This window comes from Eurosta solidaginis, chromosome X, assembly GCF_040869045.1.
Source record: "Eurosta solidaginis isolate ZX-2024a chromosome X, ASM4086904v1, whole genome shotgun sequence".
Classification (NCBI taxonomy): domain Eukaryota; kingdom Metazoa; phylum Arthropoda; class Insecta; order Diptera; family Tephritidae; genus Eurosta; species Eurosta solidaginis.
In genome coordinates, this window is record NC_090324.1 from 74,437,120 (window position 1) to 75,590,552 (window position 1,153,433).

Here is a 1,153,433-nt window from a genome sequence, read left to right on the forward strand (position 1 = left end):
CAGGGGTGACTCTAGAATGTGTTTGTACGATATGGGTATCAAATGAAATGTGTTAATGAGTATTTTAAAACTGAGTGGGCCTTAGTTCTATAGGTGGACGCCTTTTCGAGATATCGCCATAAAGGTGGACCACGGGTGACTCTAGAATTGTTTTGTACGATACGGGTCTTGGTTCTATAGGTGGACGCCTTTTCGAGATATCGCCATAAAGGTAAACCAGGGGTGACTCTAGAATGTGTTTGTACGATATGTGAATCAAATGAAAGGTGTTAACGAATATTTTAAAATTGAGTGGGCCTTAGTTCTTTAGGTGGACGCCTTTTAGAGATGTCGCCATAAAGGTGGACCAGGGGTGACTCTAGAATGTGTTTGTACGATATGTGAATCAAATGAAAGGTGTTAACGAATATTTTAAAATTGAGTGGGCCTTAGTTCTATAGGTGGACGCCTTTTCGAGATATCTACATAAGACCAGGGGTGACTTTAGAATGCGTTTGTACGATATGGGTATCAAATTAAAGGTGTTAATGAGTATTTTAAAAGGGAGTGGGCCTTAGTTCTATAGGTAGTCGCCTTTTCGAGATATCGACATAAGACCAGAGGTGACTTTAGAATGCGTTTGTACGATATGGGTATTAAATGAAAGGCTTTAGTGAGTATTTTAAAATTGAGTGGGCCTTAGTTCTATAGGTGGACGCCTTTTCGAGATATCGCCACAAAGGTGGACCACGGGTATCAAATGAAAGATGTTAACGAATATTTTAAAATTGAGTGGGCCTTAGTTCTATAGGTGGACGCCTTTTCGAGATGTCGCCATAAAGGTGGACCAGGGGTGACTCTAGAATGTGTTTGTGCGATATGGGAATCAAATGAAAGATGTTAGTGAGTATTTTAAAAGGGAATGGGCCTTAGTTCTATAGGTGGACACCTTTTCGAGATGTCGCCATAAAGGTGGACCAGGGGTGACTCTAGAATGTGTTTGTACGATATGGGAATCAAATGAAAGGTGTTAGTGGGTATTTTAAAAGGGAGTGGGCCTTAGTTCTATAGGTGGACGCCTTTTATGGGTATCAAATGAAAGGTGTTAATGATTATTTAAAAGGGAGTGGGCATTAGTTCTATAGATGGACGGCCTTTTCGAGATATCGCCATAAAGGTGGACCAGGAGTGACTCTATAATTTGTTTGTACGATATGGGTATCAAATGAAAGGTGTTAATAAGTATTTTAAAAGGGAGTGGGCCTTAGTTCTATAGGTGGACGCCTTTTCGAGATATCGCCATAAAGGTGGACCAGGGGTAACTCTAGAATGTGTTTGTACGATATGGGTATCAAATGAAATGTGTTAATAAGTATTTTAAAAGGGAGTGGGCCTTCGTGCTATAGGTGGACGCCTTTTCGAGATATCGATAAAGGTGGACCAGGGGTGACTCTAGAATTTGTTTGTACGATATGGGTATCAAATGATAGGTGTTAATTACTATTTTAAAAGGGAGTGAGCCTTAGTTCTATAGGTGGGCGCCTTTTCGAGATATCGCAATAAAGGTGGACCAGCGGTGACTCTAGAATGTGTTTGTACGATATGGGTATCAAATGAAAGGTGTTAATAAGTATGTTAAAGGGGAGTGGCCTTAGTTCTATAGGTGGACGCCTTTTCGAGATGTCGCCATAAAGGTGGACCAGGGGTGATTCTAGAATGTGTTTGTACGATATGGGAATCAAATGAAAGGTGTTAGTGAGTATTTTAAAAGGGAGTGGGCCTTAGTTCTATACGTGGACACCTTTTCGAGATGTCGCCATAAAGGTGGACCAGGGGTGACTCTAGAATGTGTTTGTACGATACGGAAATCAAATGAAAGGTGCTAATGAGTATTTTAAAAGGGAGTGTTCCTTAGTTCTATAGGTAGACGCCTTTTCGAGATATCGCCATAAAGGTGGACCAGGGTGACTCTAGAATTTTTTTGTACGATATGGGTATCAAATGAAAAGTGTTAATGAGTGTTTTAAAATTGAGTGGGCCTTAGTTCTATAGGTGGACGCCTTTTCGAGATGTCGCCATAAAGGTGGACCAGGGGTGACTCTAGAATTTGTTTGTACGATATGGGTATCAAATGATAGGTGTTAATTACTATTTTAAAAGGGAGTGAGCCTTAGTTCTATAGGTGGGCGCCTTTTCGAGATATCGCAATAAAGGTGGACCAGCGGTGACTCTAGAATGTGTTTGTACGATATGGGTATCAAATGAAAGGTGTTAATAAGTATTTTAAAGGGGAGTGGCCTTAGTTCTATAGGTGGACGCCTTTTCGAGATGTCGCCATAAAGGTGGACCAGGGGTGACTCTAGAATGTGTTTGTACGATATGGGAATCAAATGAAAGGTGTTAGTGAGTATTTTAAAAGGGACTGGGCCTTAGTTCTATGCATGGACACCTTTTCGAGATGTCGCCATAAAGGTGGACCAGGGGTGACTCTAGAATGTGTTTGTACGATATGGGAATCAAATGAAAGGTGTTAGTGAGTATTTTAAAAGGGAGTGGGCCTTAGTTCTATGCATGGACACCTTTTCGAGATGTCGCCATAAAGGTGGACCAGGTGTGTTTGTACGATATGGGAATCAAATGAAAGGTGTTAGTGAGTATTTTAAAAGGGAATGGGCCTTAGTTCTATAGGTGGACGCCTTTTCGAGATATCGCAATAAAGGTGGACCAGGGGTGACTTTAGAATGTGTTTGTACGATACGGAAATCAAATGAAAGGTGCTAATGAGTATTTTAAAAGGGAGTGGGCCTTAGTTCTATGGGTGGACGCCTTTTCGAGATATCGCCATAAAGGTGGACCAGGGGTAACTCTAGAATGTGTTTGTACGATATGGGTATCAAATGAAATGTGTTAATAAATATTTTAAAAGGGAGTGAGCCTTAGTTCTATAGGTGGGCGCCTTTTCGAGATATCGCAATAAAGGTGGACCAGCGGTGACTCTAGAATGTGTTTGTACGATATGGGTATCACATGAAAGGTGTTAATAAGTATTTTAAAGGGGAGTGGCCTTAGTTCTATAGGTGGACGCCTTTTCGAGATGTCGCCATAAAGGTGGACCAGGGGTGACTCTAGAATGTGTTTGTACGATATGGGAATCAAATGAAAGGTGTTAGTGAGTATTTTAAAAGGGAGTGGGCCTTAGTTCTATACGTGGACACCTTTTCGAGATGTCGCCATAAAGGTGGACCAGGGGTGACTCTAGAATGTGTTTGTACGATATGGGAATCAAATGAAAGTTGTTAGTGAGTATTTTAAAAGGGAGTGGGCCTTAGTTCTATAGGTGGACGCCTTTTCGAGATATCGCAATAAAGGTGGACCAGGGGTGACTTTAGAATGTGTTTGTACGATACGGAAATCAAATGAAAGGTGCTAATAAGTATTTTAAAAGGGAGTGGGCCTTAGTTCTATAGGTGGACGCCTTTTCGAGATATCGCCATAAAGCTGGACCACGGGTATCAAATGAAAGGTGTTAACGAATATTTTAAAATTGAGTGGGCCTTAGTTCTATAGGTGGACGCCTTTTCGAGATGTCGCCATAAAGGTGGACCAGGGGTGACTCTAGAATGTGTTTGTACGATATGGGAATCAAATGAAAGGTGTTAGTGAGTATTTTAAAAGGGAGTGGACCTTAGTTCTATACGTGGACACCTTTTCGAGATGTCGCCATAAAGGTGGACCAGGGGTGACTCTAGAATGTGTTTGTACGATACGGAAATCAAATGAAAGGTGCTAATGAGTATTTTGAAAGGGAGTGGGCCTTAGTTCTATAGGTGGACGCCGTTTCGAGATATCGCCATAAAGCTGGACCACGGGTATCAAATGAAAGGTGTTAACGAATATTTTAAAATTGAGTGGGCCTTAGTTCTATAGGTGGACGCCTTTTCGAGATGTCGCCATAAAGGTGGAACAGGGGTGACTCTATAACGTGTTTGTACGATATGGGTATCAAATTAAAGGTGTTAGTGAGTATTTTAAAATTGAGTGGGCCTTAGTTCTATAGGTGGACGCCTTTTCGAGATGTGGCCATAAAGGTGGACCAGGGGTGACTCTAGAATGTGTTTGTACGATATGGGAATCAAATGAAAGTTGTTAGTGAGTATTTTAAAAGGGAGTGGGCCTTAGTTCTATAGGTGGACGCCTTTTCGAGATATCGCAATAAAGGTGTACCAGGGGTGACTTTAGAATGTGTTTGTACGATACGGAAATCAAATGAAAGGTGCAAATGAGTATTTTAAAAGGGAGTGGGCCTTAGTTCTATAGGTGGACGCCGTTTCGAGATATCGCCATAAAGCTGGACCACGGGTATCAAATGAAAGGTGCTAACGAATATTTTAAAATTGAGTGGGCCTTAGTTCTATAGGTGGACGCCTTTTCGAGATGTCGCCATAAAGGTGGACCAGGGGTGACTCTAGATTGTGTTTGTACGATATGGGAATCAAATGAAAGGTGTTAGTGAGTATTTTAAAAGGGAGTGGACCTTAGTTCTATACGTGGACACCTTTTCGAGATGTCGCCATAAAGATGGACCAGGGGTGACCCTAGAATGTGTTTGTACGATATGGGAATCAAATGAAAGGTGTCAGTGAGTATTTTAAAAGGGAGTGGGCCTTAGTTCTATAGGTGGACGCCTTTTCGAGATATCGCAATAAAGGTGGACCAGGGGTGACTTTAGAATGTGTTTGTACGATACGGAAATCAAATGAAAGGTGCTAATGAGTATTTTAAAAGGGAGTGGGCCTTAGTTCTATAGGTGGACGCCTTTTCGAGATATCGCCATAAAGGTGGACCAGGGTGACTCTAGAATTTTTTTGTACGATATGGGTATCAAATGAAAAGTGTTAATGAGTATTTTAAAATGGGGTGGGCCTTAGTTCTATAGGTGGACGCCTTTTCGAGATGTCGCCATAAAGGTGGACCAGGGGTAACTCTAGAATGTGTTTGTACGATATGGGTATCAAATGAAATGTGTTAATAAGTATTTTAAACGGGAGTGGGCCTTAGTTCTATAGGTGGACGCCTTTTCGAGATATCGATAAAGGTGGACCAGGGGTGACTCTAGAATTTGTTTGTACGATATGGGTATCAAATGATAGGTGTTAATTAGTATTTTAAAAGGGAGTGGGCCTTAGTTCTATAGGTGGACGCCTTTCGAGATGTCGCCATAAAGGTGGACCAGGGGTGACTCTACAATGTGTTTGTACGATATGGGTATCAAATGAAAGGTGTTAATGAGTATTTTAAAATTGAATGCGCCTTAGTTCTATAGGTGGACGCCTTTTCGAGATATCGCCATAAAGGTGGACCAGGGGTGACTCTATAACGTGTTTGTACGATATGGGTATCAAATTAAAGGTGTTAGTGAGTATTTTAAAATTGAGTGGGCCTTAGTTCTATAGGTGGACGCCTTTTCGAGATATCGCCACAAAGGTGGACCACGGGTATCAAATGAAAGATGCTAACGAATATTTTAAAATTGAGTGGGCCTTAGTTCTATAGGTGGATGCCTTATCGAGATGTCGCCATAAAGGTGGACCAGGGGTGACTCTAGAATGTGTTTGTACGATATGGGAATCAAATGAAAGGTGTTAGTGAGTATTTTATAAGGGAGTGGGCCTTATTTCTATAGGTGGACACCTTATCGAGATGTCGCCATAAAGGTGGACCCTCTAGAATGTGTTTGTACGATATGGGAATCAAATGAAAGGTGTTAGTGAGTATTTTAAAAGGGAGTGGGCCTTAGTTCTATAGGTGGACGCCTTTTTGAGATATCAATAAAGGTGGACCAGGGGTGACTCTAGAATTTGTTTGTACGATATGGGTATCAAATGATAGGTGTTAATTAGTATTTTAAAAGGGAGTGGGCCTTAGTTCTATAGGTGGATGCCTTTTCGAGATGTCGTCATAAAGGTGGACCAGGGGTGACTCTAGAATGTGTTTGTACGATATGGGTATCAAATGAAAGGTGTTAATGAGTATTTTAAAACTGAGTGGGCCTTAGTTCTATAGGTGGACGCCTTTTCGAGATATCGCCATAAAGGTGGACCACGGGTGACTCTAGAATTGTTTTGTACGATACGGGTCTTGGTTCTATAGGTGGACGCCTTTTCGAGATATCGCCATAAAGGTAAACCAGGGGTGACTCTAGAATGTGTTTGTACGATATGTGAATCAAATGAAAGGTGTTAACGAATATTTTAAAATTGAGTGGGCCTTAGTTCTTTAGGTGGACGCCTTTTAGAGATGTCGCCATAAAGGTGGACCAGGGGTGACTCTAGAATGTGTTTGTACGATATGTGAATCAAATGAAAGGTGTTAACGAATATTTTAAAATTGAGTGGGCCTTAGTTCTATAGGTGGACGCCTTTTCGAGATATCTACATAAGACCAGGGGTGACTTTAGAATGCGTTTGTATGATATGGGTATCAAATTAAAGGTGTTAATGAGTATTTTAAAAGGGAGTGGGCCTTAGTTCTATAGGTAGTCGCCTTTTCGAGATATCGACATAAGACCAGAGGTGACTTTAGAATGCGTTTGTACGATATGGGTATTAAATGAAAGGCTTTAGTGAGTATTTTAAAATTGAGTGGGCCTTAGTTCTATAGGTGGACGCCTTTTCGAGATATCGCCACAAAGGTGGACCACGGGTATCAAATGAAAGATGTTAACGAATATTTTAAAATTGAGTGGGCCTTAGTTCTATAGGTGGACGCCTTTTCGAGATGTCGCCATAAAGGTGGACCAGGGGTGACTCTAGAATGTATTTGTGCGATATGGGAATCAAATGAAAGATGTTAGTGAGTATTTTAAAAGGGAATGGGCCTTAGGTGGACACCTTTTCGAGATGTCGCCATAAAGGTGGACCAGGGGTGACTCTAGAATGTGTTTGTACGATATGGGAATCAAATGAAAGGTGTTAGTGGGTATTTTAAAAGGGAGTGGGCCTTAGTTCTATAGGTGGACGCCTTTTATGGGTATCAAATGAAAGGTGTTAATGATTATTTAAAAGGGAGTCGGCATTAGTTCTATAGATGGACGGCCTTTTCGAGATATCGCCATAAAGGTGGACCAGGAGTGACTCTATAATTTGTTTGTACGATATGGGTATCAAATGAAAGGTGTTAATAAGTATTTTAAAAGGAAGTGGGCCTTAGTTCTATAGGTGGACGCCTTTTCGAGATATCGCCATAAAGGTGGACCAGGGGTGACTTTAGAATGTGTTTGTACGATACGGAAATCAAATGAAAGGTGCTAATAAGTATTTTAAAAGGGAGTGGGCCTTAGTTCTATAGGTGGACGCCTTTTCGAGATATCGCCATAAAGCTGGACCACGGGTATCAAATGAAAGGTGTTAATAAGTATTTTAAAAGGGAGTGGGCCTTAGTTCTATAGGTGGACGCCTTTTCGAGATATCGCCATAAAGGTGGACCAGGGGTAACTCTAGAATGTGTTTGTACGATATGGGTATCAAATGAAATGTGTTAATAAGTATTTTAAAAGGGAGTGGGCCTTCGTTCTATAGGTGGACGCCTTTTCGAGATATCGATAAAGGTGGACCAGGGGTGACTCTAGAATTTGTTTGTACGATATGGGTATCAAATGATAGGTGTTAATTACTATTTTAAAAGGGAGTGAGCCTTAGTTCTATAGGTGGGCGCCTTTTCGAGATATCGCAATAAAGGTGGACCAGCGGTGACTCTAGAATGTGTTTGTACGATATGGGTATCAAATGAAAGGTGTTAATAAGTATGTTAAAGGGGAGTGGCCTTAGTTCTATAGGTGGACGCCTTTTCGAGATGTCGCCATAAAGGTGGACCAGGGGTGATTCTAGAATGTGTTTGTACGATATGGGAATCAAATGAAAGGTGTTAGTGAGTATTTTAAAAGGGAGTGGGCCTTAGTTCTATACGTGGACACCTTTTCGAGATGTCGCCATAAAGGTGGACCAGGGGTGACTCTAGAATGTGTTTGTACGATACGGAAATCAAATGAAAGGTGCTAATGAGTATTTTAAAAGGGAGTGTTCCTTAGTTCTATAGGTAGACGCCATTTCGAGATATCGCCATAAAGGTGGACCAGGGTGACTCTAGAATTTTTTTGTACGATATGGGTATCAAATGAAAAGTGTTAATGAGTGTTTTAAAATTGAGTGGGCCTTAGTTCTATAGGTGGACGCCTTTTCGAGATGTCGCCATAAAGGTGGACCAGGGGTGACTCTAGAATTTGTTTGTACGATATGGGTATCAAATGATAGGTGTTAATTACTATTTTAAAAGGGAGTGAGCCTTAGTTCTATAGGTGGGCGCCTTTTCGAGATATCGCAATAAAGGTGGACCAGCGGTGACTCTAGAATGTGTTTGTACGATATGGGTATCAAATGAAAGGTGTTAATAAGTATTTTAAAGGGGAGTGGCCTTAGTTCTATAGGTGGACGCCTTTTCGAGATGTCGCCATAAAGGTGGACCAGGGGTGACTCTAGAATGTGTTTGTACGATATGGGAATCAAATGAAAGGTGTTAGTGAGTATTTTAAAAGGGACTGGGCCTTAGTTCTATGCATGGACACCTTTTCGAGATGTCGCCATAAAGGTGGACCAGGGGTGACTCTAGAATGTGTTTGTACGATATGGGAATCAAATGAAAGGTGTTAGTGAGTATTTTAAAAGGGAGTGGGCCTTAGTTCTATGCATGGACACCTTTTCGAGATGTCGCCATAAAGGTGGACCAGGTGTGTTTGTACGATATGGGAATCAAATGAAAGGTGTTAGTGAGTATTTTAAAAGGGAATGGGCCTTAGTTCTATAGGTGGACGCCTTTTCGAGATATCGCAATAAAGGTGGACCAGGGGTGACTTTAGAATGTGTTTGTACGATACGGAAATCAAATGAAAGGTGCTAATGAGTATTTTAAAAGGGAGTGGGCCTTAGTTCTATGGGTGGACGCCTTTTCGAGATATCGCCATAAAGGTGGACCAGGGGTAACTCTAGAATGTGTTTGTACGGTATGGGTATCAAATGAAATGTGTTAATAAATATTTTAAAAGGGAGTGAGCCTTAGTTCTATAGGTGGGCGCCTTTTCGAGATATCGCAATAAAGGTGGACCAGCGGTGACTCTAGAATGTGTTTGTTCGATATGGGTATCACATGAAAGGTGTTAATAAGTATTTTAAAGGGGAGTGGCCTTAGTTCTATAGGTGGACGCCTTTTCGAGATGTCGCCATAAAGGTGGACCAGGGGTGACTCTAGAATGTGTTTGTACGATATGGGAATCAAATGAAAGGTGTTAGTGAGTATTTTAAAAGGGAGTGGGCCTTAGTTCTATACGTGGACACCTTTTCGAGATGTCGCCATAAAGGTGGACCAGGGGTGACTCTAGAATGTGTTTGTACGATATGGGAATCAAATGAAAGTTGTTAGTGAGTATTTTAAAGGGGAGTGGCCTTAGTTCTATAGGTGGACGCCTTTTCGAGATATCGCAATAAAGGTGGACCAGGGGTGACTTTAGAATGTGTTTGTACGATACGGAAATCAAATGAAAGGTGCTAATAAGTATTTTAAAAGGGAGTGGGCCTTAGTTCTATAGGTGGACGCCTTTTCGAGATATCGCCATAAAGCTGGACCACGGGTATCAAATGAAAGGTGTTAACGAATATTTTAAAATTGAGTGGGCCTTAGTTCTATAGGTGGACGCCTTTTCGAGATGTCGCCATAAAGGTGGACCAGGGGTGACTCTAGAATGTGTTTGTACGATATGGGAATCAAATGAAAGGTGTTAGTGAGTATTTTAAAAGGGAGTGGACCTTAGTTCTATACGTGGACACCTTTTCGAGATGTCGCCATAAAGGTGGACCAGGGGTGACTCTAGAATGTGTTTGTACGATACGGAAATCAAATGAAAGGTGCTAATGAGTATTTTGAAAGGGAGTGGGCCTTAGTTCTATAGGTGGACGCCGTTTCGAGATATCGCCATAAAGCTGGACCACGGGTATCAAATGAAAGGTGTTAACGAATATTTTAAAATTGAGTGGGCCTTAGTTCTATAGGTGGACGCCTTTTCGAGATGTCGCCATAAAGGTGGAACAGGGGTGACTCTATAACGTGTTTGTACGATATGGGTATCAAATTAAAGGTGTTAGTGAGTATTTTAAAATTGAGTGGGCCTTAGTTCTATAGGTGGACGCCTTTTCGAGATGTGGCCATAAAGGTGGACCAGGGGTGACTCTAGAATGTGTTTGTACGATATGGGAATCAAATGAAAGTTGTTAGTGAGTATTTTAAAAGGGAGTGGGCCTTAGTTCTATAGGTGGACGCCTTTTCGAGATATCGCAATAAAGGTGTACCAGGGGTTACTTTAGAATGTGTTTGTACGATACGGAAATCAAATGAAAGGTGCAAATGAGTATTTTAAAAGGGAGTGGGCCTTAGTTCTATAGGTGGACGCCGTTTCGAGATATCGCCATAAAGCTGGACCACGGGTATCAAATGAAAGGTGTTAACGAATATTTTAAAATTGAGTGGGCCTTAGTTCTATAGGTGGACGCCTTTTCGAGATGTCGCCATAAAGGTGGACCAGGGGTGACTCTAGATTGTGTTTGTACGATATGGGAATCAAATGAAAGGTGTTAGTGAGTATTTTAAAAGGGAGTGGACCTTAGTTCTATACGTGGACACCTTTTCGAGATGTCGCCATAAAGGTGGACCAGGGGTGACTCTAGAATGTGTTTGTACGATATGGGAATCAAATGAAAGGTGTCAGTGAGTATTTTAAAAGGGAGTGGGCCTTAGTTCTATAGGTGGACGCCTTTTCGAGATATCGCAATAAAGGTGGACCAGGGGTGACTTTAGAATGTGTTTGTACGATACGGAAATCAAATGAAAGGTGCTAATGAGTATTTTAAAAGGGAGTGGGCCTTAGTTCTATAGGTGGACGCCTTTTCGAGATATCGCCATAAAGGTGGACCAGGGTGACTCTAGAATTTTTTTGTACAATATGGGTATCAAATGAAAAGTGTTAATGAGTATTTTAAAATGGAGTGGGCCTTAGTTCTATAGGTGGACGCCTTTTCGAGATGTCGCCATAAAGGTGGACCAGGGGTAACTCTAGAATGTGTTTGTACGATATGGGTATCAAATGAAATGTGTTAATAAGTATTTTAAACGGGAGTGGGCCTTAGTTCTATAGGTGGACGCCTTTTCGAGATATCGATAAAGGTGGACCAGGGGTGACTCTAGAATTTGTTTGTACGATATGGGTATCAAATGATAGGTGTTAATTAGTATTTTAAAAGGGAGTGGGCCTTAGTTCTATAGGTGGACGCCTTTCGAGATGTCGCCATAAAGGTGGACCAGGGGTGACTCTACAATGTGTTTGTACGATATGGGTATCAAATGAAAGGTGTTAATGAGTATTTTAAAATTGAATGGGCCTTAGTTCTATAGGTGGACGCCTTTTCGAGATATCGCCATAAAGGTGGACCAGGGGTGACTCTATAACGTGTTTGTACGATATGGGTATCAAATTAAAGGTGTTAGTGAGTATTTTAAAATTGAGTGGGCCTTAGTTCTATAGGTGGACGCCTTTTCGAGATATCGCCACAAAGGTGGACCACGGGTATCAAATGAAAGATGCTAACGAATATTTTAAAATTGAGTGGGCCTTAGTTCTATAGGTGGATGCCTTATCGAGATGTCGCCATAAAGGTGGACCAGGGGTGACTCTAGAATGTGTTTGTACGATATGGGAATCAAATGAAAGGTGTTAGTGAGTATTTTATAAGGGAGTGGGCCTTATTTCTATAGGTGGACACCTTATCGAGATGTCGCCATAAAGGTGGACCCTCTAGAATGTGTTTGTACGATATGGGAATCAAATGAAAGGTGTTAGTGAGTATTTTAAAAGGGAGTGGGCCTTAGTTCTATAGGTGGACGCCTTTTTGAGATATCAATAAAAGTGGACCAGGGGTGACTCTAGAATTTGTTTGTACGATATGGGTATCAAATGATAGGTGTTAATTAGTATTTTAAAAGGGAGTGGGCCTTAGTTCTATAGGTGGATGCCTTTTCGAGATGTCGTCATAAAGGTGGACCAGGGGTGACTCTAGAATGTGTTTGTACGATATGGGTATCAAATGAAAGGTGTTAATGAGTATTTTAAAACTGAGTGGGCCTTAGTTCTATAGGTGGACGCCTTTTCGAGATATCGCCATAAAGGTGGACCACGGGTGACTCTAGAATTGTTTTGTACGATACGGGTCTTGGTTCTATAGGTGGACGCCTTTTCGAGATATCGCCATAAAGGTAAACCAGGGGTGACTCTAGAATGTGTTTGTACGATATGTGAATCAAATGAAAGGTGTTAACGAATATTTTAAAATTGAGTGGGCCTTAGTTCTTTAGGTGGACGCCTTTTAGAGATGTCGCCATAAAGGTGGACCAGGGGTGACTCTAGAATGTGTTTGTACGATATGTGAATCAAATGAAAGGTGTTAACGAATATTTTAAAATTGAGTGGGCCTTAGTTCTATAGGTGGACGCCTTTTCGAGATATCTACATAAGACCAGGGGTGACTTTAGAATGCGTTTGTATGATATGGGTATCAAATTAAAGGTGTTAATGAGTATTTTAAAAGGGAGTGGGCCTTAGTTCTATAGGTAGTCGCCTTTTCGAGATATCGACATAAGACCAGAGGTGACTTTAGAATGCGTTTGTACGATATGGGTATTAAATGAAAGGCTTTAGTGAGTATTTTAAAATTGAGTGGGCCTTAGTTCTATAGGTGGACGCCTTTTCGAGATATCGCCACAAAGGTGGACCACGGGTATCAAATGAAAGATGTTAACGAATATTTTAAAATTGAGTGGGCCTTAGTTCTATAGGTGGACGCCTTTTCGAGATGTCGCCATAAAGGTGGACCAGGGGTGACTCTAGAATGTATTTGTGCGATATGGGAATCAAATGAAAGATGTTAGTGAGTATTTTAAAAGGGAATGGGCCTTAGGTGGACACCTTTTCGAGATGTCGCCATAAAGGTGGACCAGGGGTGACTCTAGAATGTGTTTGTACGATATGGGAATCAAATGAAAGGTGTTAGTGGGTATTTTAAAAGGGAGTGGGCCTTAGTTCTATAGGTGGACGCCTTTTATGGGTATCAAATGAAAGGTGTTAATGATTATTTAAAAGGGAGTCGGCATTAGTTCTATAGATGGACGGCCTTTTCGAGATATCGCCATAAAGGTGGACCAGGAGTGACTCTATAATTTGTTTGTACGATATGGGTATCAAATGAAAGGTGTTAATAAGTATTTTAAAAGGAAGTGGGCCTTAGTTCTATAGGTGGACGCCTTTTCGAGATATCGCCATAAAGGTGGACCAGGGGTGACTCTAGAATTTGTTTGTACGATATGGGTATCAAATGATAGGTGTTAATTACTATTTTAAAGGGGATTGGCCTTAGTTCTATAGGTGGACGCCTTTTCGAGATGTCGCCATAAAGGTGGACCAGGGGTGACTCTAGAATGTGTTTGTACGATATGGGAATCAAATGAAAGGTGTTAGTGAGTATTTTAAAAGGGAGTGGGCCTTAGTTCTATGCATGGACACCTTTTCGAGATGTCGCCATAAAGGTGGACCAGGGGTGACTCTAGAATGTGTTTGTACGATATGGGAATCAAATGAAAGGTGTTAGTGAGTATTTTAAAAGGGAGTGGGCCTTAGTTCAATGCATGGACACCTTTTCGAGATGTCGCCATAAAGGTGGACCAGGTGTGTTTGTACGATATGGGAATCAAATGAAAGGCGTTAGTGAGTATTTTAAAAGGGAATGGGCCTTAGTTCTATAGGTGGACGCCTTTTCGAGATATCGCAATAAAGGTGGACCAGGGGTGACTTTAGAATGTGTTTGTACGATACGGAAATCAAATGAAAGGTGCTAATGAGTATTTTAAAAGGGAGTGGGCCTTAGTTCTATGGGTGGACGCCTTTTCGAGATATCGCCATAAAGGTGGACCAGGGGTAACTCTAGAATGTGTTTGTACGATATGGGTATCAAATGAAATGTGTTAATAAGTATTTTAAAAGGGAGTGAGCCTTAGTTCTATAGGTGGGCGCCTTTTCGAGATATCGCAATAAAGGTGGGCCAGCGGTGACTCTAGAATGTGTTTGTACGATATGGGTATCAAATGAAAGGTGTTAATAAGTATTTTAAAGGGGGGTGGCCTTAGTTCTATAGGTGGACGCCTTTTCGAGATGTCGCCATAAAGGTGGACCAGGGGTGACTCTAGAATGTGTTTGTACGATATGGGAATCAAATGAAAGGTGTTAGTGAGTATTTTAAAAGGGAGTGGGCCTTAGTTCTATACGTGGACACCTTTTCGAGATGTCGCCATAAAGGTGGACCAGGGGTGACTCTAGAATGTGTTTGTACGATATGGGAATCAAATGAAAGTTGTTAGTGAGTATTTTAAAAGGGAGTGGGCCTTAGTTCTATAGGTGGACGCCTTTTCGAGATATCGCAATAAAGGTGGACCAGGGGTGACTTTAGAATGTGTTTGTACGATACGGAAATCAAATGAAAGGTGCTAATGAGTATTTTAAAAGGGAGTGGGCCTTAGTTCTATAGGTGGACGCCTTTTCGAGATATCGCCATAAAGGTGGACCAGGGTGACTCTAGAATTTTTTTGTACGATATGGGTATCAAATGAAAAGTGTTAATGAGTATTTTAAAATTGAGTGGGCCTTAGTTCTATAGGTGGACGCCTTTTCGAGATGTCGCCATAAAGGTGGACCAGGGGTAACTCTAGAATGTGTTTGTACGATATCGGTATCAAATGAAAGGTGTTAATAAGTATTTTGAAAGGGAGTGGGCCTTAGTTCTATAGGTGGACGCCTTTTCGAGATATCGATAAAGGTGGACCAGGGGTGACTCTAGAATGTGTTTGTATGATATGGGAATCAAATGAAAGGTGGTAGTGAGTATTTTAAAAGGGAGTGGGCCTTAGTTCTATAGGTGGACGCCTTTTCGAGATATCGCAATAAAGGTGGACCAGGGGTAACTTTAGAATGTGTTTGTACAATACGGAAATCAAATGAAATGTGCTAATGAGTATTTTAAAAGGGAGTGGGCCTTAGTTCTATAGGTGGACGCCTTTTCGAGATATCGCCATAAAGGTGGACCAGGGTGACTTTAGAATTTTTTTGTACGATATGGGTATGAAAAGTGTTAATGAGTATTTTAAAAGGGAGTGGGCCTTAGTTCTATAGGTGGACGCCTTTCGAGATGTCGCCATAAAGGTGGACCAGGGGTGACTCTACAATGTGTTTGTACGATATGGGTATCAAATGAAAGGTGTTAAAGAGTATTTTAAAATTGAGTGGGCCTTAGATCTATAGGTGGACGCCTTTTCGAGATATCGCCATAAAGGTGGACCAGGGGTGACTCTATAACGTGTTTGTACGATATGGGTATCAAATTAAAGGTGTTAGTGAGTATTTTAAAATTGAGTGGGCCTTAGTTCTATAGGTGGACGCCTTTTCGAGATGTCGCCATAAAGGTGGACCAGGGGTGACTCTAGAATGTGTTTGTACGATATGTGAATCAAATGAAAGGTGTTAGTGAGTATTTTAAAAGGGAGTGGGCCTTAGTTCTATAGGTGGACGCCTTATCGAGATGTCGCTATAAAGGTGGACCAGGGGTGACTCTAGAATGTGTTTGTACGATATGGGAATCAAATGAAAGGTGTTAGTGAGTATTTTATAAGGTAGTGGGCTTTAGTTCTATAGGTGGACACCTTATCGAGATGTCGCCATAAAGGTGGACCACGGGTGACACTAGAATTGTTTTGTACGATACGGGCCTTGGTTCTATAGGTGGACGCCTTATCGAGATATCGCCATAAAGGTGGACCAGGGGTGACTCTAGAATGTGTTTGTACGATATGTGAATCAAATGAAAGGTGTTAACGAATATTTTAAAATTGAGTGGGCGTTAGTTCTATAGGTGGACGCCTTTTCGAGATGTCGCCATAAAGGTGGACCAGGGGTGATTCTAGAATGTGTTTGTACGATATGGGAATCAAATGAAAGGTGTTAGTGAGTATTTTAAAAGGGAGTGGGCCTTAGTTCTATACGTGAACACCTTTTCGAGATGTCGCCATAAAAGTGGACCAGGGGTGATCAAATGAAAAGAGTTAATGAGTATTTTAAAATTTGGGGGGCCTTAGTTCTATAGGTGGACGCCTTTTCGAGATGTCGCCATAAAGGTGGACCAGGGGTAACTCTAGAATGTGTTTGTACGATATGGGTATCAAATGAAATGTGTTAATAAGTATTTTAAAAGGGAGTGGGCCTTAGTTCTATAGGTGGACGCCTTTTCGAGATATCGATAAAAGTGGACCAGGGGTGACTCTAGAATTTGTTTGTACGATATGGGTATCAAATGATAGGTGTTAATTAGTATTTTAAAAGGGAGTGGGCCTTAGTTCTATAGGTGGACGCCTTTCGAGATGTCGCCATAAAGGTGGACCAGGGGTGACTCTACAATGTGTTTGTACGATATAGGTATCAAATGAAAGGTGTTAATGAGTAGTTTAAAATTGAGTGGGCCTTAGTTCTATAGGTGGACGCCTTTTCGAGATATCGCCATAAAGGTGGACCAGGGGTGACTCTATAACGTGTTTGTACGATATGGGTATCAAATTAAAGGTGTTAGTGAGTATTTTAAAATTGAGTGGACCTTAGTTCTATAGGACACCTTTTCGAGATGTCGCCATAAAGGTGGACCAGGGGTGACTCTAGAATGTGTTTGTACGATATGTGAATCAAATGAAAGGTGCTAGTGAGTATTTTAAAAGGGAGTGGGCCTTAGTTCTATAGGTGGACGCCTTATCGAGATGTCGCCATATAGGTGGACCAGGGGTGACTCTAAAATGTGTTTGTACGATATGGGAATCAAATGAAAGGTGTTAGTGAGTATTTTATAAGGGAGTCGGCCTTAGCTCTATAGGTGGACACCTTATCGAGATGTCGCCATAAAGGTGGACCCTTTAGAATGTGTTTGTACGATATGGGAATCAAATGAAAGGTGTTAGTGAGTATTTTATAAGGGAGTTGGCCTTAGTTTTATAGGTGGACATCTTTTCGAGATGTAGCCATAAAGGTGGACCATGGGTGACTCTAGGATGTGTTTGTACGATATGGGTATCAAATGAAAGGTGTTAATGAGTATTTTAAAAGGGAGTGGGCCTTAGTTCTATAGGTGGACGCCTTTTTGAGATATCAATAAAGGTGGACCAGGGGTGACTCTAGAATTTGTTCGTACGATATGGGTATCAAATGATAGGTGTTAATTAGTATTTTAAAAGGGAGTGGGCCTTAGTTCTATAGGTGGACGCCTTTTCGAGATGTCGTCATAAAGGGGGACCAGGGGTGACTCTAGAATGTGTTTGTACGATATGGGTATCAAATGAAAGGTGTTAATGTGTATTTTAAAACTGAGTGGGCCTTAGTTCTATAGGTAGACTCCTTTTCGAGATATCGCCATAAAGGTGGACCACGGGTGACTCTAGAATTGTTTTGTACGATACGGGCCTTGGTTCTATAGGTGGACACCTTTTCGAGATATCGCCATAAAGGTGGACCAGGGGTGACTCTAGAATGTGTTTGTACGATATGTGAATCAAATGAAAGGTGTTAACGAATATTTTAAAATTGAGTGGGCCTTAGTTCTATAGGTGGACGCCTTTTCGAGATATCGACATAAGACCAGGGGTGACTTTAGAATGCGTTTGTACGATATGGGTATCAAATGAAAGGTGTTAATGAGTATTTTAAAAGGGAGTGGGCCTTAGTTCTATAGGTGGTCGCCTTTTCGATATATCGACATAAGACCAGGGGTGACTTTAGAATGCGTTTGTACGATATGGGTATCAAATGAAAGGCTTTAGTGAGTATTTTAAAATTGAGTGGGCCTTAGTTCTATAGGTGGACGCCGTTTCGAGATATCGCCATAAAGCTGGACCACGGGTATCAAATGAAAGGTGTTAACGAATATTTTAAAATTGAGTGGGCCTTAGTTCTATAGGTGGACGCCTTTTCGAGATGTCGCCATAAAGGTGGACCAGGGGTGACTCTAGAATGTGTTTGTACGATATGGGAATCAAATGAAAGGTGTTAGTGAGTATTTTAAAAGGGAGTGGACCTTAGTTCTATACGTGGACACCTTTTCGAGATGTCGCCATAAAGGTGGACCAGGGGTGACTCTAGAATGTGTTTGTACGATATGGGAATCAAATGAAAGGTGTCAGTGAGTATTTTAAAAGGGAGTGGGCCTTAGTTCTATAGGTGGACGCCTTTTCGAGATATCGCAATAAAGGTGGACCAGGGGTGACTTTAGAATGTGTTTGTACGATACGGAAATCAAATGAAAGGTGCTAACGAGTATTTTAAAAGGGAGTGGGCCTTAGTTCTATAGGTGGACGCCTTTTCGAGATATCGCCATAAAGGTGGACCAGGGTGACTCTAGAATTTTTTTGTACGATATGGGTATCAAATGAAAAGTGTTAATGAGTATTTTAAAATTGAGTGGGCCTTAGTTCTATAGGTGGACGCCTTTTCGAGATGTCGCCATAAAGGTGGACCAGGGGTAACTCTAGAATGTGTTTGTACGATATGGGTATCAAATGAAATGTATTAATAAGTATTTTAAAAGGGAGTGGGCCTTAATTCTATAGGTGGACGCCTTTTCGAGATATCGATAAAGGTGGACCAGGGGTGACTCTAGAATTTGTTTGTACGATATGGGTATCAAATGATAGGTGTTAATTAGTATTTTAAAAGGGAGTGGGCCTTAGTTCTATAGGTGGACGCCTTTCGAGATGTCGCCATAAAGGTGGACCAGGGGTGACTCTACAATGTGTTTGTACGATATGGGTATCAAATGAAAGGTGTTAATGAGTATTTTAAAATTGAGTGGGCCTTAGTTCTATAGGTGGACGCCTTTTCGAGATATCGCCATAAAGGTGGACCAGGGGTGACTCTATAACGTATTTGTACGATATGGGTATCAAATTAAAGGTGTTAGTGAGTATTTTAAAATTGAGTGGGCCTTAGTTCTATAGGTGGACAACTTTTCGAGATGTCGCCATAAAGCTGGACCAGGGGTGACTCTAGAATGTGTTTGTACGATATGTGAATCAAATGAAAGGTGTTAGTGAGTATTCTAAAAGGGAGTGGGCCTTAGTTCTATAGGTGGATGCCTTATCGAGATGTCGCCATAAAGGTGGACCAGGGGTGACTCTAGAATGTGTTTGTACGATATGGGAATCAAGTGAAAGGTGTTAGTGAGTATTTTATAAAGGAGTGGGCCTTATTTCTATAGGTGGACACCTTATCGAGATGTCGCCATAAAGGTGGACCCTCTAGAATGTGTTTGTACGATATGGGAATCAAATGAAAGGTGTTAGTGAGTATTTTAAAAGGGAGTGGGCCTTAGTTCTATAGGTGGACGCCTTTTTGAGATATCAATAAAGGTGGACCAGGGGTGACTCTAGAATTTGTTTGTACGATATGGGTATCAAATGATAGGTGTTAATTAGTATTTTAAAAGGGAGTGGGCCTTAGTTCTATAGGTGGACGCCTTTTCGAGATGTCGTCATAAAGGTGGACCAGGGGTGACTCTAGAATGTGTTTGTACGATATGGGTATCAAATGAAAGGTGTTAATGAGTATTTTAATACTGAGTGGGCCTTAGTTCTATAGGTGGACGCCTTTTCGAGATATCGCCATAAAGGTGGACCACGGGTGACTCTAGAATTGTTTTGTACGATACGGGTCTTGGTTCTATAGGTGGACGCCTTTTCGAGATATCGCCATAAAGGTAAACCAGAGGTGACTCTAGAATGTGTTTGTACGATATGTGAATCAAATGAAAGGTGTTAACGAATATTTTAAAATTGAGTGGGCCTTAGTTCTTTAGGTGGACGCCTTTTAGAGATGTCGCCAAAAAGGTGGACCAGGGGTGACTCTAGAATGTGTTTGTACGATATGTGAATCAAATGAAAGGTGTTAGTGAGTATTCTAAAAGGGAGTGGGCCTTAGTTCTATAGGTGGATGCCTTATCGAGATGTCGCCATAAAGGTGGACCAGGGGTGACTCTATAATGTGTTTGTGCGATATGGGAATCAAGTGAAAGGTGTTAGTGAGTATTTTATAAGGGAGTGGGCCTTATTTCTATAGGTGGACACCTTATCGAGATGTCGCCATAAAGGTGGACCCTCTAGAATGTGTTTGTACGATATGTGAATCAAATGAAAGGTGTTAACGAATATTTTAAAATTGAGTGGGCCTTAGTTCTATAGGTGGACGCCTTTTCGAGATATCTACATAAGACCAGGGGTGACTTTAGAATGCGTTTGTACGATATGGGTATCAAATTAAAGGTGTTAATGAGTATTTTAAAAGGGAGTGGGCCTTAGTTCTATAGGTAGTCGCCTTTTCGAGATATCGACATAAGACCAGAGGTGACTTTAGAATGCGTTTGTACGATATGGGTATCAAATGAAAGGCTTTAGTGAGTATTTTAAAATTGAGTGGGCCTTAGTTCTATAGGTGGACGCCTTTTCGAGATATCGCCATAAAGGTGGACCAGGGTGACTCTAGAATTTTTTTGTACGATATGGGTATCAAATGAAAAGTGTTAATGAGTATTTTAAAATTGAGTGGGCCTTAGTTCTATAGGTGGACGCCTTTTCGAGATGTCGCCATAAAGGTGGACCAGGGGTAACTCTAGAATGTGTTTGTACGATATGGGTATCAAATGAAATGTATTAATAAGTATTTTAAAAGGGAGTGGGCCTTAGTTCTATAGGTGGACGCCTTTTCGAGATATCGATAAAGGTGGACCCGGGGTGACTCTAGAATTTGTTTGTACGATATGGGTATCAAATGATAGGTGTTAATTAGTATTTTAAAAGGGAGTGGGCCTTAGTTCTATAGGTGGACGCCTTTCGAGATGTCGCCATAAAGGTGGACCAGGGGTGACTCTACAATTTGTTTGTACGATATGGGTATCAAATGAAAGGTGTTAATGAGTATTTTAAAATTGAGTGGGCCTTAGTTCTATAGGTGGACGCCTTTTCGAGATATCGCCATAAAGGTGGACCAGGGGTGACTCTATAACGTATTTGTACGATATGGGTATCAAATTAAAGGTGTTAGTGAGTATTTTAAAATTGAGTGGGCCTTAGTTCTATAGGTGGACAACTTTTCGAGATGTCGCCATAAAGGTGGACCAGGGGTGACTCTAGAATGTGTTTGTACGATATGTGAATCAAATGAAAGGTGTTAGTGAGTATTCTAAAAGGGAGTGGGCCTTAGTTCTATAGGTGGATGCCTTATCGAGATGTCGCCATAAAGGTGGACCAGGGGTGACTCTAGAATGTGTTTGTACGATATGGGAATCAAGTGAAAGGTGTTAGTGAGTATTTTATAAAGGAGTGGGCCTTATTTCTATAGGTGGACACCTTATCGAGATGTCGCCATAAAGGTGGACCCTCTAGAATGTGTTTGTACGATATGGGAATCAAATGAAAGGTGTTAGTGAGTATTTTAAAAGGGAGTGGGCCTTAGTTCTATAGGGGACGCCTTTTTGAGATATCAATAAAGGTGGACCAGGGGTGACTCTAGAATCTGTTTGTACGATATGGGTATCAAATGATAGGTGTTAATTAGTATTTTAAAAGGGAGTGGGCCTTAGTTCTATAGGTGGACGCCTTTTCGAGATGTCGTCATAAAGGTGGACCAGGGGTGACTCTAGAATGTGTTTGTACGATATGGGTATCAAATGAAAGGTGTTAATGAGTATTTTAATACTGAGTGGGCCTTAGTTCTATAGGTGGACGCCTTTTCGAGATATCGCCATAAAGGTGGACCACGGGTGACTCTAGAATTGTTTTGTACGATACGGGTCTTGGTTCTATAGGTGGACGCCTTTTCGAGATATCGCCATAAAGGTAAACCAGAGGTGACTCTAGAATGTGTTTGTACGATATGTGAATCAAATGAAAGGTGTTAACGAATATTTTAAAATTGAGTGGGCCTTAGTTCTTTAGGTGGACGCCTTTTAGAGATGTCGCCAAAAAGGTGGACCAGGGGTGACTCTGGAATGTGTTTGTACGATATTTGAATCAAATGAAAGGTGTTAGTGAGTATTCTAAAAGGGAGTGGGCCTTAGTTCTATAGGTGGATGCCTTATCGAGATGTCGCCATAAAGGTGGACCAGGGGTGACTCTATAATGTGTTTGTGCGATATGGGAATCAAGTGAAAGGTGTTAGTGAGAATTTTATAAGGGAGTGGGCCTTATTTCTATAGGTGGACACCTTATCGAGATGTCGCCATAAAGGTGGACCCTCTAGAATGTGTTTGTACGATATGTGAATCAAATGAAAGGTGTTAACGAATATTTTAAAATTGAGTGGGCCTTAGTTCTATAGGTGGACGCCTTTTCGAGATATCTACATAAGACCAGGGGTGACTTTAGAATGCGTTTGTACGATATGGGTATCAAATTAAAGGTGTTAATGAGTATTTTAAAAGGGAGTGGGCCTTAGTTCTATAGGTAGTCGCCTTTTCGAGATATCGACATAAGACCAGAGGTGACTTTAGAATGCGTTTGTACGATATGGGTATCAAATGAAAGGCTTTAGTGAGTATTTTAAAATTGAGTGGGCCTTAGTTCTATAGGTGGACGCCTTTTCGAGATATCGCCACAAAGGTGGACCACGGGTATCAAATTAAAGATGTTAACGAATATTTTAAAATTGAGTGGGCCTTAGTTCTATAGGTGGACGCCTTTTCAAGATGTCGCCATAAAGGTGGACCAGGGGTGACTCTAGAATGTGTTTGTGCGATATGGGAATCAAATGAAAGATGTTAGTGAGTATTTTAAAAGGGAATGGGCCTTAGTTCTATAGGTGGACACCTTTTCGAGATGTCGCCATAAAGGTGGACCAGGGATGACTCTAGAATGTGTTTGTACGATATGGGAATCAAATGAAAGGTGTTAGTGGGTATTTTAAAAGGGAGTGGGCCTTAGTTCTATAGATGGACGGCCTTTTCGAGATATCGCCATAAAGGTGGACCAGGATTGACTCTATAATTTGTTTGTACGATATGGGTATCAAATGAAAGGTGTTAATAAGTATTTTAAAATGGAGTGGGCCTTAGTTCTATAGGTGGACGCCTTTTCGAGATATCGACATAAGACCAGGGGTGACTTTAGAATGCGTTTGTACGATATGGGTATCAAATGAAAGGTGTTAATTAGTATTTTAAAAGGGAGTGGGCCTTAGTTCTATAGGTGGACGCCTTTTCGAGATATCGTCATAAAGGTGGGACAGGGTGCCTCTAGAATTTTTTTGTAGGATACGGGTATCAAATGAAAAGTGTTAAGGAGTATTTTAAAAGGGAGTGGGCCTTAGTTCTATAGGTGGACGCCTTTTCGAGATATCGATAAAGGTGGACCAGGGGTGACTCTAGAATTTGTTTGTACGATATGGGTATCAAATGAAAGGTGTTAATTAGTATTTTAAAAGGGAGTGGGCCTTAGTTCCATAGGTGGACGCCTTTTCGAGAAGTCGCCATAAAGGTGGACCAGGGGTGACTCTAGAATGTGTTTGTACGATATGGGTATCAAATGAAAGGTGTTAATGATTATTTAAAAGGGAGTGGGCCTTAGTTCTATAGATGGACGGCCTTTTCGAGATATCGCCAAAAAGGTGGACCAGGGGTGTTTCTATAACGTGTTTGTACGATATGGGTATCAAATTAAAGGTACGAACGAGGGTTTTAAAAGGGAGTGGTAGTAGTTGTATATGTGAAGGCGTTTTCGAGATATCGACCAAAATGTGGACCAGGGTGACCCAGAACATCATCTGTCGGGTACCGCTAATTTATTTATATATGTAATACCACGATATTGTTCCTGGCAAGATTCCAAGGGCTTTTGATTTCGCCCTGCATAACTTTTTCATTTTCTTCTACTTCATATGGTAGGTGGGACACCCATTTTACAACGTTTTTTCCAAAGTTATGTTTTGCGTCAATAAACTAGGGGGACTCATGAAAGCATATAAACTTATAAGGTGTAAAATTATATCCATTTACACACGCATATAACAGCCTAGTACTACTAGTAATACTAGAGGCACCTAGTAATACTCTTGATAAACTTGATTGTTTATCAGCTGTATTATTGCCGAACAAAATTTTTTTGATGTTATACAAATTAAAAAATGCCAAGATTAAGTGAAAAATCAAAACTAAAACGCATTTACTTGTTGATGTTCTGATGAAAATGCCTGCTGTAATGTCTGCAAGGTTGCATTCCTTTGAGTTTACCGCGTTTACACAATGAAATGTGCGCGTAAATTTATACAAATTGTGTAAATGATTTTTCATACAAAATTTAACAGCTCGTTTACGCACTAGATAAATTTATACGTTTGCACACTTTATAAGGCATTTATACGGTTACATGAGTCCCCCTATTAATCCAATTACCATATTTCATCCTTTTTTCATATTTGGTATAGAATTATGGCATTTTTTTTTAATTTTTCGTAATTTTCGATATCGAAAAAGTGGGCGTGGTCATAGTCAGATTTCGGCTATTCTTTATACCAAGATAAGGTGAGTTCAGATAAGTACCTGAACTAAGTTTAGTAAAGATATATCGATTTTTGCTCTTTATCGTGTTAACGGCCGAGCGGAAGGACAGACGGTCGACTGTGTATAAAAACAGGGCGTGGTTTCAACCGATTTCACCCATTTTCAGAGAAAAGTGTTATCGTCATAGAATCTATGTCCCTACCAAATTTCACAAGGATTGGTAAATTTTTGTTCGACTTATGGCATTAAAAGTATTCTAGACAAATTAAATGAAAAAGGGCGGAGCCACGCCCATTTTGAAATTTCCTTTTATTTTTGTATTTGGTTGCACCATATCATTACTGGAGTTGAATGTTGACATAATTTACTTATATACTGTAAAGATATTACATTTTTTATTAAAATTTGAATTAAAAAAAAAAAATTTTTTTAAAAGTGGGCGTGTTCGTAATCCGGTTTTGCTAATTTTAATTTAACACACATATAGTAATAGGAGTAACGTTCCTGCCAAATTTCATCATGATAGCTTCAACGACTGCCAAATTACAGCTTGCAAAACTTTGAAATTACCTTCTTTTAAAAGTGGACGGTGCCACGCCCATTGTCTAAGATTTTACTAATTTTCTATTTTGCGTGATAAGGTCAACCTACCTACTAAGTTTCATCGCTTTAGCCATCTTTGGTAATGAATTATCGTACTTTTTCGGTTTTTCGAAATTTTCGATATCGAAAAAGTAGGCGTGTTTATGGACCGATTTCGTTCATTTTAAACAGCGATCTGAGATGAGTGCCCAGGAACCTACATACTAAATCTCATCAAGATACCTCAAAATTTACTCAAGTTATCGTGTTTACAGACGGACGGACTATGTATGTATACATATATCGCAATAAAGGTGGACCAGGGGTGACTTTAGAATGTGTTCGTACGATCCGGAAATCAAATGAAAGGTGCTAATGAGTATTTTAAAAGGGAGTGGGCCTTAGTTCTATAGGTGGACGCCTATTCGAGATATCGCTATAAAGGTGGACCAGGGTGACTCTAGAATTTGTTTGTACGATATGGGTATCAAATGACAAGTGTTAATGAGTATTTTAAAATTGAGTGGGCCTTAGTTCTATAGGTGACGCCTTTTCGAGATGTCGCCATAAAGGTGGGCCAGGGGTAACTCAAGTTATTGTGTTTACAGACGGACGGACTATGTATGTATATAGACGATATGCCCCGGAACCTACATACCAAATTTCATCAAGATACCTCAAAATTTACTCAAGTTACCGTGTTTACAGACGGACGGACTATTGTATATAGACGATATTATAGTCATTAGATGTAGTGAGACCCATCATTTAAAAAATTTAAAGAAAGATTTTGAGACATGTAGAAAGTTTAATTTGCGGCTTAACCCTATTAAATGTAATTTTCTTCGATCTGAGATAACATTTTTGGGGCAAAAATAAACAATTTAAAATTATCCTAGCCGCGTGACAAAGACACAGTTAGAAGATTTGTTGCATTTTCCAACCACTATAGGAGATTTATACCAAATTTTGCTTCTTTTGCGGCACCTTTGAATTGTTTGACTCGAAATATGTTTCAATATCCATATTTCACTAAAGAATTTTTAAAAACAGTTGATGCTTCGAAAATTGGGTGCGGTGCGATATTAAGCCAAGGTCATAATGGTAACGCTTTACCAATTTGTTTCGCTTCAAAGCATTTAGCAAGTCTGAACGAAATAAAGCAATTATCGAATTAGAACTTTTGGTAATATATTTAGCAGTTAAGCAGTTTCGACCATAATTATATTGACAGAGCCAGTAAAGACGGTAACTGACGAAGACAGGAAATTAAAATTAATTACAATTTATCATAATGATCCAATATCAGGTGGACATTGTGGAAATAAGAAGCTTTACGCGAAAGTACGTACAAAATACTTTTGGAAAAATATGACAAGCGATATTGCTAAATTTGCGAAAAATGCCTGTTAAACAAAGTTAAGACCAAAACAAAAGAAAATATGGTGCTTACACCAACACCTTTCAAGCCTTTTGATATTGTATTTATAGACACGATAGGACCTTTGCCTGAGTCGAATAATTGTAATAAGTTCGCTGTTACTATTATGTGCGATTTAAGCAAATATTTAGTTTCAATAGCAATTCCAGATAAGAGTGCAAAAACAGTTGCATAAGCAAGTTATGAAAGTTTTATTCTAACTTATGGAATAATGAAATCTATTAAATCAGATTTAGGCACCGAATTTAAAAATGAAATTTTTGCGGAATTGCATAAAGTTTTGAAAATTGAACATCATTTTTCAACACCTTATCATCATGAAACTGTTGGTAATATTGAGATGAATAATCGCGTATTTAACGAGTATTTAAGTACTTACCTTGACGATTCATTTCCCGAATGGGACGTTTATTTAAAATATTTGAAATTTTTGCATAATACAACATGCACTGTTTTTGATAATCTATTTACACCTTTTGAATTAGTATTTGGTAGAAAAGTTACTTTGCCAAATGAATTAAAGAAGGAAAATATAGATCCAATTTATAATGTTGAAAATTATGCAAAAGAGGCAAAATATTGTAAGCAAAAGTCAAGTGTACTTGCAAAAGAACTAATCAATAAACATAAAATTAGAAAGATCGCGGGTTTGAATCGAGCTCAAAGCCTAACAATAATTATTTTATCATTATTATTGTTATGATAAATTTTTTCTTAATTGAAAAAATTTTAAATTAGAATAGAAGAAAGAAAAATTTAGACAAATGCCAAAGCTCGTTGTATAGATCCATTTCGGGAACTGATAAATTCCTTCATCGGCAACGTTAGGCGCCGCTGCTATAACCATTCAGCTATCACAGAGGTTGTTTTGTTTGTCTTCATTATTTCTACTTCTGTCCTGGTTCTTGCCAATTGATATTCACAGCACTGCGACATCTGTTCAGAATGGATGTGAAAATTGGACTTGTTTCATGGCAATGATGCCATAGTGTCATAGTGTCCCGTGCTCTGGGATATATTAACAATTTTTGTTGTTATATCGGCCTACCGATTTGTAAGATCGCGGGTTTGAATCGAGCTCAAGGCCTAACAATAATTATTTTATCGTTGTTATTGTTATGATACATTTTTCCTTAATTGAAAAATTTTAAATTAGAATAGTGAAGAAAGAAAAATGTAGACAACTGCCAAGGCTCGTTGTATAGATCCATTTCGGGAACTGCTAAATTCCTTCATCGGCAACGTTTAGGCGCCGCTGCTATAAGCATTCAGCTATCACAGCGGTTGCTTTGTTTGTCTTCATTATTTCTACTTCTATCCAGGTTCTTGCCAATTGATATTCACAGCATTGCGACATCTGTTGCAGAATGGATGTGAAAATTGGCTTGTTTCTTGGCAATGATGCCATAACGTCACTAGTGTATTTATTGTCACTTTTTCCCCGTGCTCTGGGATGTATTAACAATTTTTGTTGTTATATCGGCCTACGGATTTATAACATCGCGGGTTTGAATCGAGCTCAAGGCCTAACAATACTTATTTTATCATTATTATTGTTATGATACATTTTTTCTTAATTGAAAAAATTTTAAATTAGAATAGAAGAAAGAAAAATTTAGACAACTGCCAAAGCTCGTTGTATAGATCCTTTTCGGGAACTGATAAATTCCTTCATCGGCAACGTTTAGGCGCCGCTGCTATAACCATTCAGCTATCACAGCGGTTGTTTTGTTTGTCTTCATTATTTCTACTTCTGTCCTGGTTCTTGCCAATTGATATTCACAGCACTGCGACATCTGTTCAGAATGGATGTGAAAATTGGACTTGTTTCATGGCAATGATGCCATAGTGTCATATTTATTGACACCTTTTTCCCGTGCTCTGGGATGTATTAACAATTTTTGTTGTTATATCGGCCTACCGATTTGTAAGATCGCGGGTTTGAATCGAGCTCAAGGCCTAACAATAATTAATTTATCGTTATTATTGTTATGATACATTTTTCCTTAATTGAAAAAATTTTAAATTAGAATAGAGAAGAAAGAAAAATTTAGACAACTGCCAAAGCTCGTTGTATAGATCCATTTCGGGAACTGCTAAATTCTTTCATCCGCAACATTTGGGCGCCGCTGATATAACCATTCAGCTATCACAACGGTTGTTTTGTTTGTCTTCATTATTTCGACTTCTATCCTGGTTCTTGCCAATTGATATTCACAGCACTGCGACATCTCTTTCAGAATGAAAGAAAATTGGACTTGTTTCATGGCAATGATGCTATAGTGTCATATTTATTAACACTTTTTCCCGTCTGGGATGTATTGACAATTTTTGTTGTTATATCGGCCTACTGATCTAATACAAAGAGAACGTCGAGATTAACACACAAACATATATCAGGGACCATACATAAGATAAAATAAATATGCTTATATTATAGGTTTAGCATAGACTAAAATATAATTTTAGGTTAACTTAAATTAGATTTAGTTTCCAGATTAATGAAAATTATAAAAACTAAAAAAAAATGGTTTACAAATATAGATTGAATTTAATATTTGAATTATTAATATATGGTTTAGAATATAAGTTAGTAATTATTAGTAAATTACTTTATATAGTATTAATCTAATATAGTCAGCCTTATTCTGCATTTCGACTTGGATTGGAATTTTTTCGATTTGGCAATTTTGGTATTCTGTGTTCCAACCCCTTTCGATCCAACTTCGAATCGTTCGATTTTTTGTATTCTGCATTTCGATCGTAGTTCCGTTTTTCTAAGTTGCAAATTAGTTGGCGGAAAAATATTTTCGTTTTATTTTTTTATTAATTTATAACAGAATTTTGACAAAAATGTAAGTAAAACTTGTTAAGAAACGTAGAAGGCTTGATGATGATTGTTTTTTATATGTTTCCAGGTCAAAAACAACATGTCGATGTCGAAGTCCTTGGACGTATTTGCCCCGCAAAAGTATCTAACACATACTTGAAAGAATCCTTGTTAAGTCGAAAGTTTTTTTTGAACCTAAATAAGAAAATAAGTCATTAAACTTTACCACTTTTAAGTTCAATTTCTTACAATTCGCCACTCATCTCAAATGGATTACACAAATCTCGCAATATTTGCCTTTCCATTCTCGCCTGGCAATTTTCGTATGCGTTGCTTTCCAACTCCATAAATAATGCCGCGGCTATTGATTCCATTATAATAGACAACTATAATTTGTGTCTGTTCGTTGGGTCCAGTTATATGCCAAAGCAAGCTGCCGGTGTAGAGGAAGGTGAAGCGAAAACGTAAACAATCCTTGCGGAAAGAATAAATAAACCTTTATAAGGTCTTTTAGGCCAGTGCAATGAAATTAGCATCCTTAAAATTCAGAAAATGTCAACTATATTCGTGCAGGAATCCGTTTTAACAAAACTTGGTGGCCACGGCAGGGAATTGGTCAAAAGAACGACAAAAACACACTTACAATTATGAAAGCACTTCACTCAAAAAAATATAACACTGCGGCAATATATTCTATTGCTTTTTTTGTACAAAATGGCGTGGATAATAAAATATAAACGTTTTTCAGTGTTTTTTACAAATTTTCTTTAATTTATTTTGTTCCAATGTTCACACATTCCGTACCAACAGCTGATTTCGAAAAATCATTTGCTCTTCCTCTTCTCTTTACGATTCCGTCGTAATGCAGAATACCAAACTTCGATTAAAGCGGAGCGTAGAACGGGAACGTAATCGAAATGCAGAATAGGGGTGAGTATTAACTTAGTAGTTAATAAGAAGAATTAATAAATAAGTTAGTCCGGTTTTTGTTTTAGCACAAATTGTTTTTAACGATGAAGTTTTAGAAAGGGAAGGTAAACCTTATTTCATGCATATTCGTGCATTCAAAACAATTTATCTTTCAGTTGAATAAGCAAGAAGGACGTGGCAAAATGTATCACTTTGTCGCATCCTTCTTTTTTCAAAGGAGGTTGATAAAATGCAAATCTACCTTACGATCCAACCAACAGAGTAGGCAAAACAATTATTAACAAAGTTTGTTGTTATATCGGCCTATTGCTTTGTAAGATCGCTGGTTTGAATCGAGTTCAAGGCCTAACTATAATTATTTTATTATTATTATTATTATTATGATACATTTTTCTTAATTGAAAAATTTTTAAATTAGAATAGAGGAAAGAAAAATTCACACAACTGCCAAAGTTAGGCCTTGAGCTCGATTCAAACCCGCGATCTTACATCCCAGAGCACGGGAAAAAGTGTCAATAAATATGACACTATGGCATCATTGCCATGAAACAAGTTCAATTTTCACATCCATTCTTCAACAGATGTCGCAGTGCTGTGAATATCAATTAGCAAGAGCCAGGATAGAAGTAGAAATAATGAAGACAAACAAAACAACCGCTCTGATAGCTGAATGGTTATAGCAGCGGCGCCTAAACGTTGCCGATGAAGGAATTTAGCAGTTCCCGAAATGGATCTATACAACGAGCTTTGGCAGTTGTCTAAATTTTTCTTTCTTCTATTCTAATTTAAAATTTTTTCAATCAAGAAAAAATGTATCATAACATAATACTGATAAAATAATTATTGTTAGGCTGATGTATATTGGAACGATTTTCCGTCATCCCTTGTCAAATTTGGTTTTGAGACAAACCGGCTTCGGCGTTGTGCCATCGTCAGTGTCGATTTTCGTTCTGATCTGTTGTTGTCGTTTGTCCTGTATTTATAGTTCGTAGGTATATGAGCAGGTATTGTCAAATTGATGCTTGTGTATATTTAGTTATGTGTATGAGCTGTGTGTTCATCCAGAACCGGGGGTGGTTTGCTAATCGATTTGTGTGGCTGACTGGGGTAGGTAGAAATCTGTGATTTTAGTCGTTTGACCTTCTTTGTCGGTTTTTTGTTTTGGTGTGTTAATTGTTTTGTGTTTATTTGTTGTTGTGTGTTTATCTGTTGTACCTGTGTGATTAAGTTGTTTCCTGTAAACAAGTTTTAAAGGCTCGAATATTGTGTCAGAAATTGTGTTTATCTGTTCGTTTATTATTCTACCGTCGAATGTTTTCTGTTTGTAGATTTCCATGTTTTCGTGTACGTTGAGACGTCGGCCCTTTTCCTGTATGTGAAGAACCCTAACTGTTTTATTGATGTTTGCTGGGGAACATTCATTCTCGACCATGTGATTCCGCGTTTTTTTGTTGTAATCTCTAATATGTTCTCTGAACCTCGTTCTTATTTGCCGTCCTGTTTGTCCTATGTAACTATGCTATGCTATCCGCAGGTAAGCTTGTATACGCCGTGGCTGCTAAACGGATCCTCTGCGTTAATGTTAGTTCTTAGTTTTCGTCCTAGATTGTTCGATGTTTTGAATGCTGTGTTAATGTTGTATTTTTTAAAGAAGTTTGCCAATTTATATGTTGCTTTTCCAGTATATGTCATAGTCGTCCAGCTATTATTTTTCTTTTCATTATTTCTTTTTGGTTCTCCATTTGTCCTTCTGAGCTTATCTACTAGTGCTTTTTTATATCCGTTGTTTGCAGCGATATTATATATGACCTCAAGTTCTCTCTTATATGCCTCTTGTGTAAGCGGTGTTCTTTCAAGTCTATGTACCAAGTGCCTTAATGCTGCATTTTTATGCTGTTGAGGGTGATTTGAGGTATTGTGTATTATTGTATCGGTGGCCGTTGACTTTCTATATATGTCATAGTTAAATCTTTTGGCTCCTTTATCAATATTTATCGTGAGGTCTAGATAGTTGATTCCTCCGTCTTTTTCGGTTTCCATTGTAAATTTTATATTTCCGTGCTGCTTGTTGAGGTACTCCAGTACAAGCTCTTCGTTATTAGTAGTTAAAACGCATATTATGTCATCCACGTATCTAGCATACAATGACACGCCTAATTTGGACTTCAGCTCCTGTATGTACTTTTCTTCCAGATTTTGCATGAACACTTCCATAAGAATTGCTGATGTGGGGCTTCCCATTCCAAGACCGTTTGTTTGTCTATATATTTTATTGTTGAATTGAAAATAGTTTTGACGTGGTTCTTAGCGTATTTGTGATTTGCATACTTTTCACTTTGTTTTTTGTGTTATGAACTATTGTTGAGCTAACTATGTCCGATAGTGGTATAGATGGGTATAAATCTTTTATGTCAAAAAATACCAATTTGCTGTTTCTTGTTAGCTCTACGGTCTCGAGTCTCTCTATTAGTTCTGTTGTGTTAGCTATTGCATATTCGTTCCTTAGCTCCAGAGTATCTATCAATATCGTTTTTAAATATTTGGACAGTTTGTAATATGGTGCCGATTTAAAATTAATGATGGGCCTCAATGGCGTGTCCGGCTTTGGATTTTTGGTAGCGCAACCAGTGGAGGAGCCGAAGGGTTCATTTGGACCAATCTATGTGCCATGTTAGAATCTACTATATTGGTTGCATTCTTTATAGCAACTTTGATTTGTTTTCGGTATTCATCTGTGGGATCCTTGAGCTCGATTCACACCCGCTATCTTACAAATCAGTAGGCCGATATAACAACAAAAATTGTTGATAAAATTAGAAATAAAAATGTTTACGATAAAACAGCAAAACCCTTAACTATTAATATAAATGATACAGATCTAATACAAAAAGAACCTCGAGATAAACACACAAACATATATCAGGGACCCTACTCCATAACACAAATCGATGGTGTAAATGTAACGGTTTTTGATGACAAAACTGAAAAGAAAAAATTAGTTCATAAAAATAGAATAAATAAGATAAAATAAATATTCTTATATTATAGGTTTAGCATAGACTAAAATATAATTTTAGATTAACTTTAGTTAGATTTAGTTTTCAGATTAACGAAAATTATAAAAACTAAAAAAAAAAAATAGTTTACAAATATACATTGAATTTAATATTTGAATTATTAATATAATGTTTAGAATATAAGTTAGCAATTATTAGTAAATTACTTTAGATAGTATTAACCTAATATAGTATTAACTTAGTAGTTAATAATAAGAATTAATAAATAAGTTAGTCCGGTTTTTGTTTTAACACAAATTGTTTTGAATGATAGAGTTTTAGAAAGGGAAGGTATACCTTAATTCATGCATATTCGTACATTCAAAACTATTTATCTTTCAGTTGAATAAGCACGAAGGACGTGGCAAAATTTATCACTTTGTCGCATCCTTCTTTTTCCAAAAGAAAGGTGATATTGTGTTATTCGCTTACTCGTGTGTATCCAACTGGTTTATTGTTAATTTCATTATAATATTACAGCTTGAGAACTTATAGCTAAAGGGTTGCCATATAACAAGTATATAACATCTCCCCTTTTAAGATAATGTATTTCAAACAAATTTAGTAATAAGAAATAAGAAGGCTTGGTAATCATTATAATATTTAGTAAAATATAGGAATTTATATTAGACGCAAACTCGTTTGCGCAACCATTTCGAGTTTCTTCGGAGAACTGTACCATCCTCTATGCGATTCCAATACGATCGTGGCTCATTGCAGATACTGATAACTGTTGCTCTTATCCAACCTTTTTTGTGATGCTGATACCACACTTCTTCCCCTTCAAGGAATGACTGGTTCGGCCTTACATTGCGATCGTAGTACCGTTTCGATATCTTATTTTTGGCTTTTATGTTTGGTTGTATATTGGGCACCAATTGTGGTCGAAACACATCTGTTTTCCCTAATACCAGTGTGCGCGTTTTTCTGCTCATTAGAAGCTCTGTTGGCGATGCATTTATATCTTTTAATGGAGTATTACGATATTCGAGTAATGCTAACCAAAGTTCGCCATTGCTCTCTTGTGACTTTCTTATTAAATTTTTGGCAATCGCCACATACCTTTCTGCAAACCCATTCGCCTGAGGATACCCCGGGCTCGTTGTTGTCAACTTCGTGCCAATTTTTGCACAAAATTTTTTAAATTCAAAAGAACTGAATGGCATGTTGTCAGAAACTATTTCTATTGGTATACCATGATTCGAAAAACAAATTTAAAGTTTTCTTATGCACTCGGCAGCAGTTTTCGATAACATTGGTAAGATGTCCAAGTAACGAGAGTAATAATCAGAAACAATCAGATATATTTTTGATCCATACTCACAAATGTCAACTCCAAGCTTATTGAATGGCAACGCTGGGACATCATGTGCAATCATGGGCTCTTTAACATTTGAAGTACGATACTTTTGGCATACATTACAATTCGTTATTAGTTTTTCAATATCTTCTTCGATTTTTGGCCAGTATACCAGACTACGGGCTCTTTTTTTTGTTTTTTCTATTCCTAGGTGCGCAGAATGTAGCTGAGCGAGAATGCTCTCACGCAAGTCCAGCGGGACTACAACTCTGTCATTCAGGAAAATTATGTCATTTTCAATATACAACTCATTTCGAAGCTTCCAAAAAAAATTTGTATTTGCCGATAGCGTTCGTTTGTCTTTTGGCCAACCGTTTATTAAACACTTCTTCAACTCGGCTAAACAATTATCATTTTGTAATGATTTTCTAAATTTTTCCATTAGCCCATTCGTAATATTGATTGAATGAACAAACTCATTCAAATCGTCGATTTCTTGCGAGGTGTCTTCTTTATCGTAATAGCGGGATAGAAAATCTGCAATATACAGGTATTTTCCTGGTATGTGGACTAAATTTATATTATATTTGATCAAACTCAGTTTCATTCGTTGGAGTCTTGCAGATGGAATTTTACAGAAATCTTTTTTCATTATTTCTACCAGCGGTTTGTGATCGCTTTTAACTGTCACGTTACGACCATAAATATAATAATGGAATTTTCTACAAGCAAAGACAACAGCCAGCAATTCTTTTTCAACTTGTGCATAATTAATTTCGGCATCAGTAAGACTCCTTGATGCAAATGCAACAGGTTTTCCATTTTGCATAATGCAACATCCAAGACCGAATTTCGATGCATCTGTTTCAATTGTGATATTTTTAGTTTCGTCAAACGTTTTTAGCGTGGGAGCATTTGCAATCATATTCTTGACCAGTTTCAAACAGTTTTCGTGGGCCGTTTGCCATTTGAAAACAACTGACGTTTTTAACAGTTCCCTTAGTGGCTGCGAAATTTCGGAGAGGTTTGGAATGTATTCCCTCATATAATTAACCATCCCCAGCAGTTTTTGTAAATCTTTTTTGTCTTTAGGTTGTTCGATTTTCATTATAGCTTTAACGCGATCTGGGTCGCATTTGATACCATCTTGGCTTATTATCTTACCCAAATATTTCACATGAGTAACTTTATATTGTATTTTATCTAAATTAAATTTAACATTCATTTCTCTGGCGCGTTCGACAACTTTTTGTAAAACCTGATCATGTTCTTCGATCGTATCTGTTGCTATTAGAACGTCATCAATGAACACTACTACGTTTTCAATACCTTCGAAATTTCTTTCATTATATTTTTGAAACACTTCGGGCCCAATTTTAATCCCAAAAGGCATGCGCTTATACCTAAAACATCCGAATGGGGTATTAAATGTGCACAACTCGCTAGACTTGGCACTTAACCCAATTTGCCAAAACCCTTGCTTTAAATCTAGCACGGTGAAATATTTTTTGTTAGCAATCTGTGCCGATATTGACTCAAATGTTGGAATTGTATGATTTTCCTGTAAAATATCGGCATTTAGATTTTGTGGGTCAATACATAGGCGAAGCTTGCCTGATTTTTTTTCAACAATTACCAAATTCGATGCTCGTTCGACTGGACCATCCACTGGTTCAATTATTTCCCGCTGAACCATTTCACTAAGTTCTTTTTGCACACGTGACTTCAATGATAATGGGATTCGTCTTGCTGGCTTAACGATTGGAATCGAACCTGCTTTCACTTTGATTTCCAGGTTTTGTACAAAACATCCCAAACCCTCAAAAATGTCTCGATTTTTTGCAATAAAATGCTCTTTTGTCGTTTGTTCAATTGAGTTAACTCTTTTTATCAAGTGTAAACGTTCACATGCTTCCAGTCCTAAAAGAGGCTCAAACTTAGTGTCGATGACAGCTAATGTCAACAACGTCACTTCGTTTCTGCACATAACAACACAGTCTACAACGCCTCTATATTTTAAGTCCGCACCACTATAACTTTTTGATGGTATGCCACCTTCTTTGAGCTGTGCATTTTTAATGTGTTTTAGGTATCTATACGGCAAAACATTAACATCGGCGCCAGTGTCTAGCTTAAAATTGAGTAAGCAATCATTAACGCGAATCTTCTCATACCATCTCATTCGATGAAAAAATGACCCAGCAATGTCATGTAAAACAATTTCGTCGTCTTCGTCTGCTTGCATAGTGGGCATATTCGCTCACCACTCTCTTTGTTTGCCGGCTTCTCTGTTCTTTTTTCGCTACTTGTTCCAATGGCATTGGAATGCCCTCTGCCGTAATTTGCGCGCTGCTTAGACTTTGCGTTAACAGCATCTACTGAAGTGCTCTTATATTGTTTTTGCATATCATTTGCATGTTTTTCTACTATTTCGGCTGCTCTTGCCATTTCCACTGCTTTAGGTAAAGTCAAATCTTTTTGTTCTAGTAATTTTTTACGGAGTCTATTACTGTTTGTGCCCGTAACTATATTATCACGAATCATCCTATCTGCGTCAGCATATCCACAATTTTTTACCAATTTACGCAAATCTAACAAGTATGAGTCAAAGGGCTCGTTTTCCTCTTGCCGTCTCGAATTAAACCTGAATGCTTCATACACCTCGTTTTTCTTTGGTGTGCAATAGTTTTCAATAGCTTCAAATACCGTTTTGTAAATTTTCTTGTCCGCATCAGACAAACCTAATGTATTAAAAATTTCTATTGTTTCCGCTCCGCAGGCGTTTAAAAATATTCCCACCTTCTGTGGATCTTTCTTGCAATCCAATTCAATCGCAATAGCATAAATCTCAAAATTTTGTTTAAAAACGCGCCAGTTTTCGGCCACATTACCATCGAGTCTTAATGGGTCTGGCCTCCGGACGTCAAAATTATTTATATTATTTGTAGCCATTTCTTGATACTCTTCGCTGTCCTCAGAATCCTCTGATTTTATCGTACTTTTTGTTTCACTTCTTGTTTTCACCATTAGTTTTTATACCGGCTGCGCCATGTGTTATTCGCTTACTCGTGTGTATCCAACTGGTTTATTGTTAATTTCATTATAATATTACAGCTTGAGAACTTATAGCTAAAGGGTTGCCATATAACAAGTATATAACAGATATAATACAAATCTATTTTACGATCCGACCACTTGTTTATATGATAATAAAATGAAGCTAAGTAATGTATGCATTTGAGAAGATTGTGAAATACTTGTTTTGTGAGATTAGGCGGTGTGAAAAAATAAAATAAAATGTAGAGTATGTTTCGTGATTTCGAGAAAGAAAGATCGTTTTGAAGCCAACTAAATAAAAAAGATAATATATTATTTGAAGTTTGTTTAATTTCTTTTAATACTTTTCTTTGGATTTCTTTTAATACTTTTGAAATACACTCTTAAGTATAAAACTTCTTTGTCGCATAGCTAAGGCCAGAAGTATACTTATGAAACGAGTGAGCTATCTATATTCGTGTTGTGAGTGAGTTCGCAAGTGTTGCCACTGACTAGACGCGGTCACATTTTGGCAAAACTAGAAGCCGCAAAGATTACAAAAGACTTGATTCGCGTCAAGATTAAAAAAACACAAAAATCGATACTGATGACGGCCCAACGCCGAAACCGGTTTGTCTCAAAGCAAATTTGACAAGGTTAGACGGAAAATCGTTCCAACATGTATCAGTTATCCATTCTGTCGGAATATTAACACAACAAAACACATCATTAAAAAATTCTTGACGCAATTTAGCACACGAAGAGTTTTATTCTGTATTTTGCTCCTTTTTAATGTTTCCCTAAAAATTGGCGGGACGATAGCTATATGTTTTTTGCTTACTCCTATTGGCAGCTGCAAATCAGATGTATTTTCACTGAGAAACATTTCATGGCTAAAATACACCCACAGTATTTACTAAGCCACTATCTAGGGGAAACCCTGCTTAGAAGAAATTTTTTTTAATTGAAAAAAAAAACACGCTTTCAGTTGTCTAAATTTTTCTGTCTTCTATTCTAATTTAAAATTTTTTCAATCAAGAAAAAATGTATCATAACAATAATACTGATAAAATAATTATTGTTAGGCCTTGAGCTCGATTCACACCCGCTATCTTACAAATCAGTAGGCCGATATAACAACAAAAATTGTTGATAAAATTAGAAATAAAAATGTTTACGATAAAACAGCAAAACCCTTAACTATTAATATAAATGATACAGATCTACTACAAAAAGAACCTCGAGATAAACACACAAACATATATCAGGGACCCTACTCCATAACACAAATCGATGGTGTAAATGTAACGGTTTTTGATGACAAAACTGAAAAGAACAAATTAGTTCATAAAAATAGAATAAATAAGATAAAATAAATATTCTTATATTATAGGTTTAGCATAGACTAAAATATAATTTTAGATTAACTTTAGTTAGATTTAGTTTTCAGATTATTGAAAATTATAAAAACTAAAAAAAAAAAATAGTTTACAAATATACATTGAATTTAATATTTGAATTATTAATATAATGTTTAGAATATAAGTTAGCAATTATTAGTAAATTACTTTAGATAGTATTAACCTAATATAGTATTAACTTAGTAGTTAATAATAAGAATTAATAAATAAGGTAGTCCGGTTTTTGTTTTAACGCAAATTGTTTTGAATGATCGAGTTTTAGAAAGGGAAGGTACACCTTAATTCATGCATATTCGTGCATTCAAAACTATTTATCTCTCAATTGAATAAGCAAGAAGGACGTGGCAAAATTTATCACTTTGTCGCATTCTTCTTTTCCAAAGGAAGGTGATATAATGCAAATCTATTTTACGATCCGACCACTTGTTTATATGATAATAAAATGAATCTAAGTACTGTATGCATTTGAGAAGATTGTGAAATACTTGTTTTGTGGGAGTAGGCGGTGTGAAAAAATAAAATAAAATGTAGAGTATGTTTCGTGATTTCGAGAAAGAAAGATCGTTTTGAAGCCAACTAAATAAAAAAGATAATATATTATTTGAAGTTTGTTTAATTTCTTTTAATACTTTTGTTTGGATTTCTTTTAATACTTTTGAAACACACTCTTAAGTATAAAACTTCTTTGTCGCATAGCTAAGGCCAGAAGTATACTTATGAAACGAGTGAGCTATCTATATTCGTGTTGTGAGTGAGTTCGCAAGTGTTGCCACTGACTACACGCGGTCACATTTTGGCAAAACTAGAAGCCGCAAAGATTACAAAAGACTTGATTCGCGTCAAGATTAAAAAAACACAAAAATCGATATTGATGACGGCCCAACGCCGAAACCGGTTTGTCTCAAAGCAAATTTGACAAGGTTAGACGGAAAATCGTTCCAACATATATCAGTTATCCACTCTGTCGGAATATTAACACAACAAAACACATCATTTAAAAATTCTTGATGCAATTTAGCACACGAAGAGTTTTATTCTGTATTTTGCTCTTTTTTAATGTTTCCCTAAAAATTGGCGGGACGATAGCTATATGTTTTATCCTATTGGCAGCTGCAAGTCAGATGAATTTTCACTGAGAAACATTTCATGGTTAAAATACACTCACAGTATTTACTAAGCCACTATCTAGGGGAAACGCTGCCTAGAAGAAATTTTTTTTAATTGAACAAAAAAAAAACACGCTTTCGCTGACATTGGGAACACGCAACCACCACACCACAATTTCTTGTTGAAGATTGCTTACTAGTTTCACTAATTAGAACTTGGGCCTAGCTACAAATAAGCCTTAACATAAAAGTATATCTGAAAAATGTACAATATGTTTTTTGTTCATAATACGCACATACTGAATAGCATGTAATAAGAGCCAGCGGAAATTCTATCAACTCGGATCTCCGATGTCAAATAACCAAGTTGCAATAAAAAAATATTTCGGCTGTAAATCAAAGGATTAAAAAAGAAAATTTTCGAAACCATCTCCGTAAGCTACATATTTATGGGGCGGACTTTCCTTTCACAATTTTTTTATGTATGTAGATCAACCCAGTATAAGGTACATGTTATTTGCCTCACACAAAGTGGATTAATCCTACTACTTTTACACATACTGGAATATGCACTCAATTTTTCGGAGTATATATTGTACTTAATTGTATGGTATGACATATTTAAATAATTAGTATCAGTTATTTGCAAATTTGTTTCAGATGAATGATCGTGATCTTGATGTCAGCAACCAGAAGTTTCTGCACCATTCAAAGTAACTGCCACACTCTCCAGCTTAAACGATAAATGCGTCTTTTTGCAGTTGAGATCGGTGTTCAATGCATGAATTATCTGTGGAAAAGGAAGTAAAACAAAGTTGGATTTTAAATCATACTTCGAATATATAAGACATCGTTAGCGAGTTTCCAATTTTTAATGTGTACAGTGTACACTATGCCGTTCGTTAAATACCTATATATTTTATAGCCAGCGTGAACTTCTACACAAGGGTATTATAACTTTAATTTGATAACGGTAGTATATAATGGCATAAAGAAATCGAGATATATGTTGGAATGATTTTCCGTCATCCCTTGTTAAATTTGGTTTCGATATCAATCGGCTTCAGCGTTGTACAATCATCAGTATCGATTTTCGTTCTGATCAGTTTTTGTCGTTTCTCTTGTATTTATAGTTCGCATGTACATGAGCAGGTATTGTAAAATTGATGTTTGTGTGTGTGCTGTGTGTTCATTCAGAACGAAGGGTGGTTTTTACTGATCGATTTGTGTGGCTGACTGAGGCAGGTAGAAGGCAATAATTCTAGTCGTTTGATCTTCTTTGTGGATTTGTTGTTTTGGTGCGTTTATATTTTTGTGTTTATTTGTTGTTTCGTACTTGTCTGTTGTACCTGAGTGGTTACTTTGTTTCTGGTAAACAAGTTTTAAGGCTCAAATATTGTGTCAGAAATTGTGTTCATCTGTTCGTTTATTATTCTAACAGACCCAATAGAGAAACTTGAGGCCGTAGAGCTGACAAAGAACAGCAAATTGGTATCTTTCGACATAAAATATCTATACACACCAATACCAATACCAATACCAATATCGGAGACAAACACGCCATAACTATTTTCAATTCAACAATAACATATATATAAGAATTCATGAGCTTAACACCGGCTTATAATAATTGAATTTCAATTATTATGTTTTCTAAGAGAAACTGAAAAGAAAGAAACATTTACTGGCATATTGCGATGAAACCATTTCGAAAACCGCCAAAGTGATCATCATAGGCAATTTTGTAATGTTATCAAAGGTTTCACCGGTATTCGAACCGTGAATCACATGGTGAAACTGCAGTTGCCTTTAACCACTAGGCTATCCTGCTGGTATTTGTTTTCATGCTTAATTCAGGTTTTCTCTTTTCTACCCTAACAACACAATTGAGACATTTTGTCTCTATGTTAATTTGTGTGCCATGTAGATTTGTTTTTGTAAAGTTCTTCTTCGTTGCGAATGAGAAGCGTTGTAAACTCGGGCTCAGTTTTACATATTTATGTATGTTTGTTTAATGGTATGTTCAGTTTATACTTATATTTAAGAATTCTTGAGCTTAACACCGGCTTATAATAATTGAATTTCTAAGAAAAACTGAAAAGAAAGAAACATTTACTGGCATATTGCGATGGAACCATTTCGACAACCGCCAACGTAATCATCATCAGGCAATTTTGTAATGTTATCAAAGGTTTCACCGGGATTCGAACCGTGAATCACATGGTGAAACTGCAGTTGCCTTTAACCACTAGGCTATCCTGCTTGTATTTGTTTTCATGCTTAATTCAGTTTTTCTCATTTCTACACTAACAACACAATTGAGACATTTTGTCTCTATATTAATTTGTGTTCCATGTAGATTTGTTTTTGTAAAGTTCTTCTTCGTTGCGAATGAGAAGCTTTGTAAACTCGGGCTCAGTTTTACATATTTATGTATGTTTGTTTAATGGTGTGTTCAGTTTATACTTATATCTAAGAATTCATGAGCTTAACACCGGCTTATAATAATTGAATTTCAATATTATGTTTTCTAAGAGAAACTGAAAAGAAAGAAACACTTACTGGCATATTGCGATGGAACCATTTCGAAAACCGCCAACGTAATCATCATCAGACAATTTTGTCATGTGAAACCTTTGATAACATTACAAAATTGCCTGATGATGATTACGTTGGCGGTTTTCGAAATGGTTCCATCGCAATATGCCAGTAAATGTTTCTTTCTTTACAGTTTCTCTTAGAAAACATAATAATTGAAATTCAATTATTATAAGCCGGTGTTAAGCTCGTGAATTCTTAAATATAAGTATAAACTGAAAACACCATTAAACAAACATACATAAATATGTAAAACTGAGCCCGAGTTTACAAAGCTTCTCATTCGCAACGAAGAAGAACTTTACAAAAACAAATCTACATGGCACACAAATTAATATAGAGACAAAATGTCTCAATTGTGTTGTTAGTGTAGAAATGAGAAAAACTGAATTAAGCATGAAAACAAATACCAGCAGGATAGCCTAGTTGTTAAAGGCAACTGCAGTTTCACCATGTGATTCACGGTTCGAATCCCGGTGAAACCTTCGGTAACATTACAAAATTGCCTCATGATGATTACGTTGGCGGTTTTCGAAATGGTTCCACCGCAATATGCCAGTAAATGTTTCTTTCTTTTCAGTTTCTCTTAGAAAACATAATAATTGAAATTCAATTATTATAAGCCGGTGTTAAGCTCATGAATTCTTAAATATAAGTATAAATTGAACACACCATTAAACAAACATACAATAAAATATATAGACAAACAAACGGTCTTAGAATGGAAAGCCCTACGTCAGCCATTCTTAGGCATGGCATTTTTCGCCAGGTACGTATTTGACATAATATGTGTTTTAACTTATAATAACGAAGAGCTAGTAGTCGCTTCCCAAGGCAGTCGGTTCTATGTACTGGAGCGACTCGGGATTTTTCCCGACCGATGGTTGTCATTCCAGTGTAAGCCCATTTAATTTGTTGCGTCCTCCCTACATATTTTCATCCTACCAGCAGATCCTTGCACCGGGACTGCGCCATACATTCCTGCTCCGGGAAGGTATCGAACCCAATCCGGATCCTACACCTGACCCCGGTCCTGAGAAATTGTTTTGCTGCGTATGCCGGAAAATAATCTTTTTAGGATGGTCACAGTATTGTCAGTGTGTCACGTGCAAAGGATGGTTGCATCGGACAGGTTTTTCTGGGCTAGACCCCACATCCCGACTTCTTAGTAACTTTCATAACTATTTTGTGGCTCCTTGCTGTTCACGCCCAAGGGCGTCGCGTAATCTGCGCCTTAGCTCCGTAGTCACCCGTCACTTACCCCTAGAGACGTTTCCTCCGTTGCACTTCAGAATTCTGCAGTTAAACTGTAATGGATTAATGGGGAAGATCACGGAGATAGTGGATTTCAGGAAGCGGCATAACATCCGCATTGCTGTGATTCAAGAGACCAAACTCACAGCAAGATCTTCTCTGTGGATCTGCTCTGGGTATAACGTCCACTGAAAAGATCGCGTGAGCGGAAATGGAGGCGGTCTCGCGTTTATCATCTACCTCCCAGTGCAATATAATCAATTAGATCCCGACATGGGTCGCAGGAACTGTGTCCTAGAGGGTCATGACATATCTGTCCGGTCAGGCGATATAAACTAAGAAATCATCAACATCTACATCTCTCCTGTCACCTGTTGCCCCAGTGCATCCCGCCCTGATATCATCGCACTACTCACTGGCGATAATCGCATTATCGTAGGTGATTTCAATGCCCATCATGATATATGGCATTCTAACCTACAGGCGGACAGCAGGGGTGAGATATTGTCGGACAAAATAGAGGAAACGACGTTCTGCACGATAAACGGAGACGCCCCCACTCGTATGGTAATAAGCTGTCACAGTTCGCCAGATCTATCCATCGTGAGCGTAGGACTAGTAAACTGCGTCAACTGGCAGCCAATGGTAACATTGGCATCTGACCATCTGCCTATACTCCTTTCGCTCGAGCGATCTGCCGACTTCATCACTACTGAGAACAGCACTTTAATCAACTTTAGGAAAGGAAAGTGGGACGACTACAAATCCTTTACAGACAATCGCTTTGCTGCCCTTACTATCCCGACTGATTAGCGCCAAGGGGAATGTGCTTTCCGCATGGTAACTGAATCCGCCCGACTCGTTTTATTCCCGCCGGAATAATTCCGGAAATCCGGCCTCATTTTCCGGCGGATACCTCACATTTAGTGAGAGAACGTGACCTTATAAGACAGCACGATCCCGGCGACCCCCAAATAAGGGATATAAACCAACGCATCAGATTGCTTGTCGATGAACGCAAGCGGAACTTACGGATTTACCTTTTGCGAGGGGCTCCGATTTATGTGCTTCAGCACAATAATGAAAGTTTTTATATCAAATTTACTATATTTAGCAAACATAATACTTGCTTGCTCCGATTTATGTGCTTCAGCACAATAATGAAAGTTTTTAAATCAGATTTGCTATATTGACTTGTTTTGCCACTTTCAGCAAAAATATTTACCTTTTCTTTTTAGGTTTAAATAAAACGACACCTTTTATTAGGGTTTAGATAATGTAATGTTTTTTTTTTAATGTACTATATATTAATATTACACAACACTTTAGTTTTTGTCTCAAACTTATTTAATTAATTATGATCAGCAATTCAACAGGTTAAAAAGCAATCAAAGACCCATCAATTTCCAAAAATGTACAAAACGGTTCGGTATGGCGGAAGAGCTTAACGCAAAAAGAGAGTTTCCTGTATTCTAATTAGAAATAATATTGATGTTTACAGTGAAAGAGCTAAATGAAGATATGGTTTCTGCTCTATTGGAAATGCTTATAGCTAACGATTAACTTATACATATTTTAACATAGAGCAATAGCTTTTACAAGTAACACTCAACAGCTTAACGTTAACATGATTTGAAGCTAGAGTTTGAGTGTAAAGGAAATGAGAACAATGAAACGAAATGATTCCAATAAGAAGTGGATCTCCGATGTCAAATAACCAAGTTGCAATAAAAAAATATTTCGGCTGTAAATCAAAGGATTAAAAAAGAAAATTTTCGAAACCATCTCCGTAAGCTACATATTTATGGGGCGGACTTTCCTTTCACAATTTTTTTATGTATGTAGATCAACCCAGTCTAAGGTACATGTTATTTGCCTCACACAAAGTGGATTAATCCTACTACTTTTACACATACTGGAATATGCACTCAATTTTTCGGAGTATATATTGTACTTAATTGTATGGTATGACATATTTAAATAATTAGTATCAGTTATTTGCAAATTTGTTTGAGATGAATGATCGTGATCTTGATGTCAGCAACCAGAAGTTTCTGCACCATTCAAAGTAACTGCCACACTCTCCAGCTTAAACGATAAATGCGTCTTTTTGCAGTTGAGATCGGTGTTCAATGCATGAATTATCTGTGGAAAAGGAAGTAAAACAAAGTTGGATTTTAAATTATACTTCGAATATATAAGACATCGTTAGCGAGTTTCCAATTTTTAATGTGTACAGTGTACACTATGCCGTTCGTTAAATACCTATATATTTTATAGCCAGCGTGAACTTCTACACAAGGGTATTATAACTTTAATTTGATAACGGTAGTACATAATGGCATAAAGGAATCGAGATATATGTTGGAATGATTTTCCGTCATCCCTTGTTAAATTTGGTTTCGATATCAATCGGCTTCAGCGTTGTACAATCATCAGTATCGATTTTCGTTCTGTTCAGTTGCTGTCGTTTCTCTTGTATTTATAGTTCGCATGTACATGAGCAGGTATTGTAAAATTGATGTTTGTGTGTGTGCTGTGTGTTCATTCAGAACGAAGGGTGGTTTTTACTGATCGATTTGTGTGGCTGACTGAGGCAGGTAGAAGGCAATAATTCTAGTCGTTTGATCTTCTCTGTGGATTTTTTGTTTTGGTGCGTTTATATTTTTGTGTTTATTTGTTGTTTCGTACTTGTCTGTTGTATCTGAGTGGTTACTTTGTTTCTGGTAAACAAGTTTTAAGGCTCAAATATTGTGTCAGAAATTGTGTTCATCTGTTCGTTTATTATTCTAACAGCCCCAATAGAGAAACTTGAGGCCGTAGAGCTGACAAAGAACAGCAAATTGGTATCTTTCGACATAAAATATCTATACACACCAATACCAATACCAATACCAATATCGGAGACAAACACGCCATAACTATTTTCAATTCAACAATAAAATATATATAAGAATTCATGAGCTTAACACCGGCTTATAATAATTGAATTTCAATTATTATGTTTTCTAAGAGAAACTGAAAAGAAAGAAACATTTACTGGCATATTGCGATGAAACCATTTCGAAAACCGCCAAAGTGATCATCATAGGCAATTTTGTAAGGTTATCAAAGGTTTCACCGGTATTCAAACCGTGAATCACATGGTGAAACTGCAGTTGCCTTTAATCACTAGGCTATCCTGCTGGTATTTGTTTTCATGCTTAATTCAGGTTTTCTCTTTTCTACCCTAACAACACAATTGAGACATTTTGTCTCTATGTTAATTTGTGTGCCATGTAGATTTGTTTTTGTAAAGTTCTTCTTCGTTGCGAATGAGAAGCTTTGTAAACTCGGGCTAAGTTTTACATACATACTGGAATATGCACTCAATTTTTCGGAGTATATATTGTACTTAATTGTATGGTATGACATATTTAAATAATTAGTATCAGTTATTTGCAAATTTGTTTCAGATGAATGATCGTGATCTTGATGTCAGCAACCAGAAGTTTCTGCACCATTCAAAGTAACTGCCACACTCCCCAGCTTAAACGATAAATGCGTCTTTTTGCAGTTGAGATCGGTGTTCAATGCATGAATTATCTGTGGAAAAGGAAGTAAAACAAAGTTGGATTTTAAATCATACTTCGAATATATAAGACATCGTTAGCGAGTTTCCAATTTTCAATGTGTACAGTGTACACTATGCCGTTCGTTAAATACCTATATATTTTATAGCCAGCGTGAACTTCTACACAAGGGTATTATAACTTTAATTTGATAACGGTAGTACATAATGGCATAAAGGAATCGAGATATATGTTGGAATGATTTTCCGTCATCCCTTGTTAAATTTGGTTTCGATATCAATCGGCTTCAGCGTTGTACAATCATCAGTATCGATTTTCGTTCTGTTCAGTTGTTGTCGTTTCTCTTGTATTTATAGTTCGCATGTACATGAGCAGGTATTGTAAAATTGATGTTTGTGTGTGTGCTGTGTGTTCATTCAGAACGAAGGGTGGTTTTTACTGATCGATTTGTGTGGCTGACTGAGGCAGGTAGAAGGCAATAATTCTAGTCGTTTGATCTTCTCTGTGGATTTGTTGTTTTGGTGCGTTTATATTTTTGTGTTTATTTGTTGTTTCGTACTTGTCTGTTGTACCTGAGTGGTTACTTTGTTTCTGGTAAACAAGTTTTAAGGCTCAAATATTGTGTCAGAAATTGTGTTCATCTGTTCGTTTATTATTCTAACAGACCCAATAGAGAAACTTGAGGCCGTAGAGCTGACAAAGAACAGAAAATTGGTATCTTTCGACATAAAATATCTATACACACCAATACCAATACCAATACCAATATCGGAGACAAACACGCCATAACTATTTTCAATTCAACAATAAAATATATATAAGAATTCATGAGCTTAACACCGGCTTATAATAATTGAATTTCAATTATTATGTTTTCTAAGAGAAACTGAAAAGAAAGAAACATTTACTGGCATATTGCGATGAAACCATTTCGAAAACCGCCAAAGTGATCATCATAGGCAATTTTGTAATGTTATCAAAGGTTTCACCGGTATTCAAACCGTGAATCACATGGTGAAACTGCAGTTGCCTTTAATCACTAGGCTATCCTGCTGGTATTTGTTTTCATGCTTAATTCAGGTTTTCTCTTTTCTACCCTAACAACACAATTGAGACATTTTGTCTCTATGTTAATTTGTGTGCCATGTAGATTTGTTTTTGTAAAGTTCTTCTTCGTGTGAAACCTTTGATAACATTACAAAATTGCCTGATGATGATTACGTTGGCGGTTTTCGAAATGGTTCCATCGCAATATGCCAGTAAATGTTTCTTTCTTTTCAGTTTCTCTTAGAAAACATAATAATTGAAATTCAATTATTATAAGCCGGTGTTAAGCTCATGAATTCTTAAATATAAGTATAAATTGAACACACCATTAAACAAACATACAATAAAATATATAGACAAACAAACGGTCTTAGAATGGAAAGCCCCACGTCAGCCATTCTTAGGCATGGCATTTTGTGAGGACCCCAAAACCGAGGGTTTTGTACTCTCACAACATATATCTATTTTCTCATTTTTTACATGTTATACAATGATTGAACTTAACTCCGAATTTAACATTTGTACATTTTTATAACATGAATTATATCTTTATGAATTACACGTCAAAACACATACATGCGGTTGCATATTGAATTATTATTTACTAAATTGAAGGATAAACCAGACTTGCGTACTTTTGCACACAAGCAAAATATTTACATTTTTCGCCCACATAAGGTTCAAATATAGGTCACCCTAACATACACTAAAACATTTGGAAGGAACATGGAAACGCACAAAACATAAAATTATGCCGGTCAACCAACCCTTTGCGCATCCAATGCACTCAGCCACAAATGCAACATACAAAATAATTTGGATAAACAAAGATCAGCAGTAAAAGTCGCCAAACTAAGCGCTGCTACTAATTGGGACTTTTCTCTACATACTTACGTACAAGCATACGACACACCAACGCACGCCCTAAGCAGAAGCCGAAAGCATCAAACGAGGCCAACGCACCATCAAAACCAAGTGACAGCGAACATACGCATAAACACAAATGGTCGAATTCGATAGGTAAAGCAAAGACTGGAAAACACGGCAGGCATACAACAAGCATACGTACGAGATTTGGCACATTGTTCGCTATGTATATTAGGGCTCCCTAAAATTGGTATATGAAATACCGGGATAGCGGATCGTCATACATGATCGAAAATATGCATATATGTATATATACCGATGTACCACCATATGTATGATAATGGAAAGAGGGAAAACGCATGTTAGCATGTAAGCGTATGTATGTACCAATAGAATACAGCGAAAGTAGCGTTAAACTAGAATTCGATTTTTGCATTTCAAACTTTTATAATTGTTATTGTAAAATTACTGACTGCCTGCGTGCAGTCCTACATAATTCTATAACTGAGGAATTATTACAATGAATTGTCTTTAGGAAATAACTGTCCACCGGCGTACAAAATCGTATATTAGGGCGGTAAATTAGCTTGTAAGATCAGAAGCTAGGAGATAGGCATACGAGTCAGTGGGCTTCTACCACTGACCAACACGACCTGAAGGTTTCTACTTCATTTCGTGAATTATTTTATATTCAGTAGGAGGTTTCTACTCCAACTGACGGAGAGCTAGCAGAGGGGTTCTACCTCAGCTACTCTTATTTAGACAGGGACAAAGAATAGGAGTAGCTCTTAAGGATATCGATCCCTTTTTAAATAAACTTTATAACGTTTTCAGAACTCCTTTGTCTATTTATTTTCATCGGAATAGGTTCCCCCACCAAATATAGGAACCCTGGACGGACTGGGCATACCTCAGCAGGAATTAGTCCGTCACATATGGCGCCCGAGCAGGCGTATAAATAAAATCACATATGGCGACCGAGCAGGCTTATAAATAAAAACACATATGGCACCCAAGCCGACTTAAGAAAGATCAAGGAAATCAACAAGGCTTTACATAAAGGATATTCAAAGGAAGGTAACAGCGACATACGGAAATAAAGTCAAAACAACGATATACGATGCAACAGCCAGGCACATACGCAACCACTATGGACCTGGTAAGAAAATGGGGTTTAAAATACGACGGGGGCAAGGATCCTCTAGGGTTCATAGAACGCGTGGAAGAACTGGCAGAAGGATACGAAATAAACGTCAACTCGATACCACGAGCATTGCCGGAGCTACTCAAAGACAAAGCGTTGGTTTGGTACCGAAATAACAACCGGATTTGGAAAGAGTGGGACTCATTCAAGAAAGATTTCCTAAAATTTTTTCTCAGCTCCAGATATTTTGAACAGTTGGACGACGAGATACGGGCACGCATGCAAGGACCAGGAGAGAAGTTCAAGGATTATGTGCTAGCATTACAAGGGCTGATGCGACATGCCGCCTACACCGAAGACAAAAAGCTAAACCGCATATACAGGAACTCCCGCAGAGAAATACAGCTGTATGTTAAAAGAGGCGAGATCAACAGCCTGGAAGAATTGGTAAGTTTGGTAGAAGATTATGAAAATATTACCCCTGACAGAGATCCGATGCGACAAACGGCAAGACCATTTGTACCAAGGCGCCCACAAGAACGTTACCAATATATACAGGCAGAGGAGCGGGAACAGCAGGCATAGAAACAACCATCCCAGAAATCAGACCCGGCACCAAGATACATCGATACAGACACGGCGTGCAGACGATGCGGAGGAGGCGGCCATGTCGCATACGATTCCCGTAGCGCTCGCATCGAATTCTGCTGGACATGCGGAAAAGTAGGCACACTCACACGAAATTGTTGTAGACGAACGCAGGGAAACGGCCAGAGACCTCATTGGCACCGAGGAGTGGGGTCTCCCCAAACGCAGCCTCGGGAAAACTAAACACCTTAAGACATACAAAGGGCCGGATCTTGGCGAATATTACGGTGAATGGCGAAGAGGTAGTAGCAGCAATCGATACAGGGGCGACGCGAAGCTTTGTAAGTGGAACAATGGCAAGAAGGCTGAAGACAAGTATATTCAAGGCGATAGAAACACGAGTGATACTGGGAGATGGCAAACCGAAGACGATCATAGAAGCGGTAGATGTAGAAGTGAGAATGAGTAACCAAGTGCTGCGAAATGAAATGCTAATCCTACCAGGACTAGTCGACGAAGTGGTGCTTGGAACGGATTACCTAGCGAAGGTGAACATGGAGATGAGATGTGGAGAACAAACGCTAACCTTGAACACAAACAATCAGGAGGAGGATGCGGTCACTTGTACAACAATGGTCGAAAGTAGAAATGAAAGTAGTCACAAAGATAACAGCCTAAAAGTTGCGAACACAGACGAGTCGGTGAGTAAATTTCTCAACAAAGAATTACAGATGTTCCAGGAGATGTCAGGTGTATCCAACGTGGCCACGCACAAGATAGTGATGAGAGACGACCGCCCCATAAAACAAAGGTATTACCCGAAGAATCCCAAGATGCAAGAGATTATTAATAAGGAAATCGATGAGCTTATCGAGAAAGGTTGCATCGAACCTTCTAGAAGTCCGCACAGCGCACCAATAGTTTTGGCAAGGAAGAAAAATGGTAAGTGGAGATTATGCGTAGATTACCGCCAACTAAACGCAAGGTCAGTACCAGACGCATACCCGTTACCCCGTATCCAACACATCCTGGATAGATTGAGAAGTGCTCGGTTTATCAGCAGCCTCGATTTAAAAAACGGATATTGGCAAATCCCCATTTTGTCATGTGAAACCTTTGATAACATTACAAAATTGCCTGATGATGATTACGTTGGCGGTTTTCGAAATGGTTCCATCGCAATATGCCAGTAAATGTTTCTTTCTTTACAGTTTCTCTTAGAAAACATAATAATTGAAATTCAATTATTATAAGCCGGTGTTAAGCTCGTGAATTCTTAAATATAAGTATAAACTGAAAACACCATTAAACAAACATACATAAATATGTAAAACTGAGCCCGAGTTTACAAAGCTTCTCATTCGCAACGAAGAAGAACTTTACAAAAACAAATCTACATGGCACACAAATTAATATAGAGACAAAATGTCTCAATTGTGTTGTTAGTGTAGAAATGAGAAAAACTGAATTAAGCATGAAAACAAATACCAGCAGGATAGCCTAGTTGTTAAAGGCAACTGCAGTTTCACCATGTGATTCACGGTTCGAATCCCGGTGAAACCTTCGGTAACATTACAAAATTGCCTCATGATGATTACGTTGGCGGTTTTCGAAATGGTTCCACCGCAATATGCCAGTAAATGTTTCTTTCTTTTCAGTTTCTCTTAGAAAACATAATAATTGAAATTCAATTATTATAAGCCGGTGTTAAGCTCATGAATTTTTAAATATAAGTATAAATTGAACACACCATTAAACAAACATACAATAAAATATATAGACAAACAAACGGTCTTAGAATGGAAAGCCCTACGTCAGCCATTCTTAGGCATGGCATTTTTCGCCAGGTACGTATTTGACATAATATGTGTTTTAACTTATAATAACGAAGAGCTAGTAGTCGCTTCCCAAGGCAGTCGGTTCTATGTACTGGAGCGACTCGGGATTTTTCCCGACCGATGGTTGTCATTCCAGTGTAAGCCCATTTAATTTGTTGCGTCCTCCCTACATATTTTCATCCTACCAGCAGATCCTTGCACCGGGACTGCGCCATACATTCCTGCTCCGGGAAGGTATCGAACCCAATCCGGATCCTACACCTGACCCCGGTCCTGAGAAATTGTTTTGCTGCGTATGCCGGAAAATAATCTTTTTAGGATGGTCACAGTATTGTCAGTGTGTCACGTGCAAAGGATGGTTGCATCGGACAGGTTTTTCTGGGCTAGACCCCACATCCCGACTTCTTAGTAACTTTCATAACTATTTTGTGGCTCCTTGCTGTTCACGCCCAAGGGCGTCGCGTAATCTGCGCCTTAGCTCCGTAGTCACCCGTCACTTACCCCTAGAGACGTTTCCTCCGTTGCACTTCAGAATTCTGCAGTTAAACTGTAATGGATTAATGGGGAAGATCACGGAGATAGTGGATTTCAGGAAGCGGCATAACATCCGCATTGCTGTGATTCAAGAGACCAAACTCACAGCAAGATCTTCTCTGTGGATCTGCTCTGGGTATAACGTCCACTGAAAAGATCGCGTGAGCGGAAATGGAGGCGGTCTCGCGTTTATCATCTACCTCCCAGTGCAATATAATCAATTAGATCCCGACATGGGTCGCAGGAACTGTGTCCTAGAGGGTCATGACATATCTGTCCGGTCAGGCGATATAAACTAAGAAATCATCAACATCTACATCTCTCCTGTCACCTGTTGCCCCAGTGCATCCCGCCCTGATATCATCGCACTACTCACTGGCGATAATCGCATTATCGTAGGTGATTTCAATGCCCATCATGATATATGGCATTCTAACCTACAGGCGGACAGCAGGGGTGAGATATTGTCGGACCAAATAGAGGAAACGACGTTCTGCACGATAAACGGAGACGCCCCCACTCGTATGGTAATAAGCTGTCACAGTTCGCCAGATCTATCCATCGTGAGCGCAGGACTAGTAAACTGCGTCAACTGGCAGCCAATGGTAACATTGGCATCTGACCATCTGCCTATACTCCTTTCGCTCGAGCGATCTGCCGACTTCATCACTACTGAGAACAGCACTTTAATCAACTTTAGGAAAGGAAAGTGGGACGACTACAAATCCTTTACAGACAATCGCTTTGCTGCCCTTACTATCCCGACTGATTAGCGCCAAGGGGAATGTGCTTTCCGCATGGTAACTGAATCCGCCCGACTCGTTTTATTCCCGGCGGAATAATTCCGGAAATCCGGCCTCATTTTCCGGCGGATACCTCACATTTAGTGAGAGAACGTGACCTTATAAGACAGCACGATCCCGGCGACCCCCAAATAAGGGATATAAACCAACGCATCAGATTGCTTGTCGATGAACGCAAGCGGAACTTACGGATTTACCTTTTGCGAGGGGCTCCGATTTATGTGCTTCAGCACAATAATGAAAGTTTTTATATCAAATTTACTATATTTAGCAAACATAATACTTGCTTGCTCCGATTTATGTGCTTCAGCACAATAATGAAAGTTTTTAAATCAGATTTGCTATATTGACTTGTTTTGCCACTTTCAGCAAAAATATTTACCTTTTCTTTTTAGGTTTAAATAAAACGACACCTTTTATTAGGGTTTAGATAATGTAATGTTTTTTTTTTAATGTACTATATATTAATATTACACAACACTTTAGTTTTTGTCTCAAACTTATTTAATTAATTATGATCAGCAATTCAACAGGTTAAAAAGCAATCAAAGACCCATCAATTTCCAAAAATGTACAAAACGGTTCGGTATGGCGGAAGAGCTTAACGCAAAAAGAGAGTTTCCTGTATTCTAATTAGAAATAATATTGATGTTTACAGTGAAAGAGCTAAATGAAGATATGGTTTTTGCTCTATTGGAAATGCTTATAGCTAACGATTAACTTATACATATTTTAACATAGAGCAATAGCTTTTACAAGTAACACTCAACAGCTTAACGTTAACATGATTTGAAGCTAGAGTTTGAGTGTAAAGGAAATGAGAACAATGAAACGAAATGATTCCAATAAGAAGTGGATCTCCGATGTCAAATAACCAAGTTGCAATAAAAAAATATTTCGGCTGTAAATCAAAGGATTAAAAAAGAAAATTTTCGAAACCATCTCCGTAAGCTACATATTTATGGGGCGGACTTTCCTTTCACAATTTTTTTATGTATGTAGATCAACCCAGTCTAAGGTACATGTTATTTGCCTCACACAAAGTGGATTAATCCTACTACTTTTACACATACTGGAATATGCACTCAATTTTTCGGAGTATATATTGTACTTAATTGTATGGTATGACATATTTAAATAATTAATATCAGTTATTTGCAAATTTGTTTCAGATGAATGATCGTGATCTTGATGTCAGCAACCAGAAGTTTCTGCACCATTCAAAGTAACTGCCACACTCTCCAGCTTAAACGATAAATGCGTCTTTTTGCAGTTGAGATCGGTGTTCAATGCATGAATTATCTGTGGAAAAGGAAGTAAAACAAAGTTGGATTTTAAATCATACTTCGAATATATAAGACATCGTTAGCGAGTTTCCAATTTTTAATATGTACAGTGTACACTATGCCGTTCGTTAAATACCTATATATTTTATAGCCAGCGTGAACTTCTACACAAGGGTATTATAACTTTAATTTGATAACGGTAGTACATAATGGCATAAAGGAATCGAGATATATGTTGGAATGATTTTCCGTCATCCCTTGTTAAATTTGGTTTCGATATCAATCGGCTTCAGCGTTGTACAATCATCAGTATCGATTTTCGTTCTGTTCAGTTGTTGTCGTTTCTCTTGTATTTATAGTTCGCATGTACATGAGCAGGTATTGTAAAATTGATGTTTGTGTGTGTGCTGTGTGTTCATTCAGAACGAAGGGTGGTTTTTACTGATCGATTTGTGTGGCTGACTGAGGCAGGTAGAAGGCAATAATTCTAGTCGTTTGATCTTCTCTGTGGATTTGTTGTTTTGGTGCGTTTATATTTTTGTGTTTATTTGTTGTTTCGTACTTGTCTGTTGTATCTGAGTGGTTACTTTGTTTCTGGTAAACAAGTTTTAAGGCTCAAATATTGTGTCAGAAATTGTGTTCATCTGTTCGTTTATTATTCTAACAGCCCCAATAGAGAAACTTGAGGCCGTAGAGCTGACAAAGAACAGCAAATTGGTATCTTTCGACATACAATATCTATACACACCAATACCAATACCAATACCAATATCGGAGACAAACACGCCATAACTATTTTCAATTCAACAATAAAATATATATAAGAATTCATGAGCTTAACACCGGCTTATAATAATTGAATTTCAATTATTATGTTTTCTAAGAGAAACTGAAAAGAAAGAAACATTTACTGGCATATTGCGATGAAACCATTTCGAAAACCGCCAAAGTGATCATCATAGGCAATTTTGTAATGTTATCAAAGGTTTCACCGGTATTCAAACCGTGAATCACATGGTGAAACTGCAGTTGCCTTTAATCACTAGGCTATCCTGCTGGTATTTGTTTTCATGCTTAATTCAGGTTTTCTCTTTTCTACCCTAACAACACAATTGAGACATTTTGTCTCTATGTTAATTTGTGTGCCATGTAGATTTGTTTTTGTAAAGTTCTTCTTCGTTGCGAATGAGAAGCTTTGTAAACTCGGGCTAAGTTTTACATACATACTGGAATATGCACTCAATTTTTCGGAGTATATATTGTACTTAATTGTATGGTATGACATATTTAAATAATTAGTATCAGTTATTTGCAAATTTGTTTCAGATGAATGATCGTGATCTTGATGTCAGCAACCAGAAGTTTCTGCACCATTCAAAGTAACTGCCACACTCTCCAGCTTAAACGATAAATGCGTCTTTTTGCAGTTGAGATCGGTGTTCAATGCATGAATTATCTGTGGAAAAGGAAGTAAAACAAAGTTGGATTTTAAATCATACTTCGAATATATAAGACATCGTTAGCGAGTTTCCAATTTTCAATGTGTACAGTGTACACTATGCCGTTCGTTAAATACCTATATATTTTATAGCCAGCGTGAACTTCTACACAAGGGTATTATAACTTTAATTTGATAACGGTAGTACATAATGGCATAAAGGAATCGAGATATATGTTGGAATGATTTTCCGTCATCCCTTGTTAAATTTGGTTTCGATATCAATCGGCTTCAGCGTTGTACAATCATCAGTATCGATTTTCGTTCTGTTCAGTTGTTGTCGTTTCTCTTGTATTTATAGTTCGCATGTACATGAGCAGGTATTGTAAAATTGATGTTTGTGTGTGTGCTGTGTGTTCATTCAGAACGAAGGGTGGTTTTTACTGATCGATTTGTGTGGCTGACTGAGGCAGGTAGAAGGCAATAATTCTAGTCGTTTGATCTTCTCTGTGGATTTGTTGTTTTGGTGCGTTTATATTTTTGTGTTTATTTGTTGTTTCGTACTTGTCTGTTGTACCTGAGTGGTTACTTTGTTTCTGGTAAACAAGTTTTAAGGCTCAAATATTGTGTCAGAAATTGTGCTCATCTGTTCGTTTATTATTCTAACAGACCCAATAGAGAAACTTGAGGCCGTAGAGCTGACAAAGAACAGCAAATTGGTATCTTTCGACATAAAATATCTATACACACCAATACCAATACCAATACCAATATCGGAGACAAACACGCCATAACTATTTTCAATTCAACAATAAAATATATATAAGAATTCATGAGCTTAACACCGGCTTATAATAATTGAATTTCAATTATTATGTTTTCTAAGAGAAACTGAAAAGAAAGAAACATTTACTGGCATATTGCGATGAAACCATTTCGAAAACCGCCAAAGTGATCATCATAGGCAATTTTGTAATGTTATCAAAGGTTTCACCGGTATTCAAACCGTGAATCACATGGTGAAACTGCAGTTGCCTTTAATCACTAGGCTATCCTGCTGGTATTTGTTTTCATGCTTAATTCAGGTTTTCTCTTTTCTACCCTAACAACACAATTGAGACATTTTGTCTCTATGTTAATTTGTGTGCCATGTAGATTTGTTTTTGTAAAGTTCTTCTTCGTGTGAAACCTTTGATAACATTACAAAATTGCCTGATGATGATTACGTTGGCGGTTTTCGAAATGGTTCCATCGCAATATGCCAGTAAATGTTTCTTTCTTTTCAGTTTCTCTTAGAAAACATAATAATTGAAATTCAATTATTATAAGCCGGTGTTAAGCTCGTGAATTCTTAAATATAAGTATAAACTGAAAACACCATTAAACAAACATACATAAATATGTAAAACTGAGCCCGAGTTTACAAAGCTTCTCATTCGCAACGAAGAAGAACTTTACAAAAACAAATCTACATGGCACACAAATTAATATAGAGACAAAATGTCTCAATTGTGTTGTTAGTGTAGAAATGAGAAAAACTGAATTAAGCATGAAAACAAATACCAGCAGGATAGCCTAGTTGTTAAAGGCAACTGCAGTTTCACCATGTGATTAACGTTCGAATCCCGGTGAAACCTTCGGTAACATTACAAAATTGCCTCATGATGATTACGTTGGCGGTTTTCGAAATGGTTCCACCGCAATATGCCAGTAAATGTTTCTTTCTTTTCAGTTTCTCTTAGAAAACATAATAATTGAAATTCAATTATTATAAGCCGGTGTTAAGCTCATGAATTCTTAAATATAAGTATAAATTGAACACACCATTAAACAAACATACAATAAAATATATAGACAAACAAACGGTCTTAGAATGGAAAGCCCCACGTCAGCCATTCTTAGGCATGGCATTTTGTGAGGACCCCAAAACCGAGGGTTTTGTACTCTCACAACATATATCTATTTTCTCATTTTTTACATGTTATACAATGATTGAACTTAACTCCGAATTTAACATTTGTACATTTTTATAACATGAATTATATCTTTATGAATTACACGTCAAAACACATACATGCGGTTGCATATTGAATTATTATTTATTAAATTGAAGGATAAACCAGACTTGCGTACTTTTGCACACAAGCAAAATATTTACATTTTTCGCCCACATAAGGTTCAAATATAGGTCACCCTAACATACACTAAAACATTTGGAAGGAACATGGAAACGCACAAAACATAAAATTATGCCGGTCAACCAACCCTTTGCGCATCCAATGCACTCAGCCACAAATGCAACATACAAAATAATTTGGATAAACAAAGATCAGCAGTAAAAGTCGCCAAACTAAGCGCTGCTACTAATTGGGACTTTTCTCTACATACTTACGTACAAGCATACGACACACCAACGCACGCCCTAAGCAGAAGCCGAAAGCATCAAACGAGGCCAACGCACCATCAAAACCAAGTGACAGCGAACATACGCATAAACACAAATGGTCGAATTCGATAGGTAAAGCAAAGACTGGAAAACACGGCAGGCATACAACAAGCATACGTACGAGATTTGGCACATTGTTCGCTATGTATATTAGGGCTCCCTAAAATTGGTATATGAAATACCGGGATAGCGGATCGTCATACATGATCGAAAATATGCATATATGTATATATACCGATGTACCACCATATGTATGATAATGGAAAGAGGGAAAACGCATGTTAGCATGTAAGCGTATGTATGTACCAATAGAATACAGCGAAAGTAGCGTTAAACTAGAATTCGATTTTTGCATTTCAAACTTTTATAATTGTTATTGTAAAATTACTGACTGCCTGCGTGCAGTCCTACATAATTCTATAACTGAGGAATTATTACAATGAATTGTCTTTAGGAAATAACTGTCCACCGGCGTACAAAATCGTATATTAGGGCGGTAAATTAGCTTGTAAGATCAGAAGCTAGGAGATAGGCATACGAGTCAGTGGGCTTCTACCACTGACCAACACGACCTGAAGGTTTCTACTTCATTTCGTGAATTATTTTATATTCAGTAGGAGGTTTCTACTCCAACTGACGGAGAGCTAGCAGAGGGGTTCTACCTCAGCTACTCTTATTTAGACAGGGACAAAGAATAGGAGTAGCTCTTAAGGATATCGATCCCTTTTTAAATAAACTTTATAACGTTTTCAGAACTCCTTTGTCTATTTATTTTCATCGGAATAGGTTCCCCCACCAAATATAGGAACCCTGGATGGACTGGGCATACCTCAGCAGGAATTAGTCCGTCACATATGGCGCCCGAGCAGGCTTATAAATAAAATCACATATGGCGACCGAGCAGGCTTATAAATAAAAACACATATGGCACCCAAGCCGACTTAAGAAAGATCAAGGAAATCAACAAGGCTTTACATAAAGGATATTCAAAGGAAGGTAACAGCGACATACGGAAATAAAGTCAAAACAAGGATATACGATGCAACAGCCAGGCACATACGCAACCACTATGGACCTGGTAAGAAAATGGGGTTTAAAATACGACGGGGGCAAGGATCCTCTAGGGTTCATAGAACGCGTGGAAGAACTGGCAGAAGGATACGAAATAAACGTCAACTCGATACCACGAGCATTGCCGGAGCTACTCAAAGACAAAGCGTTGGTTTGGTACCGAAATAACAACCGGATTTGGAAAGAGTGGGACTCATTCAAGAAAGATTTCCTAAAATTTTTTCTCAGCTCCAGATATTTTGAACAGTTGGACGACGAGATACGGGCACGCATGCAAAGACCAGGAGAGAAGTTCAAGGATTATGTGCTAGCATTACAAGGGCTGATGCGACATGCCGCCTACACCGAAGACAAAAAGCTAAACCGCATATACAGGAACTCCCGCAGAGAAATACAGCTGTATGTTAAAAGAGGCGAGATCAACAGCCTGGAAGAATTGGTAAGTTTGGTAGAAGATTATGAAAATATTACCCCTGACAGAGATCCGATGCGACCAACGGCAAGACCATTTGTACCAAGGCGCCCAGAAGAACGTTACCAATATATACAGGCAGAGGAGCGGGAACAGCAGGCAGAGAAACAACCATCCCAGAAATCAGACCCGGCACCAAGATACATCGATACAGACACGGCGTGCAGACGATGCGGAGGAGGCGGCCATGTCGCATACGATTCCCGTAGCGCTCGCATCGAATTCTGCTGGACATGCGGAAAAGTAGGCACACTCACACGAAATTGTTGTAGACGAACGCAGGGAAACGGCCAGAGACCTCATTGGCACCGAGGAGTGGGGTCTCCCCAAACGCAGCCTCGGGAAAACTAAACACCTTAAGACATACAAAGGGCCGGATCTTGGCGAATATTACGGTGAATGGCGAAGAGGTAGTAGCAGCAATCGATACAGGGGCGACGCGAAGCTTTGTAAGTGGAACAATGGCAAGAAGGCTGAAGACAAGTATATTCAAGGCGATAGAAACACGAGTGATACTGGGAGATGGCAAACCGAAGACGATCATAGAAGCGGTAGATGTAGAAGTGAGAATGAGTAACCAAGTGCTGCGAAATGAAATGCTAATCCTACCAGGACTAGTCGACGAAGTGGTGCTTGGAACGGATTACCTAGCGAAGGTGAACATGGAGATGAGATGTGGAGAACAAACGCTAACCTTGAACACAAACAATCAGGAGGAGGATGCGGTCACTTGTACAACAATGGTCGAAAGTAGAAATGAAAGTAGTCAAAAAGATAACAGCCTAAAAGTTGCGAACACAGACGAGTCGGTGAGTAAATTTCTCAACAAAGAATTACAGATGTTCCAGGAGATGTCAGGTGTATCCAACGTGGCCACGCACAAGATAGTGATGAGAGACGACCGCCCCATAAAACAAAGGTATTACCCGAAGAATCCCAAGATGCAAGAGATTATTAATAAGGAAATCGATGAGCTTATCGAGAAAGGTTGCATCGAACCTTCTAGAAGTCCGCACAGCGCACCAATAGTTTTGGCAAGGAAGAAAAATGGTAAGTGGAGATTATGCGTAGATTACCGCCAACTAAACGCAAGGTCAGTACCAGACGCATACCCGTTACCCCGTATCCAACACATCCTGGATAGATTGAGAAGTGCTCGGTTTATCAGCAGCCTCGATTTAAAAAACGGATATTGGCAAATCCCCATGGAAGAAAACAGCAAACAATACACCGCATTCGCTGTACCCGGACGTGGGCTATATCAATGGAAAGTAATGTCGTTCGGTCTGCGCTCAGCCCCAGCAACTTTCCAGAGAGCACTCGATCACGTTATAGGACCAGAGTTGGAACCTTACGCATTCGCATATCTAGATGACATCATCATTACGAGCAAAACATTGGAAGAACACATAAGACACCTGGCGGAAGTATTTCAACGGCTGCGAAGAGCAAACCTTATGATAAACCCGGAAAAATGTGAGTTTTTTAAGAAAAGTTTAAAGTATCTAGGTCATGTCGTTAGCGAGGAAGGCATTCACACGGACCCGGACAAGATAGCAGCCATCAAAGAGTTGACACCGCCAAACAATTTACGCGAACTACGAAGATTCCTAGGAGTGGTATCGTGGTACAGGAGATTCGTCTCAGACTTTTCACAAGTTTCACACCCGTTGACGTCAATGCTAAAGAAAGGAAGGAAGTGGAAGTGGTCGGAAGAGCAGCATTCGGCATTCGAAGCATTAAAAGCCGCACTCACCCAAGCACCTGTACTAGCTTGTCCAGATTTTTCGAAGAAGTTTTGCCTACAGACGGATGCAAGCGATTTTGGCCGCGGAGCAGTGCTCACCCAAGGATCAGGCAGCGAAGAACGAGTGATTGCTTATGCGAGTCGCCGACTTAACAAGGCAGAAACAAATTATTCCCCGACAGAGAAAGAATGTTTGGAAATAGTGTGGGCGATAAGGAAGATGAGACCCTACCTAGAGGGATACACGTTCACGGTAATCACAGACCACCTAGCTCTAAAATGGTTAAACGCAATAGACAGTCCGACGGGACGGATTGCTAGATGGGCACTAGAACTACAACAATACTCATTCGACGTACAGTACCGGAAAGGAAAGCTAAACGTGGTGGCAGATGCACTTTCGAGACAGCCGATGGACGAGCAACTAACTACGTTGACAGTAGAGCAAGGAAAACACGAGTGCAAGTGGCTAAAAGCGAAGATTACAGAGGTAAGAAAGGCTCCGGAGAAATTCCCAGACTATGTGATCGAGGACGGAAAGCTCTACAGGAGAATAGAGAGTCAAGTTGATGGTGAAGACGCAGTACCCTGGAAGCTATGTGTACCGACCCAACAGAGACGCAGAGTGCTGGCGGAAATTCATGACACACCAAGCGCAGGACACATGGGCGTTCGAAAATCTATTGCACGAGCGACGACACGATATTACTGGCCCGGAATGTTCAGAGACGTAAGGAAGTACGTACAACAATGTCATGGATGTCAGGTATACAAACCTAGTCAACAACAGGCCGCGGGTAAGATGTTAACTAAAATTCCAGAAGAACCGTGGGCAACAGTGTGTGCAGACTTTGTTGGTCCAATGCCACGCTCAAAACATGGTAATACAATGGCATTAGTTTTCGTTGACAGATTTTCAAAATGGGTGGAGATAATGGCAATTAGAAAGGCAACAACAGAAAGCGTAGTACGAGGATTTAGAGAGAGAATTTTGGCACGATTTGGCATTCCACAGGTATTAATCACAGACAACGGAGCGCAGTTCGTGAGCAAACGTTTTAAGAAGTATTTGGAGGAGCTTGGCGTAAAACACCAGCTGACAACACCATACACACCGCAGGAGAATCCGACAGAAAGAGCGAACCGCAACATCAAGAGGATGATAGCACAGTTTTCAGGGAATGAGCAGAGAAAATGGGACGAGCTGATACCAGAGGTAACACTCGCATTAAACACAAGCGTATGCGAATCGACAGGGTACAGTCCAGCATATGTAGTACAAGGCAGAGAACCAAGAATTCCCAATAGCCTTTACGACGAGCATACATTCGGTACAGGTGAGAGAGTAGCTAATCCAGCCGAGAAATCAATGAAGATGAAGGAGATATTCGAGATGGTACGACGGAAACAAGAGCGAGCATCAGCGGAGCAAGCAAAGCATTATAATTTAAGAAGAAGGCAATGGCGACCGGCTATAGGCGACCTAGTGCTGGTAAAGGAGCATCAGCTGTCAAAAGCGGTGGATAACTTTGCAGCCAAACTAGCGCCCAGGTACAGTGGACCCCACCGGGTAACGAACTTTGTATCACCAGTGATCGTAGAGCTAGACAAAGTTTTCAGAGGAAGGAGGAGGACAGCCCACTTAAGTGAGCTGAAAGCATACCACGCAACAGACGCCGCCGACAATAATGAATCCATAAAGCAAAGGAATGAACAGGGTAACAAGAAGAACGCTAGTGAAGATCAAATCCCGTCAACATCGTCCAATCGAACAACAAACAATATCCCCGAGGTACAACAACAGAGAGAGAACAGCGAGGTAGCCATCTGTGGTACGCTCACACGAGTCAGCGAAGAGACCGGGAGGCAACGAGGAGAGAACCAAAGTACAACAACTGATAGTATACAGAGACACTCAAGTGCAAAAAAATACGGAGAATCAGGTACGGGTCGCTCGAGGAACCCAAGTACAGATCGCCAGAGGACCGATACCTGGAGCAAGATTACACCTAGGAAGACAGTTTGCTAAAGCAGCCCTAAATGAACACACACCCAGAGACAACTCCGGAATAACGGACTATTACGTGATATCTACTGTAACTCGAATCACATCGGTAGTAACGTACACGCCCAACCGCAACAGTATCAAATCATACACGAAGAAACTTCATTCCAAGAAGTACCCGGACTTCGAATCAACCACTAAAGCCCGTTAAACTCTAACCACAATTACATAATCACATAAATGTACTCCTTAACTAGGCTCAAGATATACCACGTTTTTACAAAAAAAAAAAAAAATTCCACCCTAAGGAAAATCCACCAGTTTTTCATTTACAGTATAGACTGGAATCACACACCACCGATGGGAAAGGAAGCAAAACGCCAACAATGAACGACGACAGCGAAATATTAAGCCGTATGGACAGCGAGGTCAACGGCAGCCTCAACGACAACAACAGCGATATATTGAGCCTGATGGCCAGCGACGGCAGTGACGACGAAGGCAGCATGGGCGACCAATTCGGCGTGCGGATCACGCGCTCCTGCATGGTGACCGTAAGCTTCGCTGCGGTAGGTGAGGGGGGAGTGTGAGGACCCCAAAACCGAGGGTTTTGTACTCTCACAACATATATCTATTTTCTCATTTTTTACATGTTATACAATGATTGAACTTAACTCCGAATTTAACATTTGTACATTTTTATAACATGAATTATATCTTTATGAATTACACGTCAAAACACATACATGCGGTTGCATATTGAATTATTATTTACTAAATTGAAGGATAAACCAGACTTGCGTACTTTTGCACGCAAGCAAAATATTTACATTTTTCGCCCACATAAGGTTCAAATATAGGTCACCCTAACATACACTAAAACATTTGGAAGGAACATGGAAACGCACAAAACATAAAATTATGCCGGTCAACCAACCCTTTGCGCATCCAATGCAATCAGCTACAAATGCAACATACAAAATAATTTGGATAAATAAAGATCAGCAGTAAAAGTCGCCAAACTAAGCGCTGCTACTAATTGGGACTTTTCTCTACATACTTACGTACAAGCATACGACACACCAACGCACGCCCTAAGCAGAAGCCGAAAGCATCAAACGAGGCCAACGCACCATCAAAACCAAGTGACAGCGAACATACGCATAAACACAAATGGTCGAATTCGATAGGTAAAGCAAAGACTGGAAAACACGGCAGGCATACAACAAGCGTACGTACGAGATTTGGCACATTGTTTGCTATGTATATTAGGGCTCCCTAAAATTGGTATATGAAATACCGGGATAGCGGATCGTCATACATGATCGAAAATATGCATATATGTATATATACCGATGTACCACCATATGTATGATAATGGAAAGAGGGAAAACGCATGTTAGCATGTAAGCGTATGTATGTACCAATAGAATACAGCGAAATTAGCGTTAAACTAGAATTCGATTTTTGCATTTCCAACTTTTATAATTGTTATTGTAAAATTACTGACTGCCTGCGTGCAGTCCTACATAATTCTATAACTGAGTAATTATTACAATGTATTGTTTTTAGGAAATAACTGTCCACCGGCGTACAAAATCGTATATAAGGGCGGCAAATTAGCTTGTAAGATCAGAAGCTAGGAGATAGGTATACGAGTCAGTGGGCTTCTACCACTGACCAACACGACCTGAAGGTTTCTACTTCATTTCGTGAATTATTTTATATTCAGTAGGAGGTTTCTACTCCAACTGACGGAGAGCTAGCAGAGGGGTTCTACCTCAGCTACTCTTATTTAGACAGGGACAAAGAATAGGAGTAGCTCTTAAGGATATCGATCCCTTTTTAAATAAACTTTATAACGTTTTCAGAACTCCTTTGTCTATTTATTTTCATCGGAATAGGTTCCCCCACCAAATATAGGAACCCTGGACGGACTGGGCATACCTCAGCAGGAATTAGTCCGTCACAATTTTACGCCAGGTACGTATTTGACATAATATGTGTTTTAACTTATAATAACGAAGAGCTAGTAGTCGCTTCCCAAGGCAGTCGGTTATATGTACTGGAGCGACTCGGGATTTTTCCCGACCGATGGTTGTCATTCCAGTGTAAGCCTATTTAATTTGTTGCGTCCTCCCTACATATTTTCATCCTACCAGCAGATCCTTGCAACGGGACTGCGCCATACATTCCTGCTCCGGGAAGGTATCGAACCCAATCCGGATCCTACACCTGACCCCGGTCCTGAGAAATTGTTTTGCTGCGTATGCCGGAAAATAATCTTTTTAGGATGGTCACAGTATTGTCAGTGTGTCACGTGCAAAGGATGGTTGCATCGGACAGGTTTTTCTGGGCTAGACCCCACATCCCGACTTCTTAGTAACTTTCATAACTATTTTGTGGCTCCTTGCTGTTCACGCCCAAGGGCGTCGCGTAATCTGCGCCTTAGCTCCGTAGTCACCCGTCACTTACCCCTAGAGACGTTTCCTCCGTTGCACTTCAGAATTCTGCAGTTAAACTGTAATGGATTAACGGGGAAGATAACGGAGATAGTGGATTTCAGGAAGCGGCATAACATCCGCATTGCTTAGATTCAAGAGACCAAACTCACAACAAGATCTTCTCTGTGGATCTGCTCTGGGTATAACGTCCACTGAAAAGATCGCGTGAGCGGAAATGGAGGCGGTCTCGCGTTTATCATCTACCTCCCAGTGCAATATAATCAATTAGATCCCGACATGGGTCGCAGGAACTGTGTCCTAGAGGGTCATGGCATATCTGTCCGGTCAGGCGATATAAACTAAGAAATCATCAACATCTACATCTCTCCTGTCACCTGTTGCCCCAGTGCATCCCGCCCTGATATCATCGCACTACTCACTGGCGATAATCGCATTATCGTAGGTGATTTCAATGCCCATCATGATATATGGCATTCTAACCTACAGGCGGACAGCAGGGGTGAGATATTGTCGGACCAAATAGAGGAAACAACGTTCTGCACGATAAACGGAGACGCCCCCACTCGTATGGTAATAAGCTGTCACAGTTCGCCAGATCTATCCATCGTGAGCGCAGGACTAGTAAACTGCGTCAACTGGCAGCCAATGGTAACATTGGCATCTGACCATCTGCCTATACTCCTTTCGCTCGAGCGATCTGCCGACTTCATCACTACTGAGAACAGCACTTTAATCAACTTTAGGAAAGGAAAGTGGGACGACTACAAATCCTTTACAGACAATCGCTTTGCTGCCCTTACTATCCCGACTGATTAGCGCCAAGGGGAATGTGCTTTCCGCATGGTAACTGAATCCACCCGACTCGTTTTATTCCCGCCGGAATACCTCACATTTAGTGAGAGAACGTGACCTTATAAGACAGCACGATCCCGGCGACCCCCAAATAAGGGATATAAACCAACGCATCAGATTGCTTGTCGATGAACGCAAGCGGAACTTACGGATTTACCTTTTGCGAGGGGCTCCGATTTATGTGCTTCAGCACAATAATGAAAGTTTTTATATCAAATTTACTATATTTAGCAAACATAATACTTGCTTGCTCCGATTTATGTGCTTCAGCACAATAATGAGAGTTTTTAAATCAGATTTGCTATATTGACTTGTTTTGCCACTTTCAGCAAAAATATTTACCTTTTCTTTTTAGGTTTAAATAAAACGACACCTTTTATTAGGGTTTAGATAATGTAATGTTTTTTTTTTAATGTACTATATATTAATATTACACAACACTTTAGTTTTTGTCTCAAACTTATTTAATTAATTATGATCAGCAATTCAACAGGTTAAAAAGCAATCAAAGACCCATCAATTTCCAAAAATGTACAAAACGGTTCGGTATGGCGGAAGAGCTTAACGCAAAAAGAGAGTTTCCTGTATTCTAATTAGAAATAATATTGATGTTTACAGTGAAAGAGCTAAATGAAGATATGGTTTCTGCTCTATTGGAAATGCTTATAGCTAACGATTAACTTATACATATTTTAACATAGAGCAATAGCTTTTACAAGTAACACTCAACAGCTTAACGTTAACATGATTTGAAGCTAGAGTTTGAGTGTAAAGGAAATGAGAACAATGAAACGAAATGATTCCAATAAGAAGTGAGAATGATATTAAGTGATGGTAACAGTTGTGTTACATCCTCATGATGGTAAGAGAGTATGTTTTGTATGTTTTTTTTCTAGAAAACATTTTATAAGGTTTAAAGGCAACTGTTAATAAATAATTCAGCTGTAAAGGTGAATTGTAAATGTTTACAAAGAAAGGAAAAAAAAACGAAAAAAACAATTTTTCAAATTTTTCAACTCGGAAAAGTTTCAAATTATTTTCATAAACGTTTGTTCATATGAGGGAATAGCTGCATTTAAACCGTTTCTTGGATTTTCCAACGACCCGTTAGAATTGTAGCCATTCTTAATTTAAAATATGTATGAAATTCAAAATTATTTCATATATGTATTTACATATACATACATATATAATATTATTGAAATTGTAGAAGTAAAAATTATCATCTATAAAAAGTTTTCTTTGCTTACTTTACCTAACTTTTAAACAATTTGTAAAAAAAAATCTATGTTTTGTAAGCTTAATGTTTGTTTGATTATTAATAAATTTATTACAGAAGGTTTTTATGATTTTAAATAGTACTAAAATTGGTGAACAATATTAATAAAGTTTTGGTGTACAAATATATATATATATATATATATATATATATAGATATATATATATAGATTCTTTTTATTTTGTTTTATTTGTTTGTATTTTGTTTTAAGGGTCGTTTAATATTTGATTCATGGACATTGGCTAACTTCATTTTTCGAAATTTTGGTTGTTCTTTGTGCCTGACATTTGAATAATTTTTTACAAATCCCTCACTTCTTGTTTCTGTGTATTCTTCTCTTTTTTTATTAGCGTTCGATATTTTCCTAAATTTTTTTGAATTTGTTCTTTATTTTACTTTGTTATTGTCTACTTTTTTGTTATGAACATTGTTCGGCGTATTTTCTATCGTTGAATGAAAAGTGTTGTTGTAGATTTATATTGCCTTGCTTACTTGGTATTTTATTGCTAACTTTTTTCTATATTTAGTGCTCGAATTTTTTCAGTTAATGTATTATTGAGCTTTTCTACATCAGAGTTGCTAGTATGGCTGTTTGGCTTGGATAAATGTAATTCTATACCTCCGTCTTTACAAAATTGCTCTACATTGACTGAATTAAATTCATTATCACAAATATTTTTTTTTTCATTTTACCCATGGCTGAGATGTATAGTCTGATTTTTTCTATCAAAGCTGGACTGTTTCTATCTTCTAGGAAAAAAGCTACAGCATGTTTTGAAAATTTATTTAGGAAAATTATGAAGGATATTTGGAGTTTACGTAGGTGTCTATGTGGACTATTTCGCTTTTATCAGACGGGGTTTCCGTAATGCAGAACTATTTTTTTATAGGATTTCGGTCATATTTTGATGCAGTGCAAATGTCGCAGTTGTTTACTACTTTACTTATAATGTGCCTTAGGTTCGCACAATATATTTTTCGGTTTAAATTTTCGTAATTAGGTATGATACCCGTATGTCCTGATTCCTTGGTGTGAAAAACTGATATGTGTTTTATAGTTTCTTCTCCAGATTCCATGTCTTTAGCCATGTAGGAGCATTTTACGAATTTTATATTTTAAGCGTTTTCAAACAATTCTGTCAGTTTCGTCTGTACAACATTGTAGGTCGAGTCACTGAGCTCTGAGTATATTCCGATTTTACCCGAGGGCTTATTTCGCCTAATTATGTCTGAAATACAGTCAGCAATGTCGCTTTGTTTAATGTATATTCGTCTATTTCCGAGGGTAGATTCTCTTTCTATTTGTTTTTGTTTTACTAGGATAATTTGTGTTTTAAATCTGTTCACGACAGTATCCAAAATCGGAAAGTGATCATTATGGTTTTGCTCTTGTGAGTGTATTGTTTCCATCGTTAAGAAATTATCACTTTCTTCATTTAAAACATTAATTTCGTTTTTATTAGGGTAATTCGACTGAGAAAATCTGAGATTTTGTTGTCTTTTCTCTGAATGTAATCTATTTTGGCGTCGTACTCTCCTAGTTGGACTAGCCAGCTTTGAAGGCGTGGGTTTATATCATTTCCCCTGTATTTTGCCTGTAACCATTTAAGCGGTTGGTGGTCCGTTTGCAAGTCTAGGTTAGGTTAGATTAAACTGGCCGGTCCATGAGGACCTCACATAGACTGAATAAGTCCGTAGTGCTACCAGAAGTTTGTTTTAACGACCAAACTGAAAAACCCTATCAAAAACCAGGACCTATGTTATAAACTAACTCCGTCCTCTTGGCAAATACTAGAAGTTCCTAGGACTTAAGCCACTTGCTGCTTCTAGATATATATCACTCCTAATAGCTGGAGTCATAGCCTGGCAAGCGCAGAGCACGAGCAAAGAACGTGCCCGATTGTTTCCTACTCCAGCCCGCACTTCCTACATCTGCTATCACTGACCAAGCCTAATTTAAAGGCATATGACGCCAGAAGGCAGTGTCCAGTCAGAATACCCGTCATGAGTATACAGTCCTCTCTTTTTAATGATAGAAGCAACTTTGTTAGTCTAAGGTTGTAAAACCTACACATAAACTTCGAGACTTTACAGCCCCGCACTTGAACCCGCGCCTTTCCTGCTTTGTCGATCATGTGCACCTCTCGCCTTCGCTTAATTTCGCCCAGTCTAATTGGGACGTCTATGGAGCAAGCTTCAAGGGATGCACCCTTTTTTGCTAGTTCATCCGCTTTTTCATTACCATCTATTCCCATATGCCCTGTAACCCAATATAGATGTATGCTTCTCCCTGTCCCGATTCTCTCCAGGGAATGCTTACACTCTATCACGCATTTAGATGCTGTGCTATGCGAGGTTATTGCCTTAATTGCTGCTTGACTGTTAATATAAAAGTCAACACGATTGCAGCTTGGGCTATTTTCTTCCAGGATTTCTACTGCTTTGGTTACGGTTACTGTTTCCGCTTGGAAAACGCTACAGTAATCCTTCAGCCTGTAGGATCTGTTTATTTCCGGATCAGCAAAGTATACCGCAGAAACTACTACTTCCACTACTTTGGAACCATCTGTGTACACATGTCCGCCATTTGCGTACCCTTGCGCCAACCGTCCACCTCTATTGTGGCCTTAAGATCGCTCTCGAAGCGCAGATAGGGAAGCAGGTCGTCTGTTCGTCTTGTGATTGATGATGCTATACTACTATGGCCGCATGGTCGGCGCTCAAGCTGTTCCGAGGCACCAAGCCTAGTTGCAGTTGTTAACGCTATGTTCTTTGCCACCAGGTTTACAGGTGGAATGTGCAGAATGGCATACAGTGCAGCTGTTGAGGTTGTTTTCAGGGCTCCGGTAATGCTAAGCATTGATAGTGTTGTCTCAACAGCTGGCGGCCCGTGAAGAAAACAATATTCGAGTCTCCGTATCATGAATTCAGTAAGCTAAAATCTTTATTAATTTCAGTTAATAAATATGACAATATGTGACTTATTTGTACAAATTATGTATCTTACATTTTGTTTAACCACGGCGCCTGTGTATTCTTGGACAATCAGAAATATATGACATGAAATTTGCAATTGATTTGACGTTTGCAATTAGCGAAGGTGGGAGGTAGAAAATTACGAAATAGCAATATGCGATGGGTTTCCAACGTAACTTTCGCAACATACCCCCCCCCCCCCCCCCCCTCGTAAATTGCGCACGGTCTCGTATGGAATTTACCTACTTAGTTCTGTTTCGTTAGGTCCAGCTTCGCCAACTTGACTACCGGTCGGGTGCATATACCGTTTGCTGTTCTCACCATGGCACTGCGTGCTTGTCCGTCGTTTCCGCGATGAAGATCTACAACTACTCCTTTCGGCCATGAGTTCCTCTTAGCATTGCCGTCGACGATTACTACTACGTCGTTTATTTCGATTGGGCGTACCGGTGGTTGGAACCATTTCGAGCGTCTGGTAAGGCATGGAAGATATTCGCGTATCCAACGCCTCCAGAACTGGTTCGCTAACTGATTTGAGATTCGGAAGCATCGCCGAAGAGCTGATCCGCTATCGTCCTCACAGCCTGATTCTCGAATGCCGCTTGAACTTCCTAACAGGAAGTGGTTAGGTGTAAGTGCATCATCATCTACCGTATCAATCGGTACGTATGTTAGAGGTCTGGAGTTGAGGATGTTTTCTATGTCAGCTATAGTAGCTCTAAGGACTTCCTCGCGGAGTACAGCACCATTTGTAATGTCCATTAGAATTGATTTCGTTGACCGGATCATTCGCTCCCATGCACCGCCCATGTGTGGAGCCGATGGCGGGATGAAGGACCATTCTATTTCGGGCTTCTGTTTCTCTAACTCCCCGGCCGATAACTTTTCTATTTCGCTGATGAGGGCGCGACTTGCGCCACGAAAATTAGTGCCATTATCCGACACAATGCGTTGCGGTACTCCTCTGCGGCTGACGAATTTCTTTAGTACAAGTAGAAATGTCTCCGTAGACAGCGATGAGGCGATTTCAATATGAATTGCTCGAGTCGTCAAGCAGGTAAACAGAGCGCCCCAACGTTTCTCCCGACGCCGTCCAACGGCTACATCGATGGGACCAAAGTAGTCCACCCCTGTGAAGGTAAATGGCCTCGTAAATGGTGATAGACGCTCCATAGGTAGATTTCCCATTTGGGGTGGTTGTGGATTTGCCTTGCGAATACGACATATCTGGCATCGCCTGGCACAGTCTCTGACAATTGTGCGTAGAGCGGACACGCAGAAACGTTGACGCATCTCATTTACGATAATCTCATTATGGTGATGGTGAAATTTTCTATGGTAAAAATCAGTTATTAAATGCGTTACTCTGTGGTTTCTCGGTAAAATTATTGGACGTTTTAAGTTGATATCTACGCCATCTACGCGATCGATTCGTCCTTTTACGCGAAGGACCCCGGTCTCGTCCAGGTATGGCGACCACTTATAGATGGCAGACCGCCGCTGAATACTTTGTCCAGTTTTCAGGTTTCCTATCTCCTCGGTAAATGCTTCCTCCTGGCACGTGGCTATTAGGATGAGCTCCGCCGCTTCGTTTTCACGTCTTTCGAATAGCGATTGTAAGAGATGTGTTTTATTTTTCAAAACCCTTCGCAGGAAGCGCAGGACGAACATCTGCGTAAGGCGGAGTTTTTCCCAGGTGCTGAATCTATTGCTATCAGCTGATATTGCCGAAAGAACAGGTGGCCCGAGCGTGTCCACGCTTATATGATGGGTCACTGCGATTTCCCCTATTGTATTTCCCGCTAAGTTTGTCACGGGCCACTCAGATTCGGGTTTACTTAAAAAACTCGGTCCTCTAAACCAACGCGTATTGTCATCAAACTCGCGTTCTTTGTTCCATTTCGTACCCTCATCGGCGATATTTTCGGATGATGGGAGCCACCTCCATTCTCTAGTACTGGAACTTTCTAGAATTTCTCCAACGCGTAACGCGGCGAATTGATGGAATTTCCTTGCATCTGATCGTACCCAATATATAACATTTTTTGAGTCCGTCCAAAAGAATCTACGGCTTACATGTACGGAAAGTTGGTCACCTATAAAATTTGCTAGCCTTAGACCCAGAACTGCTGCTAATAGCTCTAGCCTCGGTATTGAAAGAGGCTTTAATGGCGCTACTCGTGTCTTTGAAGCTAACAGTGAACAGCTCACCTCGTTTCCTTTTTCTGATCGAATGTACGCAACAGCAGCGTAAGCGTTCATACTTGCGTCCACGAAGACGTGCAGCTGATTGGATGGACTAGGGCTGGCGAATGTGTAGCAAACTGGAATCCGAACGTTGTTTATCGAGGAAATTCGACTCATCCATTTCCACCATCTTCTGCGTTCACTTTCTCCGATAGGCTCGTCCCAGTCGACGCCAGAGCGCCAAATATCTTGGAGAATTATTTTTGCTTGTATGACTACGTACCCGAGGAGTCCCAAAGGGTCGAATATTTTCATTATCGTGCGTAGAACCTGTCGCTTTGACGGACACGTTGATTCATCGAATTTATCTGGTGGAAACCGTTCCACAAACGTAAACTCGTCAGACTCTGGCAGCCACCACATTCCTAAAACCTTTTCGACGGTAGCTACGGGCTCGTTAAAACACCTGGCTTGCTGGGCGCTATCATCACAAAGAGCAGTCAACGTACTCTTCGAGTTTGATACCCAATTTCTCATTTCAAATCCGCCTTCGCTATGAATCCAGCGAACCTCAATGGCTGTACGCGTTAGCTCCTCCTCACTATCTGCGCTTTGGAGCCAGTCGTCGACGAACGTGTTTTCGATAATTGCCTTTGCAGCTTCGGCATGGGTCTCGTTGAAGCGGTCAGCATTGCGGTTTTTCACGTAGTTTGCCAATGAAGGGGAGCATGAAGCCCCAAATGTCATAACGCACATAGCGTATACCTCTGGTTGTCGATTCGTGTCGCCGGCTCGCCATAGGAACTTCTGCGCTGCCTGGTCATCTTTGACCACCCTTACCTGATGGAACATTTCACGTATGTCTCCGCATATCGCCACGGATCTCTCCCGGAATCGAAGCAGGATTCCTATCATCGATTTCAGCTGGTCTGGCCCTTTTAGCAACATGCTGTTTAGCGATGTATCTCCGACCTTAGCTGCGGCGTCCCATACCAACCTGGTTTTGTTCTTGTTGGCGTTAAATACCGTAAATATGGGAAGATACCATGACTTACCACTTGTCAATATTTCATGTTTTTCCAGTTTGCGTACCTAGCCTTTCTTCTTGTAGTCATTTATTTTGTCGACTATAAACTTATAGAGTTCAGGGTCGCGTTTCATCTTGGCTTCCAAACATAGTAGACGGCGATGTGCCATTGGAAGCGAATCCGGCAAGTCTACGGCATCTTGTTTCCAAAGCAATCCTGTTTCCCATATCTTCTCGTACGGCAGAAACTTGGTGAGTTTTTCCATGAGGTGTAAGGATCGTTCATCTTCCTTGGAGCGGAATGGCTTAGATGGGGCGTAGATACCAGTAGAATCGATGGCAAAGTATGCTTTCATCTGTTCATCCATGCGCTCATTACTGGTAGGGTCACAGCCGCAAATATGAAGCAATCGCGGCATTGCAGCATGGCCGGATTTGTTGCGTCCAAAAACCGTCCATCCCAATCGGCACCTAGCAGCAATCAGATTGGACTCGCAGTGCTCTTTTATTTCAAGCGGCACTCCGATTTTAGCGTTATCTACTCCAATAAGAATCCGAGCCCTGACGGCATTATAGGGCATTAGGGGGAGGCCTTTGAGGTGGTTGTGTTTCTCTATTGTAGCCCTATCTAAAGTTTGAACAGGGAGGCCTAAATACGCGACAGTTCTCACACCTTGTAAGGTGTACCTTATAGCCCCCGGTTGTATCGGTGTAATTTCGAAACCTACAAACTTCGAATTTTGCTCGCTTTGCGTAATTTCGCTAGTCCAACGCAAACATAACTCTTCAGACGGCCCGTCCAAGTTAAGTTCATTTGCAAGGTCGCTTTCGATTAAGGTGTAGGAGGCACCTTCGTCGATAAGTGCATATGTATTTATGGATTTCGATGCGCTATGAACTGTGACGGCTACATACCTAAATAGAGTATTTGTTCGTTCCTTTGTCGAACGTTCATGGTATAACGCGACTTGCTCTTGGTTAGCACTGTTCTTTAAAAGATTGGTTGTGTGCAAGAGAAAATTGTGTGCCATCAGGCAGCCATCGACCCCACACCTTTTCCTCAACAAACATCGACGAACGTAATGCCCATTGAAGCATCGCAAACAAAGCTTGTTTTCTCGTATGAATTGCCAGCGATCGTTGAGTGAGAGTGCGGTGAATTCGGTACAATCCGAGAGCTTATGATTGGCGCTACACTTAGGGCATACAGCAACCTTGTTCTTTACCTCTTCCCTTTTATCGACTACGTTGTGAACTAAAATTCTGGCCTTCGAAGAATTGCGGCCACCCTTTTTGATTTCATTGTTATCAGGAGTAACTTCAGACGTCTGACATGTAGTTACTTCACTCGCACACATAGCTAATCTAAAAAGCCATTCGTCAAAAACGGCGATGTCAACCCTACTGAGTGATAAACGATAACTACCCCAATTTAATCTCTGGTCGCTTGGTAATTTAGCTACTAAATCGTTGAGCAATACAGGGTCATTCAAGTAATCGGCCAGTCCGACCGCCTGCATAGTAGCGCGATAGTTTTGTACCGCAAGCGAAAAGGCTACTAGCGTTTCCAGCTTTTCCCCTTTTACGGCTGGCTCCCTTCGCAATTTGGCTTGCATAGTTTGGTGAATAACATCTGGCCTACCATAAAGCATTCGTAGTGTATTTATCGCCAGCCCCACCGTCGACGGCATCATTAACTTACCACGCACTGCCTCGAGGGCTGGCCCTTTTAAACACTTTTGCAATCTGATCAAATTTTCTTGATCGGTGAACCCGCATCGCTCAGTGGATTGCTCGTAATTTGTGATGAATAGAGGCCAGTCCTCGGGTTTGCCGGAAAAATTGGGCAAATCTTTCGTCATCACTTGGCGGCTGGAGATCTGCATTGGTGTTAAGCTAATGTCGCGTGAATTATGGCGGCTAAAAAAATTGTAAGGATTGTCGTTCATTTGAGTGTGCATCGTATTAGGATGCATAAAGGCAGACATGTTCGGCTGAACAAAGGCCGAAGTATTTTGTTGTGGCTCTATTGTGTTATGTGTATTTGCTCGCGCGTAAAATGGTTGAAATGAATTGCCGAACATTGAGTAAGGCAACGTGCTAATATGCATTGCGCTAGAAGTGAGGTTAGGTACAACGCTACTTACGTTGGCCGGCAAGTATGTACTGGTACATGCGTTCATAAATGGTGCTTGAAAAAATGATGCACTTGGAATAGGTGGTACAAAATGCGGTTGTGTTCCATAGACGGATGTTATCATGGATGCGTTGTTAATCGCTGGCACTGTAAACATTGAAGAGTGAGCGACGGGCGTTGATGCGTGACAATGTGGCGCATTTGCAGCAGTGGCCGGTGATCCGATACCTATTGTCGTGCTATTGCCAGCTATGTCAGCCTCACCAGTAGTGGTCGCAGGTAGTACTCCATTACCTTCTTGAGTTTTGTCATCGTGCTCGGAATTGGCCATTTTAAATTCGATGATAAGTTCCGCAGTCGAATGTTCTCCTAAACCAAAATATTTTAGAATGTTGTCTCAACAGCTGGCGGCCCGTGAAGAAAACAATATTCGAGTCTCCGTATCATGAATTCAGTAAGCTAAAATCTTTATTCATTTCAGTTAATAAATATGACAATATGTGACTTATTTGTACAAATTATGTATCTTACATTTTGTTTAACCACGGCGCCTGTGTATTCTTGGACAATCAGAAATTTATGACATGAAATTTGCAATTGATTTGACGTTTGCAATTAGCGAAGGTGGGAGGTAGAAAATTACGAAATAGCAATATGCGATGGGTTTCCAACGTAACTTTCGCAACAGATAGTCTGCATACCCCCTCTAATTTTTTGAGGTATGTTGTTTTTCGTGTGGCTTTCCACCAAACAAGGACTCCATTGTATAGAATAGGGCTTACAATCGCTGTAAAAACCCAATGAGAAAGAGAGGGCGGTAAGCCCAAGTACACCCCAGCATTCTTTTACATGCATAAAGTGCCGTTGAAGCCTTCTTCACCCTCTCCTCCACGTTGAGCTTCCATGACAGCTTACTGTCTAGGATGATTGCTAGATATTTTTTGCAAGGTTTCTCCTGTAGGGTCACCCCTCCTAACTTCGCCCTGATCCAATTTGGGACCTTGTACCTCTTTGTAAACAAGACCATATCTGTCTTATCCGCGTTGACTTTCAACCCAACATTTGATGCCCAGGTATGAATATCCCGAAGCGCCCGATCCAACAAAGAGCTAATCGTAGGAAGGCACTTTCCACTTAAGACAATTGCAATGTCATCCGCGTAAGCCGTAAGTTTTACGGGTCCCTCATCGAATCGCCTGAGCAGTTTGTTGATGACCAGCGTCCACAGCAGAGGTAATAGCACACCTCCCTGCGGCGTTCCCTTGTCCATTGATTTCGTGGCCTCGTACAATCCCAATTGTAATGTAATCTTCCGGCAATTTAATATGCAGCCGATCCATCTCGTTAAGGCTGGATGTACTTAAATGTAATTAAGACCATCCATAATCGCCCATTTTGCAACATTATTGAAAGCCGCGGCAATGTCTAAGAAGATTCCTAGAGCATATTCCTTATATTCCAGGGCTTTATCTTTGCTTATTACCACCCTAGGTTAGGTTAAGTTGAGGTGGATGCCTCCGCTGTCCAAGCGGAGACTCACGTAGGCCGTTTTGCTACCACGCGGGGGCCCCACTAGTGGGCTTATAGAGATACAGCTTAGCAGTATCCACGATTGTGATCTCCTTTCATCCAGCTTAGGCGCGATTTGCTTGGATATTCTACATGTAGGTTCCATGGCCCATCTGGCGTTTGCTTGGTGCGTGAATAGAGATCGCAAGCAGTGCTTGCAGGTGTTTAGAGGACGGCTGTCGCAACCAGCGGAGGTTATTGTTTGCAGATTGGTGCCTTCCCTAGCTAGCTCGTGCGCAGCGCAGTTTCCTGAAATGTCACAGTGGCCAGGAACCCATATAATGCTCAGGTTTCATTTTTCAGCTAGCTTGTTAAGGGTTTGTCTGCACTTCAACGCCACTAGTGACGAGATGTTGCTGCATTACCGGGATTTTATGGCAGCCTGACTGTTCGAGAAAATTGAAATAGAATTGGTCACCTGCAGGTTAGCAAGATAGAGGGCTGCTTCCCAGATAGCTATAAGTTCAGCCTGAAAAACATTGCAGTGGTCGGATAAGCGCAAGCTTTCACTTATATTGAGCTTCTCTAAGTATATTCCACTGCCGACTCTGTTATTCAGTTTAGAGTCATCTGTAAAAACGGAGATCTCGTGAGATCCCGGCTCCCTGCCGTTTGCCCACTCGCTCCTCTCTGGGATTATTGTGGAGAATTTGTTGTCCCAGCAAGGGTACGGTATTGTATGGTCCAACTTTGAGAAGGTTTCTGGGATCTGTTTCAGGATCCGGGTGTGACCAAACCTGCAGTCCCTCCATGGCTCGACGGCGTTGAGCCTTACCACTTTGCAGGAGGCACAGTATTTTCCACACAGATCAGTGGGGAGAAGGAATAATATGGTTTCAAAAGCTTTGGTGGGAGTGGAGGGAAGGGCACCGCTAGCAAGAATTACCGCCATCCTCTGCACTCTCGTTACTTTGCTCTTGTTAGATTCGATATCGAGTGCCGTCCACCATACGGTGACGGCGTAGAAGAGTATTGGTCTCACCACTGCCGTGTAGATCCAATGGACGATGCGGGGCTGGAGACCCCACCTTTTTCCTATTGCCGACTTGCAAGCGTAGAGAGCCATTGTGGATTTCCGGGATCGCTCCTCCACATTTCGCTTCCAGTCTAACTTCCTGCCTAGAATAACTCCGAGATATTTAACCTCGGTAGAGAGTTTGATTTCCCTCCCATTTAGGGACGGGTGGGTAAATTCCGGTATAATGCGTTTGCGGGTAAAAAGCACCATCTCAGTTTTTTCACTGCTGATGCTGAGTCCGCATTCCCTAGAGCAAGTATTTGTTAGATTAAGAGCTTATTGCGAGAGTTCGCCCAGCACCGGAAGGTGTTTGCCGGTAGCTGTCAAGGCTATGTCATCGGCATATGCAATGACTTGACATCCGGTGGGCTGTAGTATAGATAATAGAGCGTTCACCGTCAGGTTCCATAGTAGAGGAGAAAGAACGCCTCCAGGGAGTTCCTCTGTTGGTAGACCTTATTAACGAGGAGTTGCCCAGCTCAGAAAAAATGCTTCTCTTGTTTAGAAGGAGCTCGACGAATTCCACAAGAGGCTCTTCTACCCCTAGTTAACGTAGAGATTTTGCTACCGCTGCTGGGAGAACGCTTTGAAGGCTCCTTCTATGTCGAAAAAGATGCCCAGCGTGAATTCTTTATAGGCAAGTCCCGTCTCTATCTTAGTAATGATAGCATATAGAGCTGTCTCTACGGATTTGCCCTTAGAGTAGGCGTGTTGGTTGTTGGAGATTAGTGCTAGATTTGCCGATCGTCTAATATAGGCGTCGAGCAATTGTTCTAGAACTTTTAGGAGCAAGGAGGTCAGACTAATTGGTCTGAAGTCCTTTGGATTGTTGCACGATATCCTGCCTCCTTTGGGTATGAATACTACCTTTGCCTTGTTCCATTCCGTGGGGATATAGATCAGGTTGAGGCAAGCCTTGTAGATTTTAGGTAGCAGCGGGCTTATAAGAGCGCTTGCAGCTTGTAATTCAGCGGAAAATATTCCATCCATTCCCGGACATTTGAAGGATTTAAAGGACTTGATTGCCCATATAACTCCTTTTTAGCTAACTATGTGGTCCAGGGGTCGAAATGGGCCTGGGTTAGATTGCGTGTTTAAGAGGTATGGTTGAGAGGTGCAGCCTGGAAAGTGAGTGCTGACCAGGGTATCTAGAATTCCCGTACTAGAAGTGGCCCATTCTCCGTTCGCTGTGCGAATGCAGCTGGGAGGTATGGGGTTTTTGGAGAGGACATTTCGTAGGCGATTGGCCTCTGAGACTTCTTCGATGTCATTGGTGAAGTTCTTCCAGGAGTCCCTTTCGGCCTTCTGGATTGACTTCTTGAAAGATTTTAAGGCTTCCTTATAATGGGACCAGATTCCAGTGCGCTTAGCCTCATTAAACAGTTTTCTACTGTTTTTCCTCTGCTCGGAGATTTCTTGGTTCCACCAATAGCGTTACAAGATTTGGTGATAAGATCTACTGCTTCTTCTATTTTTGACGATGAGTCTAACTCACCGAGAGAAGCAAATGTTGTGTCTAAAAGAGGCGCTTCATCAGTTCTTAGCGGTAGGCCGTGAGAAGCGTTTCTTAGGAGAGTAGAGGATAGGACTTTTTTATAAAGGTTCCACTCCGTACGTCTCCTATTCATGTAAGCCACCCTAGGCGGTGTACGTAAAAGCAGAGTAAAAGTGATATACATATGATCAGAGTAGCAGTTTTCGTTTGAAACTCTCCAATTTTTGACAAGGTCAGAAAATGGCCCTAAAACTAGAGTAATATCTAGAACCTCCTTTCTATTTGAGGTGATAAAAGTTGGTTTGTCTCCAGAGTTGCATATACTTAGATTGTTGTTAATAATAGAATCAAAAAGAGACTCACTCCTAGTGTTAATGTCGGTAGAGCCCTAAGCGGTGTGATGTGCATTGGCATCGGCTTCGATTATTATCGGGAACCCTTTACGGTGGGCCTACCATACCGCTTTGTAGAGCCGGTCATGCACAGAAGTTGGGCGATCGTGCGCCAGATAGGCGGACATCAGCCAGAGCGTTCTGTCCTGTAGCTCGAGGCTAATGCAGGTAAAGTCCTCGTCGCTAAAAATAGATAGCAGAATAAATACTACAGTTTTCTTTATTAGAATACAGGATTTGATTCTACATGTCACGGGCGGTGTCAACAGCTGGTAGTCCTTAGTATAGAGCCCACAGACCTTGCTGCCAACGACCCAAGGGTCCTGGACTAGAACGACGTCCTCCTATGTTGTGCTGAGGCGTAAGATTAGGGCAGTCGAGACTGCCTTAGAGTGGTGCAGGTTTATTTGCAGTATCTGCGCGCCCGTTAAAGGTCGGCTTCAGCATCGACGTCCATCCTCTTCTGATCCGCAACGTCGGATACCTCCTGTAAGATAGTATCGTCGAATTTGGCATCCAACGGGTCAGATTCCAGCAGAAGCTGCTCGTCCATGCCAGTAAAGAACTGACCCACAAACTCCGATACCGAGAGTGTATCGCTCTCGGCATCCGGAGTGCTGCGTGCCAGTTCGATATCGGTCTCATGTCCACTCGAGGTGTTGCATGGGTCCCCGAGATTCGTTGTGGCGGTTGCGGATTCGCTCGAGGCAGTATCCCCACCCACCAGATCTTCCGGCGTGGAGGCGGTTCTTCATCAGGGCCAGGGGCAGCAGATCCACTCGGGGTGTTTCCGTCTAACACTTCGCCCTGAGGAACAAGCTCACCTTCGTCCGGTGCTTCTTCTTTAGTACCATCCCTTCGTATCTTCAACGTGATGGAGTAGAAGCCGTAGCTTAAAACTCCACCACATTCGTCAAGCCAAGGGAGAGAAGCCTCGTTTATGATGAAACCAACATAACGCTGCTTCGCCCTTGTCTCGCCAACCCGGATAATCACTCGAAGGTAGCCTCTTATTTGATTCCGCGATGGTTTCTAAAATCTCGCCAGGATCCGCTATGCCGTCTGGGACCCAGGCCCAAGCTCTCGGTCTGTTCGGAATTTCTTCCAAACCGACCGCATCCAAGCTGGCCCCAGGCCACCCTATGCAATGCTGTGTCTACCGACTTGCCTTTGGTGTACGCATGTTGTGTTGTGGAGAGCAGATTTTCATCCACGTTGGACTTTATGTACACATCTATCAGCCTCTCAAAGGTTTTGAGCAGAAATGATGTTAAGCTAATGGGTCTATAGTCTTTGGGATACACGTGACCGATCTTCCCCGCCTTTGGTAGGAAAACTACACGAGCAGTTCTCCAAGAGTGCGGTATATGATTCAGTCTTATGCACCCATCGAATATTATTTTAAGCCATTCCAAGACCGCCCTACTTGAAACTTATAGCGTGGCCGGCAATACACCATCTGGGCCCGGCGATTTAAACTTAGAAAACGTCTTTACTGCCCATTCGATCTTAGTAGCGGTCACCAAGCCCGGCACTACCCGCTCCGTGATCGAAGTGTGAGTGCTATCCGCTGGCTCTTCTAAACCATCTCCCGATGGGAAATGTGTATCAAGGGATTCATCACTATTACGTGACCATTCCCCGTTCTCTTTCTTTATTAGTCCCTGGACTATGTTTCCCCTTGCTAGGACTTTTCTCAACCGTGCTGTTTGGCTGGAGCACTTTATGTCCGTACAGAAACTTTTCCATGAGATTCTCTTCGCCCTGGAAATTTCACGTTTGTAGATCCTTAGTAGATCCCTGTACTCGTCCCGACACGCTTCTCTTTCCGCGGTCTTTGCTAGCATAAACATTTCTTTTACCTGTCTTCTTAGAAGACTCAGCTCATTGCTCAACCATGGCGGCTTTGCTTTTCCTCTGAATCTTCTCAGAGGGCAAGTTTTGTTATACGCAGTCGAACTATGCTAAGTAATTCTTTTTCAATCGTTGAATAGTTTTTCTCGTGGTCATTTAATGTCCTCGATGCGAAACAAATAGTGTGGCCTTCCTGCGACAGAACAGTCCCAAGGGCAAAGTTACTTGCATCGGTAATTACCTTAAACCTTTCCCAATTTTCATAGCGTAAAATTGGGAAGTCTGTAATTAAGGTTTTTAGTTTTTCAAAAGCTGAGATGTAATTAGGGTCGCTAGTATTTACTTCTTTCTCTTTTTTTAAATAGTAAATCATAGGATACGCTATTTTCGCGTAATCTTTCACAAATTTACGGTAATACCCTGTTATTCCCAAAAATAATCTAATTTGTTTTACAGTAGTTGGTTGTAAAAGGATGCTGGGGTGTACGTGGGGCCTATCGCCCTGTCTTTCTCATTGGGTTTTTACAGCGATTGTAAGCCCTATTCTATACTATGGAGTTCTTGTTTGGTGGAAAGCCACACAAAAAACAACATACCTCAAAAAATTAGAGGGGGTATGCAGACTATCGATGCTTAGCATTACGGGAGCCCTGAAAACAACCCCGACGGCTGCACTGTATGCCATTCTGCACATCCCACCTGTAGACCTGGTAGCAAAGAACAAAGCGTTAACGACCGCAACCAGGCTCGAATCTTCGGGGCAGCTTGAGCGCCGACCATATGGCCATAGTAGTATAACGTCATCTACTAAGTGTTCTTTGCCCAGTCCACAAGAAGGGTGATACTGCAAAATGCACCAACTATCGTGGAAGCAGCCTTCTTAATATCGCATATAAGGTCCTTTCAAGTGTATTGTACGAAAGATTGAAGCCCACCGTGAACCGGCTGATTGGACCTTATCAGTGCGGCTTCAGAGCTAGTAAATCTACCATCGACCAGATTTTCACAATGCGCCAAATCTTGGAAAAAACCCGTGAAAAGAGAATCGACATACATCACCTCTTCGTCGACTTTAAAGCCGCCTTCGACAGCACGAAAAGGAGCTGCCTTTATGCCGCTATATCTGAAATTGATTTCCCCGCAAAACTTATACGGCTGTGCAAAACGACGTTGAGCAGCACCATCAGCTCAGTCAGAATTGGGAAGGACCTCTCCGAGCCGTTCGAAACTAAACGAGGTTTCAGACAGGGTGACCCCCTATCGTGCGATTTCTTTAATTTGATGCTGGAGAAAATTATACTAGCTGCAGAACTTAACCGCACTGGAACAATATACTATAAAAGCGTGCAATTACTGGCATATGCTGATGACATTGATATCATCGGCCTAAACACCCGCGCTGTTAGTTCTGCTTACTCCAAACTGGAAAAAGAAGCGGTAAAGATGGGTTTGATGGTGAATGAGGACAAAACGAAGTACCTGCTGTCATCCAGCAAAGGGTCAGCGCATACGCGCCTTGGCAACCACGCTACTGTTGGCAGCCATAATTTCGAAATAGTAAAAGACTTCGCTTATTTGGGAACCAGCATCAATACTAGCAACAACATCAGCACTGAAATCCAGCGAAGAATCAATCTTGCCAATAAATGCTACTTTGGACTAGGTAGGCAATTGAAAAGTAAAGTCCTCTCTCGGCGAACGAAAATCATGCTCTACAAATCACTTGTCGTACCCGTCCTGCTATATGGGGCAGAAGCATGGACCATGACAACAGCAGATGAAGCGGCTTTGGGAGTGTTCGAGAGAAAAGTTCTTCGAAATATTTATGAAACTCTACGCATTGGCGATGGCGAGTAGCGAAGAAGATTTAATGATGAACTGTACGAGCTATACGCAGACATCAACATGGCCCAGCGAATTAAAACGCAGCAGCTGCGCTGGCTAGGCCATGTTATGCGAATGAAAGATGATGCTCCGGCCAAGAAAGTGTTTCTATCGGAACCCGCCTATGGAAGCAGAGGTAGAGGGCGGCCCCCACTCCGTTGGACGGACCAGGTGGAAAACGATTTAAACTCCCTTGGTGTGATCAATTGGCGCCGGTTGGCGGAGCGAAGGAGCGACTGGCGCGCCTTGTTGGACGGCCATAACCGTTTAGACGGTTAAGCGCCAATTAAGTAAGTAAGTAAGTATAACGTCATCAATCACAAGACGAACAGACTACATGATTCCCTCTCTGCGCTTCCAGGGAGATCTTAAGGCCACAATAGAGGTGGACGGTTGGCGCAAGGGTGCGCAAATGGCGGACGAGGCGATACATGTGTACACGGATGGTTCCAAAGTAGTGAAAGGAGTAGGGTCTGCGGTATACTGCGCTGATCCGGAAATAAGCAGATCCTACAGGCTGCCGGATTACTGTAGCGTTTTCCAAGCGGAAATATTAGCCGTAACCAAAGCAGTAGAAACCCCGGAAGAGAATAGCTTAAGCTGCAATCGTGTTAACTTTTATATTGACATTCAAGCAGCAATTAAGGCAATAATCTCGCATAGCACAGCATCTAAATGTGTGTTAAAGCTTAAGCAGTCTCTGGAGAGAATCGGGACAGGGAGAAGCATACATCTATATTGGGTCCCAGGGCATATGGGAATAGATTGGAATGAAAAAGCGGACGAACTAGCTAAAAAGGGCGCATCCCTTGAATCTTGCTCCGTAGATGTCCCAATTAGATTGGGAGAGATTAAGCGAAGGCGAGAGGTGCACATGATCGACCAAGCGGGAAAGGCGTGAGTTCAAGCGCGGGGCTGTAAAGTGTCGAAGATTATGTGTAGGTCTTACAACCTTAAACTAACACAGTTGCTCCTATCATTTAAAAAAGGACTGTAGACTCATGAGGGGTATTCTGACTGGACACTGCCTTCTGGCGTCACATGCCTTTAAATTAGGTTTGGTCAGTGATAGCAGATGTTGGAAGTGTGGGTTGGAGGAGGAAACGATCGAGCACGTTCTGTGCTCGTGCCCTGTACTTGCCAGGCTAAGACTCCAGCTATTAGGAGTGATACAGCTGTCAGATCTAGAAGCAGCAAGTGGCTTAAGTCCTAGGAAGCTTCTAGTATTTGCCAAGAGGACGGAGTTATTTTATAATATAGGTCCTGGTTTTTGATAGGGTTTTTCAGTTTGGTCGTTAAAACAAACTTCTTGTAACACTACGGACTCAATCAGTCTATGTGAGGTCCTTATGGGCCGGCCAATTCAACCTACCTACCTACAGTAGTTGGTAATTTAAGGTTCCGAATTCCACCGATTTTGTTGCCGTTACTCCTTCGGTAGTTAAGACATGGCCTAAATATTCTGTTTCTTTTGATAAAAAATTGCATTTGTTTATTTGGATCTTAAGATCGGCATTTCTTAATGCTTCAAATATTATTTTCAAATTATCAAAGTGCTCTTGCAAATATGTACTAAACACCATTATGTCATCAAGGTAGACAACACATATCTTATTAATGTATTTGTGGAGCACGATATTCATTAATATTTGGAAAATTGATGGAGGGTTCTTATGCCCAAATGGCATTCTGATGAACTCGTAATGTCCATGTGGGATTGAAAACGCTACAATTTGATGAAACCCTTTCGCAAGGTCTAATGTAGTGAATTACATTGCCCTTCCCAGTTTCTCTAATATACTGTCTATATTTGGGATTGGGAATTTATCGGAAATTATATTTGCGTTAAATTTCCGGTAATCTATTACAATTCGCCATTCCTTAGAGCCTGCATTACTTTCTTTTTTTGGCACGATCCATAAAGGACTGTTATATTGGCTTTCAACGGCCCTAGGACGTTTTGCCCAATGATGGCGTTGTAATTGTTGTTATTTAATTTAACAACTCTCCAGGAAATTGTACCATATTTATTGAATTCCTTAGTGAAAGGTGTTGTTATTTTACTTTTTATTTGGTTGACACCGTTAATAGTGCTAAAATATAGTGTATCTTCAAGATTTTCAATGGAAAATTGGCTTAAGGTGTTTGGCCCAATAAGACTGGTTGTAGAGCCGGTGTCAGTCAAACAATTAATCATTTCATTTTGTATAGTTATTGTTACTATGTGTAAGTTTGAATATCTAGGCTGTCGTGAAAATTTACAGCCTCATCTATATTAGAAATATCCATGGGTTCAACTCTATTATTATTTACATTTGAAAAGTCTGTATACCTAAATCGTGAAGGATTGTTATTATTGCTAGATTTGTTCATACTGCTTTGGACATGGTGCCGTTGTGCAGAGCTATCTCTTTGTCTATATTGATAACTTTCAGCTTGAACTTCACGTTTTGCAACATCGCTTTTATTAAAAGGAGCAGTGTATTTACTGTTTTCTCTAAAGGATGGGTCACTATTTTCACCAATGCATTGTTGATTAAAATTCGCATTTGTATGTACATTATTTGTAATATTTGTATTGTTTTTAGTTTTTGCTTGCGGTTTTTTATGCCTAAAATCTATGCATCTGTATCGTCCAGTAATTTTAAATTTCTATAGCGTACAATAACTGCGTTCAAATCATTACTTTCTATAATATGAGCTCTAATAGGGGCATCAGTTTTTTCTAGCAATATATCTCTTAAATCCCTATTTACACTATGTGGCGAACATAATGTTGACTTTTTACCGTCAAACTCATAAAGTTCATTTAATTCAAATTTAGCTTTTTCAAAATAACAAAATAATTCTCTTAATGTGCTAACCTTTACCATTCTGCAACTATTGAAGATCTCCCCATATGTTCATCCTGGTCTGAACTGCTGCTTCAGGTGTGATTTGATCATTTTCTAATTCTTGAATACTTTTACCGGCATCTCCCATTATTTTCTCGTTTCTCAGAATTTGAGTCCCAAGCCGTATCAATTGCGGATTATTATTGCATAGTTGTAGTACGTTTTCGACGGACTTGAAAAAGGAACATACTGGTCGAGTGCCATCTAATGGTCTTATGTGACGAAATTGCTGTAAGATATCTTAAGAACTAAGTTGAAGCGGTTGATTTTGCACTATTTCCTGTTGTCTCTGCATATTTATTTGTTGTTGTTGTAGCGTAATTAAGGATTGCTGCTGATTAAGCGTCACTTCCATTACGGCAATTTTTTGGTTCAATTCATTAACCAAATCTTCCATATTTGGTAATAAACGGTTGCTGTAGAATAAACTTTGTCGATTTTTATTCATATGTATGAATAATTGTATGAACACTGTACTTGCTTTGCGGTTGATTGCAACTTTTTGTTTGAAAATAACTTGCTTGAAAATAACTGTTTTTGACTGCGCCACTTACGGATTTACCTTTTGCGAGGTGCTCCTATTTATGTGCTTCAGCATAATAATGAAAGTTTTTATATCAAATTTGCTATATTTAGCAAATATAACACATGTTTGCTGCGATTTATGTGCTTCAACACAATAATGAAAGTTTTTAATCAAGATTTGCTATATTTAGCAAATATAACACTTGTTTTGCCACTTTCTCCGTGATATCTTCAGTTACTTCGCCTCACGAAACCCGGCATTGTCACCAACTAAATCATTGGCGACCTTATTTACAAGATGCTCTCACTAAATGTCGACCATATTGAACATCCACGTCGAAGGCACCACGCTACCGATTGTCTTACGCCCCAAAATCTTGGGTGTGATGTTCGATAAGGATCTACATTTTGAAGAGCGTGCAGCCGCAATTGTTCCTAGAGTCCAGAGCCGTAATAAAATCCTAAAATCTTTTGCGGGCAGCACTTGGGGTAAAGACAAAGAAATGATCATTATCACTTACAAAGCAATTGGCCGGCCGATTGCATGCTACGCATCCCCGATATGGTCTCCAAGCCTAAAGGTTACTCACTGGAATAAAATAAAGGCCTGCCAAAACACTGCCCTCAGAACCGCTAAGGGCTTATAAAGGTTCATTTTATGAACCTCCGAAAAATGGACGTGCGCTTTGCACGCGCAACGCACTTACTCCACTCAAGACACCAAACGCAATATTTGTAGTTTTAATTTTTAGTTCTTTTATTTATTAAGTTGTATAATAAATGTATTTTCAATTATTTTTCACTTATTAACTTTAATTTGTACACTCGATTTGTTTTAGTTTTTAAGTTTCGTCTTGTGATTTGTCTTGTCCAAATTATAATAATTATTCAGAGCCGAATTGCTCTGTGTTCAAGTTGTTCCACACCCTTGGGTAGACAACGGGTGTTGCAGCAACTTGAACACAGGGTGACATTTTATTATTTATTAGGGCTCTGTTACATCATCCTTTTTGGGGAAAAGAAGAATTGACAAAGTGATCAATTTTGTCACATTCTTCTTTGGCCAAAAAACTTATAAAAATTTTTGCGAACAAACGAATATATATTTATATTAGGGTGTTCCTCCCCTTTTGAATTCGTTGGTTCGGAACCATTTTTATTAATAATTGAAAAAAAAAATGTATACATCGAATAGTTAAATTGTAGTTACATTTCTATAGTTCATTGTAACTTAAATAAAAGGTATAAATATTAATAATATTTTAATTTACGTCAATATATGCTGGATGTTTTTTTTTTTTGTAAGTATTTATGTTTGATATATTCCATTTAAAGTTTTACATTTTTATTACATATTATATATGTTTTTTTTGTTGTTTTAGCAATTAAGAAATACCCTTTTTTTCTTAAATATACAAAGTTGTGTGCTATTTTCCTTTTTTTTGTTTTACAAGTTTTTGTGCCTTCGTGGCTGCTTAATTACTAGTAAAAAAAAATATTTTTTTGGATTTTTTTTTCAAACTTTAAAGTTTAAGCAAAATATTAAAATAACGTTAATTTACTTTACTAAGGCGGTTTTTATGTACCACTTTTTCTTTGTTTTTAACTTCATCGAAAATAGTTACATTAGGTTCGTTAATTTTAGTTATAATAAACGGACCTTGATAAATATTTTCGTGCTTATGATGTGGTTCTTTTTGTAAAAGTACTTTATCTCCGATTTTGACAACTAAAGGTCGTGCCGTTTTATCGTACAGATTTTTACTTTGTAATTTATTTTTATTAATTAGGTTATGTGCCATTTTGTGCGTTTTCTGCATCCTAAACTTAACTTCTTTGGCATAATTCTCGACATTATAAATTGGGTCAATTGTTTCTTTTGTCAATTCATTAGGCAAAGTTACCTTTTTCCCAAAGACTAACTCGTAAGGCGAAAATTGATTGTCGAAAACTGTGCTACTCGTAGTGTTGTGTAGGAAGGTAAAATATTTTAAATAAACATCCCAATCAGAAAAATTGTCTTTTAAATATGCACGTAAGTATTCATTAAAAACTCTATGGTTACGTTCAATCGTGCCAACAGTTTCATGATGGTATAAAGTTGAAAAATTATGTTGAATATTTAAAAGCTTTTTTAATTCTTCGAATAATTCATTTTTAAATTCATTACCTAAATCTGATTTTATGGCATTCATTGTGCCGTAAGTTAAAATGAATCCTTCAAAAATAGCTGAAGCGATTGTTTTTGCCGATTTGTCTGGTACAGCGACTGTTACCAGATATTTAGTCATGTCGCAAATCATGGTAAGTGCGAACTTGTTACCATATTTGGACTCAGGTAGGGGTCCTATTGTGTCAATTACTAATATATCAAATGGTTTACAAGGAGTTGGTGTTAAAACAAGTTTTTCTTTTGTTTTAGGTTTAACCTTGTTTAAAAGACAATCCTTACAATTTTTGATATATTTCGATATATCACGAGTCATGTTCTTCCAATAAAATTTTGTTCGCAATTTTGCGTAGAGTCTTTTCATTCCGCAATGTCCACCCGAAATGGGATCATTATGGTAAATTTTCATAAGTTTTAATTTTGTATCTTCGTCTGTTACTGTCTCCACTGGATCTGTTAGTATAATTTCTAAAGATTTTAAAATTTTATTTCCAATATTTTTGAAATTTGTAATAGTGTAATGTTCGAACATAATATCGTTTTTAGGCCATTCAATAATATGCGCAAAAATTCTTAAATTTGTTGTTTTATTATTTTTATCGTACGTAATTGCAGATCTTATTCGTGGAATCTTTTTTGAAAAATTGAAAGAAAATTTGTCGTAGACATGTAAAGTAAGTTGTTTTTCGTCGTTTTTGTCTGTTTTCCTATGTAAATTTTTGTCGTTTGCCTTTTTTGTCATTGCCCTTGTCTGTACTGCCAAAATTTGTTTATTAGCTTCTTTAATCTCATCGATTGTGATACGCGATAGTGCATCAGCACAAACGTTTGATTTACCTTTTATATATACAATAGTAAAGTTATATTCAGATAGTTCCAGTCTTATTCTGGAAAGTTTTGAAGATGGGTCTTTCATATTGAATAAGTATACTAGAGGTCTATGGTCTGATTTTACAATGAAATGGATACCATACACATATGGTCGAAATTGCTTGATTGCAAAGTAAATAGCTAAAAGCTCTAATTCTATAATTGTTTTTTTCTGTTCGGCTTTATTAAATGCTTTAGAAGCGAAACAAATTGGTAAATCGCTACCTTGCTGTTCTTGACTCAGAATAGCGCCACATCCAGTTGTGGAAGCATCAACTGTAATAATGAATTGTTTAGTAAAATCTGGATATTGAAGTAATTTTGGTGAAAGTAATGCTGCTTTCAAAGATAAAAATGCTCTTTCGCACTCAACATTACATACAAATTCAACTCTTTTCCTGCTTAATCGATTTAGAGGCGCTGCCAGAGACGCAAAATTAGGTGTAAACCGTCTGTAATAATTCGCAAACGCGACAAATCGTCGTACCGCGTCTTTGTCCGTTGGTTTCGTATACTTTTTAATTGCGTTTATCTTAGAGTCGTCTGGCAACAAACCTTTGGCTGAACATTTATGACCTAAAAATGTAACTTCTGGTCGTAAAAAGTTGCATTTATTTGGGTTAAGTTTGAGATTAAAAGATCTACAAGTATCGAAAACTTTTGAAAGATTTTTAATATGGTGTGCTTCGCTACAACCTATGACGACAATATCGTCGACGTATAAAAATGCGACATTGGGTGGTATACCCGAAAAAGCTATTGTCATCATTCGTGAAAACGAATTTGGTGCTATATTTAAGCCAAATGGAAGCACTTTTCATCTAAATGCGCCACGGTCAGTGCTGAAAGACGTAATGTCACGAGAATCAGGATGCAAGGCGATTTGATGAAATCCTGAAAAAAGATCTAATGTGGAAAAATATTTTGCCCTGCCAAGATTGTCTAAAATATCGTCAACTCTAGCTAGTGGAAATTTATCAGCAATGAGTTTTTTGTTTACCGCGCGAAAATCTACGCACATACGATATGCTTTTTGACCATTAGTATCTTTCTTTGGGACTACAATCAAAGGACTATTGTAATCCGAATAACTAGGTTCAATCAAATCATTGTCTAACAATTGATTTACTTTGCGATTTATTTCTTCGCGTTGAGAGTATGGCAATCTATAGTTTTTAACATATACCGGATCGTTGTCTGTCAATCTTAGTTTTTGCTCGTAAAAGTTATTTAAAGTCATTTTGTCCGTGTCAAGAGCGAAAATGTCGGCATAATCTATGCAAAGGTCAATTAATTTACTATGAGCATGTTGAGGTATTTGATTTTTTAAAATCGAAGTTAGTTTTTTCGTACGTTTGTCTTCTGTTTCTGTCTTCTTAATTGTATAAGTATTCTGTCCGAATACTTTTTCTTTTCAAATACTTTATATCATATGTGGTATTTATGACTTTAATTATTGGGTTACTGGAATTAACAATGCACCTAGCTGTGAAAACACCTCTTTCAATTTCCTGCGAGTCCACGAAAAATTGTTCGGGTGAATTTCCTAAATCAAAAAGTCTGAATATTTCGCATCTGGGTGGAATGATACAACGGTCGCTTTCTGTTCCGTGTAGGATTGGTATCGCGACTTTTTCATTACCTACCCAAAAGGAAATACTATTTCTTTCATAATTAATAATGCATTTGTTAATTTTCAGAAAATCTTTACCCAGTATGCCATCGGATGGAATATTAAAGTCTTCATTTACTACATGTAAAGTATGTTTAATAGCAAAGTTTGAAAATTTTAAATTTACTGTAATTTTACCTAAAGTGGAAACTGAATTGGAAGTGACACCGGTAATGTTAATAATGTCGTTCGTATTTAAGGAAATATTTCTGTCTAAACATATCTTTATTAAAGAAATGTCCGCTTGAGTTTCTACTAGGAAAGAACAAAATTTTTGTGACTCGTTTAGTTGTAATTCTATGAAATCTGAGTAATTTAAATTTAAACAATAGATGGCTATTGGTGAGGGAAGTCCGCTTACTCGCTTAATTCGTCCTCCCTCAGTGTTCGCTCCTGAGGGGCGCTGGCGTTTAAAGCGCGAACGTTTGCGTTTCGACCTCTACCATTGGCTGATCTCGAATTGTTACCTCTATTGTTACCATTATTTGTATTTGAATTGGAATTTGTAATTGAAGGCGTATTATTACTGTTGTTGTTCTGGTATCTATTTCCGTTATAATTTCTATATCTTTGATTATTGTTACCGTTATAGTTACTATTGTATGAAAATGAATTATTGTTTCTATAACCAGTATAGCCACGGTTTGGGTAAAAACCTCGATAACTACCACGTGAGTTTCTAAATGTACTGTTACCACGTGATCGAGAAGCTAAAACCTGACGCTCAGTTACTTCATTGTTTTGTTCTAGAATTAATTTTGCTACCACGTCTTTCTGATCAGTAAATGCTTTTGAGGCTAGAATGGTTTTTACTAAATTTGATTTTGCATTTAGACGACACACGTTAACAGTTTGTTCAACTGCCATTTCATGAGCTTTCGTTTGAGTGATCCCTTCAATAATAAGAGACCGCTCAAGTGAGTCAGCTAAATCTTCAACTTTTTTGGCAAAATCTGTATAATTGTTACCGTTAACATGCAATGCTGCAATTCTCCCTGCTACAACTTTCGAGTTGTCTGGTTTTATCCTATTACGTAGAGCTGTTTTAATTTCATTGACTGTAGTTACTTGTGTTGGTATTGCTTCACGAGCTTTACCCTCTAATTTTGATTTTAAGAACGCTATAAAAGTATCGGTTAAATCTGCAGTGGCGAATTGTTCGAGTAATGCAATTTTGTCTATAAAAGAATCAAGTGCTAGTGGATCACCACTGTAGTTTTCTCTAATAGAATTAGCACATATGTTAATAAAAATTCTCTTTTCCTCTGGAGTTGCCATGATTTGATCGTTTAGATCTGGAGCTGAATTAGCAGAAGATGAGGCTACGTTTGTACTAATTGGATCGTTAAGATCTGGGTTTACGTTAGAAGAAGGATTAACTAAGTTTGCACTATTTGGGTCGTTAGGATCTTGTTTTAAAGTAGAAGAAGTTAAAATTTCACTATTTGAATCGTTAAGATTTGAAACTAAATAAGAAGTTGGATTTTTAATGGAAGAATTTTCGAAGCCTGGAAAGTCTGTTGATAAAGAAAATCTATTTTCCTGGTTTTTGACTTTTTCGTTCGAAGATGAAGCTAAACTTTCGTAGCTTGAGCCTAATTTATCTGAATCGGATTCTGAATCTGAAGTTTTTTGCACTTGCTTACCACTTCTAAGGTTGTACATATGAAATTATCAGAATAGCACAGATAATTCAGTTCAAATTATGAAATTAATGAAGTACTTATTTGAATTTCTGAATTTATATTTAAGCTGCAATGTTGCGGAAAAAGAAAAATAAATTTTGTAAAAGAGAACTGATTTGCAGGTGAATAGTCACTAAAGAAGTATTTAACAATTTATTTGAAGAATTAACTAAAACTGCAGTAACCTTGTATAGAAAAATCTTTAAGATGTAATTGATTTTAAACCTTGCACAAAAGTATGTAGGTATTAATCGGTAAAAATTTCACAAATTTGGTTCTCTGTTCAAATATTCTTTTATGTTCACAGACGCACCGATTTAAAAAAAAAAAAAATTCGTATATTTTCACGGACGCACCGCTTTATATAAAGAAATCTGACTTGGTTTTTAACGGAACCACCGCATATTTCAAAAAAAAAATGTACTTGGTTTTTACCGGAACCACCGCATATTTCCAAAAAAAAATTTTAATTGGTTTTCTAACAAACCACCGTTTGTATCAAAAAATTAATTGGTTTTTTCGAAGACCACCGTATGTACAAAAAACTAAGTGGTTTTTTCGTAAACCAGCGTATGTATCAAAAAATTAATTAGTTTTTTAACAAGCCACCGTTTATATAAAAAAAATCAATTCGTTTTTCACAAACCACCGTTATATCAAAAAAATCCAAAATTTACAGAAATGCGAAATCAATTTTCCTTTAATTTTGAAATTTTAAATTTTTGATTGAAATGCGAAAGCACCGAATTTTATAAAAAATGTTTTAATATACATACATAAAGCCGTATACATACAATACCCGTAGGCAACATGTTAAATACATATATGTATACTTATTTTTTCTGGTCACTGCTGCTGCTGCGCTGGCAGACCTGAATCGCTGCTGGTGTTGTTGCTGGTATGTGTCTTTACGTGTTAAAGTTGGTGGTGGTGGAAAATTACGCTGAATTGTATGTATGTTTTTGGGTGCCGTTACCTTCGCCGTTATGCGTGGCGTGGTGCGAGTGCCGTTATGTAAAATTTATAGAATTTGTAAAATTTTGCATAATTTTATTGAATTTTTATTTAGGAAATTATGTCGTAATTTGTTAACTTTTAATTAGAAAGAAGTGTTGTACGTTTGTCAAATTTTAATGTAGGAAATTATATCGTAGTTTAGTAAAAATTTATTTAGAAAATTGTACTTTTATTGAATTTTATTTAGAAAATTATTAAATTTGTTTTAGGAATCGTAGATTTAGAAATTTTAATTTATTTGCTTTATTGATTTTATTAAATTTTGTGTAGAACACCACGCACATGACTTCGCACACCAAAAAAAAATTTTCCACTCCCCATTACTGCCGCTTCGCCTCGATGCCAAAATTGAAAAAAAAGATGTCCGATTCGTTGCGTTGCCAAAATTGAAAAAGGCGAGGCTCCAGCCTCACGGTCGCCATATAAAGGTTCATTTTATGAACCTCCGAAAAATGGACGTGCGCTTTGCACGCGCAACGCACTTACTCCACTCAAGACACCAAACGCAATATTTGTAGTTTTAATTTTTATTTCTTTTATTTATTAAGTTGTATAATAAATGTATTTTCAATTATTTTTCACTTATTAACTTTAATTTGTACACTCGATTTATTTTAGTTTTTAAGTTTCGTCTTGTGATTTGTCTTGTCCAAATTATAATAATTATTCAGAGCCGAATTGCTCTGTGTTCAAGTTGTTCCACACCCTTGGGTAGACAACGGGTGTTGCAGCAACTTGAACACAGGGTGACATTTTATTATTTATTAGGGCTCTGTTACAGGCTGTCTTCTTATGTCGCCAGAACACCACCTACGCTATGAGGCGAGAGTACTCCCCATTAGGGAGAGAAATTAAATGCTAACCAAACAGTTTCTGTTGAATACCCAGAAACCTGGGCATCCCAACAGACATCTGATTGATGAAGCTACACTACCCAGCTCTTAAGGGGCCAAATCCATAAGAATTATGACGCAATACGGCAGCTGATAATACAGCCGTATTAATAACAAAGGCACACGCAGGTATTCAGTGATAGCCACAAACAGGCGTCTGATCTCTTATGCCAGGAATTTCCCGGCGAATCCGGTACTTAAAGAAAAATACCAGAACTAGCAGAGGAATGCCTTCTCCCTAGGAAAACTCTCGTCACTCCAGCTCAACTTCGGTCTGGGTACTGTAACAGGTTAAACTCTTACCTATCCAGAATCAACACCGGTATACAAAATGTATGTCCTGCTTGCAATATATCCCCACATGACACCAACCATCTCTTCAATTGTATTGTGGAACCAACGCACCTAACACCCCTCTCATTATAGTCCATCCCTGTTGAAACAGCAAGTTTCCTTGGACTCCCGTTAGAGGACATTGATGAAATTTGTGGTTGGTCGCACCTATTGGACGGGGCGAAGCACTGGTACAACAACAACAACAAGAGCTAGTAGTGGAGTACATCAACAAGCAGCACAGGAACATAAAGTTCACAATGGAAACCGAAAAATAGGGAGAAATCAAATATATATAGACCTCACGATAAATATTGGTGAAGTTGCCCAAAGGTTTAACTACGCCATATATAGAAAGCCCACGGCCACCGACATAATAATTCATACTACCTCAAATCACGCCCAACAGCATAAAAATGCAGGATTAAAGAATTTGGTAGGCTTGAAAGCACACCTCTTACACAAAAAGCATATAAGACAGATCTTGAAGTAATATATAACATTGTTGCAAAGAACGGATATAAAAAAGCACTAGTAGATAAGCTCAGAAGGACGCATGGAGAAACAAAGAAATAATGAGAAGGAAAATAATAACAGTTGGACGACTATGACATATACCGGAAAAACATCATATAAATTGGCAAACTTTTTTAAAAAATACGACATTAACACAGCGTTCAAAACATCGAACAATCTCGGGCGAAAACTAGGAACTAACACTAACACAGAGGATCCACTTAGCAGCCAAGGCGTATACAAGTTAACCTGCAGATGCCACCACAGTTACATAGGACAAACAGGACGGCAAATAAGAACAAGGTTCAGAGAACACATTAGGGATTCCAGCAGAAAAACACGGAATCCAAACATCATACCCGAGTCCAAATTCACGAATCACATTGTTGAAAATGAATATTCCCAAGCAAACAACAATATAACAGTCAGAGTCCTTCCCATACAAGTAAAAGGCCGACGTCTGAATTTACTCGAAAACATGGAAATCTTCAAATAGAACACATTCGACGGTAGCGTAATAAACGAAAAGATAAACACAATTTCTGACACAATATTTGAGCCTTTAAAATTGTTTAGACGGTTAAGCGCCAATTAAGTAAGTAAGTAAGAATTGTTTTTGTTTTTGTAAGTAAGTAAGTAAAATTGTTTATTAGAAACAAAATAATCACAAAAGCACAACAGACAAACGCAAAACAATAAACGCACCAAAGCAACAAACCCACAAAGAAGGTCAAACGAATATGTCTCAGTCAGGCACACAAATCGATCCGTAAAAGCCACCCTCGGTTTTGAATGAACACACAGCACATACACAAACATACGCTTTGACAATACCTTCTCATGTACCTACGAACTATAAATACAAGACAAACGACAGCAACAGATCAGAACTAAAATCGACACTGATGATGGTACAAAGCCCAAACCGGATTGTCTCGAAACCAGAGCTGAAAAGGGATGACGGAAAATCTTTCCTATATACATACTGTAGTGTAAACAGCCAACAGTTGCAATGTCAAAACGTGTAAACCACTTAATGTGCCACCCTGTAACAAAATGCGTCTAAACTTTAATTCACACAAAACAGCGCATTTTTTAATTGTTGCTGATAGAGCAAATCCCACGACTTAATACATATGTGTACCGTGCGACTAATCCAAATTTGCGTTTCGCATTTATTTAGGCAAATTTTCTAATACTGCATTTCCCACAGATGTCACAAATCAACACAAATATGAAGGTACATATTTGTGTCGATTTGTATGTAGGTATGTAAGTATGTAGAGTTTAAGTAAATATGTATGTAAGAATATGTTTAGAATAATTTAATATAAATAAGCTGACAATTTTTGAATAACGACACTCATACTTTAACTTCAAACATTGGCTTTTACTTTAACTAGTGAAGTTGTTTCTCATCCTTTACATGGCGATCCTGCCTATGATTCTGCTGGCTGATTATTCAGCCTAAGTTCATTACTGGCAAGGATATTATAGGCTGATTGTTCAGCTTAAGCCCTTTAGGGAAACACTTTCAATTTCTTATCGACGAGGAGTCAGAGCAAGGAAAACTTGCCAAGCACGTCACTTTCAATTTCTTATCGACGAGGAGTCAGAGCAAGGAAGACTTGCCAAGCACGTCATTTTCAATTTCTTATCGACGAGGAGTCAGAGCAAGGAAGGCTTGCCAAGCACGTTACTGTAAACAGCGGGCACAAGAAGTGGAATAAACTAGAATAGCAACAAAAGCGTTTTTCCCGGATCGACAAATCATCGCCAATGAACCACCTCCCATTCAACTGCAAATCAACAGCGCGCACAAGAAGTGGTAAAAACTAGAATAGCAACAACAAGGGTTCTTCGGATCGCAAATCATCATCGCCAATGTACCACCTCCCATGCAACTGCAAATCAACAGCGCGCACAAGAAGTAACCTAGAATAAGTATATAGGGGTTTTGGACATCCTAACGGCCGCCTATTGACGAGCAAAAATTATATTCTTGCTGTAAAATATATACATTTTTCCCCTCTAAATTATGTTCCCAGAAAAGGCCACAAAAGACTAAGACCAGTTTGACCAAATCTTTGATAGTTTAACTGCATTGACTTTGGAATTGACAAAGAAAAATAAAGTACCAAAACAGATCAGTCCAGGCCCTAAGCCGCTGACAATCGAGGAATATAAAAAAAGAAATTGGGTCCAATTTGAAGAACCAAAAATTCCAAAGCCAATAAAGTTAAAGAGGAAAAGAGGAGGAAAACAATTTAACGTTAGGAGATCCATAGCTAAGCTTTACGAAAGAATAAATTTAAGTACAAATAAGGAAGAAAAAATTAAACTAAAGCAAGAAATTATGGAATTAAGAAATAATAAAAATAAAAATAAAAAAATATAAGCATTAGGGTGTCAAACGAAAAAAATTTTTTTTTGATTTTGAATAATATGGAAAGAGGCAGAAAGACCAAAAGTTACACTAAAAACCCTATTGCTTGGCCAATAAAACTAAAAGTTGAAAGAAATATAGAAAAAGAACTACAATGGTTGAAATAATTTTGGAATAAAATAGGAATGCATAGAGAACCAACCATCGAAGACGTGTTAAACCCTACCACTTTAGATATAGAAACTAATCTAATGTTTGAAAATATCCTCCCAAATAGACATTAATAAATAAAATAAATCAACAAAGTAAAAACTTGTTTATTTTAAAAAGGATTAACACAAAAAGGGTTTTTTTTACCACAATGGGTGGACAAGAATCAAAAATAGGATAACTAACGGCAAACGTTGTAAACTCAGTCCAAGTAGTAGACCATACTGAAGCACTGGATACCATTAAGGTCATGCTTCTAATCATCTGTGTAGTTAATTGCATTAATTTGTTTCTGAAGCTCCATTTATCCCATAACAAGTTCCTAAAAAAGCGATATGCCAGCCGCGCCGACGGTTTAGATAAGGTTTAACAAACTTTTTTATCTACCATCCCCAATGGGCAAATGGGAAGATATCGTTAAACTACTCATAGACGAAAAAACGATAGGAGAAAAATCATACAAATGTATTAATAAAAATACAAAAGTAAAGGTAGAAACGGTAATAAAGCATCTCAAATTAATAGTTGAAGAACTTAATAAAATAGGAGAAACGATACAAAAGTTAAATGGTGAACTAGACGGCAATCGCTAAACCCAAGCATATACAATTTTTATAAGCGTTAGAGACAAATTGGTGTCCTTACTGGCAAGATATGATATAGAGTTCATAGTACCAACGACATTTGAAAAACAAATAGAAAAAGACTTTAGCACATTCCTGCTGGGGTACCCATGAGGCAATACCGGTTACGATGATAAAAACAAAGCTGAAAGGAATAGCTAGAAACCTGTTAGGAACAGAAAGCTCAATCGAAGCGATAAAACAAAAACTAAAAATAGAAATTAAAGGTGAATCAGTCGAAGTTTTGACAGCAAAACTCCTGAACATCCAACGACGCAGTAAAACTGCAAATCAATATACTGCCGAAATTGAAAAACTCACGAAATCGTTGGAAGGAGCATACATATCAGACGGACTAACACCAGAGTTAGCAACCAAGTATGCTACACAATAAGCTGTAAAAGCTATGTGTAAAAACTGCTCCAATGAAAAAGGTAAAACTTTTATGCAAGCTGGAACGTTCACTTCAGTGAACGTAGCTTTATCAAAATTTACCAACAGTTGCACAGAAATAGCTGGAAATCCAAACACGCTTTTGCATATTCGCCACCAAAATCACTTCCGAGGGAACTTCCGTAGGGGCTACCAAAATAATAACTAATTACTATTAATAACTATAATAATAATAACAGAGCAAATAACCAAAGATCTGGTCGAAATTTCGGATCGCGAGGATCAAATCGTAATAATACAAGAAATGTCAGAAATATTACTCAACAGGAAAACCAGCAAACTCCACCTCAATAAATAAAAAATATATATTTTCAATTTACTCCTCAATAGCTACATATCTTCCAGAACAACTCTGAATAATTCTATTTCAACCCTTCTGACCGATACAGGAGCGGATATTTCAATTATAAAAAGGGTTAAATTGATAGTGACATTACTACAATTAATTATTCACAAAAAATAGATTTAAGAAGAATTGGTCAAGGTATAACAAGCACTATTGGCACGGTTAAAGCAGATTTAAAAGATGATTACCTATTAATTAGACACAAATTTCACGTAGTAGAAGACAACTTCCCAATCCCATGCGATGGGATATTGGGATTTGATTTCATAAAAAAATAAAACTGCATTTTAGATTATCAAAAAGAAGGGGATACCCTAATACTAAGACCATTTGATTACCCAGAAAACATAATCATTCAGATGACTAAATAAACCAACAATCAATAGCATTTCAATTCCCGCAAGATCAGAAGTAGTTCGACCAATTCACATTAAAAATAATAATTCCGATTTACTAATTCCACAACAAGAATTATCAGAAGAAATCTTTATTGCAAACACCTTAGCAAATTCACACCAAACATTTGTTAGATTTATAAATACAACAGATAAATATACGCACAGAAAATTTGGGTGATTATACAATAATAAAAAATAATAAACTTGAAAATAAGGCCAACAGCAAAGAAAAATTGGAAAGATTGAATAAAAATTTTCCTCAGTTTGCATTTCAATCACTTAACGCATTATGTGCAGAATTCATTGACATCTTTTCATTAGAAACAGAACCAATTACTACTAATAATTTTTAGAAACAAAAACTTCATATCAAAGACAATAACCCGGTTTACGTAAAAAACTACAGAATACCAGAAGCCCATAAGACTGCAATTAATAAACAGTAAATAAATTAATTAAAGAAGTTTCAGAATTTAATAGTCCGATTCTATTAGTATCCAAAAAATCACTTCCAAGTAACCAAGAAAAAAGATGGAGAATGGTTGTTGATTACAGACAAGTAAAAAAAAACTAACTGCAGATAAATTCTGTTGCCAAGAATTTATGACATACTAGATCAATTAGGAAGAGCCAAATATTTTTCATGTTTGGATTTAATGTCTGGCTTTCACTAAATATAACTCAGCCCAGATTAAAAAAAGATTCATCGCATTTTACAATTATTACAGAAGATTTATTCCAAAAAAGAAAAATGTAGTTTTCGATTAGACAGAGGATTGTAAAATATCCTTTGACTATTTGAAGTCTGCATTAATAAGCCCTAATATTCTACAATATCCCGATTTCAGTAAACAATTTTTTATAACAACGGATGCTAGCGGTTATGCTTGTGGGGCAGTTTTGAGTCAAGAGTACGAAGGAAGGAAACTACCAATTGCCTACGCATCAAGATCATTTACACAAGGAGAAATAAATAAAGCAACGATTGAAAAAGAATTAGCGGCAATTCATTGGGCCATAACATATTTTAGACCGTACGTTTATGGTACAAAATTCTTAATCAAAACAGACCATAATTTCTATTTCGATGAAAAACCCTTCATCAAAATTAACTCGAATCAGGTTGGATTTGGAAGAGTATGACTTTGAGGTGGAGTATATAGCAGGAAAAGAAAATTATGTAGCAGACGTACTATCACGCATAGATATCAAAGACCGTAAAGAGATATCAACAAAAGCGTGCAAAATATTAAAAGTTACGACTAGATCGGAAACTAATAAGAATTCCAGGTATAACAGTAATAAAAATTAAGAAAAGAAAAGTCACAATGAGAACCCTATAATATATTAAGCGCTAAAGGAAAGAAAATTGGTAGCGAAATTAATATAAAAAGCCTAATTGTTGAGGCGAAGATTGACTTAGGCCAATTCTTTACCAGGATTATGGAAGAAGCCGGCAATTTGGGAATTAAAAAAATACAGTTGTCCTTAGGAGACAAATTGTTTAATTATACTCGAGTAGACACATTTAAAGAAAGGCACCACAGTTCTTAAAAATTTAATTATAGCATTGACTCCGGAGGTTATGCGTGTGACAAATAACGAAAAAATTCAAGAAATTCTTCATAAATATCATGACGATCCTGTTTTTGGTGGCCAATCAGGAATAAATCGCATGACAAACAAAATAAGACAAAAATATTATTAAACAGGAATGAAAAATGATATACGGAAAGATATTAAAAAATGCGTACATTGTAATAAAAATAAAATAAATAAAAATTTGAAGAAGCCTATGATTGTAACCGAAACGCTCACAAAAGCTTTCGACATAGTACAAATCGATACTGTTGGTCCTCTTCCCAGGTCAGAAAACGGAAATGAATATGCAGCCACCATAGTATGTGACCTGACTAAGTATTTGGTTGCAATACTAATACCTTGCAAACATGCAAAAACAATAGCCAAAGCAATGTTTGAAAATTTTATACTAATTTATATGTGCATGAAAACAATAATAAAGGATATGGGAAGCGAATACAAAAATAATTTATTTGAGGCCTCTAAAAATAAAACATAAAACTTCAACACAAACTTTAGGCACAGTGGAACGTAACCACAGAACATTTAATGAATATGTGCGTTCATACATATCCATTGATAGAGGCGATTGGGATGAATATCTCAGATATTTCTGAAATATCATATTGAACTTCCACCGTTCACGGCTACTGCCCTGTTGAACTAATATTTGGAAAAACCGCCCAGACTTACGAATTTTTACAAGAAAACACAGTTAACCAAGTATATAATCATGAAGCTTGTGATAAAGAAATTAAATATAGTTTACAAATAGCACAACAAAGAGCTAATAGATTGGTACAAGAAGCTAAGGAAAGATAAAAGTACCATTATGATAGAAATATTCAGAGCAAGGAAATAAATATAGGAGATTTAGTGTTAGCAAAAAATGAAGCAGGTCATAAGTTAGATTATAGATATAAAGGGCCCTATAGAGTACAAAATATCGATAGTAAAAATAATAACACTTTAATCCCGTCTAGAATAGGAAATAATGGTAAGCAAAAATTTTCAAATAACATAGAAAATAGCGATATCATAAACAATAAGAAAATAGTAATACACAAAAATAGACTTAAATTAATAGAATAATAAAATCTTCAACTTGTAAACATAAAATACAAAATATAGAATTAATTTACTTACATTTAGCTAAATAAAAATAGAATATTCATGCATTCGCCAAATGCGTAAGCATTCTAAAAAAAAGGGAGATGTAGTGTAAAAGACAACAATTGCAATGCCAAAACGTGTAAACTAATATGTGCCACCCTGTAACAAAATGCGTCTAAACTTTTATTCACACAAAACAGCGCATTTTCTAATTGTTCCTGACAGCGGAATTCCCACGACTTAATACATATGTGTGTGTACCGTGCGACTAATCCAAATTTGTGTTTTACATTTATTTAGGCAAATTTGCTGATACCGCATTTCCCACAGACGTCACGAATCAACACAAATATGAAGATACATATTTGTGTCGATTTGTATGTAGATATATAGGTATATAAAATTTAAGTAAATACGTATGTAAGAATATGTTTAGAATAATTTAGTATAAAAGCTGAAAATTTTTGAATAAAGACACTCATACTTTAACTTCAAACATTGGCTTTTACTTTTGCTAGTGAAGTTGTTTCTCATCCTTTACAATACATCAATTATCCACATTGTCCGAAAATCAACAAAAAAAAAAAAAAAAACAAGTAAGGGAGGCTAAGTTCGGGTGTAGCCGAACATTACATACTCAGCTGAGAGCTATGGAGACAAAATAGGGGAAAATAACCATGTAGAAAAATGAACCTAGGGTAACCCTGGAATGTGTTTGTATGACATCTATATCAAATGGAAGGTATTAGAGCGTATTTTAAGAGGGAGTGGGCCATAGTTCTATAGGCGGACGCCATTTAGATATATCGCCATAAAGGTGGACCAGGGCTGACTCTAAAATTTGTTTGTACGATATGGGTATCAAATGAAAGATGTTAATGAGAATTTTAAAAAGCGTGGGCTTAGTTCTATAGGTGGACGCCTTTTCGAGATATCTCCATAAAGGTGGACCAGGGGTGACTCTAGAATTTGTTTTTACGATATGGGTATCAAATGAAAGGTGTTAATGAGTATTTTAAAAGGGAGTGTGCCTTAGTTCTATATGTGGACGCCTTTTCGAGATGTCGCCATAAAGGTGGACCAGTGGTAACCCTAGAATTTGTTTGTACGATATAGGTATCAAATGAAAGGTAGATATATCGCCATAAAGGTGGACCAGGGCTAACTCTAGAATTTGTTTGTACGATATGGGTATCAAATGAAAGATGTTAATGAGAATTTTAAAAAGCGTGGGCTTAGTTCTATAGGTGGACGCCTTTTCGAGATATCGCCATAAAGGTGGACCAGGGGTGACTCTAGAATTTGTTTTTACGATATGGGTATCAAAAAGGTGTTAATGAGTATTTTAAAAGGGAGTGTGCCTTAGTTCTATATGTGGACGCCTTTTTAAGATATCGCCATAAAGGTGGACCAGTGGTAACCTTAGAATTTGTTTGATATGACATCTATATCAAATGGAAGGTATTAGAGCGTATTTTAAGAGGGAGTGGGCCATAGTTCTATAGGTGGACGCCATTTAGATATACCGCCATAAAGGTGGACCAGGGCTGACTCTAATTTGTTTGTACGATATGGGTATCAAATGAAAGATGTTAATGAGAATTTTAAAAAGTGTGGGCTTAGTTCTATAGGTGGACGCCTTTTCGAGATATCGCCATAAAGGTGGACCAGGGGTGACTCTAGAATTTGTTTTTACGATATGGGTATCAAATGAAAGGTATTAATGAGTATTTTAAAAGGGAGTGGGCCTTAGTTCTATAGGTGGACGCCTTTTCGAGATATCGCCATAAAGGTGGACCAGGGGTGACTCTAGATACATAGATAGATACAGGCCAAGCTAATAAAAGCGTGTTAAAAAGGGCTCCAGTATGCTCTTTCGTAGATGTGCCATGCATCCACTTCTATCATTAATAAAGGAATGCGTTTTTCGCATTATGTGTAAGGTTTAAAATCTATGGCCATTTGGGGTGGTCACAAGTTCAATATGTCCGTTAACCTTATGTGACCCCACCATCACATTATTGCATTATCAACGAGCCTTGATACGTGTGCAAGGTTTCAATCAACTTATGGCCATTCAAAGTGGTAAAAAGGCCAACTGACCTTATGGCCGTTGACCTTATGTCACCCCACCATCACATTAATGCATTGTCATCGAGCATTGATACGTGTGCAAAGTTTCAATCAAACTTATGGCCATTCAAAGTTGTAATAAGGCCAATTGACCTTGTGGCCGTTGACCTTATGTCACCACACCATCACAATAATGCATTGCCATCGAGCCCTGATACGTGTGCAAAGTTTCTTATCAAACTTATGGCCATTCAAGTTGGTAATAAGGCCAATTGACCTTATGGCCGTCGACCTTATGTCACCACACCATCACATTAATGCATTGTCATCGGTCCTTGATACTTATGCAAAGTTTCAAATTAATCAGACTTCTAGAAACGTTATATAGATACAGGCCAAGCTAATAAAAGCGTGTTAAATAAATAATAGTTTAAAAAAACTAAAAAAATCCGCTTTTATAGCAAACCGAACTAAAAAATAGAAAATAAATTTCAATTAAAAAGAGTTTATATAACAGTAGTAGAAGGTTAAACAATCGTTTATAGTTAATCACCTCAAAATAAAATTATAATAAAGTTTAAGTTATTAACAGAATAATTTAATTCACAGTAAAAAGCGTGGGGTGCTTGATATTGAATGTTACAATCATTCTATTGGCAACTATCTGAGAGGAAAGATATGAAATGTAGTCAAATGCACCCCACGCTTTTTACTCTGAATTAAATTATTCTATTAATAACTTAAATTTAATTATAATTTTATTATAATTAATGGTGATTAACTATAAACGATTGTTTAACCTTCTACTACTGTTATATAAACTCTTTTTAATTGAAATATATTTTCTATTTTTTACTTGGGTTTGCTATAAAAGCGTGTTTTTTTAGTTTTTTTAAACTATTATTTTTATTTTTTTAGTTCAAATAAATTTAAAAGTTTTAGTCGAGAGTGATGAAACCTCGAAACGCCACGGTCCATGGATGAATCCAACCCCACGGCACCGAAAAGGGCCAAGACGCAGGGAGGCTGGACGCGGTCTTCCGCCGAAATTGCCAAGGGTCGGCAGATCAAACCTATGGCCATTCAAAGTGGCAATAAGGCCAATTGGCGTTATTGCCGTTGACCTTATGTCACCACACCATCACAGTAATGAATTGCCATCGAGCCCTGATACGTGTCAAAGTTTCAATCAAACTTATGGCCATTCAAAGTAATAATAAGGTCAATTGACTTTATGGCCGTCGACCTTATGTCACCACGCCATCACATTAATGCAATGTCATCGAGCCTTGATACGAGTGCAGTTTTAATCAAACTTATGGCCATTCAAAGTGGTACTAAGGCCAATTGACCTTATGGCCGTTGACCATATGTCACCACTCCACCACATTAATGCATTGTCATCGAGCCTTGATACGTGTGCAAAGTTTCAGTCAAACTTATGGCCATTCAAAGTGGTAATAAGGCCAACTGACCTTATGGCCGTTGACCTTATGTCACCACACCATCACAATAATGAATTGCCATCGAGCCTTGATACGTTTGCAAAATTTCAATAAAACTTATGGCCATTCAAAGTAGTAATAAGGCCAATTGACCTTATGGACGTCGATCTTATGTCACGACACCATCACATTAATGCAATGTCATCGAGCCTTGATACGAGTGCAGTTTTAATCAAACTTATGGCCATTCAAAGTGGTACTAAGGCCAATTGATCTTATGGCCGTTGACCTTATGTCAACACACCATCATATTAATGCATTGTCATCGAGCCTTAATACGTGTGCAAAGTTTCAATCAAACTTATGGCCATTCAAAGTAGTAATAAGGCCAATTGACCTTATGCCACCACACCATCACACTAATTCATTGTCGTCGGTCCTTGATACGTATGCAAAGTTTCAAATTAATCAGACTTCTAGAAACCGGTGAAAATTAAGCTCAAAGATTGCGTTACATAGATACAGGCCAAGCTAATAAAAGCGGGTTAAAAAAGGGCTCCAGTATGCTCTTTCGTAGATGTGCCATGCACCCACTTCTATCATTAATAAAGGAATGCGTTTTTCGCATTATGTGCATGGTTTCAAATCTATGGCCATCTGGGGTGGTCATAAGTTCAATTGACCTTATGTCCGTTAACCTTATATCACCCCACCATCACATTATTGCATTGTCATCGAGCCTTGATACGTGTGCAAAGTTTCAGTCAAACTTATGGCCATTCAAAGTGGTAATAAGGCCAATTGACCTTATGGCCGTTGACCTTATGTCACCACACCATCACATTAATGCATTGTCATCGACCCTTAATACGTGTGCAAAGTTTCAACCAAACTTATGGCCATTCAAAGTGGTAATAAGGCTAATTGACCTTATGGCCATTGACCTTATGTCACCGCACCACCACACTAATGCATTGTCATTGAGCCTTGATATGTGTGCAAAGTTTCAATCAAAGTTATGACCATTCAAAGTAGTAATGAGGCCAAATGACCTTATAGCCGTTGCCCTTATGTCACCACACCATCACATTAATGCGTTGCATCGGTCCTTGATACGCATGCAAAGTTTCAAATTAATCAGACTTCTAGAAACCGGTGAAAATTAAGCTCAAAGATTGCGTTACATAGATACAGGCCAAGCTAATAAAAGCGGGTTAAAAAAGGGCTCCAGTATGCTCTTTCGTAGATGTGCCATGCACCCACTTCTATCATTAATAAAGGAATGCGTTTTTCGCATTATGTGCATGGTTTCAAATCTATGGCCATCTGGGGTGGTCATAAGTTCAATTGACCTTATGTCCGTTAACCTTATATCACCCCACCATCACATTATTGCATTGTCATCGAGCCTTGATACGTGTGCAAAGTTTCAGTCAAACTTATGGCCATTCAAAGTGGTAATAAGGCCAATTGACCTTATGGCCGTTGACCTTATGTCACCACACCATCACATTAATGCATTGTCATCGACCCTTAATACGTGTGCAAGGTTTCAATCAAACTTATGGCCATTCAAAGTGGTAATAAGGCCAATTGACCTTATGACCGTTGACCTTATGTCACCATACCATCACAATAATGTATTGTCATCGAGCCGTTATACGTGTGCAAAGTTTCAATCAAACTTATGGCCATTCAAAGTGGTAATAAGGCCAATTGACCTTATTGCCGTCGACCTTATGTCACCACACCATCACATTTATGCATTGTCATCGGTCCTTGATACGTGTGCAAAGTTTCAAATTAACCAGACTTCTAGAAACCGGTGAAAATTAAGCTCAAAAATTCCGTTACATAGGTACAGGCAAAGCTAATAAAAGCGTGTTAAAAAGGGGCTCCAGTATGCTCTTTCGTAGATGTGCCATGCATCCACTTCTATCATTAGTAAAGGAATGCGTTTTTCGCATTATGTGCAAGATTTCAAATCTATGGCCATTTGGGGTGGTCAAAAGTTCAATTGACTTTATGCCCGTTAACCTTATGTCAACCCACCATCACATTATTGCATTTTCATCGAGCCTTGATACGTGTGCAAAGTTTCAATCAAACTTATGACCATTCAAAGTGGTAATAAGGCCAATTGACCTTATGGCCGTTGACCTTATGTCACCACACCATCACATTAAAGCATTGTCATCGACCCTTGATACGTGTGCAAAGTCTCCATCAAACTTATGGCCATTCAAAGTGGTAATAAGGCCAACTGACCTTATGGCCGTTCACCTTATGTCACCACACCATCACATTAATGCATTTTCATCGACCCTTGATATGTGTGCAAAGTTTCAATCAAACGTATGGTCATTCAAAGTGGTAATAAGGCCAACTGACCTTATGGCCGTTGCCCCTATGTCACCACACCATCATATTAATACATTGTCGTCGGTCCTTGATACGTATGCAAAGTTTCGAATTAATCAGACTTCTAGAAACCGGTGAAAATTAAGCTCAAAAATTCCGTTACATACAGGCCAAGCTAATAAAAGCATGTTAATAAAGGAATGCGTTTTTCGCATTATGTGCAAGGTCAATTGACCTTATGTCCGTTAACCTTATGTGACCCCACCATCACGTTATTACATTGTCATCGAGCCTTGATATGTGTGCAAAGTTTCAATCAAACTTATGGCCATTAAAAGTGGTAATAAGGCTAATTGACTTTATGGCCGTTGGCCTTATGTCACCACACCTTCACACTAATGCTTTGCCATCGAGCCTTGATACGAGTGCAAAGTTTTAATCAAACTTATGGCCGTTCAAAGTGGTAATAAGGCCAATTAACCTTATGGCCGTTGACCTTATGTCACTACACCACCACATTAATGAATTGCCATCGAGCCTTGATACGTGTGCAAAGTTTCAATCAAACTTATGGCCATTCAAAGTGGTAATAAGGCCAATTGACCTTATGACCGTTGATCTTATGTCACCACATCATTACAATAATGCATTGCCATCGAGCCCTGATACGTGTGCAAAGTTTTAATCAAACTTATGGCCATTCAAAGTGGTAATAAGGCCAATTGACCGTATGGCCGTCGACCTTATGTCACCACACCATCACACTAATGCATTGTCATCGGTCCTTGATACGTATGCAAAGTTTTAAATTAATCAGACTTCCAGAAACCGGTGAAAATTAAGCTCAAAGATTCCGTTACATAGATACAGGCCAAGCTAATAAAAGCGTGTTAAAAAAGGGCTCCAGTATGTTCTTTCGTAGATGTGCCATGCATCCACTTCTATCATTAATAAAGCAATGCGTTTTTCGCATTATGTGCAGGGTTTCAAATCTATGGCCATTTGGGGTGGTCATAAGTTCAATTGACTTATGTCCGTTAAACTTATGTCACCCCACCATCACATTATTGCATTGTCATCGAGCCTTGATACGTGTGCGCTCTCCTGCAGTTCGGACGTGTTTTTAAAACGCTCTTTCATAAATCTATAAATCCACAGGGCTCCAGTATGTTCTTTCGTAGATGCGCCATGCACCCACTTCTATCATTAATAAAGGAATGCGTTTTTCGCATTATGTGCATGGTTTCAAATCTCTGGCCATCTGGGGTGGTCATAAGTTCAATTGACCTTATGTCCGTTAACCTTATATCACTCCACCATCACATTATTGCATTGTCATCGAGCCTTGATACGTGTGCAAAGTTTCAATCAAACTTATGGCCATTCAAAGTGGTAATAAGGCCAATTGACCTTATGGCCGTTAACCTTATGTCACCACACCATCACATTAATGCATTGTCATCGACCCTTAATACGTGTGCAAAGTTTCAACCAAACTTATGGCCATTCAAAGTGGTAATAAGGCCAATTGACCTTATGGCCGTTGACCTTATGTCACCGCACCATCACATTAATGCATTGTCATTGAGCCTTGATATGTGTGCAAAGTTTCAATCAAACTTATGGCCATTCAAAGTGGTAATAAGGCCAAATGACCTTATAGCCGTTGCCCTTATGTCACCACACCATCACATTAATGCATTGCATCGGTCCTTGATACGCATGCAAAGTTTCAAATTAATCAGACTTCTAGAAACCGGTGAAAATTAAGCTCAAAAATTCCGTTACATACACACCAAGCTAATAAAAGCGTGTTAAAAAAGGGCTCCAGTATGCTCTTTCGTAGATGTGCGCTGTATCCACTTCTATCATTAATAAAGGAATGCGTTTTTCGCATTATGTGCAAGGTTTCAAATCTATGGCCATTTGGGGTGGCCATAAGTTCAATTTACCTTATGTCCGTTAACCTTATGTCACCCCACCATCACATTATTGCATTGTCATCGAGCCTCGATACGTGTACAACGTTGCAATCAGACTTATGGCCATTCAAAGTGATAATAAGACCAATTGACCTTATGGCCGTTGACCTTATGTCACCACACCATCACATTAATGCATTGTCATCGATCCTTGATACGTGTGCAAAGTTTCAATCAAACTTATGGCCATTCAAAGTGGTAATAAGGCCAATTGACCTTATGAACGTTGACCTTATGTCACCACACCATCACAATAATGTATTGTCATCGAGCCGTGATACGTGTGCAAATTTTCAATCAAACTTATGGCCATTCAAAGTGGTAATAAGGCCAATTGGCCTTATGGCCGTCGACCTTATGTCACCACACCATCACATTAATGCATTGTCATCGGTCCTTGATACGTGTGCAAAGTTTCAAATTAACCAGACTTCTAGAAACCGGTGAAAATTAAGCTCAAAAATTCCGTTACATAAGTACAGGCAAAGCTAATAAAAGCGTGTTAAAAAAGGGCTCCAGTATGCTCTTTTTTAGATGTGCCATGCATCCACTTCTATTATTAATAAAGGAATGCGTTTTTCGCATTATGTGCAAGATTTCAAATCTATGGCCATTTGGGGTGGTCAAAAGTTCAATTGACTTTATGCCCGTTAACCTTATGTCAACCCACCATCACATTATTGCATTTTCATCGAGCCTTGATACGTGTGCAAAGTTTCAATCAAACTTATGGCCATTCAAAGTGGTAATAAGGCCAATTGACCTTATGGCCGTTGACCTTATGTCACCACACCATCACATTAATGCATTGTCATCGACCCTTGATACGAGTGCAAAGCCTCCATCAAACTTATGGCCATTCAAAGTGGTAATAAGGCCAACTGACCTTATGGCCGTTCACCTTATGTCACCACACCATCACATTAATGCATTTTCATCGACCCTTGATATGTGTGCAAAGTTTCAATCAAACGTATGGTCATTCAAGGTGGTAATAAGGCCAATTGACCTTATGGCCGTTGCCCTTATGTCACCACACCATCACATTAATACATTGTCGTCGGTCCTTGATACGTATGCAAAGTTTCAAATTAATCAGACTTCTAGAAACCGGTGAAAATTAAGCTCAAAAATTCCGTTACATACAGGCCAAGCTAATAAAAGCGTGTTAATAAAGGAATGCGTTTTTCGCATTATGTGCAAGGTTTCAAACCTGTGGCCATTTTGGGTGGTCACAAGATCAATTGACCTTATGTCCGTTAACCTTATGTGACCACACCATCACATTATTACATTGTCATCGAGCCTTGATATGTGTGCAAAGTTTCAATCAACCTTATGGCCATTCAAAGTGGTAATAAGGCCAATTGACCTTATGGCCGCTGTCCTTATGTCACCACACCTTCACACTAATGCATTGTCATCGAGCCTTGATACGAGTGCAAAGTTTTAATCAAACTTATGGCCGTTTAAAGTGGTAATAAGGCCAATTAACCTTATGGCCGTTGACCTTATGTCACTACACCATCACATTAATGAATTGTCATCGAGCCTTGATACGTGTGCAAAGTTTCAATTAAACTTATGGCCATTCAAAGTGGTAATAAGGCCAATTGACCTTATGACCGTTGACCTTATGTCACCACATCATTACAATAATGCATTGTCATCGAGCCCTGATACGTGTGCAAAGTTTTAATCAAACTTATGGCCATTCAAAGTGGTAATAAGGCCAATTGACCTTATGGCAGTCGACCTTTTGTCACCACACCATCACACTAATGCATTGTCATCGGTCCTTGATACGTATGCAAAGTTTCAAATTAATCAGACTTCCAGAAACCGGTGAAAATTAAGCTCAAACGTTCCGTTACATAGATACAGGCCAAGCTAATAAAAGCGTGTTAAAAAGGGCTCCAGTATGTTCTTTCGTAGATGTGCCATGCATCCACTTCTATCATTAATAAAGCAATGCGTTTTTCGCATTATGTGCAAGGTTTCAAATCTATGGCCATTTGGGGTGGTCATAAGTTCAATTGACCTTATGTCCGTTAAACTTATGTCACCCCACCATCACATTATTGCATTGTCATCGAGCCTTGATACGTGTGCGCTCTCCTGCAGTTCGGACGTGTTTTTAAAACGCTCTTTCATAAATCTATAAATCCACTGTGTTGTGAAAGTAAAAGTGCCTTTGCAATGGTAACACATTTGACAAATCGCTGACTTTTGGAAATTATCATTATTAATTCAAATTATTTAAACTTTAAATTAAAATGCTTTGTGTGTGCGGTCAAAAAGTTGATAGAAATCAACGTAAAGTGCAGTGCGCTAGGTGCAACAATCTCTTTCACATACATTGTGTTGATATCCGTCAGTCAGACGTCGATTTTTTATTGAACTCCCAGCAGAGTTTTTTTTGTAAAAATTGTGCTACTCAGCGTCGGAATTCCCTTCGCTCTCCTCCCCAACTCTGGTGACGGATGAAAAGGCTATTGTCATAAATTCGAATTTGTCAGAAAGTAATTCTTCAGAATCTACGAAATCTAAGCATGACAATGCGATAAAAAGTGACAACACTAATAACAACGTCAACAAACAACAACCAACATTGGTATCTTTATTTAATATAATATCTTCTCTTAGAGCAGAGAATGCTCGTGTTTTTGATGTGGTCAGTGCTCTAAAAGATGATAACAAAAAACTCTCGTTAAAATTTGATAGCTTGCACTGAGCTCTCCTGGCGTTTCAGCGCGATATGGTAAAAAAAGACAATAAAATTGCTTCCCTCACCGCGGAAATAAATTGCTTACGCGGCTCTTTTGAAGTCGCAGTTAAACAAGTCATGAGTAATGCCGATGTGTGGAATGATAATCCCTCTCATCTGCCACTTACAACTAATGAGAGTGCTAACATATCAAATACTTCTAATACAACGAACGTTGTGACGTCAGTGCATGAGAATGCTCGCTCGCTTGTTGCTGTTGATGCTGCTGCTTGTGCCATTACAATCACGTCGCCTAGTGTTGTGACGTCAGTGCATGCGGATACAATAAATCATAATGTTATGACGTCAGTGCCAGTGAATGCCCAACCATCCGTACTATCGGCTAGTGCTGCTGCTTGCACTACTAAAACGTCAACGCCTAGTGTTGTGCCGTCAGTGCCTATGAATTTTCAATCATCTGTAGTATAGATAGTAATATCCCAAATATTAGTACTGCTGCTGCTTGCACTACTAATACAACGGTGTCCAATGCTGTGACGTCGACGCCTCAGAGTGTTATTTCAACTTCAAATAATTCTCGCAATACGTATGCATCCATAATTACGGCCGTGCCAATGACGGACATTTCGGCTTCTTCTTCATCCACTCATGCATCTATTAGGGATGATGGACAGGGGGCAAATGTGTCTAAAACTAGAACCAAAATGAAAAATACTAACTCTCGAATTCTTATTAGAGGATCTAACGCATCGAGCAATCTGGTGGTTGCTGATCGTTACAAATGGCTACATATATCGCCTTTTTCGCCATCTGTAACTAAAGATAATATAATTGAATAGGTGGCTAGGCAAGCTAATTTAAATAAAACCCCGTTAAGTTGTACGAAGCTAGTAAAAAAAGATGTTGCGTTGGCAAATCTGAATAGAGTTAGCTTCAAGTTGGGAGTTCCTGAGTCATCATTTGACAAATTGCTCAGCTCCGAAATTTGGCCGACTAATGTTACGGTGAAGCCTTTTCAGTTTTTTCGGAAGGCTCACAAAAAGCCTCCTCGCACACAGTAGGGAGCAATCTTCCCGCTAATAACAGCAATAACGACTTAAGGATATATTTTCACAATGTATATGGCATGAGAACCAAGTCTGATCTTGTGTATAATTTTAGTGCGCAAATGGATTATGATATCTTTGTCTTCATCGAGACATGGCTCAATGAAAAATTTTTTGATAGTGAGTTCTTTGACTCAAATCTTTTCAATATCTATCGCAAGGATCGGGATGCTGTGAAAACTGGTTGCATTCGCGGTGGTGGTGTTTTAATTGCTGTCAAGCGCCAGCTGCGTTCGTTTTTATTTCCGCTCAACAATGACGACTCGCTACTTGACCAAATCTGCGGTGTATAAATGGTTCTGGTTCTGGTGCACAAGGCTCCCTATATCTGCTTGCCTCGTATGTTTCACCAGGCAGCGCATTTGATGTATACAAAGCACATGCTGATAATATAATCTCTCTTGTTTTACGAAACCTTAATGATGACCACCTCTGCGTGCTTGGAGACTTCAACCTTTGTAATATTCACTGGTCAACAAATGTTTCCAGTTATGGTCACACACCTAAAAATCTTTCTTTGAATCACGAACTGTATTTCATTGATAATTTATTGAGTCTCAATTTAAAGCAAATTAGTAATTGTGTCAATGCCCTAAATAGATTATTGGATCTAGTATTTATAAGTGACAACATTAATTGTGAAGTCAGCGAATGCTCTAATGCAGTTATTCCCAAGGATAGGCATCACCTACTCCTGGTCATTACTTGTAGTTTTTATTATTATGCGTCGGATACTTCAGATAGCAGATTAACGTTCAATTTCAATTTGTGCGATTTTCCTAGATTTAACGATTTTTTAATGGAAATACACTGGGACGAATTACTGGAGGGACTAGATACCTCTAACTGCTTCTCCACGTTCAAACCCATTCTATTTAGTCACTGTTTGGATAAAATTCCGGTAGCGCGAAAGCGGCCGTATAAACTTCCGTGGCATTCGAAAGAATTAAAAAATTGAAGTACATCAAAAATAAATATTTGCGTAACTTCAAACGCTCAAAGAATCATATATTCTTTACTAAGTACAAGCACTATTTAAAGATATTTAATCATTTAGATATTACAATAACTATATTCATAATATTGAGTCGAATATTAAATCGAATCCTAAAACTTTTTGGAACTATATAAAGTCAAAAAAAGGTGGCTCCAGTGTACCCTCTGGAGTTTTCCTTGATGATCAGCCTGCGCGATCTCTAAGTGAGGCAGCGAACTTATTTGCTGAGTTTTTTAAGTCAAATTTTTCTCATGATGATAATAATAAAGCGGTTGATTTTTCATTGGATGCCGTTAGTATCCTGAACTTCGGTACGCTTACTCTCTCCTGTGAGGTTGTTAGTAAGGCTATTATTATACTTAAATCCTCATCCCAAACTGACGTTCTGTCCAGCCTTCGTCTATCCGTCATTATCATCTGGGACGTTCAACGATGATTCGAGCCTCACCCCGATTACGCCCGTTTTCAAATGTGGAAATAAGAACGATATGCGTAACTATAGGCCAATATCCAAGCTGTCCACAATCTCTAAAATGTTTGAGCATGCTGTGAATGCCAAGTTGGGTTTTGCTGTTAAATCCCTTATATCACCCCACCAGCACGGGTTTGTTGCTGATAGGTCCACGGTCTCAAATCTTGCTGTTTTTAGCGAATACTGTGTCGATTCTTTCTCTGCTGGACTACAGGTTGATTGCATTTACACTGACTTTTCCAAAGCTTTTGATAGAGTTCCTCACACAGTTCTGATAAAAAAATTAAGCTGTATCGGTTTTCATTCAACATTTCTTTTGTGGATTCGTTCTTATTTAAGTAATAGACACTGCGTTGTTACCATTGATGGGAAAATGTCTAGTCCGTTCGTTACGACTTCTGGCGTTCCCCAGGGAAGTATACTAGGCCCACTTTTATTTATATTATTTATTAATGACATCAGCAGTTGTTTTTCGTTTGCAAAGTGTTTACTTTATGCAGATGACTTAAAAATATTCTCAGCTATTAAATCGCAAGAAGATTCCATAAAGCTGCAGGATGATATAAATAAGCTTCACCAATGGTGCCTGAATTCCTGTCTCTCTTTATATACGCAAAAATGCTTTCAAATTGTTTATTCAAAATCAACTAACAATTTGTCTACAAAATACAGTATATCTAACTATGAACTTCAATGTGCTGATGAGATTAAAGACCTGAGTGTCGTTTTTGGAAAAAGGTTTTCCTTCATTAATCACATTAACTATGTAACATCGAAAGCATATTCTATGCTCGGATTTGTACGGCGCAATGCTTCAAAATTCTCAGGCCCCTATACCTTTAAGCTGCTCTACACGTCATACGTTAGATCTCATATTGAATATGCTGTCTTCTTTTGGAGACCAAGCAACCAAACGGCCATTTGTAGAATTGAGAGAATTCAAAAAATTTTCCTTAAATATGCCCTTCGGCCGTTAAACTTTTCGGAGCCGATTCCTTCCTACTCTGCACGTCTTTTACTTTCAAGCCTCAAGTCTTTGGAAAATCGTAGATCTATATTGTGCTTGTCATTAATGTATAATGTTATTAATGGCTACATTGATTGCCCTTATTTGCTGGAAAGGATTCGATTTAATGTTCCCCAAAGATCTCTCAGAAATTCCTTTCCATTTTATCACGATTATTTCAGAACGAATTACGCTGGTAATGCTCCCATTACGCATGCTATTCGGGAGCTTAACTCAATAAGTAATTCCGCTGCTCTTGGTTTTTCTATACAAAGGGCTGAATTTATGCATATTTTGAAGTCTGCTTTCTAAGTAAACCGATTACGTTTAGGCATACGTATTTTTTAAATTTTCATTGTATCATAGTCTGTAAGGATTAAAATTCATAGACTTAAACAAATAAATAAATAAATAAATAAAAAAAGTTTCAATCAAACTTATGGCCATTCAAAGTGGTAATAAGGCCAATTGACCTTATGGCCGTTGACCTTATGTCACCACACCATCACATTAATGCATTGTTATCGACCCTTGATACGTGTGCAAAGTTTTAATCAAACTTATGGCCATTCAAAGTGGTAATAAGGCCATTTGACCTTATGACCGTTGACGTTATGTCACCACACCATCACATTAATGCATTGTCTTCGAGCCTTGATACGTGTGCAAAGTTTCAATCAAACTTATGGCCATGTTCCCCAAAGATCTCTCAGAAATTCCTTTCCATTTTATCACGATTATTTCAGAACGAATTACGCTGGTAATGCTCCCATTACGCGTGCTATTCGGGAGCTTAACTCAATAAGTAATTCCGCTGCTCTTGGTTTTTCTATACAAAGGGCTGAATTTATGCATATTTTGAAGTCTGCTTTCTAAGTAAACCGATTACGTTTAGGCATACGTATTTTTTAAATTTTCATTGCATCATAGTCTGTAAGGATTAAAATTCATAGACTTAAACAAATAAATAAATAAATAAATAAAAAAAGTTTCAATCAAACTTATGGCCATTCAAAGTGGTAATAAGGCCAATTGACCTTATGGCCGTTACCCTTATGTCACCACACCATCACATTAATGCATTGTCATCGGTCCTTGATACGTAGGCAAAGTTTCAAATTAATCAGACTTCTAGAAACCGGTGAAAATTAAGCTCAAAGATTCCGTTACATACAGGCCAAGCTAATAAAAGCGTGTTAAAAACACGCCGCGCGCCTCAAGGTAGTGTAATGTACCTTGTACCCATATGCATAGGCTCGCGAAGATGTTACCGCGGCAGTAAAATGACATACGAGCGTGCATGCTTGTTGAACCAGGCTAAGCTCTTCGGCTGGGGTGGGTTGTTGTATGAACCATTCACACTGCATACATACATAAACATTTATTTATCATACACTGTATTTTCGTTCCAAAAGAAAAATACTCAAAACAAATGACTACAATAATTACGGCAGCGCACTACGAAACAACACCAAAAAGACCACTTAGAATACCAATCAAAACGGACCGACGGATAGGTAGTATTTCTTGCGGGGATGGAAACATGCAACGAAATGATTGCGAAACGAAACCCCACGAAAACAAATCATTATTTGGGAGACATAGATGACATTTGTCTCCTTCTCACTCCCTTCCCAACCATGTGTGAGAGTACAAAGATTTTGTCTCTCCCAACCCACCTAACATATTATTCAACGCGTGGATCACATTCAAAAGAAACTTATTTAGTCTTATTCATTTTTAATATAAAACTTCGTTATATTAATATATGTTTATGTTGCAGTGAGAGCAGTTCAGCACGCTGAATGACTCTCATCATATGCAACCACAAAAAATAGATAAACGTACATATGTATGTACGTATATTAGGGTGGCCAATTAATTGGGTGAAATTAATTGCAAAATGATTTCATAATAAAATGAAAATTAATGAAAATAATTTTTAATTAAATGAAATCTATGTCGGAATAGATACTTTAAGCGTACTAAGCGATTTAAGCCCTTCGATCTATAAAAGTTTACCAAAGAAATGCGTACGTACCTTTTGCAATTGGACGATCCCCCGTTGTTTGCGCACACAGCCAGATTTCTCCTTGCAGGCATCTATCCAGTTCCGTTATTCTTCTATAGGGCAAAGATGCTTATATCGCTTTCACAAAAAATGAAGTTTTCCCTCAAATGTCTTGTAACTCAAATGCAATTTGAGTGGATTTACACAAATCAAATAAAAGTATTTACGAGGTTATTTCTAATCCTTTGGAACTTCACCAGAGTTTACGTATATATGTATCGATGGTAGATTAAATAGAGGACGTATAAATATGTATATGCCTAGTCACGCTGGTGAAATACAATGCTGGATAGCTTATATTTGTTCGTCTGGGGATTGGTTGTCTGGGCCGGGAATGATTTGTCTCTTTGATTTGAGGGTTAAATTAAGTGCCGGTTAAGATTTTCGTTCCTGCTCCGATTAAATAATTTATTTGACAGATGCAGGTACATTTTCTGTTGAAAGAAAGTTGGGATATATATATGCACGAATACCTAAGGAAATGCATTTCACGTGCTATAAATATACGTACCATGTGGATAATGGATGACTGAAAATTTAAGCCTACGGTTGCCGAAAATTTTACGACTCAGGCGAGGAGCCTATGCTCAAAGAGCACTCCTTGAAAAAAACGAATTCCAAAAACTTTACTTGTATTTACTTTTTATTTAAATTATTTTCAATTAAACTTGTTCCGATCAGTGCGCACCGAAAAAAAAAAATTTTTAATTAATTGGCAAATAAATATCGCTATGTCACTATTAAGAGCTTGTACGAAATTACTTGGTCGGAAGCTGAATCAAAACTGGCCGAGGCCAAAGATGTCCACGAGCGACTTTAATGGAAAATTTGAGAAAAGATTTCTAGAATTTTCTGAAGAGTTAATTATACGCACTTTCGACAAGAGAGAGTGAAACACTAACATAGCTTAAACCCTGTTGTTATCAGTGTGGCTTGTTTTGCCAAGGTAGTAGCTTAGGCTGTTCGAAACCGAACCTGTGTAACGCATACGTGTGAATGAAGGCCATAGCGATGTCACTGTAGAGAATCGCTACTAGATAAAGCGAAAACGAGACGGAATTTGCTATCCTCGAACCTGTAAGCACTCTACTCTAATATTACAGTCGTGGTGGCAATAAAAGTATACTAGGAAAATATACAAACATAATTTTATTAATGAGCAGGCATCACAGTAGTGGAGGCGCGTGATATCCACTCACGACCAAGGGCTAGAGCCTGGGTTCCAGTGACGCCAACGGACCCAGCTGACATCCTGGAGCTGCTCCAGGAGTACAACCCGCCACAGGTTTGGAAGTCAACCCGGATAAAACCGAGCTTGTTCTCTTCACGAGGAGGTACAAAGTACCAAATCTTACACCGCCAAGAATTGGGGGTACGTTCTTAGCGATCAAGTCAAGTATTTGGGAGTCATTCTGGATAGGAAGCTATTATGGAGTGACCATATAGTGCAGCAATCCAAAAAGGCAGCAGCAGAGCTGTTGACCTGAAAGAGGGCAATTGGCACCTCCTGGGGATTCTCCCCTAAGGTGACCTACTGTATTTACACAGCCATTGTGCGCCCGATTCTTCTTTATGATGCCTTGGTCTGGTGGCCTGCACTAGCTAAAAGTACCTACCTTAAAATGCTTCAAAAGGTGCAACGGAGTTCGGAGCTCTGCATTAGCGGGCTCTCGGCTCCACTCCATATTCCGTTACATACATACATGGATACATAGATACATAGATAGATACAGGCCAAGCTAATCAAAGCGTGTTAAAAAGGGCTTCAGTATGCTCTTTCGTAGATGTGCCATGCATCCACTTCTATAATTAATAAAGGAATGCGTTTTTCGCATTATGTGCAAGGTTTCAAATCTATGGCCATTTGGGGTGGTCACAAGTTCAATTGACCTTATGTCCGTTAACCTTATGTGACGCGACCATCATATTATTGCATTGTCAACGAGCCTTGATACGTGTGCAAGGTTTCAATCAAACTTATGGCCATTCAAAGTGATAATAAGGCCAATTGACCTTATGTCACCACACCAGCATATTAATGCATTGTCATCGAGCCTTGATACGTGTGCAAAGTTTCAATCAAACTTATGGTCATTCAAAGTGGTAATAAGGCCAATTGACCTTATGGCCGTTGACCTTATGCCACCACACCATCACATTAATGCATTGTCATCGAGCCTTGATACGTGTGCAAAGTTCCAATCAAACTTATGGCCATTCAAAGTGGTAATAAGGCCACTTGACCTTATGGCCGTAGACCTTATGTCACCACACCATCACACTAATGCATTGTCATCGGTCCTTGATACGTATGCAAAGTTTCAATCAAACCAATGCCATTCAAAGTGGTAATAAGGACAATTGACCTTATGGCCGTCGACCATATGTCACCACACCATCACACTAATGTGCATTGTCATCGGTCCTTGATACCTATGCAAAGTTTCAAATTAATCAGACTTCTAGAAACCGGTGAAAATTAAACTCAAAAATTCCGTTACATAGATACAGGCCAAGCTAATAAAAGCGTGTTAAAAACGGGCTCCAGTATGCTTTCGTAGATGTGCCATGCATCCACTTCTATCATTAATAAAGGAATGCGTTTTTCGCATTATGTGCAAGGTTTCAAAGCTATGGCCATTTGGGGTGGTCAAAAGTTCAATTGACCTTATGCCCGTTAACCTTATGTCACCCCACTATCACATTATTGCATTGTCATCGAGCCTTCATACGTGTGCAAAGTTTCAATCAAGCTTATGGCCATTTAAAGTGGTAATAAGGCCAATTGACCTTATGGCCGTTGACCTTATGTCACCACACCAACACATTAATGCATTGTCATCGACCCTTGATAAGTGTGCAACGTTTCCATCATACTTATGGCCATTCATAGTGGTAATAAGGCCAATTGACCTTATGGCCGTTGGCTTTATTTCACCACACCATCACATTGATGCATTTTCATCGAGCCTTGATATGTGTGCAAAGTTTCAATCAAACTTATGGCCATTCAAAGTGGTAATCAGGCCAATTGACCTTATGGCCGTTGCCCTTATGTCACCACACCATCACATTAATACATTTTCATCGGTCCTTGATACGTATGCAAAGTTTCAAATTAATCAGACTTCTAGAAACCGGTGAAAATTAAGCTCAAAGATTCCGTTACATAGGACAAGCTAATAAAAGCGTGTTAAAAAATAAAAAAACATGCCGCGCGCCTCAGGGTAGTGGAGGCGCGTGATATCCCCCCACGACCAAGGGCTAGAGCCTGGGTTCCAGTGACGCCAACGGACCAAGCTGACATCCTGGAGCTGCTCCAGGAGTACAACCGGGCACAGGTTTGGAAGTGAACCCGGTTAAACCGAGCTTATTCTCTTCACGAGGAGGTACAAAGTATCAAATCTTACACCGCCAAGAATTGGGGGTACGTTCTTAGCATTTAGCGATCAAGTCAAGTATTTGGGAGACATTCTGCATAGGAAGCTATTATGGAGTGACCATATAGTTGAGCGATCCAAGAAGGCAGCAGGAGAGCTGTTCACCTGCAAGAGGGCAATTGGCACCTCCTGGGGATTCTCCCCTAAGGTGACCTACTGTATTTACACAGCCATTGTGCGCCCGATTCTTTTTTATGGTGCCTTGGTCTGGTGGCCTGCACTAGCTAAAAGTAGCTATCTTAAAATGCTTCAAAAGGTACAATGGAGTTCGGAGCTCTGCATTACCGGGGCTCTCGGCTCCACTCCAGATTCCGTTACATACATACATGGATATATGGATACATAGATAGATACAGGCCAAGCTAATAAAAGCGTGTTAAAAAGGGCTCCAGTATGCTCTTTCGTAGATGTGCCATGGATCCACTTCTATCATTAATAAATAATAGTTAAAAAAAATAAAAAAACACGCCTTTATAGCAAACCCAACTAAAAAAGAGAAAATAATTTTCAATTAAAAAGAGTTTATATATCAGTAGTAGAAGGTCAAACAGTCGTTTATAATTAATCACCTCAAAATAAAATTATAATAAAATTTAAGTTTTTAACAGAATAATTTAATTCAGAGTAGAAAGCGTTGGGTGCATTTGACGACATTTCATATCTTTCCTCTCAGATAGTTGCCAATAGAATGATTGTAACATTCAATATCAAACACCCCACGTTCTTACTGTGAATTAAATTATTCTGTTAATAACTTAAATTTTATTATAATGTTTGATTGTTTGACCTTCTACTACTGTTATATAAACACTTTTTAATTGAAAATTATTTTCTATTTTTTAGTTCGGTTTGGTATAAAAGCGTGCTTTTTTAGTTTTTTTAAACTATTATTTATTTTTAATTTTTTAGTTCAAGTAATTTTAAAAGTTTTAGTAGAGAGTGATGAAACCTCGAAACGCCAGTGGTCCATGGATGAATCCAACCCCACGGCACCGAAAAGGGCCAAGACGCAGGGAGGCTGGACGCGGTCTTTCGCCGAAATTGCCAAGGGTCGGCAAATTATTGGCATTATAGATGAGAGCAGCGACGATGGCAGGATCCCGAAACAACAGTGGAAGTGGATCGAGGCCGCGCTAGCTACGGTATTAAAAGTGGTAATAAGGCCAATTGGCCTTATGGCCGTTGACCTTATGTCACCACACCGTCACATTAATACATTGTCATCGGTCCTTGATACGTATGCAAAGCTTCAAATTAATCAGACTTCTAGAAACCGGTGAAAATTAAGCTCAAAGATTCCGTTACATACAGGCCAAGCTAATAAAAGCGTGTTAATAAAGGAATGCGTTTTTCGCATTATGTGCAAGGTTTCAAATCTATGGCCATTTGGGGTAGTCACAAGTTCAATTGACCTTATTTCCGTTAACCTTATGTGACCCCACCATCACATTATTGCATTGTCATCGAGCCTTGATACGTGTGCAAAGTTTCAATTAAACTTATGGCCATTCAAAGTGGTAATAAGGCCAATTGCCCTTACGGCCGTTGACCTTATGTCACCACACCATCACACTAATGCATTGTCATCGAGCCTTGATATGTGTGCAAAGTTTCAATCAAACTTATGGCTATTCAAAGTGGTAATAAGGCCAAATGACCTTATAGCCGTTGCCCTTATGTCACCACACCATCACATTAATGCATTGTCATCGGTCTTTGATACGTATGTAAAGTTTCAAATTAATCAGACTTCTAGAAACTGGTGAAAATTAAGCTCAAAGATTCCGTTACATACAGGCCAAGCTAATAAAAGCGTGTTAAAAAAGGGCTCCAGTATGCTCTTTCGTAGATGTGCGTTGCATCCACTTCTATCATTAATAAAGGAACGCGTTTTGCGCATTAAGGGCAAGGTTTCAAATCTATGGCCATTTGGGGTGGTTATAAGTTCAATTGACCTTATGTCCGTTAACCTTATGTCACCCCACCATCACATTATTGCATTGTCATCGAGCCTTTATACGTGTGCAAAGTTTCAATCAAAATTATGGCCATTCAAAGTGGCAATAAGGCCAATTGACCTTATGGCCGTTGATCGTATGTCACCACACCATCACATTAATGCATTGTCATCGACCCTTGATACGTGTGCAAAGTTTCCATCACACTTATGGCCATTCAAAGTGGTAATAAGGCCAAATGACCTTATGGCCGTTGACCTTATGTCACCACGCCATCACATTAAAGCATTGTCATCGAGCCTTGATATGTGTGCAAAGTTTCAATCAAACTTGTGGCAATTCAAAATGGTAATAAGGCCAATTGACCTTATGGCCGTTGACCTTATGTCACCACACCATCACATTAATGCATTGTCATCGAGCCTTGATACGAGTGCAAAGTTCTAATCAAACTTATGGCCATTCAAAGTGGTAATAACGCTAATTAACCTTATGGCCGTTGACCTTATGTCACCACGCCATCACATTAAAGCATTGTCATCGAGCCTTGATACGTGTGCAAAGTTTCAATCAAAATTATGGCCATTCAAAGTGGCAATAAGGCCAATTGACCTTATGGCCGTTGATCGTATGTCACCACACCATCACATTAATGCATTGTCATCGACCCTTGATACGTGTGCAAAGTTTCCATCACACTTATGGCCATTCAAAGTGGTAATAATGCCAAATGACCTTATGGCCGTTGACCTTATGTCACCACGCCATCACACTAAAGCATTGTCATCGAGCCTTGATACGTGTGCAAAGTTCCAATCAAACATATGGCCAATCAAAGTGGTAATAAGGCCAATTGACCCTATGGCTGTTAACCTTATGTCACCCCACCATCACATTATTGCATTGTCATCGAGCCCTGATACGTTTGCAAAGTTCCAGTCAAACTTATGGCCAATCAAAGTGGTAATAAGGCCAATTGACCTTATGGCCGTTGCCCTTATGTCACCACACCATCACATAAATACATTGTCATCGGTCCTTGATACGTATGCAAAGTTTCAAATTAATCAGACTTCTAAAAACCGCTGAAAATTAAGCTCAAAGATTCCGTTACATACAGGCCAAGCTAATAAAAGCGTGTTAATAAAGGAATGCGTTTTTCACATTATGTGCAAGGTTTCAAATCTATGGCCATTTGGGGTGGTCACAAGTTCAATTGACCTTATGTCCGTCAACCTTATTTCACCACACCATCACATTAATGCATTGTCATCTGTCTTTCATACGTATGTAAAGTTTCAAATTAATCAGACTTCTAGAAACCGGTGAAAATTAAGCTCAAAGATTCCGTTACATACAGGCCAAGCTAAAAAAAAGCGTGTTAAAAAAGGGCTCCAGTATGCTCTTTCGTAGATGTGCGTTGCATCTACTTCTATCATTAATAAAGGAACGCGTTTTTCGCATTAAGGGCAAGGTTTCAAATCTATTTATTTATTTTTATTTATTTATTTATTTATTTACAGTCTTGTAGACCTAAATTAGGTACATGTATGTATGAGATCATTATCTAAATGGTAGTGCTTTGCAATAGTTATATAATAATTTCTTAAATTTATTGATATTTGGACATTGTTTTATTTCAAATGGTAGATCATTGTACTCTCTCAATCCCTCGTAGTATATATTGTTCTTGTCGAATTCTGATCGAACAGCTGGCAGACGGAAGTTATTCCTGTTTCTTGTGTGGTAGTCATGAACCTCGTTGTTGTATGTTACTCGGTCATTTAAATATTTCGGCAGGTTGCCTAGTTTCATGTTGTGTATGAATTTTAGAGTGTAGTATACAATGAGTTGCTTTACACTCAGCCAATTTAAACTTTCTAACATTTCATGTATTGGGGTATCATATCGTTTTCTAAGAATAAACCGCATTGCTTTATTTTGTTTCACCTGTAGTTTTGCGATGTTCGAGTCGGCTAACATGAATAATATCGTAGGGCAGTATATGAAATGAGGTTCTATAATGGACCTATAAACCATTGACCTTATGTCCGTTAACCTTATGTGAACCCACCATCACATTATTGCATTGTCATCGAGCCTTTATACGTGTGCAAAGTTTCAATCAAACTTGTGGCAATTCAAAATGGTATAAGGCCAATTGACCTTATGGCCGTTGACCTTATGTCACCACACCATCACATTAATGCATTGTCATCGAGCCTTGATACTAGTGCAAAGTTCTAATCAAACTTATGGCCATTCAAAGTGGTAATAACGCTAATTAACCTTATGGCCGTTGACCTTATGTCACCACGCCATCACGCATTGTCATCGAGCCTTGATACGTGTGCAAAGTTCCAATCAAACATATGGCCATTCAAAGTGGTAATAAGGCCACTTGACCTTGTGCCCGTTGACCTTATGTCCCCACACCATCACAATAATGCATTGTCATCGAGCCCTGATACGTTTGCAAAGTTCCAGTCAAACTTATGGCCAATCAAAGTGGTAATAAGGCCAATTGACCTTATGGCTGTTAACCTTATGTCACCCCACCATCACATTATTGCATTGTCATCGAGCCTTGATACGTGTGCAAAGTTTCAATCAAACTTATGGCCATTAAAATTGGTAATAAGGCCAATTGACCTTATGGCCGTTGCCCTTATGTCACCACACCATCACATAAATACATTGTCATCGGTCCTTGATACGTGTGCAAAGTTTCAATCAAACTTATAGCCATTCAAAGTGGTAATAAGGCCAATTGACCTTATGGCCGTTGATCGTATGTCACCACACCATCACATTAATGCATTGTCATCGACCCTTGATACGTGTGCAAAGTTTCCATCACACTTATGGCCATTCAAAGTGGTAATAAGGCAAAATGACCTTATGGCCGTTGCCCTTATGTCACCACACCGTCACATTAATGCATTGTCATCGGTCCTTGATACGTATGCAAAGTTTCAAATTAATCAGACTTCCAGAAACCGGTGAAAATTAAGCTCAAAGATTCCGTTACATACAGGCCAAGCTAATAAAAGCGTGTTAAAAAGGGCTCCAGTATGCTCTTTCGTAGATGTGCGCTGCATCCACTTCTATCATTAATAAAGAAATGCGTTTTTCGCATTATGTGCAAGGTTTCAAATCTATGGCCATTTGGGGTGGTCATAAGTTCAATTGACCTTATGTCCGTTAACCTTATGTAACCCCACCATTACATTATTGCATTGTCATCGAGCCTTGATACGTGTACAAAGTTTCAATCAAACTTATGGCCATTCAAAGTGGTAATAAGGCCAATTGACCTTATGGCCGTTGACCTTATGTCACCACACCATCACATTCATGCATTGTCATCGAGCCTTGATATGTGTGCAGGGTTTTAATCAAACTTATGGCCATTCAAAGTGGTAATAAGGGCAAATGACCTTATGGCCGTTGCCCTTATGTCACCACACCGTCACATTAATGCATTGTTATCGGTCCTTGATATGTATGCAAAGTTTCAAATTAATCAGACTTCTAGAAACCGGTGAAAATTAAGCTCAAAGATTCCGTTACATACAGGCCAAGCTAATAAAAGCGTGTTAAAAAAGGACTCCAGTACGCTCTTTCGTAGATGTGCACTGCATCCACTTCTATCATTAATAAAGGAATGCGTTTTTCGCATTATGTGCAAGGTTTCAAATCTATGGGCATTTGGGGTGGTCATAAGTTCAATTGACCTTATGTCCGTTAACCTTATGTCACCCCACCATCACATTATTGCATTGTCATCGAGCCTTGATACGTGTGCAAAAGTTTCAATCAAACTTGTGGCCATTCAATGTGGTAATAAGGCCAATTGACCTTATGGCCGTTGACCTTATGTCACCACATCATCACATTAATGCATTGTCATCGAGCCTTGATACGAGTGAAAAGTTTTAATCAAACTTATGGCCATTCAAAGTGGTATTAAGGCCAATTGTCCTTATGGCCGTTGACCTTATGTCACCACACCATCACATTAATGCATTGTCAAACAGCCTTGATATGTGTTCAAAGTTTCAATCAAACTCATGGCCATTCAAAGTGGTAATAAGGCCAAATGACCTTATGGCCGTTGCCCTTATGTCACCACACCATCACATTAATGCATTGTCATCGCGCCTTGATATGTGTGCAAGGTTTCAATCAAGCTTATGGCCATTCAAAGTGGTGATAAGGACAGTTGACCTTATGGCCGTTACCATTATATCACCACACCATCACATTAATGCATTGTCATCGGTCCTTGATACGTATGCAAAGTTTCAAATTAATCAGACTTCTAGAAACCGGTGAAAATTAAGCTCAAAGATTCTGTTACATACAGGCCAAGCTAATAAAAGCGTGTTAAAAAAGGGCTCCAGTATGCTCTTTCGTAGATGTGCGCTGCATCCACATCTATCATTAATAAATGAATGCGTTTTTCGCATTATGTACAAGGTTTCAAATCTATGGCCATTTGGGGTGGTCATAAATTCAATTGACCTTATGTCCGTTAACCTTATGTAACCCCACCATCACATTATTGCATTGTCATCGAGCGTTGATACGTGTGCAAAGTTTCAATCAAGCTTATGGCCATTTAAAGTGGTAATAGGGCCAATTGACCTTATGGCCGTTGACCTTATGTCACGACACCATCACATTAATGCATTGTCATCGACCCTTGATACGTGTGCAAAGTTTCAATCAAACTTATGGCCATTCAAAGTGGTAATAAGGCCAATTGACCTTATGGCCGTTGACCTTATGTCACCACACCATCACACTAATGCATTGTCATCGAGCCTGGATATGTGCGCAAAGTGTCAATCAAACTTATGGCCATTCAAAGTGGTAATAAGGCCAATAGACCTTATGGCCGCCGACCTTATGTCACCACCATCACACTAATGCATTGTCGTCGGTCCAACTGACCTTATGGCCGTTGACCTAATGTAACCACACCATCACATTAATGCAATGTCATCGAGCCTTGATACGAGTGCAAAGTTTTAATCAAACTTATGGCCATTCAAAGTGGTAATAAGTTCAATTGACCTTATGTCCGTTAACCTTATGTCACCCCACCATCACATTATTGCATTGTCATCGAGCCTTGATACGTGTGCAAAGTTTCAATCAAACTTATGCCCATTGAAAGTGGTAATAAGGCCAATTGACCTTATGGCCGTTGACCTTATGTCACCACACCATCACATTAATGCATTGTCATCGGCCCTTGATACGTGTGCAAAGTTTCAATCAAACTTATGGCCATTTAATGTGGTAATAAGGCCAATTCACCTTATGACCGCTGACCTTATGTCACCACACCGTCACATTAATGCATTGTCATCGGTCCTTGATACGTATGCAAAGTTTCAAATTAATCAGACTTCTAGAAACCCGAGAAAATTAAGCTCAAAGATTCCGTTACATACAGGCCAAGCTAATAAAAGCGTGTTAAAAAGGTCTCGAGTATGCTCTTTCGTAGATCTGCCATGCATCCACTTCTATCATTAATAAAGGAATGCGTTTTTCGCATTATGTGCAAGGTTTCAAATCCATGGCCATTTGGGATGGTCATAAGTTCAATTGACCTCATGTCCGTTAACCTTATGTCACCCCACCGTCACATTATTGCATTGTCATCGAGCCTTGATACGTGTGCAAAGTTTCAATCAAACTTATGGCCACTCAATGTGGTAATAAGGCCAATTGACCTTATGGCCGTTGACATTAAGTCGCCACACCATCACATTAATGCATTGTCATCGACCCTTGATACGTGTGCAAAGTTTCAATCAAACTTATGGCCATTCAAAGTGGTAATAAGGCCAATTGACCTTATGGCCGTTGACCTTATGTCACCACACCATCACATTAATGCATTGTCATCGAGCCTTGATATGTGTGCAAAGTTTCAATCAAACTTATGGCCATTCAAAGTGGTAATAAGACCAAATGACCTTATGGTCGTTGCCCTTATGTCACCACACCATCACATTAATGCATTGTCATCGGTCCTTGATACGTATGCAAAGTTTCAAATTAATCAGACTTCTAGAAACCCGTGAAAATTAAGCTCAAAGATTCCGTTACATACAGGCCAAGCTAATAAAAACGTGTTAAAAAAGGGCTCCAGTATGCTCTTTCATAGATGTGCGCTGCATCCACTTCTATCATTAATAAAGGAATGCGTTTTTCGCATTATGTGCAAGGTTTCAAATCTATGGCCATTTGGGGTGGTCATAAGTTCAATTGACCTTATGTCCATTAACCTTATGTCACCCCACCATCACATTATTGCATTGTCATCGAGTCTTGATACGTGTGCAAAGTTTCAATCAAACTTATGGCCATTAAAAGTGGTAATAAGGCCAATTGACCTTATGGCCATTGACCTTATGTCACCACACCATCACATTAATGCATTGTCATCGACCCTTGATACGTGTGCAAAGTTTAAATCAAACTTATGGCCATTCAAAGTGGTAATAAGGCCAATTTACCTTATGGCCGTTGACCTTATGTCACCACACCATCACATTGATACATTGTAATCGAGCCCTGATATGTGTGCAAAGTTTCAATCAAACTTATGGCCATTCAAAGTGATCATAAGGCCAATTGACCTTATAGCCGTTGACCTTATGTCACCACACTATCACATTAATGCATTGTCATCGGTACTTGATACGTATGCAAAGTTTCAAATTAATCAGACTTCTAGAAACCCGTGAAAATTAAGCTCAAAGATTCCGTTACATACAGGCCAAGCTAATAAAAGCATGTTAAAAAAGGTCTCGAGTATGCTCTTTCGTAGATGTGCCATGCATCCACTTCTATCATTAATAAAGGAATGCGTAATCATTTATTGCAAAAATAGTATTAGTACAATAAGATCTAGGATCTTGCATAATGCAACAAAACGATAAATCGCAATGTAAAAAGAACAAAAGTAATAACAGAGGGTTATATAGGTTACATTATCATATTAAACATAGAGAAGTATCTTAATTTACTAGCATCTAAAATAAACAAATAATTAAATTCAATAACAAAACATTGTTTGCACTCATACATATTGATGGCGAAAACTCAAGAAGTATAATGGTTTCAACTAAAATGAGTATAAAGAACATTTTTAAAGTTGCTTTTATTAAGACTACTACGGATGGATACTGGAATAGAGTTCCATAGGCGAATAGCATTGACAAAGAATAGCCGTCCAGATGTTATATAGTTATAAGTTGGTACTATTAGGTCGTTGATTCGAGCCGACCTGGGGAATATTAGCTTATCATATAGGTAACTAGGCTCCTTATACATGAAAATGCTGTTTCTAACTTTCAGATATTCCAAGACTTCACAGCCCAGTAGACGCGCTCTCCAGCTGGATATATGATCAAATCAAGCTAAGCCGAATACATAACGTGTAACATGATTAAATGCAACATCAATTTTATGAGCAGAATGGGAGCTCAGTTTACTGTACACTAGCTCAGAGTAGCAAATGATCGTCATAATCAATTGAATGGCAAGTTTTCTTCTAACATTGACCGGAGTATAAAGAGCAGACATTCGTAAGTTTCTTAAGATATTGTATACTTTCTTAACCACCGAATTTACATGATCATCACAGGACAGCGTCGTGTTAATAACAAAACCAAGATTAGTCACTTTTAAAACGAGTTTGAGACATTTACTGGCAACGCGCAAGGGCGGAATACTTGAGAAACTTATTCGTTTTTTAGATATAGGAAACACGTATGATTTCTCACTGTTCATGCATAAGTCATTTTTCCTAGCCCATTCAAATATGGATGTTAAGTCATTATCCAATCTTGAGCATAAATCATTTGTCCCCTCATGATTTCCCGACAAATATAGTTGGACATCATCAGCATATGCATGCATATGAGCATGCTGGCATGCATTAAATGTGTTATTAATTAAAATACTAAAAAGTAGTGGACCCAAGATAGAGCCTTGGGGTACCCCTGCCAATAGTGGTTTTGTACCTGAAGTTTCGGAGCCGACTTTAACAAGCTGGGATGTACCCGTCAGATAACTTCGCATGAGCCGCACTGCGGAGTCATCAAAACCAAAATAATTTTTTAATTTTAAGCACAGCAGGTCATGGTTCACAGAGTCGAAGGCTTTTGAGAAGTTGAGTAGGCATAATAAAGTCAACTGGTTTTTGTCAAAGAGTGCCCTGATGTCGTCTAAAATTTTTAAGAAAGCCGTGTAGCAACTGTGCTTTGATCGGAAGCCTGACTGGAATGGTGATAGCAGACTACATTTGCTAACAATGTCTTGAATTTGTCCTGACAACAATATCTCAAAGACTTTCGAGAGTGCTGGCAAAATGCTGATAGGCCGAAAGTCACTAGGACAATCTGCAAACTTAGTTTTTGCAATGGGTATAACCGTGGCAACCTTCCACATATCAGGGAAGCAGGAGGTATTAATACTGTGCTTGATAATATGCGTCATGTGCAAGGTTTCAAATCTATGGCCATTTGGGGTGGTCATAAGGCCAATTGACCTTATGGCCTTTGACCTTATGTCACCACAACATCACATTAATGCATTTTCATCGAGCCTTGATACGTGTGCAAAGTTTCAATCAAACTTATGGCCATTCAACGTGGTAATAAGGCCAATTGACCTTATGGCCGTTGACCTTATGTCCCCACCATCACACTAATGCATTGTTGTCGGTCCTTGATACATACGCAAAGTTTCAAATTAATCAAACTTCTAGAAACCGGTGAAAATTAAGCTCAAAAATTCCGTTACATACAGGCCAAGCTAAAAAAAGCGTGTTAAAAAATGGATCCAGTATGCTCTTTCGTAGATGTGCGCTGCATCCACTTCTATCATTAATAAAGGAATGTGTTTTTCGCATTATGTGCAAGGTTTCAAATCTATGGCCATTTGGGGTGGTCAAAAGTTCAATTGACCTTATGTCCGTTAACCTTATGTGACCCCACTATCACATTATTGCATTGTCATCGGTCCTTGATACGTGTGCAAAGTTTCAAATTAATCAAACTTCTAGAAACCGGTGAAAATTAAGCTCAAAGATTCCGTTACATAGAGGCCAAGCTAATAAAAGCGTGTTAAAAAGGGATCCAGTATGCTCTTTCGTAGATGTGCGCTGCATCCACTTTTATCATTAATAAAGGAATGCGTTTTTCGAATTATGTGCAAGGTTTCAAATCTATGGCCATTTGGGGTGGTCATAAGTTCAATTGACCTTATGTCCATTAACCTTATGTCACCCCACCATCACATTATTGCATTGTCATCGAGTCTTGATACGTGTGCAAAGTTTCAATCAAACTTATGGCCATTAAAAGTGGTAATAAGGCCAATTGACCTTATGGCCATTGACCTTATGTCACCACACCATCACATTAATGCATTGTCATCGACCCTTGATACGTGTGCAAAGTTTAAATCAAACTTATGGCCATTCAAAGTGGTAATAAGGCCAATTTACCTTATGGCCGTTGACCTTATGTCACCACACCATCACATTGATACATTGTAATCGAGCCCTGATATGTGTGCAAAGTTTCAATCAAACTTATGGCCATTCAAAGTGATCATAAGGCCAATTGACCTTATAGCCGTTGACCTTATGTCACCACACTATCACATTAATGCATTGTCATTGTAATCAGACTTCTAGAAACCCGTGAAAATTAAGCTCAAAGATTCCGTTACATACAGGCCAAGCTAATAAAAGCATGTTAAAAAAGGTCTCGAGTATGCTCTTTCGTAGATGTGCCATGCATCCACTTCTATCATTAATAAAGGAATGCGTAATCATTTATTGCAAAAATAGTATTAGTACAATAAGATCTAGGATCTTGCATAATGCAACAAAACGATAAATCGCAATGTAAAAAGAACAAAAGTAATAACAGAGGGTTATATAGGTTACATTATCATATTAAACATAGAGAAGTATCTTAATTTACTAGCATCTAAAATAAACAAATAATTAAATTCAATAACAAAACATTGTTTGCACTCATACATATTGATGGCGAAAACTCAAGAAGTATAATGGTTTCAACTAAAATGAGTATAAAGAACATTTTTAAAGTTGCTTTTATTAAGACTACTACGGATGGATACTGGAATAGAGTTCCATAGGCGAATAGCATTGACAAAGAATAGCCGTCCAGATGTTATATAGTTATAAGTTGGTACTATTAGGTCGTTGATTCGAGCCGACCTGGGGAATATTAGCTTATCATATAGGTAACTAGGCTCCTTATACATGAAAATGCTGTTTCTAACTTTCAGATATTCCAAGACTTCACAGCCCAGTAGACGCGCTCTCCAGCTGGATATATGATCAAATCAAGCTAAGCCGAATACATAACGTGTAACATGATTAAATGCAACATCAATTTTATGAGCAGAATGGGAGCTCAGTTTACTGTACACTAGCTCAGAGTAGCAAATGATCGGCATAATCAATTGAATGGCAAGTTTTCTTCTAACATTGACCGGAGTATAAAGAGCAGACATTCGTAAGTTTCTTAAGATATTGTATACTTTCTTAACCACCGAATTTACATGATCATCACAGGACAGCGTCGTGTTAATAACAAAACCAAGATTAGTCACTTTTAAAACGAGTTTGAGACATTTACTGGCAACGCGCAAGGGCGGAATACTTGAGAAACTTATTCGTTTTTTAGATATAGGAAACACGTATGATTTCTCACTGTTCATGCATAAGTCATTTTTCCTAGCCCATTCAAATATGGATGTTAAGTCATTATCCAATCTTGAGCATAAATCATTTGTCCCCTCATGATTTCCCGACAAATATAGTTGGACATCATCAGCATATGCATGCATATGAGCATGCTGGCATGCATTAAATGTGTCATTAATTAAAATACTAAAAAGTAGTGGACCCAAGATAGAGCCTTGGGGTACCCCTGCCAATAGTGGTTTTGTACCTGAAGTTTCGGAGCCGACTTTGACAAGCTGGGATGTACCCGTCAGATAACTTCGCATGAGCCGCACTGCGGAGTCATCAAAACCAAAATAATTTTTTAATTTTAAGCACAGCAGGTCATGGTTCACAGAGTCGAAGGCTTTTGAGAAGTTGAGTAGGCATAATAAAGTCAACTGGTTTTTGTCAAAGAGTGCCCTGATGTCGTCTAAAATTTTTAAGAAAGCCGTGTAGCAACTGTGCTTTGATCGGAAGCCTGACTGGAATGGTGATAGCAGACTACATTTGCTAACAATGTCTTGAATTTGTCCTGACAACAATATCTCAAAGACTTTCGAGAGTGCTGGCAAAATGCTGATAGGCCGAAAGTCACTAGGACAATCTGCAAACTTAGTTTTTGCAATGGGTATAACCGTGGCAACCTTCCACATATCAGGGAAGCAGGAGGTATTAATACTGTGCTTGATAATATGCGTCATGTGCAAGGTTTCAAATCTATGGCCATTTGGGGTGGTCATAAGGCCAATTGACCTTATGGCCTTTGACCTTATGTCACCACAACATCACATTAATGCATTTTCATCGAGCCTTGATACGTGTGCAAAGTTTCAATCAAACTTATGGCCATTCAACGTGGTAATAAGGCCAATTGACCTTATGGCCGTTGACCTTATGTCCCCACCATCACACTAATGCATTGTTGTCGGTCCTTGATACATATGCAAAGTTTCAAATTAATCAAACTTCTAGAAACCGGTGAAAACTAAGCTCAAAAATTCCGTTACATACAGGCCAAGCTAAAAAAAGCGTGTTAAAAAATGGATCCAGTATGCTCTTTCGTAGATGTGCGCTGCATCCACTTCTATCATTAATAAAGGAATGTGTTTTTCGCATTATGTGCAAGGTTTCAAATCTATGGCCATTTGGGGTGGTCAAAAGTTCAATTGACCTTATGTCCGTTAACCTTATGTGACCCCACCATCACATTATTGCATTGTCATCGGTCCTTGATACGTGTGCAAAGTTTCAAATTAATCAAACTTCTAGAAACCGGTGAAAATTAAGCTCAAAGATTCCGTTACATACAGGCCAAGCTAATAAAAGCGTGTTAAAAAGGGATCCAGTATGCTCTTTCGTAGATGTGCGCTGCATCCACTTCTATCATTAATAAAGGAATGCGTTTTTCGAATTATGTGCAAGGTTTCAAATCTATGGCCATTTGGGGTGGTCAAAAGTTCAATTGACCTTATGCCCATTAACCTTATGTCAACCCACCATCACATTATTGCATTGTCATCGAGCCTTGATACGTGTGAAAAGTTTCAATCAAACTTATGGCCATTCAAAGTGATAATAAGACCAATTGACCTTATGGCCTTTGACCTTATGTCACCACACCATCACGTTAATGCATTGTCATCGACCCTTGATACGTGTGCAAAGTTTCCATCAAACTTATGGCCATTCAAAGTGGTAATAAGGCCGATTTCCCTTATGACCGTTGACCTTATGTCACAACACCATCACATTAATACATTGTCATCGAGCCTTGATATGTGTGCAAAGTGTCAATCAAACTTATGGCCATTCAAAGTGGTAATAAGGCCAATAGACCTTATGGCCGCCGACCTTATGTCCCCACCATCACACTAATGCATTATCGTCGGTCCTTGATACATATGCAAGGTTTCAAATTAATCAAACTTCTAGAAACCGGTGAAAATTAAGCTCAAAAATTCCGTTACATACAGGCCAAGCTAAAAAAAGCGTGTTAAAAAAGGGATCCAGTATGCTCTTTCGTAGATGTGCGCTGCATCCACTTCTATCATTAATAAAGGAATGTGTTTTTCGCATTATGTGCAGGGTTTCAAATCTATGGCCATTTGGGGTGGTCAAAAGTTCAATTGACCTTATGTCCGTTAACCTTATGTGACCCCACCATCACATTATTGCATTGTCATCGAGCCTTGATACGTGTGCAAAGTTTCAATCAAACTTATGGCCATTCAAAGTGGTAATAAGGCCAACTGACCTTATGGCCGTTGACCTTATGTCACCACACCATCACAATAATGCAATGTCATCGAGCCTTGATACGAGTGCAAAGTTTTAGTCAAACTTATGGCCATTCAAAGTGGTAATAAGTTCAATTGACCTTATGTCCGTTAACCTTATGTCACCCCACCATCACATTATTGCATTGTATCGAGCCTTGATACGTGTGCAAAATTTCAATCAACTTATGGCCATTCAAAGTGGTAATAAGGCCAACTGACCTTATGGCCGGTGACCTTATGTCACCACACCATCACAATAATGCAATGTCATCGAGCCTTGATACGAGTGCAAAGTTTTAATCAAACTTATGGCCATTCAAAGTGGTAATAAGTTCAATTGACCTTATGTCCGTTAACCTTATGTCACCCCACCATCACATTATTGCATTGTCATCGAGCCTTGATACGTGTGAAAAGTTTCAATCAAACTTATGGCCATTCAATGTGGTAATAAGGCCCATTCACCTTATGGCCGTTGACCTTATGTCACCACACCATCACATTAATGCATTGTCATCGGTCCTTGATACGTATGCAAAGTTTCAAATTAATCAGACTTCTAGAAACCCGAGAAAATTAAGCTCAAAGATTCCGTTACATACAGGCCAAGCTAATAAAAGCGTGTTAAAAAGGTCTCGAGTATGCTCTTTCGTAGATGTGCCATGCATCCACTTCTATCATTAATAAAGGAATGCGTTTTTCGCATTATGTGCAAGGTTTCAAATCTATGGCCATTTGGGATGGTCATAAGTTCAATTGACCTCATGTCCGTTAACTTTATGTCACCCCACCGTCACATGCATTGACATCGAGCCTTGATACGTGTGCAAAGTTTCAATCAAACTTATGGCCATTCAAAGTGGTAATAAGGCCAATTAAACTTATGGCCGTTGACCTTATGTCAACACACCATCACATTAATGTATTTTCATCGAGCCTTGATACGTGTGCAAAGTTTCAATCAAACTTATGGCCATTCAAAGTGTTAGTAATGCCAATTGACCTTATGGCCGTTGACCTTATGTCACCACACCATCACAATAATGCATTGTCATCGAGCCGTGATACGTGTGCAAAGTTTCAATCAAACTTATGGCCATTCAAAGTGGCAATAAGGCTAATTGACCTTATGGCCGTCGACCTTATGTCACCACACCATCACATTAATGCATTGTCATCGGTCCTTGATACGTGTGCAAAGTTTCAAATTAATCAGACTTCTAGAAACTGGTGAAAATTAAGCTCAAAGATTCCGTTACATAGATACAGGCCAAGCTAATAAAAGCGTGTTAAAAAAGGGCTCCAGTATGCTCTTGCGTAGATGTGCCATGCATCCACTTCTATCATTAATAAAGGAATGCGTTTTTCGCATTATGGCAAGGTTTCAAATCTATGGCCATTTGGGGTGGTCAGAAGTTCAATTGACCTTATGTCACCCCACCATCACATTATTGCATTGTCATCGGGCCTTGATACCTGTGCAAAGTTTCAATCAAACTTGTGGCCATTCAAAGTGGTAATAAGGCCAATTGACCTTATGGCCGTTGACCTTATGTCACCACATTATCAAATTAATGCATTGTCATCGAGCCTTGATACGAGTGCAAAGTTCTAATCAAACTTATGGCCATTCAAAGTGGTAATAAGGCCAATTGACCTTATGGCCGTTGACCTTATGTCACCACACCATTACATTAATCCATTGTCATCGAGCCTTGATATGTGTGCAAAGTTTCAATCAAACTTATGGCCATTCAAAGTGGTAATAAGGCCAAATGACCTTATGGCCGTTGCCCTTATGTCACCACACCATCACATTAATGCATTGTCATCGGTTCTTGATACGTATGCAAAGTTTCAAATTAATCAGACTTCTAGAAACCGGGGAAAATTAAGCTCAAAGATTCCGTTACATACAGGCCAAGCTAATAAAAGCGTGTTAATAAAGGAACGCGTTTTTCGCATTATGTGCAGGGTTTCAAATCTATGGCCATTTGGGGTGGTCACAAGTTCAATTGACCTTATGTCCGTTAACCTTATGTGACCCCACCATTACATTATTGCATTGTCATCGAGCTTTGATACGTGTGCAAAGTTTCAATCAAACTTATGGCCATTCAAAGTGGTAATAAGGCCAATTGACCTTATGACCGTTGACCTTATGTCACCACACCATCACAATAATGCATTGTCATCGAGCCCTAATACGTGTGCAAAGTTTTAATCAAACTTATGGCCATTCAAAGTGGTAATAAGTTCAATTGACCTTATGTCCGTTAACCTTATGTCACCCCACCATCACATTATTGCATTGTCATCGAGCCTTGATACGTGTGAAAAGTTTCAATCAAACTTATGGCCATTCAATGTGGTAATAAGGCCCATTCACCTTAAGGCCGTTGACCTTATGTCACCACACCATCACATTAATGCATTGTCATCGGTCCTTGATACGTATGCAAAGTTTCAAATTAATCAGACTTCTAGAAACCCGAGAAAATTAAGCTCAAAGATTCCGTTACATACAGGCCAAGCTAATAAAAGCGTGTTAAAAAGGTCTCGAGTATGCTCTTTCGTAGATGTGCCATGCATCCACTTCTATCATTAATAAAGGAATGCGTTTTTCGCATTATGTGCAAGGCTTCAAATCTATGGCCATTTGGGATGGTCATAAGTTCAATTGACCTCATGTCCGTTAACCTTATGTCACCCCACCGTCACATGCATTTTCATCGAGCCTTGATACGTGTGCAAAGTTTCAATCAAACTTATGGCCATTCAAAGTGGTAATAAGGCCAATTGACCTTATGACCGTTGACCTTATGTCACCACACCATCACAATAATGCATTGTCATCGAGCCCTAATACGTGTGCAAAGTTTTAATCAAACTTATGGCCATTCAAAGTGGTAATAAGGCCAACTGACCTTATGGCCGTTGACCTTATGTCACCATACCATCACATTAATGCAATGTCATCGAGCCTTGATACGAGTGCAAAGTTTTAATCAAACTTATGGCCATTCAAAGTGGTAATAAGTTCAATTGACCTTATGTCCGTTAACCTTATGTCATCCCACCATCACATTATTGCATTGTCATCGATCCTTGATACGTGTGCAAAGTTTCAATCAAACTTATGCCCATTGAAAGTGGTAATAAGGCCAATTGACCTTGTGGCCGTTGACCTTATGTCACCACACCATCACATTAATGCATTGTCATCGAGCCGTGATACGTGTGCAAAGTTTCAATCAAACTTAGGCCATTCAAAGTGGTAATAAGGCTAATTGACCTTATGGCCGTCGACCTTATGTCACCACACCATCACATTAATGCATTGCCATCGGTCCTTGATACGTGTGCAAAGGTGAAAATTAAGCTCAAAGATTCCGTTACATAGATACAGGCCAAGCTAATAAAAGCGTGTTAAAAAAGGGCTCCAGTATGCTCTTTCGTAGATGTGCCATGCATCCACTTCTATCATTAATAAAGGAATGCGTTTTTCGCATTATGTGCAAGGTTTCAAATCTATGGCCATTTGGGATGGTCATAAGTTCAATTGACCTCATGTCCGTTAACCTTATGTCACCCCACCGTCACATGCATTTTCATCGAGCCTTGATACGTGTGCAAAGTTTCAATCAAACTTATGGCCATTCAAAGTGGTAATAAGGCCAATTAAACTTATGGCCGTTGACCTTATGTCACCACACCATCACATTAATGCATTTTCATCGAGCCTTGATACGTGTGCAAAGTTTCAATCAAACTTATGGCCATTCAAAGTGTTAGTAATGCCAATTGACCTTATGGCCGTTGACCTTATGTCACCACACCATCACATTAATGCATTGTCATCGACCCTTGATACCTGTGCAAAGTTTCAATCAAACTTGTGGCCATTCAAAGTTGTAATAAGGCCAATTGACCTTATGGTCGTTGACCTTATGTCACCACATTATCAAATTAATGCATTGTCATCGAGCCTTGATATGAGTGCAAAGTTCTAATCAAACTTATGGCCATTCAAAGTGGTAATAAGTCCAATTGACCTTATGGCCGTTTACCTTATGTCACCGCACCATCACATTAATGCATTGTCATCGGTCCTTGATACGTATGAAAAGTTTCAAATTAATCAGACTTCTAGAAACCGGGGAAAATTAAGCTCAAAGATTCCGTTACATAGATACAGGCCAAGCTAATAAAAGCGTGTTAAAAAAGGGCTCCAGTATGCTCTTTCGTAGATGTGCCATGCATTCACTTCTATCATTAATAAAGGAATGCGTTTTTCGCATTATGTGCAAGGTTTCAAATCTATGTCCATTTGGGGTGGTCAGAAGTTCAGTTGACCTTATGTCACCCCACCATCACATTATTGCATTGTCATCGAACCTTGATACCTGTGCAAAGTTTCAATCAAACTTGTGGCCATTCAAAGTTGTAATAAGGCCAATTGACCTTATGGTCGTTGACCTTATGTCACCACATTATCAAATTAATGCATTGTCATCGAGCCTTGATATGAGTGCAAAGTTCTAATCAAACTTATGGCCATTCAAAGTGGTAATAAGTCCAATTGACCTTATGGCCGTTTACCTTATGTCACCACACCATTACATTAATACATTGTCATCGAGCCTTGATATGTGTGCAAAGTTTCAATCAAACTTATGGCCATTCAAAGTGGTAATAAGGCCAAATGACCTGATGGCCGTTGCCCTTATGTTACCACACCATCACATTAATGCATTGTCATCGATCCTTGATATGTGTGCAAAGTTTCAATCAAACTTATGGCCATTCAAAGTGGTAATAAGGCCAAATGACCTTATGGCCGTTGCCCTTATGTCACCGCACCATCACATTAATGCATTGTCATCGGTCCTTGATACGTATGAAAAGTTTCAAATTAATCAGACTTCTAGAAACCGGGGAAAATTAAGCTCAAAGATTCCGTTACATACAGGGCAAGCTAATAAAGGCGTGTTAATAAAGCAACGCGTTTTTCGCATTATGTGCAAGTTTTCAAATCTATGGCCATTTGGGGTGGTCACAAGTTCAATTGACCTTATGTCCGTTAACCTTATGTGACCCCACCATTACATTATTGCATTGTCATCGAGCTTTGATACGTGTGCAAAGTTTCAATCAAACTTATGGCCATTCAAAGTGGTAATAAGGCCAATTGACCTTATGGCCGTTGACCTTATGTCACCACACCATCACAATAATGCATTGTCATTGAGCCCTAATACGTGTGCAAAGTTTTAATCAAACTTATGGCTATTCAAAGTGGTAATAAGGCCAATTGACCTTATGGCCTTCGAACTTACGTCACCACACCATCACAATAATGCATTGTCATCGAGCCCTAAAACGTGTGCAAAGTTTTAACCAAACTTATGGCCATTCAAAGTGGTAATAAGGCCAATTGCCTTATGGCCATCGACCTTACGTCACCGCACCATCACACTAATGCATTGTCATCGGTCCTTGATACGTATGCAAAGTTTCAAATTAATCAGACTTCCAGAAACTGGTGAAAATTTAGCTCAAAGATTCCGTTACATAGATACAGACCAAGCTAATAAAAGCGTGTTAAAAAAGGGCTCCAGTATGCTCTTTCGTAGATGTGCCATGCATCCACTTCTATCATTAATAAAGGAATGCGTTTTTCGCATTATGTGCAAGGTTTCAAATCTATGGGCATATGGGGTGGTCATAAGTTCAATTGACCTTATGTCCGTTAACCTTATGTCACCTCACCATCACATTATTGCATTGTCATCGAGCCTTGATAAGAGTGCAAAGTTTCAATCAAACTTATGCCCATTGAAAGTGAATATAAGGCCAATTGACCTTATGGCCGTTGAGCTTATGTCACCACACCATCACATTAATGCATTGTCATCGGCTCTTGATACGTGTGCAAAGTTTCAATCAAACTTATGGCCATTCAAAGTGGTAATAAGGCCAAATGACTTTATGGCCGTTGCCCTTATGTCACCACACCATCACATTAATGCATTGTCATCGGTCCTTGATACGTATGCAAAGTTTCAAATTAATCAGACTTCTAGAAACCGGGGAAAATTAAGCTCAAAAATTCCGTTACATACAGGCCAAGCTAATAAAAGCGTGTTAATAAAGGAACGCATTTTTCGCATTATGTGCAAGGTTTCAAATCTATGGCCATTTGGGGTGGTCAGAAGTTCAATTGACCTTATGTCCGTTAACCTTATGTCACCCCACCATCACATTATTGCATTGTCATCGAGCCTTGATACCTGTGCAAAGTTTCAATCAAACTTGTGGCCATTCAAAGTGGTAATAAGGCCAATTGACCTTATGGCCGTTGACCTTGTGTCACCACACCATCACATTAATGCATTGCCATCGATCCTTGATACGAGTGCAAAGTTTTGATCAAGCTTATGGCCATTCAAAGCGGTAATAAGGCCAATTGACCTTATGACGTTGCCCTTATGTCACTACACCATCACATTAATGCATTGTCATCGAGTCTTGATACGTGTGCAAAGTTTCAATCAAACTTATGGCCATTCAAAGTGGTAATAACGCCAATTGACCTTATGGCCGTTGACCTTATGTCACCACACCATCACAATAATGCATTGTCATCGAGCCCTAATACGTGTGCAAAGTTTTAATCAAACTTATGGCCATTTAAAGTGGTAATAAGGCCAATTGACCTTATGGCCATCGACCTTACATCACCGCACCATCACACTAATGCATTGTCATCGGTCCTTGATACGTATGCAAAGTTTCAAATTAATCAGACTTCCAGAAACCGGTGAAAATTTAGCTCAAAGATTCCGTTACATACAGGCCAACCTAATAAAAGCGTGTTAAAAAAGGGCTCCAGTATGCTCTTTCGTAGATGTGCGCTGCATCCACTTCTATCATTAATAAAGGAATGCGTTTTTCGCATTATGTGCAAGGTTTCAAATCTATGGCCATTTGGGTGGTCAAAAGTTCAATTGACCTTATGTCCGTTAACCTTATGTCACCCCACCATCACATTATTGCATTGTCATTGAGCCTTGATACGTGTGCAAAGTTTCAATAAAACTTAGGGCCATTCAAAGTGGTAATAAGGCCAATTGACCTTATGGCCGTTGACCTTGTGTCACCACACCATCACATTAATGCATTGCCATCGAGTCTTGATACGTGTGCAAAGTTTCAATCAAACTTATGGCCATTCAAAGTGGTAATAACGCCAATTGACCTTATGGCCGTTGACCTTATGTCACCACACCATCACAATAATGCATTGTCATCGAGCCCTAATACGTGTGCAAAGTTTTAATCAAACTTATGGCCATTTAAAGTGGTAATAAGGCCAATTGACCTTATGGCCATCGACCTTACATCACCGCACCATCACACTAATGCATTGTCATCGGTCCTTGATACGTATGCAAAGTTTCAAATTAATCAGACTTCCAGAAACCGGTGAAAATTTAGCACAAAGATTCCGTTACATAGATACAGGCCAAGCTCGTAAAAGCGTGTTAAAAAAGGGCTCCAGTATGCTCTTTCGTAGATGTGCCATGCATCCACTTCTATCACTAATAAAGCACTGCGTTTTTCGCACTATGTGCAAGGTTTCAAATCTATGGCCATTTGGGGTGGTCATAAGTTCAATTGACCTTATGTCCGTTAACCTTATGTCACCCCACCATCACATTATTGCATTGTCATCGAGCCTTTATACGTGTGCAAAGTTTCAATCAAACTTATGGCCATTCAAAGTGGTAATAAGGCCAATTGACTTTATGGCCGTTGACCTTATGTCACCACACCATCACATTAATACATTGTCATCGACCCTTGATACGTGCGCAAAGTTTCAATCACACTGATGGCCATTCAAAGTGGTAATAAGGCCAATTGACCTTATGACCGTTGACCTTATGTCACCACACCATCACATTAATGCATTGTCTTCGAGCCTTGATATGTGTGCAAAGTTTCAATCAAACTTATGGCCATTCAAAGTGGTAATAAGGCCAATTGACCCTATGGCCGTTGCACTTATGTCACCACACCATCACATTAATGCATTGTCATCGGTCCTTGATACGTATGGAAAGTTTCAAATTAACCAGACTTCTAGAAACCGGTGAAAATTAAGCTCAAAGATTCCGTTACATACAGGCCAAGCTAATAAAAGCGTGTTAAAAACACGCCGCGCGCCTCAAGGTAGTGGAGGCGCGTGATATCCCCTTACGACCAAGGGCTAGAGCCTGGGTTCCAGTGACGCCAACGGACCCAGCTGACATCCTGGAGCTGCTCCAGGAGTACAACCCGCCACAGGTTTGGAAGTCAACCCGGATAAAACCGAGCTTGTTCCCTTCACGAGGAGGTACAAAGTACCAAATCTTACACCGCCAAGAATTGGGGGTACGTTCTTAGCGTTTAGCGATCAAGTCAAGTATTTGGGAGTCATTCTGGATAGGAAGCCATTATTGAGTGACCATATAGTGGAGCGATCCAAGAAGGCAGCAGCAGAGCTGTTCACTTGCAAGAGGGCAACTGGCACCTCCTGGGGATTTTCCCCTAAGGTGACCTACTGTATTTACACAGCAATTGTTCGCCCGATTTTCTTTATGGTGCCTTGGTCTGGTGGCCTGCACTAGCTAAAATTACCTATCTTAAAATGCTTCAAAAGGTGCAACGGAGTTCGGAGCTCTGCATTACAGGGGCTCTCGGCTCCACTCCAGATTCCGTTACATACATATATGGATACATAGATACATAGATAAATACAGGCCAAGCTAATAAAAGCGTGTTAAAAAGGGCTCCAGTATGCTCTTTCGTAGATGTGCCATGCATCCAATTCTATCATTAATAAAGGAATGCGTTTTTCGCATTATGTGCAAGGTTTCAAATCTATGGCCATTTGGGGTGGTCATAAGTTCAATTGACCTTATGTCCGTTAACCTTATGTAACCCCACCATCACATTATTGCATTGTCATCGAGCCTTGATACGTGTGCAAAGTTTCAATCAAACTTATGGCCATTCAAAGTGGTAATAAGGCCAATTGACCTTATGGCCGTTGACCTTATGTCACCACACCATCACATTAATGCATTGTCATCGACCCTTGATACGTGTGCAAAGTTTCAATCAAACTTATGGCCATTCAAAGTGGTAATAAGGCCAATTGACCTTATGGCCGTTGACCTTATGTCACCGCACCATCACACTAATGCATTGTCATCGAGCATTGATATGTGTGCAAAGTTTCAATCAAACTTATGGCCATTCAAAGAGGTAATAAGGCCATATGACCTTATGGCCGTTGCCCTTATGTCACCGCACCATCACATTAATGCATTGTCATCGGTCCTTGATACGTATGCAAAGTTTCAAATTAATCAGACTTCTAGAAACCGGTGAAAATTAAGCTCAAAGATTCCGTTACATACAGGCCAAGCTAATAAAAGCGTGTTAAAAAACGGCTCCAGTATGCTCTTTCGTAGATGTGCCATGCATCCACTTCTATCATTAATAAAGGAATGCGTTTTTCGCATTATGTGCAAGGTTTCAAATCTATGGGCATATGGGGTGGTCATAAGTTCAATTGACCTTATGTCCGTTAACCTTATGTCACCTCACCATCACATTATTGCATTGTCATCGAGCCCTGATATGTGTGCAAAGTTTCAATCAAACTTATGGCCATTCAAAGTGCTCATAAGGCCAATTGACCTTATGGCTGTTGACCTTATGTCACCACACTATCACATTAATGCATTGTCAGCGGTCCTTGATACGTATGCAAGGTTTCAAATTAATCAGACTTCTAGAAACCCGTGAAAATTAAGCTCAAAGATTCCGTTACATACAGGCCAAGCTAATAAAAGCGTGTTAAAAAGGTCTCGAGTATGCTCTTTCGTAGATGTGCCATGCATCCACTTCTATCATTAATAAAGGAATGCGTAATCATTTATTGCAAAAATAGTATTAGTACAATAAGATCTAGGATCTTGCATAATGCAACAAAACGATAAATCGCAATGTAAAAAGAACAAAAGTAATAACAGAGGGTTATATAGGTTACATTATCATATTAAACATAGAGAAGTATCTTAATTTACTAGTGTCTAAAATAAACAAATAATTAAATTCAATAACAAAACATTGTTTACACTCATACATATTGATGGCGAAAACTCAAGAAGTATAATGGTTTCAACTAAAATGAGCATAAAGAACATTTTTAAAGTTGCTTTTATTTAGACTACTACGAATGGATACTGGAATAGAGTTCCATAGGCGAATAGCATTGACAAAGAATAGCCGTCCAGATGTTAGATAGTTATAAGTTGGTACAATTAGGTCGTTGATTCGAGCAGACCTGGGGAATATTAGCTTATTATATAGGTAACTAGGCTCCTTATACATGATAAGTTGACAAAGGAAAATGCTGTTTCTAGCTTGCAGATATTCGAAGACTTCACAGCCCAGTAGACGCGCTCTCCAGCTGGATATATGATCAAATCAAGCTAAGCCGAATACATAACGTGTAACATGATTAAATGCAACATCAATTTTATGAGCAGAATGGGAGCTCAGTTTACTGTACATTAGCTCAGAGTAGCAAATGATCGGCATAATCAATTGAATTGCAAGTTTTCTTCTAACATTGACCGGAGTATAAAGAGCAGACATTCGTAAGTTTCTTAAGATATTGTATACTTTCTTAACCACCGAATTTACATGATCATCACAGGACAGCGTCATGTTAATAACAAAACCAAGATTAGTCACTTTTAAAACGAGTTTGAGACATTTACTGGCAACGCGCAAGGGCGGAATACTTGAGAAACTTATTGGTTTTTTAGATATAGGAAACACGTATGATTTCTCACTGTTCATGCATAAGTCATTTTTCCTAGCCCATTCAAATATGGATGTTCAGTCATTATTCAATCTTGAGCATAAATCATTTGTCCCCTCATGATTTCCCGACATATATAGTTGGACATCATCAGCATATGCATGCATATGAGCATGCTGGGATGCATTAAATATGTCATAAATTAAAATACTAAAAAGTAGTGGACCCAAGATAGAGCCTTTGGGTACCCCTGCCAATAGTGGTTTTATACCTGAAGTTTCGGAGCCGACTTTGACAAGCTGGGATCTACCCGTCAGATAACTTCGCATGAGCCGCACTGCGGAGTCATCAAAACCAAAATAATTTTTTAATATTAAGCACAGCAGGTCATGGTTCACAGAGTCGAAGGCTTTTGAGAAGTCGAGTAGGCATAATAAAGTCAACTGGTTTTTGTAAAAGAGTGCCCTGATGTCGTCTAAAATTTTTATGATAGCCGTGTAGCAACTGTGCTTTGATCGGAAGCCTGACTGGAATGGTGATAGCAGACTATGTTTGCTAACATGGTCTTGAATTTGTCCCGACAACAATATCTCAAAGACTTTCGAGAGTGCTAGCAAAATGCTGATAGGCCGAAAGTCACTAGGACAATCTGCAAACTTAGTTTTTGCAATGGGTATAACCGTGGCAACCTTCCACATATCAGGGAAGCAGGAGGTATTAATACTGTGGTTGATAATATGCGTCATGTGCAAGGTTTCAAATCTATGGCCATTTGGGGTGGTCACAAGGCCAATTGACCTTATGGCCTTTGACCTTATGTCACCACAACATCACATTAATGCATTTTCATCGAGCCTTGATACGTGTGTAAAGTTTCCATCAAACTTATGGTCATTCAAAGTGGTAATAAGGCCGATTTCCCTTATGCCCGTTGACCTTATGTCACAACACCATCACATTAATGCATTTTCATCGAGCCTTGATATGTGTGCATGTATGTTTCAGACTTCTAGAAACCGGTGAAAATTAAGCTAAAATATTCCGTTACATACAGTCCAAGCTAACAAAAGCGTGTTAAAAAAGGGCTTCAGTATTCTCTTTCGTAGATGTGCCATGCATCCACTTCTATCATTAATAAGGGAATGCGTTTTTCGCATTATGCGCAAGGTTTCAAATCCATGTGCATTTGGGGTGGTCATAAGTTCAATTGACCTTATGTCCGTTAACCTTATGTAACCCCACCATCACATTATTGCATTGTCATCGAGCCTTGATACGTGTGCAAAGTTTCAATCAAACTTATGGCCATTCAAAGTGGTAATAAGGCCAATTGACCTTATGTCACCACACCATCACATTAATGCATTGTCATGGACCCTTGATACGTATGCAAAGTTTCAAATTAATCAGACTTCTAGAAACCGGTGAAAATTATGCTCAAAGTTTCCGTTACATTCAGGCCAAGCTAATAAAAGCGTGCTAAAAATGGCTCCAGTATGCTCTTTCGTAGATGTGCGCTGCATCCACTTCTATCATTAATAAAGGAATGCGTTTTTCGCATTATGTGCAAGGTTTCAAATCTATGGCCATTTGGGGTGGTCAAAAGTTCAATTGACCTTATGTCCGTTAACCTTATGTCACCCCACCATCACATTATTGCATTGTCATCGAGCCTTGATACGTGTGCAAAGTTTCAATCAAACTCATGGCCATTCAAAGTGGTAATAAGGCCAATTGACCTTATGGCCGTTGCACTTATGTCTCCACACCATCACATCAATGCATTGTCATCGGCCCTTGATACATGTGCAAAGTTTCAATCAAACTTATGGCCATTCAATGTGGTAATAAGGCCAATTGACCTTATGGCCGTTGACCTTATGTCACCACACCATCACATTAGTGCATTGTCATCGGTCCTTGATACATATGCGAAGTTTCAAATTAATCGGACTTCTAGAAACCGGTGAAAATTAAGCTCAAAGATTCCGTTACATAGATACAGGCCAAGCTAATAAAAGCGTGTTAAAAAAGGGCTTCAGTATGCTCTTTCGTAGATGTGCCATGCATCCACTTCTGTCATTAATAAAGGAATGCGTTTTTCGCATTATGCGCAAGGTTTCAAATCTATGGGCATTTGGGGTGGTCATAAGTTCAATTGACCTTATGTCCGTTAACCTTATGTAACCCCACCATCACATTATTGCATTGTCATCGAGCCTTGATACGTGTGCAAAGTTTCAATCAAACTTATGGCCATTCAAAGTGGTAATAAGGCCAATTGACCTTATGTCACCACACCATCACATTAATGCATTGTCATCGACCCTTGATACGTATGCAAAGTTTCAAATTAATCAGACTTCTAGAAACCGGTGAAAATTATGCTCAAAGATTCCGTTACATACAGGCCAACCTAATAAAGGCGTGTTAAAAAAGGGCTCCAGTATGCTCTTTCGTAGATGTGCGCTGCATCCATTTCTATCATTAATAAAGGAATGCGTTTTTCGCATTATGTGCAAGGTTTCAAATCTATGGCCATTTGGGTGGTCAAAAGTTCAATTGACCTTATGTCCGTTAACCTTATGTCACCCCACCATCACATTATTGCATTGTCATTGAGCCTTGATACGTGTGCAAAGTTTCAATAAAACTTAGGGCCATTCAAAGTGGTAATAAGGCCAATTGACCTTATGGCCGTTGACCTTATGTCACCACACCATCACATTAATGCATTGTCATCGGCCCTTGATACGTGTGCAAAGTTTCAATCAAACTTATGGCCATTCAATGTGGTAATAAGGCCAATTGACCTTATGGCCGTTGACCTTATATCACCACACCATCACATTAATGCATTGTCATCGGTCCTTGATACGTATGCAAAGTTTCAAATTAATCAGACTTCTAGAAACCCGAGAAAATTAAGCTCAAAGATTCCGTTACATACAGGCCAAGCTAATAAAAGCGTGTTAAAAAGGTCTCCAGTATGCTCTTTCGTAGATGTGCCATGCATCCACTTCTATCATTAATAAAGGAATGCGTTTTTCGCATTATGTGCAAGGTTTCAAATCTATGGCCATTTGGGATGGTCATAAGTTCAATTGACCTCATGTCCGTTAACCTTAAGTCACCCCACCATCACATGCATTGTCATCGAGCCTTGATACGTGTGCAAAGTTTCAATCAAACTTATGGCCATTCAAAGTGGTAATAAGGCCACTTCAGAAGGATAACTTTCTAAGTACCCCGATCTAATAAAGAACGTTTTTAGGACTTTAAATAAATATAGATGACGACATGGTAGTATATCTTGTCTCCTAAAGGATATCATAGCGTGAGACCTGTAGTTTGCGCCACATATGCGTCTTATAATCCCTTTTGGAGTGTTACAATGGGTGACAACTTACTAGCCGAGGCGCCACCCCAGCAGGTAATCCCATATTGAAGTTTCGATTGGACTAGACCATAGTAAACAGCTTTTAGAGTGGACATAGTGCAGCACTTTTTGAGACGATAGAAGTGACGGGTAGTGTACAGAAAGTAATGTTTTAGTTTCTGAATGTGTGCAGACCAATTTAAATAATTATCGATTATAATACCTAGGTATTTGAAATTTTCAACAACATCAATCCTGAAGCAGTTATCACTGCATTTAACGTTGGTTGCAAATGAACTTTTCGTGCCATTCAAAGTGCACGCCATATGATGCATGTTAAAACGTGCGCATTCTGCTGAATGAAAAAAAAGATCACAAGCCTCAAATTCTTTGGGAGCAATGCTAAAATACATCAACTTCGTTTTATTACTAACTAGTAGCTTTTGTAAAGCAAACCAAGTCCTCAGCATATGTACATCGTGGCTAATATCACATATTAGTTCGAAGTAACTCGTTGTACTATACGCAATGGCAAGATCATCTGCAAAGGCAGTCGTTTTGCCCTTCAATGGAATTGAAAAAATTGAATTAATATAAATGAGGAACAGTACCGGGCCAAGGACAGAGCCTTGGGGTACGCCCAGATTAACTTCCTGCAGGTTACTGTAGTAACTACCCACTTTAACTTTTTGTATTCTATTAGAAAGATAAGATGTAAACCATTTGTACATAAAGCCACGAAAACCTGCACTATGTATTTTTTCCAGAAGTATATTCCTGTCTACCATATCAAAAGCTTTTGTTATGTCGACAAATAAACCAGCACAGTTACTTTTACTATCTAGAGCTTTGTACACCTTTGAGCAGAAATCTAGTAGAGCGTCCTCTGTTGAGAGTCTGGATCGAAATCCGAATTGCATGGGGCTGAAAAAGTTCGATTTATCTAGAAAGTTCACAACTCTATTTTTAACCGCCTTTCCAAATAATTTGAAAATCGATGGGAGTAGAGATATGGGCCTGTAGTTACGTGCGTCCCTCTTATCCCCTTTTTTGAAGATCGGGATTACAATGGCACATTTAAGATCATCAGGAAAAATACCCTGAGTTATACTTTTATTGAATAAATGTTTCAGTATATCTACTACATTGAGCGATATTTTTTTTAATAAACTATTTGAAATACCGTCATCGCCGCAAGAGCTAGAGTTGGTCAATGTTTTTATAATTTTAGCGATTTCGAAGCTGGATATGGGGTTAAAAAAGAAACTATTAGTTGCAACTTGGCATAAGGGTAGATTGGCTGCAAACTGACAATCACAAAGGGTTGAACTTGAATTACCAATCGAGGTGAAGTATGTATTAAATTTGTTAGCAACTTCTTCTGGGTCTGTAGTCAGCTGGCTTTCAGCACGTAGGGTAACTGGCTCGTGGCTCCCTACACTGCCTCGGTTTAGGAAACTGTGGATGACGCCCCATTCTTTTCTGGTATTGCCCAAAGCTGAGTTAAACTTGTTTTTAAAAAATGTATCGCGCGTAGTGCGTATTGCTTTATTGGACTGATTGCTAATTTTATTGTAGCGAGAGCGAAGCTTCCTACAATTGGGATGCTTAGCACATTTTTTGCCTAACTTATTTTTGAACTTTATTTTCCTTAATAGATCTCGGGTAATCCAAGGTTTAAGTCGCAGAGCTTGTTTACGCTGACTCACATTAAGAAAGCAGTTATTGACATGCACTTTTAAAGTGTTTAAAAATACACCATAAGCCGCCGATACGTTACTTTTCGCGTACACGTCTGACCAATTTTCGAGAAGAAGCTTGTTATTCAGCATCGTAAAGTTTACCTTACAAATTGATTTACGAGCGCGGTTGATACTTGGTTTGCCTGACGTAATACCAGTTAGCTGTATACCAGTCATCGTGTGATCGGTTACTTGCAAGTCCATATTAAGACTTGTACAATTTCTATTAGGAAGCGAGTTGAAACGACAAAACGCGTGGTCAATGCAAGTGCCTGAACTTGTTCGTGTTGGTTCATTTATGTAGGATTCCAAACCATTTACCGCCATTAAAACCAAATATTCGTCGGTAATACTGGAACGATGCAAAATATCCAAATTGATATCACCAAGAATAAAAAAATTAACCGATTTCGCATTTACCACTAAAGAGGAATATTCTTCAAGGAATAACGAGATAGGTACAGACTGAAGTCTGTATACCCCCAAGAAAACAAATAGTTCGCCTTTGATATTGATGGAAAGCTGTAACGTATCTGCACTTTGTAAGCTATTACTAACTGACGAGCAGTCAAAAGTATCGCGTACAAAAGCTGCAACACCTCCTGCACTGTAGCTGTCATTGGTATTTGTATAAAAGTTATAATTGGGGATTTTATAATCTCCTACTTCATAAGAAAAAATCCATATTTCAGACAAAAATATAATATCTGGCTTTATACCTAACGCTTCTATATTACCAACGAATACATCGAAATTTTGTCTCAGACTACGTATATTTTGATGGATAACTAATAATTTGTTAGAATCAGTTGAGGGCGAGTTATTCAAAACATTATTGCTAGCGACGATTGGGTTATCATTAGGCAGAATATCTGAGAACATCTTTAAAAGTAAATATAAAAATTAAGAGAAGAGCTAAAATTAGCTAGTTAACTATTAAATGCAAATCATCAAATGTTCTGATACTGATAACCTTCTCATTGTTGCCTTTTTTCATTAGGAAGCTAGATTTCCCTAACCATAAATATTTATATCGTTTCTCTTGTTTTAATTTATATGCCGCAGTAAACAAAGCTCGAGTTGATCGTGAGAGAGCATCGTTTATATATATTTTATTATTATTGGAGTCATCAAATAGCTTTGCTGACAGCGAGCGCGCTTTTGCTTTTTTGCGGTCATCACTCTCTTCTTGATTGCATTAGATGAGAAATGCACGCAAACTACGTCACGGGCACACGGAGAGTCATTATTACATTTAATGCTTTTTACCACGCATTTTTCGATATCTGTAGGCGCGATTGTGACTCCTAATGTGTCCATAATAATTTTTTGTACACAATCTTCCGCACTGCTGCTGTACTGTTGTGGGATGCCAGTAATTTCAATTGCATTCCTATAATCTCCCTGCTCTCTCCAAATGAGTTTTCTCTCCAATACTGTCACCTTTTTCTTAAGTGCTTCATTCTCCTCTTTCAGCACGCCGAGTGCATTAAGAACATTGGTGTTGACTTTTCTTAGCACAATTATCTCTTCATATAGCAACTGAAGAGTGATTGCTTTGTTACTGCTGTCGGAGTTATCTTTAGGTTGTTGACCCGTGTATTTGTCTATTTGCATTGCCTGAAGTTGCTTTTGCGGACAGTTGTTGTTGTTTTTTGGCTTGATCCAAACTTGTAGATGCCAAATTTTTGTCCAGCGTCGGAGCAGCTTTGGAGGCATTTACAAACCCTGATGCAGTCACTGGTGTTGGCAGAGGCTGGATGTGCAACGATTTACGACGAGCGACACCACATCCATCACATCTAAATTTGGTGTTGTTGCTTCTCATAAAATCTACATCGGATTTATTTAAATTGACGCACACACAATGAAAAATATATTTGCAGTCGGCACAGGTGACTTTACCGCGGTCCACTTTTTGATTGCAGATTTTACAATTCATTATTTGAAGTGAAAACTTAGCGTAAATTTTAATAAAACTTGATTATAATAATAGTGTAAAAAGCGATTTCAATTGCGCGCACCCCACACACACTGAAAAGACGTCTACTCTTGACGACAGTTCAATTGAGTAAGGTTTCAAATCTATGGCCATTTGGGGTGATCAGAAGTTCAACTGGCCTTATGTCCGTTAACCTTATGTCACCCCACCATCACATTATTGCATTGTCATCGAGCCTTGACACCTGTGCAAAGTTGCAATCAAACTTGTGGCCATTCAAAGTGGTAATAAGGCCAATTGACCTTATGGCCGTTGACCTTATGTCACCACATTATCAAATTAATGCATTGTCATCGAGCCTTGATACGAGTGCGAAGTTCTAATCAAACTTATGGCCATTCAAAGTGGTAATAAGGCCAATTGACCGTATGGCCGTTGACCTTATGTCAACACAGCATCACTCTAATGCATTGTCATCGAGCCTTGATATGTGTGCAAAGTTTCAATCAAACTTATGGCCATGCAAAGTGGTAATAAGGCCAAATGACCTTATGGCCGTTGCCCTTATGTCACCACACCATCACATTAATGCATTGTCATCGATCCTTGATATGTGTGCAAAGTTTCAATTAAACTTATGGCCATTCAAAGTGGTAATAAGGCCAAATGACCTTATGGCCGTTGCCCTTATGTCACCACACTATCACATTAATGCATTGTCATCGGTCCTTGATACGTATGCAAAGTTTCAAATTTATCAGACTTCTAGAAACCGGGGAAAATTAAGCTCAAAGATTCCGTTACATACAGGCCAAGCTAAGAAAAGCGTGTTAAATGATGTCCCCTTACGACCAAGGGCTAGAGCCTGGCTTCCAGTGACGCCAACGGACCCAGCTGACATCCTGGAGCTGCTCCAGGAGTACAACCCGCCACAGGTTTGGAAGTCAACCCGGATAAAACCGAGCTTGTTCTCTTCACGAGGAGGTACAAAGTACCAAATCTTACACCGCTAAGAATTGGGGGTACGTTCTTAGCGTTTAGCGATCAAGTCAAGTATTTGGGAGTCATTCTGGATAGGAAGCCATTATGGAGTGACCATATAGTGGAGCGATCCAAGAAGGCAGCAGCAGAGCTGTTCACCTGCAAGAGGGCAACTGGCACCTCCTGGGGATTTTCCCCTAAGGTGACCTACTGTATTTGCACAGCAACTGTTCGCCCGATTCTTCTTTATGGTGCCTTGGTCTGGTGGCCTGCACTAGCTAAAATTACCTATCTTAAAATGCTTCAAAAGGTGCAATGGAGCTCGGAGCTCTGCATTACAGGGGCTCTCGGCTCCACTCCAGATTCCGTTACATACATACATGGATACATAGATACATAGATAAATACAGGCCAAGCTAATAAAAGCGTGTTAAAAGGGCTCCAGTATGCTCTTTCGTATATGTGCCATACATCCACTTCTATCATTAATAAAGGAATGCGTTTTTCGCATTATGTGCAAGGTTTCAAATCTATGGCCATTTGGGGTGGTCATAAGTTCAATTGACCTTATGGCCGTTGACCTTATGTCACCAAAACATCACATTATTAATGCATTTTCATCGAGCCTTGATACGTGTGCAAAGTTTCAATCAAACTTATGGCCATTCAACGTGGTAATAAGGCCAATTGACCTTATGGCTGTTGACCTTATGTCACCACGCCATCACAATAATGCATTGTCATCGAGCCGTGATACGTGTGCAAAGTTTCAATCAAACTTATGGCCATTCAAAGTGGTAATAAGGCCAATTGACCTTATGGTCGTCGACCTTATGTCACCACACCATCACATTAATGCATTGTCATCGGTCCTTTATACGTGTGCAAAGTTTCAAATTAATCAGACTTCTAGAAACCGGTGAAAATTAAGCTCAAAGATTCCGTTACATACAGGCCAAGCTAATAAAACGTGTTAAAAAAGGGATCCAGTATGCTCTTTCGTAGATGTGCGCTGCATCCACTTCTATCATTAATAAAGGAATGCGTTTTTCGCATTATGTGCAAGGTTTCAAATCTATGGCCATTTGGGGTGGTCAAAAGTTCAACTGACCTTATGCCCGTTAACCGTATGTCAACCCACCTCCACATTATTGCATTGTCATCGAGCCTTGATACGTGTGAAAAGTTTCAATCAAACTTATGGCCATTCAAAGTGATAATAAGGCCAATTGACCTTATGGCCTTTGACCTTATGTCACCACACCATCACATTAATGCATTGTCATCGACGCTTGATATGTGTGCAAAGTTTCCATCAAACTTATGGTCATTCAAAGTGGTAATAAGGCCGATTTCCCTTATGGCCGTTGACCTTATGTCACGACACCATCACATTAATTCATTGTCATCGAGCCTTGATATGTGTGCAAAGTGTCAATCAAACTTATGGCCATTCAAAGTGGTAATAAGGCCAAATGACCTTATGGCCGTTGCCCTTATGTCACCACACCATCACATTAATGCATTGTCATCGGTCCTTGATACGTATGCAAAGTTTCAATTTAATCAGACTTCTAGAAACCGGTGAAAATCAAGCTCAAAGATTCCGTTACATACAGGCCAAGCTAATAAAAGCGTGTTAAAAAAGGGATCCAGTATGCTATTTCGTAGATGTGCGCTGCATCCACTTCTATCATTAATAAAAGGATGCGTTTTTCGCATCATGTGCAAGGTTTCAAATCTATGGCCATTTGGAGTGGTCACAAGTTCAATTGACCTTATGTCCGTTAATCTTATGTGACCCCACCATCACATTATTGCATTGTCATCGAGCCTTGATACGTGTGCAAAGTTTCAATCAAACTTATAGCCATTCAAAGTGGTAATTAGGCCAACTGACCTTATGGCCGTTGACCTTATGTCACCACACCATCACATTAATGCAATGTCATCGAGACTTAATACGAGTGCAAAGTTTTAATCAAACTTATGGCCATTCAAAGTGGTAATAAGGCCAACTGACCTTATTACCGTTGACCTTATGTCACCACTCCAACACATTAATGCATTGTCATCAAGCCTTGATACGTGTGCAAAGTTTCAATCAAACTTATGGCCATTCAAAGTTGTAATAAGGCCAAATCACCTTATGGCCGTTGACCTTATGTCACCACACCATCACAATAATGAATTGCCATCGAGCCCTGATACGTGTGCAAAGTTTCAATCAAACTTTTTGCCATTCAAAGTGGTAATACGGCCAATTGACCTTATGGCCGCCGACCTTATGTCACCACCATCACACTAATGCATTGTCATCGGTCCTTGATACGTATGCAAAGTTTCAAATTAATCACACTTCTAGAAACCGGGAAAAATTAAGCTCAAAGATTCCGTTACATACAGGCCAAGCTAATAAAAGCGTGTTAATAAAGGAACGCGTTTTTCGCATTATGTGCAAGGTTTCAAATCTATGGCCATTTGGGGTGGTCACAAGTTCAATTGACCTTATGTCCGTTAACCTTATGTGACCCCACCATCACATTATTGCATTGTAATCGAGCTTTGATACGTGTGCAAAGTTTCAATCAAACTTATGGCCACTCAAAGTGGTAATAAGGCCAATTGACTTTATGGCCGTTGACCTTATGTCACCACACCATCACATTAATGCATTGTCATCGGCCCTTGATACGTGTGCAAAGTTTCAATCAAACCTATGGTCATTCAATGTGGTAATAAGGCCAATTGACCTTACGGCCGTTACCCTTATGTCACCACACCATCACATTAATGCACTGTCATCGGTCCTTGATATGTATGCAAAGTTTCAAATTAATCAGACTTCTACAAACCGGGGAAAATTAAGCTCAAAGATTCCGTTACATACAGGCCAAGCTAATAAAAGCGTGTTAATAAAGGAACGCGTTTTTCGCATTATGTGCAAGGTTTCAAATCTATGGCCATTTGGGGTGGTCACAAGTTCAATTGACCTTATGTCCGTTAACCTTATGTGACCCCACCATCACATTATTGCATTGTAATCGAGCTTTGATACGTGTGCAAAGTTTCAATCAAACTTATGGCCACTCAAAGTGGTAATAAGGCCAATTGACTTTATGGCCGTTGACCTTATGTCACCACACCATCACATTAATGCATTGTCATCGATCTTTGATATGTGCGCAAAGTTTCAATCAAACTTATGGCCATTCAAAGTGGTAATAAGGCCAAATGACCTTATGGCCGTTACCCTTATGTCACCACACCATCACATTAATGCACTGTCATCGGTCCTTGATATGTATGCAAAGTTTCAAATTAATCAGACTTCTACAAACCGGGGAAAATTAAGCTCAAAGATTCCGTTACATACAGGCCAAGCTAATAAAAGCGTGTTAATAAAGGAACGCGTTTTTCGCATTATGTGCAAGGTTTCAAATCTATGGCCATTTGGGGTGGTCACAAGTTCAATTGACCTTATGTCCGTTAACCTTATGTGACCCCACCATCACATTATTGCATTATCATCGAGCTTTGATACGTGTGCAAAGTTTCAATCAAACTTATGGCCACTCAAAGTGGTAATAAGGCTAATTGACCTGAGAAAATTAAGCTCAAAGATTCCGTTATATACAGGCCAAGCTAATAAAAGCGTGTTAATAAAGGAACGCGTTTTTCGCATTATGTGCAAGGTTTCAAATCTATGGCCATTTGGGGTGGTCACAAGTTCAATTGATTGTGAGGTCTCCCACACTAGGGTAGGCACTTTGTCGTTGGTGTGAGGGCTTAGCCGAACTCCATAGCGCCCGACTATGAGGCGGAGCTGGTTAGGACTGACATCTACGCCGTTTCGCCTCATACGAGGGCGACGGGATGTCGGTGACCAAGAACTTCCAACCCCCTAATCCAGGGTGTTATGCGGACCGTGCCTATTGGACGATTTGCAGCCAGGGGATAAATTCGGCTGTATTCGAACGGAGCCTTCCCGATACCGGGCCACCTCGGGAAGTATTAATGGCCTTACCACAGCAAGGGGCGCTGCTGTGGCGGACTGTTCTTTCCCCGTATATAATACTGGACCGCTGAGCCCGCCTTGTCGGGCAGGTGGTCGTACGACCAAGATGAACGACTCATTAACTGACTGTAATAAGGACGATGTAAAGAGGAGGACTGAGTCGCAATCCAAGGACGACAAATACGAATTAAGCGATGCGTCGGACTCGGGGAGCGAGAGTAGTGCTGATTCAATGAGCTCCGTGTTGGAGAAGCACACAAATGAAAAAGGAGTAGAAGAGTGGAGAAGGGTACGGAGCAGAGGAAGTAAAAGAGCTCTCTCGCAGTACCGTGCAGCACTAAGAATTGTTCAACGCTTGGGAGCAGTGGTCGACCCAACAGAAGTGGAGATCGAGCGCTTGGAATGGGCCCATGAAGCGGTAGAAGTAGGTCGAAGGCAGTTCAAAAGGTTTGCTGCGAGAAACCCTCGGTTCTGCAACCGGTACTAGGCGGAAGAAGCGTCGAATGGCAGAATGAAGAGGCAGCGTTCGGCGGAAGGCGATAAGCCTGCTGTCAAGAGGCAGAAAGGACCCAGTCCTAGAGCCGCGAGGCAGAGCAGTCGCATAGACAAGACAAGTAGGCCCAAAGCTGTAAGACAGATGGGCTCCAATAGCGAGGTAGCAACTACCTCGAAAACTGCGAGTCAGAGGGAAGTTCCAATTAAGGAAGTAGGAGATAAGCCAAAGGGAGATAACGCTAAGACTCCGGCTTTCTCGGAGGCGCTAAAGGGAGTTAACGCTAAGACTCCGGCTTTCTCGGAGGTGCCAAAGGGAGATAACACTAAGACTCCTGCTTTTCCCGAGAAGATGAGTGATGTGGCAAAGCAGTCACTGACTGTGGCGCTGGTTGATCGTAGCAGTCCTTTCGGACAAATGACTACTGAAAGGTGGAGATGTGTGGAAAGGGAGCTTATTAGCTTAATGCTTAAGATGATGCGGGAGCAACCAAGTAAGCCCCTTCCAACCTTTCATTCGGGGGGATGGTATAACGGTGTGAAGATGATAGCGTGCGACAACATCGCGAGCTTGCAGTGGCTGGAGGAAGTGGTTCCAAACCTCCAAAGGCAAGGCACGAACGCGCTTTTTGAGGTGGTGGATAAAGCGCAAATCCCCACGGTACCAAAAGTTAAGGTATGGATACCATGCGTGATGAAGTCGGAGGATACACTGCGACTTCTGCAGAATCAGAATCCGAACATACCGACACACGATTGGAAGATACTTACTGTATCTCGGCCTACAGAGGACGGTCAGTTCTACATCTTCCAAATAAACAAGCAGGCGGAGGATATTTTGTACACGCAGCTTGGTAAAATGTCCTTTGGCACTGGCAAAATTTACATGCGACTCAGGAAAAGAAGTCGCGAGGATAAAAACCCTAACACGCTAGAGGTGGGCGAAGTCGAAAAGGACCTCAAAAGCCTAAGGGAAAAAAGACAGGTGGAGGTCCCCGACGTCACCACGAACGTGCTAGAAGAGGACCAACCGCTAAATGGTGCTGTGACTCGCACAGAGGAACACCCTGCACAACAGTCACGAGAGGCTGAAGGGGGCCTCGAATACTCTAAACCAAAAGGGAAAGGGGAGGACGACGATGTCAAGACGAAGGTGCTGGAGGGGGACAAACAGCCCAATGGTGCTGCGAGTCCTACAGATAAACCTCCAACACAGTAAAGTGGCGTCGAGCGAACTCCTCCTTACCCTTGAGGAGGGTTCGTTTGACGTGGCGCTGATCCAGGAGCCGTGGCTCTCATCGGGAGGAAAGGTTTCTGGACTTAGCGTGCGCGGGTTTGGCGTTTACTACGCGCAAACGGAAGGACGAGTGCGAGCTGTAGTAATGGTAAGGAAACAGCTGCATTCATATATGCTGCCTAATTACACCACTGAGGATCTCGTAGCGGTGGCCGTTGAGCAAAAGAATAAGCAGGCATTTATCCTGGCGTCCTGCTACATGGCCCATGCTGCGGAGGTCCCACCGATGAAGTGCAAAAGGCTAGTACAGGAGGAAGGGCGCAAAGGGCGGTTGGTCATAGGCGCAGATGCAAATGCGCACCACAATGCGTGGGGAAGAGCAGATACGAACGAGAGAGGCGAATCTCTCCTTTGTTACATCCTGCAAACCAATTTGCAGATAGCCAACAGGGGAAATGTCCCTACATACATTGGTCCAACATCCAGCATTGTTCTGGATATTACATTGAGCTCCGAGCGTGATATATCAAGGTATGATTGGATGGTTCTTGATAGACCATCCTTCTCCGACCATGCGTATATCAGCTTCAACATCCCCCTAAAGAGGGTCGAGGAGGGAGGAACCTTTAAAAACCCTAGGCCAACGAACTGGACTAAATTCCAGAAACATGTAGAAACAAAACTGGGACAACCCAAAGAGGTTGCTAATGTAGAGGAACTGGAAGAGTCGAATGAATTCCTAACAAGGACGCTTATGAGTGCGTATAACAAAGCTTGTCCTCTAAGAAGATTCAGAGGAAAAGCAAAGCCGCCATGGTGGAGCAATGAGCTGAGTCTTCTAAGAAGACAGGTTAAAGAAATGTTTAAGCTCGCAAAGACCGCGGAAAGCGAAGCGTGTCGGGACGAGTACAGGGATCTACTGAGGATCTACAAGCGTGAAATTACCAGGGCGAAGAGAAACTCATGGAAGAGTTTCTGTACGGACATAGAGTGCTCCAGCGAAACAGCACGGTTGAAAAAAGTCCTAGCAAAGGGAAACATAGTCCAGGGACTAATAAAGAAAGAGAACGGGGAATGGTCACGTAATAGTGAGGAATCCCTTGAGGTGCTTCTCGATACACATTTCCCATCGGGAGACGGGTTAGAGGAGCCAGCAGACATCACTCACACTCCGATCACGGAGCTAGTAGTGCCGGGCTTGGTGACCGATACCAAGATCGAGTGGGCAGTGAAGACGTTTTCTAAGTTTAAATCGCCGGGCCCAGATGGTATATTCCCGGCCATGCTACAAGTCTCAAGTAGGGCGGTCGTGGAATGGCTTAAAATAATATTCGATGGGTGCATACGACTGAATCATGTACCGCACTCTTGGAGAACTGCTCGTGTAGCTTTTCTACCAAAGGCGGGGAAGATCGGTCACATGTATTCCAAAGACTATAGACCCATTAGCTTAACATCATTTCTGCTCAAAACCTTTGAGAGGCTGATAGATGTGTACATAAAGTCCAACGTGGATGAAAAGCTGCTCTCCACAACACAGCATGCGTACACCAAAGGCAAGTCGGTAGACACCGCATTGCATAGGGTGGTAATAAGCATAGAGAAATCCCTGGAGTATAAGGAGTATGCTCTAGGAGTTTTCTTGGACATTGCCGGGGCTTTCAATAATGTTGCAAAATGGGCGATTATGGATGGTCTTAATTACATTAAAGTACATCCTGCCTTAATCAGATGGATCGGCTGCATGTTAAATTGCAGAAAGATTACATCACAATGGGGATTGTACGAGGCCACGAAATCAGCGGACAGGGGCACGCCGCAGGGAGGGGTGCTATCACCTCTGCTGTGGACGCTGGTCATCAACCAACTGCTCAGGCAATTCGATGAGGGACCCGTAAAACTTACGGCTTACGCAGATGACGTTGCAATTGTCATAAGTGGAAAGTGCCTTCCAACGATTAGTTCTTTGATGGATCGTGCGCTTCGCGATATTCATACCTGGGCATCTAATGTCGGGTTGAAAGTCAATGCGGAGAAGACGGATATGGTCTTGTTTACAAAGAGGTACAAGATCCCAAATTGGACCAGGCCTAAGTTAGGAGGGGTGACCTTACAGGCCTATAGCCCTCTCTTTCTCATTGGGTTTTTACAGCGATTGTAAGCCCTATTCTATACTATGGAGTTCTTGTTTGGTGGAAAGCCACACAAAAAACAACATACCTCAAAAAATTAGAGGGGGTATGCAGACTATCAGTGCTTAGCATTACAGGAGCCCTGAAAACAACCCCGACGGCTGCACTGTATGCCATTTTGCACATCCCATCTGTAGACCTGGTAGCAAAGAACAAAGCGTTAACGACCGCAACCAGACTCGGTGCTTCGGGGCAGATTGAGCGCCAACAATATGGCCATAGTAGTATAGCGTCATCAATCACAAGACGAACAGACTACATGATTCCCTATCTGCGCTTCGAGGGAGATCTTAAGGCCACAATAGCGGTGGACGGTTGGCGCAAGGGTGCGCAAATGGCGGACGAGGCGATACATGTGTACACCGATGGTTCCAAAGTAGTGAAAGGAGTAGGGTCTGCGGTATACTGCGCTGATACGGAAATAAGTAGATCCTATAGGCTGCCGGATTACTGTAGCGTTTTCCAAGCGGAAATATTAGCCGTAACCAAAGCAGTAGAAACCCTGGAAGAGAATAGCTTAAGCTGCAACCGTGTTAACTTTTATATTGACAGTCAAGCAGCAATTAAGGCAATAATCTCGCATAGCACAGCATCTAAATGCGTGTTAGAGTGTAAGCAGTCTCTGGAGAGAATCGGGACAGGGAGAAGCATACATCTATATTGGGTCCCAGGGCATATGGGAATAGATGGGAATGAAAAAGCGGATGAACTAGCTAAGAAGGGCGCATCCCTTGAAGCTTGCTCCGTAGATGTCCCAATTAGATTGGGCGAGATTAAGCGAAGGCGAGAGGTGCACATGATCGACCAAGCGGGAAAGGCGTGGGTTCAAGCGCGGGGCAGTAAAGTGTCGAAGATTATGTGTAGATCTTACAACCTTAGACTAACACAGTTGCTCCTATCATTAAAAAGAGAGGACTGTAGACTCATGACGGGTATTCTGACTGGACACAGCCTTCTGGCGTCACATGCCTTTAAACTAGGCTTGGTCAGTGATAGCAGATGTAGGAAGTGCGGGTTGGAGGAGGAAACGATCGAGCACGTTCTGTGCTCATGCCCTGCACTTGCCAGGCTAAGACCCGAGCTATTAGGAGTGATACAGCTGTCAGATCTAGAAGCAGCAAGTGGCTTAAGTCCTAGGAAGCTTCTAGTATTTGCTAAGAGGTCGGAGTTATTTTATAACATAGGTCCTGGTTTTTGATAGGGTTTTTCAGTTTGGTCGTTAAAACAAACTTCTGGTAACACTACGGACTCAATCAGTCTATGTGAGGTCCTCATGGACCGGCCAGTTCAACCTACCTACCTATGTCCGTTAACCTTATGTGACCCCACCATCACATCATTGCATTGCCATCGAGCTTTGATACGTGTGCAAAGTTTCAATCAAACTTATGGCCACTCAAAGTGGTAATAAGGCCAATTGACCTTATGTCACCACACCATCACATTAATGCATTGTCATCGACCATTGATACGTATGCAAAGTTTCAAATTAATCAGACTTCTAGAAACCGGTGAAAATTATGCTCAAAGATTACGTTACATACAGGCCAAGCTAATAAAAGCGTGTTAAAAAGGGCTCCAGTATTCTCTTTCGTAGATGTGCACTGCATCCACTTCTATCATTAATAAAGGAATGCGTTTTTCGCATTATGTGGAAGGTTTCGTATCTATGGCCATTTGGGCTGGTCAAAAGTTCAATTGACCTTATGTCCGTCAACCTTATGTCACCCCACCATCACATTATTGCATTGTCATCGAGCCTTGATACGTGTGCAAAGTTTCAATCAAACTTATGGGCATTCAAAGTGGTAAAAAGGCCAATTGACCTTATGGCCGTTGACCTTATGTCACCACGCCATCACATTAATGCATTGTCATCGACCCTTGATACGTGTGCAAAGTTTCAAACTTATGGCCATTCAAAGTGGTAATAAGGCCAATTGACCTTATGGCCGTTGACCTTATGTCACCACACCAGCACATTAATGCATTTTCATCGACCCTTGATACGTGTGCAAAGTTTCAAACTTATGGCCATTCAAAGTGGTAATAAGGCCAATTGACCTTATGGCCGTTGACCTTATGTCACCACACCACCACAATAATGCATTGTCATCGAGCCGTGATACGTTTGCAAAGTTTCAATCAAACTTATGGCCATTCAAAGTGGTAATCAGGCCAATTGACCTTATGGCCGCTGCCCTTATGTCACCACACCATCACATTAATACATTTTCATCGGTCCTTGATACGTATGCAAACTTTCAAATTAATCAGACTTCTAGAAACCGGTGAAAATTAAGCTCAAAGATTCCGTTACATAGATACAGGCCAAGCTAATAAAAGCGTGTTAAAAAAGGGCTCCAGTATGCTCTTTCGTAGATGTGCCATGCATCCACTTCTATCATTAATAAATGAATGCGTTTTCGCATTGATACGTGTGCAAAGTTTCAATCAAACTTATGTCCATTCAAAGTGGTAATCAGGCCAATTGACCTTATGGTCGCTGCCCTTATGTCACCACACCATCACATTAATGCATTGTCATCGGTCCTTGATACGTGTGCAAAGTTTCGAATTAATCAGACTTCTAGAAACCGGTGAAAATTTAGCTCAAAGATTCCGTTACATAGATACAGACCAAGCTAATAAAAGCGTGTTAAAAAGGGCTCCAGTATGCTCTCTCGTAGATGTGCCATGCATCCACTTCTATCATTAATAAAGGAATGCGTTTTTCGCATTATGTGCAAGGTTTCTAATCTATGGCCATTTGGGGTGATCACAAGTTCAATTGACCTTATCTCCGTTAACCTTATGTGACCCCGCCATCACATTATTGCATTGTCAACGAGCCTTGATACGTGTGCAAGGTTTCAATCAAACCTATGGCCATTCAAAGTGATAATAAGGCCAATTGACCTTTTGGCCGTTGACCTTATGTCACCCCACCAGCACATTAATGCATTGTCATCGAGCGTTGATACATGTGCAAAGTTCTAATCAAACGTATGGGCATTCAAAGTGGTAATAAGGCCAATTGACCCTATGGCCGTTGACCTTATGTCACCACACCATCACATTAATGCATTGTCATCGAGCCTTGATACGTGTGCAAAGTCTCAATAAAACTTATGGCCATTCAAAGTGGTAATAATGCCAACTGACCTTATGGCCGTTGACCTTATGTCACCACACCATCACATTAATGCAATGTCATCGAGCCTTGATACGAGTGCAAAGTTTTAATCAAACTTATGGCCACACAAAGTGGTAATAAGGCCAACTGACCTTATGACCGTTGACCTTATGTCACCACACCATCACATTAATGCATTGTCATCGGCCCTTGATACGTGTGCAAAGTTCCAATCAAACCTATGGCCATTCAATGTGGTAATAAGGCCAACTGACCTTATGACCGTTGACCTTATGTCACCCCACCATCACATTATTGCATTGTCATCGAGCCTTGATACGTGTGCAAAGTTTCAATCAAACTTAAGGCCATTCAAAGTGGTAATAATGCCAACTGACCTTATGGCCGTTGACCTTATGTCACCACACCATCACATTAATGCAATGTCATCGAGCCTTGATACGAGTGCAAAGTTTTAATCAAACTTATGGCCATACAAAGTGGTAATAAGGCCAACTGACCTTATGACCGTTGACCTTATGTCACCACACCATCACAATAATGAATTGCCATCGAGCCCTGATACGTGTGCAAAGTTTCAATCAAACTTTTTGCCATTCAAAGTGGTAATAAGGCCAATTGACCTTATGGCCGCCGACCCTATGTCACCACACCATCACATTAATGCAATGTCATCAAGCCTTGATACGTGTGCAAAGTTTCAATCAAATTTATGGTCATTCAAAGTTGTAATAAGGCCAAATGACCTTATGGCCGTTGACCTTATGTCACCACACCATCACAATAATGAATTGCCATCGAGCCCTGATACGTGTGCAAAGTCTCAATAAAACTTATGGCCATTCAAAGTGGTAATAATGCCAACTGACCTTATGGCCGTTGACCTTATGTCACCACACCATCACATTAATGCAATGTCATCAAGCCTTGATACGTGTGCAAAGTTTCAATCAAATTTATGGTCATTCAAAGTTGTAATAAGGCCAAATGACCTTATGGCCGTTGACCTTATGTCACCACACCATCACAATAATGAATTGCCATCGAGCCCTGATACGTGTGCAAAGTTTCAATCAAACTTTTTGCCATTCAAAGTGGTAATAAGGCCAATTGACCTTATGGCCGCCGACCTTATGTCACCACCATCACACTAATGCATTGTTATCGGTCCTTATTATGTATGCAAAGTTTCAATCAAACTTATGGCCATTCAAAGTGGTAATAAGGCCAAATGACCTTATGGCCGTTACCCTTATGTCACCACGCCATCACATTAATGCATTGCCATCGGTCCTTGATACGTATGCAAAGTTTCAAATTAATCAGACTTCTACAGGCCAAGCTAATAAAAGCGTGTTAATAAAGGAACGCGTTTTTCGCATTATGTGCAAGGTTTCAAATCTATGGCCATTTGGGGTGGTCACAAGTTCAATTGACCTAATGTCCGTTAACCTTATGTGACCCCACCATCACATTATTGCATTGCCATCGAGCTTTGATACGTGTGCAAAGTTTCAATCAAACTTATGGCCACTCAAAGTGGTAATAAGGCCAATTGACTTTATGGCCGTTGACCTTATGTCACCACACCATCACATTAATGCATTGTCATCGGTCCTTGATACGTATGCAAAGTTTCAAATTAATCAGACTTCTACAAACCGGGGAAAATTAAGCTCAAAGATTCCGTTACATACAGGCCAAGCTAATAAAAGCGTGTTAATAAAGGAACGCGTTTTTCGCATTATGTGCAAGGTTTCAAATCTATGGCCATTTGGGGTGGTCACAAGTTCAATTGACCTTATGTCCGTTAACCTTATGTGACCCCACCGTCACATTATTGCATTGTCAGCGAGCTTTGATACGTGTGCAAAGTTTCAATCAAACTTATGGCCACTCAAAGTGGTAATAAGGCCAAATGACCTTATGGCCGTTACCCTTATGTCACCACACCATCACATTAAGGCATTGCCATCGGTCCTTGATACGTATGCAAAGTTTCAAATTAATCAGACTTCTACAAACCGGGGAAAATTAAGCTCAAAGATTCATACAGGCCAAGCTAATAAAAGCGTGTTAATAAAGGAACGCGTTTTTCGCATTATGTGCAAGGTTTCAAATCTATGGCCATTTGGGGTGGTCACAAGTTCAATTGACCTTATGTCCGTTAACCTTATGTGACCCCACCGTCACATTATTGCATTGTCAGCGAGCTTTGATACGTGTGCAAAGTTTCAATCAAACCTATGGCCATTCAATGTGGTAATAAGGCCAATTGACCTTACGGCCGTTGACCTTATGTCACCACACCATCACATTAATGCATTGTCATCGATCTTTGATATGTGTGCAAAGTTTCAATCAAACTTATGGCCATTCAAAGTGGTAATAAGGCCAAATGACCTTATGGCCGTTACCCTTATGTCACCACACCATCACATTAAGGCATTGCCATCGGTCCTTGATACGTATGCAAAGTTTCAAATTAATCAGACTTCTACAAACCGGGGAAAATTAAGCTCAAAGATTCCGTTACATACAGGCCAAGCTAATAAAAGCGTGTTAATAAAGGAACGCGTTTTTCGCATTATGTGCAAGGTTTCAAATCTATGGCCATTTGGGGTGGTCACAAGTTCAATTGACCTTATGTCCGTTAACCTTATGTGACCCCACCGTCACATTATTGCATTGTCAGCGAGCTTTGATACGTGTGCAAAGTTTCAATCAAACTTATGGCCACTCAAAGTGATAATAAGGCCAATTGACCGGGGAAAATTAAGCTCAAAGATTCCGTTACATACTCATACGCTCAACCAACGAGTCTTATAAATAAATTGAATAAATTGAAATTGACCTTATGGCCGTTGACCTTATGTCACCACCCCATCACATTAATGCATTTTCATCGACCCTTGATACGTGTGCAAAGTTTCAAACTTATGGCCAATCAAAGTGGTAATAAGGCCAATTGACCTTATGCCCGTTGATCTTATGTCACCACACCATCACAATAATGCATTGTCATCGAGCCGTGATACGTGTGCAAAGTTTCAATCAAACTTATGTCCATTCAAAGTGGTAATCAGGCCAATTGACCTTATGGCCGCTGCCCTTATGTCACCACACCATCACATTAATACATTTTCATCGGTCCTTGATACGTATGCAAACTTTCAAATTAATCAGACTTCTAGAAACCGGTGAAAATTAAGCTCAAAGATTCCTTTACATAGATACATGCCAAGCTAATAAAAGCGTGTTAAAAAAGGGCTCCAGTATGCTCTTTCGTAGATGTGCCATGCATCCACTTCTATCATTAATAAATGAATGCGTTTTCGCATTGATACGTGTGCAAAGTTTCAATCAAACTTATGTCCATTCAAAGTGGTAAGCAGGCCAATTGACCTTATGGCCGCAGCCCTTATGTCACCACACCATCACATTAATGCATTGTCATCGGTCCTTGATACGTGTGCAAAGTTTCGAATTAATCAGACTTCTAGAAACCGGTGAAAATTTAGCTCAAAGATTCCGTTACATAGATACAGGCCAAGCTAATAAAAGCGTGTTAAAAAGGGCTCCAGTATGCTCTCTCGTAGATGTGCCATGCATCCACTTCTATCATTAATAAAGGAATGCGTTTTTCGCATTATGTGCAAGGTTTCTAATCTATGGCCATTTGGGGTGGTCACAAGTTCAATTGACCTTATGTCCGTTAACCTTATGTGACCCCGCCATCACATTATTGCATTGTCAACGAGCCTTGATACGTGTGCAAGGTTTCAATCAAACCTATGGCCATTCAAAGTGATAATAAGGCCAATTGACCTTTTGGCCGTTGACCTTATGTCACCCCACCAGCACATTAATGCATTGTCATCGAGCCTTGATACGTGTGCAAAGTTCTAATCAAACTTATGGGCATTCAAAGTGGTAATAAGGCCAATTGACCCTATGGCCGTTGACCTTATGTCACCACACCATCACATTAATGCATTGTCATCGAGCCTTGATACGTGTGCAAAGTCGCAATAAAACTTATGGCCATTCAAAGTGGTAATAATGCCAACTGACCTTATGGCCGTTGACCTTATGTCACCACACCATCACATTAATGCAATGTCATCGAGCCTTGATACGAGTGCAAAGTTTTAATCAAACTTATGGCCATTCAAAGTGGTAATAAGGCCAACTGACCTTATGACCGTTGACCTTATGTCACCACTCCAAGACATTAATGCATTGTCATCAAGCCTTGATACGTGTGCAAAGTTTCAATCAAACTTATGGTCATTCAAAGTTGTAATAAGTCAAATGACCTTATGGCCGTTGATCTTATGTCACCACACCATCACAATAATGAATTGCCATCGAGCCCTGATACGTGTGCAAAGTTTCAATCAAACTTTTTGCCATTCAAAGTGGTAATAAGGCCAATTGACCTTATGGCCGCCGACCTTATGTCACCACCATCACACTAATGCATTGTTATCGGTCCTTGATATGTATGCAAAGTTTCAAATTAATCAGACTTCTAGAAACCGGGGAAAATTAAGCTTAAAGATTCCGTTACATACAGGCCAAGCTAATAAAAGCGTGTTAATAAAGGAACGCGTCTTTCGCATTATGTGCAAGGTTTCAAATCTATGGCCATTTGGGGTGGTCACAAGTTCAATTGACCTTATGTCCGTTAACCTTATGTGACCCCACCATCACATTATTGCATTGTCATCGAGCTTTGATACGTGTGCAAAGTTTCAATCAAACTTATGGCCACTCAAAGTGGTATTAAGGCCAATTGACTTTATGACCGTTGACCTTATGTCACCACAGCATCACATTAATGCATTGTCATCGGCCCTTGATACGTGTGCAAAGTTTCAATCAAACCTATGGCCATTCAATGTGGTAATAAGGCCAATTGACCTTACGGCCGTTGACCTTATGTCACCACACCATCACATTAATGCATTGCCATCGATCTTTGCTATGTGTGCAAAGTTTCAATCAAACTGATGGCCATTCAAAGTGGTAATAAGGCCAAATGACCTTATGGCCGTTACCCTTATGTCACCACACCATCACATTAATGCATTGTCATCGGTCCTTGATACGTATGCAAAGTTTCAAATTAATCAGACTTCTACAAACCGGGGAAAATTAAGCTCAAAGATTCCGTTACATACAGGCCAAGCTGATAAAAGCGTGTTAATAAAGGAACGCGTTTTTCGCATTATGTGCAAGGTTTCAAATCTATGGCCATTTGGGTGGTCACAAGTTCAATTGACCTTATGTCCGTTAACCTTATGTGACCCCACCATCACATTATTGCATTGTCATCGAGCTTTGATACGTGTGCAAAGTTTCAATCAAACTTATGGCCACTCAAAGTGGTAATAAGGCCAATTGACTTTATTGCCGTTGACCTTATGTCACCACACCATCACATTAATGCATTGTCATCGAGCCTTGATACGTATGCAAAGTCTCAATAAAACTTATGGCCATTCAAAGTGGTAATAATGCCAACTGACCTTATGGCCGTTGACCTTATGTCACCACACCATCACATTAATGCAATGTCATCGAGCCTTGTTACGAGTGCAAAGTTTTAATCAAACTTATGGCCATTCAAAGTGGTAATAAGGCCAACTGACCTTATGGCCGTTGACCTTATGTCACCACACCATCACAATAATGCAATGTCATCGAGCCTTGATACGAGTGCAAAGTTTTAATCAAACTTATGGCCATTCAAAGTGGTAATAAGTTCAATTGACCTTATGTCCGTTAACCTTATGTCACCCCACCATCACATTATTGCATTGTATCGAGCCTTGATACGTGTGCAAAATTTCAATCAACTTATGGCCATTCAAAGTGGTAATAAGGCCAACTGACCTTATGGCCGGTGACCTTATGTCACCACACCATCACAATAATGCAATGTCATCGAGCCTTGATACGAGTGCAAAGTTTTAATCAAACTTATGGCCATTCAAAGTGGTAATAAGTTCAATTGACCTTATGTCCGTTAACCTTATGTCACCCCACCATCACATTATTGCATTGTCATCGAGCCTTGATACGTGTGAAAAGTTTCAATCAAACTTATGGCCATTCAATGTGGTAATAAGGCCCATTCACCTTATGGCCGTTGACCTTATGTCACCACACCATCACATTAATGTATTTTCATCGAGCCTTTATACGTGTGCAAAGTTTCAATCAAACTTATGGCCATTCAAAGTGTTAGTAATGCCAATTGACCTTATGGCCGTTGACCTTATGTCACCACATCATCACAATAATGCATTGTCATCGAGCCGTGATACGTGTGCAAAGTTTCAATCAAACTTATGGCCATTCAAAGTGGTAATAAGGCTAATTGACCTTATGGCCGTCGACCTTATGTCACCACACCATCACATTAATGCATTGTCATCGGTCCTTGATACGTGTGCAAAGTTTCAAATTAATCAGACTTCTAGAAACTGGAGAAAATTAAGCTCAAAGATTCCGTTACATAGATACAGGCCAAGCTAATAAAAGCGTGTTAAAAAAGGGCTCCAGTATGCTCTTTCGTAGATGTGCCATGCATCCACTTCTATCATTAATAAAGGAATGCGTTTTTCGCATTATGGCAAGGTTTCAAATCTATGGCCATTTGGGGTGGTCAGAAGTTCAATTGACCTTATGTCACCCCACCATCACATTATTGCATTGTCATCGAGCCTTGATACCTGTGCAAAGTTTCAATCAAACTTGTGGCCATTCAAAGTGGTAATAAGGCCAATTGACCTTATGGCCGTTGACATTATGTCACCACATTATCAAATTAATGCATTGTCATCGAGCCTTGATACGAGTGCAAAGTTCTAATCAAACTTATGGCCATTCAAAGTGGTAATAAGGCCAATTGACCTTATGGCCGTTGACCTTATGTCACCACACCATTACATTAATGCATTGTCATCGAGCCTTGATATGTGTGCAAAGTTTCAATCAAACTTATGGCCATTAAAAGGGGTAATAAGGCCAAATGACCTTATGGCCGTTGCCCTTATGTCACCACACCATCACATTAATGCATTGTCATCGGTCCTTGATACGAGTGGAAAGGTGAAAATTAAGCTCAAAGATTTCGTTACATAGATACAGGCCAAGCTAATAAAAGCGTGTTAAAAAAGGGCTCCAGTATGCTCTTTCGTAGATGTGCCATGCATCCACTTCTATCATTAATAAAGGAATGCGTTTTTCGCATTATGTGCAAGGTTTCAAATCTATGGCCATTTGGGGTGGTCAGAAGTTCAGTTGACCTTATGTCACCCCACCATCACATTATTGCATTGTCATCGAACCTTGATACCTGTGCAAAGTTTCAATCAAACTTGTGGCCATTCAAAGTTGTAATAAGGCCAATTGACCTTATGGTCGTTGACCTTATGTCACCACATTATCAAATTAATGCATTGTCATCGAGCCTTGATACGAGTGCAAAGTTCTAATCAAACTTATGGCCATTCAAAGTGGTAATAAGTCCAATTGACCTTATGGCCGTTGACCTTATGTCACCACACCATTACATTAATACATTGTCATCGAGCCTTGATATGTGTGCAAAGTTTCAATCAAACTTATGGCCATTCAAAGTGGTAATAAGGCCAAATGACCTTATGGCCGTTGCCCTTATGTTGCCACACCATCACATTAATGCATTGTCATCGATCCTTGATATGTGTGCAAAGTTTCAATCAAACTTATGGCCATTCAAAGTGGTAATAAGGCCAAATGACCTTATGGCCGTTGCCCTTATGTCACCGCACCATCACATTAATGCATTGTCATCGGTCCTTGATACGTATGAAAAGTTTCAAATTAATCAGACTTCTAGAAACCGGGGAAAATTAAGCTCAAAGATTCCGTTACATACAGGGCAAGCTAATAAAGGCGTGTTAATAAAGGAACGCGTTTTTCGCTTTATGTGCAAGTTTTCAAATCTATGGCCATTTGGGGTGGTCACAAGTTCAATTGACCTTATGTCCGTTAACCTTATGTGACCCCACCATTACATTATTGCATTGCCATCGAGCTTTGATACGTGTGCAAAGTTTCAATCAAACTTATGGCCATTCAAAGTGGTAATAAGGCCAATTGACCTTATGGCCGTTGACCTTAAGTCACCACACCATCACAATAATGCATTGTCATTGAGCCCTAATACGTGTGCAAAGTTTTAATCAAACTTATGGCTATTCAAAGTGGTAATAAGGCCAATTGACCTTATGGTCATCGACCTTACGTCACCACACCATCACAATAATGCATTGTCATCGAGCCCTAAAACGTGTGCAAAGTTTTAACCAAACTTATGGCCATTCAAAGTGGTAATAAGGCCAATTGCCTTATGGCCATCGACCTTACGTCACCGCACCATCACACTAATGCATTGTCATCGGTCCTTGACACGTATGCAAAGTTTCAAATTAATCAGACTTCCAGAAACCGGTGAAAATTTAGCTCAAAGATTCCGTTACATAGATACAGGCCAAGCTAATAAAAGCGTGTTAAAAAAGGGCTCCAGTATGCTCTTTCGTAGATGTGCCATGCATCCACTTCTATCATTAATAAAGGAATGCGTTTTTCGCATTATGTGCAAGGTTTCAAATCTATGGGCATATGGGGTGGTCATAAGTTCAATTGACCTTATGTCCGTTAACCTTATGTCACCTCACCATCACATTATTGCATTGTCATCGAGCCTTGATAAGAGTGCAAAGTTTCAATCAAACCTATGCCCATTGAAAGTGAATATAAGGCCAATTGACCTTATGGCCGTTGACCTTATGTCATCACACCATCACATTAATGCATTGTCATCGGCTCTTGATACGTGTGCAAAGTTTCAATCAAACTTATGGCCATTCAAAGTGGTAATAAGGCCAAATGACTTTATGGCCGTTGCCCTTATGTCACCACACCATCACATTAATGCATTGTCATCGGTCCTTGATACGTATGCAAAGTTTCAAATTAATCTGACTTCTAGAAACCGGGGAAAATTAAGCTCAAAAATTCCGTTACATACAGGCCAAGCTAATAAAAGCGTGTTAATAAAGGAACGCATTTTTCGCATTATGTGCAAGGTTTCAAATCTATGGCCATTTGGGGTGGTCAGAAGTTCAATTGACCTTATGTTCGTTAACCTTATGTCACCCCACCATCACATTATTGCATTGTCATCGAGCCTTGATACCTTTGCGAAGTTTCAATCAAACTTGTGGCCATTCAAAGTGGTAATAAGGCCAATTGACCTTATGGCCGTTGACCTTGTGTCACCACACCATCACATTAATGCATTACCATCGAGTCTTGATACGTGTGCAAAGTTTCAATCAAACTTATGGCCATTCAAAGTGGTAATAACGCCAATTGACCTTATGGCCGTTGACCTTATGTCACCACACCATCACAATAATGCATTGTCATCGAGCCCTAATACGTGTGCAAAGTTTTAATCAAACTTATGGCCATTTAAAGTGGTAATAAGGCCAATTGACCTTATGGCCATCGACCTTACATCACCGCACCATCACACTAATGCATTGTCATCGGTCCTTGATACGTATGCAAAGTTTCAAATTAATCAGACTTCCAGAAACCGGTGAAAATTTAGCTCAAAGATTCCGTTACATAGATACAGGCCAAGCTCGTAAAAGCGTGTTAAAAAAGGGCTCCAGTATGCTCTTTCGTAGATGTGCCATGCATCCACTTCTATCACTAATAAAGCACTGCGTTTTTCGCACTATGTGCAAGGTTTCAAATCTATGGCCATTTGGGGTGGTCATAAGTTCAATTGACCTTATGTCCGTTAACCTTATGTCACCCCACCATCACATTATTGCATTGTCATCGAGCCTTTATACGTGTGCAAAGTTTCAATCAAACTTATGGCCATTCAAAGTGGTAATAAGGCCAATTGACTTTATGGCCGTTGACCTTATGTCACCACACCATCACATTAATACATTGTCATCGACCCTTGATACGTGCGCAAAGTTTCAATCAAACTGATGGCCATTCAAAGTGGTAATAAGGCCAATTGACCTTATGACCGTTGACCTTATGTCACCACACCATCACATTAATGCATTGTCTTCGAGCCTTGATATGTGTGCAAAGTTTCAATCAAACTTATGGCCATTCAAAGTGGTAATAAGGCCAATTGACCCTATGGCCGTTGCACTTATGTCACCACACCATCACATTAATGCATTGTCATCGGTCCTTGATACGTATGGAAAGTTTCAAATTAACCAGACTTCTAGAAACCGGTGAAAATTAAGCTCAAAGATTCCGTTACATACAGGCCAAGCTAATAAAAGCGTGTTAAAAACACGCCGCGCGCCTCAAGGTAGTGGAGGCGCGTGATATCCCCTTACGACCAAGGGCTAGAGCCTGGGTTCCAGTGACGCCAACGGACCCAGCTGACATCCTGGAGCTGCTCCAGGAGTACAACCCGCCACAGGTTTGGAAGTCAACCCGGATAAAACCGAGCTTGTTCCCTTCACGAGGAGGTACAAAGTACCAAATCTTACACCGCCAAGAATTGGGGGTACGTTCTTAGCGTTTAGCGATCAAGTCAAGTATTTGGGAGTCATTCTGGATAGGAAGCCATTATTGAGTGACCATATAGTGGAGCGATCCAAGAAGGCAGCAGCAGAGCTGTTCACTTGCAAGAGGGCAACTGGCACCTCCTGGGGATTTTCCCCTAAGGTGACCTACTGTATTTACACAGCAATTGTTCGCCCGATTTTCTTTATGGTGCCTTGGTCTGGTGGCCTGCACTAGCTAAAATTACCTATCTTAAAATGCTTCAAAAGGTGCAACGGAGTTCGGAGCTCTGCATTACAGGGGCTCTCGGCTCCACTCCAGATTCCGTTACATACATATATGGATACATAGATACATAGATAAATACAGGCCAAGCTAATAAAAGCGTGTTAAAAAGGGCTCCAGTATGCTCTTTCGTAGATGTGCCATGCATCCAATTCTATCATTAATAAAGGAATGCGTTTTTCGCATTATGTGCAAGGTTTCAAATCTATGGCCATTTGGGGTGGTCATAAGTTCAATTGACCTTATGTCCGTTAACCTTATGTAACCCCACCATCACATTATTGCATTGTCATCGAGCCTTGATACGTGTGCAAAGTTTCAATCAAACTTATGGCCATTCAAAGTGGTAATAAGGCCAATTGACCTTATGGCCGTTGACCTTATGTCACCACACCATCACATTAATGCATTGTCATCGACCCTTGATACGTGTGCAAAGTTTCAATCAAACTTATGGCCATTCAAAGTGGTAATAAGGCCAATTGACCTTATGGCCGTTGACCTTATGTCACCGCACCATCACACTAATGCATTGTCATCGAGCATTGATATGTGTGCAAAGTTTCAATCAAACTTATGGCCATTCAAAGAGGTAATAAGGCCATATGACCTTATGGCCGTTGCCCTTATGTCACCGCACCATCACACTAATGCATTGTCATCGGTCCTTGATACGTATGCAAAGTTTCAAATTAATCAGACTTCCAGAAACCGGTGAAAATTTAGCTCAAAGATTCCGTTACATAGATACAGGCCAAGCTCGTAAAAGCGTGTTAAAAAAGGGCTCCAGTATGCTCTTTCGTAGATGTGCCATGCATCCACTTCTATCACTAATAAAGCACTGCGTTTTTCGCACTATGTGCAAGGTTTCAAATCTATGGCCATTTGGGGTGGTCATAAGTTCAATTGACCTTATGTCCGTTAACCTTATGTCACCCCACCATCACATTATTGCATTGTCATCGAGCCTTTATACGTGTGCAAAATTTCAATCAACTTATGGCCATTCAAAGTGGTAATAAGGCCAACTGACCTTATGGCCGGTGACCTTATGTCACCACACCATCACAATAATGCAATGTCATCGAGCCTTGATACGAGTGCAAAGTTTTAATCAAACTTATGGCCATTCAAAGTGGTAATAAGTTCAATTGACCTTATGTCCGTTAACCTTATGTCACCCCACCATCACATTATTGCATTGTCATCGAGCCTTGATACGTGTGAAAAGTTTCAATCAAACTTATGGCCATTCAATGTGGTAATAAGGCCCATTCACCTTATGGCCGTTGACCTTATGTCACCGCACCATCACATTAATGCATTGTCAGCGGTCCTTGATACGTATGCAAGGTTTCAAATTAATCAGACTTCTAGAAACCCGTGAAAATTAAGCTCAAAGATTCCGTTACATACAGGCCAAGCTAATAAAAGCGTGTTAAAAAGGTCTCGAGTATGCTCTTTCGTAGATGTGCCATGCATCCACTTCTATCATTAATAAAGGAATGCGTAATCATTTATTGCAAAAATAGTATTAGTACAATAAGATCTAGGATCTTGCATAATGCAACAAAACGATAAATCGCAATGTAAAAAGAACAAAAGTAATAACAGAGGGTTATATAGGTTACATTATCATATTAAACATAGAGAAGTATCTTAATTTACTAGTGTCTAAAATAAACAAATAATTAAATTCAATAACAAAACATTGTTTACACTCATACATATTGATGGCGAAAACTCAAGAAGTATAATGGTTTCAACTAAAATGAGCATAAAGAACATTTTTAAAGTTGCTTTTATTTAGACTACTACGAATGGATACTGGAATAGAGTTCCATAGGCGAATAGCATTGACAAAGAATAGCCGTCCAGATGTTAGATAGTTATAAGTTGGTACTATTAGGTCGTTGATTCGAGCAGACCTGGGGAATATTAGCTTATTATATAGGTAACTAGGCTCCTAATACATGATAAGTTGACAAAGGAAAATGCTGTTTCTAGCTTTCAGATATTCGAAGACTTCACAGCCCAGTAGACGCGCTCTCCAGCTGGATATATGATCAAATCAAGCTAAGCCGAATACATAACGTGTAACATGATTAAATGCATCATCAATTTTATGAGCAGAATGGGAGCTCAGTTTACTGTACACTAGCTCAGAGTAGCAAATGATCGGCATAATCAATTGAATTGCAAGTTTTCTTCTAACATTGACCGGAGTATAAAGAGCAGACATTCGTAAGTTTCTTAAGATATTGTATACTTTCTTAACCACCGAATTTACATGATCATCACAGGACAGCGTCGTGTTAATAACAAAACCAAGATTAGTCACTTTTAAAACGAGTTTGAGACATTTACTGGCAACGCGCAAGGGCGGAATACTTGAGAAACTTATTCGTTTTTTAGATATAGGAAACACGTATGATTTCTCACTGTTCATGCATAAGTCATTTTTCCTAGCCCATTCAAATATGGATGTTCAGTCATTATTCAATCTTGAGCATAAATCATTTGTCCCCTCATGATTTCCCGACATATATAGTTGGACATCATCAGCATATGCATGCATATGAGCATGCTGGGATGCATTAAATATGTCATTAATTAAAATACTAAAAAGTAGTGGACCCAAGATAGAGCCTTGGGGTACCCCTGCCAATAGTGGTTTTATACCTGAAGTTTCGGAGCCGACTTTGACAAGCTGGGATCTACCCGTCAGATAACTTCGCATGAGCCGCACTGCGGAGTCATCAAAACCAAAATAATTTTTTAATATTAAGCACAGCAGGTCATGGTTCACAGAGTCGAAGGCTTTTGAGAAGTCGAGTAGGCATAATAAAGTCAACTGGTTTTTGTAAAAGAGTGCCCTGATGTCGTCTAAAATTTTTATGATAGCCGTGTAGCAACTGTGCTTTGATCGGAAGCCTGACTGGAATGGTGATAGCAGACTATGTTTGCTAACATGGTCTTGAATTTGTCCCGACAACAATATCTCAAAGACTTTCGAGAGTGCTGGCAAAATGCTGATAGGCCGAAAGTCACTAGGACAATCTGCAAACTTAGTTTTTGCAATGGGTATAACCGTGGCAACCTTCCACATATCAGGGAAGCAGGAGGTATTAATACTGTGGTTGATAATATGCGTCATGTGCAAGGTTTCAAATCTATGGCCATTTGGGGTGGTCATAAGGCCAATTGACCTTATGGCCTTTGACCTTATGTCACCACAACATCACATTAATGCATTTTCATCGAGCCTTGATACGTGTGTAAAGTTTCCATCAAACTTATGGTCATTCAAAGTGGTAATAAGGCCGATTTTCCTTATGGCCTTTGACCTTATGTCACCACAACATCACATTAATGCATTTTCATCGAGCCTTGATACGTGTGTAAAGTTTCCATCAAACTTATGGTCATTCAAAGTGGTAATAAGGCCGATTTCCCTTATGGCCATTCAAAGTGGTAATAAGGCCAAATGACCTTATGGCCGTTGCCCTTATGTCACCACACCATCACATTAATGCACTGTCATCGGTCCTTGATACGTATGCAAAGTTTCAAATTAATCAGACTTCTAGAAACCGGGGAAAATTAAGCTCAAAGATTCCGTTACATACAGGCCAAGCTAATAAAGGCGTGTTAATAAAGGAACGCGTTTTTCGCATTATGTGCAAGTTTTCAAATCTATGGCCATTTGGGATGGTCACAAGTTCAATTGACCTTATGTCCGTTAACCATATGTGACCCCACCATTACATTATTGCATTGTCATCGAGCTTTGATACGTGTGCAAAGTTTCAATCAAACCTATGGCGATTCAAAGTGGTAATAAGGCCAATTGACCTTATGGCCGTTGACCTTATGTCACCACACCATCACAATAATGCATTGTCATTGAGCCCTAATACGTGTGCAAAGTTTTAATCAAACTAATGGCTATTCAAAGTGGTAATAAGGCCAATTGACCTTATGGTCATCGACCTTACGTCACCATACCATCACAATAATGCATTGCCATCGAGCCTTAAAACGTGTGCAAAGTTTTAATCAAACTTATGGCCATTCAAAGTGGTAATAAGGCCAATTGCCTTATGGCCATGGACCTTACGTCACCGCACCATCACACTAATGCATTGTCATTGATAAGTGTGCAAAGTTTCAATCAAACTTATGCCCATTGAAAGTGAATATAAGGCCAATTGACCTTATGGCCGTTGACCTTATGTCACCACACCATCACATTAATGCATTGTCATCGGCCCTTGATACGTGTGCAAAGTTTCAATCAAACTTATGGCCATTCGAAGTGGTAATAAGGCCAAATGACCTTATGGCCGTTGCCCTTATGTCACCACACCATCACATTAATGCATTGTCATCGGTCCTTGATACGTATGCAAAGTTTCAAATTAATCAGGCTTCTAGAAACCGGGGAAAATTAAGCTCAAAGATTCCGTTACATACAGGCCAAGCTAATAAAAGCGTGTTAATAAAGGAACGCGTTTTTCGCATTATGTGCAAGGTTTCAAATCTATGGCCATTTGGGGTGGTCATAAGTTCAATTGACCTTATGTCCGTTAACCTTATGTCACCCGACCATCACATTATTGCATTGTCATCGAGCCTTTATACGTGTGCAAAGTTTCAATCAAACTTAGTGGTAATAAGGCCAATTGACCCTATGGCCGTTGCACTTATGTCACCACACCATCACATTAATGCATTGTCATCGGTCCTTGATACTTATGGAAAGTTTCAAATTAACCAGACTTCTAGAAACCGGTGAAAATTAAGCTCAAAGATTCCGTTATATACAGGCCAAGCTAATAAAAGCGTGTTAAAAACACGCCGCGCGCCTCAAGGTAGTGGAGGCGCGTGATATCCCCTTACGACCAAGGGCTAGAGCCTGGGTTCCAGTGACGCCAACGGACCCAGCTGACATCCTGGAGCTGCTCCAGGAGTACAACCCGCCACAGGTTTGACTTCCAACCCGGGACCCGGATAAAACCGAGCTTGTTCCCTTCACGAGGAGGTACAAAGTACCAAATCTTACACCGCCAAGAATTGGGGGTACGTTCTTAGCGTTTAGCGACCAAGTCAAGTATTTGGGAGTTATTCTGGATAGGAAGCCATTATTGAGTGACCATATAGTGGAGCGATCCAAGAAGGGAGCAGCAGAGCTGTTCACTTGCAAGAGGGCAACTGGCACCTCCTGGGAATTTTCCCCTAAGGTGACCTACTGTATTTACACAGCAATTGTTCGCCCGATTTTCTTTATGGTGCCTTGGTCTGGTGGCCTGCACTAGCTAAAATTACCTATCTTAAAATGCTTCAAAAGGTGCAATGGAGTTCGGAGCTCTGCATTACCGGGGCTCTCGGCTCCACTCCAGATTCCGTTACATACATATATGGATACATAGATACATAGATAAATACAGGCCAAGCTAACAAAAGCGTGTTAAAAAGGGCTCCAGTATGCTCTTTCGTAGATGTGCCATGCATCCACTTCTATCATTAATAAAGGAATGCGTTTTTCGCATTATGTGCAAGGTTTCAAATCTATGGCCATTTGGGGTGATCATAAGTTCAATTGACCTTATGTCCGTTAACCTTATGTAACCCCACCATCACATTATTGCATTGTCATCGAGCCTTGATACGTGTGCAAAGTTTCAATCAAAGTTATGGCCATTGCCCTTATGTCACCACGCCATCACATTAATGCATTGTCATCGGTCCTTGATACGTATGCAAAGTTTCAAATTAATCAGACTTCTAGAAACCGGTGAAAATTAAGCTAAAATATTCCGTTACATACAGTCCAAGCTAATAAAAGCGTGTTAAAAAAGGGCTTCAGTATTCTCTTTCGTAGATGTGCCATGCATCCACTTCTATCATTAATAAGGGAATGCGTTTTTCGCATTATGCGCAAGGTTTCAAATCTATGGGCATTTGGGGTGGTCATAAGTTCAATTGACCTTATGTCCGTTAACCTTATGTAACCCCACCATCACATTATTGCATTGTCATCGAGCCTTGATACGTGTGCAAAGTTTCAATCAAACTTATGGCCATTCAAAGTGGTAATAAGGCCAATTGACCTTATGGCCGTTGACCTTATGTCACCACACCATCACATTAATGCATTGTCATCGGCCCTTGATACGTGTGCAAAGTTTCAATCAAACTTATGGCCATTCAATGTGGTAATAAGGCCAATTGACCTTATGGCCGTTGACCTTATATCACCACACCATCACATTAATGCATTGTCATCGGTCCTTGATACGTATGCAAAGTTTCAAATTAATCAGACTTCTAGAAACCCGAGAAAATTAAGCTCAAAGATTCCGTTACATACAGGCCAAGCTAATAAAAGCGTGTTAAAAAGGTCTCCAGTATGCTCTTTCGTAGATGTGCTATGCATCCACTTCTATCATTAATAAAGGAATGCGTTTTTCGCATTATGTGCAAGGTTTCAAATCTATGGCCATTTGGGATGGTCATAAGTTCAATTGACCTCATGTCCTTTAACCTTATGTCACCCCACCATCACATGCATTGTCATCGAGCCTTGATACGTGTGCAAAGTTTCAATCAAACTTATGGCCATTCAAAGTGGTAATAAGGCCAAATGACCTTATGGCCGTTGCCCTTATGTCACCACGCCATCACATTAATGCATTGTCATCGGTCCTTGATACGTATGCAAAGTTTCAAATTAATCAGACTTCTAGAAACCGGTGAAAATTAAGCTAAAATATTCCGTTACATACAGTCCAAGCTAATAAAAGCGTGTTAAAAAAGGGCTTCAGTATTCTCTTTCGTAGATGTGCCATGCATCCACTTCTATCATTAATAAGGGAATGCGTTTTTCGCATTATGCGCAAGGTTTCAAATCTATGGGCATTTGGGGTGGTCAAAAGTTCAATTGACCTTATGTCCGTTAACCTTATGTCACCCCACCATCACATTATTGCATTGTCATCGAGCCTTGATACGTGTGCAAAGTTTCAATAAAACTTAGGGCCATTCAAAGTGGTAATAAGGCCAATTGACCTTATGGCCGTTGACCTTATGTCACCACACCATCACATTAATGCATTGTCATCGGCCCTTGATACGTGTGCAAAGTTTCAATCAAACTTATGGCCATTCAATGTGGTAATAAGGCCAATTGACCTTATGGCCGTTGACCTTATATCACCACACCATCACATTAATGCATTGTCATCGGTCCTTGATACGTATGCAAAGTTTCAAATTAATCAGACTTCTAGAAACCCGAGAAAATTAAGCTCAAAGATTCCGTTACATACAGGCCAAGCTAATAAAAGCGTGTTAAAAAGGTCTCCAGTATGCTCTTTCGTAGATGTGCCATGCATCCACTTCTATCATTAATAAAGGAATGCGTTTTTCGCATTATGTGCAAGGTTTCAAATCTATGGCCATTTGGGATGGTCATAAGTTCAATTGACCTCATGTTCTTTAACCTTATGTCACCCCACCATCACATGCATTGTCATCGAGCCTTGATACGTGTGCAAAGTTTCAATCAAACTTATGGCCATTTAAAGTGGTAATAAGGCCACTTCAGAAGGATAACTTTCTAAGTACGCCGATCTAATAAAGAACGTTTTTAGGACTTTAAATAAATATAGATGACGACATGGTAGTATATCTAGTCTCCTAAAGGATATCATAGCGTGAGACCTGTAGTTTGCGCCACATATGCGTCTTATAATCCCTTTTGGAGTGTTACAATGGGTGACAACTTACTAGCCGAGGCGCCACCCCAGCAGGTAATCCCATATTGAAGTTTCGATTGGACTAGACCATAGTAAACAGCTTTTAGAGTGGACATAGTGCAACACTTTTTGAGACGATAGAAGTGACGGGTAGTGTACAGAAAGTAATGTTTTAGTTTCTGAATGTGTGCAGACCAATTTAAATGATTATCGATTATAATACCTAGGTATTTGAAATTTTCAACAACATCAATCCTGAAGCAGTTATCACTGCATTTAACGTTGGTTGCAAATGAACTTTTCGTGCCATTCAAAGTGCACGCCATATGATGCATGTTAAAACGTGCGCATTCTGCTGAATGAAAAAAAAGATCACAAGCCTCAAATTCTTTGGGAGCAATGCTAAAATACATCAACTTCGTTTTATTACTAACTAGTAGCTTTTGTAAAGCAAACCAAGTCCTCAGCATATGTACATCGTGGCTAATATCACATATTAGTTCGAAGTAACTCGTTGTACTATACGCAATGGCAAGATCATCTGCAAAGGCAGTCGTTTTGCCCTTCAATGGAATTGAAATAATTGAATTAATATAAATGAGGAACAGTACCGGGCCAAGGACAGAGCCTTGGGGTACGCCCAAATTAACTTCCTGCAGGTTACTGTAGTAACTACCCACTTTAACTTTTTGTATTCTATTAGAAAGATAAGATGTAAACCATTTGTACATAAAGCCACGAAAACCTGCACTATGTATTTTTTCCAGAAGTATATTCCTGTCTACCATATCAAAAGCTTTTGTTATGTCGACAAATAAACCAGCACAGTTACTTTTACTATCTAGAGCTTTGTACACCTTTGAGCAGAAATCTAGTAGAGCGTCCTCTGTTGAGAGTCTGGATCGAAATCCGAATTGCATGGGGCTGAAAAAGTTCGATTTATCTAGAAAGTTCACAACTCTATTTTTAACCGCCTTTCCAAATAATTTGAAAATCGATGGGAGTAGAGATATGGGCCTGTAGTTACGTGCGTCCCTCTTATCCCCTTTTTTGAAGATCGGGATTACAATGGCACATTTAAGATCATCAGGAAAAATACCCTGAGTTATACTTTTATTGAATAAATGTTTCAGTATATCTACTACATTGAGCGATATTTTTTTTAATAAACTATTTGAAATACCGTCATCGCCGCAAGAGCTAGAGTTGGTCAATGTTTTTATAATTTTAGCGATTTCGAAGCTGGATATGGGGTTAAAAAAGAAACTATTAGTTGCAACTTGGCATAAGGGTAGATTGGCTGCAAACTGACAATCACAAAGGGTTGAACTTGAATTACCAATCGAGGTAAAGTATGTATTAAATTTGTTAGCAACTTCTTCTGGGTCTGTAGTCAGCTGGCTTTCAGCACGTAGGGTAACTGGCTCGTGGCTCCCTACACTGCCTCGGTTTAGGAAACTGTGGATGACGCCCCATTCTTTTCTGGTATTGCCCAAAGCTGAGTTAAACTTGTTTTTAAAAAATGTATCGCGCGTAGTGCGTCTTGCTTTATTGGACTGATTGCTAATTTTATTGTAGCGAGAGTGAAGCTTCCTACAATTGGGATGCTTAGCACATTTTTTGCCTAACTTATTTTTGAACTTTATTTTCCTTAATAGATCTCGGGTAATCCAAGGTTTAAGTCGCAGAGCTTGTTTACGCTGACTCACATTAAGAAAGCAGTTATTGACATGCAGTTTTAAAGTATTTAAAAATACACCATAAGCCGCCGATACGTTACTTTCCGCGTACACGTCTGACCAATTTTCGAGAAGAAGCTTGTTATTCAGCATCGTAAAGTTTACCTTACAAATTGATTTACGAGCGCGGTTGATACTTGGTTTGCCTGACGTAATACCAGTTAGCTGTATACCAGTCATCGTGTGATCGGTTACTTGCAAGTCCATATTAAGACTTGTACAATTTCTATTAGGAAGCGAGTTGAAACGACAAAACGCGTGGTCAATGCAAGTGCCTGAACTTGTTCGTGTTGGTTCATTTATGTAGGATTCCAAACCATTTACCGCCATTAAAACCAAATATTCGTCGGTAATACTGGAACGATGCAAAATATCCAAATTGATGTCACCAAGAATAAAAAAATTAACCGATTTCGCATTTACCACTAAAGAGGAATATTCTTCAAGGAATAACGAGATAGGTACAGACTGAAGTCTGTATACCCCCAAGAAAACAAATAGTTCGCCTTTGATATTGATGGAAAGCTGTAACGTATCTGCACTTTGTAAGCTATTACTAACTGACGAGCAGTCAAAAGTATCGCGTACAAAAGCTGCAACACCTCCTGCACTGTAGCTGTCATTGGTATTTGTATAAAAGTTATAATTGGGGATTTTATAATCTCCTACTTCATACGAAAAAATCCATACTTCAGACAAAAATATAATATCTGGCTTTATACCTAACGCTTCTATATTACCAACGAATACATCGAAATTTTGTCTCAGACTACGTATATTTTGATGGATAACTAATAATTTGTTAGAATCAGTTGAGGGCGAGTTATTCAAAACATTATTGCTAGCGACGATTGGGTTATCATTAGGCAGAATATCTGAGAACATCTTTAAAAGTAAATATAAAAATTAAGAGAAGAGCTAAAATTAGCTAGTTAACTATTAAATGCAAATCATCAAATGTTCTGATACTGATAACCTTCTCATTGTTGCCTTTTTCATTAGGAAGCTAGATTTCCCTAACCATAAATATTTATATCGTTTCTCTTGTTTTAATTTATATGCCGCAGTAAACAAAGCTCGAGTTGATCGTGAGAGAGCATCGTTTATATATATTTTATTATTATTGGAGTCATCAAATAGCTTTGCTGACAGCGAGCGCGCTTTTGCTTTTTTGCGGTCATCACTCTCTTCTTGATTGCATTAGATGAGAAATGCACGCAAACTACGTCACGGGCACACGGAGAGTCATTATTACATTTAGTGCTTTTTACCACGCATTTTTCGATATCTGTAGGCGCGATTGTGACTCCTAATGTGTCCATAATAATTTTTTGTACACAATCTTCCGCACTGCTGCTGTACTGTTGTGGGATGCCAGTAATTTCAATTGCATTCCTATAATCACCCTGCTCTCTCCAAATGAGTTTGCTCTCCAATACTGTCACCTTTTTCTTAAGTGCTTCATTCTCCTCTTTCAGCACGCCGAGTGCATTAAGAACATTGGTGTTGACTTCTCTTAGCGCAATTATCTCTTCATATAGCAACTGAAGAGTGATTGCTTTGTTACTGCTGTCGGAGTTATCGTTAGGTTGTTGACCCGTGTATTTGTCTATCTGCTGTTTTTGATTATTTGTGTTGGTATTAGACGCAATGTTTTCTTTAGCATTTCCTTGCCCATTTGCATTGCCTGAAGTTGCTTTTGCGGACAGTTGTTGTTGTTTTTTGGCTTGATCCAAACTTGTAGATGCCAAATTTGTGTCCAGCGTCGGAGCAGCTTTGGAGGCATTTACAAGCCCTGATGCAGTCACTGGTGTTGGCAGAGGCTGGATGTGCAACGATTTACGACGAGCGACACTACATCCATCACATCTAAATTTGGTGTTGTTGCTTCTCATAAAATCGACATCGGATTTATTTAAATTGACGCACACACAATGAAAAATATATTTGCAGTCGGCACAGGTGACTTTACCGCGGTCCACTTTTTGATTGCAGATTTTACAATTCATTATTTGAAGTGAAAACTTAGCGTAAATTTTAATAAAACTTGATTATAATAATAGTGTAAAAAGCGATTTCAATTGCGCGCACCCCACACACACTGAAAATACGTCTACTCTTGACGACAGTTCAATTGAGTAAGGTTTCAAATCTATGGCCATTTGGGGTGATCAGAAGTTCAACTGGCCTTATGTCCGTTAACCTTATGTCACCCCACCATCACATTATTGCATTGTCATCGAGCCTTGACACCTGTGCAAAGTTGCAATCAAACTTGTGGCCATTCAAAGTGGTAATAAGGCCAATTGACCTTATGGCCGTTGACCTTATGTCACCACATTCTCAAATTAATGCATTGTCATCGAGCCTTGATACGAGTGCGAAGTTCTAATCAAACTTATGGCCATTCAAAGTGGTAATAAGGCCAATTGACCGTATGGCCGTTGACCTTATGTCAACACAGCATCACTCTAATGCATTGTCATCGAGCCTTGATATGTGTGCAAAGTTTCAATCAAACTTATGGCCATTCAAAGTGGTAATAAGGCCAAATGACCTTATGGCCGTTGCCCTTATGTCACCACACAATCACATTAATGCATTGTCATCGGTCCTTGATACGTATGCAAAGTTTCAAATTAATCAGACTTCTAGAAACCGGGGAAAATTAAGCTCAAAGATTCCTTTACATACAGGCCAAGCTAAGAAAAGCGTGTTAAATGATGTCCCCTTACGACCAAGGGCTAGAGCTTGGCTTCCAGTGACGCCAACGGACCCAGCTGACATCCTGGAGCTGCTCCAGGAGTACAACCCGCCACAGGTTTGGAAGTCAACCCGGATAAAACCGAGCTTGTTCTCTTCACGAGGAGGTACAAAGTACCAAATCTTACACCGCTAAGAATTGGGGTTACGTTCTTAGCCTTTAGCGATCAAGTCAAGTATTTGGGAGTCATTCTGGATAGGAAGCCATTATGGAGTGACCATATAGTGGAGCGATCCAAGAAGGCAGCAGCAGAGCTGTTCACCTGCAAGAGGGCAACTGGCACCTCCTGGGGATTTTCCCCTAAGGTGACCTACTGTATTTGCACAGCAACTGTTCGCCCGATTCTTCTTTATGGTGCCTTGGTCTGGTGGCCTGCACTAGCTAAAATTACCTATCTTAAAATGCTTCAAAAGGTGCAATGGAGCTCGGAGCTCTGCATTACAGGGGCTCTCGGCTCCACTCCAGATTCCGTTACATACATACATGGATACATAGATACATAGATAAATACAGGCCAAGCTAATAAAAGCGTGTTAAAAGGGCTCCAGTATGCTCTTTCGTATATGTGCCATACATCCACTTCTATCATTAATAAAGGAATGCGTTTTTCGCATTATGTGCAAGGTTTCAAATCTATGGCCATTTGGGGTGGTCATAAGTTCAATTGACCTTATGGCCGTTGACCTTATGTCACCAAAACATCACATTATTAATGCATTTTCATCGAGCCTTGATACGTGTGCAAAGTTTCAATCAAACTTATGGCCATTCAACGTGGTAATAAGGCCAATTGACCTTATGGCCGTTGACCTTATGTCACCACGCCATCACAATAATGCATTGTCATCGAGCCGTGATACGTGTGCAAAGTTTCAATCAAACTTATGGCCATTCAAAGTGGTAATAAGGCCAATTGACCTTATGGTCGTCGACCTTATGTCACCACACCATCACATTAATGCATTGTCATCGGTCCTTTATACGTGTGCAAAGTTTCAAATTAATCAGACTTCTAGAAACCGGGGAAAATTAAGCTCAAAGATTCCTTTACATACAGGCCAAGCTAAGAAAAGCGTGTTAAATGATGTTCCCTTACGACCAAGGGCTAGAGCCTGGCTTCCAGTGACGCCAACGGACCCAGCTGACATCCTGGAGCTGCTCCAGGAGTACAACCCGCCACAGGTTTGGAAGTCAACCCGGATAAAACCGAGCTTGTTCTCTTCACGAGGAGGTACAAAGTACCAAATCTTACACCGCTAAGAATTGGGGGTACGTTCTTAGCCTTTAGCGATCAAGTCAAGTATTTGGGAGTCATTCTGGATAGGAAGCCCATTATGGAGTGACCATATAGTGGAGCGATCCAAGAAGGCAGCAGCAGAGCTGTTCACCTGCAAGAGGGCAACTGGCACCTCCTGGGGATTTTCCCCTAAGGTGACCTACTGTATTTGCACAGCAACTGTTCGCCCGATTCTTCTTTATGGTGCCTTGGTCTGGTGGCCTGCACTAGCTAAAATTACCTATCTTAAAATGCTTCAAAAGGTGCAATGGAGCTCGGAGCTCTGCATTACAGGGGCTCTCGGCTCCACTCCAGATTCCGTTACATACATACATGGATACATAGATACATAGATAAATACAGGCCAAGCTAATAAAAGCGTGTTAAAAGGGCTCCAGTATGCTCTTTCGTATATGTGCCATACATCCACTTCTATCATTAATAAAGGAATGCGTTTTTCGCATTATGTGCAAGGTTTCAAATCTATGGCCATTTGGGATGGTCATAAGTTCAATTGACCTTATGGCCGTTGACCTTATGTCACCAAAACATCACATTACTAATGCATTTTCATCGAGCCTTGATACGTGTGCAAAGTTTCAATCAAACTTATGGCCATTCAACGTGGTAATAAGGCCAATTGACCTTATGGCCGTTGACCTTATGTCACCACGCCATCACAATAATGCATTGTCATCGAGCCGTGATACGTGTGCAAAGTTTCAATCAAACTTATGGTCATTCAAAGTGGTAATAAGGCCGATTTCCCTTATGGCGTTGACCTTATGTCACAACACCATCACATTAATTCATTGTCATCGAGCCTTGATATGTGTGCAAAGTGTCAATCAAACTTATGGCCATTCAAAGTGGTAATAAGGCCAAATGACCTTATGGCCGTTGCCCTTATGTCACCACACCATCACATTAATGCATTGTCATCGGTCCTTGATACGTATGCAAAGTTTCAAATTAATCAGACTTCTAGAAACCGGTGAAAATTAAGCTCAAAGATTCCGTTACATACAGGCCAAGCTAATAAAAGCGTGTTAAAAAAGGGATCCAGTATGCTCTTTCGTAGATGTGCGCTGCATCCACTTCTATCATTAATAAAGGAATGCGTTTTTCGCATTATGTGCAAGGTTTCAAATCTATGGCCATTTGGGGTGGTCAAAAGTTCAACTGACCTTATGCCCGTTAACCGTATGTCAACCCACCTCCACATTATTGCATTGTCATCGAGCCTTGATACGTGTGAAAAGTTTCAATCAAACTTATGGCCATTCAAAGTGATAATAAGGCCAATTGACCTTATGGGCTTTGACCTTATGTCACCACACCATCACATTAATGCATTGTCATCGACCCTTGATATGTGTGCAAAGTTTCCATCAAACTTATGGTCATTCAAAGTGGTAATAAGGCCGATTTCCCTTATGGCCGTTGACCTTATGTCACAACACCATCACATTAATTCATTGTCATCGAGCCTTGATATGTGTGCAAAGTGTCAATCAAACTTATGGCCATTCAAAGTGGTAATAAGGCCAAATGACCTTATGGCCGTTGCCCTTATGTCACCACACCATCACATTAATGCATTGTCATCGGTCCTTGATACGTATGCAAAGTTTCAAATTAATCAGACTTCTAGAAACCGGTGAAAATCAAGCTCAAAGATTCCGTTACATACAGGCCAAGCTAATAAAAGCGTGTTAAAAAAGGGATCCAGTATGCTATTTCGTAGATGTGCGCTGCATCCACTTCTATCATTAATAAAAGGATGCGTTTTTCGCATTATGTGCAAGGTTTCAAATCTATGGCCATTTGGAGTGGTCACAAGTTCAATTGACCTTATGTCCGTTTATCCTATGTGACCCCACCATCACATTATTGCATTGTCATCGAGTCTTGATACGTGTGCAAAGTTTCAATCAAACTTATGGCCATTCAAAGTGGTAATTAGGCCAACTGACCTTATGGCCGTTGACCTTATGTCACCACACCATCACATTAATGCAATGTCATCGAGACTTGATACGAGTGCAAAGTTTTAATCAAACTTATGGCCATTCAAAGTGGTAATAAGGCCAACTGACCTTATGGCCGTTGACCTTATGTCACCACTCCAACACATTAATGCATTGTCATCAAGCCTTGATACGTGTGCAAAGTTTCAATCAAACTTATGGCCATTCAAAGTTGTAATAAGGCCAAATGACCTTATGGCCGTTGACCTTATGTCACCACACCATCACAATAATGAATTGCCATCGAGCCCTGATACGTGTGCAAAGTTTCAATCAAACTTTTTGCCATTCAAAGTGGTAATACGGCCAATTGACCTTATGGCCGCCGACCTTATGTCACCACCATCACACTAATGCATTGTCATCGGTCCTTGATACGTATGCAAAGTTTCAAATTAATCACACTTCTAGAAACCGGGGAAAATTAAGCTCAAAGATTCCGTTACATACAGGCCAAGCTAATAAAAGCGTGTTAATAAAGGAACGCGTTTTTCGCATTATGTGCAAGGTTTCAAATCTATGGCCATTTAGGGTGGTCACAAGTTCAATTGACCTTATGTCCGTTAACCTTATGTGACCCCACCATCACATTATTGCATTGTCATCGAGCTTTGATACGTGTGCAAAGTTTCAATCAAACTTATGGCCACTCAAAGTGGTAATAAAGCCAATTGACTTTATGGCCGTTGACCTTATGTCACCACACCATCACATTAATGCATTGTCATCGGCCCTTGATACGTGTGCAAAGTTTCAATCAAACCTATGGTCATTCAATGTGGTAATAAGGCCAATTGACCTTACGGCCGTTGACCTTATGTCACCACACCATCACATTAATGCATTGTCATCGATCTTTGATATGTGTGCAAAGTTTCAATCAAACTTATGGCCATTCAAAGTGGTAATAAGGCGAAATGACCTTATGGCCGTTACCCTTATGTCACCACACCATCACATTAATGCACTGTCATCGGTCCTTGATATGTATGCAAAGTTTCAAATTAATCAGACTTCTACAAACCGGGGAAAATTAAGCTCAAAGATTCCGTTACATACAGGCCAAGCTAATAAAAGCGTGTTAATAAAGGAACGCGTTTTTCGCATTATGTGCAAGGTTTCAAATCTATGGCCATTTGGGGTGGTCACAAGTTCAATTGACCTTATGTCCGTTAACCTTATGTGACCCCACCATCACATTATTGCATTATCATCGAGCTTTGATACGTGTGCAAAGTTTCAATCAAACTTATGGCCACTCAAAGTGGTAATAAGGGTAATTGACCTGAGAAAATTAAGCTCAAAGATTCCGTTATATACAGGCCAAGCTAATAAAAGCGTGTTAATAAAGGAACGCGTTTTTCGCATTATGTGCAAGGTTTCAAATCTATGGCCATTTGGGGTGGTCACAAGTTCAATTGATTGTGAGGTCTCCCACACTAGGGTAGGCACCTTGTCGTTGGTGTGAGGGCTTAGCCGAACTCCATAGCGCCCGACTATGAGGCGGAGCTGGTTAGGACTGACATCTACGCCGTTTCGCCTCATACGAGGGCGACGGGATGTCGGTGACAAAGAACTGCCAACCCCCTAATCCAGGGTGTTATGCGGACCGTGCCTATTGGACGATTTGCAGCCAGGGGATAAATTCGGCTGTATTCGAACGGAGCCTTCCCGATACCGGGCCACCTCGGGAAGTATTAATGGCCTTACCACAGCAAGGGGCGCTGCTGTGGCGGACTGTTCTTTCCCCGTATATAATACTGGACCGCTGAGCCCGCCTTGTCGGGCAGGTGGTCGTACGACCAAGATGAACGACTCATTAACTGACTGTAATAAGGACGATGTAAAGAGGAGGAGTGAGTCGCAATCCAAGGACGACAAATACGAATTAAGCGATGCGTCGGACTCGGAGAGCGAGAGTAGTGCTGATTCAATGAGCTCCGTGTTGGAGAAGCACACAAATGAAAAAGGAGTAGAAGAGTGGAGAAGGGTACGGAGCAGAGGAAGTAAAAGAGCTCTCTCGCAGTACCGTGCAGCACTAAGAATTGTTCAACGCTTGGGAGCAGTGGTCGACCCAACAGAAGTGGAGATCGAGCGCTTGGAATGGGCCCATGAAGCGGTAGAAGTAGGTCGAAGGCAGTTCAAAAGGTTTGCTGCGAGAAACCCTCGGTTCTGCAACCGGTACGAGGCGGAAGAAGCGTCGAATGGCAGAATGAAGAGGCAGCGTTCGGCGGAAGGCGATAAGCCTGCTGTCAAGAGGCAGAAAGGACCCAGTCCTAGAGCCGCGAGGCAGAGCAGTCGCATAGACAAGACAAGTAGGCCCAAAGCTGTAAGACAGATGGGCTCCAATAGCGAGGTAGCAACTACCTCGAAAGCTGCGAGTCAGAGGGAAGTTCCAATTAAGGAAGTAGGAGATAAGCCAAAGGGAGATAACGCTAAGACTCCGGCTTTCTCGGAGGCGCTAAAGGGAGTTAACGCTAAGACTCCGGCTTTCTCGGAGGTGCCAAAGGGAGATAACACTAAGACTCCTGCTTTTCCCGAGAAGATGAGTGATGTGGCAAAGCAGTCACTGACTGCGGCGCTGGTTGATCGTAGCAGTCCTTTCGGACAAATGACTACTGAAAGGTGGAGATGTGTGGAAAGGGAGCTTATTAGCTTAATGCTTAAGATGATGCGGGAGCAACCAAGTAAGCCCCTTCCAACCTTTGATTCGGGGGGATGGTATAACGGTGTGAAGGTGATAGCGTGCGACAACATCGCGAGCTTGCAGTGGCTGGAGGAAGTGGTTCCAAACCTCCAAAGGCAAGGCACGAACGCGCTTTTTGAGGTGGTGGATAAAGCGCAAATCCCCACGGTACCAAAAGTTAAGGTATGGATACCATGCGTGATGAAGTCGGAGGATACACTGCGACTTCTGCAGAATCAGAATCCGAACATACCGACACAGGATTGGAAGATACTTACTGTATCTCGGCCTATCGAGGACGGTCAGTTCTACATCTTCCAAATAAACAAGCAGGCGGAGGATATTTTGTACACGCAGCTTGGTAAAATGTCCTTTGGCACTGGCAAAATTTACATGCGACTCAGGAAAAGAAGTCGCGAGGATAAAAACCCTAACACGCTAGAGGTGGGCGAAGTCGAAAAGGACCTCAAAAGCCTAAGGGAAAAAAGACAGGTGGAGGTCCCCGACGTCACCACGAACGTGCTAGAAGAGGACCAACCGCTAAATGGTGCTGTGACTCGCACAGAGGAACACCCTGCACAACAGTCACGAGAGGCTGAAGGGGGCCTCGAATACTCTAAACCAAAAGGGAAAGGGGAGGACGACGATGTCAAGACGAAGGTGCTGGAGGGGGACAAACAGCCCAATGGTGCTGCGAGTCCTACAGATAAACCTCCAACACAGTAAAGTGGCGTCGAGCGAACTCCTCCTTACCCTTGAGGAGGGTTCGTTTGACGTGGCGCTGATCCAGGAGCCGTGGCTCTCATAGGGAGGAAAGGTTTCTGGACTTAGCGTGCGCGGGTTTGGCGTTTACTACGCGCAAACGGAAGGACGAGTGCGAGCTGTAGTAATGGTAAGGAAACAGCTGCATTCATATATGCTGCCTAATTACACCACTAAGGATCTCGTAGCGGTGGCCGTTGAGCAAAAGAATAAGCAGGCATTTATCCTGGCGTCCTGCTACATGGCCCATGCTGCGGAGGTCCCACCGATGAAGTGCAAAAGGCTAGTACAGGAGGAAGGGCGCAAAGGGCGGTTGGTCATAGGCGCAGATGCAAATGCGCACCACAATGCGTGGGGAAGAGCAGATACGAACGAGAGAGGCGAATCTCTGCTTTGTTACATCCTGCAAACCAATTTGCAGATAGCCAACAGGGGAAATGTCGGGAGTAGTGCCGGGCTTGGTGACCGATACCAAGATCGAGTGGGCAGTGAAGACGTTTTCTAAGTTTAAATCGCCGGGCCCAGATGGTATATTCCCGGCCATGCTACAAGTCTCAAGTAGGGCGGTCGTGGAATGGCTTAAAATAATATTCGATGGGTGCATACGACTGAATCATGTACCGCACTCTTGGAGAACTGCTCGTGTAGCTTTTCTACCAAAGGCGGGGAAGATCGGTCACATGTATTCCAAAGACTATAGACCCATTAGCTTAACATCATTTCTGCTCAAAACATTTGAGAGGCTGATAGATGTGTACATAAAGTCCAACGTGGATGAAAAGCTGCTCTCCACAACACAGCATGCGTACACCAAAGGCAAGTCGGTAGACACCGCATTGCATAGGGTGGTAATAAGCATAGAGAAATCCCTGGAATATAAGGAGTATGCTCTAGGAGTCTTCTTGGACATTGCCGGGGCTTTCAATAATGTTGCAAAATGGGCGATTATGGATGGTCTTAATTACATTAAAGTACATCCTGCCTTAATCAGATGGATCGGCTGCATGTTAAATTGCAGAAAGATTACATCACAATGGGGATTGTACGAGGCCACGAAATCAGCGGACAGGGGCACGCCGCAGGGAGGGGTGCTATCACCTCTGCTGTGGACGCTGGTCATCAACCAACTGCTCAGGCAATTCGATGAGGGACCCGTAAAACTTACGGCTTACGCAGATGACGTTGCAATTGTCATAAGTGGAAAGTGCCTTCCAACGATTAGTTCTTTGATGGATCGGGCGCTTCGCGATATTCATACCTGGGCATCTAATGTCGGGTTGAAAGTCAATGCGGAGAAGACGGATATGGTCTTGTTTACAAAGAGGTACAAGATCCCAAATTGGACCAGGCCTAAGTTAGGAGGGGTGACCTTACAGGAGAAACCCTGCACAAAATATTTAGGAATCATCCTAGACAGTAAGCTGTCATGGAAGCTCAACGTGGAGGAGAGGGTCAAGAAGGCCTCAACGGCACTCTACGCATGTAAAAGAATGCTGGGGTGTACGTGGGGCCTATCGCCCTCTCTTTCTCATTGGGTTTTTACAGCGATTGTAAGCCCTATTCTATACTATGGAGTTCTTGTTTGGTGGAAAGCCACACAAAAAAACAACATACCTCAAAAAATTAGAGGGGGTATGCAGACTATCGGTGCTTAGCATTACGGGAGCCCTGAAAACAACCCCGACGGCTGCACTGTATGCCATTTTGAACATCCCACCTGTAGACCTGGTAGCAAAGAACAAAGCGTTAACGACCGCAACCAGACTCGGTGCTTCGGGGCAGCTTGAGCGCCGACAATATGGCCATAGTAGTATAGCGTCATCAATCACAAGACGAACAGACTACATGATTCCCTATCTGCGCTTCGAGGGAGATCTTAAGGCCACAATAGCGGTGGACGGTTGGCGCAAGGGTGCGCAAATGGCGGACGAGGCGATACATGTGTACACCGATGGTTCCAAAGTAGTGAAAGGAGTAGGGTCTGCGGTATACTGCGCTGATACGGAAATAAGTAGATCCTACAGGCTGCCGGATTACTGTAGCTTTTTCCAAGCGGAAATATTAGCCGTAACCAAAGCAGTAGAAACCCTGGAAGAGAATAGCTTAAGCTGCAACCGTGTTAACTTTTATATTGACAGTCAAGCAGCAATTAAGGCAATAATCTCGCATAGCACAGCATCTAAATGCGTGTTAGAGTGTAAGCAGTCTCTGGAGAGAATCGGGACAGGGAGAAGCATACATCTATATTGGGTCCCAGGGCATATGGGAATAGATGGGAATGAAAAAGCGGATGAACTAGCTAAGAAGGGCGCATCCCTTGAAGCTTGCTCCGTAGATGTCCCAATTAGATTGGGCGAGATTAAGCGAAGGCGAGAGGTGCACATGATCGACCAAGCGGGTAAGGCGTGGGTTCAAGCGCGGGGCAGTAAAGTGTCGAAGATTATGTGTAGGTCTTACAACCTTAGACTAACACAGTTGCTCCTATCATTAAAAAGAGAGGACTGTAGACTCATGACGGGTATTCTGACTGGACACAGCCTTCTGGCGTCACATGCCTTTAAACTAGGCTTGGTCAGTGATAGCAGATGTAGGAAATGCGGGTTGGAGGAGGAAACGATCGAGCACGTTCTGTGCTCATGCCCTGCACTTGCCAGGCTAAGACTCCAGCTATTAGGAGTGATACAGCTGTCAGATCTAGAAGCAGCAAGTGGCTTAAGTCCTAGGAAGCTTCTAGTATTTGCTAAGAGGACGGAGTTATTTTATAACATAGGTCCTGGTTTTTCAGTTTGGTCGTTAAAACAAACTTCTGGTAACACTACGGACTCAATCAGTCTATGTGAGGTCCTCATGGACCGGCCAGTTCAACCTACCTACCTATGTCCGTTAACCTTATGTGACCTCACCATCACATCATTGCATTGCCATCGAGCTTTGATACGTGTGCAAAGTTTCAATCAAACTTATGGCCACTCAAAGTGGTAATAAGGCCAATTGACCTTATGTCACCACACCATCACATTAATGCATTGTCATCGACCATTGATACGTATGCAAAGTTTCAAATTAATCAGATTTCTAGAAACCGGTGAAAATTATGCTCAAAGATTACGTTACATACAGGCCAAGCTAATAAAAGCGTGTTAAAAAGGGCTCCAGTATGCTCTTTCGTAGATGTGCACTGCATCCACTTCTATCATTAATAAAGGAATGCGTTTTTCGCATTATGTGCAAGGTTTCGTATCTATGGCCATTTGGGCTGGTCAAAAGTTCAATTGACCTTATGTCCGTCAACCTTATGTCACCCCACCATCACATTATTGCATTGTCATCGAGCCTTGATACGTGTGCAAAGTTTCAATCAAACTTATGGGCATTCAAAGTGGTAATAAGGCCAATTGACCTTATGGCCGTTGACCTTATGTCACCACACCATCACATTAATGCATTGTCACCGGTCCTTGATACGTATGCAAAGTTTCAAATTAATCAGACTTCTAGAAACCCGAGAAAATTAAGCTCAAAGATTCCGTTACATACAGGTCAAGCTAATAAAAACGTGTTAAAAAAGGGCTCCAGTATGCTCTTTCGTAGATGTGCGCTGCATCCACTTCTATCATTAATAAAGGAATGCGTTTTTCGCATTATGTGCAAGGTTTCAAATCTATGGCCATTTGGGGTGGTCATAAGTTCAATTGACCTTATGTCCGTTAACCTTATGTCACCCCACCATCACATTATTGCATTGTCATCGAGCCCTTGATACGTGTGCAAAATTTCAATCAAACTTATGGCCATTCAAAGTGGTAATAAGGCCAATTGACCTTATGGCCGTTGACCTTATGTCACCACGCCATCACATTAATGCATTGTCATCGACCCTTGATACGTGTGCAAAGTTTCAAACTTATAGCCATTCAAAGTGGTAATAAGGCCAATTGACCTTATGTCACCACACCATCACATTAATGCATTTTCATCGACCCTTGATACGTGTGCAAAGTTTTAAACTTATGGCCATTCAAAGTGGTAATAAGGCCAACTGACCTTATGGCCGTTGACCTTATGTCACCACACCACCACAATAATGCATTATCATCGAGCCGTGATACGTTTGCAAAGTTTCAATCAAACTTATGGCCATTCAAAGTGGTAATCAGGCCAATTGACCTTATGGCCGCTGCCCTTATGTCACCACACCATCACATTAATGCATTGTCATCGAGCCTTGATACGTGTGCAAAGTCTCAATAAAACTTATGGCCATTCAAAGTGGTAATAATGCCAACTGACCTTATGGCCGTTGACCTTATGTCACCACACCATTACATTAATGCAATGTCATCGAGCCTTGATACGAGTGCAAAGTTTTAATCAAACTTATGGCCATACAAAGTGGTAATAAGGCCAACCGACCTTATGACCGTTGACCTTATGTCACCACTCCAACACATTAATGCATTGTCATCAAGCCTTGATACGTGTGCAAAGTTTCAATCAAATTTATGGTCATTCAAAGTTGTAATAAGGCCAAATGCCCTTATGGCCGTTGACCTTATGTCACCACACCATCACAATAATGAATTGCCATCGAGCCCTGATACGTGTGCAAAGTTTCAATCAAACTTTTTGCCATTCAAAGTGGTAATAAGGCCAATTGACCTTATGGCCGCCGACCTTATGTCACCACCATCACACTAATGCATTGTTATCGGTCCTTATTATGTATGCAAAGTTTCAATCAAACTTATGGCCATTCAAAGTGGTAATAAGGCCAAATGACCTTATGGCCGTTACCCTTATGTCACCACACCATCACATTAATGCATTGCCATCGGTCCTTGATACGTATGCAAACTTTCAAATTAATCAGACTTCTAGAAACCGGGGAAAATTAAGCTCAAAGATTCCGTTACATACAGGCCAAGCTAATAAAAGCGTGTTAATAAAGGAACGCGTTTTTCGCATTATGTGCAAGGTTTCAAATCTATGGCCATTTGGGGTGGTCACAAGTTCAATTGACCTTATGTCCGTTAACCTTATGTGACCCCACCATCACATTATTGCATTGTCATCGAGCTTTGATACGTGTGCAAAGTTTCAATCAAACTTATGGCCACTCAAAGTGGTAATAAGGCCAATTGACTTTATTGCCCTTGACCTTATGTCACCACACCACCACATTAATGCATTGTCATCGGCCCTTGATACGTGTCCAAAGTTTCAATCAAACTTGTGGCCATTCAATGTGGTAACAAGGCCAATTGACCTTACGGCCGTTGACCTTATGTCACCACACCATCACATTAATGCATTGTCATCGATCTTTGATATGTGTGCAAAGTTTCAATCAAACTTATGGCCATTCAAAGTGGTAATAAGGCAAAATGACCTTATGGCCGTTACCCTTATGTCACCACACCATCACATTAATGCATTGCCATCGGTCCTTGATACGTATGCAAAGTTTCAAATTAATCAGACTTCTACAAACCGGGGAAAATTAAGCTCAAAGATTCCGTTACATACAGGCCAAGCTAATAAAAGCGTGTTAATAAAGGAACGCGTTTTTCGCATTATGTGCAAGGTTTCAAATCTATGGCCATTTGGGGTGGTCACAAGTTCAATTGACCTTATGTCCGTTAACCTTATGTGACCCCACCATCACATCATTGCATTGTCATCGAGCTTTGATACGTGTGCAAAGTTTCAATCAAACTTATGGCCACTAAAAGTGGTAATAAGGCCAATTGACCTTATGTCACCACACCATCACATTAATGCATTGTCATCGACAATTGATACGTATGCAAAATTTCAAATTAATCAGACTTCTAGAAAGCGGTGAAAATTATGCTCAAAGATTCCGTTACATATAGGTCAAGCTAATAAAAACGTGTTAAAAAAGGGCTCCAGTATGCTCTTTCGTAGATGTGCGCTGCATCCACTTCTATCATTAATAAAGGAATGCGTTTTTCGCATTATGTGCAAGGTTTCAAATCTATGGCCATTTGGGGTGGTCATAAGTTCAATTGACCTTATGTCCGTTAACCTTATGTCACCCCACCATCACATTATTGCATTGTCATCGAGCCTTTATACGTGTGCAAAGTTTCAATCAAACTTATGGCCATTCAAAGTGGTAATAAGGCCAATTGACTTTATGGCCGTTGACCTTATGTCACCACACCATCACATTAATGCATTGTCATCGACCCTTGATACGTGCGCAAAGTTTCAATCAAATTGATGGCCATTCAAAGTGGTAATAAGGCCAATTGACCTTATGACCGTTGACCTTATGTCACCACACCATCACATTAATGCATTGTCTTCGAGCCTTGATATGTGTGCAAAGTTTCAATCAAACTTATGGCCATTCAAAGTGGTAATAAGGCCAATTGACCCTATGGCCGTTGCACTTATGTCACCACACCATCACATTAATGCATTGTCATCGGTCCTTGATACGTATGGAAAGTTTCAAATTAACCAGACTTCTAGAAACCGGTGAAAATTAAGCTCAAAGATTCCGTTACATACAGGCCAAGCTAATAAAAGCGTGTTAAAAACACGCCGCGCGCCTCAAGGTAGTGGAGGCGCGTGATATCCCCTTACGACCAAGGGCTAGAGCCTGGGTTCCAGTGACGCCAACGGACCCAGCTGACATCCTGGAGCTGCTCCAGGAGTACAACCCGCCACAGGTTTGGAAGTCAACCCGGATAAAACCGAGCTTGTTCCCTTCACGAGGAGGTACAAAGTACCAAATCTTACACCGCCAAGAATTGGGGGTACGTTCTTAGCGTTTAGCGATCAAGTCAAGTATTTGGGAGTCATTCTGGATAGGAAGCCATTATTGAGTGACCATATAGTGGAGCGATCCAAGAAGGCAGCAGCAGAGCTGTTCACTTGCAAGAGGGCAACTGGCACCTCCTGGGGATTTTCCCCTAAGGTGACCTACTGTATTTACACAGCAATTGTTCGCCCGATTTTCTTTATGGTGCCTTGGTCTGGTGGCCTGCACTAGCTAAAATTACCTATCTTAAAATGCTTCAAAAGGTGCAACGGAGTTCGGAGCTCTGCATTACAGGGGCTCTCGGCTCCACTCCAGATTCCGTTACATACATATATGGATACATAGATACATAGATAAATACAGGCCAAGCTAATAAAAGCGTGTTAAAAAGGGCTCCAGTATGCTCTTTCGTAGATGTGCCATGCATCCACTTCTATCATTAATAAAGGAATGCGTTTTTCGCATTATGTGCAAGGTTTCAAATCTATGGCCATTTGGGGTGGTCATAAGTTCAATTGACCTTATGTCCGTTAACCTTATGTAACCCCACCATCACATTATTGCATTGTCATCGAGCCTTGATACGTGTGCAAAGTTTCAATCAAACTTATGGCCATTCAAAGTGGTAATAAGGCCAATTGACCTTATGCCCGTTGACCTTATGTCACCACACCATCACATTAATGCATTGTCATCGACCCTTGATACGTGTGCAAAGTTTCAATCAAACTTATGGCCATTCAAAGTGGTAATAAGGCCAATTGACCTTATGGCCGTTGACCTTATGTCACCACACCATCACATTAATGCATTGTCATCGAGCATTGATATGTGTGCAAAGTTTCAATCAAACTTATGGCCATTCAAAGTGGTAATAAGGCCATATGACCTTATGGCCGTTGCCCTTATGTCACCGCACCATCACATTAATGCATTGTCATCGGTCCTTGATACGTATGCAAAGTTTCAAATTAATCAGACTTCTAGAAACCGGTGAAAATTAAGCTCAAAGATTCCGTTACATACAGGCCAAGCTAATAAAAACGTGTTAAAAAAGGGCTCCAGTATGCTCTTTCGTAGATGTGCGCTGCATCCACTTCTATCATTAATAAAGGAATGCGTTTTTCGCATTATGTGCAAGGTTTCAAATCTATGGCCATTTGGGGTGGTCATAAGTTCAATTGACCTTATGTCCGTTAACCTTATGTCACCCCACCATCACATTATTGCATTGTCATCGAGCCCTGATATGTGTGCAAAGTTTCAATCAAACTTATGGCCATTCAAAGTGCTCATAAGGCCAATTGACCTTATGGCTGTTGACCTTATGTCACCACACTATCACATTAATGCATTGTCAGCGGTCCTTGATACGTATGCAAGGTTTCAAATTAATCAGACTTCTAGAAACCCGTGAAAATTAAGCTCAAAGATTCCGTTACATACAGGCCAAGCTAATAAAAGCGTGTTAAAAAGGACTCGAGTATGCTCTTTCGTAGATGTGCCATGCATCCACTTCTATCATTAATAAAGGAATGCGTAATCATTTATTGCAAAAATAGTATTAGTACAATAAGATCTAGGATCTTGCATAATGCAACAAAACGATAAATCGCAATGTAAAAAGAACAAAAGTAATAACAGAGGGTTATATAGGTTACATTATCATATTAAACATAGAGAAGTATCTTAATTTACTAGTATCTAAAATAAACAAATAATTAAATTCAATAACAAAACATTGTTTACACTCATACATATTGATGGCGAAAACTCAAGAAGTATAATGGTTTCAACTAAAATGAGCATAAAGAACATTTTTAAAGTTGCTTTTATTTAGACTACTACGAATGGATACTGGAATAGAGTTCCATAGGCGAATAGCATTGACAAAGAATAGCCGTCCAGATGTTAGATAGTTATAAGTTGGTACTATTAGGTCGTTGATTCGAGCAGACCTGGGGAATATTAGCTTATTATATAGGTAACTAGGCTCCTAATACATGATAAGTTGACAAAGGAAAATGCTGTTTCTAGCTTTCAGATATTCGAAGACTTCACAGCCCAGTAGACGCGCTCTCCAGATGGATATATGATCAAATCAAGCTAAGCCGAATACATAACGTGTAACATGATTAAATGCATCATCAATTTTATGAGCAGAATGGGAGCTCAGTTTACTGTACACTAGCTCAGAGTAGCAAATGATCGGCATAATCAATTGAATTGAAAGTTTTCTTCTAACATTGACCGGAGTATAAAGAGCAGACATCCGTAAGTTTCTTAAGATATTGTATACTTTCTTAACCACCGAATTTACATGATCATCACAGGACAGCGTCGTGTTAATAACAAAACCAAGATTAGTCACTTTTAAAACGAGTTTGAGACATTTACTGGCAACGCGCAAGGGCGGAATACTTGAGAAACTTATTCGTTTTTTAGATATAGGAAACACGTATGATTTCTCACTGTTCATGCATAAGTCATTTTTCCTAGCCCATTCAAATATGGATGTTCAGTCATTATTCAATCTTGAGCATAAATCATTTGTCCCCTCATGATTTCCCGACATATATAGTTGGACATCATCAGCATATGCATGCATATGAGCATGCTGGGATGCATTAAATATGTCATTAATTAAAATACTAAAAAGTAGTGGACCCAAGATAGAGCCTTGGGGTACCCCTGCCAATAGTGGTTTTATACCTGAAGTTTCGGAGCCGACTTTGACAAGCTGGGATCTACCCGTCAGATAACTTCGCATGAGCCGCACTGCGGAGTCATCAAAACCAAAATAATTTTTTAATATTAAGCACAGCAGGTCATGGTTCACAGAGTCGAAGGCTTTTGAGAAGTCGAGTAGGCATAATAAAGTCAACTGGTTTTTGTAAAAGAGTGCCCTGATGTCGTCTAAAATTTTTATGATAGCCGTGTAGCAACTGTGCTTTGATCGGAAGCCTGACTGGAATGGTGATAGCAGACTATGTTTGCTAACATGGTCTTGAATTTGTCCCGACAACAATATCTCAAAGACTTTCGAGAGTGCTGGCAAAATGCTGATAGGCCGAAAGTCACTAGGACAATCTGCAAACTTAGTTTTTGCAATGGGTATAACCGTGGCAACCTTCCACATATCAGGGAAGCAGGAGGTATTAATACTGTGGTTGATAATATGCGTCATGTGCAAGGTTTCAAATCTATGGCCATTTGGGGTGGTCATAAGGCCAATTGACCTTATGGCCTTTGACCTTATGTCACCACAACATCACATTAATGCATTTTCATCGAGCCTTGATACGTGTGTAAAGTTTCCATCAAACTTATGGTCATTCAAAGTGGTAATAAGGCCGATTTTCCTTATGGCCTTTGACCTTATGTCACCACAACATCACATTAATGCATTTTCATCAAGCCTTGATACGTGTGTAAAGTTTCCATCAAACTTATGGTCATTCAAAGTGGTAATAAGGCCGATTTCCCTTATGGCCGTTGACCTTATGTCACCACACCATTACATTAATGCATTGTCATCGAGCCTTGATATGTGTGCAAAGTTTCAATCAAACTTATGGCCATTCAAAGTGGTAATAAGGCCAAATGACCTTATGGCCGTTGCCCTTATGTTACCACACCATCACATTAATGCATTGTCATCGATCCTTGATATGTGTGCAAAGTTTCAATCAAACTTATGGCCATTCAAAGTGGTAATAAGGCCAAATGACCTTATGGCCGTTGCCCTTATGTCACCACACCATCACATTAATGCATTGTCATCGGTCCTTGATACGTATGCAAAGTTTCAAATTAATCAGACTTCTAGAAACCGGGGAAAATTAAGCTCAAAGATTCCGTTACATACAGGCCAAGCTAATAAAGGCGTGTTAATAAAGGAACGCGTTTTTCGCATTATGTGCAAGTTTTCAAATCTATGGCCATTTGGGGTGGTCACAAGTTCAATTGACCTTATGTCCGTTAACCATATGTGACCCCACCATTACATTATTGCATTGTCATCGAGCTTTGATACGTGTGCAAAGTTTCAATCAAACCTATGGCGATTCAAAGTGGTAATAAGGCCAATTGACCTTATGGCCGTTGACCTTATGTCACCACACCATCACAATAATGCATTGTCATTGAGCCCTAATACGTGTGCAAAGTTTTAATCAAACTAATGGCTATTCAAAGTGGTAATAAGGCCAATTGACCTTATGGTCATCGACCTTACGTCACCATACCATCACAATAATGCATTTTCATCGAGCCCTAAAACGTGTGCAAAGTTTTAATCAAACTTATGGCCATTCAAAGTGGTAATAAGGCCAATTGCCTTATGGCCATCGACCTTACGTCACCGCACCATCACACTAATGCATTGTCATCGGTCCTTGATACGTATGCAAAGTTTCAAATTAATCAGACTTCTAGAAACCGGTGAAAATTTAGCTCAAAGATTCCGTTACATAGATACAGGCCAAGCTAATAAAAGCGTGTTAAAAAACGGCTCCAGTATGCTCTTTCGTAGATGTGCCATGCATCCACTTCTATCATTAATAAAGGAATGCGTTTTTCGCATTATGTGCAAGGTTTCAAATCTATGGGCATATGGGCTGGTCATAAGTTCAATTGACCTTATGTCCGTTAACCTTATGTCACCTCACCATCACATTATTGCATTGTCATCGAGCCTTGATAAGTGTGCAAAGTTTCAATCAAACTTATGCCCATTGAAAGTGAATATAAGGCCAATTGACCTTATGGCCGTTGACCTTATGTCACCACACGATCACATTAATGCATTGTCATCGGCCCTTGATACGTGTGCAAAGTTTCAATCAAACTTATGGCCATTCAAAGTGGTAATAAGGCCAAATGACCTTATGGCCGTTGCCCTTATGTCACCACACCATCACATTAATGCATTGTCATCGGTCCTTGATACGTATGCAAAGTTTCAAATTAATCAGACTTCTAGAAACCGGGGAAAATTAAGCTCAAAGATTCCGTTACATACAGGCCAAGCTAATAAAAGCGTGTTAATAAAGGAACGCGTTTTTCGCATTATGTGCAAGGTTTCAAATCTATGGCCATTTGGGGTGGTCATAAGTTCAATTGACCTTATGTCCGTTAACCTTATGTCACCCGACCATCACATTATTGCATTGTCATCGAGCCTTTATACGTGTGCAAAGTTTCAATCAAACTTAGTGGTAATAAGGCCAATTGACCCTATGGCCGTTGCACTTATGTCACCACACCATCACATTAATGCATTGTCATCGGTCCTTGATACTTATGGAAAGTTTCAAATTAACCAGACTTCTAGAAACCGGTGAAAATTAAGCTCAAAGATTCCGTTATATACAGGCCAAGCTAATAAAAGCGTGTTAAAAACACGCCGCGCGCCTCAAGGTAGTGGAGGCGCGTGATATCCCCTTACGACCAAGGGCTAGAGCCTGGGTTCCAGTGACGCCAACGGACCCAGCTGACATCCTGGAGCTGCTCCAGGAATACAACCCGCCACAGGTTTTACTTCCAACCCGGGACCCGGATAAAACCGAGCTTGTTCCCTTCACGAGGAGGTACAAAGTACCAAATCTTACACCGCCAAGAATTGGGGGTACGTTCTTAGCGTTTAGCGATCAAGTCAAGTATTTGGGAGTTATTCTGGATAGGAAGCCATTATTGAGTGACCATATAGTGGAGCGATCCAAGAAGGGAGCAGCAGAGCTGTTCACTTGCAAGAGGGCAACTGGCACCTCCTGGGAATTTTCCCCCAAAGTGACCTACTGTATTTACACAGCAATTGTTCGCCCGATTTTCTTTATGGTGCCTTGGTCTGGTGGCCTGCACTAGCTAAAATTACCTATCTTAAAATGCTTCAAACGGTGCAACGGAGTTCGGAGCTCTGCATTACCGGGGCTCTCGGCTCCACTCCAGATTCCGTTACATACATATATGGATACATAGATACATAGATAAATACAGGCCAAGCTAATAAAAGCGTGTTAAAAAGGGCTCCAGTATGCTCTTTCGTAGATATGCCATGCATCCACTTCTATCATTAATAAAGGAATGCGTTTTTCGCATTATCTGCAAGGTTTCAAATCTATGGCCATTTGGGGTGGTCATAAGTTCAATTGACCTTATGCCCGTTAACTTTATGTAACCCCACCCTCACATTATTGCATTGTCATCGAGCCTTGATACGTGTGCAAAGTTTCAATCAAAGTTATGGCCATTCAAAGTGGTAATAAGGCCAATTGACCTTATGGCCGTTGACCTTATGTCACCACACCATCACATTAATGCATTGTCATCGAGCATTGATACGTGTGCAAAGTTTCAATCAAACTTATGGCCATTCAAACTGGTAATAAGGCCAATTGACCTTATGACCGTTGCCCTTATGTCACCGCACCATCACATTAATGCATTGTCATCGGTCTTTGATACGTATGCAAAGTTTCAAATTAATCAGACTTCTAGAAACCGGTGAAAATTAAGCTCAAAGATTCCGTTACATACAGGCCAAGCTAATAAAAGCGTGTTAAAAAGGTCTCGAGTATGCTCTTTCGTAGATGTGCCATGCATCCACTTCTATCATTAATAACTGAATGCGTAATCATTTATTGCAAAAATAGTATTAGTACAATAAGATCTAGGATCTTGCATAATACAACAAAACGATAAATCGCAATGTAAAAAGAACAAAAGTAATAACAGAGGGTTATATAGGTTACATTATCATATTAAACATAGAGAAGTATCTTAATTTACTAGTATCTAAAATAAACAAATAATTAAATTCAATAACAAAACATTGTTTACACTCATACATGTTGATGGCGAAAACTCAAGAAGTATAATGGTTTCAACTAAAATGAGCATAAAGAACATTTTTAAAGTTGCTTTTATTTAGACTACTACGAATGGATACTGGAATAGAGTTCCATAGGCGAATAGCATTGACAAAGAATAGCCGTCCAGATGTTAGATAGTTATAAGTTGGTACTATTAGGTCGTTGATTCGAGCAGACCTGGGGAATATTAGCTTATTATATAGGTAACTAGGCTCCTTATACATGATAAGTTGACAAAGGAAAATGCTGTTTCTAGCTTGCAGATATTCGAAGACTTCACAGCCCAGTAGACGCGCTCTCCAGCTGGATATATGATCAAATCAAGCTAAGCCGAATACATAACGTGTAACATGATTAAATGCAACATCAATTTTATGAACAGAATGGGAGCTCAGTTTACTGTACACTAGCTCAGAGTAGCAAATGATCGGCATAATCAATTGAATTGCAAGTTTTCTTCTAACATTGACCGGAGTATAAAGAGCAGACATTCGTAAGTTTCTTAAGATATTGTATACTTTCTTAACCACCGAATTTACATGATCATCACAGGACAGCGTCGTGTTAATAACAAAACCAAGATTAGTCACTTTTAAAACGAGTTTGAGACATTTACTGGCAACGCGCAAGGGCGGAATACTTGAGAAACTTATTCGTTTTTTAGATATAGGAAACACGTATGATTTCTCACTGTTCATGCATAAGTCATTTTTCCTAGCCCATTCAAATATGGATGTTCAGTCATTATTCAATCTTGAGCATAAATCATTTGTCCCCTCATGATTTCCCGACATATATAGTTGGACATCATCAGCATATGCATGCATATGAGCATGCTGGGATGCATTAAATATGTCATTAATTAAAATACTAAAAAGTAGTGGACCCAAGATAGAGCCTTGGGGTACCCCTGCCGATAGTGGTTTTATACCTGAAGTTTCGGAGCCGACTTTGACAAGCTGGGATCTACCCGTCAGATAACTTCGCATGAGCCGCACTGCGGAGTCATCAAAACCAAAATAATTTTTTAATATTAAGCACAGCAGGTCATGGTTCACAGAGTCGAAGGCTTTTGAGAAGTCGAGTAGGCATAATAAAGTCAACTGGTTTTTGTAAAAGAGTGCCCTGATGTCGTCTAAAATTTTTATGATAGCCGTGTAGCAACTGTGCTTTGATCGGAAGCCTGACTGGAATGGTGATAGCAGACTATGTTTGCTAACATGGTCTTGAATTTGTCCCGACAACAATATCTCAAAGACTTTCGAGAGTGCTGGCAAAATGCTGATAGGCCGAAAGTCACTAGGACAATCTGCAAACTTAGTTTTTGCAATGGGTATAACCGTGGCAACCTTCCACATATCAGGGAAGCAGGAGGTATTAATACTGTGGTTGATAATATGCGTCATGTGCAAGGTTTCAAATCTATGGCCATTTGGGGTGGTCATAAGGCCAATTGACCTTATGGCCTTTGACCTTATGTCACCACAACATCACATTAATGCATTTTCATCGAGCCTTGATACGTGTGTAAAGTTTCCATCAAACTTATGGTCATTCAAAGTGGTAATAAGGCCGATTTCCCTTATGGCCGTTGACCTTATGTCATAACACCATCACATTAATGCATTGTCATCGAGCCTTGATATGTGTGCAAAGTGTCAATCAAACTTATGGCCATTCAAAGTGGTAATAAGGCCAAATGACCTTATGGCCGTTGCCCTTATGTCACCACGCCATCACATTAATGCATTGTCATCGGTCCTTGATACGTATGCAAAGTTTCAAATTAATCAGACTTCTAGAAACCGGTGAAAATTAAGCTAAAATATTCCGTTACATACAGTCCAAGCTAATAAAAGCGTGTTAAAAAAGGGCTTCAGTATTCTCTTTCGTAGATGTGCCATGCATCCACTTCTATCATTAATAAGGGAATGCGTTTTTCGCATTATGCGCAAGGTTTCAAATCTATGGGCATTTGGGGTGGTCATAAGTTCAATTGACCTTATGTCCGTTAACCTTATGTAACCCCACCATCACATTATTGCATTGTCATCGAGCCTTGATACGTGTGCAAAGTTTCAATCAAACTTATGGCCATTCAAAGTGGTAATAAGGCCAATTGACCTTATGGCCGTTGACCTTATGTCACCACACCATCACATTAATGCATTGTCATCGGCCCTTGATACGTGTGCAAAGTTTCAATCAAACTTATGGCCATTCAATGTGGTAATAAGGCCAATTGACCTTATGGCCGTTGACCTTATATCACCACACCATCACATTAATGCATTGTCATCGGTCCTTGATACGTATGCAAAGTTTCAAATTAATCAGACTTCTAGAAACCCGAGAAAATTAAGCTCAAAGATTCCGTTACATACAGGCCAAGCTAATAAAAGCGTGTTAAAAAGGTCTCCAGTATGCTCTTTCGTAGATGTGCCATGCATCCACTTCTATCATTAATAAAGGAATGCGTTTTTCGCATTATGTGCAAGGTTTCAAATCTATGGCCATTTGGGATGGTCATAAGTTCAATTGACCTCATGTCCTTTAACCTTATGTCACCCCACCATCACATGCATTGTCATCGAGCCTTGATACGTGTGCAAAGTTTCAATCAAACTTATGGCCATTCAAAGTGGTAATAAGGCCAAATGACCTTATGGCCGTTGCCCTTATGTCACCACGCCATCACATTAATGCATTGTCATCGGTCCTTGATACGTATGCAAAGTTTCAAATTAATCAGACTTCTAGAAACCGGTGAAAATTAAGCTAAAATATTCCGTTACATACAGTCCAAGCTAATAAAAGCGTGTTAAAAAAGGGCTTCAGTATTCTCTTTCGTAGATGTGCCATGCATCCACTTCTATCATTAATAAGGGAATACGTTTTTCGCATTATGCGCAAGGTTTCAAATCTATGGGCATTTGGGGTGGTCAAAAGTTCAATTGACCTTATGTCCGTTAACCTTATGTCACCCCACCATCACATTATTGCATTGTCATCGAGCCTTGATACGTGTGCAAAGTTTCAATAAAACTTATGGCCATTCAAAGTGGTAATAAGGCCAATTGACCTTATGGCCGTTGACCTTATGTCACCACACCATCACATTAATGCATTGTCATCGGCCCTTGATACGTGTGCAAAGTTTCAATCAAACTTATGGCCATTCAATGTGGTAATAAGGCCAATTGACCTTATGGCCGTTGACCTTATATCACCACACCATCACATTAATGCATTGTCATCGGTCCTTGATACGTATGCAAAGTTTCAAATTAATCAGACTTCTAGAAACCCGAGAAAATTAAGCTCAAAGATTCCGTTACATACAGGCCAAGCTAATAAAAGCGTGTTAAAAAGGTCTCCAGTATGCTCTTTCGTAGATGTGCCATGCATCCACTTCTATCATTAATAAAGGAATGCGTTTTTCGCATTATGTGCAAGGTTTCAAATCTATGGCCATTTGGGATGGTCATAAGTTCAATTGACCTCATGTCCTTTAACCTTATGTCACCCCACCATCACATGCATTGTCATCGAGCCTTGATACGTGTGCAAAGTTTCAATCAAACTTATGGCCATTCAAAGTGGTAATAAGGCCACTTCAGAAGGATAACTTTCTAAGTACCCCGATCTAATAAAGAACGTTTTTAGGACTTTAAATAAATATAGATGACGACATGGTAGTATATCTAGTCTCCTAAAGGATATCATAGCGTGAGACCTGTAGTTTGCGCCACATATGCGTCTTATAATCCCTTTTGGAGTGTTACAATGGGTGACAACTTACTAGCCGAGGCGCCACCCCAGCAGGTAATCCCATATTGAAGTTTCGATTGGACTAGACCATAGTAAACAGCTTTTAGAGTGGACATAGTGCAACACTTTTTGAGACGATAGAAGTGACGGGTAGTGTACAGAAAGTAATGTTTTAGTTTCTGAATGTGTGCAGACCAATTTAAATGATTATCGATTATAATACCTAGGTATTTGAAATTTTCAACAACATCAATCCTGAAGCAGTTATCACTGCATTTAACGTTGGTTGCAAATGAACTTTTCGTGCCATTCAAAGTGCACGCCATATGATGCATGTTAAAACGTGCGCATTCTGCTGAATGAAAAAAAAGATCACAAGCCTCAAATTCTTTGGGAGCAATGCTAAAATACATCAACTTCGTTTTATTACTAACTAGTAGCTTTTGTAAAGCAAACCAAGTCCTCAGCATATGTACATCGTGGCTAATATCACATATTAGTTCGAAGTAACTCGTTGTACTATACGCAATGGCAAGATCATCTGCAAAGGCAGTCGTTTTGCCCTTCAATGGAATTGAAAAAATTGAATTAATATAAATGAGGAACAGTACCGGGCCAAGGACAGAGCCTTGGGGTACGCCCAGATTAACTTCCTGCAGGTTACTGTAGTAACTACCCACTTTAACTTTTTGTATTCTATTAGAAAGATAAGATGTAAACCATTTGTACATAAAGCCACGAAAACCTGCACTATGTATTTTTTCCAGAAGTATGTTCCTGTCTACCATATCAAAAGCTTTTGTTATGTCGACAAATAAACCAGCACAGTTACTTTTACTATCTAGAGCTTTGTACACCTTTGAGCAGAAATCTAGTAGAGCGTCCTCTGTTGAGAGTCTGGATCGAAATCCGAATTGCATGGGGCTGAAAAAGTTCGATTTATCTAGAAAGTTCACAACTCTATTTTTAACCGCCTTTCCAAATAATTTGAAAATCGATGGGAGTAGAGATATGGGCCTGTAGTTACGTGCGTCCCTCTTATCCCCTTTTTTGAAGATCGGGATTACAATGGCACATTTAAGATCATCAGGAAAAATACCCTGAGTTATACTTTTATTGAATAAATGTTTCAGTATATCTACTACATTGAGCGATATTTTTTTTAATAAACTATTTGAAATACCGTCATCGCCGCAAGAGCTAGAGTTGGTCAATGTTTTTATAATTTTAGCGATTTCGAAGCTGGATATGGGGTTAAAAAAGAAACTATTAGTTGCAACTTGGCATAAGGGTAGATTGGCTGCAAACTGACAATCACAAAGGGTTGAACTTGAATTACCAATCGAGGTAAAGTATGTATTAAATTTGTTAGCAACTTCTTCTGGGTCTGTAGTCAGCTGGCTTTCAGCACGTAGGGTAACTGGCTCGTGGCTCCCTACACTGCCTCGGTTTAGGAAACTGTGGATGACGCCCCATTCTTTTCTGGTATTGCCCAAAGCTGAGTTAAACTTGTTTTTAAAAAATGTATCGCGCGTAGTGCGTCTTGCTTTATTGGACTGATTGCTAATTTTATTGTAGCGAGAGTGAAGCTTCCTACAATTGGGATGCTTAGCACATTTTTTGCCTAACTTATTTTTGAACTTTATTTTCCTTAATAGATCTCGGGTAATCCAAGGTTTAAGTCGCAGAGCTTGTTTACGCTGACTCACATTAAGAAAGCAGTTATTGACATGCACTTTTAAAGTGTTTAAAAATACACCATAAGCCGCCGATACGTTACTTTCCGCGTACACGTCTGAACAATTTTCGAGAAGAAGCTTGTTATTCAGCATCGTAAAGTTTACCTTACAAATTGATTTACGAGCGCGGTTGATACTTGGTTTGCCTGACGTAATACCAGTTAGCTGTATACCAGTCATCGTGTGATCGGTTACTTGCAAGTCCATATTAAGACTTGTACAATTTCTATTAGGAAGCGAGTTGAAACGACAAAACGCGTGGTCAATGCAAGTGCCTGAACTTGTTCGTGTTGGTTCATTTATGTAGGATTCCAAACCATTTACCGCCATTAAAACCAAATATTCGTCGGTAATACTGGAACGATGCAAAATATCCAAATTGATGTCACCAAGAATAAAAAAATTAACCGATTTCGCATTTACCACTAAAGAGGAATATTCTTCAAGGAATAACGAGATAGGTACAGACTGAAGTCTGTATACCCCCAAGAAAACAAATAGTTCGCCTTTGATATTGATGGAAAGCTGTAACGTATCTGCACTTTGTAAGCTATTACTAACTGACGAGCAGTCAAAAGTATCGCGTACAAAAGCTGCAACACCTCCTGCACTGTAGCTGTCATTGGTATTTGTATAAAAGTTATAATTGGGGATTTTATAATCTCCTACTTCATACGAAAAAATCCATACTTCAGACAAAAATATAATATCTGGCTTTATACCTAACGCTTCTATATTACCAACGAATACATCGAAATTTTGTCTCAGACTACGTATATTTTGATGGATAACTAATAATTTGTTAGAATCAGTTGAGGGCGAGTTATTCAAAACATTATTGCTAGCGACGATTGGGTTATCATTAGGCAGAATATCTGAGAACATCTTTAAAAGTAAATATAAAAATTAAGAGAAGAGCTAAAATTAGCTAGTTAACTATTAAATGCAAATCATCAAATGTTCTGATACTGATAACCTTCTCATTGTTGCCTTTTTTCATTAGGAAGCTAGATTTCCCTAACCATAAATATTTATATCGTTTCTCTTGTTTTAATTTATATGCCGCAGTAAACAAAGCTCGAGTTGATCGTGAGAGAGCATCGTTTATATATATTTTATTATTATTGGAGTCATCAAATAGCTTTGCTGACAGCGAGCGCGCTTTTGCTTTTTTGCGGTCATCACTCTCTTCTTGATTGCATTAGATGAGAAATGCACGCAAACTACGTCACGGGCACACGGAGAGTCATTATTACATTTAGTGCTTTTTACCACGCATTTTTCGATATCTGTAGGCGCGATTGTGACTCCTAATGTGTCCATAATAATTTTTTGTACACAATCTTCCGCACTGCTGCTGTACTGTTGTGGGATGCCAGTAATTTCAATTGCATTCCTATAATCTCCCTGCTCTCTCCAAATGAGTTTGCTCTCCAATACTGTCACCTTTTTCTTAAGTGCTTCATTCTCCTCTTTCAGCACGCCGAGTGCATTAAGAACATTGGTGTTGACTTCTCTTAGCGCAATTATCTCTTCATATAGCAACTGAAGAGTGATTGCTTTGTTACTGCTGTCGGAGTTATCGTTAGGTTGTTGACCCGTGTATTTGTCTATCTGCTGTTTTTGATTATTTGTGTTGGTATTAGACGCAATGTTTTCTTTAGCATTTCCTTGCCCATTTGCATTGCCTGAAGTTGCTTTTGCGGACAGTTGTTGTTGTTTTTTGGCTTGATCCAAACTTGTAGATGCCAAATTTTTGTCCAGCGTCGGAGCAGCTTTGGAGGCATTTACAAGCCCTGATGCAGTCACTGGTGTTGGCAGAGGCTGGATGTGCAACGATTTACGACGAGCGACACCACATCCATCACATCTAAATTTGGTGTTGTTGCTTCTCATAAAATCGACATCGGATTTATTTAAATTGACGCACACACAATGAAAAATATATTTGCAGTCGGCACAGGTGACTTTACCGCGGTCCACTTTTTGATTGCAGATTTTACAATTCATTATTTGAAGTGAAAACTTAGCGTAAATTTTAATAAAACTTGATTATAATAATAGTGTAAAAAGCGATTTCAATTGCGCGCACCCCACACACACTGAAAACACGTCTACTCTTGACGACAGTTCAATTGAGTAAGGTTTCAAATCTATGGCCATTTGGGGTGATCAGAAGTTCAACTCGCCTTATGTCCGTTAACCTTATGTCACCCCACCATCACATTATTGCATTGTCATCGAGCCTTGACACCTGTGCAAAGTTGCAATCAAACTTGTGGCCATTCAAAGTGGTAATAAGGCCAATTGACCTTATGTCACCACATTATCAAATTAATGCATTGTCATCGAGCCTTGATACGAGTGCGAAGTTCTAATCAAACTTATGGCCATTCAAAGTGGTAATAAGGCCAATTGACCGTATGGCCGTTGACCTTATGTCAACACAGCATCACTCTAATGCATTGTCATCGAGCCTTGATATGTGTGCAAAGTTTCAATCAAACTTATGGCCATTCAAAGTGGTAATAAGGCCAAATGACCTTATGGCCGTTGCCCTTATGTCACCACACAATCACATTAATGCATTGTCATCGGTCCTTGATACGTATGCAAAGTTTCAAATTAATCAGACTTCTAGAAACCGGGGAAAATTAAGCTCAAAGATTCCTTTACATACAGGCCAAGCTAAGAAAAGCGTGTTAAATGATGTCCCATTACGACCAAGGGCTAGAGCCTGGCTTCCAGTGACGCCAACGGACCCAGCTGACATCCTGGAGCTGCTCCAGGAGTACAACCCGCCACAGGTTTGGAAGTCAACCCGGATAAAACCGAGCTTGTTCTCTTCACGAGGAGGTACAAAGTACCAAATCTTACACCGCTAAGAATTGGGGGTACGTTCTTAGCCTTTAGCGATCAAGTCAAGTATTTGGGAGTCATTCTGGATAGGAAGCCATTATGGAGTGACCATATAGTGGAGCGATCCAAGAAGGCAGCAGCAGAGCTGTTCACCTGCAAGAGGGCAACTGGCACCTCCTGGGGATTTTCCCCTAAGGTGACCTACTGTATTTGCACAGCAACTGTTCGCCCGATTCTTCTTTATGGTGCCTTGGTCTGGTGGCCTGCACTAGCTAAAATTACCAATCTTAAAATGCTTCAAAAGGTGCAATGGAGCTCGGAGCTCTGCATTACAGGGGCTCTCGGCTCCACTCCAGATTCCGTTACATACATACATGGATACATAGATACATAGATAAATACAGGCCAAGCTAATAAAAGCGTGTTAAAAGGGCTCCAGTATGCTCTTTCGTATATGTGCCATACATCCACTTCTATCATTAATAAAGGAATGCGTTTTTCGCATTATGTGCAAGGTTTCAAATCTATGGCCATTTGGGGTGGTCATAAGTTCAATTGACCTTATGGCCGTTGACCTTATGTCACCAAAACATCACATTATTAATGCATTTTCATCGAGCCTTGATACGTGTGCAAAGTTTCAATCAAACTTATGGCCATTCAACGTGGTAATAAGGCCAATTGACCTTATGGCCGTTGACCTTATGTCACCACGCCATCACAATAATGCATTGTCATCGAGCCGTGATACGTGTGCAAAGTTTCAATCAAACTTATGGCCATTCAAAGTGGTAATAAGGCCAATTGACCTTATGGTCGTCGACCTTATGTCACCACACCATCACATTAATGCATTGTCATCGGTCCTTTATACGTGTGCAAAGTTTCAAATAAATCAGACTTCTAGAAACCGGGGAAAATTAAGCTCAAAGATTCCTTTGCATACAGGCCAAGCTAAGAAAAGCGTGTTAAATGATGTCCCCTTACGACCAAGGGCTAGAGCCTGGCTTCCAGTGACGCCAACGGACCCAGCTGACATCCTGGAGCTGCTCCAGGAGTACCACCCGCCACAGGTTTGGAAGTCAACCCGGATAAAACCGAGCTTGTTCTCTTCACGAGGAGGTACAAAGTACCAAATCTTACACCGCTAAGAATTGGGGGTACGTTCTTAGCCTTTAGCGATCAAGTCAAGTATTTGGGAGTCATTCTGGATAGGAAGCCCATTATGGAGTGACCATATAGTGGAGCGATCCAAGAAGGCAGCAGCAGAGCTGTTCACCTGCAAGAGGGCAACTGGCACCTCCTGGGGATTTTCCCCTAAGGTGACCTACTGTATTTGCACAGCAACTGTTCGCCCGATTCTTCTTTATGGTGCCTTGGTCTGGTGGCCTGCACTAGCTAAAATTACCTATCTTAAAATGCTTCAAAAGGTGCAATGGAGCTCGGAGCTCTGCATTACAGGGGCTCTCGGCTCCACTCCAGATTCCGTTACATACATACATGGATACATAGATACATAGATAAATACAGGCCAAGCTAATAAAAGCGTGTTAAAAGGGCTCCAGTATGCTCTTTCGTATATGTGCCATACATCCACTTCTATCATTAATAAAGGAATGCGTTTTTCGCATTATGTGCAAGGTTTCAAATCTATGGCCATTTGGGATGGTCATAAGTTCAATTGACCTTATGGCCGTTGACCTTATGTCACCAAAACATCACATTATTAATGCATTTTTATCGAGCCTTGATACGTGTGCAAAGTTTCAATCGAACTTATGGCCATTCAACGTGGTAATAAGGCCAATTGACCTTATGGCCGTTGACCTTATGTCACCACGCCATCACAATAGTGCATTGTCATCGAGCCGTGATACGTGTGCAAAGTTTCAATCAAACTTATGGTCATTCAAAGTGGTAATAAGGCCGATTTCCCTTATGGCGTTGACCTTATGTCACAACACCATCACATTAATTCATTGTCATCGAGCCTTGATATGTGTGCAAAGTGTCAATCAAACTTATGGCCATTCAAAGTGGTAATAAGGCCAAATGACCTTATGGCCGTTGCCCTTATGTCACCACACCATCACATTAATGCATTGTCATCGGTCCTTGATACGTATGCAAAGTTTCAAATTAATCAGACTTCTAGAAACCGGTGAAAATTAAGCTCAAAGATTCCGTTACATACAGGCCAAGCTAATAAAAGCGTGTTAAAAAAGGGATCCAGTATGCTCTTTCGTAGATGTGCGCTGCATCCACTTCTATCATTAATAAAGGAATGCGTTTTTCGCATTATGTGCAAGGTTTCAAATCTATGGCCATTTGGGGTGGTCAAAAGTTCAACTGACCTTATGCCCGTTAACCGTATGTCAACCCACCTCCACATTATTGCATTGTCATCGAGCCTTGATACGTGTGAAAAGTTTCAATCAAACTTATGGCCATTCAAAGTGATAATAAGGCCAATTGACCTTATGGGCTTTGACCTTATGTCACCACACCATCACATTAATGCATTGTCATCGACCCTTGATATGTGTGCAAAGTTTCCATCAAACTTATGGTCATTCAAAGTGGTAATAAGGCCGATTTCCCTTATGGCCGTTGACCTTATGTCACAACACCATCACATTAATTCATTGTCATCGAGCCTTGATATGTGTGCAAAGTGTCAATCAAACTTATGGCCATTCAAAGTGGTAATAAGGCCAAATGACCTTATGGCCGTTGCCCTTATGTCACCACACCATCACATTAATGCATTGTCATCGGTCCTTGATACGTATGCAAAGTTTCAAATTAATCAGACTTCTAGAAACCGGTGAAAATCAAGCTCAAAGATTCCGTTACATACAGGCCAAGCTAATAAAAGCGTGTTAAAAAAGGGATCCAGTATGCTATTTCGTAAATGTGCGCTGCATCCACTTCTATCATTAATAAAAGGATGCGTTTTTCGCATTATGTGCAAGGTTTCAAATCTATGGCCATTTGGAGTGGTCACAAGTTCAATTGACCTTATGTCCGTTTATCTTATGTGACCCCACCATCACATTATTGCATTGTCATCGAGCCTTGATACGTGTGCAAAGTTTCAATCAAACTTATGGCCATTCAAAGTGGTAATTAGGCCAACTGACCTTATGGCCGTTGACCTTATGTCACCACACCATCACATTAATGCAATGTCATCGAGACTTGATACGAGTGCAAAGTTTTAATCAAACTTATGGCCATTCAAAGTGGTAATAAGGCCAACTGACCTTATGACCGTTGACCTTATGTCACCACTCCAACACATTAATGCATTGTCGTCAAGCCTTGATACGTGTGCAAAGTTTCAATCAAACTTATGGCCATTCAAAGTTGTAATAAGGCCAAATGACCTTATGGCCGTTGACCTTATGTCACCACACCATCACAATAATGAATTGCCATCGAGCCCTGATACGTGTGCAAAGTTTCAATCAAACTTTTTGCCATTCAAAGTGGTAATACGGCCAATTGACCTTATGGCCGCCGACCTTATGTCACCACCATAACACTAATGCATTGTCATCGGTCCTTGATACGTATGCAAAGTTTCAAATTAATCACACTTCTAGAAACCGGGGAAAATTAAGCTCAAAGATTCCGTTACATACAGGCCAAGCTAATAAAAGCGTGTTAATAAAGGAACGCGATTTTCGCATTATGTGCAAGGTTTCAAATCTATGGCCATTTGGGGTGGTCACAAGTTCAATTGACCTTATGTCCGTTAACCTTATGTGACCCCACCATCACATTATTGCATTGTCATCGAGCTTTGATACGTGTGCAAAGTTTCAATCAAACTTATGGCCACTCAAAGTGGTAATAAGGCCAATTGACTTTATGGCCGTTGACCTTATGTCACCACACCATCACATTAATGCATTGTCATCGGCCCTTGATACGTGTGCAAAGTTTCAATCAAACCTATGGTCATTCAATGTGGTAATAAGGCCAATTGACCTTACGGCCGTTGACCTTATGTCACCACACCATCACATTAATGCATTGTCATCGATCTTTGATATGTGTGCAAAGTTTCAATCAAACTTATGGCCATTCAAAGTGGTAATAAGGCGAAATGACCTTATGGCCGTTACCCTTATGTCACCACACCATCACATTAATGCACTGTCATCGGTCCTTGATATGTATGCAAAGTTTCAAATTAATCAGACTTCTACAAACCGGGGAAAATTAAGCTCAAAGATTCCGTTACATACAGGCCAAGCTAATAAAAGCGTGTTAATAAAGGAACGCGTTTTTCGCATTATGTGCAAGGTTTCAAATCTATGGCCATTTGGGGTGGTCACAAGTTCAATTGACCTTATGTCCGTTAACCTAATGTGACCCCACCATCACATTATTGCATTATCATCGAGCTTTGATACGTGTGCAAAGTTTCAATCAAACTTATGGCCACTCAAAGTGGTAATAAGGGTAATTGACCTGAGAAAATTAAGCTCAAAGATTCCGTTATATACAGGCCAAGCTAATAAAAGCGTGTTAATAAAGGAACGCGTTTTTCGCATTATGTGCAAGGTTTCAAATCTATGGCCATTTGGGGTGGTCACAAGTTCAATTGATTGTGAGGTCTCCCACACTAGGGTAGGCACCTTGTCGTTGGTGTGAGGGCTTAGCCGAACTCCATAGCGCCCGACTATGAGGCGGAGCTGGTTAGGACTGACATCTACGCCGTTTCGCCTCATACGAGGGCGACGGGATGTCGGTGACAAAGAACTGCCAACCCCCTAATCCAGGGTGTTATGCGGACCGTGCCTATTGGACGATTTGCAGCCAGGGGATAAATTCGGCTGTATTCGAACGGAGCCTTCCCGATACCGGGCCACCTCGGGAAGTATTAATGGCCTTACCACAGCAAGGGGCGCTGCTGTGGCGGACTGTTCTTTCCCCGTATATAATACTGGACCGCTGAGCCCGCCTTGTCGGGCAGGTGGTCGTACGACCAAGATGAACGACTCATTAACTGACTGTAATAAGGACGATGTAAAGAGGAGGACTGAGTCGCAATCCAAGGACGACAAATACGAATTAAGCGATGCGGCGGACTCGGGGAGCGAGAGTAGTGCTGATTCAATGAGCTCCGTGTTGGAGAAGCACACAAATGAAAAAGGAGTAGAAGAGTGGAGAAGGGTACGGAGCAGAGGAAGTAAAAGAGCTCTCTCGCAGTACCGTGCAGCACTAAGAATTGTTCAACGCTTGGGAGCAGTGGTCGACCCAACAGAAGTGGAGATCGAGCGCTTGGAATGGGCCCATGAAGCGGTAGAAGTAGGTCGAAGGCAGTTCAAAAGGTTTGCTGCGAGAAACCCTCGGTTCTGCAACCGGTACGAGGCGGAAGAAGCGTCGAATGGCAGAATGAAGAGGCAGCGTTCGGCGGAAGGCGCTAAGCCTGCTGTCAAGAGGCAGAAAGGACCCAGTCCTAGAGCCGCGAGGCAGAGCAGTCGCATAGACAAGACAAGTAGGCCCAAAGCTGTAAGACAGATGGGCTCCAATAGCGAGGTAGCAACTACCTCGAAAGCTGCGAGTCAGAGGGAAGTTCCAATTAAGGAAGTAGGAGATAAGCCAAAGGGAGATAACGCTAAGACTCCGGCTTTCTCGGAGGCGCTAAAGGGAGTTAACGCTAAGACTCCGGCTTTCTCGGAGGTGCCAAAGGGAGATAACACTAAGACTCCTGCTTTTCCCGAGAAGATGAGTGATGTGGCAAAGCAGTCACTGACTGTGGCGCTGGTTGATCGTAGCAGTCCTTTCGGACAAATGACTACTGAAAGGTGGAGATGTGTGGAAAGGGAGCTTATTAGCTTAATGCTTAAGATGATGCGGGAGCAACCAAGTAAGCCCCTTCCAACCTTTGATTCGGGGGGATGGTATAACGGTGTGAAGATGATAGCGTGCGACAACATCGCGAGCTTGCAGTGGCTGGAGGAAGTGGTTCCAAACCTCCAAAGGCAAGGCACGAACGCGCTTTTTGAGGTGGTGGATAAAGCGCAAATCCCCACGGTACCAAAAGTTAAGGTATGGATACCATGCGTGATGAAGTCGGAGGATACACTGCGACTTCTGCAGAATCAGAATCCGAACATACCGACACAGGATTGGAAGATACTTACTGTATCTCGGCCTACCGAGGACGGTCAGTTCTACATCTTCCAAATAAACAAGCAGGTGGAGGATATTTTGTACACGCAGCTTGGTAAAATGTCCTTTGGCACTGGCAAAATTTACATGCGACTCAGGAAAAGAAGTCGCGAGGATAAAAACCCTAACACGCTAGAGGTGGGCGAAGTCGAAAAGGACCTCAAAAGCCTAAGGGAAAAAAGACAGGTGGAGGTCCCCGACGTCACCACGAACGTGCTAGAAGAGGACCAACCGCTAAATGGCACAGAGGAACACCCTGCACAACAGTCACGAGAGGCTGAAGGGGGCCTCGAATACTCTAAACCAAAAGGGAAAGGGGAGGACGACGATGTCAAGACGAAGGTGCTGGAGGGGGACAAACAGCCCAATGGTGCTGCGAGTCCTACAGATAAACCTCCAACACAGTAAAGTGGCGTCGAGCGAACTCCTCCTTACCCTTGAGGAGGGTTCGTTTGACGTGGCGCTGATCCAGGAGCCGTGGCTCTCATCGGGAGGAAAGGTTTCTGGACTTAGCGTGCGCGGGTTTGGCGTTTACTACGCGCAAACGGAAGGACGAGTGCGAGCTGTAGTAATGGTAAGGAAACAGCTGCATTCATATATGCTGCCTAATTACACCACTGAGGATCTCGTAGCGGTGGCCGTTGAGCAAAAGAATAAGCAGGCATTTATCCTGGCGTCCTGCTACATGGCCCATGCTGCGGAGGTCCCACCGATGAAGTGCAAAAGGCTAGTACAGGAGGAAGGGCGCAAAGGGCGGTTGGTCATAGGCGCAGATGCAAATGCGCACCACAATGCGTGGGGAAGAGCAGATACGAACGAGAGAGGCGAATCTCTGCTTTGTTACATCCTGCAAACCAATTTGCAGATAGCCAACAGGGGAAATGTCCCTACATACATTGGTCCAACATCCAGCATTGTTCTGGATATTACATTGAGCTCCGAGCGTGATATATCAAGGTATGATTGGATGGTTCTTGGTAGACCATCCTTCTCCGACCATGCGTATATCAGCTTCAACATCGCCCTAAAGAGGGTCGAGAAGGGAGGAACCTTTAAAAACCCTAGGCCAACGAACTGGACTAAATTCCAGAAATATGTAGAAACAAAACTGGGACAACCCAAAGAGGTTGCTAATGTAGAGGAACTGGAAGAGTCGAATGAATTCCTAACAAGGACGCTTATGAGTGCGTATAACAAAGCTTGTCCTCTAAGAAGATTCAGAGGAAAAGCAAAGCCGCCATGGTGGAGCAATGAGCTGAGTCTTCTAAGAAGACAGGTTAAAGAAATGTTTAAGCTCGCAAAGACCGCGGAAAGCGAAGCGTGTCGGGACGAGTACAGGGATCTACTGAGGATCTACAAGCGTGAAATTACCAGGGCGAAGAGAAACTCATGGAAAAGTTTCTGTACGGACATAGAGTGCTCCAGCGAAACAGCACGGTTGAAAAAAGTCCTAGCAAAGGGAAACATAGTCCAGGGACTAATAAAGAAAGAGAACGGGGAATGGTCACGTAATAGTGAGGAATCCCTTGAGGTGCTTTTCGATACACATTTCCCATCGGGAGACGGGTTAGAGGAGCCAGCAGACATCACTCACACTCCGATCACGGAGCTAGTAGTGCCGGGCTTGGTGACCGATACCAAGATCGAGTGGGCAGTGAAGACGTTTTCTAAGTTTAAATCGCCGGGCCCAGATGGTATATTCCCGGCCATGCTACAAGTCTCAAGTAGGGCGGTCGTGGAATGGCTTAAAATAATATTCGATGGGTGCATACGACTGAATCATGTACCGCACTCTTGGAGAACTGCTCGTGTAGCTTTTCTACCAAAGGCGGGGAAGATCGGTCACATGTATTCCAAAGACTATAGACCCATTAGCTTAACATCATTTCTGCTCAAAACCTTTGAGAGGCTGATAGATGTGTACATAAAGTCCAACGTGGATGAAAAGCTGCTCTCCACAACACAGCATGCGTACACCAAAGGCAAGTCGGTAGACACCGCATTGCATAGGGTGGTAATAAGCATAGAGAAATCCCTGGAATATAAGGAGTATGCTCTAGGAGTCTTCTTGGACATTGCCGGGGCTTTCAATAATGTTGCAAAATGGGCGATTATGGATGGTCTTAATTACATTAAAGTACATCCTGCCTTAATCAGATGGATCGGCTGCATGTTAAATTGCAGAAAGATTACATCACAATGGGGATTGTACGAGGCCACGAAATCAGCGGACAGGGGCACGCCGCAGGGAGGGGTGCTATCACCTCTGCTGTGGACGCTGGTCATCAACCAACTGCTCAGGCAATTCGATGAGGGACCCGTAAAACTTACGGCTTACGCAGATGACGTTGCAATTGTCATAAGTGGAAAGTGCCTTCCAACGATTAGTTCTTTGATGGATCGGGCGCTTCGCGATATTCATACCTGGGCATCTAATGTCGGGTTGAAAGTCAATGCGGAGAAGACGGATATGGTCTTGTTTACAAAGAGGTACAAGATCCCAAATTGGACCAGGCCTAAGTTAGGAGGGGTGACCTTACAGGAGAAACCCTGCACAAAATATTTAGGAATCATCCTAGACAGTAAGCTGTCATGGAAGCTCAACGTGGAGGAGAGGGTCAAGAAGGCCTCAACGGCACTCTACGCATGTAAAAGAATGCTGGGGTGTACGTGGGGCCTATCGCCCTCTCTTTTTCATTGGGTTTTTACAGCGATTGTAAGCCCTATTCTATACTATGGAGTTCTTGTTTGGTGGAAAGCCACACAAAAAACAACATACCTCAAAAAATTAGAGGGGGTATGCAGACTATCGGTGCTTAGCATTACGGGAGCCCTGAAAACAACCCCGACGGCTGCACTGTATGCCATTTTGCACATCCCACCTGTAGACCTGGTAGCAAAGAACAAAGCGTTAACGACCGCAACCAGACTCGGTGCTTCGGGGCAGCTTGAGCGCCGACATTATGGCCATAGTAGTATAGCGTCATCAATCACAAGACGAACAGACTACATGATTCCCTATCTGCGCTTCGAGGGAGATCTTAAGGCCACAATAGCGGTGGACGGTTGGCGCAAGGGTGCGCAAATGGCGGACGAGGCGATACATGTGTACACCGATGGTTCCAAAGTAGTGAAAGGAGTAGGGTCTGCGGTATACTGCGCTGATACGGAAATAAGTAGATCCTACAGGCTGCCGGATTACTGTAGCTTTTTCCAAGCGGAAATATTAGCCGTAACCAAAGCAGTAGAAACCCTGGAAGAGAATAGCTTAAGCTGCAACCGTGTTAACTTTTATATTGACAGTCAAGCAGCAATTAAGGCAATAATCTCGCATAGCACAGCATCTAAATGCGTGTTAGAGTGTAAGCAGTCTCTGGAGAGAATCGGGACAGGGAGAAGCATACATCTATATTGGGTCCCAGGGCATATGGGAATAGATGGGAATGAAAAAGCGGATGAACTAGCTAAGAAGGGCGCATCCCTTGAAGCTTGCTCCGTAGATGTCCCAATTAGATTGGGCGAGATTAAGCGAAGGCGAGAGGTGCACATGATCGACCAAGCGGGAAAGGCGTGGGTTCAAGCGCGGGGCAGTAAAGTGTCGAAGATTATGTGTAGGTCTTACAACCTTAGACTAACACAGTTGCTCCTATCATTAAAAAGAGAGGACTGTAGACTCATGACGGGTATTCTGACTGGACACAGCCTTCTGGCGTCACATGCCTTTAAACTAGGCTTGGTCAGTGATAGCAGATGTAGGAAGTGCGGGTTGGAGGAGGAAACGATCGAGCACGTTCTGTGCTCATGCCCTGCACTTGCCAGGCTAAGACTCCAGCTATTAGGAGTGATACAGCTGTCAGATCTAGAAGCAGCAAGTGGCTTAAGTCCTAGGAAGCTTCTAGTATTTGCTAAGAGGACGGAGTTATTTTATAACATAGGTCCTGGTTTTTGATAGGGTTTTTCAGTTTGGTCGTTAAAACAAACTTCTGGTAACACTACGGACTCAATCAGTCTATGTGAGGTCCTCATGGACCGGCCAGTTCAACCTACCTACCTATGTCCGTTAACCTTATGTGACCCCACCATCACATCATTGCATTGCCATCGAGCTTTGATACGTGTGCAAAGTTTCAATCAAACTTATGGCCACTCAAAGTGGTAATAAGGCCAATTGACCTTATGTCACCACACCATCACATTAATGCATTGTCATCGACCATTGATACGTATGCAAAGTTTCAAATTAATCAGATTTCTAGAAACCGGTGAAAATTATGCTCAAAGATTACGTTACATACAGGCCAAGCTAATAAAAGCGTGTTAAAAAGGGCTCCAGTATGCTCTTTCGTAGATGTGCACTGCATCCACTTCTATCATTAATAAAGGAATGCGTTTTTCGCATTATGTGCAAGGTTTCGTATCTATGGCCATTTGGGCTGGTCAAAAGTTCAATTGACCTTATGTCCGTCAACCTTATGTCACCCCACCATCACATTATTGCATTGTCATCGAGCCTTGATACGTGTGCAAAGTTTCAATCAAACTTATGGGCATTCAAAGTGGTAATAAGGCCAATTGACCTTATGGCCGTTGACCTTATGTCACCACACCATCACATTAATGCATTGTCACCGGTCCTTGATACGTATGCAAAGTTTCAAATTAATCAGACTTCTAGAAACCCGAGAAAATTAAGCTCAAAGATTCCGTTACATACAGGTCAAGCTAATAAAAACGTGTTAAAAAAGGGCTCCAGTATGCTCTTTCGTAGATGTGCGCTGCATCCACTTCTATCATTAATAAAGGAATGCGTTTTTCGCATTATGTGCAAGGTTTCAAATCTATGGCCATTTGGGGTGGTCATAAGTTCAATTGACCTTATGTCCGTTAACCTTATGTCACCCCACCATCACATTATTGCATTGTCATCGAGCCCTTGATACGTGTGCAAAATTTCAATCAAACTTATGGCCATTCAAAGTGGTAATAAGGCCAATTGACCTTATGGCCGTTGACCTTATGTCACCACGCCATCACATTAATGCATTGTCATCGACCCTTGATACGTGTGCAAAGTTTCAAACTTATAGCCATTCAAAGTGGTAATAAGGCCAATTGACCTTATGTCACCACACCATCACATTAATGCATTTTCATCGACCCTTGATACGTGTGCAAAGTTTTAAACTTATGGCCATTCAAAGTGGTAATAAGGCCAATTGACCTTATGGCCGTTGACCTTATGTCACCACACCACCACAATAATGCATTGTCATCGAGCCGTGATACGTTTGCAAAGTTTCAATCAAACTTATGGCCATTCAAAGTGGTAATCAGGCCAATTGACCTTATGGCCGCTGCCCTTATGTCACCACACCATCACATTAATGCATTGTCATCGAGCCTTGATACGTGTGCAAAGTCTCAATAAAACTTATGGCCATTCAAAGTGGTAATAATGCCAACTGACCTTATGGCCGTTGACCTTATGTCACCACACCATCACATTAATGCAATGTCATCGAGCCTTGATACGAGTGCAAAGTTTTAATCAAACTTATGGCCATACAAAGTGGTAATAAGGCCAACTGACCTTATTACCGTTGACCTTATGTCACCACTCCAACACATTAATGCATTGTCATCAAGCCTTGATACGTGTGCAAAGTTTCAATCAAATTTATGGTCATTCAAAGTTGTAATAAGGCCAAATGACCTTATGGCCGTTGACCTTATGTCACCACACCATCACAATAATGAATTGCCATCGAGACCTGATACGTGTGCAAAGTTTCAATCAAACTTTTTGCCATTCAAAGTGGTAATAAGGCCAATTGACCTTATGGCCGCCGACCTTATGTCACCACCATCACACTAATGCATTGTTATCGGTCCTTATTATGTATGCAAAGTTTCAATCAAACTTATGGCCATTCAAAGTGGTAATAAGGCCAAATGACCTTATGGCCGTTACCCTTATGTCACCACACCATCACATTAATGCATTGCCATCGGTCCTTGATACGTATGCAAACTTTCAAATTAATCAGACTTCTAGAAACCGGGGAAAATTAAGCTCAAAGATTCCGTTACATACAGGCCAAGCTAATAAAAGCGTGTTAATAAAGGAACGCGTTTTTCGCATTATGTGCAAGGTTTCAAATCTATGGCCATTTCGGGTGGTCACAAGTTCAATTGACCTTATGTCCGTTAACCTTATGTGAACCCACCATCACATTATTGCATTGTCATCGAGCTTTGATACGTGTGCAAAGTTTCAATCAAACTTATGACCACTCAAAGTGGTAATAAGGCCAATTGACTTTATTGCCCTTGACCTTATGTCACCACACCATCACATTAATGCATTGTCATCGGCCCTTGATACGTGTCCAAAGTTTCAATCAAACTTGTGGCCATTCAATGTGGTAACAAGGCCAATTGACCTTACGGCCGTTGACCTTATGTCACCACACCATCACATTAATGCATTGTCATCGATCTTTGATATGTGTGCAAAGTTTCAATCAAACTTATGGCCATTCAAAGTGGTAATAAGGCAAAATGACCTTATGGCCGTTACCCTTATGTCACCACACCATCACATTAATGCATTGCCATCGGTCCTTGATACGTATGCAAAGTTTCAAATTAATCAGACTTCTACAAACCGGGGAAAATTAAGCTCAAAGATTCCGTTACATACAGGCCAAGCTAATAAAAGCGTGTTAATAAAGGAACGCGTTTTTCGCATTATGTGCAAGGTTTCAAATCTATGGCCATTTGGGGTGGTCACAAGTTCAATTGACCTTATGTCCGTTAACCTTATGTGACCCCACCATCACATCATTCCATTGTCATCGAGCTTTGATACGTGTGCAAAGTTTCAATCAAACTTATGGCCACTAAAAGTGGTAATAAGGCCAATTGACCTTATGTCACCACACCATCACATTAATGCATTGTCATCGATGGCCATTTGGGGTGGTCATAAGTTCAATTGACCTTATGTCCGTTAACCTTATGTCACCCCACCATCACATTATTGCATTGTCATCGAGCCCTTGATACGTGTGCAAAATTTCAATCAAACTTATGGCCATTCAAAGTGGTAATAAGGCCAATTGACCTTATGGCCGTTGATCTTATGTCACCACACCATCACAATAATGCATTGTCATCGAGCCGTGATACGTGTGCAAAGTTTCAATCAAACTTATGTCCATTCAAAGTGGTAATCAGGCCAATTGACCTTATGGCCGCTGCCCTTATGTCACCACACCATCACATTAATACATTTTCATCGGTCCTTGATACGTATGCAAACTTTCAAATTAATCAGACTTCTAGAAACCGGTGAAAATTAAGCTCAAAGATTCCGTTACATAGATACAGGCCAAGCTAATAAAAGCGTGTTAAAAAAGGGCTCCAGTATGCTCTTTCGTAGATGTGCCATGCATCCACTTCTATCATTAATAAATGAATGCGTTTTCGCATTGATACGTGTGCAAAGTTTCAATCAAACTTATGTCCATTCAAAGTGGTAATCAGGCCAATTGACCTTATGGCCGCTGCCCTTATGTCACCACACCATCACATTAATGCATTGTCATCGGTCCTTGATACGTGTGCAAAGTTTCAATTAATCAGACTTCTAGAAACCGGTGAAAATTTAGCTCAAAGATTCCGTTACATAGATACAGGCCAAGCTAATAAAAGCGTGTTAAAAAGGGCTCCAGTATGCTCTCTCGTAGATGTGCCATGCATCCACTTCTATCATTAATAAAGGAATGCGTTTTTCGCATTATGTGCAAGGTTTCTAATCTATGGCCATTTGGGGTGGTCACAAGTTCAATTTGTGGCTGAGCTCAGGCCAAGGGGGTCACTGCTGGCGGACAGTGAACGGCCTATTAATTAGGTTAGCTGCGAATATCAAATAAGCAGCCCTCGACCAAGAGCGGCTGGTGAGGAGGGTTTGGCTTAAAAGGCCTAAAGCACCCTGAGAACCTCCAGTGACAGGGCGAGTAGATGCCGCCCTGAATTAAGCATCCACAGCCTAGTGCGGGGTTGCTTCGAGGGAATACCTACCCAAGATAGGGAGGCAACTATACGACGTGGGATACACACTCAGGAAGGTAAAGAGGTAAATTATTTGTAAATTTAAGGTGATTGTCACATTAAGACTGAGCCCAGTAAGGTCTTAACTAAGGTATACTGGAATCAACGACTCGGATATGTTTGTTAAGGGCTGGCGAATGTGGCATTCGGAAATCTCAGTACACGGCTTGACACACCGTCGAAATGACTTTCCGGTTAATGTCCCATTCGTCTCCGTCCCGTTAAAACCTTGGCAGGCCTTGGGGTACGTTCAAAGTCCGTCATCATTAAGTTGGTGGTGCAGGTTCGGTTGAGATCCTCCCGATTAATACTGATCTGGCTCTGAACGCAGTCTTCATGAGGGACTGCGTCAACCTTCACGTGGCCTCCCTGCCTTCGCATAGACAACCACGGGATCTATATAGGTAACTGCACACTCGGACCAAGATAGCGGCCTCAAGTGGGGACCCAATTAAATAAATGATGAGCAACAACAATACTAAAATAAAAAACCAAACACAGGAGAATGAAATGGCGTTCAATCCATTTGTAGGAAGGAAGCTAGCTCGCTCTCCAGAAGGGCGTGGCCCATCGGCTGGGGGCCTTAACATTTCGTCGCAAGTGGTAACGAAACCCAAAGGAGCGGAGGCCGAAAGCAAGCAAGGAGCGTTGTCGCCGGGTGCTACACCGAAGCTTTGCAAAAAGAACTCCGACAGCAAGGCTCAAACGGGCACACCATTATTAAGTGAGCTAATTAAGCAGGCGTCAGCTGCGTTAAATCAGCAAAACCCCCCTGGAGAGAAAAAGATGACCAAGCTAGGCAAGGCGATTGAGGACTTGATGCAGTTCTTCATAGGGCGTAATAATATACACGCGGAAATCAAGCGCTTGGCCTCCGTAATAAAAGTGCTGTACATCGAGTCGGCCCTAGAGGTAAAGAATTTAGAACATAAATTGCGTGCAAGCGAATGCGCCAAGGATAGAAGTCCATCACCCCCAGGAAAGCGACCGAGGAATAATTCGTACTCGACCAAGGAGAACAACGTGGTAAAACCCACTACTACTCTAAAAGATGTCTTACCAGGGCACGTGGGTGGACACAAACGACGGCAAGAAACGCAAGAGAAGACGGAACGGAAAGAGGAAACTGCAGCCCAAAAGACGGGAGAGTGGCAGTTAGCCAAAAAGAAGAGCAAGAAAAAATCACTTAAGGCTAGGCCGGATGCAATCATCATTTCCAAGGCGGGGGATGCGACGTACGCCGACATATTGCATAAAGTGAGAAGATGCGACGAATTAAAATCCCTGGGTGATGACGTCAAAACGATTAGAAGAACGGCGAAAGGAGAGCTGTTACTAGAGCTGAAAAAATCGCAAGATGGGAAAACAAGCGCGTACCAAGCAGAAATTGAAGCGGTACTAAAGGACTCGGCTAAAGTTATAACAAAGTCCCAAATGGTCACGCTACAGTGCAGAGATCTCGATGAGATTACTACGCCCGAGGAGATTTGCAACGCCCTCCACCAGCAAACTTCCAGATGTGGCTGCCATAAAAAGCATACGCACAGGATACAGTGGCACGAAGTCGGCACTTATAAGCCTTACAGCGGATGATGCCAAGGCGGTTCTTAATACGCAAAGAATCCGGGTAGGATGGGTTTCCTGCCGAATTAGAGAGCTCAAGCAAGAAAAACGCTGTTATAGGTGCTGGGGCTACGGGCATATAGCTCAGAAATGTAAGGAGACTGTAGATAGGTCTAGCCTATGCAGGAAATGCGGCCAGGAAGGTCATAAGGCTGCAAGTTGCGAAAATGCACCGAAATGCGCGCTATGTGGGGGACAACATTCAGCAGGCAGTTTTAAATGCCCACAACGAGAGGGCAGCAAAATGACTGTCTCATGAGGGTATTGCAGCTCAATTTAAACCATTGCGAGGCAGCCCAAGAGCTATTATCCCAAACAGTCTATGAAGGAGGATATGACATAGTGGTACTCTCTGAACAATACAAAAATCGCCAGGAGCAGGGTTGGTTCTCAGATTCAGCAGGGAAAGCCTCAATTTGGGCACCAGGGAAATTTCTCCCACAGGAAATTATGACGCCAACGGTAGCAGGATTCACGTGGGCAAAAATCAACGGTATATACGTCTTCAGTTGCTATGCCCCTCCGAGCATGACCATCGCCGAGTTCGAAGACATGATATACGGGATCACCATTGAAGCACGAGGTAAACACCCGCTTTTAGTGTGTGGAGACTTCAATGCATGGTCATCTGTGTGGGGAAGTAGACGAACCAACGAAAGAGGGAGAGTTCTCCTCAAAAGTCTTACTTCTTTGAGGCTAGAACTCCTAAATGAACCAGGGATATATACCTTCGATACAGGTACTAGACGATCCATTATAGATCTCACCTTCGCTAGCAGCGAAATAGCAAGACGAGCAAAATGGTCCATAAGCAACGTCTACACACACAGCGACCATAAAGCTATTAGCGTAGAGCTGCTCGAAACTCCACGAACGGTAGCAGCAAGATATCGACAAAGTAGGAAATGGAAACAGCACCTTTTCGACCCACAAATATTTGACATTATCTGGAAGGACGCCATAGTACGAGAATCGCATGCGGAAGACCAGTCGGTTCAAATCACTAAGTTGCTATGTATGGCATGTGATGCTGCCATGCCCAGAAGTCGCGGAAAGGCACAGCGCACTCCGGTATATTGGTGGAATGACGAAATTGCGGAAGAGCGTAGAAAATGCCACAAAGCACGAAGAATAGCGCAGAGGGCACGCTCATCACCACGATATGCAGAGCTACACAGCACCTATGTCGCACAAAGAAAGGCACTTAAAAATGCCATAAAAAAGAGCAAGAAGTTATGCTTTAGGGAACTGCTGGATAATGTCGACCTAGATCCTTGGGGATCAGCCTACAGAACTGTGATGGCCAAAGTTAAAGAACCGATATCACAGCAACCTACGTGCCCGATACTGATGAATATTATTGTTGAAACACTTTTCCCGGCGCAAGATCGCTGGACTTATCCAAGCGAGGATCTAGAAAGTACGGAAATTCCGCAAATTACAGAGCAAGAGGTGCTGGACGCTGCAAAAAGAGTTGCTGATAACAAATCCCCAGGACCCGACGAAGTACCAAACATAGCCCTTAAAGCCGCGATTACAACTAGGGCTACATTATTTACTGATCTTTTTAATGCCTGTATGCAAGAAGGCGTGTTCCCTCGCCCGTGGAAACGACAAAGACTTGTCCTATTGCTGAAAGGTGGTAAACAGCCGGACCAACCATCCTCATTTAGGCCACTTTGTATGCTGGATTCCCTAGGGAAGATTTTCGAGCGTATAATTAGTGAGCGCCTACAGCTGACTCTAGAAAGACCAGGTGGCTTATCGAATAGTCAATATGGATTTCGCAAATCAAGATCCACCGTAGATGCAATACAAACAGTCGTCAATATAGCTAGAGAAGCTATCTCTGGAGGCCAAAATAAAAGGAAGTTCTGTGCACTGATTATGTTGGACATCAAGAATGCTTTTAACACTGCGAACTGGATGCAGATAATGGCAGCGCTGCAAAGCTTCGGCACTCCAGCTTACTTACGCAGAATTATAGGTAGCTATCTTAAAGACAGAGTACTTCTTTTTGACACGGATCAAGGAGCTAAAGAGTACAAAATCACAGGAGGCGTCCCACAGGGATCTGTTCTCGGTCCAACGCTTTGGAATGTAATGTATGACGGGGTGCTAAAGATTGATCTACCAGAAAACACGCAAATTGTGGGATATGCTGATGATATTGCAGTGGTAGTAGTGGCCAAGAAAGTGGACCTGCTTCAAGCATTATGTAATGACGCCGTAGCAAGAATAAAGGAATGGCTGACCAATACAGGACTGGAGTTGGCTAGCCAAAAGACGGAAGTGGTATTAGTAAGCTCCAAACGGTCGGCGAACGAGTTAGTCTTAACTGTCGGGGATCATCAAATCACCTCAAAGGATTCCTTAAAATACTTAGGAGTGCACATTGACTCTAAGTTAACTTTCAAAGAGCACTTCAGAGCGGTGGGGGAGAAAATTACCAAAGTTAATGGATCACTTATGCGAATAATGCCTAACATTGGTGGTCCGAGCGAAGCTATACGTCAGCTATTGTCCACAGTAACCAGCTCAATAATACTATACGCAGCACCAGTGTGGTATGGATCTAAACAGACCCATCAAAAATATATATTAGCAGCGTACCGACTTGCTTCTTTAAGAATAGCAAGTGCTTATCGGACGGTGTCCGACGACGCGATCCTGGTTCTAACCCGGAAAATCCCAGTGGACTTACTGGCAAGCGAAATGGCCGATCTGTATAACACTAATATCGAGCGACCATCTGAAGAAGACAAGAAAAGAGCAAGGACACAAACAATAGCTAAGTGGCAAGAACGGTGGGAGGCCTCGAGTAAAGGGCGTTGGACTTTCACACTAGTTTGGAACGTAGCTCAATGGAATGAGCGGAAGCACGGCGAACTGAACTATCATCTCACGCAAATAATGAGTGGACATGGCGGTTTCAAAGAGTATTTATGGAAGCGTAGGATAGAGGAAGATCCTCATTGCCCAATGTGTACCACAGAGTTAGAAAACGCAGAACACGTCATGTTCTACTGCCCCCGTTTCCACGAAGAAAGACTCACCTTGCATGGAGTCTTTGGGGAGGAACCTACCACGAGAAATTTAGTTTCACATATGTGCAGCAGGAAAGAATGCTGGACTGCAGTGAGCAAAATGGCATTTATAGTAATGACACGCCTGATGGATGCTGAGAGGGAGCGCAGAGAAATGCGCATGCGAAGCAGTGGTGATTAAATGGACACTCAGAGCAAATAGCGGGAACCTGGATGCAGGGACAACAGTAGGCTCTTAAAAAATGAGAAATATGGAACGCCACCCTGAAGTAATGCGAAAGTGGTGCCGGGGTGGGCGACGGTTCCAGAACGGGGCTGTTTTTTAGTCTACGGACACACGGTTGCTGCGACGGCAGCAATTATGGTGCATTAGGCATTTTTCAGCCTCCCCGCAAAAAAAAAAAAAAAAAAAAAAAAAGTTCAATTGACCTTATGTCCGTTAACCTTGTGTGACCCCGCCATCACATTATTGCATTGTCAACGAGCCTTGATACGTGTGCAAGGTTTCAATCAAACCTATGGCCATTCAAAGTGATAATAAGGCCAATTGACCTTTTGGCCGTTGACCTTATGTCACCCCACCAGCACATTAATGCATTGTCATCGAGCCTTGATACGTGTGCAAAGTTCTAATCAAACTTATGGGCATTCAAAGTGGTAATAAGGCCAATTGACCCTATGGCCGTTGACCTTATGTCACCACACCATCACATTAATGCATTGTCATCGAGCCTTGATACGTGTGCAAAGTCTCAATAAAACTTATGGCCATTCAAAGTGGTAATAATGCCAACTGACCTTATGGCCGTTGACCTTATGTCACCACACCATCACATTAATGCAATGTCATCGAGCCTTGATACGAGTGCAAAGTTTTAATCAAACTTATGGCCATTCAAAGTGGTAATAAGGCCAACTGACCTTATGACCGTTGACCTTATGTCACCACTCCAAGACATTAATGCATTGTCATCAAGCCTTGATACGTGTGCAAAGTTTCAATCAAACTTATGGTCATTCAAAGTTGTAATAAGTCAAATGACCTTATGGCCGTTGACCTTATGTCACCACACCATCACAATAATGAATTGCCATCGAGCCCTGATACGTGTGCAAAGTTTCAATCAAACTTTTTGCCATTCAAAGTGGTAATAAGGCCAATTGACCTTATGGCCGCCGACCTTATGTCACCACCATCACACTAATGCATTGTTATCGGTCCTTGATATGTATGCAAAGTTTCAAATTAATCAGACTTCTAGAAACCGGGGAAAATTAAGCTTAAAGATTCCGTTACATACAGGCCAAGCTAATAAAAGCGTGTTAATAAAGGAACGCGTTTTTCGCATTATGTGCAAGGTTTCAAATCTATGGCCATTTGGGGTGGTCACAAGTTCAATTGACCTTATGTCCGTTAACCTTATGTGACCCCACCATCACATTATTGCATTGTCATCGAGCTTTGATACGTGTGCAAAGTTTCAATCAAACTTATGGCCACTCAAAGTGGTAATAAGGCCAATTGACTTTATGACCGTTGACCTTATGTCACCACAGCATCACATTAATGCATTGTCATCGGCCCTTGATACGTATGCAAAGTTTCAATCAAACATATGGCCATTCAATGTGGTAATAAGGCCAATTGACCTTACGGCCGTTGACCTTATGTCACCACACCATCACATTAATGCATTGTCATCGATCTTTGATATGTGTGCAAAGTTTCAATCAAACTGATGGCCATTCAAAGTGGTAATAAGGCCAAATGACCTTATGGCCGTTACCCTTATGTCACCACACCATCACATTAATGCATTGTCATCGGTCCTTGATACGTATGCAAAGTTTCAAATTAATCAGACTTCTACAAACCGGGGAAAATTAAGCTCAAAGATTCCGTTACATACAGGCCAAGCTAATAAAAGCGTGTTAATAAAGGAACGCGTTTTTCGCATTATGTGCAGGGTTTCAAATCTATGGCCATTTGGGTGGTCACAAGTTCAATTGACCTTATGTCCGTTAACCTTATGTGACCCCACCATCACATTATTGCATTGTCATCGAGCTTTGATACGTGTGCAAAGTTTCAATCAAACTTATGGCCACTCAAAGTGGTAATAAGGCCAATTGACCGGGGAAAATTAAGCTCAAAGATTCCGTTACATACAGGCCAAGCTAATAAAAGCGTGTTAATAAAGGAACGCGTTTTTCGCATTATGTGCAAGGTTTCAAATCTATGGCCATTTGGGGTGGTCACAAGTTCAATTGACCTTATGTCCGTTAACCTTATGTGACCCCACCATCACATTATTGCATTGTCATCGAGCTTTGATACGTGTGCAAAGTTTCAATCAAACTTATGGCCACTCAAAGTGGTAATAAGGCCAATTGACTTTATTGCCGTTGACCTTATGTCACCACACCATCACATTAATGCATTGTCATCGGCCCTTGATACGTGTGCAAAGTTTCAATCAAACTTATGGCCATTCAATGTGGTAACAAGGCCAATTGACCTTACGGCCGTTGACCTTATGTCACCACACCATCACATTAATGCATTGTCATCGATCTTTGATATGTGTGCAAAGTTTCAATCAAACTTATGGCCATTCAAAGTGGTAATAAGGCCAAATGACCTTATGGCCGTTACCCTTATGTCAACACACCATCACATTAATGCATTGCCATCGGTCCTTGATACGTATGCAAAGTTTCAAATTAATCAGACTTCTACAAACCGCGGAAAATTAAGCTCAAAGATTCCGTTACATACAGGCCAAGCTAATAAAAGCGTGTTAATAAAGGAACGCGTTTTTTGCATTATGTCCAAGGTTTCAAATCTATGGCCATTTGGGGTGGTCACAAGTTCAATTGACCTTATGTCCGTTAACCTTATGTGACCCCACCATCACATCATTGTATTGTCATCGAGCTTTGATACGTGTGCAAAGTTTCAATCAAACTTATGGCCATTCAAAGTGGTAATAAGGCCAATTGACCTTATGTCACCACACCATCACATTAATGCATTGTCATCGACCATTGATACGTATGCAAAGTTTCAAATTAATCAGACTTCTAGAAACCGGTGAAAATTATGCTCAAAGATTCCGTTACATACAGGCCAAGCTAATAAAAGCGTGTTAAAAAGGGTTCCAGTATGCTCTTTCGTAGATGTGCACTGCATCCACTTCTATCATTAATAAAGGAATGCGTTTTTCGCATTATGTGCAAGGTTTCGTATCTATGGCCATTTGGGGTGGTCAAAAGTTCAATTGACCTTATGTCCGTCAACCTTATGTCACCCCACCATCACATTATTGCATTGTCATCGAGCCTTGATACGTGTGAAAAATTTCAATCAAACTTATGGCCATTCAAAGTGGTAATAAGGCCAATTGACCTTATGGCCGTTGACCTTATGACCGTTGACCTAATGTCACCACACCATCACATTAACGCATTGTCACCGGTCCTTGATACGTATTCAAAGTTTCAAATTAATCAGACTTCTAGAAACCCGAGAAAATTAAGCTCAAAGATTCCGTTACATATAGGTCAAGCTAATAAAAACGTGTTAAAAAAGGGCTCCAGTATGCTCTTTCGTAGATGTGCGCTGCATCCACTTCTATCATTAATAAAGGAATGCGTTTTTCGCATTATGTGCAAGGTTTCAAATCTATGGCCATTTGGGGTGGTCATAAGTTCAATTGACCTTATGTCCGTTAACCTTATGTCACCCCACCATCACATTATTGCATCGTCATCGAGCCTTGATACGTGTGCAAAATTTCAATCAAACTTATGGCCATTCAAAGTGGTAATAAGGCCAATTGACCTTATGGCCGTTGACCTTATGTCACCACACCATCACATTAATGCATTGTCATCGGCCCTTGATACGTGTGCAAAGTTTGAATCAAACTTATGGCCATTCAATGTGGTAATAAGGCCAATTGACCTTATGGCCGTTGACCTTATGTCACCACGCCATCACATTAATGCATTGTCATCGAGCCGTGATACGTGTGCAAAGTTTCAATCAAACTTATGGCCATTCAAAGTGGTAATAAGGCGAAGGGCTTAAAAGACATTAGTCTTACGCTCAACCAACGAGTCTTATAAATAAATTGAATAAATTGAAATTGACCTTATGGCCGTTGACCTTATGTCACCACACCATCACATTAATGCATTTTCATCGACCCTTGATACGTGTGCAAAGTTTCAAACTTATGGCCATTCAAAGTGGTAATAAGGCCAATTGACCTTATGGCCGTTGACCTTATGTCACCACACCATCACAATAATGCATTGTCATCGAGCCGTGATACGTGTGCAAAGTTTCAATCAAACTTATGGCCATTCAAAGTGGTAATCAGGCCAATTGACCTTATGGCCGCTGCCCTTATGTCACCACACCATCACATTAATACATTTTCATCGGTCCTTGATACGTATGCAAACTTTCAAATTAATCAGACTTCTAGAAACCGGTGAAAATTAAGCTCAAAGATTCCGTTACATAGATACAGGCCAAGCTAATAAAAGCGTGTTAAAAAAGGGCTCCAGTATGCTCTTTCGTAGATGTGCCATGCATCCACTACTATCATTAATAAATGAATGCGTTTTCGCATTGATACGTGTGCAAAGTTTCAATCAAACTTATGTCCATTCAAAGTGGTAATCAGGCCAATTGACCTTATGGCCGCTGCCCTTATGTCACCACACCATCACATTAATGCATTGTCATCGGTCCTTGATACGTGTGCAAAGTTTCGAATTAATCAGACTTCTAGAAACCGGTGAAAATTTAGCTCAAAGATTCCGTTACATAGATACAGGCCAAGCTAATAAAAGCGTGTTAAAAAGGGCTCCAGTATGCTCTCTCGTAGATGTGCCATGCATCCACTTCTATCATTAATAAAGGAGTGCGTTTTTCGCATTATGTGCAAGGTTTCTAATCTATGGCCATTTGGGGTGGTCACAAGTTCAATTGACCTTATGTCCGTTAACCTCATGTGACCCCACCATCACATTATTGCAGTCAACGAGCCTTGATACGTGTGCAAGGTTTCAATCAAACCTATGGCCATTCAAAGTGATAATAAGGCCAATTGACCTTATGGCCGTTGACCTTATGTCACCCCACCAGCACATTAATGCATTGTCATCGAGCCTTGATACGTGTGCAAAGTTCTAATCAAACTTATGGGCATTCAAAGTGGTAATAAGGCCAATTGACCTTATGGCAGTTGACCTTATGTCACCACACCATCACAATAATAATAATGCTATTGTCTATCGCTGTATACGGACGTGTTTTACTAGAGTTCTGTGTTTTTCGTTTTACGATATTTTACGATATTTTTCTATTTGTGTAATACAAATGTATTTTGTGCTAAACAAATATTAACAAATATAATCAAATATTAACAATTTGTGCAAAGCAGATTTAAATCATTTCATTATATATAAACAATATAACAATATAAATTAAAAAGCAGTGCAGGTGTATGTTGATTTGAGCTGTTGACAGTTGTCTGCTTCGCATATTATTTGCCTTGTCTACACGTTGTTTTTGTCTTCATAGCTGTTTTACACAAACAATATGCCCTGTTTCTGTGGACACAGAGTTGAACGCGCTCAAAGCAGTGTGCAGTGTGAAAAATGTAAAAAAGTTTATCACCTGCAGTGTGTTGTTGGTACCTTAGCTGCCGATTTGGATCATTTTAAAAATTCGGATGAGATGTATATTTGTGGCGATTGTGCTGTTGATGACAATGCTATTGCTGTACAAAAACAACAGCAACAACATGTAAATGATAACTATCTAAATTTTATGTTATCGTCTATTCTTGCCGAAGTGAAAAGTTTGCGAGCACAGCAAGCAAGCGCGGTTGCCGGTATACACTCTCTGCAAGCGTACAAAAACCCTTATGTCAACACACCATCACATTAATGCATTGCCATCGGTCCTTGATACGTATGCAAAGTTTCAAATTAATCAGACTTCTACAAACCGCGGAAAATTAAGCTCAAAGATTCCGTTACATACAGGCCAAGCTAATAAAAGCGTGTTAATAAAGGAACGCGTTTTTCGCATTATGTCCAAGGTTTCAAATCTATGGCCATTTGGGGTGGTCACAAGTTCAATTGACCTTATGTCCGTTAACCTTATGTGACCCCACCATCACATCATTGTATTGTCATCGAGCTTTGATACGTGTGCAAAGTTTCAATCAAACTTATGGCCACTCAAAGTGGTAATAAGGCCAATTGACCTTATGTCACCACACCATCACATTAATGCATTGTCATCGACCATTGATACGTATGCAAAGTTTCAAATTAATCAGACTTCTAGAAACCGGTGAAAATTATGCTCAAAGATTCCGTTACATACAGGCCAAGCTAATAAAAGCGTGTTAAAAAGGGTTCCAGTATGCTCTTTCGTAGATGTGCACTGCATCCACTTCTATCATTAATAAAGGAATGCGTTTTTCGCATTATGTGCAAGGTTTCGTATCTATGGCCATTTGGGGTGGTCAAAAGTTCAATTGACCTTATGTCCGTCAACCTTATGTCACCCCACCATCACATTATTGCATTGTCATCGAGCCTTGATACGTGTGAAAAATTTCAATCAAACTTATGGCCATTCAAAGTGGTAATAAGGCCAATTGACCTTATGGCCGTTGACCTTATGACCGTTGACCTAATGTCACCACACCATCACATTAACGCATTGTCACCGGTCCTTGATACGTATTCAAAGTTTCAAATTAATCAGACTTCTAGAAACCCGAGAAAATTAAGCTCAAAGATTCCGTTACATATAGGTCAAGCTAATAAAAACGTGTTAAAAAAGGGCTCCAGTATGCTCTTTCGTAGATGTGCGCTGCATCCACTTCTATCATTAATAAAGGAATGCGTTTTTCGCATTATGTGCAAGGTTTCAAATCTATGGCCATTTGGGGTGGTCATAAGTTCAATTGACCTTATGTCCGTTAACCTTATGTCACCCCACCATCACATTATTGCATTGTCATCGAGCCTTGATACGTGTGCAAAATTTCAATCAAACTTATGGCCATTCAAAGTGGTAATAAGGCCAATTGACCTTATGGCCGTTGACCTTATGTCACCACACCATCACATTAATGCATTGTCATCGGCCCTTGATACGTGTGCAAAGTTTGAATCAAACTTATGGCCATTCAATGTGGTAATAAGGCCAATTGACCTTATGGCCGTTGACCTTATGTCACCACGCCATCACATTAATGCATTGTCATCGAGCCGTGATACGTGTGCAAAGTTTCAATCAAACTTATGGCCATTCAAAGTGGTAATAAGGCGAAGGGCTTAAAAGACATTAGTCTTACGCTCAACCAACGAGTCTTATAAATAAATTGAATAAATTGAAATTGACCTTATGGCCGCTGACCTTATGTCACCACACCATCACATTAATGCATTTTCATCGACCCTTGATACGTGTGCAAAGTTTCAAACTTATGGCCATTCAAAGTGGTAATAAGGCCAATTGACCTTATGGCCGTTGACCTTATGTCACCACACCATCACAATAATGCATTGTCATCGAGCCGTGATACGTGTGCAAAGTTTCAATCAAACTTATGGCCATTCAAAGTGGTAATCAGGCCAATTGACCTTATGGCCGCTGCCCTTATGTCACCACACCATCACATTAATACATTTTCATCGGTCCTTGATACGTATGCAAACTTTCAAATTAATCAGACTTCTAGAAACCGGTGAAAATTAAGCTCAAAGATTCCGTTACATAGATACAGGCCAAGCTAATAAAAGCGTGTTAAAAAAGGGCTCCAGTATGCTCTTTCGTAGATGTGCCATGCATCCACTACTATCATTAATAAATGAATGCGTTTTCGCATTGATACGTGTGCAAAGTTTCAATCAAACTTATGTCCATTCAAAGTGGTAATCAGGCCAATTGACCTTATGGCCGCTGCCCTTATGTCACCACACCATCACATTAATGCATTGTCATCGGTCCTTGATACGTGTGCAAAGTTTCGAATTAATCAGACTTCTAGAAACCGGTGAAAATTTAGCTCAAAGATTCCGTTACATAGATACAGGCCAAGCTAATAAAAGCGTGTTAAAAAGGGCTCCAGTATGCTCTCTCGTAGATGTGCCATGCATCCACTTCTATCATTAATAAAGGAGTGCGTTTTTCGCATTATGTGCAAGGTTTCTAATCTATGGCCATTTGGGGTGGTCACAAGTTCAATTGACCTTATGTCCGTTAACCTCATGTGACCCCACCATCACATTATTGCAGTCAACGAGCCTTGATACGTGTGCAAGGTTTCAATCAAACCTATGGCCATTCAAAGTGATAATAAGGCCAATTGACCTTATGGCCGTTGACCTTATGTCACCCCACCAGCACATTAATGCATTGTCATCGAGCCTTGATACGTGTGCAAAGTTCTAATCAAACTTATGGGCATTCAAAGTGGTAATAAGGCCAATTGACCTTATGGCAGTTGACCTTATGTCACCACACCATCACAATAATAATAATGCTATTGTCTATCGCTGTATACGGACGTGTTTTACTAGAGTTCTGTGTTTTTCGTTTTACGATATTTTACGATATTTTTCTATTTGTGTAATACAAATGTATTTTGTGCTAAACAAATATTAACAAATATAATCAAATATTAACAATTTGTGCAAAGCAGATTTAAATCATTTCATTATATATAAACAATATAACAATATAAATTAAAAAGCAGTGCAGGTGTATGTTGATTTGAGCTGTTGACAGTTGTCTGCTTCGCATATTATTTGCCTTGTCTACACGTTGTTTTTGTCTTCATAGCTGTTTTACACAAACAATATGCCCTGTTTCTGTGGACACAGAGTTGAACGCGCTCAAAGCAGTGTGCAGTGTGAAAAATGTAAAAAAGTTTATCACCTGCAGTGTGTTGTTGGTACCTTAGCTGCCGATTTGGATCATTTTAAAAATTCGGATGAGATGTATATTTGTGGCGATTGTGCTGTTGATGACAATGCTATTGCTGTACAAAAACAACAGCAACAACATGTAAATGATAACTATCTAAATTTTATGTTATCGTCTATTCTTGCCGAAGTGAAAAGTTTGCGAGCACAGCAAGCAAGCGCGGTTGCCGGTATACACTCTCTGCAAGCGTACAAAAACCGGTTATTAGGCGAATTAGAAATTTTACGTTCTGAGCTCAGTAATTTACATAAGCTCTATGATGAAGCGGTGGGTGGCGTACTGCGGGGTAGTGCTGGCAAAAAAAGAAACGAAACAAAGACAAAGGCACAATCATGGGTAACAATTCTGCCGACGCTAACATTGAAAAGAGTTCTGGCCCCGTTTTTGCTGCTAATGTCCAAAGCAATTTCAATGATGATGTTAGCTCTGCCGAAGTGCCTTGCGCTACTAACACTGCTAATGCCGGCGCTAACATTTCTATGAACACTGCCTCTTCTCATGCTGTTAAGAACCAAAATATTGTAAATGATAGCAACACTGCGCGTACTTTAAATGGTAATGACGCTGTATCGAATGACGATAACATTGTTGATGTTGCTGGAAATTTGGGTGATACTAATATAGATCCGGCTGGTCCTAGGTTGGTTACTGCCGTGCCGCCCCGACGGGCAATTTTCGTATCAAGATTGCATCCATCTCTGACGGAGTCTGATGTCGTTAATTATATCTTAGCTGAGATTAATAGTACAGGTTCTATTAACATTAGTGCACATAAATTTGTTTTTAAGTATGTGAGGGATTTTTCTTCATTTAAAATATCAGTTCCAGATGTATATTTTGATATGGTTCTTGACAAATCTTTTTGGCCTATACATTCGGTGGTACATTTGTACACCACAAAGTCGAAGTTTAAGCCTCGCGCACGTATAGTTTCAAAAAACTTGATTACCAGCCCTGCAAATACGATTCAAAAGTAACTATTCACTATCAGAATGTTCGTGGTTTACGTTCTAAATTAAATGCATTTTACCTTAACAGTTTTACTTTTACTGCGGAAGTGATTGCTTTCACAGAGACTTGGCTAAAACCTGATAATTTAAATTCAGAGTTATTTTCAAATGACTACGTTGTTTTTCGGTGTGATCGTCAATCGAGAGCAGGCGGTGTCCTGATAGCTGTATTGTCCAGTATTTCTACTGAATTGTTGAGCTTTGAGGACGCGCTTGACATTGAATTCATAGCTGTAAAGCTCTTTTTCCCGAATTTTTTCTTATATATTTCTTGTTCCTACATACCGCCTCGGTCAGATATGTACGTTTATGATTGCCATAAAGCAGTTATCCACAGCCTACATTCTCGTTTGCGTGATAACGATCGCCTAGTGGTTCTTGGGGACTTTAATTTACCATACCATATTACGTTAGTTGGATTGGCAACGATGATTCAAACTTTTTGACTCCTGTTACTCAGCATGATTTCATTGGTTCGCTTATGGAATTGCCGCTAGTTCAGATTAATAACGTGGTGAACTCTAAAAATAAGTTGTTAGATTAAGTTTTTGGTGATAGTTCAATAGGTACTGGTCTCAGTCGAATCCCTGCCTTATCCCTGCCTGAAGATCCCTTGCACCCTACACTTGAGGTTACACTGGACAATTTACTGCCTACGATTAATTTCATGGAAGTGTTATGTCGTTCTCGTTCGAGATGTTTTAAAAAGGCTAACTTTGATTTGCTTAATCAACTGTTAGCTTCCCACGATTGGTCTGACCTTTATGCTTGTACTGATGTTGAGGCTGCCACGTCTATTTTTTATAGTTACCTAAGTGACTTTATTAATCGTTGCTTTCCGGTTCATTTTGTTAAGGCTAAGAGTAGTAAACCACCTTGGTTCTCAAGGCAACTTGCTAACCTGAACAATATTAAATCGAGGCTCTATAGGCGTTTTAAAAGATCTGGTTCTTCTGAAGATTTTTCTAAATATTTAGTTGCCCGTTCCAATTTCCAACGCCTGAATCAAAACTGCTACAAGTCGTATTTAACAAGATGCAAAATTGAGTTTTTTAACAATCCTAAAAAATTTTACGGGTTTGTTAATTCAAAGCGCAGATCTTCGGGATTTCCATCATCTTTGTCTTTGGGTGGCGAGAATGCTAGCCTTGACCATGATATTGCCAACTTATTCGCAGACTTTTTCAAATCGACCTATTCGTCAACCTGTACCCAAACCGGTAGTTATCCGTTCGAGATAGTTAGTTCTAACTGTATTCTCAATTCAGTCATTGATAGTGCCACTGTACTTCAGAGTTTTTTAGCTCTGAAACCGATTTTTTCTCCAGGGCCCGATGGTATTCCTGGCTGTATGCTTAAGTTCTGTGCTGTGAACTTAACAGAACCGATCGTAAAATTGTTCAATTTATCTTTGCAATCGGCGTCATTTCCATCAATTTGGAAACAGTCATTTATCATACCTCTGCACAAGAAGGGTAGTAGATCTAATATTGAGAATTATAGGGGAATTGCTAAGCTTTCAGCTATTCCTAAAACCTTTGAACAAATAATTACCTGTCAGCTTCAACATTCGTGTACTTCCATATTATCACCCTTTCAGCATGGGTTTGTGAGATGTAGGTCAACCACCACAAACCTACTTGAGTTTACTTCTTTAGTTCGGGATGGTTTTTTGGCTTGCAAGCAAACTGATGTGATTTATACGGATTTTAGTAAAGCTTTTGATTCAGTGAATCACGAACTTCTGATTCTGAAGCTTGATTTACTGGGCTTTCCGAAGAGTCTGACTTCATGGCTCTCAAGCTATCTTTCTAATAGAACCCAAAAGGTGCTTTATAAAAATATTATTTCAAAATCAATTCATGTTACCTCTGGTGTACCTCAGGGCAGTCATTTAGGCCCATTGCTTTTTACTCTTTTTATAAATGATCTGCCACAGATTTTGAATCATTCACGAGCTCTAATGTATGCCGATGATGTAAAAATTTGCTATACATGCTTGCCTTCGGAGTTAACTCGCTCAAATCTACTTCAGGTTGATTTGGACTCATTTCAACGCTGGTGTACAATAAATGCATTAGTTCTAAACTGTTCCAAATGTAAGTTCATGACATTTCATCGCGTGAAGCCTGTCCTGTCGCCTTATGCACTTTATGGCACTCTTATGGAGCGTATATCTTCGATTAACGATTTAGGGGTTCTGTTTGACTCGAAACTGAGCTTCAACTCACATATTTCAGCTATTACTAATAAAGCAATGGGTACCCTTGGTTTTATGAAACGCTGGGCTAAGGAGTTCAAGGATCCGAATCTGACCAAAGTCCTCTACACTTCGCTGGTCCGCCCAATACTTGAGTATTGCTCGTGTGTTTGGTGTCCATTATATATTACTCATATAAAGCGTATTGAGTCTGTGCAGAAACAATTTTTAATTTTTGCTCTACGGGCCTTTAACTGGGACTCAAATCTTCATCTTCCGTCTTATAGAAGTAGACTTCTTCTCATTAATTTGCCAACTCTGGAAAATCGTAGAATATTACTCGGGGTAATGTTCCTGCATAAGCTAATTCTAGGTGAGGTTGACTCCTCTGAGCTGCTAAGTCGATTGAGCTTTGCAGTTCCTGCTAGGACGTCCAGACACTACGTGCCCTTCCATTTACCCCTGTGTCGTAGAAATTTTGGCAAAAATGATCCTATACGTGTTTGGTGCTCGTACTATAACGACTTGTATAATTGCATTAGTATCGAATGTTCGTTTGTTGCCTTACGCAATGGTATACTTTTCAGTCTCAACTGATATCTTAAAGTTTATTTGTTTAATTTGTAATGATAGTTTAATTTTAGTTCTTGTTCAATGTTAAAAGAAATTGTAAATTTTTAATTTATTCCATTTTTAATTCTATACTTGTATATATTTTTACGCTATCTTTTTTTTATGTTACTTTCCTTTGTATTTTGTTACTCGACTACTCTTGTTAGTTGACTTTAAATAATTAAATAAAAAAATAAATAAATAAATAAATAATGCATTGTCATCGAGCCCTGATACGTCTGCAAAGTTTCAATCAAATTTATGGCCATTCAAAGTGGTAATCAGGTCAATTGACCTTATGGCCGCTGCCCTTATGTCACCACACCATCACATTAATACATTTTCATCGGTCCTTGATACGTACGCAAACTTTCAAATTAATCAGACTTCTAGAAACCGGTGAAAATTAAGCTCAAAGATTCCGTTACATAGGCCAAGCTAATAAAAGCGTGTTAATAAAGGAATGCGTTTTTCGCATTATGTGCAAGGTTTCAAAGCTATGGCCATTTGGGGTGGTCACAAGTTCAATTGACCTTATGTCCGTTAAGCTTATGTGACGCCACCATCACATTATTGCATTGTCATCGAGCCTTGATATGTGTGCAAAGTTTCAATCAAACTTATGGCAATTCAAAGTGGTAATACGGCCAAATGACGTTATGGCCGTTGCCCTTATGTCACCACACCATCACACTAATGCATTGTCGTCGGTCCTTGATACATATGCAAAGTTTCAAATTAATCAGTCTTCTAGAAACCGGGGAAAATTAAGCTCAAAGATTCCGTCACATAGATACAGGCCAAGGTAATAAAAGCGTGTTAAAAAAGGGCTCCAGTATGCTCTTTCGTAGATGTGCCATGCATCCACTTCTATCATTAATAAATGAATGCGTTTTCGCATTGATACGTGTGCAAAGTTTCAATCAAACTTATGGCCATTCAAAGTGGTAATAAGGCCAATTGACCTTATGGCCGTTGACCTTATGTCAACACACCATCACAATAATGCATTGTCATCGAGCCGTGATATGTGTGCAAAGTTTCAATCAAACTTATGGCCATTCAAAGCGGTAATAAGGCCAATTGACCTTATGGCCGTTGACCTTATCTCACTACATCATAACATTAATGCATTGTCATCGAGCCTTGATACGTGTGCAAAGTTTTAATCAAACTTATGGCCATTCAAAGTAGTAATAAGGCCAATTGACCTTATGACCGTCGACCTTATGTCACCACACCATCACACTAATGCATTGCCATCGGTCCTTGATACGTATGCAAAGTTTCAAATTAATCAGACTTCCGGAAACCGGTGAAAGTTAAGCTCAAAGATTCCGTTACATAGATACAGGCCAAGCTAATAAAATCGTGTTAAAAAGGGCTTCAGTATGCTCTTTCGTAGATGTGCCATGCATCCACTTCTATCATTAATAAAGGAATGCGTTTTTCGCATTATGTGCAAGTTTTCAAATCTATGGCCATTTGGGGTGGTCTTTATGCCCGTTAACCTTATGTCAACCCACCATCACATTATTGCATTGTCATCGAGCCGTGATACGTGTGCACAGTTTAAATCAAACTTATGGCCATTCAATGTGGTAATAAGGCCATTTTACCTTATGGCCGTTGACCTTATGTCACCACACCATCACATTAATGCATTGTCATCGACCCTTTTAATCAACCTTATGGTCATTCAAAGTTGTAATAAGGCCAATTGACCTTATGGCCGTTGCCCTTATGTCACCACACCAGCACATTAAAGCATTGTCATCGAGCATTGATACGTGTGCAAAGTTCTAATCAAACTTATGGGCATTCAAAGTGGTAATAAGGCCAATTGACCCTATGGCCGTTGACCTTTGTCACCACACCATCACATTAATGCATTTTCATCGAGCCTTGATACGTGTGCAAAGTTTTAATCAAACTTATGGCCATTCAAAGTGTTAATAATGCCAATTGACCTTATGGCCGTTGACCTTATGTTGCCACACCATCACAATAATGCGTTGTCATCGAGCCGTGATACGTGTGCAAAGTTTCAATCAAACTTATGGCCATTCAAAGTGGTAATAAGGCTAGTTGACCTTATGGCCGTCGACCTTATGTCACCACACCATCACATTAATGCATTGTCATCGGTTGTTGTTGTTGTTGTTGTAGCGATTAGGTTACTCCCCGAAGGCTTTGGGGAGTGTTATCGATGTGATGGTCCTTTGTCGGATACAGATCCGATACGCTCCGGTAACACAGCACCATTAAGGTGCTGGCCCGACCATCTCGGGAACGATTTATATGGCCACATTGAACCTTCAGGCCATCCCTCCCTCCCCACCCCCAAGTTCCATGAGGAGCTTGGGGCGCCAGAGCCTCGTCTGTTAGTGAAACGGGATTCGCCACTCGAAGGTGAGGTTGACAATTGGGTTGGAGAAGCTATATATTGCGCTACACCACCCCTTGAATCCCCATTGTCATCGGTCCTTGATACGTGTGCAAAGACCTTATGGCCGTTGACCTTATGTCACTACATCATCACATTAATGCATTGTCATCGAGCCTTGATACGAGTGCAAAGTTTCAATCAAACTTATGGCCATTCAAAGCGGTAATAAGGCCAATTGACCTTATGGCCGTTGATCTTATGTCACTACGTCATCACATTAATGCATTGTCATAGAGCCTTGATACGTGTGCAAAGTTTTAATCAAACTTATGGCCATTCAAAGTGGTAATAAGGCCAATTGACCTTATGACCGTCGACCTTATGTCACCACACCATCACACTAATGCATTGCCATCGGTCCTTGATACGTATGCAAAGTTTCAAATTAATCAGACTTCCGGAAACCGGTGAAAGTTTAACTCAAAGATTCCGTTACATAGACACAGGCCAAGCTAATAAAAGCGTGTTAAAAAAGGGCTTCAGTATGCTCTTTCGTAGATGTGCCATGCATCCACTTCTATCATTAATAAAGGAATGCGTTTTTCGCATTATGTGCAAGGTTTCAAATCTATGGCCATTTGGGGTGGTCAAAAGTTCATTTGACCTTATGCCCGTTAACCTTATGTCAACCCACCATCACATTATTGCATTGTCAACGAGCCTTGATACGTGTGCAAGGTTTCAATCAAACCTATGGCCATTCAAAGTGATAATAAGGCCAATTGACCTTTTGGCCGTTGACCTTATGTCACCCCACCAGCACATTAATGCATTGTCATCGAGCCTTGATACGTGTGCAAAGTTCTAATCAAACTTATGGGCATTCAAAGTGGTAATAAGGCCAATTGACCCTATGGCCGTTGACCTTATGTCACCACACCATCACATTAATGCATTGTCATCGAGCCTTGATACGTGTGCAAAGTCTCAATAAAACTTATGGCCATTCAAAGTGGTAATAATGCCAACTGACCTTATGGCCGTTGACCTTATGTCACCACACCATCACATTAATGCAATGTCATCGAGCCTTGATACGAGTGCAAAGTTTTAATCAAACTTATGGCCATTCAAAGTGGTAATAAGGCCAACTGACCTTATGACCGTTGACCTTATGTCACCACTCCAAGACATTAATGCATTGTCATCAAGCCTTGATACGTGTGCAAAGTTTCAATCAAACTTATGGTCATTCAAAGTTGTAATAAGTCAAATGACCTTATGGCCGTTGACCTTATGTCACCACACCATCACAATAATGAATTGCCATCGAGCCCTGATACGTGTGCAAAGTTTCAATCAAACTTTTTGCCATTCAAAGTGGTAATAAGGCCAATTGACCTTATGGCCGCCGACCTTATGTCACCACCATCACACTAATGCATTGTTGTCGGTCCTTGATATGTATGCAAAGTTTCAAATTAATCAGACTTCTAGAAACCGGGGAAAATTAAGCTTAAAGATTCCGTTACATACAGGCCAAGCTAATAAAAGCGTGTTAATAAAGGAACGCGTTTTTCGCATTATGTGCAAGGTTTCAAATCTATGGCCATTTGGGGTGGTCACAAGTTCAATTGACCTTATGTCCGTTAACCTTATGTGACCCCACCATCACATTATTGCATTGTCATCGAGCTTTGATACGTGTGCAAAGTTTCAATCAAACTTATGGCCACTCAAAGTGGTAATAAGGCCAATTGACTTTATGACCGTTGACCTTATGTCACCACAGCATCACATTAATGCATTGTCATCGGCCCTTGATACGTGTGCAAAGTTTCAATCAAACCTATGGCCATTCAATGTGGTAATAAGGCCAATTGACCTTACGGCCGTTGACCTTATGTCACCACACCATCACATTAATGCATTGTCATCGATCTTTGATATGTGTGCAAAGTTTCAATCAAACTGATGGCCATTCAAAGTGGTAATAAGGCCAAATGACCTTATGGCCGTTACCCTTATGTCACCACACCATCACATTAATGCATTGTCATCGGTCCTTGATACGTATGCAAAGTTTCAAATTAATCAGACTTCTACAAACCGGGGAAAATTAAGCTCAAAGATTCCGTTACATACAGGCCAAGCTAATAAAAGCGTGTTAATAAAGGAACGCGTTTTTCGCATTATGTGCAGGGTTTCAAATCTATGGCCATTTGGGTGGTCACAAGTTCAATTGACCTTATGTCCGTTAACCTTATGTGACCCCACCATCACATTATTGCATTGTCATCGAGCTTTGATACGTGTGCAAAGTTTCAATCAAACTTATGGCCACTCAAAGTGGTAATAAGGCCAATTGACCGGGGAAAATTAAGCTCAAAGATTCCGTTACATACAGGCCAAGCTAATAAAAGCGTGTTAATAAAGGAACGCGTTTTTCGCATTATGTGCAAGGTTTCAAATCTATGGCCATTTGGGGTGGTCACAAGTTCAATTGACCTTATGTCCGTTAACCTTATGTGACCCCACCATCACATTATTGCATTGTCATCGAGCTTTGATACGTGTGCAAAGTTTCAATCAAACTTGTGGCCACTCAAAGTGGTAATAAGGCCAATTGACTTTATTGCCGTTGACCTTATGTCACCACACCATCACATTAATGCATTGTCATCGGCCCTTGATACGTGTGCAAAGTTTCAATCAAACTTATGGCCATTCAATGTGGTAACAAGGCCAATTGACCTTACGGCCGTTGACCTTATGTCACCACACCATCACATTAATGCATTGTCATCGATCTTTGATATGTGTGCAAAGTTTCAATCAAACTTATGGCCATTCAAAGTGGTAATAAGGCCAAATGACCTTATGGCCGTTACCCTTATGTCAACACACCATCACATTAATGCATTGCCATCGGTCCTTGATACGTATGCAAAGTTTCAAATTAATCAGACTTCTACAAACCGCGGAAAATTAAGCTCAAAGATTCCGTTACATACAGGCCAAGCTAATAAAAGCGTGTTAATAAAGGAACGCGTTTTTCGCATTATGTCCAAGGTTTCAAATCTATGGCCATTTGGGGTGGTCACAAGTTCAATTGACCTTATGTCCGTTAACCTTATGTGACCCCACCATCACATCATTGTATTGTCATCGAGCTTTGATACGTGTGCAAAGTTTCAATCAAACTTATGGCCATTCAAAGTGGTAATAAGGCCAATTGACCTTATGTCACCACACCATCACATTAATGCATTGTCATCGACCATTGATACGTATGCAAAGTTTCAAATTAATCAGACTTCTAGAAACCGGTGAAAATTATGCTCAAAGATTCCGTTACATACAGGCCAAGCTAATAAAAGCGTGTTAAAAAGGGTTCCAGTATGCTCTTTCGTAGATGTGCACTGCATCCACTTCTATCATTAATAAAGGAATGCGTTTTTCGCATTATGTGCAAGGTTTCGTATCTATGGCCATTTGGGGTGGTCAAAAGTTCAATTGACCTTATGTCCGTCAACCTTATGTCACCCCACCATCACATTATTGCATTGTCATCGAGCCTTGATACGTGTGAAAAATTTCAATCAAACTTATGGCCATTCAAAGTGGTAATAAGGCCAATTGACCTTATGGCCGTTGACCTTATGACCGTTGACCTAATGTCACCACACCATCACATTAACGCATTGTCACCGGTCCTTGATACGTATTCAAAGTTTCAAATTAATCAGACTTCTAGAAACCCGAGAAAATTAAGCTCAAAGATTCCGTTACATATAGGTCAAGCTAATAAAAACGTGTTAAAAAAGGGCTCCAGTATGCTCTTTCGTAGATGTGCGCTGCATCCACTTCTATCATTAATAAAGGAATGCGTTTTTCGCATTATGTGCAAGGTTTCAAATCTATGGCCATTTGGGGTGGTCATAAGTTCAATTGACCTTATGTCCGTTAACCTTATGTCACCCCACCATCACATTATTGCATTGTCATCGAGCCTTGATACGTGTGCAAAGTTCTAATCAAACTTATGGGCATTCAAAGTGGTAATAAGGCCAATTGACCTTATGGCAGTTGACCTTATGTCACCACACCATCACAATAATAATAATGCTATTGTCTATCGCTGTATACGGACGTGTTTTACTAGAGTTCTGTGTTTTTCGTTTTACGATATTTTACGATATTTTTCTATTTGTGTAATACAAATGTATTTTGTGCTAAACAAATATTAACAAATATAATCAAATATTAACAATTTGTGCAAAGCAGATTTAAATCATTTCATTATATATAAACAATATAACAATATAAATTAAAAAGCAGTGCAGGTGTATGTTGATTTGAGCTGTTGACAGTTGTCTGCTTCGCATATTATTTGCCTTGTCTACACGTTGTTTTTGTCTTCATAGCTGTTTTACACAAACAATATGCCCTGTTTCTGTGGACACAGAGTTGAACGCGCTCAAAGCAGTGTGCAGTGTGAAAAATGTAAAAAAGTTTATCACCTGCAGTGTGTTGTTGGTACCTTAGCTGCCGATTTGGATCATTTTAAAAATTCGGATGAGATGTATATTTGTGGCGATTGTGCTGTTGATGACAATGCTATTGCTGTACAAAAACAACAGCAACAACATGTAAATGATAACTATCTAAATTTTATGTTATCGTCTATTCTTGCCGAAGTGAAAAGTTTGCGAGCACAGCAAGCAAGCGCGGTTGCCGGTATACACTCTCTGCAAGCGTACAAAAACCCTTATGTCAACACACCATCACATTAATGCATTGCCATCGGTCCTTGATACGTATGCAAAGTTTCAAATTAATCAGACTTCTACAAACCGCGGAAAATTAAGCTCAAAGATTCCGTTACATACAGGCCAAGCTAATAATAGCGTGTTAATAAAGGAACGCGTTTTTCGCATTATGTCCAAGGTTTCAAATCTATGGCCATTTGGGGTGGTCACAAGTTCAATTGACCTTATGTCCGTTAACCTTATGTGACCCCACCATCACATCATTGTATTGTCATCGAGCTTTGATACGTGTGCAAAGTTTCAATCAAACTTATGGCCACTCAAAGTGGTAATAAGGCCAATTGACCTTATGTCACCACACCATCACATTAATGCATTGTCATCGACCATTGATACGTATGCAAAGTTTCAAATTAATCAGACTTCTAGAAACCGGTGAAAATTATGCTCAAAGATTCCGTTACATACAGGCCAAGCTAATAAAAGCGTGTTAAAAAGGGTTCCAGTATGCTCTTTCGTAGATGTGCACTGCATCCACTTCTATCATTAATAAAGGAATGCGTTTTTCGCATTATGTGCAAGGTTTCGTATCTATGGCCATTTGGGGTGGTCAAAAGTTCAATTGACCTTATGTCCGTCAACCTTATGTCACCCCACCATCACATTATTGCATTGTCATCGAGCCTTGATACGTGTGAAAAATTTCAATCAAACTTATGGCCATTCAAAGTGGTAATAAGGCCAATTGACCTTATGGCCGTTGACCTTATGACCGTTGACCTAATGTCACCACACCATCACATTAACGCATTGTCACCGGTCCTTGATACGTATTCAAAGTTTCAAATTAATCAGACTTCTAGAAACCCGAGAAAATTAAGCTCAAAGATTCCGTTACATATAGGTCAAGCTAATAAAAACGTGTTAAAAAAGGGCTCCAGTATGCTCTTTCGTAGATGTGCGCTGCATCCACTTCTATCATTAATAAAGGAATGCGTTTTTCGCATTATGTGCAAGGTTTCAAATCTATGGCCATTTGGGGTGGTCATAAGTTCAATTGACCTTATGTCCGTTAACCTTATGTCACCCCACCATCACATTATTGCATTGTCATCGAGCCTTGATACGTGTGCAAAATTTCAATCAAACTTATGGCCATTCAAAGTGGTAATAAGGCCAATTGACCTTATGGCCGTTGACCTTATGTCACCACACCATCACATTAATGCATTGTCATCGGCCCTTGATACGTGTGCAAAGTTTGAATCAAACTTATGGCCATTCAATGTGGTAATAAGGCCAATTGACCTTATGGCCGTTGACCTTATGTCACCACGCCATCACATTAATGCATTGTCATCGAGCCGTGATACGTGTGCAAAGTTTCAATCAAACTTATGGCCATTCAAAGTGGTAATAAGGCGAAGGGCTTAAAAGACATTAGTCTTACGCTCAACCAACGAGTCTTATAAATAAATTGAATAAATTGAAATTGACCTTATGGCCGTTGACCTTATGTCACCACACCATCACATTAATGCATTTTCATCGACCCTTGATACGTGTGCAAAGTTTCAAACTTATGGCCATTCAAAGTGGTAATAAGGCCAATTGACCTTATGGCCGTTGACCTTATGTCACCACACCATCACAATAATGCATTGTCATCGAGCCGTGATACGTGTGCAAAGTTTCAATCAAACTTATGGCCATTCAAAGTGGTAATCAGGCCAATTGACCTTATGGCCGCTGCCCTTATGTCACCACACCATCACATTAATACATTTTCATCGGTCCTTGATACGTATGCAAACTTTCAAATTAATCAGACTTCTAGAAACCGGTGAAAATTAAGCTCAAAGATTCCGTTACATAGATACAGGCCAAGCTAATAAAAGCGTGTTAAAAAAGGGCTCCAGTATGCTCTTTCGTAGATGTGCCATGCATCCACTACTATCATTAATAAATGAATGCGTTTTCGCATTGATACGTGTGCAAAGTTTCAATCAAACTTATGTCCATTCAAAGTGGTAATCAGGCCAATTGACCTTATGGCCGCTGCCCTTATGTCACCACACCATCACATTAATGCATTGTCATCGGTCCTTGATACGTGTGCAAAGTTTCGAATTAATCAGACTTCTAGAAACCGGTGAAAATTTAGCTCAAAGATTCCGTTACATAGATACAGGCCAAGCTAATAAAAGCGTGTTAAAAAGGGCTCCAGTATGCTCTCTCGTAGATGTGCCATGCATCCACTTCTATCATTAATAAAGGAGTGCGTTTTTCGCATTATGTGCAAGGTTTCTAATCTATGGCCATTTGGGGTGGTCACAAGTTCAATTGACCTTATGTCCGTTAACCTCATGTGACCCCACCATCACATTATTGCAGTCAACGAGCCTTGATACGTGTGCAAGGTTTCAATCAAACCTATGGCCATTCAAAGTGATAATAAGGCCAATTGACCTTATGGCCGTTGACCTTATGTCACCCCACCAGCACATTAATGCATTGTCATCGAGCCTTGATACGTGTGCAAAGTTCTAATCAAACTTATGGGCATTCAAAGTGGTAATAAGGCCAATTGACCTTATGGCAGTTGACCTTATGTCACCACACCATCACAATAATAATAATGCTATTGTCTATCGCTGTATACGGACGTGTTTTACTAGAGTTCTGTGTTTTTCGTTTTACGATATTTTACGATATTTTTCTATTTGTGTAATACAAATGTATTTTGTGCTAAACAAATATTAACAAATATAATCAAATATTAACAATTTGTGCAAAGCAGATTTAAATCATTTCATTATATATAAACAATATAACAATATAAATTAAAAAGCAGTGCAGGTGTATGTTGATTTGAGCTGTTGACAGTTGTCTGCTTCGCATATTATTTGCCTTGTCTACACGTTGTTTTTGTCTTCATAGCTGTTTTACACAAACAATATGCCCTGTTTCTGTGGACACAGAGTTGAACGCGCTCAAAGCAGTGTGCAGTGTGAAAAATGTAAAAAAGTTTATCACCTGCAGTGTGTTGTTGGTACCTTAGCTGCCGATTTGGATCATTTTAAAAATTCGGATGAGATGTATATTTGTGGCGATTGTGCTGTTGATGACAATGCTATTGCTGTACAAAAACAACAGCAACAACATGTAAATGATAACTATCTAAATTTTATGTTATCGTCTATTCTTGCCGAAGTGAAAAGTTTGCGAGCACAGCAAGCAAGCGCGGTTGCCGGTATACACTCTCTGCAAGCGTACAAAAACCGGTTATTAGGCGAATTAGAAATTTTACGTTCTGAGCTCAGTAATTTACATAAGCTCTATGATGAAGCGGTGGGTGGCGTACTGCGGGGTAGTGCTGGCAAAAAAAGAAACGAAACAAAGACAAAGGCACAATCATGGGTAACAATTCTGCCGACGCTAACATTGAAAAGAGTTCTGGCCCCGTTTTTGCTGCTAATGTCCAAAGCAATTTCAATGATGATGTTAGCTCTGCCGAAGTGCCTTGCGCTACTAACACTGCTAATGCCGGCGCTAACATTTCTATGAACACTGCCTCTTCTCATGCTGTTAATAACCAAAATATTGTAAATGATAGCAACACTGCGCGTACTTTAAATGGTAATGACGCTGTATCGAATGACGATAACATTGTTGATGTTGCTGGAAATTTGGGTGATACTAATATAGATCCGGCTGGTCCTAGGTTGGTTACTGCCGTGCCGCCCCGACGGGCAATTTTCGTATCAAGATTGCATCCATCTCTGACGGAGTCTGATGTCGTTAATTATATCTTAGCTGAGATTAATAGTACAGGTTCTATTAACATTAGTGCACATAAATTTGTTTTTAAGTATGTGAGGGATTTTTCTTCATTTAAAATATCAGTTCCAGATGTATATTTTGATATGGTTCTTGACAAATCTTTTTGGCCTATACATTCGGTGGTACATTTGTACACCACAAAGTCGAAGTTTAAGCCTCGCGCACGTATAGTTTCAAAAAACTTGATTACCAGCCCTGCAAATACGATTCAAAAGTAACTATTCACTATCAGAATGTTCGTGGTTTACGTTCTAAATTAAATGCATTTTACCTTAACAGTTTTACTTTTACTGCGGAAGTGATTGCTTTCACAGAGACTTGGCTAAAACCTGATAATTTAAATTCAGAGTTATTTTCAAATGACTACGTTGTTTTTCGGTGTGATCGTCAATCGAGAGCAGGCGGTGTCCTGATAGCTGTATTGTCCAGTATTTCTACTGAATTGTTGAGCTTTGAGGACGCGCTTGACATTGAATTCATAGCTGTAAAGCTCTTTTTCCCGAATTTTTTCTTATATATTTCTTGTTCCTACATACCGCCTCGGTCAGATATGTACGTTTATGATTGCCGTAAAGCAGTTATCCACAGCCTACATTCTCGTTTGCGTGATAACGATCGCCTAGTGGTTCTTGGGGACTTTAATTTACCATACCATATTACGTTAGTTGGATTGGCAACGATGATTCAAACTTTTTGACTCCTGTTACTCAGCATGATTTCATTGGTTCGCTTATGGAATTGCCGCTAGTTCAGATTAATAACGTGGTGAACTCTAAAAATAAGTTGTTAGATTAAGTTTTTGGTGATAGTTCAATAGGTACTGGTCTCAGTCGAATCCCTGCCTTATCCCTGCCTGAAGATCCCTTGCACCCTACACTTGAGGTTACACTGGACAATTTACTGCCTACGATTAATTTCATGGAAGTGTTATGTCGTTCTCGTTCGAGATGTTTTAAAAAGGCTAACTTTGATTTGCTTAATCAACTGTTAGCTTCCCACGATTGGTCTGACCTTTATGCTTGTACTGATGTTGAGGCTGCCACGTCTATTTTTTATAGTTACCTAAGTGACTTTATTAATCGTTGCTTTCCGGTTCATTTTGTTAAGGCTAAGAGTAGTAAACCACCTTGGTTCTCAAGGCAACTTGCTAACCTGAACAATATTAAATCGAGGCTCTATAGGCGTTTTAAAAGATCTGGTTCTTCTGAAGATTTTTCTAAATATTTAGTTGCCCGTTCCAATTTCCAACGCCTGAATCAAAACTGCTACAAGTCGTATTTAACAAGATGCAAAATTGAGTTTTTTAACAATCCTAAAAAATTTTACGGGTTTGTTAATTCAAAGCGCAGATCTTCGGGATTTCCATCATCTTTGTCTTTGGGTGGCGAGAATGCTAGCCTTGACCATGATATTGCCAACTTATTCGCAGACTTTTTCAAATCGACCTATTCGTCAACCTGTACCCAAACCGGTAGTTATCCGTTCGAGATAGTTAGTTCTAACTGTATTCTCAATTCAGTCATTGATAGTGCCACTGTACTTCAGAGTTTTTTAGCTCTGAAACCGATTTTTTCTCCAGGGCCCGATGGTATTCCTGGCTGTATGCTTAAGTTCTGTGCTGTGAACTTAACAGAACCGATCGTAAAATTGTTCAATTTATCTTTGCAATCGGCGTCATTTCCATCAATTTGGAAACAGTCATTTATCATACCTCTGCACAAGAAGGGTAGTAGATCTAATATTGAGAATTATAGGGGAATTGCTAAGCTTTCAGCTATTCCTAAAACCTTTGAACAAATAATTACCTGTCAGCTTCAACATTCGTGTACTTCCATATTATCACCCTTTCAGCATGGGTTTGTGAGATGTAGGTCAACCACCACAAACCTACTTGAGTTTACTTCTTTAGTTCGGGATGGTTTTTTGGCTTGCAAGCAAACTGATGTGATTTATACGGATTTTAGTAAAGCTTTTGATTCAGTGAATCACGAACTTCTGATTCTGAAGCTTGATTTACTGGGCTTTCCGAAGAGTCTGACTTCATGGCTCTCAAGCTATCTTTCTAATAGAACCCAAAAGGTGCTTTATAAAAATATTATTTCAAAATCAATTCATGTTACCTCTGGTGTACCTCAGGGCAGTCATTTAGGCCCATTGCTTTTTACTCTTTTTATAAATGATCTGCCACAGATTTTGAATCATTCACGAGCTCTAATGTATGCCGATGATGTAAAAATTTGCTATACATGCTTGCCTTCGGAGTTAACTCGCTCAAATCTACTTCAGGTTGATTTGGACTCATTTCAACGCTGGTGTACAATAAATGCATTAGTTCTAAACTGTTCCAAATGTAAGTTCATGACATTTCATCGCGTGAAGCCTGTCCTGTCGCCTTATGCACTTTATGGCACTCTTATGGAGCGTATATCTTCGATTAACGATTTAGGGGTTCTGTTTGACTCGAAACTGAGCTTCAACTCACATATTTCAGCTATTACTAATAAAGCAATGGGTACCCTTGGTTTTATGAAACGCTGGGCTAAGGAGTTCAAGGATCCGAATCTGACCAAAGTCCTCTACACTTCGCTGGTCCGCCCAATACTTGAGTATTGCTCGTGTGTTTGGTGTCCATTATATATTACTCATATAAAGCGTATTGAGTCTGTGCAGAAACAATTTTTAATTTTTGCTCTACGGGCCTTTAACTGGGACTCAAATCTTCATCTTCCGTCTTATAGAAGTAGACTTCTTCTCATTAATTTGCCAACTCTGGAAAATCGTAGAATATTACTCGGGGTAATGTTCCTGCATAAGCTAATTCTAGGTGAGGTTGACTCCTCTGAGCTGCTAAGTCGATTGAGCTTTGCAGTTCCTGCTAGGACGTCCAGACACTACGTGCCCTTCCATTTACCCCTGTGTCGTAGAAATTTTGGCAAAAATGATCCTATACGTGTTTGGTGCTCGTACTATAACGACTTGTATAATTGCATTAGTATCGAATGTTCGTTTGTTGCCTTACGCAATGGTATACTTTTCAGTCTCAACTGATATCTTAAAGTTTATTTGTTTAATTTGTAATGATAGTTTAATTTTAGTTCTTGTTCAATGTTAAAAGAAATTGTAAATTTTTAATTTATTCCATTTTTAATTCTATACTTGTATATATTTTTACGCTATCTTTTTTTTATGTTACTTTCCTTTGTATTTTGTTACTCGACTACTCTTGTTAGTTGACTTTAAATAATTAAATAAAAAAATAAATAAATAAATAAATAATGCATTGTCATCGAGCCCTGATACGTCTGCAAAGTTTCAATCAAATTTATGGCCATTCAAAGTGGTAATCAGGCCAATTGACCTTATGGCCGCTGCCCTTATGTCACCACACCATCACATTAATACATTTTCATCGGTCCTTGATACGTACGCAAACTTTCAAATTAATCAGACTTCTAGAAACCGGTGAAAATTAAGCTCAAAGATTCCGTTACATAGGCCAAGCTAATAAAAGCGTGTTAATAAAGGAATGCGTTTTTCGCATTATGTGCAAGGTTTCAAAGCTATGGCCATTTGGGGTGGTCACAAGTTCAATTGACCTTATGTCCGTTAAGCTTATGTGACGCCACCATCACATTATTGCATTGTCATCGAGCCTTGATATGTGTGCAAAGTTTCAATCAAACTTATGGCAATTCAAAGTGGTAATACGGCCAAATGACGTTATGGCCGTTGCCCTTATGTCACCACACCATCACACTAATGCATTGTCGTCGGTCCTTGATACATATGCAAAGTTTCAAATTAATCAGTCTTCTAGAAACCGGGGAAAATTAAGCTCAAAGATTCCGTCACATAGATACAGGCCAAGGTAATAAAAGCGTGTTAAAAAAGGGCTCCAGTATGCTCTTTCGTAGATGTGCCATGCATCCACTTCTATCATTAATAAATGAATGCGTTTTCGCATTGATACGTGTGCAAAGTTTCAATCAAACTTATGGCCATTCAAAGTGGTAATAAGGCCAATTGACCTTATGGCCGTTGACCTTATGTCAACACACCATCACAATAATGCATTGTCATCGAGCCGTGATATGTGTGCAAAGTTTCAATCAAACTTATGGCCATTCAAAGCGGTAATAAGGCCAATTGACCTTATGGCCGTTGACCTTATCTCACTACATCATAACATTAATGCATTGTCATCGAGCCTTGATACGTGTGCAAAGTTTTAATCAAACTTATGGCCATTCAAAGTAGTAATAAGGCCAATTGACCTTATGACCGTCGACCTTATGTCACCACACCATCACACTAATGCATTGCCATCGGTCCTTGATACGTATGCAAAGTTTCAAATTAATCAGACTTCCGGAAACCGGTGAAAGTTAAGCTCAAAGATTCCGTTACATAGATACAGGCCAAGCTAATAAAATCGTGTTAAAAAGGGCTTCAGTATGCTCTTTCGTAGATGTGCCATGCATCCACTTCTATCATTAATAAAGGAATGCGTTTTTCGCATTATGTGCAAGTTTTCAAATCTATGGCCATTTGGGGTGGTCTTTATGCCCGTTAACCTTATGTCAACCCACCATCACATTATTGCATTGTCATCGAGCCGTGATACGTGTGCACAGTTTAAATCAAACTTATGGCCATTCAATGTGGTAATAAGGCCATTTTACCTTATGGCCGTTGACCTTATGTCACCACACCATCACATTAATGCATTGTCATCGACCCTTTTAATCAACCTTATGGTCATTCAAAGTTGTAATAAGGCCAATTGACCTTATGGCCGTTGCCCTTATGTCACCACACCAGCACATTAAAGCATTGTCATCGAGCATTGATACGTGTGCAAAGTTCTAATCAAACTTATGGGCATTCAAAGTGGTAATAAGGCCAATTGACCCTATGGCCGTTGACCTTTGTCACCACACCATCACATTAATGCATTTTCATCGAGCCTTGATACGTGTGCAAAGTTTTAATCAAACTTATGGCCATTCAAAGTGTTAATAATGCCAATTGACCTTATGGCCGTTGACCTTATGTTGCCACACCATCACAATAATGCGTTGTCATCGAGCCGTGATACGTGTGCAAAGTTTCAATCAAACTTATGGCCATTCAAAGTGGTAATAAGGCTAGTTGACCTTATGGCCGTCGACCTTATGTCACCACACCATCACATTAATGCATTGTCATCGGTTGTTGTTGTTGTTGTTGTAGCGATTAGGTTACTCCCCGAAGGCTTTGGGGAGTGTTATCGATGTGATGGTCCTTTGTCGGATACAGATCCGATACGCTCCGGTAACACAGCACCATTAAGGTGCTGGCCCGACCATCTCGGGAACGATTTATATGGCCACATTGAACCTTCAGGCCATCCCTCCCTCCCCACCCCCAAGTTCCATGAGGAGCTTGGGGCGCCAGAGCCTCGTCTGTTAGTGAAACGGGATTCGCCACTCGAAGGTGAGGTTGACAATTGGGTTGGAGAAGCTATATATTGCGCTACACCACCCCTTGAATCCCCATTGTCATCGGTCCTTGATACGTGTGCAAAGACCTTATGGCCGTTGACCTTATGTCACTACATCATCACATTAATGCATTGTCATCGAGCCTTGATACGAGTGCAAAGTTTCAATCAAACTTATGGCCATTCAAAGCGGTAATAAGGCCAATTGACCTTATGGCCGTTGATCTTATGTCACTACGTCATCACATTAATGCATTGTCATAGAGCCTTGATACGTGTGCAAAGTTTTAATCAAACTTATGGCCATTCAAAGTGGTAATAAGGCCAATTGACCTTATGACCGTCGACCTTATGTCACCACACCATCACACTAATGCATTGCCATCGGTCCTTGATACGTATGCAAAGTTTCAAATTAATCAGACTTCCGGAAACCGGTGAAAGTTCAACTCAAAGATTCCGTTACATAGACACAGGCCAAGCTAATAAAAGCGTGTTAAAAAAGGGCTTCAGTATGCTCTTTCGTAGATGTGCCATGCATCCACTTCTATCATTAATAAAGGAATGCGTTTTTCGCATTATGTGCAAGGTTTCAAATCTATGGCCATTTGGGGTGGTCAAAAGTTCATTTGACCTTATGCCCGTTAACCTTATGTCAACCCACCATCACATTATTACATTGTCATCGAGCCTTGATACGTGTGCAAAGTTTCAATCAAACTTATGGTCATTCAAAGTGGTAATAAGGCCAATTTACCTTATGGCCGTTGACCTTATGTCACCACACCATCACATTAATGCATTGTCATCGACCCTTGATACGTGTGCAGAGTTTCCATCAAACTTATGGCCATTCGAAGTGGTAATAAGGCCAATTTACCTTTTGGCCGTTGACCTTATGTCACCACACCATCACATTAATGCATTGTCATCGAGCCTTGATATGTGTGCAAACTTTCAATCAACCTTATGGTCATTCAAAGTTGTAATAAGGCCAATTGACCTTATGGCCGTTGCCCTTATATCACCACACCATCACATTAATACATTGTCATCGGTTGTTGTTGTTGTTGTTGTAGCAGTGCTTCGCCCCACCTAACAGACGCGACCGATCACAAACTGTCATCAATATCCTCTAACGGGAGTCCAAGGAAACTTGCTGTTTCAACAGGGGTGGACCATAGGGAAAGGGGTGTTAGAGGCGTTGGTTCCACATTACAATTAAAGAGATGGTTGGTGTCATGTGGGGACACATTGCAAGCGGGGCATACATTTTGTATGTCGGGGTTGATTCTGGATAGGTAAGAGTTTAACCTGTTACAGTATCCAGAACGAAGTTGAGCCAGAGTGACACGCGTTTCCCTGGGGAGTATGCGTTCCTCTTCCGCAAGTTTTGGATACTTTACTTTGAGTACTGGGTTCACCGGGCAATTCCCGGCATAAAGGTCCGACGCCTGTTTGTTGAGTTCACCAAGGACCTGCTTGCGTTTTTTCGCTTCTTACGGCTGTGTTCTCAGATGCCGTATTTCCTCAAAATGCTTACGGAGATGACTCCTTAAGCCCCTAGGCGGTGCTGGCTCGTCAATCAGATGTCTGTTGGGATGCCCAGGTTTCTGGGTATTCAACAGGAACTGTTTGGTCAGCATCTCGTTTCTTTCCCTGATGAGGAGTATTCTCGCCTCGTTATGTAGATGGTGTTCTGGGGACATAAGAAGACAGCCCGAGGCAATTCTGAGAGCAGTATTTTGGCAGGCCTGTAGCTTCTTCCAGTGGGTAATTTTTAGGCTTGGCGACCATATGGGTGACGCGTAGCACGTAATCGGCTGGCTAATTGCTTTGTATGTAGTCATGAGCGTTTCTTTATCTTTTCCCCAGGTACTGCCAGCAAGGGATTTGAGGATTTTGTTACGGCTCTGAATTCTCGGAACAATTGCGGCTGCGTGCTCACCAAAATGTAGATCCTGATCAAACGTCACACCCAAGATTTTGGGGTGTAGGACAGTCGGCAGCGTAGAGCCATCGACGTGGATGTTCAAAATGGTCGACATTTGGGACGTCCATGTTGTAAATAAGGTCGCGGAAGATTTAGTCGGTGATAATGCCAGGTTTCGCGAGGCGAAAAAACTGGAGAGATCAGGGAGGTAGCCGTTTATTTTATTGCATAGCTCATCGATCTGAGGGCCTGGGCCTGTGGCCATTACTGTGCAGTCATCGGCGTAGGAAACGATTGTGACTCCTTCCGGTGGTGAAGGTAGCTTAGATATGTAGAAATTAAACAAAAGTGGGGATAGGACACCACCCTGTGGCACCCCTTGTTTCATTCTCCTTGGCTTTGATGTTTCGTTTCTAAATAGCACCGATGCCTGCCGACCACCCAGATAATTTGCGGTCCACCTTTTAAGACATGGGGGAAGGGTAGACCCTTCCAGGTCTTGCAGTAACGAGCCATGGTTGACCGTATCAAAAGCTTTTGATAGGTCTAGCGCTACGAGTACTGTTCTATGGTGGGGGTTTTGATTTAAACCGCAATTTATCTGGGTGCCAATGGCATTTAGCGCGGAGGTAGTGCTATGGAGTTTTCTGAAGCCATGCTGATGGGAGGCTAGTTGCAAATTTGCTTGGAAATAAGGGAGCAAAATGGCTTCGAGCGTCTTTGCTACTGGCGATAGGAGAGATATCGGACGATACGACTCTCCTATGTTAGCTGGTTTACCAGGCTTTAGTAGCGGGACCACCTTGGCCATTCTCCATTTCTCGGGTATGACAAAGGTGGAAAGAGACAGGTTGAAAACCTGCGCTAAATATTTGAAACCCTCTTTCCCTAGGCTTTTAAGCATCGGCATGGCTATGCCGTCTGGGCCCACTGCTTTGGATGGTTTAGCGCGACCAATGGCGTCCTCAACCTCTTTAGCGGTGATGGTGATTGGTGACGCGCTGAATTTGTGTTTATGTGCGTGTCTGTTGGCCCTCCGTCTAACTTTGTCGACCGTAGAATGCATTATATATTGTCGGCAGAAAGCGCTCGCGCATTTTTTCGCATCCGACAGCACTTTGTCGCCAAAGGCGATGGAAACTTTGTCTTTGTGCTTAGTCGGATTCGATAGGGACTTTACGGTGGACCAAAGTTTACCCACACCGGTAGAGAGGTTACAACCTCTTAGGTGCTCCTCCCATTTCGCCCGCTTGTGTTCATCCACAAGCAATCTGATGCGTTGGTTTATATCCCTTATTTGGGGGTCGCCTGGATCAAGCTGCCTTATAAGGTCACGTTCTCTCGCTAAGTTTGCGGCCTCCGCCGGGAAGTGGGGCCGGATTTCGGGAATTCTCCCGGCGGGAATGAAACGTGCCGAGGCGGATTCAATGACCTTGCGGAAGGCACGCTCCCCTTGGCGGGCATCAGTCGGGATAGGGAGGGCAGCAAAGAGGTTGTTTGTAAAGGATTTATAATCTTCCCACTTTCCTTTTTTAAAGTTTATGAAAGTGCGTTTTTCGGTGACGATGAAGTCGGCGGTACGCTCGAGCGAAACAAGTATAGGCAGGTGGTCGGATGCCAATGATACCATCGGCTGCCAGTTGACGCAGTTTACGAGTTCTGCGCTCACGATTGAGATATCTGGCGAACTGTGACAGCTTCCTACCATACGTGTGGGGGCGTCTCCGTTTATTGTGCAGAACGTCGTTTCTTCTATTTGATCCGCCAACATCTCGCCCCTACTGTCCGCCCGCAAATTTGAATGCCATAGATCATGATGGGCATTGAAGTCGCCTAAAATAATGCGATTGTTTCCAGTGAGTAAGGCTCTGATATTAGGGCGGTATCCACCGGGGCAACAGGTGGCAGGGGGGATGTAGATGTTGATGATTTCTAGGTTTGCATCGCCTGACCGGACAGATAGGCCTTGACGTTCTAAGACGTTGTCCACGCGGTCGATGCCAGGATCAAATATGTGATATTGCACAGAGTGGTGTATTATAAACGCGAGGCCGCCTCCATTTCCGCTCTCGCGATCTTTTCTGTGGACATTATACCCAGAGCAGGTCTGCAATGCAGATCGTGCTGTGAGTTTAGTCTCTTGAATCGCAGCAATGCGGATGTTGTGCCGCTTCATGAAATTGACAATCTCCGTAATCTTCCCAGTTAGTCCATTACAGTTTAACTGCAGAATTCTGAAGTGCATGAGGGGAGACGCCGCCACTCTGGGGGTAAGTGACGGGTGACTACGCCTGGGTTGAGGAAGGCCAGGACGCAATTGCTGTTGTGGCCCTGGGACTGGGCGTCCTTGGCCAAGCATTTGGGTACCCGGATGATTTGGGTTTGCGACCTTGATATGTATGCAAAGTTTCAAATTAATCAGACTTCTAGAAACCGGTGAAAATTAAGCTCAAAGATTCCGTTGCATACAGGCTAAGCTAATAAAAGCGTGTTAATAAAGCAATGCGTTTTTCGCATTATGTGCAAGGTTTCAAATCTATGGCCATTTGGGGTGGTCACAAGTTCAATTGACTTTATATCCGTTAACCTTATGTCACTACATCATCACATTAATGCATTGTCATCGAGCCTTATGTCACCACATCATCACATTAATGCATTGTCATCGAGCCTTCATACGTGTGCAAAGTTTCAATCAAACTTATGGCCATTCAAAGTGGTAATAAGGCCAATTTACCTTATGGCCGTTGACCTTATGTCACCACACCATCACATTAATGCATTGTCATCGACCCTTGATACGTGTGCAAAGTTTCCATCAAACTTATGGCCATTCGAAGTGGTAATAAGGCCAATTGACCTTATGGCCGTTGACCTTATGTCACCACACCATCACAATAATGCATTGTCATCGAGCCCTGATACGTGTGCAAAGTTTTAATCAAACTTATGGCCATTCAAAGTGGTAATAAGGCCAATTGACCTTATGACCGTCGACCTTATGTCACCACACCATCGCACTAATGCATTGCCATCGGTCCTTGATACGTATGCAAAGTTTCAAATTAATTAGACTTCCAGAAACCGGTGAAAATTAAGCTCAAAGATTCCGTTACATAGATACAGGCCAAGCTAATAAAAGCGTGTTAAAAAATGGCTTCAGTATGCTTTTTCGTAGATGTGCCATGCATCGACTTCTATCATTAATAACGGAATGCGTTTTTCGCATTATGTGCAAGGTTTCAAATCTATGGCCATTTGGGGTGGTCAAAAGTTCATTTGACCTTATGCCCGTTAACCTTATGTCAACCCACCATCACATTATTGCATTGTCATCGAGCCTTGATACGTGCGCAAAGTTTCAATCAAACTTATGGCCATTCAAAGTGGTAATAAGGCCAATTGAACTTATGGCCGTTGACCTTATGTCACCACACCATCACAGTAATGCATTGTCATCGAGCCCTGATACGTGTGCAAAGTTTTAATCAAACTTATGGGCATTCAAAGTGGTAATAAGGCCAATTGACCTTATGGCCGTCGACCTTATGTCACCACACCATCACACTAATGCATTGCCATCGGTCCTTGATACGTATTAATGCTGTCGGAATGCGAGTGATTCCGATCAGCAACAGTAAATATAGGCTGAAAATACCGAATTCCAGCGAAATTAGTTGTTGGAACTGTCTGGAGTTAGAGGTGGCGACTGATTTCCTTTTCCTTAGGGCCGATTGCATTGTATTTTGCTGCTACTAATATTACCATTCCCTTTTCGCGCTCCAGTATCGATATATCATGTAAAAAAAAGTAAAAGAAAAAAAAACTTTATCTTATTGGAAGTGTTTTACAATGCTCCATTAAACTTTTTTAAAAGTATTGAAGTTATTACTACTTTTTATGTGATTAGGAAATTCATTAAAATATTTCAGGCCCTTATAAAATATATTTTGCTTGTCCACTTCTGTTTTGAAAAGAGGTAATCTAAAATTATTGTTTTCTCTGATTACGTATGAATGTGCATCATTTACATATATAAGCTTTTCGCTGAGGTATGTTGGTAATTTAGCGTGCTTAATATTAAATACAAATTTCATACTGTGGTAGAATATGAGCTGTTTTATACTCAACCAATTTAGTGATTCTATCATGTTATTAATGGGAGTATCATACCTCATGTTTAATATAAATCTCATAGCTTTATTTTGCATAACTTGTAGCTTATCTACCTGAGTTACATTGGCCATAAAGAATATTGTGGGACAATATATGAAATGCGGCTCTATGATGGATTTATACACTTTTAGTTTGTATTTGCTACTGATAAATTTGCATGACCTCTTCCAAAAACCAATTTTCTTGCCTATTTTGGCAACTATATAATCAATATGATCATTAAATTTTAATTTATTATCAATCTGAACCCCTAAGTACTTGAAAGTTTTAACTTCGTTAATGTTTGAGTTCATTATTTTTAGCTCGATATTACAAGATTCCTTATTCATCGCTCTAGATATGACCATAAGCCACCTGTATAGGGTGTTCAAGTCTTCCCGCATTTTGCTCCTAGCTAACATGATATCAATTTCACTTACTTCGAGCAATGCGTCATCCGCAAACAGCCTTATTTTACTATGTTTTATCGCCGAAGATATATCATTTATATATATGTTAAATAGGACCGGTGCCAAAACCGATCCTTGTGGCAATCCAATTCCTGTCAATACCTCATCCGAGACAACCGACTCAATGGCTGTTTTTTGTCTTCGGTTACCTAAAAAGCTCTGAAACCACTGCACCTCGTTGCCCCTAATTCCAATTTTTTCTAATTTTTTAAACATTATATTTCTGTTTATAGTTTCAAATTCTCTCTTTAAGTCGATAAAAACCGAAAGGATACCTTTCTTTTGATTTAGTTCTTCTTTCCAACTCGATATTACATAATTTAAAGCCGTTTCACAAGAGTGGCCTTCTCTGAAACCGGATTGTTCTTTAATTAGTATTTTATTTATTTCCAAGTAATTTATGACCTGATTTTTTACTATTGTTTCTAGAATTTTTTCGATATTCGGCAACGTGTTGATCGGTCTCAGATCTTCTGCCTATAATGAATTTTTTACCTTCTTTATTGGCACTATTGTTGATATTTTCCATGCGTCGGGCACTATTCCCTCCACTAATTATTTATTTATGATATCCGCATAGAAATGTCCCATGTATGACGAATCCTTAATTACTCCTTCTGATAGTAAATTTGTTCCAACACATTGTGGGTATCATTCTAAGCAGAGGATTTGAATTAAACACTTTGAAAGCAAATGAAATGGTTTCGTGATCAGAAATTCTGCGATTTTCAAGCTTAGTACAGGACAGTACCTCAGCATTTGCATATAATAGATCTATTCTCGTTTGGGACCTCTCAGCAATCCTTGTATTGAAATTCACCACTTGCCTCATCGCGCTACGTGAAAATATCTCATTGAGCTTAGAACTCGTTGCGGTATTAACATTCATGTTAATGTTAAAATCCCCAATTAACAAGGAGTTTGTACCACTCTCCAGTTCCTCAGAAAGTATAGCTTCCAAGTGATTTAAAAATTCGATATCACTAGAGCTTGGCGAATGGTACAACACACCTATTTGCCATTTAATGTCGAACTTTTTTAATTTAATTATAGCACACCAAACATTTAAATCAATAGATCTATTATACCTGACTTTGTACTCGATACCTTTTCTTAATAGTAAGACTACACCTCCTGTGTGTCTACTATGAGAATCGCAACGAACCATTGTATAATAAGGAATGTTTATTTCCGCATCACTAACATCCGGTGTTATACATGCTTCTGAACATAGAACGATGTCCGGATCTAACTCTTCTATAATTCTTTCGAGTTCAGCTTTGTTGGCTAGAAAACTACAAATATTTAGGTAAATGCACTGTAAGTTAAAAGCTTTTATCCCCCGATCAGCTAGCTTTGGTGGCCAAAGGCCCATGCGTTGTCTTTCCAGCTTAAGTTTCCTTAAATAAACTGGGCATTCATGACTCATGATGTTGTGTTCTGTATTAATATTTAAACCTAACTGATTATTACTATCTATGCAATTACCACATTTATTTAGGGGTGCACTCTGTACAGTCTTCGACTTTATGTTCCCCGCTGCATTTACTACACCTCTGTTTAAGTGTACAAGTAGCCGCTATATGGTTAAACCCTAAGCATTTATAACATCTTTTTACCGTTTGAGCATCGTAAACTGGACAGCGGTCCCAACCAATATTTATTTTCTTGCATTTCAACACGTCTTCATAGTATTTGTGCTCAATTTCAATAACTGCATTGATATATGAGGCTCTGTTTTCCTTCCTTGATTTAATAACTCTTACACATTTCATTTTAGCATCTCGCAAAAACTCATTTTGGTTGGTGATCTTACCAACTATTTCCTCTTCAGGATGCTCAGTAGTAATGTTAGTCACCATGATTTTGGGAAAATATATTTTCGGTTCAGCTATATTGTATTTACTTTTATCTATCCTTGCTGTTAGAGTGTCCTTAATTTTATCCATATCACTAGCTGACTTCGCACTAATACTTATTGTACCATTGTTTCTATTTTGTATCCTACCTATACTCAAATTGAATGGATCTATTTTATTCAAGTCTGTTTTTGTTTTCTCTAATGCTTGTAACCTTTGGTTTAATTACTATTGGAGGAATTCCCTTAGTAATATTGGCATATAAATTGACTTCCTTAGCAGTAACAGCTTTGGTTTTTTTTGGTTTGCAACCTTTTTAACCTCTCTTATAGTTTCCTCCTTTTGCTTATTAAACGCTTCATTTGGGGTATTAATCAACTCTAATTTTTCCGTGTTCACCCTGTTTATATTATCCACAATTCTTTTCATCTCTCTTTCGCTGTGCGTAAGGGAGATAAGCCCTTTTGTGTTCATTCAACATTTTTTCAAGTTCACCCTTTTGCTCCCTTAAATTTACTTTGTTAATTTCTGAAATAGAAAGTATTTCTCTGAGGGCATCATCTAAAAAAATGAGGGCATCATCTACCTTGGAGATATATGTCATACAACCATCGCACATAAATCTTAAAAATTGGCAGTCTTGCAAGCAGTTCATGCTATATTCGTCCATAGATGCACATGCAATTGTTTTGTGATACACTTTACCACACACACCCTCATATCGTACACCTGTCTCCCCCTTTATGTTTTTGTGGCATTTATCGCACACCTCCATTCTCTTTTATTTTTCTGTTTTCACTGTTACATACATCTATATAAATACGTCGAACTGAACAAGCAAAATATATTTTAGCACAATACCAATTGAAATTTCACTTTAATGTTTATTTGTATACAAAAACACTTTATTTTTTTAATGTTGGTACATCACCTGCTGTAACTTTATTGTTTACACCACTTTTGTGTGCTTATTAACGCACAGAACTTAAGAATTTTCGCTTTCTTTAATGACTCTAAAAATACACGTCCGTCCGCCGTTAATGTAACAGGGCTTATGGCTATTCAAAGTGGTAATAAGGCCAGTTGACCTTATGGCCGTTGACCTTATGTCCCCACACCATCACATTAATGCATTGTCATCGAGCCTTCATATGTGTGCAAAGTTTCAATCAAACTTATGGCCAATCAAAGTAGTAATCAGGCCAATTGACCTTATGGTCGTTGCCCTTATGTCACCATACCATCACATTAATACATTTTCATCGGTCCTTGATACGTATGCAAAGTTTCAAATTAATCAGACTTCTAGAAACCGGTGCAAATTAAGCTCAAAGATTCCGTTACATAGGCCAAGCTAATAAAAGCGTGCTAATAAAGGAATGCGTTTTTCGCATTATGTGCAAGGTTTCAAATCTATGGCCATTTGGGGTGGTCACAAGTTCGATTGACCTTATGTCCGTTAACCTTATGTGACCCCACCATCACATTGTTGCATTGTCATAGAGCCTTGATACGTGTGCAAAGTTTCAATCAAACTTATGGCCATTCAAAGTGGTAATAAGGCCAATTTACCTTATGGCCGCTGACCTTATGTCACCACACCATCACATTAATGCATTGTTATAGAACCTTGATACGAGTGCAAAGTCTTAATCAAACTTATGGCCACTCTAAGTGGTAATAAGGCCAATTGACCTTATGGCCGTTGACCTTATGTCACCACACCATCACAGTAATGCATTGTCATCGAGCCCTGATACGTGTGCAAAGTTTCAATCAAACTTATGGCCATTCAAAGTGGTAATAAGGCCAATTGACCTTATGCTCGTCGACCTTATGTCACCACACCATCACACTAATGCATTGTCATCGGTCCTTGATACGTATGCAAAGTTTCAAATTAATCAGACTTCTAGAAACCGTTGAAAATTAAGCTCAAAGATTCCGTTACATAGATACAGGCCAAGCTAATAAAAGCGTGTTAAAAAAGGGCTCCAGTATGCTCTTCCGTAGATGTGCCATGCATCCACTTCTATCATTATTAAAGGAATGCGTTTTTCGCATTATGTCCAAGGTTTCAAATCTATGGCCATTTGGGGTGGTCATAAGTTCATTGACCTTATGTCCGTTAACCTTATGTCACCCCACCATCACATTATTGCATTGTCATCGAGCCTTGATACGTGTGCAAAATTTCAATCAAACTTATGGCCATTCAAAGTGGTAATAAGGCCAATTGACCTTATGGCCGTTGACCTTATATCACCACACCTTCACATTAATGCATTGTCGTCGGTCCTTGATACGTATGCAAAGTTTCAAATTAATCAGACTTCTAGAAACCTATCAAAATTAAGCTCAAAGATTCCGTTGCATACAGGCCAAGCTAATAAAAGCGTGTTAAAAAGGTCTCGAGTATGCTCTTTCGTAGACGTGCCATGCATCCAATTCTATCATTAATAAAGGAATGCGTTTTTTGCATTATGTGCAAGGTTTCAAATCTATGGTCATTTGGGGTGGTCACAAGTTCAATTGACCTTATGTCCGTTAACCTTATGTGACCCTACCATTACATTATTGCATTGTCATCGAGCCTTGATACGTGTGCAAAGTTTCAATCAAACTTATTATTTATTATTATTATTTATTATTATTATTATTACAGCTTTTATGCCTAGATTTACAACATATTGTAACGAATTTGCTGCAAATCATCTTATTTGCAATCCTCTGCTAAGTTCGAATCACTAAACTGTTGAATAAATAACTCCAATATTGAATAATGGAAAAATGGCCTTTATTAAAGTACTTCACAATAACACTTATACTTTGCTACTCGCTGGCTTAATAACCAAACTGATTGATAACTCAAATGAAACTCTACTATTGGCCGCCAGATCGCGTGCTTAATCAAACTGATTGATAGCTCAACTCAAACTGAATTACAGCGCCTCTACATCTGTCGCCTTTTATACTCTTTGGTTTCCTTGTTCGCATTTTTCTAGAATCTACTAGCATTGTCCATGAGCTCTCAAACTTCTCAGCTATAACTAAAATTGCACAATTTTATACATCTTTTAGGCGCTTCCAGAATCTACTAGTCCAGTAGCTCTCAAACTTCTCAGATATATGCATGTGTTAGTGCATTGACTCTCCGCTGCTCGTATACGTACATGGTACATATATGTAGACGCAGTTATTGTTTCGTTTATGTAAATACATAATGATTGAATTATTGATGTCCATTAACGTCACTGCTTAGTATCGGCTTAGAGATGATAGCATCGCTCAGTGCTGCTAGCATCGTTACACTGCCCTCCACCTAAGTCTGATCGTCCCGATCAGACAAATCTCTCGATCTAAACGCTGCTAGCATCGCCAAAGGTACCACTCTTCTACTCCGTGGTTTCTCAATGCTTTGTATGTGGTAGATGGTATCACTGATCTTCTTCACAACCTTGTACGGGCCTTGCCAACTGCACCGAAATTTGGATGGAACACCTTTCCGCCTGTGAGGGTTGTATAACAGTACCAAATCTCCCTCCCGGTAACCTTCCGAATTATTTTCCTTGCCGTACCTGTGTTTCATCTTACTGCTCCTTATCCTGGATCGTTCCCTCGCACTCTGTTGCTCGGCCAATGAAGAACTACTTCGCAGAGCTTGCGCTGGACGGATTTGCTTTGCATAATCAGTATCGTTCCGACGCTTCACAACAGTAGTGTTCCTTGGCTTGAAACCACCCTTGTATTCTTTCTTCGTTTTAGTACGTCCGTTAGGGCTTTTCAATGCCAGTGTTTCTCTCACAGGTACCTTCGGTTTTGATATGTTTGGCCCATTTGTTCCATCAACCTTTAGCTTTGAATTTCGTGGCCTTCGTCGAGTCTTCTCCACCAGTAACCGATTACTGCTGAACCCTTTTTCCAAACTAAAGTTAAGTTGCACATCTTGGTTCTCATAACGCATCACCCTTCTCTGCATATCGATCTTGATGTCATGGTCAACCAAGAAATCCACTCCTATATAACTTCATCAAAAATCTCCGCCACAACAAATTTGTGTAGAACCATGACCTTCCCAATCAATACTTCACATATCACTTCTCCCTGAACTTGGTTATACTCGCCAGTGACCGTACGCAACTTTGCTCCAGGTAACGGTTTTACTCTCCTGTTGACCAAGTCAGATCGGATCAAGGAATGAGATGCGCCCGTATCTACAGTCAGTACACGTTCTTTACCATCCACATTCCCTCTGACGGTAAGACTGCTTGATTTCCTTCCAATTTGCGACACAGATATCACAGGATATTCAATAGCCGGGGCAAGTTTTCGTTCTTTACATTCGACACGTTCTTGCTCATTTCCGCCAGCTTTGCGTTTACGGCCATTGTTGGGACTATTAGGACCAAGATCGCAATGACGTGCAATGTGACCTGGGTTGTCGCACTTGAAACATTTAATAACTCCGGCATTCTTCTGTAGAGATCCCTTCAGTGCTTCCAAAATTGTGTCTACCCACTCTGGCCTTTCTACTTCCATACGGCGTGCTTTGAAAACTGGCTTACACAGAAGCGACGCTGTTTCCTGAATCAGAGCATGCGATACCGTTTCAGCAAATGTTAGTTTTGGATTCGCATATGTAGCCCGCTTCGTTTCCACATCTCGTATGCCATTTATAAAGCTCTGAATTTTTACTCTTTCGGTGTATTCCACGGGTGCGTCGGCATTCGCCAAATGTGCAAGCCTTTCGACATCTGACGCAAACTCCTGCAAAGTCTCATTAGCTTTTTGGTAGCGGTTTTGCAATTCTATTTGAAATATCTGTTTCCTGTCTTCGCTTCCGTATCGCCGTTCTACAGCAGCCATCAATGCGTCATAACTGTTCCGTTCGTACTCTGGAATATTCTGTAAGATTTCGGCAGCTGGTCCTTTCAATGCCACGAACAGAGCTGCAACTTTATCTTCAGCATTCCAGTTGTTCGCTGCCGACGTCTTCTCAAATTGGAGCTTAAATACCTGGAATGGAACAGAACCATCAAACGTTGGGGATTTTACCTTCAGAGTAGACGTTGAAGTGATTGGACGGTTCAATTGTAACTCCTGAATCCGATCTTTCAAAGCATCCATCTCGGCCTCCACTTTATTTTGTCGTTCACTAACAGCCTCCAGCTGCGATGAGAATTTTGTTTCCTGTGCCTCCAGCTGTGTTGAGATACGTTCTTCTTGTGCTTCGAGCTGTAATGTTATGCGTGCCTCTTGTTCTTCTAATTGTTCTGCAATTTGTGACGCCATGTGTGTTTTCTGTTCTTCCAATTGTGATGCCATATTGGATGTTATCTGTGTCGACATTTCTGAAATGCGTACCTCCTGTGATTCCAATTGTGATGACATGTAGGTAGATATTTGTGATGACATTTCGGACATTTGTGCCGATATTGCAGCCAATATCATGTTCAGGTCTGTGTTCGCCATTGTCTGCGGTGTTTCTTCCATTTTTGTTATTTCCTCGCCATCAAGATGAAAGTTATACTCTTCCACATCAATTCCTTCTGCTTCCATTGCCTCTCGTAGCCGTGCCTGAAGTTCAAGTTTAACGCCGCTTGTATTCAATCCACGGCTCTCCAACTCCTTCTTTAGTTGCTGGATCTTCAATTCACTGAACTTTGCCATGTCCTTGTTGTCCTCTGGAATTTATTCAACAAATTCTCTTCTGACACCAATTGTAACGAATTTGCTGCAAATCCTCTTATTTGCAATTATCTGCTAAGTTCGAATCACTAAACTGTTGAATAAATAACTCCAATATTGAATAATGGAAAAATGGCCTTTATTAAAGTACTTCACAATAACACTTATACTTTGCTACTCGCTGGCTTAATAACCAAACTGATTGATAACTCAAATGAAAATCTACTATTGGCCGCCAGATCGCGTGCTTAATCAAACTGATTGATAGCTCAACTCAAACTGAATTACAGCGCCTCTACATCTGTCGCCTTTTATACTCTTTGGTTTCCTTGTTCGCATTTTTCTAGAATCTACTAGCATTGTCCATGAGCTCTCAAACTTCTCAGCTATAACTAAAATTGCACAATTTTATACATCTTTTAGGCGCTTCCAGAATCTACTAGTCCAGTAGCTCTCAAACTTCTCAGATATATGCATGTGTTAGTGCATTGACTCTCCGCTGCTCGTATACGTACATGGTACATATATGTAGACGCAGTTATTGTTTCGTTTATGTAAATACATAATGATTGAATTATTGATGTCCATTAACGTCACTGCTTAGCATCGGCTTAGAGACGATAGCATCGCTCAGTGCTGCTAGCTTTCGTTACAATATAAACTTATCACACGTAACATGAAATCTCTATCGTATCACAGTTGTGCGACAATATAAGTATAATTTATTTTTAAACATATTTAAGTCTTCACAGTTTCTTATTTCTACAGGAAGTTATTAAATCTTTTTAGACCTTTATAAAACAAGTTAAGCTGTGCTCTTTCTGTTGTAAAGAGCGGAAGTCTGACGCTATTTTTATTTCTCTTATTAATATTGTGAACGTCTCTTTGGTATACAATATTGTTGCTCAAATACTCCGGCAGACTACCCTTTTTAATATTAAAAATAAAAACCATCACAAAGAAAAGGATACGCTGTTTTACACTAAGCCATGGCAATTCATTTAGCATTTCTTTTGTCGGAGTATCGTATTTTTTCTTAAGAATAAACCTCATCGCTTTATTTTACATTTTTTGTAAACTGTCTATCACACTATCTGCCACTAAAAACAATATTGTAGGGCAGTAATTGAAATGAGGTTCCACGATTGTTCTATATACAAGAATTTTATGCTTTTTTGAAACAAATTTACATGATCTGTATAAAAAGCCTATCTTTTTTGCAATCTTTTGCTTCAAGTCGTTTACACGATCCTCGAATTTCAATTTATTATCAATAACTATACCTAGGTATTTTATTTTATCTACTTCCATAATTTTGCAGTTTTCGATTTTTAGTTCATTGGTATACTAATAAGGGTTCTACTTAAGATCATATATTTGGTCGTATCAGCATTTATCTTTAATTTATTTTGGCACATCCAGAGATATACACTATCTAGATCTGATTGCATTTTTTCAATAGCTACATTGAGATTTTCATCGCTTATCATAATAAGGGTGTACCTGCAAACAATTTGATATCACAATGGTTTACTGCTTTGAGACTATGTCATTTATATATATTTTAAAAAGTATTGGTGCAAGTATTGATCCTTGTGGAAGGCCGATATTAACAGCTTCTTCACTTGATATAGAAGTACCATTAATTAATGTTTTTTGACGTCGGTTGGAAAAATACCTTATAAACCAGTCCAGCGCTTTGTCTCTTATGCCGATACTATACAGTTTATCCATCATAATTTGGTCAGATACAGTTTCGAAAGCTCGTTTTAGGTCCAAAAATACCGCAATTACGTAGATTCTTTCATTTAGTTGATTTTTCCACTCAAAAACAATTGAATTTAAAACCGTCTCACATGAGTGTTTTTTCGAAAACCTGATTGCTTCGGAGTTATAATTTTATTTAATTCAATGTATTCTTCCAGCTGCTCTTTTACAATTAATTCGATTTCTCATCTGCTGGCAATGTATTTATTGGTCGTATTTCATTCGATCTTATGGTATTTTTGACTTTATAAACTGGCGTTACCGTAGTAAGTTTCCAACAATCTGACATGGTAGCAGTTCTAAAGCTCTCATTAATTATTACAGCATAAAAGTACCCTGTTTATTCAACTGAGTCTTTTACAACACCATCCGTCAAAAGTTTCTTGCCACCTATCTTGTGTTTTAACTGTTTAACAACTTTTGTTACAGTATCAGCTGTCACTTCCGTGAACTCGAATTAGCCAAGATATTACTTTCCAGGTGCCTGTTTTCCTTAATCTTAATTAGTTTTTTGTAGTGTCTGTTAAGGCTTTTGTACTGCCTCCAGTCACCACTCATTTGACTACTTTTATAGAGGCCATTTTTGCGTCTGTTTAGATCAGTTAACTTGCGATCATACCATTCATTCATTAGTTTCACTTCAATTTGTTTATCAAACGTTAGAACTTTCACTGCTTGAACCATAACATAATTTAAAGCTTTGATTTTAACTTCAAGTGACATATTGTTTAATATACTCAAGTTATAGTACCTAAAGATATGAAGAAGGTTTTCAGCATTGTAGCACTCCCAAGAAGTTATAGTTTTTGTTACACACATTTGGTACTCTTTCTCTGATTCTAAATTAAACCCAATTGTTTCATGGTCAGAGATTTTATTTTCTTCAAGCCTCATACAGTTAATTTTATCACTATTGGAGTAAAGTAAATCAATTCTTGTTTGAGAAGTTTCTGTTATACGGGTATTGAAATCGATTTCTTGAGTCATACATACATTTTCCATAATGTCATTTAACTGATTTCGGATGGAAGTGTTCCTGTTCATATCTATATTGAAATCCCCCATAAGTAAGTTATTATCGCTTGGTTCAAACTTATGTAGAACATTTTCACACAAGTAATTTATAAAATCACTGTCGTTGCTATTAGGCGAATGATATAAGAGTCCCATACACCATTTTGTACCATTTGTTCTAATTTTAATAATTATACACCACATATTTTGGTCAAAGCTGTTGTTGTAAATTACTTTATACTCAATTGTTTCGTGAACATATATTAACACACCGCCTGTGTTACGGCTATGTGAATCACAACTTACGATCGTGTAGTTAATTAATTTTAATTCGGATCTTCTATATCACTTGTTGTTCTTGATTCTGAGCACATTACAATAAATGGGTTTTTTGTATATATGAGCATTTCAAGCTCATTTTTGTTAGCTATGATGCTAGGTACTTACATTTAGGTATAAACCAAGTAGTTGCTATTTACGGTTAGGACCTTTGTTACGGCAATATTTTTCATAAGCCGGACATTTAGTACTAAGTGCCACCACACTTGGCACACGCGATTTTGTTTATACATTCGCTGGCTTTGCGTTGAAAGCCTAAACATTTAAAACACCTTAAAATATTCACATATTCAAAAACTTTGCAACTGTCGTATTCAATTTTGGTTCTTTTTTTTACCAATAAGCAATTCGCATGTTTTGGCATCACTCTCTATTAGCACATTATAGCTTTCAACTCTTTTGTTTTTATCTTCATAGACTTTTATTATTTTCATTTCCGTATTATTTTCCAAACATTCAATAATTCGCTCTTCGCTCAGTTTATATGTCAAGCCCGTCAGCTTAACCATTCTCTTATTTGTTTTTTCTTTTACTTTCTCTATTTTATAATTGTTACAAATTTGCTCGCTTATTTTCTTTTACACCGTCTCTAGTGCATTACCGTCGGCGCACTCAAAAATTATACCGCCACTGTTTATTGCTCTCACTTCACTTATTAAACCTTCTGTCGGCTCTATCACTGATTTAAGAGCGTTTTTTGTTTCTCTATTATTTTTGTTTACATTCGCTTTTGGTTTAATCACTACTTTGTTCAGATTTTTTTTTTGCTGCTTGTGCATATGTTGGCTTTTTGTTTGGATTATTTGCATTCACTTTAGCACTGGTCATGCGATACACTAATTTTTGCAATATTATTGCTTAGTTCTTTTGTTACTTCTTCAACTATTTGTTTTCTCATTTCCTCATACTTCGCTTGTAACTGTTGGTCTAAAACACGACTTAGTTCATCTAAAATGTCTTTCTTAAATTTTTGATACTTCTTTGTAAATATATCGTCCACAACCTCTCTCACCTCACTCTTCTTCAATTTATTCTGTTCTGCATTTTGAATTATGTGTTTTATTTCCAAAAACTTCATATTTGTACTTGATAAGGTACATTCATTACAAAACCAATTAATGTTTATATTTCAATTTACAACTTTCAAATCGGCTCTTCCAATTTTACTGCATTTAAGGCAGTAGCTTTTACCACATCCCTCCTTACACTCCACCGTCTCTTCTATAAGCGTCAATTTCGCTGTGCATTCACAGCACTCAGAGGGCATTTTAAACCACAATACTGGTGACTTTTTTTATTTCTTTAACCTTTATATATAAATTTCCACTGATCTTATAAGGTTACCAATTTAAATTCGAGTCACTGTCTCATTATGCCCTTTGTTTTTATCTTTATATATATTTTTTTATTTTTATTCTATATTTATAACCACTTTAATCAGGAGCAACTAAAACGCGTCCATCTTGTATTCGGTAATTTGCATTTCCATTCAAAGTGGTTATGAGGTCAATTGACCTTATGCCCGTTAACCTTATATGACCCCACCATCACATTATTGCATTGTCATCGAGCATTGATATGTGTGCAAAGTTTCAATCAAACTTATGGCCATTCAAAGTGGTAATAAGGCCAATTGACCTTATGGCCGTTGACCTTATGTCACCACGCCATCACATTAATGCATTGTCATCGAGCCTTGATACGTGTGCAAAGTTTTAATCAAACTTATGGCCATTCAAAGTGGTAATAAGGCCAATTGACCTTATGGCCGTTGACCTTATGTCACTACACCATCACATTAATGCATTGTCATCGAGCCTTGATACGTGTGAAAAGTTTTAATCAAACCTATGGCCATTCAAAGTGGTAATAAGGCCAATTGACCTTATGGCCGTTGCCCTTATGTCACCACACCATCACAATAATGCATTGTCATCGAGCCCTGATACGTGTGCAAAGTTTCAATCAAACTTATTGCCATGCAAAGTGGTAATAAGGCCAATTGACCTTATGGCCGTCGACCTTATGTCACCACACCATCACATTAATGCATTGTCATCGGTCCTAGATACGTATGCAAAGTTTCAAATTAATCAGACTTCTAGAAACCGGTGAAAATTAAGCTCGAAGATTCCGTTACATAGATACAGGCCAAGCTAATAAAAGCGTGTTAATAAATAATAGTTTTAAAAAACTAAAAAAACACGCTTTTATAGCAAACCGAACTAAAAAATAGGAAATAATTTTCAATTAAAAAGAGTTTATATAACAGTAGTAGAAGGTCAAACAATCGTTTATAGTCAATCACCTCAAAATAAAATTATAATAAAATTTAAGTTATTAACAGAAAAATTTAATTCAGAGTAAAAAGCGTGGGGTGCATTTGACTACATTTCATATCTTTCCTCTCAGATATTTGCCAATAGAATGATTGTAACATTCAATATCAAGCACCCTACGCTTTTTAATGTGAATTAAATTATTCTGTTAATAACTTATATTTTATTATAATTTTATTTTGAGGTGATTAACTATAAACGATTGTTTTACCTTCTACCTCTGTTATACAAACTCTTTTTAATTGAAAATTATTTTCTATTTTTTAGTTCGGTTTGCTATAAAAGCGTGTTTTTTTAGTTTTTTTAAACTATTATTTATTTTTAATTTTTTAGTTCAAGTAATTTTAAAAGTTTTAGTCGAGACTGATGAAACCTCGAAACGCCAGCCGTCCATGGATGAATCCAGCCCCACGGCACCGAAAAGGGCCAAGATGCAAGGAGACTGGACGCGGTCTTTCGCCGAAATTGCCAAGGATCGGCAGATAATTGGCATTATAGACGAGGGCAGCGAAGATGGCAGGATCCCGAAACAACAGTGGAAGTGGATCGGGGCCGCGCTCGCTACGGTGGCCGTTAAGGTTAAAAAGACAACCCTGGTCCACCGCCATCTTACACCGATGCAGGGTGGTTCCAGGGCAATGTCAAGCTAATTGCCTGTGACGACGCCAGGTCGGTCAACCTCTATAGGGCCGCCGTCACGCTGATAGGGATGGTATATCCGGGCGCGCGCCTCAAGGTAGTGGAGGCGTGTGATATTTGCTTACGACCAAGGGCTAGAGCCTGGGTTCCAGTGACGCCAACGGACCCAGCTGGCATCCTGGAGCTCCTCCAGGAGTACAACCCGCCACAGGTTTGGAAGTCAACCCGGATAAAACCGAGCTTGTTCTCTTCACGAGGAGGTACAAAGTACCAAATCTTACATCGCCAAGAATTGGGGGTACGTTCTTAGCGTTTAGCGATCAAGTCAAGTATTTGGGAGTCATTCTGTATAGGAAGCTATTATGGAGTAACCATATAGTGGAGTGGAGTGGTGACCTACTATATTTACACAGCCATTTTGCGCCCGACTCTTCTTTATGGTGCCTTGGTCTGGTGGCCTGCATGAGCTAAAAGTACCTATCTTAAAATGCTCCAAAAGGTGCGACGGAGTTCGGAGCTCTGCATTACTGGGGCTCTCGGCTCTACTCCAGATTCCGTTACTTACGTACATGGATACATAGATACATAGAAAGATACAGGCCAAGCTAATAAAAGCGTGTTAAAAAGGGCTCCAGTATGCTCTTTCGCAGATATCCCATGCATCCACTTCTATCATTAATAAATGAATGCGTTTTTCGCATTATGTGCAAGATTTCAAATCTATGGCCATTTGGGGTGGTCACAAGTTCAATTGACCTTATGTCCGTTAACCTTATGTGACCCCACCATCACATTATTGCATTGTCATCGAGACTTGATACGTTTGCAAAGTTTCAATCAAACTTATGGCTATTCAAAGTGGTAATAAGGCCAATTGACCTTATGGCCGTTGACCTTATGTCAACACACCATCACATTAATGCATTGTCATCGACCCTTGATACTTAATTTATTTATTTATTTATTCAGTCTATGAACATACAGGTCTTACAGACTGCCAATAATGGTAGATACAAAAAATATTAACACAAAGATAACAAAATATACATGTAAATATATAGTTTACAATAAATAATAAGTTCTTATAACAAACAAATTAAAAACAATTAAATAGCTGACTTTAAAATATTTATAAAAGCGTCCCTACACATAGAAAAATCAAACTCAATAGAAGATGAAATCTTATTGAATTCGTTCAGGGCACGTGCAATTGGCGCATTCCTTCCATAATTGGTTCTAATATTGATACCATAAAACAGGCAAACATTACAAAGATCCCTCCTTGGAACATTAAAAGTAATTTCTACAAGAAGGTCAGCGCAGTCTACATCTCCGTGGATAATGCCAAACAAGAAAGTCAAGGAGAGAATAGATCTCCTGGCTTCCAGGGATTTAAGATTCAAAAGAAGTAAACGAGCAGTATATGAAGGAAGAGGGTATGTAAACCTTAATGACAGTAAAGCATACTTAAGAAAAACTTTTTGAACTCGCTCAAGCCTGTTGATTGAGAATTGTTGGAAAGGTCTCCAAATGATGGTAGCATACTCAAGATGAGAACGCACGAATGAGGAGTAGAGTACTTTTAAAGTATACGGGTCAGAAAACTCCGAACTATTACGCCGAATAAAGCCTAGCATAGCATAGGCCTTGGCAATGATGAAATCAATATGGTTCAGGAACATAAATTTTGTATCAATTACAACCTCAAGATCTTTGATTTTTTCAACAGCCTGCAACGTACTGTTAGCGATACTAAACGAACTGTTGAGATTTGAACGAGATTTTGAGTAGGTTACGTGGAAGCATTTATATATATTTAATGAAAGATGAGATCTAATGCACCAGGAGTAAAGTTTATCAATATCAGCTTGAAGATTAATCATATCGTTTGCGGAATTTACAACAGAGTAAACTTTGAGATCATCGGCGTACAACAGAAATCTAGCGTAGAGAAGCATGAGCTAATGTCATTGATGAATAAGACAAAAAGTAATGGTCCCAAAATACTACCGTGCGGGTCGCCCGATGTCGCCAAAAAGGGATCTGATGATACCCCATCAATAGAGACGGCACACCATCTATTACTTAGATATGATTTTAGCCACTGCAAAAAGGTTGAATGAAAGCCAAGGCAGTACAGTTTGTGAATTAGAACATCATGCGATACCTTATCAAAAGCTTTGGAAAAGTCGGTGTAAATACAGTCGACCTGAAGACCAGATGAAAAGGCAGAGATACAATATTCACTGAACTCCACAAGATTGGCAACGGTAGAGCGACCAGAAACAAACCCATGCTGTCTCGGACAGATCAAGTGCTTCACTGAAACATAAAACCTTTTCCTTGACAACGCACTCAAATAGCTTAGAAACGGTGGAAAACTTTGAAATTGGCCTGTAATTGCAGACATCAGTCTTACTGCCAGATTTATAAATAGGAGTTATCGAGGCGAATTTTCAAGCATCAATAAACTCACCAAAGCTAAGTGACAAATTGAACATGATCTCTAACGGGACAACTAGGGAAGTGCATCCTTTTAGCAAGGCAGCCGAGAGACCATCAATGTCAGCTTTAGTAGAGTTGCTCAGTTTCGAGATACCACTGAAGATATCTTCAAATGAAATTTACATTGAACCAAAATTTAGGGACGAAGAAATTTCAGACGAGAAGTCAGACGAGGGACTAGCATAATGATTAGCAAAACTAGAACTAAAAAATTCAGCAAACGCGTTAGCCACATTGTGTTAGCAGGTCTGTCATTGTAGAAGACGGTGGCAGGCACCGAGGAGCGAGATTTCTTCGACTTAACGTAATTCCAGAGTGCTTTCGGGTTAGACTTTATATTCGTCTCAAAGCTTGTAATGTAGTTTCTGTAAAGAAACTTCTCTAGACAGTTGAAATCCTTCACATAATGTTTATATTTGGTAAAAAATAACGGGTTTTTGGTTCTTTTAAACTTTTTGAATAACTTGTTTCTTAAATTCTTCAACTTTTTTAACCTTGTTGTGTACCATGGAAACCTATATGGTTCCCTTTTCGCAACTGGTACATGCCTCGTACACAGATCAAAGAGAGTCGACTTAAATATTTCAAAGCAATGACCAACATCAGAGATTGGCCCAGTCTATTTCAGCTAGATCCTGATCGAGTCTAGAAAAATCACACTTCGAAAAGTTAAATGAAAAATTATCAATTAAAGAGCGAGCTCCAAACTCATAAAATTCGAGTTTAAGAATTAGAGCAGAATGGTGCATATCCGTCGGAGCGAATGGCGCATGGCACTCAGAAAGATTAGAATTTATGTCATTACTAATAAAAATTAGATCTAATATTCTATCGAGCCTGTTTTTGAAACTATTGATTTGATGCAAATTTAGACTTAAGGTATTATCTATAACGTATGATTCAAAAGACTTAGTACTTAATATTATTAGGTAATAGGCCTGACGCAGAGTAACTATGAGACCAAGAAATATCACAAAGGTTAAAATCCCCTAAAACACATAAGTGATTATCTCCTAATTTATTTAAAAATAGGGACGATATATTGTTAACATGAGCTTTGTAAATTTCTCCCAAGCTGTTCGGCGGTATGTATGATGCAACTAGATATAGAGATCCAGACTGTGGAGAACCACGGACATTGACGCAGATCTGGTCAAGGATGGTATCAGAATTATCTAACATAATAAGGGAGGCATTATGCTTGCGTTGAACAGCGATTAGTACGCCACCCCCTCTTGAACGCCCAATTTTAGTACAATCCCTGTCCTTACGAAATACGACGAATAGCTTGGGATCGAAGAACTCAGCGTCGAAGAAATCCGAAGTAAGCCAGGACTCAACAATGACAAAAATATCTTACTTCAATTGGCAACTAAATGCTCTCAAAATGTGCGATTTAGTCCTGATACCAGAAGCATTTTGGAAATACACTTTAAGCTGTTTGTTAATTATGTTCTCATTACTGCTGGAAGCTAGGTGAACTGGAGTTGCTTTTCCACTTGAGGAAAAAAACGGAAAGGTCGAACATTCACACCAGCAGGCCACAAGTCTGGCGATAAAATTTTCTCATAAACAGCATTAGTAACGCCAAGCTTAAAGTTGACTTTGGTTATTGAGTCAACAGGTGTATATTTCTTAACGTGCCCTTTGCATGAAAAATTAGACCGATCAGCCTTCAGATGCCTTACCAGGTAGCTAATAATATCGTTAGAAGAAACTGACGGCTGAAATGACGATAGATGAAGACAAATCATTCCGACGACTCCCAACTCATTATTAGCATTAGAGCCAACGAAATTTGGCATACGACGCTTGAAAACTTCAGTGCTATCTTTCAGCGCAGAAGGGGATAAAGATGCAGGCGTAGAAGTAGATGTAGATGTGAACGTAGAAGTAGATGATGATAAGCCAGGTGCAGAAGTTGTAATCGAACCGACAGTGCTAGGCTGCTTACGACGTTTGTATGTTTGTTTGGTATTAACATTGTTTTTATTACCAGCGCCATCCATACAGGTAACATTAGAGTTATTAGCCTGTGATTTAAGAACCGAAACAAACGATCTACCACTATTAGCAGAATTGTTAACAGAGTTATTCTCATAGGTTTGAGACACAGCTGTGGTGGTAGCATTGTTAATAGCTATTGGTACTGAAGAATTATTTTTGTTGTTTTCAACGTTCATAGCACTATTTTTAACAGTAGAACAATCATCAACATTGGTAGCCATAGCACACGTATTAGCAACTGCTGTATGTTTAGAAGCAGCAGGCAAAGCAGAAAGAATAACTACTTTTTCACTTGTCGTGTGTGACGATGAGGAAGTACCATTAGAATGAGCAGCACCAATTATACCCACATTCGAACGAACATTGGAAACAGCAGCAATGCATGACTCAGAGGAAGAGCGAGAGCGACAGGTAGCCCGTGGCAAGTTACAGAGCGCATTCTGCATAGAGCTTAACTTAACTTGCAGGTCGCTGACTTGTCGACGTAAACGATTACCTTCGTCTATTGATGTTTTAAGCAGACGTAAAATCTTCTCTTCATTGCCCTTTAGCATAGCAATATCACACACTAACGACTTCAATGTTTTTTCTATATTGCACAAATTATCGTGATTGTTTTTGGTTTGCATATCTTCATTGAGTGAACCAGCAGGCAGCAAGGGCAGGTCATTTACAATACTCGATGACGCTTTGTTAGATGATGATTTAAGAGAGGCGGGCGGCGATCGAATCGACCCACGACGCTCACACGCACAAGCTTTACAGTAAAAAGCACTATTAGACTCTCTTAAAAAGTTCAAGTCAGTCTCCAAAACACCCACACAGGGAAGATGAAAAAGTACCGAACACTTAGCACATTGAACCTTAGGTTGAGTGCGCTCAACTCTAAGACCACAAATACAAGGCATTAGAGTAAAACAAGCAACAAAAGCGATTAACTATGTCACAGTACATATAGCAACAAATGCAATTAATTATGTCACAGTACATATAGCAAATACAAAATCGTTGCAGAGCGATTAAAAAACCAGCCGGCCAGTACGACTGTTCGATCGGAACTGTGCAAATTTTCAATCAAACTTATGGCCATTCAAAGTGGTAATAAGGCCAATTGACCTTATGGCCGTTGACCTTATGTCACCACACCATCACATTAATGCATTGTCATCGAGCCTTGATATGTGTGCAAAGTTTCAATCAAACTTATTGCCATTCAAAGTGGTAACAAAGCCAACTGACCTTATGGCCGTTAATCTTATGTCACCCCACCATCATATTATTGCATTGTCATCGAGCCTTGATACGTGTGCAAAGTTTAACTCAAACCTATGGCCATTCAAAGTGGTAATAAGGCCAATTGACCTTATGGCCGTTGACCTTAGTTACCACACCATCACATTAATGCATCGTTATCGGTCCTTGATACGTGTGCGAAGTTGCAATCAAACTTATGGTCATTCAAAGTGGTAATAAGGCCAATTGACCTTATGGCCGTTGACCTTATGTCACCACACCATCACACTAATGCACTGTCATCGAGCCTTGATACGTGTGCAATGTTTTAATCAAACTTATGGCCATTCAAAGTGGTAATAAGGCCAATTGACCTTATGTCCGTTAATCTTATGTCACCCCACCATCATATTATTGCATTGTCATCGAGCCTTGATACGTGTGCAAAGTTTAACTCAAACCTATGGCCATTCAAAGTGGTAATAAGGCCAATTGACCTTATGGCCGTTGACCTTATGTCACCACACCATCACATTAATGCATTGTCGTCGACCCTTGATACGTGTGCAAAGTTGCAATCAAACTTATGGCCATTCAAAGTGGTAATAAGGCCAATTGACCTTATGGCCGTTGACCTTATGTCACCACACCATCACATTAATGCATTGTCATCGGTCCTTGATAAGTATGCAAAGTTTCAAATTAATCAGACTTCTAGCTCAAAGATTCCGTTACATACAGGCCAAGATAATAAAAGCGTGTTAAAAAAGGAATGCGTTTTTCGCATTATATGCAAGGTTTCAAATCTATGACCATTTGGGGTGGTCGCAAGTTCAATTGATCTTATGTCCGTTAACCTTATGGGACCCCACCATCGCATTATTGCATTGTCATCGAGCCTTGATACGTGTGCAAAGTTTCAATCAAACTTATGGTCATTCAAAGTGGTAATAAGGCCAATTGACCTTATGGCCGTTGACCTTATGTCACCACACCATCACATTAATGCACTGCCATCGAGCCTTGATACGTGTGCAATGTTTTAATCAAACTTACGGCCATTCAAAGTGGTAATAAGGTTAATTGACCTTATGGCCGTTGACCTTAAGTCACCACACCATCACAATAATGCACTGTCATCGAGCCCTGATACGTGTGCAAAGTTTCAATCAAACTTATGGCCATTCAAAGTGGTAATAAGGCCAATTGACTTTATGGCCGTCGACCTTATGTCACCACACCATCACACTAATGCATTGTCATCGGTCCTTGATACGTATGCAAAGTTTCAAATTAATTAGACTTCTAGAAACCGGTGAAAATTAAGCTCACAGATTCCGGTACATAGATACAGGCCAAGGTAATAAAAGCGTGTTAAAAAAGGGCTCCAGTATGCTCTTTCGTAGATGTGCCATGCATTCACTTCTATCATTAATAAAGGAATGCGTTTTTCGCATTATGTGCAAGGTTTCAAATCTATGGCCATTTGGGGTTGCCATAAGTTCAATTGACCTTATGTCCGTTAACCTTATGTCACCCCCCCATCACACTATTGCATTTTGATCGAGCCTTGGTACGTGTGCAAAGTTTCAGTCAAACCTATGGCCATTCAAAGTGGTAATAAGGCCAATTGACCTTGTGCCGTTGACGTAATGTCACCACACCATCACAATAATGCATTGTCATCGAGCCTTGATATGTGTGCAAAGTTTCAATCAAACTTATGGCCATTCAAAGTGGTAATAAGGCCAATTGACCTTATGGCCCTTACCCTTATGTCACCATACCTTCACATTAATGCATTGTCATCCAGCCTTGATATGTGTGCAAAGTTTCAATCAAACTTATGGCCATGGTAATAAGGCCAACTGACCTTATGGCCGTTGCCCTTATGTCCCCACACCATCACATTAATGCATTGTCATCGGTCTTTCGTATGTAAAGTTTCAAATTAATCAGACTTCTAGAAACTGGTGAATATTAAGCTCAAAGATTCCGTTACATACAGGCCAAGCTAATAAAAGCGTGTTAAAAAAGAGCCCCAGTATGCTCTTTCATATAAGTGCCACGCACCCATTTCTATCATTAATAAAGGAATGAGTTTTTCGCATTATGTGCAAGGTTTCAAATCTATGGCCATTTGGGGTGGTCATAAGTTCAATTGACCTTATGTCCGTTAACCTTATGTCACCCCACCATCACATTATTGCATTGCCATCGAGCCTTCATACGTGTGCAAAGTTTCAATCAAACTTATGGCCATTCAAAGTGGTAATAAGGCCAATTGACCTTATGGACGTTGACCTTATGTCACAATAATGCATTGGCATCGAGCCTTGATACGTGTGCAAAGTTTCAATCAAACTTATGGCCATTCAAAGTGGTAATAAGGCCAATTGACTTTATGGCCGTTGACCTTATGTCACCACACCATCACAATAATGCATTGTCATCTAGCCCTGATACGTGTACAAAGTTTCAATCAAACTTATGGCCATTCAAATTGGTAATAAGGCCAATTGACCTTATGGACGTTGACCTTATGTCACCGCACCATCACATTAATGCATTGTCATCGAGCCTTGATACGCGTGCAAAGTTTCAATGAAACTTATGGCCATTCAAAGTGGTAATAAGGCCAATTGACCTCTTGGCCGTTGACTTATGTCACCACACCATCACAATAATGCATTGCCATCGAGCCCGGATACGTGTACAAAGTTTCAATGAAACTTATGGCCATTCAAAGTGGTAATAAGGCCAATTGACCTTATGGCCGTTGACCTTGTGTCACCACACCATCACATTAATGCATTGTCATCGAGCCTTGATACGTGTGCAAATTTCAATCGAATTTATGGCCATTCAAAGTGGTAGTAAGGCCAATTGACCTTATGGCAGTTGACCTTAAGTCACCACACCATCACAATAATGCATTGCCATCGAACCTTGATACGTGTGCAAAGTTTCAATCAAACTTATGGCCATTTAAAGTGGTAATAAGGTCAATTGACCTTATGGCCGTTGACGTTATGTCACCACACCATCACAATAATGCACTGTCATCGAGCCCTGATACGTGTACAAAGTTTCAATCAAACTTATGGCCATTCAAAGTGGTAATAGGGTCAATTGACTTATGGCCGTTGCCCTTATGTCACCACACCAAACGCTAATGCATTGTCATCAGTCCTTGATACGTATGCAAAGTTTCAAATTAATCAGACTTCTAGAAACCGGTGAAAATTAAGCTCAAAGATTCCGTTACATAGATACAGGCCAAGGTAATAAAAGCGTGTTAGAGAAGGGCTCCAGTATGCTCTTTCGTAGATGTGCCATGCATCCACTTCTATCATTAATAAAGGAATGCGTTTTTCGCATAATGTGCAAGGTTTCAAATCTATGGCCATTTGGGGTGGCCATAAGTTCAATTGACCTTATGTTCGTTAACCTTATTTCACCCCGCCATCACATTATTGAATTGTCGTCGAGCCTTGATACGTGTGCAAAGTTTCAGTCAAACTTATGGCCATTCAAAGTGGTAATAAGGCCAATTGACCTTATGGCCGTTGACCTTATGTCACCACGCCATCACATTAATGCATTGTCATCGACGTGTGCAAAGTTTCAATCAAACTTATGGCCATTCAAAGTGGTAATAAGGCCAATTGACCTTATGGCGTTGACCTTAAGTCACCACACCATCACAATAATGCATTGTCATCGAGCCCTGAAACGTGTACAAAGATTCAAGCAAACTTATGGCCATTCAAAGTGGTAATAAGGCCAATTGACCTTATGTCCGTTGACCTTATGTCACCACACCATCACATTAATGCATTGTCATCGAGCCTTGATACGCGTGCAAAGTTTTAGTCAAACTTATGGCCATTCAAAGTGGTAATAAGGCCAATTGACCTTATGGCCGTTGACCTTATGTCACCACACCATCACATTAATGCATTGTCATCGAGCCTTGATACGTGTGCTAATGTCAATCAAACCTATGGCCATTCAAAGTGGTAGTAAGGCCAATTGACCTTATGGCCGTTGACCTTAAGTCACCACACCATCACAATAATGCATTGTCATCGAGCCCTGATACGTGTACAAAGTTTCAATCAAACTTATGGCCATTCAAAGTGGTAATAAGGCCAATTGACCTTACGGCCGTCGACCTTATGTCACCAGACCATCACACTAATGCATTGTCATCGGTCATTGATACGTATGCAAAGTTTAAAATTAATCAGACTTCTAGAAACCGGTGAAAATTAAGCTCAAAGATTCCGTTACATAGATACAGGCCAAGGTAATAAAAGCGTGTTAAAAAAGGACTCCAGTATGCTCTTTCGTAGATGTGCCATGCATCCACTTCTATCATTAATAAAGGAATGCGTTTTTCGCATTATGTGCAAGGTTTTAAATCTATGGCCATTTGGGGTGGTCATAAGTTCAATTGACCTTATGTCCGTTAACCTTATGTCACCCCACCATCACATTATTGCATTGTCATCGATCCTTCGTATGCAAAGTTTCAAATTAATCAGACTTCTAGAAGCCGGTGAAAATTAAGTTCAAATATTCCGTTACATACAGGCCAAGCTAAAAAAAGCGTGTTAAAAAAGAGCCGCAGTATGCTCTTTCATAGAAGTGCCTTGCATCCACTTCTACCATTAATAAAGGAATGCGTTTTTCGCATTATGTGCAAGGTTTCAAATCTATGGCCATTTGGGGTGGTCATAAGTTCAATTGACCTTATGTCCGTTAACCTTATGTCACCCCAGCATCACACTGTTGCATTGTCATCGAGCCTTGATACGTGTGCAAAGTTTCAATCAAACTTATGGCAATTCAAAGTGGTAATGAGGCCAATTGACCTTATGGCCGTTGACCTTATGTCACCACTCCATCACACTAATGCATTGTCATCGAGCCTGATACGTGTGCAAAGTTTCAATCAAACTTATGGCCATTCAAAGTGGTAATAAGGCCAATCGACCTTATGGCCGTTGACCTCATGTCACCACACCATCACAATAATGCATTGTCATCGAGCCCTGATACGTGTGCAAAGTTTCAATCAAACTTATGGCCATGCAAAGTGGTGATAAGGCCAAATGACCTTATGGCCGTCGACCTTATGTCATCACACCATCACATTAATGCATTCTCATCGGTCCTTGATAAGTATGCAAAATTTCAAATTAATCAGACTTCTAGAAACCGGTGAAAATTAAGCTCAAAGGTTCCGTTACATACAGGCCAAGCTAATAAAAGCGTGTTAATAAACGGTTTTCGCATTTTGTGGAAGGTTTCAAATCTATGGCCAATTTGGGGTGGTCACAAGTTCAATTGACCTTATGTCCGTTAACCTTATGTGACCCCACCATCACATTATTGCATTGGCATCGAGCCTTGATACGTGTGCAGAGTTTCAATCAAACTTGTTGCCATTCAAGGTGGTAATAAGGCCAATTGACCTTATGGCCGTTGACCTTATGTCACCACACCATCACATTAATGCATTGTGATCGAGCCTTAATACGTGTGCAAAGTTTTGATCAAACTTATGCCCATTCAAAGTGGTAATAAGGCCAATCGACCTTATGGCCGTCAACCTTATGTCACCACACCATCACACTAATGCATTGTCATCGGTCCTTGAAACGTATGCAAAGTTTCAAATTAATCAAACTTCTAGAAACCGGTGAAAGTTAAGCTCAAAGATTCCGTTACATAGATACAGGCCAAGCTAATAAAAGCGCGATAAAAAAGGGCTCCAGTATGCTCTTTCGTAGATGTGCATTGCATCCACTTCTATCATTAATAAAGGAATGCGTTTTTCGCATTATGTGCAAGGTTTCAAATCTTGGCCATTTGGGGTGGTCATAAGTTCAATTGACCTTATGTCCGTTAACCTTATGTCACCCCCCTCATATTATTGCATTGCCATCGAGCCTTGATACGTGTGCAAAGTTTCAATCAAACTTATGGCCATTCAAAGTGGTAATAAGGCCAATTGACCTTATGGCCGTTGACTTTATGTCACCACACCATCACATTAATGCATTGTCATCGAGCCTTGATACGTTTGCAAAGTTTCAATCAAACTTATGGCCATTCAAAATGGTAATAAGGCCAATTGACCTTATGACCGTTGACCTTATGTCACCACACCATCACAATAATGCAGTGTCATCGAGCCTTGATACGTGTGCAAAGTTTCAATCAAACTTATGGCCATTCAAAGTCGTAATAAGGCCAATTGACCTTTTGGCAGTTGACCTCATGTCACCCCACCATCACATTATTGCATTGTCATCGAGCCATGATACGTGTGCAAAGCTTCAATCAAACTTATGGCCATTCAAAGTGGTAATAAGGCCAATTGCCCTTATGGCCGTTGACCTTATGTCACCACACCATTACAATAATGCATTGCATCGAGCCCTGATACGTGTACGAAGTTTCAATCAAACTTATGGCCATTCAAAGTGGTAATAAGGCCAATTGACCTTATGGCCGTTGACCTTATGTCACCACACCATCACAATAATGCATTGTCATCGGGCCCTGATACGTGTGCAAAGTTTCAATCAAACTTATGGCCATTCAAAGTCGTAATAAGGCCAATTGACCTTTTGGCAGTTGACCTCATGTCACCCCACCATCACATTATTGCATTGTCATCGAGCCATGATACGTGTGCAAAGTTTCAATCAAACTTATGGCCATTCAAAGTGGTAATAAGGCCAATTACCCTTATGGCCGTTGACCTTATGTCACCACACCATCACAATAATGCATTGTCATCGAGCACTGATACGTGTACAAAGTTTCAGTCAAACTTATGGCCATTCAAAGTTGTAATAAGGCCAATTGACCTTATGGCCGTTGACCTTATGTCACCACACCATCACAATAATGCATTGTCATCGAGCCTTGATACGTGTGCAAAGTTTCAATCAAACTTATGGCCATTCAAAGTGGTAATACGGTCAATTGACCTTATGGCCGTTGACCTTATGTCACCGCACTATCACATTAATGCATTGTCATCGAGCCCTGTTACGCGTCCAAAGTTTCAATCAAACTTATGGCCATTCAAAGTGGTAATAAGGCCAATTGACCTTATGGCCGTTGACCATATGTCACCACACCATCACAATAATGCATTGTCGTCGAGCACTGATACGTGTACAAAGTTTCAGTCAAACTTATGGCCATTCAAAGTTGTAATAAGGCCAATTGACCTTATGGCCGTTGATCTTATGTCACCAAACCATCACAATAATGCATTGTCATCGAGCCTTGATACGTGTGCAAAGTTTCAATCAAACTTATGGCCATTCAAAGTGGTAATACGGTCAATTGACCTTATGGCCGTTGACCTTATGTCACCACACCATCACATTATTGCATTGCCATCGAGCCTTGATACGCGTGCAGAGTTTCAATCAAACTTAGGGCCATTCAAAGTGGTAATAAGGCCAATTGACCTTATGGCCGTTGACCTTATGTCACCACACCTTCACAATAATGCATTGTCATCGAGCCAAAACGTGTGCAAAGTTTCAATCAAACTTATGGCCATTCAAAGTAGTAATAAGGCCAATTGACCTTATGGCCATTCAAAGTGGTAATAAGGCCAATTGACCTTATGGCCGTTGACCTTGTGCCACCACACCATCACATTAATGCATTGTCATCGAGCACTGATACGTGTGCAAAGTTCCAATCAAACTTATGGCCATTCAAAGTGGTAATAAGGCCAATTGACCTTATGGCCGTTGACCTTATGTGACCACACCATCACAATAATGCATTGTCATCGACCCCTGATACGTGTACAAAGTTTCAATCAAACCTATGGCCATTTAAAGTGGTAATAAGGCCAATTGACCTTATGGCCGTTGGCCTTATGTCACCACACCATCACGCTAATGCATTGTCGTGGGTCCTTGATACGTATGCAAAGTTTAAAATTAATCAGACTTCTAGAAACCGGTGAAAATTAAGCTCAAAGATTCCGTTACATAGATACAGGCCAAGGTAATAAAAGCGTGTTAAAAAAGGACTCCAGTATGCTCTTTCGTAGATGTGCCATGCATCCACTTCTATCATTAATAAAGGAATGCGTTTTTCGCATTATGTGCAAGGTTTCAAATCTATGGCCATTTGGGGTGGTCATAAGTTCAATTGACCTTATGTCCGTTAACCTTATGTCACCCCACCATCACATTATTGCATTGTCATCGATCCTTCGTATGCAAAGTTTCAAATTAATCAGACTTCTAGAAGCCGGTGAAAATTAAGCTCAAATATTCCGTTACATACAGGCCAAGCTAATAAAAGCGTGTTAAAAAGAGCCCCAGTATGCTCTTTCATAGAAGTGCCATGCATCCACTTCTATCATTAATAAAGGAATGCGTTTTTCGCATTATGTGCAAGGTTTCAAATCTATGGCCATTTGGGGTGGTCATAAGTTCAATTGACCTTATGTCCGTTAACCTTATGTCACCCCAGCATCACATTGTTGCATTGTCATCGAGCCTTGATACGTGTGCAAAGTTTCAATCAAACTTATGGCAATTCAAAGTGGTAATAAGGCCAATTGACCTTATGGCCGTTGACCTTATGTCACCACACCATCACACTAATGCATTGTCATCGAGCCTTGATACGTGTGCAAAGTTTCAATCAAACTTATGGCCATTCAAAGTGGTAATAAGGCCAATCCACCTTATGGCCGTTGACCTCATGTCACCACACCATCACAATAATGCATTGTCATCGAGCCCTGATACGTGTGCAAAGTTTCAATCAAACTTATGGCCATGCAAAGTGGTGATAAGGCCAAATGACCTTATGGCCGTCGACCTTATGTCATCACACCATCACATTAATGCATTCTCATCGGTCCTTGATAAGTATGCAAAATTTCAAATTAATCAGACTTCTAGAAACCGGTCAAAATTAAGCTCAAAGGTTCCGTTACATACAGGCGAAGCTAATAAAAGCATGTTAATAAACGGTTTTCGCATTTTGTGCAAGGTTTCAAATCTATGGCCAATTTGGGGTGGTCACAAGTTCAATTGACCTTATGTCCGTTAACCTTATGTGACCCCACCATCACATTATTGCATTGGCATCGAGCCTTGATACGTGTGCAGAGTTTCAATCAAACTTGTTTCCATTCAAGGTGGTAATAAGGCCAATTGACCTTATGGCCGTTGACCTTATGTCACCACACCATCACATTAATGCATTGTGATCGAGCCTTAATACGTGTGCAAAGTTTTGATCAAACTTATGCCCATTCAAAGTGGTAATAAGGCCAATCGACCTTATGGCCGTCAACCTTATGTCACCACACCATCACACTAATGCATTGTCATCGGTCCTTGAAACGTATGCAAAGTTTCAAATTAATCAAACTTCTAGAAACCGGTGAAAATTCAGCTCAAAGATTCCGTTACATAGATACAGGCCAAGCTAATAAAAGCGCGATAAAAAAGGGCTCCAGTATGCTCTTTCGTAGATGTGCATTGCATCCACTTCTATCATTAATAAAGGAATGCGTTTTTCGCATTATGTGCAAGGTTTCAAATCTTGGCCATTTGGGGTGGTCATAAGTTCAATTGACCTTATGTCCGTTAACCTTATGTCACCCCCCCTCATATTATTGCATTGCCATCGAGCCTTGATACGTGTGCAAAGTTTCAATCAAGCTTATGGCCATTCAAAGTGGTAATAAGGCCAATTGACCTTATGGCCGTTGACTTTATGTCACCACACCATCACATTAATGCATTGTCATCGAGCCTTGATACGTGTGCAAAGTTTCAATCAAACTTATGGCCATTCAAAGTGGTAATAAGGCCAATTGACCTTATGACCGTTGACCTTATGTCACCACACCAACACGCTAATGCATTGTCATCGGTCCTTGATACGTATGCAAAGTTTCAAATTAATCAGACTTCTAGAAACTGGTGAAAATTAAGCACAAAGATTCCGTTACATAGATACAGGCCAAGGTAATGAAAGCTTGTTAAAAAAGGGCTCCAGTATGCTTTTTCGTAGATGTGCCATGCATCCACTTCTATCATTAATAATGCAATGCGTTTTTCGCATTATGTGCAAAGTTTCAAATCTATGGCCATTTGGGGTGGCCATAAGTTCAATTGACCTTATGTCCGTTAACCTTATGTCACCCCACCATCACATTATCGCATTGCCATCGAGCCCTGAGACGTGTACAAAGTTTCAATCAAACTTATGGCCATTCAAAGTGGTAATAAGGCCAATTGACCTTATGGCCGTTGCCCTTATGTCACCACACCAACACGCTAATGCATTGTCATCAGTCCTTGATACGTATGCAAAGTTTCAAATTAAACAGACTTCTAAAAACCGGTGAAAATTAAGCCCAAAAGATTCCGTTACATACATACAGGCCAAGGTAATAAAAGCGTTTTAAAAAAGGGCTCCAGTATGCTCTTTCGTAGATGTGCCATGCATCCACTTCTATCATTAATAATGGAATGCGTTTTTCCCATTATGTGCAAAGTTTCAAATCTATGGCCATTTGGGGTGGCCATAAGTTCAATTGACCTTATGTCCGTTAACCTTATGTCACCCCACCATCACAATAATGCATTGTCATCGAGCCCTGATACGTGTACAAAGTTTAAAACTTGTGGCCATTCAAAGTGGTAATAAGGCCAAATGACCTTATGGCCGTTGACCTTATGTCACCACACCATCACATTAATGCATTGTCACCGAGCCTTGATACGCGTGCAAAGTTTTAATCAAACTTATGGCCATTCAAAGTGGTAATAAGGCCAATTGACCTTATGGCCGTTGACCTTATGTCACCACACCATCACATTAATGCATTTTCATCGAGCCTTGATACGTGTGCAAAGTTTCAATCAAACTTATGGCCATTCAAAGTGGTAGTAAGGCCAATTGACCTTATGGCCGTCGACCTTAAGTCACCACACCATCACAATAATGCATTGTCATCGAGCCCTGATACGTGTACAAAGTTTCAATCAAACTTATGGCCATTCCAAGTGGTAATAAGGCCAATTGACCTTATGGCCGTCGATCTTATGTCACCACACCATCACACTAATGCATTGTCATCGGTCCTTGATACGTATGCAAAGTTTAAAATTAATCAGACTTCTAGAAACCGGTGAAAACTAAGCTCAAAGATTCCGTTACATAGACACAGGCCAAGGTAATAAAAGCGTGTTAAAAAAGGGCTCCAGTATGTCCTTTCGTAGATGTGCCATGCATCCACTTCTATCATTAATAAAGGAATGCGTTTTTCGCATTATGTGCAAGGTTTCAAATCTATGGCCATTTGGGGTGGCCATAAGTTCAATTGACCTTATGTCCGTTAACCTTATGTCACGCCACCATCACATTATTGCATTGTCATCGAGCCTTGATACGTGTGCAAAGTTTCAATCAAACTTATGGCCATTCAAAGTGGTAATAAGGCCAACTGACCTTATGGCCGTTGACCTTATGTCACCACACCATCACATTAATGCATTGTCATCGAGCCATGATATGTGTGCAAAGTTTCAATCAAAATTATGGCCATTCAAAGTGGTAATAAGGCCAATTGACCGTATGGCGTTTGCCATAATGTCACCACACCATCACATTAATGCATTGTCATCGAGCCTTGATATGTGTACAAAGCTTCAATCAAACTTATGGCCATTCAAAGTGGTAATAAGGCCAACTGACCTTATGGCCTTTGCCATAATGTCACCGCACCATCACACTAATGCATTGGCATCGGTCCTTGATACGTATGCAAAGTTTAAAATTAATCAGACTTCTAGAAACCGGTGAAAATTAAGCTCAAAGATTCCGTTACATAGATACAGGCCAAGGTAATAAAAGCGTGTTAAAAAAGGGCTCCAGTATGCTCTTTCGTAGATGTGCCATGCATCCACTTCTATCATTAATAAAGGAATGCGTTTTTCGCATTATGTGCAAGGTTTCAAATCTATGGCCATTTGGGGTGGTCATAAGTTCAATTGACCTTATGTCCGTTAACCTTATGTCACCCCACCATCACATTATTGGATTGTCATCGAGCCTTGATACGTGTGCAAAGTTTCAATTAATCTTATGGCCATTCAAAGTGGTAATAAGGCCAACTGACCTTATGGCCGTTGACCTTATGTCACCACACCATCACAATAATGCATTGTCATCGAGCCTTGATACGCGTGCAAAGTTTCAATCAAACTTGTGGCCTTTCAAAGTGGTAATAAGGCCAATTGACCTTATGGCCGTTGACCTTATGTCACCACTCCATCACAATAATGCATTGTCATCGAGCCCTGATACGTGTACAAAGTTTCAATAAAACTTATGGCCATTCAAAGTGGTAATAAGGCCAATTGACCTTATGGCCGTTGACCTTATGTCACCCCACCATCACATTATTGCATTGCCATCGAGCCTTGATACGTGCGCAAAGTTTAAATCAAACTTATGGCCATTCAAAGAGGTAATAAGGCCAATTGACCTTATGGCCGTTGACCTTATGTCACCACACCTTCACAATAATGCATTGTCATCGAGCCTTGATACGTGTGCAAAATTTCAATCAAACTTATGGCCATTCAAAGTGGTAATAAGGCCAATTGACCTTATGGTCGTTGACCTTATGTCACCACAGCATCACAATAATGCATTGTCATCGAGCCCTGATACGTGTACAAAGTTTCAATTAAACTTATGGCCATTCAAAGTGGTAATAAGGCCAATTGACCTTATGTCACCGCACCATCACATTAATGCATTGTCATCCAGCCTTGATACGCGTGCAAAGTTTCAATCAAACTTATGGCCATTCAAAGTGGTAATAAGGCCAACTGACCTTATGGCCGTTGACCTTATGTCACCCCACCATCACATTATTGCATTGTCATCGAGCCTTGATACGTGCGCAAAGTTTCAATCAAACTTGTGGCCATTCAAAGTGGTAATAAGGCCAATTGATCTTATGGCCGTTGACCTTATGTCACCACACCATCACAATAATGCATTGTCATCGAGCCCTGATACGTGCACAAAGATTCAATCAAACTTATGGCTATTCAAAGTGGTAATAAGGCCAATTGAAATTATGGCCGTTGACCTTGTGTCACCACACCATCACATTAATGCATTGTCATCGAGCATTGATATGTGTGCAAAGTTTCAATCAAACTTATGGCCATTCAAAGTGGTAATAAGGCCAATTGACCTTATGGCCGTTGACCTTATGTCACCACGCCATCACATTAATGCATTGTCATCGAGCCTTGATACGTGTGCAAAGTTTTAATCAAACTTATGGCCATTCAAAGTGGTAATAAGGCCAATTGACCTTATGGCCGTTGACCTTATGTCACCACACCATCACATTAATGCATTGTCATCGAGCCTTGATACGTGTGAAAAGTTTTAATCAAACCTATGGCCATTCAAAGTGGTAATAAGGCCAATTGACCTTATGGCCGTTGCCCTTATGTCACCACACCATCACAATAATGCATTGTCAGCGAGCTGATACGTGTGCAAAGTTTCAATTAAACTTATGGCCATGCAAAGTGGTAATAAGGCCAATTGACCTTATGGCCGTCGACCTTATGTCACCACACCATCACATTAATGCATTGTCATCGGTCCTAGATACGTATGCAAAGTTTCAAATTAATCAGACTTCTAGAAACCGGTGAAAATTAAGCTCGAAGATTCCGTTACATAGATACAGGCCAAGCTAATAAAAGCGTGTTAATAAATAATAGTTTTAAAAAACTAAAAAAACACGCTTTTATAGCAAACCGAACTAAAAAATAGGAAATAATTTTCAATTAAAAAGAGTTTATATAACAGTAGTAGAAGGTCAAACAATCGTTTATAGTCAATCACCTCAAAATAAAATTATAATAAAATTTAAGTTATTAACAGAAAAATTTAATTCAGAGTAAAAAGCGTGGGGTGCATTTGACTACATTTCATATCTTTCCTCTCAGATATTTGCCAATAGAATGATTGTAACATTCAATATCAAGCACCCTACGCTTTTTAATGTGAATTAAATTATTCTGTTAATAACTTATATTTTATTATAATTTTATTTTGAGGTGATTAACTATAAACGATTGTTTTACCTTCTACCTCTGTTATACAAACTCTTTTTAATTGAAAATTATTTTCTATTTTTTAGTTCGGTTTGCTATAAAAGCGTGTTTTTTTAGTTTTTTTAAACTATTATTTATTTTTAATTTTTTAGTTCAAGTAATTTTAAAAGTTTTAGTGGAGACTGATGAAACCTCGAAACGCCAGCCGTCCATGGATGAATCCAGCCCCACGGCACCGAAAAGGGCCAAGACGCAAGGAGACTGGACGCGGTCTTTCGCCGAAATTGCCAAGGATCGGCAGATAATTGGCATTATAGACGAGGGCAGCGAAGATGGCAGGATCCCGAAACAACAGTGGAAGTGGATCGGGGCCGCGCTCGCTACGGTGGCCGTTAAGGTTAAAAAGACAACCCTGGTCCACCGCCATCTTACACCGATGCAGGGTGGTTCCAGGGCAATGTCAAGCTAATTGCCTGTGACGACGCCAGGTCGGTCAACCTCTATAGGGCCGCCGTCACGCTGATAGGGATGGTATATCCGGGCGCGCGCCTCAAGGTAGTGGAGGCGTGTGATATTTGCTTACGACCAAGGGCTAGAGCCTGGGTTCCAGTGACGCCAACGGACCCAGCTGGCATCCTGGAGCTCCTCCAGGAGTACAACCCGCCACAGGTTTGGAAGTCAACCCGGATAAAACCGAGCTTGTTCTCTTCACGAGGAGGTACAAAGTACCAAATCTTACATCGCCAAGAATTGGGGGTACGTTCTTAGCGTTTAGCGGTCAAGTCAAGTATTTGGGAGTCATTCTGTATAGGAAGCTATTATGGAGTAACCATATAGTGGAGTGGAGTGGTGACCTACTGTATTTACACAGCCATTTTGCGCCCGATTCTTCTTTATGGTGCCTTGGTCTGGTGGCCTGCACTAGCTAAAAGTACCTATCTTAAAATGCTCCAAAAGATGCGACGGAGTTCGGAGCTCTGCATTACTGGGGCTCTCGGCTCTACTCCAGATTCCGTTACTTACGTACATGGATACATAGATACATAGAAAGATACAGGCCAAGCTAATAAAAGCGTGTTAAAAAGGGCTCCAGTATGCTCTTTCGCAGATATCCCATGCATCCACTTCTATCATTAATAAATGAATGCGTTTTTCACATTATGTGCAAGATTTCAAATCTATGGCCATTTGGGGTGGTCACAAGTTCAATTGACCTTATGTCCGTTAACCTTATGTGACCCCACCATCACATTATTGCATTGTCATCGAGATTTGATACGTTTGCAAAGTTTCAATCAAACTTATGGCTATTCAAAGTGGTAATAAGGCCAATTGACCTTATGGCCGTTGACCTTATGTCAACACACCATCACATTGATGCATTGTCATCGACCCTTGATACTTAATTTATTTATTTATTTATTCAGTCTATGAACATACAGGTCTTACAGACTGCCAATAATGGTAGATACAAAAAATATTAACACAAAGATAACAAAATATACATGTAAATATATAGTTTACAATAAATAATAAGTTCTTATAACAAACAAATTAAAAACAATTAAATAGCTGACTTTAAAATATTTATAAAAGCGTCCCTACACATAGAAAAATCAAGCTAAATAGAAGATGAAATCTTATTGAATTCGTGCAGGGCACGTGCAATTGGCGCATTCCTTCCATAATTGGTTCTAATATTGATACCATAAAACGGGCAAACATTACAAAGATCCCTCCTTGGAACATTAAAAGTAATTTCTACAAGAAGGTCAGCGCAGTCTACATCTCCGTGGATAATGCCAAACAAGAAAGTCAAGGAGAGAATAGATCTCCTGGCTTCCAGGGATTTAAGATTCAAAAGTAAACGAGCAGTATATGAAGGAAGAGGGTATGTAAACCTTAATGACAGTAAAGCATACTTAAGAAAAACTTTTTGAACTCGCTCAAGCCTGTTGATTGAGAATTGTTGGAAAGGTCTCCAAATGATGGTAGCATACTCAAGATGAGAACGCACGAATGAGGAGTAGAGTACTTTTAAAGTATACGGGTCAGAAAACTCCGAACTATTACGCCGAATAAAGCCTAGCATAGCATAGGCCTTGGCAATGATGAAATCAATATGGTTCACGAACATAAATTTTGTATCAATTACAACCTCAAGATCTTTGATTTTTTCAACAGCCTGCAACGTACTGTTAGCGATACTAAACGAACTGTTGAGATTTGAACGAGATTTTGAGTAGGTTACGTGGAAGCATTTATATATATTTAATGAAAGGTGAGATCTAATGCACCAGGAGTAAAGTTTATCAATATCAGCTTGAAGATTAATCATATCGTTTGTGGAATTTACAACAGAGTAAACTTTGAGATCATCGGCGTACAACAGAAATCTAGCGTAGAGAAGCATGAGCTAATGTCATTGATGAATAAGACAAAAAGTAATGGTCCCAAAATACTACCGTGCGGGACGCCCGATGTCGCCAAAAAGGGATCTGATGATACCCCATCAATAGAGACGGCACACCATCTATTACTTAGATATGATTTTAGCCACTGCAAAAAGGTTGAATGAAAGCCAAGGCAGTACAGTTTGTGAATTAGAACATCATGCGATACCTTATCAAAAGCTTTGGAAAAGTCGGTGTAAATACAGTCGACCTGAAGACCAGATGAAAAGGCAGAGATACAATATTCACTGAACTCCACAAGATTGGCAACGGTAGAGCGACCAGAAACAAACCCATGCTGTCTCGGACAGATCAAGTGCTTCACTGAAAAATAAAACCTTTTCCTTGACAACGCACTCAAATAGCTTAGAAACGGTGGAAAGCTTTGAAATTGGCCTGTAATTGCAGACATCAGTCTTACTGCCAGATTTATAAATAGGAGTTATCGAGGCGAATTTTCAAGCATCAATAAACTCACCAAAGCTAAGTGACAAATTGAACATGATCTCTAACGGGACAACTAGGGAAGTGCATCCTTTTAGCAAGGCAGCCGAGAGACCATCAATGTCAGCTTTAGTAGAGTTGCTCAGTTTCGAGATACCACTGAAGATATCTTCAAATGAAATTTACATTGAACCAAAATTTAGGGACGAAGAAATTTCAGACGAGAAGTCAGACGAGGGACTAGCATAATGATTAGCAAAACTAGAACTGAAAAATTCAGCAAACGCGTTAGCCACATTGTGGGGAGTGTTAGCAGGTCTGTCATTGTAGAAGACGGTGGCAGGCACCGAGGAGCGAGATTTCTTCGACTTAACGTAATTCCAGAGTGCTTTCGGGTTAGACTTTATATTCGTCTCAAAGCTTGTAATGTAGTTTCTGTAAAGAAACTTCTCTAGACAATTGAAATCCTTCACATAATGTTTATATTTGGTAAAAAATAACGGGTTTTTGGTTCTTTTAAACTTTTTGAATAACTTGTTTCTTAAATTCTTCAACTTTTTTAACCTTGTTGTGTACCATGGAAACCTATATGGTTCCCTTTTCGCAACTGGTACATGCCTCGTACACAGATCAAAGAGAGTCGACTTAAATATTTCAAAGCAATGACCAACATCAGAGATTGGCCCAGTCTATTTCAGCTAGATCCTGATCGAGTCTAGGAAAAGCACACTTCGAAAAGTTAAATGAAAAATCATCAATTAAAGAGCGAGCTCCAAACTCATAAAATTCGAGTTTAAGAATTAGAGCAGAATGGTGCATATCCGTCGGAGCGAATGGCGCATGGCACTCAGAAAGATTAGAATTTATGTCATTACTAATAAAAATTAGATCTAATATTCTATCGAGCCTGTTTTTGAAACTATTGATTTGATGCAAATTTAGACTTAAGGTATTATCTATAACGTATGATTCAAAAGACTTAGTAATATTATTAGGTAATAGGCCTGACGCAGAGTAACTATGAGACCAAGAAATATCACAAAGGTTAAAATCCCCTAAAACACATAAGTGATTATCTCCTAATTTATTTAAAAATAGGGACGATATATTGTTAACATGAGCTTTGTAAATTTCTCCCAAGCTGTTCGGCGGTATGTATGATGCAACTAGATATAGAGATCCAGACTGTGGAGAACCACGGACATTGACGCAGATCTGGTCAAGGATGGTATCAGAATTATCTAACATAATAAGGGAGGCATTATGCTTGCGTTGAACAGCGATTAGTACGCCACCCCCTCTTGAACGCCCAATTTTAGTACAATCCCTGTCCTTACGAAATACGACGAATAGCTTGGGATCGAAGAACTCAGCGTCGAAGAAATCCGAAGTAAGCCAGGACTCAACAATGACAAAAATATCTTACTTCAATTGGTAACTAAATGCTCTCAAAATGTGCGATTTAGTCCTGATACCAGAAGCATTTTGGAAATACACTTTAAGCTGTTTGTTAATTATGTTCTCATTACTGCTGGAAGCTAGGTGAACTGGAGTTGCTTTTCCACTTGAGGAAAAAACGGAAAGGTCGAACATTCACACCAGCAGGCCACAAGTCTGGCGATAAAATTTTCTCATAAACAGCATTAGTAACGCCAAGCTTAAAGTTGACTTTGGTTATTGAGTCAACAGGTGTATATTTCTTAACGAGCCCTTTGCATGAAAAATTAGACCGATCAGCCTTCAGGCTAATAATATCATTAGAAGAAACTGACGGCTGAAATGACGATAGATGAAGCCAAATCATTCCAACGACTCCCAACTCATTATTAGCATTAGAGCCAACGAAATTTGGCATACGACGCTTGAAAACTTCAGTGCTATCTTTCAGCGCAGAAGGGGATAAAGATGCAGGCGTAGAAGTAGATGTAGATGTGAACGTAGAAGTAGATGATGATAAGCCAGGTGCAGAAGTTGTAATCGAACCGACAGTGCTAGGCTGCTTACGACGTTTGTATGTTTGTTTGGTATTAACATTGTTTTTATTACCAGCGCCATCCATACAGGTAACATTAGAGTTATTAGCCTGTGATTTAAGAACCGAAACAAACGATCTACCACTATTAGCAGAATTGTTAACAGAGTTATTCTCATAGGTTTGAGACACAGCTGTGGTGGTAGCATTGTTAATAGCTATTGGTACTGAAGAATTATTTTTGTTGTTTTCAACGTTCATAGCACTTTTTTTAACAGTAGAACAATCATAAACATTGGTAGCCATAGCACACGTATTAGCAACTGCTGTATGTTTAGAAGCAGCAGGCAAAGCAGAAAGAATAACTACTTTTTCACTTGTCGTGTGTGACGATGAGGAAGTACCATTAGAATGAGCAGCACCAATTATACCCACATTCGAACGAACATTGGAAACAGCAGCAATGCATGACTCAGAGGAAGAGCGAGAGCGACAGGTAGCCCGTGGCAAGTTACAGAGCGCATTCTGCATAGAGCTTAACTTAACTTGCAGGTCGCTGACTTGTCGACGTAAACGATTACATTCGTCTATTGATGTTTTAAGCAGACGTAAAATCTTCTCTTCATTGCCCTTTAGCATAGCAATATCACACACTAACGACTTCAATGTTTTTTCTATATTGCACAAATTATCGTGATTGTTTTTGGTTTGCATATCTTCATTGAGTGAACCAGCAGGCAGCAAGGGCAGGTCATTTACAATACTCGATGACGCTTTGTTAGATGATAATTTAAGAGAGGCGGGCGGCGATCGAATCGACCCACGACGCTCACACGCACAAGCTTTACAGTAAAAAGCAATATTAGACTCTCTTAAAAAGTCCAAGTCAGTCTCCAAAACACCCACACAGGGAAGATGAAAAAGTACCGAACACTTAGCACATTGAACACTTAGCACAAGACCACAAATACAAGGCATTAGAGTAAAACAAGCAACAAAAGCGATTAACTATGTCACAGTACATATAGCAACAAATGCGAATGCGTTTTTCGCATCTTGTGCAAGGTTTCAAATCTATGGGCATTTGGGGTGGTCATAAGTTCAATTGTCCTTATGTCCGTTAACCTTATGTCACCCACCATAATATTGTTGCATTGTCATCGAGCCTTGATACGTGTGCAAAGTTTCAATCAAACTTATGGCCATTCAAAGTGGTAATAAGGCCAACTGACCTTATGGCCGTTGACCCTATGTCATCACACCATCACATTAATGCATTGTCATCCACCCTTGATACGAGTGCAAAGTTGCAATCAAACTTATGGCCATTCAAAGTGGTAATAAGGCCAATTGACCTTATGGCTGTTGACCTTATGTCACCACACCGTCTTATTAATGCATTGTCATCGAGCCTTGATATGTGTGCAAAGTTTCAATCAAACTTATGGCCATTCAAAGTGGTAATAAGGCCAATTGACCTTATGGTCGTTGCCCTTAGGTCACCACACCATCACATTAATGCATTGTTATCGGTCCTTGATACGTATGCAAAGTTTAAAACTAATCAGACTTCCAGAAACCGGTGAAAATTAAGCTCAAAGATTCCGTTACATACAGGCCAAGCTAATAAAAGCGTGTTAACAAAGAGCTCCAGTATGCTCTTTCATAGATGTGCCATGCATCCACTTCTATCATTAACAAAGGTATGCGTTTTTCGCATTATGTTCAAGGTTTCAAATATATGGCCATTTGGGGTGGTCATAAGTTCAATTGACGTTATGTCCGTTACCTTATGCACTGTTAGTCATACTGATTCAAATTAGTGTTTTCGTAAAACACAGTTGACTTTCTTGCTCAATAAGACAATTGAGTGCTGCACCGCTTCGTGGCTTATGAGCGGTTATTCATTTTACGAAGCATGACTATGTAAATGTGTTTTAGTGGATATAAGTGCTTGATATTCTTTGTTTGTGTACGCACTAATACTAATTGTTTGGTTAGTCAACTAATAACCTTAAAACATGAATAATTGCAGCTCACTGCACCACACCATCACATTAATGCATTGTCAACGGTCCTTCGTACGCAAAGCTTCAAATTATTCAGACTTCTAGAAACAGGTGAAAATTAAGCTCAAAGATTCTGTTACATACAGGCCAAGCTAATAAAAGCGTGTTAAAAAAGAGCTCCAGTATGCTCTTTCATAGATGTGCCATGCATCCACTTCTATCGTTAATAAAGGAAAGCGTTTTTCGCATTATGTGTAAGTTTTCAAATCTATGTCCATTTGGGGTGGTCATAAGTTCAATTGACCTTATTTCCATTAAACTTATGTCACCCCACCATCACATTATTGCATTGTCATCGAGCCTTAATACGTGTGCAAATTTTCAATCAAACTTATGGCGATTCGAAGTGGTAATAAGGCCAATTGACCTTATGGCCGTTGACCTTATGTCACCATACCATCACATTAATGCATTGTCATCGAGCCTTGATATGTGTGCAAAGTTTCTATCAATCTTATGGCCATTCAAAGTGGTAATAAGGCCAATTGACCTTATGACCGTTGCCCTTATGTCACCACACCATCACATTAACGCATTGTCATCGGTCCTTGATACGTATGCAAAATTTCAAATTAATCAGACTTCTAGCTGTTCACCTGCAAGAGGGCAATTGGCACCTCCCGGGGATTATCCCCTAAGGTGACCTACTGTATTTAAACAGCCATTGTGTGCCCGATTCTTATTTATGGTGCCTTGGTCTCGTGTCCTGCATTAGCTAAAAGTACCTTTCTTAAAACGCTTCAAAAGGTGCAACGGAGTTCGGAGCTCTGCATTACCGGGGCTCTCGGCTCCACTCCAGATTCAGTTACATACATACATGGATACATAGATAGATACAGGCCAAGCTAATAAAAGCGTGTAAAAAAGGGCTCCAGTATGCTCCTTCGTATATGTGCCATGCATCCACTTCTATCATCAATAAAGGCATGCGTTTTTCGCATTATGTGCAAGGTTTCAAATCTATGGCCATTTGGGGTGGTCACAAGTTCAATTGACCTTATGTCCGTTAACCTTATGTGAACCCACCATCACATTATTATTATATTAATAAGGCCAATTGACACACCATCACATTAATGCATTGTCCTCGAGTCTTGATACGTGTGCAAAGTTTTAATCAAACTTATGGCCATTCAAAGTGGTAATAAGGCCAATTGACCTTATGGCCGTTGAACTTATGTCACAACACCATCACATTAATGCCTTGATACGTGTGCAAAGTTTCAATCAAACTTATGGCCATGCAAAGTGGTAATAAGCCAATTGACCTTATGGCCGTTGACCGTATGTCACCACACCATAACATTAATGCATTTTCATCGAGCCTTGATACGCGTGCAAAGCTTCAATCAAACTTATGGCCATTCAAAGTGGTAATAAGGCCAATTGACCTTATGGCCGTTGACCTTAGTTACCACACCATCACATTAATGCATCGTTATCGAGCCCTGATACGTGTGCAAAGTTTCAATCAAACTTATGGCCATGTAAAGTGGTAATAAGGCCAATTGAAATTATGGCCGTCGACTTTATGTCACCACACCATCACATTAATGCATTGTCATCGGTCCTTGATACGTGTGCAAAGTTGCAATCAAACTTATGGTCATTCAAAGTGGTAATAAGGCCAATTGACCTTATGGCCGTTGACTTTATGTCACCACACCATCACATTAATGCACTGTCAGCGAGCCTTGATACGTGTGCAATATTTTAATCAAACTTATGGCCATTCAAAGTGGTAATAAGGCCCATTGACCTTATGTCCGTTAACCTTATGTCACCCCACCATCATATTATTGCATTGTCATCGAGCCTTGATACGTGTGCAAAGTTTAAATCAAACCTATGGCCATTCAAAGTGGTAATAAGGCCAATTGACCTTATGGCCGTTGACCTTATGTCACCACACCATCACATTAATGCATTGTCGTCGACCCTTGATACGTGTGCAAAGTTGCAATCAAACTTATGGCCATTAAAAGTGGTAATAAGGCCAATTGACCTTATGGCCGTTGACCTTATGTCACCACACCATCACATTAATGCATTGTCATCGGTCCTTGATAAGTATGCAAAGTTTCAAATTAATCAGACTTCTAGAAACCGGAGAAAATTAAGCTCAAAGATTCCGTTACATACAGGCCAAGATAATAAAAGCGTGTTAAAAAAGGAATGCGTTTTTCGCATTATATGCAAGGTTTCAAATCTATGACCATTTGGGGTGGTCGCAAGTTCAATTGATCTTATGTCCGTTAACTTTATGGGACTCCACCATCACATTATTGCATTGTCATCGAGCCTTGATACGTGTGCAAAGTTTCAATCAAACTTATGGCCATTCAAAGTGGTAATAAGGCCAATTGACCTTATGGCCGTTGACCTTATGTCACCACACCATCACATTAATGCACTGTCATCGAGCCTTGATACGCGTGCAATGTTTTAGTCAAACTTATGGCCATTCAAAGTGGTAATAAGGCTAATTGACCTTATGGCCGTTGACCTTAAGTCACCACACCATCACAATAACGCACTGTCATCGAGCCCTGATACGTGTGCAAAGTTTCAATCAAACTTATGGCCATTCAAAGTGGTAATAAGGCCAATTGACTTTATGGCCGTCGACCTTATGTCACCACACCATCACACTAATGCATTGTCATCGGTCCTTGATACGTATGCAAAGTTTCAAATTAATTAGACTTCTAGAAACCGGTGAAAATTAAGCTCAAAGATTCCGTTACATAGATACAGGCCAAGGTAATAAAAGCGTGTTAAAAAAGGGCTCCAGTATGCTCTTTCGTAGATGTGCCATGCATCCACTTCTATCATTAATAAAGGAATGCGTTTTTCGCATTATGTGCAAGGTTTCAAATCTATGGCCATTTGGGGTTGCCATAAGTTCAATTGACCTTATGTCCGTTAAACTTATGTCACCCCACCATCACACTATTGCATTTTGATCGAGCCTTGGTACGTGTGCAAAGTTTCAGTCAAACCTATGGCCATTCAAAGTGGTAATAAGGCCAATTAGCCTTGTGCCGTTGACGTAATGTCACCACACCATCACAATAATGCATTGTCATCGAGCCTTGATATGTGTGCAAAGTTTCAATCAAACTTATGGCCATTCAAAGTGGTAATAAGGCCAATTGACCTTATGGCCCTTACCCTAATGTCACCATACCTTCACATTAATGCATTGTCATCGAGCCTTGATATGTGTGCAAAGTTTCAATCAAACTTATGGCCATGGTAATAAGGCCAACTGACCTTATGGCCATTGCCCTTATGTCCCCACACCATCACATTAATGCATTGTCATCGGTCTTTCGTATGTAAAGTTTCAATTTAATCAGACTTCTAGAAACTGGTGAATATTAAGCTCAAAGATTCCGTTACATACAGGCCAAGCTAATAAAAGCGTGTTAAAAAAGAGCCCCAGTATGCTCTTTCATATAAGTGCCATGCACCCATTTCTATCATTAATAAAGGAATGAGTTTTTCGCATTATGTGCAAGGTTTCAAATCTATGGCCATTTGGGGTGGTCATAAGTTCAATTGACCTTATGTCCGTTTACCTTATGTCAACCCACCATCACATTATTGCATTGCCATCGAGCCTTCATACGAGTGCAAAGTTTCAATCAAACTTATGGCCATTCAAAGTGGTAATAAGGCCAATTGACCTTATGGACGTTGACCTTATGTCACCACACCGTCACAATAATGCATTGGCATCGAGCCTTGATACGTGTGCAAAGTTTCAATCAAACTTATGGACATTCAAAGTGGTAATAAGGCCAATTGACTTTATGGCCGTTGACCTTATGTCACCACACCATCACAATAATGCATTGTCATCGAGCCCTGATACGTGTACAAAGTTTCAATCAAACTTATGGCCATTCAAATTGGTAATAAGGCCAATTGACCTTATGGACGTTGACCTTATGTCACCGCACCATCACATTAATGCATTGTCATCCAGCCTTGATACGCGTGCAAAGTTTCAATGAAACTTGTGGCCATTCAAAGTGGTAATAAGGCCAATTGACCTCTTGGCCGTTGACCTTATGTCACCACACCATCACAATAATGCATTGCCATCGAGCCCGGATACGTGTACAAAGTTTCAATGAAACTTATGGCCATTCAAAGTGGTAATAAGGCCAATTGACCTTATGGCCGTTGACCTTTTGTCACCACACCATCACATTAATGCATTGTCATCGAGCCTTGATACGTGTGCAAATTTCAATCAAACTTATGGCCATTCAAAGTGGTAGTAAGGCCAATTGACCTTATGGCAGTTGACCTTAAGTCACCACACCATCACAATAATGCATTGCCATTGAGCCTTGATACGTGTGCAAAGTTTCAATCAAACTTATGGCCATTTAAAGTGGTAATAAGGTCAATTGACCTTATGGCCGTTGACGTTATGTCACCACACCATCACAATAATACACTGTCATCGAGCCCTGATACGTGTACAAAGTTTCAATCAAACTTATGGCCATTCAAAGTGGTAATAGGGCCAATTGACTTATGGCCGTTGCCCTTATGTCACCACACCAAACGCTAATGCATTGTCATCAGTCCTTGATACGTATGCAAAGTTTCAAATTAATCAGACTTCTAGAAACCGGTGAAAATTAAGCTCAAAGATTCCGTTACATAGATACAGGCCAAGGTAATAAAAGCGTGTTAGAAAAGGGCTCCAGTATGCTCTTTCGTAGATGTGCCATGCATCCACTTTTATCATTAATAAAGGAATGCGTTTTTCGCATAATGTGCAAGGTTTCAAATCTATGGCCATTTGGGGTGGCCATAAGTTCAATTGACCTTATGTTCGTTAACCTTATGTCACCCCGCCATCACATTATTGAATTGTCGTCGAGCCTTGATACGTGTGCAAAGTTTCAATCAAACTTATGGCCATTCAAAGTGGTAATAAGGCCAATTGACCTTATGGCCGTTGACCTTATGTCACCACGCCATCACATTAATGCATTGTCATCGACCCTTGATACGTGTGCAAAGTTTCAATCAAACTTATGGCCATTCAAAGTGGTAATAAGGCCAATTGACCTTATGGCCGTTGACCTTAAGTCACCACACCATCAGAATAATGCATTGTCATCGAGCCCTGATACGTGTACAAAGTTTCAAGCAAACTTATGGCCATTCAAAGTGGTAATAAGGCCAATTGACCTTATGGCCGTTGACCTTATGTCACCACACCATCACATTAATGCATTGTCAACGAGCCTTGATACGCGTGCAAAGTTTTAGTCAAACTTATGGCCATTCAAAGTGGTAATAACCCCAATTGACCTTATGGCCGTTGACCTTATGTCACCACACCATCACATTAATGCATTGTCATCGAGCCTTGATACGTGTGCAAATTTCAATCAAACCTATGGCCATTCAAAGTGGTAGTAAGGCCAATTGACCTTATGGCCGTTGACCTTAAGTCACCACACCATCACAATAATGCATTGTCATCGAGCCCTGATACGTGTACAAAGTTTCAATCAAACTTATGGCCATTCAAAGTGGTAATAAGGCCAATTGACATTATGGCCGTCGACCTTATGTCACCACACCTACACACTAATGCATTGTCATCGGTCCTTGATACGTAGGCAAAGTTTAAAATTAATCAGACTTCTAGAAACCGGTGAAAATTAAGCTCAAAGATTCCGTTACATAGATACAGGCCAAGGTAATAAAAGCGTGTTAAAAAAGGACTCCAGTATGCTCTTTCGTAGATGTACCATGCATCCACTTCTATCATTAATAAAGGAATGCGTTTTTCGCATTATGTGCAAGGTTTCAAATCTATGGCCATTTGGGGTGGTTATAAGCTCAACTGACCTTATGTCCGTTAACCTTATGTCAGCCCACCATCACATTATTGCTTTGTCATCGATCCTTCGTATGCAAAGTTTCAAATTAATCAGACTTCTAGAAGCCGGTGAAAATTAAGCTCAAATATTCCGTTACATACAGGCCAAGCTAATAAAAGCGTGTTAAAAATGAGCCCCAGTATGCTCTTTCATAGAAGTGCCATGCATCCACTTCTACCATTAATAAAGGAATGCGTTTTTCGCATTATGTGCAAGGTTTCAAATTTATGGCCATTTGGGGTGGTCATAAGTTCAATTGACCTTATGTCCGTTAACCTTATGTCACCCCAGCATCACATTATTGCATTGTCATCGAGCCTTGATACGTGTGCAAAGTTTCAATCAAACTTATGGCAATTCAAAGTGGTAATAAGGCCAACTGACCTTATGGCCGTTGACCTTATGTCACCACACCATCACACTAATGCATTGTCATCGAGCCTTGATACGTGTGCAAAGTTTCAATCAAACTTATGGCCATTCAAAGTGGTAATAAGGCCAATCGACCTTATGGCCGTTGACCTCATGTCACCACACCATCACAATAATGCATTGTCATCGAGCCCTGATACGTGTGCAAAGTTTCAATCAAACTTATGGCCATGCAAAGTGGTGATAAGGCCAAATGACCTTATGGCCGTCGACCTTATGTCATCACACCATCACATTAATGCATTCTCATCGGTCCTTGATAAGTATGCAAAATTTCAAATTAATCAGACTTCTAGAAACCGGTGAAAATTAAGCTCAAAGGTTCCGTTACATACAGGCCAAGCTAATAAAAGCGTGTTAATAAACGGTTTTCGCATTTTGTGCAAGGTTTCAAATCTATGGCCAATTTGGGGTGGTCACAAGTTCAATTGACCTTATGTCCGTTAACCTTATGTGACCCCACCATCACATTATTGCATTGGCATCGAGCCTTGATACGTGTGCAGAGTTGCAATCAAACTTGTTGCCATTCAAGGTGGTAATAAGGCCAATTGACCTTATGGCCGTTGACCTTATGTCACCACACCATCACATTAATGCATTGTGATCGAGCCTTGATACGTGTGCAAAGTTTTGATCAAACTTATGCCCATTCAAAGTGGTAATAAGGCCAATCGACCTTATGGCCGTCAACCTCACCACACCATCACACTAATGCATTGTCATCGGTCCTTGAAACGTATGCAAAGTTTCAAATTAATCAAACTTCTAGAAACCGGTGAAAATTAAGCTCAAAGATTCCGTTACATAGATACAGGCCAAGCTAATAAAAGCGCGATAAAAAAGGGCTCCAGTATGCTCTTTCGTAGATGTGCCATGCATCCACTTCTATCATTAATAAAGGAATGCGTTTTTCGCATTATGTGCAAGGTTTCAAATCTATGGCCATTTGGGGTGGAAATAAGTTCAATTGACCTTATGTCCGTTAACCTTATGTCACCCCACCATCACATTATTGCATTGTCATCGAGCCCTGATACGTGTGCAAAGTTTCAATCAAACTTATGGCCATTCAAAGTGGTAATAAGGCCAATTGACCTTATGGCCGTTGACTTTATGTCACCACACCATCACATTAATGCATTGTCATCGAGCCTTGATACGTGTGCAAAGTTTCAATCAAACTTATGGCCATTCAAAGTGGTAATAAGGCCAATTGACCTTATGGCCGTTGACTTTGTCACCACACCATCACATTAATGCATTGTCATCGAGCCTTGATACGTGTGCAAAGTTTCAATCAAACTTATGGCCATTCAAAGTGGTAATAAGGCCAATTGACCTTATGGCCGTCGATCTTATGTCACCGCACCATCACAATAATGCATTGTCATCGGTCCTTGATACGTATGGAAAGTTTAAAATTAATCAGACTTCTAGAAACCGGTGAAAATTAAGCTCAAAGATTCCGTTACATAGATACAGGCCAAGGTAATAAAAGCGTGTTAAAAAAGGGCTCCAGTATGCTCTTTCGTACATGTGCCATGCATCCACTTCTATCATTAATAAAGGAATGCGCTTTTCGCATTATGTGCAAGGTTTCAAATCTTGGCCATTTGGGGTGGTCATAAGTTCAATTGACCTTATGTCCGTTAACCTTATGTCACCCCCCTCATATTATTGCATTGCCATCGAGCCTTGATACGTGTGCAAAGTTTCAATCAAACTTATGGCCATTCAAAGTGGTAATAAGGCCAATTGACCTTATGGCCGTTGACTTTATGTCACCACACCATCACATTAATGCATTGTCATCGAGCCTTGATACGTGTGCAAAGTTTCAATCAAACTTATGGCCATTCAAAGTGGTAATAAGGCCAATTGACCTTATGACCGTTGACCTTATGTCACCACACCATCACAATAATGCAGTGTCATCGAGCCTTGATACGTGTGCAAAGTTTCAATCAAACTTATGGCCATTCAAAGTCGTAATAAGGCCAATTGACCTTATGGCAGTTGACCTCATGTCACCCCACCATCACATTATTGCATTGTCATCGAGCCATGATACGTGTGCAAAGTTTCAATCAAACTTATGGCCATTCAAAGTGGTAATAAGGCCGATTGCCCTTATGGCCGTTGACCTTATGTCACCACACCATTACAATAATGCATTGCATCGAGTTCTGATACGTGTACGAAGTTTCAATCAAACTTATGGCCATTCAAAGTGGTAATAAGGCCAATTGACCTTATGGCCGTTGACCTTATGTCACCACACCATCACAATAATGCATTGTCATCGGGCCCTGATACGTGTACAAAGTTTCAATCAAACTTGTGGCCATTCAAAGTGGTAATAAGGCCAATTGATCTTATGGCCGTTGACCTTATGTCACCGCACTATCACATTAATGCATTGTCATCGAGCCCTGTTACGCGTCCAAAGTTTCAATCAAACTTATGGCCATTCAAAGTGGTAATAAGGCCAATTGACCTTATGGCCGTTGACCTTATGTCACCACACCATCACAATAATGCATTGTCGTCGATCACTGATACGTGTACAAAGTTTCAGTCAAACTTATGGCCATTCAAAGTTGTAATAAGGCCAATTGACCTTATGGCCATTCAAAGTGGTAATAAGGCCAATTGACCTTATGGCCGTTGACCTTGTGCCACCACACCATCACATTAATGCATTGTCATCGAGCACTGATACGTGTGCAAAGTTCCAATCAAACTTATGGCCATTCAAAGTGGTAATAAGGCCAATTGACCTTATGGCCGTTGACCTTATGTCACCACACCATTACAATAATGCATTGCATCGAGCCCTGATACGTGTACGAAGTTTCAATCAAACTTATGGCCATTCAAAGTGGTAATAAGGCCAATTGACCTTATGGCCGTTGACCTTATGTCACCACACCATCACAATAATGCATTTTCATCGGGCCCTGATACGTGTACAAAGTTTCAATCAAACTTGTGGCCATTCAAAGTGGTAATAAGGCCAATTGACCTTATGGCCGTTGACCTTATGTCACCGCACTATCACATTAATGCATTGTAATCGAGCCCTGTTACGCGTCCAAAGTTTCAATCAAACTTATGGCCATTCAAAGTGGTAATAAGGCCAATTGACCTTATGGCCGTTGACCTTATGTCACCACACCATCACAATAATGCATTGTCATCGAGCACTGATACGTGTACAAAGTTTCAGTCAAACTTATGGCCATTCAAATTTGTAATAAGGCCAATTGACCTTATGGCCGTTGACCTTATGTCACCACACCATCACAATAATGCATTGTCATCGAGCCCTGATACGTGTACGAAGTTTCAATCAAACTTATGGCCATTCAAATTGGTAATAAGGCCAATTGACCTTATGGCCGTTGACCTTATGTCACCACACCATCACAATAATGCATTGTCATCGGGCCCTGATACGTGTACAAAGTTTCAATCAAACTTATGGCCATTCAAAGTGGTAATACGGTCAATTGACCTTATGGCCGTTGACCTTATGTCACCACACCATCACATTAATGCATTGCCATCGAGCCTTGATACGCGTGCAAAGTTTCAATCAAACTTATGGCCATTCAAAGTGGTAATAAGGCCAATTGACCTTATGGCCGTTGACCTTATGTCACCACACCTTCACAATAATGCATTGTCATCGAGCCAAAACGTGTGCAAAGTTTCAATCAAACTTATGGCCATTCAAAGTGGTAATAAGGCCAATTGACCTTATGGCCATTCAAAGTGGTAATAAGGCCAATTGACCTTATGGCCATTCAAAGTGGTAATAAGGCCAATTGACCTTATGGCCGTTGACCTTGTGCCACCACACCATCACATTAATGCATTGTCATCGAGCACTGATACGTGTGCAAAGTTCCAATCAAACTTATGGCCATTCAAATTGGTAATAAGGCCAATTGACCTTATGGCCGTTGACCTTATGTGACCACACCATCACAATAATGCATTGTCATCGGTCCCTGATACGTGTACAAAGTTTCAATCAAACTTATGGCCATTTAAAGTGGTAATAAGGCCAATTGACCGTATGGCCGTTGGCCTTATGTCACCACACCATCACGTTAATGCATTGTCATGGGTCCTTGATACGTATGCAAAGTTTCAAATTAATCAGACTTCTAGAAACCGGTGAAAATTAAGCTCAAAGATTCCGTTACATTGATACAGGCCAATGTAATAAAAGCGTGTTAAAAAAGGGCTCCAGTATGCTCTTTCGTAGATGTGCCATGCATCCACTTCTATCATTAATAAAGGAATGCGTTTTTCGCATTATGTGCAAGGTTTCAAATCTATGGCCATTTGGGGTGGCAATAAGTTCAATTGACCTTATGTCCGTTAACCTTATGTCACCCCACCATCACATTATTGCATTGTCATCGAGCCCTGATACGTGTACAAAGTTTCAATCAAACTTATGGCCATTCAAAGTGGTAATAAGGCCAATTGACCTTATGGCCGTGGCCCTTATGTCACCACACCAACACGCTAATGCATTGTCATCGGTCCTTGATACGTATGCAAAGTTTCAAATTAATCAGACTTCTAGAAACTGGGGAAAATTAAGCTCAAAGATTCCGTTACATAGATACAGGCCAAGGTAATAGAAGCGTGTTAAAAAAGGGCTCCAGTATGCTCTCTCGTAGATGTGCCATGCATTTACTTCTATCATTAATAAAGGAATGCGTTTTTCTCATTATGTGCAAGGTTTCAAATCTATGGCCATTTGGGGTGGCCATAAGTTCAATTGACCTTATGTCCGTTAACCTTATGTCACCCCACCATCACAATAATGCATTGTCATCGAGCCCTTATACGTGTACAAAGTTTCAATCAAACTTATGGCCATTCAAAGTGGTAATAAGGCCAAATGACCTTATGGCCGTTGACCTTATGTCACCACACCATAACATTAATGCATTGTCATCGAGCCTTGATACGCGTGCAAAGTTTTAATCAAACTTATGGCCATTCAAAGTGGTAATAAGGCCAATTGACCTTATGGCCGTTGACCTTATGTCACCACACCATCACATTAATGCATTGTCATCGAGCCTTGATACGTGTGCAAAGTTTCAATCAAACTTATGGCCATTCAAAGTGGTAGTAAGGCCAATTGACCTTATGGCCGTTGACCTTAAGTCACCACACCATCACAATAATGCATTGTCATCGAGCCTTGATACGTGTACAAAGTTTCAATCAAGCTTATGGCCATTCAAAGTGGTAATAAGGCCAATTGACCTTATGGCAGTCGAACTTATGTCACCACACCATCACACTAATGCATTGTCATCGGTCCTTGATCCGTATACAAAGTTTAAAATTAATCAGACTTATAGAAACCAGTGAAAATTAAGCTCAAAGATTCCGTTACATAGATACAGGCCAAGGTAATAAAAGCGTGTTAAAAAAGGGCTCCAGTATGCTCTTTCGTATATGTGCCATGCATCCACTTCTATCATTAATAAAGGAATGCGTTTTTCGCATTATGTGCAAGGTTTCAAATCTATGGCCATTTGGGGTGGCCATAAGTTCAATTGACCTTATGTCCGTTAACCTTATGTCACCCCACCATCACATTATTGCATTGTCATCGAGCCCTAATACGTGTACAAAGTTTCAATCAAACTTATGGCCATTCAAAGTGGTAATAAGCCAATTGACCTTATGGCCGTTGACCTTATGTCACTACGCCATCACATTAATGCATTGTCATCGACCCTTGATACGTAAGCAAAGTTTCAATCAAACTTATGGCCATTCAAAGTGGTTATAAGGCCAATTGACCTTATGGCCGTTGAACTTAAGTCACCACACCATCACAATAATGCATTGTCATCGAGCCCTAATACGTGTACATAGTTTCAATCAAACTTATGGTCATTCAAAGTGGTAATAAGGCCAATTGACCTTATGGCCGTTGACCTTATGTCACCACACCATCACATTAATGCATTGTCATCGAGCCTTGATATGTGTGCAAAGTTTCAATCAAACTTATGGCCATTCAAAGTGGTAATAAGGCCAATTGACCTTATGGCCTTTGCGATTATGTCACCACACCATCACATTAATGTATTGTCATCGATCCTTCGTATGCAAAGTTTCAAATTAATCAGACTTCTAGAAACCGGTGAAAATTAAGCTCAAAGATTCCGTTAAATACAGGCCAAGCTAATAAAAGCGTGTTAAAAAAAGAGTCCCAGTATGCTCTTTCATAGAAGTGCCATGCATCCACTTCTATCATTAATAAAGGAATGCGTTTTTCGCATTATGTGCAAGGTTTCAAATCTATGGCCATTTGGGGTGGTCATAAGTTCAATTGACCTTATTTCCGTTAACCTTAAGTCACGCCCCATATTATTGCATGGCCATCGAGCCTTGATACGTGTGCAAAGTTTCAATCAAACTTATGGCCATTCAAAGTGGTAATAAGGCCAATTGACCTTATGGCCGTTGACTTTATGTCACCACACCATCACAATAATGCATTGTCATCGAGCCTTGATACGTGTGCAAAGTTTCAATCAAACTTATGGCCATTAAAAGTGGTAATAAGGCCAATTGACCTTATGACCGTTGACCTTATGTCACCACACCATCACAATAATGCAATGTCATCGAGCCTTGATACGTGTGCAAAGTTTCAATCAAACTTATGGCCATTCAAAGTCGCAATAAGGCCAATTGACCTTATGGCAGTTGACCTCATGTCACCCCACCATCACATTATTGCATTGTCATCGAGCCATGATACGTGTGCAAAGTTTCAATCAAACTTATGGCCATTCAAAGTGGCCCTTATGGCCGTTGACCTTATGTCACCACACCATTACAATAATGCATTGCATCGAGCCCTGATACGTGTACGAAGTTTCAATCAAACTTATGGCCATTCAAAGTGGTAATAAGGCCAATTGACCTTATGGCCGTTGACCTTATGTCACCACACCATCACAATAATGCATTGTCATCGGGCCCTGATACGTGTACAAAGTTTCAATCAAACTTGTGGCCATTCAAAGTGGTAATAAGGCCAATTGACCTTATGGCCGTTGACCTTATGTCACCGCACTATCACATTAATGCATTGTCATCGAGCCCTGTTACGCGTCCAAAGTTTCAATCAAACTTATGGCCATTCAAAGTGGTAATAAGGCCAATTGACCTTATGGCCGTTGACCTTATGTCACCACACCATCACAATAATGCATTGTCGTCGATCACTGATACGTGTACAAAGTTTCCGTCAAACTTATGGCCATTCAAAGTTGTAATAAGGCCAATTGACCTTATGGCCATTCAAAGTGGTAATAAGGCCAATTGACCTTATGGCCGTTGACCTTGTGCCACCACACCTTCACATTAATGCATTGTCATCGAGCACTGATACGTGTGCAAAGTTCCAATCAAACTTATGGTCATTCAAAGTGGTAATAAGGCCAATTGACCTTATGGCCGTTGACCTTATGTCATGCATTGCATCGAGCCCTGATACGTGTACGAAGTTTCAATCAAACTTATGGCCATTCAAAGTGGTAATAAGGCCAATTGACCTTATGGCCGTTGGTCACCACAACATCACAATAATGCATTTTCATCGGGCCCTGATACGTGTACAAAGTTTCAATCAAACTTGTGGCCATTCAAAGTGGTAATAAGGCCAATTGACCTTATGGCCGTTGACCTTATGTCACCGCACTATCACATTAATGCATTGTAATCGAGCCCTGTTACGCGTCCAAAGTTTCAATCAAACTTATGGCCATTCAAAGTGGTAATAAGGCCAATTGACCTTATGGCCGTTGACCTTATGTCACCACACCATCACAATAATGCATTGTCATCGAGCACTGATACGTGTACAAAGTTTCAGTCAAACTTATGGCCATTCAAAGTTGTAATAAGGCCAATTGACCTTATGGCCGTTGACCTTATGTCACCACACCATCACAATAATGTATTGCCATCGAGCCCTGATACGTGTACGAAGTTTCAATCAAACTTCCATTCAAAGTGGTAATAAGGCCAATTGACCTTATGGCCGTTGACCTTATGTCACCACACCATCACAATAATGCATTTTCATCGGGCCCTGATACGTGTACAAAGTTTCAATCAAACTTATGGCCATTCAAAGTGGTAATACGGTCAATTGACCTTATGGCCGTTGACCTTATGTCACCACACCATCACATTAATGCATTGCAATCGAGCCTTGATACGCGTGCAAAGTTTCAATCAAACTTATGGCCATTCAAAGTGGTAATAAGGCCAATTGACCTTATGGCCGTTGACCTTATGTCACCACACCTTCACAATAATGCATTGTCATCGAGCCAAAACGTGTGCAAAGTTTCAATCAAGCTTATGGCCATTCAAAGTGGTAATAAGGCCAATTGACCTTATGGCCATTCAAAGTGGTAATAAGGCCAATTGACCTTATGGCCGTTGACCTTATGTGACCGCACCATCACAATAATGCATTGTCATCGACCCCTGATACGTTTACAAAGTTTCAATCAAACTTATGGCCATTTAAAGTGGTAATAAGGCCAATTGACCTTATGGCCGTTGGCCTTATGTCACCACACCATCACCCTAATGCATTGTCATGGGTCCTTGATACGTATGCAAAGTTTCAAATTAATCAGACTTCTAGAAACCGGTGAAAATTAAGCTCAAAGATTCCGTTACATTGATACAGGCCAATGTAATAAAAGCGTGTTAAAAAAGGGCTCCAGTATGCTCTTTCGTAGATGTGCCATGCATCCACTTCTATCATTAATAAAGGAATGCGTTTTTCGCATTATGTGCAAGGTTTCAAATCTATGGCCATTTGGGGTGGCAATAAGTTCAATTGACCTTATGTCCGTTAACCTTATGTCACCCCACCATCACATTATTGCATTGTCATCGAGCCCTGATACGTGTACAAAGTTTCAATCAAACTTATGGCCATTCAAAGTGGTAATAAGGCCAATTGACCTTATGGCCGTTGCCCTTATGTCACCACACCAACACGCTAATGCATTGTCATCGGTCCTTGATACGTATGCAAAGTTTCAAATTAATCAGACTTCTAGAAACTGGGGAAAATTAAGCTCAAAGATTCCGTTACATAGATACAGGCCAAGGTAATAGAAGCGTGTTAAAAAAGGGCTCCAGTATGCTCTCTCGTAGATGTGCCATGCATTTACTTCTATCATTAATAAAGGAATGCGTTTTTCTCATTATGTGCAAGGTTTCAAATCTATGGCCATTTGGGGTGGCCATAAGTTCAATTGACCTTATGTCCGTTAACCTTATGTCACCCCACCATCACAATAATGCATTGTCATCGAGCCCTTATACGTGTACAAAGTTTCAATCAAACTTATGGCCATTCAAAGTGGTAATAAGGCCAAATGACCTTATGGCCGTTGACCTTATGTCACCACACCATAACATTAATGCATTGTCATCGAGCCTTGATACGCGTGCAAAGTTTTAATCAAACTTATGGCCATTCAAAGTGGTAATAAGGCCAATTGACCTTATGGCCGTTGACCTTATGTCACCACACCATCACATTAATGCATTGTCATCGAGCCTTGATACGTGTGCAAAGTTTCAATCAAACTTATGGCCATTCAAAGTGGTAGTAAGGCCAATTGACCTTATGGCCGTTGACCTTAAGTCACCACACCATCACAATAATGCATTGTCATCGAGCCTTGATACGTGTACAAAGTTTCAATCAAGCTTATGGCCATTCAAAGTGGTAATAAGGCCAATTGACCTTATGGCCGTCGAACTTATGTCACCACACCATCACACTAATGCATTGTCATCGGTCCTTGATCCGTATACAAAGTTTAAAATTAATCAGACTTATAGAAACCAGTGAAAATTAAGCTCAAAGATTCCGTTACATAGATACAGGCCAAGGTAATAAAAGCGTGTTAAAAAAGGGCTCCAGTATGCTCTTTCGTATATGTGCCATGCATCCACTTCTATCATTAATAAAGGAATGCGTTTTTCGCATTATGTGCAAGGTTTCAAATCTATGGCCATTTGGGGTGGCCATAAGTTCAATTGACCTTATGTCCGTTAACCTTATGTCACCCCACCATCACATTATTACATTGTCATCGAGCCCTAATACGTGTACAAAGTTTCAATCAAACTTATGGCCATTCAAAGTGGTAATAAGCCAATTGACCTTATGGCCGTTGACCTTATGTCACTACGCCATCACATTAATGCATTGTCATCGACCCTTGATACGTAAGCAAAGTTTCAATCAAACTTATGGCCATTCAAAGTGGTTATAAGGCCAATTGACCTTATGGCCGTTGAACTTAAGTCACCACACCATCACAATAATGCATTGTCATCGAGCCCTAATACGTGTACATAGTTTCAATCAAACTTATGGCCATTCAAAGTGGTAATAAGGCCAATTGACCTTATGGCCGTTGACCTTATGTCACCACACCATCACATTAATGCATTGTCATCGAGCCTTGATATGTGTGCAAAGTTTCAATCAAACTTATGGCCATTCAAAGTGGTAATAAGGCCAATTGACCTTATGGCCTTTGCGCTTATGTCACCACACCATCACATTAATGCATTGTCATCGATCCTTCGTATGCAAAGTTTCAAATTAATCAGACTTCTAGAAACCGGTGAAAATTAAGCTCAAAGATTCCGTTAAATACAGGCCAAGCTAATAAAAGCGTGTTAAAAAAAGTCCCAGTATGCTCTTTCATAGAAGTGCCATGCATCCACTTCTATCATTAATAAAGGAATGCGTTTTTCGCATTATGTGCAAGGTTTCAAATCTATGGCCATTTGGGGTGGTCATAAGTTCAATTGACCTTATTTCCGTTAACCTTAAGTCACGCCCCATATTATTGCATGGCCATCGAGCCTTGATACGTGCGCAAAGTTTCAATCAAACGTATGGCCATTCAAAGTGGTAATAAGGCCAATTGACCTTATGGCCGTTGACCTTGTGTCACCAGTCCATCACAATAATGCATTGTCATCGATCCCTGATACGTGTTCAAAGTTTCAATCAAACTTATGGCCATTCAAAGTGGTAATAAGGCCAATTGACATTATGGCCGTTGACCTTGTGCCACCACACCATCACATTAATGCATTGTCATCGAGCATAGATACGTGTGCACAGTGTCAATCAAACTTATGGCCATTCAAAGTGGTAATAAGGCCAATTGACCTTATGGCCGTTGACCTTATGTCACCACACCATCACAACAATGCATTGTCATCGAGCCCTGATACGTGTGCAAAGTTTCAATCAAACTTATAGCCATTCAAAGTGGTAATAAGGCCAACTGACCTTATGGCCGTTGACCTTATGTCACCACACCATCACAATAATGCATTGTCATCGAGCCCTGATACGCGTGCAAAGTTTCAATCAAACTTATGGCCATTCAAAGTGGTAATAAGGCCAATTGACCTTATGGCCGTTGACCTTATGTCACCCCACCATCACATTATTGCATTGTCATCGAGCCTTGATACGTGCGCAAAGTTTCAATCAAACTTATGGCCATTCAAAGTGGTAATAAGGCCAATTCACCTTATGGCCGTTGACCTAATTTCACCACACCATCACAATAATACATTGTCATCGAACCCTGATACATGTACATAGTTTCAATCAAACTTATGGCCATTCAAAGTGGTAATAAGGCCAATTGACATTATGGCCGTTGACCTTGTGTCACCACACCATCACATTAATGCATTGTCATCGAGCCCTGATACGTGTACAAAGTTTCAATCAAACTTATGGCCATTCAAAGTGGTAATAAGGCCAATTGACCTTATGGCCGTTGACCTTATGTCACCAAACCATCACAATAATGCATTGTCATCGAGCCCTGATACGTGTGCAAAGTTTCAATCAAACTTATAGCCATCCAAAGTGGTAATACGGCCAACTGACCTTATGGCCGTTGACCTTATGTCACCACACCATCACAATAATGCATTGTCATCGAGCCCTGATACGCGTGCAAAGTTTCAATCAAACTTGTGGCCATTCAAAGTGGTAATAAGGCCAATTTACCTTATGGCCGTTGACCTTATGTCACCACACCATCACAATAATGCACTGCCATCGAGCCCTGATACGTGTACAAAGTTTCAATCAAACTTATGGCCATTCAAAGTGGTAATAAGGCCAATTGACCTTATGGCCGTTGACCTTATGTCACCACACCATCACAATAATGCATTGTCATCGAGCCTTGATACGTGTGCAAAGTTTCAATCAAACTTATGGCCATTCAAAGTGGTAATAAGGCCAATTGACCTTATGTCACCGCACTATTACATTAATGCATTGTCATCGAGCTCTGATACTTGTACAAAGTTTCAATCAAACTTATAGCCATTCAAAGTGGTAATAAGGCCAATTGACCTTATGGCCGTTGGCCTTATGTCACCACACCATCACAATAATGCATTGTCATCGAGCCTTGGTACGTGTGCAAAGTTTCAATCAAACTTATGGCCATTCAAAGTGGTAATAAGGCCAATTGACCTTATGTCACCGCACTATTACATTAATGCATTGTCATCGAGCCCTGATACGTGTACAAAGTTTCAATCAAACTTATGGCCATTCAAAGTGGTAATTATAGTGTTAACTACTTTGTACTCTTTACTTTAATTTTTAAAATAATTTTAATTGAGTTTTCGTGTTAACTTAAAATTAAATAAAATAAAATAAAAGAGTTTTTTAAAATATCAACTTGAATGTTGATATAGTAATAAGGCCAATTGACCTTATGGCCGTTGACCTTATGTCACCACACCATCACAATAATGCATTGTCATCGAGCCTTGATACGTGTGCAAAGTTTCAATCAAACTTATGGCCATTCAAAGTGGTAATAAGGCCAATTGACCTTATGTCACCGCACTATTACATTAATGCATTGTCATCGACCCCTGATACGTGTACAAAGTTTCAATCAAACTTATGGCCATTTAAAGTGGTAATAGGGCCAATTGACCTTATGGCCGTTGGCCTTATGTCACCACACCATCACGCTAATGCATTGTCATGGGTCCTTGATACGTATGCAAAGTTTCAAATTAATCAGACTTCTAGAAACCGGTGAAAATTTAGCTCAAAGATTCCGTTACATTGATACAGGCCAATGTAATAAAAGCGTGTTAAAAAAGGGCTCCAGTATGCTCTTTCGTAGATGTGCCATGCATCCACTTCTATCATTAATAAAGGAATGCGTTTTTCGCATTATGTGCAAGGTTTCAAATCTATGGCCATTTGGGGTGGCAATAAGTTCAATTGACCTTATGTCCGTTAACCTTATGTCACCCCACCATCACATTATTGCATTGTCATCGAGCCCTGATACGTGTACAAAGTTTCAATCAAACTTATGGCCATTCAAAGTGGTAATAAGGCCAATTGACCTTATGGCCGTTGCCCTTATGTCACCACACCAACACGCTAATGCATTGTCATCGGTCCTTGATACGTATGCAAAGTTTCAAATTAATCAGACTTCTAGAAACTGGGGAAAATTAAGCTCAAAGATTCCGTTACATAGATACAGGCCAAGGTAATAAAAGCGTGTTAAAAAAGGGCTCCAGTATGCTCTCTCGTAGATGTGCCATGCATTTACTTCTATCATTAATAAAGGAATGCGTTTTTCTCATTATGTGCAAGGTTTCAAATCTATGGCCATTTGGGGTGGCCATAAGTTCAATTGACCTTATGTCCGTTAACCTTATGTCACCCCACCATCACAATAATGCATTGTCATCGAGCCCTTATACGTGTACAAAGTTTCAATCAAACTTATGGCCATTCAAAGTGGTAATAAGGCCAAATGACCTTATGGCCGTTGACCTTATGTCACCACACCATAACATTAATGCATTGTCATCGAGCCTTGATACGCGTGCAAAGTTTTAATCAAACTTATGGCCATTCAAAGTGGTAATAAGGCCAATTGACCTTATGGCCGTTGACCTTATGTCACCGCACCATCACATTAATGCATTGCCATCGAGCCTTGATACGTGTGCAAAGTTTCAATCAAACTTATGGCCATTCAAAGTGGTAGTAAGGCCAATTGACCTTATGGCCGTTGACCCTAAGTCACCACACCATCACAATAATGCATTGTCATCGAGCCTTGATACGTGTACAAAGTTTCAATCAAGGTTATGGCCATTCAAAGTGGTAATAAGGCCAATTGACCTTATGGCCCTCGAACTTATGTCACCACACCATCACACTAATGCATTGTCATCGGTCCTTGATCCGTATACAAAGTTTAAAATTAATCAGACTTATAGAAACCAGTGAAAATTAAGCTCAAAGATTCCGTTACATAGATACAGGCCAAGGTAATAAAAGCGTGTTAAAAAAGGGCTCCAGTATGCTCTTTCGTATATGTGCCATGCATCCACTTCTATCATTAATAAAGGAATGCGTTTTTCGCATTATGTGCAAGGTTTCAAATCTATGGCCATTTGGGGTGGCCATAAGTTCAATTGACCTTATGTCCGTTAACCTTATGTCACCCCACCATCACATTATTGCATTGTCATCGAGCCCTAATACGTGTACAAAGTTTCAATCAAACTTATGGCCATTCAAAGTGGTAATAAGCCAATTGACCTTATGGCCGTTGACCTTATGTCACTACGCCATCACATTAATGCATTGTCATCGACCCTTGATACGTAAGCAAAGTTTCAATCAAACTTATGGCCATTCAAAGTGGTTATAAGGCCAATTGACCTTATGGCCGTTGAACTTAAGTCACCACACCATCACAATAATGCATTGTTATCGAGCCCTAATACGTGTACATAGTTTCAATCAAACTTATGGCCATTCAAAGTGGTAATAAGGCCAATTGACCTTATGGCCGTTGACCTTATGTCACCACACCATCACATTAATGCATTGTCATCGAGCCTTGATATGTGTGCAAAGTTTCAATCAAACTTATGGCCATTCATAGTGGTAATAAGGCCAATTGACCTTATGGCCTTTGCGCTTATGTCACCACACCATCACATTAATGCATTGTCATCGATCCTTCGTATGCAAAGTTTCAAATTAATCAAACTTCTAGAAACCGGTGAAAATTAAGCTCAAAGATTCCGTTAAATACAGGCCAAGCTAATAAAAGCGTGTTAAAAAAAGAGTCCCAGTATGCTCTTTCATAGAAGTGCCATGCATCCACTTCTATCATTAATAAAGGAATGCGTTTTTCGCATTATGTGCAAGGTTTCAAATCTATGGCCATTTGGGGTGGTCATAAGTTCAATTGACCTTATTTCCGTTAACCTTAAGTCACGCCCCATATTATTGCATGGCCATCGAGCCTTGATACGTGTGCAAAGTTTCAATCAAACTTATGGCCATTCAAAGTGGTAATAAGGCCAATTGACCTTATGGCCGTTGACTTTATGTCACCACACCATCACATTAATGCATTGTCATCGAGCCTTGATACGTGTGCAAAGTTTCAATCAAACTTATGGCCATTCAAAGTGGTAATAAGGCCAATTGACCTTATGACCGTTGACCTTATGTCACCAAACCATCACAATAATGCAGTGTCATCGAGCCTTGATACGTGTGCAAAGTTTCAATCAAACTTATGGCCATTCAAAGTCGTAATAAGGCCAATTGACCTTATGGCAGTTGACCTCATGTCACCCCACCATCACATTATTGCATTGTCATCGAGCCATGATACGTGTGCAAATTTTCAATCAAACTTATGGCCATTCAAAGTGGTAATAAGGCCAATTGCCCTTATGGCCGTTGACCTTGTGCCACCACACCATCACATTAATGCATTGCATCGAGCACTGATACGTGTGCAAAGTTCCAATCAAACTTATGGCCATTCAAAGTGGTAATAAGGCCAATTGACCTTATGGCCGTTGACCTTGTGCCACCACACCATCACATTAATGCATTGTCATCGAGCACTGATACGTGTGCAAAGTTCCAATCAAACTTATGGCCATTCAAAGTGGTAATAAGGCCAATTGACCATATGGCCGTTGACCTTATGTCACCACACCATTACAATAATGCATTGCATCGAGCCCTGATACGTGTACGAAGTTTCAATCAAACTTATGGCCATTCAAAGTGGTAATAAGGCCAATTGACCTTATGGCCGTTGACCTTATGTCACCACACCATCACAATAATGCATTTTCATCGGGCCCTGATACGTGTACAAAGTTTCAATCAAACTTGTGGCCATTCAAAGTGGTAATAAGGCCAATTGACCTTATGGCCGTTGACCTTATGTCACCGCACTATCACATTAATGCATTGTAATCGAGCCCTGTTACGCGTCCAAAGTTTCAATCAAACTTATGGCCATTCAAAGTGGTAATAAGGCCAATTGACCTTATGGCCGTTGACCTTATGTCACCACACCATCACAATAATGCATTGTCATCGAGCACTGATACGTGTACAAAGTTTCAGTCAAACTTATGGCCATTCAAAGTTGTAATAAGGCCAATTGACCTTATGACCGTTGACCTTATGTCACCACACCATCACAATAATGCATTGTCATCGAGCCCTGATACGTGTAGGAAGTTTCAATCAAACTTATGGCCATTCAAAGTGGTAATAAGGCCAATTGACCTTATGGCCGTTGACCTTATGTCACCACACCATCACAATAATGCATTGTCATCGGGCCCTGATACGTGTACAAAGCTTCAATCAAACTTATGGCCATTCAAAGTGGTAATACGGTCAATTGACCTTATGGCCGTTGACCTTATGTCACCACACCATCACATTAATGCATTGCCATCGAGCCTTGATACGCGTGCAAAGTTTCAATCAAACTTATGGCCATTCAAAGTGGTAATAAGGCCAATTGACCTTATGGCCGTTGACCTTATGTCACCACACCTTCACAATAATGCATTGTCATCGAGCCAAAACGTGTGCAAAGTTTCAATCAAACTTATGGCCATTCAAAGTGGTAATAAGGCCAATTGACCTTATGGCCATTCAAAGTGGTAATAAGGCCAATTGACCTTATGGCCGTTGACCTTATGTCACCACACCATCACAATAATGCATTGTCATCGAGCCCTGATACGTGTACGAAGTTTCAATCAAACTTATGGCCATTCAAATTGGTAATAAGGCCAATTGACCTTATGGCCGTTGACCTTATGTCACCACACCATCACAATAATGCATTGTCATCGAGCCCTGATACGTGTACGAAGTTTCAATCAAACTTATGGCCATTCAAAGTGGTAATAAGGCCAATTGACCTTATGGCCATTCAAAGTGGTAATAAGGCCAATTGACCTTATGGCCATTCAAAGTGGTAATAAGGCCAATTGACCTTATGGCCGTTGACCTTGTGCCACCACACGATCACATTAATGCATTGTCATCGAGCACTGATACGTGTGCAAAGTTCCAATCAAACTTATGGCCATTCAAATTGGTAATAAGGCCAATTGACCTTATGGCCGTTGACCTTATGTGACCACACCATCACAATAATGCATTGTCATCGGTCCCTGATACGTGTACAAAGTTTCAATCAAACTTATGGCCATTTAAAGTGGTAATAAGGCCAACTGACCTTATGGCCGTTGGCCTTATGTCACCACACCATCACGTTAATGCATTGTCATGGGTCCTTGATACGTATGCAGAGTTTCAAATTAATCAGACTTCTAGAAACCGGTGAAAATTAAGCTCAAAGATTCCGTTACATTGATACAGGCCAATGTAATAAAAGCGTGTTAAAAAAGGGCTCCAGTATGCTCTTTCGTAGATGTGCCATGCATCCACTTCTATCATTAATAAAGGAATGCGTTTTTCGCATTATGTGCAAGGTTTCAAATCTATGGCCATTTGGGGTGGCAATAAGTTCAATTGACCTTATGTCCGTTAACCTTATGTCACCCCACCATCACATTATTGCATTGTCATCGAGCCCTGATACGTGTACAAAGTTTCAATCAAACTTATGGCCATTCAAAGTGGTAATAAGGCCAATTGACCTTATGGCCGTTGCCCTTATGTCACCACACCAACACGCTAATGCATTGTCATCGGTCCTTGATACGTATGCAAAGTTTCAAATTAATCAGACTTCTAGAAACTGGGGAAAATTAAGCTCAAAGATTCGGTTACATAGATACAGGCCAAGGTAATAGAAGCGTGTTAAAAAAGGGCTCCAGTATGCTCTCTCGTAGATGTGCCATGCATTTACTTCTATCATTAATAAAGGAATGCGTTTTTCTCATTATGTGCAAGGTTTCAAATCTATGGCCATTTGGGGTGGCCATAAGTTCAATTGACCTTATGTCCGTTAACCTTATGTCACCCCACCATCACAATAATGCATTGTCATCGAGCCCTTATACGTGTACAAAGTTTCAATCAAACTTATGGCCATTCAAAGTGGTAATAAGGCCAAATGACCTTATGGCCGTTGACCTTATGTCACCACACCATAACATTAATGCATTGTCATCGAGCCTTGATACGCGTGCAAAGTTTTAATCAAACTTATGGCCATTCAAAGTGGTAATAAGGCCAATTGACCTTATGGCCGTTGACCTTATGTCACCACACCATCACATTAATGCATTGTCATCGAGCCTTGATACGTGTGCAAAGTTTCAATCAAACTTATGGCCATTCAAAGTGGTAGTAAGGCCAATTGACCTTATGGCCGTTGACCTTAAGTCACCACACCATCACAATAATGCATTGTCATCGAGCCTTGATACGTGTACAAAGTTTCAATCAAGCTTATGGCCATTCAAAGTGGTAATAAGGCCAATTGACCTTATGGCCGTCGAACTTATGTCAACAGACCATCACACTAATGCATTGTCATCGGTCCTTGATCCGTATACAAAGTTTAAAATTAATCAGACTTATAGAAACCAGTGAAAATTAAGCTCAAAGATTCCGTTACATAGATACAGGCCAAGGTAATAAAAGCGTGTTAAAAAAGGGCTCCAGTATGCTCTTTCGTATATGTGCCATGCATCCACTTCTATCATTAATAAAGGAATGCGTTTTTCGCATTATGTGCAAGGTTTCAAATCTATGGCCATTTGGGGTGGCCATAAGTTCAATTGACCTTATGTCCGTTAACCTTATGTCACCCCACCATCACATTATTGCATTGTCATCGAGCCCTAATACGTGTACAAAGTTTCAATCAAACTTATGGCCATTCAAAGTGGTAATAAGCCAATTGACCTTATGGCCGTTGACCTTATGTCACTACGCCATCACATTAATGCATTGTCATCGACCCTTGATACGTAAGCAAAGTTTCAATCAAACTTATGGCCATTCAAAGTGGTTATAAGGCCAATTGACCTTATGGCCGTTGAACTTAAGTCACCACACCATCACAATAATGCATTGTCATCGAGCCCTAATACGTGTACATAGTTTCAATCAAACTTATGGCCATTCAAAGTGGTAATAAGGCCAATTGACCTTATGGCCGTTGACCTTATGTCACCACACCATCACATTAATGCATTGTCATCGAGCCTTGATATGTGTGCAAAGTTTCAATCAAACTTATGGCCATTCAAAGTGGTAATAAGGCCAATTGACCTTATGGCCTTTGCGCTTATGTCACCACACCATCACATTAATGTATTGTCATCGATCCTTCGTATGCAAAGTTTCAAATTAATCAGACTTCTAGAAACCGGTGAAAATTAAGCTCAAAGATTCCGTTAAATACAGGCCAAGCTAATAAAAGCGTGTTAAAAAAAGAGTCCCAGTATGCTCTTTCATAGAAGTGCCATGCATCCACTTCTATCATTAATAAAGGAATGCGTTTTTCGCATTATGTGCAAGGTTTCAAATCTATGGCCATTTGGGGTGGTCATAAGTTCAATTGACCTTATTTCCGTTAACCTTAAGTCACGCCCCATATTATTGCATGGCCATCGAGCCTTGATACGTGTGCAAAGTTTCAATCAAACTTATGGCCATTCAAAGTGGTAATAAGGCCAATTGACCTTATGGCCGTTGACTTTATGTCACCACACCATCACATTAATGCATTGTCATCGAGCCTTGATACGTGTGCAAAGTTTCAATCAAACTTATGGCCATTAAAAGTGGTAATAAGGCCAATTGACCTTATGACCGTTGACCTTATGTCACCACACCATCACAATAATGCAATGTCATCGAGCCTTGATACGTGTGCAAAGTTTCAATCAAACTTATGGCCATTCAAAGTCGCAATAAGGCCAATTGACCTTATGGCAGTTGACCTCATGTCACCCCACCATCACATTATTGCATTGTCATCGAGCCATGATACGTGTGCAAAGTTTCAATCAAACTTATGGCCATTCAAAGTGGCCCTTATGGCCGTTGACCTTATGTCACCACACCATTACAATAATGCATTGTCATCGAGCCCTGATACGTGTACAAAGTTTCAATCAAACTTATGGCCATTCAAAATGGTAATAAGGCCAATTGACATTATGGCCGTTGACCTTGTGTCACCACACCATCACAATAATGCATTGTCATCGAGCCCTGATACGTGTACAAAGTTTCAATCAAACTTATGGCTATTCAAAATGGTAATAAGGCCAATTGACATTATGGCCGTTGACCCTGTGTCACCACACCATCACAATAATGCATTGTCATCGAGCCCTGATACGTGTACAAAGTTTTAATCAAACTTATGGCCATTCAAAGTGGTAATAAGGCCAATTGACTGTATGGCCGTTGCCCTCATTTCACCACACCAACACGCTAATGCATTGTCATCGGTCCTTGATACGTATGCAAAGTTTCAAATTAATCAGACTTCCAGAAACCGGTGAAAATTAAGCTCAAAAGATTCCGTTACATACATACAGGTCAAGGTAATAAAAGCGTGTTAAAAAAGGGCTCCAGTATGCTCTTTCGTAGATGTGCCATGCATCCACTTCTATCATTAATAAAGGAATGCGTTTTTCGCATTATGTGCAAGGTTTCAAATCTATGGCCATTTGGGGTGGCCATAAGTTCAATTGACCTTATGTCCGTAAACCTTATGTCACCCCACCATCACAATAATGCATTGTCATCGAGCCGTGATACGTGTACAAAGTTTCAAACTTTGGCCATTCAAAGTGGTAATAAGGCCAAATGACCTTATGGCCGTTGACCTTATGTCACCACACTATCACATTAATGCATTGTCATCAGTGCTTGATACGTATGCAAAGTTTCAAATTAAGCAGACTTCTAGAAACCGGTGAAAATTAAGCTCAAAAGATTCCGTTACATACATACAGGCCAAGGTAATAAAAGCGTGTTAAAAAACGGCTCCAGTATGCTCTTTCGTAGATGTGCCATGCATCCACTTCTATCATTAATAAAGGAATGCGTTTTTCGCATTATGTGCAAGGTTTCAAATCTATGGCCATTTGGAGTGGCCATAAGTTCAATTGACCTTATGTCCGTCAACCTTATGTCACCCCACCATCACAATAATGCATTGTCATCGAGCCCTGATACGTGTACAAAATTTCAAACTTGTGGCCATTCAAAGTGGTAATAAGGCCAAATGACCTTATGGCCGTTGACCTTATGTCACCACACCATCACATTAATGCATTGTCATCGAGCCTTGATACGCGTGCAAAGTTTTAATGAAACTTATGGCCATTCAAAGTGGTAGTAAGGCCAATTGACCTTATGGCCGTTGACCTTAAGTCACCACACCATCACAATAATGCATTGTCACCGAGCCCTGATATGTGTACAAAGTTTCAATCAAACTTATGGCCATTCAAAGTGGTAATAAGGCCAATTGACCTTTTGGCCGTCGACCTTATGTCACCGCACCATCACACTAATGCATTGTCATCGGTCCTTGATACGTATGCAAAGTTTAAAATTAATCAGACTTCTAGAAACCGGTGAAAATTAAGCTCAAAGATTCCGTTACATAGATACAGGCCAAGGTAATAAAAGCGTGTTAAAAAAGGGCTCCAGTACGCTCTTTCGTAGATGTGCCATGCATCCACTTCTGTGCCATGCATCCACTTCTATCATTAATAAAGGAATGCGTTTTTCGCATTATGTGCAAGGTTTCAAATCTATGGCCATTTGGGGTGGCCATAAGTTCAGTTGACCTTATGTCCGTTAACGTTATGTCACCCCACCATCACATTATTGCATTGTCATCGAGCCTTGATACGCGTGCAAAGTTTCAATCAAACTTATGGCCATTCAAAGTGGTTATAAGGCCAATTGACCATATGGCCGTTGACCTTATGTCACCACACCATCACATTAATGCATTGTCATCGAGCCTTGATATGTGTGCAAAGTTTCAATCAAACTTATGGCCATTCAAAGTGGTAATAAGGCCAATTGACCTTATGGCCTTTGCCATAATGTCACCACACCATCACATTAATGCATTGTCATCGATCCTTCGTATGCAAAGTTTCAAATTAATCAGACTTCTAGAAACCGATGAAAATTGAGCTCAAACATTCCGTTACATACAGGCCAAGCTAATAAAAGCATGTTAAAAAAGAGCCCCAGTATGCTCTTTCATAGAAGTGCCATGCATCCACTTCTATCATTAATAAAGGAATGCGTTTTTCGCATTATGTGCAAGGTTTCTAATCTATGGCCATTTGGGGTGGCCATAAGTACAGTTGACCTTATGTCCGTTAACCTTATGTCACCCCACCATCACATTATTGCATTGTCATCGAGCCTTGATACGCGTGCAAAGTTTCAATCAAACTTATGGCCATTCAAAGTGGTAATAAGGCCAACTGACCTTATGGCCGTTGACCTTATGTCACCACACCATCACAATAATGCATTGTTATCGAGCCCTGATACGCGTGCAAAGTTTCAATCAAACTTATGGCCATTCAAAGTGGAAATAAGGCCAACTGACCTTATGGCCGTTGACCTTATGTCACCCCACCATCACATTATTGCATTGTCATCGAGCCTTGATACGTGCGCAAAGTTTCAATCAAACTTGTGGCCATTCAAAGTGGTAATAAGGCCAATTGACCTTATGGCCGTTGACCATATGTCACCACACCATCACAATAATGCATTGTCATCGAGCCCTGATACGTGTGCAAAGTTTCAATCAAACTTATAGCCATTCAAATTGGTAATAAGGCCAACTGACCTTATATCACCACACCATCACAATAATGCATTGTCATCGAGCCCTGATACGCGTGCAAAGTTTCAATCAAACTTGTGGCTATTCAAAGTGGTAATAAGGCCAATTGACCTTACGGCCGTTGACCTTATGTCCCCACACCATCACAATAATGCATTGTCATCGAGCCCTGATACGTGTACAAAGTTTCAATCAAACTTATGGCCATTCAAAGTGGTAATAAGGCCAATTGACCTTATGGCCGTTGACCTTATGTCACCCCACCATCACATTATTGCATTGTCAGCGAGCCTTGATACGTGTGCAAAGTTTCAATCAAACTTGTGGCCATTCAAAGTGGTAATAAGGCCAATTGACCTTATGGCCGTTGACCTTATGTCACCACACCATCACAATAATGCATTGTCATCGAGCCCTGATACGTGTACAAAGTTTCAATCAAACTTATGACCATTCAAAGTGGTAATAAGGCCAATTGACCTTATGGCCTTTGACCTTATGTCACCGCACCATCACATTAATGCATTGTCATCCAGCCTTGATACGCGTGCAAAGTTTCAATCAAACTTATGGCCATTCAAAGTGGTAATAAGGCCAATTGAGCTTATGGCCGTTGACCTTATGTCACCACACCATCACAATAATGCATTGTCAGCGAGCCTTGATACGTGTGCAAAGTTTCAATCAAACTTGTGGCCATTCAAAGTGGTAATAAGGCCAATTGACCTTATGGCCGTTGACCTTATGTCACCACACCATCACAATAATGCATTGTCATCGAGCCCTGATACGTGTACAAAGTTTCAATCAAACTTATGACCATTCAAAGTGTTAATAAGGCCAATTGACCTTATGGCCGTTGACCTTATGTCACCGCACCATCACATTAATGCATTGCCATCCAGCCTTGATACGCGTGCAAACTTTCAATCAAACTTATGGCCATTCAAAGTGGTAATAAGGCCAATTGACCTTATGGCCGTTGACCATATGTCACCACACCATCACAATAATGCATTGTCATCGAGCCCTGATACGTGTACAAAGTTTCAGTCAAACTTATGGCCATTCAAAGTGGTAATAAGGCCAATTGACATTATGGCCGTTGACCTTGTGTCACCACACCATCACAATAATGCATTGTCATTGAGCCCTGATACGTGTACAAAGTTTCAATCAAACTTATGGCCATTCAAAGTGGTAATAAGGCCAATTGACCTTATGGCCGTTGACCTTAAGTCACCACACCATCACAATAATGCATTGTCATCGAGCCCTGATACGTGTACAAAGTTTCAATCAAACTTATGGCCATTCAAAGTGGTAATAAGGCCAATTGACATTATGGCCGTCGACCTTATGTCACCACACCTACACACTAATGCATTGTCATCGGTCCTTGATACGTAGGCAAAGTTTAAAATTAATCAGACTTCTAGAAACCGGTGAAAATTAAGCTCAAAGATTCCGTTACATAGATACAGGCCAAGGTAATAAAAGCGTGTTAAAAAAGGACTCCAGTATGCTCTTTCGTAGATGTACCATGCATCCACTTCTATCATTAATAAAGGAATGCGTTTTTCGCATTATGTGCAAGGTTTCAAATCTATGGCCATTTGGGGTGGTTATAAGCTCAACTGACCTTATGTCCGTTAACCTTATGTCAGCCCACCATCACATTATTGCTTTGTCATCGATCCTTCGTATGCAAAGTTTCAAATTAATCAGACTTCTAGAAGCCGGTGAAAATTAAGCTCAAATATTCCGTTACATACAGGCCAAGCTAATAAAAGCGTGTTAAAAATGAGCCCCAGTATGCTCTTTCATAGAAGTGCCATGCATCCACTTCTACCATTAATAAAGGAATGCGTTTTTCGCATTATGTGCAAGGTTTCAAATTTATGGCCATTTGGGGTGGTCATAAGTTCAATTGACCTTATGTCCGTTAACCTTATGTCACCCCAGCATCACATTATTGCATTGTCATCGAGCCTTGATACGTGTGCAAAGTTTCAATCAAACTTATGGCAATTCAAAGTGGTAATAAGGCCAACTGACCTTATGGCCGTTGACCTTATGTCACCACACCATCACACTAATGCATTGTCATCGAGCCTTGATACGTGTGCAAAGTTTCAATCAAACTTATGGCCATTCAAAGTGGTAATAAGGCCAATCGACCTTATGGCCGTTGACCTCATGTCACCACACCATCACAATAATGCATTGTCATCGAGCCCTGATACGTGTGCAAAGTTTCAATCAAACTTATGGCCATGCAAAGTGGTGATAAGGCCAAATGACCTTATGGCCGTCGACCTTATGTCATCACACCATCACATTAATGCATTCTCATCGGTCCTTGATAAGTATGCAAAATTTCAAATTAATCAGACTTCTAGAAACCGGTGAAAATTAAGCTCAAAGGTTCCGTTACATACAGGCCAAGCTAATAAAAGCGTGTTAATAAACGGTTTTCGCATTTTGTGCAAGGTTTCAAATCTATGGCCAATTTGGGGTGGTCACAAGTTCAATTGACCTTATGTCCGTTAACCTTATGTGACCCCACCATCACATTATTGCATTGGCATCGAGCCTTGATACGTGTGCAGAGTTGCAATCAAACTTGTTGCCATTCAAGGTGGTAATAAGGCCAATTGACCTTATGGCCGTTGACCTTATGTCACCACACCATCACATTAATGCATTGTGATCGAGCCTTGATACGTGTGCAAAGTTTTGATCAAACTTATGCCCATTCAAAGTGGTAATAAGGCCAATCGACCTTATGGCCGTCAACCTCACCACACCATCACACTAATGCATTGTCATCGGTCCTTGAAACGTATGCAAAGTTTCAAATTAATCAAACTTCTAGAAACCGGTGAAAATTAAGCTCAAAGATTCCGTTACATAGATACAGGCCAAGCTAATAAAAGCGCGATAAAAAAGGGCTCCAGTATGCTCTTTCGTAGATGTGCCATGCATCCACTTCTATCATTAATAAAGGAATGCGTTTTTCGCATTATGTGCAAGGTTTCAAATCTATGGCCATTTGGGGTGGAAATAAGTTCAATTGACCTTATGTCCGTTAACCTTATGTCACCCCACCATCACATTATTGCATTGTCATCGAGCCCTGATACGTGTGCAAAGTTTCAATCAAACTTATGGCCATTCAAAGTGGTAATAAGGCCAATTGACCTTATGGCCGTTGACTTTATGTCACCACACCATCACATTAATGCATTGTCATCGAGCCTTGATACGTGTGCAAAGTTTCAATCAAACTTATGGCCATTCAAAGTGGTAATAAGGCCAATTGACCTTATGGCCGTTGACTTTGTCACCACACCATCACATTAATGCATTGTCATCGAGCCTTGATACGTGTGCAAAGTTTCAATCAAACTTATGGCCATTCAAAGTGGTAATAAGGCCAATTGACCTTATGGCCGTCGATCTTATGTCACCGCACCATCACAATAATGCATTGTCATCGGTCCTTGATACGTATGGAAAGTTTAAAATTAATCAGACTTCTAGAAACCGGTGAAAATTAAGCTCAAAGATTCCGTTACATAGATACAGGCCAAGGTAATAAAAGCGTGTTAAAAAAGGGCTCCAGTATGCTCTTTCGTACATGTGCCATGCATCCACTTCTATCATTAATAAAGGAATGCGCTTTTCGCATTATGTGCAAGGTTTCAAATCTTGGCCATTTGGGGTGGTCATAAGTTCAATTGACCTTATGTCCGTTAACCTTATGTCACCCCCCTCATATTATTGCATTGCCATCGAGCCTTGATACGTGTGCAAAGTTTCAATCAAACTTATGGCCATTCAAAGTGGTAATAAGGCCAATTGACCTTATGGCCGTTGACTTTATGTCACCACACCATCACATTAATGCATTGTCATCGAGCCTTGATACGTGTGCAAAGTTTCAATCAAACTTATGGCCATTCAAAGTGGTAATAAGGCCAATTGACCTTATGACCGTTGACCTTATGTCACCACACCATCACAATAATGCAGTGTCATCGAGCCTTGATACGTGTGCAAAGTTTCAATCAAACTTATGGCCATTCAAAGTCGTAATAAGGCCAATTGACCTTATGGCAGTTGACCTCATGTCACCCCACCATCACATTATTGCATTGTCATCGAGCCATGATACGTGTGCAAAGTTTCAATCAAACTTATGGCCATTCAAAGTGGTAATAAGGCCGATTGCCCTTATGGCCGTTGACCTTATGTCACCACACCATTACAATAATGCATTGCATCGAGTCCTGATACGTGTACGAAGTTTCAATCAAACTTATGGCCATTCAAAGTGGTAATAAGGCCAATTGACCTTATGGCCGTTGACCTTATGTCACCACACCATCACAATAATGCATTGTCATCGGGCCCTGATACGTGTACAAAGTTTCAATCAAACTTGTGGCCATTCAAAGTGGTAATAAGGCCAATTGATCTTATGGCCGTTGACCTTATGTCACCGCACTATCACATTAATGCATTGTCATCGAGCCCTGTTACGCGTCCAAAGTTTCAATCAAACTTATGGCCATTCAAAGTGGTAATAAGGCCAATTGACCTTATGGCCGTTGACCTTATGTCACCACACCATCACAATAATGCATTGTCGTCGATCACTGATACGTGTACAAAGTTTCAGTCAAACTTATGGCCATTCAAAGTTGTAATAAGGCCAATTGACCTTATGGCCATTCAAAGTGGTAATAAGGCCAATTGACCTTATGGCCGTTGACCTTGTGCCACCACACCATCACATTAATGCATTGTCATCGAGCACTGATACGTGTGCAAAGTTCCAATCAAACTTATGGCCATTCAAAGTGGTAATAAGGCCAATTGACCTTATGGCCGTTGACCTTATGTCACCACACCATTACAATAATGCATTGCATCGAGCCCTGATACGTGTACGAAGTTTCAATCAAACTTATGGCCATTCAAAGTGGTAATAAGGCCAATTGACCTTATGGCCGTTGACCTTATGTCACCACACCATCACAATAATGCATTTTCATCGGGCCCTGATACGTGTACAAAGTTTCAATCAAACTTGTGGCCATTCAAAGTGGTAATAAGGCCAATTGACCTTATGGCCGTTGACCTTATGTCACCGCACTATCACATTAATGCATTGTAATCGAGCCCTGTTACGCGTCCAAAGTTTCAATCAAACTTATGGCCATTCAAAGTGGTAATAAGGCCAATTGACCTTATGGCCGTTGACCTTATGTCACCACACCATCACAATAATGCATTGTCATCGAGCACTGATACGTGTACAAAGTTTCAGTCAAACTTATGGCCATTCAAAGTTGTAATAAGGCCAATTGACCTTATGGCCGTTGACCTTATGTCACCACACCATCACAATAATGCATTGTCATCGAGCCCTGATACGTGTACGAAGTTTCAATCAAACTTATGGCCATTCAAATTGGTAATAAGGCCAATTGACCTTATGGCCGTTGACCTTATGTCACCACACCATCACAATAATGCATTGTCATCGGGCCCTGATACGTGTACAAAGTTTCAATCAAACTTATGGCCATTCAAAGTGGTAATACGGTCAATTGACCTTATGGCCGTTGACCTTATGTCACCACACCATCACATTAATGCATTGCCATCGAGCCTTGATACGCGTGCAAAGTTTCAATCAAACTTATGGCCATTCAAAGTGGTAATAAGGCCAATTGACCTTATGGCCGTTGACCTTATGTCACCACACCTTCACAATAATGCATTGTCATCGAGCCAAAACGTGTGCAAAGTTTCAATCAAACTTATGGCCATTCAAAGTGGTAATAAGGCCAATTGACCTTATGGCCATTCAAAGTGGTAATAAGGCCAATTGACCTTATGGCCATTCAAAGTGGTAATAAGGCCAATTGACCTTATGGCCGTTGACCTTGTGCCACCACACCATCACATTAATGCATTGTCATCGAGCACTGATACGTGTGCAAAGTTCCAATCAAACTTATGGCCATTCAAATTGGTAATAAGGCCAATTGACCTTATGGCCGTTGACCTTATGTGACCACACCATCACAATAATGCATTGTCATCGGTCCCTGATACGTGTACAAAGTTTCAATCAAACTTATGGCCATTTAAAGTGGTAATAAGGCCAATTGACCTTATGGCCGTTGGCCTTATGTCACCACACCATCACGTTAATGCATTGTCATGGGTCCTTGATACGTATGCAAAGTTTCAAATTAATCAGACTTCTAGAAACCGGTGAAAATTAAGCTCAAAGATTCCGTTACATTGATACAGGCCAATGTAATAAAAGCGTGTTAAAAAAGGGCTCCAGTATGCTCTTTCGTAGATGTGCCATGCATCCACTTCTATCATTAATAAAGGAATGCGTTTTTCGCATTATGTGCAAGGTTTCAAATCTATGGCCATTTGGGGTGGCAATAAGTTCAATTGACCTTATGTCCGTTAACCTTATGTCACCCCACCATCACATTATTGCATTGTCATCGAGCCCTGATACGTGTACAAAGTTTCAATCAAACTTATGGCCATTCAAAGTGGTAATAAGGCCAATTGACCTTATGGCCGTGGCCCTTATGTCACCACACCAACACGCTAATGCATTGTCATCGGTCCTTGATACGTATGCAAAGTTTCAAATTAATCAGACTTCTAGAAACTGGGGAAAATTAAGCTCAAAGATTCCGTTACATAGATACAGGCCAAGGTAATAGAAGCGTGTTAAAAAAGGGCTCCAGTATGCTCTCTCGTAGATGTGCCATGCATTTACTTCTATCATTAATAAAGGAATGCGTTTTTCTCATTATGTGCAAGGTTTCAAATCTATGGCCATTTGGGGTGGCCATAAGTTCAATTGACCTTATGTCCGTTAACCTTATGTCACCCCACCATCACAATAATGCATTGTCATCGAGCCCTTATACGTGTACAAAGTTTCAATCAAACTTATGGCCATTCAAAGTGGTAATAAGGCCAAATGACCTTATGGCCGTTGACCTTATGTCACCACACCATAACATTAATGCATTGTCATCGAGCCTTGATACGCGTGCAAAGTTTTAATCAAACTTATGGCCATTCAAAGTGGTAATAAGGCCAATTGACCTTATGGCCGTTGACCTTATGTCACCACACCATCACATTAATGCATTGTCATCGAGCCTTGATACGTGTGCAAAGTTTCAATCAAACTTATGGCCATTCAAAGTGGTAGTAAGGCCAATTGACCTTATGGCCGTTGACCTTAAGTCACCACACCATCACAATAATGCATTGTCATCGAGCCTTGATACGTGTACAAAGTTTCAATCAAGCTTATGGCCATTCAAAGTGGTAATAAGGCCAATTGACCTTATGGCAGTCGAACTTATGTCACCACACCATCACACTAATGCATTGTCATCGGTCCTTGATCCGTATACAAAGTTTAAAATTAATCAGACTTATAGAAACCAGTGAAAATTAAGCTCAAAGATTCCGTTACATAGATACAGGCCAAGGTAATAAAAGCGTGTTAAAAAAGGGCTCCAGTATGCTCTTTCGTATATGTGCCATGCATCCACTTCTATCATTAATAAAGGAATGCGTTTTTCGCATTATGTGCAAGGTTTCAAATCTATGGCCATTTGGGGTGGCCATAAGTTCAATTGACCTTATGTCCGTTAACCTTATGTCACCCCACCATCACATTATTGCATTGTCATCGAGCCCTAATACGTGTACATAGTTTCAATCAAACTTATGGCCATTCAAAGTGGTAATAAGGCCAATTGACCTTATGGCCGTTGACCTTATGTCACTACGCCATCACATTAATGCATTGTCATCGACCCTTGATACGTAAGCAAAGTTTCAATCAAACTTATGGCCATTCAAAGTGGTTATAAGGCCAATTGACCTTATGGCCGTTGAACTTAAGTCACCACACCATCACAATAATGCATTTTCATCGAGCCCTAATACGTGTACATAGTTTCAATCAAACTTATGGCCATTCAAAGTGGTAATAAGGCCAATTGACCTTATGGCCGTTGACCTTATGTCACCACACCATCACATTAATGCATTGTCATCGAGCCTTGATATGTGTGCAAAGTTTCAATCAAACTTATGGCCATTCAAAGTGGTAATAAGGCCAATTGACCTTATGGCCTTTGCGATTATGTCACCACACCATCACATTAATGTATTGTCATCGATCCTTCGTATGCAAAGTTTCAAATTAATCAGACTTCTAGAAACCGGTGAAAATTAAGCTCAAAGATTCCGTTAAATACAGGCCAAGCTAATAAAAGCGTGTTAAAAAAAGAGTCCCAGTATGCTCTTTCATAGAAGTGCCATGCATCCACTTCTATCATTAATAAAGGAATGCGTTTTTCGCATTATGTGCAAGGTTTCAAATCTATGGCCATTTGGGGTGGTCATAAGTTCAATTGACCTTATTTCCGTTAACCTTAAGTCACGCCCCATATTATTGCATGGCCATCGAGCCTTGATACGTGTGCAAAGTTTCAATCAAACTTATGGCCATTCAAAGTGGTAATAAGGCCAATTGACCTTATGGCCGTTGACTTTATGTCACCACACCATCACAATAATGCATTGTCATCGAGCCTTGATACGTGTGCAAAGTTTCAATCAAACTTATGGCCATTAAAAGTGGTAATAAGGCCAATTGACCTTATGACCGTTGACCTTATGTCACCACACCATCACAATAATGCAATGTCATCGAGCCTTGATACGTGTGCAAAGTTTCAATCAAACTTATGGCCATTCAAAGTCGCAATAAGGCCAATTGACCTTATGGCAGTTGACCTCATGTCACCCCACCATCACATTATTGCATTGTCATCGAGCCATGATACGTGTGCAAAGTTTCAATCAAACTTATGGCCATTCAAAGTGGCCCTTATGGCCGTTGACCTTATGTCACCACACCATTACAATAATGCATTGCATCGAGCCCTGATACGTGTACGAAGTTTCAATCAAACTTATGGCCATTCAAAGTGGTAATAAGGCCAATTGACCTTATGGCCGTTGACCTTATGTCACCACACCATCACAATAATGCATTGTCATCGGGCCCTGATACGTGTACAAAGTTTCAATCAAACTTGTGGCCATTCAAAGTGGTAATAAGGCCAATTGACCTTATGGCCGTTGACCTTATGTCACCGCACTATCACATTAATGCATTGTCATCGAGCCCTGTTACGCGTCCAAAGTTTCAATCAAACTTATGGCCATTCAAAGTGGTAATAAGGCCAATTGACCTTATGGCCGTTGACCTTATGTCACCACACCATCACAATAATGCATTGTCGTCGATCACTGATACGTGTACAAAGTTTCCGTCAAACTTATGGCCATTCAAAGTTGTAATAAGGCCAATTGACCTTATGGCCATTCAAAGTGGTAATAAGGCCAATTGACCTTATGGCCGTTGACCTTGTGCCACCACACCTTCACATTAATGCATTGTCATCGAGCACTGATACGTGTGCAAAGTTCCAATCAAACTTATGGTCATTCAAAGTGGTAATAAGGCCAATTGACCTTATGGCCGTTGACCTTATGTCATGCATTGCATCGAGCCCTGATACGTGTACGAAGTTTCAATCAAACTTATGGCCATTCAAAGTGGTAATAAGGCCAATTGACCTTATGGCCGTTGGTCACCACAACATCACAATAATGCATTTTCATCGGGCCCTGATACGTGTACAAAGTTTCAATCAAACTTGTGGCCATTCAAAGTGGTAATAAGGCCAATTGACCTTATGGCCGTTGACCTTATGTCACCGCACTATCACATTAATGCATTGTAATCGAGCCCTGTTACGCGTCCAAAGTTTCAATCAAACTTATGGCCATTCAAAGTGGTAATAAGGCCAATTGACCTTATGGCCGTTGACCTTATGTCACCACACCATCACAATAATGCATTGTCATCGAGCACTGATACGTGTACAAAGTTTCAGTCAAACTTATGGCCATTCAAAGTTGTAATAAGGCCAATTGACCTTATGGCCGTTGACCTTATGTCACCACACCATCACAATAATGTATTGCCATCGAGCCCTGATACGTGTACGAAGTTTCAATCAAACTTCCATTCAAAGTGGTAATAAGGCCAATTGACCTTATGGCCGTTGACCTTATGTCACCACACCATCACAATAATGCATTTTCATCGGGCCCTGATACGTGTACAAAGTTTCAATCAAACTTATGGCCATTCAAAGTGGTAATACGGTCAATTGACCTTATGGCCGTTGACCTTATGTCACCACACCATCACATTAATGCATTGCAATCGAGCCTTGATACGCGTGCAAAGTTTCAATCAAACTTATGGCCATTCAAAGTGGTAATAAGGCCAATTGACCTTATGGCCGTTGACCTTATGTCACCACACCTTCACAATAATGCATTGTCATCGAGCCAAAACGTGTGCAAAGTTTCAATCAAGCTTATGGCCATTCAAAGTGGTAATAAGGCCAATTGACCTTATGGCCATTCAAAGTGGTAATAAGGCCAATTGACCTTATGGCCGTTGACCTTATGTGACCGCACCATCACAATAATGCATTGTCATCGACCCCTGATACGTTTACAAAGTTTCAATCAAACTTATGGCCATTTAAAGTGGTAATAAGGCCAATTGACCTTATGGCCGTTGGCCTTATGTCACCACACCATCACCCTAATGCATTGTCATGGGTCCTTGATACGTATGCAAAGTTTCAAATTAATCAGACTTCTAGAAACCGGTGAAAATTAAGCTCAAAGATTCCGTTACATTGATACAGGCCAATGTAATAAAAGCGTGTTAAAAAAGGGCTCCAGTATGCTCTTTCGTAGATGTGCCATGCATCCACTTCTATCATTAATAAAGGAATGCGTTTTTCGCATTATGTGCAAGGTTTCAAATCTATGGCCATTTGGGGTGGCAATAAGTTCAATTGACCTTATGTCCGTTAACCTTATGTCACCCCACCATCACATTATTGCATTGTCATCGAGCCCTGATACGTGTACAAAGTTTCAATCAAACTTATGGCCATTCAAAGTGGTAATAAGGCCAATTGACCTTATGGCCGTTGCCCTTATGTCACCACACCAACACGCTAATGCATTGTCATCGGTCCTTGATACGTATGCAAAGTTTCAAATTAATCAGACTTCTAGAAACTGGGGAAAATTAAGCTCAAAGATTCCGTTACATAGATACAGGCCAAGGTAATAGAAGCGTGTTAAAAAAGGGCTCCAGTATGCTCTCTCGTAGATGTGCCATGCATTTACTTCTATCATTAATAAAGGAATGCGTTTTTCTCATTATGTGCAAGGTTTCAAATCTATGGCCATTTGGGGTGGCCATAAGTTCAATTGACCTTATGTCCGTTAACCTTATGTCACCCCACCATCACAATAATGCATTGTCATCGAGCCCTTATACGTGTACAAAGTTTCAATCAAACTTATGGCCATTCAAAGTGGTAATAAGGCCAAATGACCTTATGGCCGTTGACCTTATGTCACCACACCATAACATTAATGCATTGTCATCGAGCCTTGATACGCGTGCAAAGTTTTAATCAAACTTATGGCCATTCAAAGTGGTAATAAGGCCAATTGACCTTATGGCCGTTGACCTTATGTCACCACACCATCACATTAATGCATTGTCATCGAGCCTTGATACGTGTGCAAAGTTTCAATCAAACTTATGGCCATTCAAAGTGGTAGTAAGGCCAATTGACCTTATGGCCGTTGACCTTAAGTCACCACACCATCACAATAATGCATTGTCATCGAGCCTTGATACGTGTACAAAGTTTCAATCAAGCTTATGGCCATTCAAAGTGGTAATAAGGCCAATTGACCTTATGGCCGTCGAACTTATGTCACCACACCATCACACTAATGCATTGTCATCGGTCCTTGATCCGTATACAAAGTTTAAAATTAATCAGACTTATAGAAACCAGTGAAAATTAAGCTCAAAGATTCCGTTACATAGATACAGGCCAAGGTAATAAAAGCGTGTTAAAAAAGGGCTCCAGTATGCTCTTTCGTATATGTGCCATGCATCCACTTCTATCATTAATAAAGGAATGCGTTTTTCGCATTATGTGCAAGGTTTCAAATCTATGGCCATTTGGGGTGGCCATAAGTTCAATTGACCTTATGTCCGTTAACCTTATGTCACCCCACCATCACATTATTACATTGTCATCGAGCCCTAATACGTGTACAAAGTTTCAATCAAACTTATGGCCATTCAAAGTGGTAATAAGCCAATTGACCTTATGGCCGTTGACCTTATGTCACTACGCCATCACATTAATGCATTGTCATCGACCCTTGATACGTAAGCAAAGTTTCAATCAAACTTATGGCCATTCAAAGTGGTTATAAGGCCAATTGACCTTATGGCCGTTGAACTTAAGTCACCACACCATCACAATAATGCATTGTCATCGAGCCCTAATACGTGTACATAGTTTCAATCAAACTTATGGCCATTCAAAGTGGTAATAAGGCCAATTGACCTTATGGCCGTTGACCTTATGTCACCACACCATCACATTAATGCATTGTCATCGAGCCTTGATATGTGTGCAAAGTTTCAATCAAACTTATGGCCATTCAAAGTGGTAATAAGGCCAATTGACCTTATGGCCTTTGCGCTTATGTCACCACACCATCACATTAATGCATTGTCATCGATCCTTCGTATGCAAAGTTTCAAATTAATCAGACTTCTAGAAACCGGTGAAAATTAAGCTCAAAGATTCCGTTAAATACAGGCCAAGCTAATAACAGCGTGTTAAAAAAAGTCCCAGTATGCTCTTTCATAGAAGTGCCATGCATCCACTTCTATCATTAATAAAGGAATGCGTTTTTCGCATTATGTGCAAGGTTTCAAATCTATGGCCATTTGGGGTGGTCATAAGTTCAATTGACCTTATTTCCGTTAACCTTAAGTCACGCCCCATATTATTGCATGGCCATCGAGCCTTGATACGTGCGCAAAGTTTCAATCAAACTTATGGCCATTCAAAGTGGTAATAAGGCCAATTGACCTTATGGCCGTTGACCTTGTGTCACCAGTCCATCACAATAATGCATTGTCATCGATCCCTGATACGTGTTCAAAGTTTCAATCAAACTTATGGCCATTCAAAGTGGTAATAAGGCCAATTGACATTATGGCCGTTGACCTTGTGTCACCACACCATCACATTAATGCATTGTCATCGAGCATAGATACGTGTGCACAGTGTCAATCAAACTTATGGCCATTCAAAGTGGTAATAAGGCCAATTGACCTTATGGCCGTTGACCTTATGTCACCACACCATCACAACAATGCATTGTCATCGAGCCCTGATACGTGTGCAAAGTTTCAATCAAACTTATAGCCATTCAAAGTGGTAATAAGGCCAACTGACCTTATGGCCGTTGACCTTATGTCACCACACCATCACAATAATGCATTGTCATCGAGCCCTGATACGCGTGCAAAGTTTCAATCAAACTTATGGCCATTCAAAGTGGTAATAAGGCCAATTGACCTTATGGCCGTTGACCTTATGTCACCCCACCATCACATTATTGCATTGTCATCGAGCCTTGATACGTGCGCAAAGTTTCAATCAAACTTATGGCCATTCAAAGTGGTAATAAGGCCAATTCACCTTATGGCCGTTGACCTAATTTCACCACACCATCACAATAATACATTGTCATCGAACCCTGATACATGTACATAGTTTCAATCAAACTTATGGCCATTCAAAGTGGTAATAAGGCCAATTGACATTATGGCCGTTGACCTTGTGTCACCACACCATCACATTAATGCATTGTCATCGAGCCCTGATACGTGTACAAAGTTTCAATCAAACTTATGGCCATTCAAAGTGGTAATAAGACCAATTGACCTTATGGCCGTTGACCTTATGTCACCAAACCATCACAATAATGCATTGTCATCGAGCCCTGATACGTGTGCAAAGTTTCAATCAAACTTATAGCCATCCAAAGTGGTAATACGGCCAACTGACCTTATGGCCGTTGACCTTATGTCACCACACCATCACAATAATGCATTGTCATCGAGCCCTGATACGCGTGCAAAGTTTCAATCAAACTTGTGGCCATTCAAAGTGGTAATAAGGCCAATTTACCTTATGGCCGTTGACCTTATGTCACCACACCATCACAATAATGCACTGCCATCGAGCCCTGATACGTGTACAAAGTTTCAATCAAACTTATGGCCATTCAAAGTGGTAATAAGGCCAATTGACCTTATGGCCGTTGACCTTATGTCACCACACCATCACAATAATGCATTGTCATCGAGCCTTGATACGTGTGCAAAGTTTCAATCAAACTTATGGCCATTCAAAGTGGTAATAAGGCCAATTGACCTTATGTCACCGCACTATTACATTAATGCATTGTCATCGAGCTCTGATACTTGTACAAAGTTTCAATCAAACTTATAGCCATTCAAAGTGGTAATAAGGCCAATTGACCTTATGGCCGTTGGCCTTATGTCACCACACCATCACAATAATGCATTGTCATCGAGCCTTGGTACGTGTGCAAAGTTTCAATCAAACTTATGGCCATTCAAAGTGGTAATAAGGCCAATTGACCTTATGTCACCGCACTATTACATTAATGCATTGTCATCGAGCCCTGATACGTGTACAAAGTTTCAATCAAACTTATGGCCATTCAAAGTGGTAATTATAGTGTTAACTACTTTGTACTCTTTACTTTAATTTTTAAAATAATTTTAATTGAGTTTTCGTGTTAACTTAAAATTAAATAAAATAAAATAAAAGAGTTTTTTAAAATATCAACTTGAATGTTGATATAGTAATAAGGCCAATTGACCTTATGGCCGTTGACCTTATGTCACCACACCATCACAATAATGCATTGTCATCGAGCCTTGATACGTGTGCAAAGTTTCAATCAAACTTATGGCCATTCAAAGTGGTAATAAGGCCAATTGACCTTATGTCACCGCACTATTACATTAATGCATTGTCATCGACCCCTGATACGTGTACAAAGTTTCAATCAAACTTATGGCCATTTAAAGTGGTAATAGGGCCAATTGACCTTATGGCCGTTGGCCTTATGTCACCACACCATCACGCTAATGCATTGTCATGGGTCCTTGATACGTATGCAAAGTTTCAAATTAATCAGACTTCTAGAAACCGGTGAAAATTTAGCTCAAAGATTCCGTTACATTGATACAGGCCAATGTAATAAAAGCGTGTTAAAAAAGGGCTCCAGTATGCTCTTTCGTAGATGTGCCATGCATCCACTTCTATCATTAATAAAGGAATGCGTTTTTCGCATTATGTGCAAGGTTTCAAATCTATGGCCATTTGGGGTGGCAATAAGTTCAATTGACCTTATGTCCGTTAACCTTATGTCACCCCACCATCACATTATTGCATTGTCATCGAGCCCTGATACGTGTACAAAGTTTCAATCAAACTTATGGCCATTCAAAGTGGTAATAAGGCCAATTGACCTTATGGCCGTTGCCCTTATGTCACCACACCAACACGCTAATGCATTGTCATCGGTCCTTGATACGTATGCAAAGTTTCAAATTAATCAGACTTCTAGAAACTGGGGAAAATTAAGCTCAAAGATTCCGTTACATAGATACAGGCCAAGGTAATAGAAGCGTGTTAAAAAAGGGCTCCAGTATGCTCTCTCGTAGATGTGCCATGCATTTACTTCTATCATTAATAAAGGAATGCGTTTTTCTCATTATGTGCAAGGTTTCAAATCTATGGCCATTTGGGGTGGCCATAAGTTCAATTGACCTTATGTCCGTTAACCTTATGTCACCCCACCATCACAATAATGCATTGTCATCGAGCCCTTATACGTGTACAAAGTTTCAATCAAACTTATGGCCATTCAAAGTGGTAATAAGGCCAAATGACCTTATGGCCGTTGACCTTATGTCACCACACCATAACATTAATGCATTGTCATCGAGCCTTGATACGCGTGCAAAGTTTTAATCAAACTTATGGCCATTCAAAGTGGTAATAAGGCCAATTGACCTTATGGCCGTTGACCTTATGTCACCGCACCATCACATTAATGCATTGCCATCGAGCCTTGATACGTGTGCAAAGTTTCAATCAAACTTATGGCCATTCAAAGTGGTAGTAAGGCCAATTGACCTTATGGCCGTTGACCCTAAGTCACCACACCATCACAATAATGCATTGTCATCGAGCCTTGATACGTGTACAAAGTTTCAATCAAGGTTATGGCCATTCAAAGTGGTAATAAGGCCAATTGACCTTATGGCCCTCGAACTTATGTCACCACACCATCACACTAATGCATTGTCATCGGTCCTTGATCCGTATACAAAGTTTAAAATTAATCAGACTTATAGAAACCAGTGAAAATTAAGCTCAAAGATTCCGTTACATAGATACAGGCCAAGGTAATAAAAGCGTGTTAAAAAAGGGCTCCAGTATGCTCTTTCGTATATGTGCCATGCATCCACTTCTATCATTAATAAAGGAATGCGTTTTTCGCATTATGTGCAAGGTTTCAAATCTATGGCCATTTGGGGTGGCCATAAGTTCAATTGACCTTATGTCCGTTAACCTTATGTCACCCCACCATCACATTATTGCATTGTCATCGAGCCCTAATACGTGTACAAAGTTTCAATCAAACTTATGGCCATTCAAAGTGGTAATAAGCCAATTGACCTTATGGCCGTTGACCTTATGTCACTACGCCATCACATTAATGCATTGTCATCGACCCTTGATACGTAAGCAAAGTTTCAATCAAACTTATGGCCATTCAAAGTGGTTATAAGGCCAATTGACCTTATGGCCGTTGAACTTAAGTCACCACACCATCACAATAATGCATTGTTATCGAGCCCTAATACGTGTACATAGTTTCAATCAAACTTATGGCCATTCAAAGTGGTAATAAGGCCAATTGACCTTATGGCCGTTGACCTTATGTCACCACACCATCACATTAATGCATTGTCATCGAGCCTTGATATGTGTGCAAAGTTTCAATCAAACTTATGGCCATTCATAGTGGTAATAAGGCCAATTGACCTTATGGCCTTTGCGCTTATGTCACCACACCATCACATTAATGCATTGTCATCGATCCTTCGTATGCAAAGTTTCAAATTAATCAAACTTCTAGAAACCGGTGAAAATTAAGCTCAAAGATTCCGTTAAATACAGGCCAAGCTAATAAAAGCGTGTTAAAAAAAGAGTCCCAGTATGCTCTTTCATAGAAGTGCCATGCATCCACTTCTATCATTAATAAAGGAATGCGTTTTTTGCATTATGTGCAAGGTTTCAAATCTATGGCCATTTGGGGTGGTCATAAGTTCAATTGACCTTATTTCCGTTAACCTTAAGTCACGCCCCATATTATTGCATGGCCATCGAGCCTTGATACGTGTGCAAAGTTTCAATCAAACTTATGGCCATTCAAAGTGGTAATAAGGCCAATTGACCTTATGGCCGTTGACTTTATGTCACCACACCATCACATTAATGCATTGTCATCGAGCCTTGATACGTGTGCAAAGTTTCAATCAAACTTATGGCCATTCAAAGTGGTAATAAGGCCAATTGACCTTATGACCGTTGACCTTATGTCACCAAACCATCACAATAATGCAGTGTCATCGAGCCTTGATACGTGTGCAAAGTTTCAATCAAACTTATGGCCATTCAAAGTCGTAATAAGGCCAATTGACCTTATGGCAGTTGACCTCATGTCACCCCACCATCACATTATTGCATTGTCATCGAGCCATGATACGTGTGCAAATTTTCAATCAAACTTATGGCCATTCAAAGTGGTAATAAGGCCAATTGCCCTTATGGCCGTTGACCTTGTGCCACCACACCATCACATTAATGCATTGCATCGAGCACTGATACGTGTGCAAAGTTCCAATCAAACTTATGGCCATTCAAAGTGGTAATAAGGCCAATTGACCTTATGGCCGTTGACCTTGTGCCACCACACCATCACATTAATGCATTGTCATCGAGCACTGATACGTGTGCAAAGTTCCAATCAAACTTATGGCCATTCAAAGTGGTAATAAGGCCAATTGACCATATGGCCGTTGACCTTATGTCACCACACCATTACAATAATGCATTGCATCGAGCCCTGATACGTGTACGAAGTTTCAATCAAACTTATGGCCATTCAAAGTGGTAATAAGGCCAATTGACCTTATGGCCGTTGACCTTATGTCACCACACCATCACAATAATGCATTTTCATCGGGCCCTGATACGTGTACAAAGTTTCAATCAAACTTGTGGCCATTCAAAGTGGTAATAAGGCCAATTGACCTTATGGCCGTTGACCTTATGTCACCACACCATCACAATAATGCATTGTCATCGAGCACTGATACGTGTACAAAGTTTCAGTCAAACTTATGGCCATTCAAAGTTGTAATAAGGCCAATTGACCTTATGACCGTTGACCTTATGTCACCACACCATCACAATAATGCATTGTCATCGAGCCCTGATACGTGTAGGAAGTTTCAATCAAACTTATGGCCATTCAAAGTGGTAATAAGGCCAATTGACCTTATGGCCGTTGACCTTATGTCACCACACCATCACAATAATGCATTGTCATCGAGCACTGATACGTGTACAAAGTTTCAGTCAAACTTATGGCCATTCAAAGTTGTAATAAGGCCAATTGACCTTATGACCGTTGACCTTATGTCACCACACCATCACAATAATGCATTGTCATCGAGCCCTGATACGTGTAGGAAGTTTCAATCAAACTTATGGCCATTCAAAGTGGTAATAAGGCCAATTGACCTTATGGCCGTTGACCTTATGTCACCGCACTATCACATTAATGCATTGTAATCGAGCCCTGTTACGCGTCCAAAGTTTCAATCAAACTTATGGCCATTCAAAGTGGTAATAAGGCCAATTGACCTTATGGCCGTTGACCTTATGTCACCACACCATCACAATAATGCATTGTCATCGAGCACTGATACGTGTACAAAGTTTCAGTCAAACTTATGGCCATTCAAAGTTGTAATAAGGCCAATTGACCTTATGACCGTTGACCTTATGTCACCACACCATCACAATAATGCATTGTCATCGAGCCCTGATACGTGTAGGAAGTTTCAATCAAACTTATGGCCATTCAAAGTGGTAATAAGGCCAATTGACCTTATGGCCGTTGACCTTATGTCACCACACCATCACAATAATGCATTGTCATCGGGCCCTGATACGTGTACAAAGTTTCAATCAAACTTATGGCCATTCAAAGTGGTAATACGGTCAATTGACCTTATGGCCGTTGACCTTATGTCACCACACCATCACATTAATGCATTGCCATCGAGCCTTGATACGCGTGCAAAGTTTCAATCAAACTTATGGCCATTCAAAGTGGTAATAAGGCCAATTGACCTTATGGCCGTTGACCTTATGTCACCACACCTTCACAATAATGCATTGTCATCGAGCCAAAACGTGTGCAAAGTTTCAATCAAACTTATGGCCATTCAAAGTGGTAATAAGGCCAATTGACCTTATGGCCATTCAAAGTGGTAATAAGGCCAATTGACCTTATGGCCGTTGACCTTATGTCACCACACCATCACAATAATGCATTGTCATCGAGCCCTGATACGTGTACGAAGTTTCAATCAAACTTATGGCCATTCAAATTGGTAATAAGGCCAATTGACCTTATGGCCGTTGACCTTATGTCACCACACCATCACAATAATGCATTGTCATCGAGCCCTGATACGTGTACGAAGTTTCAATCAAACTTATGGCCATTCAAAGTGGTAATAAGGCCAATTGACCTTATGGCCATTCAAAGTGGTAATAAGGCCAATTGACCTTATGGCCATTCAAAGTGGTAATAAGGCCAATTGACCTTATGGCCGTTGACCTTGTGCCACCACACGATCACATTAATGCATTGTCATCGAGCACTGATACGTGTGCAAAGTTCCAATCAAACTTATGGCCATTCAAATTGGTAATAAGGCCAATTGACCTTATGGCCGTTGACCTTATGTGACCACACCATCACAATAATGCATTGTCATCGGTCCCTGATACGTGTACAAAGTTTCAATCAAACTTATGGCCATTTAAAGTGGTAATAAGGCCAACTGACCTTATGGCCGTTGGCCTTATGTCACCACACCATCACGTTAATGCATTGTCATGGGTCCTTGATACGTATGCAGAGTTTCAAATTAATCAGACTTCTAGAAACCGGTGAAAATTAAGCTCAAAGATTCCGTTACATTGATACAGGCCAATGTAATAAAAGCGTGTTAAAAAAGGGCTCCAGTATGCTCTTTCGTAGATGTGCCATGCATCCACTTCTATCATTAATAAAGGAATGCGTTTTTCGCATTATGTGCAAGGTTTCAAATCTATGGCCATTTGGGGTGGCAATAAGTTCAATTGACCTTATGTCCGTTAACCTTATGTCACCCCACCATCACATTATTGCATTGTCATCGAGCCCTGATACGTGTACAAAGTTTCAATCAAACTTATGGCCATTCAAAGTGGTAATAAGGCCAATTGACCTTATGGCCGTTGCCCTTATGTCACCACACCAACACGCTAATGCATTGTCATCGGTCCTTGATACGTATGCAAAGTTTCAAATTAATCAGACTTCTAGAAACTGGGGAAAATTAAGCTCAAAGATTCGGTTACATAGATACAGGCCAAGGTAATAGAAGCGTGTTAAAAAAGGGCTCCAGTATGCTCTCTCGTAGATGTGCCATGCATTTACTTCTATCATTAATAAAGGAATGCGTTTTTCTCATTATGTGCAAGGTTTCAAATCTATGGCCATTTGGGGTGGCCATAAGTTCAATTGACCTTATGTCCGTTAACCTTATGTCACCCCACCATCACAATAATGCATTGTCATCGAGCCCTTATACGTGTACAAAGTTTCAATCAAACTTATGGCCATTCAAAGTGGTAATAAGGCCAAATGACCTTATGGCCGTTGACCTTATGTCACCACACCATAACATTAATGCATTGTCATCGAGCCTTGATACGCGTGCAAAGTTTTAATCAAACTTATGGCCATTCAAAGTGGTAATAAGGCCAATTGACCTTATGGCCGTTGACCTTATGTCACCACACCATCACATTAATGCATTGTCATCGAGCCTTGATACGTGTGCAAAGTTTCAATCAAACTTATGGCCATTCAAAGTGGTAGTAAGGCCAATTGACCTTATGGCCGTTGACCTTAAGTCACCACACCATCACAATAATGCATTGTCATCGAGCCTTGATACGTGTACAAAGTTTCAATCAAGCTTATGGCCATTCAAAGTGGTAATAAGGCCAATTGACCTTATGGCCGTCGAACTTATGTCAACAGACCATCACACTAATGCATTGTCATCGGTCCTTGATCCGTATACAAAGTTTAAAATTAATCAGACTTATAGAAACCAGTGAAAATTAAGCTCAAAGATTCCGTTACATAGATACAGGCCAAGGTAATAAAAGCGTGTTAAAAAAGGGCTCCAGTATGCTCTTTCGTATATGTGCCATGCATCCACTTCTATCATTAATAAAGGAATGCGTTTTTCGCATTATGTGCAAGGTTTCAAATCTATGGCCATTTGGGGTGGCCATAAGTTCAATTGACCTTATGTCCGTTAACCTTATGTCACCCCACCATCACATTATTGCATTGTCATCGAGCCCTAATACGTGTACAAAGTTTCAATCAAACTTATGGCCATTCAAAGTGGTAATAAGCCAATTGACCTTATGGCCGTTGACCTTATGTCACTACGCCATCACATTAATGCATTGTCATCGACCCTTGATACGTAAGCAAAGTTTCAATCAAACTTATGGCCATTCAAAGTGGTTATAAGGCCAATTGACCTTATGGCCGTTGAACTTAAGTCACCACACCATCACAATAATGCATTGTCATCGAGCCCTAATACGTGTACATAGTTTCAATCAAACTTATGGCCATTCAAAGTGGTAATAAGGCCAATTGACCTTATGGCCGTTGACCTTATGTCACCACACCATCACATTAATGCATTGTCATCGAGCCTTGATATGTGTGCAAAGTTTCAATCAAACTTATGGCCATTCAAAGTGGTAATAAGGCCAATTGACCTTATGGCCTTTGCGCTTATGTCACCACACCATCACATTAATGTATTGTCATCGATCCTTCGTATGCAAAGTTTCAAATTAATCAGACTTCTAGAAACCGGTGAAAATTAAGCTCAAAGATTCCGTTAAATACAGGCCAAGCTAATAAAAGCGTGTTAAAAAAAGAGTCCCAGTATGCTCTTTCATAGAAGTGCCATGCATCCACTTCTATCATTAATAAAGGAATGCGTTTTTCGCATTATGTGCAAGGTTTCAAATCTATGGCCATTTGGGGTGGTCATAAGTTCAATTGACCTTATTTCCGTTAACCTTAAGTCACGCCCCATATTATTGCATGGCCATCGAGCCTTGATACGTGTGCAAAGTTTCAATCAAACTTATGGCCATTCAAAGTGGTAATAAGGCCAATTGACCTTATGGCCGTTGACTTTATGTCACCACACCATCACATTAATGCATTGTCATCGAGCCTTGATACGTGTGCAAAGTTTCAATCAAACTTATGGCCATTAAAAGTGGTAATAAGGCCAATTGACCTTATGACCGTTGACCTTATGTCACCACACCATCACAATAATGCAATGTCATCGAGCCTTGATACGTGTGCAAAGTTTCAATCAAACTTATGGCCATTCAAAGTCGCAATAAGGCCAATTGACCTTATGGCAGTTGACCTCATGTCACCCCACCATCACATTATTGCATTGTCATCGAGCCATGATACGTGTGCAAAGTTTCAATCAAACTTATGGCCATTCAAAGTGGCCCTTATGGCCGTTGACCTTATGTCACCACACCATTACAATAATGCATTGTCATCGAGCCCTGATACGTGTACAAAGTTTCAATCAAACTTATGGCCATTCAAAATGGTAATAAGGCCAATTGACATTATGGCCGTTGACCTTGTGTCACCACACCATCACAATAATGCATTGTCATCGAGCCCTGATACGTGTACAAAGTTTCAATCAAACTTATGGCTATTCAAAATGGTAATAAGGCCAATTGACATTATGGCCGTTGACCCTGTGTCACCACACCATCACAATAATGCATTGTCATCGAGCCCTGATACGTGTACAAAGTTTTAATCAAACTTATGGCCATTCAAAGTGGTAATAAGGCCAATTGACTGTATGGCCGTTGCCCTCATTTCACCACACCAACACGCTAATGCATTGTCATCGGTCCTTGATACGTATGCAAAGTTTCAAATTAATCAGACTTCCAGAAACCGGTGAAAATTAAGCTCAAAAGATTCCGTTACATACATACAGGTCAAGGTAATAAAAGCGTGTTAAAAAAGGGCTCCAGTATGCTCTTTCGTAGATGTGCCATGCATCCACTTCTATCATTAATAAAGGAATGCGTTTTTCGCATTATGTGCAAGGTTTCAAATCTATGGCCATTTGGGGTGGCCATAAGTTCAATTGACCTTATGTCCGTAAACCTTATGTCACCCCACCATCACAATAATGCATTGTCATCGAGCCGTGATACGTGTACAAAGTTTCAAACTTTGGCCATTCAAAGTGGTAATAAGGCCAAATGACCTTATGGCCGTTGACCTTATGTCACCACACTATCACATTAATGCATTGTCATCAGTGCTTGATACGTATGCAAAGTTTCAAATTAAGCAGACTTCTAGAAACCGGTGAAAATTAAGCTCAAAAGATTCCGTTACATACATACAGGCCAAGGTAATAAAAGCGTGTTAAAAAACGGCTCCAGTATGCTCTTTCGTAGATGTGCCATGCATCCACTTCTATCATTAATAAAGGAATGCGTTTTTCGCATTATGTGCAAGGTTTCAAATCTATGGCCATTTGGAGTGGCCATAAGTTCAATTGACCTTATGTCCGTCAACCTTATGTCACCCCACCATCACAATAATGCATTGTCATCGAGCCCTGATACGTGTACAAAATTTCAAACTTGTGGCCATTCAAAGTGGTAATAAGGCCAAATGACCTTATGGCCGTTGACCTTATGTCACCACACCATCACATTAATGCATTGTCATCGAGCCTTGATACGCGTGCAAAGTTTTAATGAAACTTATGGCCATTCAAAGTGGTAGTAAGGCCAATTGACCTTATGGCCGTTGACCTTAAGTCACCACACCATCACAATAATGCATTGTCACCGAGCCCTGATATGTGTACAAAGTTTCAATCAAACTTATGGCCATTCAAAGTGGTAATAAGGCCAATTGACCTTTTGGCCGTCGACCTTATGTCACCGCACCATCACACTAATGCATTGTCATCGGTCCTTGATACGTATGCAAAGTTTAAAATTAATCAGACTTCTAGAAACCGGTGAAAATTAAGCTCAAAGATTCCGTTACATAGATACAGGCCAAGGTAATAAAAGCGTGTTAAAAAAGGGCTCCAGTACGCTCTTTCGTAGATGTGCCATGCATCCACTTCTGTGCCATGCATCCACTTCTATCATTAATAAAGGAATGCGTTTTTCGCATTATGTGCAAGGTTTCAAATCTATGGCCATTTGGGGTGGCCATAAGTTCAGTTGACCTTATGTCCGTTAACGTTATGTCACCCCACCATCACATTATTGCATTGTCATCGAGCCTTGATACGCGTGCAAAGTTTCAATCAAACTTATGGCCATTCAAAGTGGTTATAAGGCCAATTGACCATATGGCCGTTGACCTTATGTCACCACACCATCACATTAATGCATTGTCATCGAGCCTTGATATGTGTGCAAAGTTTCAATCAAACTTATGGCCATTCAAAGTGGTAATAAGGCCAATTGACCTTATGGCCTTTGCCATAATGTCACCACACCATCACATTAATGCATTGTCATCGATCCTTCGTATGCAAAGTTTCAAATTAATCAGACTTCTAGAAACCGATGAAAATTGAGCTCAAACATTCCGTTACATACAGGCCAAGCTAATAAAAGCATGTTAAAAAAGAGCCCCAGTATGCTCTTTCATAGAAGTGCCATGCATCCACTTCTATCATTAATAAAGGAATGCGTTTTTCGCATTATGTGCAAGGTTTCTAATCTATGGCCATTTGGGGTGGCCATAAGTACAGTTGACCTTATGTCCGTTAACCTTATGTCACCCCACCATCACATTATTGCATTGTCATCGAGCCTTGATACGCGTGCAAAGTTTCAATCAAACTTATGGCCATTCAAAGTGGTAATAAGGCCAACTGACCTTATGGCCGTTGACCTTATGTCACCACACCATCACAATAATGCATTGTTATCGAGCCCTGATACGCGTGCACAGTTTCAATCAAACTTATGGCCATTCAAAGTGGAAATAAGGCCAACTGACCTTATGGCCGTTGACCTTATGTCACCCCACCATCACATTATTGCATTGTCATCGAGCCTTGATACGTGCGCAAAGTTTCAATCAAACTTGTGGCCATTCAAAGTGGTAATAAGGCCAATTGACCTTATGGCCGTTGACCATATGTCACCACACCATCACAATAATGCATTGTCATCGAGCCCTGATACGTGTGCAAAGTTTCAATCAAACTTATAGCCATTCAAATTGGTAATAAGGCCAACTGACCTTATATCACCACACCATCACAATAATGCATTGTCATCGAGCCCTGATACGCGTGCAAAGTTTCAATCAAACTTGTGGCTATTCAAAGTGGTAATAAGGCCAATTGACCTTACGGCCGTTGACCTTATGTCCCCACACCATCACAATAATGCATTGTCATCGAGCCCTGATACGTGTACAAAGTTTCAATCAAACTTATGGCCATTCAAAGTGGTAATAAGGCCAATTGACCTTATGGCCGTTGACCTTATGTCACCCCACCATCACATTATTGCATTGTCAGCGAGCCTTGATACGTGTGCAAAGTTTCAATCAAACTTGTGGCCATTCAAAGTGGTAATAAGGCCAATTGACCTTATGGCCGTTGACCTTATGTCACCACACCATCACAATAATGCATTGTCATCGAGCCCTGATACGTGTACAAAGTTTCAATCAAACTTATGACCATTCAAAGTGGTAATAAGGCCAATTGACCTTATGGCCTTTGACCTTATGTCACCGCACCATCACATTAATGCATTGTCATCCAGCCTTGATACGCGTGCAAAGTTTCAATCAAACTTATGGCCATTCAAAGTGGTAATAAGGCCAATTGAGCTTATGGCCGTTGACCTTATGTCACCACACCATCACAATAATGCATTGTCAGCGAGCCTTGATACGTGTGCAAAGTTTCAATCAAACTTGTGGCCATTCAAAGTGGTAATAAGGCCAATTGACCTTATGGCCGTTGACCTTATGTCACCACACCATCACAATAATGCATTGTCATCGAGCCCTGATACGTGTACAAAGTTTCAATCAAACTTATGACCATTCAAAGTGTTAATAAGGCCAATTGACCTTATGGCCGTTGACCTTATGTCACCGCACCATCACATTAATGCATTGCCATCCAGCCTTGATACGCGTGCAAACTTTCAATCAAACTTATGGCCATTCAAAGTGGTAATAAGGCCAATTGACCTTATGGCCGTTGACCATATGTCACCACACCATCACAATAATGCATTGTCATCGAGCCCTGATACGTGTACAAAGTTTCAGTCAAACTTATGGCCATTCAAAGTGGTAATAAGGCCAATTGACATTATGGCCGTTGACCTTGTGTCACCACACCATCACAATAATGCATTGTCATTGAGCCCTGATACGTGTACAAAGTTTCAATCAAACTTATGGCCATTCAAAGTGGTAATAAGGCCAATTGACCTTATGGCCGTTGCCCTTATGTCACCACACCAACACGCTAATGCATTGTCATCAGTCCTCGATACGTATGCAAAGCTTCAAATTAAGCAGACTTCTAGAAACCGGTGAAAATTAAGCTCAAAATATTCCGTTACATACCTACAGGCCAAGGTAATAAAATCGTGTTAAAAAAGGGCTCCAGTATGCTCTTTCGTAGATGTGCCATGCATCCACTTCTATCATTAATAAAGGAATGCGTTTTTCGCATTATGTGCAAGGTTTCAAATCTATGGCCATTTGGAGTGGCCATAAGTTCAATTGACCTTATGTCCTTCAACCTTATGTCACCCCACCATCACAATAAACTTGTGGCCATTCAAAGTGGTAATAAGGCCAAATGACCTTATGGCCGTTGACCTTATGTCACCACACCATCACATTAATGCATTGTCATCGAGCCTTGATACGCGTACAAAGTTTTAATGAAACTTATGGCCATTCAAAGTGGTAGTAAGGCCAATTGACCTTATGGCCGTTGACCTTAAGTCACCACACCATCACAATAATGCATTGTCATCGAGCCCTGATACGTGTACAAAGTTTCAATCAAACTTATGGCCATTCAAAGTGGTAATAAGGCCAATTGACCTTATGGCCGTCGACCTTATGTCACCGCACCATCACACTAATGCATTGTCATCGGTCCTTGATACGTACGCAAAGTTTAAAATTAATCAGACTTCTAGAAACCGGTGAAAATTAAGCTCAAAGATTCCGTTACATAGATACAGGCCAAGGTAATAAAAGCGTGTTAAAAAAGGGCTCCAGTATGCTCTTTCGTAGATGTGCCATGCATCCACTTCTATCATTAATAAAGGAATGCGTTTTTCGCATTTTGTGCAAGGTTTCAAATCTATGGCCATTTGGGGTGGCCATAAGTTCAGTTGACCTTATGTCCGTTAACCTTATGTCACCCCACCATCACATTATTGCATTGTCATCGAGCCTTGATACGTGTGCAAAGTTTGAATCAAACTTATGGCCATTCAAAGTGGTAATAAGGCCAACTGACCTTATGGCCGTTGACCTTATGTCACCACGCCATCACATTAATGCATTGTCATTCACCGTTGATACGTGTGCAAAGTTTCAATCAAACTTATGTCCATTCAAAGTGGTTATAAGGCCAATTGACCATATGGCCGTTGACCTTACGTCACCACACCAGTATACGTGTACAAAGTTTCAATCAAACTTATGGCCATTCAAAGTGGTAATAAGGCCAATTGACCTTATGGCCGTTGACCCTATGTCACCCCACCATCACATTATTGCATTGTCAGCGAGCCTTGATACGTGTGCAAAGTTTCAATCAAACAGGGCCATTCAAAGTGGTAATAAGGCCAATTGACCTTATGGCCGTTGACCTTATGTCACCACACCATCACATTAATGCATTGTCATCGGCCCTTGATACGTATGCAAAGTTTCAAATTAATCAAACTTCTAGAAACCGGTGAAAATTAAGCTCAAAGATTCCGTTACATAGATACAGGCCAAGGTAATAAAAGCGTGTTAAAAAAGGGTTCCAGTATGCTCTTTCGTAGATGTGCCATGCATCCACTTCTATCATTAATAAAGGAATGCGTTTTTCGCATTATGTGCAAGGTTTCAAATCTATGGCCATTTGGGGTGTCCATAAGTTCAATTGACCTTATGTCCTTTAACCTTATGTCACCCCACCATCACATTATTGCATTGTCATCGAGCCTTGATACGTGTGCAAAGTTTCAATCAAACTTATGGCCATTCAAAGTGGTAATAAGGCCAACTGACCTTATGGCCGTTGACCTTATGTCACCACACCATCACAATAATGCATTGTCATCGAGCCCTGATACGCGTGCAAAGTTTCAATCAAACTTGTGGCCTTTCAAAGTGGTAATAAGGCCAATTGACCTTATGGCCGTTGACCTTACGTCACCACACCATCACATTAATGCATTGTCATCGAGCCTTGATATGTGTGCACAGTTTCAATCAAACTTATGGCCATTCAAAGTGGTAATAAGGCCAATTGACCTTATGGCCTTTGCCATAATGTCACCAAACCATCACATTAATGCATTGTCATCGAGCCTTGATATGTGTGCAAAGTTTCAATCAAACGTATGGCCTTTCAAAGTGGTAATAAGGCCAATTGACCTTATGGCCGTTGACCTTACGTCACCACACCATCACATTAATGCATTGTCATCGAGCCTTGATATGTGTGCAAAGTTTCAATCAAACTTATGGCCATTCAAAGTGGTAATAAGGCCAATTAACCTTATGGCCGTTGACCTTGTGTCACCAGTCCATCACAATAATGCATTGTCATCGATCCCTGATACGTGTTCAAAGTTTCAATCAAACTTATGGCCATTCAAAGTGGTAATAAGGCCAATTGACATTATGGCCGTTGACCTTGTGTCACCACACCATCATATTAATGCATTGTCATCGAGCATAGATACGTGTGCACAGTGTCAATCAAACTTATGGCCATTCAAAGTGGTAATAAGGCCAATTGACCTTATGGCCGTTGACCTTATGTCACCACACCATCACAACAATGCATTGTCATCGAGCCCTGATACGTGTGCAAAGTTTCAATCAAACTTATAGCCATTCAAAGTGGTAATAAGGCCAACTGACCTTATGGCCGTTGACCTTATGTCACCACACCATCACAATAATGCATTGTCATCGAGCCCTGATACGCGTGCAAAGTTTCAATCAAACTTATGGCCATTCAAAGTGGTAATAAGGCCAATTGACCTTATGGCCGTTGACCTTATGTCACCTTACCATCACATTATTGCATTGTCATCGAGCCTTGATACGTGCGCAAAGTTTCAATCAAACTTATGGCCATTCAAAGTGGTAATAAGGCCAATTCACCTTATGGCCGTTGACCTAATTTCACCACACCATCACAATAATACACTGTCATCGAACCCTGATACATGTACATAGTTTCAATCAAACTTATGGCCATTCAAAGTGGTAATAAGGCCAATTGACATTATGGCCGTTGACCTTGTGTCACCACACCATCACATTAATGCATTGTCATCGAGCCCTGATACGTGTACAAAGTTTCAATCAAACTTATGGCCATTCAAAGTGGTAATAAGGCCAATTGACCTTATGGCCGTTGACCTTATGTCACCAAACCATCACAATAATGCATTGTCATCGAGCCCTGATACGTGTGCAAAGTTTCAATCAAACTTATAGCCATCCAAAGTGGTAATACGGCCAACTGACCTTATGGCCGTTGACCTTATGTCACCACACCATCACAATAATGCATTGTCATCGAGCCCTGATACGCGTGCAAAGTTTCAATCAAACTTGTGGCCATTCAAAGTGGTAATAAGGCCAATTTACCTTATGGCCGTTGACCTTATGTCACCACACCATCACAATAATGCACTGCCATCGAGCCCTGATACGTGTACAAAGTTTCAATCAAACTTATGGCCATTCAAAGTGGTAATAAGGCCAATTGACCTTATGGCCGTTGACCTTATGTCACCACACCATCACAATAATGCATTGTCATCGAGCCTTGATACGTGTGCAAAGTTTCAATCAAACTTATGGCCATTCAAAGTGGTAATAAGGCCAATTGACCTTATGTCACCGCACTATTACATTAATGCATTGTCATCGAGCTCTGATACTTGTACAAAGTTTCAATCAAACTTATAGCCATTCAAAGTGGTAATAAGGCCAATTGACCTTATGGCCGTTGGCCTTATGTCACCACACCATCACAATAATGCATTGTCATCGAGCCTTGGTACGTGTGCAAAGTTTCAAGCAAACTTATGGCCATTCAAAGTGGTAATAAGGCCAATTGACCTTATGTCACCGCACTATTACATTAATGCATTGTCATCGACCCCTGATACGTGTACAAAGTTTCAATCAAACTTATGGCCATTTAAAGTGGTAATAGGGCCAATTGACCTTATGGCCGTTGGCCTTATGTCACCACACCATCACGCTAATGCATTGTCATGGGTCCTTGATACGTATGCAAAGTTTCAAATTAATCAGACTTCTAGAAACCGGTGAAAATTTAGCTCAAAGATTCCGTTACATTGATACAGGCCAATGTAATAAAAGCGTGTTAAAAAAGGGCTCCAGTATGCTCTTTCGTAGATGTGCCATGCATCCACTTCTATCATTAATAAAGGAATGCGTTTTTCGCATTATGTGCAAGGTTTCAAATCTATGGCCATTTGGGGTGGCAATAAGTTCAATTGACCTTATGTCCGTTAACCTTATGTCACCCCACCATCACATTATTGCATTGTCATCGAGCCCTGATACGTGTACAAAGTTTCAATCAAACTTATGGCCATTCAAAGTGGTAATAAGGCCAATTGACCTTATGGCCGTTGCCCTTATGTCACCACAACAACACGCTAATGCATTGTCATCGGTCCTTGATACGTATGCAAAGTTTCAAATTAATCAGACTTCTAGAAACTGGGGAAAATTAAGCTCAAAGATTCCGTTACATAGATACAGGCCAAGGTAATAGAAGCGTGTTAAAAAAGGGCTCCAGTATGCTCTCTCGTAGATGTGCCATGCATTTACTTCTATCATTAATAAAGGAATGCGTTTTTCTCATTATGTGCAAGGTTTCAAATCTATGGCCATTTGGGGTGGCCATAAGTTCAATTGACCTTATGTCTGTTAACCTTATGTCACCCCACCATCACAATAATGCATTGTCATCGATCCCTTATACGTGTACAAAGTTTCAATCAAACTTATGGCCATTCAAAGTGGTAATAAGGCCAAATGACCTTATGGCCGTTGACCTTATGTCACCACACCATAACATTAATGCATTGTCATCGAGCCTTGATACGCGTGCAAAGTTTTAATCAAACTTATGGCCATTCAAAGTGGTAATAAGGCCAATTGACCTTATGGCCGTTGACCTTATGTCACCGCACCATCACATTAATGCATTGCCATCGAGCCTTGATACGTGTGCAAAGTTTCAATCAAACTTATGGCCATTCAAAGTGGTAGTAAGGCCAATTGACCTTATGGCCGTTGACCCTAAGTCACCACACCATCACAATAATGCATTGTCATCGAGCCTTGATACGTGTACAAAGTTTCAATCAAGGTTATGGCCATTCAAAGTGGTAATAAGGCCAATTGACCTTATGGCCCTCGAACTTATGTCACCACACCATCACACTAATGCATTGTCATCGGTCCTTGATCCGTATACAAAGTTTAAAATTAATCAGACTTATAGAAACCAGTGAAAATTAAGCTCAAAGATTCCGTTACATAGATACAGGCCAAGGTAATAAAAGCGTGTTAAAAAAGGGCTCCAGTATGCTCTTTCGTATATGTGCCATGCATCCACTTCTATCATTAATAAAGGAATGCGTTTTTCGCATTATGTGCAAGGTTTCAAATCTATGGCCATTTGGGGTGGCCATAAGTTCAATTGACCTTATGTCCGTTAACCTTATGTCACCCCACCATCACATTATTGCATTGTCATCGAGCCCTAATACGTGTACAAAGTTTCAATCAAACTTATGGCCATTCAAAGTGGTAATAAGCCAATTGACCTTATGGCCGTTGACCTTATGTCACTACGCCATCACATTAATGCATTGTCATCGACCCTTGATACGTAAGCAAAGTTTCAATCAAACTTATGGCCATTCAAAGTGGTTATAAGGCCAATTGACCTTATGGCCGTTGAACTTAAGTCACCACACCATCACAATAATGCATTGTTATCGAGCCCTAATACGTGTACATAGTTTCAATCAAACTTATGGCCATTCAAAGTGGTAATAAGGCCAATTGACCTTATGGCCGTTGACCTTATGTCACCACACCATCACATTAATGCATTGTCATCGAGCCTTGATATGTGTGCAAAGTTTCAATCAAACTTATGGCCATTCATAGTGGTAATAAGGCCAATTGACCTTATGGCCTTTGCGCTTATGTCACCACACCATCACATTAATGCATTGTCATCGATCCTTCGTATGCAAAGTTTCAAATTAATCAGACTTCTAGAAACCGGTGAAAATTAAGCTCAAAGATTCCGTTAAATACAGGCCAAGCTAATAAAAGCGTGTTAAAAAAAGAGTCCCAGTATGCTCTTTCATAGAAGTGCCATGCATCCACTTCTATCATTAATAAAGGAATGCGTTTTTCGCATTATGTGCAAGGTTTCAAATCTATGGCCAATTGGGGTGGTCATAAGTTCAATTGACCTTATTTCCGTTAACCTTAAATCACGCCCCATATTATTGCATGGCCATCGAGCCTTGATACGTGTGCAAAGTTTCAATCAAACTTATGGCCATTCAAAGTGGTAATAAGGCCAATTGACCTTATGGCCGTTGACTTTATGTCACCACACCATCACATTAATGCATTGTCATCGAGCCTTGATACGTGTGCAAAGTTTCAATCAAACTTATGGCCATTCAAAGTGGTAATAAGGCCAATTGACCTTATGACCGTTGACCTTATGTCACCAAACCATCACAATAATGCAGTGTCATCGAGCCTTGATACGTGTGCAAAGTTTCAATCAAACTTATGGCCATTCAAAGTCGTAATAAGGCCAATTGACCTTATGGCAGTTGACCTCATGTCACCCCACCATCACATTATTGCATTGTCATCGAGCCATGATACGTGTGCAAAGTTTCAATCAAACTTATGGCCATTCAAAGTGGTAATAAGGCCAATTGCCCTTATGGCCGTTGACCTTGTGCCACCACACCATCACATTAATGCATTGCATCGAGCACTGATACGTGTGCAAAGTTCCAATCAAACTTATGGCCATTCAAAGTGGAAATAAGGCCAACTGACCTTATGGCCGTTGACCTTATGTCACCCCACCATCACATTATTGCATTGTCATCGAGCCTTGATACGTGCGCAAAGTTTCAATCAAACTTGTGGCCATTCAAAGTGGTAATAAGGCCAATTGACCTTATGGCCGTTGACCATATGTCACCACACCATCACAATAATGCATTGTCATCGAGCCCTGATACGTGTGCAAAGTTTCAATCAAACTTATAGCCATTCAAATTGGTAATAAGGCCAACTGACCTTATATCACCACACCATCACAATAATGCATTGTCATCGAGCCCTGATACGCGTGCAAAGTTTCAATCAAACTTGTGGCTATTCAAAGTGGTAATAAGGCCAATTGACCTTACGGCCGTTGACCTTATGTCCCCACACCATCACAATAATGCATTGTCATCGAGCCCTGATACGTGTACAAAGTTTCAATCAAACTTATGGCCATTCAAAGTGGTAATAAGGCCAATTGACCTTATGGCCGTTGACCTTATGTCACCCCACCATCACATTATTGCATTGTCAGCGAGCCTTGATACGTGTGCAAAGTTTCAATCAAACTTGTGGCCATTCAAAGTGGTAATAAGGCCAATTGACCTTATGGCCGTTGACCTTATGTCACCACACCATCACAATAATGCATTGTCATCGGTCCTTGATACGTACGCAAAGTTTAAAATTAATCAGACTTCTAGAAACCGGTGAAAATTAAGCTCAAAGATTCCGTTACATAGATACAGGCCAAGGTAATAAAAGCGTGTTAAAAAAGGGTTCCAGTATGCTCTTTCGTAGATGTGCCATGCATCCACTTCTATCATTAATAAAGGAATGCGTTTTTCGCATTATGTGCAAGGTTTCAAATCTATGGCCATTTGGGGTGTCCATAAGTTCAATTGACCTTATGTCCTTTAACCTTATGTCACCCCACCATCACATTATTGCATTGTCATCGAGCCTTGATACGTGTGCAAAGTTTCAATCAAACTTATGGCCATTCAAAGTGGTAATAAGGCCAATTGACCTTATGGCCGTCGACCTTATGTCACCGCACCATCACACTAATGCATTGTCATCGGTCCTTGATACGTACGCAAAGTTTAAAATTAATCAGACTTCTAGAAACCGGTGAAAATTAAGCTCAAAGATTCCGTTACATAGATACAGGCCAAGGTAATAAAAGCGTGTTAAAAAAGGGCTCCAGTATGCTCTTTCGTAGATGTGCCATGCATCCACTTCTATCATTAATAAAGGAATGCGTTTTTCGCATTTTGTGCAAGGTTTCAAATCTATGGCCATTTGGGGTGGCCATAAGTTCAGTTGACCTTATGTCCGTTAACCTTATGTCACCCCACCATCACATTATTGCATTGTCATCGAGCCTTGATACGTGTGCAAAGTTTTAATGAAACTTATGGCCATTCAAAGTGGTAGTAAGGCCAATTGACCTTATGGCCGTTGACCTTAAGTCACCACACCATCACAATAATGCATTGTCATCGAGCCCTGATACGTGTACAAAGTTTCAATCAAACTTATGGCCATTCAAAGTGGTAATAAGGCCAATTGACCTTATGGCCGTCGACCTTATGTCACCGCACCATCACACTAATGCATTGTCATCGGTCCTTGATACGTACGCAAAGTTTAAAATTAATCAGACTTCTAGAAACCGGTGAAAATTAAGCTCAAAGATTCCGTTACATAGATACAGGCCAAGGTAATAAAAGCGTGTTAAAAAAGGGCTCCAGTATGCTCTTTCGTAGATGTGCCATGCATCCACTTCTATCATTAATAAAGGAATGCGTTTTTCGCATTTTGTGCAAGGTTTCAAATCTATGGCCATTTGGGGTGGCCATAAGTTCAGTTGACCTTATGTCCGTTAACCTTATGTCACCCCACCATCACATTATTGCATTGTCATCGAGCCTTGATACGTGTGCAAAGTTTGAATCAAACTTATGGCCATTCAAAGTGGTAATAAGGCCAACTGACCTTATGGCCGTTGACCTTATGTCACCACGCCATCACATTAATGCATTGTCATTCACCGTTGATACGTGTGCAAAGTTTCAATCAAACTTATGTCCATTCAAAGTGGTTATAAGGCCAATTGACCATATGGCCGTTGACCTTACGTCACCACACCAGTATACGTGTACAAAGTTTCAATCAAACTTATGGCCATTCAAAGTGGTAATAAGGCCAATTGACCTTATGGCCGTTGACCCTATGTCACCCCACCATCACATTATTGCATTGTCAGCGAGCCTTGATACGTGTGCAAAGTTTCAATCAAACAGGGCCATTCAAAGTGGTAATAAGGCCAATTGACCTTATGGCCGTTGACCTTATGTCACCACACCATCACATTAATGCATTGTCATCGGCCCTTGATACGTATGCAAAGTTTCAAATTAATCAAACTTCTAGAAACCGGTGAAAATTAAGCTCAAAGATTCCGTTACATAGATACAGGCCAAGGTAATAAAAGCGTGTTAAAAAAGGGTTCCAGTATGCTCTTTCGTAGATGTGCCATGCATCCACTTCTATCATTAATAAAGGAATGCGTTTTTCGCATTATGTGCAAGGTTTCAAATCTATGGCCATTTGGGGTGTCCATAAGTTCAATTGACCTTATGTCCTTTAACCTTATGTCACCCCACCATCACATTATTGCATTGTCATCGAGCCTTGATACGTGTGCAAAGTTTCAATCAAACTTATGGCCATTCAAAGTGGTAATAAGGCCAACTGACCTTATGGCCGTTGACCTTATGTCACCACACCATCACAATAATGCATTGTCATCGAGCCCTGATACGCGTGCAAAGTTTCAATCAAACTTGTGGCCTTTCAAAGTGGTAATAAGGCCAATTGACCTTATGGCCGTTGACCTTACGTCACCACACCATCACATTAATGCATTGTCATCGAGCCTTGATATGTGTGCACAGTTTCAATCAAACTTATGGCCATTCAAAGTGGTAATAAGGCCAATTGACCTTATGGCCTTTGCCATAATGTCACCACACCATCACATTAATGCATTGTCATCGAGCCTTGATATGTGTGCAAAGTTTCAATCAAACGTATGGCCTTTCAAAGTGGTAATAAGGCCAATTGACCTTATGGCCGTTGACCTTACGTCACCACACCATCACATTAATGCATTGTCATCGAGCCTTGATATGTGTGCAAAGTTTCAATCAAACTTATGGCCATTCAAAGTGGTAATAAGGCCAATTAACCTTATGGCCGTTGACCTTGTGTCACCAGTCCATCACAATAATGCATTGTCATCGATCCCTGATACGTGTTCAAAGTTTCAATCAAACTTATGGCCATTCAAAGTGGTAATAAGGCCAATTGACATTATGGCCGTTGACCTTGTGTCACCACACCATCACATTAATGCATTGTCATCGAGCATAGATACGTGTGCACAGTGTCAATCAAACTTATGGCCATTCAAAGTGGTAATAAGGCCAATTGACCTTATGGCCGTTGACCTTATGTCACCACACCATCACAACAATGCATTGTCATCGAGCCCTGATACGTGTGCAAAGTTTCAATCAAACTTATAGCCATTCAAAGTGGTAATAAGGCCAACTGACCTTATGGCCGTTGACCTTATGTCACCACACCATCACAATAATGCATTGTCATCGAGCCCTGATACGCGTGCAAAGTTTCAATCAAACTTATGGCCATTCAAAGTGGTAATAAGGCCAATTGACCTTATGGCCGTTGACCTTATGTCACCCCACCATCACATTATTGCATTGTCATCGAGCCTTGATACGTGCGCAAAGTTTCAATCAAACTTATGGCCATTCAAAGTGGTAATAAGGCCAATTCACCTTATGGCCGTTGACCTAATTTCACCACACCATCACAATAATACACTGTCATCGAACCCTGATACATGTACATAGTTTCAATCAAACTTATGGCCATTCAAAGTGGTAATAAGGCCAATTGACATTATGGCCGTTGACCTTGTGTCACCACACCATCACATTAATGCATTGTCATCGAGCCCTGATACGTGTACAAAGTTTCAATCAAACTTATGGCCATTCAAAGTGGTAATAAGGCCAATTGACCTTATGGCCGTTGACCTTATGTCACCAAACCATCACAATAATGCATTGTCATCGAGCCCTGATACGTGTGCAAAGTTTCAATCAAACTTATAGCCATCCAAAGTGGTAATACGGCCAACTGACCTTATGGCCGTTGACCTTATGTCACCACACCATCACAATAATGCATTGTCATCGAGCCCTGATACGCGTGCAAAGTTTCAATCAAACTTGTGGCCATTCAAAGTGGTAATAAGGCCAATTTACCTTATGGCCGTTGACCTTATGTCACCACACCATCACAATAATGCACTGCCATCGAGCCCTGATACGTGTACAAAGTTTCAATCAAACTTATGGCCATTCAAAGTGGTAATAAGGCCAATTGACCTTATGGCCGTTGACCTTATGTCACCACACCATCACAATAATGCATTGTCATCGAGCCTTGATACGTGTGCAAAGTTTCAATCAAACTTATGGCCATTCAAAGTGGTAATAAGGCCAATTGACCTTATGTCACCGCACTATTACATTAATGCATTGTCATCGAGCTCTGATACTTGTACAAAGTTTCAATCAAACTTATAGCCATTCAAAGTGGTAATAAGGCCAATTGACCTTATGGCCGTTGGCCTTATGTCACCACACCATCACAATAATGCATTGTCATCGAGCCTTGGTACGTGTGCAAAGTTTCAATCAAACTTATGGCCATTCAAAGTGGTAATAAGGCCAATTGACCTTATGTCACCGCACTATTACATTAATGCATTGTCATCGACCCCTGATACGTGTACAAAGTTTCAATCAAACTTATGGCCATTTAAAGTGGTAATAGGGCCAATTGACCTTATGGCCGTTGACCTTATGTCACCACACCATCACAATAATGCATTGTCATCGAGCCTTGATACGTGTGCAAAGTTTCAATCAAACTTATGGCCATTCAAAGTGGTAATAAGGCCAATTGACCTTATGTCACCGCACTATTACATTAATGCATTGTCATCGACCCCTGATACGTGTACAAAGTTTCAATCAAACTTATGGCCATTTAAAGTGGTAATAGGGCCAATTGACCTTATGGCCGTTGGCCTTATGTCACCACACCATCACGCTAATGCATTGTCATGGGTCCTTGATACGTATGCAAAGTTTCAAATTAATCAGACTTCTAGAAACCGGTGAAAATTTAGCTCAAAGATTCCGTTACATTGATACAGGCCAATGTAATAAAAGCGTGTTAAAAAAGGGCTCCAGTATGCTCTTTCGTAGATGTGCCATGCATCCACTTCTATCATTAATAAAGGAATGCGTTTTTCGCATTATGTGCAAGGTTTCAAATCTATGGCCATTTGGGGTGGCAATAAGTTCAATTGACCTTATGTCCGTTAACCTTATGTCACCCCACCATCACATTATTGCATTGTCATCGAGCCCTGATACGTGTACAAAGTTTCAATCAAACTTATGGCCATTCAAAGTGGTAATAAGGCCAATTGACCTTATGGCCGTTGCCCTTATGTCACCACACCAACACGCTAATGCATTGTCATCGGTCCTTGATACGTATGCAAAGTTTCAAATTAATCAGACTTCTAGAAACTGGGGAAAATTAAGCTCAAAGATTCCGTTACATAGATACAGGCCAAGGTAATAGAAGCGTGTTAAAAAAGGGCTCCAGTATGCTCTCTCGTAGATGTGCCATGCATTTACTTCTATCATTAATAAAGGAATGCGTTTTTCTCATTATGTGCAAGGTTTCAAATCTATGGCCATTTGGGGTGGCCATAAGTTCAATTGACCTTATGTCCGTTAACCTTATGTCACCCCACCATCACAATAATGCATTGTCATCGAGCCCTTATACGTGTACAAAGTTTCAATCAAACTTATGGCCATTCAAAGTGGTAATAAGGCCAAATGACCTTATGGCCGTTGACCTTATGTCACCACACCATAACATTAATGCATTGTCATCGAGCCTTGATACGCGTGCAAAGTTTTAATCAAACTTATGGCCATTCAAAGTGGTAATAAGGCCAATTGACCTTATGGCCGTTGACCTTATGTCACCGCACCATCACATTAATGCATTGCCATCGAGCCTTGATACGTGTGCAAAGTTTCAATCAAACTTATGGCCATTCAAAGTGGTAGTAAGGCCAATTGACCTTATGGCCGTTGACCCTAAGTCACCACACCATCACAATAATGCATTGTCATCGAGCCTTGATACGTGTACAAAGTTTCAATCAAGGTTATGGCCATTCAAAGTGGTAATAAGGCCAATTGACCTTATGGCCCTCGAACTTATGTCACCACACCATCACACTAATGCATTGTCATCGGTCCTTGATCCGTATACAAAGTTTAAAATTAATCAGACTTATAGAAACCAGTGAAAATTAAGCTCAAAGATTCCGTTACATAGATACAGGCCAAGGTAATAAAAGCGTGTTAAAAAAGGGCTCCAGTATGCTCTTTCGTATATGTGCCATGCATCCACTTCTATCATTAATAAAGGAATGCGTTTTTCGCATTATGTGCAAGGTTTCAAATCTATGGCCATTTGGGGTGGCCATAAGTTCAATTGACCTTATGTCCGTTAACCTTATGTCACCCCACCATCACATTATTGCATTGTCATCGAGCCCTAATACGTGTACAAAGTTTCAATCAAACTTATGGCCATTCAAAGTGGTAATAAGCCAATTGACCTTATGGCCGTTGACCTTATGTCACTACGCCATCACATTAATGCATTGTCATCGACCCTTGATACGTAAGCAAAGTTTCAATCAAACTTATGGCCATTCAAAGTGGTTATAAGGCCAATTGACCTTATGGCCGTTGAACTTAAGTCACCACACCATCACAATAATGCATTGTTATCGAGCCCTAATACGTGTACATAGTTTCAATCAAACTTATGGCCATTCAAAGTGGTAATAAGGCCAATTGACCTTATGGCCGTTGACCTTATGTCACCACACCATCACATTAATGCATTGTCATCGAGCCTTGATATGTGTGCAAAGTTTCAATCAAACTTATGGCCATTCATAGTGGTAATAAGGCCAATTGACCTTATGGCCTTTGCGCTTATGTCACCACACCATCACATTAATGCATTGTCATCGATCCTTCGTATGCAAAGTTTCAAATTAATCAGACTTCTAGAAACCGGTGAAAATTAAGCTCAAAGATTCCGTTAAATACAGGCCAAGCTAATAAAAGCGTGTTAAAAAAAGAGTCCCAGTATGCTCTTTCATAGAAGTGCCATGCATCCACTTCTATCATTAATAAAGGAATGCGTTTTTCGCATTATGTGCAAGGTTTCAAATCTATGGCCATTTGGGGTGGTCATAAGTTCAATTGACCTTATTTCCGTTAACCTTAAGTCACGCCCCATATTATTGCATGGCCATCGAGCCTTGATACGTGTGCAAAGTTTTAATCAAACTTATGGCCATTCAAAGTGGTAATAAGGCCAATTGACCTTATGGCCGTTGACTTTATGTCACCACACCATCACATTAATGCATTGTCATCGAGCCTTGATACGTGTGCAAAGTTTCAATCAAACTTATGGCCATTCAAAGTGGTAATAAGGCCAATTGACCTTATGACCGTTGACCTTATGTCACCAAACCATCACAATAATGCAGTGTCATCGAGCCTTGATACGTGTGCAAAGTTTCAATCAAACTTATGGCCATTCAAAGTCGTAATAAGGCCAATTGACCTTATGGCAGTTGACCTCATGTCACCCCACCATCACATTATTGCATTGTCATCGAGCCATGATACGTGTGCAAAGTTTCAATCAAACTTATGGCCATTCAGAGTGGTAATAAGGCCAATTGCCCTTATGGCCGTTGACCTTGTGCCACCACACCATCACATTAATGCATTGCATCGAGCACTGATACGTGTGCAAAGTTCCAATCAAACTTATGGCCATTCAAAGTGGAAATAAGGCCAACTGACCTTATGGCCGTTGACCTTATGTCACCCCACCATCACATTATTGCATTGTCATCGAGCCTTGATACGTGCGCAAAGTTTCAATCAAACTTGTGGCCATTCAAAGTGGTAATAAGGCCAATTGACCTTATGGCCGTTGACCATATGTCACCACACCATCACAATAATGCATTGTCATCGAGCCCTGATACGTGTGCAAAGTTTCAATCAAACTTATAGCCATTCAAATTGGTAATAAGGCCAACTGACCTTATATCACCACACCATCACAATAATGCATTGTCATCGAGCCCTGATACGCGTGCAAAGTTTCAATCAAACTTGTGGCTATTCAAAGTGGTAATAAGGCCAATTGACCTTACGGCCGTTGACCTTATGTCCCCACACCATCACAATAATGCATTGTCATCGAGCCCTGATACGTGTACAAAGTTTCAATCAAACTTATGGCCATTCAAAGTGGTAATAAGGCCAATTGACCTTATGGCCGTTGACCTTATGTCACCCCACCATCACATTATTGCATTGTCAGCGAGCCTTGATACGTGTGCAAAGTTTCAATCAAACTTGTGGCCATTCAAAGTGGTAATAAGGCCAATTGACCTTATGGCCGTTGACCTTATGTCACCACACCATCACAATAATGCATTGTCATCGAGCCCTGATACGTGTACAAAGTTTCAATCAAACTTATGACCATTCAAAGTGGTAATAAGGCCAATTGACCTTATGGCCTTTGACCTTATGTCACCGCACCATCACATTAATGCATTGTCATCCAGCCTTGATACGCGTGCAAAGTTTCAATCAAACTTATGGCCATTCAAAGTGGTAATAAGGCCAATTGAGCTTATGGCCGTTGACCTTATGTCACCACACCATCACAATAATGCATTGTCAGCGAGCCTTGATACGTGTGCAAAGTTTCAATCAAACTTGTGGCCATTCAAAGTGGTAATAAGGCCAATTGACCTTATGGCCGTTGACCTTATGTCACCACACCATCACAATAATGCATTGTCATCGAGCCCTGATACGTGTACAAAGTTTCAATCAAACTTATGACCATTCAAAGTGTTAATAAGGCCAATTGACCTTATGGCCGTTGACCTTATGTCACCGCACCATCACATTAATGCATTGCCATCCAGCCTTGATACGCGTGCAAACTTTCAATCAAACTTATGGCCATTCAAAGTGGTAATAAGGCCAATTGACCTTATGGCCGTTGACCATATGTCACCACACCATCACAATAATGCATTGTCATCGAGCCCTGATATGTGTACAAAGTTTCAGTCAAACTTATGGCCATTCAAAGTGGTAATAAGGCCAATTGACATTATGGCCGTTGACCTTGTGTCACCACACCATCACAATAATGCATTGTCATTGAGCCCTGATACGTGTACAAAGTTTCAATCAAACTTATGGCCATTCAAAGTGGTAATAAGGCCAATTGACCTTATGGCCGTTGCCCTTATGTCACCACACCAACACGCTAATGCATTGTCATCAGTCCTCGATACGTATGCAAAGCTTCAAATTAAGCAGACTTCTAGAAACCGGTGAAAATTAAGCTCAAAATATTCCGTTACATACCTACAGGCCAAGGTAATAAAATCGTGTTAAAAAAGGGCTCCAGTATGCTCTTTCGTAGATGTGCCATGCATCCACTTCTATCATTAATAAAGGAATGCGTTTTTCGCATTATGTGCAAGGTTTCAAATCTATGGCCATTTGGAGTGGCCATAAGTTCAATTGACCTTATGTCCTTCAACCTTATGTCACCCCACCATCACAATAAACTTGTGGCCATTCAAAGTGGTAATAAGGCCAAATGACCTTATGGCCGTTGACCTTATGTCACCACACCATCACATTAATGCATTGTCATCGAGCCTTGATACGCGTACAAAGTTTTAATGAAACTTATGGCCATTCAAAGTGGTAGTAAGGCCAATTGACCTTATGGCCGTTGACCTTAAGTCACCACACCATCACAATAATGCATTGTCATCGAGCCCTGATACGTGTACAAAGTTTCAATCAAACTTATGGCCATTCAAAGTGGTAATAAGGCCAATTGACCTTATGGCCGTCGACCTTATGTCACCGCACCATCACACTAATGCATTGTCATCGGTCCTTGATACGTACGCAAAGTTTAAAATTAATCAGACTTCTAGAAACCGGTGAAAATTAAGCTCAAAGATTCCGTTACATAGATACAGGCCAAGGTAATAAAAGCGTGTTAAAAAAGGGCTCCAGTATGCTCTTTCGTAGATGTGCCATGCATCCACTTCTATCATTAATAAAGGAATGCGTTTTTCGCATTTTGTGCAAGGTTTCAAATCTATGGCCATTTGGGGTGGCCATAAGTTCAGTTGACCTTATGTCCGTTAACCTTATGTCACCCCACCATCACATTATTGCATTGTCATCGAGCCTTGATACGTGTGCAAAGTTTGAATCAAACTTATGGCCATTCAAAGTGGTAATAAGGCCAACTGACCTTATGGCCGTTGACCTTATGTCACCACGCCATCACATTAATGCATTGTCATTCACCGTTGATACGTGTGCAAAGTTTCAATCAAACTTATGTCCATTCAAAGTGGTTATAAGGCCAATTGACCATATGGCCGTTGACCTTACGTCACCACACCAGTATACGTGTACAAAGTTTCAATCAAACTTATGGCCATTCAAAGTGGTAATAAGGCCAATTGACCTTATGGCCGTTGACCCTATGTCACCCCACCATCACATTATTGCATTGTCAGCGAGCCTTGATACGTGTGCAAAGTTTCAATCAAACAGGGCCATTCAAAGTGGTAATAAGGCCAATTGACCTTATGGCCGTTGACCTTATGTCACCACACCATCACATTAATGCATTGTCATCGGCCCTTGATACGTATGCAAAGTTTCAAATTAATCAAACTTCTAGAAACCGGTGAAAATTAAGCTCAAAGATTCCGTTACATAGATACAGGCCAAGGTAATAAAAGCGTGTTAAAAAAGGGTTCCAGTATGCTCTTTCGTAGATGTGCCATGCATCCACTTCTATCATTAATAAAGGAATGCGTTTTTCGCATTATGTGCAAGGTTTCAAATCTATGGCCATTTGGGGTGTCCATAAGTTCAATTGACCTTATGTCCTTTAACCTTATGTCACCCCACCATCACATTATTGCATTGTCATCGAGCCTTGATACGTGTGCAAAGTTTCAATCAAACTTATGGCCATTCAAAGTGGTAATAAGGCCAACTGACCTTATGGCCGTTGACCTTATGTCACCACACCATCACAATAATGCATTGTCATCGAGCCCTGATACGCGTGCAAAGTTTCAATCAAACTTGTGGCCTTTCAAAGTGGTAATAAGGCCAATTGACCTTATGGCCGTTGACCTTACGTCACCACACCATCACATTAATGCATTGTCATCGAGCCTTGATATGTGTGCACAGTTTCAATCAAACTTATGGCCATTCAAAGTGGTAATAAGGCCAATTGACCTTATGGCCTTTGCCATAATGTCACCACACCATCACATTAATGCATTGTCATCGAGCCTTGATATGTGTGCAAAGTTTCAATCAAACGTATGGCCTTTCAAAGTGGTAATAAGGCCAATTGACCTTATGGCCGTTGACCTTACGTCACCACACCATCACATTAATGCATTGTCATCGAGCCTTGATATGTGTGCAAAGTTTCAATCAAACTTATGGCCATTCAAAGTGGTAATAAGGCCAATTAACCTTATGGCCGTTGACCTTGTGTCACCAGTCCATCACAATAATGCATTGTCATCGATCCCTGATACGTGTTCAAAGTTTCAATCAAACTTATGGCCATTCAAAGTGGTAATAAGGCCAATTGACATTATGGCCGTTGACCTTGTGTCACCACACCATCACATTAATGCATTGTCATCGAGCATAGATACGTGTGCACAGTGTCAATCAAACTTATGGCCATTCAAAGTGGTAATAAGGCCAATTGACCTTATGGCCGTTGACCTTATGTCACCACACCATCACAACAATGCATTGTCATCGAGCCCTGATACGTGTGCAAAGTTTCAATCAAACTTATAGCCATTCAAAGTGGTAATAAGGCCAACTGACCTTATGGCCGTTGACCTTATGTCACCACACCATCACAATAATGCATTGTCATCGAGCCCTGATACGCGTGCAAAGTTTCAATCAAACTTATGGCCATTCAAAGTGGTAATACGGCCAATTGACCTTATGGCCGTTGACCTTATGTCACCCCACCATCACATTATTGCATTGTCATCGAGCCTTGATACGTGCGCAAAGTTTCAATCAAACTTATGGCCATTCAAAGTGGTAATAAGGCCAATTCACCTTATGGCCGTTGACCTAATTTCACCACACCATCACAATAATACATTGTCATCGAACCCTGATACATGTACATAGTTTCAATCAAACTTATGGCCATTCAAAGTGGTAATAAGGCCAATTGACATTATGGCCGTTGACCTTGTGTCACCACACCATCACATTAATGCATTGTCATCGAGCCCTGATACGTGTACAAAGTTTCAATCAAACTTATGGCCATTCAAAGTGGTAATAAGGCCAATTGACCTTATGGCCGTTGACCTTATGTCACCAAACCATCACAATAATGCATTGTCATCGAGCCCTGATACGTGTGCAAAGTTTCAATCAAACTTATAGCCATCCAAAGTGGTAATACGGCCAACTGACCTTATGGCCGTTGACCTTATGTCACCACACCATCACAATAATGCATTGTCATCGAGCCCTGATACGCGTGCAAAGTTTCAATCAAACTTGTGGCCATTCAAAGTGGTAATAAGGCCAATTTACCTTATGGCCGTTGACCTTATGTCACCACACCATCACAATAATGCACTGCCATCGAGCCCTGATACGTGTACAAAGTTTCAATCAAACTTATGGCCATTCAAAGTGGTAATAAGGCCAATTGACCTTATGGCCGTTGACCTTATGTCACCACACCATCACAATAATGCATTGTCATCGAGCCTTGATACGTGTGCAAAGTTTCAATCAAACTTATGGCCATTCAAAGTGGTAATAAGGCCAATTGACCTTATGTCACCGCACTATTACATTAATGCATTGTCATCGAGCTCTGATACTTGTACAAAGTTTCAATCAAACTTATAGCCATTCAAAGTGGTAATAAGGCCAATTGACCTTATGGCCGTTGGCCTTATGTCACCACACCATCACAATAATGCATTGTCATCGAGCCTTGGTACGTGTGCAAAGTTTCAATCAAACTTATGGCCATTCAAAGTGGTAATAAGGCCAATTGACCTTATGTCACCGCACTATTACATTAATGCATTGTCATCGACCCCTGATACGTGTACAAAGTTTCAATCAAACTTATGGCCATTTAAAGTGGTAATAGGGCCAATTGACCTTATGGCCGTTGACCTTATGTCACCACACCATCACAATAATGCATTGTCATCGAGCCTTGATACGTGTGCAAAGTTTCAATCAAACTTATGGCCATTCAAAGTGGTAATAAGGCCAATTGACCTTATGTCACCGCACTATTACATTAATGCATTGTCATCGACCCCTGATACGTGTACAAAGTTTCAATCAAACTTATGGCCATTTAAAGTGGTAATAGGGCCAATTGACCTTATGGCCGTTGGCCTTATGTCACCACACCATCACGCTAATGCATTGTCATGGGTCCTTGATACGTATGCAAAGTTTCAAATTAATCAGACTTCTAGAAACCGGTGAAAATTTAGCTCAAAGATTCCGTTACATTGATACAGGCCAATGTAATAAAAGCGTGTTAAAAAAGGGCTCCAGTATGCTTTTTCGTAGATGTGCCATGCATCCACTTCTATCATTAATAAAGGAATGCGTTTTTCGCATTATGTGCAAGGTTTCAAATCTATGGCCATTTGGGGTGGCAATAAGTTCAATTGACCTTATGTCCGTTAACCTTATGTCACCCCACCATCACATTATTGCATTGTCATCGAGCCCTGATACGTGTACAAAGTTTCAATCAAACTTATGGCCATTCAAAGTGGTAATAAGGCCAATTGACCTTATGGCCGTTGCCCTTATGTCACCACACCAACACGCTAATGCATTGTCATCGGTCCTTGATACGTATGCAAAGTTTCAAATTAATCAGACTTCTAGAAACTGGGGAAAATTAAGCTCAAAGATTCCGTTACATAGATACAGGCCAAGGTAATAGAAGCGTGTTAAAAAAGGGCTCCAGTATGCTCTCTCGTAGATGTGCCATGCATTTACTTCTATCATTAATAAAGGAATGCGTTTTTCTCATTATGTGCAAGGTTTCAAATCTATGGCCATTTGGGGTGGCCATAAGTTCAATTGACCTTATGTCCGTTAACCTTATGTCAACCCACCATCACAATAATGCATTGTCATCGAGCCCTTATACGTGTACAAAGTTTCAATCAAACTTATGGCCATTCAAAGTGGTAATAAGGCCAAATGACCTTATGGCCGTTGACCTTATGTCACCACACCATAACATTAATGCATTGTCATCGAGCCTTGATACGCGTGCAAAGTTTTAATCAAACTTATGGCCATTCAAAGTGGTAATAAGGCCAATTGACCTTATGGCCGTTGACCTTATGTCACCGCACCATCACATTAATGCATTGCCATCGAGCCTTGATACGTGTACAAAGTTTCAATCAAGGTTATGGCCATTCAAAGTGGTAATAAGGCCAATTGACCTTATGGCCCTCGAACTTATGTCACCACACCATCACACTAATGCATTGTCATCGGTCCTTGATCCGTATACAAAGTTTAAAATTAATCAGACTTATAGAAACCAGTGAAAATTAAGCTCAAAGATTCCGTTACATAGATACAGGCCAAGGTAATAAAAGCGTGTTAAAAAAGGGCTCCAGTATGCTCTTTCGTATATGTGCCATGCATCCACTTCTATCATTAATAAAGGAATGCGTTTTTCGCATTATGTGCAAGGTTTCAAATCTATGGCCATTTGGGGTGGCCATAAGTTCAATTGACCTTATGTCCGTTAACCTTATGTCACCCCACCATCACATTATTGCATTGTCATCGAGCCCTAATACGTGTACAAAGTTTCAATCAAACTTATGGCCATTCAAAGTGGTAATAAGCCAATTGACCTTATGGCCGTTGACCTTATGTCACTACGCCATCACATTAATGCATTGTCATCGACCCTTGATACGTAAGCAAAGTTTCAATCAAACTTATGGCCATTCAAAGTGGTTATAAGGCCAATTGACCTTATGGCAGTTGAACTTAAGTCACCACACCATCACAATAATGCATTGTTATCGAGCCATAATACGTGTACATAGTTTCAATCAAACTTATGGCCATTCAAAGTGGTAATAAGGCCAATTGACCTTATGGCCGTTGACCTTATGTCACCACACCATCACATTAATGCATTGTCATCGAGCCTTGATATGTGTGCAAAGTTTCAATCAAACTTATGGCCATTCATAGTGGTAATAAGGCCAATTGACCTTATGGCCTTTGCGCTTATGTCACCACACCATCACATTAATGCATTGTCATCGATCCTTCGTATGCAAAGTTTCAAATTAATCAGACTTCTAGAAACCGGTGAAAATTAAGCTCAAAGATTCCGTTAAATACAGGCCAAGCTAATAAAAGCGTGTTAAAAAAAGAGTCCCAGTATGCTCTTTCATAGAAGTGCCATGCATCCACTTCTATCATTAATAAAGGAATGCGTTTTTCGCATTATGTGCAAGGTTTCAAATCTATGGCCATTTGGGGTGGTCATAAGTTCAATTGACCTTATTTCCGTTAACCTTAAGTCACGCCCCATATTATTGCATGGCCATCGAGCCTTGATACGTGTGCAAAGTTTCAATCAAACTTATGGCCATTCAAAGTGGTAATAAGGCCAATTGACCTTATGGCCGTTGACTTTATGTCACCACACCATCACATTAATGCATTGTCATCGAGCCTTGATACGTGTGCAAAGTTTCAATCAAACTTATGGCCATTCAAAGTGGTAATAAGGCCAATTGACCTTATGACCGTTGACCTTATGTCACCAAACCATCACAATAATGCAGTGTCATCGAGCCTTGATACGTGTGCAAAGTTTCAATCAAACTTATGGCCATTCAAAGTCGTAATAAGGCCAATTGACCTTATGGCAGTTGACCTCATGTCACCCCACCATCACATTATTGCATTGTCATCGAGCCATGATACGTGTGCAAAGTTTCAATCAAACTTATGGCCATTCAAAGTGGTAATAAGGCCAATTGCCCTTATGGCCGTTGACCTTGTGCCACCACACCATCACATTAATGCATTGCATCGAGCACTGATACGTGTGCAAAGTTCCAATCAAACTTATGGCCATTCAAAGTGGTAATAAGGCCAATTGACCTTATGGCCGTTGACCTTGTGCCACCACACCATCACATTAATGCATTGTCATCGAGCACTGATACGTGTGCAAAGTTCCAATCAAACTTATGGCCATTCAAAGTGGTAATAAGGCCAATTGACCATATGGCCGTTGACCTTATGTCACCACACCATTACAATAATGCATTGCATCGAGCCCTGATACGTGTACGAAGTTTCAATCAAACTTATGGCCATTCAAAGTGGTAATAAGGCCAATTGACCTTATGGCCGTTGACCTTATGTCACCACACCATCACAATAATGCATTTTCATCGGGCCCTGATACGTGTACAAAGTTTCAATCAAACTTGTGGCCATTCAAAGTGGTAATAAGGCCAATTGACCTTATGGCCGTTGACCTTATGTCACCGCACTATCACATTAATGCATTGTAATCGAGCCCTGTTACGCGTCCAAAGTTTCAATCAAACTTATGGCCATTCAAAGTGGTAATAAGGCCAATTGACCTTATGGCCGTTGACCTTATGTCACCACACCATCACAATAATGCATTGTCATCGAGCACTGATACGTGTACAAAGTTTCAGTCAAACTTATGGCCATTCAAAGTTGTAATAAGGCCAATTGACCTTATGACCGTTGACCTTATGTCACCACACCATCACAATAATGCATTGTCATCGAGCCCTGATACGTGTAGGAAGTTTCAATCAAACTTATGGCCATTCAAAGTGGTAATAAGGCCAATTGACCTTATGGCCGTTGACCTTATGTCACCACACCATCACAATAATGCATTGTCATCGGGCCCTGATACGTGTACAAAGTTTCAATCAAACTTATGGCCATTCAAAGTGGTAATACGGTCAATTGACCTTATGGCCGTTGACCTTATGTCACCACACCATCACATTAATGCATTGCCATCGAGCCTTGATACGCGTGCAAAGTTTCAATCAAACTTATGGCCATTCAAAGTGGTAATAAGGCCAATTGACCTTATGGCCGTTGACCTTATGTCACCACACCTTCACAATAATGCATTGTCATCGAGCCGAAACGTGTGCAAAGTTTCAATCAAACTTATGGCCATTCAAAGTGGTAATAAGGCCAATTGACCTTATGGCCATTCAAAGTGGTAATAAGGCCAATTGACCTTATGGCCGTTGACCTTATGTCACCACACCATCACAATAATGCATTGTCATCGAGCCCTGATACGTGTACGAAGTTTCAATCAAACTTATGGCCATTCAAAGTGGTAATAAGGCCAATTGACCTTATGGCCGTTGACCTTATGTCACCACACCATCACAATAATGCATTGTCATCGAGCCTTGATACGTGTGCAAAGTTTCAATCAAACTTATGGCCATTCAAAGTGGTAATAAGGCCAATTGACCTTATGTCACCGCACTATTACATTAATGCATTGTCATCGAGCTCTGATACTTGTACAAAGTTTCAATCAAACTTATAGCCATTCAAAGTGGTAATAAGGCCAATTGACCTTATGGCCGTTGGCCTTATGTCACCACACCATCACAATAATGCATTGTCATCGAGCCTTGGTACGTGTGCAAAGTTTCAATCAAACTTATGGCCATTCAAAGTGGTAATAAGGCCAATTGACCTTATGGCCGTTGACCTTATGTCACCACACCTTCACAATAATGCATTGTCATCGAGCCGAAACGTGTGCAAAGTTTCAATCAAACTTATGGCCATTCAAAGTGGTAATAAGGCCAATTGACCTTATGGCCATTCAAAGTGGTAATAAGGCCAATTTACCTTATGGCCGTTGACCTTATGTCACCACACCATCACAATAATGCACTGCCATCGAGCCCTGATACGTGTACAAAGTTTCAATCAAACTTATGGCCATTCAAAGTGGTAATAAGGCCAATTGACCTTATGGCCGTTGACCTTATGTCACCACACCATCACAATAATGCATTGTCATCGAGCCTTGATACGTGTGCAAAGTTTCAATCAAACTTATGGCCATTCAAAGTGGTAATAAGGCCAATTGACCTTATGTCACCGCACTATTACATTAATGCATTGTCATCGAGCTCTGATACTTGTACAAAGTTTCAATCAAACTTATAGCCATTCAAAGTGGTAATAAGGCCAATTGACCTTATGGCCGTTGGCCTTATGTCACCACACCATCACAATAATGCATTGTCATCGAGCCTTGGTACGTGTGCAAAGTTTCAATCAAACTTATGGCCATTCAAAGTGGTAATAAGGCCAATTGACCTTATGTCACCGCACTATTACATTAATGCATTGTCATCGACCCCTGATACGTGTACAAAGTTTCAATCAAACTTATGGCCATTTAAAGTGGTAATAGGGCCAATTGACCTTATGGCCGTTGACCTTATGTCACCACACCATCACAATAATGCATTGTCATCGAGCCTTGATACGTGTGCAAAGTTTCAATCAAACTTATGGCCATTCAAAGTGGTAATAAGGCCAATTGACCTTATGTCACCGCACTATTACATTAATGCATTGTCATCGACCCCTGATACGTGTACAAAGTTTCAATCAAACTTATGGCCATTTAAAGTGGTAATAGGGCCAATTGACCTTATGGCCGTTGGCCTTATGTCACCACACCATCACGCTAATGCATTGTCATGGGTCCTTGATACGTATGCAAAGTTTCAAATTAATCAGACTTCTAGAAACCGGTGAAAATTTAGCTCAAAGATTCCGTTACATTGATACAGGCCAATGTAATAAAAGCGTGTTAAAAAAGGGCTCCAGTATGCTTTTTCGTAGATGTGCCATGCATCCACTTCTATCATTAATAAAGGAATGCGTTTTTCGCATTATGTGCAAGGTTTCAAATCTATGGCCATTTGGGGTGGCAATAAGTTCAATTGACCTTATGTCCGTTAACCTTATGTCACCCCACCATCACATTATTGCATTGTCATCGAGCCCTGATACGTGTACAAAGTTTCAATCAAACTTATGGCCATTCAAAGTGGTAATAAGGCCAATTGACCTTATGGCCGTTGCCCTTATGTCACCACACCAACACGCTAATGCATTGTCATCGGTCCTTGATACGTATGCAAAGTTTCAAATTAATCAGACTTCTAGAAACTGGGGAAAATTAAGCTCAAAGATTCCGTTACATAGATACAGGCCAAGGTAATAGAAGCGTGTTAAAAAAGGGCTCCAGTATGCTCTCTCGTAGATGTGCCATGCATTTACTTCTATCATTAATAAAGGAATGCGTTTTTCTCATTATGTGCAAGGTTTCAAATCTATGGCCATTTGGGGTGGCCATAAGTTCAATTGACCTTATGTCCGTTAACCTTATGTCAACCCACCATCACAATAATGCATTGTCATCGAGCCCTTATACGTGTACAAAGTTTCAATCAAACTTATGGCCATTCAAAGTGGTAATAAGGCCAAATGACCTTATGGCCGTTGACCTTATGTCACCACACCATAACATTAATGCATTGTCATCGAGCCTTGATACGCGTGCAAAGTTTTAATCAAACTTATGGCCATTCAAAGTGGTAATAAGGCCAATTGACCTTATGGCCGTTGACCTTATGTCACCGCACCATCACATTAATGCATTGCCATCGAGCCTTGATACGTGTACAAAGTTTCAATCAAGGTTATGGCCATTCAAAGTGGTAATAAGGCCAATTGACCTTATGGCCCTCGAACTTATGTCACCACACCATCACACTAATGCATTGTCATCGGTCCTTGATCCGTATACAAAGTTTAAAATTAACCAGACTTATAGAAACCAGTGAAAATTAAGCTCAAAGATTCCGTTACATAGATACAGGCCAAGGTAATAAAAGCGTGTTAAAAAAGGGCTCCAGTATGCTCTTTCGTATATGTGCCATGCATCCACTTCTATCATTAATAAAGGAATGCGTTTTTCGCATTATGTGCAAGGTTTCAAATCTATGGCCATTTGGGGTGGCCATAAGTTCAATTGACCTTATGTCCGTTAACCTTATGTCACCCCACCATCACATTATTGCATTGTCATCGAGCCCTAATACGTGTACAAAGTTTCAATCAAACTTATGGCCATTCAAAGTGGTAATAAGCCAATTGACCTTATGGCCGTTGACCTTATGTCACTACGCCATCACATTAATGCATTGTCATCGACCCTTGATACGTAAGCAAAGTTTCAATCAAACTTATGGCCATTCAAAGTGGTTATAAGGCCAATTGACCTTATGGCAGTTGAACTTAAGTCACCACACCATCACAATAATGCATTGTTATCGAGCCATAATACGTGTACATAGTTTCAATCAAACTTATGGCCATTCAAAGTGGTAATAAGGCCAATTGACCTTATGGCCGTTGACCTTATGTCACCACACCATCACATTAATGCATTGTCATCGAGCCTTGATATGTGTGCAAAGTTTCAATCAAACTTATGGCCATTCATAGTGGTAATAAGGCCAATTGACCTTATGGCCTTTGCGCTTATGTCACCACACCATCACATTAATGCATTGTCATCGATCCTTCGTATGCAAAGTTTCAAATTAATCAGACTTCTAGAAACCGGTGAAAATTAAGCTCAAAGATTCCGTTAAATACAGGCCAAGCTAATAAAAGCGTGTTAAAAAAAGAGTCCCAGTATGCTCTTTCATAGAAGTGCCATGCATCCACTTCTATCATTAATAAAGGAATGCGTTTTTCGCATTATGTGCAAGGTTTCAAATCTATGGCCATTTGGGGTGGTCATAAGTTCAATTGACCTTATTTCCGTTAACCTTAAGTCACGCCCCATATTATTGCATGGCCATCGAGCCTTGATACGTGTGCAAAGTTTCAATCAAACTTATGGCCATTCAAAGTGGTAATAAGGCCAATTGACCTTATGGCCGTTGACTTTATGTCACCACACCATCACATTAATGCATTGTCATCGAGCCTTGATACGTGTGCAAAGTTTCAATCAAACTTATGGCCATTCAAAGTGGTAATAAGGCCAATTGACCTTATGACCGTTGACCTTATGTCACCAAACCATCACAATAATGCAGTGTCATCGAGCCTTGATACGTGTGCAAAGTTTCAATCAAACTTATGGCCATTCAAAGTCGTAATAAGGCCAATTGACCTTATGGCAGTTGACCTCATGTCACCCCACCATCACATTATTGCATTGTCATCGAGCCATGATACGTGTGCAAAGTTTCAATCAAACTTATGGCCATTCAAAGTGGTAATAAGGCCAATTGCCCTTATGGCCGTTGACCTTGTGCCACCACACCATCACATTAATGCATTGCATCGAGCACTGATACGTGTGCAAAGTTCCAATCAAACTTATGGCCATTCAAAGTGGTAATAAGGCCAATTGACCTTATGGCCGTTGACCTTGTGCCACCACACCATCACATTAATGCATTGTCATCGAGCACTGATACGTGTGCAAAGTTCCAATCAAACTTATGGCCATTCAAAGTGGTAATAAGGCCAATTGACCATATGGCCGTTGACCTTATGTCACCACACCATTACAATAATGCATTGCATCGAGCCCTGATACGTGTACGAAGTTTCAATCAAACTTATGGCCATTCAAAGTGGTAATAAGGCCAATTGACCTTATGGCCGTTGACCTTATGTCACCACACCATCACAATAATGCATTTTCATCGGGCCCTGATACGTGTACAAAGTTTCAATCAAACTTGTGGCCATTCAAAGTGGTAATAAGGCCAATTGACCTTATGGCCGTTGACCTTATGTCACCGCACTATCACATTAATGCATTGTAATCGAGCCCTGTTACGCGTCCAAAGTTTCAATCAAACTTATGGCCATTCAAAGTGGTAATAAGGCCAATTGACCTTATGGCCGTTGACCTTATGTCACCACACCATCACAATAATGCATTGTCATCGAGCACTGATACGTGTACAAAGTTTCAGTCAAACTTATGGCCATTCAAAGTTGTAATAAGGCCAATTGACCTTATGACCGTTGACCTTATGTCACCACACCATCACAATAATGCATTGTCATCGAGCCCTGATACGTGTAGGAAGTTTCAATCAAACTTATGGCCATTCAAAGTGGTAATAAGGCCAATTGACCTTATGGCCGTTGACCTTATGTCACCACACCATCACAATAATGCATTGTCATCGGGCCCTGATACGTGTACAAAGTTTCAATCAAACTTATGGCCATTCAAAGTGGTAATACGGTCAATTGACCTTATGGCCGTTGACCTTATGTCACCACACCATCACATTAATGCATTGCCATCGAGCCTTGATACGCGTGCAAAGTTTCAATCAAACTTATGGCCATTCAAAGTGGTAATAAGGCCAATTGACCTTATGGCCGTTGACCTTATGTCACCACACCTTCACAATAATGCATTGTCATCGAGCCGAAACGTGTGCAAAGTTTCAATCAAACTTATGGCCATTCAAAGTGGTAATAAGGCCAATTGACCTTATGGCCATTCAAAGTGGTAATAAGGCCAATTGACCTTATGGCCGTTGACCTTATGTCACCACACCATCACAATAATGCATTGTCATCGAGCCCTGATACGTGTACGAAGTTTCAATCAAACTTATGGCCATTCAAATTGGTAATAAGGCCAATTGACCTTATGGCCGTTGACCTTATGTCACCACACCATCACAATAATGCATTGTCATCGAGCCCTGATACGTGTACGAAGTTTCAATCAAACTTATGGCCATTCAAAGTGGTAATAAGGCCAATTGACCTTATGGCCATTCAAAGTGGTAATAAGGCCAATTGACCTTATGGCCATTCAAAGTGGTAATAAGGCCAATTGACCTTATGGCCGTTGACCTTGTGCCACCACACCATCACATTAATGCATTGTCATCGAGCACTGATACGTGTGCAAAGTTCCAATCAAACTTATGGCCATTCAAATTGGTAATAAGGCCAATTGACCTTATGGCCGTTGACCTTATGTGACCACACCATCACAATAATGCATTGTCATCGGTCCCTGATACGTGTACAAAGTTTCAATCAAACTTATGGCCATTTAAAGTGGTAATAAGGCCAATTGACCTTATGGCCGTTGGCCTTATGTCACCACACCATCACGTTAATGCATTGTCATGGGTCCTTGATACGTATGCAGAGTTTCAAATTAATCAGACTTCTAGAAACCGGTGAAAATTAAGCTCAAAGATTCCGTTACATTGATACAGGCCAATGTAATAAAAGCGTGTTAAAAAAGGGCTCCAGTATGCTCTTTCGTAGATGTGCCATGCATCCACTTCTATCATTAATAAAGGAATGCGTTTTTCGCATTATGTGCAAGGTTTCAAATCTATGGCCATTTGGGGTGGCAATAAGTTCAATTGACCTTATGTCCGTTAACCTTATGTCACCCCACCATCACATTATTGCATTGTCATCGAGCCCTGATACGTGTACAAAGTTTCAATCAAACTTATGGCCATTCAAAGTGGTAATAAGGCCAATTGACCTTATGGCCGTTGACCTTATGTCACCACACCATCACATTAATGCATTGTCATCGAGCCTTGATATGTGTGCAAAGTTTCAATCAAACTTATGGCCATTCAAAGTGGTAATAAGGCCAATTGACCTTATGGCCTTTGCGCTTATGTCACCACACCATCACATTAATGTATTGTCATCGATCCTTCGTATGCAAAGTTTCAAATTAATCAGACTTCTAGAAACCGGTGAAAATTAAGCTCAAAGATTCCGTTAAATACAGGCCAAGCTAATAAAAGCGTGTTAAAAAAAGAGTCCCAGTATGCTCTTTCATAGAAGTGCCATGCATCCACTTCTATCATTAATAAAGGAATGCGTTTTTCGCATTATGTGCAAGGTTTCAAATCTATGGCCATTTGGGGTGGTCATAAGTTCAATTGACCTTATGTCCGTTAACCTTATGTCACCCCACCATCACATTATTGCATTGTCATCGAGCCCTAATACGTGTACAAAGTTTCAATCAAACTTATGGCCATTCAAAGTGGTAATAAGCCAATTGACCTTATGGCCGTTGACCTTACGTCACTACGCCATCACATTAATGCATTGTCATCGACCCTTGATACGTAAGCAAAGTTTCAATCAAACTTATGGCCATTCAAAGTGGTTATAAGGCCAATTGACCTTATGGCCGTTGAACTTAAGTCACCACACCATCACAATAATGCATTGTCATCGAGCCCTAATACGTGTACATAGTTTCAATCAAACTTATGGCCATTCAAAGTGGTAATAAGGCCAATTGACATTATGGCCGTTGACCTTGTGTCACCACACCATCACAATAATGCATTGTCATCGAGCCCTGATACGTGTACAAAGTTTCAATCAAACTTATGGCTATTCAAAATGGTAATAAGGCCAATTGACATTATGGCCGTTGACCCTGTGTCACCACACCATCACAATAATGCATTGTCATCGAGCCCTGATACGTGTACAAAGTTTTAATCAAACTTATGGCCATTCAAAGTGGTAATAAGGCCAATTGACTGTATGGCCGTTGCCCTCATTTCACCACACCAACACGCTAATGCATTGTCATCGGTCCTTGATACGTATGCAAAGTTTCAAATTAATCAGACTTCCAGAAACCGGTGAAAATTAAGCTCAAAAGATTCCGTTACATACATACAGGTCAAGGTAATAAAAGCGTGTTAAAAAAGGGCTCCAGTATGCTCTTTCGTAGATGTGCCATGCATCCACTTCTATCATTAATAAAGGAATGCGTTTTTCGCATTATGTGCAAGGTTTCAAATCTATGGCCATTTGGGGTGGCCATAAGTTCAATTGACCTTATGTCCGTAAACCTTATGTCACCCCACCATCACAATAATGCATTGTCATCGAGCCGTGATACGTGTACAAAGTTTCAAACTTTGGCCATTCAAAGTGGTAATAAGGCCAAATGACCTTATGGCCGTTGACCTTATGTCACCCCACTATCACATTAATGCATTGTCATCAGTGCTTGATACGTATGCAAAGTTTCAAATTAAGCAGACTTCTAGAAACCGGTGAAAATTAAGCTCAAAAGATTCCGTTACATACATACAGGTCAAGGTAATAAAAGCGTGTTAAAAAAGGGCTCCAGTATGCTCTTTCGTAGATGTGCCATGCATCCACTTCTATCATTAATAAAGGAATGCGTTTTTCGCATTATGTGCAAGGTTTCAAATCTATGGCCATTTGGGGTGGCAATAAGTTCAATTGACCTTATGTCCGTTAACCTTATGTCACCCCACCATCACATTATTGCATTGTCATCGAGCCCTGATACGTGTACAAAGTTTCAATCAAACTTATGGCCATTCAAAGTGGTAATAAGGCCAATTGACCTTATGGCCGTTGACCTTATGTCACCACACCATCACATTAATGCATTGTCATCGAGCCTTGATATGTGTGCAAAGTTTCAATCAAACTTATGGCCATTCAAAGTGGTAATAAGGCCAATTGACCTTATGGCCTTTGCGCTTATGTCACCACACCATCACATTAATGTATTGTCATCGATCCTTCGTATGCAAAGTTTCAAATTAATCAGACTTCTAGAAACCGGTGAAAATTAAGCTCAAAGATTCCGTTAAATACAGGCCAAGCTAATAAAAGCGTGTTAAAAAAAGAGTCCCAGTATGCTCTTTCATAGAAGTGCCATGCATCCACTTCTATCATTAATAAAGGAATGCGTTTTTCGCATTATGTGCGAGGTTTCAAATCTATGGCCATTTGGGGTGGCCATAAGTTCAATTGACCTTATGTCCGTTAACCTTATTTCACCCCACCATCACATTATTGCATTGTCATCGAGCCCTAATACGTGTACAAAGTTTCAATCAAACTTATGGCCATTCAAAGTGGTAATAAGCCAATTGACCTTATGGCCGTTGACCTTATGTCACTACGCCATCACATTAATGCATTGTCATCGACCCTTGATACGTAAGCAAAGTTTCAATCAAACTTATGGCCATGCAAAGTGGTTATAAGGCCAATTGACCTTATGGCCGTTGAACTTAAGTCACCACACCATCACAATAATGCATTGTCATCGAGCCCTAATACGTGTACATAGTTTCAATCAAACTTATGGCCATTCAAAGTGGTAATAAGGCCAATTGACCTTATGGCCGTTGACCTTATGTCACCACACCATCACATTAATGCATTGTCATCGAGCCTTGATATGTGTGCAAAGTTTCAATCAAACTTATGGCCATTCAAAGTGGTAATAAGGCCAATTGACCTTATGGCCTTTGCGCTTATGTCACCACACCATCACATTAATGTATTGTCATCGATCCTTCGTATGCAAAGTTTCAAATTAATCAGACTTCTAGAAACCGGTGAAAATTAAGCTCAAAGATTCCGTTAAATACAGGCCAAGCTAATAAAAGCGTGTTAAAAAAAGAGTCCCAGTATGCTCTTTCATAGAAGTGCCATGCATCCACTTCTATCATTAATAAAGGAATGCGTTTTTCGCATTATGTGCAAGGTTTCAAATCTATGGCCATTTGGGGTGGTCATAAGTTCAATTGACCTTATTTCCGTTAACCTTAAGTCACGCCCCATATTATTGCATGGCCATCGAGCCTTGATACGTGTGCAAAGTTTCAATCAAACTTATGGCCATTCAAAGTGGTAATAAGGCCAATTGACCTTATGGCCGTTGACTTTATGTCACCACACCATCACATTAATGCATTGTCATCGAGCCTTGATACGTGTGCAAAGTTTCAATCAAACTTATGGCCATTAAAAGTGGTAATAAGGCCAATTGACCTTATGACCGTTGACCTTATGTCACCACACCATCACAATAATGCAATGTCATCGAGCCTTGATACGTGTGCAAAGTTTCAATCAAACTTATGGCCATTCAAAGTCGCAATAAGGCCAATTGACCTTATGGCAGTTGACCTCATGTCACCCCACCATCACATTATTGCATTGTCATCGAGCCATGATACGTGTGCAAAGTTTCAATCAAACTTATGGCCATTCAAAGTGGCCCTTATGGCCGTTGACCTTATGTCACCACACCATTACAATAATGCATTGTCATCGAGCCCTGATACGTGTACAAAGTTTCAATCAAACTTGTGGCCATTCAAAATGGTAATAAGGCCAATTGACATTATGGCCGTTGACCTTGTGTCACCACACCATCACAATAATGCATTGTCATCGAGCCCTGATACGTGTACAAAGTTTCAATCAAACTTATGGCTATTCAAAATGGTAATAAGGCCAATTGACATTATGGCCGTTGACCCTGTGTCACCACACCATCACAATAATGCATTGTCATCGAGCCCTGATACGTGTACAAAGTTTTAATCAAACTTATGGCCATTCAAAGTGGTAATAAGGCCAATTGACTGTATGGCCGTTGCCCTCATTTCACCACACCAACACGCTAATGCATTGTCATCGGTCCTTGATACGTATGCAAAGTTTCAAATTAATCAGAATTCCAGAAACCGGTGAAAATTAAGCTCAAAAGATTCCGTTACATACATACAGGTCAAGGTAATAAAAGCGTGTTAAAAAAGGGCTCCAGTATGCTCTTTCGTAGATGTGCCATGCATCCACTTCTATCATTAATAAAGGAATGCGTTTTTCGCATTATGTGCAAGGTTTCAAATCTATGGCCATTTGGGGTGGCCATAAGTTCAATTGACCTTATGTCCGTAAACCTTATGTCACCCCACCATCACAATAATGCATTGTCATCGAGCCGTGATACGTGTACAAAGTTTCAAACTTTGGCCATTCAAAGTGGTAATAAGGCCAAATGACCTTATGGCCGTTGACCTTATGTCACCACACTATCACATTAATGCATTGTCATCAGTGCTTGATACGTATGCAAAGTTTCAAATTAAGCAGACTTCTAGAAACCGGTGAAAATTAAGCTCAAAAGATTCCGTTACATACATACAGGCCAAGGTAATAAAAGCGTGTTAAAAAAGGGCTCCAGTATGCTCTTTCGTAGATGTGCCATGCATCCACTTCTATCATTAATAAAGGAATGCGTTTTTCGCATTATGTGCAAGGTTTCAAATCTATGGCCATTTGGAGTGGCCATAAGTTCAATTGACCTTATGTCCGTCAACCTTATGTCACCCCACCATCACAATAATGCATTGTCATCGAGCCCTGATACGTGTACAAAATTTCAAACTTGTGGCCATTCAAAGTGGTAATAAGGCCAAATGACCTTATGGCCGTTGACCTTATGTCACCACACCATCACATTAATGCATTGTCATCGAGCCTTGATACGCGTGCAAAGTTTTAATGAAACTTATGGCCATTCAAAGTGGTAGTAAGGCCAATTGACCTTATGGCCGTTGACCTTAAGTCACCACACCATCACAATAATGCATTGTCACCGAGCCCTGATATGTGTACAAAGTTTCAATCAAACTTATGGCCATTCAAAGTGGTAATAAGGCCAATTGACCTTATGGCCGTCGACCTTATGTCACCGCACCATCACACTAATGCATTGTCATCGGTCCTTGATACGTATGCAAAGTTTAAAATTAATCAGACTTCTAGAAACCGGTGAAAATTAAGCTCAAAGATTCCGTTACATAGATACAGGCCAAGGTAATAAAAGCGTGTTAAAAAAGGGCTCCAGTACGCTCTTTCGTAGATGTGCCATGCATCCACTTCTGTGCCATGCATCCACTTCTATCATTAATAAAGGAATGCGTTTTTCGCATTATGTGCAAGGTTTCAAATCTATGGCCATTTGGGGTGGCCATAAGTTCAGTTGACCTTATGTCCGTTAACGTTATGTCACCCCACCATCACATTATTGCATTGTCATCGAGCCTTGATACGCGTGCAAAGTTTCAATCAAACTTATGGCCATTCAAAGTGGTTATAAGGCCAATTGACCATATGGCCGTTGACCTTATGTCACCACACCATCACATTAATGCATTGTCATCGAGCCTTGATATGTGTGCAAAGTTTCAATCAAACTTATGGCCATTCAAAGTGGTAATAAGGCCAATTGACCTTATGGCCTTTGCCATAATGTCACCACACCATCACATTAATGCATTGTCATCGATCCTTCGTATGCAAAGTTTCAAATTAATCAGACTTCTAGAAACCGATGAAAATTGAGCTCAAACATTCCGTTACATACAGGCCAAGCTAATAAAAGCATGTTAAAAAAGAGCCCCAGTATGCTCTTTCATAGAAGTGCCATGCATCCACTTCTATCATTAATAAAGGAATGCGTTTTTCGCATTATGTGCAAGGTTTCAAATCTATGGCCATTTGGGGTGGCCATAAGTACAGTTGACCTTATGTCCGTTAACCTTATGTCACCCCACCATCACATTATTGCATTGTCATCGAGCCTTGATACGCGTGCAAAGTTTCAATCAAACTTATGGCCATTCAAAGTGGTAATAAGGCCAACTGACCTTATGGCCGTTGACCTTATGTCACCACACCATCACAATAATGCATTGTTATCGAGCCCTGATACGCGTGCAAAGTTTCAATCAAACTTATGGCCATTCAAAGTGGAAATAAGGCCAACTGACCTTATGGCCGTTGACCTTATGTCACCCCACCATCACATTATTGCATTGTCATCGAGCCTTGATACGTGCGCAAAGTTTCAATCAAACTTGTGGCCATTCAAAGTGGTAATAAGGCCAATTGACCTTATGGCCGTTGACCATATGTCACCACACCATCACAATAATGCATTGTCATCGAGCCCTGATACGTGTGCAAAGTTTCAATCAAACTTATAGCCATTCAAATTGGTAATAAGGCCAACTGACCTTATATCACCACACCATCACAATAATGCATTGTCATCGAGCCCTGATACGCGTGCAAAGTTTCAATCAAACTTGTGGCTATTCAAAGTGGTAATAAGGCCAATTGACCTTACGGCCGTTGACCTTATGTCCCCACACCATCACAATAATGCATTGTCATCGAGCCCTGATACGTGTACAAAGTTTCAATCAAACTTATGGCCATTCAAAGTGGTAATAAGGCCAATTGACCTTATGGCCGTTGACCTTATGTCACCCCACCATCACATTATTGCATTGTCAGCGAGCCTTGATACGTGTGCAAAGTTTCAATCAAACTTGTGGCCATTCAAAGTGGTAATAAGGCCAATTGACCTTATGGCCGTTGACCTTATGTCACCACACCATCACAATAATGCATTGTCATCGAGCCCTGATACGTGTACAAAGTTTCAATCAAACTTATGACCATTCAAAGTGGTAATAGGGCCAATTGACCTTATGGCCTTTGACCTTATGTCACCGCACCATCACATTAATGCATTGTCATCCAGCCTTGATACGCGTGCAAAGTTTCAATCAAACTTATGGCCATTCAAAGTGGTAATAAGGCCAATTGAGCTTATGGCCGTTGACCTTATGTCACCACACCATCACAATAATGCATTGTCAGCGAGCCTTGATACGTGTGCAAAGTTTCAATCAAACTTGTGGCCATTCAAAGTGGTAATAAGGCCAATTGACCTTATGGCCGTTGACCTTATGTCACCACACCATCACAATAATGCATTGTCATCGAGCCCTGATACGTGTACAAAGTTTCAATCAAACTTATGACCATTCAAAGTGTTAATAAGGCCAATTGACCTTATGGCCGTTGACCTTATGTCACCGCACCATCACATTAATGCATTGCCATCCTGCCTTGATACGCGTGCAAACTTTCAATCAAACTTATGGCCATTCAAAGTGGTAATAAGGCCAATTGACCTTATGGCCGTTGACCATATGTCACCACACCATCACAATAATGCATTGTCATCGAGCCCTGATACGTGTACAAAGTTTCAGTCAAACTTATGGCCATTCAAAGTGGTAATAAGGCCAATTGACATTATGGCCGTTGACCTTGTGTCACCACACCATCACAATAATGCATTGTCATTGAGCCCTGATACGTGTACAAAGTTTCAATCAAACTTATGGCCATTCAAAGTGGTAATAAGGCCAATTGACCTTATGGCCGTTGCCCTTATGTCACCACACCAACACGCTAATGCATTGTCATCAGTCCTCGATACGTATGCAAAGCTTCAAATTAAGCAGACTTCTAGAAACCGGTGAAAATTAAGCTCAAAATATTCCGTTACATACCTACAGGCCAAGGTAATAAAATCGTGTTAAAAAAGGGCTCCAGTATGCTCTTTCGTAGATGTGCCATGCATCCACTTCTATCATTAATAAAGGAATGCGTTTTTCGCATTATGTGCAAGGTTTCAAATCTATGGCCATTTGGAGTGGCCATAAGTTCAATTGACCTGATGTCCTTCAACCTTATGTCACCCCACCATCACAATAAACTTGTGGCCATTCAAAGTGGTAATAAGGCCAAATGACCTTATGGCCGTTGACCTTATGTCACCACACCATCACATTAATGCATTGTCATCGAGCCTTGATACGCGTACAAAGTTTTAATGAAACTTATGGCCATTCAAAGTGGTAGTAAGGCCAATTGACCTTATGGCCGTTGACCTTAAGTCACCACACCATCACAATAATGCATTGTCATCGAGCCCTGATACGTGTACAAAGTTTCAATCAAACTTATGGCCATTCAAAGTGGTAATAAGGCCAATTGACCTTATGGCCGTCGACCTTATGTCACCGCACCATCACACTAATGCATTGTCATCGGTCCTTGATACGTACGCAAAGTTTAAAATTAATCAGACTTCTAGAAACCGGTGAAAATTAAGCTCAAAGATTCCGTTACATAGATACAGGCCAAGGTAATAAAAGCGTGTTAAAAAAGGGCTCCAGTATGCTCTTTCGTAGATGTGCCATGCATCCACTTCTATCATTAATAAAGGAATGCGTTTTTCGCATTTTGTGCAAGGTTTCAAATCTATGGCCATTTGGGGTAGCCATAAGTTCAGTTGACCTTATGTCCGTTAACCTTATGTCACCCCACCATCACATTATTGCATTGTCATCGAGCCTTGATACGTGTGCAAAGTTTGAATCAAACTTATGGCCATTCAAAGTGGTAATAAGGCCAACTGACCTTATGGCCGTTGACCTTATGTCACCACGCCATCACATTAATGCATTGTCATTCACCGTTGATACGTGTGCAAAGTTTCAATCAAACTTATGTCCATTCAAAGTGGTTATAAGGCCAATTGACCATATGGCCGTTGACCTTACGTCACCACACCAGTATACGTGTACAAAGTTTCAATCAAACTTATGGCCATTCAAAGTGGTAATAAGGCCAATTGACCTTATGGCCGTTGACCCTATGTCACCCCACCATCACATTATTGCATTGTCAGCGAGCCTTGATACGTGTGCAAAGTTTCAATCAAACAGGGCCATTCAAAGTGGTAATAAGGCCAATTGACCTTATGGCCGTTGACCTTATGTCACCACACCATCACATTAATGCATTGTCATCGGCCCTTGATACGTATGCAAAGTTTCAAATTAATCAAACTTCTAGAAACCGGTGAAAATTAAGCTCAAAGATTCCGTTACATAGATACAGGCCAAGGTAATAAAAGCGTGTTAAAAAAGGGTTCCAGTATGCTCTTTCGTAGATGTGCCATGCATCCACTTCTATCATTAATAAAGGAATGCGTTTTTCGCATTATGTGCAAGGTTTCAAATCTATGGCCATTTGGGGTGTCCATAAGTTCAATTGACCTTATGTCCGTAAACCTTATGTCACCCCACCATCACAATAATTCATTGTCATCGAGCCTTGATACGTGTGCAAAGTTTCAATCAAACTTATGGCCATTCAAAGTGGTAATAAGGCCAACTGACCTTATGGCCGTTGACCTTATGTCACCACACCATCACAATAATGCATTGTCATCGAGCCCTGATATGCGTGCAAAGTTTCAATCAAACTTGTGGCCTTTCAAAGTGGTAATAAGGCCAATTGACCTTATGGCCGTTGACCTTACGTCACCACACCATCACATTAATGCATTGTCATCGAGCCTTGATATGTGTGCACAGTTTCAATCAAACTTATGGCCATTCAAAGTGGTAATAAGGCCAATTGACCTTATGGCCTTTGCCATAATGTCACCACACCATCACAATAATGCATTGTCATCGAGCCCTGATACGCGTGCAAAGTTTCAATCAAACTTGTGGCCTTTCAAAGTGGTAATAAGGCCAATTGACCTTATGGCCGTTGACCTTACGTCACCACACCATCACATTAATGCATTGTCATCGAGCCTTGATATGTGTGCACAGTTTCAATCAAACTTATGGCCATTCAAAGTGGTAATAAGGCCAATTGACCTTATGGCCTTTGCCATAATGTCACCACACCATCACATTAATGCATTGTCATCGAGCCTTGATATGTGTGCAAAGTTTCAATCAAACGTATGGCCTTTCAAAGTGGTAATAAGGCCAATTGACCTTATGGCCGTTGACCTTACGTCACCACACCATCACATTAATGCATTGTCATCGAGCCTTGATATGTGTGCAAAGTTTCAATCAAACTTATGGCCATTCAAAGTGGTAATAAGGCCAATTAACCTTATGGCCGTTGACCTTATGTCACCCCACCATCACATTATTGCATTGTCATCGAGCCTTGATACGTGCGCAAAGTTTAAATCAAACTTATGGCCATTCAAAGTGGTAATAAGGCCAATTGACCTTATGGCCGTTGACCTTATGTCACCACACCATCACAATAATGCATTGTCATCGAGCCCTGATATGCGTGCAAAGTTTCAATCAAACTTGTGGCCTTTCAAAGTGGTAATAAGGCCAATTGACCTTATGGCCGTTGACCTTACGTCACCACACCATCACATTAATGCATTGTCATCGAGCCTTGATATGTGTGCAAAGTTTCAATCAAACTTATGGCCATTCAAAGTGGTAATAAGGCCAATTGACCTTACGGCCGTTGACCTTATATCACCACACCATCACAATAATGCATTGTCATCGAGCCTTGATACGTGTGCAAAGTTTCAATCAAACTTATGGCCATTCAAAGTGGTAATAAGGCCAATTTACCTTATGGCCGTTGACCTTATTTCACCGCACCATCACAATAATGCATTGTCATCGAGCCCTGATACGTGTACAAAGTTTCAATGACACTTATGGCCATTCAAAGTGGTAATAAGGCCAATTGACCCTATGGCCGTTGACCTTATGTCACCGCACCATCACATTAATGCATTGTCATCGAGCCTTGATACGCGTGCAAAGTTTCAATCAAACTTATGGCCATTCAAAGTGGTAATAAGGCCAACTGACCTTATGGCCGTTGACCTTATGTCACCACACCATCACATTAATGCATTGTCATCGAGCATTGATACGTGTGCAAAGTTTCAATCAAACTTATGGCCATTCAAAGTGGTAATAAGGCCAATTGACCTTATGGCCGTTGACCTTATGTCACCACACCATCACAACAATGCATTGTCATCGAGCCCTGATACGTGTGCAAAGTTTCAATCAAACTTATAGCCATTCAAAGTGGTAATAAGGCCAACTGACTTTATGGCCGTTGACCTTATGTCACCACACCATCACAATAATGCATTGTCATCGAGCCCTGATACGCGTGCAAAGTTTCAAACTTGTGGCCATTCAAAGTGGTAATAAGGCCAAATGACCTTATGGCCGTTGACCTTATGTCACCACACCATCACATTAATGCATTGTCATCAGTGCTTGATACGTATGCAAAGTTTCAAATTAAGCAGACTTCTAGAAACCGGTGAAAATTAAGCTCAAAAGATTCCGTTACATACATACAGGCCAAGGTAATAAAAGCGTGTTAAAAAAGGGCTCTAGTATGCTCTTTCGTAGATGTGCCATGCATCCACTTCTATCATTAATAAAGGAACGCGTTTTTCGCATTATGTGCAAAGTTTCAAATCTATGGCCATTGGGAGTGGCCATAAGTTCAATTGACCTTATGTCCGTAAACCTTACGTCACCCCACCATCACAATAATGCATTGTCATCGAGCCCTGATACGTGTACAAAGTTTCAAACTTGTGGCCATTCAAAGTGGTAATAGGCCAAATGACCTTATGGCCGTTGACCTTATGTCACCACACCATAACATTAATGCATTTTCATCAGTGCTTGATACGTATGCAAAGTTTCAAATTAAGCAGACTTCTAGAAACCGGTGAAAATTAAGCTCAAAAGATTCCGTTACATACATACAGGCCAAGGTAATAAAAGCGTGTTAAAAAAGGGCTCCAGTATGCTCTTTCGTAGATGTGCCATGCATCCACTTCTATCATTAATAAAGGAATGCGTTTTTCGCATTATGTGCAAGGTTTCAAATCTATGGCCATTTGGAGTGGCCATAAGTTCAATTGACCTTATGTCCGTAAACCTTATGTCACCCCACCATCACAATAATTCATTGTCATCGAGCCCTGATACGTGTACAAAGTTTCAAACTTGTGGCCATTCAAAGTGGTAATAAGGCCAAATGGCCTTATGGCCGTTGACCTTATGTCACCACACCATCACATTAATGCATTGTCATCGAGCCTTGATACGCGTGCAAAGTTTTAATCAAACTTATGGCCATTGAAAGTGGTAGTAAGGCGAATTGACCTTATGGCCGTTGACCTTAAGTCACCACGCCATCACAATAATGCATTGTCATCGAGCCCTGATACGTGTACAAGGTTTCAATCAAACTTATGGCCATTCAAAGTGGTAATAAGGCCAATTGACCTTATGGCCGTCGACCTTATGTCACCGCACCATCACATTATTACATTGTCATCGAGCCTTGATACGTGTGCAAAGTTTCAATCAAACTATGGCCATTCAAAGTGGTAATAAGGCCAACTGACGTTATGGCCGTTGACCTTATGTCACCACGCCATCACATTAATGCATTGTCATCGACCCTTGATACGTGTGCAAAGTTTCAATCAAACTTGTGGCCATTCAAAGTGGTTATAAGGCCAATTGACCATATGGCCGTTGACCTTATGTCACCACACCATCACATTGATGCATTGTCATCGAGCCTTGATATGTGTGCAAAGTTTCAATCAAACTTATGGCCATTCAAAGTTGTAATAAGGCCAATTGACCTTATGGCCTTTGCCATAATGTCACCACACCATCACATTAATGCATTGTCATCGATCCTTCGTATGCAAAGTTTCAAATTAATCAGACTTCTAGAAACCGATGAAAATTGAGCTCAAACATTCCGTTACATACAGGCCAAGCAAATAAAAGCATGTTAAAAAAGAGCCCCAGTATGCTCTTTCATAGAAGTGCCATGCATCTACTTCTATCATTAATAAAGGAATGCGTTTTTCGCATTATGTGCAAGGTTTCAAATCTATGGCCATTTGGGGTGGCCATAAGTTCAGTTGACCTTATGTCCGTTAACCTTATGTCACCCCACCATCACATTATTGCATTGTCATCGAGCCTTGATACGTGTGCAAAGTTTCAATCAAACTTATGGCCATTCAAAGTGGTAATAAGGCCAACCGACCTTATGACCGTTGACCTTATGTCACCACGCCATCACATTAATGCATTGTCATCGACCCTTGATACGTGTGCAAAGTTTCAATCAAACTTATGGCCATTCAAAGTGGTAATAAGGCAATTGACCTTATGCCCGTTGACCTTATGTCACCACACCATCACAATAATGCATTTTCATCGATCCCTGATACGTGTGCAAAGTTTTAATCAAACTTATGGTCATTCAAAGTGGTAATAAGGCCAATTGACCTTATGGCCGTTGACCTTATGTCACCACAACATCACAACAATGCATTGTCATCGAGCCCTGATACGTGTGCAAAGTTTCAATCAAAGTTATAGCCATTCAAAGTGGTAATAAGGCCAACTGACTTTATGGCCGTTGACCTTATGTCGCCAAACCATCACAATAATGCATTGTCATCGAGCCCTGATACGCGTGCAAAGTTTCAATCAAACTTATGGCCATTCAAAGTGGTAATAAAGCCAACTGACCTTATGGCCGTTGACCTTATGTCACCCCACCATCACATTATTGCATTGTCATCGAGCCTTGATACGTGCGCAAAGTTTCAATCAAACTTGTGGCCATTCAAAGTGGTAATAAGGCCAATTGACCTTATGGCCGTTGACCTTATGTCACCACACCATCACAATAATGCATTGTCATCGAGCCCTGATAGGTGTGCAAAGTTTCAATCAAACTTATAGCCATCCAAAGTGGTAATAAGGCCAACTGACCTTATGGCCGTTGACCTTATGTCACCACACCATCACAATGATGCATTGTCATCGAGCCCTGATACGCGTGCAAAGTTTCAATCAAACTTGTGGCCATTCAAAGTGGTAATAAGGCCAATTGACTTTATGGCCGTTGACCTTATGTCACCACACCATCACAATAATGCATTGTCATCGAGCCCTGATACGTGTACAAAGTTTCAATCAAACTTATGGCCATTCAAAGTGGTAATAAGGCCAATTGACCTTATGGCCGTTGACCTTATGTCACCACACCATCACATTAATGCATTTTCATCAGTGCTTGATACGTATGCAAAGTTTCAAATTAAGCAGACTTCTAGAAACCGGTGAAAATTAAGCTCAAAAGATTCCGTTACATACATACAGACTAAGGTAATAAAATCGTGTTAAAAAAGGGCTCCAGTATGCTCTTTCGTAGATGTGCCATGCATCCACTTCTATCATTAATAAAGGAATGCGTTTTTCGCACTATGTGCAAGGTTTCAAATCTATGGCCATTTGGGGTGGCCATAAGTTCAATTGACCTTATGTCCTTTAACCTTATGTCACCCCACCATCACATTATTGCATTGTCATCGAGCCTTGATACGTGTGCAAAGTTTCAATCAAACTTATGGCCATTCAAAGTGGTAATAAGGCCAACTGACCTTATGGCCGTTGACCTTATGTCACCACACCATCACAATAATGCATTGTCATCGAGCCCTGATACGCGTGCAAAGTTTCAATCAAACTTGTGGCCTTTCAAAGTGGTAATAAGGCCAATTGACCTTATGGCCGTTGACCTTACGTCACCACACCATCACATTAATGCATTGTCATCGAGCCTTGATATGTGTGCACAGTTTCAATCAAACTTATGGCCATTCAAAGTGGTAATAAGGCCAATTGACCTTATGGCCTTTGCCATAATGTCACCACACCATCACATTAATGCATTGTCATAGAGCCTTGATACGCGTGCAAAGTTTTAATCAAACTTATGGCCATTCAAAGTGGTAATAAGGCCAATTGACCTTATGGCCGTTGACCTTATGTCACCACACCATCACATTAATGCATTGTCATCGAGCCTTGATACGTGTGCAAAGTTTCAATCAAACTTATGGCCATTCAAAGTGGTAGTAAGGCCAATTGACCTTATGGCCGTTGACCTTAAGTCACCACACCATCACAATAATGCATTGTCATCGAGCCTTGATACGTGTGCAAAGTTTCAATCAAACTTATGGCCATTCAAAGTGGTAATAAGGCCAACTGACCTTATGGCCGTTGACCTTATGTCACCACACCATCACAATAATGCATTGTCATCGAGCCCTGATACGCGTGCAAAGTTTCAATCAAACTTGTGGCCTTTCAAAGTGGTAATAAGGCCAATTGACCTTATGGCCGTTGACCTTATGTCACCACACCATCACAATAATGCATTGTCATCGAGCCCTGATAGGTGTACAAAGTTTCAATCAAACTTATGGCCATTCAAAGTGGTAATAAGGCCAATTGACCTTATGGCCGTTGACCTTATGTCACCCCACCATCATATTATTGCATTGTCATCGAGCCTTGATACGTGCGCAAAGTTTAAATCAAACTTATGGCCATTCAAAGTGGTAATAAGGCCAATTGACCTTATGGCCGTTGACATTATGTCACCACGCCATCACAATAATGCATTGTCATCGAGCCTTGATACGTGTGCAAAGTTTCAATCAAACTTATGGCCATTCAAAGTGGTAATAAAGCCAATTGACCTTATGGCCGTTGACCTTATTTCACCACACCATCACAATAATGCATTGTCATCGAGCCCTGATACGTGAACAAAGTTTCAATGAAACTTATGGACATTCAAAGTGGTAATAAGGCCAATTGACCCTATGGCCGTTGACGTTATGTCACCGCACCATCACATTAATGCATTGTCATCGAGCCTTGATACGCGTGCAAAGTTTCAATCAAACTTATGGCCATTCAAAGTGGTAATAAGGCCAATTGACCTTATGGCCGTTGACCTTATGTCACCACACCATCACAATAATGCATTGCCATCTAGCCCTGATACGTGTGCAAAGTTTCAATCAAACTTATGGCCATTCAAAGTGGTAATAAGGCCAATTGACATTATGGCCGTTGACCTTGTGTCACCACACCATCACATTAATGCATTGTCATCGAGCATTGATACGTGTGCAAAGTTGCAATCAAACTTATGGCCATTCAAAGTGGTAATAAGGTCAATTGACCTTATGGCCGTTGACCCTATGTCACCACAACATCACAACAATGCATTGGCATCGAGCCCTGATACGTGTGCAAAGTTTTAATCAAACTTATAGCCATTCAAAGTGGTAATAAGGCCAACTGACTTTATGGCCGTTGACCTTATGTCACCACACCCTCACAATAATGCATTGTCATCGAGCCCTGATACGCGTGCAAAGTTTCAATCAAACTTATGGCCGTTCAAAGTGGTAATAAGGCCAACTGACCTTATGGCCCTTGACCTTGTGTCACCCCACCATCACATTATTGCATTGTCATCGAGCCTTGATACGTGCGCAAAGTTTCAATCAAACTTGTGGCCATTCAAAGTGGTAATAAGGCGACCTTATGGCCGTTGACCTTATGTCACCACACCATCACAATAATGCATTGCCATCGAGCCCTGATACGTGTACAAAGTTTCAATCAAACTTATGGCTATTCAAAGTGGTAATAAGGCCAATTGAAATTATGGCCGTTGACCTTGTGTCACCACACCATCACATTAATGCATTGTCATCGAGCCCTGATACGTGTACAAAGTTTCAATCAAACTTATGGCCATTCAAAGTGGTAATAAGGCCAATTGACCTTATGGCCGTTGACCTTATGTCACCACACCATCATAATAATGCATTGTCATCGAGCCCTGATACGTGTGCAAAGTTTCAATCAAACTTATAGCCATTCAAAGTGGTAATAAGGCCAACTGACCTTATGGCCGTTGACCTTATGTCACCACACCATCACAATAATGCATTGTCATCGAGCCCTGATACGCGTGCAAAGTTTCAATCAAACTTGTGGCCTTTCAAAGTGGTAATAAGGCCAATTGACCTTATGGCCGTTGACCTTATGTCACCACACCATCACAATAATGCATTGTCATCGAGCCCTGATACGTGTACAAAGTTTCAATCAAACTTATGGCCATTCAAAGTGGTAATAAGGCCAATTGACCTTATGTCGCCCCACCATCGCATTATTGCATTCTCATCGAGCCTTGATACGTGCGCAAAGTTTAATTCAAACTTATGGCCATTCAAAGTGGTAATAAGGCCAATTGACCTTATGGCCGTTGACCTTATGTCACCACACCATCACAATAATGCATTGTCATCGAGCCTTGATACGTGTGCAAAGTTTCAATCAAACTTATGGCCATTCAAAGTGGTAATAAGGCCAATTGACCTTATGGCCGTTGCCCTTATGTCACCACACCAACACGCTAATGCATTGTCATCAGTCCTCGATACGTATGCAAAGCTTCAAATTAAGCAGACTTCTAGAAACCGGTGAAAATTAAGCTCAAAATATTCCGTTACATACCTACAGGCCAAGGTAATAAAATCGTGTTAAAAAAGGGCTCCAGTATGCTCTTTCGTAGATGTGCCATGCATCCACTTCTATCATTAATAAAGGAATGCGTTTTTCGCATTATGTGCAAGGTTTCAAATCTATGGCCATTTGGAGTGGCCATAAGTTCAATTGACCTGATGTCCTTCAACCTTATGTCACCCCACCATCACAATAAACTTGTGGCCATTCAAAGTGGTAATAAGGCCAAATGACCTTATGGCCGTTGACCTTATGTCACCACACCATCACATTAATGCATTGTCATCGAGCCTTGATACGCGTACAAAGTTTTAATGAAACTTATGGCCATTCAAAGTGGTAGTAAGGCCAATTGACCTTATGGCCGTTGACCTTAAGTCACCACACCATCACAATAATGCATTGTCATCGAGCCCTGATACGTGTACAAAGTTTCAATCAAACTTATGGCCATTCAAAGTGGTAATAAGGCCAATTGACCTTATGGCCGTCGACCTTATGTCACCGCACCATCACACTAATGCATTGTCATCGGTCCTTGATACGTACGCAAAGTTTAAAATTAATCAGACTTCTAGAAACCGGTGAAAATTAAGCTCAAAGATTCCGTTACATAGATACAGGCCAAGGTAATAAAAGCGTGTTAAAAAAGGGCTCCAGTATGCTCTTTCGTAGATGTGCCATGCATCCACTTCTATCATTAATAAAGGAATGCGTTTTTCGCATTTTGTGCAAGGTTTCAAATCTATGGCCATTTGGGGTGGCCATAAGTTCAGTTGACCTTATGTCCGTTAACCTTATGTCACCCCACCATCACATTATTGCATTGTCATCGAGCCTTGATACGTGTGCAAAGTTTGAATCAAACTTATGGCCATTCAAAGTGGTAATAAGGCCAACTGACCTTATGGCCGTTGACCTTATGTCACCACGCCATCACATTAATGCATTGTCATTCACCGTTGATACGTGTGCAAAGTTTCAATCAAACTTATGTCCATTCAAAGTGGTTATAAGGCCAATTGACCATATGGCCGTTGACCTTACGTCACCACACCAGTATACGTGTACAAAGTTTCAATCAAACTTATGGCCATTCAAAGTGGTAATAAGGCCAATTGACCTTATGGCCGTTGACCCTATGTCACCCCACCATCACATTATTGCATTGTCAGCGAGCCTTGATACGTGTGCAAAGTTTCAATCAAACAGGGCCATTCAAAGTGGTAATAAGGCCAATTGACCTTATGGCCGTTGACCTTATGTCACCACACCATCACATTAATGCATTGTCATCGGCCCTTGATACGTATGCAAAGTTTCAAATTAATCAAACTTCTAGAAACCGGTGAAAATTAAGCTCAAAGATTCCGTTACATAGATACAGGCCAAGGTAATAAAAGCGTGTTAAAAAAGGGTTCCAGTATGCTCTTTCGTAGATGTGCCATGCATCCACTTCTATCATTAATAAAGGAATGCGTTTTTCGCATTATGTGCAAGGTTTCAAATCTATGGCCATTTGGGGTGTCCATAAGTTCAATTGACCTTATGTCCGTAAACCTTATGTCACCCCACCATCACAATAATTCATTGTCATCGAGCCTTGATACGTGTGCAAAGTTTCAATCAAACTTATGGCCATTCAAAGTGGTAATAAGGCCAACTGACCTTATGGCCGTTGACCTTATGTCACCACACCATCACAATAATGCATTGTCATCGAGCCCTGATATGCGTGCAAAGTTTCAATCAAACTTGTGGCCTTTCAAAGTGGTAATAAGGCCAATTGACCTTATGGCCGTTGACCTTACGTCACCACACCATCACATTAATGCATTGTCATCGAGCCTTGATATGTGTGCACAGTTTCAATCAAACTTATGGCCATTCAAAGTGGTAATAAGGCCAATTGACCTTATGGCCTTTGCCATAATGTCACCACACCATCACAATAATGCATTGTCATCGAGCCCTGATACGCGTGCAAAGTTTCAATCAAACTTGTGGCCTTTCAAAGTGGTAATAAGGCCAATTGACCTTATGGCCGTTGACCTTACGTCACCACACCATCACATTAATGCATTGTCATCGAGCCTTGATATGTGTGCACAGTTTCAATCAAACTTATGGCCATTCAAAGTGGTAATAAGGCCAATTGACCTTATGGCCTTTGCCATAATGTCACCACACCATCACATTAATGCATTGTCATCGAGCCTTGATATGTGTGCAAAGTTTCAATCAAACGTATGGCCTTTCAAAGTGGTAATAAGGCCAATTGACCTTATGGCCGTTGACCTTACGTCACCACACCATCACATTAATGCATTGTCATCGAGCCTTGATATGTGTGCAAAGTTTCAATCAAACTTATGGCCATTCAAAGTGGTAATAAGGCCAATTAACCTTATGGCCGTTGACCTTATGTCACCCCACCATCACATTATTGCATTGTCATCGAGCCTTGATACGTGCGCAAAGTTTAAATCAAACTTATGGCCATTCAAAGTGGTAATAAGGCCAATTGACCTTATGGCCGTTGACCTTATGTCACCACACCATCACAATAATGCATTGTCATCGAGCCCTGATATGCGTGCAAAGTTTCAATCAAACTTGTGGCCTTTCAAAGTGGTAATAAGGCCAATTGACCTTATGGCCGTTGACCTTACGTCACCACACCATCACATTAATGCATTGTCATCGAGCCTTGATATGTGTGCAAAGTTTCAATCAAACTTATGGCCATTCAAAGTGGTAATAAGGCCAATTGACCTTACGGCCGTTGACCTTATATCACCACACCATCACAATAATGCATTGTCATCGAGCCTTGATACGTGTGCAAAGTTTCAATCAAACTTATGGCCATTCAAAGTGGTAATAAGGCCAATTTACCTTATGGCCGTTGACCTTATTTCACCGCACCATCACAATAATGCATTGTCATCGAGCCCTGATACGTGTACAAAGTTTCAATGACACTTATGGCCATTCAAAGTGGTAATAAGGCCAATTGACCCTATGGCCGTTGACCTTATGTCACCGCACCATCACATTAATGCATTGTCATCGAGCCTTGATACGCGTGCAAAGTTTCAATCAAACTTATGGCCATTCAAAGTGGTAATAAGGCCAACTGACCTTATGGCCGTTGACCTTATGTCACCACACCATCACATTAATGCATTGTCATCGAGCATTGATACGTGTGCAAAGTTTCAATCAAACTTATGGCCATTCAAAGTGGTAATAAGGCCAATTGACCTTATGGCCGTTGACCTTATGTCACCACACCATCACAACAATGCATTGTCATCGAGCCCTGATACGTGTGCAAAGTTTCAATCAAACTTATAGCCATTCAAAGTGGTAATAAGGCCAACTGACTTTATGGCCGTTGACCTTATGTCACCACACCATCACAATAATGCATTGTCATCGAGCCCTGATACGCGTGCAAAGTTTCAAACTTGTGGCCATTCAAAGTGGTAATAAGGCCAAATGACCTTATGGCCGTTGACCTTATGTCACCACACCATCACATTAATGCATTGTCATCAGTGCTTGATACGTATGCAAAGTTTCAAATTAAGCAGACTTCTAGAAACCGGTGAAAATTAAGCTCAAAAGATTCCGTTACATACATACAGGCCAAGGTAATAAAAGCGTGTTAAAAAAGGGCTCTAGTATGCTCTTTCGTAGATGTGCCATGCATCCACTTCTATCATTAATAAAGGAACGCGTTTTTCGCATTATGTGCAAAGTTTCAAATCTATGGCCATTGGGAGTGGCCATAAGTTCAATTGACCTTATGTCCGTAAACCTTACGTCACCCCACCATCACAATAATGCATTGTCATCGAGCCCTGATACGTGTACAAAGTTTCAAACTTGTGGCCATTCAAAGTGGTAATAGGCCAAATGACCTTATGGCCGTTGACCTTATGTCACCACACCATAACATTAATGCATTTTCATCAGTGCTTGATACGTATGCAAAGTTTCAAATTAAGCAGACTTCTAGAAACCGGTGAAAATTAAGCTCAAAAGATTCCGTTACATACATACAGGCCAAGGTAATAAAAGCGTGTTAAAAAAGGGCTCCAGTATGCTCTTTCGTAGATGTGCCATGCATCCACTTCTATCATTAATAAAGGAATGCGTTTTTCGCATTATGTGCAAGGTTTCAAATCTATGGCCATTTGGAGTGGCCATAAGTTCAATTGACCTTATGTCCGTAAACCTTATGTCACCCCACCATCACAATAATTCATTGTCATCGAGCCCTGATACGTGTACAAAGTTTCAAACTTGTGGCCATTCAAAGTGGTAATAAGGCCAAATGGCCTTATGGCCGTTGACCTTATGTCACCACACCATCACATTAATGCATTGTCATCGAGCCTTGATACGCGTGCAAAGTTTTAATCAAACTTATGGCCATTGAAAGTGGTAGTAAGGCGAATTGACCTTATGGCCGTTGACCTTAAGTCACCACGCCATCACAATAATGCATTGTCATCGAGCCCTGATACGTGTACAAGGTTTCAATCAAACTTATGGCCATTCAAAGTGGTAATAAGGCCAATTGACCTTATGGCCGTCGACCTTATGTCACCGCACCATCACATTATTACATTGTCATCGAGCCTTGATACGTGTGCAAAGTTTCAATCAAACTATGGCCATTCAAAGTGGTAATAAGGCCAACTGACGTTATGGCCGTTGACCTTATGTCACCACGCCATCACATTAATGCATTGTCATCGACCCTTGATACGTGTGCAAAGTTTCAATCAAACTTGTGGCCATTCAAAGTGGTTATAAGGCCAATTGACCATATGGCCGTTGACCTTATGTCACCACACCATCACATTGATGCATTGTCATCGAGCCTTGATATGTGTGCAAAGTTTCAATCAAACTTATGGCCATTCAAAGTTGTAATAAGGCCAATTGACCTTATGGCCTTTGCCATAATGTCACCACACCATCACATTAATGCATTGTCATCGATCCTTCGTATGCAAAGTTTCAAATTAATCAGACTTCTAGAAACCGATGAAAATTGAGCTCAAACATTCCGTTACATACAGGCCAAGCAAATAAAAGCATGTTAAAAAAGAGCCCCAGTATGCTCTTTCATAGAAGTGCCATGCATCTACTTCTATCATTAATAAAGGAATGCGTTTTTCGCATTATGTGCAAGGTTTCAAATCTATGGCCATTTGGGGTGGCCATAAGTTCAGTTGACCTTATGTCCGTTAACCTTATGTCACCCCACCATCACATTATTGCATTGTCATCGAGCCTTGATACGTGTGCAAAGTTTCAATCAAACTTATGGCCATTCAAAGTGGTAATAAGGCCAACCGACCTTATGACCGTTGACCTTATGTCACCACGCCATCACATTAATGCATTGTCATCGACCCTTGATACGTGTGCAAAGTTTCAATCAAACTTATGGCCATTCAAAGTGGTAATAAGGCAATTGACCTTATGCCCGTTGACCTTATGTCACCACACCATCACAATAATGCATTTTCATCGATCCCTGATACGTGTGCAAAGTTTTAATCAAACTTATGGTCATTCAAAGTGGTAATAAGGCCAATTGACCTTATGGCCGTTGACCTTATGTCACCACAACATCACAACAATGCATTGTCATCGAGCCCTGATACGTGTGCAAAGTTTCAATCAAAGTTATAGCCATTCAAAGTGGTAATAAGGCCAACTGACTTTATGGCCGTTGACCTTATGTCGCCAAACCATCACAATAATGCATTGTCATCGAGCCCTGATACGCGTGCAAAGTTTCAATCAAACTTATGGCCATTCAAAGTGGTAATAAAGCCAACTGACCTTATGGCCGTTGACCTTATGTCACCCCACCATCACATTATTGCATTGTCATCGAGCCTTGATACGTGCGCAAAGTTTCAATCAAACTTGTGGCCATTCAAAGTGGTAATAAGGCCAATTGACCTTATGGCCGTTGACCTTATGTCACCACACCATCACAATAATGCATTGTCATCGAGCCCTGATAGGTGTGCAAAGTTTCAATCAAACTTATAGCCATCCAAAGTGGTAATAAGGCCAACTGACCTTATGGCCGTTGACCTTATGTCACCACACCATCACAATGATGCATTGTCATCGAGCCCTGATACGCGTGCAAAGTTTCAATCAAACTTGTGGCCATTCAAAGTGGTAATAAGGCCAATTGACTTTATGGCCGTTGACCTTATGTCACCACACCATCACAATAATGCATTGTCATCGAGCCCTGATACGTGTACAAAGTTTCAATCAAACTTATGGCCATTCAAAGTGGTAATAAGGCCAATTGACCTTATGGCCGTTGACCTTATGTCACCACACCATCACATTAATGCATTTTCATCAGTGCTTGATACGTATGCAAAGTTTCAAATTAAGCAGACTTCTAGAAACCGGTGAAAATTAAGCTCAAAAGATTCCGTTACATACATACAGACTAAGGTAATAAAATCGTGTTAAAAAAGGGCTCCAGTATGCTCTTTCGTAGATGTGCCATGCATCCACTTCTATCATTAATAAAGGAATGCGTTTTTCGCACTATGTGCAAGGTTTCAAATCTATGGCCATTTGGGGTGGCCATAAGTTCAATTGACCTTATGTCCTTTAACCTTATGTCACCCCACCATCACATTATTGCATTGTCATCGAGCCTTGATACGTGTGCAAAGTTTCAATCAAACTTATGGCCATTCAAAGTGGTAATAAGGCCAACTGACCTTATGGCCGTTGACCTTATGTCACCACACCATCACAATAATGCATTGTCATCGAGCCCTGATACGCGTGCAAAGTTTCAATCAAACTTGTGGCCTTTCAAAGTGGTAATAAGGCCAATTGACCTTATGGCCGTTGACCTTACGTCACCACACCATCACATTAATGCATTGTCATCGAGCCTTGATATGTGTGCACAGTTTCAATCAAACTTATGGCCATTCAAAGTGGTAATAAGGCCAATTGACCTTATGGCCTTTGCCATAATGTCACCACACCATCACATTAATGCATTGTCATAGAGCCTTGATACGCGTGCAAAGTTTTAATCAAACTTATGGCCATTCAAAGTGGTAATAAGGCCAATTGACCTTATGGCCGTTGACCTTATGTCACCACACCATCACATTAATGCATTGTCATCGAGCCTTGATACGTGTGCAAAGTTTCAATCAAACTTATGGCCATTCAAAGTGGTAGTAAGGCCAATTGACCTTATGGCCGTTGACCTTAAGTCACCACACCATCACAATAATGCATTGTCATCGAGCCTTGATACGTGTGCAAAGTTTCAATCAAACTTATGGCCATTCAAAGTGGTAATAAGGCCAACTGACCTTATGGCCGTTGACCTTATGTCACCACACCATCACAATAATGCATTGTCATCGAGCCCTGATACGCGTGCAAAGTTTCAATCAAACTTGTGGCCTTTCAAAGTGGTAATAAGGCCAATTGACCTTATGGCCGTTGACCTTATGTCACCACACCATCACAATAATGCATTGTCATCGAGCCCTGATAGGTGTACAAAGTTTCAATCAAACTTATGGCCATTCAAAGTGGTAATAAGGCCAATTGACCTTATGGCCGTTGACCTTATGTCACCCCACCATCATATTATTGCATTGTCATCGAGCCTTGATACGTGCGCAAAGTTTAAATCAAACTTATGGCCATTCAAAGTGGTAATAAGGCCAATTGACCTTATGGCCGTTGACATTATGTCACCACGCCATCACAATAATGCATTGTCATCGAGCCTTGATACGTGTGCAAAGTTTCAATCAAACTTATGGCCATTCAAAGTGGTAATAAAGCCAATTGACCTTATGGCCGTTGACCTTATTTCACCACACCATCACAATAATGCATTGTCATCGAGCCCTGATACGTGAACAAAGTTTCAATGAAACTTATGGACATTCAAAGTGGTAATAAGGCCAATTGACCCTATGGCCGTTGACGTTATGTCACCGCACCATCACATTAATGCATTGTCATCGAGCCTTGATACGCGTGCAAAGTTTCAATCAAACTTATGGCCATTCAAAGTGGTAATAAGGCCAATTGACCTTATGGCCGTTGACCTTATGTCACCACACCATCACAATAATGCATTGCCATCTAGCCCTGATACGTGTGCAAAGTTTCAATCAAACTTATGGCCATTCAAAGTGGTAATAAGGCCAATTGACATTATGGCCGTTGACCTTGTGTCACCACACCATCACATTAATGCATTGTCATCGAGCATTGATACGTGTGCAAAGTTGCAATCAAACTTATGGCCATTCAAAGTGGTAATAAGGTCAATTGACCTTATGGCCGTTGACCCTATGTCACCACAACATCACAACAATGCATTGGCATCGAGCCCTGATACGTGTGCAAAGTTTTAATCAAACTTATAGCCATTCAAAGTGGTAATAAGGCCAACTGACTTTATGGCCGTTGACCTTATGTCACCACACCCTCACAATAATGCATTGTCATCGAGCCCTGATACGCGTGCAAAGTTTCAATCAAACTTATGGCCGTTCAAAGTGGTAATAAGGCCAACTGACCTTATGGCCCTTGACCTTGTGTCACCCCACCATCACATTATTGCATTGTCATCGAGCCTTGATACGTGCGCAAAGTTTCAATCAAACTTGTGGCCATTCAAAGTGGTAATAAGGCGACCTTATGGCCGTTGACCTTATGTCACCACACCATCACAATAATGCATTGCCATCGAGCCCTGATACGTGTACAAAGTTTCAATCAAACTTATGGCTATTCAAAGTGGTAATAAGGCCAATTGAAATTATGGCCGTTGACCTTGTGTCACCACACCATCACATTAATGCATTGTCATCGAGCCCTGATACGTGTACAAAGTTTCAATCAAACTTATGGCCATTCAAAGTGGTAATAAGGCCAATTGACCTTATGGCCGTTGACCTTATGTCACCACACCATCATAATAATGCATTGTCATCGAGCCCTGATACGTGTGCAAAGTTTCAATCAAACTTATAGCCATTCAAAGTGGTAATAAGGCCAACTGACCTTATGGCCGTTGACCTTATGTCACCACACCATCACAATAATGCATTGTCATCGAGCCCTGATACGCGTGCAAAGTTTCAATCAAACTTGTGGCCTTTCAAAGTGGTAATAAGGCCAATTGACCTTATGGCCGTTGACCTTATGTCACCACACCATCACAATAATGCATTGTCATCGAGCCCTGATACGTGTACAAAGTTTCAATCAAACTTATGGCCATTCAAAGTGGTAATAAGGCCAATTGACCTTATGTCGCCCCACCATCGCATTATTGCATTCTCATCGAGCCTTGATACGTGCGCAAAGTTTAATTCAAACTTATGGCCATTCAAAGTGGTAATAAGGCCAATTGACCTTATGGCCGTTGACCTTATGTCACCACACCATCACAATAATGCATTGTCATCGAGCCTTGATACGTGTGCAAAGTTTCAATCAAACTTATGGCCATTCAAAGTGGTAATAAGGCCAATTGACCTTATGGCCGTTGACCTTATATCACCACACCATCACAATAATGCATTGTCATCGAGCCCTGATACGTGTACAAAGTTTCAATCAAACTTATGGCCATTCAAAGTGGTAATAAGGCCAATTGACCTTATGGCCGTTGACCTTATGTCACCACACCATCACAATAATGCATTGTCATCGAGCCCTGATACTTGTACAAAGTTTCAATCAAACTTATGGCTATTCAAAGTGGTAATAAGGCCAATTGACCTTATGGCCATTGACCTTATGTCACCGCACCATCACATTAATGCATTGGCATCCAGCCTTGATACGCGTGCAAAGTTTCAATCAAACTTATAGCCATTCAAAGTGGTAATAAGGCCAACTGACCTTATGGCCGTTGACCTTATGTCACCACACCATCACAATAATTCATTGTCATCGAGCCTTGATACGTGTGCAAAGTTTCAACCAAACTTATTGCCATTCAAAGTGGTAATAAGGCCAATCGACCTTATGGGCGTTGACCTTATGTCACCGCACCATCACATTAATGCATTGTCATCCAGCCTTGATACCCGTGCAAAGTTTCAATCAAACTTATGGCCATTCAAAGTGGTAATAAGGCCAATTGACCTTATGGCCGTTGACCTTATGTCACCACACCATCACAATAATGCATTGCCATCGAGCCCTGATACGTGTACAAAGTTTTAATCAAACTTATGGCCATTCAAAGTGGTAATAAGGCCAATTGACATTATGGCCGTTGACCTTGTGTCACCATACCATCATATTAATGTTTCAAAGTGGTAATAAGGCCAATCGACCTTATGGGCGTTGACCTTATGTCACCGCAACATCACATTAATGCATTGTCATCCAGCCTTGATACCCGTGCAAAGTTTCAATCAAACTTATGGCCATTCAAAGTGGTAATAAGGCCAACTGACCTTATGGCCGTTGACCTTATGTCATCACACCATCACAATAATGCATTGCCATCGAGCCCTGATACGTGTACAAAGTTTCAATCAAACTTATGGCCATTCAAAGTGGTAATAAGGCCAATTGACATTATGGCCGTTGACCTTGTGTCACCACACCATCATATTAATGTTTCAAAGTGGTAATAAGGCCAATCGACCTTATGGGCGTTGACCTTATGTCACCGCACCATCACATTAATGCATTGTCATCCAGCCTTGATACCCGTGCAAAGTTTCAATCAAACTTATGGCCATTCAAAGTGGTAATAAGGCCAATTGACCTTATGGCCGTTGACCTTATGTCACCACACCATCACAATAATGCATTGCCATCGAGCCCTGATACGTGTACAAAGTTTCAATCAAACTTATGGCCATTCAAAGTGGTAATAAGGCCAATTGACCTTATGGCCGTTGACCTTATGTCACCCCACCATCACATTATTGCATTTTCATCGAGCCTTGATACGTGTGCAAAGTTTAAATCAAACTGATGGCCATTCAAAGTGGTAATAAGGCCAATTGACATTATGGCCGTTGACCTTGTGTCACCACACCATCATATTAATGCATTGTCATCGAGCATTGATACGTGTGCAAAGTTTCAATCAAACTTATGGCCATTCAAAGTTGGTAATAAGGCCAATTGACCTTATGGCCGTTGACCTTATGTCACCACACCATCACAATAATGCATTGTCATCGAGCCCTGATACGTGTACAAAGTTTCAATCAAACGTATGGCCATTCAAAGTGGTAATAAGGCCAATTGACCTTATGGCCGTTGACCTTATGTCACCGCACCATCGCATTAATGCATTGTCATCCAGCCTTGATACGCGTGCAAAGTTTCAATCAAACTTATGGCCATTCAAAGTGGTAATAAGGCCAAATGACCTTATGGCCGTTGACCTTATGTCACCACACCATCACATTAATGCATTGTCATCGAGCCTTGATACGCATGCAAAGTTTTAATCAAACTTATGGCCATTCAAAGTGGTAGTAAGGCCAATTGACCTTATGGCCGTTGACCTTAAGTCACCACACCATCACAATAATGCATTGTCATCGAGCCCTGATACGTGTACAAAGTTTCAATCAAACTTATGGCCATTCAAAGTGGTAATAAGGCCAATTGAGCTTATGGCCGTCGACCTTATGTCACCGCACCATCACACTAATGCATTGTCATCGGTCCTTGATACGTATGCAAAGTTTAAAATTAATCAGACTTCTAGAAACCGGTGAAAATTAAGCTCAAAGATTCCGTTACATAGATACAAGGTAATAAAAGCGTGTTAAAAAAGGGCTCCAGTACGCTCTTTCGTAGATGTGCCATGCACCCACTTCTATCATTAATAAAGGAATGCGTTTTTCGCATTATGTGCAAGATTTCAAATTTATGGTGATTTGGGGTGGCCATAAGTTCAGTTGACCTTATGTCCGTTAACCTTATGTCACCCCACCATCACATTGTTGCATTGTCATCGAGCCTTGATACGTGTGCAAAGTTTCAATCAAACTTATGGCCATTCAATGTGGTAATAAGGCCAACTGACCTTATGGCCGTTGACCTTATGTCACCACGTCATCACATTAATGCATTGTCATCGACCCTTGATACGTGTGCAAAGTTTCAATCAAACTTATGGCCATTCAAAGTGGTAATAAGGCCAATTGACCTTATGGCATTTGCCATAATGTCACCACAACATCACATTAATGCCTTGTCATCGATCCTTCGTATGCAAAGCTTCAAATTAATCAGACTTCTAGAAACCGATGAAAATTGAGCTCAAACATTCCGTTACATATAGGCCAAGCTAATAAAAGCATGTTAAAAAAGAGCCCCAGTATGCTCTTTCATAGAAGTGCCATGCATCCACTTCTATCATTAATAAAGGAATGCGTTTTTCGCATTATGTGCAAAGTTTCAAATCTATGGCCATTTGGGGTGGCCATAAGTTCAGTTGACCTTATGTCCGTTAACCTTATGTCACCCCACCATCACATTGTTGCATTGTCATCGAGCCTTGATACGTGTGCAAAGTTTCAATCAAACTTATGGCCATTCAATGTGGTAATAAGGCCAACTGACCTTATGGCCGTTGACCTTATGTCACCACGTCATCACATTAATGCATTGTCATCGACCCTTGATACGTGTGCAAAGTTTCAATCAAACTTATGGCCATTCAAAGTGGTAATAAGGCCAATTGACCTTATGGCCGTTGACCTTATCACCATACCATCACAATAATGCACTGTCATCGAGCCCTGATACGTGTGCAAAGTTTCAATCAAACTTAGCCATTCAAAGTGGTAATAAGGCCAACTGACCTTATGGCCGTTGACCTTATGTCACCACACCATCACAATAATGCATTGTCATCGAGCCCTGATACGCGTGCAAAGTTTCAATCAAACCTATGGCCATTCAAAGTGGTAATAAGGCCAACTGACCTTATGTCACCACACCATCACAATAATGCATTGTCATCGCGCCCTGATACGTGTGCAAAGTTTCAATCAAACTTATAGCCATTCAAAGTGGTAATGGGGCCAACTGACTTTATGGCCGTTGACCTTATGTCACCACACCATCACAATAATGCATTGTCATCGAGCCCTGATACGCGTGCAAAGTTTCAATCAAACCTATGGCCATTCAAAGTGGTAATAAGGCCAACTGACCTTATGGCCGTTGACCTTATGTCACCCCACCATCACATTATTGCATTGTCATCGAGCCTTGATACGTGCGCAAAGTTTCAATCAAACTTGTGGTAATAAGGCCAATTGACCTTATGGCCGTTGACCTTATGTCACCACGCCATCACAATAATGCATTGTCATCGAGCCCTGATACGTGTACAAAGTTTCAATCAAACTTATGGCTATTCAAAGTGGTAATAAGGCCAATTGAAATTATGGCCGTTGACCTTGTGTCACCACACCATCACAATAATGCATTGTCATCGAGCCCTGATACGTCTACAAAGTTTTAATCAAACTTATGGCCATTCAAAGTGGTAATAAGGCCAATTGACCTTATGGCCGTTGACCTTATGTCACCACACCATCACATTAATGCATTGTCATCGAGCCTTGATACGTGTGCAAAGTTTCAATCAAACTTATGGCCATTCAAAGTGGTAGTAAGGCCAATTGACCTTATGGCCGTTGACCTTAAGTCACCACACCATCACAATAATGCATTGTCATCGAGCCTTGATACGTGTGCAAAGTTTCAATCAAACTTATGGCCATTCAAAGTGGTAGTAAGGCCAATTGACCTTATGGCCGTTGACCTTAAGTCACCACACCATCACATTAATGCATTGTCATCGAGCCTTGATACGCGTGCAAAGTTTTAATCAAACTTATGGCCATTCAAAGTGGTAATAAGGCCAATTGACCTTATGGCCGTTGACCTTATGTCACCACACCATCACATTAATGCATTGTCATCGAGCCTTGATACGTGTGCAAAGTTTCAATCAAACTTATGGCCATTCAAAGTGGTAATAAGGCCAATTGACCTTATGGCCGTCGACCTTATGTCACCGCACCATCACACTAATGCATTGTCATCGGTCCTTGATACGTATGCAAAGTTTAAAATTAATCGGACTTCTAGAAACCGGTGAAAATTGAGCTCAAAGATTCCGTTACATACAGGCCAAGCTAATAAAAGCGTGTTAAAAAAGAGCCCCAGTATGCTCTTTCATAGAAGTGCCATGCATCCACTTCTATCATTAATAAAGGAATGCCTTTTTCGCATTATGTGCAAGGCTTCAAATCTATGGCCATTGGGGGTGGTGATAAGTTCAATTGACCTTATGTCCGTTAACCTTATGTCACCCCACCATCACATTATTGCATTGTCATCGAGCCTTGATACGTGTGCAAAGTTTCAATCAAACTTATGGCCATTCAAAGTGGTAATAAGGCCAACTGACCTTATGGCCGTTGACCTTATGTCACCACACCATCACAATAATGCATTGTCATCGAGCCCTGATACGCGTGCAAAGTTTCAATCAAACTTGTGGCCATTCAAAGTGGTAATAAGGCCAATTGACATTATGGCCGTTGACCTTGTGTCACCACACCATCACAATAATGCATTGTCATCGAGCCTTGATATGTGTACAAAGTTTCAATTAAACTTATGGCCATTCAAAGTGGTAATAAGACCAATTGACCTTATGGCCTTTGCCATAATGTCACCACACCATCACATTAATGCATTGTCATCGATCCTTCGTATGCAAAGTTTCAAATTAATCAGACTTCTAGAAACCGGTGAAAATTGAGCTCAAAGATTCCGTTACATACAGGCCAAGCTAATAAAAGCGTGTTAAAAAAGAGCCCCAGTATGCTCTTTCATAGAAGTGCCATGCATCCACTTCTATCATTAATAAAGGAATGCCTTTTTCGCATTATGTGCAAGGCTTCAAATCTATGGCCATTGGGGGTGGTCATAAGTTCAATTGACCTTATGTCCGTTAATCTTATGTCACCCCACCATCACATTATTGCATTGTCATCGAGCCTTGATACGTGTGCAAAGTTTCAATCAAACTTATGGCCATTCGAAGTGGTAATAAGGCCAACTGACCTTATGGCCGTTGACCTTATGTCACCACACCATCACAATAATGCATTGTCATCGAGCCCTGATACGCGTGCAAAGTTTCAATCAAACTTGTGGCCTTTCAAAGTGGTAATAAGGCCAATTGACCTTATGGCCGTTGACCTTATGTCACCACACCATCACAATAATGCATTGTCATCGAGCCCTGATAGGTGTACAAAGTTTCAATCAAACTTATGGCCATTCAAAGTGGTAATAAGGCCAATTGACCTTATGGCCGTTGACCTTATGTCACCCCACCATCATATTATTGCATTGTCATCGAGCCTTGATACGTGCGCAAAGTTTAAATCAAACTTATGGCCATTCAAAGTGGTAATAAGGCCAATTGACCTTATGGCCGTTGACATTATGTCACCACGCCATCACAATAATGCATTGTCATCGAGCCTTGATACGTGTGCAAAGTTTCAATCAAACTTATGGCCATTCAAAGTGGTAATAAGGCCAATTGACCTTATGGCCGTTGACCTTATTTCACCACACCATCACAATAATGCATTGTCATCGAGCCCTGATACGTGTACAAAGTTTCAATGAAACTTATGGACATTCAAAGTGGTAATAAGGAAAATTGACCCTATGGCCGTTGACGTTATGTCACCGCACCATCACATTAATGCATTGTCATCGAGCCTTGATACGCGTGCAAAGTTTCAATCAAACTTATGGCCATTCAAAGTGGTAATAAGGCCAATTGACCTTATGGCCGTTGACCTTATGTCACCACACCATCACAATAATGCATTGTCATCTAGCCCTGATACGTGTGCAAAGTTTCAATCAAACTTATGGCCATTCAAAGTGGTAATAAGGCCAATTGACATTATGGCCGTTGACCTTGTGTCACCACACCATCACATTAATGCATTGTCATCGAGCATTGATACGTGTGCAAAGTTGCAATCAAACTTATGGCCATTCAAAGTGGTAATAAGGTCAATTGACCTTATGGCCGTTGACCCTATGTCACCACAACATCACAACAATGCATTGGCATCGAGCCCTGATACGTGTGCAAAGTTTTAATCAAACTTATAGCCATTCAAAGTGGTAATAAGGCCAACTGACTTTATGGCCGTTGACCTTATGTCACCACACCATCACAATAATGCATTCTCATCGAGCCCTGATACGCGTGCAAAGTTTCAATCAAACTTATGGCCGTTCAAAATGGTAATAAGGCCAACTGACCTTATGGCCCTTGACCTTGTGTCACCCCACCATCACATTATTGCATTGTCATCGAGCCTTGATACGTGCGCAAAGTTTCAATCAAACTTGTGGCCATTCAAAGTGGTAATAAGGCGACCTTATGGCCGTTGACCTTATGTCACCACACCATCACAATAATGCATTGTCATCGAGCCCTGATACGTGTACAAAGTTTCAATCAAACTTATGGCTATTCAAAGTGGTAATAAGGCCAATTGAAATTATGGCCGTTGACCTTGTGTCACCACACCATCACATTAATGCATTGTCATCGAGCCCTGATACGTGTACAAAGTTTCAATCAAACTTATGGCCATTCAAAGTGGTAATAAGGCCAATTGACCTTATGGCCGTTGACCTTATGTCACCACACCATCATAATAATGCATTGTCATCGAGCCCTGATACGTGTGCAAAGTTTCAATCAAACTTATAGCCATTCAAAGTGGTAATAAGGCCAACTGACCTTATGGCCGTTGACCTTATGTCACCACACCATCACAATAATGCATTGTCATCGAGCCCTGATACGCGTGCAAAGTTTCAATCAAACTTGTGGCCTTTCAAAGTGGTAATAAGGCCAATTGACCTTATGGCCGTTGACCTTATGTCACCACACCATCACAATAATGCATTGTCATCGAGCCCTGATACGTGTACAAAGTTTCAATCAAACTTATGGCCATTCAAAGTGGTAATAAGGCCAATTGACCTTATGTCGCCCCACCATCGCATTATTGCATTCTCATCGAGCCTTGATACGTGCGCAAAGTTTAATTCAAACTTATGGCCATTCAAAGTGGTAATAAGGCCAATTGACCTTATGGCCGTTGACCTTATGTCACCACACCATCACAATAATGCATTGTCATCGAGCCTTGATACGTGTGCAAAGTTTCAATCAAACTTATGGCCATTCAAAGTGGTAATAAGGCCAATTGACCTTATGGCCGTTGACCTTATATCACCACACCATCACAATAATGCATTGTCATCGAGCCCTGATACGTGTACAAAGTTTCAATCAAACTTATGGCCATTCAAAGTGGTAATAAGGCCAATTGACCTTATGGCCGTTGACCTTATGTCACCACACCATCACAATAATGCATTGTCATCGAGCCCTGATACTTGTACAAAGTTTCAATCAAACTTATGGCTATTCAAAGTGGTAATAAGGCCAATTGACCTTATGGCCATTGACCTTATGTCACCGCACCATCACATTAATGCATTGTCATCCAGCCTTGATACGCGTGCAAAGTTTCAATCAAACTTATAGCCATTCAAAGTGGTAATAAGGCCAACTGACCTTATGGCCGTTGACCTTATGTCACCACACCATCACAATAATGCATTGTCATCGAGCCTTGATACGTGTGCAAAGTCTCAACCAAACTTATTGCCATTCAAAGTGGTAATAAGGCCAATCGACCTTATGGGCGTTGACCTTATGTCACCGCACCATCACATTAATGCATTGTCATCCAGCCTTGATACCCGTGCAAAGTTTCAATCAAACTTATGGCCATTCAAAGTGGTAATAAGGCCAATTGACCTTATGGCCGTTGACCTTATGTCACCACACCATCACAATAATGCATTGCCATCGAGCCCTGATACGTGTACAAAGTTTCAATCAAACTTATGGCCATTCAAAGTGGTAATAAGGCCAATTGACCTTATGGCCGTTGACCTTATGTCACCCCACCATCACATTATTGCATTTTCATCGAGCCTTGATACGTGTGCAAAGTTTAAATCAAACTGATGGCCATTCAAAGTGGTAATAAGGCCAATTGACCTTATGGCCGTTGACCTTATGTCACCACACCATCACAATAATGCATTGTCATCGAGCCCTGATACGTGTACAAAGTTTCAACCAAACTTATGGCCATTCAAAGTGGTAATAAGGCCAATCGACCTTATGGCCGTTGACCTTATGTCACCGCACCATCGCATTAATGCATTGTCATCCAGCCTTGATACGCGTGCAAAGTTTCAATCAAACTTATGGCCATTCAAAGTGGTAATAAGGCCAAATGACCTTATGGCCGTTGACCTTATGTCACCACACCATCACATTAATGCATTGTCATCGAGCCTTGATACGCGTGCAAAGTTTTAATCAAACTTATGGCCATTCAAAGTGGTAGTAAGGCCAATTGACCTTATGGCCGTTGACCTTAAGTCACCACACCATCACAATAATGCATTGTCATCGAGCCCTGATACGTGTACAAAGTTTCAATCAAACTTATGGCCATTCAAAGTGGTAATAAGGCCAATTGACCTTATGGCCGTCGACCTTATGTCACCGCACCATCACACTAATGCATTGTCATCGGTCCTTGATACGTATGCAAAGTTTAAAATTAATCAGACTTCTAGAAACCGGTGAAAATTAAGCTCAAAGATTCCGTTACATAGATACAAGGTAATAAAAGCGTGTTAAAAAAGGGCTCCAGTACGCTCTTTCGTAGATGTGCCATGCACCCACTTCTATCATTAATAAAGGAATGCGTTTTTCGCATTATGTGCAAGATTTCAAATTTATGGTGATTTGGGGTGGCCATAAGTTCAGTTGACCTTATGTCCGTTAACCTTATGTCACCCCACCATCACATTATTGCATTGTCATCGAGCCTTGACACGTGTGCAAAGTTTCAATCAAACTTATGGCCATTCAAAGTGGTAATAAGGCCAACTGACCTTATGGCCGTTGACCTTATGTCACCACGCCATCACATTAATGCATTGTCATCGACCCTTGATACGTGTGCAAAGTTTCAATCAAACTTATGGCCATTCAAAGTGGTTATAAGGCCAATTGACCATATGGCCGTTGACCTTATGTCACCACACCATCACATTAATGCATTGTCATCGAGCCTTGATATGTGTGCAAAGTTTCAATCAAACTTATGGCCATTCAAAGTGGTAATAAGGCCAATTGACCTTATGGCCTTTGCCATAATGTCACCACAACATCACATTAATGCCTTGTCATCGATCCTTCGTATGCAAAGCTTCAAATTAATCAGACTTCTAGAAACCGATGAAAATTGAGCTCAAACATTCCGTTACATATAGGCCAAGCTAATAAAAGCATGTTAAAAAAGAGCCCCAGTATGCTCTTTCATAGAAGTGCCATGCATCCACTTCTATCATTAATAAAGGAATGCGTTTTTCGCATTATGTGCAAAGTTTCAAATCTATGGCCATTTGGGGTGGCCATAAGTTCAGTTGACCTTATGTCCGTTAACCTTATGTCACCCCACCATCACATTGTTGCATTGTCATCGAGCCTTGATACGTGTGCAAAGTTTCAATCAAACTTATGGCCATTCAATGTGGTAATAAGGCCAACTGACCTTATGGCCGTTGACCTTATGTCACCACGTCATCACATTAATGCATTGTCATCGACCCTTGATACGTGTGCAAAGTTTCAATCAAACTTATGGCCATTCAAAGTGGTAATAAGGCCAATTGACCTTATGGCCGTTGACCTTATCACCATACCATCACAATAATGCACTGTCATCGAGCCCTGATACGTGTGCAAAGTTTCAATCAAACTTAGCCATTCAAAGTGGTAATAAGGCCAACTGACCTTATGGCCGTTGACCTTATGTCACCACACCATCACAATAATGCATTGTCATCGAGCCCTGATACGCGTGCAAAGTTTCAATCAAACCTATGGCCATTCAAAGTGGTAATAAGGCCAACTGACCTTATGGCCGTTGACCTTATGTCACCACACCATCACAATAATGCATTGTCATCGAGCCCTGATACGTGTGCAAAGTTTCAATCAAACTTATAGCCATTCAAAGTGGTAATGGGGCCAACTGACTTTATGGCCGTTGACCTTATGTCACCACACCATCACAATAATGCATTGTCATCGAGCCCTGATACGCGTGCAAAGTTTCAATCAAACCTATGGCCATTCAAAGTGGTAATAAGGCCAACTGACCTTATGGCCGTTGACCTTATGTCACCCCACCATCACATTATTGCATTGTCATCGAGCCTTGATACGTGCGCAAAGTTTCAATCAAACTTGTGGTAATAAGGCCAATTGACCTTATGCCCGTTGACCTTATGTCACCACACCATCACAATAATGCATTGTCATCGAGCCCTGATACGTGTACAAAGTTTCAATCAAACTTATGGCTATTCAAAGTGGTAATAAGGCCAATTGAAATTATGGCCGTTGACCTTGTGTCACCACACCATCACATTAATGCATTGTCATCGAGCCCTGATACGTGTACAAAGTTTCAATCAAACTTATGGCCATTCAAAGTGGTAATAAGGCCAATTGACCTTATAGCCGTTGACCTTCTGTCACCACACCATCACAATAATGCATTGTCATCGAGCCCTGATACGTGTGCAAAGTTTCAATCAAACTTATAGCCATTCAAAGTGGTAATAAGGCCAACTGACCTTATGGCCGTTGACCTTATGTCACCACACCATCACAATAATGCATTGTCATCGAGCCCTGATACGCGTGCAAAGTTTCAATCAAACTTGTGGCCATTCAAAGTAGTAATAAGGCCAATTGACCTTATGGCCGTTGACCTTATGTCACCACACCATCACATTAATGCATTGTCATCGAGCCTCGATACGCGTGCAAAGTTTCAATCAAACTTATGGCCATTCAAAGTGGTAATATGGCCAACTGACCTTATGGCCGTTGACCTTATGTCACCACACCATCACAATAATGCATTGTCATCGAGCCTTGATATGTGTGCAAAGTTTCAATCAAACGTATGGCCTTTCAAAGTGGTAATAAGGCCAATTGACCTTATGGCCGTTGACCTTACGTCACCACACCATCACATTAATGCATTGTCATCGAGCCTTGATATGTGTGCAAAGTTTCAATCAAACTTATGGCCATTCAAAGTGGTAATAAGGCCAATTAACCTTATGGCCGTTGACCTTATGTCACCCCACCATCACATTATTGCATTGTCATCGAGCCTTGATACGTGCGCAAAGTTTAAATCAAACTTATGGCCATTCAAAGTGGTAATAAGGCCAATTGACCTTATGGCCGTTGACCTTATGTCACCACACCATCACAATAATGCATTGTCATCGAGCCTTGATATGTGTGCAAAGTTTCAATCAAACGTATGGCCTTTCAAAGTGGTAATAAGGCCAATTGACCTTATGGCCGTTGACCTTATGTCACCACACCATCACAATAATGCATTGTCATCGAGCCCTGATACGTGTACAAAGTTGCAATCAAACTTATGGCCATTCAAAGTGGTAATAAGGCCAATTGACCTTATGGCCGTTGACTTTATGTCACCCCACCATCACATTATTGCATTGTCATCGAGTCTTGATACGTGCGCAAAGTTTAAATCAAACTTATGGCCATTCAAAGTGGTAATAAGGCCAACTGACCTTATGGCCGTTGACCTTATGTCACCACACCATCACAATAATGCATTGTCATCGAGCCCTGATACGCGTGCAAAGTTTCAATCAAACTTGTGGCCTTTCAAAGTGGTAATAAGGCCAATTGACCTTATGGCCGTTGACCTTACGTCACCACACCATCACATTAATGCATTGTCATCGAGCCTTGATATGTGTGCACAGTTTCAATCAAACTTATGGCCATTCAAAGTGGTAATAAGGCCAATTGACCTTATGGCCTTTGCCATAATGTCACTACACCATCACATTAATGCATTGTCATCGAGCCTTGATATGTGTGCAAAGTTTCAATCAAACGTATGGCCTTTCAAATTGGTAATAAGGCCAATTGACCTTATGGCCGTTGACCTTACGTCACCACACCATCACATTAATGCATTGTCATCGAGCCTTGATATGTGTGCAAAGTTTCAATCAAACTTATGGCCATTCAAAGTGGTAATAAGGCCAACTAACCTTATGGCCGTTGACCTTATGTCACCCCACCATCACATTATTGCATTGTCATCGAGCCTTGATACGTGCGCAAAGTTTAAATCAAACTTATGGCCATTCAAAGTGGTAATAAGGCCAATTGACCTTATGGCCGTTGACCTTATGTCACCACACCATCACAATAATGCATTGTCATCGAGCCCTGATATGCGTGCAAAGTTTCAATCAAACTTGTGGCCTTTCAAAGTGGTAATAAGGCCAATTGACCTTATGGCCGTTGACCTTACGTCACCACACCATCACATTAATGCATTGTCATCGAGCCTTGATATGTGTGCAAAGTTTCAATCAAACTTATGGCCATTCAAAGTGGTAATAAGGCCAATTGACCTTACGGCCGTTGACCTTATATCACCACACCATCACAATAATGCATTGTCATCGAGCCTTGATACGTGTGCAAAGTTTCAATCAAACTTATGGCCATTCAAAGTGGTAATAAGGCCAATTTACCTTATGGCCGTTGACCTTATTTCACCACACCATCACAATAATGCATTGTCATCGAGCCCTGATACGTGTACAAAGTTTCAATGACACTTATGGCTATTCAAAGTGGTAATAAGGCCAATTGACCCTATGGCCGTTGACCTTATGTCACCGCACCATCACATTAATGCATTGTCATCGAGCCTTGATACGCGTGCAAAGTTTCAATCAAACTTATGGCCATTCAAAGTGGTAATATGGCCAACTGACCTTATGGCCGTTGACTTTATGTCACCACACCATCACATTAATGCATTGTCATCGAGCATTGATACGTGTGCAAAGTTTCAATCAAACTTATGGCCATTCAAAGTGGTAATAAGGCCAATTGACCTTATGGCCGTTGACCTTATGTCACCACACCATCACAACAATGCATTGTCATCGAGCCCTGATACGTGTGCAAAGTTTCAATCAAACTTATAGCCATTCAAAGTGGTAATAAGGCCAACTGACTTTATGGCCGTTGACCTTATGTCACCACACCATCACAATAATGCATTGTCATCGAGCCCTGATACGCGTGCAAAGTTTCAAACTTGTGGCCATTCAAAGTGGTAATAAGGCCAAATGACCTTATGGCCGTTGACCTTATGTCACCACACCATCACATTAATGCATTGTCATCAGTGCTTGATACGTATGCAAAGTTTCAAATTAAGCAGACTTCTAGAAACCGGTGAAAATTAAGCTCAAAAGATTCCGTTACATACATACAGGCCAAGGTAATAAAAGCGTGTTAAAAAAGGGCTCTAGTATGCTCTTTCGTAGATGTGCCATGCATCCACTTCTATCATTGATAAAGGAACGCGTTTTTCGCATTATGTGCAAAGTTTCAAATCTATGGCCATTGGTAGTGGCCATAAGTTCAATTGACCTTATGTCCGTAAACCTTACGTCACCCCACCATCACAATAATGCATTGTCATCGAGCCCTGATACGTGTACAAAGTTTCAAACTTGTGGCCATTCAAAGTGGTAATAAGGCCAAATGACCTTATGGCCGTTGACCTTATGTCACCACACCATCACATTAATGCATTTTCATCAGTGCTTGATACGTATGCAAAGTTTCAAATTAAGCAGACTTCTAGAAACCGGTGAAAATTAAGCTCAAAAGATTCCGTTACATACATACGGGCCAGGGTAATAAAAGCGTGTTAAAAAAGGGCTCCAGTATGCTCTTTCGTAGATGTGCCATGCATCCACTTCTATCATTAATAAAGGAATGCGTTTTTCGCATTATGTGCAAGGTTTCAAATCTATGGCCATTTGGAGTGGCCATAAGTTCAATTGACCTTATGTCCGTAAACCTTATGTCACCCCACCATCACAATAATTCATTGTCATCGAGCCCTGATACGTGTACAAAGTTTCAAACTTGTGGCCATTCAAAGTGGTAATAAGGCCAAATGGCCTTATGGCCGTTGACCTTATGTCACCACACCATCACATTAATGCATTGTCATCGAGCCTTGATACGCGTGCAAAGTTTTAATCAAACTTATGGCCATTGAAAGTGGTAGTAAGGCGAATTGACCTTATGGCCGTTGACCTTAAGTCACCACGCCATCACAATAATGCATTGTCATCGAGCCCTGATACGTGTACAAGGTTTCAATCAAACTTATGGCCATTCAAAGTGGTAATAAGGCCAATTGACCTTATGGCCGTCGACCTTATGTCACCGCACCATCACATTATTACATTGTCATCGAGCCTTGATACGTGTGCAAAGTTTCAATCAAACTTATGGCCATTCAAAGTGGTAATAAGGCCAACTGACGTTATGGCCGTTGACCTTATGTCACCACGCCATCACATTAATGCATTGTCATCGACCCTTGATACGTGTGCAAAGTTTCAATCAAACTTGTGGCCATTCAAAGTGGTTATAAGGCCAATTGACCATATGGCCGTTGACCTTATGTCACCACACCATCACATTGATGCATTGTCATCGAGCCTTGATATGTGTGCAAAGTTTCAATCAAACTTATGGCCATTCAAAGTTGTAATAAGGCCAATTGACCTTATGGCCTTTGCCATAATGTCACCACACCATCACATTAATGCATTGTCATCGATCCTTCGTATGCAAAGTTTCAAATTAATCAGACTTCTAGAAACCGATGAAAATTGAGCTCAAACATTCCGTTACATACAGGCCAAGCAAATAAAAGCATGTTAAAAAAGAGCCCCAGTATGCTCTTTCATAGAAGTGCCATGCATCCACTTCTATCATTAATAAAGGAATGCGTTTTTCGCACTATGTGCAAGGTTTCAAATCTATGGCCATTTGGAGCAGCCATAAGTTAAATTGACCTTATGTCCGTAAACCTTATGTCACCCCACCATCACAATAATGCATTGTTATCGAGCCCTGATACGTGTACAAAGTTTCAAACTTGTGGACATTCAAAGTGGTAATAAGGCCAAATGACCTTATGGCCCTTGACCTTATGGCCCTTGACCTTATGTCACCACACCATCACATTAATGCATTGTCATCGAGCCTTGATACGCGTGCAAAGTTTTAATCAAACTTATGGCCATTCAAAGTGGTAATAAGGCCAATTGACCTTATGGCCGTTGACCTTATGTCACCACACCATCACATTAATGCATTGTCATCGAGCCTTGATACGTGTGCAAAGTTTCAATCAAACTTATGGCCATTCAAAGTGGTAATAAGGCCAATTGACCTTATGGCCGTTGACCTTATGTCACCACACCATCACAATAATGCATTGTCATCGAGCCTTGATATGTGTGCAAAGTTTCAATCAAACGTATGGCCTTTCAAAGTGGTAATAAGGCCAATTGACCTTATGGCCGTTGACCTTATGTCACCACACCATCACAATAATGCATTGTCATCGAGCCCTGATACGTGTACAAAGTTGCAATCAAACTTATGGCCATTCAAAGTGGTAATAAGGCCAATTGACCTTATGGCCGTTGACTTTATGTCACCCCACCATTACATTATTGCATTGTCATCGAGTCTTGATACGTGCGCAAAGTTTAAATCAAACTTATGGCCATTCAAAGTGGTAATAAGGCCAACTGACCTTATGGCCGTTGACCTTATGTCACCACACCATCACAATAATGCATTGTCATCGAGCCCTGATACGCGTGCAAAGTTTCAATCAAACTTGTGGCCTTTCAAAGTGGTAATAAGGCCAATTGACCTTATGGCCGTTGACCTTACGTCACCACACCATCACATTAATGCATTGTCATCGAGCCTTGATATGTGTGCACAGTTTCAATCAAACTTATGGCCATTCAAAGTGGTAATAAGGCCAATTGACCTTATGGCCTTTGCCATAATGTCACTACACCATCACATTAATGCATTGTCATCGAGCCTTGATATGTGTGCAAAGTTTCAATCAAACGTATGGCCTTTCAAATTGGTAATAAGGCCAATTGACCTTATGGCCGTTGACCTTACGTCACCACACCATCACATTAATGCATTGTCATCGAGCCTTGATATGTGTGCAAAGTTTCAATCAAACTTATGGCCATTCAAAGTGGTAATAAGGCCAACTAACCTTATGGCCGTTGACCTTATGTCACCCCACCATCACATTATTGCATTGTCATCGAGCCTTGATACGTGCGCAAAGTTTAAATCAAACTTATGGCCATTCAAAGTGGTAATAAGGCCAATTGACCTTATGGCCGTTGACCTTATGTCACCACACCATCACAATAATGCATTGTCATCGAGCCCTGATATGCGTGCAAAGTTTCAATCAAACTTGTGGCCTTTCAAAGTGGTAATAAGGCCAATTGACCTTATGGCCGTTGACCTTACGTCACCACACCATCACATTAATGCATTGTCATCGAGCCTTGATATGTGTGCAAAGTTTCAATCAAACTTATGGCCATTCAAAGTGGTAATAAGGCCAATTGACCTTACGGCCGTTGACCTTATATCACCACACCATCACAATAATGCATTGTCATCGAGCCTTGATACGTGTGCAAAGTTTCAATCAAACTTATGGCCATTCAAAGTGGTAATAAGGCCAATTTACCTTATGGCCGTTGACCTTATTTCACCACACCATCACAATAATGCATTGTCATCGAGCCCTGATACGTGTACAAAGTTTCAATGACACTTATGGCTATTCAAAGTGGTAATCAGGCCAATTGACCCTATGGCCGTTGACCTTATGTCACCGCACCATCACATTAATGCATTGTCATCGAGCCTTGATACGCGTGCAAAGTTTCAATCAAACTTATGGCCATTCAAAGTGGTAATATGGCCAACTGACCTTATGGCCGTTGACTTTATGTCACCACACCATCACATTAATGCATTGTCATCGAGCATTGATACGTGTGCAAAGTTTCAATCAAACTTATGGCCATTCAAAGTGGTAATAAGGCCAATTGACCTTATGGCCGTTGACCTTATGTCACCACACCATCACAACAATGCATTGTCATCGAGCCCTGATACGTGTGCAAAGTTTCAATCAAACTTATAGCCATTCAAAGTGGTAATAAGGCCAACTGACTTTATGGCCGTTGACCTTATGTCACCACACCATCACAATAATGCATTGTCATCGAGCCCTGATACGCGTGCAAAGTTTCAAACTTGTGGCCATTCAAAGTGGTAATAAGGCCAAATGACCTTATGGCCGTTGACCTTATGTCACCACACCATCACATTAATGCATTGTCATCAGTGCTTGATACGTATGCAAAGTTTCAAATTAAGCAGACTTCTAGAAACCGGTGAAAATTAAGCTCAAAAGATTCCGTTACATACATACAGGCCAAGGTAATAAAAGCGTGTTAAAAAAGGGCTCTAGTATGCTCTTTCGTAGATGTGCCATGCATCCACTTCTATCATTGATAAAGGAACGCGTTTTTCGCATTATGTGCAAAGTTTCAAATCTATGGCCATTGGTAGTGGCCATAAGTTCAATTGACCTTATGTCCGTAAACCTTACGTCACCCCACCATCACAATAATGCATTGTCATCGAGCCCTGATACGTGTACAAAGTTTCAAACTTGTGGCCATTCAAAGTGGTAATAAGGCCAAATGACCTTATGGCCGTTGACCTTATGTCACCACACCATCACATTAATGCATTTTCATCAGTGCTTGATACGTATGCAAAGTTTCAAATTAAGCAGACTTCTAGAAACCGGTGAAAATTAAGCTCAAAAGATTCCGTTACATACATACGGGCCAGGGTAATAAAAGCGTGTTAAAAAAGGGCTCCAGTATGCTCTTTCGTAGATGTGCCATGCATCCACTTCTATCATTAATAAAGGAATGCGTTTTTCGCATTATGTGCAAGGTTTCAAATCTATGGCCATTTGGAGTGGCCATAAGTTCAATTGACCTTATGTCCGTAAACCTTATGTCACCCCACCATCACAATAATTCATTGTCATCGAGCCCTGATACGTGTACAAAGTTTCAAACTTGTGGCCATTCAAAGTGGTAATAAGGCCAAATGGCCTTATGGCCGTTGACCTTATGTCACCACACCATCACATTAATGCATTGTCATCGAGCCTTGATACGCGTGCAAAGTTTTAATCAAACTTATGGCCATTGAAAGTGGTAGTAAGGCGAATTGACCTTATGGCCGTTGACCTTAAGTCACCACGCCATCACAATAATGCATTGTCATCGAGCCCTGATACGTGTACAAGGTTTCAATCAAACTTATGGCCATTCAAAGTGGTAATAAGGCCAATTGACCTTATGGCCGTCGACCTTATGTCACCGCACCATCACATTATTACATTGTCATCGAGCCTTGATACGTGTGCAAAGTTTCAATCAAACTTATGGCCATTCAAAGTGGTAATAAGGCCAACTGACGTTATGGCCGTTGACCTTATGTCACCACGCCATCACATTAATGCATTGTCATCGACCCTTGATACGTGTGCAAAGTTTCAATCAAACTTGTGGCCATTCAAAGTGGTTATAAGGCCAATTGACCATATGGCCGTTGACCTTATGTCACCACACCATCACATTGATGCATTGTCATCGAGCCTTGATATGTGTGCAAAGTTTCAATCAAACTTATGGCCATTCAAAGTTGTAATAAGGCCAATTGACCTTATGGCCTTTGCCATAATGTCACCACACCATCACATTAATGCATTGTCATCGATCCTTCGTATGCAAAGTTTCAAATTAATCAGACTTCTAGAAACCGATGAAAATTGAGCTCAAACATTCCGTTACATACAGGCCAAGCAAATAAAAGCATGTTAAAAAAGAGCCCCAGTATGCTCTTTCATAGAAGTGCCATGCATCCACTTCTATCATTAATAAAGGAATGCGTTTTTCGCATTATGTGCAAGGTTTCAAATCTATGGCCATTTGGGGTGGCCATAAGTTCAGTTGACCTTATGTCCGTTAACCTTATGTCACCCCACCATCACATTATTGCATTGTCATCGAGCCTTGATACGTGTGCAAAGTTTCAATCAAACTTATGGCCATTCAAAGTGGTAATAAGGCCAACCGACCTTATGACCGTTGACCTTATGTCACCACGCCATCACATTAATGCATTGTCATCGACCCTTGATACGTGTGCAAAGTTTCAATCAAACTTATGGCCATTCAAAGTGGTAATAAGGCAATTGACCTTATGTCCGTTGACCTTATGTCACCACACCATCACAATAATGCATTTTCATCGATCCCTGATACGTGTGCAAAGTTTTAATCAAACTTATGGTCATTCAAAGTGGTAATAAGGCCAATTGACCTTATGGCCGTTGACCTTATGTCACCACAACATCACAACAATGTATTGTCATCGAGCCCTGATACGTGTGCAAAGTTTCAATCAAAGTTATAGCCATTCAAAGTGGTAATAAGGCCAACTGACTTTATGGCCGTTGACCTTATGTCGCCAAACCATCACAATAATGCATTGTCATCGAGCCCTGATACGCGTGCAAAGTTTCAATCAAACTTATGGCCATTCAAAGTGGTAATAAAGCCAACTGACCTTATGGCCGTTGACCCTATGTCACCCCACCATCACATTATTGCATTGTCATCGAGCCTTGATACGTGCGCAAAGTTTCAATCAAACTTGTGGCCATTCAAAGTGGTAATAAGGCCAATTGACCTTATGGCCGTTGACCTTATGTCACCACACCATCACAATAATGCATTGTCATCGAGCCCTGATAGGTGTGCAAAGTTTCAATCAAACTTATAGCCATCCAAAGTGGTAATAAGGCCAACTGACCTTATGGCCGTTGACCTTATGTCACCACACCATCACAATGATGCATTGTCATCGAGCCCTGATACGCGTGCAAAGTTTCAATCAAACTTGTGGCCATTCAAAGTGGTAATAAGGCCAATTGACTTTATGGCCGTTGACCTTATGTCACCACACCATCACAATAATGCATTGTCATCGAGCCCTGATACGTGTACAAAGTTTCAATCAAACTTATGGCCATTCAAAGTGGTAATAAGGCCAATTGACCTTATGGCCGTTGACCTTATGTCACCACACCATCACATTAATGCATTTTCATCAGTGCTTGATACGTATGCAAAGTTTCAAATTAAGCAGACTTCTAGAAACCGGTGAAAATTAAGCTCAAAAGATTCCGTTACATACATACAGACTAAGGTAATAAAATCGTGTTAAAAAAGGGCTCCAGTATGCTCTTTCGTAGATGTGCCATGCATCCACTTCTATCATTAATAAAGGAATGCGTTTTTCGCACTATGTGCAAGGTTTCAAATCTATGGCCATTTGGAGTAGCCATAAGTTAAATTGACCTTATGTCCGTAAACCTTATGTCACCCCACCATCACAATAATGCATTGTTATCGAGCCCTGATACGTGTACAAAGTTTCAAACTTGTGGACATTCAAAGTGGTAATAAGGCCAAATGACCTTATGGCCCTTGACCTTATGGCCCTTGACCTTATGTCACCACACCATCACATTAATGCATTGTCATCGAGCCTTGATACGCGTGCAAAGTTTTAATCAAACTTATGGCCATTCAAAGTGGTAATAAGGCCAATTGACCTTATGGCCGTTGACCTTATGTCACCACACCATCACATTAATGCATTGTCATCGAGCCTTGATACGTGTGCAAAGTTTCAATCAAACTTATGGCCATTCAAAGTGGTAGTAAGGCCAATTGACCTTATGGCCGTTGACCTTAAGTCACCACACCATCACAATAATGCATTGTCATCGAGCCTTGATACGTGTGCAAAGTTTCAATCAAACTTATGGCCATTCAAAGTGGTAGTAAGGCCAATTGACCTTATGGCCGTTGACCTTAAGTCACCACACCATCACATTAATGCATTGTCATCGAGCCTTGATACGCGTGCAAAGTCTTAATCAAACTTATGGCCATTCAAAGTGGTAATAAGGCCAATTGACCTTATGGCCGTTGACCTTATGTCACCACACCATCACATTAATGCATTGTCATCGAGCCTTGATACGTGTGCAAAGTTTCAATCAAACTTATGGCCATTCAAAGTGGTAAGAAGGCCAATTGACCTTATGGCCGTCGACCTTATGTCACCGCACCATCACACTAATGCATTGTCATCGGTCCTTGATACGTATGCAAAGTTTAAAATTAATCGGACTTCTAGAAACCGGTGAAAATTGAGCTCAAAGATTCCGTTACATACAGGCCAAGCTAATAAAAGCGTGTTAAAAAAGAGTCCCAGTATGCTCTTTCATAGAAGTGCCATGCATCCACTTCTATCATTAATAAAGGAATGCCTTTTTCGCATTATGTGCAAGGCTTCAAATCTATGGCCATTGGGGGTGGTGATAAGTTCAATTGACCTTATGTCCGTTAACCTTATGTCACCCCACCATCACATTATTGCATTGTCATCGAGCCTTGATACGTGTGCAAAGTTTCAATCAAACTTATGGCCATTCAAAGTGGTAATAAGGCCAACTGACCTTATGGCCGTTGACCTTATGTCACCACACCATCACAATAATGCATTGTCATCGAGCCCTGATACGCGTGCAAAGTTTCAATCAAACTTGTGGCCTTTCAAAGTGGTAATAAGGCCAATTGACATTATGGCCGTTGACCTTGTGTCACCACACCATCACAATAATGCATTGTCATCGAGCCTTGATATGTGTACAAAGTTTCAATTAAACTTATGGCCATTCAAAGTGGTAATAAGACCAATTGACCTTATGGCCTTTGCCATAATGTCACCACACCATCACATTAATGCATTGTCATCGATCCTTCGTATGCAAAGTTTCAAATTAATCAGACTTCTAGAAACCGGTGAAAATTGAGCTCAAAGATTCCGTTACATACAGGCCAAGCTAATAAAAGCGTGTTAAAAAAGAGCCCCAGTATGCTCTTTCATAGAAGTGCCATGCATCCACTTCTATCATTAATAAAGGAATGCCTTTTTCGCATTATGTGCAAGGCTTCAAATCTATGGCCATTGGGGGTGGTCATAAGTTCAATTGACCTTATGTCCGTTAACCTTATGTCACCCCACCATCACATTATTGCATTGTCATCGAGCCTTGATACGTGTGCAAAGTTTCAATCAAACTTATGGCCATTCAAAGTGGTAATAAGGCCAACTGACCTTATGGCCGTTGACCTTATGTCACCACACCATCACAATAATGCATTGTCATTGAGCCCTGATACGCGTGCAAAGTTTCAATCAAACTTGTGGCCTTTCAAAGTGGTAATAAGGCCAATTGACCTTATGGCCGTTGACCTTATGTCACCACACCATCACAATAATGCATTGTCATCGAGCCCTGATAGGTGTACAAAGTTTCAATCAAACTTATGGCCATTCAAAGTGGTAATAAGGCCAATTGACCTTATGGCCGTTGACCTTATGTCACCCCACCATCATATTATTGCATTGTCATCGAGCCTTGATACGTGCGCAAAGTTTAAATCAAACTTATGGCCATTCAAAGTGGTAATAAGGCCAATTGACCTTATGGCCGTTGACATTATGTCACCACGCCATCACAATAATGCGTTGTCATCGAGCCTTGATACGTGTGCAAAGTTTCAATCAAACTTATGGCCATTCAAAGTGGTAATAAGGCCAATTGACCTTATGGCCGTTGACCTTATTTCACCACACTATCACAATAATGCATTGTCATCGAGCCCTGATACGTGTACAAAGTTTCAATGAAACTTATGGATATTCAAAGTGGTAATAAGGCCAATTGACCCTATGGCCGTTGACGTTATGTCACCGCACCATCACATTAATGCATTGTCATCGAGCCTTGATACGCGTGCAAAGTTTCAATCAAACTTATGGCCATTCAAAGTGGTAATAAGGCCAATTGACCTTATGGCCGTTGACCTTATGTCACCACACCATCACAATAATGCATTGTCATCTAGCCCTGATACGTGTGCAAAGTTTCAATCAAACTTATGGCCATTCAAAGTGGTAATAAGGCCAATTGACATTATGGCCGTTGACCTTGTGTCACCACACCATCACATTAATGCATTATCATCGAGCATTGATACGTGTGCAAAGTTGCAATCAAACTTATGGCCATTCAAAGTGGTAATAAGGTCAATTGACCTTATGGCCGTTGACCCTATGTCACCACAACATCACAACAATGCATTGGCATTGAGCCCTGATACGTGTGCAAAGTTTTAATTAAACTTATAGCCATTCAAAGTGGTAATAAGGCTAACTGACTTTATGGCCGTTGACCTTATGTCACCACACCATCACAATAATGCATTGTCATCGAGCCCTGATACGCGTGCAAAGTTTCAATCAAACTTATGGCCGTTCAAAGTGGTAATAAGGCCAACTGACCTTATGGCCCTTGACCTTGTGTCACCCCACCATCACATTATTGCATTGTCATCGAGCCTTGATACGTGCGCAAAGTTTCAATCAAACTTGTGGCCATTCAAAGTGGTAATAAGGCGACCTTATGGCCGTTGACCTTATGTCACCACACCATCACAATAATGCATTGTCATCGAGCCCTGATACGTGTACAAAGTTTCAATCAAACTTATGGCTATTCAAAGTGGTAATAAGGCCAATTGAAATTATGGCCGTTGACCTTGTGTCACCACACCATCACATTAATGCATTGTCATCGAGCCCTGATACGTGTACAAAGTTTCAATCAAACTTATGGCCATTCAAAGTGGTAATAAGGCCAATTGACCTTATGGCCGTTGACCTTATGTCACCACACCATCATAATAATGCATTGTCATCGAGCCCTGATACGTGTGCAAAGTTTCAATCAAACTTATAGCCATTCAAAGTGGTAATAAGGCCAACTGACCTTATGGCCGTTGACCTTATGTCACCACACCATCACAATAATGCATTGTCATCGAGCCCTGATACGCGTGCAAAGTTTCAATCAAACTTGTGGCCTTTCAAAGTGGTAATAAGGCCAATTGACCTTATGGCCGTTGACCTTATGTCACCACACCATCACAATAATGCATTGCCATCGAGCCCTGATACGTGTACAAAGTTTCAATCAAACTTATGGCCATTCAAAGTGGTAATAAGGCCAATTGACCTTATGTCGCCCCACCATCGCATTATTGCATTCTCATCGAGCCTTGATACGTGCGCAAAGTTTAATTCAAACTTATGGCCATTCAAAGTGGTAATAAGGCCAATTGACCTTATGGCCGTTGACCTTATGTCACCACACCATCACAATAATGCATTGTCATCGAGCCTTGATACGTGTGCAAAGTTTCAATCAAACTTATGGCCATTCAAAGTGGTAATAAGGCCAATTGACCTTATGGCCGTTGACCTTATATCACCACACCATCACAATAATGCATTGTCATCGAGCCCTGATACGTGTACAAAGTTTCAATCAAACTTATGGCCATTCAAAGAGGTAATAAGGCCAATTGACCTTATGGCCGTTTACCTTATGTCACCACACCATCACAATAATGCATTGTCATCGAGCCCTGATACTTGTACAAAGTTTCAATCAAACTTATGGCTATTCAAAGTGGTAATAAGGCCAATTGACCTTATGGCCATTGACCTTATGTCACCGCACCATCACATTAATGCATTGTCATCCAGCCTTGATACGCGTGCAAAGTTTCAATCAAACTTATAGCCATTCAAAGTGGTAATAAGGCCAACTGACCTTATGTCCGTTGACCTTATGTCACCACACCATCACAATAATGCATTGTCATCGAGCCTTGATACGTGTGCAAAGTTTCAACCAAACTTATTGCCATTCAAAGTGGTAATAAGGCCAATCGACCTTATGGGCGTTGACCTTATGTCACCGCACCATCACATTAATGCATTGTCATCCAGCCTTGATACCCGTGCAAAGTTTCAATCAAACTTATGGCCATTCAAAGTGGTAATAAGGCCAATTGACCTTATGGCCGTTGACCTTATGTCACCACACCATCACAATAATGCATTGCCATCGAGCCCTGATACGTGTACAAAGTTTCAATCAAACTTATGGCCATTCAAAGTGGTAATAAGGCCAATTGACATTATGGCCGTTGACCTTGTGTCACCATACCATCATATTAATGTTTCAAAGTGGTAATAAGGCCAATCGACCTTATGGGCGTTGACCTTATGTCACCGCAACATCACATTAATGCATTGTCATCCAGCCTTGATACCCGTGCAAAGTTTCAATCAAACTTATGGCCATTCAAAGTGGTAATAAGGCCAATTGACCTTATGGCCGTTGACCTTATGTCATCACACCATCACAATAATGCATTGCCATCGAGCCCTGATACGTGTACAAAGTTTCAATCAAACTTATGGCCATTCAAAGTGGTAATAAGGCCAATTGACATTATGGCCGTTGACCTTGTGTCACCACACCATCATATTAATGTTTCAAAGTGGTAATAAGGCCAATCGACCTTATGGGCGTTGACCTTATGTCACCGCACCATCACATTAATGCATTGTCATCCAGCCTTGATACCCGTGCAAAGTTTCAATCAAACTTATGGCCATTCAAAGTGGTAATAAGGCCAATTGACCTTATGGCCGTTGACCTTATGTCACCACACCATCACAATAATGCATTGCCATCGAGCCCTGATACGTGTACAAAGTTTCAATCAAACTTATGGCCATTCAAAGTGGTAATAAGGCCAATTGACCTTATGGCCGTTGACCTTATGTCACCCCACCATCACATTATTGCATTTTCATCGAGCCTTGATACGTGTGCAAAGTTTAAATCAAACTGATGGCCATTCAAAGTGGTAATAAGGCCAATTGACCTTATGGCCGTTGACCTTATGTCACCACATTATCACAATAATGCATTGTCATCGAGCCCTGATACGTGTACAAAGTTTCAACCAAACTTATGGCCATTCAAAGTGGTAATAAGGCCAATCGGCCTTATGGGCGTTGACCTTATGTCACCGCACCATCACATTAATGCATTGTCATCCAGCCTTGATACCCGTGCAAAGTTTCAATCAAACTTATGGCCATTCAAAGTGGTAATAAGGCCAATTGACCTTATGGCCGTTGACCTTATGTCACCACACCATCACAATAATGCATTGCCATCGAGCCCTGATACGTGTACAAAGTTTCAATCAAACTTATGGCCATTCAAAGTGGTAATAAGGCCAATTGACATTATGGCCGTTGACCTTGTGTCACCACACCATCACATTAATGCATTGTCATCGAGCATTGATACGTGTGCAAAGTTTCAATCAAACTTATGGCCATTCAAAGTTGGTAATAAGGCCAATTGACCTTATGGCCGTTGACCTTATGTCACCACACCATCACAATAATGCATTGTCATCGAGCCCTGATACGTGTACAAAGTTTCAATCAAACGTATGGCCATTCAAAGTGGTAATAAGGCCAATTGACCTTATGGCCGTTGACCTTATGTCACCGCACCATCGCATTAATGCATTGTCATCCAGCCTTGATACGCGTGCAAAGTTTCAATCAAACTTATGGCCATTCAAAGTGGTAATAAGGCCAAATGACCTTATGGCCGTTGACCTTATGTCACCACACCATCACATTAATGCATTGTCATCGAGCCTTGATACGCGTGCAAAGTTTTAATCAAACTTATGGCCATTCAAAGTGGTAGTAAGGCCAATTGACCTTATGGCCGTTGGCCTTAAGTCACCACACCATCACAATAATGCATTGTCATCGAGCCCTGATACGTGTACAAAGTTTCAATCAAACTTATGGCCATTCAAAGTGGTAATAAGGCCAATTGACCTTATGGCCGTCGACCTTATGTCACCGCACCATCACACTAATGCATTGTCATCGGTCCTTGATACGTATGCAAAGTTTAAAATTAATCAGACTTCTAGAAACCGGTGAAAATTAAGCTCAAAGATTCCGTTACATAGATACAAGGTAATAAAAGCGTGTTAAAAAAGGGCTCCAGTACGCTCTTTCGTAGATGTGCCATGCACCCACTTCTATCATTAATAAAGGAATGCGTTTTTCGCATTATGTGCAAGATTTCAAATTTATGGTGATTTGGGGTGGCCATAAGTTCAGTTGACCTTATGTCCGTTAACCTTATGTCACCCCACCATCACATTATTGCATTGTCATCGAGCCTTGACACGTGTGCAAAGTTTCAATCAAACTTATGGCCATTCAAAGTGGTAATAAGGCCAACTGACCTTATGGCCGTTGACCTTATGTCACCACGCCATCACATTAATGCATTGTCATCGACCCTTGATACGTGTGCAAAGTTTCAATCAAACTTATGGCCATTCAAAGTGGTTATAAGGCCAATTGACCATATGGCCGTTGACCTTATGTCACCACACCATCACATTAATGCATTGTCATCGAGCCTTGATATGTGTGCAAAGTTTCAATCAAACTTATGGCCATTCAAAGTGGTAATAAGGCCAATTGACCTTATGGCCTTTGCCATAATGTCACCACAACATCACATTAATGCCTTGTCATCGATCCTTCGTATGCAAAGCTTCAAATTAATCAGACTTCTAGAAACCGATGAAAATTGAGCTCAAACATTCCGTTACATATAGGCCAAGCTAATAAAAGCATGTTAAAAAAGAGCCCCAGTATGCTCTTTCATAGAAGTGCCATGCATCCACTTCTATCATTAATAAAGGAATGCGTTTTTCGCATTATGTGCAAAGTTTCAAATCTATGGCCATTTGGGGTGGCCATAAGTTCAGTTGACCTTATGTCCGTTAACCTTATGTCACCCCACCATCACATTGTTGCATTGTCATCGAGCCTTGATACGTGTGCAAAGTTTCAATCAAACTTATGGCCATTCAATGTGGTAATAAGGCCAACTGACCTTATGGCCGTTGACCTTATGTCACCACGTCATCACATTAATGCATTGTCATCGACCCTTGATACGTGTGCAAAGTTTCAATCAAACTTATGGCCATTCAAAGTGGTAATAAGGCCAATTGACCTTATGGCCGTTGACCTTATCACCATACCATCACAATAATGCACTGTCATCGAGCCCTGATACGTGTGCAAAGTTTCAATCAAACTTAGCCATTCAAAGTGGTAATAAGGCCAACTGACCTTATGGCCGTTGACCTTATGTCACCACACCATCACAATAATGCATTGTCATCGAGCCCTGATACGCGTGCAAAGTTTCAATCAAACCTATGGCCATTCAAAGTGGTAATAAGGCCAACTGACCTTATGGCCGTTGACCTTATGTCACCACACCATCACAATAATGCATTGTCATCGAGCCCTGATACGTGTGCAAAGTTTCAATCAAACTTATAGCCATTCAAAGTGGTAATGGGGCCAACTGACTTTATGGCCGTTGACCTTATGTCACCACACCATCACAATAATGCATTGTCATCGAGCCCTGATACGCGTGCAAAGTTTCAATCAAACCTATGGCCATTCAAAGTGGTAATAAGGCCAACTGACCTTATGGCCGTTGACCTTATGTCACCCCACCATCACATTATTGCATTGTCATCGAGCCTTGATACGTGCGCAAAGTTTCAATCAAACTTGTGGTAATAAGGCCAATTGACCTTATGGCCGTTGACCTTATGTCACCACACCATCACAATAATGCATTGTCATCGAGCCCTGATACGTGTACAAAGTTTCAATCAAACTTATGGCTATTCAAAGTGGTAATAAGGCCAATTGAAATTATGGCCGTTGACCTTGTGTCACCACACCATCACATTAATGCATTGTCATCGAGCCCTGATACGTGTACAAAGTTTCAATCAAACTTATGGCCATTCAAAGTGGTAATAAGGCCAATTGACCTTATGGCCGTTGACCTTCTGTCACCACACCATCACAATAATGCATTGTCATCGAGCCCTGATACAAGTGCAAAGTTTCAATCAAACTTATAGCCATTCAAAGTGGTAATAAGGCCAACTGACCTTATGGCCGTTGACCTTATGTCACCACACCATCACAATAATGCATTGTCATCGAGCCCTGATACGCGTGCAAAGTTTCAATCAAACTTGTGGCCATTCAAAGTAGTAATAAGGCCAATTGACCTTATGGCCGTTGACCTTATGTCACCACACCATCACAATAATGCATTGTCATCGAGCCCTGATACGTGTACAAAGTTGCAATGAAACTTATGGCCATTCAAAGTGGTAATAAGGCCAATTGACCTTATGGCCGTTGACTTTATGTCACCCCACCATCACATTATTGCATTGTCATCGAGCCTTGATACGTGCGCAAAGTTTAAATCAAACTTATGGCCATTCAAAGTGGTAATAAGGCCAATTGACCTTATGGCCGTTGACCTTATGTCACCACACCATCACAATAATGCATTGTCATGGAGCCTTGATACGTGTGCAAAGTTTCAATCAAACTTATGGCCATTCAAAGTGGCAATAAGGCCAATTGACCTTATGGCCGTTGACCTTATGTCACCACACCATCACAATAATGCATTGTCATCGAGCCCTGATACGTGTACAAAGTTTCAATCAAACTTATGGCCATCCAAAGTGGTAATAAGGCCAATTGACCTTATGGCCGTTACCCTTATGTCACCACACCATCACATTAATGCATTGCCATCGGTCCTTGATACGTATGCAAAGTTTAAAATTAATCGGACTTCTAGAAACCGGTGAAAATTAAGCCCAAAGATTCCGTTACATAGATTAGGCTTAGTTTTAAGGTCGCTTCGCTGCGACAAAATGCTACTGATGTGGATTACTGTGGTATTGTGACAGTTTGGACACTGCATACGCTATATCTGGCCGGGATGTGATGGACAGATATGTTAGACCTCCTAGTAGTGACTGGTATTCTTTCACGTTGAAACCACTGCAGCCCTTTTGTGCACATTTTTCCAGCATGGTACCTTGCGCATATGGCGTGGAAACACCTTTACAATTTTGCATATTCCACCTTTCCAGCAATTCAATGGTATATTTTTCCTGATGAATAGTGATCGCCCCGCATTCACCTTCTCGTTCTATCTGCATGCCAAGGTAATAACTAATTGGTCCACGGTCTTTGACTTCAATTTTAGCGCTCAATTTGTCAATAATTTCATTCATTGCAATTTTCGATGTACACGCCAAAATTATATCGTCAACGTAGATAACAATTATATTCAACTCGTTTTCGTTTCGATTGATATACACACAATTGTCAGACTTGCACCGCCGAAATCCCAACTCATTTAAAATAAAATCTAATTTGTTGTTCCAATCTCGGCCTGCTTGCTTTAACCCATAAATTGATTTTTTTAACTTGCATACCTTGTGCGGGTAATATTTGTCGATGAACATTTCAGGCTGTCGCATATAAACTTCTTCTTCTAATTCGCCATTTAGATATGCTGATACGATATCGATGTGATTTACAAATAACTTGTATTGGACAGAAAGTGCGAGCTCCAAGCGAATTGTCGATAGTCTTGCGACAGGTGCGTAAGTTTCGTTGAAATCTTCTCCATAAATCTGCGAGCAACCTTGGGCTACTAAGCGAGCTTTGAATTTCTCAACCGTACCGTCTTGGTTAAATTTTGTTGAAAAAACCCACCTCGAACCGCTGACATGTTTGCCTTTTGGGTAATCTACTAACTCCCACGTATCATTTTTCACCAACGATTGATACGCCTGCATAGCTGCTTTCCACTGCTCGCCGTTTGCCGAATTTAACGCACTTGTCACGGAAACTGGGTTGGCAACCACTGAGTTTACACTCTCAGTCTCTTCCATCACGTATTTTTCGCGGTCGTCCAACACTACCACTTCTAACTATTCTCTGCCTTCCTCGTTTGCGTTTCGCTACGACAACGTATTCACCTTCTTCATAACTACTTTCGCTCAAATCAGTTTCATTTTTATCAGGTGCTAAAGCTTCATATTGATGTGGCCCTTGCTCTGCTTTTTCTTCTGGTTCTTTTTCTTCTTCTTGTTCTTTTTCTTCTTCTTGTTCTGCTTTTTCTTCTTCTTTTGTGATTCGACTTTGATTAGATTTTATACCCTCTGCACAATCAATAAAATTATAAAGATCAACGTCTTGCAATTCATTGTTTTCATATCCAAATGTATTTTCAAAAAATATTACATCACGCGCAATCGTAATTGATCGGTTTGATCGATTATACAACCTATAACCTTTAGTCAAATCCGCATATCGAACAAACGTCAACTTCGTACCTTTTGGTTGAAACTTTGACTTATTCGACCTATTACACAATGCTACCGCTTCGCAACCAAAAACGTTTAAATGCGATACCGACGGCTTTTTGCCGGTCCAACGTTCGTATGGCGTTATACCTTTTATTAATTTTGTAGGACACCGATTTCTTATATAGGTGACAGTATTTAAAGCTTCTGACCACAGGCTTTGAGGAAGTTTCGAAGTCTCTAACATACATCGCGACATTTCGACGAGCGTTCGATTAGCTCGTTCAGCAACCCCATTTTGCTGCGGGGTATAACTAACCGTGGTTTGATGGCGTATACCGTGTTGCTTAAATAAACTCTCAAAGTTTGTATTCACATATTCGCGACCATTGTCTGTACGCACACATTTCAATTTACGCCCGGTCTGTTTCTCTGCTTCAACCATAAAGTCTTTAAACGCCTCGAATGCATCGGATTTTTGGCGTAAGAATTTCGTAACAACGAATCTCGAGTAATCGTCTATGAACGTTATAAAATACCACGAACCACCTTGGGATGCCGTTCTCATCGGCCCACAAATATCTGTGTGCACTAGCTCAAGCACATCACTCGTTTAAATATTTGAAAGTTTTTTAAAAGGTTTTTTAGTAATTTTGCATACCGCACAAGTTGAACAATCTAAGTTTTTAGGCATATTAACTTTCAGTCCGTACACAATGTTCTTTTTCGATAAATCACAAATATCTTTTATATTTAAATGTCCAAATCTTTTGTGCCAAATTTCAATATTATATTTTTTTTTCATTTACCGCCGCATTCACGCACTCAACCTCACCAAAGTTAGCATAGAAAATACCATTCTCTGCCTTTGCTGTAAAAATTGTTTGTTTGTTTTTTGACTTCACTTCAGCTAGCCTTATATTGAACTGTACACAGTAACCATGCTCAAGTATTTTGCTCACCGACAGGAAATTTCCATGTAAGTTTGGAACATAAAGCACACCAGTGAATGTTATACTTCGCATTCTTCTTTTAATGTTAACACTACCTATGCCCTTAGCGACAACAAAATCACCTGATGCAAGTGTAACCGTTTGTTGTTCGCACTCTTCTATTTTTGAGAAAAATTGTAAATCATTACACATATGGGAGGAAGCGCCGCTATCCAATACCCACATATTGCTATCTCGCAACTTTACATGTGAGCTCATACTCATTACCGCTTCTTTCTTTGTCGCTTTGCATTGCGACTTTATATGCCCCCTTTTACCACAAGAGTAGCATTTAACTGTGCTCCAATCACGCGATTTTACTTTCGGCTGCTCAGTTATTTTACTGGAATTGCGCTCTGCCGCTCTTTCTTTCTCACCTTTTCTCCACCTGCTGGAATTCGCCGAAAATACACTCTCATTGTTACCGCCAAATTTTTCATTTCACCGCCTTTCCTCTTCCAAAACTTTGACCTTCAATTGTTCGAATGTTGGCAAACTGTCTCTGCTTTCAATTGCAACAACAAAACTATCCATTTCGTCTGATAGGCTGCACAGCAACAAAACACACATCAAATCTTCCGGCACCTCAACGCCAATCGATGTGAGTTTGTCCAAAATAGTACTAAATTCGTTCATTTGCATGGCCATTTTTTCACTTGCATCAAATCTGAAGCGTACCAACTTTTTAAATAAGTTAACTTTTCGCGCTGGACCATCAGCGCTATATATACTGTTTAGCACCGTCCAAGCTTCTTTCGTAGTTTTGCAATGCTTTATGTGAATCAATTCTGACGGCTTCACACAAAGAGTTATATATGCCAGTGCCTTTTTATCTGTCGATTCCCACTTTGCTTTTCCGTCTGCATCGTCATCAGCTGGACACTTTGTTTCCACGACTTCCCAATACTCCAACGTGATGAGCAGGCTCTTCATATGGATGGCCCACGTGCTGTAATTTTCGGCACTGAGTTTTTCAATATGTGCCAGCGAACTCATAATTCACACTAAATAATTTGATAAATTCAATACCGGCCGACCAACGACAATTATTTAGCAAACGTATTAAAATCGCGACGAACGCCAAAAAAATGCTTTTTATTATTTTTTAATTTTAATACAAAAATGGGTCTGGGCCCATAACCATTTATTAGAGTAGCGCACGAAAATAAAACACGACCGATTAGTTCAATTCATTTAATGGAAGTAAGAGCAATATTAAAAAATAGAATGCACAAAGGTATTACATGTTAATATGCATACATATTTACGTATGTGTATGTATAGTGAGAGTAGTTAATTATTGCAGTTGGGATGTTAGGTGACAATAAAGAAATAGTAGTAAGTCCTACAGTTAGCGTTTTCATTCGATGGCAGAAAAGATGATACTTTAACGATAGATAAAATTGATGAGAAGTATCATACTAGGATGGCAAAAGAACCTCATCTTGTTATTTTGAGAGAACCGATTGAATTCTGAATTGATTGGTTACGTAAACTGGAACATGAAACCGCTGTATACAAAACAACCAAATTAAATGGTTCTTTCAACGATAAAAATATATCACTGGATGATTTAATGGGAATATGCACTGACGCTGAGCCAACAAACACTGGCCCACACGGTGGAATTATACGACGATTCGAATTGCTGTTAAAAAGACCATTGCATTGGTTCGTTTGCCTTCTATACTTCAAAGAACTTCCGTTTCGGCATTTGTTTGAAGCTTTGGATAAATCAACCAGCACTGGACCAACCGGAAAACTGAGCCGTCAAATCGAAACTTGTGAAACTCTTCCGGTAAGTTATTGCTATCACTCATTTATTATAATTGTTAACCATTTTTAATTATTTTATTATTATATATTTTCAGGTGGTGGACGGCTTCCAGAAAATTGAGTTGCAAAATATGCCTCCTGCTCCAGAAAAAATTGAATTTTCCACCGATTCGAAGTACTTATACGACATGGCCCATGCAATTTCTAGCGGCGTGGTTCCGGTGGATCTGGCTAACATCAAACCAGGGAAAATTGTACATTCTCGGTGGCTCACCAAGGCCGCTAGATTATTGCGATTATATGTGACAACGGAAAATCGACATGCAAATTTAAGAATTCTGGTTGAATTTATAATTCAATGCTATGTGCCAATGTACTTCAAGTACATTTTTCAAGTTCATTGGTTGGTCACGATTTCTAGAAACTCGTTTACGCAAAATTGTCAATCAAGTAAAATAAGATAATTCATATTATGCACATTCGGAAAATATCTTGTTATCAATGTTGTTTGATGATAGCAAAGAAAAGCGCGACTGTGCCATCAAGAAAATTCTACGCTATCGAACCGATGTTGACGAGCCAATGGAACTTAGAGTTTATAAAAAACCAGATATAAACTTTAATTGCACAAGTTATACGGAAATGATCAATTTGAATGATATAAATATCGTATTTGAACCACCATTCACGCGAAGCATTCCGTACGATACATTGAAAGAATATTTAAATCAAGATGATCCACCGTTTAATAATCCAAAAATTCCATCACACATACAAGGAACGGAACGACATGTTCAATTGCTAGCTAGCGTTTCCAAACGGGTTATACCGGAAAATGTAGAGGCTGGTTTGGCGACGACATTAGAGAGCCGTGCGAAATTGCCCAGACTTGAAAATAAAAAAGTTTTCAAACAATAATTTTTTTTAGTTTCTTTTCTATAACTCACTTAAATTAATTTTTTCATTTACATATGTTCTGACTAAAAAGATTTCTTAAGAGAAAAAATAGATATTATTATAAATAAATAATAAATATTATTATAAATAAATAAATAAAAATAAAGAAAAAAAAAACCATTTAGCTGATTTTTTCATGTAAAGTGCAAAACCGGCAATTTTTTGAAATGTTTGTATGGTGAACACCCAGAGGGGTTCCAGGGGGTGTGCCACTGGCATTGGCATCGGTGGGTCGGGCATCCAAAGTTAGTGGGGGTCGGTCATACATTTGAACTCGATTGGAGCACTCTAAATGGGTCAAAGTGGGATTTTTCAAAATTTGCCCCTACCTGGGGGGGGGGGGGGGGACATCAGAATTCGTTTTAGAGGTATGGTTCCTTCGGCAAAGTTTCTTATTTTGATCCCTAAAATACGATTTTCACAGAGCAATGAGCGATTTTTAAATCGACCCGCCCTAATATATATATATATTAAAGTGCTATATAAATTTGCAATAAAAGACTAGTCGCGCTCATTTGCATCTTAGGATAGAATAATGTTATCGTAGAAAATTACCAAGTAACCAGATTGTTGAGGAAGTTATTGACTTAGGACAATATTCGGCCAGGCATACAAGAAATGCCGGCAATCCAGGACTTGAAATTTATAAGGAAAAACGCAGTTGTCCTGAGGGACAAATTGGTGATTAAGAATTGAATATTTACTGCAGTAGGCGAATTTATAAAATAATAATTGGTACCCAAGTTCTCAAAGATCAAATAATTGCACTAACCAAAGAGGTTGTGCATGTGACAATCTCGGTATAAAAATAAAAATAATTCTTCATAAAATTCATGACGATTCTGTCTTGGTGGTCGCCGCAGAAATCGCATGACAAATAAGATCAAAGAAATTGCTGGAAAATAGAGAAATTATCGAAAATATAAAAACAATATTTAAAGATACGAAAAATTTTTGAACCCACTGTACCTTCCACTTATCCATTAATAGAACTACTACCAATACATAGCTACCCCGCTCTTCCGTCAGCAACCCCTCTATTGGCTATGCAATTTATTACAGATTTACCTTATTATGAATGAAAAAATTTCAAGTAAAAAAAATGGTTTTTTTTGAATAATATGCGGAATTAGTTTAAAAAAAAAAAATAAAATAAATACAAACATTTATTGCCTGGGTCTCAATAAAGAAAACCTCACAATCCAAGAGGTCATAATTTTACATATTAGAAAAAATACTTTACTTTAACCACCAATAGATTTGAGTATGGGCTGCTTTAGTTAAGAAACCTTGTTTTTAGAGAAGTCATAATTTTAGGAAACATATTTTTTACTTCAACTCCAGTAGAATAGAAATAGTAACCTACACATATAATAGGTTTAAAACAGCATAGAACATTCGCTAGTAACAAAAAAAAATAAGAAAATCACACTCTAAATATTCCAATTTACTCAGTCATTTAATAATAATTTGTACCTAAGCAATTGAAAACAAAAATGTTTTTTCTCAGCTTCATATTTGTATATAAATATTAGAAAATAATTTCTAGAAGACAAGCGGATTTTAAGTGGGTTCACACATTTAAAGCCGACTGTGTAATAAGTAAAATAAGTAAATAATTAAAAAACCACTTAATACAAAACATTTCTCATAATCACAAGCACATAACCATACAAATGTACATATATATATATATGATACTTCAAAAAAAAAGCACAAACAAAAGACCAATAGAAAAAAGATTTGTCACACATAATCGTAAGCACTCAACCACAAAAAAAAAAAAAACAAAAATGTTGCACAAAGAAAAAAAATGTAGTCAAAATTACTCATTATAGTAAATATACGAAAACAAAAAAAAATAGCAAAAGTCAGCTTATTATGAAAAAGCGAAAATCAGCATAACGGACACTGTATGTAAAGCAAATGCAAGCGAATAAAAACAACAAGAAAGCACATAAGCAAAAAGTTCACTGCTTATAGTATAAAGTTACCATTATGACATAAATTACAACTAAAATTCAAAATTTTTTATTTGGTAACACCAAGCAAGTTGACTGGGTCATTCAACGAAAAATTAAACAACACGGCACAGTTATCACAGTGACATTGGAGTGACCGTCTATAATTAAGCATAAAATTATATACGCTCACGTAAAAGGCCGATGGTGTAGTATCGCGTGGAATTCACCCCATTTCAAACACGCTTAACATTACAAACGCTCGTTCATTGACCCAGGTAACTACCATAAGTTCATTCGCTTTCACTTAGTCACCTAATGCATTAATGCGTCATACCAAACTGCTCAAGCGGGAATCATATTGACAATATGTAGGTCAATAGTTTGCTGACAAGCATTCCTCACTATTGAGTCATGCACCTTTAGTATGTAAATATTAATGTAAGTATGTATATATGCATAGGTTAAGAACTTCTGTATAAATAGTAATGAATTTCGTCAATAAAGAACAATTGCGATCAAACGCTACTCATCAGCGTTCAGCTCTTAAATCATTTTTGTTCAACTTTATTCTACAGTATAATCGCAGGAAAACGTTTGGCAGATACAGCCCAGGTAATTAATTTCTTCTGATCTCACCTACCCACGTCTGTATGTGTAGATATCGGCCCATACGACCGGCCCACCATTTTGAAATCGGTTCAGCAGACCAGCACCACTTTAAAGGCCCACATGTACGGCCCACCGAATTGGAAAGCTATTGTGTAGCGCAACATTTTCACGCAACATATCCTAAAAGGCCCACCGCTTTGGTTTTCACGCAGCAAGTTTTAAAGGCCCACACGAACCGCCCACCGCTTTGGATATCACCCAGCATGTTTTTAAAGGCCCACACGTACGGCCCACCGACTTGGAAGGATATTGTGTAGCGCTACATTTTCAAGGCCCACACGAACTGCCCACCGCGTAAGGAATCTACTACCAGTAAGTCGACCAAACTTTAGGCACTAAGCGGGTGTTTTTTTTACTTTTTGCTAATTTTAAACGGAATATTGATACAGTTGACCAAACCCCCTTAAGATGCGGCGAACGCAGTACCCCTCTCTAGCTTTTTACCCCCATCGGCAGTGCTAAAGGCAACTTTCACCCCCTTACGTACCCACAAGCGGGATATTGATACATAGTTGACCAAACCCCCTTAAGTTGCGACGAACGCCGCAACTTACGCCGTACCCCTATCTCACCAGTTAGTAAATAGCTAGTTATCCAGGGTCCCTGAACATGGCCAACGCCCAAGATTTCGCCCGCGCTTGTGATGCGCTTCTGGAGTTTGAAAATCGGTTCAACGAAGCTCCAGGGGCGCATCACACGGTGTTTTCCCTTGAAATCCAAAAGGAAAAACTTAAAGCCCTTAGGGAGACAGTGAAGAAGTGTTTTAGCAGCTACTCCCGAGACGTTACCGTCGACGATGACGGGGCCGCGGCCTTGCGAGAGGCGAAGGTTAAGTATCAAAACTGCTACACAGCATATCTGACGTGCGCAGCCCTGATGGGTGAGACCATCCATAACCTCACCCTCATCCGTCAACCCTCCTCCACGGTAAATCACCTCTCACGCGAGCCTGATTTAACGGTGCGCTCCAGCGTTAAACTTCCACCGTACGACACCGAAATTTTCTATGGTGACTACACCGCATGGCCATTCTTTCGGGATCTGTTTACGGCCATATACATAAATAATACGCGGCTAAGTGATGTGAAAAGTTATACCACCTGAATCACAAAACTCGTGGAGAGGCCATGGATATTGTGAAGAAAACCCCACTCATGAATGAGGGTTTTGCCATTGCGTGGCAAAACCTTTCCGATAGGTTCGAAAACAAGAGAGTCATGATAAATTCTCAGCTGAAAAATATTATTCAACCTGCCATCGGTGACAGGAGAGCGGGGGACTGAAATAAAAAATTTACAGCGATCTGTAAATAACTGCACCTCGATAGTGCATATGCATGGCATTGATACCGACAACTGGGATGCAATCTTTATTTATCTGGTATCAAGCAAGCTTCCGGACGCAACACTAGCCTTATGGGACCAGGGAATTACCAATAAAAGTGAAATTCCGGCGTGGCAGGATCTGGACAATTTCCTGACGAGCAGGTTCCAAACCTTGAAGACAGTGTCGGACATTCAAGGAGTTCGAGTTTTCCGCGGAGCAGTCAGTGGGCCCTCGACATCCACCCACGAAAAAAGGAAGGTATCAGCCAATCACAGCAATGTTTCGCAGGCAGGCTGCAGGCTTTGCCCCAATGTTCCCCATACTCTGAAGTCGTGCCACAAGTTTTTAGCAATGAAGGTAGAGGAGCGCTGTAGGGTAGTAAGGAAGTACAATTTATGTATGAATTGCCTCGCGCATTCACACGTTACACGTACTTGTACTAGTACCTTTAATTGCATGACTTGCCATCAGCGTCATCATTCACTCCTGCATCGCAACCCAAATGGAAACAGGCAAATTCCATCAACAGCTAGTCCCTCCCCCCAAACTAATACGAATCAACCATCTCAGGACCCAACGACCTCAGGGAATGTAAGCGCGTTATACGCGGCGAATTTTAAGAATATCATTTCAGGAACCGCCATGGTACACGTATGTCATAATGGAGTAGCATATGAAGACAGAGGTCTTCTAGATTCGGGTTCAGAAGGGACCTTTATCACGGAGCGCCCCCCAGAGACGCATCAAACTTCCAACACGCGCGGCAAAAACCAAGGTGAGCGGCATCAATGCTACGTCCGCTGCAAACGTGCGTAAAGTAGCACTGTTCATTTTAGGATCACCTGTCGACTCCCAGCTCAAAATCGAGGCAAGAGGCCTCATTCTCCCTCAACTGACAGGTAGTCTTCCCCAGTTTTCTGTCGACCAAGCCTATCTTGATCAACTCCCCCCGATGCAATTGGCCGCCGTCAACTTTCACAAAAGTCAGCAGGTCGACATGATTATCGGTGCTGACTTGTACCTCGCGGCAATAAAAGGGTGTGCAAAGAAGGATACCTTAGGCTCCTTATTAGCTCAGGAAACAGTGTTTGGCTGGATCTTGACTGGCCCAGCCTCGCTCCCCCTCCAAACGGGTCCAGAGTCTTGCGTCTCCCTCTATACGGAATTTTCGAGCGCCCAGTTAACGCGGTTTTGGGAATTAGAGCAAGTTCCGAACAAAAAGTTTGTTACCCCCGAGGAACAATTTTGCGAAAACCACTATGTACGGACAACGATCAGGAATGATGACGGTACATGGTAGCATTACCATTTCGACGTGAGTTCCCCGACGACATCAATATTGGACATTCGCGAAGCTGCGCAGTGCAACAGTTCATCCGGAACGAAAGCTCTATGTATAGAACACCGGAGTTAAAGGACGAGTACCATAGGGTGCTGCGGGAGTACATCACGCTGGGGCATATGAGTCCAGTGAAGCCCGCGGAGGGAAGGAACTCCTCAATTCCCTACTACCTACCTCACCATGTAGTCATCAAACCGGACAGTACCACCACGAAGGTGCGCATGATCTTCAACACTTGAAGTCCCACGTCGAATCGAATTAGTCTGAATGATGGTCTCTACCCTGGACCAGTTCTACAAGCCGACCTTACTGCCCTATTATTAAAATGGCGCTTTTTTAAGTATGTGTTCAACGAAGACATCGAAAAGATGTATAGGCAGATCCTGTTACACCCCGACGACACCCAGTTTCACAGGATAATTTTTCGGGAGTCCCAGAACGATGAGCTGGTAGACTACGAACTCCGCACTGTGACGTTTGGAGTAAACTGTGCCCCGCACTTAGCTATCAGGACTCTCTTCCAGTTAGCAGACGATATCAGGGTTCATTTTCCTTTAGCTTCCAGGATATTGAAGCAGCATATGTACGTCGACGACGTTCTCGCCGGTGCCCATGACCGCGAGACAGCACTACGAGCTCGTGACGAGTTCATAGAAGCTCTCAAGGGAGCTTCCCCCTTCGGAAATGGACGTCAAACTCGAAAGAGACCTTGGCAGCGTTACCAAAGGAGCACCTGCTAAAGGAGGAGTTCCTGGAAATTGATGACCTCAGCGAAGCCAGGATGTTAGGCATATGGTGGAATGCGGTACACGATGTGTTCTATTTTATCGTCCAGGAAATCCCTACAAAACAAAATTATACCAAACGTGAGGTTCTGTCTTATGTTGCCAAATTATTTGACCCCGCAGGCTGGTTAGGACCCATAGTAGTAGAAGCCAAAATCTTGATGCAAGACATATGGCTTACGAAGATTGACTGGGATGATAGCCTCCCTCCAGATCCTCACCGGCGATGGGAAACTTTCCTCAAAAATTATATCCACATTTCAGAAATTATAATTCCACGGTGGATTCATTTCACACCGTGGCATGAAATCGAGTTCCACGGGTTTTGCGATGCCTCGGAAAAGGCATATGCAGCCGCCCTGTATGTTAGAGTGTACGACCGCACAACAAACAAGACTCCCCATGTAAGTTGACTTGTAGGTAAACCCAAGGTAGCCCCAGTTAAAACCGTCTCTTTACCACGGTTGGAATTATGTGGGGCATTGCTTCTGGCCGAACTTATCCACGCTTTGCTCCCCCAATTCGACGTAACGCAGCCGACCATTTAAAAATGGACGGACTCGACCATCGTGCTCTCTTGGATAAAGAAGCCACCGTGCTGCTGGACACCCTTCGTGGCGATCCGGGTCGCAAAAATTGATGAGCTCGTCGGAGTGGAGGGATGGAATAATGTGGAATCTAGCGATAATCCAGCGGACCTGGGCAGTCGCGGCGTAACTCCGCAAGAGTTGGCGAACAGCACGCTCTGGTGGCAAGGCCCAAGATGGCTGAAGGCGCCCCCATCGGGGTGGTCAAACAAAACATATGCCTTGCTTATGGAAAAGGACATAGAACAACGAGCTGTTCGAGCTCATACCACCAGCGCTCAGATTTCCCGGATATTCTGGAGCGATTTTCCAACTTTTCTAGAGCCCTTGGAGTCATCGCACGGATCTTCCAGTTCTACCGCAACATGCATCCTGTGCATAAGTTAACCCCACGCAAGGGCACCTCAGATATCTCACCAGAAGAAATTAAAATGGTAAACGCCCGGCTTATTCTTTTAACGCAGAAACGATGCTACGCTCAAGAGTATCGGATGCTAGCTTCAACTGATGCCGTGAGCTAAGAGAGCTCCATCCGCACCCTCAACCCCTTCCTCGATGCGGACGGAATAATGCGCGTGGGAGGAAGATTGGAGCTGTCGACGATACCCTACAACGAACGTTGTCCAATTATTCTCCCATACGACTACGCGTTTTCGCGGCTTGTAGTAAAATTTTCCCATTTGATTTCCCTACACGGGGGAAATCAACTAATGCTTCAACTTTTGCGATCAGGATATTGGATCATGAAGCTAAAAAATTTGATAAAAAATATAATAAATAATTGCAAAGTTTGTCTCATCTACAGGAAAAGGACACGTGAGCAGTTGATGGCAGCACTACCGCCAGAACGAACGGAGCTCTCCCGACCCTTCACTAATACCGGAATCGATTTCACTGGTCCGTTCGACATCAAAAATTATACGGGCAGGCCATGCCTATTAACGAAGGGTTATGTCTGCGTGTTTGTTTGCTTTGCTACGAAAGCAATACACTTAGAGGCAACAAGCGATCTATCGACAGCCACATTTCTGGCTGCATTTGCGCGGTTCATATCTCGGCGCGGCTGTCCCCACCAGGTGTATTCGGACAATGGGACGAACTTTGTAGGAGCAAACAAGGCATTAAGGCAAGACTTTCGGAATTTCATGACTGAAGCTGCTCGGCATACCACTATGTCATATGCCCATCAAGAAATTCACTGGCATTTTATCCCACCAGGAGCACCCACATGGGAGGACTATGGGAAGCAGGGGTGAAGAGTTTCAAATCCCATTTCCACAAAATTTCAACTACCATGCGTTTCACAACGGAGGAATTATCCACTCTACTGGCTAAAATGGAACTCGAGACCGATCAGTCCGATGTCTGACAACCCCGACTGCATTGAACCCCTCACCCCTGGAAACTTTCTGATTGGAAGCCCCATACTCGCGAATGCAGAACCAGAGGTTCAAGGAACACCGATGTCAATCGTCAACCGATGGCAAAAGCTCAAAGCTATTCATCAAGGATTCTGCCAACGATGGAAGGGAGAGTACTTGAGGAAGCTACATAAGAGGGTTAAGTGGCAACATCCCCAACGAAATCTTGAGGTTAACGATCTAGTGATTATCAAAGAGGATAATTTACCTGCTCATGAATGGCGACCTGGTAGAGTGGTGAAGGTTTTCCCAGGCCAAGATAATCGAGTACGGGTGGTAGAAATACGCACAGCCCGTGGTGTGATTACACGGCCAATAGTTAAATTAGTCCTACTACCTATCGAAACCCCTAAGTAACCAATTCTCTGTTTGCAGCTTTCTTTTTTCTTCTTTCTTTTTTCTTCTTTGAGACAAAAGTCGTTCAAACCAAAATGGTCCGTGCCAATACTAATAATCCCCATCGATGCCCCTTATGTCAGCACGACCACCGACTTCTTTTCTGTCGCCAACTGCGCCGTATGGAACCAGAGGAGAGACTACGCGCCGTCCTCCTCCACCGCCATTGTGCCAATTGCCTGTCACCGCGCCATGTAACGCGCAACTGTCCGTCAACAGGGCGATGTGATCGATGCCATGAGCAACATCACAGCCTTCTCTACCTATGGGAGACACCACGGCAAGAGGACGACGTGCCACCGGGCCTTGACAAGGTGGAAAATCGGCAAGTCAGGGACCGCGACCATACCGGGTTCGAGAGCTGTCGGAGTCAAGTGAAGAAATACTGGAGATTGATGCCAGCGATGAAGACCTCCAGCAGATAAATGCTCTTGTACCAGTCACCGCCGAAACACCGGTACTCAGACCACCCCTGTCGGGTATCCGGTCCATAGTTCCTCGGCCGCTTCCTTCGCTCAACCAGCGTCGAGCACAGCGACACCAACGAAACCGCGCCGCACAACAAGGTCCACCCCGAGGGCTAAGAGACGCTCGAGAGCGAATCCAATGGGCTGCCAGAAATGCTACGGGTTTTTCTGTCCTTATGTCTACCGTGGTGACCAAAGTACTGACAAGGGGAGGAACTCATGCAGTACGCGCGATCCTCGACCTTGGACAACCCATATCCACCATATCTCGGGGGCTTGCACAACGACTCCACCTTCTGCCACGGAATGACAGGGAACACTGCGACCTTACATTGAAGGGTCTGAATGAGAGGGTGCAAATCCAGGCAAAGGTCCTTGGGAGCCTCGTAAGGAGCGCCCCTGAGCGCACTATTGATGCGCGTGTCGCCGATGATTTCGACAACTTGCGCCTGGTAGACCCTCATTCTACTGCTCCAGCGCAGTGTCTCTGATTCTGGGAGTAGACGCGTGTGGAGCCATACTCCCTCCTGGGCATAGGCCTGCAACCCCGACGCAACCGGCTGCTCAGAGTACCGTGTTTGGATTGGTCATATTCGGAGTAACCCCATACTGAGCTGGCAAGAAAAAACCTTCAGCGTTAAGAAAAATGAATTTATAATGAAGTTTATACGTAATTGAATTTATAATGAAGTTTATATATTAATATAGAATTTATATTGCAGTGATGCTGCAAGGCGGGCGGCATGTTAAAGCCTGCATTATCATCCCTAATCCTCACCTGGAGAGGTCGCTGGTGGAAACACGCTGCAAGCACTCGTTACGTTTCTTTTCCTTTTTTTGACTTTTCTCTACTAAAAACGGTTCCGTTAAATGGCATCAGTTCCTTAGGGCCTTTAAAAGGGACGAACAGCTATAGGCTCTCCCTTATTCTTTTACCAGCGACCACCAGGTGAGTGTTTTACCATACCTTTTATTTTATTTTTACTTTGTGATTTACCTAAATTTTGAATAAAGGCCGGTGCAACAGGCTAGCATATATATATATACACCAACATTCATACATCCTAACAGAAGAGTGTTTTTCTATTTGTTGTTGGACAGCTAGGTACAGCTGGTAAGTTTTTCTTTTATCGCGAGTTTCAAGAACCGGCTCCCCATAGGTTCCCCGTTTCCGGAATTCACGAGGAATTCCGGCTTCATTTATCCCCGCTCGAACAGTGGTAATGTACAAGAGCGATTATATAAATAAAATCAACACTATTAGACGACAAAAACACATACAAACAAGTAAGGAAGGTTAAGTTCGGGTGTAACCGAACATTACATACTCAGCTGATAGCTATGGAGACGAAATAAGGGAAAATCACCATGTAGGAAAATGAACCTAGGGTAACCCTGGAATGTGTTTGTATGACATGTGTATCAAATGGAAGGTATTAAAGAGTATTTTAAGAGGGAGTGGGCCATAGTTCTATAGGTGGACGCCATTTCGGGATATCGCCATAAAGGTGGACCAGGGCTGACTCTGGAATTTGTTTGTACGATATGGGTATCAAATGAAAGGTATTAATGAGTATTTTAAAAGGGCGCGGGCTTAGTTCTATAGGTGGAAGCCTTTTCGAGATAGCGCCATAAAGGTGTACCAGGGGTGACTCTAGAATTTGTTTGTACGATATGGGTATCAAATGGAAGGTATTAAAGAGTATTTTAAGAGGAAGTGGGCCATAGTTCTATAGATGGACGCCATTTAGGGATATCGCCATAAAGGTGGACCAGGCTTGACTCTAGAATTTGTTTATACGATATGGGTATCAAATGAAATGAGTTAATGATAATTTTAAATGGAGTGGGCCTAAGTTCTATAGATAGACGCCTTTTCGAGATATCGCCATAAAGATGGACCAGGGGTTACTCTAGAATTTGTTTGTACGATATGAGTATCAAATGAAAGGTGTTAATGAGTATTTTAAGAGGGCGTGGGCCTTAGTTCTATATGTGGACGCCTTTTCGAGATATCGCCATAAAGGTGGACGAGCGGTGACTCTAGAATTTGTTTATACTATATGGGTATCAAATGAAAGGTGTTAATGAGTATTTTGAAAGGGAGTCGGCCTTAGCCTTTTCGGAATATCGTTATAAAAGTGGACCAGGGTTGACTCTAGAATGCGTTTGTACAATATGGGTATCAAACGAAAGGTGTTAATAAGTGTTTTAAAAGGGAGTGGGCCTTAGTTCTATAGGTGGACGCCTTTTCGGAATATCGTTATAAAAGTGGACCAGGGGTGACTCTAGAATGCGTTTGTACAATATGGGTATCAAATGAAAGGTGGTAATGAGTATTTTAAAAGGGCGTGGGCCTTAGTTCTATAGGTGGACGCCTTTTCGAGATATCGCCATAAAGGTGGACTAGGGGTGACTCTAGAATTTGTTTGTACGATATGGGTATCAAATGAAAGGTGTTAATGAGTATTTTAAAAGGGCGTGGGCCTTAGTTCTATAGGTGGACGCCTTTTCGAAATATCGCCATAAAGGTGGACCAGGGGTGACTCTAGAATTTGTTTGTACGATATGGGTATCAAATGAAAGGTGTTAATGAGTATTTTAAAAAGGTGTGGGCCTTGGTTCTATATGTGGACGCCTTTTCGAGATATCGCCATAAACGTGGACCAGGGGTGACTCTAGAATGTGTTTGTACGATATGGGTATCAAATTAAAGGTATTAATGGGGGTTTTAAAAGGGAGTGGCCCTTGGTTGTATATGTGAAGGCGTTTTCGAGATATCGACCAAAATGTGGACCAGGGTGATCCAGAACATCATCTGTCGGGTACCGCTAATTTATTTATATATGTAATACCACGAACAGTATGCCTTCCAAGATTCCAAGGGCTTTTGATTTCGCCCTGCAATACTTTTTCATTTTCTTCTACATAATATGGTAGGTGTCACACCCATTTTACCAAGTTTTTTTCTAAAGTTATATTTTGCGTCAATAGACCAATACAATTACCATGTTTCATGCCTTTTTTGGTATTTGGTATATAATATGGCATTTTTTTCATTTTTCGTAATTTTCGATATCGAAAAAGTGGGCGTGGTCATAGTCGGATTTCGGCCATTTTTTACACCATACAAAGTGAGTTCAGATAAGTACGTGAACTGAGTTTAGTAAAGATATATCGATTTTTGCTCTAGTTATCGTGTTAACGGCCGAGCGGAAGGACAGACGGTTGACTGTGTATAAAAACTGGGCGTGGCTTTAACCGATTTCGCCCTTTTTCACAGAAAACAGTTATCGTCCTAGAATCTAAGCCTCTACCAAATTTCACAAGGATTGGTAAATTTTTGTTCGACTTATGGCATTAAAAGTATCCTAGACAAATTAAATGAAAAAGGGCGGATCCTCGCCCATTTTGAAATTTTCTTTTAGTTTTGTATTTTGTTGTACCATATCATTACTGGAGTTGAATGTTGACATAATTTACTTATATACTGTAACGATATTAACTTTTCTTTTAAAATTTGAATAAAAAAAAATTTTTTTTTAAAAAGTGGGCGTGGTCGTTCTCCGATTTTGCTAATTTTTATTAAGCAGATATATAGTAATAAGAGTAACGTTCCTGCCAAATTTCATCATGATATCTTCAACGACTGCCAAATTACAACTTGCAAAACTTCTAAATTACCTTCTTTTAAAAGTGGGCGGTGCCACGCCCATTGTCCAAAATTTTATTAGTTTTCTATTCTGCGTCATAATTTCAACTCACCTACCAAGTTTCATCGCTTAATCCATATTTGGTAATGAATTATCGCACTTTTTCGATTTTTCGAAATTTTCGATATCGGAAAAGTGGGCGTGGTTATTGTCCGATATCGTTCATTTTAAATAGCGATCTGAGATGAGTGCCCAGGAACCTACATACCAAATTTTATGAAGATACCTCAAAATTTACTCAAGTTATCGTGTTAACGGACAGACGACGGACGGACGGACGGACATGGCTCAATCGAATTTTTTCGATACTGATGATTTTGATATATGGAAGTCTATATCTATCTCGATTCCTTTATACCTGTACAACCAACCGTTATCCAATCAAAGTTAATATACTCTGTGAGCTCTGCTCAACTGAGTATAAACACAAATTATCATGTTCAGCAGCGACTGCGCCCAGGCTTTATGGATTGCCCAAAATCCATAAACCCAACACACCCTTACGTCATATCGCATCGTCCGTAAATGTTCCCTGTTACTATTTAGCAAAATATATAGGAGATAAAATTAAAAATGTAGCGTCCGAAGAGTATAATGTCAAGAATGTGCTTAAATTAAAGGAAAGATTCCAAAATATTCATGTAGATGATGAAGAAGTGCTAGTGTCCCTGTTCACTAATATCTCCACCAATCTCGCCATCCGAATAATAATGCCAGAATGGGACCAAATGAAATACATAACAAATATACCAAAGATCAAATTCCATGACATATTAAAATTCTGCTTGTTAAACAACAATTATTTTAAATACAATGACACAATTTATGCACAAACGTTTGGCATGCCAATGCGTAACCCTCTCTCCCCGACAATAGCTGATATAATTATGGATGACATACATGACAACATACTTAAGGCACTTAAGGAAAAACTTGACATTAATATAAAATTTCTAGTCAAATATGTTGACGATATCTTCGCGATAGTTAAAAGAAATGACGAGAAACAGATCTTAGAAGCCCTAAACAATTATGATAACATAACTCAGTTTACATATGAAATGGAAAAAGACTGCAGCATTCACTTCCCTGACGTCAAAATACACAAATGTAATGGAAATCTCGTTTTTGATTGGTATGCAAAACCCTTATCTTCTGGACGTCTGATAAAATTTTTCTTTTCACAACTCCTAAAATATAAAATAAACACGGCGAAAAATCTTATAAGCAAAATTATGACAATAAGCGACGAACAATTTTGGGATAAAAACTTAAGAAAAATTACCGAAATCCTTAAAAATAATAATTATTCGGCACTCTAATAAAAAGTCTAGTTGACCACAAAATAATGGAAATAAAAAACGAACAAAATAAAACAACAATGCAAAGAGAAAAAGAAACGAAACAATACTTTAGCGTAACATACATACCTAAACTTACGGAGAACTTCAGCAAAACGCTAACCAACAACAAACACAAAATTGCACTTGCCTAAAAATCCATTCATACATTATCGACGATATTCACAAAAACAAAAAGCCCTATTGAAAAGCTCCAACAAAACAACGTTATATATGAAATAACATGTGAAGGTATTGAAAATGAAGAATGTAAGAAAATATACATAGGAACAACAAAACGGCCACTAGGAGTTCGCCTCGCAGAACATGAAGCAGATATACGGAAGAAAAAACAAAGCACAGCATTATGTCAACACGCAACACAAACTGGACACGCAGCTGATCTAGAAAACACAAGAATCATAGACAAAAATAAACAAGGAAAGGCAGGTACACATTAGAAAGCCTACGAATATTGCAAAGAAGAGACAAAACAATAAACAACAAGTAAGGAAGGCTAAGTTCGGGTGTAACCGAACATTACATACTCAGCTGAGAGCTATGGAGACAAAATAGGGAAAATCACCATGTAGGAAAATGAACCTAGGGTAACCCTGGAATGTGTTTGTATGACATGTGTATCAAATGGAAGGTATTAAAGAGCATTTTAAGAGGGAGTGGGCCATAGGTCTATAGGTGGACGCCATTTAGGGATATCGCCATAAAGGTGGACCAGGGCTGACTCTGGAATTCATTTGTACGATATGGGTATCAAATGAAAGGTGTTAATGAGTATTTTAAAAGGGCGTGGGCTTAGTTCTATAGGTGGACGCCTTTTCGAGATAGCGCCATAAAGGTGTACCAGGGGTGACTCTAGAATTTGTTTGTACAATATGGGTATTAAATGAAAGGTGTTAATGATTATTTTAAAAGGGAGTGGGCCTTAGTTCTATAGGTGAACGCCTTTTCGAGATATCACCATAAAGGTGGACCAGGGGTGACTCTACAATTAGTTTGTACGATATGGGTAATCAAATGAGAAGTGTTAATGAGTATTTTAAAAAGGAGTGGGCCTTAGTTCTATAGGTGAACGCCTTTTCGAGATATCGCCATAAAGGTGTACCAGGGGTGACTCTAGAATGCGTCTGTACAATATGGGTATCAAACGAAAGGTGTTAATGAGTATTTTAAAAGGGAGCGGGCCTTAGTTCTATGGGTGGACGCCTTTTCGAGATATCGCAATAAAGGTGGACCAGGGGTGACTATAATGTGTTTGTACGATATGGGTATCAAATTAAAGGTATTAATGAGGGTTGTAAAAGGAAGTGGTGGTAGTTGTATATGTGAAGGCGTTTTCGAAATATCGACCAAAATGTGGACCAGGGTGACCCAGAACATCATATGTCGGGTACCGCTAATTTATTTATATATATAATACCACAAACAGTATTCCTGCAAAGCTTCCAAGGGCTTTTAATTTCACCCTGCAGAACTTTTTCATTTTCTTGTACTTAATATGGTAGGTGTCACGAACATTTTACAAAGTTTTTTCTATATTTTGCGTCAATAAACCAATCCAATTACCATGTTTCATCCCTTCTTTCGCATTTGGTATAGAATTATGGCATTTTTTTCATTTTTCGTAATTTTCGATATCGAAAAAGTGGGCTTGGTCATAGTCGTATTTCGGCCATTTTGTATACCAATTCAAAGTGAGTTCAGATAAGTACGTGAACTGAGTTTAGTAAAGATATATCGATTTTTGCTCAAGTTATCGTGTTAACGGCCGAGCGGAAGGACAGACGGTCGACTGTGTATAAAAACTGGGCGTGGATTCAACCGATTTCGCCCTTTTTCACGGAAAACAGTTATCGTCCTAGAATCTAAGCCCCTAACAAATTTCACAAGGATTGGTAAATTTTTGTTCGACTTATGGCATTAAAAGTATCCTAGACAAATTAAATGAAAAAGGGCGGAGCCACGCCCATTTTGGAATTTTCTTTTATTTTTGTATTTTGTTCCACCATATCATTACTGGAGTTGAATGTTGACATAATTTACTTATATACTGTAAAGATATAAAATTTATTGTTAAAATTTGACTTAAACAATTTTTTTTTTTAAAGTGGGCGTGGTCGTTCTCCTATTTTGCTAATTATTATTAAGCATACATGTAGTAATGGGAGTAACGTTCCTGCCAAATTTCATCATGATATCTTCAACGACTGCCAAATTAGAGCTTGCAAAACTTTTAAATTACCTTCTTTTAAAAGTGGGCGGTGCCACACCCATTGTCCAAAATTTTACTAATTTTCTATTCTGCGTCATACGTTCAACTTTCCTACCAAGTTTCATCGCTTTATCCGTGTTTGGTAATGAATTATCGCACTTTTTCGGTTTTTCGAAATTTTCGATATCGAAAAAGTGGGCGTAGTTATAGTCCGATATCGTTCATTTTAAATAAAGATCTGAGATGAGTGCCACTGAACCTTAATACCAAATTTTATCAAGATACCTCAAAATTTATTCAAGTACCTTTTCTGTTTTTTTTTTTTTTATTAATGTATTCTTTTTATATTAATGTATTGCTTTTTGTTATTGAAATACACAGATCACCCTTGAAAAAGCTAGAGAGACTAGCGAAACGTCGGGTTGGAATGGTGAAATAAGTTGTTTTTATTTGCACCAAACGCTAATGGTCAAAAGAGCCTAAGTAAGCATTAGTAAATGCTATAAATAAATTGACCGGAAAATCACAAAAAAAAAAGATAAATAGGATCCATTGTAGCGAGGATAAGGATGTTCAAGGCATCGAGGGCGATATCCGTCCCTGAAAACGATTTGATTCATAAACACGTTAAGTGTAGATTCTACACGCGAAATAAGATCCGAACTATCTTGATCAGCAGAATGCATTGTAGCAGAGTCCATCTCGCGGTCTACATTATTTTCAGCGGCTGCCGACGTATCTTAAAACAGATGGACGCTGAGCAACCATGGACTCATTCAAGACGTTACACTCAGTTTTGAGTCGAGGAAGCGCGTCGGAAACTAAGTTAGATTTACCTTGTTTGTAGGTGATTTCACAGTTGTATTCTTCGATTCTAGCCTTCGAGTGCTTCAACTTCGCGTCATAGTTGCGGCAACCTAGAGAAAATGTTAACGGCTGATGATCAGTGTATATTTTGATTTTCATCGCCCCATACAAATATGATCTGAGATTATCATCATTGGTTGCGTAGTTCTTTTCTGCTTTGTTTAAGGAACGAGAAATAAATGCTATTTGTTTACCTTACCTATGTCCCCTTGTGACAATACTGCACCAATCGCATAGTGTGATGCGTCGGTCGTTAAATTAAAAGGCTTCTTAAAGTCTGGTAAGGCGAGGACGTCGGCAGAAGTGAGCATTCTTTTCAAATCCTCGAAAGCTTGAAAAGCCGCACTGTCTAGTTCTATAGGTACACTTTTCGACGCAGTAGCTTTAATTTGTGCGTTTTCTCCACGAGTTAGATTCGCCAATGGTTTAGCAATTTTCGCATAGTCCCTAATGAATTTGCGATAGTAGGATGTCATACCTAGAAAACTTTTTAAATCTTTTAAATTAGCTGGTGGTAAAATTAAGTACATCGTCTCGACCTTTTTCGGGTCAGGGCGAATACCCTCAGGAGTTATGATATAACTCAAAAATTCTACTTCTGTCTGGAAGAAACACGTCTTTTTCAGATTAACCTTTAAATTGGCCTCCAAAAGTGTGGAAAATACTAATTTACCTGGCTGTATACGCGGGTATTAAGAGGAATCTTAAATTGTCCCACCATCAAAACATTGGATTTCCTATCAACTTTGGGTCCAATATCATTCAACGTATCGTCGCCTATGATTCCATCAAAGGAGCTTAACCCTGGCAGAACAAAAAAAAAAAACAACGAGCAACCATAAGAGTTTCCGATTCACTGGCGGTGGCCCAAATACCAAATACAATACAACGCGAGCTCTGTGATACCATAAAAGGTGCAGTGTCAGATTCAATGGAGCAAAAAGAAGTTATTAAAAAAAAGGTAGTAATATATAGGGCGGTTGACAAAATATATGAAATTAATAAAAATCATTATAAGGATATGGAAAAATTAAAAAGAGAGGAAGTAGACGAATTGAAAAGGCATAATTAAGCAATGGAAAGCCTTATGCTCCGCCAACTAGAAAAATACCTAGTCGCATGACACTTGTATATACTCGTAGCAAGCTACATGAATTTGCGATTCTTTTTATAGTCCTTTTTAATATTTACTGAAATATAAGACTAGTTACTTTTCTTAATATGAACTATTTTTTATGTTATTTTATTGTAGTATTAAGATCAGTACTACACATGGTTATGTGAACTATTTTTATTTTGTAGACTATAATATTACTTAATTTAAGACTGTATTATGACGAGCAAAAAAAAAAAACAATTTGTGATATTTGTATTTCTTCTTATAAAAATGAGACTGAAACTCTTTAGTAGGAAATAAGTATAATGTATTCAATTGTGATACCTGAATTTAAAGACAGAAAAATTGAATTTAAAAGAGAAAATAAAATATTAAACTCAACGTATGTGCTTTCATTCATACAAATTTAGAGCGAGCGTTGTTTCGTATGTTTTGCACTGCGTTCAAATACTGAGGCGAAGTCAAGGGTATTAAACCTTGATTTCTATTTTGAGCTGCCTGCTCTTCTGCGGAGTGCACTTCTGTCATATCTGTGTATGCCTTGAAATGTATGCATATGTTGTGCAGCACACGTTTACAATTTTTTCTGCTTTTTTGGAGTGTAATGCAGTTCCCTTGCACCAAGGAGACACCTCCATCGATTTTTCAGCACGCCATTGGTGATGGTCCAATAAAAATAAAGGTAGTAGTGCAAAAAATTCCACTGTTAATGGAGCTGGACACCGGTTCAGAGTTTAGTGTAGAGTTTCGTATGACACCTACTTGCGTTACTTTAAAAATAATTCGCTTTCCGCATAAAATTCCACTGTTAATGGAGCTGGACACCGGTTCAGAGTTTAGTGTAGAGTTTCGTATGACACCTACTTGCGTTACTTTAAAAATAATTCGCTTTCCGCTACAAACGTAATTTCAAAAACCTATATCGGTGTGGCAATTGATCCGGCTGGTATATGAGAAATGCCTGTTTAGTACAAAGGTACCAGCGCGTCGTTGTTGGTAATGGTGGTTAGAAAGGGTGGACCGCCGCTTCTCGGTAGAATCTTTTTACAAGCTTTCGGTATAAACTTAGCTAACTTGAAATTTTCCAACTTCAATGCGGATGCAAGTAAAGTTGTGGCTAAATTTCCAGCACTATGGGACGGAACTTTAGGGTGCTTCAAAAAAGCACAAGCCAAATTGCGCTTACAAGAGCGTGCGGTTCCCAAGTCTTGCAAACCGCGGCCAGTTCCACTGGCTATTCAGGCGAAAGTAGAGAAAGAAATTGAAAAGTTAGTTCAGTTAAAAGTGCTAGAGCCGGTTGAATTTTCCGAGTGGGCCACACCGATTGTGCCTGTATTGAAAAAAGATGGTGGTGTGCGGATATGTGGGGATTTCAAAGTATCGTTAAACCCAAACCTATTTGTAGACAAGCACCCTTTGCCTCGTATAGAAGATATATTTTCTAAACTACATGAGGGCAAGAGCTCAAAAAATTTGACGTGACCATGGCTTATCAGCAAATTGAGCTGGAGCCTTCATCACGTAAGCTAACCACTATAGCCACTACTAGGGGCCTGTTTCAATATTCGCGCCTCATCTACGGTCTCTCTCCTGCGCCAGCAATTTTTCAAAAATTAATGGATGGGCTGTTAATGCACTTTTCTCGATGATATTTTGATAACAGCACCTAGTAGGAAAATTCATGTTGAGAGAGTAGAGCAGGTACTTAGCATATTACAAGAATCGCGGTTAAAGCTAGCCAAAGAAAAATGTAACTTTTTTAGTAGTTGCGTTGAGTACTTACGGCACATTATTGATAAACATGGGCTGCATACTAATACCGAAAGGTGCAGGAAATTGAAAACATAGCATACCCTAAAAATGTGAAAGAGCTACAGGCGTTTTTAGGCGTGGTCAATTTTTATAGAAGATTTTTGCACAACATAGCTGGTATTAGTGCACCCCTATATTAGTTGCTTAAAAAAGACGTAGTTTTTTAGTGGTCTGATAGTTGCAGTCGCGCGGTTGAAAAACTAAAAGTTGCATTAAAGGCTGATACATATTTAGCGCATTTTAACCCTAAATATTAGACAAAATTAACTGTTGACGCTAGCCCAGTGGGTGTAGGTGCAGTGTTATCGCAGGTTTCGGAGCAAGGCGAATAACGACCAATAGAATTCGCTTCGCGCAAATTGTCTGACACCGAGCAACGCTACTCGCAGCTAGATTGGGAAGCTGTGGCTATGCTGTACGGTGTAAAGAAGTTTTATCACTTTTTATACAGCCGTCGCTTCACATTAGTAACTGATAATAAACCACTGCACCATTTTTAACCCTAAAAAGGGCACTCCACTGATGGCAGCGAGTAGACTTCAGCGTATAGGGTTATGATTTTGACATAGCTCATATCCAGTCAACTACGAACATAGCAGACTTTTTTTAAGATATCCTGGCAACAACGAAGAAGCTATGGATGATTATTCAGAAGGTGTGTATCTGAATTATGTAGAAGAAGTAGGTATCCCACTGAACCTCAAAAAAGGTACAAGAAAGCATTAAAAGTGACGCACTATTGCAGAAGGTTTTCGAATACGTGAACACGGAATGGCCACGCAAGTGTGTAGATTCGGAATTACGACCATATTTTAATAGGAATGTGGAGTTGTCCATAGATAAGGAATGCTTATTCTGGGGATATAGACTTGTTATTCCTCAAGTGTAACAAAAAGAGTTTTTACATGCTTCACATATGGGTATAAGCAAAATAAAAGCCATGACGAGGGAATGTTATTGGTGTCCAAGTCAAAACAAAGACTTGGAAGATGCGGTAAAATCGTGCGAACCATGTTTGATGACGCGCGAGTAACGACCTTACTTTTTAAGAAAACACAATTTTAATTTTAATTTCTTTATTGAGTACTTACTCATTCAAAGGTTACACTAAAAAGAAAGAAGTGACTTAAGGACTATAGCTTATATGTATACTTTACATAACAAATAAATTAACATTAACATTCATGTTAGTTAACAGAGAGGAAATTATTCGCTAACATAACTTCTCCCACATTTAAATAAAGATACTCCTGGATCTTAGTGCAATTTACTAGTAATTATATTAAAGAATTATTATTTTCTAAATCCTTTATATTAATTGCTCCTTCATATTTATTTTTTCTTTTAACATTTGAGCTATGTATATTATCTAAGCTTTGAAATTTAAATTTTGGTTCTTCTTTGTGCCTTAATGCTTTGCAATTTTTGATAAAGCCTTGTTGGCGGCTATCTTCGTACACTTCTCTTCTCTGATTTCTCTTACTTATGTACTTATTTTTATAAAAAACAATATTATTATAAATTTTAGTTTTGTTGCAATTTCCAAATTCAACAATTAACGGCTTCTCTTTTATAACTGAATGGTAGCTGTTGTTATATAGCTCAATTGCTTTGCTTATCTTATCCTTGATGTTTAAAAACTTACATTCTAAAGAAAGCATTCGTTCTTTCTCGCCAATGCTACTATGCAGTCTTTCAAAATCAACATTTCCTGTGTGGTTATTAGGTTTTGAATAATGTAAAGTAATATTTTCTTTCCTTAAAAAATCTTTAATATTTACGCTTTTAAATTCATTATCACAAATTAGTGTATTAAAATAACCTCGTTGGGATTTATAAAGCCTTATTTTTTCTATAATGGTTTGGCTGGTCCTATCATCCAAATAATATGCAGTACCAAATTTAGAAAACCTATCTATAAAGGTTAAGAAATTATACTTAGAATTCGTGTAAATATCCATATGCACAATCTGTCTTTTGTCATTTGGAGTTTCTGTTAAATAAAATTTGTCTTTTATGGGATTTCTATCGAATTTCACCCTTGAACAAACCGAACAATTATTGATATACTTATGAATTAAATTTCTTAAATTTGAAAAATAGATCTTTCTTTTAAGTCCTTCATAGTTTTCATTTATTCCTGTATGACCTGTTTCATTTGTATGGTAATTGTGTATGTATTTGTAGGTTTCATCTTCGGACGAAATATCTTTTGCATGATAGGAACAACGCACAAATTTTATACTACTGTTTCCTTCAAATATTTCTAATATCTTATTTTGTAAAATTAGGAATTTCTCATCGTCCTAGTCTGTATAAATTCCAACTTTCCCTTTAGCTATATGTCGTCTTAAAATATTTTCTAAATTAGTTTCTAAATCCGAACTGTCAATAAATATCTTTTTATTTTTATGTTTTATATCAATATCCTTTTGTTTTTCATCCGTCAGGATAATTTGAGTTTTAAACCTGTTTACTGCTGTGTCCAAAGCTAATATTTTCTACTTGTGAATGTATGGTATCTATATCATCGTCGCGATTAGTATAGAGGGAATCGTTATCAGATATATTTGCCATGTTGATTTCATTTTTTCAATTTGATTGCAAATTTCCTGTTCATGAACGCGAGGATATCGGTATAATTTCGAATAAATAGGCCTATCTGTTGTCGTACGTATTTCATGCTGAATTATATCTGTATTACTCAACGTTTGTCCTTCTGTGTAAATGAGATCTTTGTATGTGTTTAAAATTTTCTTTACAGCTCTCATTTCGTCATTATTTAAACCACTCAAGATATTTTCCACTATTTTAGAACTTAAATCTATAATTTCAAGTTCATGAATTTCATTAATATTATACGGAAATGCTTTTATAAAATTTATTATATTTCCATTCAACGTCAACGTTTCATTGTCCATATTTACTATAGCTTTCATTGGTTTTAAAATATTTTGTCCTATTATTGCATCAAATGGTTTGTTGTTAAAATCTGTCAACAACCATGACATTGTTCCATATTCATTAAATTCAAAAGGTAAACCTGTTACTATTTCATTATTTATGTCTGTTTTATTATTTAAAGATGTAAACGAAATAGTTTTCTTTATTTTTAAACGTTTATAATGTATAAGTTTATCTTTGTTAAGTAAGGATGTAGTTGATCCTGTGTCTATAAGTGCAATTATTTTATCCTTTCCTATATGTAATTCTATGAGGGTAATGGTTTCTGGAGGCTTTGATATGAAAATTTACTTGCTCATTTTCGTGTTCATCTAAAATTGGATGCATACATTCAACTTCCATTGGTGTAGCTAAACTGTGCATAGATCTACTATTACTATTATTATTGTTATTATAGCGTCTGGATTGGTTTGAAACATTCCTATTGTTTTTATTAAAATTGTTAGGGTTATTATTATTATAATTCCTACTATACGTACTTCTGTTTGGGTTATAACGACCCGTTGGTTGAAGAGACTGATTTGAGAACACTGGCGAGTTATATTGTCTTGGATTTGGTTCAGAATTTCGAGAAAAAATACCAGTACTAATTGAAGAGTTTGGATATTGCATTGTATTATTTATACAATTGCATCTCCTTACTTCATTTCTTTGGTAATTATTGTTTACTAAGTTTCTATTAGAGTCATATCTGATAAGCCCTTGATTTTCCAACATATTAAATGCATCTCTTATATTTTGAATATTGTTATTTAGGATAATTGATGCTAAATTCAAATCAATGTTATTCAAAAATGTTCTTAAGATAATTTTATCTACGTTTATTGGGTTAAATTCACGTGGTTTTTCGCTATCGAACTCATACTTTTCGTTTATTTTACATAAAATATTAAGCAAAGTTTTGTAATATGTTACTAGATCTGTATTTATTGCAGCGAAAGCTTGCTGATACAATTGATGATATGTCTCTTTAATGCAAAAGTTAGTAGTCAGCGCCTTTTTAACCTCAGCCCATGGCGGATTGGGACCCAAAGTTCGTAAAACATGAAGAGCGGGCCCTTGAATTTTATTTATTATTACTCTCAAATAAACATACAAATTAAAATGTTGGTCACTTACTGAGAGAGACTGCACCATTTCAACTTCTCTAATAAAGGAAGTTAAGGCGTACCCGCCATCACCTCTAAACTCTTTAATACGCTGTGCTTCCTTAAGCACTTCATTGACTGTTATTACAAGTGTCCCGATTAGCTTTGTTTTATAAAGTACCTGTCAAAGCTTTAATAAAAAAATAAAAACCAATATAGTCTCTTATTTGCCTACTTTTAAGCTTAACTAACAATTTTCAATGTAAGTTAATGTAATTATACTATCTTTTATTTCCCTCTCGCTTAAATTCTGTACTACTCTATTCTATAATTAACGAATATGCTTGCCTTAGCAATCATCGTGTTTATACCAGCTGTTGATTGTTGTTGTTTTCTCCACAATGTGGGTTAAATAATGCTGCTTGCTGATTTTCCTGTTTCTTCTTTGTCGCTTGTGTATAATTGTTCTTTTTTTTATGTTTGTCTTATTGTTTTGTTTATAATTTGTCCTTGAAAACTTTGTTTATTTGCATGTTTTGTTTACATTTACGCAAGTTCTTTGTGCACTTAGTTATTTTTGCTTTTTATCACTTTACTTTACTTATAACGTATATCACTTGGGATTCATACCATTTTACATTCTAGGTTGCTAATTTATCAATGTTTAAATATGTCACGTAGTTGCATTTGTTAGCTTATTTTCAAATATTTTGTTTACTGTTAATTTAAAGCATAACAATTCAGTCTTCTTTGCTGTCTTCTTTGTTTGACTTTTTTGCTTTAAATTTGTATTTTCATTTTCGGTCTATTTCACATTGTTGTTGCTGTTTTCGTAAAACGGTTTTCTAAAGTGGCGTCATAACTGCATCTTGGATTGGCCGGTTTAAGGTGGTGGCGTCATAACGGGTCTACAACATACGGTTTTTTTTTTTTTTTTTTTTAGCTCGTGAAATTGTTTCACTATTCAACGTTTCTTTTATTGATTTTTCACTTATGTATTTTAAATTATTTTCAACGACCCATGAATACAATGTCTTAACACCTCTCACTCCGTTTTCCCTCTTTTTTGTATATATATATAGTTTATTAGTTCACATATGTATATGTGTGTATACACATTTTTTTTTTCTTCTTCGTTAAGTTATACGAAAGTTTTCACTTGATGTATATATAACAAATATATATATTTTGTTTTCCAGTTTTATATAACTTTAAATTAGAATTTAGTTTTAACTTTGGTTAAACACTTCGGCTCGAAAACACGACTGCGCCAGTAACGACCTTACTTTTTAAGTAAACACAATTTTAATTTTAAATTCTTTATTGAGTACTTACTCATTCAAAGGTTACACTAAAAAGATAGAAGTGACTTAAGGACTATAGCTTATATGTATACTTTACATAACAAATAAATTAACATTAACATTCATGTTAGTTAACAGAGAGGAAATTATTCGCTAACATAACTCGCGCCAATCCCGCGAAACAGGAGCTAGTAACTTGGAAATGGCCCAAACAACCATGGAAGCAAACACATTGACTTTTTCGGCCCTTTTATGAATAGGTGGTGTCTAGTCGTTGTGGATAGCTACACAAAATGGGTCGAATGCGTTGATATGGGGAAAAACACAACGAGTAAAGCGACAGTAGATATTTTAAAAAATATATTTACGCGTTTTGGGTTACCGGAAACACTGGTTTCGGATAATGGTACGGCTTTCGTGTCCCAAGAGTTTGAAAGGTTTTTGATACGAAATGGTATTCGGCATTCTACTACACCAGTTGGTCATCCTGCTACAAACGGGTTAGCGGAAAATACAGCGAAGACTTTAAAAAATGCATTAAAACGTGGTATGCGCCAACCAGGTGATCAGTTTAACGATGTACTAAACCGCTTTTCATTGGATTAACGCAATACTCTCCATTGAAGCACGGGGATCTCACCTGCACAACTTATGTTTGAGAGAAAGTTACGTACTCGTCTTGATTTATTAAATCCAAAAAGAAAAGCCGAAGAAAAAACTATAGAGAATATTGTAGGAAACGTAACAAAACAAGAAGAAAGATAGAAAAAAAAATTATCGCGGATACAAAAATAACAAACTAAAAGTAGGCGATCCCGTAATTGTCAAAGATTTTTCAATTCCGGGTCGATTTTCGTGGGCCAAAGCAATCATAGTTAAAGCTCTGGGAAAACAAATATTTCTGGTAAAACCAAAGAATAACGCCAAGGAGTGGAAAAGACATGTTAATGAAATTATTCCTTGTAAAAGCAAAGAAACCCAGAACATCCAAGAACCAAAAATATTAGCAAACCCACTGGAAAGAATTAATCTTAGAAATAATGCTGATGAAGAAGGTCAACAAAACGCTCGAAAATCGCCTGGAACTGAAAGGGAGGAAGTAGTTTTAAATGATCGCAATGATAAAAATGTTATCGATAGCGTTAATCAAAAAAACCATAGATACGCGCCAGAAAACAATCTAATTAATGTTAAATAAAGTAATAAAAGATGTATATTAATAAAACATTTGTGGGCATATTATTAAAAAGTCTTGTGCAAATAGCTATTTAAATGAAGTAAATACAATATATTTCCCTTCTGTTATATTTATCTATTTTGTAAACGTTGGATGAACGATTAAAAAGGGGGATATTGTAGTGTATTGCAATCAGTTTCTCGGTGTGAACTGGCCTTAACTGAACTTAACAAGAGCGCACTGCGCACTCAACGAACCGAACGAATAACTCTCTTCTCTAGTCGTTCATCCACCGTGTAACTGTGCACATCGCACCTCATTAGTGTTTTTGTATTTAAGTTAATATATTCAGTAAATATTCATTTTTATATAACTAAGGTGGCGCCTAAATAAATTACATTAAAATTATAAAAATTGTGTTTTTTGTTTATTACTTGAAAATATAGGTTTGTTTTTAAATTTTTTTTTTTACTAAAACGAATTCGAAAAAAGAAAAACTGTCTGAATGAAAATTGTTCTGAACTTGTTTTAGCTGTAAAGAAAAAAAATTTTCCATAAGAAATTTGTTAAAAATGATAATAGTTATAGTAGTTAAAAGTTCATTTTAGGCTAATTTCTCATAATTTAAGCCTGATATCTCTACTAAAATTTAAAAACACTGTAGAAATTAATACAGATTCTGAAATGTACGTAAAATACCTTTAAAGTAAGCCCAATATGATATTTTTCCTATAATTCTATCAGAAGCTGTGAAGATTTTTTGGCCAAAATCTACATTCATATGGCAAAATATCTATTTTGCGAAAGTGGGGGACTCGAAATCGGACTTAGAGCTATAGTGTCTTCAGCAATTTTTCTTAGAATCATCTGTAGATTACGTTGCTATACTCTTGATGAAAAAAATCCATCCATACAATTTTACCCGCTCTAGCATTCATGCTAGAACACTGAACTTCAGTAAGGAGTTATATGAAGTGAATCCCTAACACCACCAAGAAAATGTGGGGTGAGAAGGGAGCGTGGCACCTCCCATACAAATGGAATATAACATACTGCATATCTCTGGATGTGGTAATGGTACGATAATGAAAATTGGTAAGGAGATATATGACGTTAAGTCCCAACACCTCCAGTAAAATGTGAAATTGGGAAAAAGGGGCTGTGGCACCTTCCCTGCAAATGGGATTTTTCCGAACTATGGCTACCGTACAAACTTAGGTTATCTTAACAGCTAAAGCTTGACTGCAGAGTTAGTTTGGCTGTTATTCCTTTTGGACGTTTAGTAATTTTTCTTAACTTCAGTATAAAATTCAAACAAGGGCCAACGCCAATCTAGGCAGGATAGGGCTGATGGAAAATCCAGCCCTGGTATTCCGAAATCCGGTACCTCTCGGGGAGGGGCCACCGACCGGGAGGCCTCTTGGGCGGCTACCGCCCATCTCGTAGCCACCAGCACGGCTGCCACTCAGCGTCAAGCGTCTGGCGGTTTGGCTGCTGGGGGCTCCAGGGATGTGGGTCACCAGGACAAGCGCTGGGCTGCCCGGATCCTCCGCAGGAATGCTTCCTCGCCGATAAGGGAGGGGGAAGTTTCCGCGGAGGACTGGGCGAATGCGCAGCGTGGACTTGCTTGGGCGAAACAGATGTTGCCGGAGTTCAGGCTGGACTGGGTCGAGAGCGATGAAGCCTCGAAGCGCCAGCGGTCTATGGTTGAATCCAACCCTACGGCACCGAAAAGGGCCAAGACGCAGGGAGGCTGGACGCGGTCATTCGCCGAAATAGCCAAGGATCGGCAGATCATTGGTGTTATGGACGAGAGCAGCGAAGATGGTAGGATCCCGAAACAGCAGCGGAAGTGGATTGAGTCGCTACTGTGGCCATTAAGGTCAAAAAAGGCAACCCTGGTCCGCCTCCTTCTTATACAGATTCGGGGTGGTTCCAGGGCAATATTAAACTGATTGCATGTGACGACGGTGAGGTGTATCCGGGCGCGCGCCTCAAGGTAGTGGAGGCGTGTGATATCCCCTCACGACCAAGGGCGAGAGCCTGGGTTCCAGTGACTCCAACGGACCCAGCTGATATCCTGAAGCTGCTCCAGGAGTACAATCCGGGTCCGACCCAAAACTGGAAGGTGGTTAACGTGGAGAAGACTGAACGGGCCACGATGCAGATAGTCCTGCTGCTCGACAGCGTAAGCGTCGAAGCGTTGAAAAGACAGGATTTCAGGGTAAGCTACGGCTTCAAGAATATAAGCTCTAAGATTTATAAGGCTGACGTTGAAGCCTTGGTAAACCTTGCGTCTCGTACGGAGGTGGTTGAACTCCCCCCCCCCCCCCCCCCTCCCCCCGGTGAACACGAGATGGGGGTAGACGAGGGCGAAGAAGCTGGTGGCTACGCTTCGTCAGGCTCGATCGGTATTTTAACAATTTATTTCTAAAATTGTAATCTTTGTTTTACTGATGTTGTTTTTATTTTTATTTTCGGCCTTTCAAAAGTTATATCAAAAAGAATTTCCGAGCTCTAGGCCACACATATATATTAATAATAAAAATGCAATTAATTATACCATATATGTTGTAGATATTTCGATTTCAATTAGAAATCATCTTCAGGGCTGTAAAAAATAAATTTTTCTATGTATAAAAACCACAAATGCACAAACATAATCTAACACTTACACTTGTGAATGCACCTTGTCGACTAATTTAAAATTTCAGTGCAGAACACAGAATATCATAAACAGAAAACAAAGATGTATACAAATAATAAACAGTAATAATAAACAAAATATCTGCTAACAACAACGTATATATTAACTTGTTGGACACCCTCAGCATTATTGTTGCTAACTTCTCTTCATTACCAAATGTCTGTATGCGTGAGCGATGTTATCAGTGTCGATCTTAAAATTCATGCGTATGTCATTAGGTGTATTGATAATATGTAGCATTTCGAGAGTGTACCGCTTGGAATATTGTTTTTCTTCTTGCAATATTGTAACATTCTCTAAGTCCGGAGAGTCTCCCGTGGTCTTGCAATGTTGCGATAAAGCCGTTCTGTTGTCGTTAGAGTGGTCGCGATTTTTGATGTTCGATTTGTGAGCGGAAATCCTTGTCTTTAGTTTTGATTTAGTAGTACCCACATATACTTTGTTGCATACGTGGGACCCGTCGCCATTACATTTAATTTTGTATATTACATCGGATTTCTCGTATTTTTCGATTTTGCTTTTTGTATTGCTGTATATTTGTTGTAGGGTATTTTTATATTGGAACGCGATTTGAAATTTTTCTTTGTCATACATGTTTGAATGTTTTATTCGGTTAGACAAAAACAAGGTACAAATACGGAAGTCTTATATATTTTGTTTATGTTTTGTTCTTTATTTTTATTCGTAGCGTAAAATTGGTGGATATAACCATTAATAAGGTGGATCGGAAACTCGTTGTTTTGAAGTATTTTTTTGATGATGCTTATATTTTTCGGGTGATATATTCTATCGCTGATAGAGAGAACTCGCCTGATAAAATTTTTGGCGGTGTTTATTATTATACTCCTATCATGTTTCGAGTTAAAATTTATTAACCTCCCGGAAGCCGTAGGCTTTTTATATATATAGTCAAAGGTTAGGTGGTTGTTATTTCTTATTACTACCGTGTCCAGAAACGGCAACATTCCATTATTTTCCATCTCAGATGTGAATTTTATTGAGTTATGAAATGAGTTCAAGAGGCCCAGCATTTCTTCAACGGAATCGGTTTTCACAATAGCGAATAAATCGTCAACGTACTTTGTGAGCAGACGAGGTTTGTGCCGTGATTCTTCCTCAAATTTCAATAGTAATTCCTCCATTACTATATCGGCTATTATCGGTGATGCTGGTGATCCCATAGGCATACCCGATCGTTGTTCATAAACTTTGTTGTTGTATTTAAAGTATCTGTTATATTTTATACAGAAGCGTAAAACACTTAAAAATAGCTCTTGGTTAAGGGTTGTGTGGGGTTTTATTTGGTCCCATTTGGACGATATGATCTCTAGGGCATGGTCTACTGGAATACTAGGAAACAGGGACATAACATCGAACGATACCAGACTCTCATCATCATAAATATATGTATTTTTAATCTTATTCTTGAACTCAATCGTGTCTTGAACATTGTACTTGGACTCTTTAGTGATATTTTTCAGGACATTAACAACGTATTTACACAAATTATACGACGGAGAATTAATGGACGAACGTATAGGTCTAAGTGGAGTTCCTTCTTTGTGGATCTTTGGTAGTCCATACAATCTGGGCGCATTGGCCGTTCTGCTCATTAGTTTATATTTTTCTTCTTCATCTATCATTTGGTTTTTAAACAGTTTTTCTACGATCCCGTTATTTCTATCTTGCAATTTGTTAGTGGGATCACGTTTTAAAACACGGTATGAGGAAATCTCGTTAACTAATGTTTGCAATTTTCTATCGTAATCGGATTTTTCCATTACAACTGTTACGTTTCCTTTGTCTGCATTGAGAACTAACAGATGGTTATTTTGTTTGAAGAATTTCTTTGTCGTTTGTAAGGTATCTAAACTATATTTATCACGCACGCTAATGTTTGTTCTATTGAGGTGGTCCCGTATTAATGTAATCAAATTGTTCCTCTCAATCTCTTGTTGCTCTTTGTCTTTGATCGTCTGTATAAAGTCTTCGCCGTCTGCGATAAGCTTAAATAAGGGAAATTCTTTATTAGTTGTTGGTATGGAGTATTTCGGTCCCAGGGAGAGAATCCACTGTACATCCGTCGGTATACTAATATTTGTGGTATTGTGAAACCACTCGGGTACATTTTGTATGTTAAGTAATTGGGTTTGTTTGTCTTTGAGCCTCTCAAATTTGTTTATTTGTATTTTTCTAATTTTGGCTCTGAGGTTTTGAGATAATACTCTTTCACTATCGAAAAATACCTTAGAATCCTCCGCGTTAAGATTTATTTGTAATCTATTGTTTAATTTATTTACCTCTCTTCCTTTTTGTTTTTGTAGATCATGCTTAATTTTAATAATAAGATTTATTAGTTTTTTCTGCACAGTAGCCAAGTACGTTTCTATTGAGTTGGTGATCTTCTCTGATATCTTTCCATTGTTGGTGTTGCATTTTAAAGTGTACGCGATGTTCTTAGTAGCATTGCTAATGAAGTTGGGTATGACACCACTTTTTCTGCATCTCACTAGAAACCTTATGGATTGAGACAGCTTTGTGAGTTGTTGTGTATTTTGGCGATAACGTTTTGTACACTTGTTGGTTTCTATGTCGTATTTATCTTTAACACGTCTGTAAATGTTTACTGTGTTTTTGTTGTTACGGTGTGCTCTCCGTTCCATAATTGATGTTGTTTTTATTTTTATTTTCGGCCTTTCAAAAGTTATATCAAAAAGAATTTCCGAGCTCTAGGCCACACATATATATTAATAATAAAAATGCAATTAATTATACCACATATGTTGTAGATATTTCGATTTCAATTAGAAAACATCTTCAGGGCTGTAAAAAATAAATTTTTCTATGTATAAAAACCACAAATGCACAAACATAATCTAACACTTACACTTGTGAATGCACCTTGTCGACTAATTTAAAATTTCAGTGCAGAACACAGAATATCATAAACAGAAAACAAAGATGTATACAAATAATAAACAGTAATAATAAACAAAATATCTGCTAACAACAACGTATATATTAACTTGTTGGACACCCTCAGCATTATTGTTGCTAACTTCTCTTCATTACCAAATGTCTGTATGCGTGAGCGATGTTGTCGGTGTCGCTCTTAAAATTCAAGCGTATGTCATTAGGTGTATTGATAATATGTAGCATTTCGAGAGTGTACCGGTTGGAATATTGTTTTTCTTCTTGCAATATTGTAACATTCTCTAAGTCCGGAGAGTGTCCCGTGGTCTTGCAATGTTGCAATAAAGTCGTTCTGTTGTCGTTAGAGTGGTCGCGATTTTTGATGTTCGATTTGTGAGCGGAAATCCTTGCCTTTATTAGTTTTTATTCAGTTGTTAATAAGCTACATGGTTTTTGAATATTTCAAAAATATTTAAATTTTACGACGAACTCTGTTATTGTGGCAAACTGTACATCTGTTTATTGGAAAACATTGATATGTGATTTGTAAGTATTATATTTTATAAGAAGTAATGCGTCTATCTTGGTGGAGGTCGATAACGTAGCTACTACGATAAAACTTTTCATCATATAAGTTGACAGTGCCACGCCCCTTCATAAAAATCATAAATTTATGTGGACTTATGCTTAAATACATCTTTATCAATTCATTTACTTCCTTATGTTTTCACTAAGAAATTTTTGTTTTGTTATTTTTCTAAAATTTTACAACTTTGACGACTTATTGTGAAACACCCTGTTTTTCTTTCAAATATTGAAAGTAACAACAATGCGCTTTCAGGTTGAGTTTAAATTTTTAAACAATCTTCAATGGTTCAAGTTATGATTTTTGCTAAGAAAAACCTCAAAAGCCGCCGTAGTTCGTCGGTATAATTTACCCCAAAAAAATGAGCCAAAGTGCGTGCAGTGTATATTTCCGAAGTGAGAAAAAAAAGTGGAAACTAGAAATCGCCTTTTTCACTAATCCGCGATGGTATAAAGTTGCCTTTTTTCATAGTTTATATCAGGGATGCACCTTAACGTTAAGCTAATCGTTTATCAAAAAATTTCCACCGTTTCCGTTGAAACACTTCGAAATATTATCGATAAAGAAATTATCAAGATAAATTGTATCTCGTTTTTAACCGAAACGAAAAGCTTTCGTTTACGTTAAAAACGTTAACAAAAACGTGATACTTTATGTTTGAATTGTGCTGGCAATGCTATAGCCATGGTGAAGCCGTAAGGTGGTAACAACGAGGGCACATACACACACAAACTCCATGTAATTTGTTTGTGTAATTCGTTGGTGGTAATGTCAAAAATACTCTGAGAAATGTTCGTACTGTCAAAATTCATGAGAAAAGTTGCAATCAGCTTGGCGAATGCTTTCACCTTTAATGACTCCGCCATCAATCAGCTTTGCCAGCATAGTTTTAAATTAATAATCAACATAAACGATTTGATTTCGTTTTGATATGGCAGAAAACGAAACGAAATCATTTCGCTAATTTGACGTTTTTAACGTTAATAAACGAAACGAAATGACTTTGTTTCGTTTATTAACGTTAATTATCGTAACGAAATGATATCGGTTCGTTGGTTAAGCATGCCTGGTTTATATAGACAAGGGGATGCAAATAGCTTTTCCTTTTATTTTGGTGACGAATATAGCTGAATTATTTTGTGATTTTCCGGTCAATTTATTTATAACATTTACTAATGCTTACTTAGGCTCTTTTGACCATTAGCGTTTGGTACAAATAAAAACAAACCTATTTCACCATTCCAACCCGACGTTTCGCTAGTCTCTCTAGCTTTTTCAAGGGCGATCTGTGTATTTTAATAACAAAAAGCAATACATTAATATAAAAACAGAAAAGGCATAAGTGCGTAACATTTCAATATTAGTAATCACAGTAGTACATACAAACAAATATCACAAAACAAGAGCTCATATGAGTTTTCTATATAAATCGTGTTATATTATTCAAAGTGTTTTTTGCCTCTTGTTTTGTGATATTTGTTTGTATGTACTACTGTGATTACTAATATTGAAATGTTACGCACTTATGCCTTTTCTGTTTTTATATTAATGTATTGCTTTTTGTTATTAAAATACAAAAATCGCCCTTGAAAAAGCTAGAGAGACTAGCGAAACGTCGGGTTGGAATGGTGAAATAAGTTTGTTTTTATTTGCACCAAACGCTAATGGTCAAAAGAGCCTAAGTAAGCATAGCTGAATTATTTTAATTTATTGTCTCCGCAATAATTTCATGCTTTTTGTAGCCACGCTTGCAAGTAGCTTCGTGTGCAGATCTTGAGGAGTAGAGGAATTGTGATTATCAGTGATATCATAATTTGTTTCAGTTGAAAGACTTTCCTTAAACTAATTAGTAATAGAAAATAAATGTATCAACTGATCTTACTGTAACATTTATAGATATGAAGTAAAGACTTTAAAAAACTTACTTCATCCATGTATTTAGTTACGTATATATATAACTCTTTCAAAGCTGCAATTGTGTTAAATTCATCATTTTGTTGTATTGATAGATCATGCATGGCTGTATTCATTTCCTGGTCACTTATTTGTGGCAAACGTGCCACATCGCGATAAAATTGCTTAACCATTTTCCGGTACTGGGGAATGTCCTTAAAACAAGAGATAAATCAAAAAGTTGCCAACAATTTACAAAAAAACATGATTTTTTATACACCTTTGCGAATAGTAACTTATTTGAGGGTGAGTCCTTTCCCAATCTAAGGTCAGTTGTTGAGCATGCATCCATAAAGGTCTGAGCTATTACGCTCAGACATGAATCTACAGTAACTGTTTTATTCACATCGAAAATACAGTCTGGATTTTTTATGAAATTAACCCAAAACCGCAAGGGAAAGCTATTTGATTTCCATGCATGGACGATTTCTGCGTCAACTTCGTGTCTGCGTGCAGCTTCATCAAGAAGATCGAACAGCCATTTAACAGATGGGGGAAGTTCTTCATTTACAGTAAGTATTGTTAAAAAAAAATCATCAACAAACTTTTGAATGGTACCTTTCGCAGCTAACAATCTCGTCAAAAAAACTTCAGGAATTGTCTTTCTTATACGCTCACTTGACTTATTTCGGTTAGCACTGGAAATGTGTCCCCCTGAAATTACTGAAGTTTTTACGTTCATATAATGATCAGCCATTAATGGTTTTACAAGATGATAAGCTTGCGGCTGCTGCAATCCACTTTCGCTGTCTGGGTTAATAATATGGGATTGCGAATTGTTCATGTAGAAAACTATGAAAAAAACAATTTTTTTACACATTGTAAATACACTTAAATTGGTACTTACCATTGTGGTAGGACGAGTGGTATTTGCTATAATGCATGCTGTAAACATCACCTTGACGAGCTATTAGTGACATTACTGCGGATTCTTTGACCCCGTAATGCGCAAGTGTATTAATGCGTTTCCAACCATTCATTATTTTGGTAGTTAAATCTTCATCTTGCAGTGTTAGATGGCCCCCACGACCATGACGCCATTCCAAATCAATTTCACATACCGATGGTCGGCAAGAAAATGGAGTGTTTTTAAAAAGTGAGTCCAGTATTTTTGATTTTACTTGTGAAATCGTATCCCAATCAAGCACTTTGCATTGAACTTTTTCATCAAGATCATCTTGAATAATGTGCAGCACAACAATGGAGTGTGGAATTTGTTCATGAAGCAAACATTCTTCAGATAATGAGTAACGGGCCTCATGAGTTATCGCATCTACTAGACCTTTTTCAATTTGATGCTTAATGGCTTTAAAAAGAAGAAAAAGGCTTGATCCACCATACTCTTTTAAATATTCGTACATGCAAATTGCCATGTAATTTGTAAGCATTTTTTCGACAACGCTTTCCGTTCGTCTTAGCATTAAATGTGGATTCTTTCCCACTACTGACTTATCTATTAAGCGTAACAAAAGGCATTTCAAAATTTCCGTTGCATACTCCATTTTGTTTTTTAAAACTATCATCAAGAGCGAGGCGACATTAACTCTGTAATTTAATAATTTTATGATTAACCTTAATCAATGATTTGTTCAGGAAGAGGTTACTCACTTATCACGGATAGTAAATGTTTTCTGAGACTCCAAAGTTTCAATGAAATTTAATATAAAATATTTGTTGCTTATTAACTGTTCGAACTGAAGCATTGCCGTATCGTAAGGAGTGCGGGGGCTGTTCATTCGCAGCTGCCAATAAATAATTTTCAGAAACATTGAAATGATAAAACAGTACAGTTTTTAAATATATGTATGTAAATGAATGTTTTGTATAAAATAGGTATTAAAAATTTTTTTTATGAAAATGGCTGCTGCAATATTACAGTATAGAAAGCATTACACTGGTATACATGTGACTATTTGCATTTAAGTGGCTTCAACTATGAACAACGTCTTTTCGTTTGTTTCATTAACCAGAACGTGCGCTTCTAATTCTCAACTCCTTAGTGAACTATTCTAAGGTCATAGTTGACAATTTTCGGTCCAACCCGGGGATTATCATAGCAAAATGAGATGGTTCACCACGCAGCCAAAACCTCGAAACCAAAGTGGTGGCCCCTTATAAGTACATAATAGGTACAACAGTGGGGTTTTTTGAGCAAAATGAGGTGGAGCAACATGTAGCCAATACCTCAGAGCCGAAGCTGAGTCTTCTTAGGGAAATGAAAAAGCTTTTCCCTTTTTCTAAATGCATCCCTATTTTTAAATACACACAGGTACAAACAAATAAAATAACATAATTCCCTGAAATAACAAATAATAAAATTATAAAAAATAACTATTCGCCCTCAGAATCACCAAAGCATAGTCAGTCAATACACCCTCAAAATCTTTAAATATCTGTAAAAAAGTGTTAAGTGCTAAACTCAAGACGCTGAAAAGTGAAATATAAAACTTTCTTATTTGTTAATATGCTTATATTAGCTTGACCCATATGTTTGTTTGTTGTATGTAACCGACTCCTTTGGATTCGATTTCGACCCCACTTTAAACAGATTTAATTCAAACTTTGTACACATATCAGGGACCGGTGACAATGCAACAATTTGATTGTGCAATATAAAGTTTGGTGGTTATACGGCGTAGATGATTTATGCTCAGCTTAGGGAAGCTTACATAGTTCCTCAAACAAGCTATTTTTATATTCATATCCCATATCCGTTATTATTGTTTTCATACTTCCATAAATTAAGATGAAATTTTCGAATATGGCTCTGGCTACTGTTTTTGCATGTTTGCTCTGTATAGGAATTGCAACTAGGTATTTAGTCAAATCACATATCAGAGTAACAGAGTATTCATTTCCATTTAATGATCTCGGTAATGGTCCACTTTTATCTATTTTACTATTATGAACGCCTTCGGTGGTGTTTCAGTCAAAATCATTGGTTCTTTTAAATTTTTATTAATTTTATTTTTATTACAATTTACACATTTCTTTATATATTTTCTTATATCAGTTTTCATATTTTTCCAGTAATATTTTTGTCTAATTTTATTAGTTGTACGATTGATTCCTGGGTGGCCACCATTAACAGGATCATTGTGATATTTTTGAAGAATCTTTTTAATTTCATCATTTTCCGTCACATGCACAACCTCCGGAGTTAATAAAAAAAAAAAAAAAAAAAAAAAAAATGCAATAGTTAAATTTCTGACAGCTTTGGTACCAATCTCTTTAAATGTGTTTGTTCGAGTATACTTAAACAATTTGTCTTCTAAGGACAACTGCATTTTATTTATTTTTAAATTGTCATCTTCTTTCATAAGCCTGGTAATGAATTGATCTAGGTCAATCTTCGCCTCAACAATCTGAGTATCTATATTTATTTCACTACAAATTTTCATTCCTTTTTTGAAATATAATTTCGGGGGATCGAAAACGAGCTGGACTAGTCTTTTTACTTCACATTTATTAAGCGCTTCATATACTATAGAGTTCTCTTTGTGACTTTTCTTCTCTTCATTTTTATTACTGTTATTACTGGAATTCGATCTTGTCGCAACTTTCATTATTTTACATGCCTGTTCTGACATTTCTTTCAAATCATTGATAACTATTCGTGACAGAGCGTCTGCCACGTAATTTTCTTTTCCAGCTATGTACTCCACCCCAAAGTCATACTCTTCCAAATCCAACCTGATTCTGGTTAATTTTGATGAAGGGTTTTTCATTGAAAATAAATATTTTAAGGGTAGATGATTTGTTTTCAATGTGAATCTTCTGCCATAAACATATGGTCTAAAATATATAATAGCCCAATGTATGGCCGCCAATCCTTTTTCGATCGTGGATTTATTTATTTCGCCTTTTTAAAATGATCTTGAGGCATAGGCAATTGGTAATTGTTTTCCTTCATACTCTTGGCTTAGCACAGCACCGCAAGCATAACCACTTGCGTCAGTTGTAATACAGAACTCTCTATCAAAATCAGGATATTTTAGGATATTTGAACACATTAATGCATTTTTTAGGTAGTTAAAAGATTTTTCGCAGTCGTCTGTCCATTTGAAGATGACATTTTTCTTACTAAGCCTTGTTAGTATCCTAGCGTATTCCGCGAAATTTGGTATGAATCTTCTATAATAATTACAAAATGCGACAAACATTTTTGCATTTTTGGGAGTTGGGTAATTTAGAACAGTTTTAAATTTATTTGGGTCTGGTAAGTAACTTCTTGGCTGAAGAATAAACATTTATCGGGATGTAATTTTAAATTATATTTTCTGCAAGTTGAAAAGACATTTCTTAAATTTTGTATCATATGTTTTCGTAGCAACCCAATACGACTAAATCGTCCATGTATAAAAATGCTTGTGATGGTTTTAGACCTGCGAATGCCAATGTCATCATCATCTGGAATGAGTTTGGAGCTAGTTTGAGGCCATAAGGCAATCTTTTGAAACGATAAGTTTCGTTTTCCGCTGTAAAGGATGTGATATCCCTTGACTCTGGGCTGAGTTCTATTTGGCGAAATCCTGACATTAAATCTAGGCATGAGAAATATTTCGCTATTCCTAATTGATCCATAATATCATCTATTCTAAGCAAAGGGTATTTATCAGCTGTTAATTTTTTATTTATTTGTCTGAAAAATCAACATCTAATCTCCACCTTTTTTCTTGTTTACCGGGAAGGGATTTTTTAGGTACCAATAAAATAGGGCTGTTATATTCTGAAGTTGATAGCTCTACAATATCATCTTGAATTAATTTGTTTACTTGTTTGTTTATCTCACTTTTATGTGCTTGAGGTAGTTTATAATTTTTAATATAGACAGGAGTATTATCTTTCATATGCAACTTTTGTTTGTAAAAATTGTTGGTCGTGATTGGTTCTGTTTCTAATGAAAATATATCAACGAATTCTGAGCATAATGTGGTGAGTGATTTACTAGCGAATGGCGGGAAATTTTTATTCAATCTTTCTAATTTTTCTTTATTATTAGCTTTATTGTGAGGTGTATTTTCAATTATTACATAGTCCTATAAATTTTCTGTTTTGATGTCATAATCTTGAATGATTGCTTATTTATCTGTTGTATTTATTATTCTTATTAAAGCTTGATTTGAGTTTACTATCGCGTTGGCTACAAAAATGCCATCAGTCAATTCTTGAAGCGCTAGTAATAGTTCATTATTGTTACTGTTGATATGAAGCTGTCTAATTACTTCGGATCTTGCGAGTATTGTATTGCTATTGATTGTTGGTTTATTCGTCATTTCTATAACTATATCTTCTGGGTAAGCATATGGTCATAGTATTAGGCTGCCCCCATTTTTATTATAATCTAAAATGAAATTATAGTTTTTAAGGAAATCGAGTCCAAAAATTCCGTCACATGGGATTTGGAAATCACTGTCTACTATGTGAAATTTGTGTCGTATTAAAAGACTATCATCTGTTAGACCTGGGTTTACTGTTCCAAATGTGCTTGTTATGCCTCGGTCAATACCTTTTAAATCCGTGATCTGTGAGTTATTTATTGTGACATTCCTGTCAATTTGACCCTTCTTTATAATTGAGATATCCGCTACTGTATCTATCAGAAACGTTGAAGTTGACATATTTAGAGTAGTATTGGAAGATATGTAGCTGCTCAGATGCAAGTTGAATGTACATACTTTACTGCCCTTGGAGTTTACTGTTAGAGTGGAGTTTGCTGGTTTTCCTGTTGGTTTATATTACGGAGATTTCGCGAGTTACTTTGATTAGATGATCTTGACTGACCTCCAAAATTGCGTCTTGGGAAATTATTATTTTGTCTATTGTTATTATTATTATACCGGTTAGAGTTATTATAATATCTTCGGTTTTGGTTACCTCGGTAATTATAATTCTTCAGCTTCTTCAGAAGTTACCCCGGTAATTGTCTTGTGAGCGCGTCAGACGTAACACTGTATTTGAGTTACCCGTGACTTCAGTACAGCTATTCGTAAATTTTGAAATAGCCTCGTTCATAGATGTGAACGTTCCTGCTTGCATTATCAATTTAACTCTTTCGGTAGCCGAGTTCTTACACATAGCCTTTACAGCTGATTGTGTGGCATATTTGGTTGCCAAATCAGGTACAAGACCATAAGATATGTAAGCACCCTCCAACGATTTTGTGAATTTTTCGATTCCTGTAGTGTACTGGTTAGCTGTTTTACTGCGCTGTTGGTCGTTTAAGAGTTTTGCTGTCAAAACCTCTACAGATTCACCTTTAATTGCTGAGCTCAACTTTTGCCTTATTGCTAGTATTGAATTTTCAGTGCTCAAAAGGTTTCTAGCTGTTCCCTCCAGCTTAGTTTTTATCACGGAGACTGCTATGTTCTCATGAGTATCCTTAAATTGCTCTAGGATATCTAGTGCGTCTAAGAAACCATGTAAGTTTTCAGGCTTACCATCAAACTCAGGCAGAATTGACGAAGCCGTTTTCAAAAATTCTACTGTTGTTTGCGCCATCTTTTTAGTTTGCAAATCTTCTGTTTGGGAATTTTTGTGTTTAGTTTCAATTTTCGGAGTGCCCTCTAAATTGGATCGAGATTCCAAGAGGGTACTAGTCTATTTCTATTACGTTTTTAAATGTGATTGGAACGGTTGCCTATATATTATATCTTGCTAGTGAGGATACTAATTTATCCCGAACACTGGAAAAAATTCGCTGTGCTTCCAGATGATGATTGTCTATTCATAGGCTATTTACCTCTTCTATAGCTTTGCCTATGTTATTCGACGATTGTAAAGTTATCGTGAGATGCTTCAACACAGTTTCATTTCTTATGCTTGAATTTTTATTAATGCATTTATAAGCTTTTCGGCCAAAGCTTTTTCTTCCACAAGTGTGTTGCAAATAGTTTCCTATTTACCCATTGAGGTAAAGAGAGAAAAAAAATTAGGTTTTTATATATTATCTATGCCGTCAGCACGACTCTGATACCTCTTTTTCAAAATTTTGTTATGTGTTGAATAACACCTCAAAAATAAATTCACAGCGCCAATAATGACAATAGTCAGAAGATAAATGTTTATGGTTTCCAAGGCTTTAGTCTATTATTTGGACTGTGTTTACCACGTTAGCATTTGGATTAGTGACTTTCGATTCTTGGCCTCCCATTGTCAAAAGATAGATATAAAAATTGTTGTATTTTTTTGTTTTTTTTTTTTTTTGTTTTGTTTATTTATTTATTATCTGTAGTTTTATACAATATTCATACGCCTAGTTTCCTCCTCTCTAGTTGAAGGATTACTTACTTACTTAATTGGCGCTTAACCGTCTAAACGGTTGTAGGATTAATAACATCATTAATAAGTAGTTGGCTCCCTAGTCATTCCTATAGTTTTCCAGAATTCTTTCATCCATTTTAATTCTTTATTGTAATCTTTTACTTCATTTTTAAGGTCTTCAATTGGGCCTTTAGTGGGCATTATTTAACAATCCTTTTTAATTAATAGCAATTACATTATTATTTAATTTTTCTTTTTATTATTATTATTCCTTAACTCCTGTATTTCCTTCTTTAATAATGTTTCTAAATGGGTGATTATAGATTGTCTTAAATACATTAAAGTACATCCAGCCTTAACCAGATGGATCGGCTGCATGTTAAATTGCAGGAAGATTGCATCGCAATAGGGATTTTACGAGGCCACGAAATCAGTGGACAGGGGGACGCCGCAGGGAGGGGTGCTATCACCCCTGCTGTGGACGCTGGTCATCAACCAACTGCTCAGGCGATTCGATGCGGAACCGTTAAAACTTACGCTTTACGCAGATGACGTTGCCATTGTCATAAGTGGAAAGTGCCTTCCAACGATTAGTTCTTTGATGAATCGGGCGCTTCGGGATATTCATACCTGGGTATCTAATGTCGGGTTGAAAGTCAATGCGGAGAAGACGGATATGGTCTTATTTACAAAGAGGTACAAGGTCCCAAATTGGACCAGGCCTAAGTTAGGAGGGGTGACCTTACAAGAAAAACCTTGCACAAAATATCAAGGAATCATCCTAGACAGTAAGCTGTCATGGAAGCTCAACGTGGAGGAGAGGGTCTAGAAGGCCTCAACGGCACTCTATGCTTTTAAAATAATGCTGGGGTGTACGTGGGGCTTATCGTCCTCTCTTTCTCATTGGGTTTTTACAGCGATTGTAAGCCCTATTCTATACTATGGAATTCTTGTTTGGTGGAAAGCCACACAAAAAACAACATACCTCAAAAAATTAGAGGGGTATGCAGATTATCGACATTCCACCTGTCGACCTGGTAGCAAAGAACATAGCATTAGTAACTGCAACCATGCTCGGTGCCTCGGGGCAGCTTGACCTCCGACCATATGGCCATAGTAGTATAGCGTCATCAATCACAAGACGAGCAGACTACCTGATTGCCTATCTGCGCTTCGAGGGAGATCTTAAGGCCACAATAGAGGTGGACGGCTAGCGCAAGGGTGCCCAAATGGCGGACGAGGCGATACATGTGTACACAGATGGTTCCAAAGTAGTGGAAGGAGTAGGGTCTGCGGTATACTGCGCTGATCCGGAAATAAACAGATCCTACAGGCTGCCGGATTACTGTAGCGGTTTCTAAGCGGAAATAGTAGCCGTAGCCAAAGCAGTAGAAACCCTGGAAGAGAATAGCCTAAGCTGCAATCGTGTTAACTTTTATATTGACATTCAAGCAGCAATTAAGGCAATAATCTCGGATAGCACAGCGTCTAAATGCGTGTTAGAGTGTAAGCAGTCCCTAGAGAGAATCGGGACAGGGAGAAGCATACATCTTTATTGGGTCCCAGGGCATATGGGAATAGATGGGAATGAAAAAGCGGACGAACTAGCTAAAAAGGGCGCATCCCTTGAAGCTTGCTCCGTAGATGTCCCAATTAGATTGGGCGAGATTAAGGGAAGGGGAGAGGTGCACATGATCGACCAAGTGGGAAAGGCGTGGGTTCAAGCGCGGGGCTGTAAAGTGACGAAGATTATGTGTAGGTCTTACAACCTTAGACTAACACAGTTGCTTCTATCATTAAAAAGAGAGGACTGTAGACTCATGAGGGGTATTCTGACTGGACACTGCCTTATGGCGTCACGTGTCTTTAAATTAGGCTTGGTCAGTGATAGCAGATGTAGGAAGTGCGGGTTGGAGGAGGAAACGATCGAGCACGTTCTGTGCTCGTGCCCTGCACTTGCCAGGATAAGACTCCAGCTATTAGGAGTGATACAGCTGTCAGATCTAGAAGCAGCAAGTGGCTTAAGTCCTAGGAAGCTTCTAGTATTTGCCAAGAGGACGGAGTTATTTTATAACATAGGTCCTGGTTTTTGATAGGGTTTTTCAGTTTGGTCGTTAAAACAAACTTCTGGTAACACTACGGACTCAATCAGTCTATGTGAGGTCCTCATGGACCGGCCAGTTCAACCTAGCTACCTACTACTGGAATCTTTATTGTTATAATTTTTCTTAGTTTCCGATCTAGCCGTAACTTTTAATATTTTACACGCTTCTACCGATATTTGTTTTAGGTCTTAATATCTATGCGTGATAATGCGTCGGCTACATAATTTTCTTTACCTGCGATATGCTCCACCTCGAAATCATATTCTTCCAGATCTAATCTGATTCGAGTTAATTTTGATGACGGATTTTTCATCGAAAATAGGAATGTTAGGGGTCTGTGGTCTGTTTTGACCAAAAATTTTCTACCGTAAACGTATGGTCTAAAATATGTTATGGCCCAATGAATGGCTGCTAATTCTTTCCCAATTGTTGCCTTATTAATTTCTCCTTTAGTAAATGGTCTTGATGCGTAGGCAATTGGTAATTGTTTTCCTTCATACTCTTGGCTTAATACTGCTCCGCAAGCATATCCACTTGCGTCAGTTGTTATACAAAATTGTTTATTGAAATCGGGATATTGTAGGATATTAGAGCTTATTAACGCAGCTTTCAAATAGTCAAAGGATTTTTTGCAATCCTCTGTCCAGTCGAAAACTACATTTTTCTTGCAAAGTCTTGTTATTATTCTAAAATATTCTGCAAAATTTGGGATACATCTTCTGTAATAATTGCAAAATGCGACGAATCTTTTCGCCTCATCCGCATTTTTAGGTGTTGGGAAAATTTTAACAATTTCGAATTTATTGGGGTCTGGCAAAATTCCTTTGCTTGTGCATTTATGACTAAAGGTAAGTTACTTCTTGGCTGAAAAATAAGCATTTATCCGGATGTAATTTTAAATTATATTTTCTACAAGTTGCGAAAACATCTCATAAATTTTTAATCATATGATTTTCGGAGCATCCTAATACGACTAAATCGTCCATGTATAGGAATGCTTGTGAAGGTTTTAAGCCTGCAAATGCCAATGCCATCATTCTTTGGAATGAGTTCGGTGCTTCTTTAAGGCCATACGGTAGTCTTTTAAAACGATAAGTACCATTATCCGCTGTAAAGGATGTGATATCTCTTGACTCTTCGCTGAGTTCAATCTGGTGAAATCCAGACATTAAATCTAGGCATGAACAAGTAAGGAAGGCTAAGTTCGGGTGTAACCGAACATTACACACTCAGTTGAGAGCTGTGGAGACAAAGTAAGGGGAATCACCATGTTGCAAAAGGAACGTAGGGTAACCATGGAATGTGTTTGTATGACATGTGTATCAAATGGAAGGTATTAAACAGTATTTTAAGAGGAAGTGGGCCATAGATCTATAGATGGACGCCATTTAGGGATATCGCCATAAAGGTGGGCCAGGCCTGACTAGAGAATTTATTTTGTACGATATGGGTATCAAATAAAAGGTATTAATGAGTATTTTAAAAGAGCGTGGGCCTAAGTTCTATAGATGTACGCCTTTTCGAGATATCGCTGATGTTGCATTTTATTTTGCTGTGTTTATTTTGCAAGTTTTAAATTATAATATCTAAATTGTAATACTAGTTTGTGACAAAAATAAATGCGAAAACCTAGAGTTCATTTTAATACAATTGGTTTGCTTTGAAAAGTTAAGATTTTGTGAATTTTTAAAGTTTTTAATCAATTTCTTATTATTCATTTTGTGTTTGCCGAGTCATTGTGCATTTGTTTTTGTTGCAATTTTGATTGGCACCTTTTCACCTTGCAATTGTTTTTGTGCGCACACTTTTTGTTTTTCTCGCAATTTACTGTCTTCGCAGCTGTTTGCGTCGCTTTTTAAGTGTCAAGTGACAGTGACTCTAAAACTGCTAGCTACCACTAAGCTCCCAAACTTTCAGAGTTGCTTTATATATAACCTTTCTCATTCTCAGTGCTATTTCAACTGTTTTTCTTTGTAATTTACAAACATATCTCTACCATTTCTATATTCTTATACTAGTTTCTTTTCACCTTTCTATAAAAAATGGCTTGCATTTTCAAAAACTGTCAGGTAAAAAGCGAATCCGAACGTTTTGTCTCTTGCTGGCTTTGCGATGGGCTCGCCCATGGAAAGTGCGCGGGACTGACGGCTAGAGTTGTTGACACTGTCAATGATGGGGAGAAGGGAGTACGTTGGTCATGCATTAAATGCAGATCAACTGAGGTTGACCAATTAAACTGTTTAGACAAACACGAAATGCGTTTTCTGATATTGCTAAAGAGTTTTCCATAATCACGGAAAAGTTCAATCAATACGATAGCTTGTTCAAATCCTTCAAGTGTTTAGATGAGTTACCGCATTGTTTAAATAGAAATAAAGACAACCGGGATAATAATCAAAAACACTCTGAAGACTCACCTAACGCTTTGAATCTTAATCCTGCTCAGAACATTAATCTTCCGCAAGTGGAGCTCATAGACTTGGCTTCCCCTAATCCGCAAGCTGTGGTTCCATCCACTTCTAAGGCCACGGAAAAAACCTTAGAGCCTCAAACTGTAACTTCTGAAACTGTAACTTCTCAATCTGTGACTTCTTATTCAGTAGCACCGGCTAAGAAGCTGGTTGTAGTCCCGCTCAAAAAATCGATTTTTGTATCTCGCTTTGACAAGGACACTTCCGTTGAGGATATTATTTATTTATTTATTTATTTATTTATTTATTAAGTGTTTGTACCAGGAAGACTTACGTCTTTTAGGCAGTACATCAATCCGATTAAGTAATTATACATACCTAAATGTTACAAAAAGAAATTTACTTGTTCATCTAAAGATATAACAAAGCATATATAAAAACAGAAAAGTTAAATACATACAAATTTTCAATAGTATATATTATCAAACATTCACTTAAAACTTTAAAGATTTAGAGTAACTTAAGAGTTAAGAAAAGAAAATGCTGCTAGTTTGAAACATCCTGCTTTTTTAATAGTTTTTGTTTTGGAGGGAAGTGAGTTCCATAGACAGATTGTAGTGACAAAGAACAGTCTTGAGGATGTTGTATATTTAAACTTAGGGACCAATAGATTTAGGGTCCGAGTGGACTGACACAAATTTAGTTTTTCAAATAAGTAAGAGGGATTTTTGGAATGAAGTAGCTTATGCAAGAAGCATAGATTTCTAAGTTTTAAGAAGTTATTAATATTACTTCCGAGAATTTGTACGGCATATGAAGAGATATGATCAAATTTCTTCTTAGAAAAAACGAAACGGGCAGCATTGTTTAAAGCAAGCTGCAATTTATTATTTGAAGACGAATCAAGATTACCGTATATAAGTTCCCCATAAGAAATTTGAGGAATTATAAGAGATTTGACCAGCTTCATTTTTGTTTCACGTGGTAGTAAATAGGCAGTTCTGTACAAATTTCGAAGGGTATTATATATTTTACCGACCATAAGGTTAACATGGTCCACACAAGTTAATTTAGAGTTAATTCTGAAGCCTAAATTGGTGACCACGTCATGGAATAATATTTTGTCTTCATTAAGTATAACTTCAGGAAGGCTGTTCAAGTCACATGTTGCGCTTGATATTGCTAACGCCTTAGATTTCGTTGCATTCATATATAACTTATTTCTGTGAGCCCAATTTCCTATGCGTGATAAGTCTTCATTCAGCCTGACGAACAAGTCTTCGGTAAGCCCAATAGGGCGTGACAAGTATATTTGTGTGTCGTCCGCGTAGAGATGTATTTTGGCATTTTGGCAACAAGGAACTATGTCGTTAATAAAAAGTGTAAACAATATTGGACCCAAAATAGATCCTTGTGGGACACCAGATGTTATAAGCTTTAAGTTTGAGACATTATCACCGCATTGAACTTGCTGAAATCGAGCTGTGAGGTAGTTTTGGATTAGCTTTATAGCATAAGAGCTGAAGTTATAGTTTATTTTCAGCTTATGAAGAAGTATTCTGAAGTCAACTGTGTCAAAAGCTTGTGAGAAATCTAAAAGTACAAGTACTGTAAGCTCATTACGGTCATAGGCAGGGCGTATGTCTTCAAGAATCTTAAGCATGGCAGTAGCGCAACCATGTCCTCTCCTGAATCCCGACTGGTCCTCAGATAGTAAGTCATTCTTATATATATAATCAATTATCTGCTTAGCTAATAGCTTCTCATAAACCTTAGACAAGGCTGGCAACAGGCTAATTGGTCTAAATTCTTTGGAAGAACATGGAGACTTAACTTTAGGAATAGGGATAACTTTAGCTATTTTCCATTGACTTGGAAACCCACCGGACATAATTGAAAAATTAAAAATATGTGTTAGTGAAGCTATAACAAATGGAAGTATAAGTTTAATAAATCGTATACTGATGCCATCAACTCCAACAGCGTTAGACTTAACGTCAAATATAGCATCCAAGACATCACTTTCGGTTACAACTGAGAAGTCAAAAACATCAATATCAATATTTGTTCTTCTGCCTATACTACCCATCTTACTGTGTTCATAACTGGTGTTATGATCATCATTATAATTTACACTGTTATCGCTTATATTACCATTCAGGAAGTGTGAGTTCATGACATTAGGGTCAAATTTGCATTGAATATTATCTTTTTTGGCTACTCCAACAGTACGAAGATTCTTCCATAGCATTTTTGGAGGCAAATTTGCATTAAATTTATTATTCAAATATGCCACCTTAGCATTCCGGATACATAAGGTAGCTTGATTGCGCAAAAGACGATAGGCTTCCCATTTGTTTTCATATGGAAATTGCTTCCATTCTCTGTAAGCTTTCTCACGTTTTCTTAAAAGCTTCAGAATTTCATTTGAGAACCATGGTTTTTTATGACCTTGGATTTTAACGGTTTTTAGAGGAACATATCTATTAAAAAGGTGACTGACAAGGCTATTAAAATATTCCAACTTTTCGTCTAACTTAGAGAAGGAAAAGCATCCATTCCAGTCAAGAAAAGCAGCCTCATTACTTAGCTTATCTAGGTTTACAGCATTATAGTTCCTAAAGGTCAATTCAAATTCGGGCTCTTTTACGTTGAATTTCAGATCATACGATAAAAATAACATTTCGTGGTCAGAAATAACATCCATGGGGAATTGGTCAATATGATTTATGTTATTGGCATCGTTAACACATATTAAATCGAGTAAACTTGCCTTGCTATTTGGAGAAAAACGGGTCGCGAATGTGTTCACAATGCACAGATCATTTGCCTGAAAGTTACTTAAAAGGTTTTTACTGCGGGAATCATTATTAAGGATATCAATATTAAAGTCACCGCAGATGATGACATGTTCATAATTTATTGCATATTCAGAGAGTTTAATAAATAAGCATGTTAAGTCATTTGACCTATTGGGGTTGTATACACAAGCCACAAAACACTTAGTCCGAGCATCGCCTATTTCAATAAATATACTTTCTACCTCACTGGTATGGTCTGAGCGATAAATTACTTTTGGATTCAAAAATTGTTTGCAGTATATAGCAACTCCACCACCACGGATGTTATTTTTCCTATCATTTCTCAGCAATACATATTTATCTAATGAATAAGAATGGTCTTCAACGCCAGATTTGAACCACGTTTCGGTAATACAAATTAAGTCAATGTTTAGATTTTTTTTTTTATTTTTTTTTTAGATCAGCAAATACATATGAAAGGTAGTCTAATTTATGAACCGTAAGACTGCGAGTATTTAAATGACACACATTGAATGTTGGATGTTTTTTACATATTTGATTCAAGATACACCTTACCTGCCCACTGTCAGTACAATCGTTATTCACTTCATACATAATCAAAATAAACAAGCAAGACGATATCAACAGAGCAGCAGATGAAAGTTTTAAACGTGGAAGTGAAAAAGAGTATAGAGTGTGAAATGGGAAGAGAAACAATAGTGCCAGTATAAAATAATATATTAAGCATTAAAACTAAGCAAAGCATTATGCTAGGGTGTTTGTGTATCGTTCGCTTCATTTGTCGGTACGTTGTTTCCTGCAATTCGTTCAGCGCTCTCTTTATCACTAATTTTTACAGCATCACTGTGTTGACGAGTACGTACATACACATCTCCACGCAGTGAGAAAACAGAAGTGAGCCGTTTCTGTTTTTTTAATTGCAGAGCATGCTGCAATACTTCACGGTTACGCTTTGTAAGGCACTCATGCACAAATATTTTTCCATTTCCATTGCATTCAATATCGCTAAGAGCTAATGATCTTCTGTTGTTTTTGCAGAAGTTAGCTATTGCTCTTAAAAGCAAAGAGCGGTCATTGGGTGAATTTAATTTGATTATTAAAGGTGAGCTACCGTTCTTGCTTTTTCGAATACGAAAGGCAGTGCGAATAGATGGCGGATTTACCTGCACTGTGCGACATATTTTAATAAAGACTTCACCTAAATCTTCATTCGTCGTTGTGGGCACTCCACTTACCAATATATCTGTCAGTATGGCATTATTTTGGCATTCATCCACCTGACTCCTCAGTGCATTGACATCCGATCGAAGTTGCTTGCACTCAGTTTCCGCTACCGCTACCCTCTTTTCCATATCGTTGTAGCTGCTCTTAAAATTAGCGATCTCTGCCGTCAACTCACCAACTCTCTGCAATAACCGCTGCTCTGATTCCCTTATAAACTCCTTCATCTCCTCCATCATGCTCTCCTTCCATATAATTAATTTTGCTTCTAGGCGCGAAATCTCACTAGAAGTAGGCGGCGGGCTCTCAATTTTCGAAGCCTTTGTAAATGTTGGAGTGAGAAGTGGGGAGACAGTCGTTTGCCGTGTTGGTCTTGTTTTTGTTGTAGTTTTTGATGCCATATTTATATGCTGATATGTCAACAAATTAGCAAAATATTTTATACACAATATTGTTGGAAATGGTAAAAATGATTTTGTAACCGAATGGCGCACACCGATTGTAAATTGCTTCACAAAGAAATTTCCCGTGTTTAATTATTTATTGTGACGTGGAACTATTTATAATTAAATTTTATTGCAGCGAAAACGAAACGCGTCTACTCTCTTCGCATCATCTCCAAGTCTTATGTCACTTCGAAAATTAAGGCTGACGGCATGACTTTAAGAAAATTTAAATTTAATTACGAAAGGAACATTTCTTCATTTAGAATTGATGTCTACTCAGAAGATTTTGATAAACTTTTGGACAGCGCATTTTGGCCGCCAGGGGCTTTTGTTCGCGAATTTGTGCATAAGACTATTGAGATTACTCAAAATGTAGCAAAAATTCCTCCTCAAAGTTCCGATCCAAAAAACTTAATTTAATATCTTGCTTAAGCATTTACTATCAAAACATTAGAGGCTTAAATACTAAATTAACTGACTTATATTTGAAAACCATTCACTGTAACTATAATATTATTGCTTTTACCGAAACATGGCTGAAACCCAATGTTTTAAATTCCGAAATTTTTTGTGGTGAGTATCAGACCTATAGAAATGATCGCTTAAATAGGCCCGGAGGTGGTGTCTTGCTAGCTGTACATTCTTCAATTCCATCTGAAGATGTTAATTTAGCCGAAGTTGATTCCATCGAGTTTAAATGCATCCGAATCTTACTAGACCGGGGTCATATTTACTTAGCCGTTTGCTATATTCCACCGTCTTCTGATATATCAGTGTATATGCACCATATTTCACTGTTACAATCAGTCAGTTCGATGATAAAGTCCAGGGACTCAATGATTGTTTTAGGCGACTTTAATCTGCCACATATATCTTGGAATACCGTTGATCACAATATTGTCCCCGTATCATCCAAGATGCAAAACAATGACTTTTTGGATGGAATTACTGATCTTTGCCTTAATCAGATCAACTTCTTTCCAAATAAGTATGGAAAATTCTTAGACTTAGCATTTGTTGACGACATATCTAAATTCTCTATAAATCGGTGTGAAGCTCTTGTTTTGCCAGAAGACGCTTACCATCCTTCTCTTGAGATAACTTACGAAATCATAAGAAACGAAGTCGGCTGCACTAACAAAACATGTGCCTCTACCAGATGCTTTGATTTTTCCAAAACTAATTTCAACAATTTAAATAAAGAGCTTTCTGAGATAACTTGGCCTCGATATAAAGAGGATGTAGAGGAAAACGTTTTACATTTTAATAAAACCATTTATACTTTATTTGAAAAACATGTGCCCAAGCGCAAATGCTCGTACATTGAACCAGTGCAAGCCTGGTTTACTAAAGATTTAAAAGCTTTAAAAAATAAGAAATCACGTTTATTCAAATTATATAAGAGAACCGGTTTACATTCTCATTATGCACAGTACGCTATTTTCCGTCATAAGTATTTTGAACTTAATAAAAAGTGTTATAAAGCTTACATATGTAAAATTAAAAGAAACATTATTTGCCACCCGAAGTCTTTTTATGATTTCGTAAATTCTAAACGCAGAACTAACGGATTTCCTTCTGCCATGAAGTTTAGAAATAGCATTTCCAGCGACGATCAAGAGATTGCAAACTTCTTCGCTCAATTCTTTCACTCTAATTACTCTGCTGTGGTTGATTCATCACCTACAAATTATCCGTATGAGCTCCATTCTAGTAACTCAATATATGCCCCACATTTGCTGCCTGAAGATGTTCTACTACATCTAAAGACCCTAAAAGAATCTTTCAATACGGTCCCGATTTGATCCCAACATGTTTTCTTAAAAAATGTGCGGAATACATTTGCCAGCCCCTTACTGATCTGTTTAACCTCTCTTTAAAAAATGGCATTTTCCCGATGGCTTGGAAGGAATCTTTTCTTATCCCACTCCATAAAAAAGGAAGCAAGTCGTCTATTGAAAACTATCGTGGAATAGCAAAGCTCTCCGCTATCCCTAAGCTTTTCGAAGCAATCGTTACTAATCACCTTACATTTTCGATTTCTACATTGATAGATAGTTCTCAGCATGGCTTTTGTAGAGCCAAATCAACCACAACCAATTTGCTTGAATTTACAACTCACGTCTTTAATGGGTTTAGAAACAATCATCATACCGACGTTATATACACTGATTTCAGCAAAGCATTCGACAAAGTACGCCACTCACTACTTGTTTATAAACTCGAATTGCTTGGTTTTCAACCTGGCCTAACTCGTCGGTAGAACTCAAAGAGTAATTTTTAAAAAAAATTGTTCGAATGTCATCGATGTTCCCTCCGGTGTGCCTCAGGGCAGCCATCTCGGTCCTATTCTGTTTTTGATCTTTATAAACGATGTTTCCACAACTATAAAATATTCTAAAATTTTAATGTATGCCGACGACGTAAAACTTTTTAAGTCATACACGTCGGTTGAAGAACGTTCTGTACTCCAGGCGGATTTAAATCGTTTAGTTACTTGGTGTAATGCGAATTTTATGCCACTCAACATAGAAAAATGTAAATCCATGTGTTTTTCACGTGGGAACATACAGCCAGCTTCCTACACAATTAATGGCCAAACTCTGGAAAGCGTTGATGTTTTTGTCGACTTGGGAGTTACAATGAATTGCAAACTTAGTTTCAACCCTCATATTAATGCCACAGTCAATAAAGCGAGAGGAGTTTTAGCATTTGTGAGGAGATGGGCAAAGGAGTTTGGTGATCCTTACGTTACAAAAACCCTTTTTACATCATTGGTGAGGCCGATATTAGAATGTGGATCGATAATTTGGAATCCGCGTTATCAAGTTCATGTGGATAGACTAGAATCAATTCAAAAACAGTTTTTACTTTTCGCCTTTAGAAATCTTCAATGGGACTCTCCGTATAATCTTCCTCCTTACACTAATCGATTAAAACTAATAAATCTTCCTACCCTTGCAAGTCGTAGAGAAATGCTAGGTGTACTATTTATGGCTAGACTTTTAAATGGATCGTTTTCAAGCCCATTTCTATTGAACGAAGTAAACTTGAATGTTCCATGCCGAGTTTCAAGGCATTATAAACCTATAATTCCTAAACAATGCAGAAGCAATTTCCAACTACACGAACCTTTTCCATGTTTGTGTGAAGATTATAACTCTCACTCGAGAATAATTGATGTTTCGGACTCGCTCTTTGCCATAAAAAAGACGGTTCTATCTTCTCTTAATAATTAAAAAATTATATTTATACTTTTAGTCTATTGTATTTTGTGAATCTATATTTCTCAGCTGATGAGTTTCTCTGTAGCTGAGCGGTTTTAGATCTCGGCGCTTAAGAAGCCACTGCCTCTCAAAGACTCGGTAACAAAAAAATTATAAGTAACACATAAATAAGAATTAGGATACAAAGAAAAATAAAAATAAAAAAAAAAAAATAAATAAAAAAAGTATGTATGAATTAAAAAAAAAAACAGGATTAGCCTGGTTTCATCGGGCCACTTGAGGGCAGTGCGCTGCCACAACGTCCGAGAAAAAAAAAAGATGGACCAGGGGTGACTCTAGAATTTGTTTGTACGATATGAGTATCAAATGAAAGGTGTTAATGAGTATTTTAAGAGGGCGTAGGCCTTAGTTCTATATGTGGACGCCTTTTCGAGATATCGCCATAAACGTGGACCAGGGGTGACTATAGAATTTGTTTTGTAATGAGTATTTTAAAAGGGAGTGGGCCTAAGTTCTATAGGTGGACGCATTTCGGAATATCGTTATAAAAGTGGACCTGGGTTGACTCTAGAATGCGTTTGTACAATATGGGTGTCAAACGAAAAGTGCAATACGTGTTTTAAAAGGGAGTGGGCCTTTGTTCTATGGGTGGACGCCTTTTCGATATATCGCCATAAAGGTGGACCAGGGGTGACTCTAGAATGCGTTTGTACAATATGGGTATCAAATGAAAGGTGCTAATGAGTATTTTAAAAGGGTGTGGGCCTTAGTTCTATAGGTTGACGTCTTTTCGAGATATCGCCATAAAGGTGGACCAGGGGTTACTCTAGAATTTGTTTGTGCGATATGGGTATCAAATGAAAGGTGTTAATGAGTATTTTAAAAGGGCGTGGGTCTTAGTTCTATAGGTGGACGCCTTTTCGAGATATCTCCATAAAGGTAGACCAGGGTGACTTTAGAATTTGTTTGTACGATATGGGTATCAAATGAAAGGTGTTAATGAGTATTTTAAAAGGGAGTGGGCCTTAGATCTATAGGTGGATGCCCTTTCGAGATATCGCCATAAAGGTGGGCCAGGGGTGACTCTAAAATTTTTGTGTACGATATGGGTATCAAATGAAAGGTGTTAATGAGTATTTTAAAAGGGTGTGGGCCTTAGTTCTATATGTGGATGCCTTTTCGAGATATCGCCATAAACGTGGACAAGGGGTGACTCTAGAATGTGTTTGTACGATATGGGTATCAAATTAAAGGTATTAATGAGAGGTTTAAAAGGGAGCGGCCCTTAGTTGTATATGTGAAGGCGTTTTCGAGATATCTACCAAAATGTGGACCAGGGTGATCCAGAACATCATCTGTCGGGTACCGCTAATTTATTTATATATTTAATAGCACGTACAGTATTCCTTCCAAGATTCCAAGGGCTTTTGATTTCAGCCTGCAAAACTTTTTCATTTTCTTCTACTTAATATGGTAGGTGTCACACCCATTTTACCAAGTTTTTTTCTAAAGTTATATTTTGCGTCAATAGACCAATAAAATTACCATGTTTCATTCCTTTTTTTGTATTTGGTATATAATTATGGCATTTTTTTCATTTTTCGTATTTTTCGATATCGAAAAAGTGGGCGTGGTTATAGTCGGATTTCGGCCATTTTTCACACCAATACAAAGTGAGTTCAGATAAGTACGTGAACTGAGTTTAGTAAAGATATATCGATTTTTGCTGAAGTTATCGTGTTAACGGCCGAGCGGAAGGACAGACGATCGACTGTGTATAAAAACTGGGCGTGGCTTCAACCGATTTCGCCCTTTTTCACAGAAAACAGTTATCATCCTAGATTCTAAGCCTCCACCAAATTTCACAAGGATTGGTAAATTTTTGTTCGCCTTATGGCATTAAAAGTATCCTAGACAAATTAAATGAAAAAGGGCGGAGCCACGCCCATTTTGAAATTTTCTTTTTTTTTTTTGTATTTTGTTGCACCATATCATTACTGGAGTTGAATGTTGGCATAATTTACTTATATGCTGTAAAGATATTAACTTTTCTTTTAAAATTTCAATTTAAAAAAAAATTTTTTTAAAAAGTGAGCGTGGTCGTTTCTTCGATTTTGCGAATTTTTATTAAGCAGACATAAAGTAATAAGAGTAACGTTCCTGCCAAATTTCATCATGATATCTTCAACGACTGCCAAATTACAGCTTGCAAAACTTCTAAATTACCTTCATTTAAAAGTGGGCGGTGCCACGCCCATTGTCCAAAATTTTACTAGTTTTCTATTCTGCGTCATAAGCTCAACTCACCTACCAAGTTTCATCGCTTAATGCGTATTTGGTAATGAATTATCGCACTTTTTCGATTTTTCGAAATTTTCGATATCGAAAAAGTGGGCGTGGTTATTGTCCGATATCGTTCATTTTAAATAGCGATCTGAGATGAGTGCCCAGGAACGTACATACCAAATTTCATCAAGATACCTCAAAATTTACTCAAGTTGTCGTGTTAACGGACAGACGGACGGACGGACGGACGGACATGGCTCAATCGAATTTTTTTTCGATACTGATGATTTTGATATATGGAAGTCTATATCTATCTCGATTCCTTTATACCTGTACAACCAACCATTATGCAATCAAAGTTAATATACTCTGTGAGCTCTGCTCAACTGAGTATAAAAATATTTAGCTCTTCCCAATTGATCTAATATGTCATCAATTCTTGGTAAAGGGAATTTATCTGCGGTTAATTTTTTATTTACCTGTCTGTAATCTACAACCATTCTCCATCTTTTTCCTTGGTTTGTGATTTTTTCGGTACTAATAAAATTGGACTATTGAATTCTGAAATTGAAGGTTCTATTATGACATCTTTAACTAATTTGTTTACTTGTTTATTAATTTCACTCTTATGAGCTTCTGGTATTCTATAATTTTTTACGTAGACTGGGTTGTTGTCTTTCATATGAAGTTTTTTTTGTAAAAATTATTAGTAGTAATTGGTTCTGTTTCCAATGAAAAAATGTCTATGAATTCTGCACATAATGCATTAAGTGATTTAATTGCAAACTTTGGAAAATTTTTATTTAATCTTTCTACTTTTTCCTTATTGTTGACCTCATTTTCGAGTTTTTTATTTTCAATTATTGTATAATCATTCTAGTTTTCTGTACGTATATTAAAATCTTGCAGTGTTGCATTTTTATTTGTTGTATTTATAATTCTAACAAATGTTTGTTGTGAATTTGCTAGTGTGTTTGCAATAAAAATAACTTCAGACAATTCTTGTTGTGAGATTAATAAATCTGAATTTCTATTTTCTATGTGAATTTGTCGAACTACTTCTGATCGTGCGGGAATTGAAATACTATTGATTGTTGGTTTGTTAGTCATCTGAATTATTATGTTTTCTGGGTAGTCATATGGTGTCAATATTAGAGTGTCACCTTCTGTTTGATAATTCAAAATGCAATTATATTTTTTAATGAAATCTAATCCTAATATTCCATCACATGGGATTGGGAAAGTGTCTTCTACTACGTGAAATTTGTGTCTAATTAATAGGTAATCATCTTTTAAATCTGCTTTAACCGTGCCAATAGTGCTTGTTATTCCTTGACCAATTCCTCTTAGATCTCTTTTTTGAGAATTATTTATCGTGGCATTACTATCAATCTGCCCCTTTTTTATTATTGAAATATCCGCTCCCGTATGGATTAGGAGGGTTGATATGGAATCATTCAGAGTTGTTCTGGAAGATATGTAGCTATTAAAATGTAAATTGAAAATATATAATTTGTTATTTGTTGAGGTGGAGTTTGTTGGTTTTCCTGTTGTGTAACATTTCGGACATTTCTCGTGTTATTGCGGGTATTTCCTCGCGATCCGAAATTTCGACCAGGTCTTTGGTTATTTTGTCTGTTATTATTATTATTATTATTTTTATTATTATTATTATTATTTTTATTATTATTATTATTATACGTATTGAAAGAACGTCTATAATTTTATCTATAATTATTGTTTTGGTAACTCCTGCGGAAGTTTCCTCGGAAATTGGAATTTTGTTGGCGAATATGTAGTAGTGAATTTGTATTTCCAGTTACGTCTGTGCAACTGTTAGTGAATTTTGATTTGGAGCAGTTTTTACACATAGCTTTCACAGCTGATTGTGTAGCATACTTGGTTGCTAACTCTGGTGTTAGTCCGTCGGATATGTATGCTCCTTCCAACGATTTTGTGAGCTTTTCAATTTCAGCAGTGTATTGATTTGCAGTTTTACTGCGCTGTCGGATATTCAGGAGTTTTGCTGTCAAAACTTCAACTGATTCACATTTAATTGCTCTTTTTAATGTTTGTCTTATTGCTTCGATTGTGCTTTCAGTGTTTATTAGGTCTCTGGCTGTTCCTTTCAGCCTGGTCTTTATCATTGAAACCACTATAGCTTCATGGGTATCCTTAATTTGTTCTAAGATATCTAAAGCATTCAGAAAGCTATTCAAGTTTTCAGCTTTTCCATCGAATTCTGGCAAAACTGATGAAGCAGTCTTTAAAAATTCGACTATTGTTTGTGACATTTTGTTGATTTCAGTTTGTGAGTTTGATGTCTCTGTTAAAATTTCCTGTTTTTCTTCTTCTACTTTTTGTTCTATTTCTGGTTCCTCTTCTAAACCGGAGGTTGACTCCAGAAGGAATGTGCTAAAGTCTATTTCTATTTCCTTCCTGAAACTCGTTGGTACTTTGAATTCTATATCATATCTTGCCTGTGAGGACATCAATTTGTCTCTAACGCTGGAAAAAATTTGATATGCTTGGTCCTCTCGATTGCCATCTAGAGTACCATTCAACTGTTGAAGTGTTTTTCCTATTTTGTTAAATACTTCAATTATTATTTTAAGATGATTTACTACTGTTTCTGCCTTTACTTTTGTATTTTTATTAATACATTTGTAAGATTGTTCTCCTATCGGTTTTTCTTCTATAAGTAACTCAACGATATCTTCCCATTTTCCCATTGGGGATGGTAGTTAAAATATAGTTAAACCTTATCTAAACCGTCTGCGCGGCTGGTATATCGCTTTTTTAGGAATTTATTATGGGTTGAGTAGAGTTTCAGAAACAAACTGATGCAACTGACTACGCAGATTATTAAAAGCATGATTTTGATAGTATCTAGTGCCTCAGTATGATCTACTACTTGGACTGAGTTTACAACGTTTGCCGTTGGTTTTTCTGTTTTTGATTCTTGGCTTCCCCATCGTAAAAAAAAAATGAAGACAAAAAAAAATTTTTTTTTGTTTTTTTTCTTTTGTTAACAAAATTTTTCTTTTTCCAATATATTAATCTGTTCTTCCCATAAATTTGACTTCGTATCTATATAATTCTTCGGGTGTTCTTGCTGGTGGGTTTCTTACATTCTATATTGTTGGTTCCCCAGGCATATCAATAAGTTTCCACCATTTTTTCAACCATACAAGAGTTTTTTCCTTATCTACAATTTTAATTTCATTTTTAAGGTCCTCAAGTAGGCCTTTTACATAACTTTTAATTTTTCTTCATCTTTCCATAATTTTAAAATCAATAGTTTTACAAAATTGTATTTTATTTTTATTTTATTTTATTTTATTTTTTTCAACACCCTAATGTTTACATTGCTGGGTTTGGTTTTTATTTTGATAATTATTTTTCCTTAATTCCTCGATTTCTTGTTTTAGTTAAATTTTTTCTGCCTGATTTGTGCTTAAATTAATTTTTTCATAAATCTTGGCTATTGTTTTTCGAATGGCAAATTGCTTACCTCCTCTTTTTCTTTTAAATTTTATCGGTTTTGGAACTTTAGGTTCCTTAATTTTTTTAAATCTTATTTCTCTGTGTATATTCCCCGATTATTATTGGCTTAGGGCCTTGCTTGGGTATTTCAGGTTATTTGTTTTCACCTTCTTGGAACTTCAGATTTAGTTTAACTAATTTTTCAAAAATTTGATCAAATTGGCTTTGACTTTGTATGTCCTCTTCTTGGAACATATCTCAAAATTTAGCAAACGAAAAAAGGTTTTTACAGCAGAAATTTGAATTTTTGCTTCTCAATAGGCAGCCGTTAGGTTTCCCGAATATTTTTCCTGCTTAGAAATTATGTCCAAAATGTTAAAACTATTTCAAAATTAAGGTAATTATGTTTATTATATTTATACTTATTATGCTGCCAGTCTTGTTGTTTATTCCGAATGCGGTTCTTTTGTTCCTTCCAATATCAATATTTTTATTGGTCATATCCACTGCTCCTGCATCATTTCGATTATAAAGCCCGTAAATTATCATAAAAATTGCTAAATGGCGTCATTTTTGAGTGCTCCAAATTTATTCAAATTAGCTTTCAGTAGATTTCGTTTGATCAGCGCCTTTTTGCTTTTCTTCTTGCAGGATAAAATTTAGAGTAAAAAACCCGTTTTATGGCTTCACTCTTTGTTCCTTTTATAAAGTTTAGGCTGTAATCAGCCAGTAAAGTCCTTGCCAGCTATGAAATTAGGCTGAAAAATCAGCCAGAAGAATCATTGGCAGGATCGCCATGTAAAACGTTTGAAATAAAAAAGACTGCGTTGTGAGTGATCAAAGCTCAATGCTTAATTGCTCTTTTATTCAAATGTTGTCAGCTTATTTATACAAAATTATTCTAACATATTCTTACATACATATTTACATTTAAGCATACATACTTACATACATATTTCCCTTAAGCATACATACTTACATATCTGCATATAACTTGATACAAAATATGTACCTACACACCTGTGTTGAGTTGTGACTTCTGTGGGTAATGCAACGTTCGCAATTTGCTTGAATGCAAATTTGTTTGGTTGTGTGTTGTACACACACCTGTATTAAATCGTGTGAATGACTATGTCAGCAAGAATTTAAAATGCTTTTTTATGTGTTGATGAACATTTAGACCATTTTTGTTACAGGGTAGCTGATTTAAATATTTGGTCTTAAATTGTTGGATGTTTACACTACAGCACCCTTGAGCATATTTATACATAATTCTTATACGCTACTTCGTTACTACATTAACATATACATATTTACTCTAATTCTTACTTAGTCTAACAAAATAACAAAAGTCATGCAGCCCTTATGCGCTACTTCGTTACTACATAAACATATACATATTTACTCTAATTCTTACATCGTCTAACAAAATAACAAAAGTCATGCAGCCAAGTGTATGCATTTTAGCACGACACACATTCAAAAGATATTTATTCAAAGCTTACAAATACAAGAAGACACCACATTCCCCAGAAAAGTAAATAAACTAAAGTCACGTACGGAAATATGACTCCTTGAAAATAAGCAAATGTGAATGCAACAATTGATGAGAAGCGCATCGTCAGCAAAAGGCCATCTGCAACAAGTGATGGAAATCGTCAAGCGAGTACTCGGAAATAAGCAAATGTGAATGCAACAATTGATGAGAAGCGCATCGTCAGCAAAAGGCCATCTGCAACAAGTGATGGAAATCGTCAAGTGAGTAAAGCAACAACAGAGGCAGTAGCAGAGCTGAGTAGCAGAGCAAGTTAGATTTAAGTAATAACAAATCTTGTAAGTTAGTCTTAAGTTGAAGTTGAATGAATAAAGGAGCTAAGCTCCCGAAAATATATTTTTTTGGAAACTTAAATGTGAAGTAAGTAAACTGGCGCCCGATCAGGGACCAGCGCGAATGTCGGAAAGTAGTAGTGCCTGAAAAACAAAAAGTAAGGCCACGCGAGTGACGTATATAACAAAACGTTAAAAGTGCCTGAAAAATAACAAGTAAGGCCACGCGTCTACAGCGGCACCGGGAAGTGGAATAGGCAGTACGACCGAGGTACCCAAGTACCAGGAGGGAAAAGGACGAACGCCGAAGCGGCGAAAACCCCACATGCAGCGCTGGACTCTTATGTAAGACTAGTTTTTAGGATATCCTTAACAAAGTGAAACATTCTAATCTTGTGAATATTAAAAATTTAGGGAAAACTAAACAAAAAAAATAATAAAGAGTAAAAGAAAAATAAACTTACTGTGAAATTTGTAAAAGGAAAAAAGAAAGTGAAAATTATTAGAGGAAAAGTCGTTGAAACTTGGAAAGCATTTAAACGAAAATTTTAATTATAAATTCCGAGAAGGAAAAATAAGTGAATAAACTTTGAGAATTTATTGAGTATTTGAATATGTTGGTTAAAAAGAAAACTTAAAAATTGTATTGTCGAAAGAATTGATTGAAAGATTTTGAGAAGGTTCTTATAATATCATTGAAACAAGCGTATTGCTAGAAAGGCAAAAAGGAAAATTAAGAATTCATATGGTTCAAAGGGAATTTATTACTAAATAAGAAGAAAAAAATAGGTAAATACCTTACGAAGTTGATAACATATACTAAATGTGCAAAAACGTATTAAATCAGTGAATTAATTAATTAGAAGAGATTAGGGATTAATTAATTAAAAGAGTCAATAATTTATGCGAGGGAACTTTCCTTCTTTTTGAATAATATCGAAGAAAAAAGGTAATAGAACACATAGTTAAAATGCCAGGTACAGCAGAGCAGTTAGTGGAACAACTAAACCAGCTCCGGCTAGATTACGGAGGGACTAATCCTGAAAATCCTACACATCCTGTCGCCTCTAACCCTGCTACTAGTAACCCCACCTTCGTTGAAACAATTGTGCGCGAGGTGCTCGACCGAATTAGCCAACCTAACGTTACTGATTTTAGTGGTCACGATTGTAACGTAGCCCTGAGCACAGTGAATATGAATGACTTGGACAGGATTCCCGACATGGTTAAATGTCTACGGGAATTTTCGGGTAAACCGAGAGAATTCAGCTCCTGGCGAAAGAGCGTAGATAGAATTTTAATAGCATATGAAGCATTGAAGGACACGCCTAAATACTTTTCAATCCTTCATACCATACGACATAAAATTGTTGGCGATGCCGACACCGCTCTGGAGTCTTACAGTACTCCACTCGACTGAGTCCAAATTCGTAAATGCCTCATGATGAATTATTCGGATAAGAGGGATATCGGTACCCTCGAATACCAAATGACTACGTTGGCCCAGCGTAGCGATGATATTCCGACCTTTTATCAAAAGGTGTATCAACACCTTTCACTTATTCTAGATAAGATATCATGCCGGGATCTTGGCGACGAGTCCATAAGAACGATGACAAATCAGGATAAAGCTCTCGATACATTTATTAGGGGACTTAACGGCGATTTACCTCGACTTCTTAGTATTCGAGAGCCCGCAACCTTGCCTCAAGCCCTTCATCTATGCCAAAAGCTAGACAACATGGCTTTCCGGATTAACCACGCACATAACGTGAATAAGTCGTTAAATCAACCACCACCGGGACCTCCACGACAGACTGCAACAAATCACCGACCCTTCTATCCCGAACTTACCTATGCGGCATCCCCGCAGCGGTATAATTATCCTCCAAGACATATGAACAATTACAACAATCGACCATTCAACACGACATCCCGAATCCAGCCCAATCAGAACGGTCCAACGAATTATTATAATCGACCAAATTTTAATTTCCAACCTAACACTGGCTTCGGCACACGCCCTTAACAACAATATAATCCGGGATTCAATAACCGTTCCAATCTACCACAAAAGCCACCAGTCCCAATGGACGTGGACCCTTCTCTACATTCTAGACAAGTTAATTATCAAAATAGACCTAGTCCTAATCAAAATACTCAACCGCCGAAGCGCCCACTCTCATCGCAACATACGCGCCCTCCTAACAAAATGCAACGCAACTTCCACGCGAACGCTGGGGCATCTGACGAAAATACTTACCTCACGACTCCGGATCCAAATCAGATTTATTGCAACAATTCTTATGACGACTATTACGGGGCAACGCAACAACCGGACGGAGCTCCCGAAGGACAAATTAACTTGACTACCAGCGAACAAAATCACGCCAATCCCGACTTGATTAATTTTTTAGACTAACTCCGTCCTCGATCCCTTACTACAAATTTACATCAAGGCGTGGGGACTCATTGGATTTCCTGATCGATACGGGATCCAATAAAAACTATATTCAATCCACTAGAATAAGAAACCCAATACCCAATAAACCATTTAAGGGGAATCAGTCGCGGGTACTATAGAGATTACCCACCATGCATTTATAGATATCTTCGGACCAAACGTAGAAAAAATCAAATTCTTTATTCTGCCACCCCTGAACTCCTTTCATGGTATTATAGGCAACGACACCTTGAGGAAACTAAAAGCTGTCATAGACACTGAGGGAAGCACAATGACTATCTTTCCGGGGATCGTTATCCCACTACAAGAGCGAATATTCCAGCAGGTTAATAATGTCAAATTGGAAATACCACATCTCACTGTAGAACAACAACGAAACATAAACAATATTATCATGAGGTGCCCAAATTTGTTTTCCGACCCCGATGAAAAATTAACATTCACCACTCTAGTTAAGGGCGAAATTAGGACTACTACCGACAAACCGGTGTATTTCAGACCTTACCCTTATCCCATGGCCCTAAAGGAAGAAATCGAACGACAGGTAGAAGAACTTCTTGACAATGGTATCATTAGAAAATCAAAATCACCTTACAACTCGCCCGTCTGGATTGTTGACAATAAGACGGATGCCTCCGGTAAGAAGAAGTACCGAATGGTGATCGATTATCGAAAACTTAATTCGGTCACTATTCCCGATAAGTACCCCATACCGGAGATAAACGAGGTCTTAGCGAACCTGGGAAACAACAAACTATTTACTGTCATTGACCTTAAAAGTGGATTCCACCAGATACCACTTCGAGAGTGCGACATAGAGAAAACAGTATTTTCCGTGAATAACGGGAAATACGAATTTCTACGACTACCATTTGGACTTAAGAACGCTCCGTCGACATTTCAAAGAGCTCTGGACGATATCCTTCGAGAACACATTGGCAAAAGATGTTACGTTTACATTGACGATGGGATAATATTCGGAAAGGACGAAGAAGAGCATTTGAATAATGTAGAAGTAGTATTTAAAACTCTAGAGAAGGCTAATATGAAAATGGAATTGGATAAATGCGAATTCGCAAAAGGAGAAGTCGAATTCCTAGGATACGTTGTTGGGTCTGAAGGAATAAAAACCAACCCTAAAAAAGTAGAGGCCGTATCACGATTCCCAATTCCCCGCAATTTGAAGGAATTAAGGTCTTTCTTGGGAATATCAGGATACTACGGAAGGTTCATAAAAGACTATTCAAGGATAGTTAAGCCCTTGACCGCACTCCTTCGAGAAGAAGCTGGCAATGTCTCAAAAAGACAATCTAAGAAAATGGATATAGAACTCAAGGAAGATGCCATCGAAGCTTTCAACAGGATAAAAACCGCTTTGGTATCAAGAGATATTACACTGGCTCACCCAAATTTTAAGAGGGATTTTGAGCTCACAACAGACGCATCCGATTTTGCCATCGGGGCAGTCCTCTCACAAGACAATCGGCCGATAACATATATCTCTAGGACACTTAACAAGACCGAAGAAAATTATGCAACCAACGAAGAAGAAATGTTGGCCATAATTTGGGCATTAAGTACTCTGAGGAGTTACCTTTACGGTTCAAATAAAGTTAAAATAATCACTGATCACCAACCTCTAACGTACGCCCTTAGTCATAAAAACGCAAATAGCAGAATGAAACGTTGGAAGGCAATATTAGAAGAGTATAAGCACGAAATAGCTTATAGACCAGGAAAATCGGACGTAGTGGCCGACGCACTCTCTAGGATACCAAACCAAATCAATACACTTACACCGACCATTCATAGCGATGAAAGCTCGAATCACAACTTGATACCCTGTGCAGAGGTGCCTATAAATGTCTTTAAAAACCAAATCTTTTTCAAACAGGCGGACACAGCCTCCTACCAATTCAAAATTGTTTTTCCAACTATTCACCGCTATATAATCGAGGAACCACAATTTAACGAGCAAAATATTATAGGATACTTCAAAAGATACTTGAACCCATCAGTAGTTAACGGAATTCATACGGACGAAAGAACACTGGAAATGATCCAGAGTATTTACCCACATCATTTCAGCAGCATTAAGTGTAGGTACACGCAAAAGTTGGTTCGAGATATCGTGAACGAACACGAACAAGAAGAAGTTATCCTAAAGGAACACTTACGAGCCCATAGAAACGCGACGGAAAACAAAACACAAATTCTCTAGGAAAGCTATTTCCCTGGAATGACGAACAAAATTAAGCGTGCGATAGCCAATTACACAGTCTGTAAGGAGAATAAATGCGAAAGGCACCCTAACCAACCCCAATTAGCCGTAACCCCATTACCAACCTTCCCAGGACATACCATTCACATAGATATATTCCTTACCGAAGGAAAAAGGGGTTATGACTGCTCTAGATAAGTTCACTAAATTCGCAGTAACAAAAATGTTGAACGGCAGGGCTATAGAGGACGTTAGGAGACCTTTTAGGGAAATATTGTTTTTTTTTTCGGAGTCCCTAAAATAATAGTAATTGACAATGAACCGTCACTGAATTCCACGTCAATCCAATTCATGTTGAAAGACGAGCTCGGAATAGAAGTTTACACTACTCCACCGTATAAGAGCCAGGCCAACGGCCAGGTCGAAAGATTCCACTCCACTTTAAGCGAAGGAAAATGGTGGTCATAGAAATTTCGAGGAATTGTTGGAAAGGGCAGTGTCAGAATATAACCACTCAATCCATTCGGTGACACGAAAAAGGCCAGTCGACTTGTTTTTCGGGAGAAACGTTACATTTACACCCGATGACATAGAAAAGACAAGACGTGAAAACCTACATAAGCTGGCGCAAAAGCAAAGTAAAGACATCGAATATCACAACAGGAAAAAACAGATTGCGAAATCTTACCTGCCAGGACAGGTAATTTATGTAAAAAAAATAGAAGATTAGGAACTAAGTTAAGTAAGTTATATAGTAAGGAAGTAGTTAGGGAAAATAGGAATAGTACAGTCATAACAGAGAAAGGACAAATAATACATAAAAGCAGGATACGAAACTAACGACCAAAAACATTTCACTACAGACTACTTCTGATAAAATTATGCCTCGCCAAGGTCCAAATACTAGATTACTCAAACTCACAACTAATCACTATAGAAAAAGGACTGGCAAAGCTACAAACCGGAACGTTCAGGACAATACATGAAATTGACATCGAAAAATATGCCGAAATCCTCGATCATATTGAGTCAAAAGCGGAAATCCTAGCCAAAAACCCAAATTACCCCTTTCTATCCCACCTAATATCTCAAATAAAAATACATATAAGTAACTTAAAAACACAAAAAAAAAATTTTAAAGATCACTGAATTTCTTGGGTAGCGCCTGGAAATGGATTGCCGGCAGTCCGGACCATGAAGATCACGAAATATTTTTAAATAAAGTGAACAATTCCCTTGAGAATAACAACAACCAGGTCCTTATCAATAAGCTTACAATCGAAAAAATTAATGAAATTACAAATATTACAAACCACATATTAAAAGAGGTTCAAAAAGGAAAAAAAGAAGAGATGGAACTATTTTTAAAATTAAAATACAAATTGGAAATTCTGAAAGAAGAAATTGTAAATATTATGTACGCAATACATTGGGCAAAAGCCAACATAATTAATTCATACATATTGTCAAATGAAGAAATAAATATTGCAAAAACAATTTTCGACAGAGATAATATTCTTTTCGTTAATTTGGACGAAGCTCTAGCATTCGCAGAAATAAAAATAGCAAGTAACGCAAAATTGATAATCTATATTATGAGTCTACCCACGGTAGAAGACCAAATTTGTAAAGTAATAGAAAGAAAAGCAGTAAAAAAGAATGGAAAAATTAATAGAATAAAGTTTAACTCAATTCTCAGTTGCCAAAATAATACATTTGGAATTAAAAATGATTGCAGAGCATATAACTCCTTACGAATATGTCCAAAAATTAGGTTAGTAGATTTAAGGAAAGAATACTGCATAAGCAATCTTTTAAAAAGCCGCCTTCCAAACTGCACTGTGACCAACAGCCAGCATATCCCGGAAGTCGAACAAATATCACCGGACATCCTATTCCTGAATGACTTTAAAGGAAACATACAGTTAAACGAAGATCTTATACCACTTGACGGTACTTTCCTGATTCATTTTAATAACGCTTCAATAAAAATTAAAGGAAAAAGTTTTTCTAATGCGGAGATACTTTCAAGCAAACCCCTTCCTGCTATACTCCAGCCAGTTTCGGCATCAACCAAAAGCGAAGAAATACTCTCCCTGCAAATGCTAAAGCAGCTAAACCTAAACAATACAAAAGAGATAGATTACGCAGAATCAGCTAGTCGATTAAAGCATACCATTAGCATCAGCCTATTTTCAATAATTCTGATAATCATTATCGTATTACTCACAAAATCAATGCTGTCAAAAAAAGGGCCGGCGAAAAACGGTCTATTGAACTAACAGAAGCCGCAATGGACGGACTTAACCAAATATTCCAAAAAAGTAGCACTTTAAACGCGGACGTTTGAATCTCAGGGGGGAGCTGTTAGCACGACACACATTCAAAAGATATTTATTCAAAGCTTGCAAATACAAGAAGACACCACATTCCACAGAAAAGTAAATAAAGTAAAGTCACGTACGGAAATATGACTCCTTGAAAATAAGCAAATGTGAATGCAACAATTGAAGAGAAGCGCATCGTCAGCAAAAGGCCATCTGCAACAAGTGATGGAAATCGTCAAGCGAGTACTCGGAAATAAGCAAATGTGAATGCAACAATTGATGAGAAGCGCATCGTCAGCAAAAGGCCATCTGCAACAAGTGATGGAAATCGTCAAGTGAGTAAAGCAACAGCAGAGGCAGTGGCAGAGCTGAGTAGCAGAGCAAGTTAGATTTAAGTAATAACAAATCTTGTAAGTTAGTCTTAAGTTGAAGTTGAATGAATAAAGGAGCTAAGCTCCCGAAAATATATTTTTTTGGAAACTTAAATGTGAAATAAGTTAACTTGCATACACATTCGTACACACATTCATAAGTTTCTGAAAAAAACCTTAACAATCCAAGTCGAAAAAAGTCAAAAAATGAAATTTCGCTTGCTATTTATTTTTTTGGGTAAGCGTAGTGGAACTTTTTTTCCTGAGCCCAACTCCTATCGAAAAATCGATGGCGCGATATCGGTTTACCTTCGTCCATACAAATCGACCCACCCTAATGTATGTACAATGTTTTGACATTTTAATTCGAAATTCTTTACCATCGCGGTTCTGACTCCTTTTCGCTAATTAAATCTTTTATAAAAATTTTGTAAAACCCTCTGAGTAAAGGGAAATAATTTCAAAATGTCTTTAAACGAATTTGAGAAGTGCTTTTTTTCTAAAAGTTTGTGTGAATTCGAGAAGGAAGAATATTAAAATCGCTGAGCTAGGCTTGTGTATTTAAGCCATTAAAACCAGTACAAACGATATACGTCACAGCATATAATTCAGAAACTCCACAAGTGTAAGGTCTATTGCCACCGCTACCGCCACCATATTTATCCACACCGCCGCCATATCACCACATTAAAGTGCCATCACTGCCGTATCAACAGCCGTATATATCAAGGAAAAGAAGGTGAATTATATTATAACCACCCCTTTAACCAGTGGACCTTCGTCGCCACTAATAAGGCCAGCGTAACAAAACATAAGTACCCATTTTCTGTAAACCGTGAGTATTTATTGAAATTACAATACACCCCATCACGGAAAAACACATAGAAATGAGGAAAAAATGGCGAAATTCTCATTCCCGCCAAAATTGTATATCCCATTTCATATATCGCACACTAACTACAAAAGAGTCCCAACTTGAAAAATGTAAATGTTCAGGAGAGAAGAAAAACGTTTATGTGAAAACGTCTGTAATGTTATACTGAAATACAGTTTTACAAAGAAGGAGACCTTCATTATAAAATGAATTGATGAAATTTTGTTGTAATTATTTGTTTACGGACAAAATGTATAGCAATTTTGAATTATGACTATTTCTAAGAAAATTTACTACTCGTACATTCACAATTATTTCATCAAAAAAGGCACATTTCACAATAATACAAGCAAATATACTCACTCCTTACGTATAAAAAGACACATTTTTAATTAATATACAACAAAGTTAAAACCTTTTGGCAACAAGATAGTCAGAATTTAAAATAATACGCTTTATGCGTAAAAAACTGTTCACTTGTTCTTAAGCACATTGACACAACTAAAAATAGTACTCAGCGCAACCAATGCAATCAACATCAAAACTGGCATAACGGTCATTTTCCAGTTAATGAAGAAAATAATTACAACGAAATTTAAGGGGCAGTTACAGATGTGTACTGTGAATTGGTTTATGGAAAAAAACTGATTTTGAAAAATTTTAAGTTATGACTCTTTTGTAGTTAATGTGCGACATCTAAAATAATAAAATATAATTTAATAATATAATTTTTACACTTTATAACTTTACGTATATTGACCTTCACCAATATTACAAACTCAATGGGTCAAATAAGTCGAGGGCTTACAAAGTGAGCAGGGACACCCTCCATCCCTCCCCCCCCCCCCCTCCTCTACCTCTCTGGTGCAAAATTTATAAATTGTTATAACTCAATATACATTTTCTCCTAAATTAATAATTTTTGGTATCTGGCTCATACAGATCGAGATCTAAACAATTTTGGAAAAACGATCAGTGGTGCTCGCCTTCTCCTCAGTAGCGGGTTTGAGGGGGGCGGGCGAAGGGGCGACCCCCCCCCCCCCCCCCCCCCCCCCAAAATTTATTCGCAACAAAATTTTTTTCACGAAGTCCCAGAAACCCACTATTTTAATGCAGTATTTGTATAAATATAATGGATATCTGATCGTTACTTTTCATAATGCAGTTTTTGTATGCATGCTTTAATCGAGTATCAATTTTCAAATAATATTAGCGCTCAACAGTAAGAATGCTCATGGAAATCAGTCCAATGCTGAGAAATATTTGCGATGTTGATAACATACTGAATCAAGCCTTACTTTATTGAATAAAGTTTATTCAGAATCTTCACTCTCACTCTACACATTTTTCACCACTTTCTACTGGGCATTTGTTATCTCAGTAGAAACTGCAGTGCACATAATCAATTACAGTAGAATCGCGAGAAAGTTAATCGCCAGTGCTCGGACTTCTACCACTAAAGTGGTAGATCTTACACTATTTTTCTTTTATTTGAAGTTCTACCACTTCTACCACGCAAGCTCGAAAAAAGGTGGTAGTATTTTTATAGAAGTTTTTGAAGAAACCTTTGCTTTTCCACAATTTTTTGAGAAGAGAAACAATATTACTTGCAGAAGAATAGTTTTATAAAACTCAAAATAACACCTAGCGATGCTTTGATCACCATTTAATCTCTTTTCCTTTAGGTTTTTAGTACATAGCTGCCACTTCCACCTACCTATGTATATATAGGAAAAGAAGTGAGTAATATTCACTACTTGAAAATATTTCAAATATAACCCAATGCTACGACTTTTTTCATAAATCTACCACTATTTTCTGAAAAATCTACCACTAAACAAAATTTTAAAGTCCGCACACTGTTAATCGCTCGGCTAAGTTGACCGAGTATGAGCGTCCACGTCCCGCTCTAAAAAGTTAACTATGTATTGGTTAACTTTTCTGAGCTCATAAATTTTTTCAAATCTAACCGTTTGTTTGGCAATAAAAAAGTGCGGGTATTGTTACATACATATATCTTACATGCATTCTAAACGTTTCTCACGCTGCAGTGCGTTTGACACTCTGCTTATGTCGTAAGTATGAAAGTGCAATGTCAACATAATTACGTTCCCACAGGCAGGCAAGCAAGCGAAGCGATATATAAGCCACGCTTATGCACCAGCGACCGTGGGAACAGTTGCTATGTACAAACGTTTACATCGCTCATGCAATATGTATATACGTATGATTAGTATATAGGAACTTTAATACATAAGAATTTGTTTAGAATATTTTAGTATAAATAAGCTGGAATTTACTTAATAAAAGCAATTCAAACTTGGTGCCATTCCCAAATTTAATTTCTTTTAATGCCATCCTACATGGCGATCCTGCCATACTGCCTGAATTAAATTGGTATCCTACAGGGCGATCCTGCCAGCTCTGCTTAATAATAAACAGACTGCTGTTTAAAAAGCAGACTACTAAACATATTAACAGGACTGGTTTAAGAGTCATTTTTATACCAAGCAGGATACGCCTTACCTACAGGGCGATCCTGCCACACTGCAGAATTAAACCAACAGTCTCCCTCGTCTGCTGCTTGAAGTATAGGCAGACTTCATATACAAAATATTTTTGGAAAAAGTTTACTTTCTGCAAAGGAGTTCAAGGCATCAACTTTGCAACGCCGAATGGTATAGTCAATGCAAAGGGGCGGATCACAGCGACAGTGAAAACAAGGGCGCAATTAAAATTTTAAAAATTCTTGAATACCACAAAGGAAAGAAGGGAAAATATTTTTGGTCTTAAATACGGATGGCATTCTCGTTAACTGCAACCAAAACGACCACCACCGACGCATAGCGAAGTGGAATAAACGTGGAGTAAAACCATATGCACTATCAGCTTGTTGGAAGTTCTACGTGCGCTATACAACTTGTTGAAGGATGACCGGGATTATGTCTTATTTATCTTATTATGTATTTATTATCTAGGTATTTGTAAGATTATAATAGAAGCATTTGGCAACCTAACGGTTGCCAGTTTACGGGCAAAAAGTAGATTTTTGCCAATAAATTTAAGAACTTTAAAGTCAAGTGCTTAGGTCGTTTTTATAAAAATCCTTAAATATGAAAAACATTTTTTTTTTAAATGTTTACTGATGTTTTACCAAATTAGAAAATTATTTTTTAAACCCAAAATGGAATAGAAAACAAAATGAAAAAAAAGAAAATAGCATAGGAATTAATTTTTAATAAATAAACTGTATTTAACTATTCATCATTTGAAAAAAAAAATTTTTTTCAGAAAATTTTGTAAGAAAAATTAGAAATGTCTAAAATGTTAAACTAATAAACCTTTTAAATAATAACTTTTATAATGCTAACTAAGTAAAAAAAAAATAATAATAATAAAAGGAAAATGGAATTCTTAATATAATAAACATAAAAAACAAAGAAATAAGTATAGATTAGCATTTTTCCCACAGAAGCAGGAATAAATTTTTATTTTCTCTTTAATTTTCTTTCAATCACGTCATCTCTTTAAAATGACTTCGTGGACAAAAACTAACCCCATAGCTGGTTACGAGGTAGGAAAAAGAAACTCTGAAACATCAGAGAATAGAACATTAAAATATGAACCACCAGCTTAACCAGAGCCAAAAATTAACCCAAACATTTCAGATGTTTGGCTAGCAGTTTTAACCTGCGTAATCGTGCTATTGATATAATAATCAAATTTAGCACCCTAAACCATCTAAACTCAACCCAATTTCGATAAGAACAGTAGACAATTACAAATGAATCACTGAAAAATGCCTCACTCAATAGAAGAATTTATTAAGACAGCTTCATTAGCACTGTCTAAGTTCAATAATTTGCTAATCCACAGTAGTAGTTCCCATAGAAGTTAATCAAAATAACATCTATGAAGACTGTCAAGGTAGAAGAGTTATACCACAACCCTTATAAAATAATAACTTTTCGCAACATTATGCTTGACTAAAAACCTTACGTAAGTGGGAATATGCAAAATACCTAAAGCTACCACAAGATCGAAAACTAAAAAACCAGCCAGAATGAAGAAACTAAGAGTCACAACAAAGAGAACCTTATTATAAACAAAGCGCTTAATAAATAAATAAATAAATTTGCAATCAGACATGTCGAGCTCGTTTTCATCCAAAAGGATAGAAAATTTGTAGCATAATAAATACAAGCAACCGGATTGTTGAGGAAAAGAATGACTTAGGACAATACTTGACCAGGCTGAAAAATGCCGGCAATATAGGAATTATAAAGAAATAAAAACACAGTTGCAAAAAACACGAAAAAAGAAATTCTTCATAAATATCATGACGATCCAATAGACATAAATCGCATGATGAACAAGATCAGACAAAATATTGCTGGAAAAATATGAAAAAAGGTATAGGAAAGATTATAAAAAATTTTGCATCCACTGTACTTTATTTTTACCCATTAGTTACACTACTTTTACTACATAACTACCTTGCCCTTCCAACAACTACAGCTCCTCTATTTTCATTATAATTAGCTATAGAATTTTTTTTATTCTTCATGTTCTAAATTTAATAGGGCCCCATTCATTCATTCATTATTTTTTTAGAAATAAAATATATGTTTGTCTTCTTTCATCTAGGAAAACCTCGCCTTTTAGAGAGGTCACAAGGTAGAGAGTAGACATACATATAGGGCCCCGCAGAATATAAAATATCGATAAGAAAAAATAATTTTACTATAACTAAACAATAATCCCTTTAGAGTAGTAAATATCGATAAAAACAATAATTTTACATTAATTCCCTATAATGTAGAAAATAGAAACGTAGAAAACATAAATCAGAATAGTAATTATGCTCTAAGCAATAAAAATAACAAAACCATATTACATAAAAATAGGCTTAAACTCATAGAATAAGAACACTTCAAATTTATAAACACAAAAAAAAGTTTTATCGTATGCAAAAGAAAAATACAATAATAAAACAAACAAAAAAAAATTGTAAATGACATAAATCATCTAATAGCCCAATTGAAAATTTAGTAAACACAACGAAAAAAAAATCTTGTAACATAAGTAAGTACCTAAAACAAAGAAAAAAAAATATATAAACTCAAGTACGTCACACTGACAAAATACCGCACTAGTAAAACAATTAAAATGAAAAAAAAATCTTTATTTACAAAACCAACACCACTTATTAGTAAACAAACCACTTGAGGCTCTGTCATAAATTTAATTGAAATAGAATGACTTTACACTCAATGTAAAGTCATCCTCTAAAAATTGGTGGTGTTACATACATATATCTTGAATGAATTCTAAACGTTTCTCACGCTGCAGTGCATTTAACACTCTGCTTATGTCGTAAGTATGAATGTGCAATGTCAACATACTTACGTTCCCACAGGCAGGCAAGCAAGCGAAGCGCGTGCGATATATGAGCCACGCTTATGCACCAGTGACCGTGCGATCGATTGCTATGTACAAACGTTTACATCGCTCATGCAATATGTATGTACGTATGATAAGTATATAGGAACTTCAATACATAAGAATTTGTTTCGAATATTTTAGTATAAATAAGCCGAAATTTACTGAATAAAAGCAATTCAATCTTGGTGCCGCTTAAATGGCACTTCCCAAATTTAATTTCTTTTAATGCCATCCTACAGTATTCCCCGAATTCCTGTGTGAAAAATTATTTTCGGTGTAGCGTGGCGCAAATGTAGTTAGTCGTGGGTATTTAATCTTGTGAGTTGTGTACTTGTGCTAACTTGTGTTAAAGCTTGTGTTTTGGTTAACTTTTTCGCGATTCTACTGAATTAACCTTAGAACATTAAAAAATTTAACCTAATTCATTCCATTTCACGACTCGTTCGGCATCGTGAACTATTAAATCTGTTTAATTAATCGACAATTGGAAGTTCGAGTGACAGACAACCAGCAAACTAAAAGACCGAGGGCGGAGGAACTCGAAAATAGTAAGTACGAATTTTCCATTAAAGTGTGATCGGGTTTTTCCATCGAGCATACATTGCTATTTTCATAGTATCGTTAAACATTTAATAAAGTTTCATGAATCAGACTGCTTTTTAACAGTCGAGTATAAATAACAGTAGCGAGCAATATATTTGCACCAGCTTTTTTTCGTGAGATCACTCGGATATAGTATGTTTATGCAGATACTGAAATCGCGGCAAGAAAACAAGTGCATATAGCTTGTTTTTATAGCTTTTTTTTTATATCAAAAGAGGAATCTTGTGTCTACGTATTTCTAATTCGCTACATCAATCAGCATCAAAAAAAATTCAAGTAGATAAACTTCATAACATGCAAATATTGCTCACTGCTTCCACGTGAATCAAAGAGAATTCTTGAATAACGTGAAATAAATATCTACAGTACGGAAACTCTGATGGAAAAGATAATAAGAAGCGACGAGCTATCAAGAGCATCAAAGAATATTTTTGCAAGCTGCCAAAACTTCAAGAACAGGTCTGCGATGATACAAATGTGGAAACGGAAGTACTGTTCCACTCTTAACTTCCACCAACACAGGTGGTGATTTTACCTCCGCCGCTGTGCGTTTGCCTAATGTTGACAATGCGCAACCGAGGCAGGTGACTGCCGTGCCGCCTCGCAGGACAATTTTTGTATCTCGTCTTCATTCTTCGCTTATGGAAAATTATATTATTAAGTATATAGAAGATAAGCTAGACCTTTCACAACCTATTAAAATAGGCGTTTATAAATTTAAATTTAGTTATGATAGGGATATTTCATAATTTAAAATATCAGTGCCAGACGCTTATTTTGATAGAATTCTTGAACTTACATTCTGGCCGAAACATTCAGTTGTGCATTTGTTTACAAAAAAACCTAACGTCGCAGGAGCTTAAAAAAACTCAAAAATATCTGCTGAAACAGTGAAAAAATAACCTTCACCTACCAAAATGTTCGCGGCCTAAGATCGAAATAAACTACCTTTTTTCTGAATAGTTTTATTTTTACTTCTCAAGTTATAGCTTTTACTGAAACCTGATTAAAAGCTGATAATTTTAACTCTGAACTCTTTTCACGTAAATATGTAGTTTATCGGCGTGATCGTGAATCTAGAGCAGGTGGTGTACTTATTGCTGTTGACTCGACGCTTCCATCTGAGTTGCTGCTATTGGACATCACAAATTACTTTGAATTCATAGCAGTAAAGCTTGCCTTGCACAATTTTAGTTTGTTTATCTGCTGCTCGTATATACCACCACGAACGGATATACACGTTTATACATGTCATAGCACTGTTATTTGTATTTTGTACTCGCAATTTCGAGACAAAGACCGCCTAGTAGTTCTTGGTGATTTCAATTTATCATCAGTAAATTTGATCAATACCATCGACTCAAATTTTATGACTCCCACTACTCAGCACGAGTTCTTAAATAGCCTGCTAGATACATCTCTTCTCCAAATTAATAATATTTTAAATTTTAAAAGGAAAATCTTAGACTTAGTGTTTACAGATGACTCTGCGGGTATTACTCTAACCCGAACTCCCCCATTATCCCTTCCTTAATACCCTCTTCATCCTACGCTTGAGATAGTACTGGATGTTGTTCAACCTGTGATGCTCGTTGTTTATAAGCCGAATTCCCGACCCCGTTCGAGATATTTTTCAAAGACGAATTTTAGTGAGCTCAATAAATTGATTTCTGCCCATGAATGGTCGAGTCTTTTTGCGTGTACAGACGTTGAAACAGCGACTTTCTTGTTGTATAGATCTCTTGATGCTTTCTTTGAAAGCTGTGTCCCTCTTCGTTATTCCAGTACCACCACGGGTAAACCACCTTTGTTCTCAAGGCAACTATTAAGACTTGATAATATTAAATCTAGACTCTATAAGCGTTTCAAAAGATCTGGTAAAGCTATTGATTTTTCTAAATATTTAGTGGCGCGCTCCAATTTTCATCGTCTTAACCAGCAGTGTTATAAAGGTCACTTATCATGCTGCAAATTCCAATTTATTAATAATCCGAAACGGTTCTACAGATTTGTTAATTCCAAAAGGAAAACTTCTGGTTTTCCATCTACTTTTATTTGTGGGTGCAAAAACGCAAATTCTCATCACGAAATCGCAGATTTATTTGCTGAATTCTTTAAATCAACCTATTCATCCCAATGTGTCCAGTCTAAAGTTTATCCATATTGCTTGGAAAGTTCTAATAATATTTTAAAATTTATTGATAAAGATACTGTTCTTAATAATCTTCTTGCATTGAAACCGATAACTTCACCGGGTCCAGATGGTGTTCCTAGTTGTGTACTTAAGTACTGTGCTGTCAGCTTATCTGAGCCTATCTTTAAACTATTTAAACTGTGTCTGGAATTCGCATCATTCCCATCTATTTGGAAACAATCGTTTATTATACCTTTGCATAAAAAAGGTAGTAGGTCTAATATTGAGAACTACAGAGGCATAGCTAAACTCTCAGCTATCCCTAAAACTTTTGAGCAGATAATTACATACCAGCTTCAATACCTGTGTAGCTCTTTAATATCACCTTGTCAACATGGTTTTGTGCATCGGAGATCAACAACTACCAACTTGCTTGAATTTACGTCTTTTGTTATGAATGGTTTTTTAGATTGCAAACAAACAGATGTAATTTACACCGACTTTAGTAAAGCATTTGACTCTGTTAATCACAAGCTATTAGTTCACAAACTTGATGATCTTCTGGGCTTTCCAGCGCCTTTATTAAGTTGGATTTCAAGTTATCAAAATAGGACTCAGCGAGTTTTCTTCAACAACAATCTTTCAAAGTCGTTTGATGTAACTTCTGGCGTGCCCCAGGGTAGCCATTTGGGTCCATTACTCTTTACCCTGTTCATTAACGACTTACCAAAGGTTATCTTATATTCTAGAGTTTTTATGTACGCAGATGATATATGTTAGTTCTGCTTACTCCATACTGGAAAAAGAAGCGGTAAAGATGGGTTTGATGGTAAATGAGGACAAAACGAAGTACCTGCTGTCATCGAGCAAAGAGTTAGCGCATATGCGCCTTGGCAACCACGCTACTGTTGGCAGCCATAATTTCGAAATAGTAAAAGACTTCGTTTATTTGGGAACCAGCATCAACACTAGCAACAACATCAGCACTGAAATCCAGCGAATAATCAATCTTGCCAATAAATGCTACTTTGGACTAGGTAGGCAATTGAAAAGTAAAGTCCTCTCTCGGCAAACGAAAATCATACTCATACTCTACAAGTCACTTATCGTACCCGTCCTGCTATATGGGGCAGAAGCATGGACCATGACAACAACAGATGAAGCGGCTTTGGGAGTGTTCGAGAGAAAAGTTCTTCGAAAGATTTATGGACCTCTACGCGTTGGCGATGGCGAGTACCGAAGAAGATTTAATGATGAGCTGTACGAACTATACGCAGACATCAACATAGTCCAGCGAATGAAAACGCAGCGGCTGCGCTGGCTAGGCCATGTTATGCGAATTAAAGATAATGATCCGGCCAAGAAAGTGTTTCTATCGGAACCCGCCTATGGAAGCAGAGGTAGAGGGCGGCCCCCACTCCGTTGGAAGGACCAGGTGGAAAACGATTTAAACTCCCTTGGTGTGACCAATTGGCGCCGGTTGGCGGAGCGAAGGAGCGACTGGCGCGCCTTGTTGGACGGCCATAACCGTTTAGACGGTTAAGCGCCAATTAAGTAAGTAAGTAAGATTATATAAAACTTTGTTACACATTTCTGCCTTCAAACTTGTTGTGTTTTAATCAGCTCCAGGCCGATCTTGACTCATTTCAAAGCTGGTGTACTGCAAATTTACTTTTTTTGAATTGCTCTAAATGTAAGCAAATGACTTTTCACCGTGTTAAGTCGGTCCTGTCATCTTATACACTTAACGGCAACCCTTTGGAGCGGATATCTGTTGTAACTGATCTAGGTGTTATTTTTGATCCGAAATTAATTTTTACCACACATATTTCAACCACTATAAACAAAGCAACTGGTGTATTAGGTTTTATGAAACGTTGGGCTAAAGAGTTTGATGACCCTTATTTCACAAAGATCCTTTATACCTCTCTGGTACGTCCTATTCTCGAGTACTGTTCATTTGTTTGGTCTCCAATTTATCAAATCCATATTGATCGGATTGAGTCGGTCTAGAGACGGTTTTTAACTTTTGCATTACGAGGTCTCAACTGGGAATCAAGTACTCATCTTCCACCATACAGGAATAGGCTTCTTCTAATTAATTGGCCATTTCTAGAAAATCGTAGAGTATTACTTGGCGTTATGTTCATTTACAAGCTCATCATTGGCGTGATTGACTCCCCTGACCTAATCAGTCAACTAAATTTTGCGGTTCCTGCTAGGGCCTCCAGACATTTTGTGCCTTTTCATGTACCTCTATGCCGGCAAAATTTTGCTAGAAACAGTCCCCTGCATCATTGGTGCTCGCGTTACAATGATTTGTATAACTGCATTGGCTTTGAATGTTCGTTTGCCGCTATACTCTTAAATTTAGCCTGATATTTTAATTTCATTTTTTTCTTATACAATGTGATGTCAAATTTTTATAAAATACTAATTTTCTATGTACCTCTTTTAAAGTTTTTAATTTTAAGAATGGCTCTGTTTTTACATATATATCTATCTATTACAATAATTGTTGGTTGATAATAATAATGAGAAAATGTTGCATTCAACATCTATGAATACTGAATCGGGTTCGAATGTACCTATATCACTTTCACAAAATTCTATTGTTGAAAAATACGACATAGGTAATTTTGTGGGGAAAAACATTTATTAGATGATTACACGAAGTACAACTTACTAAAATATCCTTGGGTACCACCGAAGGACTATATCTTCCCTTTTTCGAGTCATAGTAACAAAAGAAAAATAGAAAAGCGATACTTTAAACATCATTTTTTAACTGAATATGAGTGGCTTGTTTATATTGAACAAACAAAAGGATGTTTTTGTAAATATTGTTTCTTAATTGCAAGTGATACTGGTGACTCGAAATCGAATGTTCCTCTCAATGCACTTGTCAAAGTTCCTGTGGCATCGTCTGCAAAGTTGTCCGGTAAAGAAGGTGTACTAAATAACCACGCTATTAACAAATATCACTCTAAGTCAGCCCTTTTTAGTCAAGGTTTCATAAATACTTATGAAAATCTAGGAAAGGAAATCACTAATTTGCTTTATTCTCATCGCATGGAACAAGTTGAGAAAAATAGAAGATTGTTGGAGATTATTATAAAAACTATTATTCTTTGTGGGCGACAGAATTTAGCATTAAGGGGCCAGAGAGATGACAGTAAACTTAACTTTTCTGAATCAGCAACAAACGAGGGTGATTTTAGGGCAATTTTGAAATTTTTAGTCGCTGCAGGTTATAAATAGCTTGAAGAACTTTTAAATTCTACACATCCAAGAGCTACTTATATAAGAAACACGACTCAAAACGATCTTATTCAATGCTGCAAAGATGAAGTTCAATCTACTTTGATAGAGAGGGTTAAAAAAGCTAGATTTTTGCACTTATTTTCGGTGAAACTACTGATTGTAGTCATACTGAGCAACTCAGCCTTTGTTTGCGGTATTTATATGATGGCAATATAAGAGAAGATTTTGTAACTTTCCTTGATGCGTACGATTCGATCCGAGAAGATGTTATAAATGGAGAAAAAAAATTGACAGGTGTAGCCTTGGCACACATAGTGATCGATATTTTTAATAATTTAGGACTACCCTTCGAAATTTTTAAATGTCCCCTCATATTTCTAATGAGTCCTAGACTTCACCCGAGCGTTTTAAGAGTCCCACAGATTTCTAAAGAGCTGCTTGCCTTTGTCTTGTATATATACTGACGCATATGTATGTACGTGAGAGAATTTTGTGAACCCAGCAAGAAATCGAGCGACTGCTCCCCAATCCCACCACCCCCCTCTTTTTTTCGTCTACAAAAAGTAGCAGTTGGACACCTGTAGTACCGCCCAATCCCCGTGGGGCATGTACGCTGAGACCACCCACATTTCATTACTTCCTCGCTCGAGGCAGACCGTGGTTACGTCAGCATTGCTGAAATTAGAGAGAATAAAAGCTTTAATCTCGTTTTTAACAAGCACACAGGATCTAGGCCTACTTGCCTCCCCTACACCAAGGTGTTGAATTTTCTAGTCCTTAATCCAGAAATCTTACTGCCGTTACTACTCAGCCACGACTCCTGGACAAGGACTATATCCAATCCGCCTTTTTCAAGGCAGAACAACAAATTTGCGGAAGCCGCCTTAGAGTGCTGAAGATTGATTTGACGGATTTCCATCAAAACCGCTCTTCTTCCGCAACCCATCATTGGCGGATTCGTGTTAGTCGTGTCCATTCTAAAAAGTCCCCCCTCAAGGCCGCTATCTGGAGCCGATTGTGTAGTCGCCCCTCAACGGTCCCGTGGTTATCTATGCTATGCAGGGAGGCCACGCGAGGGTTGACGCATTACCTTATGAGTAATGCGTTCAGAGCCAGACCGGACGCGAAGCGGGACAATTTTCAACCGCACCTACACCAACAACTTAACGGAGACGGAGCCGGAACGTACCTGGAGGCCCGCCACGGTTTTAGCGGGACGTGGGTAGGTGCAGCATTAGCCTACCAGCCATTTCGGCACGGTTTCACCCCGACCTACTAAGGTGGCAGAATACCGCACCTACCAGCCCAAAGTCATCAAGTCAAAATTGAATGTCAATAATCAAAAGCCCTAAACAATCCAGTTCGTCACCGCTGGGTACCGTAAAAAGTCCTCCCTCCCCTGAGCTCGGCACAATGACTCAGGGGTGCGGATTTTATCGAGTTGTCCTTTCTAGATCCGCCATTATCAGTAGAAGCAGGGGCACCTCGTGCAGGACGTGATAACTAATCACGCGTGACATTCGTCACTATGGCCGGTCTAAGACTGATATAACAGTTCCTGATCCAGAGCCTGGAACCACTTATGATATCCAAGCCAAGTATCTTAGCCCCCAATATAAGGAGTATGCTCTAGGAGTCTTCTTGGACATTGCTGGGGCTTTCAATAATGTTGCAAAATGGGCGATTATGGATGGTCTTAATTACATTAAAGTACATCCTGCCTTAATCAAATGGATCGGCTGCATGTTAAATTGCAGAAAGAATACATCACAATGGGGATTGTACGAGGCCACGAAATTAGTGGACAGGGGCACGCCGCAGGGAGGGGTGCTATCACCACTGCTGTGGATGCTGGTCATCAACCAACTGCTCAGGCAATTCGATGAGGGACCCGTAAAACTTACGGCTTACGCAGATGACGTTGCAATTGTCATAAGTGGAAAGTGCCTTCCAACGCTTAGTTCTTTGATGGATCGGGCGCTTCGGGATATTCATACCTGGGCATCTAATGTCGGGTTGAAAGTCAATGCGGAGAAGACGGATATGGTCTTGTTTACAAAGAGGTACAAGGTCCCAAATTGGACCAGGCCTAAGTTAGGAGGGGTGACCTTACAGGAGAAACCTTGCACAAAATATCTAGGAATCATCCTAGACAGTAAGATGTCATGGAAGCTCAACGTGGAGGAGAGGGTCAAGAAGGCCTCAACGGCACTCTATGCATGTAAAAGAATGCTGGGGTGTACGTGGGGCCTATCGCCCTCTCTTTCTCACTGGGTTTTTACAGCGATTGTAAGCCCTATTCTATAATATGGAGTTCTTGTTTGGTGGAAAGCCACACAAAAAAAAACAACATACCTCAAAAAATAGAGGGGGTATGCAGACTATCGATGCTTAGCATTACGGGAGCCCTGAAAACAACCCCGACGGCTGCAATGTATGCCATTCTGCACATTCCACCTGTAGACCTGGTAGCAAAGAACAAAGCATTAACGACCGCAACCAGGCTCGGTGCTTCGGGCAGCTTGAGCGCCAACCATATGGGCATAGTAGTATAGCGTCATAAATCACAAGACGAACAGACTACCTGATTCCCTATCTGCGCTTCGAGGGAGATCTTAAGGCCACAATAGAGGTGGACGGTTGGCCCAAGGGTGCGCAAATGGCGGACGAGGCGATAAATGTGTACACCCATGGTTCCAAAGTAGTGGAAGGAGTAGGGTCTGCGGTATACTGCGCTGATCCGGAAATAAGCAGATCCTACAGGCTGCCGGATTACTGTAGTGTTTTCCAAGCGGAAATATTAGCCGTAACCAAAGCAGTAGAAACCCTGGAAGAGAATAGCTTAAGCTGCAGCCGTGTTAACTTTTATATTGACAGTCAAGGCAATAATCTCGCATAGCACAGCATCTAAATGCGTGTTGGAGTGTAAGCAGTCTCTGGAGAGAATCGGAACAGGGAGAAGCATACATCTATATTGTGTCCCAGGGCATATGGGAATAGATGGGAATGAAAAAGCGGACGAACTAGCTAAAAAGGGAGCATCCCTTGAAGCTTGCACCGTAGACGTCCCAATTAGATTGGGCGAGATTAAGCGAAGGCGAGAGGTGCACATGATCGACCAAGCGGAAAAGGCGTGGGTTCACGCGCGGGGCTGTAAAGTGTCGAAGATTATGTGTAGGTCTTACAATCTTAGACTAACACAGTTGCTTCTCTCATTAAAAAGAGAGGACACATGCCTTTAAATTAGGCTTGGTAAGTGATAGCAGATGTAGGAAGTGCGGGTTGGAGGACGAAACGATCGTGCAGTTCTGTGCTCGTGCCCTGCACTTGCCAGGCTAAGACTCCAGCTATTAGGAGTGATACAGCTGTCAGATCTAGAAGCAGCAAGTGGCTTAAGTCCTAGGAAGCTTCTAGTATTTGCCAAGAGGACGGAGTTATTTTATAACATAGGTCCTGGTTTTTGATAGGGTTTTCAGTTTGACAGTTAAAACAAACTTCTGGTAACACTACGGAGTCAATCAGTCTATGTGAGGTCCTCATGGACCGGTCAGTTCAACCTAACCTAACCTGACAAGTTGACAACACCACTGCTTATTGTATGCTCATCCATGATAAAATGTATGAATATATTCGATGACATGTTGCAAGTAGATTAGGCATTGCTTACTATAATGAGATGACATGTTAAAATTAGATTACACATTTCTTATTACACACAGAGCTACTTCAAATTACAAAAATTCAAAACTAAAAGATTCAAGATGATTGATATTCTTAATTTGAAACTCGTAATTTTTAGTGCATACATTAGGAGGGATAATCTCCCTCTTAATGATTTTGCGCAATGGCGTCTAATTTTAGAGGATGAACAGCAGCGACAAGAGCTGCTTGATGAGATCACAGAAGGGCTAGTGCATTACCTGCACCTGCAGCCGGAGTTCTACTACATACCCGAACTTACAATGGTTGTACAGGATGTAGCTTTAGCGGATACTGAGGCAGGAAATTTTTCTGCCTTAGTACATCTCTGCGAAAGAGATATGGAGTCTTTATGGATTCTAGAAGAGGGTGAAATTCTTTTTATGGAGGGTGCCATAACACTCTCTTTAAGATACTAAAAAAAAAATTAAAATTTAAAATAAAAATTGTTTTTATTTATTTGAAAAAAGTAAGTATTTACAGGTAGAATTTATTTACAATATTTACAGCGAAGTTGATTATAAATTTTTGTGTAAGTATTCATAATTTTGTAGGCTTCCTCATCCAAACGCTCTAGGTGTGAGCAATTGCAAGTGCCTTGGCCATCTGTGCTATTCGAATTCGACCAAACACAGTTTTCATAGTTTTAACCGAAATGATTCTTTATTTTACTTAATTTATCTCTATACTCAATTTTTGAATGAATTTCGAAAAGTCTTTTCCTCTGCTCTTCAGGTAAAATATGTCCAATTGTTTCAGAAAATTAAATATGTCTAATGCTGCTGACGACGACGACGATGACATGTTTGTGATTACTGAACCTTCATATGCCGGGGTGGGCTTAGCACCTGCTAAGCGACCATATATGTATACGATAAGCGAGAGCACAATGGCTACTTCGTCAAAATCAACGACAGCTCTTTTAGTTTGATTTCGATGGTCGTACAGTGAGGAAGTGTCGCACGCGCGCTTAAAACAGAGTACCAAAGGGTGCGTGTTACACGTGTTCACCGTTCAGGCATTGAAATCAAACTAAATAAATAACTGATTTTGCTTTCGTGCTCGCTACGCGTTCGTGTTTACTAACACATTCTCAATTTGGTAACCGTGTAAATGTAGTGGTGCCCACCGCTGTTCATATGCAATGCTTGATAATAACGATCAACATGAATTATTGTTGGATTTATATCGTACGAAGTGTGCACATATAATGCTTCTCGTTTATGTAATGTCTCCGTATTGTCTTCCGGAAATTCCGAGAAATAGATATTTAAAGTACGCTGTAATAAGAGCATTTAATTCGTATTTCACAATTATCGTAAACTAAATTGAAATGTATATAAAAAACCTCTGGGCTTTCAAGAATGCCTCCTATTCTCTTTTCCTTTTCAACCAGTAATTCTTTAAAATTGTCAGTAGCCTCTAGAATGGTATATTCACTTTCTTTCACACTATGTGACTCACTCCTTTGATCGCGGTTAGTTGGTCTAAAAGATCCCCCATGGGCTCTGCGTTGTTGCTGTTGTTGATGTTGTTTTTAATAATGATGGGTTCAGCTCAGGAAAACTCTGATCTAACAATTGAATTGTTACATTTATTTTTAAGCGTAATGAAGTGTTTGGAATATTGTATTCAAAACTAGTCTGTTTACTATTTTCAAAATTTAAATAGGTAAAATATTTATTAAATTAGCTAATTTCATATCGGTTTTTTATTTTTTTATTTTTATCTATACACGTGTGAGTCACAATATACAGTGATCATATTATATGTTTGTCTATAGTTTTTCATATCAATTATTTCTACATGTGTTCTTTTAAATGAAGTATCCTGGGCTAGAAGCTTTTCAATATCACCATTACTAAGAATTCGTTCAGTTTCAATTTCACGATATTCAAAGCACTTGATGCTCAACATTTTTTCTACGTATCATAAGTACAACGAATTGGTAGATCAAAATTATCATATTCCAATTTAAAATGTCGATAAAATGCTTGTTTTGCCTCAATGATTCCTCCAATATCAGATTCCTTTTCAATGAGCTCTCTACGAAATGCCTCTATAGCTTCATCTATAGTAAAAATTCTCATAGGCTTCCCTTCCGTTGAATAGTCAACTTTAGACGATGCACTATGGAAAATCGTAGAACAACTGCTGATTAAAAATGGGTTTTTCGATGTCGCTACTGGCATGCTGTTTTTATTTCAATCAATAGTTTAAGCACCAAGCTAGACTGTAATATCGAAAAATTATACATATTATATGAAATGATTTTTTTACAATATCACAATCTTTAAATTTTGACGGACGTCCATGTTAAGCCCATTCCCTTCATCACTTTCAAATTGATTTTAATGTTATACGTTACAGGAAAAGGTATGCTGTATTATATATTTCTGGAAACCTCGTTTGTTTTTAAGAATATGAAACAACGAATACGTTTTTAATATTATGTTTACCTTAAAATAATTTCAAAATAAAATATGGTGAAAAAAAGTTTTTCTAAAGTTCATCGAGACTTTTGACAGTTGCCCACGTTTACCCACGCTTTACATTTTACGTTGATTTATAGCCTAGCTATCCATAAACATAACCAAATAAAAAAAAGCTGCGGAAATTTGCGATTTTCGGAGTAACTATTAAAAATGTGATAAAAGTCAGAAAACGGAAAACCGCTCGCTATCTATTGGGGTTTTAAATGTTGCTGTGTACATCAATAGTTTGCGGTAAGTTTTGTAATATTTCATTGATATTAGGAAGTGTATCTCTTTTGCACTAATATTGCGTGTGAAAATATTAAAAAACAAGTTGCACACCAGATAACAGCGCTGAATGATTCTTCTTTCTTCTCAATAAAAATCACAGTTTTCTCGAGTGACCGTGAGGGTTGAATACAGATTTAAACAATAAAAAAAGTAAAGCATTATCTTTTCAAACATCATAACAAAAATAATAAATGCAGTTTTACCTAAATTTTTCAATTTCAGTGGGCGGAAATATATTATTACTATGTAAAATTCCTATTTTGTATCAATCAAAATTCCAGTTCTCCCGTGTGACATTGAGCGTTGAATCCTATTTTAAAAAATAAAAAAGTAAAGCATTAAGTGCAGTTTTGCATAATATACCTACAATTCGAAACTTTGTTGACGGAGTACTTATGAATGTACACCTTAGGTAGGAAACTAACGAGGCTAAAAGCAATTATAACGGAATTTCCAAAATACCCTTTGTTTCAACGCACTACCCTCATATTTCATATTAGTATATAAACGGAACAAATTATTAGTGAATTAACAGAAGTGTAATTGTTGCGAATACAAAAAACTGCGTGTTTTGTTGTCCCTTCAAAATGTCTACCTCCAAGTGTTTTAAACGTGAAATAATACTTTCGTATATCGAAGGAGGAAAATCATTGGAGGCATTATCAACAGTTTTAAAAGAAAATTATCATGTATCTTAAGACAACTTATGTTTCATCCTCAGTGATTTTCAAAGACATATTATTCATACTTTTTATAAACGATGGGCAGAAGCTTCACGGAAAAAGGATAAATTTTTAATGAAAAGCCGTAATTGGTTAGAATCAGAATAATCAGTAACTTTACCGAAATCTGAAGACGTTACAACCGACTCTGCACCATCTACGTGGGAGACCGTGCGTATCTTATCCAGATTTGTCAGAATCCCGTAAAAGAAAAAATAAAATGCTACTTAATAAATATGGATTTGAACACGTCTATAATGCATATCTTCAAAGGTCGTTCGATAGGAGAAGGAACAGAAGCTAAACTTGTGGAAACATTAAGGTTTGTTGACAGTGAAAATAAGACCTTATTCTCGAGTTTCATAGAAGACGCAAGGCAGATAAAAATGTTTACGGATGAAGAAGCATTGAGCGTATTTATTGACTTGGATTTAACGAAAGCACAATATTTGTACTACGGGACAAATGAACGATTTGACTAAAGTGACTGCTAGGCCTGAAAATGAAGATTTTTATTAATATGGACTGTCTACTTTACATGCCTGGATTCGTTGTATGGAAATGATTTTACATATTTCCTATAATCTGTATTTCCAAACATGGTGAGCCACAAGCGAAGAAAAGAAACGACTAAAGCAAGAGAAGAACACCCTGGTACAAAGGCGTTTCCGTGAAGAGCTAGGATTGATCATCGACAAACCAAGGCAAGTAAGTGGTAATATTAATTACGGTAATACTTCCAGAAGAATTTTTCACAATGCATGCTGCTCTGCTGAAATTACAGGAGTTTATAAATTTGATTAAACGACTTTACATAATTCTGCAAGCTCTTTCAATGATAAATGCTGAAAAATTTGGCAGTTATGCTATGGAAACTGCCAGGATCTATGTTAGCAATTATGAATAACACTACATGCCATCTTTAGATCACAAAATTTCGATTCATGGAGAATGTGTCATAAAGCATTTTGCAGTACTTCGTATTGGTCAACTTTTGGAAGATGCACAAGAATCCCGTTATAAGGATTATAAAAAATTTCGTTTACATCATGCTAGAAAATGATCAAAACCCGCTACAAACGAGGACATATTTCATAATCTTCTTTATACTTCAGATCCTCACATAACCAGCATTAGAAAACTGTAGAAGGAACTTGATGAAGACACCTTAGATCTTTTGAAAGTGAACGAATTAATTTCAGATCCCGAAGTTCATCAGGTATAAATAACATAATAAACTTATGTATATGTACAATAACAATAGTAAACATTACAATTAATTAATTAATCTGTGTTCAATTTCAATCACCATGTTTTTAAGGTTTTATTATTTAAAGTGGCTTGTATTTTGATTTACCATTTGATAGTTGGTTTTTGTAGGCATAAAATAATAGTATTGTAACGAATTTACTGCAAATCCTCTTATTTGCAACCTTCTGCTAAGTTCGAATCACTAAACTGTTGAATAAATAACTCCACTCTTCAATAATGCAAAATGACCTTTATTAAAGTACTTCACAATAACACTTATATTTCGCTTACGGATGTTTTGCTTAACTCAAACTGATTGATAGCTTAAATGAAACTGTTTTTGCGCCTCTACTGTCGCGGCCTCTTATACTTTCTGATTTCTCATTGCATATTTCCAGGCTTTTCCATTCCAGAACTTACTAGTTATCAGCTACAAAATCACCAGCAACAACTACGTTTATAGCTTCTCATATGCGCACGAGTAATACTTGCACAAATTATTGCCCTCTCTTGTGAGCACCTGAGATAAGATATATGCATGTGTTTGTGCGTCGATTCTCTGCTGCTCGTATGGACATATGTGTAGACATAATGACTGAATTATTGATGCGCATATAAATCACTGTTTAGCATCGGCTTAGAGATGACAGTACCCCTTAGTGTTGCTAATATTCGTAACACTGCCCTCCACCTAAGTCTGATCGTCCCGATCAGACAAATCTCTCGATCTAAACGCTGTCAGCCTTTCCAAATGGACCACTTTCATTTTGGTTCGTGGTTTATCGATGGTTTGTATGCGGTACACTACATCATTGATCCGTTTTACAACTTTGTATGGGTCTTCCCAATTACACTGCATTTTCGGGGACAAACCTTTTTTTCGTTGTGGGTTTTATAACAGCACCAAATCTCCTTCCCGAAACCCTTCCGAATTAATTGCTTTATCGTATCTGGCTTTCATCTTGTCACTCACAATCTTCGATCGTTGCTTTGTGACCCAAACAATTTACTTCTTTTTTAAACAGCGAACACTTTTTGGGACTTAGTTTCAGACCAGCGTCAGTTATTCTCTGTTAAGTTTTTAAGATGTTCATCAAAGTTCTTGCCCAATACGATGATGTCGTCCAGGTACACCAAGCATGTTTTCCAATGTATTCCTTTCAGTACCTGGTCCATGAGTCTCTCAAAAGTAGCTGGTGCATTACATAGTCCAAAAGGCATCACTGTAAATTGCCAAAGACCATCACCGACACTGAAGGCTGTTTTCTCTTTATCTTCCTCCTTCACCTCAACTTGTCAGTAGCCGCTTTTCAAGTCCAGTGTGGAAAACCATCTCGTACCAGATAGCGAGTCCAGAGTGTCGTCAATTCTTGGCAATGGGTAGCTATCCTTTTTCGTGACGTTGTTCAACTTGCGGTAGTCCACGCAAAACCTCATTTTCCCATCCTTCATGTTCACAAGTACCACAGGTGAGCTCCATGGACTAGCTGATGGTTCGATGACGCCGCTGTCGCTCATTTCTTATATCGGCCTCGCGTCTCCAGTGACAATTTCATGTTTCACAACATTGGTGCGGCCTGGTTTGGAACAATCCTGATCACATATGTTTGCCTACTTTAGGAGCAGTTGCTTTGCCTTACTCTGATAACATTCCTTTAGGCCCTCCGTCCATGCCGTGATGTCGTTTGAAATATCAGTCTTGCTAGTTGAAACGTGTTCCTGGAGCTGTTCACAGTTAATAACTATTTCAGCCTCTTGGCATCTTCCCAATATAGCTCCTTTTGTCAGTTTGAGTGGTGTCTTGAACTCATTGAGTACTCTTACCGGAATACGTCCATCTTGTTTTGTCATCGCCAGGGTTTTTCCTACAAGTATGTTCAGTGCTGATTTGTTTGCTGCTTCGACAACCCACAATTTGTTTGTCCCACAATCTCCATCAACCTTTGCCCAGATGACTGCTTCGGATTTTGGTGGTATTCGCTGACTCTCTTCCACCAGCACTCGTTTACTGCTATAGCCTCTCTCGTAGCCGAAATTAAGTGGCACATCCATGTTCTTATATCGCATCGTCTTGCTTTGCATATCGATCTTGATGCCTTGGTCGATTAAGAAGTCCACTCCAATTATGATTTCATCAACAATATCTGCCACTATAAAATTGTGTAGTACCGTGACGTTCCCAATTGCTACTTCACATGCTACTTCTCCAATTACCTGGGTGTCCTCTCCCGTGGCTGTACGTAATCTTGCTCCAAGCAATGGTCTTATCTTCTTGTTGACTAAATCTGATCGAATGATGGAATGGGATGCACCCGTATCTACAGTCAGTAAACGTTCCTTTCCATCCACATGTCCTCCGACAGTAATATTGTTTGACCTTCTTCCAATTTGTGAGATAGATATTATGGGGCATTCATTTGAGGGAGCCAGCTGTCACCCCTTGCTGCTGCCTCGCTTTAGTTTAAAGATTGATTGGTCTTGGAGATCTGATCATCTCCTTTAGCTCTGCGTTTACGACCACACACATTGTTGGAACTGTTAGGGTTGGTGTTGCAATAACGCGCAATGTGCCCTGGCTTTCCACACTTAAAGCATTTGACTGCATCATTATTCTTCTGCTGCGTACCCTTCAATGCTTCCAAAATTGTGTCTACCCACTCTGGTCTTTCTACTTCCACACGATGAGCCTTATATGGTTTACTCAATAGGGAGGCAGTTTCCTGAGTCAATGCATGTGATACAGTTTCAGCAAATGTCAGCTTTGGGTTTGCGTATGTAGCTTGCTTCGTTTCCACGTCCCGTATGCCATTTATAAAACTCTGGATTTTTACCCTCTCGGTGTATTCCACGGGTACGTCCGCATTTGCGAGATGAGCCAATCTTTCAACATCCGAGGCAAACTCCTGCAAAGTCTCATTCGCTCTTTGGTGACGGTTTTGCAACTCAATTTGGAATATATGTGTTCTATGCTCGCTTCCATAATGTCTCTCGACAGCGGCCATCAATGCTTCATAGTTGTTCCGCTCTCCTTCGGGAATCGTCGGTAGGATTTCGGCTGCTGGCCCCTTCAATACTACGAATAGAGCTGCAACTTTATCGTCAGCATTCCAGTTGTTCACTGCTGCGGTCTTCTCAAACTGTAGCTTAAAGACCTGGAAAGGAACAGAACCGTCAAAGGATGGTGTTTTTACCTTTGGATTGCTTGCTGAAACAGCTGGGCGATTTCATTGCAACTCTTGTATACGACCTCTCAAAGCATCCACCTCAGCTTCGATTTTTCCTCAAACTGCGTTATTTTCTCGTCCATACGCGCTTCGAGTTTTGATGATATACACGCCTCTTGCGCATCGAGTTGTACTGTTATGCGTGCCTCTTGTTCTTTCAGTTGTGTTTCCTTCTTTGATGTTATTCGTGTCTCTTGGGATTCCATCTGTGATTACATATACGTTTTCTGTTATTCCAGTTGAGTTTCCATCTTGGGTGTTATGCGTGTCTCTTGCGATTCCAGTTGGGATGCCATATTTGTGGATATTTGTGATGAAATTTCTGTTATGCGTGTTCCCTGGGTTTCCATTTTTGCCGATATCTGTGATAACAAAGCCAATATCGCATTATTCTCGCCGCTTGCGACTGGACTCGGACTTCCGTTCTTCTCTTCAATTTTTGTTGTTGTCTCGTCCCCATCAGGATAAAAGACATACTCGTCCACATCAATTCCTTGCGACTCCATTACCTCTCGTAGCCGTGCTTGAAGTTCGATCTTATTGCCGGTTGTATTCAATCCACGGCTCTTCAACTCCTTCTTCAGTTGCTGGATCCTCAACTCACTCAACTTTGCCATGTCCAAGTTGTATTCGCAATCTTCGCGATTTATTCAACAATTCCTCTTCTGGCACCAATTGTAACGAATTTACTGCAAATCCTCTTATTTGCAACCTTCTGCTAAGTTCGAATCACTAAACTGTTGAATAAATAACTCCACTCTTCAATAATGCAAAATGGCCTTTATTAAAGTACTTCACAATAACACTTATATTTCGCTTACGGATAGTTTGCTTAACTCAAACTGATTGATAGCTTAAATGAAACTGTTTTTGCGCCTCTACTGTCGCGGCCTTTTATACTCTTTGATTTCTCGTTGCATACTTCTAGGCTTTTCCATTCCAGAGCTTACTAGTTATCAGCTACAAAATCACCAGCCACAACTACGTTTATAGCTTCTCATATGCGCGCAAGTAATTCTTGCACAAACTATTGCCCTCTCTTGTGAGCACCTGAGATAAGATATATGCATGTGTTTGTGCGCTCCTTCTCCGCTGCTCGTTTGGACATATGTGTAGACATAATGATTGAATTATTGATGTGCATACAAATCACTGTTTAGCATCGGCTTAGAGATGAAAGTACCCCTTAGTGTTGCTAATATTCGTAACAGTATTCATTGTTAAAAAATAAATATTGGATATTTTTATAATTTTGAATTTCTTTTATCTTTTAAGGTATGGTTTTAAATTAAGGCTTAATAAATTACATTCCATTTGAAGCATATACCTTATTCTATATATGTGCAACATTTTAGAACATAATATTCAGAAATAAAAAAGTTATTGATTTTTAATCAGAAACTGGCCTTTATTTTCCATAGTGCGATGGTGTGATTTTTGTGGATGGTGAAAATAATGGCGTCGTTGACAACACTTCAATTTCTTCTTCGTCATTCGTTAAAAGTGGCTCACTTTGTTTTAGTAGTAATAATGAAATATTTATTGATAAAATATCATTTCTATTCGGCAATGTTAAATTAAATTGAATACTTTTCGAGTTTTGGTTTATCGCAAGCGCATTACTATCTAGGTTTTCCCAAAATGGTGCTCCGTAGGTAGTTTTGAAAACAAATAATAATTATAATAATGATATGTTTGTTTTAATGGTATGTTCAGTTTATACTTATATTTAAGAATTCATGAGCTTAACACCGGCTTATAATAATTGAATTTCAATTATTATGTTTTTTTTCTAAGAGAAACTGAAAAGAAAGAAACATTTACTGGCATATTGCGATGGACCCATTTCGAAAACCGCCAACGTAATCACCATCAGGCAATTTTGTAATGTTATCAAAGGTTTTACCGGAATTCGAACCGTGAATCACATGGTGAAACTGCAGTAGCCTTTAATAACTAGGCCATCCTGCTGGTATTTGTTTTCATGCTTAATTCAGTTTTTTCATTTCTACACTAACAACATAATTGAGACATTTTGCCCCTATATTGATTTGTGTGCCATGTAGATTTGATTTTGTAAAGTTCTTCTTCGTTGCGAATGAGAAGCTTTGTAAACCCGGGCTCAGTTGTACATATTTATGTATGTTTGTTTTAATGGTGTGTTCAGTTTATACTTATATTTAAGAATTCATGAGCTTAACACCGGCTTATAATAATTGAATTTCAATTATTATGTTTTTTTTTCTAAGAGAAACTGAAAAGAAAGAAACATTTACTGGCATATTGCGATGGACCCATTTCGAAAACCACCAACGTAATCATCATCAGGCAATTTTGTAATGTTATCAATGATGATGATTACGTTGGCGGTTTTCGAAATGGGTCCATCGCAATATGCCAGTAAATGTTTCTTTCTTTTCAGTTTCTCTTAGAAAAAAAAAACATAATAATTGAAATTCAATTATTATAAGCTGGTGTTAAGCTCATGAATTCTTAAATATAAGTATAAACTGAACACATCATTAAAACAAACATACATAAATATGTACAACTGAGCCCGAGTTTACAAAGCTTCTCATTCGCAACGAAGAAGAACTTTACAAAAACAAATCTACATGGCAGCACACAAATCAATATAGAGACAAAATGTCTCAATTGTGTTGTTAGTGTAGAAATGAGAAAAACTGAATTAAGCATGAAAACAAATACCAGCAGGATGGCCTAGTGGTTAAAGGCTACTGCAGTTTCACCATGTGATTCACGGTTCGAATCCCGGTAAAACCTTTGATAACATTACAAAATTGTCTGATGATGATTACGTTGGCGGTTTTCGAAATGGGTCCATCGCAATATGCCAGTAAATGTTTCTTTCTTTTCAGTTTCTCTTAGAAAAAAAAAAAAAAACAATAATTGAAATTCAATTATTATAAGCCGGTGTTAAGCTCATTAATTCTTAAATATAAGTATAAACTTAACACACCATTAAAGCAAACATACATAAATATGCACAACTGAGCCCGAGTTTACAAAGCTTCTCATTCGCAACGAAGAAGAACTTTACAAAAACAAATCTAATTGGCACACAAATCAATATAGAGACAAAATGTCTCAATTGTGTTGTTAGTGTAGAAAAGAGAAAAACTGAATTAAGCATGAAAACAAATACCAGCAGGATGGCCTAGTGGTTAAAGGCTACTGCAGTTTCACCATGTGATTCACGGTTCGAATCCCGGTGAAACCTTTGATAACATTACAAAATTGCCTGATGATGATTACGTTGGCGGTTTTCGAAATGGGTCCATCGCAATATGCCAGTAAATGTTTCTTTCTCTTCAGTTTCTCTTAGAAAAAAAAAACATAATAATTGAAATTCAATTATTATAAGCCGGTGTTAAGCTCATGAATTCTTAAATATAAGTATAAACTGAACACACCATTAAAACAAACATACATAAATATTTAAAACTGAGCCCGAGTTTACAAAGCTTTTCATTCGCAACGAAGAAGAACTTTACAAAAACAAATCTACATGGCACACAAATCAATATAGAGACAAAATGTCTCAATTGTGTTGTTAGTGTAGAAATGAGAAAAACTGAATTAAGCATGAAAACAAATACCAGCAGGATGACCTAGTGGTTAAAAGCTACTGCAGTTTCACCATGTGATTCACGGTTCGAATCCCGGTAAAACCTTTGATAACATTACAAAATTGCCTGATGATGATTACCTTGGCGGTTTTCGAAATGGGTCCATCGCAATATGCCAGTAAATGTTTCTTTCTTTTCAGTTTCTCTTAGAAAAAAAAAACATAATAATTGAAATTCAATTATTATAAGCCGGTGGTAAGCTCATGAATTCTTAAATATAAGTATAAACTGAACATACCATTAAAACAAACATACATAAATATGTACAACTGAGCCCGAGTTTACAAAGCTTCTCATTCGCAACGAAGAAGAACTTTACAAAAACAAATCTACATGGCACACAAATCAATATAGAGACAAAATTTCTGAATTGTGTTGTTAGTGCAGAAATCAGAAAAACTGAATTAAGCATGAAAACAAATACCAGCAGGATGGCCTAGTGGTTAAAGGCTACGGCAGTTTCACCATGTGATTAACTTTCGAATCCCGGTAAAACCTTTGATAACATTACAAAATTGCCTGATGATGATTACGTTGGCGGTTTTCGAAATGGGTCTATGGCAATATGCCAGTAAATGTTTCTATCTTTTCAGTTTCTCTTAGAAAAAAAAAAAAAACATAATAATTGAGATTCAATTATTATAAGCCGGTGTTAAGCTCATGAATTCTTAAATATAAGTATAAACTGAACACACCATTAAAACATACATAAATATGTACAACTGAGGCCGAGTTTACAAAGCTTCTCATTCGCAACGAAGAAGAACTTTACAAAAACAAGTCTACATGGTGCACAAATCAATATAGAGACAAAATGTCTCAATTGTGTTGTTAGTTTAGAAATGAGAAAAACTGAATTAAGCATGAAAACAAATACCAGCAGGATGGCCTAGTGGTTAAAGGCTACTGCAGTTTCACCATGTGATTCACGGTTCGAATCCCGGTAAAACCTTTGATAACATTACAAAATTGCCTGATGATGATTACGCTGGCGGTTTTCGAAATGGGTCCATCGCAATATGCCAGTAAATGTTTCTTTCTTTTCAGTTTCTCTTAGAAAAAAAAAAACATAATAATTGAAATTCAATTATTATAAGCCGGTGTTAAGCTCATGAATTCTTAAATATAAGTATAAACTGAACACACCATTAAAACAAACATACATAAATATGTACAACTGAGCCCGAGTTTACAAAGCTTCTCATTCGCAACAAAGAAGAACTTTACAAAACCAAATCTACATGGTACACAAATCAATATAGAGACAAAATGTCTCAATTGTGTTGTTAGTTTAGAAATGAGAAAAACTGAATTAAGCATGAAAACAAATACCAGCAGGATGGCCTAGTGGTTAAAGGCTACTGCAGTTTCACCATGTGATTCACGGTTCGAATCCCGGTAAAACCTTTGATAACATTACAAAATTGCCTGATGATGATTACGTTGGCGGTTTTCGGAATGGGCCCATCGCAATATGCCAGTAAATGTTTCTTCCTCTTCAGTTTCTCTTAGAAAAAAAAAACATAATAATTGAAATTCAATTATTATAAGCCGGTGTTAAGCTCATGAATTCTTAAATATAAGTATAAACTGAACACACCATTAAAACAAACATACATAAATATGTACAATTGAGCCCGAGTTTACAAAGCTTTTCATTCGCAACGAAGAAGAACTTTACAAAAACAAATCTACATGGCACACAAATCAATATAGAGACAAAATGTCTCAATTGTGTTGTTAGTGTAGAAATGAGAAAAACTGAATTAAGCATGAAAACAAATACCAGCAGGATGACCTAGTGGTTAAAGGCTACTGCAGTTTCACCATGTGATTCACGGTTCGAATCAGGGTAAAACCTTTGATAACATTACAAAATTGCCTGATGATGATTACCTTGGCGGTTTTCGAAATGGGTCCATCGCAATATGCCAGTAAATGTTTCTTCCTTTTCAGTTTCTCTTAGAAAAAAAAAAAAACACATAATAATTGAAATTCAATTATTGTAAGCCGGTGTTAAGCTCATGAATTCTTAAATATAAGTATAAACTGAACACACCATTAAAACAAACATACATAAATATGTACAACTCAGCCCGAGTTTACAAAGCTTCTCATTAGCAACGAAGAAGAACTTTACAAAAACAAATCTTCATGGCACACAAATCAATATAGAGACAAAATTTCTCAATTGTGTTGTTAGTGTAGAAATGAGAAAAACTGAATTAAGCATGAAAACAAATACCAGCAGGATGGCCTAGTGGTTAAAGGCTACTGCAGTTTCACCATGTGATTCACGGTTCGAATCCCGGTAAAACCTTTGATAACTTTACAAAATTGCCTGATGATGATTACGTTGGCGGTTTTCGAAATGGGTCCATCGCAATATGCCAGTAAATGTTTCTTTCTTTTCAGTTTCTCTTAGAAAAAAAAAAACATAATAATTGAAATTCAATTATTATAAGCCGGTGTTAAGCTCATGAATTCTTAAATATAAGTATAAACTGAACACACCATTAAAACAAACATAATAAATATGTACAACTGAGCCCGAGTTTACAAAGCTTCTCATTCGCAACGAAGAAGAACTTTACAAAAACAAATCTACATGACACACAAATCAATATAGAGACAAAATGTCTCAATTGTGTTGTTAGTGTAGAAATGAGAAAAACTGAATTAAGCATGAAAACAAATACCAGCAGGATGGCCTAGTGGTTAAAGGCTACTGCAGTTTCACCATGCGATTCACGGTTCGAATCCCGGTAAAACATTTGATAACATTACAAAATTGCCTGATGATGATTACGTTGGCGGTTTTCGAAATGGGTCCATCGCAATATACCAGTAAATGTTTCTTTCTTTTCAGTTTCTCTTAGAAAAAAAAAAAAAACATAATAATTGAAATTCAATTATTATAAGCCGGTGTTAAGCTCATGAATTCTTAAATATAAGTATAAACTGAACACACCATTAAAACAAACATACATAAATATGTACAATATGTCTCAATTGTGTTGTTAGTGTAGAAATGAGAAAAACTGAATTAAGCATGAAAACAAATACCAGCAGGATGGCCTAGTGGTTAAAGGCTACTGCAGTTTCACCATGTGATTCACGGTGCGAATCCCGGTAAAACCTTTGATAACATTACAAAATTGCCTGATAATGATTACATTGGCGGTTTTCGAAATGGGTCCTTCGCAATATGCCAGTAAATGTTTCTTTCTTTTCAGTTTCTCTTAGAAACAAAAAAACATAATAATTGAAATTCAATTATTATAAGCCGGTGTTAAGCTCATGAATTCTTAAATATAAGTATAAACTGAACACAGCATTAAAACAAACATACATAAATATGTACAACTGAGCCCGAGTTTATAAAGCTTCTCATTCGCAACGAAGAAGAACTTTACAAAAACAAATCTAATTGGCACACAAATCAATATAGAGACAAAATGTCTCAATTGTGTTGTTAGTGTAGAAATCAGAAAAACTGAATTAAGCATGAAAACAAATACCAGCAGGATGGCCTAGTGGTTAAAGGCTACTGCAGTTTCACCATGTGATTCACGGTTCGAATCCCGGTAAAACCTTTGATAACATTACAAAATTGCCTGATGATGATTACGTTGGCGGTTTTCGAAATGGGTCCATCGCAATATGCCAGTAAATGTTTCTTTCTTTTCAGTTTCTCTTAGAAACAAAAAACATAATAATTGAAATTCAATTATTATAAGCCGGTGTTAAGCTCATGAATTCTTAAATATAAGTATAAACTGAACACACCATTAAAACAAACATACATAAATATGTACAACTGAGCCCGAGTTTACAAGGCTTCTCATTGGCAACGAAGAAGAACTTTACAAAAACAAATCTACATGGCACACAAATCAATATAGAGACAAAATGTCTCAATTGTGTTGTTAGTGTAGAAATGAGAAAAACTGAATTAAGCATGAAAACAAATACCAGCAGGATGGCCTAGTGGTTAAAGGCTACTGCAGTTTCACCATGTGATTCACGGTTCGAATCCCGGTAAAACCTTTGATAACATTACAAAATTGCCTGATGATGATTACGTTGGCGGTTTTCGAAATGGGTCCATCGCAATATGCCAGTAAATATTTCTTTCTTTTCAGTTTCTCTTAGAAACAAAAAACATAATAATTGAAATTCAATTATTATAAGCCGGTGTTAAACTCATGAATTCTTAAATATAAGTATAAACTGAACACACCATTAAAACAAACATATATAAATATGTACAACTGAGCCCGAGTTTACAAAGCTTCTCATTCGCAACGAATAAGAACTTTACAAAAACAAATCTACATGGCACACAAATCAATATAGAGACAAAATGTCTCAATTGTGTTGTTAGTGTAGAAATGAGAAAAACTGAATTAAGCATGAAAACAAATACCAGCAGGATAGCCTAGTGGTTAAAGGCTACTGCAGTTTCACCATGTGATTCACGGTTCGAATCCCGGTAAAACCTTTGATAACGATACAAAATTGCCTGATAATGATTACGTTGGCGGTTTTCGAAATGGGTCCATCGCATTACGTTATGCCAAAATAGACGACATTATCAAGCAATTTGATATGGTTCAGACATCAATCGAATAGTCCGTTGCCGAAGACCAGTTTCAGGACGAATTAAATGCACGTGATGAATTCGAAAGTATTAGCTATAAAGTTAAGGCTAAAATGTTCACCCTACTCGACGAAGCTGCCACTACAATTGGTAGCCCTTTTCAATACGATGAAGCTAGCAATACAAATATAGGTGCCGCCCTAGAAAGTATCGGCAGTAACCAAAGTGCTCTTAATTCCATATTAGAGAAGATATAAAATTCATCAATACAGCGGGAATCTACATCTAATCGTGGCATTATGAAGAACAAGTTACCAGAGCTGTCCATTCCTGAATTTAGTGGAGTGTTTGATGATTGGGTTCGCTTTAGGGATTTATTCGCTGCAATCATAAAGTCTCGCAAAGGCTTAGCCGGCATTGAAAAAATGGAATATTTGCAAGGTCAACTCAAGGGCGAAGCATTGTCTATTATCAAACATCTTTCACCATGTGACGACAACTTTGAAATAGCGTGCACCCTATTATGTGATCGCTACAACAAAACTTCTCTTATTGTAGATGCTCATCTACGCAAAATATTTGAGCAATCGCCAATTAAAACGGAGAATATTGATTCTCTTAAACAATTTTATTTCACATCAAACGAAAGTTACAACGCATTACAAGTATTAAAGCAACCTGTGCTTTCATGGTCAAAGGTTTTATTGTACCACTTGCTGAAAAAGCTAGACAACGACTCCAAATTGGCTTGGTCACGCGAAACTAGAAAAGTTGAAGAGCCAACATTTCAACAGTTTCTTAAATTCCTAAATGAGCGGATTGTAGGAAAGGAGAAATTCGAAGATTGCACCCGCCACTCACAAAAAGCAGTGCCATCAAAGTACACAAGGAATCGGTCACTTGCAGTTTCATTTCCATCGTGTCGCAAGTGTAAACAACAGCATGCACTTTACCAATGCCCTTCATTTAAGGAATTGTCAATACCTGCGAGAAATGAGCTCGTACGCACAAATTACGTATGTCCAAATTGCCTACGTACTAAACACAACTTGATAGAGTGCAAATACTCAAATTGTAGATTATGCAAGGGCAGACACAATACGCTTCTCCACGAAACCAAGGTATCAACGAATGTTTTATCTGTAAATGCAGCCGAGTATGTACCTATACCAAAATGCATAAAAATAAGCATGCTACCTACCGCCGTAGTAATGGTATGTGATAGGCAAGGCGTACTTCATCCATGTCGTGCACTTCTAAATTCTGGTTCGCAGTCGACACTGATAACTGAATCATGTACGCAACGCTTAAAACTACAACGAGCGAACGCAAAAATCTCTATAAGTGGAATTGGTCAACCCAAAAAAGGCATGACAACTCGTGGAAAGGTTGTATTAAACATCGCAGCAGTAGAGAATATTACAGCAACTGCATATGTTGTGTCAGCACTTACAGATGATTTACCGCAGGTAAGATTGACTGAATCCAGTGTAAACTTCTTTCAAAAACTAAATTTGGCTGACCCATACTTCGGGCAACCAGGCGCAATCGATATTTTATTGGGTGTCGATGTTGTTTTTCAAGCATTTATCGATGGGAAAATTAAACATCCATCACAGGCGTTAATCGCTCAGAATACACTATTTGGTTGGGTCATAGCTGGTAGCACTGAATGCACAGAACCACCAACTGATATAAGTGTACTAAATACGTCTTTCTCAGACCTTGATCACCTCTTAAGAAGCTTTTGGGAGCAAGAAAGCTTCACTGATGGTGAAGGTTCGGATGAAACCACTGAGAATTCAATAGAAAAACATTTCTGTCAAACCCATGCAGTGCGTGCAGATGGAAGGTTCGTAGTTCGGTTGCCTTTTAAATCGAATGTATCATCCCTTGGCGAAACTCACGACATTGCTATTCAAAGGCTATATGCTATAGAACGTCGTTTTCGTTGCGATTCCAACTTCAAGACCCAATATACGGCCTTCATGCGCGATTATGAGACGCAGGGGCATATGACACGTATTACGCATATTGGGAACGACGATAAAGGCTATTTTTTGCCACATCATGCCGTGCTAAAACCGTCCAGCACATCCACGAAACTCCGCGTAGTTTTTGACGCATCAGCTAAACCTAAAAGGGGATTGGCACTTAATGATTGCTTGATGTTGGGTCCAGTTATTCAAAATGATTTGTTCACAATCCTTACCCGCTTCAGAACTTTTCGTCTGGCCGTCACCGCTGATATAGCGCAAATGTATAGGTAAATTTTGGTACACGATAGTGATTCCTATTTCCAAAAGATTTATTGTCGAGAATCTGAAGAGTTAAATCTATCAGTGTACAGGCTAAATACAGTTACGTACGGTACAACACCAGCCTCTTTCCTAGCCACACGAACATTGAAACAAATAGCGCTTAACAACATGGAAATTTATCCTCACGCAGGTTCACATTTGTTAGAACAATTCTATATGGACGATTATTTGGGGGGTGCTCAAACAATAGAGGCTGCAAAGAGTATATCGAAAGCTTTAAACGAGTTACTTCTATCAGCCGGGATGAAGCTACGTAAATGTTCGTCAAATTGTCAAGAATGTATAGAAGATATGCCCACCTCCGACCGGGAAACCAGTGAAGAGCAGTTAATTGGAGGAAAGGGTGCCATAAAAACTTTGGGCAACCACAACCCGATGTTTTCCGTTTTCGAGTAGAGCTTAAGGATATCGGCGTAAATGGTACGAAAAGAGAGTTGCTATCAATAATCGCTCGAATATTTGACCCGATGGGGTGGTTATCCCCTATGACAATATTTCTTAAAATTTTAATGAAAAGGTTGGTCTGCTGGTATCACCTGCGACGATCCCATATCGAATATTTGACCCGATGGGGTGGTTATCCCCTATGACAATATTTCTTAAAATTTTAATGAAAAGTGTGGTCTGCTGGTATCACCTGCGACGATCCCATACCAAAACCATTGGTAGACGAATATATCGCATTTCGAAATGGTGCAGAGGTTATATCCGAGCTGTCCGTGGGTAGATGGACACAATTTTTTGAAAATACAAATGCTCAACTGCACGTCTTTGTGGCGCCTCCAAATTGGCCTATGGTGCAGTGGTTTACCTGCGCGTACAAGATTCGGACAAAAAAAAATTATGTCTCGCTTATTGCCAGTAAAACTCGGGTAGCGCCCTCCAAACCCGATTTAAGCATTCCACGGTTAGAATTATGCGCAGCACTCCTTGCCGCGCAGCTCATCGATAAGGTCAGCCGCTGTATCAAGCACGCCAGCATTCAATTGTTCGGATGGACTGACTCTACAACGGTTTTATATTGGATCAAAGGGTATCCTCCAGGCATGCTTAACCATCGAACCGATATCATTTCGTTACGATAATTAACGTTAATAAACGAAACAAAGTCATTTCGTTTCGTTTATTAACGTTAAGAACGTCAAATTAACGAAATGATTTTGTTTCGTTTTCTGCCATATCAAAACGAAATCAAATCGTTTATGTTGATTATTAATTTAAAACTATGCTGGCAAAGCTGATTGATGGCGGAGTCATTAAAGGTGAAAGCATTAGCCAAGCTGATTGCTACTTTTCTCATAAATTTTGACAGTACGAACATTTCTCAGAGTATTTTTGACATTACCACCAACGAATTACACAAAAAAATTACATGTAGTTTGTGTGTATGTCCGCTCGCTGTTACCACCTTACGGCGTCACCATGGCTATAGCATTGCCAGCACAATTTAAATATAAAGTATCACGTTTTTGTTAACGTTTTTAACGTTAACGAAAGCTTTTCGTTTCGGTTAAAAACGAGATATAATTTATCTTGATAATTTCTTTATCGATAATATTTCGAAGTGTTTCAACGGAAACGGTGGAAATTTTTTGATAAACGATTAGCTTAACGTTAAGGTGCATCCCTGGTATCCTCGCCAGAGAAATGTATTTGTCGATAATCGGCTTTCAAAAATCGTTAGCATACTATCGGGTACAAGTTGGGGCTACATTCCCACAACTGTCAATCCTGCGGACTACACGACGAGAGGAGTCACTCCGAAAGATTTATTACAGCTGTCGTCGTGGTGGCGTGGCCCTGACTTTTTGCACCACTCAACAAAGTACGCCCACAACGAAAATAACGTTTATACAAGCACAATTAAAAGCTCTCAAACGCCTAACTTCTATGATGAACATTTAAGCAGATTTTCCAACTATAACCGATTGATCGGCTCTACAGCCAGAATTAAACGACTATTCCGTCCCAAAGGTGAAGCAGTAAACGGTCCTCTCACTACAAACGAGTTAGATGAGGCCAGACTAACACTAATAAGTCTTGCCCAACACTCAATGTTCGAAACTGAAATCAAACAACTAAAAACTGCTAAGCCAATTCCCAAGCGGGGAGCATTCTACGGTTTAGATGCATACATTGTCGCTAAGCGTATAGTTCGCATTAACGGCAGACTTACGTCGGCAAATATTCCATACGAACAAGCGCACCCGGCTATTCTGCACAATAATCACCATTTCAGTAGATTGCTCATTGAGTCGCTTCATAAAAACAATCTTCATTCTGGAGTTCGGCAAACAATTGCCCTAGTCTCATTGACTTACCACGTTATCGGTTGTTCAAGAGCCGTGCGCCGATGTATATACCGATGCACAGTTTGTATGCGGTACAAGGGAGTTCCATATCAGCAGCTCATGGGGCAATTGCTACGACAAGGAGTTCAACCCAGCATGCCCTTCACTAACACCGGCGTCGACTACTGTGGCCCGATAACTATTAGGGCATGGAAGGGACGTGGTGCCAAAACATATAAGGCCTATATTGCAGTTTTTGTCTGTATGGCGACAAAGGCCCTTCATCTTGAGGCCGTAACTGAGCTGTTTACGGAGGCCTTCATCGCAACCCTTCGAAGATTTGTCGCACGACGTGGTCTGTGCCGTAGTATATTTAGCAATAACGGTCTAAACTTCGTTGGAGCCAATCAATTTTTGAGCAACGTTTTCAACTTACAAAGCACTCAAGATTATCAAACAGCAATCGTCAATGAATCAGCCAGCTTGGGCATAGAATGGCACTTCTCACCGTCTCCTGCCCCAAACTTTGGAGGATTATGGGAAGCTGGGGTAAAGACAGTTAAATTTCACCTTCGACGAGTCATGGGGACTAGTTCCTTTACCTATGAGGAACTCTCAACCGTTTTGTGTCAGATCGAGGCCTGGGCGAACTCACGTCCACTGTGTCTACGGTTTGAAGGCGACACCGATCCGTTAACTCCTGCACACTTCTTAATAATGCGCCCTATAAAGTCCGTACCGGATCAAGGCAGCACAGTTTCCACCTTGAATCGATGGCGTTATATGCAAACGATCGTAAATGAGTTTTGGCGAAAATGGTCAGATGACTATCTGACACAACTGCGTAGAAGACCTAAATGGCATAAAGTACTGGCAAACTTAAAGTTAGATGATGTGGTAATACTCAAGGATGTAAACCTACCGCCTTGCAGTTGGCAATTGGGGCGCATAACTCAGCTATATCCCGGAAGTGATGGTTTAGTACGGGTAGTGGATGTCAAAACTTCGAGTGGAGAATATCGCAGATCCATATCTAAAATATGCCCGTTGAGTATTGACGACTAGTTGAAGCCCAGCAAGAACTTCAACCGGGGGAGTATGTTTACGCAACTACTAAGATTAAATACAACGCTGTTATTCTTTATGTTTCTTTGTCACATATCATTCATTTATTGTTCTCGTATTCTCTTTAGTGACATTCTTTTTTTCTCTTGTACACGTATAATGTAATATAAAAACATCCGGAAAAAACAAGTGAATTTTTTACAGTCCACATGTTAACGTGATTTAGCAATCGTAATTTATTTGTTAATCAATCAACTTAATGTATATAAAAATAAATGTTCATTCAAAATCATTAACCGACACATCGCGTTTCATAGTATTTCTTACACATTTATTTTTATTTATTCGGGATCATTTCGGGACTATTTCGCGATCATTTAGGGACCTTTCTGGCATCATTTCTGGATGGGTTTCGGGATCCGTTCGGCATCCCGTCGGGGTATTTTCGGGATCATTTGCGTACCTTTGAGAGATAAATTCTTGATGGTTTCCGGGATCATTACGGGACTTTTTCGGGGTCATTTTGGGTCCCTTCCGCCATCATTTCTGGATGGTTTTCGGGATCCGTCCGGGATCTCTTCGTGGTCATTTCGGGACTTTTTCGGTATCATTTGGGGTCCCTTTCGGCATCATTTCTAGATGGTTTTCGGGATCCGTCCGGGATCATTTCTGGACTATTAGGGGATCATTTGAAGACCTTTCCGGCATCATTTCTGCATAGTTTCCGTGGTTCTTCCGGGATCCCGTCAGGGTCATTTCGGGACTTTTTCTCGACTAATACGGGATTATTTGGGGACCCTTTCGGCATCATTTCTGGATGGTTTTCGGGATCCGTCCGGGATCCCGTCGGGGTAATTTCGGGACTTTTTCGGGATCATTTGCGGTCGCTTCCGGCATCATTTCTGGATGGTTTTCGGGATTCGTCCGGGATCCCGTCGGGGTAATTTGGGCACTTTTTCTCGATTAATGCGGGATCATTTGGGGACCCTTTCGGCATCGGATCCCGTCAGGGTCATTTTATTTATTTATTTATTTATTCACAGCTATGTGGCCTATAATCCTTTTGATTTTATATAATTCGTATTAAATATATGTTTTACAATAATTATATAATAGGTTTTTAAATTTCTTCAAATTATTGCACGTTTTAATATCTACAGGTATCTCATTAAACATTTCCGAGCCTTTATAATACAGATCTAGCTTTGCATTTTCTGCCTGGCAACGTGGTAATGTGAAATTGTGTCTATCTCTAGTAGGATAGGTGTGTGTATCACTGCTGTAGCTTAAGTTCTCTCTCAGGTAGTCCGGAAGTGCTCCTGTCTTAATGTGCATTGTGTGAAAGGATATTAGTTGCTTTACGTTCAGCCATTTAAGAGTGTTCAGCATTGATGAAATACTTGTGTCGTACCGCGCGTTGAGTATATGTCTCATTGCTCTATTTTGCATTTTTTCCAACTTGTTTATTTGTGAGTGCGATGTGATAAACAAAACACTGGCACAATATATAAAATGGGGTTTTATGATGGATTTATATACTAATATTTTATATTTCCTTTTTAAATACTTGCATGTTCTTTTCAAAAATCCAATTTTCTTTGAGATTTTACACACTGCGTAGTCAACATTATCACAGAATTTTAATTTATTGTCAATTATGACGCCGAGATATTTGCTTTTCATTACCCCCCTAATGGTTTCGTTTTTTATATTTAAAGTATGTGGTTCTAAATTTAGTTTATTTGATGTGGATATGACCATGTAATTTGTTTTTTCCACATTTACCATTAGCTTGTTTTTACACAACCAAATGTAGAGAGAATTCAAGTCCTCCTGCATTTTTTCAAAGGCCACGCCTATATTTTCTTCACTTATTGTTAACAGAGCATCATCTGCAAACAGTTTTATTTTACAATTCTTTATTGACGAGGCAATATCATTTATGTATACGTTGAATTGGCGCTAAGACTGAGCCCTGTGAAAGTCCTATCTTAATCGGCACGCTATCTCAAATTGTTCATCAATCACTGTATATTGCTTTCTATTAGTTAGGAAGCTTTCGAACCACTTCAACTCAATACCTTCAATTCTGATTCGTTTCAATTTCTTTACCATCAGGTTCCGATCAATAGTTTCAAACGCTCTTTTAAAGTGAATGAATACCACTAAGATAGTCTTTTTTCTTCGCGTATCATCTTTCCACTGAGAAATAACTCATGTAAGAGTTGTTTCACAAGAGTGTTTGTCACGAAAACCTGATTGCTCTTTAATAAAAATATTGTTTCTTTCAATATATTCAATTAGTTGATTTTTTACCACTTTTTCTAAAATTTTTTCAGTATTTGGCAAGGTATTTATTGGTCTAAGTTCTTCAGGTTTAACGGAATTCTTTACTTTTTTCCCAAGTACTGGTGTTGCTATTTTCCATTCTTCCGGAACTTCTCCGATTTTTAAACTCTCGTTGACGAATTGTGAGTAGAAATAACCTAAGTAAGGCATAGTGTCTTTAATAACTCCCTCCGTTAACAGTTTTTTGCCACCAATCTTGTGGCTAAAGCTTTTCACAATTTCCTCTATATTTTCTGTATTTACTTCAGCAAATTTAAAAGTGTTAGTGTTAAAGTGATTACAGTCGTTGTTCTCAATTATCTCAATGCTTTCATTTATTTGCACTATATTTTCCACAAAGAATATATTTAACACCTCAGCTAAACGGTTTTTATCATCAATCCGCTGACCTTCGTGCTGTATCACCGTTATATTATCTTTCATATCTTGGTAGCATATAGTTTGCTTCAAGCACTTCCACATTAACTTGCTGTCAACACTGTTTGTTGTAATTTTATGCTCCATATATATATATATATTTTTTTATTTTTATGATTTTTTTGTTTTCTTTTTTGATGCTTGTGTATTCAGACCAGTCTCCGTTACTTATTACAGCATTGTAAGCCAACAGTTTCCTTTTATTTTAATTTATCAGTTCATAATCGTACCACTTGTTTTTTATTTTAATATTTATTTCTTTAACGCATTTTTAATAAGCACAATGCAAAAGTCTGAGTATGTGACCATGTCATTCAGATTTTGGTTCAGTATTTCTGAAAAGTAACATTTCTTAGTAGTGCGAATATGTTCTCACTACTATATTTTTCCCATGATGTTATTCTAGACAGCGTTCTATTTGGGATCTCAGTTTTGATATTAATACTGAACATAATTGTCTCGTGGTCTGATATTTTATAAGTCTCAAGCCTTTTGCACATGTTAGGTTCCTCGTTTGAGTATAGTAAATCGATTTTGGTCTCAGAGCCTTCTGTTATACGCGTGTTAAAGTTAATTTTTTGATGCATGGAAAATGTGTTAAATAGCTCATTTAGCCTCAGACTATATGTTGATTCTCTATTCATATTGATATTAAAGTCACCAATGATTGCATTGTTTCACATTGTGTGTCACATATTTCCGCTACTATTGTTTCGAGATAGTTAACAAAATCTGAGTCACTAGTACTTGGCGAGTGGTATAGTACTCCTATTTGCCACTTTACTTCCACGTTTTTAACTGGACAATGATACACCATATATTACCATAAATCGCTTTATTATATACTATTCTAAATTTTACTGAGTTATTAATGTACATCGCTACGCCTCCTGTGTGTCTGCTGTGAGAGTCACATCTTATTGTTGCAAACGATATCAAGCTTATTTCTGCATCTGATTTCATCTGTTACACTTGTTTCAGAGCAGAGTATAATTTTTGGGTAAGTTCTTCCACCATTCTTTCAATTTCAAGTTTATTGTGCACCAAACTGTTTCCGTTTAAATAAATCACTTTTAGGTTTTTATTTTGCCTTCCATTCTGTATCATTTGGTTTGATTGCTAGTAACCGACACGCTGCTTTTCTATCGTGAGTTTTCTTTGGTAGACCGGACATTCTTTACTATATATGCTGTGCCCAGTGTCTACCTTAAAGCCGAGATCTCTATTAGCGTCCACACAATTGCCACAGACAGGGTTAGTTACTTCTTCATTTCATTCCTCATATCTATGTTCACCGAAGCATCGGCCGCACCTTCGTTTTTTTGTACATGTGCTGGCATTGTGGTTAAACCCTAAACATTTGTAGCATCTCTTAACATTTTGTCCATCGTATACTCCACACTGGTCCCATCCAATGTTAAGCTTGGCATGATTCATCATGTCTCATGATTAATTTCAATAATTGCAGTATGAGAAATTCTCGAGCTATTATTTTTCTACGCTTGGTAGGCTTTTATACATTTAAGATTTGCGTTTTTAATGAAATCATTCTGCGCTTTTATTTTTGCAACTATTTCACCATCGCTGTATTTCTCACTCATGTTGGTAATTCTAATTTTGGGATTAACCACTTTTGACTCTTTGACTTTATATACCTCAGAATCTAACTTGTTTTCTAAGACACTTTTGATTTTGTCTTTTTCTGAACTGTCACTGTCGGGACTATTAGGGGATCATTCGAGGACCTTTCCGGCATCCTATATGGATGGTTTTCGGTATCCGTCCGGGATCCCGCCGGGGTCATTTCGGGACTTTTTCGGGATCATTTTGGGTCCTTTCCGGCATCATTTCTGGATGGTTTTCGGGATTTGTCCGAGACCCGTCGGGGTCATTTTGGGACTTTTACGGGATCATTTGGGGTACCTTCCGGCATCATTTCTAGATGGTTTTCGGGATCCCGTCGGGGTCATTTCGGTACTTTTTCGGGATCATTTGGGTATTTTTCGGCATCATTTCTAGATGGTTTTCGGGATGCGTTCGGGATCCCGTCGGCGTAATTTCGGGACTTTTTCTCGACTAATTCGGGATCATTTGGAGACCCTTTCGACATCATTTCTGTATGGTTTTCGGGATCCGTTCGGAATCCCAGCAGGGTAATTTCGGGACTATTAGGGGATCATTTGGGGACCTTTCCGGCGTCATTTCTGGATACTTTTCGCGATCCGTTCGGGATCCCGTCGGGGTCATTTCGAGACTATTTCGGGATCATTTGGGGTACCTTCCGGCATCATCTCTAGATAGTTTTCGGGATCCCGTCGGGGTCACTTCGGGACTATTTCTCGACTGATAAGGGCTCATTTGGGGACCCTTTCTCCATCATTTCTGGATAGTTTTCGGGATCCGTCCGGGATCCCGACAGGGTCATTTCGGGACTATTAGGGGATCATTTGAGGACCTTTCCGGCATCATTTCTGGATAGTTTTCGGGATCATTTCGGGACTATTTTGGGATCATTTGGGGTATTTGCCGACATCATTTCTGTATGGTTTTCAGGATCCATCCGTGATCCCGTCGGGGTCATTTCGTGACTTTTTCGGGATCATTTGGTGTCCCTTCCGACATAATTTCTGGATGGCTTTCGGGATCCGTCAGGAATACCGTCGGGGCCATTCCTGGACTTTTTCGGGACTAATACGGGATCATTTGGGGAGCCTTTCGGTATCATTTCTGGATGGTTTTCGGGATCCGTTTGGGAACCCGTCGGGGTCATTTCGGGACTTTTTCGGGACTAATACGGGATCGTTTAGCGACCCTTCCGGCATAATTTCTGGATGGATTTCGGTATCTGTACGGGAAACCATTAGGGTAATTTCGGGCCTTTTTCGGGACTATTTCGGGAACTTTTTGGGACCCTTTAGGGGTCATTTCGTGACTTTTTCTGTATTATCACGGGATCATATGGGGACCCTCTCGGCATCATTTCTGGATGGGTTTCGGGATCCGTCAGCGATCCCATCAGGGTTATTTTCGGGATCATTTTGGGACCCCTCCGGGATAATTTCTGGATGATTTTCGGGATCATTCCGGAATCCCGTCGGAGTTATTTCGGGACTTTTTCGGGACTATTTCGGGATCATTTTGGGACCCTTTAGGAGTAATTTCGTGACTTTTTCTGTATTATTTCGGGATCATTTGGGGACCCCCTCGGCATCGTTTCAGGATGGATTTCGGGATTCCGTCCGGGATCTCGTCAGGGTAATTTCGGGAATTTTTCGAGACTATTTCGGATTCAGTTTGGGACCCCTACGGCATAATTTCCGGGATCCCGTCGGAGTTTTTTCGGGACTATTCCGGACTATTTCGGGAACATTTGCCGACCCTTCAAAGATCAATCCTGGATGGTTTTCGGGATCCGTCCGGGATCACGTCAGTGTCATATCGGGACTTTTTCGGGACTATTTCGGAATCATTTTGGGACCCCTACTTGATAATTTCTGCATGATTTTCGGTATCTTTCCGGTATCCCGTCGGAGTTATTTCGGGACTTTTTCGAGACTATTTTGGGTTCATGGATGGTTTTCGTGATCCCGTCAGGGTCAAATCGGCACATTTTCGGGACTATTTCGAGATCATTTGGAGACCCTTCCGGCATTATTTCGGGATCCATACGGAATCCCGGCAGGGATATATCGGGTTCCGTCAAAATCATTTCGGGACTTTTTATTTATTTATTTATTTATTTATTTTTCATATTATAGTCTAGGACAATCAGAACCTCCTTACAGACTATTTACTAATATATCTTAACTAATAAATATAAAATATTCAAATAATTTCATTCAACAGCAGTTTAAACCTAAATTTATTTAATGCAAAATCAATATCTATAGAATACAGCAAATTAAACTCCCTCATTGCCCTAGCAATTGGAGAGTTGGAAGCATAAGTCGTTCTAAATCTATCTAACCAGAAAAAATCGTGACATCGAAGGGTTCGCGATGGTACATTGAACCGTATACGTTCTAAAAGATAGGGCGAGCCAACCGTCCCATTGATGATATCATATAAAAATGTCAATGAAAGCATTGATCTTCTACTCACTAAAGATTTAAGGTTAATTAAAAGACACCTAGAACTGTATGTCGGAACAGGGTCCTGAAAACGCAAAGACCGGAGGGCAAATCGCAAAAATATTTTTTGAATACGCTCAAGTCGGTCTATATGGCAGGCATGGTACGGCCTCCAAATGAAAACAGCATATTCTAGTTTAGACCGCACTAGGGTTGTAAATAAAAGTTTTAAAGTATAAGGATCACTAAAATCCATACTGAAACGGCGAATGAACGCGAGTGTGGAATAAGACTTCGCAATGACATAATTAATCTGACTGTGGAATAGAAACTTCGCATCAAAGACTACACCAAGATCTGATATTTCATCAACAACCCTCAGCGTAGAGTCCCCAATATGATAAGAAACAGGAAGAACATTTCGAGTTTTAGCAAAGGTAATACTAAAACATTTACTTATATTTAAAAGCAGACGATTCCGTTTACACCAGTCCATTACGTTATCAAGATCAGCTTGGAGCATAGTGGACTCAGATTGAGTCGTGATTGATGCAAAAATTTTCAAGTCATGAGCAAACAATAAGAATTCAGCATAACTGAAACAATGACGTATGTCATTAATAAAGATAACAAATAATAAGGGACCCAACACACTCCCTTGGGGTACACCAGAATTGGCAGTAAACGACCGCGAAGAAATACCATCTACCACAACAACACAGCTACGATCTGCCAAGTAAGATCTCACCCAAGATAGCATACTAGAATGGAAGCCGAAGCCAGCAAGTTTAGATATTAGTAATGAATGGTTGACTTTGTCAAAAGCCTTCGAAAAATCGGTATAGATAGTATCAACTTGCGCCCTCCTATTAAATGAAGAAATACAGTATTCAGAAAATACTGCTAGATTAGTTACAGTTGATCTGCCAGGCATGAATCCATGCTGATTAGGTGAAATCAAGGTCTTTACTGCGAAGAATATTTTATCCTTAACTACAATTTCAAACAATTTCGAGACAGTGGAAAGTTTAGAAATAGGACGGTAGTTGGCAACATTAATTTTATTACCACTCTTGAATATCGGGGTAATAGACGTTACCTTCCAAGCGCTTATGAAATCTCCATTCCTGAGAGATTTATTAAAAATTAATAAGATTGGATACGCAACTGCTGCAATATTTTTAAACAAAAAAGAACAGAACCCATCTACATCCATTTGCACTGACGACTTGATCACCGAAATGCCACAAATGACATCTTCAAGAGTCAGGGACAATTGACCAAAATTAATAGGGGTGTCATTTTCCGTATCTAGTTCCTCGGTGAGAAACGACCCAGTCTCAAAATTCGCCCCGAAAAAATCAGCAAAGAGGTTGACAGCTTCGCCGAGGGAATACGCAGATTTTCCATTGTAAGAAACTTTAGATGGGATACTTGCACACGACTTTTTAGCCTTAACGTAACGCCAAAAAGATTTAGGGTTTAACTTAATATTCCTTTCAAATTTAGCAACATACTCTTTATGAAGTTTCTTACTCAAAGATTTAAACTTACTTGAGTATAATATATATTTATCCTTATGAAGACGCATCTTCGATAATTTATACTTTTAAAAAACTTATTCCTTAAATTTTTAAGTCTTTTCAACTTTCTTGTATACCAAGGTATTTTGTAACATTTCCTTTTCACTCGAGGAATTAAAGTGGAGCAAATTTCATTGGCTTTAACTTTGAAAAGATCAAAGCATTCATTTACACTCTTCCCAGAAAATATAGTATCCCAATCATGCAAATTGATTCTATCGCTAATGGCATTAAAGTTGCAATTTTTGAAACAGTAATTATCCGGTAGCAAATCTAAGTCGACATTTCTAAATTCGTAAAACTCCAGTTGCAGGACAAGAGGAGCATGATGCAAGCCGGGGCATGACAGAGGGTCGAGACATTCTTCCAAAGAAAAACTCATATCTTCACTTAAAAAATTAGATCTAATGTTTTAAACAGTTTATTTAAAATTGAATTAATTTGGGTAAGATTGACGCTTAATAAGTTGTCAACAACATACGTTTCGGAAAAGCTAGTTACATTGTTGGGGTACAAAGTTAAACTCTCACCCACTGGCGCCCAGCTCACATCTCCTATATTGAAATCACCTAAAATACAAAAATTACACTCTGATTTCGTAGAAACTAAGTCTATAAGATTATCAGTATGTGCTTTATACAAACTGTCAATACTACCAGGCGGAATGTAAGATACACATATAAAGAGTGTCGACGACCCATTGACACATACACACAGTTGATCCAACCGCGTGTCCTCATTCTGCAGTGAAATAGATGATGAGTGATATTTACGCCAAACAGCAATTAAAGTACCACCTCCTCGGGACAGGCCAGTTTTTAACGTATCTCGATCTTTTCTATATACGTTGTACATTTCGGGATCAAAATACTCGTTGTCATAGAAATTTTCATTTAGCCAGGTTTCCACGAAAACGTAAACATCATAACCCAAAAGTGAACTAAATTCATATACTGCTTTAGACTTAGTTCTAAGCCCAGAAGCATTTTCATAATATATACTAAACGGCAAAGAGTTCGGTTTGAAATTCAGGGATGTTGCTACACCACTTGTTGAGTTGCACCGCCCCTTGGAAAAAAACGGAACGGCCGTAGAATTACATTAACAGGCCAGATGTTCGCATCAATAACTTTTTTGTAATAAGATTCCGATACGCCTAGTTTAAAACTGACTCGCCTTAGTTCGGACAGATTGGTACCACTTTTTACGAGCTTGTCGCATTTCAAATAAGTTTTACCAATGCCAGAATGTTTCGTGACATAGCTTAAAATATCATCCTCTGTCACTTTGGGCAAGAACGATGAGACGTGCAGCCACTTCATACTCGAAGCTACACACAGTTCCGAGTTGGTATTTACGCCAAGAACCAGTGGCTTACTTAGATTCTTCTTGGCACTCCTCCCTACCAGTAAAGGTGCAGGAACATTATCATTATTCTGCGTGTTACTCACAGTATGAGCATCCCGCAGTCCAAAATTTGCAGTTGATGGGTTATTATTTTGGGCTACCACCGTAGCGAAACTCATTGGCAACGAAGTATTAGTACCAGTGGCACAAGTAGTAGAAGAGGTAGTAGTGTTGATAGACACAGAGGCAGTAGAAAGTGGCACCGAAGCAGCGGAAACATTCGTTAATACTGGTTTAGTATTGCTTTTCTTACTACCCTTCACAGTCGGACTAGAGTTAGTACGGTTCGCACCAAGTTTATTATCTGCACCCTTTGAAATAAACGGCTGGGTATTATTATTCGGCAAATGTATGACTCTGACATTATTATGTTCAGTCGCATTACCTTTTAGCAAAGACTGAGTGAGAGAGTTATTTGTCAACACGGTCATGCTATTAATAGACGTATCGACAGTATTTGATTTTGGTACGCCAGCAACATCATCGGCAGCAGCAGCGACAGCATCCCGCATAACCAAAGAGCAAGCAGGAACATTAAAATTATCAGACAACTCTTTTTGTTTGTTTACATTAAGAGCATTGTCCGAAACCAGCTTAAGCAAATCGACTACAGCCTTTCTCAAATCTACTATTTCCGACTTAAGAGAAGTTATAACAGCATCTCTGTCTTGTAGGTTTGTGGACAATAACTTAAATTCGGCACATAAAGCATCAACCTTTCGTGATAACTTTTTATTGTCATCACGAAAGAAGCGTAAAGAGGAATGCATATTAGCATCTTCTGCATGCAAACCATCCAGTTCATTGTCCACAGTGGGTTTCGCATTATTTATATTGTTTGTATTGATTGTGTTCAATGAAGAACTTTCAAGTGGTCGTTCACACGATACAACTGGTGATACAGGCGGGCGGAGAGATGAGCGACGCTCTGCCATGAACTTCTCACACAAAAAAGATTTACCTGCCGAGAGCAAATAGTCAACTTCGGTTTGCACAAAACCAACACAATGCAAGTGAAAAATTTCTTTGCACTTTGCACACTGAATTTTTGGATCTATGCGATCAACTTTTTGTTTGCACACACAAGGCATTTTAAAATTAAATGAATATTCGATTAACTAGACAGCGGTTAGCGTCAATAAAGTTTATACACCAAGAGTCAATATGTAATTGCTCGACAATTGGTCATAAAATTACGCGATTAAAGACGGTTTATTATGATAAAATTCACCATAATGCGGAGCAAAGAAAAAACACGTCCGCACTCCACGCTTCACATAAGTAACATTTCATTTTTTGAGAGTATTTCGGGATCATTTGAGGATAGATACTTCAGAGATAATTTCTGGATGATTTTCGGGATCCCTGCGGGATCCCGTCAGGATCATTTTGGGACCCCGGGATAATTTCTGGGTAATTTTCGGGATCTGTACGGGATCCCGTCGGAGTTATTTCGGGACCTTTTCGGGATTTTTTTCTGGATTTGTTCGGGATCATTTTGGGACCCTTCCGGGATAATTTCTGTGTGATTTTCGGGATCTGTCCGGGATTCCGTAGGAGTTTTTTCGGGACTTTTTCCGGACTATTTCGGAATCATTTGCGGACCCTTCAGAGATCAATTCTGAATGGTTTTCGGGATCCCGTCAGGATAATTTCAGGAATTTTTCGGTACTATTTCGGAATCATTTCGGGACTGCTCCTGGTAATTTTCTGGATGATTTTCGGGATCTGTCCGGGAATTTTATTATCATCTTGGGATCCTTCCGGGATCATTTTAGATCTCTTCGCAACCGGTAGTTCAGCACACATGCCTTTTTAAATTATGAGCTTTTATGGCCGTAGATTTGCTGCTAATTATTCGTAATTAAAATTCGGTATGTTTTATCTTCAATCTAACACAGCTTTTTCCTTCTATTTTTGAGTTTTTTAAATGAATCGTGTAACGAGCTGTTGTAAATATAATTACACTTTTTGTAATAACAACCATTTGAAATTGTATATTCAATCACATAACAACATAATGTTTTTACCTGAAGGCGCTGAAAAGCGCTCAATATATGGTGAAATTATTTTGAAATACACACTAAAAACCCATTTGTTTGGTCAGATTCATCCCACTTAGCCAGCGGATTATACAATTTCATATTAACATACATACATCAATAATAGTTTAATCATTCACTAAACGATTTGTTACCTACTTAGCTGCGCTCTTTCGCTCTCAAAATTTATGTACTTTCGTCTTAACTAGCTTACTTATTATTCCCACCTACAAACTTACTTGCATTATATTTATGTATATCAACATGTATGTATGTAGCAGGCAGATCGACAAACAAAGTAGGCTTTGAAAAGGCATCGAACAATATTACGGTGCATTTTTTTTTTTACATAGAGCAATACATGAATATTTTGTATAGATAGGTATATAGAGCTTTGGCTCTTAGCATTAAAAAAATTCAAATTAGGAGAATAAATGACATTGGAGTGTAAACATCGCTGCAGCGTTTTCTTTGGCCTCAACACCATTCCTTAGCAGAATAAACGAAGCAGCTCAATACGTTCAGTAGTGTCCGAAATTACCGCGGTGCAAATTATTACATAAAAATGCAAATAGTGTTTTTGTTTAATAATTATTGAAGTTTGTGTGAATTGGTGAAAAGAAGAAATATAGCGCAAAGCGAATTTCCGAGCAAAAAACGGTAAGTTTTGAACTGTTGAAGTCAATTACACGAATGCATGTGTGTTTCCTTATTTGAAAAAACATATGGTGTACCACTATTAATGTAGACATTTTTTTTTTTAATTTAATTTATTTTTTTTTTAAGTGAAAGAAAAATGCCACCACCCACACGAGGAAATATAGGTCGCCGAACGTGGCATGCAAATGCTGCGGCATTACAAATGCGATCACAGACTCCAGATGAACGAGCACAAGCCAATGCATCGCAGCGTGAAATAGATTTGTTGTACCTGAAATTATACGTGCTGCTTTTAATTACAACAGTCAGATTGATTACAGTATGTAATGGACGCAATATGTCCACAAAATTTCCAGGTGAAACGGCCGGCATATGTTGTGCTAATGGCAAAGTGAGATTGCCAGCATTAGAAGCTCCACCCGAACCATTGTCTTCATTAATTTTTGTGACTTCTGAAAATTCGAACACTTTTTGAGTCATATTCAACAATACAATTCGGCATTTCAAATGACTTCTTTTGGTGCTACTAACATTATTAGAGATAATTTTATCCCGACGTTTAAGGTAAATACTTAAACAGGATTGTCCCTGTTCAACCCTGTATTAATCAACATATATCTAAAATTGCATACATGTTGCAGATTCAGGGCCAAATTTATAATCAAGCTGGTTCGTTATTGCCATACCCCGACGCTGATTATACATTTTTGCACATGGTGATGAAAATCGCGAATTGCATCAACGTTGCACAATTGCTTTGAATACAAGACGAGAAATTATTTGTGAGCTACAAAGGTTTTTCCATCAGCATAACGCATTAGTTCAATTGTTCAAAATTGCTCTCGATCGTATGCCATCTGATAATCACAAAATCGTAATAAGGGCTGATAGAAAACCTTTTGGAGAGCATGAAAGGCGATTAAATGCACCGACATTTGATGACGTTGCAATTGTAATTCTTGGTGATCAGTTTTAATCCCGTGATATTATACTTATCGCAGAAATGAGCAATTGCAACGTGTTTCGGAACTTCATCGTAGTTACGACGCATTACAATACCGAATATTGCATTGGAAAGGTGACGATGGCTACCATATCAATATACCAATGATTTATCCACGAACAAGTAAATAATATTTTCAGTGTGTTGACATTTCATCATTTGTATAAATTTCTTAAGTCATATTTTGCACTTATTTCCAGGTCTACATGTCCAGAAAAAAGTTAGTTCCATGAATTTTTATTCGTATCGATTGATGGTTCGTCCAGAAGAACAAAATTATATGAGATTTTTATATTCAGATGTGGTAAACTATCTCATCAGTACGTCGTTGATATGTATGCCAAAATAGAAACAGAACGTCTTAATTTTATTCGTTTCAACCAAGCAAAATTAAGATCTGAACAATATATTCATTTGCAAGATGCGATAGCGAATGATGCTAATATTAATGACATCGGACGTTTAACTATATTGCCATCTTCGTATATTGGTAGCCCACGGAATATGAACGAATATGACAAGACGCAATGTGTTATGTACGAAAATACGGTCGACCGGATCTGTTCATTACATTTACATGTAATCCGCAGTGGGATGACCTCAAAAACAATTTATTTGCAGGAGAGTCGACAACCGATCGTCATGACATTACTCCATCGAATGGCAGAAAAGGGGATTGCCGCACGCACATATACTAATTTGGCTGGCACATAAAATAACTCCGGATCAAATCGATAACCTTATATCAGCTCAAATTCCTGATCACACTGCTGATCCTGAGTTATTTCAAGTTGTCGTTCAAAACATGATACATGGACCGTGCGGTGAACTAAATGTGAATTCACCATGTATGATTGATGAAAAGTTTTCGAAACGATACCCAAGGCAATTTACTTCAGACACAATAACGGGCAATGACGGATATCCGTTGTATCGACGTAGATCACCTAATGATAATGGCAAAACGGCAACCATTAGAATGCATAACCAGGAAGTTGAAGTTGATAATCTTTGGGTGGTTCCGTATTGTCCATTATTATCGAAAATATTCAATGATCATATAAATGTGGAATATTGTAATTCTGTCAAATCCATTAAATATATTTGCAAGTATGTATATAAAGGGAGCGATATGGCTATTTTCGGTGTTGCTGGTAATAATACAAATGATGAAATTACTCAGTATCAAATGTGGCGCTATATTAGTAGCAATGAAGCCGTCTGGAGGATTATGTCGTTTCCAATGCACGAAAGACATCCTGCGGTTGTTCACTTGGCTGTACATCTTGAGAATGGCCAACGTGTTTATTTTAATGTAGCAAATGTATTGGAAAGAGCAGCACAACCACCAGCAACTACGTTAACAGTTTTTTTTTTTTCAAATTATGCGAAACTGATACATTTGCGATAACTTTGTTATATTCTGAAGTGCCTCAGTATTACACATGGAATTTGTCTTCGAAAAAAAGTCAAAGACGTAAACAAGGAAGAGCAGTTCATGGGCATCCTGACATTTTCCAAACATATGCAATTGGGAGAATATATACAGTACATACAAACAATGTTGAGTATTTTTATTTGAGATTGTTTTTAGCTAACGTGAATGGCCCAAAATCATTTCAAGAATTGAGAACAGTCAACGTTCATTTGTGTCAAACATACCGTGAAGCATGCCAACTTTTGCATTTGTTGGAGGATGATGCACATTGGGATTCAACACTTCATGATGCATCTATTTCGGCTCATCCTCAACAAATACGAATGCTATTTGCCATTATATGATCAACATGTATGCCATCAAATCCACTTGAATTATGGAACAAATATAAACATTATATTGCAGAAGATATTTTAATTCGTATGCGTCATCATGCAAGAAATCCTGATTTGTTGATAACTTTGGAAATGTACAACGAAGCTTTAATAATAATTGAAGATATTTGTCTAACGATTGCAAATAAAACATTAGTACAATTGGGTATGATCGCACCAAATCGGGAGATGCATGATCTGTTTGATCGTGAATTGCAACGTGAGCAGGAATTCAATTCTAATGATTTGCGTTTATTTGTACAATCGAATATAACCAAAATGAATATTCAGCAAAAACATATATTTGACACAATCATGCAAGCCATTTCCAATAATGCAGGTGGATTATATTTCTTGGATGCACCTGGTGGTACAGGCAAAACGTTCGTTATATCACTGATTTTAGCGACTATTCGATAGGAACAGAAAATTTCATTGGCACTTGCATCTTCGGGAATTGCTGCTACATTATTAGAAGGTTGTCAGACAGCACACTCTGCATTAAAATTGCCAATGAATGTACAGGTGATTGAAACTCCAACTTGCAATATTTCAAGAAATTCTGCTATGGCAAAAGTTCTGCGATTAACGTCAATTATTTTATGGGATGAGAGTACAATGGCGAATAAAAAATTACTAGAAGCATTTAATCGAACAATGCAAGATTTACGTGGTAATCAACAGCTTTTTGGTGGTGCTTTGATATTACTGCCAGGGGATTTTCGACAAACATTGCCTGTCATTCCTCGATCAACTCCTGCTGATGAAATAAATGCCTGTTTGAAGCCATCAGTTCTTTGGAGATATTTAAAAAAATTTACACTGAACATTAATATGCGTATTCACCTACAAAATGATCCAGCTGCCCATGAGTTTTCAAAACAATTGTTAGAAATTGGTGATGGTAAAATACAAATCGACAAAACCAACGGATTGATCACTGAACAATTTTTGTACAATTACGAAATGGATAGATGAATTGATTGAATGTGTTTTTTCAAATATTCTTCAGAATTCCAGAAATCATGATTGGTTGAGATAACGCGCTATTTTAGCACCGCAGAACATTCATATCAATGCGATTAATTTTCAAATTCAAGCAAAATTCCCAGGTGTAGTCACGACATATAAATCAATTGACAGTGCAATGAATCAAGATGAGGCAATGAATTAACCAATTGAATTTTTAAATTCATTAGAACCGGCTGGTATGCTACCGCATTGTTTGAACCTGAAAGTGGGTTCTTTGATTATATTATTGCGAAATATTAATCCATCAAAACTGTGTAATGGCACCAGCTTGGCAGTGAAAAATGTATTGCCAAATTTGACTGAAGCTACGATCTTAACTGGTAAATCAAAAGGAGAAGTTTGTTTAATACCGCGTATCCCTATGATTCCAACTGATATGTCATTTGAATTCAAACGATTACAATATCCTGTGCGTTTATCATTTGCCATATCCACCAACAAAGCCCAAGGGCAAACACTTAACGTTTGTGGTGTGAATTTGGAGGAATCATGTTTTTCACATGGCCAACTTTATGTTGCCTGTTTCAGAGTCGGAACCCGGAATTGATTGATGAATTGATCTCAGAAGGGTTCCAAATGATCTTGAAATAGTCCAAAAAGTCACGAAATTATCCCGTCGGGATCCCGGCCGGTTTCCGAAAACAAACCAGAAATGATCCGGAAAGGATCCCCAAATTATCCCGAAATAATCCCGGATGGATCCCAGATGTGATCCTTAAAGAGTCCCCAAATGATCCCGAAATGACCCTGACGGGATCCCGGAAGCCCTGCAGAACTGGTGCCGGCAAATTCTCCAAATGATCCCGAAATAATACAGAAAAAGTCACGAAATGACCCCGACGGGATTCCGTATACCATCCAGACAGGATCCCTGAAGGGTCCCCAAATGATCCCGATTTGGCCCCGAAAAAGTGCCTAAATGACCCGGACGGATACCGAAAACTATCCATAAATGATTCCGCAAGGGTCCCAAAATGATTTCGAAATAGTCCCGAAAGGACCCTGACGGGTACCTGGACGGATCCCGAAAATCATCCAGAAATTATACCGGAAGAGTCCCCAAATGATCCCGAAATTACCCTGACGTGATCACAGATTGATTACAGAAATGATGCCGGAATGGTCCCAAAATAATCACGCAATAAGACCGAAAAATTCCCGAAATGACGCTGGCGGGTATCCGGACAGATCCCGAAAATCATCCAGAAATTACCCTGACGGGATCACAGATTGATCCCGAAAACCTTGCTGAACTGATGCCAGCAAACGCTCCAAATGATCCCGAAATAATCCAGAAAAAGTCACGAAATTACCCCGACGGGATTCCGTAAACCGTCCAGAAAGGTTCCCTGAAGCGTCCCCAAACGATTCCGAAATAGTCCCGAAAAAGTCCAGAAATTACCCGGACGGATCCCGAAAACTATCCAGAAATGATTACGTAAGGGTCCCAAAATGATCCCGAAATGACCCTGACGGGTAAATGGACGGATCCCGAAAATCATCCAAAAAATATCCCGGAAGAATCCCCAAATGATCCCGAAATAGTCCCGAAATAACACTGACGGGATCTCGAAAACCATCCAGAAATGACCCCTGAATACTCCCTTAAAAGTACCGAAACCGCGACGGGATCGAGGACGGATCCCAGAAACTATCCAGAAATGATCCCGTAAGTGTTCCAAAACTATTCCGAAATAGTCCCGAAAAAGTCCCGAAATTACCCCGACGGGTCCCAAAAATCATCCAGTAATTATACAGGAAGAGTCCCAAAATGATCTGGAAATAGTCCCGAAATAACCCTGACGGAATCTCGAAAACCATCCAGAAATGATCCCGGAGGGATCCCCAAATGACCCCGGAATACTCCCGAAAAAGTCCCGAAATAATCCCGACGGGACGCCGGACGGATCCCGAAATGCATCCAGAAATGATCCCGTAAAAGTCCCGAAAAGACCCTGACATAGTCCAGAAAAAGTCTCGAAATTACCCCGACGGGATGCCGGATGGATCCCCAAATCTACCCAGAAAGGATCCAGGAAGGGCCCCAAAAAGATACTGAAATAGTCCCGATATGACCCTGACGGATCCCGAAAACCATCCAGAATTGATCTCTGAAGGGTACGCAAATGATCCCGATATAGTCCATAAATATTGCCGAAATTACCCCGATGGGATGTCGGACGGATCCCGAAACCCATCCAGAAATTATGACGAAAGGGTCCCCAAATGATACCGAACTAGTCCTGAAATGACCCCGGAAGGATAGCCAAATGATCCCGGAATAGTCCCGAAAAAGTCCCAAAATAACCCCGACGGGATCCCGGACGGATCCCGAAAAATATACAGAAATTATCCCAGAAGTGTCCCAAAATGATCCTGAAACAGTCCCGAAAAAGTCCCGAAATTACCCCGACGGGATCCCGGACGGATACCGAAAACCATCCAGAAATGATCCCGGAAGCGTCTCGATATGACGCTGGCGGGATCACAAATAAGGTGAAACTAATCTAATATCTATATATTAATACGCTAATAAAATTTCCATACAATCAATTGACAGGCTGTTTCGCATACTTAGCATACGAAAAATCATATAAAAGTTATATGAATCGATTCGTATTGATCAGCCGCAGTGCATAGGCCTATTTTTGTTAACAAATATTACTCTATTTGTTTATAATTAATAGAAAAAGTTTTTTGTAAATTCGAAGAATGCATACAAATATCGAAATTCATTTTCGTGCACAAGCGCGCCATCTTTGGGAACAATTATCTAAGTGTTCTAATGCGAATTTCAAAGACCTAAACCTTTATGTATCCCCGCTAAATTCGAAAGCACAAATGTTTCACCTACATACAAATATGGTTTCCCATTGTTGCCACCTACCTATAATAGCCTCTACCAAACTCATAAAAAATTGGTCCAAAATAATTTGTAGCGTACAAAAAAATCTTAAATAGAATTAATTTTTTACCGGCCCATTTTTTGTGGCAAATTTCTCTTACACGTAAATACATAAGTCTTTATTTAACAGATTCTTGGTTTTTTATTTTGGTGAATGAAATCACAAATAATGAGTTACCTTTTGTTGAAACTAACTAATTTATTTATAACAATTAATGGCAAATTTGCCCGAAAATGTTTTTGTATTTGCAGATTTAATCCTCATTTTAGATAAAGTACGGCTTATACTGAACAAAAAAAAAAAAGTTACAAAAATATAACATTAAATTTTTTGTATATTGCCTTTTATGCTAATTTATTTTATTTCTTATTTTATCTTATTATATATTCTCTTATTTCAAACTGGTTTATTATTATTTAAATGCAACTTGACTGAACCGGAAAGTTTCATGTTTTATATTAAACGAAACAAAAAAACGTCCCAAAAACGTTTTTGATTTTAGATCAAAGCGGCAACCGGCATCATAGCGGCCATATTGCATAGGCAGTATATTACCCACTATCTATATATTAATACGCTAACAAAATTTACATACAATCAATTGACAGGCTGTTTCGCATACTTAGCATACGTAAAATCATATAAAAGTTATATGAATCGATTCGTATTGATCAGCCGCAGTGCATAGGCCTATTTTTGTTAACAAATATTACTCTATTTGTTTATAATTAATAAAAAAAGTTTTTTGTAAACTCGAAAATCTGTACAACTATCGAAATTGCCATCTGTAGGACGCATTATGTTCACAAACCCCCCTAAGTACATAGCTCCAAATTCTCAATTGTCGCGTTGCTCAAATGTTTCATCTCTACATATATATATTTGTACACGCCAAACGGTGAGAGAACTACTGCTCCGCTCATTTTCTGTTGAAATAAAATATTGTTTCCCATTGTTGCCAATTACCTATATTGGTCTGTACCAAAATCCTTAAAAAATTGTTCTAAAATTATTGTTAGCGCACAAAAAAACTTTAAAGAGAAGTAATAACTTAACCGGCCTATTTTTTTGGACAAATTTTACTTAGTAAAAGCATAGGTCTTTATTTAACAGATTCTTTGTTTTTCATTTTAGGTGCTTTAAAAAAAATGAAATCAGAAATAATGAGTCAACTTTTGTTCAAACTCACTAAATTTATTTATTTATAACAATTAATTGCAAATTTGACCCAATTGTTTTTTGCATTTCCAGATTTTATGCTCATTTTAGATACAGCACGTCTTATAGTGAACAAAAAATAAATAAATTTGCTACAAAGATATTACATTAAAATTTGTATATTGTCTTTTATGCTAATTTATTTTGATATTTCTTATTTTATTTTATTATATTATCTTTTATCACGTTGTATATTAAATTTGCTACAAAGATATTACTTTAAAATTTGTATATTGTCTTTTATGCTAATTTATTTTGATATTTCTTATTTCATTTTATTATATTATCTTTTATCACGTTGTATATTAAATTTGCTACAAAGATATTACATTAAAATTTGTATATTGTCTTTTATGCTAATTTATTTTGATATTTTTTATTTTATTTTATTATATTATCTTTTATTTCAACTTAGTTTATTATTATTTAAATGCAACTTGATTGAATCGGAAAATTTCACGTTGTATATTAAACGAAAAAAAACAACCCAAAAACGTTTTCGATTTTAGGTCGAAATATTGCATAGGCCGTATATTACTCTACTATCTATATATTAATACGCTAACAAAATTTCCATACCATCAATTGACAGGCTGTTTCGCATACTTAGCATACGTAAAATCATATAAAAGTTATATGAATCGATTCGTATTGATCAGCCGCAGTGCATAGGCCTATTATTGTTAGCAAATATTACTCTATTTGTTTATAATTAATAGAAAAAGTTTTTTGTAAATTCGAAAATCTGTGCAACTATCTAAATTGCCATCTATAGGACGCATTATGTTCACAAACCCCCCTGAGTACATAGCTCCAAATTCTCAATTGTCGCGTTGCTCAAATGTTTCATCTCTACATATGTATATTTTTGCACACGCCAAACGGTGAGAGAACTACTGCTTCGCTCATTTTCTGTTGAAATAAAATATTGTTTCCCATTGCTGCCAATTACCTATATTGGTCTGTACCAAAATCCTTAAAAAATTGTTCTAAAATAATCGTTAGCGCACAAAAAACTTTAAAGAGAAGAAATAACTTAACCGGCCTATTTTTTTGGACAAATTTTACTTGCACGTAAAAGCATAGGTCTTTATTTAACAGATTCTTTGTTTTTCATTTTAGGTGCTTTAAAAAAAATGAAATCAAAAATAATGAGTCAACTTTTGTTCAAACTCACTAAATTTATTTATTTATAACAATTAATTGCAGTTAATTGGAGGGTGGGGCCGTGTGTAGAAGTCCACGAAAGTGGGGAAAGCTTCTGACCGCCATTCACCTGGGAATGGCCAGGGCGATTCTTTTGCATGCGGTTCAAGCAGCTCACTACTGCCGGTCGCTTGCGGCCAAGTATCCTCTGGGTAGCCGCTAAACATCCGTTTAACGGTGAGATAATGTGAGATGGCGACAACCTGGCTAGGCCACTCTGACATAATCGGTTTAAGGGCTAGCCGGGGGATATCTCATCGGCAGCGTCTGTACACCTCTAGGTGCGGCTGCAAGCGGGCGTCTGTCTTGGAACAAGCGGCTCGCTATATAAACGTGCCAAGTAATATTTTCACCCCCGCTGAGCGGGTTGTGCGCTGGGCTTTGGACCCGCCACGTAAAACCATACTCCAATGAAATATAACAACAAGCCTCGGATAAATACACTCTCTATTGATTACGACCATGGCAAACGTTTGAAGGACAATGAATTGAGGGCATGCACCTGGAACGTCCGCTCCCTGAATGGGATTGGTGCAGATGCCCGGCTGGTTGATGTCCTCGTCAAAGCAAAATCTGACATCACCGCCATCCAAGAAATGCGTTGGACGAAGCAAGGAAGAAAGAAGATCAAAAATTGTGACACATATTGGAGTGGCTATACGAATAAGCGCAGTTTCGGCGTCGGATTCGTGGTGGGAGAGAGACTTTGTCGCCAAGTGCTGGCGTTCACGCCTGTGGACGAGCGTCTCGCCGCTATCCGAATAAAAGCAAACTTTTTTAATATATCATTCAACTGCGCCCATGCGCCGACAGAGGAGAAAGACGATGAGGTGAAAGACACTTTTTATGAACAATTAGAACGCAAATACGAGCGCTGCCCCCGTCATGATATAAAAGTCGTGCTTGGCGACTTTAACGCCAGGGTGGGCAGAGAAGGTGTTTTTGGCCCTACAGTCAGAAAGTTCAGCCTACACAATGAAACTTCTCCTAACGGACTGAGGCTGATTGACTTTGCCGGTGCTCGAAACATGGTCATATCCAGCACGAGGTTCATGCATAAAAAGATACATCAAGCTACATGGCTGTCTCCTGATCGAAATACTCGCAATCAGATCGATCACGTTGTGATAGACGGACGGCATGCCTCCAGTGTTTTTGATGTGCGCACGATCCGAGGACCTAACATCGACTCGGACCATTATCTCGTTGCAGCCAAAATACGCACCCGCCTCAACGCGGCTAAAACCAAGGAACAAAAAACACAAGGAAAGCTAGACGTCGAAAAGCTTCAATCACAACAGACTGCCAATGATTTCGCACCTCGACTCTCACACCTGCTCTCTGAGAGCACAACTCATCCTGAAGGAATACAGGAGTAGTGGGAGCATATCTCCAAAGCACTTCGTACTGCCGCCGAGGAAAAAATTGGTTACCGGCGGCCACGAAAAAACAACTGGTACGATGAAGAATGCCGCGCTGCAACCGAAAGAAAAGACGCTGCCTACAGGGCTACGTTAAAAGCGCGCGCGACAAGAGGAGTGTGTGAACGCTATCGTGAGTTGAAAAGGGAAGCGATACGCCTTTTCAGGAAGGAGAAAGCAGAGGCAGAAAGGCGTGAGTGTGAGGAGCTTGAGCTGCTAGCCACCAGGAATAACGCCCGAAAATTCTACCAAAAAATACGGCGACAGACGGAAGGTTTTAAGACCGGGGCAAACTCCTTTAGGAATGAAAACGGCGACCTTGTAACTGATGTCCAGAGAGTGCTTAGATTATGGGGGGAATACTTCTCTGCTCTCCTAAATGAAGGTAGCAATTCACCAAGCAGAGATGAAGAACCCGATCCCGCAATCGATGATGATGGAATATATGTCCCCCCGCCCGATTATGACGAAGTTAGAATAGCAATAACCAGATTGAAAAAGAACAAGGCCGTGGGCGCTGATGGATTGCCTGCGGAGCCATTCAAGTACGGCGGCGAGGAGTTGGCAATACCCATGCAGCAGCTTCTTAGCAAAATATGGGCGGACGAAAGCATGCCCGACGGTTGGAATCTAAGTGTTCTTTGCCAAGTCCACAAGAATGGGAAAATGCACCAACTATCGTGGAATCAGCCTTCTTAATATCGCATATAAGGTCCTTTCAAGTATTTTGTGCGAAAGATTGAAGCCCACCGTGTACCTGCTGATTGGACCTTATCAGTGCGGCTTCAGACCTGGTAAATCTACCATCGACCAGATTTTCACAATGCGCCAAATCTTGGAAAAACCCGTGAAAATAGAATCGACACACATCACCTCTTCGTCGACTTTAAAGCCGCCTTCGATAGCACGAAAAGGAGCTGCCTATATGCCGCTATGTCTGAATTTGGTTTCCCCTCAAAACTTATAGGGCTGTGCAAAATGACGTTGAGCAACACCATCAGCTCAGTCAGAATCGGGAATGACCTCTCCGAGCCGTTCGAAACTAAACGAGGCTTCAGACAGGGTGACCCCCTATCGTGCGATTTCTTTAATTTGATGCTGGAGAAAATTATACTAGCTGCAGAACTTAACCGCACTGGAACAATATACTATAAAAGCGTGCAATTACTGGCATATGCTGATGACATTGATATCATCGGCCTAAACACCCGCGCTGTTAGTTCTGCTTACTCCAAACTTGAAAAAGAAGCGGTAAAGATGGGTTTGATGGTGAATGAGGACAAAACGAAGTACCTGCTGTCATCCAGCAAAGGGTCAGCGCATACGCGCCTTGGCAACCACGCTACTGTTGGCAGCCATAATTTCGAAATAGTAAAAAACTTCGTTTATTTGGGAACCAGCATCAACACTAGCAACAACATCAGCACTGAAATCCAGCGAAGAATCAATCTTGCCAATAAATGCTACTTTGGACTAGGTAGGCAATTGAAAAGTAAAGTCCTCTCTCGGCGAACGAAAAGCATACTCATACTCTACAAGTCACTTATCGTACCCGTCCTGCTATATGGGGCAGAAGCATGGACTATGACAACAGCAGATGAAGCGGCTTTGGGAGTGTTCGAGAGAAAAGTTCTTCGAAAGATTTATGGACCTCTACGCGTTGGCGATGGCGAGTACCGAAGAAGATTTAATGATGAGCTGTACGAGCTATACGCAGACATCAACATAGTCCAGCGAATTAAAACGCAGCGGCTGCGCTGGTTAGGCCATGTTATGCGAATGAAAGATGATGCTCCGGCCAAGAAAGTGTTTCTATCGGAACCCGCCTATGGAAGCAGAGGCAGAGGGCGGCCCCCACTCCGTTGGAAGGACCAGGTGGAAAACGATTTAAACTCCCTTGGTGTGACCAATTGGCGCCGGTTGGCGGAGCGAAGGAGCGACTGGCGCGCCTTGTTGGACGGCCATAACCATTTAGACGGCTAAGCGCCAATTAAGTAAGTAAGTAATTGCAAATTTGATCCAAATGTTTTTTGCATTTCCGGATTTTATGCTCATTTTAGATATAGCACGTCTTATAGTGAACAAAAAATAAATAAATTTGCTACAAAGATATTACATTAAAATTTGTATATTGTCTTTTATGCTAATTTATTTTTATATTTTTATTTTATTTTTTATGAAGGTATCCTCTATTCTATTCGAAATTTTCGTTTTCGTTTACATATTACATAAGTATTTATAATTAATTTATTTAATTATAATTTAATTCAATTATAAATACATATGTAATAGTAAAGCGCCAATTGCATACCTAACCGGTTGTTTGAAATAGGTTAAATTCCTTTAGCACATTTCATCGTTCTTAACTAAAAATTCGTGTTTTTTTAATTATTACGCTATTGAAGTAAATGGGCGATATATGTATATGTAGTTTATGTTGGTGATATAGGCCTACTGGGGAACAGAGCACCCAAAACTAACTTCGGTAGCGCGCCAACGGCGTATCTCCCGGGTGTGTGGAAAAAGCAAATTTTCAATTCAATTTCAAGTAATTTCACCACAATTCTATGTAAATTTCATTTGATTTTACATATTTGTTATATTTTTTTTAAGGAGCTCCATACCAAAACTTATAATTACATTTGAAAAGTTTGTAGGAAATTTAAGAAAATACAATCAAAGATTATAACGTCTTAGGTCAAACTCAAAATTGTAATGAGAACTTTAAGTAAGATAGATCAGTTTGCTATATTTCCACTCACTGCTCAACTATTAACGCACTGGATGCATAGTGAGTTGAAAAAAATACAAGTTGGTCGAATTTCGACCACGGGCGATACTAGTATTTATTATTAGGCTAACTTTGTTGGATTATATATCCATTAATCGGATGCTTAGATCCCATAACCCTAATTTGTTTATGTCGCTTAAAGTTATGAAATCAATTTTATTTTAGTAAATATGTTTGCGTGAATAATTTCAATGTTTTTGTTTGTTTCTCTTTTCTCTATAATTTATTCTGCTTTGTTATATCTTAGTATTACATTGTTCACAGACGATATTTTATGGTAGATATGGTCATATATATTCATGAAATGGAGCGTTTACAAATTTAATACAAATTAATTACGTACATAGATCTCAATGGGAATCCCAACATTAAATATCAGAACATTATAATCTTCATATTTCCACAATGATCACATTAAAACCCGGAAAAAAGTCTAAGTGCATTTATTGCGTTTTTATATGGAACTGTTTGTTTACTTCACTTAATTTTTTCGCAATTTAAGTACTTTATTATTTTTTTTTTAATTAAACATTTTTTTAGTAAACTCTGCCTTATTTCTCATTACATAATTTTTTTATATTTTTATTTTGTTTTTTATAAAGGTGTCCTCTATTCTACTGGAGATTTTTGTTTTGTGTCACACTTACATATTAGATATGTATTTATGCAAAATTAAACGGGTGGCGTGAAATAGGCTAAATTCCTTTAGCAACTTTCTTCGTTTTTAACTAAAAGTTCATGTTTTTTGAATTATGACACTATTGAAGTAAATGGGCGATATATGTATATGGGTGATATAGGCCTACTGGGGAACCGAGCCCCCAAAACTAACTTCGGTAGCGCGCCAACGGGGACCTTCCGGGTGGTGTGGAAAAACCTATTTTTCAATTCAACTTCAAGTAATTTCAGCATAATTCTATGTCAATTTCATTTGATTTAACATATTTTTTATATTTTTGTTTAAGGAGCTCCATACCAAAACGTTATAATTACATGTGAAAAGTTTGTAGAAAATTTAAGAAAATACAATCAAAAAGTAGAAAGTCTTAGATCAAATTCAAAATTTTAAAGAAAAAGTTAAGTAAGTTAGACCAGTTTGCTATATTTCCAACACTTGATGCATAGAATGAGTTGAAAAAAATACACGTTGGTCGAATTTCGACCACAGGCGATACTAGTACCTTATAAATGGGAAAGTTTGGATGTTTAGATGTTTGTCCAGACGTTTTTCTTTGCGACTCAATGACGCAAGGACGGCTGGACCGATTTGGATGAAATTTGGCACGCATATAGCCAATAGTCTAGAAGGATTTACTAGCTGTATTTTTTGAAAAGGGGGGAGGTCCGCGCCCCCTAGGAACAGTTATAATTTAATTATTGTATTTTTTCGTCTTTGTGACTGAATCACGCCAGAACGGCTACACGGAGTTTGATGAAATTTGGGACACAGACAATAGTCGACTAGCGAAATTTTTTTCGAACATGGAAAGGGGGGTGGGGTTCCCACGACCCCTTCGAACAATTACTTTTTAATAATTTTTACACATTGTAACTTTACGTATAAGGGCCTTCACCAATATTACAGACTCAATGGGTCAAATAAGTCGAGGGCTTACAAAGTGAGCAGTGCCACCCTCCGCCCCCTCTCCCGCTTCTCTCCCGTCTGGTGTAAAATCTATAAATTGTTATAACTCAATATACATTTTCTCCTAAATCAATAGTTTTAGGTATCTGGCACATACAGATCGAGATCTAAACAATTTTGGAAAAACGATCAGTGGTCCTCTCCTTCTCCTGCCGCCATCCGCCATCCGCCTTCCATCAATTGTTTTTATTAGCACGCTTTTATTAGCTTTACCTGTATGTTTCTATGTAACTCTTCATTCGCTCCAACGCGCCTGCTGCCTTATTAACATGGTTTTATAATTAGCTTCACCTTATTTGTAGTCCCGTTAGGGTCATATCGAGACCCTTCGGGGGTCATTTCTGGATGGTTTTCGGGATCCAACCGGCATCCCGCCGGGGTCATTTCGGGACTTATTCGGGACTATTTCGGGATCATTTTGGGACCCTTCCGGGATAATTTCTGTATAGTTTTCGGGATCCGTCCGGGATACCGTCGGGGTTATTTTGGGACATTTTCGGGACTATTCCAGGATAATTGCGGAACTATTTCGCGATCATTTGGGGAACCTTCCGGCATCATTTCTGCATGGGTTTCGGGATCCGTCCGGCATCCCATCGGGGTATTTTCGGGATAACTTGTGTACCTTTGAGAGATAAATTCTTTACACTATTGTTAGGTCTTTTTTCAGAGAGGCCAAGTACCAGCGCGTAATGATCTGTGATATTACACTCTACAGTAGCAGCGTCTACGTCGGTAGCTTTACTTTTAATAAATATATGATCTATGCTAGTACTTGTCCCCCTTTTTATGTCCACTCTTCTTTTTGCGTATTTCGTAAAACACCTTCAAGCTCACTAACAAACATGCGTACATTAGATGAGGTGGGCGGTAAATAGCATGCAGAGTGCATTTTAACCGATTTTCGTTATTTTCAGCTATTTTAATTTGAATAATCTCAAAAGAGATTGTTTCAATAATATTACATTCATAAATAAAGTTCTCTCTGATTCCACCCCCTCTCCTTTCCTCCCGGTTATAGTACTCGGTGTTAAATCCATTTATGTGAAATAAGTCTTGCTCATACGCTTTTATGTTGGTTTCAACTAAAACGATTACATCTACGCTATCTATTAGTTCATTGATCTCTGCTAAGAACGGACAGAAATTTTTCCTTAATGATCTGATATTTAAGTATATGCAACTAATAGAATGGTTATTAAAGCTTATTGCATCAACTTCATTAAAATTAGAGTGTCTATTGTATCTGATGCTATTCATAGCTAAAGTTTTGAAAATAATGAAAAGCAAGTAAGGAAGGCTAAGTTCGGGTGTAACCGAACATTACATACTCAGTTGAGAGCTGTGGAGACAAAGTAAGGGAAAATCACCATGTGGTAAAATGAACCTCGGGTAACCCTGGAATGTGTTTGTATGACAGGCGTATCAAATGGCAGGTACTAAAGAGTATTTTAAGAGGGAGTGGGCCATAGTTCTGTAGGTGGACACCTTTTCGAGATATCGCCATAAAGGTGGGCCAGGCCTGACTCTAGAATTTGTTGTACGATATGGGTATCAAATGAAATGTGTTAATGATAATTTTAAAAGGGAGTGGGCCTAAGTTCTATAGGTGGACGCCTTTTCGAGATATCGCCATAAAGGTGGACCAGGGGTGACTCTAGAATTTATTTTGTACGATATGGGTATCATATGAAAGGTATTAATGAGTATTTTAAAAGGGGTGGGCCTAAGTTCTATAGATGGACGCCTTTTCGAGATATCGCCATAAAGATGGACCAGGGGTGACTCTAGAATTTGTTTGTACGATATGAGTATCAAATGAAAGGTGTTAATGAGTATTTTAAGAGGGCGTGGGCCTTAGTTCTATATGTGGACGCCTTTTCGAGATATTGCCATAAAGGTGGGCCAGCGGTGACTCTAGAATTTGTTTGTACTATATGGGCATCAAATGAAAGGTGTTAATGAGTATTTTAAAAGGGAGTGGGCCTTAGTTCTATAGGCGGACGCCTTTTCGGAATATCGTTATAAAAGTGGACCAGGGTTGACTCTAGAATGCGTTTGTACAATATGGGTATCAAACGAAAGGTGTTAATAAGTGTTTTAAAAGGAAGTGGGCCTTAGTTCTATGGGTGGGCGCCCTTTCGGGATATCGCCATAAACGTGGACCAGGGGTGACTCTAGAATGCGTTTGTACAATATGGGTATCAAATGAAAGGTGTTAATGAGTATTTTAAAAGGGAGTGGGCCTTAGTTCTATAGGTGGACGCCTTTTCGAGATATCGCCATAAAGGTGGACCAGGGGTGACTCTAGAATTTGTTTGTACGATATGGGTATCAAATGAAAGATGTTAGTGAGTATTTTAAAAGGGCGTAGGCCTTAGTTCTATAGGTGGACGCCTTTTCAAGATATCGCCATAAAGGTGGACCAGGGGTGACTCTAGAATTTGTTTGTACGATATGGGTATCAAATGAAAGGTGTTAATGAGTATTTTAAAAGGGAATCAAATGAAAGGTGTTAATGGGTAATTTAAAAATGAGTGGGCCTTAGTTCTATATGTGGACGCCTTTTCGAGATATCGCCATAAACGTGGACCAGGGGTGACTAGAATGTGTTTGTACGATATGGGTATCAAATTAAAGGTATTAATGAGGGTTTTAAAAGGGAGTGGCCCTTAGTTGTATATGTGAAGGCGTTTTCGAGATATCGACCAAAATGTGGACCAGGGTGATCCAGAACATCATATGTCGGGTACCGCTAATTTATTTATATATGTAATACCACGAACAGTATTCCTTCCAAGATTCCAAGGGCTTTTGATTTCGCCCTGCAAAACTTTTTCATTTCCTTCTACTTAATATGGTGGGTGTCACACCCATTTTACCAAGTTTTTTTCTAAAGTTATATTTTGCGTCAATAGACCAATACAATTACCATGTTCCATCCCTTTTTTCGTATTTGGTATATAATTATGGCATTTTTTTTCATTTTTCGTAATTTTCGATATCGAAAAAGTGGGCGTGGTCATAGTCGGATTTCGGCCATTTTTTACACCAATACAAAGTGAGTTCAGATAAGTACGTGAACTGAGTTTAGTAAAGATATATCGATTTTTGCTCAAGTTATCGTGTTAACGACCGAGCGGAAGGACAGACGGTCGACTGTGTATAAAAACTGGGCGTGGCTTCAACCGATTTCGCCCTTTTTCACAGAAAACAGTTATCATCCTAGAATCTAAGCCTCTACCAAATTTCACAAGGATTGGTAAATTTTTGTTCGACTTATGGCAATAAAAGTATCCTAGACAAATTAAATGAAAAAGGGCGGAGCCACGCCCATTTTGAAATTTTCTTTTATTTTTGTATTTTGTTGCAACATATCATTACTGGAGTTGATTGTTGACATAATTTACTTATATACTGTAAAGATATTAACTTTTCTTTTAAAATTTGAATTTAAAAACAATTTTTTTTTTTAAAGTGGGCGTGGTCGTTCTCCGATTTTGCTAATTTTTATTAAGCAAACATATAGTAATAAGAGTAACGTTCCTGCCAAATTTCATCATGATATCTTAAACGACTGCCAAACTACAGCTTGCAAAACTTCTAAATTACCTTCTTTTAAAAGTGGGCGGTGCCACGCCCATTGTCCAAAATTTTACTAGTTTTATATTCTGCGTCATAAGTTCAACTCACCTACCAAGTTTCATCGCTTAATCCGTATTTGGTAATGAATTATCGCACTTTTTCGATTTTTCGAAATTTTCGATATCGAAAAAGTGGGCGTGGTTATTGTCCGATATCGTTCATTTTAAATAGCGATCTGAGATGAGTGCCCAGGAACCTACATACGAAATTTCATCAAGATACCTCAAAATTTACTCAAGTTATCGTGTTAACGGACAGACGGACGGACGAACGGACGGACGGACATGGCTCAATCGAATTTTTTTTCGATACTGATGATTTTGATATATGGAAGTCTATATCTATCTCGATTCCTTTATACCTGTACAACCAACCGTTATCCAATCAAAGTTAATATACTCTGTGAGCTCTGCTCAACTGAGTATAAACAAAAATTTAGATAAAATAAAAGTAAAATACGATATGAAAAAGTTAAAAATTTATATAATTAATTAAATTTTTTATAAATAATAAAGTAAATCAATAAATATATATGGGTTATTTGATGTTGTCTATATCTAATTCATTGTTTATATAAATAAATTTATTATTTTCTTCCTTTTTTGCCACGATTTTACCCTGCTTTTCCCATACAAATGTCCAGCCCGCCGCCCTTGCCTTATTTTTGGATGCCAATATCAGCTTTCTTTTTCTCGCTGTGAGCTGATTGCTAACAAATACTCTCTTATCCCCACTCTGTCCCCCTTGTTGAGAATCGATATCTTTAAGTTGTATCTTTTTACCTCTTAGTTTCATCATCAATTCTCTTTTCTTACGCAACGAAAAGAACTTAATGAGTATATTATTGTTTTTTGATCTCGGGACTATTTCGGGATAATTTGGCGTACCTACCGGTATCATTTCTGGATGGTTTTCGGTATTCGTCCGGGATCCCGTCGGGGTAATTTCGGGACTTTTTCGCGACTAATACGGCATCCTTTTGGGACCCTTTCGGCATCATTTCTGGATGGTTTTCGGGATCCGTCCGGGATTCCGTCAGCGTCATTTCGGGACTATTAGGGGATCATTTGGGAACCTTTTCGGCATCATTTCTGGATGGTTTTCGGGATCCCGTCGGGGTCATTTCAGGACTTTTTCGGGATCATTTGGGGTACCTTCCGGCATCATTTCTAGATGGTTTTGGGGATCCGTCCGGGATCCCGTCGGGGTAATTTCGGGACTTTTTCGCGACTAATACGGGATCCTTTTGGGACCCTTTCGGCATCATTTCTGGATGGTTTACGGGATCCGCCCGGGATACCGTCGCCGTCATTTCGAGACTATTACGTGATCTTTTGAGGACCTTTCCGGCATCATTTCTAGATGGTTTTCGGTATCCGTTCGGGATCCCATCGGGGTCATTTCGGGACTTTTTCGGGATCATTTAGGGTCGCTTTCGGTATCATTTCTGGATGGTTTTCGGGATTCGTCCGGGATCTCGTGGGGTCATTTCAGAACTTTTTCGATATCATTTGGGGTACCTTCTGGCGTCATTTCCAGATGGTTTTCGCGATCCGTCCGTGAACCCGACGGGGTCATTTCGGGACTATTTCGGGATCATTTGGGGTACCTACCGGCATCATTTCTAGATGGTTTTGGGGATCCGTCCGGGATCCCGTCGGGTTAATTTCGGGACTAATACGGGATCCTTTTGGGACCCTTTCGGCATCATTTCTGGATGGTTTTCGGGATCCGTCCGGGATTCCGTCAGCGTCATTTCGGGACTGTTATGGGATCATTTGGGAACCTTTTCGGCATCATTTCTGGATGGTTTTCGGGATCCCGTCGGGGTCATTTCAGGACTTTTTCGGGATCATTTGGGGTACCTTCCGGCATCATTTCTAGATGGTTTTGGGGATCCGTCCGGGATCCCGTCGGGGTAATTTCCGGACTTTTTCGCGACTAATACGGGATCCTTTTGGGACCCTTTCGGCATCATTTCTGGATGGTTTTCGGGATCCCTCCGGGATTCCGTCAGCGTCATTTCGGGACTATTAGGGGATCATTTGGGAACCTTTTCGGGATCATTTCTGGATAGTTTTCGGGATCCGTCCGGGATCCCGACGGGGTCGTTTCGGGACTATTTCGGGGCCATTTGGGGTACCTACCGGCATTCTTTCTGGTTGGTTTTCGGGATCTATCCGGGATCCCGTCGGAGTAATTTCGGAACTTTTTCTCGACTAATACGGGATCATTTGGCGACCCTCTCGGCATCATTTCTGGATGGTTACTTCGGGACTATTTGGGGATCATTTGGGATACCTTCCGGCATCATTTCTAGATGGTTCTCGGTATCCGTTCGGGATCCCGTCGGAGTCATTTCGGGACTTTTTTGGGACTAATACGGGATGATTTGTGGAGTCTTCATGGATAGTGTTCGGGATCCGTACGGGATCCCGTCAGGTTCATTTCGCGTCTTTTTCGGGATCATTTAAGCATGGTTTTCAGGATCCGTCTGGGATCCCGTCAGAGTAATTTCTGGACTTTTCCGAGACTATTTCAGGATCATTTTGGGACCCTTCCAAGATCATTCCTGGATGGATTTCGGGATCTGCCCCGTGATCCCGTCGGGGTTATTTTGGGACTATTCCGGGATCACTTCGAGATGGTATTCGGGATCCCGTCCGGATCATCTCGGGACTATTTCGGGATCATTTGTTAACCCTTCTGGCATCATTTCTGGATGGTTTTGGGGATCCGTTCTGGGTCACTCCAGGGTCATTTCGGGACTTTATCATTTGGGGATCCTTCCGGGATAATTTGTCGATGGTTTCCGGGATCCGTACGGGATTCTGTCTGGGTAATTTCGCGACTTTTTCTGGACTATTTCGGGATAATATGCGGACCCTTCAGTCTTAAATTCTGGATGGTTTTCGGGATCCGCCCGGGATACCGTACGGTGATTTCGGGCTATTTCGGAATCATTTTGGGATCCCTCCGTGATCATTTCTGGATAGGTTTCGGGATCCGAAGGGGTAATTTCGGGTCTATTTCTAGATGGTTTTAGGGATCCCGTCATTTCGGGACTATTTCGGGAACATTTTAGGACCCTTCGAAACCGGTAGTTCAGCACGCATGCCTTTTTAAATTATGAGCTTTCATGGCCATGGATTATCTGCAAATTATTCGTAATAAAAATTCGGTATATTTTATCTTTAATATCTAACACAGCTTTTTCGTTCTAATTTTCAGTTTTTTTAAATGAATCCTGTAACGAATTGTTATAACCATAATTACACCTTTTTTAATAGTTTAACCAACTAAACACACTGCCGGCCGCCTACCACACCGAAGATCCTAGGTTCACTCCCTAGGAAAAGGAACATCAAAATTTTAGAAACAAGATTTTCCAATAAGAAGAAAAAAGTTTTTCTAAGCGGGGTCGACCCTTGGTAATGTTTGGCAAGCGCTCCGAGTGTACTTCTGCCATGACAAGCTCTTAGTGAAAACTCATCTTAACTCAACAGCCTTGCAGATGCCGTTCGGAGTTGGCATACAACATGGAGGTCCCGCCTTCCAAATTGTAGTAAAAATTAAAAGTGCGACGCAACTTTGAAGAGAAGCTCGGCTTAAAATCTCTTCAGAGATTATCGCGCCTTACATTTATTTATTTTTTTTTTTTAAATACCCGAAAAAGCAAGACTATTTTCATCTAAAAAATTCTCTTTGGTTTTAGCATCCCTGTCATATCAATTAATTTAACTTAAAAACAAAATGTAGTAGTGTAGTAGTAAAAGTGAGTAGTGAATCCCTCCGTCTCCTCAACCCCCCCCCCCTTCCCCCTCTCCCCCTCTGGTGCAAAATCTATAAATTGTTATAACTAAATATACATTTTCTCCTAAATCAAACAATTTTGGAAAAACGATCGTTGGTGCTCTCCGTCTCCTCCTGCCATCCTCCCTCCTTCAATTGTTTTTATTAGCTTTACCTGTATGTTTGTAACTTTTCATTCGCTTCAACGCGCCTGCTGCCTTATTAACGTGCTTTTATAATTAGCTTCACCTTATTTGTAATCCCGTCAGGTTCATATCGAGACCCTTCAGGGTAATTTCGGGACTTTTTGGGGACTATTTCGAGATCCTTTCTGAACGGGTTACGGAATCCAATCGGAGTATTTCGTGACTGTTTCTGGATTATTTCAGGTTCATTTGGGGAGCCTGCCGGCATCAGTTCCGGATGGTTTTTGGGATAAATCTGGGATCCCGTCGGGATCCTTTTGGAATCATTTGGGAACTCTTTAGGGATCATATAGGGATGGTTTCTTGGATCCGTCCGAGATTATTTCGGGATAATTTGGGGATCATTTCTGGATAGTTTTTGGGATCCGTCCGGGATCCCGTGAGGTTTATTTCGGTAGTATTCCACCATCTCTGGATGGTTTTCGGGATCCTGTCGGGGTTATTTCGGGATAATTTGGGGACTTTTCCGGTATAATTTATGGGTGATTTTCGGGATCCGTCCGGGTACCCGTCAGGGTCGTTTCGGGTTTCTTTGTGGACTATATCAAGGTCATTTGGGGACCCTTCTGAGATCATCTCACGATCCGTTCAGGACGTTTTCGGGATCATTACTGTATGGTTTTCGGGACCCCATCAGGGTAATTTCGGATCCCGAAATAGTCCCGAAATGACCTTGACGGGATCCGGAAAACCATCCTGAAATTATCTTGGAAGGACCCTCAAATGACCCCGGAATACTCCCCAAAATGTCCTGAAATAACTTCGAAGGGATCCCGGTCGGATCCCGAAAACTATCCAGAAATGATCCCATAAGCGTCCCAAAATAAATCCGAAAAAGTACCGAAATGACCCACCCGGGCGGATCCCGATAATCATCCAGAGTCCCCAAACGATCCCGAAAAAGCCCCGAAATGACCCTGACGGGATCCTGAAAATCATCCAAAAATTATCCCGGTAGGATCCCCAAATGATCCCGGAACACTCCCGAAAAGTCCAGAAATAACCCTCACGGGATCTCGGACGAACCCCGACAACTATCCAGAAATGATGCCGAAAGGGTCCCCAACTTATCCCGGAGTACTCCCGAAATGACCCTGACGGGATCCAGAAATGCTCCCGAAATAACACCGAAGGGATCCCGGACGTATCCCGAAAATCATTCAGAAATTATCCCGGAAAGGTCCCAAAATGATCCCGAAAAGGTCCCGAAATTACCCCTACGGGATGCCGGACAGATCACGAAACACATACAGAAATGATGCCGGAAGGGTCCCGAAATGATCCCGAAATGACCCCGACGGGATCCCGGACGGATCCCAAAAACCATCCAGAAATTATCCCATAAGGGTCCCAAAATAAACCCTAAATAGTCCCGAAATGACCCACCCGGACGGATCCCGATAATCATCCAGAAATTACACCCGAAGAGTCCCCAAATGATCCCGAAATAGTCCCGAAATGACCACGACGGGATCCCGAAAACCATCCAGAAATGATCCCAGAAGGGTCTCGATATGAACCTGACGGGACTACAAATAAGGTGAAGCTAACTATAAAAGCATGTTAATAAGGCAGCAGGCGCTTTGAAGCGAATATGTACAATGTGTTGTGCCCGTTGAAAGGCTTAGGCTTTCAATACATTATCGTCAGTTGGAAGTAGGCATAATTTTGTCACCGACCGTTTGTAGATCCCACTTGCAGTCTTCAGAGTGGCAACCCGAACCACCTGGTCCTTTTTACTAAAAGTTTCGATGACCCTGGCCAGTGGCCATTTAAGCGGCGGTTGGTTCTCTTCCTTCATCAAAACTGAGTCTCCAGGCTTTATATTTATTGCTGATGAATTCCACTTTTGGCATTGCTAAAGAATAATCAGATATTCGGTATGCCATTTTTTCCAAAACTGTTGTTGTATGTAGAATACACGCTGCCATATACTAAGTCGATTTATGCTTACTGCGGTAAGTTCAGGTTCTATCACATGTGAAAGATGCGCCAATAAGAAAGTGCCCAGGCGTAAGCACCTCAATGTCATCAGGGTTCTCTGAAATTGTACATAAAGGACGTGAATTTATAATTGCACAAATCTGGCACACAAGCATGTGAAGCTCATCAAAATTTAATAGGGAAAGGCCAACTATGCGATAAAAATGATATTTCGCAATTTTTACTCCGGCCTACCATAAGCCGCCAAAGTGCGGAGAACTTGGGGGTATGAACCTCCATTCAATTCCATCACTAGCACACTGTTCATGTATTGCTTTCGCATTTTCTTGATCAATAATCAGTTTTTTAATTCAGATAGCTCAATTTTGGCTCCAACAAAATTAGTGGCGTTGTCCGACCATATGATTTGAAGCCTACCGCGAGTACCAATGAATCTCTTTAAAGCCGCGATGAATGACGAGGTTGCCAAATCTTTGACCAGCTCCATATGTATAGTCGGATTTGTAGAAAAACGGAACGCAAAAGTCGACTCCGGTCGTTAGGAATGCACAATTGCATTCAACCCTTGCTGCTGGCAGGCTTCCCATTAAGTGTTGCATAGATGTGGGCGTGACATGAAAGACCCGAACACACTTATTAATAACTCGACTTACGGTTTCACGGCCGCCAATGGGCCAGTACTGAAGACGAATAGATGCTAGTAGCGATTTTGGTCCAGCATGTAAAAGTTTGTTATGAAAACTGCTGATGATTGAGTCAGGCAAAGGGTGCCGTTTCGGCAATATAATTGGGTGCTTTGCTAAAAAGTCCATACTTGAATGCTGAAGTCTTCCGCCAACACAAAACAGTCCACGCTCTTCAAGGAAGGGGTTGAGTGAACGAATTTCAGACGAAGTCTTGACCGTTTCTCCAATTTCCGAATTAGTAGGAAAGCACCTTCTTGTAATGCCTTTGCACTGAGTAGTCCAGTCTTTCTTGTTTTAGCTAATTGAGAAAAACGATAAATGTATGCATATGGGTCATTATTTTACAAATCGAACCACTTTTGAGATTTCATAGTTTTGATTCGGCTCAAACTTTTATGTTAAGTTGCTCGAACGAAATAAGCAAATACCTGTATCAGGATTTCCTGGAAAAAAAACTTTTTTTTCAGAGATCTGCATGTGCTCAGATTCGATGTGTAAGCAAACTTGCCCACATTCAAAATGCTATATATTTGCTTCCACTCGTCGTATCTTATTAATTTTTGTTTTATTTTGAAGGTAAAAATATTTACTTTTTAACTGCGTTAAAAAATATTTAATTTTATAAAATCAAAATAATGAATAAAAAATGAATTTTTTTAATATTTATTACATACTGTTTTCCCCCACGAATATTTTCGAAAAAAATATATATAACTGGCAGACCCGGCAGGCGTTGTTCTGCCCTAAATTTGGCCTATATGCATACATTTTTATAAGCTTTTTCCATCTAAATCTGCCCTCCCCCTCTTCACTTTTCCCTAATCCTTTCATTTACTCCTCCCCCATCTTTTTCGCTTCATCTATCTCCACCTTCATCTCATTCTATCACTTTCTCAGTCTCCTTCTCTTTTCTCTTAAGTTCTTCTTCTCATTCTTCTACCTCCCTTATTGCCTGTCCCAGAGGGCGGTATGTATTTTGTTCCAGTGTCAGTCCCAGTCCCACTCCGAGTCTCAGTCCCAGTCCTAGTCCTAATCTCAGTCCCAGTCCGTCTCTGGTCTACTTCCCGCAAAGAAGGATCGTAAATACTATTATAGGCAAATTTATATACCAAATTTCAGGCACATCGAATAGGACGCATGTAAATAGGTATGTGGGTATGCGACTAAATCGAATATCACAATGAAAATTACTTTAGAGCTCTCGGCAAAACAGCTTTCATTTGATATCCATATTACCCACACATTCTAGGGGTATCCGGGTCCACGTTTTGGCCTATATTCCGAGACCCTAGTCACCCAGCGGTATAATATATTACTCTGTACTAAAGCACTCATCAGCAGCGTTTATTTGATATCCATATTGTATAAACACTGTCTAGGCATTCAGGGGCCGACGTTTTCGCCTATATCTCGAGATCATAGTCACCCAGGGGTATGAAATTACTCTCTACTAAAGCACTCATCGGGTGCCTTTCATGAGGGGTGTTGCGCCTTGCACTCACCGGCGTCACCCCAAATCGTCGACTCTTAGGTGTTTTTAGACCCTCCCTCCCTCATGTAGGGCCGGAGCCTCCTCGTGGTGGCACCTGGTAACGCTTCGGCGGCGAACTTTTTTCCCACCCCCTTAACCCTATCTTCCTTTCTTTTTTCTTCCCTTTTCTCTCCCTTCCTCCATAATGGGCTGGATCAAGGTGTTATACGACCCGTGCAGAGGATCAGCCTGGTTGGGAGCCCATAAATAGCCCAGTCGCTAACGGAGCGCATCGAATACCGGGCGACCTTCGATGCTATTAAGCCTTACCCGGACATCGCGGATCTCTGTCCGGGTGGACCTTTCCCCTTCTCCGCTAGTCGTGGGATGTAATTTAGTATGGAGGATAATATATATATAAAAATAATGAGGGCGGCTCTCCTAATAAGAAGCCGACAGGAGCTTGCTCCGCAAAGGCTACGGCTCAGCCGGGCCTCAAGTTAGCTGAAAGAACTCCTCAGAGGTTCGCTGCTGCAGCGACAGACAGACAGAAAAGGGGCGAGAGATTATCAGGTCCGAGTAGTCCGAGGGCCAGTACCTCTCATGGAGGGGGTACTGACCGGGAGGCCATCAGTGCTACTACCGCCCCTACCTTGGCCCCCACCAGCAGGCCCTCCATCCAGCGACAAGCGTCTGGTGGTCGACTGCTGGGGGCCTCAGAGAGATGGGGGTGGGGGGTCGGCTATAGGTCCACGGGCCAAAGGCCAATCTAGGCAGGATAGGGCTGAGGGAAAATCCAGCCCGTGTATTCCGAAGGCCGGTACCTCTCGGGGAGGGGCCACCCACCGGGAGGCCTTTGGGGCGGCTGCCGCCCATCTCGTAGCCACCAGCACGGCTGCCACTCGGCGTCAAGTGTCTGGAGGTTTGGCTGCTGGGGGCTCCAGGGATGTGGGGGTGGCCGGCTCTAGGGTCAAGAGAGTAAAAAAGCCCAGTCACCAGGACAAGCGCTGGGCTGCCCAGATCTTGCGCAGGAATGCCTCCTCGCCGATAAGGGAGGCTGAAGTTTCCGCGGAGGACTGGGCGAAGGCGCAGCGTGACCTTGCTTGGGCGAAACAGATGTTGCCGGAGTTCAGGCTGGACTGGGTCGAGAGCGATGAAGGATCGAAGCGCCAGCGGTCTATGGATGAATGCAACCCTACGGCACCGAAAAGGGCCAATCCGCAGGGAGGCTGGACGCGGTCTTTCGCAGAAATAGCCAAGGATCGGCAGATCATTGGTGTTATGGACGAGAGCAGCGAAGATGGCAGGATCCCCAAACAGCAGTGGAAGTGGATTGGGGCAGCGCTCGCTACTGTGGCCGTTAAGGTAAAAAAAGACAACCCTGGTCCGCCGCCTTCTTATACCGATGCGGGGTGGTTCCAGGGCAATATTAAATTAATTGCATATGACGACGCCAGGTCGGCGAAGCTTTACAAAGCCGCCGTCTCGCTGATAGGTGAGGTGTATCCGGGCGCGCCTCAAGGTAGTGGAGGCGTGTGATATCCCCTCACGACCAAGGGCGAGAGCCTGGGTTCCAGTGACGCCAACGGATGCAGCTGATATCCTGGAGCTGCTCCAGGAGTACAACCCGGGTCTACCGACCCAAAAGTGGAAGGTGGTTAAGGTGGAGAAGACTGAACAGGCCACGATGCAGATAGTCGTGCTGCTCGACAGCAAGCGTCGAAGCGCTGAAAAGACAGGATTTCAGGGTAAGCTACGGCTTCAAGAATATAAGCTCTAAGGTTTATAAGGCTGACGTTGAAGCCTTGGTAAACCTTGCGTCTCGTACGGAGGTGGTTGAACTCCCCCCCCCCCCCCCCCCCCCCCCCCGGTGAACACGAGATGGAGGTAGACGAGGGCGAAGAAGCTGGTGGGTACGCTTCGTCAGGCTGGATCGGAAGCTTGGCTCTCAGAGCGTTGTACTCTGAGGGTCAGCTTCTGGATGATGGCGATTCGGGCGCGACGCTCACGGAGGAGAGCGCAAACAAACAGTGATTCGGGTCCTCCAAATAAACCTGCATCACTGCAAAGCAGCATCAGCTGCACTCCTACTGCACCTGTCGCGGTAGACATCGTACTAGTCCAGGAGCCGTGGATCGCTGGCAATAAGATATGTGGCCTGCGGACACCAACGTATAAGCTTTATAGCGCTCAGGAGAAGGGTAAGCCTCGCACATGTATATTGGCTAAGTCTACTCTTAATGTTTTTCTTCTATCCAATTTTAGCGATGGGGATCTGACAGCGGTTAGCGTCGAGGTGCTAGGGAAGAGCTTTAAACTTGCTTCCTTCTACCTAGCGCACGATCACCAAGGCTCATTGCCACCGGCTAATTTCAGGGAGTTGGTGAGAGCGGCAAATCCACGAAACGATTTCATCCTACTCGGAGGCGACGCCAATGCTCATCACGTCCAGTGGGGCAGCAGTGATACAAATGACCGAGGTGAGTCTTTATTTAGCTATCTTTTAGGCACTAATCTAAGTTTATGTAACAGGGGAAACGATCACACTTTTATTACGAGGAACCGCGAAGAGGTCCTTGACATAACCCTGGTCACAGACTCTTTCAGTGACCTGATGGTTTCATGGAGAGTTCTAAAGGAGCACTCCTTTTCTGACCATAGATATATAAGCTTTTCTATATTACAGGTGTAATGTGACAAATTGATAAAAGAGTGTTTATACTTTGGAAGTCTGATCAGTAACCATTTTATTAAAAAAATTCATTACTATTTATACAGAAGTTCTTAACCTATGCATATATACATACTTACATTAATATTTACATACTAAAGGTGCATGACTCAATAGCGAGGAATGCTTGTCAGCAAATTATTGACCTACATATTGTCAATATGATTCCCGCTTGAGCAGTTTGGTATGACGCATAAATGCATTAGGTGACTTTGTGAAAGCGAATGAACTTATGGTAGTTACCTGGGTCAGTGAACGAGCGTTTGTAATGTTAAGCGTGTTTGAAATGGGGTGAATTCCACGCGATACTACACCATCGGCCTTTTAAGTGAGCGTATATAATTTTATGCTTAATTATAGACGGTCACTCCTATTTCACTGTGATAAGTGTGCCGTATTGTTTCATTTTTCGTTTAATGACCCAGTCAACTTGCTTGTTACCAAATAATTTTTGCATTCGGTTGTAATTTATGTCATAGTGGTAACTTGATATTGTAAGTTTATATGTTTTCTTTTTGCTTTTATTCGTTTGCATTTGCTTTACATACCATGCCCGTTATGCTCATGCTCGCTTTTTCATAATAGGCTGACTTTTGCTATATATTTTTTTGTGTTTTCGTATATTTGCTATAATGAGTAATTTTGACTATATTTTTTCTTTGTGCAAAATTTTGTGTTTTTTTTTTGTGGTTGAGTGATTACGATTATGAGAAATGTTTTGTATTAAGTGGTTTTTTATTTATTTACTTATACTTATTACACAGTCGGCTTTAAATGTGTGCACCCACTTAAAATCCGCTTGTCTTCTAGAAAGTATTTTCTAATATTTATATACAAATATGAAGCTGAGAGAAAAAAAAATGTTTTTTTTCACTTGAAATTAGAAGGGCAATAGAAGGGTTGCCGACGGAGGAGCGGGGTAGCTATGTATTGGTAGTAGTTCTATTAAAGGATATCTTTAAATGTTCTTTTTATATTTTCGATAATTTCATATTTTCCAGCAATTTTTTTGATCTTATTTGTCATGCGATTTCTGCGGCGGCCACCAAGACAGAATCGTCATGACTTTTATGAAGAATTATTTTTATTTTTATACCGGGATTGTCACATGCACAACCTCTTTGGTTAATGCAATTATTTGATCTTAGAGAATTTGGGTACCAATTATTATTTTATAAATTCGCCTACTGCAGTAAATATTCAATTCTTAATCACCAATTTGTCCCTCAGGACATCTGTGTTTTTCGTTATAAATTTCAAGTCCTGGATTGCTGGCTTATTTCAGCCTGGTCGAATATTGTCCTAAGTCAATAACTTCCTCAACAATCTGGTTGCTTGAAAATTTTCTACGCTACCATTTTCTATCCTAAGAAGGAAATGAGCGCGACTAGTCTTTTATTGCAAATTTATATAGCGCTTCACATTAATTTTTTTGTTCTCTTTGTGACTTTTCTTCATTATTATTTTTTGTTGGCTGGTTGTAAGATTTTTGTATTTAGGTTTTGCTTACTTCCACTGTCCTAGAATTTCCTATTGCTTCATGACCATCTTTGTCAGGAGCATTCAAAGGAGTTTATGCAAATTTTTGATTTGATATTCGCTTTAGGCAGGGCTGCCTGTGCTGTGATTGTGACATTTTTAGATTTACTATTTGAGATCTACTTGAATTTATTGCTCTTCCGCAGTTTTGGGTAAAAAGAATTTAGATGTTTGAGAAGGAGAAAAAAAAAATTTAGATGCGCTGTTGCACGTTATTCAATTGCCTATATTTAAATTTCATATAGTTTTTAAGAATAGCGGCTATCGCTACAATTAATAGCCCTATCGTGCATTTTAACCAACTAGCCAAATGTCTGTAGTTTTTGTGTCCTTTTGGGCTTGTGGCTCATATTTTACCAATTTGTTGTCAACTATTTCCTCTTCAGAGGTTTCTTTGCCGAATTCATAGCCAGCTATCGCTATCATTATGCCTTGGGCTATTTTTGTCCACCAAGACATTTCGATTGAAAGAGGAAATTCAAGAAAAAAAAAATTTATTGCGGATTCCTTAGGAAAAAAAAATTTTGCTAATTTACGCTTTAATTTTAGTCTTTATTCAAACATTCCATTTTACTCTTGACCTTCACTTGTTTTTACCTTATTATTTATTAGGTATTTTAAAAATTTATTTCTAAAATTGTAATTTTTGTTTTACTTTAGTATTGTTTCATTTCTAATTTACATATTTAAAATTTTTTTATTTTATTTTTTCACATTAATAGGTAAGTACACCTTTATTTTCTTTTGTTTAATTAATTTTACAAAGTAATTAAGATTTGATTCCTATGCTATTTCCACTTTTTTTTTGTGCCATTTTGGGCTAAAAAAATGTTCTGTTTTTGAAAAGCACCAGTTAACGTATCAAAAAAAATTTTCGAATTTAAAGAGTTGAATGTGGACTACTTACACATTCCGATTTACTAACTTAAATTTTGAATAATTTTTTTTGAAATTTCTTAAAATTAAATTCTACGCAAATGTTTATGTTCATTTGTACTGAGAATTTTCTCTATATTTATTTTTTATTTCTTAAGTCTCTAATTTTCTTTTTTTAATTTTAACCTATCCTCGGTATTTGTTGTTAAATTTAATTGTTTAAAGGTCTCAGCTATCTCTTTCTTTATTTTAAATTGTTTACCTCGCCGTTTTCTTTTTCGGATTTTTGGGGTAGGTATTTTGGGTATTTCTTCCTTTTTTATAGACTGGTTCCGTCGCCAATACTCTTCTATAGTAATTGGTGTCGGACCATGTTTAGTGGTGTTACGGGTTTTAAGGACTTCCTCAGAAATTTTTATGAATTCTCTTATAGTGTCTTCACACTTTTTAAAAATTCTGTGAAATTCTTCTTCCGTTTCTATTTCTTGCATACTAGAGAGATAACTGAGCTTCTTTATTTTTTTCAATTTAAAAAAAATTTGTTCAACGTTTAACACACAACGTTTACATATTATCCAATTCCTAACTTAAAAAAAATCCTAAGCAAAAACTTTCGTTTTTGCTAATAATTTAGCGTCCGTAAAGGCCGCCCAATTTGTTTCTAAAGTTATTATATACTTATATTAATTGCCCCGAGCGGTACGCCTCCGATCTCATTTTGTTGTTAACTTGTGCCAATTGAAAGGTGTCCTCCGATCCCGTTTTGTTACCCCGAAATATTTGTTTTCAACTTAGTTTTCTATTTCCGCCAAATCCTTGCCGAAGAAGGCTTTCTTTGTTAAGATCTTTATTGATGCCACATAGTAGTACCTTTTGTTTAAATGCAAGAGTTTAACTGTATTGCAATGGTGTCAAGATTGTTAATTTCCATGTGATATTTATTCCTTATTTATATTCCACCTCTTTATATGCTCGCATGCTGCCAGTCAAAATTGTTAATTTCCATGTAGTATTTATTCCTTATTATATTCCACCTCTATACCCAGCAAACACAGTTTCTAACCTTAGAGAAATATTGTAGTTTTACATTAGAATTCTAATGTAGTTCTCTAATGCATTTCGAATCGAAAACTAGGTTAGAGAACTCGATTAGAATTCGACTGTGAAACGATTCAAATAACACTAGAAATGCGATGTTATGATTATTTTCACACTTATCGATTATTCGCACGACATGATCAGTCATAGTGTTATACAAAAAAAATAAAAATAGTGAAAAGTTCTGTGGAAATATTATAAGCCGAGAAATAAGTTTTTTTATTTATAATAATAAATACTAGTAAGTGAAAATGAATCCAAGAAAGTTAAAAAGGGAAAGCGAGCCGATTATTGAAGGGCTATGAATAGCATGAAGAAAACGCTTCCTCATCCGTACCTCAAACCAATGCCGAGCTCAATCCTGAGGAAATAAGTGGAAGTGGAAATTCCAACACAATAACTAGTACTGGAAACTGTGAAACATACGATAGGATTTTGCATTATTTTTATTTTATTATAATTTATAAGCTTAAAACAAAATAAAAGTATCTGATATAATGAAACAATGAAAATTTCGCTGATTTAAAATAACTGAACTAAATTGCGCATCACTTAAAAATTCTCATTAGAAACCCATTAGCAATTGACGTTAGAATTCGATTAGAATTCTAACCCTTTTCTCGATATCGAGAACGAAGTCCCCTTTTTGTCGAGAATGCTATAATTCGCGACAGTTTCGCAAATCGTCCTCTAACCTTCTACCTTAGAGAAATACATTAGAATTCGATTCGTCTTCTAATCGTTTTCTAACCTAAATGTTTGTTGGGTATATGCTCGCATGCTGTCAGTCAAAATTGTTGCCAATGTCCGTATTTCATGCCATCTAAACGCTGCTTAATTTCTTGATTGTACTGCTGCTGCTAACATTGTTTCCTTTTTGTTTTTTAACAAAACTTTTTCTTTAACTTTAAACAAAAACTGGGCAGGATCTCTATTCAGCAAGATCTAGCGAATTTTTCTTATGAGCAAATTTTAAGTTAATTGAATATCAGGCTGGCAGGATCGCCATGTAATGAGGCGAATCCGGCTTCTTTATTAACGCGACAGGCTCCTCTGATCAGCTAGGTCTTTAGAAGTTTTGCTAATTCCGATCTAGGCTGACAGGATCGCCATGTAATGTGACAAATTGATAAAAGAGTGTTTAGACTTTGGAAGTCTGATCAGTAATCATTTCATTAAAGAAATTCATTACTATTTATACAGAAGTTCTTAACCTATGCATATATACATACTTACATTAATATTTACATACTAAGGTGCATGCCTCAATAGTGAGGAATGCTTGTCAGCAAATTATTGACCTACATATTGTCAATATGATTCCCGCTTGAGCAGTTTGGTATGCCGTATAAATGCATTAGGTGACTTTGTGAAAGCAAATGAACTTATGGTAGTTACTTGGGTCAGTGAACGAGCGTTTGTAATGTTAAGCGTGTTTGAAATGTGGTGAAATCCACGCGATACTAAACAGGCGCACACAAGTTCTAAGTACATACAACATCGTTTCCTTTTTGTTTTTTAACAAAACTTTTTCTTTAACTTTAAACAAAAACTGGGCAGGATCTCTATTCAGCAAGATCTAGCGAATTTTTCTTATGAGCAAATTTTCAGTTAATTGAATATCAGGCTGGCAGGATCGCCATGTAATGAGGCGAATCCGGCTTCTTTATTAACGCGACAGGCTCCTCTGATCAGCTAGGTCTTTAGAAGTTTTGCTAATTCCGATCTAGGCTGACAGGATCGCCATGTAATGTGACAAATTGATAAAAGAGTGTTTAGACTTTGGAAGTCTGATCAGTAATCATTCCATTAAAGAAATTCATTACTATTTATACAGAAGTTCTTAACCTATGCATATATACATACTTACATTAATATTTACATACTAAGGTGCATGCCTCAATAGTGAGGAATGCTTGTCAGCAAATTATTGACCTACATATTGTCAATATGATTCCCGCTTGAGCAGTTTGGTATGCCGTATAAATGCATTAGGTGACTTTGTGAAAGCAAATGAACTTATGGTAGTTACCTGGGTCAGTGAACGAGCGTTTGTAATGTTGAGCGTGTTTGAAATGTGGTGAAATCCACGCGATACTAAACAGGCGCACACAAGTTCTAAGTACATACAACATATTAGAAGAACTGGGGCTACTATAAGAAGATAATAGGTAAAAAGCTATCTGAAGAGGTGCGAGCCCCAGAAAGCGAGGAGGAGCTAGACGTGTTTGTAAATATTTTCAGTCAAAAATGTAGGAATGCTTTAGATAGGGCTTGCCCGACTAAAAAGGTTTTGGAAACTCACAAACCACCATGGTGGTCGTCCGATCTTGACAAGCATAGGAAGTCATGTAGGGCGGCCTTTAATAAAGCAAAGCATGATGACATGAATCCTCATGGGCGCTTATAAAGCGAAAATAAATATATATAAAAAAGTAATCCGAAAAGGAAAGCGATCCTCCTGGAGGGATTTCTGCGGCAGGATTGAATCCACATCCGCGGCCTCCCGGTTAAGGAAGGTGCTATCGAAATCTCCAACTCAGCTAAGTTACGTCCAAAAGCCGGATGGGCACTGGACGGACTCCAGCGCTGAAACCATAAACTTGCTAATGGATACACACTTCCCAGCAAGTGCGTGCTTGTCTTCAAGTATTGTCAGCGGAGGGTCACCTAATAATCAGCTGATAAGCGAAATCACAGATGATAAAAAGATAGATTGGGCTTTACAGACCTTCAAGCCCTATAAATCGCCGGGGCCGGACGGATATTTTTCCTGCTCAGCTACAGTATACTGCCGACCTTATAAGGCCCTGGATAAAAGGGATGTTTATAGGTTGTCTTAGGTTCAATTACGTACCAGTATAGTGGAGGGAAGTCAACGTGGTCTTCATCTCCAAGGCAGGGAAACCCTCCCACTCTAAACGAAATGATTATATGCCTATAAGCTCATCTTCTCTTCTGCTTAAAGCACTCGAAAGACTCCTGGAGGACTACATCAGGAGGAGGATTGAGCGGTCGCTTCTTTCGCAAGCTCAGCATGCCTATACTGAGGGCAGGTCAACTGACACGGCCTTGCACTCACTGGTATCCGTTATCGAAACGTCACTAGACCTCAAGGAATACACATTGGTGGCATTTCTAGATACAGCGGGTGCCTTCAACAACGTTCTCCCGGAGGCCATCACCTCGGCGCTGACCGATCTGGGGGTGCACGCGTGCCTGGTGGAGTTTATATACAATCTGCTTACGCGTAGGCAGATTAAAACTGAGCTAGGTGGATGCGTGATCCGCAGACCGGTCGGAAGAGGCACTCCGCAGGGAGGTGTTCTCTCTCCGCTACTTTGGGTGGTTACCGTCAACCAACTACTACGCCTCATGGAATCAGAAGGTCACCAGGTGATCGCATGTGTAGATGACATCTGCGTCACCATACGGGGGAAATTTCCGCAAACTCTTTGCAACCAAATGGAAGGGGCACTATCCAAAATTTCGCACTGGGCCACAGCCACAGGTGTGGAAGTCAACCCGGATAAAACCGAGCTTGTCCTCTTCACGAGGAGGTACAAAGTACCAAATCTAACACCGCTGGGGGTGCATTTTTAGCGTGTAGCGGTCAAGTATTTGGGAGTCATTCTGGATAGGAAGCTGCTATGGAGTGACCATATAGTGGAGCGATGCAAGAAGGCAGCAGCAGCACTGTTCACCTGCAAGAAGGCAATTGGCACCTCCTGGGGATTCTCCCCTAAGGTGACCTACTGAATTTATACAGCCATTGTGCGCCCGATTCTTCTTTATGGTGCCTTGGTCTGGTGGCCTGCACTAGCTAAAACTACCTATCTTAAAACGCTTCAAAAGGTGCAACGGAGTTCGGACCTGGTGGCGAAGGAAATAGCGGTCATCGGCGGTCTACGCATAAGGGAAACAGGTCTTTGGTCAAATGGATCTAGTGGACACGCAACAATCTTGGGCACGAACGCCCCAGTCCCAATACCGGTGTGCACTGACTACTGCACGCCAAAGACCATCTTCGTTAAAAACTATAGTATATATATACCATCGCGACAGGACTGGAATACCAGACAACATAGGGTACCGGGTGCCATCAACATATTCACGGATGGTTCTAAGCTTGACGGGAAGGTGGGAGCAGGCCTCTTTTCGCCGGGTCTGGGTCTAGAGGTCTCTTTTCGCCTACCAGATGACTGTAGTGTTTAGCAAGCGGAAATGCTGGCAATACACAGAGATGTGAATCATCTCGGGTCTATGCCTAAGGATGGTAAACGGGTGTTTATTTTCTCAGACAGCCAGGCCGCATTAAAGGCCTTGGACTCATTCGTCAACAACGCAAAGTCGGTCACTGAATGCCACAGATCTCTTAACGAGATGGCTCAGCACTTCAGTATCAGCCTTATATGGGTACCTTGGCACAGGGATATTGAAGGCAATTGCAAAGCAGACGAGCTGGCCAGAAGAGGCACCACCGACCATATCCTTCCGGGAAATGATTCGGTAGGTATACCCATGGCCACTTTCAGGCTTCGTGTGAACACAAGCACTAAAGAATTGCAAATGGACTATGGTCAGCCATATCATCGTGTGAGACATCCAGGCAAACATGGCCCTCATATGACAAGGGGCGCACAGGAGCGCTTCTGAATTTAAAAAAATCAGTTCTATCGTCCCTGATAAGGGTTCTAACAGAGCATTTCTTAATAGGCACGCATGGTGCTAGAATGGCGGCAACGACCTTCGACTATTGTCGCAGCTGCAGATGTACAGAAGAGGAAGAGTGTCCAGCACCTTCTCTGTCTTGTCCAGCGCTTAGTAGGCGTAGGTTGGCCATCCTTGGTAAACCTTTTCTACATGACCTCGCTGAGGTCTCTAGCTATGAAGTAAAGGATCTAGCAAAATTTATAATTTCCACGAGGTGGTTAGACCCGCTTTAGGCAGGGTAGAGGTCCTCTTTGAGACCGTATAGGGTATTACAATGGACCCATTGGTGGCCTAAGTAGGGAGCTGTTACCATAGTGTCCAGCTCAGCCCTTGCAACCTACCTAACCTAACCTAGAGCACTCTTCAACAGCTTTCACTTGATATCCATATTGTATAAACACTCTCTAGGCATTCACGTGCCCACGTTTTGGCCTATATCTCGAGATCCTAGTCACCCAGGGGTATGAAAATTACCCCCTACTAAAGCACACATCAACAGCTTTCATTTGTTATCCATATTCTATAAACACATTCTAGGGGTAGCCGAGTCCACGTTTCGGCCTATATCTCGAGACCCTATCCACTCAGAGAAAAAATCGTTCTAAAACGAACGAAACAAGTTCAAAATTAAGAACATTCGTTGACAAAAGTCTGTTAAGTACTTTTTTTCTTAACTCGTGACCGATGGGCTCGTTTTAAGAACAGTTTTTGCAAGCACACCGTTCATATTTCATGACCACTTTGGTATTGATGTGTGAACCTTCTGTGCTCATTTCAAGCACTACTTGGGCTTGAATAAAGATTTTTCGTTCTCACGCTTCGAGAACGATTTGTGGTCGATTTAACATTTTTCGGTCTCAATTCCAGAACGGTCTGTGCTTGAACTCTTGGGGGGAGTGGGAAGGTAATTTTTTCAATGAATACCCATTTATTTTTTTTTTATTAATAATAATTTTTTTGTCATTAATAAAAATATTAATAACAAGAAAGCTATTATTAACTTCCAAAATATTAAATAAATGCATAATATGCATTTTTTTATGTATTTCTCTTATTGAGAAATTCTTCTTTTTACTGATGCAATCTGAATATATACCAAAAACAGTTCATAACAAGTTTGAGAATTAGCTGTGCATACGTGAATGGAACTGAACGAAAAATAAGAGTTAAAAAAATAGAACATAAAAAAATTGTTTTACAAAAATTCAGAGTTTGACGGAATCGAACTCGCGCCACACGATCGCAACCGCAACATCATAGCCGCTGGGCTACTACAACTGCTTGATAGCTTGCGCCAAATGTTGTATTTAACATTGTAGTCCACGCGAATTGTACCGTTTCTTTTTTCACGAACTTAATTTAAGAACATAGCTCTTATTAATAGAACATTTGTTCATATTTTAAGACCAACCGTTCCCTTTTCAAGAAAATGGTTGTCAGTTCAAGAACAAGGTTGTTGTTTTGAGAACAGGTCGTTCGTTTTTCAAGAACAAAAAAGTAAGAACATAAAAAGCTTGAATTGAGTCCGGTGGTGCTGAATTTTAGAACGGCGTTTTTCTCTGAGTGTACGTCGATCGCAACCAAATGTAATAACCACCGCGTGAGGTATACGCAACTTTTGTGAAAGTTTGAACAGAATCGACCGACGCATTTCTTCAAACACCGGCGACCAACTAACACACATTTTAGCCTTTTTTTATATATATAGATTTTTATTTTTCACACTTCACTATAATATTAAAACGAAATGCAGATTTTCGTTGCTTTTGTAATTCGGCTTAAAAATTGCACATGGACCAACTAAAGACTCTCCTGAATTAAAAAAAGTGTCTTAGTACCTCTATCTGGTGATGTGCTATACTTGATATCATTCGCTATAATATTTTTTATTGATAAGCACGTTGTTTAATTAAACACCAACCAATTACACGGAAGTATATCCCACCTTACAACGTCGTAGCTGACCTGCTTTCGCGCGTCGATTCGATTTTCAGCGGAGAACCAATCGACTTCGAAAAACTTGCTGTAAGCCAAAAAACCAGCACCGAGTTAGAGGAGCTAAAGAAAAGCGACAAGCTTCAGTTTAAACTGACCGACATACCAAATACAAGCAACGCACTATGGTGTGGCATCTCTACCGGTCGTGCACGTTCCTTCGTGACAGGTGATTTTAGAAGACAAATGTTTAATTCCTTGCACAATTTATCCCATCCAGGTGTACGGTCCACCGTGAAAATGGTATCGGAACGCTTTATATGGAAAAATCTGAAGAAAGAGGTCACACGAATGGATCAGCACTGCATCAGCTGTCAGAAGTCGAAGGTTGGTAGGCACAACTGCGCCGCTATCGATACCTTTAAAATACCTGACACTCGGTTTAAGCATGTCAACATCGATTTAATTGGCCCGCTGCCCCTGTCCGGTGGCTTTAAATACTGCTTGACCTGTGTTGATCGATTTACCCGATGGCCCGTCGCGATACCGCTTCAAGACATCACCGCAGAAACAGTCGCACACGCCTTCTTATCGCAAACTATGGAGTACCGAGAGCCATAACAACTGATCAGGGTAGGCAATTTGAGTCAAAGCTCTTCAAAGAACTATCACTTCTCGCAGGGTCAAAGCATCTACTCACTACCGCATACCACCCGCAGGCCAATGGACTCGTCGAACGTATGCATCGTACATTGAAAAGCGCAATCAAATGTCATACATCAGCTAACTGGATCAACAGTCTCCCTTTAGTTTTACTGGGACTCCGCACAACCTTCAAAAACGACCTGTGTGCATCGCCGCAGAAATGCTATACGGGACAACATTGTCACTACTCGGAGAATTTTTCGATCAAACAAGTGAGGAGTACACCCAAAACGATTTCGTAAGGGTATTGCGCAAAATCATGGCCATGCTCAAAGCCGTTCCCACTTCAAATCATTCATCTCATACCGCGTTTGTTCACAAAGACCTACATAGCTGTAGTCATGTATTTGTGAGGGACGATAGCGTGCGGCCACCATTAAAGGCACCATTCGACGGCCCTTTCAAGGTAGTCAAACGCCAAGCAAAGTTCTTCGATATCGAAGCGGGAAACAAGGTACTCAAAATAAGCATAGATCGTTTGAAGCCCGCATGTATCTTAGACGACGAACATAAACAAACAGAATAAGCACAGTTCCAAGTTTAGCAACACAAAACGATAACCAGCGAGCGGGACCAAGCAGCATCTGAACCAGCAGTAAAAACAAAAAGCGGACGAACAATTCGCTTTCCGAAGAGGTATTCCTAGACTATGCGGGCGGCGTCATTCGAGGGGGAGTGTATGTAGCGCACTTATCTGCACAATCAATAACTATACTTAGTAAAGGGTATAAATACTCCGATATTTAATATTAACATTACAATCACCCTGTATACTATTTTAATCTCTATTCGGTATATACACATGTAATTACATAGGTACGTAAGTAATGAAGTATGTACATAAGTGCACCGATATTAACATGCGTAAATACTTGTTTTTCAACTAACATAATTCCGTTAGGTAAAATTCCTGTTCAATTTAGTTTTGTATAAGAATAAGTACTTTAGAAGAAAATAAGAATAAAATATAAAATCAGTTCGTTTTCAACCATCGCGTGAACAATCATTTTCAGACGGTTAAGGAAGACCCAAAAACGTATTCGGTCTAATATATAAACCAACTTATATAATATCAATTTTACAAAAATAACCAAACTCAGTCGTGAAGACAGCAATTGATGTACTAATTAATTACTACAAAGCGTTAAAACCAACTTAACAATAATTTTTAATTTCATTTAAATTTATACATATTTCATAATAATTATTTCATAACTTGAACTTCAACTGAATGATCATCCAAAGAAAAAACTATGCTTTTACTGTTCCTTCTGCCACTGGAATCATGCAGTGGTATGTCAACGTCCCTTTCACTGCTACTGCCTTTTTAAATCTAGCTTAAAGGTTCTTTTCTTCTTTGTAGTATTCCTCGTTTTCCACATATTTAAATGAAATATTAGGGATATCCGCTACTGCCCAATCAAATAATTCTTTTGGCGTTTGAATTGGATTATTCGCTCTCTGTAGACTTACTCTGGCAGCCAATCTTTTCAAGGTCCCACCTAAACCATCGCATGCATTTTTGCCATGTGAACTTGGAAAAAAGTGCCACTCCGCACTCAAACCGAAATCTTTTTGATGGTGGGTAAGATTAACAAAATTCTTTTTGTTTTTATACTGTGCAAAGTTATATTTAACATATTCCACTAGGTATTTTTGAAATAAATGCACGGCAATTGTGTTGTAATGTAAACAGTCCGAAATAACAACAAAGCTTTTCATACGAATTGCCTGATTGTTATTCCAATGAATTTCTTGAGCAGCATTTTGCACGACAAATGCACAGTTTTCGGAAAAATCACAGAGAACGATGCATTCATTTTCTGGTAAAGATTCTTTTTTGCTGCTTATAAACTTGTTTTGGCTTTTAACTATGTATTAATGCAACACTAATTTTTTTAAACCGGACTCTAATTTTTGCAAGTATTCATCAACTGGGGATACCATTACTTGCACAGTGGTTCTCTCGACGTTCACCCATTGTCTGTAAGTTATTTCCTCAATGAATCTATCCTCCAAAATTGTTCTTATTTCATCGATCAAATTTGTTGCCCCAGGCACTGCGCACATTTTCCGAAATAACAATTTGTTGATGCATTAAGATATAACATACGTTTTAAACAGTCTTGATAGCTTTTTATTGGTTGCACAGATTTGGGATTTGCTTCTGCCAGAATTTTTTCTTCCTCAGAAGTTTTCTTAGCAACAGTTATCATATGAACTGTAGCAGAGAAATGATGTTGAATTTTCCGACGAGGCCAATCATTGCAAATAGTTAAAATTTTAAGTTGTTTTGCTCGATCACGTGTGGTAGCGAATGCGTCTTTAAAGAAGAGTTTGTAATATTTCGTTTCCATCATTTTCATCGAAGCAAACGTTGTCATCACTGGGTAAGCCAAACATTTTACCTGAAATTGCTTCAGAAACATTCTGAATTGGTGAAACTCCGATTATTTCTAAGCCTCTGTTGATTAAACTAGTTGCCTCGAACATTGATCCTCTGTATTTCTCGAATGATACAGATGTAGAACATTCCGGAGCGTAATACACGTCGCTATCAGTTTCAGCGAGTACTTCGCTGGCATTAATATCACCTGATTCTTTCATCTGGAAAAACGAATAAATGTATGATAAGTACCTAATATTTGACGAATTTAATAATATTGAAGTTATAATATGGAAAACCATATGTGTATATGAGGGTAGCTGCCAATGTTTTACATATCGTCACCTAAACGTGCAAAAGTGACAAGTCCACTTTTTTACGAAAATTAGTTTTTAATGCAGGTCGTTAGAAAAATAAAAAATATGAATTCAATACAAGTTCAGACGAATGCTCAGTTGTTGAGATTCCAGTTCGAGCCAAACAACGCAAGCGAAGAGTACAAACACAAAGCAGTACCTGGTTTGCCGCGAAAAATAAGAAACTCAGGCAAAATGGAAACAAATACGTCGGAAAGAAGAAAATAGGCGACGTTTGGCAGTACACCATCCAAAAAAAGGCAAGAAAAATTAAAAAAAAGGTGCAATTGTGTTCACAAAGCTAAAGCTCCCATTTCGCAATGCTGGAAAATATCAGAAGAATGTAGACAAGCTATTTTCAAAGAATTTTGGGAAATAAGGTGGCCACAAAAAAAAAAAAAAATATACGTGAAAACTCTGGTTCATTCAATTGCACCAAAAAGACCGCGAAATCGAAAAATAGATATCGAATCTAAAAGATCTCAATCTCTGCAGTATCATCTCAGAGCAGATAATAAAAGTTTACGCGTATGTCGCACTCTCTTTTTAAATACACTTAGAATCGGCAGAAATACTGTACAAAATTGGACGAAAAAGCCTTCGAATCAAAGCACAATGAAAACAAAACTTCCACAATGTGCGGATCGACAATATCTTTATTCATTCTTCGATTCACTTCCAATTACAGAATCGTATTATTGTCGTGCCGGCACAACGAAAAAATATCTTCTCAATGAATGGCAATCCAAGGCAAAATTATACGAATTTTATGTAAATGATTGGTGTAAGGAACCTGACAAGAATCCACTTTCAATAACAATTTTTAATGAAGTATTTGCAATTAAAAAGCTGGCATTATTCAAACCAAAAAAAGACCAGAGTGAAATTTGTTCTTGTTATCTTGTGGGAAATGTTCCATCTGAAAACTACGTGCTGCACCAACAAAAAAAAAATTTAGCTAGAGAAGAAAAAACGATAAAAATGAACATCCACACGTATTTACCGTAGATATGCAAGCGGTTTTGATGGCACCCAAATCCAATGTGAGCTCATTTTATTACAGGACAAAGTTGCAAGTGCATAATTTGGATTTTTATAATTTAAAAAACAGCAAAGGATATTGCTTCCTATGGAGCGAAGTCGAGGGTGGACTGACCTCTGATGAATTTTCAAGTTTGTGGAGTTTCTTTATCGAGAAAAAATGTTTACCTAATCTGGAAGACAATGGAAACACAGTAAAAGTTATTTTTTACAGTGATGGTTGTGTTTACCAGAACAGAAATTGCAACATGGCAAATGCTTTACTAAATACAGCTATTGTTAATGGAATTACTACAGAACAAAAAATACTCGAAGTTGGTCATACACAGATGGAAGCCGATAGTGTGCATAGTGTAATTGAATGTGCCTTAAAAATAAAAATATAAATGTTCCGGCATATAGTCTGTAATGTATGTAAGGATGATCGAAAAGTTCAAAAGCAAGTAAAAAAAAAAAAATTAAGAAAATGAGCTAAGTCCAATACCAAACTAAATTACCGTTGAAGAAAAGAAGCTAAGTCCAAAAAACGCAGTTATAAAGTAAATATTACCTTCAAAATAAAAAAAAATGAATAAGATACGACGAGTGGAACCAAAAATATAGCATTCTGAATGTGGGCAAGTTTGCTTACCCCTCAAATCTGAACACATGCAGATCTCTGAAAAAAAATTTTTTTCGAGGAAATCCTGATATATGTGTTGACTTGAATTGCGAAAAGATTCCAACAAATATATTTGGTGTCTTTTAAAAAAGTGAAAATTTTTTTTTCTACAAATCCGTATGATTTGTAAATAATGACCAATATACTCTCTCTAATCTATCAAACGAGTTAACAAATTTGGTATTGAAAGAAATATGAGACGTCGTAGTAAATGCAAACGCTCGTTTGCCACATTCTGGTAAGTCCTTTGAAGGTAAAAGAGGGGATTTCGGCCAGTCACGTAGATCACTGCTAAGATACGATGGTCCGTGCTTCCATAAGGGCATGTTTAAAAGCTCTTTCGGGCTGGCCCCTCTTGACAGAATGTCGGCAGTAATTCATTTGTATTGCTTGCACATTTCTAACCATTCCGTTTCTATTGCCTGAGATGGACTTTCGTCCCAATGTAGCTTATCTTTCCACAAACAATGCAGGAATATCTTTGCTTAGGCCACTATGGGCCCAATCAAGCCAAGTGGGTCGTAAAGTCTAGCTACAGCTGAAAGTATTGTACGTTTAGTTACCTTATTAGGTGGGACAAAGGGTGAAAATGAGAATAAGAAGACTCCATGCTTGGGTCCCATACCAATCCACGTGTTTTTGCTATACTGGTACCATCATCAAATGTAAGGAATCCCTGCCTGTCATTTGCAGCGATATCAGCCAAAACGCTAGTGTCACTTGAGCAAAATTTTCTTAAGTGGAAGTTTCTCAGAGAAAGTAAACTTTTCGTCTGACTTAACATTATTTTGGCATCATCAATGGAGTCAGCGCCGGATATCATATCGTCTACATAAAACCCATTTTGTACTGTCTGAGCTCCGACTGGATAGATGTGAGCTTCATCGAGAGAAACCTTCTGCATTGAACGAATGGCTAGAAAAGAAGCTGGTTTTCTTCCATATGTGACAGTGTCTAACTTAAAAATACGAAAATTTTCATTAGGGTTATCCCTCCATATTAAACATTGAAGAAAGTTATCAGGATGCGTCATTCTTATGCAGCGATACATCTTACAAATGTGGGCGGTAAGAGCAATTTTAAAAGTTCGGAATGTGAGCAGAGTATCAAAAAGCTAGGGTTGAATGGTAGGACCTTTCAAAAGAATGGAATTCAGAGAATGCCCAGATACTAGTTATGTGATATACGTATAAAATTTTGATACAAGAATTCAGTACAGTTTTTTTTGTAACGTTTAAAATATTATTAACTTATAATATAATCTGTTTTGTTTTTTTTTTTACATTGGATTAAGAAATTGTTGCTTTTAAATAATAATTATTTTGTATGTTGTATATATATGCTTAGCATAATAAGAAGGTGAAAAACTTATAATTATATAACTTGGATTTTTTGAAAGTTAATAAAAGAGATTTTTTTTGTACCGTTTAGTGTACCGATGAAAAATGGTTTATATAACATTTTGTACACGGTTTTTATGGATTGTTTTTGACTTTTTAGTTTTTTTGTCATAAATCCTTACATTTACACCATCCATTTGTTTAACTACATATGGACCCTCGTAAATGCTTGCGTGTTTATCGCGCGGTTCTTTTTCTACTAGGACCGTATCGTTTACTGCAATGTCTGAAGGACGTATATTCCTATAGTAATACAATTTATTACGTTCCTTATGTTTGTCTCTGAGTTCTTTTGCTAATACATGGGATTTTTGCATACGGTACCTTACTTCCTTTGCGTAATCCTCAACATTATATATTGGATCAATGGTTTCTTTCTATAGCTCATTTGGTAAAACTGGCTTTCTACCAAATGTTAGCTCAAAGGGCGTAAATTTATTATCGAAAACAGTATTGGAATTTTGTGTTGTGCAAGAAAGTAAATTGCTTTACATATGTATCCCAATCAGAGAATATCGTTAAGGTACGCCCGTAGGTATTCGTTAAATACTCCATGGTTACGTTCGATGGTTCCAACGGTTTCGTGGTGATACGCTGTTTAAAAGTCATGTTTGATATTTAAAAGTTACTTAAGTTCTGCAAGGACTTCATTTTTACATTCGGTTCCTAAATCTGACCTGATGGATTTCATAGGACCATATATACGTTTTTAAAATTTTATTTCCACATTATTTTAAATTCGCAATAGTATAATATTTGAAAAATAGATCATCTGTTGGCCATTCAACTTTGTTAATATGGTGATTGTTAGCTACCGTTTGTAACTTCGAAAGTAACTCTCCTAAGTTTGTTATTTCGTTAACAATCTCTCTATTAAGTAATTCAATCTTTTTACGTCGCATATGCGCGCTTATATGAACTTTAGAAATTTGACTTTTATCATCATAAAAAATTGTGGTCCTTAACGCGGAACCTTGTTAGAAAATTTGTAAGCAAATTTGTTGTAAACCTTTACGTCATCTAGACTGTCTGTGTTATTATCGTTGTACTGTACGTCTGTGTCGCTTTTTTGTTTCGCCTTTGCTCTAGTTTGTACCGCAAAAACGTTTTTTGTTGATTCTTTTATTTCCTCGAAAGAGATACCCGAAAGTGCATCGGCACCAACATTTGACTTCCCTTTAATGTATTTTATTGTAAAATTGTATTCTGCTAATTCGGGTCGTATTCTCGCAAGTTTTGATGCTGGATATTTCATATCAAAAAGATATACAAGCGGCCTATGATCGGATTTAACAAGAAAATGTGTTCCGTAAATATATGGTCGGAAATGCTTAATGGCAAAGTAAATCGCTAACAGCTCTGACTCTATGATGGGTTTCTTTTGTTCTGCAGTATTGAATGATCTCGACGCATAACAAATAGGTATCGTTACCTTCATGGATTGGACTTGGGATAGCACCGCATCCCATTTTTGATGCACCAACCGTAACTATATATTGTTGTTTGAAATCTGGATATTGTAGTAGCTTTGGTGACATTAAAGCCGATTTCATAGAATTAAACGCATTTTCACAAGAATTATTCCAATTAAACTCAACTTTTTTTCTATTTAAACGATTTAGAGGTGCCGCTGGAGAGGCAAAATTATGTATAAACCTCCTGTAATAATTCGCAAATGCGACTAATCTTCGTTCAGCATCTTTATCAATTGGTTTTGTATATTTTTTAATTGCTTCTATTTTGGATGGATCTGGCGACAAACCTTTAGCTGAACACTTTTGTCCTAATAACTTTACTTCTGGTCGAAGGAAATGACATTTGTTCGGGCTTAGTTTGAGATTAAATTTTCTGCAAGTGCTGAAAACTTGTGATAAATTCTTAATACGGTGCGTTTCACTGCAACCTATGACGATAATGTTGTCAACGTATAGAAATGCTACGTTAGGTGGAATACCAGAAAAAGTCATCATTCTTGAAAATGAATTTGGCGCTATATTCAAGCCAAAAGGTAACACTTTCCATCAGAATGATCCACGGTCAGTACTAAAAGACGTTATATCTCGCGAGGCGGGATGTAACGGTATTTGATGGAAACCGAAAAATAAATCTAGCGTTGAAAAATACTTTGCTCTGCCAAGGTTATCAAGAATATAATCCACTCTAGGGAGAGGGAATTTATCAGCGATGAAAAATCTACACACATCCTATAAGTCTTTTGCCCGTTTGTATCTTCTTTTGGAACTATAATAAGTGGAATATTTAATTTGAATAACTTTCTTCGATTAAGTCGTTTTCTAACAATATGTTAACCTGCTTGTTTATCTCTTCACGTTGCGAGTGCGGTAAGCAGTAATTTTTTACGTACACAGGCGTAGTGTCATTCAGTCTTAGTTTTTGTTCGTAAAAGTTGTTTAATGACATTTTGTGGACATTTAGAGCAAAAATGTCCGAATATTCTAAACATAAGTCTAGTAAATTGCTTGTAGCATAATTAGGAATTTGTTTTTTAAAATTGTCCTTAGCTCGTCAATACGCTTATCTTCTTTTACTACTTTGTTTATTTTATAAACGTTATAATTAGAAATTGGTTCAGTCCGGATGGTACAATTTTTAATGTATTTTATGCTGTTTGTTCTATTTATTACTTTGAGAATAGGATTGCTTGTATCTATGATACATCTTGCTGTAAAAACTCCGTTAGTGATTTCTTGTGAGTCCACGAAAAGTGGTTCTGTTGATTTTTTTAAGTCAAAAATTCGAAAAACTTCGCATCGAGGTGGAATAACGCAAATATCGCCTTCCGTTCCGTGCAGGATTGGAAGTGATACTTTTTCGTTGCCTATCCAAAAGGAAATAGAATTTGAGTTATTGTTGATATTACATTTGTTTTTTTTTTTTTTAAGAAATCTTTTCCTAGTATTCCGTCTGTCGGATTATTAAAATCGTTATTTACCACGTGTAGTGTGTTTGATGAGAAAATTAAAAAAATTTAGCTCGGAAGTAACTCCAGTGATATTAATGGTATCAAAGTGATTAATTGATGAAATATTGTTAATGCAAGAAATTTTTATTAACGAGATGTCGGCTTGTGTGTCGACAAGAAATGTGCAAAATTTGTTGGAAACAGTAATGTTTAACTGTATATAGTCGGAATAATTTAATTTAAGCAATAAATACTCTTAGAAGGAAAAAATTTGTATGAAGAATCCGTTAGTTGTCTGTCTCGTCCTTCTCAGTGTCCGCTCCTGAGGGGCGTTCGCGTTTAAAGTCCGTACATTTGCAGTTCTATTTCTAGTGTTTGATGTCCGCGTGTTGTTTGTATTGCCAGTATTGTTGTTGCCGTTGTTGTTGTTATTGTTCCTATTCCCCTGAAATCGGTTTCCGTTTCCTGAATGGGAATATTGTCGATGATTGCCTCGATTAAAATTATTGTTATTATTATTGTTAAAATTTGGTCTGTATTACGGGATTGGTTGGAGAAGTTACGACCTAGACCATTATTTTGAAAATTTCTGAAGTTGTTGTTGCTATGACCCCTGAATGCTAATACTTGACGCTCTTTTACTTCGTTTGGCTGTTCTACTATTAGATTGGTAAATGTAGTTGAATGAGAATTGATCTCACTAAACTTGACCTACCGTTCAATCGACAAACATTTACTGTTTGCTCGAATGCCATTTCGTAACCTTCGCTTGTGTGATGCCTTCTATAATGAGCGAGCGTTCCAGTGAGTCGGCTAATTCCTCAACACGTCTAGAAAAGTCTGTGTAGTTGTTATTATTTACTTGTAAAGCTGCGTTTTTTCAGCCACAACCTTCGAGTTGTCTGCTTTTATACGATTTCGTAGTGCTGCTTCTATATCTCTAACAGAACGAATTTGAGTAGGTATCGCCTCGGGGGCTTTACCCTCGAGTTTAGATTTTATAAAAGAAATAAAAGTATTTGTTAAGGTTTCGTCACTGAAACCTTCAATCAAATAAATTTTGTCTAGAAATGATTCTAAAGCAAGTGGATCTCCACTATAATTTTCGCGCATGGTTGAAGCGCAAAGGTCAACGAAACTTTTCTTTTGTTCTAAAGTAGCCATTTCAAAAAGACGTTTAAAATCGAAATAAATATTATGTGAATTACTTTCTGCTGATTTGATTGCGATCAAAGCATTTAAATAATTGTTCTTTACAACGTGATAACTTTCCTTTTGATTGTTTAAAGTTAGAGTCTGAACTATTATCAGTAATATATAACAGTATATTATTATATGATTTAATGAGTGAAAGCTTATATTCTTTTAATTTATTTGCATTCGTCGACAATGTTCGTTTTTTGTAGAATTCGGTTCGTTACTTTAAAGATATCACTTTGTCTTATTTTAAGTTCAGTTTCGAAATCTGGCATAGCCTTTTAAACTCAAACACAAGTTATTTAAAGAATTTAAAAAAAAATTATTGTAGTAGCGCACGTATATAGTTAAAGTAGCGTGGTAAAGTAGACGTAATTTATTTTAGTACAAGCCAGTAATCGTAAAAGTTTACAAAAAATTAAGACCCAAAGTCAAAACCGAAAAAAAATTTTCAAATCCGAGGATTATTAAACCCCATCCTTCTATTATATAAAAAATTTGTTTTCTTTCGGGAATATTTTATTTCAGTGGTATGATCTTTCTGTAGTATGAACTGTTTTTTTTTTTAAGTAAGAGTAAGAGTAAAGGTAAAAGTCAGAATAAGTGTAAGAGTAAGACTAAGAATAATAGGCTAAGGGTAAGTGGAAGGGTAAGAGAAACAGTAAAGGTAAGAGCAAGGAAAAGAATAAGAGTAATATTAAGAGTAACAGTAACAGTAAGAATAAGAGTGCCAGTTAGAGTAAGAGTGAAAGACAAATAAATGAGAAACAGGAAAAGAGAGGGAAAAGGCTGAGTTAGCGTGGCAGTAAGGGCAAAGAGTAAAGGTGAGAATAAGAGTATGAGTAAAACTAGGAGTAAGAGTAAAGTTAACAGTGAGAATAAGAGTAAGAGCAAGAGTTAGAGAGAGAGTAGGAGTAAGAGTAAGATTAAGAGTGAGAACAAGAGTAAAAGTAATAATCTGAGTAAGAGTAAGTGTAAAGGGTGGGGAAGGTGAAGAGGTCGAAAAAGGGTGGGGGTTGGCGAGCGTAGCGAGCAGGGGGCAAAGCCCCCTAAACTTATTAAATAAGAATAATGAATTTCACTCATAAAATGTTGTATTAAATGCGAAGAATATAATGGAGAAATTTTCCAAATTCGATTAATTAATGGTCTAATGACTTCCAGGGCAGATACCGATTGCAAAAAAAAACTTAGAAACTCTGAATATTCAAAATTTATTCTATTGACATAACCATGTAAAATAATGAAGGGTAGTATGAGGAATTAAATTGAATAAATGAAGCTGTATTATAACTTCAGAAAAATGATACTGCACGTGTTCCTGTGTTCGAAAAGAAGAAATCTCAAAGAATATGCAAAATTGGAATGAGAATTAATAATATAATATAAGTTAAAACGCATTAAATTGATAAGGTGTCCCGATTTGGCAACTATACTTATATGCAAAAGCCGAAAAAATATTTAAAATATTTTATATATTGGAATTACCATATTCCGCAAAGTACCGTTTGCAAAAATCACCTGTAAAAAAACGTATGGAGTTTACATGCAAAAGAGGTTGTTCACATGCAAGTTAAAACAAATGAATGCGTTTAAATGTGTATTGTATGTATATAATGTAAAATTTACAGTACATAACTTTTGAAAATTTATGAAAACATGGAAAGCGATTTGGAAATTTCATATTATTGGAAAATCAAAATGTGTCTATACTTTCAAACACAGGTAAAAAATGATTCGTTTTTTTTAAATTTACATCACGTTTATTTGCTTTGCTTTCAAACACAGGTAAGCAATGATTCGTTGAGAAAACCTTTTTTTAAAATTTACATCACGTTTATTTGCTTGTTACTATGTATCTACGTTACTTATCCCATACATACCCATATACATGCATACATATATACGACGGAAAACTACCTTTCCAGGAAAAATGTTGTGATGTAATAGATGTGCCATGTGATAGATGTTGTAATGACCGGAAAATGTTGTGAACCAAAAAAAAAATGTTGTTTGTTTTATTTTGTTGAATTTGTAGTAAAAAAAGCCTTTTTCCTTGTTTTGCTGTATCCTGTTAGTATTGTGCAATTTAGTTTGAATTTTGCTTGTATACTTTTTGAAGCCTGCGTATACTCAATACCTGCTATCAATTTCCGTTGCCTGTTACCAATTTTCGCTGCCTGTCACCAAAATCCGCCATTTTGGATGCCGCAGACTTTAAGTCACGGTCGCCATGTGATATACCAGAAAATATAAGTGGCATAATTACCCAAATTGCTTTTATTTTCGCAGCAAGCTGCATCGCAGTAATTATGCAGTCGATCGTAAAGAAATAATTCAGCCGGCACACAGTAAAAAAAGTACTCTTCTTAATTTATTTCGTATTTTATTATCTTTAACAATTTCTTAGGGGCTGTCGGTTTGTAGATCCAAAAATGTAATGGACGAGATACTCACGCACCGGGTTGCATTTCGCCCGTGCGAGCGACATCAGCTGATGTATGTTTGATGTGGTGAAATTGAACTTAAGGTGCCATTACACAGACTTGCACTCCTTGATAGAATGACCTCCTCTGAGGCAATTGAGACAAAGTTGTAGTTTTTTCACTTCCCATTAATGGGAAAGACCTAAACATTTTTGGCATCTTGAAATTCTATGTTCGCTAGAGCGACATAAAGTGCAGCCAGCTAGTGGAAGTCAATAGAACCTTTTTATTGTTATTGCCATAGGACAGTTTCCTTCCTACCTGCTTATCGGGCAATGCAAAAGCGTTTTCGACATTTTCGAGGCGTTGGCAACGTTGTTCCAAAAATTTTGCCATTGAGGTCCACGTTGGTATTTCGTTTGCAGGTGCTTCTTCCTTCCACTTGGATCGAGATTTGATGTGCAACTTCTGTGCATCGAGTTGAATCAAAAGACAATCTGCTATCTGTTCCTTTGTTCTCATGGTTTGTAAGGCACGTAAATGAGCATTAATCGTATCGCTAATTTCACGAACCAACCTTATCACGCTCTACCTTTATGAACTGCACAATATCCCTGATATGAGCCTGGAAATTTAAGCGTTTATTGTCAAACCTAGATTTTAACAAAACAGTAGTATTATCATAATTTTGCGCATCACGTATACTTGATCGAAGATGCTGTAATTTTTCTATTCTTGTTAAATCTGTGTCTTGATGCGCAACGGTGTTGAACATCGAAAATAAAATCTGGCCAATCTACATAGTTACTGCTAAATTTGGGAATTTGCAGGATGAGTAGCTTTTGCTTAGGTTGAGTAACGATGAACGACGGCTGATCTCCAGCAGATACCAGCAAAGTAGAGCTGTGAGCTTCTGTAGTTCGGGATGTGTGCATCTGCCGAGTCAACTGCGTTTTTACCTCAATATAATAGTTTGTAGATGTAGTAAAAATGTCATCACTATCGCTATCTTCCATTTGCACATGAGAAACTCAAAGGTGAAGGAGTTGTTGATCTGGTTAATTTGATGGATTAGTGACTCCATCTTCTTCTTGGCTTCAACTGAGTCGATTTTGTTTTTTTTTTTTTGACGATTCAACACGGTGTTCGAAAATAATTAATTTTTGAATTTGAATCGATTCCGCGATCACGTCACGAATGTTTTTAGGGCAATAAGCTTTTTTATTACCTATGTTATTATTTCAATAAAGAAAACTGTACGATATAGGTATGAAATTTATTTTGATTTGCACCATGAACATAAGACGAATGGCAAAAAACTGCTCTTAGTATTTACCCCTATATAGTTTATCATATCATTATTATATGCATCTATTGTACAAAGAGCACCTTTCATTGGTGCAGAAATATTGCCTGATTTAACGGTAGCACAAACAAGAGATGTAACTAATTATGTACAAAAATATGTTGACAGAGCCAGCTGTTTTAGCGGTAGTGCACAATAGGTTTTTTTATGCTAACATACATATGTATGTGGGTGGAGCCGTGTGTAGAAGTCCACGAAAGTGGGGAAAGCTTCTGACCGCCATTCATCTGGGAATGGCCAGAGCGATCATTTTGCATGCGGTTCAAGCAGCTCACTACTGCCGGTCGCTTGCGGCCAATTATCCTCTGGGTAGCCGCTAAACATCCGTTTAGCGGTGAGCTAATGTGAGAAGGCGACAACCTGATTAGGCCACTCTGACATAATCGGTTTAAGGGCTAGCCGGGGAGATCTCATCGGCAGCGTCTGTACACATCTAGGTGCGGCTGCAAGCGGGCATCTGTCTTGGAGCAAGCGGCTCGCTATGTAAACGTGCAAGTAATATTTTCACCCCCGCTGAACGGGTTGTGCGCTGGGCTTGGGACCCGCCACGTAAAACTATACTCCAATGAAACATACCAACAAGCATCGGATAAATATGCCAATTAAGTAAGTAACTAAGATCAAAGCCCGCAAACATCCATTTACTTTGACACAAAGTGTGCTCAGGTTCGCGAAACTACCAGATAAATACATTTGTATATCATCTGCATACGCATGCATGCACATGTGTTTACACACTGAAAAAATGTCGTTTATAAAAATACTAAATAATAAGGGCCCAAGGATGGAGCCCTGCGGAACACCTTGGATTAAGTTTTTCATACCCGACACTTTACTTCCTGTGTTGACAAATTGAACTCTTCCAGTTAAATAACTTTCCATTAGCATCAAGCCGCTTTTAGTAAATCCGAAGTATAGCTGTAGTTTATAACAGAGCAACTCGTGGTCGACAAATTCGTAAGCTTTTGATAAGTCTAGTAAGCAGAGCAGGGTGAGCTGGTTATTATCGAAGGGTATTCGGATATCATCGATTACTTTGAGTAATGCAGTTGCACAGCTGTGATTAGCTCTAAAACCCGACTGGTACGGCGAATGTAGATTATGCCTCAAAATATGTGAGTTGATTTGATCTGCTAGCAGCCTTTCAAAAACTTTAGATAATACTGGCAAAAAACTTATGGGTCGATAATCAGTGACTGAGCTCGCAGACCGTTTTTTAGGCACAGGCTTAACTATGGCACACTTCCACGACTCAGGAAAGCAAGATGTCGTAATGCAGTGGTTAAGAATGTGTGTAAGGGTACTCAACACAAATGGTAAAATAATTTTTATAAATTCAATTTGTACACTTCCAGTTGCGTTGGACTTTATTTTAAGAATACTTCTTACTACCTCACATTCAGTAACCGCAGAGAATTCGAATGGACTTCCAGAGAAACACACAGAACTATTTGGAACAAAATTACCAAAATCAACACCAACCACTGAACTATGCACAAACGCATCATTAAGGGTATCTGCATTCAAAGTAAAATATTGCCTTTTATTTCCATATATTCGAAGACTCTTTAAATTACGCCAAAAAGATTTAGGAGGTAGTGAGGAATTTAGCCTTGAGGTGAAGAACTTACATTTTTGGTTTCTTATAATCCTAGTAGCAGTGTTTCTAGCGATTCTGTAGGTCTGCCATGCTACATCAGTTTTAATCCTCCTCCACGATTTGTATGCCTTATTGCGCGCTTTAATTGCAGAAATAACTTGGCCGTTATACCAGGGACAGGACCTATTTGTAGGGTTCCTATAGCGAGGGGGACATGCTTGTTATAGGCATCTAGAATCTTATTATTAAGAAACTCAAGTTTTTCATTGGCAGTAACGAGGCGCCAACATTCACTGAAATCAACATGGGACAAATCGGAGTACAAAGCATTGTTGTCAAGAAAACCATAATCCCTAAAAGCAAAAGAGCTATTTGCGTCACAGCGGTCAAAGTTAAAGTCAAAGGAACAAAAGATAAGTTCATGGTCTGATAGAAATGGTATCTGGTCAAATTTTAGAACAATAGCTAAGTCAGAAACAATAAAATAATCAAGTAGACTAGGACAACAATTAATACCAAACCTTGTAGGAATATCCCGATTTACAACACTAAGACCAGTACCACAGAAGTTATTCAATAGACTGGAACTATACGAGTCACCAACAAGGAGATTAACATTAAAATCACCACAAACAATTATACTATCATAAGCTACAATGTGCGAGGACAAGGAAGAAAGTAACAAGTCATGACTATTAGTTTTATGGGGACTGTAAACGCATGACACAAGGACCTTTGTAGAAGCATCACGTAACTCAACAAACAAATACTCTGTACCGGGGCCCACCGACTTGCAAATAGGCTTTATATTTATATATTTTTTACAATAAATTGCAACGCCTCCACCCTTTTTACCCACTCTGTCATTACGAACCAGATTATAGTTGCTTATATTGAAGTGCCTGTCATCAAGATCTTCAGCAAACCAAGTCTCTGAAACACCTTACAAAATCTATCTTAGCATTCAAGCTTCTGGCGTTAAAATGTACAATATTAAAACCATTCCCACGCTGACATAAAACATTTATCATAGCAAGACTATTATCGCCCTCACCACTCAAATTGCTGCTAAGGGTCACCATAATGTATGCAAACAAAAGCAACCATAAGACAAACACACAAAGTTACAGCAGCGAAAGTAGTCGAAGACGAGAAACATAAGTAAAAGAGTTTGAAGAGGTTTAGGCGGACCATTTTAACATAAGGTGTTAGTGTTATATGTATGTATGAGGTTATATACGTATAATAATATAAATAGAAATATAATATTAAATAGCAATAAGCTAGCGCAACTTGTAGTCAGCGGTACTGCTTCATATCGTCAGAGGTGAAGATCTTCACTGCAACGGAGTATTTGGTAGCTCGTTTGTACACTTCTCCCCGAAGAGTCAATGCAGATGCAATTTTGCCGGCTCCCCTAAGCTTAATTGCTTCATGAAGGAGTTTTCTTGTACCTTGAGATACGCTCTCATAAATTCTGAAACTGCCCTCAAAACCAATATCATTAAGAGAAACATCTGCCTTTGTTTTTTTGCGCTGAAAGCACGCAAAGTCCGAATCCGATCATAGGGATTGTGAAATTCAATGATTATGGCGCTGACAGCTTTGTTCAGTGGGCGTGCAGTTCGAAAAATATCTCTTACTTGCGGGGATAAGAAGTCGATCGACATACACACTTGGTTGTACATACTTTTTGTTAATGTTCGTTTGAATGGTGCTGGATTTCGATATAATACCGCTGTTGATTATAGTGTGCATAAATTTGTGGTTATTTGCATTATGAACAATGTATGTCAACATTGTAGTGCACTAAAATTTGGAAGCGAAACGGTATTGTACCTCGGGAAAAGTTCGACTACCAGAATAACAATACCCACCAGAACCGTTAGCATCATTGATTGCCGGTACAACACCGCAATCAACAGCCATTTTTGAATAATATTCAAATGTATAATCCAAGTTTTCAAATGACTTCCTTCGGAGCGACGAATATAATACAAGATCACTTTATGCCAACACTTAAGGTAATTTCAGCAGGGAGAATTCTAAACGAAACTTTTGGAACACACACAAAAATTTATAAGCTTTTCACAAATTCTAGATTTTCTGAATACTCCATTACAGATACAAGGGGCAAGTTTATCATACAATTGGTTCATTGCTGCCGCTCCCAGATGCCAACCACCAATTTGGCAAATTTATTTTCTTGGCAATAACCAAAATGAAGTGCAAGCCCGTTGTTCTCTTTTTAGAAATGCCAGAAGAAGCATAATTGAAGAGCTTCAAACATTGCTTCATGAACACAATATATTGATTTCCATTTATAAGACAGCACTCGATAAATGCAATCTGATGACCATAAAATCGTAATTTGTGCTGATAGAAGACCAATTGGAGAATATGAATGGAGATTGAATGCGCCTTTGAATAATGAAATTGCTGTTGTCATTGTTGGTGATGAGTGTCATCCCTGTGACATTGTATTGCGCCGAAGAAATAACACGCTCCAACGCGTGTGCGAAACACATCCGTCGTATAACGCCTTGCAATATCCAATTTTATTTTGTAGGGGGAAGATGGATACTCTATCAATTTGAAAATAGTAGATCCAACAAATCCACGTTAGAGTTTTTCTTTTTAGTCAATTGAGTTAACTATCAATGTTAATAATTGTCTGAGTTAAGTTTTAACATTGCATGCTTTTTTTCAGAACGTGAGCTAACTAAAAATGTCAGCATTACTATGCACAAAGACTCATGATTCGTCAAAATTAGGAAAATTATATTTTGAAATGCCCAAAATTTATTCATCAACATATAGTACACATGTATGCGAAGATCGAGACCCAACGTTTAAATTTTATTGGATATAATCAAAGGAAGTTGCGATCGGAAGAGCATATCCATCTGCGAGATACCATTAATAATGACGGTAGTATTGCAGATGTAGGACAAATGGTTATTTTACCAGCGACTTATATAGAAAGTCCGCGTCACATGCATGAATATGCACAGGATGCCATGTGCGATGTTCGTTCTTATGGTCTCCCAGATTTTTTCATAACTTTCAATTGCAATCCGCAATGGGACGAAATAAAGCAATACTTATATGTTGGCAATCTTTTACAGACCGTCACGATATTTCTGCACAAGTTTTTCGGCAGAAGGTCAAGTCGTTAATCAATTGTCAAACACAAAGTTTATGGTGAAGTTCAAAGTTGGATGTACTCAGTGGAGTGGTAAAAGAGAGGATTACCACAAGCACATATTTTGATGTGGTTACTTACTTACTTAATTGGCGCTTAACCGTCTAAACGGTTATGGCCGTCCAACAAGGCGCGCCAGTCGCTCCTTCGCTCCGCCAACCGGCGCCAATTGGTCACACCAAGGGAGTTTAAATCGTTTTCCACCTGGTCCTTCCAACGGAGTGGGGGCCGCCCTCTACCTCTGCTTCCATAGGCGGGTTCCGATAGAAACACTTTCTTGGCCGGAGCATCATCTTTCATTCGCATAACATGGCCTGGCCAGCGCAGCCGCTGCGTTTTAATTCGCTGGACTATGTTGAAGTCTGCGTATAGCTCGTACAGCTCATCATTAAATCTTCTTCGGTACTCGCCATCGCCAACGCGTAGAGGTCCATAAATCTTTCGAAGAACTTTTCTCTCGAACACTCCCAAAGCCGCTTCATCTGCTGTTGTCATGGTCCATGCTTCTGCCCCATATAGCAGGACGGGTACGATAAGTGACTTGTAGAGTATGATTTTCGTTCGCCGAGAGAGGACTTTACTTTTCAATTGCCTACCTAGTCCAAAGTAGCATTTATTGGCAAGATTGATTCTTCGCTGGATTTCAGTGCTGATGTTGTTGCTAATGTTGATGCTGGTTCCCAAATAAACGAAGTCTTTTACTATTTCGAAATTATGGCTGTCAACAGTAGCGTGGTTGCCAAGGCGCATATGCGCTGACTCTTTGCTCGATGACAGCAGGTACTTCGTTTTGTCCTCATTCACCATCAAACCCATCTTTACCGCTTCTTTTTCCAGCTTGGAGTAAGCAGAACTAACAGCGCGGGTGTTTAGGCCGATGATATCAATGTCATCAGCATATGCCAGTAATTGCACGCTTTTATAGTATATTGTTCCAGTGCGGTTAAGTTCTGCAGCTAGTATAATTTTCTCCAGCATCAAATTAAAGAAATCGCACGATAGGGGGTCACCCTGTCTGAAACCTCGTTTAGTTTCGAACGGCTCGGAGAGGTCCTTCCCAATTCTGACTGAGCTGATGGTGTTGCTCAACGTCTGACTGAGCTGATGGTGTTGCTCACAGCCGTATAAGTTTTGCGGGGAAACCAAATTCAGACATAGCGGCATATAGGCAGCTCCTTTTCGTGCTGTCGAAGGCGGCTTTAAAGTCGACGAAGAGGTGATGTGTGCCGATTCTCTTTTCACGGGTTTTTTCCAAGACTTGGCGCATTGTGAAAATCTGGTCGATGGTAGATTTACCAGGTCTGAAGCCGCACTGATAAGGTCCAATCAGCCGGTTCACGGTGGGCTTCAATCTTTCGCACAATACACTTGAAAGGACCTTATATGCGATATTAAGAAGGCTGATTCCACGATAGTTGGTGCATTTTGCAGTATCCCCCTTCTTGTGGACTGGGCAAAGAACACTTAGATTCCAACCGAGGGCATGCTTTCGTCCGCCCATATTTTGCTAAGAAGCTGCTGCATGCGCCTTACCAACTCCTCGCCGCCGAACTTGAATAGCTCCGCAGGCAATCCATCAGCGCCCACGGCCTTGTTGTTTTTCAATCTGGTTATTGCTATTCTAACTTCGTCATAATCGGGCGGGGGGACATATATTCCATCATCATCGATTGCGGGATCGGGTTCTTCATCTCTGCGCGGTGAATTGCTGCCTCTATTTAGGAGAGCAGAGAAGTGTTCCCTCCATAATCTTTTTTTTGATGTGGTTACTCAACAAAATAATGACTAATTAAATAGATGATGCCATTTCAGCGGAAATTAAGGACCAGACCACTGACCCAGGTTTATTTGACCTTGTGACGAAACATATGATTCATGTGTCGCGTGGTATTATAAATGTTAAATCGCAGTGCATGCTTGACGGGAATTGTAGGAAACGATATCCCACAGCATTGGTTTCTGAAACAATTTCTGGAAATGATGGTTATCCATTATATCGTCGACGGTCAAGAAATGATAATGGTAAATCAATAGTTCTGTGTGTCAATGGCCAAAACATAGAGGTCGATAATAGGTGGGTTGTCCACTATTCTCCAATACTGTCGAAAGCCTTCAAAGCTCACATTAATGTAGAGTATTGCAATTCTGTCAAATCGATTAAATACATATGCAAGTATGTTAATAAAGACAGTGACATGGCACTTTTTGTCGTTGCGGAGAACATAAACGATGAAATCACCCAATTTCAAATAGGCAGATATATAAGTAGCAACGAGGCAGTATGGCGAATACTATCTTTGCCAGTTCATGAACGAAATCCAGTTGTTCATTTGACAGTACACTTGGAAAATGGACAGCGAATATATTTTGCAGTTAATAATGCTCAACAGATTGCAGAACAGCCACCATCAACAACATTATTATCGTTCTTCGAGTTATTTCAAAGTGATATATTTGCTCGGACATTGCTTTACTCAAAAGTACCAACATTTTGTACCGTTGACACGGTTATGAATCAGGATGACTTTGTGAATTATCCGATGGAATTTTTCAATTCATTGGATTTACCAGGATTGCCACCTCATCGATTGCAATTAAAAGTTGGTGCACCTATTATTATGCTGCGAAACACAAACCCTCCTCGATTGTGTAATGGGCCAGAATAGCAGTTAAAAGGGTTATAACTAACCTCACTGAAGCAACAATTTTAAAAGGAAAATTTAAAGGTGAGGATGTATTGATTCCGCGTATTCTAATTATTTCACCAGATCTACCATTTGAGTTCAAACGATTTCAATTTCTAATTCGTGTTGCATTTGCCATGACCATAAATAAAAGCAAGGACAATCATTGGAGTTGTGTGGAATAGGTCTGGAATATCCATGCTTCTCCCATGTATCGTGCTCACGTGTTGGAAAACCAATGGCTCTCTTTATCCACACCACAACTCAGAGACAAACAAAGAATGTTGTTTACGAAAGAGCTCTGCGATAGTTTAATTAAAAAAATGCGATTCGAATTGTCTTTATTTTACTTACCTTTTCTACTTTCAATTATTTTTTTAACTTTTGCATAGTCTGTAATTATTAATGGTTTAAACAGTGAAAATCGAATAAGAAAATAATTAAAACACATCAAACAATTAAAACAGTTACATAACTAAAATAATTCACGCGGAAACCATTGATCACATAACGTTTGGGTTCAAAATCAATTTGAATTAATAAAAAAAGTACTACATTTACACTAATTAATTAGTTAACCGAAAAAAGTGAAATATATAAGTAATGAAAATAATTAATTAATTAATTGAATATTTTCTAATAGCTAATTACTTAATCTATATACATAAAATTCACATTATGTATGTATGTAGGTTGCGTCCTATACGGATCGACCGATCGCAACCAAATTTGCACCACCCACTAGACATTTTCCAAGAATGGTCGTAGTCTAAAAATAATTTCGATACATAAAGTGGAATCTTTGGTACTGCATAACTCTGAAGGGATTTATGCTAGAACATTGAAATCCAGTAAGGAATATTTCATACTACATATCTCTGCATTCAGTAATGGTAGAATAATGAAAATTGGTATGGAGCTACATGACATTAAGTCCTAACAGCACCAGTAATATATGGAATTGATAAAAAGAAGATAAATGGGGTTTTTCAAAACTATAGCTGCCTTAGATTATTTCAACACGTGAATTTCGATTGCAGAGCTGGGGTTGGCTGTTATTCCTTCAGTATTCTTTTGGGGTTTGTTATCTTTAGGATTGAACCGGAAAAAAACATATCTGCTAAATTTGTTATTAATTGATGTAACAGCAAAAAGGGAAGTCACTATGGCAGTTGCTTCCTCATGTACCGCGAATACCCTTTGTGTGGTGGACGTACAGCTCACTCCGCATTTAAATTACCACTCTCTAACATCTAATATCTGATACACCGATGTGTAACATAAGTAAATGGTCAGGCCAGAGTTAGTGTGTGCGATGAGTGCACCATGACTCGTAACCCGTCGCTGCAATTTTTAAACCGAACCCTTAAGGATTTGAGGTGTAATGATCAACCCAAGGGTGTTGCTGGAATAGCCGCAGATGAAGTAAATGCGTGCTTTTTCGTCTACCGATGGCTTTACGTACAAAAATTTACTTTCTTTAGAAATAAGAAAGCGCATCTCATCTGAAAAATATCGGTGCTTTGTGAAGTGCGATCCCGGAATCCCGGAAATCCGGTCCTTTAAAAGTCCAAAAAAAAAACCGTACACATTCAGCTCGGTCTCGTATCAAATTTTGTTAAAAAACTGGATCGTGAGGGCGAGGCGATTGCAAGTTTGCGCAAAATTTTTCCGAAATTGAGCGGCGCAAAGATTCATGCAGGTATTTTTTTAAGAAGGCATTTAGTAAATTTTTTTTAATGATGTGTATGTGATATGGCAGATAAAAAAAATAGTTGCAAGTTATGAATTTTCATCAAAATTGAATGCTATCGAGCAACGTGTATGGAAAGGCACAGTTGCCGTTATTGAGCGGTTTCTTGGCAACAAACGAGCTGCCAATTATAAAAATATTGTTGCAGAAATGATTTCGGCATATGGCGAAATGGGCATATTAATGTCGCTAAAGATCCATTTCCTTCACAATCATTTAGATATTTTCCCTGATGATTTAGGAGCTTGTAGCGAAGAGCATGACGAAAGGTTCCATCAGAACATTGCGGCTATTGAAAAGCGCTTTAAAGGACAAGACATTACGCATATGCTTGGCGAATACTGTTGGTCTATTTGTTGCGATACTGACACAAATGCTTACAAACGCAAAAATAAAAGGCCTAAGTTTCTTTAAACGCTTTGAAATTTTTAATGTAACAATTATTAATTTTAATATAATAAAATTAATAAAAAAAATTCGGTTTTTTAATGAGCTGAAACCGTTACAAAAAATCCGATAACCATTAAAAAAAAAATGAGGAATATCTGAGAATTGATAAAAATCTATTTTTAAAAAAATTTGACGTGATACAGACATTTTCACGAGTATGCCTGCAAAAACTCAGCTCGATTGGATCACGGAAAAAGGGTTAAAAATCGATCCAAATCTTTCACACAGGCGGACAGACGGACAGTACGAGCTTTATATTTTATACATAAAAAAAATTTTGAGGTGTGCATGAAAATCGCAGATATACGTGTATTTTTATTTTTTCTCCCCTTTCAGAAAAAGTATATTTGGTTCATAGGACAGAACGTTTTTGTAACGCAGTGTTATGTTAAAAAATTTTATCCCGTCTGTAATGTCGGTAAAAGCACAGACTGAATAAATATAAATAAATAAAAAGGTTGCTGAGGTAGGGCGACTTTGAAACAGTAGCCAATATGGGCTGACCTCCACTCGACAGTCGATATTGTGTACCTTGAAATGACTCAAAGTCAGTAAAGCTATAAAATACGTCCATAAACAAACTTACCTTTGGTGTTACTAGGATTGGGTGATCAGAAACTCCAGGAAAGAATACCTTCATGATGTAGTTGACGTGATCAAGAGTCGGAATGCCGCTATTTTCTAAGTCCGCTGTTAAATCCGTCATATCCGTTTGAAGTTCAGCAAAGGCTTGCTTACATTCTGAACGCACGTTACTTTCTAATGTTATCATTTGTATTTGTATACGCTTATATTCCCGCTCAGCTTGTGTGGACTTGCGTCGGTAAATAATTAGAACTACACATAAAGCCGCGAAAGTGACCAACACCGTAATAACGATACCTACTATTGCATTTGATAATGGGTAGGGTTTCAGTAAATCATATTTTAAATGACCAATAATAAAACGTAAGCTACGTCCAACTCTTACAACAACTAAAGGCAAGGAATTCGTTTGATCTACACCATTTTCATCAGTCGACGGAGGCTGTTTTTCAGGCGGAATGCAGACTAACTGATTTAATGCCAAACTAGTAATATTACATTGCAAAGTTCCAATTGTTACGTTAACATCGTACTCATCTGAAGCAATGTTTAATAGTTCGCCTTCTATTACTAGCGTGTCACCTTTATATATCTTTACTCCATTTGGAAACGGAGTATATTTAGGGTCATTGACATATACAATTGTACTTCGTATGTTTTGAAAATATTTGCTTAAATCACGTACCCACTGTACATTATCCATAATAAAACCTATTTGGAGATTTAATTGGGATTCACGTATCTTAACAAGAGCAGTAACATCAGTATTGACACCATATCCAGAATAGTAACTACTTCCTGCATTACTCATTGTTGTGTACAAATACGAATTATCGCTTATTTGTAAGCTATGCCTTTTAACAGCAAATATATTTAACGGTTCAAGTGGTGAGGTATCGGGACCAGCAGCAGACATTGAAATGTGCTCCAATGAGGCTTCATATTCTATAAACTTGGCTTTAACAGACGGAGAAGGGCACTCCATTTGGTTTGAATTTATAACGATGCAAGAACTTTTGTTAATACACACGTTGTCAATAGTAACTTGTAACTCAGGTTTCTGTATTGAATTTAAGTGCAGGCCATGGACCGTCAAAACTCTACCACCGCTTGCAAAACTTAAAAGTGGTTTTATTTGCATTATACGCGGATCTTGAGTATAATTGAAAATGGAGCATATCCGTGCCGTGGGCACTTGGTGTTGGTAGGTAAAATTTGAACTAAGCATAGGATCTATAACTTGGTGGTGGTTATAACTAACAGTGTCAGCATGTGGCAATATAGGATTGTTACATGTATACGTACGATTGGCACTATCAATAACCAAGCGTAAAGTTCTTATTGGCTCTGGCTGGGTCGCTTCCGATGTAATACATGTTAGTCGAGATGATGATAATTGAGTAGCATTTATGTGACATTCATACTCGTCTAAGAAAGCCCGAATGCGGGACCCGACATTAAGATATCTGCCTATAATTGAAAGTTGAGTACCACCTGATTTCGGCCCAACATTTGGCTGTAATCCAATGAGCTGTATATTTTTGAAATTAAATTGAACACTAGACTCGGTAAATCCGGCTTCATTTGCTACTTTTATAGGTGCAGATAATTCGTGTGTAACAGGGCCTGTTCGGCATTCAATCTTTACTGATATTTCATAACTAACCAATTCACATGGAACTTTTCCAATAAATATTTTTCCTCTTACATCTTCTTCTCTTATTCCTAAATTACTGCCTTCAATGGTAATTAAAGTTCCACCTTCAATAGGCCCTGATAACGGTTTAATCATATCAATACGAGGACGTGGGCATTCATTGGCACGAGACATTGAATATGGTGAGTCATACTGAATTTTAGTGTGTTGAGACTCTTCAGAAAAACATGTCTCATTGTACACACACGAATTACGGCACCAAGCGCACTGATACTTTGTATCCCTTGTAACGCACAAGCTACAATCAGCGTGTTCACGATGTGAACCTAGCACACTACATTTATACAGATGAATTGTTGCAGTATCAATATAATGTTGTCGGTTCCAAGTTATATCCACTTTGGCTTCATACTCATGCGTGTTCGTTTCATAAAAGTACTAGATTTTGTAACATTAATAAAATATACCTGAAATATAGAATTAATTATACTTACTGGTGTCTTTTCGCATACTATTACTTTATTAGATTCAACTCGGGCGGGCAAAAGCATTTGCGATGTTTCTATTTGAACCGTGCACAAAAATCCTGAGTGGGCACTTTTTGGCTTGGGAAGATTTTCAATCTCTAGTCTTATTTCCTTTGGAACTTGCACAGGCAGCATAATTATTTCACTGGGAAGTTTCAGGTGTGGGCAAATTTCTTCATTACTAATTACGTTCTCCATATTTCGACATTGTTCCATTTTGTGCACGCATTTATTATCAAAAATGCACCAATTACATATCCAAGTACTGCGTACACATTTCTGACAAGTACTGTGTCGCGAGCAGTCAAAAAAAGCGAAAGACCGGGACACAAAATCCTTATTAGTTTCGGAACTTCGTACTGAAAGAGGAACTAAAACGTGGTCCATACCAGAACTTATTTCCGGCCTTTCTTTTATGGGCGGAGTGGTACAAGCTAAACCGTTTTCCAACACATCAGCGTCGATAGGAGTTGAATTACCAAAAATGCATCGATATTTAGCATTAAAAGGTTCTGGTAGGGTTCGAATTATCAACTGTACCTTTGCAAGGTCTGTGATGGGTATGTTATCAGGGACAATAGACTCGAAATCGATGCATTGTTGTCCAGCGCCCAATGCAAGCCAGCGCGCGGCAGAGGTATCCTTTTGACATGCAGACCGCACAGTGCAACGTTTTTCCAATGAACACCAGCCACAGAATGGATCATGTGATTCCATGCATGAGGAACAATTTGTATAAACTGAACAGTGCTCTACTCGAAGTTTGGTTATCTGTTAACACATAATAAAAATATAAATTATGTAATTTGTTTTTTATTTAACTACTGTTTACGTTTGATCGACATAGTGATATGTTCCTGAAGATGATTTCAGATTGAAATCGAAATATCAACGAATTAAAACCCAAAAATACAATTTCTAATATTGTGTTTTATTTAACTACGGCCTTACAATAACGAAGGTAATGGCAACGGAGTCCATACTGAAAGTAATGGGCAAGCAGAATAAAGAGCTGAAGGCAGACCAATGGCAGGTGGTCTCGATGAGGGCGGGCAGCGACCTACAGATCGCAATCGATCAAACATCGCTGCAAGCCATAAAGAGCCTCAACGGGGTCGTTAAGTTTGGGCTGGGCTCCCTTAAGGTCTTTGTACCTGTTGGCAGGCCAGATGCCGCAAAGGAAGAAGCTCGAGGTGGTGCAGATTAATTTTCACCACTCAGCTTCCCCCTCGCTCGACCTAACGAAATATATTGCAGAAAACGGAGTGGACATACCTCTAATCCAAGAACGATGGCTGCGGATTTGCGGATTACGGCTAGACGGCTACCGTCTACCTGCACCACAAGAGGGTAAAATTAGAGCATGTATTGTAGCTAAGAAAAATATTTATCTATTTATCTCTATACATCACTGCAACGGAGACGTCTTCACTGTAGTATGCGAACTTGTGAAGTTCGCAGAAACGTATAGAACCGGCCTTGTCATCGGCTGCGACGCCAACGGACATCATGAGCTATGGGGGAGCAGCGACACAAACGCAAGAGGTGAGTCCATTTTTGACTACTTACTTACTACTAACCTAATTGTATGCAAAAAAGGCAACCAGCCAACGTTTAGGAACAGAATTAGAGAGGAAGTCATAGATATCACCCTGGCCACATACACTCCCACTGGAAGATTCCATGACTGGAGAGTGTCAGACACATGCTCATTCTCGGAACACAGTAGGATACTCTTCAACATCGATCTTGAAGTGGAAGTTCCCCGGCCATATAGCAATCCAAGAAAAAAGGACTGGAACAAATATTCCGAAGTAGTATCTCACAAACTGGCGTCCACGGAAATGGAAGTCAGACGGGGAGCTAACAATATAGACAGAGCGGTAAACCGACTGACAACGATATTGACAATCACTTTTGAACTCTGTTGTCCCCTTACTAGACCACGGGTAAGACCTAGACTACGTGGTGGAACACAGAGCTAAGCCAACTCAGGTCAACAACAAGAAAACTCTTCAACAAAGCCAAACATAGCCGGCTGGAAGAGGACTGGGATGCCTACAGATGTAGCTTTAACAAATACAAAAGCTGCATCAAGAAGGCAAAAAGGATATCATGGGAGCAATACTGTGAGAACTTGGCGACGACAAATCAGGCATCAAGACTACGCAAAATACTATCAGGATCTAGTTCAGCCCCTAGTAGCATAAGGAAGTCTGATGGCTCATGGACCGTCTCCGGTCAGGAAACTCTAGAGGTCTTGATGGAGACACACTTTCCGGGATGCACGGATACGACAGGCACGACGATGCCAGAAAACCGCGCATACCCTCCGGAAACCGACGTCACGGACATCGTTGACCGGGATAAAATATCATGGGCTATAAAATCGTTCCAACCCTACAAATCGGCGGGACCGGATGGTGTGATATCGGCTATGTTACAAGCCGCTTGTACCAGTTCGTCCATATCTGCACGGTATCTTTTCAAGATGCCTACAAGATGGTTATGTACCCGAAGCCTCGAGAAATGTACGGGTGGTTTTCATTCCCAAAGCAGGAAAACTTAACCACTCCGAAGCCAAAGACTATTGACCAATAAGCCTCTCCTCCTTTAAAACACTGGAGAGACATATCGATCTACACATTAGAAACAATGCCAATCTCTGGCAGATAGATGCAGCCCAGCATGCATACCAAAAAGGCAAATCAGTTGAAAGTGCCCCTCATGAGGCAGTCAGTGTCATCGAGAACTCACTAAGCTGCAAGGAATACACGTTGGCAGCTTTCCTCGACATTGAGGGCGCTTTCAATAACATGCAGACGGAGGCCATCTGCAAGGCTCTTACACGATATAGAACCCAAAGCTCTATAATTGCATGGATAGATTCTATGCTTAGGAGTAGAGTTGTCAACGCGACTTTAGGGACTGGTTCTACGGTTCTAAATGTCCACCAAAGGCATCCCCCAAGGCGGGGTGCTATCGCCTCTTCTCTGGATACTGGTGGTCAACGAAATTCTTGAAATATGTAGGAGAAAAGGAAGAAAGGTAGTTGCATACGCCGATGACTTAGTGATTCTGATCACAAGCAAATTCTTGCCAACTATCAGCGAACTCATGGAATCGGTACTTTGCGACATTTCGCGATGGGCAAGGCAAAATATGCTGGGGGTAAACCCAAAAAAAACCGAACTTGTCCTGTTCACGATAAAGACAAAGATACCCTCCTTTAACTTACCGAGGCTAAACGGCACAACGTTAAACCTATCTTCGGAAGCGAAATATCTTGGAATTATACTCGATTCAAAGTAAAGCTGGAGAAGGAACATTGAGATGAGGTCAAAGAAAGCTCTAGCAGCTGCAAAGGGGCTTTTGGGCGGAACTGGGGACTGGCACCACATGTCATTCATGGCATGTACAGCACAGTGATTCGACCGATACTAACACATGAAGCTTTAGTCTGGTGGAAGGCGCTAGACAAAAAGAGTAATCAACATAGGATCGGGAAGGTACAAAGGCTGGCATGCCTGGGAATGTCAGGCACCGTGAGCTGCGCACCTCAGGAAGCGCTAAATGTCATCTTTCACTTGACGCCTGTACAAGTCTTCGTGCAGGGATTAGCCGCTAGAGGAGCTCTACGACTAACAGAATCCAACACGTGGAAAGCAGCTAAGCACGGACACGCGACGATTCTGGACGATATGACGAAAGGGAAATTAAACGGAATAATAACCGACCTAACATCCAAAACAGACCATATCACATGGGTTTTGGACTTCCAGGTTCAGAACATACGATATCCTTCAAGGGAGGAATGGGAAGTAGGCCTAGACAACGGCAGGGGCATCGCAATATACACCGACGGCTCGAAAATGGAAACGAGAACTGGAGCCAGGATGTACACGACACATCTACAGCTAAGCCAATCATTCCGACTTCCTGACGCATGCAGTGTATTCCAAGCCGATGTCTATGCCATAGACAGAGTGGCAAAGCTGCTCCAAGCTAGCGCGGTCTGCAACACCAACGCAACAATCTTTGTTGAGGTGTATAGCCTTTCTGACTTCTATAAGTCATCTCAGTGTCTCCCTTTCCTGGGTACCTGGGCACAGCGGCATTGAAGGGAATGAACTCGCGGATGAGAAGGCTAGGAAAGGTTCCGACTTAGACATAAGTGAGGTGGACAGCTCCGTCCGACCGCCGATGAGTTGTCTCCTAGGGAGAATCTACGAATATGAAAACAGGTCAACGGACTCACTATGAACCAACAGGGTTGACTGCGAAGTCTCAAGGTCCGTATGGTCATGCTTGGATAGGAAGGGCACCTGCTTCCTTCTCAAACTGAACAAATCTGCGGCGAGGGTACTTACGGGTGTCATCACAGGTAATTGTGCTATCGCACCAATGCTCCGACTGGTGCGAATACCAACAGGCTCCCTCTGCAGAAGCTGTCAGGATATGGAGGAAGAGGAGTCGATCTACCAATTTCTCTTCCGATGCCCAGCGCTTCAAAGAAGAAGGCTCAGATTTCTGGGCTCACGCTCCTTCGACAGCCTGGCAGAGGTTGGGAAGATGGACGTCCCGCTTCTTCTTGGGTTCATCAGGGAAAGCAAGTGGTTCACTGAGGAGGTAATGGGGCTAAACGAATTTGCCGCCACCCTGTACTTACTGAGGGCACTCACAATGGACAAAAATGTCTCCGAGAGGAAGTGTGGGTATTACCCATGCACGCCCTCTTAACCAAACCTACAATAACTAGTATGTATCGGGCTATCAAAAATCACCTAGACTGGTATGTTTTGGCTGTGACGGTGGACAAACTTTACAATAACGCGGTGCCGCTGATGATGGTAGGTAAGGTAGTCCAAATTTAACGGCCGTTATTAGCGAAACCGCTTTTCGAAGAAACCAAGCCTTTATAGAGTGTTAAAATCAAACTGGTGGACAATTGCTTGGACTGCGCTGCTCTTATACACTAAGTTCCTCGTTCTCCCATTTCTCCTAGGGTCTACACTTTTGACGAACAGACTTCTCGAACAGCTGTTTATTTATGACTCATTTCTGCATCTGATATTCACGTCTTTCTTCTAGTTATATGCGGGTATAAGTGTGAGTAATAACTTCTGCGCTTTTAGATTTTGTTTACATGTATGTGTAATAACGTCTGTGCTCTTATGCGCACCAACGATTTTCGAAAACAAAGATGTTGCAGGCACAAACTTCGATGGAAAGCAACGGAGCCTAACAAAATTCTAGTAGGTCACTTTCACCACACCAAAAACTTTAACACAATTTTTAACGAAATTTAAGCACAGAAATACACTGATTGGAGTTTTAAAGAGTAAAAGTTAAAATTCTGAACACATTAGCTGAATAAAAAGTGTACAAATAATTGTTAAATAACAAATACAGACAGTGGTAGTTTAACAAATTCTGCTGTGGTAAGTGGTGAATGTGACCTACTAGAATTTTGTGAAGCTTGCCTCACACGATTTTTCGTCTATGCAATGTTTCTATATTATATCGTTTTTGTGCGCTCTCACTATGGCCTTCTATGCATATGTGTGTGTATGGCTGCATAATATACGCTGTTTATTGCTGTGTACATGTATGTGTGTTTGTTTTCTCTTTTCAGCAAAAACTGCTTTAAGCGGTTGTAAGCAATAAGGAATAAGGTTTCACTCCTCACAGATAAACATCAGAATAAGGCAAAAAGAGTACATCATACGCTTTATAGTTAGTAACACCTTATTTGAAGTTCATACATCCTACAAATAAGCCTTATCCCTAAGGTAAACCAAAATGTAAACCAAAATGTGACAAATAGAATCCAGCCCTAGTCGATAAATTTTCGTATTATTTTTAAGGAAACTGGATTTTCTTTTTATTTTTCTTACGGCATACTATCCCTTATGCTACCTGGTTCCGATACCTTAAAATCAGGTTAATGTACTCGATATATTACCTTATTATAACGCCTTATGTAAGACTGATGTTAAGTGGGTTATAAGCCTTAAATGAAAGGTAATAATACAGCAAGCAGTGCCTTATAATAAGGCATAATGTCAGTCTTATTTGATTTGGTCCATAAGCCTTATAATAACGTTATCTTTCAGATAATCCTTATAAGGAATACGCCATAAGATCAATATTTCTTATCGAATTAAAGCCTGATACTATACGCCTTTTGGCCAAATGAGATAAGTCTTATATAAGGTTCAATATTTTGCTGGGCTTCTTCTTCGCTCTTAGCTGATGTTTATAAATGTGTGATTGCTTGCTTTGCTGTTATTATCAGTGTTTTTTTACATGCATATAAATGCACTTAAACTTTATATGGACTTCTAATTGCATAACCTTATCTACACTTATTAAATCGTGGTGCAGAAAATAAGAACTGCTAAATTTCAGTACGCACTATACTCAATTGCAACTGAAATGTGTATCTCCTTTTTACCTCTACACTATTCTTCACATCTAGGTATGACCTAAAATTGTGTGTGTGTCCACGATTCATTGCAACTGATCAGCACAACCCGTTTTGTGGGGAGTTATTTAATCACTGCCTCAAGCACTTGCGAATTTTTTGACGACTAATGTAATGTTTAACACCTTGATTGCTGTCCGGAAGCTTCTGGTCTAGAAAGTGGAGGTGGAGTGCTAATCCCTATCAAAAACGACTTATGTAGTAATGCTGTAGTTTTACAATTCCATGGCAATAAGCTTGAGCAAATTTATGTTAAAGTGAAATTTTCTAGCTCCAGATGTGAATTTTTAGTACTTTCTTATATTCCTCCTAATAGTTGTATTGACATTTATGAAAAACATCTAAACAACCCAATTACTATTAAAGAAAATTTAGGTCAGTTCGATAAATTAATCTACCTTGGAGATTTTAATTTAGGTAATATTGGTTGACAACGTAAATGTGGGCCTTTCAATAAAAAAAACGCAAATTTTTTTCACATTTTATTATTGCGGCAATGAAAAAAAATTATTTGCCATTTTAAAAAAAAAAATACACAAAATCAGATTTCCAAAAATCATAAGTAAAATAAAATAAAATAGAAAATGGCTCAGTGGTGATTTATTAAGTGAAGATATATACAGCTGCGAGCACTGAACACACGGCTAACATTTTTTGAAACTGCTAGACAACCAAAATGAAAGTTTCATTCATTTTATTGCAAACTAAAGGACAATTTCATAACTAAATGTAGAAATAGGCACGTAAGTTTTGTTTTCATGCAAATTACCGCGAGCAGGAAAATAGTATATAACAAAAATTCTTCAATATGCTTTAAATCGTTAATACTAATACTAAAATTTAGTGTTTGGTAGCATAACCGTTATTTCTAATCACTGCGGCACATCGGTTTCTCATAGAGCCTATGAGTGGTTGACATCTTTCCCTTGGTACTGACTGCCATGCCCGAAACACTACACGCCATAGATTGTGGTTGCTTTATAGTTTTGCATACTATACAGCTTTTTTAAGGCTTGACCAAAGGTTTTCTATGGGACTGCGGTCAGGAGATTGGGCTGGCCACTCCATTCCCTCAATTTCATTGTCGCGGAACCTCAACTTTGCCGATTTGCTTGTATGCCTCGGACCGTTATCTTGCTGTAGTACCCATTTCAGTGGCATTTCTTTTCCGGCGAGTGGGAGCATAACCTCCTTCATTATTTTAGCATACTCATTTTTGTCTATAATGGTTTTTATACAAAATATTGGCCCCACACCATGATATGAAACATATCCCCATACCATAATACTGCATACCCCCACGTTAACGTGTTGGTGTGGGTGTCTAACAAACTACCGACAGTCCGTTCATAAAATGTTGCTCCACATGTTTTTTTTTCAAAGCGGGGCCTTACATGGACTTCTAGCATAGAGGTTGAGTTCTAGGTCGTCAAAAGTTTCGACAGCGGACATTGTGGTATGAGTCTTCTAGTATTTATTAACTTGGGGTACGGTAGTCGTTGATAATTTATGCGTGTCGACCCTCTTTTCCCGTTTTGTTTTGATAAGTAAGGCGTTTTGTATCATGGTGGGCGAGCAACCAACAGTTTTTCCACTTTCTTCTTTGTCTTCCCTTTTTTAAAAAGGGCTTTAATAATTTCGCATTTTTCGCGAGTGCAGTACAAAAATCGCCCAACTAAAAGCTATAATAAAATTTCTTTGTCTATGCCGGCTAAATATGCAATAAATAAATACTTCAAACTTACTTATTACAAAAAACATTCAAGGTTCGAATCGAGCTCAAGGCCAGAACAATAATTTTTTCTAATGATAATTATTGTTATTTTTTAATTTTTCTAAATTTGAAAAATTGTATTTTGTTTTTGGAATAGTAAGTAGAAAATTTTTCAGACAACCTGCCATAGCTGCGCAGATAGATCCATTTCGAAGGGTGCTAAGCCTTCATCATCAGTACGCTTTAGGCATGCTGCGCTAACCATTTAGCTATACAGCGGTGGTTTGTTTGACGGGCAAATTTGCTACTTCTATTCCTTTTTACCAACTATATTTATTCAGTGTTGCGCCATCTGGTGCAAATCACTGATAATGCTGGATTTTTGTTTATTGTCAATTACTTTGTTTGACATTCCCAAGTGCTCATGGTTTATTAACAATTGTTTTTGTTTTTATCGGCCTATTGATAAATCATTCAAGGTTCGAATCGAGCTCAAGGCCAGAACAATAATTATATATATAATATAGTTGGTAAAAAGGAATAGAAGTAGCAAATTTGCCCGTCAAACAAACCACCGCTGTATATCTAAATGGTTAGCGCAGCATGCCTAAAGCGTACTGATGATGAAGGTTTAGCACCCTTCGAAATGGATCTATCTGCGCAGCTATGGCAGGCTGTCTGAAAAATTTTCGACTTACTATTCCAAAAACAAAATACAATTTTTCAAATTTAGAAAAATTAAAAAATAACAATAATTATCATTAGAAAAAAATTATTGTTCTGGCCTTGTGTTTAGGCCACAGGCCTAAATATTTCTCCCCCCCTCGTAACATAACTTTCTTTGGTTATTTTCTTTCGTTACTATCACCCACATATTCTTGTGATCACTATACACACAGGCATGTGTGAGTGGTAGTACGTATGTATCCTAGATTTTTACCGCTGTGAGCCCGCGGTACATCAACTTTGTTGCCGGGAAACCCAACGAAGGAGCTGTATCGTGGGTTCATCGGCTCATGTAGCAAAGAGTATCGTCCTCTTTTGATCCAGCAGTCAGCAAAGGTACACGTAATCACACGTCCACGTAAGTGCAAATTTTCATAATTATTATTACATATATCATTTTCCACAACATTTGTTAAACCTTTTCTTAACATAAATAAAAGCACACTGTGAATTCCTTTTTATTAATACGAAACCCTTTTGGTGTTTTTATTTTCTTCCTCTTTTTTCGCCTTAACTAATCTTTAACAAATACGTGGGTGCGCGCCGTTGCCACCACGCATTTGTTCATGGTCCTTACCGCGCCGGTAAAGAGAACCAGTCACACAATTACAGTCCACTCAACTCTCTAGGCATTAAAGCAAGGAAGTGATAATACACAGGAAAAACCACTAATTTCAACGTCAAATATCGGCAATTGTTCATGGTGATACCAGCGAGTTAATATTGAAGACAACAACTGATACAGCCAATATATACAACTGATGCACTTGGTGGTACCTTGGAAACATCCAACAACAATATTTAAATCAGATTCGATTACTCCGGATCAACACTTTGATAAAAGGTACGTGGTTTAAAAATATTCCGTGCTAGGTAGGGTTTTTTTTTAATTTCACTTTTTAATACAAATTTCAAAAAATAAAATTATAAATCTGTGGAAAGTGTTTCCCATTATTAAAACCGTGCAAGTGATTTTGTTGTGAAGTGGTCTTCTTTGTGCAAAATAGAAAAAAAAGCGCTTAACGCAGTTATTTAAAGTTTGTGCATCACGCCTTGTGACTATCCGGAATAATCCCCCACCAGCGGTAAGATTTTCCGGACACAGCTCAAGGTAGCACAACACTGCTCTAAAAGGTTAACATAACCTCATCACCGCTTAGCGCCACCTTTCTAATTTCGTTTTTGCAAAATTTTCATTTTCAAAATATTCACCGAAATAAATTTTGATCTGTTAAGGATATTTAAACAAAGAAATTGATCTAATTTGCGCGCACATTCAATTAAACAAATTTTTCCACATAAAAATCACTTGCGCCTATTTACACCGGCAGTACGTTTGCAATTTAGTTTGTATGCTTTATCACAAAGTGCACTTAGTTTCATACACACATATTGTTGTTGTTGTTTGGGTGGCCAATAGCCTTATTCCTTGCACAATTATTTGAAAAATTGAAGAATTATTATTCTCATTTGCGGCAATACACAAATCAGTTTTTACTGATCTAATTTTTGTGATACAAAAGTTCACAGTCCTTGGTGAAATTACCAAAAGTCCATAACAAGCGGTCATATATTTTTATTTTCACTAACACCATTTTTCACTAGCCATTACTTATTGGCTTACACAATTCGTTAACACAGCTGCATTAGCACCTTCCTTTAACATTTACGTGGGTGCGCGCCGTTGCCACCACGAAATTGTACTTATCCCACTTAGCACACAAGCCTCAATACAGTCCTTTTTCCATTTTAGCCATAACTTATCGGTTTACATAATTAGAATATTCACTGTTCTTCTTGCTTATTGGCAAATTTATATATACACACGCATTTGTTCATACGCATACACCAAATCCTTTCACTTGTCACATTATCACTTCCAAGTTCTGTCCTTTGGCGACATTTTCACTCACTACTCTCTGCAAAGGCAATTTCCTTTTAATTTTTGTATAAACCTTTGGGTTTTTATTTTTATCCACAATGGAGACCTATACACGCCAAGCAGATGCAGTGACCGAGTATGAAAATGACTTCCACGATATGTCACCTTCACAACACAGTAAACACTCCCTAATATACCAAAGGGATGAGTTAAAAACTCTGTGGGAAGCTACGAAGGGGACATACGAAAAGCTCGTAAGTTCATCAGAGCTTGAGTCAAAGGACCTATCAGCTATCAAAAAGAAGCATAAAATGTGCTATTTCAGCTTCCTAAAGTGTCAGGCGGCAATAGCTGAGCTTTTGGAAGAATTTGAAAAGAAAGATAAAAAGGTAGGAGTCTCAGATAATATGGAATATCATGTGCGCCTGCCAGCGTGTGATACGGATATTTTCAAGGGAGACTATATTTCATGGCCGTCCTTTAGGGACATGTTCACTGCCATATACATTAATAATAGTAAACTCCATGCAGTACAAAAGCTGTACTATTTAAGGCAAAAAACCCAAGGGGAGGCCAAAGAAATCGTGGAACGGTGTTCCTTAACGACAGACGGTTTCGATACAGCGTGGAAAAATTTATGTGACCGATATGAAAACAAACGTATCTTGGTCAATGCCCAATTAAAAATTCTTTTTAGTTTAAAAGCAGTTGAGAGTGAATGCGGTAGCTCCATTAAAAAACTGCAACGTGAAATAAACAATTGTATCTCAGCGCTTCAATATCACAAGATTGACATATCAAACTGGGATGCAATTCTAACGTATTTGTGCTCCACAAAGCTGCCAGAAACCACACTGGCTCTAGGGAACAAACCATAGAAAATAAAACAGAAATTTCAAAATGGGCAGATATGGATAAATTCTTATCCAGCAGATTCCAAACGTTGGAAACTGTCGTAGATATAAGAGGGGATACGGTTTCAAAACCCTCTAAGCCACATGCTTCTCGTTCCTCGGCAGATACATCGTCGAAACGATTAGGGTCCTACCAGGCAAGTGCAAGTGTAGCCAAACCTACGTGTAAGATGTGCAAAAGTCCTGCACATCGAATTTCAAAGTGTGAAAAGTTCTTACGTTTAACACCCAATAAACGGTTTGAACAAATTAAGAGCAGCCGTGGATGTATAAACTGCCTTTCTGCTGGCCATTCGGTAACAAAGTGCACCAGTCAAATGAACTGTGCCACATGTCATTTAAGACATCATACGCTGCTTCATATTTCGAATCAGCCAAAAGCAACAAATACTTCTGACACTTTCGGAGCATCTACCTCACGGGAAGCTCAAACACGACGCAATGCTGAAAGAGAAAATGCTCCGATTAATAATGTGAACTCATGTTTTGCTAATACAAATAAAGGGGTATTACTAGGGACAGCTCAGGTTAATATTCATTTTGATGGTGTTGACTATTCGGCGAGAGCCCTAATAGACTCGGGATCTGAATGCTCATTCATTACCGAAAAACTAAAGCGCAGAATTAATCTGCCATCCAAACACCTGCATGCCCAAGTTTCGGGCATCAATAATACAATGTCTGCACAAGTAAAAGAAGCGTGCAACATACAACTGCGGTCACCAACCGACCCATTAATCAAGATCAATACGATCATGCTGGTTTTACCACAATTGATAGGGAATCTTCCAACTTGCCAAATAAACGCAATGACTAGGCAAGCATTCCCTGACTTAGTACTGGCTGACAAACGATTATTTGTCAATGAGCCAGTCGATCTAATTCTGGGCGGAGACATATACCCCCAAATTATGCTAGGCGGTATTAGGAAGGACGTGCTAAACACATTAATAGCACAGGAAACGGTGTTCGGCTGGATTTTGAAAGGCCGGACAGATGCGGTTGATACAAATAAGACCCTAGTCTCATATTTCAATGAGGTCACTTTAGAGAAACAATTGGCGGCTTTTGGGGAGATAGAGGAAATTCCAAAGAAAAGGAGCATCAATAACGATGACACTTACTGCGAGGAGCTATACAAATCCACAACAGTTCGGAACAACGATGGTAAATACGTAGTCTCCTTACCCTTTAGGAAAGAGTTTAACTTAGGTCCCTCATTAAGAAGTGCGTGTTCTCAATTCTATCGCAACGAGACACGACTTGCGAGAAACCCAGTCCTCCAAACGGAATACAATAGAGTTGTATCCGAATATGAAACCTTAGGGCACATGAAAAAAATAGGCAATATTTCGCCAGACTCAAATGACTGTTATTTCCTACCTCACCATGCTGTTATAAAGGAGAGAAGTACAACGACCAAAGTCAGAGTCGTATTTAATGCATCTTGTCCTACCACTAATGGCAAAAGTCTAAATGATGCCTTATATCCAGGTCCGATTCTTCAATCCGACCTGACAATCCTTATACTACGTTGGCGGCTGTTCAAATACGTATTTAACAGCGACATAGAAAAAATGTACCGCCAAATATGGGTTAATTAAAATCAAATCAAATTCCAGCGAATCGTATTTCGCAACTGCCCCAAGGATCCAATCAACCTTTATGAACTGAAAACAGTAACATTTGGAGTGAATTGCGCTCCCTACCTTGCGATTGGAACACTACACCATCTGGCTGATGACGTGGAGACATCGCATCCAATGGCAGCAGATATCCTGCGGAATTGCATGTACGTTGATGACGTACTCGCCGGTGGACACAGCATCGAAATTGCAATAAAGGCAAGGGACGAAATATCATCGGCATTGCAATCGGCAGGTTTCCCATTGCGAAAAAGGACGTCCAACTGCAAGAAAATTCTACAGGGTATACCAAAGCAACACTTATTAAGCGAGGATTTTCTTGAGTTTGAAGACACCAGCATGGTAAAAGCACTCGGCATTAAGTGGAACGCGCATTCTGACCTATTCTATTTTACTGCTAAACCTTTTGAAAACAGCGATGCCATCACAAAAAGGGCTATACTTTCTGCGATTGCAAAGCTGTTCGACCCTCTTGGCTGGCTGGCACCAGTGGTAATTGTAGCCAAGATTATAATGCAAAATATTTGGTTGGAAGGCACGGGTTGGGACGAAGAAGTATCACAAACTACTCTAGATCGTTGGACCGCATTTATGCAAGAATACGGAAAAATAAACGATATCCGCATACCGCGATGGGTTCATTTTACCCCAAAGGACAGCGTCGAAATACATGGATTCGGCGATGCCTCGGAAAAAGCATATGCCGCCACTGTTTTCCTGAGGGTACAAACAAAGGATCAAGTCTTCACCAACCTGTTGATGGCCAAAACGAGAGTAGCCCCGGTCAAAACTATATCATTGCCACGACTGGAACTCTGCGGCGCGGTCCTACTTGCAGAAATCATAGAGTCGGCCATAGAAAATATGCAATTTTCCAATATTAAAGTAACCCTTTGGACAGATTCGACGATAGTACTGGCATGGATCCGAAAGCCACCATGTTCGTGGTCAACGTTTGTGGCACATCGAATAACTAAAATCATCGACAAAGTAGGAGATAAAGTATGGCGGCACGTAGACTCCGCGTCAAATCCTGCAGATTTGGCGAGCAGAGGCCTCTACGCCTCGGACCTAATCAACAATCCTTTGTGGTGGCAGTGACCTTCTTGGTTACAAGAAGACAACGAAAATTGGCCAACACAAGAAGAAGATTATAATAATACGAATATGGAGGAAAAGAGGGTGAAAGTTCATACGACTTCGGTCAAAAAGAACTTTGATCTTCTGGATAGGTTTTCCGATTTACCAAGGGCTTTGCGGGTTATATCCTCTTTTAAAAGGGATTCTCATTCGATAGCCTCTGACGAAATAGAAAAAACACGAAGATTGATAATAGTATGCCAAAGGCAACATTATCAAAAAGAGTACACAAATTTGAAGTCAGGAAAGCTAATAAATGGCAAGAGTGAGATTTTACCCCTGAATCCAGATATAGATGAAGAAAACATCATTCGAACTGGGGGCGGACTGGGGCATCCAAAGATATGTCTCATAACGAAAGTCATCCCATTATCCTTCCTTACACTTGCAGGTTATCCAGACTTATAGTTCAATCCTCTCATGAGACCACCCTGCATGGAGGGAACCAGCTGATGCTACGCCATATCCGCACTCAGTACTGGATCCCACGCGTTAAAGTCATGATAAGGTCGGTTATCCACAACTGTAAGGTCTGTACTATTTACAGAAAGCGGACACAAACGTAACTTATGGGGATCCTTCCGAAAGAGCGCACCACCTTTACTAGGGCCTTCACCAATACTGGGGTAGATTTCGCGGGACCATTCGATATAAAATCCTACCGAGGCAGGGGATGTCGAATTTCAAAAGGATATGTGTGCCTGTTTGTCTGCTTTTCGACGAAAGCCATCCATCTCGAAGCGACAAACGACCTTAGTACCGGGTCCTTCCTAGCTGCCTTCGCCAGATTTGTATCCAGACGAGGCTGTCCGAAAAACGTTTACTCCGACAATGGTACTAACTTTGTCGGAGCTTCTCGATCTTTACGATCCGAGTTTAAAGCATTTCTGCGTGAAGCAAGGGACGGAACAGTGAATAAATATAGCCATCACATTTTAGAATGGCAATTTATACCGCCAAGCGTTCCTCACATGGGAGGTTTTTGGGAAGCGGGGGTAAAAAGTTTTAAGACCTATTTTAAAAAGATCGCGTCCGATCATAAATATACTTTTGAGGAGTTTACTACCCTCTTGTGTCGAATTGAGGCCTGCCTCAACTCTAGGCCCCTCAGTCCCTCATCCAACGACCCTTCCGACCTGGAGCCGCTTACTCCAGGCCACTTTCTCGTAGGTAGGCATCTTTTAGCTCCACCTGAACTCGATTGCAGTGAAAACCCTGCCTCAATTGTAAACCGATGGCAGAAGATGAAAGCACTCCATCAAACATTCTGCAAAAGATGGAAATCGGAATATCTCACCGAAATCCAGAAACGGTATAAGTGGAAACATCCACAATCCAACTTAAAACCCGGGGACCTAGTGGTCATAAAGGAGGACAACCTACAACCAAACGAGTGGAGAATGGGGAGAATCGTCAACACTCACCCAGGTTCTGATAACCGTGTACGTGTTACGTGTTGTTGACGTCAATACAATTAAAGGACAAATTACGAGACCAATAGCGAAACTGGTACTACTCCCGCCCAACGACAAGGAAAATGAACTTTAATAATCCATATTCCTTCATCCCAAAAAACCCAGCTCTCGTTCACCCCGAACGAGGCCAACATACAAATAACCCAGCTCTCGTTCCCCTGAACGAGGCCAACACACCCTTAAGCGGGAGTCATTGGTGCCGTATGTCGTGTCGCTGTGGTCGTGTCCCTAACGTAATCAGCTGTTTATCGTTACGATGCTAAACCAAAACCCAATTGGTTGGCTGTGATACGGTTGCGACTTTAGCGGCACCAATAATCGATTGCATTGATTCTCATAAGGTTGGTCGAATCAGCTGTTATAAGGTTACCGATACGGTTACCGATAAAGCACCAATGTCTTCAGCTTAACGCAGCTAAACTATCTGCCCCAGAATACAATTGAATTAGCAATTACACCCCAAACATCAATTTCCATATGAACCACACGTTCAAACTTAAAAGTATTTTCGAATATAAAATTAAGGTACACGTCGTAAAGGTGTAAAAGCGCAAAATAAATGTTTAACAAGCCAACCTAATAGAACCGCACGGCGTTCTTTGCCCTAACCCAAATATGCATGCGTTGCGACAATGTAAAGCATGTGTGCAAACGTCGAATCGCAGAAAAAAATTGGAAATCGAGTTAGGTTTTCACGCAGCAAATTCAACTTGGGTTGCTCCCATACAAGTTGTATGTACATGAGACATTTTTGACAGAAAATTACTTGCGTGCGTTTATATTGGGTTGGCTGTAAGAAACACAAGGTGGTGTTCTGAATAGCAATCCGGCCTGTTCTGGATTCCGACTCGTTTTGAAGGGTAAGGCGGGGTTGATTCCGAGTCGATTTCTTTTTGGTGTTCTCCGTTCCGATTTAAACAAATCGATTCGAATCTGATTTCGAATCGTTTTCATATCGAGTCGGTAATAAAGCGAAACAGCTGTTTTTATTTATTTTGGTTTTAGTTAAATTAAAATTGTGCAAAAATTTGCACAAAGGTCCTAAAATTTAAAATGCCAGCACCAATGGTTTTCGGAAATGCAGAGGCAACAAGATAATTGCAATTTTGCATAAAAAACGCTAAGATCGATCGATCGGAATTGAGAACACGTCGGCTTGCTTTCGACCGGAATCGCTTTGCTTAGGTGGGAAAATTTTTTTGATAGGAGTTTTCAAATTAAGATTTATTATACTAAATAAACAAATAGTCCAGCAAAACGTTTTAATAAATCTTCCAAATAAAATGAATAATTTAATAAAACTCATTTGCGGGGAAAATAATGTAATGATCTGTGCTTAATAGCCTAAATACTTTCGATTCCGACTGCTCAGAGGCAAAACTTTTCAAATCGATCAAGTCTGGTCGGAGTCGATGTTCAGAACACCAATGCATTTCGATTCCGAATAAATTGGTCGAAATCGAAATCGAGAACAGGTCCGAATAACTTAAATTCCAATTTGAATATCCTAATATTTTCCACATAAGACAATTAAAAGCGAAAAATTAAATTAAAATAAAGTGACTAAAACAAAAGGGTATTAACTCAGATTTCTGCACACTATCCTTTATATGCAATGCATTCCAACCAAAGAAATTTCGCAAACTATTTGGAACATACTAGAACCGGGAGCTGACTACTAAATATACTTATCTTACTGTATATAGAACTTTCCATACAAAAGAAAATTTGTTAAAAATAAGCTAACTAGTTATTGATCATTTCGCGAGTGCAAGGAAAGTGGCTCACTTTTACTTAACTTTAAAAAGTCAGTACTGCATCTGTTAAATTGGAAGAAAGTCAATTCGTTTGTTGTCCTCAAGTAAAATCCACTGTTTTTAACGATAATCACAATTTATTAATTATGAAAGCGATCACTATAACAATCTCGACATTCAGTAACAGTTGTTTACGATCAGCCTTTGACGACGGGTTATGTTGAACGACCAAAAAGAAAACCCCCAATTAGGTACTAAGACTTATGTTGTAAAGTAACTCCGTCGTCTTGGCAAATACTAGTAGTTTTCTAGGATCTTGTTTAATTTTTACCCCTGCTGTTACTGACGAGGCCTTTCTTATAAGCATTTGGTGACAGAAGGCAGTGTCTAAATAATTTGCCCATTGTGAGCCTTAAGCCCTCTTTAGAGATACAAGCTACTTGTCTGTATATTGCCCTAGGACTTGCATTAGATATTAGATATGTTACAGATCAACCCTTTTATCTACGCCTTTCCTGCTTAATGGATCATATGCGACTTCTGTCTCCTTTTGATTTCTTCCACCTAACGTGGCACTGTTTATTGTTTGCCTTTGCATTGGTGGCGCCAGTCGCTGCGCCAGCATCGCGTTCCAATTATGCCGAAGTACTACTTAGCAGCCAAAAACATTGGCAAAAGAATCAGCTCTATTGGCTATTGCGTGGCTGGTTGGGTGATGGCCTGCTGTTTAGCCATGGGCGTCAATGGCAAATGATGCGTAAAATTATTACACCCACATTTCATTTTAAGATACTCGAACAATTTCTGAACGTATCCGATCGGCAGAGTCGGATTTTGGTGCAGAAATTGAATGCATATGCGCATGGTTAAACTAGTGTGGATATATCTAAGTCTGTGGGACTTATGACACTTGATATTATAGCTGAAACTACGATGGGTGTTTGCGTGAATGCTCAAAATGATTCTAAATCGTACAAAACTGTCGCTGGACCCTAATAAATCGATATCTATATGGCACGCGGGTCATAAATTTAAGCTGTAATTTTATAAGCACAGCAACGAAACAAAATTTAATAATCAAACCACTGCTGTCACTCCAATTTTTTTGTACCCATACGCATTGGTGACGATGTATTTAGCGGTGCCAAAGAGATACTAAAGGTGATACAACCACATTGGAAACTTAGTCATGTACAATTTAAAAAATTCACGGACGGAATCACAAATAAGCTTGTGATTCTATGATCCAACACTGTCCACTGTTACAAGCTACAATGGCAATGACATTGATAATGGCAGCTCAAATGGCATTAACAACCCTAATTTTTCAATTGCGTCAGCATCAAGCTCAATGGATTCAAAGGTGACCACATCCATCATGGGCGAAGTGGTTAGTCATAACAATACGAACCCTAATACACAACATGAGAGGAATTCTGCTATCGACAGCAACGTTGTGCTGGTGCGGGTCTCTGGTAACAAAACGGATTTATTGATCGATCGTAAAGGTAATACACGAAGCATTCAATTGTTACAAACATATGGATTCGCGCCTATACTATTTGCTACATTTAAAAATGGAATTGTTTACGATTTCGTACCTGGTGTAACTTTAAACCCACTAAGCGTATTGGATCCGGCTATGTGGCCTTTGGTGGCAACTCGTATGGCCGAAATGCATCGTCGTGTTAAAGTTCACGAAGAAGTTGCTGGAATTGGTGGTGATGTCGATAAACCCCTTGTGCCAATGTTGTGGCGTAAAATGCAGAGTTTCTTTGATTTGGTACCTGACATTTTTACTGATGCTGTCAAACATAAAAGAGTTAAGGATATTTTCTTGCCAATAAAACGTTTACGCGATAAATTCAGTTCGCTATATAGGCATTTAGAACGGCTAAACAGTGCGGTGGTATTTGCTCACAATGATCCTTTGCTGGGCAATATTGTCTATTTGGAGTCACAGCCATGCGTTAATTTTATTGACTTCGGAGTACACCGATTACAACTTTCAGGTTTTTCGATATTGGAAATCATTTTTGTGAATTTTAATTAATTTGCCGGTGTCGATGAAGTGGATTTTTCACGCTATCCAAAGAGTGACTTTCAACTTGGCTGGCTTCGCGTCTATCTACAGGAACTTCTGCAACGTGCAAATGTCACCGACGGCGAGGTGGAACGCCTGTACTAGCAGGTGAATCATCTCGCGTGGCTGCACACATGTTTTGGGCAGTTTGCTTTCATATACGCACAGAACATTCCAATATTGATTTTGATTATGTTGACTACACGTTATGAAGAATACCAAAAACACGTTATGAAGAATAGAAAAACCTCTTCATACTCCGGAAGAAGGGAAAAATTCGCAGCAAAAAACCCGATTGATCAACGCCTTTGCATTACATAGCACGAGGAGTGTACCTGAAAAGAAAAGAAGAAAAAGATAAATTAATTACTAAAAATATCACCAAATCTACGAGTATACTCACCGCCGCGTGTTAAATGAATGACATTTTTTCATTCAGGAAATGGAAGAGCGACATCTGCTAGTCAAAATCTCTACACTCCATTTCTGACTGTCAATGCACTGCGTTACCAACATTATGCCTTACGCGCTGCTACACGCAACACATGTCGCGTATTACATATCTCGATCAATCATTCATTTGGTCGAGATTTAAAATACTGAATTCCACGAATCTCAACATTATCGACAATACACGTCGAAAATAATGTTGAATGGTGGAAGCGCCACTCTGTAACACCTTTTCAGCCAGGTTTTGAACCGTTCCGTGTGGTGGCAGGCCACTTGTTGTGAAAACAAAGTTCTCCACAAATCAAAATAAATCTTTATGACTACTTCGGCGACAGCTACCGACATAAAATAAATTATAAAATGTACTAAAGGCGCTAAAACACCAGCCACATCGCATGGATGCGTGCTAAATCCGTTTTTTCTTCGTTTCTTTGCGCGCAAAAGTATTTACTTATGGCCTTTAATTTTTTATTTCAATAAAACGTTTTTTTTTCTCTTGCGAAAATATATGAGAGATAATATTTTTTTTTGGCTTACGCCACCCAAACAACATTCCGCTAACATCAATTTGGGCATGATCAATGATACCAATATTCTTTCAGATCATGACCCGTTATCAAACCTTATTGGCCAAGTCAGAGGGAGGCGCAAAGCGTTTCGACGTCGCGTGCCAGCTCTGCGGCAGGGACCATAGTCTCCGACTCTGTGCCGAATACAGGAAAAAATCTCCGAAGGAGAGGTTGCGGGCCGTGCTGTTGCACAAATACTGTCCGAATTGTCTGTCGCCCTTCCACCGCGTGGACAAGTGCAATAGCAAATATCGCTGCAAACGGTGCCAGCAAAAGCACCACACCACGCTCCATCTAGATGAGCGTCTTTCTGAACGAGATGATGCAACAACCATTGGCGACGACAACCCGTCCGATGACACGTTGTCAATCCACCTAATGGGGCCGACAAAGACCTGGGCTCAGCAGGTGGAGGAAGAGGAAATGGAGGAAGAGAGAGCGATAATGGAGGAAGAGAGAGCAAAAACAGAACTGAAACCGTCAACGAGCAGGAACGGGATGCGCAGTTTCCGACCGCTGTTGCAGCACGAACGAAGGGCGGAGGAAGTAAAGAAAGCTCGGAACGATCAAAATAATTGGCGGCGCCGTGACGTTGGACTCCAACGAGGCCCCACCAAGCCATCCAAGCGCGAGAGACAGCAGCGGCAAAAAAAATCGACGCCATACTCTCTTGAGTACTCTCAGAGTACAAGGACGCTAACGCGCGACACGCCGGAAGGCTTCCGGACAGGGCGGCTGCTCCAGGCTACTCCATCGCCCATCATGCGGCCTTTCGTGCCCATTGCGCCAACGGCCATCGTACGAATTGAATCGCGTGGGCATTTACACCTGGTTCGGGCCATTATTGATCCCTGCGCCACCAGCACGATCGTCGATGCGGAGCTGGTACGCATCTTTAAAGTGTTAAGTAATATTGGGAGTTCAATAAAAACAAAAAAAAAATCACAAGCAAAACATTTTACTTCTTTACTCATTTTTATACTCAGTTGAGCAGAGTTCACAGAGTATAATAACTTTGATTGGATAAAGGTTGGTTGTACAGGTATAAAGGAATGGAGATATATATAGACTTCCATATATCAAAATCAGCAGTATCGAAAAAAATTTGATTGAGCCATGTCCGTCCGTCCATCCGTCCGTTAACACGATAACTTGAGTAAATTTTGAGGTATCTTTATGAAATTTGGTATGTAGGTTCCTGGGCACTCATCTCAGATCGCTATTTAAAATGAACGATATCGGACTATAACCACGCCCACTTTTTCGATATCGAAAATTTCGAAAAACACAAAGAGTGCGATAATTAATTACCAAAGATGGATAAAGCGATGAAACATGGTAGGTGAGTTGAACCTATGACGCAGAATAGAAAACTAGTAAAATTTTGGACAATGGGCGTGACACCGCCCACTTTTAAAAGAAGGTAATTTAAAAGTTTTGCAAGATGTAATTTGGCAGTCGTTGAAGATATCACGATGAAATTTGGCAGAACCATTACTCCTATTACTATATGTATGCTTAATAAAAATTAGCAAAATCGGAGAACTACCACGCCCACTTAAAAAAAAATGTAATATCTTTACAGTATATACGTAAATTATGTCAACATTCAACTCCAGTAATGATATGGTGCAACAAAATACAAAAATAAAAGAAAAATTCAAAATGGGCGTGGTTCCGCCCTTTTTCACTTAATTTGTCTAGGATACTATTAATGCCATAAGTCGAACAAAAATGTACCAATCCTTGTGAAATTTGGTAGGGGCTTAGATTCTAGGACGATACTGTTTTCTGTTAAAAAGGGCGGAATCGGTTGCAGCCACGCCCAGTTTTTATACACAGTCGACCGTCTATCCTTTCGATCGGCCGTTAACACGATAACTTGAGCAAAAATCGACATATCTTTACTAAACTCAGTTCACGTACTTATCTGACCTCGCTTTGTATTCGTAAAATGTCCGAAATCCGACTATGACCACGCCAACTTTTTCGAAAATTAGGAAACATTAAAAAAATGCCATAATTCTCTACCAAATACGAAAAAGGGATGAAACATGGTAATTGGATTGGTTTATTGACGCAAAATATAACATTAGAAAAAAACTTTGTAAAATGGGTGTGACACCTACCATATTAAGTAAGAAGAAAATGAAAAAGTTATGCAGGGCGAAATCAAAAGCCCTTGGAATCATGGCAGCAATACTGTTCGTGGTATTACATATATAAATAAATTAGCGGTACCCGACAGATGATGTTCTGGGTCACCCTAGTCCACATTTTGGTCGATATCTCGAAAACGCTTTCACATATAAACTACCACCACTCCCTTTTAAAACCCCCATTAATACCTTTAATTTGATACCCATATCGTACAAACACATTATAGAGTCACCCCTGGTCCACCTTTATGGCGATATCTGGAAAAGGCGTCCACCTATAGAACTAAGGCCCACTCCCTTTTAAAATACTCATTAACACCTTTCATTTGATACCCATATCGTACAAACAAGTTCTAGAGTCACCCCTGGTCCACCCTTATGGCGATATCTCGGAAAGGCGTCCACCTATAGAACTAAGGCCCCTTCCCTTTTAAAATACTCATTAACACCTTTCATTTGATACCCATATCGTACAAACAAATTCTAGAGTCACCCCTGGTCCAGCCTTATGGCGATATCTCGAAAAGGCGTCCCCCTATAGAACTAAGGCCCACTATCTTTTAAAATACTCATTAACATCTTTCATTTGATACCCATATCGTATAAACAAATTCTAGAGTCACCCCTGGTCCACCTTTATGGCGATATCTCGAAAAGGCGTCACCCCATAGAACTAAGGCCGACTCCCTTTTAAAATGCTCATTAACACCTTTCGTTTGATACCCATATTGTACAAACGCATTCTAGAGTCACCCCTGGTCCACCTCTATGGCGATATCTCGAAAAGGCGTCCACCTATAGAACTAACAAACAAATTCTAGAGTTACCCATGGTCCACCTTTATGGCGATATCTCGAAAAGGCTACCACCTATAGAACTAAGCGCACGCCTTTTAAAATTCTCATTAACATCTTTCATTTGATACCCATATCGTACAAACAAATTCCAGAGTCACCCCTGGTCCACCTTTATGGCGATATCCCTAAATGGCGTCCACCTATAGAACTATGGCCCACTCCCTCTTAAAACACTCTTTTATACCTTCCATTTGATACACATGTCATACAAACAAATTCCAGGATTACCCTAGGTTCATTTTCCTACATGGTGATTTTCCCTTATTTTGTCTCCATAGCTCTCAGCTGAGTATGTAATGTTCGGTTACACCCGAACTAAGCCTTCCTTACTTGTTTATTTATGATTTAAACAAGGTAAAAAATTCACATAAAGTTGAGCTTTTTGGGTCATAGATCGTTGTTATGTTGTAAATTTGTTTTTGCAGAAAATACCATATCAAAGATGACTCTTTTGGATACTCTAAGCTAAATACATGATATACTTTAAAGCAAATGTCTAAAGCAGCTATAAATGTGTGAAACTTTTGTATAGTTCTGTTATGTACGATCCCTGTATATGCACGGTCCCTGCTCGTAAATTCTATCAATCCGCTACTTAACTACATAATTCGCATAGCGGTAATTTTTGGGTTATGTGCGAGCACAGTTCATATACCAATATTAGCCAACCTGTACTTAGGTGTATAAAACCGGTCTTTCTCTTTGCCTATGACGATGATTCTAAAACACACAGTTGCCAGTTGGATAGCGACCGCGTAATCATATACTAATGCTTTTTGTGACTTATTGAAATAATATATTGTTAGTAATAAGATAAATGAAATAAAGTAAAGTATTGAATATTAAATTGGCGCAGTCAGTACAATAAAAAACCGCTCCCACAAGAATCGTCTCTTAACATACTACATATTGGGTAAATGCCGCCTAAGGAGGAAGAAGTACCTTTGTAGTGCCAAAGTAAAATACATTAAAATAAATTGTAGATGGCAACCCTCTTTAGAAATGTGCAAGACGCAACCATACATCAGATGCACTTGGCATCACTAAAATTGTTAGAGTCGAGCAATGTGGAGAGTTTCTGATTGGTTGAAACTGCCGTTGTTCGACGCCATGATTTTATTCTTGACGCCATCATTAATTTCGTTGCTAAGCAACGTAAAGAAAAACTGCTGAGCTGCAGAGTTGCGATAGCGGCAGTTTTAGTTTGAAGGAAACCGGCACCTGATTAAGACGCGCAATTTTTTTGGGAACGCACAAAACAGTGAACAGTGGTACACTGTACCAGAAATTATAAAGTCTTGCAAATAAAGTTGATAGACAGAGTGAGCAAAGAAAAAAAGAAAGTTTCTGTGAATATAGTTTAACTTAAAGAACAATGTAAAAGTTGTATTGAACTGAGAGTGAAAAGAACAAAGTTAAAATTAGAAAGAAACCAATAAAAATTTGAAAACTAAACAAACCTATTTTATTTAAAAATTAAGAAAAGGGAAAGTAGAAAGTGAGTGCGTTTGTGAGGCGGGAGCGCATTAGAGCGCTAGTTTCCCCAGGGTCCAAGATGGATCTTCCACATGGCGACCGTGGGCCGAAGCCCTGTAAATGCGGCGAGTGGGCATTAGGAAAGCCTCCCAACAGGCGTGGGGGTAACAGCAATTAATGCGAAAAAAAACCCACATAAAATTCAAAAAAAATGATTGAATAAGTAACAAAAATACATATACATACAAAAAATATTACAAAAAATATAAAAATTTGAAAAATTACAAAAAAAAATACAAAATATACAAAAACCCTACAAAAAAAATTTTTAAAACATCAAAAATCTTCAAAAAAAACTACAAAAATTAAAAAAAAGGCATTTACAAAAAAAATATAAAACATTTAAAAATTTCTTACAAAAAAAATATAAAACATTAAAAAACTATTACAAAAAAAAAATATATAAAAATTTGAAAAATTCTACAAAAAAAATTATATTTAAAATCTACAAAAAATTTAAAAACATTAAAAATCTACGGGAAAAATACAGAAATTTAAAAAAAAAACATTTACAAAAATTTTTTTAAAGAAGATACAAAAAAAAAATTTTTCAAAATTTAAAACCATTACATAAATCTGTAAAACTAAGAAAAATCTACAAAAAATTTTTAAAATCAGAAAATCAACAAAAAAAAAAATAAATATTAACACATTTAAAAATTCTTTTCGAAATTACCAAAAATGGTACATGGCAGTGGCGGTGGCTTATGGCAGTGGCTAGTGGAAAAATTTAGGTGAAAGACATTTAAAGAAAATATAAATAGATATAACACAAAAACTTAATAAAAACGGAAATAATAAGAAAATTTCGGCATTATAATAAAACAAAAACTAAACCGCAGCAGAAGTAATAAAAGAAATTAGAAAGAAACTGGAAATGAAATTTTGAACTATGATATCAAAACCGAACTGTACCGAAAAAAACTAGTGGTGAAACGGAACTTTAGCCACGCCACCTTTGTAACGGCAAACCACCGTACACCATTAAATAGCGGAAAACAAGCGACGCCATCACAGCAGAATACCAAGCAGCAGCAGCAGAAAAGGAAGCGCAGCAGCGGAACATACAGCGGTAAATCAAGCAAGCAGCATTGGTATGGCGAAATAAAACTTTTGATACATATTTTCATATTTAATAAATACATTTAAAAATTACATTTTTCAATTTTATATCGAAGTTAAAATATATTTCATTCATTTTCAAAATTATTATAAAAATATTTTGCATTATAGTCAAAATTAAATTGCCTACAAAAAAAAAAAAAATTTTATTAAAACTCACATACTCATACATACATATATGTGTAAAACCATAGGTAGGCACTGTAGAACAGGGTCGGACAAAAACTGAAGAAAAAATTTTTTTAATCCATTCGATCTTTTCGTTATTCAAACAATGGTGGTTCAATAAATTTTCATAAAAGTTTTCATTAGTTTAATCCCACTCTGCCCTACAGTGGGCTCCATCACAAAAGAATACAAACAAAATTTTGTTAAAAATATGATTACAATTTTTCTTTAAAGCGGTGCGTCCGCGTAAAAATATTACATATTTTTTTTAATCCCGGTGCGTCCGAGGACATTTATAATACAATTTTGGAAAGATGCGGTGCGCCCGTATCTATAAAAATAAAACCAAGACAATTTTGATAAAAGCGGTGCGTCCGTTTAAGCCTGTACAAACATATTTGCCATTCTATAATCTTTGCATTTAAATAAAATTATAACTTTGCCATACATTTCTGATTCAAAAATTTTTTTTTCACATTCTGTACAACTAAAATTCGTACATTTCAATAAATATATTCGTAAACAATCAACATCTTTTAAATTGCATGTGAATCCCAATTCCCATTCCCGTTTTACATGAAAAATTTTCAGCTAATTCCAACCATTGGATTTGGATTTGCGGACAACAAAGGCGTAAAGTATTTCTTTAATCTTTCTTTTCATTAACTAATCACTAACTTTAGTATTTCAATAAAATTCACTAACTAAAGTTTTTTGCTATAGGTATTCGCTAACCAATTGTATAATTATAACTAAAATCTAAAAGCTTTCAAAACTACATACTTTCACAAATTTCTTTTAAAATATTTTCATAAATTCCCTTTAAGAATACTTTCATAATTTTCTTTTGAGCTCAACTCAACCCGTTCCAATTTAATTTCTTTAAATTCAATTTCTATTCAATCTTCATAAACAAATTCCACATATCTTGCAACAAAAATTTTAATATTTTGTCTATTCGTTTCAACGCGTATGGACCTAAGAAGCGGGAAGGTTGTTTCTAAAGATTCCCATCCGAGTTCAAGTTCCAAAAATTCAGAGCAAAATTTCGATTCCGAAAACTCAGAGCAAGATATAGATTCCAATAATTCAGATTCTGATTCATCTTCAAGTGCATCGTCAACTGATACCTTAACAAGTGAAAATAATTATAAATTATCCCTGAGTGCAGATTTTTTAGGATTTGCTGATCAACCCGTAATTCCAAATTCTAGTTTTTCTATTCTAACTCCGGTTCTTAAGGTTACAACCATGGCCACAATCGAGGAGAAAAAATCGTTTATTAATACTTGCGTCTCGATTATGCGAGACAACTACAGTGGAGACCCGTTAGCACTTGGCTCGTTTATAAATAAAGTTGAATTAATGGAAGTATTCTCTAACGAAAACTTAACTCCTACTTTTATTGCATTTTTAAAATCCAAGCTCGAAGGCAAAGCTCGCGAAGCCCTACCAACGAATATAGATTCTGTCAACCAAATTAAGGAAGCGCTATGTAGTGAAATTAGGCCAGACAACTCGAAAGTTGTCGCGGGAAAAATTGCAGCCTTAAGAGTAACCAATAACAACTTTTCAGAATTTTCAAAGCAGGTAGAAGAGCTTTCTGACTCGTTAGAGCGGTGTCTAATCATTGAAGGTATGACGAAGGCAAAAGCCCATGAGATGGCAGTTGAACAAACCATTAGCGTTTGTAGATTAAATAGTAGGTCAGATATGGTGAAATCAATCCTTGCGTCAACAACCTTCAAAGGCTCAAACGACGTAGTAGCAAAAATGATTATAGAGCGAGATCAGGAAGTTAAAGAGCGGCAAGTGTTAGCGTTTTGGTCACGTCCAATAAGACATAATAATTTCCGTGGGAATTATAGAGGCAACAGTAATTTCAGATACAACAATAATAGTAATTTTCGATTTAACAATAACGCAAATAGGCAACACAATAATACAAATTTCCGAAATAACAATTATAACAGAGGCAATAGTCGCAATTACAATAGAGGCAATAGCAATTCCAACCATAACAATAATAATCGGTCCGGAAATAACAGAAATTCCAATAATCAGGGTTCAAATTCTAGAAATTCAGCCAATGTTCGTTCTTTAAATGCCGAAGCCCCTCAGGCGCGAACACTGAGGGAGCAGGAGCAATTCGACTAAATACTTCTCAGTCAATATATTGTCTAAATTTAAATTTTTCCGATTTCGTCGAAGTCGCTTGTAGCGATTCACATAAAATATGTTCTTTTCTAGTAGATTCACAGGCAGACATTTCACTAATAAAAATTTCCAGTTTGGCAAACGATGTAGAAGTAGACAATAGTAACGTAATAAATATAACAGGCGTAACAACAGACACGGTAACAACACTAGGAACAGTTAATACAAGTATAATCGCATCAAGTACATTTTTTCCTCTGACTCTTCACGTTGTCAATGACAACTTTAATATTCCTTCGGACGGTATAATAGGGAAAGACTTTCTAAAAACGAACAAATGCATAATCAATTATGCTAATGACACAATTACATTCGGACAAGGGACAGAAAAGGTAAATGTTTCAATTTTGCATAGCACTTCAACAAATACTCTTGTAATTCCACCCAGATGCGAAGTTTTTCGTGTTTTTAGTTTGGAAAATTCGACAAGCCCAGTTTTTGTTGATTCTCAGGAACTTTGTAACGGTGTTTTCACAGCAAAATGTATCCAATAATAAAAGTTATCAACACCACCGACGAGGTCAAGTACGTAAAAGATTTCAATATTCAAACTGAAGACATTAAAAACTTCAATGTCTATCGAATAAATGATACACCTATCGATTCAAAACGTATAGAAGAGCTTAAATCAATTTTGGCAAAACAAATGCCTTCTTAGGCTAAAAAGAAATTACTTGATTTATGTTTGAAATATTCTGATATTTTTGCATTAAAAACCGACGTAATGACGCTTAATAATTTCTACGAACAAAAACTTAGACTAACTGACAAAACTCCTGTCTATATTAAAAATTACCGTTTGCCATACACACAACGCGAAGAAATAAATAAACAAGTCGAAAACCTATTACAGAATGATTTAATCGAACCTAGTTTTTCAAATCATAACAGTCCTTTAATTTTGGTACCGAAAAAAGATCCAACGGGCAAAAAGTCGTATCGTATGTGCGTAGATTTCAGAGCAGTAAATAAAAAGCTTATAGCCGACAAATTTCCACTAGCACGCGTTGATGACATACTCGACAATCTTGGCAGAGCCAAATACTTTTCAACTTTAGATCTTTTTTCTGGTTTTCACCAAATACCCCTTCACCCTAAATCTAGAGATGTAACTTCTTTCAGTACAGACCGAGGAGCTTTTCGTTGGAAAGTTTTACCTTTCGGGTTAAATATTGCACCAAACTCATTTTCTCGTATGATGTCAATAGCATTTTCAGGCATTTCGCCAAATCAGGCTTTTATGTATATTGACGACGTTATCGTCATTGGTTGTAGTAAGACACACCACCTTAAAAATTTAGAAAAAGTTTTCGAAACCTGTAGAAAGTTTAATTTAAAGCTGAATCCGAACAAATGCAATTTCCTTCGTTCCGAAGTAACTTTTCTAGGCCATAAATGTACGTCAAAAGGTTTGCTGCCAGACGATTCAAAAATAGACGCTATTAAAAGGTATACTAAGCCCAAAGACAAAGATGCGGTTAGGCGATTTGTCGCATTTGCAAATTATTACAGGCGATTTATACCGAATTTTGCGTCACTGGCAGCGCCTTTAAACCGTGGCGCTATATTAAGCCAAAAGCATGGTGATAACGATTTACCAATTTGTTTCGCGTCAAAATCTTTTAATAAAGCAGAACAGAAAAAAGCAATTATCGAATTAGAACTTCTAGCAATACATTTCGCTATAAAGCATTTTCGTCCATATGTTTACGGTACAAACTTCACAGTAAAATCAGATCATAGACCACTAGTTTATCTTTTTAACATGAAAGACGCTTCGTCTAAACTTTCTAGAATTCGATTAGAACTGTCAGAATATAAATTTACGATTGAATATATAAAAGGAAAATCTAACGTTGTGGCTGATGCTCTTTCACGCTTTAGTATAGACGAAATGAAAGAATCTACAAAGCATGTTTTAGCAGTCCAAACGCGATTACAAACCAAACAAAAGGAATTACAAAATAAAGACGATAACTTTACTGATACTTTTTGCGAAACGCCTAAAGTACAAGTTTATGACAAATTTTTATACAATTTTTCAAAAAAGATACCGCGAATAAAGTCGACTATACAATTTAATAAGAATAATGAGATCTCTAATATAGAAATTTATGCGCATCTAAAACATAAAAAACTAAATTTACTTAATTTTGTGAATGCTAACGGAAAAACAAATTTAGATGAGTTATTTTCGAGGCTTGAAAAAGCAGCCGGCAGTCACAATATTAAGCAGTTAGAATGGCCAAAAAATTATATATTTTTCAAAGAATTTTCAATTACAAATTTTAAAATCAGCGGTAATAAAATTTTAAAATCATTACACATAATTCTAACAGACCCTGTAGAAACTATAACAAAAACAGAGCAAAAACAAAAACTTATGACCATGAGGACCCTTTGTTAGGCGGTCATTGCGGTACAAAACGATTATATTCCAAATTAAGAACAAAATACTATTGGAAAAATATGACAAGAGACATTGCGAAATTTGTCAAAAATTGCACTAAATGCCTTTTAAATAAAGCAAAACCAAAAACAAAGGAAAATCTTGTTTTGACTCCAACCCCCTGCAAGCAAACCCTTTGACATAGTAATTGTCGATACAATAGGTCCACTTCCGGAATCCAAATATGGTAACAAGTTCGCTGTTACTATGATTTGTGACTTTTCTAAATACCTGGTAACAGTAGCTGTACCAGATAAATCAGCAAAAACCATTGCTTCTGCTATTTTTGAAACCTTTATATTAACATATGGTACAATGAAAGCTATTAGATCCGATTTAGGAACGGAATATAAAAACGAATTATTCTCTGAATTGACAAAACTTGTAAAGATTGATCATGATTTCTCAACAGCTTACCACCACCAAACTGTTGGTGCTGTTGAAAGAAATCATAGAGTCTTTAACGAATACTTGCGTGCATATCTAAATGAAACGTATTCAGATTGGGATACATATTTAAAATACTTTACATTTTTACATAATACTACAAGTAGTTCGGTTTTTGATAATAAATTTACTCCCTTTGAATTAATATTTGGCAGAAAAACTACAATGCCAAATGAATTGCAAAAAGAGCAAATTGATCCGATCTATAACGTAGAAAATTGCGCAAAAGAGCTTAAGTTTAGAATGCAAAAATCGCATAAAATGGCAAAAAATTTGATTAATAAGCATAAGATTAGAAATAAAGATTTATACGATAAAACTGCTAAGCCTTTAGAAATTAAAATTAATGATAGAGTTTTAGTAGAAACAGAACCTAGGAATAAACATAAAAATATATACCAAGGTCCCTACATAGTTAAGAATATTGATGGGCCAAATGTAACTATTTGTGAGATAAGTAAAGAAAACGAAAAAATTGTACACAAAAATCGAGTACAAAAAATTAATTAATCTAATAATCTATTATTAATCATATAAATATATTTTAAAACCGCCAATGAAGGCAAAAAAAATGTAACAAACAAATATACATTTAAGATCGCGGGTTCGAATCGAGCTCAAGGCCTAACAATAATTTTTTATCATTATTATTGTTATGATAAATTTTTTCTTAATTGAAAAAATTTTTAAATTAGAATAGAAGAAAGAAAAAATTTTAGACAACTGCCAAAGCTCCAATTTTCACAGCTATTCTGCAACAGATGTTGCAGTGTTGTGAATATCAATTGGCACGAACCAGAATAGAAGTAGGATTAATGAAGACAAACAAAAACCCGCTGTGGTGGCTGAATGGTTATAGCAGCGGCGCCTAAACGTTGCCGATGAAGGAATTTAGCAGTTCCCGAAATGGATCTATACAACGAGCTTTGGCAGTTGTCTAAAATTTTTTCTTTCTTCTATTCTAATTTAAAAATTTTTTCAATTAAGAAAAAATTTATCATAACAATAATAATGATAAAAAATTATTGTTAGGCCTTGAGCTCGATTCGAACCCGCGATCTTAAAATCAGTAGGCCGATATAACAACAAAAATTGTTAATACATCCCAGAGCACGGGGAAAAAAGTGTCAATAAAAATATGACACTATGGCAGCATTGCCAACAAACAAGTCCAATTTTCACAGCTATTCTGCAACAGATGTTGCAGTGTTGTGAATATCAATTGGCACGAACCAGAATAGAAGTAGGATTAATGAAGACAAACAAAAACCCGCTGTGGTGGCTGAATGGTTATAGCAGCGGCGCCTAAACGTTGCCGATGAAGGAATTTAGCAGTTCCCGAAATGGATCTATACAACGAGCTTTGGCAGTTGTCTAAAATTTTTCTTTCTTCTATTCTAATTTAAAAATTTTTTCAATTAAGAAAAAATTTATCATAACAATAATAATGATAAAAAATTATTGTTAGGCCTTGAGCTCGATTCGAACCCGCGATCTTAAAATCAGTAGGCCGATATAACAACAAAAATTGTTAATACATCCCAGAGCACGGGGAAAAAAGTGTCAATAAAAATATGACACTATGGCAGCATTGCCAACAAACAAGTCCAATTTTCACAGCTATTCTGCAACAGATGTTGCAGTGTTGTGAATATCAATTGGCACGAACCAGAATAAAAGTAGGATTAATGAAGACAAACAAAAACCCGCTGTGGTGGCTGAATGGTTATAGCAGCGGCGCCTAAACGTTGCCGATGAAGGAATTTAGCAGTTCCCGAAATGGATCTATACAACGAGCTTTGGCAGTTGTCTAAAATTTTTTCTTTCTTCTATTCTAATTTAAAAAATTTTTTCAATTAAGAAAAAATTTATCATAACAATAATAATGATAAAAAATTATTGTTAGGCCTTGAGCTCGATTCGAACCCGCGATCTTAAAATCAGTAGGCCGATATAACAACAAAAAAATATACATTTAATTAGGTAGATTTTACAATAAGAGGAAAAAAACGGTTTACTTCAAACATTAAATTCAATTTAAAACTAACTTTTATATATTTCACTTTACTCAAAATTTTCTTTTCATTTTTAATCATCTTTTTAGAAGTTGCACTGCGATGAACGAATGAGTCCCGGGTTAGAGCACCCTAATGCTAGCAAACTCCTTCGTTCATAACATTACAACAACATATTACAGCCTAAAGAAGAATGTGGCAAGATTAATTACTAATCTTACCAAATTCTTCTTTTCTAAAGGGGGAAGATGTAGTGCCAAAGTAAAATACATTAAAATAAATTGTAGATGGTAACCCTCTTTAGAAATGTGCAAGATGCAACCATACATCAGATGCACTTGGCATCACTAAAATTGTTAGAGTCGAGCAATGTGGAGAGTTTCTGATTGGTTGAAACTGCCGTTGTTCGACGCCATGATTTTATTCTTGACGCCATCATTAATTTCGTTGCTAAGCAACGTAAAGAAAAACTGCTGAGCTGCAGAGTTGCGATAGCGGCAGTTTTAGTTTGAAGGAAACCGGCACCTGATTAAGACGCGCAATTTTTTGGGAACGCACAAAACAGTGAACAGTGGTACACTGTACCAGAAATTATAAAGTCTTGCAAATAAAGTTGATAGACAGAGTGAGCAAAGAAAAAAAGAAAGTTTCTGTGAATATAGTTTAACTTAATGGCGCGCTTGTGCACGATAATGAATTACGATATTTGTATGAATTGTTCGAATTTACAAAAAACTTTTTCTATTAATTATAAGCAAATAGAGTAACATTTGTTAACAAAAATAGGCCTATGCACTGCGGCTGATCAATACGAATCGATTCATATAACTTTTATATGATTTTACGTATGCTAAGTATGCGAAACAGCCTGTCAATTGATTGTATGGAAATTTTGTTAGCGTACTAAAATATAGATAGTGGGTAATATACTGCCTATGCAAGACGGCCGCTATGATGCCGGTTGCCGCTCTGACCTAAAGTCAAAAAAGTTTTTGGGACGTTTTTTTGTTTCGTAATTAGCATAAAAGGCAATATAAAAAATGTAATGTTATATTTTTATAGCTTTTTCTTTTTTGTTCAGTATAAGACGTACTTTATCTAAAATGAGGATTAAATCTGCAAACGCAACAACATTTTCGAGCAAATTTGCCATTAATTGTTATAAATAAATTAGTTATTTTCAACAAAAGTTAACTCATTATTTGTGATTTCATGTTTTTTTGAAAACAACTAAAATAAAAAACAAAGAATCTGTTAAATAAAGACTTATGTATTTACGTGTAGGTAAAATTTGCCACAAAAATGGGCCGGTCAAAAATTAATTCTATTTAAGATTTTTGGTACGCTATAAATTATTTTGGAACAATTTTTTAGGATTTTGGTAGAAGCTATTATAGGTAAGCGGCAACAATGGGAAACCATATTTGGATGCAGGTGAAACATTTGTGCCTTCGAATTTAGCGGGGATACATAAAATTTGAAATTCATATTAAACACTTAGTTTGAACAAAAGTTAACTCATTATTTGTGATTTCATGTTTTTTTGAAAACAACTAAAATAAAAAACAAAGAATATGTTAAATAAAGACTTATGTATTTACGTGTAGGTAAAATTTGCCACTAAAATGGGCCGGTCAAAAATTAATTCTATTTAAGATTTTTGGTACGCTATAAATTATTTTGGAACAATTTTTTGGATTTTGGTAGAGGCTATTATAGGTAAGCGGCAACAATGGGAAACCCTATTTGTATGCAGGTGAAACATTTGTGCCTTCGACTTTAGCGGGGATACATAAAATTTGAAATGTACATTAAACACTTAGATAATTGTTCCCAAAGAAGGCGCGCTTGTGCATAAAGGTTTAGGTCTTTGAAATTCGCATTAGTAAACTTAGATAATTGTTCCCAAAGATGGCGCGCTTGTGCACGATAATGAATTACGATATTTGTATGAATTGTTCGAATTTACAAAAAACTTTTTCTATTAATTATAAACAAATAGAGTAATATTTGTTAACAAAAATAGGCTTATGCACTGCGGCTGATCAATACGAATCGATTCATATAACTTTTATATAATTTTACGTATGCTAAGTATGCCAAACAACCTGTCAATTGATTGTATGGAAATTTTGTTAGCGTATTAATATATAGATAGTGGGTAATATAGTGCCTAGGCAAGACGACCGCTATGATGCCGGTTGCCGCTCTGACCTAAAATCAAAAAAGTTTTTGGGACGTTTTTTTGTTTGGTAATTAGCATAAAAGGCAATATAAAAAATGTAATGTTATATTTTTGTAACTTTTTTTTTTTTGTTCAGTATAAGACTTACTTCATCTAAAATGAGGATTAAATCTGCAAATGCAACAAAATTTTCGAGCAAATTCGCTATTAATTGTTATAAATGAATTAGTTAGTTTCAACAACAGTTAACTCATTATTTGTGATTTCATGTGTTTTTGAAAACAACTAAAATAAAAAACAAAGAATCTGTTAAATAAAGACTTATGGATTTACGTGTAGGCCACAAAAAATGCGCCGGTCAAAAATTAATTCTATTTAAGATTTTTGGTACGCTATAAATTATTTTGGAACAATTTTTTAGGATTTTGGTAGAGGCTATTATAGGTAAGCGGCAACAATGGGAAACCATATTTGTATGCAGGTGAAACATTTGTGCCTTCGACTTTAGCGGGGATACATAAAATTTGAAATGCAAATTAAACACTTAGATAATTGTTCCCAAAGACGGCGCGCTTGTGCATAAAGGTTTAGGTCTTTGAAATTCGCATTAGCAAACTTAGATAATTTTTCCCAAAGATTGCGCGCTTGTGCACGATAACGAATTACGATATTTGTATGAATTGTTCGAATTTACAAAAAACTGTTTCTATTAATTATAAACAAATAGAGTAATATTTGTTAACAAAAATAGGCCTATGCATTGCGGCTGATCAATACGAATCGATTCATATAACTTTTATATGATTTTACGTATGCTAAGGATGCGAAACAGCCTGTCAATTGATTGTATGGAAATTTTGTTAGCGTATTAATATATAGATAGTGGGTAATATACTGACTATGCACGCTATGATGCCGGTTGCCGTTCTCACCTAAAATCAAAGACGTTTTTGGGACGTTTTTTTGTTTCGTAATTAGCATAAAAGGCAATATAAAAAATGTAATGTTATATTTTTGTAACTTTTTTTTTTGTTCAGTATAAGACGTACTTTATCTAAAATGAGGATTAGATCTGCAAATGCAACAACATCTTCGAGCAAATTTGCCATTAATTGTTATAAATAAATTAGTAAGTTTCAACAAAAGTTAACTCATTATTTGTGATTTCATGTTTTTTTGAAAACAACTAAAATAAAAAACAAAGAATCTGTTAAATAAAGACTTATGTATTTACGTGTAGGTAAAATTTGCCACAAAAAATGAGCCCGTCAAAAATTGATTCTATTTAAGATTTTTGGTACGCTATAAATTATTTTGGAACAATTGTTTAGGATTTTGGTAGAGGCTATTAGAGGTAAGCGGCAACAATGGGAAACCATATTTGTATGCTGGTGAAAAATTTGTGCTTACGAATTTAGCGGGGATACATAAAATTTGAAATTCACATTAAACACTTAGATAATTGTTCCCAAAGACGGCGCGCTTGTGCATAAAGGTTTAGATCTTTGAAATTCGCAATAGCAAACTTAGATAATTGTTCCCAAAGATGGCGCGCTTGTGCACGATAATGAATTACGATATTTGTATGAATTGTTCGAATTTACAAAAAACTTTTTCTATTAATTATAAACAAATAGAGTAATATTTGTTAACAAAAATAGGCCTATGCACTGCGGCTGATCAATACGAATCATTTCATATAACTTTTATATGATTTTACGTATGCTAAGTATGCGAAACAGCCTGTCAATTGATTGTATGGAAATTTTGTTAGCGTATTAATATATAGATAGTGAGTAATATACTGCCAATGCAAGACGGCCGCTATGATGCCGGTTGCCGCTCTGACCTAAAATCAAAAAGTTTTTGGTACGTTTTTTTGTTTCGTAATTAGCATAAAAGGCAATATAAAAAATGTAATGTTATATTTTTGTAGCTTTTTCTTTTTTGTTCAGTATAAGACGTACTTTACCTAAAATGAGGATTAAATCTGCAAATGCAACAACACTTTCGAGCAAATTTGCCATTAATTTTTATAAATAAATTTGTTAGCTTCAACAAAACTTAACTCATTATTTGTGATTTCATGTTTTTTGAAAACAACTAAAATAAAAAACAAAGAATCTGTTAAATAAAGACTTATGTATTTACGTGTAGGTAAAATTTGCCACAAAAAATGGGCCGGTCAAAAATTAATTCTTTTTAAGATTTTTGGTACGCTATAAATTATTTTGGAACAATTTTTTATTGTATGGAAATTTTGTTAGCGTAATAATATATAGATAGTGGGTAATATACTGCCTATGCAAGACGGCCGCTATGATGCCGGTTGCCGTTCTGACCTAAAATCAAAAAAGTTTTTGGGACGTTTTTTTGTTTCGTAATTAGCATAAAAGGCAATATAAAAAATGTAATGTTATATTTTTGTAACTTTTTTTTTGTTCAGTATAAGACGTAATTTGTCTAAAATGAGGATTAAATCTGCAAATGCAACAACATTTTCGAGCAAATTTGCCATTAATTGTTATAAATAAATTAGTTAGTTTCAACAAAAGTTAACTCATTATTTGTGATTTCATGTTTTTTTGAAAACAACTAAAATAAAAAACAAAGAATCTGTTAAATAAAGACTTATGTATTTACGTGTAGGTAAAATTTGCCACAAAAAATGGGCCGGTCAAAGATTAATTCTATTTAAGATTTTTGGTACGCTATAAATTATTTTGGTACAATTTTTTAAGATTTTGGTAGAGGCTATTATAGGTAAGTGGCAACAATGGGAAACCATATTTTGTATGTGAAACATTTGTGCCTTCGAATTTAGCGGGGATACATAAAATTTGAAATTCACATTAAACACTTAGATAATTGTTCCCAAAGACGGCGCGCTTATGCATAAAGGTTTAGGTCTTTGAAATTCGCATTAGAAAACTTAAATAATTGTTCCCAAAGATGGCCCGCTTGTGCACGATAATGAATTACGATATTTGTATGAATTGTTCGAATTTACAAAAAACTTTTTCTATTAATTATAAACAAATAGAGTAATATTTGCTAACAAAAATAGGCCTATGCACTGCGGCTGATCAATACGAATCGATTCATATAACTTTTATATGATTTCACGTATGCTAAGTATGCCAAACAGCCTGTCAATTGATTGTATGGAAATTTTGTTAGCGTATTAATATATAGATAGTGGGTAATATACTGCCTATGCAAGACGGCCGCTATGATGCCGGTTGCCGCTCTGACTTAAAATCAAAAAAGTTTTTGGGACGTTTTTTTGTTTCGTAATTAGCATAAAAGGCAATATAAAAAATGTAATGTTATATTTTTGTATTTTTTTTGTTCAGTATAAGACGTACTTTATCTAAAATGAGGATTAAATCTGCAAATGCAACAACATTTTCGAGCAAATTTGCCATTAATTGTTATAAATAAATTAGTTAGTTTCAACAAAAGTTAACTCATTATTTGTGATTTCATCATTTTTTGAAAACAACTAAAATAAAAAACAAAGAATCTGTTAAATAAAGACTTATGTATTTACGTGTAGGTAAAATTTGCCACAAAAAATGGGCCGGTCAAAAATTAATTCTATTTAAGATTTTTGGTACGCTATAAATTATTTTGGAACGATTTTTTAGGATTTTGGTAGAGGCTATTATACTTAAGCGGCAAAAATGGGAAACCCTATTTGTATGCAGGTGAAACATTTGTGCCTTCGACTTTAGCGGGGATACATAAAATTTGAAATGCACATTCAACACTTAGATAATTGTTCCCAAAGACGGCGCGCTTGTGCATAAAGGTTTAGGTCTTTGAAATTCGCATTAGCAAACTTAGATAATTGTTCCCAAAGATGGCGCGCTTGTGCACGATAATGAATTACGATATTTGTATGAATTGTTCGAATTTACAAAAAACTTTTTCTATTAATTATAAACAAATAGAGTAATATTTGCTAACAAAAATAGGCCTATGCACTGCGGCTGATCAATACGAATCGATTCATATAACTTTTATATGATTTCACGTATGCTAAGTATGCCAAACAGCCTGTCAATTGATTGTATGGAAATTTTGTTAGCGTATTAATATATAGATAGTGGGTAATATACTGCATATGCAAGACGGCCGCTATGATGCCGGTTGCCGCTCTGACCTAAAATCAAAAAAGTTTTTGGGACGTTTTTTTGTTTCGTAATTAGCATAAAAGGCAATATAAAAAATGTGATGTTATATTTTTGTAACTTTTTTTTTGTTCAGTATAAGACGTACTTTATCTAAAATGAGGATTAAATCTGCAAATGCAACAACATTTTCGAGCAAATTCGCCATTAATTGTTATAAATGAATTAGTTAGTTTCAACAAAAGTTAACTCATTATTTGTGATTTCATGTTTTTTTGAAAACAACTAAAATAAAAAACAAAGAATCTGTTAAATACAGACTTATGGATTTACGTGTAGGCCACAAAAAATGGGCCGGTCAAAAATTAATTCTATTTAAGGTTTTTGGTACGCTATAAATTATTTTGGAACAATTTTTTAGGATTTTGGTAGAGGCTATTATAGGTAAGCGGCAACAATGGGAAACCATATTTGTATGCAGGTGAAACATTTGTGCCTTCGAATTTAGCGGGGATACATAAAATTTGAAATTCACATTAAACACTTAGATAATTGTTCCCAAAGACGGCGCGCTTGTCCATAAAGTTTAGGTCTTTGAAATTCGCATTAGCAAACTTAGATAATTGTTCCCAAAGATGGCGCGCTTGTGCACGATAATGAATTACGATATTTGTATGAATTGTTCGAATTTACAAAAAACTGTTTCTATTAATTATAAACAAATAGAGTAATATTTGTTAACAAAAATAGGCCTATGCACTGCGGCTGATCAATACGAATCGAAAATAAATTAGCATAAAAGGCAATATAAAAAATTTAATGCTATATTTTGTAACTTTTTTTTCGTTCAGTATAAGACGTACTTTATCTAAAATGAGGATTAAATCTGCAAATGCAAAAACCTTTTCGGACAAATTTGCCATTAATTGTTATAAATAAATTAGTTAGTTTCAACAAAACTTAACTCATTATTTGTGATTACATGTTTTTTTGAAAACAACTAAAATAAAAAACAAAGAATCTGTTAAATAAAGACTTATGTATTTACGTGTAGGTAAAATTTGCCACAAAAAATGGGCCGGTCAAAAATTAATTCTATTTAAGATTTTTGGTACGCTATAAATTATTTTGGAACGATTTTTTAGGATTTTAGTAGAGGCTATAATACTTAAGCGGCAAAAATGGGAAACCCTATTTGTATGCAGGTGAAACATATGTGCCTTCGCTTTAGCGGGGATACATAAAATTTGAAATGCACATTAAACACTTAGATAATTGTTCCCAAAGACGGCGCGCTTGTGCATAAAGGTTTAGGTCTCTGAAATTCGCATTAGCAAACTTAGATAATTGTTCCCAAAGATGGCGCGCTTGTGCACGATAATGAATTACGATATTTGTATGAAATTAGAAAGAATTAGAAAGAAACCAATAAAAATTTGAAAACTAAACAAACCTATTTTATTTAAAAATTAAGAAAAGGGAAAGTAGAAAGTGAGTGCGTTTGTGAGGCGGGAGCGCATTAGAGCGCTAGTTTCCCCAGGGTCCAAGATGGATCCTCCACACCATTACAAGTGCAGGAAAATCGCGTGGCACCAATGGCATCTGTAGGAAGTTTGGAACCATTCGATGTTAATCACGCCGAGAATTGGACAACCCACTACGCCTGATTCGAACTGGACCTGCTTGCCAATCACGTGCAAGGGGAAGGGCGCAAGAAAGCTGTTTTTCTGACACTAGCAGGCGCACCGCTATATGACCTTCTGTCGTCATTGGCCTCGCCTAAGCAGGTGAGTGATATGAGCCTTAGTGAAATGAAATCAGTTTTAACGAATCATTTTTCTCCTCGCCCCTCGGAAATGGCGGCATATTTTAAATTTCACAAACGTGTTCAACAACCCACCGAGAGTTTTCCTGAATACGTAGCTACATTACGAAAGTTAGCAGTTGATTGCAATTTCGGCAGCGCTTTGTACCGCATGTTACGCGATCGTTTAGTCTGTGGTTTACGGGATGAGGCACTTCAGAAAAGCCTTCTCTCTGAATCTGATCTAGTACTCAAGAAAGTTATCGACCGCGCTTCAACGGCAGAAGTAGCGGCAAAAAATGCACTAGAAATGCGGCGATCGGAGCAAGTACATCAAATTACTAAAGGAGAAAGCAACAATTTACCACCTCGAATCAAAAACAAATATAAACCAAATAAGGCTAACAGTAAGCCTTGCAACGGTTGCGCGGGTAGCCACCCTCGTTTTCAGTGCCAGCACCGTGAAACAGTATGCTCGGCATGCGGCACCAAGGGCCACTTGCAACGCGTCTGTCGCTCGGCAACATCCAACTCATCGCCTACTCCTCAGAAAGCATCTAACAATTCACGTCGTGGAAACAAATCAAAACCACAGTCTATCAATCAAATTCTACCTGTGGCTAATTTTAAGAAGTCAACGTCGATATTTATAAATGGACGTTCGTGTCAATTTGAAATCGACTCGGGCTCGAACTACACCATAATATCAACGCAGATTTTTCAGCGCACATGGCCAAATAGCCAGCCAAAGATACATAGTTGCGACCTTCAATTGATGGATTATCAACGTAATCACACCCTTATTAAAGGAGTCATAGAGGTAGACGTCACATATCAATCGCGAAAAGTGACGGGACTTCCAATAGTCATTGTGGATGGCAACCGTTCAGCTGTCTTGGGATGCAATTGGTTCGCTCCTTTGGGTATTAGCATTGAAGGAGTAAATGTCATTGCAGATGTACCGTCAATTGCGAAGATATTTTCAATTTCAATTCAATCACCTATTTTCCGACGAACTTGGGTGTTTTAAAGGAAACCCAATTACACTTCAGATTGATAGAAATGTTCAGCCAATTCGCTACCCACCGCGTCGAATTCCATTAGCCACCAGAGCACTCGTCGAATCCGAATTGGACCGATTATGCATACAAGGCATATTACAACCTGTTGAGTGCTCTGACTGGGCAACACCTATCGTACCAGTTCTTAAACGCGATGGCTCAGTGAGAATTTGTGGAGACTACAAGTCAACACTCAACAAGGCACTGAGGCCGCATGATTTTCAAATTCCTGCTGTTAGCACCCTGCTCTCGTCTATAGAGGGTGGCAACATATTCGCCAAGCTTGATTTGGCACAGGCATATCAACAATTGGTTGTTGATGAGCACTCGTCACTACTGCAAACAGTCGCCACACATAGAGGAGCATTCCGAGTAACACGTCTTCAATTTGGAATCTCCTATGCACCCGGCATTTTCCAAAACTTTATTGAATCTCTCTTGCGAAACATACCGGGTGTGTTGCCATATTTTGATGACATAATGTTAAGTGGCGGCCACCGTGGTGTGATTGTAGCGTGCTCCGCCTACCACACCGGATGCCCTGGGTTCAAACCCCGGGCAAAGCAACATCAAAATTTTTAGAAATAAGGTTTTTCAATTGGAAGAAAATTTTTCTAAGCGGGTCGCCCCTCGGCAGTGTATGGCAAGCTCTCGGGGTGTATTTCTGCCATGAAAAGCTCTCAGTGAAAACTCGTCTGCCTTGCAGATGCCGTTCGGAGTCAGCATAAAATCATGTAGGTCCCATCCGGCCAATTTGTACGGAAAATCAAGAGGAGCAAGACGCAAATTGGAAGAGAAGCTCGGCCTTAGATCTCTTCGGAGGTTATCGCGCTTTACATTTATTTATTTTTAATGTTAATGGGTAAAACAGAAACCGAGCTTGCAGAACGTATTGAACAGGTTTTTACACGATTCGATGAATCGGGGTTGCGGCTACGGAAAGATAAATGCGCATTTGGAGTGCCAGTTGTAGATTTTCTTGGTTTCAAGCTGGACTCCCTGGGCATTAGGCCAGCATCGAATAAGATGTCTGCAATACAAAGTGCGCCGCAGTCTACCGATAAAAAAAAAACAGCTTCAAGCGTTTTTGGGACTCCTGAATTTTTACCACGCGTTCCTTCCAAACAAAGCAACGCTGGCCGAACCCCATCATCGCCTTTTAGATAAGAACAGCCGTTGGAGTTGGACAGATAAACATAAGGCAGCTTTCGAAAATCTAAAAAAAACTTGTAACGTCAGACCGTGTACCCGTACATTATTATGCAACGTTACCCTTATAAGTAGTTTGCGATGCTTCTCCTTACGGCATCGGTGCCGTTCTTAGTCATCGTATGCCTGATGGTGCCGAAAGGCCCACAGCGTTTTACTCTAGGACACTGTCGAAAGCAGAGAGAAATTATGCACAAATTGACAGAGAAGCTGTGGCTTTAATTGCAGGGGTAAAAACATTTCACGAATATTTGTATGGCAGAAAGTTTACTCTTGTCACCGACCATCGTCCGCTTTTGGGTATATTTACGTCATCAAAACCGGTTCACACCGTTATATCCACTACAATGCTACGTCGCTGCATTTATTTACGCGCTTAGGATTTTGACCTCGTATATCGCCAAGGTAACAAAATGGGGAACGAAGATTGTTTAAGTCATTTACCAATACCTGAAGAAACCGTTTCTAATGACAACAGCGAAGAAATGTTAATGATAGAAACAGCTGCTAAATCCATCGTGGACGCCAAGCAAATTGCAACGCAAACTGTAAAGGACGCGAATCTCGCCAAGGTGCTAAGCTGGGCGTTAAGGGGATGGCCAGAAACCCTCAATCGTACTGATGCGTTGTACCCATTTTATACTCGTCGAAACGAGATATCGTCAATGAAAAGTTGTCTACTCTGGGGAAATCGAACTATCATTCCACCAGGTAGTCGCAAGGTAATTCTCAATGCGTTACACACAGGCCACCCAGGCATTGTCAGGATGAAAGCTTTGGCACGAAGCTATGTCTGGTGCCCAAATATGGAATGCGAAATAGAAGGTGTCGTAAAAAAGTGTGTGCCATGTCAGGAAACGAGGAATGAAAATGCGCACGCACCAATTCACTGGTGGGAAACCACTAAATCCACGAAATCTTTTTGCAACACATGGATTGCCAGCTGGTACAGCCTTTACATCAGAAGAATTTAAAGTTTTCCTGCAAGACAATCTAATTCGCCAAATTCGCTGTGCCCTATTTCATACATTCTCTAAAGGGCAGGCTGAAAGAATGGTGCAAACAACCAAGAACTTTCTGAAGAAAATTCCGGAAAGCACGGACATAGATCTAAAACTGTCTCGATTCCTCTTTAACCAGCATATCACTCCACATACATCAACAGGACGTTCGCCATCTGAGCTAATGTTCAACCGCCAACTTAAGACGTACTTCGACAAGATGGGGATGGCATGAGTTATCGTCAAAAGTTGACAACAATGTTAAAATAAAAACATATAGTGAAGGTGACGCTGTCTGGATTCGAAACTACTCTTCGGGACCAAAATGGATCCAAGGTACCATATTATCTAGAACAGGGCCGATTTCATACACAGTGAAGCTGCAAGACTCGAGAACGGTCAAGCGACATCAAGATCAAATGCGAAGCCGCCAAGTAGACGATGCCCCTCAGTTCGTAGAAAGAGAGTCGGAAACAACAAGTGAAACCAGCAAGATAACGAAACATCGGAAAATCCGTCGCACACTACGCACTCTCCGCAATCTCGACAATCTGCCGCTGAAGCAACAGCATCTTCAGATTCCAGTGTCAATGAGCCGACTCCACGTCGATCGAGCAGAGAAAGACGCCCTCCACAATTTTACACAACTGGGCGTTAAGGGGTGTTATGTACGATCCGTGTATATGCACGGTCCCTGCTCGTAAATTCTATCAATCCGCTACTTAACTACATAATTCACATAGCGGTCATTTTTGGGTTATGTGCGAGCACACTTCATATACCAATATCAGCCAACCTGTACTTAGGTATATAAAACCGGTCTTTATCTTTGCCTTTGACGATGATTCTAAAACACAGTTGCCAGTTGGATAGCGACCGCGTAATCATATACTAATGCTTTTTGTGACTTATTGAAATAATATATTGCTAGTAATAAGATAAATGAAATAAAGTAAAGTATTGAATATTAAAAGTTCCGTCATAGTTTACATAAAATTCAGTTAAGCTTTTTATGTCTGGACCCACTACAATGAGACACGGTTGAATTTTTTGTTTCCTGTGTATCGATTTTTTTACCTTCTCTGCGTACGTAAATTCCAGATCATTTATATTGATAATATGTATAATATATATATATATATATATAATAACTGTCCATAGCATCTGGAATAGTAGTTTTACAAGTAACACGCTTTCCATCAATATCTGCTACGTATCGCGATGTGGGTTTCAATACAGCATTTAGCAGCATAATCAAAATGCAAACTTTGAAATCTACATATGTATGTACATAATAGAAACAAGTAAGGAACGCTAAGTTCGGGTGCAACCGAACATTACATACTCAGCTGAGAGCTTTGGAGACAAAATAAGGGAAAATCACCATTTAGGAAAATGAACCTAGGGTAACCCTGGAATGTGTTTGTAGGACATGGGTATCAAATGGAAGGTATTAAAGAGTATTTAATAAATAATAGTTTAAAAAAACTAAAAAAAACGTTTTTATAGCAAATGCACCCCACGCTTTTTACTGTGAATTAAATTATTCTGTTAATAACTTAAATTTTTTTATAATTTTATTTTGAGGTGATTACCTATAAACGATTGTTTGACCTTCTACTACTGTTATATAAACTCTTTTTAATTGAAATTTATTTTAAATTTTTTAGTTCGGCTTGCTATAAAAGCGTGTTTTTTAGTTTTTTTAAACTTTTATTTATTTTTAATTTTTTAGTTCAAGTAATTTTAAAAGTTTTAGTCGAGAGTGATGAAACCTCAAAACGCCAGCGGTCCATGGATGAATCAAACCCCACGGCACCGAAAAGGGCCAAGACGCAAGGAGGCTGGACGCGGTCTTTCGCCGAAATTGCCAAGGGTCGGCAGATCATTGGCATTATAGACGAGAGCAGCGAAGCTGGCAGGATCCCGAAACAACAGTGGAAGTGGATCGAGGCCGCGCTCGCTATGGTGCATTCAAAGTTAATAAGACCAATTGACCTTATGGCCGTTGACCTTATGTCACCACACCATCACATTAATGCATTGTCATCGAGCCTTGATACGTGTGCAAAGCTTCAATCAAACTTATGGCCATTCAAAGTGGTAATAAGGCCAATTGACCTTATGGCCGTGGACCTTATGTCACCACACCATCCCATTAATACATTGTCATCGAGCCTTGATACGTGTGCAAAGTTTCAATCAAACTTATGGCCATTCAAAGTGGTAATAAGGCCAATTGACCTTATGGCCGTTGACCTTATGTCACCATACCATCACATTAATGCATTGTCATCGACCCTTGATACGTGCGCAAAGTTTCAATCAAACTTATGGCCATTCAAAGTGGTAATAAGGCCAATTGACCTTATGGCCGTTGACCTTATGTCACCACACCATCACATTAATGCATAGTCATCGAGCCTTGATATGTGTGCAAAGTTTCAATCAAACTTATGGCCATTCAAAGTGGTTATAAGGCCAATTGACCTTATGGCCGTTGACCTTATTTCACCACACCATCACATTAATACATTGTCATCGGTCCATGATACGTATGCAAAGTTTCAATTTAATCAGACTTCCAGAAACCGGTGAAAATTAAGCTCAAGGATTCCGTTACATACAGGCCAAGCTAATAAAAGCGTGTTAAAAAGGGAGTGGGTCATATTTCTATAGGTGGACGCCTTTTAGAGAAATCGCCATAAAGGTGGACCAGGGGTGACTCTATAATGTGTTTGTACGATATGGGTATCAAGTTAAAGGTATTAGTGAGGGTTTTAAAAGGTCGTGGCCCTCAGTTGTATATGTGAAGGTGTTTTCGAGATATCGACCAAAATGTGGACCAGGGTCACCCAGAATATCATCTGTCGGGTATCGCTAATTTATTTATATATAATACCACGAACAGTATTCCTGCCATGATTCCAAGTGCTTTTGATTTCGCCCTGCAGAACTTTTTCATTTTCTTCTACTTAATATGGTGGGTGTCACACCCATTTTACAAGGAAATGGTTAACTTATATTGCAATTATATGATTGTAATTCTAATTATAAGCGTGGTCGCTAAAATACTTGTGCTGCTTGTCCTCCTTGTTCAACGCCGCCAACGAAAAGAAATAGAAAAGGCAAAAGCTCCAATGCAATGCCTTAACGTCAGTTGAATTCGTATCGGCGATTTACTTGACGTACAGCCACAAGGTTGCATTTTGAAGTAGAATAAATTTATAAATTTGTAACTTTAGGTACTCAAGGGCGTACCGATTTGTTGCGCGCTAACATTTCCACTTCCGTGAACTTCATGCTCTGGTGTGGGGTTCACCGATTTCAGATCGAGGCGCGCAAGTTTCACCACTGGGCGGGTGACCAAGCTGCTGGAGGTTTTGACCACTGCACTCCTGACTTGCCCGTCAGCGCTTCGTATGACATCTAGTACCCTTCCTCTTACCCATTTGTTCCGCTTTGTGTTCTCGTCTACGATTATGACGATGTCATCTGGTACCTCGGGGTTATCGAACCGTTTTGCGCGTCTGGTGAGACCCGGTAAGTATTCACGGAGCCATCTTCTCCAAAATCGGTCCGCTAATTCGCCGGCACTGCGAAAGCTTTCGTTCAGCTGTGTAGGAAGACCTACGTCGATGTCATCTTTTTCGCTTATGCCGCTTGAATTGCCAAGTAGGAAATGATTTGGCGTCAGAGCCTCGCTTTCGTGTGAGTCAAGCGGAACATACGTTAGTGGTCGCATGTTGATGATGCTCTCAACGCCGGCTAGGGCAGCTCTCAGCACTTCTTCGCGCAAACCACCTTTTGGTAATATGTCCATCAAGACTGATTTCACCGAGCGAACCATGCGCTCCCATGCCCCACCCATATGTGGCGCTGCTGGTGGTATAAAGGACCATTCGATTTCAGGATATTTTTGCATAATAGCGTCAGACGATATTTTCTCGATCTCTTCCGCCAGTATTCGACTGGCGCCTCTAAAATTGGTCCCGTTGTCGGATAGAATTCGCCTGGGAGCGCCTCTTCTTGCAATGAACAATTTGAAAATGAGGAGAAATGAGTCAGTCGAGAGTGATGGCCCAAGCTCAATGTGAACGGCTCGAATGGTCATACACGTAAACACAACGCCCCACCGTTTCTCATGCCTGCTTCCTGCCATCACGTCAAAGGGTCCAAAATAGTCAACCCCTGTGTATGCGAAGGGGTGAGTAAATGCTGCAAGACGATCTGCCAGAAGCCTGCCCATTTCTGGCGTGGCCCGTTGGTTGCGACATTGTTGACAGACCTTTGCAACCGCTCTCACTAATGCACGTAATCCCGGAATGCAGAATCGCTGCCTCATCTCATTTACCACTATCTCGTTGTGATGGTGATGGAATATGCGGTGGTAGAAGTCTGCGATGAGATTTGTAACGCTGTGATGCCGCGGGAGAATTATCGGCTGTTTTAGATCTGATGGCACTCCCCTTGCTTCGTCGATTCGTCCCTTTACGCGCAGCAGACCGTACTTATCTGTGAATGGAGAAAGTTTGTAAATTGAGCTTATACGACTTACCCAGCTATTTCTCAGTTGATTTAGTTCTTCGCTGTAACATTCGCGCTGGCACATACGAAATATCAGAAGCTCGGCACTTTTGCAAGTCGTATCGCACAGCAGCTTCTGAGTTATAGAGTTTTTAATCGGAGCTCTTATAGTCGATCGAAGAAAACGGAGAACGCACATCTGTGCTGAAGGTAGTTTCTCCCATTTTCTGAATCTTTTGGGATCTGGTGATGCACCCTCTTCAACCGAGATGTCAGCTGCTATGTGATGTATCGTTTCCAGGGTGGATTGCGATTGTTGTATTTCAAATGTGTGCCAGGAAGTGTCCGGTAGTCTCAGAAACTCCGGTCCTGTAAACCATCTGTCAGCGTTATTAAGGTCGAGTTTGGGATTCCACTTAGTGGCGTCGTCCGCGACGTTGTGCCTTGATGGCACCCACCGCCATTCGCTGACTTGTGATTCTTCTAAGATTTCGCCGACGCGTACGGCCACAAATTGGTGGAAATTTCTGGTGTCAGACCTTATCCAGCATAACACGTCCTTCGAATCGGACCAGAAGATACGACGGCTAATATGTATAGAGATCTCTTGTTGTATAAATTTAGCGAGCCGAAGCCCAAGAATTGCAGCCATCAGCTCAAGCCTCGGAACAGACAGTGGTTTCAATGCGGCGACTTTGGTTTTTGATGCTACTAGGCTGCACCGAACTTCGCCGATTACGTTGGAACGCAGGAATGCTACAGCCGCATATGCTGATATACCGGCGTCTACAAAAACATGCAGCTGATTATCGTCACTACGGCTCGCCAAGACATAGCAGCGTGCAATTCGGATGTCGTTAATGTATTTCCGATCGTTCTTTGTTATGCACGGGCTCGTCCCAGGCCACACCTGACCGCCAAACATCTTGCAGAACTGCCTTGGCCTCGATCACAAAAAAGCCTAGCAGACCCAAAGGATCGAATATCGTCATCACCACTCGGAGCATTTGCCTCTTCGTTGGTATACTTGATTCATCAAAAACATCCGGCTTGAAATTATGTTTGAAGGTTAACTCGTCACAGTTCGGCAGCCACCACATGCCGAGAACCTTCTGGAATTCCGAGCTTGGCTCGTCAAAGCACTTGTGTATGGACTCTGATCCTCCCATGAGTGCCTGCACAACTCGCGCAGAATTTGACAGCCAAATCCGCATCTCGAACCCGCCTTCACCGTGGATGTGACGGACATCATTAGCTAAGCGAACCATGTCATCTTCGTCGTCTACGCTATGCAGCCAATCGTCCACAAATGTGTTTTGAACGATTGCTGCCACTGCTTGAGGAAGCTCATTCTCGAAACGTTGCGCATTTTTGTCCTTTATACAGTCGGCTAAAGATGGGGAGCAAGACGCTCCAAACGTCATCACGGTCATAGTGAATACATCAGGTCGCCGGCTGGTATCGCCATCCCTCCAAAGAAACTGTTGCGCCACCTGGTCCTCTTTCCTACATGTATTTGGTGGAACATTTCACGGATGTCCCCGCATATAGCCACCGGTCGTTCGCGAAACCGAATTGTATTTAGTTACTTCGTCGGCGGAAAGCTTTCGAACGTACCCCTTGTCGATGTAGTGATTCATTTTCTCAATGACGAATTCTTTCAACTCGGCGCACTTTTCCATCTTTCTTTCAATACATTGAAGTCGATGATAAGCCATTTGAAAGGAGTCGGGTAAATCAATTATGTCGTATCTCCATAAGAGGCCAGTTTCCCACTTCTTTTCGTATGGTTTATATTTGACTGTATTCTGCATTATGGTATATGCACGTTCGTCTGCCTTTGGCCTGAGCGGTTTGACGGTGGGACTGGTACCTATCGATTCTATGGAAAAATATGTTCTCATAAAGTTGTCCTCTTGATTATCTCGCGTACAGGGGCATACGTGCAACAAGCTTTCCTCTAATGGATGATCGGAATTTTTATGGCCATATACCGACCAGCCTAACTTGCAACGCGCAGCTACTAGATCATCACCCTCGACTTCATGTACCTCTATCGGAATGGAGAGCTTTGTGTTATCCAAACCTATCAACAAACGTGCTCTGCAATTAGTGTATGGTACAATAGGCAGTGGTCTCAAGTGATGGTGTTCTGCCAGCTCTTCGGCGTTTAGAGATTGTTGCGGTAGCTCTAGGTTAGTGATGATGCGCACGTTACGCATACGGTATCGTGTTGAGTTTTCTCCTCTGCCTGATATTTCGCAAACTACAAACTTCGAATTAGCCTCTTGTTGAGTGATATCGCCTGTCCATCTCAAACAAAGTTCTTCGCTGGGACCGTCAAGCCCCAAGTGCTCGGCCAAACTATTGTCCATCAGTGTGCATGATGCTCCTTCATCAATCAGGGCAAACGTCTTTAAAGTTGATTTCGGTCCATAAAGAGTCACCGGAATGTAGCGGAAGATTGCTGTCTTGAATTTACGCTGATGGAATAGCACTGTGGGCCCGTCATTATTGTTCACCTTGCTGTTGTCAGCTGCAGATGATCGACTATGTAATAGTGGGTTGTGGGCCATTCTACAACCGTCAGCTCCGCACTCTTTCTTGGATGCACAGTGCCGAAGCAGATGCGTTTCGAAGCAACGGATGCATAGTTGTTTGTCCTTCACGTTCATTTCTGCTCTTTGCCTTGAAGTCTTGACACTCGGAGAGATTATGGTCGTTGCCGCAGAGATTACAGGGAGGTTTTGTTCTACCATGCTCTTTAGAATAACTGTCGTGAATGAGGACTCTTTCTTTGTTGCCCCTTCGTCCCGCCTTTTCTTCCCCAGTCGTATAAGTGGGAGAACTAAGTGGTGTCATTTGGCTGGCGCACGATGCAAGGCCAAAAAGCCAATCATCAAATGCTATAATGTCGACGCGAGCTGTGGTCATTCGACGGCGACCCCAATTTAGTTTCATATCCCCTGGAAGTTTGGCCAGCAACTCATTTATCAAGATTGGATCATTGAGATAGTCGCTAAGACCCAACGCCTGCATTGTTGCCCTATAATTTTGAACGGCCAGAGCGAGATCGATTAAAGTGTGAAACCGATCAGTTTTTACTGTTGCAGGGCATCATTAGTTTCCCTCTCACAGCTTCTAGAGCCGCCCCGCGTAGTGACTTTTGAAATCGAATTAGATTTTCCTGTTCGGTAAACCCACTACGCTCAGTTGATTGCTCGTAGTTCGTGATGAAGAGTGGCCACTCCTCTGGTTTTCCAGAGAAAGGTGGCAGATCTTTACTAAGAACTTGTCGCGCTGCCGCTTGCGATGGCGTCAGGCTTACGTCGAGATTGTACCGAGGCTGCGTGTATAGACCACCCCACGTGCTGTCGCTGACGGGCGCTAAACCTCCATGTGGTTGCCCGGACCAGCCGTGCACTGGTGATACATGTTGATATGGTGCGGCAGCGCCATATGTTCCTATATGTGCAGTGCCTACGTTAGCCTGTGATGTATCGAATGGCAATTGCGATGCATGTTGGTCGTTACCCCTTGAATGGATGTGAAAATGGTACTATTTGGTCCGTGACGGCTCTGACCGTACACGCACCCAGATGGGTGAGCAAACGTTGAGTTAAGCTGAGGTTTACCAATATAAGAGGGTACACCATTATAAAGATATTGGTTATGCATCATATGTGTGCTAGCATAACATGGCTGTTGATTTATGGGTACACCCAGGCCTCCGAGCCCGGCATGTAGCGATGTGTATGGTGACATTTGGTAAGCAATATTCGTGGGAAATATTCCGGGCACACTCGCTGGTATTGTGATAGCAGTTGTTCCAATTGATAAATTGCACCGCGTAACGTGCGATTGCGAATTACTGCTGAATGCACCAATAAGCGGAGGTGCATCACTAACAAGGGAAACTTCGGAATTTTGCCAAGTCATTCATGGCGTGTTAGCAAATGGTGGATGCGTAGAAATTCCCAACAATATATTTCCCACAACGTGCTTTCGATTGCCGTTTTCCACAAGTATTTTAAAATGTTGGCGGGTGGAAAAATAACACGTATTTTAAGCTGTATTACCTTGTAAAATTCATTTCATTCAGGTGCAATTCTGTACAAAGGAAATGGTTAACTTATATTGAAATTATATGATTGTAATTCTAATTATAAGCGTGGCCGCTAAAATACTTGTGCTGCTTGTCCTCCTTGTTCAACGCCGCCAACGAAAAGAAAAGGAACGGGCAAAAGCTCCAATTCAATGCCTTAACGTCAGTTGAACTCGTGTCGGCGATTTACTTGATATACAGCCACAAGGTTGCATTTTGAAGTAGAATAAATTTATAAATTTGTAACTTTAGGTACTTAAGGGCATACCGATTTGTTGCGCGCTAACAGTCGGATTTCGCCCATTTTTAATACCAAGATAAATTGAGTTCAGATAAGTACGTGAACTAAGTTTAGTAAAGATATATCGATTTTTGCTCAAGTTATCGTGTTAACGGCCGAGCGGAAGGACAGACGGTCGACTGTGTATAAAAACTGGGCGTGGCTTCAACCGATTTCGCCCATTTTCACAGAAAACAGTTATCGTCATAGAAGCTATGCCCTTACCAAATTTCACAAGGATTGGTAAATTTTTGTTCGACTTATGGCATTAAAAGTATTCTAAACCAATTAAATGAAAAAGGGCGGAGCCACGCCCATTTTGAAATTTTCTTTTATTTTTGTATTTTGCTGCTGGCGTTGAATGCTGACATAATTTACTTGAGTTTTTAAGCGGGGATTACCCTTATTGCTTTAAATGTATGAAAACATTTATTTGAAGCAATTTTTAATTTATAATTTATTTAATAATTTGGGAAAAATTTAAATAACATGACTTCAGGACGGACAAGGCGACAGCTGTTTCGATTATACCTCGTAAATCTCTTCAAAGCCTTTTCTCCCGGAAGTGGGATTTGAACCCGCACTCCTACGATGCACAGTGTTTCGTGTAGAACAAGCTAGCTGGACAAAATTATTTTCTGATATTTTTAGTTTCATATGTAGTTATTTATTACAAGTATAATATTTTTTCAGCCATATGTGCCTTTTTTCTTATTTTTTCTAAAATTTTATTTCTTTTTACTTTACTTTACTAGTTACTGATCAAGGAAAAAGTTATAGCGTAAGTTTTCTTTTATAATTATGTTACCATTCATTATCGTCACTGTCATTCGATGAGTCACTTGTGGAATAGTCATGAGCATCATTACTGTGAAAGCTTGAAACAACTGGGGTATTTATTGACTCCTCAACATTATCGGAGGACAGTAAATGTAAGACTTCTGAAGTCAGGCTTTCAAATTTTTTCTTGGGTATCTCCCTTAAGCTGTTAACTAAGGGATCCGATGTTATAAGTAACATATTCTTAAGATCTCTATTCGTGGCTACACGCGAATGCTTTTGTGTGTTATCATTCCTGATTTGTCTCAAATCTTTGTTACGGGCTTCTTGTGCTTCTTCAGAAAGTTGACCAATAGGCATGGAGAGTCGACAAGCCAAAACCAAGATTATCTCGGTTAGGCATAAAAACCCGTGTCTCATCATTCATATCTTTTGGAGTGGCACCACAAATATAACACTTTTGTGCGGAAGAAGTTTCAGTCAAAGCATTGCAAACTTTTCCGTCAATCATTGTTAGGAGCATGTTGTTATTTACAGAAACCTCGAATTCTTCGAGAAAGTACTTTGTTGACAACAAAGCTTTTACCTTCTCTAAAACTTTGTTCGTTTCAGAAACAATAAAATCTTTTGTTTCATTAAAGAAAATAAATTTAATTGGACGACAATACATCGTGGAAGAAGGTGGAGGATTCTGCCAAACAATGTTACCCTTTTCGTCCTGTAACTAGAGGAACGAAAGAAAATATAAACAAAAACTCATCAGTGTCAGCACTGCATGTGAATTGTTGCTTATATGTACTATGACCATCGCAACCCCACTTGCTGATTAAAGTAAATGACACAGATGTAGGTAACAAACTAACAAGAACTTCTTGATTTGCTAAAATTAAACGTTCAACAGTTTTATCTAATACGGCTTGAACTTTAATTTCAGCACTTGTTTCACCCACATCAATCTCATTTGGGTAGCATTCTGCCTTAGCTTTTCTTAAACTATAAAATGATGGATAAACCTTATGGCCTGCCTTGATACTCCACGAGTCGTTGTAGCCATGAGTCGTCGATTTGCTGTCTACATAGTATGCCAAAGCTTCTACATTGCTCAAGCATCTTGCAACTTGCTCACATGTTACCTTGTTCCTCGTTTTTTATGTGGTTTTTTGTGAACTTTTTATAATATTAGCAATATTCCTGTTGCCGGACATCCGCGTTGATACTTCTGCCGCATAAAGTAACTCACTAGGACTTCTAGATTGCAAGCGGTCATCCACTCGACGCCGTTTGGTTTTTTCACTGCAGCTAACAAAGTCCTTCTTTCGTCTTCCGGGGTCGGGGTTACCTGAAGAAGTGGTTGGTTGGTCTGGTGGCAACTTTGAATCCACCGTTATTGTAAATGTGAAGTCTGGAGCCGAAAGCCACTCCGAGTTTTTATTCAAAAATCGCTCCTTATGTCTTCCAGAAGTGTTCCTTATTGGCAGTAGTCATAATATGAAGGTTGAAACTGAGTTTAGCATCCATCGTGGCTCCCAAGTCAACAAAATAATTTACTGATACAAGACAAAAATTATCAATTACGTAAGAGGCTGCTGGCAAAGATCTCCGAGAGAGGCACATGAACTTACATTTATTGATGTTCAGCGGCATTGAATTCGCGTTGCACCAAGCAACTAAGCAGTTTAAATCCGCTTGAAGCAAGGGACGTTGTTCAATAGACGCATAAGACCTAAAAAGTTTTACATCATCAGCATACATTAAAATTTTGGAATATTTTATTATGTACAGATATCATTAATAAATAGCAAGAACAGAATTGGACCGAGATGACTGCCCTGTGGGACGCCAGAGGGAACATTAACGACATCTGAAAGAGTATTTTTAAAAATTACTTGTTGCGTTCTACCGCAGAGATATGAAGATATCCACTGAGTGAGACCAGGGGGCCTACTCTGTATTGCGATGCAAAAGAAAAAATACGCGAAATCGGTACTCTGTATCTTGACATTCGCATGTATATTTTGACTTTCGCATTCATATTTTGCCATTCGCAATTTTTCTCCCTTTTCGCATTGCCGGCACTCTGTAAAGCGAAAGCGAATGTCAAACAGCATTCATTTTCGCATTTTTCTTGCTACAAGTAATAGGCATTCGCATTGTTCAAATATGTAAGTATTAATTGATGATTTTATAAATTGATATCTTTATATTCATTTAAAAATATATAGGACAACTCAAAAAACAAAACAAACACAAAAGCAACAATTTGTAATCCTAGTGGACTTAAAATACATAAATAAATAACAATTAAATCGAAACCACTTTTTTATAAAGCATTTCTATTTGAAATCATGTAATTTTTTATTTGTTCTCTGATACAACTAGCAATATTTCCCATTCTATGATTTTCCACGTTTTCTGTATTTATCACGTTCACTTCTTCCAGTTCAATTTCTGAACTGGGAGGATTTCTTCATTTAAATCAATCCTTTCTTCATTTAAATCGTTCCATAATGCTACAGAATCCTTTTTTTAATTTGTTCAACAAAAATTAATCGTTTGCCGAAATTGTAATCGCCTTGTTTCTTTTGTTCTCTTTCTTTGAGTTTGGTCAGTGATGCATACTCAAGCAAAAAATTAGCGAAAAATAAAAAAGCGACATTGTTAGCGATGCGATAGCGCTACAGAGTTCCAATTACCTTTCGCATCGCAATTTATTTTCGCATCGCACTGCCTTTCGCATCGCAATACAGAGTAGGCCCCCAGGTTGGAAGCCAAGTCGATCCAGCTTGTGGATAAGCAATGAATGGGAAACTTTGTTAAATGCTTTACTGAAATCAGTGTAAATAACATCGGTGTGAAGATTTTCCCTAAATCTATTAGAAACATGAGTTGTGAATTCAAGTAGGTTGGTAATGGTAGATTTGCCTTTACAGAATCCATGTCGAGTCTGCAATCAATGCAGAAATGGAAAATGTTAGCTGATTGGTAACAATGGCTTCAAATACCTTTCGGATGGCAGACAATTTTGCAATTCCTCGATAATTTTCTACACATGACCTACTGCCGTTTTTATGGAGGGGTATTAGAAAAGATTCCTTCCAAGCAGAAAAAAACTCCACGTTTTAGGGACATGTTGAATAAATCAGTCTTGATAAATGTGTTCTGCGAATTTTTTGAGAAAACATGTGGGAATTAGGTCAGCACCGCATTTATAACGTTCCTTCAAAGAAGTTAAATATGTAAGAACCTCTTCTGGAGATATTGATGGAATATTAATTGCGTTAAGTGAGTAAAGTTGATACGGGCATTCACTAGACAAAGAAATTAATTCAGCGGAATAGTTAGATTTGAAAAATTGTGCAAATAAGTTTAGCAAAATCTTGATCGCCGCTAAAGAAATCATCACGGTATTTCATACCAGAAGGAAAGCCTTTAACTCTACGTTTAGAGTTCACGAAATCATAGAAAGCTTGCGGATTGCAAGTTATTTTCTTTTTTATCGCACAGAGATAGGTATTGTAACACTTTTTATTTAATTCAAAATATTTATGACGCAATATAGAGTACTTCAAGTAGTCCGAGTGTGAACCCGTCTTCTTGTACAGCTTGAAGGAACGCGATTTTTTGTTTTTTTTTAAGATTTCAGTTCTTTGGTGTACCAGTTCAGTGGAAACAAGTTTACGCTTAAGAATAGCGTGAATAATGGCATTGAAGTCAGAAACGTTTTTGTCAATATCTGCACCAGGCATGCTTAACGAACGAAACGATATCATTTCGTTACGATAATCAACGCTAATAAACGGAACGAAGTGACTTCGTTTCGTTTATTAGCGTTGATTATCGTAACGAAATGATATCGTTTCGTTCGTTAAGCATGCCTGATCTGCACCGTATTTGGGCCAAACTATTGTAATTTGGTTGAGATTATTAAAATTAGGCTTCGCGAATTCGAATCTAAAACTAGAGTCTTCCAATTCGTAAACTATTTCCAGCGAAGGATGGTAAGGGTCCTCACGTACAGTAAGAGGTTCACCCCTCCTGTTCGGCCGGGGTGCGTGTGCTCCTGGAGGTAGGTGGGCGCACCGGGGTCGATCTCAGTGGGAATAAGCGGGTTGGAATAGAAAATAAGCAAATATACGAGATTTCTCGTTATAATATATGATTTATTGGGTAAATGTAATACTAGCTGGTTGGCTGTTGAAATCCAAGAGACCGGTTGTATTGAAAGCTACAACCGTTGACCCGCAAAATCCTCCGTTTTGGGAGGGGAAGGCACCCACACATCAACCCCGACATGCATATGCATGAGTGCTGACAAAAAGCACACATACACGTGCATGTACATGCATGCACATGCATGTGGCGGTGATGGTGTGGGTGGTTATACATTAAAACGAGTATCGATTTGCAGAGTTGCATTGGGGGGATCGCAATCAGATGCGGAAAAGTTAGGCATCCTGCCTAAACATGCCGGCCCCCCTTGCGATACGCAACATCGTTTTACCCCCACCGATCTCCGACCGCTGAAAAGCAACGAGAAAAACGTTTGCATTAAAACTAAACTTAACCTAAATTGCGTATTTCGCGCGTCGCGGGTTACCGGGAGTCCTGCCCGACTTGCGCAGCATGCCACCTAAGCTAGGATGAAAAAGAAACATTAGAAGTGGAGGAAAGTGAATATTTCTTGCCTTTGGTTATACATAATTCTTAGATATTAATAGAATCCATGAAGTGATATGACGTAGAAGGTCCATCGTGCTGGACGAAGAGGCCGAGGTCTCCGTTCCAGACTGGCAAAAAAAATTTTTTTTTTTTTTTTGGACGGAGAGGCCGTGGTTTCCGTTTCAGATTCGCATTATTTTGTTTGGTTGGACGAAGAGGCCGAAGTCTCCGTTCCAGACTCGCATTATTTTTGTTTAGGTTTTTCTGGGCTGGACGAAGAGACCGAGGTCTCCGTTTCAGCGTCTAGTGTATCGTGTCGCTCTCGCGGCGGCTGGCCTTTTTTTTTTTTTTTTTTGTTGGATGAGGTGTAGCATCTTTTGAGGTGCCAGGGCGAGTGACCGTGAGATTGGCTGGGTGAAACGGCGGTGTTTTATTACAAAACGTATGTTAAAAGAGATGAGTTCGTACTTAAATTCGAAAGTGTACCAACTGCCGGTGCTTGCATGCAGATTGGCGATGCGTTCTCAACGACGCGTTCTATCTGCACGTACCATTTTGAGATAGCATGCAACCCTGTCGTGTATTTATTGGTTAGCTGACAGCTGGTATGGTGAATTTGTGGTGTGCGAGTATATATATACATATATGTATTTGCTTGCCCTTGAAAAGAACTAGGTCACTGGGGCAGTGGCACACTAAGCCAGTAGAAACAGTTGACTTTTTCCAATTTCGGGATTTTGTCGTGTCGGCATTCTTTTATTTCGGGACTCGGATTGTTTTTGTACCGAGCCCTTATAATGACTGTTTGTGATGTTTGTTGTTGAAAAACAACAAGTCCTGCCCCCAGCCAGAAAGCAGGCAGTACCGACGGCAAAAAAAAAATCAAAAAAATCATTTTTTGTTTGTAAATGCGAGCACTTAATTTTTAAGGAGGTGTTCGCCTTTATTTTTTTGTGTGTAAGTATTTTTTGGGACTGCCCGGGTCAAAAAAGCCGATCCCGATTTTGTTCCTTTTGCGGGTTTTCGGTACCAGTGTGCGTCACTTGATGCAGCACTAATATGATATGCCGAACCAAGTAGACATACATACATACATATGTATGTACATACGTTTGTTACAAATATGCCAACGGCAAAAGAGAAAACAAATGAACATTCATACACACCCGTGTATAGAATGTAGAATTCCAATGAATTGAAAGAAGCGGTAAAGAAATCGAATGATTTTTTTCCCGTTCTTTCAATTCTTTTTACTACGGCGCTTGGAGTACGGCGCATGGAAAATTGAGGAGGAAAAAATGGTAAGTTGGTTTTAATATTTATTCTTTTTGTAAAAGAATTTTTATTGTAGATTATTAATTAATATTACTTTTATTTTCAGGTGCATGCGGTGGAGATCAAGGAGAGCTGATGGGTTTAATGTGTCGTTCCCTTTTTTTTTTGTTTTCTAGGTTACCGGCATCGCAAAGGGGTGCTCCAACTGCGGCGTCGCACACACCTCTGCGATGCCCATTTGTGCACCTATTAACGGATTTTTTTGATATATTTGCAGGTTTTTTGGTGTTACCTCGCAAAATGAATGATGTCTGCATGGATATATTGAATTCAACATTTTCGCGTCTTATTACGCAAATATATAATCGTTTTCATGCAATTAAAGCGAATATGCCACGTCGTGGATCTGCGCGTCGCAATCATTCATTGGCTTGTGAATGTGATATAATTGAAACAAGCTATATACGTTTTTCATTGCCGCAAATCACATTTGGTAAACATATCGAAAGTGGTCACTGTTGCTTCTTTCCAGGAGCAATTTTAGATGAAGTTTATAATATTTTGAATTATATAAGAAATACACCCCGCCTTGAACGGCCTTATCGCGTTACCGATGAATTATTTTATCTCTCCACAATGGCCATGGAATACTTCGGAGATCGCATTGAACAAATTTTGCCTGATATTGCGTATTTTAATAAGGACTTTTTTAAATTGCCCACCACAACAAAAAGACCTGATTTGGTAACCTCCGTCGATCATGCTGACAGCGCCTCGTCTTCACCACCCCAAAGCAATATGGTATTGCGCAAGGTGCGCAAGGGTATACGCCAAATTAAGCAGGGTATGAAAATTTAAAACAATCAATTATCTGTATTGCGTGATGAATTGCGAAACTGTAAACGAAGATCATATGAGCAAGGCAACCAAATTGCAGAGCAACAAAATTATTAGGCGAACAGCAGAAACAAACGATGAAATATGCAAATCGTTTAGATGAGAATGATAAAAATAATGAAGAGATGGCACGAAAATTATCTACTTTGTTGCAGGAATTGAACAGGTGCAAAACTGAGTTGCAATATTGGACGCCCGATGAAGTTCTTGTTTCGAAATTTAATTTGAACATAACCCGTCGTGACACACACGCTGCTGGGCAACAATTGGCTTAATGATGAAGTCGTCAATTTTTATATTGAATCTAATCACTGAATGCGGTGAGACCAAGCATGAAACACATGGTCTACTTATGTGTAAGCAATGAATACCTTCTTTACACCCCGTTTACTTTCGGCTGGTCATAGTGGCGTGAAACGTTGAACACGCAAAGTAGATATATTCTCCAAAGATATAATTCCTGTGCCGGTGCAGGTTGTTGTTTGTTTATAATTTCCTCATGTGGACAATGTTTCACATATACAAAGTGCCCTTTTTCCGCATTTAAATTAAATATAAGTTATTGTGCTAATTAGAATAGTGAATTAAACGGCGCCTTAAGTCTAGCCCTGCATGCCTATAAATTGGAATGGATATGAGCAATGATGAAAATTTTGATACACGTAATAAATACAAACTGAATCGGAAAAAACGAAAAAAATGGATGCGGTTGGCGATTATATAGATGTTAACGTGCACATAATGTTCAATATATATATATAGCCGACATCATCCAACGACCTTTTAAAACACTCGTCGAATTTTTCAAGTACAAAAGTCACTATTCTCTTGAAAATCGTTTATGGACCATATTATGCCGCGCATACTTCTACAATGTTCCTTCAAGGGTTCTTTTCTTTTGTATTATAGGTCTTTCTATATATCGTGCGCGCATTAGTCGAAGCTTACATTTATTTCCACCTCTTCATTATTTGGCATACATGCCAATTTTATGCTTATACCACTGCGTCAATGTACCGCATAGCCCACTTGATTATGCTACGTTTATACGAGCCAATCATGGCTTAGATCTAGCCTCAAGTATGGCGGCTAATTAATTCCATGGCTATTTGAAGCTGACGGCTTATACCAATATTACAGGCATAAGGGAGCGCATCAATATGTATGAGCAGAGACATGATGTGAAATTCGCATTAAATCGCCTCATCATACTTGTGCCAAGTCAACTTTTTATTAAGTCAAAATTTGAAAGCCCTTACTTGGAGAAGGCGGAGCCGCTGCCCAAACTATATAAATCGTGCAAGAGTTTACCGCCCATATACAAATTATGTTTATCGGTTTACTGCTATATGACGCTAGAAGGCGCAACGCCAATTTTAACATTTTTTGAAACATTAAATTTTCCACCAACAAGTTCTAACGAAATTCGTCAAATGAGAGAAATTTTTTTTTTTTGTTTAAGTACTTAAAGAAGTTGGTAGGAGAATGGCCGGAAACCGAGCAAGGAGGTGTATTTAGTTGTATGTGTGCTGAGTATATAACAAGAAATCGTGAGATAACATTTTCGCAGCAACATATAGAGTACTTCCGTCACAAAATGATACTAGAAATTGTGCGTGGCGGATTGTTTCCATAAAAAATAAATGAGTTATAAAGGTCTTCAAGAAATAGTAGCGTGCTGAGTAGTATCGTATGTGTGGATGGGAAGACCTTGAAAAGAAGACGATTTTTCGTTAGCGTTGAATCTGGCAAAGTCCGAGAGAATGGTTATTGATTTTTTTTGGAACGTCGACTCCCAGGAAACGTAAATTTGTTTGGCCTTTGCACCTTAATCCATACTGACTAAGCCGTTGAACCTCTTACATTACAAAGTTTGCAGCAACTTATACAGTGGGGATTTGATTTAGCATTAAATACCTTAAATGAACTTCCCGATGAAGTAATTAACGCGAAAATGAGTAAAAGCAGGGACATGATAAAAGCAGAGATAGTGTCGTTATTCACAGTAAAACAAAAATCAGCATAATGCAGGTTGTATTTTCAATATAGCACGTTACGCATTTATGCAAAAACTTCTATTTTTAGCCGCAACGATTGCCAACGAGGATTTCAGTGCAACTTGGACAAGAAGCACAGAAAATTAAATGCGCCAATGAGCACCGAGAAAATTTAATTCAGTTCCATCAAATGGAATTGAACGAAAGGCGACAAAGGGCCATTTTCAACAAGGATGGATGCAGTATCAGTGAGTGGGTGAGTATGATTGAATAAGCTTACACTTAAGCTGTTTGATATAAGTTCAGAAAAATTTTATTGATTTGAATCAGTTACTAGAGGTTTGTTCGTCAATGATGACAGATCTTTGACCCTCCCAACTGAGAAATCTGGACGGGTTCCTTTGACTAAGTAAGGAAAACGGGGACTAATTCAATCCCCTTCAGTGAAATTGTAGTAGACAAGTGTCTTTAGTAGGATATTAGTAGTGCTAATAAACTTGTCAATGCCACAAGTTTTTGGGGATTTAATTCATCTTCTACTATATATTCAGTGAGTTGATAAAGTTAAGTTGGTTTGGTCATTTCTTCAGAACTTGTTTGAAGATTGCTGCACCATCCCAATATTTGTTGCCAAAACTCCCTATATGAGCATAAGTTCAAGGCATTTTGTCACAAGAGGGGGTTAATGAAAATCATTCTGAGATGAAGCGTCCTTCAATCTAGCTCTAATATAGGGCGGCCCTGTGACATATCCTGACAAAACATAAAAAAATAGAAAAAATGGCTTGTTGTCTGACAATCTTATATTCCTACCTTAACTTGGACAGAAGAGTCCAACTTTTGTGCGATCCTGCTAAACAGGGCGTATTCACCCATTTTGTCAGAAATTTCGGAAAGCTTTTGTCCGTTTAAGTCTTCATGGAAGTGGTCGAGAGATTAATGTTCCGAACATACGGAACTTGACGCCGAGCGATGAATTTGATGTGGCTTAGGTTTCGTATGTTTGTAGGTTTACGAAAGTCCACGCTTCCATGGTTTCCGTACTTTTCCTAAACCCCCTTGTGACCGAATCCTAGACTCCACTAAGCAAAGCTCTGTAAAACGATGTCAACCCATATTTAGTATATGGCTGTCCCTACTCATTCAGTAAAAAAATCCTGTTGGTGTCGTGCTTTTGGCCGAGTGTATCTATGTTCTCTGGCAGACAGTGAATCTGCGTTAGGGTTCTGGTGTCCTCGTTCTGGGATAACGAGTCAGTTGGGGTTGTTTCTGTAAAAATTAAAAAATAAGTGTTTAGTGGCAGATGGGCGATCTGCATTAGGATTGTTGGTTGGCCTCGTTCCTGGTGAACGAGAGCTGGGTTTGATTTTTTTTGAAAGTAGGGATATGGAGGAACGGAGGGATTGTTAGGAGGAGCTCGTCGCCTCCTCGCAATCCGTCTCTTCCGGTGGAAGAAGGATCAGTTTGACCAAAGGTCGTCTGACTTGACCCTTCTCTGTTTTGAGGTCGACTACACGTACTCGGTCATCTTCGCCGGGGTGTACGTTGACAACTCGACCTAACCTCCATTCGTTGGGAGATAAGTTGTCCTCTTTGAGGACAGCGAAATCTCCCACTTTTATATTCTGTCTGGGATGCTTTCACTTCACTCGTTTTTGAAGTTCGGATAGATATTCGGTTTTCCATCGCTTTCAGAAAGTGTGATGGAGGGCTTTGAGTTTCTGCCACCGATTGATCATCGAGGCAGGGCTCTCACTAGCATCCGGCTCTCGCGGAGCCAGTAGATGGCTGCCAGTGAGGAAATGTCCTGGGGTGAGCGGCTCTAGGTCCGTCGGGTCATTGGATGCCGGGCTGAGCGGCCGCGAGTTCAGGCATGCCTCGATGCGGCACAAGAGGGTATGGAATTCCTCGAATGTGAATTTGTGTGGTGAGGCTATCTTTTTGAAGTGGCTTTTGAAGCTTTTCACTCCAGCCTCCCACAGCCCTCCCATATGGGGAGCGCCCGCAGGGATGAAATGCCACGTGAGTGACTGGTGGCTGTACTTCGAGACAGCATTGTCTCGGGCTTGTGAAATGAAAGTTTTAAATTCCGATCGTAGGGATCGTGAGGCTCCGACAAAGTTTGTACCGTTGTCGGAGTAGACGTTTTTGGGACATCCGCGTCTAGATATAAAACGGGCAAAAGCCGCAAGAAATGATGGGGTGCTGAGGTCAGTAGTGGCCTCCAGATGAATCGCTCGTGTGGAAAAACACACGAAAAGGCAGACATAGCCTTTGGATAGTCGACACCCTCTACCGCGGTAACTTTTGATGTCGAAGGGTCCGGCGAAGTCGACTCCAGTATTCGTGAATGCACGGCTGAAAGTCGTGCGTTCGCGAGGGAGAATACCCATAAGTTGGGTCTGAGCAGGCTTTCGGTGTATAGTGCAAACTTTGCTATTATGAATGGTTGCCCTAATCATGGTTTTGATGTTAGGACTGTCAGATGGGATAAACGGCAGTTGTATGGGAGGAGGATTGGGTGGCGTTCAGTAAAAGCTAAGACCTTTGACGCCCCGAGTCGCCCTCCTACCCGAATGATGCCGTGTTGGTCTAGGTAGGGATTAAGTGAGAGTATTGCATTTTCCCTGCAATTGGTTTTCCGGCCTTTAGATCACTATATTCGGAACTATAGTGTTGTTTCTGATAGATTTTAATTAAGAGTTGGGTTACTGATTTGATCTCATCAGGAGAGATTAAAGGTGACTCGACCTGAAATGATTTTTTTGTTTTGGGGTGAGTTCTTCGGTAGAACCTCATTACGTATGAGAGCACCCGTAAAGCCCTAGGTAGGTCTGAAAAGCGTTGAAGAACATCGGTAGTATTTACTGTTGTTGTTGCGCGGGTCTTCGCCCTCTTTTCCTCTACGGAGGTGATGTAGTCACTTTCTTGTGCTGGCCATTGGGAAGTGTCTTCTTGCAGCCAAGAAGGTCCATGCCATCAGAACGAATTGTTGACCAATTCAGACGCAGGTAATCCTCTGCTATCTAAATCTGCTGGGTTAGATTCTGAATATACGTGCAACCAGTCCTTATTTCCGACCATGTCGATGATCTTGGTGATCCGATGTGCGACGAAAGTGGACCAAGAACAAGGCGGTTTCCTTATTCATGCGAGGACGATAGTTGAATCCGTCCAAAGGTGCACTTTCACTGGTCCCAATTTAAGGTTTCTGAAAATTGATTCGGTGATTTCTGCTAACAGCACGGCTCCGCAAAGTTCCAATCGTGGAAGAGACAGGGTTTTCACCGGGGCTACTCGGGTCTTTGCTAGCATTAGGTTTGTCCAGATGTCATTATCCGTTTTCACGCGCATGTAAACGGCTGCTGCGAAGCCTTCTCGGATGCGTCACAAAATCCATGGATCTCGATGTCGGTTCATCTAGGTATCCTGATTTTATCGATTTCATGGTATTGGTCGGTGAAGGTTTTCCATCGTTCCAGCGTACTGGTAGATACTGGTTCGTCCCAAGCGGTGCCTTCCAACCAAATACTCTGCATGAGTATTTTTGCCACAATGACCATTGGTGCCAGCCATCCCAAGGGATCGAAAAGTTTGGCGATTGCTGATAGTATCGCTCTCTTCGTAATTTTTCCGGGTTTTCCAGCGTCCCTGCTTTAAAATAAAATAAATCGGAGAGGGCATTCCATCGAATGCCTAACGCTTTAACTGAACTGGTATCTTCGAATGCCAGGAAGTTTTCATTGAGCAGTTCTGCTTTGGGGATGTCCCTTAGAATGTCCTCTGAATTGGATGTCCATTTGCGAAGTGGAAAGCCCGCTGAGTGTAGGACTTGACGAATTTCATCTCTGGCTATAATAGTCGATGTGATCGCATGTCCACCCGCTAACACGTCATCTACATACATGTATTCTCGTAGTATGTTAGCCGCTGTAGGGTGTGAATTTGACGCGTCGTCTGCCAGTTGTAGGAGCGTTCTTATCGCGAGATATGGAGCGCAATTCAGTCCGAAGGTAACCGTCTTTAATTCATAAAGACTAATAGGGTCATTCGGGGACGTGCGATGCACAATACGTTGAAATTTGGTGTGATTTTCGTTCACCCAAATTTGTCGATACATCTTTTCGATGTCGCTATTGAAGACGAAACGGTATAGTCTCCAACGTAAGATAAGGATGGGTATATCGGCTTGTAGAACTGGGCCTGGGAGGAGAATATCGTTTAGGCTATTGCCGTTGGCCGTAGGGCTCGAGGCGTTAAATACTACGCGTACCTTGGTGGTTGTACTTTCTGCTTTTACAACGGCGTGGTGGGGCAGGAAGTAATGATCCGAATCGTCGGATGGGATATTCTCTTTCAATTTTTCCATATGTCCGAGCGTTTCATATTCTGACAACACCCGAAAATATTCCTTACCTAAATCTCAGTTTTTTATTAGCCGCCCCTCATTCCGGAAGAATTGAGAGCATGCACGCTTCAGGGATGGTCCTAAGTTAATATTGTTAGGGTAATCCTGCCGGAATGGTAGTGACACGGTGTATCTTCCATTCTCACGTCGCTGCGTTGTTTCTTTAAATAGTTGTTCGCAGTACCTTTCATCTTCATTTAATATTTTATTTTTGGATACATTTTCTACCTCCCAGAAAGCTTTGAGTTGGTTGTCTAACGCAACCTCGTTGTAGAAAGACATAATGCTCTTCGTTGGATTCGGTGATTCGATACGACCGGTCAGTATCCAACCGAACACCGTCTCTTGGGCTAAGAGTGTGTTTAGCACATTCTTTTTTATACCGTTCATTATAATTTGGGGATATATGTCTCCGCCAAGTATGAGGTCTACGTCTTCGTTGACGTAGAACCTCTTGTCTGCCAAAACCAAGTCTGGGAATGCCTGCATAGTCATTGCTGATATGGCAGGATGGAAGATTCGCAGTGAGTTTCGCTAGAACTAGTACGGGTGTAGTCAGGCAGAAGCAGGGATCCACTGGTGAACGTAGTTCGATGTTGGATGCTTCTTTCACCTGAGCTGACACCGCATTTGTGATGCCTGAAACATGGGCATGCATTTTCCTCGCTGGCAAGTTGATTCTGCGTTTCAGTCTTTCAGTTATAAAGGAACATTCAGACCCAGAATCAATTAATGCCCGCGCGGAGAAGTCGGTACCATTATGGTGAATGTGTACGCGAGCAGTTCCTAATAGCACGCCTGTGCTGGAATTGGCATGGCAGGATTTGACATTCTGATTCGCAGAGGAAGGTGGTTGTCCCGATTCCTGTCTTTTCCTTGCCTGTGCCGAAGTTGATGGGGCATTATCTGCATCTTTGAAGGGATTTCGTACCGCCGGTTGCTGAAGTGTGTCCGCATGCAGGAGCGTGTGGTGACGAGAGTGGCATTTGGAACAGTTGTATGAACTGGTGCACCTCGTCACTGTGTGTCCTGGGGATAAACAATTCAGGCAGCCATTTGTGGATTTGACGAATTTAATCCTTTCTACTGGGTTTAAATCGCAAAAACGTGAACAGTTGCGTAACCTGTGCTCCGTAGATTTGCACATTTTACACATTGATTTTGTTGTTTGCTTGGTTACTTTGGTTTGAAAAGCACCAAGTCTTTTTGTAGGGTTTTCCGTCGACTGGCGCGACGTGTTTGATTTTTGCACTTTAGAAGTGGCATTCCCTGTAAAACCAGACACGGTTTCAAGTGTCTGGAAACGATTTGACAAGAATTTGTCCATATCCTCCCACTTGGATATGTCCGTCTTGTGGTCAATGCTCTGCTCCCATAGAGCCAACGTATTTTCAGGTAATTTTGTCGAACATAAATAGGTAATAATCGCATCCCAATTTGAAACATCGATCTGATGTGTTTTTAAAGATGCCAAGCAATTATTTATGTCGCGCTGTAAGGTTTTGATAGAGCTGCCGCACTCGCTATCTATCTTTTTCAGATTAAACAAAATTTGTAGTTGTGAGTTTACGAGAATCCGCTTATTCTCGTATCTCTCACATAGGTTTTTCCAGGCTGTTTCGAAGCCTTCATTTGTCAAGGGACATTTCTTGACGATGTCGTTTGCCTCACCTTGAGTTTCCTGATTGAGGTGGAACAACTTTTCTACCGGGCTTAGGCGACTGTTGTTTTTGTATATGGCCGTGAACAGGTCACGAAACGTTGGCCAAGATAGGTAGTCGCCCTTGAACACCTCAGTATCACAAGCTGGCAGGCGGATACTGTGTTCGCGCGCGCGTTCTCCCTCAGGTTTGACTGCCCTATCTTTTTCCTCCTTCAATTTGGCTTGAAGTTCAGCCATGTTCGACATGCATCGCAAGAATACGGCATATGCCGCTTTATGCTTGATCTTCACCGCTGCAATTTTCTTTGCGTCGAGCGTGTCAGAGCCAAGCAACTCCTCTAGGGCGTTCTCTGCTTTTTCCCACTTAGCTTGCAACTCTTTTTGCTGTATTGCAAGAGTGTGTACAGTGTGCAGAGCCGCATTGATATCATTAAAATCGGCCTCGAATTCGATTATTCGATCGGCCAATCTAATGTAGGAGTCCATGTTCATGGTTGAAAAGTGGAGAGCGAATTAACCAAGGGATATAAAACTTGAAAACCTGAGCGAATCACCCAACCAACAACTATTAAAATTACGCAAAATTGATTTATTACTCTTAATTTGTTTATTTTTGTCTGACTTTGCAGATTATTTGTGCCTTAAAACAAGGAGCAGGGGGAATCAACACCAATGTGTATTGTGCGAAGTAAAGGGGGGCCACTCGCCACTTCAACCTTCAATTTTATTATAAGATAAGTGCGCGCGTTGATATAAACTCGACGAAAAGTGTGAAACCGTGAAATAAATCTTACGCAACAGAGAACAAAACTGTGTAACAAGATTAATTAGAGAAATTAGTGAAAATAATGTGATGCAAAAAGAAAATTTACATCGAATGGCGTGAAATTTTATGTGAAAGTGAGGTTATGTGTACCTCTTCCTTGTGCTGTGTCCGGAGAGCCTTGCCGCTGGTGGGGGGACAGACCAGATAGTCACAAGGAATCTTAAACGACGTTAATGCAACGCGTTTGCATTTATTTTCCTTTTTGGCACTACACAGTTTTTTCACACTTTTCGCGGTTAACTTCAATCACGTATGGCACTTTAGATCGATTTTTCGCACTTTTATTTATTATTTTAACCAAAAAAAATGTGGCAAGAAATATTGCACTTACTGTGAACTTTTTGGTGATTTGTATGTTCTGGTGATGATGTGGCAAGATGACTTGTGGTGTTGCTGATGGCTTAATCTGGCTGTCGCTTGCTCAGTGTTTTGCACACTGGTATTAAATAATAGACCTTCCAAATTTTGTAGTATAGCTGTTGATGGGCAAATATTTTTCCGTATAACTTTTCATGTTAGGAATTCTGAAGTGTGTGCGGTCAGCTATGGTATCTTGTGATGTGGACTGTATATAGGTACTGTATTCCAAATTCCTGGTGAAGAAGGACCAAATGTTCGGCCGGGGTGCGTGTGCTCCTGGAGGTAGGTGGGCGCACCGGGGTCGATCTCAGTGGGAATAAGCGGGTTGGAATAGAAAATAAGCAAATATACGAGATTTCTCGTTATAATATATATGATTTATTGGGTAAATGTAAAACTAGCAATAGTTACAATATTACCTGAATAAACGCAAAAACACGGCAGAGATCGCTGGCGGCAGATGTTAGCTGGTTGGCTGTTGAAATCCAAGAGACGGGTTGTATTGAAAGCTACAACCGTTGACCCGCAAAATCCTCCGTTTTGGAAGGGGAAGGCACCCACACATCAACCCCGACATGCATATGCAGAGTGCTGACAAAAAGCACACATACACGTGCATGTACATGCATGCACATGCATGTGGCGGTGATGGTGTGGGTGGTTATAAATTAAAACGAGTATCGAGTATCGATTTGCAGAGTTGCATTGGGGGGATCGCAATCAGATGCGGAAAGTTAGGCATCCTGCCTAAACACCTCCTAAGAATGGATTTTGATGTATCATCAACAAATACCAGATCAAGTACCCTCCCGAATATGTTTGGAACTATATTTATCTGTCTTAGGCAAAGTTCAGTTATTTCAGCTAAAAAGTCGATGCTGGACAATTTTGAAGAAACCGGTACAATACCATGGTCGGATGTGGTCCATGATACGTGCGGAAGATTAAAGTCACCCAAGACAATTATCGAGTCAATAGGCTTCAACATTGAACTGATATCTTTCAGTAACGAAATATGGTTCATATACACCGAGGGATCTGAAGATGGTGGGATATAGCAAATGGCAATATAGGTAAAACCTATTCCCAGCACTTAAATTCCGTAGCTTCAATAACAGGTAAATTTACCTCAGCGGAAGATATAGAAGAATGTACCGCGAGCAAAACTCCACCTCCAACTCTGTTCAAGCGGTCATTTCTATATATTTGGTAATCATTGCTAAGAACCTCCGAATTAAAAATATGAGGCTTTAACCAAGTTTCAGTAAAAGCGATGATATTGTATTCCTTGGCGTTTGAGTTTAGTTGTAGTAAATTAACATTTAAGAACCTGATAATCAGATACTTGTCATAAAGTTAACTATACTTTTTATATAAGCTATGTAAACTTGAAGTTTTGTATATTAACAGTCTATAAACACCTTGTTTATTTAATAAATAAATAAATATAAATATAAGTGATCTCAAGTATAGTTCAGTTAGTTCCGTGTTTAGGCCTCTTACATTTTGATATAATATATATTAATAATTAATATTGCGGGTTCGAATCGAGCTCAAGGCCTAACAATAATTTTTTATCATTATTATTGTAATGATACATTTTTTCTTAATTGAAAAAATTTTTAAATTAGAATAGAAGAAAGAAAAAATTTAGACAACTGCCAAAGCTCGTTGTATAGATCCATTTCGGGAACTGCTAAATTCCTTCATCGGCAACGTTTAGGCGCCGCTGCTATAACCATTCAGCCATCCCAGCGGTTTTTTGTTTGTCTTCATTAATCCTACTTCTATTCTGTTTCGTGCCAATTGATATTCACAACACTGCGACATCTGTTGCAGGATGGCTGTGAAAATTGGACTTGTTTGTTGGCAATGCCGCCATAGTGTCATATTTTATTGACACTTTTTCCCCGTGCTCTGGGATGTATTAACAATTTTTGTTGTTATATCGGCCTACTGATTTTAAGATCGCGGGTTCGAATCGAGCTCAAGGCCTAACAATAATTTTTTTTATCATTATTATTGTTATGATACATTTTTTTCTTAATTGAAAAAATTTTTAAATTAGAATAGAAGAAAGAAAAAATTTAGACAACTGCCAAAGCTCGTTGTATAGATCCATTTCGGGAACTGCTAAATTCCTTCATCGGCAACGTTTAGGCGCCGCTGCTATAACCATTCAGCCATCACAGCGGTTTTTTGTTTGTCTTCATTAATCCTACTTCTATTCTGTTTCGTGCCAATTGATATTCACAACACTGCGACATCTGTTGCAGGATGGCTGTGAAAATTGGACTTGTTTGTTGGCAATGCCGCCATAGTGTCATATTTTATTGACACTTTTTCCCCGTGCTCTGGGATGTATTAACAATTTTTGTTGTTATATCGGCCTACTGATTGACTTGGCACGAAACAGAATAGAAGTAGGATTAATGAAGACAAACAAAAAACCGCTGTGATGGCTGAATGGTTATAGCAGCGGCGCCTAAACGTTGCCGATGAAGGAATTTAGCAGTTCCCGAAATGGATCTATACAACGAGCTTTGGCAGTTGTCTAAATTTTTTCTTTCTTCTATTCTAATTTAAAAATTTTTTCAATTAAGAAAAAATGTATCATAACAATAATAATGATAAAAAATTATTGTTAGGCCTTGAGCTCGATTCGAACCCGCGATCTTAAAATCAGTAGGCCGATATAACAACAAAAATTGTTAATACATCCCAGAGCACGGGGAAAAAGTGTCAATAAAATATGACACTATGGCGGCATTGCCAACAAACAAGTCCAATTTTCACAGCCATCCTGCAACAGATGTCGCAGTGTTGTGAATATCAATTGGCACGAAACAGAATAGAAGTAGGATTAATGAAGACAAACAAAAAACCGCTGTGATGGCTGAATGGTTATAGCAGCGGCGCCTAAACGTTGCCGATGAAGGAATTTAGCAGTTCCCGAAATGGATCTATACAACGAGCTTTGGCAGTTGTCTAAATTTTTTCTTTCTTCTATTCTAATTTAAAAATTTTTTCAATTAAGAAAAAATGTATCATAACAATAATAATGATAAAAAATTATTGTTAGGCCTTGAGCTCGATTCGAACCCGCGATCTTAAAATCAGTAGGCCGATATAACAACAAAAATTGTTAATACATCCCAGAGCACGGGGAAAAAGTGTCAATAAAATATGACACTATGGCGGCATTGCCAACAAACAAGTCCAATTTTCACAGCCATCCTGCAACAGATGTCGCAGTGTTGTGAATATCAATTGGCACGAAACAGAATAGAAGTAGGATTAATGAAGACAAACAAAAAACCGCTGTGATGGCTGAATGGTTATAGCAGCGGCGCCTAAACGTTGCCGATGAAGGAATTTAGCAGTTCCCGAAATGGATCTATACAACGAGCTTTGGCAGTTGTCTAAATTTTTTCTTTCTTCTATTCTAATTTAAAAATTTTTTCAATTAAGAAAAAATGTATCATAACAATAAAAATGATAAAAAATTATTGTTAGGCCTTGAGCTCGATTCGAACCCGCGATCTTAAAATCAGTAGGCCGATATAACAACAAAAATTGTTAATAATTAATATTATAATGGCGGCCACCGTGGTGTGATGGTAGCGTGCTCCGCCTATCACACCGTATGCCCTGGGTTCAACTCCCGGGCAAAGCAACATCAAAATTTTAGAAATAAGATTTTTCAATTAGAAGAAAATTTTTCTAAGCGGGGTCGCCCCTCGGCAGTGTCTGGCAAGCGCTCCGATTGTAATTCTGCCATGAAAAGCTCTCAGTGAAAACTCATATGCCTTGCAGATGCCGTTCGGAGTCGGAATAAAACATGTAGGTCCCGTCCGGCCAATTTGTAGGGAAAAATCAAGAGGAGCACGACGCAAATTGGAAGAGAAGCTCGGCCTTAGATCTCTTCGGAGGTTATCGCGCCTTACATTTATTTATTTATTTTTTTATTTATATATTAAGGACAGATTTAATATTTAGTTTTTTGCAGCATTATTGTTATGAGGAACGGTAGCAAGATTACGAATATTAACGTTGCGTCTGTGCTCCGGGTGGCCAAAATAAATTATTCAAAATTGTTTCAAAATGTTGCGCTGATACGTCAATCTTAAATGACGAAATGTCTCTAGGATAATTAAAATTAAATTTACGAATAGTCACATTTTCAGATTTAAGTTTACTTATGATGTGCGACTTCAGGTCCTCTTATGTAGTGTCTCTCTCGAATCTGGACACGAAAATCGACTTTTTAATCGGGACAGTAATCAATCTACTAGCCGGCGGTTCAGATTCCGCAGAGGGGTTTTGGGAAACCTGGTTCCTTTTTGTGGAGGGTACGGTAGATACAGTTGAATGAGCCTTCGATGTCGACTGCTAAGGGACTCGGAGAGGACAGATTTATCAATACAATAGTTGGAGGTGGAAGATCTGGAGGTGAAGGAACTTTGGGATCAGCATCTATAGTCGGAGCTGGAAGGCAAACATCGATAGACCTACGATTATTATCCGGAATGTTTACATTTGAATGTTTGAAAGACTTAAATAAGCTTTCATAATGCTTAAACTTCTCGGATAAAGCGGAAATCTCTCTGCCTATTTCAGAAAATGCATCTCGGGCCTGTTTGAAGACCTTGAAAAGATCAATTTCGGTAGGCCTACATTTCAAACAAGCCCAACGTACTCCCTTATCGTTATCGTTAAGTGCGTCAACCACTCGTGCTGATAAACTGACGCACTTCATATGGGCAAGCCCATCGCAAGGCCAGCATGCCACGAAGGGATGTGATTCACTTTTTACTAAGCAGTTGGGATACAAACACGACATTCTTAATAAATTTATAGAGGATTAGGAATAAATATATATATAAATGCTACAGAAGACCGATAATTAATAAAATAGGAAAAGTATGAATATTAATTGAACGATAGCACAACGGGTTACAACAAAAAATACAACAGTTTGAAAGTAGCTGTTTGAAAGAGATATGCTGTATGAGCAGTTTGAGATGCACTGCAATAACACTGAACAAACTGCGCAAACAGCTGTGACACTGAGGAAAGAATGTGCACGCAAAAAATCAAAAATAAAAACAAAATACACTATTAAAAACTGAAGCCTATCAACAGCATCAACACAATGCAAAAGTACTCGGCAATTCAACTGCAAATAAATATGTACATATGTTTATATGCAAAATTGATGAAAATTTTAATTTTTAATATTAAAACTTTAAGTAAAAGCAATTGAATTTAAATTTAATTTTATGATTCAGCATACACAAATTATAGCACTTCACCAACTATGTGACCAATAAAACTATATTTAGTAATATTAAACATTGAAAACACAAGAGCACAGGTAAAAATCAACTATACAGCTTGACGTTTGCACCATTCTCTGATGGAGGAGTATTTTTCAAATGAGAGGTTTGGAGTCCGGAGTATCAAAATCGTGTTGGAGTTGGATGAATATCAACGAGCCAGGAAAATCTTGTTAGAAACCATGAAAAACATCGGCCAGAGGTATGGAGTAGGATTACTTTGGCGACAATATTTGACCGAACGGGTTATGAAATGGCGAAGCAGCGTTTATTGAGTACTGAGTCTAGAATGCAGGATGTCCTTTATGCTGAGAGTTATAAAAGGGAAATGGCCAATAATATAGAAAAGGGGTATGCCAGAAAGCTGACACAAGATGCAGCCGCTATTGAAAATCGCAAAACATGGTATCTCCCTCACTTTGGTGTTGTCAATCCGTAGAAACCGGGAAAACTGCATATTGTCTTTGACGCAGCCGCCGCACAGTGTAACTTTATTCACTTTTAATTTAATTTATTTAAAAATACACATATAAGACATAGTCTTTTACAGTGCCATATTTGTTGTTATTCTTATTACTAGTACAAAGTAAGTTTAAAAGCTAGAAACAAAAATAGAAGTAACATTGAAACCATACAGCATATGTTCCATGGTGGTAAGTAAAAAAGGAAAAGAAAAGGTAAAACACATAAGAATGTTCAAGAAAAAAGGGTACGATGTACAGCTAATTTGAAGCGCTTAGGAGTAGATTCTAACTTTACTTTATTAGGTAAAGCATTCCACAACTACACAGCCCTAACGAGAAACATCTCGATGTTACTGAATACTTAAAATGCGGTACAATTAGATTCCAAGTACGGGATGATTGTGCGAAAGTAAGTTTTACAAAAAGGTATTCCGGTGTACGAGAAAAGATAATCTTATGTATTAATATTAGCAAACGACAGTCAAAGAACGCTGATAAACTTCATTCAAGAATATTTTTTTAGAAGTTCGAAATATGATCATATTTCCGTTTAAGATAGATATATCTGGCACAATTATTAATCAGTAGTTGATATTTGTTCATGGAAGCTTTATTCAGGCAAACGTATATCAATTCATGGTAAGATATTATTGGTATTAATAGACTTTTGACAGGTTTAAGTTTTATGTCTTTTCGAATAAAATAAGCCGTTTTCCATAAATGCCTTAATATATAATATAACCTACTAATTGATGAATTCACATGATCAACACAAGTAAGATGCTTATTTAAGATAAATCCAAGAGTTTTGCAGTCGTCTCATATTTCACAACGCTTCCATTTATAACTATCGGAGAAATGCCATCCATATTGTAGGAAAAACGTGAAATAGTGATCGCCTGTGTTTTGGATGCATTAAGGTGTAGCTTGTTCTTAGCTTCTAAATATTCATTTAATCGGCAAACTAAATCCTCCATTAAGCCAAGAGGGGCAGAAAGGTATACCTGAGCATCATCCGCGTAGAGATGAATGTATACATTACGATAGCATTTTTCTATGTCATTAATGTACAAACTAAATAAAATTGGACCAAGAATAGAACCTTTTGGTACCCCAGATTTTATTGGTAATAACCTGGATCCACTATCTCCACATATCACACGTTGGTACCTGTTTGTCACATAGCTTTCAAGTAGCTTTACAGCATCGCTACTGAATCCAAAATATTTTTTTAGCTTATGCAGATGAATTCTGTGACAGACCGTGTCGAATGTCTTAGAAAAGTCCAACAACGTAAGAATTGTGAGGTCGCCATTGTCAAAGTTTGGTCGTATGTCTTCTAAAACCTTGAGCATAGCGGTGAACAACTATGTCCAATACGATAACCTGATTGATTTGCCGAAAGCAGATTTTCTTCAGTCAGATATTTCCTAATCTGGTTCGATAAGAGCTTTCCCAAAACTTTTGATAAACATGGAAGAATACTTATTGGCCGAAAATCACACGGTTGGGAAGCATTACCCCTTTTTGGAATAGGTATAATATTAGCCACCTTCCAAGCATCAGGAAAACTTAGTGATGTTAAAGCAAAACTTAAAATATGCGTCAATGGCGCAATCACATATGGTAATATAAGTTTAATAAATCTTAGACTTCTTTTATCTTCCCCTGTTGCATTTGATTTTTTTGAAAGTATGGATTGTATTGTTTCAGATTCAGTGACATTAGAAAAGTTGAATTTACTGCACCAATCAAGCAAAGAATCGTCGCTGAAAATATTTGACTCACTCTCATTCGGTAACTTGGTAGCAAAGAAATCATTCATTACATCAGCCTCAATCGAGCATTCCGATTTTAAATCATTCTTAATACTAAGTTATTTTAGATTATTCCAGAGAATCTCTGGTGGTAGTCATACATCAAGTTTGCTTTGGAAATAACCCCTTTTGGCATCCCTAGTAATTTTCGTAGCTCTATTTCGCAATATCATATAAGCCTGCCAGTTTTCTTCACAAGAGGATTTCCTCCAAAGGGAATAGCTTTTATTTCTTGCTTTTATTGCATGAAGTACATCTCGATCGAACCATGGTTGCTTATTTTTGTTCACTCTAATTTTCTTAAGTGGGGCATATTTATTAAATAGGTAGTTAACCAAATTGGACAAATTGTCAACCTTTTTATTTATGTCTGCTTCAAACCAACTGTCATTCCAAGGAACTGAAGATGCTTCAGCAGCTAAAGCTCCGACGTTGATTCTATTGAAATCACGAACGTACAGGTTGCCAATGGAGGTAGTATTCGTAGATTGCAAAACTACATTATAACCCAAAAAAAACTAAGTCATGGTCGCTAACACCTCCCAGAGAAAGCTGATCAAAACGTAAGACATTGCTCATGTCAGCCACACAAAATACATCCTGAACTAGGTTTGCAATGGGATCCGAAACGAGTAGCAAGTTTGTTTACAACTTCCAATTCTACGCCTGATATGTTATCAACAAAATGTTTGGACCGATCGTTTTCCACAAGCAGATCTATATTTAAGTATCCACAAAAGAGTATGTGTTCATAAATTGCACTATATTTATCGAAACTCTTAAAAAATGTGAGGACCAAATAAATCCTCATTAATTTGCCCACACAAAACGACCCCACAACATATTTGACACGACATTAACACAACAAGTGGCCACAAAAGGCTCTAGCAACACGATTAACCAACAAGTCTCAGCAACACAACGAGCGGTCGCAACATTTAACAGCAACACGGCCAACCAACAAATCTCAGCAACACAACGAGCGCACGCAACCATTTGAGCTAGCAACACCAAACACAACAGCCATAAAAGGAGCGACACAGCAGCAAAGCAGTCAGTCAGCACGGAGCTGTGGTCGTGACCAGAGCTACTAGCGAAGTATATCCCTATTGCAGTTGATCTTCTCTATGCAATAGGAATCCACTTCATCGGAGCGAGTCGTGGAATGGTGATTGCGGTTGATCTTCTCTACGCATCACCCCCAGAGACCAAAGGCCCCGCCACAGTAACGCGCAACCGCGAAAGGTGACACCCGCTCACCTCCGTCAGTAGAAGTACGCCGGCAGAGGCCGCAACTGAGCGGCAACGCACGTAAACCAGCGCAGAGCGCGGCAGCAAAGTCAGTCAGCACTGAGCTGTGGTCGTGACCAGAGCTACTAGCAAAGTATATCCCTATTGCAGTTGACCTTCTCTATGCAATAGGAATCCACTTCATAGGAGCGAGTAGTGGAATGGTGATTGCGGTTGATCTTCTATACGCATCACCCCCAGAGATCAAAGCCCCGCCACAGTAACGCGCAACCGCGACAGGTGACACCCGCTCACCTCAGAAATACAAGTAAACGCCGACGTAAGGCGCGTCAAGGCACCGACGCCACATACTAACGGGATCCGTCTAACGGAACACGGCGACAGAGCATCGCCTCAGCAATACAAGTAAACGCCGACGTAGAGCGCGACAGAGTATCGCCCAGCAAATACGAGTAGACGCCGACGCAAGGCGTGGCAGAGAATCACCCAGCAATACAAATAGCCGCCGACGCAAGGCGCAGCAGAGTAATACAAGTAAACGCCGACGTACCGCGCGACAGAGTATCGCCCAGCAAATACGAGTAGACGCCGACGCAAGGCGTGGCAGAGAATCACCCAGCAACCAGCAATACAAATAGACGCCGACGCAACGCGCAGCAGAGTAATACAAGTAAACGCCGACGTAAGGCGCGTCAAGGCACCGACGCCACATACTAACGGGATCCGTCTAACGGAACACGGCGACAGAGCATCGCCTCAGCAATACAAGTAGACGCCGACGGAAGGCGCGACAGAGCACCGCAGCAGAGAGAGACGCCGTCATAAGGCGCGTCAAGGCACCGACGCCACATACTAACGGGACCCAGCTAACGGAATACGGCCGGACGGCTAAGGCCCGCCACCGCAATCAAGGATACCGCAAGATAATCCAAGTGAAATTGAAAATGAAGTATACAAACACGTTTAATTTTATATTATAGAATTTAGAACCAATAAAGAGAGTGAAGTTTTTTTATATTAAATCGATTTGCAAGGTGCCCCTTTAATACAAATTTATTGTAAACGAACCCTGGGCACGGCGAGTATACCCCAGCAAATATCAAAGAAGCAACGGGGCACGAAAAAGCTTCGTTACAAAAAGTTACCCAAATCATACGACTTTTTCGGATTATATACACATACAACAAGGCAACGCTCAGAATTATTGAAGAACTCAAACATCAAAAACTCCACAGGATCAAGTTGACCTGACCTGTCAATTACTCTTCCCTGTAATGCCTTTTTATAATAGATCGCGATACCACCACCGCGCTTGTCTTGCTGTCTGTCATTCCTTACAATACAGTAATCAAGAAATTGGTAATTATAATCAGCCATATCATCCTGAAACCAAGTTTCAGTAATACACAGGACGTCAATACACGCAAAGCTAAAAACGTGATTTAAGTAATCAAGTTTTGTTTGATTCAAACTTCTCGAGTTAAAATGACAAACCTGAAATCCAGGATGACAATCACTCAAAATCTTCAGTACTATCTTATTGTTACATTCGTTAGAGGCAACAGCTGAGCTATTTACCTTCATAAATAAATCCAGAAGTGTGCGTTTCAAATTGCCGACATACTAGAGTGCATAACAGGGAAGGGTTAACAGGAGAGTACATATGAAAAGTGATTAAAGAATAAAATAAGAACTTATACATATTAATAAATATTCCTGATTCAAAAAAACAAATAAATATAACCAAAAGTATGGTCATATTAATTAGCTTCTCTTCTTCCATCTCCGGTGCTCAAAAGAGAATCCACTTCCCCTTTGTTAGCTGTCAATTTAGGCTCTTAAATAAATAAATAAAGCCCAATGTTATTAGTACAAAAACTTTTCCACGAACTGAGAACGCATATGCTAAAAGCTTCTTTTTGTTCATCTTCTTGGCATAAGACATAAATTCTCTTAGTCTCTTTGGCAAACTCTCATCTACATAAACAGATCCATAGCCAGGTATATTAACATCCGACAGCACAAGCGATCTCTGTTTATGTTTACAAAATGCAGCAATAGACTTAAACAGCTGGTTTCGTTCGCGCGCAGAGCGCAGCTTTTCAACAATAGGCATGACATTCATGTTGTTGCTGTTGTTTTGCGTTTTGCTTTTCTTATTCTAAAAGTATCACGCAATGGTGGTGGGGTGAGTTTCACAGTTTTGCGTATGTTGTCGAATATATCAGGCAAACTCAATCAAGTTGGCTACCATTAATAATAATGTCAGTAGCGACTGCGATGCTTTCTAGCTCGTTAAGCTGGCTCCGAACAGCAACAATTTCACTGCGCAAAGCTGCAACCTCACGATAAAAGTTTTCTAAGGTAGTCAGTCTTGTTTCCATTGTTGTGATGATTTGCTTGAGGTTTGCTGTCTCAGCAGCTAACTCACCTATTTTCTGCATCACCCTGTCTTTGGAATCGGCTATTGTCTTTTTCATTACTGCTCATCAACAATTGCCATTCTCTGCTCATCCATCTTGCGTTGTAATTTGTCTTACCTACAAGTGGCGTGTTTGGTGTTTTTGGCGGGGTAGAAGGTTTGCGCGGAGGATTACTTCGGCATTTTTCGAGGGACATTATGTAAAAATTCAGATGAAAACGCTCAAGACAAAATGCGCGAATTAAACAACCATACAAATATGCAAGTGCAGCACAGATTTGAGGAAATTCAGATGTTGTTTTTGGGCAAAAACGCGATAAAAACTTAAGAGCACCGCACAAACACGTCTTACTCACTCAAACTCATCATCTTCTATTTTAACTGGTATAAAGTTAGTCGGAGTCAATATCGTCGACATGCTCTGGTTCAGATAATAAGCCAATAACTTCACTCGTTAATGCTCACCGCTTGGACCTAGGGGTTTTCCGCAAACTGTTTATGAACGTCTGACGATATCAACGTTCTGTGCAGCAAATCCAAGTTACTACAAATTCTTGACTTTTTTGTGGTGAAAAATTCACGATAGTTGCATGCATCTTTGTTTCTGGACTCTTGAGCTTCTTCCGAAAGTTGACCAATAGGAAGAATAGCAGACACAATTATACTCTTTCCATGAAACAGAATTTTATGTACGTTCACTCACTGGCATATTGTACCAAGCATATTCCGATAAATATAGTACCCTTGTCTCTGTCACATAGTGGTCAATCACGACCACGCACATCCCTTTATGTTTCTGTTCTGCTTACTTCTTTAGTATTTTTAATTTTTATATAACCTTTTAGTTACACTTCAACTTTTTTTTGGGTGATGTGTTTTTAAATTCATCCCGAATAAAAAAAAAAATTTACTTTTGCGGCAGATATACCTAAGTTAACTTAGTTAATTTAATTAATTACATTTATTTGTACTTACATTTATTATGCTTAGTTTTACATTTGTCGTGGTACAAATACGTAAGCCTACATATTTACATATATGAATATTAATAACTTATGTATTTTTTTGTTTGTGTTTTTTTGTAATTCAAAATTTCATTTTCATAGGTTTTGTGTATTAACTAACACATACATTTTCTATTTGTTTCTTTTACTTAAATTAATTATGGTTTCTACAGTATGGCATATTTTTATTTAAATTTGCTAAAATTTTTTAATAAAACTTCTTTTGTGACTGTCTCAAAACTAAATTGGGTACATCTGACTTTATTTATCTAGGTACTCCTCTTATGCGGTTTTTATGTACCGTTTTGTATTTTTTTTTTCATTGTCAAAAATGGTTACATTTAAAATAAATAAAAATAAATGTAAGGCGCGATAACCTCCGAAGAGATCTAAGGCCGAGCTTCTCTCCCAATTTGCATCCTGCTCCTCTTGTTTTTCCCTACAAATTGGCCGGACAGGACCTAAATGTTTTATGCCGACTCCGAACGGCATCTGCAAGGCAGATGAGTTTTCACTGAGAGCTTTTCATGCCAGAAATACACTCGGAGAGCTTGCCAAACACAGCCGAGGGGCGAACCCGCTTAGAAAAATGTTCTTCTAATTGAAAAACCTTATTTCTAAAATTTTGATGTTGCTTTGCCCGGGGTGTGAACCCAGGGCATACGGTGTGGTAGGCGGAGCACATTTACACCGTCTATATTTGCTACTAGGTAGGGGCCCTGATATACGTTTTATGTTTTTCACGCGGTTCTTTTTGAACTAAAACCATATCGTTTATGTTTAGTATTATTGGTTGTGCATTTTTGTCGTGTGTATCTTTATTTCTTATTTTGTGTTTCTCTACTAATTCTTTAGCCAAGGCGTGGCATTTTTGCATGCGGTACCTTACTTCTTTGGAATAATTTTCAATATTATAAATTGGTTTCGTTCTTCAATTCAGATGGCACAATGGCCTTTTTGCCAAAAACTAGTTCAAAAGGAGTACGTTTATTATCGGATACCGTATTTGGCGTTGTGTTATGCCAAAACGTAAAGTATTTCAAGAATGTATCCCAATCATCAAAGGAATCATTTAAGTACGCACGTAGGTACTCGTTTAAAACTCTATGGTTTCGTTCGACAGTTCCTACAGTTTCATGATGATATGGTGTCGAAAAGTTGTGATTGATATTTAGTAAGCTGGTTAAATTTGCAAAAATTTCATTTTTAAATTCAGTGCCTAAATCCGATTTAACAGATTTCATAGCACCGTATATTAAAATAATTCTTTCGAATATTGCTGAAGCGATGGTTTTTGCACTTTTATCCGGTATTGATATTGTTACTAGGTATTTCGTCAGATCGTAAATTATGGAACTTATTACCATATATCGATTCTGGCAATGGGCCGATTGTATCAATTACAACAATGTCAAAAGGTTTATTAGGGGTAGGAGTTAGGACGAGTTCTTCTTTATTTCTTATTTTGACTTTGTTCAAAAGACATTTTTCGCATTCTCTAAAATAACTGGCTGTCTTTTGCCATGTTTTTCCAGTAAAATTTGTTTCGTTATTTGGCATATAGTTTTTTCGTTCCACAGTGACCTCCAGTGATCGGATCATTGTGATAAATTGCTAATAATTTTGATTTTTGTTCCTGATCAGTTATTGTTTCAATTAGATCCATTAAAATTATTTTAAAAATAGTAAAATCTTATTTCCTCTGTCTTTAAAATTTGTAATTGTAGTGTATTTGAAAATTAAATCGTCTTTTGGCCATTCTATTTGCTTAGTATTAAGTTTTCCGGCTTCTTTTTCTACCCTCGAAAGTAAAGGATCGAAATTCTTTATTTCGTTAGAAAATTCAAAATTAAATAAAACTGTTCTTTTATGCTTCATATGCGCATATAAAAATTGTTTACTGTTTTTATCATGAATATTTCGGATCTAACACGAGGAATTTTTCTTGAAAAGCTATGAGTGAATTTATCATGAACGTTTAATGTTTGTATATTTTCACATGTCTATATTTTTCTTACTCATAGCATAGAGATGCAAAGTTTGGAATAAAGCGTCTGTAGTAGTTAGCAAAAGCGACATACCGTCTTACAGCACCTTTGTATGTTGGCTTAGTATAGTTACGACTTGCATCTATTTTTGAATCGTCTGATGACAGACCTTTAGCTGAGCATTTGTGTCTTAGGAATGTTACTTCGGGTCTGATAAAAATACATTTATTCGATTGAGTTTAAGGTTGAATGATCTACATGTATTGAATACTTTAGACAAATTTTTAATGTGATGGGATTCTCTACAGTCAATGACTATAATGTCATCTACATAAAGAAAAGCTATATTAGGTGCTATTCCTGAAAATGCGATTGTCATCATTCTTGAAAACGAGTTTGGTGCAATGTTCAACCAATACCTTCCATCGATACGCTCCGCGATCAGTAGAAGATGAGGTTATATCGCGGGAATGAACGTGTAAGGATATTTGGTGAAATCCAGAAAAGAGGTCTAAGGTTGAGAAAAATTTGGCTCTGCCAAAATTGTCTAAAATATCATTGATTCGTGCTAATGGGAATTTATCTGCTATTAGCTTCTTGTTAACTGCGCAAAAATCAACACACATTCTGTACGCTTTTTTTCCATTAATTTTCTTTTTAGGAACTAGGATAAGAGGACTGTTGTAGTTAGAATAGCTTTCTTCGAATAAATCATTTTCTAGTAATTTTGTAACTTGTTTGTTGATTTCTTCCCGCTGGGAATAGGGTAGACGATAATTCTTTATATACACCGGTTCGTTGTCAGTTACCCGCAATTTCTGCTCATAAAAATTGTTTAACGTCATTCTGTCGTTGTATTGTATGCAGAGATTTAAGAGTCCAGATGGTGGATATTTGGGAATTTGATTTTTAAAAATTGAAGTTATTTCATTAATTCGTTTCTTATCTGGCTTAGTTTTTTCGATTACATAGACGTGATAATTTGATAGGCTTTCTGTTTTAATAGAATTTTTATGTACGAATTGTACGCAACTAGTGGTATTGGTTAATTTTATGACTGGGTTATTGCAGTTTGTAATGCATCTTGCTGTAAATACGCCTTTTTGTATTTCTTGAGATTCAACGAAAAGTGGAGTTGTTGAGAGACCTAAGTCGAAATTTCGAAATAGTAAAAGACTTCGTTTATTTGGGAACCAGCATCAACAATAGCAACAACATCAGCACTGAAATCCAGCGAAGAATCAATCTTGCCAATAAATGATACTTTGGACTAGGTAGGCAATTGAAAAGTAAAGTCCTCTCTCGGCGAACGAAAATCTCTACAAGTCACTTATCGTACCCGTCCTGCTATATGGGGCAGAAGCATGGGCCATGACAACAGCAGATGAAGCGGCTTTGGGAGTGTTCGAGAGAAAAGTTCTTCGAAAGATTTATGGACCTATACGCGTTGGGGATGGCGAGTACCGAAGAAGATTTAATGATGAGCTGTACGAGCTATACGCAGACATCAACATAGTCCAGCGAATTAAAACGCAGCAGCTGCGCTGGCTAGGCCATGTTATGCGAATGAAAGATGATGCTCCGGCCAAGAGTTTCTATCGGAACCCGCCTATGGAAGCAGAGGTAGAGGGCGGCCCCCATTCCGTTGGAAGGACCAGGTGGAAAACGATTAAACTCCCTTGGCGTGACCAATTGGCGCCGGTTGGCGGAGCGAAGGAGCGACTGGCGCGCCTTGTTGGACGGCCAAAACCGTTTAGACGGTTAAGCGCCAATTAAGTAAGTAAGTAAGTGGAAAATTCGAAAAACTTCGCATCTTGGTGGTATAATACACATATATCTTTCAGTTCCGTGTAGGATTTGCATCATGACTTTTTCTTTATTTGCCCAGAATGAGATGCTATTATTTGAATAATTTATTACACATTTGTTATAGTGGAGAAAGTCGTTACCCAGTTTACCGTCTGATGGGATATTGAAGTCATCGTTTACTACATGTCAGGCATGTTCAACGGGATTATTAGTAAAATGTGGGTCTATGTTTATTTTACCCAAAGTAGGAACACAGAGTTTGATGTCACGCCAGTGATATTAACTATATCGTCAGAGTTAATGGGAATTTGCTTATTGAAACTTGAAATTTTATTCAAAGAAATATCAGCCTGTGTATCTAGTAAAAATGTGTATAATTTGTTAGATCCGGTTATATAAATTTCTATAAAATTCCGAGTAATTTAAATTCAGACAAAAAACATTGTTAATATTTATTTGCTTATCTCCTCGTCCCTCAGTGTTCGCTGCTGAGGGGCGGCCAAATTTAAAGAGCGAACGTTTCCATTATTTCGCGCATTTGAGCTTCCGCTGTTAGTATTGGTTATGTTTTCTGACCTATTTTGACTGTTGCTAGTGTTACGCGAATTACCATTGCCTCGATTTTCGTTGTTTTGCCTATTTGGATTGTTATTGTTGTATCTACGGTTATTATTGTTGTTGTACCTATTGAAATTATTATTGTTATTGAACATACTGAAATTGCTATTGTTGTTGTCTCTATTAGTGTTGTTGTAGTGGTTATTGCCTCTATTGTTATTGCGAAAATTATTTTGATTGTTAAACCTTGATCGAAATGTTAATACCTGTCTTTCTGTAACCTGATTGTTTTGCTCGACTATCATTTTTGCTGCGACGTCTTTTGAGTCACTAAAAGAGGTTGATGCCAGAATTGCTTTGACTAAGTCTGAGCGCGTATTTAGGCTACAAACGTTTACTGACTGTTCGACTGCCATCTCGTGCGCTTTGGCCTTTGACATGCCCTCAATAATTAGAGACCGCTCTAAAGCATCAAACATTTCTTCTACGCGTTTAGCAAATTCGGTTAAATTATTTTTGGTAACTTTTAGTGAAGCTATTTTTCCTGCAACGACTTTTGAATTGTCTGGCTTTATTCGACTTCTAAGCGCACCTTTAATTTCTTGGATAGATGGTATATTTGTCGGAATTGCTTATCTTGCTTTCCCTTCGAACTTCGATTTAACAAATGAAATAAAAGTTGGTGTAAGATCTGTATCTGTTCAGCCTTCTACTAGGTCAATTTTATTTATGAAGGATTCTAGCGCTAATGGGTCACCGTTATAGTTTTCCCTGAATATGGGAGCACGCATCGCAATAAAATGTTTCTTTTGCTCTGTGGTAGCCATTATTGTTGGTTCTAGAGTATTACTACGAAATTGGTTGGAATTGGAAAAAGATGTTAAAAGCCCTAAAGAATTGTTTGATGTGCCGACTGGGTTATCGAAACCGGAGAAGTTTTCTTGTAATGAAATATTTCCAGTATGAGGCAAAGAACAACTTTGCTCACCGATACGACTTTCGAATGTTTCTGGCTGTGCTGGGTCGGAGAATTCTTCTTCTTCCTCAGAATTTATTTTGTATGCGTCGAAGGATTCTTCTTCTTTACGATCAGTGTCTGACATAAAAATGTTATCTTGGACTAAGTCGCTACAGTTAATTGGTACCTTAACTGTGCAGTTAAGTTTTGTAAAGCATTTAATTAATTCTTCCCGACAACGTGATAAACTTTCATTCACAGCAATTGGCCTAGTTCGGTTTTCAAAATGACCAATTACCTCTACCAAAATGTTATTATATTCCTCAATTAAATTATTTTTATATTCATCTAACTTCTCTTGCGTTGTTGATAAAGAACGACCTGTATGTAAAACGCGTTTTTTTTATTTTAATGAAATTTTCTCTCAATTCTTTGAACTTTGTTTCGAAATCTGACATTAGCAGAAGAAAAAGCTGAAAGTGTGAGTTATGGATATAACAAAATTGAATAAAAAACGAAAGTTGAAATGATTTTATAACCTAGATTGAATTAAGAAAAAGTTTCAAGTTTGAGTTATGAATATGAACAAATTTGAATGGAAAAGAAATTTGAACTGATTTTATAACCCAAATTGAATCCGCTTTATTTCAATTGTGTATTGAATGTTCGCATAAATTTGTTAGAATTACTTGAAAGTGAGTTGATTGTATTCCCCGTGAACCATCATCTAAATTTTGGCTTTAAAAAAAATTTTGTTTTGTGCCGGGTGTGCTACCATACAAGAGAGAAGACTGATCTATTTTTTCCAATTGGCGCAAGACAATATTACTTTTAAAAGGAATATATTTATTGCAATTTAATATTTATTCCAATTGTTTTACGTGCCGGCCGCACCGTTGCACTAGAAAAACATTAATTTTAGAGTTTTTACGGACGCACCGTTTTCATCAAAAATATATATTCATTATTTAACGTGTCGGACGCCCCATTTCACAGCAAAATGTTCTATGTTTTTTTTTTGTATTAAATTTTCACAAAATGTATCTATGTATGTGCATATGTACGTCGTTTTAAAAATGCAATATATTCGCCACAATGTATGTATTATATGCATATACATTAGGGTGGGTCGATTTGTATGGACGAAAGTTAACCGATATCGCGCCATCGATTTTTTGATAGGATTTGGGCTCAGGAAAAAAGTTATACTACGCATACCCAAAAGAATAATAATCTTACCTGCGAAATTTCATTTTTTTGACTTTTTTTCGACTTTGATTTTTAAGGATTTTTTCATGACCTACTAAAAAATTTTCATATGTATACCCTGTACGACCCAAAAATTTCCGCTAAAATCGTTGTCGATAACAGTTTTTTTGAAAAAAAAAATATATATTTCAAAATCATATGTATCGTCTTTTATTCAAACTTTTTAGTTACACTTGGTTCTTTTTGTAACTTAGCTTTAGGTTGATTAATTTATTTTTACTTTTAATAATTTCACATTTTCTGTCAACGCGTGTAGTTAAGGCGCCAGTTCTTTTCTTTCTTCCTTTTTACCGAGCCGAACTGCTCTGTTTCCAATTTGTTTCAACACTTGTTGTCCGTTCACAATAGACAACAGTGTTGCAGCAAATTGGAAACAGGATGACACATTTTATTTAGCGTATTTATTATGCTGCCATTACAAACTCGTCAAAATGGACCACAATACAAAAACTGAAAAGGTGCTTGGTATGTATTGGAATACCACTAAAGATGCTCTTGAATTTCAATTTCAAATTTACAAAATCGCCCGGAATGTTCTGAATGGCACGCGAAGGCCAACAAAGCGGGAATGGTTAGGCATATCTATGTCAATTTACGACCCATTCGGACTTCTGCCAAACATCACCATATTTTTGAAGCTGATGATTTAGTCATTGTGGCGACTAGACCCCAGCGGGTTAGGGGGTTAGAATATACCTGGGGTTGTGTGGGTTGAGGGGTTGTGTAGCGCAACCTTTTCAGGTTGCCAGCGCAATACATAGCTTCTCCAAACAGAATTGTCAACCTCACCTATCCGTAGCGAATCCTGTTACATTAACAACCGAGGCTCTGGCGACCCCGAACTCCTCATGCATTTAGGGGGTGGGTGGGCGGTATGGCCTAGAAGGTCGTATGTGGTCATAACAAATCGTTCCCGAGATGGTCGGCCTTGGTACCGGAACGTACCGGATCTGCATCCGGCGAAGGACCATCAACATCGATAACACTCCCCAAAACCTTCGGGGAGAGTCCTTATCGCTACAACAACAACATGCAAGCCAGTTACACCACTCATGGGTCAGTTGCCAACAGATCGCCTCACACGATACGTTCGCGCATTTTCTTACGCCGGTGTCGACTATTGTGGGCCATTTTTTGTTGCAATTGGTCGAAGAAGGGAGAAGCGATGGGTTGCACTATTCACGTGCCTGACAACACGAGCCATACATTTTAATTTCGTGGGAGCCAAAAAATAACTTAATAAAGAAACCTGTTTATTTGACTTTAATCTTATTGAACATTGCTAAGATAATTAATTAAAGTTTATATATTTTGGATTTCAATTTGATCTGTATTTCATTTTGTTTCTGCTTGTGAAACAAACGCGTGTTCACCAAACACGATTTACTGAAGAAGGAAGGAGTTTTTCTTACCACGGAAGTATACAAGTATATAATATAATATCATGGCGTTGCCATATAGTAGGAATAAAAATGTACATATTTCAACACGCCCCTTACATTTATATTCCATACATTTTATGAAATTAGTTTAATAACATATATTTAAATTTTGCAAACTTAACACTACCTAAGGCTTTTGTGAAAATGTCTGCAACATTATTTTCGGAATCAATTTTAATAATTTCAATTTTTCCATTTTTTAAGTTTTCATTTACAAAATGGTAATGAACTTCAGTGTTTTGAATTTTTTGTAAAATTTCCATAATTTGCAATTGATATTGCTCCTGAATTATCTTCAAATATCTTTATTGGCCTACAAACTTTTGTAAACACATCTTCAGTTTTATTAAGTAAGTGAATAATTTCTGTTACAGCTTCTGATATTGCAACATACTCAGCAAAGGTTGAGCATTTTGTTACACATTTTTGTTTCTTAGATTTCCAATAAATAGCATTTCCGAACAATCTTATAACATAAACAGTGGTGGATTTTCTATCTACAACATCTGCCAAATCTGCGTCTACATAACAGTCAATTATATCTGCATTTTAATTTTTATATTATTTCAGTGTGGCATTTTTGTTAAATGCAAATACTTTAATACTCGCAAGGCGTACTTAAAATGTGTTTCATTACAACAATTTTGGTATCTACTTAAGAAATTTACACTATAAGCTATGTCTGGTCTTGTGCCGGAACTTATATACAATAGCGCACCGATTAAGTTTCTATACTTTACATCTTTTGGACTGTTCCAATTTCAAAATTTCTTCCATGAGTGTCTTATACAGTTTTGAATTTTCAATATTATACCGTTTCGCTAAAGTTTCTATATACTTTTCTTCATAATATTGTTTGTACCGAATTCATATTCAATTCCGATATATGTTTTCACTTTTCCCATATCTTTCATTTTAAATTTCTTTCTAAGCTTGTTTTTAATATTCATTATTTCTGTCGTATCTTCATAACAAATCAATATGTCATCTACGAATAATAGCAAATACGTATTATGTTTTTCATTTTTTACAAACAAAGAATAATCATATTTACACCTTCGAAAATCGAGGGTCTGTAGGTATTTGTTAACACATTCATACCAAGCACGAGGGCTTTGTTTTAATCCATACAGGGATTTTTTAATTTATATACCTTTTCAGATTTATCATTAAATCCTATTGGCTGTTTTACATAGACTTCTGAATAAATTTCCGTTTAAAAAAGCTATTTCTACGCCCATCTGATGGACTTCTAAACTCTTTTGACAACAATAAGATAACAATAATTTCAGTGTTTGCATTTTAGCAACCGGAGAATAAGTATCGTCAACTCCGTCTTTTTGTTGAAACCCTTTTGCAACTAATCTGGTTTTATACTCACAGTTTGGTTTTTTTCGGTATACCCACTTAACATCTAAAACGTTTTTGTCATATGGTTTCTCTACAAGCTCCCACTGTCATTCTCCTTCAAGCTTTCCATTTCCCAGTTCATTGCGTCTATCCATTTTCCTGCTTCATTGCATGATACCGCCTCCTGGTAGGTGAGAGGATCCGTTGCATCGCAGAAATTAGCTCCTATGCAATATTATCTAAATTCCTCGCCGAACCTTTTTGGTGCTTTTATTTGTCTTTTTGTTGTCCATTGATTATGTTCGTCTTCATTGTTTTCACTATCTTCACTCTTTTCGTTGCTATCATAGTTTATTTCGTCACACGTCTCGTTGCCTTCCGATTTCAATTCTTCATACCCTTTGATGCTTTTTAGAGCTGCGTTTTCTTCTTCTTGCTCGTCGTCAAAGTCACACCCTCTTCAATGACGTCACAATGCCTTGCCACTACCACTTTATTTCCAACTAGTACTCTATAGCCAACGTCTGTATAACCCAGTAAGGTTTCGAGCTCAGCCTTTTTGTCCCATTTTAAAATTCTCTTTATTTCTGGAATTCTCACTTAACTTTGCTACCATACATTCTTAGATTTTTAATAGATGGTTCTTCTTTGAAAACTATTTCGTACGGTGTTTTTCTTTTCAAATACGCAGCAGCTTTTATCACTTCTGGCCTATATTTTCGTTCGACTTGTGCCTCAGTAAAACGACATCGTGCCGTGTCCATGATCGATCTGTTATACCTTTCTGCTGTGTCGTTTATCTCGTCCACATAGGGTGGGCAAGTTTTCAAGCGAATACCCTTTGCAATCAAAAACTGATGTACTCTTTTATTTATATATTCAGTTCCATTGTCGCAACGCAATTCTTTTATTGTTTTTCCTGTACTGTTTTGTATCTCATTTACGTACTGCATTATACATTCGTACCCTTGTTCTTTTGCTTGTGTACAGACTACTTTTGCCAATTTACTGTAGTCATCTATGAAGCTCAGGAAATATTTTTCACCATTATTTCCAGCAGTTCTATGCGGCCCGTTTAAGTCTGTATGCACAATTTCCACAATGCCTCCGGCCTTGTGCCTATCGTTATGAAAGGGCAAATTACACATTTTATTTTCTGCACGTGTGGCCCATTTCATATATTCTTTTTCAGTACTCTTTGGCAGAAATCAGTGGACAGGGGCACGCCGCAGGGAGGGGTGCTATCACCTCCGCTGTGGACGCTGGTCATCAACCAACTGCTCAGGCAATTCGACGAGGGACCCGTAAAACTTGCGGCTTACGCAGATGACGTGGCAATTGTCATAAGTGGAAAGTGCCTTCCAACGATTAGTTCTTTGATGGATCGGGCGCTTATATTCATACCTGGACATCTAATGTCGGGTTGAAAGTCGATGCGGAGAAGACGGATATGGTCTTGTTTATAAAGAGGTACAAGGTCCCAAACTGGTCCAGGCCTAAGTTAGGAGGGGTGACCTTACAGGAGAAACCTTGCACAAAATATTTAGGAATCATCCTAGAATGCTGAGGTGTACGTGGGGCCTATCGCTCTCTCTTTCTCATTGGGTTTTTACAGCGATTGTAAGCCAAATTCTATACTATGGAGTTCTTGTTTGGTGGAAAGCCACACAAAAAACAACATACCTCAAAAAATTAGAGGGGGTATGCAGACTATCGATGCTTAGCATTACGGGAGCCCTGAAAACAACCCCGACGGCTGCACGGTATGCCATCCTGCACATCCCACCTGTAGACCTGGTAGCAAAGAACAAATCGTTAACGACCGCAACCAGGCTCGGTGCTTCGCGGCTTGTGTACACCGATGGTTCCAAAGTAGTGGAAGGAGTAGGGTCTGCGGTATACTGCGCTGATCCGGAAATAAGCAGATCCTACAGGCTGCCGGATTACTGTAGCGTTTTCCAAGCGGAATTATTAGCCGTAACCAAAGCCGAACGAAACCCTGGAAGAGAATAGCTTAAGCTGCAACCGTGCTAACTTTTATATTGACAGTCAAGCAGCAATTAAGGCAATAATCCCGCATAGCACAGCATCTAAATGCGTGTTAGAGTGTAAGCAGTCTCTGGAGAGAATCGGGACAGGGAGAAGCATACATCTATATTGGGTCCCAGGGCATATGGGAATAGATGGGAATGAAAAAGCGGACGAACTAGCTAAAAAGGGCGCATACCTTGAAGCTTGCTCCGTAGATGTCCCAATTAGATTGGGCGAGATTAAGCGAAGGCGAGACGTGCATATGATCGACCAAGCGGGAAAGGCGTGGGTTCAAGCGCGGGACTGTAAAGTGTCGAAGATTATGTGTAGGTCTTACAACCTTAGACTAACACAGTTGCTTCTATCATTAAAAAGAGAGGACTGTAGACTCATGACGGCTATTCTCACTGGACACTGCCTTCTGGCGTCACATGCCTTTAAATTAGGCTTGGTCAGTGATAGCAGATGTAGGAAGTGCGGGTTGGAGGAGGAAACGATCGAGCACGTTCTGTGCTCGTGCCCTGCACTTGCCAGGCTAAGACTCCAGCTATTAGGAGTGATACAGCTGTCAGATCTAGAAGCAGCAAGTGGCTTAAGTCCTAGGAAGCTTCTAGTATTGGCCAAGAGGACGGAGTTATTTTATAACATAGGTCCTGGTTTTTGATAGGGTTTTTCAGTTTGGTCGTTAAAACAAACTTCTGGTAACACTACGGACTCAATCAGTCTATGTGAGGTCCTCATGGGCCGGCCAGTTAAACCTACATACCTACTTTTTGGCAGTCCTTTTAGAAATTCGCTTTTACACATTAAGGCTAAATTCTTAAAGTTCAAGTGTCCAAGTGTACGATGCAGTTTTTCTTTTGTTGTTAATTTAGTATTAGCTTTCTACATTTGATTTCGCTATGTAACTTTTTATTTTGTATAGTCGTTCCTCTTTCGTAGCGATGGCTACAATATTTCGATAACCATTGTATATTTTCGATAGTCGACCTTTCGATATGATGAAGTGATTGTCAGTGATTTAAGAGTAGCTTAACAGATTTTTGACATAAAACACATTAATTAGTGTAACTTCTGATTGTGTATCGTTAACTGGAAATATCGTTTTTATGTTTCCGACTTTAGTTGCTTCCAATACTCTACCATCGCCTACTTTAACTTTTATAGGGGTTTTCAACTTCACATACTCATAATAATATTTATCGCTGTTAATGTGTTAATGTGGTCGGTACATCCACTATCTAGTAGCCATACTATTTCATCTCTATTCCAATTGCAATTTTCGGACAACTGCCAAAGCTCGTTGTATAGATCCATTTCGCGAACTGCATCGGCAACGTTTAGGCGCCGCTGCTATAACCATTCAGCCATCACAGCGGTTTTTTGTTTGTATTCATTAATCCTACTTCTATTCTGGTTCGTGCCAATTGATATTCACAACACTGCGACATCTGTTGCAGAATGGATGTGAAAATTGGACTTGTTTGATGGCAAGGCAGCCATAGTGTCATATTTTATTGACACTTTTTCCCCGTGCTCTGGGATGTATTAACAATTTTTGTTGTTATATCGGCCTACTGATTTGTAAGATCGCGGCTTCGAATAGAGCTCAAGGCCTAACAATAATTTTTTATCATTATTATTGTTATGATACATTTTTTCTTAATTGAAAAAATTTTTAAATTAGAATAGAAGAAAGAAAAAATGTAGACAACTGCCAGAGCTCGTTGTATAGATCCATTTCGGGAACTGCTAAATTCCTTCATCGGCAATGGCGCCATGTATCTAGCCAAGACAACCCTGCTGATCCTGGCACACGTGGTTGCAAGCCGCATGATTTTATAGGCTCTTCACTTTGGTGGCACGGACCACAATGGCTTTCTTGCCACATTTCGGCATGGCCAAAGCCGAAAGCAGGTAGCGCTTCTCCACCCGAGAAACGCAAGGTCGGAGCATGTCACGCACTCGAGGAAGAGGACGATATTCTTCAACGTTTCTCCTCACACTCTGGAGCTCTCCGTGTGATTGCATACGTGTTCCGCTTTGCGAACAATGCCTGCAACAAATCCAAATCGGTGGCAACAACACATAATCCCCATCTGACGTACAAAGAGTTGCAATATGTGAAAACGCGGCTTGTGGTAATGGAACAATCTCGTTATTTCGGGGCGGAAAGAGCGCCTTACAAAACAATATGCCAATAAGCAAAAATAGTTCCCTTCTGGCTCTCGACCCATTTCTGGATAGATACGGGCTCCTACGTATCAGTGGGAGATTGGAACATTCTACAATGCAATAAAACGAGAAGCATCCAGTAATCCTTCCTCCGGATTCAAGGCTCTGCCAGTTGTATCTGGAGATTTTACACCGCCTGCTTCTTCATGCAGAAATGCGGTTAATGCTCCTATTGAGGATCCATTTTATGGATCCGACAAAAAGGGGTTCTGTGCACTGCTACACGCTCTAATGCCGCACTTCGTTTAAAACTTTCTCTGTCTTAGTTTCTTCTCCTTTTTCCGCAATAAATAAAACGAAATTGTTTAACTTTTTATCTATAGTTTTTCTTTTATTTATAACTCAGTTCTAGCACTTCAATTATAAACTTGGTTTCTTTTGTATAAAACTTTATTTAAACACTTTTAGTTATTCTTTACATTTTTGTATAATGTTCTTTTAATTATATTTTCTTTACTATCACTTTCCTTTCCGAATTTAGTTTTCGCGCCTTGTGCGCTGGCCGGTTTACTTTAAACTGAAAACTGCCGCTAACGCAACTCTGTAGCTCGGCAGTTTTTCTTCACGTTGCTTAGCAACGAAATTAATGATGGCGTCGAAATAAATCATGGCGTCGAGCAACGGCAGTTTCAGCCAATCAGAAACTCTCCGAGTTGCTCGACTCTAACAATTTTAGTGATGCCAAGTGCATCTTGCACGTTTCTAAAGAGGGTTGCCATCTACAATTTATTTTAATGCAATTTACTATGGCACTACATCATCCCCCGTTAGAAAAGAAGAATTTGGTAAGATTAGTAATTAATCTTGCCACATTCTTCTTTAGGCTTTAATATGTTGTTGTAATGTTATGAACGAAGGAGTTTGCTAGCATTAGGGTGCTCTAACCCGGGACTCATTCGTTCATCGCAGTACAACTTCTAAAAAGATGATTAAAAATGAAAAGAAAATTTTGATTAAAGTGAAATATATAAAAGTTAGTTTGAAGAATTTGATTTAATGTTTGAAGTAAACCGGTTTTTTCCTTCTTCTTATTGTAAAATCTACCTAATTAAATGTATATTTATGAAATAAATCATGGCGTCGAGCAACGGCAGTTTCAGCCAATCAGAAACTCTCCGAGTTGCTCGACTCTAACAATTTTAGTGATGCCAAGTGCATCTTGCACGTTTCTAAAGAGGGTTGCCATCTACAATTTATTTTAATGCAATTTACTATGGCACTATATCATCCCCCGTTAGAAAAGAATTTGGCAAGATTAGTAATTAATCTTGCCACATTCTTCTTTAGGCTTTAATATGTTGTTGTAATGTTATGAACGAAGGAGTTTGCTAGCATTAGGGTGCTCTAACCCGGGACTCATTCGTTCATCGCAGTACAACTTCTAAAAAGATGATTAAAAATGAAAAGAAAATTTTGATTAAAGTGAAATATATAAAAGTTAGTTTGAAATATTTGATTTAATGTTTGAAGTAAACTGGTTTTTTCCTTCTCCTTATTGTAAAATCTACCTAATTAAATGTATATTTATTTGTTACATTTTTTAGCCTTCATTGGCGGATTTTTAAAAAATATATTTATATCTGAAGATGATTAGTAATAGACTATTAAACTAATTAATTCTTTGTACTCGATTTTTGTGTACAATTTTTTCGTTTTCTTTACTTATCTCACAAATTGTTACATTTGGCCCATCAATATTCTTTACTATGTAGGGACCTTGATATATATTTTTATGTTTATTTCTAGGTTCTGTTTCTACTAAAAATCTATCGTTAATTTTAATTGTCATTTTATGCGAAGTTTGCATTCTAAACTTAAGCTCTTTTGCGTAATTTTCTACGTTATAGATCGGATCAATTTGCTCTTTTTGCAATTCATGTGGCATTGTAGTTTTTCTGCCACATATTAATTCAAACGGAGTAAATTTATTATCAAAAACCGAACTACTTGTAGTATTGTGTAAAAATGTAAAGTATTTCAAATATGTATCCCAATCTGAATACGTTTCGTTTAGATATGCACGCAAGTATTCGTTGACTCTATGGTTTCTTTCAACAGTACCAACAGTTTCGTGGTGGTAGGCTGTTGAGAAATCATGATCAATCTTTACAAGTTTTGTCAATTCAGAGAATAATTCGTTTTTATATTCCGTTCCTAAATCGGATCTAATAGCTTTCATTGTACCATATGTTAATATAAAGGTTTCAAAAATAGCAGAAGCAATGGTTTTTGCTGATTTATCTGGTACAGCTACTGTTACCAGGTATTTAGAAAAGTCACAAATCATAGTAACAGCGAACTTGTTACCATATTTGGATTCCGGAAGTGGACCTATTGTATCGACAATTACTATGTCAAAGGGTTTGCTTGCAGGGGGTTGGAGTCAAAACAAGATTTTCCTTTGTTTTTGGTTTTGCTTTATTTAAAAGGCATTTAGTGCAATTTTTGACAAATTTCGCAATGTCTCTTGTCATATTTTTCCAATAGTATTTTGTTCTTAATTTGGAATATAATCGTTTTGTACCGCAATGACCGCCTAACAAAGGGTCCTCATGGTCATAAGTTTTTGTTTTTGCTCTGTTTTTGTTATAGTTTCTACAGGGTCTGTTAGAATTATGTGTAATGATTTTAAAATTTTATTACCGCTGATTTTAAAATTTGTAATTGAAAATTCTTTGAAAAATATATAATTTTTTGGCCATTCTAACTGCTTAATATTGTGACTGCCGGCTGCTTTTTCAAGCCTCGAAAATAACTCATCTAAATTTGTTTTTCCGTTAGCATTCACAAAATTAAGTAAATTTAGTTTTTTATGTTTTAGATGCGCATAAATTTCTATATTAGAGATCTCATTATTCTTATTAAATTGTATAGTCGACTTTATTCGCGGTATCTTTTTTGAAAAATTGTATAAAAATTTGTCATAAACTTGTACTTTAGGCGTTTCGCAAAAAGTATCAGTAAAGTTATCGTCTTTATTTTGTAATTCCTTTTGTTTGGTTTGTAATCGCGTTTGGACTGCTAAAACATGCTTTGTAGATTCTTTCATTTCGTCTATACTAAAGCGTGAAAGAGCATCAGCCACAACGTTAGATTTTCCTTTTATATATTCAATCGTAAATTTATATTCTGACAGTTCTAATCGAATTCTAGAAAGTTTAGACGAAGCGTCTTTCATGTTAAAAAGATAAACTAGTGGTCTATGATCTGATTTTACTGTGAAGTTTGTACCGTAAACATATGGACGAAAATGCTTTATAGCGAAATGTATTGCTAGAAGTTCTAATTCGATAATTGCTTTTTTCTGTTCTGCTTTATTAAAAGATTTTGACGCGAAACAAATTGGTAAATCGTTATCACCATGCTTTTGGCTTAATATAGCGCCACGGTTTAAAGGCGCTGCCAGTGACGCAAAATTCGGTATAAATCGCCTGTAATAATTTGCAAATGCGACAAATCGCCTAACCGCATCTTTGTCTTTGGGCTTAGTATACCTTTTAATAGCGTCTATTTTTGAATCGTCTGGCAGCAAACCTTTTGACGTACATTTATGGCCTAGAAAAGTTACTTCGGAACGAAGGAAATTGCATTTGTTCGGATTCAGCTTTAAATTAAACTTTCTACAGGTTTCGAAAACTTTTTCTAAATTTTTAAGGTGGTGTGTCTTACTACAACCAATGACGATAACGTCGTCAATATACATAAAAGCCTGATTTGGCGAAATGCCTGAAAATGCTATTGACATCATACGAGAAAAAGAGTTTGGTGCAATATTTAACCCGAAAGGTAAAACTTTCCAACGAAAAGCTCCTCGATCTGTACTGAAAGAAGTTACGTCTCTAGATTTAGTGTGAAGGGGTATTTGGTGGAAACCAGAAAAAAGGTCTAAAGTTGAAAAGTATTTGGCTCTGTCAAGATTGTCGAGTATGTCATCAACGCGTGCTAGTGGAAATTTGTCGGCTATAAGCTTTTTATTGACTGCTCTGAAATCTACGCACATACGATACGACTTTTTGTCTGTTGGATCTTTTTTCGGTACCAAAATTAAAGGACTGTTATAATTTGAAAAACTAGGTTCGATTAAATCATTCTGTAATAGGTTTTCGACTTGTTTATTTATTTGTTCGCGTTGTGTGTATGGCAAACGGTAATTTTTTATATAGACAGGGGTTTTGTCAGTTAATCTAAGTTTTTGTTCGTAGAAATTATTAAGCGTCATTAAGTCGGGTTTTAATGCAAAAATATCAGAATATTTCAAACATAAATCAAGTAATTTCTTTTTAGCGTAAGAAGGAATTTGTTTTGCCAAAATTGATTTAAGCTCTTCTATACGTTTTGAATCGATAGGTGTATCATTTATGCGATACGACATTGAAGTTTTTAATGTCTTCAGTTTGAATATTGAAATCTTTTACGTACTTGACCTCGTCGGTGGTGTTGATAACTTTTATTATTGGATTTTTTGTATCAACGATACATTTTGCTGTGAAAACACCGTTACAGAGTTCCTGAGAGTCTACAAAAACCGGACTTGTCGAATTTTTCAAACTAAAAACACGAAAAACTTCGCATCTTGGTGGAATTACGAGAGTATTTGTTGAAGTGCTGTGCAAAATTGAAATATTTACCTTTTCTGTCCCTTTTCCGAATGTAATTGTGTCATTAGCATAATTGATTATGCATTTGTTCGCTTTTAGAAAGTCTTTCCCTATTATACCGTCCGAAGGGATATTAAAGTTGTCATTGACAACATGAAGAGTCAGAGGAAAAAAGTATTTGATGCGATTATGCTTGTATTAACTGTCCCTAGTGTTGTTACCGTGTCTGTTGTTACGCCTGTTATATTTATTACGTTACTATTGTCTACTTCTACATCGTTTGCCAAACTGGAAATTTTTATTAATGAAATGTCTGCCTGTGAATCTACTAGAAAAGAACATATTTTATGTGAATCGCTACAACCGACTTCGACGAAATCGGAAAAATTTAAATTTAGACAATATATTGATTGAGAAGTATTTAGTCGAATTGCCCCTGCTCCCTCAGTGTTCGCGCCTGAGGGGCTTCGGCATTTGAAGAACGAACATTGGCTGAATTTCCAGAATTTAAACCCTGATTATTGGAATTTCTGTTATTGCCGGACCGATTATTATTGTTATTGTTGGAATTGCTATTGCCTCTATTGTAATTGCGATTATTGCCTCTGTTATAATTGTTATTTCGGAAATTTGTATTATTCTGTTGCCTATTTGCGTTATTGTTAAATCGAAAATTACTATTGTTGTTGTATCTGAAATTACTGTTGCCTCTGGAATTCCCACGGAAATTATTATATCTTATCGGACGTGAACGAAACGCTAACACCTGTCGCTCTTTAACTTCCTGTAAAATCATTTTCGCTACAACGTCCTTTGAATCTTTGAAGGTTGTTGACGCAAGGATTGATTTCACCATATCTGACCTACTATTTAATCTTTTGCCTTCGTCATACCTTCAATGATTAGACAGCGCTGTAACGAGTCAGAAAGCTCTTCTACCTGCTTTGAAAATTCTGAAAAATTGTTATTGGTTACTCTTAAGGCTGCAATTTTTCCCGCGACAACTTTCGAGTTGTCTGGCCTAATTTCACTACATAGCGCTTCTTTAATTTGGTTGACTGATTCTATATGCGTTGGTAGGACTTCGCGAGCTTTGCCTTCGAGCTTGGATTTTAAAAATGCAATAAAAGTAGGAGTTAAGTTTTCGTTAGAGAATACTTCCATTAATTAAACTTTATTTATAAACGAGCCAAGTGCTAACGGGTCTCCACTGTAGTAGTCTCGCATAATCGAAGCACAAGTATTAATAAACGATTTTTTCTCCTCGATTGTGGCCATGGTTGTAACGTTAAGAACCGGAGTTAGAATAGAAAAACTAGAATTTGGAATTACAGGCTGATCAGCAAATCCTAAAAAGTCTCCACTCAGGGATAATTTATAATTATGTTCACTTGTTAAGGTATCAGTTGACGATGCACTTGAAGATGAGTCAGAATCTGAATTATTGGAATTTGTATCTTGCTCTGAGTTTTTGGAATCTAAATCTTGCTCTGAATCTTTGGAACTTGAACTCGGATGGGAATTTTTAGAAACTACCTTCCCGTTTCTTAGGTCCATACGTGTTGAAACGAATAGACAAAATATTAAAATTTTTTGTTGCAAGATATGTGGAATTTGTTTATGAAGATTGAATAGAAATTGAATTAAAAGGAAATTAAATTTGAACGAGTTGAGTTGAGCTCAAAAGAAAATTATGAAAGTATTTTTAAAGGAAATTTATGAAAATATAAGGAATTTGTGAAAGCATGTATTTTTTTGAAAGCTTTTAGATTTTATAATACAGTTGGTTAGCGAATACTTATTGCAGAAAGTTGGAATTTCGAATTTGAAATGTATGGTAAAATTATACTTTTTAATTGAACCTTTTTTATTATTTAAATGCAAAAATTGGAGAATGGCAAATAATTTTATATAAGGGTTGAAACGGACGCACCGCTTTTATCAAAATTGTATGGTTTTATTTTTATAGATACGGGCGCACCGCATCTTTTCAAAATTGTAATATAATTATCCTCGGACGCACCGGGATTAAAAATTGTATGTCATGTTTATACACGGACGCACCGCGTTAAAGAAAAATTGTAATTATTGGTTTTTAACTGGTTTTACGCATATACATATGTATATTTATGTATATTTTATATATTATATTTTTTTTTTGTTTTTTTTTCTTCTTTTTATATATATATATATATATATATAGGTAGTAATTTTGAAAAGTTGAATAATATGAAATGTATTTACATTTTAGTAATGTATTGGATTGAAAAAAGTTAATATGAAAGTATGAAACTTATGTCTTATAAAAATATAAATGATACGTTATTTTCGCACACTGTGCGCCATACCGAGTACCGCTTACTGTACCGCTGCTTGTCGCTCTGCTGCTGCGCTCGGAGTTTTGCTGCTGCGCTCGCTGCTCTGCTGCTGCTTGATGGCTTTACCCTTTTTCCGCAAAGTTACTCCGTTATGGTGGTGGCGTGGCTACTGCCGTTATAGGTGGCGTGGCTAGTGCCGTTTCACAAAAATTTTGGTACAGTTTAGCTTTTTTATTCAAAATTTTAGTTTTTAAAGTTTTTTCTCCTTTTTTTCGTTTTTGTATTATTTCTGCTGCCGTTTAAATTTTAATATTATTACAGTTTGCATTTTCTTATTATCTCTGTCTTTAGTTAAGTATTTTATTAGATGTATTCTCAAAAGTCTTCACTCTTTTTCATCGACTAGCCACGGCCAAAAAAATCCACCACCACTGCCATAATTCTGTTGATTTCGTAAAAAGTGTTTTTCTTGTGCAACTTCAAATTGTAGGTTTTTTGTTAATTATTATATATTTTTTTTGGTTTTTAATGATTTTAAATTTTCCTCAGTTTTATATATTTTGTAATGATTTTAAATATTATACTTTTTTTTGTAGATTTTTTCAAATTTTTAAAATTTTTTTGTAATGGTTTTTAATCTTTTGTACTTTTTTTTGTAATTTTTTGATTTTGAACTTTTTATGCTATTTTTGATTTTATATTTATTTAGAATTTTTAAACTTGTATTTTTTTTGTAGATTTTTCAATGTTTTTAAATTTTTTGAAGGGTTTTTGTAAATTTTGTAGTTTTTTTTGGATTTTTCAAATTTTTATATTTTTTTTTAATGGTTTTTAATGTTTTATATTTTTTTTTTGTAAATTTTTTTTGGTTTTAAACTTTTTTTGTGATATTTTTTTTTGATTTTATGAATTTTTGTAACTTCTTTGTATGTATATGTAATATGTAATTAATTTTTTTTTTGTTTTATTTTTAAGTGCGTTTTTGTTTTTTTTCCTTTAATTCCCACGCCTGTTGGGAGGCTTGCCTCCTTTCGGCCACAACCCGTTTTTACAGGGCTTCGGTCCAGGGTCTCCATATTGAGGATCCATTTTATGGATCCGACAAAAAGGGGTTCTGTGCACTGCTACACGCTCTAATGCCGCACTTCGTTTAAAACTTTCTCTGTCTTAGTTTCTTCTCCTTTTTCCGCAATAAATAAAATGAAATTGTTTAACTTTTTATCTATAGTTTTTCTTTTATTTAAACTCAGTTCTAGCACTTCAATTATAAACTTGGTTTCTTTTGTATAAAACTTTATTTAAACACTTTTAGTTATTCTTTACATTTTTTTATAATGTTCTTTTAATTATATTTTCTTTACTATCACTTTTCTTTCCGAATTTAGTTTTCACGCCTTGTGCGCTGGCCGGTTTACTTTAAACTGAAAACTGCCGCTAACGCAACTCTGTAGCTCGGCAGTTTTTCTTTACGTTGCTTAGCAACGAAATTAATGATGGCGTCGAAATAAATCATGGCGTCGAGCAACGGCAGTTTCAGCCAATCAGAAACTCTCCGAGTTGCTCGACTCTAACAATTTTAGTGATGCCAAGTGCATCTGATGTATGGTTGCATCTTGCACATTTCTAAAGAGGGTTGCCATCTACAATTTATTTTAATGCAATTTACTATGGCACTACACTCCAAATGGTGAGGCAAGAGTACTACGTACCAAAAATAAAGCCTCTTATAAAGAAATGCATTTTTCAATGCAAATCTTGCACGCTTTTCAAACAGAAAACGCGCACACAAATAATGGCAGCTCTACCACCTGAGCGCTGCAATTTCTCACTCCCCTTTTCCACAACAGGAGTAGACTTTGCAGGGCCATTCCAAATAAAAGCATCGGTTCTGAGGTCGACCACTATCATAAAAGGGTACGTGGCTGTATTCGTCTGTTTTTCCACAAAGGCAGTACACCTCGAGCTACGCTCGGACCTTACTACTGAAGCCTTTCGAGCAGCATTCGCCCGATTCGTTGGCAGACGAGGTTATCCCTCAAAAATGATGAGCGACAATGGTAAAACGTTCATTGGCGCTCAGCGCGCACTCGAACGCGACTTCGTTAAATTTCTTAACGAATGCTCTGCGGACATTGAGCAGAAATATGCCCCCAGGGAATAAACTGGCAGTATATTCCACCCAGCGCCCCTCATATGGGCGGCTTGTGGGAATCCGCAGTAAAAAGTTTTAAACCCCACTTCAAAAAAACCGCTGCATCCCACAAGTTTAAATTCGAAGAATTCACGACGCTGTTGGTGCGTATTGAAGCAGTTCTCAATTCGAGGCCTCTAACCTCACTATCCCAGGACCCAGCTGACTTCACAGCGCTCACTCCGGGTCACTTCCTTCGATGTGCACCGCTATTATCCATTCCTGAGCCAAACGCGGAAGACCTCTCCTGGATAAATCAATGGGAAAAACTCAAATCGCTTCATCACCAATTCAGTCGACGCTGGAAAGAGGATTATCTGAAGAACCTTCAGAAGCGCTATAAATGGCAAACGCGACAGCGAAATCCTCAACCAGGCGACCTCGTCGTAATTAAAGAAGATTCGCTCCCACCCACCGAGTGGCGTCTGGGACGAATCGAGAACGTTCGCCTCGGCCCTGACAACCATGCTCGGGTTGTAGAGGTTCGCACCCAAAATGGGCTTGTCATGCGCCCCTTAGTTAAATTGTGCTTCCTTCCAATGGAGCACTCTTTGAGCACAGCGCTCTAACTTATATAGGTTTCCCCTGTATAATTAAATTTCCGTTTATCATCCACTGTATCCAACTACTTCTCGTTTCTCTGTCTGCTCTTGTACTTTCAGGACGACACCATCATGGCATCTCGACCAGCATGTTCACTGGCTCCCACGGCAGAGACCGACAACTGCCTTCAGTGTCGGCTCTGCCACCGCTACCACGCGCTGCGGACCTGCCCGGCTTTTAAGGCGATGCGGCCACCCCAGCGTGCAACAGTGGCCAGGGCACAGGGTTATTGTTACAATTGCTTAGCCCTCACACATACAACGGGTGATTGCGACTCCCGAGGGTCGTGCAAAATTTTCGGTCTGGCGCATCACACCCTCCTACACGAGGGGCCGAAAGGACGACGAGGGCAGCACAAAGCCCCAACTTTAAAAAAAGGGGGAGTACCACGAAAACCAAAATCAGCGAAGAAGAAAAGAGAGAAGAAGTCCCAACTTAGGGCGAAAACTAAGAACTAACTCAGAGAACCTGTTTAGCAGCCAAGGCGCATAAAGGCTAACCTGCGGATGCCAACACAGGTACGTGGGACGAACAGTACAGCAAATAAGAATGAGATGCAGAAAATACATCGGATTATAAAAAAAAAACACGGAATCCAAACATCATACCAGTGTCCAACTTCGCGAATGACATGGTTGAAAGTGAATGTTCCCCAGGAAACATCAATAAGACAGCCAATGTCCTTCACATACAAGCAAAAGATCAACGCCTGAATGAAATCGAAAACATGGAAATCTACAAATATAAAACATTCGACGGTAGATTAATAAGTGAAGAGGCAGGCATTATATCTGAACCTTTAAAACTTGTTTACAAGTAACAAAGTAATCACACAGGTACAACAGAGAAACACAAAACAAAAAAAATAATAATAAACACAAAACAATAAACGCACTAAAGCGACAAACACACAAAGATGGTTAAACGAATAGAATACTGATTTCTACCTGCCTCAGTCAGTCACACAATTCGATCAGTAAAAACCCCCAGCGGGTTAGAGGGTTAGAATATACCCGTGGTAGGTATGCCTGTCGTAAGAGGCGACTAAAATACCACATTCAAGGGGTTGTGTAGTGCAACCCTTTCAGGTTGCCAGCGCAATATATAGCTTCTCCAAACCCAATTGCTAACCTCACCTATCCGTGGCGAATCCCGTTTTATTAACAGCCGAGGCTCTGGCGACCCCGAACTCCTCATGGATCTAGGGGGTGGGAGGGCGTTATGGCCAAGAAGGTCGCATGTGGTCATAACAAATTGTTCCCGAGATGGTCGTGCTTGGTACCGGAACGTACCGGATCTGCATCCGACAAGGGACCATGAACATCGATAACACTCCCCAAGGCCTTCGGATTTTATCGCTACAACAACAACATCTGTAAAAACCACCGTTGGTTCTAAATGCATACAGCACATACACAAACACAAACATCCATTTTGACATTACCTGATTATGTGCCAACGAACTATAAATGCAAGACAAACGACAACAACAGATCGGAACGAAATTCGCACTCATGATGGCACAACGCCGAAACCGATTTGTCGCGAAACCAAATTTGAAAAGGGATGACGGAAAATCGTTCCAATATACATTGAGTTTATAAGTTAGTTTAGCAACATCAAGATAAATTCCAACGACCGGCGAACTCTGCTACTATATTAAAAGCGTAAAAATAACAAATTCTTTCATCAATAACTATCATATATTTTTTTTTGCTCTTTATTTTCAACCGAGGTTACACTGAAATTACAGCCCTTGGTCGGGAAAATCCAGAGTCGCTACGGTACATAGAACCGACTGCCATGGGAAGTATTCAAGGGCGACGCGCGTTACTTTGGCTCAAATTCGATAATGCCATAGGTTAAACTCTCCCTTAACCAGAATCAACCCGATATACCTAATGTATGTATATCTCGCTTGTGATATGCCGCCACATAAACCAATGCCTCTAACATCGTTATCTCTCTAGTACAACTCTATTGAAACTTCAAGTTTCCTCGGACTACCGTTTGAGGACATTGATGACAATTAGTAAGTGGTTGTTGTTGTTGTAGCGATATGGTTGCTCCCTGAAGGCTTTGGGGAGTGTTATATATGTGATGGTCCTTTGTCGGATACAGATCCGGTACGCTCCGGTAACACAGCTCCATTAAGGTGCTAGCCCGACCACCTCGGTAACGATTTATATGGCCACATTAAACCTTCAGGCCATCCCTCCCTCCCCACCCCCAAGTTCCATGAGGAGCTTGGGGTTCGCCAGAACCTCGTTAGTGAAACGGGATTCGCCGCTCTAAGGTGAGGTTGGCGATTGGGTTTGGAGAAGCTATATATTGCGCTGGCAACCTGAAAATATTGCGCTACGCAACCCTTTGAATCTGGTATTTTAGTCGCCTCTTACGACAGGCATACCTACCGTGGGTATATTCTAACCCCCTAACCTGCGGGGATATTATTAAGCGGTCGCACCTACTGGATTGGGGATGCACTGCTACAACAACAACGATATGAGCTATGCTAAAAAAAAAAACAAACAACTACATATCTCCCTAGTTTTTCCAGTTTTCTCACCTCGCAAAATGTGACACTGCCAACGACCAAGCCCTCGGTTACATTAACTACAACATACACAAAGCAAATGTCAACCAAATTGGACATCCACATCGATGGCATTACGGTACCGGCTGTCTGACATTCAAATTATTAGTTCCTAAAGTCCAAATCCGCAACAAAATTCTCAATTGTATTGCCGGTTGGACTTGGGGCCGTTTGTATGCTACGCGTCCTCTATATGGCCGCCGGGAATAAAAGAAACACGCTGAAGGAAACTGCAGGCTTGTCAAAACACCGTGCTAAGAACCGCCACGGACCGTCTTCTTATGACCGCATCACATTACCTACACAGCGGGCAAGAATTCTCACTACAAAGGAGAGAAATTATATACTGAAAAAACAGTTTCTGATAAATATCCAACAGACATCTGATTGAAAACGCCCCACCTAGCAGAAAGTTATCTCGGTATGCACTATAAAGAAATCCGGCACTTGCAAGTTCAGCGGTATAAAGAAAGCATGGTAAAGCCCTCAGAGACATCCATAAGAAAGCGACGGATTACTATGCCAACCTCGCCAGGGAGACTGCGTCTCTCTAGCTCATCTTCGATCTGGATCCTGTAATAGGTTAAACTCTTATTTATCCAGAAACAACCCCGACATCCCCAATGTATGTCCCGCTTGCAATGTGTCCCAACATTACACAAACCAGCAACTCCTGAACACCCTTACTTTTCTGGTCCAAACTTTTTGAAACTGTAAGTTTCCTCGGACTCCCGTCAAAAGGCATTGATGATAGATAGTGAGTGGTTGCACATATTGGATTGAGGAAGGCCCTGCTACAAAACAACAACTGAGTAAATGAAAATAACAACGAGCTCGGAAGCAACCAAAAAAACTTCTTTCATACGTTAATGGTTACAAAGTCCCTGAATATGTTAAGGTTGTTTTCTTCTAAAATTTTCATACAAACTTAAAAATTAACAATCATCTTCCGGAAAATTGAAAATAACTAGGTTAAATTCGCACCCAAAAACCTAGCCTAATTTCTGCAACTAAATATTTAAAAGCTTTGGAAATAATCCGGAAAACCAGAGTTTTCAGAAAATAAAATACTATCGAGTTTTATACCTTTTTTATATTTGTTTCTGGCATTTCACAAACAAAACACTCCATTTTTCCGAGCCCATTTTACCGGTAAAATTTTTTTTTAATATTTCAACTTTTGCAGAGCAGAAAATGATATTATAAAATAAAAAGACAAGTTTTTAATTTTTGACAACCATTTTAAAAACTTTAAGACTAGTTTTGTCGACTTTTCGGTTATGCCTGAAAGCCCCAGATTTATTTTTAGAAGTGTACTTACCTTTTGTTTTGATAACACGTATAAGAATTCCTTATTAGAAGACATCATTGTATCTTGGAGGATTTGGCTGCCTGGGTCAACAATTATCTCATCGTATTCGCCTGCATTTGGACCAGATATTAGTACTTTTTTAATTGTGCCAGATTCAGTTCCCAAAAAAACCAATGAATGAGGCCCAGTAGTCGTTGCAGTGATTGATGAAATACTAACATTATCAAAGTGAAACAATGCCTGTGATGTAATTACCGAATATCCACTAATTTTTAAACCCACTGTACAAAAATCTTGAATATTTCCTATGGCCTGAAAATGTTTAAAAGAAAAGGTTATTAATAGCAATGAAATAATTAAATTAGGGTTGTTGTCGAAATTCTGTGTGTATAAAATTCTAAAAACAAAATTCTGCTTTTTAAAATTCTGTATTACAAAATTCTGTATTAAAATATAATGTTAACAATGTTAAAGAGGTCATGTAATTATTTTGAAAAAGTGCGCCATGGATGGTAATTCTGCGTAGAACACCTTTCTGCATAGGCGGCCTTCGGCCACGCTTATAAAAAATAACCCTGGGCTACTCCATGCCAAGTCCGGGTGTGTGGTATAACCGTGGCGCGGTGATGTCCGTAGTATACCCTTCTGCGTAGGCGGCCTTCGGCCACACTTTAAAAAAATAACCCTTAGCCGATCCAACACCGGCTACGCCATGCCATGATTCCGAAATTTTGACTTCCAGAATTAAACATGCAGAATTTTGAAAAAGCAGAATTTGTTTGCAATTTACGGAATTTTGTAATACAGAATAATGACGCGCTCCCATTAAATTACTTACACCAGCAACTGGACAGTGCCCGTCGTCAATAGCTCCAGATACATAGCCCAAATTACGATCTTTAATAGTGCCATTAAAGCACATGTGTATATTCTCATTAAATACCTCCTCAATGTGCTTCAGACTATATATGCAAACTGCCGATTTAGCTTCTGCTTGATCACTAATTTCTTTGGATGGAGAAAACGCCGCAACTAAAACAGAATCATCCCGCTTAATGCCCATTTCCTGAGCTAATTTTTGGCCAGCAGGTGTAATCTTTGCGTCGCGTAATATATTATAGTCAATATTATCCTTAGTTGCAAGGCACTGAATTGTTACCTCAGTATAAGTATCGTAATTTGGATCCGCAACACATATACGCGCCAAACGTGTCACGTAACCAGCTTCATCTGCTAAATGTGATCTCTTCTGCACTAGAACGAAATACGCGTATTCCGAAGAGTTAAATCCATAAACATAATTGACAAGGAAATTATCCCGATATTTTACATCGATATTAATTATAGATTGCTGTATCGAAAATTCGACATAATGTAAATCATTTAAGCGTCTTGATGAAATAGCAGGCACGTCATGCCTATAGTCCCCAACATTCGTGAATGTTGTTCCAACATATAGAATATCTTCGTCTTTCCAAGAATATTTTGCTGGGCCTACGAACGCATAAGTGGACGCAAATTCGTCGTTAGCTGCTAAAGGGGTATCTATAAATTGCGGCGCTTCCGGAAAATTGGTAAGATTATACATGTCACATGCACCTATAAATAAAAATTAACAAAAATCATAGAAAAGTAAAAAAGCACAACTCACCTTGACGTAAACTGCCGCAAACTATTAGGATTCCCAAACCTTGTGCATAATGAATAATGAGGATTTTATTATGGTTATTACGTAAAGATGTTTCGACATCTACAGGACAACCGCTTGCATGACAATGTGGCGAATCATATTTAGGTCCTGTTAAAGCTTGGGACAAAACACGCAGATTTCCATTCAACTTCAAAATCTTGTTAGTTGCACCGGCATAAAAAACATTATTTTTGGAATCGTATGCTAAATGAGTAAAATAATTTTTGTACTCGGGTGTACTTAATATGTTAGTCGCAGAGCGGTTGCGAGTATTTGAAGAGCTTGTTGCATTTGTCGAAAAACTGCCATCCACGGAACTAATATCAAAGTTACTACCCTCCTGTTGTAATTTAGGCAGATTAAATTGAGCAACAATATCTCGAGGTGAAAACTGGAACTCCATCTGAGTAGTATCATTTGAGCTTATTGAAGAACTCTTTGTTATAATGTTCCTATTAATTCTACTCGCACTGTTGCTATCATTTGAAGCCGCGACGATATTGATAATACAGCAATAGCATATAAAACCGAAAATACCAAACAGAGAAATCCTTAATCTTGAAAACCGCTGCAGAGGGTCGCCTCGCCAAAAGCTTCTCGAAAATAAATATTTGATATTTTTTTTAGTCCTTAATAATGACATAATTGCGATTGCGTCTCAGGCGGTATTACTCGATTTCCCAAAACCCCAACAGAAGGAGCTTTTGAAACTATACGTAATTCGTTCAGTAAATGTTGAAGTCTGAAAAAAGTGTTAAAGTCTGTCAAATTCATAAATCACAGTGTTTGCGGCTGAACTCGAAAGTCTAGACCGTATACTCCAGAGCACAATGGTACAGCAGAAAGAGATATGTGAACTATCATAGAAGCGGCAAGGTCAGTGATACATGCGAAAGGTTTAAGTCTTAAATTCTGGGGCGAAGCAGTCCAAAACGTTACATAAACTCTTAACCGATCATGCAAAACCAAAACTGAACAAATGACACCGTACGACCTATGGTTCGGCCATCCACCAGACATTCTGCATCTTCGAGTTTTTGGTTCTGATGCATTTGTGCACATTCCACAGGAGAAACGGCGAAAATTAAATGCAAAGTCGAAGAAAGGTGTATTTGTTGGATACGAGGAGCATTGTAAAGGGTATCGAATTTGGTTTCCGTATGAAAGGAAAAATGCAATTTCGAGAGACATTATTATTCGCGAAGTTAATAACGAAGCAGTTATTCCTCACAAAGATGATACAAATGCAGAAACGCAACTTAATGTACCATTGGAAATTGAAAAGTCTGATCCGGTGACCGATGAAGAATCGTGCGAAGATTTTAAGGATGCACAATCACATGATGCGAATACAGAAGATGATGAGGTTATAAAACGATATTTATTTATTTATTTAAAATTATAGTCGACTCGAAAACAAAGCGGTCGACTGCTAAAAATTTTAAGTAAATTGTATATAATTATAGGGATTACAATTTCTATTATACATAAAGTAATGTTATTAAGGATTAATATAAGTGTCCCCAGTGGCGAGTCATCGTGAAGAGCTCAGAAGGGAGCTTAAGCGAGGTGCTCAGAAACGAGCTTGGTGCCCATAAGGGGGCTGACGCGACGTGCTCATAAAGGAGCGGGATGACCAGTAGGGGGGACGCGCGAACTGGTTGAATTACCGATGTATCCAATCCATCCTTATACGATATCGTGCCTGTTTTCTACGGAAGAAATAATAATTTCAGATTTTAAAAAATAAATTAGCTTGTATCTCTTAGTTTAGATAGGCGAGTATTGCATCACGTATAGTGGCAAAAGTACATTCAAGACTTACACAGCTATACAAGTCATTGTAGCGCGAGCACCAGATAAGCAGAGGATTATTTTTAGCAAAGTTTCGACGACAAAGGGGTAAATAAAAAGGAACGTAGTGTCTGGAAACCCTAGGAGGAACTGCAAAAAACAATCGGCTGAGAAGGTCAACAGAATCAATTTCTCCGATAATGAGATTATGGATGAACAATACCCCCAGTAATATTCTCCGGTTTTCCAGAGTGGGTAAGCTAATAAGAAGAAGTCTATTTCTGTATGGTGGAAGGTGGAGACTTGAGTCCCAGTTAAGGCCACGTAATGCGAATATCAAAAATTGCTTTTGAACTGACTCAAGACGCTTTATATGATTTTGGGAAACAGGGCACCAAAGGCATGAGCAATACTCGAGTATTGGATGGACCAGCGATTGTAAAGAATCTTAGTGAGGTACGGATCATCGAACTCTTTAGCCCATCTTTTAACAAATCCAAGTACACCCAACGCTTTGTTCGCAATAGATGAAATATGCATTTTGAAACTCAGTTTCAGATCAAGAAGAACACCTAGATCATTTACAATAGATATACGCTCCAAAGGGGTACCATCTATTACATACGGTTTCAAAGCTGGTTTCACTCGGTGAATGTCATATGCTTAGATTTAGAGCAATTTAAAGCTAGTAAATTTGTTGTGCACCAACAATGGAACGAGTCTAAGTCGGCCTGAAGAAGATCCAAGGAACTAAAATCGGTAGGACAGTAAGTATAGCAAAGTTTTACATCATCCGCATACATTATAATATGGGAATGTAATATTATCTGTGGCAAGTCTTTTATGAATAGGGTAAAGAGCAAAGGGCCTATATGACTTCCCTGAGGTACACCGGAGGAAACTCCAAACGATTCCGAGAGATTGCACTTGAACAGGACTTTTTGTGTCCGGTTAGAGAGATAGCTTTTCAGCCACAATAATAGGTCAAACGTAAAGCCCAGTAAATCAAGCTTATGAATAAGTAACTCATGGTTGACGGTATTGAATGCTTTGCTGAAATCAGCATAGATGACATCCGTTTGCTTGTTCGCTAAAAATCCTTCCATAACTAAAGAGGTAAATACTAGCAAGTTTGTAGTGGTTGACCTTTGACGAATGAAGCCGTGTTGGCATGGAGATAAAAGGGAAGAGCTCTGATATTGAAGTTGACTGGTAACAATCTGTTCAAAAACTTTAGGAATAGCCGAAAGTTTAGCAATACCCCTCTCAACTTTTGACCTACTACCTTTTTTATACAGGGGTATAATAAAAGACTGTTTCCAAAGTGACGGGAATGACGCAGATCCCAGAGATAGCTCAAATAATTTTAAAATAGGGTCATATATGTTTTCAGCGCAGTACTTAAGCACACAACTAGGAACACCATCTGGTCCCGGAGAAAAGTTGGACTTCAAAGATTGAAGACTCTGAAGAACAATATTACCATCAATAGCAGGATTCCTAATGGAATTCGAGCTATCTAAGCGATAGGGGTATTGACCAGAATGAAAACCATTGGATGAATACGTGGACTTAAAGAACTCAGAAAATAGTTCAGCAACGTCGTCATCAGTGCAAGCTTGTTTACATCCAAAGGTTAATGAGGAAGGATACCCAGAAGTTTTCCGTTTTGAATTTACGAAACTGTACAACTTTTTTAGATTTTCAAAAAATGTAGCTTTACAACAACTTAAGTAATCTTTATAACAAAGCTGATTAAGACGGTGACAGTTAGAACGAGCTATTAGGTATTTAGAGAAGTTTGCAGAAGTTCCAGTTTTCTTGAATCTCTTATAAAGCCCAGATTTGACGTTATTAAGTCTGATAAGTTGCCTTGAAAACCAAGGCGGCTTATTCGAACACTGGGTATAGCGAGTAGGAATACTTGGGATTCAAGGGGTTGTGTAGCGCAATATATAGCTTCTCCAACCCAATTGTCAACCTCAACTTCGAGCGGCGAATCCCGTTTCACTAACAGACGAGGCTCTGGCGACCCCAAGCTCCTCATGGAACTTGGGGGTGGGGAGGGAGGGATGGCCTGAAGGTTCAATGTGGCCATATAAATCGTTCCCGAGATGGTCGGGTCAGAACCTTAATGGTGCTGTGTTACCGGAGCGTATCGGATCTGTATCCGACAAAGGACCATCACATCGATAATACTCCCCAAAGCCTTCGGGGAGTAACCTAATCGCTACAACAACAACAACAACAACAGTAGGAATACTTCCCAAGGCAGTCGGTTCTATGTACCGCAGCGACTCGGGATTTTTCCCGACCAAGGACTGTCATTTAAGTGTGAACCCATTTAATTTGTTGCGTCCCTCCCACAAATTGTCATCCTCCCAGCAGCTCCTTGCAGCAGGCCTGCTCCATATTCTCTTACTCCGGGAAGACATCGAATCCAATCCGGGTCCGTCTCCTGACCCCGGTCCTGAGAAATGGTTTTGAATCTTTTTAGGGCGGTCATACTCTGTTCAGTGTGTCTCGTGCAAGGGATGGTTGCGTCGCACAGGTTGTTCTGGGCTTGATCCCAAAACCCGACGTTGACGTAACTTTTATAAATCTTTTGTGGCTCCTTGCTGTTCACGCCCACGAGCGTTCCGTAGTCTACGCCTAAGCGCCATTCTGCCTTGGGTGGTGCCACTTTCCCAGATGTTCTGGTCTCCGCGACGGCAACCCCCCGACGGGTTTCATCGCGCCATGTTGCCAGGTCGCAAACCCAAATCATCCGGGTACCCCAATGCTTGCCCAAGGACGCCCAGTCCCAGGGCCATCACAGCAATTTTGTCCTGGCCTTCCACAACCCAGGCGTAGTCACCCGTCACTTACCCCCAGAGTGGCGGCGTCTCCCCTTATGCACTTCAGAATTCTGCAGTTAAATTGTAATGGACTAACTGGGAAGATTACGGAGATAGTCGATTTCATGAAGCAGCACAACATCCGCATTGCTGCGATTCAGAGACTAAACTCACAGCAAGATCTGCATTGCAGACCTGCTCTGGGTATAATGTCCACAGGAAAGACCGCGAGAGCGGAAATGGAGGCGGCCTCGCGTTTATCATACACCACCCTGTGCAATATTATATATTTGATCCTGGCATCGACCGCAGGGACAATGTCTTCGAACGTCAAGGCCTATCTGTCCGGTCAGGCGATGCAAACCTAGAAATCATCAACATCTACATCCCTCCTGCCACCTGTTGCCCCAGTGGATACCGCCCTAATATCAGGGCCTTACTCACTGGCAACAATCGCATTATCTTCGGCGATTTCAATGCCCATCACGATCTACGGCATTCAAACTTGCGGGCGGACAGTAGGGGTGAGATGTTGGCGGATCAAACAGAAGAAACGACGTTCTGCACAATAAACGGAGACGCCCCACACGTATGGTAGGAAGCTGTCACAGTTCGCCAGATATCTCAATCGTGAGCGCAGAACTCGTAAATTGCGTCAATTGGCAGCCGATGGTAACATTGGCATCCGACCACCTGCCCATACTTATTTCGCTCGAGCGTACCGCCGACTTTATAGTCACCGAAAAACGGACTTTCATAAACTTCAAAAAAGGAAAGTGGGAAGAATATAAATCTTTTACAGACAACCGCTTTGCTGCCCTCCCTATCCCGACTGATGCCCACCAAGGGGAGCGTGCCTTCCGTAAGGTCATTGAATCCGCCTCGGCACGTTTTATTCTCGCCGAATTCCCGAAATCCGGCTACACTTCCCGGCGGTGGCCGCAAGCGTAGCGAGAGAACGTGACATTATAAGACAGCTTGATCCAGGCGACCCTCAAATAAGGGATATAAACCAACGCATCAGATTGCTTGTGACGAACACAAGCGGGCGAAATGGGAGGAGCACCTAAGAGGTTGTAAGCTCTCTATCCGACTAAGCACAAAGACAAAGTTTCCATCGCCTTTGGCGACAAAGTGCTGTCGGATGCGAAAAAATGCGCGAGTGCTTTCTGCCGACAATATATAATGTATCCTACGGTCGGCAAAGATAGACGGAGAGCCAATAGACACGCACATAAACACAAATTCAGCGCGTCACCAATCACCATCACCGCTAAAGAGGTTGAGGACGCCATTGGTCGCGCTAAATCATCCAAAGCAGTGGGCCCAGACGGCATAGCCATGCCGATGCTTAAAAGCCTAGGGAAAGAGGGTTTCAAATATTTGGCGCATGTCTTCAACCTGTCTCTTTCCACCTTTGTCATACCCGAGAAATGGAAAATGGCCAAGGTGGTCCCGCTACTAAAGCCTGGTAAACCAGCTAACATAGGTGAGTCGTATCGTCCTATATCTCTACTATCGCCAGTAGCAAAGACTCAAAGTAGCATTTTGCTCCCTTATTTCCAAGCAAATTTGCAGCTAACCTCTCATCAGCATGGCTTCAGAAAACTCCATAGCACTACCACCGCGCTAAATGCCATTAGCACGCAGATAAATTGCGGTTTAAATCAATACCCCAGCCATAGAAGAGTACTCGTAGCGCTAGACCTATCAAAAGCTTTTGATACGGTCAACCATGGCTCGTTACTGCAAGACCTGGAAGGGTTTACCCTTCCCCCATGTCTTAAAAGGTGGACCGCAAATTATCTGCGTGGTCGGCAGGCATCGGTGCAGTTTAGAAACGAAACATCCAAACCAAGGAGAATTAAACAAGGGGTGCCACAGGGTGGTGTCCTATCCCCACTTTTGTTTAATTTCTACATATCTAAGCTACCTTCACCACCGAAAGGAGTCACAATCGTTTCCTACGCCCAGGCCCAAAGATCGATGCGCTATGCAATAAAATAAACGGCTACCTCCCTGATCTCTCCAGTTTTTTCGCCTCGCGGAACCTGGCATTATCACCGACTAAATCTTCCGCGACCTTATTTACAACATGGACGTCCCCAATGTCGACCATTTTGAACATCCACGTCGATGGCACTACGCTACGGACTGTCCTACACCCCAAAATCTTGGGTGTGACGTTTGATCAGGATCTACATTTTGGTGAGCACGCAGCCGCAATTGTTCCGAGAATTCAGAGCCGTAACAAAATCCTCAAATCCCTCGCTGGCAGTACCTGGGGAAAAGATAAAGAAACGCTCATGATTACATACAAAGCAATTAGCCAGCCGATTACGTGCTACGCGTCACCCATATGGTCGCTAAGCCTAAAAATTACCCACTGGAAGAAACTACAGGCCTGCCAAAATACTGCGCTCAGAATCGCCACGGGCTGTCTTCTTATGTCCCCAGAACACCATCTGCATAATGAGATGCTGACCAAACAGTTCCTGTTGAATACCCAGAAACCTGAGCATCCCAACAGACATCTGATTGATGAACCAGCACCGCCTAGGGGCTTAAGGAGTAATCTCCATAAATATTTTGAGGAAATACGGCACCTGAGAACCCAGCCGTATGAAACGAAAAAACACAAGCAAGTCCTTGGTGAACTCCATAAACAGGCGTCGGACCTTTATGCCGGGAATTGCCCGGTGAATCCAGTACTTAAAGAAAAGTATCCAAAACTCGCGGAAGACGAACGCATACCCCCCAGGGAAACGCGTGTCACTCTTGCTCAACTTCGTTCTGGATACTGTAACAGGTTAAACTCTTACCTATCCAGAATCAACCCCGACATACAAAATGTATGCCCCGCTTGCAATGTGTCCCCACATGACACCAACCATCTCTTTAATTGTAATGTGGAACCAATGCCTCTTAACACCCCTTTCCTTATGGTCCACCCCTGTTGAAACGGCAAGTTTCCTTGGACTCCCGTTAGAGGATATTGATGACAATTTGTGATCGGTCGCGGCTGTTAGGTGGGGCGAAGCATTGCTACAACAACAACAACAGTAGGAATACAGGTATCAAAGAAGCCGTCAAGTGTACTGTAAAATATGGAGATTGCCGAATCGACATCAGTGCACGCATAGAGATCCGACCAATCCTGGGAAGCCAACAGATCATTAAACATAATGAAATTCGCTTTGTAGAAACATCTAGAATGGGGTCGATCCTGTACTTGAATCCTGCGGGATAGACTGATATCAAGTGATACCTCAAGCGTAGGGTGCAGAGGGTCTTCTGAAAGGAATAAAGGTGGAATTTGAGTAAGGGCAGTACCCACCGAGCCATCCACAAATACTAATCCAGCATTTTTTTTCTACTATTTGGAACGTTGTTAAGCTGAAGAAGAGATGAGTCTAACAGGCAATTGAGAAAATCGTATTGAGCAGTGGGAATTAAAAAGTTTTAGTCGCTCATATTAACCCAACTAACTGCTGGCAAGTTAAAATCACCAGCAACAACACGAGGTCTACCAAAAAGGACAAAAATAATGCTGATCTCCACCTCGCATGTTTGGCAGAGACCGATGAGCCTGAAACTTTTAAAGAAGCGATGAGTGGTGACTTAAAAACGTATTGGAAACGCGCCATGGACAAGGAAATTGAATCTCTCAACAACAATAAAACTTGGGATTTGGTAAGTCTTCCTCATGGTAAAGGCACCATTTCTAATAAATGGGGCTTTAAAATAAAGCGCAATGAGAAAGGTGAAGTTGAAAGGTTCAATGCACGTCTGGTTGCACGAGGTTTCACACAGAAATTTGGCACAGACTATTGTGAAACATTTAGCCAAATAGCCAAGTTTACGTCCCTGCGTATAATTTTTGCATTATCCTGTACATATAGTTTGACGATGAAACAATTTGATGTTAAAACCGCATTTTTGTATGGTAATCTTGAGGAAGAAGTTTACATGCAGCAACCTATTGGCTATGAGGAGGATTCAGGCAGGGTTTGCAAGTTAAATAAAAGTATTTATGGTTTGAAGCAAGCTCCAGATGCTGGAACAAGAAATTTACACAAATGTTAGAAGCATATAACCTGAAATCTACACAGGCTGATCCATGCGTATTTGTAGGCGAATTTGGTAACTCAAAGCTCATCCTTGCAATCTACATTGATGATGGAATAATTGCGGCTAAGTCCAGTACCGCATTTGACGACTTGATTAATTATTTAAAAGGCGAATTCGAAATTAAAATCTTCGACTCAATATTTTATCTAGGTATGCAGATAACGCTTGGTAAAGACCAGATTTGTATCAAATAAGGGGCCTTTGCTAGAAAAGTGTTACAGCGATTTAACATGTTGGATGCTAAGCCAGTTAGTACTCCTATAGAAGGTATACTCCAAAATGCGGAAGCGAGCATCCATTCAAATTATCCATACCGCGAAGCAGTGGGATCCTTAATGTATTTATCTTTGCTCACAAGACCAGATCTCGCGTTTGCAGTATTCTATGTTAGCCGATTCTTGGATATCTATTAGGGCGAACACATTGCCGCTCTTAAACGAATCTTTAAATATTTACGAGGCACAATTGATAAAGGTATATGTTTTACAAGAACTGTTAATTTATCTTTAAATTGTTATAGTGACTCGGACTTTGCTGGAGATGTTTGTACTAGACGTTCAACCGGAGGTTATGTTATAATGTTCTGCGGTGGACCGATCTCATGGTCTTCGAAAATTCAACCAACAGTAGCGCTTTCAACAACCGAAGCCGAGTACATGGCAGCATGCGAAAGTGTAAAGGAACTAATTTGGGTATGACGTCTGTTGAGTGAGTTATGCGACTACTCCACAACACCGAATTTATATTTGGACAATCAGAACCCCCATTAAATTGGTAAAGAATCGACAATATCACAAGCGAACCAAGCACATTGAGGTCAAAGTACACTTTATACGAGAAGTGTACAACGGCGGCGCTTTACTTTGAAGTATGTGCCAACAAACGAACAGCTGGCAGATATATTTACAAAGCCTCTAAAAAGTCAGAACTTTGATAAGCTAACATCACTTTTAAATATTAAGTGAAAATGAGAATAACCTGATTAATAAAAGTGGAAGTGTTAAGCATACTAATGTTTTGGTCGCTTACTGTATATTTCATCAGCTTATTCTCCTCATCTCTATAGATGACTTTTTCTTAATTACTCACTTTTTCTAATAACGTCGCTTTTCATATAATATGTAAGAAACATTGAAGTACCAACATACATATTTATGGAAACCTTTTTTCCGCTACATATAAATAAGCAAACTGTACAATAAAGTTATTCACTCTCATATTCAATCATCTAGAACCGGTTGTCATTTTTTTTTCGTAGCTCAACAGGGTTCATAGGGCATTCTGTGGTCTCCGAGGGTCTTTCAATGCTATTTGGCTTCATACGGCTGAATTCCGATTATTCATAGCACTTGCGGATTTCTTCGTAGTGTGACCACATTGAAGCGCTAAGCATACAAGCGACCGTTAAGAGATCTGAGGGTTTTCTCAATCCTTTGGGTATAAGGTACAATTGCGGCTGCGTGCTTGCCAATATGTAGGTCTACGCAGTATTTTTGGATGTAAGACAATCGGTATAGATGTCCAAAATAGGGTTCCGAAAAATTTAGTAGATTACGATGTTAGATTTCGCGAGGTTAAAAAACTGGAAGGGCTAGGGAGATCGTTGATATTATAGCATAGATCATCAATGGATGGGCCGAAACCATTTGCCATTATAGTTAAATCATCACCGTAGAATACAATGGTAACTAACTCTGGTGTGGAAATAAGCTACGATATGTAAAAGGTAAACAAACGTGGGGTAAGACCCCACCCTGTTGCACCCCTCGTTCTGGGTTTTGATGTTACGTTCCTGAACTGCACCGATTCCGACCATACATCGATGTGGCGATAGAATTTCAAATAATGCCGTGGTAGATCTCCGAAAATCATGGTAGAATTTTTAAATACGTGAAAAAATATTTATCAGAATATTTCTTCACCAAGAAATTACCTCAAGCATAGACTGGTTCGTTTGAAAAGTTTACCCCTAAGTTGCCAGGTTATGTTCTCACCAACAATTTCATATCAAAAAAAGCAGACAAAATATTTACTTCGTTTTTTTCCTATTAATTTTATCATTTTGAAACCGTTCACTGCAGTACAAATATTTGGCGACTGGACGTGGTTAAATTGAAATATTTCACCCGAATCTAACGGCGTTATTATGTATAACTCAACGCGACGCGAGGAGTCACTTTCGCCCAAGTGAAACTAATTTCGTATCATATAAGAGCATTCATTCACTTCAGTGACTCTCAATGACTATCGGTGACTGCAGGTGATTGTCTTACGTTTTTTCGTATTATATAGCGACGCAAAGTGTCACGAAAACTCTTTTTAACACGCTTTTATTAGCTTGGCCTGTATCTATGTATGTAACGGAATCGTTGAGCTTAATTTTCACCGGTTTCTAGAAGTCTTATTAATTTGAAACTTTGCATACGTATCAAGGACCGATGACAATGCATTAATGTGATGGTGTGGTGGCATAAGGTCAACGGCCATAAGGTCAATTGGCCTTATTACAACTTTGAATGGCCATAAGTTTGATTTAAACTTTGCTCACGTATCAAGGCTCGATGACAATGCATTAATGTGATGGTGCGGTGACATAAGGTCAACGGCCATAAGGTCAATTGGCCTTATTACCACTTTGAATGGCCATAAGTTTGATTGAAACGTTGCACACGTATCAAGGCTAGATGACAATGCATTAATGTAATGGTGTGGTGACATAAGGTCAACGGCCATAAGGTCAATTGGCCTTATTACCACTTTGAAGGCCATAAATTTGATCGAAACTTTGCACACGTATCAAGGCTCGATGACAATGCATTAATGTGATGGTGCGGTGACATAAGGTCAACGGCCATAAGGTCAATTGGCCTTATTTCTACTTTGAATGGCCATAAGTTTGATTTAAACTTTGCACACGTATCAAGGCTTGATGACAATGCATTAATGTGATGGTGTGGTGACATAAGGTCCATTGGCCTTATTACCTCTTTGAATGGCCATAAGTTTGATTGAAACTTTGCACACGTATCAAGGCTCGATGGCAATGCAATAATGTGGTGGGGTGACATAAGGTTAACGGACATAAGGTCAATTGAACTTATGACCGCCCCAAATGGCCATAATGACAGAAGTGGATGCATGGCACATCTACGAAAGAGCATACTGAAGCCCTTTTTAACACGCTTTTATTAACTTGGCCTGTATCTATCTATGTATCCATGTATGTATGTAACGGAATCTGGAGTGGAGCCGAGAGCCCCGGCAATGCAGAGCTCCGAACTCCGTTGCACCTTTTGAAGCACTTTAAGATAGGTAATTTTAGCTAGTGCAGGCTACCAGACCAAGGCACCATAAAGAAGAATCGGGGGCACAATGGCTGTGTAAATCCAGTAGGTCACCTTAGGGGAGAATCCCCAGGTGCCAATTGCCCTCTTGCAGGTGAACAGCTCTGCTGCTGCCTTCTTGGATCGCTCCACTATATGGTCACTCCATAATAGCTTCCTATCCAGAATGACTCCCAAATATTTGACTTGATCGCTAAACGCTCAGAACGTACCCTCAATTCTTGGCGGTGTAAGATTTGGTACTTTGTACCTCCTCCTCGGTTTTATCCGGGTTGAATTCCAAACCTGTGGCGGGTTGTACTCCTGGAGGTCCGGGATGTCAGCTGGGTCCGTTGGCGTCACTGGAACCCAGGCTCTAGCCCTTGGGCGTGAGGGGATATCACACGCCTCCACTACCTTGAGGCGCGCGCCCGGATATACCATCGCTATCAGCGTGACGGCGGCTCTATAGAGGTTTACCGACTTGGCGTCGTCACCAGCAATTAGCTTTACATTGCCCTGGAACCACCCTGCATCGGTGTAAGATGGGGGTGGACCAGGGTTGTCTTTCTTAACCTTAACGGCCACCGTAGCGAGCACGGCCTCGATCCACTTCCACTGTTGTTTCGGTATCCTGCCATCTTCGCTGCTTTCGTCTATAATGCCAATGATCTGCCGACCCTTGGCAATTTCGGCGAAAGACCGCATCCAGCTTCCCTGCGTCTTGGCCCTTTTCGGTACCGTGGGGTTGGATTCATCCATGGCCCGCTGGCGTTTCATCACTCACGCGACTAAAACTTTTAAAATTCCTTGAACTAAAAAATTAAAAATAAATAATAGTTTAAAAAAAACTAAAAAACACGCTTTTATAGCTAACCGAACTAAAAAATAGAAAATAATTTTCAATTAAAAAGACTTTATATAACAGTAGTAGAAGATCAAACAATCATTTATAGTTAATCACTCAAAATAAAATTATAATACAATTTAATAACAATAATAATTTAATTCACAGTAAAAAGGGGTGCTTGGTATTGAATGTTACAATCATTCTATTGGCAACTATCTGAGAGGAAAGATATGAAATGTAGTCAAATGCACCCCACGCTTTTTAATCTGTATTAAATTATTCTGTTAATAACTTAAATTTTATTACAATTTTATTTTGAAGTGATTAACTATAAATGATTGTTTGACCTTCTACTACTGTTATATAAACTCTTTTTAATTGAAAATTATTTTCTATTTTTTAGTTCGGTTAGCTATAAAAGTGTTTTTTTAGTCTTTTTAAACTATTATTTCTTTTTTTAATGTCGTTTTTTATGATTTTTGAGTAAAAATTGAAGAATCTTTACATTTCGTGAAAAAAAAATTTATATTTTTCATAGACAGCCGATAATGGTTATATTTTGAGCTGCGTTCAATGTGGATGCATATTTCGTCAAATTTTACAAGAATAAAAAAACAAGTAAGGAAGGTGGACGCCTTTTCGAGATATCGCCATAAAGGTGGACCAGGGGTGACTCTAGAATTTGTTTGTACGATGTGGGTATCAAATGAAAGGTGTTAATGAGTATTTTAAAAGGGAGTGGACCTTAGTTCTATAGGTGGACGCCTTTTCGAGATATCGCCATAAAGGTGGACCAAGGGTGACTCTAGAATTTGTTTGTACGATATGGGTATCAAATGAAAGTTGTTAATGAGTAATTTAAAAGGGAGTGGTAGTAGTTGTATATGTGAAGGCGTTTTCGAGATATTAGCCGTGTTTTTTAAAACGCGTATATCCGTTTACGCTTAAACTTTATATGGACTGCTAAGCGACAAACTTTAAATACACCTCTGATATTGCTGCGCATAAATTTTGTCCTACTAAATTTCAATACGCATTATACTCAGATGTAACTGAAATATGTGTCTTTGTTTCACCCTCTACACTAATTCTATGTATTCTATGTGTGTCCACATTTCATCGCATCTGATTCAGCTATATGTTATACCCTATACGATCAGAGCGTTGTGTCTCCGCTTTTCGGTACACCCTGTTGCTGTAGCTAGTTGTTTAACCACAGCCGCTAGATGGGTCTCCTAAGCATTATCTAAGCGAGGATAGGCGTTTTTTTTCATGCGCAAACGAAACGTATACGCGTGAAAAAAAAGCACGGCTATTGACCAAAATGTGGACCAGGGTGACCCAGAACATCATCTGTCGCGTACCGCTAATTTATTTATATATGTAATACCACGAACAGTATTCCTGAAAAGATTCCAAGGGCTTTTGATTTCGCCCTGCAGAACTTTTTCATTTTCTTCTACTTAATATGGTAGGTGTCACACCCATTTTGCAAAGTTTTTTTCTAAAGTTATATTTAGCGTCAATAAACCAATCCAATTACCATGTTTCATCCCTTTTTTCGTATTTCGATAGAATTATGGCATTTTTTCATTTTTCGTAACTTTCGAAATCGAAAAAGTGGGCGTGGTCGTAGTCGGATTTCGGACATTTTTTCACCAATACAAAGTGAGTTGAGATAAGTACGTGAACTGCGTTTAGTAAAGATATATCGATTTTTGCTCAAGTTATAGTGTTAACGGCCAAGCGGAAGAACAAACGGTCGACTGTGTATAAAAACTGGGCGTGGCTTCAACCGATTTCACCCTTTTTCACAGAAAACATTTATCGTCCCTTGTTCAAAAAATCCATTTATATTCACAGACGCACCGCTCTGTAAAAAAAATCGTATATTTTCACGGACGCACCGCTTTATATAAAAAAATCTCACTTGGCTTTTCACGGAACGACCGTTTATATAAAAAATTTTAATTGGTTTTTAACGGAACCACCGCATATTTCAAAAAAATTTTAATTGGTTTTTAACGGAACCGCCGCATATTTCAAAAAAAATTTTACTTGGTTTTTTGTTTCAAACACCGTTTATATCAAAATTCCAAAATTTACACGTTACAAACTCGTTATCAAGTTCAACAGCCTTATAAGGTGAAAATTAATATTATGCTTGAAACCGAAGTAGTTAAATGTAGAACGCACCACTTTAAAAAACTCCAAAATGTATATATATTATAACGCACCGCATAAAAGGAATTTACTGTTTTCTATACGTACATATATGTTATATAAAAAACCCGTAGACAAAAATTTTGAATACATACATATACATACAATATATTTATTTACCGCTTCTTCTGCTTCTATGATGATGGCTGCCGCTGATGTTAATGGCGGTGGCCTTCGCTGCCGATTGTGGTTGCTGCTGCTGAACTTTGCTGTTGATGTTGTTCGCCGCTGCTAGTGGTGGTGGTGGTGTTTAAAAATGGCGATGATATACCCGTGGCTAGTGGCGTGGGTTTATATCCCGTTATGGCATATTATATTATACTATAATTTCCAATTTTTCTCTTCCAATTACTTCCGTTGTATTTAGTATAGTTTTTAGTTACTTTTATTATATTAAAGATTTTGTGTTACCTCTGTTAAATTTAGTCGTAGTATTAGTTTTGTTGTATTAAAGATTTTCTTTTATTTCAATTATATATTTTCACTGCCACTGCCACTTTAGACCACCACTCTCGCCCAAAATGTAAAAATGACCAGGCTCCAGCCGTCACGGTTGCCATGTAAAGTTCATTCAAGGAACTCCTGCAAAAATTGTCCTTAATTGTTCTTGCGCGCACACACCCTACTACGAGCACGCTCCACTGGGATTCAAGGGGTTGTGTAGCGCAATATATAGCTTCTCCAACCCAATTGTCAACCTCACCTTCGAGCGGCGAATCCCGTTTCACTAACAGACGAGGCTCTGGCGACCCCAAGCTCCTCATGGAACTTGGGGGTGGGGAGGGAGGGATGGCCTGAAGGTTTAATGTGGCCATATAAATCGTTCCCGAGATGGTCGGGCCAGCACCTTAATGGTGCTGTGTTACCGGAGCGTATCGGATCTGTATCCGACAAAGGACCATCACATCGATAACACTCCCCAAAGCCTTCGGGGAGTAACTAATCGCTACAACAACAACAACAACAACAACAAGCACGCTCCACTCAAACACCAAACACGTATTTACTATTTTAGTTTCCGTTTGTTTATTTAATATGTATGTTTTGAGTTTGATGTGTAATAAATGTTTTTAGTTTGTACACTATACTTAGTTTGTATTTTAGTTCTACTTTTAAATTACTTATTTTAGTTTTGCACGCACTTAGTATCGTGTCTCTTTTTCGTTGTCCCAATTTTTAATAATCATTCTGCCAGCCGAATTGCTCTGTTTCCAAATTGTCTCAACACCTGTTTGCCGTTCACAGTAGACAACGGGTGTTGCAGCAATTTGGAAACAGGGTGACATTTTGATTATTTATTAAGGCTCTGTTACAAGTGCATTCCAACGATTAGCTCTTTGATGGATCGGGCGCTTCGGGATATTCATACCTGGGCATCAAATGTCGGGTTGAAAGTCAGCGTGGATAAGACGGATATGGTCTTGTTTACAAAGAGGTACAAGGTCCCAAATTGGATCAGGCCTAAGTTAGGTGGGGTGACCCTACAGGAGAAATCTTGCACAAAGTATCAACGAATCATCCTAGAGAGGAGAGGGTGAAGAAGGCTTCAACGGCACTTTATACATGTAAAATAATGCTGGGGTGTACGTGCGGCTTATCACCCTCTCTTTCTCATTGGGTATTTACAGGGCCTACACCTATCCTATACTATGGAGTTCTTTTTTGGTGGAAAGCCACACAAAAAGCAGCCTACCTCAAAAAATTAGAGGGGGTATGCAGAATATCAATGTTAGCCCTGAAAACAACCTCGACAGCTGCACTGTATGCCATTCTGCACATTCGACCTGTAGACATGGTAGCAAAGAACATAGCGTTAACAACAGCAACCAGGCTCGGTGCCTCGGGGCAGCTTGAGCGCCGACCATACGGCTATAGTCGTATAGCGTCATCAATCACAAGACGAACAGACTACCTGATTCCCTATCTGCGCTTCGAGTGCGATCTTAAGGCCACAATATAGGTGGACGGTTGGCGCAAGGGTGCTCAAATGGCTGACGAGGCGATACATGTGTACACAGATGGTTCCAAAGTAGTGGAAGGAGTAGGGTCTGCGGTATACTGTCTGATCCGTAAATAAACAGATCCTACAGGCTGCCGGATTACTGTAGCGTTTTCCAAGCGGAAATAGTAACCGTAACCAAAGCAGTAGAAACCCTGGAAGAAAATAGCCCCAGCTGCAATCGTGTTAAATTTTATATTGACAGTCAAGCAGCAATTAAGGCAATAATCTCGCATAGCACAGCATCTATATGCGTGTTAGAGTGTAAGCAGCCCCTTTAGAGAATCGGGACAGGGAGAAGCTACATCTATATTGGGTCCCAGGGCATATGGGAATAGATGGGAATGAAAAAGCGGATGAACTAGCTAAAAAGGGTGCATCCTTGAAGCTTGCTCCGTAGACGTCCCAATTAGACTGGGCGAAATTAAGCGAAGGCGAGAGGTACACATGATCGAACAAGCAGGAAAGGCGTGGGTTCAAGCGCGGGGCTGTAAAGTGTCGAAGATTATGTGCAGGTCTTACAACCTTAGACTAACAAAGTTGCTTCTATCATTAAAAAGAGAGGACTGTACTCATGACGGCTATTCTGACTGGACACTGCCCTCTGGCGTCACATGCCTTTAAATTAGGCTTGGCCAGAGATAGCAGATGTAGGAAGTGCGGGCTGGAGGAGGAACCGATCGAGCACGTTCTGTGCTCTTGCCAAGCAAAAACTTCAGCTATTAGGACTGATACAGCTGTGAGATCTAGAAGCAGCAAGTGGCTTAAGTCCTGGGAAGCTTCTAGTATTTGCCTTCTTACAAAAGGGTGATTCCGAAGGCATCTTCAAGGCAGATAAATTTTCGCAGAGAAGTCCTTAATTGAAGAAATACACTGCTTAGGTGGAACCCCAACCGTTTGAACACAGGGACTTGTGCACACAGAGTGAGTGCGCCATTTCCACACCACGACTATTTTTTTAGGAATGAAACATTCAAATCCAGGGGAATTAAACTGTCCGGGCACAACAAAAGCAACAGGCCCTAGGCCTACGTTGCTGACAACATACAAGGGTCGGCCAATTACGTGCTACGCGTCGCCAGTTTGTTCGCCAGATTTAAAAACACCCACTCGAAAAGGCTGTAGGCCTGTGAAAACACTGCACTCAGAACTGACACGGAATACTCACCTGAACAGCATCGACGAAGTGGGGTAAGAGAGCTCAATGTAAAGGAGCATTTTGAAATGCTACACAGTTTAAGCTGAATTCTCATCAACCATGACACGCCAGAAAGCAACTGGTTGATATATCCCTGCTTCCCATGTAGGTAAGAAGGTATCACCACTAGTACTACGATGAGATTCGGTACTTACAAACTCAGCTGTTAAATCCAAAAAAGCACGAGGAGGTCCTCTATATAATCCACACGGGGATGGTAAAAATCTTTGCCAAGTAACGCCTTGCGATCCTCGTTATCAATAAAGTTCATGCAACTCTCGCAGAAATGGAAATCAGACTAGATTGTAACGTTCCGGACACTTCCCTGATCTAAGTAATGTAGGTCCAGCATGCGATGTGTCCCCACATGTCACCACCCATCTTTTTAATTGTAGTGTGAAATCAACGCCTCTAAAAACAATGTCTCTATGCTACTTTGAGGATATTTTGTGAGTAGTCGCTCTTAAAGGATGAGGCAAAGCACTGTCTACAAAACAACAAAAATGCTTATTTACATGATTAAACACTCATCTGGTTTTGTGCAAACTACAAGATTACAATCTTTCAAGCATTGATAATTCACCAACAACGAACTTCCTTTGACTTTATATCACTTAAAACACGTGCGCCCGATTCTTCTTTATGGTGCCTTGGTCTGGTGGCCTGCACTAGCTAAAAGTACCTTTCTTAAAATGCTTCAAAAGGTGCAACGGAGTTCGGAGCTCTGCATTGCCGGGGCTCTCGGCTCCACTCCAGATTCCGTTACATACATACATGGATACATAGATAGATACAGGCCAAGTTAATAAAAGCGTGTTAAAAAGGGCTTCAGTATGCTCTTTCGTAGATGTGCCATGCATCCACTTCTGTTATTATGGCCATTTGGGGTGGTCATAAGTTCAATTGACCTTATGTCCGTTTACCTTATGTCACCCCACCATCACATTATTGCATTGTCATCGAGCCTTGATACGTGTGTAAAGTTTCAATCAAACTTATGGCCATTCAAAGAGGTAATAAGGCCAATTGACCTTATGGCCGTTGACCTTATGTCACCACACCATCACATTAATGCATTGGCATCAACCCTTGATACGTGTGCAAACTTTCAATCAAACTTATGGCCATTCAAAGTAGTAATAAGGCCAATTGACCTTATGGCCGTTGACCTTATGTCACCGCACCATCACATTAATGCATTGTCATCGAGCCTTGATACGTGTGCAAAGTTTCGATCAAATTTATGGCCTTCAAAGTGGTAATAAGGCCAATTGACCTTATGGCCGTTGACCTTATGTCACCACACCATTACATTAATGCATTGTCATCGAGCCTTGATACGTGTGCAAAGTTTCAATCAAACTTATGGCCATTCAAAGTGGTAATAAGGCCAACTGACTTTATGGCCGTTGACCTTATGTCACCACACCATCACAATAATGCATTGTCACCAAGCCGTAATACGTGTGCAAAGTTTCAATCAAACTTATTGCCATTCAAAGTGGTAATAAGGCCAATTGACCTTATGGCCGTTGACCATATGTCACCACACCATCATATTAATGCATTGTCATCGGTCCTTGATACGTATGCAAAGTTTCAAATTAATCAGACTTCTAGAAACCGGTGAAAATTAAGCTAAAAGATTCCGTTACATACATGCCAAGCTAATAAAAGCGTGTTAATAAATGAATGATTTTTCGCATTATGTGCAAGGTTTCAAATCTATGGCCATTTGGGGTGGTCATAAGTTCAATTGACCCTATGTCCGTTAACCTTATGTCCCCCATGCATCACATTATTGCATTGTCATCGAGCCTTGATACGTGTGCAAAGTTTCAATCAAACTTATGGCCATTCAATGTGGTAATAAGGCCAATTGACCTTATGGCCGTTGACCTTATGTCACCACACCATCACACTAATGCATTGTCATCGACCCTTGATATGTGTGCAAAGTTTCAATCAAACTTATGGCAATTCAAAGTCGTAATAAGGCCAATTGACCTTATGGCCGTTGACCTTATGTCACCACACCATCACATTAATGCCTAGTCATCGAGGCTTGATATGTGTGCAAAGTTTCAATCAAACATATGGCCATTCAAAGTGGTTATAAGGCCAATGGACCTTATGGCCGTTGACCTTATGTCACCACACCGTCACATTAATGCATTGTCATCGACCCTTGATACGTGTGCAAAGTTTCAATCAAACTTATGGATATTCAAAGTGTTAATAAGGCCAATTGACCTTGTGGCCGTTCACCTTATGTCACCACGCCATCACATTAATGCATTGTCATCGACCCTTGATACGTGTGCAAAGTTTCAATCAAACTTATGGCCATTCAAAGTGGTAATAAGGCCAATTGACCTTATGGCCGTTGACCTTACGTCACCACACCATCACATTAATGCATTGTCATCGACCCTTGATACGTGTGCAAAGTTTCAATCAAACTTATGGCCATTCAAAGTGGTAATAAGGCTAATTGACCTTATGGCTGTTGACCTTATGTCACCGCACCATCACATTAATGCATTGTCATCGAGCCTTGATACGTGTGCAAAGTTTCAATCAAACTTATGGCCATTCAAAGTGGTAATAAGGCCCATTGACCTTATGACCGTTGACCTTATGTCACCACACAATCCCATTAATGCATTGTCATCGGTCCTTGATACGTATGCAAAGTTTCAAATTAATCAGACTTATAGAAACCGGTTAAAATTAAGCTCAAAGATTCCGTTACATAGATACAGGCCAAGCTAATAAAAGCGTGTTAAAAAAGGGCTCCAGTATGCTCTTTCGTAGATGTGCCATGCATCCACTTCTATCATTAATAAAGGAATGCGTTTTTCGCATTATGTGCAAGGTTTCAAATCTATGGACATTTGGGGTGGTCATAAGTTCAATTGACCTTATGTGCGTTAACCTTGTCACCCCACCATCACATTATTGCATTGTCATCGAACCTTGATACGTGTGCAAAGTTTCAATCAAACTTATGGCCATGCAAAGTGGTACTAAGGCCAATTGACCTTATGTCACCACACCATCACATTAATGCATTGTCATCGACCCTTGATACGTGTGCAAAGTTTCAATCAATATATGGCCATTCAAAGTGTTAATAAGGCCAATTGACCTTGTGGCCGTTCACCTTATGTCACCACACCATCACATTAATGCATTGTCATCGAGCCTTGATATGTGTGCAAAGTTTCAATCAAACTTATGGCCATTCAAAGTGGTAATAATGCCAATTGACTTTATGGCCGTTGACCTTATGTCACCACACCATCACATTAATGCATTGTCATCGGTCCTTGATACGTATGCAAAGTTTCAAATTAATCAGACTTCTAGAAACCGGTGAAAATTAAGCCCAAATATTCCATTACATACAGGCCAAGCTAATAAAAGCGTGTACAGGGTATTACAGGTATTACATTTACCTATGAGGTCCATGATATAAATACAAGGCAGATAAATGATTTTAAATTGTCAAATTATAAAACCTAATTGGAGCAAAATAGTCTTTTTTACAAATAAATAAATAAATAACATTATCGCTTTAACTGAAACTTGGCTAAAGCCTCATGTATTTAACCCCGAGGTTCTTTGCCATGATTACCAAATATACAGAAATGACCACTTGAACAGAACTGGAGGTATAGTTTTGCTTGCAGTACATTCAGGTGAGGTTAATTTACCCGTTATCGATTCTCCACAATTCAAATGCATTAGAATCAAGTTCGGAATGGGTTGTGTCTATATTGCCCTGTGCTATATCCCACCATCTTCTGATCTTTCGGTGTATATGGATCATTATTCCCTGCTGAAAATTGTTAGTTCAATGTTGAAGCCCATTGATTCGATGATAGTGATGGGTGACTTTAATCTCCCGCACATGTTACGGACCATATCTGACCAGGATATTGTACCTATTTCTCCAAAACTATCCAACAACGAATTTTTAGCCGAAATAACTGAACTTTGCCTTAAACAAATAAATACATTTCCTAATATGTTCGGGAGGACCCTTGATTTGGTATTAGTTACCGGTACATCAAAATGTACTGTTACGCGGGGTGAACCTCTTACTGTACCTGAAGACCCTTATCATCCTTCCCTGGGAATAGCATACGAATTTGAAAGAAATACTCTGAGTAGCATTGCTACTAAATACGAATCTAGTTTCTGATTTGGCTTTGCGAAGGCTAATTTTAGTAAACTTAATCTAACTTTATCTACAGTGGCTTGGCCGAAATACGGTGTAGATATTGACAAAAATGGGATTCAAGGGGTTGTGTAGCGCAACCCTCTCAAGGGGTTGCCAGCGCAATATATAGCTTCGCCAACCAAATTGTCAACCTCACCTACCCGCGGCGAATCCTGTTTCATTAACAGACGAGGCTCTGGCGACCCAAGCTCCTCATGGAACTAGGGGGTGGGGAGGGAGGGATGGCCTTGAAGGTTTAATGTGGTAATTTCCCGAGAGGGTGGGGCCAGTACCTTAATGGTGCTTTGTTACCGGAACGTACCGGATCTATATCCGGCAAAGGACCATCAACACCTGTTAGAAATATACTTTGTAAATAACCACTTTGTTTTCAATATTGTATCACATTTGAAATTATTGTCATATTGTACTACTGACGTTGAGTAAATTTGTATGAGTTGAATTCTTTCTTTCTGAAATATACGCTGTACGAAATTAACGTGTTTTCGTTTTACTTAAATTCTATAACTGCGCATATAAAACTGATATATGGTCTAATAGGTTATGGGCCCAGGTCGTTAAAAGAATTAAAGGATTTGAGATTAATTTATTAAAAGCGTATACATAATGAGTTTTGCCGGATTGCACGCCATCGAAAAACTTGATGACACCAACTATATGTCTTGGTCTGTACAAATGAAGAGCATTTTAATACATTCGGATTTGAGGGCAATAACTAGGGGAAAGGTAGTGAAAGGTGAGGATGCATCTGCAGAAGAAGCAGCAGCGTTCGACGTGAAGGATGAAAAGGCGTTGGCGAGCATTATGCTGTGCATTAAACCATCACAGGTGAACGATTTGAAGCATTGTCAAACAGCAGCTTTAGCTTGGGTTAAGCTCAAGCAGATTCATCAGCCGGGCGGTCCTGCGCGTAAAGCGACGCTATTTCGACAATTGCTGTCTCTCATATTGTCTGAAGGTCAGAAGGTTCAAGAACATCTTAATGATTTTTGCGACACAATCGAAAGGCTGCCGGAGATAGACGTGATTTTACCAGAAGAAATGGCAGTCATAATTTTGCTAACGAGTTTGACGAAGTCTTACGAAAATTTTGTCGTGGCAATCGAGTCGCGTGATTTTTTGCCAACGTTAACATCAATCAAAGTAAAGCTGCTCGAGGAGGGAGCTAGACGGAATGGTGCTGAAATTGGTAGTACTCATTCACAACAAGCGTTGGTGGTACGTGCAAGATTTCATAATGATAACAACAACAAAGCTCCAGAAGAACAGAAAAAAAGTGAACACAACGGGAAGGAAACGAAAAGTCAAATGTTTTAATTGTGGAAGACATGGCCATTATGCTGTACAATGCAAGGGATCCCAGTCAAGGAGGGATCGAGACGACAAATCGTTTAATGTGGTTGCTTCTGAATCTTCTCTCGAGTTGAGTCGAAACGATTGGTGTATCGATAGTGGAGCAACTGCGCATCTATGTTGTGATCGTTCTGTATTTAAGACGTACAAGGAAAGCAAGCAAAGAATCGCACTAGCTGGAAGCAAATACATACAAGCGGATGGAGTTGGTGATGTCTGCGTTCGAAGTAGCGAATTTCAAGTAAAGTTAAAAGATATTTTGTATGTTTCAGACTTACGAAAAAAGGGTTGAAACATGGTAATTGGATTGGTTTATTGACGCAAAATATAACTTTAGAAAAAAACTTTGTAAAATAGGTGTGACACCTACCATATTAAGTAAAAGAAAATGAAAAAGTTCTGCAGGGCGAAATCAAAAGCCCTTGGAATCATGGCAGGATTACTGTTCGTGATATTACATATATAAATAAATTAGCGGTACCCGACAGATGATGTTCTGGGTCACCCTGGTCCACATTTTGGTCGATATCTCGAAAACGCCTTCACATATACAACTACCACCACTCCCTTTTAAAATTCTTATTAATACCTTTAATTTGACACCCATATTGTACAAACACATTACAGTCACCCCTGGTCCACCTTTATGGCGATATATCGAAAAAGCGTCCACCTATAGAACTAAGACCCACTCCTTTTTTAAATACTCATTATCACCTTTCGTTTGATACCCATAATGTATAAACGCATTCTAGAGTCAACCCTGGTCCACCTTTATAACGATATCCCGAAAAGGCGTCCACCTATAGAATTAAGGCCCACTCCCTTTTAAAATACTCGTTAACACCTTTCATTTGATACCCATATCGTAAAAAAATTCTAAAGTCGCCCCTGGTCCACCTTTATGGCGATATCTCGCAAAGGCGTCCACCTATAGAACTAAGGCCCACTCCCTTTTAAAATACTCATTAACACCTTTCATTTGATATCCATATCGTACAAACAAATTCTAGAGTCAGCTCTGGTCCACCTTTATGGCGATATCTCGAAAAGGTGTCCACCTATAGAACTATGGCCCACTCCCTCTTAAAATACTCTTTAATACCTGCCATTTGATACGCATGTCATACAAACACATTCCAGGGTTACCCGAGGTTCATTTTCCTACATGGTGATTTTCCCTTATTTTGTCTCCATAGCTCTCAACTGAGTATGTAATGTTCGATTACACCCGAACTTAGCCTTCCTTACTTGTTATTATTATGTTCTTCTTTCCATTCAGCTAAAACCATATTCAAATTGTCCTATTCAGTTAAATGGGATTTTCAAATTTGTAAAAGTTAGTACAGATGACGTCATCGAACTTCTCATAACGTTTAAAGCTAAGCGAGGTGGTAAAAAGCTGTTATCAGATGGTGTTGTTAAAGACATGATATCATATTTAGGAGAATTCTATGCGCAAATCATAAATGAAACTTTAAGTAGTGGCATAGTTCCGGGTATTTGGAAAACTTCTACCGTGCCAATCGAAAAATTAATAACACAATCAAAGCGATTGGCACGGTAGAAGTTTTCCAAATACCCGGAACTATGCCACTACTTAAAGTTTCATTTATGATTTGCGCATAGAATTATCCTAAATATGATATCATGTCTTTAACAACACCATCTGATAACAGCTTTTTACCACCTCGCTTAGCTTTAAACGTTATGAGAAGTTCGATGACGTCATCTGTACTAACTTTTACAAATTGGAAAATCCCATTTAACTGAATAGGACAATTTACTTCTGTAAAAAATTCTTCTATATTATTGCAAATATCGTCAATGCTGTCAACAAAATATTTATTTAGATTATAATTTTTGGCGACCTTTTTCTTTAACTAATTGTCCTGTTTTGCTGGCTCGAGGTGCGTGTTTTATAAATTAAACACAATTGTTTATTTTTTCAAAAAACCGATATATTTCGATTGCTCTACGGTAATCGTCTTCAAGGTTACAGAGCTAATAAAAACATAATAACAACAATTAACAAATATACATATCAAACATTTAACATATTTACATACTTTTCTTAACACGTTTGCTCTGTGTGAGGTGGAGTATGGTACTGTCTTTTTCTTAGCAGGTGTTTGTAAATATGAGCGCAATGGTCCACCTCACTCTTATAGTTGAGTCGTATGTTTGTCGGTACGTTTATAATATGTAACATTTCAAGAGTAAACCGTTTATTATAGTGTTGTTCTTGTTGCAGTATTTTGGTCCCGTCAAAGTTAGGTATGTGGCCGCTAGTTCCACAGTGGGCCATGAGTGCAGTTTTGTGATTATTTAGTTGATGGCATTGTTTTAAATCAGATTTGTGTTGTGATAATCTTGTTTTTAATTTCGACTTGGTTGTACCGACATAAATGTTATTGCACGTTTCCTCAACATTGCCTTTACAGGGAAGTTAGTATACAACGTTGCTTTTGTCCATGTTTGATTTATTCGATTTGGTTTTATTGAAAATACTTTTTAATGTGTTAGAAGGCTTATGTGCTATTTTAACGTTTTCTTTGTTATAACAATCAAACTTGGCCAGACGCTCTGACAGTTGTGGTACATAAGCCAGCGACTTAAAAATAAATGGTTTCTCGGGGTTTTGAATGTTTTTTGGAAGTTTAGCTTTTTTTATTAATTTTTTAATTGTGTATTTCGGAAAATCGTTATTTCTTAATATTGTGAATATTTCTTTCTTTATTTCATCGTGGTATACTTCGTCCGAGGTGTGCAGCATTCTACATATACAGCCCATTGCTGTATTAATAATCATAGATTTAGGATGTTTTGAATTAAAATTTATTATTCGTCCTGAAGCTGTGGGTTTTTTATACCACTTTAATTTAAAATGATTTTCTATTTATTTCGGAGTCCAGATAAGCTAATGTTCCATCATTTTCTATTTCTAAAGTAAATTGTATACTCTTATCAAAATTGAAGTGTGTCCAGTGTATTTTGTACCTCATTCTCACGTACTATGGCGAAGAGGTCGTCGACATATTTTGTAAGTAACCTTGACGTTTGTAGCGTAATTTTTCAATACTATTATCTAAAAGTTTTTCCATAATAATATCTGCTATAGTTGGAGATGTTGGTGCTCCCACAGGCATTCCTTTCAATTGTGTGTATATGGTATCCTTAAACTTGAAATATCTGCTCTCTTGAATGCAAAATTTTAATATTTCCATGAACAGCTGTTTCGGTATCTTGGTATATGCTTTAATTATTTCCCATTTTTCTTGTATTGTGTCAAGAGCCAGCTGTATAGGTATGCTCGGAAAGAGTGATACGACGTCGAAGGAAATAAGTTTCTCGTCGTCAAATACGTAAGTGTTGTTCACCCTTTCCTTGAACTCCAGTGTATTTTTTACGTTATATGTCGAACTTACCGTTACGTTTTTTAATATTTTCGCGATATATTTGCAAAGTCCGTACGAGGGCGATCCAATGGCTTAACAGATTGGCCTTAATGGGGTTCCTTCTTTATGGAACTTCGGGAGGCCATAGATTCTGGGTGGCAATGCTGTGGTTGTTGTAAGTTTATTTCTCTCCGTTTTTTGTTATTAATTCCATTTTAAATAGTTTTTCTACTAGGCAGTTATTTTTGTTCTGTAGTCGTGATGTTGGATCTTGCCTTTGCACCCTATATGTTGTTAAATCCATTAAAATATCTTCAATTTTCTTGTTGTGATCATTGACTTCCATTGCTACCGTTTTATTTCCTTTATCAGACGTTAAAATTCGTATATTATTGTTTTCCCCAAGAAATGTCTTGGTTTGCCCCACTGTATCTGCAATTGCACTGCCAAATGCACTTAGCTTGTTTGTTGTTGTGTGGTTTGTTATTAACAACGAAAGTTTTGTGCGAGCTTCTTCTTGCTGATTTTTATTTTTTATGGTTTGTACTAACTCTTCACCATCCGCTATATACTGAAAGAGCGGGAAAATCTTGTTATCCACAGGTAAACCGAACTTCGGTCCCTTTGCCAATAACGCCTTCAGCTCTTTCGGAAATTCTAATTTCGTTTTGTTTATAAACCACTCATCGTGCTTTTTGTTATTAGTGAGTATTTCATTACGTTTTGCTCGGATTTTCTTGTATTTTAACTCTTGGCGCTTTTTAAGTTTTGTTTTTGTTTTGTTTGCGAGATTATTTTCCCTTTCCATTAGCTCTTTGAAGTTGTTCTCACCCAAATGTTCTCTGAGTTTTTTTGTTGTTTGATCCATTCGCTGATTTAATCTTTGTAATATGTTGTGTTTGTGTTTTATCAGTAGGCTCAATATTTTCATGACGTAAAACTGCGTATGTCTGTGTAATAATTTATCTATGTCCATGTGTCTGTCCGAGTCAGATACAAATAATTTCTTACATTTTGTGGAATTACTTATAAACTTAGGAATAATTCTTGTTTTTCTACATTTTAAAAGGAACTTTATATTTGATTTGACTTTTACCAATTTTTTTGATGTTGACTGCAACTTGTTGATTGTTGATCTAGCTGTTTCGTTTTAGTTCTTTATTGTAGCATATCCCATATTTGGTCATTAATGCCCACGGCGTGCCTTCCGTATACGTAAATTATAATTTTTGGCGACCTTTTTTACTTCAACTAATTGTCCTGTTTTGCTGGCTCGAGGTCCGTGTTTTATAAATTAAACACAATTGTTTCTTTTTTCAAAAAACCGATATATTTCGATTGCTCTACGGCAATCGTCTTCAAGGTTACAGAGCTAATAAAAACATAATAACAACAATTAACAAATATACATATCAAACATTTAACATATTTACATACTTTTCTTAACACGTTTGCTCTGTGTGACGTGGAGTATGGTACTGCCTTTTTCTTAGCAGGTGTTTGTAAATATGAGCGCAATGGTCCACATCACTCTTATAGTTGAGTCAACACTATAATAAACGATTTCTTCTTGAAATGTTACATATTATAAACGTACCGACAAACATACGGCTCAACTATAAGAGTGATGTGGACCATTGCGCTCATATTTACAAACACCTGCTAAGAAAAAGGCATTACCATACTCCACGTCACACAGAGCAAACGTGTTAAGAAAAGAATGTAAATATCTTAAATGTTTGATATGTACATTTGTTAATTGTTGTTATTATGTTTTTATTAGCTCTGTAACCTTGAAGACGATTGCCATAGAGCAATCGAAATATATCGGTTTTTTGAAAAAGAAACAATTGTGTTTAATTTATAAAACACGGACCTCGAGCCAGCAAAACAGGACAATTAATATTTATTTAGATTGTTAGCAATTTCAGATTCATTCATATGTGCTGTACCATTTATCACAATTATCTTGAAATAAGAGTCTTCATTAACCATACTTATTGCGAATTTCAAATATTTCCACATCGCTTTACTATCTTGACTATTCATCTGTATATTATGCTCCATATGCTTGATTTTTTTAATTTTTACCAGCTTTTTATATTCTTTCTTTATGTTTCTATACTCATCCCATTCTCCGGATATTCGAGCTAGTTTATAAAGTTCTAGTTTATATTTATTCATGTTGACTAACTCATTGTCATACCATTTATTAACTTTAAGTGTACTACCTTTTCATAAGTTAAGTTTCGCATGGCAATCAAAACATTGCTATTAACCAGCACTACTTTGGACTCTAAATCAATTCTATTAAAGTTGCTAAAATCACACAAGCTCAATTGATTAATAAGTGCTTCCGTATTATAATACTCCCAAGAAGTAATTTTTTTAAGACTTCACATTTTTGACCTAGGGCTGCTTTAGTTTTAAATTGGATGGTTTCATGATCTGATATTTGGTGTTCATCTAACTTTTCACATACGATATCGTCAGCATTCGAAAAGAGTAAATCAATTTTAGTTTTTGATGTCTCAGTTATACGGGTATCAAAATAAACTTTTTTATTCATTGAATATGATTTAAATAGACCAATTAGTTGAATGCTATAAGTTGAGCTATTATTCAAACTGATATTAAAATCACGTATAAGAATATTGCTATCAGACAGTTCGCAAGTACAACCTAGGACGTTTCGCAATTAGTTAATGAAATCGGCATCACTTGTGCTAGGAGAGTGATAAATCACTCCAATTTACCATTTTGGGTTGACGTGGTTCAATTTAATAAAAATACACCAACGATTTTTATCTATTGCTTTGTTGAATTTAATGTTATATTCAATTGAATTATGTACGTAAATCAGCACATCGCCAGTATGTCTACTATGTGAATCTCATCGCACTAGTTGTAAGTAGTTAAACGATTTCAAATACAATTCAGTTAGTGTTTAAACCTCTAATATTTTGATAAAACAAATTAAGGGCCGATCTAACATTCAGTTTTTTGATGCAATATCGTTATGAGGAAGTTTAGTAAGATTTGAGATATTAGTGTTACGACTACGCTCGAATTCGAGCACAAAAGCACCGAGCGGCTAAAAATAATTATTTAATAGCCCCTATTCTGCATTTCGGCTTGGATTGGAATTTTTTCGATTTGGCAACTTTGGTATTCTGTGTTCCAATCTCTTTCGATCGAATCGTTCGATTTTGTTTATTCTACATTCCGATCGTAGTTCCGTTTTTTTAAATTGCAAATTTGGTGGCGGAAAAATAGTTTCTTTTTATTTTTTTATTAATTTATAACAGAATTTTAACCAAAATGTAAGTAAAACTTGTTGAGAAACGTAAAGGGCTTGATGACGATTGTTTTTTATATGTAAAAAAAATAAAAATAAATGTAAGGCGCGATAACCTCCGAAGAGATCTAAGTCCGAGCTTCTCTTCCAATTTGCGTCGTGCTCATCTTGAATTTCCCTATAAATTGGCCGGACGGGACTTACATGTTTTATGCCGACTCCGAACGGCATCTGCAAGGCAGATGAGTTTTCACTAAGAGCTTTTCATGGCAGAAATACACTCGGAGCGCTTGCCAAACACTGCCGAGGGGCGACCCCGCTTAGAAAAAGTTTCTTCTAATTGAAAAACCTTATTTCTAAAATTTTGATGTTGCTTTGCCCGGGGTGCGAACCCAGGGCATACGGTGTGGCAGGCGGAGCACGCTACCATCACACCACGGTGGCCGCCAATATCATTACACCACGGTGGCGTTTTTTATATGTTTCCAGGTCAAAAACAACAACACAAGTGCAGTATAAGACGTTGGCTAATTTAATGGCAACAGTCTTAAAATATGCATATAAAGTTTAGAACAGATGTTTATAAAATATTGAAATTAAAAAAAAAAAAATTATATAAATGTTTAAAACATGGAAATTCTGGTAAGATTATAAATATGAGACGCAGTGTATATACATGTTATAACAAAGTACCTAACAACCATGTGTTTCTTTCACCCTCTCGATATTGCCGTTGTAAATTAAAATTCAGCCTACTCAATCCCCGTATATGGTAGTCGTGGTTGCATGCAGAATACTTTGCATCAATGCTTTTTATACGCATTCTGTGATCGCACACCTTAAAAACATAAAAGAAATCAATACATAATTTGCACTAATGTTACGGAATAAAATTCTCACCACCACAGCATTTATGCTAAAAAATCCTTTTCTGTTGTAATGCAGAAAGCGCTCTTCAGATGGCCTCATTTTTTTATATGCGTGCCAACATGATGTGCGTTACATGATGACTCCTGGGAAGCCAGCCTTCGCATAAAATTCTTGCTTCGCTCGTATTTTTTCCTCTTCACTTTGTTCAAATGTTATCCACTGAGGGCATAATTTTGGTTGCATTACATCCAGAAACGTAGACAGTGACCTTGACACTGTTGACTGTCCCATTCCTACATTATAATCCGCCCCTATTCCATGCTGGTAACTGCCTTCTGCAAAAAATCTCAAAGCAGCTACTACAATATTAAAGGCAGATGTCGATGTCGAAGTCCTTGGACGAATTTGCTCCCCAAAAGTATCTAACACATACTTGAAAGCATCCTTATTAAGTCGGAAAGTTTTTTCTGAACCTAAATAAGAAAATAAGTCATTAAACTTTACCACTTTTAAGTTCAATTTCTTACAATTCGTCACTCATCTCAAATGGATTACACAAATCTCGCAATATTTGCCTTTCCATTCTCGCCTGGCAATTTTCGTATGCGTTGCTTTCCAACTCTACAAATAATGCTACGGCTATTGATTCCATTTTAATAGTTATAATTTGTGTCTGTTCGTTGCGTCAGTTATATGCCAAAGCAAGAGGAAGGTGAAGCGAAAACGTAAACAATCCTTGCGGAAAGAATAAATAAATATTCATAAAGCATTTTTGGCCAGTGCAATGAATTAGCATCCATAAAATTCAGAAAATGTCAAATATATTCGTGCAGGAACAAAACTTGGTGGCCGCGGCAGGGAATTGGCCAAAAGAACGACAAAAACACACTTACAATTATGAAAGCACTTCACTCAAAAAAATATAACACTGCGGCAATATATTCTATTGCTTTTTTTTGTACAAAATGGCGTGGATAATAAAATATATTCATTTTTCAGTGTTTTTTTACAAATTTTCTTTAATTTATTTTGTTCCAAAGTTCACACATTCCGTACGAACAGCTGACTTCGAAAAATCATTTGCTCTTCCTCTTCTCGTTACAATTCCGTCGTAATGCAGAATACCCAACTTCGATTAAAGCGGAGCGTAGAACGGGAACGTAATCGAAATGCAGAATAGGGGTGAATATAGTTTCAAAATGTTGTGCGCATACATCAATCCTAAAAGACGAAATATCTCTAGGATAGTTAAAATTGAATTTTCGAATTGTCACGTTTTCAAATTTAAGCTTAGCGATGATGTACGACTTTTCTTCTGTCGTGTCTTTATCAAATCCTGACACAAAAATCGATTTTTTAATAGGGACAACAATAAAATTACTAGTGGGCGGTTCGAACTCCGTAGAAAGGTTATGGGATCCCGATTACTTTTTATAGAAGATTTTTTAGGTTTTGTTATAGAAACCTTGGATGAAGATGTCTGAGCTGTTAAGGGATTTGGGGATGCCAGATTTATTAATTCGAGAGTTGGGGGTGATATAACTACGGGTTCAGGAACTTCAGCTACGGCATCAAGTGTCGGAGCACTAGAGGAAGAACTGGTAGGATTACAATTGCTTTGTGGAATGTTTAAGTTTGTTAGTGAATTTTGCTTAGATGCGTTCTCATCTAGCCATCAAGTGGACTGTATCTACACGGATTTCTCCAAGGCATTCGACAAGGTATCTCACAATTTCTTCTTGTGTTTCTGCCTGATGAATAGATGCTGTATGGTATTGTAACGAATATTAGCAACACTAAGGGTACTGTCATCTCTAAAGTATCCAATGAGAGAAGCTATAAAATCGTGCAATCGTGATAGCTGATGGTCAACTAGCAGATTCTGGAAATGGAAGCGAAAGATGCGAACGAGGAAATCAAAGAGTATAAAAGGCAGCGGCAGATGGAGGCGCTAGAAGCAGTTTCGATTGAGCACGCTATCTGTCGGGAAATTTTTATTGTGAAGTACTTGAATAAAGGCCATTTTGCATTATTAAATATTGGAGTTATTTATTCCCAAGTTTTGTGATTCGAACTTAGCAGAAGGTTGCAAATAAGAGGATTTGCAGTAAATTCGTTACAATTGGTGTCAGAAGAGGAATTGTTGAATAATTTCCAGAGGACAACGGTGGCATGGCAAAGTGAATTGAAGATCCAGCAACTGAAGGAGGAGTTGGAGAGCCGTGGATTGAATACAACCGGCATTAAACTCGAACTTCAGGTACGACTACGAGAGGCAATGGAATTAGAAGGAATTGACGTGGAAGAGTATGACTTTCATCTTGATGGCGATGGGACAACAACAAAAATTGTGGAGAAAAACGAAACACCGCAGACAGTTACGAGCACAGACCTGAACATGATATTGGCTGCAATAGCGGCACAAATGTCCGAAATGTCATCACAAATATCCACCAACATGACATCTCAACTGGATGAACAGAAGACACAGATTACATCAAAGATGGAAGCACAACTGAACGAACAAGAGGCACGCATAACAGTACAACTCGAAGCGCAAGAGGCGCGTATATCATCAAAACTCGAAGCGCGTATGGACGAGAAAATAACACAGTTTGAGGAAAAAATCGAAACCGAGGTGGATGCTTTGAGAGGTCGTATACAGGAGTTGCAAATAAATCGCCCAACAGTTTCAGCGAGTAATCCAAAGGTAAAAACACCATCCTTTGACGGTTTTGTTCCTTTCCAGGTCTTTAAGCTACAGTTTGAGAAGACCGCAACAGTGAACAACTGGAATGCTGAAGATAAAGTTGCTGCACTGTTCATGGCATTGAAAGGGCCTGCAGCTGAGATTTTACAAACCATTCCAGAGGGCGAACGGAACTGTTATGAAACATTGATGGGCGCTCGAGAGGACGATACGGAACTGAGCATAGGAGACACGATATACCAAATGGAGTTACTGAACCGCTTCCAAAGGCCTGGTGAAACATTGCAAGAGTTTGCGTCGGATGTTGGAAGGCTGGCACATTTAGCGAATGCGGACGCACCCGTGGAATACACTGAAAGGGTAAAGATTCAGAGCTTTATAAATGGCATACGGGACGTCGAAACAAAGCGAGCTACATACGCAAACCCGAAGCCAACATTCGCAGAAACGGTGTCACAAGCTCTGATTCAGGAAACAGCGTAGCTTCTGTGTAAGCCAGTTCTCAAAGCACGCCGTGTGGAAGTAGAAAGGCCAGAGTGGGTAGGCGCAATATTGGAGGCGCTGAAAGGATCGCGGAGTGAAAGAGTTATGAAATGCTTCAAATGCGGGAAGCCCGGTCACATTGCACGTCATTGCGATCTTGATCCTAGTGGTTGCAACAGCATGAGTGGTCTTAATAATAAAGCTGGAGGGGATGAGCATGAGCGAGTAAGATGTAGAGATCGAGAGCTAGCTCCAGGTATTGAACGTCCTATGATATCTGTGTCGCAAATTGGTAGAAAATCGAGCAGTCTTACCGTCAGAGGGAATGTGGATGGCAAAGAACGTGTACTGACTGTAGATACGGGCGCATCTCATTCCTTAATTCGATCTGACTTGGCAAACAGGAGAGTAAAAACGTTACCTGGAGCAAGGTTGCGTACGGTCACTGGCGAGTATAACCAAGTCCAGGGAGAAGTGATCTGTGAAGTCTTAATTGGGAAGGTCATGGTTCTACACAAATTCATTGTGGCGGAGATCGTTGAAGAAGTCATATTGGGAGTGGGCTTCTTGGTTGACCATGACTCAAGATCGATATGCAGAGAAGGGTGATGCGTTATAAGAACCAGGATATACCATTTAATTTCAGTTTGCAGAAAGGGTTCAGTAGTAATCGAGTACTGGTGGAGAAGACTCGACAAAGACCACGAAAGTCAAAGGCAAAAGTTGATAGATCGAATGGGCCAAATAAAGCAAAATCAAAAGTACCTGCGAGAGAAATACTGGCATTGACAAAACCTAATGGACGCACAAAAACGAAGCAATGAATTTACCAGAAAAATTGTGAGGGTAGTTTCAAGCCGGAGCGCACTACTGTTGTGAAACGTGGAAACGATGCTGATTATGGGGAGCCAATCCGTCAAGCGCAAGCTCTACGAGGTAGTTCATTGGCCAAACAACAGATTGTGAGGGAACGGCCCAGGGTAATGAGTAGTAAGATCAAACCCTGACATGATAAGAACTTTAATTCGGAAGGTTTCTTGGAGGGAGATTTGGTACTGCTATACAACCCTCACCGGCGGAAAGGTGTTCCATCCAAGATTCGGTGCAGTTGGGAAGGCCCGTACAAATTTGTGCAGAAGATCAGTGATACCATCTACCGCATACAAACCATTGGGAAACCACGGAGTAGAAGAGTCGTACATTTGGAGATGCTAGCGGCGTTTAGATCGGGAGATTTGTCTGATCGGGACGATCAGACTTAGGTGGAGGGCAGTGTAACAAATATTAGCAACACTAAGGGTACTGTCATCTCTAAGCCGATGCTAAGCAGTGACGTGAATGCACATCAATAATTCAATCATTATGTCTACACATATGTACGTATACGCAGCTGAGAGGCAACGCACAACCACATGCATATATCTGAGATACTCCCGAAAGTATGCAATGAGAGAAGCTATAAAATCGTGCAATTGTAGCTACAGCTGAACAATTTCATAGCTGATGGTCAACTAGTAGATTCTGGAAATGGAAGCGCCTAGAAGATGCGAACGAGAAAATCAAAGAGTATAAAAGGCAGCGACAGATAAAGGCGCTAGAAGCAGTTTCGATTAAGCACGCTATCTGTCGGGCAATAGTAGAGTTATTTATTGTGAAGTACTTGAATAAAGGCCATTTTGTATTATTAAATATTGGAGTTATTTATTCAACAGTTTAGTGATTCGAACTTAGCATAAGGTTGCAAATAAGAGGATTTGCAGTAAATTCGTCACAGTATCAACCGAGAGTGTATCCTCAAAGCTTTTTACTGTCACCTCTGGCGTACCCCAAGGGAGTATCCTATACTTTTCTTTTAATTTTATTTAGTAATGATATTGCCAATTGTTTCACCTTGTCAGAGTTCTTACTCTGTGCTGATGACCTAAAAGTCTACTCAACAATTAAAAGCTCCACGCCTACTTGAGATCAAGGACCTTGGGGTCATCTTCGACTCCTCGTTCTCGTTCAATAACCATATTAATTACATTATCTCTAATACGTATGCCTCTCTCGGTTTCCTAAGGCGTAACAGCATCAGTTTTTCAGATCCATATACCCTGATATTGCTCTACTCATCGTTTGTACGGTCCAAACTTGAATATGCGGCCTTTATTTTGCAATTGATTATTAATTTACAATCCCTATTAATTAGAGGGGCGACGCTTTCTTTGTCTCTGATTTTTATTTTTTATTTATTTACAATGTATATATATAATTTCTTAACTAGACTAACATATCTAACCTAGTTACATCTATGAACTACCATATAGTGCTGAACTGTGGCAGACCTCCGAATCATTCCAACAATATTTTGTTGCCAGTTGTCTCTGGTATGAAGGCCATTTACGCATAAGCACGAAGGCGATATCCGAGCGGAGATGCTATGATATGATCGAGTGATGCGTTGCAGTATGTGCCTCGGTGACTTTTGCGCATGTTCGTAAAGCGCGAAGACAACATCCTAACGGCGATACTATGATATGATCGAGCGATGCGCTGCAGTATATGCTTCGGCGACTTTTATTGTATGCGCACGAGAGCTTGGAAGGCGCTTCATATCAGAATACTTATCAAGCATCCATTTGTATTGATGCTATGGAAGCCTGTCTAAACAGTACTAATCGGTAGTGTTTTACAATGCATATACAATTTTTTCTAACCTGTGGGCATTACATGATTTGATATCGTTAGGTAGCTCGTTATAGCATTTTAATCCCTTATAATACAAGTTACATTTATCTGCTTCGGTTTTATAAGCAGGTAGGTTGAAGTTATTTTTGCTTCCAGTATTTACAGAATGCATATCTTTCACTCTTACTCTTTAAGTACGCAGGCAAATTACCGTCTATTATGTTCTTAATAAATTTCATAGTAAAATAAAACAGTTGCTGTCTAATGCTTAGCCAATTTAGAGCATAGAGCATGTCTCTGATAGGTGTGTTATAGCGTTTTTTATAAGCTTTTATTTAATTTAATTTGGCTGTTGTCTGTAATCAAATCTTGCAAGTTAAATTTGATACAGTTCCCGGTGTCCGATTGAGCTGAAATTTTGCACGCATGTATAACTCCGATGACAATGCAATATTACTTCGAGAGAATTCGATAAATTAATCGATAACAGCGTTATCGGTAAAGATTTGTGCTCACAAGCAATAAAAGCCTAAGTCCCAGACAAACCCGGCCTAGCTACAGTGGTACCTATCCGTGGAGTCTGAGACTTAGGCGATTGTTGCTTGTAACCATAGATATTTATATTGCATATTAACGAACTGCGAGAACCACGGACACGAACCGCTGTAGCAATTCCATGCCATTACTACGCGAGTATGGGATTCACCATGCCATTTTATATGATAAAAAATTTTCTTACCATGTGGTGAATCCCACGCTTACTTCCATGTTCTTTGTTTAGAGGAATGGTGAATAACCGACAGCGGCTCAAGAACGCAGGTAACTTCGCCTTGTTTGTGTATACAACAAACGTAGAAGTTAGGCTGTTATCGCTAAATGTTGCATACTTTTCTGCGTAATTGATTTTGTTTTACAGATTTTTGGCAATGGAATTTTAGCTAAGCGAAAGTTGAAATTTTATTTTAAAACAGATTTAACCCACAGAGCAGAGATCTGCAATGAGTAGTTGTAAACTGAACGCGACATAGGCAAAGTCACAATAAAATATGATTTTAAGTTAGTTCACACTGTTTGACACAATTTTATATGTGCTCTCTGTCAAAAGTGCTTCAACTAAGTCACATTTTGTTTCGATTAAGAATATGCCCCAATATATTCGGATCATGATATAAAAAATCGTGTACTCATACTCAGTCAGGGTTATTTAAACGTAGCGATTCGTATCAGTAATTTGGTTGAGAGTCTTTTTCATTCTGACACCGCGTTAGCGTTGAACGCGAAAGATCTGACAACCGAATATGCTGATATCCGAAGTTAAGCCACTTTTGGCAAACACATACGATATGTTTTCTAGAAAATCTGTATATTCATATGTGAGTATGTATGTATTTAACGTTTTGTAGTATACAAATTCATTTGAATGAGTTGAACAAAGCATGGGGCGCATTCCAAAAGCACAACTGCTGGCGAAGTTGATTAGTGATAACTTCTTGGAACGCACAGTTGCAACTTCACGACAAATTAGTGAGCATAAAAATTTTCCGCTCCATTCACTTAACGTTTTTATCGATTGGTTGTTGACAGTTGGCTCAACGTATCGTTTCAAAAGCACAATTTCTTTCACTCAGCTGATGCTGATTAGCAGAGCTAGCAGTTGCGCTTTGAAATTCACTCATCGAAGCAAACTTTTACCTCGTATTTCAATTAAAATTTCATACGAAAGCAGACCAAACACGAGAATATTTCGTCGGAGACCGTTGTCGCTTGTATCCATATGCATCATAGCTTATACTTACACATCAATTTTTGCATGTAAACTAATAGATCAGGCTAGCTGCGATTGGTTGCTTTATACTACGGTTGCCAGATTTTTATTTCGGGCTCCCGGGACAAACCTGGAATTACGGCCAAATTCCCGGGATTTAAAAAAACTTTCCCGGGATATTTAAAAAATAAGAAACACCTATATGATTGTAAGGGTGGTTCATTCGGCGAAATAATTTTTAGATGGAATTAAACTGCTTAAACTCATTTATTTATAACAAATATTTTTATGAAACAGGCTAACAGATACGTTTACAGTGTTTAATGCGAATTCAATATTCTATGGATTCATTTTCCAAACGTTATTTTAAAACACAACACTTGCCTTGCAAGATTAATAATTAGGTGTGCGAAATGTCAAACATTGACCATATTCAGAATCACAGTAGGGATGAATTTTTCTTCTTTACAGAGTTGCATGCAATATGCTAATGAGCTGAATACAATCGAAGCCGCAAATAAGGCCATGTTTCGTAGTAGATTATAATTTATTTACAGCTGAATTCAGTAAGCCGTCTCTAGTCACTATTAGAGACTATTTGGGGTGAAAATCACGTTTGAGATAATTTGCCATTCTGTAAGCTGTCTCGCGTCTCCAGCCTCACAAAAGCAATCACTAATTTGTGAGCTGGGCCAGGGCAGATCACAAACGTGAAAATTTCAGAAAAAGTATGGAAATTATTTGCGAAAAACGCTTTAAATATATCGTTTTATTCCTCAAATTAAAATAAGCTAGAAAAAATTAATAAACAGAAAATGCTTAAAAAAAAACATCGAGGATTTTCTATACAAAATTGTGAACGATGTCTTCGCAAGCTCAGCCACAGTACCACCCCACATTATGTTGACAAAATGCGATGCTATATTATTTGTTTAATGTATGAGTAAATTGTCTTTTTGGTGAATTTCGTTAATATGGTGAATTGTCGCCTCAAGTCACAAAAATTGTCTCTAAAGGAAAATCTCAAATTTAGAGAGAAATAGAGAGATGTATAACCGCACTGCGTTACCCGCCTTTACGCAACAAAACACACCCCTGCGTGCAAGTGGCATCGCCGTCAGCTGTTGCTGAACAGCAATGCCAATTGTACTCAGCAGTGGCAATAGCATTCAGCGATAGGGAAAAATGGCAACGCAGCGTGGGTACATATTGAGTGTAGATAGACAACCGGCAAATTAGGACATGAAAATAAAAAGTAAGAAGTAGTGTCTAGAAACTAAAATGAGAGTGATGTAAAACTAAAAAACTAAGAGACTGAAACGTGTGTCGAACGAACTATTGTAAATAAAAAAACAATTAAACTTTAAACCAAATTTTCAACAAACATTTATTTAAAAAAAGGAAACCAAGTAAGTGTGTGTTTGAAGAACATATTTTTGGTGTCTACGATGGACACCTTAAAGATGAGACTGAATGACAGAATTCAGCCGTTATTTTGACATTGTGAAAGTGCCGGGACATAGCATTTCCCGGCGGAATACTTTAAAATTTGTGAAAAATACGGGATGTCTCGGCCAATACGGGACATTTGGCAACGCTAACTCATACTATATATGAGGATATATTAGAGTATCAAAAAAGTTACCTGATGACGATCTCTGCCACAGAGAAAATTTGTTGGTTATGAATGTGGATTTTTTCTGATTTATTATTAGTATTTATAACCCAATGCCAAGCTGAGCACGTGCCGAGGGCTGATTGATATGAGGGTGTATAAAAGTTTCATATCGCTAACGTTGCACCTCAGGGTACCAGGGCGAACCCTGTTGTACTGAAGCCCTCTACAATGGACCTCTGGGGGGATGGACCGTTTTTGTCCTATACTCGGGGGAACAAAATGAACAAAAAAAAAAGAAACTGCTAAACAAAGAAAAAGACGTTTAGAGAAGGCGAACTTTAAGCGACAGGAGAATATTGCTAATGAAAGCGATGCCCACAAGCGGCAACGCTTAGAAAAGATAAGTTTAGCAGTCGGTAAGCATAGAGAAAACGAGTCGCCAGAACAACGCACAAATAGGCAAGATACGGAGAGAATACGTAAACAAGAGAGAAGGAAATAAAATGAAAGAAAAAAAAATAAATAAGCTTTTATTATTGGTTAATAAAATTAAGTAAAATGTAAAAAACAAAATTAAAGAAAAAAAATTTTTCGCCTGCGGCGCTTTTGTACAACAAATAAAAATATCCCTTTTTCTAAATTCTTATCATAAAAAATTTTAATATTTACTTAAAAATCTCGCGTTTCGGTAAATTAAATATATTAATTTCAAATTATTCAGAGAACCACAAAAACAAAATACATTGATAGTGTATGTTTGTTTGCATTTATGTCGACGTGCCACCACCTTATAATGTTCTACCAAGATAAAAAGATATTGTTGCGGAGCTGGCAACACTATTCACCACCTTCATATGTTTTCGTTTGTTTAATTGCAACAACGAAAAAAGCGACAATAGTATCGACGGGTTTTCCGCGAATAAATTTTAAGGGAGATAAAAAAATATAGTTTCTGCTTTCCGATTCTGCATCTTGACGCAAATACGCGTCTTTTGATACCGCTATCGACATGTGCGACCCGAATTTTAAGTGCAGGACTTAAGTTGAAATTTTACTAAATTTGGAAATTAAAAAGCTTATATTTCATAAACTAAGAGTTTCCTAGAGCTGCGGATTCCATTTTGGTGATTTTTAGGACCCCCTCTACCCCTACAAATCAACAAAAGTTTGAAAATCGTGGCAACTTATATAAAATCCAACCCGTCAAGGCATTAGGCATTCGATGGAATGCCCATTCAGATATCTTTTATTTTAAATCAGGCGCGTTGGAAAACCCTGAAAACATTACGAAACGAACAATATTATCGGCAATCACAAAACTTTTCGATCCCCTAGGATGGCTTGCTGGCGGCCACCGTGGTGTGATGGTAGCGTGCTGCGCCTACCACACCGTATGCCCTGGGTTCACACCCCGGGCAACGCAACATCAAAATTTTAGAAATAAGGTTTTTCAATTAAAAGAAAATTTTTCTAAGCGGGGTCGCCTCTCGGCAGTGTCTGGCAAGCGCTCCGAGTGTATTTCTGCCATGAAAAGCTATCAGTGAAAACTCGTCTGCCTTGCAGATGCCGTTCGGAGTCGGCATAAAACATGTAGGTCCCGTCCGGCCAATTTGTAGGGAGAATCAAGAGGCACACGACGCAAATTGGAAGAGAAGCTCGGCCTTAGATCTCTTCGGAGGTTATCGCGCCTTACATTTATTTATTTTTTTAGGATGGCTTGCACCAATGGTCATTTTGGCGAAAATACTCATGCAGAGTATATGGTTAGAGGGCACAGATTGGGACGAATCAGTATCGACTAGTACGTTAGAACGTTGGGAAAATTTCACCGAACAATACCACGAGATAGACAAAATTATGATACCGCGATGGGTAAATTTTACGCCAGAGGACGACATCGAAATAAATGGCTTTTGCGATGTATCGGAAAAGGCATATGCAGCAGCAATCTGCATGCGCAAAGGGCGCCGTAAAACTACGTCTATGGACGGATTCAACCATAGTGCTCGCATGGATAAGGAAACCGCCCTGTTCCTGGTCCACTTTCGTCGCACATCGGATCACCAAGATCATCGGCATGGTCGGAAATAAGGACTGGTTCCATGTAAACTCAGAATCACACCCAGCAGATTTAGGCAGTAAAGGATTACCTGCGTCTGATTTGGTTAACAATTCGTTTTGGTGGCAGGGACCTTGTTGATTACAAGAAGACACTTCCCACTGACCAAGACAAGAGACTGATTACAGCACCTCCGAAGAGGAAAAGAGAGCGAAGACCTGCGCAACGACAACCGTACATACTGCCGATGTTCTCCAACGCTTTTCCGACCTACCGAGGGCTTTACGAGTGCTGTCCTATGTGATGAGGTTCTACCGAAGAACTCACCCCGAAACAAAAAATTCATTCCATGTCATGTCGCACTTAAATAAAAGTGTTTATAAAATATAAAAGTGGTTTCAACCACTATATTGGCGACGCTGCCAGTTACAAAAGTTGTGAATCATGGAGATAGCTTAATTTATTCGGAGAAAACGCGTGAAATTAATTGTGAACGATTGTATAATCTACTAATTATTTAAATAATTAAATAACATAGTTAAACTAAACAAGAAACCTTTTTGTGTATGTGTGCTGAAAATTTTGCAATGCTGACTGAAGCGAAAATAACAGTCAAAAGAAAACGAAGAAGTGAAAGTTGCAACAGATGCAACCACAGCATTGTTAGTGATTGTCAACGTTATAAACGCAAGGATATTATCATCATCTATATTAAAATTACATGCAAAAACAAAAGGAAACGAATTTGCCAAAAACAATAGCTTTTCTAAATTTACTCATGGATTATTCATGAATAAAAGTAAACGGAACAGTGCGAGCAACAGTAGACGGAAAAGAAGAAAGTGAAAGGCATGATCAAAGAAGATTGATAAAATATTCCAGCGTATTATCTACATAAAAACATAATAACGTTTGAATTGGTATACAAAAGGAGTCACATCAAAGGAAGTTGGTGCTAACACAAATCGACATCATCAAAAGCCATTGCATAAACATCAGTTACAGCAACAAACTGAATATTCGCAAGTATTTTACCAACGACATCATCTTTTATATATGTATACATTTTATATACATATGTATGTATACTAATATATATATATATTATTATTATTATTATTGTAAACTCTTTCTTCTGGAGGTTTAGAAGAATATTTTACATTTAATAACGTCGAGCTTTGACCGTTATTTTAAAAATAAATTTTTGACATTCCATTTTAATTATGCTTCGCACGCCACCAAAAGACAGAAAGACGTCTACACCAACACATCGGGTTAACGATTCGCTTATTGATTTATAAGGTGCTTCTTCGCAAAATGTCCTAATAAATCAATATGCGAATCAAACAAAAACGAAATTTTTTCAGTGAAACTTCCTCAGTTTTGGACCAGTTGTCCTGAAGCATGGTTCATACATGCTGAAATGCAATTCGGTACGAAAAAAATTACTCACGAAACGACTAAATATGAGTATATTATTGCTGCATTACCTCAGGAAGTCATAATGACCATTTTAGATTTTATTGAAAATCCACCGGAAATAAATAAATATTCTGCATTAAAAAAAAAATTTGATTTAAAAACATTCCTTAAGCGAAAATGCGAAGTTAGATAAAGTGTTGTACGATTCTGAAATGGGTGATCGTAAATCTTCAGAATTTTACCGATCTCTGGTTCTACTTTCTGGTTCTAATTTCAGTCAAGTTATTTTCTTAACACTTGTTATTTTGCAATTTATTTAATTGTTATTGAATTAACCCGAAACCTTTTTCTGGTGTTTTTATTTCCTTATTTTTTCTCGCCTAACCATTCTTTAACAATTACGTGGGTGCGCGCCGGTGCCACCACGCAATTGTACATGGTCCTTACCACGCCGGTCAAGAGAACCGCACAAAGAAACTACAGTCCACTCCATCCCTTAGGCAAATAATCAAGGAAGCAGCTAACAATCCAAAAACTCGTGATAATACACCGAGGAAAAGCGATCCAATATCAACATCAGCAATTTGTTACAACCAACACATTAATCCACATTACACAACAAGTGATACACTTTCTTGGTGATACCAGCAATTTTTATCTTGGAAACATCAACAACAATAACATCCAAAAATCATATTTCATTACTCCGGATCAATAATCTAAGAAAAGGTACGTTTTTTATAAATATTCCGTGCTACGTAGGGGTTTTCCTTTCTCTTTTTAATAAAAAATTTCAAAATAAAATTATAAAGCATAGTAGAGTGTTTCCTTTATTAAAAAGTGCAAGTGATTTGTGAAGTGGGAAATTCATATTTCGTGCGAAAGTAGAAAAGCATCAGGCAGTTATTTAAAGTATGTACATCATGCCTTGTGACTATCTGGAACAATCCCCACCCGCTGTAAGATTGTCCGGACACAGCTCAAGGTAGCAAAACACTGCTCTAAAGGTTAACATAACCTCAAACACCGCTTTGTGCCACTTTTATACCTTCACTTTTGCAGAACTTTCATTTTCAAAAAAATATTCACATTATTAATTTTTAATTTGTTAAGCTTATTAAACCAAAATGTTTAATTTTAATTTACGTGCACAAGTCAATTTAGCGAAAAAATTTTCCACACACGGCTATTTACACGGGCAATACTATGGTGTGGCCAAATTAGCCAAATAAAAAGAACGATGAGTTGATTAATTAATTGCTAACGGTCAGTGCTGGGTGAGCACAGGTATCAGCAAATCTGCCTTTATTTGGATTTTTGTTGATTTTATATACTAAATTAATCTAAACATATTCCTACTTACATATCTACTTAAATTTTACATACCTACATATCTACGTACAAATCGACACAAATATGCACCTTCATATTTGTCTTGATTTGTGAAATTCGTGGGAAATGCAATATCATCAAATTTGCCGAAATAAGGTGAAGCGCAAATTTGGATTTGTTACACGGTAATACACACGTACATACATAGTATGTATTAAGTCGCTGGAGTTTGCACTATCAGCGATTAAGTTTGAGGCATTCTTTAATTTGTCACACGGTAGTACACATATACACAATTATGTATTAAGTGGCTTACACGTTTTGATTGGAATTTTTGGCTTAGGCCTTGTTTATACTACATCTCACTTTTTATAGAATGCTTATGCCTTTGGCGAATGCAGGAGCAGTCTATTTCAATTAAGATTTATGAATTTAAGTTTAGTGATTTGGTTTGGACATGTTTACATTACCTCTGAATTTGTTTTTTTTTTTTTTATTATTTTTGTACATTTTTTTTGTATATTTTATGTTACAATAAGGAATGTGTTCAAGTTAATGTGTATTTACTTTTGTGGTTTTCTATTTATTTAGTTATATGTAAGTGTAAGTAAATTAATTCTATATTTTGTATTTTATGTTTACAAGTTGAAAATTTTCTTGTTCTAATAATTTAAGTATATTTTTGTGTACTATTATTTTCTTATTTTCGTTATTCGGTGTATAATCGTTTTTATCTGGAATTAAAGTATGTTATATGGAATTAAAGTATAATTACTTTTACTATCAATATTTTCACTTTATAGGTTACTAGCCTTTACCCGCGGCCCCGTCCGCAAGGAGAAAATGAAATATATGGGCTATTCACGTTAGCCTGCTTATCAAGTTATTTGTTTAAAACATTTTTTCTGTCTAATGCATTTTATTTTTGTAATTGAGTAAAAAAAAGATCTAAATGAGCTGATAACCTGATAGGATCCCCAAATGATCCCGAAATTATCCAGAAAAAGCCACGAAATGACCCCGACGATATCGCGGACAGATACCGAAAACCATCCAGAAATGCCCCGAAAGGGTCTCCAAAAGTTCCCGGAACAGCCCCAAAAAACCCGAAATGAGAATCGTGTCTAGACTTATCCAGAGAACCACACAGAAATGATCCCTGAAGGGTACCAAAATGATCCCGAAATAGTCTTGAAAAAGTTCGAAATGACCCTGACGGGCTCCCGAACGGATCTCAAAAACCATCCAGAAAATATCCACGAAGGGTTCCTAAATTATCCCGAGATAGTCCAGAAAAAGTTCCGCAATGACCCCGAGGGGATCCACGACGGATCGCGAAAACAACACAGAAATAATTCCGGAAGGGTCCCAAAATGATCGCGAAATAGTCCGGAAATGACCCCGATGGGATCCCGCACGGATCCAGAACTGATCCCAGAAGGGTCCCGAAACAATCCCGAAAAAGTAACAAAAAAAATCTCGAAATGACTGCTACGGCATCACGGATGGATTCAGAAATGACCTCGGAAAGGTTCCCAAATGATGACGAAAACCATCCAGAAATGATGCCGAATGGATCCCCAATTGATCCCGTATTAGTTGAGAAAATGTCCCGAAATAACCCCGACGGGATCCCGGACGAATCCCGAAAACCATCCAGTAATGATGCCGGAAGGGACCCCAAATGATCCCGAAAAAGTCAAGAAATGATCCCGGACGGATTCCAAAAACCTTCAAGGTATGATGCCGGAAAGGTCCTCAAATGATCCCCTAATAGTCCCGAAATGACCCTGACGGGATACCGAACGGATCCCGAAAACCATCCAGAAATGATTCCGAAAGGGTCCCAAAATGATCCCGTATTAGATGAGAAAAAGTCCTGAAATGACCCGGACGGATCCCGAAAACCATCTAGAAATGATGCCGGAAGGAACACCAAATAATCCCATAATAGACCCGAAATGACACTGATGGGATCCCGGACGGATCCCGAAAACCATCCGGAAATGATACCGCAAGGGTCCCCTAATGATCCCGTATTAGTCGAGAAAAAGCCCCGAAATGACCCCGACAGGATCCCGGACGGATTCCGAAAACCATCTAGAAATGATCCCGAAATAGTCCCGAAATGACCCCAACGGGATACCGGACGGATCCCGAAAACTATGCAGAAATGATGCCGGAAAGGTCTCCAAATGATCCCGTATTAGATGAGAAAAAGTCCCGAAATGACCCCGACGGGATATCGGACGGACCCCGAAAACCATCTAGAAATGATCCCGAAATAGGTGTGTACATAAAGTCCAACGTGGATGAAAAGCTGCTCTCCACAACACAGCATGCGTACACCAAAGGCAAGTCGGTAGACACCGCATTGCATAGGGTGGTAATAAGCATAGAGAAATCCCTGGAATATAAGGAGTGTGCTCTAGGAGTCTTCTTGGACATTGCCGGGGATTTCAATAATGTTGCAAAATGAGCGAATATGGATGGTCTTAATTACATTAAAGTACATCCTGCCTTAATCAGATGGATCGGCTGCATGTTAAATTGCAGAAAGATTACATCACAATGGGGATTGTACGAGGCCACGAAATCAGTGGACAGGGGCACGCCGCAGGGAGGGGTGCTATCACCTCTGCTGTGGACACTGGTCATCAACCAACTGCTCAGGCAATTCGATGAGGGACCCGTAAAACTTACGGCTTACGCAGATGACGTTGCAATTGTCATAAGTGGAAAATGCCTTCCAACGATTAGTTCTTTGATGGATCGGGCGCTTCGGGATATTCATACCTGGGCATCTAATGTCGGGCTGAAAGTCAATGCGGAGAAGACGGATATGGTCTTGTTTACAAAGAGGTACAAGGTCCCAAATTGGACCAGGCCTAAGTTAGGAGCGGTGACCTTACAGGAGAAACCTTGCACAAAATATCTAGGAATCATCCTAGACAGTAAGCTGTCATGGAAGCTCAACGTGGAGGAGAGGGTCAAGAAGGCCTCAACGGCACTCTATGCATGTAAAAGAATGCTGGGGTGTACGTGGGGCCTATCGCCCTCTCTTTCTCATTGGGGTTTACAGCGATTGTAAGCCCTATTCTATACTATGGAGTTCTTGTTTGGTGGAAAGCCACACAAAAAAAAACATACCTCAAAAAATTAGAGGGGGTATGCAGACTATCGATGCTTTGCATTACGGGAGCCCTGAAAACAACCCCGACGGCTGGACTGTATGCCATTCTGCACATTCCACCTGTAGACCTGGTAGCAAAGAACAAAGCGTTAACGACCGCAACCAGGCTCAATGCTTCAGGGCAGCTTGAGCGCCGACCATATGGCCATAGTAGTATAGCGTCATCAGTCACAAGACGAACAGACTACATGATTCCCTACCTGCACTTTGAGGGAGATCTTAAGGCCACAATAGAGGTGGACGGTTGGCGCAAGGGTGCGCAAATGGCAGACGAGGCGATACATGTGTACACCGATGGTTCCAAAATAGTGGAAGGAGTAGGGACTGCGGTATACTGCGCTGATCCGGAATTAAGCAGATCCTACAGGCTGCCGGATTACTGTAGCGTTTTCCAAGCGGAAATATTAGCCGTAACCAAAGCAGTAGAAACCCTGGAAGAGAATAGCTTAAGCTGCAACCGTGTTAACTTTTATATTGACAGTCAAGCAGCAATTAAGGCAATAATCTCGCATAGCACAGCATCTAAATGCGTGTTAGAGTGTAAGCAGTCTCTGGAGAGAATCGGGACAGGGAGAGGCATACATCTATATTGGGTCCCAGGGCATATGGGAATAGATGGGAATGAAAAAGCGGACGAATTAGCTAAAAAGGGCGCATCCCTTGAAGCTTGCTCCGTAGACGTCCCAATTAGATTGGGCGAGATTAAGCGAAGGCGAGAGGTGCACATGATCGACCAAGCAGAAAAGGCGTGGGTTCAAGCGCGGGGCTGTAAAGTGTCGAAGATTATGTGTAGGTCTTACAACCTTAGACTAAAACAGTTGCTTCTATCATTAAAAAGAGAGGACTGTAGACTCATGACGGGTATTCTGACTGGACACTGCCTTCTGGCGTCACATGCCTTTAAATTAGGCTTGGTCAGTGATAGCAGGTGTAGGAAGTGCGGGTTGGAGGAGGAAACGAACGAGCACGTTCTGTGCTCGTGCCCTGCACTTGCCAGGCTAAGACTCCAGCTATTAGGAGTGATACAGCTGTCAGATCTAGAAGCAGCAAGTGGCTTAAGTCCTAGGAAGCTTCTAGTATTTGCCAAGAGGACGGAGTTATTTTATAACATAGGTCCTGGTTTTTGATAGGGTTTTTCAGTTTGGTCGTTAAAACAAACTTCTGGTAACACTACGGACTCAATCAGTCTATGTGGGGTCCTCATGGACCGGCCAGTTCAACCTACCTACCTACCTCCCGAAATAGTCCCGAAATTACCCCGACGGGATCCCGAAAGCTATGCAGAAATGATGCCGGAAAGGTCTCCAAATGATCCTGTATTAGATGAGAAAAAGTCCCGAAATGACCCCGACGGGATCTCGGACGGATCCCGAAAACCATCTAGAAATGATCCCGAAATAACACCGACGGGATCCCGGACAGATCCCGAAAACCATCTAGAAATGATCCCGAAATGACCCCGACGGGATCCCGAAAACTATACAGAAATGATGCCGGAAAGATCCCCAAATGATCCCCTAATAGCTCCGAAAGGCCCTGATAGGATCCCGGACGGATCCCGAAAACCATCCAGAAATGATGCCGAAAGGGTCCCAAATGATCCCGTATTAGTCGAGAAAAAGTCCCGAAATGACCTAGACGGAATCCCGGACGGATCCTGAAAACCATCTAGATATGATACCGAAAAATACCCAAATGATCCCGAAATAGTCCCGAAACGACCCCGTCGGGATTGCGGACGGATCCCGAAAACTATCCAGAAATGATGCCGGAAAAGTCCCCAAATGATCCCCTAATTGGTCCGAAATGACCCTGATAGGATCCCGGACGGATCCCGAGAACCATTCAGAAATGGTGCCGGAAGGTACCCCAAATGATCCCGAAAAAGTCCTGAAATGACCCCGATGGGATCCCGGACGAATCCCGAAAACCATCCAGAAATGATTCCGCAGGGGACCCCAAATGATCCCGAAAAAGTCCCGAAATGATCCCGGACGGATACCGAAAACCATCCAGATATGATGCCGGAAAGGTCCTCAAATGATCTCCTAATAGTCCCGAAATGACGCTGACGGCATCCCGGACGGATCCCGAAAACCACCCAGAAATGATGCCGAAAGGGTCCCCAAATGATCCCGTATTAGTTGAGAAAAGGTCCCCAAATGAACTCGACGGGATACCGGAGGAATCCCGAAAACCATCCAGAAATGATTCCGCAGGGGACCCCAAATGATCCCGAAAAAGTCCCGAAATGATCCCGGACGGATACCGAAAACCATCCAGATATGATGCCGGAAAGGTCCTCAAATGATCTCCTAATAGTCCCGAAATGACCCTGACGGGATCCCGGACGGATCCCGAAAACTATCCAGCAATGATGCCAGAAAGGTCCTCAAATGATCCCCCAATAGTCCCAAAATGACTCTGACGGATACCGAATAACATCCGGAAATGATACCGAAAGGGCCCCAAAATGATCCCGTATTAGTCGAGACAAAGTCCCCAAATGAACTCGACGGGATACCGGAGGAATCCCGAAAACCATCCAGAAATGATGCCGGTAGGTACCCCAAATGATCCCGAAATAGTCCCGAAATTACCCCGTCCGGATCCCGAAAACTATCCAGAAATGATGCCGGAAAGGTCCTCAAATGATCCCGTATTAGATAAGAAAAAGTCCCGAAATGACCCCGACGGGATCTCGGACGGATCCCGAAAACCATCTAGAAATGATACCGAAATAGTCCCGAAATGACCCCGACGGGATCCCGAAAACTATGCAGAAATGATGCCGGAAAGGTCTCCAAATGATCCCGCATTAGATGAGAAAAAGTCCCGAAATGACGCCGACGGGATCTCGGACGGATCCCGAAAACCATCTAGAAATGATCCCGAAATAACACCGACGGGATCCCGAAAACTATACAGAAATGATGCCGGAAAGATCCCCAAATGATCCCCTAGAAGTTCCGAAATGATCCTGATAGGATCCCGGACGGATCCCGAAAACCATCCAGAAATGATGGCGAAAGGGTCCCCAAATGATCCCGTGTTAGTCGCGAAAAAGTCCCGAAATGACCCCGACGGAATCCCCGACGGATCCCGAAAAGCATCTAGAAATGATGCCGGTAGGTACCCCAAATGATCCCGAAATAGTCCCGAAATGACCCCGTCCTGATCCCGAAAACTATCCAGAAATGATGGCCGAAAGGTCCTCAAATGATCCCCTAATAGTCCTGAAATGACCCTGACGGGACCCCGGACGGATCCCGAAAACCATCCACAAATGATGCTGTAAGGGACCCCAAAAGATCCCGCATTAGTCGAGAAAAAGTTCCGAAATTACCCCGACGGGATCCCGGACGGATCTCGAAAACCATCCAGAAATGATGCCGGAAGATACCCCAAATGATCTCAAAATAACCCGGAAATGGCCCCGACGGGATCCCGGACAGATCCCGAAAACCATCCAGAAATGATGCCGGAAGGGACCCAAAATAACCCCGAAAAAGTCCCGAAATGACCCCGGAAGGGTCTCGATATGACCCTAACGAGATTACAAATAAGGTGAAGCTAATTATAAAACCATGTTAATAAGGCAGCAGGCGCGTTGGAGCGAATGAAGAGTTACATAGAAACATACAGGTAAAGCTAATAAAAGCGTGCTAATAAAAACAATTGAGGGAGGGTGGATGGCGGGAGGAGAAGGAGAGGACCACTGATCGTTTCTCCAAAATTGTTTAGATCTCGGTCTGTATGTGCCAGATACCAAAAACTATTGATTTTGGAGAAAATTGTGCAGAGATGCATGAGTATCCAAAAAGATTATGCAAATTCTTGGTTTGCTATTGAACTTAGGCAGCGCTGATAAAGCTGTCCCAAGAAAATTTATTGTTAATTGAGGCATTTTGAAGGTTATTGCTTGGAAATGGAGTTTAAATAATAAGGTTTTAAAGTTGATGTTTACATTTTGTTCAAATGTAGTTGGCGTTGTAGTAAAAATGAGGTTTTAAATACGCTCTTGAATGCCTTTTAGCTGTCTAAATTTATTTTGTATATAATTTTTGAGAATCATAGCTGTTGCGATGATCAATAGTATGAATACGCAAGATAAAACAACTAGCCAAACATCTGGAATATTTTTAATGTTGTTGGTACTATGAATTCTATATCATATCTTGCCAGCGAGGACACCAATTTGTCTTTTAACGCTTGCAAAAATTTGATATGCATGTGTTTTGCGACTGCTATTTAGTAGACCATTTAATGTTTGTATCGTTTTTCCTATCTTATTTAATGCTTCAACTGTTATTGTGAGATGTTTTACTACCGTTTCTGCCTTTATTTTTGTATTTTTATTAATACACTTGTAGGGTTTTTCTCCTATCGTTTTTTCTTCTATGAGTAGTGTTTAAGCCGCCTTCATCACCATAAGACGGCGGCAGTTCCTATGCGCAGACGTGGGCGGCGATTGGAAAGGCGCCAACGAACACTGAACTGCCATCGTCGCCGACAAGAGCGCATTTAAGCAGTCAAGTACTAATAGCCGGCAATCGCGGGCGCCCCCTGTTGCAACGTGCCATAAGCATATATTATATACATATATAGTATATATTTTGTATAGCGTATAAAAAGTGTTAAAGTGCTAAAGTTTTAACAACATTAAAAATACATGTCTGGAATTGATTTCTATTTTTGAAAGTTAAACGATTAAAGGTGAAACATTATAACGTTTTAAGAGAAAACAAAAAACATCTTTTTCTTTGTGCAGAAGTGAAGAGTGTAACCAAGAAAGAGCAAGTCTGTTCAAGTAGTTTAACGATATTTTCCCATTTGCCCATTGGGGATAGTAGATAAGGAAAATGTGTTAAACCTTATCTAAACCGTCGGCGCGACTTGCATATCGCTTTTTCAGGAATTTTTTATGGGTTGAATAAAGCTTCAGAAACAAATTTATGCAACTAACTATACTGATGATTAGAAGCATGACTTTAATGGTATGGTCTACTACTTGGACTGAGTTTACGGCAAACGTTGATTTTTCTATTTTGGATTCCTGTCCACCCATTATGGCAAAAAAAAACCTATTTATGTTAATCGTTTTAAAATAAACAATTTTTCAATTATATAATTTATTTTATTTATTAATGTCTTTTTGGGAAGACTCTTTCCAACATTAGATTGGTTTCTATTTCTAAGGTAGTTGGGTTTAATGGTTGGGATTCTATCCATTCCTAAAATTATCCAACATTTTCTTAGGAATTCTAATTCTTGTTCTACATTTCTAGATTCTATTTCTAGGGGCTTATCATCCCAGACAATGGGGTTTTTATGAGGCATACTTATTAAGATTTTCTGACTATTTTAATTTTTTGTTTTATTTTCTTTTTTCTTCCTGGCTTGTGGCCAAATTAAATTCTAGGTAAAGCTTAGCAATTTCCCTTTTTTTTGTATTTTGCTCCACCCCTTTCCTTTTATTTTTGTATTTTTGCCCTGTCGGCGTCTATACTCTTCTAGTGTGATTGGGGTGGGGCCTTTGTTTCTGTTGCCGGTGTTTTCTGGCTATTTTCCAAAAAAAAATTGTTTGCCATTTAGAAAAAATGGCATCAAACTCTTCTTATGTGACTTCTCGCATCACAAGAGAAGGGAAATGGGCAAACTTTTTAGATAAGTGTTAAAACTAATTATTTATTATTTAAAAAGACATAAAAAAAATATTCGCAAAAATTGAAAGAAGTTCAATTATTTGCCAATGAGGGTATCAGCAGCTGTTAGGTTGCCTTATTTTCTATTTCTTGATTGTTGTCTATTGTTGGGCCATATTGATTGTTATTGTTGCTCAAGTTGTTTAAAAGTACGATGTTGGTGCTGCTGATGTAATTGATGCTGTTGCTATTTTCTGTCTGTTATATTATACGTTAATGGATGCTCAATAAGAAACCTTGCAATCTGTCCATTCAATGCGAGTAAATGTGTTGTGTACTGTGGACGCTGTTGCTGTTCAATATGTAAGCTCTATTTTTATCCCATTGGGTTTTTATTCCGTCACTCTCAGGAACTGGGAACGTCTATATAAACTAACACCTTACTTTTCGAAACCGTCACTCTCAGGAAGTGCGAATGTTGATGTCCTTTATTGGCGACTGTCAAGTGGCTGGATCGCTTCTCAGGAACTTGGAACGTCTATATAAATGACCACCTTATTTTCCATATTTATTTGTCTCTTTTTTTCACACTGATGTCCTTTATTGGCGGCGATTTTCAAGTGGCAGGATCGCCATATGCTGTGGCCAAATTAGCCAAATAAAAAGAACGATGAGTTGATTAATTAATAGCTAACGGTCAGTGCTGGGTGAGCACAGGTATCAGCAATTCTGACTTTATTTGGATTTTTGTTGATCTTACATACTAATTTAATCTAAACATATTCCTACTTACATATCTACTTAAATTTTACATACCTACATATCTACGTACAAATCGACACAAATATGCACCTTCATATTTGTGTTGATTTGTGAAGTTCGTGGGAAATGCAATATCATCAAATTTGCCGAAATAAGGTGAAGCGCAAATTTGGATTTGTCACACGGTAATACACACGTACATACATAGTATGTATTAAGTCGTTGGGAATTGCACTATCTGCGATTGAGTTAAGACGCATTCTTTAATTTGTCACACGGTAGTACATATATACACAATTATGTATTAAGTGGCTTACACGTTTTGATTGGAATTTTTGGCTTATGCCTTGTTTATACTAAAATACGATTGCAATTTATTTTGTTGTTCTAATACAAGGTGCACTTGTTTTCAACTGCACATATTGTTGTTTTTATTTGGGTGGCCAATAGGCTATTTCTTGTCCAATTTTTAAAATTGAAATTTTTTTATTGTCACTTGCGGCATTACACATATCACTTTGACTGATCTATTCTTTGGTGATATATAAAAGACCACTAAGCACTATAAAGTCTGAATACAGTCAACAACGAATGTTTCTTATTTTACACTAGCATCACTTTCACTAGCCATTACTTATTGGCTTACACAATCTGCATTAGCAGATTTTTTTTATCACTACTAGCTTTCTTGCAAGCTTCGAGGACACTTCCACGAGGAATCTCTATCGAACACAGTCCTTCATTTCAGTACATTTACACTTAATACTCTCTGCAAAGACAATTAATTAATATTTCAATAAATTTTCTGATATAATAGATACCTATATACGCCAAGCAGATGCAGTGACAGAGTTTTAAAATGGCTTATAATGATATGTTCCCTTCAGCCCATACAATACACACCCTTTTATTCCAAAAGGATGAGTTGAAATCGCTATGGGAAAAGACGAAGCGGACATATGAAGAACTCCTGAGCTCAGAACTCGAATCAAATGATCTGTCGGCCATTAAAAAGAAGCACAAAATTACATACTTCAGCTTTCTTAGGTGCTACGCAGCAAGGGCTGAACTTTCGGAAAAACTTGAGAAAGCTGAAAGGAAAGAAGGAAGCTCAGGGGATAGGGAATATCGGGTGCGCCTACCAGCATGTGATACGGACGTTTTCAAAGGGGATTACCTTCCTTGGTCGTCATTTAGAGATATGTTCACTGCTATATATATACGTAACAAAAACCTCGAAGCAGTAGAAAAATTATATTATTTAAATCAAAAGACTCAAGGTGTGGCCAAAGAAATAGTTGGACGATGCCCTTTAACGAAAGACGGTTTCGAAACAGCATGGAAAATCTATGCGACCGATACAAAAATAAACGTATCTTAGTAAATGCCAAATTAAAAATTATTTTTAGTTTGAAAGCAGTTGAGAGTGAATGCGGTAGCTCCATAAAGAAACTGCAGCGTGAAATAAATAATTGCATCTCGGCGCTCCAGTGTCATCGTATCGACATATCAAACTGGGATGCAATTATTACGTATCTATGCTCCACAAAACTACCGGAAGCCACACTGGTACTCTGGGAACAAACCATTGAAAACAAAACTGAAATTTCAAAATGGGCTAATATGGATAAATTCTTATCCAATCGTTTCCAAACCCTAGAAACCGTGAGTGATGTGAGAGGGGATACAGTTTCCAAACCCTCTAAGCCACAAGTATCTCGTTCGACAACAGATACATCTGCTAAAAGATTGGGGTCCTATAAGGCAAGTGTAGCCAAACCTGCATGTTAGATGTGCAAAAGTCCTGCACATCGAATTTCAAAGTGTGAAAAGTTTTTACGTTTAACACCTACTAAAGGGTTTGAACAAATTAAGAGCAGCCGGGGGTGTATAAATTGCCTTTCTGCTGGGCATTCGGTATCACAGTGCACCAGTCAAATGAACTGTGCCACATGTCATTTAAGACATCATACGCTGCTTCATATTTCGAATCAGCCAAAACCCACAAATACTTCAGATACTATCGGAGCATCTGCGTCACGAGAAGCTCAATTACGAGGCAATGCTGAAAGAGAAAATGCTCCGATTAATAATGGGAACTCATGTTTCGCAAATACAAGTAAAGGGGTATTACTAGGGACAGCTCTGGTTAATATTAATTTTAATGGTGTTGACTATTCGGCGAGAGCCCTAATAGACTCGGGACCTGAATGCTCATTCATTACCGAGAAACTCAAGCGCAGAATTAATCAGCCAACCAAACACCTGCATGCCCAAGTCTCGGGCATCAATAATACAATGTCTGTACAAGTAAAAGAAGCGTGCAACATACAACTGACCCATTAATCGAGATCAATACGATCATGCTGGTTTTACCACAACAATAACAGGGAATCTTCCAACTGGCCACATAAACGCAATGACTAGGCAAGCATTCCCTGACTTAGTACTGGCTGACAAAAGATTTTTTGTCAATGAGCCAGTCGATCTAATTCTGGGCGGAAACATATTCCCCTAAATTATGTTAGGCGGCATTAGGAAATATGTGCTAAACACATTCGCCGTCTTTCAGTGAGTTTTACAGCTCCGGCTCACGCTCAATTCTCACGGGAATGGTCTGGATCATTGAGAGACTTGAGAAGCAGATGTCGTGAAATTTTCGCACACGTGAAATGTGATAGGCAGATGTCGCCGCTGTTTTTCATTTAACTCATACGGCGAAGGGCTAATCAGCGGCATCTATTTTTGAAAAAGTAGGTCTATTAAAGGCCGCTTTGCCAACCTAAAAAGAAGTAATTAACAAATTATCTGACTCACAAATTGAACCAGACTTCTATCTGGATTTATCTGGCTCAAATCGTTGTTGTTGCATTTACATGCAAAATTATTTATCTGGCTCAGGATTTTGCCACCGGAGGATAGCTATTAATAGCAGAGGAAACGGTGTTTGGCTGGATTCTAACAGGGTGGACAGATGCGGTTGATACAAATAAAACCTTAGTAATACGTGGTTTCCCTACCCTTTAGGAAAGAATTTAGCTTATGGTTTTTGTAATTGATATTAGAGAAAAAATGTAAGTTTACAAACGGCGATGGTTACTAGGACATGTTTCTGAATTTCACTTCTTCATCAGCTAGCTTTTCGGGAGCTGAGCGTTGAACTCGAATCTCCAACATTCATATCAGTGCAAGCCTTTTAGCTGCTAAGCCATATGAATGTCCCGTTGTTCGTTGTACAATTGGTCTCCAAGAATTTAGCTTAGGTTCTTCTCTGAAAAGTGTGTGTTCTCAATTTTATTGTAATGAGACACGACTAGCTAGAAATCCCGATCTGCAAACAGAATACAATAGAGTTTTATGTGAATACGAAACCCTGTGGCATATGAAACAAGTCAGTAATATCCCGCCAGACTCAACCGACTGTTACTTCCTACCTCACCATGCTGTTATAAAGAAGGGAAGTATCACAACAAAAGTCAGAGTGGTATTTAAGGCATCATGTCCTACCACGAATGGCAAAAGTCTACATGATGCCCCATATCCAGGTCCGATTCTTCAATCCGACCTAACCATCCTAATACTTCGTTGGAGGCTGTTCAAATACGTCTTCAACAGCGACGTAGAGAAAATGTATCGACAAATATGGGTTAATGAAGGCCGAAGAAAATACCAGCGAATCATATTTCGCAAATGCCCCAAGAACCAAATTAACTTGTACGAATTAAAAACGGTAACCTTTGTGGTCAATTGTGCTCCATACCTTGCGATTCGGACGCTGCACCAACTCGCTGAGGACGTGGAGACCACGCATCCAATGGCAGCAGATATCCTGCGAAATTATATATACGTTGATGGCGTACTCGCCGGTGGGCACAGCATCGAAACTGCGATAAGGGCAAAGGATGAAATATCATCAGCATTACAATCGGCCGGTTTTCTATTGCGAGAATGGACGTCCAACTGCAAGAAAACTCTACAGGGCATACCGAAGCAACATTTATTAAACGAGGATTTTCTTGAGTTTGAAGACACCAGCACGGTAAAGGCACTCGGGATCAGGTGGAACGCCCATTTCGACTTATTCTACTTTACAGCGAAACCCTTTGACAATAACTATGCTGTAACAAAAAGGTCAATACTTTCTGCGATTGCAAAACTTTTCGACCCTCTTGGCTGACTGGCACCGGTCATAATTGTAGCCAAGATGATAATAAATTACTTGACGTGTTTTTCATAATCCGCGTTAATCGGCAAGTATAAGGATATTTTCAACCCCCAACTACTATCCATCGCTCACAAACTGGTCCTTCGTTCCGGATACCGCGTTATTTTCAACAAATAACAAATGACCCGCTATATTTCGCGAATTAATTAAATCAATTTAACAACTATACAACATGCCTACACTTAAAGTACGAGATTCCGCGTTAAATGCTATTAAGCGACATTTAAAAATAAGCAAAACCGAATAGATAGTGAAATGGTGGTGACATATTTAGAAATGATCGAAGAGCAATGGTCACGCTTTTGCATAGCGCAACAAGAAATAGAGCTACAGTGTTGTGACGAAAACGTTGCAGTGGAAGAGCAATCGAGTATTCAAGGCGAAGAGTGGTACGCCACCGCTAAGGCCAATTCCAAACGCTTCATTGCTGCTGCAAAGCAAACGCCCTTACAAAATACCGTAAAACCAGGATGTGCTATGATACATTCTTCCGTACCACTACCAAAACTGCAATTGCCTTCGTTCAACGGCGACCCTACCGAATGGGTACCATTCCACGACGCGTTTTGCTCACTCGTGAACGCAAATGCTAGCTTATCTAATGGGCAGAAACTACACTATCTTAGAAATTGTTTAAAGGGTGAAGCATTAGATTTGGTCACCAGTTTAGCGGTAAGTGACAGCAACTACGCCGAGGCATGCTGATTGCTAGATACAAAGTGATCAGAGTTATTGTGGATAGCCACATCAAGGCCTTATCAGCGATCGAAAAGGCATCGAAAGATTCCGCAAAATTCATTAAAAACGTTTTGAAACTCACGCTACAACACGTTGGCGAGCTACGCGCACTCAAGCGGCCAGTCGAATTTTGGGATTGGCTCGTTCATTTAACTGTTTCAAAACTAGCATACGAAACACACAAGCAATGGGAGTTATCTCTAGTCGTCGACGAGCTTGCATCGTTTAATGCACTTAGAGATTTCTTTTAAACTCGCGCTCGATCTCTAGAAATGTTGCCTATTGCCACCACCGCTACAAAATCTACAGCAAAGAATGTTCTTCACACTACTTGCAAGCAATTGAAAACGCAAAATAATGTGCCGCAAAATACTATACAAAATTTCGCTTGCGCATATTGCAACGCTAATCACAAAATTTACAACTGTGTCAAGTTTAGTCAACTACAGTCGAAAGCCAAGTTAACCGCCATAAAACAACAAGGCTCGTGCCTGAATTTTCTCAGCAAAGGACACATGCTCGACAAATGGCGCAGCATATCATCGTGTCGCGTATGCCAGCGACGCCATCACACACTACTACACGCTAGCTTCAACAGCAACCAATCCGCCGCACACGCTCCAACACCTACTGATAAAAACATAAAAGTTTCTTCGCATTTTGCTGATGCCGATCGCATCACATTGCTAGCAACAGCTCGTGCACTATTAGACAACGGATCTCAAGCGTCATTCATCACAGAGGCTTGCGTCCAGTGCTTACGACTCCCTACATCTTCGTCAATAACTAGCGTCACAGGTATTGGCTCACTGCAAGGAGGTCGTACTAAAGTTGAAGTCCAAGTCTGCATATCTCCACGCTCATTAGAAAGGAAGTTTGAAAAGAGTACTTTAATTTTGTCAAAAATTGCGAAGTACCTATACCATTTTGACGCACATACATGGCATTCAATTAGCCGATCCTAATTTCCCAAAACCATGTTCGGTTGACATGCTCATTGGCATGGATGAGATGGAAAAAGTTCTTTTAAATGGTCTTAGAAAGGGCGCATTTGGTACACCTATGGCTCAAAACACTGCGTTTGGTTGGGTATTATTCGGCAACGCTTCTGTTGGATCTTAAAGTTGTCTTAATAATCTTCGTAATGTTAATGGGGTAACTATGTAGGTGTCGATATGGTAGTATATCATATACGTCGATAAGGTGTGTCATTTCTCGCTACTTTGCATTTCGACGTTTTGCTTTGTTTACATTGACTTTTTTTATACTTCTTGCTACTGACACGACCGCCCGCGTTATTTTATTTGCCGAAGTATTTAATATTATAATTCGAATTAAAAGTTGTATTTATGTACAAATAACTAAAGTTTAATTTAATTAAATGAAAGTGAACTAAAATTGTATTGAGTTTCCTTTGGCTACCTTCAAATGTAGAAGATAAACCACCGCATAAAGTCCACTCCCGCTAAACCAGAGAAGACCACCCGCACCGCACAAGCGAAGTAATCCGCCACATCATTTTCTGATCCTTCGCGCCGGATTGTCCACCACGAAAAGCATTTCACCGTATAACTTAAAAAACCGCAAGTAGTTTGCAAATACTATATACATATATACAAAACTTATATATTTAATAATCTTGGCGCAACTCTACAATTGCAAGTACCAATCGACTTTCATTTGCCCTCTACACACATACAAATTTACATATTAACAAGGATTAACAATTTTTGTTGTTATATCGGCCTACTGATTTGTAAGATCGCGAGTTTGAATCGAGCTCAAGGCCTAACAATAATTATTTTATCATTATTATTGTTATAATATATTTTTTCTTAATTGAAAAAATTTTTAAATTAGAATAGAAGAAAGAAAAAATTTAGACAACTGCCAAAGCTTGTTGTATAGATCCATTCCGGGAACTGCTAAATTCCTTCATCGGCAACGTTTAGGCGCCGCTGCTATAACCATTCAGCCACCACGGCGGTTTTTTGTTTGTCTTCATTATTCCTACTTCAATTCTGGTTCTTGCCAATTGATATTCACAGCACTGCGACATCTGTTACAGAATAGTTGTGAAAACTGGACTTTGTTTATGGCGATGATGCCATAGTATCATATTTTATTGACACTTTTTCCCGTGCTCTGGGATGTAACAACAAAAATTGTTAAAAGGGTTATTGCATATGTATTAAGGTTCAGTCACAATACTCGCGCTAGTAAGAACCGCACGCCAAAAATCAAAGATGGTACTCCTAATTGTCAAGAGTTAGCTGCAGCCGAACTACGTTTAATTAAATATACCCAAAGTATGTATTTTACTAATGAAATTGTTCATGCTTCACGCGCACAGCTTTAGATTTCGCTGGTCCGTATACTTATAAATTTGCACATAGAAGAGGGTCAAAGTCAACAAAGGGCTACATTTCGTCGTTCATATGCATGTGTACTGGTGCCATGCATTTGGAATTTGTAGGAGATTTGTCCTCAAGTGCCTTTCTCAACGCATTCAAATGCTTTATCAACCGTCGAGGTTATTGCAAAGCTATGTACTCTGATAACGGTACGAACTTCGTTGGCGCTGACAGAGAATTGCGCGAGAGATATGAGAAGTGTATGGCGAGTAGTTGCGATCGTTTTTCGCTGACTTCAACATAGAGTGGCACTTTAACGCGCCAATTGCGCCTCATATGGGCGGATATTAGGAAGTCGGTATCAAGCGCATAAAATGCCATATCAAACGCGTTCTAGAAGGGAACTTATTGTCTTTCGAAGAATTCAGCACTCTGCTGCACTGAAGTCGATCCCAGAACCTGAGGGTCAAGGGTTCTGTGGAAATCTACTTAAGCGATGGCATTTAATCTCTTCTATGCGACAACATTTTTGGCGCCGATGGCGTGATGAATACTTGCTAAATTTATAACGTCGAACTAAAGGGTTTAGATCCGCACGCAACTACGAAGAAGATGTCGTAGCTTTGTTTGATGAACGAACTCCACCTACGAAGTGGACACTTGCGAGGGTAATTCGTTCTCACCCTGGTACCGATGGAAACGTGCGCGTCGTAACCGTAAAGACAAGCAATGGAGGGTCGTTCGACCCGTAACCAGACTGTGCTTTTTACCTACAAAAGGGGATTTGTTTTGCGAATCATCATCAGAAAATCCGTAATAATTATAAGGTTTTCGTATTTTTTCCATATTTATCTCGATTTTCTAATTTTTCGAGATAGATTTTCAATATTAAATTTTAAAGTTAATATTTTTGATAATTAAAAATTTTAAGTAAATTTTTGTCGACAATTGAAGTTTAAAGTAAACTTTTGCGAAGTTAAAAATTTAAAGTAAATTTTTGACGATTGAAATTTAAAGTAAACTTTTTCGATTATTAAAATTTAAAAATGTTTGAGAGTTAAATAAAATTGAATTTTTGTAAAGGTGAATATCTTTTCTAATAGTTATCTTAATAAATGAAGACTGAATTTGTAAACATATGATACTCAAAATACATAGTTTGTAATTTCGTGATATTTAAATATTTGTTGTCAAATACCTTGATATTTATCATAAGATTAAGTTGAACATATCATATGTACATATATAGTTCAAGGGCGGCGGTATGTTGTCTTAATAATCTTCGTAATGTTAATGGGGTAACTATGTAGGTGTCGATATGGTAGTACATCATATACGTCGATAAGGTGGTGTCATTTCGAAGTTTTGCTTACTTACGACTTATTATATGCCCCACAATGCAGTCGTAAAGGATACGAGTCCTACAACCAAACTAAGGGTGGTGTTCAACGCTTCGATGAAAACATCATCCGGAAAATTGTTAAACGACGCTTTAATGGTAGGTCCACAACTGCAACAAGACTTGTTTTCGATCTTAGTGCGTTTCCGAACGCATCGCTACGGTATCATCGCTGACATCGAAAAGATGTATAGGCAAGTCTACGTCGCACCACAGGACGCAGACTACCATAGTGTGGCGCGAACATTCAACATCGCCAATATTAGATTATCGCCTTCTCCGAGTTACTTCCGGAGTAGCTTCCGCATCTCATCTTGCTGTAAAGTCGCTACACCAAGCAGCACTTGATGCCGGCGACACTCACAAAGTCGCGGCTAAGGCAATCATGGCATATTTCTACATGGACGATTTGCTGAGTGGAGCGGACACCTTTCAAACCTCTCCACTCTGCAAAGGGACGTCTCCTGCCTTCTCAAAGCGGCTTCCAACTTCTCAAGTGGGCAATAAACAGTCAGCAGTTAGAAGAGCGAATACCATATATATCTAAACAAGTGTCCCATCTGTTAGCTGAGGGTAACGAAGTTCGCACTCTGGGGTGCATCTGGCATACAAACAACGACATGCTGTCTATAGCTGTCAATCTAAACGAGTTGCCTCAGAAACTTACAAAACGCGCTTTTCTGTCTGACACTAGCAAAATATTCGACCAGTTTGGATTAGTCGCTCCGTGTACGATACGACCTAAAATTTGGCTTCAATCAATTTGGCGTCTGAATGTTGACTGGGATGAGTTTGTACCTAACTAAATCGCCGACAATTGGGTTAAACATCGCCTTGAGCTGACGAAGCTCTCATCGCTTAGCTTAGATCGTTGGTTGGACACCAGTCCCACTTCAGCTAACGAGTTCCATGTATTCACTGATGCCTCAGAGGCCGCGTACGCAGCGGCTCTTTACTGTCGGGCTAAGGATCCAGATGGGCAGGCAAAGGTTTTACTAGTCGCAGCAAAAACCCGAGTAGCACCACTCAAAACTACGTCGTTGCCGAGGTTAGAGTTATGTGCAGCTCATCTTGGAGCAAAGTTAGTTTGCCAAGTCCAATCAAGTATCGATTGCGGAATAGAAAGGTTGTTTGCATGAACGGATTCTATGGTTCCATTGGCTTGGCTGCAAGGAACTCCCAATCGCTGGTCTACATTCGTAGCAAATCGTGTAGCCGACATACAAGAGGTATTAGCGCCAACTAATTGGAGGCACGTATCATCAGACAGAAATCCTGCTAATTGCGCTTCAAGAGGCCGCTCTGCCTCACAACATTTTTCACATTCGCTTTGGTGGCACGGGCCCATCTGGCTTTCAGAACGCGACGGTGACTGGGTGCACCAATCCTCCCTACATGCTACTGAGTTGGAGTTAAAATCAACCAAAAAAATCACTAATCTGACACAAACCGCTGAGGAATGGGATTTACTGACACGTTACCACTCATACAATAAGCTAAAGCGGGTAACTGCATATTTAATCCGCTTTGCGAACAATTCACGTATCATCACTTCTCGCTCCGGCCTCGAAATCTGACTTGCGCCGAACTTCGCACAGCCGAATTAGCTTTGGTAAGATACTCTCAATCTAATGCGTTCGAACAAGAATAATGTAATTGCAGATTAAATAAGCCAGTACCGGTGCGGAGTAGCCTCGTCAGCGCCTCAGTAGCCTCCATCCATGCATAGATCACGCAGGTATTTTACGCGCGGGGGCCGCATTAAACACTCAAATTGCGCACATAATGTAAAATACCCTATAATACTACCAAGAAATTCACCACTTGCTAAGGTCATCGCTGCTGAGATACACATAATGACAATGCATTCAGGACCGCAAGCTATGCAAGCCGCTTTACAACGCCGATCTTGGATACCAGGTATTCGAAATCTCGTAAGATACATATATCGTCATTGCGTCCGGTGTAAACCACTTAACCGCAAACCGCTCCGGCAGCTTATGCCAGATCTTCCGCCTAGTCCTGTAACATGCGCACGCAGCTTTTTACATAGCGCCGTCGACTTCGCAGGTCCATACAATGTCAAGTTCTCGCAAGGCAGAGGCGCCAAGTCCATAAAAGCGTACATTTGCTCATTTATTTGTATGAGTACGGGTGCAATGCAATTGGAATTAGCAGGCGATCTCTCATCCATCAGTTTTATCGCGGCTTTCAAACGATGTACCAACCGTCGAGGGTACTGCCAACATATGTACTCTGATAACGGCACGAATCTTGTGGGTGCCGAAAGGGAACTGCGCGCAGCCTACGAACGATGCATCCGAGATGAAAAACTTACTTCGTACTTCACTGGCACGCAGACGACCTGGCACTTCAATCCGCCAAGTTCTCCTCACATGGGTGGATTTTGGGAACCTGGCATTAAACGAATCAAATGCCACCTTAAACGAGCGTTAGACACAGCTCACCTAACGTACTCACCGAAGTCGAAGCCTGCGTAAACTCTCGCACTATATGCTCAATACCTAGCGACGTTGACGACTTCGAAGTCCTTACGCCAGGACATTTCATCATTGGCGAACCACTAAGAGGGTTACCTGACCCTGACACAGAAGTATGTAAGGGAACACTTTTCCAACGGTGGCAAATAATCACATCTATCCGACAACATTTTTGGAAACGTTGGCGTGATGAGTATCTTGTCAATCTGCAGCAACGAACTAAATGGTTTCGACCAACATAAAACTTACGAAGAAACGACATCGTAGTCGTCCACGATGATGACACTCCCCCAACTAAGTGGAAACTGGGGCGTGTACTACCCTGGGACGATCATGTTCGTGTGATTAATTTGAGAACATCAGAAGATTTCCTACGACCCATCGCTAAGCTGTCGCTGTTGCCTACAAATTCTGATGTATTTTCAAATTAATTGACATTGTAATTTTATTTAATTCTGTATTGTAATTTTAAACAGTTGTTCAAGGCGACCGGCATGTTCGAGCCTATTTGACAACTTTGTACACACCTACTTTCCTCTAATGTCATCAGCCAGCTTTGGCTGCACTGTGCTGTCAGCTGTCACACATTGTTTACTTCCGCTTTATTAAATCTATTCAATACTTATAAATTACTTGATGTGTTTTTCATAATCCGCATTAATCGGCAAGTATAAGGATATTTTCAACCCGCAACTACTATCCATCGCTCACAATGTGATCGATACATGTATGAGAGTCTCTGTGTAAATCAACTGTTGTTGTTGTTGTTGTTGTAGCGATAAGGTTGCTCCCCGAAGGCTTTGGGGAGTGTCATCGATGTGATGGTCCTTTGCCGGATACAAATCCGGTACGCTCCGGTACCATAGCACAATTAAGGTGCTAGCCCGACCATCTCGGGAACGATTTATGTAGCCACATTAAACCTTCATGCCATTCCCTCCCTCCCTACCCCCAATTCCATGAGGAGCTTGGGGTCGCCAGAGCCTCGTCTGTTAGGGAAACAGGATTCGCCGCATATAGGTGAGGTTGACAATTGGGTTTGGAGAAGCTATATATAGCGCTGGCAACCTGAAGGGTTGCGCTACACAGCCCCTTGAATCTGGTATTTTAGTCGCCTCTTACGACAGGCATACCTACCGCGGTTATATTCTGATCCCCTAACCCGCTGGGAACTCGCGTGCATTTATTTATCACCTTTTGCATACCACATGATGAGAGCATTTCAAGGTAGACGTTTGTATTGTTGTTGTCGGCATCTAATATATTTAGATTTATGTCACCAACTACTATTTTACAATCTTCTTTGTGCCCTTTCTTCAAAATATCATCAAGCTCATCAACAAACATACGTATTGTGTTTTTTGAGGGCCTATATATAGCATGCAGTGTGTATCTAGTGGAGTTGTTATTGGAAATTTTGATTTCTATAGACTCGAAAGAGTGTGTTTCGTATAAAATTCGTTGATAACACAAGTTTTCTGTCACATATACCACTATTCCTCCCCCACATCTCTGGTTTCTGTTCAAAAACTCAGCATTGAACCCATATATTTGAAAAAGACTTTGCTCATCATCATTTATGTTTGTTTCAACTAGTACCAATATGTCTATGCTGTTAATAAGCTTGTCGATTTCTATTCTAAACGCGTTGAAGTTCTTTCTCATAGAGCGTATGTTTAGTCAACGCATTTACATTCATATTTGTTAAAGGTCATTGTCTCAATTTCTTCAAATGAATAAAATATGTTTGTTGTAATTTCGTTCATTGCAAGATAAAAAAAATAAAATATTAAAAATATTTTGATAAAAAGTTAATAAAGTGAAAAAGTGAACAATGTATTAATTGTGTAATATCACCAAAAAAAAAAAATAATAAACAACTGCAACCAGGCTCGGTGCCTCGGGGCAGCTTGAGCGCCGACCATATGGCCATAGTAGTATAGCGTCATCAATCACAAGACGAACAGACTACCTGATTCCCTATCTGCACTTCGAGGGCGATCTTAAGGCCACAATAGAGGTGGACGGTTGGCGCAAGTGTGCTCAAATGGTTGACGGGGCGATACATGTGTACACAGATGGTTCCAAAGTAGTGGAAGGAGTAGGATCTGCGGTATACTGTGCTGATCCGGAAATAAACAGATCCTACAGGCTGCCGGATTACTGTAGCGTTTTCCAAGCGGAAATAGTAGCCGTAACCAAAACAGTAGAAACCCTGGAAGAAAATATCCCCAGCTGCAATCGTGTTAACTTTTATATTGACAGTCAAGCAGCAATTAAGGCAATAATCTCGCATAGCACAGCATCTAAATGCGTGTTAGAGTATAAGCAGTCCCTGGAGAGAATCGGGACAGGGAGAAGGATACATCTATATTGGGTCGCAGGGCATATGGGAATAGATGGGAATGCAAAAGCGGATGAACTAGCTAAAAGAGGCGCATCCCTTGAAGCTTGCTCTGCAGACGTCCCAATTAGACTGGGCGAAATTAAGCGAAGGCGAGATGTGCACATGATCGAACAAGCAGGAAAGGCGTGGGTTCAAGCAGGGGGCTGTAAAGTGTCGAAGATTATGTGCAGGTCTTACAACCTTAGACTAACAAAGTTGCTTCTATCATTAAAAAGAGAGGACTGTAGACTCATGACGGCTATTCTGACTGGACACTGCCTTCTGGCGTCACATGCCTTTAAATTAGGCTTGGTCAGTGATAGCAGATCTAGGAAGTGCGGGCTAGAGGAGGAACCGATTGAGCACGTTCTGTGCTCTTGCCCTGCCCTTGCCAGGCTAAGACTCCAGCTATTAGGAGTGATACAGCTGTCAGATCTAGAAGCAGCAAGTGGCTTAAGTCCTAGGAAGCTTCTAGTATTTGCCAAGAGACGGAGTTATTTTATAACATAGGTCCTGGTTTTTGATAGGGTTTTTCAGTTTGGTCGTTAAAACAAACATATATACAAAATAATATACAAAATTTCATTATTCTCATCTTTTTTGGCTAAGATATGACCCCCTTTTAACCACACAAATTTCCAGCTCGACGCCTTTGCTTTATTTCTAGCGGCCCATAATAGACGGCGATTTGATTTTGTTAAATCATCATTGATGAAGACCCTCTTGTCAATGCCTACGCCTTTATTGTGTTCAACATCGTCAAATTTGCTAGCAAAGATTTTCACACCTCGCAAATTTTTTTGCATCTCCTTCTTTTTGCGGACAGAGAACTTTACGACAATGTTTTCACGATTTCTCTTCACAAAATACACGTCATCTACATCATTCTGACTCAAACCAACAACAGCAAAAATTGAAATGCCATCCACAATTGATCGAATGTTCTCATTTTCTTTTCTTTTGGTGTTCCTCAAAACGACGTTTTTCTCCAGCATTTGTTGCTCCGTTTCATTTAGCTTACGTTCTAATGCTAATATACGAATATCTTACTCGTTACACTTTTCACTTTGTCTCGCCAAATCGGACATTTTTGCTTCAAACGTGGTGGTCGAATTTTTCAGCTAATCTCGCAATTGTGAAAAGTTTGCGGCCATATCTTCAATCAGACGCTTTATCTCAGAAATATCTGATTGATTGCTGCTGAAATTGAAGCCTTCATTGCCATCCGCTTTGCGTTTTTTGCTCGTTCCCACTGAAGCTTGTTCGGCTGTCGAATTTGATGACGATTTAGGCCTGGCAGCTATTGGTTTAGATATATCTTCAGCCTGTTGGGTTGATGCTGATTTTGCCCTTTGCCTACATTTATGGCATCTCCGAATCCTTCGCCGTTCCGCATTCATGTTAATAAAGGTTGTATCGGATATTGTAGTGCACGTCGAGAAATGGTAAACGTTCTTGCATTGCGCACAAGTGGCGTACTCGCCGTTGGCTGGTATTGGATTTTCACATTCATCGCATGTTATTATTGTTGCATTCATGTTGCTGTCTGACATTTCTACTTTCTGCTGCAATCTCTCGAAAAAATGCGCGAAACAGATTCAAATGTAGCAAAATCAATTTAGAAAATTATACTTTTTATTATTAAAATGAATTTAACAATATATTTCCACACTTTTTTTGAAAAAGAATCAAAAAATTTAAGAGCACAACACAAACACGTCTTACTCGTGTGCCTTACTTTCGCGATTAGTTGATGTTCCATTGGATCTTTAACGTCGTCCTTCATTGTCGCGTCGGCAGCAGGTGGACATGGATACATGCGAAAATGTAAAACGACTTGAATACTTCCAAGTCACCGCATTTCATCTTAAACATAGCTTCATGATAGTTTTTCTCACGTCAGATCTGTTTTAATTGGCAAATTGCTAACAAATGATACATTTGTTAGGCTTGCTTATTAATTTGATCATTGTGACAGGAACGCGTGCTATACAATTTTTTAGTACATTGAATGTACAACAAAATTTCAGAGCAAGTGCGTATAGCATCAGCATAACGACGCAACATCATGTAGGCGAAGCCAATGTAATATGAAGTTGATGTTCGGCCGGCAGGTATATGAGAATACTGTGCCCTTTATGTATTTCAATTGGTTCCAACACTTTGATGGCTTGATAGTATCAAGTTGATAGTACTCTTCTAACAGAGAATGTACGCGTAATAATCCCACTCGAGAGAAATAGCCCAACATATGTAAAATGCCAACTCTCCAAATTCTCCAACAACAGCGTGAGGAGCATTGCCGTGTGAAATCGCTTCCAATTGCTTTTTAATGTTCGAAATATCCACGAGCGAGTGAAGTCGGCGGCCACCGTGTTGTGATGCTAGCGTGCTCCGCCTACCACACCGAATGCCCTGGGTTCACACCCCGGGCAAAGCAACATCAAAAATTTAGAAATAAGGTTTTTCAATTAGAATAAAATTTTTCTAAGCGGGGTCGCCCCTCGACAGTGTTTGGCAAGCACTCCGGGTGTATTTCTGCCATTACAACCTCTCAGTGAAAAGTCATCTGCCTTGCAGATGCCGTTCGGAGTCGGCATAAAACAAGTATGTCCCGTCGCGCCAATTTTTAGGAAAAATTAAAAAGGAGCACGACGCAAATTGGAAGATAAGCTCGGCCTAAAATCTCTTCGGAGGTTATCGCGCCTTATATTTATTTTATTTATTGACTGAAATACATTTAAAATGCAAAGTATACCCATACATTGCCATGACTCACGCAAAGTTGTTGAATCTCTTCCTGGGTTTCATCAGCGAAAGGTATTCATTACGTCCAATACCCAATACACGCAGACAATCAGCGGCTGTGAAATTTGGTAGCATATCATACGATTTATCATAGCGCAATAAATCGAGATAATGATTTGAGGGCCAAGCCTTTCGTTATTATATCAGCCAATTGATAAGGAAATAATAGCAAACCATTGATGCTCTTCTGCACTAGTAATTCATAGTAACGTTGCTCATGACGGAATATCTTGGACGCCAGATTGCCGCATAATCGTAATCGATTCTTGAGACTGTAATTGAAAACATAAAAAGCGAAGTCAAAACGCATGTAACGCGTGCACCATTGTTTCAGTCTGCCAGCTATTTTGCCAGCTTTGGGTTCTATGCCAGATGGAATGCATGCTATCTGCATCTTGCTACATCCACGGAGAGAGGATATTTCACATTCTTCGTTTAGGTGTGGTTTATAGCCATATATTTCGACTTTAAAGGTTAAAAGTGTCATATTAACATGGATTGGGTATGTTTGTAACTGTATACCTGAAAAAGAAAACACAAATTAATTAATAAAAAATATCAGCAAGTCTACGAGTATACTTACCACCGCGTTCTTTAAATGAATGACTTTTTGCCATTCAGGAAATGAAAAACCGTAGCAAATGTCAAATTTCTACACTTCATTTCTGACTTTGAATGCATGGCAATACCGACATTAGGCCTCGTGCGCTGCTACACGCACTACATGTCGCGCATTACATATCTCCATCAATCATTCATTTGGTCGCCCATCATGCGGCCTTTCGTGCCCATTGCGTCGACGGGCATCGTACGCATCGAATCGCGCGGGCACTTACACTCGGTTCGTGACATTATCGATCCCTGCGCTACCAGCACAATCGTCGATGTAGATCTGGTACGCGATTTACAATTGGAGCGCCAAGGACCAGGGCAGTGCACACTCATTCTGCGCGGCAAGTTCGGGTCATCGACGCATGTCACCACTCAACCCACAGTTGTCAAAGGCCACAATCGCTTGAGTCCGCCGTCTAATGTGGACCCGAAGATTGCCGCGCCCTTTCAATTTATGCGGCTAGCGGATCCGCATTTCCACCGCTCATCACCAATTCAGCTGACACTCGGCGCTGACATATACGCCGAAATGATGGTGAGCGGCACACCGGCAGCTACAGTTGGCGATCTCCTGACGTGGTAAAAATCCAGAGTTTTATAAATGGCACGTGGGACGTTGAAACAAAGCGAGCTATATACGCAACCCCAAAGCCAACATTCGCAGAAACGGTGTCACAAGCTCTGATTCAGGAAACAGCATCGCTTCTGTGTAAGCCAGTTTTCAAAGCACGCCGTGTGGAAGTAGAAAGGCCAGAGTGGGTAGACGCAATATTGGAGGCGCTGAAAGGATCGCAAAAGCGGAGTGAAATAGTTATCAAATGCTTCAAATGCGGGAAGCCCGGTCACATTGCACGTCATTGCGATCTTGGTCCAGATGGAAAGAACGAAAACTTGCCCCAGCTATTGAATGTCCTGTGATATCTGTGTCGCAAATTGGAAGAAAATCGAGCAGTCTTGCCGTCAAAGGAAAGCTGGATGGCAAGGAGCGTGTACTGACTGTAGATATGGGCGCATCTCATTCCTTAATCCGATCTGACTTGATCAACAACCGTTACCCGGAGCAAGGTTGCGTACGGTCACTGGCGAGTATAACCAAGTCCAGGGAGAAGTGATCTGTGAAGTCTTAATTGGGAAGGTCATGTTTCTACACAAATTCATTGTGGCGGAGATCGTTGAAGAAGTCATATTGGGAGTGGACTTCTTGGTTGACCATGACATCAAGATCGATATGCAGAGAAGGGTGATGCGTTATGAGAACCAGGATATACCACTTAACTTCAGTTTGGAGAAAGGGTTCAGTAGTAATCGAGTAATGGTGGAGAAGACTCGACAAAGACCACGAAAGTCAAAAGAAAAGGTTGATGGATCGAATGGGCCAAATAAAGCGAAATTAAAAGTACCTGCGAGAAAAAGACCGGCATTGACAAACCCCAATGGACGCACTATAACCACTGAAAGAATTTTTCAGAAAGAATTCAAGGGTGATTTCAAGCCAGGGCGCACCACTGTTGGGAAACGTTGGGACGATACCTGAGTATGTGAAGCCAATCCGTCAAGAGCAAGCTCTTCAAAGTAGTTCATTGGCCAAACAACAGAGTGCGAGGGAACGATCAAGGATAATCAGTAGTAAGATGAAACCCAGGTACGATGAGAACAATAATTCGGAAGGTCTCTTGGAGGGAGATTTGGTACTGCTATACAACCCTTACCGGCGGAAAGGTGTTCCATCCAAGATTCGGTGCAGTTGGGAAAGCCCGTACAAAGTTGTGAAGAAGATCAATGATACCATCTACCGCATACAAACCACTGGGAAACCACGGAGTAGAAGAGTGGTACATTTGGAGATGCTAGCGGCGCACAGTGGGGTAATCGAGCCTGAAAATGGAGATCAATTCATACGAGCATTTAATTCAAAATATTTTGATGTAATTATATGCTTAGTACCGAATGAAGTAAAAAAAAGAAAAATCCGCAAATAGTTTAGTGAAATTTTTTTTTTTTATCGAGTTTTTAATATCATTAGTCCAGATCGAAAAAAGTAAAACTTTAGTCGTTCCTCTTAAAAATAATTTATATGTTAACTAATAATTTGTTAAAGTTCTGATCATCATAACTTACAAATTAAACATAATTTGTATTATTATCTTAATAATCTTTATATTTTTTGACAATACTTCCTTCTTCATCATCATCTTCCGGAAGAGAACATAGGAAATTACTTTACTCAGTTGTAATGTTTCGACATTGTATATATTTTTTTCCTTAAAATATATAAGTTATTGTTAAGTCTAGAGAGTAATATATAATAAATACTAATTATCTTAATTTTTAATAAAGATCGTCATCATCTTCGTCTGAGTCACTTTCGGAACTATTGTCGCCATCTTCATTGCTGTAGTTGTCCATAATTATCAAATTTTGTGCCTCTATCGGCAATTTCTTTATTTTTTTAGGTAGTTTTCGCATACTTGATATAAATAGATCGGAAGAGATCAAAAGCCTTTTGAATATATCTTCATTTGTCTCTTTTCTGCCACATTTTCGAGAACATTTTTCTCTATAGTTTTTAAAATCTTTGTTTCTTGCTTCGAGGGGTTCTTCTGACAATTGACCGATAGGTAACAAAGCGTGGGATATTCTCTGGTCCATGAATAAAATATTTGTGGAGTGTGGGAGGCATTTTGTACCAGGGGTAACACTTAACAAAATACCTTGCCGTACTTTGAGCGTAGTCGCGAAACTGGTCCACCTTAATTTGACGACCACTAGAAACAACTGCAATAATTGTATGCATCATTTTTATTAGCCCCAGGTCAAGTTTTGTTATAATTGCTGACATTTCACTATTTTGGAAGAAACGCCTAGCAGTATTGCCATCGTTGGAGGACCCGAAACCGGGCTTTGGTTGGTCAACGATTAATCCCATTTTCTCTTTAAACTCCTTTTGAATGCGTGCTTTGCTTTGAGAAATTAACAGTTTTTCATCATCCGAACGTGCTTGCCATTTTTTTATTGGAAGTTTATAAGAAACATGCAGCAAACGTTCAAAAAACCGAATCCAACCGTGAAGTATGGAAAGACCAAATTGTAGGTTTTCTGTTTTTACAGCCCGTTTTATCATATTGTCGATTTCATTGAATTCTTTAGAGGTTGCGCCACATAAGTAACATTTTTGCGTGGCTGTTGTTTCGGTCAAGGCGTTGCATACTTTTCCATCAACCATAGTCAAAATCAAATCGTGCTTAATTTTTAAATATTTATCATTATGAAACACAACCGAATGAAAAAGACCTTGTATTTCCCTATGAATTCTATCTTTTTCATTTTGAGAAACATCTGATGACTCTTTAATAAATTCTATTTTTAATGGTCTACAAAATCTAGTAGATGTAGGTCTAGGATTTTGCCAGATAATTTTGCTTCCACAAGTTAGCCTTAGTGGAACAAGACAGGTAATAAAAACTGATGAATCGCATGCATCTGGCTCGAGGCACCTTTGCTTATAGGATGTATGGCCAGAGTTTCCATCGAACCCCCATTTAGAGCACAGACAAAGTCGCGACATTTCCTCTTCGTTTAATGTTTCAATCATTTTTTGGCTTACCAAAATCAAACGCTGTACAGTATGATCTAAAAGTGCTTGCAAGCTCACTTGTGCTGAAGTTTCGCTTATTTGAATACACTCATTGTTAGGATAACATTTTTGTTTTGCAGACTGCACATAAGAATAGCAAGGATATCTTTCTGGACAAGATTTACTTACAATATTGTATTGTTGTCGAGATAACTTAGCTTCAACTAAAATTGATAGCGCTTCTTCTTTAGACATTTGTGTGGTTGTTTTCGCAGCAAATTGGCGATATTTTGTTGCTCTCGAAGGTGAGCTAATTATTTCCTTGACAACTTTAGATGCATCAATCTTTCCTGCAGATCTTAAGCTCATTTGAGTAGCATAAGCTAATACAGACAAGGGCGTTTCGTCTCTTAAAACTCGGACTTTACCTTGCTTCGTTTTCTCACACGACTCATCAAATGAGACTTCTTTCCGACCACGTTTACTTTGCCTTGAATGCAAAAAACCTATTGAGGATTCAAGCCAACTTTTGTTTACTTTCAAAAAACGATCTTCGTGTCTAACGGACCTGTTCCAACGAATTTTGAACTCAGAGATGAAATGTCTTAGCTTATCATTGAACTCAATTACATTTTCATCTGATGGCCTCACGCGCTCTTTAACTTTTTCACATAAAAAGTTAAATTTATCTGTAAATTGATCGCAGCCAGAGTTTTTCATTATATTATAGAGGCTTTGACGTGTAACCCAAATAGTATTTGAACTCGTTCCTATAAAAAAAATAAACATATTTAGGCCTATCACTGTTATTATTTCTATTCAGTACGCACGACATTTACTATAAGTGCTGGACTCGACTCGATATTTTGGAGAACCGATCTATGCAATGAAGAGGGTCTGCTCCGAAATATTCTGGATCACATAGTCGGCATTGGACCCACCAAGGTTGTTTTTATGCATCGATTATTCTTTTCTCAAAAAAATATCGATTATATCGAGAGAAAATCGAATCGAGTCCAGCTTTAATTTACTAAACAAAATAGTAGGTAACACAATAAACAATAACAAGAATCACAATTAACACAAAAATATGAAATGTCAATCTTTATGGTTTCACATACACCCTATACATTATTTGACAGCTGAATAACAAAATTTTAACCTATTATAAATAAAATTGTTAAACTTAGATATAGTTTTATAAAAAAAATTTATATACATTTATATGTAAATTATTACATTTCTTCATTGAAACAAAACAGGATTTAGCTCACTTTTAAAAATATACTTATGTAGATTCTTCATAGTTATGCCATATGTAAGGGAATAAGCACTAATCGAGCAACCACTGAAAACAACAACAATGTTGACTTCTATTTTGTTTGGTTTATAATTTACACTTGTAATATTTTATTCCCTCTCGAGAATTTCTATATATTTCAACCTATGTGAGGTTATATCATATAAATCGATATTCTGTAAAAGTGCGCAGCAATAGCGCAGCTTTTTTTTTTTACAGAATGAAACTATGATTGTCAAAGTATTTTTAAATGAAATCAATTTTGCTCGATCCTACTTGCATCACAACTATATGTATACATATATAGCCAAAAAACACTTTTTTTACGCTTTATGAAAAAAAAATTAATTAAAATACTTAGAAAAGTAAAAATAAAATTACAAGATCACTTTTTATTGCTCAGATACCTGAACAAGAAGGTTCCAGTGATCTTTTTGATTTATTTAAAAACAAAAGCTATAAACACTTTGAAAAATGCAAAGTTTATTTCACGTTTATCGCACTGCGCGCACAAAAAGGAAAAAGTGTCAAATTTGAGAGCACATTGCAAGAAAACGGTACATTTCTGGACAAATATATATATACATCGTGATGCAGAATTTTATTTACTTTTATTCGGTACTAAAAGAATTTATGCCTTGCGAAATAAAATTTTTGAATTAAACTCCAAAATGGCCATCAATTACCCCACTGTGCGGCGTTTAGATCGGGAGATTTGTCTGATCGGGACGATCAGACTTAGGTGGAGGGCAGTGTGGCGAATATGAGTGACACTAAGTGATACTCACATCCCTAGTCTGATGCTAAGTAAATAAAGTCACAACAACAATAAAGCAGACAGTCACTTGTATCTACATAAACGAATCAGTCATTATTATTAACGCACAACCACATGCATATATCTGAGATACTCTCGAAAGTATGCAATGAGAGAAGCTATAAAATCGTGCAATTGTAGTTACAGCTGAGAAATTTGATAGCTGATGGGCAACTAGTAGATTCTGGAAATGGAAGCGCCTAGAAGATGCGAACGAGGAAATCAGAGAGTATAAAAGGCAACAACAGTAGAGGCACAAAAAAGCAGTTTTGATTAAAACGCTATCTGGCGAGTAATAGCAGTATTATTTATTGTGAAGTACTTTAATAAAGGCCATTTTTCCATTATTCAATATTGGAGTTATTTATTCAACAGTTTAGTGATTCGAACTTAGTAGAAGATTGCAAATAAGGGGAATTGCAAGTAAATTCATTACAATATTATACATTTTACCAGTTAACTTTATATACTGTGAATTCATTAGTTTATGTTCGGTAATTTTATTTTCATTATTTTGATTTTTCAAATATCAAAAATTTCATTCTATTGAAAATATTTATAAAATAAAAACCTACATTTAGGCGTTTAATATAATAAAGCAATTTGTATATTAAAATATAAAATAAATGTATTTTATTATTAATTAACCATCCAACCATTAACAATCTTCAACAACACATACATTTAGGCGTATTTAAATAAAAGTGTTTATAAAATATAAGAGTAGTTTCAACCACTATACATAGAACCGGCTCACAGTGTATTATTTTCATGTTCTAGAAAATATTAATTACAAAAAGTATATTATTGAATTTCAAAAATTCTTTTGAAATTCTATTTAGAAATGCGAAAAAATAAAAAACTAGGAAATTTTAACTAAGTTGAATCGACTAACGGAGCTTTACAATAACGGAGCATATCAATTGAGAAAAAGTTTTAACTCGAATTTTTGCCATTGAATGTGAAAGTTTAAATTGCTGGCCTGCTGTGAGTTATACTTCAATTGCTAAAATATTATATTGTTTTTATTTTCTGAGGTATGCTAATTTTCGTAAATATACATTTTTGTGATTTTAATTGAACAGGAATTAGTTTTTCAAGTTATAGTGGGATAATGTTAAATTAACTAAAATTTTTGAAATGTTTTGAATTCATAAGACCAGCAATCTCGTTATCCGCGTATATCCGCTTTAATTTTTATCTAAACTTGTTTGCTACTATTCGTATAACAAAAATAGTACAACTTTAGCTGCAGGAAAATGGAGGTTTTCATGTAATACTTTGTTTTCAGGAAATATGGCAATTTCAAAGGACGAACTTTTCGATATTCGGTATAAACAAAATAACGCAAAAGAAAAAAATTACAGCTCAAAGTTGACTCCAATAAAAAAAGCCGTTTCAAAATTTGTGAGTGGAAAAGTTGCAGACATATTTTAAAGATGAAGGGATGAACACTGATATCTTTTTCGGAGACTAGTCATCAGTGCAAAAGGAAAAAGTAATCACATTTCATTTGATAAGAAACTATTCAAAAGAAGAGTTGGTTTTTGCAACTGCCTCTAGCTTGAGGTTATCAGGTCAGCGGGATGCAGCATCGTCCAGCCTCAGTGATAGTTAAATATACTTCAGAAGCGGCAGTAGATACATAAATCGAAAGTTTACAGTTAAAACGTATTTAGAAATACGATCTGGGGCTAAGTGAAGTTATGCTGACATTTACCCAGCATTTAAATTCCTTAGAGAAGAAAAAATTGCATGCTATCCTCCAAAAGAATCCATTCTTATAACTGCTCTGTCAGGGGAAGTCCACCTGCAAGCGTTGGTGAGCAAAACTCTTGAAGGAACCGAAGAAAAGATTGTTGAAGAGAGAAACAAAAAAATTAAAGAAGACATGGGGATATTAGTAAATCTTCCAAAACAAGGCTTTGGGACGACCAATGAGGGCAACACAGCCAGACGTTTTTTCCAATACCCTTCAAATGCTGCGGAAATAACGGGATTTGACGAAAATCTAATTAAGCGATTTGCTTTCATACTTCAAACAATGTCATATGGATTCGCCGTTGAGTCCGAAGCATTTCGAAAGTATGCCATTTTGACCAAAAAAATTTTTGTATATTTGTACCCATGGTATGTAACCATCGAGCATTCACAAAATTTTGATTCATGGGGCAGATATTATTAATAAAGCATTACTTTCAACAGGAAAGCTCTCAGAGGAAGTACTGGAGAATAAAAAAAAAAAAAACAAAGATGTCTCGTAAATATACAATGGAAGATTTATTCAATATTTGTTTTTTGTCGTCGATCCCCTAATATACTCTATTTCAGAAAAGAACTCGAATGAATTTAAGGCAAATGAGGCATTCGACAAAGAAGTACTTAAGCTATTGTCAAACCCAGAAGCAAATTTTGAACAAGGCTCCGACATCTCAGACCTAGATGAAGAGTTCGACTTAGATTTTTTTGATTTTGATTACATTTATTTAAGTTTATTGCAATTACTTATTACTACATACAAAAATATGCTTTTCTTCTCTAATGAATTTTTTTAACTTCGATATAACCTTTCTTAATTTAAATTTATTTAGCTCAATGAAAACTTAAAAAGTGGTGAAATAATAATAAATGTTTACAAATAATATATTTATTTTTATGTAAAAGCGTTAGTTGGTGAGTAGAGATAGAAAAATTAATTATTTATTCCAATCGTGACTTTATATCAGCTAGGTTGATGATATATCACACTGTGCGGCTGCCTTGGGAAGCGCAGCCAGGAGGTCAACAGCACCGCCTGTATTAGAACGGCGCCTCTCCAACACCGGGCCACCTTGGGGTGTAACCATGGTCTTACCGCGTCACGGGGATCTGCCGCGGCGGACCAAATGAGTTTCCCCTATACAATAATTTCACAACCACGCTTGCCATGTCAAGCAAGTGGTCGTAAGAACAAGATGAATAACAACCAGAAACAAAACAAGAAGAGAAACGGGATTAGCAGTAGAAGGCCGCGCAGATACTCCAGGCAATTCCTGGAAAGCCTCACAACAGAGGAGCCAACGAAATCCAGCACCGGAGGGACGACGAAACCCTCCCCGGAGTGCATAGAGACCCGGCATTTAAAACCGCGAACTCCAAGGGTAATACCCCTCCAGGAGAGCAGCGCGGGCTCATAAAAGAGCATAAACTACAAACAGCGACGAAACCCACGATCCCTAGCGGCCTCTCGACCACTGGTGAGCAGCGCAGGGAGCAGAACGCGACATCAGGCGATAAGCTCGCTATCCATGGAGGCCCCAGTACACCAATGTGCATCGCGGGGTCGCGGAGACAATCAAGCAAATGACCACCGAAAACCAGGACACAAGAGCGAAGCGGGGCTACGACGGTTTACCTAAGAACGTTGTTGGGAGAAACACTAACAACTACCCTAGCAGGCCCTCTAGAGGGCGGGTAAGTCCAGGCGCTCACCGTCTAAGCATGACTCAGGAAGCAGCTAACAGAGCAGCTGCGAAAGGTCCCAGAAAGGGAACAACAAAGAGTGAAATACATAGGAGTGGAAGCGGCCCAACAGAAGGCATAATAGAGGCAGGCAACCTGCATTACCACCACCGGGCAGACCAGGAGCGCTTGATGACAGATGGCGCCTAGGACTATGTGGGTCTGGAGTAAAATGGTATATCCGATACCTTGAGGAGTGCCTGTCACCCATGAAGGCAAGAGCCAGGGCGAGTGAGCACAGGCATAAAACAGACGACGACCAGAAGGTTTCATGTGATCATACAAACCGTTCCCGAGATGGTCGGGCTAGTACCTTTATCGATAACGCTCCCAAAGGCCTTCGCGGAGTGTCCTTATCGCTACAACAACAACAACGAGGATGCAGAGCAGAAAATAAGAGACAGCCAGTGATAGCTGGCCAGCATGCAACCGCTCCCACTGAAAAGCGCAGGATCGGGCAATTTACTCCGGAGGAAACTCCGAGCTCAAAGAGGCAAAGGGCCTATGCTCCCCTGAAGACTATACCAGGGCGGCTGGGAAACCCGCTGAAAGACCAAATAGAGAGAAGATGTCAGCAGAGAGTCCCATTGCGAAGTCATATTGGGAACAGTGGAACAGTTTAGAGTTGATATCCGGTTGCTTGCATCGAGTATGGGAGAGTGAAGATGGTCAATGTAAGAAGAACCTGATAGTTGTTCCCAGGAAAAGGATTCCTGACGTTCTCAACGAGCTACATAATGGTCCAAGTGGAGGTCATCTGGGAATCACGAAGACGCTCGAGAAGATTAAGCAGAGCTTCTATTGGGTTGGTTGTCGTGAGTCGGTCACTGAGTGGATTGCGAACTGCGAGGTTTGCAGCAGAGCGAAAGGGCCCAAAACCCGAAGTCATGGCCAGATGAAGCAATATAACTCAGGTGCGCCATTTGAAAGGATCGCTATGGATGTCGCAGGTCCATTTCCTACTAGCAACTGCGGAAACAAATATGTACTGGTGGCTATGGATTATTTCAGCAAATGGCCAGATGTATACCCAATCCCAAATCAAGAAGCGGCAACAGTAGCAGAAGTGGTCATAAACAATTGGGTTGCAAGGTATGCTGTATCAATGGAGTTACATTCTGACCAAGGGAGATATTTTTGAATCAGCTGTGTTCCAAGAAATATGTAAAACATTTGGCATTCGAAAAACACGGACAACTGCATTGCATCCTCAGTCCGATGGTATGGTGGAACGATTCAATAAAACATTGGGAGAACACTTAAGGCTTTTAATAAATTCTCGCACAAAATTTTACTTAGTAAATTGGCCTGCGTAGGATTTCACTCATCTTTCTTATTGTGGATCAATTCATATTTAATGAATAGATGATGCGTAGTTACGATTGATGGTGTGTCTTCTAACCAATTTGTTGCCTCCTCAGCGGTCCCCTAAGGTAGTATTTTAGGACCACTCCTATTTATACTATTTATTAACGACATAAGTGATTGTGTTTTATATGCAGAGTTTTTACTTTATGCCGACGATTAAAAAATTTTTTGTAATGTTAGAAACTTAGTTGACGCGGTGAACCTACAGAAGGATCTCGACAATCTTTATAGATGGTGTGTGAAATCGCGCCTCTCTTTAAATATTAAAAAATTTTTCCATTTATCTTTTTCCAAGCGTCAGTCCAATCTGAGTACATCGTACGCTATTGATACTGTTGTACTGCAACCCGTTACAGAATTTAAGGATTTAGGAGTTGTGTTTGATGCAAAGTTTAATTTCAACAGTCATTTAAATGGTATAATTTCGAAATCATTTTCTCTTTTGGGTTTCATTCGTCGCAACTCGTCTGAATTTGCCGACGCTTACACCCATAAACAACTCTTTACATCGCTTTTCCGGTCACACTTGGAGTATGCAGTCTTAATTTGGCGACCGTATGATCAGCTTTGGATCAATATGATAGAGCGGGTGCAAAAAGTTTTTCTGAAACACGCATTACGTTCCCTTCGGTTTGAGGATCCAGCTCCCTCGTATGATGCTCGACGTATGCTAATAAATTTGAATTCTTTGAAAAAGCGACGGAAAGTTCTTTCACTTGGGTTCGTGTTTAACGTTATTAATGGCGTAATTGATTGTCCAGTTTTACTTGAGTGTATTAGTTTTTATGTTCCGCGAAGAAACCTGCGTACAATGTTCCCCTTTTATTTAGAAAATTTTAAAACAAAATATGCGAGTATGGCACCTATTGCTCGGGCATTGCGTGAAATGAGTGCTTTATTTTCAATCACAAACCATGTTGACTTTGCTTCCTCAAAATCACACTTTGTAAAAACACTTAATGCAATTTGTTAGTAAAAAACGTGTGTTTTGTATTATTCTATATAATATTTACTTCCCTGTTTGGGATTTATCAAAATATATTGTTCTAGTCTTTAAGGTATTTGGTACTGTAGACTTAAATAAATAAACAAATAAATAAATATAAAAGAGTGGGATACACGCATACCATTATTCTTGATGGCTTACCGATCGGCAGTGCATGAGAAAACGGGCCAAACTCCCACAAAAGTAATTTTTGGCAATGACCTTCGACTGCCACCTGATTTGGAGTTTGGGACAGATGCCGATGCGCAGAGAAATACCAAGAAATCCACTGGTGTCTTGGAGGAACAACTGAGGGAAATACATGATCTTGTAAGACAACGAACCAAGATTATGAGTGACAAGATGAAAGCCAGATATGATAAAGCAATTAATTCGAAAGGGTTTCGGGAAGGAGATTTGGTACTGGTATACAACCCACAAGGAAGAAAAGGTTTGTCACCGAAATTACAGTGTATTTGGGAAGGCCCATACAAAGATGTAGTTTACCGCATACAAACCATTGGCAAACCACGAAACAAAATGAAGGTGGTTCATTTGGAAAGGCTGGCAGCGTTTAGACCGGAAAATTTGTCTGATCGGGACGATAGCACTTAGGTGGAGGGCAGTGTGACGAATATTACCATCTCTAAGCTGTTACTAAGTAAAAGCACAAGAACGAAAACTTTAAAGCAAGCTGCATAAACACATTAATCATCATTTACCCACATACATACAAGGCAACGCAGAGATAACTCACACACAGATGTAGTCATCAGTCAAAGTAGTACTCACATATACACAGGCATATGACTATGCGAGAGGCCCCAGTAACAAAAGGTAATATATAGGAAATGAGTTGGTAATAGCCAAAGTGAGGGTCTGCTGTTGAATTTTAACATAACGATGTCCTACGAAATTCATACCCGAACAACTCGCTTACCCGTGGATATTAACCAGTCAGTTATATGAATTACAAACTCACATACTTGGGTAAATGAATTGATCAGCTGTTCACTTTACCGACTCACATACTTTGATATAAATACTTTAGGTCAAAACAACAACGATTTTAAAACATTTGTCTCTTCTCTCACCCCGCAACCTATTACCAACTCGCTTACCTTTTTCAGTTCTGAGTTCTTTTGCTACTGGGGCTATATACAACAAATACGCACGCATATAGCTGGTAACCAAGTAGAAAATTCTAGAAGAAGAAACGTTTAGACATTTGGGCAGAGAGTATAAAAGCAGCACAAGATGAGTAGTCAGTAATCAGTTTGATTTAAACACGCAATTACTTGTGAAGTATAATGTTATTGTTATTGTGAAGCACCTTAAAGTAGTCTAATAAAGACCATTTTGCACTATTGATTATTGGAGTTATTTATTCGATAATTTTGCGATTCGAACGTTTGAAGAAGGTTGGCAATAAGCGGAGTTTCCCTAAATTCGTTACAATATAATGTCACTAAACCTGCCGAAGTGCAAGTTCATGTGCTTTACAAGGAAATCATTCCAATCCTACGAGTATATGATCGATGATTACACAATTAACCATGTTATTAGTTTTGTTGACCTTGGGGTTACGATGGACCCTAAACTCGACTTTAAATTGCACATAGAAGGTTGCGTGAACAGAGCCAAAGGGACTTTGGCGTTCGTCAAACGACGGTCTAAAGAATTCGATGATCCATATATTACTAAAACTCTCTTTATATCTTTGGTGCGGCCAATATTAGAATACGCTTCGATAATCTGGAACCCTCGTTACCAGACACACTGCGACAAATTAGGGTCGGTTCCTGATTTTTGCGCTAAGGGACTTACCATGGGACCCCTCAAGGATTCTTCCTCCCTACTCCTGCCGTTTAAAACTTACTCAGCTGCCTACGTTACGGAGTCGTAGGGAGATGGTATGTGTGTTATTTGTAGTAAAACTTATTAGAGGGATGGTAAATAGCCCTTTTCTGCTCGGTGAAATTTTATTTAATGTTCCCTTTAGACCATCTAGACACTTTCAACCGCTTCATATAAGCACATGCAGATCGAATTTTGAAATGCACGAACCTCTTCGTTGTCTGTGTACTGACTTCAATAAGCACAGCAAAAGCATTGATACGTGTCTCACTCTACGTAATAAAAAATATCTGCTGACTACCTTAAATACGTAATGATTTGGGTGGGTGGCTTGGAATCACGTCCTTTCACCAACTCCGGTTACTTTGGGCGGGTGACTTGGAATCACGTCCTTTCCAACCTCCCACACATCGCAGACCTACTTGTTGTGTGCCTAATATACATCAGCTACTCGGAATCACGCCTTATCTACAGCTCCAGTAGCTTTTGGGCGGGTAGCTTGGAATCACGTCCTTTCCAACCTCCCACACAGCGCAGCCCTATTTGTTGTGTGGCAAATATACATCAGCTGCTCGAAATCCCGTCCATTCCGACAGCACTAATAATCAATTCCCGTTGCTCGGCATCACAGTCCATCCCGACAACTGATTTAATAATGTATATACATATTTTATAATATAATTTTGTTCAATTTGTATGCTTCTGTAATTTATCTGTAATCCGTACTATATTTAGTCTGATTAATTGTTAAATTTATAGACTAATAAATTAATAAATAAAGATATGGTAAATTGAAAGCTATTAGATCCGATTTAGGAACGGAATACAAAAACGAATTATTCTCTGAATTGACAAAACTTTTAAAGATTGATCATGATTTCTCAACAGCTTACCACCACGAAACTGTCGGTACTGTTGAAAGAAATCATAGAGTCTTTAAGGAATACTTACGCGCCTACCTAAACAATACGTATTCAGATTGGGATACATATTTAAAATACTACACATTTTTACACAATACTACAAGTAGTTCGGTTTTTACACTCAGAGTGCTTTGCACACAGAGTATATTAAGTTTGATTGGATAACGGTTGGTTGTACATATATAAAGGAATCGAAATAGATATAGACTTCCATATATCAAAATAATCAGGATCGAAAAAAAATTTGATTGGGCCATGTCCGTCCGTCCGTTAACACGATAACTTGAGTAAATTTTGAGGTATCTTGATGAAATTTGGTATGTAGGTTCCTGAGCACTCGGATTATAACCACGCCCACTTTTTCGATATCGAAAATTTCGAAAAACCGAAAAATTGCGATAATTCATTACAAAAGAGAGATAAAACGACGAAACTTGGTAGATGAGTTGAACTTATGACGCAGAATAGAAAATTAGTAAAATTTTGGACAATGGGCGTGGCACCGCCCACTTTTAAAAGAAGGTAATTTAAAAGTTTTGCAAGCTGTAATTTGGCAGTCGTTGAAGATATCATGATGAAATTTGGCAGGAACGTTACCCCTGTTACTATATGTACGCATAATAAAAATTAGCAAAATCGGAGAAGGACCACACCCACTTTTAAAAAAAATTTTTTTTAAAGTAAAATTTTAACAAAAAATTTAATATCTTTACAGTATATAAGTAAATTATGTCAACATTCAACTCCAGTAATGATATAGTGCAACAAAATACAAAAAAAAAGAAAAATTTCAAAATGGGCGTGGCTCCCCCCTTTTTCATTTAATTCGTCTAGGATACTTTTAACGCCATAAGTCGAACAAAAATTAACCAATCCTTTTGAAATTTGGTAGGGGCATAGATTTTATGACGCTAACTCTTTTCTGTGAAAATGGGCGAAATCGGTTGATGCCACGCCCAGTTTTTATACACAGTCGTCCGTCTGTACTTCCGCATGGCCGTTAACACGATAACTTGAGCAAAAATCGACATATCTTTAATGAACTTAGTTCACGTGCTTACTTGAACTCACTTTATTTTGGTATGAAAAATGAACGAAATCCGACTATGACCACGCCCACTTTTTCGATATCGAAAATTACGAAAAATGAAAAAAATGCCATAATTCTATACCAAATACGAAAAAAGGGATGAAACATGGTAAGGTAATTGGATTGTTTTATTGAAGCGAAATATAACTTTAGAAAAAACTTTATAAAATGGTTGTGACACCTACCATATTAAGTAGAAGAAAATGAAAAAGTTCTGCAGGGCGAAATAAAAAACCCTTAAAATCTTGGCAGGTATTACATATATAAATAAATTAGCGGAATCCAACAGATGATGTTCTGGGTCACCCTGGTCCACATTTTGGTCGATATCTGGAAAACGCCTTCACATATACAACTACCACCAATTCCTTTTAAAACTCTCATTAATACGTTTAATTTGATACCCATATCGTACAAACTCATTCTAGAGTCACCCCTGGTCCACCTTTATGGCGATATCTCGAAAAGGCGTCCACCTATAGAACTAAGGCCCACTCCCTTTTAAAATACTTATTAACTCCTTTCGTTTGATACCCATATTGCACAAACGAATTCTAGAGTCACCCCTGGCCCACCTATTTGGCGATATCTCGAAACGGCGTCCACCTATGGAACTAAGGATTACTCCCTTTTAAAATACTCATTAACACCTTTCTTTTGATACCCATATTGTACAAACAAATTCTAGAGTCACCCCTGGTCCACCTTTATGGCGATATTTCGAAAATGCGACCACCTATACAACAACCAACACTCCCTTTTAAAACCCTCATTAATACCTTTAATTTGATACCCATATCGTACAAACACATTCTAGAGTCACCCCTGGTCCACCTTTATGGCGATATTTCGAAACGGCGTCCACCTATAGAACTAAGGCCCACTCCCTTTTAAAATACTCATTAACACCTTTCATTTGATACCCATATCGTACAAACATATTCTAAAGTCACCCCTGGTCCAACTTTATGGCGATATCTCGAAAAGGCGAACACCTATAGAACGAAGGCCCACTCCCTTTTAAAAAATACTCATTAACACCTTTCATTTCATACCCATATCGTACTAACAAAGTCTAGAGTCACCCCTGGTCCACCTTTATTGCGATACCTCGAAAAGGCGTCCACCTAAAGAACTAAGGCCCACTCCCTTTTAAAATACTCATTAACTCCTTTCGTTTGATACCCATATTGCACAAACGAATTCTAGAGACACCCCTGGCCCACCTTTATGGCGATAACACGAAACGGCGTCCACCTATGGAACTAAGGATTACTCCCTTTTAAAATACTCATTAACACCTTTCTTTTGATACCCATATTGTACAAACAAATTCTAGAGTCACCCCTGGTCCACCTTTATGGTGATATTTCGAAAATTCGACCACCTATACAACAACCACCAATCCCTTTTAAAACCCTCATTAATACCTTTAATTTGATACCCATATCGTACAAACACGTTCTAGAGTCAACCCTGATCCACCTTTACAGCGATATTTCGAAACGGCATCCACCTATAGAACTAAGGCCCACTCCCTTTTAAAATACTCATTAACACCATTCGTTTGATGCCCATATTGTACAAAAAAATTCTAGGGTCACCCCTGTTCCACCTTTGTGGCGATATCTGGAAACGGCGTCCACCTATGGAACTAAGGATTACTCCCTTTTAAAATACTCATTAAGACCTTTAATTTGATACCCATATCGTACAAACGCATTCTAGAGTCAACCCTGATCCACCTTTATGGCTATATCCCTAAATGGCGTCCACCTATAAAACTATGGCCCACACCCTCATAAAATACTCTTTAATGCCTTTCATTTGATATACATATCATACAAACACATTCCAGGGTTTCCCTCGGCTCATTTTCCTACATGGTTATTTTCCCTTATGTTGTCACCATAGCTCTCAACTGAGTATGTAATGTTCGGTTACACCCGAACTTAACCTTCCTTACTTGTTCTAATTGCGTTTATTTCATAAAAAAAATATAAAAATTATAATCACGCGATTAAAATACATTGAATTAAAGGTAATAGTCTAGTTGAGGGGTCGACTGCAAATAATTATTTATTTATGTATTTATTTATCTACCGGACATAGTCCTAACAGATATGTAACAACTTAGATAACAATTAACGAAATAGAAAAATATATGGTAACAATTTATAATTACAATGACATAATAATAAAAATTTTTGTAAATAATTCGCTACAGCTTAAATATATATGTACAAACATGTATGTATTAACCGGAACATATTAATTGAAAAGAAAGTAATCAACAACATCAGCTTTAAAATGTTATTTACATGAGTTAAAATTGGCATGATTTACATACGGAAATCATTCTGTGAATAAGTTCATTATTTGCAAAATTCGTTCTACGCGTTTGAACGTAGAAAATGTATTTGTCCCTTAGATGAAAGCTGTATAGAAAGGGAGAAGAAAAAGTAGTTCCGGATAATCGATTTTGTTGTCGTAAATGTCGTTGATAAAGAAAATACCACAAATTTTCCTTCGAATATTACGGCACGGAATATTTAAAATTCTACATCTTAGTTCATAAGATGGCATCGATTCAAAAGTGAACATTCGTCGAAGAGCGAATTTAGTGAATCTCCTTTGAACTTTTTCTAACCGGCTGGAATGTGTGACGAAGTCTGTGTCATAAATGATGCAGGCATATTCCAAAATGGATCTTACAAAGACTTTCCAGCGTTAGCGGATCAAAAAAGTCTCTGGAATTACGTTTGAGAAAGCCGAGTTTGCAATTAGCAGCACTGATTATGTATTCCCTATGAAAGTCGAACCTAAGCTTCGAGTCTAAGTATACTCCTAAATCCTTAACAGTAGTTGTACGATTAAATGAGTCGCTATCGTTAAAGTAATAGCTGTTCATTATGCATGCGTTTCTCCGAGTGAATGTGGTAATATTACACTTGGAGAAGTTCAAGAGAAGGCCGTTACTATTACACCATTTTATCAATTCCAATATGTCTTGTCGTTGTTGTTGTTGTAGCGATAAGGTTGCTCCCCGAAGGCTTTGGGGAGTGTTATCGATGTGATGGTCCTTTGCCGGATACAAATCCGGTACGCTCCGGTACCATAGCACCATTAAGGTGCTAGCCCGACCATCTCGGGAACGATTTATGTGGCCACGTTGAACCTTCAGGCCAGTCCCTCCCTCCCTACCCCCAAGTTCCATGAGGAGCTTGGGGTCGCCAGAGCCTCGTCTGTTAGTGAAACAGGATTCGCCGCGGATAGGTGAGGTTGACAATTGGGTTTGAAGAAGCTATATATTGCGCTGGCAACCTGAAATATTGCGCTACACAGCCCCATGAATCTGGTATTTTTGTCGCCTCTTACGACAGGCATACCTACCGCGGGTATATTCTGATCCCCTAACCCGCTGGGGTCCAAGATGTCTTGATGTAGCTCTATGAAGTCACTAAAGTGTTTAACTCTGTAATAAAGTTTAAGATCATCGGAGTACACCAAGCAAATACAAAATTTAAAACATTGGCTGATGTCATTTATAAATAAAGAAAAAAGTAAAGGGCCCAGATGACTACCTTGTGGTGCCCCTGATGTAACGATTATAGGCTTGGAGAGATTGCTGCCAATCTTTACTATTAATTTTCTGTTTTGGAGATACGATTCAAGCCAACTTAGAGCGTGGAGTGGATTCCGAGTTTCTCGAGTTTATTAAAAGAATATGATTGAGACTGTCGAAAGCTTTTACTAAATTAGTGTACAGAGTGTCCACTTGTTCGCCGTTCTCAATCACATTAACCACAAAATTTACAAAATGGTGAGATTTGTGCTGGTGGATCTCCTTGGATAAAAACCATGCTGTTGAGGGACAATATAGTTTTTAAAAACTGCAAATAGGTGGTCATTTATAATTTTGTCCAGCAGCTTTGGGATAACGGATAGCTTAGCAATGGCTCGACAGTTGTCACCTTGTTTCGAGGGCCAGACTTAATAAATTGGCGATACGAATGCCACTTTCCATTCGTCCAGGAAATTACCACATTCAAGGGAGTTGTTAAAGATTTTAGTAAGAGGCGAATAAAGTGAAGTCGCACAGTTCTTTAAGAACAATGGTGGAAGAAGATTGTATCCAGCTCCCGTAGATACATCAAGGTTCATAAGGGACTCCAGGAACTCTTCCTCTATAACCGTGAACTGACCAATATTTACAGACTCCACTATGGCAGATGTATCACGTGACGCACTAACTGTTCGGAACCTGTTAAATACCGACGCGAAGAAGTCTGCAAAGAGCTCACATGCTTCCTGAGTCGAGGAAGCAACTCTGCCTCCAAACTCCATTAATTTCGGCATACCATTATATTTTCGTTTTGAGTTAACAAAAACCCAAAAAGATTTAGGGTTGGCTTTTATGTTAGTCTCAAGCGAATTAATATATTTATCATGAAGGAACTTGGATAGACATTCAAATTTCTTCCTGCACTCAGCAAATTTTGTTTCGTCGTCAGCAGAGCCAGTTTTCTTAAATTTTTATGCGCTTTGTTTCGTTGGTTTTTTAACCTCAAAAGTTCTTTTGTGTATCATGGGAGATTGAAAGATCTCTTTTTTCTGTGGGCTGGGACGTATAAGTAAAGGCTTTCTTCTACTACGCTCTTGAACTTCATATACATATTTGCCTTATAAAAATTGAAGTAGTACTCGGGTTCAGTGGAGTTATTACCGTATTTATAGAATGAGAACTGGATAGAGATTGCTTTGTGATGAACCGATTCAGAGGTGAGTGGCATATCACACTTATAAATATCACAGGATATATCATCTATATATATAAAAAGAAGTGTACATTTTGATTGTCACTCCATAACTCGAGAACGGATAGAAAGATTGCCATGAAATTTTTAGGAAAGATACAGGAAGGAGAGATGATGGTTAGTTGATTTTGAAATCCCAAATCGGTTTAGCCATTCTTGAGTTATGATTTTTTTTTAGAAAAAATTCAAAATCTAATATATAAAATTCTTCTGTCACGGTTTTAGAGGCTTAACTCCTCGGAAACGGCTGAACCGATTCTCATGAAATTTTGTGAGCATATTGGGTAGGTCTGAGAATGGGCCAACGTCTACCTTTTTTTCGCTACGTGCCTAGGGTCTTGAGATCAAAACGTGGACCCGGGTACCCCTAGAATGTGTTTATACAATATGGATATCAAATCAAAGCTGTTAATGTGTGCTATAGTACAGGATAATTTTCATACCCCTGGGTGACTAGGGTCTCGAGATATACGCCAAAACGTGGACCCGGTTACCCCTAGAATGTGTTTATACAATATGGATATCAAATGAAAGCTGTTGATGAGTTCTATAGTACATGATAAGTTTCATACAACTGGGAGGCTAGGGTCTCGAGATATAGCCCAAAACGTGGACCCGGATACACCTAGAATGTGTCTTTACATTATGGGTATCAAATTGAAGCTGTTGATGTATGCTTTAGTACAGAGTAAGTTTTACATCGCTGGGTGACTACGGTCTCGAGATATAGGCCAATACATGGACCCGGATACGCCTAGAATGTGTTTTTATATTATGGGTATCAAAATGAAGCTGCTGATGTGTGCTATAATACAGCGTAAGTTTTACACCACTGAGAGACTAGGGTCTCGAGATATAGGCCAAAACATGGACCCGGATACCCCTAGAATGTGTGTATTATGGATATCAAATGAAGGCTGTTGCTGAAAGCTTTAAAGCAATTTTCATTGTGATATTCGATTTAGTCGCATCAACCTGGCAAAACTGATAAATATGCATGCGAAGCCGAAATAAAGACAAGAATTAATAATACCCACATACCTATTTACATACGTCCTATTCGATTTGCCTGAAATTTGGTATATAAATTTGCCTATATTAGTATTTAGGATGCTTTTTTCCGGGAAGTATACCAGAGACGGACTGGGACTAGGACTAGGACTGGGACTGAGACTCGGAATGGGACTGGAACAAAATACATACCACCCTCTGGGACTGGCAATAAGAGATGAAGGAGAAAAACTTGGGAGAAGAGAGAAGGAGACTGAGAAAGACATAGAATGAGACGAAGATGGAGATGAAGCGAAAAAGACGGAGGGAGGAGTGAATAAAAAGATTAGGAAAAAGTGTAGAGGTATAGGGCAGAGTTAGAGGGAAAAAGCTTATTAAAATGTATGCAGATAGGCCAAATTTAGGGCAGAACAACGTCTGCCGGGTCTGCTAGTTGTTTATAAAAATTAGATCTAACATTCTGTTTAAATCATTTCCAATGTCGTTAATTTGAGATAGGTTAAAGGAATACAATGTATCGCAAAGTATGTCCTCGATATCCTTTTTATGTTTATTTGTTTATATATATTTAGTCTATGGTATTACAAAACCTTGCAGACTAGATAACAATACCTTATACAGTATAATTAAACTTGACTTACAATTAAAAAACAACTTTAAAAAAGCAAGAACTTAAAAATAGAGAAATTGGAAAAAATGTTCACATGAATATTATTATAGTAACGTGAGTTAAAGTCAGCATTCGTGTTATTCAATATGAAAGAGATCAGAGTGACGTAAAGAGGTAAAGGGCGTTAAAAAGCCGTCATCAGGATCTCTTACCCATTGAATAGAACCCAGATTAAAGTCACCCAAAATACAGGGCGTTTGGTGAGGTAATAGAGAATCAATGATAAAGCTGATATTATCAATATGTGACTTGTACATTCCATAATTGTTATTTGGTGGGATGTAACTAGCAATAAAGAAAATTTCATTTATATTATCAAGGAACTTTTCTCCTATATTTACAGAAATACAAATTTGCTCAATGTTGCCATCACTAACGTGTAGTTGCACTTCACGACTTGCCAGAGAAGATGCTATAGCCACCAAAATACCGCCCCTCTAGTTACTCCTGGTTGCAGTATTCTGTTTTTCGATAGACATTATAAAAACGATCAAAAATCTCTGATGAAAAGAAATCTGCAGTTAGCCAAGTTTCCACGAGTATGATGACATCAAAGTCGTGGGTCGCTGCCGATTCAAATAGCTCATTTGTTTTTGTACGCAGACCACCGGCATTGTGATAATATATTGTGAGCTTTGAGTTTGTGATAGGTGCATCACTCACTGTCCTTCCTCTGTCGGGACAAATTTTTGAAAAAGCTCAAACGGTCGGATTTTGACATTTGACGGCCGAATCCATAATTTTAGCACTATCTGAGGATGGAACTCCAATTTTGAAGTTTACTTTGCCTACTGTCTTTATCGCTACATCTTTTTTTTATTAATTAATAGCATGATATAGAATTTGCTTTAATGCATGTATGTTTTGCTATATACGTAGTGATGTCAGTAGTTTCTACCGACGGTTTGAACGATCCTACATGAAACCATTCCAGGCGAGCAGCGACATCAAGCTCACAACTTGTGCTTGTACCAACAACTTTACTTGCATTATTGGTGTTAGCGGCAGCAGAATTTTTTTCAAAAACATTGGCATTGGTATTAGCAGCAGCAGATTTAACACGAGCACACTCGCTGGTGGTAGCGGACGGTGACAAATCGACAGACGCAGATGAAAGAGTGATAGGCGCAGCGTGAGCTGTTGTTGTTAAAGACGATGTATTATTAGCTGCCTGTACCAGGCCGGGGACTGTTGAGGGGAAGATGAGGAATAGGTGAAGGCGAAAAAACAAATAAATCTAATGCAGTATTGCAATTGTTATTACTGTTGCTGTAGTCCGAAATGAATGCACACAGGGTTGGGTTTTTCGATGCAATTGTACTTTTTTGATACAATTCGACCCAAGAAAGTACTGAAGTACTACGCTTTAATTTTTGGTACAATTTTGCCTATAGCTAATATTCGAATGTAAGTTATGTATTTTGGCGCTATGGCAACCTTCTTTCGAACAAACGACAACGTTGCTTTCATTTGTGTACTTGCACTAGTAGTTCGATTAGCACTGTCTCTCTTTATCACATACGATTTTTCAAGCAATAATTAGTTTGAAATAATATGTACCTACATACATATGAGGCATTCCATATGAAAAGATAGTTCGACCTCTCCGATTTTCTTCAAATTCGGAAGGCAGGTAGTATTTGACGTCTAGAATAGTGTGTGCACATATTTTTTTAAAATTTTGAATATTTTGGATTTTATTGACAGTTGAAAATTTTTAAAAGCTTTTCTTTGAGTTAAAATATCTTTTAAACTATTAATTTTACTACAAAAAGTCTTTAAAATTATTGAAGTTTATATAAAAAATTTTATGTTCTCAAAATTTTGAAAAATAATATGATTGAAAAATAGAATAAAATTTTTTTCAGTGTAAAGTAATGAAGGATAGCACCTATTCTCTTTAAAAAAATCTGAAAGAAACTTGAATATGTTCTTAACCTACCCTTAGAATTTAAAAGAATGGTTTTTTTTGTTTTCGAAAAAAAATTTGAAAATTTCATGTTGAATAAATCTATGATTTTTACGCACAGTAAGTTTGTGATACAAAAATGTTTACACTATATAAGACTTCGAAATGGCATAAATATTATGAAAATGTAGTGCCATTGATTCGAACAGCTGTAGCGAAACGATCCTTTAGGAAATCTTTTTCTTTTTGGTAATCAGCTTTGGAACAGAAACCAAATTGCATTGTTTTAAATTCATTTTTGACAGTATTAAAAAATTCACTTGGGGTAGTAATTGGTGTGGAGTCAGGACGACGTAAACTTTCCCGTCGAACAAATCTTTTAACAGTACCACCGATTCCATCACAAGCGTTTTTACCATGCGATGTGGCAAAAAAGTGCCATTCCGCTTTTATATTAAAATCCTGAAAGTGATACATTAAATAAATAAAATTTTATTTATTTTTATATTGCGAAACTGCGCCATCTGAAAAGTAGTAAATTTTTTTAACATTGTCGTTATTATATTTTGATACAAGCCAATTAATCATTTTCTTTTGAAATAAATAAACAGCAGTGGTATCATGGATATTACACTCTGAGATGAGTACAAAGCTCTCAAATGTGAAGCTCTTATTCTTATCTTTTCTGCGCGATAAACAACAAAGGGGTGAACTGTAACCTGATTGCTATTCCAGTGGTAATCCTGAATGGCGTTCTGTACCAGAAAAGTGAAATTTTCAGAGAAGTCACCAACTACTATAAATTCGCCTTCCTTTAATTGAAGTTTCATGCTTTGAAGAACTTGTTTTGGCTCTTGGCTTTAAAATTGTGTGCTAAAAGTACTGATGCATCGGCTTCCACCATTTCAATAAACGTATGAGTATCTTTATTCGCTGTTTCTATAGAAGAACGGTCTGTATTGGTCCATTGTAAAAATTCCAAACTTTTTATATTATCTACTTCAAATGCTTTTCCAAGTTCAATACTTATTCCCTCAAAACCTGGACAAGAATTACACTTTCTAAGTTGACAATTATGTTCGAATTTCTCACAAGTCATCTCACGTAAGACATCTTCGTATGTTTGAATAGAAATTTGGTTGGAGATATCTTTTAAAGCATCCATAATTAATTTGAAATTTTGATGAATTTTACAAACACATACTGTGTGAGTTCCAGCAGCATCGGCCAAAATACATTCCCTCGGACGTAGTTCGGCAAATTTACTGAATCCAACTTTTAAATCAGGATACATATTTTTGAATTCGACATAAGCTTCTTTCAGATTGCACAAGACCAATCGTTTCTGAATTTTTGACTTTTTTCCATCCGTTTGTCTTACAGATACACAATCGTTCTGCCCAGGCATAAGTCGACTAATATCATCTGACCTATAAAAATTTTGGACTACGGAAATATCATTTTCGGAAATCTTCCTTCCTGATATTTTTTGAGTTGGGTGGGATCCAAATCCAAACATATTTTGGGTTTTTTTCGCATGAGAAGCTAACTTATAAGTTGTATTAAATTCTTTTTGGAGTTTGTATGCTGTCCAACTTGGTGGAGAAATTGTTAACCAAAAAATCTTTTCTGAATAATTCGAAATGGTTTGAAACTTTTTCTTTACAGATAAAATCATTTCCAAGCCGTCATCTCCTCCTGTATACACTTCACTATCTTCATCACAACTTATATTTGGTGATGGATTTACTTCGGAACCTGTTTTTACATTGGAAAATTTAGTTTCATTCAATGGAGTTTTAAAAATTCATTACAGATGGCGTTATTAAACAACTGATTTGTTCATTTTTTTATTTACATTAGTTATAAAATGTGATGTTTGTCAAACTGCGGAGAATTTTAAACGCGTGTGTATGCATGTGTGTCGTAATTTTGATAAAATTACCCCGACTTCGCATTATATATTAATTAACGGCCTTAGTCATAGAAAATATAATAGGTTTGACCAATCTTTTTTATTTTCTATGAGTAAGAAGGTAAATATATATGTAGAAAACATCTGTTAACAAGATGGATGCAATTTCGAAGTGTTATATAGTGTAAAAAATTTTGTATCACAAACTTACTGTGCGTAAAAATCATAGATTTATTCAACATAAAATTTTCAATTTTTTTTTCTCGAAAACAACAAAAAACCACTCTTTTAAATTTGAAGGGTAGGTTAAGAACATATTCAAGTTTCTTTCAGATTTTTTTAAAGAGAATCTGTGCTATCCTTCATTACTTTACACTGAAAAAAATTGATTTTATTTTTCTATCATATTATTTTTCAAAATTTTGAGAACATAAAATTTTTTTTTATAAACTTCAATAATTTTAAGGACTTTTTGTAGAAAAAAATTTTTTTCTAATATTAATATTTTAAAAGATATTTTAACTCAAAGAAAAGCTTTCAAAAATTTTCAACTCTCAATAAAATCCAAAATATTCAAAATTTTAAAAAAATATTTTCACACACTATTCTAGACGTCAAATACTACATGTCTTCCGAATTTGAAGAAAATCGGAGAGGTGGACCTATCTTTTCATATGGAATGCCCCATATGTATGAAACCCACCTGTTATCACTGAAATCAAAATAACGAATTTCGAAATTCATTGCAAAGTTTATGGTCAGCTGCTGCAAAAGGAATAAACGAAAAGAAATAGATTTAGAGAAAAGGTGAGCAATTTAATCAATTTCTATCAATTTAATATTTCTTTTCTAACAGTTGAACCTTTCTTTTAGTAAAAAAAGAAAATGCGAAGTAGGATTTCGGGTTGAGTGGAAAAATAAATTTCCTTGGCTGGTGCAAGAAAATAGTCCACAGGGGAAGAAATGTGTAGTATGCAGCGTTCCAATATCTGGAGGCCTGGCTCATATACAGCGTCATGCAGATTGCGAACACCACTTGCGCAATGTTAATAGGGCAAAGCAAACTCCAAAATTACAAGCATTTATTGAAAATAAACAGAATAGCGAATTGTTGGGAATGCTGGTTTATCCAAATGCAAATATATGTACGTTTGTGTTCTAATCTGCAATCTAATCTACATTACAAAATTTCTATACATATTATATTTCTAGATTGCATATTCATACATTTTTACAAAAGTTATGTACAGTAAACATTTTTTTCCACATACAATACACAGTCCAGCGCATTCATGTGTTTCAAATTGCATGTGGACATCCTCTTTCTTGCATGTTACCCTCTTACACCCGGAGCGCTTGCCAAACACTACCGAGGGGCGACCCCGCTTAGGCAAATTTTCTTCTAATTGAAAAACCTTATTTCTAAAATTTTGATGTTGCTTTGTCCTGGGTGCGAACCCAGGGCATACGGTGTGGTAGGCGGAGCACGCTACCATCACACCACGGTGGCCGCCATTCCTTATTAATTCCCTACTAATAAGCAGCCCTTTGAAAGCCTTATAAAACCCTTATTAAACCATACTTAATAAATCAATACAATATGAGATTTTTTTGATATAATACGGTGGTTCCGTGAAAAACCAATTGAGATTTTTTTGAATAAAGCGGTTCGTCCGTGACTATCACATTTTCGAGATTTTCAAATACTTCTTACAGATTTTTCATACAATTATATTTCAGTTTCAATTAATTCTTCCAATAAATTTTTAAATATTTCGTTAACGACAATTCACTGTAAATCAGTTCCCTTTTCCAAAAATTTTTTTTTCCTTTTCCTCAACAGTTCAGCTTCAATTATAAATTCCTACATTCAAATAAGTGCTTCATTATTTTCACAGTAGTTTAAACTAAATTCTTTTGCTCTTCTTATAACTAATTATCTAGATAAGAAGCGAGTTCACAAAACTTCAGATTCAGAACCCGATTCAGATAAATTAGCTTCAAGCTCCGAAAGTTTAACTTCATCTTCGACCGAAAGTCACAAACCAGGAAAATAAATTATCTTTGTCGACAGATTTCCCAGGCTTCGAAGATTCTTCTAGCAAAAATTGAACTTCTTCTAAACTAGATTCAAATCTTAACGATTCAAATAGTGCAAAATTAACTTCAACTTCCTCTACTTTAAAATCAAATCTTAACGATTCAAATAGTCCAAACTTAGTTTCCCCTTCTTCTAGCTTAAACCCAGATCTTAACGATCAAATGATGGCAACATTTGAGGAAAAGAAAACTTTCATTAACCGGTGTGCTAATTCTATTAGAGAGTGATCCTCTAGCACTTGATACCTTTATAGACAAAATTGAATTACTTGAAGAGTTCGCTAATGAAAATTTAACTAATACTTTTATAGCATTTTTAAAATCAAAACTTGAGGGTAAAGCCCGTGAAGCAATACCAAGACAAGTAACTTCAGTCAATGAAATTAAAGTAGCTCTACGTAGTAGGATCAAACCAGACAACTCGAAAAAAGAATTAGCTGACTCACTTGAGCGGTCTCTTATTATTGAAGGGATCACTCAAGCGAAAGCTCATGAAATGGCAGTCGAGCAAACGGTTAACGTGTGTCGTTTAAACGCAAAATCCAATTTAGTCAAAACTATTTTAGCCTCAACGGCACTTACTGATCCGAAAGACGTGGTAGCAAAGCTAATTGGGGAGGGGGAGGACGAACTAAGCGAGTAAGCGAATTTCCTTCGCCAATAGGCATCTACTGTTTAAATTTAAATTATTCAGATTTCATAGAATTACAACTTAACGAGTCACAAAAATTTTGTTCTTTCTTAGTAGACACTCAAGCAGGCATTTCTTTAATAAAAATATAATGTATAGACAGGAATATTTCCTTAAATACAAGCGACATTATTAACATTACCGGTGTCACTTCCAACTCAGTTTCGACCTTAGGTAAAATTACCGTAAATTAAAATTTTTCAAACTTTTCTCTTAAACATACTTTACATGTAGTAAATGAAGACTTTAATATTCCATCCGATGGCATATTGGGTAAAGACTTTCTGAAAATTAACAAATGCATTATTAATTATGAAAGAAACAAAATTTCCTGTTGGGTAGGTAATGAAAAAGTCGCGATACAAATCCTGCACGGAACTGAATGCGATAGTTGTATCCTTCCTCCCAGATATGAAATTTTCAGACTTTTTGATTTAGGAGATTCACCCGAGCCACTTTTCGTGGACTCGCAGGAAATTTAAAAGGGTGTTTTTACAGCTAGGTGCATTGTTAATTCCAGTAACCCAATAATTAAAGTCACAAACACCACGGATGATGTAAAGTATGTGAAAAGAAACAGTATTCGGACAGAAAAAACTTTCAAGTTATAACGTTTATTCAATCAGCAAGACAGAAACAGAAGACAAACGTACGAAAAAGCTGAGTTCAATTTTAAAAAATCAATTACCTCAACATGCTCAAAGTAAATTAATTGACCTTTCCATAGATTGTGCGGACATTTTCGCTCTTGACACGGACAAAATGACTTTAAACAACTTTTTCGAGCAATAATTAAGATTGACAGACAACGAGTCGGTATATGTTAAAAACTATCGATTGCCATACTCTCAACGCGAATAAATAAACCGCCAAGTAAATAAACTGTTAGACAACTATTTGATTGAACCTAGTTACTCTAATTACAATAGTCCTTTGATTGTAGTCAAAAAGAAGGGTACTAATGGTCAAAAAGCATATCGTATGTGCGTAGATTTCCGCGCAGTAAACAAAAAACTCATTGCTGATAAATTTCCACTAGCTAGAGTTGACGATATTTTAGATAACCTTGGTAGGGCAAAGTATTTTTCGACATTAGATCTTTTCTAGGGATTTCATCAAATCCCCTTGCATCCTGACTCACGTGACATTACTTCTTTCAGCACTGACCGAGGTGCATTTAGATGGAAAGTTCTTCCATTCAGCTCAAATATAGCACCAAATTCATTCTCACGAATGATGACAATAGCTTTTTCGGGTATACTACCCAATGTCGCAGTTTTGTACGTCGACAATATTATTGTCGTAGGTTGTAGTGAAGCACACCATATTAAAAATCTTTTAAAAGTTTTCAATACTTGTAGGTCTTTCAATTTCAAACTTAACCCAAATAAACGCAACTTTTTACGACCAGAAGTTACATTTTTAGGTCACAAATGTTTAGCCAAAGGTTTGTTACCAGACAACTGCAAAATAAACGCAATTAAAAAGTATACAAAACCCACTGATAAAGACGCGGTACGACGATTCGTCGCGTTTGCAAACTATTACAGAAGGTTTATACCAAATTTTGCGTCTCTGGCAGCGCCTCTAAATCGGTTAAGTAGAAAAAGAGTTGAATTCGTTTGGGATGTTTAGTGCGAAAGGGCATTTTTATCTTTGAAACGCAGCATTACTTTCACCAAAATTACTTCAATACCCAGATTTTACAAAACAATTTATTATTACCGTTGACGCTTCAACAACTTGATGTGGCGCTATTTTGAGTCAAGAACAGCAAGGCAGTGATTTCCCAAAATGTTTCGCTTCAAAAGCATTTAATAAAGCAGAACAGAAAAACCCAATTATAGAATTGGAACTCTTAGCTATTTACTTCGCAATAAAGCAATTTCGACCATATGCTTATGGCACACATTTCATTGTAAAATCAGACCATAGACCACTAGTATACCTATTCAACATGAAATACTCATCTTCAAAACTTTCAAGAATTAGGCAAGAATTAGCAGAATATAACTTTACTATAGTTTATATAAAGGGTAAATCAAACGTTGGCGCTGATGCATTATCACGGATTACAATCGACGAAATTAAAGAAACTAACAAACAAATCTTGGCAGTAAAGACAAGGGCAATGACAAAACAGTCAAACGACAAAAATTTACATAGGAAAACTGACAAAAACGACAAAAAACAACTTACTTTCCACGTTTATGACAAATTTTCATTTAATTATTAGAAAAAAGTTCCGCGTATAAGAACCACAATTTTTTATGATGATAAAAGTCAAATTTCTAAAATGCATATAAGCGCACATATGCGACGGAAAAAGATCGAACTACTTAATATAGAGATTGCTAACGAAATAACAAACTTAGGAGAGTTACTTTCGAAGTTACAAGCAGTAGCTAACAATCACCTTATTAACAAAGTTGAATGGGCAAAAGATGATCTATTTTTCAAATATTGTACAATTTTAAATTTAAAACAATGCGGTAATAAAGTTTTATAAACGTTAGAAATACTACTTACAGACCCAGTCGAAACTATAACAGACGACAATACAAAAATCAAAATCATGACAATTTACCATAATGATCCTACTAATCCGTACTAAATACTTTTGGAAAAACATTACTCGTGACATTGCCAAATTCGTCAAAAATGTTTAGTAAACAAAGTCAAACCAAAAATCAAAGAAAATTTAGTACTGACTCCAACGCCGAGAGTGTATGGAAATGGGGATTCCAGACCAAATGGAGAAAGGAAAAATGAGAAAGGAAAAGTATATACACACCGACACACATATATATATACAGCAAAACAATTTTGTTGCCTACTTTTAGGCGCATACGTTCTTAAGCTTGGAGCTTTTTGCATTTCATATAGAAAAACTCGGAATATGAGTCACCCTATCAACTCATTATACGTTCTTCCGGTTTGTGTTCTGGCTGATGTATAAGAAAAAGCTTAGAACTTTTTGCGTTTAGCAGAGCTTAGCCGTTCAGGAGGGGATCGAGCTCAGATTTTAAATGGTACATTTTTAAAGGACCGTAAATTTTTAAATGTCCCCTCATATTTCTAATGAGTCCTAGACTTCACCCGAGCGTTTTTAAAGAGTCCCATAGATTTCTAATCGAGCGACTGCTCCCCAATGCCCCCCTTTTTTCTCGTCTACAAAAAGGAGCCGATGAGCACTTGTAGTACCCCCCCCTCCCATTTTTTTTTCTCGTCTACAAAACGGGCCTGTTGGGTACCCGATCAGGGGCAGATTGAACATTTTGTTTGACATTTTATTAGATTGTAAGTTTGTGTCTGTACATGCTGTCCCATATATATATGGGGTATTCCATCCCATTTCGACCAATTTTGAACCCGACCCCTTTAGAATTGGCTGAAAGTTTTTCTTATTTTTCTAGCTTACGAAAGACGTTTTTCAGAAATTTTTCAAATTTTTTCATCCAACTCAAAAAAAGTTTATATTAAAAAAAAAAACACCGTTTTTGTTTTCAAAATGCTATAACTTCTTCATAAATTGACAGTTTGGGATCTTTTTTTTTTACTTTGTTTTTAAATGTACTTTTCGGAAAAAATTCAAAAAAATTTTTTAAGTTTTTTTGTAATTTTTCAGTTTTTCGAGATTTTTCGAATTTCGCCCTTTTTTTTTGTCTCATAAAAAACTTCAATCAACCCTGCAATCATCCCCATTAATCCCGGAGTGGGCCGAGAATTTTTTTTTTTTTATTTAATTGAAAAAAAAAACTTCAAATTTTTTTTTGTATTTTTTCCGAAAAGTACATTTAAATTTTATATATTTATAATATAATTTTGTTCAATTTGCATGCTTCTGTAATTTATCTGTAATCCGTACTATATTTAGTCTGATTAATTGTTAAATTTATAGACTAATAAATTAATAATGAAAGATATGGTACAATGAAAGCTATTAGATCCGATTTAGGAACGGAATACAAAAACGAATTATTCTCTGAATTGACAAAACTTTTAAAGACTGATCATGATTTCTCAACAGCTTACCACCACGAAACTGTCGGTACTGTTGAAAGAAATCATAGAGTCTTTAAGGAATACTTACGCGCCCACCTAAACAATACGTATTCAGATTGGGATACATATTTAAAATACTACACATTTTTACACAATACTACAAGTAGTTCGGTTTTTACACTCAGAGTGCTTTGCACACAGAGTATATTAACTTTGATTGCATAACGGTTGGTTGTACAGATATAAAGGAATCGAGATAGATATAGACTTCCATATATCAAAATCATCAGTATCGAAAAAAAATTTGATTGAGCCATGTCCGTCCGTCCGTCAGACCGTCTGTCCGTTAACACGATAGTTTGAGTAAATATTGAGATATCTTCACCAAATTTGGTACAAAAGCTTATCTGGACCCAGAATAGATTGGTATTGAAAATGAGCAAAATCGGATGATAACCACGCCCACTTTTTATATATATAACATTTTGGAAAACACAAAAAACCTGATTATTTAGTAAATAATACACCTAGAATGTTGAAATTTGACGTGTGGACTGATATTGAGACTCTTGATAACAATTTGAAACATTTTTTTAAAATGGGCGTGGCACCGCCCACTTGTCATAAAATCAATTTTACAAATATTATTAATCATATACCAAAAGACGTTAACCCTATCGTAACAAAATTCGGCAGGGAGGTTGGCTTCACTATAAGGAATGCTTTGAAAAAAAATTAACGAAATTGGTTAAGGACCACGCCCACTTTCATATAAAAGATTTTTAAAAGGGTCGTGGACGAATATAATAAGCTACATCTTTGCAAAAAAGGGCTTTATATTAATGGTATTTCATTTCCCAAGTGTATTTATAATAATAAATAGGAAAAACTTCAAATTTAAAAAATGGGCGTGGCACCGCTCCTTTTATGACTAATCAATTTTCTGTTTCGGGAGCCATAAGTCGAAGAAAAATTAACGGATCGTAATAAAATTTGGTATACAAATTTTCCCTATAGCAGGAATTATTTATAGAAAAAATGGACGAGATCGGATAAAGACCACGCCCACTTTTATATAGAAGATTTTTAAACGGGTCGTAGACGAAAATAATAAGCTATATATATATATATAAAGAAGTGTACATTTTGATTGTCACTCCATAACTCGAGAACGGATAGAAAGATTGCCATGAAATTTTTAGGAAAGATACAGGAAGGAGAGATGATGGTTAGTTGATTTTGAAATCCCAAATCGGTTTAGCCATTCTTGAGTTATGATTTTTTTTTTAGAAAAAATTCAAAATCTAATATATAAAATTCTTCTGTCACGGTTTTAGAGGCTTAACTCCTCGGAAACGGCTGAACCGATTCTCATGAAATTTTGTGAGCATATTGGGTAGGTCTGAGAATCGGCCAACGTATACCTTTTTTTGCTAAGTGCCTAGGGTCTTGAGATCAAAACGTGGACCCGGTACCCCTAGAATGTGTTTATACAATATGGATATCAAATCAAAGCTGTTGATGAGTTCTATAGTACAGGATAATTTTCATACAACTGGGTGACTAGGGTCTCGAGATATAGGCCAAAACGTGGACCCGGTTACCCCTAGAATGTGTTTATACAATATGGATATCAAATGAAAGCTGTTGATGAGTTCTATAGTACAGGATAATTTTCATACATCTGGGAGGATAGGATCTCGAGATATAGCCCAAAACGTGGACCCGGGTACCTCTAGAATGTGTTTATACAATATGGATATCAAATGAAAGCTGTTGATGTGTGCTATAGTACAGGATAATTTTCATACAACTGGGTGACTAGGGTCTCGAGATATAGCCCAAAACGTGGACCCGGATACACCTAGAATGTGTATTTACATTATGGGTATCAAATTGAAGCTGTTGATGTATGCTTTAGTACAGAGTAAGTTTTACACCGCTGGGTGACTACGGTCTCGAGATATAGGCCAAAACATGGACCCGGATACGCCTAGAATGTGTTTTTATATTATGGGTATCAAATTGAAGCTGCTGATGTGTGCTATAATACAGAGTAAGTTTTACACCGCTGAGAGACTAGGGTATCGAGATATAGGCCAAAACATGGACCCGGATACCCCTAGAATGTGTGTATTATGGATATCAAATGAAAGCTGTTGCTGAAAGCTTTAAAGCAATTTTTATTGTGATATTCGATTTAGTCGCATCAACCTGGCAAAACTGATAAATATGCATGCGAGGCCGAAATAAAGACAAGAATTAATAATACCCACATACCTATTTACATACGTCCTATTCGATTTGCCTGAAATTTGGTATATAAATTTGCCTATATTAGTATTTAGGATGCTTTTTTCCGGGAAGTATACCAGAGACGGACTGGGACTGGGATTAGGACTAGGACTGGGACTGAGACTCGGAATGGGACTGGAACAAAATACATACCACCCTCTGGGACTGGCAATAAGAGATGAAGAAGGAGAAAAACTTGAGAGAAGAGAAGGAGACTGAGAAAGACATAGAATGAGACGAAGATGGAGATGAAGCGAAAAAGACGGAGGGAGGAGTGAATAAAAAGATTAGGAAAAAGTGTAGAGGTATAGGGCAGAGTTAGACGGAAAAAGCTTATTAAAATGTATGCAGATAGGCCAAATTTAGGGCAGAACAACGTCTGCCGGGTCTGCTAGTTGTTTATAAAAATTAGATCTAACATTCTGTTTAAATCATTTCCAATGTCGTTAATTTGAGATAGGTTAAAGGAATACAATGTTTCACAAATTATGTCCTCGATATCCTTTTTATCTTTATTTATTTATATATATTTAGTCTATGGTATTACAAAACCTTGCAGACTAGATAACAATACCTTATACAGTACAATAAAACTTGACTTAAAATTATAAAACAACTTTAAAAAAGCAAGAACTTAAAAATAGAGAAATTGGAAAAAATGTTCACATGAATATTATTATAGTAAAGTGAGATAAATTCAGCATTCGTGTTATTCAATATGAAAGAGATCAGAGTGACGTAAAGAGGTAAAGGGGGTTAAAAGCCGTCATCAGGATCTCTTACCCATTGAATAGAACCCAGATTAAAGTCACCCAAAATACAGGGCGTTTGGTGAGGTAATAGAGAATCAATGATAAAGCTGATACTATCAATATGTGACTTGTACATTTCATAATTGCTATTTGGTGGGATGCAACTAGCAATAAAGAAAATTTCATTTATATTATCAAGGAACTTTTCTCCTATATTTACAGAAATACAAACTTGCTCAATGTTGGCATCACTAACGTGTAGTTGCACTTCACTTGCCAGAGAAGATGCTACAGCCACCAAAATACCGCCCCTCTAGTTACTCCTGGTTGCAGTACTCTATTTTTCGATAGACATTATAAAAACGATCAAAAAGCTCTGATGAAAAAAAATCTGCAGTTAGCCAAGTTTCCACGAGTATGATGACATCAAAGTCGTGGGTCGCTGCCGATTCAAATAGCTCATTTGTTTTTGTACGCAGACCACCGGCATTGTGATAATATATTGCGAGCTTTGAGTTTGTGATAGGTACATCACTCACTGTCCTTCCTCTGTCGGGACAAATTTTTGAAAAAGCTCAAACGGTCGGATTTTGACATTTGACGGCCGAATCCATAATTTCAGCACTATCTGAGGATGGAGCTCCAATTTTGAAGTTTACTTTGCCTACTGTCTTTATCGCTACATTTTTTGTTATTAATTAATAGCATGATATAGAATTTGCTTTAATGCATGTATGTTTTGCTATATACGTAGTGATGTCAGTAGTTTCAACGGACGGTTTGAACGATCCTACATGAAACCATTCCAGGCGAGCAGCGACATCAAGCTCACAACTTGTGCTTGTACCAACAACTTTACTTGCATTATTGGTGTTAGCGGCAGCAGAATTTTTTTCAAAAACATTGGCATTGGTATTAGCAGCAGCAGTTTTAACACGAGCACACTCGCTGGTGGTAGCGGACGGTGACAAAGCGACACACGCAGATGAAAGAGTGATAGGCGCAGCGTGAGCTGTTGTTGTTAAAGACGATGTATTATTAGCTGTCTCTACCAGGCCGGGGACTGTTGAGGGGAAGAACATCATATTGTGAGCGTTGAGGAATAGGTGAAGGCGAAAAAGCAAATAAATCTAATGCAGTATTGCAATTGTTATTACTGTTGCTGTTGTCCGAAAGGAATGCACACAGGGTTGGGTTTTTCGATGCAATTGTACTTTTTTGATACAATTCGACCCAAGAAAGTACTGAAGTACTACGCTTTCATTTTTGGTACAATTTTGCCTATAGCTAATATTCGAATGTAAGTTATGTATTTTGGCGCTATGGCAACCTTCTTTGGAACAAACGACAACGTTGCTTTCATTTGTGTACTTGCACTAGTAGTTCGATTAGCACTGTCTCTCTTTATCACATACGATTTTTCAAGCAATAATTAGTTTGAAATAATATGTACCTACATACATATGAGGCATTCCATATGAAAAGATAGTTCGACCTCTCCGATTTTCTTCAAATTCGGAAGACAGGTAGTATTTGACGTCTAGAATAGGTTGTGCAAATATTTTTTTTAAATTTTGAATCATTTGGATTTTATTGACAGTTGAAAATTTTTGAAAGCTTTTATTTGAGTTAAAATATCTTTTAAACTATTAATTTTACTACAAAAAGTCTTTAAAATTATTGAAGTTTATATAAAAAATTTTATGTTCTCAAAATTTTGAAAAATAATATGATTGAAAAATAGAATACAATTTTTTTCAGTGTAAAGTAATGAAGGATAGCACCTATTCTCTTTAAAAAAAATCTGAAAGAAACTTGAATATGTTCTTAACCTACCCTTCAAATTTAAAAGAACGGTTTTTTTGTTTTCGAAAAAAAAAAATTTGAAAATTTTATGTTGAATAAATCTATGATTTTTACGCACAGTAAGTTTGTGATACAAAAATGTTTACACTATATAACACTTCGAAATGGCATAAATATTATGAAAATGTAGTTTTATATTTTAAATTAGGTCAGTTTTTTTATTACTTTAAAAATTTTACAATCGCTCTCATTACAAGTCGATACAACTTTACATTTAATTTCGTTGCTTGAAAAGGGTATAAAGCTGTGGAATAACCGTGTGCCATTGATTCGAACAGCTGTAGCGAAACGATCCTTTAGGAAATCTTTTTCTTTTTGGTAATCAGCTTTGGAACAGAAACCAAATTGCATTGTTTTAAATTAATTTTTGACAGTATTAAAAAATTCACTTGGGGTAGTAATTGGTGTGGAGTCAGGACGGCGTAAACTTTCTCGTCGAACAAATCTTTTAACAGTACCACCGATTCCATCACAAGCATTTTTACCATGCGATGTGGCAAAAAAGTGCCATTCCGCTTTTATATTAAAATCCTGAAGGTGATACGTTAAATTAATAAAATTGTATTTATTTTTATATTGCGAAACTGCGCCATCTGAAAAGTAGTAAATTTTTTTAACATTGTCGTTATTAAATTTTGATACAAGCCAATTAATCATTTTCTTTTGAAATAAATAAACAGCAGTAGTATCATGGATATTACACTCTGAGATGAGTACAAAGCTCTCAAATGTGAAGCTCTTATTCTTATCCTTTTCTGCGCGATAAACAACAAAGGGGTGAACTGTAACCTGATTGCTATTCCAGTGGTAATACTGAATGGCGTTCTGTACCAGAAAATTGAAATTTTCAGAGAAGTCACCAACTACTATAAATTCGCCTTCCTTTAATTGAAGTTTCATGCTTTGAAGAACTTGTTTTGGCTCTTGGCTTTAAAATTGTGTGCTAAAAGCACTGATGCATCGGCTTTCACCATTTCAATAAACGTATGAGTATCTTTATTCACTGTTTCTATAGAAGAACGGTCTGTATTGGTCCATTGTACAAATTCCACTTTTTATATTATTTACTTCAAATGCTTTTCCAAGTTCAATACTTATTCCCTCAAAACCTGGACAAGAATTACACTTTCTAAGTTGACAATTATGTTCGAATTTCTCACAAGTCATCTCACGTAAGACATCTTCGTATGTTTGAATAGAAATTTGGTTGGAGATATCTTTTAAAGCATCCATCATTAATCTGAAATTTTGATGAATTTTACAAACACATACTATGTGAGTTCCAGCAGCATCGGCCAAAATACATTCTCTAGGACGTAGTTCGGCAAATTTACTGAATCCAACTTTTAAATCAGGATACATATTTTTGAATTCGACATAAGCTTCTTTCAGATTGCACAAGACCAATCGTTTCTGAATTTTTGACTTTTTTCCATACGTTTGTCTTACAGATACACAATCGTTCTGCCCAGGCATAAGTCGACTAATATCATCTGACCTATAAAAATTTTGGACTACGGAAATATCATTTTCGGAAATCTTCCTTCCTGATATTTTTTGAGTTGGGTGGGAACCAAGTCCAAACATATTTTGGGTTTTTTTCGCATGAGAAGCTAACTTATAAGTTGTATTAAATTCTTTTTGGAGTTTGTATGCTGTCCAACTTGGTGGAGAAATTGTCAACCAAAAAATCTTTTCTGAATAATTCGAAATGGTTTGAAACTTTTTCTTTACAGATAAAATCATTTCCAAGCCGTCATCTCCTCCTGTATACACTTCACTATCTTCATCAGAACTTATATATGGTGATGGATTTACTTCGGAACCTGTTTTTACATTGGAAAATTTAGTTTCATTCAATGGAGTTTTAATAATACTATCGCTAACCTCTTTAGCATCTTTTAGAATTTTAATCCTGCAGCAAAAGCAGACATTACCCCCCCCCCCCCCCCCCCCCAATTTGGGTAGTTTTTTTAATAGTTCTGGCGTGGATTTACCTGCATTGTTTTAACCCAGTTGTAATTAGGCAAATCAAATGGATTACAACAAAATTTTTTATTTGGTATTTTTGGGAATCAGAATATGTATATATGTACGACAGTTTGTAAGAAATACAGCGAACAGCTTTGGAGAAGAACCTTTTCTTGTATGAATTAAATAGCAAATGACTATGAAATGCAAACAATTTTAATAAGGTAATAAATAAAAGAAGTTCACAAAATCAATGACTACTGCGATAGAATAAACAAAAAATAACTGAAGTGCATGTTCCCGTTATTAATAAGTCGAATTCATTACAGATGGCGTTATTAAACAACTGATTTGTTCATTTTTTTTATTTACATTAGTTATAAAATGGCGGCCACCGTGGTGTGATGGTAGCGTGCTCCGCCTATCACACCGTATGCCCTGGGTTCAACTCCCGGGCAAAGCAACATCAAAATTTTAGAAATAAGATTTTTCAATTAGAAGAAAATTTTTCTAAGCGGGGTCGCCCCTCGGCAGTGTCTGGCAAGCGCTCCGATTGTATTTCTGCCATGAAAAGCTCTCAGTGAAAACTCATCTGCCTTGCAGATGCCGTTCGGAGTCGGCATAAAACATGTAGGTCCCGTCCGGCCAATTTGTAGGGAAAAATCAAGAGGAGCACGACGCAAATTGGAAGAGAAGCTCGGCCTTAGATCTCTTCGGAGGTTATCGCGCCTTACATTTATTTTTTTTTTTTTAGTTATAAAATGTGATGTTTGTCAAACCGCGGAGAATTTTAAACGCGTGTGTATGCATGTGTGTCGTAATTTTGATAGAATTACCCCGACTTCGCATTATATATTAATTAACGGCCTTATTCATAGAAAATAAAATAGGTTTGACCAATCTTTTATTTTCTATGAGTAAGAAGGTAAATATATATGTAGAAAACATCTGTTAACAAGATGGATGCAATTTCGAAGTGTTATATAGTGTAAAAATTTTTGTATCACAAACTTACTGTGCGTAAAAATCATAGATTTATTCAACATAAAATTTTTTTTTCTCGAAAATAAAAAAATTGAAATTATCAAAAAATAAAAAAAAACAGTGATTCATATTGAAAATTCATTTGCCCTCCTTGGGCTCGATGGTATTGATGGTGACGTCGTCGCTGGTGTTGCTGTCGTCGTTGTCGGTGGTGAAGCTGCAGTTGCGGTCGCTGTCGCTGATGGTAGCATTCGCTGTTTGCGTCGGCGTGGGTCCTGGCGGCGTCACTGTCATCAATACTGATAGACACCGGCCACGATCAGTCGCTCAGTTCTTTCTCTCTTTCTCCGTTACTTGATTTCCAAATTACAATTTTTTTTTTTCAAACCCTCTTTGCAAATTTCAGATATGCACGTAAGTACTTTTATGCCTCTCTACTGCGACCCGCCACAAAATCTGCAAATAAAGTACAAAAAAACAAAAATTTCTCTAACTCATAATTTTTGGATATGATGAGCTATATACACATGCACATACACACATACGGGAATACTTCACTTTCCAAGTTAACAATACTGGTATTTTATTAATATTGGATTTTCCTGTATTCGTATGTGCATATGCACATATGTAGAACCCATATCTCTTATCTGTATTTGAAACGACTTTGGTTTAATTTTTGGATAAATTTTATTCTTATTATTTTTCTCTTATTTTTTTTTTATAAAAAGGAAAATAGCTTTATTTTATGTAAATTTTACTTTAAGCAGGCTTTAATTTAGAATTACTATTTTAAATTAACTTAATTTTAGTTTTAGATAAATTTTACTTTTACTCCCATTTTATTTTTCCATGAATTTATCCTTCCTTTTAATTTTATTTAAGCTAAGTTTTATTTTATTTTTAAATTTATTTCAGTTTTATTTTAAATTTTAAACGGATTTTAAGACTACTCTGATTTTAACTTGATTTCAATATAATCAAAAATATCTTATTTTATTTTGATTTAATTATTAATGTTGGAACATTTTAAAACATTTAAACAGCTTCTTATTTTCTTTGGCCTACCGCGCAAACCAGTGCGTTCTAACTTAGGCCTGCCACGACCACAACGTGTATGCTGCTCCTCCTCAACTACGATTTCGTCATCATTATCAAACTCACAATTTTCGCGACCACGCTTTTGCATTCTAACACATTCATCATCCTCGTGAGCACGCTTTTGATTTGTAAGGCCTTCATCATCTTGCTCTTCTGAATCATTATTAAATACGTATGGTTGTATATCGTCCACCAAATCTATGGCAGAATTACAATTATTATTTACTAATTCAGCGAACCTAACATCGCGTGCCTCGATTATTCTTCGACCCTGCTGGTCGTATAGCCGATAGGCTTTCGCCGTAAGTGAGTAGCCTACCATTTTATATTCTTTGCCTTTGGCCAGTAATTTGTTTTTCTCAGTCTTATCCAAGCAAACCGCTGTCGAACCAAATACTCTTAAGTGACTTACCGATGGCTTTCTACCCGTCCACACCTCGTACGGTGTCATGTCGCCCAACGCTTTCGTTGGCGAACGGTTTCTTATATACACTGCTGTTGCCATCGCTTCTGCCCATAGCATTTCAGAAGCATTCGCATACGTCATCATCGTTCTCGCCATCTCAACAATTGTTCTGTTCATCCGCTCCGCCACCCCATTTCGCTGTGGGGAATATGGAACGGTGAGCTGCCTCTTTATACCACAGTGCTTAAACAAGTTCTCAAAATTCTTATTAACGTACTCCAAACCGTTGTCGCTACGCACTATCTTTATCTTCTTCCCAGTTTGTCTTTCGACTAAGTTTTTAAATACAATGAATTTTTCATAAACTTCATCTTTGGTCTTAATAAAATATATAAATATTCTGCGAGATTTGTCGTCAATGAACGTTACGAAGTACCTAGCACCACCCAACGAATTAGTTCTAAAGGGGCCACAAACATCCGTATGAATAATATCGAGCAAATCTTTAGCGCGCTCAGTAGAATTATGTGGAAACGGTTGTGTGATGATTTTGCATTTCATACATGCTATACAACTTTCACCTTTTATGAATTTCATGTTTTCTAACCCAAGAACCATCTTCGTTGAGGCTAGCTCCTGTAAGCTTGCATAATTTAAATGCCCATATCTTCCATACCATTGTGCACAATCGCTACTATTTAAACTAAAACACTTATTTTTTATATCATCAATTATAAATAGACCACCGCTTTGTGTCGCTTATAATATTGATTGGCCATACTTGTCATAAACGACTGCTTGCATTTGCGAAAATTTAACACGAAACCCCTTTAGTACAGCTTTGCTTACTGATACAAAATTACCTCCCATGCCAGGTATGTACAAAACATCTTTTAATAATATATCGGCAGTTTTTATCTCCACTTCACCTATTCCTTCCGAATATATATATTTACCACCAGCCAGTGTTACTCTCTCTGCATGTTCTTCAAATTTCGTGAACATCGCCCGATCGCTGCTCATATGTGCTGTAGCTCCACTATCCACGCACCACGTATTACAATTGATGACTATAATGACTTTTGCTCTCTGTGAAGGTCTTTTTTCTTTTCTTTATATCGGCATTTTGGCACGAAATGGCCTGTACGCCCGCAAGTAAAGCACTTCAAATCTTTTCTCCCTTTGTTGTTTTCATGTTGTATGTTGTTGCTGCTTTTATTTGTATGTACCTGTGCATATACTTGAACGCCGCTAGCATCACCTGATTTTTCTCGCTTACGTTAACCTTCTTCAATGACTTTAGAGGTCACAAAACTAAAATTGGGAAGACTGTCTCTCGTTTCCATAGCTATCACAAAATGATCAAAGCTTTTAGGCAAACTGGACAAAAACATAATTACCAACAGTTCATCTGGAAGTGATGTATCCATTTCTGCCAATTTGTCTGCTACGTTGCTAAATTCATTTAGATGCTTTTGCATGTCCTCACCTTCATTCATTTGCATGTTCATTAGTTTTTTGTAAAGCGAAACTTTACGAACAGGGCCAGCTGCTTTATAAAAATTTTTTAACGTTACCCATGCTTCCATTGACGTTTTGCATTTCTTAATATGCATAAGCTGCGTCGGCTTCACTCCTAGAATTAATGTTGCCAAAGCCTTTTCATCGAGCTCATCCCACTTTTCTGCAGTCGCTGCAGTTTTCACAAGTCTACCGACCACCACTTTCCATAGATCCGCATATATAAGTATGCTATTCATTTGCACACTCCAACTGTCGTAGTACTGGCCATCTAACTTCTCGATTTGCAGCAAACCCGTTGTTTCATTGTGCAGAAAAAAAACTTTAACTTTCTTTAATTTGCCTTTGCAAATGTAATTTTTTGATTCGCGTTAATATTTCGATTTTACACGTGTCTCTGGGCCCATAACCAATGTTGGAGGAACACCAAGAGAAATATTAACGACACCGGCTTTCAGTTTAATGTATTACGTTTAATGAATATAATGCGACTAAATACAAAAATGTGAAAAAATATAATGTATGTATTCATATATCAAGTATATAACGGGCTTAGAGACTAACGAGCAAAACATTAGCGTTGCCATATCAATGAATATTATTAACAATTAAAAAAGTTTTTTTTGTCTTTGACATTTTATTTTATGTTCCTTTTTAATTTGACCTTTAAGACAAATTTTAATTTTATTTTAGGAGCAATTTCTATAGTTGGTTTATATATATATTTCTTCTTTTTTTGTTTTTTTTTGGGACATTTTTTTAATATTTAGCATTTTATTTATTAGAAGCAGTTAGAGATTTGGAATTTAAGTAAAAAATATATTTTTGATTAACTCTAAGTTTTATTCCGGTTTTATTATATTTATTTTATTTTGAATTTAAATTTTAAATTTATTTTATTTGCTTTAATTTAGGATGTCTAACAAATTCTACTTTCTTTTAACTTTCTTTTAAAGTAGATATTATGCAATTTTTAAATCCACACGCGTTTTATTTTATTTAAGTTTAGGGTTTGCACTAATTGCAATTTATTTAATTTTGGATAGAAATCTAAATTTAATTTTAATAAAAAAAAGCTAAGATAATCTTAAATTTATTTTTGAGCGAATTATTTTAATTTAATTTAATTTAAATTTTGATTTTAACAAATTTTATTTTTTTTTGTTTTATTTTTAAGTGAAAAGGAATTTACGGAAAAAAATTAATTTAACAGGTTAAGGTTTGGAATGGTAGTAAAAAGAAACTGTATGGTATTTTACTTTAACTTAATTTAATTTAATTTAGTTTATTTTAATTTATTTTACTTTAGTTTAATTTTCGAAATAAGAATAAATTTAATCTTAAATTTCTCTTAAGGAGTTCAAGTTTCAAATTTAATTTTAAGTGTAATTGTTGTTTCATTTAGGTTATTTTAAAATCAAGTGCAGTAAGAAAAAAATTTAAAAATAGTTTAAACTCATAAAGGCATTATCTTTATTTTTATTTACAATTCTAAATGTAAGTTCAATACATTTTTAATATTTTACTTTTAAATCAAAGAAGTTTAAAAACAAGAAGTTAATTTAATTTAATATTAAAAAGATTTTAGAGCAAGCCAATGGGAACGATTTCGAATTTAAAAAAAGGAAAAGATTTATGAACTGTATTGTGTTTGACTTACCGGTGGCAGGCTGTTGAACGGAACTCCTTTTATTGTGTTACTACGGGGCGAAACTGGTATTTCTTCAAAATGCTTACGGAGATGACTCCTTAGGCCCCTAGGCGGTGCTGGTTCGTCAATCAGATGTCTGTTGGGATGGCCAGGTTTCTGGGTATTCAACAGAAACTGTTTGGTCAGCATCTCATTTCTCTCCCTGATGGGGAGTATTCTCGCCTCATTATGCAGATGGTGTTCTGGGGACATAAGAAGACAGCCCGTGGCGATTCTGAGAGCAGTATTTTGGCAGGCCTGTAGTTTCTTCCAGTGGGTAGTTTTTAGGCTTGGCGACCATATGGGTGACGCGTAGCACGTAATCGGCTGGCTAATTGCTTTGTATGTGGTCATGAGCGTTTCTTTATCTTTTCCCCAGGTACTGCCAGCAAGGGATTTGAGGATTTTATTACGGCTCTGAATTCTCGGAACAATTGCGGTTGCGTGCGCTCCAAAATGTAGATCCTGATCAAACGTCACACCCAAGATTTTGGGGTGTAGGACAGTCGGTAGCGTAGTGCCATCGACATGGATGTTCAATATGGTCGACATTTGGGGCGTCCATGTTGTAAATAAGGTCGCGGAAGATTTAGTCGGTGACAATGCCAGGTTTCGCGAGGCCAAAAAACTGGAGAGATCAGGGAGATAGCCGTTTATTTTATTGCATAGCTCATCGATCTTTGGGCCCGGGCCTGTGGCCATTATTGTGCAGTCATTGGCGTTGGAAACGATTGTGACTCCTTCCGGTGGTGAAGGTAGCTTGGATATGTAGAAATTAAACAAAAGTGGGGATAGGACACCACCCTGTGGCACCCCTTGTTTAATTCTCCTTGGTTTTGATGTTTCGTTTCTGAATTGCACCGATGCCTGCCGACCACCCAGACAATTTGCGGTCCACCTTTTAAGACATGGGGGAAGGGTAGACCCTTCCAGGTCTTGCAGTAACGAGCCATGGGTGACCGTATCAAAGGCTTTTGATAGGTCTAGCGCTACGAGTACTGTTCTATGGGGGGTATTGATTCAAACCGCAATTTATCTGGGTGCCAATGACATTTAGCGCGGAGGTAGTGCTATGGAGTTTTCTGAAGCCATGCTGATGAGGGGCTAGCTGCAAATGTGCTTGGAAATAAGGGAGCAAAATGGCTTCAAGCCTCTTTGCCACTGGCGATAGGAGAGATATCGGACGATATGACTCACCTATGTTAGCTGGTTTCCCAGGCTTTAGTAGCGGGACCACCTTGGCCATTTTCCATTTCTCGGGTATGACAAAGGTGGAAAGAGACAGGTTGAAGACATGCGCTAAATATTTGAAACCCTCTTTCCCTAGGTTTTTAAGCATCGGCATGGCTATGCCGTCTGGGCCCACTGCTTTGGATGGTTTAGCGCGACCAATGGCGTCCTCAACCTCTCTAGCGGTGATGGTGATTGGTGACGCGCTGAATTTGTGTTTATGTGCGTGTCTATTGGCTCTCCGTCTATCTTTGTCAACCGTAGGATGCATTATATATTGTCGGCAGAAGGCGCTCGCGCATTTTTTCGCATCCGACAGCACCTTATCGCCAAAGGCGATGGAAACTTTGCCTTTGTGCTTAGTCGGATTCGATAGGGACTTTACGGTGGACCAAAGTTTACCTACACCGGTAGAGAGGTTACAACCTCTTAGGTGCTCTTCCCATTTCGCCCGCTTGTGTTCGTCCACAAGCAATCTGATGCGTTGGTTTATATCCCTTATTTGGGGGTCGCCTGGATCAAGCTGACTTATAAGGTCGCGTTCCCTCGCTAAGCTCGCGGCCTCCGCCGGGAAGTGGGGCCGGATTTCGGGAATTCTCCCGGCGGGAATGAAATGTGCGGAGGCGGATTCAATGACCTTACGGAAGGCACGCTCCCTTTGGCGGGCATCAGTCGGGATAGGGAGGGCAGCAAAGCTGCTGTCTGTTGCAGATTTATATTCTTCCCACTTTCCTTTTTTGAAGTTTATGAAAGGGCGTTTTTCGGTGACGATGAAGTCGGCGGTACGCTCGAACGAAATAAGTATGGGCAGGTGGTCGGATGCCAATGTTACCATCGGCTGCCAATGTTACCATCGGCTGCCAGTTGACACAGTTTACGAGTTCTGCGCTCACGATTGAGATATCTGGCGAGCTATGACAGCTTCTTACCATACGTGTGGGGGCGTCTCCGTTTATTGCGCAGAACGTCGTTTCTTCTATTTGATCCGCCAACATCTCACCCCTACTGTCCGCCCGCAAGTTTGAATGCCATAGGTCGTGATGGGCATTGAAATCGCCTAAGATAATGTGATTGTTGCCAGTGAGTAAGGCCTCGATATTAGGGCGGTATCCACTGGGGCAACAGGTGACAGGAGGGATGTAGATGTTGATGATTTCTAGATTTGCATCGCCTGACCGAACAGATAGGCCTGACGTTCTAAGACATTGTCCCTGCGGTCGATGCCAGGATCAAATATATAATATTGCACAGAGTGGTGTATAATAAACGCGAGGCCGCCTCCATTTCCGCTGTCGCGGTCTTTCCTGTGGACATTATACCCAGAGCAGGTCTGCAATGCAGATCTTGCTGTGAGTTTAGTCTCTTGAATCGCAGCAATGCGGATGTTGTGCCGCTTCATGAAATCGACTATCTCCGTAATCTTCCCAGTTAGTCCATTACAGTTTAACTGCAGAATTCTGAAGTGCATGAGGGGTGACGCCGCCAATCTAGGGGTAAGTGACGGGTGACTACGCCTAGGTTGTGGAAGGCCAGGACGCAATTGCTGTTGTGGCCTTGGGACTGGGCGTCCTTGGGCAAGTATTGGGGTACCCGGATAATTTGGGTTTGCGACCTGGCAACATGTCGCGATGAAACCCGTCGAGGGGTTGCCGTCGCGGAGACCAGAACATCTAGGAAAGTGGCACCACCCAAGGCAGGAGCTGCATTGAGCGGATGTCGCAAACCTATATATTCTGTGCTGGCAGACGGTGCAAACGGAGGTAGGGACTAAGAGTCTGTTTCCCTGACCTGCACGATTGCTGCCAGAAAAGAAGGGGGGGGGGGGGGGGGGGGAGAAGACGGGGGCAGGGGCTGATGCTCAGCATTGCTACCAGCTCTACTACGAAGGTGGTAGTTATGAGTGGTATCAGCTGTTTGAGTTGTTGGCGCCGTGAGGCCCGAGCAGCAGCGGGTACTTGTTGTGGCTTGCTGAGCAGCGAGGCTGCTGGAAGGTAGTGGGGGGGGGGGGGGGGGGGGGGGGGCGCAGAGGCGTCGGCTACGGGACGCCCTTGGGCGTGAGCAGCAAGGAGCCAAAAAAGATTTATAAAATTTAGGCGGACGTCGGGTTTTGGGATCAAGCCCAGAACAACCTGTCCGATGCAACCATCCCTTGCACGAGACACACTGAACAGAGTATTAACGTCCTAAAAAGATTATTTTCTGGCAAATGCAGCAAAACCATTTCTCAGGACCGGGGTCAGGAGACGGACCCGGATTGGGTTCGATACCTTCCCGGAGTAAGAGAATATGTAGCAGTCCTGCTGCAAGGAGCTGCTGGGAGGATGACAATTTGTGGGAGGGACGAAACAAATTAAATGGGGTCACACTGAGATGACAGTCCTTGGTCGGGAAAAATCCCGAGTCGCTCCGGTACATAGAACCGACTGCCTTGGGAAGCGAAAGATATGAACATTACAATACTTAAGGACATCGGGTAAGTCATTGATATACAGAACAAATAACAGAGGACTCAGGATAGAGCCTTGAGGGACGCCTCTTAAGACATGTAGGAAGTCAGACTTTTCACCATCTATACATACTGCTTGAGTCCTATCGCCAAGATATGATCTTATAAGGGCAACTGCATGACCAGAGAAGTTAAATAAGTTTACCAGCTTCCTACAGAGCAGAGTGTGGTCTACAGAATCAAAAGCTTTAGAGTGGTCAAGAAGTGTTAAGAAGGCAATGTAACTTTCATCCACTCGCTCACGAATTTCTTCTGTCTCAGATAATAGTGCCGTTGTACAGCTCCGTTTTGACCTGAAACCGGACTGACTGTCTGACAGGAGCTTGTATTCATGTACATATGATACGATTTGCCCATGTAGAATACGTTCAACGACCTTAGAGAGGAAAGGGAGTATGGCTATTGGTCGATACTCATTATTTTGTTTACGGATTGGAATAACTTTTGCAGCTTTCCAGTATATTGCGAAGACACCGGTCGTCAAAATTGAGTTGACCAAGTAAGTAATGTGGGGGAAGGATTTTGGGAAGAATGACTTTTAAAAACTTTGAACATATACCATCAAGCCCCATTGCGTTAGACTTCACAGAAAGTATGGCTTGGACAACATCACAATTATCGACAGAAACAAATTCGAAAGGGCTAGTGTCAACATTAACACGCACGGAGTAGTTATCAATACACACATTGTCGGCTGAGTTTGGTAGTCTTACAAAAGTATTATTTATTTCGTTGATGTCGACATCAGGGGGATGAGACAGGTCCTTTTTGGGCTTACCAATTCCTATTTGTTTGATTTTGTTCCACTTTTCTTTTGTATTCAAAGCAGAACTAAACTTATACTTAAAATAATTTGCCTTGGCCAGCCTTATGGCTTTGTTTGCAGTAAGCCGAGCTGTTTTAAAGCAGCTATGCGCTTCGACTGTTTTGTACCTTTTCCACCGTGAGTAGGCTTTGTTACGAAGGTGGATAAGGTGTTTTAATGTAGCATTGAACCAAGGGCTATTCTTGTATTTAGGTGTTTTTATTTTTAGTGGAACGTGATCATCGAATAACTTATTTATATTATCCTGCAGAAACTTTGTCTGGTCATCAACCGATGTTAACGTACGAATCAAGCTCCATTAAACCGACTCAACGGACTCAGCAAGAGAATAATAATCTATACTTCTGTAATCGCGATACGCGAACGAACTTGGCTTACATGATGTTTGGAAGTTGTAGTTTAGGAATATCAGGTCGTGTTTTGAGAAGCAGGAGGCGGATAGTTGCGTGTAGTGAATCATTTTATGAAGATCATTGACAAAAAATAAATCTAATAGAGAAGAGTTAGTATTTGTGAAATGCGTTGGTATAGCACAGTTTGTGGGAAAAAGTCCCAGAGATTCTATGCTTTGTTTTAAAGTGGCATCCACCAGTAGGTTACTATTAAAATCTCCAGCGATGATAATATTGTCATAGTCTAATAGTAACGATTGAAGAAATTCAATAAACGCGGGAAAATCTACTAGTCGATTCGGTCTGTATGCACAGCCGATAAGCCTACTATTATTATCAGAAATCATATGAACAAACACATATTCCACAGGATCACCTGGACTGGAACAACAACACAATTCACAGGACATACTACTTTTTACATATATCGCAACACCACCACCATGACCACTTCTATCAACTCTGAAAATTTGGTATCCATTTATCTTCACCATATCATTTTTATGAAACGAAGAAGACCATGTTTCTGAAACACATATTACATCAATATCGGAGCCTTCTGACAGAAACCTCAACTCGTCAAGCTTTTTATAGAGGCTTTGCGCATTGATATGAATAACTTTCAGCCCGTTGGCTTTTTTGCTGACTATGCGCAACAAAGTAGATAGACAGATATACATTTAAGTAAAATATTATCAACACTAAGTAGTCTTAAGGAGAGCCGAATGTCTGTGTTATTTGTGCTCCCTCTATTTGGTAATTTAGTGATTTATCACCTCTTTTCTATATAATAATAATAATAATAAGGTAATAGTCTAGTTGAGGGGTCGACTGCTAATACGCGTCAAAAAATATCGAGAGAGGTGTCAAACGATGCGTCTGGACATCAGTATTAATAATCCGAAGGCGGAAAATAAAAATTTTAACTCGTTCAAAATATATTAACGAAAAACCGAAAAATGACCCGCAGGTACGTCCGTAACGAAACACTTATGTTCACAATTTTTTTCCCTTCTCCCATTCCTCGTATTCTAAATAAAAATTCCTTGTGAGTTTTTTCACTTCTCCCTTTCCTCCTATTCTGAACAATGTTCGAAAAAGCGGAAACCGGTTATGGGAGAAAAGTAGGTATTATGAATGTGAGGGAGAGGGACATTTCTCTGCCATTTCATAGGAGTTTTTTCACTTGGTTAAATTAAAGGGAATGCATCAAAATAGTTAAAGGAAATTGGTTCTTTTAAGAAAGAACACTTATTTGTATAAATTTGTGCTAAAATATGTATTTACATTCTACCACAATATTCTCACTGTTAATACAACAAAAACTACAACCACAATATTCTTTATTTTAAGTCGAAAAGTATATCATAAGCAACGGTAGTGCTCTTGGTATACATATTTGATGCAGCCATCCAGAAATTGCGCAAGGATTTTTAAATAAGGCTTAAATAGATTTTGGCATATGACGAAGGACGAATTCAACTCAACTTGGCCGCCAGAAAATTGCTTTGCTGAATGAAAGCAGGCAACTCCGGCAGATTTGTGTTATGCGACCGTCTTCTTCTTATGTTCCGCTGTTGATGTTGCTGTGGCACCAATTCATTACTCATTTCAGTGAATACCACATGAAATGCAATAAATACTGTGCATTGTTTATATTTTATTTCTTAATTTCCATCAAATTTCCAACAATAATTAAACTTTTCAATATTTTAAACAAAATAAGAAATGTGCAACGAAATTTCAATTGACAAAACAGCTGACTTCGAAAATTCGAAATTCCTATTCCCCAATTATTGTTCTCCCTAGGAGAACAGATCGATCTTTGGGCCTGGGCCTGTGGCAATTATTGTGCAGTCATCGGCATAGGAAACGATTGTGACTCCTTCCGGGGGTGAAGGTAGCTTAGATATGTAGGAATTAAACAAAAGTGGGGATAGGGCACCACCCTGTGGCACCCCTTGTTTAATTCTCCTTGGTTTTGATGTTTCGTTTCTAAATTGCACCGATGCCTGCCGACCACCCAGATAATTTGCGGTCCACCTTTTAAGACATGGGGAAGGGTAGACCCTTCCAGGTCTTGCAGTAACGAGCCATGGTTGACCGTATCAAAAGCTTTTGATAGATCTAGCGCTACGAGTGCTGTTCTATTGTGGGGGTATTGATTTAAACCGCAATTTATCTGGGTGCTAATGGCATTTAGCGCGGTGGTAGTGCTATGGAGTTTTTTGAAGCCATGCTGATGTGAGGCTAGCTGCAAATTTGCTTGGAAATAAGGGAGCAAAATGGCTTCAAGCAGCGTCTTTGCCACTGGCGATTATTATTATTATTAGCTTCTTTATTTAGCCGTAGCTATTTAAAACTTTCAGGTACAGTTTAGTAATTCAAAATCGGTAAACTTAGCAATAGCTAATTTGCTCATTGTGAGCTATAATGTTCTCTAATATGATATATTATCAGTCTTTTAAATACATTAATATTTCTTTCGTTTTTTATATTGCTTGGCAATTCATTAAAAAGTTTTAGGCCTTTATACATTAAAACATTTTGTGCCTTATTGGATTTATAAAATTTAATTCTAAAATCATTCTTGTTCCTTAAGCCGTAGGGTTGCACATCTCCTACATATGCTATTTGGCCCATTAAGTACTTTGGTAGTAGGTGATATTTCATTTTAAACACAAAAAGAAGTACGTTCATAATTGTTCTTTGATTGATATTTAACCATTTCAGAGTTTCTAACATATATGTGATTGGTGTCAGCCTATTACATAATAGTATGCACCGCATCCCTTTGTTTTGTAGTTTTTGCAGCCTGTTTTTCATCTGTGTGGATCCCAGGAATAAAATGGTCGAACAGTATTCAAAATGTGGCTTGATCATTACATTAAATACCTTTACTGCGCTGTTGATAGGTATATTTTTGCGAATTCTTCGGAAAAATCCAATTTTTTTCGAGATTTTACTGCAGATATAATCTATATGCTTACCGAAATTTAATTTTTTGTCGATGACAATGCCGAGAAATTTAATTTCGTTAACTTTATCTATTATTTCATCATTAACTATAATATTATCTTCCGATTCGCCGTTGATTACAATTGGTTTCGTTTTTTTAACGTTGAGTTTTAGCTTGTTCATACTAATATAGTTATAGATAAATTTTAAGTTATAGTTCAACCTAGCAATACACTCCTGGCATGAATTTCCGGTAGTGTATAGTAGTGTATCATCTGCAAATTGACAGATTTCAACTCCTTGTAGTATATTTTCCATATCATTAATATATATTAGGAACAGAAGAGTACCAAGCGCTGCACCTTGTGGCACGCCTAGTGTTATTTGTGCGATAGGAGAGATATCGGACGATACGACTCACCTATGTTAGCTGGTTTCACAGGCTTTAGTAGCGGGACCACCTTGGCCATTTTCCATTTCTCGGGTATGACAAAGGTGGAAAGAGACAGGTTGAAGACATGCGCTAAATATTTGAAACCCTCTTCCCCTAGGCTTTTAAGCATCGGCATGGCTATGCCGTCTGGGCCCACTGCTTTGGATGGTTTAGCACGACCAATGGCGTCCTCCACCTCTTTAGCGGTAATGGTGATTGGTGACGCGCTGAATTTGTGTTTATGTGCGTGTCTATTGGCTCTCCGTCTACCTTTGCCGACCGTAAGATGTATTATATATTGTCGGCAGAAAGCGCTCGCGCATTTTTTCGCATCCGACAGCACCTTATCGCCAAAGGCGATGGAAACTTTGCCTTTGTGCTTAGTCGGATTCGATAGGGACTTTACGGTGGACCAAAGTTTACCTACACCGGTAGAGAGGTTACAACCTCTTAGGTGCTCTTCCCATTTCGCCCGCTTGTGTTCGTCCACAAGCAATCTGATGCGTTGGTTTATATCCTTTATTTGGGGGTCGCCTGGATCAAGCTGTCTTATAAGGTCACGTTCTCTCGCCAAGTTTGTGGCCTCCGCCGGGAAGTTGGGCCGGATTTCGGGAATACTCCCGGCGGGAATGAAACGTGCCGAGGCGGATTCAATGACCTTACTGAAGGCACGCTCCCCTTGGCGGGCATCAGTCGGGATAGGGAGGGCAGCAAAGCGGTTGTCTGTAAAAGATTTATATTCTTCCCACTTTCCTTTTTTGAAGTTGAGGAAAGTGTGTTTTTCGGTGACGATGAAGTCGGCGGTACGCTTGAGCTAAATAAGTATGGGCAGCTGGTCGGATGCCAATGTTACCATCGGCTGCCAGTTGACGCAGTTTACGAGTTCTGCGCTCACGATTGAGATATCTGGCGAACTGTGACAGCTTCCATACGTGTGGGGGCGTCTCGGTTTATTGTGCAGAACGTCGTTTCTTCTATTTGATCCGCCAACATCTCACCCCTACTGTCCGCCCGAAAGTTTGAATGCCATAGATCATGATGGGCATTGAAATCGCGTAAGATAATGCGATTGTTGCCAGTGAGTAAGGCTCTGATATTAGGGCGGTATCCACTGGGGCAAGAGGTGGCAGGAGGGATATAGATGTTGATGATTTCTAGGTTTGCATCGCCTGACCGGACAGATAGGCCTTGACGTTCTAAGACATTGCCCTGCGGTCGATGCCAGGAACAAATATATAATATTGCACAGAGTGGTGTATGATAAACGCGAGGCCGCCTCCATTTCCGCTCTGCAATGCAGATCTTGCTGTGAGTTTAGTCTCTTGAATCGCAGCAATGCGGATGTTGTACCGCGTCATGAAATCGACTATCTCCGTAATCTTCCCAGTTAGTCCATTACAATTTAACTGCAGAATTCTGAAGTGCATAAGGGGAGACGCCACCACTCTGGGGGTAAGTGACGGGTGACTACGCCTGGGTTGTGGAAGGCCAGGACGCAATTGCTGTTGTGGCCCTGGGACTGGGCGTCCTTGGGAACGCATTGAGGTACCCGGATGATTTGGGTTTGCGACCTGGCAACATGGCGCGATGAAACCCGTCGGGGTTCTGCCGTCGCGGAGACCAGAACATCTAGGAAAGTGGCACCACCCAAGGCAGGAGCTGCATTGGGCGGATGTCGCAAACCTATATATTCTGTGCTGCCAAACAGGGGATAGGGGGTTTATCTGGGACGCCCTTGGGCGTGAACAGCAAGGAGCCACAAAAGATTTATAAAAGTTACGTGGACGTCGGGTTTTGGGATCAAGCCCAGAACAAACTGTCCGATGCAACCATCCCTTGCACGAGGCACACTGAAGAGAGTATGACCGTCCTAAAAAGATTCTTTTCCGGCAGATGCAGCAAACCCATTTCTCAGGACCGGGGTCAGGAGACGGACCCGGATTGGGTTCGATGCCTTCCCGGAGTAAGAGAATATGGAGCAGTCCTGCTGCAAGGAGCTGCTGGGAGGGACGCAACAAATTAAATGGGGTCACACTGAAATGGCAGTCCTTGGTCGGGAAAAATTCCGAGTCGCTCCGGTGCCTTGGGAAGCGAGATGGTTGGTGTCATGTGGGGACACATTGCAAGCGGGGCATTCATTTTGTATGTCGGGGTTGATTCTGGATAGGTAAGAGTTCAACCTGTTACAGTATCCTCTTCCACAAGTTTTGGGTAGCAGGGTAGGTATTGCAGTAACGTGCCATGGTTGACCGTATCAAAAGCTTTTGATAGGTCTAGCGCTACGAGTACTGTTCTATGGTGGGGGTTTTGATTTAAACCGCAATTTATCTGGGTGCTGATGGCGTTTAGATCGGTGGTGGTGCTATGCAGTTTTCTGAAGCCATGCTGATGACAGGCTAGCTGCAAATTTGCTTGGAAGTAAGGGAGCAAAATGCCTTCAAGCGTCTGGCGATAGGAGAGATATCGGACGATATGACTCTCCTATGTTAGCTGGTTTCCCAGGCTTTAGTAGCGGGATCACCTTGACCATTTTCCCTTTTTCGGGTATGACAAAGTCGGAAAGAGACAGGTTGAAGACATGTGCTAAGTATTTGAAATCCTCTTTCCATAGGCTTTTAAGCATCGGCATGGCTATGCCGTCTGGGCTACTGCTTTGGATGGTTTAGCGTGACCAATGGCATCTTCAACCTCTCTGGCGGTGATGGTAATTGGTGACGCGCTGAATTTATGGTTATGTGCGTGTCTGTTGGCCCTCCGTCTATCTTTGTCGACCGTAGAATGCATTACATATTGTCGGCAGAAAGCGCTCGCGCATTTTTTCGAATCCGACAGCACTTTGTCGCCAAAGGCGATGGAAACTTTGTCATTGTGCCTAGACGGATTCGATAGGGACTTTACAGTGGACCAAAGTTTACTGTGCAGAACGTTGTTTCTTCTATTTGATCCGCTAAAATCTCACCCCTACTGTCCACCCGCAAGTTTGAATGCCATAGATCATGATGGGCATTGAAATCGCGTAAGATAATGCGATTGTTTCCAGTGAGTACGGCGCTGATATCAGGGCGGTATCCACTGGGGCAACAGGTGACAGGAGGGATGTAGATGTTGATGATTTCTAGGTTTGCATCGCCCGACCGGACAGATAATCCTTGACGTTCTACGACACTGTCCCTCCTGTCGATGTCGGTATAAAATATATGATATTGCACAGTGTGGTGTATGATAAAACCGAGGCTGCCTCCATTTCCGCTCTCGCCATCTTTTCTGTGGACATTATACCCAGAACAGGTCTGCAATGCAGATCTTGCTGTGAGTTTAGTCTCTTGACGTACATTGTCTATAGTCCATCTTCTAGACGAATGCACCAATTTACAGAACGCTCATGCCGAAGTTTTTGGAAATACCACTCCATCTAACTATTTGCGACAAATGAAACTAAAGAACATACAAACAGTAGCTAAATTCTTATAATTGTCACATTTGAAAAAAACTAGTTTAAAAAGACAAATAGATATACATATATGCACATATGTATCTGTAACTACTATTAATGTATGTATTTATTTGAAAATTTGTTCCTAGCACAACAATTTTGACAAATTATTTAACAGTGCTAGTCATGAATAGCATGAGCTATAAAAATTGAACATTTATAATAATAATAATTAGATTAATCAAATTAAATTAAATATAACGGACAATAGTGAAATATTTATGTATGTAAATGTAAATCTTAAAACTAAGGAAAAGTAATTAATAAATATTAAAAGACAGCAGTAGTGATGATAACCTTTGGCTGGTTATAGATTGAATAGTATTTAACAAATAAAGAAAGAAGACACAGAGAAAGGAAAAGGACTTAGAAATGAACATTTTAACAACAATGAGATCCAGTTTAAGAGTCGTTAAAAAATGATGTTAGCTCTTTTTTGAAGTGCAGAGCATTACTTAAAAGTCGAAGACTTGTAGGTAGCGAGTTCCAAAGACGTATTGCAGTAACAAAGAATTGGCGCTCAGAGGTTAGCGTGCGGTATCTGATGTGCTTAAGAAGAATCACCGATCTTGATGATTGCAGAAAAATAAGCTTACGATATAGTCAGGTTCCTTCGTGTGTATCAATTTATGGAGGAAGGACAGTGTTTTGACTTTTAAAAGATTTTCGAAAGAAATGTTTAGCAACCTTTCAGCATGTTGAGATACGTGGTCAAGTCTTTTCAACCCATAAACATATCTAGCAATGTTGTTGTAAACAACATTTAGTTTGTTCTTGCACAGATAGTCACAGTTTGAGTAAATCACACAACCATTGAGTAGCGTAGGTATTAAGTACGCTTTAGCCAGAAGTAGTCTTATGTGCAAAGGCGTGAAATACTGTGTTAACCATAGTGTACGAAGCATTCCATACACTTTCCCAACCGTTCTAAAAATATGGTCTTTCCATGTCAATGTTTTGTTAAAAATTACACCTAAGTTTTTATTTGTTGTTTTTCGGCCTTCAATATTTAAATTATTAAATTTTTCGAGCTCAAGGCCACGCATAAATAAAAACCAAATATTTTATATCTTTCAATAAATATACTTGTTTAATGTTAATCGATATTTCGACCTCAATCTGAGATCATCCTCAGGACTGAAAAGATTACAAACAATAAAAACATCAAAAAGTGCATTTTACGTACATCCTTATAACACAACTTACACTCTTGGCTGTGCCTGATCGACTAATTTAAAAGATTACATATTAAACGAATTTAAACAATATAATGTAAACAAATAAATACCGTAAATATAAACAAATTTTGACAAAAACAACCATGTACAAATTTCTCCAACTGTACGTGGCGCTCAGCATACATATATATGTACATATATCAGCTACAGGTAAACTGTTGTTGTCTAACATTATAATACGAATATTGGTGGGACATTAAACTAACAAATTACTCTCAAAGCGCTTTTTTGTTTCTGCTTATTAGCTGCCTATAGGCCGAAGCACAATTTTCCGTGTCTGTTTTAAAATTTATCCGTTTTTCGCTCTCTATATTGATAATATGAAGCATTTCAAGTATGTATCTCTTGTTATATTGCTTCTCTTGTCGCAAAATTCTCACATTGTCTAAATCTGGACAATGTCCCGTAGCGCTACAATGATGTGTTAACGCTGTTTTGTTATCGTTCAAATTATTTCTGTTTTTTATATTCGACTTGTGTCCGGAAATCCTTGTCTTAAGCTTAGATTTAGTTGTCCCCACATATACTTTATTGCATAAGTGGGACCCGTCACCATTGCAATTAATTTGGTATATTACGTTGGATTTCTCGTATTTTTCAATCCTGCTTTTCATGTTGCTGTATATTTGTCGTAGAGTGTTGTCGTACGTGAAAGCTATTTGGAACTTGTCCCGGTCATATATATTTGAGTTCTTCAGTCTGTTGGACAAGCCTGGAATGTATGTGGCTGTCTTGAATATTTTCTTGGCATCCTGTCTGATCTCAGTAGTATTCTGTCTAGCGTAAAAAGCTCGTATGTAGCTATTGATTAAAGATAGAGGAAAATCGTTGTCTGTTAATATTTCCTTGATCAGGGCAACATTTTCTTCATGGTAACATGCGTCGCTAATAGATAGAACTTTTCTGACAAAGTTCTTTGCCGTGTTTACTATGATTCTTCTTTCATGCTTGGAATAAAAGTTTATTAATCTCCCAGACGCAGTGGGTTTTTTGGACCATTTGAATGTAAGTTTATTGTTATGTCTTATTACCATCGTATCTAAGAATGGTAATTTTCCGTCAACTTCTATCTCTGACGTGAAATTTATAGACTTCATGTAGCTGTTTAGAGTGGCCAACGTTTCTTGGACTTTATCTGTTTTGACGATAGCAAATATATCATCCACATATTTTGTTAGCAAACGTGGTTTATGTGGAAAATCTTCCATGAATTTGTTCAGCAATTCCTCCATTACAATATCTGCAATGACTGGCGATGCTGGGGATCCCATAGGCATTCCATAGCGCTGTTCATATATTTTGTCTCTAAATTTAAAATACCTGTTGTCCTTTATGCAGAATCGTACTACCCCAAGAAATAAGTCCTTCGCTAACGAAGTGTGGCTTTTTATCAAATCCCACTTATTCTCAATAATTTTCATCGCATGGTCTACTGGAACGCTAGGGAAAAGAGATACCACATCAAAAGAAACTAGACTTTCATCGTCATATATATATGTCTTTTTTATTTTGTCTTTAAACTCGATTGAGTCTTTTACGTTGAAAATGGAAGATTTTGTTATGTTCTTAAGTATGTTAGTGAGGTATTTACACATACTATATGATGGCGAATTTACTGACGAACATATTGGTCTCAATGGAATTCCTTCCTTGTGGATCTTCGGTAGACCATAGAGTCTCGGCGCATTAGCTGTTTTGCTTAGCAGACGGTATTTTTCACTCAGACTAATCATTTTGTTTTTAAACATCTTTTCGACAAATTCATTATTCTTTTCTTGGAGTTTGTTGGTGGGATCTCTTTTCAGAACTCTGTGTGACGTGATGTCATTAACTATTTTCCCTAACTTCGTTTCATATTCAGATTTTTCCAAAACCACTGTAACATTACCTTTATCTGCACTGAGGACCAGTAGGTGTTTATTGTTACTGAGGAACTCTTTTGCTGAATGTAGGGTGTCTAAAACAAAATTATCTCTCGTATTATAATTTGGTCTTTTCAGGTGATCCCGTATTAATGTGGTTAAATTATTTCTTTCTGTCTCTTGTCTTTCTCTGTCTACGATGGTTTGTATACAGTCAGAGATACATACTTGAAATGCTTCATATTATCAATATAGAGAGCGAAAAACGGATAAATTTTAAAACAGACACGGAAAATTGTGCTTCGGCCTATAGGCAGCTAATAAGCAGAAACAAAAAAGCGCTTTGAGAGTAATTTGTTAGTTTAATGTCCCACCAATATTCGTATTATAATGTTAGACAACAACAGTTTACCTGTAGCTGATATATGTACATATATATGTATGCTGAGCGCCACGTACAGTTGGAGAAATTTGTACATGGTTGTTTTTGTCAAAATTTGTTTATATTTACGGTATTTATTTGTTTACATTATATTGTTTATATTCGTTTAATATGTAATCTTTTAAAATTAGTCGATCAGGCACAGCCAAGAGTGTAAGTTGTGTTATAAGGATGTACGTAAAATGCACTTTTTGATGTTTTTATTGTTTGCAATCTTTTCAGTCCTGAGGATGATCTCAGATTGAGGTCGAAATATCGATTAACATTAAACAAGTATATTTATTGAAAGATATAAAATATTTGGTTTTTATTTATGCGTGGCCTTGAGCTCGAAAAATTTAATAATTACACCTAAGTTTTTCGCCGTATCTACGTATTCTATAACGGAATTGTCGAACACTGCATTCTCTAAATCATTAGTGGGAAAAGACCTTCTATGAATAACAATACATTTTGACTTATTCGGGTTTATACATAAGCCATTCATATTGGCCCATGAAAATATTTGATTCAAATCGTGGTTTAAGTTACTTATGCACACGCTAGTTTGATCACGAGGACAACACGTAAACAATTGCACATCATCAGCGTAGATATGAACATTACAATACTTAAGGACATCGGGTAAGTCATTGATATACAGAACAAATAACAGAGGACCCAGGATAGAGCCTTGAGGGACGCCTCTTAAGACATGTAGGTAGTCAGACTTTTCACCATCTATACATACTGCTTGAGTCCTATCGCCAAGATATGATCTTATAAGGGCAACTGCATGACCAGGGAAGTTAAATAAGTTTACCAGCTTCCTACAGAGCAGAGTGTGGTCTACAGAATCAAAAGCTTTAGAGTGGTCAAGAAGTGCTAAGAAGGCAATGTAACTTTCATCCACTCGCTCACGAATTTCTTCTATCACAGATAATAGTGCCGTTGTACAGCTCCGCTTTGACCTGAAACCGGACTGACTGTCTGACAGGAGCTTGTATTCATGTACATATGATACGATTTGCCCATGTAGAATACGTTCAACGACCTTAGAGAGGAAAGGGAGTATGGCTATTGGTCGATACTCATTATTTTGTTTACGGATTGGAATAACTTTTGCTGCTGCTGATTGGGAAGACACCGGTCGTCAAAATTGAGTTGACCAAGTAAGTAATGTGGGGAAGGATTTTGGGAAGAATGACTTTTAAAAACTTTGAACATATTTGCTGGCTTTGCGATGGGCATATGAAATGTGCCGGTTTGTCAGCAAGAGTGGTTGACGCTCTCAACGATAGTGATAAGGGAGTTCGTTGGGCTTGTTTGAAATGTAGACCAACTGAGATTGATCTTTTCAAAGTTTTCAAACAGGCTCGTGATGGGTTCTCTGAAATAGGCAGGGAAATTGACGCACTGTCCAAGAAATTCATCCAGTATGAAAACTTATTTAAGTCTTTCAAATATCCGGATGACTTAACTAACGTAAACCAACATAGAAATTGTAATGCCTCCTCAAGTGCTCCGACACTCAATGCCGTTGCTGAAGTTCCTCCACCCGTAGTTACAGCACCCCCAACTATCGAATTAATAAATCTGGCATCTCCAAATCCCTTACCAGCTCAGCCATCTTCATCCAAGGTTTCTTTAACAAAACCTAAAAAATATTCTGCAAAAGATAATCAAGATCCACAAAACCCTTCTACGGAATCCGAACCGCCGTCTAACAATCTTATTGTTGTCCCTATTAAAAAATCTGTTTTTGTGTCAAGATTTGATAAAGACACCACAGAAGAGGGCCTAAAGTCGTACATCATCGCTAAGCTTAAATTTGAAAACGTGACAGTTCGAAAATTCAATTTTAACTATCCTAGGGATATTTCGTCTTTTAGGATTGATGTACCCGCACAACATTTTGATACTATATTAAATAATTCTTTTTGGCCGCCCGGTGCTTTTGTGCGAGAATTCGAGCGTAGGCGTAATACTAATATTTCAAATCTTGCTACACTTCCACCTAACAATATTGCATCAAAAAACTGAATGTTAGATCGGTCCTAAATTTGTTTTATCAAAATGTTAGAGGTTTAAACACTAAACTAACTGAATTGTATTTGAAATCGTTTAACTGCAATTACAACATTATCGCTTTAACTGAAACTTGGCTAAAACCTCATGTATTTAATTCAGAGATTCTTTGCCATGATTACCAAATATACAGAAATGACCGCTTGAACAGAATTGGAGGTGGAGTTTTGCTTGCGGTACATTCTTCTGTACCTTCAGCTGAGGTTAATTTACCCATTATTGATTCTACAGAATTCAAATGCATTAGAATCAATCTCGGAATGGGTTGTGTCTATATCGCGGTCTGCTATACCCCACCATCTTCTGATCCTTCGGTGTATATGGATCATATTTCCCTGCTCAAAATTGTTAATTCATTGATGAAGCCCATTGATTCGATGATAGTCCTGGGTGACTTTAATATCCCGCATGTATTATGGACCATATCTGATCAGAATATTGTACCTATTTCTTCTAACCTGTCCAACAACGAATTTTTAGCCGAAATAACTGAACTTTGCCTTAAACAGATAAATATAATTCCTAACATGTTCGGGAGGACCCTTGATTTGGTATTTGTCGATGATACATCAAAATATACTCTAAGCCGGGGTGAACCTCTTACTGTACCTGAAGACCCTTACCATCCTTCCCTGGAAATAGCATACGAATTCGAAAGAAATTCTCCGAGTAGCATTGCTACTAAATACGACTCTAGTTTCAGATTTCAATTCGCGAAGGCTAATTTTAGTAAACTTAATCAAACTTTATCTACAGTGGCTTGGCCCAAATATGGTGTTGATATTGACAAAAATGTTTCTGACTTTTATACCACCATTTACGGTATTTTGGAAAAACACGTACCTAAGCGAAAACGTGTGTCTACCGAATCAGTCCAAATATGGTTCACTAAAGAGCTGAAGTCCTTAAAAAACAGAAAATCTCGCTTCTTCAAATTATACAAAAGGTCGGGCTCTCACTCCGATTACTTGCATTACTCTATTTTGCGTCATAAATATTTTGAATTAAACAAAAAGTGCTATAATACGTACATCTGTAAGATGAAAAGGAAAATAACTTGCAATCCGAAAGCTTTCTATAATTTCGTGAACTCTAAACGTAGGGTTAAAGGGTTTCCCTCTGCTTTAAAATACCAGGGTGATTTGTCTAGCGACGATCAAGATATTGCTAACTTCTTTGCACAATTTTTCAAGTCCAACTATTCCAATGAATTTAATACTTTTTCAAATGAATATCCATTTCAGCTTAACTCACTTAACACCATTAATATTCCAGAAATATATCCGGATGAAGTTTTTTCATATTTAACGTCTTTGAAAGAATCTTACAAGTACGGTCCTGATTTAATTCCTACTTGTTTTCTTAAAAAATGCGCTGAGCACATTTATCAGCCACTAACTGATTTATTCAATATGTCCCTAAAAAGTGGAGTCTTTCCTTCTGCTTGGAAGGAATCTTTTCTCATACCCCTTCACAAAAGTGGTAGTAGGTCGTGTGTAGAGAACTATCGAGGAATAGCAAAGTTGTCGGCCATCCCAAAGTTGTTTGAAGCTATCGTTACCAATCAGCTAACATTTTCCATTTCTACTTTGATTGCAGAACCGCAACACGGATTCTGTAAAGGCAAATCTACCATTACTAATCTACTTGAATTCACAACTCATGTTTCTAAGGGATTTAGAGAAAATCTTCACACAGATGTTATTTATACTGATTTCAGTAAAGCATTTGACAAAGTATCCCACTCCTTACTTATCTACAAGCTGGATCGGCTTGGCTTCCAACCTGGTCTCACCCAGTGGATCTCGTCGTATCTCTGCGGTCGAACGCAAAAAGCTATTTTTAAAAATACTTTTTCAAATGTCATCGATGTTCCCTCTGGCGTACCACAAGGCAGCCACCTTGGTCCAATTCTGTTCTTGCTATTTATTAATGATATCTGTACCACTATAATATATTCCAAAATCTTAATGTATGCTGATGATGTAAAACTTTTTAGGTCTTATGCGTCTATCGAAAAACGTCCCTTGCTTCAAGGGGATTTAAACTGCCTAGTTACTTGGTGCAACGTAAATTCAATGCCGCTGAACCTCAATAAATGCAAATTCATGTGCCTATCTCGAAGATCTTTGCCAGCAGCCTCTTACGTAATTAATAATTTTTGTCTTCTATCAGTAAACTATTTTGAGGACTTGGGAGTCACGATAGATGCTAAACTTAGTTTCAACCTTCATATTAATGCTACTGTCAATAAGGCTAGAGGTGTTCTTTCATACGTGAAACGGTGGTCCAAAGAATTTGGTGACCCTTATGTAACTAAAGCCCTTTTCATCACCTTAGTTAGACCGATACTAGAATACGGATCAATAGTCTGGAATCCACAATATCGAGTTCATGCAGATAGACTTGAATCAATACAAAAGCAATTTCTACTTTTCTCTTTAAGGAATTTTCAGTGGGACTCTGCGTATAATCTTCCACCTTATACTAGTCGGTTAAAGCTTATCAATCTTCCAACTCTTGCAAGTCGTAGAGAAATGCTAGGCGTTATATTTATGGCTAAACTCCTGAATGGACTGATTTCTAGTCCAATTCTTTTGAACGAAGTAAATTTCAACGTCCCATCACGGGTGTCAAGACATTACAAACCTCTTCTTTTGAGTCAGTGTAGAACTAATTTCGAATTAAATGAATCTTTTCGGTGTTTGTGTCATGATTTTAACACTCATTCTAATTCAGAAAACTGTCTTATCCTATCTTAACTCTTAACAAAAAAAAAAAAAAATTTAATAAATTAAAAATGTTCACTTATTTAACAATGTAGTATATATATGTATAATTTCTATGTAATTTCTAACTGTTATGTATAGTACTCAGCTGATGATTTTTATTCTGTAGCTGAGCAGTTTTAGATCTCGACGCTTAACAAACCTCCGCCTATCAACAACTCGGCAATAACAAATCCGTGCGTCATGCGGATGCGCCCCTCGCGCCGGTCGGGCGGGCTTTGGAGGGTTTAATCCGTTGGGTATTATTATTATTATTATTATTATTATTATACCATCAAGCCCCATTGCGTTAGACTTCACAGAAAGTATGGCATGGACAACATCACAATTATCGACACAAACAAATTCGAAAGGGCTAGTGTCAACATTAACACGCACGGAGTAGTTATCAATACACACATTGTCGGCTGAGTTTGGTAGTCTTACAAAAGTATTATTTATTTCGTTGATGTCGACATCAGGGGGATGAGACAGGTCACTTTTGGGCTTACCAATTCCCATTTGTTTGATTTTGTTCCACTTTTCTTTTGTATTCAAAGCAGAACTAAACTTATACTTAAAATAATTTGCCTTGGCCAGCCTTATGGCTTTGTTTGCAGTAAGCCGAGCTGTTTTAAAGCAACTATGCGCTTCGACTGTTTTGTAGCTTTTCCACCGTGAGTAGGCTTTGTTACGAAGGTGGATAAGGTGTTTTAATGTAGCATTGAACCAAGGGCTATTCTTGTATTTAGGTGTTTTTATTTTTAGTGGAACGTAATCATCGAATAACTTATTTATATTATCCTGCAGAAACTTTGTCTGGTCATCAACCGATGTTAACGTACGAATCAAGCTCCATTCAACCGACTCAACGGACTCAGCAAGAGAATAATAATCTATACTTCTGTAATCGCGATACGCGAACGAACTTGGCTTACATGATGTTTGGAAGTTGTAGTTTAGGAATATCAGGTCGTGTTTTGAGAAGCAGGAGGCGGATAGTTGCGTGTAGTGAATCATTTTATGAAGATCATTGACAAAAAATAAATCTAATAGAGAAGAGTTAGTATTTGTGAAATGCGTTGGTATAGCACAGTTTGTGGGAAAAAGTCCCAGAGATTCTATGCTTTGTTTTAAAGTGGCATCCACCAGTAGGTTACTATTAAAATCTCCAGCGATGATAATATTGTCATAGTCTAATAGTAACGATTGAAGAAATTCAATAAACGCGGAAAAATTTACTAGTCGATTCGGTCTGTATGCACAGCCTATAAGCCTACTATTATTATCAGAAATCATATGAACAAACACATATTCCACAGGATCACCTGGACTGGAACAACAACACAATTTACAGGACATACTACTTTTTACATATATCGCAACACCACCACCATGACCACTTCTATCAACTCTGAAAAGTTGGTATCCATTTATCTTCACCATATCATTTTTATGAAACGAAGAAAACCATGTTTCTGAAACACATATGACATCAATATCGGAGCCTTCTGACAGAAATCTCAACTCGTCAAGCTTTTTATAAAGGCTTTGCGCATTGATATGAATAACTTTCAGCCCGTTGGCTTTTTTGCTGACTATGCGCAACAAAGTAGATAGACAGATATACATTTAAGTAAAATATTATCAACACTAAGTAGTCTTAAGGAGAGCCGAATGTCTGTGTTACTTGTGCTCCCTCTATTTGGTAATTTAGTGATTTATCACCTCTTTTCTATATAATAATAATAATAATAAGGTAATAGTCTAGTTGAGGGGTCGACTGCTAATACGCGTCAAAAAATATCGAGAGAGGTGTCAAACGATGCGTCTTGACATCAGTATTAATAATCCGAAGGCGGAAAATAAAAATTTTAACTCGTTCAAAATATATTAACGAAAAACCGAAAAATGACCCGCGGGTACGTCCGTAACGAAACACTTATGTTCACAATTTTTTTTTGTGGGTACACATTACAACAACCACATGGAAATCGCCAACTTAAATGCAAATATCTCCAGACAGGGATAAAATTTTTCTTTTCCGCCGTCGGATTATTGTTGTCTAGGTCAATACGCGTCTTATTTTTTGACGCGTATTAGCAGTCGACCTCTCAACTAGACTTTTACCAATAATAATAGTAATAATAATAATACCCTAGACTTTTACCTAAAAAATTACCCTGGGTGGGTCTAACACCGGTTTGGAGACCAAAACTATATACGTGCAAAACACTTATGTTCACAATAAAATTAAAATTAAATTAAAACTAAAATCGCCAACTTCAACTGCAAATATCTCCGGGCAGAGATAAAATTTTCCTTTTGTCTTCGGCTTATTGTTGTTGAGGTCAATACGCATCGGAAGTGTATTAGCAGTGTGAATTTGTCTTATAGATATACCCTTTAATTAAAATTGTGATCAAACTATAAGCCTCCTGTTGGTGGGGTTGTGTTTTTAGGTTCGGGGGATTACGTCCAAACTCCTCCCCCTGAACCCTTAATGAATATTATACCCATACTGACATCAAAAACCCCTCTTGATATTTTTGGACCCATTCTAGGGTAATTCTTTACGACAGCATGACACTGCTAATACGCGTCCAAAAATATCGAGAGAGGTATCAAACGACGTGTCTTGACATCAGTATTAATAATCCGACGGCGGAAAATTAAAATTTTAACTCGATCAAAAGATATTAACGAAAAAACGAAAAAAGACTGGGTACCTCCATTCTAGATCCTGTTTTTGGTATATCTTTTGAACGAGTAGAAGTTTAGGGTAACATTAATACCCACAAAAAAATTGTGCATCATTGCCAGTCATTTTTCATGTTTCACCCCACATATATCTGGTTCACTCTTACATACTACATTACAATATCTCATGCCGTATTATGTTTATGTTTTATTCATTCTGTTTTAATATTCACAATTAAATATCATTGTGAGCAACAATATCGCAATGTTACCAGATGATTATTAAAAAGTTACTTTGGGGGATTTTATCCTCACATCACCCTTTTTGGGGAAAAGAAGAATTGACAAAGTGATCAATTTTGTCACATTCTTCTTTTGCCATAACATATAAAAATTGTTGCGAACAAACGAATATATATTTATATTAGGGTGTACCTCCCCTTTTTAATTCGTTGGTTCGGAACCATTTTTATTACTGATTATTACAAAAGAATGAATTTGATTTTAATTCACCAAAACTATATACGTGCAAAACACTTATGTTCACAATAAAATTAAAATTAAATTAAAACTAAAATCGCCAACTTCAACTGCAAATATCTCCGGGCAGAGATAAAATTTTCCTTTTGTCTTCGGCTTATTGTTGTTGAGGTCAATACGCGTCGGAAGTGTATTAGCAGTGTGAATTTGTCTTATAGATATACCCTTTAATTAAAATTGTGATCAAACTATAAGCCTCCTGTTGGTGGGGTTGTGTTTTTAGGTTCGGGGGATTACGTCCAAACTCCTCCCCCTGAACCCTTAATGAATATTATACCCATACTGACATCAAAAACCCCTCTTGATATTTTTGGACCCATTCTAGGGTAATTCTTTACGACAGCATGACACTGCTAATACGCGTCCAAAAATATCGAGAGAGGTATCAAACGACGTGTCTTGACATCAGTATTAATAATCCGACGGCGGAAAATTAAAATTTTAACTCGTTCAAAAGATATTAACGAAAAAACGAAAAAAGACTGGGTACCTCCATTCTAGATCCTGTTTTTGGTATATCTTTTGAACGAGTAGAAATTTAGGGTAACATTAATACCCACAAAAAAATTGTGCATCATTGCCAGTCATTTTTCATGTTTCACCCCACATATATCTGGTTCACTCTTACATACTACATTACAATATCTCATGCCGTATTATGTTTATGTTTTATTCATTCTGTTTTAATATTCACAATTAAATATCATTGTGAGCAACAATATCGCAATGTTACCAGATGATTATTAAAAAGTTACTTTGGGGGATTTTATCCTCACATCACCCTTTTTGGGGAAAAGAAGAATTGACAAAGTGATCAATTTTGTCACATTCTTCTTTTGCCATAACATATAAAAATTGTTGCGAACAAACGAATATATATTTATATTAGGGTGTACCTCCCCTTTTTAATTCGTTGGTTCGGAACCATTTTTATTACTGATTATTACAAATGAATGAATTTGATTTTAATTTATTAAATTATGTTGTTTGTTCTTCTTTTTGTTGTAGATATTTACATTTTAATATATTTTAAATTTTTTAAAGTTTTACATTTTTAATCTTTGCTGCTTTTGAAATATGTCCTTTTTTCTGTTTTGTTTTTTTTTTTTTTGTTGAACTTAAGAAATACGAACAATTTTCATGAAATAGGTTTTTTGAATATACAAATGGTTTTAACAGTTTTTAAGCCTTCGTGGCTGCTTAAATGCTAGTAAGTATTTTTTGGATTTGTTTTTGTTTTTTTTTTTTTCAAATTTAAAGTAAAGGAATTGGAGTAATGTTAATTTACTTTACTTAGGAGGTTTTTGTGTAACACTTTTTCTTTGTTTTTGACTTCATCGAAAATAGTTACGTTAGGTTCGTTAATTTGAGTAATGATGAACGGACCTTGATAAATATTTTCGTGCTTATGGTGTGGTTCTTTGTGTACAAGTACTCTATCTCCGATTTTTACAATTAAAGGTCGTGCCGTTTTATCGTACAAATTCTTACTTTGTAATTTATTTTTATTAATTAGATTTTGTGCCATTTTGTGTGCTTTCTGCATCCTAAACTTAACTTCTTTGGCATAGTTTTCAACATTATAGATCGGGTCAATTTTTTCTTTTGTCAATTCGTTAGGCAAAGTTGCCTTTTTCCCAAAAACTAACTCGTAAGGCGAAAATTGATTATCGAAAACTGTGCTACTCGTAGTGTTGTGTAGGAAGGTAAAATATTTTAAATAAACATCCCAATCAGAAAAATTGTCTTTTAAATATGCACGCAAGTATTCATTAAAAACTCTATGATTACGTTCAATCGTGCCAACAGTTTCATGATGGTATGCAGTTGAAAAATTATGTTGGATATTTAAAAGTTTAGTTAATTCTTCAAATAATTCGTTTTTAAATTCAGTACCTAAATCTGATTTTATGGCATTCATTGTGCCGTATGTTAAAATGAATCCTTCAAAAATAGCTGAAGCGATTGTTTTTGCCGATTTGTCTGGTACAGCGACTGTTACCAGATATTTAGTCATGTCGCAAATCATGGTAAGTGCGAACTTGTTACCATATTTGGACTCAGGTAGGGGTCCTATTGTGTCAATTACTAGTATATCAAATGGTTTACAAGGAGTTGGTGTTAAAACAAGTTTTTCTTTTGTTTTAGGTTTAACCTTGTTTAAGAGACAATCCTTACACTTTTTGATATATTTCGATATATCGCGAGTCATGTTCTTCCAATAAAATTTTGTTCGCAATTTTGCGTAGTCTTTTCATTCCGCAATGTCCACCGGAAATGGGATCATTATGTTATATTTTCATAAGTTTTAATTTTGTATCTTCATCTGTTACTGTCTCCACTGCATCTGTCAGTATAATTTCTAATGATTTTAAAATTTTATTTCCAATATTTTTGAAATTCGTAATAGTATAATGTTCGAACATAATATCGTTTTTAGGCCATTCAATCTGCTTAATTTTGCGTTTGCCGGCTTCTGATTCAAGCCTCGAAAATAATTTCTCTAAAGTCATTATTTCGTTAACAAGCTCAAAACTAAGTAACTCGAGTTTCTTATGTTTAATATGCGCAAAGATTCTTAAATTTGTTGTTTTATTATTTTTATCGTACGTAATTGCAGATCTTATTCGTGGGACTTTTTTCCAAAATTAAATGAAAATTTGTCATAGACATGTAAAGTAAGTTGTTTTTCGTCGGTTTTGTCTGTTTTTCTGTGTAAATGTTTGTCGTTTGCCTTTTTTGTCATGGCTCTTGTCCGTACTGCCAAAATTGGTTTGTTCGATTCTTTAATCTCATCGATTGTAATACGCGATAGTGCATCAGCACAAACGTTTGATTTACCTTTTATATATACAATAGTAAAGTTGTATTCAGATAGTTCCAGTCTTATTCTTGAAAGTTTTGAAGATGGGTCTTTCATGTTGAATAAGTATACTAGAGGTCTATGATCTGATTTTACAATAAAATGGATACCATACACATATGGTCGAAATTGCTTGATTGCAAAGTAAATGGCTAAAAGCTCTAATTCTATAATAGGTTTTTTCTGTTCTGCTTTATTAAATGCTTTAGAAGCGAAACAAACTGGTAAATCACTACCTTGCTGTTCTTGACTTAAAATAGCGCCACATCCAGTTGTGGAAGCATCAACTGTAATAATGAATTGTTTAGTAAAATCTGGATATTGAAGTAATTTTGGTGAAAGTAACGCTGCTTTCAAAGATAAAAATGCTCTTTCGCACTCTACATCCCATACAAATTCAACTCTTTTTCTGCTTAATCGATTTAGAGGCGCTGCCAGAGACGCAAAGTTAGGTATAAACCGTCTGTAATAGTTTGCAAACACGACGAATCGTCGTACCGCGTCTTTGTCAGTCGGTTTCGTATACTTTTTAATTGCGTTTATCTTAGAGTCGCCTGGCAACAAACCTTTGGCTGAGCATTTATGACCTAAAAATGTAACTTCTGGTCGTAAAAAGTTGCATTTATTTGGGTTAAGTTTGAGATTAAAAGATCTACAAGTATCGAAGACTTTTGAAAGATTTTAATGTGGTGTGCTTCGCTACACCCTATGACGATAATATCGTCGACGTACAAAAATGCGACATTGGGTGGTATACCCGAAAAAGCTATGGTCATCATTCGCGAGAATGAATTTGGTGCTATAATTAAGCCGAATGGAAGCACTTTCCATCTAAATGCGCCACGGTCAGTGCTGAAAGACGTAATGTCCCGAGAGTCAGGATGCAAGGGGATTTGATGAAATCCTGAAAAAAGATCTAATGTGGAAAAATATTTTGCTCTACCGAGATTGTCTAAAATATCGTCAACTCTAGCTAGTGGAAATTTATCAGCAATCAGTTTTTTGTTTACCGCGCGAAAATCTACGCACATACGATATGCTTTTTGACCATTAGTATCTTTCTTTGGGCCTACAATCAAAGGACTATTGTAATTCGAATAACTAGGTTCAATCAAATCGTTGTCTAACAATTTATTTACTTGGCGATTTATTTCTTCGCGTTGAGAATATGGCAATCTATAATTTTTAACATATACCGGATCGTTGTCTGTCAATCTTAGTTTTTGCTCGTAAAAGTTATTTAAAGTCATTTTGTCCGTGTCAAGAGCGAAAATGTCGGCATAATCTATGCAAAGGTCAATTAATTTACTATGAGCATGTTGAGGTATTTGATTTTTTAAAATCGAAATTAGTTTTTCCGTACGTTTGTCTTCTGTTTCTGTCTTGTTAATTGTACAAACATTGTAGTTTAAAAGTTTTTCTGTTCGAATACTTTTCCTTTTGACATACTTTATATCATCTGTGGTATTTATGACTTTAATAATTGGGTTACTGGAATTAACAATGCACCTAGCTGTGAAAACAACTTTTTCGATTTCCTGCGAGTCCACGAAAAGTGGCTCGGGTGAATTTCCTAAATCAAAAAGTCTGAATATTTCGCATCTTGGAGGAATGATACAACTGTCGCTTTCTGTTCCGTGTAGGATTGGTATCGCGCCTTTTTCATTACCTACCCAAAAGGAAATACTATTTCTTTCATAATCAATAATGCACTTGTTAATTTTCAGAAAATCTTTACCCAGTATGCCATCGGATGGAACATTAAAGTCTTCATTTACTACGTGTAAAGTATGTTTAATAGGAAAGTTTGAAAATTTTAGATTTGCTGTAATTTTACCTAAAGTGGAAACTGAATTGAAAGTGACACCGGTAATGTTAATAATGTCGTTCGTGTTTAATGAAATGTTACTGTCTAGACATAATATTTTTATTAAGGAAATGTCGGCTTGAGTGTCTACTAGGAAAGAACAAAATTTGTGTGACTCGTTTAGTTGTAATTCTATAAAATCAGAGTAATTTAAATTTAAACAATAGATGTTTATTGGTGAGGGAAGTTCGCTTACTGGCTTAGTTCGTCCTCCCTCAGTGTTCGCTCCTGAGGGGCGCTGGCGTTTAAAGCGCGAACGTTTGCGTTTCGACCTCTACCGTTGGCTGATCTCGAATTGGTACCTCTATTGTTACTATTGTTTGAATTAGGATTGGTATTTGGACGCGCATTATTATTGTGATTATTTTGATATCTATTTCCGTGATAATTCCTATATCTTTGATTATTATTACCGTTATAGTTACTATTGTGTGAAAATGAACTGTTATTATTTCTATAACCAGTATAGCCGCGGTTTGGGTAGAAACCTCGATAACTACCACGTGAATTTCTAAATGTACTGTTACCACGTGATCTAAAAGCTAAAACCTGACGCTCAGTTACTTCATTGTTTTGTTCCACAATTAATTTTGCTACTACGTCTTTCGGATCAGTAAATGCTGTTGAGGCTAGAATGGTTTTTACTAAATTTGATTTTGCATTTAGATGACACACGTTAACAGTTTGTTCGACTGCCATTTCATGGGCTTTTGCTTGAGTGATCCCTTCAATAATAAGAGACCGCTCAAGTGAGTCAACTAAATCTTCAACTTTTTTTGCAAAGTCTGTATAATTGTTACCGCTAACATGCAACGCTGCAATTCTCCCTGCTACAACTTTCGAGTTGTCTGGTTTGATCCTATTACGTAGAGCTGTTTTAATTTCGTTGACTGAAGCTACTTGTGTTGGTATTGCTTCACGAGCTTTACCCTCTAATTTTGATTTTAAGAACGCTATAAAAGTATCGGTTAAATCTGCAGTGGCGAATTGTTCGAGTAATGCAATTTTGTCTATGAAAGAATCAAGTGCTAGTGGATCACCACTGTAGTTTTCTCTAATAGAATTAGCACATGTGTTAATAAAAATTCTTTTATCCTCTGGTGTTGCCATGATTTGATCGTTAAGATCCGGAGCTGAATTAGCAGAAGATGAGGCCACGTTTGTACTAATTGGATCGTTAAGATCTGATTTTAGAGTAGAAGTTAAAATTTCACTATTTGAATGGTTAAGATTTGAAACTAAATTAGAAGTTGAATTTTGAATGGAAGAATTTTCGAAGCCTGGAAAATCTGTTGATAAAGAGAATCTATTTTCCTGGTTTGTGACTTTTTCGGTCGAAGATGAAGCTAAACTTTCGTAGCTTGAACCTGATTTATCTGAATCGGATTCTGAATCTGCAGTTTTTTGCCCTTGTCTACCACTTCTAAGGTTGTACATATGAAATTACTAAAGCACTTGTTTCAATGTTGAATTTAAGATTGAAGTTAAATTGTTGAGGAAAAAGAGCGAAGGAAAAATTTAAAGAAATATTTAACAATTTATTATAAGAATTAATTGAAACTGCAGTGAATTTATATGAAAAATCTATGAAAGTGATTGGTTTTAAAATGGCTCAAAATTATGTATATTAATTGGTAAAAATCTTAAAATGTACTCACGGACGCACCGCTTTATTCAAAAAAATCTCAATTTGGTTTTTCTCGGAACCACCGCATGTAATAAAATTGAATTGGTTTTTCACGGAACCACCGCATGTAATAAAAAAAATCTTAGTTGGTTTTTAACGGAACCCACCGTATGTATCAAAAAAAAAAAAAAAAAAAATTTAATTTGTTTTTCCGAAAACCACCGTATGTATTTAAAAAAAAAATTCAAAATTTATATTGAATGCCAAATTAATTTAATTGGAATACGAAGACACCAAATTTAATACGAAATTTTAATTTTTTTTAATATTCATACATATATAAGTTTAAAGAAAAGAAATACCCGTAGGCGAAAGAAATGTAAATACGTATATATATATGTTATACTTATTATGCTGCTGCCGTAAATGCTGATGATGCCGGAGTTGTTTCAGCTGCTGGAGTCGAGGTCGCTGCCGCAGTCGCTGCTGGTTTCGCTGCTGCTGATGTTGCTGCTGAGTGCGTGGAGTGGGTATCGTGTGCCGTTATGCACGTTAGATTTTCGTGTATTAATAAAATGCACCGTTGTCTTTTTTGGTACAGCACCGCTCAATTCTTATTACGTTTGATTTAGGTTAAAATTCGGTGTTTTTCTAAATTACGCCTTTTCGTTTATTTTTGCTTAATAAGCCTTTATCTCTGTTTTAGTTAAATTTGAACTTTAAATTTTAGTATTATTTGCATTTGCCTCAATTTAATTTCTTGTAGTTATTTCTGTAAATTTTAATTTGTTTAATATTCTAGCTTTAAGTATTGTTTATTATCTCTGCTTCCGTTTTAAAAATTTTATTATTAAGTTGTTATTTAATTAAAATGTCCTTATTTCCATATTTATTACTTCTGCTTCCATTTAAAAATGTCTATTATTAGATTACGATTTAATCACGTTTTTATTACCTCTGCTTCCGTTTTAAAAAAAAAAATTTATTGTTAAATTACGATTTAATTAAAATGTCTTTTTTTTCAATTTTATTACTTCTGCTTTCGTTTAGAAATTTTTATTATTAGATTCCGTTTTAGAAATTAGAAATTATTATGCTTCCGTTTAAAAAATTTTATTATTAGGTTACGATTTGATCACGTTTTTATTGAATCGGAATGTCTTTACCCACTCTCACTGCACTATGTCTTCACTTCACTGCTGCCAAAATTTTAATAGACCGGGCTCCAGCCTCACGGTCGCCATGTTGTGTACGGCTTTATTATGCCGCACTGTAAACTCACCCTCGATCGGATTCTGCACATGTTCTTGGCGGACGCCGCCTCCAGATTGTGGCCATTGTGTGTTGGATAGCGTCAATTGCGGGGCGGTCTCCTACGCCAAACTTGATGCTTCATTAAAATGAAAAAGGAACTACACTTTTGGGTTGAGAATAACTTTTTATTCTTTTAAAAATTCGCAAGTCAAAAATCACAAAACTTGAGCACGTCTTGCTCGTAAAATTGCCGATGATATATTGAGTGGCGGTGAAACATGAAAAATGCCGATGTCATCATTGCCAGTCATTTTTCATGTTTCACCCCACATATATCTGGTTCACTCTTACATACTACATTACAATATCTCATGCCGTATTATGTTTATGTTTTATTCATTCGGTTTTAATATTCACAATTAAATATCATTGTGAGCAACAATATCGCAATGTTACCAGATGATTATTAAAAAGTTACTTTGGGGGATTTATCCTCACACTATGGATCCCACCCCCGGTTTCGGAGGTACCCGTGGGTCTTTTGGTAATAGTCTAGTTGAGAGGTCGACTGCTAATACGCTACCAAAAATATCGAGAGAGGTGTCAAACGACGCGTCTTGACATCAGTATTAATAATCCGAAGGCGGAAAATAAAAATTTTAACTCGTTCAAAAGATATTAACAAAAAACCGAAAAAAGACCCGCGGGTACCTTTGAAACCGGGGGTGGGATCCATAGTATTTTTGCGCAGAACACCTTTCCGCGTTGGCGGCCTTCGGCCACGATTTTCCAACTTTTTTTTTCGAGGGGTGGCGGGGGTCCTAAAAATCACAAAATTATCATCCGCAACTCTAGGAAACTCTTAGTTTATGAAATATACAGCCCAATTCTAAACCAAAATTCCGTGCGAGTTTTTTCCCTTCTCCCATTCCTCGTATTCTAAATAAAAATTCCTTGTGAGTTTTTTCACTTCTCCCTTTCCTCCTATTCTGAACAATGTTCGAAAAAGCGGAAACCGGTTATGGGAGAAAAGTAGGTATTATGAATGTGAGGGAGAGGGAGATTTCTCTGCCATTTCATAGGAGTTTTTTCACTTGGTTCAATTAAAGGGAATGCATCAAAATAGTTAAAGGAAATTGGTTCTTTTAAGAAAGAACACTTATTTGTATAAATTTGTGCTAAAATATGTATTTACATTCTACCACAATATTCTCACTGTTAATACAACAACAAATACAACCACAATATTCTTTATTTTAAGTCGAAAAGTATATCATAAGCAACGGTAGAGCTCTTGGTATACATATTTGATGCAGCCATCCAGAAATTGCACAAGGATTTTTAAATAAGGCTTAAATAGATTTTGGCATATGACGAAAGACGAATTCAACTCAACTTGGCCGCCAGAAAATTGCTTTGCTGAATGAAAGCAGGCAACTCCGGCAGATTTGTGTTATGCGACCGTCTTCTTCTTATGTTCCGCTGTTGATGTTGCTGTGGCACCAATTCATTACTCATTTCAGTGAATACCACATGAAATGCAATAAATACTGTGCATTGTTTATATTTTATTTCTTAATTTCCAACAAATTTCCAACAATAATTAAACTTTTCAATATTTTAAACAAAATAAGAAATGTGCAACGAAATTTCATATGACAAAACAGCTGACTTCGAAAATTCGAAATTCCTATTCCCCAATTATTGTTCTCCCTAGGAGAACAGATCGATCTTTGGGCCTGGGCCTGTGGCCATTATTGTGCAGCCATCGGCGTAGGAAACGATTGTGACTCCTTCCGGGGGTGAAGGTAGCTTAGATATGTAGAAATTAAACAAAATTGGGGATAGGGCACCACCCTGTGGCACCCCTTGTTTAATTCTCCTTGGTTTTGATGTTTCGTTTCTAAATTGCACCGATGCCTGCCGACCACCCAGATAATTTGCGGTCCACCTTTTAAGACATGGGGGAAGGGTAGACCCTTCCAGGTCTTGCAGTAACGAGCCATGGTTGACCGTATCAAAAGCTTTTGATAGGTCTAGCGCTACGAGTGCTGTTCTATGGTGGGGGTATTGATTTAAACCGCAATTTATCTGGGTGCTAATGGCATTTAGCGCGGTGGTAGTGCTATGGAGTGTTTTGAAGCCATGCTGATGTGAGGTTAGCTGCAAATTTGCTCGGAAATAAGGGAGCAAAATGGCTTCAAGCAGCGTCTTTGCCACTGGCGATTATTATTATTATTATTATTAGCTTCTTTATTTAGCCGTAGCTATTTAAAACTTTCAGGTACAGTTTAGTAATTCAAAATCGGTAAACTTAGCAATAGCTAATTGGCTCATTGTGAGCTATAATGTTCTCTAATATGATATATTATCAGTCTTTTAAATACATTAATATTTCTTTCGTTTTTTATATTGCTTGGCAATTCATTAAAAAGTTTTAGGCCTTTATACATTAAAACATTTTGTGCCTTATTGGATTTATAAAATTTAATTCTAAAATCATTCTTGTTCCTTAAGCTGTAGGGTTGCACATCTCCTACATATGCTATTTGGCTCATTAAGTACTTTGGTAGTAGGTGATATTTCATTTTAAACACAAAAAGAAGTACGTTCATAATTGTTCTTTGATTGATATTTAACCAATTCAGAGTTTCTAACATATATGTGATTGGTGCCAGCCTATTACATAATAGTATGCACCGCATCCCTTTGTTTTGTAGTTTTTGCAGCCTGTTTTTCATCTGTGTGGATCCCAAGAATAAAATGGCCGAACAGTATTCAAAATGTGGCTTGATAATTACATTAAATACCTTTACTGCGCTGTTGATAGGTATATTTTTGCGAATTCTTCGGAAAAATCAAATTTTGTTCGAGATTTTACTGCAGATATAAATTTAATTTTTTGTCGATGACAATGCCGAGAAATTTAATTTCGTTAACTTTTTCTATTATTTCATCATTAACTATAATATTATCTTCCGATTTGCCGTTGATTACAATTGGTTTCGTTTTTTTAACGTTGAGTTTTAGCTTGTTCATACTAATATAGTTATAGATAAATTTTAAGTTATAGTTCAACCTAGCAATACACTCCTGGCATGAATTTCCGGTAGTATATAGTAGTGTATCATCTGCAAATTGACAGATTTCAACTCCTTGTAGTATATTTTCCATATCATTAATATATATTAGGAACAGAAGAGTACCAAGCACTGCACCTTGTGGTACGCCTAGTGTTATTTGTGCGATAGGAGAGATATCAGACGATACGACTCACCTATGTTAGCTGGTTTCCCAGGCTTTACTACCGGGGCCACCTTGGCCATTTTCCATGTCTCGGGTATGACAAAGGTGGAAAGAGACAGGTTGAAGACATGCGCTAAATATTTGAAACCCTCTTCCCCTAGGCTTTTAAGCATCGTCATGGCTATGCCGTCTGGGCCCACTGCTTTGGATGGTTTAGCACGACCAATAGCGTCCTCCACCTCTTTAGCGGTGATGGTTATTGGTGACGCGCTGAATTTGTGTTTATGTGCGTGTCTATTGGCTCTCCGTCTATCTTTGCCGACCGTAGGATGCATTATATATTGTCGGCAGAAAGCGCTCGCGCATTTTTTCGCATCCGACAGCACTTTGTCGCCAAAGGCGATGGAAACTTTGTCTTTGTGCTTAGTCGGATTCGATAGGGACTTTACGGTGGACTAAAGTTTACCCACACCGGTAGAGGTTACAACCTCTTAGGTGCTCTTCCCATTTCGCCTGCTTGGGCTGGGACGCCCTTGGGCGTGAACAGCAAGGAGCCACAAAAGATTTATAAAAGTTACGTGGACGTCGGGTTTTGGGATCAAGCCCAGAACAACCTGTCCGATGCAACCATCCCTTGCACGAGACACACTGAACAGAGTATGACCGTCCTTAAAAAGATTCTTTTCCGGCAGATGCAGCAAAACCATTTCTCAGGACCGGGGTCAGGAGACGGACCCGGATTGGGTTCGATGCCTTCCCGGAGTATATGGAGCAGTCCTGCTGCAAGGAGCTGCTGGGAGGATGACAATTTGTGGGAGGGACGCAACAAATTAAATGGGGTCACACTGAAATGGCAGTCCTTGGTCGGGAAAAATTCCGAGTCGCTCCGGTGCCTTGGGAAGCGAGATGGTTGGTGTCATGTGGGGACACATTGCAAGCGGGGCATTCATTTTGTATGTCGGGGTTGATTCTGGATAGGTAAGAGTTCAACCTGTTACAGTATCCAGAACGAAGTTGAGCAAGAGTGACACGCGTTTCCCTGGGGAGTATGCGTTCCTCTTCCACAAGTTTTGGGTACTTTTCTTTGAGTACTGGATTCACCGGGCAATTCCCGGCACAAACGTCCGACACCTGTTTGTGAAGTTCACTAAGGACCGGCTTGTATTTTCTCAAAATGCTTACGGAGATGACTCCTTAAGTCACTAGGCGGTGCTGGCTCATCAATCAGATGTCTGTTGGGATGCCCAGGTTTCTGGGTATTCAACAGGAACTGTTTGGTTAGCATCCCATTACTCTCCCTGATGGGGAGTATTCTCGACTCATTATGTAGATGGTGGTCTGGGGACATAAGAAGACAGCCCGTGGCGATTCTGAGGCCATATGGGTGACGCGTAGCACGTAAACGGCTGGCCAATTGCTTTGTATGTAGTAATGAGCGTTTCTTTATCTTTCCCCCAGGTACTGCCAGCAAGGGATTTGAGGATTTTATTACGGCTCTGGATTTTCGGATCAATTAGAGCTGCGTGCTCACCAAAATGTAGATCCTAATCAAACGTCACACCCAAGATTTTGGGGTGTAGGACAGTCGGTAGTGTAGTGCCATCGACGTGGATGTTCAAGATGGTCGACATTGGGGACGTCCAAGTTGCAAATAGGGACGCGGATGATTTAGTCGGTGATAATGCCAGATTTCGCGAGGCGAAAAAACTGGAGAGATCAGGGAGGTAGCCGTTTATTCTGTTGCTAAGCTCATCGATCTTTGGGCCCGGGCTGTGGCCATTATTGTGCAGTCATCGGCGTAAGAAACAAGAGTAACTCCTTCTGGTGGTGAAGGTAGCTTAGATATGTAGAAATTAAACAAAAGTGGGGATAGGACACCACCCTGTGGCGCCCCTTATTCAATTCTTCTTGGTTTTGATGTTTCGTTTCTAAATTGCACCGATGTTGTTGTTGTTGTTGTTGTAGCGATAAGGTTGCTACCCGAAGGCTTTGGGGAGTGTTATCGATGTGATGGTCCTTTGCCGGATAAAAATCCGGTACGCTCCGGTACCATATCACCATTAAGGTGCTAGCCCGACCATCTCGGGAACGATTTATGTGGCCACATCAAACCTTCAGGCCATTCCCTCCCTCCCTACCCCCAAGTTCCATGAGGAGCTTGGCTATAAAAATTGAACATTTATAATAATAATTAGATTAATCAAATTAAATTAAATATAACGGACAATAGTGAAATGTTTATGTATGTAAATGTAAATCTTAAAACTAAAGAAAAGTAATTAATAAATATTAAAAGACAGCAGTAGTGATGATAACCTTTGGCTGGTTATAGATTGAATAGTATTTAACAAATAAAGAAAGAAGACACAGAGAAAGGAAAAGGACTTAGAAATGAACATTTTAACAACAATTTGAGATCCAGTTTAAGAGTCGTTAGAAAATGATGTTAGCTCTTTTTTGAAGTGTAGAGCATTACTTAAGAGTCGAAGACTTGTAGGTAGCGAGTTCCAAAGACTTATTGCAGTAACAAAGAATTGGCGCTCAGAGGTTAGCGTGCGGTATCTGATGTGCTTAAGAAGCACCGATCTTGATGATTGCAGAAAAATAAGCTTACGATATAGATAGTCAGGTTCCTTCGTGTGTATCAATTTATGGAGGAAGGACAGTGTTTTGACTTTTAAAAGATTTTCGAAAGAAATGTTTAGCAACCTTTCAGCATGTTGAGATACGCGGTCAAGTCTTTTCAACCCATAAACATATCTAGCAATGTTGTTGTAAACAACATTTAGTTTGTTCTTGCACAGATAGTCACAGTTTGAGTAAATCACACAACCATTGAGTAGCGTAGGTATTAAGTACGGTTTAGCCAGAAGTAGTCTTATGTGCAAAGGCGTGAAATACTGTGTTAACCATAGTGTACGAAGCATTCCATACACTTTCCCAACCGTTCTAAAAATATGGTCTTTCCATGTCAATGTTTTGTTAAAAATTACACCTAAGTTTTTCGCCGTATCTACGTATTCTATAACGGAATTGTCGAACACTGCATTCTCTAAATCATTAGTGGGAAAAGACCTTCTATGAATAACAATACATTTTGACTTATTCGGGTTTATACATAAGCCATTCATATTGGCCCATGAAAATATTTGATTCAAATCGTGGTTTAAGTTACTTATGCACACACTAGTTTGATCACGAGGACAACACGTAAACAATTGCACATCATCAGCGTAGATATGAACATTACAATACTTAAGGACATCGGGTAAGTCATTGATATACAGAACAAATAACAGAGGACCCAGGATAGAGCCTTGAGGGACGCCTCTTAAGACATGTAGGTAGTCAGACTTTTCACCATCTATACATACTGCTTGAGTCCTATCGCCAAGATATGATCTTATAAGGGCAACTGCATGACCAGAGAAGTTAAATAAGTTTACCAGCTTCCTACAGAGCAGAGTGTGGTCTACAGAATCAAAAGCTTTAGAGTGGTCAAGAAGTGCTAAGAAGGCAATGTAACTTTCATCCACTCGCTCACGAATTTCTTCTGTCACAGATAAAAGTGCCGTTGTACAGCTCCGCTTTGACCTGAAACCGGACTGACTGTCTGACAGGAGCTTGTATTCATGTACATATGATACTATTTGCCCATGTGGAATACGTTCAACGACCTTAGAGAGGAAAGGGAGTATGGCTATTGGTCGATACTCATTATTTTGTTTACGGATTGGAATAACTTTTGCTGCTTTCCAGTATATTGGGAAGACACCGGTCGTCAAAATTGAGTTGACCAAGTAAGTAATGTGGGGAAGGATTTTGGGAAGAATGACTTTTAAAAACTTTGAACATATACCATCAAGCCCCATTGCGTTAGACTTCACAGAAAGTATGGCATGGACAACATCACAATTATCGACACAAACAAATTCGAAAGGGCTAGTGTCAACATTAACACGCACGGAGTAGTTATCAATACACACATTGTCGGCTGAGTTTGGTAGTCTTACAAAAGTATTATTTACTAGCCTTTACCCGCGGCCCCGTCCGCAAGGAGAAATTTAAATATATGGGCTATTCGCGTTAGCCTGCTTATCAAGTTATCTGTTTAAAATTTTGTTTTCTGTCTAATGCATTTTATTTTTGTAATTGAGTAAAAAAAAATAACTAAATGAGCTGATATCCTGATAGGATCCCAAATGATCCCGAAATTATCCAGAAAAAGCTACGAAATGACCCTCACGCTATCGTGGACGGATCCCAAAAACCATCCAGAAATTCCCCGAAAGGGTCTCCAAAAGTTCCCGGAATAGTCCCAAAAAAACCCGAAATGACAACGACATGATTCTAGACGTATCCAGAGAACCATACAGAAATAATCCCTGAAGGTGTTCCAAAATGATCCCGAAAAGGTTCCGAAATGACCCTGACGGGCTCCCGGGTGGATCTCAAAAACCATCCAGAAAATATCCAGGAAGGGTCCCTAATTATCCCGACATACTCCAGAAGAAGTTCCGAAATGGCTCCGAGGGGATCCACGACGGATCGCGAAAACCATACAGAAATGATTCCGGAAGGATCCCAAAATGATCCCGAAATAGTCCGGAATGACCCAGATGGGATCCCGCACAGATCCAGAAATGATCCCGGAAGGGTCCAAAAACTATCCCGGAAAAGTAACAAAAAATTCCGAAATGGCTCCTACGGCATCACGGACGGATCCAGAAATGACCTCGGAAGGGTCCCCAAATGATCCCAAAATGTCCCTGATGGATCCGGCAAACCATCAAGAAATTATGCCGAAAGGGTCCCCAAATGATCCCGAAATAATACAGAAAAAGTCACGAACGACCCCTAGAGGATCCCCAAATGATCCCGTATTAGCCCCGAAAAGGTCCCGAAATAACCCCGACGGGATCCCGGACAAATCCCGAAAACCACCCAGAAATGATGCCGGAAGGGATCCCAAATGATTCCGAAAAAGTCCCGCATTGATTCCGACGGGATCGCGAGCGGATACCGAAAATCATCCAGAAGTTATGCCGGAAAGGTCCTCAAATGATCACCTAATAGTCCCGAAATGACCCTTAAGGGGTCCTGAACGGATCCCGTAAACCATCCAGAAATGATCCCGATATAGTCCCGAAATGACCCTGACGGGATCTCGAACGCACCCTAAATGACCCTGACGGGATCCCGGACAGATCCCGAAATCCATCCAGAAATGATCTCGGGAGGGACCCCAAATGATCCCGAAAAAGTCCCGCAATTATTCCGACGGGATCCTGAACGGATATCGAAAACCATCCAGAAGTAATGCCGGAAAGATCCTCAAATGATCACCTAATAGTCCCAAAATGACCCTGACGGCATCCCGGACAGATCCCGAAATCCATCCAGAAATGATCTTAGGAAGGTCCCAAAATGATCCCGAAATAGTCTCGGAAAAGTCCAGAAATTACGCTGACGGGTTCCCGGACGAATCCTGAAAGCCATCCTTAAATGATCCCGAAAAAAGTCCCGAAATGACCCTGACGGGATCCCGAAAGTATTCCGAAAACTATCCAGAAATGATGCCGGAAAGGTCCTCAAATGATCCCCTAATAGTCCCGAAATGACCGTGACGGGATCCCGAACGGATCCGGACAACTATCCAGAAATGATGCCGGAAAGGTCCGCAAATGATCCCGTATTAGTCGAGAAAAAGTCCCGAAATGACCCCGGCGGGATCCCGAACGAATCCCAAAAACCATCCAGAAATGATGCCGGTAGGTATCCCAAATAATCCCGAAATGACCTCGTCGGCATCCCGGACGGATCCCGAAAACTATCCAGAAATGATGCCGGAAAGGTCCCCAAATGGTCTCCTAATAGTCCCGAAATTACCCTGTTGGGATCCCGGACGGATCCCGAAAACCATCCAGAAATGATGCCGAAATGGTTCCCAACTGATCCCGTATTAGTCGCGAAAAATTCCCGAAATGACCCCGAAGGGATCCCGGACGGATCCCGAAAACCATCCAGAAATGATGCCGAAAGGGTTCCCAAATGATCCACGGGATCCCGGACGGATCCCGAAAACCATCCAGAAATGATGCCGAAAGGGTCCCCAAATGATCGCGAAATAGTCCCGAAATGATTTCGGAATAGTCCCGAAAATGTCCCAAAATAACCCCGACGGGATCCCGGACGGATCCCGAAAGCTATACAGAAATGATTCTGGAAGGGTCCCAAAATGATCCCGAAATAGTCCCGAAAAAGTCCCGAAATTACCCCGACGGGATCCCGGACCGATCCCGAAAACCATCCACAAATGATCCCGGAAGGGTCTCGATATGACCCTTACGGGATTACAAATAAGGTGAAGCTAATTATAAACTGTATGTGCCAGATACCAAAAACTTTTGATTTAGGAGAAAATTTATATTGAGTTATAACAATTTATAGATTTTACACCAGAGGGGGAGATAAAGGGGGGGGGGGGGCGGAGGGTGTCACTGCTTACTTTGTAAGCCCTCGACTTATTTGACCCTTGAGTCTGTGATATTGGTGAAGGCCAGTATACGTAAAGTTATAATGTGTAAAAATTATTAAAAAATAATTGCTCGAAGGGGTCGTGGGACCCCACCCCTCTTTCCATGTTCGAAAAAAATTTCGCTAGTAGACTACTGCCTGTGTCCCAAATTTCATCAAAATCCGTGTAGCCGTTCTGTCGTGATTCAGTCACAAAGACGAAAAAATATAATAATTAAATTATAACTGTTCCTAGGGGCGGCGACCACGCCCCTTTTGAAAATATATAGCTAGTAGATCCTTCTAGACTATTGGCTATATATGTGCAAAATTTCATCCAAATCGGTCCAGCCGTTCTTGCGTGATTGACAAACGTCTGGACAAACATCCAAACATCTAAACATCCAAACTTTCCCATTTATAATATATATTAGATAAATTTTAAGTTATAGTTCAACCTAGCAATACACTCCTGGCATGAATTTCCGGTAGTATATAGTAGTGTATCATCTGCAAATTGACAGATTTCAACTCCTTGTAGTATATTTTCCATATCATTAATATATATTAGGAACAGAAGAGTACCAAGCACTGCACCTTGTGGTACGCCTAGTGTTATTTGTGCGATAGAAGAGATATCTGACGATACGACTCACCTATGTTAGCTGGTTTCCCAGGCTTTAGTAGCGGGACCACCTTGGCCATTTTCCATTTCTCGGGTATGACAAAGGTGGAAAGAGACAGGTTGAAGACATGCGCTAAATATTTGAAACCCTCTTCCCCTAGGCTTTTAAGCATCGTCATGGCTATGCCGTCTGAGCCCACTGCTTTGGATGGTTTAGCACGACCAATGGCGTCCTCCACCTCTTTAGCGGTGATGGTGATTGGTGACGCGCTGAATTTGTGTTTATGTGCGTGTCTATTGGCTCTCCGTCTATCTTTGCCGACCGTAGGATGCATTATATATTGTCGGCAGAAAGCGCTCGCGCATTTTTTCGCATCCGACAGCACTTTGTCGCCAAAGGCGATGGAAACTTTGACTTTGTGCTTAGTCAGATTCGATAGGGACTTTACGGTGGACTAAAGTTTACCCACACCGGTAGAGGTTACAACCTCTTAGGTGCTCTTCCCATTTCGCCTGCTTGGGCTGGGACGCCCTTGGGCGTGAACAGCAAGGAGCCACAAAAGATTTATAAAAGTTACGTGGACGTCGGGTTTTGGAATCAAGCCCAGAACAACCTGTCCGATGCAACCATCCCTTGCACGAGACACACTGAACAGAGTATGACCGTCCTAAAAAGATTCTTTTCCGGCAGATGCAGCAAAACCATTTCTCAGGACCGGGGTCAGGAGACGGACCCGGAATGGGTTCGATGCCTTCCCCGAGTAAGAGAATATGGAGCAGTCCTGCTGCAAAGAGCTGCTGGGAGGATGACAATTTGTGGGAGGGACGCAACAAATTAAATGGGGTCACACTGAAATGGCAGTCCTTGGTCGGGAAAAATTCCGAGTCGCTCCGGTGCCTTGGGAAGCGAGATGGTTGGTGTCATGTGGGGACACATTGCAAGCGGGGCATTCATTTTGTATGTCGGGGTTGATTCTGGATAGGTAAGAGTTCAACCTGTTACAGTATCCAGAACGAAGTTGAGCAAGAGTGACACGCGTTTCCCTGGGGAGTATGCGTTCTTCTTCCACAAGTTTTGGGTACTTTTCTTTGAGTACTGGATTTACCGGGGAATTCCCGGCACAAACGTCCGACACCTGTTTGTGAAGTTCACTAAGGGCCGGCTTGTATTTTCTCAAAATGCTTACGGAGATGACTCCTTAAGACCCTAGGCGGTGCTGGCTCATCAATAAGATGTCTGTTGGGATGCCCAGGTTTCTGGGTATTCAACAGGAACTGTTTGGTTAGCATCCCATTACTCTCCCTGATGGGGAGTATTCTCGCCTCATTATGTAGATGGTGGTCTGGGGACATAAGAAGACAGCCCGTGGCGATTCTGAGGCCATATGGGTGACGCGTAGCACGTAAACGGCTGGCCTATTGCTTTGTATGCAGTAATGAGCGTTTCTTTATCTTTCCCCCAGGTACTGCCACCAAGGGATTTGAGGATTTTATTACGGCTCTGGATTTTCGGATCAATTGCAGCTGCGTGCTCACCAAAATGTAGATCCTAATCAAACGTCACACCCAAGATTTTGGGGTGTAGGACAGTCGGTAGTGTAGTGCCATCGACGTGGATGTTCAAAATGGTCGACATTGGGGACGTCCAAGTTGTAAATAGGGTCGCGGATGTCGGTTTCGGATGATTTAGTCGGTGATAATGCCAGATTTCGCGAGGCGAAAAAACTGGAGAGATCAGGGAGGTAGCCGTTTATTCTGTTGCTAAACTCATCGATCTTTGGGCCCGGGCTGTGGCCATTATTGTGCAGTCATCGGCGTAAGAAACAATAGTAACTCCTTCTGGTGGTGAAGGTAGCTTAGATATGTAGAAATTAAACAAAAGTGGGGATAGGACACCACCCTGTGGCGCCCCTTATTCAATTCTTCTTGGTTTTGATGTTTCGTTTCTAAATTGCACCGATGTTGTTGTTGTTGTTGTAGCGATAAGGTTGCTACCCGAAGTCTTTGGGGAGTATTATCGATGTGATGGTCCTTTGCCGGATACAAATCCGGTACGCTCCGGTACCATAGCACCATTAAGGTGCTAGCCCGACCATCTCGGGAACGATTTATGTGGCCACATTAAACCTTCAGGCCATTCCCTCCCTCCCTACCCCCAAGTTCCATGAGGAGCTTGGGGTCGCCAGAGCCTCGTCTGTTAGTGAAACAGGATTCGCCGCGGATAGGCGAGGTTGACAATTGGGTTTGGAGAAGCTATATATTGCGCTGGCAACCTGAAGGGTTGCGCTACACAGCCCCTTGAATCTGGTATTTTAGCCGCCTCTTACGACAGGCATACCTACCGCGGGTATATTCTGATCCCCTAACCCGCTGGGGTAATTGCACCGATGCCTGCCGACCACCCAGATAATTTGCGGTCCACCTTTTAAGACATGGGGGCAGGGTAGGTATTGCAGTAACGTGCCATGGTTGACCGTATCAAAAGCTTTTGATAGGTCTAGCGCTACGAGTACTGTTCTATGGTGGGGGTTTTGATTTAAACCGCAATTTATCTGGGTGCTGATGGCGTTTAGATCGGTGGTGGTGCTATGCAGTTTTCTGAAGCCATGCTGATGATAGGCTAGCTGCAAATTTGCTTGGAAGTAAGGGAGCAAAATGGCTTCAAGCGTCTTTGCTACTGGCGATAGGAGAGATATCGGACGATATGACTCTCCTATGTTAGCTGGTTTCCCAGGCTTTAGTAGCGGGGTCACCTTGACCATTTTCCATTTTTCGGGTATGACAAAGGTGGAAAGAGGCAGGTTGAAGACATGTGCTAAGTATTTGAAATCCTCTTTCCATAGGCTTTTAAGCATCGGCATGGCTATGCCGTCTGGGCCTACTGCTTTGGATGGTTTAGCGTGACCAATGGCATCTTCAACCTCTCTGGCGGTGATGGTAATTGGTGAAGCGCTGAATTTATGTTTATGTGCGTGTCTGTTGGCCCTCCGTCTATCTTTGTCGACCGTAGAATGCATTTCATATTGTCGGCAGAAAGCGCTCGCGCATTTTTTCGCATCCGACAGCACTTTGTCGCCAAAGGCGATGGAAACTTTGTCATTGTGCCTAGACGGATTCGATAGGGACTTTACAGTGGACCAAAGTTTACTGTGCAGAACGTCGTTTCTTCTATTTGATCCGCTAAAATCTCACCCCTACTGTCCACCCGCAAGTTTGAATGCCATAGATCGTGATGGGCCTTGAAATCGCCTAAGATAATGCGATTGTTTCCAGTGAGTACGGCGCTGATATCAGGGCGGTATCCACTGGGGCAACAGGTGACAGGAGGGATGTAGATGTTGATTATTTCTAGGTTTGCATCGCCCGACCGGACAGATAATCCTTGACGTTCTAAGACACTGTCCCTCCGATCGATGTCGGGATAAAATATATGATATTGCACAGTGTGGTGTATGATAAAACCGAGGCTTCCTCCATTTCCGCTCTCGCCATCTTTTCTGTGGACATTATACCCAGAACAGTTCTGCAATGCAGATCTTGCTGTGAGTTTAGTCTCTTGACGTACATTGTCTATAGTCCATCTTCTAGACGAATGCACCAATTTACAGAACGCTCATGCCGAAAAAAATAAAATAAAATAAAACTAAAGAACATACAAACAGTAGCTAATTGTCACATTTGAAAAAAACTAGTTTAAAAAGACAAATAGAGTTACATATATGCACATACATATGTATCTGTAACTACTATTAATGTATGTATGTATGTATGATGTATGTATGTATGTATGTATGTATTTATTTGAAAATTTGTTCCTAGCACAACAATTTTGACAAATTATTTAACAGTGCTAGTCATGAATAGCATGAGCTATAAAAATTGAACATTTATAATAATAATAATTAGATTAATCAAATTAAATTAAATATAACGGACAATAGTGAAATATTTATGTATGTAAATGTAAATCTTAAAACTAAAGAAAAGTAATTAATAAATATTAAAAGACAGCAATAGTGATGATAACCTTTGGCTGGTTATAGATTGAATAGTATTTAAAAAATAAAGAAAGAAGACACAGAGAAAGGAAAAGGACTTAGAAATGAACATTTTAACAACAACAATTTGAGATCCAGTTTAAGAGTCGTTAAAAAATGATGTTAGCTCTTTTTTGAAATGCAGAGGATTACTTTAGAGTCGAAGACTTGTAGGTAGCGAATTCCAAAGACGTATTGCAGTAACAAAGAATTGGCGCTCAGAGGTTAGCGTGCGGTATCTGATGTGCTTAAGAAGAAGCACCGATCTTGATGATTGCAGAAAAATAAGCTTACGATATAGATAGTCAGGTTCCTTCGTGTGTATCAATTTATGGAGGAAGGACAGTGTTTTGACTTTTAAAAGATTTTCGAAAGAAATGTTTAGCAACCTTTCAGCATGTTGAGATACGTGGTCAAGTCTTTTCAACCCATAAACATATCTAGCAATGTTGTAAACAACATTTAGTTTGTTCTTGCACAGATAGTCACAGTTTGAGTAAATCACACAACCATTGAGTAGCGTAGGTATTAAGTACGCTTTAGCCAGAAGTAGTCTTATGTGCAAAGGCGTGAAATACTGTGTTAACCATAGTGTACGAAGCATTCCATACACTTTCCCAACCGTTCTAAAAATATGGTGTTTCCATGTCAATGTTTTGTAAAAAATTACACCGAAGTTTTTCGCCGTATCTACGTATTCTATAACGGAATTGTCGAACACTGCATTCTCTAAATCATTAGTGGGAAAAGACCTTCTATGAATAACAATACATTTTGACTTATTCGGGTTTATACATAAGCCATTCATATTGGCCCATGAAAATATTTGATTCAAATCGTGGTTTAAGTTACTTATGCACAAGCTAGTTTGATCACGAGGACAACACGTAAACAATTGCACATCATCAGCGTAGATATGAACATTACAATACTTAAGGACATCGGGTAAGTCATTGATATACAGAACAAATAACAGAGGACCCAGGATAGAGCCTTGAGGGACGCCTCTTAAGACATGCAGGTAGTCAGACTTTTCACCATCTATACATACTGCTTGAGTCCTATCGCCAAGATATGATCTTATAAGGGCAACTGCATGACCAGAGAAGTTAAATAAGTTTACCAGCTTCCTACGGAGCAGAGTGTGGTCTACAGAATCAAAAGTTTTAGAGTGGTCAAGAAGTGCTATGAAGGCAATGTATCTTTCATCCACTCGCTCACGAATTTCTTCTGTCACAGATAATAGTGCCGTTGTACAGCTCCGCTTTGACCTGAAACCGGACTGACTGTCTGACAGGAGCTTGTATTCATGTACATATGATACGATTTGCCCATGTAGAATACGTTCAACGACCTTAGAGAGGAAAGGGAGTATGGCTATTGGTCGATACTCATTATTTTGTTTACGGATTGGAATAACTTTTGCTGCTTTCCAGTATATTGGGAAGACACCGGTCGTCAAAATTGAGTTGACCAAGTAAGTAATGTTGAGAAAGATTTTGGGAAGAATGACTTTAAAGAACTTTGAACATATACCATCAAGCCCCATTGCGTTAGACTTCACAGAAAGTATGGCTGGGACAACATCACAATTATCGACACAAACAAATTCGAAAGGGCTAGTGTCAACATTAACACGCACGGAGTAGTTATCAATACACACATTGTCGGCTGAGTTTGGTAGTCTTACAAATTTTATTTATTTCGTTGATGTCGACATCAGGGGGATGAGACAGGTCACTTTTGGGCTTACCAATTCCTATTTGTTTGATTTTGTTCCACTTTTCTTTTGTATTCAAAGCAGAACTAAACTTATACTTAACTTATACTTAAAATAATTTGCCTTGACCAGCCATATGGCTTTGTTTGCAGTAAGCCGAGCTGTTTTAAAGCAGCTATGCGCTTCGACTGTTTTGTAGCTTTTCCACCGTGAGTACGCTTTGTTACGAAGGTGGATAAGGTGTTTTAATGTAGCATTGAACCAAGGGCTATTCTTGTATTTAGGTGTTTTTATTTTTAGTGGAACGTAATCATCGAATAACTTATTTATATTATCCTGCAGAAACTTTGTCTGGTCATCAACCGATGTTAACGTACGAATCAAGCTCCATTCAACCGACTCAACGGACTCAGCAAGAGAATAATAATCTATACTTCTGTAATCGCGATACGCGAACGAACTTGGCTTACATGATGTTTGGAAGTTGTAGTTTAGGAATATCAGGTCGTGTTTTGAGAAGCAGGAGGCGGATAGTTGCGTGTAGTGAATCATTTTATGAAGATCATTGACAAAAAATAAATCTAATAGAGAAGAAATGCGTTGGTATAGCACAGTTTGTGGGAAAAAGTCCCAGAGATTCCATGCTTTGTTTTAAAGTGGCATCCACCAGTAGGTTACTATTAAAATCTCCAGCGATGATAATATTGTCATAGTCTAATAGTAACGATTGTAGAAATTCAATAAACGCGGAAAAATCTACTAGTCGATTCGGTCTGTATGCACAGCCGATAAGAAGCCTACTATTATTATCAGAAATCATATGAACAAACACATATTCCACAGGATCACCTGGACTGGAACAACAACACAATTTACAGGACATACTACTTTTTACATATATCGCAACACCACCACCATGACCACTTCTATCAACTCTGAAAAGTTGGTATCCATTTATCTTCACCATATCATTTTTATGAAACCGAGAAAACCATGTTTCTGAAACACATATGACATCAATATCGGAGCCTTCTGACAGAAACCTTAACTCGTCAAGCCTTTTTATAAAGGCTTTGCGCATTGATATGAATAACTTTCAGCCCGTTGGCTTTTTTGCTGACTATGCGCAACAAAGTAGATAGATATACATTTAAGTAAAATATTATCAACACTAAGTAGTCTTAAGGAGAGCCGAATGTCTGTGTTACTTGTGCTCCCTCTATTTGGTAATTTAGTGATTTATCACATCTTTTCTATATAATAATAAAAATAATAAGATAATAGTCTAGTTGAGGGGTCGACTGCTAATACGCGTCAAAAAATATCGAGAGAGGTGTCAAACGATGCGTCTTGACATCAGTATTAATAATCCGAAGGCGGAAAATAAAAATTTTAACTCGTTCAAAATATATTAACGAAAACCCGAAAAATTACCCGCGGGTACGTCCGTAACGAAACACTTTTTCACAATTTTTTTTGTGGGTACACATTACAACAACCACATGGAAATCGCCAACTTAAATGCAAATATCTCCAGACAGGGATACAATTTTTCTTTTCCGCCGTCGGATTATTGTTGTCGAGGTCAATACGCGTCTTTTTTTTTTGACGCGTATTAGCAGCCGACCTCTCAACTAGACTTTTACCAATAATAATAGTAATAATAATAATACACTAGACTTTTACCTAAAAAATTGCTCTGGGTGGGTCTAACACCGGTTTGGAGACCAAAACTATATACGTGCAAAACACTTATGTTCACAATAAAATTAAAATTAAATTAAAATTAAAATACCCAACTTCAACTGCAAATATCTCCGGGCCGAGATACAATTTTCCTTTTGTCTTCGGATTATTGTTGTTGAGGTCAATACGCGTCGGAAGTGTATTAGCAGTATGAATTTGTCCTATAGATATACCCTTTAATTAAAATTGTAATCAAACTATAAGCCTCCTGTTGGTGGGGTTGTGTTTTTAGGTTCGGGGGATTACGTCCAAACTCCTCCCCCTGAACCCTTAATGAATATTATACCCATACTGACGTCAAAAACCCCTCTTGATATTTTTGGACCCATTCTAGTGTAATTCTTTACGACAGCATGACACTGCTAATACGCGTCTAAAAATATTGAGAGAGGTATCAAACGACGTGTCTTGACATCAGTATTAATAATCCGACGGCGGAAAATTAAAATTTTAACTCGTTCAAAAGATATTAACGAAAAAAACGAAAAAAGACTGGGTACCTCCATTCTAGATCCTGTTTTTGGTATATCTTTTGAACGAGTAGAAATTTAGGGTAACGTTAATACCCACAAAAATATTGTGCATCACCGTGGCGGTAGCCGAAAAAAGACCCGCGGGTACCTTTGAAACCGGGGGTGGGATCCATAGTATTTTTGCGCAGAACACCTTTCCGGGTTGGCGGGGGTATATTTTGAATAAGGAGCCGCGATTTTCCAACTTTTTTTTCGAGGGGTGGCGGGGGTCCTAAAAATCACAAAATTATCATCCGCAACTCTAGGAAACTCTTAGTTTATGAAATATACAGCCCAATTCTAAACCAAAATTCCGTGCGGGTTTTTTCCCTTCTCCCATAAAAATTCCTTGTGAGTTTTTTCACTTCTCCCTTTCCTCCTATTCTGAACAATGTTCGAAATAGCGGAAACCGGTTATGGGAGAAAAGTAGGTATTATGAATGTGAGGGAGAGGGAGATTTCTCTGCCATTTCATAGGAGTTTTTTCACTTGGTTAAATTAAAGGGAATGCATCAAATTAATTAAAGGAAATTGGTTCTTTTAAGAAAGAACACTTATTTGTATAAATTTGTGCTAAGATATGTATTTACATTCTAACACAATATTCTCACTGTTAATACAACAACAACTACAACCACAATATTCTTTATTTTAAGCCGAAAAGTATATCATAAGCAACGGTAGAGCTCTTGGTATACATATTTGATGCAGCCATCCAGAAATTGCGCAAGGATTTTTAAATAAGGCTTAAATAGATTTTGGCATATGACGAAGGACGAATTCAACTGAACGTGGCCGCCAGAAAATTGCTTTGCAGAATGAAAGCAGGCAACTCCGGCGGATTTGTGTTATCCCGCCATCTTCTTCTTATGCCCCTCTGTTGATGTTGCTGTGGCACCAATTCATTACTCATTTCAGTGAATACCACATGAAATGCAATAATGTGCATTGTTTATACTTTATATCTTAATTTCAAACAAATTCGCAACAATAATTAAACTTCAATTTTTTAAACAAAATAAGAAATGCGCAACGAAATTTCAATTGACAAAACAGCCGACTTCGAAAATTCGAAATTCCTATTCCCCAATTTTTCTTCTCCCTAGGAGAAAATAATTGGAGGAATTTTTCCGCGGGAATAAAAAAATCCGCGAGAACAAAATTCCGCGAGAATATTTAGAATTGGTCTGTACATTTCTTATCTCGTTTAAAAGTTATTCGCGGAAAACCCGTCGGTACTATTATCGCTTTTTTCGTTGGTGCACTTAAACAAACGAAAACAAATGAAGGTGGTGAATAGTGTTGCCAGCTCCGCAACAATATCTTTTTATCTTGGTAGAACATTATAAGGTGGTGACACGTCGACATAAATGCAAACAAACATACACTATCAATGTATTTTGTTTTGTAATTCTCTGAATAATTTGAAATTAATGTATTTAATTGGAACAAGTGCAGGTAATTGTGCAGTTTAGGGGCCCACCCTAAAATTGGGCCTTTTTTTACCCGTTCAAAAGATATTAACGAAAAACCGAAAAAAGACCCATGGGTACTTCCGAAACCGGGGGTGGGATCCATAGTATTTTTGCGCAGAACACCCTTCTGCGCAGGAGGCCTTCGGCCGCGCTTATAAAAGATAAGCCAGGGCTACGCCATACCAAGTCCGGGTGTGTGGTATAACCGTGGCTACCGCCACGGTGATGCCTTTTTTATTTTGTGAGTACAAACACAACAACAACCACATGAAAATCGCCAACTTCAACTGCAAATATCTTCTTTTCGCCTTCGGATTATTGTTTTCGAGATTAATAAGCGTCTTTTGATACCTCACTCGAAAATCTTGGCCCAACTTTTGAGTGGGACCCCTAAACTGCACTACTATCCAAGTGCAGAATACATACATTTGTCAAAAATAAAAATAAAAATCGGACTTTATAGAGATTTGTATGCTGATTCCAACGGTAATTCTACGTAGAACACCTTTCTGCGTAGACGGCCTTCGGCCGCGCTTATAAAAAATAACCCTGGGCTACGCCATGTCAAGTCCGTGTGTGTGGTATTACCGTGGCTACCGCCACGGTGATGTCCTTCTGCGTAATACACCCTTCTACGCAGCACCCCAAATAATATTAGACTACAAATTATTAAAAGTGATTTACAAAAACAAAATACATTGATAGTGTATGTTTGTTTGCATTTATGTCGACGTGCCACCACCTTATAATGTTCTACCAAGATAAAAAGATATTGTTGCGGTGCTGGCAGCACTATTCACCACCTTTATTTATTTTCGTTTGTTTAATTGCAACCAGTGTTGCCAGGTGATGACAAAACAAGAAGCTAGATTGGCAAAAAAAAGGTTAGAAAAAGCTAAATTTTGTTATGGATACGCATTTTCAAGGGAAGCAGTAAGGAAGGCGGTCGGCATGATGTAGTGGTGCACAGTGGCTAGTCATTGTCGGCTGGGGCGGGTCCTTGCCAACCTTACTGTTCCTGCGCCATAAACAGAAAAAATGTCATATCATGCCTATCAAAACCAAGATCTGCCAAATTCAAAAAAAACCGACAGAAGCGCAGAGACCGACTCAAAACGCTTATAAATTCGAACTAAAACAACATCCGGCCGAACCGGATGTCACGGACAGACCGTTAACCTTCGAAAATTTAAATTCAAATTCAAAAAAAACTAAACGCAAAAAAAAATTACCGAACCGGACATGGCCGGCTACTAACCCTGAAATCAAATAATAACAAAAAAGCTGAAAAATTAAAATACAAAAAGAAAAGGGCCGAATATATAGAGGGGCGCCGCGGGTGCTGTTGCGACGCCCGGTGCTTGGTCCCACCCTCAAATAACCATGGCCACCGACGCACCTAATTTTCGGTGGCCCCTTACCTGTATGCCTACCTAGTGCCTTCTAAATAAAACGGAACGCCAGAATTCCCATTTATATTACAATTTATTTATAATTCATTGCTATGAAGACTTAGGCAATATACATATGTATATACTAAGTCTAACTAACTTTGAAAAAAAAAATTATTTTTTTATTTTCTTTTCTTTTTGTCTTCTAAATAGTTAAAAGGAATTTTATTTCAACAGCAGTAAAATAGGTCTTACTTATCTTTTGTCAATTAAACCGAGCGAGCTTTCATTCGCTTTGTGAGTGTGCTTACGTTTTCTTTAAATAAGCGTATATGCGGATATATTTGGACATACAATATTTCATACGAATACGTATATATTAACTCACTTATTTATCAAAACCAAATACAAGATTTATAAAACATTTTAGAACGAAATTTCCTAATAAACTTCCAATTGGCAGGGCCTTATAAACCTGTTTTAATGTTTTTTTTATATTAATAAGGTGGTTAGCATACATTTTCTTTTCCCACTTTTTTTTTGTCACAACTTCTGAGACACAAGTTATTAGTAAATAAATTGACATGAATATTAAGTACTGCCGACTCGCATCGTGAGCACGTTCATTTATTTCGAAATTTTACGAAATCAAAAAAAAGAAATGTTATATTTAGTACATTTAGTGACGGAACGGAGTTGAATTCATTGGATCGTTACGTCATATGAAAATTAGGAATCAAATCTAGATCTGATTAAATTGTCATTAATTGATTAAACATTAATGTTCTGTAATAAAGAGCGCTGATACCTTAATACGCGTGTCATATATACGGGCACATATTTATCGCCTCATTAATTCTATGTTACTATATCCTAATTATGGTTGTTTCTCCATATAGTTCAACTGGGGGTTGTGTTGGTTCTCTTATTGTTTAAAATTCATTTTATAATCTTAACCGCAAAATTGCATAATTGTTATACATTCAAATTGAGTTAACATTACGCATTTGTATTAAAGTGTTACGTAATGCAACATACTATTCAAATATACGTACGTCGTTTCACTTAGGACCCTAAAGCTCGTTTTTCTATTTTCTGTTCTCAGTTAGACATATCCCATTTGATTACAAAAAAAAGTAATTTTATCTATCACTACTAGGTAGGAAAACGCAAAAGAAATGCATCTAAATAATTGAATCAACTGGAGCTGAGCTCCAGTAGAGCTAGACTGTAGTGCCCTAAATGAATCAACGCGCGCCTCTGTGCGCAAACTTCGCATGTAATTACCAATTTTATATACAGGTAAACATATTCCTACCAAAGAAAACCAACTATTTAATTACAAAATTCTTCCTTAAAGTTTAGGTATAATTCATACAATTTTTGGTTGTCTAATCCTAACTTCTCATTTCGGGTTATTTTAATTTAAAAGAAGTACATGTAGTTATGTTAAATTGAATTGGTTAAGCAACTAACTACTTTAGTACGACTCACCCAGTAGACTGGTACTTACTTGGCCGCCAGAGTACGTACCATGGGCCTCTGCCGACGTGGTTACAGGTGACGGTGTTGTTGCTGGTTAAGTTGTCGCGGTTGGTTAACATTTATTTGATGAGTTCCCGTATTTGTTGCTCCTACGCCACTTGCTCCTATTGTTGGTGTATTGTAGTTACCCTTGTTACTGCTAAAATGACGGTGGTTGCTATTACGCTGCTGTGCAAGACGCATTAGTGGCAACTGAGTTTGGCTGCGAGTAATTCTATTGCTGTTGCCACCAAGGTGGTTGCATCCATTGCTCTGGTGATGCCGCACATCATTCGACGTACCCTATTCCAATTTCTTTTTACGTTTATTTGCAGCTAGATTTGCGTAACCTTGTGCTGCTGCGGTTTGTTGTATCTAATGGAATTGTTTCTTTTCCGGAACCCGTGGTTATCCTGTCTTTTCGCTGACGCACCAATTCCTTCTGTATTTGTCTTCAGGTATTCGGACGTGATTTAACTAGTTTGTGTTCTAAGGCTTCCTGTGTATATATAATTCAACGCCAAGCTCAGTGGCATGCCAAACCTTCGCCTCTTGCAAAAAAAAAAATAATTTAGCAATAAGCAAGCAATGAAGCGGTCTATAAAAAGCCAATCTCCAAACGATTTATAAGTACGAAACAATTTCATTTCCTCTGGTAGCACGCAGTTTCACAAAGAAAGGATTCTAAAACTTTATTTCTATTATCGACGTGTGCCACGCCATTTACAATTTCCAATGCCACAATTCCTCGTGAATTCGTGATGTCCGATTGAGCATGGCTAGCTTGGTGTAGATACATCCAAATCATTTATTATATATTCATATTCGGGAAATACGTTATTTCGGCATATTAGCCAACTAAATTTTTCTTTTTTCTACCCCTTCTCGGCCGGAAACTCGTGCTGAAAAAGACCAGAATCCTTTTTTCTTTTTTGTGCTGGTGTCTATCGCCCGGAAACTCAATCAAAAAAGGGAAGATTTTTTTCGTGGTGATGGCCGGCCTGTCTTTTACCTTGTCTTCGATATTTTTTTATCGCCACTTTCGCCACATCGCTAGGTGTGTTCGCGTGAACACGCTCCCAAGTGGATCGTAGCCGTAGACTGTAGCAGCAGACCGTAACAAACCTGCTTCGCTTTGAAGACCTGACGATGAAGCGAACAGGAAACCGGATCATCTGTGGGAAGCTATTGCCAGGGATCTCCGATGTCAATCAACGTGGGGCACGACTCACCCCTGAGATAAGAGTCTCAAAGTCCTACTACGAAGCTAGCCGGGCAACATAGGTCCATCAAAAAAAAAATTAAGTCAAGCTGGGAATAATTTCTGTTTCCTAGTTATAAGGGCTTTGCGGCAATTAGACATTTGTTATGGAGAACTCGTCAAAACTCCGAAAGGTGATTCCTAGTGGGTATCGCTCCCACAGGAATGCAAAATCAAAAAAAAGTGTAGACATTTTGATATGGAGAACTCGTCCAAACTCCGAAAGGCTAGTGGTTATCGCCCCCACAGAAGGCCAAAACAAAAAAAGGTGTAGACATTTTGATATGGAGAACTCGTCCAAACTCCGAAAGGCTAGTGGTTATCGCCCCCACAGAAGGCCAAAAAAATATTTGGGTAGTCAATGGGAACGCTGACATCCCATTCCCGAAGGCACTCGGGCTAAAAAAAAAGAAAAAAAAAAACACAAACTCATTCTTGTCCCTAGTGCTCCCAACGGCAACGCATAAGGGGGCCTTAAGGACCTGCCTCTGGGACTGGTTGGGGCCACTAAGGTCAATGTCCTACACACCCAGGTTGGTCCCAACACACCCAGCCGCAACGCAGAGGCGGTCTCTGAGGACGCGCTAGTGGGACTGGCTGGGGGTGCTGAGGCCTCCCGTTCATTCACCCGGGACACCCCTTCTGCCTCCGCCGCAATGGGTGGAGCGGCTTCAATGCCCGCTCCCCAGACTGGTGGGACAGGAAGAGGTGCCACTTTGAATCCCAGCTCAACCCGTCACAATCCAGGTGGCACTATGGGTTGCCACCTGAGACGTGGGATGAGCTGGGGTTCTTTCATCACATACACACCCACTCACTCTGACATCACAAATTCGGCAGGTAAAAGAAAGAAGAAAAAAATTTAACATTACAAAAAAAAACCCAATTAGCGGACAAAATTATTCCAAAGCCGACTAACGGACAACATTCCGGGAAAATAAAAACCACACTTACAAAAAAAATAAAGTGCGTGCAGCACTGCCTCATCGGGTGAAAATAAAAAAAAATCCCGGAGACTGACGTGAAGTCCCGTGACCCCTTTGGCCACTGCCCCCGATGACCAGCCCGGACAACCTGATCCGTCTAACCATCCCACCGCAACGTAGGTGGCAGCTTCTGTGGCTGCTCACTCGGACTGGTGGGATGGTCAACTTCACAGGTTGACCCGACTGACCCTCGCGGCCAGCGCCTCAGGCGCCGCGTTGGGCGCCATCTGTTATGGCGCCCTCAGCAACTGTCATCGCGACAGTGCCTCGGACGCCAGAGCGTTGGGCGCCATCTATTGTGGATACGCATTTTCAAGGGAAGCAGTAAGGAAGGCGGTCGGCATGATGTAGTGGTGTACAGTGGCTAGTCATTGTCGGCTGGGGCGGGTCCTTGCCAACCTTACTGTTCCTGCGCCATAAACAGAAAAAATGTCATATCATGCCTATCAAAACCAAGATCTGCCAAATTCAAAAAAAACCGACAGAAGCGCAGAGACCGACTCAAAACGCTTATAAATTCAAACTAAAACAACATCCGGCCGAACCGGATGTGACGGACAGACCGTTAACCTTTGAAAATTTAAATTCAAATTCAAAAAAAACTAAACGCAAAAAAAAAATTACCGAACCGGACATGGCCGGCTACTAACTCTGAAATCAAATAATAACAAAAAAGCTGAAAAATTAAAATACAAAAAGAAAAGGGCCGAATATATAGAGGGGCGCCGCGGGTGCTGTTGCGACGCCCGGTGCTTGGTCCCACCCTCAAATAACCATGGCCACCGACGCACCTAATTTTCGGTGGCCCCTTACCTGTATGCCTACCTAGTGCCTTCTAAATAAAACGGAACGCCAGCATTCCCATTTATATTACAATTTATTTATAATTCATTGCTATGAAGACTTAGGCAATATACATATATACTAAGTCTAACTAACTTTGAACAAAAAATTATTTTTTTATTTTCTTTTCTTTTTGTCTTCTAAATAGTTAAAAGGAATTTTATTTCAACAGCAGTAAAATAGGTCTTACTTATCTTTTGTCAATTAAATCGAGCGAGCTTTCATTCGCTTTGTGAGTGTGCTTACGTTTTCTTTAAATAAGCGTATATGCGGATATATTTGGACATACAATATTTCATACGAATACGTATATATTAACTCACTTATTTATCAAAACCAAATACAAGATTTATAAAACATTTTAGAACGAAATTTCCTAATAAACTTCCAATTGGCAGGGCCTTATAAACCTGTTTTAATGTTTTTTTTTATATTAATAAGGTGGTTAGCATACATTTTCTTTTCCCACTTTTTTTTTGTCACAACTTCTGAGACAAAAGTTATTAGTAAATAAATTGACATGAATATTAAGTACTGCCGACTCGCATCGTGAGCACGTTCATTTATTTCGAAATTTTACGAAATCAAAAAAAAGAAATGTTATATTTAGTACATTTAGTGACGGAACGGAGTTGAATTCATTGGATCGTTACGTCATATGAAAATTAGGAATCAAATCTAGATCTGATTAAATTGTCATTAATTGATTAAACATTAATGTTCTGTAATAAAGAGCGCTGATACCTTAATACGCGTGTCATATATACGGGCACATATTTATCGCCTCATTAATTCTATGTTACTATATCCTAATTATGGTTGTTTCTCCATATAGTTCAACTGGGGGTTGGGTTGGTTCTCTTATTGTTTAATTGTTATACATTCAAATTGAGTTAACATTGCGGATTTGTATTAAAGTGCTACGTATTGCAACATACTATTCAAATATACGTACGTCGTTTCACTTAGGACCCTAAAGCTCGTTTTTCTATTTTCTGTTCTCAGTTAGACATATCCCATTTGATTACAAAAAAAAGTAATTTTATCTATCACTACTAGGTAGGAAAACGCAAAAGAAATGCATCTAAATAATTGAATCAACTGGAGCTGAGCTCCAGTAGAGCTAGACTGTAGTGCCCTAAATGAATCAACGCGCGCCTCTGTGCGCAAACTTTGCATGTAATTACCAATTTTATATACAGGTAAACATATTCCTACCAAAGAAAACCAACTATTTAATTACAAAATTCTTCCTTAAAGTTTAGGTATAATTCATACAATTTTTGGTTGTCTAATCCTAACTTCTCATTTCGGGTTATTTTAGTTTAAAAGAAGTACATGTAGTTATGTCAAATTGAATTGGTTAAGCAACTAACTACTTTAGTACGACTCACCCAGTAGACTGGTATTTACTTGGCCGCCAGAGTACGTACCATGGGCCTCTGCCGACGTGGTTACAGGTGACGGTGTTGTTGCTGGTTAAGTTGTCGCGGTTGGTTAACATTTATTTGATGAGTTCCCGTATTTGTTGCTCCTACGCCACTTGCTCCTATTGTTGGTGTATTGTAGTTACCCTTGTTACTGCTAAAATAACGGTGGTTGCTATTACGCTGCTGTGCACGACGCATTAGTGGCAACTGAGTTTGGCTGCGAGTAATTCTATTGCTGCTGCCACCAAGGTGGTTGCATCCATTGCTCTGGTGATGCCGCACATCATTCGACGTACTCTATTCCAATTTCTTTTTACGTTTATTTGCAGCTAGATTTGCGTAACCTTGTGCTGCTGCGGTTTGTTGTATCTAATGGAATTGTTTCTTTTCCGGAACCCGTGGTAAATCTGTCTTTTCGCTGCCGCACTATTTCCTTCTGTATTTTTCTTCAGGTATTCGGACGTGATTTAAGTAGTTTGTGTTCTAAGGCTTCCTGTGTATATATAATTCCACGCCAAGCTCAGTGGCATGCCAAACCTAGCAATAAGCAAGCAATGAAGCGGTCTATAAAAAGCCAAGCTCCAAACGATTTATAAGTACGAAACAATTTCATTTCCTCTGGTAGCACGCAGTTTCACAAAGAAAGGATTCTAAAACTTTATTTCTATTATCGACGTTTGCCACGCCATTTACAATTTCCAATGCCACAATTCCTCGTGAATTCGTGATGTCCGATTGAGCATGGCTAGCTTGGTGTAGATACATCCAAATCATTTATTATATATTCATATTCGGGAAATACGTTATTTCGGCATATTAGCCAACTAAATTTTTCTTTTTTCTACCCCTTCTCGGCCGGAAACTCGTGCTAAAAAAGACCAGAATCCTTTTTTCTTTTTTGTGCTGGTGTCTATCGGCCGGAAACTCAATCTAAAAAGGGAAGATTTTTTTCGTAGTGATGGCCGGTCTGTCTTTTTCCTTGTCTTCGATATTTTTTTATCGCCACTTTCGCCACATCGCTAGGTGTGTTCGCGTGAACACGCTCCCAAGTGGATCGTAGCCGTAGACTGTAGCAGCAGACCGTAACAATTTAGAAAAAAAAGAAGCTAAAAAACGGCCAGAGATTTTTTTGGTTAATTCATTAATTTTTTTTTTTATATTTTAGTTTACACATTTGTAAATAAAAACTTATAAACATAACTTAAACATAACTTGTTTCAAAACATATCAGGCACATTTTCCTTGACTAGCACATGGAATTACTTTAAATGATTGCATATGTGTATATACATAAAAAAAATATTACAAACTATTTATATAAAATATTCCCCGTCTGAAGAATCAGAAGAGCTTAAGTCTGCGTATAAAGTTTGGCTATTTACCATAAATATGAGATCATCGGTAATTTCAAAATCCTTACAACATTTAGATAAGCGTTTTAACGAGCATCTAATATTAACCAGCGTATTAAGCATTTTAATTTTTAGTTTGTTCCTTAATTTAGTTTTCAGAATTTTCATGCCACTAAAAATTCTTTCAACCTCCGCGTTACTCAGCGGTAATACTAAAAAACTAAATATGATTTCGACAAGTTCTAAAAAGGAGGATCTTTTAATGCATTTTTATGTTCTCGGACTTCCGACCAAAATTCCATGGTGGAGTGTACATTTTTCCATTGTATTGTTATAAGTTTTCGCCACTGCAGCTCTATTAATGCTATTTGACTTGAAGAATAACTACACTTCTCTTTTTCAAAGTAAGAAAATACATCTGGCTTTGAAACTTTCAACGAATTTTCAGCAGAAAAAGAATTAATCTTTTGTAGAGAACTCATATTATTAGGTATTAGGTGTTCACAGGAACTATTGAAATTATTTTATTTTAGAAATTATTAAACATACATTCGGAGTAAAAAAGGCTAGAAAAAGTCACGAAGCTAAACCCAAAATTTCGAGGCAAAAGGCAAAAAAAAAAGGCTAAATCTAGCCTCGAAAAGGCTAACCTGGCAACAATGATTGCAACACGAAAAAAGCGCCAATAGTACCGATGGGTTTTCCGCGAATAACTTTTAAACGAGATAAAAAATGTAGTGTCTGCTTTCGGATTCTGAATCTTGACCCAAATACGCGCCTTTTGATATCGCTTTCGACATGTGCGACCCGAATTTTAAGTGCAGAACTTAAGTTGAAATTTTAGTAAATTTGGTAGTTAAAAAGCTTAAATTTCATAAACTAAGAGTTTCCTAGAGTTGCGGATGATAATTTTGTGATTTTTAGGACCCCCTCTATCCCTACAAATCAACAAAAGTTTGAAAATCGTGGCACCTTATATAAAATCCAACCCCGATATTTTTTGTGGGTATTAACACAACAACAACCACATGAATATCGTCAAATTCAGCTTCAAATATCTCCGGACAGAGATAACATTTTTCTTTTTCGCCTTTCGATTATTGTTCTCGAGATTAATACGCGTCTTTTGACATCCAGACCAATTCTAAATATTCTCGCGGATTTTTTTATTCCCGCGGAAAAATTCCTCCAATTCTTTTCTCCTAGGGAGAAGAAAAATTGGGGAATAGGAATTTCGAATTTTCGAAGTCAGCTGTTTTGTCAATTGAAATTTCGTTGCGCATTTATTTTGTTTAAAGTTTAATTATTGTTGCGAAATCGTTTGAAATTAAGAAATAAGGTATAAACAATGCACATTATTGCATTTCATGTGGTATTCACTGAAATGAGTAATGAATTGGTGCCACAGCAACATCAACAGAGGGGCATAAGAAGAAGACGGCGGAATAACACAAATCCGCCGGAGTTACTTGCTTTCATTCTGCAAAGCAGTTTTCTGGCGGCCGCGTCGAATTGAGTTCGCCTTTCGCCATATGCCAAAATCAAATTAAGCCTTCTTAAAAAATCCTTCCGCAATTTGTGGATGGCTGCATCAAATATACAAAGAGCTCTTCCGTTGCTTATGATATACTTTTCGACTTAAAATAAAGAATATTGTGGTTGTTGTTGATGTTATATTAACAGTGAGAATATTGTGGTAGAATGTAAATACATATTTTAACACAAATTTGTACAAATAAGTGTTCTTTCTTAAAAGAACGAATTTCCTTTAACTATTTTGATGCATTCCCTTTGATTTAACTAGTGAAAAAACTCCTATGAAATGGCAAAGAAATCTCCCTGTCCCTCACATTCATAATACCTACTTTTCTCCCATAACCGGTTTCCTCTTTTTCGAACATTGTTCAGAATAGGAGGAAAGGGAGAAGTGAAAAAACTCACAAGGAATTTCGGTAGTAGTGCAGTTTACGGTACCCACCCTAAAGTTGGGCCAAGATTTTCGAGTGAGGTATCAAGACGCGTATTAATCTTGAGAACAATAATCAGAAGGTGGAAAAGAAAAATTGTATCTCTGTCCAGAGATATTTGCAGTTGAAGTTGGCGATTTTAATGTGGTTGTTGTTGTGTTTGTACCCACAAAAAAAATTTGTGCATCACCGTGGCGGTAGCCACGGTTATACCACACACCCGGACTTGGCATGGCGTAACCCAGGGTTATTTTTTATAAGCGCGGCCGAAGGCCGCCAACGCAGAAAGGTGTTCTGCGCAAAAATACTATGGATCCCACTTCGGTTTCGGAGGGACCCGCGGGTCGGTTTTTCGTAAATATCTTTTGAACGGGTAAAAAAAGTTAACTTCCGCTTTCGGATTCTTGATCTAGAAGTGAATACGCGTCTTTTGATACCTCACTCGAAAATTTTGGCCCAAATTTCGATGGGTACCGTAAACTGCACTATTACCCCAAATTTTTATTTTCCGGTTTCGGATTATTGTTGTCGAGATTAATACACGTCTTTTGACACCTCTTTTGTTATTTTTGGACGCGTATTAGCAGTGTCATGCTGTCGTATAGAATTACCGATAATTTTCGATAAAAATTAGGTGGTGCACCGTCTTGTAAAACGTTACCAAATTTAGTGCACTTTACCTAACTAGCATTTGCCGCTATCGCTGTTCTAAGACTTTTCCAAGCAACTCCAAAACGTTTAATAGCAGACGTTGTTGTTGTTGTTGTTGTTGTAGCGATACGGTTGCTCCCCGAAGGTTTAGGGAGTGATCGATGTGATGATCCTTTGCCGTTTACAGATCCGGTCCGCTCCGGTAACACAGCATCATTAAGGTGCTGGCCCGACCATCTCGGGAACGATTTATATGGCCACATTAAACCTTCAGGCCAATCCGGTATTTTAGTCGCCTCTTACGACAGGCATACCTACCGCGGGTATATTCTAACCCCCTGACCCGCTGGGTTATAATAGCAGACGTCTGCGACATTGGTAATAGTCTAGTTGAGGGGTCGACTGCTAATACGCTACCAAAAATATTGAGAGAGGTGTCAAACGACGCGTCTTGACATCAGTATTAATAATCCGATGGCGGATGGCCTTCGGCCGCGCTTATAAAAAATAACCCTGGGCTACGCCATGCCAAGTTCGGGTGTGTGGTATAACCGTGGCTACCGCCACGGTGATGCACAATTTTTTGTGGGTATGAACACAACAACCACATGGAAATCGCCAACTTCAACTGCAAATATCACCGGACAGGGATACAATTTTTCTTTTCCGCCTTCGGATTATTGTTCTCGAGATTAATACGCGTCTTTTGACACCACACTCGATATTTTTGGTAGCGTATTAGCAGTCGACCCCTCAACTAGACTATTACCATATTTTTATTTTCCGCCTTCGGATTATTAATACTGATGTCAAGACGCGTCGTTTGACACCTCTCTCGATATTTTTGGTAGCGTATTAGCAGTCGACCCCTCAACTAGACTATTATCCCGACATTTTCAAGAAATGGTGATCTACATTTGTTGCATTATGCATTATAGCAGCATTCCTCTACACAATACTGAAAATATTTTCAATTTTATTTTACCTTTAATTGCGAAAACATAGTCAGTCCTAGAGTACTTCCACGTATGAGAGTATCGGCATGTTAAAGAATAGTCTGATCATGGAAATAACTCGGTTCATCTCTTTAAATCAGCAGTTTGGATAATTGATTTGTAATTAAACAATTTACCCGGGTACTAAAACATTCACCATAAATTATGCCTAGAGGAGGCAAATGATTGGGAACAAGTGATTTCATGACAGCGACTAAAAGATCGTTGCAAAAACATTTAGGCCCGTATTATGTATGTCACAGTGAATGTTTGCGTCGCATTCACTGACATTCACATTAACGGCGTTATTATGTATAACGCTAAGCGAAGCGAGGAGTTGCTTTCACCCAAGTGAAACCAAATTCATATCATATAAGAGCATTCATTCACTTCGGTGACTCTCAGTGACTATCGGTGTTTGAAGGTGATTGTCTTAAGCGGGAGTCATTGGTGCCGTATGTCGTATCGCTGTAGTCGTATCCCTAACGTAATCAGTTGTTTATCGTTACGACGATAAACCAAAAACCAATTGGTTGGCTATGATAAGGTTACGACCTTAGCGGCACCAATAATCGTTTGCATTGATTTCCATAAGGTTGGTCGAATCAACTGTTATAAGGTTACCGATACGGTTACCGATAAAGCACCAATGTCTGCAGCTTTAAGTTTTTTCGTATTATATAGCGACGCAAAGTGTCACGAACACTCATTTTTGCTGTCAAAATATTCACTTGCTTCTGGGTCGCGTTTGCTTCATTCACTTCGTTTTTTCATTGTCGTTTTTTTATAATTTTTGAGTAAAAGTCTTAGCATTTCGGGAAAAAAGATTGAAAATTTCCATAGACATAAAGGTTATATTTAGAGCTTCGTCCAATATACATATATTTCGTCAAAAAATTTTACAGGAACAAATAAAACATAAGCGAAACCTATACAAATTATAGCCAGGGACCAGAACAGTTATTCCTTTTGTAATTAAAGTCCTTCAGAAAAATTGTTGGTATGGCCTAGAAGATTCAATGTGGTCAAATTAAATCGTTCCCGACATGGTCGAGCTGTACTTTAATGGTGCTTGTTACCCGAACATACCGGATATTTATCCTGCAAAGGACCATCAACATCGATAACACTCCCTGAAACCTTCGGGAGTTTCTTTATCGCTACAGCAACAACAACAGTTGGTTATGGTTTTTCGATAACAAGTTTCTAGTGATAGAAGCAAACATTTTAAAGTGTCCCTAAAGGTTTCAAATCCAGATATTTACGAGAATGGATTGGTAAAAAATTCGTTTCGTTTGGATGATTCGTATCTTAGTTATAAGGTCGTACTTTTATTCTGTTAATAAAAAATATAAGTCTGGATTTAACTTTTATTTTCGGACTTATAAAATACATACCCGGTTTTTTAATTTTGTGTGGATTTTTTTGAAAAGGATGCATGATTCGTTGTCACGTACACCTGTTAGAAGGTGAATCCGCCCCTTTGCGCAATCAAGGTGGAATGTCCCCCAGCTAGCTCAGGGCGAGAGGTCGGGGCCCTTAACCCTTGTCCACCTTGATGCGGGGCGGATGTCACAATCATCATCATCTGACTTCCGTGCATTCCCCTTGCAGAAAGCCCACCCTACCTTGGACCGCTCGAGTTTCTGCCTGGCAGCGAGTCCCCTTTTCCTCTGCTCCAAATGACCCTACATACTCACCCTAATGTCATCTTCACCCTCCCCCAACCGATTAAATTTTAGCAAACCATTTCAATTTCTTTTCCAATTTCAATCTACCATATTATTTATTTGAAATACCTTAATTCTATACAAAGAAATTAAAAGAAAACGTACTTTATGGCTATCGAGCCAAATATCAATGCTCATGAAAAATAAAGATTTAGACCAGGACAAACAAAAAACTTATATCACACTCGAATCGATATATGTATATATATGTGAATATCCACAGGTACCACAAGAAAAATGTATAATTATACACAGGCTTAACACAAACCACAAAAAAAAAGGACACGGAATAAAAATTCAAACCGTTTTCAAAAAAAATAGATTGCCGAACGGTGTATGCCTACATATATATATACATATATATAGATTCATATACGTACTTTCAAAACTCAAAACGGTATGTATGTATATATTTTGAAAAATGTTCGATTTACGATACTGTACCAAAAAAATAAGACATATGTACATGTAACGGAATCATTAAAAAAATACAATGTTACAAAAAAAATCAGTCTTTCGATTATTCTAATTTTGGCAAAGGAAAAAAATATTATCCATTAGCATGTATATAACTCAAACAAGAATAGTTTTATATATGTTACACCCATTTCCATCATGGGATATACCCTACAAGTGTTTTCCAATCAGAGATTGGCAATTTGTTCAAGGCCTACTTGGTCACCAAAGTTCATCCAAACGCTTTTGGGCTCAATCGGAGCCACTTCAGAAAATTATCCGAGAAACCACCCTAATGCCTACCTACAAGAGCGCTCTCAAGGGAGTTCAGGGGTTTGTTGCAGGGTTTATTGGCCACTGCACGATACAAAAAAAAAACGTATTTCCTTAAATTTCTCCGTTTGGAGTGCCTTTGTAGTGCCTTATAGGTGCATTTACATTTGGCAAGGTTCAAATTTATACGAGATTTACTACATACAGGAACAAACTATATATATAAAAACACCTAACCTAGACTACAATTATCCCTGCAAACGCCTTCCTCTTATTACTGCCGCTTCTCATCGATCTCGAGTTGTTAATGTTGTTAAGGGTATATATATATTGCTTGCAGTCTCGACTGCCGGAACCAGATAACATATGGGGATAGTTGTTTTCAAATATAGGTGATTGGTATAGGGACCAGTATAACTGCATACATGAAACGCATAAATGTCCGGTAAAATGTAATAAATAATTTTCCCTGGCGCTGTTGGAGCTTTCGTCATCCGCGGTGACCAGATGGCATTCCCACTAGAGGAATAGAAAAATACCAATCAGCTCGACTTAAATGGGCTAATGGAGGTATTTCACGCCAATTTTGGCGTTCACGCATTTTTATTAGGGTGTTTATGACACCAACAAAATAGCAAAATTGATAGCACCAAAACAAAAATCTTCCAAAAAAAATACGTGCTCAACATTATGAGGATTACTTTTACCGAAGAAAACTTTAGTTTTTAAGTAGGGATATGAAACAAGAAAGACAAGAAAAAAAAGCGGTTAGATTTTTCCGACACAATTAAAATGTATCCAGAAAATTTTACAACAAAAAAGGGATGATTATTTCAAAAAAGAAGAAAATTAAAATGGGGGGCGATTAAAACCCGGAAAATTTCGTGACCGAAGTCGACAATGGGGTTGCGTGAACCCCAAAATGGCGCAAAACAAAAGGGAATTAACAAAAAAAATCTCAAAAAAAAAATTTAAAATCTGGCACTTACCCTCATAAAATTTATTCCACATCCATTATGCCGTTGGTTGAATTATTTTACCGACGGACCCGATAGGTTTTATAAGGCCAAAAGCCTTTTTTTTTTTCTTTTTTTCTTTAAACCGGATCTTTTTTCCTTTTTAAACACAATCTCAAACTCTTATAATTCGCTTTACTTTTACGCGCACAGGGAAATACACTCTAACTACACATTATGTACTTATTTTGTACGATGACGGACCGCGCAGCACAGACGAATTGGTGCAATAGACTTTTGGACTGATCTCTTTTCTACAGTCACACCCCCTTATATAGATAACAACATAGCAGATACACCGTTTTCTTGTGCCGTTTTCCTATTATCATCCTTAATCTCGACCGCAACCATAATAACCTATATCCATCCCTTTCCTGTACTCACCACGCTCGGAGCTACCCTATGGCTACCATCTGGCAACCCTTGGAAAAGAGCTTTTGCCAGTTCCTCTATTGTGAACATACCCCGTGTTTGACGTTTCTCGTTTGTTTACATTTTTACGTGCGTGATAAATCTAAATGTTTTACCTTTTGCTATATTTGTGTAATTATTTCTACTTACACTCAGTGGTGAAGTGAATTTAAAAAAAAACAAGACCCCATTTCATGTGGTGCCCTTTTTTTTTTACCCGAGAGTATGCGTCTGGACTGCCTGTAGAAGCAGCTACGGTGGTTCTTGACTTTAGCTCACAGCTGCTATGACTCGCCCAAGAAATATCGTGAGTATGTGCCCGCAGACGCGCTTTGGACCCAGGATCACGGGTCCGAACGCTGAACTCAAAAATTTTATATCTGCTACGAGATATTTGCGGAAGAAATTGAAGAAAGAACTTCATATGGTTGTTGTAATTTTGAGTGATTCGTTACCCAACACAAAAAAGTTGTGCACTTAGATAAGTGTTACGCTTTCATGCCCTCAATAATTAAAGTGTTTTGTTTTCTTTCTTTATTTTTATTTCAGTGTGTATCTTAGGAGGCTCCGGCGTTGAGGCGTAGAGGACGAGATGTTGGGACTTTGGGATGTCGAGTTTACGGGAAGTACACTTGCTTCGAAAAATGAATCTAAGGATTGTTACTTTTGCATACCTTTTTATTTCGTCTTTCTAGGTACTTGGCCATTGACTTGGGAGTTCGGCCGTACCACTCGAGCGGGCCAAGGTACGCCCAACGCGGGGAACACCCACACCCTGACATCGTCCTGAAAATGGTATGAGAATCCCCGGAATCCCATACACTTTCACCAAGGAATAGTTTTTAACCGGATTTTTTCGAGTCAAGAAAAAAAAATTATTAAAATGAGTCACTGATTATAACTAATAGTTATACTATAGTTTTGTCACTATCTTTCGTTACGATCCTTATTTTCTTAGTTTTATGTCAAAAACTAATTCTGAGTAATAGGAAAAAAAAAATAATAATTTTATTGTGGATTTTTTAATAACTATAATAATTATACCTCTGTGCTACTTTTTTTAAAATGTTCTTATACATCGCTGATTCTCGAACGACATAGTGAATTACTTCGAACCACAAAGGTGCATCGCAAATACTCTGTCTCGTCGACAATCATCGGTAAAATTCAGGTACGCAACATCTAAGCCCAGAAGAATCAGGCAAGGGGTACCACAGGGTGGTGTCCTATCCTCGCTTCTGTTTAACTTCTATATATCGAAGCCCCTGACTGCACGATAATGGCTACAGGTCCCGGGCCACCCATCGATGAGATAGGTAATAAAATAAACAACTATCTCCTGATTTCTCCAGTTTTTTTGCTTTCGCGAACTGACATTGTCACCGACCAAATCGGCGACTTTATAACATGGATGCGCCAAATGTCGACCATATTGAACATCCACGTCGATGGAGCAACGCTACCTTCTGTCTTACACCCAAAAATCCTGGGTGTGACGTTCGATCAGCATCAAAATTTTGGAGAGCATGCAACCGAATTATTCCTAAAATCCATATCCGTAATAAAATCTTCAAATCTCTTGCCGGCATCACTTGGGGTAAAGACAAAGAAACACTCGTTACCACTTACAAAGCTATTGGACATCCGATTTCACGCTACGCGTCCCCCATATGGTCACCATGCCTAAAGGTTTCTCACTGGAAGAAAATACAAGCTTGCCAAAATACTGCCCTCAGAACCGCCATAGCTGTCGTCTTATGTCCCCAGAACACCACGTACACAATAAGGCGGGAGTAGTCCATATTAGGGAGAGAAATGAAATGCTGAACAAACAGTTTCTGTTTAATACCCAGAAAGCTGGGCATCCCAGCAGACATCTTATTGATGAGGATCAGTGATATAAACAAACAGGCGTCGGACCTCCATACCGGGAATTGCCCGGCGAATCCGGTAGCTAAAGAAAAATACTCAGCTAGCAGAAGAGGAACGCAGTCTCCCTACGGAAGCAGGCGGTCACTCTAGCTCAACTTCGATCTGGGTACAGTAACAGGTTAAACTCTTACCTATCCAGAATCAACCCCGACTTACAAAATGTATATCCTATTTTGAATGTGTCCCCACATGTCACCAACCATCTTTTTAATTATAATTTGAAACCAACGCTTCTAACACCCCTCTCACTTTGTCCAGCGCGGATGAAAAAACAAGTTTCGTTGGACTCCCGTTAGAGGACATTGATGATCGGTCGCACCTATTGGATGGGCCGAAGCACTGCTACAACAACTACAACAACAGTGTTTTTATCGTTAGTACAACAACTAGAAAGACACCGCAGATTTGTAGGTATGGAGGGCAAAAAAACTGCAACGGAGTTCATACTATAACCAAAATGCTAGTTCGGAAACTGGATTTGCCCATAACCATAAAAGTCGCTTAGACTTGGAGACTGTTTCTGCAATTACAATAACAACTCTTGAGTAATCCTGCCTTTTGGATGAAACGAAGCACTATTATTTTAACAACAACAACTCAACAAAACAATATAATAAATATGAAAATTAGCTTTTTCCTGAAAGAACTTAGCCATGCCTCTAATAAGCGCTGCTTATGATTTGGCTGTTTTGGTTGTAATTCTCCAAATAGCTGCTCAGCTATCTCATCATTTTGATACTTTTCTGGCTATGTATATAGGTTGTGTACACTAATAATGTTACAACAATTCAGTATGATAGCAATAATCATACGTAAAATACTTAATTATTTTTTTTATATAAATTAAGATAGTGAAAATTGCATAGATTTATAAATGCACTATATAGACTATGTTGTTATAAAAAATATTATTTTTAGTCTTTTAGATTAAATTCTTTACTTTATTAAAGCGCCGATAGCCTCGAAAGCATTATTTGCTATCTGGATGCGAAAGAAGCAGGCAGAAATAACGGGAAAGGCACGTAACGTAACTGGTGTGACACCACGATATAAAGCCAAAGGACCATCGGTACACATTAGATCCACGAAGCCGCTACGCACGCCACGCGGATACTTGCCTGCGGGAGCTGTTTGCAATCTTGAGTTCATCAGCTGGCTTATCCACCATCCAATATGCTATACCCGCTGCACCACCAGCAAACATTTTTGTACCGATGCTTATCTTTTCGCTGCCAGTTTGCTCTTTGACCTTATCTTGAATATACTCGTAAGTGAGAAAATAGAAAGCATTTGCGGGTAAATCACACAACAGCGTCGCACAGCTCCCTTTGTATAACCTACGTATACCGTCTTCCTTGTACAATTTCGAGGCTGTATCTTACATACCCTTGTATTTACGTTCGCCACCTGACGATTGCTGCACTTGTAATAAGCATTTAATATGTTCACCAGGCGCTGTAATAACGGTTGACATCAACCCGGAAAAATAGCAAGCAATTCCAATTTGTGTGTATGTTAGCTTTGCATTTTCACCTGTTTGTTGCGAGCGTTTACCCAATGCATAACCAGCAAAGCATAAAGCAAATATGGGCGCTAAACTGTGAGTGGTGCAGTCATGCCTTTGTATAGGCCTGTGACGCCTTCATTCTTTATAGTTTTGGCAGCACAATCGAAAGTGCCCTTGTACAAGGCGGTTGACCAGGAGCGGAGTTGGACCTTGTTTGGAGGCGAACCTTAATGGTGTCCAATGGATGTCTTGAGTGTACATTGTATATGCAACCAAATCCGCGACTCAAAAAGGCCTTCAAAGGATTTGCTTTACGTTCTTGCGCTGGTACCATAAATATTGGTTTACGCTGTTTTTATTTATTTACAATTATCTTGCCCTGCAATATTGCCATCTTGTTAAAACGATATTAGTCCGAAAAAATTGCACTGCAAAGCTTTCCGAAATAAAAAAGTAACAAGTGGCTATACTGGCTACGTATTGGGTTTGACAGTTTCAGTGAATACGTAGTGACTACGTAGGAGGACAAACGCGAATACGTAAGAAGTTATAAAATACGAATTCTGGGTGAATGTGAATGTGAGTGAATGCGACACAAACATTCACGGTGACATACATAATACGGGCCTTATTGTGAATCAAACTAAGGCCCTTATTATGTATGTCACCGTTGTCACGTAACCTCTATCCAACACTAAAAATGCCATTGTAATACGACCCTGATCTAAACCTACGACAACCCTACATACGCTACAATTGTCGTTAATGTACCAAAATGAGAAAGAAGAGTCGTGTAGTAGCCGCCGTGAAGAAAAGTTTAGCCTTCAGCAATCAAAGATAGTAATTTTCAATAAATATATATTTGTCTAAAATATTATTCATTAAACTCTGTGAATCCTTTTGAACTTTAATTAAAAACACAACTTAATATTATCCACGCTTACATGCGTAGCTATCCATGAATTCAGTGTTATTTTATTTTATACATGAATGTGTGTGTGGTAAGGTAAGTGCGGAAACTACTGCGTGACAATTATTCAGAAGTAGGGATCGAACTCCCTTTCAACCGCAAACGTTTAAGAAAATAAGAAAAACTGCTATTCATATAAATGAAGTGAAGTGCTGTAGTGAAAAGTTCGATAATTGCATATATAACATTATATGTTGTAATGTACTTATATTTAATCTGTCATGTCACCCATTTTATTATACCATGCATTTCTGACAGATGGTAAATGTCACTTGCTGGCGGAAATGCAGCCAACTTCGCTTTTGCTTTGGGGTCTTCTTCTTCCGGTGACAGCGAAACGCAGAGGTTGTTCAAATAAAAATAAAGCAAAGGAAATAAATCAAATCGTTTTAAATTAAAAGAAACAGATTGTATCCTCAGGTGTGGGTTTTTTTTTTTTTTTTTTTTTGTACGAGGAGGAAGCATCGAAATCCTCATAGTCAGTGTGGGACTTTAACCGCACTAAACCTCCTACCGTCTGAGTACCATTTACACCCCGGTACTACCGTCAAGTATTCCGTCGGGAGGTAGGTTAGGTTGAGCACTAAGCTCTACGTCTGTCGGGGTCACGTTGCTGTAGTTAGATAGTGCCGCGATATGGTTAACGCTGGGACTGACACGCCCTGCTTACTACCTGAATATGCTTGACGCATACCACTTCTACGAATATTTGCAAGCCTACCTTAAACACTGTGCATATAGTGCTTGTGGCATGCTTGTGCGTTCGACTACTTGTATTGTAGGGTTTTGTTTTTTATATATGTATATATGTGTAAATAAATTATATATGTATAAATAGAATTTTTTTTTATTTCAATAGGTTTTTCCGTTTTTCATTTCATTTTTTTTTGGTTTTTTTTTTTCCACAATACGTAACGGGGCTTTCCTCGTACTTCCACCGGTTGGAGAGGTCTTCTCTCCAATCCGAGTATAAACTCTGATTACATGTGAGACGTTTACCCTCATACTCGTTGTTTCTACGGTTGGAGAGGCCTTGTCTCCAATCCGTAGGTTTGTCGTTGCGTGTATGTTGACTGCTTTTGGTCGCACGGTTGAAGAGGCCGTGTCTCCAATCCGTGCTTTATTCCTTCACCTGGGGCAATATTCGAACGGTTGAAGAGGCCTTGTCTCCAATCCGTCGCCTGGTTTGCTATTACATTACCTACATATATTACGGTATTTTCTTATTTTATCACTCTCACGCCGCTAATTGTACGGAGGCCTTGCATCCAATACGTGCTCAGCTCGATCCCCTCCACCTTAGCAGTTTGTTATCCACCCACGCAACTCGACTGTTCAATGTTCGCTGCTGCGCCGTAGCCTTTCAAGACTTCGTATACACTTCATTATTTCCGCTATTACATCGCACGCCGCTGACCGTTTTACCTTGCTTTGTAGCATGCATTCAACAATTGGTATTTGGCTTTTTACAACGCCAGCTAGAAGTTGACACCGTCGTTGCTTTGGTCCTCTTGCATTTATCATTATCCTAGATAATGCTGCTACGGTTTTTGCTACCTTTCCATCGGCATACTCTAAGTGGGATTTGAATGACAACCTCCTATCTATCACAACCCCCAAGTATTTTATTGCAGGCAGTGTGTCGATGTCATGGCGGCCGATCCTTATAGTGACCTGCTCCACCCTTTTCCTACTTGATATGAGTACAGCCTCTGTTTTTTGTTCCGCCAGCTGCAGTCCATTTTTCGTAAGCCACGATTGAACCATCGCTATGCTTGTATTAGATTTGGCGCATATTTCGCCTAGGTGCTTGGCGGTGATTACCAATGCGATATCGTCCGCGAAGCCGATAATTTTCACCCCATTGGGTACCTTGAGTCGAAATACTCCGTCGTACATAATATTCCAAAGCAGTGGACCGAGCACGGAGCCTTGAGGAACACCGCCTGTGACGTGAAGCTTTTCTACTCCAGCAGCCGTTTCATATTCCAGCACGCTACCTTCAAAGTAGCTGCGTATGATCCTACGCAGGTAAAGGGATATGCCTATCTGCTCCAGCGTGTCCAGAATTTTTGCCCAATTGGCAGTGTTGAAGGCATTTTTTACATCTAAAGTAACGATAAGGCAATATTCCTTAGAGCCCTCGAGCCATCGGGTGCCACTTATGGCTTCTTGGGCCACTTCCTTCGCCATGTTCACAGCTTGGATGGTGGATATTCCTTTCCTAAACCCAAACTGGTTATCGGAAATACCACCCATATCTTCAATTTCTTTTTCGAGTCGATTATAGAGGACTCGCTCAAGAACCTTACCGGCGGAGTCGAGCAGGCAAATGGGCCTGTAGCTAGATGGTTCCGCCGTATTTTTACCAAACTTTGGCAGCAGGACCAGCTTTTGTCGTTTCCATATTGTAGGAAATGTCCCCTCAGCCAAGCATGCATTAAATAGTTCCGCAAATGTTGGCGTGTTATAAGTGAGAGCTAGTTTGAGTGCTCTGTTTGGTACCCCGTCTGGACTTGCGGTCTTGCAGTCTATTCACCGCTTGAAGGACCTAGACGACGGTAACCTCGTCAAATGAGTATAGTACGGCGCCTGATGTGGGAGACACTAGCTCCCTTTGCGTGGGAAATAAAGTATCTACCACGTTTATGAGAAAAGAGGGGCATGTTGGCATCACCTCTCCTTTGTGTTTCTTAAAAACCAATTTATAAGCTGTGCCCCAAGGGTCATTCTCGACGTCATCGCAAAGCTTGAGAAAGCATTCGCACTTACTATCTTTTATTGCTCTCTTAAGTGCGAGTCGCGCTCTTTTGTAGGTAGCTCTGCACTCTAGAAATTCCGGTCTCCCTCTGGCTCGTTGATAGCGCCTCCTAGCCTGAATACACTCTCTCCTTAGGGAGTGTATGAGCTCGTTCCACCAAAATGTGGAACAATGTGGTTTGCGCTTGGGCTTTCTAGTCATTGACGCATCGCATGCTGCTCTAATATCGGCCATTAATTTATTCGCCATGTCGTTAGCACTTCCTCTATGTTCGACTGTTGTCAACATTAGCTTGAATATGTCGGGGTCGAAAGTATTGATATTCCAACCTCTGTTTTTTAGGGGTGGCTGTATAGTGGGCCGCCCTCCCCCCTCGAGGTTGATGTCCACCACAATCGCTGAGTGATCGCTTTGGGTATAGCAATCACTGATTTTCCACTCAGCCAACCTGTAGAGATTGGCGCTGACAAACGTTATGTCGATTACGGAGCCGAACCCATTTCTTAAGAAGGTGTTTTGCCCACCCACGTTAAGGAGCGCTACATCAAGGCATGCAAATGCTTCGAGCAGAGCCCTCCCTTTGGGAGATGTTCTCTGTGAGCCCCACTCTATGGCCCATGCATTAAAGTCTCCCGCGATGACAAAACGCTCCCGCAACGTCGCATCCATGGCTATTTTCCCGACGATTTCTTCGAACGCGTCCAGCGGCGTACTAGGTGGTATATAGCAACTGTAAACGTAAATGCCATCAATCTTACCGCATACGAATCCTCGTTCCTTAAGTATTAATTTCGCATATAAGGGATTATGTCTGCAGGACCAAATAGCAGTCTTGCTCAATTCGTCTTGTATCCAATTCGCAGTCTTCGCTCTGTAGGGCTCACTAAGAAGTGCTAAGTCAATCTTCAACTCCAAAACTGTTTGTGCCAGAAGGTCCTGGGCTGCTTCACAATGGTTAAGATTAAGTTGCAATAATCTCATAAAGGTCTTTGTTTCTGGACCGCTTCTTTATATACTGGGCACTTATAGCCACCAGTGTGATGGTCTGTTCCGCTGAGCCCTCTTCTAGCGCACAATAAGCACTTAAGCGCGTTAGTGCATGATTTCGCCGCGTGCCCTTGGCCCCCGCACTTAAAGAAAACGCCTTTGAGATTGGATTCGGTGCCGCCGTTTCTTGCTATGTGTCCGAACTCGAGACAGTTAAAGCATCGTTTCGGCTGAACTTTTGCTCGGACTCGGCATATGACCCATCCGATTCGGACTTTACCACTTCTCGTAAGTTTCCGAACTAACTCGGTGGGTGTGGGGTGCTACCCTCTATATGCATAAATAAATATTAGAAGGAAAACTGGAACCATAAAAGAAAAAAAGTCAAAATGCCGTTCACATGTTTTAATACATCAAGCGCATCGACAGTGGAGCAAAAATCTACAGGTACACAAAGAAAACCTAAGGATTCTGAAAATAGCACCATCGTTGTACCTCCGCCTGCTCCTGGTGCTCCTGCTGCCTCTGTCATTTCATCGACAGCTGTAACTAGTACTTTTGGCAATACATTGCCTGCTGCCACTACCTCTGCCACTATGGCGCCTATTCTTACCGCTGCCAAATTGCCTGCCGCTGCCGCTGTTACTATAGCGCATGTTGTCACCGCTGCTAAATTGCCTGTTGCTGCCGCTGTCACTAAATTTCTTGCCGTTACCGCTGCCTCTGCCACTACATTGCGTGTTTTAACGCTGTTCCTGCCACTACATTGCCTGCTGTTACTATTACTGTTGTACATCATAATTCACCCGCTGTTATGCTGTCCGATGCCTCTGGTGGGACCGTCGTAATGTCCAGTGAGAATACTAACAACGTTGCCTGATATGGTTCCACTCAGCCTCATATGAATGAATCCGCTGCAAACTATGCCATAAGCCCAACTATTTCTTCTGACGTATTTGTTGGCCTTGAAGCCACACCATCAAGTGGAGAAACAAACCAACTTAAAGAGCAGTTAAGATTATTGAAGCTACGTAAAGAAGTAATGGAGCTCCAAGGTGTAGTCTAGCAATTGGAGTCTGGCCCGGTGGTGCGCATAGGAAAGTAGATCCATTTCGACGAACTTGATTCAGCAGTCCCGAAGTTTAGTGGCGACAATCACTACGATATAAATCGGTTGTTTTTACAGTTTGAAGACTATGCTGATGCTAACAACTACAATGAAAGACATAAATGCCCAGCATTGCGCCGATGCATGACTGGGACAGCGAAAGAATTCGTTTTGAACCAAGGCCTAACGGATTACTCCACGTTGAAGCTTTTATTATGCGTAATGTTCCGCCGTAATTGCTCTCGACAGGAGGTCTATCGCCAGCTACGTTTACGCAAATTAAATCTGTCAGAATCGTGTGTCAGTCATGTGGTGGCAATGCAATCAATCGCTGCCCAAACGGATATAGTGGAGCAGGAGTTGGTAGACATTATAGTGGACGGAATCCCAGACAGCAGCAACAATATAAGCAACTTGTATGGCGCTAATACCATAAGCGAACTCATACACCAAATGGAACGTTACGAGCAACGTCGTCACAGCGTTGGTGTGCGCAAACCATTGAGCACAGAGGTATCAAATACCGCAGTAAAGGCAAACACTACTGAAGATCTTTCCACTGTACGTTGTTTCAACTGCTCGCGATTCGGGCATTATCAGAGTGCCTGCCCAAAGCCGCAACGCCCAGCCGGGTCAAGTTTTATTTGCCACCAACTAGGACATATGCATCGCAATTGTCCAAAGAAGAAAACCCAAACATCTCAAGTTGCAGCCTTATCCATGGATGACTATGTTCCTTTAGAATCTCACCAAGAGGTAAGTGTGGTCTTTTACGATAAAAATCGAAACAGATGTACAGGTTTTACAAATATCATCTCTCTTTTCGGTTCCGGTAGTTCTATTAGCCTTATGCAAAGATCAGTTGCTGAAAAATTTGTTAAGCTGTCATTTCGGGCAAAGGCTACATAATTCGTTGGCGTTGGTAAAAGAAGGATATATTCTTTTGTCACAGCATTGTGTGCAATTTATTTTCGTAAATTAATTGAAAATGTTAATGTAATAATAGTTCCATATGAAACTGTAACTCTTCCATTAATTCTTGGTCGAGATTTTTTGCAAAAATTTAACATTCACTTAATGCAATTAAATGAAATATCAAATGAATTTAATCAAAACGTAAAACAGAAGGTACCTTCTAGAAATACTGAATTAAATAAAGAAGATCCGAAAAACCATATATCTGATTCGATTATTAATAGATTTGTTGATGGTGACTTAAGTCTTAAATTAGATGGCAATAAGCCTACATTAAGTGAAGTATATGACAGATTTGATCATAATAAGCAGGACTCAAAAGAAATGGGCAATTACCCCTATGATATGACGGATCTGTTTGATTCAGCTGTGAAAGAGATAGGAGCAATAGATGAAAGTGTTTTTCAGTCGTAAATAGATATAGGCCCCAGTTTGGCTAAACGAGAAAGAGGGGTAGTAATGGAAGTGTTGTCTAGTGAATATTTATCGCCTACATCAAGTGAAAAAAAAAAACCGTATGACTATAAAATGACAATCCGAACAACGGATGATATACCTTTCTATTCTTTGCCAAGACGATTATCGTTTAAGGATAGGGAAGAGGTATAAAAGATCACTGATGATTTAAAGAAACGCGAAATTATACGACCTAGTAACTCCCCTTATGCTTCTGCGATTTTCCTGGTAAAAAAAAGAGTGGCGAAACTCGTATGTGCATCGATAACAGATCTTTGAAAAAGAAAACAGTACGCGACAATGTTCCATTGCCCCTAATAGGCGATTGTATAGATTATATGTCGGGGAAAAAGTGGTTCACTCTCTTGGACTTGAAAGATGGGTTCAATCAGTTAGCAATGGATGAGGGATCTATTCTATTAACATCTTTTGTCACACCACATGGGCAATTCGAGTACCTTAGAATGCCATTTGGGTTAAAGAATGCACCGGCTAATTTTCAGAGATTTGTCTAAAACATCTTCCGAGACCTAATTGATGCAAAAGAAATCATTGTGTATAATGATGACATATTAATAGCGTCAAGTGATCTTGAAAGTCATATTAAGATCCTACGTAAAGTGCTTAGGAGGACTTAGGAAAAAAATTTGGAACTTAAGCTTAGGAAGTGCAAGCTTTGCTACAACGTCATTGAGTATTTGGGTTATCAAGTTTTCCCTTCAGGCATACAGCCTTCGTGGATCCATATTAAGGCAATTGCGAATTACCCAGTCCCAATGAATCATAAAGAGCTCCACTCTTATATCGGTTTGTTTTCTTATTTTCGAAAATTTGTCCCTTCTTTTTCTAAAATCGCTAAGCCACTCTTAGATTTACTACGCAAGGATGCTGAATTTAGGTTTTCAAGGGAATGTTTCAAGGTATTTGAGGAATTTCGCAATATTTTAGTAAGTTCACCGCTGTTAGCAATATATGATCGCAAACGTGAAACACAACTTCATTGCGATACAAGCAGTCAGGGCTTGGGTTCTGTGCTTCTACAAAAGCAGGATGATGGGAAATTTCATCCAATAGCGTACTTTTCCAAAACAACTATACCAGCTGAGTCTAGATATCATAGCTTTGAGCTAGAAACCCTAGCGATCATATATGCTCCCCGCAGATTTAGAATATATTTAGAAGGTGTGCCATTTAAAATCATAACAGATTGAAACTCACTCACTATGACCCTAAATAAGAAACAGATCAATCCAAGAATAGCTAGGTGGGCATTGGAGCTGGAAAATTTTGATTATTCTATTCAGCATCGGGTTGGAGCTAATCTGGGCCATGTAGACGCGTTAAGCCGGAGTCCGTTGTTGGAAAGAGAATACGATTCCATAAATTTCACTTGAAAGCAGTATTAGCAGTCGTCAGTATTCTCAACTTGTAGATTCGCAAACCTGGGAAAATAGGCAAAAGGCACTTAGGAATATAGAACGTTTTCACGAGTATAATTACCAATATTTTTTGAAACACAGTGTTCCGGCAAAAACCTATTCAGTAGGAGATTTTGTAGTCATTAGGCACGTGGATACCACGGTAGGAACTAATAAGAAACTCGTTCAAAAATATAGGGGTCTGTATGTTATACACAAAGTACTACCGAAAGATCGTTATGTCATAAGGGATATAGATAACAACTGACACATCTGCCATATGACGGCATTGTTGAAGCTATGAAAATTCGTAAATGGTGCCTGCCTAATAATGATGAACAAGACCCACTTCAGTCACCAACTGCAACAGGTCACACAATCTCAGCTGATTGAGGTCAATCACTAAGTCAGATTGGCCGAGTTGTAATGTACTTATATTTAATCTGTCATGTCACCCATTTTATTATACCATGCATTTCTGACAGATGGTAAATGTCACTTGCTGGCGGAAATGCAGCCAACTTCGCTTTTGCTCTGGGGACTTCTTCTTCCGGTGACAGCGAAACACAGAGGTTGTTCAAATAAAAATAAAGCAAAAGAAATAAATAAAATCGTTTTAAATTAAAAGAAACAGATTGCAAAGTACAAACGTTAAGCATGTGCAAAATGCTTTAAAACGAATATACATATGTACGTATATACATATGTATTTGTGATTGAGACTCCCATGAACGATTGCATGTGATACTTGCAATAAACGTTGCGAATCGTGTATTTATGCTGTTGTGGGCATACGCTTTGTCCATCGCGAAGGCAGTTTTGTCGTGCGCGATTTGAAATAAGGTCGGTATGTATCCGAACTTTTGGAAGTAGCAGCGTTTAAGCTACAAAACGAACTTGGTCAAAGTTACATCGGTTAATTTACACAAATTTTCACTACACGCATATTCGTGCATAATAAATAAATGCATGTAAAGAAAAAAGACGACCTTACCACACGTTATACCACACGTTAAAATCAGTTAGAGGGAACAAAATAGTGCGTTTGTACGAATGGAGTTAAAGCAAGTTATGAAAGTAAAGTAAAAGCTTGCGATCTCTTTTACACTCTCAACAAGTTAAAATAAGTTAGACAGAACATAATAGTGCTTTTGTACGAATGAAGTTAAAAGCAAACGATGAAACTGAAGTAAAAGCTTGCGATCTCTTTTACATTCTCATATGAAAGACAAAATTCTAATTAGATTTTGTGCGAATAAGGAAAAAACAAAACAAAACAAAAAAGAGAAACTGATTATCAGAGTAATAGTGTTCACTCTGTTTAATAAGTGCATTAGCTACCACGATTGAAAGTGTTTGATTTTACATATTATAATAATCAAAACAAAAGTGCCAAATGTCTTTACGAAAAATGAAGGTGCAAGAATTGAAAAACGAATGTAAAAAATTTGGTTTGTCTATGTCCGGACGGAAAAACGAATTGGTAGAACGTTTAATGCAGCATATGAATGGCGAAAATAATGAAAGCGATGAAGAAACGTTAATGCAAAACGATTCGGTAATACAGCGCGTTTCTAATTTAGAAAGGACAATAGTAGTACCCACATTTAAATCTGTTGCGTCGACTAGACTATTCTTCGTGAACACTAACGTACCTGGAATTCTATTCCCAATGCTATAAGAAATAGTATAAGTAAGAGCAACTATAAGAATGTTATCTATAACTATTTTTCTGATAATAGTATGTAGACTGGCCGTGTATTTGATCACGATACTAGAATAAATTACCAATTAGGTTTTATGGATAGGCTTACAATATATATATATATATATATATATATATATATATATATGTATATATATATATATCTGTTTATATCAGTATCATGCAACTGTTTATTTTCTTTTTGTACTACTACTTATAACTATCTTTCCTTTCATGTTGTATTATAAAAGACCTCAAATCTTATTGTACTAATAATTTTGATCATTAAATAAATACATACATACATACATACATAGCGGAATTGCATTTCCAATTATCTACTCAAAGACCGAATGCCGTGTCAAGAAATTTGGAGCGTTTAATATCGTCGTCTCCTGTAGCAGCAGTGTACACTACCGCGTCAAATTATATACCACCGCGTACGTCGCAAACCATTCCTTGGCAATGGGAATCGGCAAATACGGGTTATGCAACAAGTGCTGTGCCAAATCAAAATATACAAAATAATGCAATATATACCAGTGTGCCAGTGTCATACAGCAACGTGCGTAATGCTGTGCCATTACAAAATGTGCCATATGCTTATGGGCATTACACTCCCGGTTTATATAATAATTCGCCTTATCAAAATCATATACGTGACATAATTGAGCTGTTACCAATTTTTGATCCGACTTCAGATGAATCGTTGAATTCGCGACAATTTGTTAAACGTGTAGAACTATTGAAAGAAACGTGTCAATGGACTGAAAGTGTTTTACTTTTTGCATTACAACAAAAAATGCGTGGTTCAGCCAAATTGTGTATCGACGCGCAACAATGCGTTTTTGTTTCGTGGCCACAATTTGTGAACAAGTTTTTATCAGATTTTCCACATATCGACAACGAAGCCGACGTGGATTTAAAAATATCTCAAACGAAACGTCAAAACGCGGAGACACCGACGGAATATTATTATCGAATGTTGGCGCTTGGAACAAAAGGTGGACTACCGGAGTCCTGTATTGTGCGCCATATTGTTAATGCAATTAACGATATTGATTTAAAAAGAAAAATTTCTAAGTGTTGTCAAGACTTACTCCGTGATATTGTAAGCTGTTGCATTTATAATGAACCGAAGACAATTAAAAAGAAAACGAAAAACTTTGTGCAACCGGCGCGAAATAGTACGAATACGCGTGAATCGAATATAAACGAAAACAAACAAAAGACAACGCCGTGTGTAAAGGTACTATTGGAAAATATAAAGTGCTATAATTGTGCAGAGTTCGAGTATTATTCTACTCCAGAGCCGCAGAAAAAGCCACGTTGTGCTAATTGCAATCGTACGTCGCATGCCATCGATGGGTGTCCATCGGGGGCAAAAGATATAAATACAATTTTAGAAAATACAATGCAGTGTGGAAAATCTGAAAATATCATAAAAATTATTTTAGTAAACGGAAAGGAAACGAAATCCATCGTGGATCCGGGTAGTACATGTACTCTAATAAAAAAATCATTCGCGGAAGAAGTAGGAGTGTGTGATGAATATAACACCAAACTACACGGCTTTGCGGGTGGTGAATACGTTTGCTCGGGAAAAGTAAGAGTTCCTCTTGTGATCGATAACAATAAAATTGTTTCTGACTTACTAATGGTTGACGATAATTTAATGAAAGAAAATGTGATTATGGGTAAAGACGTTTTATGTCGCGCTGATAAACGATTAGTTATCGGAGGTGACAAATGTACAATTGAACGTATACAAATGATTAACGCGTGCGGCGATTTAAACGAAAATGAACGTAAAACGCTTGATAAACTGATAAACAATTACGGCGATGTATTCGCGAATAATGTTTCCGAAATTGAAAAATGTGCTATTGCCAAAATGAGTATTAAATTGAATACTGAATTACCTATATGTCTAAAACCATATCGCGTGCCGTTCGCGAAAAGACCTATTATTACGAAAATAATCTCGGAATTACTCGAAAACGATATTATACGTCAAAGTGAATCGCCATACTCTTCACCGGTCGTGCTCGTTGACAAGAAGAGTGGTGATCATCGGTTATGCATTGATTATAGATGTTTAAATAAAATAACCATTAAACAACAGTTTCCCATGCTCAGTTAGCCGGTAATACATAACCCTCGATTTAAGAATGGGGTACCACCAGGTCGAAATTGAAGAAAATTCAAAAAAATGTACCGCGTTTGTTACGACAGAGGGACATTATGAATTTAATAGAATGCCTTTTGGTCTCGTTAATGCGCCAAATGTGTTTCAGTGCGTAATGAACAATATAGTGTTGAAAATGTCAGCAAACGAAGTGCTTGTGTATTTAGATGACGTGATTATACCGAGCAAAACGGTTGAAGAAGGACTAAATCGATTGCGAAAATTTTTTTATTTTGTTAAGAGAAGCAAATCTCACGTTACACATTGACAAATGTAAATTTTTAGAAAAGGAAATCGAGCATTTGGGACACGTTATAGATGAAAATGGAATCACACCTGGTAAGACAAAAATTAATGCTATATTAAATTTTCCGAAACCCAAAAATATAACAGAAGTAAGAAGATTCCTTGGCCTTACAGGATTCTTCCGTAAGTTTGTTGAAAACTATTCCCTAATCGCTAAACCTTTAACAAAACTTTGGCACAAAGAAAATGTTGACACTTTTGTAGGGGGGAAAAATCAACAAAACGCTTTCACTATGCTCATTAAAATATTGGCAGCTGAGCCTACCCTCGCATTATACGATATTAATTCTGAACATGAAGTTCATGCAGATGCAAGCAGCGTAGGGCTTGCAGGCGTGTTATTGCAGTCATCAGACGGGAAAAATTGGAAACTTGTTTTTTATTATAGTCGTCATTGTACCGCTAGCGAAAGTAAATGTCACAGCTATGAACTCGAAGTTCTAGCTGTTGTAGAAACTTTGGAGCGATTCCGAATATACCTATTAGGTAAGCGTTTCCGTGTAGTTACAGATCGCTCTGCTATTGCACACGTTAAAGAAAACAAGGAGCTTAAGCCAAAAATTGCTCGATGGTAGCTTAAGCGACTTGAATACGATTTCGAATGTATTCATCGTCAGGGTTCCCGAATTCAACATGTTGATGCACTTAGCCGCATGCCAAACGAACCCAGTAGGGAAATTGAACCAGCCGTGTTAGTACTGAATGTAACCGCAAACGTAGAGGATTGGTTGCTAACGATGCAACTACAGGATAAAAAATTGCACAACATAAAATCTGTTTTGAATGGTACAAATAAAGCTGCTGAAGCGAATCAAATTAAACTAGAATATCAACTTCAAAATCATCGACTACCGAAAACAGCCAGATGGACTTAAGTTTGTAGTGCCAAAAGCTGTACGGTGGCGTGTATTAAAATACTGTCATGCCAAGTAGGGCACCAAGCAGTAGAAAAAACATTAGAGCGCCTTAAGCAGGCGTATTGGTTTCCGCAAATGCGTAATGTAAAGCAATATATTTCCGAATGCGTCGATTGCTGCTTCAAGAAACAACGCTCAGGAAAAACCGAAGGTAGTTTCCATTACAGCGAAGTTAAACCAATTCCTTTTTATCGAATACATATCAACCACATGGATCCATTTGTAAAAAGTAAACGTGGAAATTGCTACGCACTCGCGATTTTCGATTCATTTAGCAAATTTCTCATAGTTAAAGCCGTTCGAGATACAAAAACGGTGCACGTACTTAAAACACTCAACGAAATGACTAGCTGCTTTGGACTTCCATCGCAGATCGTATCTGATCGGGGTACGGCGTTCACGTCCAAAGCATTTGAGTCTTATTGCAACAACAACAACATACAATATATAAAAACCGCAGTGCGCACTCTAAGAGCAAACGGTCAGGTGGAGCGCACCAACCAGCTTATACTTTCATTTATACGAACAACAAGAGAAGAGCCTAAAGACTGGGATTTAACGATCCGAAACCTGCAATGGTCCGTAAATTACCAGAAAAATTCAACAACGGGTTTTACCCCGAATCAACTTGTATTTGACTTCAACCTTCGAGACGTTATCCAAAATCAAATTATAGCCGCAATTCAGGATGATATAGAAACAAAACCCACAACGACAATCGCCGATAAGCACGAACAAGCCGCAATTAATATAAGCAACGAACATGAAAAGTGGAAGCAGAGATTTGATCGTAAACATGCAAAACCGAAGATATAGGTCGAAAACCATCTCGTCGTCATTGAGAACGAACCAGCGTCTGTAGGCAAATCACGAAAACTTCAGCCGAAGTATCGTGGCCCATATATTAATCGAAAAGTTTTGGGCAACGATAGATACCTCATCGAAGATATACCTGGTTATCAAGCCACGTCAAAGAAATTCAAACCGTGGTGTAGCACTTGCCCAGAATTAGATATCGACGATTCAAGCGACGAAGACATCGAGGCCGATATCTAGTCAGGAAAGGCCGAGCTGCCACGTAACCTCTATCCAACACTAAAAATGTCATTGTAATACGACTCTGATCTAAACCTACGACAACCCTACATACGCTACAATTGTCGTTGATGTACCAAAACGAGAGAGAAGAGTCGTGTAGTAGCCGCCGTGAAGAAAAGTTTAGCCTTCAGCTATCAAAGATAGTAATTTTCAATAAATATATTTTTGTTTTTAAATTTATTCATTAAACTCTGTGAATTCTTTTGAACTTTAATTAAAAACACAACTTAATATTATCCACGCTTACATGCGTAGCCATCCATGAATTCAGTGTTACTTTATTTTATACATGAATGTGTGTGTGGTAAGGTAGGTGCGGAAACTACTGCGTGACACCGTGAATGTTTGCGTCGCATTCACTCACATTCACATTCACCCAGAATTCGTATTTTATAACTTCTTACGTATTCGCGTTCGTTCTCTTACGTAGTCACTACGTATTCACTGAGACTGTCAAGCCCAATACGTAGCCAGTATAGCCACTTGTTACTTTTGTTATTTCGGAAAAGTTTGCAGTGCAATTTTTTCGGAATAACATCGTTTTAACAAGCTGGCAATATTGCTGGGAAACACCTGACAAAAATAAATAAAGAAAACAGTGTAAACAAATAATTAAATAGCTTGTTTGTTATTATTGGTTGTTTGTTAATATATTTACGTGCAGTGATTGTAAATAATAATAAGCAACTCGGTTTATATGCTATACAATACTATTGCATACATCTTTATTGCAATATTTAACTTTTTGTGAACATGGGAAAATAAATTTCTATAAAAAAAAAAACAAACATATTACTGATTTTGTGAAAAGTGATATGCCTGAGTGTTCCACTTTAGCCTCCTCTAACCAGGCAGGCGGATAGCCGAGCTTCCTCATACGATAGAAAAAGATAGCTTGTCACTTATTACACCTGGATGAAAATGTCCAAATCTCTGCTCACTCTCAATATGATATCTCTCTTGAGGACATGTATGTGGCGAAGGGAGTTTTGATGGGTAGAAGATAAACAAAAGCGAAGATAGGAAACCACTCTGGTGTACCCCTTGTTTTATTCTTCTGGGTTTAGGTTACGTTCCTGAATTGCATCGATGCCTGTCGACCAGACAGATAATTGGCGGTCCGTTTTTGAGACTAGGAGGAAGAGGAGAGCCTTCCGAGTCTTGCAGTAACTTGCCGTAGTTGACTGTATCCAAAGTTGGTAAAAGTCTAGTTGAGGGGTGGACTGCTATTACGCTACCAAAAATATCGAGAGAGGTGTCAAAAGACGCGTACTGACCTCGACAACAATAATCCGGCGGAAAAGAAAAATTTTGTCTCTGTCCGGAGATATTTGCAGTTGAAGTTGGCGATTTCCATGTGGTTGTTGTCATGTTGTGGTACCCACAAACAAATTGTGATCATAAGTGTTTTGTGCGGATATAGTTTTGGTCTCCAAACCGATGTTGGACCCACCCAGGGTAATTTTTTATAACCGCAGCCGAAGGCCGCCAATGCAGAGAGATGTTCTGCGCAAAAATACTATGGATCCCACCCCGGTTTCGGAGGGACCCGCTGGTAAATTTTCGGGTTTTCGTTAATATCTTTTGAACGCGTTAAAATTTTTATTTTCCGCCTTCGGATTATTAATACTGATGTAATTTTTTCTGTTTTGTTTGTTGATAATTACTTAATTGTTCTGTAAATTGAATTGCATTTTGTACGCATATTTGGTGAAATTTTCGTTTAAAACATTTTATTATTGTATGTTATTGTAATGCATGTGGGTACACAATATTTTTGGTTTTTCGTTCGGTGCAATGATAAACACATTTTTTGGCGTTCCAACTCTAGAGCAAGCAACATATAGCTGGCCATGGGAATAACACGGACTCTCTAAATTCAATCCTGCAACAGTAAGCGATTGTCGTTATGTTTCTTCTAATAACTCCGTTCTTCTCCGTTCACGCTGTCCTGATTTCTTTTTGTTATAGATTTGTTAGGTTTCTGGTGGAGTTAAGTTACTATTGTCGTTGCTTGGTATGTGCAATGATAACGCCTGTCCACATTCGATTGTAGGATCAGACGACTGAATGGCGTCTTCCGTTGCATGTTGAACGGCATCCTGGGTCGAGATTTGAGTGGCAATTTGTGATGAACTTTGCACCGAAATAGCGGCTTGCGACGGTTCCACACCAAAGTCACGACCACTTGGATCCGCCGATGTGGTCTAATCGACAATTTGGTCGATGGTCTGTTCCATTGCTGTCAACGGACTTTCACAAAATTAACCACCTCCAGTAGCGCGAATCTCATTTCTATTCTTAGAAATTTTTCTTTTTGTTCGATTTCGCATGTGGGTCCAGACCTAAAGTTGTAAACAAAATTTTAGAACAGATAAGAAACTTTGCGCAATTTCTGCCCCGTTTTAACAGCTAACAAATGCATACCTATATATTGTTGTCTGAAAAAATCATAGAGATCGATGGTATATTTATTATATACTTCATATAAACTGTCATTTTTGCCCCTTTTTTACGGCTAGAAGCTTCAAAATTCATCAAATAGTTACGTTTACGTCATATGTTTTTGAAATACGTGATTCGTAGTCATAGTTTTTACATGCAGACCACGAAAAACGTGAAGCTTTGCATCCTCACACAAAGTACCAACCTATTTTTTATTTTATATTTATCTTAAAAATCGTTTAGATATGTTCAAATTTCACCAAATGCTTACGTGTATAGCATACATTGTTGTCTGAAAAAATCATAGAGACCGGTGGTATATATAGTATATATCTCATACAACCGATTGTTCAGATAAGAAACTTTGCGCAATTTCTTCCCCATTTTAACAGCTAGAAGCTTCAAATTTCACCAAATGCTTACATATATAGCATATATTGTTGTCTGAAAAAATCATAGAGATCGGTGGTATATATATTATATACCCCATATAAACTGTAATTTTTGCCCCTTTTTTACGGCTAGAAGCTTCAAAATTCATCAAATTTCTTCAAATAGTTACGTTTACGTCATATATTGTTGAAATACGTGGTTAGTAGTAGTAGTCGTAATAGTAGCCGTAGTCATAGTTTTTACACGCAGACCACAAAAAACCTGAAACTTTGCATCCTCACACAAAGTACCTACCTGTTTTTTATTTTATATTTATCTTAAAAATCGTTTAGGTATGTAGATCTTTTCACTATATATTTCTTATCTTATACATCCGATTATTCGCAGATTACGAACAGGATAAGATTATTTTTCAGCCCCTTTCATGAAAGGTATGAAGTCTTCGGCACAGCCGAAGACAGTCCCGTTCTTACTTGTTTTTCTTTTTCTTCGGCTTTGTCTATACCTTACTTTAAAGTTGCTTTTAATTCGATTGTACTCGGTGTTTGGAGATAGTAGAAACGCGAATAGCATTGCAAATAATAGCCTAGCTTTGCTTAACGTCCTATGCAGGCACCATAAAGGTTTCAACGTGGTGCACTTTAATGCTCGTAGTTTAAATGGTGAAAAGATGGATGTAGTCAGAGCGATATTTGAACAATCTAGTGTTGATATCATTTGTGTTTCCGAGACTTGGTTTAAACCTGAAATACATGATGGCCATTTTGACATAAAAGGATACGTACTCTATAGGATGGATAGAAAGGAAAAGGAAGGTGGTGGTGTTGCTATGTATTGTAAAAAAAATCTCAAGTCCAGAATCATATCAAGTATAGCTGTTGGCGTCACTGAGAACTTGCTAGTTGAAGTGTCTAGTTCAATGTCCAAAGTACTTTTGTCGTGCGTCTATAACCCTAATAAATGGTGTAAAGTGAAGGAATATTTTACAATGTTGTCCTCGGTCGCAGTTGATTACACTGATATAATTATCTGCTGAGATATTAATGTTAATCTCTTTTGTAGTGACCCGTATACCTGCCGTTTGTTAGACGATGTTTCAAGTGTTGGTCTTGAAGTGGTTAATGTGTGCGTACCAACAAGGTATGGAGAGAACTGCTGCCCCAGCCTTCTTGACTATGTCATTGTGTCCGATACGTCTAAAGTCTTAAAGTTTGATCAATTATCCTTTATCTCTGACTATGATATAATTTTCTGTTCATTTGATGTAGTGCTCGATAACCACAGTGCAGTAGCTAGACTATCTATTTCACTAGATTATCGACGACTGGACGTAAATAACCTTCTTGGAGACATCTCCAGCATAAATTGGTTTGTTTGTTGGAGTTTGAGTTCGGTGCATGAAAGGCTGAGATTTTTAAATGAAATTATTTTATACCTCTATGCAACTCACGTTCCATCTCGGGTATATAGCAGCAGATTTTTCTCTTGCCCTTGGTTTAATAGATCCGTCCGTGCTATGATTATCAAGCGCAATAAGCTTTATTCCCTCTGGAAGGAAAACCGAAGCGACGCAAATTGCCGTGCATACAAACTTACACGAAATGAGACCACAGCCTATATTAGGAGAGAAAAATGTAAATGCTACAGTAAAATGTTGAATATATCGTTGCCTAATCATGTTTTGTGGCGTAATCTGAAAAGCCTTCGTGTACATGTGAGTGAGAGTTCTGACTGTTCCCTTAATCCTGAAGATCTTAATGCAGCTTTTGAGATTCAAGTTAACCCGTCTTGTGTTAATACCTGTTTCCCAACCCCTCTTATATGTGGTTCCTGTTTGTCAAGTATTTAAGTTTACAGCTGTTTCGGAACTTGATGTGGCGAGATGCATAAATAAAATAAGGTCGAACGCAAACGGTCAGGACAATATACCGCTCAAATTTGTTAAAATAATTGCCCCGTACGTTCCTCCTACATTGACGCATATTATCAACCACAGTATTACTACCTCCTGCTTCCCTGATATGTGGAAGGTTGCCACGGTTATACCCATTGCAAAAACTAAGTTTGAAGATTGTCCTAGTGACTTTCGGCCTATCAGCATTTTGCCATTACTCTCGAAAGTCTTTGAGATATTGTTGTCGGAACAAATTCAAGACCATGCTAGCAAACATAGTCTGCTATCACCTTCCATTCAGGCTTCCGATCAAAGCACAGTTGCTCCACGGCTATCATAAAAATTTTAGACGACATCAGGGCACCCTTTGACAAAAACCAGTTGACTTTATTATGCCTACTTGACTTCTCAAAAGCCTTCGAATCTGTAAGCAATGACCTGCTGTGCTTAAAATTAAAAAATTATTTTGGTTTTGATGACTCCGCAGTGCGGCTCATGCGAAGTTATCGGACGGGTAGATCCCAGCTTGTCAAAGTTGGCTCCGAAACTTCAGGTCTAAAACCACTATTGGCAGGGGCACCCCAAGGCTCTATCTTGGGTCCACTACTTTTTAGTATTTTTATTAATGACATATTTAATGCATGCCAGCATGCTCATATGCATGCATATGATGATGATGTCCAACTATATTTGTCGGGAAATCATGAGGGGACAAAGAATTTATGCTCAAGATTGAATAATGACTTAATATCCATATTTGAATGGGCTAGGAAAAATGACTTATGCATGAACAGTGAGAAATCGTACGTCTTGCTTATATCTAAATAACGAATAAGTTTCTCAAGTATTCCGCCCTTACGCGTTGCCAGTAAATGTCTCAAACTCGTTTCAAAAGTGACTAATCTTGGTTTTGTTATTAACACGACGCTGTCCTGTGATGATCATGTAAATTCGGTGGTTAAGAAAGTATACAATATCTTATGAAACTTACGAATGTCTGCTATTTATACTCCTGTCAATGTTAGAAGAAAACTTGCAATTCAATTGATTATGCCGATCATTTGCTACTCTGAGCTAGTGTACAGTAAACTGAGCTCCCAGTCTGCTCATAAAATTGATGTAGCATTTAATCATGTTACACGTTATGTATTCGGCTTAGCTAGATTTGACAATATATCCAGCTGGAGAGCGCGTCTACTGGGCTGTGAAATCTCCGAATATCTGAAAGCTAGAAACAGCATTTTCCTTTGTTAACTTATCATGTATAAGGAGCCTAGTTACCTATATGATAAGCTAATATTCCCCAGGTCTGCTCGAATCAACGACCTAATATTACCAACTTATAACTATCTAACATCTGGACGGCTATTCTTTGTCAATGCTATTCGCCTATGGAACTCTATTCCAGTATCCATTCGTAGTAGTCTAAATAAAAGCAACTTTAAAAATGTTCTTTATGCTCATTTTAGATAAAACCATTATACTTCTTGAGTTTTCGCCATCAATATGTATGAGTGTAAACAATGTTTTGTTATTGAATTTAATTATTTGTTTATTTTAGATACTAGTAAATTAAGATACTTCTCTATGTTTAATATGATAATTTATCCTACATAACCCTCTGTTAGTACTTTTGTTTTTTTACATTGCGATTTATCTTTTTGTTGTACTATAAAAGATTCTATATCTTATTGTACTAATACTATTTTTGCAATAAATGAAATGAAATGAACAATCGATTGTAGAAATACGCCATATGCAAATTTTTCATCTCCGTTTTTGAACGCATTGGTTGGCCGATTTGAATGAAATATACACCAATTTGTAGAAAGTAGGGTGTTCCAGTGCAAATATAGAGCAACATATGAAAAATCAAATAGTCCTGAGACTAATAATGTCAGGGTAATGAGAAGAGTTGGAAAAAAGGGTGTTGGAGCTGCCATACAACTTTTTCTTCCCATATCATATATGTATGTATTATCTCCGCTGTGCTCCTGGGAAGTGAAAGTTGAATTGGAGCTACACAACATAAACACCGTGTTGTACATAAGAGTAGAATTTATCTCAAGTAAAGAGAGTTTGGTATGCCCGATTTTAGGAATAATATATCACAAAAATAAAAATAAAAATAAAATTTTGTATATACATTTTTACACAAGATTAATATATTTTTATTATAAATAATTAATCAACTTTCGCTTTCAACGATAACAAAAATAATACTTAAAAATGTTTAATAAATTATAGTATTAGACAGGGATGGGCGTTATCAACAAATTTGAATAATTGACGCAAAAATTAAAAATAAATTTTTATTCATTATTCAAGAAAACTTGAGTGATGAATACTATGGTATTTTTTATTCAAGCATTTCTTGAATAATGAATAACATTTTCTCGTTATTCAAAATATTCTAATTGATGATAAACGTCCATTCTTATTTTTGCAAATTTTGAATAAAGAGTTGAGTTATTATTCATTATTTACAAAATATGGAATAACAATAAAATTTCAATGTTTATTCAGTTATTCAAAAATAAAAAAATAAACCATCGAGATGCCCTGAAAATATACCCATATGCATAACCAGTTTGCGTGTAGCTCTGAAGCTTCTTAGGGTAATATTGAGATGATTTTAGGGAGTATTCGCGGGGTTTTTTGGGGGCCCTTTGGGGGTAATTTCTGGGACACCCTGGGGATCCTCCAGGGGTCTATTGGGGTCCATTCCAGGGGCTCCCTCGCGATCCTTTTAGGGTTTTGGGGTCATTTCGGGATGGCTTTTGTGACTCCCTCTGTGTCTTTTGGAGGTCATTTTGGCATGGTTTAGGGGAGCACCTCGGGGTCCTCCCGGGGTCATTCCGTGACCTTTTTGGGACTCCCTTGGGGTCATTTGGGGGTCATTCTGAGATGATTTTGGGGACTTCCTCGGGGTCATTCCGGGATGATTTTGGGGACTCCCTCGGGGTCATCTCGGGGTCATTGCGGGATCTTTTTGGGGACTTCCTCGGGGTCATTTCGGGATGGTTTTGGGGACTCACTCGGGTCATTTGGGGGTCATTTCGGGATGGTTTTGGGGACTCTCTCGGGGTCATTTGGGAGTCATTCCGGGATCTTTTTGGGGACTCTCTCGGGGTCATTTCGGGATGGTTTTGGGGAATCCCTCGGGGTCCTTCCGGCGTCATTTGGGCGTCATTCCGGGATCTTTTTGGGGACTCCCTCGGGGTCATTTGGGGGTAATTCGTGGGTCATTCCGGGATCTTTTTGGGGACTTCCTCGGGGTCATTTCGGGATGGTTTTGGGAACTCCCAAGGGGTCATTTGGGATTAATTTCGTGATGAGGTACGACATTCTTCGAAAAAAGTTCCTTGTTTTAAAAGTTTTCTGGGATGTGGCGCATTCAAATCGGCAGCCGATATTGGGTGATATTCCATTCGGGTTTTGAGTGTATAATCAAGGTTCAAAACCTGTACATCTCATAGGTCAAAAAAAAATTTATTTGATTTGAAAAAAGTTTCTTTTGACCTGAAATTGTTATATGGAGTAATTTGGATGTGAGCTCAGTTAAAAATGCCGTTTTCCAAGTTTGCTTCTGGTTATTTAGCGCTCTCTCAGGAGTTATTGAACGGTTGGGCAAACCTATGCATAACTGTTGCCACTTTGGTCCATTTGGACCAAAAATGGTCCTTTCCAACCCCGTTTGGCCCGATGGTCCTTTTTGGTAAATTTTGGTATTTTTTAGCAGGTAGGCACGACTTTGGTATATTTCTCCATTTTTCTCTTGGAGAGAAACAAACTATGGGAACGTTGAAAGGACTTTGCTTGATTGAGCATCCTGTTAATTACCATGGATTGATGCAATACGACTAATTGAAAACTTTATGGTAATGTCATTTTATCAATACCAAAAATAAAGAAAATATGGTCCTTTATCAAATTTGGTAATTTTTTTTTGATGAATTTCGAACCGAAATGAAAACATTGTATGGCAGCCGTGATTTGGCAGCCAACATTGCCATTAACCCAGATACGCCCATCAAAAGTACGTAAATATTTTAAAAGTGTTTGCATTGATGTTTAGTAAAAACAACAGTCGAAAGACATTGTTGTTATGGATTTATAAAAATGTTTTGGAAAAAATTGATTTCATACAGGCCTTCCCATTGACAGTGGGGTTTATACTTACAAGAAGTACCTCTATGGAACGGTACAATAAAAACAACACCGAAGACAAGCAATTGGCAAACCATGCTTGTAAATTTAAAGTTGAATACAATATAATATTTTTAGTTAACAATTGGAAAAAATTCAACTTGCAGTGAAAATGTTGATAGTTTATGATTTGACATCACACAAATTGCCGCAAAAAACTAACGTATCGTACTGTGGACCGCTATATATTGACAAACATAAAATCCGTAAATAAAGTAAACGCTACATAATAAAACATGTCTCGCTTTTTATGTAAAAATTTAGGTGTCCTATATGTAGAGCATTTGGCATAATTGGCTTAAATCGAAGATAACACTTCGGTCATTTACTTCAATAGTGTCATAACTCAAAAAACAAAATTTTTCAGGAGAGCCATTCAATGATTTTAACTACCAATTTTTGTGCATATAAAAGCATCTTTTCATTTGTATAGCACGTGATCAATTTTTTACGGACCACACGGATTTTTTTTATACAACATACATTATGATATTGATTACGTTTTTACGTTATTTACTCAAAAGTCATGGTTTTTGAGTTATGACACTATTGAAGGAAATGAGCGACTTGTTTACACGAGTAGTTTGCTGTATAGTACATATTCTTATTAGAATACTGTTATTCCGTGCAAAAGTATAATACTTTTTGAAGACAGGGCAGACTGGCTAAATGGCCTTTTAATTGTAATATTGATTTTCAGTGAAAGTGTTCAAGTGGACATATTAAATAATAATATAAAATATTTACAATGTCAACGCCAATACAAATCGATGAGGATTCGCGATCGAGTATTAGCAATATTATGTTGGACTTGAATATTGCTGAACCTAACCCCCAGGGAAATATTGAAGTATTAGAGGATGCATGTTCCTCTACCGCGTACTTAGATGGAACATTTTTTGTGCCAGAGTTTTTTGGAGCTAGCAGCTGTACACTATCAGTTATTGCTAAGTGCCAACTGTGCCCTCAGGGAAAATCCATCAGAGGTAGAATAAAATCGGCATCAAATTGTATAAGCCATCTTAAGGTAAGTTTGTTATTTTCTATATAAATTGATTCTGCCTTTACCCTAGTGTCGCGTCCCCTAGAAAAAAACAATAAAACTTTTTCCTATAAGCAAACCTGCACGTGGAATTCAAACAGCATTCAGATGTTTAATCGTTATGTGTACTTAAAAAAAATGAAATAATTTTTTTCTGGAAAATTCAAGTAGGATATTTTATTGGCGTCTAAAATTTACCACGTCGGTAACCCCGCTTTCATAGGTTGATTTAAATAATGGCCTATAAGTTTATATCGGTTTACTCTACGAACAAAACTGAAATTTTTTTTATTTAGTATAACTGTTTGCATACTTTCACAAGCACTAAAAAATTACTTCTATTTCTTGTCGCGACAAACCGCATTATATGTATATGGTCGTAGATGTATAAGTATTTTAAATGTTTAAAGTCCACAAAATATTTATCTATCTAAATATATTAATATATATTCAATGCGCTGCTTATGCTCCCTTTTATGCAGATTTAAACCTACGTGCGAATGTCGCGTCCGTTATCCAGGACTTGCACATTTGTAAAGAAGTATCTAAGCTACAATCAGGAGTTTCAAATTTTATAGTAGAATGTTGTTTGTTGGTACCAGCAGGTATTATCTTTAATACTTTTTAGCGGCTCAGGACATTACACATAAAACCATTTGTTTATCGTTTCCATTTTGTATTTCGGTTCCCATTCCGGTAAAAAAACATTAGAAGTTCCCCAGTAGAAATTCCATATCCTTTCCCTTTTGCCCTCTTGTTTGTTCCACTGCAGATAAGACAAGTGTGACATCTTAAGCATAGACGACAAAATAACAAATAGACTCGATCACCTGATTTTAAAGGTACTAAAACGGTCTCATCCTGCGTCTCTATCACCCGCTGAAGATAGCCGTATGATACGACCTACGTAACACTAAAAAGTCTCAAGTGACATAACTTCGATATCTGCGTAATACGAAAAAATTTTGTTTTAATTTGCATGTTTCCTTCTAGATAGTGCACGCAGAAGCTTATGAAAATCAATATAAGCCATATGTGCAGAAAAAACGGGAAAAGCTGGAGAACAGTACATTGGTGCTATAAAAAAATTGAACCGTTCGAGCCGTCAGAAAAAATATGAAGACAATGTTGTTACCTATGTGCTCGAAAGTATGAGTCCCTTTTCCATAGTTTAAATGCCGTCATTCAGAAAATTAATGATGGTGAATAACTTTAATTCACTTATACTGAGTGGTAAATACTTTTTATTTAATGATTGTTCACAGATATTTTATCAAAAGATGAAAGTGCTCATATGAAGCACTTATCTAGAAGAACCTTGGGAAAGCACATACAAAACAGATTTATTGAAAATATGTATGAACTTCGTACCATATTAAAAAATGTTGATTACGTTTGTACAACGGCTGATGTTTGGTCGAGTAGTACCAAGCGATTTTTGGGAGTTACTGCCCGTTGGGTAAAATTTCAGAAAATTAAAGCGATTTCAACAACTATGCTATTTATGAAATTCCCTTTTAGATTGATTCCAAAACTTTTACAATAAAATCAGCTGCTATTTATTGCGTGTCGAAGATTTTCTTTTGGCTTGAACACCAAAAAGTTAGTTTCAACAGTAACAGACAATGGGTCGAATTTTGTGAAGGCTTTAAATGAGTTTGGAATTAAAATATTTTTAACATGAAAATAGAAATGAGCGTGTGTATGTATGTGTGTGTTTTTCTTTTATAAGCGTTCTTGTGATCACTCGACACACTATAGTCTGAAATATGTTTTGAAAAAGTAGGCCGAGTCACGGCCTTCCATAGGAAAAGGCTAAATTCGCTTCAAGGAGCTGTACATATTTGGTGTAGAGGAGTGGGGGTGTGAGAAGGAAATCGGGATAAAGTACGAGATAGAAAAATGTGAGAAGGACGAAAATAGAAAGTAGTGAAAGATAGTGAAGAAAGAAAAAAAGAAAAGTAAAAAGGAATCGTTAGTTGTTTAATTGGAAAGAGTGTTACTACAAAAGCGTGACGGGGGAGCAAGAGATCCAGACTGAATGGTGTGTGTTTGATTTGATTTAGGATCTACACACGATAACAGGTTGACTAAAGCATATTTTTGGCTAACTAAAATGAGCATGCGTTGCAACAATATACAAAGTTTATGTAATAAGTTGCCCGTTAAAAAACAACTTAGAACTGCCGCGTTGCATTCGAAAACTTTTAGAACTATAAGCATTCAGGGTGCGGCAGTAATTGTTAAATGTTAATTTGTAAATCAATTATTTCGTGAAGAGACTCAGAGAGTTAGATTATGAAGATAAAAATAAAAAAAAAATGCAAAAGGCAGACTTCGCAAATCTATAGTCTTTCAAAAAACATGAAAACACTATGTTTATTCTATCAAAAAAACTCGCGTTCCACTACAAAAACGATTCACCCCATTAAAGATTTTCTTTTGCCCAAACCCGCCATATAATGGTTTCAAAGGTTGCAAAATACCTCAATGAAAAGCCAGTATTTTGTCTCAGTTATAATATAATGTTTAAACTTACACATTTTGTAAAATTTTGCAAATACATTAAGCTATATACCTAACATATTAATTTTGATATAACTTTCGTATTTCTGACCCGATTTGAAAATCGATCCCATCACTGTGATGTGATGCTTTAAGCGTTGCTATCTCACTAAAGCAATTTTTCATTATTCACATATTTTGCAAAGTTTTACGACGCGATTCTGAATTGTGCTTTATTTCTCCCATAAGTCTAAGAATACTGCATAAACTGTTGGTTTGATTGAAATAAAATATACGTCGTTTTCGTGGTTCCATATTAGGAACTCGAAAGTTTTTAAATAGAATAAACATGGTGTTTTCATGTTTTTTGAAAGACTATAAAAATCTGCGAAATCACACACCCTATGTTATTTTTTTAATTTTATCTTATTATGTGATTTTTGCCCCGTAATAGATGAACAAATCAAATCAAAAACCCTTTGGTTTTGTCGTGGATGTAACACGTACACGAATGACTCGCGAGTGAGACTCAGCGTGTGTAGACCATATTCGAGTTTGCTGAGTTTCTCAAAAGAAACCACATTTCGGAACATTTCTTATTTTTTTTCATTTTAAACTTAATTTTTGCAGACGGCGCTACTGATTTTATGTCCGATGATGACGAAGACGATGATATAATTGATCCATATGTCCGCAATAATGCATCATCCCAAATACCATTCGATGCTGAACCAGCCTTACCCGAAGATGAACCTCATCAGTTCCGACCAAAGCCATCGCTTTCGGTGCATGTGAGATGCGCCAGTCATACGATTAATTTAATTGCCTCCACTGATTTTACTTCCTTCATAAAGCAGTCAGCCACTTTGTCTTCCCAACATAGTGAAACGATTAACCGCTGTCAGGCTCTGTGGTCTTTGTTACGCTCCCCGAAGCAGAGAGAAATAATGATAGAGTATCTTGGAAAACCTCTGACAAAGCCATATGTCTTAGGTGGAACTCTTTGTTCGATAGCTTAGCATTGATTGTTTCGTTACGCGACGAAATTATTACATTCAGTGAGGCTGTGGGAATAACAAACACCATGCAGGATACTGATTTTAAATATTAGAAGACTATTAGAAGTGCACACGGCCCCTTATTGATACCTTGAATAAACTGCAAGGTGAGAAAAACTGCAGCTATGGGTATTTGTTGCCGTGTATCATAACACTGCGCAGAAAGTTGCTAGCAGTCGAAACAAACGTCGGAACAACCTTTTGCATTGATGCTGTCGATTATTTGGTTGAAAGAGTGGAGCGCCGCTTTAGGGACTTTTTCGAAGTTGAGGATTGCGGAAAATGGGTAGCTATTGCAGCTGTAATCCATCCGCAATTCAAAACTCAGTGGCTAGATTGCCTCTCGATTGAAGCACAGAAAAACGTTTACTCGGTGGTGATGACTGCTGCAACGGATGCGTGTTGTCAACGACAAATACACCGAACAAGGTAGATGAGTTTTTTTAACATCTCCAGTACTACCTATAGTGAATTTGATATCTTCAGTAACACTGGAGCGCAACTTCAGGTAAAAAAATATTTACACGAACCTGTAACGAAAAATCTTTTAGCAGTGGATGTTTATCCGGTTGTGAAAAAAATTTTCTTTAAATACAACACCCCGTTGCCTTCTTCAGCAGCGGTATAGAGGCTTTTTCATACGCAATGATGCACAACTTACCTCGGTATATTAGGCTTAAGGATTATAACTTTGAAATACGTCTTCTTGATAAATGTAATAGTTCGAAAAATTGGCGCTAGACTGGCATGAACATAAATAATAAAAGCAATCAGAAATAAAAGAGAGCAGTATAGGCAATAGGTACTCCCTCATTATTCAATCAATGAAAACTTTTTATTCGGTATAAATATGTATGTACATATTTGTTTTAATTTTAAAAAAATTTGATAACCAACTCAAGTATATTTGTTTACATACATATTTCCCATATGTCTATATCTCATATGTACAATCATTCTCAAAAAAATATATAAATAAGTGAAAATCTATCTTTGTAATTACAGACGTTCTTACGTACTTTATTGCACTTTAGTACTTTATTGTGTAAGATCGCTACCACTGTTGCTATTTAGTTCGCAGTTTTTTATTTTTATCATTTTAAGTAAAATGTATATATGTACATATGTTTGTATGTATATATAAAATTACTGCAAATAAAAGGGGTCCATAGAAATTTCGTGTGGATTCCAGGATCCCGGAGGGGTTCCGAACTGATCCCGAAATTATCAAAAATGAGCATGTGGGGGTCCCCAAAACCATGCCGAAATGAACGCCAAATGACCTCGAGGGATTCCCCAAAACCATCCCGAAATGACCCCGAGAGAGTCCCCAAAAAGATCCCGGATGACCTCCAAATGACCCCGAGGGATTCCCCAAGGCCTTCCCGAAATTACCCCCAAATGACCCGAGGGATTCCCCAAAACCACCCCGAAATGACTCCGAGAGAGTCCCCAAAAGTATCCCGGAATGACCCACGAATGACCCCCAAATGACCCCGAGGGAGTCCCCAAAACCATCCCGAAATGACCCCCAAATGACCCCGGGAGGACCCCGAGAGAGTCCCCAAAACCATCCCGAAATGACCCGAGGGAGTCCCCAAAAAGATCCCGGAATGACCCACGAATGACCCCGGGAGGATCCCGAGGGAAACTCCAAAAAGATTCCGGAATGAGCCACGAATGACACCGGAAGGACCCCGAGGGAGTCTCCAAAACCATCCCGAAATGACCCCGAGGGAGTCCCCAAAAAGATGCCGGAATGACCCCCAAATGACCCCGAGGGAGTCCCCAAAACCATCCCGAAATTACCCCGAAATGACCCCGAGAGAGTCCCCAAAAAGATCCCGGAATGACCCACGAATGACCCCCAAATGACCCCGAGGGATTCCCCAAAAAGATCCCGGAATGACCCCCAAATTACCCCGGGAGGACTCTGAGAGAGTCCCCAAAACCATACCGAAATGACCCCGAGGAAGTCCCCAAAAAGATCCCGCAATGACCCCCAAATGACCCCGAGGGTGTCCCCAAAAAGATCCCGAAATGACCCACGAATGACCCCGGGAGGACCCCGAGAGTGTCCCCAAAATCATCCCGGAATGCCCCCAAATGACCCCGGGGAGTCCCAAAAAGGTCACGGAATGACCCCGGGAGGACCCCGAGGTACTCCCCTAAACCATGCCAAAATGACGTCCAAAAGACCCCGAGGGAGTCGCAAAAGCCATCCCGAAATGACCTCAAAACCCTAGAAGGATCGCGAGGGAGCCCCTGGAATGGACCCCAATAGATCCCGGGAGGATCCCCAGGGTGTCCCAGAAATTACCCCCAAACGGCCCCCAAAAACCCCGCGAATACTCACCAAAATCATCTGAATGTTACCCTAAGAAGCTTCAGAACTACACGCGAACTGGTTACGCATATGGGTATAATTTCAGGGCATCTCGATGGTTTATTTTTTTTTTTTTAATAACTGAATAAACACTAAAATTTTATTGTTATTCCATATTTTGTAAATAATGAATAATAACTTAACTCTTTATTCAAAATTTGCAAAAATAAGAATGGGCGTTTATCATCAATTAGAATATTTTGAATAACTAGAAAATGTTATTCATTATTCAAGAAATGCTTGAATAAAAAATAACTTTTTATTCATCAATCAAAAAATTTAAAATGCTGAATAATTTTTTATTTTTTATTTTGATTTTTATCATTTCAATATGACTCAACCCTGTTATTAGATCATATCTCCACTTAGAGCTTTAACAGTGAAGATTTATTGAATGTCATATTTTTAGCTGCTCTGTCTCCCCTGTGCTTTTATTTGACATATTTTTTTTTTTCGTATTAAAAAAAAAAATTAAGTGAGACCACATGCACGGACTCAATTTTTGTGAAGTCTTTCAGCCACAAAAAAGTTTACTTTTTCGGATTGAATACACACATTTTTGCATGTTCTACAAAGCAAAGGCATATCTGATATGCATAAATCTGAACTTGAAAATCTTCAAAAAACATCTATAATCCTTGATTTTAAAAACTGCCCCAACTTAAAACATTTATATATATATATTTATAAAATATAAATAAATAAATAAAAATGCATAGTAATTCTATCAAAATAGAATATTCAGATCAGACCTGTTAAATTTGAATTAGCAATCAATTAACTAGATGTCTATTTTAATGGCCAATGATTATTTCAATGTTTTCCGAAAAAAGCATTACTAATTGATTACCATTAGAAAAAAAAATCATGATTTTTCCGATTATTGGAAAAAATCAAAAATAATCAAAAGCAATTGATTATTTTTACCCGCTTTGTTGAAAGAAGAATTCTCGTTTGTTGCATGGACGGGATAATTTCTACATACAAGTACATTGTAGGATGCAATAGTAAATCATTAGCGCTCATCGAGGCGAATATATACATGCAACATATAGGGCGAATTGTATATGAGCGTTGATTCAAACATATTCTCCGGTAAGTATATGCTGCCACATGTGCATATTTTACTACACTCATTATATAAAATAATGTGGGATCGAAAACGACGGTTTTTCTAATTGCCCAGGCAATATGTAAAAAAATAGCTTCAAAAGCTTTCATTTAGCAACAATCCTTTATGGTTTCATCCTTAAGTCTAGCCAATTTTGGTATATCCAATACCACAATTTAGGTATACTGCCGCAGCATACACTTCTTCTGATGCGTCAAAAATACCGTGAATTTCCACCTTGTTGTGCGGCGGAAAGTGTGTCCGTCGCGGTATCCGAATTTTATTAATTTCATGATACTTTTCCATAAAGGTTTTCCAACGTTCCGTAGTAATTGGTGATACATGTTAATCCCATTTTGTACCTTCAAGCCAAATGTTTTGCATGATTATTTTGGCTACAACTATTATTGGAGCAAGCCATCCTAAAGAGTCGAACAGTTTAGCGATTGCCGATAGGATCGGTCTTTTTGTTAAATTGTCGCAATTTTCCATTGGTTTTGCGATGAAGTAAAACTCATCATTGTGTGCATTCCATCTTATTCCTAGTGCCTTCACTAAACTTGCATTCTCGAATTCCAGGAAATCTTTGTTGAGTATATATTGTTTAGGAATATCTTTTAGAATTTGCTCGCAATTGGCTGCCCACTTTCGTAGTGGAAAGCCGGCTGATTGCAAGGCTTGAGATATTTGATCTCTGGCAGAAATTGCGGATTGGATGCAGTGTCCACCAGCAAGAATATCATCCACATACATATACTCTTTGAGTATTGTGGATGCAATTGGAAAGGTGTTTTCGACGTTCTTTCCCAACTGTAAAAGCGTCCTTGTTGCGAGATAGGGAGCACAGTTTACCCCAAATGTCACAGTTTTCAGTTCATAAAGGCCTATGGGGTTTTCAGGGCTAGTACGGAATACTATGCGCTGATATTTGGTTTGGTTCGGATGTACCATAATTTGTCGGTACATTTTCTCAATATCGCTGTTGAAGACGTATTTGTACAGTCTCCAGCGAAGAATGAGAATCGTCAAGTCCGCTTGTAGAGTAGGGCCCCTATGAAGAACGTCGTTCAGCTTTACTCCGTTTGCAGTCCGATTAGATGCGTTAAATACGACGCGAACTTCAGTGGAGGTACTTTCTTCTTTGATGACGGCGTGATAAGGTTGGAAATAATGGTCAGAGGAGTCTGGTGGCACGATGCTGTTGATCCTTGACATATGTCCTAATTCCTCGTATTCGGTCACAACTCGATTGTACTCCGTTTGTAGGGTAGGATTTTTTGCGAGGCGTGTCTCTTTCCGGAAGAACTGAGAGCAGGCTATTTTCAGAGATGGTCCTAGAGAGATATTTGATGGAAATTCCCGTTTAAATGGTAGTGAGACAGTATATTTCCCTGTATTATCCCTTGTGGTTGTATTTCTATACAATTCGTCGCAGTATTGTTCGTCTGTATTTAGACGTTTGTTTTTGGGGAGTTCTTCGAGCTCCCAAAAGGCGGATAGTTGTTTATCCAATGATACCTCAGTGTAATAAGAGACGATTCGGTTTGTTTGCTCTTGAGCATCTGCACGGCCTGTAAGAATCCAGCCGAAAACAATTTCTTGTGCTGAGAGTGTACCAAGCACATCCTTCTGCAATCCGTTCACGATGATTTGAGAGTAAATGTCGCCTCCGAGAACTAGATCAACTTGCTCATTTACAAAGAATATTTTATCTGCCAACTCGAGATCTGGGAATGATTGCTTTGTCATCGCATTGATCTGGCACGTTGGAGGATTCCCGGTTAGTTGAGGCAGGACAAGGACCGTTGCGTTCAAAGAGAATAAGGAGTCAACTAGGGACCGCAACTCTATTAAACAAGATTCTTTGACCTGTGCAGAGGATGAGTTGGTAATACCGGAAACTTGAGCGCGAATTTTCTTGGATGGCAGGTTAATTCGACGTTTAAGACGTTCGGCGATGAACGAGCACTCAGAATCAGAGTCAATTAGGGCTCTAGCTGAAAAATTGGTATTATGTTAATTAATATTGACATGAGCAGAACCTAGCAGTACACCTGTGGTTGTATGCGCATGACAAGATGGCACATTCGAGACTTGCTTCTCATGTGACTTTGAATTTTGTCTCTCCTTTGGCTGTTTTGATGTTGATGGGACACCATCATCCGAATGCTTAGCATGTGCTGCTGTCTTTTGTTGAATTTTTTGTATATGCTGGAGCGTGTTGTGTCGAGAATGACAAGTGCTGCAGTTATAAGAGCTTGTACATTTCGACACAGTATGTCCAGACGATAAAAAATTCAGGCAGCTATTATTGCTCTTAATAAAATCGACTCTACGATCAGGTGGAAGTTTAAGGAATTTCGTGCAGTTGCGTAGTTTATGCTCATTTGTGTGACATATTTTACAATTATACTTTCTAACGCTTGTTTGGAAGCTGCCAACCTTTTTTTGTTGTGGTTCAGGAGTTGGTTTTGAAAGATGAGGCTTAAAACTTTTTAAAGTCTTGTTGCCTCTATGGCCAGACAGTTTTCCAATGCAAGAAATCGGTCAGAAAGAAATTTATTCATGTCCTCCCATTTAGCTATCTCTGTCTTGTTCCCCAAATACTGTTCCCAAAGCGATAGTGTGCTTTCGGGCAATTTTTCAGCATACAGGCATACAAGCAGGGCGTCCCACAGATCTATTTTATGACCTTTTAATGATGTCATACAATTATTTGATTTTAATTGTAAATACTTTACTGATTTACCACAATCGGACTCCATGGGCTTTATGCCGAAGACTGTGTCGTTGAGTAGAGCCTTCACTAAACTACGCTTATTTTCATACATTTCAGTTAAACTCTTCCAGGCAATATCAAAACCTTCATTAGTGAGAGGTGCGTTGCTTACAATATCGTTGGCCTCCCCTTGAGTTTTCTGATTAAGATGGAATAGCTTCTCAATCGGGGCAAGCTCCTTGTTCGATATGTAAATGGCCGTGAACATATCTCGGAATGTTGGCCACGACAAATAGTCACCATTGTAGTGAAGTATCCAAAGGAAAGTGTGGTTATGTGAACCAGAAAATAGTGCAGTATCAGTTTAACAGAAAATTGACATGGAAAAAACTGCACTATGTTACCATAAGCTGTGTCAGCTATACCTTACCGCGAGTGGGGGGATATAGCTGATAGACATGTAACGTAGCGTTACAATAGTATGACCCCCACTGTAACCCTTTTTCTCCTACGCCTGACACCCCCACTCTAACCCTTTTTCACCTACGCCTGAGAGTATACATAATTTGCACACGGCACGCCAACTCAATATAGTATAAAAGAGGACGAATTGGCTGTTGTCATTTCATTCCTCGCAGGTTAGTCAGAGGAAGCGGTTGCTTTCTGAAGCAACCCAGTCACTCCTCTGACTAGCTGAGTGGAAGGGGTGCTGCCTCGGCACTGGTCACCCCTTGCTTGCGGGGACAACGGGTCGTCGCCTTAGGGTTTTCTCGCCCGTGTCCCAGCTAAGCAGGGGGGGCCGCCGCCTTAGGACTACCCCGCCCCTTCCTCTCAGCTAAGGCTCCGACCGACCCGGTTCGGCAGCTGCGAGCGTGGTGCCTTCGGGCAGCGGTGGTGTCCAGCTGGCGGACCGGCATTAACCATAACTCTTTATTCATTCCTCGCAGGTACCTCTACCGCCACAACTGAGACAGTACCCGTATCGGAAGCCACCCGCAAGAGCCGCCATTGGAAACCGCCCCCGAGAAGGTAATCACGTGGAACGGTTGCCTTGACACCTCGCCCTGATCGCACCACTGGTACGTACTCCGTTGTCGCTTTGTTGTTGTCGCTATCCGACCGCCGCTGTGCTGCTACCGTCAGCCGCCTGCTATCCTACCGCCATTGCGCTGCTACCGTCAGCCGCCCGCTATCCTACCGCCGTTGCGCTGCTACCGTCAGCCGCCCGCTATCTTACCGCCGTTGCGCTGCTACCGTCAGCCGCCCGCTATCCGACCGCCGTTGCGCTGCTACCGTCAGCCGCCCGCTATCCTACCGCCGTTGCGCTGCTACCGTCAGCCGCCCGCTATCCTACCGCCGATGCGCTGCTACCGTTAGCCGCCCACCATCCTACCGCCATTGCGCCGCTGCTACGACGACCGCCAGCTGCCCGCTATCCAACCGCCGTCGTACCGCTGCTACAACGACCGCTAGCCGCCGTCACCTTATCAACGTCTATCCAGTTCGCTGGTGCCGTCACTGCGTCTATACCGCTACACCCATCCGTCAGCTAATACTGTCCGCCGTCCAGCCCCCGTGCTAATCCCACCACTGCGCAAATACCGCTGTGCCAACCCGTCCGCTAATACTTTCCGCCTTCCAGCCGCTGCGCCATACCACTGTACCAATCCGTCCGCCAATATTGTCCGCCATCCGGCCGCCACGCTGATCCCACCGCTGCTCCCGGGCAACCGTACCAACCCGCCCGCTACTGCACCGCCGCTAAACCACCGTACCGACCCCTCCGCTATTACTACGCCTGTTAGCAGCCGCCTCCATCTTTGTACGGAAAGCTGCTGCCCTCACTACCCATCAAGCCGTGTGTGTGTGTGTATTCATCATTAACACATAACAACTGTGTTCTTATTAAGTGGGGGTTTGTGGTACCTCTTCTTCACCCTGGATTGACTGAGTGCTACCTCAGCCTTCGACAAAACCCACCTCATAAATGGCGCCCGAGGGACCCTCCTCCGCAGATGACAGTGGAAAACCAAACACAACAACCACCAACACTGCCGGGGCGGGTTCGACGAACACACCATTAGAAGCAACAAACACACCGGCCCCCGAAGGCACAACGCTGACCACCAATTCGCTCAACTGGATCTACCTACTCAAGAGGGACAGGCTCGTCGAGGAGTGCAAGAAACACCATATCAAGGTGGAAGGCCAAACCGTAGCCGAACTGCGTCGCGCACTGAGCGTATACGTGCGAGCCAAACGCACAAGAAAGTCAAGCGAAGACCTGCTAAAAGAGCTAGAGAGAGAAGTGAATGAAGAAGAGGGGGAATCCGCTACGCCGTCCCAGCCAACAACAAAGCCGATCCCTTCAATCCAGATCCACAGCCCACAGCCGCACGGAGGTAAGAGAGAGAACGCATCACCGAAACGAGACGAAATGAGCGACGGTGAACTTATGAATACCGTTCGTCGCTGGGATTTGCACTTTTCGGGAGAGGAGTCACTGCACGAATTTCTTGAGAGGATAGAGGAGCTCGCCGAATGCTACCGCATCCCCGTTGCGCATACAACGCAAACAGCAAGGCCGCGAAAAGCCAAGGACTACATCCTCGCGCTAGAAACACTAATCCGCCAGCACCCGACGATGTGCGAGGAGAATCACCTAGAACGGATCTACGACGGTCTAAGCGTGGAATACCGCCTTTTCGTCAAACGCGGCGAGTTTAGGACGACCGAGGAGCTCTTGGAGCTAACGGAGGAGTATGAGCTGCTAAGAGGTGAGGAAGCAAACAGGGAAAGATGGTGGCCCATAGCCTATACCACCTGCACATGGAGTATGACAGCAAGGAGTGCTGTTGGCGCTACAAGGAACGCGCACACCACCGCTTCCAATGCAAGGCCTCCTGGAAGAAGTTCTGCTCCCGGTGTGGCCAAGACAACATCCTCTCCAGGGACTGCCCCTGCCCACCGACGATCCCAATTACCGAGAACGCATCCAGGACGCCGCCCAACCCTAGTAAAGGAAACCGCAAAGAACCATACGGCCGACCAGAGAAACCAAGTGAACCACCCGCCAGCAAACCAGCCGCAAAAGCACAAGTATATGGCCGATTCTATATACCAGTGGTCATCGAAGGAATGGGCGTACGCGCACTAGTGGATACTGGCGCCACCCTATCCTACGTGGACGACACCGTACGGAAACACCTGGAAAAGAACAACATTAAGGCGCGCCCCAACAAGCGAAGCATCCAACTGGCAGACCAGATGTGCGTCTTTACCTCAAACTCTTACCCGGCAAAAATTGCGTATCAAGGACGAACAACAGATGCAATGCTGTCCGTCATCCCGAACTTGGCTGAGCAGGTCATCCTGGGAATGGACTTCCTACGAAAAAGGGGAATCATCCTTACGCTAGATGGCCAGCCATTGGAGGCACCGTGACCAAGGGAGCACCCGAACGAGACACGCTATACGCCTTAACGAGCCGAGACCACTTGACCGACGACCAGAATACGGAGCTGCGGAACATCGTGGCACACTACCAAGAGCGGTTTGGCGAAATTACCGGACCAAGCACAGCAGCCGAGCATACGATTCTCCTCAAGCACAACCGCCCACTGAAGCAACGATACTACCCCCGCAACCCGGCCAAGCAACAAGTCATCAACGAGGAAGTGGACGAGTTACTAAGGGGAGGAAGAATAGAGCCGTCGCGAAGCGCATACCACTCGCCAATCGTGCTAGTCCGCAAAAAACAGGGCACTTGAAGGATGTGCATATATTACCGTCAACTAAATGCCGCCAGCGAACCGGATGCGTATGCACTACCGCAAATCGGAGCCATCCTCGACCAGCTGAAGGAAGCGAAATTCATCTCTACTATTGACCTGAAGAACGGCTACTGGCAGATCCCTCTCGCCAAAGCATCGCGACAATACACCGCATTCACGGTTCCTGGCAGGGGATTGTTCCAATGGAAAGTTATGCCGTTCGGCCTACATTCTGCCCCGGCCACATTCCAACGCGCTCTAGATTCAATACTGGGACCGGAACTCCAACCTAAAGTATTCGCCTGCCTGGATGATATCATAGTCTTGGGAGACACCTTCGAAGAGCATATGACTAAGTTGAAGGAAGTTTTCGAGCGACTCCAGAAACATAAAATGCAGGTGAATTTCGACAAATGCAGCTTCGTCCAGCAACAACTCCAGTACCTGGGACATATCATCAGCGCCGAAGGAATCCAAACCGATCCCGGGAAAACATCGGTTGGCCGCGAACCATCAAAGAACTCCGCCGCTTCCTTGGACTCGCTTCATGGTACCGCCGTTTCGTCGCCGACTTTTCCACCATCGCCGCACCGCTCAACCAATTACTGAAGAAAGGCCAAGCCTGGACGTGGGGAACGCCGCAAGTAAACGCCTTTCAATTGCTCAAACATCGGATCACCAATGCACCCGTACTCCGCTGCCACGACTTCGGCAAGCCATTTTTTCTACAAACCGACGCGAGCGGGGAAGGACTCGGCGTCGTGCTCTACCAACGCCGCTCCGACCAAGAGAAGGTAATAGCTTATGCGAGCCGTAGCTTAACGGAACTTGAAAAACGATACTCAGCTATCGAAGAGGAATGTCTAGCCGTGCTGTGGGGAATACGCAAAATGAGACTATATCTGGAGGGATACCGTTTCACTGTTATCACTGATCACCATTCACTAAAATGGCTACATTCATTGCAAAATTCCTCAGGACGGCTGGCACGATGGGCCCTAGAGCTGCAACAATACAATTTTGATATAGAATACCGCAAGGGAGAACAAAATGTGGTAGCCGACGCGCTTTCCCGGTGCCCGCTGCCATCTACCGACCCATATACACTATACACAATAAACACCGATGCGAGTGACTGGTACGGAAAGAAATCCAAACAAGTAAATCAGCAACCGCAGGCCAATCCAGACTACCAGATGATAGAGACCCGCCTCTTCCGCCACATCCCACCGAAAAACCAAATATCACGAGCGCCACAATGGAAACTATGTGCCCCAACCGATAGACGAGAAGACGTTCTACGAGAAGTCCACGACGCCGCTGCCGCCGGTCACCTTGGAGCGAAGAAAACACTCAAAAGAGCGCAAGAAAATTACTACTGGCCGGGAATGTTCCACGACGTACTTAAGCATGTACGTAAATGCATCAAGTGCGCCGAATACAAGGTAGAACAGAGACGCCCGGCAGGATTGATGGCAACGATGTAATGTTCACGGCCGTGGGAAATCGTAACCGCCGACTTCATCGGACCACTACCGCGTTCCAAATTAGGCAACACGTGCCTCCTCGTCATGGTGGACAAGTTTTCCAAGTGGGTAGAGATGATCCCAGTACGCCAAGCAACAACGGCCAGCGTTATCAAAGCACTGAAAGAAAGAATAATATACCGATTCGGTTGCCCGAAGACCTTTCTCACTGACAATGGAAAGCAGTTCGTAGGGAAAGCATTGAAGCCATTCCTGAGTGACCACCGCATCGAACATAAGTTCACCGCAGCATACGCACCCCACGGGAACCCGACGGAGCGAACCAACAGGGTCATCAAGACAATGATAGCGCAGCGTTCCAAGGAAGACCACCGCAAATGGGATCAAGAGATTCCCCAAATCGCGTTCGCAATTAATACAGCAAGCCACGAGTTCACAAAAGCTTCCGCGGCGGAAATAAACTTCGGACGGAACCTAACAGAACCACAGCAAATACGAACGGAGGGAGCAGTACCAGTGGAGCCACCTACAGTACCGATATCCATCACCAAGCTATGGGAAGAAATAAAGACCCACCTGCAAGAAGCTTCAAGCCAGCAGAAGAAATATTACGATTTGCGCAGAAGGCCGTGGAAGCCAAATATAGGAGACAGAGTGATGAAACGAGATCACCCTCTCTCCTCCTCAGCAAACAGCTTTGCCCAAAAACTCGCACCGAAATTTTCCGGCCCATACCTGGTGGTGGAGTACATCTCAACAAATACGATGAACTGGCCCACGTCGAACTACACAAACAACCGGTGCACGCGTATTTACAAGATCTAAAGCCGTGCAAATTTTAAATTACAGTACTTACGTCCTCTTATTCCTTCCAGGAAACGCAAAACAATCGACAACATGGGCAGAAAAAACCGCCAACCAGCCCCACCAGACTCGCCAAAACCGATCCGCCCATGGCATCACCCATTTGAAGCAACCCCATGGCCACCCAACAAGGCCAATATACAACGGGTACAAATCTTCCACGGGCCCCCGTTGGTCGACACCTTAATGGCGATGAAAGAACCGCAGAGCGACGAACAAACGCCGATGCAAGCCGAACGCGAACACACAGAGCAAAATATAAAACCACTCAAACAAGAAAGACCGAAAAAAAGAACGGACCCAGAAACATGCTTTCGGGAGATACAAATAAGCCGTCGCCACCACGAACGCAGCAAAAATTGGACGTTCTCGTGGAAGGGCCAAAAAGTCAGGGTGAAAGCCAAAACCGAAGACCATACGCTGGTGACTATAGCGGGGATGAAACGCCTAGTAAAATACACAGATGACGACGAGAAGCAGCAACCAAAATCGAATGAAGAAGAACTAATTACATAATTTACTTATTTTACATTGTTACATTATTCTATTAAGATCTGAATTACTATACCACGAGAAAAAAAAAAAAACAAAAAAAAAAATAGAAAAAAATTTTTTAAAGAGGGAATTTTCTTTTGTTTGCCATAAACACACATTAAAGGGGACACGGTACAGTACGAAAACGGTAATAGTTGAGTACTCTCCGCCACACCAACAAAAAAATTACCTCAGAAATCTTTCTTTTTATACATACACCCGTAGTTTTAAGGAAAATGGAATTTATTAATCCCGTAATGTTAGCATAAACTTAATTAAACATAAATAGAATGACTCTGTATATTTTATGAAAATGTTAATAAAACGATGCACGCATACACACCGGCAAAGCCGGCATAACGGCACACACATAACCGCTAGCCAGGCCTGGCGTGATACTCCTCTTCCTCACAGCAGCTTTCCGTCAACCGAAGTGGGAGGGGGACTGTAACGTAGCGTTACAATAGTATGACCCCCACTGTAACCCTTTTTCTCTTACGCCTGAGACCCCCCTCTAACCCTTTTTCACCTACGCCTGAGAGTATACATAATTTGCACACGGCACGCCAACTCAAAATAGTATAAAAGAGGACGAATTGGCTGTTGTCATTTCATTCCTCGCAGGTTAGTCAGAGGAAGTGGTTGTCTTCTTAAGCAACCCAGTCACTCCTCTGACTAGCTGAGTGGAAGGGGTGCTGCCTCGGCACTGGTCACCCCTTACTTGCGGGGACAACGGGTCGTCGCCTTAGGGTTTTCTCGCCCGTGTCCCAGCTAAGCAGGGGGGGGGGGGCCCACCGCCTTAGGACTACCCCGCCCCTTCCTCTCAGCTAAGGCTCCGACCGACCCGGTTCGGCAGCTGCGAGGGTGGTGCCTTCGGGCCCAGTTCTCCTCCCAGCCACCGAACCGGCAAGGACAGAGCTGGTGCACCGCCGCCCCCGCACCTTCCCTTAGTGTGCAACCACGGGGTGGGCGATGCCCAGCGAACGAGCCAATCCCATCTCCAGGGGGGGGGGGCGGGCTCGCCGCCGTTCGGCCACTATATCCCTCCCCCCCCCCCCCCCCCCCCCCAGTCCTGGCTCAGGCAGTTAGCACGGAACTGTGGTCGTGACCACAGCTACTTGTGGAGCGTCCCTTGAAGTTGTCGGTTCTACCATGCGGACAGGTCACTTCACAGGAGTAAGGCGTGGCCTCAAGTGGTGAATGTGTCGGTTATACTCCCAAACACCGCTTGAGACTTCGCCAGCAACGGCACTACCACGGTAACGCCCAATCGCGAACAGGCCGCCCCCCTCCGCCCCGGCCCCGCCGTCGACCGGTCCAGCAGCTAAAGGGGCTACCGCTGTGCCGTGAGGTGCACTCCCCCTCAGCCCCTGGATCGGCCGACGGAATTCCTGCTGGTACAACTCCGCGTGCAGCCCTGCATTCGTGCGGGCATGGAGGCGGTGGTGTCCAGCTGGCGGACCGGCATTAACCATAACTCTTTATTCATTCCTCGCAGGTCCCTCTACCGCCACAACTGAGACAGTACCCGTATCGGAAGCCACCCGCAAGAGCCGCCATTGGAAACCGCCTCGAGAAGGTAATCACGTGGAACGGTTGACCTGACACCTCGCCCTGATCGCACCACTGGTACCACTCCGTTGTAGCTTTGTTGTTGTCGCTATCCGACCGCCGCTGCGCTGCTACCGTCAGCCGCCCGCTATCCTACCGCCGTTGCGCTGCTGCCGTCAGCCGCCCGGTATCCTACCGCCGTTGCGCTGCTACCGTCAGCCGCCCGCTGTCCTACCGCCGTTGCGCTGTTACCGTCAGCCGCCCGCCATCCTACCGCCGTTGCGCCGCTGCTACGACGACCGTCAGATGCCCGCTATCCAACCGCCGTCGTACCGCTGCTACGACGACCGCTAGCCGCCGTCATCTTATCAACGTCCATCCAGTTCGCTGGTGCCGTCACTGCGTCTATACCGCTACATCCATCCGTCCGCTAATACTGACCGCCGTCCAGCCCCCGTGCTAATCCCGCCACTGCGCAAATACCGCTGTGCAAACCCGTCCGCTAATACTGTCCGCCGTCCAGCCGCTGCGCTCATACCACTGCACCAATCCGTCCGCCAATACTGTCCGCCGTCCGGCCGCCAAGCTGATCCCACCGCTGCTCCCGGGCAACCGTACCAACCCGCCCGCTACTGCACCGCCTCTAAACCACCGTACCGACCCCTCCGCTATTACTACGCCTGTTAGCCGCCGCCTCCATCTTTGTACGGAAAGCTGCTGCCCTCACTATCCATGAAGCTGTGTGTGTGTGTGTGTGTATTCGTCATTAACACATAACAACTGTGTTCTTATTAAGTGGGGGTTTGTGGGACCTCTACTTGACCCTGGATTGACTGAGTGCTACCTCAGCCTTCGACAAAACCCACCTCATAGACAAAAGGCCGTATGAACACAATTCACTTAAAAAAAATATTTGTCACAGTGCGTTAGAATATGTAACCACGTAACTTGTTTTGTTGTTGCGTTGATTTTGCTGCTTTCTTTGTTGTGGTGGTGGTTTTTGTTGAAATTTATTTCGAAGGTATTGTTGTGTTGTGCCTAAATCTCCAAGGTCTTGAGTGTTGATATTAAAAAATCTCGATGGTCTTGTTTGTTGTGCCCAAATTAATAATAATAATATGCCCTTTTTTGGAGTGGACTGTATAGCGTGAGTTTTGATCGCTTCTAAGATCTCTCGGTGAGTAGGATCAATGTATATTCTCGCACGGTGCGGGGTTGCACGGAGAATGTATATATGTAGAAAAAGAAATAAAAAGGCAAATAGGTGTATTATTAGTAGTGAAAATATGTTAAGATGGTACAATATTTTACCTGTGGTATGTGTGACAGCAGCAGCCACTTTCTTCCTCCGTGCTTGAAATGGAACAGAAAGCAAGAAAATGATATCCGTTGTGTCGGACCGGAGATCGTCCGGGGGTTTTCCAATGGATATTTGTTATCCGATGGAAAACTCAGTTCCCCGTGTTATGTTGCTTATTTGTGTGAGTGACTATATGAGTGTGTATGCATACGTGTTAGCAATACATGACAGTGTGTTTATGTAAATACATATGTGCAACTAAATGAATTATGCATTAGGGTGCACAGTGGTCTGAATCGCAATTTTGTTGGCATAAACTAGATAAATGTAGTTAGAGCATTGAAACGTCGTACATTTGCTAACAACCTCAAAGATAATTTTTGGAAAAAAATGTTCTTAAATGGGACGACATCTTCAAATAGCTGCCATATAACCTCAAAATCAAATTTCAGGTTTTTTTTACAAAAACTTATAATATACATATGTGACCCGGCCTATGAAAAGGTGGCTACATTTATTTAGTGTATACATATCTATATTAGGTTTAATTATATTTACATTAGTTAAGAATTTAGTTAAATTAAGCAAGTTAAAATGCAACAAATTTATTTAAAAAAGGGTTATTATTCTAATCATCAACTAACTCGAAATAAATATCAAAGTAATGAGCATCTTGAACCTCTACATCAACAGAATATTCATCAAGGCTATGCTCGCTTGATTCAACGAAAGATGGCATCCGTAACATCAATATTACTTCTTCAGGTATTTCTTTTTTTGTAACGGCTGTGTTTATTAGCACTTATACTGTACTACTGTATACACTTATACAAAACTGTTGTATTGCCATTTTGTGAACGAGTTTTCAATTATGAAAGCAAAAGCTTCATCCACTGTTAGAGAGATTGCAGTTTTTGACTCCAACTTATCTTTCATATTTGATGCGTCCGAAATATTTAAAGTCTGATTTAAAACAAACGCAGTATCTCTATCCTTTGACTTTTTTGTTGACACTGCAGCAGCGTGAACCAAACGTGAAGTACTGTGCTCTCTGGATAAGTCCGTAGCCAATTTCCATTTCAGTCTTGATCCTCCTCATATGTTAGAGATGGCCGTCCGAGTTTTTTTTTTGAAATTTTAGGTTTATCTATTGTGATAGTTATGCTTGTTGCAAGCCAATCTGAGTGTAAGCTTTTGAATCTGTCCATACGTCTTCCGTATTTTTCAAGTCCTTTTTTCACATACTTTACGAAACATTTTGTTTTTTTGTGTAACTTGCGATACATCGCTCTTTGTTAACATATTGCCATTGAGTTTTTCTAACACCCAATTAGTCAATTCAGTGGTATTCTTATTCTTTTCCACCCAAATTGACAACAGATGATCACGTAAAAGCTGAACTTGCTCTGCAATAAACAAATATTTGATAATTTGCGCAAATATGCGCAAGAAATATTATTACCACATAAAAAAATAAATTTCAGCAGATAATTGAGCATCAATAGTTTGAGTCCCCAGCAGTATCCCCCTTAGTTTTGCTCCACATAAAAAAAAACTTCTACTTTTAGCTTTTCACAGCTACACGACTTAAAGCTTATTTTAAGGAAACCATTGAATAAATATGTAAAAATCTTCACAACATACAAATCTTTATACCTTTTGCTGAATTATCCATACTTGACTTTTAATTTTTAACTTGACGTTTTAAAGTAAATTCCAATGAAAACTGAACTTTTTTCCATACACGCCACCGAAGTTATACTTTTCAAAAACATCTGGTTTTGTAGCGTTGCCAGATGTATACGCTGCACAAAGGAAATATTTTGTGCACATTTCCAGAATAAATGGACATCTAACTAAACAGACACATTAAATTTTAGAATATTTGTAATAAAAATTTTGAGTTTATGCCAAAAAAACTGCGATTTAAACCAGTGTGGGGTGGCCGTGTATAAAGGATAAAAATATATAGGTTCTGACCTAAACAATGTGAATAAGTTTAGAGTGTCCATTGATGATCCAGCCGTACCCATCACGTATAGTAGCCAATGGAGAGTCTATCTTGAATATATCATACGAATATACAGTTGCGCAGAGGCAGATGCTATGGAGAAGAAAAATTATTAAGCTAATTTGTTAGTACTCTTCCCATTTCCCTTACGTGTATTTTAATTCTAATATTAATTTCTACTCTACAGGATTTTACACATTCATTCATTCATTCATACAGTGAATCCATAAACACTATGTAAAATTATAACTATCATTATTCTAGGATATTTATACTAGTTGAGTTGCACGGGTGGAATAGTTGGAAAGGAAATTAGTGTTTGAGAGATGTTATTAGTTTCCTTTTTTTAAAGGGTTTTGGGGGTCCAGTAGGGAAGTAGGATCAACGAAATTTTTTCGAGTCCTTTCTTTTAGAGTTAGTATGTTAGTTGATTAGTGCTAGGTTAGTAGTTTCTGTTTTCATTTTTCTTGAGGATGCCATTTCCTCTTTTTTTGCTTTTTTTTTGTTGTTGAAAGCTTTTATGCCTTTTGTGTTAATATGCGCTTTATGCGTTTTTGATTCAACAGTTAGTAACTGTGTAAAAATATTTTAATATTTTTCACAGTTCGCACACTGTTATTAAAAAAAATCTTATCTTTTGCATTGGAATATAGGCGATTTCCCATCTGAAAGAAGGTTCGTGATGATCCCTTTTAATCATAAGAGTTGATAATTGCAAATGACCTACTCGTGGCACGAGTGACTTCACTTCAATTAAAGCAGAGACCTTGTGGTGGAGTGGTTCAACACCGATCGTCGTTATTCGAGCCGCCGAGTTATTTGGAGTTGAACCAACATTTGACCCTGATCGGCTACAAATGATTTGTACCCAAAGCCCTGGGTCCCAAGGATCTAAGCATAGGATTTGCCTTCTGACCAATGTTATCTTAGACGTTTTTTACGTCTGTTTTGTGGAATTTTTTCCCACTTTCCGTAACAATGGTTACGTTTCTGCCTTCAGCAACAGTTTCCTCTTTGTACAATGGCCTTTGTTTAGCCTGTATCTGTTTATTCGCAATAAAAAATTTTTCTTCTGCACTGAAGGTGCGTGGGGTAAAGCGTTTATTGTTCAACCTAGCGTTCCTAACCTCCTGCTCCCCTTCTAATAACGCTTTAACGTCCTCATACGTTTTCTCTCTGAAGTCCACCAATCCCTGGTAATTGACTCTAGAATTCCTGTTAAGGAAAACGTCTGCTGGCTTTCGCTTAGTAACAGAGTGAACGGTATTGTTGTACCGGTCCACTGTTATCGAGGCGTGTTCCTTCGGAGTTAATCTATTAAATTCAACAGAAATGCCGCGGTATATTTCAATCAAGGTTTAGTGCAAGCGCTAAACCTGGCCGTTGCTTTCACTTCTTTGTGTGGGGGTTTGGTAGACTTCTATACCTAGTGAGCGGACATAGTTTAAGACAAGAGGGGTTCGGATACCTCTTTCGTTGTCCATGACCAATATTTTTGGTACTGAGAAGTAGTGCAGGAGGTCAGTAAGCTTTTTTCGAATGTGTACTGAAGACCTGTTCTATATCGCAAATAGCTTAGCGAATTTTGAAAATTTATCTATTGCGCTAGGTATTTTTGTTTTTCAATCTCGAACATGTCTATATGCAGAATCTCGCAGGGATAGCTGGGAATCGATGTGGGCTGAAGGAAGGGTTTCGGTGGATGCGTATCTTATTTATTTAGTTTGCAGGTGTCGCATTATTTGGAATATTCCCTGATTTGCCTGTCCATTGCCGGGAAGTAATATTGTTCGAGAATCTGCACCCTATTTTCGCGCGGGTTTCTATGGGCCCGCTTGTGTTCCCTCTTGATGGTCTCGAAAATCCTATCAGGTACCGTAACATATTTTACGATTCTTTGTGTTATCCTGATTCGGTACCTTTGGAAGTGATTTATATAAACATCCTGTAAGGAGGCAAGGAACCTTTCGGGAATATTTATTCCGTTTATCACATTGGGATTGAGACATTCTCTCAAAATAGAAAACAATGAGGCGTTGTCGGATTCGGGAAATGAGACGTAATGTCTATTATAACCTGAATGAGGATGCTCGAGGCATTGAGGGCGATCCCCGTCCCTGAAAACTATTTGGTTTCTAAACACGTTAAGTGGGGCCTCTACATGTGGAATTGGATCCGAACTGTCCTGATCAGCAGAATGCATTGTTGCTGAATCAACTTCGGGTCCTACATTATCGTCAGCATTTGCATGAGTGTCTTGTCCTAATACAGAAGGAGGCTGAGCGATAACAGAATCAGTTGATGTGTTACACTCAGTTTTGAGTCGAGAAAGGGCGTCAGCGACTAAATTTGATTTACCTGGTTTGCATACGATTTCGCAATTATATTCCTCAATGCGAGATTTCCAGCGCTTCAGCTTGGCGTTGTAGTTGCGACAACTCAAAGAAAATGTTAACAGCTGATGATCAGTGTAAATTTTGATTTTCTTCGCCCCATACAAATATGATATGAGATTATCATGAGCCCACATGATCTCGAGCATCTCCTTTTCATTGGCTGCGCAGTTTTCTTCTGCTTTGTTTAAGGAACGAGAAATAAGGGCTATTGGTTTATCCTTACCTCTGTCCCCTTGTGACAATACTGCACCAATCGCATAGTTTGATGCGTCGGTCGTTAAATTAAAAGGCTTCTCAAAGTCTGGGAAGGCGAGGACGTCGGCAGAAATGAGCATTCTTTTCTAGTTCAATAGGCACCTTTTCCGACGCTGTAGCTTTAATTTGTGCGTTTTCTCCACGAGTTAGATTCGTCAATGGCTTAGCAATTTTCGCGTAGTCCCTAATAAATTTGCGGTAGTAGGATGCCATACCTAGAAAACTTTTTAAATCTCTTAAATTACATGGGGGCAAAATTAAATTCATGGCCTCAACCTTTTTTGGGTTTTGGGATGTCAAGATCTTTAATAGATATCTGGTGGAAACCAGATGTCAGATCGATAGTGGTATAGTATTTGGATTTTCCTAAACTGCACAAAGTTGCGTTTATGTCAGGAATTGGGTAGGTATCTGAGATCGTGGCGGCATTCAATCTTTTTTAAACGATGACCATGCGGTATTGTTTCTCGCCATCAGGTTTAGGTTTTTAGGAACTACCCATATTGGGGTATTGTAGGGACTTTTTCATGGCCGGATAATACCTTCCTCAAGTAATTCGTTCACCTGCCTATCGACCTCTTCTCATGCATGCGGGATAAGGATAACTTTTGCGGTCAAGTGGGTCGGTTTTCGATGTCCTTATCTCCGCACACAAACTAGTGTCTACCAATTCGTTTCCACTAATCGGTTGAAATAATTCGCCATATTTTTCAATTATTTCGCCTACCCTTCTTTTCGCTTCTAAGGGAAGGTCCTTAGACATTGTATAATTTAGTTCAATGGATATTCGTGCCTTAAGGGGTATCTTAAATTTTCTCACCATCAAAACATTGGATTTCCTATCAACTATGGCTCCGATATCCTTCAAGGTATCGTCGCCTATGATTCCATCAAAGGAGCTTAACCCTGGCAGAACAAAAACGTAATTTTGGAGCCGAAATCGATGTCTTAAAATAAATTTAAATTAACTGTCTCCTTTATTGGAATATTTCCGCCGCCGATCGTACACTAAAGGATCTGTCGACCGGTTTGCCTTGTTTGACGACCGCCTGTTTTATGAAATTTTTTTAGCTCCTGTGTCGACAAGGAAGTCTAATGTGCGGCCGTCGGGGAGAACGTACTCTACGTATGGTACGCTAGATAGCCGTTGGATAAAATATTTTCTTTCTGCGCAGTCTCTAAGTACTCCGCAGTATCAGCATTGTTGTTTGCGGGGAAGGTTTTCGGATCTAGCGCCCCGTTTGAATAGATTCGGTCGGTTCATGCAATTTACCCTACGCGATTGTGCCGACTGATCCATATGTCCATATTCTCTACAGATGGTTGTGGCGTTGATGGTTTTGGGGCAAACTGCCGATCTCGCTTTTCAAAAGGATGTCGTCTCTCTTGAGGACGCCAAGTTGTCCTTAATTTTATTAATGGTTAACGAAAATTGGTGATTCACGGCAGCATAGAACTCGTCGAGCCGTGAATCCTTTTGGGATAATTGGTGGAGTTGGTACTCCAAAGTGCGAACATCCATTTGTCCGCGTAGTGGAGTGAAAAGCGTTCCTTTATAGCAGCCCAATTTTTATCGAAAATATTATATGATATCAGGGCACAATCGGCTGCCCTCGTACCTTGTTGCGTATGTGCTGCAAAATAGCCTTATAATAATAGGCTTATTCTTCACTATTTTAAAATCAGACAGGATGCTCTCCACTGAGTGCACCCACGAAACATATTGAACTGGATTGCCGTCAAAGGTTTGGAGCTCTTTAATAGCATCTGGCAACCTTGAAATATCTTTGAGGTCCATCTCCGTTGCAGGAGCTCGCGGTTCCCCTTCTATCACTTCGTTGGTTCCACCTTCCAAGAGGGCAAGCCGAGATCGTAGAGTATCCAAAGGGGATACCCACTTGTCCACGCTATTCACCTTTTCGAGGAGTGCGTTGGCAGCACCAGTCAAGTTAATTACCGTAGTTTTTAGTGCCTCCATTTTGGCCTGTAATTACAAACATAGAGTTAGGTGAGAATAATTTACTTACAATAAGAGATGGAATGTTAGCATTTCCAACTTGGTTGTTATTATCATATATAGGCCGGGCTTTCAATGAGAACGGCTTTGTCAAATTCCTACTTTGAACCACTTGGTCTCTTGAGCACTTTTTTAGTTTTCAATTTGGACCGCTTGGTCTCGGTATGCACTTCCTTTGATATTAAAGGATTTCACTTTTGACCTTTTGGTCTACTAGCCCTTTTTTATACACTTTAAATTTGGACCGCTTTGTCTCTTTATTCACTTCCTTTGATATTAAAAATTTCACTATTGACCTTTTGGTCTATCAAGAACTTTTTATTTTTCACTTCACTACCAGTCCCTGCTCTCGGGCGCCAGTTAAAGGATCAAGGATCCTTACACTAAAAAAAACTAAAGGGCCAACTTGCCCTGCAAACACATTAGAACACCACAGTTAAAATTTTACAATAAGATTTATTCCAGGATACTTATAATCCTACTTACAAATTTTGAGAATAGAATATAGTGCTGGTTAGTACGAATACCCCGATGCAACTGCCCTCGCAATGTCTTCTGCTGCCTTTTATAACATTTCTCTTGGCGTCGTTCCGTAGCCAGACATATGCGACGTCTGGGTGTGAGTGTGGCCTTGACTTCCCGCAGGTGTCTTACTTGGCGGGCATGTGCAATGCAAAAGTTTCACAACAGTGTGAAATAGAAATATGCTGACTCCGCTGAAATGTGCATAAGTACTGACTTGGTTCCCATAGGTTTGATAACGTTGCGCAATATTGTCATTGCGCGATATGATGAAATGCACTTGGCCTAGAAACGGGTGTTGGGTTGCAATTATATTGCTTACAATAATTATGTTAACGGAGCTGCAGGTAGCCCATGGGACTGTTGGAAGAATAATTATGCTCACACAACGGCAGGTGGGCTACGGGACTGTGGGAAGAATAATTATGCTGACACAGCGGCACGTGTAAACTTCAGCTTGTGGGAATCCAACATGCTGGGTGCCGCCAGCGTGTTAACTTACATGTATATTTATAGTTTATGTCTATCTTATGGCCATATGCGGGTGTATGTGTGAGTACTACTTCTACTGATGACTACATCTGTGTGTGAGTTATCTCTTCGTTGACGTGTATGTATGTGGGTAAATGATGATTAATGTGTTTATGTAGCTTGCTTTAATGTTTTTGTTGTTGTGCATTTATTTAGTGATGTGAAAATTCGCCACATTGCCCTCCACCTAAATCGGATCGTCCCGATCAGACAAATTTCCTGATCTAAGCGCTGCCAGCCTTTCCAAATGAGCCACCTTCATTTTGGTTCGTGGTTTGCCAATGGTTTGTATGCGGTAAACTACATCGTTGATCCGTTTTACAACTTTGTATGTGCCTTCCCAAGTACACTGCAGTTTCTGGGACAAACCTTTTTTTCATTGTGGGTTGTATAACAGCACCAAAACTCCTTCCTGAAAACCTTCCGAATTAATTGCTTTATCGTACCTGGCTTTCATCTTGTCACTCATAATCTTTGTTCGTTGCCTTACAAGATCGTGTATTTCTCTCATCTCTTCTTCCAAGACACCAGTAGATTTCTTGACATTTATCTCCGCATCGGCATCTATCCCAAACTTCAAATCAGCTGGCAGTCGAAGGCCATTGCCAAAAATTACTTTTGCAGGAGTTTGGCACGTTGTCTCATGCACTGCCGATCGGTAAGCCATCAAGAATAATGATATGTGTGTATCCCACACTTTATGGAACTTGTCGACTACTTTCCTTAAGTGCTCTTCCAAGGTTCTATTGAAACGTTCCACCATACCATCGGACTGAGGATGCAATGCAGTTGTCCGTGTTTTTCGAATGACCAACTTCTTACACATTTCTTGGAACACAGCTGATTCAAAGTTCCTTCCTTGGCCAGAATGTAACTCCATTGGTACACCATACCTTGCAACCCAATTGTTTACAAGCACTTTTGCTGCTGTTTCCGCTTCTTGATTTGGGATTGGGTAAACCTCTGGCCATTTGCTAAAATAATCCATAACCACCAGTACATAATTGTTTCCGCAGTTGCTAGTAGGAAATGGGCCTGCCACATCCATAGCGATCCTTTCAAATGGCGCACCTAAGTTATATTGCTTCAGCTGGCCATGACTTCGGGTTTTGGACCATTTCGCTCTGCTGCAAACCTCGCAGTTGGCAATCCGCTCAGTGACTGACTGACGGCAACCAACCCAATAGAATCTCTGCTTAATTTTCTCGAGCGTCTTCGTGATTCCAGATGACCTCCACTTGGACCATTATGTAACTCGCTTTGTTTCGAAGTCCCGTATGCCATTTATAAAGCTCTGAATCTTTACCCTTTCAGTGTATTCCACGGGTGCGCCCACATTTGCCAAATGAGCCAACCTTTCAACATCCGAAGCAAACTCCTGCAATGTTTCATTCGCTTTTTTGTAACGGTTTTGCAACTCAATTTGGTATATCTGTTTTCTATGCTCGATTCCATAACGTCTCCGACAGCGGCCATCAATGCTTCATAACTGTTCCGTTCGCCCTCTGGAATAGTCTGTAAGATTTCCGCTGCAGGCCCTTTCAATGCCGCGAACAGTGCAGCAAATTTATCTTCCTCATTGCAGTTGTTCACTGCTGACGTCTTCTCAAATTGAAGCTTAAATACCTGGAAAGGAACAGAGCCGTCAAAACATGGAGTTTTTACCTTCGTATTGCTTTCTGAAACAGCTGGGCGATTTAGTTGCAGCTCTTGTATACGACCTTTTAAATCATATATCTCGGCATCCATTTTGTCCTCGAGCTGTAAACTTTTGTATCTTCTGCTTCTAACCGCGAACACATTTGTGCGACCTCAGTGGCGCACACAGAAAAATATTTGGGGGGGGGGGGGTTTCAATATCCCACCGGAAAATTTAAAAAAACATACTCAAAATTCGCCCAGACAATTTTTACTTACATTTATGTTTGTGGAGTGGACCTCCGTATGCACACATTAAACAAAGGCACCTTTTAAAGCTCAATTCATTGCATTTTCTCTGTATTTAAACTAAAACTAAAAAGGAATTCAAACATTTTAATAAAAGAATTTTATGAACATGTTAAACGTTAAGAATGTAATTAATGCTCATGAACATAAATTAATATACACAGTAATGAACATAAATTAGACACAATAATATACATAAATTAATATAATTATAGAAGTCATTACAGTTGTATGTAAATTTTTCTTGACTTTTCTGCAAGTTTGTCTATAACTCTTTCCACTGAAGGAGTAAGTTCTCTATACATATAGAGAAGTGCTAGCCCGTTTAATCTCTCTTGGGAAATTGTACTTCTTAAATACGTTTTCAGTCTTCGAAGTGATGAAAATGATCTTTCATTTTCACATGTTGTAATAGGAAGAGTTACTAGAATATTCAGTAAATTAAATACATTTGGTAAAATTTCCTTTCCAAAAAGTTCAATAGCTTGTAAAACTGTATTCGGCCTATCTTCGAGCTTCGAGCTTGAAATAGTTTTATACCAAACGTATATTTCTGCTTTAACATCTTCGAAATCTCCCTCCAAGCCATCGGAATAAAAATTATACAACTTTCTTAAAGTAACTACAGCATCATCGTCAAGTGTAAACACCTTTTATGGAAAAAGAACTTTGAATCCAATGAGTAAGTCTTTATGCTTCAGAAACCTATCATTGAGACTAGAAATAAATGCATCTAAAAATGGGATGTAGAGATAAATACGGTAAAAAGTTTCGACGCCTAATGTCTCCGTATTAGTAACCCTTGGTTTTGTTAAAGTGAAGCCATTCGTTTCTGCTTGCTTCTGAGCAATATTAAACAAAGTTCTAAACTCTTGTTCGGCATTTTCTCTTATCAAGCATAAATCTTTCAAAGTTATATCGGCTAAGTTAACTGCTTGTTTTAAGTCAATACTTCGAGTGTGAAGAAATTTACGCATTGCAGAGCAATTACAAACTCACTTTTATGTATGGCACAGTTAAGTAGATTAGCATCTTCATCAACATTTTTATTATCCCAACAGGATATTTGATGCAAAGCCAACAATATCCCATCAAAAAATTCTGTAAAAACAAATACTGAATTATATCTTTCAATCCACCTAGTAGGACACATTTTTTTAAATTTTTTGTGGTCAAAAATCTTAAATTTTTGCAGATACTCCTGTAAAACACTCTGCCTTTTAGGTGTATTGAAAAAATCATACAATTTACCTACAACACCAAGACAATTTCTTATATACACATTTCCACACGAATTTGAAACGGCCAAGTTTAGCGATTGCGCTGCACAATGTATATATAGAGCTTTAGGGTACTTCCTAGAAATGTGAGATTGTACACCCTTAAATTGGCCACTCATTGATGCAGCACCATCGTACCCTTGGCCGCGCATTTTATTTAGGTCCAGTCATGGCTATAGCATTGCCAGCACAATTCAAACATAAAGTATCACGTTTTTGTTAACGTTTTTAACGTTAACAAAAGCTTTTCGTTTCGGTTAAAAACGAGATACAATTTATCTTGATAATTTCTTTATCGATAATATTTCGAAGTGTTTCAACGGAAACGGTGGAAATTTTTGATAAACGATTAGCTTAACGAAATATCTCCACACTGCTTGTTTATAAACATAATCAGTAGATGTTGACAAACATTGGCAATGTACATCCACGAATATTCATAGATTTTACAACATGTATTTAGACAAATATTTATGCATGTACCATCTTTTATAAACAAATTTTTTTTATTGTGTGTTGTCAAATTTCTGAAATACGCGTTTCTTGTGCTTCAATCTTCGATGTTATTTGTGACGACATTTACGAAAAACGTGCTTCTTGTCGTGTCTCCTGTGGTTCCAGTTTGGAGGCCATATAAGTCTTCTGTTCTTCCAGTTGAGACGCCATGTTGGTGGATATTTGTGATGACATTTCGGACATTTGTGCCGGTATTGCAGCCAGTATCATGTTCAGGTCTGTGTTCCCCATTATCTGCGGTGTTTCATTTTTCTCCTCCAATTTTGTTGTCTTATCGCCATCAAGATGAAAGACATACTCTTCCACGTTAAATCCTTCTGATTCAATTGCCTCTCGTAGTCGTGCCTGAAGTTGGAGTTTATTGCCGGTTGTATTCAATCCACGGTTCTCCAACTTCTTCTTCAGTTGCTGGATATTCAATTCACTCCGTTTTACCATGCCCTTGTTGTACTTTGCAAATCTGGAATTTATACAACAATTACACTTCTGACACCAATTGTAACGAATTTTGGGGAATTCCGCTTATTTTACACCTTCTAATCGCTAAATTGTCGAATAAATAACTCCAATATTCAATAATGCAAAATGGTCTGTATTAGATTACTTTGGGAGTAGTGCAATTATACTTCACAATTATACTTCACTTTGCAGCTGATAGCGTGTTTAAATCAAACTGATTACTGATTCCTCACTTGCGCTGCTTTTATACTCGGTTATTCATTTCTCCTAAGGTCTAGTCATTTTGCGAAACTGTATTCCAAAACCATTAAATAAAATAAATAAATGTAAGGCGCGATAACCTCCGAAGAGATCTAATGCCGAGCTTCTCTTCCAATTTGCGTCGTGCTCCTCTTGATTTTCCCTACAAATTGGCCGGACGGGACTTACATGTCTTATGCCGACTCCGAACGGCATCTGCAAGGCAGATGAGTTTTCACTGAGAGCTTTTCATGGCAGAAATACACTCGGAGTGCTTGCCAGTCACTGCCGAGGGGCGACCCCGCTTAGAAAAATTTTCTTCTAATTGAAAAACCTTATTTCTAAAATTTTGATGTTGCTTTGCCCGGGAGTTGAACCTAGGGCATACGGTGTGATAGGCGGAGCACGCTACCATCACACCACGGTGGCCGCCCAGAACCGTTAGCCGTGTTTTTTTTTACACGCGTATACGTTTCGTTTTCGCGTGAAAAAAACGTCTATAATCGCTTAGATAATGCTTAGGAGACCCATCTAGCGGCAGTGGTTAAAATACTAACATAACAGCACAGGGTGTACCGAAAAGCGGAGACACAACCCTCTGATGGCCATAGGGTATAACATATAGCTGAATCAGTTGCGATGAATTGTGGACACGCATAGAATACATAGAATTAATGTAGAGTACTTACTTAATTGGCGCTTAACCGTCTAAACGGTTATGGCCGTCCAACAAGGCGCGCCAGTCACTCCTTCGCTCCGCCAACCGGCGCCAATTGGTCACACCAAGGGAGTTTAAATCGTTTTCCACCTGGTCCTTCCAACGGAGTGGGGGCCACCCTCTACCTCTGCTTCTATAGGCGGGTTCCGATAGAAACACTTTCTTGGCCGGAGCATCATCTTTCATTCGCATAACATGGCCTAGCCAGCGCAGCCGCTGCGTTTTAATTCGCTGGACTATGTTGATGTCTGCGTATAGCTCGTACAGCTCATAATTAAATCTTCTTCGGTACTCGCCATCGCCAACGCGTAGAGGTCCATAAATCTTTCGAAGAATTTTTCTCTCGAACACTCCCAAAGCCGCTTCATCTGCCTTTGTCATGGTCCATGCTTCTGCCCCATATAGCAGGACGGGTACGATAAGTGACTTGCAGAGTATGATTTTCGTTCGTCGAGAGAGGACTTTACTTTTCAATTGCCTACCTATTCCAAAGTAGCATTTATTGGCAAGATTGATTCTTCGCTGGATTTCAGTGCTGATGTTGTTGCTAGTGTTTATGCTGGTTCCCAAATAAACGAAGTCTTTTACTATTTCGAAATTATGGCTGCCAACAGTAGCGTGGTTGCCAAGGCGCATATGCGCAGACTCTTTGCTCGATGACAGCAGGTACTTCATTTTATCCTCATTCACCATAAAACCGATCTTTACCGCTTATTTTTCCAGTTTGGAGTAAGCAGAGCTAACAGCGCGGGTGTTTAGGCTGATGATATTAATGTCATCAGCATATGCCAGTAATTGTACGCTTTTATAGTAATTTGTTCAAGTGCGGTTAAGTTCTGCAGCTAGTATAATTTTCTCCAGCATCAAATTAAAGAAATCGCACGATGGGGGGTCATCCTGTCTGAAACCTCTTTTAGTTTCGAACGGCTCGGAGAGGACCTTCCCAATTCTGACTGAGGTGATGGCGTCATTTTGTACAGCCGTATAAGTTTTGCGGGGAAACCAAATTCAGACATAGCGGCATATAGGCAGCTCCTTTTCGTGCTGTCGAAGGCGGCTTTAAAGTCGACGAAGAGGTGATGTATGTCGATTCTTTTTCACGGGTTTTTTCCAAGATTTGGCCCATTGTGAAAATCTGGTCGATGATAGATTTACCAGGTCTGAAGCCGCACTGATAAGGTCCAATCAGCCGGTTCACGTTGGGCTTCAATCTTTCGCACAATACACTTGAAAGGACCTTATATGCGACATTGAGAAGGCTGATTCCACGATAGTTGGTGCATTTTGCAGTATCCCCCTTCTTGTGGACTGGGCAAAGAACACTTAGATTCCAACCGTCGGGCATGCACTCTTCCGCCCATATTTTGCTAAGAAGCTGCTGCATGCGTCTTACCAACTCCTCGCCGCCGTACTTGAATAGCTCCGCAGGCAATGCATCAGCGCCCACGGCCTTGTTGTTTTTAAATCTGGTTATTGCTATTCTAACTTCGTCATAATCGGGCGGAGGGACATATATTCCGTCATCATCGATTGGGGGATCGGGTTCTTCATCTCTGCGCGGTGAATTGCTGCCTCCATTTAGGAGAACAGAGAAGTGTTCCCTCCATAATCTAAGCACTCTCTGGACATCAGTTACAAGGTCGCCGTTTTCGTTCCTACAGGAGTTTGCCCCGGTCTTAAAACCTTCCGTCTGTCGCCGTATTTTTTGGTAAAATTTTCGGGCGTTATTCCTGGTGGCTAGCAGCTCCAGCTCATCGCACTCATGCCTTTCTGCTTCTACTTTTTTCTTCCTGAAAAGGTGTCTCACTTCCTTTTTCAACTCACGTTAGCGTTCATACACTCCTCTTGTCGCGCTTGCTTTCAACGTAGCCCTGTAGGCAGCGTCTTTCCTTTCAGTTGCAACGCGGTATTCTTCATCGTACCAGTTGTTTTTTCGTGGTCGCCGGTAACCAATTTTTTCCTCGGCGGCAGTACGAAGTGCTTTGGAAATATGCTCCCACTGCTCCTGTATTCCTCAGGATGAGTTGTGCTCTCAGAGAGCAGGTGTGAGAGTCGAGTTGCGAAATCATTGGCAGTCTGTTGTGATTGAAGCTTTTCGACGTCTAGCTTTCCTTGTGTTTTTTGTTCCTTGGTTTTAGCCGCGTTAAGATAATGGTCCGAGTCGGTGTTAGGTCCTCGGATCGTGCGCACATCTAAAACACTGGAGGCATGCCATCCGTCTATCACAACGTAATCAATCTGATTGCGAGTATTTCGATCAGGAGACAGCCATGTAGCTTGATGTATCTTTTTATGCATGAACCTCGTGCTGGATATGACCATATTTCGAGCACCGGCAAAGTCAATCAGCCTCAGTCCGTTAGGAGAAGCTTCATTGTGTAGGCTGAACTTTCCGACTTTAGGGCCAAAAACACCTTCTTTGCCCACCCTGGCGTTAAAGTCACCAAGCACGACTTTTATATCGTGACGGGGGCAGCGCTCGTATGTGCGTTCTAATTGTTCAGAAAAAGTGTCTCTCACCTCATCGTCTTTCTCCTCTGTCGACGCATGGGCGCAGATGAATGATATATACACAAATTTTGCTTTTATTCGGATAGCGGCGAGACGTTCGTCCACAGGTTTGAACGCTAGAACTTGGCTACAAAGTCTCCCACCACGAATCCGACGCCGAAACTGCGCTTATTCGTATGGCCACTATAATATATGTCACATTTTTTGATCTTATTTCTTCCTTGCTTCGTCCAGCGCATTTCTTAGATGGCGGTGATGTCAGATTTTGCTTTGACGAGAACATCAACCAGCCGGGCATCTGCACCAATCCCATTCAGGGAGCGGACGTTCCAGGTGCATGCCCTCAATTCATTGTCCTTCAAACGTTTGCCATGGTCAGCATCAATAGAGAGTGTATTTATCCGAGGCTTGTTGTTATATTTCATTGGAGTATGGTTTTACGTGGCAGGTCCCAAGCCCAGCGCACAACCCGCTCAGCGGGGGTGAAAATATTACTTGTCACGTTTATATAGCGAGCCGCTTGCACCAAGACAGACGTCCGCTTGCAGCCGGACCTAGAGGGGTACAGACGCTGACGATGAGATCTCCCCCGGATAGCCCTTTAACCGATTAGGTGAGAGTGGCCTAGCCAGGTTGTCGCCTTCTAACATTAGCTCTCCGCTAAACGGATGTTTAGCGGCTACCCAGAGGATACTTGGCCGCAGGCGACCGGCAGTGGTAAGCTGCTTGAACCGCATGCAAAAGAATCGCTCTGGCCATTCCCAGGTGAATGGCGGTCAGAAGCTTTCCCCACTTCCGTGGACTTCTACACACGGCTCCACCCTCAAATTAGTGTAGAGGGTGAAACAAAAACACATATTTCAGATACATCTGAGTATAATGCGTATTGAAATTTAGTAGGACAAATTTTATGCGCAGCAATTTCAGAGGTGTATTTAAAGTTTGTTGCTTAGCAGTCCATATAAAGTTTAAGCGTAAACGTATAAGAAGCAAAAAAAAACACAGCTTTTGTATCTCTTGCTTAGTTATTAGCTATATACATGTATATTTGTAGTTTATGTCTATTGTCCCGAATTTCGGGGAAATTCTGCTTAATTGCAACCTTCTGAAAACGTTCGTATTGCTAAACTATTGAGTAAAACACTCCAATATTCTGTATTACAAAATGGTCTTTATTAGACTAATTTGAGAGTACTTCACAATTAAACTTCACTTCGCAGCTGATAGCGTGTTTAAATCAAACTGACTAGTCATGCCTCAGCTTGTGCTGAGGTTTCCTCGTTCACCCATTTCTCCTAAGGTCTAGTAATTTCCTGAACTTGATGCTTGTTTACTAGCTATATACACGTATATTTGTAATTTGTATCCATATGCATGTGTATATGTGAGTACTACTTCTGCTGATAATGACATGCGTTTGCGATTATCTCTCTGTTGCCTTGTATGTATGTGTGTAGATGATGATTGATTTGTTTATGTACATACTGCTTAGTATCGGCTTAGTAATGGTAGTATCGCTTAAAAATAAATAAATGTAAAGCGCGATAACCTCCGAAGAGGTTTCAGGCCAAGCTTCTCTCCCAATTTGCGTCGTGCTCCTTTTAACTTTCCCTTCAAATTGGCGTGACGGGACCTACTTATTTTATGCCGACTCCGAACGGCATCTGCAAAGCAGATGAGTTTTCACTGAAAGCTTTTCATGGCAGAAATACACTCGGAGTGCTTGCCAAACACTGCCGAGGGGCGAGCCCGCTTAGAAAAATTTTCTTCTAATTGAAAAACATGGTTTCAAAAATTTTGATGTTGCTTTGCCCGGGGCGAGAACCCAGGATATTCGGTGTGGTAGGCGGAGCACGCTACCATCACACCACGGCGGCCGCCGCTTAGTGACACCAATATTCGTCACACTGCCCTCCACATAAGTCGGATCGTCCCGATCAGACAAATTTCCTGATCTAAACGCTGCCAGCCTTTCCAAATGAACCAGTTTCATTTTAGTTCGTGGTTTGCCAATGGTTTGTATGCGGTAAACTACATCTCTGATACGTTTTACAACTTTGTAGGGCCTTCCCAATTACAGTGCAATTTCGGGGACAAACCTTTTTTCCGTTGTGGGTTGTATAACAGCACCAAATCTCCTTCCCGAAAACCTTCCGGTTTAATTGCTTTATCGTATCTGGCTTCCATCTTGTCACTCACAATCTTCGTTCGTAGCCTTACAAGATCGTGTATTTCTATCATCTCTTCTTCCAAGACACCAATGGATTTCTTGACATTTATCTCCGCATCGGCATCTATCTAAAACTTCAAATCAGCTGGCAGTCGAAGGCCATTGCCAAAAATTACTTTTGCGGGAGTTTGGCACGTTGTCTCATACACTGCCGATCTGTAAGCCACCAAGAATAATGATATGTGTGTATACCACTCTTTATGGTACTTGTCCACTACTTTCCTTAAGTGCTCCTTCAAGGTTCTATCGAATCGTTCCACCATACCATCGGACTGAGTATGCAATGCAGTTGTCCGTGTTTTTCGAATGCCCAATTTCTTACAAATTTCTTGAAACTCCGCTGATTCGAAATTCCTGCCTTGGTCAGATTGTAACTCCATTGGTACACCATACCTTGCAACCCAATTGTTTATAAGCACTTTTGCTGCTGTTTCCGCTTCTTGATTTGGGATTGGGTTTACCTCTGGCCATTTACAGAAATAAGCCCATAACCACCAGGACGTATTTGTTTCCGCGGTTGCTAGTAGGAAATGGACCTGCGACATCCATGGCGATCCTTTCAAATGGTGCACCTGAAATGTACTGCTTCATCTGGCCATGACTTCGGGTTTTGGGCCCTTTGGCTCTGCTACAAACTTCGCAGTTGGCAATCCACTCAGTGACCGGCTGACGGCAACCAACCCAATAGAATCTCTACTTAATCTTCTCGAGAATCTTCGTAATTCCAAGATGACTTCGACCGTTAAGTAGCTCACTGAGAACGTCGGGAATCCTTTTCCTTGGAACAACTATCAGTTTCCTCTTACCTTGACCATCCTCACTCTCCCATACTCGATGAAGGCAACCGGATATTAATTCTAAACTGTTCCACTGTGCTCAATCTGACTTCGCAATGGGACTCTCTGCTGACATCTCCTCTCTATTTGGTCTTTCGTTTCGTTCGAGCCCTTGCATAACATGTGACAGATCTGTATCATCTAGCTGACACTTACTTAGTTGTTCCTTGTCCCATTCATCCGTACATATTATAGTCATTAGCCGGACATCTAAAATGTCTCTTTAGCCTCAGCCTTTGAACAGTGCTTGCATTCCAAACTACACGGTCTTCGTGACATTGCATCAGCATTTCCATGGGTACTACCTTCCCCATTGCTCAATAGAAAAATCATTGTTTTGTAGTCGCTCGATCCACCGTGCCAATTGTTCTTCTGGATTACGGAGCTGCAAGAGCTATTTTAACGCTGCGTGATCTGTCCTGACGCGGAATCGCTGCCCGTAGAGGTATTTGTGAAAATGTTTAATCCATTCTACAAATGCCAAAAACGTGTAATGCAATAGTTCCTCTCTGGTTTTCCAATTGTTCGGCTGTAATAGGAAACTACCTTATCTTGTCCATCTGCCAGTTGTGATAAAACGCCTCCTATAGCTTATCCGCTCGCATCTGTATCTAGAATAAACGTTGCTCGTGAAATCGTATATGTCAACATTGGGGCAGTGCATAAACGCTCTTTCAATGTTTGGAAAGCCACTTATTGCTCCTTCTTCGATTCAAAAGCTTTATTTTTTCTTGCAAGCTCGTGGAGGCTATGTGCTACGCTGGCAAAGTTTGGTACAAATCGGCGATAATATGTGCACAGCCCTAGAAAACTTCTTAATTCATGCAAGTTCTGTGGTATTGGCCAATCCTTTACAGCTTCTTTCTTTTCATTCGCAGTGCAAATGCACTCTGTCTTTACCTTGTGACCCAAATAATTTAAAAATAAATAAAATAAAGGCGCGATAACCTCTGAAGAGATCTACGGCCGAGCTTCTCTTCCAATTTGCGTCGTGCTCCTCTTGATTTTCCCTACAAATTTGCCGGACGGGACCTACATGTTTTATGCCGACTCCGAACGGGAGAGCTTTTCATGGCAGAAATACACCCGGAACGCTTGCCAAACACTGCCGAGGGGCGACCCCGCTTAGAAAAATTTTCTTCTAAATGAAAAACCTTTTTTCTAAATTCTGGTGTGAACCCAGGGCATACGGTGTGGTAGGCGGAGCATGCTACCATCATTCCACGGTGGCCGCCAAATAATTTACTTCCTTTTTAAACAGCGAACACTTTTTGGAACTTCGTTTCAGACCAGCGCCAGCTATTCTCTGGAAAACTTCCTCCAAGTTCTTAAGATGTTCATCAAAGTTCTTGCCCAATACGATGATGTCGTCCAGGTACACCAGCATGTTTTCCAATATAGTCCTTTCAGTACCTGGTCCATGAGTCTTTCAAAAGTAGCTGGTGCATTACGAGGTCCAAAAAGCATCACTGTAAATTGCAAAAGACCATCACCGACACTGAAGGCTGTTTTCTCTTTGTCTTCCTCCTTCACTGCCACTTGCCAGTAGCCGCTTTTCAAGTCCAGTGTAGAAACACATTTCGTACCAGATAGCGAGTCCAAAGTATCGCCAATTCTTGGCAATGGGTAGCTATCCTTTTTCGTAACGTCGTTCAACTTGCGGTAGTCCACACAAAACCTTATTTTCCATCCTTCTTCTTCACACGTACCACCGGTGAGCTCCATGGGCTAGCTGATTTTTCGATGACGCCGCTGTCGCTCATTTCTTGTACGATTTGACTCACAATTTCTCGCTTCGCCAGTGGAACACTACGAGGAGCTTGACGGATCGGCCTGGCATATCCAGTGTCAATTGGATGTTTCACAACGTTGGTGCAGCCTGGTTTAGAGCCATCTTGGTCAAATATGTTCGCGTACTTTAGGAGCAGTTGTTTTGCCTTACTTTTATAGGCTTCCTCTAGCCCCTGCTTCCATGCCGTGATGTCATTTGAAAGATCAGTATTACTAGTTGAAACGTGTTCCTGGAGCAGTTCACAGTTAATAACTACTTCAGCCTCTTGGCATCTTCCCAAAATAGCTCCTTTGGCCAGTTTGAGTGGTGACTTGAACTCATTGAGTACTCTTACCGGAATACGTCCATCTTGTTTTGTCATAGCCAGGGGTTTTCCTACAAGTACATTCGGTGTTGATTTGTTTGCTGCTTCAACAACCCATAATTTGTTTGTCCCACAATCTACACCAACCTTTGCCCCGATGACTGCTTCGGATTTTGGTGGTATTTGCTGATTCTCTTCCACCATCACTCGCTTTCTGCTGTAGCCTCTCTCGTAGCCGAAATTAAGTGGCATATCCATGTTCTTATATCGCATCGCTTTGCATATCGATCTTGATGCCTTGGTGGATTAAGAAGTCCACTCCAATTAGGATTTCATCAACAATCACTATCACTATCACAACAAGCCACTATAAAATTGTGTAATACCGTGACGTTCCCAATTGCTACTTCACATGCTACTTCTCCAATTACCTGGGTGTCCTCTCCCGTGGCTGTACGCAATCTTGCTCCAAGCAATGGTCTTATCTTCTTTTTGACTAAATCCGATCGAATGATGGAATGGGATGCACCCGTATCTACAGTCAGTAAACGTTCCTTTCCATCCACATGTCCTCCGACAGTAAGATTGATCGACCTTCTTCCAATATGCGAGATAGAGATTATGGGGCATTCAATTGCTGTCGCCCCCTGCGGCTGTTGTTGTTGTTGTAGCAATGCTCGCCCCACCTAATAGCCGCGACCGATCACAAATTGTCATCAATATCCTCTAACGGGAGTCCATGGAAACTTGCCGTTTCAACAGGGGTGGACCATAAGGAAAGGGGTGTTAGAGGCGTTGGTTCCACATTACAATTAAAGAGATGGTTGGTGTCATGTGGGGACACATTGCAAGCAGGGCATACATTTTGTATGTCGGGGTTGATTCTGGATAGGTAAGAGTTTAACCTGTTACAGTATCCAGAACGAAGTTGAGCAAGAGTGACACGCGTTTCCCTGGGGAGTATGCATTCCTCTTCCGCGAGATCTGGATATTTTTCTTCAAGTACTGGATTCACCGGGCAATTCCCGACATAAAGGTCCGACGCCTGTCTATGGAGTTCACCAAGGACCTGCTTGTGTTTTTTCGCTTCATACGGCTGGGTTCTCAGGTGCCGTATTTCCTCAAAATGCTTACGGAGATGACTCCTCAGGCCCCTAGGCGGTGCTGGTTCTTCAATCAGATGTCTGTTGGGATGCCCAGGTTTTTGGGTATTCAACAGAAACTGTTTGGTCAGCATCTCATTTCTCTCCCTGATGGGGAATATTCTCGCCTCATTATGCAGATGGTGTTCTGGGGACATAAGAAGACAGCCCGTGGCGATTCTGAGAGCAGCATTTTGGCAGGCCTGTAATTTCTTCCAGTGGGTAGTTTTTAGGCTTGGCGACCATATGGGTGACGCGTAGCACGTAATCGGCTGGCTAATTGCTTTGTATGTAGTCATGAGCGTTTCTTTATCTTTTCCCCAGGTACTGCCAGCAAGGGATTTGAGGATTTTATTACGGCTCTGAATTCTCGGAACAATTGCGGTTGCGTGCGCACCAAAATGTAGATCCTGATCAAACGTCACTCCCAAGATTTTGGGGTGTAGGACAGTCGGTAGCGTAGTGCCATCGACGTGGATGTTCAATATGGTCGACATTTGGGGCGTCCATGTTGTAAATAAGGTCGCGGAAGATTTAGTCGGTGACAATGCCAGGTTTCGCGAGGCGAAAAAACTGGAGAGATCAGGGAGATAGCCGTTTATTTTATTGCATAGCTCATCGATCTCTGGGCCTGGGCCTGTGACCATTATTGTGCAGTCATCGGCGTAGGAAACGATTGTGACTCCTTCCGGTGGTGAAGGTAGCTTAGATATGTAGAAATTAAACAAAAGTGGGAATAGGACACCACCCTGTGGCACCCCCTGTTTAATTCTCCTTGGTTTTGATGTTTCGTTTCTGAATTGCACCGATGCCTGCCGACCACCCAGATAATTTGCGGTCCACATTTTAAGACATGGGGGAAGGGTAGACCCTTCCAGGTCTTGCAGTAACGAGCCATGGTTGACCGTATCAAAGGCTTTTGATAGGTCTAGGGCTACGAGTACTGTTCTATGGTGGGGGTATTTATTCAAACCGCAATTTATCTGGGTGCTAATGACATTTAGCGCGGAGGTAGTGCTATGGAGTTTTCTGAAACCATGCTGATGAGGGGCTAGCTGCAAATGTGCTTGGAAATAAGGGAGCAAAATGGCTTCAAGAGTCTTTGCCACTGGCGTTAGGAGAGATATCGGACGATATGACTCACCTATGTTAGCTGGTTTCCCAGGCTTTAGTAGCGGGACCACATTGGCCATTTTCCATTTCTCGGGTATGATAAAGGTGGAAAGAGACAGGTTGAAGACATGCGCTAAATATTTGAAACCCTCTTTCCCTAGGTTTTTAAGCATCGGCATGGCTATGCCGTCTGGGCCCACTGCTTTGGATGGTTTAGCGCGACCAATGGCGTCCTCAACCTCTCTAGCGGTGATGGTGACTGGTGACGCGCTGAATTTGTGTTTATGTGCGTGTCTATTGGCTCTCCGTCTATCTTTGTCAACCGTAGGATGGATGCATTATATATTGTCGGCAGAAAGCGCTCGCGCATTATTTCGCATCCGACAGCACCTTATCGCCAAAGGCGATGGAAACTTTGCCTTTGTGCTTAGTCGGATTCGATAGGGACTTTACGGTGGACCAAAGTTTACCTACACCGGTAGAGAGGTTACAACCTCTTAGGTGCTCTTCCCATTTCGCCCGCTTGTGTTCGTCCACAAGCAATCTGATGCGTTGGTTTATATCCCTTATTTGGGGGTCGCCTGGATCAAGCTGTCTTATAAGGTCGCGTTCTCTCGCTAAGCTCGCGGCCTCCGCCAGGAAGTGGGGCCGGATTTCGGGAATTCTCCCGGCGGGATTGAAATGTGCCGAGGCGGATTCAATGACCTTACGGAAGGCGCGCTCCACTTGGCGGGCATCAGTCGGGATAGGGAGGGCAGCAAAGCTGCTGTCTGTTGCAGATTTATATTCTTCCCACTTTCCTTTTTTGAAGTTTATGAAAGTGCGTTTTTCGGTGACGATGAAGTCGGCGGTACGCTCGAACGAAATAAGTATGGGCAGGTGGTCGGATGCCAATGTTACCATCGGCTGCCAGTTGACGCAGTTTACGAGTTCTGCGCTCACGATTGAGATATCTGGCGAGCTATGACAGCTTCCTACCATACGTGTGGGGGCGTCTCCGTTTATTGTGCAGAACGTTGTTTCTTCTATTTGATCCGCCAACATCTCACCCCTACTGTCCGCCCGCAAGTTTGAATGCCATAGGTCGTGATGGGCATTGAAATCGCCTAAGATAATGCGATTGTTGCCAGTGAGTAAGGCCTCGATATTAGGGCGGTATCCACTGGGGCAACAGGTGACAGGAGGGATGTAGATGTTGATGATTTCTAGATTTGCATAGCCTGACCGAACAGATAGGCCTTGACGTTCTAAGACATTGTCCCTGCGGTCGATGCCAGGATCAAATATATAATATTGCACAGAGTGGTGTATAAAAAACGCGAGGCCGCCTCCATTTCCGCTCTCGCGGTCTTTCCTGTGGACATTATACCCAGAGCAGTTCTGCAATGCAGATCTTGCTGTGAGTTTAGTCTCTTGAATCGCAGCAATGCGGATGTTGTGCCGCTTCATGAAATCGACTATCTCCGTAATCTTCCCAGTTAGTCCATTACAGTTTAACTGCAGAATTCTGAAGTGCATGAGGGGTGACGCCACCACTCTAGGGGTAAGTGACGGGTGACTACGCCTAGGTTGTGGAAGGCCAGGACGCAATTGCTGTTGTGGCCTTGGGACTGGGCGCCCTTGGGCAAGCATTGTGGTACCCGGATGATTTGGGTTTGCGACCTGGCAACATGGCGCGATGAAACCCGTCGAGGGGTTGCCGTCGCGGAGACCAGAACATCTAGGAAAGTGGCACCACCCAAGGCAGGAGCTGCATTGAGCGGATGTCGCAAACCTATATATTCTGTGCTGGCAGACGGTGCAAACGGAGGTAGGGATTAAGAGTCTGTTTCCCTGACCTGCATGATTGCTGCCAGAAAAGAGGGGGGGGGGGGGGAGAGAAGACGGGGGCAGGGGCTGATGCTCAGCATTGCTACCAGCTCTACTAAGAAGGTAGTAGTTATGAGTGGTATCAGCTGTTTGAGTTGTTGGCGCCGTGGGGCGCGAGCAGCAGCGATTACTTGTTGTGGCTTGCTGAGCAGCGAGGCTGCTGGAAGATAGTGGGGGGGCGCTTAGGCGTAGACTACGGGACGCCCTTGGGCGTGAGCAGCAAGGAGCCACAAAAGATTTATAAAAGTTACGTGGACGTCGGGTTTTGGGATCAAGCCCAGAACAACCTGTCCGATGCAAACATCCCTTGCACGAAACACACTGAACAGAGTATGACGGTCCTAAAAAGATTCTTTTCTGGCAAATGCAGCAAAACCATTTCTCAGGACCGGGGTCAGGAGACGGACCCGGATTGGGTTCGATACCTTCCCGGAGTAAGAGAATATGTAGCAGTCCTGCTGCAAGGAGCTGCTGGGAGGATGACAATTTGTGGGAGGGACGAAACAAATTAAATGGGGTCACACTGAAATGACAGTCCTTGGTCGGGAAAAATCCCGAGTCGCTCCGGTACATAGAACCGACTGCCTTGGGAAGCGACAGCCCCCTGCGGCTGACTCGCTTTAGTTTAACGATTGAGTGATCTTGGAGATTTGCTCATCTCCTTCAGCTCTGCGTATACGACCACTCACACTGTTAGAATTATTAGGTTTGGTATTGCAATAACGCGTAATGTGCCCGGGCTTTCCCCACCTAAAGCATTTGACTGCATCATTATTCTTCTGCTGCGTACCCTTCAATGCTTCCAAAATTGTGTCTACCCACTCTGGTCTTCTACTTCCACACGACGAGCCTTGTATGCTGGTTTGCTCAATAGCGAGGCAGTTTCCTGAGTCAATGCATGTGATACTGTTTCTTCGAATGTGGGTTTTGGGTTTGCATATGTCGCTCGCCTCGTTTCAAAATCTCGTATTCCATTGATAAAGCACTGAATTTTTACCCGTGTATTCCACGGGTGCGTCCGCATTTGCCAAATGAGCCAACCTTTCAACATCCGAAGCAAACTCCTGCAAAGTCTCATTAGCTTTTTGGTAACGGGTTGCAATTATATTTGGTGTGTTTGCTTCATGTGTTCGCTTCCGTATCGCCTTTCTAGAGCGCCCATCAATGTTCCGGTATTGTTTCGTTCTCTTTCTGGAATGGTCTGTAAGATTTCAGCTGCAGGTCCTTTCAAGGCGACGAACAGCGCAGCAACCTTATCTTCAGAATTCCAGTTGTTAACTGATGACGTCTTCTCGAATTGAAGCTTAGATACCTGGAAAGGGACAGAACCGTCAAAGGATGGTGCTTTTACCTTTGGATTACTCGCTGAAACTGCTGACCAATTTAGTTGTAACTGCTCGATACGTCCTTTCAAACCTCGGCCTCGATTTTTTCCTCAAACTGTAAAATTTTTGTATCCTGGGCCTCCAACTTCGATGATACACTTATCTCCTATGCTCCCAGCTGCGAGGATATGCGGACCTCCTGTGCTTTCAACTATTCAGCCAACTGAGATGTCATATATGTCTTCTGTTCCAGTTGAGATGAAATTTCCGACGACATTTCTGAAATACGCGTTTCTTATGCTTCAATCTTCGATTTTATGCGTGTGTCCTGCGATTCCGGTTGAGATACCATATATGTCTTCTGTTCTGCCAGTTGAGATGTTATATTGTTCTTCCAGTTGAGATGACATTTCGGTTGATATTTGTGACGACATTTGCTTCAACACTGCTAGTATCACGTTAGTGTCAACACTTGCCAATGGATTTGGAGTCTCTATCTTCTCTCCATTTTAGTCTCTGAATCTTCCACATCAGGATAAAAAGTGTGTTCATCGACGTCGATACCTTCCAATTCCATAGCTTGCCTTAGTCGTGCCTGAAATTCGAGTTTATTGCCGGTTGTATTCAAACCACGGCTCTCCAACTCCTTCTTCAGTTGGTGGATCTTCAATTCACTCCACTTTGCCATGTCCGTGTTGTATTCGCAATCTTCGGAATTTATTCAACAATTCCTCTTCTGACACCAATTGTAACGAATTTCGGGGAAATTCTGCTTATTTGCAAGCTTCTGCTAATGTTCGTATCCCTCAACTGTTGAATAAAATACTCTAATATTCTGCATTACAAAATGGTCTTTATTAGACTACTTTGAGCTTACCTCACAATGAAACTTCACTTCGCAACTGATAGCGTGTTTAAATCAAACTGATTAGTCATGTCTCAGCTTGTGCTGCTTTCATACTCTTCGGTTTCCTCGTTCACCCATTTCTCCTAAGGTCTAGTAATTTCGTGAACTTGATGATTGTTAACCAGCTATATCCACGTATATTTGTAATTTGTAGCCATATGCGTGTGTATATGTGAGTACTACTTCTGCTGATGATGACATGCGTATGTATGTTTGTAGATGATGATTGATTTGTATATGTATATAATACATACTGCTTAGTATCGGTTTAGTGATGGTAGTATCGCTTAGTGATACCAATATTCGTCACACTATCTTATAGCCATATGCAGATGTATGCATGAATACTACTTCGGCTGATGAATACATTTGTGTGTGAGTTATCTCTTCGTTGACTTGTATGTATGTGGGTAAATGATGATTAATGTGTTTATGTAGCTTCCCTGCTAACCATGGCTAACCACATTTTGCTATTTTCACCTCAAAAACCAACACTATCTCAATTTCTTTTTGGACACAACTAACACCAACTCACATTTGTGGGACATTTTTCATAATTGTGGTAAATTTCTAAGATGTGCGAATGAAACAGTAGTATGATGTAGGAATGAAACAATAAGATACTAAAGATTTCGCCACCATTTATGTAAATTTTTTAAGCAAAACGCGTCTCATTGCGAAAGAATTTAATAAAAATGAATTTTACAAGTGTTCAAGTGAGTAAGAACATTAAAAATAAAAAAAAATATAACAGAAAAGTGTGCGACATTATTTTCGCGCAATAATTCGGGATTCGCTAAAGAAAAACGGGCGAACGTTCAAAAAAAAATCTCCAGCTTTTATCAGCCACAAAAGGGCTTCTCCAAGACGCCACTTCCACGTTGGATTATCCGAGGTAAGTAAATGTTTAGGTATTTTAGTATAACTAACTTTTTTGTTGTTGTAGCAGTGCAAGTTTGAAAATATATTGCAGAACTTACCCTTAATATGAAGACACCAAATCAGTGTTACATATTATGGACCTGACAGAAATCAGGAATATTGTTTGGTGTCGTCATAATATGAATGGCTCTGAGTAAATGCGGGTATTATGGTGATAGCCAAATTAGTTGAAGTTTTGTCCGTCCAACGCAGGACTGACTTTGTTTTTGATCACCATAATATGGGTATGTAGTTATATACATACATATGTTTGATGGCACAATTTTTGCTGGTAATTCTTTTCTTTCGCACACGCCTGCTAAAACTAGTCCAAATATATCGGGAGAGGTGCCAATAGAAGCGCTTTGAACTCAGAACAACGAATCTGTGCAGAGATATTTGCAGTTACCCAAAATGTATTAACGAAAACCCGAAAAATGACCCCTGCTCCCTCCGAAACCGGCGGTGTGATCCATAGAATTTCGGCCTTCGGCCGCGCTTATAAAAAATTACCACCAAGGAGGTGGAATCAAAATTAAATCAGTGCAAATTCCTTTCGTACATAAAATGTTTTCCTGTGAACAACAACATTACAATAATCACATGAAAAATGCCAACTTTAACTAAAAATATCTCTGCACAGATATAAAATTTTCAATTTCCGCTTTCAGATTCGTTGTTCTGAGTTCAAAGGCGCCTCTTGACACCTCTCCCGATATTTTTTGACTAGTTTTAGCAGTTGCGAGCTAAAGAAAATTGTTTTTTTTTTTTATAAAAATGTGAAATAAATAGCTATTATGTTCCGCTTATTTAATACGGGAGGAAACGCTCGCCTTTTTATACCACCCTCGAAAGTGTTAGTCTGCTGGGGGTAACAAGCAGATACTATGGTGTCATTTGTTTATGATCTTGTTGTCAAAGAAAAAGAATGTGGACATATTTAAAGATATGTATGATAATTAATTTAGGTAATTCTATACACTCTAAATAAATCAGTGCTACTACAACAACCAAACTCTAAATAAACGTCCAAAAATATCGGGAGATGTATCAAAATATGCGTTTTGGACCCAGAAACGCGAATATAAAAACACAAATTTTGAGTCTGTGAAGAGATACTTGCAAAAGAAATTGCAACTTTTTGTGTGGTTGTTGTAATGTTGGTGTATACAGGAAAACATTTTTTGTAAAAAGGGATTTTTTGCACGGATTAAATTTTGAATGCACCCCATTGGGGGACCGGCCAGCGTTTTTTGACACCCTTCCCGATATTTTTGGACATGAATTAAGAGTGTTATGCTTTCGTATAGAATTGCCATCATTTCAACGACTCAAAAATTTTGTTTTCCGTTTTCGGATTCGCATTCTGGGTCCAAGACACATCTTTTGGTAATTCTGTACGACAGAATGACACTGCTAATACGCGTCCAAAAATATCGAGAGACGTGTCAAAAGACGCGTATTGACCTTAACAACAATAATCCGAAGGCGGAAAAGAAAAATTTAATCTCCGTCCGGAGATATTTGCAATTGAAGATAGTGATTTTCATGTGGGTGTTGTAATGTTGTGTACCCACAAAAAAAATTGCGAACATAAGTGGTTTGACGTTTTAGTTTTGGTCTCCAAACCGGTGTAGCAAAATATGCGTCCTGGACCCAGAAACGCGAATATAAAAACACAAATTTTGAGTGGTAATAGTCTAGTTGAGGGGTCGGCTGCTAATACGCTACCAAAAATATCGAGAGAGGTGTCAAAAGACGCGTATTAATATCGAGGACAATAATCCGACGGCGGAAAAGAAAAATTTTATCTCTGTCCGGAGATATTTGCAGTTGAAGTTGGCGATTTCCATGTGGTTGTTGTTGTGTTCGTACCCACAAAAAAAATTGTGCATCACCGTGGCGGTAGCCACGGTTATACCACACACCCGGACTTGGCATGGCGTAGCCCAGGGTTATTTTTTATAATCGCGGCCGAAGGCCGCCAACACAGAAAGGTGTTCTGCGCAAAAATACTATGGATCCGACCCCCGGTTTCGGAGGTACCCGCGGGTCTTTTTTCGGTTTTTCGTTAATATCTTTTGAACGCGTTAAAATTTTTATTTTCCGCCTTCGGATTATTAATACTGATGTCAAGACGCGTCGTTTCAGACCTCTCTCGATATTTTTGGTAGCGTATTAGCAGTCGACCCCTCAACTAGACTATTACTTTTGAGTCTGTGAAGAGATACTTGCAAAAGAAATTGCAACTTGTCGTGTGGTCGTTGTAATGTTGGTGTACACAGGAAATAATTTTGTGTATAAAGGGGACCGGCCAGTGTTTTTTGACACTCTTCCCGATATTATTGGACGTGTATTTAGAGTGTCATGCTTTCGTATAGAATAACCATATTTTGAACAACTCACAATTTTTGTTTTCCGTTTTTGGATTCCCATTCTGGGTCCAAGACGCATCTTTTGATACATCTTCCGATATTTTTGGACTTGTATTTATAGGTTCATGCTGTTGTATAGAATTACCTAAATTAATTCACAAACAGTATCTTTTAATATGTATGTCCACATTCTTTGTTTGCCAACAGGATCAAATAAATGACATCACAGTATTTTCTTGGGGTAACAAACTTAACGCCAACACTTTCGAGGGTAATAAGCGAGCTTTTGCCTCCGTATTAAATAAACGTAACATAATTTCATTTCTTTAACAAAATAAACAACTTCGATCCTCTTGAAGTTGAATTATTTGCTGCTTGCAGATGATCGCTTGTAAATTACCATCCTCAAAAATATTGCGTTTACCCCAATAAGCCCGAAGTGTGTTTCGTGAATTATCAGGGGATTATGTGCACTTAGGCAAGGTGCACATAGGCTACGCGTCATCCACGCGTACACGATATTTCATGTAGGTACGATTCTTCTTCAAGATATGCGTCGGAACAAAAAAAAAAAAATATAAAAAAAAAAATAAACAAATTAATTTATACTGTATAATTGCAATTATACTAAAGTTGATTGTATATAAAATTAAAAAGGAAAGTTTTCACTGTATCTTTATAGCAACAGAAGCACAACACAAAAGTTTGTAAAAATGTGAAGCGTAGCATAATCTGGTTAAGGCAAGGTGCACACGAGGCTACGCTTCATAGACGCTGAAGGCGAAATCTGTACGCTTTGATGTCGAACACATGTACTTGGATGAAGAGCTGCGTACGAGGCGTCAGCTGCATGAAAGTTTCATGTGTAGCTAGCCGTACAGCAATTTTGGTCGCTAGGCGTAAATACGCCTGGAAAAGAGCAAGAAAAAGATGTTTACAATTTTTCGTTTGCAAACTTGCTAAAGTTCTTTTTTCACTTATGCGCGGCGGTGAAAACTTTCGATTTTAATTTAATACACAATCAACTTTTGTTTTATACGGCATAAATTAATTTGTTTAATTTTTTTAGAAATATTTTTCATTTTATAGCGACGCTTGGAAGTAGCTACGTATGCAGATCTTGAAGCGTAGAGGAATTGTAGCTTCATGAAATATTGTGTACGCGTGGATGACGCGTAGCCTCGTCTGCACCTTGCCTACGAGAACACTAACCTCGTGTTCCAATGGTACATTGTTGTTGCATTTGCATGTTAAATCTCTATCCGTATCTGGTTCATGTACCATTGGAACACGAGGTAAGATTGCTCAAATCAGCTGTTATGGCAAAATAATAAACAAACTGTTGAAACTGCAAATAGTCAATTATTTTGTCATTGTTTTATCCAAAATGTGTTTTGTTGTGTTACCAGTGCTTCACCCCATTCCAACTTTTTGGGGTTTCACATGGATTTGTGTTAGAAATGACTTTTGCAAGTGGTTATTCTAATTGGTTTGATTTTGCTGTATACACACAAATGCTGAAAAGTTTCAGGTTTTTATGTTGATTCCCAATTCGATGTTAGACTAAGGGTGATTTTTTTTAAGCGGTCATCAGGCGACCGCCAACGCAGAACCACTATGGCTACTTCAAGGATCATGTTGTAGTTATGTTAACTATGCTTCGCCCATTCAATGAGCACGGCCATTCACAAATTTTCATCAAAGTCCTATAATGGGAGACAAAGGAAAATGGTAGTCTCAACAGGTGTGGACCATGGGAGAATAGTGTTAGATGCGTAGTTTTCACATAACAATTGAAAAGATGGTGGGTGTCATGTGGGGACACATCGCATGCAGGACATTCAGTCCACTTAAACGATAGCTTTATAACCCAAATTTTAACTTCAATGTGATCACAAGTTCCACCTAAAAGATTTTCTCAAATTATTGTAATGGAATGAAAATTTTCTGTATTAATATCGACCTGATTATCAAGTTATTTTGCTACTTGTTCGATGTGAATAAATTTATAGTGGAACTTTTGATGCAAAAGTTATGATTTGGCTGATCAAGTGTTTTTAATGACCTTAATTTGAATGTCCTTAATTTTTTACAGGCAAGTTCAAGAAAGCCCTGGAGAAGAACGGAGCATCGACCCATGTTAAATGCAGTGAGTGATAGAGTGGTTTGGAGACTGTTTCACTTAAGGAAAGTTATTTAAATTATTGGATAAGTTGTCAGGGTAAATAATGTAAAGTTGTAGGGAAAGTCATTTTTTTTTGGATGGAAAGTATTTTTTTTTAGATTATCCTTAAGGAACTCTAAATGTTAACATGCATCAAAAGAAATGTAATTCAATTACTTTTCTTTTGATGGAAAATTCCTTATAGCCATTAAATATTTTTTGGAAAATATTGCGAATTCGCAAACATTAATATGTAGTCAGAGCAAATAGTGTAAAGTTGCAAGGAAAGTATTTTTTTTGGATGATCCTTAAGGAATTTTAAATGTTAAAATGCATCAAAAAATGGAAATTCAATTACTTTTCTTTTGATGGAAAATTCCTTATAGCCAATTAAATATTGCGAAATTCGGAAACATTAATATGTAGTCAGAGCAAATAATGTAAAGTTGCAAGGAAAGTAATTTTTTTTGATGATCCTTAAGGAATTTTAAATGTTAACATGCATCAAAAGAAAGGTAATCCAATTGCTTTCATAGATCCAATTAAATATTATTTCGAAAATTTTGCGAATTTCAGATCAAATAATGTAATGTTGTAAGGAACGTGACTTGTTCACTTAAATTCCTTATTTTTTATAGTATTGCTACTAAAATTAATGAAGTTTACAAAATTTTTTTATTACTGAATAGGTAACAATTCAAAAAAGGTGGTCTAAACTGTGACAAATATGCCGAAAGTGGAAGAACAAGGACGTTGGGGATTTTGTGGATGACACCATTATGTTAAACTGCGGCGTTTAAATCTGTATTTTAATTTTTAATTCAATAAAAAATTTTTTTTTAATTATTTTAACTAAATTTTGAAAGTAAGAGTATATGTTAAATTCAATTGAAAGTTTAGTTTTTAAGCCAATGATAACTAAGTAAATTAAATCTATATTATAAGTAAGAAAAAATATTTATTTTAATTGTAAATCAAAATCAAAACTCAAACTTAACACTAACCAAAAGAAAAATGAAATGTATTAATATATAGATGAATGAATTAAAACGAATTTTTGTTAATATTTTTTATTGTAAATATCTAAAATATGCATACATCTAAATTATTCATATTCCCTTAAAATTAATTTGTTGTGTTTTTAAATTGAAAACCATAATTTCTTAATAAAAACATAGAATGAAAAATTTTGGACATTTTGTGGGGTTTTTGCAATTTTTTAGGTATTTTCAATTCGCATTATAGGTTATTTGATCATCGGGCTGGCAAATCTGGAGCGCCTAAAAGTATGCAGCCTCTTTAAAATGACATTTTGAGAGCAGTTCAGCTATTCATTTTTGATATGGCGGTTCTGAATGAGTGCGACAGAGATGGAAGATCACACGTTCACGAAATATCCTATTTCACCATGGATAATATCGGCGCCTCGCCGAACAAAATTATCCAATTTATTATCCAATTTTTTGGATACCGTCAGTATACGATTACCCGAATTTTTATCCACTCATGGTTAGCAGGGTTGCTTTAATGCTTTTGAAGTTGTGCATTTATTTAGTGATGTGAAAATTCGCCACAATAGGAAAAACAAATTTCACCACAGTATTTTGCTATCGTCTTACTTCTGATGTTTTATAACTTATAATTTATCTTCTTGTTTTAGCTTCCAACTTTGCGTTGAAATCTTCGATTATTTGGACGAAATATTGGAGGTACAATCTCGAGTGTTTGCATCCATAAATGCATATCGTATGTTTTCCATGACACTATGACTCTGATAAATGATTCGAACCCCCTATGTGACGTATGCATACGTGTTATGTTCAAGCTACATGATAAGCTGCCAAATGATATCTTAAACGGACATCGTGATCGCTTTCTTCTTTGGTATTTGAACGTGTTTATTTGGAAAAGGATTCAGTTACTACAACACAGCAGGCAGGCAATCAAAATGCCAATAAAGATAATACATCTTTGGATGGGGATAATGCTACTGGGGGCAATGCTGAAATGCAAAAATTTGCCTCAGACGCATTTTTCTTATTTCAAGTAGTGGGAAAATATGCCTCTGAATTAAAAAACAAAAGACAGTCAAGCATTTTTATTTTCCAGAATCTCGTACAGCTAGTGAATGCTGATCAACCTTATTGACTACTACGTACTTTCGGTTGGGAATTATTAGTGCTGTATTTCATGAGGTAAACACAAACACATACCTTTATTTTATTTTAGAGGCACTCACCCCCCCTTTTCTGAGTTTGTAATCAAGCCTTTGGGTTTGAATTCAAAGGCCAGAGGACCTATAAGTTATAGGAAGAGTTATTTGAAAAATGTGCTCTACCTTACTGTTATAATCAGTAATTTAAAAATGTTTCCTTTTCACATTTACAGGTGGAGTTGATACCAGAGATTTCATTGATGTCAGTGTTATATTTGAGCGTGCGCTCAGCATTTAAAAATTAAATTTGATTCTCCAGAAGAAGATGAGCGTAATAGTTTTTTGGCAAAACATTTGAATAAATCATTGCCCGAGTTGAACGCTCCCGCAAAGGCTATCATTGAAACCGATCCTTCGCCATCTACACTTTATTTAATAATATCAATATTGGAATCGTGGGCAAGAGTTAAGAATTCCGAAGTACGCGTTTGCGCTTCACACGTTTTCAATAACGCCTTGGAAGTTTATATTAAATCAATGAAAATCGGTTGTGAGTCCCCATCGAAATTCAATCAATCTGACCAAATGTTAGGTAAAATTGTTCCGCGTTGTATTGATTCAAATGGCACTGCGCGTCAATTGTCGGTGGATATATTACAAAAGACTCTTGAAATTTCGTGTATATATGAAACGCTCACCATTGCCGATAGCGAAACCGATTGGGTGAAGGAGATTGAGTTGGTTAAAGAAAAAATGATTACTGATGATCCAAAAATGATTTATAATTTGGCTGGTGAAATTGCTAAAAAATTGCTAAAATTATAGCGTTACGCTTGTCCAATTTTCAATATATGCAATTTTGGTGAGTAAACAAATTAGACATTTGTTTAATGTTTTATAATTTATCTTCGTCACACCTATCTCATTCTGAATCCCGGTTTCGATGTTCCTATACCTTTAACTGGGTTATCAAACTTCATTTATATATTCATTAGTTGGCGCTAATTTTCAGCATCAAGTTAAAAACTCCCTATTTGATTTAGAATGGTTCGGAGAGGTTGATTAACAGCATTTGGCAAAGGCTTAGAACTTTTGTAGATAACTCAAATTTAGACATATCTGCTCCTTTTCGCGCTGTCAAAAACTCCTTCGAAGCCGGCAAAAATTTAGTGCATATCGATTCTTTTATCGTGTGTCTTCATCAGAATTTTGACATGTCGTGGAAATCTAGTCGATGGCAAATTTACCATATTGGAAGCCTCACAGATGAATCCCGTCCAGTTCGTTGGGCTTCAGTCGCTCACACAATACGCTAGATACGATCTTATACGCGACCATGACGAACATATAAATATTTAAAAGTAAACACCTTTTAGAAACGATTTTATTTGTCGATTAGATGAATAGTTTCTATTATAGCTATGAAAAATCCCAGGAAATGTGTCTATGCCTTTATTCTTCTATTTGACGATCACGAACGATGCTAACCTCAACCTTTTGTTTTGACCATATATGACATGCGAATAAAGCATACGTCCTTTGAACGAGTATTTGTTCCTTTTAGATAATTACATAAAAATCAGCGGCCCAGATTTGCTTATGGTGTCTTTAAAAATACAATATTATTCATGGAAAGACCAAACTAGCTAGGAAATTTTTTTATTTGCCGCCGCGAATCCCTGCATTTTACTTAGCACATAAGTTTTCAAACTGTGGGTCGCGGGCTTGATTGAATAACTTGAACCAAATTTTTTTAAACAGAAAAATAATTTATTCATTCTTTAAAAAATCCAAAAATGACATATGTACATATCGCGCACCTAAATTTAAGGGGAGCTAACTCAAAAATTTGAAATTTTGAAGTTGAAAATTGTGATTTTCTTAGTTTATCGCTGCTTAGATCTACCTGCGCGATATATTTTATATTATACGTATTACATTAATTTTACAGACATAAGTTAATGCGAAGGATGGGCTTGCTTATTTTGAAGTGATTTGGAATAACGCGGCTCCATACGTGACATGCAAACATCAAATCATTTTCTATATTAAGTTTATTTCGTTTCTTTGTTTTTATGTTCACCATTTTTGAAAAAGTAATTTCGCATAGATATGATGTTGAAAACTGAGTGAGTATTTTAAGCGCTATTTTCGCTAGGCCAGGATACTGAGGCTTTCGCTTTATCCAAAATGTTGAAATATTTTCGGATAAAAATTCCATTTTGGGCATACTGTCAGCTGCTAGCTCACATAAATTTTCGTTCAAAATAATGCCGAGATCTGCGACCTCAGCGCAGTTACTGAGGAATGGATTTAATATCCAGCACTTGCTGTTATCTTCCTGTAGCTCTCTTGGAAAATAACGGTGCAATTCGTTTTTTAAATTTTGCAGCGCTTCAGTCATGAAAGGAATACATTTCTTTACCAGTTCGTCTGTTGAAATCTCTGCAGCAATACTTTCAAAGCAAGTGAATGAACCAAATTGTAAGTGCTGCAGAGATGATAGCCCACATTTCAATTTTTGAAACAAAGGCTTTTATTTTATCTCTGGCTGATATAATGTTTTCGTCTCTTCCTTGCATACTAGTATTCAAGATGTTTAAAAAGTGACGAAAAATATCTGATATATATGTTACTTTTAAAAGCCATGTAGGATCAGTAAACAATTTCGCATTGTCGGGCTCTTTTTCAAAAACCTGTTCAATTCCGATCTCAATTCTATTACTCCTGTCAACACATTTCCTTTGGATAACCACCTCACCTCTGTATAAAAAAAGATTTTGATGTAGTGCGCCCATGTCTTCACACACCGTACGAAACAACCTTTTTTGTAAAGCTTTTCCCTTGATACAATTCACAACTTTGATGACAGAATTAAGCACGTCGTTTAAATTCGACGGCAAAAATTTGGCTGCCAAGGCCTGACGGTGGGGAAAACAATGCGTCCAGTGTGCATTCGGCATCTTTGTTTTCAACCTAGCTACGAACCCACTTTTATTGCCGGTCATTGCCCTAGCGCTATCAGTGCAAATACCTACGCAAAGTTCCCAGTCAAAACCCAAATCCTGGGTGCTTTCTATAAAAAGTTCATACAAACACTCAGCAGTTGCATTCTTCGGTAAATATTTGCAAAACAACATCTCTTCCGCAATTTGATCAAGGTTTTCAAACCGAAAATAATACACAAACTGGGCACAACTGGATATATCTGTCGATTCATCGAATTGTAATGAAAAATATGAGCTTTTTTTGACTTTTTCGACTATTTGATTGCGAATGTCTGCAGCTATATCACTTAATCCAATTGTGTTATCAGACAAAGGTATAGCTTTCAATGTGTGGGCTTCTTTTTCTTCAATCATTATCTCAACCATGTCTACTGCTGCCGGTAAAATAAGATTTTCAGCGATTGTATGTGGTTTTCCATTTTTACCCGCGAGATATGCAACTTTATAACTAGACAAGGAAGCTTTTTCACTTATTTTAGTACTCTGGTATTTAAAAGAGGGAACATATTACAAACCTAACTAATGTCAGGATATAGTGCTGAAATTACCTGGCACATACTGGTCTTTTGCTTCCTAAGTAAATCGAGTTTTCTTTGGAAATAATCCAACGGTTTATCTTTGTCGTTTTCATGTTTTGATGAGAGATGGCGTAGTAATTTTGAAGGTTTCATGCTTTCTTGTGCTAAAACTTGTCCACAAATCACGCATTGTGGTTTGTTATCAATGGCAGTAAAACCATATTGTAAATATGCATCGTCATAAATTCTATTTACTTTTGCTTTTGCGCCACCTGCCTCTGAAGTAGATGCCCCCCAGGTCTTTTTAGAAACTTATCCATTTAAATATTTATAATAAATAATAAATGTTACGCAATTGCAGTTATTTACTTTATGATGCATGACTGTCAACAACGGAGTGAAAGTTGCAACTAAAACTAATGCGCACTTCAAATAAGAAAGAGTTTTTCGGCAGCTTAGTACCGTTAGTTACTCTCAGTGATTCTGCAGCTATGCCCTCATTCAAAACGACGGCTGCGAACGACAACGACGAAAAACCCATGCTTGATGATATTTTCCGCCAATTGGCGACATGATTATAAAGGAAATGGCAACGACAGTTGCGAATTTTCTCAAACAACAGCAACAAATTTTCAAAAAATTGTAGCACGTGTCAAAAAATGTATAACTTGTCGATTATAACATATATTTAAAGTTATTTGCTTGTTTTATCATTTTAATTAATAAAGAAGAAAAAAGGATGCCACGATCGTCGCTGTCAAAAATAGAAAAAGATCTAATCTGGCGACGGCGGCTATTCTGATTGATTGCCGCTATGGCGTGTCGTGCTCAAAAAATTCATCTCCATAAAAACATGTGTAAAAATAATTTGACAGATGCAGCGTCGCCGTTGCCGTCTTGAATCTGTTTTTCCTATGTGGCGTTGCATTATTGCGCTGATAGCGAGAGTGGCGTTGATACACTTTTACGCTAAACGGCGCAATGGTTTTAGTTTTAGTATTTTATATTGGTTTTTGGTAATAGAATGCCACAATGAAGGGAAATAGAAAAGTGTCGTCTCTTCACTTTTTTGTGTTTTGTACGATTTCTACGTTTTTCAGACATTTTGGCAGTTTTGGTGGGTCGCGGGACTTTTTGGAAGCCATTTTTGGGTCGCGACTGCAAAAAGTTTGAAAACCACTGACTTAGCACAAATGTTTCGAAAGAGCACATGTGTTTTAAAGGCACTCCAAATCAAGCTTACAACTAATGACATATTGGGGGGTTTTTTTTTTTTGATAAAAGTCATGATTACTAATTTCAAAATCAATGTGCTTATTTAACGGTTGTATTAAAACTCAAATTCACAGATACTTTTCCGCTTTCCTTTTTATACTCAGTTGAGCAGAGCTCACAGAGTATATTAAGTTTGACTGGATAACGGTTGGTTGTACATATATAAAGGAATCGAGATAGATATAGACTTCCATATATTAAAATAATCAGGATCGAAAAAAAATTTGATTGAGCCATGTCCGTCCGTCCGTCCGTCCGTCCGTTAACACGATAACTTGAGTAAATTTTGAGGTATCTTGATGAAATTTGGTATGTAGGTTCCTGAGCACTCATCTCAGATCGCAATTTAAAATGAACGATATCGGACTATAACCACGCCCACTTTTTTGATATCGAAAATTTCGAAAAACCGAAAAAGTGCGATAATTCATTACCAAAGACAGATAAAGCGACGAAACTTGGTAGATTAGTTGAATTTATGACGCAGAATAGAAAATTAGTAAAATTTTTGACAATGGGGGTGGCACCGCTCACTTTTAAAAGAAAGTAATTTAAAACTTTTGCAAGCTGTAATTTGTCAGTCGTTGAAGATATCATGATGAAATTTGGCAGGGACGTTACTCCTATTACTATATGTACGCCTAATAAAAATTAGCAAAATCGGAGAAGGACCACGCCCACTTTAAACAAATTTTTTTTAAGTAAAATTTTAACAAAAAATTTAATATCTTTACAGTATATAAGTAAATTATGTCAACATTCAACTCCAGTAATGATATGGTGCAAAAAATACAAAAATAAAAGAAAATTTCAAAATGGGCGTGGCTCCGCCCTTTTTCATTTAATTCGTCTAGAATACTTTTAAGGCCATAAGTCGAACAAAAATTTACCAATCCTTGTGAAATTTGGTAGGTGCATAGCTTCTACGACGATAACTGTTTTCTGTGAAAACGGGCGAAATCGGTTGATGCCACGCCCAGTTTTTATACACAGTCGTTCGTATGTCCTTCCGCATGGCCGTTAACACGATAACTGGAGCAAAAATCGACATATCTTTAATGAACTTAGTTCACGTACTTACTTGAACTCACTTTATCTTGGTATGAAAAATGAACGAAATCCGACAATGACCACGCCCACTTTTTCGATATCGAAAATTACGAAAAATGAAAAAATGCCATAATTCTATACCAAATACGAAAAAAGGGATGAAACATGGTGAGGTAATTGGATTGGTTTATTGACGCGAAATATAACTTTAGAAAAAACTTTATAAAATGGTTGTGACACCTACCATATTAAGTAGAAGAAAATGAAAAAGTTCTGCTGGGCAAAATAAAAAACCCTTAAAATCTTGGCAGGTATTACATATATAAATAAATAAGCGGTATCCAACGGATGATGTTTTGGGTCACCCTGGTCCACATTTTGGTCGATATCTGGAAAACGCCTTCACATATACAACTACCACCACTCCCTTTTAAAACTCTCATTAATAACTTTAATTTGATACCCATATCGTACAAACACATTCTAGAGTCACCCCTGGTCCACCTTTATGGCGATATTTCGAAACGGCGTCCACCTATAGAACTAAGGCCCACTCCCTTTTAAAATACTCATTAACACCTTTCGTTTGATGCCCATATTGTACAAACAAATTCTAGGGTCACCCCTGGTCCACCTTTATGGCGATATCTCGAAACGGCGTCCACCTATGGAACTAAGGATTACTCCCTTTTAAAATACTCATTAACACCTTTCTTTTGATACCCAAATTGTACAAACAAATTCTAGGGTCACCCCTGGTCCACCTTTATGGCGATATCTCGAAACGGCGTCCACCTATGGAACTAAGGATTACTCGCTTTTAAAATACTCATTAACACCTTTCATTTGATACCCATATCGTACAAACGCATTCTAGAGTCACCCCTGGTCCACCTTTATGGCGATATCTCCAAAAGGCGACCACCTATACAACAACCACCACTCCCTTTTAAAACCATCATTAATACCTTTAATTTGATACCCGTAGCGTATAAACACATTCTAGAGTCACCCCTGGTCCACCTTTATGGCGATATTTCGAAACGGCGTCCACCTATAGAACTAAGGCCCACTCCCTTTTAAAATACTCATTAACACCATTCGTTTGATGCCCATATTGTACAAACAAATTCTAGGGTCACCCCTGGTCCACCTTTGTGGCGATATCTCGAAACGGCGTCCACCTATGGAACTAAGGATAACTCCCTTTTAAAATATTCATTAACACCTTTCTTTTGATACCCATATTGTACAAACAAATTCTAGGGTCACACCTGGTCCACCTTTATGGCGATATTTCGAAACGGCGTCCACCTGTGGAACTAAGCATCACTCCCTTTTAAAATACTCATTAACACCTTTCTTTTGGTACACATATTGTACAAACAAATTCTAGAGTCACCCCTGGTCCACCTTTATGGTGATATCTCGAAACGGCGTCCAGCTATGGAACTAAGGATTACTCCCTTTTAAAATACTCATTAACATCTTTCGTTTGATACCCATATTGTACAAACGCATTCTAGGGTCACACCTGGTCCACCTTTATGGCGATATCTCGAAACGGTGTCCACCTGTGGAACTAAGCATCACTCCCTTTTAAAATACTCATTAGCACCTTTCTTTTGATACCCATATTGTACAAACAAATTCTAGGGTCACCCCTTGTCCACCTTTGTGGCGATATCTCGGAACGGCGTCCACCTATGGAACTAAGGATTACTTCCTTTTAAAATAATCATTCACACCATTCTTTTGATACCCATATTGTACAAACAAATTCTAGGGTCACCCCTGGTCCACCTTTATGGCGATACCTCGAAACGGCGTCCACCTATGGAACTAAGAATTACTCCGTTTTAAAATACTCATTAACACCTTTCATTTGATACCCATATCGTACAAACGCATTCTAGAGTCACCCCTGGTCCACCTTTATGGCGATATCTCGAAAAGGCGACCACCTATACAACTACCACCGCTCCCTTTTAAAACCCTCCTTAATACCTTTAATTTGATACCCATATCGTACAAACAAATTCTAGGGTCACCCTGGTCCACCCTTATGGCGATATCTCGAAACGGCGTCCACCTATGGAACTAAGGATTACTCCCTTTTAAAATACTCATTAACACCTTTCTTTTGATACCCATATTATACAAACAAAGTCTAGGGTCACCCCTGGTCCACCTTTATGACGATATCTCGAACCGGCGTCCACCTATGGAACTAAGGATTACTCCCTTTTAAAATAATCATTAACACCTTTCATTTGATACCCATATCGTACAAACGCATTCTAGAGTCAACCCTGATCCACCTTTATGGCTATATCCCTAAATGGCGTCCACCTATAGAACTATGGCCCACTCCCTCATAAAATACTTTAACACCTTTCATTTGATACCCATATTGTACAAATAAATTCTAGAGTCAACCCTGATCCACCTTTATGACGATATACCTAAATGGCGTCCACCTATAGAACTATGGCCCACTCCTTCATAAAATACTCTTTAATGCCTTTCATTTGATACACATATCATACAAACACATTCCAGGGTTTCCCCTCGGTTCATTTTCCTACATGGTTATTTTCCCTTATGTTGTCACCATAGCTCTCAACTGAGTATGTAATGTTCGGTTACACCCCAACTTAACCTTCCTTACTTGTTAAAAATGTATTTGATTTTTAACAGGTTTTCGATCTGGCTGAATCGCTGGGACCAATAGAGCCCAGGATAGTACACTACGGTACTGCTGATATCTCCTCACAGAAAAAAATCAGCTGTGTTACAATTTCGCGCGGTGCGAGCTTATTCGTCGTGGCCTGCTATGAGTATGAAACGAATGGCGATATTAGCATTGATGTAAGTAGCCAATGAACTGTTTTTATACTATTTTCGGAATCCATGCGTTTGTGGTGTCTATCAGATATCCAAGAACAAATCTTCTTTCATTCGTTCAAACCGCAAAACTGGTCGATTGCAACGTTATCGATAACGCAAGGATCCGATACTTATGTAAGATCGCTGACAATGACATTTCCATCTTCCCTTTTTTCTTTTGAGCTTAGATCCGATTGCACGTGTAAAGCGAACTTTGTAATATTTCATTTATTTGTAATTAAATATAGATTAGAAAACAAATGTACATATATTTTCATTTGGATAAACCAGCATTCCAACTGGTGACCCCAACGTTACAAATATTTTGAGAAAAAGCAAACGAAATGGTCAACGGGCAGGCAGACGCAGCTGCCGCACCACCACCAAATGATAGAATGGTTATTAATAAAGTTTCGGTGAAGGTTCCACCATTCTGGCCGGAGCACCCAGAAATTTGCTTTGTGCAGGTCGAAGCGCAATTCAGCGTATCTGGGGTGTCCACCGACATTTCTAAATTTAGCACTGTAGTTTTCACTATAGAGTCAAATGTTCTAGGGCAAGTTTCCGACGCCATTTTAAGTCCACCTGAGACTGGCAAATATCATAACCTCAAAACACGTATTATAGAACGCTATTGCGAGAGCGTACAAAAGAAAACGCAGAAGCTGCTTTCGGAAATAGACCTGGGAGATAAGCGACCAACGCAACTTTACAACGAATTGAGCAGCCTTGCGAAGGGCAAAGTTGGTAGCGAATTTCTGAAATCACTTTGGCTACAGCAGCTGCCGACGCAAGCAAGAGCCATTTTGCAAGCATCAGATGCTGAACTTCCAGAACTTGCAAAGCTGGCCGATAACATTTTTGGAAGTAGGCGATTTCCAACAAATAGTCGTTGGTGCGCGTAGTACCGGAGATCCATCGGATTCCCAAATAGGTAAACATATCGAGCGCCTCGAAATGAAGTTCGAAAAGTTAATGCAAAAAGGCAATCATCGTAATCGGTCACGTTCATCTTCGTCACGAAGTCGTAGCCATGAAGACACACCTAAACGGGCAAAGGAAGAATACTGCTGGTATCATCAAGTACATGGAGAAAATGCCCTTAAATGTCGGAAAAGCCAAAAAACTAATACTACTAATACTATTTCGGATCAGACGGGCAGATCTGAAAATAGTCAGCGAATTGCTCGCATACTTGTTCATGACGCCAATACAAAAACCAAATTTTTAATTGACACCGGCGCAGATGTGTCGGTGTTGCCTGCACGAAATGCCAAGACATTCAAAAATGTAAGCAAACGGATCACCCATAAAAATTGTTGTGTAGCTTTGTGTTTAGGGACAGAACGGGGAGGCATGCTTGCTGGCCCCAGCTAGCTCGTCGGATGGGGGGGGGGGGGGGGGGGGGTTATGACCACCCGCCCTGTTTCCTACCACACAACGAAAAGAAAGGAGAAAATCGTGCCTAAAATAGAAAAGGTAAAGAGTTATAGCTAGAGCGGAAGGGGACCGTCCTGTCGGGTGGAGCCACCCACCCCAATTCTTGCAAATCGCAAAGAATCCATGAGTGCTACAAGGCTCCGGTAATTTAGGTAGCTCTCCCTATCATGTCAAGCGTCCGTCAAAGCGTAATCACAGCCCTCACCGCCACCTCATCCTCCAAAACCAATACCTACCACCAACTCTAATGGAATCTACTCAGCCATGACTTTGGCTAGCCAAGTTCCCATCTTCAACCCACCCAAATAAATAAATCGACCCAACTAATATTCATTTACAATTTAATCAATCACTAAAATGCTTAATACGCTAATCAAAGTCTTATCATAACTCTACAGAACAAAATTTCAAAGTTGTAAAATTTCGAGACACCCTAACGTATCTTTGCTAATATAGCTAAACTATCTCGTTAATAAGAGAAATTATATGATGTACACAAATATGTGTGTTTGAGTTTAGCTAACCGCAATCCTACGAGTTGCTCAGCTTTGTCTTTGTTGACGATCAAAGCAAAAAGGACTGCAAGAGAAAAAAAAAAACAAAATGTTATCAACAAAAAGGCAAAAGGTTCAATACCAATAATGCATATGCATGTGCATACGTCATCAACCTCTACAAAAATGTATGTACTTAAAATTGTGTGTAATTAGATCAAAGAAGTTACAAACAAAACTTTCTCACTTACCTTGTCCCTCCGGCAGCTGGTACCAATTGCGAAGAAAGAGAGGCTCTAAGGAGGATATTTTTTAATATTTGAAGTTATACTCAGGTGCTCGTAAAAAAAAGGAGACCTGAACCTTTGTTGGTGTGAATAAAAACGTTATTAATAAAGCAACCCTAGTTATTATGGTAACGTAACCTAGGAATGCGATTTCTTTAAACAATCGTATATTCCAAATTTGAAAAATTGAAATTAAAATAAAAGCAAAATATGTAATAAGGGTAAATGTTTAACACTTTGCATGCAAAAGGTTATCAATAAAAACAAATTCCAATTTTGATGTCGCGATAACGAAATTATCGTAAAAAAAGGTGTAATGTGCATTTGCATATTCATAAAACTATATACCGATTTAACAGGTGGGTAAAAAATCCTATAATCAACATGATGTTGCCTAAGTTGTGTTAAAACTCGCAAACAAAAAAAAATCGAGAGGAAAAATTATAAAGAAAAGAAGAAATAAAAAAAATGAGAAGTCTGCTGCCCTATCCTCTTGCTAATGTTGCTGCTGCTGTTTACTGCGACGTTTCTTCTCCCGGTACTATTGGTGCACTGCGCTGCTTGCGATAATGCGTGAGGGCCAACTGCACAATGACGTCGATCTCACTCTCCCTTCGCTTGATCGTTCTGCTTTTAGTTGCGGCGAGCAAATTTCTTTACTCGCAATACTTGTATATACTTTTCTAATTGGTGTGTGCAAAAGCTGCAACTGGACTTGGTAGGACGTTGACCTACATCCAATTAGCCGATAGTCCAGCTGTTCTATTATATGTGGTTAGGGGTGGGACCGTTGTAAATATTTTTTGCCGTTGGTTCTTAAGCACCAAAATGCATATGCATATGTATAAAGTGCTGTGTGAAGTGGTATATTATATGAATTTTTGAGGCCTTATGGAGCCTCCCGCGGGCGAAGACACGGAAATCGAATTTGGGCATTAGAACACATATATGTACGTGTATATAATTACATATATATATATATTGTAACAAATTTACTGCAATTCCCCTTATTTGCAATCTTCTGCCAACGTTCGTATCGCTAAACTGTTGAATAAATAACTCCAATATTAAATAATGGAAAAATGGCCTTTATTAAAGTACTTCACAATAACACTTATACTTTGCAACGAATAGCTTGCTTAATAACCAAACTGATTGATAGCTCAAATGAAACTGACTTCTCGCCTCTGCGGTTGTCGCCTTTTTATACTGTCTGATTTCCTCGTTGCATATTTCTAGGCTTTTCTAATTCCAGAATTTACTAGTTAGCTATAAATTTCTCAGCAACAACTACAGATGTATAATTTTTATAGATTCTTTCATACCACACTTATAATTGAATACCTTTAGGATCGTCCCGATCAGACAAATCTCTCGATCTAAACGTTGTCAGCCTTTCCAAATGGACCACTTTCATTTTGGTTCGTGGTTTACCGATGGTTTGTATGCGGTACACTACATCGTTGATCCGTTTTACTACTTTGTATGGGCCTTCCCAATTACACTGTAATTTCGGGGACAAACCTTTCTTACGTTGTGGGTTGTATAACAGCACCAAATCTCCTTCCTGAAAACCTTCCGAATTAATTGCTTTATCGTATCTGGCTTTCATCTTGTCACTCATAATCTTTGTTCATTGCCTTATCAGATCATGTATTTCTCTTAGCTCTTCTTCCAAATCACCAGTGGATTTCTTGACATTTCTCTCCGCATTGGCATCTATCCCAAACTTAAAATCAGCTGGCACTCTAAGGTCATTGGCAAAAATTCCTTTTGCAGGGGTTTGGCCCGTTGTCTCATGCACTGCTGATCGGTAAGCCATCAAGAATAATGGTATGCGGGTATCCCACTCTTTATGGTACTTGTCTACTACTTTCCTTAAGTGATCTTCCAATGTTCTATCATACCATCGGATTGAGGATGCAATGCAGTTCTCCGTGTTTTTCGAATGCCCAATGATTTACACATTTCCTGGAATACAGCTGATTCGAAATTCCTGCCTTGGTCAGAATGTAACTCCATTGGTACACCATACCTTGCAACCCAATTGTTTATAAACACTTCTGCTACTGTTTCCGCTTCTTGATTTGGGATTGGGTATACCTCTGGCCATTTGATGAAATAATTTATAACTACCAGTACATATTTGTTTCCGCCGTTGCTAGTAGGAAATGGACCGGCGACATCCACAGCGATCCTTTCAAATGGCGCACCTGAGTTATATTGCTTCATCTGGCCATGACTTCGGGTTTTGGGCCCTTTTACTCTGCTGCAAACCTCGCAGTTCGCAATCCACTCAGTGACCGACTGACGGCAACCAACCCGATAGAATATCTGTTAAATCTTCTCGAGCGCCTTCGTGATTCCAAGATAACCTCCGCTTGGACCATTATGTAGCTCGCTGAGCTGTCAGGAATCCTATTTCTGGGAACAACTATCAGTTTATTTTTTCGTTGACCATCCTCACTCTCCCATACTCGATGCAAGCAACCGGATATCAATTCTAAACTGTTCCACTGTGCCCAATATAACTTCGCAATGGGAATCTCTGCTGACATCTCCTCTCTGCTTGGTCTTTCGTTTCGTTCGAGCCCTTGCATAACATGTGACAGATCTGTATCTTCTAGCTGACACTTTCTTAGTTGTTCCTTGTCCCATTCATCCGTACACGTTATAGTCATTAGCCGGACATCTATAATGTCTTCTTTAGCCTCTGCTTGCATTCCAAACTACATGGTCTTCGGGACATTGCATCGGCATTTCCATGGGTACTACCTTTTCGATGCTCAATGGAAAAGTCATAGCTTTGTAGTCGCTCGAGCACCGTGCCAATTGTCCTTCCATTTTAACGCTGCGTGATCTGTCCTGACACGGAATCGCTGTCCGTAGAGGTATTTGTGAAAATGTTTAATGTACTCTATCAATGCCAACAGCTCTCTCCGCGTAACGCAGTAGTTCCCCTCTGGTTTTCCAATCGAACGGCTGTAATATGCAACAACCTTCTCTTGTCCATCAACCAGTTGTGACAAAACGCCTCCTATAGCATATCCACTCGCATCTGTGTCTAGAATAAATGTTGCCCCTGGAATCGGATATGCTAACATTGGGCCAGTGCACAACCGTTCCTTCAATGTTTGGAAAGCCACTTCTTGCTCCTTCTTCCATTCAAAAGCTTTATTTTTTCTTGTAAGCTCATGGAGGCTATGGGCTACGCTGGAAAAATTTGGTACAAATCGGCGGTAATATGTGCACAGCCCAAGGAATCTTCTCAATTCGTGTAGGTTCTGTGGTCTTGGCCATTCCTTTACAGCCCCTATCTTTTCGTTTGCAGTGCAGATGCCCTCTGTCGTTACCTTGTGACACAAATAATTTACTTCCTTTTTAAACAGCGCACACTTTTTGGGACTAAACTTCAGACCAGCGCCAGCTATTCTCTGGAAAACTTCCTCCAAGTTCTCAAGATGTCCATCAAAGTTCTTACCCAATACGATGATGTCGTCCAGGTACACCAAGCATGTTTCCCAATGTAGACCTTTCAGTACCTGGTCCATGAGTCTCTCAAAAGTAGCTGGTGCATTACAAAGTCCAAAAGGCATCACTGTAAATTGCCAAAGACCATCACCGGCACTGAAGGCTGTTTTCTCTTTGTCTTCCTCCTTCACTTCCACTTGACAGTAGCCGCTTTTGAAGTCCAGTGTAAAAAACCATTTCGTACCAGATAGCGAGTCCAGAGTGTCGTCAATGGGTAGCTATCGTTTTTCGTAACGTCATTCAACTCCCGGTAGTCCACGCAAAACCTCATTTTTCCATCCTTCTTCTTTACAAGTACTACCGGTGAGCTCCATGACTAGCGATGACGCCGCTGTCGCTAATTTCTTGTACGATTTGACTCACAACTTCCCGTTTCACCAGTGGAACACTACTAGGAGCTTGACGTATCGGCCTCGCGTCTCCAGTGTCAATTTGATGTTTCACAACATTGGTGCGGCCTGGTTTGGAACCATCCTGGTCAAATATGTTCGCATACTTCAGGAGCAGCTGTTTTGCCTTACTCTTATAGGCTTCCTCTAGCCCCTGCGTCCATGCCGTGATGTCATTTGAAAGAACAGTATTACTAGATGAAACGTGTTCCTGGAGCTGTTCACAGTTAATAACTATTTCAGCCTCTTGGCATCTTCCCAAAATAGCTCCTTTGGTCAAATTGAATGGTGACTTGAACTCATTGAGTACTCTTACCGGAATACGTCCATCTTGTTTTGTCCTAGCCAGGGTTTTTCGTACAAGTATGTTCAGTGCTGATTTGTTTGCTGCTTCGACAACCCACAATTTGTTTGTCCCACAATCTCCATCAACCTTTGCCTAGATGACTGCTTCGGATTTTGGTGGTATTTGCTGACTCTCTTCCACCAGCACTCGTTTACTTCTGTAGCCTCTCTTGTAGCCGAAATTAAGTGGCACATCCATGTTCTTTTATCGCATCGTCTTGCTTTGCATATCGATCTTGATGTTTCGGTCCATTAAGAAGTCCACTCCAATTATGATTTCATCAACAATCTCTGCCACTATAAAATAGTGTGGTACCGTGACGTTCCCAATTGCTACTTCACATGCTACTTCTCCAATTACCTGGGTGTCCTCTCCCGTGTCTGTACGTAATCTTGCTCCAAGCAATGGTCTTATCTTCTTCTTGAATAAATCTGATCGAATTATGGAATGGGATGCACCCGTATCTACAGTCAGTAAACGTTCCTTTCCATCCACATGTCCTCCAACAGTAAGATTTCTCGATCTTCTTCCAATCTGCGATATAGAGATTATGGGGCATGCAATTGCGGGAGCCAGCTGTCGCTTCTTGCGGCTGACTCGATTTAATTTAACGATTGAGTGGTCTTGGAGATTTGCTCATCTCCTCCTACTCTGCGTTTACGACCATCCACATTGTTGGAACTATTAGGGTTGGTGTTGCAATAACGCGTAATATGCCCTGGCTTTCCACACTTAAAGCATTTGACTGCATCATTATTCTTCTGCTGCGTAAGCTTCAATGTTTCCAAGATTGCGTCTACCCAGTCTGGCCTTTCCACATCCACGCGGTGAGCTTTGTACGCTGGCTTACTCAAAAGTGAGGCTGTTTCCTAAGTCAGTAATGCGATACCGTTTCAGCAAATGTTAGTTTTGGATTCGCATATGTAGCCCGCTTCATTTCCACATCTCGTATGCCATTTAAGAAGCTCTGGATTTTTACCCTTTCAGTGTATTCCACGGGTGCGTCCGCATTTGCAAAAGGAGCAAATCTTTCAATATCTGAAGCAAACTTCTGCAATGTCTCATTTGCTTTTTGGTAGCGGTTTTGCAACTCAATTTGGAATATCTGTTTTCTATGCTCGCTTCCATAACGTCGTTATACAGCAGCCATCAATGCTTCGTAATTGTTCCGCTCTCCTTCGGGAATTGTCTGTAGGATTTCGGCTGCTGGCCCCTTCAATGCCACGAACAGTACAGCAACTTTATCTTCCGAATTCCAGTTGTTCACTGCTGTGGTCTCCTCAAATTGTAGCTTGAAGACCTGGAAAGGAACAGAACCGTCAAAGGATGCTGTTTCTAACTTCGTATTGTTTGCTGAAATATCTGGGCGATTTAGTTGCAGCTCCTGTATACGACCTTTTAAACAATGTACCTCAGCCTCGATTTTGTTCTCAAACTGCATTATTTTTTCGTCCATACGAGCTTCTAGTTGTGCAGAGATCTGCGATGATACCTGTGCTGAAATTTGTCCCGACATTTCGGATATACGTGCCTCCTGTGCTTCAATCCTGGATGCTATTTGTGACGACATTTCGGATATACGTGCCTCCTGTGTTTCAATCCTGGATGTTATTTGTGACGACATTTCGGATATACGTGTCTCCTGTGATTCCATTTGGGATGCCGTATATGTTTTCTGTTCTTCCAGTTGAGTATCCATCTTTGATGTAATACGTGTCTCCTGTGATTCCAGTTGGGATGCCATATATGTTTTCTGTTCTTCCAGTTGAGATGACACTGTCGATGTTTGAGCAGATATTGCAGCCAAAATTATGTTCAAGTCTGTGCTCGTAACTGTCTGCGATGTTTCTTCCATTTTTCTTGTTTCCTCGCCATCAAGATGAAAGTCATACTCTTCCACGTCAATTCCTTCTAATTCCATTGCCTGTCGTAGTCGTTCCTGAAGTTCTAGTTTAATGCCGGTTGTATTCAATCTACGGCTCTCCAACTCCTTCTTTAGTTGCTGGATCTTCAATTCACTTAACTTTGGCATGTCCAAGTTGTATTCGAAGTCTTCGGAATTTATTCAACAATTCCTCTTCTGACACCAATTGTAACGAATTTACTGCAATTCGCCTTATTTGCAATCTTCCGCCAACGATCGTATCGCTAAACTGTTGAATAAATAACTCCAATATTGAATATTGGAAAAATGGCCTTTATTAAAGTACTTCACAATAACACTTATAGTTTGCAACGAATAGCTTGCTTAATAGCCAAACTGATTGATAGCTCAAATGAAACTGACTTCTCGCCTCCACGGTTGTCGCCTTTTTATACTGTCTGATTTCCTCGTTGCATATTTCAAGGCTTTTCTAATTCCAGAACTTACTAGTTAGTTATAAATTTCTTAGCCACAACTACAGATGTATAATTTTTATAGATTCTCTCATACCCCATGCGCTTGTATGTGTGAGCGACAATTCCACACTTATAATTGCATACCTTTAGGAGCATCTCAGATAAGATATCTGCATGTGTTTTTGCATCTCTTCTCCGCTGCGTGTACTTACATAGGTGTAGACAAAATGATTAAGTTATTGATGTGCATTCACGTCACTGCTTAGCATCGGCATAGAGATGGCAGTACCCCTTAGTGCCGCCAACATTCGTAACAATATATATATATTTTTTTTGTATATTGAACATAAATATTTTTCTTTTACACACATATATACCTACATGCATATATATATTACACATGAGTATATAAGTTGAAAATGGCCAAACAAAGTAAGGTTTTCGATATTTTTTTAAAATATAGTATAAATGCATAAACATGTATATGTAGCATTTTTTTTGTTTTGTATGTACCTCGTTGCACAGTGATATGCAGGTATCTGTAGGCATATATACATACCTAACAGAATTGTATACCCACATGCACTTATGGGCCACAATAACTTCTGGAGTATAGCACATATGTATATACACCCATGCACATCACTGCCTACGTACGCTCAAAAATATTCTTTTACAAATTTCTTTTCTTTCTGCATCTTGTTTAATTTATAAGTAATTTGCTATGCCCAAGTGTGTACATGAGTATATATATAGCTATAAGCATACACACTCACATACATATATCTTAAGGGCTTTATGCATATGATAAAAGCACGGACTTACCTCAGTTATGGCGGGAACTAGATTTTCTATTTTCTTCGAAATTAAGTACTTGGGTCTGCGACGTTTAGTCGGTTTACACCCGGCGCATACAGTTTTTAATTAAATTATGTATTAATAAAATTATAAATATTTTGCCGAACTTCGCACTCGCTTTTATATACAACCGCACTTAAATAAATTTACTTGGTCACCACTTCACTAATTTTTCAACTGAATTTTTCTGCTTTCGCAGACTGCAAGCGACCCAGCTAGCGACCGTCAGCTTTCCCGCGATCTTCACCGAGTATTTGGTATAAACCAACTCGGGTAATTTGGTACGAATTGGGTCGAACATCACTCACACATTCACACTCTTTCTGGCAATACAGATATCTGTAGAGATTTGTGTCATCCTTTGATGGGGTAAATACTCAAGTATACTATATAACAAAAAGCAGAAAAAGAAAAGGGCTGCGGTTACAAAACATATGGCGAAAAGCGACTTCGGATATCTCTTGGCTTAATGCGTAATTTTTTATGGACGTTCATTCTAGCCGATGTAAGTTCTCCCATAATAGGTTCCGACTTTTTAAAGCACTACGATCTTCTTGTAGATAGTAAACGAGGTATGCTTCTAGATAGGCATATGCTTTTAGAAACCAAAGGTACTTTCACGCAAGCAAAGGTATCACAAATCTTTGTATATGACGTCCACGGAGAATACGCAAAATTACTGCGTGAGTATGAATACATTGCCACGATCAACGTAAACAAGAAACCTGTAAATTTAGATGTGACACACCACATCACAACGATAGGTGCACCTGTGTTTGCAGAGCCAAGGAGGTTAGCGCCAGACAAGCTGCGTGAAACGAAAAAGGAGTTCGAATACCTGCTGCAAAAGGGTATTTGTCGGCCGTCCAAGAGCAACTGGGCGAGCCCCCTACACCTCTTTCGAAAGCAAGACGGGACATGGAGGCCGTGTGGGGACTATCGAGCACTAAATGCTATCACGGTGTCTGATAGGTACCCAATTCCATATCTACACGACGTTACGAGCATTTTACATAACAAAAAGATTTTTTCGGCAATCGACCTTCAGAAGGCCTATCAACAAATACCAGCCACACCATTTGGGCTATATGATTTAGTTTTTATGACATTCGGTCTGAGAAACGCTGCACAGATATTCCAGCGACATATTCACCAGGTACCAGAGGGACTCGACTTCACCTTCGCATACATCGATGACATTTTGGTGGCTTCGGAGTCTGAAGAGAAGCACGAAAATCACCTGCGAATAGTGTTCGAACGCCTTCGTCAAAGTAACCTAGCAATTGCACTCGGCAAATGCAAATTCGGAATGAAAGAGCTTAAGTTTCTAGGCCACACGATAAATGCAGAGGGTATAAGACCACACGATGATAAAGATGAAGCTGTAACGACAGCCTTTGAGGATTTTTCTGACGACACCCAAGCGGGTATATGAGCAGATGTGTAAGCAACCGCTAACCAAATCTCCTTCTCCGCTTTACGATATTAACAAAGCGGATGTTTGATTGTGTGAGTGTGTTGAACTGTTGCTTGCACATATGTGTATATACGTGCCGCCTAAGGGGCGAACGCGGATTGGTTCAACCAAAGCAGGAAGCCGATTCGTGACTTACGGTGTCCTAAATGCCGCAAGGCTTAGTGGGTATAAAAGGGGGTCCCGCTGATCAACAGCATTCAAAGTCGAAAAGTCGCGGTCTTTAGTGGGGTGCCAAAAGTGTTAACAAAGTTGTGTATTCAAAGTGAGTTTTTTTCACCTTAAAGTGTGGGTGCGCGAGTGACAAAGTTTTTCTAAAGTGCGGTTTCACGCCAAAAGTCAACGCGAGCGAATAAAATAAAAGTGAACCTGGATACCAAGGAATCCTCCCTGGGTGCACCGCCGAACAAGGAGTACCGCCAGCACTGGGCGTGGAAAAATCCCCTCGAGAAAGCAGCAAAGTCACAGGTAAGTCTAAAGTGTGAGATTTGAAATTCCTTTTTTTGAGAAACCTTTGTTTTTTTTTTACCCGCGATTTTTTTTTACATTTTTTTTTTGAACCTTGGTTTAAATAATTTTTGTTTGGAATTAACATTTTTTTTTGGTAAATTTTGTGAAACAGGATACTTATTAGTAAACCATTTTATTTTTAGATTTTTTTTATAAAAAGAATCAATTGAGTAAAAAAATAATTTCGAATCGTTAGATCGGCTCAACCTAAAGTCCACTTCGCGAAAGTAGAGTTTTTCATAAATCTTTCTTTGGCGCTTTTACACAAAAAAAAGCATTCCGCCATTATCAAACTAAACATTTTTGACCCAACATTCCCTTTAAAATTTTGAACGTTTTCGTTGTGAACAATATTTTTCATTGTATTCCCGTCGAAATATTTGTTGTGAATTTTTATTTTATTGGATCTTTATTCGATCGAGTTTGCGGTGAATGTAAAATTCATAAATATTAAAATATGCCTAGGTGCACTTACATGTACATATGTATATACATATATATGTACACGAGCACATATGCAAACAAAAGGTAGATTAAAAGAAGAAGAAGAGAGGAGATAATTGAAATATTTTTTTTGTCAAGCCATTTTAAATTTAAAAGAAGAGAAACGAAATAACTAATTTTTTTTTTCAAATCCAGAAACCATTTTTAAACCAAAAATCTTAAAAATAAAAATATTTAAAAATATATAGGCGTTCTCGTTTTGCAGCGCACGAAGCCAACCGAAGGCCGCGACATTCATTTCACATAAATTTACACAAAATCACACGCAAAAACATACAAAAGGATACGAGTTATTTGGTCGAAGAAAACACGCAAATCAACAACAGACACCAACCACACATACAAAAGGGGTCAATAGTCCAACTAGGGGATTGGTTTCTGGCCAAAAGGGCAGCCAACGAGGCTATATTGGCCAAAAGCGTCAAAACGGATTGGCGCCAGAATCGACGAACACCAACACACACAAGCATACGCACATAACACAGTCAACAAACTCCCAACATAGCTACATACGAGCTCAGACATATAATCAAACACGCAACACTATACATTTTTCACAAAACCAACTAGAGGTAACATAACACACTTGTATATCCCCAACACAACAAATTCTGGCAACGGGTCGCATCGGCTCATTAGCAACATATCTAAATTTTTTTGGCCACGCAACATCCATCGCCGCCAACTTGTTGCCAAACACTTAGTGGCACAACCACCCACGTTGCTAACAACATAGTACACGGCATCATCGGCCACATTCATCCACCTTTATTCACAACACTGAAACCCAACACACCACTAATCCATCATTGGAAAATCTGAGAGCGAGAGCAGTTAAGCGCGACTCACCCGGAGCGCGCCCGCCAACTTGAATATTTTTAGTTACTCACCACAGTTTTAATTTATATTGAGTATATTAGGCCGTACAACTATTACCTTTTTTTATTTGAATTTTGAATTTTTATGAATTTTTTATTTAATGAATTTTTTTTAATTATTAGTTCTATAATTTAATTCGTATAAGCTTTTCTTGCATCCTTGATTTTTCCTGCCCTAGTTTCACTGTCAGCAATATATTATTTTTGTCGACACTCACACTAATTTCTGGGCATTCGTACCCAGCCCTACACAGGCCTATTTGGAGGTGCATGAGCCACTCGCAAGAAATTTACTCACAAACACTATTTTGCCTTTTGAATTGTCATACTATCTTGTTGTATAAACGAAAAGAAGACATTTTTTTTCTATCCAAATATTTTTTTGGATTCCTAATTGTCACGTTTATTTTACTTACACTTTCAATTTTTATTGAATTGATTTATTTTTATTAATACCCAGTCGGTACGCCTACTGTTTGGTCTTCGCGGTTTTTTTTTTTATACTCAGTTGAGCAGAGCTCACAGAGTATATTAAGTTTGATTGGATAACGGTTGGTTGTACATATATAAAGGAATCGAGATAGATATAGACTTCCATATATCAAAATAATCAGGATCGAAAAAAAATTTGATTGAGCCATGTCCGTCCGTCCGTCCGTCCGTCCGTCCGTTAACACGATAACTTGAGTAAATTTTGATGTATCTTGATGAAATTTGGTATGTAGGTTCCTGAGCACTCATCTCAGATCGCTATTTAAAATGAACGATATCGGACTATAACCACGCCCACTTTTTCGATATCGAAAATTTCGATAAACCGAAAAAGTGCGATAATTCATTACAAAAGACCGATAAAGCGACGAAACTTGGTAGATGAGTTGAACTTATGACACAAAATAGAAAATTAGTAAAATTTTGGACAATGGGCGTGGCACCGCCCACTTTTAAAAGAAGGTAATTTAAAAGTTTTGCAAGCTGTAATTTGGCAGTCGTTGAAGATATCATGATGAAATTTGGCGGGAACGTTACTCTTATTACTATATGTACGCTTAATAAAAATTAGCAAAATCGGAGAGGGACCACGCCCACTTTTAAAAAAAATTTTTTTTAAAGTAAAATTTTAACAAAAAATTTAATATCTTTACAGTATATAAGTAAATTATGTCAAGATTCAAATCCAGTAATGATATGGTGCAAAAAAATACAAAAATAAAAGAAAATTTAAAAATGGGCGTGGCTCCGCCCTTTTTCATTTAATTTGTCTAGGATACTTTTAACGCCATAAGTCGAACAAAAATTAACCAATCCTTTTGAAATTTGATAGGGGCATAGATTTTATGGCGTTAACTGTTTTCTGTAAAAATGGACGAAATCGGTTGATGTCACGCCCAGTTTTTATATACAGTCGTCCGTCTGTCCTTCCGCATGGCCGTTAACACGATAACTTGAGCAAAAATCGATATATCTTTACTAAACTCAGTTCACGTACTTATCTGAACTCACTTTATCTTGGTATGAAAAATGAACGAAATCCGACTATGACCACGCCCACTTTTTCGATATCGAAAATTACGAAAAATGAAAAAAATGCCATAATTCTATACCAAATACGAAAAAAGGGATGAAATATGTTAAGGTAATTGGATTGTTTTATTGACGCGAATTATAACTTTAGAAAAAACTTTATAAAATGGTTGTGACACCTACCATATTAAGTAGAAGAAAATGAAAAAGTTCTGCAGGGCGAAATAAAAAACCCTTAAAATCTTGGCAGGTATTACATATATAAATAAATTAGCGGTATCCAACAGATGATGTTCTGGGTCACCCTGGTCCACATTTTGGTCGATATCTGGAAAACGCCTTCACATATACAACTACCACCACTCCCTTTTAAAACTCTCATTTATACCTTTAATTTGATACCCATATCGTACAAACTCATTCTAGAGTCACCCCTGGTACACCTTTATGGCGATATTTCGAAAAGGTGAACACCTATAGAACGAAGGCCCACCCCCTTTTAAAAATACTCATTAACACCTTTCATTTGATACCCATATCGTACAAACAAATTCTAGAGTCACACCTGGTCCATCTTTATGGCGATATCTCGAAAAGGCGTCCACCTATAGAACTAAGGCCCACTCCCTCTTAAAATACTAATTAACTCCTTTCGTTTGATACCCATATTGCACAAACGAATTCTAGAGTCACCCCTGGTCCACCTTTATGGCGATATCTCGAAAAGGGGTCCACCTATAGAACTAAGCCCCACGCCCTTTCAAAATAATCATTAACACCTTTCATTTGATATCCATATCATACAAACAAATTCTAAAGTCACCCCTGGTCCACCTTTATGGCGATATCTCGAAAAGGCGAACACCTATAAAACGAAGGCCCACTCCCTTTTAAAAATACTCATTAAAACCTTTCATTTGATACCCATATCGTACAAACAAAGTCTAGAGTCACCCCTGGTCCATCTTTATTGCGATACCTCGAAAATGCGTCCACCTATAGAACTAAGGCCCACTCCCTCTTAAAATACTCATTAACTCCTTTCGTTTGATACCCATATTGGACAAACGAATTCTAAAGTCACCCCTGGCCCACCTTTACGGCGATATCTCGAAACGGCGTCCACCTATAGAACTAAGGCTCACTCCCTTTTAAAATACTCATTAACACCTTTCGTTTGATGCCCATATTGTGCAATCAAATTCTAGGGTCACACCTGGTCCACCTTTATGGCGATATCTCGAAACGGCGTCCACCTATGGAACTAAGGATTACTCCCTTTTAAAATGCTCATTAACACGAAACACAATACAAACGCATTCTAGAGTCACCCCTGGTCCATCTTTACGGCGATATCTCGAAAAGGCGTCCATCTACAGAACTTAGGTCCACGCCCTTTTAAAATACTCATTAATACTTTTCATTTGATACCCATATCGTACAAACGCATTCTAGAGTCAACCCTGATCCACCTTTATGGCTATATCCCTAAATGGCGTCCACCTATAGAACTATGGCCCACTCCCTCATAAAATACTCTTTAATGCCTTTCATTTGATACACATGTCATGCAAACACATTCCAGGGTTTCCCTCGGTTCATTTTCCTACATGGTTATTTTCCCTTATGTTGTCACCATAGCTCTCAACTGAGTATGTAATGTTCGGTTGCACCCGAACTTAACCTTCCTTACTTGTTTTTTTTATAAACATTTTTTTATTTTATTTTTTTTTTCACTTTTTTACTCAAGAAAAACTAACTATATTCTGACGTAATTTAGTTTTCCGGCGATTTTTTTTATTATTTGGAGTTCTATAGCAGTGTATAAAAGTATGCACATGCTTTGAACCGAAACGCGAAACTAAAGGCAAAAGACATTTGGGCATAGGATTAGCCGTGACCACGGTCAATCGGCCAAAGACCTGTAACAGAACATAAATTACATTGTTCTGTATATGTTGTTTGTTTTTTTTCTCTTTTTTTACTTTCAGCTCCGCACAACGATTTGGTACCAACTCGGAGTTCTGAGCGAGGTGAGTTTTTCATAAAAGAAAGAAAAAAAATTGGTATGCACACACACCTTAACCCACGTACATTTGTAATTACAATCCCAGAGTAAAGTAGCACATACCCACACGTATAGTTAGTTCAACACTTGTTTGGGAGTGAGTGCACACACAAGCGTACAGATATACACATGTTTATGCGTATGCGTGTACACAAATGGTTAGATATGTATTAGGCCGTGTCTAAGAATTAAAATATAAAGTACGTGAAAAAAAGGAAAAGTTAAGGAAAAGTTGGATTAAGTATTAATAGGTAGAAGTAATAATTGAAGTTAATGCATATAGTAGTAAGAGCATAGAAAGAATAAGTTTTCGAGATAGTTATTTAGGTTTTCAAAACTAAATTTTTTGAAATAGTTTATATCAATAAATTGTCACTTGGAAACGAAAGTGTTGCCTAATTAATTTTTGTTTGCATACATGGGCTGAAATTGTGATCTTTTTAGGAGAGACAGAAGTAAACCATGTCTGGCTAAAAGCTGCAAGTTGTTGGTGCAGGTGTTGCCCTTGTGCTAACTGATGGTAAGTTGGGGTATTTGAGTGGGTAATGGAAGGGACGTAAACTCTTAGAAACGAACATTTGTCAGGTTTAAGGGGACTCTACTCGGGAAACGGAGCCATAGTAGAGTCCAAAGGCTGTTCACATCTCGTGAACAGGAGGGGTGGGAAGGCTCCACCTGACTCGGACAGGTTTTCTCCCGGTTTCCTATATTTATTTCTATCTTTAGTTTGTTTAGATATTTTCCCTCAGGCATGAACTCAATTTTGCTATGTAACTGTTGGGGAAGGAGAAGTGGCAAGAACCGCGCCTCAAAGCCGACGAGCCTCAGCCGGGCTACTACCATGCCACTCCGCCACTCCTCCTCTCCCGCACCACGCAGTTACGTAACAATGGCGTTCAATGTTATAGCCCACTGGTAATTTCCAATTTTTCACATATTTCGTTTCTTTTACTTTCCAATTTGTCTTTTCGTTCACCTCAAGTTGCTTTTCAGTATACTAGTTTCAGCTTTTCACTACCTTATCTAGTTTCTTAATTTTCCTTCTCTCGGACAGATTTAGGGTCACGAGGGCAACATCGCTTGTTGTCAGCAACGAGAGATATGTGCCCAAGTAACAAACCAGTGGGGGGAGTGCTGGCGGTGATTTCTGAGTTCCTTTTAAGAACTCAAACGTTTTTGAAAAGTGGTATCAGAAGTCATCGGTAGTACTTTAAGACGATAATTTTTTTTTTGCTTCTATTTTGTTGCAAGCTACATCAGCTGCCATGCGTATGGTCCAGCACCGTACGAATGTGAGGTTTTTGTACGTTTGCAGGGGTAGATAATTTGACAGGGTAAAGGGAGAATTGTGGCAACCAGGTCTTGTGCTAGTTCTTAAGACGCTGTAGTGCCACATTTCACAATTAAGAGCGGATTAGCTGACTTTGACCTTGGACAGAATACTTCATTACTTTACTCAACTACCCACAGAGCCCATCAAGCGAGGACAACACCAAATGCACCAACAGTACCACAATATATTTCAGAAAGTTTAAAATTTCATTCGGAAACTTAATTCAAAATACTTATTCATACTGAGATTTTTACATTTTTTTTCATTTAGTTGTTTCTATCATTTATACTTTCAGAATTTCCATATATATTTTGCAATCAATTTTTTTCTACAACTTTCCAGTTAATGGGTTGAGTGTAAATCGAGGAGATTGTTGATCACGATTTTTTTTTTGATTTTTTTATGATTTTTCTTTCATTTTGATTTCAACTCTTGGAAGTTTTTTTTTGGATCTTTTTCTTATTAAGTTTTTTTATCTATACTAAAACTTAAACAAACAATTTAAAACTATACTGTTTATTTACTCTGTATATTTATATTAATTTATTTTTTTCAATTTTTATATTTTTAACGATCAAAAGTGAATTTTATTTTTATCTTTATACACTTTCTCGTCACCTACATTGAGAGAGTAATCTATTCATGAATTTTGTTGAAAACAATTTTTTATACGCATATACATACACAAACAAAGAAAATTTTTGAATACCACACGTTTTTGAATATTACATACACGTATCCATATACTACTCTAGTAAAAAAAAAAAAAAAATCTGTTTGAATTTTGGAGTTGTACCCCCTTTTCATAGCTAAGACTTAAAGTTCTTACTCGCGTAGTAAATACTTGTGTTAGACACATTTTTGTTACATACAGTTCGACATACTTAAACAGAGCTACATATAAATACAAATAAAGAAATTTTTGAGGCTAATTAGTTTTGAATTTGTGGCCTTGTTGAAATAGACACAATTTAAGACACACACCCATACATAGGTACTTATATACATGTAACATTCAGCTTTCGAATTTTGCCTTTATTGAATTTTTGTACACATACATATACCTATACACAAATACACATACACATACATATATACGCTTAAGAAAGTTCCAAATTTTTTTAATTACACATTTATCATAATTATCTTTTATACCTATTTGGAAATATATATATATATATATATATATATATATATACACGTACATATACTACGTTCATATCCTTTATATTTGAATTTTACCCATTTAAATACATATACATACATATACTTTAATAATTGTTCATTTTTGAATTTTGCACATACATATATTTTTTTTTATCCTTTATACACATAAGTATCTTTTTATACACTTTTTATATACATATATCCACACATACATATATTTCTTTCATACCATCTTTATCATTTAAATTGCGATTGTTTATTTAAATTTTTTTTAAACTCCGATTTAAGAAATAAATCCATAGGTGATATAATCGTTGAATTTAAAATTTTATTTTTTTTTGCTGTACAAAAGCGTTTCGGTTTTATTTTTTTCTGTTTCCTTTGTCCAACTTTGGAGTTTGTAGTTTTTTTTTATTACGTTTCGGTAGTCGGGTTGCGGACTCCCTTTTGATACCAGTCCCTTAGTTTATGGACAAGTCCAAGGACCAGGGGGCGATTCCAAGGAGGGTTTTAGGACTATTAGGAAGCAACAGGCGAATTACGCGTAGCGTAGCAAGGGGTTTGGAGAACGAGGTGGTAGGGTCCTTATTCAATCAAATCGACACAGGCATCGAATTACCAGCCGATTTCGTCCCAATAGACCTCTGGAATATTTGCACTGCTAGGGTATTTGGGCAAGCAGAGGTTTCGGTTACTGATAGGGTTGTCATAAACACGTCAGATCGCTCGCTGAATTTTTCACAGAAATTGGAAAGATTGTTGGAAATGTCGGACACAGAGGATGGAGCTGTTCGAGGTGAAGGGATACAAGACCCCAGGGCAGGTGCAGCGGGGACTGGCGGATACAGGCGCACGCAGGCGTCGGTAGAAGAGCGCATCGACCAGCTAGGACGTATGATGGAGGTGATGATGCAGCAGAACGCTGAGATGAATCATCACATTGGCGAAGTGCGAAAGGTAAGGGAGGATATATCCACTCTTAGCAATCGTGTCGCTCATGTGGAGACATCTATGCGCGCTCCTGCATCAGCTCCTCCACCGAACACGTCCACGCCAGGACAAAATCGGGATGCCACCAGGAACCTGCACAGAACCGCGAACCACACAGATGCAGGCAACGGCCACTCCAACTATTCTGGGCGAAAGAAAGTAGATTTGGACAAATGGCACCTTAAGTTCGACGGGTCAGAAAAGGGGATGACGGTGGAAAGTTTTGTTTTCAGGTTGGAACGAATGCGCGTACTATACCAGTTGTCCTATCAGCAGTTGTTTTCCGATTTCCACTGTCTAGTTTCAGGGCCCGCTCTCAAGTGGTATTGGCAGGTGCTGGAGGATCACGCCGATGACGAGACGTTTGACTATTTTGGGTTGAAGAGGGAAATTTTATCTCAATTTAAGTCGGCAGAGTCAGACTACGAGGTAATACGCGAGATTATGGAGCGGAAGCAGCAGCCCCAAGAGAGCTTCGACGAGTACTATGCTGACGTCCACGACCTAACGTTCCGACTGAGGCAAAGAATCCCGGAGAACGAGCTGGTCAAAATTATTAAGGGCAACCTAAAGTCATATCTGGCCAACCTGACATTCGCGAAAAAGACAGCGACATTGGCGGAGTTGAAGGCCGAATGCAAGAGGGCGGAAAAGTTAATTAAGGAAAACAGGTCTAGGGTGAAGCCAGTCAGCGAGTTAGGGACAAACAACGTAGATTGGTCAGAGGTCATGAGAGTGAGTTTAGCATAGAGGCGTTCAACAAAGACAATAGGAATTTAGGAGTTAGTAAGAATATGTCTCGTGCCCCTGTCATACAAAACCATCCTAAACCCAACATCCAAACCAATTTTCCCAGTCCTGTCGCAAGTTCGTCGTCCAATGTCCATAGTCAAAATGTTAGTCCTGTCCAAAACCAATTGTTTTGTCCCTCCCCGTTTCACCTTAGGTTGTGTTATGCTTGTGGAATGCCGGTGGATTTCTATTTGAAGAACCCAGCAGAAGCAGCAAAAGACACAAAGTGCAAGTCGAATTTCCACTTTATGAAATGTTTTGCGTGTGGAGGTGATTCGTACTTTTGTGTATTTAAACCAGAGGCGGGAAACCGGGCGTTGGCAGAGATGTCCGGGAGCTCTGCCTCAAACCAGGATCTTCCGGGGAATTAATTGGAGATAGGCAGATAGAAATTTTAAAAAGAGATAGGGAGAACGAGGTAAAGGAAAAGGTAGAGGAAAAGAAGAAAGTTGAGCCATTTAGAGATAGTTTACATGTTAGGAAGTTGAGGTATGAGGAAGCAAGGAGAAGAATATTCTGCGAAGAGATCAAGGCTAAAAAGAAGAAGAAAAATTTCGAAAAAATACGGAAGATGCGGGAAAAACACAAGATTTTCAAGAGGATTAGAAAAAAAATTATTTCGACCATAGTTACTGTGCAGGGTGATAATAGGTTGTTCGCCAAAACGGGGATCGGTGGACGCGAGGTGCTCGCGCTCTTAGATTCCGGGGCCGGGGCTAGCTGCTTGGGGAAAAACGCCCATAAATTACTCGAAGGGAAGGAAAGCCTGATTCTGCCGATTCAGGGTCAAAATGTGAAGACACCGAATGGGGGTGAAACCGCGGTTGTTGGTGTAGTGACTCTTCCAGTACTCTGGGACGGTACCACTCGGGAGCTGGAATTTCTTATAGTGCCTGGACTGCAACAAGAGGTCTATCTAGGGATCGATTTCTGGAAAGCCTTCAAGCTTAATGTAGTCAGTAGGGGACCCCAAATCCAATCAAAGGTTTCGGTCGTATCAGAGCTTACTCCTGCTGATGGTGACTTATCATTCGATGCGGTGCAACATGATTTGAGTCCCGAAGAAACTGTAGCTTTGGATCGTGTAAAAGCACAGTTTCCTTCCTTCGCAATATTTGGGTTGGGTAAGACCGACGTAGAGGAGCACGTCATCGAGGTGACGGATGAGCACCTTCCTGTGAAGCAGCGCCACTACCCTATTTCTCCGGCAATTAAAAAATTAATATTCGCAGAACTGGACAGGATGTTGGAGATGGGCGTTATTGAAGAGAGCAACAGTTGCTGGAATTCCCCCGTCTCACTCGTCATCAAAGGAACTAAAAATCGCCTATGTTTGGCCGCCTGCAAATTAAATGACCGCACCATCAAAGACGCCTACCCACTCCCACATATAGACGGTATTCTAAGTCGGCTTCAGAATACCAGGTACATATCTGCCATTGATTTAAATGACGCGTTTTGGCAGATACTTTTAGAGCGAAAGTCCAGGGAGAAAACTGCTTTCACTGTACCTGGTAGACCGTTGTACCATTTCACAGTAATGCCTTTTGGACTGTGCAACGCGGCACAGCGAATGTGTCGTTTAATGGACAAGGTCATTCCCGCTTATCTTCGTGAATCTGTGTTTGTTTACCTATATGATTTACTGGTTTGTTCCGAGAATTTTTCGTCCCATTTAGATATGTTGTCCCGTGTTGCAAAATGTCTTCGTGATGCGAAATTGACGATAAACGTTGAAAAGAGTAAGTTTTGTTTTAAAGAAGTAAGATATCTGGGTTATGTCGTAGGCGACGGATGTATCCGTACGGATCTCAATAAGGTGGCAGCGTTGCGAGACTTCCCCGAACCCCGAACACCGAAGCAACTCAGACGGTTCCTAGGGATGACAGGCTGGTACCGCAGATTCATACAAGATTACGCGACAATTGCAGCACCGCTTCACGACTGCCTCACTAAAGACAAAATAAAATCTTTTAAAATGACAGACGAAGCGATGCAAGCATTTGATTGCTTAAAGCAAAAATTAATATCTGCGCCGGTGTTGATACATCCGGATTTTGAAAAGCACTTTTACGTGCAATGTGACGCATCCACGGACGGAGTCGGAGGGGTACTCTTCCAACTAGACGAGGACGGAAACGAACGACCGATTGCCTACGTATCTGCGAAACTAAATAAGGCACAAAGAAATTACAGTATCACGGAACTAGAGTGTTATGCAGCGGTCCTAAGTATAAAGAGGTTCCGGCCCTATATCGAGGAATTGCCCTTTACGGTAATAAATGACCATGCCAGCTTGAAGTAGTTGATGGGTCAGAAGGACTTGTCTGGCCGGCTGGCAAGGTGGAGTTTAAAATTACAAGGCTTCAATTTCGACATCCAGCACCGTAAGGGCACCCAGAATGTAGTGCCGGATGCTTTATCCAGGGTCGACATGAGTGAAATTTTAGTAAACGACAGAATACTGGACATTGACGTAAATTCACCTTACTTTAAAACGACTGAGTATCACGAACTCATAGACACGGTGACAGCGAACAAGGACAAATTACCGGAACTGTGCGTATCTGATGGGTACGTTTATAGACGGACGCAATTTGACAAGGGGGAAGGGCTTCAAGGAGACCAGGCCTGGAAACTCTGGGTACCGACTGAACTTCGTTCGGGGTTGGTGGAGGCATCACACTGCTCGCCTTCGGCAGGTCATGGAGGTATACACAAGACCCTTGCGCGCATCCGTGAAAGATACTACTGGCCAGGACTGGTGGCAGATGTACAAAATTATATTAAAGGTTGCGATACCTGTAAAGGCAACAAAACCCAAAATGCTTTCCACAAACCATTGATGGGAAAACATCATGTTACTGAACGCCCTTTTCAACGTTTATTTAGAGATTTTATGGGTCCATACCCACGTACATGTGATGGTAATGTTTATGTGTTTGTGTGTCTAGATCACTTTTCGAAATTTGTGTTTTTGAAACCCATGCGTAGGGCAACCTCAGCTGAAGATGTAAAATTTTTAGAACAGGATGTTTTTCATGTGTTTGGTGTGCCGGAGTATGTACACTCCGACAAAAAAATTGGTATGCACACACACCTTAACCCACGTACATTTGTAATTACAATCCCAGAGTAAAGTAGCACATACCCACACGTACAGTTAGTTCAACACTTGTTTGGGAGTGAGCGCACACACAAGCGTACAGATATACACATGTTTATGCGTATGCGTGTACACAAATGGTTAGATATGTATTAGTCCGTGTCTAAGAATTAAAATATAAAGTACGTGAAAAAAAGGAAAAGTTAGGGAAAAGTTGGATTAAGTATTAATAGGTAGAAGTAATAATTGAAGTTAATGCATATAGTAGTAAGAGCATAAAAAGAATAAGTTTTCGAGATAGTTATTTAGGTTTTCAAAACCAAATTTTTTGAAATAGTTTATATCAATAAATTGTCACTTGGAAACGAAAGTGTTGCCTAATTAATTTTTGTTTGCATACATGGGCTGAAATTGTGATCTTTTTAGGAGAGACAGAAGTAAACCATGTCTGGCTAAAAGCTGCAAGTTGTTGGTGCAGGTGTTGCCCTTGTGCTAACTGATGGTAAGTTGGGGTATTTGAGTGGGTAATGGAAGGGACGTAAACTCTTAGAAACGAACATTTGTCAGGTTTAAGGGGACTCTACTCGGGAAACGGAGCCATAGTAGAGCCCAAAGGCTGTTCACATCTCGTGAACAGGAGGGGTGGGAAGGCTCCACCTGATTCGGACAGGTTTTCTCCCGGTTTCCTATATTTATTTCTATCTTTAGTTTGTTTATATGATTTTTAATAATCGGGGATTGCCCATATTGCTTTTTTTTAAATGTATGAAAACATTTATTTGAAGCAATTTTTTAATTTTATAATTTATTTAATAATTTGGGAAAAATTTAAACAACGTGACATCAGGACGGACAAGGCGACAGCTGTTTCGATTATACCTTGTAAATCTCTTCAAAGCCTTTTCTCCCGGGAGTGGGAGTCGAACTCGCACCCCTACGATAGTTGAAATGGTTGTAAACGCATTCAGCTACGTCATGCCTGTTGTGAAGTCTTTCCCAATTGCCTTCTTTTTGCATATTTTAATCTTTTACACATTGCATACGTCGTATGCAATTATGTGTTAAAGCTATGCTTGGTACGGCGGTTTTCAAAGAAACTTTGGTTTTTGTTGCTGTTTTCGTTCTATTTATAGAACTACAACGAATTAACCAATTTTGTCTGTTTGTATGATTTTTAATAATCGGGGATTGCCCATATTGCTTTTTTTTTAAATGTATGAAAACATTTATTTGAAGCAATTTTTTAATTTTATAATTTATTTAATAATTTGGGAAAAATTTAAACAACGTGACATCAGGACGGACAAGGCGACAGCTGTTTCGATTATACCTTGTAAATCTCTTCAAAGCCTTTTCTCCCGGGAGTGGGAGTCGAACTCGCACCCCTACGATAGTTGAAATGGTTGTAAACGCATTCAGCTACGTCATGCCTGTTGTGAAGTCTTTCCCAATTGCCTTCTTTTTGCATATTTTAATCTTTTACACATTGCATACGTCGTATGCAATTATGTGTTAAAGCTATGCTTGGTACGGCGGTTAAAATATGCAAAAAGAAGGCAATTGGGAAAGACTTCACAACAGGCATGACGTAGCTGAATGCGTTTACAACCATTTCAACTATCGTAGGGGTGCGAGTTCGACTCCCACTCCCGGGAGAAAAGGCTTTGAAGAGATTTACAAGGTATAATCGAAACAGCTGTCGCCTTGTCCGTCCTGATGTCACGTTGTTTAAATTTTTCCCAAATTATTAAATAAATTATAAAATTAAAAAATTGCTTCAAATAAATGTTTTCATACATTTAAAAAAAAAGCAATATGGGCAATCCCCGATTATTAAAAATCATACAAACAGACAAAATTGGTTAATTCGTTGTAGTTCTATAAATAGAACGAAAACAGCAACAAAAACCAAAGTTTCTTTGAAAACCGCCGTACCAAGCATAGCTTTAACACATAATTGCATACGACGTATGCAATGTGTAAAAGATTAAAATATGCAAAAAGAAGGCAATTGGGAAAGACTTCACAACAGGCATGACGTAGCTGAATGCGTTTACAACCATTTCAACTATCGTAGGGGTGCGAGTTCGACTCCCACTCCCGGGAGAAAAGGCTTTGAAGAGATTTACAAGGTATAATCGAAACAGCTGTCGCCTGGTCCGTCCTGATGTCACGTTGTTTAGTTTGTTTAGATATTTTTCCTCAGGCATGAACTCAATTTTGCTATGTAACTGTTGGGGAAGGAGAAGTGGCAAGAACCGCGCCTCAAAGCCGACGAGCCTCAGCCGGGCTACTACCATGCCACTCCGCCACTCCTCCTCTCCCGCACCACGCAGTTACGTAACAATGGCGTTCAATGTTATAGCCCACTGGTAATTTCCAATTTTTCACATATTTCGTTTCTTTTACTTTCCAATTTGTCTTTATGTTCACCTCAAGTTGCTTTTCAGTATACTAGTTTCAGCTTTTCACTACCTTATCTAGTTTCTTAATTTTCCTTCTCTCGGACAGATTTAGGGTCACGAGGGCAACATCGCTTGTTGTCAGCAACGAGAGATATGTGCCCAAGTAACAAACCAGTGGGGGGAGTGCTGGCGGTGATTTCTGAGTTCCTTTTAAGAACTCAAACGTTTTTGAAAAGTGGTATCAGAAGTCATCGGTAGTACTTTAAGACGATAATTTTTTTTTTGCTTCTATTTTGTTGCAAGCTACATCAGCTGCCATGCGTATGGTCCAGCACCGTACGAATGTGAGGTTTTTGTACGTTTGCAGGGGTAGATAATTTGACAGGGTAAAGGGAGAATTGTGGCAACCAGGTCTTGTGCTAGTTCTTAAGACGCTGTAGTGCCACATTTCACAATTAAGAGCGGATTAGCTGACTTTGACCTTGGACAGAATACTTCATTACTTTACTCAACTACCCACAGAGCCCATCAAGCGAGGACAACACCAAATGCACCAACAGTACCACAATATATTTCAGAAAGTTTAAAATTTCATTCGGAAACTTAATTCAAAATACTTATTCATACTGAGATTTTTACATTTTTTTCATTTAGTTGTTTCTATCATTTATACTTTCAGAATTTCCATATATATTTTGCAATCAATTTTTTTCTACAACTTTCCAGTTAATGGGTTGAGTATAAATCGAGGAGATTGTTGATCACGATTTTTTTTTTTGATTTTTTTATGATTTTTCTTTCATTTTGATTTCAACTCTTGGAAGTTTTTTTTTGGATCTTTTTCTTATTAAGTTTTTTTATCTATACTAAAACTTAAACAAACAATTTAAAACTATACTGTTTATTTACTCTGTATATTTATATTAATTTATTTTTTTCAATTTTTATATTTTTAACGATCAAAAGTGAATTTTATTTTTATCTTTATACACTTTCTCGTCACCTACATTGAGAGAGTAATCTATTCATGAATTTTGTTGAAAACAATTTTTTATACGCATATACATACACAAACAAAGAAAATTTTTGAATACCACACGTTTTTGAATATTACATACACGTATCCATATACTACTCTAGTAAAAAAAAAAAAAATCTGTTTGAATTTTGGAGTTGTACCCCCTTTTCATAGCTAAGACTTAAAGTTCTTACTCGCGTAGTAAATACTTGTGTTAGACACATTTTTGTTACATACAGTTCGACATACTTAAACAGAGCTACATATAAATACAAATAAAGAAATTTTTGAGGCTAATTAGTTTTGAATTTGTGGCCTTGTTGAAATAGACACAATTTAAGACACACACCCATACATAGGTACTTATATACATGTAACATTCAGCTTTCGAATTTTGTCTTTATTGAATTTTTGTACACATACATATACCTATACACAAATACACATACACATACATATATACGCTTAAGAAAGTTCCAAATTTTTTTAATTACACATTTATCATAATTATCTTTTATACCTATTTGGAAATATATATATATATATATATATATATATATATATATATATATATATATATACACGTACATATACAACGTTCATATCCTTTATATTTGAATTTTACCCATTTAAATACATATACATACATATACTTTAATAATTGTTCATTTTTGAATTTTGCACATACATATATTTTTTTTTATCCTTTATACACATAAGTATCTTTTTATACACTTTTTATATATATATATCCACACATACATATATTTCTTTCATACCATCTTTATCATTTAAATTGCGATTGTTTATTTAAATTTTTTTTAAACTCCGATTTAAGAAATAAATCCATAGGTGATATAATCGTTGAATTTAAAATTTTATTTTTTTTTGCTGTACAAAAGCGTTTCGGTTTTATTTTTTTCTGTTTCCTTTGTCCAACTTTGGAGTTTGTAGTTTTTTTTTATTACGTTTCGGTAGTCGGGTTGCGGACTCCCTTTTGATACCAGTCCCTTAGTTTATGGACAAGTCCAAGGACCAGGGGGCGATTCCAAGGAGGGTTTTAGGACTATTAGGAAGCAACAGGCGAATTACGCGTAGCGTAGCAAGGGGTTTGGAGAACGAGGTGGTAGGGTCCTTATTCAATCAAATCGACACAGGCATCGAATTACCAGCCGATTTCGTCCCAATAGACCTCTGGAATATTTGCACTGCTAGGGTATTTGGGCAAGCAGAGGTTTCGGTTACTGATAGGGTTGTCATAAACACGTCAGATCGCTCGCTGAATTTTTCACAGAAATTGGAAAGATTGTTGGAAATGTCGGACACAGAGGATGGAGCTGTTGGAGGTGAAGGGATACAAGACCCCAGGGCAGGTGCAGCGGGGACTGGCGGATACAGGCGCACGCAGGCGTCGGTAGAAGAGCGCATCGACCAGCTAGGACGTATGATGGAGGTGATGATGCAGCAGAACGCTGAGATGAATCATCACATTGGCGAAGTGCGAAAGGTAAGGGAGGATATATCCACTCTTAGCAATCGTGTCGCTCATGTGGAGACATCTATGCGCGCTCCTGCATCAGCTCCTCCACCGAACACGTCCACGCCAGGACAAAATCGGAATGCCACCAGGAACCTGCACAGAACCGCGAACCACACAGATGCAGGCAACGGCCACTCCAACTATTCTGGGCGAAAGAAAGTAGATTTGGACAAATGGCACCTTAAGTTCGACGGGTCAGAAAAGGGGATGACGGTGGAAAGTTTTGTTTTCAGGTTGGAACGAATGCGCGTACTATACCAGTTGTCCTATCAGCAGTTGTTTTCCGATTTCCACTGTCTAGTTTCAGGGCCCGCTCTCAAGTGGTATTGGCAGGTGCTGGAGGATCACACCGATGACGAGACGTTTGACTATTTTGGGTTGAAGAGGGAAATTTTATCTCAATTTAAGTCGGCAGAGTCAGACTACGAGGTAATACGCGAGATTATGGAGCGGAAGCAGCAGCCCCAAGAGAGCTTCGACGAGTACTATGCTGACGCCCACGACCTAACGTTCCGACTGAGGCAAAGAATCCCGGAGAACGAGCTGGTCAAAATTATTAAGGGCAACCTAAAGTCATATCTGGCCAACCTGACATTCGCGAAAAAGACAGCGACATTGGCGGAGTTGAAGGCCGAATGCAAGAGGGCGGAAAAGTTAATTAAGGAAAACAGGTCTAGGGTGAAGCCAGTCAGCGAGTTAGGGACAAACAACGTAGATTGGTCAGAGGTCATGAGAGTGAGTTTAGCATAGAGGCGTTCAACAAAGACAATAGGAATTTAGGAGTTAGTAAGAATATGTCTCGTGCCCCTGTCATACAAAACCATCCTAAACCCAACATCCAAACCAATTTTCCCAGTCCTGTCGCAAGTTCGTCGTCCAATGTCCATAGTCAAAATGTTAGTCCTGTCCAAAACCAATTGTTTTGTCCCTCCCCGTTTCACCTTAGGTTGTGTTATGCTTGTGGAATGCCGGTGGATTTCTATTTGAAGAACCCAGCAGAAGCAGAAAAAGACACAAAGTGCAAGTCGAATTTCCACTTTATGAAATGTTTTGCGTGTGGAGGTGATTCGTACTTTTGTGTATTTAAACCAGAGGCGGGAAACCGGGCGTTGGCAGAGATGTCCGGGAGCTCTGCCTCAAACCAGGATCTTCCGGGGAATTAATTGGAGATAGGCAGATAGAAATTTTAAAAAGAGATAGGGAGAACGAGGTAAAGGAAAAGGTAGAGGAAAAGAAGAAAGTTGAGCCATTTAGAGATAGTTTACATGTTAGGAAGTTGAGGTATGAGGAAGCAAGGAGAAGAATATTCTGCGAAGAGATCAAGGCTAAAAAGAAGAAGAAAAATTTCGAAAAAATACGGAAGATGCGGGAAAAACACAAGATTTTCAAGAGGATTAGAAAAAAAATTATTTCGACCATAGTTACTGTGCAGGGTGATAATAGGTTGTTCGCCAAAACGGGGATCGGTGGACGCGAGGTGCTCGCGCTCTTAGATTCCGGGGCCGGGGCTAGCTGCTTGGGGAAAAACGCCCATAAATTACTCGAAGGGAAGGAAAGCCTGATTCTGCCGATTCAGGGTCAAAATGTGAAGACACCGAATGGGGGTGAAACCGCGGTTGTTGGTGTAGTGACTCTTCCAGTACTCTGGGACGGTACCACTCGGGAGCTGGAATTTCTTATAGTGCCTGGACTGCAACAAGAGGTCTATCTAGGGATCGATTTCTGGAAAGCCTTCAAGCTTAATGTAGTCAGTAGGGGACCCCAAATCCAATCAAAGGTTTCGGTCGTATCAGAGCTTACTCCTGCTGATGGTGACTTATCATTCGATGCGGTGCAACATGATTTGAGTCCCGAAGAAACTGTAGCTTTGGATCGTGTAAAAGCACAGTTTCCTTCCTTCGCAATATTTGGGTTGGGTAAGACCGACGTAGAGGAGCACGTCATCGAGGTGACGGATGAGCACCTTCCTGTGAAGCAGCGCCACTACCCTATTTCTCCGGCAATTAAAAAATTAATATTCGCAGAACTGGACAGGATGTTGGAGATGGGCGTTATTGAAGAGAGCAACAGTTGCTGGAATTCCCCCGTCTCACTCGTCATCAAAGGAACTAAAAATCGCCTATGTTTGGCCGCCTGCAAATTAAATGACCGCACCATCAAAGACGCCTACCCACTCCCACATATAGACGGTATTCTAAGTCGGCTTCAGAATACCAGGTACATATCTGCCATTGATTTAAATGACGCGTTTTGGCAGATACTTTTAGAGCGAAAGTCCAGGGAGAAAACTGCTTTCACTGTACCTGGTAGACCGTTGTACCATTTCACAGTAATGCCTTTTGGACTGTGCAACGCGGCACAGCGAATGTGTCGTTTAATGGACAAGGTCATTCCCGCTTATCTTCGTGAATCTGTGTTTGTTTACCTATATGATTTACTGGTTTGTTCCGAGAATTTTTCGTCCCATTTAGATATGTTGTCCCGTGTTGCAAAATGTCTTCGTGATGCGAAATTGACGATAAACGTTGAAAAGAGTAAGTTTTGTTTTAAAGAAGTAAGATATCTGGGTTATGTCGTAGGCGACGGATGTATCCGTACGGATCTCAATAAGGTGGCAGCGTTGCGAGACTTCCCCGAACCCCGAACACCGAAGCAACTCAGACGGTTCCTAGGGATGACAGGCTGGTACCGCAGATTCATACAAGATTACGCGACAATTGCAGCACCGCTTCACGACTGCCTCACTAAAGACAAAATAAAATCTTTTAAAATGACAGACGAAGCGATGCAAGCATTTGATTGCTTAAAGCAAAAATTAATATCTGCGCCGGTGTTGATACATCCGGATTTTGAAAAGCACTTTTACGTGCAATGTGACGCATCCACGGACGGAGTCGGAGGGGTACTCTTCCAACTAGACGAGGACGGAAACGAACGACCGATTGCCTACGTATCTGCGAAACTAAATAAGGCACAAAGAAATTACAGTATCACGGAACTAGAGTGTTATGCAGCGGTCCTAAGTATAAAGAGGTTCCGGCCCTATATCGAGGAATTGCCCTTTACGGTAATAAATGACCATGCCAGCTTGAAGTGGTTGATGGGTCAGAAGGACTTGTCTGGCCGGCTGGCAAGGTGGAGTTTAAAATTACAAGGCTTCAATTTCGACATCCAGCACCGTAAGGGCACCCAGAATGTAGTGCCGGATGCTTTATCCAGGGTCGACATGAGTGAAATTTTAGTAAACGACAGAATACTGGACATTGACGTAAATTCACCTTACTTTAAAACGACTGAGTATCACGAACTCATAGACACGGTGACAGCGAACAAGGACAAATTACCGGAACTGTGCGTATCTGATGGGTACGTTTATAGACGGACGCAATTTGACAAGGGGGAAGGGCTTCAAGGAGACCAGGCCTGGAAACTCTGGGTACCGACTGAACTTCGTTCGGGGTTGGTGGAGGCATCACACTGCTCGCCTTCGGCAGGTCATGGAGGTATACACAAGACCCTTGCGCGCATCCGTGAAAGATACTACTGGCCAGGACTGGTGGCAGATGTACAAAATTATATTAAAGGTTGCGATACCTGTAAAGGCAACAAAACCCAAAATGCTTTCCACAAACCATTGATGGGAAAACATCATGTTACTGAACGCCCTTTTCAACGTTTATTTAGAGATTTTATGGGTCCATACCCACGTACATGTGATGGTAATGTTTATGTGTTTGTGTGTCTAGATCACTTTTCGAAATTTGTGTTTTTGAAACCCATGCGTAGGGCAACCTCAGCTGAAGATGTAAAATTTTTAGAACAGGATGTTTTTCATGTGTTTGGTGTGCCGGAGTATGTACACTCCGACAAAAAAATTGGTATGCACACACACCTTAACCCACGTACATTTGTAATTACAATCCCAGAGTAAAGTAGCACATACCCACACGTACAGTTAGTTCAACACTTGTTTGGGAGTGAGCGCACACACAAGCGTACAGATATACACATGTTTATGCGTATGCGTGTACACAAATGGTTAGATATGTATTAGTCCGTGTCTAAGAATTAAAATATAAAGTACGTGAAAAAAAGGAAAAGTTAGGGAAAAGTTGGATTAAGTATTAATAGGTAGAAGTAATAATTGAAGTTAATGCATATAGTAGTAAGAGCATAAAAAGAATAAGTTTTCGAGATAGTTATTTAGGTTTTCAAAACCAAATTTTTTGAAATAGTTTATATCAATAAATTGTCACTTGGAAACGAAAGTGTTGCCTAATTAATTTTTGTTTGCATACATGGGCTGAAATTGTGATCTTTTTAGGAGAGACAGAAGTAAACCATGTCTGGCTAAAAGCTGCAAGTTGTTGGTGCAGGTGTTGCCCTTGTGCTAACTGATGGTAAGTTGGGGTATTTGAGTGGGTAATGGAAGGGACGTAAACTCTTAGAAACGAACATTTGTCAGGTTTAAGGGGACTCTACTCGGGAAACGGAGCCATAGTAGAGTCCAAAGGCTGTTCACATCTCGTGAACAGGAGGGGTGGGAAGGCTCCACCTGATTCGGACAGGTTTTCTCCCGGTTTCCTATATTTATTTCTATCTTTAGTTTGTTTAGATATTTTCCCTCAGGCATGAACTCAATTTTGCTATGTAACTGTTGGGGAATTAGAAGTGGCAAGAACCGCGCCTCAAAGCCGACGAGCCTCAGCCGGGCTACTACCATGCCACTCCGCCACTCCTCCTCTCCCGCACCAGGCAGTTACGTAACAAAGCTGTACGCAATTTTAAATTGCCAACCGTAGCCAAGGAGTTGAAGAAATTCCCAGGCATGATTAATTTTTACCTATCATTTATTCCACACGCGGCGAAGAACCAGGACATCCTTCAGCGCCTTATCGTTGGAAATCGAAAAAAATGGCAATACTACTATTAATTGGTCAACGGACGCCAAGGTAGCCTTCAACGCGTGTAAAGATGACTTGGCGAACGTAACATTAATTAGATATATGGCACCAAATTCCAAACTAGCCTTGACAATCGACGCTTCAAACGGCGCATTAGGAGCTGTGCTGCATCAAATTGTGGATGAGCAAGTTCAGCCTTTGGGTTTCTATTCAAAGAAGCTGACAACGGCGCAGAAAAAATATAGTGCGTAAGATAGAGAGCTCACCGCTGCGTACCAAGGTGTACTCCATTTCAACTATGCTTTCGAAGGAAGGGAATTCATATTGTTTACCGACCATAAACCTCTCATTTTCGCGTTCCGTCAAAGCAGCGAAAAGGACCCCCACGAAGGGCACGTCAACTTGACATAATTAGTCAATTCACTACAGATATTCGTCACTTACCTGGACGTGACAATATCATAGCCGATTTGCTCTTCTAAATTAGCACAATACAGACCGACTCCATCGGTTTTGATGCTATGGCGGTAGCGCAAGCGAGCGACCAACAACTTCAAGACATTTTTAGTTCAGGTGAGAATAGTTCAATTTCGTTAAAAACAAACTCACTTCCAGGCTCACAAGAAAAACTTTTCTGCGACGTCTCCAACGGAAGAGTGCCTTACGTACCGAACAGCTTTCGGGCAAAGGTGGTTCATAAGCTACACAATTTGTCTCACCCTGGGATAAAAACAACGCAGAGGTTAGTAGCGGAGCGACACATTTGGTCTCGGATGTCCGTCTAAGTTGCTAAAATTGTTCGCGGATGTATTCCGTGTCAGAGAGCGAAAATACAACGACACACAAAGTCACCGCTAGGAAGTTACGCGAACGTGGATGGTAGATTTCAGCACATTAATATTGACATTATTGGACCACTACCAACTTCCAACGGTGTCCGCTACTCTCTTACGTGTATAGAGAGATTTTCGAGATGGCCTGCGGCCGTACCTCTAGTTGACATAACAGCAGAGAGCGTAGCTAATGCGCTGATTAGTGGTTGGATATCAGAGTATGGCATACCACAGAAGATTTCCACCGACTTAGGGCGCCAGTTCGAATCAGAAGTATTCAGATCATTAACCAGAATCCTGGACGTACAACATTTTCGTACTACACCATACCATCCCCAGTCGAATGGGCTTATTGAACGCTGGCACCGCACACTTAAATCGTCAATTAAATGTTGCCCTACCAGGAACTGGAGCTTTTCTTTACCTCTCATCCTTCTTGGAATGCCTACTTCCGTGAAGACAGACATCGGCGCGATCCCCGCAAAAATGCTTTATGGTACATAGTTACGAATACCAGGGGAGTTCCTACACGAGAGAAAAAATCAACTTACAGAAGCAGAATTCGTCGAAGTTTTAAGAAAAGCAATGAGCTTATGTACAACCAGCGCTAAAAGATTGTAAATGTGTTTTCGTACGAGTTGATCGAGTTCGCGAACCATTGGAGCCAAACTACGAAGGACCGTACGAGTTTATATCGAAAAACGAAAAATGCTTTGTAATACGAATCCAACAAAGAGAAGCAAAAATCTCTATCGATTAAAAGCGGAATATATTTTTAACGATAGCGAAATTGAGGATACGACGACCGTCAAGTCCGAATCCCTCTGCGGTATCGTTAGTCGAGTAACTAGTCGGGGGGTATTGTGGTGACTATCAGATAGCCAAGAACAAATCTTCTTTCATTCGTTCAAACCGCAACACTGGCCGATTGCAACGTTATCGATAACGCAAGGATCCGATACTTATGTAAGATCGCTGACAATGACATTCTCGTCTTCCCTTTTTTCTTTTGATCTTAGATCCGATTGCACGTGTAAAGCGAACTTTGTAATATTTAATTTATTTGTAATTAAATATAGATTAGAACACAAACGTACATATATTTTCATTTGGATGAACCAGAATTCCCCACACGTTCACTCATAATTTTACTTTTATTTAAAATAGGTTTACGAATGTCAATTTGGCGGCAAAAACCGCCGAATTTCTTTATCGTCTCAATGATCATCATTGTCCCATAAATGCCATGCGCTTCTCACCCAACGCCTACGTGTTGGTGAGTTGTGCCGAACAAATGTGTTGGTGGAGTATGCAAATGGCAGCATATAAATTGAATAATACGCTAGCAGCAAAAACACCTTCACGTAAACACAACTCACGTTTTCACTCAGGCGAAAGTACAGAAAGCAGTAGTGAAGATGAAACGGTCGATGCGAGCGTTGAACGTAATGCACCAACATATATATTTGAAGATATTTCTTTACTGCCGTTGGAGCGACAGGCGCAGACGTCAACCACCAACCAAAATTTTACCTAAACTAGTCTTAAGAACATTGAATTTATAAAAAGGCGTCAATTACTTATATGCTTTACTATGTATTCGTACCTCTTTCTATGGAATTTAAACTTATATGAATTTATGAATTATTGTACGTCCAAATATGTACTTTATTACATATTTTGTACTTTTATATTATATTTGAACTACTCATGAATTACTTAGAATACGTATAACCATTCTACGTAACACTCATGTTAAACTCGGATTATCACTCATAGAATTGTAAATGATTGCTTGAGCATATTTCGCCCCTCTGGCAACCCCAACCATTGGTTGACAAAACATATGAACATATGTATATAAAATGTTTTGACATTTCATTTTTATATTAATTCGAGTTTTTTACCCACCGCGGCTGTGCATCGTTTTCTCTAGTAAAACTTAAAATTTTGATAAATTGTAAAAACGCTTTGAAGACAAAAGGGAGATTTGTTTCTAAAGTTTGATAACTTATTATTGACAAACTTGTGTGTGCCCTTGACGCTAACTAAAATTTGATAAAAATAAGTTGTAAATTTACTCGGAATATATTGAGTTATATCAAAGGTTTTTTTCTACAAATTTCAAAGAAATCGTTTAAGTTGAATGTAAGATTGGTGAGTTCCAGATTTGCGCACGTAAGCAAGAAAACTTGTCCATCATTGTGAAACTACCTGCTGCAATCAGCGCGTTGCAATAGTGTCCAGTCTCCAGCAACCACATCACCATCATCGCAGCAGCCGTATCTCCAGCCATACAGCCACCTACAAACAGGGTAAGGTACATTTCTACTGCCACCGCCTAAACAGTGGTCCTTCGACGCCACTAAGGAACCAGCGACGCAATAAGTACCCATTTTCCAAAAAATTGTGAGTATTAAATGCGATTTAATACACCCCTACACAAGAAATATACATAAGAAGCGAAAAACTAAGGCAATTTTCATTTTCGAAGATTATTATTTCCCGCCAATAATCCTCATTTCCCGCCAAATTTTCACAATTTCTCGCCAAAACGTGCACATACCATTTCGTATATATAGATATATATATATATATATATATGTAAGGTGAGTAGTTTGATGACACCCTTGTTTTTTTTTTTTTAAATCGGTTCCAACCCACTCACATATCCTTAAACTATATTCCTTTTTGATATATCTTTTGTATTTTAAAAGATATATCAGTTTTAATGAGACATGTTCATTTTGGTGACTTGAAAAATTATATATATAAAAACGGAATATGTAACGTGGTCACTTTGATAACTGTATATATCATATATAGCGTCATGAAAATGACCATCTTACATATGTTTTTGCGTTTATATATTTGATTATGTAACATGGTCATATTGATAACTGTATATATCATATATAGCGTCATGAAAATGACCATCTTACATATGTTTATAAACAAAAATATATATAGTGTCATGAAAATTACCATCTCACATATGTTTTTTCATATATATGATTATGTAAAACGATCATTTTGATAACTATATATATGATATATAGCGTCATGATAATGACCATTTGGTTTCTGTCGTTTATGTTTAATGGCTAGTACTGTGACTTAAGATATAAATACATATTTTTATTATAACTCTGAAAGTTAGGGCAGAATGGTGTAGAAGGATCTAACGGCTATATTATTTTGATAAAAGAGGGTCCGACGCCCTCTGCGAACTGTTACTTTTGAATAATCTTTTAATTATGTGACGCAATCATCACAATCACACAATTCTAGGTGAAGCAATTCTGAAGAAGTGAACAGTTGCAGCTTTTATTACCTGTTAAAAGTATGAAAATAATTAAATTTTATAAACACAATAGGGCCTCTCAGGCAAGCATAGTAATTACACAAGGATTTTCCATACCCCATCATAGTTCTCACGACCCTAAAATCAAAGAATAGTATACAAAATCTGGCCCCAGGAAACTCCTTAATTTCATTTATTTGTGGAGGCAACGGATTTCGAAATTTCTAGATGTCTTTTGGACTCTGCATCACGATCCATCAATATCCCGTGCTACAAGTGTGATAATTGTTGTGATCCAAAAATATCATCAAAATTTACTGAACGTCTGGCACGCGCCATAGCCCCAGCCCTTCAAGACGGTGGAATAGTTCACCCATCCATTCAAACCTTTTTTCGCTCTCCACTAACACATTTACCCAACAGGCATTTCTCTAAATGTTTTTGGAAATAACTTTAAGTAAGTTTATAAACTAAGCGGAGTATAAACGCTTTCAATATTAACTAAATTTTAATTTTATGAGGTGGGTTTTGTCTAAGGCTGGGGTAACGCTCAGACAATCCAGAGTCGAGTAAAGGTCCCACAAACCCCTACTGAATAAATACACGATATTTATGTGTTACGAAAACACGCACACACGGCTGGAGATATTAGGCGGGCAGCAGCTTTCCGTCGCAAGATGGTGAGGGGGTGGAGCGGCGGCTAACGGTCGTTGGAGTAGAGGAGGCTCGGTAGGGCGGCTGAACGGTCGGGTAACGGACGGACTGGTACGGCGGTACGGAAGCAGCGGCGGGATAGAAGCAGCGGCTTGACAGCGGTAGGATGGCGGGCGGCCAACGGTCGTCGTAGCAGCGGCGGGACGGATGCAGCGGCTTAACGGCGGTAGGGTGACGAACGGCCAACGGGCGTCGTAGCAGCGGCGGGACGGATGCAGCTGCTTAACGGCGGTAGGATGGCAAGCGGCCAACGGTCGTCGTAGCAGCGGCGGGACGGATGCAGCGGCTTAACGGCGGTAGGATGGCAGACGGCCAACGGTCTTCGTAGCAGCGGCGTGACGGATGCAACGGCGGTGGGCTACGGAGCGCGTACCAGGGCCGGGGTGAGAGGGGAGATAGGCTGGCGACGGGGTTTACCTGGACAGCGGCTGCGTGTTCCGGGCGGGATAGGAGGGGCGTACTAGCGGGCTTGTGTTGGTCGGTCGGCTTCGGCAGGATCGGGCTGATCGAACGTCTTCGGCAGGCTCGGTAATCGGCGGGGTCAGTCACCTGCGGGAGAAACTGCGAGGACTTGGGTTAGTGCTGGTTTCACCGCTGGACGCCCCCGCCTCCCTACTTGCACGCTAATAGAAGGTGCGTAAGGGGGGCGGGGCTGTACCAGCGGAGACACCGTGGGTCGATCCGTGCGCGGAGGGGGAGTGCACCTTAACGGCACAGCGACAGCCCCAGTGCGCACACATGGCTCATGGCTGAAACTAGAGCTATGGAGAGGGGTCGTGCGGTCGTTCTGGCAGCGGGTCATTGCTTACCAGACCAGGGCGACGGAGGGAAACGTAGCCCGAAGACACCACTCTCGTCGTCCTGGTGCAGCAAGGGTTGACTCACGCCACGGCCGCACCCTCTTCTCCCTAGCTAACTAGTGGGAGTGGTCCCACCGCTCCGGCCAGCCTATTAAACCAGAGCTTGGGGGAGGGGTGCTTTGGGTCATTGAGGCAGCGGGCCGCACAACACCAGGGTGGGCGACGGAGGGAAAAGTAGTCCGAAGACACCGCTCTCGTCGTCCAGCCCTGGTGGAGGGTGACCCGCGCCATGACGGCGCCCCTGCCTAGCAACCCGAGCTGAGGAGGAAGGGGGATGTAGTCATTGAGGCAGCGGGCCGCTCAAGTACCAGGGTGGGCGACGGAGGGAAAAATAGTCCGAAGACACCGCTCTCGTCGTCCAGCCCTGGTGGAGGGTGACCCGCGCCATGACGGCGCCCCTGCCACGCAACCCTAGCTGAGGGGGAAGTGGGTATGTGGTCATTGAGCCAGCGGGCCACTCAAGCACCAAGGTGGGCGACGGAGGGAAAAATAGTCCGAAGACACCGCTCTCGTCGTCCAGCCCTAGTGGAGGGTGACCCGCGCCATGACGGCACCCCTGCCACGCAACCCGAGCTGAGGGGAAAGGGGGTATGAGGCAGCGGGCCGCTCAAGCACCAAGGTGGGCGACGGAGGGAGAAATAGTCCGAAGACACCGCTCTCGTCGTCCAGCCCTGGTGGAGGGTGACCCTCGCCATTACAGCGCCCCTTCCACTCAGCTAGCTAGCAGGAGTGGTTATTTTGTCTTTAACAAGACAACCACTCCCGCTGGCTAACCTGCGAGGACTGAATTGCAAAAATGCAAATTCGATGTTTATATGGGTGGTGCCGCCAACTGGTTGAGAAGTCAACGCAACATTATTGTGCTTTTCATTCGTTTGCTATCAGTGGTTGTTGACTATGCTATACAAGTGGTTTTTGGCTATGCTATAGAAACTGGTTGAGAAGTCAACGCACCATTATTGTGCTTTTTCATTGGTTTGCTATTAGTGGTTGTTGACTATGCTAACAAGCATAAGTACAAGGAGGTTCAGGTTTCAGTGAATAAGGAAATACAGGGGGTGGTTACGTTATTGTAACGCTACGTTACAGTCCCCTCCCACTTCGGTTGACGGAAAGCTGCGGTGGGGAGAGATGGATCACCAGGCATGGCCTAGGTATTGTGCCGGTGTGCGCGTGGGCGAAGCACTTTATTGAAAAGAACATTTTTTTCCAAAAATATATAGAGTCATTCCACTTAAGTTATAACAGAGTTAATATTAACATTTCAAGTTTAAGTTCAAAAAAAAATATTATTTGATATAGAAAATTTTTTTTTTTTTTATTATTTTTTTTTTGCCGGGGTGGAGGCGTACTCAACTGTGTCCGTTTTCGTACATCTCTTGTTCCCTTTTTAATGTTATGTGGCTGTTTTTTTTTTTTGTAATGTGAAAAATAATTCATATTTCATTTTTGTTTTTGTCTTAAATCTAACAAGCATTCTTGTAATTGTATACAAAAATAGATTTGGTTGGCCTCCTATGTTGATGTCTTATTCGATTGGTACCATCTGGTTAATTCCCATCAGAGAAACTTTCGCCTGGTTCTCGCCCATCATTTTTACTTTAACCCGCTGGTTCTTCCAGTGGAACGTCCAGGTTTTCTTTCCCCCTCTTTTCGGTCGCTTAAGCCTTAGCTCTTTGAAGAATTCCTCGGGGTCCGGCAATTTGTCTTGCGTTGTTTTTGTCGTTTCGCCGGTTTCGGGGTCGCGGCGTTCTTGCGGATCTGTTGCTGACTCCACCTACCGGATGGCCATTAGGTGGTCGTAGATCGGTGGGCCGCGAAAAATTTGTATTTTTTGCTTATTCGCCGGCCATAATGTTGCCTCAAATGGTGGGCGCCATGGGCGGATAGGTTTTGGTGAGTCCGGTGGTGTGGGTTGCCGGTGTTTGTGACTCATGTCGGGCGGTTTGGTTTCTGGAATGAATAAGTAAACGGGTTGTTTAGGATTCGTACGGCTTCAGGTCTTGCAAATGTGAGTGCGCGTGGTGACGCTTTGGTCGCTCCGGGTGGCTTAGTTTCACCGTGTTCGTGGAAACATATTCCATCACCATGTATGGGACGGACAATTTTGGTGCTAACTTCTGTGCGAATTTGTATGCCGCGGATGAGAGTGGGTGGTCCCTTTTCATCACCTGCTCGCCTCCATTGCCTTCTGCGTAAGTCGTAGTGTTTTTTCTGTCGCTTTGAAGCTTTGGCTAGGTGCCCTTTTATCTCGTCCCATAACTTGGTGATGGACGGTGGTATGGTTGGTGGCTCTGCTGGTACTGCTCCCTCCGTGCGCACTTGCTGCGGTGCAGTAAGATGTCTACCGAAGTTGATTTCTGCTGCCGATGCTGTTGTAGATTCGTGGCTAGCCGTGTTTATCGCGAATGCTATTTGCGGAATCTCCTGGCCCCAGGTGCGGTGGTCGTCCTTGCATCGCTGAGCTATCATGGTTTTCACGACTCGGTTGGTTCGCTCGGTGGGGTTTTCGTGCAGTGCGTAGGCTGTCGTAAACTTGTGATCGATGCGGTGGTCGTTCAAAAATGTTGCTAATGCCTTCCCGACGAATTGTTTGCCATTGTCGGTGAGGAAGGTTTTCGGGCAGCCAAATCGATATATGACTCTTTCTTCGAGTGCTTTGATCACGCTTGTCGTTGTCGCCTGGCGCACTGGGATCAACTCCACCCACTTGGAGAATTTATCCACCATGACGAGGATACACGTATTTCCTTGCTTGGAACGAGGCAGTGGTCCCACGAAGTCAGCGGTTACTATTTCCCACGGTCGTGATGTTTGCATAGTTGCCATAAATCCTGCTGGGTCTTTGCTCGACTTTGTATTCCGCCCATCTGATACACTTCCGTACGCGTTTTAGTACGTCGCGGAACATCCCGGGCCAGTAATAGTTCTGCTGCGCTCTTTTGAGCGTTTTCTTCACTCCGAGATGTCCAGCTGCGGCGGCATCGTGGACTTCATGCAGTACTTCGTTTCGTCGGTCGGCTGGGACGCACAGCTTCCATTGCGGTGCCCGCGAGAGTTGATTCCTCGGGGAAATGTGGTGGAAGGGTCGGTTCTCGACGATCTGGTAATCTGGATGTGCCTGCGGTTGTTCCTGCACTTGCCTTGCTTTCCTCTCGTGCCAGTCGTTTGTTTTGTTGGTTATGGTGTACAAAACATCGTCTTCCGCGAATTGTAGCGGGCAGCGAGAGAGCGCATCGGCTACCACATTTTGTGCCCCTTTCCTGTATTCTATTTCGAAGTTATATTGTTGTAATTCCAGTGCCCATCTTGCCAGACGTCCAGAGGGATTTGGAGCGAGTGTAGCCATTTTAGTGAGTGGTGGTCGGTGATGACGGTGAAGTGATACCCCTCCAGATACGGTCTCGTCTTACGGATGTCCCATAGCACGGCGAGGCATTCTTGTTCGGTGGCCGAGTATCGCTTTTCCAGCTGGGTTAGGCTTCGGCTGGCTAAGCTACTACATTCTCGTGGTCGGAATGGCGTTGATAGAGCACGACGCCCAGGCCCTCTCCGCTCGAGTCGGTCTGGAGGAAAAAACGGTCGAGAGAAGTCTGGACAACAAAGTATTGACGCGCTGGAAAGCTTATCCTTGAGTGCTTTGAAAGCGTAATTTTGGTGCGCCTCCCATTTTCAGACTTGTCCCTTTTTAGCAGATGGTTAAGCGGCGCGGTGAGCGTAGAGAAATCTGCCACGAAGCGGCGGTACCAAGACGCGAGTCCAAGAAAACGGCGGAGCTCTTTGAGCGTTTTCGGTGCGGGCATCTCCTGTACAGCGGATACTTTTGCTGGATCGGTGTGAATTCCTTTCCAAATGATGATGTGTCCTAGGTAATGGAGTTGTTGCTGAACGAAGCTGCACTTTTCGAAGTTTACTTGCATTTTGTGTCGTTGTGTGCGCTCGAACACTTCCCTCAAGATCACCAAGTGTTCTTCGAAGGTATCTCCCAATACGATGATATCGTCCAGGTAGGCGAAAACTTTTGGTTGGAGTTCGGGCCCAAGTATCGAATCCAGAGTGCGTTGAAATGTAGCCGGAGCAGAGTGTAGGCCAAATGGCATGACTTTCCACTGGAACAATCCCCTGCCAGGAACTGTAAATGCGGTGTATGGTCGAGATGCTCTGGCGAGCATGAGATGAATTTCGCCTCTTTCAGCTGGTCGAGAATGGCTCCAATTTGCGGCAGCGGGTAAGCGTCTGGTTCGCTGGTGGCGTTGAGCTGACGATAATATATGCGCATCCTCCAAGTGCCCTGTTTTTTGCGGACTAGCACGATTGGCGAACTGTACGCGCTTCGTGATGGTTCTATTCTTTCTCCTGCTAATAACTCGTCTACCTCTTCGTTGATGACTTGTTGCATAGCCGGGTTGCGGGGGTAGTATCGTTGCTTCAGCGGTCGGTTGTGTTTGAGACGAATCGTATGCTCGGCTGCAGTGCTTGGTCCGATGATTTCACCAAACCGCTTTTGGTGATGTGCCAGGAAGTTTCCCAGTTATGTGTTTTGGTCGTCGCTCAGGTGTTCTCGGCTCGTCAATGCACATAGCTTATCCAGTTCGGGTGCTCTCTTGGTCACGGTGGCCTCCAGCGGCTGACCATCCAGCGTGAGGATGATTCCCCTTTTGCTTAGAGGGTCCATTCCGAGGATTACCTGTTCGACCAAGTTTGGGATGACGGACAGCATCGCGTCTGTGGCTCGTCCTTGATACATAATCCTTGCCGGGTAGGAGTTCGAGGTAAAGACACACGTCCGATCTACCAGCTGGATGCTTCGCTTGTTGGGGTGCGCCTTAATGTTGTTCTTTTCTAGGTGTTTCCGTACGGTGTCATCTACGTAGGATAGGGTGGCGCTGGTGTCAACTAGTGCGCGCACGCTCATGCCCTCGATGACCATTGGTATGTAGAATCGGCCATCTACTTGCGTTTTTGCGGCTGATTTGCCGGCGGGTGGTTCTCTCGGCTTCTCAGGTCGGACGTACGGTGCTTGGCGGCTTCCTTTAATAGCCTTGGGCGGCGTTCGGGATGCCTTCTCGGTAATTGGGCTAGTCGGAGGGCATGGGCAGTCCCTGGAGAGGATGTTGTCTTGGCCACACCGGGAGCAGAACTTTCTCCATGGACCCTTACATTGGAAGCGGTGGTGTCCGCGTTCCTTGCAGCACCAACAGCACTCCTTGCTGTCGTATTCCATGGGTAGGTGGTATAGGCTATGGACTACCATTTTCGCCTGTTTTGCTTCCTCGCCTCTTAACAGCTCATACTTTTCCGTTAGCTTCAGGAGCTCCTCGATCGTCCTAAACTCACTGCGCTTGACGAAAAGGCGGTATTCCATGCGTAGACCATCGTAGATCCGTTCGAGGTGATTCTCTTCGCACATCGTCAGGTGTTGGCGGATCAGCGTTTCCAGTGCGAGGATGTAGTCCTTGGCCATCTCACGGCCTTGCTGTTTGCGTTGTCGGATGGCCTCTTCCAAATGTCGTATGTGTCGATTAGGTAGAAAAAATTTTTGCACCTCCCTCCGCAGATCGCTCCAGCGGTGTATGTGTTGCTTACGGACGCGGTACCATTGCCGTGCTTTCCCGCGTAGAAGCTCCGGCAGCGTTGGGAGAAGCCGTTCGACGGGGTTGCGGTAGCATTCGGCGAGCTCCTCTATCCTCTCAAGAAATTCGTGCAGTGACTGCTCTCCCGAAAAGTGCAAATCCCAGAGGCGAACGGTATTCATAAGTTCGCCGTCGCTCATTTCGTCTCGTTTCGGTGATGCGTTCTCTCTCTTTCCTCCGTGCGGCTGTGGGCTGTGGATCTGGATTGAAAGGATCGGCTTTCTTGTTGGCTGAGGTAGCATAGCGGACTTCCCCTCTTCCTCGTTCACTACTTGTTCCAGCTCTTTCAGCAGGTCTTCACTGGATTTTCTGGCGCGTTTCGCTCGCACGTAAGTACTCAGTGCGCGACGCAGCTCGGCTACGGTTTGGCCTTCCACGTCGATTCGGTGTTCCTTACACTCCTCGATCAGCCTCTCCCTCCTCAGTAGGTAGATCCAATTGAGCGAGTCGGTGTTCAGCAGCGTGCCTTCCGGAACCGGTGTGTGTGTTGTTTCTAGCGGTGTGTTCGTTGAACCCGCCCCAGCAGTGTTGGTGGTGGTTGTATTTATTTTTCCACAGTCATCTGCGGAGGAGGGTCCCTGCTCGGGCACCATTTATGAGGTGGGTTTTGTCTAAGGCTGGGGTAACGCTCAGTCAATCCAGAGTCGAGTAAAGGTCCCACAAACCCCTACTGAATAAATACACGATATTTATGTGTTACGAACACACGCACACACGGCTGGAGATATAAGGCGGGCAGCAGCTTTCCTTCGCAAGATGGCGAGGTGGCGGGGCGGCGGCTAACGGTCGTTGGAGTAGAGGAGGTTCGGAAAGGCGGCTGAACGGTCGGGTAACGGACTGACTGGTACGTCGGTACGGAAGCAGCGGCGGGATAAAAGCAGCGGCTTGACGGCGGTAGGATGGCGGACGGCCAACGGTCGTCGTAGCAGCGGCGGGACGGATGCAGCGGCTTAACGGCGGTAGGGTGGCAAGCGGCCAACGGGCGTCGTAGCAGCGGCGTGACGGATGCAACGGCGGTGGGCTACGGAGCGCGTAACAGGGCCAGGGTGAGAGGGGAGATAGGCTGGCGACGGGGTTTACCTGGACGGCGGCTGCGTGTTCCGGGCGGGATAGGAGGGGCGTACCAACGGGCTTGTGTCGGTCGGTCGGCTTCGGCAGGATCGGGCTGATCGAACGTCTTCGGCAGGCTCGGTAATCGGCGGGGTCATTCACCTGCGGGAGAAACTGCGAGGACTCGGGTTAGTGATGGTTTCACCGCTGGACACCCCCGCCCCCCTACTTGCACGCTAATAGAAGGTGCGTAAGGAGGGCGGGGCTGTGCCAGCCGATACACCGTGGGGCGATCCGTGCGCGGAGGGGGAGTGCACCTTAACGGCACAGCGATAGCCCCTGTGCGCACACATCGGCTCATGGCTGAAACTAGAGCTATGGAGAGGGGTCGTGCGGTCGTTCTGGCAGCGGGCATTGCTTACCAGACCAGGGCGACGGAGGGAAAAGTAGCCCGAAGACACCACTTTCGTCGTCCTGGTGCAGCAAGGGTTGACTCACGCCACGGCCGCACCCTCTTCTCCCTAGCTAACTAGTCGGAGTGGTCCCACCGCTCCGGCCAGCCTATTAAACCAGAGCTGGGGGGGAGGGTTGCTTTGGGTCATTGAGGCAGCGGGCCGCTCAACACCAGGGTGGGCGACGGAGGGAAAAGTAGTCCGAAGACACCGCTCTCGTCGTCCAGCCCTGGTGGAGGGTGACCCGCGCCATGACGGCGCCCCTGCCACGCAACCCGAGCTGAGGGGGAAGGGGGTATGTGGTCATTGAGGCAGCGGGCCACTCAAGCACCAAGGTGGGCGACGGAGGGAAAAATAGTCCGAAGACACCGCTCTCGTCGTCCAGCCCTGGTGGAGGGTGACCCGCGCCATAACGGCGCCCCTGCCACGCAACCCAAGCTGAGGGGAAAGGGGGTATGAGGTCATTGAGGCAGCGGGACGCTCAAGTACCAAGCTGGGCGACGGAGGGAGAAATAGTCCGAAGACACCGCTCTCGTCGTCCAGCCCTGGTGGAGGGTGACCCGCGCCATGACAGCGCCCCTTCCACTCAGCTAGCTAGCCGGAGTGGTTATTTTATCTTTAACAAGACAACCACTCCGGCTGGCTCACCTGCGAGGACTGAATTGCAAAAATGCAAATTCGATGTTTATATGGGTGGTGCCGCAAACTGGTTGAGAAGTCAACGCACCATTATTGTGCTCTTCATTCGTTTGCTATCAGTTGTTGTTGACTATGCTATACAAGTGGTTTTTGGCTATGCTATAGAAACTGGTTGAGAAGTCAACGTACCATTATTGTGCTTTTTCATTGGTTTGCTATTAGTGGTTGTTGACTATGCTAACAAGCATAAGTACAAGGAGGTTCAGGTTTAAGTGAATAAGGAAATACAGGGGGTGGTTACGTTATTGTAACGCTACGTTACAGTCCCCCTCCCACTTCGGTTGACGGAAAGCTGCGGTGGGGAGAGATGGATCACCAGGCATGGCCTAGGTATTGTGCCGGTGTGCGTGTGGGCGAAGCACTTTATTTAAAAGAATTTAAATTAAAGAATTTAATTTTTTTTGAATTTAAATTTTGAATGTTGTAACGGTCTGTCCGTGACATCCGGTTCTGCCGGATGTTGTTTTATTTTGAATTATAAGCGGTTTGAGTCGGCTCTGCGCTTTTTGACAGTTGATTTGAATAGGCATGATATGACCATTTTTTTCTGTTTATGGCGGAGGAACAGTAAGGTTGGCAAGGACCCGCCCCAGCCGATAATGACTAGCCAATGTGCACCACAACATCATGCCGACCGCCTTCCTTACAGCTTCCACCGAAAATGCGATTCAATAACAGATGGCGCCCAACGGGATTTGGTGCCTGAGGCGCTGTCGCGCTGGTCATTCCTGGTCAACTTGTGAAGTTGACCACCCACCAGTCCGAGGTGAGCAGCCGCAGGAGTAGCCACCTGCGTTGCTGTGGGATGGTTGGACGGATCAAGTTGTCCGGAGTGATCACCGTTAACAGTTGCCATCTGTTATGGCGCCCAACGTGGCAACCGAGGCGCTGGTCTCGGTGGTCAGTTCGGGCAGCGTGTGAAGTTGAAAATTCCACCAGTCCGAGGTGTGCAGCCGCAGGAGCAGCCACCTTCGTTGCGGTGGAATGGTTGATGGATCGGGTTGTCCGGACTGGTCATCGGGGTCAGTGGCCGAAGAAGCCACGAGAATGAACGTCAAGTCCTCCAGATTTTTGTATTCACCCGATGAGGCAGTGCTGAACGCACTTAGTTTTTTGGTAGATTTGGGATTTTAGTTTGCCGGAAGTGGTCCGTTAGTTGGCATTGGTAACATATGTGCCGGCTAATTGGGATTTTTATTTTTTTTTGTAGTATTTTAAATTTTGTAACTTTCCTTTGCCGAATTTGTGTTGTCCAGTGTTAATGTGTGTGTGCGTGTGGTAAGGATCCCAGCTCATCCCACGTCTCAGGTGGCAACACAGAGCGCCACCTGGATTGTGTCGGGTTGAGCTGGGTTTCAAAGTGGCACCCCTTCCGGCCCCACCAGACTGGGGAGCGGTTCCGAAACCGCTCCACCCATTGCGGCGGAGGCAGGAGGGGTGTCCAGAGAGAATGAACGGGAGGCCTCAACACCCCCAACAAGTTCCAGGGGCGAGCCCCTGGAGACTACCCCTGCGTTGCGGCTGGGCGTGTTGAGACCAACCCGTGTGTGTCTGGACCTGACCCTAGTGGCCCCAACCAGTCTCGGAGGGGGGAGGCCTTAAGACCCCCTCGCATTGCGGTTGGGAGCACTAGGGGCAAGTATGAATGAATTTGTGTACATTTTTTTTCTTAAACAAAACCTGTAGCCTGAGTGTCTTCGAGTGATGGGATGTCAGCATTCCCATTATATTTGATAACCAGTTTTTCCCATTTTTCGAATTTTTTTTCTCCTCGCACTTTTTTTGTCCTATAGAGGAAAATACCTTTTTTTTCTCAGATAGGCAGAAGTTTTTTTTAATCCCAATACTAGGATTCAACAACAACTTAAATTTTTTAAAAAATTTTTTTTACCTGATTATGTCGCGTGACCAGTCCTACGGGCAACCGAGTCGGAATACTCCGTTCGGGAGTGCGGGAAGTTTCCGTGGAAACCAGCACCGGAGTGGTTATCAAAGAGGTGGTTTTTCAAAGGCTAAGCCTCCCTTGGTGGTGCATACCCCAGTAGGTGGACCGTATGCAGATCCCGCGGGAACGAATATGGGCCCCCTATTAAACGCGCATGATATCTCGGGGCTAATGACCAATGTGTCGACCTACGCACCGGATGGAGCTGGTGCTTTAGCATTACACCAAGGAGTTGGAAACTTTAGAGAAGCTGCAGGTGACCGGCGAATATCCCAGGGATGCAGAACGAAGCTACTCGTGGAGACTCGTGGGTGGAAGTGCTACACCAACTGTTCCAGGCTTCGCAGGAGGAAATGCGGAGGGAGATGGGGTGGATCCGAAACAATATGGACCAGCACAACGCCGCTCTCGAATCTGCGCAGCAATCAATAAATCAGAACCGGAACGCGAATAGAATGGAACGTAACCCACTTCCAACAGTAGCACCACCGGTGCACCCTGCTCCGAGCAGCATAGTAGTGAAACCTCAAGAGTGGAAGATATCGTTCGACGGTACTGGAAGCGTAGCATATTTTCTTTTTAAGCTAAACACCCTGTGTGAGCGCACACAATGCACGGACGAACAAATAATGGCTAGTTTCAACTTATTCCTTTCTGGGCGGGCCGAAGAGTGGTATTGGTTATTTACCAAACAGAACCCAAGTGCGACATATGCCTTCTTGTGTTATTCCTTGAAGAGAGAGTCCGGTACTTTAAAAACTGACCACGAGATCATGATGGAGATCTCCATGCGGAAGCAAAAAGCAGGTGAGTGCTGTGACGTATTCCACACGGACATAATCTCCTTTCGAGAGCCCATGTCAGAGGTATTGCTGATTGACATCATAAAGAGGAACGTCAACAGTAGCCTTAAGCTGATGCTTTTCAACGCAGATGTAAGGACCCTTCATGATATACGCGATGTAGCACGCAGAGGTGAACAAGTGCTGAAGGAAAGAAATCTGTTGGGAGCCACTTACCCAGGACGGCATGTAAACGAAGCGCGCGTGACAACCCCGGATATGAGGATGGAAGACGAGAATTGTGAAGTGGATCCGCAGATAGAGGCGCTGGAATATCGACGCAGCAGGATACCGGACTATTCGGGGATCCAATGCTGGAATTGCCAGGCAATGGGCCACTCATACATATAATGCGAGGAACTCATTAGGAATCCTTTTTGTTTTAGATGTGGGTATAAGGGTGTATTTACTCCTAAATGCCCTAGGGACCATCGCAGGCAGGGAAACCAGTACCCGAGCGAGAAGGCGGGGGAACCTCGTTCGGCTTCATAGCTCCCACACCAGCAGGTGCTCGAGGCGTCGTCCCGTGCACCGAACCAGAGGGTGAATCTCTGCATGGAGGTGGCGAGCTTCCGAGGTGCAGTAGTACCCTGGCGAAAGAATACCCAAATGTAATCGTAACCTTCCCGGACAGTACGGATAATACCAACAGTTCTGAATCCGAGAGTCAGACGTACTCATCCGCGATGGGCCAGCCGATCCAAATTCTGCGATGCCAGCATAGGGATGCCGCTTGCCAGACGCATTTCTCACCAAGTCTAGAAGAAAGGGAACATAGGTACAAACAAACAAGAAATTCCATTTTTGAACAATACCCGGTATCAGAAAATATTTTGAAGTGCAGGAAAAGATACCACAGGAGAGTACAGGAGCGTAGACTGTTGCAAGCCACCACGTTAACGCTTACAGAGGATGAAAGGCCTCTTGTAAAGGCAAAAATTAAAGATAGTTTTATTGTAGGTTTGTTGGACTCGGGAGCCAACGTTTCCATCTTGGGGAAAAATGGGGTAGAATTCCTGAAAGATAATGGCTTCGATTATCAGCCCTTACATGCTTTCGTATATACCGCGGGTGGCGGCAAACAAAAAATTTTACCGGTCACCTTCAAGAATACCACAAAGGTTATTCGTTTTTACCTCGTTCCTTCACTTCTCCAAGAAGCCTACTTCGGGGTAGATTTTTGGAGAGCATTTGCGTTAGCTCCCGAAATATTCCCAAGCGTAGAGTGCATAGAGATTAGACTTGAAAAGGAAGAAGAACTTATCCTCCATGAATTGTCACCAGCCCGGAAATTAGATTTGCAAAAGGTCATCGAGACGTTTCCTTCGTACGAGAAGTTAGTCCTAGGACAAACTAAATTAGTGGAGCATCACATTGACACCGGTGATGCTGTTCCCATAAAAAGCAAACATTTCCCTCTTTCGCCACCGAGGCAAGCCGAAGCTTTTAGCGATTTAGATAGGTTACTCGAATTAGGAGTTATAGAAGAATCAAACTCTCCGTGGTGTAGTCCTGTAGTACTGTTCCGGAAACCAGGTAAATTTAGGCTGTGCATAGATTCGAGGAAGGTCAACGCGGTGACTAAGAAGAACCCATACCCCCTGCCTCATATCAACGGCTTATTGAGCAGACTGAAAATACGCATTTTATTAGTGGCATTGATCTAAAGGACGCGCTCTTCCAGATCAAATTGACAGAGTCCTCCAAGGAAAAAACAGCATTCGCAGTTCCGGGGAGGCCTCTGTAGCACTTCAAGGTAATGCCATTTGGTCTGTGCAATGGACCGCAGACTATGAGTAGGCTGATGGACAAGGCAATCCCTTCGCGTCTGCGAGATAACGTCTTTGTCTACCTGGACGACCTGGTGGTATGTAGCACTAATTTTGAAGACCACCTGAAATTGCTAACGGAAGTGGCCAAATGTTTGAGAGGCGCAGGTCTGACAATAAACGTAAAGAAAAGTAAATTTTGTCAGAAGGAAATACGATACTTAGGGTACTTGATAGGCAACGGGTGTTTGAAAGTGGATCCGGGAAAAATAGAAGCAATGCAAAACTTTGCGATCCCTAAATCCCCTCGGCAGGTGCGTAGATTTGTGGGCATGTCGAATTGGTACAGGGCGTTTATTACCAATTTTGCTGACTTGGCAGGTCCCTTGACCGACTATCTCCGTAAGTCATCAGGCCCGTTCAAGCTTACCTCTGAAGCTATAGAGGCCTCCGAAAAACTAAAAGTTGCTTTGAGTTCCGCTCCTCTCTTGGCCCAACCTGATTTTTCCAGAGAATTCGTAATCCAATGCGACGCGTCTAAAATAGGTGTTGGCGGAGTGTTGCTCCAGGTCGATGACGAGGGCGCTGAGCATCCAATCGCATTCGTGTCGAAAAAGCTGAATAATGTTCAACGCAATTACACAGTAACCGAGCTAGAATGTCTCGCCGCCATAATCAGTGTGAAGCGTTTCCGACCCTATGTTGAAGGATTACCGTTTCGGATTGTCACGGACCACTCCTGCCTCAAGTGGTTAATGACACAAAAAGACTTGAGCGGGAGGTTGGCGAGATGGTCGCTCCTACTGCAAAGATACGATTTGAAAATGGAACATCGTAAAGGCACCTTAATGTAGTACCCGATGCGCTTTCGCGGTTTGATGCCGATGAGTTGACTTTCACTACCACACCCGGGGAAATAGATTTAGTCTCTCCAGAATTCAGCAGTAACGAATATCTCGATTTGATTCGGACCGTCACCGAAAACGAGGAATCGCTTCCGGACTTACGATTGGTGGACGGTGTAATTTTCAAAAGAGTTAAATTTCGTAAGGGGGCGGAAGGGGAAAAATACTCGCTGTGGCGTTTGTGGTTGCCAAAAGGGTTGGCTGAGGAAGCAGTGAGATTAGCACATGACGCTAACCTGAGTTACCATGGCAGGGTAAACTCTTTCCACGCGACCTCGACGCCACTCTTTCCGTGGTGCCTTTACATCGCAGATGAACACGAGATCGCCCTCTCGCAATGGCTCTGTTGGCGCACACCACTTAACACGCCGAACCAGCGTCGGCAAATATTCTTCCACCCAACTTTTCCAGAACCTATCCCGTAATTGTCTAGTAACTCGCCAATGTTTACGAAGTGAGCAAAGCTTTTGATCTGGTTCGACAGCACTCCGTGTTTGTGCTGTGTTTGCACTCACCAGTAAAAAATGATTCGGTGTTAAAGGCTCTTCTTGTTCAGACTCTACTCGCAAATGTGTAAGTGGACGTGAATTTACCACGTTTTCAGCTTCCACCAACAGACTATAGAATGTGTGCTCTTTAGGCTTCACCTCTTTCATTGTGTGTCGTAACACCTTCTTCACGCATTATATCATGCGTTCCCATACGCCGCCCTCAGAGGGATTCTCCGGGCAATTAAGAACCCACTCAACGCCCTTCGATGTCAACTCACCCTGCAACGCGCAACAGTCAAACACATCTGAGAAACGTTCAACCTCACCAGCAATTCCTATGAAATTTTTGCCAATATCCGATCTTATTCTGCTGGGCACTCCTCTCCGGTTCATACAGTTCCTAATGGCCAATATGCACGCGTCAGTTGAAAGATCATATGCAATTTCCAGATGGATAGCACGTACAGTCAAGCATGTAAATAAAGCTACCCATCGCTTCTCTGTTCTTCGACCGACCGTTACACTCACCGGCCCAAAATAATCTAATCCCGTGTAAGTGAACGGCCGCACGTATGGCGCCACTCGATCCACCGGCAGCAAACCCATTATTGGCACAATTGGTCTGGCCCTTTTCAATTTACAAACGTTATAGTTGGCTATTACTCCACGAATGATCCTCCTTAAGTTAGGCCCCCAATACTTCTGACGAATCATGCAGATAGCTGCCTCCGTGTTCTGGTGCATCATTTTCCCGTCCTCGTGGGTGACTACGAGTTTCGTTAATGCATGATTAGGCGGTAAAATGATGGGATGCCTTGCTTCATAAGAAAGCCAACTGACTGCATCTAGACGGCCGCAAACTCGAAGGAGCTCGTCACGGTCTAAAATCGGTGACAGTTTGTACAACGAGCAATCCACCGTCACATTCAATCCTTTCTTTAATCGACCTAATTCGGCGGAAAACGCCTCTCGCTGGGCATGTCGACACAATAGACGTTCGGCCTCGTCGAGTTCCGTAGCAGTCAGTCCGTATGTAGATTCGTCGTTCAGCTTATTCTGCCGAGATCTGCAATTGCTCACAAAGCGTAGCACCCAGGCGGCAACCCTTTTCAGCTTTAAGAATGACGAAAATCTCGCGAATTCAAATGCGCTTTCTGTTGCGCTTAACAAAACGTATTTCGGGCGAAGCTCTTCGCTTTCTTCGGTATTCTCAATGGGTGCGTCGTTGATGGGCCACGTTTCCTCCGGCTGGTAAAGGAACGACGGCCCCGTGAACCAACGTGACGATGGGTCCATGCTTACATCTTTCTTCACTTGAGTAGCATCGTCAGCTACGTTATCTTTCGTTGGAACCCATCTCCAATCCGATGGCGTGGTTACGTTAAGAATTTCTGCTATTCTGTGGGCTAAAAAGGGCTTATACCGACAATGTTCACTGGCTATCCATTTAAGTACAGTTTTCGAGTCGCTCCATAGAATTCGTTGGGTGACTGGCACTGTATGCTCCTCAGTTATCGTTGTCAGCATTCGCGACCCTAAAACGGCAGCTTGCAGCTCCAATCTGGGTATGCTAAGGGTCCTGAGTGGTGCACTTCTCGTCTTGGCATACACGAGGCTAACCTCGATTGTGTTATCTATGCTTTGCGAACTCCAGAAAGCTACAGCTCCAAACGCGTCTTCGCTGGCGTCGACAAATATGTGCAGTTGCAGTGATTTTGGTTCGCCTAGTCGGAAATAGTGACGGGTAACTTTGGACTCCGTGACGTTCGAGAGTTGTGTTCTAAACTTGTGCCACATGGCACCTACGTCCCCAGGTATGGCTTCATCCCAGCCTAAATTCCGCTTCCAGATTTCGCGCATCAGCAACTTGGCTGTGATGGTGAGGTGGCACAAGGACCCCAAAGGAGCGAAGATGGACATGACGATACTTAGCAGCATTCTCTTTGTAGGTACCACTGTTCCATTCATGACTGAGTGATCGACTCCATGGAATTCCAGACGATACGTAAAGTGGTCACTGGATGGCTGCCATAGCATTCCTAACACCTTCCCCGACTCCATAGCTTCCTTTGAGGTAATAGGCAACGCTGAACTTCCACCACCTAATGCCGTTGCAACTTCTAAAGAGTTCGACCTAAACTTTCGCAACCGAAAACCCGCATCTGAATGAATGTCGCAGACCTGCTTGGAAATCTCTATGGCTCTCGACCCGGTGGAGAAACTATCGACGTAGTCATCCACATAGTGGTAGTCCGTTATGGCTCGGACGGCTCGTGGGTCATGGCTGGTATGGTCTTTTGCATTCATCACCTTGACGTAATGGGCCGAGCAAGGTGAGCAGGCTGCACCAAATATCATCGCTGTTATCTCAAACACGTCTGGCGGCTGCTGGTCATTGCCATTGCGCCACAAAAACCTTTGCGCGCATCTGTCTTCCGGACGGATGACCACTTGGTGGAACATCTCTTGAATATCAGCACACACAGCCACGGCACCTTCTCTAAAATGAAATAAAACGGAGACTAGTGGTCGATACTCTTGGGGCCCTTTCATCAATTTTGAATTTAACGATACTCCATGAGAAGTAGCTGCTGCGTCGAATACAAACCTAAGTTTGCCCGGCTTATGAGGATTTACCACGGCGAAATGTGGAAGATACCATGTCCTTGGGCTGCTTTCGACTAGCTCGCAGGGTTGCAGTTTGCGCGCATACCCCTTTTTCACATAATTGGAAATGATTTCGTTATATGCCTTCCCGAACTCTCCATCACGCGCGATCTTCCTCTCGATGCCCACCAAGCGCCTGAACGCCATGGAGTAGCTCTCCGGTAGCTCCACGTTGTCGTTCATCCAGAGCAATCCGGTTTGGAAACGCCCATTGACTTTGATCGTAGTTGATCGGAGAAGGTCTTTGGCTCGTATGTCGGCAGCACTTACGATTGAGGGCGCGGCTTTCACCCCAAATGATTCTATATTGAAATATTCTTCTATCATTGCGTTCATCTGACGATCCGAGGTATTTATATGTAGGCAAGATGGCTTTATTTGTGGAACGTTCTTCGATGGTCCGAAAATGCAGACACCTAGTTCCGTCATGGTCACGAAAGGCCCATTGCGACCCTCCCTCCTATCAATTATTACAGGTTTGGTAGGTAGACCCAAGTGGCAGTGGTCTAACCCTATTAAAACTCTGGGGGTTACATTTTCGTATGGCTGAATTGGCATCTTTCTCTGATATCTGACGGCATCGCAGATGTTCCTCTAACTGAGGGTTTGCATTGGTAGACTCAAATTGTCGATACCATGGACATTCCTAAGAGTGTGACGCTTTCTCATTCCTAATCCGCTAATGGAAACGTTGATGACAGCCACTTCCTCATTTGCTGCTCTAACTCCGAACCATGTAATTTCCACTTGACGCTCCTGACATTTAAGTCCGAGTTCTTGCACTAGTGACAAGTCCATCATTGTAATTGACGATCCTTCATCCAGGAGTGCATAGACATTCACGCTCTTATTTGGTTCATACAGGGTGACGGGCACTACTCGAAACAACAAATTACTTGAAGCATGCGCAGAGCAACTAAGGGCAGCGTTATTCGTGCTTGACGGCTTGGACGAATCAATGGTGTCCACCTGGCGACTTGTAGCACCATCATGTAACATTATATTATGATATTTTTGGTATCCACCAGTGGTGCATATTTTACGACGGCGGCATGCACCAGTGCGGTGCCCTGGTGATAGGCAACTAAAACATAAACGCAGACGTTTGACTGTCTTCCACCTTTCCGAAACTTCGGCATCCAGGAAGCGACGACACTCGACATGACGGTGTTGACCCTGACATATTAAACATTTAAATGACACCTGATCTTTAGTTGCATGCAAAACCGGACGACGTTTCGGTTCACGACTATCATGGTCCTGGATCATTTGGACAAACTTGGCGATTTCAGAAAGCCATTCGCTGAAATTGACGATTGTAGGATATGGTTGAATCACCGCTGAATACCTAGCCCAATCTAAACGTTTGCTAAGGGGCAATTTATTAGTCAATTCTTCTAGTAATGTCGGATTTTCTAAATGTTTTTCTTCACCGATTGATTGTAAAAACACGGTAAGATTCCTAGTGGCTGTTGCAAAGGTTATTAACTTGTGGATGGCAGTCTCAGAAATGCTTGGCATGTCACGCACTTCTTTGATTTGGCTACGTACTAACTGTTCTGGACGGCCGTATCTGAACCGTAGTTGTTCAATTACCGCGCCTACATTACTAGGGTGAATTAACAAAGATTTAACCGTGTCTTTCGCCTCACCTTTCAAGCATTTATTTAGTCTCTGATTATTTTCAAAGTAAGTATAATTGTATACAGAAGTAGACTCAACATAAGATGCGTACAATACAGGCCAGTCTTCTGGCAGCCCCGAGAATTGTGGTAGGTCAAGCAACTTCCTAGGTAGAACTGCACCGTTCGTAGGGGAAGGGTTAATTCCCGACGTCGCTGTTCATTTATGCGTTGATGCGCCGTGTTGTGGCATAGTAAATAAGTTACTTTCGAAATTAGTTTGGGGAATCAACTGAATATTGGTTGTAGGGGCATTATGCCTGTGCGGCACGTAGGCTGCGGCCTGCACGTTACGAAGGCTGGCAGAAGTATTTACGTATGGTTGTCTATCAATGGTTACAGCCTGACTACTATGTGGCATACCTAAGGCTGAATATTCATTGACTGAGCAGACAAAATTATTTACACAGGCGCGTTCGGTATTGCCGACTGCGTTAACTTGAGGCTGCGGTACGGCTGGCTTGATACTATTTGCATGGGAATAAATAGATGTGGGTAGGGTGAACGATGATAATGGCGGCCTTGACGGTGTCGTTACCAATGCGAAACGTTGGCGTTCGTTTTCGCATATTCTGGCATGTGCATTTTGCAGTTGCATCTCCAATTTGCTTATTTGTTGTTGTATTTGGTGAAGTACGTTCAACTGTGACGAAACTGAATAGTTGGTTGAAGTTGTGGCTGTAGCATTGGAAATGCCATGTTCTAAGCTGGCGAGGTCGACGTTAGCAGATGTGAGCCCGACTGAGGTGGCGCTGCTAGAAATTAAATTGGCATTTAAAGGGTTTGATATAAACTCACTTACCTGGTGGGTTCGGTTGTATGTGTTCACTTGTAGGTTAGTGGCTGCTGGAACATTCATTGGCATGGTTGTGTACTGCTGAACGTTGGCTGATGTAGTATTCAATGGTAAAGCATATGATGCTGGCGTACTGTGCAGTAGGTCACCAAACGGCGGAGCGCTAGACGATGAGGAAGTTGTCGTTCCAATGGCGAGTGGCATGATGACAGATGGCGGAGCGCTAGAAGATGCGGCACTGGTCATTGGAATGTTGAATGGCACACCAGATGATGAAGCAGTTGTCAGTAAAGTACCAATAGTTGTGGCAGTAATTGGTGGAGTACTGATTTCTTGCAACGGCGAAAATGACATAATAGCTGGCGCTTGACTACATGGTGGCGCAGTAGTTAACTGTATGGTGCCGGTGGCCTGACTGATAGCTGGCTGGCCAGTGGACGGCGGAACACTAGACTCTTGTGTAACAAATGGCATTGCTTCTAACGACAGAGTTATAGCTATTGGTGTACCTTTGTCGGCCTTTGCTGTTTCGCTTTTTGACGACACACTCAATGAAGGAGCACTCGATGTGGCTTTAGCGGACTTGGCGGTGATCTTCGCTAAGCTGGATGATGGAAAAGTAGTGGGCACAGAATTATTTGCTTGATTACGTTTACTCCGGCGTGGAGGCGATCGTGGTATCATATTTTGAAGACACTTGTTGAAATTCAATACTGCCACTTTGTATGTAAAGTGGTGGCAGGCATTTCACCATAACCTGAAATGGCAAATTTAATGACACGCTATTGCTGGCGAATGGTACTTGCAAATATAATTTTTGTTTGCAAACCGTGAAAACTCGTGAACATGAAAAACGTTTGCAAACCACGAAAACTTGTAAAAACAGGAAATAAAGCGTATCACGCTATCGACACACAGGATGAACAGGCTTTTAGATTTAGCAAGTTTATTTCCTGATGTTTTTTACGTGTCGATTTGTTCGCGTGACCTAACGTGACTTTTTTGCCGTTGCACGTATTTATATCAACTTGAACAAAGCGATGGCAAAAAACCTCAGGGTATTAACGAGAGAAGCTCGGCCTTAGATCTCTTCGGAGGTTATAGCGCCTTACATTTATTTTATTTTTATTTATTTATTAACGATTTATTTTTACAAACATCGATTACAAGTTATCATAGAGATGACATAGTACAAGGTGATATAACATTTTAAGGCAAATACACAGCATTGATAATGAAATTAAACAGCATTTAATCTTCCACAGTGTTAGTCTTCCACGCCATAGTGTACCTATACAAGTGTGTTCACTAAGCGATAAACGTCAAAACTACAAACAGCCTCGTTCACCTGATGGAAATCTCAGGTCTAGAGTCGCATTTTTGATCTCAACGACAACATTTTTGTCTACCAATCGTCTCGACTTTTTCAATTTTTCAATCATTCGGCGCATTCGGTAATGGTATCCATTTTGAATTCGCTGTCATGCCGAATCCAGCGAGTGCCTGTCAGAATGCTTGACAGATAAGTCAACACACTTGTACTTGTACACTATGTTCCACGCGAACAATTGAAATGTCTTAGTCTTCCACGTAAAGAACGAACTATGCTAGTCTTCCACGCGTACACGAACCGTGTTAGTCTTCCACGGAAATTGAAACGTCTTAGTCTTCCATGGGAGCGATGATATATGGAAGTCTATATTTGTCTCGATTAGTTTATGCCGTTATGTCAACAAAGTTAATGTACAAGGCTCACGCTCATTTGAGTACCTATAATAAGTGTATAAATTTACATATGTATCTATTGAAATTTTTGAAACAATTTGTAAAAAATTTAACGAATACCTCTAGGTAAAGCTGTAAACTTCTTTACGGGGGACTCGTTTTTATGAACATTTTCCAAATGACGGCTAATGACAGTTTGCATTTTTTTACAAAAAAAGCAAAAGTTAAGTTTACTCTTTTTTGTACTTTTCTTTGCGCATAGCTCTTTATCGTCCATATTACCTGCAACAACAGGAAACTCTATGGGAAAAGAATTATCGACTTCATTTTCAGTCAAAAATGTTTCTGTCAAATTCCAAACCGGGCTGTTCTCGTTTTCGGTGGATTCAGTAATTGGTACGGTTTGTTGAAGTTGTGCTTCAAAAGATGAACAACTAGCGACATTAGTCTCCAACTCATTGTCTTCCAAACTTGCATTCAGCTCCGGGTCATTCAAAGTCCTCATTATTGATTCTCTTGTATTTATTGAACCTTGGGTTCTAGTGTAGCGGTTATCAAGGTCGCTTAAATTTGCCTCTATTAAATCTTCAAGTGAAGCATCACCTAATTAAATTAGAAATAGTTTTTAGCAAGAGTTTGAATTTGTGGTATTTCTTTACTTTGGTTCAGAACTGTTAAACCTTGTCTTAAAATGTCGGGGGAGGTATCAAAAGTAGCCGTTTGACCTCTGTATCAATTACACTAAACCGGTAATTTAAAATTTTGCTTATGTTCAAAGTGTGCGTCCGTACAATAAAAAAATTATTTATTTGTATTGTTTTCTAAAATCCATGTTACAAAACAATATACAATATTTCAAAACAACCCGCGTAGGAAGTTTATTATTTTGGTGAAAACCTGTCCAAATGTACACTGAAACATGCAAAACATGGCAAATTGGATAGGTTTCGATGGTGTTTTCTACCTTCTTTGACTTTCTTAACATTTAAAGTACCCTTTTACCGAATCTCAGCAAATCGGATCAAAATAAAATTTTGTAGAATAAGTCGGCCCGGGCCCTCTCCCAAAATTTACGAAATATATGGCTGGTCAAAGAGATGCAAATGTAATATATTTCAATCGCATCATATATGGAATAGGCGGGTCCATGGTCCATTTTATGGAGAGTTTCTCAAATATTAAAATGGTCAAAGAGCTACCTGTACCGAATTTAAGCAAATCGAACCATAAATAAGACTTTCTGTAATAGGTAGGCCCTTGGTACACTTCTGCATGCCCGAAATTGATTTTCTGAATATCTGGGGAAGTACAAAGGTCCAAATGAAAACACTTCCCGTTTATAAGGGGAAAATAAAAATTCTCCTTGAGCGGTTACATAGATTAAAACTCGAAAGCAAAATTTGCTCGTTGTGACAACTTTTGGAGTTTTCACTATTCTTTGCCAGCTAGTAAATGTTTTCCACTAATTTTAAAATGTCACCGGGTACTGAAGTGTGTTTCAAAATTCTAGCTTTTAGGGAAGTTACTCAAAAGTATTTTGGGTAATTCTATATGACAGCATGACACTGGTAATACGCGTCCAAAAATATCGAGATAGGTGTCAAAAGGCGCGCATTGACCTCGACAACACTAATAAGCGGAAAATAAAAATTTTTGCTCGTTCTAAAGATATTAAGAAAACCCGAAAAATGGTCCCAGAGTGCTCCGAAACCGGGGTTGGGATCCATAGTATTTTTGCGCAGAACACTTTTCTGCATTGGCGGCCTTCAGCCGCGTTTATAAAAAATTACCCTGGGTGGGTCCAACACCGGTTTGGAGGCGAATACTGTACCCGCGCAAAACACTTATGTTAAAAATTTGTTGTGGGTACGACAAAAGCATCAAAATTACAACAATTGTCGTCGAGGTCAATACGCATCTTTTGACACCTCTCTCGATATTTTTGGATGTATCTCGTATCACCAGTGTCCTGCTGTCGTATAAAATTACCAAAAGTATTTTGCAAGACCCCAATTTTGTCCTGAAATTCGCATAAAAACACCAATCGAATCTAATATAAAAGAAGTAAGACCTTCGTGAAAATTTTTGGTAACGTTTTACAACACGGTGCACCACCTAATTTTTATCAAAAAATATCAAAAGTGGCATCAAAAGACGCGTCTCGACATCCGTTTTAATAATCAGAAAGTGGAAATCAAAAATTTTATTCCTGCCGAAAGTTATTTACAAAAAACCGTAAAATGACCCCGAGAGTGTTCGATATATGGTAGTTTTTTTGCATAGAAGACCTTTCTGCGTTGGCGGCCTTCGGCCGCGATTTAAAAAAAATAACCGTGGGTGGGTCCGACACCGGTTTGGGGATCAAAACTAAATGCGTGCAGAGCACCTTTCTGCATTAGTGTGTGTTTACAACAAAGCTGGCAAAAAACAACAACCACATGAAAATTTGGACCGATTTTTTGCTAATATCTTTTGATAAGAAAAAAAAATTTAATTTTTGCTTCCGGATTCTGAGAACGGAGGTCGAGACGGGTCTTTTGATACCACCTTTGATAATTTTTGATAAAAATTAGGTGGTGCACCGTCTTGTAAAACATTACTTTTTGTACCATGGATAGTAGAAAACATGATTTAATTGTATAGATGTTTCTGCGGTGCCAGAATCTCCAAAACAACGTGCGTTAGTCAAAACAAAGTAAATAGTTACTTTATCTCTCAATTTTAGACTTAACTTACGTAAAATATCGTCTAACATCATGCTGATATCTATCTCCTCCATTGCAATGTTTTTAAGTTATAAAATATAAATGAATTTTTTCACCTTTACCCACTTCCGCGATTAAAAATTCTTGTTTGGTTAGTAATTGGAAAGTAATATCGAAGCCATAAAGAAATTCGATACTTTCATTTGAACAACAGCTTTGTTCTTTTGCCAGCCCGACGGTTATCCAAATACCCAAAAAGTGTTCTTTTTAAACGGTTTTATTTAGCTTGACATGACAGGCTGGCTGGCACCTAGTTTGTAATTAAAATTTAAGTAACTTCCCGATAAGCTACAAGATTGAAACTTGGAATATCGTTCAGAACCCGATGACAATGCAATAATAAGAAAAAAAAGCTCCGACAGGTGGCGCATGGATCGAAATATTTAAAAAAAATCGTATTTGTGGTCCGATTTGGTTCATATTTGGAACACATAATACATACATAAATAGAAAGCGACCTATGAAAAAAGTCGCCTCTAGGTGGCGCAAGGATCGATATATTCAAAAAAATCGTATTTATGGTTCGATTTGGCTCATATTTAGAACACATAATACATACAAGAATAGGAAGAGACCTATGAAAAAATCGCCGCTAGGTGGCGCAAGGATCAAGATATTCACAAAAATCGAATTTGGGGTCCGATTTATTACATATTGTAACGAATTTACTTGCAAATCCTCTTATTTGCAATCCTCTGCTAAGTTCGAATCACTAAACTGTTGAATAAATAACTCCAATTTGTAATAATGGCAAATGGTCTTTATTAAAGTACTTCACAATAACACTCAAACTGTGCAACGAATAGCTTGCTTAATAACCAAACTGATTGGTAGCTCAAATGAAACTCTACTATTCAAAATAATACTGCTCTTGCTCGCTAGATAGCGTCTTAATCGAAACTGCTTGACAACTCAAATCAAACTGAATTCAAGCGCCTCTACAATTACCGCCTTTTATACCAGCAGCTCTCAAACTTCTCAGCTGTAACTACAATTGTACAATTTTATAGTTTTTCTCGTTGCATACTTATAGCAGTATCTCAGATATATGCATGTGTTTGTGCATTGACTCTCCGCTGCTCGTATACGTACATGGTACATATGTGTAGACGCAATTATTGTTTCGTTTATGTAGATACATAATGATTGATCTATGGATGTGAATTCACGTCACTGCTTAGCATTGGCTTAGAGACGAAAGCATCGCTCAGTGCTGCTAACATTCGTTACACTGCCCTCCACCTAAGTCTGATCGTCCCGATCAGACAAATCTCTCGATCTAACCGCTGCTAGCCTCTCCAAATGAACCATTTTCATTTTGGTTCGTGGTTTGCCAATGGTTTGTATGCGGTACACTACATCGTTGATCCGTTTTACAACTTTGTATGGGCCTTCCCAGTTACACTGCAATTTCGGGGACAAACCTTTTTTTCGTTGTGGGTTGTATAGCAGCACCAAATCTCCTTCCTGAAACCCTTCCGAATTAATTGCCTTATCGTACCTCGTTTTCATCTTGTCACTCATAATCTTTGCTCCTTGCCTTACAAGATCGTGTATCTCTCTCAGCCCTTCTTCTAATACACCAGTGGATTTCTTGACATTCCTCTCCGCATCGGCACCTATCCCATACTACAAATCAGCTGGCAGTCGAAGGTCATTGCCAAAAATTACTTTTGCAGGGGTTTGGCCCGTTGTCTCATGCACTGCTGATCGGTAAGCCATCAAGAATAATGGTATGCGGGTATCCCACTCCTTATGGTACTTGTCTACTACTTTCCTTAAATGCTCCTCCAAGGTTCTATTGAAACGTTCCATCGGACTGAGGATGCAAGGCGGTTGTCCGTGTTTTTCGAATGCCCAATGATTTACACATTTCTTGGGACACAGCTGATTCAAAATTCCTGCCTTGGTCAGAATGTAACTCCATTGGTACACCATACCTTGCAACCCATTCGTTTTTAACCACTTCTGCTACTGTTCCTGCTTCTTGATTTGAGATTGGGTATACCTCTGGCCATTTACTGAAATAATCCATAACCACCAGTACGTACTTGTTTCCGCGGTTGCTAGTAGGAAATGGACCTGCGACATCCATAGCGATCCTTTCAAATGGTGCACCTGAAATATACTGCTTCATCTGGCCATGACTTCGTGTTTTGGGCCCTTTCGCTCTGTTGCATACCTCGCAGTTGGCAATCCACTTGGTGACCGACTGACGGCAACAAACCCAATAGAATTTCTGCTTAATTTTCTCGAGCGTCTTCGTGATTCCAAGATGACCTCCACTTGGACCATTATGCAGCTCGTTGAGCACGTCTGGAATTCTCTTTCTGGGAACAACTATCAGTTTCTTCTTGCATTTACCATCCTCACTTTCCCATACTCGATGAAGGCAACCGGATATCAATTCTAAACTGTTCCACTGTGCCCAATATGACTTCACAATGGGACTCTCTGCTGACATCTCGTCTCTGTTTGGTCCTTCGTTTCGTTCGAGCCCTTGCATAACACGTGATAGATCTGTATCTTCTAGCTGGCACTTTCTTAGCTGTTCCTTGTCCCATTCATCTGTACATGTTATAGTCATTAGCCAGACATATATAATGCCTTCTTTAGCCTCGGCCTTTGAACAGTTCTTGCATTCCAAACTACATGGTCTTCGTGACATTGCAGAAGCATTTCCATGGGTGCTACCCTTCGATGCTCAATGGAAAATTCATAGCTTTGTAGTCGCTCCATCCACCGTGCCAATTGTCCTTTCGGATTACGGAACTGTAGAAGCCATTTCAACGCTGCGTGATCTGTTCTGACGCGGAATCGCTGGCCGTAGAGGTATTTTTGGAAATGTTTAATGCACTCAACCAATGCCAACAGCTCTCTCCGTGTAACGCAATAGTTCCTCCCTGGTTTTCCAATTGAACGGCTGTAATATGCAACTACCTTCTCCTGTCCATCGACCAGTTGTGATAAAACGCCTTCTATAGCATATCCGCTCGCATCTGTATCTAGAATAAACGTTGCTCCTGGAATCGGATATGCCAACATTGGGGCAGTGCACAAACGGTCTTTCAATGTTTGGAAAGCTACTTCTTGCTCCTTCTTCCATTCAAAAGCTTTATTTTTCCTTGTTAGCTCGTGGAGACTATGGGCTACGCTAATATGTGCGCAGCCCAAGGAAACTTCTCAATTCATGCAGATTCTGTGGTCTTGGCCAATCCTTTACTGCCTCTATCTCTTCATTCGCTGTACGGACAACTTCTGTCGTTACCTTGTGACCCAAATAATTTACTTCATTTTTAAACAGCGCACACTTTTTGGGACTTCAGACCAGCGCCAGCTATTCTCTGGAAAACTTCATCTAAGTTTTTAAGATGTTCATCAAAGTTCTTGCCCAATACGATGATGTCGTCCAGGTACACCAAGCATGTTTTCCAATGTAGTCCTTTCAATACCTGATCCATAAGTCTCTCGAAAGTAGCTGGTGCATTACATAGTCCAAAGGGCATTACTGTAAATTGCCAAAGACCATCTCCGACGCTGAAGGCTGTTTTCTCTTTGTCTTCCTCCTTCGCCTCCACTTGCCAGTACCCGCTTTTCAAGTCCGGTGTGGAAAACCATTTCGTACCAGAGAGCGAGTCCAGTGTCGTCAATTCTTGGCAATGGGTAGCTATCCTTTTTCGTAACGTCATTCAATTTCCGGTAGTCCACGCAAAACCTCATTTTTCCATCCTTCTTCTTTAAAATACTACCGGTGAGCTCCATGGACTAGCTGATGGTTCGATGACGCTGCTGTCGCTCATTTCCCGCTTCGCCAGTGGAACACCACGTGGAGCTTGACGGATCGGCCTCGCATCTCCAGTGTCAATTTGACGTTTCACAACGTTGGTGCGGCCTGGTTTGGAACCATCCTGGTCAAATATGTTCGCGCACTTTAGGAGCAATTGTTTTGCCTTACTCTGATAGGCTTCCTCTAGCCCTTGCGTCCATGCCGTGATGTCGTTTGAAAGATCAGTATTACTAGATGAAACGTGTTCCTGGAGCTGTTCACAGTTAATAGCTACTTCGGTCTCTTGGCATGTTCCCAAAATAGCTCCTTTGGTCAGTTTGAGTGGTGACTTGAACTAATTGAGTACTCTTACCGGAATACGTCCATCTTGTTTTGTCATATCCAGTGTTTTTCCTACAAGTATGTTCAGTGCTGATTTATTTGCTGCTTCGACAACCCACAATTTGTTTGTCCCAAAATCTCCATCAACCTTTGCCCAGATGACTGCTTCTGATTTTGGTGGTATTTGATGACTCTCTTCCACCAGCACTCGTTTACTGCTGTAACCTCTCTCGTAGCTGAGATTAAGTGGTACATCCATGTTTTTATATCGCATCGTCTTGCTTTGCATGTCGATCTTGATGCCCTGGTCGATTAAAAAGTCCACTCCAATTATGATTTCATAAACAATTTCTGCCACTATAAAATTGTGTACTACCGTGACATTCCCAATTGCGACTTCACATGATACTTCTCCTAGAACCGTGCTGTCTTCTCCAGTGACTGTACGCAATCTTGCTCCATGCAATGGTCTTATCTTCTTGTTGACTAAATCCGCTCGAATTATGGAGTGAGATGCACCCGTATCTACAGTCAGTAAACGTTCCTTTCCATCCACATGTCCTCCGACAGTAAGACTGTTGGACCTTCTTCCAATTTGTGAGATAGAAATTATGGGGCATTCAATTGAGGGAGCCAGCTGTCGCCCCTTGCGGCTGACTCGCTTTAGTTTAACGATTGAGTGGACTTGGAGATTTGCTCATCTCCTTCAGCTCTGCGTTTACGGCCCCCCACATTGTTGGAGCTATTGCGACCGCTGCTGCAATGTCGTGCAATATGACCTGGGTTGCCGCACTTGAAACATTTAATAACTCCGGCATTTTTCTGTTGTGATCCCTTCAGTGCTTCTAAAATTGTGTCTACCCAATCTGGTCTTTCCACTTCCACACGATGAGCTTTGTATGCTGGTTTACTCAATATTGAGGCCGTTTCCTGAGTCAATGCATGTGATACCGTTTCAGGAAATGTCAGCTTTGGGTTTGCGAATGTAGCTCGCTTCGTTTCCACGTTCCGTATGCCATTTATAAAACTCTGGATTTTTACCCTCTCGGTGTATTCCACGGGTGCGTTCGCATTTGCAAGATGAGCCAACTTTTCAACATCCGAGGCAAACTCCTGCAAAGTCCCCATTAGCTCTTTGGTGACGGTTTTGCAACTCAATTTGGAATATCTGTTTCCTATGCTCGCTTCCATAACGTCTCTCGACAGCGGCCATCACTGCTTCATAGTTGTTCCGCTCTCCTTCAGGAATCGTCTGTAGGATTTCGGCTGCTGGCCCTTTCAATGCCACGAACAGAACTGCAACTTTATCTTCAGCATTTCAGTTGTTCGCTGCCGACGTCTTCTCAAATTGGAGCTTAAATACCTGGAATGGAACAGAACCATCAAACGTTGGGGATTTTACCTTCAGAGTAGACTTTGAAGTGATTGGACGGTTCAATTGTAACTCCTCAATCCGATCTTTCAAAGCATCCATCTCGGCCTCCACTTTATTTTGTCTTTTACTAACAGCCTCCAGCTGCGATGAGAATTTTGTTTCCTGTGCCTCCAGCTTTGTTGAGATACGCTCTTCTTGTGATTCGAGCTGTAATATTATGCGTGCCTCTTGTTCTTTTAATTGTTCTGCAATTTGTTCCGCCATGTGTTTTTCTGTTCTTCTAATTGTGTTTCCATCTTGGATATTATACGGTTCTCCTGCGATTCCATCTGTGATGACATACACGTTTTCTGTTCTTGTAGTTGAGATGCCAGTTGAGATATTATATCTGTTTTTTGCGATTCCAGTTGAGAAACCACTGTCGATGTTTGAGCAGATATTGCAGCCAAAATCATGTTCAAGTCTGTGCTCGTAACTGTCTGCGTAACTGTCTCTTCCATTTTTGTTGTTTCCTCGCCTTCAAGATGAAATTCATACTCTTCCACGTCAATTCCTTCTAATTCCATTGCCTCTCGTAGTCGTGCCTGAAGTTCGAGTTTAATGCCGGTTGTATTCAATCCACGGCTCTCCAACTCCTTCTTCAGTTGCTGGATCTTCAATTCACTGAACTTTACCATGTCCTTGTTGCCCTCTGGAATTTATTCAACAATTCCTTTTCTGACACCAATTGTAACGAATTTACTTGCAAATCCTCTTATTTGCAATCATCTGCTAAGTTCGAATCACTAAACTGTTGAAAAAATAACTCCAATTTGTAATAATGCAAAATGGCCTTTATTAAAGTACTTCACAATAACACTCAAACTGTGCAACGAATAGCTTGCTTAATAACCAAACTGATTGATAGCTCAAATGAAACTCTACTATTCAAAATAATACTGCTCTTGCTCGCTAGATAGCGTCTTAGTCAAAACTGCTTGACAACTCAAATCAAACTGAATTCCAGCGCCTCTACAATTACCGCCTTTTATACTCTTTGATTTCAACCTTCGCATCTTCTAGGCGCTTCCAGAATCTACTAGTCCAGCAGCTCTCAAACTTCTCAGCTGTAACTACAATTGCACAATTTTATAGTTTTTCTCATTGCATACTTATAGGAGTATCTGGGATATATGCATGTGTTTGTGCATTGATTCTCCACTGCTCGTATACGTACATTGTACATATGTGTAGACGCAATTATTGTTTCGTTTATGTAGATACATAGTGATTGATCTATGGATGTGAATTCACGTTCACGTCACTGCTTAGCATCGGGTTAGAGACGATAGCATCGCTCAGTGCTGCTAACATTCGTTACAATATGACAAAAATCGCCACCAAGTGGCGCAAGGATTGATATATTAAGAATTCTCGTATTTGGGGTCCGATTTGACTTATATTTGGAACAAATATTACATACAGTCCTGTAGAAGTGACATCAAAATACTTTGGAGTTCGAGGAGGGACAAACATACGTGGCGCAGTCGAGTAAAGCCTTTGAAAGGATTATGTATTGAGGACAAAGATTGTAACGAATTGTCAGAAAAGAGTCCTTGTATTAATGAGTCACTAAATGAACTAAATGAGAAATAATAGGCAATTAAATAAAGACTAAAAACTTGAAAATAAAATGATAAAAAAAATTTTAAGTTAAGCGGTTTTATTGGAAACAATATTTACATTAAGTAATAATAATACTAAAAGCTGGAAAATAATTAGGTAGGTCCTAGATACTAGTCATCACACTAATTAATCTAGGCTGTTGATCACACAATTAAATAAAAGTGTTGGAGGCATCAAATTTCTATTGATAATAATATATAAGACCAACTGAAACTTATCAGGTTATGCTACGCGTCACATTTTTAGAAGTTATTTACAAAAAACTGCAAAATGACCCCGAGAGGGTCCGATATATGGGGCCCGATCCATAGTTTTTTTGCGTAGAAGATCTGTCTGCGTTGGCGGGCTTCGGCCGCGATTTAAAAAAATAACCCTGGGTGGGTCCGACACCGGTTTTGAGATCAAAACTAAATGCGCGCAGAACACCTTTTTACTTTAGTGTGTGTGTGTGTACAACAAAGCTGGCAAAAAACAACCACAAGAAAATTTGGGCCGATTCTTTGCTAATATCTTTTGACAGATATAAAAATTAAAATTCTAAAAAGGGAGGTCGAGACGCGTCTTTTGATACCACCTTTGATGATTTGATAAAAATTAGGTGGTGCACCGTCTTGTTAAACGTTACCAAATTTTTTTGTACCATGGATAGTAGAAAACATGATATAATTGTATGGATGTTTCTGCGTGTACCAGAATCTCCAAAACAACGTGCGTTGGTCAAACCAAAGTAAATAGTTATTTTATCTCCCAATTTTACACTTAACTTACCTAAAACATCGTTTAACATCATGCTGATATCTATCTCCTCCATTGCAATGTTTTTAAGTTATAAAATATAAATTAATTTTTTCACCTCTACCCACTTCCGCAATTAAAAATTCTCGTTTGGTTAGTAATTGGAAAATAATATCGAAGCCATAAAGAAATTCGATACTTTCATTTGAACAACAGCTTAGTTCTTTTGTCAGCCCGACGGTCACCCAAATACCCAAAAAGTGTTCTTTTCAAACGGTTTTATTTAGCTTAACTTGACAGGCTGGCTGGCACGACAATTTTAATTGAAATTTAAGTAACTTCCCGATACGCTACAAGCTTGAAACTTGGAATGTAGTTCAGAACCCGAACCAGGTTAAGTATAAAAAAGCTTGTTCACAAACATTGGTATAAGCACTACCCTGGATGAATGTTAATTCTGTCTTGATATGCAAAACTTCAAATTTAATAAATACGAAATTATTTCCATAAGTGACGTAGATTGAAATTATTGGCAATTGTCGATTTCAACCAATTTTGAATCTTTTTCATTATTTTGCAAATTTTTCGAATTCTCCAGATATTAGGATTACTATATAAATACTCTCTTAAAGATGAGCTCTGTGACTTGGATTTTTGTAGTAATCTAAGGTGCCTCTGTCTTAAATGTTTCTTTATATTTTTGCGTCATCCGATTTGAGTTCCGATAGCACTTCCGCGTCGAAGAGAAACTCCAATAATCGAATCAGCTGCTTCAGATAACGTGAAGTACGAAGAGGGACCAAAGAAGCATTTCGTTTGCAGTTGGCTAGTTAAGTTAAGAATGAGTTAAACAAGAGTAAACGGCCTTTTCATATGGAGTATAATCCAGCCAACTGTAATCGAAACGAAATTTTTGTGCGAGCTCTGAAAGGTCAAACAAGGGCCATGTGCTAAATAGGATAAAAGGATAAGTTTTGACAGACTGAAGGAGACATTTATCGTGGTGAATTGGGGCGTCATAATTTTCACTAGCCTATGGGGCCAGGTAAAATTTTGACAACTGGTCATGTGTAATCATACATATATTGTTTCGCAGAAATATAAATAATGGAAACAACAAAGTATAAATTGGTGAAAAGAAAAACGAAAGCGAAAGCCATGAGAACACAATTGGATGTATTGAAAAATATAGCCATTGCTCTTGTTTTTGATTTGTAAAATTTGAGAATTTTTCCTTGTAATTTCACACAGCTAAAACTACAATTTGAGTACACTGGCTGTGTACCAATAAGTTACATTTTACTCTATGAAAAAATGTGGTGTACAAACTTTCTATTTGGTGAAAAATTTCTGATTGAGCTACGCCAAATAATATGTGAAATTTTCTACAATATTCACCTGTTTGATTTTTTGTTACATGTTTTATTCGCACTTTTTTTATTCAAGTTTTTTCTTTTCACGCGTTTTCCTATTTGTAGGTATCAAAATTTTACCAAGCCTCATAAGCTAATGATAATTCTGACCTTCCAATTCTCAAGTGTCGAAATCTTTATTCGGTCTGTCAAAGTTTCAGTTTTTAATGCATTTGGCACTGTGCACCTCATTTGTCATCTGAGCAAAAAGTTGCTGATTAGCACACAGCCAAAGCCACATTTTTTAATAACTGATTTAGCCCAAAAGTACCCTAAGGCTCACTAAGGAACACTCTCAAAAGATTGACTGCACAAATATATCGATTTATCGAAAATATTAACTATTCGCTACGGGTACCGCTACAGGCTCAATATTAATGTAGGTACTTATTTGAATGCAAAACGTTCAATATTTTTACATAAGCAATTTAATATATGGCGTCGCTTTGATGCAAACCTTTTTCTAAAAGTATTTTTCTTCGAGCGGAATAACATTAATCAATTATTATTATGCAAAATTTTTAAATGATTCTATTTGGGATTTAGACAAAATATTCCTTTTGCGTTATTTAATATTGAGACTAGCCTCTCAACCGGTTTTGGAAATTTTGCTAAATATAATGCCGCGTAGTCATAGTCATAGTAAAATAGGTCTTAAATTCAGTTGCAGCATTTTTGAAACATAGCTCATAGGAAATTTTGTCAAAAATCCGTTACTAAATTTAAAACCTTTATTATTTGGCTATGACTATGCGCCAATAAAAATATGAAACCTCTAAAATTTTTCGATTTCACACATGACATGAAATACCATTTTTTGTGTTTCTTAGAGACAATATCTATAAAGATATTTAGGAATAACTAAATATCATTGCTGATGTACATGTGTAACGTCAGCCCTTGTACAAACTACGCCCCTGTGCTTCCTGTAACGACAGCCCTTGTACAAACTACGCCCCTGTGCTTCCATGATCACTCAAAGTTATTCTCACAAGTAAACATAACTACAAATAGCAAACAGCCTCTACATTACGTGCATATGTGTGTGTGGGTATCTTACCTAACATTGTGGTCGACAGCTTGGAAGCCTTCGATGGTCTTCGAGTGATTTTTTTTTCTACGAAAATAATTCCACCGCAAAGCCAAAACGGTAGTGGCAACAGGACAAAGAAAATAAGGAAAGTCCATAAAAGGGCCACTATTCCATTCCTGACGGTCACAAATCGTAAGGCAAAGTGTCGAGCGGAAATCTTATTTCGCGAAGTGAAAGTGAAGAAAAATAAATAAAGTGGTAGTTAGCGAGCAACTGTCCATTCACCAGTCAAACACAACTTTAAGCTTTTATAGGAAGGTGGACCAGCTAGAGATGTCAGAGCTTGATCAACAAGGTGCTGCAGCAAACGATGACCCCGCGCTGAATGAGCGACTCGTCGGCTCTGGTGCGGAGCAACCAAAGACCCAGGAAAGGGCGCGAACTTCCACTGCGAGCAGCGTTGACCGACTGACTAATGGCTACGATAGCACAACAAAATGATATGATGGCGCAATGGATGATCGAGGTGCACAACATGGGAACCAACATCGCGAACCTTAGCAACAGGGTCTGCTCAAGCATTGAATCATCGTCCCGCTGTATCATCGACCCCAGATGCTGGGAATCAACGAGGAGACGCTGGCATTACCCATTCTAATACCCATTCTAATACCCCTTCTAATAACACCCAAGCTAGGGATCGAACGCAACCAAATGAGCCACCAAAGCGCAAGAAAGTTGACTTAGAAAAGTGGCATATAAAATTCGACGGCACGAGCAAAGGTATGACGGTGGAGAGTTTCATTTTCAGGATAGAGAAGATGAGAGAACAGTACGAGATCTCCCACTATCAGCTGTTTACAGATTTCCATTGTCTCGTATCGGGCTCCGCGTTGAAATGGTACTGGCAAGTACTCGAAGACCACTCGGATGGCCCAGACTTTGGTTACTCCGGGTTGAGAGCCGAGCTGCTGTGCCATTTCAAAACTGCGGAGTCCGATTATGAGATAATCCGGGAAATAATGGAACGAAAGCAGCTACCGCAGGAAGGGTTTGACGAATTTTACGGAGAGGTCCATAATCTCACGTTTCGTTTACAAAAGAAGATTCCAGAGAAAGAATTAGTGGGAATACTTAAAGGAAACTTGAAACCTTACCTGGCAAATTTGACATTCGCGTCGAAGATGGATACCTTGGCAGAATTGAAGACGGAATGTAAGCGTGCAGAACGGGTCATGAAAAAAAATCGTAACAGAGCGAAAACCGTGAATGAATTGGCATTCCCAGAAATCCCACTAGTAGACGAAGCATTAAATCCAAAGCCAATAGAAGCAATCGGTAACCCTGTTAGGAACAAACCCTCATATCAGCCACAGATGAGCATGCCTAGCTCAAAAGGCGCATCCCCAATCCATGCCTCCACGTCACAGAACAGCCCAAAGTCCACCATCAACGCGTTTTGTCCATCACCATTCCATTTGATGCTGTGTTTTTCTTGTGGGATGCCTGTGGATTATTTCGTCAAAAACCCCTCCGAAGCGAAGAAGGAACCGCGTTGCAAGTCATCTTTCCACAACATGGTGTGTTTCGCATGCGGGGGTGACATGTCCTTTTGCGTCTTCAAACCTGAAAAGGGAAACTGTGCTCTGGCGGAGATAGCCGGGAACTCCTGCCAGGGCAAGGAGACCCCGGCCAACAACAACCATACCAATTGCTGAAAAGGGAAAGAAATAAAAATGATTTTTGTGGTAGGAATGATAAGAAATGCGATGAGACCAAACGGGAAATGAAAAGTTTACATCAGCGAAAACTTGAATATGAGGCAGCTAGGAAAAGAATATTTTGCGAGTCCCTAGAAGGGAGGAAGGGTAGGAATTTTAGGAAAATTCAGAAAATGAGTGAGAAGAGGAAAGCTTATAAGAGAATCCTTAATAAAATAATTTCAACTATAGTGACAGTAAAAGGCGATAATAGATTCTTTGCACAGACAAAAATAGGCGGCAAATATACTTTAGCATTATTAGACTCGGGAGCAGGCGCTAGCTGCTTAGGCAAGAACGCAAATACATTTTTGGTAGGGAAAGAAAAGCAGGTGATACAGATATCAGGTCAGAACATTAGAACGGCGAATGGGAACGAAACCCCAGTAATAGGAGTGATTACATTGCCGGTCGAATGGGATGATATGACAAAAGAGCTAGAGTTTTTAATAGTACTAGGGCTGCAACAGGAAGTCTACTTAGGCATCGACTTTTGGAAGACTTTCAACCTTAACCTAGTCAATCGGGGATCGATAAAGCCCTCAATGAATAGTGCCCTCGCAGAGCTCGTACCCGCCGAGGGCGACCTATCGTTCGACGCGGTTCAACACGATCTCTCACCCACAGAAACCCAGGCCTTAGACAAAGTGAAAGCGCAGTTTCCGTCGTTCGCTGTACTGGGTCTAGGCAAAACCGATTTGGAAGAACACGTAATTGAAGTCGTAAATGAAAATCTCCCAGTGAAACAGCGTCATTACCCCATATTTCCTGCAATACAAAAGTTAGTTTACCAAGAGCTCGACAGAATGCTGAGTATGGGGGTAATCGAAGAAAGTAATAGTAGTTGGAACTCATCTGTTTCACTGGTAATTAAGGGAACCAAGAATCGGCTATGCTTGGACGCTAGGAAAGTGAACGAACGGACTGTGAAAGATGCATATCCGCTCCCGCATATCGATGGGATCTTGAGCCGTCTCCAGAATACGCGATACATCTCAGCCATCGATTTGAAAGATGCCTTCTGGCAAATCCCTTTGGAGAGGAAATCCAGAGAAAAGACAGCCTTTACGGTGCCTGGTAGGCCGTTATACCATTTTACGGTAATGCCGTTTGGTCTGTGTAATGCGGCACAGAGGATGTGTAGGCTTATGGATAAAGTCATACCCGCTACGTTACTTGAGTCCGTCTTTGTGTATTTAGATGACCTCTTAGTGTGTTCAGAAAGTTTTTCGTCTCATTTGTGTTTACTTGAAAAGGTCGCTCGTTGCTTAAGGGAAGCGAAGCTTACAATCAATGTGGAAAAAAGTAAATTTTGTTACAAAGAGTTCCGCTACCTTGGTTATGTAGTGGGCGACGGTTGCATAAGAACGGATGCAAATAAGGTGGCAGCTATTAGGGATTTCCCGAAACCAAAAACCCCCAAGCAACTCCGACGGTTCCTGGGTATGTCAGGCTGGTACCGACGATTTATCCAGGACTACGCGACGATATCAGCTCCGCTGCACGACTGCCTCACCAAGGACTAGATCAAGAAATTTAACATGACAGACGAAGCGAGAAAGTCCTTCGACAGACTAAAACAGAGCCTCATATCGGCACCCGTACTGACGCACCCGGACTTTGACCGACGATTCTACATTCAATGTGATGCATCTACGCATGGCATCGGTGGAGTCTTGTTCCAGCTGGATGACGAAAGAAATGAACGTCCCATAGCATACGTGTCCGCGAAACTAAATAAAGCCCAAAGGAATTATAGCATCACGGAGCTTGAATGTTATGCTGCCATAGTAAGTGTGAAGAGGTTTAGGCCCTACGTCGAAGGTCTGCCATTCACTGTCATTACTGATCACGCAAGCCTTAAATGGCTAATGAATCAAAAGGATCTGTCTGGCAGACTCGCGAGGTGGAGCCTAAAGTTGCAAGCATTCGACTTTGAAATACAGCATCGCAAAGGAGCACAAAATATTGTTCCAGATACCCTTTCGAGAATACACATGGATGAACTTGACTGCAACGACAGATGTTTAGACGTATCATTAGATGCACCAGGCTTCACGTCAGAAGAATATAACGAACTCATAAAGACGGTTACAGAAAACAAGGACAGATTACCTGACATCTGTGTGTCGGACGGATACGTCTATAAACGAACGCAATTTGACAGGGAGGGGGGGCTTCAGCAGGACCAGCTCTGGAAACTCTGGGTACCGTCGGAAATGCGGCAGGGGTTGGTGGCAGCATCGCATAGCTCGCCTTCTGCAGGTCACGGTGGCATCCACAAAACGCTAACGCGTATACGAGAAAAATATTACTGGCCAGGGATGGTTGCCGACGTGCAATCCTATTTGAAAGGGTGCGAAATATGTAAGGGAAATAAGACACAGAATGTTTTCCACCGACCAACGATGGGAAAACAGCATATAACCGAGCGACCGTTTCAACGTCTGTTTATTGATTTCATGGGACCCTACCCGCGTACTTGTGATGGAAATGTCTTTGTGTTTGTGTGTCTTGACCATTTTTCGAAATTTGTGTTCCTACAGCCCATGAGAAATGCGACATCAGCCGCAGTTGTAAAGTTCCTAGAAAAACAGGTATTCCACATTTTCGGCGTACCAGAATTCATCCATTCAGATAATGGCAAGCAGTTCATCTCTGAAGTTTTCAACACTTTCCTCCATAGATACGGAGTAAAGCAAGTCAAAACTGCGTTCTACTCCCCACAAGGAAATGCCGCTGAACGTGTTAACCGTTCAGTGCTCCAAATTGTCCGCTCTTATATAAACGACAACCACAAATATTGGGACAAACACATAAGTGATGCCGCGTTCGCACTACGTAGCGGAGTGCATTCTGCAATAGATTGTTCACCTTACTTTGCCACATTTGGCATACCAATGGTGCAACACGGGACATCGTACGAGATATATAGGAAGCTTGGAACAATAAAGTATGCCGATTACTCGATTGATTCAAAAGAGCACAGAATGCAATTGTTGCGGAATAAAATTATGCAAGAACTAAAACTTGCCCATGAGAAGAGTGCAAAAGCTTACAACACAAGGAGTCGAGATCTCAAGTTCCAGGTAGGACAGCTAGTATACAGAAGAAACTTCAAGCAAAGCTCGCAACCGGACAACTACAACGCAAAACTAGCTCAAAAACAAATTAGGTGCATCATCCTCAAAGTCATAGGCAACTCGATGTATGAACTGGGCGACACAAACGGGAAAAAGATAGAGATTTATCACGCCAAAGATATCTTTGCGGCGTAAATGGTCAGATGCTGTGCTTGTCATATGTTACTGTGCCTCGTCCTGTTAAGTGTCGTTATTAATGTCGTGGAATGTTCGTACATGGTCCTCCTATGTCGTAGTGATGTATCCTACCTTGACTACCATGATTAGGTTAGGTAAATACTAAAATTCTTTTTGACTTGACATAGTTAATGATTATTTATTTATTTTTCTTTTTTTTACTTGACTATAGCGGTAGGCACCCTTCTGTGATAGTTTTTGTTATTAATATTCAACTACTAACAATAACTGTGATATAGATGTATAGATGTAGCAGAAAAATGTAATACCATAAGTGTTGTACATCGTAAGGTCCTTGTGAAAAGTTTAGTGTAGACATGTCCCTATGTAAATAGAATGAAATCCAAAAGATATAAGCCCGGCATCTGATCGTGGGTCGAGGTCACACGTTGAGCGAAACACTGGGAAGAGAACAGGCCGCGTTATTGAATTTCTTTACGTACACGCTCCATATTGCAGGCAACATCGGCGGATACGAGCCTGTAACGTCAGCCCTTGTACAAACTACGCCCCTGTGCTTCCTGTAACGACAGCCCTTGTACAAACTACGCCCCTGTGCTTCCATGATCACTCAAAGTTATTCTCACAAGTAAACATAACTACAAATAGCAAACAGCCTCTACATTACGTGCATATGTGTGTGTGGGTATCTTACCTAACATTGTGGTCGACAGCTTGGAAGCCTTCGATGGTCTTCGAGTGATTTTTTTTTCTACGAAAATAATTCCACCGCAAAGCCAAAACGGTAGTGGCAACAGGACAAAGAAAATAAGGAAAGTCCATAAAAGGGCCACTATTCCATTCCTGACGGTCACAAATCGTAAGGCAAAGTGTCGAGCGGACGTCTTATTTCGCGAAGTGAAAGTGAAGAAAAATAAATAAAGTGGTGTTGTATTTTATTTTTTTTGTGTGGCGAACTTACAACTGTGCAGTTTAAACTGCCAAATAAAATTTATTAAAACCTTTGGGCCCCAACCTAACCAGGTTACAATACCTGCCGCTACCATTTTCATCGCCACTATCAACGGTAAGTCACCCATGTCCACTCCAAAGCCACTCAACCCACATCCGTAGATTTAATTCCAAGTTCCTACAAAATTCCTAAATTCTATCTAAAGTTTGTATTTTTTTGTTCCTTTCAACGCACCATAGGTGCGAGGCACCAAAAACCGCTGACCGTCACCACACCCATCCACAAATATACAGAGAGACAATACACTACACCGAACACAAGGGCAACTCATATTACATCTCATAAAACACCACAACAAGACTCCAAATAAAGGGATCCACCAAGTCACGAACAACACCACAACGTCGTACACATATTCACCTCCTCTATTCCCTATGTACTATCTCTTCAGCTATTTTCTTTTCTTTCGGAGAGTTTAGGAGTTTTTAGCTAACAGCTTTTTGTATTAATTGAGGAGTTTTGTGGCTAATTAATAACTCTGGGTGGGGTGCTGGTCAAGACTTCAGAGTTCCTCCTGAGAGGTTCAACGCTTCTAGAAGTGGTATCCGTAGTCCGGATCAGCACAGTACAAGGTATGGTAAATATTGCATTTTTGGTTTCAGGTGACAACAAGCTGTTCAAGCTGCCACATGTGCGGTCCGGCACTGCCCAATGTGTGAGGCTTATAGCATGTTGCCACAAAGGGGATAATTTTGCAGTCACTGAGAATGGTGGTAGCCACGTGCTAAGCCAAGGTACAGGTCGTGATGTACCACAATCCTTAGTGAGTAAGAGACTAGATGAGTTAGACCATGGACGGCGGACGAACAGACACTCGACAGCGTACCTACGATGACCTCGCGGAAGTGCAACACCACGAACACACCGATCAAAAAAAAAAAAAAATCAATTACATCGTCCATCTGTCACCTTATAGTGTACTTATTAAGTAGAAAGAATTGTTTTAATAATCGACAGCGAATCAGTTCCAGTTTGTCAAAAAAAAAAAAAAAAAAAGGAGAGAGCGTGCTCGCCACCACTAAGAAATCGCCGCAACAACACTAGTACCAGTACCAACCTAAAGGAAGTAAAGCACGGCGGCGACCGACAAGAGTTCTAAAAATTTTTTGTATTTAAGCTTAAATAATTTTTTTTTCACTAACTTTGATCACTGTCTTAATTTTTCTCGAATACGTATGTACGCATTTTCGTGGTTGAAATTTATACAAAGTATCTTTATCCCCAGATTCCTTGTTATACGTACATAAAAGTTTTCACCACCACTTACCCAATAATCTTCACACGTGCTGCACTTAGACACACCACTTTATTTTGGCAAGGCACTTTAGCCTACAAAATTTTAATTTACGCAATTGCCTTATTTCTCACAGAAATTTTCTGTTTTCATAATTTACAACTTTTTCTTTTTCTTTATTTCGCAAAACTTTCCCTATATTTAAACACTTCTTACTTTCTTAATCCGTTTTTTTTTATCACGCGAAAACCAGCTTTTCTTTCCTTTGGTCGTTGTTGCTATTCCTCACCAAAAAAAAAAAGGAGAAGGGGTACACGTTTCTTGAAAACGTTTGTTGTGGCTGATATATTATGATGTACGTTCACTATTCACTATAAATTTTCACTTTTTTTATTATTTCTGATTTTTCAAAAAAAAAAAAAAAAACAAACAACACGATCACTGCGAGAAAAGGTGCGTACGTATTTTCATTCATTCAGACCGGAACTGAGGGTTCCATGTGGTCAGTCAAAGAGAACACTAAGAACATTGGAAACGAATAGGAATTTTTCTCCTTCTTTTCTTTTCAGCTCGCATCACTTCAGCCTTGGTACCTGGACTGCAGATGAGCGCGGTGCGTCAAAGTTAAAAATCGGTAACATACACAACACATTTATTTGATGTTCTCTTTTTAACATTTATAAACATTTGTGTCTTTAAAACTCATGCACATTGAGGGTTTTACAAATCAATTTGCCTGAAGTAGAGATTTAGGCATTTTGTGGAAAGGGTGTTCCCTTAGAGAGTCTTGTTTTTTTTTTCATTTTTTTGAATTGAAGTAAGGATTTTGTCCTCTTGATATTATTTGATTAGAAGTTTCACTGTAATTTCATCTATTCACAATTCCTATTTTTTCTTTGAATTACTTGTGTAGGTGAATTCTTGAGGGAAAAAGGTGATCGTACGATGAGTTATAGTGAGCTAATTTTAGTTTGGATAAATTATTCCTCCCTTCCGTTATATAATCTGAGTATTTTTATTTGAATTCCAATTTTTTTTTATTAAGGCCAAGTTTATTTGATTAGTCTTAGCATTGTTACTAATGAAGATTCCTAGTACATAAGGAAATACCAGAATTGTAAAAATAATTTATTTAATTCCCTTTTCTGTATCATTTTCTTGATTTTATAAAACAAAAATTAGAGTCTAAGATACCTCTTCATGTAATTTGATTCTTCTCTTGAATTTTGAATTTTTATCTTTCTCTTGATTTTGTAAAACAAAAACTAGAGCCTAAGCTACCTTTTCATTCAATTTGAATTATTTTGAATCTCCATAATAAAACCTGTTTTCGTACCTACATATGGAATGTGAAAAGAAAAAAAAAAAAAAAAAAAATGAGTTGCTAACTTGATTAGATTGGTGTGGATGTTGCACTAGTGCAACGAGAGGGGAAGTAGGTTGCACGGACCTTTGACTATATCGACATGGACTAGACTAGGACTCTTTCAGACGGACTAGTGTCAGGTTTTGGGGGCACTGTAAGTAGATAGGAGTCAGCACAGTGCCCATGGTGCGGTGCAGGTTGCACTGCAGAGGGAGGGTAGACTCTACCTGACAGGACAGGCCTTCATCTTTTTCCCTCCATTTGACTTAGCCGCTCATGTTTATTTATATCTTTTTCAGCTTTTCCTCCCTTTTTTTCCATCATGCAGGTATGAACCTTTTTTTGTTCATGTGGCTGTGGGTGAGGACGGTGGTGAAATGCCCCGCCCAAGACGACGAGCTAGCCTGGGCCCGCAAGCACACCTGCTTGCCGCCGCTCCTTGCCATCCAAACAGTCAGTCACGTAACACATGATATTCAACTTTTCCATAAATTATATTAAAAATTCTTAACTGTGGTAAAACGGGCATTCAACATATTCAGAAAATCAATTCAGATTTCGTACTAATAGTAATGATTTTAAGTTTTAGACCTAAAAATTAAGTTAGGTTAGGTTGGGTAGCAGCTCTCAAATTAAAGGTCAGCTGACTTGAACACATATTTCGGTCTATTTCGATTGAGTTTCATCCAATCTACTGAGGTGGCCGTTTACTGCACCTATCAGCCCAGAAGTCATTAAAATCCAAATCTAGTTTCAAATCATGGTTAAATAGAATGCGAAAGTCATAGTTTAGTGCGGATTTTTACAATTCAAAATAGAGTCCTCTCACCAATGGGCTCGGTACAAGTACCGTAGGCACATCTGGTTTTATCGAGTTATCCTCTCTAGATCCTCCACTATGAGTAAAATCAGGGGCATCTCTTGAAAGGTGCGATATTTGATAACTATAGTCAGTTTAAGGTTTTAACAGCCCCTTATCTAGAGCCTGGTACCACATATGATATCCAGGCCAATATCCGTCGCCACTAGACATTAAAGTTCTTTTCGGACTATTTTAAAACGTTCGACTTTCCGTAAAAACAAAAGAAAAGTAATTTAACATTTTCAGAAGAATCGAAGATACACTTTGATGACAGTCATGGAACTGCAATAGGTGAAGTGTCATCAAACTATTCACTTTAGGTAAAATGCTTTGTTTGATAACCGTCACCGAACACGTCATCTTAGGTAAGGTGGCTAGTTTAATAACTGTCACCAAACAGAGCATTTCATACTTCGATTTTGCTTTTGATGACTGTCATCAAACTGAGCACTTTACGTGAGAGGCTAATGGTGACGGTCACCGAAGTAGCCAGAAGTAGCCGAAGTGCGCACTTCTTATATGAAAAAGTCATCAATATATATATATATAGCAATAACCCCATATTGCAAAACTCAGTACGGTATAGGTGCAAAGTATAATAAAAAAAACTCATTAGTTAGCTACAGTGGGCACACTCGCTAAACCTACCCCTTAAATTTTTATTGCGACAAATCTCAACATATTTTAAAATTTTCTCAAGTTGAACTAAAATATCTATTGTCCTCAATTAGATATATAATAAGAAAAACTAAGCTAGATACAGTGGGCACGTATATCGATTTTACATCTCAAATACTTTTTTCGGCATTACATGTATATTTCGCTCTAAAAATATTTAATCTCTTTTAAATCGATACAGTGTCTTCCCTTGCTGATTATCATAGCATTAACCTCACAGTTTTCATATATATCCTCAATTGAATTAATACAAAACGTAAGCAATTTTTCTCGGTTTCCTTACTTGCGTATACACATATATACGGATATATAAAAGAAAGAATACAACATAAGCGGTAAATTAAAGTCTCATACAGTGGTACAAGAGTGGTTCGGTGCGTACACTAGCTTTAAAAAAAAATATAGTTTCTCTCTTGTAAAGCTATATTTCCCGTTAAACAGTGGTTATTATTACTTTAACTCTGTATCCCTCTTATACAGTCCACAAAAAATATCGATAGTGAAATAAAATAATTACTCATTATATTTACACATACACATATTGTATTTTTCCCACGTATATTTAATTCTCCCCCATATATACGCATTAAATACAGTGCAAACGCGGCACAGTGGTCAAACTCGATCGGTCACCCCCTCAAATAAAAATTAACTCAAAAACTGTTTTTTGATTTTGAAAATTATCCTCTTCTTTGCTATTTAACGTAAATATTTAAAAGTAACTCCCTCACATTGTAAAAAGCAAATACTCTCTCTTCAAAAAAAAAAACATAAAAGTTTTCCCTATAAGTAAAATTTTATTAATTCTCAACTCTAAGCGTCATAAAACTAAGCTCAAAAATGAGTGGCGAGGAAACCAGACAAAGTAAAATGGTTAAAAGATTTAAATTCCCGTCTGCCCCTAAAAAATTTGTATCCGAAATGGACAATTTCATGGATTATTGTGCTCGGTTTAGGTCGATGTCCCTCCAAGACAACACAGAGTCTTCCCTCAATATAAAGAGCATGACCTGCCCGAAGATTTTTCAACCTCTGCTAATAGCAAATACAGGTCCTGCCTCATAGCGTATGAAGACACAAAAGCCCAGATTGAAGACCAGTTTCAGTTGCTTAAACAGGCAAATGCACCCGCGCCCCCTACCGTCACACCAGGTCCATCCGACAACTCCGGTATTTGGCTAAAAATCCCTCCCTGCGATACCGAAATATTTTATGGTGGTTATGAAAAATGGCCCTCATTCCATGACATGTTCACAGCTGTTTACATTAACCATCCCAAACTCTCCCAAACACAAAAATTGTATCACCTCAGATACAAAACCCAGGAAAGGCAGCTCAAATAGTCAACCAATTTCCCTTGACTGATGACAACTTTGCCTTAGCGTGGGAAGCCCTAAAGTCCCGATACGAGAACAGACGAGTTTTCGTAGATAATCAAATACGGGCTCTGATGAATTTAAAAACGATCACCACAGAAAACAGTGAAGACATTCAAAAGTTGCAATCGTCGGTAAATAATTGCCTTCAAATTCTCGCCACGCAACATGTCTCCACAGAAAACTGGGACCCCATACTTATTTATCTGGTTACCTCTAAACTCCCAGAAAACACGGTAACCCTGTGGGAGCAGTCTCTAATCAAGGAAAGAACTTCCCAACTGCTCCCAAATGGACCAGTTCTTCACAACGCGATACGAAGTGGTAGAAAGAGTTGATCAATGGCGCCCAAGTAAAAGTAAATTCACTCCTCCTCAAACTAGGCCGCCCTTTAAACCTCAAACGTCACATTCGTTCCAAAACAGATCGACAGCTCAGACTCAGTCTCACGCAACAGAGCATCGAACGATGTACAAATGCTCAATGTGCAAAACCTCCTCCCATCCCTTAATAAATTGTTTCAAATTTAAGAAATTGTCTTTAAAATTGAAACAAAAAACCCTCCTTAAATAAAAGAAGATAGGTTTTTTACATTTACAAAGTGCGAATCTTTATTTATTCCGGTTCGGAGTCTTTATAAAGGAATATCGTTTCCACGGTCAATAGTGCCAAATCCAGTGCGATTATCGGCTTACATTTTCGCGATTCATTTACGACTTTAACGCAATCCGCTGCTGACCAAACTAACCTCTCCAGTGTACATCAAAAGAGCCATTCGCCACCAGCAAATCACCATCACCATCGTGTCGAGCAGCCACCGTACAACCAATTGCAAGGAGTCATCCATCCCTCAAACAGTGCACAGCACCACCGCCATCACCGCCACTTCAAAGCGCCATCACCGCCGTATATAACCAGGTAAGGAACCACCTCTGACCGCAGGAAGTTTGTCAAAGAAAACAATATGTGTTTCAATTATCCCTCTCACTCACACATGTTGAAAGATTGTCCTAGCAGTCAAACCTGCGATCAATGTCGAGATCGGCACAACTCAGTGCTTCATGAAGACACTTCACCCACGCCGAAGAGGCAACCCTCCCGATCGCAAAGGACAACCTCCCAATCTGCAATGACAAACCCCATTAACTCATCCGATAAAACCCCGGATCAAGCCGGATGAGGAACCTTCCTGCTCTCAGAAAAGCCAAGTACAATCGTTCTGTGCAGAAACTGATTGTAAAATAATTTTGCCCACGGATATCGTCCGGGTAGAACATAGGGGGGGGGGATATTCAATCTTAGAGCTCTTGTAGATCAGGGATCTGAAAGAACCTTCATTTCCACAAGAACCCAAGACAGGATAAGACTCCCTTATAAACCCTCCAAGTTTGAAATCTCTGACATGGGAGGGAAAGTAGTGCAAACCTCAAATAAACTGTGTTCCCTGACCCTTGTTTCCGCCGATATGCAAACAAAAATCAATGCGGAAGCGATAGTATTACCTCGGCTGACGAAAATGCTCCCCGACTTCCAACTGAGCAACGAACTCTAAGCGAAATGGGCGCACCTCAATCTTGCGGATTCAAATTGTCACTGTCCATCTCAAATAGACATTTTTCTAGGTAGTGACATAATACCCCAAATAATTAAGGAAGGCGTTGAAAGGCTCTCACGCCATCTGTTAGCTCAGAACACGATCTTTGGATGGAACATCAGCGGCAAGACGCCCATGGAAGTAACCTCGTACTCCATACAAGGCGCAGAGATAATTAATAGCGAACTAAGCTCCCTACTAAGGAAGTTTTGGGAATTGGAAGAAATACCCAGCTTCAATGACAAAACTCCTGAAGATGAGTTTTGTGAAAATTATTACACAGGCACAACTACCCGCGCGGATAATAGACGTTATGTGGTCAGGCTCCCCTTTAAGCCTTGCTTTCCTGACGCGATCTCCTTATCCAATTCGCGACCATCTGCCCTCAGCCAATTTTTAGGGATGGAAAAAACTCTACCCAGAAAAGGAAATCTCAAGGAACTATATGATAGTGTATTAGAAGAATACCTCACACTCGATCATATGGAAGAAACGGGTTCCCATGAAAAATTTAACGAAGGCAAATGCGCCTCGTTTCATCTCCCCCATCATGCGGTTATAAAGCCCGAGAAGAAAACCACGAAAGTAAGGGTCGTATTTAACGCCTCGAAAAAATCAGCATCAGGATATTCTCTTAATGATGTTCTCTATACCGGACCTACCCTCCAACCCGATCTAATGCTCCTTATTCTCAAATGGAGGACATACTAATTTGTTTTCAACGGAGACCTAGAAAAAATGTATCGTCAAGTTATAATGCACGAAGACGACAGAGACTATCAGAGGATCGTCTTTCGCTCGGCCCCGAGCGACACCATAAAAGACTATCGTCTGAAAACAGTCACATTTGGTACGAGCTGTTCCCCCTACCTCGCCCCCTACTGGCCAAAGATGTAGAAGAAACTTTCCCCAAAGCCGTCCCTGTCTTGACCAAAGAAACATATGTAGATAAAATTCTCTCTGGTAGCCATGATATTATCTCGGCTGAACAGTCTCTCTCTCAAGCCATCCAAGCGCTCGGGTCAGCAGGATTCCCATTACGATAAATAACGGGCAACCACCCTAATATTCTGAAAGATGTCGACAAAGAGGACTTGCTCGACACATATCTCTTAGAGTTCGAGAAAACGAGTAACGCCAAAACTCTCGGAATTCAATGGAACGCCCTCACAGACACCTTCTCGTATACAGTCGACTCTATACCCCTGTCCTCTGCTAGGAAAAAGCGTCAGACCCTCTCCTCTGTCGCTAAACTTTTTGACCCAGCAGGGTGGCTTACGCCGATAATGATTCAGGCAAAGATTCTCCTCCAAGAACGAGGAAGTTAAACCCCTCCGTCTCATAAAGTGGTCTCAATTCACGACAAATTTGTACGGTATCTCGAACACTAAGATCGCCCGATGGGTCAACTATAACCCCAACCAGCAAGTAGAACCGCTTGGATTCTGTGACGCATCTGAAAAGGCATACTGCGCCAATATATATGTTCGGACCACTCACGATACCAGTACCTCCTCTCATCTCTTGGTTTTAAAGGGTAAAGTTGCACCCCTTCGCACTTCCAACCTGCCAAGGCTAGAACTATGCGCGGCTCTTTTTTTGCACGTCTCGTCGCTGTCGTCCAGTCAAACCTCAACCTCTCGATTACAAAAGTAATACTGTGGTCTGACTCGGAAATAGTTTTGGCATTCTCCTCTTTTTCACGAGCCCTTAGGGTAATGGCATATTTCTTAAAATTCATCCGCAGCCTGAGTCATCGAACAGGAGGCATACATTACGCGTCCTCCACTCTCTCTTACGATGATCTCCATAAAGCGAAATGTAAAATTATAGCCTTGACGATAACCCGCTTTTTTCCCCGTGAAAAGGCATTTTTAGAAAACTCCAAGGTGATAGACAAACGAAGCCCCCTATTGGCACTTAGTCCATATCTCGACAAAGATGGCCTCCTTCGGGTGAATGGGAGATTAGCCCATTCGACCATGACGTTTAATGAACGACGCCCTATCATCATCCCGGAAAAATCGCGATTCGCGACTCTCTATGTTAAATTTCTGCATGAGCTATTTCTCCACGCCGAGGCACGTCTCTTGCAACAATGTCTAAGGCAGGAAGTCTATATCCCGCGGCTTAAACCCCTTATAAAGAAATGCATTCTCCAATGTAAGACCTGTACCCTCCATAAGCAACAGATGCGCTCGCAAATCATGGCAGCGTTGCTCCGGAACGGTGCATTTATGCTCCGCCTTTTTACTATTACCGGTGTTGACTTTGCGGGGCCTTTTCACGTAAAAGCCTCTATGCTAAGGTCTCACACCCTACTAAAAGGTTACGTGACCGTTTTTGTATGTTTCTCTCAAAAGCTGTCCACCTTGAGTTGTGCTCCGATCTAACAACAAACGCTTTTCTCGCAGCATTCGCTCGCTTCGTCGGACGCGGATACCCAGAGAAAATGGTGAGCGATAATGGCAAAACGTTTATAGGAGCCAAAAGGGCAACCGAAAAGGAATTTGTCGACTTTCTGAAAACTGCCTCCCAAGAAATCATTCAGAAATACTCACCTCAAGGTATTAACTGGCAGTTTAATCCCCCCGGTGCTCCCCATATGGGTAGTCTGTGGGAGGCCGCTGTAAAAAGTTTCAAATTCCATTCTACAAGGACTGCAGGAACACATACCTTCACATTTGAAGAATTTACCACCCTCTTGGTAAGAATAGAAGCCGTCTTAAACTCTCGCCCGATTTCACCTCTATCTCAAGACCCCTCCGACTTCACTGCTCTCACCCCCGGCCACTTCCTCAGAGGTTGCCCTCTCCTGGCCATCCCGGAAGTGAACCATGCAGATTTCTCCCTTATGAACCGTTGGGAAAGGGTAAAAAGCATCCATCACCAATTCAGCAAAAGATGGAAAGAAGATTACATAAAGGATCTGCAGAAACGGCAAAAGTGGAAAAATCCACGAACTGAACCCAAAGTCGGTGAATGCGTTTGTATTCACGACGACTCACTCCCCCCGACAGATTGGCGTCTAGGACACATTAAAAAAATATATCCCGGGCCAGATGGTCATACACGCGTTGTCGACGTTCGCACTCAAACCGGCACCCTCAAACGCTCACTTGTAAAGTTATGTTTCCTCCCTCAAAGCGAAACTTAGACAGGGCACGCACGGAAAGCCCACCAAGCTACCACTGAACCACCTCTTCCACTCCCACCGCATTTCCGTCGCAACAGTATGACACTTCGAAGACTCAAGCAATCTGAAACCCTCTCCATTTAGCAGTTCTCCCGCCTAAACTATCTGTAAACCTGTCATTTCAGATTGTCATGGATCGCGATCAGCAACCGGCACCCCGAAATTCCTTGGGGTCAGCAGTGGTCGCGCGCGGTCCCTCGCTGCAAACAGACTACTGACGATGCCGCAATGTACATGTAACCACGCCCTTCGAAACTGTAGCATATTTAAGAAAATGAAGCCGCCATAACAGTGGATACTCGCGAGGGCGCATAAATTCTGTTTGAATTTTTTGGCGCTATCTCATGCCACCGATGAATGCAGTTCGTATGATCGCTGTCGAGCTTGCGGATTAAGGCACCACTCTCTGCTGCATCGACGGGATGCAACCCCGAGCATCCCACGTGACACCCAGGCACCCCGGCCTGGTCGCCAAGTAGTACCACCTCAGGTACCCTCTACCCCCACCGTGCGACCCCGTTCGCGCCCAGCTATCTCTCGGTCTCTTCCAGCTACCGACGCACAACCGCCAGCATCTACTGTCGCTCGACGCACCGTTCGGTGCACCGCTCAAGGGCTGCAGACTGCCACCTTCAGGGGAAAGGTGTCAGACCTCCTCGTACGAGACGCGTTAAGATCTCTTCAAGAGCTGCAAGAGACTCTAGCCGCTGAACGCGCCTAGGGCGGGGACGATGTTGGAGCGACTGGCGCAGGCGTCAACCACCAACTCCTTTATTTTACCTAAATTAATCTTAAGAATAATGAATTTATAAAAAGACGTGAATTACTTATATGCTTCACTATGTATTCGTACCTCTTTCTATGGAATTTAAACTTATATGAATTCATGAATTATTATACGTCCAAATATGTACTTTATTACATATTTTATACTTTTATATTATATTTGAACTACTCATGAATTACTTAGAATACGTATAACCATTCTACGTAACACTGAACGTAAACTCGGATTATCACTCATAGAATTATAAATGAATGCTTGAGCATATTTCACCCCTCTGGCAACCCCAACCATTGGTTGACAAAACACATGAACATATGTATATAAAATGTTTTGACATTTCGTTTTTATATTAATTCGAGTTTTTTACCCACTGCGGCTGTACGTTTTTTTCTCTTCTAAAAATTAAAATTTTGATAAATTGTAAAAACCCTTTGAAGACCAAAGGGAGATTTGTTTCTAAAGTTTGATAAGTTATTATTGACAAACTTGTGTGTGCCCTTGGCGCTAACTAAAATTTAATCAAAGTAAATTGTAAATTTACTCGGAATATATTGAGTTATATCAAAGGTTTTTTTCCACAAATTTCAACGAAATCGTTTAAGTTGAATGTAAGATTTGTGAGTTCCAGACTTCCGCACGTAAGCAAGAAAACTTGTCCACCATTGTGAAACTACCTGCTGCAATCAGCGAGTTGCAATAGTGTCCAGTCTCCAGCAACCACATCACCATCATCGCAACAGCCGTATCCGCAGCCATACAGCCACCTACAAACAGGGTAAGGTATATTTCTACTGCCACCCCCTAAACAACTGCCACATAAAGATAAACGTCCCGCAGCTGATTTAACACCGGTGCTTGATGGTATGTGGGATATGTCTATCACCGGTAGGCTTTGCGGTGCTGATGAAATTTGGAAAACGAAACGTGGACCGGATGTGGTCACTTGACTCGATAATGAAAGAAGAATAATACGTAGGCGAAAAACGGCTTCCGATCAAGAGGTTTTTGTGAATTTAAATATGGATTTCACTAAACCACATTGGATGTTCGCTTTAGATAATTTGTGTAACATTGTTCACTGCTTTCGAAACACATACAAAAAATTCTTGTACAAGTATGAACAGTTTGTAAAGCAGTAAGGATGCTTAAATTTTGTCACATATTTTGAATAAAATTTGAATGTAAGCTTACATCAAAAGAAATGTTATTCAATTACTTTTCAGTTGTTAGTAATTTCAGTGCAATCGATGTGCTTTGTGTAAAATTGTTCACTACTTTCGAAACACATACAAAAAATTCTTCTACAAGTATGAACATTTTCTAAAGCTGTAAGGATGCTTAACTTTTGTCACATATTTTGAATAAAATTTGAATGTAAGCTTACATCAAAAGGAATGTTATTTAATTACTTTTCTTTTGGTACTAGTATCATGAATAAAATCAAATATAAATATGTATATTTATATTAAAAACAACATTTTTCTCTTTGTATATTTATTTGGTGGCGCTGACAGGGGCCTTTTGATTATTTATTAAAACAATATTTTTCTCTTTGTATATTTCTTTCGTGGCATTGAAAAGGGCCTTTTGAATACTATTTAAAACAATATTTTTCTCTTTGTATATTTATTTGGTGGCCCTGAAAAGGGCCTTTTGAATATTGATTAAAACAATATTTTTCTCTTTGTATATTTATTTGGTGGCCTGAAAACGGCCTTTTGAATATTGTTTAAAATAATATTTTACTCTTTGTATATTTATTCGGTGGCGCTGGAAAGGGCCTTTTGAATATTGTTTAAAACAATATTTTGCTCTTTGTATATTTATTTGGTGGCGCTGAAAATGGCCTTTTGAATATTGATTAAAACAATATTTTTCTCTTTGTATAATTATTTGGTGGCGCTGAAAAGGGCCTTTTGAATATTGTTTAAAACAATATTTTTCTCTTTGTATATTTATTTGGTGGCGCTGAAAAGGGCCGTTTGAATATTGATTAAAGTAATCTTTTACTCTTTTTATATTTATTTGGAGGCCCTGAAAAGGTCCGTTTTTTGTTCTCCGAGGGACCAAACATTTCTGAAAGGAAGTTTTCCGGGAAGTTTTTAAAATTTTTATTTTGAATATTTCGCATGTATGCCAGTTTTTTCACATGGGGCAATATTAAAAAAAAAAAACGATTACGAAAAAGTATTCTGAAATGATAAAAATACAGAAAGCGGTTTTAGAAACACTGCAGTGTTGTATATGTACATTATTGTATATGGTGTTTCTTTTTCAGGTGACCTATGCTTTCTGTACAAACCATATAGTCGATGTCACCTGAAAATGAAGCAGTTTGAATACTATATATATACTTTCTACCTACCATGCTGAGCGATATTAGGTTTGGTTTGGAGCATACAGTATGCCGATATGTTTGAATATTTCGTGGATGCGCTCTTCGATAGCGGTATTCTTCCTACTAAAGAGGAATTCCGCTATATTCACCTTCGAAATTGTTATCGGAACTACCATACTTTGGTATAGAAGCCCGAAACTGTCGCCAGCTCCTATCAATATGTGTGGGCTTCAGATATGGGATCAACGACATTTCCCGAATGGTTCACGGAGTAGTGGGTGTAACCATGCTGCTCCAGGCAGTCGTATGCTTCCAGCAATCCGACATGCTGGTGGTACCTGGAGCGATTTTTTATTTTATTACCTGGAGCAATGTTTCTCTCGTCCTGTCTGCGACAGCCACAACACACATCCTCTTTGATCCCCTCTCTATTCCGCCAAACAGCCATTGACCATCTAAAATTCGGCCTCGGTTATATTTTCGGGGTCCCATTTTTGCCTCGTCAACTTCGACGGTTTTTCCGGACCGCCTTACATCGTGCCACCGTACTGTATGTTCCAATGGACCAACACCTCCTTTATAAAGCTGATCCAATCGCTGCAGGCCTTGAAGCTTATGTGAACTCGACAATTGCAATTTTTGGGTGGGCCGAGCTAATGAAAAGAAAACAATATGTGTTTCAATTGCCCCTCCCAGTCACACATGTTAAAAGATTGTCCTAGCAGTCAAACCTGCATGCAATGTCGAGATCGGCACAACTTCATGAAGATACTTCACCCACGCCGAAGAGACAACCCTCCCGATCGCAAAGGACAATCTCCCAAACCACAACGACAAACCCCATTAACTCATCCGATAAAACCCCGGATCAAGCCGATCTTATGGATGAAGAACCTTCCTGCTCTCAGAAAAGCCAAGTACAATCGTTCTGTGCAGAAACTGATTGTAAAATAATTTTGCCCACGGATATCGTCCCGGTAAAACATAGAGGGGAGATATTCAAGCTTAGAGCTCTTGTAGATCAGGGATCTGAAAGAACCTTCATTTCCACAAGAGCCCAAGACAGGATCAGACTCCCTTATAAACCCTCCAAGTTTCAAATCACTGGCACGGGAGGGAAAGTAGTGCAAACCTCACATAAACTGTGTTCCCTGAACCTTGTTTCCGCCGATATGCAAACAAAAATCAATGCAGAAGCGATAGTATTACCTCGGCTGACGAAAATGCTGCCCAACTTCCAACTGACCAACGAACTCCAAGCGAAATGGGCGCACCTCAATCTTGGGGATTCAAATTATCACTCTCCATCTCAATAGATATTTTTCTAGGTAATGACTTAGTACCCCAAATAATTAAGGAAGGCGTTGAAAGGCTCTCACGCCATCTCTTAGCTCATAACACGATCTTTGGATGGATCATCAGCGGCAAGACGCCCGTGAAAGTAACCTCGTACTCCATACAAGTCTCAGAGATAACTAATAGCGAACTAAGCTCCCTACTAAGAAAGTTTTGGGAATTGGAAGAAATACCCAGCTTCAATGACAAAACTCCTGAAGATGAGTTTTGTGAAAATTATTACACAGGCACAACTACCCGCGCGGATAATGGACGTTATGTGGTCAGGCTCCCCTTTAAGCCGAGCTTCCCTGACGCGATCTCCTTATCCAATTCGCAAATTTTTAGGGATGGAAAAAACTCTACCCAGAAAAGGAAATCTCAAGGAACTATATGATAGTGTATTAGAAGAATACCTCACACTCGATCATATGGAAGAAACGGGTTCCCATAAAAAATTTAACGAAAGCAAATTCACCTCGTTTCATCTCCCCCATCATGCGGTTGTAAAGCCCGAGAAAAAAACCACGAAAGTAAGGGTCGTATTTAACGCCTCGAAAAAATCAGCATCAGGATATTCTCTTAATGATGTTCTCTATACCGGACCTAACATATGCAGATGACATTCTCTCTGGTAGCCATGATATTATCTCGGCTGAACAGTCTCTCTCTCAAGTCATCCAAGCGTTCGGGTCAGCAGGATTCCCATTACGATAAATAACGGCCAACCAACTAATATTCTGAAAGATGTCGACAAAGAGGGCTCTGTCGCTAAACTTTTTCACCCCGCATGGTGGTGAGGAGCACGACGCAAATTGGAAGAGAAGCTCGGCCTTAGATCTCTTCGGAGGTTATCGCACCTTACATTTTTTTTTTTATGGTGGCTTACGCCGATAATGATTCAGGCAAATATTCTCCTCCAAGAATTGTGGATAGACGGAAACGAATGGGACGAGGAAGTTAACCTCCGTCCCATAAAGCGGTCTCAATTCACGAAAAAAATGTGTACGGTATCTCGAACATTATGATCGCCCGATGGGTCAACTATAACCCCAACCAGCAAGTAGAACTGCATGGATTCGGTGACGCATCGGAAAAAGAAATACTGCGCCAATATATATGTTCGGGCCACTCACGATACCAGTACCTCCTCTCATCTCTTGGTTTCCAAGGGTAAAGTTGCATTCCTTCGCACTTCCAGCCTGCCGAGGCTAGAACTATGCGCGGCTCTTCTTTTGGCACGTCTCGTCGCTGTCGTCCAGTCAAACCTCTACCTCTCGATTACAAAAGTAATACTGTGGTCTGACTCGGAAATAGATCTAGCATGGCTGGAAAACCCCCCCCCCCCCCCCCCCATACTTGGAAAACCTTTGTCTCTATCCGCACCGCTGAAATAATGGATCTCGTCGGAAATGCGTCATGGAAAGATGTCGGCACTCGCGACAACCCAGCGGACATGGGCACTTGAGGATGTAAATCCATCGACTTGGCTAGTTCTCCGTTATGGTGGAATGGCCCTGAGTGGCTGACTTTGCCCCCGGAAGCCTGGCCAAAACGCATCATACGAAACACCAACCCACCGGAGGTACGCCGAGTCGAAGCTCTACTCGCCACGGAAGATGAACCGGATTTTCTCGACCGATTCTCCTCTTTTTCACGAGCCCTTAGGGTAATGGCATATGTCTTAAAATTCATCCGCAACCTGAGTCATCGAACAGGAGGCACACATTACGCGTCCTCCACTCTCTCTTACGATGATCTCCATAAAGCGAAATGTAAAATTATAGCTTTGACGCAAACCCGCTTCCTTCCCCGTGAAAAGGCATTTTTAGAAAACTCCAAGGTGATAGACAAACGAAGCCCCCTATTGGCACTTAGTCCATATCTCGACAAAGATGGCCTCCTTCGGGTGAATGGGAGATTAGCCCATTCGACCACGACGTTTAATGAATGACACCCTAGCATCATCCCGGAAAAATCGCGATTCGCGACTCTCTGTGTTAAATTTCTGCATGAGCTATTTCTCCACGCCGAGGCACGTCTCTTGCAACAATGCCTAAGGCAGGAAGTCTATATCCCGCCGCTCAAACCCCTTATAAAGAAATGCATACTCCAATGTAAGATCTGTACCCTCCATAAGCAGCAGATGCGCTCGCAAATCATGGCAGCGTTGCCCCGGAACGGTGCATTTATGCCCCGCGTTTACTATTACCGTTGTTGATTTTCGGGGCCCTTTCACGTAAAAGCCTCTATGCTAAGGTCTCACACCCTACTAAAAGGTTACGTGACCGTTTTTGTATGTTTCTCTACAAAAGCTGTCCACCTTGAGTTGTGCTCCAATCTAACAACAAACGCTTTTCTCCCAGCTTTCGCTCGCTTCGTCGGACGTCGCGGATACCCAGCGAAATGTGTTGAGTGCTTGACGCGAACAGACGTGTTTTTGTTGCGCTCTAATGTTTTCTTTAAATTTGTGCTTTTGTTAAGTGTCGCTTAACAATAAAAATTACAATCTAAAATTGTGATAGAGACATTGACTCTCTTAGTTTTTCTATGTTTATCATAGTTTATTAATTGCAATATTATGCCTTGTTTTTGTGGCCATAGGGTGGATCGCGCCCAAACTTTGGTGCAATGTGAAAATTGCTTAGAAATTTACCATATGAGTTGTGTTGTTGGTAGCTTGTCTGCCGACCTAAACCATCTAAACAATGCTGACAATATTTACATTTGTGGTTTGTGTGATCCATCTCAACAAGACGAGTCTATTACTTCACATAACTCTTCTTTACAACAACAACAAGCTACTCTAGTGCAAATGCCTAATCCGCTATCAGCTAATGACAATTTTGCTTCACATAACTCTTCGTTACAACAGCAACAAGCTACTATAGTGCAAATGCCTAATCCGTTAACTGCTAATGAAAATTTTGCTGAGTTGAAAATTTTTAACTCTCAGTTGCTTTCTGCTATGACTGTTTTGCATAAAGATAATGAGGGCTTACGAGAAAAAACAGATTCTCTTCAAGCTGAGGTTCGTGACTTGCATTGTAAGCCACTGAGAACAATTCTATTTTGTCTCATTTGCTCACGAAATTTGAGAAATTGTGCTGTGTAAACAGCAACTTGTCTACATCAAAGCAGTCAGCTTCTTCGTGCGTGTCAACAGTCGCTAGTGGCTCTGTCGACGGTGCTGTTCATCCACCGTCGACACTGATGCCTAATAATGCTGCTGTTGCTAATACTTCAACTGCGTCTGGCTCTGCTGATGGCGTTGCTAAAGCCGTCGAGAGACTATACAACCAGACTGACTGCTTCCTATGCACATCCACCGTCGAATATTCTGCCTCATGATGCTGCTGCTGTTGCTACCTCTTCAAGTGTGGTGCCTATTGTTAATGCGGCTGCTACGCAACTAACTTCGCCAACTCCGGTTACTGTTGACAAATCCGGTAACTCAAACGAATGGAAAACAGTGCGAAATAAAATGAGTCGAAGAAATAGAAATGTAAATAAAGATAAAAATTAACATAAAATTCAAAATGACAATGGTGATGCTGACGCGGGTCAATTTCAATGCCTGAAGGTGTTAATAGTAGTAATAATGCAGTCACGGTGAATGACAACATTAGACCCATCCAGCCATCCAATAACAATACTTCACCCCACGAGACTATTGTTGATGCTGTCGAAATTGTTGATAATGAAAATGGGCAGTTGACTGAGATGATGCGTAGGGGGCGCAGGAATAATAATAATAACAAACAGGCTCGCATTATTGGTACTCGTGTTTGCACTGACCTTGTTGTTGCCGATCGCTATAAATGGCTTCATATTTCCTCTTTTTCACCATCTGTGTCAGAGGTTAATATTATTGATTATGTGGCTAAGCAAACAAAGATAGAGGCGAAATTTCTCTCATGTGCCAAACTGGTTAAAAAAGATGTTTCGCTGTCTACTCTGACTCGAGTGAGTTTCAAGTTGGGTGTTCCTGAGTCGTCGTATGAGAAGGTGTTATGCTCAGATCTTTGTCCGGTGAACGTCGTGGTAAAGCATTTTCAGTTTTTTCGAAGGGCTCATCGGAAGCCGCTACGGAGGTAGTAAGGCGTGACTTCCCCCCTATTAAAAATATCAGTGGACTGAAAATTTATTATCAAAATCTGTCTGGCATGAGGACCAAAGCTGACCTGGTGTACAAGTTTAGCGCGCAGTTAGATTATGACATCTTCGTATTCGTGGAAACATGGCTTAATGAAAAATTTTTTGATTCTGAGTTTTTTGACTCCAACCTTTTTAATGTATTTCGCAAGGATAGTGATGCAGAAAAAAACTGGCCTCAATCGAGGCGGTGGTGTTTTAATTGCCGTCAAACGTGAACTTCGAGCTCCTTTAGTGCAAATAAAAATTAATGATACTTTGCTGGACCAGATCTGCGTTTGCTTAACTGGCACCACCTCTCAAGGTTCTCTGTACGTTATGGCATCAAATGTACCACCTTCGAGCGCACCTGAGTTATACAAGGCTCACACAGACAATATTGTTTCTTTAGCTTTAAGTGATTTAAGTGATAATCATCTCTGTGTGCTAGGTGATTTTAACCTATGTAATGTCAATTGGTCACTCACGGCCTTACGCCTTCTAATCTTTCTGGAAATCATGAATTGTACCTCATTGATAATTTATTGAGCCTAAATTTATTTCAAATTAACAATAATGTTAATTCTCTAAACAGACTTTTGGATCTTGTATTTATTAGTGATAATATTAATTGTGAAGTAAGGGAGTGCATGTACCCTATTACGCCTAGTGACAGGCATCATTTGCCTCTGATTACTACAGTTAATTTTTATTGTTTTGCTTCGGAGAATTTTGAAAGCAGTGTCTCTTTCAATTTTAATTCATTTGATTTCTCCGGTTTTAATGATTGCTTATTTCAAATAAACTGGGAGGAGCTACTTGAGGGACTTGATACCGCTAATAGCTTCCGTACTTTCAAAACTATTTTATACAACCACTGCTTGGATTGGATCCCGGTTAAAAAAAAAAAGATCCTATAAATTGCCATGATATTCCAGGGACTTAAAGAAATTGAAGAATCTTAGGAACAAATACTTTAAAAAATTCAAAAACTCGAAGAATCATTTGTTTTTTACTAAATACAAGTTTTATCTTAGGAGTTTCAACAATTTGGATAAGTATCTATACACCAATTACATTCGTAACATTGAGTCGAGCATTAAATCGAATCCGAAATCCTTTTGGAATTACATAAAGTCAAAAAAAATGCTGCACCAGTGTCCCAACAGGTGTTTTTCTCGATGAAAATTCTGCGAATTCTCCAACTGAAACAGCCAATTTATTTGCGGAGTTTTTCAAATCGAATTTTGACCTAGAAGATAATAATCCAATATTTGAATTTCCGGAGAGTCAGAATTGTGCTGTTAACTTTGGATCGCTATGTCTCTCTTCTGAGGATATTAGTAAAGCCATTTATAAATTAAAATCCTCCTATCGGTCTGATGCTGATGGTTTGTGCCCTATAGTGCTAAAGTGCTGTCCAGCTTTAGTATATCCCTTAAGACTGATTCTTCAATAAATCCTTGTCTTCTGGGACGTTCATTAATGATTGGAAAAGCCTTCCATTACGCCAGTCTTTAAAAGTGGTAACAAGAACGATGTCCGCAACTACAGGCCCATATCCAAGCTGTCTACTATTTCCAAGATTTTTGAGCATGCCGTCAATGCAAAGCTAAGTTTTGCTGTTAAATCTCTCATTTCTCCCTATCAACATGGATTTGTCGCTGGCAGGTCAACTGTTTCTAATCTTGCTGTCTTTAGTGAATATTGTATAAAGTCATTTTCTGCTGGGTTTCAAGTGGATTGCATCTACACAGATTTCTCTAAAGCTTTTGATAAAGTTTCTCATAGAGTTTTCCTAGGAAAATTAGCTTCTCTTGGCTTTCATTCCTCGTTTCTGCTATGGATTGCCTCTTATTTATTTAACAGGCAATGTGTTGTTAATATTGATGGTGTATCCTCCAGGCCTTTTGTCGCCACTTCTGGTGTACCTCAGGGTAGTATATTGGGACCGTTATTATACCTTTCATGAAAATGAAATGGTATATTAATTTGGTCACGAAACCCAAAATTGAAAGTCCTTAAAGGAAAATAGATAGACCCAACATTAAGTATACCGAAATAATCAGGTTGAAGAGCTGAGTTGATTTAGCCATGTCCGTCTGTCCGTCTGTCTGTTTGTATGCAAACTAGTCCCTCAATTTTTGAGATATCTTGATAAAATTTGGTGAGCGGGTGTATTTGGATGTCCGATTAGACATTTGTCGGAACCGGCCGGATCGGACCACTATAGCATATATCCTCCATACAACCGATTTTTCAGAAAAAGAGGATTTTTGTCATATCTTACTCAATTTAGCAGATTGAAGCTTCAAACTTCACCATATAATTTCGTATATTGCACATATTGTTGCCTGAAAAAATTGATGAGATCGGTCGTATATATAGTATATATCCCCCACAACCGATTGTTCAGATAAGAAACTTTTCGTAATTACTGCCCTATTTTAAGAGCTAGAGGCTTCAAATTTCAACGAATGCTTACGTATATAGCATATATTGTTGTCTGAAAAAATCACAAAGATCGGAGGTATATATAGTATATATATGGTGGTATATATAGTATATATATATAGTATATATATATATATATATATTCGCAATTTTAGCTCCATTTTAACAGCTAGAAGCTTTAAATTTCACCGAATGCTTACGTATATGGCATATATTGTTGTCTGAAAAATCATAGAGATCGGTTGTATATATAGTATATATCTCATTCAACCGATTGTTCAGATAAGAAACTTTTCGCAATTTCTACCCCATTTTAACAGCTATAAGCTTCAAATTTCACCGATTGCTTACGTATATAGTATATATTGTTGCGTCAAAAGATCATAGAGATCGCAGATATATATAATATATATATGATGGTATATATAGTATATATATATTTTTTTTTTGTGATTTTGGCCCCAATTTAACAGCTAGAAGCTTCAAATTTCACCAAAGGCTTACGTGTATAGCATATATTGATGTCTGAAAACATCATTGAGATCGGTAGTATACATAGTATATATCTCATACAACCGATTGTTCAGATAAGAAACTTTGCGCAATTTCTGCCCCGTTTTAACAGCTAGAAGCTTCAAATTTCACCAAATGCTTACGCATATGCTATATTGTTGTCTGAAAAAATCATACAGATCGGTGGTATATATATTATATACTTCATATAAACTGTCATTTTTGGCCCTTTTTTACGGCTAGAAGCTTCAAAATTCATCAAATTTCATCAAATAGTTACGTTTAGGTCATATATTTTTGAAATACGTAATTCGTAGTCATAGTTTTACATGCAGACCACAAAAAACGTGAAGCTTTACATCCTCACACAAAGTACCTACCTATTTTTATACCTTTCATGAAAATGCAATGGTATATTAATTTTGTCACGAAACCCAAAATTGTAAGTACTTAAAGGAAAATAGATAGACCCAACATTAAGTATACCGAAATAATCAGCTTGAAGAGCTGAGTTGATTTTGCCATGTCCGTCTGTCCGTCTGTCTGTTTGTATGCAAACTAGTCCCTCAATTTTTGAGATATCTTGTACTTGGGTGTCCCATTAGACATTTGTCGGAACCGGCCGGATCGGACCACTATAGCATATATCCTCCATACAACCGATTTTTCAGAAAAAGAGGATTTTTGTCATATCTTACTCAATTTAACAGATTGAAGCTTCAAACTTCACCATATAATTTCGTATATTGCACATATTGTTGCCTGAAAAAATTGATGAGATCGGTCGTATATATAGTATATAAGTTAAATTACTAAAGGTTATTTAGTTGAAAAAAAATGTTTTTATTGGGAGCTATGGCTCCTTTATTACTCAATGTCAGAGTTAGAACTGACTTTTACAAATATTATTTTCTTACAACTAACTTATTTTGTCGCCGCTCTACCGACTGCGCTGCTGTTGCCGCTTTGTGAATTCGCTGACGATTCGCTTCCCACCGCTTGCTGCATTTCTGCTTATTTTCGTGATGTTATGACTTGGTTGAAATGTTGACGATGCATTTCTCACCGCTTGCTGCATTCTTAGTTATTTTCGTGGTGTTATGTTTCGTTATGGAATTTTGTTTACCAGCTTGTGCAACAAGTGTCTTCTTGCTTTACTATTTGGCGTGCGTCGTGCTAACAGCTCCCCCCCTGAAATGCAAACGTCCGCGTTTGAGGTGCTGGGTTTTGGAAATATTTGATTTAGCCCCTCTATTGCAGCCTCTGTCAGTTCGATGGGCTGCTGCTGGTTGACCTTTTTGGGGGGTAATCTTGACCTTGTAATGGATATAATAATGATTATAGCTACCAGTGCGATACTGATATTAGTAGCATAGTTGAAATGATTTGCAGATTTTGTGTATTCTATTAGTTTGGTGTTATTTATGTTTATCTGCTTTAGCATTTGTAGGGACAATATTTCTTCGGTTCTATTTGATTCTGAAAATGGCTGAAGTATAGCGGGTAGGGGCTTGCTTGTGCGCTTTTCTGTATTGGAAAATTTTTTCCCGTTGATTATAATTGTAGCGTTGTTGTAGTGTATTATAAATGTGCCGTTAAGGGATGTAGTTTCTTCGTTTATTACGATTTCTCCTTTAAAGTCGTTCAAAAATAGGATGTCTGGTGAGAGTGCTTCAACTTCCGGTATGTGTTGACTGTTGGTCACTGTGCAGTTCGGCAAGCGGCTGTTTAGGAGATTACTTATACAATAGTCCCTACTTAAATCTAATAAATTATTTTTTGAACATATTTGAATTGAGTTGTATTGTTTACATTCTTTTTGTATGCCATAAAGGTTTCTTTCACAGGTAAGTATTGATTCGAAATTTATTTTATTAATCTTATTGTTTTTCTTTATTGCTCTAATGTCTATTGTTTTACAAGTTTGGTCTTCTACCGTGGGTAGACTTATGATATAAATGATAATTTTGCCATTTGTTGCTATTTTAATTTGTGAAAATTCTAAAGCTTCATCCAAATTTATAAACGGAATATTATCTTTTTCGAAAATCTGTTTGGCAATGTCTACTTCTTCACTTGACATAATATATGAGTTTACTATATTGGCTTTAGCCCAATGAATTGCATATGCTATATTTATGATTTCTTCCTTTAAAATTTCTAATTTGTATTTCAATTTCAAAAATGCTTCTATTTCCCTGCTTTTGTCATTTTGCAATTCCTTGGTAATATTGTTTGTAATATTTGTAATTTCATTTATCTTTTTTATTGTTAGTTTGTTAATAATAACCTGATTGTTATTATTTTCAAGGACGTTATTTAATTTATTCAAAACTATTTCATGATCCTCGTGGTCTGGATTTCCTGCGATCCATTTCCACGCACTACCTATGAAATTTAGTGACCTTTTCGATCTTCCTTCTATTTTTAGATTATTTAGATGAGCCTTAATTTGTGATATGAGAAGGGGTAAGAAGGGATAATTGGGATTTTTATAGAGTTCTTCTGCTTGTGTTTTCAGTTCTATATGCTCCAGGATTTCGTTGTATTTGTCAATGTCGATTTCGTGTATTATTCTAAATATTCCGGTCTGTAGTTTGGCTGTTCCTTTTTCTATTGTTACAAGTTGGGAGTTAGAGTAGTCGAGTATTTGTACCTCTGCTAAGCAGAGCGGTATGAAAAATCTGCAAAGAAGAAGTTTTACACATCGTTTAATTAGTTGCGTATCCTACTTTTGTGTACTATTTGTCCTTTTTCGGTAATTACTGTACTATTTCGATCTTCCTTAACTATTTCCTTAGTATATGGCTTACTTAATTTAGTCCCTAACCTCCTGTTTTTCTTGACGTAAATGATTTGACCTGGTAAATATGATTTTACGTTATGTTTCTTTCTGTTGTGGTATTCTATGTCCTTTCTCTGTTTAAGTGCCAGTTTCTCTAAGTTACTTTGCCTACTTCTTTCTAAATCTTCTGGAGTAAACGTAACGTTTCTACCGAAATATAAATCTACTGGCCTCTTTTTAGTCACAGAATGGATAGTATGATTGTATTCCGACACAGCTCTTTCTAGGAGCTCGTCAAAGTTCCTGTGTCCTCCATTCTCTTTGAGGCAACGCATTATTTCCACCAGAGTAGAATGGAACCTTTCTACTTGCCCGTTTGCCTGGCTTTTGTATGGTGGTGTTGTAAAAACTTCTATTCCCAACTCGTCCGTCATCATAAATTTAATTGAACTAGAATTCAATGAAGGTTCGTTGTCGATTACAATCAGTTTTGGCACTCCGAAATAGAAAATCAAGTCTCTTAAAGGACCTCTAACGTCTACTATTGCCCTGCTTGAAAGTTTCCTTGTTTGTGCGTATTTCGTAAATTTGTCCAGGGCAGTCATAATTACTTTACCTTCTGTTAAAAAAATGTCTATGTGGACCGTGTGTCCGGGATATGTGGGTAATGGCGTCTCGCCAATTTTGGGTTGGTTGGGATGGCGTTCGTATTTGTTTTCTTTGCAAGTTGTGCAATTAGTTACAATTCTTTTTATTTTGCTGAGCATTCCTGGGAAATAGCTTTTTTCCAGAATCTGTACTTTGTTTTCAACTGCATTTCTGTGTGCGCGTTTATGGATGTCTAAAATGGTGTTTTCCTGGTCCTGTTCGTTGGTGATGTCGTCAACTAATTTTTGGGTATAGCGTATCTTATAGTTACTAAAATGTAGTGGATAGATGTTTTGGATCATGCCCATTATCCTTTCATCTGTGTTGATTCCGTTGATGACGGAGGGGTTAAGGTATCGTTTTAGGTGCGTAGTGAGAATTTGATTGTCATATTGGGGTTCTGTAATTATGTGACGATGGATTGTTGGAAATATTATTTTAAATTGATATGAAGATGTTTCGTCTTGCTTGAAAAATATTTGATTTTTAAAAACGTTTATTGGGGCCTCTGTACATGGTATGAGGTTATGGCTTGAGCTCTCGTCACTGTGGATTGTGGGAGTGAGGGAATTTATTTGGGGAGGTATCCTTGATAAGGCGTCTGCGACCAAGTTGGAGTACCCTGGTTTATACTTCAGTTCGTAATTATATTCCTCCAGGATTGCTTTCCATCGTTTCATTTTGCTATTCGTATTCCTTGTACTTAAAGCGTATGTAAGCGGTTGGTGGTCGGTAAATATATTTACTTTTCTTGACCCGTACAAGTAGTTCCTTAAGGAGCTTAAGGACCATATAATGGCCAGCATCTCCTTTTCATTGGTTGCATAAGATTCTTCAGTTTTGTTGAGGGTTCTGGATATGTATGTTATGGGTTTTTTATTTTGTGATAGTACGGCGCCTATTGCGAAGTCGGATGCGGCCGTGGTCAGTTCGAAGTCCTTTTCAAAATTCGGATGGGACAGAACGATGTCCGGTGAAGTAAGGGTGTTTTTTATTTTGTCGAATGCATTTAATGCTTCCTGATCTAGGGTAATGAATTGCTTCCTTGATGCGTTTTTGGAAATATTTCCAAATTCGCCTCGCAAAATGGCCGTAAGCGGCTTGGCGATCTTGGCAAAGTCCTGAATAAATCTTCTATAATAGCCTGCCATGCCAAGGAACGAACGAAGTTCCTTAAGATTTTTAGGAGGAGGCATATTAACTATGGCTTCTACCTTTTTTGGGTTTGTTTTTATTCCTTCCGGGGTAACAACGTACCCCAGGAATTCTACTTCCTGTTTGGCAAACTCGCACTTGTCTAGCTGTATTTTCATGTTTGCACTCTCTAGGGTTCTGAACACTAATTCAATATTTTTTAAGTGTTCCTCTTCGTTTTTCCCAAATATTATTACATCATCGATGTAGACGTAACATCTTACACCGATATGTTGCCGGAGGATATCATCCAGTGCCCGTTGAAATGTGGAAGGGGCATTCTTAAGCCCAAATGGCAATCGGAGAAATTCGTACTTTCCGTTGTTTACGGAAAATGCCGTTTTCTCGATATCGGACTCACGAAGTGGAATCTGATGAAATCCGCTTTTAAGATCAACAACGGTAAATAGTGAATTATTTCCGAGGTTTGCAAGAACCTCATTTATTTCTGGTATAGGGTACTTATCGGGGATTGTAATTGAATTGAGCTTTCGATAGTCGATCACCATCCGGTATTTCTTTTTACCAGAGGCGTCCAACTTTTTGTCGACTATCCAGACTGGTGAGTTATAGGGGGATTTTGATCTCCTAATTATCCCGTTATCTAGGAGTTCCTCTATTTGCCTTTCTATTTCCTCTTTAAGCGCCATTGGATAAGGATAAGGCTTGGAATATACGGGTGTGTCGCTGGTAGTGCGGATTTCGCCCTTTACTAAAGTAGTATATGTTAGTTTTTCGTCGGGATCCGAGAACAGATTGGGACATTTCCCAATTATGCCATTAATTTTTGATTGAATTTCGGCAGAAAGATGTGGTATTTTTATTCCTACATTATTCACTTCTTGTGACACCCTTTGTTTTAGAGGGATAACTATATTTTCGAAAATTGTCATCATATTTTTATCAGTGTGGATTGTTGCTTGCAGTTGTTTGAGCGTGTCGTTACCTATTATTCCGTGAAAGGAGTTTAATGTTGGTAAAATGAAAAATTTAATTTTGCCTACGCCGTGTCCGAAAATATCCACGTACGTGTGGTGAGTGATCTCTATGTCTCCTGCGACAGAGTTAACTTTAAAAGTATGCTCATTAGGAATTGGATTTCTTATCCTCGAGGATTGTATGTAATTTTTATTCGAGCCGGTATCTATTAGAAAGTCTAGTCCATCTCCGCTCCTAGCAATGAACTCGTAATAGGGGAGTGAAGATGGAGTTAGTCTAAAAAATGAATAGTATCTAGTTCGGTGCAATCCTGCCCGTTCAGGGCCGGATTATTGTTTGTGATTAAATTAAGGTTACTTTTTGGTATGTGGTCTGGTTGATTTTCATTTCCATAATTAGTTAGGACGGGATTGTCCTCGTAGATTTGGTGAGGATCTACCTGATCGTAGTATTCATCCAGTTTAGTGTAGTCCGTATTGGCGTAAAAAGTTCTTTGCATTTTATTTGGTGCGTGAGGATGTTGGGTAGAAAGGGGACGCTTCTGCGCGAAGTTGTTTTGGTTATTCTGCGGCCGGTTTTGATAGTTGACCTGCCTGGAATGTATGGACTGGTCTACATCCATTGGTACTGGTGGTTTTGGTGGTAGATTATTTCTGTTATTATTGGAGTAATTATTTTGATTGTTGTATCTTGTTGGGTTCGAACGGAAATTTGGGATATACTGGGGATAATTGGTTTGGCCGTAGTATCCCGTGCGGAATCCTTGGTCATATCCGGGGTAATTGTAGTTGCTAGGACGATTTGTCTGTGGAATGAATGGATTATTTGGGTACCTATTTGGTTGTCGATTAAACTGTTGCAACCTCGGTGCAAAACTAGGTTTTGGTGCTAAGGAATAAGTCAGCTCGGGATAGAAGGGTCTGTTATTGTTATAATTTGTGGTATTTCGTGGTAGTCGTGGCGGTCCATTGATAATTGATCTATTCAAAGTGTTCGCGTGGTTCATTCGGAAGGACATGTTATCAAGTTTTTGACACAGGTGCAATGCCTGTGGCAGGGTGGTTGGTTCACGGATACTGAGGAGGCGGGGTAGGTCTCCATTAAGCCCGCGAATAAACGTATCCAGAGCTTTCTCTCTGTAGGAGTTTGTCATGGCTCTGATGGACTCTTCGCCCAAGTCGAGACAGGAAATTTTGTCAAGGATTAGTGAAAGATGTTGATAGACCTTCTGATAGAAGGTAGATATATCATCGTGGCGCTGGGCCAGTGTGGTCATTTGGTATTCTAAAGTACCAATATCTCTCTTGTCGGAATAGTGCATCATGAGGCACTTTCTAATATGCATCCAATCTAGTGGAGTACTATAGGATTCGAGAGCCGTGTCGGCATCGCCCACAATTTTGTGTCTGATTGTATGTAGTATGGCGAAATATTTAGGTGTGTCTTTCAAAGATTCATATGCTTTTAGTATTCTGTCGACACTTTTTCTCCAGGAGCTAAATTCACCTGGTCGTCCTGAGAATTCTCTCAGGCATTTTACCATATCTGGTACCCTATCTAGATCGTTTATATTTTGCGCGTTTAATGTAACATTATGGTCTGGTGGCAAATCATTAGGGGAAGTCCTATTCATTCTATCTAACGCTTCTATAGCTGCTGATTCTACTGCCGTCGTATTAGAGACGGGAAGATTTCCCTGACGAGTATTTCCGTATTCCAACCTAAGTTGGTTCAATTGATCAACGAGTTCCTCCGCGGATCCTGGCATTTTCCTAAAGATTTTTTTTTTTTTTTTATATTTGGTTGCTAATTTCTTTTAGTTCTTCTTTTATTTCACAAGGCACAACTCTGTTTACTTTTCCCAATGATTTCTGTATATTATTTTCTTTAGATTTTATGGATTTGTTTCCTAATTTCTAGTTAATTTTTCTTTCACAAAAAGCAATTAAATTTACTTTTCACAATAATTCCCTTTTCTTTTTTGTTTCACAAGCGCAACTCAATTTACTTTCTCGCAATGATTTCTGTGTAAATTTTTATCTTTGATTTTATGGATTTGTATGCTAATTTCTCTTTTAATTTTTCTTTTCTTTCACAAAGCACAATTAGATCTACTTTTCATAATAATTTCTTTTTCTCTTTTTTTCAATTGTTATTATTATTTTTGTTTTCAATTATTTACTTATTACTATTTAATCTTACGCTAGTATCATGTCCAACGCTGGATGTGGGGTTTTCGCCGCTTCGCTGTTCGTCCTTTTCCCTCCTGGTACTTGGGTACCTCGGTCGTACTGCTTATTCCATTTCCCGGTGCCGCTGTAGACGCGTGGCCTTACTTGTTATTTTTCAGGCACTTTTAACGTTTTTTTTTTTTTTTATACGTCACTCGCGTGGCCTTACTTTTTGATTTTCAGGCACTACTACTTTCCGACACTCGCGCTGGTCCCTGCTCGGGCGCCAGTTCAATTACTAAAGGTTATTTAGTTGAAAAAAAAAAATGTTTTTATTGGGAGCTATGGCTCCTTTATTACTCAATGTCAGAGTTAGAACTGACTTTTACAAATATTATTTTCTTACAACTAACTTATTTTGTCGCCGCTCTACCGACTGCGCTGCTGTTGCCGCTTTGTGAATTCGCTGACGATGCGCTTCCCACCGCTTGCTGCATTTCTGCTTATTTTCGTGATGTTATGACTTGGTTGAAATGTTGACGATGCATTTCTCACCGCTTGCTGCATTCTTAGTTATTTTCGTGGTGTTATGTTTCGTTATGGAATTTTGTTTACCAGCTTGTGCAACAAGTGTCTTCTTGCTTTACTATTTGGCGTGCGTCGTGCTAACATATATCCCCCACAACCGATTGTTCAGATAAGAAACTTTTCGTAATTACTGCCCTATTTTTATTTATATGTATAGCATATATTGTTCAGATAAGAAACTTTGCGCAATTTCTGCCCCGTTTTAACAGCTAAAAGCTTCAAATTTCACCAAATGCTTACGCATATAGCATATATTGTTGTCTGAAAAAATCATAGAGATCGGTGGTATATATATTATATACTTCATATAAACTGCCATTTTTGGCCCTTTTTTACGACTAGAAGCTTCAAAATTCATCAAATTTCATCAAATAGTTACGTTTAGGTCATATATTTTTGAAATACGTGATTCGTAGTCATAGTTTTTACATGCAGACCACAAAAAACGTGAAACTTTGCATCCTCACACAAAGTACCTACCTATTTTTATACCTTTCATGAAAATGAAATGGTATATTAATTTCGTCACGAAACCCAAAATTGTAAGTCCTTAAAGGAAAATAGATAGACCCAACATTAAGTATACCGAAATAATCAAGTTGAAGAGCTGAGTTGATTTAGCCATTTCCGTCTGTCCGTCTGTCCGTCTGTCCGTTTGTATGCAAACTAGTCCCTCAATTTTTGAGATATCTTGATAAAATTTGGTGAGCGGGTGTATTTGGGTGTCCGATTAGACATTTGTCAGAACCGGCCGGATCGGACCACTATAGCATATATCCTCCATACAACCGATTTTTCAGAAAAAGAGGATTTTTGTCATATCTTACTCAATTTAACAGATGGAAGCTTCAAATTTCACCATATAATTTCGTACATTGCACATATTGTTGCCTGAAAGAATTGATGAGATCGGTCGTATATATAGTATATATCCCCCACAACCGATTGTTCAGATAAGAAACTTTTCGTAATTACTGCCCTATTTTAAGAGCTAGAGGCTTCAAATTTCAACGAATGCTTACATATATAGCATATATTGTTGTCTGAAAAAATCATAAAGATCGGTGGTATATATAGTATATATATGGTGGTATATATAGTATATATAAATATATTTTCGCAATTTTAGCCCCATTTTAACAGCTAGAAGCTTCAAATTTCACCGAATGCTTGCGTATATGGCATATATTGTTGTCTGAAAAAATCATAGAGATCGGTTGTATATATAGTATATATCTCATTCAACCGATTGTTCAGATAAGAAACTTTTCGCAATTTCTACCCCATTTTAACAGCTATAAGCTTCAAAACTTACCGATTGCTTACGTATATAGTATATATTG

The 1,153,433-nt window shown here is 39.6% G+C and overlaps 2 protein-coding genes and 5 pseudogenes across 3 annotated transcripts; 3 read left to right on the forward strand and 4 right to left on the reverse strand.

The window, feature by feature from the left end:
• Positions 1–57,139: 57,139 nt before the first annotated feature.
• On the reverse strand, positions 57,140–947,933 carry LOC137234275 (plexin-B-like). Its single transcript, XM_067757887.1, has 11 exons — positions 947,717–947,933; positions 767,021–767,801; positions 766,208–766,968; positions 765,379–765,681; positions 654,796–655,599; positions 652,646–654,739; positions 504,929–505,062; positions 504,168–504,865; positions 503,541–504,112; positions 503,293–503,475; positions 57,140–57,384 (listed from the first exon to the last, which is right to left on the reverse strand). The coding sequence occupies exons 2-11, from the start codon at positions 767,700–767,702 to the stop codon at positions 57,277–57,279; spliced, it is 6,339 nt and encodes a 2,112-aa protein (XP_067613988.1). The 5' UTR covers positions 767,703–767,801; positions 947,717–947,933; the 3' UTR covers positions 57,140–57,276.
• Positions 673,674–674,864, forward strand: LOC137234460 (ethanolamine kinase-like; annotated as a pseudogene).
• LOC137234461 (F-box only protein 28-like) lies at positions 715,964–716,835 on the forward strand (annotated as a pseudogene).
• LOC137234462 (stimulator of interferon genes protein homolog) lies at positions 717,319–718,196 on the forward strand (annotated as a pseudogene).
• On the reverse strand, positions 837,486–838,095 carry LOC137235013 (eukaryotic translation initiation factor 3 subunit L-like; annotated as a pseudogene).
• Positions 947,934–954,480: 6,547 nt separating the features above from the next.
• Positions 954,481–957,545, reverse strand: LOC137235014 (congested-like trachea protein; annotated as a pseudogene).
• Positions 957,546–1,102,293: 144,748 nt separating this feature from the next.
• Positions 1,102,294–1,113,516, reverse strand: LOC137235452 (uncharacterized). Of its 2 annotated transcripts, none has more exons than XM_067758457.1 (3): positions 1,113,434–1,113,516; positions 1,102,873–1,103,355; positions 1,102,294–1,102,797 (listed from the first exon to the last, which is right to left on the reverse strand). In XM_067758457.1, exons 1-3 carry the CDS (start codon positions 1,113,474–1,113,476, stop codon positions 1,102,766–1,102,768), a joined length of 558 nt encoding a protein of 185 aa, XP_067614558.1. In that variant the 5' UTR covers positions 1,113,477–1,113,516; the 3' UTR covers positions 1,102,294–1,102,765. The 2 variants fall into 2 exon arrangements, with proteins under 2 accessions (XP_067614558.1, XP_067614557.1); XM_067758456.1 differs by lacking the exon at positions 1,113,434–1,113,516 and adding an exon at positions 1,105,489–1,105,598.
• Between the last annotated feature and the right edge of the window lie 39,917 nt (positions 1,113,517–1,153,433).

Coding starts and splice junctions, on each gene's coding strand:
- LOC137234275 (XM_067757887.1), bottom strand. CDS start 767,702: ATGTCATTATTAAGGACTAAAAAAAATATCAAATATTTATTTTCGAGA. Junction 655,600..765,378: donor ACGTGTTATCAAAACAAAAG/GTAAGTACACTT, acceptor ATGTGTTAACAG/ATAACCAAACTTCGAGTAGA. Junction 504,113..504,167: donor CCACTCGTCCTACCACAATG/GTAAGTACCAAT, acceptor TTTTTTTCATAG/TTTTCTACATGAACAATTCG.
- LOC137235452 (XM_067758457.1), bottom strand. CDS start 1,113,476: ATGGAGGAGATAGATATCAGCATGATGTTAAACGATGTTTTAG. Junction 1,103,356..1,113,433: donor GATGTTAAACGATGTTTTAG/GTAAGTTAAGTG, acceptor TAATTTAATTAG/GTGATGCTTCACTTGAAGAT. Junction 1,102,798..1,102,872: donor GTTTACAGCTTTACCTAGAG/GTATTCGTTAAA, acceptor CACTTATTATAG/GTACTCAAATGAGCGTGAGC.